At 40.7% G+C, this 1,006,379-nt stretch overlaps 4 protein-coding genes, 4 long non-coding RNA genes and 11 pseudogenes across 26 annotated transcripts, besides 52 other annotated features; 9 read left to right on the top strand and 10 right to left on the bottom strand.

The window, feature by feature from the left end:
• Positions 4,103-4,721: an enhancer, noted in NCBI's record as "OCT4-NANOG-H3K27ac hESC enhancer chr5:76074968-76075586 (GRCh37/hg19 assembly coordinates)". NCBI's record gives its function as "activates a minimal SCP1, AML or CMV promoter by ChIP-STARR-seq in naive H9 embryonic stem cells {active_cell/tissue: H9 hESC(naive)}" and the evidence as "EXISTENCE:reporter gene assay evidence [ECO:0000049][PMID:30033119]".
• Positions 10,505-11,004: an enhancer, noted in NCBI's record as "H3K27ac hESC enhancer chr5:76068685-76069184 (GRCh37/hg19 assembly coordinates)". NCBI's record gives its function as "activates a minimal SCP1, AML or CMV promoter by ChIP-STARR-seq in naive H9 embryonic stem cells {active_cell/tissue: H9 hESC(naive)}" and the evidence as "EXISTENCE:reporter gene assay evidence [ECO:0000049][PMID:30033119]".
• Positions 42,232-42,311: an enhancer, noted in NCBI's record as "active region_22697". NCBI's record gives its function as "activates an Ori minimal core promoter by ATAC-STARR-seq in GM12878 lymphoblastoid cells {active_cell/tissue: GM12878}" and the evidence as "EXISTENCE:reporter gene assay evidence [ECO:0000049][PMID:35858748]".
• Positions 44,445-44,514: an enhancer, noted in NCBI's record as "active region_22696". NCBI's record gives its function as "activates an Ori minimal core promoter by ATAC-STARR-seq in GM12878 lymphoblastoid cells {active_cell/tissue: GM12878}" and the evidence as "EXISTENCE:reporter gene assay evidence [ECO:0000049][PMID:35858748]".
• Positions 44,615-44,944: an enhancer, noted in NCBI's record as "active region_22695". NCBI's record gives its function as "activates an Ori minimal core promoter by ATAC-STARR-seq in GM12878 lymphoblastoid cells {active_cell/tissue: GM12878}" and the evidence as "EXISTENCE:reporter gene assay evidence [ECO:0000049][PMID:35858748]".
• Positions 48,094-67,738, bottom strand: F2R (coagulation factor II thrombin receptor). 2 transcript variants are annotated; one of them, NM_001311313.2, is made up of 3 exons: positions 67,469-67,738; positions 55,031-55,152; positions 48,094-51,550 (listed from the first exon to the last, which is right to left on the bottom strand). In NM_001311313.2, exon 3 carries the CDS (start codon positions 51,273-51,275, stop codon positions 50,361-50,363), a length of 915 nt encoding a protein of 304 aa, NP_001298242.1. In that variant the 5' UTR covers positions 51,276-51,550; positions 55,031-55,152; positions 67,469-67,738; the 3' UTR covers positions 48,094-50,360. The 2 variants fall into 2 exon arrangements, with proteins under 2 accessions (NP_001298242.1, NP_001983.2); NM_001992.5 differs by lacking the exon at positions 55,031-55,152.
• Positions 50,508-50,557: a silencer, noted in NCBI's record as "silent region_16107". NCBI's record gives its function as "represses an Ori minimal core promoter by ATAC-STARR-seq in GM12878 lymphoblastoid cells {active_cell/tissue: GM12878}" and the evidence as "EXISTENCE:reporter gene assay evidence [ECO:0000049][PMID:35858748]".
• Positions 64,888-65,388: an enhancer, noted in NCBI's record as "H3K4me1 hESC enhancer chr5:76014301-76014801 (GRCh37/hg19 assembly coordinates)". NCBI's record gives its function as "activates a minimal SCP1, AML or CMV promoter by ChIP-STARR-seq in naive H9 embryonic stem cells {active_cell/tissue: H9 hESC(naive)}" and the evidence as "EXISTENCE:reporter gene assay evidence [ECO:0000049][PMID:30033119]".
• Positions 65,389-65,889: an enhancer, noted in NCBI's record as "H3K4me1 hESC enhancer chr5:76013800-76014300 (GRCh37/hg19 assembly coordinates)". NCBI's record gives its function as "activates a minimal SCP1, AML or CMV promoter by ChIP-STARR-seq in naive H9 embryonic stem cells {active_cell/tissue: H9 hESC(naive)}" and the evidence as "EXISTENCE:reporter gene assay evidence [ECO:0000049][PMID:30033119]".
• Positions 67,683-67,932: a silencer, noted in NCBI's record as "silent region_16106". NCBI's record gives its function as "represses an Ori minimal core promoter by ATAC-STARR-seq in GM12878 lymphoblastoid cells {active_cell/tissue: GM12878}" and the evidence as "EXISTENCE:reporter gene assay evidence [ECO:0000049][PMID:35858748]".
• Positions 70,976-71,461, bottom strand: NCRUPAR (non-protein coding RNA, upstream of F2R/PAR1). Its single transcript, NR_028375.2, has one exon. It is a non-coding gene; the product is annotated as a non-protein coding RNA, upstream of F2R/PAR1 (long non-coding RNA).
• Positions 75,732-380,579, bottom strand: IQGAP2 (IQ motif containing GTPase activating protein 2). Of its 12 annotated transcripts, none has more exons than NM_006633.5 (36): positions 380,273-380,579; positions 322,195-322,294; positions 221,312-221,468; positions 213,207-213,284; positions 208,095-208,171; positions 194,891-194,958; positions 194,136-194,249; positions 193,278-193,456; positions 190,939-191,026; positions 186,262-186,425; positions 182,892-183,052; positions 177,561-177,685; positions 172,681-172,844; positions 156,364-156,454; positions 151,838-152,005; positions 146,688-146,830; positions 142,761-142,931; positions 131,031-131,114; positions 129,593-129,664; positions 128,861-128,930; positions 125,197-125,405; positions 118,689-118,838; positions 115,020-115,183; positions 111,881-112,105; positions 110,275-110,415; positions 109,828-109,912; positions 109,155-109,387; positions 106,514-106,646; positions 100,647-100,749; positions 99,947-100,088; positions 90,422-90,509; positions 88,198-88,410; positions 85,717-85,877; positions 82,651-82,788; positions 81,274-81,382; positions 75,732-76,664 (listed from the first exon to the last, which is right to left on the bottom strand). In NM_006633.5, exons 1-36 carry the CDS (start codon positions 380,316-380,318, stop codon positions 76,551-76,553), a joined length of 4,728 nt encoding a protein of 1,575 aa, NP_006624.3. In that variant the 5' UTR covers positions 380,319-380,579; the 3' UTR covers positions 75,732-76,550. The 12 variants fall into 12 exon arrangements, with proteins under 12 accessions (NP_006624.3, XP_047272597.1, XP_005248467.1 ...); XM_047416641.1 differs by lacking the exon at positions 380,273-380,579 and adding an exon at positions 379,368-379,540; XM_005248410.4 differs by lacking the exon at positions 380,273-380,579 and adding an exon at positions 379,333-379,434.
• Positions 160,386-160,680: a silencer, noted in NCBI's record as "tiled region #1022; K562 Repressive non-DNase unmatched - State 8:EnhW". NCBI's record gives its function as "represses a minimal TATA promoter and a strong SV40 promoter by Sharpr-MPRA in K562 cells {active_cell/tissue: K562}" and the evidence as "EXISTENCE:reporter gene assay evidence [ECO:0000049][PMID:27701403]".
• Positions 160,461-168,382, top strand: F2RL2 (coagulation factor II thrombin receptor like 2). 2 transcript variants are annotated; one of them, NM_001256566.2, is made up of 2 exons: positions 160,461-160,567; positions 165,222-168,382. In NM_001256566.2, the coding sequence occupies exon 2, from the start codon at positions 165,224-165,226 to the stop codon at positions 166,280-166,282; it is 1,059 nt and encodes a 352-aa protein (NP_001243495.1). In that variant the 5' UTR covers positions 160,461-160,567; positions 165,222-165,223; the 3' UTR covers positions 166,283-168,382. The 2 variants fall into 2 exon arrangements, with proteins under 2 accessions (NP_001243495.1, NP_004092.1); NM_004101.4 differs by having other exon boundaries at positions 160,461-160,697.
• On the top strand, positions 174,895-177,256 carry LOC101929109 (uncharacterized). Its single transcript, NR_134278.1, has 2 exons — positions 174,895-175,004; positions 175,780-177,256. It is a non-coding gene; the product is annotated as an uncharacterized LOC101929109 (long non-coding RNA).
• Positions 174,983-175,032: an enhancer, noted in NCBI's record as "active region_22694". NCBI's record gives its function as "activates an Ori minimal core promoter by ATAC-STARR-seq in GM12878 lymphoblastoid cells {active_cell/tissue: GM12878}" and the evidence as "EXISTENCE:reporter gene assay evidence [ECO:0000049][PMID:35858748]".
• Positions 193,457-193,686: an enhancer, noted in NCBI's record as "active region_22693". NCBI's record gives its function as "activates an Ori minimal core promoter by ATAC-STARR-seq in GM12878 lymphoblastoid cells {active_cell/tissue: GM12878}" and the evidence as "EXISTENCE:reporter gene assay evidence [ECO:0000049][PMID:35858748]".
• Positions 201,548-201,637: an enhancer, noted in NCBI's record as "active region_22692". NCBI's record gives its function as "activates an Ori minimal core promoter by ATAC-STARR-seq in GM12878 lymphoblastoid cells {active_cell/tissue: GM12878}" and the evidence as "EXISTENCE:reporter gene assay evidence [ECO:0000049][PMID:35858748]".
• Positions 226,591-227,085: a silencer, noted in NCBI's record as "fragment chr5:75852604-75853098 (GRCh37/hg19 assembly coordinates)". NCBI's record gives its function as "represses an EF-1alpha promoter that drives an FKBP-Casp9 reporter gene in an ReSE screen in phorbol 12-myristate 13-acetate-treated (for megakaryocytic differentiation) K562 erythroleukemia cells {active_cell/tissue: K562(+PMA)}" and the evidence as "EXISTENCE:reporter gene assay evidence [ECO:0000049][PMID:32094911]".
• Positions 226,943-227,062: an enhancer, noted in NCBI's record as "active region_22691". NCBI's record gives its function as "activates an Ori minimal core promoter by ATAC-STARR-seq in GM12878 lymphoblastoid cells {active_cell/tissue: GM12878}" and the evidence as "EXISTENCE:reporter gene assay evidence [ECO:0000049][PMID:35858748]".
• Positions 236,005-236,334: an enhancer, noted in NCBI's record as "active region_22690". NCBI's record gives its function as "activates an Ori minimal core promoter by ATAC-STARR-seq in GM12878 lymphoblastoid cells {active_cell/tissue: GM12878}" and the evidence as "EXISTENCE:reporter gene assay evidence [ECO:0000049][PMID:35858748]".
• Positions 239,269-239,318: a silencer, noted in NCBI's record as "silent region_16105". NCBI's record gives its function as "represses an Ori minimal core promoter by ATAC-STARR-seq in GM12878 lymphoblastoid cells {active_cell/tissue: GM12878}" and the evidence as "EXISTENCE:reporter gene assay evidence [ECO:0000049][PMID:35858748]".
• SRXN1P1 (SRXN1 pseudogene 1) lies at positions 272,221-273,463 on the bottom strand (annotated as a pseudogene).
• Positions 283,771-284,692: an enhancer, noted in NCBI's record as "OCT4-NANOG-H3K27ac-H3K4me1 hESC enhancer chr5:75794997-75795918 (GRCh37/hg19 assembly coordinates)". NCBI's record gives its function as "activates a minimal SCP1, AML or CMV promoter by ChIP-STARR-seq in naive H9 embryonic stem cells {active_cell/tissue: H9 hESC(naive)}" and the evidence as "EXISTENCE:reporter gene assay evidence [ECO:0000049][PMID:30033119]".
• Positions 284,693-285,615: an enhancer, noted in NCBI's record as "NANOG-H3K27ac-H3K4me1 hESC enhancer chr5:75794074-75794996 (GRCh37/hg19 assembly coordinates)". NCBI's record gives its function as "activates a minimal SCP1, AML or CMV promoter by ChIP-STARR-seq in naive H9 embryonic stem cells {active_cell/tissue: H9 hESC(naive)}" and the evidence as "EXISTENCE:reporter gene assay evidence [ECO:0000049][PMID:30033119]".
• Positions 310,666-311,865: an enhancer, noted in NCBI's record as "CDK7 strongly-dependent group 2 enhancer chr5:75767824-75769023 (GRCh37/hg19 assembly coordinates)". NCBI's record gives its function as "activates an origin of replication core promoter dependent on BRD2, BRD4, P300/CBP, MED14 and CDK7 cofactors, with strong dependence on CDK7, by STARR-seq in HCT116 cells {active_cell/tissue: HCT116}" and the evidence as "EXISTENCE:reporter gene assay evidence [ECO:0000049][PMID:35650434]".
• Positions 380,114-380,614: an enhancer, noted in NCBI's record as "H3K27ac hESC enhancer chr5:75699075-75699575 (GRCh37/hg19 assembly coordinates)". NCBI's record gives its function as "activates a minimal SCP1, AML or CMV promoter by ChIP-STARR-seq in primed H9 embryonic stem cells {active_cell/tissue: H9 hESC(primed)}" and the evidence as "EXISTENCE:reporter gene assay evidence [ECO:0000049][PMID:30033119]".
• Positions 380,114-380,897: a biological region, named in NCBI's record as "H3K27ac hESC enhancer GRCh37_chr5:75699075-75699575".
• Positions 380,268-380,377: a silencer, noted in NCBI's record as "silent region_16104". NCBI's record gives its function as "represses an Ori minimal core promoter by ATAC-STARR-seq in GM12878 lymphoblastoid cells {active_cell/tissue: GM12878}" and the evidence as "EXISTENCE:reporter gene assay evidence [ECO:0000049][PMID:35858748]".
• Positions 380,548-380,897: a silencer, noted in NCBI's record as "silent region_16103". NCBI's record gives its function as "represses an Ori minimal core promoter by ATAC-STARR-seq in GM12878 lymphoblastoid cells {active_cell/tissue: GM12878}" and the evidence as "EXISTENCE:reporter gene assay evidence [ECO:0000049][PMID:35858748]".
• Positions 388,114-388,614: an enhancer, noted in NCBI's record as "H3K4me1 hESC enhancer chr5:75691075-75691575 (GRCh37/hg19 assembly coordinates)". NCBI's record gives its function as "activates a minimal SCP1, AML or CMV promoter by ChIP-STARR-seq in primed H9 embryonic stem cells {active_cell/tissue: H9 hESC(primed)}" and the evidence as "EXISTENCE:reporter gene assay evidence [ECO:0000049][PMID:30033119]".
• Positions 388,615-389,115: an enhancer, noted in NCBI's record as "H3K4me1 hESC enhancer chr5:75690574-75691074 (GRCh37/hg19 assembly coordinates)". NCBI's record gives its function as "activates a minimal SCP1, AML or CMV promoter by ChIP-STARR-seq in primed H9 embryonic stem cells {active_cell/tissue: H9 hESC(primed)}" and the evidence as "EXISTENCE:reporter gene assay evidence [ECO:0000049][PMID:30033119]".
• On the bottom strand, positions 406,423-407,226 carry SNRPCP2 (small nuclear ribonucleoprotein polypeptide C pseudogene 2; annotated as a pseudogene).
• Positions 410,794-411,457: a transcriptional cis regulatory region, noted in NCBI's record as "candidate enhancer chr5.1827 targeted for multiplex CRISPR interference". NCBI's record gives its function as "positively regulates IQGAP2 gene expression with high confidence in K562 cells {active_cell/tissue: K562}" and the evidence as "EXISTENCE:mutant phenotype evidence [ECO:0000015][PMID:30612741]".
• Positions 410,794-412,000: a biological region, named in NCBI's record as "Sharpr-MPRA regulatory region 10118". NCBI's record gives its function as "regulatory_interactions: IQGAP2".
• Positions 410,966-411,260: an enhancer, noted in NCBI's record as "tiled region #10118; K562 Activating DNase unmatched - State 1:Tss, and HepG2 Activating DNase matched - State 5:Enh". NCBI's record gives its function as "activates a minimal TATA promoter and a strong SV40 promoter by Sharpr-MPRA in K562 cells, with weaker activation in HepG2 cells {active_cell/tissue: HepG2 | K562}" and the evidence as "EXISTENCE:reporter gene assay evidence [ECO:0000049][PMID:27701403]".
• Positions 411,207-412,000: an enhancer, noted in NCBI's record as "NANOG-H3K27ac-H3K4me1 hESC enhancer chr5:75667689-75668482 (GRCh37/hg19 assembly coordinates)". NCBI's record gives its function as "activates a minimal SCP1, AML or CMV promoter by ChIP-STARR-seq in primed H9 embryonic stem cells {active_cell/tissue: H9 hESC(primed)}" and the evidence as "EXISTENCE:reporter gene assay evidence [ECO:0000049][PMID:30033119]".
• Positions 425,973-426,952: an enhancer, noted in NCBI's record as "OCT4-NANOG-H3K27ac hESC enhancer chr5:75652737-75653716 (GRCh37/hg19 assembly coordinates)". NCBI's record gives its function as "activates a minimal SCP1, AML or CMV promoter by ChIP-STARR-seq in naive and primed H9 embryonic stem cells {active_cell/tissue: H9 hESC(naive and primed)}" and the evidence as "EXISTENCE:reporter gene assay evidence [ECO:0000049][PMID:30033119]".
• On the bottom strand, positions 429,925-936,400 carry SV2C (synaptic vesicle glycoprotein 2C). Of its 6 annotated transcripts, none has more exons than NM_001297716.2 (13): positions 700,352-700,481; positions 651,534-652,214; positions 588,765-588,945; positions 573,977-574,128; positions 498,569-498,702; positions 497,994-498,083; positions 492,533-492,643; positions 492,008-492,096; positions 487,922-488,086; positions 484,937-485,070; positions 482,932-483,135; positions 482,319-482,478; positions 429,925-430,734 (listed from the first exon to the last, which is right to left on the bottom strand). In NM_001297716.2, the coding sequence occupies exons 2-13, from the start codon at positions 652,111-652,113 to the stop codon at positions 430,704-430,706; spliced, it is 2,031 nt and encodes a 676-aa protein (NP_001284645.1). In that variant the 5' UTR covers positions 652,114-652,214; positions 700,352-700,481; the 3' UTR covers positions 429,925-430,703. The 6 variants fall into 6 exon arrangements, with proteins under 6 accessions (NP_001284645.1, XP_011541584.2, NP_055794.3 ...); XM_011543282.4 differs by lacking the exons at positions 429,925-430,734; positions 700,352-700,481 and adding exons at positions 449,908-458,500; positions 935,376-936,400; NM_014979.4 differs by lacking the exon at positions 429,925-430,734 and adding an exon at positions 449,908-458,500.
• Positions 432,560-432,629: an enhancer, noted in NCBI's record as "active region_22689". NCBI's record gives its function as "activates an Ori minimal core promoter by ATAC-STARR-seq in GM12878 lymphoblastoid cells {active_cell/tissue: GM12878}" and the evidence as "EXISTENCE:reporter gene assay evidence [ECO:0000049][PMID:35858748]".
• Positions 443,541-444,310: an enhancer, noted in NCBI's record as "H3K27ac hESC enhancer chr5:75635379-75636148 (GRCh37/hg19 assembly coordinates)". NCBI's record gives its function as "activates a minimal SCP1, AML or CMV promoter by ChIP-STARR-seq in naive H9 embryonic stem cells {active_cell/tissue: H9 hESC(naive)}" and the evidence as "EXISTENCE:reporter gene assay evidence [ECO:0000049][PMID:30033119]".
• Positions 445,591-445,816: a silencer, noted in NCBI's record as "fragment chr5:75633873-75634098 (GRCh37/hg19 assembly coordinates)". NCBI's record gives its function as "represses an EF-1alpha promoter that drives an FKBP-Casp9 reporter gene in an ReSE screen in HepG2 liver carcinoma cells {active_cell/tissue: HepG2}" and the evidence as "EXISTENCE:reporter gene assay evidence [ECO:0000049][PMID:32094911]".
• Positions 446,788-447,418: an enhancer, noted in NCBI's record as "H3K27ac-H3K4me1 hESC enhancer chr5:75632271-75632901 (GRCh37/hg19 assembly coordinates)". NCBI's record gives its function as "activates a minimal SCP1, AML or CMV promoter by ChIP-STARR-seq in naive and primed H9 embryonic stem cells {active_cell/tissue: H9 hESC(naive and primed)}" and the evidence as "EXISTENCE:reporter gene assay evidence [ECO:0000049][PMID:30033119]".
• Positions 448,051-448,681: an enhancer, noted in NCBI's record as "NANOG-H3K27ac hESC enhancer chr5:75631008-75631638 (GRCh37/hg19 assembly coordinates)". NCBI's record gives its function as "activates a minimal SCP1, AML or CMV promoter by ChIP-STARR-seq in naive H9 embryonic stem cells {active_cell/tissue: H9 hESC(naive)}" and the evidence as "EXISTENCE:reporter gene assay evidence [ECO:0000049][PMID:30033119]".
• Positions 457,933-458,432: an enhancer, noted in NCBI's record as "H3K4me1 hESC enhancer chr5:75621257-75621756 (GRCh37/hg19 assembly coordinates)". NCBI's record gives its function as "activates a minimal SCP1, AML or CMV promoter by ChIP-STARR-seq in naive H9 embryonic stem cells {active_cell/tissue: H9 hESC(naive)}" and the evidence as "EXISTENCE:reporter gene assay evidence [ECO:0000049][PMID:30033119]".
• Positions 463,881-464,025: an enhancer, noted in NCBI's record as "145 bp enhancer 83 fragment used in the MPRA reporter construct; PK_construct_4497". NCBI's record gives its function as "activates an SV40 promoter by MPRA in K562 cells {active_cell/tissue: K562}" and the evidence as "EXISTENCE:reporter gene assay evidence [ECO:0000049][PMID:23512712]".
• Positions 463,945-463,962: a transcriptional cis regulatory region, noted in NCBI's record as "GATA motif; enhancer activity is reduced when this motif is scrambled". NCBI's record gives its function as "necessary for full MPRA enhancer 83 activity {active_cell/tissue: K562}" and the evidence as "EXISTENCE:site-directed mutagenesis evidence [ECO:0005528][PMID:23512712]".
• SV2C-AS2 (SV2C antisense RNA 2) lies at positions 472,235-488,884 on the top strand. The gene is made up of 4 exons (XR_001742750.2): positions 472,235-472,680; positions 485,679-485,761; positions 488,020-488,104; positions 488,760-488,884. It is a non-coding gene; the product is annotated as an SV2C antisense RNA 2 (long non-coding RNA).
• Positions 486,788-487,670: an enhancer, noted in NCBI's record as "NANOG hESC enhancer chr5:75592019-75592901 (GRCh37/hg19 assembly coordinates)". NCBI's record gives its function as "activates a minimal SCP1, AML or CMV promoter by ChIP-STARR-seq in primed H9 embryonic stem cells {active_cell/tissue: H9 hESC(primed)}" and the evidence as "EXISTENCE:reporter gene assay evidence [ECO:0000049][PMID:30033119]".
• Positions 487,650-488,849: an enhancer, noted in NCBI's record as "BRD4-independent group 4 enhancer chr5:75590840-75592039 (GRCh37/hg19 assembly coordinates)". NCBI's record gives its function as "activates an origin of replication core promoter dependent on BRD2, P300/CBP, MED14 and CDK7 cofactors, and independent of BRD4, by STARR-seq in HCT116 cells {active_cell/tissue: HCT116}" and the evidence as "EXISTENCE:reporter gene assay evidence [ECO:0000049][PMID:35650434]".
• PDCD5P2 (programmed cell death 5 pseudogene 2) lies at positions 502,463-502,948 on the bottom strand (annotated as a pseudogene).
• Positions 512,463-512,962: an enhancer, noted in NCBI's record as "H3K27ac hESC enhancer chr5:75566727-75567226 (GRCh37/hg19 assembly coordinates)". NCBI's record gives its function as "activates a minimal SCP1, AML or CMV promoter by ChIP-STARR-seq in primed H9 embryonic stem cells {active_cell/tissue: H9 hESC(primed)}" and the evidence as "EXISTENCE:reporter gene assay evidence [ECO:0000049][PMID:30033119]".
• Positions 512,963-513,464: an enhancer, noted in NCBI's record as "H3K27ac hESC enhancer chr5:75566225-75566726 (GRCh37/hg19 assembly coordinates)". NCBI's record gives its function as "activates a minimal SCP1, AML or CMV promoter by ChIP-STARR-seq in primed H9 embryonic stem cells {active_cell/tissue: H9 hESC(primed)}" and the evidence as "EXISTENCE:reporter gene assay evidence [ECO:0000049][PMID:30033119]".
• On the top strand, positions 541,459-542,663 carry HMGN2P4 (high mobility group nucleosomal binding domain 2 pseudogene 4; annotated as a pseudogene).
• Positions 607,674-607,753: an enhancer, noted in NCBI's record as "active region_22688". NCBI's record gives its function as "activates an Ori minimal core promoter by ATAC-STARR-seq in GM12878 lymphoblastoid cells {active_cell/tissue: GM12878}" and the evidence as "EXISTENCE:reporter gene assay evidence [ECO:0000049][PMID:35858748]".
• On the top strand, positions 609,510-610,773 carry RAP1BL (RAP1B like (pseudogene); annotated as a pseudogene).
• Positions 679,503-679,703: a silencer, noted in NCBI's record as "peak5296 fragment used in MPRA reporter construct". NCBI's record gives its function as "represses an SCP1 promoter by STARR-seq MPRAs in K562 erythroleukemia cells {active_cell/tissue: K562}" and the evidence as "EXISTENCE:reporter gene assay evidence [ECO:0000049][PMID:32103011]".
• RNA5SP186 (RNA, 5S ribosomal pseudogene 186) lies at positions 692,063-692,156 on the top strand (annotated as a pseudogene).
• Positions 700,447-702,458, top strand: SV2C-AS1 (SV2C antisense RNA 1). The gene is made up of 2 exons (NR_183290.1): positions 700,447-700,945; positions 701,468-702,458. It is a non-coding gene; the product is annotated as an SV2C antisense RNA 1 (long non-coding RNA).
• Positions 701,117-701,670: an enhancer, noted in NCBI's record as "H3K4me1 hESC enhancer chr5:75378019-75378572 (GRCh37/hg19 assembly coordinates)". NCBI's record gives its function as "activates a minimal SCP1, AML or CMV promoter by ChIP-STARR-seq in primed H9 embryonic stem cells {active_cell/tissue: H9 hESC(primed)}" and the evidence as "EXISTENCE:reporter gene assay evidence [ECO:0000049][PMID:30033119]".
• Positions 703,899-705,065, bottom strand: LOC100132039 (spermine synthase pseudogene; annotated as a pseudogene).
• SAP18P1 (SAP18 pseudogene 1) lies at positions 707,944-708,333 on the bottom strand (annotated as a pseudogene).
• Positions 745,338-746,062: an enhancer, noted in NCBI's record as "H3K27ac-H3K4me1 hESC enhancer chr5:75333627-75334351 (GRCh37/hg19 assembly coordinates)". NCBI's record gives its function as "activates a minimal SCP1, AML or CMV promoter by ChIP-STARR-seq in naive H9 embryonic stem cells {active_cell/tissue: H9 hESC(naive)}" and the evidence as "EXISTENCE:reporter gene assay evidence [ECO:0000049][PMID:30033119]".
• Positions 746,063-746,787: an enhancer, noted in NCBI's record as "H3K27ac-H3K4me1 hESC enhancer chr5:75332902-75333626 (GRCh37/hg19 assembly coordinates)". NCBI's record gives its function as "activates a minimal SCP1, AML or CMV promoter by ChIP-STARR-seq in naive H9 embryonic stem cells {active_cell/tissue: H9 hESC(naive)}" and the evidence as "EXISTENCE:reporter gene assay evidence [ECO:0000049][PMID:30033119]".
• Positions 861,982-863,198, top strand: LOC100996384 (aconitate hydratase, mitochondrial-like; annotated as a pseudogene).
• Positions 866,764-867,022: a silencer, noted in NCBI's record as "fragment chr5:75212667-75212925 (GRCh37/hg19 assembly coordinates)". NCBI's record gives its function as "represses an EF-1alpha promoter that drives an FKBP-Casp9 reporter gene in an ReSE screen in phorbol 12-myristate 13-acetate-treated (for megakaryocytic differentiation) K562 erythroleukemia cells {active_cell/tissue: K562(+PMA)}" and the evidence as "EXISTENCE:reporter gene assay evidence [ECO:0000049][PMID:32094911]".
• BIN2P2 (bridging integrator 2 pseudogene 2) lies at positions 871,696-873,282 on the bottom strand (annotated as a pseudogene).
• Positions 936,250-936,299: an enhancer, noted in NCBI's record as "active region_22687". NCBI's record gives its function as "activates an Ori minimal core promoter by ATAC-STARR-seq in GM12878 lymphoblastoid cells {active_cell/tissue: GM12878}" and the evidence as "EXISTENCE:reporter gene assay evidence [ECO:0000049][PMID:35858748]".
• Positions 936,350-936,429: an enhancer, noted in NCBI's record as "active region_22686". NCBI's record gives its function as "activates an Ori minimal core promoter by ATAC-STARR-seq in GM12878 lymphoblastoid cells {active_cell/tissue: GM12878}" and the evidence as "EXISTENCE:reporter gene assay evidence [ECO:0000049][PMID:35858748]".
• Positions 936,450-936,499: an enhancer, noted in NCBI's record as "active region_22685". NCBI's record gives its function as "activates an Ori minimal core promoter by ATAC-STARR-seq in GM12878 lymphoblastoid cells {active_cell/tissue: GM12878}" and the evidence as "EXISTENCE:reporter gene assay evidence [ECO:0000049][PMID:35858748]".
• LOC391798 (karyopherin subunit alpha 7 pseudogene) lies at positions 951,071-952,741 on the top strand (annotated as a pseudogene).

The raw sequence follows: 1,006,379 nt of genomic DNA, 5'->3' as shown, positions 1-1,006,379 counted from the left end.
TCCTTATCTTAACCCAAACCCTCCTTTCTATTGATTCCAGGTCTCTAGGTAATAACTCTTTCAACCAATTGCCAATCAGAAAATCTTTGAACCTACCTGTCACCTAGAAGCACAGTTCCCGACTTGAGTTGTGCTGCCTTTCTAGATTGAACCAATGTATGCCTCACATGTATTGATTGATGTCTTATGTTTCCCTAAAACATACAAAACTAAGCTGTAACTGAACCACCTCGGACACATTTCTCAGGACCTCTTGAGAGTGTCTCTTGGGCCATGGTCACTCATATTCGGCTCAGAGTAAACCTCTTTAAATATTTTACAGAGTTTGACTCTTTTCGTCAACAGTAACAACTGTTCTAACTTCTAGAATAATAGATTAGTTTTTAGCTGGCACAGCAGCTCACACCTGTAATCCCAGCATTTGGGGAGGTTGAGGTAGAAGGACTCCCTGAGCCCAGGAGTTTGAGACCAGCCTGGGCAACACAGTGAGATCTCATCTCCACAAAAAATTAAATAAATTAGTAGGGTGTGGTTGTGTGTGACTGTAGTCCCAGCTACTTGGGAGGCTGAGGCAGGAGGATCACTTGAGCCCAGGAATGCAAGGCTGCAGTGAGCTAAGATCACACCATTGCACTCCAGCCTGGGTGATAGAGTGGGACCCTGTCTCACTCAAGAACTTTAAAACTGGATTAGTTTTGTCTATTTTTATTTTTTATCTTTATTTTTGAGAGATGGGGTCTCGCTCTGTCACCCAGGCTGGAGTGCAGCAGCGTGACCTCAGCTCACTGCACCCTCCACCTCCCAGGTTCAAGCCATTCTCCTGCCTCAGCCTTCTGAGTAGCTGGATTACAGGCATCTGCCACCATGCCTGGCTAACATGGTGAGACAGGGTTTCACCACGTTGGCCAGGCTAATCTCGAACTCCCACCCTCACGTGATCCACCTGCCTCAGCCTCCCAAAGCGTTGGGATTACAGGCATGAGCCACCACGCCCGGCCCAATTTTGTCTATTGTTAAAGTTTTGACCTTTACATTACACAAGTAGAATCGTAAACTACGTACTCTTTTTTTGTCTGGCTTCTTTTGGTCCTCACATTGTGAGATTCATTCCGGTTGTGGTTTATAGTTGTAGCTTATTCATTCTCATTGCTGTATAACCTTTCATTATGTGGAAATACCATCATTTTTTTTTACCAGGACCCTGAACCCAGGCCACCATTGTGAAAAGAGAAAGCACAGCTACATGGTTACAAGGTCAGTCTCCCAAGGAAATGACTAACCAGTTTGCTGGGCTGTCTTGAACAGCAGGCATATAGGGGTCCTAGGTCCACATTCTATCCTAAGGTACTCCTCATCTTGACAGAACAATACAGAAAGATACACAAAGCACACCAGATTCACTACAGTTTAAGATTAGCCTCAGTAATCCTTTTTTCCATTAATCAAAACTTTACAGAGGAGATAAACAGTGATTTTTGTTTTTGTTTTTTATTGTTGTTTGTTTTTTGAGCTGGAGTCTCGCTCTGCTGCCCAGGCTGGAGTGCAATGGCATGATCTTGGTTCACTGCAACCTCTGCCTCCCGGGTTCAAGCGATTCTCCTGCCTCATCCTCCCGAGTAGCTGGGACTACAGGCACTTGCCACCATGCCCGGCTAATTTTTTGTATTTTTAGTAGAGACAGGGTTTCACCGTGTTGCCCAGGCTGGTGTCGAACTCCTGAACTCAGGCGATCTGCCCGCCTCGGCCTCCCAAAGTGCTGGATTACAGGTGTGAGCCACTACGCCTGGGATAAACAGTGATTTTTAGCATTCATTTAACCCGTTTGCGGGGGGAGAGAGAGAGAGAGAGAGAGAGAGAAAGAGCGCATTGCCTGAGGCAGGGTGGGAAAAGTGAAGAGCTCAGGGAGACCAGAGTAAGACCCGCCCATTACTCAAAAGTTCAGATGGCTGCTTGCCTGTCAAGAAGGAATCTTTTCCAGCAGTCCTGTCAGCTCTCAAGTTTCCCCTTTTAGGAAAGAAAAAGCTCCCCATGTCCCACAATCCTGTACATGCCAATCCTGACACCCACAGTCATCAGCAAAGAGTGCAAAGCAGATTATTCCATAGAGAGTAGCAGTTAACATCCTGTAGTGCCAAACCCATATTTAGCCGAAAGGGACTTTACTGAGAGGGGCCTCTAACCCTCCTAAGTTGGGCCTTGAACCCAATGTTGGTCAAGTGTCCTTGCCTCTTATTGAGAGGAGCCTTTAACCCTCTTTGTCTTAGGAGAGACTCTAACTCCTCTAAGTTGGGCCTCTCACCCAATCCCATTTTTCACCCAGGTACCCCACCAATTTATCCAAAGTCAACCAATCTCTTTCCTTTGAGTGAGGGGATTTCTTCAGTATCATCCCTTCAGGGTTTGCCAGAAAGATGTCACCGGACCCTACCACTTACCCAAAGTTAGCCTTTGGGTCAGGGGTTTACCGCACTATAGTCCCTTCTGTGGTTGCCAAAAAGATGTTACAAGAAGGGGGGGTCCTGATCCATACCCCAAGAGCGGGTTCTTGGATTTTGCACAAGAAAGAATTCAGAGCAGGTCCCTAGAGAAAAGTGAAAGCAAGTTTATTAGCAAAGTAGAGTAACCAAAGAATGGCTACTCCACAGACAGAGCGGCCCCAAGGGCTGCTGGTTGCCCATTTTTATGGTTATTTCTTGATGATATGCTAAACAAGGGGTGGATTATTCATGCCTCCCCTTTTTTAGACCCTATAGGGTAACTTCCTGACGTTGCCATGGCATTTGTAAACTGTCATGGTGCTAATGGGAGTGTAGCAGTAAGGACGATCATCACCATCTTGGTTTTGGTGGGTTTTGGCCGGCTTCCTTACTGCAACCTGTTTTATCAGCAAAGTCTTTATGACCTGTATCTTGTGCTGGTCTCCTATCTCATCCTGTGACTTAGAATGCCTAACTGGGAATGCAGCCCAGTAGGACTCAGCCTTATTTTACCCAGCCCCTACTGAAGATGGAGTTGCTCTAGTTCAAAGGCCTCTAACAATCATAGATCACTGGAACTTCAAACTCCTGGCCTCAGGTGATCCTTCCGTGGTGGCCTCCCAAAGCACTGGGATTACGAGTGTAGGCCGTCATGACCAGCCCTATCCATATCTTTTTTTTTTTTTTTTTTTGAAACAGAGTTTCACTCTGTTGCCCAGGCTGGAGTGTAGTGGCACAATCTCAGCTCAATGCAGCCTCAACCTCCTGGGTTCAAGCAATTCCCCCACCTCATTCTCCAGAGTAGCTGGGACTATAGTCACTATAGTCACCTGCTACCATGCCCAGCTAATTTTTTTTTTTTTTTTTTTAGATGGAGTCTCGCTCTGTCACCAGGCTAGAGTACAATGGTGCCATCTCAGCTCACTGCAACATCCGACGCCCTGGTTCAAGGGATTCTCCTGCTTCAACCTGCCAAGTAGCTGGGATTACAGGCACACACCACCATGCCCAGCTAATTTTTGTATTTTTAGTAGAGACGGGGTTTCACCATGTTGGCCAGGATGGTCTCGATCTCCTGACCTTGTGATCTGCCTTCCTTGGCCTCCCAAAGTGCTGGGATTACAGGCGTGACCCACTGCACCCAGCCATGCCCAGCTAATTTATTATTTTTTGTAGATACGGGATCTCCCTGTGTTGCCCAGGCTGGTCTTTAACTCCTGGGCTCAAGTAGTCCTCCTGCCTCGGCCTCCCAAAGTGCTGGGATTACAATGAGCAACCACACCTGGTCCCATATTTTTGTTTGTTGTTTTTGAGAGAGGATCTTACTTCATCACCCTGGTTGGAGTGTCGTGATGTGATCATGGCTCAGTGTAGCCTCAACCTCCCTGGCTCAAGTGATTCTCCTGCCTCAGCCTCCTGAGTAGCTGGGACTACAGGTGCACACTACCATGCCCAGCTAACTTATGCATTTTTTGTAGAGTCAGAGTTTTGCTGTGTTGCCCAAGCTGGTCTCCAACTCCTGAGCTCAAGCGATCCACCTGCCTCAGCCTCCAAAAGTGTTAGGATTACAGGCATAAGCCACTGAGCCCAGCCCCCATCCTATTTTTAATGGACATTTGAGTGTCCAATGTTTGGCTCTTGCAAACAGTGTGAAGCATAGTTTTTATACTGAGTCCTGGTTTTAAGAGGGAGTGTTAAGTATTCAAGTTAAAAAAAAAAACAACAAAGACTGCTTGTGGCAAATAATAGAAACAAATGAACATTCCACAGATACCTTTGTTCACCCTAAAAATGGCTCCCAGGGTTGGAAGCCCATATGGGAAAGAGGAAAAAAGAAAGAGAGCCCAGAGCCGAGAGTGATTTACAGTTCAGTCTGCCGCCCCTGTTTGCTTCTCCAAGGCAACCCATTGCCCCTCCTTCTAATTTGGCCTAAATCAGTAGCTTTTCAAAACACCTGCTGGTTATCCAAACTGGCCCGTTTAAGGGCTCTGTGATGGATTCATTGTTATGCGGTCAACCAACCAAGATGGGGGAACCCGGGAGGCAGAGCTTGCAGTGAGCCGAAATCGCGCCACTGCACTCCAGCCTGGGCGACAGAGCGAGACTCTGTCTCAAAATAAATAAATAAATAAATAAATAAATAAATAAATAAATAAATAAATAAACGAACCACATCTTCAACTTCAGGGGTTTTGTTTTGCTTGTTTTGTTTTTCTTTAGTAGGCTACATTGTAACATGACCTTACCTCTCCATTGCATTTGCAATATGATGCTGATTGCCTTATTTTCTGACTTCCTCCATTTAGAGTAGTTTTTCTCTGGCTAAAATGTTACTACCCTCTTCTATGACTTCCTCATTTTTGTTTTTGTTTTGCTTTCTATTTTGTCTATGGGTGTACAATCAATGATATTTATATGGCCTGGATAACAGAGGTGGGAACTCATGTGCTGATATCCCTTAGAAACTAGGAGTTTTCAATAGTTAAACAATTCAAGAGTAATTACTTACTTTTTTTTTTTTAGATGAATTTTGCTCTTGCTGCGCAGACTGGAGTTCAATGGTGCGATATTGGTTCACTGCAACCTCCACCTCCTGGGTTCAAGTGATTCTCCTGCCTCAGCCTCCCAAGTAGCTGGGATTACAGGAATGCGCCACCAGGCCTGACTAATTTTGTATTTTAGTAGAGACAGGGTTTCATTATGTTGGTCAGGCCGGTCTCGGACTCCTGACCTCAAGTGATCCTCCCGCCTCAGCCTCCCAAAGTACTGGGATTACAGGCGTGAGCCACCACGCCCAGCCTGAGTAATTACTTTTTAATGATATGTAGTTATGAATGTGCATATATGCTCACAATATATTAAGTGCAAATTACAGAACTGCATTGTATGCTCTATTTCTGATATATATATATATATATATATATATATATTTTTTTTTTTTTTTTGAAATTAATTTATTATTTTTTTCAGACAGAGTCTTGCTCTGTCGCCCAGGCTGGAGTGGAATGGTGCAATCTCAGCTCACTGCAACCTCCACCTCCCGGACTCAAGCAATCCTCCCACCTCAGCCTCCTGAGTGGCTGGGATTACAGATGCCTGCCACCATGACTGACTAATTTTTGTATTTTTAGTAGAGATGGAGTTTCACCACGTTGGCCAGGCTGGTCTCAAACTCCTGACCTCAAGTGATCCATCTGCCTTGGCCTCCCAAAGTGCTGGGATTACAGGCGTGAGCCACTGGGCCCAGCCGAAAGTAAGTTTTAACTGAACTTGGAAGTATCTGATCTTTATCTGAAAGGACTGTTAACCATGGCACCAAGGACAACCTTACTGATTCTTTTTGCAATTCGAGTTCTAATAAATTTAAAACATAATTTCTCTGTACACTGTGTAATATTCATTTTTGTTCTCTTCAGTTTGCCTGACACAATTTGGGCCCAATACACTTTTGGTAAATGAGTAATATGAATAAATGGAATGGAGATCTCACAGTGTGAGAATCTCAGCCAACTACAGTAATGGGAAGGGGGCTGGTTTACAAGGTTGATAAAGAGATGCATTTTTATTTGTCAGCATCCAGAGGTCCATATGGACAGGGTTTGCCTTCTACCTGCTGCTAGGAATACTAGCCTAGTCTCTGTGATTTTAAAAATAACCCAAGAGGCGGCCGGGTGTCGTGACTCACGCCTGTAATCTCAGCACTTTGGGAGGCCAAGGTGGATGGATCACAAGGTCAGGAGATCGAGATGATCCTGGCTAAGACAGTGAAACCCTGTCTCTACTAAAAATACAAAAAATTAGCTGGGTCTGCTGGCGTGCACCTGTAATCCCAGCTATTTGGGAGGTTGAGGCAGGAGAATCGCTTGAACCTGGGAGGCAGAGGTTGCAGTAAGCTAAGATTGTCCCACTGCACTCCAGCCTGGGCAACAGAGCGAGACTCTGTCTCAAAAATAAATAAGTAAATAAAAATAAAAAACGCAAGAGGCTATGTTTTAGGTACATAAAGATATTAGAATTTTCATATTTTTTCAGACCTGTGCTCTATCCTACACAGCATTCAAATCCAGCAGGATTTATATGCCTGATTCTAAAAGTCGATCTCAAAGCTTACGAATCAACCCCCATCCTAGTTAACCCATTATGGCTTTATCATCCCTGAACTTATCTAACATCCTACTCCTTTTTTTTTTTTTTTTTTTTTTGAAACAGTGTTTCACTGTCATACCCCAGGCTGGAGTGCAATGGCACAATATCGGCTCACTGCAACCTCCACATCCCGGGTTCAAGCAATTCTCCTGCCTCAGCCTCCCGAGTAGCTGGGATTACAGGCACGCGCCTCCACGCCCGGCTAATTTTTGTATTTTTAGTAGAGATGGGGTTTCACCATGATGGCAGGGCTGGTCTTGAACTCCTGACCTCAAGTGATCCGCCCACCTCGGCCTCCCAACGTGCTAGGATTATAGGCATGAGCCACTGCGCCTGGCCCTAATATCCTACTCTTATATTTATGTTTGTTCTAGAAACAATTTTGGGTGAAATTTTATGTTTACTAAAGATAGACAAAAATCACCCATAACCCGGCTACCCCATCTCAGGGGGTGTATAGCCATCACTGACCTTTGAATTTGTCGTGAAAGCCTGGAAAGATGTCAATGGTACCTAAAAGACATACGATGGAAGATTTTTTTTTTAACTTAGAAAGGCTCAACTTAAAGCTTATATTGGAAAAAGTAAATTATTCTTAATTCAGAGCACAAACCAGTCAAATCTGCCAATCATCAACAGATGGCATCTTTCACACATTGTACATGCCACAGTCTAAAACAAAATTTGCAAATTGACTATAAGAGTAAAAATTTGAGCCCACACACTGCTTTTTATTTTTTCACTCATTGTATATAAGATGAGTTTTAAGTATATTCTGGTTACTAGTTTAGGTCCAGTGGATACAGCAATGAACACAACCACTATCAAAGCTTTTATGTAAACTGATGTTTTGGGCAACACAGACAATAAAAAAGATAAGTGAAATTTTAGTGCATTAAATTGTATTAAGAGCGAAGAAGAGAAAACAACGCAGGTAAGTGGTAGATTAAATTTTAGCCTGTGGCCAGGAAGTGTCACTAAGATATCTTTGTGGCCGGACAAGGTGGCTCACACCTGTAATCCCAACATGTGGGGAGGTTGAGGCGGGAGGATCTCCTGTCCAGGATTTTGAAACCAGCCTGAGCAACATGGGCAGATTCCACCTGTACAAAAAATAAAAACATTAGCCAGGCATGGTGGCCGGTGCCTGCAGTCCCAGCTACTTCGGAGGCTGAGGTGGGAAGATCTGCTTGAGCCTAGGAGTTCAAGGCTGCAGTGAGCTGTGATCCTGCCACTGCCCTCCAGCCTGGGTGACAGAGTAAGACTCTGTCTCACAAAAAAAGAAGGAAAAAAAAAAAAGAAGTCTCTTGAAGAGAGGTAGGAAGGCAGTGAGGGAGCCAGCAATGCAGACTCTAATGAGAAGGGCATCTTGGGCCCAGGGAAGTGGGTGTGAAGAGGCCAGAGTATGCAGATGATTGAAAAGGTCAGTGTGGCTGGTGCTGGGAGAAGGAGGGATTGGAGGAGGAGATGAGGACAGAGAAGAGGGGTGGTGAAGATTAAACGTGGCCTTGTAGGTCATCGTAGGGCTTTGGCTTTCGCTCTGAATGAGAGTTAAAGCCATTTGACAGTTGGTTGCAGATATTATGACATTTTATCCCTAAAAACTTCAGCATGCATCTCTTAAAATAAGGACACTCTATGTAGATATTCATTAGTAGAAGTTTGCTTTTTAAAAATTATTATCATTGGCCGAGAGCTGTGGCTCATGCCTGTAATCCCAGCACTTTCGGAGGCCGAGGCGATTGGATCACTTGAGGTAAGGAGTTTGAGACCAGCCTGGCCAACATGGCGAAACCCTGTCTCTACTAAAAATACAAAAATTAGCCAGGTGTGGTGGTGTGGGCCTGTAATCCCAGCTACTTGGGAGGCTGAGACAAAATTGCTTGAACCCAGGAGGTGGAGGTTGCAGTGAGCTGAGATCGTGCCACTGCACTCCAGCCTGGGCAACAGGGCAAGACTCCATCTCAAAAAAACAAAACAAAACAAAATTATCATTATTTATTTAGAGATAGAGTCTCACTCTGATCCAGGCTGATATACAGTGGTACAATCATCACTCACTGCAGCCTCGGCCTCTAGGCTCTAGTAATCCTCCCACCTCAGCCTCCTACGTAGCTGGGACCAGACACCTGCCACCACACCTGGTTAATTTTTTTTTTAACTTTTTGTAGAGACGGTGCCTCACTGTGTTGTCTGTCTCGAACTTCTGCACTTAAGTGACCCTCCTGCCTCAGCTCCCATACAGGTGTCGGTCCCAGGCTTGAAAATTACTTAATATTCCCAAATCATCTAATATCCATCTTACGTTCAAATTTCCCAAATTGTTATGTAAATAATTTTGGAAATCATATCTATTGATTAAAGAACGTAAATAAATACACGTGCCTGACACTGCCTTCATGCAGTCTTTCCAAGTGCAGATTTCTTTTTTAACTTCACCCTGGAACGTAGCTCAGGAAGGTGATGCAGTTTGCCTAGTGGACAGTAGGGGGCGCCACAAGCCCGTTATGCTATTTGCCAGCATTGGTGACTTCCGTAGTGGAGGAGTGGGTGCCCAGGGTTCTGGGTAATTTTCACAGTGTCACACAAGACCTGTGATTTCAGGGTGCGCTCAGAACCCCACAATGTCACCATTTCTGTAAAGGAGGTCATAAAGACTTCAAAGCAGAATTGAATTTTATTCTGTTAAAAGCCAGCTCAAGCCATGCAGTACTTTTTGGGGTGATTTTCAAAACTGTGCTGTGAAATCAAATTAACAAAAAGCTATAATTCACTGAACTAACCACTTAAAGGAAATGACCGTAATCATTTCTCAAAAGCAAACTGAGAAATGCTTGGGAAATTTGTTTTCTTTAAAATTTTACTTTTTACTTTTTTTTTTTTTTTTTTTTTTTTTTTTTTTGAGACGGAGTCTCGCTCTGTCGCCCAGGCTGGAGTGCAGTGGCGCGATCTCAGCTAACTGCAAGCTCCGCCTCCCGGGTTCACGCCATTCTCCTGCCTCAGCCTCCCAAGTAGCTGGGACTACAGGCGCCCACCACCACGCCCGGCTAATTTTTTGTATTTTTAGTAGAGACGGGGTTTCACCGTGTTAGCCAGGATGGTCTCAGTCTCCTGACCTCGTGATCCACCCGCCTCGGCCTCCCAAAGTGCTGGGATTACAGGCGTGAACACCGCGCCCAGCTTAGGCATTACCTTTCTTTCTTTTTCTTTTTTTTTTTGAGATGGAGTTTAGCTCTTGTTGCCCAGGCTGGTATGCAATGGCGTGATCTCGGCTCACCGCAACTTCCGCCTCCCGGGTTCAAGCAACTCTCCTGCCTCAGCATCCCGAGTAGCTGGGATTACAGGCATGCGCCACCACGCCCTGCTGATTTTGTATTTTTAGTAGAGACGGGGTTTCTCCATTTTGGTAGGGCTGGTCTCAAACTCCCAACCTCAGGTGATCCGCCCGCCTCAGCTTCCCAAAGTGCTGCGATTACAGGTGTGAGCCACTGCGCCAGGCGGCATTACCTTTCTTAATGAAAGAAACATGCTTTTGCCACCACATTCTTCCAGATTGGTTTTTTGTTTTTGTTTTTTCAGTTCCTTACTTGCTTTATATATTGCCTGGAATCCAGTATATTTCTTCTTGCAAGTAAGTATTCCTGCAGCCCACAGACATTCGTTTGTGTTTTTCTTTCTTTCTTTTTTTTTTTTTTTTTTTTTTGAGACGGAGTTTTTCTCTTGTTGCCCAGGCTGGAGAGGCTGGAGTGCAGTGGCGCAATTTCGGCTCACTGCAACCTCTGCCTCCCGGGTTCAAGCGATTCTCCTGCCTCAGCCTCCTGAGTAGCTGGAATTACAGGCGCCCGCCACCATGCCCAGCTAATTTTTTGTATTTTTAGTAGAGATGGGGTTTCACCATGTTGGCTAGGCTGGTCTTGAACTCCTGATCTCAGGTGATCCATCCGCCTCGGCCTCCCAAAGTGCTGGGATTACACACATGAGCCACCACACCCGGCCCTCGTTTGTGTTTTTCATTCCTTTTTTTTTTTTTTTTTTTTTTTTTTTTTGAGATTGAGTCTCATTCTGTCGCCCAGGCTGGAGTGCAGTGGCACGATCTTGGGTCACTGCAACCTCTGCCTCCCAGGTTCAAGCACTCCTCCTGCCTCAGCCTCCCCAGTAGCTGGGACTACAAACACACACCACCATGCCCAGCTAATTTTTGTATTTTTGGAAGAGACAGGGTTTCACTATGTTGGCCAGGCTGGTCTCGAACTGCACCTCATGATCTGCCCGCCTCGGCCTCCCAAAGTGCTGGGTTTACAGGCGTGAGCCACGCAACTGGCCTGTTTGTTTTTTTGAGATGGGGTCTCTGTTGTCCAGGCTGGACTTGGCTCACTGCAGCCCCAACTTCCCGAGTTCATGTGATCCTCCCACTTCAGCCTCCCTAGCAGCTGGCACTACAGGTGTGCGCCACCAACCTGGCTAATTTTTTTGTATTTTTGGTAGAGATGGGGTTTCACCATGTTGCCCAGTCTTGTCTCGAACTCCTGGGCTCAAGCGATCTGCCTGCCTTAGTCTCCCAAAGTGCTGGGATTATAGGCGTGAGCCACCAAGCCCGGCCTGACATCTGACATTTGTTATAATTTGTATAGCTCTCAACCTGGCTTGTTTCTTCATTGCCTCATATTTTTCTTTCTCAATTTCCTCCCCCACTCCACTCCCCGCTCCTTTTTTTTTTATTGAAGTGCATCCTCAAGGAACTTCATTAAGAAAGAGTATGTAGTAAGTAAACGTGCTGAATCCTGGCAGTTTGAAAATGTCATTATCTGCCTTTACTTTTGATACCTGGTTTAGATGATAAGGAATTCTAGGTCCTAAAAAATTATCCACAGCATTTTGAAAATCTCGGTGTTTAGCATCCTATTTTCAGTCCCTTTCTCTGTTTTCCTCTCCTCTCATGCAGACTCCAGTCCACACCCTGTCTGGGCGGAGAAGTCTCACTCCTCCAGAGTCTGCTCCCACACATAACCCCCTACTCCACTCCCTCTGTCTACAATTCATGTTCTCTTTTCATCTCCCAGAAATGTGTTGAAATCTCTCAACTGCTGATGCCCAAATCATGCCTCATCATCTTTGTGACTATGGATTTATACTCTTTTAAATTCTTTATCGCTTCATTAGTATCTTAAGAAGAATGACAAACCTACATGCTAAGTTTACCTTCTTGAATTGGAATCTGTTTTATATAAATATAGGTTGTTGGGGTTTTTTTTTGCCTTTTTATTTGTTTTCATAAATACAAGTACTGTGTTTAACTCTGTTTTGCTAAATACACACAAACTATTGCTACCATGTTTACATAGCAGTTTTGCAAAGTTAACTAGGTTCTTTGAATATTTGGAGTTACAGTACTGACATATTAACTGGTGGTTAAAGGTGAAAAAGAGGAATATAAAGGGGCTATACTTACTGTAAGTTAGAGGCTACAGCCCAAATTATTTTTGAGAGCAAGCATTTATTAATCCACAGCTTCCTGGAGCTGTACTCTGTATAGAAAAATTAGTATTCCTATTCCTAACAAGTTTCCAAGAGCAGGACAGATACAAGCATTTATACCAGCAAGTAGAGAGCAACCCCAGTCAGAAATAAATAATGTCAATTAGCAAAGTCATTATGATTCACAGCCCCTTTTTCTTTTTTTTTTAATATCATTTCAACTTTTACTTTAGATTTAGGGAGTACGTGTGCAGGTTTGTTCCAAGGGTATAGTGCATGATGCTGAGGTCTGGAGTACAATTGATCCCCTCATGCAGTTAGTGAGCGTAGTACCCAATAGTGTTTGTTGTTGTTGTTGTTGTTGTTGTTGTTTTTGAGACAGAGTCTCACTCTGTCACCCACGCTGGAGTTCAGTGGCACAATCTCGGCTCACTGCAACCTCCGCCTCCTGGGCTTAAGCGATTCTCTTGCCTCAGCCTCCCAAGCAGCTGGGCCTAAGGCACGCGCCACGGTGCCCGGCTAATTTTTGTATTTTCAGTAGACAAGGGGTTTCCCCATGTTGGCCAGGCTGGTCTCAAACTCCTGACCTCAGATGATCCGCCTGCCTAGGCCTCCCAAAGTGTTGGGATCACAGGCGTGAGCCACTGCGCCCAGCCTCAGTAGTTCGTTTTTTCACCCTTCTCTCTCCCTACCTCCTCCCACCCAGTAGTTCCCAGCGTCTATTGTTCCTATCTTTATGTCCTTGTGTACCCAATGTTTAGCTCACACTTATAAGTGAGAGCATGTGTTACTTGGTTTTCTGTTCCTGTATTAATTCGCTTAGGATAATAACCTTCAGCTTCCTCCATGTTGCTGCAAAGGACATGATCTCATTCTTTCTTATGGCTGCATAGTATATGTGTATATAAAAAAGAATAAGATCATATATGTACCACATATACACAATACTATATGTGTATTTGTACCACATTTTCATTATCCAGTGCACGGTTGATGGGCACCTAGGTTGAGTCCATGTTTTTGCTACTGTGAATCATGGTGTGATGAACATACGAGTGCATGTGTCTTTACGGAAGAATGATTTATTTTCTTCTGGATGTATACCCAGTAATGGGATTGCTGGGTTGAATGGTAGTTCTAAGTTCTTTGAGAAATCTCCAAACTTTTTTCCATAGTGACAACTAATTTACATCCCCACTAATAGTGTATAAGCATTCTCTTTTCTCCATAGCCTTGCAAGCATCTGTTATTTTAGGATTTTTTTTTTTTTTTTTTTTTTAAGACAGAGTCTTGCTTTTGTGGCCTAGGCTGGAGGTGCAATGGTGTGATCTCAGCTCACCACAACCTCCACCTCCCAGGTTCAAGCAATTCTCCTGCCTCAGCCTCCAGTGTAGCTGGGATCACAGGCATGTGCCACCACACCCGGCTAATTTTGTATTTTTAGTAAAGACGGGTTTTCCATGTTGGTCAGGCTGGTCTTGAACTCCTGACCTCAGGTGATCCACCCGCCTCTGCCTCCCAAAGTGTTGGGATTACAGGTGTGAGCCACTGTGCACGGCCATTTTATGACTTTTTAATAATAGCCATTCTGACTGGGGTGAGATAGTATCTCATTGCACTTTTTATTTGCATTTCTCTGATTATTCGTAATATTGAGCATTATTTTTTCATGTTTGTTGGCTGCTTGTATATCTTCTTTTGAGAAATGTCTATTCATGTCCTTTGCCCACTTTTTTTTTTTTTTTCTGTGACGGAGTCTCGCTTTGTCGCCCAGGCTGGAGTGCAGTGGCGCGATCTTGGCTCACTGCAACCTATGCCTCCTGGTTTATGCCATTCTACTGCCTCAGCCTCCTGAGTAGCTGGGATTACAGGTGCCCACCACCACCACACCCAGCTAATTTTTTGTATTTTTAGTACAGACGGGGTTTCAGCGTGTTAGCCAGGATGGTCTCGATCTCCTGACCTCATGATCTGCCCGCCTCGGCCTCCCAAAGTGCTAGGATTACAGGCGTGAGCCACCGTGCCCAGCCTTCTTTTTTTTTTTTGAGATGGAGTCTCACTCACTCTGTTGCCCAGGCTGGAGTGCAGTGTGTGATCTTGGCTGACTACAACCTCCACCTCCCATACCTCCACCTCCCGTGTTCAAGCGATTCTCCCGCCTCAGCCTCCCCAGTAGCTCAGATTACAGGTATGCACCACCATGCCCTGCTAACTTTTGTATTTTTAGTAGAGACAGTGTCTTGCCATGTTGGCCAGGCTGGTCTCAAACTCCTGGCCTCAAGTGATCCGCCTGCCTAGGCCTCCCAAAGTGCTGGGATCACAGGCATGTGCCACAGTGCCCAGTCCTTTGCCCACTTTTTTTTTTGAGACAGACTTTCGCTCTTGTTACCCAGGCTGGAGTGCAATGGAGTGATCTTGGCTCACCACAACCTCTGCCTCATGAGTTCAAGTGATTCTCCTGCCTCAGCCTCCCGAGTAGCTGGGACTACAGGCATGTGCCACCATGCCCTTGCCCACTTTTAAATGGGGTTGGCTTATTGAATTGTTTAAGTTCCTTATAGATTGTATTTTTGTTTTTTTGAAACAGGGTCCTGCTCTGTCACCCAGGCTGGGGAGCAGTGGCACGATCATAGCTTACTGCAGCCTCAAACTGAGCTCAAGCGATCTTGCTGCCTCAGCCTCCCAACTAGCTGGGACTACAGGCATGTGCCACCACGCTTGGCTCCTTATAGATTTTGGATATTAGACCTTTGTCAGATGCACGGTTTGCAAATATTTTCTCACATTCTGTAAGTTGCCTGTTTACTCTGTTGATAGTTTCTTTTGCTGTGTAGAAGCACTTTAGTTTAATTAGGCTTCGCTTGTTAATTTTTGTTGCCATTGCTTGAGGACTTAGTCAAAAATTCTTCCCCAAGGCCAATGTCCAGAATGGTGTTTCCTAGGTTTTCTTCTGGGATTCCTATAGTTTAAGGTCTTACATTTAGATTTTTCATCTATCATTAATTTTTGTGTGTAATGAAAGGTAAGGGTCTAATTTCATTCTGCATGTTGCTAGCCAGCTATCCTAGCACTGTTTATTGAATAGGGAGTCTTTCCTCATTACTTGTTTTTATTGACTCTGTTGAAGATCAGATGGCTGTAGATGTGTGGCTTTATTTCTGGGATATCTATTCTGTTCCACTGGTCTGCATATACTGTTTCTGTACCAGTACCGTGCTGTTTTGGTTACTGTATCCTTATAGTATATGATGTCAGGTAATGCAATGCCTCCAGCTTTGTTCTCTTTGCTTAGGATATTGCTTTAGCTATTCAGGCTCTTTTTTGATTCCATATGAATTTTACAATAGTTTTTTTCTAATTCTGTGAAAAATGATGTTGGTAGTTTGATAGGAATAACGTTGAAACTGTAGATTGCTTTGGGCAGTATGGACATTTAAATGCTATTAATTCTTCCAATCCATGAGCATGGAATGTTTTTCCATTTGTTTGTGTCATCTCTGATTTCTTTCAGCAGTGTTTTGTAGTTCTCCTGATAGAGAGCTCTCACCTTGATTAGATGTATTCCTGGGTATTTTGTGTGTGTGTGGCTATTGTAAATAGGACTGCATTCTTGATTTGGCTCTCAGCTCGAACATTATTGGTGTATAGAAATGCTACTGATTTTTGTGCATTGATTTTGTATCCTGAAACTTTACTGATGTTGCTTATCAGTTCTAGGAGCCTTTTGGCAGTCTTTAGGGTTCTCTAGGTATGTAATCATATCATCAGTGAAGAGAGATAGTTTGACTTCTTTTCCCATTTGGATGCTTTTTATTTATTTTTTTGTTTGATTGCCCTGCATAGGCCTCTTTCATTGTCAAGTCTAATAATATGCTTATGTGAACAAAAGTCTGTCTTAATAAGATAGTTATGACCATACAAGAAGGACAGTATTACTCAGGAGGCTGAGGCAGGAGAACTGCTTGAATCTGGGAGGCAGAGGTTGCAGTGAGCTGAGATCGTGCTACTGCACTCTGGCCTGGGTGACAAAGCAAGACTCTGTCTCCAAAAAAGAAGAAGAAAAAAAAGGACAATGTTACTTGGGAGGCTGAGGCAGGAGAATCACTTGAACCTAGGAGGCAGAGGTTGCAGTGAGCCAAGATCATGCCACTGCACTCCAGCCTGGGTGACTCTGTCTCCAAAAAAAAAAAAAAAAAAGGCAATGTTTAGTCTTCCAGAGTTATGTATAAATTTTATGTATCTTACCTCCCTTCAAAGATTGATGATTAGTTGGTGTTTTCATATTATTTAGGCACAGAATATTACTTGAGATCAACGATAGTTGGTCTTTACATCACAGCTATAAGTAATATAAGAACTATAAATATTATAAGATCCATAGCTCTATAGGCTAATAGGTCATTTTTGATGTATTTACTTTTTGGTCAGTTATTATCTAACTTTTGTAGGGTGTCTACTTTATGCTTTGCAGTTTTTGGTTTTTGTATTTTTTGTAGAGACGGGGTTTCGCCATGTTGGCCAGGCTGGTCTCGAACTCCTGGCCTCAAGTGATCTGCCCACCTCAGCCTCCCAAAGTGTTGGGATTACAGGTGTGAGCTACAGTGCCCAGCTTATGCTTTGCATTTTGATAGAATTACTAGATGATATTAAACCAAATAAGACCCTGCCCTCAGGAGTTTACTTTGATCTCTTCAAATTTTTTCCTGATATATTTTGTTTTTAAATGTTCATTGTGACTCACAGAGTTGATTTCATGACTCATTAATGAATCATACATATAATGTGAAAAACATTGATAAAGAGACATTTGTGCCTTCTGCTGTGTTGGTGACTTCAGTATGTCTGCTTGATCATGAAAGAAACTAGCTGGTCTGTTAGACAGAGGGATTGTACAGAAACTTCTCGGAGTGGTAGGAATATATCTTAGATTTTCATTTCAGATACTTTTGATGGCAAGAGTTTTTAAGAGTGCCAGTTATGGACTGAACTAGTGAAGATCCAGTGAGGCTTTTTCCGTGGCTAGCTCAACTATCAAGTTGGAGTTGTCTGTCTGTCTGTCTGTCTGTCTGTCTCTCTCTCTCTCTCTCTCTCTATATATATATATATATTTTTTTTTTTTTTTTCTTTTTTAGACAGAGTTTCACTTTTGTTGCCCAGCCTGGAGTGCAATGGCACCATCATCTCAGCTCACTGCAACCTCCGCCTCCTGGGTTCAAGCGATTCTCCTGCCTCAGCCTCCCGAGTAGTAGCTGGGATTACAGGCATGCGCCAACACTCCCGGCTAATTTTGTATTTTTAGTAGAGATGGGGTTTCTCTATGTTGGTCAGGCTGGTCTCGAACTCCCGACCTCAGGTGATCCACCTTCCTCTGCCTCCGAAAGTGCTGGGATTACAGGTGTGAGCCACAGCGCCTGGCCTGACAATATATTTTTATGGAACTTTCTTGGAATGCATCTTTTACCTCCAGCCCAATTGCCACAACCTGGCAGGTCCAGCGCTGCAAACCTCACATCTCACCCGTGGAGAGGCAGTTCAACTCACCCCCCATTCCCTCTGCAACACCACTTCTGGCCTCTGATCTCTCCAATTAGAGCAGTGGTCTATGGATGAACTAGCAGAGGTTTGCTACTTTTCTGTAAGAATATCTGAATATCGTGTTTCATGTTGATAATATATATGTTGTATGTTTGAAACAGAGTTTCACTCTTGTTGCCCAGGCTGGAGTGCCATGGCGCGATCTCAGCTCACCACAACCTCTGCCTCCCGGTTCAAGCAATTCTCCTGCCTCAGCCTCCAGAGTAGCTGAGATTACAGGCACATGCCACCATACCCGGATACTTTTTTGTATTTTTAGTAGAGACAAGGTTTCACCACGTAGGCCAGGCTAGTCTTGAGCTCCTGACCTCAGGTGATCCACCCGGCTCGGCCTCCCAAAGTGTTGAGATTACAGGCGTGAGCCACTGCACCTGGCCTGTGTCCTGTCTTTTCAACTGGTAGTTGGATGGGGATGCAATTTGTGCTTGAAGAAGATAGAGACCCAGGACTCTGTACCCCCTTCCTGAGAACCTGACAGAGGTCTCCAAAAGGTTAGACTCACACCCTGCACAACCTCAAGTCCATGCCATATCAGGGGCCAAAGTCAAGCCACTGCTTCTCCAGAGCAAGCCAGCTCATTCAAATGCTAACTAAATATTCCCTAAAAGAAACTGACCCCAAGAATGAGATTCTTTCCTAAGTTAGGTCATCTGAAGAGTGGTTTATTGAAAACCATGTGAACTCTGACTTGAACGAATGACCTTCTGAATAATATGCACTTTGTGGGATGGAAACTCATGGCTTTAAAAATGAATCTTGGCAGAGTTTTCTGTGTTAACAGTATTTTTGCTTGGCCTGAGTCTGTAAGACGTGCAGCTTGAAACATTCCTTATCCTGTTACAAATCAGGTAGAGAGTGACTGAGAACTCAAGAGATCAGTTCCAAACGAATCTAAACAATAGCCAGACATAGTACTCCTTGTGGATGTCACAAAGTGGATCTGATCTTACATTCTTTTGATGCTTTGTTATTTCTTTGTTTTACAAAGAAATAGACACCATGAGAGTTTACCAAGTACAAAGTATGTGAAGTGTTACATAAAACTAAACTTATAGAACAGACCAATAATAAGTAAGGAGATTAAATCAGTAATAAAAATCTCCCATGAAAGAAAAGACCAGGACCTGATGGCTCTACTGCTGAATTCTACCAAACATTTAAAGAATAACTAAAATCAATATTTCTGAAACTCTTCCAAAAAATTAAAAAGGAGGGAATATTTCCAAACTTACTTTACGAGCATTACCCTGATACCAAAGCCAGCCAAATATAATAAAAGAAAAGAAAATTATAGGTCAATATCCCTCATGAACATAGACACAAAAATCCTCAACAGAATACTGCAAATCAGATTCAACAGCACATTATAAGAATCATTTGGCCAGGTGCAGTGGCACATGCCTGTAGTGCTAGCTAATTAGTAGTGCTGGCTAATTTGGAGGCTGAGGTGGGAGAATAGCTTGAACTCAGGAGTTCAAGCGCAGACTGGGCAACATGACGAGACCCTCATCTCTAAAAAAAAAAATAGTTCACTATGATCAAGTGAAATGTATCCCTGGAATGCAAGGATGGTTAAACATATGTAAATTAATGAATGTAATATGTTACACTGCATTAACAGAATGACAGAATGAAGGATAAAAACCATATAATCTTCTCGATAGATGCAGAAACAGTGTTTGACAAAATCCAACATCCTTTCATAATAAAAGAATTCTCAACAAATAGGTATAGAAGGAATGTACTTCAATACAATAAAGTCCATATATGACAAGTTCACAGTTAACATCTTATTCACTGGTGAAAAGTTGAAAGCCTTTCCTCTAAGATCAGAAACCAGAGAAGGATGCCCATTCTTGTCACTTCTATTCAATATAGTACTGGAGGTCCTAGCAAGAGCAATTAAATAAGAGAAAGAAATAAGAGGCATCCAAATCAGAAGGAAGAAGTAAAATTGCCTGTTTGCAAACAACATGGTCTTATATATAGAAAACCCTAAAACATCATGTTATACCCCATAAATATAAAAAATGTTTGCCAATTAGAAAATATATAGTAATAATTTTAAAAAAACCCAAATCACAAAAACTAAATCTACAGACCCAGGTCTTATCTGTTAGGAATTTATAGTTCTAACCCAACAGAAGTTGCTATTCTCCTTCCTTCCCTCTCTCATCCTTTTTTCTTTCCTTCCTTCCTTCAAGATAATTTTACTAAGTCTGAGTGGAAGCATGGAGGAAGATGAAATAAGTCATATTCTTTATTGGGTGGTTTTTTTGATTGTTTTTTGACAAGGTCTCTCTCTGTTGCCCAGGATGGAATGCAGTAGTATGATAATGGTTCACTACAACCTCCACCTCCTGGGCTCAAGCAATCCTCCCACTTCAGCCTCCCATGTAGCTGAGACTACACACGCATACCACCACACCCAGCTAATTTTTGTATTTTTTGTAGAGATGAGGTTTTCCCATGTTGCCCAGGCTAGTCTCGAACTCCTGACCTCAGGCGATCCACCTGCGTTGGCCTCCCAAACTGTTGGGATTACAGGCATGAGCCACTGTGCCTGGCCAAAAGTGTCATTTAAAAATACCATTTTAAAAAGGCTTCGGAAAAGCAATTCTGGTAGAAATCCTGTTGTCAGCATGAAGGTGGGTTAGCTTCTCTGAAAACAGGCCCAGTTTTATTTACAAGACAAACATGGAACAGAGCAAATGTCAGAACAAAGCCAGGAGACATGTTGCCACTGGCCCTATCTCTCACTAATTGGATATTTGTGGCCTTGAGTTGTTAAAATCCACCCCTACCACTTCCTGTCAAGGAGGACTGTACCCTAGATGGTGGCTGAGGTCACTCATCTTTCTACATCCTGCAAGTACATGCAAGGCAGGATTCTGAGAGATAATGACTGCCAACCCTCTGGTGGAGACATTAATACCACTACTGTCCTCAGTTGCTGCTGGAGAAGGCAGTCCATGAGCTGCAGAGGGGAGAAGGCAGAGAACTGAGGGCAGTGGTAATGCTTGCCCCCAGGTACCCATGAAGCTGAACCCAAATTTTTCACTCTGACCCTCACGCCTCACTTCTCTTTTTGTTTGGAATTAATGAAAATACCTGCTTATGTCTTCATTCAGCATAGCTCCTGTCTCTTTCTTCAGGTTTGTGGGGCACCAAGATATGGAAATCCTTGGCCTCGCTGTGCTTATTTGAAGCCAAGAGGCTTGAAGACAATCATGACTGTAGCTGGATTCAATCTTCTAAAAGATGAAACTGGAAAAAAGCTGCAAAAGCACAGCCTTTACAGCCACAAAATGCAACATCTGGAGAAAAAGAGGATACCTCTTTCTCTTAAAATAAGTGGGGGTCCTTCCCAGAAGTTTTTAGGACACCTCTTCGGTGTCTCATTGGCCTGAATTAGGGCACATCCCCATTCCTGGATAACCAATGGGCCGGGGCTGGATTACTTTTAGGTTTATCAGGCCCATTCCTGCATTTGGGGATGAGGTCAGCCTTCCTTGAAATACACAGGCTGTGTGGGGAGGAGATAACTTCAAAACACTTGCTAAAAATTAGAGAACTGTTAGGAAGAGAAAAGAGAAGAATGGGTGTTGGCCTAGTAACCAAAAATGTCCACCATAACTTTCTTAGATATCCTTTCAGGATTTTTTTCTTTCTTTCTTTTTGAGATGGAGTCTCACTCTGTCACCTAGGCTGGAGTGCAGTGTAGTGATCTCGGCTCACTGCAACCTCTGCCTCCCAGGTTCAAGTGATTCTCCCACCTCAGCCTCCTGAAGTAGCTGGGATTACAGGCGCACACCACCATGCCCAGCTAATTTTTTTGTATTTTTAGTAGAGATGACATTTCACCATGTTGGCCAGGCTGGTCTGTAACTCCTGACCTCAAGAGATCCACGCACCTCCGCCTCCCAAAGTGCTGGGATTACAGGTGTGAGCCACTGCACCCAAGCTGTTTTTGTTTTTGTTTTTTTTTTGTTTTTGAAAGAGTCTCACTCTGTCACCCAGGCTAGGTTGCAGCAGCACAATCACAGCTCACTGCAGCCTCATCCTCTGGGGCTCAAGAGATCCTTGCATCTCAGCCTCTTGAGTAGCTTGGACTACAGGTGTGCATCACCACACCCAGCTAATTAAAAATATTTTTAGATTAGAAATACTAATCAGGCTCTCACTATGTTGGCCAGACTGGTCTCTAACTCCTGGGCTTAAGTGATCCTTCCACCTGAGCCTCCCAAAGTGCTGGGATTACAGACATGAGCCACCATGCCTGGCCCTTTTCAGGAAATTTTATCTGGTGTTCCTTGTTCTATCATGCACTGTATTAGTCTGTTTGCACGCTGCTGATAAAGACATACCTGAGACTGGGCAATTTACAAAGGAAAGAGGTTAGACTTACAGTTTCACGTGGCTGGGGAAGCCTCACAGTCATGGTGGAGGGCAAGGAGGAGCAAGTCACATTGTATGTGGATGGCGGCAGGCAAAAAATGAGAGAGCTTATGCAGGGAGACTCCTGGTTTTTCGTTTGTTAATTTGTTTTGTTTGAGACAGAGTCTCACTCTGTCGCCCAGGCTGGAGTGCAGTGGCATGATCTCAGCTCACTGCAACCTCCGCCTCCCAGGTTCAAGTGATTCTCCTGACTCAGCCTCCTGAGTACCTGGGATTACAGGTGCCTGCCACCATGCCTGGCTAATTTTTTGTATGTTTAGTAGAGATGGGGTTTCAACATGTTGGCCAGGCTGCTCTCAAACTCCTGACTTCAGGTGATCCACCCGCCTCGACCTCCCAAAGTGCTGGGATTCCAGGCATGAGTCACCGTGCCTGGCGAGACTCCTGTTTTTAAAACCATCACATCTCGTAAGACTTATTCACTATCACGAGAACAGCACGGCAAAGACCTGCCCCATAATTCAATTACCTCCCACTGGGTCCCTCCCACAACACGTGGAAATTCAAGATGAGATTCCGGTGGGGACACAGCCAAACCATATCATTCACTAACAGTAATGATAGCAATATTTATTGTATTTTACCATCTGCCAGGTGCTGTGCTAAGATTTCACAGATATCTTCTCATTTTAGTCCTTAAAACAGTGTGGCAAGTGCAGGTACTATGTCCTTCTCATTTTACAAATTAGAAAACCAAGGGTCAAGGAAGTTCAGTGGCTCACCTGAAGACAGAACTAGTCAAGATGGAGATGAAATTCAAAGTGTGGACCCTGTGGGTGCAACGAATGTTTAACCATGACTCTTACTGCCTCTCATGTGTACCACACACCTACCACGCCAGACAGCTTGTTGGCTTCTTCTCTGCTACTGACCTTTACATCAACGCCCCTTTGGTAACCCACTCCTGTGGCCACAGTGGACCCTTGTCATAGCACAGCTCCACTTCTGGCACGTGGCATTCTTCCTTTTGCCTTTTTTTTTTTTTCCAGACAGAATCTTGCTCTGTTGCCCAGGCTGGAGTGTGGTGGCATGATCTCGGCTCACTGCAACTTTCACCTCCCGGGTTCAAGCAATTCTGCCTCAGCCTCCCAAGTAGCTGGGATTACAGGCATGTGCCACCACGCCCGACTAGTTTTTTTGTATTTTTAGTAGAGATGGGGTTTCACCACGTTGGCCAGGCTGGTTTTGAACTCCTGACCTCAAGTGATCGGCCTGCCTTGGCCTCCCAAAGTGCTAGGATTACAGGTGTGAGCCACTGTGCCCAGCCCTCTTTTGCCTTCTTTGTCCACAGCCCTCAAATCTTTTCTTTTTCCTCTCCCGCTTCCCAGCGAAGCCTCTCTTCAACCCTTGCCTCCTGCCTCCCAGCTTCCTGGCCTGCCAATCCCTCCTGCTTCATTGCCTAACTTGTTTGGCCAACCATCTAACCCCTTGGCCAACCATTTCACGTCCACTGTCACCCACCCCCACTATTTCCTCACGCCTGGACCACCTGGTGCCCTGGCCTTGCTAGCCCCCACCTGGGAGTCAAGCTGACCTGAAATTCCTGTACTGGAGTTTCTTTTTTTTTTTCTTTTTTTTTTTTTTTTTGAGACGGAGTCTCGCTGTCGCCCAGGCTGGAGTGCAGTGGCGCGATCTCGGCTCACTGCAGGTTCCGCCCCGCGGGGTTCACGCCATTCTCCTGCCTCAGCCTCCCGAGTAGCTGGGACTACAGGCACCCGCCACCTGGCCTGGCTAATTTTTTGTTATTTTTAGTAGAGACAGGGTTTCACCATGTTAGCCAGGATGGTCTCGATCTCCTGACCTCGTGATCCGCCCGCCTCGGCCTCCCAAAGTGCTGGGATTACTGGAGTTTCTATCTTAATGCATCGGGAGAAAAGTCCTAAGTACCATTTCCAACTCCAGCTTGGTGCCTGGGGCTCTGTGTTAGGGCTCCACAGCCCCTCCCCTGCTGCTGTCACTCCCAGCAGAGAAATGACTACTGTCTTGTGCTCTAGTGAGAAATAATGCCCTCAGGGGTGAATTCACCATGAGCAACCTCCCCACAGCCCTACAAGGCAGGAGCCGGGCAAAGAGCAGGCTGAGGAAAGGGTGTTGCCCCCTTAGGAATGTGGCCACCTGGTTCTGGGGTGTAGGGAGGGTAAAATTTCCAGAAGAAACAAAATAAAAGATAAAATAATAACAAAATAAAATAATAAAAAATATAAATAAATAAATAAATAAAAGCCAGGCCAGGCCAGATGCGGTGGCTCATACCTGTAATCCCAGCACTTTGGAAGGCTGAGGAGGGTGGATCACTTGAGGTCAGGAGTTCGAGACCAACCTAGCCAACATGGTGAAACCTCGTCTCTACTAAAAATACAAAAATTAGCCGGGCGTGGTGGCGGGTGCCTGTAGTCCCAGCTAGTCAGGAGGCTGAGGCAGGAGAATTGCTTGAATCTGGGAGGCAAAGGTTGCAGTGAGCTGAGATCGTGCCATTGGACTCCAGCCTGGGTGACAGAGTGAGACTTTGTCTGATAAATAAATACATAAATAAATAAACAAAAGCCAGGAGAGCACCTCCTGCACGAGGTCACTCATCCTTGTATCTGGGCTGATGGTGAGAGGTAAGGCTGGGAACCAAAAGGAGCATTAGGAGAGGTCACAGAACCTGAAAAGCCGATAATGAGGAGGACGGAACCAGAGAGAGGGCTGGGGTCTGAGACACTTTCCAGGGCTCAGGCTTGTGTGGGCAGCTTCATTTGAGGGCAGGAGCAAGGCAGATAATCCATCCTCAGGCTGAAGCGGCATTTATTCTGGGTTTTTGTCTTTTAGCAACAGTCCTCTTCTTGATTTTCTCACTTCTTCAATACTCCCTCTTTTTCTGGTCTTCATTCTTTTTTTGCCCACAAACCTGTTCAGAGCTTTTGCATCCTAAGCTACACAGCAATCTGAACTCATCTCTGTCTTTTCCCAGCACCTCCTCGTCATCCCTCCAGTTCAGGCACCTGGAGCTGCCGACATTCTTAGCTTCCTCTCAGCCAGACCTCTCCATTTCTACCTCCCATGCTGCTGCTCTCAAAGGTGCTGACAATGTCACACCTGGTGTCCCCTGGTGCAATCCAATGCCCTTGCTTGGGAGTCATCCTATCTGAGCCCTCTAGAGTATGTGATAGCCTCTCTTGGAAACTTGTCTCCCTTGGTCCTTACCACACCCTTTCTTCTGGTTTTCCTCCTTCCTCAAGGACTATGGGTCCCTTTTAGGACTCTCTTTTCTCTTCTACTGACCCTTAAATACAAATGTCCCCCTAAATTCTGGCCCTGATATTCTGCTCTTTTTGCTCTGCATTCTTTCCCCATGCAATCTCATCACCTCCATGGTTTTAACTCAGCCGTGTGCTGATGACCTATTACTTTCAGCCCCAGGGTTGGGACCAGGATGTAAAATTTAAGGAAGTGCTAAAAAGATTGAGTAATAGCAATAATTAATATGTTAATATAATATTGGAAAAAATGAAAAGTAATGCAAGAAAAATCTGTGATGAACAAAATATCAGAATTTTCAGCCGGGCATGGTGGCTCACGCCTGTAATCCCAGCACTTTGGGGGGCCGAGGCAAGCAGATCATGAGGTCAGGAGTTCAAGACCAGCCTGGCCAACAAGGTAAAACCCCGTCTCTACTAAAAATACAAAAAAATTTAGCTGGATTAGCTGGGCATGGTGGCGGGCGCCTGTCGTCCCAGCTACTTGGGAGGCTGAGGAAGGAGAATCGCTTGAACCTGGGAGGCAGAGGTTGCAGTGAGCCGAGATTGCGCCACTGCACTCCAGCCCGGGCGACAGTGCAAGACTCCGTTTCCAAAAAAAAAAAATCAGAATTTTCAGTAACGACAGGACCAATAACAGTGCTGCACAGAGCCATATTGGAGCCTGTCCAGAAGGAAAAATCAAGATTTTTTTTTTTCTTTTTTGAGACGGAGTCATGCTCTGTTGCCCAGGCTAGAGTGCAGTGGCATGATCTTGGCTCACTGCAACCTCCGCCTCCCAGGTTCAAGCAATTCTCCTCCCTCAGCCTCCCAAGTAGCTGGGATTACAGGTCCCCACCACCACGCCCAGCTAATTTTTGTATTTTTAGTAGAGATGGGGTTTCACCATGTTGGTCAGGCTGGTCTTGAACTCCTGACCTCAAGTGATCCTCCCACCTCAGCCTCCCAAAGTGCTGGGATTACAGGCGTGAGCCACCACACCCAGCTAATTTTTGTATTTTTAGTAGAGACGGGGTTTCACCATATTGGCCAGGCTGGTCTTGAACTCCTGAACTTGTGATCCACCTGCCTCAGCCTCCCAAAGTGCTGGGATTATAAGCGTGAGCTACCACGCCCAGCCTAATAATATTATTAATTATATATTAATTATAATTAATTATATATTAACATTGATAATATATTTATATATTTATAAATATATTTATGTTTATATATTTATTAACATATTAATATTACTGATATGTTTATAATATTAATATAATTAATTAATATTAATTAAATAATAATGTTTATATATTAGGTATAAATATATATTATATATACATATATATTTCAGACAGATTCTTGCTCTGTCACCCAGGCTGGAGTGCTGGAGTGCAGTGGCATGATCACGGCTCACAGCAGCCTGGACCTCCCCGGCTCAAGTGATTCCCCCTACCTCAGCCTCCCAAGTAGCTGGGACTACAGGTGCACACCACCAGGCCCAGCTAATTATTTTTTATTTTTAGTAGAAATTAGGTTTCCCTGTGTTGCCCAGACTGGCCTCAAACTCCTGAACTCAAGAGATTCCCCTGCCTTGGCCTCCCAAAGAGCTGGGATTACAGGCCTGAGTCACCACACCTGGCCTGAAAAGTATCTTTAACCTCTACATAGAAGTTTGTAATACGCTGTCCGATTTGATAATTTGCTACCCTGGTAATGTTATAATTGATGTCTCCATTTTCCTAAATGGTCTGTATAACTGAGGCGGGAGAATGGGGTCTGGAGACAGGGAAACTAGGGCTGTTTCAAGTCGACTTCCTAGAACTAAACTGAAAGGAAAACCCTAACTTTCCACCCCTAAGTAACAAAATGACCTACTCCCTTTGTAAACCCTCACCTTTTTAGTGTCGAGTTGCCGAGTTGCCGCAGATGGGAAATTGGCTGTACTCAACAAATCAGACTGATTGCAGGTCCAGCCTTGGTTTGCAACTTTGTAACTTCACTCCAGCCTCTGAATGGTTGCTGTCCACAATCAGACTGATTTTGGGCGAAGTCTTCGTTTGCATAGAAGTATAACTTTGTAACTTCACCCTAGCCTCTGACTAGCTGCTTTTTGCAACCAATCAGATGTTTGCACAGGAGTGTGACCTTTGTAACCATTTCAGCCTCTGTTTGGCTGCCTTCTGCAACCAATCAGACTGATTGTGGGCTACCACTTTATTTACATGAGGTGAGCATCAGGTGGCCAATGGGAAACTTCTAGGGGTATTGGACCCAAGAAGATTCTGTGTCCGGGCCCTTGAGCTGCTGCTCCGCGCACTCCCACACTGTGGAGTGTGCTTTCATTTTCAATAAATTCCTGCTTTTGTTCTTTCGTTGCTTCACTCTTTGCTTTGCTAGGCATTTTGTCCAATTCTTTGTTCAAGATGCCAAGATCCTGGACAACTTGCAGTCACAACTGTCAACCGTCTACTGATGACACAAGGAATGAGGCCACAGAGGCCTACCTGGGGCACAGAGGACTGAGGTGGACGGAGGCTGGAAGGGTGCCCACCCACTGCAGCAGCTGCAGCCCAGCCTCTCTTGAGGGAACTGAATTCAGTAACAGGAGCCACCAGGCTCTGAGTGCTGTCTAGCAACACCCAAGGACCAGGATCCAAACAGCCAAGAGCAGAAAAACTCCACCTGGAAAGGTTCACTAAGTCCTTCTAGTAATGGGACCTTGAGGTTTTTAGGCCATTTTGCAGAAACTTAGGTGACATCTGAATGCTGTAGACCTGGCCGTTGTGAGATTGTTCAACTCTGCAGTCTGAGAGAATTCAAAAGAAAATACCTGGTTATCCCTAAATAAACTCTGAGCTGAACTGTTGGAAGACAGGCTGGAAGGGAAGCAAGGAGCAGGGTAGAAAGCTAGCCCAGAAAAGCATTTTGGGGTGTGTGTGTGTGTGTGTATATAGTGACACCTCATTTTTCAGTAACATTGGAAAAAAAGTCTTGTTTCAAATGCAGGAATATTCACATAACTGAAGCTTACCCTTCTGCGCTGGTGTAGATTAAGATTGTCCAACCCACAGCCCAGGGCAGCTTTGAATGGGGCCCAACACAAATTTGTAAACTTTCTTAAAACATTATGAGATTTTTTTTTTTGCAATTTTGTTTTAAGCTCATCAGCTATTGTTAGTGTCAGTGCATTTTATGTGCGGCCCAAGACTGTCCTTCTTCTTCCAGTGTGGCCCAGGGAAGCCAAAGGATTGGATACCCTTCATGTAGATTCTTCCAGAGGCGGATCTTGAGACAGGCTCTACCTCTGGAAGAACACAACTAGTTTACCTGGGACGTGCAGGAAGCACCTCTAGGGAAGTGGGGAAATGATAAAGATGGGATAGCAGCCACTAAAGGCTATGCTACCAACCCCGTTAGCACAGTGGGTGACTGGAGCCTCACCTAGTTGGCCACTCTGGGAGACTGTGTAAGATCTCACTCAAGGGGCATGGGAGCTAATGGATTTGCACACCAATGCCTGAGGGTTATTAGTGCTGCTCCCAGGGGAGCAGGGTGTGTTCATTCCCTGGCACTCTTGGGCTGCTGATGAGTGCAACTGTGTCCGGGAAATAAGCCTTCTGGTTTCAGAAAAACCTTCAGGTATGGATTTGGGCAGTTGGAAACCAGCCAGAGGATAATAAATCAGTGAGGTTCAAGGAATGTGAGCAGAGCACTGACAGTGTCTGTTGCATTTATTAATCCCCAGACTCACTTTAGACTCCTGAAATTTTCCAACACAGTACATGGAGCATAATTTAGTCCTTTCTTCACGGCTAAGCAGCACCATAATGAGCATCAGTCATTTTAACTTCCTTTGTTGCTCCTGCTAGCAAGGTGATAGAATGGTTTGTTTTAAACCACAGGCCCTTGAAACTTCTGAGTTTGTTTTATATTTCCAGTGAATACTATTGAAAGAATGAATAAATAATTTTCCATGTCAATACATGCATTTTGTTTTTCTTGAAATGAAAATTTAAATCATAGAGGTAAACATTTGAGTACATTCTCTCATAAAAGGTTTACCCAATACATTAAAGCAAACATTCCCTTTGACCCTGCCCATGAATCTCACTTTCCTAGTGGATAACAAAGCATAACAGTGATTTGGGTATATTCTTCCCAACCATGTTAAAGGTATCTGTACATATATATGTATACCTTTAGAAATATGTAGCTTTGTTTTTGTGTTGTATATAGATACATGTATATATCTATATTAAACCACTGTTTATAACCAAAACATTTTCATCAACCCAACATAAACTCTATATGCATTAAATTGTCTCATTCTTTTTCATTCTCATCTTATAGATGTGCCATAATTTACTGATGGACATTGAGGTTTCCAGTTTTTTCCTAGTGCAGACATTGCTCAAGGAAATATTTTGCGTTCTTGCCATTTTGTGCATATGAAGATGTTTCTCTGTATATTCCCTGGAATTGAGGACAATTTAAACTCTTTCTTTGAAATTGTTATGCCACTTATTTCCTTATTTTTTCTGGATGTTTTTCTGGAATAGATGTTGACAGTGGAATTGGTGGGTGGTAGAGAATGCAAGTCAAAATTTTTGATAGAATAAAATTTCTTTCTGAAAAGGCTATATCCATTTATTCTCTTCAACTGAGAATGACAGCTTCCATTTCTCCATATCTTCACCCATATTGGATGTTATAAATCTTTTATTTTTGCCAATCAGGGTGAAAAAGAACTCATTTTAGCTGTTGAGATTGAACATATTTTCATATGATTATTAGTCATTTGTATTCAGTGAAATTCCTGTTCATACCTGATCTTATAAAAATATTCATTTTCCATATTATTAGGTTTGGTCTTTCTTATTATTATTTATAGGCACTGTTATGTTATTATGGCTATTAATATTTTGTCTGTTATATATGCCAGAAATAGTTTCTTCCATTCTATAGTTTGTCTTTTGAAAGTTGTTTATGGTTCTTTTTTGCCAGCTGGATGTTTTGAAAGCTTATTTAGTGAAATTTATCCATTTTATGGCTTCTTTGCTTAAGGAAGTCTATGCTATCCCAAAGTTATAACCACATTCACTTATGTTTCCTTTTAATTTGTCTGGAGTCTTGTTTTTCATGTTTTCCTCTTTTAATTAACCTGGAATTTATGTGGCAGCATAAAGTAAGGATCTAATTTTTTCTCCTCCCAAAATGCATAGCCAATTCTTTAATGCTTTTATTTATTTATTTATTGAGACAGAGTTTTGCTTTTGTTGCCCAGGCTTGAGTGCAGTGGCACGATCTTGGCTCACTGCAACCTCTGCCTCCTGGGTTCAAGTGGTTCTTCTGCCTTAGCCTCCCGAGTAACTGGGATTACAGGCGCCTGCCACCGCGCCCGCCTAATTTTTTGTATTTTTACTAGAGATGGAGTTTCACCATGATGGCCAAGCTGGTCTCGAACTCCTGACCTCAAGTGATCCACCCGCCTGGGCCTCCCAAAGGGCTGAGATTACAAGAGTGAGCCACCCCACCCAGCCAATGCTATTTATTTGTATCCTTTCACAATTAATATGGAATGCCTTCTTTATCAAAAAGTACACTCATGAAAGTGGATCTACTTTTCAACCTCATTCTATTTGATCGATGTATTTGTATTTTCTTGTACATTTCTGAGTGCTCGTCTCTGCTTTTCATTGTTCTTCTGTCTCTCTCTCTTTTATATGTGGATGTGGGTAGTGCCTCTGCCTCCAGCAGCATGGTTCCTTCTTAACAACTAACTCGAGTCTGCTGGGAGCTAGAAAGCAGTGGATAATCGGGCTTGTACGTATTGTGGCCAAGAAGAAAAAAGATGGCAACACAGCCTACAAATGTCCTATAAGCATTCTGGAAACACAAGGTTTATCTTCCTCCTCAGAAGCCTTTTTTTTTTTTCTGAGACAGGGTCTCACTTTGTCGCATAGGCTGGAGTGCAGTTCAGCCTTGGCTCACTGCAACCTCTACCGCCCAGGCTCAAGCAATCCTTCTGCCTCAGCCTCCTGAGTTGCTGGGATGATAGGTGTGCACCACCACAACCAGCTAATTTTTTTGTATTTTTAGTAGCGATCGGTTTTTGCCATGTTGGCCAGACTGATCTCGAGCTCCTGGCCTCATGTGATCCGCCTGCCTCAGCCTTTCAAAGTGCTCGGATTATAGGCATGGCACAGCTGGCCTTCTCATAAGCCATTCTTGCCTCTTCCTTGAAACTTGGCTGAGCATACATTGTTTGAAGAAGTAACTTTGGGATAAGCACAGGGTCTCACTTCTGATGTGCTCAAAGGGATTCCTTATACTCAAGTGCATTTGCCTTCTTGACTGAGGCCCAGGCAGGGCACCCGCCACCTGTAGTCACTGCAGAGATATTTAAGGGAGCCAAAGAGGGCCAAATAAAGAGAGACTGACTTGGTTAAAGGCAAAGTGGAAAGAACACACCTATGTGACAAAGACACATTTTAGAGAATCACAAGAGCCAACCGTAAAGCCATGTGGTTTGACTGTGGACTTCTGGAAAGTCACAGGAGCAGACTCCACAGGCATCCTGAAAGAGGTATCCAGAAAGAGGGTTTCATCCCTGAAAGAGGCTCGGGCATCTGCTGGGCCGTGAACCTTTTATTCTTCTCAGGGTGACAGCAGCAGCTGCCAGCAGAGCAGGCAGGGTCTTCACGATGTTTTCCAAAACTGTCAGGTCACAAGAACCACGTGGAGCACTTGCTCAACATAGAGATTCCAGATGCCAGCTGCAGACTCCTGAATCAGCATCTCCAGAGAGATGCCTGGGCACCTCTGTGCTTCACACACACCCCAGGTGACCCTTTCGGCCTGGCACACCAGGGAAATGATGGAATGAGGGCAAAGGCAACCTTCAAAGCAGATTGAACTCAGCTGGGTAGTGATGCTGCTCATGCGGGTAACTCCTACATCCAGAACGAAGTGAAGGGAGGTCATTCCTAGCATGGGGCATGCCAGGGCCTGCAGCATCTTTGAGAGCCCAAGGAAGCGCTAATGAAACCAGACTTGTTTAAAGCGAACCTCATAGCCCAGGGTGGACTTATGTATAACACTTCTTCTTAGATTTGCTGTAGAACAATGATTCCCAGTTGAGTAGGAATTAGAATGAGGGAGGAGAAAGGAATGGTATAGCTGAAAAATGCTGCATTTTCCAACTAACTAGTGTAGTTGGAAAAACATTCTCATTAGAAATTGCTTTGATTTGTTTTAAATCAAAAGTAATTTACTTTGAAATGTATGAGATGTTAAAGCAGTGTGAGATTTTAATGTTTCTCAAAAAGGAATATGAGTGTAAGATGTTTGAGAGGACCTGTGGTTGACTGGGATAAACCAAGAACTACAGGTCAGATTTGCTTGAGGTATCTGTAGAATGGTAGGGACCTCCTAAAGCTCACCCTCTCCTGGCCCCTGCCTCCTGGTTGGCCCTCTCCAGCCCATCCCTCCTCTGCCATCTTTCTAAAACTCACATCACAAGTCAATAACCACCTTGACATTGTTGAAAGGTTTACTGCTACCTATGAGATAAAATCCAAACAAACTTAAGTGTGGCCCTCAAGATCCCTCTGTCTGGCCCTACCCTAAATTTCCAGCTGTACCTCCTGACCTTGCTTGCCACATGTACTTTGTTCCCGCAACAGCAGGCTGCTGAAGTTACCCAAACACGGCCCCACCTTGGAACCTTTGCATGTGCTGCGCTTTTCTCCACTGATCTATCTGCAGATCCAGCTCCTCATCCAGATGCCTTTTCATTAAGCCTCTCCCATGTCCCATGTGCCTGGCAGAATAAATTGTTTCCATTTCCCAAAACAAGACATTTGTTGATTGACATAGAAGTCAGAGTGGGGTCTTGGGCAGGGGCAGTGGAGTCTGAAAGTCATCTGTCCATTTGTCCTGTCTTGCCCCAAGACAAGCACAGTTGATTAGGGGAGTCCTTCCTTCCTTTCTTCCCTCCATCTTTCTTTCCTTCCTTCCTTTCTTTCCTTCTTTTTCTTTTTTCTGTTTCTTTTTCTACCTTTCTGTCTCTCTTTCTATCATGGTAAATAGACAAAACATAAATTTTAACATTTTAAAGGTAAAAGTCATGGGCATTAAGAACATTCACAGGGTTGTATAATCATTTCCACCATCCATCTCCAGAACTTTTTCATCTTTCTCAACTAAAACTCCGTATCCATTAAACAATAACTACCCCTTCTCGTCTCCCCCAGCCCCTTATATTTTTTCATCTCTATAAATTTGACTACTCTGGTTTTTCATATAAGTGAAATTTGCAATATTTATTCTTTTGTGTCTGGCTTACTTCACTTAGCATGCATATTCAAGGTTCATCCATGTTGTGGCAGGTCTCAAAATTGTATTCTTTTTCGTGGCCAAATTATGTTTCACTGTGTGTGTATATCACATTTTGTTTATCCATTCACGCACTGTTAGACATTTGGGGTGTTTCCACCCTTTGGCTATTGTGAATAATGCTCTTATGAACATGGATATACAAATATCGGTTTGAGTTTCCACTTTCAATTATTTTGAGTATATACTTAGGGGTGGAATTGCTGGATCATATAGTGATTCTACATTTAATTTTTTGAGGAACTGTCATATTGTTTCCTATAGTGGCTGCACTGTTGTACATGCCCACCAGAAATGTGCAAAGGTTCCAATTTGTCCACATCCTTGTCAACATGTGATTTTATTGTAGTTTTTTTTTTGTTTGTTTGTTTTTTGAGACGGAGTCTTGCTCTGTCGCCCAGGCTGGAGTGCAGTGGCATGATCTCGGCTCACTGCAAGCTCTGCCTCCTGGGTTCATGCCATTCTCCTGCCTCATTCTCCCAAGTAGCTGGGACTACAGGCGCCCACCACCACGCCCAGCTACTTTTTTGTGTTTTTAGTAGAGACGGGGTTTCACCGTGTTAGCCAGGATGGTCTTGATCTTCTGACCTAGTGATCCGCCTGCCTTGGCTTCCCAAAGTGCTGGGATTACAGGCGTGAGCCACCGCGCCCGGCACTATTGTAGTTGTTTTTAAATAATAGCTATCTTAATGGGTGTGAAGTGATATCTCACTATGATGTTGATTTGCAATTCCCTAATGATTGGTGATGTTGAGTCTTTTTTGTTAAAAACTTCCATTTTATTGGGGTAAAATTTATGTACAAAAACTGCACCCATTTTAAATTCAAAGAATTTTGAAAAATATATATATAGCTACGTAACTACCATCACAATAAAAATATATAACATTTTGGCTGGGCACAGTGGTCCATGCCTGTAATCCCAGCACTTTGGGAGGCTGAGGCAGGCAGATCACTTGAAGTCAGGGGTTCAAGACCAGCCTGGCCAACATGACGAAACCCCGTCTCTACTGAAAATACAAAAATTAGCCGGGCGTGGTGGCCCACACCTGTTATCCCAGCTACTTGGGAGGCTGAAGCAGGAGAATTGCTTGAACCCAGGAAGTGGAGGTTGCAGTGAGCCAAAATGATGCCACTGCACTCCAGCCTGGGTGACAGAGCGAGACTGTGCCTCAAAAAACAAAAACAAAAACAAAAACAAAAAAAACGATGTCCAGTTGCTTCACATCCATGTCAGGATAGCCTTCCATTTGAAAATCTCTCTGACTTCTGGCTGAGCTCAGAGGGCCACCAGTTCCTATGAACTATGCCTGTGGGTATCAGTGACAAACATAAAGAAAAAGGGCAAAGGGGAGGAGGTGAATTTCTACAGGATTATGTTGCATAGATAATGCTGTACAATATTTTTCTGTATCTCAGATTATGGAGAGTGCTGATGTCAGTGGTCAGCAATTTACAAAGGCAATACCTGTTCCATTGAGGCTAGTGTCTTAGTCTATAGTTTGTGCCACTATAACAGAACACCTGAGATTGGGTAATTTATAAAGAAAACGTTTATTTAGCTCACAGTTCTGCCAGCTGGGAAGTTGAAGAAGCCTAGTACTGACATCTGTTCTGCTGCTGGCGAAGGCTTCTGTGCTGCGTCATAACATGGTGGAGAAGGTCAAAGGGGAAGCAGACACACGAGAAGAGAGGAAAATCCGAGGGCATCGTGGCTTTATTTTTTACTTTCATTTTTTTTTGAGATGGAGTCTTGCTGTGTCACCCAGGCTGGAGTGCTCTGGCACAATCTTGGCTCACTACAGTCTCCGCCTCCCGGGTTTGACGGATTCCCCGTCTCAGACTTCCGAGTAGCTGGGATTAAAGGCGCGCATCACCATGCCCGGCTAATGTTTGTTTTTTGTTTTTTGTATTTTTAGTAGAGACGGGGTTTCGCCATGTTGGCCAGCCTGGTCTCGAACTCCTGATCTCATGTGATTCTCCCGCCTTGGCCTCGAAAAGTGCCACCACCGCACCCGGCCAGCGTCATGGTTTTATAAGGATGGAAGAAAAAACCTTAGACAAATTACACCGAACAGAGTTACACTGAGCAAAGAGCGATTTGGGATTTGCGAATCGGGCAGCCCCTAAAGCACATAGGTTCAAAGAGGCTCCAGCGCAGAACCGCCTGGTGGAAGATTTATGCACAGCAAAAGGAAACCGACATAGAGAAAACAGAAGTGAGGTACAGTAACAGCTGGATTGGCCACAGCTCGGTGTTTGGCTTATTTGAACACGGTTTGAACAGCTAACTGCCTTCAATTGGCCAAAACTTAGTGACTGGCACAAGAATAGGTTATAGTCTGTTTACACATTCAGTAAGGTTACAGTTTGTTATGTAGGGAGAAACCTTTAGGGCCAACTTAAAATATGTAAGGAGGCCGCTTTGGGCTAAACTTAATTCAACAATAACAACCCACTCTTGAAGGAACATTCCCAGGAGAACTAATCTAGTCTGGAGGGCAAGAACTCACTACCAGGAGAATGGCACCAGACATCCATGAGGGATCCACCCGATGACACACACACCTCCCAATACACCCGCCTCTCAACATGGCCACACTGGGGATCATGTTTTGATGGGGACGAGCTCAAACTGTATCAGCTAGGATACGCTCGTCTCATACTCAAACCTCTAAAACAGATTCCAACCTAACTGTATGCATAGACTCATTGAGCTATGGCCTGATCACTGAGTGTCGCGAAGTCTTACTTCTCACTGTCTATCAGAAAGAAATGCTGCATTTTCCAGTTACTGCCTATCAGCCAATAGGACTAAATGCGAGTGGGTCAAGAAATGTTAACTGTCTAAGTAATTCCACATGCATATTAAAGTATTTGAAAATTCTAGTTAAAAGGTTACTTTTTAAAGATCAGGATGAGGCTACTGATAGCATCAGAGTCAGTGTCATCTTAAGAAACAAAGTTTATTTCTTAAAATAAGCAAATAGCAATTGAAATTAAGTTAAATGGAAAGCAGAAACCAGAATCACCCCTGACATTTGTTTCATAAACCTTTCAAGGGTCACTTTGTAAGCATGACTATTCTGATTTTAAAAAGGCAAAGATTTAAATCAGTATAGAATACGAAAAATAATCTCAAAAAACATGTTGACATAAAAGAATGAAAACTGTACTTGATCACACTGTTTTTCTGAAAGTGGCTTGTTAGTACATCAGCACCCCTGCTGGAGGAGGTAAAATTTTCAATTAAAATGGCACTTTTCTTTGGTACAACTTGAAACATTCTATTTCCTGTTTCCCAGAGTCATTATCCATCTTTTTCTTTTTTTTTAACTTTTATTTTTATATAAAAGTAGAGACAAGGTCTCACGGGTTGCCCAGGTTGGCCTCAAACTCCTGAGCTCAAGCAATTCTCTGGACTCAGCCTTCCAAAGTGCTGGAATTATAGACATGAGCCACCATACCCCACCTGTTTTTCTCATTTCACATATGACAGTGGAAAGGTATATGCTGACTGGCTGGGTGTAGGTCCCAGGTCTTTGAGATGTTTTCACAATTCTTCCGTTGACCTTAGAAATATACACATAAATGACTGGGTGCAGTGGCTCACGCCTGTAATCTCAGCACTTTGGGAGGCCAAGGTGGGCGGATCGCTTGAGATCAGGAGTTCGAGACCAGCCTGGCCAACATAGCGAAACCCCATCTCTACTGAAAATACAAAAATTAGCTGGGCAGGGTGGCGGGAGCCTGTAGTCCCAGCTACTTGGGAGACTGAGGCACAAGAATCCCTTGAACCCGGAAGGCAGAGGTTGCAGTGAGCTGAGATCGTGTCACCACACTCCGGCCTGGGCAACAGAGTGAGACTCCACGCCCCAAAAATATAAATATACATATACAACTGAAAAATCTTCAGAAAACAAGGACAGTTTTATAAAAGTACAATACTTGAACACTAAGCCAAGTATTATTATTGTAATGAATTTTCAGTCATTTATGTACAGTAGATTTTGGTGATAGCCTCATTCTTCATCACTCCCTATAGCCATGGCCTTGCATGTGACATTGAAATTCCTTTCACTAAAGAAGCAATGTCTATTTTTCCATCGCCTTAAAACTGGGATGGCCTGTGTCTTGCTTTGGTCAGTAGACTGTGACTGTGGTGAGAACATGCCAATCCCAGTCTTACACTTCCCGATGTCCAGCATGCTTTCTCTTATCTCTAACACCTCGGCCATTGCCATGGGAATGTGCCAGGATTAGTGTACTTGAAGATGAGAGACATATGGAACCCAGTAAGTCACCCCAGTCATCCCAGTCCAGGCCTTCCTAAATCAGCCAATAGATCCCCAGACACATCAGCAGGACTACCTAGCTGGCTATCCCAGAATATTAGCAATAAATGCTTGTTGTTATATGCCTGTGGGGTTTTGTGTAGTTTGTTATGCAGCAAATATCTGACTGAGATCTTTACATCAAAAGGAGTTTTTAAAACTGAAAGATACCATTAAAAAATAAAATGGCTTATTGTGGGCGCGGTGGCTCTCGCCTGTAATCCCAGCACTTTGGGAGGTGGAGGCGGGGGGATCACTTGTGGTCAGGAGTTCGAGACCAGCCTGGCCAATAAGGTGAAACTCTGTCTCTATTAAAAATACAAAAATTAGCCAGGCATAGTGGCGCATGCCTGTAATCCCAGCTACTTGGGAGGCTGAGGGAGGAGAATTGCTTGAGCCTGGGAGGGGCAGCTTGCAGTGAGCCAAGATTGTGCCACTGCACTACAGCCTGGGCAGCAGAGCAAGACTCCGTCTCAAAAAAAAAAAAAAAGCTTATTGTATACTCTCTTTTAGCTTTCCTACCAAAAGTAATAATGAGTTTCCAGATTGTTTTTTAAATAGATTCAACACCATACTCAAGAAGCTGTTAACTGTGGTTGTCTTCCAGGAGATGACAGAAAGGAAAGGGTGATTTTTCACTGTATATCCTTTTGTTCTTTTGAAATTTGAACCATATGAGTGTTACCTATTAAAAAAAATACAATAAAAATCCTACATGAATACAGGGCATTGACTTGTATTTCTAGAGGAGAGGAGAGACAAGGCAGAGTAAGTGATAGAGACAATTGTTTGTAAGGTTAAATCTTTCAGTGGATATAGTCAGATATTTAGGGTCAATATCTAGGGGGTTATAGCTAAAGAATACTAATATTCCGATAACTTTACTGAGAGACATGATAATATACAGGTCAACTCTGAAAAACTTTAGCATTTTAACAAATAAACTGTGGTTTACTAGGTTAGAGATTTCATGTAAAAACTAGATCCATGGTTCTCAAAGTTTGGTTTGCATAAGAATCACCCCCAGCTCTTGTTAAAAATGCAGATGATCCAGGTCCTATCCCAAACATTCTGGTTTTAGGTCCGGGATGGAGACCAAAAACCTGCATTATAACAAGCAGCTCAAAAGACTTTTGTGGACTCCATTTCCAGAAGCACTGAATGTAGTCACTGCTGGGTGGTTCAATCGACTACTGAAGCTGCCTTCATTATACAGAAGCAACAAGCCTATGGATACCAGCTTCAGTCTCACCATGTAAGAGACCATTTAATAATTGTAAGAAAATGAATAAGTGAAATTAAGGATCCAACAACATGGGTCAAAGAATGCAGAAATTAAATAAAGCTCAAGTATGTTTTAAAAAGAGCTTATGGGATAATTAATCAGATTTTTAAAATACTGAATAATAGAATGTGGGTTACACACATTCATTAATTTCAAGAATAAGAGGACTAACATAACTATGCAATAAAATCAGTCAAAGTTTTTGTTTTGTTTTGCAAAAATAATATTTGCTGCTTGATGAGGAAATATGAATTCCAGAAGAAAACAAATGAATAGCCCTTTTGGCACAAGTATAAAGACTATCAGAGTAAAAAGTCGTGCTCTGGTTATGATGACAGAATGCTGTACTGAATGTTCTGGTAGCTGCTGGGGACAAATAGAAACATTTCTGGCTTCAGAGTATAGCTAATGACTTTTTTTTTTTTTTTTCTTTTTTTTTTTTTTGAGACAGAGTCTCGCTCTGTTGCCCAGGCTGGGCTCACTGCAACCTCCACCTCCAGGGTTCAAGCGATTTTCATGCCTCAGCCTCCTAAGTAGCTGGGATTACAGGTGTCAGATACTGCACCTGGCCATGGCTAAAGATATTTTTATGTTTTTGAGAATTTCAGAGTTCCACAAGATATTTTGGGAGAATCTTGAAGATGTCAACTATATGTAGAATCATATGATTTCCTAACACCATTATTTCCTGCTTGAATAATATATTGAGGCACAAAATACTAATTGTGGCTAGGAGATGGTCAGAAAGATTTGTTTGTTTTTTCAGATTATTTTACTTTTGTTTTAATGTGGGTTGCTTTTTTGCTAGAGAGGCAGTACATACTCAGGAAAGAGAGAAGTAGAAAATACTTTAAAGGAAAAAAAATGACCCAATTACCAAAACGCAAGTTTAAACATCTTGGTATATTTCTCATTAGTCTTTGCCTTGACTTAGATCTATTTTTCCCCATCTTGTTGGTTTTGTACTGCTTGTATATCATTGCATCTTATTTTTTAAAAAATTAAACATTATAAGCACTGCTCTGTGTCGTTACATACACTTAAAACGTCTCATTGTTAAAGGGTATAATAGTCTCTGGAGAAGTCCTTTAAAATTACACATCTAGAGGAATTTTGTCTTCTGCTAACATGCAAATAAGGCTGCTATTAACAACCAGAAGCCTATTACTTTTTTTGATGTTATTTGTAATTATTTCTTGATAGATTCCCAGAAGTCATACAACTGGGTCAAAGGTTATGAACATGTAAGGATGATGACATTTTGTCAAATTGCTTTCCTAAAGTGTGTCCACCGACATTATCTTACCCTTTCTGGTATTTATATTATTTTCCTTATTTCCTCCATTCCTTCTGTAATACTTATTAGGGAGCTGTTTTAGCCATCATAGAAAAAGATCATTGTTAATTGGACACGAGCCGGTGTTATCTTGTTTTAAATTGCAGCTATTGGATTATCGCTGAGATGTAACATTTTTTCCCACGTTGGCTAACAAATTGTAGTTTTTCTTTCATCATTTAGTTTTTTCAATCAACTTGTAAGAGGGCTTCTATAATGACGAATTTACTCCAAGTTTACTGAATGTGCTGTAAATGTGTTCCCAGAGTTGATTAACAAAATCTTTGGTTTTCCCCAGGCACAGTGGAATCATGGATCCTCTGATGATGATCCCTGGGCTGACTCATTTGCCTTTGGGTTTGCAAAACTTCTCATTCCAGCTCCATCAAGACTGAAGCTCCTGAATGCTAAGTAGCACCCTAGTGCTTCCCTGAGGTCACCATTTTTCAGCCAGACCCAGAGACAGGAAAAATATCCACAGTTGCTTTCTGGTAACCAGGCGCTGCCGCTATCTGCCGGGCACTATCTTTAAAAAATGGGAGTTGCCACTTTAAACCCCCAGTGTCTTCTGAAATGGTTTTATGTATAAGATTAGAGCCATTTAAGCTATCTTTTTCCCTAGAAAAGAACCAAAGAAGGGAGAAAGAGGAGAGGAAGCATACAGCAAGATAGATATCACCTACAACAAATTTTGATTAAGAACATATGCTGCCACTACATTAAAAATTGCCCCAATTTTCTCAGAATAAAAAAAAATTGTCTCAGAAAATGATTTTAAGAATATGAGAATTGATTTTCTGGATCCCTGGACCTGCAACCTAGCCAAATTCTGCCTCGGGGCTATCTCTGAGAGCACTGCTATTCAAAGCATAGTCCAAAAGGAGCAACTTTAACTTTACCTGGGAAGTTGTTACACAGGCAGACCCAGCCTCGGACCAGTTGCAGCAGACTCTGGTAATTTGTATGCAGGTTAAAGTTTGAGAAGCAGACAGATCACAGCTCACTGTAACTTTGAACTCCTAGGCTCAAAGGATCCTCCTGTCTCAGCCTCCTGAGTAGCTGGGACTACAGGCGTGTGCCACCACACCCAGCTAATTCTTACATTTGTTTTAGCAGGGTCTTGCTATGTTGCTCAGGCTGGTCTCAAACTCTCAAACTCCTGGCATCAAGCAATCCTCCTGTCTTCACCTCCCAAAGTGCTGGGATTACAGATGTGAGCCACTGCACCTGGCCAAGAAACACTATTTTCTTTTCTTTTTTAAAAAACTTTTACTTTAGGTTCAGGGGTACATGTGCAGGTTTGTTATATAAGTAAATTGTGTGTCTTGGGGGTTTGGTGTACAGATTATTTCATCACCCTGGTAGTAAGCATAGTACTCGATAGGTGGTTTTTCAGTCCTCTCCCTCTCATCCTCCACCCTCAAGTAGGCCCTGGTATCTGTTGTTCTCCTCTTTGTGTCCATGTGTACTCAATGTTTAGTTTCACTTATAAGTGAGAACATGTGGTATTTGGTTTTCTGTTTCTGCATTAGTTGGCTTAGGATAATGGCCTCCAGCTCTATCCATGTTGCTGCAAAGAACGTGATCTTGTTCTTTTTTACGGCTGCATCGTATTCCATGGGGTATATGTACCACATTTTCTTTATCCAGTCTATCATTGGTGGGCATTTAGGTTGATTCCATAGCTTTGCTATTGTGAATAGTGCTGCAGTGAACACCTGTGCGCAGATGTCTTTATGGTAGAATGATTTCTATTCCTTTGGGTATATACCCAATAATGGGACTGCTGGGTTGAATGATAATTCTGTTTTAAATTATTTGAGAAATCACCACACTGCTTTCCACAATGGCTGAACTAATACTTTACATTCCCACCAGCAGTATATAAGCTAAGAAGCACTTTTCAAAAACAGTGGTATTGTTGATCTAAAAGGAAGAAGCTGAGTCAAAATTAATATAAGTAGAGAGTTTATTTGGGCCAAGCTTGAGGACTGCAACCCAGTGTATATTGAAGTGTATATTCAAGTTGTCCTGAATATACAATCTGATTAGCAGCAGTTGCATGTGAATGTTTATAAAGGAAAAGAGGCAGTTCCTAAGTTGTTTATCAAAATTTACATTAAAATAACATAAGCTGTTGATTGGATACACATTGTTCTTTGTATCACAGATTCCAGGAACATGAAGATAACAGGGAATGTAGCTAGTCAGGAACAAAATGCCTTTTTTTTTTTTGAGATGGAGTCTCTCTCCGTTGCCCAGGCTGGAGTGGCGCCATCTTGACTCACTGCAACCTCTACCTTCTGGCCTCCTGGGTTCAAACAATTCTCCTGCCTCAGCCCCCCGAGTAGCTGGGATTTCATGAGCATGCTGCCATGCCTGGCTAATTTTTGTATTTTTAGGAGTGTAGGGGTTCCACCATGTTGACCAGTCTGGTCTCAAACTCCTGACCTCAAGGGATCCTCTCGCCTCGGCCTCCCAAAGTGTTGGGATGACAGGCATGAGCTACCACACCACCAGGAACAAAATGACTTTAAATAATTGCCCACAGGCATGGGGGGTGGTGGGTAGGGGGAGGGTATGTGCCGGGGGTGTGACTGAAGTCCTCTACTCCCGTCTCTCTGGGCCTAATAAATTTTGCACACCTCACATAGCTCAGACTGCTGAGGGATTTTTCTTTTCTTAGTATCAACCCTGGTTTACACATCAGAATCTTCTGAGGAGCTTGAAAACAATATCAATGTCCAGGCCTCGCCCCCAGAGATTGGCACTGGAATTGTTTAGAAGCTCTCCAGTGATTCTATGCGCAACCAGAGTTGAGAACTGATTTAGTTTCTTTTCTTTTCTTTCTTTCTTTTCTTTTTTTTTTTTTTTTGAGACAGAGTCTCGTTCTGTTGCCCAGGCTGGAGTGCAGTGGTGCCATCTCGGCTCAGTGCAGCGTCTGCCTCCCGGGTTCCAGCAATTCTCCTGCCTCAGCCACCCGGGTAGCTGGATTACAGGCACGTGCCACCATGTCTGACTAATTTTTGTATTTTTAGTAGAGACAGGGTTTCACCATGTTGGCCAGCCTGGTCTCGAACTGCTGACCTCAGGTGATCCGCCCGCCTTGGCTTCCCAAAAAGCTAGGATTACAGGCATGAGCCACCAGGCCTGGCCAACTGATTTAGTTTCTAAAACTTGTTACAAGGCAGAGCTGATAAAATTCTAAATCTGAGGTCTTCAAATTTTGTGCTTCCTAACTAAACATTAAGTATTAGGATTAAATCCCAAAGCCAGTTAGCTTCTGGAGGATGGGAATATATTATTTGTCTTGTTTTTTTTAAAATATGTGTCAGCTAGTTTCAAGAGCAACTAGATATCCCAGGATAGGAAACAAAACAACAAAAATAGATATCAAATGATTATGGTTTTGCTCACGAATGCATCTCAGTATTGGACAGCCCACCCTTCGTGGTGTTTTCACTTCCTTGGATGGGTCGCATAGCAGCACACCAAAATGACCTGCAGATGTAGTCATTAAGATAGGCAAAACAGCCAGACTGGCCCTGCCACCATGCAGGCTACTATAGATGCAGCTTTCTTTTCTTTTTTTTTTTTTTGAGATGGAGTTTCGCTCTTGTCATCCAGGCTGGATGGCACAATCTCGGCTCACTGCAACCTCTGCCTCCTGGGTTCAAGCAATTCTCCTGCCTCAGCCTCCTGAGTAGCTGGGATTACAGGTGTGTGCCACCACATCTGGCTAATTTTTGTATTTTTAGTAGAGACAGGGTTTCACATGTTGGCCAGGCTGGTCTCAAACTCCCGACCTCAGGTGATCCACCCGCCTCGGCCTCACTAAAGTGCTGGGATTACAGCGGTGAGCCACCGTGCCCTGGCCAGATGCAGCTTTCAAAGCTCATCTCCTTACTGCTTATGAGTCATTTCCTGAAGTGATAAACACACAGCCTGCTGGGTTGAAACTGTACATGCTGTGTTATCTGAATTCTGAGATGCTACTGAATTTGACCTCTGGTTTTCCGTGTGTTTCCATAAGACTAGCATGCAATCAACAGTCCCCATGACAACAAACTTGGCGCTTGAGTTTCACTTTACAGGAATGCCACCATGGGTAGAATCTGCTGCTGTTCTGAATTGTCTCTTGGTCTTCTGGTCTGAAACTTTGCTCAGCAAGCACCTCTCTCTTTCCTTTACACAGCAGGTGGCTGAAAATCAGACCTCACACAGAGCTTCCTGTTCTGTGGACCACACCATACCTGATGACGTGAATCAGTATCTTTTCTTTTCTTTTTGTGACAGGGTCTCACTCTGTCACCCAGGCTGAAGTGTAGTGGCACCATCTTGGCTCATTGCAACCTCCGCCTCCCAGGCTCAAGCCATCCTCCCACCTTAGCCTCCCAAGTAGCTGGAACTACAGGCATGAGCCATCACGCTCGGCTAATTTTTGTATTTTTCGTAGAGACGGGGTTTTGCCATTTTGCCTAGGCTGGTCTCGAACTCCTGGGCTCAAACCATTCATCCGCCTTAGCCTTCCAAAGTGCTGGGATAATAGGCGTGAGCCACTGAGCCTGGATGTTGAATCAGTTTCTTGCTCCAAGACTTGGAACCCCTCAGCTCTGAAACAGCCAGAAACCCAGAGTGGTGCCTGCAGCTCTAAGCCAACTCTTTACCCCTGTTTGCTTTTATGCTTTTATAATAATTACCAGTTTATCTGTTTTCTTCAAGTCAATAAAGTTGGGACATCTTGGATAAGGGCAGTGGTTTTCAAACTTCTTTTGCTCAGAACACCTTAATACACTTAAAATTATTGAGGACCAGCAAAGAGCCTTTGTTTATGTGGGTTGCATCCATTGGTGTGCTGGAGTCAACTTGTACCTGCTCACAAGAATTCAATATTCAGGAAATTTGTCAAGCCAACTGTTAAACAGTTGGGAGCTTGAAACTGGAAAAGAAGGGAGTATTCACACCATCAAAATTGGCAAATGCTAGTTTGCCAGATCAGGCTTTTTTTCTTTTTGTGGAGATCCTGCTTAGCAGCACATCACTGACTTTTTTTCTTTTTCATTTTTTGAGACAGCCTTGCTCTGCTCTGTCGTCCAGGCTGGAGTGCAGTGATGCCATCTTGACTCACTGTAACCCTCGCCTCCCAGGCTCAAGTGATTCTCGTGCCTCAGCCTCCCAAGTAGCTGGGATTACAGATGTGCACCACCACACCCAGCTAAGTTTTTTATTTTTAGTAGAGATGGGGTTTACCTATGTTGCCCAGGCTGGTCTCGAACTCCTGGCCTCGTGATCCGCCTGGCTTGGCCTCCCAAAGTGTTGGTATTACAGGTGTGAGCTACTGCACCCTGCTGCCAATGATTTTATCTACTGATATTTTCCATATTAGACATTAAAATGGAGAACTTTTGAAAATATCTATTTCAGCTAAAAATGACAATAAGCCCATTACATGTTAAAATAAATACTATATTTTTCAAAATTTTTTCCCAAAACAATAATTTAAGGAGGAGAGTTGCATTGTTTTACATTTTTGCAATCTCTTTAATGACTGGTGTAATAGGAGACAGTCAGATTTTCGTCTCTGCTTCTGCATTCAATCTGTTGCACTTTCACATGTTGTGTAGCTTCTGGAAAACTCATCTGTCCACTTATGAGAGAAACAGACCAAAAAAGGCAAATAATATCTTGGTATTTGAAGAGAGTTTGACCTTGCAGATCTCCTGAGAGTCTCAGGAACTCTGAGAATAATTGCATTAGAGAATTTCTCCTCTCTTCTCACATTGCAGCTCACTTAACCACACCTCCTTCACAAAACACAATTAGGTTTATCCTGTGGTCAATTACTCTTCACACACATTTGGTCTAGTAGTTTCAAAAGGCATAGCCACATAACAGGCTAATTATGCCAGGAAATTACCATTGGTGAACTGTTTTTCCCCTTAATTTTCACGACAGCACCTGGCTGAAGATAAGCTGCTAATGGATGGTCCAGGCCCCAGAAACTTAAATAGCTTGGTCATCAATGCTGCTTAACCTTTTCCACTTGCTTCTGTAGCTCAACTTCCTCAAAGACATGCCAACGGCAAACAGTTTTTAAAATTTCTTAAATTCAGAAGTATAACCTAAAATTTTCCAAGTGTATATTCAATAGCCAAGCATTCCATTTCCTTAAAAATGCTATTTTTAGCTTGGTGGAAAAAACATTTTTTTTTTTTGGATACATGGTCTCACTCTGTTGCCCAGGCTGGACTGCAGTGGTGCAATCATGGCTCGCTGCAGCCTCAACCTCTTGGGCTCAGACGATCCTCCCACCTCAGCCTCCTGAGTAGCTGGGACCACAGGCATGCCATCGTGCCAGGTTAATTATTTATTTATTTTTTAATTGAGATGGCGTCTCACTATGTTGCTCAGGCTGGTCTCAACCTCCTGGTCTGAAATGATCCTCTGGCCTCAGTCTCCCAAAGTGTTGGCATTATAGGCGTGAGCCACCATGCCTGGACAAAAAAAATTTTTGTGTTAGCAAAATTTAAGGTTTTTTGAACTCAATCTATTCCTTGAAACACACGTGAAAAGTCCAGGCCTTAGAAACTTAAAAAGCTTGTGTGTTAACTTATAAAAATTCTGTATGTTAACAAAATCCTTGTTTAGTTGAAATAATTTTTTCATTGACTATGACTCTAGAAATAATTTATCAAAAATTTTTTTATTTTCAACCTTGAGAAGTACTAGTCATTTTGCTTTAAATTTCCCCTCCTCCCTTCTGCCTGAGGGAGTGCTAGACAGCAAAGGACTGTCATTCAGCCAGAGAAGACAGCACAGCCATTTTACGGATTTCCTTTCTGCTCTGACATTTAATTTCTCTCTCACTAGGGAAGAACTGCAGACACTACCCATGATGTCTATAACTCAGAAATTTGAATATATTCTCAATAAGCTTAAATTTTCTTAAGAAGGGATTGAGAGAGAGAGAGAGAGCTAATCACTCAATGTCTTTGGCAGAAATGGTGCTGTTTGTTTTATTTTTTCCTTGCATTTGTTCTTCCAGATCCCTTCTCCACGGCAAAGGAAGCTGATCTTTATGGACTACTTCACTCTGGGTATTGGGTTAAGATTAGGATCAAGGGGAGGCCTCCCAAGAGATCAGAGGGTGAGGGAGAGGCGTCAGTGTGTTCCCTCCTGTACCTGGGCCTTGGCAGTAATGGCTTCCCCTGATTGCTAGTCTCTGGGGGGTGCTTCACCAGTCCCCGTTGGTTCCCTTAACCCTGTCTACACCTTTGTAAATCACCTCTTCATTAAATGCTCTTCAGTTAAACCCTTAAAGTGTGCCAGGACCAGAAAGATATAATACTAATTTGTTCCAAAGAGATACCAAGCAAATGTTCACATTTATTAATACAGGTTATGTTTTTAAGAATGAACATAAAAACAGTGACATACTATTTTGTAAGTACATTAATGATATCATATTTTAATATATACAGACTAATAAACAATGACAGTAAATCTTCACTGATTTAGATAAAATGAATAGTCACTAAATTAATAAAACCAGTGCTAGCTTCTACTTACAATACAGTTATATTACTTTTATGTAAGTTATTCTATGGTATTTGGAAATAGTTTGCTCTTTTATTTTTTTATTTTTTATTTATTTTTATTTTTTGAGATGGAGTCTTGCTCTGTTGCCCAGGCTGGAGCACAGTGGCGCGATCTCGGCTCACTACAAGGTCCGCCTCCTGGGTTCACGCCAGTCTCCTGCCTCAGCCTCCCGAGTAGCTGGGACTACAGGTGCCTGCCACCACGCCCGGCTAATTTTTTTTGCATTTTTAGTAGAGACGGGTTTCACCGTGTTAGCCAGGATGGTCTCGATCTCCTGACCTCGTGATCCACCCGCCTCAGCCTCCCAAAGTGCTGGGATTACAGGCGTGAGCCACCGCGCCTGGCCTGCTCTTTTAAATAAACATTTGCCTTGCAACTTTCTATTTTGTTTAAAATGCTACCATTTTTTCGTAAGATAAGAGATATGTTTCAACCTAATTTCCAAATTACTTTGTGAATTCCATGAAGATTTTCTATACTTGATACTTAGGAGGTTAAAAAATGCTTTTAAAGTCTCATTAAGTCTTAAGTAAATGGAAATTATAGAATAATTTTCCTAGATTTCAATGTCAATTCTATTTTCTTCTGTTATTTCTAAGCAGACTGACATGATTGATTCTTAAAAGAAAACCTGATTTGAGCAATCTATTGAGCAAAACATTTGTAAATAAATAGTGCCCAATTAAATCAGACTTATTTTAAAAAATATATGTCCTGTACTGCATTGTTTTCATTAAGTTATAACCACAAGAAATAGTAACCCAAATGTTCAAACTTCTTTAGCTGACAGGCCTTGTTTGTGTGAAACATATTTATTACACATACATCACACTCTATGCATGATCTACTTTGCTCTTGAGGGCAGGTCTCTGTCTTATTCCACTCTGTACACTCAGCACCTATTGGAGTGGCCACAGCGCATAATGGGTGCTTCCATATCAGAACTGACATTTCAGAACAACTACTAGATGTGTTTACACCCAGTGGATGGGCATCCAGAAGTCCATGCCTTCTTTCGTTGTTTTTAAGATGGGTAGAGAAGTCTTTCATGGTCATTACCTCCTAGGATATCACATTCTGCTTTGCCAGTTTCTCATAAACATGATCAGTTCACAGCCAATCCCAGGAGGATGGAGCAAATGTAGTGGCCCCAGTCTCACTGCTGTGAGGCTCAGCAGGAAGGTTTCTGGCCAATCTGTGTCTGACATGGCCCTGGCATGTGTCTGCTGCCTGGAGTCCTCCATCGGGGGCGGACACATGCAGCTCTCAGGAATAGCCTACTCTGAAAGCCAGCCTACATTCACTAGAGGACTTATGCTCAGTTTTGGCTTATGTGTACAGTGTGTAAAATGTAAAAAATACTACCCATATCAAAACAGAGGCTTTTCATCTGTTTCCATAATTTTAGGAATTCAAACTTGGATATGTTTAAAATTGAAAACACTAGAACTTCTACGCACAGATAGTACTAAGTCTTACCTCTTAATAACTTAAACCTTGCCGTCAAACAATTTCAAAATACACTTATTTGCAAAAGTGGTACAAGCCCAAACTATGGAGTCTCTCACTGTTGATGAACACCATGAAATGTTCAGGGCTAAACTCTACCAACCTAGACTTTGCATATTAAATCAGGGAATCAGAGATTATTTTCATAATTGCTGGGGTGCGGGGAAAGAGTGTTTTAAAGTGCCTATTCTATACTGCACTGCAAATAATATATGTGTGTGCATACATCTACATATACACACATGTAAGTATGTATATGTCACCTAGCTATATCCAGAAGTGACATTCATTTATTACTGTAGCATTGGCAATATTCCCTTGGAATAACACCGTCATCTCGTCCTGTTATCTTTCTGGTAATTGACAAAAATACATGCTTGACAGCTCCCATAAAAAGCAGGTATGCAAGTCGTACATCTGTTGTTTTAGGAGGTGAATCAATAAAGTTTGGGTGGGGACTAATAGAATCCTCAGGTTATTCACTTTTATAAACTTTTCTTTTTAACCTCCCAGCAGTCCCTTTTCCTAAGTTAACAGCTTTTTGTATATGCTGTTATTCAGGTTACTAGAGCAGGTATCCATTTTACTTGCCATCAACTGCCCACTGCTGTTATAACTGCTGGGATCGGAACTTTCTTTGCAGCATAAGATACTGTAGACGTACCTCTGGCACTCAGAGGAAGCGTAATAGTAAATTAGGGGGTCGATGCAGCAGCTTATGCTGCTGACACAGACACAGAGGAGGTAGGCAAAGTAGGCAGCCTCTGTGGTGGAAGTGTGAGAAAGGAATGAGTAATGCGCAATCAGGAGGACGTTTGTGGGTCCGAAGCAAATGATGAAGATGCAGAAAACAGCAGCTGACAGGAACAAAGCCCGGGACTTCTTGCTGCGGTTGGCAACTGCGGAAGAGCTAAGACATCGAATGATAGACACATAACAGACCGTGGAAATGATCAGCGGCACAAAAAAGAAGACAGCAGAGAAGGCTGAGAAGTAGTAGGCATAGTAGCCTTCGAGCAGGGTTTCATTGAGCACATCATGACAGGTAGTGATGTTGAGCCCGGGCACCTGGATGGTTTGCTCCTTGAGGAGCAGAGGCACTACCCCTGCGATGGCCAAAGCCCAGATGGCCAGACAAGTGAAGGAAGCCCTTCCCAGAGTACGCCAGGAGAGGGACTGCATGGGATACACCACAGCCAGAAACCGGTCAATGCTTATGACTGTCATGAGCAAGATAGAGGCGTACATGTTACAGTAAAATGCTGCAGTGACGAAGCGACACAATTCAGACCCAAACTGCCAATCACTGCCGGAAAAGTAATAGCTGATCTTAAAGGGGAGCACAGACACAAACAGCACATCTGCCGTGGCCAGGTGCAGCATGTACACCACCGCCGGCTTCTTGACCTTCATTTTCAGGATGAACACAACGATGGCCATGATGTTTAGTGGGAGGCTGACTACAAACACTCCGGTGTACACAGATGGGACAAAGAGTGTCAGCCAGGAGCTGGTCAAATATCCGGAGGCATCTTCTGAGATGAATGCAGGAAGTTGTTTTTGAAGAGGACTGCTTTTATTGATGGAGACTAATCTGTATTCAGTTAACCCACTTTCATTTTTCTCCTCATCCTCCCAAAATGGTTCATATTTATCATTGGGGTTCCTGAGAAGAAATGACCGGGGATCTAAGGTGGCATTTGTTGCTTTTGATTCTGAAAAATAAAATTAAAAAAATTTTAAATGTAAAAAGTGAACGCATCAACAAGGCAAAAGCGACAAGCAGAGAGCATATTTTACTTTTGTTTATGTTTTCTTACTAGGAGAGTGGGTGGTAAAGAGCAGATAATGCACAAATAGACTTTATTAGAGAATAAGCCAACTCAAAATACTGTGAAACATTTGTCTTGATATAAGCAATACTTCCTAAACTCTGCCCCTCAAAGGGACAAAGGTGAATGATAGGTTTTCAGAGATCTACCCTGAAGACATTAGGAAAGGCTGAGTACTTGACATAAAGGGATCAATCATTGATTTCCACGCTAGCCACTGTCTATATAAACAAATCACTCCCAGCTTCCATGACTTCTCTTTCCTCCGCATACCTTCATGTGCACACTTTCTCCATTTAGTCTGCAGTCATCCCATGAAACCTGTCCCTTTTCAATGGAAAAATCCACATAGAAAGTTGAGGGGATTTAGGCTGGGCACAGTGGGTCACGTCTGTAATCCCAGCACTTTGGGAGTCCGAGGTGGGTGGATCACAAGGTCAGGAGTTCAAGACTAGCCTGGCCAAGATGGTGAAACCCCATCTCTACTAAAAACACAAAAATTAGCCAGGTGCGGTGGCATGCACCTGTAATCCCAGCTACTTGGGAGCCTGAGGCAGAAGAATCGCTTGAACCTGGGCAGCAGAGGTTGCAGTGAGCCAAGATCACACCACTGCACTCCAACCTGGGCGACAGAGTGAGACTCCGTCTCAAAAAATAAAAATAAATAGAAATTAAAAAAAAAAAAAAAGTAGAGGGGATTTCTTTTTCTTTCTTTTTTTTTCTGAGACACAGTCTCACTCTGTTGCCCAGGCTGGAGCACAGTGGCGCGATCTCGGCTCACCGCAACCTCCGCCTCCGGGGTTCAAGGAATTCTCCTGCCTCAGCCTCGTGAGTAGCTGGGATTACAGGCACGTGCCACCAGAGGGGATTTCTTAAAGGTTTTGGAGTTAGAGGCAAATTAATAATGGGATTCAGGACTCCCAATTCTACGGCCAATGTCCATGACAGTAGTTTTCCTCTACAGTCTTTAGTTTGCTTACACAGGAGAATGTAGAAATCTCTCACTATATCTGGGTCCAAACCACAATCCCTGGGGTTATCTCCTAACATAGTCACAAGGTACCCATCATCTCAGTCATTCTTCTACTTCTTTCCTGAGCAGGTCAGCAGAGCAGCCGATGTTCTTGGCCACTCATGCCAGACCAACCAAGGTTTTTGGAGTATCAACCAAAAATAGGTGAACACATGGAGGTTCCTGGAAGGTAGTGCCCAAGAGAGGGCATGGAAACTCTGTGCTCCTTCCCACAATCGCTGCCCTATGCATCTCTACCATGTGGCTGTTCATCTGTATCCTCTGTAATTTTCTTTATAACGAATGGATAAAAGTAAGTAAAGTGGTTCCCTGAGTTCTGTGAATCATGCTAGCAAATTAATCGAATCTGAGCAGGGGGCCTTAGGAACTCCCAATGTATAGTGTGGTCAGAAGTCTGGAGGCCCAGACTTATGACTGCCATTTGAAGTGGAAGGCAGCGTTGTGAAACTGAGCCCTTAATCTGTGGAATCTGACTCTATCTCCAGGTAGATAGATAGTGTCAGAATTGAGTTATATTAGAGGTAGATAGTGTCCAGAATTGAATTATATTCAAGGATACCCAGCTGGTGTCCACTGGAGAATCTGCAGGAGAATTGGTTGCTTGGTATGTGGAGAAACAAGCTCCAGACATACGGTGTCAGAAGGATTGAGTGAAGTGCTGGGTAAGAGAAAACAGTTTGGGGAAAATAGTTTGGTTTTTCCTATATAACAGCAGTGCCTATATAACATAAAAGGTGACTAAAACCCAGATAGAAAATCCGTAGTCTTTTTGGCCTACAGAACCAGAGGACAGAGTTCAGGGCAATCACAGTCACTGGAAAGTTAGGAGAGAATCCTGGAAAGGAAAAAGTCAGAGAGGGGGAGCCCTAAATTTCAGTATAACTTCTGTCCTAGGGTTTGGCTGACCCTTGAACTATGCATTTGTAGGAAAGATGAGAAGCACCTCTGCTAAAGATAAAAGAACTGAAGTGATATTTAAGCTTCTGCTCAAGAGAGAAAGAGTCTGCTGCTTGAGTAAAACCAAATTAATTGGCTGCTAAAGCAAAAACACCAACACTCTTTGAAGGAATATAACAAAATCCAGAGTCTTTTTTCCTGTAATTTATACAAGAAAATGGTTTATTGGACTTACAGTTCCACATGGCTGGGGAGGCCTCATAATCATAGCAGAAGGTAAGGAGGAGCAAGTCACATCTTACTTGGATGGCAGCGGGCAAAGAGAGAGCTTGTGCAGGGAAACTCCTGTTTTTAAAACCATCTGATCTTGAGAGACCCATTTTACTATCATGACAACAACACAGGAAAGACCCGTCTCCATGATTCAATCATCTCCTACTGGGTCCCTCCTACAACACATGGGAATTATGGGAGCTACAAGTTGAGATTTGGGTGGGGACATAGAGCCAAATCGTTATCACCAGATCCAACCAATATACACAAAAGTGATAAACTCTGGACGTCTTGTCCCCCTTCTCTCACACTATATACAACAACCAACTTAAATGGATTAATGGTTTACACATAAGACCTGAAACTGTAAAACTACTAGCAGAAAACATAGAGGAAAAGCTTCATGACATTGTCTGGGCAGTAATTTTTTATAATGACCATAAAAGCACAGGCAATAAAAGGAGAAGTAGACAACTGGGACTGTATCAAAGTAAAAAGCTTCTGCACAGCAAAGGAAACAATCAACAGTGAAGAGAAAATTTATGAAATGAAAGCAAATATTTGCAAACCATACGTCTGATAAAGGGTTAATATCCAAAATATATAAGGAACTCCTATAACTCAACAGCAAGATAACAAATCACCTGATTTAAAAATGGACAAAGGATCTGAATAGACATTTTTCAAAAGAAGACATACAAATGGCCAACAAGTATATGAAAAAATGCTCAACATCACTAATCAGGGAAATGAACATTAAAACCACAATGAGTTATCACTTCATACCTGTTAGAATGGATATTATCAAAAAGATGACAGATAACAAGTGTTGGTGAGGATACGGGGAAAGGAAGCCCATCTATACTGATGGTGGGAATTTAAATTGGCATAGCCATTACGAAAAACAGTATGAAGGTTCCTCTAAAACTAAAAATAGAACTATTATATAATACAGCAATTCCACTGCTGGGCATACATCCAAAGGAAATAAAATTAGGATGCTGGCTGGGCACGGTGGCTCACGCCTGTAATCCCAGCACTTTGGGAGGCCAAGGTGGGTGGATCACCTGAGGTCAGGAGTTTGAGACCAGCCTGGCCAACATGGCAAAACCCTGTCTCTACTAAAATTACAAAAATTAGCCAGGCTTGGTAGCGCATACCTATAATCCCAGCTCCTCGGGAGGCTGAGGCAGGAGAATTGCTTGAACGCAGGAGGCGGAGGTTGCAGTGAGCTGAGATTGCGCCATTGCACTCCAGCCTGGCCGACAGAGCGAGACCCCATCTCAAAAAAAAAAAAAAAAAAAAAAAGACCAGGATGTCAATAGCTGCAATCTCATGTTCATTGCAGAATTATTTATAATAGCCCAGTTATGGAATCAAACTAGGTATCCACTGATGAATGAATGAATGAATAAAAAATATGATGTATATACACAGTGGAATACTATTCAGCCTTAAAAAAGAAGGAAATTCTGTCATTTGCAACAACATGGATGAGCCGAGAGGGCATAATGTTAAGTGAAATATGGCAGGCACCGAAAGACAAATATAGCATGATTTCACTTATATGTGGAATCGAAAACAGTTGAACTCATGGAAGCAGAGAAGAGAATGGTGGTTAGTAGAGGCTGGGGTTGGATGGGTGGGTAGGGTAGACTGGGGAGACATTGGTCAAAGGGTACAAAATTTCTGTTAAAAGGAATTAGTTAGAAAAATCTCTTGTATAATACGGTGACTATAGTTAATAACAATGTGTTGTATACTTGACAATTGCTAAGAGAGTAGACTTTAAGTGGTCTCACCACAAAAAATGATAAGTATTTGAGGTAATACATGTTATAAGTTTGATTTAGCCATCTCACAAGTTATGCATATTTCAAAACATTATGTTATACACTATAAATATATATAATTTTTTGTCAAATAAAAGAAAAAGGGGGCTGCCAGGTGTGGTGGCTCACACCTGTAATCTCAACACTTTGGGAAGCCCAGGTGGGAGGACAAGTTGAGCCTGGGAGATCGAGGCTACAGTGAGGTATCATCACACCATTGTACTCCAGCCTGGGCAACAGAGTGAGACTCTGTCTCTAAAAAAAAAAAAAAAAAAGTGACCCAGTCTTAAGTAAAAAGACAGTGAGCGGAAACCAACCTCAAGTTGACCCAGATGTTGGAATTAGCAGATAAGGATTTTGAAGAATGTATTACAACCATGTGCAAAAAAAAAAAAAAAGAAAAATATTTTATAGAAATGAACTGAAAATAGGAAATATCAGCAAAGAACTACCAAGTGGAAATTCTAGAAATAGAAAATAAAATACAATATGTTGGCATCTATTTCCAAAATGAAGAGCAAAGCTAGAGTAGTACCAACTCAGAGACAGCAGAGCAGAGCCTGGTAGTGTAGGGTTGAGGTCAAGCTACCTAAGCAAAGTTGGGAGAGGGTCTCCAGACAATGAAGGGGTGGCCTGGCAGGAGATCTGTCACAGGGAAGGAATGAATGTCTCCAGTGATGAATGTGAATACACACTTGTGTCTACATTGATCCTTAAGGGTAAGAACTGTTCCTGTTAATCTCTGAACCTCCAGTACCCTGTGCCCTGCATGTGGTAGGCACATATTTGTATTCTAATATTGACTCTGTTCAGGGATCACTTAACTTCTCTGAATTAAGCTCAGAATCATTAAAATGGAATTCTAATTCCTGTCTGGCCTACAAATCTGGCAACTGGAGCATCCCGTGTGAAACAGGACATACATTCACTTTGGAAACCATAACGATTAAGCAGTTTAAGAAATTACTATTATCCTTCCTCTCCCACTTCCATGTAGTGTGCTTTTATACCCAATTGTTTGCTCACTTAATTAAGTTAAAAGGAAATCTAGGTTCATCTTCCCTCCTACTTAGCAATGTTTATAGTTTTTTAGTACAATGAGGGAATGAACAAGTTGTATATTATATAGCTCTAGGGTTCAGAGCTATAAATCAAATTTTGAATTCACAATCTTTTCTGGAAGTATCACTCTCTTACCTTTGCAATGCATGTAACTTACTCTGTGTTCACCTTGCCCCAGTCACACAGAAGCCTGACCTTGGTACCAACAGACCCTGTGGATGTGAGGCTGTTCTCAAGATCACAATGAGTGTGTGGGTGCTGAAAGAAAAGAATGAATGGCTTCTGGCACTTAAACATTTTTTTTTATTTTTAATTTTTTTTGTTTGTGGTTCTGGCACTTTAATATCACAAAAACATGCATATGCAAAAATGCTGATCTAGAGGAACCAATTTTTTTTTGAGATGGAGTCTTGCTCTGTCACCCAAGCTGGAGAGCAGTGGTGCGATTTTGGCTCACTGCAACCTCTGCCTCCCCAGTTCAAGCAATCCTCCTGCCTCAGCCTCCCAAGTAGCTGGGATTACAAGCACGCACCGCCATGCCCAGCTAATTTTTTTTTTTTTTTGAGACAGAGTCTCGCTCTTTCGCCCAGGCCGGACTGCAGTGGCGCTATCTCTATCTCGGCTCACTGCTAACTCCACCTCCCGGGTTCACGCCATTCTCTTGCCTCAGCCTCCCTAGTAGCTGGGACTACAGGTGCCTGCCACCGCGCCCGGCTAATTTTTTGTATTTTTAGAAGAAATGGGGTTTCACCGTGTTAGCCAGGATGGTCTCTATCTTCTGACCTCGTGATCCACCCACCTCGGCCTCCCAAAGTGCTAGGATTACAGGTGTGAGCCACCGCGCCCGGCTGCCCAGCTAATTTTTGTATTTTTAGTAGAGATGGGGTTTCACCATGCTTGCCAGCTAGTCTCATGCTCCTGGCCTCAAGTGATCCACCCACCTCAGCCTCCCAAAGTGCTGGGATTACAGGCATAAGCCACTGCACCTGGCCAAGGAACCTTAAAATAATGCAATTCTCCTCTGCAGTTTTGGAAGCCTGGCCAGATTATGGGCTTTTGTGATGCACAGAGGGGAAAAAGTGGACATGAACATGCATACTTACATACATGAATCAAGATGACACCTGAGAGACTGACACAATGTGAAAACTAATAAATACAACTAAGCTCTTCAGATACTATCACTTAGTCTGAAAATAAAACTGTCACTAGACTTTACTCTGTATTTAGTACTTAGGCAGTAAGTACTTGTTTTAAAAAACATCTTCTCTGGGTAGGCCTCAGGCAGACGGTACTTCCGACAGGAACATTATACTTGTGGAAACATGAAATTTTTATAGGCTAGAGCTCAGGAAGAATGTATAATCCCTTGGTTAAATATCGCTGCCTAAGGTGTTACCTTTTCTTGATACTATGGGTTTGATATTCTGGTTTTTGTGAAATTAAAGAATGTCGGAAAAAAAAAGAAAAGAAAAAATGTAGTATATACCAGCATCAAAGAAAGGACAAAACCAATGCAAGGTGACTAGACAATTCCAACTAGCTCAAGACCCTTAGGCTGAAATTTGAGTTTAAGTATCTCGCTTTTCCTCCAGTCCTAGCACAACTCAGGTCAAGGAGAAAGTGCTTGTGAAGGTGCCCAAATCTCTTATCATTCATCTCTGTTTTTTTTTTTGGTTAAGCTATGGTTTCACAAAAAAGGCAGCAGAGGTCCTGAATTCAGTTCTCATACGATTTGCTAAGTTTCACTTAATTTAGGCTCTTCTAAATTGCTCTAGAGTAGTTTTGTTATCGAATACAGCAAATTATTAAATAGTTTAAATACGGACTCTTTAACTGTGGCGATTTTTAAAAATTAGTGAGTTAGGCAACACGTTTTCTGACTGTGATGAGATCTGTCCTGGAAGCAGAGGGGTGACTAGAGGATCTCTGAATGTCGCATTTGATCCTGGGATTTATACCACACCAGCATTCCATGACACACATGGTTTTGACTCACAGTTCTGCCCTTCGGGGCTCATGCTTTTTCAGAGTTAACAAAGCAGAAGTCCCAGGACTTTGCTCACATTCCCACACAGAGCACAAGAGTTGAAACAACACTACAGGCTAAAGAGAAATGAAGAGGAGGACAGGAAAATAACAGAATCACACTAACTCTGTCAAGTGGAAAACACCAGCATTACTGGAATGTTTTACTCCCTCAGATTCAAACAAACACCATTTTCCAATGAAAAGAACTGGGGCTTCTTAAAGAAATGACTAGTTCCAGATCTGGGGTAGGAAATACACAAGATGAACATTGAACATCTTCAAAGAATATCAGGGTTAGGTCAAAAAGACGCTGGAGTCAATCTCAAAGGGCTCCCACTGACCAAAGATGTGACATGTTGATCACCAATTTGACCATCAAAAGAATAATGATGGAAATGAATTGAAACATTTCATACATGTTAAGATCCATGAGTTGAAGACGCAGTCAGCCAGATCCAGTATGTAGAAAAGACAGATGGCTTAGTTTCTTTGACAAATAAGAACTAAGACAGATGGCTTAGTTTCTTTGACAAATAAATAGCAATAAAAAAGGGGTGGGGGGGCAGTTACAGATTAAAATGTAATGGTGGACCTTGTTTGAACCTGATTCAAACAAACCAACTGTTAAAAGGTATTTATGAGACAATAAGGTAAATATGAACACTGACTGATTATCAGATGATATTAAGGAATTGTTAGGCCGGGCACGGTGGCTCACGCCTGTAATGCCAGCACTTCGGGAAGCCGAGGCAGGAGGACTGATTGAACCCAGGAGTTCCAGACCAGCCTGGGCAATGCAGCAAAATCCTATGTCTATTAAAATAAATACAAAAATTAGCTGGTCGTGGTGGTGTGTGCCTGTAGTCCCAGCTACTTTGGAGTCTGAGGCAGGAGGATTGCTTGAGCCCAGGAGGTTGAGACTGTGGATGAGCCATGATTGTGCTACTGAACTCCAGCCTTAGCAACAGAGTAAGAATGTGTCTCAAAACAAACAAACAAACAAAAAAACAGAAGGAAATGTTCATTTTTTAGGTATTATAATTGTATTGTGGTTATGTGGAAAAAAGAGTTCTAATCTCTAAGGATGCTTACTGATGTTTTTATGAATGACATAATATGATATCTGGGATTTGCTTTAAAATTATACAGTTGGGAGAGGAGGAAACTTGAGGGTTTAGATAAAACAAGATTGGTGACATGTAAATAATGTTGAAGCTGGATGATGGGTATGGGGAGTAACTATACTGTTCATTTTTGGGTATGTTTGAAAAATCCCATAATAAAAGTTAAAAAAACAAACAAATACTGTATGCATGTTTATTTGCCACTAGAAGTTAAGGGCAAGGGTTTTTGCTTTTTTCTTTTGTCCTAGTTCTGAAGGGGAAAATGTTCTTGCATGCTTGTGTGAAGATTGTCTTATATTTAGATAATTTATTTGGTATCAACTCTTCAAAAGCTTTTCTGGAATATGGAAGCATTGGTGTATGAAAAAACCTTACCATCTTTTTGAGCACCTACTATGTGCCAGATACTTCACTTGCCTTAGTTCATATAATTCTAACATTTCTATGACATGAGCATTATAACTACCATTTTATAAATGACAACATGGAGGCACAGAGAGGCTAAGTAACTAATCCAAAGTCACACAGCTATGAAGTAGAGGAGCCAGGGTTTGAACCTAGGTCTGCCCAGCTCCAAAGGTCATACCTTTTGACCACTCCACGCTATTCTCTCCTTAAAAACTTGTGATTCATGACCTACTTCTAAAAGAGTACCATCTTTTTCTCTTTGCATGTCACCAAACAAATGAATCTGCCCATCCTTTTAGCTACAGTAGGCAGTATGTGGACATGTGAATGGCTAGCTTAACGTGATGATGCCCAAAGCTTGGGAATTCTGGAGTCCTACTGACTTTGGCTGCACACCAACCACACATGCCAACAACTTGGTCCTTACACACAGGAGAGAGATAGCAGGGAGATATTCAAGGACAAAACAGAAAAATACATCTTTAAAACACTGTTCTAGATGGAGCAGATGCAAGAGCAGTAAGTGAACAAAAATCTCTGCTACAGAAAAAGCAGAATTAAAGACAAAATTCTTTTTTTTTTTTTTGATACAGAGTCTCACTCTGTCTCCCAGGCTGGAGTGCAGTGGCACGATCTTGGCTTGCTGCAACCTCTGCCTCCTGGGTTCAAGAGATTCTCCTGCCTCAGCCTCCTGAGTAGCTGGGATGACAGTTGTGCACCACCATGCCCGGCTAATTTTTGTATTTTTAGTAGAGACAGGGTTTCACCATGTTGGCCAAGCTGGTCTCCAACTCCTGACCTTAAGTGATCTGCGCCTCAGCCTCCCAAAGTGCTGGGATTACAGGCATGAGCCACCGTGCCCAACCTAAAGGTAGAATTCTTGACTGACTGGGGTTCAGAAGAAGCTGCCAATATCAGAGGCCTCCTCTCCTCCCATTCCATGTCCTGGAGCAGGTACTCCTCTGGAAGCATAGGAAAGCAAGCCTAAGAGGAAGCTGGGAGAAGGGAAGTTGCAGGAAAGTAAACGCAGGTGTACCCAACGCCACAGCAGGCATGAAGACTACATAAGGAAAGTGTGTGGGCTCTTGCTTGGAGCAGCCTGGAGGCCAGAGCCTGACGTGGGGTGAGGATGCTAGCAGGCCTTGCCCGGGAACTACTCAGGTTCCCCGGCTTTCCCCATTTCTCCAGGTCTGTTCTCCAAGAAAAGTTACAGGTCCTGAGCTCTCTGTCTTGGGAATGCTGATCTCTACTCTCCAACAAGACATCTAGCTAAAATGAAAACTAATTCACAGTCAAGGATGTCAATGATCACCAATTCCTCCCCAGGGCTGGGGATGGGGACAGCTTTGTATTGTACAAAATACTGTGAGTTGTACTATAAAAACTGTCCCCATGCCCAACCCTGCCCAAGTCCTTCTGCAGTCTGTATATCTGAACTCAAATAAATTAGGTTCTAGACATGATAAGAACAATAATAAACAACAGTTCCAGGAAAACAGAACTCTTCCTGAAAAGCTAATAAGGCCTTTGATTTGGCTACCATAGGAATATTCATGTAGCTGCTGCAATATGTTTTAAATTATGTTATAGATTTAGCAATGGCTATGAAATCAATTCACAAGATTGCAATAAGCATTAAAAATAGAATATAGTGTGGAAAATATCAAAATGCATACAATGCAGTAAAGGTGAGCACTGTTTGTGGAAAATATCAAAATGCATACAATGCAGTAAAGGTGAGCACTGTTTGGTAAAACTTTTGTTTCATGTTTACATATATACTATGATTGTCCACACATATTTATTGAAAACACACATCCCTACCATATCAGAATGTGAAGTGTTGTTTCTACAGTTCTTACTGTTGGTTACGAAAGAGGAAAATACTGTACTGGTAAACACTATTCTACAATACCATAATACCTGATTTTTAATTCATCATAGACTTGAAATATAAATAGATTACATAATGTCTTTTCCTAAAGTTATATAAATGTGTTTTCAAGGGCAAATTGCAGATTACTCCTGTTGTTTCAAAAGGCCACTTACTTTTGAAAGCAAATAATGTATATAGGACCGTCAGGGCCCTTTAAGTGGCTTCCTCCAAGTACCACGACAAGGTCAGTGTGGGAGACGGTATCTGGGGAAGTGAAAGCTCATGCCCAGAAAAAAATTCTCAGTATATAGACAGAGCTATTTATGACGACAGTTTTAGGCACAAGCAAGAGAAAGAAAAAGGCAGAATGAAAGAAATCGCAAAAAAGGAAACAAACAGAAAATTATGAATGGTAAAACTATGGAGTCCTCAACACTAGTATCATAGTCAAAAATAAACCAAGGCCCTGAGTCCTAATAACTCTTCTAACAAGGATGTTTTTGTGAGTATCCGCAATGGAAGGGGAGCCTAGGTGCTCACGAAAACTAGTTAAAGACTGGGCATGGTGGCTCACGCCTAGAATTCCAGCACTTTGGGAGGCCAAGGTAGGTGGATCGCTTGATCCCAGGAGTTTGAGAACAGCCTGGGCAGTGTGATAAAATCTCGTCTCTACTAAAAATACAAAAATTAGCCAGGCGTGGTGGCAGGTGCCTGTAGCCCAGCTACTCTGGAGGCTGAGTTAGGAGGATAGCTTGAGCCTGGGAGGCAGAGGTTGCAGTGAGCCAAATTTGTGCCTCTGCACTCCAGCCTGAGTAAGACACCTAGACCCTGTCTCAAAAAAACAGCAACAACAACTTTAACCCACCTAAAGTTAAGTTCCCCAGACACTAAGACCACATATTATATGATTCTATTGATATGAAATATCAAAAATAGGTAAATCCATAGAGAAAAAAGGCAAACTGGTGGTTCCTGGGGGTAGGGGAAGGGAGAATGGGATCTGACTGCTTACTGGTTTCCTTTCGGGGAAATGACAGGATTTTGGAAGTAGGTAGGGGTTTACAGTGTACATTGTACACTGTAAATGTACTAAATACCAATGAATTGTATACTTTAAAATGGTTAATTTTATGTTATGTGAATTCTACCTCAATTTTATTATTTTATTTTTTAAATTTAAATGATTAATTTAAATTTAAAATTTTCATTTATTAAATATTTTGAAGACAGCGTCTCTCCCACTCTGTTGCCCAGGCTGGAGTGTAGTCACGTGACCATGGCTCACTGCCACCTTGAACTCCTGGGTCAGGCCATCCTCCCAGTCTCCCAAGTGCTGGGACTACAGGTGCACACCACAGTGCCTGGCTACTTTTTAATTATTTTTTTTAATAGAGATGGGGTCTTACTATGTTGCCTAGGCTGGTCTCAAGCGATCATCTGGCCTAGGGTTCCCAAAGTGCTGGGATTACAGGTGTGAGCCACTGCACCCAGACCCTGAGAACCTGCTATGCTGGTATGTTCTATAAAAATAAAGGCAAAGCCACTAAAAATTATTAGATATAGATAGATAGATAGATAGTAGGGCAGAAAATTACTTGCTGACTCATAAGAAATCTGACTTTCAGGCTTTATAGAGCTTTCTGGTCTGCTTACGGTAGAACCACTGCTCAGTTTTCTGTCTTTCTGTTTAGGTTTACTAGCAATATCTCTTGTAACATCTGATTAATTAGTGTATTCATGAGCAGGGATCTTTTCAGAGCCTGCCTTATCATCTGTTAGCGAAAGTAAATGAGAGAATACCACAGTCCGTGCATAAATGCTCACTAAATACCTCCCTGTGCTGGGCCTGAGCTACCAAGGCGATAGGGCACAGACTTTGCTTCTATATTTTGATGAATTATCAAAAATAGGTAAATCCATACTGTACTAGGGAGCACAGTGGGGTTACTTCTCTACTGTAAGAGGTGCTGGGAGTCTAGATGGCTTCCTTTCTATAGGGGGTGTTAGAGAAAGCCTGCACTTCGGAGAGACAGGCCTGTGGTCAACTCCCAATTCCACCTCTTTTTTTTTTTGAGAGAGAGTCTCACTCTGTTGCTCAGACTGGAGTGCAGTGGCACAATCTCAGTTCCCTGCAACCTCTGCCTTCCAGGTTCAGGCAATTCTGGTGCCTCAGCCTCCCAAGTAGCTGTGACTACAGGTGTGCACCACCATACCCAGCTAATTTTGTATTTTTAGTAGAGACAGGGTTTCACCATGTTGGTCAGGCTGGTCTCAAACTCCTGGCCTCAAGTGATCCCCCTGCTTTGGCCTCCCAAAGTGCTGGGATTACAGGCATGAGCCACCGCACCCAGTCCCAATTCCACCTCTTTCTCAACTTGTGACTTAACCATTCTGGGTCTCTGTTTTATAACCAGTAAAATGAGGATGACATCTACTCAAAGGGCTGTTGTGAGAAATAAATAAGATAGTATTGTAACGTCCCTAAGAAGGATGTCAGCTGTAGTCAGTACTCCACAGAGGGTAGCTGTTTTTAATTAAACATGAACGTGGCGGGTATGGGATATGGGGAGGGCATTCTGGCCAGAGGGAGTGGCATGCGGACAGAAGCCAGAGAAAGCATAGCTCCTTGAAGGGAGGATCTAGAGGATGGGGCTGGGTGAACTGGAGGGTGAGTAATAGGAGATGGCTGGAGAGGGGCTGGGGACCCTCCTGCAAGGGGAGGAGCACTTCATTCCATGCCAGAGAATTGGGCTTGACTCTGTGAGTAGGAGGGTAGCAAGTGGAATTGCCCACCAAGTTCTCTCTGTCATAGTCACCACCAGCTATTCTTGAACACTTTAACCCTCTAGAGCCCCATAAAATTTATAAACATCACCTTTTACTCTTGGATGTTGGCCCTTTTAATGATCACATATCATCTCACTTAAATTGTCTAGACGAATGTAAACTGGTTGATGAATTTACACATTTCTCAACAACTATCTGCTGAGTGAACATTTGTTTTAGTCACCATGGGGATAAATAAAACTTTATAATCTTAGTTGGGAGAATGAGACACACACACAAAGTGACAAGGCAGGAAATGCCAAAATGAGTGGGAACAAAAAGTCGGGAAGTGCTGGAGGAAGGCTCAGCTTGGTGGTCAGGGCCAGCCCTGGGAGGGCTTCACCGCCCCTCTTGGCACACAGAGCTGGTAATCCTGGACAATAAACTCTATCACAGCGGTGGCGGTTCAAGGATGGGAGGCACTGTTGGATGCCTCAGAGTCCCAGCACCACTACCTTATGACAGACAATGCTTAGAATTGTCAATGCATGGTGGTAATAGAAAGTAAACCTATCTTGGGTTGATTTTATTAGTGATTTTAAATTTTCTAAAGACAAAGCCCCACTTATTCCTAATTGCTTGCACCCAGGGTGGGTGGACTGCCCCTTCCCTGCCCCACCCGCCACCACTTGCTTAGCCGCTGTCTCTGGGTCTTAGTTGCAGAATCAGCAAAAGGGGATAAATACCCACCTTAACAAGGTGTTTTGACAAGGTGAAATGAGACAATCCAAGTGAAAATTCCTTCTGGCCCAGGGCTTGACATGGAATATGGCACTTAGCAAGCGCTCCTTTTCCTCTATCATACTCCTTTCTTCTTTCCCTCCCAAAGTGGTTCCAGAATCCAGTGTTGATAAACTAGCCAAGTTCATCCACCTGCCTTTCTGTCTACACCAGCACTGTCCATATTAACATGCACCACTCCTGCCATGAGGATGTAAGAAGCTTGGCAGAAACCAGTACGCTTTGACTTCACTCCCTAATGAGGCTACACACCTTGCTGGGAGGCCACTGTGAGAAAGGGTGCAGCATTTCTATAAGCTCTGTTCTCCACCCCATGATCCAAATCTCAAACAAAACACTGGATTCTCAAGAGCGTGTCCTCAAACTACATTGTGCAAATTACATAATGGTATGTGAAATCATATCTCATCGCAAACAATTTTTCAGGAGTTCTCGGTGTTCTCTCAAACACTTTCGGCAACAATGCTCACTTATCTGCAGGCAGGCTAGTTACTGCTAAACACTGGGCCCCAGTCTGGAGCTCTTAGTTTTCCCAAAAGCATCTCAAAACTCACCCTGAACAAAGACAGAGAGGCGAGAACATGCTATGTCTTTGTCACCTCTTAATCTTGATGTGTCTACACTTTTTTTTGAGTGTGGGAGCAATATAGAGTGCACATTCTTTTAGCGATAACAAGAAAACCCGCTAGAACTTCTTTCAGCGTAAAAAAAATGGCTCAAAGCTTATAAAATACTATTGTTATTAGGAAATTCAAAAACACTTTTCTCACTTTCTAATTAGCGCCTTTACAGGCTAAAAACAACTCATCTGTGCTGCTCTTGGGGAAAGGGATACAGAAAATATTTGACCAAATAAATTAATCAAATTTATTTATTTGGTCAAGTGGCCAGATACTTAAAAATAGACTACTAGTGGGGAAAATATTCTAGGGGAGCAACCTTCTTGCAGTGGATCAGAAATCTCGTTAAGAAATACTGGGATCCCACAGTGTTCGAGGGAGCCCGGTCCTGGGGAGGGATCTCTCTCTTCAACTCACTTAGAAGGAATGGGTTCTAGGTAACAACAAAATCCTCTCCATGTCCCCTCCCCCGCCACCACGCGGAGCCTCTGCTATTGTCACCATATATCTCGCACCCTGCGCACCTCCTGGACACAAGGCCGGGCCGGGGGCTGCTGGTACTGATTCTCTGCTAAACATGCCAAGGGACTGCCTGGGCTTTTCTCTACATCACTTTTCTCGCCTGTAAAATGTGCAAGAAAAAAACTTCCAACAAAGCAAAACTTCAGCGGCAGCGGTTCGCCACTTTATATTTTAAAGATCGAAACGTTTATTGGTGGAGCAACGTGAGAGCTTTTCTTTTTGGGGGTGGTCCTGGGAGAAACACAATGACAAGTGCAACGCAGGACTGCAGGCTCCCCCAGGGGGCTTCCGCTCCATCCTCCTCCATATCCAACACCCCGTGGCAGGCGGGCTGCACCCTCCAAGATCGAGTCCAAAGGGGCATCGGCTGGGCCCGCGAAGGGGGTGGCACGCCCCACCTAAACGTGACTGGAAAAAACTCCAGATCTCAGCCCAAATGCCAGTTTGGCTTTCGGAGGAAACTGAGGCAGGGGTGAGGAGAAGGCGCAACAGTGACCCCCGCAGTCTCCCCTCGGCGTCCCTCCGCCCGCGCACCCCATTCCCGTGCATCTCTCACCTGGCCTGCGGGCCCGGGTGCGGGCAGACAACAGCGGGCCGCACAGACTGAAGCAGGCGGCCACCAGCAGCAGCCGCCGCGGCCCCATTGTCCCGGGCTCTGCGCGGCGCTGCTCCGGGAGGCTGCCCCGCCTCGGGCTGCTCCGCTTCACCCTCTCTCCTGACTTCTGCGGGTCGGGGAGCCGGTCTTCGCGGCAGGCAGAGCGCAGGGTGCCCACGGGTAAGATCAGGGTCCAAGCGACCCTCGGCGAGCGCTGTGTCTGGGGCGGTTAGCGGGGCGGGGCGGGACTGGGGCGCGCGGTCGCGCGGGCGCGAGCGAGGAAGGGCGCCCTCCGGCGTGCAGTGAGAGTCTCTGCGCTGGAGCCGCTCGGCGCCCCCTCCCCGCGGTCCCTCAGCCGCCGCTCGCAAGCCCCTCTGGCTCTGTGCGCCCCGCCCCGCCCCGCCCTGCCCTACTGGGGGGCCCTGGCCGCCGGCCACTGCCGGGCCTAGAAGTCCAAATGAGAAGTTTTTTCCTCTGGGCACCGTTGATTCGCGAAGCTGTCAGTGACTCACACTGGCGGGGTCCTTGGAATGGGGCCGCACGGCTCGCAGGCTGCTTCCCGCGGCCGTCTCGACCCTCCTGGGATGTGGAGACGTCGACAGTGGACGCCCCGGCCAGGATGCGTCCACGCCCTGCAGCCCCGCAGCCCTGGCGTGGCCTCCCGTCCTCCCTCCCTCCGTGTGGGACACCGGCAAAGTTCAGTTTTCGCTAAAAGTCTAAAAGGGACTTCTGCTTTTGTAACGTGGGGATCACGGATTTAAAAGTTTATGATGTAGTGACAGGGTTGCCCCTAAATGAGAAAGGGCCCTTGAGTCTGGACAGAATTCTTGAACTTTTATACGTCTCTCTTTATTTCGCGAAGTTAGGCGTTTCATACGCCGGGCACTCGTTTCCCCCACACGCAGACTGCGAGTGGAATAGGAAGAGCGGCTTCTCCCGCTTCCCCCCCGCGCGGCCTCGCGGAGCTCTTCCCTTTCCCGCGCCGCCCGCCGGGGTCACCTGCGCATCTGGGAGGAGGGCGCGCGTCTGCCGGTGAGGCCGGCGTTCTAGGGCCGCGGGCGCCCAGGAGAGAAATGGCCTGGTAACTTTCCAAGTGTCCTTCACACGTTCTTGAACGATATTACAGTTTGTTTTGTTTTTGAGGCAGGGTCTTGCCCTGTCGCCCAGGCTGGAGTGCAGTGGCGCCAACACGGCTCACTGCAGCCTCGATCTCCCTGGCTCAGGCCACCCTTTCGCCCCAGCCTCCGGATTACCTGGGACCACAGAAAGGCGCGCGCCACCATGTCCGGCTAATTTCACTGCTGGCCTCAAGCGATCCTCCTGCCTCAGCCTCCTAAAGTGCGGGGATTACAGGCGTGAATCACCGCGCCAGGCCTGATATTAAAGGAGTTTGGCTAAATTCAAGGCACAGGGCGGGGACACTCGCTTGGCAGTCTGCTAAGGGCCCCCAGGGGCGTCGCGGCTGGGGGTGGGCAGGAGGAGCCTGCAGCTTAAGTTGCTTTGCCACTGGCTCTGGTGCGTGCGCCTTTCAGACTCCAACAGGAAATGGGTCCCCAAATAGCTGTTTCTAGGAAAGCTCAGCCGCAGCCCCTTCTCCTCTTAACCCAGCGCACTGATGTGCGGGCATATTCGGAGTTCTGTGGTTGATAAGCTGCAGCTGAGAGCCGGTGGTCAGTTTTCTAAGCCTTTTTTAAAAGTGAATTTCGCACGAAGAGTATCATTCCCCCACTAGAGCCCGGACACTTACATCCGTGGAGAAAGTACGATCAGAGGCGATTTCGTTCTTCCCTGTATTCTCCCATCATCCTCAAAGGACAGTACCTTGTTGTACACAGAAGTTGATCACTAAATTGCGGAAGTACCCAGTTAAATAAAGCTTTTTAAAATCTATCCCCGTTCAGTTATCCTCTGGAAACATACCCAAGAGTAAATGTGAACAGTTAAAATTACATAGTTCTTCATTCACTATTAAACTATTTTTCATTATTCCTAAGACGTCATTGATTTTACAATTTATCATTTTAACCCATTACCACAAGCCAGAAAAAAATGTGACATACCAATGATTGTAAGAAACACTCCAATTTCAGGGTTATGAAGAAAAGGCATTTTAGAATCAATGAAACACAGTGGAAAATATAAACACATATGACAAAATTTCTGATAGTTGAAGGATATGAAATGAAAAATAAATTACCTTCTGCCTCCCCTCCCCTAGTTGCCATCTGACCACTAAGTTTCCCCTCCTTCCTTCCTTCCTTCCTTCCTTCCTTCCTTCCTTCCTTCCTCCCTCCCTCTCTTCCTTCCTTCCTTCCTCTCTTCCTTCCTTCCTCTCTCTCTCTCTCTGTCTTTCTTATTTTCTTTCTTTCTTTTTTTTCCTGAGGCGGAGTTTCACTCTTGTTGCCCAGGCTGGAGTGCAATGGCGCGGACTCGGCTCACAGCAACCTCCGTCTCCTGGGTTCAAGCGATTCTCCTGCCTCAGCCTCCCGAGTACTTGGGATTACAGGCGCCTACCACCGCGCCTGGCTAATTTTTTGTATTTTTAGTAGAGACTGGGTTTCACCATATTGGCCAGGTTGGCCTCAAACTCCTGAACTCAGGTGATCCACCCGCCTTAGCCTCCCAAAGTGCTGGGATTACAGGCATGAGCCACCGCATCCAGCTACCTGACCACTAAGTTTCTGTTCACCATTCAAAAAATCATATCCACATACAAATTGCATATATGTATATCCTTAAAATAAGAATGGAATAATACCACCACATTTTAAAATTTTATCTGTGTCATTGGTGGAAAATGTTATTTTTAACCATTTTACAAAACGATAAAGCTTAAAAGGATGCTTTGGGGTCTTAGTTGTTAGAACAAAATGTACCTCTAGTGACAAAAAGACGTACAATGAAGGCTGGGTGCAGTGGCTCACACCTGTAATCCCAGCACTTTGAGAAACTGAGGCGGTCAAATCACTTGAGGTCAGGAGTTAGAGACCAGCCTGGCCAGCATAGAGAAACTCCGTCTCTACTAAAAATACAAAAATTAGCCGGGCTTGGTGGTGTGCACCTGTAATCCCAGTTACTTGGGAGGCTGACGCAGGAGAATCACTTGAACCTGGGAGGCAGAGTTTGCTGTGAGCCAAAATTGCACCACTGCACTCCAGTCTGGGCAACAGAGCAAGACTCTGTCTCAAAAAAACAAAAACAAAAGCAAAAAAAAAAAAAAAAACAAAAATAATGAAATGCTTAAATGCTTTGTGCATATTGACTAAAGGATTCCTTCTAGGAATATTTCTGCCAGTTGTATTTTTTGAGGCTTGTTTGGTACATGTTTATCTAATTCTTTTTAAATAGTATACTATTCCCTTGTATACATATAATAAATTTTAGTCTTCTAAAACTATTTTATCTGTAGTGTTGTCCCCATTTATATTCCTAACATAGCTAATTTTTTGCTTTTTTCCCTTTATCTGACCAGAGGTCAGAAATGACTATTTTCTAATGCCCGTCTTTTTGCTCCGTTACTTTTATTTTTATTTATAAACACAGATTTTTAATTCATTCTTTTCCTCTACTTTCTTTGAGTTTACTCTTTAGCATAATTTTTTTTTTTTTTTTTTTTGAGACGGAGTCTCGCTGTATCGCCCAGGCTGGAGTGCAGTGGCGCGATCTCGGCTCACTGCAACCTCCGCCTCCTGGGTTTACGCCATTCTACTGCCTCAGCCTCCTGAGTAGCTGGGACTACAGGCGCCTGCCACCACGCCCGGCTAATTTTTCTGTATTTTTAGTAGAGACGGGGTTTCACCGTGTTAGCCAGGTTGGTCTCGATCTCCTGACCTCATGATCCGCCCGCCATGGCCTCCCGAAGTGCTGGGATTACAGGCGTGAGCCACCGCGCCCGGCCTCTTTAGTATAATTTTTTGAACTGATTATTTTTTACCTCTTCTCCTTCAAAAGACCACATCAGCTACATTTTGCAAGTTTTGATATGTGCATATATAAAATTCAGGTCTAAATATTTTGTCAATTTCATTCAATCTTCAACCATAAATTCTTGGATATTTTGACTGGCTTTTTGTGACTGATTTCTAATTTTATGGTCTGTTAGTGATGTTGTTTTTTGTTTTGTCCTTAGACTTCACAAAGTTCCTATGTTTATGTGCTCTTAAGAGCTTTTTTTTTTTTTTTTTTGAGACGGAGTTTTGCACTTGTTGCCCAGGCTGGAGTGCAACGGCCGGATCTTGGCTCACCACAACCTCCGCCTCCTGGGTTGGAGCGATTCTCCTGCCTCAGCCTCCCAAGTAGCTGGGATTCAGGCATGTGCCACCATGCCCGGCTAATTTTTGTATTTTTTTTAGTAGAGACTGGGTTTCTCCATGTTGGTCAGGCTGATCTCGAACTCCCGACTGCCGAGACCAGCTCGGTGGTGGAGACCCTAACCTAGCGGTGCTAGAGGAATTAAAGACACACACACAGAAATATAGATTGTGGAGTGGGAAATCAGGGATCTCACAGCCTTCAGAGCTGAGAGCCTCGAACAGAGATTTACCCACATATTTATTGACAGCAAGCCAGTCATAACATTTACTAAAAGTATTACTTATGGGAAATAAAGGGATGGGCCAAAACAAAGGGATGGCTCTTGCTAGTTATCTGCAGCAGGAACATGTCCAGGCACAGATCACTCATGCTACTGTTTGTGGTTTAAGAATGCCTTAAGCGGTTTTCTGCCCTGGGTGGGCCAGGTGTTCCTTGCGCTCATTCCAGTAAACCCACAGCCTTCCAGCGTGAGCGTCATGGCCATCACGAACATGTCACAGTGCTGCAGAGATTTTGTTTATGGCCAGTTTTTGGGCCAGTTTATGGCCAGATTTGGCGCCCTGTTCCTAAAACCCGACCTCAGGTGATCTGCCCGCCTTGGCCTCCCAAAGTGCTGGGATTACAGGCGTGAGCCACCGTACCCGGCCTCTTAAGAGCTTTTTGAAGAAGATAACCCACTACTTCATTTGTTCCACGCCACTCCTACCAAAACCCCTTTGTCAGTTTTAAAGCAAACATCTGTAGGTTTCTGAGAGTAGAAAATCTACTTAACCAGAGATGATAAACATGTTGAAAATCTGCCTAACCAGAGTTGCTAAAAATATTTCTTGGAAATGAAATCTTGACTTTGCAGCATCATTCATATTGGAACCACTTGATATTAGTTTCCGGTTTTCATTTTCTCTGTTTTAACTTGCCTGGTACCAAATAGTATGAGTCATTAGCCATCCTCCCATAATGTTTATGGTATTTAGTAGTGTTTTCAAACAAATGTGGCATCAACGTGGTAAACATTTTAATAACTAGATGATACGAAAGCAGTTTCATGTAAGCCATCAGATGATCTACCTGCTTCAGGTATTCTGGTTACCACTCTTCTATTTGAAGTGTTCCAAAGACAATAGTATATTCTAAGAACTTGCATAGTAATTTCCTTTTGGAAGCTAAATGATGGGGATACCAGAGCTCATATGAAAGTATTCAAAGTAGGTTGAGGCACTACCAGATTCTGTGTATATATTGCCACATTTTTTTTAAAGCAAACAGAAGGTTTGTAATCAGGTTACAAGCCAACCAACAGATGACCTGTTTCTGTCTTTCGCTGTTATAAACCCGTACTGTCAGCTTAGATTTGGAAGTTTATCTCTCATAATGGATCAACAACTATATTTCTACCATCGATAGAATGGTAGGCTATCCCTATGACTTAGGGTGCTAAACAAAGGTCAAATTCAGTATCTATTAAAAGACGACAAAAACCAAAAACTTTCATTCCAGTTAAGTAAGGTGAACACATTATCTCCTAGTTCTCCCTCTTCATTGATTTCCCTTTCAATATATTTTAGCTAAAAGATTTTATACTCTAAGGAAAACAGTGAGGCAACATAGTAAATCTGTATAAGATATTTTATTTGGAGATTGAGTTGAGAGGCTATTCATTTTTAGGCTGAGATAATAAGTAAAAGCCCCATTCATCCAAGTGCCAACCTGAAGTAATAGTGGACTCCTGAGGGGCAGTGGGGGTGGTAGGGTCTGTCTGCTTTTCATTCCATTGCTAGAACCCCTGTCTGCACCTGCCATTTATTTACAAAGCATTGCCAGGCTCCGGATTTAGAGTGACTGAAACACAGATTCTGTCCTCTGGAGCTTAGGGGGCCTCTGTTGTAACCTGTTACCAAGTTTGGTTTTAGTAACATTGGCAATAGATTTTTCAAAAAGCTAACCAGCAATAAGAACATCCAGTGCTCACTATAATTTTTCAAAATAAAGACAACTTTCACCATTCAGAGTTTTGTGGTTTGCCTCTTGGAATGTTTGAGGAATACCACAAATCCCTACTTAATGACAAAGTCATAAAAATCACATCATGAATAGCATTTCTAATTTGTGCCCAACCACACACAAACACTAACGTATAATTATAGTTGAGATCATTCATATCAGACAACGGTCACACCAAGCTGGTCTTTCTTCACCACTAACTTTCAGAATAAAGCATACACATATTTTCCTTCTCCTGAAGACCACTAAAGCATATCCTTTGAGAGCACCTATAGTGTTGCATAAGTACTTTTTGCTTTTAAGATCAAAATAATCAAAATAATCAAAATACAGGAGTCAGTTTTGCAAAAATAAGTTATAGTTCCAATTGCTCAGTGTTTAAAAGCAAAAAAGCAAGCAAACAAAAAACCCAAACAACAAAAAACCTTTTCCATTGAGTAAGAAAAATCTATGGGCTCTGGGAGGAAGTTGGAGTCCTTAGTGGCTCAGGCTCAGGGTTATCAAGAATTGTCCTCTGGCTTGAGGGACAGTTTAGTCCTCTTAAAGAGTAGCACAGGACTTGGCTCCAACAAATCTCTGTAAACTGAAGTCTGCTACACCCAGGCCCCGATGGCCCTTGGTTTTGTTCCTTCATCATGAGCCTTCTTCTCAGGTCACCCATTCATACCGCTTAAAGATCTCACACAAATAGCAATTGGTGATGTCTTCAACAATAACCTCATCTTGTGGGCCAACAGAGAAATCATTCACAGCGTTCCTTGAAGGTATTGACATGATGCAAATATCTTTATTCGTACAAATAACATTCAAGCATATCATTCAGTGTTGCAATAAGTTAAGATAAGCTCCTTTCAGAGATGCTGGGAAAGGCTGGCTTTTGCCTCCAAAACATTGCTCCCTAATTTTGGCTCCTTCTATACATTTCCACTAAAAGCCTTGCCCGGAGCAAGAAGGAAGCTTACCCTGCCCACCCCTCATTGCCCCTGGCTCCTGTTCCCCTTTCCAATGCTAGCAGTAGGGCAAGAGGGAGGTTTATTTTCAACGTGAAACTTAACTGTATATTTAATTCCTTCTACCAAAGCCTGCATTAAGGCTAATGCATTACAAAACATACATACCCGCAAACTGTTGAGATAGTGAGCATTGTTTTAAGCTATTCATCTCTTTGTCAAAAAAATATACATAGCCTGAAACCATCACTAAAGTAGCAGATTTTACTTTTTTTAATTTGAATTTTCCAAATTCTGTTGGTCTTACCCTTCAAGTTTATTTGTGCCACATGTACATAAACTAACCTACTTTCTCAATATTTTGCAATTTGTGAAAAAATAAAGCCTGTTGCAGGCATGAACAAAGTGGCAGGGAGGTTCCAGCCTGAGAGTCTGGAATCCTTTTGTGGTGAAGACTCCTAAACTGTCAGCAGGAATCACACTCCTTTTCTTCCTTTTAATAACAGACCCAATTCCCTCTCTACCTCTCTGTATTCACTGGCTACATGGCTGCCTAGTTAGGGACTATCTTTAGCTAGCTGTGTCCACATGACTCAGTTTTGGCCAATACAATGTAAGTGGAAGTTAAAGTGATGCGTATAACTGAAAAGGCTTGCCCTGGACTTCTTCGTCATCCTCTTCCTCATCTGGCTGGGGGGAATCAGTACAAGGACAGAGCCAACTGACCCACCTGGAAACTCTTTACCTTGTGGATCTGCTCACCGTTGAGCTGAATTTGAGAAAAACAAACTTCTACCCCTTGTTTTAGACACCAGGGTTTTGTATCTTTTCCTTACAGCAGCTTGCTCTCTACTTTAACCAGTACAGCAAGAAATGTATTCTCTCCTAACAAACCCGACCAAGAATCTTCCCCTACCCACTAAATGACTTTGATTTATTAAGACAACTTAAAAGCCAAATTAATGGAATTAAGTAACATTTATTTTACATAAAACAATTTCCAGAGAATACATTTAAAAACCATCTAGATACTGATTTTTTAGCATTACAAAAAATTGAGAGGCACAATTGAAGTATTCAAATAAATTGTGAGGGGTGGAGGTGGGGACTATGCTCACTATCTATGTTGTTCCTTAGTCACTTAAAGGCTCTGCGTGCAAGAGTCTTTACATGAGGCAGTAGTGCACTTTCATTTAGTAGGAATAAATCACATAAAATATATACTTTTATACAGAAAGTGTTATTGTGTTGTCATTTTCAATTACTTATAAAAACTTCATTTGAATTGCACAAAAGTTCTCTTTAAAATTGATAACTCCCAGAAGACAGGGCTTAGAACTGTCTAAATAATTCATTACAAATAATTAGGTTTCCATTTATCCATAGATTAAAAAAACTATGAAGAATTACGTTATTCAAGTGGGACATTTAAAATTTTTTTCATAGGAAAATAGGTTTACATGTTTGTCCCTAGTCAGCTAAATTTCCCACCCCCCAACTTTAAAACAGATCACAGGATGTCCAAAGTTTTAAATCAGAGTACCTATATCACAGTACAGTGTGGATATGTTTCCATTAATTCATTTTATGTCTCATTCTATTATAGTATCAAATTAGCAAAAAGGCACCTGGGTACATTCTTCAGAACAGTTTTGGTCGTTTTAAAAAAATCACACATTTATAAGCAGTGATTTCAATCATGTTTAAAAACAAAAATATTAAACAAATTCATTTCCTAATCCAGATGATACAGAATCCAAGAAATTTCTGTAGGCACTTCACTTTCCATAGAACTTCTTGTTCAGCAGGTATATGAGAAGGTTTACATTCACTTTAACCTTATCAAACATTTTCATTACAGCTACTCCTTCATATTGCATCTGAAGTAAATCCTGAAATTGTAAAAAGCATCATTAAATCTCAACTTTGACATTTTGTGCATTTAAAAAACATATTAGAAGAATTTGTTGACAAAAGTCAGATTCAATTGACCTAATCACCTGGGTGGGGTCTAACTATGTTGCCCAGGTTGGTCTCAAACTCCTGGCTTAAGCTATCTTCCCACCTCAGCCTCCCGAGTAGCCAGGACTACAGGCGCATGCCATGGCACCAGGCCATAGATGGGGGTTCTAAAACTTAAGTGTACATCAGAATCATCTGGTTAAAAACATAGGCTAGTTAAAATAAAGGCTGCCTGGGCTCCTCCCACAGGAATTTCTTGTTATGTAGCTCTCTGGTGGGGCCCATCAATTTGCATTTTAATAAATTCCCAAGTGATTGTGACTTAGATGAAAGAAAATAGCTTTTTGGAATTGATAAGGGCTGTATGAAAGTAAATGATGATCATTAAGTTAATGTCAGATATATAATTTCAATTTTTAATCGAAAATGTTAAAACACAAAGTTCTGGCTAGATGCATATTCTTTAGAAAGCAGTGTTTTCTGGCTGGGTGTGGTGGCTCATTCCTGTAATACCAGCAGTTTGAGAGGCTGAGGCAGGTGGATCACTTGAGGTCAGGAGAGTGAGACCAGCCTGGCCAACATGGCGAAACCCCATCTCTACTAAAAATACAAAAATTAGCTGGGCGTGGTGGTGCACACTTGTAATCCCAGCTACTCAGGAGGCTGAGGCAGGAAAATCACTTGAACAGAGTAGGCAGAGATTGCAGCGAGCCGAGATTGCACTGCTGTACTCCAGCCTCAGCGACAGAGAAAGACTCTGTCTCAAAAAACCCGAAAAACAAAAACAAAAACAAAAACAAAAACAAAAACACAGAAAGCAGTGTTTTTTTAAAGTGAAGTGAGCAAGACATTCACTGGGGAAGCAAAAAGAATATTAGAACTCCTATTTCTATTTATTTTTTCTCATTTTTTGGACTTTTTTGGTATATAATACAGCACGTTTTAGAGTACAATAGCAGAAGCATGTATACTTTACAAATAACTATGTATGGAGAGAAGTGCTCATACTATTTCCTGATGAAGTGACCAAAGTTTGGAGACCATTGTACAAAGCGGTGGTCCGCACTTCTTGAACTAGGCTACTTCTGTTTCTGTACTGAGAACAAGCCCTCATTCTTAAGTCGAACTGTCATTCTGTTTTTCACTGCCAGCATATAAACAAAGGAAATCAACTCTCTTTTTAAAATAAGTAACTGGATCACACCAGCCATATGCATGAAACTAAGCTGTAACATTTCATAGTAACATAGGTACAGGAAGCCTTTCCCAATGGAAGATATAATTCCTGAGCTGTCCTGGCCCAATATCTAAGTCTCATTTTCTTGTTTCTAGCAAGGTCAATTGTAGAAGTTGGAGTCATCTTTGAGAGAACTCTGACTCTTGGCAGCTTCCTCCTCCACTTCCTCAATTACCTCTCACTGCACTTAAGAAAACCCCTACATTATTCAGATATGCTTCTAGAACTAAAATTCTATAGGGAATTGAAGTCCTTTCATCAATAATACTTTTAGCTATTTAGAGTGTAGAGGAGATTCACTTTTCCTCTGGGAAATGCAACATCTGTTAAACAAAGTCTAGTGGAAAAGAATTAAACCAATAGAGTTAGATTGAAAAGGAATGGCATATGTAGGGGAAGTAGCTGGGTCCCCAAAGTAGGGAGCAGAGAAAACATGGCTGGACTCATGACTTGAAAAGCAGACTTTAGTTTTAGCTCTGCCATTTGCTATCTTAAGACCTTGCAACATGACATAACTTCTCTGAAGTTCTGTTTCCCTGTGTGTAAATTGGGGATAACACTGCCAATTTCACAAGGGTGCTACTGGGAATGAGATATGAGATTAAGGTATATGCAAACCCTTTGTAAGCTACTCTTGTCTTGCAGGATCAACTGGAATCCTATGAGACAGGCAGTGGACTAGAGTGATGAAGAACTTGGATCCCAGCTGCATTATCTTCCATAATTATCCCAGCTAATTATCTTCCATAATTAGCTGTCTGAACCTCAGTTCTTCATCTAGGAGAGGAAGAAGGCCCACCCTGCAGTCCCCGATAAATACCTGACATTATTTTTACAAGAAGAATATATATCACATAAGTCATATCCTCCTGTTACCTATATGGCCTATAATTATAGGATATAATTCTATCCTATGGTTTTCTTTAGGAACTGAAGGGAAAATGGGCTGAAGATAACCAAGAGACATAGAGCTGTAATGTTAGAAGGGGCTTTCTTTAGTCCTTTCAAACTTTGGTCCTGTTCCTGGTCCTTTACTCACAGTAAGGACCTGGCCATCACATTTCTCTTTGACAATTTACACATTCATGCAATTGACTGAAAGCTGCATATATAAATAGAAGTCTGCCTTTACATCTGACAGCTATCAAATGCAGGGCTGGCTCCGTGGGTATGCAATCTGTGCAGCCGCACAGGGTCCCATGCCCAGGGTTTTATTCTCTTCTGTCATCATCCTAAAATCCTTAATAATTTTAAAAACAGGGCACTGCATTTTTATTTTGCTCTGAGCCCTGCTAAGGATGTAGCCAGTTCTGATTATGCACTACTGATTTAAAAAACCCAGGACATACTGGTCACCTGCATATAGCTAAGGATTAACATTTCACAATCCATTATGTGTATAAATGAATGGTATGAACAGCTAATCTTACTGTATACAGAATCCTTAACAAAGGAACAAGTGAAGCTTGGTTTTTATACCAGTACTCAAAGGAAGTCTCATGGAATTATTGCTTTCTCTCTAAACACAATATAAGGTGTCTCCTGGTCACTTGTGACTCATTGGTCCAGTTGATATTGACTGGCCCTGGATAATTTCCTTCTTGGCAATCACATATGTCTTTTGCTATTTCTACAGAGGAATCACTAACCAAAGGGTATCACCACAAGCACCTTCTTTTCTCTTCCTGTATTTATCTGTTACACAAAATAACTGAAGACCCTAATTAGCTAAATTATTAAATGGATACATTTAGTGACATTTAAAGTAAGTTAGAAAACAATACTGTTTACTTAATTATACTTTCAATAATTACATAATAGCTTTCATCTTATCTCCGAATTCTAATTTACTCCATTATCTCAATGTCCTTATCAAACCCATTCAGCTCCCGTTTTTCTTTTAAACTTACAAGGGCTGCCAGAAAAGAAGGGCTCTGGCACACACTCCCATGATGGGGAAGTAATTCCAGTGCATGGAGCCCTGGGCTGCACAGACAGTGAGGCCAGAATTCACATCACTCTCAGGATCTTAGTGAGATGATTCATGTAAACATATGCAAAATACCTGGAAACCATTTTGTAAGTAGTTTGGGGCCCAGGTAAGATGTTATTTCCATTTAAAAAGTGTTACATCAAAAAAGAAAAATAAATTACTTCTTTAAATTGGTTTTGTGCTAAGGATTAAGAAGTTGGGGGCAGATGAACATTTGTTTGCAGTGCTCTCTTTTTTTTTTTTTTTGCACAGAAACTGGATTTCTCGGTTTTCATTTACGTGTATTTGGCTTAAATGTGGCTCTTATGATAAAATAACGATAATTTATATTGCAAACACCATTTTTCTATGTATAGATATCTGTTTTGCATAATGCCTTTCATTCCTGTGATCCCAAGCATTTGACAAATAGAGTTAATAAATTGACGTAAAAACTATTCTAGGGGCCAGGTGTGGTGGCTAATGCCTGTAATCCCAGCACTTTTGGAGGCTAAGCCAGGCAGATCACTTGAGCCCAGTAGTCTAAGACAAGCCTGGGCAACGTGGTGAAACCCTGTCTCTACAAAAAATACAGAAATTAGCCAGATGTGGTGGTGTGTGCCTGTAGTACCAGTTACTCGAGAGGCTGAAGCAGGAGGATCGCTTGAGCCCAGGAGGTTGAGGCTGCAGTGAACCATGATTGTGCCACTGTATTCCAGCCTGGGCGACAGAGCAAGACCCTTTCTCAATGCCCCCCCCCACCCCCTCCCCCCACAAAAAAGAAAAACCATTCTAGGAAAGAGGGAAAAATGAGATCATGAAAGTTCCAGTCCTGGGCATACATGCCACTGTATTCCAGCCTGGGCGACAGAGCAAGACCCCTTCTCAATGCCCCACCCCCACCCCCTCCCCCCACAAAAAAGAAAAACCATTCTAGGAGAGAGGGAAAAATGAGATCATGAAAGTTCCAGTCCTGGGCATACATAGTCTTAGAAAGAAATGCAAGTTTCCAATAAAAGGAAAATTTATAGCATTTATTTAATAGCTCTGAATACTTTTAAATTATATTCTTTTGTCTAAGCTTTAAAATGGAAACATGGCTTAGAGAAACTGACTGCTATGGTTTGCCAGCTAGAAGCATATCAATTTCCAATCATTTGAAAAGTCACAGCTCTTAAAAATCATCAACACTTAACAAATATTGGCAAATAAGGCTGGCACTGGTTTTCTGTTAAACTTTATTGTTGTCCTGAAGAGAGAGAGCCAGGGTAGCAATGTATGATCCACATATAAAATTTATCATCAATGTGCAGAAATTCCAGCAGCTTACCTGAATATTGAGTTGCACCTTTTCCATCTCAACACCAAGGAATTTTGATCTTACATCGAAAATGCCTACATCTTCAGTAGCTATGATATCAAATGTAACATTCTTAAACCTGTGAAGAAAGGAACATTCATACATGAGAAATTACAAATACAGATGTGCTTAAAGCTGAAACAAACTAATGGAATCTCAAATAATCATTTTTAAATAATGGCTTGTTGAGAAAATCCTAAGGAAGTCACCAAAAACCTCACGTCATCTTTCCCCCAATTCTGCTCTCCAAACACTAGGTTTGATGGCTATTGTTGAGATCTGTAGCTCATAGAGTTCTGACATAGGTGCTTTATTACAAAAGAAATAGAAGATACGGTCCTTGCTCTTCAAGAGCATAAAACATAATTGGAAATATGTGAGTCACAGAACATGAACATTATTGACCTATAGCCAATTGAGTATTTCAGATGATAACTTTTATAGAAACTTCAGGCCAGGCGCAGTCGCTCACGCCTGTAATCCCAGCACTTTCAGAGGCCGAGGCGGGCGGATCACCTGGCCAACATGGTGAAACCCCATCTTTACTAAAAATACAAAAATTAGCTGGGCGGTGGCATGTGCCTGTAATCCCAGCTACTCGCGAGGCTGAGGCAGGAGAATCGCTTGAACCTGGGAGGTGGAGGTTGCAGTGAGCCAAGATCCCACCACTGCACTCCAGCCTGGGCCGCAGAGTGAGACTCCATCTCTGGAAGAAGCATTTTCTTCTGAGTTGGTGTTGTCAGGAGGTTTCATGGGATAAACAGAAGTCAGGCTTTGAAGGAAGGCAGGAGTTAAAGAAAAGGCAAATGCCAGTGAGTCTGGCTTCCCTTGAGATTTTAGGACAAGAAAGTGATGGAACACTGGGCTCATGACCCCTTTAAAAGGAGGCAGCACATGGTGCCTGATGTGGGGCTGTGAAGGAGGGTTTGTTTTTTCCACTACACCGAATACACACACTCACAGCATGCTTTGGAAATGGCTCTGATCCAGGGGTTGGCACAGCCTATTTTAAATGAGAAAGGTGCTATTTTGCAATGGTAGATAATTCATCCATCAAGACCAAAAGACAGCCTTTTACTCTCATTGCTATGACTCAGTTCTGGAGGTTCACCAATCCAAACATATTGCACAAGCCACGGGAAAGACAACCACTGATCAACACTACATATGACTGACAGCACCAGATGCTGAGGCCAAGGGAAGAGTAGCCATAACAATTTGTGTATTCTTCCCTTGTCACCCATCAGTAATTGAGGTTAAGCCTTGCTAGACCAAATGGAGCTCTCTCCAAGGCCACAAGAAATCAAATGGCATGCGTGTTCTATGCAGATTCCAGGTCACACTTACTGGTTTGTTTGAAGATCATCTATATCTAGCAGGACACCTTTCTCATGCAGCTTTGCTGCAGTGTACTTCACTGGCTTCGCTCTCTTCGCCCCTTTGGGTTCTCCTTTTCCATCTAGTTTAATTGATCTCCGAGTATTTCTGACAAAATAAGAACAGAACATTTGTTGTTATGATGGCAAATGCAGAGGCTTCTGGTAGTGCGATTACCATACTCAGAGTGACATCGCTGTTCATACCTGGCCCTCAGAGCGCTGAATATACACTTTTTTATTTTGTGATAGTAGGTAATTTTGTCCATAGAGTGCAACTTCACTACTAAACTGTTTGTGGGGAAAGGGATTTCCCAAGTGACTGAAGTTTGCATTACAGACTAACATTTTTAATAAAACTTACACTCTATTTTCTCAGGTATATTGAACCAAGTGGCTATCTTTAGTCATTTCAGAAGTAGCTTTGGTGCAATAACATGAACTGTGTATTCCTAGATAACGATATTACTAGGACTGTTTTAATCTATTTAACAAACACTATGTGGCTAGCATTGTTCTAAGTGCCTTATAAATATTACCTCACATTTCCAAAATTAACATTTCCATAGTACTTTTAAACTAATAAATTCCTTTGCTATATACTATATCATGTAGCTCTCATAACCATACTTGTGAGTCTGGTACTCTTTGCTTTTTTGGGGGGAGGTTTTTTGTTTTGTTTTGAGATGGAATCTTGCTCTATTGCCCAGGCTGGAGTGCAGTGGCGTGATCTTGGCTCACTGCAACCTCTGCCTCCCGGGTTCAAGTGATTCTCCTGCCTCAACCTCCAGCTGGGATTACAGGCACATGCCACCACATCCGGCGAATTTTTGTATTTTTAGAGGAGAAGGAGTTTCGCCACGTCAGCCAAGCTGGTGAGGCTGGTACTCTTAATTCCACCTTAAGGATGAGAAAACTGAGGCTCAAAGTTCACTGAACTGGGCTCAAGATCACACGACATAAGAGAGAATCAGAACCCAAATCCAATTCGCCCGACTGTGGATCTTGTGTGAAATGCCTTAAAGTAAATCCCTAACAATCTCATTTCTACTGAAAGTAAGCTTGACCAACTTCTTCCTTGCATGTATATGTATATATTCTTCCTTCCTTCCTATATTTAGTGTATAGTGTATATGTTTATGTAATTATAAGTGCATATGCACACTATATGTAGTGTGTGTATATACATATTTAGTGTATTTTTGTATATATATATATATAGAGAGAGAGAGCACGAGAGTGAGAGAGAGAGAGAGAGAGAGAGAGAGAGAGAGAGAGAGAAACAGAAAGAAGCCTGAAGCAAATGAACTATATATGGAGAGAGAGAGAGCACGAGAGTGAGAGAGAGAGAGAGAGAGAGAGAGAGAGAGAGAGAGAGAGAGAAACAGAAAGAAGCCTGAAGCAAATGAACTATATATGGAGAGAGAGAGAGCACGAGAGTGAGAGTGAGAGAGAGAGAGAGAGAAACAGAGAGAAGCCTGAAGCAAATGAACTATATATGGAGAGAGAGAGAGCACGAGAGTGAGAGAGAGAGAGAGAGAGAGAGAGAGAGAGAGAGAGAGAGAGAGAGAGAGAGAGAAACAGAGAGAAGCCTGAAGCAAATGAACTAAAATTCAGGACTAGTGGGAGCCAAATCAATAAGGTTTAAATGTGGCTGCATCCCTTTATCAAATCTTCTGTGATTTCAGCAATCCAACTTCTGGGTGTTTACTCCAAGATGTGAAATCAGTTTGTCAAAGAGATGTCTGCACTCCCATCTTCATTGCAGCACTACTCACACGTTAGCTAAGTTATGAAATCAACCTAAGAATCTACTAACAGATGAACAGGTAAAGAAAATGTGGTATATATACACACAGAAGAATACTATTCGGCCCTAAAACAAAGAAATTCTGACATTTGGGGCAATGTGGACAGAATTAGAGGACACTATGCTAAGTGAAATAGGCCAGGCACAGAAAGGCAAATACCACATGTTCTCGCTTATATGTGGAATCTAAAAAAGTTGAACTCATAGAAGCAGAATAGAATGGTGGTTTCAGAGGCTGGAGGGTGGGGGAAACGGGGAGATGATGGTCAAAGGATATGAAATCTTAGGAGGAATCAGTTTTTTTTTGAAATCTATTGCACAGTGTGGTGAATATAGCTAATAATAATGTATTGCACATTTAAAAACTGCTAGGAGTAAATTTCAAGTGTTCTTATCACAAAAACTAAGTATTTGAGGTGATGCATATATGAATTAATTATTTCACATTGTAATAATAAATGATAACATCACCTTGTACCCCAGGAATACATAAAATTATAGTCAATTTGCAATAAAATTTAAAAGATCTATGATTAATGCAACAGATTTTTCCATACAGCACCATTTCCTCCTGCCAATTTGATGACAAGGATTATATAAAAATATTGTACTACATATTTAAATGGGTAATTAAAATTTAACTAGCATTGATCATAGTCTAGTGATAAGAATAATTACTAAGCAAAGGATATTCATTAAAAATGGCTATACTGTATATAAAAACCTATAATACTTATGCTAATGGATAATAGACAGCTGCCAAATTTTGCCAGTTGTGTCAATAATTTTTTAAAACCATGAAGCAATTTAAAAACATTCAGCTGCTCTGTGCAATTAGCAAACACCTGGCATTATCTAATATTATCAATTATATAAAATACATTCCAAAAACAAGAGACTTTAAAAATAATAGTATTTAAAAAAATCTTTGGCTAAAAAAGACAAAAGGAATAATGAAAGTGCTTCCCTAACTTACTAATGCTATTTGCTCAATATACAACAGGTAAGCCACTTTAATTCTAGTGCTGGTGGGGAATTGAAAAGCTTTCACTTACTCCTGACTTCTTAGTTCACAGTGGCAAATAATAAAACTGAGACTCTAGTTTTCGGTTAGAAGACAGAGCAAAAAGTTTTCTTCCATACCCAACCCAACTGCCTAGAAACACAGAATTGACATCTCATAGAAATCATGACATTACAAATGAACATGACATGATTTTAACTTACTTTCTTTTTAAGTTGTCTAAACAAGTCTTTATGTAGGTGTCATAATAATTGATTTGCTCTTCATAAAATGCTGCCTTCTTGTTAAGTGCATTCAGGGTCTGCTGAAGTTTTGCCAATTCAGCTTTTCGAAGCTTACGATAGATTCTTTGATTTCGAATATCCTAAAACAACAAGTAAGGGGTATCATATTTAAGCAGAAGTTTGCTTTATGATATTGCCAGTTTGGGACAAGAAGAATATCAAGCAGTAGTAAGTCGCTATTTGTAACTTGACTTGTAGCTTATCTCAGGCACCTTATTTTACTCTCAACACCACAGGGTTCCCATCCCTTTTTACTTCAGAACTGGAAAGTGTACATATTTCACTTTAAGAGACTTGTTAACATTAATTTTGCTCTGGATGGAAAGGCAAAGAAGTTATTTTAGAATAACCACACATTTAGTTTAAGGAAAAATTGCGTTTTAAAAGGGGCACAAAGTAGCAGAAATGCAATTTCTTCAGACTTTTTTTTTTAGACATAGTCTTGCTCTGTCACCCAGGCTGGAGTGCAGTGGCCTGATCTCTGCAACCTTTACCTCCAGGTTCAAGCGATTCTCCTGCCTCAGCCTCCTGAGTAGCTGGGGCTGCAGGCCCGTGCCAATATGCCTGGCTAATTTTTGTATTTTTAGTAGTTACAGGGTTTCACCATGTTGGTCAGGCTGGTCTTGAACTCCTGACCTCAAGTGATCTGCCCGCCTCGGCCTCCCGAAGTGCTGGGATTATAGGCATGAGACATTGTGCCCAGCCTCTTCAGACTATTTTGAATATTCCTCTTTGAATAGTACTTTAAACTAAAAAAGTTTACATTTAATTGTTAAATTCATTTTTAAAATAAGAAAAGAACAAACTTTTTCATCTGACAAATATTTCCCAAGGTTTGAAAAAACAACACTGGGCTGTCAAGACTGAGTGAAAAGATTCAACATTGATAACTATTACTTGGATTTAAATAGAATTCCTAGAACATTAAGTTGCATAAGCTGCTTATAGCTTACAAGAGCTATGCTAAATTTAAACTTGCAGATATAAGTTTTTTTCATAATTCTAATTGGTAAGTTATGAAAATGTTTGACTTAAGAAAACGGTGCCTGTTTAATATTATTTTTCTTTTGTAAACAAGTTAAAAACCATTCCCCTAGGAATTCAAAGAAATACCTACATACACATACACTCCCCCACAACTTCCCCATGCCCTTAGGTAAAATTTCTTCATTAAATAGAATATTCTTCATTAAATAGAATTCTTCATTAAATAGAAATTCTTCATATAATAGAATATTCATTAAATAGAATATCATGTCTTCATGATAGCCTTTTTCTTTTTTAAAGCAAAAGCATATATTTATCTACCCCATATTCCCAAATAGAAATATTTCTACCCCCAAACTAAAGAAAGAAATGTTATTTCCCTTGAGTCACTTGGGCTAGAAGGAATAAGCCTACTGCCAGAATTGAACATAATTTTCTATCAAAGAACAAAGCTGAGCGCATTTCCCTTCCAGAAGGTGAGAAATTTTTTTTTTTTCTGGTCATTTAACTGCCTTTAACCTCTAGATCCATATTAATTTGCATGTTTGAATAAAAAGAATGAAATATCCTTCTAACCCAAATATATACTTCCTTATCCTTGACAAACAGATCTCAGCCACTTCCTGTGATGTTTCATTGCACTAAGTTGAGATCCTTTGCTCAGGAAGTTTCTCAAGTGTAAAAATATTGGATAAGAAAACAGAAACTAATCTTCAAGTCTGAACTGCATTTAGGCTAAATTGCTTAAAAACAAATGATCAGGGACACAGAGTTCCATCTCAGTGGCAGGTTCTAAGAGCAACTGAGCTATATGACAACTAACATCTCAGGAGAAAACTCTTCCAATAGTGTTATTTTTAAAACTTTAAAGGTATAGACCAAACTTGTCAAGTACATTTTTTAGTATTTATTTCTGGTCTGTTTCAACTCTCCTAATGACATGAAAGTGTTGTGATTGTTTTCTCTTAAAAGTCATCAACTGCTTGGGAGGCCCCGGTGGATCACCGGGTCAGGATTTCGAGACCAGCCTGGCCAGCATGGTGAAACCCCGTCTCTACTAAAAATACAAAAATTAGCTGGGCGTGGTGGTGCGTGCCTGTAGTCCCAGCTACTCAGGAGGCTGAGGCAGGAGAATCGCTTGAACCTGGGAGGCGGAAGTTGCAGAGAGTCGAGATTGTGCCACTGCACTCCAGCCTGGGCAACAGAGCGAGGCTCCAACTCAAAAAAAAAAAAAAAAAAAAAAAGTCATCAACTGCTTTGAAACCTTGAAAAATCTGTAGCATTGAAGAGGGCAGTAACCACAGCATATGCAACCATGAATCCCTAATGCCACCTCACAGAGTGCCCAGCACTTGACTGGTGATTAGCAAATGTCTGCTAAGTGAAGGAAGAAAGAATACTGTTTCCAAAAACCTTGGCAATCTCATTGAGAATGTCTTGGTATTTATTTTCGGATGACACGTGTCCAGTCTGTTCCAACGTCCGAAGATTCCTCTGGATTTTCCTCTTCTTCTGCTCAAGAGGCAGCTGTGCATCTTCAATCATAGATTGGCTATGCTTCATTTCTTCTGGAGTCCTGGAATCTATCATTGCACGGCTCACCATGTCCGTGGCATGGTCTACCTCCTGAAAAGAGAATATCAAGATGCTGAGTTTTCTCTGATCCCCTAATTTCACAGTTCATAAGCTACACAATGCAAGTTAATGTCAAAATGAAAGTAGTCCTCCAGCCAAAGTTCAGAGACTAGAACCAGAACATGTTCTTCCTGAGTTTTGAAGTAGGTCTTTGAAAGGAATTACTTCATCTTTTCGATAGCAAGCCTTATTTGGGAAAAATTCTCAATAGCTACTTTATTGCCAAGGTGACAAATCACTATAGTAATGGACATATTTTAATGGATAACTGCTACTTTGTTCCCCACATGGAAGGATTTCAATTCCTGGATAGGCTAGCTGAGGAAACTAAAACTAGATTACCTATTGAAATGTGGCTATGAGAACCCTGAATGTTCAGAACCCAGCTAAACTCTCACACATCAGCCATGTTTATGGAGAGTCCTAAACTAAACCAACAGTAAGGCAGTCAGAGAGCTTTATTCTTATAAGGGAATCACAAACCAGCAACTCTGAAAAACTTGCAAAGTTTCTTTGAGCCAAAGGGAATAAGAATATTCTAGCACATTATAAATTCCCAAACGATGAGTAAATGAATGAATGAATGAATACTCTTTGGATAGTCTGTTCAAGGAAACAGTAACAAAAAGAGACTATTGGTCTTCCCATTTCATTGTACTAGACAATTGACTGACCCAATAGATGAAGTCTAAGGAAACGACTATTAGTTAGGGACAGTAATCTTAGACACAGGACAGGTAGGTCAATATTATTGGAACATTATTACCAGGTTAGCAGTAAATAACAAAAGCAGCAGCCAACATTGTTGAGCACTTAATGTGCACCAGATACAGATGTACCCACTTAACATGTTTAATTGACTTAATCCTGCCTGTGAGCTGGGTACTATTATTATACCCATTTTACAGTTGAGGAAACTGCGGCACAGCAATGCTTCTAAGTGCACAGAGTTACACACCTAGGAGGTGCAGAGGTATAGTTGATCTCAGAAGTCTGTGTTCTTAGTCACTTATTCATGATACATTTAGGGGAAAATGAAAAATAGTAAGGAGTAAAAGTCTTTTATACTAACCTAGTATAATATTTTACCCACATTGTTTAAAACATACCCACATATTAACAAACGTGTGATTTGAAGTTTTGCTTTACATTTTTTATTAAAAATTTTTAAAAATTAGAGATGGGGGTCTCACTGTGTTGTCCAGGCTGGTGTTGAACTCCTGGGCTCAAGTGATCTACACACCTCAGCCTTCCAAAGTATTGGGATTACAGACATGAGCCACCATGCCCAGCCTTTTATATTTTTTAAATTAAAAACTATTACAAGGATTCCTTGGCAATCAATTAAATTAAGAATGATCCAGGAAAATTATGTGTAGCTGTGCTAAGAAATAGTTAATTAAATAATTAACTTTTGTTTAGGGAGCGGCAATTATTGGTACTAAAATAACAACCTTGAATTTATTTTAGAACGAACAATGACGTATTTTCAAAGATGTTAATAAAAAGCTAAATGCAAGATTGTTGTGAAACCTCACTTACGCTAACATAATGATGCTTTGACTCAGTGGACTCAACATTTGCTTCTGAAGCATTTGGAAAACATCTTTAACATGTGAGTCGCTTATTTGTTTCAAGTTAGTAAATACATAAAATGTGAAAGGTATTTTTCAATATCCTGTCAGCTAGAACTCTCTCAACTGACTTATTTGCCCATTATGATGAACATTTCCGGGCTTTGAAAAACCCAGAACTATCATCCTAGGTTAAGACAAAAGTATATTCGGCATGAATTTGGTGCTGTATTTTCTATTTCATTCCCATTGATACTTCATACAGGTTTATATATGGCTGAACTAAGTCCACTGCAGTAATAGATAAAATTCCTTACTTCCGGACCATGTCAGATACAGTTTCTCTGAGATAATAAACATATGGCATAAAGATTTATGAAGAAAATCAACACCTGTCTATTATTATTTTACACTTAAAGTCAAATTACCTGTTGCGCAGTTGCTGGTGTCTCTAAGATTTCTGTCAATGTGTTCCCTGGCTGGTTCCGGATCACATCAATTATCAGCTTCTTGGTCCTTAACAAACCAGAGAAAGAGACAGACTTTCAGACTGTAGTCCTTATGCACAAAAATCTGTTTCTCCTAAGAGAGTGCACAAACACATACAATACTGAAGCTTCAAAGATAATACCTTAAAATAAAACATTCTTGCGGATATTCACCAGGTCTGCTATAAGGCTCCTGAAAGTTTATGAATGCTTGATAATCAAAGTCTGGGCTTTCTGTGCTTGATGTTGTAGCATTATACTGTCAGTAACATGGGCACAAGTGTATCACAAGATTTCCTCTCTAAATACTTTTCCTTCTTTTTTAGACGGAGACTACTTTTTGATGGGCAGGGGGAGCAAGTGCTGCTGATATGGCCTGCTACTGCAGAGTGCAGGAATGATATCTAATATTCTCCTTTCCTGACTTTAATAGCACCTAGACTTCTGAGCTGGCTTAATACCTCATAAGCCTTTAGGAGCCAGACCAACTGTTACCTTTCCTACTATCAGAAAGCTATTAAAGAGTCTGAAGACCAGTGGGAGCGAACGTTCAGTGTGGGCTGTGGAGGCTTGGTCTGTCAGCTGACACAGCAGCGAGGAGGATGGTGTTCAAGGGCCTGAGCAACTAACAAATAGGGTTAACAAAGAAACCTATTTGTTAGGTCTTCTTCCAGTCTTCAGGTGGAAGAGAATAGAAGAGCTTCTCAGTAAACAGTAAAGAGCTGGAAAATTCTTCTGGAAGTACGAAAACCGTAGTTCTCTCATAGGTGTTCTTTATGGCAATTGGCCACCACTTCCTAGGGAGGCATCATGTTATGTAATTACGTACAAAGGTTTTAACATAAAAGCTAAAGGGTCAAATTTGCTCACTTTTACATAAGGTGGAAACAGTATTATTGGAAAAGGCTTTCCTTCTAAAAAGAAAAAAAAGGGCCAGGCGCGGTGGCTCACTCCTGTAATCCCAGCATGTTGGGAGGCCGAGGTGGGCGGATCACCTGCGGTCAGAAGTTCCAGACCACCCTGGCCAACATGGCGAAACCCCATCCCTACTAAGGATACAAAAATTAGCTGGGCATGGTGGCATGTGCCTGTAATTCCAGCTGCTCAGGAGGCCTAAGTGTGAGAATTGCTTAAACCCGGGAGGCAGAGGTTGCAGTAAGCTGAAATCGTGCCACTGCACTCCAGCCTGGGTGACAGAGTGAGATACCATCTCAGATAGATATCTAGATAGATAGATAGAAAGAAAGAAAAGAAAGAAGAAAAGGAAACACAGACAAAAGTTTGTTTAAATTATACATACACTGGTCTAATTGACATCTGAAGTTTCACTTTTACTGTAGTCCCGTTATTGCATTTAACTTTAGTTATTTCAGAGTCATTACATGATATCACTGAATGACTAATTTTTCTTCCTAAACTCTAGCAGGAAATGTTCATGTAGCATGAAATTTAGAAATGAGAACAAAATTTTCACATTTTGAAGGATATGGGCAACTACTCCCAAATGACAGAGAAAACCCTTCAAGTTAATTACAAATATATTACTTTTGAAAATAGGATAAAATCCAATAAGCCATCTGTAAACATCATTTTTCTCATTTCCTATTTATCAGAAGTCTGTGTGAAAAGAACAATCACAATGTGTCTTCCTTGCCTCCCTTCCCCCTAGCCTTTGGAGAACCATTTCCTCTGGCCCCATGACCCTTTGCTGCTGGGGATTTACAGGCTGTCTGGGAATGCACAGCTAAATACTCCACAGAGACTCAAAGGTGGGCCCACAGCTAATTACAGCCACGTGGGGGATGGCATGTTTCCTAAAGCGGCTGTGGCTGAGAAAGCAATGTATCCTTTCCTTCCTACACACCACCTTCCTCCAGCCATCATCATCAATGTATTAAACAGGAACACTGAGTTAAAAATAAAAGCTTTGGATGATTTAAAAAATGTCAATATAGTAACTTTCTTGTTTGAAATAGTATTCTCAGAACTAATTGTGATATACAGTTTCTAGGGAACTTCTAGTTCTTTAGAGAAGCTGTGCAATGACCAAATGACTGGAGTCAATAAAACGTGCCCCACCAAAGACAAAGAATGTTTATTTGCTCAAGAGTTGCTGGAGGACAAACTGCTCACACAGCCTGTTTCCCTTGGACTTCTACTGTACACCAGGCCTGTGGAATTCATTGCCAAAGTTCTACCTCAGACATAAGTAACCATCCAGTCCCATGACAGGGAACCCACCTCCCTCCCACTACAGTGTGTCTAGTGCTTAAGGACGACGGGGACGGACAGATTTAAAGCCAAATCTGTCTTGGCTTGGACTCTTGTTGCATATTAGCCATGTGGATTTGTGCAAGTTATATAATCCTTGTAGGTTTTGTTTTTTCGTTTATAAAACAGGAATCTCTCAGGACTGATGCAAGGATTGGATGAAAAGATCTAAAGCCTTCTGTGAGGTCTGGCACATGGTAAGCACTCACATGGTCGTTAAAGCTGTGCTGCCCATGATGGCCGCCACTGGCCACAGGTGGCACTTGAGCACTTGAGACATGGCTAGTACAAACTGAGATGTGCTGTGTGAAACACACACTGGATTTTGAAGATGTTGTATGAAACAAAGAATGTAAAATATTTCATCAATTTTTTACATTTATTACATATTTAAATATTTTTGGATATATTGGGTTAAATAAAATATATTATTAGAATTAATTTCATCTATTTCTTTTTAAAATAAGGCTTCTAGAAAAGTTAAAATTACATGTGGCTCATATTAAATTTCTTTTGGAGAGTACAATATTGGCACATTCCATTCTCAAACAGGAGCTCACTCTGAGAGGCCTGCCTTCCAGGGCCACCCAGTCATGAAACCTGGTTAGTCTTAGGACTGTGGCCCGGAGAGAGACCTTTGAAAAACAATCCAATCCCTGATTGTACAAATGTGGCAACTAAGACCTAAGAGACTAGAGCTGCAGGAAACAAGTCCAATTCCCTTTCCAAATCAGCAGCTCCTGAAAAACCTATAGAGAAATGCCAAGACTGTGTTCCTCTATCCCCTCTTCCACCATCTTTCCTTTTTCCAAGTGAAACCACTCAGTCCCTTAAAGCTCCTCACAATGGCATCTGCAGAGAGCTCACAGTCCTGCTCACATTCCAGTTACCAATGACCTTAATATGCATCCCCCTTCCCACCCCAGTCCAAATATAACATTCTGGATATGGTCTGACCAGCATAAATCAACTGCTTAGAGTACTGGCGCCAGGGCTCTTCAAATATGTAAGATAGGTTGATCCAAACCACGGGTCTTGCTCTCCCTGAATGAGGAGGTATCTAATTTTGAAAAAGAATTAAGAAAAAAAGAGAAAGAAATACACCAGGGAGTTTATTCATCATAGCTGTGCTCAAACCCCACTGTAGATAAATGAGCCCATACGGCGCTTGTAAGCTGGTGTGGCCCCTTGGGTTTGGCCACTCCATTCATATGGTATCTATTATTACCAGTAGCATTCCTGAAGCTCCCCCTCTGTCATCTGCTTATACTGTGCCCAAGGTTGAAAAGCAATCAGTGTTTGTGGAAACTAAGGAATATTTTCAGTATTTAACATCCTAACAAGATAATTTACATTATTAGCTCCAGACCTCAAATATCACCTTAGCCATTTAGTGCTCCTGCTAGTTTGGACCAAAAAACAAGGAAATCTTTCAGCTGGGATCATGGAACCTAAACTTAATCATGTGACAGGAAATTCTTAAGAGATGACAATTTAAGCACTCAAGCAGCTAAGTATGATTAAAAACCACAAATATTGCCTTCTACTTAAACACACATACTTTTGTGGGAAACTAAGCTTAATTAAGGCCATAAGGATCACATATTTTAAGTTGAATCATAAGTTATAATGAAAGGTTGACAACTGCATAGTTTTATATAATTTATGTGGTATTAATTATAATTTCATGTGATCATCATAGCCCTTCCTTTCCCCTCTCCTCTATATTATGGAGGAGAAAACTGATGGCGAGGCAACTTGCTGAGTTCCATGGTTAATAAGTGATAGATTGAGGCTATAACCCTATGTCATCCCTAAGACCCCTCGACTAGGTTTTTAGGATTCCTCGACCAGGTTTTTTTTTTTTTTTTTTTTTTTTTTAAATATCCCTGTGCTTGGTAGTATTAGAAAAATAGCAATAGCCCAAACTGAGGTTCTCTATTCTATAAACATACACAAGGGAAAAAGAAATAAATGTTTCTTCCTACTCCGATATGTGCCCTTTGTCCCTCCTCTTTGGCCTGGAAAGATGCTCCAGCCTCCGTTACTCAGTAACTGCTCAGCTAATAATTCTCATTATTTATTCTAAGATTCCTAAGAATGCAAAGAACAATGACCTTGCCCTCGACAAGTTGTAAAACTTTATGATCAAGAGTGTGGGCCCTGGAGGATTTCAAATCATGTGGGTTTGAATCTCTGCTCCACTTAGTAACTGTGTTACCCAGGAAAAGGTTTATACCTGTTCTGTGCCTAGTTTCCTCATCTGTAAAATACTGATAATAACCTCCACTCTCTTGGGGTTGCTGAGAATATTACATACATATTTTATACATGTTTATTTTAATATATATATATGCACATGTTATTCTCTTTCTCTCTTTACAGATTGTGGGTCCCTTTTTCAAAATGCTTGGGCCCAAAAGTGTTTCAGATTTTTTATCTTTTCAGATTTTGGAACATTTGCATTATATACTTACTGCTTCAGCATCCTAAATCCGAAAATTCAAAACGCTCCAAAGAGCATTTCCTTTGACCACTGTCAGCTCTCAAAAGGTTTGGAATTCTGGAACACTTTGCATTTGCACAGTATATAAAAACTGTCCCTGGCCATGGTAAGCACTACATAGGTGTTTGCTATTATCATCATCTTCATCTTCATCTGATGAGTAAGAATTATGAGACTAGCATGGAATTAAATTTACAAACATAATGATTAACAATGCCTCAAATTCTGCTACTGTGGGGGCCTCCATGAAGATGAGTTACTCATGACTGGAAAACTAGTGACATTGTAATTAAACATAAGGGCATTTCTGAAAGTTAAGAACACAATCTGTTTCACAAAAAAGCAGAATAGTTTTTTGATAGAGAAAAGCTAGGTATTTTCACATCCCAATTGCTCTGCATTTCATGTCTGTCCACTTCATAACTTATAAAAGTCATTGTCCGATTTTAGTTAAATTTGGTTCTCTAATGAATCTCAAGAACTATATCTTATGCTTGAGTTACAAATTCGGTTTATTAGCTTGGAAAAAAGTCATCCTGATGAGAGTGTTCAAATCAAAAAAGTCATCCTCATGAGAGTTCAAATCAATATTTTAAAGGAGTGGTCCCCAACCCTTTTGGCACCAGGGACAGGTTTTGTGGAAGACAATTTTTCCATGGACAGGGTGGGGGATGGTTTCGGGAAGATGATTCAAGTGCGTTACATTTATTGTGCACTTTGTTTCTATTATTATTGCATTGTAATATATAATGAAATAATTATACAACTCACCATAATACAGAATGAGTGGATGCCCTGAGCTTGTTTTCCTACAACTAGACAGTCCCATCTGTGGGTGATGGGAGACAGTGATCATCAGGCATTAGATTCTCATAAGGAGTGTGCAACCTAGATCCCTTGCATGTGGAGCTCACAATAGGGTTCATACTCCTATGAGAATCTACTGCTGCCACTGATCTGACAGGAGGTGGAGCTCAGGTGTTAATGCCAGCAATGGGGAGCAGCTGTAAATACAGGATGAAGCTTCACTTGCTCCCCTCCTGCTGTGTCGCCTGGTTCCTAACAGGCCATGGACTGATACTGGTACTTTTAGACTTTAGTTTCCTTGCCTGCAAGAAAAAGACTCAGTTTTCAGGTTCCCTGTCAATGCTGCACTTTGTAATTATCTGTTAGTATCAAGATTTTTTCAAATATGTACTTTAAAGGAAGTATATTTAGAAGCAGGGCTTGGCTAAAATCATAGAACTAATTCTATTGAACCTTTTGGGCAATATCCAAATTTCACTTTCAGGGATGGCTAACCAGTCAGTGTTGATTTCAAATTGTTACCTACATTGATCACTGGGCTGCTTAGTAAAGTGGTCGGCCAACAGTAAGATCTCACAGTATGCCAAGAGGAAGGCCTTTGAGCATAAAAGACTTAGGGCCTCTATTAAAACACTGGCCTCAAGCCTTTTTTACATAAATGGAAAAGTTGATCCTAAAATTCACATATAACTGCAAGAGACCTATTCAACTGCAAGACTAAAACAATCTTGAAAAAGAAGAAAGAAGTTGGAGGACTTCCGTATTTCAAAACTCATTACAAAGCTACAGTGATCAATATGGTGTGGCACTAGTACAAGGATAGACATATAAGTGAATGGAGTAGAATTGAAAATCCAGAAATAAAGCCATACATGTATTGTCAATTAGTTTTTGACAAGGGTGCCTAGACCATTCTATGAAGAAAGAATAGTCTGTTTAACTAATAGTGCTAGAACAACTGGACATCCACATGCAAAAGAATGAAGGTGGGGCCAGGAGTGGTGGCTCACGCCTGTAATCCCAGCACTTTGGGAGGCTGAGGTGGGCGGATCATGAGGTCAGGAGATGGAGACCATCCTGGCTGACATGATGAAACTCCGTCTCTACTAAAAACACAAAAAATTAGCTGGGCATGGTGGCAGACACCTGTAGTCCCAGCTACTTGGGAGGCTGAGGCAGGAGAATGGCATGAACCCAGGAGGCAGAGCTTGCAGTGACCCGAGATCATGCCACTGCACTCCAGCCTGGGCGACAGAGCGAGACGCTGTCTCAAACAAAAAACAACAACAATAACAACAAGAAAGAATGAAGGTGGACACCTGTCTCACACCACACACAAAAATGAACTCAAAAAGGGTTAATAGACCTAACTGTAAAAGCTAAAACTATAGAACCTTTAGAACAAAACATTGGGGTAAATCTCACAAGTAACAACAACAACAACAACAACAACAACAAAAAAAACAGATAAACTGGACTTCATCAAAATAAAAAAAAAAAAACATTTGTGCGGAAAAGGACATTATCAAGAGAGTAAAAAGCCCACACAAGGGGCAAAAATATTTGCAAATCATATATCTGATAATGGTCCAGTGTCCAGAATATATAAACAACTCTTACAACTGAGGAACAAAACCACAAACAACCTAATTTTAAAATGGACAAAGGAGTTAAATAGACATTTCTCCAAAAAGAATACATAAATACACAAGTGGATGACAAACATATGGAAGGATCCTCAACATTACTGGTCATTGGAAAAGTACAAACCAAAACCACAGTGAGATACGACTTCATATCTTCAGGCAAAAGTTCAAAGACATAGAGTGCAGACTAGTAGTTGCTAGGGGCTGGGCAGCAGCGGGGAATGGGGAATGACTACTTAATGGGTACAGGGTTCACATCTGATAAAAATGTTCTGGAACTAGACAACAGTGATGGTTGCACACTGCGAATGTACTAAATGCATGTACACTTTAAAATGGCTGAAATGGTAAGTTTTATGTGTATTTTACCACAATAAAAAATAAACCCACTGCTGGCTCTACATAGTGTGGTGATTAAAGAAGTGGATAGTGTTTGTTTCCAACACACTGGGGGGGACGGGGGAGAGCCACACAAGGGCAGAGGCTGGGTAATGGGTAAGGCAAACAGGACAATGTCCCAGGTTTCCCAGGCTAAGACACATTGCTTCCAGACAGGCCTGACTTTTATGGTTTTATCTTTAAATGTGATTTCCTAGAATTTGCAGAATCATGCAGACTCATGTTCAGGAATAAGTATAAATATATATGATATTCAGATTATCTGATACTTTGAACTACTCAAATGGTGATTCTCAGATATCATGCAGACATTGGAGTTGACTGGATTTAGAAAATGATGTTCAAATAGCAGACAAAACTAATTAAGAAAAAATTTCTTCCCATTACTTCTAAAGGACAAAGCTTATGAGATCATGGGATACTTGGCCTAATTTCATTTACATGGCAAAACCACACAATCTGTATTTCCAGTTATCTTTATAATTGGCACTTGTTCAGAGGAACCCAGGGTGTAGACTTTCTCCCCCTTTCTCTCCTGCCCTGCCCTGAATTGTCTCCCTGAAATTTTCATCTGCCTTGGTAATCTGTAGTCAAAAAGAACCGCCCTCAACTCTTGTGAGGCCAAGGGTGAGTCCTAGTCCTGCAACTTGGTTGCGGTCCTACTGTCGAACTGTGCTCTCCACCCCTGTAAGACAGGGGCTGTTTCCAGCTTACCCACTGTTGTATCCCAGCCTCAAGCCCAGCGCATGAACACAGAGTAGGTAGTCAAGCATTTGCTGCATGACCGAATGGAGCCTCAGATGATCTGAGGACAAAATCAACAAGCCTAAGAGAGGAACATATCAACACAGCACAGTGAAGAAGCTCTTCCTGTTGTTTTCACAGATGATTGAATGTTTAAAAAAAAAAATCAAGTGGAGATGAATGCTGTCTTCATTCACACTTCAAGCACACTTCAGCACATCAGTGGCAGGAGAGAAAGCTCTTGCCACAAATTAAAACCTCAGAACTCAGGACAGGTAGCTTGGAAGTAATATGTTTCGTATTGTTTCAACACATACTTGTTCCCTTTGTCCTCATTTTTCCACTTCCAGTCTCCATCTCACCCCAATACATAACTGTTCTAATGTACTGATATGCATTCTTGGGTTTGTATAAGTTCTTGAAAACTGCACTGCTTGGTCAGCGGGTGCTTTTGATTTATGGTGTTGTATCATGAATCTCATTCTCTTTCTTACTCTGTGTGTAAAGGATGGATGTGGAATATCCTTGATTCTTTGATGGAGAAAAGATAGTATTATTTAAAGTGTGAATGCTTCACTTGAAATCTTTAGCGGCAGGAAGCAGGGTACAAATAAAAGTCAAAGCTGGTAAATATATCCAGGATCAGTTTAACAGGAAGGAAGGCCAATAAATCAGATGCTATCATAATGTCTTATTGTAGGTACGTGTTTTTATATTATGATTTTATACCGGAAATAAACGTTGGTTAACTGAATTTCCTCACTAATCTTCTGGCCACTCTGTAATAGATATTTCTCTTCAGTTACCTAAGGACTTGCATAAGCTGAGTTAATCATTTCTCAAAGGAAAAAAATCAAATTACTACATGGAAAACTAAAAACCAAGGAAGGTGTTGTAAACTATTATAATATTTAATGCCTTCCTAAATTCTAAAGAGTCTATTATCCTTTGGTTAGATGTTTGATGGATATACATAATAGATTTCAATGTTCACATACTTTTAAATAAATTAGTTGGGATTTAGCCTCATTTGAATTTGCATCATTTAAGATGTGTATTTGGAGACATGTGCCCTTTAACCCCCAAACTTACTTTATCATGAGGCTTCGGCTATCTATAGCTTCACCGTCCTCTATGTCATATTTGCTTGTCAAGACAAGAGAAATCTCGGTCTTTGAAAGCTGACTTAGTGTATTTGCCTTGTTAGGGTCATTGGGGTCAACTGCTCCTTCCCCTGTAGGGAAAAAACCTAGTGTTATTTTTCCAATTCACTCTTTGTGATGATGGCACCAACAATGTAAGATAAAGGTTCTGTGGGAAAGATAGGCTTGGTAATTAAATGGGAGATCATGGTCTTTACAAAACCCACATTCTACTATAGCTAAAGTGGCTTTTAAAATATCTGATTGAAAAATGAAAATGACATGGGACATAGGTATTTCAAATACAAATTACTAAAAAGGATAACTGTTAATAAAAGTATTTTTCATTTTGTAATAAATTTGGTTCTTTATTGATGGCTTCTTTCTGTATAATACAGGTTGACAATTCCTTTTTGACATATCTGGAGCTTACCTTCAAGAATACTGAATTATTTTATAATCCCGGACTCCATTAATTACAGAACTCTTACTGTAGGAAGGGGCAAGTGTAGTTGTTATTCTTTAAATATGCTTAAGCATTAAATTCCAAAATAATTGTTTTATCTAGGATAGGAAAACCAACGAACCAACCAACCAACCCACCCAATTAAACAAAAACCAAGGGATAAGTAGAAGGAACAAGCTCTTACCAAGAAAAGATTCCACGGTTGGCACCTCTCCCAGCGACCCCAGCAATTCACTCAGTAAGTCATTTTTCTCAGGGGCAATTGCATCCTGGTGTTCCAACAGGAGCTTTATGTAGAAAGCAACACACACACAAAGAAAAAAGTAAATTCTCAACTGTACCATATTTATATGAAATTTTTCATAATTTCCTCCTCATACCATTTAAATCTTAAATATGAGTATGACATTTATAAAAATTAGAGACATAGATACAGTTTTTATTGTATCTCAGAGGGAAGCACCTACTCTACATCAAGAAATTGTTGCAAGAAACGTGTTCATAAACCCTTTTTCAGCAAGGTCTGCCAAAGGGAAGCCTTCTACCACCTGATCTCTGTGCTTCACTCTTCCTCCATAGAAAAAGTCAAAGTTGGGGGAAAGAGTCCAGAATGAGGCAGATCTTTCAGTTAACATTGGTAGCAAACTGGAAGGGCATTTACATCTCTATGCAGTAATCAAATACTACAGTTATCTTCTTCTTAATCACTACTATGAGCTGTTTCAATCTGTCTTGCATTGAAGATCTCTCATGGGTAAGGATGTAAGAGACCTAGATGTCCTGAGTGGTTTCCCCTTTCCTTATCCTAAGAAGGCCCAAAGATGAGTAACATCTGCTGGGGTGTCTTGCCAGGTCTTACAGGAAACAGTATTAACTCCTGAGGGGTAGCAGCACTCGGGGGAAACCATGAAAGACAACACTTTTTTTTTTTTTTTAATTTAAACAAATTTTAATGGAGTTGGTTTAATTGTTACAACCTTACACATGAACAGCGACACATCTGTTTTTGCTTGCATTTCTAATTAGATTGAAACAACATTTCCAAAGTACGGAACTAGTAATCTTGGAGACAGGAGATAAAATTTGTTGTTCTCAGCAACTATTTTATAAAACTCTGCATCATAATGATAAAGCTAGTTCCTTTTCCATTTTCAATCTTTTTTCCAACAGCTTTACCAAAATAGAATTCAGATACATCAAATCCACTCACTTAAAATGTACGATGCAATGGCTTCTAGTGTATTCACAGAGCTGTGCAGCCATTACCACTCTCTGACTGTAGAACAGTTTCACTGCCCTAAAAGATACCGGGTACCCATTGGCAGTCACTCTCCATTATCTCTTCTTTCTATCCCCTAGAAACCACAAATATACCTGTATGTATTTGACTACTCTAGGTACCTTAGATAAGTGGTATTTGTCTTTTTGTGACTGGCTCATTTCAATTAGCATAATGTCTTCAAGGTTCCTCCATGTTGTAGCATGTATCAGAATTTCCTTCTTTTTAGAGCTGAATAATATTGTATTGTATGAATATAACACATTTTATCCATTCATCTAGTGATAGACGCTTGGCTGTTGTGAACAATGCTGCTATGAACATGAGTGAACAAATAACTCTTTGACTCTGCTTTCAATTTTTTATGGGTATACTTCCAGAAGTGGAACTGTTAGATTATGAGGTAATTCTATGTTTAATTTTTTTTAATTGATCGTGCCGCCATACTCCAGCCTCTCTGTTTAAATTTTTGAGGAAAGACCATCCTGTTTCCATAGCAGCTGCACCATTTTACATTCCCACCAACGGGGTGCAAGGGTTGCATTTTCTTCACATCCTTCTCAACACTTATTTTCTGTTTTTTTTTTTTTAAATTTTGATATTAATCATCCTACTGGGTGTGAGTGGTATCTCCTTGCAGTTTCAGTTTTGATTTCTCTAATTATTAGTGATGCTGACCATCTGTATACTTCTCTGGAAAAACATCTGTTAAAGTCCTTTGTTTATATTATAATTGGGTTGTTTTGTTGTCGATTCGTAGGAATTCTTTATATATTCTAGATATTAACCCTTTACCAGACATGTGATTTGCAAATATTTTCTCCCATTCCATACATTATCTTTTCACTCAGTTGATTATGTCCTTTGATGTGTAATTGTCCAATATTTAAATTGGATTATGTTTCTATCATTGAGTTGTAGGATTTCTTTATATATTCTGGATACAAGTCCCCAATCAAACATATTATTTACAATTATTTTCTTTCATTCTGTTGGTTTTCTCAAGTTTTTTTTTTTTTTTTTTTTTTTTTTTGAGACAAAGTCTCGCTCTGCTGCCCAGGCTGGAGTGGTTCACTGCAAGCTCCACCTCCCAGGCTCAAGTGACTCTCGTGCCTCAGCCTTCCGAGTAGCTGGGATTACAGGCATGTGTCACCGCACCTGGTTAATTTTTGTATTTTTAAATAAAGATAGGGTTTCTCCATGTTGGCCAGGCTGGTCTTGAACTCCTGGCCTCAAGTGATCCACCTGCTTCAGCCTCCCAACATGCTGGGATTACAGGTGTGAGCCACTGCACCTGGATGAAATTTTTTTTTTTTTTTTTTTTTTTTAAATGAGACAAGGTCTGACTCTGTCACCCAGGTTAGGGTACAATGGCATGATCATGGCTCACTGCAGCCTCGAACTCCTGGCTTTAAGGGATCCTCCTGTCTCATTCTCTCGAGTAGCTAGGACTACAGGCATGCACCACTACACCCAGCTAATTTTTTTTTCCTATTTTGTCGACGAACTCCTGGCCTCAAGCATCCTCCCACTTTGGCCTCCCAAAGTACTAGGATTACAAGCGTCAGCCACCACGTCTAGCCTCAATTTCTTGATATTACTCTTTATAGCTCAAAAGTTTTCAATTTTGATGAAGTCTAGTTTATTTCCTTCCTTTGCTGCTTATGTGTTTGGTGTCATATCTAAGAAACTACTGCCTAATCCAAGGTCACAAAGATTTACTCCTATATCTTATTTTGAAGAGATCTATAGTTTTAGCTCTTACATCTATGTCTACCACCCATTTTGAGTTCACTTTTTGTATAGAGTGGAAGGAAGGGGCACAACTACATTCTTTGGCATGGGAATTTCCAGTTGTCCCAGTACCATTTGGAGACACTATTTTCCCATTGAACTTAGTCCCCTGTCAGAATGAATTAACCATAAATGTGATGGCTTATTTCTAGACTCTCGATTCTATCCCATTAGTCTTTATGTCTAACCTTATGCCAGCATAGCACTGTCTTGATTACTGCCTTTTCCGTTCTCTTCTAATCTTTAAGATCAGTGAAGGAGAGAGTATCTGTTTGATGCTAAATTTTTCTTAACATTTCCCTGACACATGGAGAGTTGTTAACAAAGAGAGAACACACCTCAGATACATAACTTCAAGGTAAGGAAGTGACTGTATCCAACTATTTTGTTTTCATTACACTTATTTTCTTCTAAAGTTTCTGTGTATGGCAAAGCAGGCTAGTTTTTCACTATAGTAGAGGTACTTTGTTTTAAAGCAAAGAAATTACGTGTTGTTTTTAAAAAGGTGAGTTGATTCAAAGAAAGGCATTAAATAAATAATAGAGGTGATACAAAGACCGGGCAAAATCTGGAAAGGCGGTACATATGATGTTTTGGAGGGAAAATTAAGAGACAAGAACAAAATATGCAAGATGGATAAATTTATGTTCTTCTTCTCTGATGAGCCAGGGCAACTGATTTGGCTGTTTTCTTTGGAAATGATTATTTAGGTGGCCACCTTCTACCCTTTATTCGGAAAAATTTCCTGATAATGTCTTCTTAAAGAGCTTATTTGGAAGTTCTTGCATCTTCCTTAGAGAAAGGGGTAAGCACATGGCCACAGGCTTGGCAAATCCTGCTACTGCTGTGCTTGTGTCTGCACACGGACGCCTCCACACAGAAGGCAGACAGTAAACAGGACAGTCTTCCTATGAAATTACACAATTTCCCCACATTACATCTGCTTCTAACCTAACACAGGAAGGAATTCCAAATCAGTCACAAGCTCTCTTTCCCAGGATTGAATTCTGTTTTCAATTTTTGTTAACAAAAGAACAGACTATTTCTCCTTAAAGACTTCTAAGACTTCTAAATTAATACAGTAACATTTTCTCTCTGCTACCCTTGGGAAAGAATCTCTCACTCTAAACAAGTACTCCCCACCATTTTTTTCGCATGTGGATATTGCATTCAGCAAATGTGCACCCAAGATGTACATATTCTTTGAAGACAGATAATGTACCACAAAAACAGACAAATGGGTCATTGCTCAAATATAAATGAGTCTGTCCAGTAGATAATTATTTCTGTAAGTAATGCATTGCTAGATTGCTGGACAGTTTTCCTTGTAATCTAGGGTGTTCATATATAGAGAAAAGAAGGATAGCCTATTCATTTAATCAGTATGTATTGAGAGCTTGATGTAAATGTCAGGGAAGTTCCCTGTTTCAACCCTGAAAGAAGAAAATCAATACTAGATTCAATCTTTCCTTCAAACCTACATTCAAGCTTTAGTTTCTTAGAAGAGCTTAATAATAGACTGAAATTTTAAGCAGCTAACCTGCCACTTGTCAGTATGTCTGGTTTGATGGGGGCTAGAGCACAACCTTTGAGAATGTGTATTTGTTATGCTTTCCCTTTGGTTCTCTGTATAATCCAAAGTTGGGTGCATCCTTAACTGAAGCATCTAGAACTTGAATGTGCATCTGAATCCTCTGGGATCTTGTTACAATGCAGGTTCTAATTTGGGAGGTCCAGGGTGCATTGCTAACATATCCCCAGGACCTTGCTTCAACTCACAAGGTCTGAAACTATTCTTGAAATGGTTACCTTTTAAAAACCAAGATTTTTTCATGAAATAAGTTCCAATTGATCTTAAAAAGAAAACAATGCAAACCCCTCAATGCTTAGCTTTTTTTTTTTTAATTTTAATGTTTGAAAAGTCATCTAAAGCCTCCCAATTCCTTCCCCATGCCACTGAGCACAGTGCCCTGCACCCAACAGATACTTAATACATGCTAATGGCTGACGGCAGTGATGTCTGCATGCAAACCAGATGTAGATGTCATAACACAGCACATGATGTGAAAAACTGCCTGCTTCCGAGAAATGGGGGTTTCCAGAACAATGGAAGTGATTCTTTGCAGAAGGCTACTATTGGGTGGTAGTTTCTTGTTTTCGTTGCGTAGCCTGTTTATTACCACTTTATGTTAAAACATTAGAATAAAAAGAATATTCTCATTTCCCCCAGAAAATTACTGGAAAAGCTGAGAGGGTTCCTGGAAGAGGGGAGAGACAGGGTGTAGGTCTACATAGCATAGCTTTGGCGGATGAGAACACCATAGCCTGTCCTGGCTCAGGGCTTAAACTGCATATTTACAATCTGGCTTTATTTTTATTATTTATTTATTTATTTTTTGAGGTAGGGTCTCGCTCTGTTGCCCCGGCTGGAGTGCAGTGGCACGATCATAGATCACTGCAGCCTCAGACTCCTGAGCTCAAGTGATCTCCCACCTCAGCCTCTTAAGTAGCTGTGACTACAGGCATGTACCACCAAACCCGGCTAGTTTTTAAAAAATTTTTAGTAGAGATAGGGGTCTCACTATGTTGCCCGGGCTAGTCTCAAACTTGTGGGCTTGAGTGATCCTCCTGCCTCAGTCTCCCAAAGTGTTGGGATTACAGGCATATGCCACCATTCCAGTCACAATCTGGCTTTGTAAATGGATTATGCCAAAAGTACACTTTCTTTTTTGGGGAGAAGTTTTATTAATGTCTAGGAGTCAGGGAATAATTATGTAAAAATAGAATTTTGTTGTTTGGGAGAAGGAGTTTTATTAATGTATAAGAGTCATGGAATAAATAATTGCGAGATTTTTAGGGTTAAGAATATGAGTATTAGCACATGTGTACAATAAGTCCTGTAGAGATTAAGCATTTTCAAGATAACAGATGCCTAAATCATGGGTCCATTGCTAAGATGGCTCCCCATCCCCACTTACTGAGTGTGTGCTGATGATTTCTTCAATTGAAATATAAATGACTGGTTTGCTGACTGTCACCAGGTCTGTGTATTTGTCCATATTAAACTTCTCTTCTGGCTCAGGGACATTACATGCTTCTTTGAAATATTTCCTAATAAAGGGGGGAAAAGTCTTAAGACAGACTCAAACATGTGCATTAAACAGTTTCATCAAAATAGCTAGGAAATTTTGAATGATGACATGTACTTTGTTCCCATCTCAAACCTTGAGAGGACGTGTTACAGCTTCTTCCAGGCTGGCTCCTGGCTGTCGGAGCTGCATCCATGTTTCTGGATATTGGACCCAGCTCCTCAAACAGGATTGGAGAGAGTGGCAAGGGCCTCAGGCCCTGTTTGTGACTTAGTGATATAGTGACCTATGCGTAGGTCATCTTAAAAATGTTATTTTAAAAATGGTCCCTGAAACTTAAAAAGTCAAAAATGATAATTCTTGATCTAAGAATCAAGTCTGTGTGAGGAATACAATAGAAAAAAAAGCAATTAGTCAAATTTGCTGCTTTAAACAGCACAGGCTCCTGGGCCTACATCACCCTAATCACCCTTCAGAGCTTCTGTTACCAGTTTGACAAAAATGAGATTAAGTCTACTCTTCTTCGTTGCTGCAAATATTTGCTGGCCGATGGAAAGATTGTTAAGGCTAGACACCCAAATACATAACATGTCCCAGGACTCAGACCCTAAAAAGTCTATTTTAAGCTAAAGCAAGTTTTGACAGAGATCAAGAGAAGTGAGGCATGCTGTGATCACAGTTGAATAGTTCTATGTATTTTTTGCCTAAACAATTCTTGTGCAGGTCGAATATACATTTTATTCTATAAAGTTGTAAATGTTTCATATGCCTGAAATCATTGTCGGCATCTCTCCTACAGGCACCTGGGTCTTATGTACCAGAAATGACCTCTGCTTTCCCAGCCAGAGGCTGGGGGAGGTTAAACAGCAGAGCCCTGTTGTGGGGAGCATGTTCCCATGTAACAGTCGGCTTTCCTATGCTGCTTTGGTTATAATTTTTTGTAGATTTCTGAGAAACACAAAGGATAAATATGAGTGGAAGAAAGGACAAGTTTAGAAGAGGCTCACTTCTTTGGTCTTGTTTCTTTTTAAATAAAGAATAGGTGGGAACATAAATGACTGATAGGAATAACAGCAGTTAAAAGTTCATGAGAAATGTGGGAAATGGATATTACTTTGTGTGTGTGTGTGTGTGTGTGTGTGTGTGTGTGTGTGTGTGTGTGACAGAGTCTTACCCTGTCACCTGGGCTGGAGTACAGTGGCACAAACACGGCTCACTGCAGCCTTGACCTCCAAGGCTCAAGTGATCCTCCCATCTCAGCCTCCTGAGTAGCTGGGACTACAGGTGCTTACCACTATGCCCAGATAATTTTTTAAATTTTTTGTAGAGATGAGGTCTCCCTATGTTGCCCAGCCTGGATATTACTTTGTTAGTCAGTGAGGAGAATGAAAAATTAGCTTGAAAAATCAACACTTTCTGTAGTAGGAGGATTTGGGGCAATTTTCTCACAAAAGACCACAAATTCTAAATAGAAATGAATAATCATGAACTACCTTTGTTTTCTAGTAAGTCACTCACTCCAAGGGAGACCGAGGAATGAGAAATGAGTTTCCAAGTGAGGATTAAAAGAGGCCAAACTGATGTTACACTTCTATGGCCTGTTGATTAAATGGCAGACATGAGAACAAACATGACAAGAGGAAAGTGTTTCCTCAGAGCTCCAGGAGGAGTGAATCTGACTACCAGACTCATGCCTTTCTTGTTAATGATTAGTGATATAATTTGGAAACACAAAATCAATAGAATTAAATCTTCTTACATGTGTCATTAAGAAAGGCTTGAGAATAGAACAGAACATATTCACATACACAATCATCAACAAATATAAAATCTGGGTTTTCCTAACCTTTCAAAATCAAGTATTCCATTTCCTACTACAGTCGTTCCTTGGTATGTTTGGGGGATTGGTTCCAGGACCCCCATACACACCAAAATTTGTGCATACTCAAGTTTGAAATTGGCCTTGTGGAACCCATGTATGTGAAAAGTCATCTGTTTGTATATGTGGGTTCTGCATCCCATGAATACTGTATTTTCTCTCTGTCTTTGGTTGAAAAAATCCATATATAAATAGACCCGAGCAGTTCAAACCTGTGTTAATCAAGGGTCAAATGTATCTGACGTAGATAAGCAAGTTCTTCCTCACCGGAAAACTTTTTAAAAATGATTCCTCTCTTCTTAAGTTGAAAGAAGCAGAAATCTGCTATTTTGATTTTTAAATTCTAGGTACTGGAAGCCTGTAGCATACAAGGAAGAACAAGTATGCCATTTTGTCAGCAGCAGAAATAATACACACAGAAAAGACTCAGTGTAATAGGAGTGCTGTGGTGGGGGTGCGATAGGATCGCCAGACAGAGGCAATCTTGCCTGCACTTCCCTCTCTCCTCTTTCCCCAGTGGCTGGTAGAAGAAATGCTTGTAACCACCTGGGGTTCCTGTCCTCCATGCCCACTCTAGCTCTGGGCACAGAGCACATATTATTCTTGCCTACCATTCTTGCACGTTTCTCCAAAACTAAGGGCCCCTCTCACCTGAATTCCTGATACGTCTCTGATAAATAATTGTTCATAGATGAGAGATGCTCATTTTCTCCTTCAAACAGCTTGTTGGAGGCTGCGTGCTGAAGAACCTTGGCCACTGATCCTAAGTTTCTCCTTTGGTCAGAATTTATCTGACCTCCAGCTGTCATGTCGATGATATCAAAGCCATCTGGAGCTACAATGGCTGGATTCATGTACCGATAGTACAGGAGGTTTCCAACAATCTGGAGTGACGCAGAAGTGCATGACCATTTTTAAGAGAGAAAACTCAAGAGTTTTAGTTTTCTTTTTTTTTTTAAAGATATATATTCTCCTACATTTCCCAAGAGAAAGCAGATCATTTTCTGATGTAAATCCTAACAAGGAGTTTAATAAAGGCAATGAATATAATCACACATTATTAATAGCATAATTTGCAAAGTTATTTTTGATGAAAAAATGCTCATTGCCCCCAAAATGCTCTAATGCAAAGAATTTCAATAATGTCTAGGATCTCCAAATTAACCTCAGCTTAATCAATTATCTTGAGAGTCATTAGAAACAGAAGACCTGCAGCTTATTATAAATAATCATACATGGGGAATAATCTTACAAAGTTATATGTTGGTAATTTTGATTCATACCCCCAGGAGAAGCTATGGTGAGATTACCCTTGAAAATCTACCTTTAATAGCTCATCTTCTGTTGCATCGGGGAATTTCTCATGGATCGAATTCTTCAGTACTTTGGCTATATACCTCAATCCATAACTACATATAAAACAGATGACAAAAGAAAATAATGGAAAAAAGGCGGAGTGAGGAAAAAACACACAGCAATTGTTCCAGTCAACTTCAGCTGAGTAGTTTTTCTAAAAATTAAACATAAGATGAGATGGTAATGGAATCACAGGACTTCCACTGATGATAATAACTGAGCTGTGTTTGCTACTGAAGTATTGCCCCTTCTTTAGAGAACAGTCAGGAATTTAAAAGGTAAATGTAGGCAATCTTTTAAAATAGTAAACACAATATAAGGGAAAACTGCTGTCTTCACTACAGGGGCTTATTTTACATCGTATTCCAAGAACGTTCCAGGAAAGAATGTTAAACTTGCTGCAAGTACAACTTACGGCAGTAGATCAAGGGAAGAAATGATAGAATTCAGGACTTTGTCGGTGACCCTTCTCAGGTTCTCAATGGAAGCCTCCAGTTTATTTTTCACTTCTGGGTATGTTAGAGCTTGTTCTGTGGTCACATCATAAGGCAACTTGCTGAAAACACAAAGGCTTTAAATTAACTGGAGGCTTAGGTACAAGCATTAATTTTGCTGCCAAGTTGGTTCTATAGTCAAGCTTTGTATAGTGAATTGGACTTTGCCACTGACTCCAGTAACAAAATGTTTACTAAATGAGGGGAGGCTCCACCTTCACAGAGGGTACCTTCTGCAACTTGGAACAGGAAGGACTTGAGGCCTTCCCTCTGGTCTCTTCTGGCAAGATAAGAGGCAGACCCAGGTAATTTAGACTCAGCTAAATTTCTTTTAATTATAAAAAGCAAATGTTCATTACAGAAAAATAAAATCACATATAATCTAAAACAATACCAGAGAGGACAACCAATTTTCTTTTCTTTTTTTTAAATTAATTATTTTTTATTTTATTATTATTATACTTTAAGTTTTAGGGTACATGTGCACAATGTGCAGGTTAGTTACATATGTATACATGTGCCATGCTGGTGTACTGCACCCATTAACTCGTCATTTAGCATTAGGTATATCTCCTAAAGCTATCCCTCCCCCCTCCCCCAATCCCACAACAGTCCCCAGAGTGTGATGTTCCCCTTCCTGTGTCCATGTGTTCAATTCCCACCTATGAGTGAGAATATGCGGTGTTTGGGACAACCAATTTTCATACCTTAGTGCATAACTGTCCAATCTCCTCTGTGCATGTATGTCTGTGGGCCTCGCATATTGATGGGTGTAATGCAATTTGTGTAATCGACATTCTATACAGATCCTGTGTGGCGTATGTAATGAGCATTCTTTTCCCAGAAAAATGGGTTATTGCACCTAACTCCAACTGGAATATATACCCTGAACATTTTTTTCTGTGCCAACAAATGTATATCTATACCACGATTCCAAATACTTATTCCATTATGTGCTATACAAACATTTATTTAACAAATCCCTCAAAGCTAAATATTTTGACTTTTCCTGACTTTTTATTATTACAAACAGTACTGTAACAACCACCCACATAATTACATAATTCTCTGTGTACACTTTATTTCACAGACATCCTTTTACAGGAAACAAGAAGCTAGGGTTGCTTAAATCTACAACCACCCACCCAGAATAAGCCAATCCAACCTGGATTGTTAAACCTTACACCTTAAAGTTACTTGCCTGGTAACTGTAAAGAAAAGTACGTATTATCAGGTGAAGAGAGAGTCTACACCATCTCTAGGTCTAGGTTTAGAAATACACAAAGAAAATAAACAAGGGAGAGAATTATGGAAGTTGTGGCATTGGGGATCACCTGGCTCTGAAATGTGAAAATACCATTTAGTATCAAGATGTAATTTGCATGGATATGTTAAAGGGAGGTAACATTTTGGATTGATAACTGACTTTGTACAGTTCGCCTAACAAAGTTTAAGAGTATCAATAAATACACATGTAAAAATATCATAAAACATAACAGAAGACCAACACCTTCCTGATTCTATTACCTGGCCTCTCCAGTCTGTGTTTCTAGTTGGTTCACCCAAGCCTTGTACACCTCTACAGGGTTTGTGTTGATAATCAGCGACTTGTCGTCGATGATCTCTTTTACCACTGGAGCCAGGAGTTGGCGCAGGGTGTTCTGTCCCCGGGCACCTCTATTGAAGCTGACGACCATCTTGATGACTGTAGGGTTACCAGTAACTATGTCCTGTACCTGGTCCACTTTTGATCTAAAAAAGCCCAAGACAAAACAAAATGGTTTGCTTCCATGGATACAGATTTTTTTTTTTTTTTTTTTTCCCCGAGACAGTCTTGCTCTGTCACCCAGGCTGGAGTGCAGTGGTGTGATCTTGGTTCACTGCAACCTCCACCTCCCAGGTTCAAGCGATTCTCCTGCCTCAGCTTCCTGAGTAGCTGGGACTACAGGTGTGCACCACCACATGCCCGGGGCTACTTTTTGTATTTTTAGTAGAGACGGGGTTTCACCATGTTGGCCAGGCTGGTCTCGAACTCCTGATCTCAGGTGATCCACCTGCCTTGGCCTCCCAAAGTGCTGGAAATACAGTCCTGAGCCATGGTTCTGGGCCTGGATACAGTTTTAAACAATGTATTCTCCCTCTGGAAGGCAAGGACTTCATGGAATTATACTTTTCTCTATGAAAATCTAAGTTGGTGTGCTTTAAAAACAAGCAATCATTTATAAGGTGTATATTTCTTTTTTTCTTTTTGAGACAGAGTCTCACTCTACTGCCCAGGTTGGAGAGTAGTAGCGCCATCTTGGCTCACTGCAACCTCCTCCTCCAGGGTTCAAGCGATTCTCCTATCTCAGCCTCCTGAGTAGCTCGGATTACAGGCACATGCCACCATGCCCAGCTAATTTTTGTATTTTCAGAGAGATAGAGTTTCACCATGTTGGCCAGGCTGGTCCCAACTTCTGACCTCAAATGATCTACCCGCCTTGGCCTCCCAAAGTGCTGGGATTACAGGCGTGAGCCACTGTTCCCAGTTTATAACGTGTATGTTTCTTAGATGAGCAATTTGAGGATCTGAAAATAAAGTCACAGCCTCAATTTCAATCTAGAAGGCAGGTATGAGCTGAAAATGGACCAGGACTAGCAATACTGGGTGACACGGTACAAGTACCATGCCCCTGTAGTTATCAAATTTCAAAAACAACTTTCTTGATTGAATGAACTGTTTTCACTTTTTCAAATCCCACTCAAAGCTGCAATACAGCTTCTAGCCACGTCAGATGGCTGAGAGAGCTTTTCTTGATTTATGGTTGCTGATTCTTAGGGCCTCTCTCCTCTCTTCCTCCCCTTTCTCTTTTGACCACTTTCTCTCCCTCTTCCACATCCTTCCCCTTTAGAGCTTGACAATGCCTGGTTCTTATCTTACCCAGTCATTCCTTTTTATTTTCTTTGCTGTGCTCCTCTTCCCACCTTTAAATGCTAGTTTTGTTTATTTTATTTTTTGAGACGGAGTCTGGCTCTGTCGCCCAGGCTGGAGTGCAGTGGCGCGATCTCAGCTCACTGCAAGCTCTGCCTCCTGGGTTCACACCATTCTCCCGTCTCAGCCTCCTGAGTAGCTGGGACTACAGGCGCCCGCCACCATGTCTGGCTAATTTTGTTTTTGTATTTTTAGTAGAAATGGGGTTTCACCATGTTAGCCAGTATGTCTTGATCTCCTGACCTCGTGATCCGCCTGTCTTGGCCTCCCAAAGTGCTGGGACTACAGGCGTGAGCCACCGTGCCCGGCCTTTTTGTTTATTTTTTGACTAATTGTAGGTGCTTGTAAGGCGAATGAGGGTGAATCAATGCCCAAACAAAAGAATAACTGGTCTACCAGAGCCCAACCAAAACCCATGTTCTCCCCTCAGACCTCACGTGCATGCACAGCTTCACCCGCCATCTCTCTGGGACCTATCCCCCTGAAGTCAGGAGTTCGAGACCAGCCTGGCCAACATGGTGAAACCTCTTCTCTACTAAAAATACAAAAATTAGCCAGGCGTGGTGGCGGGTACCTGTAGTCCCAGCTACTCAGGAGGCTGAGGCAGAAGAATTGCTTGAACTCAGGAGGCAGAGGTTTCAGTGAGCTGAGATCATGCCATTGCACTCCGGCCTAGGAAGAAGAAGAAAAAAGATTTCACAGATCCCCAAAAAGCAAATAGAGCCTTAACAGCTGGGCCTTTACTCAGAGTCTCCCACTACCTGGCCCTACCCTATCATTCAGGATTCATCTCCTGGTAGTTAGTAATTAAGTCACTTTCTGGCTAGACTAATCTACTTTCCTCCTGGGACCTATGCCCATGCTGTTTCCACCACCATTGTGCCTTATTTCCCTCTTCTATCTCTTCTTATAAAAATTGTAGCTGTTCCTCAAGGTTTTAGGTCAAGCACCTCCTCTTCTATAAAATCTTTACTAGTCAACCTAGTTGGAATCTTTCCTCCTGTCCTCTAACCTGATACATTGTACATGTCCTTCATTTAGACGCGTCCTTCATTTAGTACTTACCACATTCCACTGCATAGCATTCCTATTTCTCACGAATCACATGTCTCGTGGGCTTACAGACACCTGGTGGGCAGAGGTGCCTGGCTCCCGTGCTCCCAAAACCAATAGGAACTGGTATAACTTAAGGTTTCCACAAGTTAGGGAGGCCACCTGAGCTAAGGACATTTCTCATGCTTGTTTCTCAGCCCACTCATTATAGCTACCTATACAATTTTTACATTAACTGAGTCAGAAAATAAATTAGCAAAAGTAGTTTAAGTTCTAGAAAGAAGGGAAGACTATTTAGGCAGAGATTGCACTCTGCATTCCCACCTGTTAATGGCTTTACTACTCAGAATTTTAATTAAGTTAAATGTTTTCACTGACTTTCAATATGCTATTGATTTTCAGTTGTTACAGGCATACAAAATCAAAAGTTAATTTAACACTAGAGAAAGTATCACTGGTGGGAGAAAATGGTACTTGAATATAGCTCTAATAATATAGAAGTATTCTCAAGAAACTTGATATATTTTAATATGTGGGAATAACTTATAAGAATTTAAAAATAATTTTAGTAAATCAAAGACAGCCACCACTAACAAAAGGATTGATTCACTGGTATTTTTACATACATATTTGTATACATACTTTATTTCTTCCTCCAGAGCAGTTTTAAAAAGCTTGAGAAGTAGATATTCTTCTCGCTGATTAGAGGCATAATTATATAGTGTGAAAATAACAGTATCCATAAATTTAGTGGACTTGTTCTGTGGCATCTGGAAAATCAGCTTAGCCAAGTATAAAGGGTTGGTCTAGAAGGAAAGAAGGAAAAAGAAAACAAAAAAATCCCACAAAACAATAAGTTAATATATTATTAAAGCACAAAGCAGTATCTGATTCCCTGCTCTTCAATGACTTAATGTCACTAAAAGCATATAGATGAGTATATAAAATAATTTTTATATGCCAGGTACTCATCTCTATGCTATTAGTATATAGTGTAACTTTCTACTACAGTTTCCTATAGACTGATATTATATAACTTTCTACTTTAGCTTCCTATCATATATTAATATTTTAAAATATTAATATCAAATATTAATTACTTAATATTATTCATATCATACTATAGGAAGCTATAGTAGAAAATTATGATAGGATTTAAATGATACACACTATATGATACACTTAACATATTATATCTACTTTTCACTGTTGACCTTTTTGAACCACATATTAATATTTATTGTAGAGACGCAGAAAACAGGGCGGGTAGCCAGTAGAATCTGGTGTCCAAAGACACTGGCAAAGCTTGGGCATGGTGGCTCACACTTATAATTCCAGCGCTTTGGGAGACAGAGGCAGAAGGATAGCTTGAGCCCAGGAGTTCGAGACAAGCCTGGGCAACATGGACAGACCCTGTCTCTAGAAAAAAGTAAAAATAAATTAGCCGGGTGTGGTGGTGTGCGCATGCAGTCCCTGCTACTCAAGAGGCTGAGGTTGGGAGGATCACTTGAGCCCAGTATTTCAAGGCTGCCGTGAGCTGTGATCATACCACTGTATTCCAGCCTAGACAACACAGACTCTGTATCAAAAAAAAAAAAAAAAAAAAAAAGAAAGTGGACTAAGGGCCCGGCTACATAGACTGGCCTAGAAGGATTGATAGATGAGTAGAAATGCATACTATCTTGTCAGACTGGAAAGAAAAAGAAAAGAATACATTTACAATGTGGAAACAGCAAAATGGCCACAATGTTCTACACAGAGTGAGAAGGGGGAGTGAGGTAGGGAGGCTGAAGAGAGGGGTGAAGGTCAGGACAGTTGATAAGGGAAGTGCCAGAAGACCATGAGCAAAAAACAACAAAGAACTTAAAATGGACGTGGAACCCTGTGGGCTCTGATGAGGATGGACCCATTGGATACAGAACCAGCCTTCATGGTGATGTGGCTTTTCTCCAGCAGCTACACCTACCAGGTAGAAGTTCAAAGAGAACAATAATGTTCAGGTTATAGAGGAAGTATGTACAAAGAGAAATTTAATACTCCTAATCTTCATCTTCTTTCTGACAAGAGAAGAAAATTTTTCCATACTTGAAAACTGGTATTCATCTAATATACTCAAGCAGTTTGGGCAGCTTTTAAGAAGCCTTAAATTCTGGTTTACTTTATCACTTAGGTTTACTTTTAAGTTCATAATGATTGGTTGAAATTTTATAAATAAGCAGCTCAGTACTTTTTCTTGATAGCTCTGTAGTGACTGTTTTTCAATGTGAAGTATATAGGAATTAGGAGAAAGGAAACTTACTCTATAACTAAAGAAAGATGCCTACTCACCATTCCTCCTAAGGTTACCTAAAAATTTTAAATTTAGGTTCATACTGAAGAGACAAACCCCCCAAAAACCTATACTAGCTGACTGCGGCTTTGGTTAAGAATTTTTGCTAGGTCAGGTGTGGTGTCTCATGCCTGCAATCCTAGTGCTTTAGGAGGAGGCTGAGATGGGTGGATCACTTGAGCTCAGGTGTTTGAGATCAGCCTGGGCAACATGGAAAAACCCTGTCTCTACAAAAACCATGAAAAAATTAGCCAGGCATTGTGGCAGGTGTCTGTAGTCCCAGCTACTCAGGAGGCCAAGGTGGGAGGATTGCTTGAGCCCAGGAGATGAAGGCTGCAGTGAGCTGTGGTTGCGCCACTGCACTCCTGCCTGGGTGGGAGAGTGACATCTTGTCTCTACAAAAAAAGAAGTCTTGCTAAAGTGTAACCAACGGGTCGAAGGAATCCAGGCCATTTGCTTTTCTATAATTTCTTTAGTGATATTGGGCTAACGCCTCAAAAGAAGAGAAGGAGAAGAAAAATATATGATTTCAAGAGAGAGTTCACTTGATACAACTGAATGGTTGCACCCTTTGGTTGTACATTTTGGATTGTTTGCGGATCAAGTTTGGTGGAATTATTCTAAACATGCTCCTGCACTTTTTCTTCTTCCCATAAATGTGCCTCCACCTATATAATAAACAATGACTAGATTTTAACTTATGACAAATTCTGTCAAATTGAGAAAACTAAATTCTAAAGAATCTTCAATATGCTTGAAATTTCATGGGTGTAAAAAATGATAAGTGCCTAAGATTAAATTTCAAACTGGTGGTTGACTACTAAATTAGGCAGACCAAAGTCCTTTCCTGTTTAAAGTGAGCCCCCTTTCTTTCTAGGTTTGCTGGCGTGAAACAGTGGGTTCCACAGACAATTCTAAGTACTGTTAACCTTTTCCTTCTGTGCCGCCATGTGGTGGCCACTTGTGTGAAGATGTTCGTATGTTTGAAGATGTTCTCCAATCTCTTATTCCAAGTAGAGAATTTTCAAACCTACCAAAATTAACATCGTGTTTCTCCATGAGGTTAGCCACGCCTCTTATTTATGGTTTGTGTAATGTGCTCTCTATACATCTACTGCCAGTGACATCCTCAAACAAAGATCTAAGCATCTCCAGGCTTTGAAGGAATCCCAGCAGTGGCCCCACTCTGAGAGACATCTGACTCTTACAAGGGAGAACTATGGATCCACCTCTTTGGGGAAACTTTTCCTGCTGAAGAGGATGCTTGTTAATTTCTATTGCTATCATGCAGTTTCCTCTGTGACTAGCTGTATGTGCTAGTAGGGCTGACGGGCTGAATCAATGGTCAAACAAAACAATAAGTGATCCATCAAAGTCCAACCATAACCAGTCAAACTTATCAGTTCTCACCAACACTCAGGAAGCAATGGAAAATTACTATTCATTTAGATCATAGTAATGCCATGAAAATAATACAAGAAAAAAGAAATATTATTTTGAAATCCCAAACCCTCTGGCTCTTCCCCCATAGAAGGGGAGACTGGTTCTGGTAAATATCTGTTTTTCACATACAGTTATTTTAATTTTTTCATGGATGACAGCACCTGTTTTTGTTTTGTTATTATCAGATTTATATTGTTTCTGAAGGTAACCGTAGTATAATACTGTAAAGAGCATGGTCTCTGAAGTCAAACTGCCTGCGTTTCAAAACCCCTGCTTTATCATTTACTGGCTGTGTCTCAGTTTTCTCATCTGTAATGCAGGAATAACAACAGTACTCATTCTCTCACGGCTCCCAGGGTTATGGTAAGAATTAAATGAGATAATGTATGTAAAGCACCAACAACAGCACTTGGTACTTAGTAGATGCTCAAAACATGTATGCTATTATAGCTGAAGCATGACAAAATACTCCCTGTAAGCCACAAACATGTAACATAGTATTACTCCCAAACTCAGAGTGAACGATAAATTGTTCTCACCTGTAAAAGGTAAAACAGCTGCTGATATGTTTCTAGTGTTTTTCTCCTCTCCTTACTCAAACTTTTTATTCCTTGGTTGTCGGTGTTATTCAGTATTTCCATTTCTCCTCCTTTTTTCTTGTTCAGCTTTTTACTATGTGAAATTACATCCTGTAAAAAATTTGATGAGATTACTCCTTTTTAATTCTCATACTCTTTATCTCCTCCCTTCACATATAGGATTGAAACACACGTAATTGGAAATACAGGCATACCTCATTGTATTGTGCATTGCTTTACTGTGCTTCACAGATACCGCATTTTTTTTCTTTGCAAATTGAAGGTTTGTGCAATCCTACATTGAACATGCCTATTGTCACCATTTTTTTCCAATAGCATGTGCTTACTTTGTGTCTCTGTGTCACATTTTGATAATTCTTGCAATATGTAGAACTTTTTCATTATTATACTATCTATTACGGGGCGCTGTTATCAGTGATCTTTTTTTTTTTTTGAAATGGAGTCTCGCTTTGTCACCCAGGCTGGAGTGCAGTGGTGCAACCTCAGCACACTGCAACCTCTGCCTGCCAGGTTCAAGCGATTCCACTGCCTCAGCCTCCTGAGTAGCTGGAACTACAGGCACGCGCCTCCACACCTGGCTAATTTTTGTATTTTTAGTAGAGACGGGGTTTCACCATGTTGGCCAGGCTGGTCTCGATCTCCTGCCCTCTTGATCCACCCGCTTTGGCCTTCCAAAGTGCTGGGATTACAGGCGTAAGCCACCGTGCCCAGCCTATCAGTGATCTTCGATGTTACTATTGTAATTGTTTTGGGGTGCCACAAACCACGCCCATAGAACTTAACCAATAAATGTGTCTGTTCTGACTGCTTCACCAACTTTCCTTTTTCTCTTCTCTTCTTGGGCCCCCTATTTCCTGAGACACAATGATATTGAAATTAGGTTAATTAATAACCATATGATAGCCTCAAAGTATTCAAGTGAAAGTTACACATCTTTCACTTTAAATCAAAAGCTAGAAATTATTAAGCTTAGTGAAGAAGGCATATCAAAAGCTAGGACAGGCGTAATGCTAGGCCTCTTGCACCAAACAGCCAAGTCATGAATGCAAAGAAAAATTTCTTGAGAGAAATTAAAAATGCTACTTCAGTGAACACATGAATGATTAAAAAGACAAAATGGCCTTATTGCTGATATGGAGAAAGTTTGAGTGGAATGGATAGAAGATTAAACCAGCACAATATTCCTTTAAGCCTAAGCCTAATCCAAAGCAAGGCCCTAACTTTCTTCAATTCTATGAGGCCTTAAGAGAAGCCAGGAAACTTCGGAAGAAAAGTTGGAAGCGGGCCAAGTGTGGTGGCTCATGCCTGTGATCTCAGCACTTTGGGAGGCCAACATGGGAGGATGGCTTGAGGCCAGGAGTTTGAGATCAACCTGGGCAACAGAGCAAGACCCCATCTCTACAAATTTTAAAAATAAGCCAGGTGTGGTGGCTCATGCCTGTGGTACTGGCAACTCAGAAGTCTGGGACCCGCAGTAAGAAATACATTTTCCATCTTTTATTAGTGAACACACATACACCCTCTCTCTCACTAATGGTACATGCTGATATTTTCTATTTGCTTTTATTCTATTCCACTTTTAAAGGTTGCTCATTGTGACACACTAAATTGATTTCATGACCCTAATGGCATGCGACTCATATTTGAAAGTCGCTGTTCTAGAACACCTCCCCTGCCACTTAACATTAGTTCACTGTCCCAGAGTAAGTGGCAAGAAAGTTGCTTTTCCTAAAACTTTTTTCAGATTTTTGACTGAGCTCTTAGCTGGACCTCCACGTGAGGACTCTATTTGCACATCAGGAATGCTGGCCCAGTGTCCTTAGAGGGGCACTATGGGCAGTGTGGACAACAGTGTTTTGCTCTGCATGCACTACCAGCGTCTATCACCCTGGCCACTTCCCACCACCGGCTATCAGCAGGGGCCCCTAGTCATTTTCACAAGCGGACATGGGCCCGCCCCCATTTCCAGTTGCCCCTGGGGATGAGAACCACCGTCAGGTCTTGCCTAAATGGCAAGCTCTAAATCTGTTTACTTCCTGGCACCCCATTCTCCCATAGCTGGGGTCAGCCCATTGAGCAGCTGGGGTCCAGAGCTCTAGGAAGCTCTGGAGTAAGACAGTTCCATGTGGCTACATCTGTTGCCTTCCAGGTCCATGATTTTATTCTTTCTCATTCTCAATTCAGAGAGAGGCAGCCTTGACTTACCCACTTACTTCTGTCACCCCAATTGCTTTTATAGAGAAGGAGGGAGGGGAGTTGATTTACATTCCGATAACATTTTTAAAAAAGCAACATTTCCCCCTTGTTTTACCAATATATAAAATGTCTTCAGTACAAAGAAAGGAAGTGCAGTTACCACCAGATAGAGGTCAAGGGGGAATCTAGGCAGGCGGCTGTCTGATAATCCTTATCTATAAGAAGTCCTAAGACATCACTAGAATAAATGTGGCTTACAGTGCCAGTTAATCCACATTTTTCCTCTTCAGATAGCTGGCGACATGTATGTAAATCGTTCAACTCCCTCAAATACACAGAATAAATCTATCACCTTGATTTTAAATATACGACAGGAAAGTCTTGTTACCTATAATTCCCCCCTTTTCCCTCCCAAGTGTTTTCAGTGGAGGTCACTCTAGAAACTGGGGGCTTTTTGTTTTGTTGCAGACTTCATCTTCTGGTTAATGGTTTTTGCCATATACAGATGAGAGGGTAGGGGTGGTGAGCAAGATCTGGGGCAGATCTAAATTCCTCTGCATTAGAAACAGAGAGAGTTGGTGAAGGCAGGATAATGAGAGGAATGGAGGGAGGGAAGCAACGGAGGCAATGCTGAACCCAGAAAGGGGAAGAGAGAGGACGGGCCGGTGGCTGTGCTGATGGAACAGCACCTGTCTGCTGGAGCTCCAAGGACAGAGCCCGGCACAGCAATGGGGATAGCCCCTCTTCCTTCTCCCTGTGAGGTTCTGACTTGCTCCAGAATGTGCTTGTGTGAATGGAGGTTTGCTTTGGGAAGCTTGAAGATGGACACAAGAGCCAACCCAGACAAGGATAACAAACAGGGGCAGATACTTTTTATTCATCAAAACTCACTTTTCCTGATTCTTAATAAATATTGAACATTGGAGGAATACCATGGTTTGAAAGAGCAACCGTATTTGGCTTGTTCATGATAGTCCCCCATCTCAGTATTGCCCTTTTGCCACCACCTTTCCCCTTGCTCTGATAAAGGGATATCTGCATGCAGGTAGTATGCTATGATATAAACGTTTTTGTAGAAAGTGTGGGCTAGTATGAAGGGCTTGGGCTTGGGCTTTGGAGTCATAAAAGATATGGGTATCTGCAGAGTATAATTAGCTTGGTAAACCTACACAGGTTAACCTAAGCTTCAGTTTCCTCATCTGTAGAGTGAGTGTAATAACAGCAATTTTACTGAGTTGCTGTGAAGATTAAAAATATATGTAAATCACCTAGAACATTTTCCAGGGAAGAAAACACACTCAGAGAGAGGTTAAGAAACATGCTCAAGGCCACATGTTAATATAAGCAGTGAAGTAGTATAATTAAGTATTAATAGTTAAAAATCTCAGTCCTGAGTTTCAGGTAGTACTGGCCTGCAAATCTGGGCTCCTAGATGATACATCATACTCATGAATGGGAATTTTAGCACTAGTTTTAGATTAGCTTCAGTCTCTTAATTTAGGCTTTCCTTCCAGCTAGGCTGACCTATACTTTTTTATTTTTTATTTTTTGGCTCCTGTGCCTCCAGGAAACCTCTTATTTCAGTTGCTCTGTCTTCTTTCTCCAAACCATTCTTTTTGCCTAAAACCAATGTTAGCCACTTCACTGACCTACAGATTTTGAGGATTTTAGGAGGAATGCTGATTTAAAAGAACTATAAAAAATGTTAAGGTTACTAGCAAGAGCTAGCATTGTTCTATAAGAACAAAGCCATTTCCCTTTACAATCTCTCTTTTCCTCACTAAACACACACTCATTGTTAAAAATAAAAAGGTGTGGGGAGGAGGGGGAGAAGATAAACTTAACTATCACCCAAAGAAAAATCACTTAACTTCTTTCTTCTTCTGGATTATTATTTTTTGATAATAAAAGAAATCATACTACCTTAGGCACTATTTTCTCCTCTACTATATCGCAAACCTTTCCTCCTGCTTTAAAATAGTCTAAAAACCATCATTTTTAGTGGCTATACAACATCCATATTAAACTAATTCTATCGCCCTCTGCATATTGCTTTGGGCTTCAGGTCGTTTCCCACTTTTTCACTACTATAAATAAAGCTTCAATTGCTCTGTTCTTGTATCACTACTAATATTCTGTCAATGACAAGGCTAACAGCTACATATTTAATAATCATTAATTTAACCGCTAAAAAATGCTGGATACATATCTGGTGTTTGCAAATATGTTGAAAAACTTCACAATGTTATCTATTAGTGATAAGTGGCTTTAAAAAACCCCCACAAAACCTCAAGCATTCATAAAAATCTGATAACTTGCCATGATTGTGTTTCCAAAAGATACATATTATTTAAACTATGTACTGATTTGCAACTAAGCCTTTATTTTAAAAGGCAAGACATTTCCTGTTTATGATTTTATGGGGATAGCGTGAAACAGCAGTTTAAGGCTATAAAAAGCATTCTCTGAAAATCCTTCTGGAATATATTACACTTTAAAAGTTCTCATGGATGTCAAACAATACAAATAACATTGTTTTTTAAAAAGTACTGTTGTTTTTCTGGATAAAATAATAAAAGTAGAGTTAAATGTAGAACATTTAAACTGTAGTTTTATTCCTGAATATTTAGAAGAGATGATTATTTCTGTTTATAAAATGCTGTTTTTCTTATTTTCTCCTCCACAATTGCCCTGGTGTCTTTATGAGGTCTGGAGGACCAGCCTGGGGCATTCACATGCCCATGTAACTGGCAGCCTCCTGTGGCTGCTCATCTCCCCGTTGTCCAGAACGTTCGCTTGGTTGCTGGCCGCTGGCGCTCTATGAGCCACTGTAGCCTTCTCAGAGCTTCCAGAAGATCAGTTTCCCTCTTTGACCTATCAGTTTTCTGAAAACTGATGTGGCACATAGGAAGGGAACAGGGACAGGGAGAGTGGTCTTAGGCATCTGTTCTTGGGTAAAAATGACACTTTTTATACTTTTTTTTTTTTGAGCCCTGATGTTGGCAGGTTTCACACAGATGTGAAACCACACCGTAATTTATTTAGAAGTTATCAATGGGGGCATAACGGGGGCAGTGTGTCTTTGTAGGGAGTCACATTTTGGAAATACGTAGGGGTGTTTTTTAATATCTTAACAATTGAAGGGCACTCTTGGTTTCTAGTGAGCAGGGATTGGGGATGAGAGGTGCTCTGTGATCTGGCAATTTGTGGGATGGTCTTGTGTAAATAATTGCCCTCACCTTGCATGACAGAACTTTTGAATGTCTTACTGGTCATTTACGTGGGTCAAGATTCTGTTTGTAATTATCTGAGCCTAGAATCTAATTGTTTTATGTAGATGCATAATACATTTTCCCCACACAAAAGCTAGGATTTTCTAGAATTGCAACTGCTATGTAAATTGGGTGGAGACTACACTTGGCTAATGTTGAACTTTACAAATAGTTGTTCTCCATTTTGGAAAATGAGTTCCTGCCTCATTTGCCACTGAAGCCCTCATAATCTGTAGCTGTTCTGTGAAGAGGTCTACACCTCTGGTAACTGTATCATGTCTTCCAGTGTCATCAGGCATATACATTTTCTCAATAAAATGTGTGCTTTTATTATTAATTACTCTTTAAATATCTCTTTTGTATTCATATAAAGGCCCTAGTCTTATTCTGAAGGTATATACATCAGTACATTTTATCATATAGATTTCATTTCAGAATGATAAAGAAGCCTTACAAAATGTTATAAATGGGCGGGCTTAAAATTTTACAGACGAAGAACCACTAATTTATAATAAAAACGATAAAAACTTATCTTAGATTCCAAATGAACTTAGCTAGACCAAAGTGTCATGAACATATATAACCACAAACAACATAATGTTTCAGTCAACAGTGGACCTCATATAAGACATAAGTCCTATAAGATTATAGTACTATATTTTTACTGTATTTTTTCTATGTTGAGCTATGTTTAGATACACAAATACTTACAATTGTGTTACAATTGCCTGCAGTATTCAGTACAGTCACAAGCTGTACAGGTGTGTAGCCTAGGAGCAGTAGGCTTTTTTACCATATAGCCTAGATGTGTAGTAGACTCCACCATCTATGTTTAGGTAAGTGCTCTATGATGTTTGCATCAGGATGAAATCACCTAATGCTACATTTCTGAGAATGTATCCCTGTCATTAAGTGACTCTTGACTGTATGTAGGCGTCTTCCCTCTTCTGGGAGCTGACAGTCCCAAAAACCCCACTGACCTCTAGTGTGATCCTGTTCTTCACCAGCAGTCCAATCTTGATGTCCATCAGGTTCAGGTCTTTTTCCAGCTGTTGATTGGCCCTGATCTTGGTCACTACTTCTTCCCTTAATCGTGCAACCTCTAGTTCCTCCTGGAAATCCAAATCACTTTGGTCCAGCAGGTATACAAATTTGCGAATTACTGTTAATGGTGGGTTTTCAGAGCCAACTGCAGTGACAGGAACAGGTATACTTTAATTAGGAAAGCTTGGAATGATTATCAACAGGAAAGAAACAAGGTCTTAAATAATTACTAGAAAAATATACCAATGAAAGTACTTGGTCTAGGGTGAGAATCATTCTACCCACCCCCACACAATTTAAAATCTGGACAAGGAAACTGATCAATAAATAAACGCACAAAACAGATATCTGGCCCCACTCTTTTCTAGTTATCAACTCCCCTTTTATCCCTTTTATCAGCTCTCTCTCACACTGTTCCCTGGACTCATGCGCTAAGAAGATAGTCCTATCTGTGCCTCATTCCTCAGGAACCTGGGAAAGAAAGTTAACATAAGTTACCTCGACCCTGAGACCTTGTGCTTGAGCTAGATAAGTGACTTACATTCTTGCTGCAGGAAGCAGAAAGTGGTTTCTCCCAGCCCAAAGGATCTTTGGGAAGGAGCCGGAAGTAGGTGAAAGCTGAATTAGAAAAGGGCCAGGAAGGGAGGACTGTAAAAGCCAAACAGGAACCAACAGAATGATAAGTAAAACGAATGTTCTACTTAGCTGAAATAAAAAGATTTTAGAAATTGAAACTTGGCCCTTGTCCTTTGAGCACCGGCCAAGGGAGGGTGCTCAGAATCTAGGGGTCAGCCCCTGTTATTGAGAGGGACATTCTCACATAAATTCTAAAAGGGTTTTCCCCTTAGTACCTGGAACTTTAGGCTTTAATTTCCTGGCACTCTGACTCTTGGAAAAATATTTTTAACATGCTTAGGGAGATCAGATCTGGGTAAACTGTAAGAATAAATTGTCTGGTCCATTGAGGACGAATGATTAGACCCAGTAATAGAAAGATGACTTGGAAGAGCTAGTCCAGCCATGGCCATCTCATTAGTTGCCCTCCTTTACACCTAGGCCCTTGACAGTCTTCCTTTTACTTCCACCTTAGTTCTGTGGTGTTTTGACACTAAAGGAGTAAGAAAACTAACACCAAAACAACTGCATAAACCACAAACAACTGCATAAATGGCCTTTATTGGAGAATTTTCCTTGGATCATGGGACCCTTTATTTCCTGACCACTGAAGCACATCAATTTATTTTCCTTCTATTTCCAGCAAAGATGCTGCCACTGACATGACCACTTCAGGGAAGGCCTTAGCAATGCACCACCGCTCATCCATGCAGCCAAGTTAGGGGAACATGAGCCCTCCCACTGTGGCCAGAGTTGATGGCTGCCTCTCCCACCCACTAAGGGTTGTGTCTCTTCATATGTATTAACAGTCCCATCGGAAAAAACTAAATTAGTATTTTAGCTTTACTAATTGTTATGGCTCGAATTTAATATTTCCTCTATCAATACTAGGCTTTTTGCCATCTTCATCTGAGAATGACTTTGTGGTACAGGTATTTTAATTTCAGGAAATCAGACCACTTTATAGTCTGCTCCTACAACTGACCACATCTTAGTTTCAGCATCTTTCAAGCTGGAATGCGTTCAGTGACATTCCAGAATAAAAGGGGGAGAACAGATGATAACAAACTTAGAAAAGTTATTTTTTTTTTTAAATTAGAAAATCCCAAAGCCTTAGTTTTCTAAAGATGCTGAACTAAGAAAGAAATGAAAATTTATGTTTTGGTTACCATAAAAGCACCCAATTTGCTGAAGCCCAGAGAAGCTTAGATCTAACTCACTCACCGAGATGGTTTCTCTATTTACCTTTTATGCCCCAATATAAAGTTGCCTAGATTTTAAAATTGGAATTTGTCTTTGTAATAAAAAAGTAAACAAACAAAAAACATCACTATAACTGCTTAAAAAAAAACACTTTACCTGAATAAAATGAAAACTAGCCTGTGTTCATTTGGAAAATTTATTTTGAAGTCATCTTTCATATATAAAAGCAACAGCAAACATATTTTAGTGTTAGGGCTCAGAAAAAAAAATCCTCTTTAGCCTTCTTTAAAAAAAAAACCAAAAACGGCTGGGCGCAGTGGCTCATGCCTGTAATCCCAGCATTTTGGGAGGCCGAGGCGGGCGGACCACAAGGTCAGGAGATTAAGACCATCCTGGCTAACACGGTGAAACCCCATCTCTACTAAAAATACAAAAAATTAGCTGGGTGCGGTGGTGGGCGCCTGTAGTCCCAGCTACTTGGAAGGCTGAGGCAGGAGATAGCGCCACTGCAGTCCTGCCTGGGCGAAAGAGCGAGACTCCGTCTCAAGAAAAAAAAAAAACAAAAAACAAAAAACAAACAAAAAAAACCAACAAAAAACCCCAAAAACAACAACATATCTACCAGCTGAGAGGTGAGCTGGAATCTAGTGGAATGAGACATTATTCAGTAGATTCTGCAGGCTGGAGGCAGAGTGAGGACTTCAAGCGTCCCTAGATTTTCCTTAACAAGTACCAGGGAAGATCTTTCTTGAGCCATATACTTCATCCCTTAATTCAGACAAACTTTAGACAATAAAAGGTGCTGGCTAAACTTACTAGGCACTGTAAGTACTAGTAAATTTATCATCAAGCTCTCCTTGACTGTGCATGTTCCCGTGATAATTAGAATGTTAAAAATTTAGTATATAAAGAATCAACTTATGATCTGTAAAAAACCAAAATAACAAACATAGGCAAAGTTGGGACTGTAAGGAGATAGCACAAAATGTGATTGTTATTTTTGGGTGAATTTTATTTTGCTATTTTCAAACTTTCTACAAATTTTTATTAAAAAATTTAATCTGTAATCCCAGCACTTTGGGAGGCCAAGGCAGGTGAATCATGAGGTCAGGGGTTCAAGACCAGCCTGGCACACATGGTGAAACCCCGGCTGTACTGAAAATACAAAATATTAGCTGGGTGTGGTGGCTGGTGCCTGTAACCCCAGCTACTCGGAAGGCTGAGGCAGGAGAATTGCTTGAACTGGGGAGGTGGAGGTTGCAGTGAGCCAAGATTGCGCCACTGCATTCCAGCCTGGGCGACAGTGTGAGACTCTGTCTCAAAACAAAAACAAACAAAAATTAAAAATTATTCTGTGAAAAGTTCAAAATGAAATTGTAGGAAGATATTTGCAGTTGTCATTTTTGGGAGATGAGACTATGTCTAACAAATTAAACAATTTAAATATAAGGTTATTTTCTGGCTAACTCTTTTGCATTAGATTTTTGACTCTCGCTTAGATTGAAAAAAAAAAATCAGCATTTATGCCAACTCCACTCTCTTTGAAGAAGAAATTATACCATGTGGCTGATCCCTTCCATTTAATAGGAAGGCCCATTTCCTTTCACCATGTGCTCCTCTGTGTACTGGTTTAGAACCTGGGGCCTGAGATGATCAAAATCTACTGGAAACAATGGGTATCCTCTGTTCTTAGAGCAGCCTCTGAAGTGACCAATATGGACCAATATGTCCTTGCCTGGTTTATAAAAAATCCTTGCTTTGTTTCAGAAAGCTCTCACTTACCCAATGTTTTGTAGTCATCTCTAGCTTTGTTCGCTCTCAACAGTGACTGTATTTTCACAATTTCATTATTCTGCAAAAGATTAAGACAAGTCTTGATCTCCCAGAGTCCCACCTACTCCATCATTTTTGAATTTAGAACATTTAAGAACTGTCAGTATTTAAGAACTGACACTACTTAGAACTGACAGTATTTCAATGTGGTGTATTCAACATTTATTTTTCCATTTTCTTTGAAGAAGAGGTCAGATAAGTCAGCTAAAAGTACAAACAAGACTGTAGGGGAACTGCCTAGACAAAGAGATCTAAAAAGGGAAAATAATTTTAGCACACAACTTAGATGATCCAATCTATGTTCCCATATCTCTTCTTTAAATATTCAGGAAGAAATCCCTCCCAGGGGCTTCTATTTAAAGTAAGCAGTTAACAGTTGAAAAAACTACATATGTAATGCTGTAAAATATTTCTCTAGAGTCTTCTCTTTGGTGTTACTAGCCCACAGTTTTCCCCTCACCCATTTTCTATCGAGTCCTGACTGGTGAAGTCTAACTCTCAACATGATTTCTGAATGAAAACAGTAAGCCTCCAAATATTATCATATGAAGTTCTAAGATCCATTATTTCTTAAGTGTTCATGTTCACCATTCAATAAAAATCATTCAATGCTAACTTTCAATAAAGCATTCATTTAGGTCATTATCAACCTGGATAAAATCCCACAGGCATTTTTCTTACATGATCTCTGAAATACTGTAGTCTTGAAAGATAGCTCTTTCTTGCAGTTGCCATTCGGAACCAGGACTGAATCTGAAAGGTTTTAAAAAATAGAAAAGTACAACAAAAAATAAAGAGAAAAGTCAAAGTAATCACCAAACAACCCGTAATACGGTTTTGTGTAGTTTTTCTAAAAACAATGATACTTGATAAAGAAAAAAAGCAGCCCACTGAATAATCAATCTCTAAAGCCTACTCTTCATCTTTCACTGAGGTTTCTTAAGGGGTTCAAAACGCTTTACATGTTACTCTAAATTTCACCACCTTAATAAGAGAGAAGTGGGGAAAATAATTTAACTTTGTACTATTTTACCTTAAACTCAGTAAATAAAAGCCAGAAGGGTGAAGCGTTTTGCTGAGAGTTGCAATGAGTCAGGAAATCAAGTAAACTAAGTCTAGGGTTTCTTCTAACATCCCTTTAAATGCATCCAATATCCTTTAAGTTTTTACAGGAAAACATCGAAGAGGTCTCATGAGGGACCAATTGCTACCAATGGTTTTTGACAGAATAGGCATATGTTCCATAGGATGCTATTTCATCAAGGAGCTACTGCACAATGGATCTGGGTCACATTATTCTCTGTCTTCACAGTTTAAAACGTTTTTTAAATTTGTTTTTATTTATTATTATTTTTTAAAATACAAATGAGGTCCCCCTATGTTACCCAGGCTGGTCTTGAACTCCTGGGCTCAAGCTATCCTCCCACCTTGGCCTCCCAAAGTGCTGAGATTACAGGTTTGAGCCACTAAGCCTGGCCTGAAAGATCTTTAAACTAATCTGATTCTACTTTCCAGTTCCATTGCTTCCACTCTCATCTGGATTTCCAAGCTGGAGACTTGTAGATCTCCAAGTTGTAGATTTCCAAGTTGATTTTTGTCCAGTCCTCTGGCTTTCAGATCCATGAGAGTGGACATCACAGTACCCTTTCTTTCTCACCCAGAGCTATTCACCTGGGTTCGACTAATTCAGCTCCCAAATATAGGCCCTAAATTAGCTCTACTTCCTCTTATCATGGGTTTTGTTCTGTTATGTCTGAGCATTCTAAATATGCTTAAGCAAATGTGGAAAGAGAAACATGAAAAAAAGCTGGGTTCTACCTAAAGTCTAAATAATCAACTTGAACTTTCTAGACAAAGAACATTTATTGGTTATAGAACACTTTCACTTGTGATTCTCATAACCACTCATAAAGGACTTGAGGTTTTATACCGGTTTAACCAACCTGCTTGAAAAATGATTAGGTAAATGAGCAGCAGAACTGGGATTCAAATCCAGTACTGCCTTCTGACTTCAAGGCTCACATGTACCCTCCCTTTCTATAGCTGTCTTTCAGATTAAACATGAAATGAGGGGAAACGTTTAAGCCAAGCACTTGGTATGGTAGGAAAGGGTATTTACCTTCACAATAGAATCAGTATTATCAATGAACGTTTGCCGCCTGTGCATATACTCCTTCCGTTGTTTATATCCTTTCCAAAAAGCCTAAGGAAAAGAGTGGGTTATAGAATTATTTACCAGCAAGTTTCCCAATTTATCTAGGAAGTGCAAGAGCAGAGCACATCTCAGGCCGCATGGAGCTGGGACACTGTCAGGCACCCTCCCTTCAGATCTCATCTGGACACCCTCTCTGGGGGTAGCCAGTTAAACACAGCAGAGCACATCAGCTCACAGCTGAGACTAGTTCTAAGCTTAGGACAGCAGAGTAAGGGTGATAAATTACATGGAGAAGCACAGTTCCTGCTGGAAAGCTTAACTTTACCAAGGCCCTGGGTGGCAAAAAGGAGTAAAATGGAATTTCTCCAAAACCCATAAACAGTATTAACTAGGTGCTAGTGGTATTTGATAACAACAAAAAATGCTTGAAAATAATGCCTAATATTAAGTATCTTTACCACAACACGTGGCCCACTGTGGCCCCGACTGGAAAGGAGGATGCTCTACCAACTTGTGGCCCTGAATCCCTTGGATCCCTGAAAACACTGGTGCTGCAACTGACCATCATTTCATATATCCCCACATAAAGTTAAACAATGCTTCATCAACATAGCTTTACCTGATTATCACCATTAAGAATAATTTTTACAGGAAACTCTTTACAAAAACTGGACACAAACTAGTATCTTTAGAAGAAGTAAATTCATAACTGTTACAGTTTATTCCAATTCATTTATGAGCATCTTTTTATTGAAACATCTTTGTAACTCACCCCAATTCTGATACTGTTTTTCAAATTAGAAAGGAAGTAAAAGTTCCTTGTTAAAAAGGGCAAATATAAAAAATCAAATTTTTTTATAAACTTCTTTTCATGTCTGTATATATTTACCTCATTCTTTTTAAAAAGGGTAAATGAAATTTTGTTATTTCAAAAAAATAATATTTTTGTAATGAGTCAAAACAATTTAGTCAGGATGGAATCAAAATGACGAACTGGGCACTTGCTCCAGACTTCCCCTCAGTCCAAGTCCCTAGAAGGCATAAATATGTTTAAAAAAAAAAACCTTTTAATTTGGAAAGAATCATCGACTCACAGGAAGGACAAAAGATTATACAATGAGTTCCGTGTACCCCTTTACACAGCTTCCCCCAATGGTAACATCATACAAATATACTTTTATTTTCTTATTATTTTTTGAGACAGGGTCTCATTTTGTCCCAGGCTACAGTGCAGTGGCTCAATCATGGCTCACTGCAGCCTCCACCTCCTGGGCTCAACTGATCCTCCTGCCTCAGACTCCTGAATAGCTGGGACTACAGGTGTGCACCACCATGCCTGACTGATTTTTCTATTTTTCAGAGAGACTAAGTTTCACTATGTTGCCCAGGCTGGTCTTGAATTCCTGGACTCAAGCAATCCACCCTACCTTGGCCTCCCAAAGTGTTGGGATTACAGGTGTTAGCCATGCCTGGCCCAAACATACTTTTAAAGCAATCCATAATAGTGCTAGAAAATAAGAAGGCATAGAGATAAAAATTATGAGGGTTCCTAGAAAACAGAAAGCAACTAGAACTGAACTGAAAGAGGAAGAGGCAGAGCAAATTTCCATAAAAAATGTCAAAACTTTTTTTTATGGCTTTAAGCTTGAGGTAGTCAGAGTAATTTTGGGAAAATTCTTGCCTTATCCATATGTCAATCGGTGGACAAAGAAAGCATAGATGGTGAAGTGTGAGCTCGAGGAAACTACAAAAGGGTATAGTTTTGGGGAGGGAATTTAGCAGTATCAAATTTAAAATTATTTAGCCTTTCACCTAGTATTTCTAATTTTCAATATATCTAGCCCAGGAAAATTAAAGCACCTGTGTAGAAAAGCCCCATATATAAGTATTTTTGTCACAGCATTGTTTGTAATACCAAAATTGTGCATCCAGTAAAATGTTCACTAATAGGGGGAACAGCTAGAGACACTGCAATTGCAGTCCCACTGAGGGATGTTACACATCAGTTAAGAGTAAAGTAAGGGAGCGGGGAGGGATAGCATTAGGAGAAATACCTAATGTAAATGACGAGTTAGTGGGCGCAGCAAACCAACATGGCACATGTATACATATGTAACAAACCTGCACGTTGTGCACATGTACCCTAGAACTTAAAGTATATATATAAAAAAAGAGTAAAGTAAGGTCATATATACTGACTATGGCAATGCTCTGTATTTTGGAGAACAGGAAGACCTCTAAGATATATTGCTAATATGAAAAGGAAATTTTAGCTTACCACACATATTATGATACCACATGTTAACAAAAAACCCACAGAATAATTCTATATATTTCTATGCAAACAATCTGTACCTCAATATCTAGAATATCTATTAAAATACACAGTGAACAAAGAGAAAGGGTATACATACCTGTGTACCTATCTCTACTTCCACCTAGCTACTTTATAAAGGCAACTACTATTTAACATTTTATTATGTATCTTCTGAAATACGCACATGTGTAAACACACATACCCCATCATTGTACACACAAATACAAATACAAACTTATATAAAGATGTGAACTGGACATGATGGCTCATGCCTTAATATGGTTTGGATTTGCATCCCCACCCAAATCTCATGTTGAACTGAAATCCCCAATGCTTTAGACCTTCACAGCAGCCCCTGCCATCACAGGCTGGGAAGCCTAGGAGGGCAGAATGGTTTTGTGGGCCCAGGGCCTTGATGCACTGCACAGCCTTGGGACAGTAATCCCTGCATCCCAGCCGCTCCAGATCTAACCATGGCTAAAAGGGGCTCAGGTACAGCTAAGGCTGCTGCTTCAGAGGGTGCAAGCTGTAAGCCTTAGTGCCTTCCATGTCATGTTAAGCCTGTGGGTGCATAGAATGCAAAAGTCGAGGTTTGGGAGCCTCTGCCTAGATTTCAAAGAATGTTTGGAAAAGCCTGGGTGTCCAGGCAGAAGCCTGCTGCAGGAGCAGAACTGTCATGAAGAATCTCTGCTAGGGCAGTATGGAGGAGAAGTGTGGGGTTGGAGCTCCTACACAGAGTCCCCACTGGGGCATTGCCTAGTGGAGCTGTGAGCAGATGGCCACTGTCCTCCAGACCCCAGAATGGTAGATCCATCGACAGCTTGTACCACGTGCCTGGAAAAGCCACAGACACTGAACGCCATCCCTTGAGAGAAACCACAGAGAATGAAGCAGGCTTCATTCAGAGCCACAACAGCACTTCAACTGTCAACTTTAAAAACTCAAGAGTAGAAAAATGTATTTATTCATATTTTTATTCTTCTAGCTATCCTTTCTTCCCTTCTGATGTTCCGAAATTTCTTCTTTCTTCATTTCCTTTTGGTTTAGAGAGCTATCTGTAGTCATTCTTTGAGGGAAGTTTGCTGGTAACAAGTGCTCTTAGTTTCTCCTTCATTCCTAAAGGTTATTTTTGCTGGATATAAAATTCTATGTTGACAGTTATTTTCTCTCCAGGTTCTACAAGTGTCTGGGTGCCTTGTTACAGGAGGGTGGAAGTCTAGACTCCTCATTCAGCCTTTGATTCCCCCGAAAAATGTTGTACTTCCTTCTGGCCTCCTTAGGTTATGAAAAATCCTCTGTCATTAGAACTGTCTCCCTCTTACAGGTAAGTTGTTTCTATCTCACTGCTTTTCCAAATATTTTCTTTGTCTTTTGTTTTCAGAAGTTTGACTATGATATGTCTTTGTGTGAATTTCTTTCACTTTATCCTGTCTGAGGTTTCCTCAGCTTCTTGAATCTGTGTTTTTGGAACATTTCCACTTTTATTTCAAGTACTTTGTCAGTACTGCCTCTTTCTCCTCTCCTCTGGGAATCCGATGACACAAATGTCAAATCTTCTGTTATAATCCCACTGATCCCTGAGGCTCTGTTCTTTATTTCTTTCAGTCTGCTTTTTCTTTGTTGTTCAGATCTGGGAATTTCTGTTGTTATAGTCTCTAGTGCACTGATTCATTCCTCTGTCCTTCCATTCTGCTGCAAAGACTATTCATTGGGTTTCCACATCTGTTACTGTATTTTTCAGTTCTAAAAGTTACTGTGTGGTTTATAAACCTTTTAATTCTTTGCTGAGGCTTTAGTTTTTTTCCTGAGATGTTCTTTCTTTTGCTTCAAATGTTAGTAATTGCTAATTGCTTATTTTAACATTTTTATGATAGCTGCTTTAAAAATCCTTGTCAGATAATTCTAACATCCGTCATTTCTGTGTGGGCACCTAGGAATTGTTATTTTAAACTTAAGTTGTGATTTTCTTGGTTCTTGACATAAGTGATTGTTGTGATTGCAATATCCAAACAGTCAAGTGATTGAACCTTAGGTAATGTCGGTAGTTTGGGGTCCTGGATCTTATTTAATCCTACTGTTTTAGGTGGCTTTTCCTGACATTGTTTTGGCAAGGAAAAAGTGGGGGCACTGCCTCATTACTAGGAGGTGGGAGGAGAAGGCTAGGTTCTCCATTTGGTTTCTGTCTATATAAACAAACATAACTCTCTTAAAGGTGAAGAGAAAAAAAGGAGGCTAGTGAATCTTGGGACCCAAGGAACCTTACTACTAAGGTGGGGAAGGCCTCCTCGTTATTGCTGGGAGGGGGTCCAGCTACCTACTGGACCTCTCTTGATATCACTCTGGCTGGGAGAGTAGGGGTGCCTTCTTATTACTCCCCATGTGGCCTCCATTGACCAACTGAGGGGAAAGACCTCATTACAACTGGATGGTGTGAAGGTCCTGCCTCTCTGCCTTGGCTCCTCTCACACCACTCTAGCAGGGAGAGGGAGGGCTGCCACATTACTGCTCAGTGGGCACAAGATCCAGATTCTATAAGTCTGGGTGCCTTATTACAGTCCAGGAGGGTGGAAGTCCAGGCTCGCCATTCAGGCTTTGCTGCCTAGGTGGAGGCATTACAGTTTTTTTCGTTTGTGTGTGTGTGTGTGTGTGTGTGTGTGGTGTTTGGCTAGAGTAGAGCAGTTACTGTCTGAAATTATTTCTGTCTTGCTAGCCTGTTTCTTTCTTGGTCCTTTGGCTACAGAGAGCAGGCTTTCACTAGAGCCTGTATTAATCAGTTTTCACGCTGATGATACAGACATACCTGAGACTGGGAAGAAAAACAGGTTTAATGGACTCACAGTTCCATGTGGCTGGGGAGGCCTCACAATCATGGTGGAAGGCAAAAGGCACTTCTTACACGGTGGCAGCAAGAGAGAATGAGAAAGAAGCAAAAGTGGAAACCCCTTATAAACCATCTCATGAGACTTATTCACTACCACAAGAACAGTATGGGGGAAACCGCCCCCATGATTCAAATTATCTCCCACTGGGTCCCTCCCACAACATGCAAGAATTATGGAAGTTCAATTCAAGATGAGATTCGGGTGGGGACACAGAGCCAAACCATATCAGAGCCTGTACCCATTGGCATTTCTGGGTGGCCAGCCTCTCCAGCTCCAGGTCAGAAAAATATAAACAAAAAGAAAACTCAAAGAACTCACCACTATGTCATTCCTTGGGTCCCAAGGTTCACTACTTAGTCTGACTTTTTTCTCTTCACTTTTAAGAGTGTTATGTTTGTTTATATATAATATTGGAGGCTTTTAGTTGTATTTACGGAAGAATAGGGAAAAGAACATGCATTCCATTTCCCCAGAAGCAGAGGCAAGCCCAAATAATTTTTAAGTCCTTAAAGCTTACTATATTATTAAGGCTATGTGAATCTATTCCTTGACAAAATTAAAGATTTAAAAAAAAATCAGAAGTGTCAATGGTAGTTATGACTCAAGAGGATCAACTAAAAATTTATTAGAACTAAGAGTTCATCCTGGTGACTAGTTATAAAATGAATATAAAATTGATAAGTTTTCTACATGTCAAGAATAAACAACACAATAGAATAAAGATGTTATTCACAATAGCAGAAAAATATACATGAGTAAACTTAAATATAAAGGAATAAAATTATAATGGTACAGTTTGGAACAGATTAATAAATGGAAAAAGATTAATGCCTGAACTGTAAAGTTTATTATTATAAAGATGCCAATTGCCCTCAAAAAAAAACCTTAAACTTCAATGCAATCATTTAAAAACACAGGAATGAGTCTAGAATTCTATCAAATGCTTTTGCAGTAACTATTGAAAAGAGCACATGGGTTTTTCTCCCTTAAGCTCTTATGGTGATAAAGAATTATACAGGAAGATGAATTATTATCTGGAGTTTTGAAACTGGAGTGATCTTAACGGTGCTTCTCAAACTTTAATGTGAATATAAAATCATCCGAGGATCTTGTCAGAATGCAGGTTAGGATTCAGTAGGCCTCGGGGAAGGCTTGAGATTTTGTACTTTTACCAATCTTCCAGGCAAAGAGAGCATTGGGTATGTGTTCACACATTAAATGATAAAAATGTAAATAACCAAAATAAAAAATTTTAAATTAATTATCCGTTTAGAAAATGCTACCCCATGGGATTTGTCACAGTGTGACAATTCTGAGATGGGCAAAATTCTCTGATGTCACCAACAGTTGTTCATAAAAGTGGCCCAACAGCACAACAGAAACTAGGGGAAGTGGACCCTAATCGTGGGTCACTGGGATTCCATGGCAGTCCAACCAGTAAAACATGTGTTGTGATGGATCTTAACAGTTCCTATATTTTGGTGGTTAACACTGGTTTAAAGCAGAGAAGTGCAATTGTTTGAATGTATATTATAAATTCCACTCCTTCCTTAGTCCATACTGAAAGGCTAAACAAGATAATTGGAATTAGCTCAAGTTCCTATTCTGCTCTTCTGGAATTACCTAAACTCCAAAAACACTTAATTTCAATTATCTGAGATTCGCAAACATTCTGAATAAGTGACCTGTCATAGTAACAGATTATTTAATATTGAATCATTCCTGCATTGGCAAAATTACCCCATTCGTCCATTCTGTTTTTTTTTTTTTAATATACTAAGGATTAACTATTTACCTTGAGAGCTCATTATTATGTTTCATCTCATAACTATTTATGTAAAATTTTCTGGTATTCTTCTATATTTATGAGTTTTTTTACGTTTCCAAACAAAGGCAGCTTGGCTGGGAATATAATTTTTTTGCTCCTGGATATGAAGAGACACTTCTCAAAAGAAGACATTTATGCAGTCAACAAACATGAAAAAAAGCTCATCATCACTGGTCATCAGAGAAATACAAATCAAAATCACAATGAGATACCATCTCACGCCAGTTGGAATGGCAATCATTAAAACGTCAGGAAACAATAGATGCTGGAGAGGATGTGGAGAAATAGGAATGCTTTTTACACTACTGGTGGGAGTGTAACTTAGTTCAACCATTGTGGAAGACAGTGTGGCAATTCCTCAAGGATCTAGAACCAGAAATACCATTTGACTCAGCAATCCCATTACTGGGTATGTACCCAAAGGATATAAATCATTCTACTATAAAGACACATGCACAAGTATGTTTACTGCAGTGCTGTTCACAATAGCAAAGGATTGGAACCAACTCAAATGCCCATCAATGACAGACTGGATAAAGAAAATGTGGCACACATACACCATGGAATACTATGCAGCCATAAAAAAGGATGAGTTCACATCCTTTGCAGGGACATGGATGAAGCTGGAAACCATCATTCTCAGCAAACTAACACAGGAACAGAAAACCAAACACCGCATGTTCTCACTCATAAGTAGGAGTTGAACAATGAGAACATATGGACACAGGGAGGGGAACATCACACACTGGGGCTTGTCAGGGGGTGGGGAACTAGGGGAGGGATAGCATTAGGAGAAATACCTAATCTAGATGGTGGGTTGATGGGTGCAGCAAACCACCATGGCACGTGTATACCTATGTAACAAACCTGCACATTCTGCACATGTATCCCGAACTTAAAGCATAATAATAAAAGAATTTTTTTGTTCCATAGAAGCAGAATACTACATGCCTCATCTTTCATTTGCCAAAATTCTGTTTTTCTTTTTTTAGTCTGTAAGTTTTAGTTCCTTTGAGATGAGCTTTTCCTATTATGTCCTAACAACAGAACTCTTGTGCATAGCCATGACATTGTAATCTCTTCTCTAATTAGAGGCTGTTTATTATAAGCAAATATGGGTATACAGTTGATATAAAGAAACTTTGAAAATTACAGACAGATGGGATTTACAGGCCAGGTGTGGTGGCTTATGCCTATAATCCCAGCACTTTGGAAAGCCGAGGCAGGCAGATCACTCGAGGCCAAGAGTTCAAGACCAGCCTGGCCAACATGGTGAAATTCTGTCTCTATAAAAAATACCAAAATGAGCTGGGTGTGGTGGCGCATGCCAGTAATCCCAGCTACTTGGGAAGCTGAGGCATGAGAATCACTTGAACCCAGGAGGTGGAGGTTGCAGTGAGCTGGGATGGTGCCACTGCACTCCAGCCTGGGCGACAGAGCAAGACTCTGTCTCAAAAAAAAAAAAAAAAAAAAAAGGATTTACAAAAATGGCAGTCTCATTCTCCTGCCTGGTATGGGAACTTGTGGGAAAATTTATAATAGCCATCTTATTTGTTTTGTTTTCTAGTACCATAAATATATTTTCTGTGCAGAGTATCTGTATAAAAGAAGTCTGTCAAAACGCTTAGACCTCAGAGGTCATTGCTCTATTTTATAGACTTTAACTATTACTCTCTGGGAAATCTGGCTTGATACACTGGCTGCTATGCTTGATAACTGGACACTCAGTATAGAGATATTCAAATTACCAATGCCAACTTCTGATGCACAGAATACTTGTGTGATCTCGGTTAGCCAAGAAAGCCCTAAACATTTACCTCTTCTCCCTCTCCTCAAAGGTAAAAAAAATCCAGCCATCTATAAGAGCAGTCGGTTACATTAAAACAACTGAGGACCGACTCTCCCAGGCCATCCCCTTCCTCTTGGCCCACAGACTCTGCCACTGCTCCTGGCGAAGTGAAGTTCCTTCAGAGTAGCTTGTTTTTCTTCACCAGGATGCTTGTGGCACTCCCTGAGCTGAAGTTCAATAATTCATTAATTCTCAGGGCTAAGTTTTGGTGTTTGCCACTATTATGTCCTTTCCTAAAAAGTAGTATACTAGCTTTCTTCAGTTCATGAAAAAAACTTCCTCCTGTAGTTACCTACTCTAATCCTATTTCATTTTTTTCTGATGTTTTCCTGTGCCACACCAACAATATCAATATTGGATCCCCATTATCTGCCTTCTGAGTCATTATCTCTATCATCTTACCATTTCTAAAGTTTATCAAGCACTTGAGAAGCAAATACTAGGAAACATCTGTTATGTGAATTATTCCAGTCAGTCTTCACCACCCTGCAATAAAATGGGCATTATATTTTTCAGATGAGAAAGTGTGTTTTTAGTCATCTATTCTTTCTCTCATCTTTTGTGGATTTTTCTGAAGTTTTTTGTGTCTGCTCCAATTATGTTCAGTGTCTAATTTGCATTCTGCAGTTATAAATTCATTTACATTCTATAACATCATTATTTCTCTTCCTCTCCTTAGCTGTCAGCTGTCTTTTCATTTTATTATTCTATTGTCTTCTTATTTCATTAAGTCCATGTCTTATCAAATTCCTTGACAGTATAAAGCAGCTTCAGTATAAAATTTTCTCCTGTCTTCTGGAAGAGTAACTCTAGATATCTACTCCACTTATATTTTACAAGTTACATTCCTTTTTCTATTTCTGATATAAAATCTTTTTTGTTTATGAACAGATTTTTTTTTCTGGCTCACTCAGGCAATTTTATCGGGGACTTCTAACTGCTCAAAAATAATATGGCTATGTAGATTCTCCTTGACTTCCTCTATATTGACCTGGGCACCTCCCAGTTAACTCCATAAGCACTTGAGACAGAATGCTGGATGTTGATCATGCTGCACATTCTCTGTACCACTACTCATTTCCTTGGCAGACCACTGATGGCAGGGAGGGTGGTGTAGCCGGAGTATAGCTGGCCTCGGCCTAGGAGTTTTGCCTTTGTATTTCTCTCCAAATGTGTTAAGACTACTGTGTCTGGGGGGCAGTTCAGCCAGCTAGGAAGCTCACAGTGTTTTACGTAGGGGACCTTCTCAGATATCAGAACATTTTCCTACTTGAAGGTGAACCAGCCACTTTGGTGAGAAATGAGATTAGCATGACACCTTTTGGTTCACAGTCTCTTGGTTTTATGGGTCAGCAGGTTCCTATTAACTGTATTATTCACTTCTGGTCCACATCTGTAAAGTAGGCTTACCTTTAGGCCTCATGCCCTCTGTTTTGGAAAATTGTCAGAAGACTGAAAAAAAGGCGTGGTGAGGTGACTTCATGGTTTGATGGCTGCTTCGTCAATTCTTTTGCCTCTGCTGAGGTGGAGGAAAAAGGCTCCAAATGATCGTTCCTGTCCTTACCCCATTTCTCTCATCCTTCAGCCCTGGTTTCTAATATAGAGGGATTCTGTACTGGTGGGCTCTGTGGTATATCTTCCAACTGCAACACTGCTGTGTGACCTGAGACTGGAGAGTGTGGGGTCCCAATTTTATATTGGCTGACACGTGAAATTTGTGCAAAATTAGAGTCTCATCAGTGTAGATGACTATTTTTAGGCTTTTGTTCACTTCCTGTGTGTTTTGCCTACTATTTGTTTAAAGGAATACATTGTAAACTCATTGGCCCACCTAGAAAAATCCTTTGAGTGTCAGATTTATAGTAGAAATTTCTTTTATAAAATTAATTATTTCTGCTTTGCTAATAATATCTTAAGCTCCAAGCAAATTTAAATATGTAAGCACCTATCATGTGCAAGATACAAGAAGACAAATGTTTGTAAAATTCATTTTCTGCCTTGGACATTACAGTTAGGTGGGAAAAGCAGATGAGTTCACCAGTGACCACACAAAAAAGAAGGTCTTCAACAGAAAAATGTTCAATTTAGGAAACTTCAAAGTAAAAACCCATCAGCATCAGACTTTACCAGTTGTTAATAATACCCCTTTGAACTCACAATAAAAAGAACAAACTCACAGCCTTTCACAAACCAGTGTGGTGACTGGTAGGGGGCGCTATAGGAATACAGAAGAGAAACATCTAAACCTGGCAAATTCTCCTGCCAATCAGAAAGTTTAGACAAGTCATGCAAACTTAAGAACAATTTATAGCAAAAAAATTGGGAATGAAGGTTTCTCCTGAAGGCCTAAATGAAGAGTGACAGATTACAGAAGGTAGAAGACATTCTTAGAGAGGCTAAATCTGTTTATTTCATTAGTTCTCCTGTTCTTTCAGGCTAGAACAGCACAGAAACTAAGACGCCACTCAACATCTACTAACCACAAAAAAGCCAAATTGTAAAGTCCCCAAGTCAGGTATGATTTCAACTCTGATCCAAGGTATATCCCTTTGGGTCCAACTAGGTTGGCAGCAGGTGGATCTGTGCAAATCTGCGGTGCTCCTAAATGCTCTCTAGAAGACCATAGGTTAAGTCATTCATCATCAAAATGCTTCCTATTTTAAAGCCTTAGTGAAGTAGACTAGGGGCACTGATTATGTAAAAATATGCAGTCAGATTTGTTTATAGGAATGCTGGTAGTTGACTATTCTATTATCAAATAAAACATTTTCAGGTGATATGACAGTTTTGTGTAAACAGTGGCAGGTGATCCACATACCTGTATTTTGACCACATTCTCTTCTTGTTCATGCAAAAATGATTTTCTAGCTTCAAACTCTTCCCTAAGGATGGGTCCTGAGCTTGTGGCTTGAAAGCGAAGAAGCAACTCTTCTGAAGCAGACCATATATTCTCACGAATGTAACCTACTGTGACTTCCTCAATAATGTCCTGGCAAGAGATATTTCTTATGGTTACACTTCACACATCAGCTGAAAGGCACACATAGAATAGCTTCTGATATTTTATCTTTTAGAAAATAATATGGATGTCTCCTTTTGGCTTGGTTTAAAAACAAATTTAAGCAGAGCTGAGGGATGAAACTGGCTTAACTTCTTTCTAGCAATATGATTTTGGAATCTCTGAGCTTGGTGCTGAGGTGGCAAGAGAATGCAGCTCAATGATCTCAGGATTTGGAGGCAGAGATGTATGGATGATGCTGGCAAGGACCAGGCATGAGGCCTGAGCTCCACAGAATGTAAAGGGACAAGGATGCTTGCTGTAAAAACATGCATCACCTCCCGCTTCCCTCGGACTGCCAAGGAAAAGACTGCAATGGCCATAAGGTCCTCAGACTTCTTTCCCATTTCTTCCCCAGGCCAGAGTAGGCAGACCCCTGTAACGAGCTGTGGCCAAACTCAGAATGATGCTCTGGGGCAAAAGACAAAGGGGTGGGAGAGGCAAGATAAGTGCTATTAAGGATAGAGAGCAGAAATCTAGAAGAATGAGAAAAAAGGAAGAAGGGGGTTATAAGAAAGTTTCATGTGGGGTATGAACAGGGTTTACTTTTATGCCCGATGAGAGATGCAAAGAAAGACTGGACTGTCACTTCTACAGCTGATGACTCTTATCTAGTACAACTGGAATTAATGGTTGGTTAACTTAAAGAGCTAAAAGTGAAATCATACCAAAGATGCATACATATCTTTAAGAGAAGACATATATGTATGCATTCATTGAATAAAACAGGTAACTGGATTCCAGTTGTTTAGAATAAATACAATTTTTTATAACAGTGTTAGACCTTCCACTGGTTAATAATCTTAACAGACTGATGCTTGATATAACAAAAAGTTATACCTGGGGTATATCTTGGGATGCCACATGATCAATTTTTATTCTAAATTTTAAATCTTCGATGCTGCTGCTTTATAGTTTGATACATCTTTTCAACCATGGCATATAAATTTTTAGTATGTCTATAATTTCATTTTTTTCTTCAAAATTAGCACTAATAATCCATTGCTACAATGTCGTTTTCCTAAAAGTTGTACGACCTCTGAACAACTGAAATGAGTCAATAAACTGTGTTCTTCACTATCTTCTTGTCATTAAGTATTTTTGGTAGCATTGGTCAGACTCAGATCATGTTTTTTTCCTCTAAGTTTTAGTAAATACTGCATTGGTGATTCTGTCTGCAATACTGCCACACTGCGATATCTTTGATGCTGACTTTTAACGATTCTATAAGATATGTGTTCTTGTTTTTTCCCAAAATAGAACTTAATTATCATCAGTATTTCCTCTTTAAACATATTATGACGCGTGGATCCATTATCAGCAGGTTTCACATCCTTTGGGTCCAACTTTTGTTTTTGTTTTTAAATCCAAAGCAATGTTGGTGAATATTCCTTCAAGAGTATTCCTCCTAGGAAGCATTACTCACTTTTTAAAGTACCTATGTATTTCTTAAGCCACCAACTTATGTTATTAATTCCAGAGCAATGGGCACATGATATAACCACTCAGAGATACCGGTGACTGTGTCAAAAACAATGCAAAAAGTGGAAAACATACTAGACTAGAAGTTGGAAGCACTGGAAATAAATCTGTTTATTGACAAAATCTACACAAATTGCAGAATTAGTACAAACTGCTTCACCTACTCTGTGCCCCAATTTCCTCACTTAGAAAAATAGAAGATGAGAATATTTGCTCTATCTCTACTTAGAGGATAATTTAGGGATCAAAGTGATGTGAAAGTACATTGGAAAGTGAAACTCCATACAAATGAGGGGTACTTGGCTATGTTTATGGTTTCAGGAGACCTCATTCGCAGTTCTACACATTCTTTGGGTATTTGTAGAGACACCAGTTGGAAAGGTTACTTTTGGCCATAACTTGTTTCAGACATCTTGCTACAAGGGTTGATTCCAATTTCACATTCCTCTGACTTTACCCCCTCCTGTTTCTTCATGGCTGCCCACCAACTTCAGACAAAGCAAAGAACCACCTCACAAACAAGGCCATTCGGCAAGATCTACCTCACTACCTGTTTATAGCTAAGTCTTTTGTTTCAGGAAAGCCTCACCAAGCATTTAGTTCCCTATTCCCATGTTGCAAGAAAACATTCAGATCTAACAAAGCCATGATTATGCAAATAATCTATTGTCAAAGTGCTCCTCTCATTCCTCTATGTAGGGAGGGGCAACTAAAAAATGAATGAAATTCAGTGACCTAGAACTGAAACTGAAAATAGCTCTTTTGGCTGTACTTTTTCTCCTAGCTTTGCTCTTGTTATCTTTTTTTGTAAATACTTCAGCCCTGGGCTCCTATATATATAAAAATTGCTGAATATTTGGGAGGGAATTAGGACTACAATGGACAAGGCACATGGGGGAATCAGGAGGACCCCTGAGACTCCAGCCAGTCTTGTTTATAACGAGAAAAAGCATCTGAACCTGAGATTCTAACGCAGACTTTTCTGGGCTTTTTTCCCTCCCCGGGACAGAGTGTAGCTCTTGTCGCCCAGGCTGGAGTGCAATGGTGCGATCTTGGCTCACTGCAACCTCCATTTCCTGGGTTCAAGCAATTCTCCTGATGCAGCCTTCCAAGTAGCTGGGATTACAGGTGCCCGCCACCATGCCCAGCTAATTTTTGTATTTTTAGTAAAGATGGGGTTTCACCTAATGCAGACTTTTCTAAATGAGTTTCTTCTTTTATTTAAAATAACAAATGTTCCCCCAAAAAGAGAAACAAAAACTAACAAATGTCCTAATAGTCAATAATGACACTATGTTCACTAATGCACTATTTCTTTACTCCTAACAAGAAGCTCAAACAGGTACTATTTATATAGTTTGGTTAAAAAGAGATGAGAGGAGGGACAAATTGCTTTCAATAAGTAAAATCTGGTAGAAGAAAGCTTTCAAATATGGGTCACAGATTAGTTAAAAGGGACCTTTAGTAGTTAAATAGAAATTCCAGTTCAATGTATCTTGTTTAACTCTTGGTTAGTACAATACATGGACACATGGCTAATTTTTATGTCAGTTAATTGAAAGCAAAGTATAAGATACACTCAATTGTGATGTTTGCACTTACATTTGGACATGGGTACATCCAGATCTCTAGAAATGTTAAGCAATGAAAACATGCTAAGATGACCATCTCGGAAGAAGCAAACATTTAATGTTTACCCATCCTGCTCTTTGCCCAACTCTGTTCTTTGCTTCCGAAGCTGTCCTGGAGATGGCTGGGGCCATGTGTGGCAGAGATGCCCTCTCCAGCACTTTGTAGAAAAAAATGACATTTTGGTTTGAAAGGTACAATGTTAAGTTGCAGGCTGAGATGGGGGGAAAGAAATACCTTTTAAATATTGACAACCCAGGAATTATCATTAATTGAGCTTAATTAAGTCAAGGAAAATCTTAAGATTGATTTCTTAGGATAATCTACCATCCCAAATAAATAGTGAAATATTTCTTCCCCCTGCTCTATTTGGTTTTGTTAAGCCAATATGGAAAAAATTCTGTACATTAGTAACAATGCAGCCACATTCAACTGCAGTTCATGAAGACTTTATTACATATCCAGACTTCAGATAAATCAGTTAGTTCCTCTCATCACTTCCATGATTCAGAAATAGAAAACCAGTCAAATTTAACTTTATACAGTAGAGTTATCCATCAAACACCAACCTCCTACCTCGATTTCTTTTCCTGTGAGCCATGATTCTTTATACAAGCATGATTCAGGTGTGACCCAGGAACTCTCTTTTGAATCAGTGTTGTAATAGTAGTCATATTTTTTGTGCAGGTTGAGTTTGAGCCATGAACCGTCACTAGACACTAAAGAAAAAAGTTTGTTAAATTCTACACAGACACAGTGAACCCTTAAACATTAGTGTAGTTTCTTTAATATGTAAAATAATTGAATATGTTTTTCACCAAACCTTCAGACAGCCAAAGGCATCAGAAGTGACCCACTAACATGGAATGAATTCGATGTATTTAATGGCAGATGCCTGCTAACCCAAAGAAAAGGAAGAGACACAAATATCTAAGGCTAGCTCTGGAACTTAAATCTTTCATGAGGATGATAAAAACATGTTTGGCCAAAAGCAGCCAAAGAGAAGGAAAAGCAAACAATAATTATAAGTCCCAGGTAGATGCAAACAACACATGTAGACAAAGGAGACCAATCGGCAAGATCCTCTTTGCTTACAAAGTTTACCTGCAATTTCTCCAATAAGGAGATACCCACAAGGACTGTGGCCCTTATTTAAGGACGGCCAATGTTCGGCATTAAACCAAAGCAGAACCTTTGGAGACAACGTTACTCAAAGTACAAAATGGCATATGCACAACACAAAGGTCAACTAAAGTGGGGAAAAAGAAAATTCCTGGTTCCTCTGACTCATTTTGTGCTGTGCAACCACAAGAAATGAGAAAAAAATTTTTTTGAAACTTAATTTTGGGGAAGGGGTGTTAGAAAATCCTATGGTAGTCATGACTTAGATTGGTCAAGAATCTCTCCTCCTCATGAATCCATGGGCTAAACTTCATATTTAGAAATCTGTTTATTTTGTTGAATGGTTACAATTCTGGTCCCCAGACCTGAGAGCTAAAAACAACAGAAAAACATAAGAAGTTCTAACTTAGACTAAGCTAAGTCAACTGTATCAAGTGAGCATTAGACTCATTATCTTTCCAGGTAAATCAGAGTTCAAGTGAATTTTTTCACAGAATATTGAAATGCATGTAAATAACTAAGCAGGGGTAACTTTAAGGCTCTTTAATATGTGTTGATGCTTCATTTGGCTTTAAATGCCCCTCACCTGTTCTTTCTGTTTGTCAATGCCCAGGAAGAGAGATGTATCTCTTTTCAATGGGCAGCCAGACAGCTGGTTCATCTGTTTAGAAACATTGGTCTACTAGAAAATACATTGTACAGTCAAGTTAGGATGTTTACAAGTAATTATTATTCTTTCTTCCTTCCTTTCCCTCCCCCTACCCTCCTCTCCCCTCCCTTCCTTCCTTTCTTTCTTGCTTTTGAGACAGGGTCTCACTCTGTCACCCAGGCTGGAGAACAGTGGTGTGACCAAGGCTCACTGCAGCCTCAACCTCCCCAGGCTCAGATGAGCCTCCAGAGTAGCTGGGACCACAGGATCATGCAACACCTGGCTAATTTTTTGTATTTTTTTGTAGAGATGGGTTTTGCCATGTTGTCCAGGCTGTTTTCAAACTCCTGGGGTCAAGCAATCCGCTCACCTCAGCCGCCCAAAGTGCTGGGATTATAGGCATGAACCACCACAACCAGCCAATTATGATATTTTCAATTACCAATAGTTGTCAGATTCATAAATGTTTTCAGAAGAATAATCACCCTTCTTAAGGCAACTGTCTCAGTGGGAAGGAAAGAAAGCAAGCAAAGCTGGTGAAAATGTTTCTCCCGTCACTTGAACTGAGAAGTAAAAAATTTGTTAGTTGGTTAAAAGACAATCACCAATGGTCAATTCACTTGAACTTTGATTTACATGGAAAGGCAATGAGTCTAAAGCTCACTTGATAGCAGCTGACTTAGCTTAGTCTAAGTTAGAACTTCTTATATTTTTCTGTTGTTTTTAGCTCTCATCCAAATATGACACGTGGGAAAAGAAGCAGGCAAGTTTAGGAGAGAGAAGATAAACTAAGTTTTTTCCAGGATGAATATGAAATTAGGATAGCTCATTAATACAATTATGTAATTCTTTCCCAATGAAGGATGAGACAGGGGACATTACAGTAATTCCTGATGAAGAGATCTGAATGGCATTAGAAGGCTTTACTTGGGTTAGGATGTCAGTAGGTAATAGGAAAGTAGAATTCCTACATTTTTCACATCTAGTTTGAATGTAGTTAGATCAGAGGCTGAGGAGAGCTACTTTCCAGCATGGGCTCCAAATAGTTTTCCTAAGAAATACAGTTGGTTTGTTACTTAGAAAAAAGACTGATTACAGTTAGTTAAGAGGTGATGAACATTCCACAAGGAGGCATACTTTTTAGATGCCTTGCAGACAAAATTATACGCGAACATATAGAAGCGTTAAACTGAGTTACAAGGCTGAGTAATCCATCCACCAAATGGTAGATGTTTCAGTTTGGGAAAAGATAAGACATCCTAGAACCAGAGGTGAAAGAGATAAGAATAAATCATCCTGTGCGTGCCTGAAAACAATGCTCATAGCTCTATCTGGAGGTGAGAATCAGTCTTTAATTGCTTGGGATGCTCTTCTTTCTAGAACAGGGGTTGGCAAACGTTTTCCGTAGAGTCAGAGAGTAGGGGCTGGGTGCAGTGGCTCATGCCTGTAATCTCAGCACTTTGGGAGGCCGAGGCAGGTGAATCACTTGAGGTCAGGAGTTCGAGACCAACCTGGTCAACATGGTGAAACCCCGTCTCTACTAAAAAATACAAAAATGAGCCAGGCATGTTGGCAGGTAACTGTAATGCCAGCTACTCGGGAGGCTGAGGCAGAATTGCTTGAACCCAGGAGGCTGAGGTTGCAGTGAGCCAAGATTGCCCTGCTGCACTCCAGCCTGGGTGACAGAGTGAGACTTCATCTCGAAAAGAAAAAAAAAAAAGGCAAATATTTTCAGTTTTGCAGGCTATGGGTCTCTGAAACAACCACTCAGCACTACCACTGCAGCAGGAAAGCAGCCATAGACCATATATAAATTAATGTGTGGCTGGATTTCAGTGAAACTTTATTTATTAAGGCGGATGGCAGCACAAGAAATTTACTAAAAATGATTAGAATGAGTTCAGCAAGGTTGTAGGATACAAGATCAATATACAAAAATCAGTTGTACGAAAAGATATATCCATGAAAAAACCTGGACATGAATATTCATAGCAGTCTCATTTAGAATAGCCAAAAGTTGGGGGGAGGGGGTGGCGCAGAATACAGGTTCCATCAGTTGATGGCTGGGTAAACAAAATGTGGCATATTCATACAATGGAATATTAGCCACAAAAAAGGACGAACTGACTAATGCTACATGAATGAACTCTGAAAATATTATGCTAGGTAAAAGAAGCCAGGCACAAAAGGCTATGTATTGTATAATTCTGTTTACATGAAATGTCCAAAATAGGCCAAAGACAGAAAGTAGATTAGTAGTTGCCTGGAGCTGGGGAGTGGGTGATGGGGATTTACTGCTAATAAGTATTGGGTTTTGTTTTGGTGTGATGAAAATGTTCTGGAATTAACTAGAGGTGTTGGATGTACAACCTTGTGAATATACTAAAAACCTCTTAATTACATACCTTAAAAGGACAATTTTATGGCATATAAATTATTTCTCAATAAAAAGTCAATCGTATATCTATAAACTAGCAATAAACAATCCCAAAATATAATTAAAAAACAATATTTACAATAAAATAAAAATGATAAAATACTTAGGAATAAATTTAATGAAACAAATGCAAGCCTTATATGCAGAAAACTACAAAAAATTGTTGAAAGAGTTTTAAACTTGATTAAAAGGAAAGATACCCATGTACATGGATCAGAATATTGTTAAGATGGCAAGACTTCTCAAATTTACCTACAGATTCAATATGATCTCAGCTGACAAAAGTCTTGCTGCCATTTTTTTCTTCCCAGAAGAATGAATCTAAAGCACTTCCTAGGTTTCTGAATTGGATACACAGGGATTTGACTATAGTCACCCAAATATGACATGTGGGAAACGACATAGCAAGTTTAGGAGACAGAAGATGAACTAAGTTTTTTCCAGGATGAATTTGAAATTAGGATAGCTCATTTATACAATTATGCAATTCTTTCCCAATGAAGGATGAGACAGGGGACATTACAGTAATTCTTGATGAAGAGATCTGAATGGAACAGAGAGGGACTCAAGGGTGACCAGATGCCAAGTAAGAGAGTGGTCATTTCATTAACAGAAAATTAACTGAATTTTAAGGTGGAATCTCCAAGTTGGAAATATATGAAACTTGAAAACAAGTACATAGAGTACTACTAGACAAACATCAAGTTGGACTAAAAAAGTTTTTTTTTTTCCTTAAGCTCTACTTCTAAGGCCACACACTGTCACACTAGTTTCTTAAAGATGAATAGTATCCTGTAGATGACCTACAATGTGGTACAAATAAATACTAGCCTAGAAGTTGACAGCCACCTTGATCCTTGACACTAGGAAATAGTAGGTGCTTAATAAAAATCTACTAAAGGAATTCTGGAATAAAAATTAATTGTCCTTGGGTCTACCATTCTTTCCCTCTGTCTGAAATCTTACCAATGTGAACTTCCAAATCTGAAAAATGAGTATCAAACTGTGTAGTCTCAAAGATTCTTTCCAGAGCTAACAATGTAGGCTCTGCCATTGGATTGAGTAGGCATAACTAGTTGCCTAGCTTTGCCAACTGATCCCTTGCAGGCTGGCTCATTGTACTTTATTTCATATATTCAGAATTACTCTTTACCCCTACTTAATACTGTGCAATCACAAAGGATTAGGTGAGAGAAAATATTAGTGTAAACATCTGTTTATATCACTGGTCTACTCACACGAATAAATGAATCAATAAGCATGACCTGTATAAGGCACAGACTCCTCAAATATGACATTTTCTTAATGCCATCCATATATTGCCACTGAGCTCATCATAGCTTTCTAAAACTAAAAAGAAACATCTAAAACTTTTCCTAATTTCCTTAGCCATAGATGACAAAAAATTACAGAAATGTTAATTTGAAAGCATTACTTGTCTTAAAATTAAGAAAATATAATACCACAGAAATGATATTTAAAATACTTAGTTTGTGCTAAAGTAACAAACCAACTTACCTCTTTCAGATTTGAGCTCTTTTGCCTTCACAAGGGCATCATAGTATTTGTCAGCACACTCCGGGATTATGTCATTTGCATTAGAAGTGGAAGACTTCAATACAGACAAAATATCACTTGATTTTTTTCCTTCCAAACACTGATTAACATCAACCACCAGAGTAACCCCTGGGTAATTGAAAAAAAAGTTTCTTGTTAATGGTTATCTTCCACTTACTTCAAGGCATGCAAATATATAATTCAACGTTTTAGGAATGCATTAGTATCAAACATTTTTACCCTTTGAGAATATTTACCACATATGCCCAAGACAATCACAAATTCACAGACCAGTTTAGTCCATAAGAAGAATTAGATACCATGGGAGTATGGTTTATTAAAAACAATAGTCTTTCCTGGTTACTCATATGTGGTATGAAGGCACTAGGTTTTGCTTGCTGTAGTAATCTATGAAATGGGGTGAATACACACGAACATAGATATGTAGCTGTAACCTAGGGCATTAGCATGTATTTGAGAACTAGTTTTACAAAGACATTTGTTTACTTTAGGATAAGCAAAATCCTTTTTAAGTTACAGAAATCCTGGTATTCTCTTGTATAGTGCTAATATATTTAGCAAGATTGTCAAAAACAACCTAAACAAGTGTTCTAGAAAGGCAGAGCTGGTGGATATGTGCAACGGAGTCCTAAAACTTAATTCTGGAACCATTTTAGACCTAACAAGCATTTTATCCCATTGCAAATTTCTACCCCTCCTCATTAACAAAACACATTAAACTCTTGGTTGCCTAAGGAAAGTTAACTTAGTGAATTATTTCCCACCTTAATTCCAGGTAAGAATGTCCAATCGATAGGACTAGAGTTTTCACAACCAGTAAATGCACTGAGTTAGAAAAGTAGAACCAGAAAAATGAAAGAGGCCAAGTTAAAATACTTCCTACATGAAAAACATCTTGAGGAAAAGAGAAGGGAGACACGGATGCTTTCTCTTTTTTTCTTACACGTACATCAAACTCTACAAATATTAAATTACAATTCGTTGTCATCAAATTATGTTCACATGTGCATAGCACTATGAGGGTTAAAGGAGAAAGAAAAACAGAGATTGACTTTCAACAACCTGGAGTCAAAGTCATGCAAATCTGGAGGGGCACATATAGATGAAGGGGAGAACTTCTCAGGCAAACTCCAGTGGTTGTTGAACAAAAGGTATGGCAGCATGTTCTTATGCTAACAGAGGTTAATAGAACATGGGTAGACATAGCCCTTTCCTCTTCTCCAGGAAAGCTTTGTAGGATAGAGAAAATAAGAGTACTGGCAATTGAGAAGTTTGTGGTCCAAGAAAAGTAATAGGAACAAGAAAATGACAAAAATTATCACATGAACTACATGTGACAGTGTCATCTAACCCAATAAAATGCAATTTTCCTTAAAAGATATTACAAAAGGCACACATTTCTTGGATATATCATCATTGAGTATCGATGAGCTGGTTCACAGGTCAATTTCCAGATAACTGAAGCTAATTCCTTTATGGATCAACTCTCATCTTAATAGAACCATTTTCGATGGAACTCTAAAACATGCCTTAGAGAAAATCCTAACAGGACAGCTGCTATTGCTCCTTATTTTACCCAAAGTCTATGGTATAAAGTAGGTGCTTAATGTCTGCTGAGAGCTGCCAGAAGAGTCCTTGTCATTAAAATTGTGCTGTGCTATAATCTGGTGAGTGTTATTTTCAAGGACTGTGGAGGTGTTTGGGCTTACTGGCTCCTGCACGAAATAGCCTTAATAACTCCTATGCTTCTTAGTTTTTCCTTCTTCCTTCACTGTCAGCTGTCACTTTTTACTGACATTGGTGTGCCTGCCTATGGCAGCTTAAGCACTTTACTGCCTTGTGACTTGTGGCTTCTGATGTGCTCTAAGTCACAACCAACCAGGAAAAGAAACTACCAAGATAATAGAGTTTTGCCTAAGAAAAGAATCAACAGGCTCAAAGTGTCTATCTGAGGGGTGCTCAGTGAATAAAGTAGATTAACTTCAATGCGCTTGCTTTGAGATATCTATTTTGATTGCTTTTTTTCTTAATCTGTGAGTTGTAGCTAAGTTCCAGATAGTTGAAGATATCAGATAGATGACTTTCACTCCAGAAAGTCAGGTATGTTTCTGCCAAGGAACAAATTAAGAAACCTCCATAAATCTCCTAAGAGATCCAAAAAATGTTTGCTTTACATCTTAAGCCATATACCAGCAGGCTCTCTTAAGGCACACATTCACAGTGGAGGTGATAGAACCCCTAACGGGGCAAAAATTAGTTCCTGCAGGGAGGGAGTGAAAAAAATCTCTTTATGTATAAAGTACAGGTCTACATATGGCACATAAACAGGTATACAAAATATCTGTGGCATTAAAATTTCATGGTAAGGAGTGATTAGAGAAAAAACTGTCTAAAAAGATTCCTTAGGGTGCCATAATGAGAAAAAGGTAGAGAAAGACTGCTCTAAGGAATCAAAAGTAGAGGCAAATCTACTTTAAGCAAGCAAGATACTCCAGTGAATGTGAACACTAGGCCAAAATGAAAGGGACTTGAGTTACTCTGCCCTTTTAAATTTTGCTGGTGGTAACATATTTGGGCCAACACATTTTCTTTTATCATATTATCTGAGAGTGTGTGTGATGCTTATAGTGTGTGACCAGAATCTATTTCAAGTCTTCATGCAAATAATGAAGAATGTTTTTAATCAAATTCTTGTTGAAAGTCAGAAAATTCTCATAGGTAGCATTAACTTTGGAAAATCTTTTTTGCTGTTTAAGATATAGTAAAAGAAAGTATATCGGCTCTTTAAGGGACAGGACAGAGTGAAAAGATAGGATTTTAGATGTGCAATACAGAGTACAAAATTATACATTTGAGAAATCCTCTTACTTTTATAGTCAATAGAACCATGAGTCTCAATGTGAAAAACAGAATCAACTTGACATTTGCAGGCCGAATGTAAGAACAATGAATATAAGAACATTTTAAAAACCTTCTAAATTGGTTTGATTTCTAAGAGACAAATCATAACCATCTTAGGCTATTTGAATGTCTAAATTACAATCTACTTTCTCAAAACTGTCTCTTCAGACCATGGCTTCCTTCAGTTTTATATTTAAGTTGAAATTTCTTATATACACACCTCCACTTCATTATTTTTTTCTTAAGGCGTGCTAGAAAGGAAAGACTTCAAAGTTCCTTAGGGAATAAAAGTTCAGGTTAGAGAAATACACACATTTTTCTAAGCTAAGGAGATAAAGCCCAGATGTTTCTCACAGATGCTTCCGAGGTTGAAAAGCCCATCTGTGGAGTAAGACAAAGTCATCTTAAGAACCTTCTCTGACCTGATACAACAGAATAGATTCTAATTATGCCATCAGTTGGCAGGTTAGTGAAATATATTTTTAGGAATCTTAATTTATATATGGAGAATGTTAGTATAGCAATTTAGAAGCTATTTCAGACTATCATGTGAATTTTCATGTTATTCTTCCTTAAAAACAGAGGGTTAAACAATTTTATCATTTGAACCAATGTGGGGATTCTGCCAGTTGCTGATTATGCCTATTCCGATTATGCACTCCAGAAGTGGGGAAGTAACCACAGAAAGAGTTTAGGGACCCACTGTGAGATGGATCTGAGCTAATATTCTATTCATCACCTGACCTCCACAAACCCCTACATTGACTGGTGGACCACAGTTATGTTTTGGGCCTCTTGGAATTAGTGTCAGTTCAGAGCAAGTGTCCACTAATTCCCAAAAGTCTGATTATGTACTTTCTCCTAAGTACAGTCACCCTGGTAAAAGGCCATAGGTCCCTTTGGGGGAGGGGTGGAAGAAAGACTAACAGTATAAATTTTTGGTAGTGTAGCTGAGTTTTTCCTCAAGGGGCCTGGCCTTCCCTTCATTTGAGGGGTTCTGGGTTTGTAAACTGGCCCCATTCTGGGAACTGATTGAGGGTCCATGACTATTTTTATGATTCAAGGTAGACTTCTGTTTGCTTGACCCAAAACTCATCCAGTTGTACAGATTAAGTAAGAATTGAGTAGACTGCCAGTCTATTTCACTTCTAGTTGCACCATGATCAGCTAGCCAACTCCATAGGTCTCCTATTGGTTCTGTTTCTGTGGAAAACCCTGGTAACTATAAAGGCCATGGAAAGGAGAAAAAGGCATTTATTAAGTAGAAATGGTCTAGTTCTCTAAAAATCAAGAGAAAAAAAGAATTTTATTCAATTATACAATTTGAGAGCTTAAAAACTATTTTTTACCTTCTGGATTTTGTTCAGCAACATTGTTACATTTTGTTGGAGATAGAGTCAAATCACTGACAATAGGGCAACCAACTAATTTCGGTATAATTATGTGTCCAAGAACTAAAACTTGGTAAGAATCCAAATCTTTCAGAAATTAAAAATCACATGACTTCAGGCACATAACCAAATCCAAAAAGGCAAGTTTCAAGAGCAAAGGAGGTGAGGGCTTACATTGTTTTGCTCTGTCCTTGTCCACGTTGGCATCATCGACGGCTTGCTGTATCTCATCCAGCCAAAGCACTTTGGAAACACTCTCAGAGTCCTGGGGACAATGTCACAGAATAAAAAGAAAGAAGAGTGAATGATGAGGAAACAGAATTAATAACTGCTTTTGAGGAGCCATTTAATCATAATTCCCACAAATTCTTAATCAGCAACTATCCAGCTCTGCCATATACTGTACACACTCCTAATGAAGCAGACCCCAAACCCGACCACTTCCTCCTTCTTCCCCACCACTCTTTAGTCCAGCCCCCCATCATCTCCCAACTGGACAGCTGCATCAGCCCCCTAGCAGCTTCTGCTGCATCTAAGCTTGCCCTCACCACAGTGGCCCTCTACAGAGGGCCCAGAGGATCCCTTCAAAATAGATAGCTCAGTGCACCACTCCTCTACTTAAAGCTTCCCCAAAGGCTTCCCCCGGCAGTTAGAAGGAAACACAGGGTGCCTTCTCAGGGATGGCGGGGCTCCAACGGCATGGCCCTGCCTACTGCCTCTCTGGCTGCACCTCACACCCGTTTACTTCCCCCTTCCTGTTCTAGACCTTCACACGAGTCTCTTTCAGACCACAATACTCTACCCTCACTGTGTGGCTGTTGGCTTTTTCTTACCATTCAGGTCTCAACTCAAATGCTACCTACTCCAAAAAGTCTTCCCGGGCTACCCTAGTCAAACACTCTCTCCCTCAATCAATTATTGTGGTTCCCAAACTAAGTGTCAAGGTGTCCCAGGGTACCATGGGATATTTTTAATTTGAGAGAAACACAGGGATCGTCGATATTTATCAGACACAGAGACAAAAATTAAAAACAAACAACAACATGGTGATTGTCCTCAAGGACCTAACAATGTAGTGTAAGAGACAGATGTGTCAAGACATATAGCTGGGCATGGTGGCTTACACCTGTAATCCCAGCACTTTGAGAGGCTGAGGGTGGTGGACCACTTGAGGTCAGGAGTTCGAGACCAGCCTGGCCAACATGGTGAAACCTCATCTCTACTAAAAATACAAAAATTAGCCAGGAGTGGTGGTGCATGCCTGTAGTCCCAGCTACTTGGGAGGAAGGCGGGAGGATTGCTTGAACCTGGTGGGTGGAGGTTGCAGTAAGCCAAGGTCAGGCCACTGAACTCCAGCCTTGGGACAGAGTGAGACTCTGTCTCACAAAAAAAAAAAAAAAAAAAGAAAAGAAGAAAAAAAAGAAAAAGAATTATAATACAATGTGATCAGGGCAATATATACTGCAGACACATGATCCAGACATAGGTGAGAAAGGGTTAACCTATGGTAAAGGTGTCAAGTTGCAGGGGGAGCAAAGACTAAGTAGTTAAAGATAGCTTTAGAAAGGAAGCAACAGCAGCAATGAAAATGTATTGCATTATTCCTATTATAGGTAAATATTCCTATTTAACTTTGGGTTGATTCTGATGGTCCTGCTACAAAAGCAGCCCTGACAGATATTAAGTGGAACTTCCAGGTAGCAATTGTGTTTTATAAAATCTTTTCTGAGATGGCAAGTAAATAATTATCAGCAGAGATATTTTCAGGAAACATGTGACATTTAACAAATGGGAACATTTTACCTATGTGTAGGAATAAGTGTCGTGTTCTAAATCCTAAGTCAAGACTGTGATGAATGAAAGGTAATGGATCTGGCACCGACTCCGTCATTTAAAACTTAAGATGGATGGGGGCAGGAAGGAGAGGAAATAGTCACTGGTTCCTCTGGCAGGCTTCTAACACTATTTTCCTCAGAGGTTAACGTGAGATAATGCATGTGGAAAGGGCTCTGAAAATGAGATAAACTATCTGTTATTTCATCGTGCAACATCTGGGCTAAAGGAGACCTCTGGGGAAGTGTTGGTGCCTGCTTCCACAATCACCTCTAGCTATGCGGCAGACTACAAGGGAAGCATCAGCAAGATTTTCCATTTCTTTCAAGAATGGATGGGGGAGGCTCAAACAGGAAGCCGGGTGGAAAGGGGAAGACTAGAGGAGGAAAAAAAGAGACAGGGAAGCAGGAGCTAATTTTTCTCTGTTTACAAGATCTAAGAGAACCCAACACTCCCCAGCTATAACCTAAAAACTAAGCTCTATGAGTTCATTTATGTGTCTCAGTTCTTTTGAAGGGTATTTGCCTTCCTTCATAACTTATCACTGTAGAAGATACACCACACAGATTTCTACCCAGATGAGAAGGCAGTAACAATCTTACTTCAAAGCTTAAAGTATTAGTCTTATAGGCCAAACTGAAGAGAGAAATTACAAATCAGATGAATTTAAGTCAACGGTTTAAATTATGAAACATTGAACTAACGATTACTAGAGTTAAATGTAAAACCAAAAGTAAAAGCTGAATCTTATCAATGTAAAGTCTGCTTTTTCTTATTTATTTTATTTTTGAGATGGAGTGTTGCTCTGTCACCCAGGCTTGCTCACTGCAACCTCCGCCTCTCAGGGTCAAGCTATTCTCCTGCCTCAGCCTCCCAAGTAGCTGGGATAACAGGCGCCCGCCACCACGCTCAGCTAATTTTTGCATTTTTAGTAGAGATGGGGTTTCACCATGTTGGTCAGGCTGGTCTCAAACTCCTGACCTCAAGTGATCCCCCCACCTCAGCCTTACAAAGTGCTGGGATTACAGGCATGAGCCACTGTGCCCAGCCAAGTCTGCTTTTTCAGTTGTTCACCAGAAGACTGAAAATAATAGTATATTTATGGGACGGCCACACCTCCACTTCAGTTAAACAGCCAGGTTCAACATAAGAGTTACAAATGAATTAAATGACCAGAAACTAGGCCATGTGCAAATCAAGTCATAAATTCCTGAATTTAGATAACTCCCAGAAAAGTTCTAATGAAACAAAAAAAACCTTTGTCAATATTTTAGGTTTTATATTTCTGCAATATAATAACATTCTATCTCAGTTTGTATAACCATATATTATGTAGTTGAAGTATTAAACACTGACCTTTGTAAAAATCTTGGTCTAATGTAATTTAATCAAGATGTGAAAGGTTTCCGCAGATCAATTTCTTCCTAGCATATCCCTAGCCTTTAAGTCTCATGTGAAATTTGTATTTTCTGATTCTTGCTGCATTTTGTAAAGAGCAGGCTGTGGGATGGTCAGGCTTCAAGTTTAAGTTTTATTAACTACAGAAAAATGTGTTATAATGCATTTTTTTACTGTATATTAAGTCATACTCTACAGAATATAACAATTCATAAAAGCTTATATGTTGTACAACAATGTGAATGTATTTAACATTACTGAACTGTACACTTAATACTGGTTAAGATAGTAAATTTTATGTTACGTATATTTTACCACTATTAAAAATATCTTATTGTAGACTTATTCACCAACACTCATGGAATAAAGGGAGTCCTCATTTTCATGATGTGCTATGATTTTAGTTTAACTGAACAGCGTTGTTTGGGAGGTTCCTCCAGTTATCTGACCCTAAGGGTTATTGAATGGCTCAAAACACATCAAGATAAGGCAAAAAAAAAAAAAAAAGCCTGAACAAACGCCATCCTCACCCGGCGAAGAAAAACCACCACCACTCAAAAGCCAGGTTCTGGCCAGGCACTGACGACAAACTGAAATCAATATTACATTGATGGAAAATTTTCAAAGTGATTCACCGCTCAATTTGAATTTCTTAAAAGTTTGTTTTCCATGATTAATTTATAATTATGTAAAGTGTTTAAGGATTAAGATTTGAAATAGCTGGGAAGATAAAGGAAAGGATAATTTATTAAGTAGAAATTACACTCTGGAACTGCATTTTTAAAACGGATAAGAAATGAAATGTGGGACAGATTCAAAACTTACTGCTGTTCAACATCTGTTTTTGGCTTAGTTCTGTAAAGGCCTGTGTAATTTCTGCCATTCTTTAAAAGCAAATCTACTAGGGGAGAATTACAGCACCTATTCAGAATAGATTGTTGGGGGTGGGTAAGAGTTAAATGCCTTTCTCCAGGGATAACGTAACACGTTCAGAGGCTTGGCCTGAGTCATGCTTACTGAAGCATCGAGTGGATTACATCCTTTCCCTGCGGAGGACCAGGGCAAGTTTCCTGCCTGCACGGCACAGGAGAGCAAACTTCTACAGACAGACCAAGGCTTCCATTTGCTGCTGACACATGGAACTGAGGTGAAATTGTGCTCCATGATTTTACAGATTTCATAACGTTTAAGAGACGGGACTCAGGTCATCAAAATGAAAGCCCTCATCTTTGCAGCTGCTGGCCTCCTGCTTCTGTTGCCCACTTTTTGTCAGAGTGGTAAGCAATTTTCTCAGGGGGTAGGATGGGGATGTGGGTTTCTGTTACAAATTAAGAGTCAACTGAACCTAGGTTTCTTTGCATCTCACACAAACTGTAAACCCCAAAGGCAGTTTGATCTTTATTATTAAAAGGTAGAATCATGGAAATGAACATCTATAGTTCATTCACTCTATTCAAACCTGGTCATAGACTAAGTGTTCCCTCCTGATGTTTAAAAATGTGTGGCATATTCAAGATTTTAGATGTCTACGATTAAGTCAGGGAGCAATTTTGAAAGTCGTTTTTGTGTTTGTAAGAATTTCTCTTCTGGTTAAGCAAAGATGGCACTTTTTCTAGGGATTAAAATATATATCCTGTGTTTAAACCTCTTGGTGAGACATAAATGGGAGAAACAAGAATACTGCCAGAAAGAGAAAGTCATCTGCTTTCAATAGCTGGCAATGCTAATAAGTCAGTATTTCCGAAATGAATGACCTTTTTTGACTTTAAGTGGGGAGTTCTCCCTACCCTCATATATGATTTTTTAATTTTAAAAATAAGGTCTCCCAAATACTATTATTCAACTTTGAATGTACTTTCCACTTTACCCATCACAATGTTAGCCTGAAACCTCCTGCTTTTTCCAAAAATAACAAATTTGGGATAGGTCTGTACCTGTTACTCTTTGTTAGGTCACACACTCCAGTCAACATTGTTAGGAGTGGGAGAGGCAAAGACTGGACATAGCAAGGGAAACAAAAACAGAAATCAATGCTTTCTAAAGGAACATTGCTTAAATTCACATTTGGAATCCCTGAGCGGTTGCAGAGAGCTCTAAGAGAATCTGTGGTGATTAGCAGTAAGCACATGTGGGATTTATGAATATAATAAGTGCACGCTCTTTCTGGGAGTAGATGGGCCAATATGTTGAGAAGCAGAATTGCAAAAGAAGCAAGGTTTTCGGGGGTGGTTCCTTCAAGACGCTAATAGGGTTTGATGGAGGTGAAAACGGGGGCCTCTGAAGGAAACAAAGAGGCAGTGAATTTGCTTTCTTCCATGGGGTGGGGGAGAAATGTGAAGGAAGAATGAAGCAAGCTTGTCCAACCTGCCTTATTTCGTTGTGGTTTTGTTTTGTTTTAGGCTTTTAGCAGCCTGAAGCCATGGTTTTTAGTTTCTGTCTCTAGAGGTAAATGGAAAAGAGGGATGAGGAAGGGGCTTTACTGGCTCAACTAGAAACAGAAACTATGAATCCATGACTGTATTCTCTCCCTTGGACACCCCTGAGAGGCCGGAGTTCATTCTCTTTGGATTAGTTCTTCAAGGCCTTTTCCCGGATAGAAAAACATTTCCGAAATATTATGCCCAATGGAAGCCTCTATAAAGAATTAAAATACAATAAAAAAATTTAACAATGAGTACAATTCATAAGGAAAACCAGGCTCTGAGGAATAAAAGCCTTATTTAAGTGGACCCAGATCTGGCATTCTCACGGAAAATGGAATCAAATCAACTTTTCCACAAAACACAGGCACTGTTTGGCATGTCTGGAGGCATGATGTCTTGCTAAATCCCAGAAACTTTCTGAAAACGGACAAACACTTGGTTTTAACAGCTTTTTAAAATCAGGCTAATAACTTGTACGGCATGCTCTTCAGGCACCATTCTCTAACTTTGTGCCTATCTTTAAAGGCACTTCTCTTTGGGTGATGTCAGATGCAAGAACTTTTCCAAAATGCAAAAGTGAGCAGAAGGGTTTGTGTGTCACACAACACAGCTTCTAAGATCACCTCTAAATACAGGCATAGAAGAATGCTGCCTCCCAAATTTTTCTTTCCTTTTCTTTAATCTACCTTTTCTTAAATGATACCTGATCACCTCCATACCCCTCAGTTACTAGGACACACCTCCTCTATTTTACACCGTGAATTCAGCTTGTGCAATCTCAGGTTTACGTGGAGGGTTTCCATTTCACCCGGGAGCTAACTGCTAGAGATTAAAGCAGGAAGAGAAACTGGCTCTGAATGAAACATAGGTTACTAAACACTAACTTCAAGTATTCAATATGGAGGAATTTTGAGGCCATGGGACAAGACATAATGGCGCAGTACTGGCATTTTAAATCGATAAGAATGAGGTTTATATTTGGCATAGAAGTCTATCTTAAAGGTAACATTAGAAATCTGGGAGAATCTATTTTCTATACATGTGAAAGGGTTACAAAAAGTTATATAATAATAAATGTTCAGGTTTGAGCTTTAAGATTTTGTTTTTGAAATTGCAGGAATTAGGATTATTAACATCAACATGCCAAGTAACACCAAATATTGATAGCATATAGTTGATGTGTTTCTATCTTTTAAAGAATTCATTTCCAACTTCTTAGGTCCTCATACCGATTTCATCTTCCGATTTTTCCTCCTTTGTTTCCTCTTCCCTTAAAATCTGTCATTACCCCTAAAGTCCACCTTTGGATTCTTTCTTCTCATAACTCCCCCTAGGCCATCTCAACCACTCCCATTAAATTAAACGAGAGCCTCCATGCAGACTACAATAAATCATGCCTCTAATTTGGGCTCCTGGAATTTTGGACCCACATCCAGTCTTCTAACCAGTTGCTGGACATTTTACACACTAATATTCCACCAGCAACTCATCCTCAGTCAGACTAAAAACAGATTGTAGCTTCTCCCCGATCCTGTCTCCTTGTCTCCCTCCAACTCAGTTAATGGCATCCTCTCCCTCCAAGTCATCTAGAGTAGAAACCTGAGTCATTATTGCTTCCTGCCTCTCCCTCACTGCACCCCAAAGCCAATCAGAACCAAGTCCCTTTAAGCCGCCATCAGAGTCTCACGTGTTCGCCTCTGCCTTTCCATAACCACTGTTCTAGCTCAGTAACTCACTGAGCTATGAATGATGACAGTAGCCTCCAAATCAGGTCCCCTTGCCTGTAATTTCTTACCTTTCCAATCTGTTCTCTACACTATTACCTAAGTCATCTTAAAAACAAGTCAAAATAACGGCTATATTCGTTTCCTACTGCTGCTATATCAAATCATTACAAACTGAGTGGCTTAAAATAACAGATTATATTTCTGGAGATCAGAGGTCTTAAAATCAAGGCTGTTGGTGGGGTTGTGTTCATTCTCGAGGCTCTAGGAGAGAATCGGCTATCTTGCTTTTTTCAGCTTCTAGAATCTGCCTGCATTCCTTGGGTTATGACCCTTTCTTCCATCTTCAAAGCCAGCAGCATAGCATCTTCAAATCTCTGACTTTGACAACCCTCTTACCTTCCCCTTATATGGACTGTTATGATTATATTTGACCCACCCAGGCAATCCAGGAAAATCTCATTTTAAGATCCTTAACTGGCCGGGCGCGGTGGCTCACGCCTGTAATCCCAGCACTTTGGGTGGCCGAGGCGGGCAGATCACGAGGTCAGGAGATCGAGACCATCCTGGCTAACATGGTGAAACCCTGTCTCTACTAAAAAAATACAAAAAATTAGCCAGGCCTGGTGGCGGGCGCTTGTAGTCCCAGCTACTGGGGAGGCTGAGGCAGGAGAATGGCGTGAACCCGGGAGGCGGAGGTTGCAGTGAGCTGAGATCGTGCCACTGCACTCCAGCCTGGGCGACAGAGTGAGACTGTCTCAAAAAAAAAAAAAAAAAAAAAAGAAGATCCTTAACTAAGTTAGATCTGCAAAATCCCTTTTGCTAGGTAAAGGAATATACTTGTAGGTTCCAGGAATTAGCAGGTAGAATCTTTGCGGGGGGCTACTATTCTGCCTAACACAATGGTCATTCCTCTGTTCAAAATTGTGTGTGCAATCCCATCATCTGTGAATAGACATATGATTTCTTAGGACAGTTTAGAGGCCCTTCAGGAATTTAGCTGTCACCCACTCTTTCAATTTCCTTTCTCAGCTGCACTTTATTCGCATAAGACAATGCATTTTTATGCATCTTCTCCACGAGTAGCATTACTTACAGATAGAAATGGATTTTATTTAAAACTTTACACCACTGACACATCAATGTACAATAAAAATTTGCTAAATCAACTTATCTGGCATTCCCAGATCCCATGATAGCCCACACTATGCTTCTGTCCATTCATCACCAGCAGAATCTTACTCATTAAATTCCATCTTTTTAGGAACCTTGCTAGTCTTTGCTCAAGTTCATCTTTTCCTTGACATTTTGCTCAAACATCTGAATCTATTAAGTATTGTCTGAATGCCTGTATAGTTTGTAGTCAACATGCCTATAATGTTCTGATGGGCTGTTTTTGTTTCTTCTAATAGTATTATAAACACTTTACATACAAGGACTGATCATTTAGTTTTTGTTTCCGCACAAGATAGTGTTGTTCTGGGGCATATGATATGTATTAAATATATGCTTGTTGACTGCCTAATCTACAATAACTTTTTAAAATAAAAATGATCTTAAATTCTACAATCACAGAAATTATTTACAAATAATTAAACACACTTTCTTTTCTCTTGAACTATACATTTATGTTAATACTTTCTTTCAATTACAGGCATGGAAAATGATACAAACAACTTGGCAAAGCCAACCTTACCCATTAAGACCTTTCGTGGAGCTCCCCCAAATTCTTTTGAAGAGTTCCCCTTTTCTGCCTTGGAAGGCTGGACAGGAGCCACGATTACTGTAAAAATTAAGTGCCCTGAAGAAAGTGCTTCACATCTCCATGTGAAAAATGCTACCATGGGGTACCTGACCAGCTCCTTAAGTACTAAACTGATACCTGCCATCTACCTCCTGGTGTTTGTAGTTGGTGTCCCGGCCAATGCTGTGACCCTGTGGATGCTTTTCTTCAGGACCAGATCCATCTGTACCACTGTATTCTACACCAACCTGGCCATTGCAGATTTTCTTTTTTGTGTTACATTGCCCTTTAAGATAGCTTATCATCTCAATGGGAACAACTGGGTATTTGGAGAGGTCCTGTGCCGGGCCACCACAGTCATCTTCTATGGCAACATGTACTGCTCCATTCTGCTCCTTGCCTGCATCAGCATCAACCGCTACCTGGCCATCGTCCATCCTTTCACCTACCGGGGCCTGCCCAAGCACACCTATGCCTTGGTAACATGTGGACTGGTGTGGGCAACAGTTTTCTTATATATGCTGCCATTTTTCATACTGAAGCAGGAATATTATCTTGTTCAGCCAGACATCACCACCTGCCATGATGTTCACAACACTTGCGAGTCCTCATCTCCCTTCCAACTCTATTACTTCATCTCCTTGGCATTCTTTGGATTCTTAATTCCATTTGTGCTTATCATCTACTGCTATGCAGCCATCATCCGGACACTTAATGCATACGATCATAGATGGTTGTGGTATGTTAAGGCGAGTCTCCTCATCCTTGTGATTTTTACCATTTGCTTTGCTCCAAGCAATATTATTCTTATTATTCACCATGCTAACTACTACTACAACAACACTGATGGCTTATATTTTATATATCTCATAGCTTTGTGCCTGGGTAGTCTTAATAGTTGCTTAGATCCATTCCTTTATTTTCTCATGTCAAAAACCAGAAATCACTCCACTGCTTACCTTACAAAATAGTGAAATGATCTTAGAGAACAAGGACAGCCATCACAGAGAACGTCTGTTTTCAAGAACAACATAAGCATAGTGCAAGGAGCTCCATTTCCGAGCTCCTAAGAAATATGCTTCAAAGGTCAAACATTACAAAAGCATTAGTAGTTTGTTTGTTTGTTTTTGAGACTGAGTCTCACTTTATCACCCAGACTGGCGTGCAGTGGCACTATCTTGGCTCATTGCAACCTCTGCCTCCCAGGTCAGCCTCCCAAGTAGCTGGGATTACACCACCATGCCCAGCTACTAAAAATACTTGTATTTTTAGTAGAGACGGGGTTTCACCATGTTGACCAGGCTGGTCTTGAACTCCTGACCTCAAGTGATCTTCCGGCCTCAGCCTCCCAAAGTGCTGGATTACAGGCGTGAGCCACTGAGCCAGCCAGCATTAGTAATTTTTAAAAACACTTTATCAGTATTTTAAAAATGTTAATGCAGGAGAAAAGATATCACAACTCTATGGAAAATGACATTTCCATTTGCCTTATTGCTACTTCAAGCTCTTTAAATCACCATCTTCCCTATTTCTGTGAGTGGTATTGCCATCCTTGACATTTGACATCATTTTTTATTCTTTGGTCTCTTTTGACTCTCATGCTGGTGGCTGCCTCATCAACTGATTCTATCTTTGTAGGGTCCCTCACCAGGGTCTTTTATCTAGTTTCACCTTTGCCTTCTTTTTTCCTTTTTTTAATAGAGACAGTGTCTCGCTTCGTCACCTGGCTGAAGTGCAGTAGCCTGATCATAGCTCACTTCAGCCTCCAACTCCTGGGCTCAAGCAATCCTGCTGTCTCAGCCTCCCAAGTAACTAAGACTACAGGCATGCACCACCATACCCAACTAATTTTATTTTTTATTTTTTGCAGAGATGGAGTCTCACTGTTGCCCAGGCTGGTCTTGAACTCCTGGTCTCGAGTGATCTTCCTATCTCAGCCTCCCAAAGTGCTGGGACTACAGGCATGAGCCACTACGTCCAGGCCACCTCTACCTTCTAACCATTCTCTCCACTGCCAGCCTACCCTCCACCACTTCACAAGTCCTGCCAGATTAATCTTCCTTAGATATCAGTTAGGATACATCACTAAAACATTTCCACTAACTCCACTGTTTCTATAATAAATCATAAATCTTTAGCCTGGCATTCAAGGCTAACTTGCTAATCACACTTCCCATTAAACCTTGCTTATGATATAGGCACCAACCAAACCTCTTGCTCTGCTATATCTCCACTCTGCCTCAGACTGAAAAGCTAGTCCTAACGTCTTTGCCTTAATTCTGTTCATTTTTTCAAGTCCTTGAAGGACCATTCTTCCCTGATTCTCAGGCTAGAAGTGTCACTTTTCTTATCTGTACTTCCAAAGCACTTTCGTATATTTTTATTATGGCATTTATATATAGTTCATTTATATTTAAATTTTAATTCCATGAACAATCAAGTACCAAGTATAATGGAGAAGGTGCTCATCCTCTGCCTTCCTTGAGCTTCTGGGTGATGCCAGGCCCAAGTCTTTGTGGCACCCAGCTCCATGCTTTGAATACTATGTGGCTGAATGAATTTTTAAAATCTCAAAGCAGTTAAACAGCAGGAAAGCCCATTAACTTCGTACTGAAAAAGCAACATACTGTGATGATACGGGATGACATCATTTCAGGTTGGGCATACAAAAAAGTAAGGAAGCTAAACTAAGACTATACTCACCAGGCCATTTAGAAGTTTTAAATAATGCCTCCACTATTTTTTTTCTTAGACATAGCTTTTAATGGGGAAATGGAATTTTGTTATTAATACCCATTATATTCCTGTAAGTAAATGACTATTTTTCCCTTAACTCAGTGATTAGACAGGAAGGAAGACATTAGTGATTAGACAGGAGGGAAGATATTAGTGATTAGACAGCAGGGAAGATATTAGTGGTAAAGAGTGAATGATAGTAGTGAATATAAATGGGGCTGAGGAAACTTTAAGCATAAAAGATTCCTGAGATGACTTTACAAGTCTGTACGAATCTGCCTTGACTGTATATTTCATACTGCCCAACAAAACAATAAAAAACAATTTTAAATGCATATTTTTAAATGTACACAGTTTTCTATTTCATCAGACTTAAGTAAAAAGCTTCCACATGAAGACCCTTTATAATATGTGTGTGGTTATGCAAAGAGCAAAACTCAGGTAAACACTAAAGTGAGAATGAAAAACAAACCTAAAGTAAGTTTCAAGAAGATAGAAACTTAAATGGAAGGAGCTGACTTCTGAAAACTAAGTCATCAATTACAACACAGTTTTACCTAAGGAAAAAATACAGCAATATTCGTTAAAAGCACACAGTTTTTATGGTATATACAAGGAGCAAAACAGAACTTTTTGGTGGAGTATAACTCATATGTTCACAAGCAAAACCTTCAATTGTAAAATAGCACACACCACCCAGTGAACAGACATAGAAAAAGTGTTAAAGTCAACATGACCATTACTCAAGTCTCTTTCCAAGAGGCAAAAGGAATTTTGTAGCTACACAAGGTTATACTTGACATACTGCTAAAGAGGACCCAGAATCTTCACCAACTTCCATTACTGTCCTCCACCTTTGACAAAACTGGGCAGCCATTCTATGAAGATGTTACCCATTGTGACCTTTAATGGCTGTAGCCTTTGGCACAGTTTTACTTTATACTGATAATACCAGCAATATAATTTTCTAATATTATTTTCCAAGGCCAGACCTTGGGAAGACAAGGCACAGAAATACCATCATAAACACACAACTGGAAACTTCTAGGAATCAAAATAGTAGAGGATGCTGAATGTGGTGGCTTGTGCCTACAATCCCAGCTACTTGAGAGGCTGAGGTGGGAGGATCACTTGAGCCCAGGAGTTTGAGACCAGCCTGGGCAACACAGCAAGATCCTGTCTCCAAAAAAAAAAAAAAAAAAAAAAAAAAAGCAGAGGGGAAAAACAAAGACATTAAAGACATTGCCAAACAACAGAATTAGGATTTTTCCAAGAAAAAAGAACAGGCTGAGAAAAGAAAGTTTCAAAGTCAATGAACAGAGAAAGAAAACTGCTTAAAAACAGGAATTTAACCAAATATGATTCATCGCTTGGACCTGCAGTATTTTAAATCTGTTTAAATCTGTTAGTAATTGCCAGTATATTTCAAACCTCTAACTATAGTCTAACAGTGGTTTAACGCCTGAACTAGAACCCAGATCCCTAGGCTCCATATCAATGCTCTAATCACACCATGAAAGCTACTGTTTCCACACCTAGAAAGGATGCCTGACACAGAGCTGGCATGGTGTGGGCACTCAGGGGCTTCTTTCAAAGGACGCCTGTGGAGTTCCATCTCAATCTAGATTGGAATGCTCAGTCTAGAAGGGACCTATACTGCCTGCCTATGAAAGGCCTTGGGTTTGTGGAGTCAGGCTCACCTCAAAGACAAACCCCCATGTGGCTGTGGGCAGACAGGGACCCAGGTCTGTCTCTATTTGTCCTCAGAAGATCCTGACTTTGGTGTGTAAATTCAGCAGACTCTACGTCTAGTAAGAACCTTGAAGCCGGGTGCGGTGGCTCATGCCTGTAATCCCAGCACTTTGGGAGGCCGAGGCAGGTGGATAACCTGAGGTCAGGAGTTCAAGACCAGCCTGGAAAACATGGTGAAACCTCGTCTCTACAAAATACAAAAATTAGCCGGGCTTGATGGCAGGTGCCTGTAGTCCCTGCTACTCGGGAGGCTGAGGCAGGAGAATCGGTTGAACCTGGGAGGTGGAGGTTTCCGTGAGCTGATATGGCGCCACGGCACTCCAGCCTGGGTAACTGAGCGAGACTCCACCTCACAAAAAAAAGAACCTTAAGATACTGACATCACTCGCCCCTTACTTGGGAGGCAACCATAGGTGCCCACAATAATACTAGCTACATTATTTAAGCCCTTTTTTTGGTGCCAGGCTCCATGCTAAATGCTATAGCTACACAAACACGTGCACATATTCTTCATTAATAGTACCTATAGTTATATATTGATATATATTTACATATTGTATATTCTCATTGAACCCTCACCATAATCCTATAAGACAGGTACTATTATTCCAATTTTATACATGCAAAAATAAGCATATAGAGATTTGATGATTTGACCAAGATCACATAACTAATTTGTGGCAAAGCCAGGATTTGAATGATGTCTATCTTCAAAGCAAATAACTTTGTCTTCCAATGCTTGTAAGTTTACCATGTGCCATGGCCACAGCCACCTCAGTGGAAACATCAAGGTGAAGGCCCACTCTCCTGCCCCTGGGATGTATGGACTCCAGGCTTGTGTATGAGCCCTCACTCTCCCACTCACTGGCTGTACCTTGGCCAGGCATTCGCCCTGAGCCTCAGGCTCGTTCACATCAGATGAGACAGCACCCATTCCACAGGTGGTATGAGGCTTAAATGAGAAAGACTGATGTGAGTGGGGGCGCTTGGCAAAGTGAGGAGGGTCAGGCAATGCCACTGCCGTTCCTGTTGGAAGGCTGGCAGTGCAGAGGGCGCCACCATGGGGGATACATTTCTCCACCTTCAATGAGGCAGTGGAGTAGTGAGGATAGGATTTACATTGGTTTTTAAAAGTTTAGAAACAGTAATTATTTAATACACACACTCCTTAAAAAATTTAAAAATCCAAGCAGTACAAAAACGGAGTGAAGAATAAATCTCCCATCCATACTAGCCTTCTAGTTCACCTTCCAGAAGGTATCCTCCCTCCAGAAATATTTTAGACACATGTAAGAGTGTGTGCGCCCCTCCCCCAACACATACACAAGCCTATCTATATTCCATCTATGTGCACATCACAGCATGATTTTTTTTTTGCTTAACAACATTTAGGTTGTTTTTCATGTTTTGTGATTGCAAACAAAGCTGCAATAAACATCTTTTCCCATCTGCCTTAATACATAATTATAATGTTTCCGAATCAGACAGACCTGAGCTGCATGTAGTCTCAGGACTAATTATCTTTTAGATAGCTTGATTTTGTTTTATTTTATTTTATGTATTTATTTTCGAGACAGAGCCTTGCTCTGTCACCCAGGTGGGGGTGCAATGGTGCGATCTCAGCTCGCTGCAACCTCTACCTCTCGGTTCAAGAGATTCTTGTCCCTCAACCTCCCAAGTAGCTGGGATTATAGGTGTGAGCCACCACACCTGGCTAATTTTTTATTTTTTATTTTTATCTTTTAGCAGAGATGGGGTTTCACCATGTTTGCCAGGCTGGTCTCGAACTCCTGGCCTCAAGTGATCCACCTGCCTTGGCCTCCCGAAATGCTGGGATTACAGGTGTGAGCTACTGTGCCCGGTCACATTTTAGATAGCTTTCAACAAGTTACTTAATCTTGGTTTCATTATGTGTAAGATGGCAATAATGATGGCAAAATGGTTCAGAAGGCTGTTATGAATTGTTGTGATGATTAAATGAGATGATACACATGAGTATCTAATATCATGCCTGACAAATAGTAGGTTCTCAATAAATGTTTGCATTAACCAAGGATGTTTTTCCTGTTTCGAATGAGGCAGTTCCTAGGTTCTAAAGACCTAGACAGAGGAGATGACCGCCCTTTCAGTTGGGTTTGCACCTGAAGACATGGCAGCCATAAGTAGCTAGGTCCCAGGTGGCATCACTCCCACTCTTAGGTGACAGATCATATCAGCCTCACCACTCAGCCCATTGGCCTTATCACAGAGGCCAGTCTTTGTGGGGCTCCTTATAATAGCGGTACAAGCTCTGTACTCAGAAAAAGCCACTAGTCTTCGAGAGGACAGCTTCTGCTCTACCTCCACACCAACTTCTCTTAGGATTCTAGTCCCCGACAATCTCAAACATCCGTGAATCAATCTGTGTATCTCTCATTTTGACACTTTGCACACCCTTATCTTTACTATTACTTGACTGTTCCATGTGACAATGTCCACTGCCTCAATCAGTTTCTAAGCATTTTGAAGATAAGGTCAGAGAACATTCAAATGGTATTATGTGTCCCTCTGTATCCCCATCTTCTCTACCAGAAGCTATGGACTGAAGTGTGCACATAGTATCTACTAAGGAAATAGTCAATGAATTGAACTCTGAACAAGAACTCACCTACAACTGAGTTTTTAGTCAAAGAATTAAAGCAATAAATAGCTCTGGAGCTGGTTTCCCCCCAATGTTTGTTACCAGGAAAATAACAGCTCTATTATTTCCATTCTGATTCATGGGTAATTGTTGGGACAAGAAGCTCATGAGATTTAACGTAAATGGGTCAAATCCTCCTCCTTCTCTCCCTCTGCCACCCAGCCTGTAAAATTTAAAAGAAACAGATATACTAAAACTTACTCCGAGTTTCTGTGATTTAGCATGGTATAAAACATCCTGGTAGTGCTGGGCATGGGCTGGGTCCACATCACTAATATTCGCAGTAGGTAGGAGCAAAGTTTCTAAAGTCCTCAAAGGATTCCCTTCATCAATAGCTTCATTGATGTACCCTACAGCTACAACTCCTAGAAAATGAAGAAGTAGTTTTCCTTTTAAGTCACAGTACATTATAACTTCTTTAGTATCACCGATTGCAAAAGGCTAATTAACTAGTACAGCAAGGCTATAGGATGCAAGATGCAAGCACAAAACCAATTATGTGTCTATACGCTCATAATAAGCAATCTGAAAATAAAATTAAGAACACATTCAATTCATAAGACTGCAACTACAAATACATTATAATTATAAATAAATATTTAGACATAATTTAATGAAAGAAACATAAGACATGTACACTGAAAACTATACAACACCATGGGAAAAAACTTAAAGACAAATAAATGAAAAGAGCCAATGTTCATGAATTGGAAGATTTAGTATTGTTAAGATGGAAATACTTCTTAAATTGACCTACAGATTCAATGCAACTTCTATCAAGGTCCCAGCTGCTGGTTTTTATTTTTATTTTTTTTTTTTGAGAGATTCTTGCTCTGTCCCCCAGGCTGGAGTGCTGTGGCATGATCTTGGCTCACTGCCACCTCCGCCTCCTGTGTTCAAGTGATTCTTGTGCCTCAGCCTCCTGAGTAGCTCTCTACATTCTGACCAACACTTGTTATTGTCTTTTTCATTACAGCCATCCTAGTGGGTGTGAAGTGGTATCATACTGTGGTTTGGATTTGTATTTTTCTAGTGACTAATGATTTTGAGCATCTTTTCATGTGTTTATTTTCCCTTTGTACATCATCTTTAAAGAAATGAAGTGTCTATTCAAGTCCCAGCTACTTGGGAGGCTGAGGTAGGAGAATCACTTGAATCCAGGAGGCAGAGGTTGCAGTGAGCCAAGATTGCACCACTGCACTCTAGCCTGGGTGACAGAGTAAGACTCTGTTCCCCCCACCAAAAAAAAAAAAAAAAAAAAAAAAAAAAATATATATATATATATATATATATATATATATATATATAGAGAGAGAGAGAGAGAGAGAGAGAGAAAGAGAGAACAAGACTGACTATAGGGTTCACAAATGAAAAGCACAGAAGTCAAACTATGAAACCTGCTTTTACAATTCTAATGAAACGGATCTATCTGGAGGTTACTTCTCAATACCTTATTATTAAAAAATAAACTATCATCCATTCATAAAAAAATGCATTTAGATAGACATGCACACACAGACACACACACACACACACACACACATATATATATAAAACACACATATACACACACTGCCAAGGAGCTTTTGCTTCCTAGGTTAGTACTGATGGATAAGAACTGTTAAAGAAACTAGATATTAATGAACAATAAGCTTAGAATATAAGCATTTTTAAGGTCAAACTTCATATTTCTCATTTTTTCCATTAGATTTAATCTAAAATGATCACCCGTCACTTCACAACTGTGATATGCCATGAAATAGAATGAGTACTTCTCATTTTTAAAAAAAGTATCTCCAGCTTGACATTCAAGTAAAGATAAAATATTTAGCTAAATATTTCTTGAATAGATGAGCCCATAACCACCACTTCGTTAAGAATGAAAAGATTTACCTGTAAGAAGAATGAAACCATCTAAAACTCCTAGAAATCATTCCAGACTATAATACTTAAATATGTTTGAAGAAAAAGCAGAAGTATTTCTCTAATGTGCAGGTTATATTATCTGTAAACATTGACAGAACTCTGGAAAGTCTAAGTATTATCTATATACAAGGTACTGTCGTTTTACCCTATAGGATTTATAAACTGGAGTGCATGGAATATTTAGTGCCATTCTCTGGTCACCCCCCTTGGGTAAGCTGTTCTAAATACCTTTAAAACACCCCATCCAAAAATGGTCTTAACAGAACCAAGGCCGATCACCTGGAAGTGAGTGCATTTCAGCTGACTTGATTGAAATCACCTGCTAAAGTTGCTGTCTGCTGCGTTTCTAAGAATACAAGCTGCTGAGGTCATAGTGAATGACATCATAGGAGCTGAAAGATTACCCAGAAGCCCTCTGGGAACATATGCATCACTTCCTCTGTTTATAAATAAAAGGGAAATCCTATTTGAAGAAAGATTGCTGAGCTTCACTCAGCCCACGGTCCACTTCTTTACATCAACACATGTTACTATAACATTCTAGTCCACAAGAGAGTGGGCGTTCTTTTAGAGTTCATGTATTTGAGGCAGCAGATGAGGTAACCTACACAGAATTGTACCTACCAAATTTAAAGAGCAAAAACTCAAAGAAGAAAACTTCCTGATGTAGGCTATAAGGTTAAAATAATGCTCCTTTATGGTTCTACTGGGAAAAGTAAACTTTTCAGTAAGAAATCAACAGAGCCTGAGGAAATGCATTCAGCAGCTAGCTTCTCCATTAAATTCACCTTCTATATTTCTCATTTTCCATTAGCTGCTTACCTCACCCACATCACAACTCAGATATGGAATTAGATCTCAGAGCATGTGGCAAGAATAAGGTGGGGAGGCAAGAGTAATGCACCTTCAAAACGTCCATGAAAAATTCTCAGCTCCTCAGATGACTTAATTACTATACTGAGCAATTCCTGCCTGGTTACAATGGTGTATTTTAGAAATTTTAGATTTTGAAGAATTGCCTAAACATGATATCAAACTCAATACTTCAGGAACTCATTCTGACAAAAGAAAAAAATAAAACCAAGACACAGATAAATTAAATACTCTGTATTAAAGTTCCCAAATTCCAGAAAGGAAATATTAGTGTCTGAAATACCTTTTCTGGTTATGGTATATGTCCTTTATGACAAGATACTTAACAGAAGTGTTATAGTGGCTGTGTGAAATGTCCTAGGGAGAATAACTTAGTAGTGCTGTTACCTTGATAGATAAAAGCCACAGCAATCAAATGAGATTTTTGCTTAAAAATAATATCTACTTACAAAAGACTATTTTCTAAGTTATGCAAATGTTACTTGCTTTTTTTCCCCCCAGTAACCAACTAAAGCAAAGGCTGTACTTGATAGCCAAGAACAAAACTGGCATTTTCCCCCTGTTAATCAATGTCAACCCTACAATCTTTCAGCACTGAGAACTAACATACCTTCATTTGTGTAAGCAGCACATACAGAAATAACCAAAGCAGAACTGAAGCATGGGTATTGCCAAGAATTGGGGAAAAAGTTAGAAAGCAAAGATGGGACGTGAGTCTTTGTTTTGCCTACCAAAAGAAAGGAGTCCTACTTCTTGGGTGGCAGTTGCTGTAGCAACCAAACCACTGCTAAAGGAGATTCAGAGCATTAAGACGGAGGTTGTGGAGAAGGGCAGAAGCCTGGGGGACTGAGCTCTGTAGCGGGACACTAGGAGCAGTGGTGGTCCCCCAACCCCCACCTGATGATGTTGAACATCTGCTCAAATTAGAGCTTGCGTCTTGACTAACGTCTGGCAAGAACCATAAACTCCCAAGCCAAGTATCAGAAAAGAGCTAAGTGGGGTGTGAGCAAGCCGTCTCACCGCAGAGACTTTAAATGCTTCACTGAAAGGAAATGCAGAGGCAACAGGGAAGCTGTGCCGTCTCGAAAGAAATTTAGATTTGTGCACAACTTGAAAAGGACAAAATGAAAGTGTCCAGGGATCAGTGTAACAGTGGTACATCCATGGTACCGTATATAGGGTAGCACACCTGGATCCTGTTTTATAGTAGGGGCTTAAAGTGAGAATATGTTTAAAAAACAAGAACCAAAACTGGCCTTGACTTTTGGCCCAGCACTCACAGGAAACAGCAAAGAAAAAGAAGAAAACTTTGCAAATGCAATTAATTAACAAAGTCATATGTTTTATTTCAAGAGTGATCTTAGTATTCCTAAGTTAAATACAGCATTAGAAGACCAGACCTAAGACCTTACCCAAACACACTAAAATAAAACATAATAAACTGTGAGAGAAGTATCTGCCCACTCTATCCGCGAGCTTGGAGCAAATGAGTTAGAAAAGTCAAAGCTGGAAGGTGGAGGAGAGATCAATGATTTTAGCAACACTCACCCACTGTTGCTGACAAGTCAAAAGCTCATAAGCCACAGAAGATGGTGTTGCTTTGTTTTCATGGTGGAAAACACAGCTCGAAGCTTGAATTTGGTAATGCATACTACAGAAAAGCAGTGAATGTATGGACTGCAGAAGCTACATAGCTCCTCATTCTTCACTCTATTTTCATAAGCAAGATGCAAATGATAAAGCAGCAAGCTGACATTCAAGAAAGCATGTTTCAGGGCATATCTTCCTGAGGTTGGTATGCTTTCATGCTGGCAGCTCATAATTTCTAGAAACACAGCAAATCACCATGATTTGTGATCATTAAGCAACAGTTAGATCGTGTTCCAATTCCTCCATTTGTGGGGCAGAAAAATCGTGTCATATTTCAGAAAAAAAGATGCCCAAATAAAAGGTCAAAATAAAATTGGGTGCTTAAAAATATGAGTTATTTAGCTGTCTCTGTATTTAGCTGTCTCTGAAGTACAAATAACCAGAAAAATCAGGCCTTTTACTTGTGTATTTTATTATATTATGAATTCTTGTGTAGGCTTTGTAACGTTTATAACATATTGGTACAGTGGTATAGGCATAAAATCTACCTATAAATAAAGGTATGCATATTAGCGGAGTTTGCTCTCACAAAGTTCCTTGAGCAAAAACTTAAAGCCCTAATCTAGAAAACTAAGTTGTCCAGATACCTTCTTCTCCCACTATGCTAGAGAAGGAAAGTGTCTTATACTTACGGTCATTTTCTTCTTGAATTTGAGCATTAACCATATCAATACAATTCTGAATTTCATTCCAGCTTAAGTTATCTTGCCCTTGGGATAAAACTTCTAGTTTAACAGAGAGTAGTGTGTTTGCATAACTGTGGAAGAGAAAATAATCTTGATGTTAATTAGAGACATTCATTCTTCGTTCCTGTTGTTTCTCAACTATGACACATGGTCAAACATAGTTGTTATGAAGTTAGACAAAGAGTAGAAAGGCAAATAAAATTGTCTTGTGTAGCTCTGTCAACATATACCAGGCTTACTTGTACTAATGGTGTTTTCTTAAAGTATTTTTATGAACAAATTCTGTTAATGAAAGCTCTTCAAAATCGAAACTCATACCTAACTCAAGCAAAACTGGAAACTTTCAAGTCTGTGAAATTACTTTTCCCTAGTTACTAATTTTCCTCCCCTTTGTATGTCTTGGTTCTTCTCAGTCTTCAGATGATTGTTACAGGGCAAAATTCAGAGTTACTATGGGTCTCAATCTTTCTATCATCAAGTGTCCTTTTCATTATTTCTCTTGTTCCTTCCAAAATCTAAGTTTTAAAAGACCTTTTCTACTACAACCCTAATATAGAGCCACTTTGAGGCCTAATATGACACTGAGGAATCAGATAACATGCAAATGCAGTTCCAGAAACCTTGCTGAGTAGCACAATCTTTACCGTATGTTGTCCTGAAGAGGTGGCACATGAGTTAAACCAGGATATACTGAAATTCCTTTTCACCTGCCCATTTCTCCAAAGGCTCCTAGCCAATACTCAAAAATCTCTCTTAGGCCTGGCGTGGTGGCTCACACCTGTAATCCCAGCAATTTGGGAGGCTGAGTGAGAGGATCGTTTGAGCCCAGGAGTTAAAGACCAGCTTGGGCAACACAGGGAGACTCTGTCTCCATAAAAAAATAAAATTAAAATTAAAAATGGCCCTCTCACCCATTGTTTATGACCAATGACCCTTCTCACTGTGCATAGCCCTCTGGAAGATACAGTTTAGTCAACCACTCCAATTACTTTTTTTCTGCCTGGGGAAATTTCAGGGAAAAACTTACTCATACTGATATATTAAGAAACTTTTACTTCTCAATTATCAATTTTCCCACTTTCCAATTTTCACAGAACCAATGTTACAACCATAGGCTAACATGAACTATTCCAGCGAAAATTAATAAAACTAGATAGTTTAGTGTGCTTTTATGTCTTTGCACCAGGGCAATGAAGAACAATCTTCTGTGTACATAATGAGTCACTCTGCAGTTTGAATTCTGAATAGTCTCTAGGGATCTAGTAATGGCAGAGGTTAAAAGAAGAAACATTATATGAAGTCTAAAACTGTTTTCTTGGTTGTGACAAACTTTTTCAAAATTCTGCATGCTTCAAGGTGACATGCGGTGTCTTCCATAGAGAGTAGCTTGAGAGAAAAACATTCAAAAATAGGAAATGGTGGTAACAATTTATTTTCTGTAGCTGAATGAGGCCTCGCCAAGTGCAGATGTGAAATACACTAGTAATGTATAATAAATAATACTGACCACAATAACGATTTGGATTATCGGTAACTTGCACTGGTTAGTGTCCCTCACAGATGGAGACCATTCCAAAAGCGCAAAGTCCTTATGGGCATCCCATACACTTAACGTCTAAATGCTGACCCAACAGGAGTGAAATGAGAAAGTAAAAAATAAACACAGAAAGAAATACAACTACCCATCATTTCTTTAGAAATGAACAAAAACAAGCTATAAAGGAAAAGATTTTAAAAGTAACACCATTTGACCCAGTAATCCCATTATATGATTATAAATCATTCTACTATAAAGGCACATGTACCTGTATGTTTATGCGGCACTGTTCACAATAGCAAAGACTTGGAACCAACCCAAATGTCCATCAATGATAGACTGGATAAAGAAAATGTGGCACATATACACCATGGAATACTATGCAGCCATAAAAAAAAAGGATGAGTTCATGTCCTTTGCAGGGACATGGATGAAGCTGGAAACCATCATTCTCAGCAAACTAACAGGAACAGAAACCAAACAACACATGTTCCCACTCATAAGTAGGAGTTGAACAATGAGAACATGTGGTCACAGGGAGGGGAACAACAACATACACCGAGGCATGTCAGGGGGTGGGGAACTAGGGGAGGAATAGCATTAGGAGAAATACCTAATCTAGATGGTGGGTTGATGGGTGCAGCAAACCACCATGGCACTTGTATACCTATGTAACAAACCTGCATGTTCTGCACATGTATCCCAGAACTTAAAGTATAATAATAAAAAAAAATTTTTTTTAAAGTAACACAAGAGAACTCCACAGGCTTTTCCAATTGAGTATTTCTCTCCAGTACTGAAGTTACCAACTTTGGGAAATATTCCGTAGTTTCCCCAAACAGGTCAATGTCCTCTCCTCTCACTCCTCTCAGTTCTCTTCACCTCATCTATGGACAGACTAGTAAGGAGTCTACTAATCTAAGAGCCCTGGGAAGCTCTGAGAAGATCAGTAATCCAATTTAGTTCAGCAGATGTTTGTGAGCACTTACTACATGTAAAACATGGCAGGCACTACAGGAATATTAGGAGGAAAAAGGTGCAGCCTTTATGCTTTCAGACCAGTGGGTAAGACGACAAAAATTCCAAAAAGGTATAAAAGCAGAGCACAGGAAGGACCATTAAAGAGTCCATAAGAGTAGATATAATGGGGTTCAAAGCAAGAAGTGGAAGGAAACCCTTATTGGTGGAGCACCCTCCCTGGGACAGGCACTGAACCAAACACTAAATCCTCAAAACAGTTCTGCAAATGCAGAGTGGGGCTTTTGTTTCTTTTGTTTTTGTGCTTTATAGATGAAGGAAAAAGGCTTAGTTAGGGAGGGTCAATCTCAGATATTTTTGGTTCCAAGGCATATGCTCCTTTAACCACATCATGCTACCTCCCAGGAGAGATAACATCAGATGCTAGGGTGGGGAGAAGCACGGATATACCTCACAGAACATAATGTATGGTAGGCAGGGCTCAGAAGCTCCAATACTGTGTTTAGCTGAGCTGGGTAAAGGCACCAAGTTCCTGATGGTGAGAGGACCACGCATAGGAACACAGAGACCAGAAAGTACACTTGGACTTGGCTAAAGCACAAAATACGAGTAGGGATGGAGCTGGAGGTAAGGTCAGAGCAACATGCTTAGAATGAGAAGTCTGTTCTTAATTCGGATGTGAACAAGGAACAATCAAACAGAATTATGAATAGGGTTACATTTTAGAACAGTTAATCTGGGAACAGTGTATGCCCAAGGCTAATGTTAACCCATACAATACTTTTGTGAGAATTAGACAAAAGAATCTCTCTGGGCAAACACAGCCCCAAGAGTAGAAGCCACGGTGAACAGGGAGAGACTTTGCATGAATTTGTCAAGGTGGCCATGCACAGCACACTTGTGCTATGAAGAACCTGCACTCTATGGGGAGAGGCCCTGGACAGAGCCGTGTTTCTCAAACTTGATAATCTGCAAAACTGGGATTCCAAGATCCCAAGTTAAGATGCTGACTTTGGAAGTAAAATGCCAAGGCTGTAGAAGATCATTTGGGGCCAATACAAGTGTCAATACAAGAACCCAAGTGGGCCCTTAAATCCCATGTCAGTACTGGGTCTTCCAGATCCAGAATGTATTTAAATTAAAAAAAAAAAATCAAAACATTTTAAAAGTTCTTCACACAGAACACTCGAACTGTGAGGCTCCATCTGTAGGTCCCAGCTGGAAACTACAGGTATGAATATGGTTTTCAAATAGAATGGGACCACTTCTTTAAGGGTATTTGTAAATGAAGAAGCAGGCATTTTTGATAATCAGAATGGGTGAGTCAGGGGCTAATGTCATGTGGAGGACAGTTGCCAGGGATGCTAAATATGTGGAATAGTCTTGACAGTTATCTCACCAAGATGCCCCATTAGCCTGTAAGCTTCATAAGGGATTGACCGGGTCTGTCTTCTACTCTAGCACTGAGAAAGTATGGCAAAGCCTGGTTAGGTAGGAATGATTAATGAATGGGGAGAGAAAAGAAGTAGGATGACCAATTTAGGGGTTACTACAGAAGCAAAAGTGAGAAGTCTAAGTGAGGGTGGTTGCAGGGAAATGGAAACATCTTGCAGAGGTATAAGGCACATAGACTGGCTACTGACAGCAGGCTCTTTAGAGCACGAGGGTGCCCGGCTGAGGGCAGAGGGAAACTCAAATTGGGCTTCAGGTTTCTAAGCTTACAGGAGAGAATGGTGCCATTAACAAGTAACAGAAACAGTGGTGGTAGATATAAATTACCTTGGAAACACACTCTAAGGAGTCATATGAACCAGATGGCCAAATTTAAGTAGAACAAGAGAATTAGTTTCTCCAAAAAGACTAAAAACAAGGAAAACCCACCATCCTTCCATTACCTTTTGGCCATTCACTACATAGACAAGTGGTCAAATACCATTTGTTTAACCTAAGAAATCTCTGGTTTTTCCTTGGCAACTGTACATGACCCAAGAGAATTAGCCAACCTGCCTATTAGAGCCGTTCCAAAATCAGTAGCTGAAAAGAGCTTTTGTCAAGATCTGTGCAGACATCTCCCCCTGGTGGTTACAAGAATCCAAGATTCACTCATTTTAACTGGGGCTTTTATCTCAGCGACTCTCTCATCTGGCTCCCAATTCTGGCCATTTGATTTTCTCTCAAGATCCGCTATAGTGTTTTATAACAATGCTATCAGTTGTACTATCTGGTAGCACACTTCAGAAACATGAAATGAAAGATAAATGGATGTTGTTACCCACTGCCATGACCCACTGTGGTCTCAGGATTTCTTTGGCTTAATAATCAGAAGAGTGGAGTTTGGGGCCCAACTGCCCAATTTTAGGTCCATAACCCGGATTCTGTTTCTGCATCAGTGACATAAAAGAATTGGACTGGATGATTATTAAAGTTGCTTCCAACTCTTCTACATTCTGCGGTTTCCAAAAGACGCCCAAGGAAAGGTATGTTTCCAATAGTTCCTTTATTTTCAGCCTATCAAATAATCTTTGCCAACGACAAAGTCATTTATTAATTGCCACAGGATGATCACTTTCTGATTCTTCTTGTTCCCCAGAAGGAATACTGTAAACAAGGATACTAATTAGAAGGACTCTTAAAACAGACTAGTTTTCAAGAAACATGAGCATGGTATATGGATTTCTCCACCAACAGGCAAATTCCTCACTTTTAAGATCTGCCAAACATGCATTTCTGCATTGAAAGAAGGTTTGGAAAATGTTCCTTACCGTTCCACATATGCCTTGTCCAGATTGTTTAAGCCTATTGCGGGGCTTCTGAGTTGATTCTGCACAGACACAAGATCGTTGCTTTCCAAGGCCTGGTTTAGTAAAGCAACAGCAGACAACATTTCCACAGCAATCAAAAGCTCCTCGTGGGCCAAGTAGTTCTGTTGGAAAACATATGGCAACATAAGCTCCCCACACAACACACCTCATGTGCATGATGGAGGTTTACAATGCACATTTCAACAAACAACAAAAAGTCAAAGAACTTGATAGCTCAGCAGAAAGAGGAGTCGTGGCCACCTGCTTTCCACTGGCTTTAAGAACAGGTATATGGCTCCTGGGCTTTCATTAGATGATCATTTTTTGGGACTGGGTTGATTACAATGAAAAGTTACGATTCCACAAATATCTGCATTCCCATTGCTGATCCCTACTCCTAGCTATACTGGTTGCTTAAAGGCTCAGTCCAGCCATATAATTAAGCCAAGGACTAGATAACATTGTCACTGACTGAGAGTGCCAGGTAACATTTTAGCACAGCTAACGATTTCCAGTTTGAATTAAGGGTTAAGGGAAGGTTGGGAGAATTTCACTGAAAAGTTATAATCTGAAGCACAAAGCAAGGTCTTCAAACCAAGACTACTGATTTAATTCAAAAAAAGTTAAAGTGACATTTTCATAAATTTTAAAATAGAAATTTTAAAATACACTACCAGGTCAAGATATTTGAAGAAATCTGAGGTGATCTTTTGGTAAAGCAAGTAAAGCTCTCCAGGTTTTTTTGTTTGGTTTGGTTTGCTTTATTTTTATTATTATTATTTTTTGAGATGGAGTTTGGCTCTTGTTGCCCAGGCTGGGGTGCAATGGCACGATCTAGGCTCACTGCAGCCTCCGCCTCCCAGGTTCAAGCGATTCTTCTGCCTCAGCCTCCCAAAGTGCTGGGATTACAGGCATGAATCACCACACCTGGCCAGATCTCCAGGTTTATATGATTTAAAATCTGGATTTAGCTTATCCAAAAAAATACGTCTTAGATTTCAGAACACCCTTCCCCTTTAATATCTTCTTCCATTTAACCATTTTATATTATCTTGGCCCAACTTCAAAAGGAATATTTTTTTCATCATATTGAAGGGACATAAGGAGCAGGAGCATGAAAAAGAACCACTAAGGAAAAGCTGATACATATTTTACATTTAGGATATTACAGGTATTTAATATATAACATAATGTTCATCTTAAAATGCATTATTATATCTTTCTGGATCTCCACAGAAGTCTCGCAGCAAACTGATTTCAGAATAAAAAGGGATAGTTTAATCTTTCAAAGCAAATGGGAAGAAGGGGTTACCATCGAGAGCATGTAAGTAAATTTTATTTAAATATATTACATTAAATACAAGTTTAACATACAAAGTATCAAATTATAAGAGCAGAATGGAATCGTTTATAATTCACCTCCTCTATCTCTTTCAGTGACCTGTCCGTGGATACCTAAATTGGTTTACAGCAAAAAGGATAAGGAGAGAGGAAGAAGAAATGAGGTTGGACAGCCACAGGTTAACTATGGCCAGTTGAGGATGAATGAGTGTCCTCAAGCATAAGTAGCCTTGAGCTTCAGAGCCAGAGAAGTGGAAGAAAATATTAATGAGAGAACCTGAATGAAATTAAGAAAATAAGCTATTTTTCTTTTATTACAAATACTATATTTCTATTTAGGAAACATAGGGAGTCTTTTTAATTATTATTATTATTTTTGTAAAGATGAGGCCTATGTTGCCCAGGTTGGTCTTGAACTCCTGGCCTCAAGTGATCCTCCTGTCTCAGCCTCCCAAAGTGCTAAGATTACAGACAGGAACTACCACACTCAGCCAATACAGAAGTCTTAGTAAGCAAGAATAAGAAAACAAATGCTACCACTCAAGCTCTTTTGTGTATATCCTTTTATGTATTTTAAATTCATATATACATTTGCAGAGGTTTTGTCTTTATAACTGACTTCACTTTCTTTTTGCAAAAAACAAGATAATGCTATATATCTTAATCTTATTTTTCCCACTTAATATTAGTATGGATATCTTTTCCAGTCATTCTTTACATTATCATTTTTACTGGTTGCACATATTTCTCACATGTACAAGCACCATAAATGTTATTAATTTATAGGCAATCTGTTATTAATTAAACATTTGTTTCCTGGTTTTCAGTATTCTAAACAATGCTGTGAAACATCTCTGTGGCCAAAGCTATTTGGTTCATATCCTTCAGGCTTATTTTCTAGAACGTAACTGTCAGCATCATGGGCTTTTGATCTGTATTACTAAGACCACCCTGCAGAAAATCTGTATAATTCATACTCCCAGCAGCTGTGTAGGAGATGTTTGGGCCCCATATCTATCCCTACGCTGGGTTAAATCTTTCTAATCTTTACCAATCTAATTTTAAATCATAAGTGTACTGTGTTTTAATTTATATATTTTTTACTTCTGATTGAGTTTAAACTTTTTTTTTGTTTGTCATTTGTATAGTTCTTGTTTTATGAATTGCCTGCTCATGTTTTTGGCCTCTCTTTATTGTGTGTGGATAAGTGCTGATTGTGACTTTAAAGATCCAATGACTGTCCTGTGTTTTTCCTTAGAACTTTAATTTGTTAAATTATTTTTTATATTTAACATTTTATGTTGAAAATTTATTTTGATATATGTGTAGTGAGTTAATGTTTTCTTAACAAAGCTTAAACACTTGCAAGGATATCATTTATTAAATAGTTGTTTCCCCACCTTCTTGAAATACGAGCCTTGTTATATGCTGAATTCTTGGTTCTGCTTTCAGTAGTTTTCATTTTGTTTCATTGTTTGGCTTACAAGAGTGTTAGTAAACATGTTCTTAATTACTGTAACCTTGTATGAAATTATTGTTGAATGCTGTTGTCATATTAAGGTGCACAAGTTCACAAAAATCAAAGCCATGGTGCTAATGGTCTTATTTGCAGTTTCTAAAATTGCAGATTGAGCTTATTTTCTACATAAAAACATTATATATTGTAAAAAAAATACCACATCGGTATAGCTAAAATTTATCCAAGGTGTCTTCAAATATCACACAGAAAATAAGAACAACCTATTTTCACAGGTATATGTATAGACCACTGCTGGAATTTCCTAACTATGCTCTTAGATTCTTTATGTAGACTAAAAGCAAGAATTAACAAGGAAGAAGGCCTTGGAATTGGTACAGGTGGGCCAGTGAGACCAGGACTGGTACAAATTAGAGATCCCCGATCCCTATTCCCCTTTCCTAACTAGGCTTCCCTAGTGCGCCATGGCACGCAGGGTTACCGTCCCCACAGCTGGGGTCTCCTCTGACTTACCATGGTGTTCTGTTTCTGGAGGTTGAAAAGTTCGTTCTGATACATGGCAGCAGCAAAGGGATAAACAGCAGGCAGCTGGGCCTCTGGTTTCTTCAGTGCAAGCAGCGTATTCTCGGGGTCACCTTCCGGAATGACAGCATTGATATGGTCCACTGCAGCCTGCCCTGAGGATGGGGGTTCATGTTTTGTCAGAATGGTTGCTCTTTCCACTGCAGTCTCACCCAACCAGCCCTTCTTCCCAAGGATTTGAACCTAAGCAGTTACTTTTCATGAACTCTGAAAAGCTGCAGGCAGAGGGTAGGTAAGGCTTTGAAAATGTTATCTCAGTAATTCAAACTAATCCAATCTTTGGAATTAGTGCCTACAAGAACCTTAGCATTGATGGAGCTTAGGGTATGAGATCATTCCTGAGTAGCATGACTTCCTTCCAAAATCCTTCCTTATAGGACCAGCTCTGGTCTCATTTCTTCCCTGAAGCCTTCAGATTGCTCCAGTCCTTAAGGATTTCTCATCATGTGAACACCATAGTTATTTAAAGCTGGGCCATGTAGTTCCAGCAGGCATGTTCCCTGTGCTCCTTGTGCATTAGTACTGTCTCCCCAAGGAGACTTCAAGTGACAAGAAGACCAGAAGCAAGCCTTGCCCTACTGTTATATCTTCCTAACACATAAGCACTGCGGTAAGCCTACAGCAAGCACTCGGACATATTGCTGCAACATCTGAGACAACCATAAACTCTGTGATATGGTTTGGCTCTGTGTCCCCACCCAAATCTTATGTTGAATTATAATCCCCAATGTTGGAGGAGGGATCTGGTGGAAGATGATTGTAACATGGGGGCGGATTTCCCCCTGGATGATAGTGAGTTCTCACGAGATACGGTTAAGTGTGTAACGCTTCCCCCTTCTCTCTATTCCTCCTGCTTTGGGCATGTGAAGATGTGCCTGGCTTCCCCATCACCTTCTGCCATGATCGTAAGTTTCCTGAGGCCTCCTTCAGACATGCAGAACTCTGAGTCAATTAAGCCTCTTTTCTTCATAAATTACCCAGTCTCAAGCAGTTCTTTATAGCAGTGTGAGAATGGACTAATACACTCTGTGATCTCTCAACCAGTTGTAAGGTGCAGATTATAAAGAAATGAATTTTGGTTACCAAACTGAGATGCTTGGAACAGTAGATTCAGCATAGTTTTCAGAGAACAAAAATGAAATTGCTGAGTAAATGGGAGAATGAATGATGAACTCTGCCACCAGGAAAGAGCAAATCAGACAGAGATTGCAGAGTTTTGCCTTATAGAGAAGGCATCTGGGTAGCAGAAGTAACACATACCCATACATTTTTAGAGCCTTTCAAGGGTTAGCCTGTCTGCCTAATTCGTGACTAGATTGCAGCTAAGATTCTTCTAACCCTTTTTGACAAGATGACAATTTATCTTCTCTAAATACATTCACGAGGATCTTCCCTCAATATTTTTACTAAGAGATATAATTCAATAACAGGAAATACTTATGATTAATGGAATCCTTCAAGTCATCCCCCAGAAAACTCACACTTAACCTAAAGGACCCTGAGAACCTTAGCATTTCTATCTTTAAAATTAATGTGACAAACCAAAAAATTTCAGAAAGGAAGGCTAGTGGTTGTTTGTGGTATTTGCTGTTCTGCTAAAGTTACTCCAAGGCCTTTCAGCTGTATCTCGGATTACTCTAGGTAGGATCTTGCTTTACCTTTGATAAATTTATTATATGGGTTTGTACAGCTATATTTCAAACATCAGAAAATCATGTCTTTAAAACACTGTTTTCTCTCTCTCTCTCTCTCTCTCTCTCTCTCTTTCTTTTTTTGAGACAGTCTTGCTCTGTTGCCAAGGCTGGAGTGCAGTGGTGCAATCTTGGCTTACTGCAGTCTCGACCTCCTGGGCTCTGGAGATCCTCCGACCTCAGTCTCTACAGTATCTGGGGCTACAGTTGTGTGCCACCACACCCGGCTAATTTTTAAATTTTTTTTGTAAAGACTGAGTCTCTCTTTGTTGCCCAGGCTGGTCTTGAACTCCTGGCCTGAAGTCATCCTCCCACCTCAGCCTCCCAAAGTGCTAGATTACAGGCATGAGTCACTGCACCTAGCCTGAAAAACACTATTAAATAAACAATTTCTTCTAAAAAAATAAGGTAAGATCAACCACTCTTTTACACTCTGCATTTAACGAAATGTCCAGGCAGGGTGTGGTAGCTTTTGTCTGTAATCCTAGCATTTTGGGAGGCTGAGGAAGGAGGATCACTTGAGCCCAAGAGTTTAACACCAGACTGGGCAATAGAATAAGACCCTGTCCGGAAAAAAAAAAAAAAAAAAAAAAAAAAAAGCAAAGAAATGCAAAATGTCCAGCTCTGATCTTAACAGAAAATATCATGCAATGAATGGAATGCATTTGCTGAACCTGAAAGGTAAAGGGTTATAATGTGAACAAAGCTGAGGCCTCTAACAACAGATCTGTTGACATTACCACCAACATTGTCACTGATGCTATTACTATGGTTGCTATGAATGTGGATGCCTTAACATTTTAATATAATAACCTACATGGTTGAGGAAAATCTTGTCAAAGTAATGATTCTTACTTTTTTTTTTTAAATTTTTTTTGAGATGGAGTCTCACACTATCATCCAGGCTGGAGTGTAGTGGCGCAATCTCAGCTCACTGCATCCTCCACCTCCCACATTCAAGTGATTCTCCTGTCTCAGCCTCCCAAGTAGCTGGGATTACAGATGCCCGCCACCACGCCTGGCTGACTTTTTGTATTTTTAGTAGAGACAGGGTTTCACTATATTAGCTAGGGTGGTCTTGAACGCTTGACCTCGTGATCCACCCATTTCAGCCTCCCAAAGTGCTGGGATTACAGGTGTGAGCCACTGCACCCAGCTGATTCTTACGTATTTTAAAGTGTACAATTGTCTCATTGTCATGTCATCAAAATGAGGGTTTTTTTCCTAAGGTTACTTTCAGTTCTACTGGACTATAAATTTTAAGATGGGGAGAGATAAAAAGACTTCAGAATAATCATGTTCTACACATTTAAAGCCATCAAACCTTGCTTTCATATTTTCAGCCGGTTTTACCATTAGTGCAAAACATCCAATGCCTTTTACTTAAAAATGGAAAAAAAAAGTATAGCCAATTTGGCATTAAATTTGCGGTCAGGAAATTATGGCACTGAGTAAAGAACTAAAACATTTATATAAAGCATTTTATTTAACATGAAAAAGAAAACTGTTTTCATGGTTATAAATATTTCAAAAATAAAGGATGGTTAAAGGCTATGGAGCCATTTCCTCTCTAGGCTTATGGACCTCAGATGTCTCACTGGCAACATTAATTTCCTCCTGTAATTCATTTCTGTCAAGCATCACGAAGTTCTCAGCTTTCGCATAGAGCAAAAAGACAAACTTTAAATTGTACTTCATGTATCATCAGTAACATGTTCAAGATTTCACAAGAATAAAACAACAGGCACATGCACCCTAAAATGTTAAGGTGTTACCTTAAAAAAATAAAGGCAATTGAGAGTTTTCAGCCCAGTTATGTGTATGTGAGGCATATTCTCAAACACATTCAGTTGTTAACTCCTAGACATTTACATTAACCCTCTGGGGCTTTCCTTAATTACTGTTTGAGCCCCTTAGGATATTTCTCTCCAGCAATTTAGGAGCAGACTTCTTAGTAACACCGTGGGTGTACACTTCTTTGCAAGAGTTACAAGCAAAAAAGAATATTCAAAACTCAACGAGGATGTTAAAAGGAAGGCAAGGTTTAGGACTGTTGTAATTAGTGGATACTCCAAATTTTAATTTCGCAGGGAGTTCACATGCTTTATTAAGCAGGCTAAATGGCCTTTCATGTATTAGTTTTTTGGGTATATATGGATTATCTAGATTGACCAGGGAAAAATAAACATCAAATGAAATTTCTTACTGACTCTTCTGATGCTCAAGTAAAAATAGGTTTTGCCAGAGGGGAGAAAAGACTAATAAAAAAATTGATGTATCTCAACCTGCATACGCTTATTTTAATTACCTGAGTCTGCTGTTCTTTACAATCAGACACTTGAGCCAGGTACTAAGAGGAACTCATCTGCTTGACTCCACAGAGGCTCAGGGGTGTGGGACTCAAAGCTGCCATCATGAGATTTCATCTGGCCTGTCCATAGTCCCATTCACTGGCACCAAAGTTACACAAGTGTAAGAAAAATCTTACAAACAACAGACTAATGGCTGGGAAGTCACAGAGAGCAGTGGTGTCAATAGTACCTTTTACAATTCCAATAGAACATCATCGCATAATCATGGGCAAGCAACTACAATCTGTAAATTATAATCTTTTACTAAATGACCTTCAGTATTAGCCCCAAAAGTGACAGAATTAAAATGTGGAATGTAATGAAACAGGAAGGTAGAATCAAACTAGCTTCAGGATACTTTGTGTGGACTGAGATCACCAAAAAAAGCCCAGTGGGAAACTGCCAAATGCTGCACCATAATTAAGAGCAACACTGACACTGAGTAGATTTTTCATTGTATAAGGCAGTTTTCCAAGTATACAAATTGAGAGTTGTGTTGGGATTCTGGCAAGGAAAGTCTGTATCTTACGGAAATATCAATTTCCTTCATACGATCCATTACTTACTGTTGACTTTATTAATATTGCCTTGGATTTCTGCTTGTGTCAGCAGTTCTTCATAAGCATCTCTTTCTTCTTCTGAAATACAGCTATTCTGCAAAACAAAGTCTTCACTGATTTCTGAGGTTAAATAAAATATTTCCAAAACTCGAAATTCAAATGGAAAAATGTGAAGAGTGACAAAAACCATTCCCTAATTATTTAAATTCATTGCAAGCATTTGTGGAGTGCCTGCTCTGTGCAGGGGACTAGGGGAGAATGCTGGCAAAGACTACAAAGATGAATGACAGACCCGGTGACTCTTTGAAAAGGGCTAATTTTCAAATGTGGAAAACATTAGTTTGGACCACTTGGTATTGCCCTTTTTTTAGATCAAAAACAGTTGAATAGTGCCAATTTCATTTGATTTGATCTAATAAAATCAAGAACACAAGTAATAAATATACCTAGAAGAACAGAATAGGTTCTATAAGAGAAGTACTATAAGCATTTTTTAAGAAAGTATTCATACTTAGTTGGGAAGAAAATTTTGCAAAGAGATCATAATCAATGAGGGCTTCGAGCAACAGAATAATGTCAAGAATAGGAAACAGACAGCAGGATTTGGTTACACAGATGGAAAGCTTAGCACATTAGGCTACAGCTTGGAGTGTGTCCATGGTGAGCCAAAAAGATGAGGGGGTCAGCTGAAGGCTAAGCTAAGATTTGGTATTTAATTCAGTAGGTAATAGAGAATCGGGGCATGTCTCTGGTGGGTTAACACAAGATTTGTAGTTAAAGATCAGTTTTGTAACCTCTAGCTTTAAGAGGGATTGGCTTAGAGAGTAACAGGAGGCAGAGAGACCCACAAGGAAGGTGCTTGATAGAAGAGTCATGCAATGAGGTCAGAAGGGGCAGGACTGAGGCAAGACTGGTGAGACTAGAAGGTTGGCGACAGATTCAACTCCAACAAGAGTAGGCAGCAGAATCTAGCAATGCATGGGACACAGGGGGCATAAAAAGAGTTCTGAGACAAACCCGGCCATCATTCTGAACCAGGGAAGTCAGCAAGGGGAACTCTTCTGATATAATGGGGTACAAAGCCAGAGGGACACAGACAAAGTTATCTGGAGAAGGAGGAGAGAGGCCAATTTGGGATGGGCTGGCATAAAGCTGATGGCTGATTTCTTCAACAAGTGGATGAGCTCAATGGAAGAAGAACAGAGAAGGGATTCCATGTCAGACCTTGAAGAATCCCCATACTGAGAGGGAGAAGGAAGAGGAGAAAGAGGCACAGAGGAGAACTGTGGCAGCAAGGACGCACATAAGCTAGTGAAGCAGAGAATCTCAAGGTAGGAGGCCAACCCTGCCAGATGCTGGTGGAAGCCACCAGTTGAGAAAATGCCAAAACCTAAAGTGGTTACTTTCAGTCATGGAGCTGAAACTGACATGGCAAGAGCTTAATGAGAGACAAGCTGGTGAGGAAGTAGAAGCTCTCAGCGTAGACAAATTTTTCAATAATGGACTACACAGAAAGGTGGTTACAAATGGAGTTACGATTAGGAGCAGGCTGTCTTGTACAGGAGGGACATCCTCAAATATAAAGGATTGACTATTGGGAAAATATGAAGACTGTAGATTCAAAAACATCCTCTCTGAACTTCACCACACTGAATTATTAACCTCTACTACCAAATGTAAAAGTAACTTGGCTAATGTAAGGTCTGTTGATGTCTAACAAGGGATGATCATGAGTTGCTACTTCTACACTTCCTGGGGACATTAGTAAGTTTGCAACATGACTTTTAATTCTGTCAATATATAACATCCATCACAAAATTCCCTTTCTAAAAATTGAGAGAGGGTCTCAGTCTGTTGCCCAGGCTGGAGTGCAGTGGCAGGGTCACAGCTCACTGCAGCCTCAACCTCCCAGGCTCAAGTGATTCTCCTACCTCAGCCTCCCGAGTAGTTGGGACTACAGGCTTGCACCACCAAGCCCAGCTAATTTTTTATTTTTATTTTTATTTTCTTAGAGACAGGGTCTCACTATAGCGCGCAGGCTCGTTTTGAACTCCTGGACTCAAAGGACCCTCCCGCTGCAGCCTCCCAAAGTGCTGGGATTATAGGCATGAGCCACCATGCCTGGACTATAAAATTCCTTTTTATGCCTTATATAGGGATATAATCTAATTGCCTTACCTAGTGTATGGTCCTCTTGTATGCTACATTTCATTCAAATCAATTGTCTACGGCTATAGAGAAAATAGCCAATTGATTTAAAAGTATTGCTTTCAACATTAAGGCTTTTCAAACTAGTAACTCATAAGCACATTCATTACTGTTTTTATTACTCAGAATCTAAGCACCTTCAGTCTTGCATTTTCCTCTTTTTTCTTTTTGGCATCCCAGAGTTCTTTCTGATATTCTGGTGCAAGGTTGTCATCCACTAAAGTTAAAACCGCATTTGGGTTTCTTAGTGTTACAACGGTTTGCTCTGCTATTCCTTTTTCAACTGCTTCATTAATGGCTATAACTGCAGCATGTACTAAAAAGTAAAGAGAGAGAGAGAAAAAGGTTTTTATCAGCAAAAGACAACATGGACAGTTGCATTGACCCTGTGTAAACTCAAGCAGTTTTACTTTCTTTCTTGGCTTCCAGTAAATATGTCAAAAAGAGAACTGAGACATATTATGGAGCACCTGACAACCTCTCCACATGGCTGTCTTTGGTCCTGATCTCAGCATCTGTTAAGTAATTCTGACTCATTTATACATCACTGAATGGCTAAAATGAAGCAAGCCCTATGTCAACCACAGGAGTTAGAAGGTAAGTCAATCCTTGCCCTCTGGTCAGGGCGACATGGGTAATTTTAAAGTAACATGTTGGTTCCAAGAAATACTTGCAATTTAGCTTGCAATACTAAAAGACCTGTAACAATGAACTCTACCACTAAAATCTACAGACACAGAAAGTAGAGAACTATGGACAATGAAGGTATTTCTAGAACCTCAATTCATGTTGTACAAGTAGAAGTCTAAAGACCAAAATCAATTACTTGGTTATATTCTGACATCCTCAAATTAATCATCTATAAAACAAATAATAAAAACTTTTAGGGTGCTTAAAGTATCTTCTAAATATTCTATTTCGAGTAATCAAAATCAATAGGTAAAGTACAGGTAAGTCTCACATCCATGGCAAGTTTGGATTTTGAATGGACTTACATGCAGCTTCATCCACGGACAGTTCATTGGCCAGAATACCACCTATTTTGCTGAAAGATGGCATCTGTATTCCATATTTCTCAAGTTCTTTTCTCATATTACTGATTTCCTCCTCTAACAAAGAACAAAATAATCATAATCATTATCAGAGAAAGCTACAGACAGAGATGGATGCAGGAATGAGTACAATCATATCAAGAAATGTCTTCATCAGGAAGTGGGGTTGTTTGTAAACAAGAGCCTTAGGAAGAACCTAGCCCAAGTTTCTCATTTCACAAACATGGAGAAGGAGAACTCAGTCAAGAACAAACAAGATAGGTCTGTTTTCTCTTCTCATCAATATACAGGAATAAGGGAAATCAATAATATCAAAATGGGGAAAAAAGGTATTGGTAATTTTTTTTTTTTTTTTTTTTTGAGGCAGAGTCTCGCTCTGTCGTCCAGGCTGGAGTGCAGTGGCACAATCTCAGCTCACTGCAAGCTCCGCCTCCCAGGTTCACGCCATTCTCCTGCCTCAGCCTCCCAAGTAGCTGGGACTACAGGAGCCCCCCACCACGCCCGGCTAATTTTTTGTATTTTTTAGTAGAGACGGGGTTTCACTGTTAGTCAGGATGGTCTCGATCTCCTGACCTTGTGATCCGCCCGCCTCGGCCTCCCAAAGTGCTGGGATTACAGGCATGAGCCACCACGCCCGGCCAGGTATTGGTACTTTTTATAACTAGATTGTAAAAAATTACAAAGATAAAGAGTAGTACCTGTGAAGTCTACTTTGCCCAACAAATCCTGGATCTGGGGTGCTATTCCTAGTTTGAACAGATACAAACTGAAAGAAAAAAACACAAAATTATCAGAAATTTTATCATCATAAGTCTTAATGTTATAAATTACATAATTCTTAATAGTTTTTTCAGTTGAAAAGACCTAAGAGATATCTAGTCTATTCATTTTGTAAATGAGGAAACTGAGTCTCTGGGTAACAGAGTACTTGGTGAGGCCAGGATCAGAATTCCAATCTGTGTCCCAAAGACTGGTCTTCTACTGTAATCCACTTCTACAGCACTTCTACAGAGCCAGCTAACTCTGCATCATCCATTTGTATGGAGAACAAGAAACACAGCTAATACAAAACAGCAGGTAACAAATGCAATAAACATTTCTTTGAATATTCCTCACATAATTCTTATTTTATTGAAGGTACAGCATGAATTATATTTTGCTTTTTAATATTCCTCCAAGTACCACATACCCCTTGAGGAAATATTTGTTTTACATTTTCTAAACCAATAAATAGAGTGGCAAGACTATCAGTGGGTGAGGTAATGTTAAACTATGATGTGTGTATATTACCCAAGTGGAAGATGGAGAATAAATTGGATGTATTTAAAAACAAATCCATAAGGTAGTAATGATGGCATCCATTAACCTACCCATAACCTGAGAAAAGAACTTGAGAGCTGGCATCTAAATTCTATAAAAAATATATGTGCTTTCCCCACTTTTATCACTGAGTCATAGTTTCAAGTAATAGTATATATGAGAAAGTGAACTGAATGATTTTTATGGCTTGAAATACTTCAAAATTATCACTTCAGATGTTGATGTGAGATGAAGCTCCATAGTTTATAGAACATAGAATTTCATTAAATGCATTAAGAAAGTTCAAGATCAAGCTTTTTTAATGGTATTAAAACAAACTCTTAAAATGTATGATTAGTCATTTAATGTAAGTAGCTTGCATTAAAACTGACAATAATTTTCTGATTTTTTTTTTTTTTTTTTGGTTGAGACAGAGTCTTGCTCTGTCGCCCAGGCTGGAGTGCAATGGCGTGATCTCGACCCACTGCAACCTCCACCTTCTGGGTTCAAGCGATTCTCCTGCCTCAGCTTCCCAACTAGCTGGGATTACAGGTGCATGCCACAGAGCCCGTCTACTTTTTGTATTTTTTTTTAGTAGAGACGGGGTTTCACCATGTTGGCTAGGCTGGTCTCGAACTCCTGACCACCCACCTCTGCCACCCAAAGTGCTGGAATTATAGGCATGAGCCATCGTGTCTGGCCAATTTTCTGGTAATTTTTATGAAGAGCAATTATTTAGAAAAGTAATACATGATCAAAGTAAAAAATTAGTGGCTTATGGTTTAAAAAATTACACAGAAAATCACCACTCAGTTACACACTAAATATTTTGGTATATATGTTCTTTTAAAGTTGTTTCTGGACATACCTATTTTATAAACGTATATATTATTCTAGAATATGAATGTACTATAATTTTCTTAAGCAAGTGCTGAGCATTTAGATTGTTATTAATTAATAACTATGGCAAATAATGCTTAATAAACCTACTTACATATAGACACAGACACATCTTTGTGCATATTTCGTATTTGTTACAATAAAGCCATGAAAACAAAATTGCCAGCTTGAAAGGGTACACACACAATAAAAGTTTTCAATGTTTACTGTCCAAATGTGATCTTAAAAAGAGATTATGCTCATTTATTCTTTATGAGTAAAGGGTTAAAAAACACCCTTTTTCCTTTTATATGAGAATTTGACCTTTGGTTAACTTTCTAGCTCTGTTCTCTTAGGAACCTATACTGTCAACAGTGTTATAAGCATCATTGCTTAGGAAAAAATAACCCAATTGATAAATTGTATCTTGAGAGAAAAAACCATAAATACCTAATAGGTACCATATCTTTGGGCCTTCCTGGGTTCAATGACTTTTATAACTGGTATGTTCTTTGCAGAGAACTGGGAAGCTATGCAGTACAGCTGTTACTATAGATATTGGCTCCTGGGGGCACGAGGCTTACAAGCCAGGAAGGCTCAAACCCACTTCTTAGCAGCAAAGTTGTATCTTGGGGTACCAAGAATGGTGGCTTCCAGATGGTTGTATGGACAACTAAGTGGAGTGTCACGCAGGCTCCCACTGAAGAGCAACACCTGCCAGCATGCTGGCTATCCCAGCTACCTCTCTTCTGAGCAACAGGTGCCAGATGTGGCTTATGACAGGTGGGTCAATCTGAATATTTAGCTAAACCTAAGAACCCCGATGGGCATGGCCCACTAGACCACGAATACATCTGAATGCCATTTTCTTTGTCCCCTTATCACCACAGGATATTATCAATAAAGTCTTTCAAGGGACTAGCAACTGATAGCAACAAGATGTTATTTAAATTTGTATTTCCTTATGGTGGTTGGGAGGGTAAATATTTTTTCATACATGCATTGGCCATTCATATGTCTTCCACGAAATGCCTATTAATGAATGTTCGAATTTTAAAGAATTTTTAGGGGAAGAATTTGCCTCTTATTTTCCTGCTTTTCCTTTAAAACCATAGCAAAGGACAAAGAACATTTTTTTTTTTTTTACCATATGTGTAACATTAGTTTTAATACTAAATTTCAATGTGATATTTATATCTTATCCACAGAGGAAAAAGTTTTATATTAGACTTTGAACATTCTTCAAAGTGAAATAGCCATTATGTATTCATAATCCCAAACTAGCAAGAGAGGATACATTCCTTAGTTAAAGTTCTAGGTCTTTAGACATTATCATGGATATAAAACTGTTTACTTTACACAGCCTCTGAAGACTTTACTACCAAAGGTTCATGCCAACAAGTCATTATAATTAAAGCTAGATCATTAAGATACCATGCTGACATTTTCAAAACCATAATATTTTATGAACCAATTCTCAACTCATTATTACATAGGGAAAAAATTCCAGTTAAAAGGGTGCTCATATTACTTGGAACAATGAAATGTCAACCTCTTCACTTGCTCCTTTCTAGTAATGGGAACGACAAAATTAAACAGAATTTAACAGGCAAGATAAACTGCAAAAGAATTTGGGGGGTGAATGGAGATCAAGCCATCATTTAAGAAATGAGAATACATAGCTGGGGGCGGTGGCTCACGACTGTAATCCTAGCACTTTGGGAGGCCGAGGCAGGCAAATCACCTGAGGTTGAGAGCTCAAGACCAGCCTGACCAACATGGAGAAACCCTGTCTCTACTAAAAATACAAAATTAGCTGGGCATGGTGGCACATGCCTGTAACCCCAACTACTCGGGAGGCTGAGGCAGGAGAATCGCTTGAACCCAGGAGGTGGAGGTTTGTGGTGAGCTGAATTTGCACCATTGCATTCCAGCCTGGGCAGCAAGAGTGAAAGTCCACCTCAAAAAAAAAAAGAAAAAAAGAAAAAAAGAAATGAGAATAGATGAACAAATAATCAAAAATGTATAATTGTATCACTTCAATTTCTTTCATACTACCTGATTTGCACTTTCCTCCTCTTTTTACAAATTCAAAAATATACCTAATTTACAAAGAAAACTATAAAAAAAGTGAAATTTAGAAAATGTTATACAGTAAAATGTAAGCAGACATCCATAAAATGTCTTCAAGCAACAAATTTTATACTTATTTCAAGTACTTAATGTGCTGCATCTTTAATATATATTACCTATACTAATATCCTGCTGAAGTTTTAATATACTTTTACATTTTTCTATCAAAGCCTAAACTAATTGGTATCTATTATCCTTAGATGCTTCCACCTCTAACTTTCCCACCTGTGGAATATTGAGATAATTTAGAATTTTAGATTCATGCTTTTTTAATTATATCCACCAATAATTTAGATATCTACAAATTTTATTAACTGTTTTTCTGATTTTATCTATACCAAATTTTCCTTCTTAGAGTTTTATCTTTGGTTCTTCTGTGTATAAATGTAAGTGCTCAATAAATATTTGTTGAACATAAATTGAATGAATCATCAATTGCACATATTTTAATATTTTCATTTGTTCCTTGGGTCTTGGTTCTGTTTGGTGAATCTAATGCTTCCTTCAGTGGCAGTTTCCTTCAAATGTCTGACATCTTCTGATCTGGGACTCATCTTAGTGTTTGAGACTTGCTGTTTGTTGGTCATTCACTGCAGATCCGCATGTCAGGAGCCAGCATTAAGAAGCTGTAGAGAGCAATGGAACGGACGCCAGAAGGGAACCAGTGTCTTTCCTTCTCAGACTGGGGACTCTCTGTTCCTTCTTGAGGTCATTAGCTGTCTTGGGTACCGGCATGCTATCCCGCTATCAGCATCTACACTTGCTGCTTTAGGGAAGGGCCATATAGTTCTGCTGGTCCTAGGCTGACGATTGCTCACTTTGAGGCTCTTCTTTTCCTTGCTGTCCCCTTTGCTTGGAGCAAACCTCACGACAGCTCCTACCTCTGCTGCAACCCCCAGCGTTTTGTGGGCTGTGATCTTCTCCCAGTTTGTTTCTCAGTCAATCGAATTCTGTCTGTTTACTTCATGTTAGGGGTTGTTCAAATTTCTGGTTAGTAGATGGCATTTTTATCGCAAATGTATTTTTTAAAAGTTATTACTGTAGTTAATTTCATGTTAGTTTTGGAAAGGGGATAAGACAGCTGTGCTCAATGATCTTGATGCAACTGTTTTCACATTATGCTCTGTTTATCCATTCATTCATTTAATTACTATTTATGGAACAGCTCCTATATAAAAATATTTTTCTCGGCTGGGCACAGTGGCTCACGTCTGTAATCCCAGCACTTTGGGAGGCCAAGGCAGGCGATCATTTGAGGTCAGGAGTTCGAGACCAGCCTGGTCAACATGGTGAAACCCCATCTCTACTAAAAATACAAAAATTATCTGGGCACGGTGGCACACGCCTGTAATCCCAGCTACTAGGGAGGCTGAGGCAGGAGAATTGCTTGAACCAGGGAGACAGACGTTGCAGTGAGCCACGATTGTGCCACTGCACTCCATCCTGGGCAACAGAGCAAGACTCTGTGTCTCAAAAAAAAAAAAAATTTTCTCTACCATGCTATCCCTAAATTAAGGTACTTAGGCTACCACAAAATATAGGTTTGATGATAACATGAAGTAAAATGTTTATACTAAACTGTTAATTTTCCCCTTTGATGATAAAGAAGTTAGATAGCTATTTCCAATTACATTTTTAATTTCTCCATTGTACAATGTAATATTAATATAAATCTTACAATAAACAAACATCCTGGCTTAAGTAAAAGTTACCACAAGGTGGTGCTGAGAAGTTAGCTTTCTGAACATGGAAGAATCTTTGCTTTTAAATTTAAGTCTGATATTTTCTTAAGCTAATATTGATCAGGTAAAGATCTCATTTGCATATATCAAAAAATCTCATTTACTAAAAAATTAAAAAAAATATTGTATAGTTTCTGTTTGGCCTCAATTTTCAACTTTTTTTCTTTTTTTTTAAATCATTGATGTTGAGGTTTAAACTGTTAGCTTTGGAAAGATCACTTTTCATGGTATGGGCGTTTTACACCTAATCTCTGTGTGGGAGGTGCTTCCCAGCTGATTACTCAAACGGGCAAATGTTTATCAGGAAACTGTGTTTACCCAGTATTCCCATGCTGAAAAGAAACAGCAATAGCAAACTTCCTTCCCAAGCATTTAAATTCAAATGAGGCTGCTTATTACCTGAAGTATATAGGAAATCAAGTCTTAATCTAAAAAACAAAAAAGCCCATCGAATAGAAAAAGTGCCAATCTCATGTAGCTCTTCAACAGTTAATTTATTAAGCACCGTTTGGTACCTAACAGCCAAGTCAAAGGGCTGAGAGCATTCCAAAGGAAGTCATGGAATTAATGTCACCTTTGCTTCTCATGTCTAAGAGAGCACTTTTTGTGAGGTAGCAAGCCTCCTACCACACCAAAAGCTACAGCACACCTGTGCAGCTGAGTGAGGCCAGCAACGGAGGGGTTGCCCAGAGGTAGCTACCGACTCATTGACCCATGTGCTCCTACTTGTACAAATAATATCACTTAAAGTCCAGGAAGCAATAAAGAAAGTTTTAAAAAATACCATTTAGTGTATATCATGAAAGTAGTATATAGTAGTAGTAGTAGTAGTAGTTGTTATCTACTGAACCAAATTTTTCCATCTTAGTCACATACATTACTGCCAATATCACATGGCATTAGTTTTTTCTACCACTTTCAAGATAAAACTAGTGGTATTAGTTTTTTCTATACTTTCAGGATATACACTAAAAGGTACTATCGTAATGAAATGCAAACTTAAAAGGCAGGAGCTAAATTTATTTCAGCTTTCTTGGATCACATTATGTGTAGCTCATTTTGTACTATAACATGTGGAATGAATGTTTGTATATCAAAGCCTCATGGTAGAGCAGAAAGACCACAGGACTAGAATCCAGAAGCGCTGAATCCTGGTCCCAAAACTGGTAAAACCTCAGTGTGTGACTAAGAGCAAGTCACGTAACCCAAGCTTTCAGTTCCCTTATCTGTGAAATGAATGACTTAGACTACAATAACTTCCCAAGGCCCTTCCCCTTCTCAAGTTCCATGATTCTTCATTTAAAACATGTTAAATATAATAGCTGAGAGGCCTGTGCTGAAGTTCAAGTCTGATACCAGTGTTCTTTTAATTTTCTTAGAAGTAGGGAAATAATTGACTTCTTTTGAAGCCATTGGCTGGCTGAATTCATAATAGCACAGGTTCAGTTCTCACATATCCTGGTTTTTACTAACTGTGTGACCTTCGGCAGCCTCTCTGTGCCTCAACTGCCTTGGTGATAAAATGGGAGTAATAATAGTGACCACTGCACAGATATGTTATGAAGATAAAATGAGATTATACCAGTACAGTATTTTGTGCAGTGCCAGGCACATAGTTAAAAGCTCCATTTGTGTTAACCTTTGTTCTTACTATTCTTTGTTAAATAAATGTGTCCTTTGTATACAAACACTTATTGATAACCTATCAAAGTGGTTTTCTTACTTTTTCCAATGCCAAGAATCTCTATTTCACCACAGACTCCATGTTTGAAATAGTTTTATTTACTGAACCAAATTTTTCCATCTTAGTCACATATATCACTGCCAATATCATATCAAAATCCAGGGTTCTATACCTAATTTTCAGCCCCAAACCAAAGGAATCCTGAGGTAGCCTTATCATAGAGAAATTAGTTCAATTAAACCTCCTGAAGAGTTAAATATACAAACTCCAGAGACTTTAACTTGGAATCAATAGCACGTAAGCTGTATGAAGTAACAAGATGTGGTTCATAGTCTCTTAAGAGCTCAGAATTTAGGAAGACAGAAAGGCATAACCACCATACTAATTTAGGACAGAAAGAGGAGGAAAGGGAAAGGAATGGTTCAGAGCACAGAGAGAATTCTGAGCAAGGAAGGACTTGAAAGAAATAAGCAGGTGCAACTGCCTCCCTCACCTTACTTCCAAATACTGCCATCTCCAGATATCCCTTCTGAGAACCTAGGATTAGAGCCTGTCCTTTGAGCTAAGAAACTGTCTTTGGAAATCTTATTTATAAATGCAAATATGTTCACTGTTAGAGATATAATCAATCTGATATAAGGGTTCAATCAGTTTCTTAGGGAAGGAAAAGGTTCTAAGGGAACAGAGTGTTAAGACAAGGAAAGTTATGCATTAATGCCTGAGGAGCAGGTTCAAAGGCCACCTGGTAAGCAAGACAGCCACCTGGCTGTGTGGGAGCTGGCTAGACAAACTCTACTCCACAAAGCTCCCAGAGTACCTGGACGGCTGGTGAACCAGAAGTGGGTCTGCCAGAGCCATGGCATCACCATTGCACCTGAAAACATGGCTGCTGCGACACAGCTACAGTATCAGCAGCGGGAAGAGTAATCCTATCACAGAGGAGAGGCAGACATAGCTTCCGTTTGTGGCTGCCCATGTAGAAGAATCTCAATGGTCAAATGAACTAGACAGCAAGAAAAGCAGAATCCAGTAAGCTAATAAGGTTAAACTTGAAAAATTAATATAAACACATGACTTTTAAGAGGAATCCCTAGAGAGTGGTGGTTCCACATCTCAAAGCAGAAATAATCAGGATAGGACTGGAACATCCTGTTGTGACCACGAGCAAGGATATTTCAAAGAATGTCAGGGACGGTGCTAGAAGGACAAGGAAGTGGGCCAGAAAGAGCTCAGACTGACCAAGCTGAAACAATCTGGTTCATCAAAAAGAAAGAGATATTAATCTTGGTTAAGTCTGAGAAAGGCCACAGGTTCAAAACAATAATCAAGAGAATAATATACAGTGTCCAAAAAGGAAGTTGTAATAAAAAAAAGAGATAAATAGCGAATGTGTATTTATATTGACTTTAACAAGTTGGGGAGCATTATTAAAACACAAGTACTTTGTTTCTTCTATATCTGTTTTTTGTTTGTTTGTTTTGTTTTGTTTTGTTTTGTTCTTTGAGACGGAGTCTCGCTCTGTTGCCCAGGCTGGAGTGCAGTGGCGCGATCTTGGCTTATTGTGATCTCCGCCTCCTGGGTCTATTCTCCTGCCTCAGCCTCCCGAGTAGCTGGGACTACAGGCGTGTGCCACCATGCTTTTTTTTTTTTCTTTTAATTGAGATGGAGTCTCCCTCTGTTGCCCAGGCTAGAGTGCAGTGGCACAGTCTCAGCTCACTGCAACCTCCGCCTCCCAGGTTCAAGCGATTCTCCTGCCTCAGCCTCCCGAGTAGCTGTGATTATAGGCACCTGCCACCACACCTGGCTAATTTTTGTATTTTTGGTAGAGATGAGGTTTCACCATCATGGCCAGGCTGATCTTAAACTCCTGACCTCACATGATCTGCCTGCCTCAGCCTCCCAAAGTGCTGGGATTACAGGCATGAGCCACAACACCTGGCCTATATTTGTTTATATATAGATATTTTTATACTATTTATACTACATGAAAGAATAAAGACCAAGAACTTTGAGTAAACTAAATAGTCCCAGAAAACAAAGGAAGTGCCCCAAGATAAGGAAGAACCAAGGAGCATAGGTGGTGACAGAAACACCGGGTAGAAAGAGGGTCCAGCACTGGTGGTCACATCCACTAACTAAGTGGAGGCAGGACTAGAAACATGATCTGAGATGATAAATCAGCCCAAAAGCCTAAGGATCACTGGGTACAGTCAATCCCTTGTCTCCCAGGGGATGAAAACCTCTAGAAAGCCCAACTAATTAAAAAAAAAATATTTAAAAGGCATACATAAGCTTTTAATAATGTTAATGGATCAGGCCAATACATCATTATGACAGGACAATGGATTATACAATGCTGGTCAAGTGAGACTTAAGAAAGTAAATTATTTCAGGGTAATGGGGAAGGGGGGCAGGGGTGGGGACCAGATTGTAAATAAAGACCTACCTGAAAGCCGGGTACTTAAATGCGGTCTGATTTTTTTTTTTTTTTTTTAAACAAAGAAAGTTTAGCCTGATGCCTGTGGCCAGGGTCTGACTCGCCATGGGAGAAGAACCCAAAGTTGCGCCATGTTCTGACTCACAAGTGATCCATCCGAAACCCAGATCTGTAATCATGGCAGGTTTGAAAGGGTATTCTTTTGTTTCTGGTGCCACGAAGATTATGTCAATTCTGGGTAGGTATCAAAATAATATAATAGCCAAGGACAACTCAAAACTAGTTATAAATAATAAACAAAATGAGTGAAACTTGTAGTATGGGTCTTACAGAATAGGTTCCAGTGTAGTAAGTTTGTAATAACGTACCTGGGCATTTCACCTGCTCTTTAAGGTATCTGAAGTACTCAAAACATCATTTCTACTAAATTATTCCAACTCTTTCAAGGAACTCACTTTTATGACTGTTTAAACAAGTAACAGTTGTTTAATATCATTTATTATACATCTTTAATAAGGTGGGCACTAAACAACATGTCAAAAAAGTGTTCTTACCCTTACGTAAAAGGCCTCCAGATATTTTTTAAAAATTAGTATAGTAACTAGTTAGTAAGGCTCTCACTCTTAAACTGGTTCCTTTTCAAGGCAGAGGCTTTATAACATTCCAAAAGAAGCCACAAAAGTAAAACATGCCATACGCAGTATACACTTTAAGTTCAAAGATATCAAAATAGTTACAGTGGTTTTTACTTGGTGTTGAGATAGTGGGTATTTTAGCTTTTTCTTTAACATTCTTCCTGGATTTTCCAATTTTTTCCACAATGAGCATACATTACTTTTGAAAAAATGAGAAAAAGACAAACATTTCTTTAGAAAAAGAATGATGTGGCCGGGCGTGGTGGCTGATGCCTGTAATCCCAGCACACTGGGAAGCTGAGGCAGGCAGATCACGAGGTCAAGAGATCAAGACCATCCTGGCCAACATGGTGAAACCCCGTCTCTACTAAAAATACAAAAAATTAGCTGGGCATAGTAGTGCGTGCCTGTAGTCCCAGCTACTCAGGAGGCTGAGGCAGGAGAATCACCTGAACCCGGAAGGTGGAGGTTGCAGTGAGCTGAGATTGCACCACTGCACTCTAGCCTGGTGACAGAGTGAGACTCCATCTCAAAAAAAAAAAAGATGCCATCCACCGCTAAGGTGAGTCTGTCTACATTAGGTGAAGCTTGAGAATTTCCTCCCTTTGCTGCTGTGGTAATGTTCATGGAGTCTGGCTTGAGAACACCAAGCTAAACTGACACAGGGATTGGTGAGTGGTAGGACACGAGACTGGGATCAGAAATAAAATGATAAGGTGAGGGGCAGGCAGCAAAGGGGAACACAGATACAAACAGGAAGCAAGCATAAGCACCCAGAAGTTAGGTTGTTAAGCCCAAATCAAGATGACAGGGAATAGGAGACAAGTTTGGTCAGGGCTAAGAGCTAACTTTTTAGATCAAGTCAGGCCCACAGGCTGGGGCAGGAAGAAGGCAGCGCCTGGCAAGCTTAACTTCCTAGGGAAACTTCCTTGCTGGCTTCTGAGTTATAATCAGAATCTCTGACCTGCCTAATTACTCTACCAGGTAATAACAACTCTCAAATACAGCAGCAGTGCTGTATTTGCAGCCAGGATATAAAAGCTGAAGACATGTTAGTTCATTTCCATCATCATTTCTAACTATGCAGCAAGAGTATTTATCAAACCCACTGTATTTATTAGAGGATTGTTCCTCAGCTTTCAAATGTGTCTTGCACAACAAAGCAGAATATCAGCCTCCTTTGAGTGACTGACTGCATTTTAAATCATAGCAGGAACAAGTTTTGGTGGAAAAAGCTGCAAGATACACTTGGGACTTCTCGGCTCCATAGTGAGAGGCAGCTATACAATAATTTAGAACAAAGAAAAGCGAGGAGAATGCTATTTACTAAATAAATATTGCTTTTGAAGATAAAATATCCTACTTAAGATCAGATCTGGTGAATGACATGACCCAACAGGAATCCCCTCCAGGATGAGTAAAAGTAATGGAGATGTCTATGATGAATAACTGAAAAACACAGTCCTGGAAAATATCACATCAATATTTGTATACAATTGGTAATAATAAACAAAAAGTTGTTTTTTCTTTGTTTACCAAGCTATTCAAGCCATTGTTAAAACCATGGCAAATACACATGTAAGTCTAAGTGCAGCTCTAGATAGCTCCTTTAGGAGAACCATGATATCACCAGAAAGGAACTTAGCATACCATTTGTTTATAAGCTCCTTAACATGAATGTCCCAGTTGTCTATTTCAGAAAATCAATTGAAACTTATACGAGACAGCCCACGAGCATGCGACAGAACTAGAGATTAGCACTGTGATGCACACATGTAGCAATGGCATTAACTAGTCGTGGCTGGCTTAGCAGCTCATAGACCCAGTACTAACTATAGTGTTATCATTCTAAGATCAGAAAAATATTTAATAAAGAATATCAGGCAACACAAGTTGAAAATATTCCTCAACATAAGCACTTTTGCACAAGGAGCTTTTAGAAAACCTGTGGCATAATGATACTCTCGCCACATCTGAGAAGGCAGCATGAAGTAGGTTTGTTTTTACTGTTGCTGTTTTTCTTTTTTTAACCAGTTGTTCTAAGTTACTAGAATAAAAAAAAATCATAGCAAAGGCACCTACACTTGGTCTATATTTCTAGCAACTGTCATCTTCCAAAGCAATCCCATAAGTACTGACTGGGGGAAAAAGTCAAATTATATGACATAATCAAATTTCTTCTCTAGAAAGCCAACACCACCATGAATTATTGTAGAAGCATTTTCCTTTGGAGAGGAAAAGAGCCAGGAAGAAGTCAACATAAACCTCTAGGCAGAGTACTCTGCCAGGAAAATGACTTCTAGTGATGAAAACACAAGGCAGATGTTCTAAAAGTAATTTAAAATTTAATCAGACATGAAGTCTTCCAAAACCATTACCTGTGTACATTCAAGACAACAGCCACAAACTGGATTTTTAGAATAATCTTTGTTACCATCTAAAAATCACATTTCTTCCAGGCCAATAAGATAAAATGTAATCTGTGAACTAGCAGAATTTCAGCATTTTCAAAAATTAAGTTATTGAACAATTGCTTTAAAATAATGAATGTGTCTTGATTTGACTAATTTACACCAAACTACTATGTTTCTTCTTTATCCTTAGGGTACAAATTCTATTGAACAGAAGATCAAAAGAAACCATTCTTACCTCTATTTTCTTAATTTGTAAGAATTGAACTAAATTATAATTTTAACTCATTAAACCAAAATTATGACTATTAAAGTTGCTCATTTGATATATCTGCATTATATTTGTAAACTAGGTCATAACTCAAGAATATAGTAGTACATTACAATTGGATTTCTAGAAGTTTCAACCTAAATTTTCTCTTTATTGTACTTAATGGTTTTCAATCATTTTCTGGTTTTCTATTTTGAGTTAGATTTAAAAATCAGAAAAACATTTTTCAAGTTCAAGAATTGCTTATATGTGACCATTATTTTAATTTTGTACCAGCAAATCCAAAACAATGGAATTTAATAAAAAGTTCTTCAAACTATTAAAGTAACTTAAAACCTCTTTTAAAATTGAAATTTTAGTTTTATTTAAATCTACTTCTTAGAGCACCTTTTAGCTGCATTTTCCCCCTACCTCAGTGCGTGAATGCAATATATCATTCTTGGTATGTTTTTCCGATCATAGACATCTGTTGTTTCTGGATAAAATATCTGGAAAACAAAAGAAACAATATTTATTATATGTTTTGCTTCTCACAAGTATTTTAACTTCCCAAAATGACCCTATTTTGATTGTCCTTGCTATCCTATAATTATTTAAATATAGAGGAACCTCTCTGCCATTGCTTCATCTTGCTGTAGAGATAGACCAATCACCATATCTGGACCCCTGCCTGACAGCATGCCTCTTAGTGGTCCACAGGAGGATGGTGGGGTCCCCAGCCAGCTACTCCAAGAAGGCTGTGTCCACAGTGCTAGTGGCAGTGTTTCATTTCATAGGGCATATGAGCACATGTGGGCTCTGCCTCCTGTAGCCTTCACACTCCTGTGACTTCCCAGAGGTCCCATGGGCCTGAGAAGGGTGTCCTTGTTATTAGCCACTTTATTGCATTGTTAAAAACTTGGCATATGTGCTCTGTACACATGTATACATGCATATACAACACACACACACACACATTTAAAAAATCTGTTTAAAGTAAGACATTTTCACCAAATAAAATCTGGAAAGTATATAAGGTATGAAGGAAAAACATCTATGACCCCACCTCCCAGATTGTCACTATTAGCAATTTTGTCCCTATTTTTCTTCTGGTCTTTTTTTCTGTATGTCTCTGATTTTTTTAGGTTTATATATATGTGTGCATGTGAAAACAAAATTGTACTTAGTGTAACCTGTTTAAAACACTTTACAGAACACAATTATTTCCCATCCCCTTCATTATACTATAAGATTATTTTTAATAGATGTATATGATTCGTTTATATTTTTGAACCCTAGCTTAGCCAGTTAATCCATGGTTGAACATTTGTTTTGCTTCTAATTTTTCCCTATTATAAGCCACTGCAATGAATATTTCTGTATTTTCTGAGCATCTGATTATTTTGGATAATCATCTAAATATGAAATTACTAGACTGAAAGGTCTGAACATCAAAGTTTTGAATACACCTTCACACTCTTTTCCTTTTTCTAACATGTTTTATTTTAGGTTTGGGGTACATGTGAAGGTTTGTTACATAGGTAAATGTGTGTCACGGGAGGTTATCCTACATACTATTTCTTACTCTTTTTCTTAAACTTGAAACTAATAGCCTGATAAGAAACAGATTTCAGGCCAGGTGCAGTGGCTCACGCCCATAATCCCAACACTTTGGGAGGCTGAGGCAGGCGATCACCTGAGGTCAGGAGTTCAAAACCAGCCTGGCCAACATTAGCCAGGCGTGGTGGTGCATGCCTGTAATCCCAGCTACTTGGGAGGCTGAGGCAGGAGAATTGCTTGAACCCAGGAAGTGGAGGTTGCAGTAAGCCAAGCACGTGCCACTGCATTCCAGCCTGGGTGACAAGAACAGAACTTCATCTCAAAACAAAACAAACGAACAAACAAATCAACAAAAGAAACAGATTTCAGAGTGAGGCACCAAACTTCTCTGTTCCTAAGCACACACAAAAAATAATTAAGCTTGAGGCTTTTAAAATTAAGATAATCATTTAGACATTATTTACTTTAAGTAAATATTTTATAAAAACTGACATCAAAAACTAAAATAATGCATCATATGGTAGTACGTGATACTCAAGTGCAATTTCCTATTGGTCACTGAGAAAAGCTGAGAAAAGAAAGAAGCAAAGTTTCTTGAGCTACAAAATATATAATTACTAAGTACTTAAAGAAATGGCAGTAGCCTAAGAAATTTAAAAAGCCTTTCCAACTTTCCTTTAATGCATTTGCTACTAAAGTATCAATGAGAAGAGGATCCCTAAATTCAGAAGAGTATTAGCTGGGCATGGTGGTGCTTTGGAAGGCAGAGGCAGGTAGATCACGTGAGGTCAGGAGTTCAAGACCAGCCTGACCAACATGGTGAAACCTCGCCTCTACTAAAAATTAAAAAAAAAAAAAAAAAAATAGCTGGGCATGGTGGAGCACACCTATAGTCCCAGCTACTTGGGTGGCTGAGGCAGGAGAATCACTTGAACCCAGGAGGCGAAGATTGCAGTGAGCCGAGATGGCACCACTGCAGTCCAGCCTGGGCGACAGAGCGAGACTCCGTCTCAAAAAACAACAAAAAAGAGTATTACCGGTTTAAAGTTTTTTATGTAAGCAGAGAATAACTACAATTGCCTCTTCCCTTTTCTTTAAACAAGAATCTTTTATATTTATATTTCTCCTGGAAAGCCATTATAAATGACTTCCTTCAGCAAGGAGATGAGATCAATTTATCATTCACCAGAATGTTTTATGCAGCATTGTATTTCTGGCACCTAGCATGATACTGAGCACAGAGTAAGCACTTAATATTGATAAATGAAGGAATACAAGTTAAATATGATACATCAAAGTCAACTCAGTACAGTCTCTTGCCCCTGCAATGCAATATATCAATGACTTCATAATAAAAACCAATGTTAAAATAAAATCTGCTCTATAACACCACTTGTTTGGCCCTAAATACATACAATTTGAAAAGGTTTACATCAAATCTATCAAATCCAATGAAATTATCTGAATTTGATGTTGCCTTATACAAAACAATTCTGTTTAAATTCGTTTTTTATTAATCGGTTTATCATCCAGCCTCTAGTTAGTAGTTGCTAAATCACAATCCAGAAATATGAATTATGTATTACAGCCAGTTCCTAGAAGGAAACAGCATTTAACGTTCTGGGCATTTTAGGAGAAGAGAAAATAGTTTGATTAAAAATGGCAGAACAAAATTTAAACACTGATCATTTCAAGATAAAATGAGACTGACCTAAAACAGATATGAGCACAATTATATTAAAAATGGGCATTAATAAATTACATTTAAAGAATCTTCTGTTTCTGTGGCAGTGGGTGTTTTTCACTGCACACCTGGCACAACAGAGGTCTTCATAAGCCAGTAGCTTATCCTCTTGACCTCCAGCGAGACCACTCCTAAATAATTTTTTAAAAATAGCTGTACAGGCCAGGCATGGTGGCTCATGCCTGTAATCCCAGCACTTTGGGAGGCTGAGACGGGCAGATTTCCTGAAGTCAGGAGTTCGAGACCAGCCTGGCCAACATGTGGAAACCCTGTCTCTACTAAAAATACAAAAAATAGCCAGGTGTGGTGGTGCCCACCTGTAACCCCAGCTACTCGGGAGGTTACACTTGATAACTCGGGGGGTTATCCTACATACTATTTCTTACTCTTTTTCTTAAACTTGAAACTAACAGCCTGATAAGAAACAGATTTCAGGCCAGGTGCAGTGGCTCACGCCTGTAATCCCAGAACTTTGGGAGGCTGAGGTGGGCAGATCACCTGAGGTCAGGAGTTCAAAACCAGCCTGGCCAACATTAGCCAGGCGTGGTGGTGCATGCCTGTAAGTGATAACCCCGAGAATCACTTGAACCTGGGAGGCGGAGGTTGCAGTGAGCCGAGATTGTGCCAATGCACCCGAGCTTGGGTGACAGAGCAAGACTCTGTCTCAAAAAAAAAAAAAAAAAATAGCTGTACATACTAAGCAACACATAGGAGCAAGCTATTGACCCAGATGGGTCTCAAGGACCATATACAGAGTGGAAACGATGTGACTCAAAGGATACCCGCTATATGATTACACTTATATATTGTGCTCAAAATGCCAAAACTATAGAGATCGAGAACATATTAGTGGTTGCCAGGGAACAGGGCTGGGGGAGGGATGCAATCAGAAGGACCACTCTTCTGTGTGTCTGTGTCTTGATTGTGGTGGTGGTTACACAGATCTATTCATGGGATAAAACTGCACAGAATCACACATACATGCACACACATGCCCACTTACACAAATAAATGCATATGAAATGGTGAAAATGGAAAAAGGTCTGTAGTCTAGTTTACACTAATACACCAATGTCAATTTAACATGTACTGCAGTTAGATGTCACCACTAGGGGAAAGCTGAATGAAGGATAAACATAGAAGTACTATTTTTACAACTTCCTGTGATTCTATAATTATTTCAAAATAACAAGTTTAAAAAAATAGTTCTACAATTTTTATCAAATGTAATTATTTCCTCATTTCCTCCACTTGCCTAATTCTCTCACAGACTTTAGGATGCCTGCTCTTCAAATTTAACAAGCACTGAATGTTTGCTGAGTTAAATTATATTTAGGAGATCTATTTTAGGAGTAAGAGCTATAACCCACTAGCCTTTACAAGTGATATTATGATTTATAATGATAATTTATACGCCGGGCATGGTAGCTCATCCCTGTAATCCCAGCACTTTTGGGATGCCGTGGTGGACAGATTGCTTGGGCTCAGGAGACTGAGACCAGCCTGGCCGACGAGGCAAAACCCTGTCTCTACAAAAACAAAAACAAAAACAAAAATTAGCTGGGCATGGGGCAGCTACTTGCCTGTGTTCCCAGCTACTTGGGAGGCAGAGATAGGAGAATCACTTGAACATGGGAGGCGGAGGTGGTAGATTAAGCCACTGTACTCCAGACTGGGCGACAGAGCCAGACTCTGTCTTGAAATAATAATAACAATAATTTACAAAAAATAAATTTATAATAATTTACAGTAATAAAGTGTATACTAATACAATGAGATTTCTTTTTTTTTTTTTTTTTAATAGAGACAGGGTCTTGCCATGTTGCCCAGGCTGGTCTCAAACTCCTGGCCTCAAGTGATTCTCTCACCTTAGCCTCCCAAAGTGCTGGGATTATAGGCATGAGCCACCAAAAGTGGCTGAGACTTAGAATCTTTATGTACAAATAGCAACACAAGAAAGGGAGTTGGCTATTTTAGATAGCTCACCTATCTACCAGCTATAGCTTGTTCTGCCTTTATTTTGTGCACAATTTTACCTGGCTGCTCTCAATCTGGGCACATCCCTCATTCTGAGTTCTTGCCATATGTTACTTTGGATAGGTCTTTCCATGTTTTTTAGTCCTCACATTTCTCATTTCTACATTAACATAACCCAGTCTCCAAAGTCATTGCTCATAAAGAGATGTTTGTGTACTACCCCTTTGCCTTTCTAGTTCAGATTCCAGTGCGTGAAGGCTTACCTTGGGTAGACCAATAGACTCCATCGCTCTTAACCACTGGACGGTATTATCTGTGTGTCGAAAATGAAGGCCAGACTTCTAAAGTGACGATAGGAGGGAAAAAGGGAGAGAAGGAACCACACAAAAAGTGAGTCATTTGCAATAACTTTTTTCATGTACAGGATGCTTTTCAATTGTATTTCTCCTGGAACAGAGTTATTAATGTTCACATAAAGCAAACAGAGGCGTGCTAAAGGATGTATCTTGGCAACATCCCAACCATCTGTGATGAACCATGAATTTCCATAATTCACACGTTTGAGGTAAATTCTGAACTAGAATCTCCAAGACTGTTTAATGTCTAGCTCATGCTTAAGGATGTTTTATGAGACACATGTACACAGGCGTGGGTGTGTACGCACATACACACACATGCATGGTGTCCAGATTTTGGCAACCATGGCTGAGAGGCCTAGCAACTTCAGAAAAAGACAGGATTTTTAGAAGACTACATTTTTTTTTGTTCTAATCATGAATAGAATATTTCTGCAGAAAACCTGGAAAATAGGAAAATATAGCAAAATACAAAGATGAAAACAAAAACCATCCCACAATTCAGAACTAACTTTAGTATTGATTCTTCTAATTTAACCCTGATCTTGGCCTTGTATATAAGAAACAAACCTTCAGCAGAAATATTTAACAAGATCTTTTTCTACCCCTACAATAAAAATAGCTTTTGTGTATCTTCCATTTCTTCTTTATAGCCCTCATCAGATAGTCATTCCTTCTGCACAGCCTGTAAGTATAGCATTCTTGCCTGTATCTCATAAAAATTTATCAGGAATGAACCATTAAGAACTTTAAAATGATCTTGTGCTTTTCACTAATTAAATGCATAGCACCATGTTATCTATTTATTGTAATTTTTAATAAATGTACAAAACAATAACTATAGCAAGTTTTACCATATAACTAACATTCAGTAGTAGATAATCACATTCAGAAAGTTTGGCTCTCCCCACCTTCTGTTACCTTCTACAATCTAATAATTTGTTGTATAAAAAGTATTTTCATTGCTGTTAGAAATATAAAGTATAAGCAAATTAACATTTGACAAATGTTTATGCCTTCTCAATGGTGGCCACTATTCGTGATTGAACCATGTGTTCCAATCACTTCATGTAAATTAACCCTAATTTTCAAAACACCCTGAAAGGTAATTATCATTCCTATTTTTTTTTTTGCAGTGTTCATAACAGCTTTATTTTAATAGACTCAAACTGGGAATAATGGAAATGTCCTTTAGTGGGTGAATAAGATTAAATAAACTCTGGTGCATTCACACAATGGAATAAATTTCTATTTTTTAAAGATATGGAAAGATAGACCAAAAAGATGATGTGATTTGCCTAAAGTCAAGTAGTTGTCAACTGACTGACCTAGGATTCAAGACTACATCTCTCCGGATCTGAAAACCTTCCCTATGCTAACACTCTATCAGAGAAGAATGAAGGACCTAGATTGTTTGATTATTCTTTGGAAGGCAAAAATTAACTACTAATGAACTAGATAGAGGAAGGGAGAGTTGAAGGAAGGGAAGAAGGAAAAGGAATAAACAGAGCCCAGAGAGTTGACAGGTCAGGCTATACTGTTTGAGTGTTTATAACTCAGCAAAAATTTGCTTATGCAAATAATTTTCAGACAAGGCCACTCTGTGACCATGGAAGAACAAGATAGAAACAATCCACAATCAAGTCTGAACCAAGACAGGTATGAGAACCCTCTGTGCCACAAAATAAATAATGTCCCCCTCTTCCAACTAATATGAGGTACTCTGCTTTCTTTACTGATGACAATCTAAGTCCCTATTCAATCTTCCCACCTCTTAGATAAAAATTACCAAGACACCAAATTGATCCCACTTTCTGATGACACCCAAAAGAAAATGGGTTCTTGCTTCCCTAAATCCCTACTAGAACCACCCAGCACAAGCCCAAATCTACTCATTTCTCTTCACTGTGGCAATATGGGTATGCACTTTTCTTGCCCAACAAGTTAAATAAACCTAATCTTGTTTGACCACAGAGGGCTTCTGGTGTCCAAAACTGGTGGGCTCCAACAATCCCAAATTATGTAACAAAGACACCCATGTGTTTAGTGGTCTTGTTAGCAAAGTAATCTCAGGAAAGATAGAAATCTCTCTGAACCTTGGTTCCTGAGCCACAAAATGCTTCTTTGAGTTGCAGAGATTAATCTGAGAATATATGGAAGGTATTTAGTTGCAAAGTGCACCTAAGAATGCAGTAAATATTAGCTATTATAATTATTACAATACAAGATTAGGCTTGGAACTTTCGTTTACCTTTAAGGTCAGAAAAAATTTCAGTGCTTCATGTTAAGAGGCACTGAAGAAAAGGGTGGTTATCTTGGTCATATTTCTGCAACAAATGAAATGACAGATTTCAAATCCTTCATCCTTTTAAACTACCTGAGAATGCTGACTTCAGAATCCTGTGATTCATGTTAGCACACTTTCGTTAGTGAATTGCAGCAATAACATTGTCAACATACTGAGTTTGCTTCACTTAGAATGAAAATGGTCTTCTAATTAGGCTTGAAATAATCCCAGTCCACTATAATCATCTTTAACAAGTCTTTTCTTCCCGCTCCAGTCCTGTATATTACTATTAGATGAGGTGACATGTCTACAGTCAGATTTAGCCAAGGGTTGCTGTTATCCATACACCTAATTTCTTTCAGGTATTAGACCAGGAAGTATATGCTGTTTTTCCACTGCTGAGCTATTACACCAGCAAACATGGTTCATCTAGTTTAAACTGCATAGATGAGGAATTACATTGTCATCATTGGATGCTAACATTCTACATATTGGAATTAGAGCATTTTAAAACCAGGAGGTAGTTTAGAAACAAATAACATTATCCAAATTTGCTTATTTTACAGATGAGGAAACTGATGGCACAAATAAGTAAGATGCTTGAGTTGACCTAACTTGTTAGGCTCAAGGTTAAGACTCCCTTGCAGAATCCCATAATATTTGGACTTCAAGTCCAAATATTATACTCATTTTACTGCTCAAGTACCTTAGAACAAGCACTGCCTCCAATATTCACTAGATGCTCATGTCTGTCAGGCACCATGCCAAGTGCCCTGCATGGATCATTTTGTGCCTCACAATATCTCCACAAAGGCAGATACTGTTGTTATTACATTGAGGATCTGTTATCTGAAATGTTTGGCATTAGAAGCGTTTCGAGTTTCTGATTTTTACAAATTCTGGAATATTTGCATCAGACATACTGACTAAGCATCCCTAATCCCAAAATCCGAAATCCGAAATGCTCCAAGGAACATTTCCTTTGAGTGTCATGTCGGTCTTCAAAAAGTTTTGAATTTTGGAACACCTTGGATTTTTGGATTAGGGATATTCAATCTGTATTCCCACTTCACAGGTGAGGAAACTGAGGCTCAGAGAGCCAAAGTTAATGGCGAAGCTAGACGCTGAAGTATTTTGATTCTACAGTTCACACTGCTAACCACTGTGTGCATGCCTTCCCTATCTAAGGCACACCTACCTATTTGACAAGAATTTATTATAAACCTACAATTATCAAGGTGCTGTTCAGAGTACTATTCATCTTTGAACCTTGTCAGACTGAAACCTCTCCAAGGAAGGCCCTTCTGTCCATTCCTCTTTCTCCTGCCTGCCCCAGTCTGCTTGGGACCACTCTCTAATCTCTCAAGTCCCCACCATGGAAACCTTCCTGGCCCTTCACCACCAAACACCCCATTTAGAATGGACGGGACTGCTCCCTCCTCCTTGGTCATCTCCCACTGTCCACCCAGCTGTCTTCTCATGGCCCTCCATCCATTTCTATTTCCTTTTCAGGATCCACCCTTGGTTTTCCCTCTTGAAGCAGTTCACTTCTTGTCTGTGCAGGTCACTGCCACCTGGACTGAGTTATCCCCTCACTGGACTCTGTCTCCCCTCTTATCCTCCTTCTGGTTTGTTCTCTGTATAGCAGCAACTGATGTTTCTGAAGCGCAAACTGCACCATATGGCATCACAAGGCTTCTGATTGCTGTCCCCTCAACATAGCATGAAATCTCAGGTGCTCCATGGGGCCTGCATGGCTGTGCAATCTCATCTCTGCTCTTCCTGGCCTCATCTTCCACCACTGTCCCTTTCAACCACTCTGCTACGGACAAGCTCTTTTCCTCCTTGTGGCAAGTCTCTCACAAATGAGCTCCCTCTCTTTGGACAGTTCTTCCCAGTGCCCACCCTTGACTGCACACAGGTGACTTTCTTCTCACTCTTCCATCCTCAGAGTAAACTCCTCCTCTGAGAAGCCCATCTCCTGGCCGTTGCTATCTACCCATAACACTGGCTTTCGTGTCTTCCTTCAGACACTTATCACAATTCACAGCTATAAATTCACTTAGTCTGCCTCCCCGCCACCATGAAACCAGGCCCTTGTCTGCTTGGCTCACTATTCTGCCATTAGTGCCTAGAATAGTGCCTGACATGCAATGGGTCTTCATAAGTGTTGCATGGATGAATGAATTCTACCCTATATGTATTTCTATCGTGGCATACCTTTATCTTCCTTCCCTACAACTGTATTGCAATTTGTTATATTAATGTTTATTCACCTGTTAGAGCAGTGGTTCTCAACTCAAAGTGCAGAAGAAAAGAATCACCTGCAGGTGATTTATTAAGAGTACCGCTTCCTGGGTCAAGAGATGCTGCCTGACTCAGTAGTCTGGGGTGGGACCCAGGAATCCAATTTTTACACACACCCATTAGGTGGTTCTGCAGGAGGCTTGAGCACCGTTCTTAGAGGAAGAGTATCACACTCAGCATACTGAGTATGTACCAAATAAAGCACAGAAGGTAAGAAAAGGAATGGAATCCTTTGGCTTATGTGAAACTATTGTCATTCATTCCTTCATCCAACAGCTATTCCCCAAGTTCCTACTGTGGATAAGACCCTGCCCCATTTGCTGGGGATGGGGCATAGAGGCACATACGGTGCCTGCCCACTTTACAATACACTATGGCATGTGCAAGAGAGACTGTGTCAGGAGCTGCAGTGCACATGGCGTGGGCATGTAACTCAGACCTGGTGTGGAGGGCGGAGGTGGCCATGGAAAAAATACTTATAACTGGAAAGTTGAACTCTAATACTCAGGACATCTTTCCAACCCTAAATTAATGAGGAACTAGGGTTGTACATAAGCTGACAAAGAGAAGGGGGTAGCACAAAAGCTCCTGTCTGCCTAACTGATGGCCATCAAAGCTGCCAGTGCCAAGGCTGACATATTTTATGGCTGCAGTCTAGGCAGACCCTGCAGCGAGAGCCCGAGTTCACTGAATTCATGGTTTCCAGATGGCACGAGGGGCTGGGGCTGGGTTATTGAGCGTTCCCTCGTGCTTCAACATCTTTGCCTTAGTCCCATGATTTAGCTCTCCTTGCAAAGGGCTATGTGACATGCTTCAGTCCTGAAGAACACAAGATCAGGAAGTTGCATTATCTATTTGCTAATATTTATCTCCTTTCATTTTCGTATGAGAGATGAAAAGGCGCTAAAATAAGATTTTATGATTACATGGCAAATCACTCAAAGTTTCCATCAAGAACACTAGGCACTTTCAGGGATTTAATAAAGAAAAAAACAAACCTCTTTTCTGTAGTCAATCCACAGAGGGGTCCTTTCCATTTGTCTTATGTTTTTTTCTTTTAGCTCAGCAAGGATGGGCTCCCACGCCACAGCTGGCCACGATCTCCCTCCTGCTGCACCTCCCTCCTTCCTGCTCCTCTCCCAGCATCACCTCTGTGCCACCCGGCCTTCCAGGGATCTGATGGGGCAGGGGTGGCCTCCCTCTTGTGATGTTTCACTTGGGGATGTATGTCATCACCTGCCTACGCCCCGCAAGTATTTTATTCCATAACCAGAAATTGCGAATATTATTTCCCCTGTCCCCATCCTAAAGAGAAGTTGCTATTCATTTAAATAATAGGATATCTGATGCCAGGAGGAGAAGGTACCTGTTTAAGTTGCCATGAGGCAACTGCCATGAGGGCCCTGAGCTGGTCAGGAAGGACACTCCTATATTCAAGGTATACAACATTCCAGGAAGAGAAAAGAACTAGCACACATACTGCTCTGAGGCTCACTTCCATGAAGGGCCCGTCTTCCCAGCCTGATTCTCACAGTTCATGAAAGCCAAAAGAAAATCTGTAATTCCCTTTCAGTGGAGCTGGAGCCTACCCCAACTACGCTTTAACTCTATCATCAAATCTACATACGTGTTGGTACTGACAGACCTAGATCTTGATTATAACCAAAATAAAAGCAATGAAAAAAAGACAAGCTGTAGTCTAAAATGTGGACTAATATTTATTTTGTGGAGAGAGGATACAGATGGTCTTTTTCTGGGCTTCTCTGAATTTCTAAAAACATTTCTCAAAAAATTTTTCTAAACTTCAATTTTAGCCGGCTAAATGATTGTTTTATTAAAGTCTTGTGGAAGATTATAATGAGCTGGAACTCTGGAGTGAAACTTCATGAACACAAATTTACTTTAATAAATGTAAACATTTTTATTTATAACATTATTCAAGGCAAAAACTTTTGCTCAGTGACCTTTTTGACCAGACTAGAAAAACAGACTCAAAATAAATTTGACAAGTAATCTTGTCTACTGTTAACCTTGAAGATTATTCAAACATTCTATCTGTATTTAATATACATATTTAAAGAATATATTTTGCCTAAAGAAGTGAAGGGTACTATGAATCATGCAATAAATGGGAAATCATTCCTTTTCCAACTATATGCAACATATTCCCTACAGCTGTAAGAGAAATAACTGTTCAGAATACTGGAAAATCTGCAGATAAAAAATATTGATATAAAGAACTGAATGCATTAAAAAAATAAAGATCAAGTTTCAAAGAAGCTTTAGAAACCTTGACCTGCAGCAGACAAGAGGTCACATATTGCAGAATAGAACACCAGACATTTAAAAAATCTGTTTTGAAGATACATTGCTAATGGAGGAGCCTTTTAGGTTGGCGTTTGCTTTTTCCTTTTCCTTCTGAATATATAATTTCAAATGTAAAAAAGTAGACAGAATAGTATAATGAACTCCTATGTACCCATCATTCAACTCAACAGTTATGAACTCATGGCCAGCTTTTTATCATCTGTCTACCTTCCCCTCAATTATTTTGAAACAAATCCTAGATCTATCACTTCATCTGTAAATACTTTGATATGTATCTCTAAAAAATCGGGATTTTTATTACTATAAAATTGATGTTTATTTTAATTTTGTTTTCTTCTCCCTCCTCCTTCTAAATTTAAATAACAGTGCGGTTTTTATTGTTGATCTTTCTTCTTCTTGCTATTATTATCTTAGAGACAGGGTCTCACTCTGTCACCCAGGCTGGAGGGCAGTGGTGTGATCATAGCTCACTGCAGCCTTGAACTCCTGGGCTCAAGCAATCCTCCTACCTTGGCCTCCAAAAGTGTTGGGATTATGGGCAAGAGCTACCACACTCAGCTGTTGTGATGTTTCTAAAAGGGCTACAATAGCTTTTTATTTTCTAATGCTTCCCAAATTAGCCCTGAAACAATTCTTAAAACTAGTTGTACACAAAGTGGTTAGTCGTATCTTGCTTTAAACATGAAATGGAAAAGAATTCTTGGCTGATCATTCGACCTTCCTACTTGTTTTATCACATTGGCCCTAACTCTTTAGGGCCACAAGTTCAAGTGAAAAAAGGAGTGGTAGCATGCCCCCACTTTTACCTTTACTGGCACTAATAAAGTCAAGAGTGACTTCCCTGAAGGAATAATTGGGGGAGGCATTGGGAAGCCCCATAAGTCAGAGGTCTCTTAGTGTCAGACCAGAAATAGAAACACTTTGCTTTTTAAAACTGCTGCTGCCTCAGGAATGCTATTAACAGGCTCCAAAGACATCCCCCAGCCCCCCAAATCCTTACAGAAACACTAAGAGTAAAAGAAGGGAGAGGATATGAAATACCAAACTTTCACTTTTAGCTGGAAGCCAAAACCAATTAGATCTTGGTTACCTTATAACGTGTTTGTTCCACATCATAGATCTTTTTCTCTGATACCATTTTCGGGGCAAAGAACTTGGCTAACTTTGCAAGGTAAACTCCATTCCGGAGCCCTTCTTCCAATTCAGTGGTTGGTGGCAATTCTTCAACTAAGCAAACTTCCATCCACCTAAAGAGATTAAAAAAAAAATATTAAAGTGATTCCAGTTGGGTAACTTTCTGCAAATGAAGGCATGCAGCATTTCGCTGTGTGTGTTGGAGACAAAGGAAGAAGGATCTGAAACATCTTTCGGTGTCACTGGTGGGAAGGGAAGACTTTCTGGGTGGAATGGGGATTTTGAACATGAGACGAACAGGGGGAATGAAAGCCCAGAAGCGCTGAGCTCACTCCCATGCCAGAGCTCGTCAACTTCACCTTTATCTGAGCCTCTGCCAAGTCTCTTTTGTGCCAAAGAAGGAAAAGGCCAAACCATTTTGTATAGGTGGAATTAGTCCTGCTGACATTAAAGAAAAAATAATTCCAAGTTTAGGAGCCCTTGGCAGAGGCAATTCTTATACGGTCTGTGCCTTAGGGAGTGCATAGTCCCAAGTACTATAAAATCTGCAGTTACCTCAGTCCAGGAATGACTACCAGGAAAGGTAGGAAGGCATGGAAAAGGGGCATTGGAATTAAGGAAGCAGACAAGGCTTCTTTAAATAACACAGACTCCTTTTTCCAATACCAGGAACTTATGACAACACACTTATCTTTTTTGGGAAGACACCGTACTTAATGGGTTCTGAAAAAAATATTTTAGACAAAGATCAGATTAAACCTTAAGATGTTGTGCCAGTATTGTAGAAAAGAGAACACCAAGGTCATTACTGGCTCAAGGACTTACAGTGGGAGAGGAGACAGGCCAGTTCACATGTCACAATGGTGTGCTGAGGATCTGCCAGAGTCATGAGGATACTCCTTTCTCAAGTAACTATTACCTACTGCAAGATTCAAGAACCCGGTGTGCAGTTCTCAGCAGGGAGCCCCCAGCCTCCCTGCCACCCAGCTACTGATCTACAAATCCAACTATTAGCGTGAGCACCATATCTATATAGACAGTCTCCCTAGAGGATCATTAACACAGTAGCCACTGATCCTGCCAACACTTAAACAGTAGAGCACCGTGCCCCAATATTAACAACTGATCCCAACCCAAGTTGCCAACACTGTAATATGTCTGAACTGCTTGTAGCTCTGAACAACAACTTGTAGAAGTTCAACAAGCCCCTAATAAGTGGTTATTACTGACCATTTATTAGGCACTATAAAATTGGAATCCAGTAGACCCCCCTTATCCAAGGTTTCACTTTCTGCAGTTTTAGTTACTTGAGGTCAACTAGTCTGAAAATATTAAATGGAAAGTTCCAGGAATACAAAATTCATGAGTTTTTAATTGCATATCGTTCTGAGTAGTGTGATGAAATCTCATGCTATCCCACTCCCATCCCTTCCTCATCACAAGAAGGGTAAGTGCAGTACAATAAGATATTTTGAGACAGAGGCAGAGTCCACATTCACAGAACTTTTATCATAGTATATTGTTATAATTGTTCTGTTTTATTATTAGTTACTGTTGTTAATCTCTTTCTATTCCTAGTTTATAAATTAAACCTGAGCATAGGTATGTATCTATATGCAAAAACAGTCTATTCAAGGTTTGGTGCTATCTTCAGTCTCAGGCATCGACTGAGGGTCTTTGAACATATTTCCAACGGATGGGAGGGGAATAGTATATATGATAAAAATATAAACATAAGCCTTGCCTTCAAAGAGCATTAAATATAATTAAGAAGGCAACACAATTCTAAGGAAAAGCCAGAGAACCATATGAGAGGCTATGATGTGCAATGCTACATGGTAGGATATAATCAGAAAAAGTTTGGGAGTAAAGGGGAATAATTGGGTTATCACTGCAGCAATCAAGGAAAACATTAAAAAGGTGGTAGAACCTGGACTTGGCCTTGAAGAATGGAGTACAGTAAGTCCTCACCTACTTGGGAACTATGAATTTAAGCAAAATAATGTATAACAAAATCAATTTTACCATAGGCTAATTTCTATAAACAAGTTACACTGGGCGCTATGGCTCATGCCTGTAATTCCAGCACTTTGGGAGGGTGAGGTGGGAGGATTGCTTGAGACCAGGAGTTTGAACCAGGCTGGGCAGCACAGTGAGGCCCTGGCTCTCTTAAAAAAAAAAAAAAAAAAAGAGCCAGGCATGGTGGTTTGCACCTGTGGTCCCAGTTACTCAGGGGGTTGAGGTAGGGGGATTGCTTGAGCCCTGGAGTTTGAGGCTGCAGTAAGCTGTAGTCAGGCCACAGCATTACAGCCTGGGCAACAGTGCAAGACTCTGTCTCTAAAAAATAATTAAGTTCCTATTGCATATTTCTGGTCACAAAAACATCAACAAACTTCTAAATAAAGACCAAAACACTTCTATGTTAAACACTGAAATAAATGTGAGCTATACATACAATTAAGAAAGATTAACATAAACTTTTAGTATAATGAAGGGACTGGAAAAACAAAAAAAGTAAGAAAATTCTTCACCCTCTTATTCCAGGTCAGGGTCTTGGGTGGCCGGAACCTATCCCAGCAGCTCAGAGGTAGGGGGGTGGGCACCAACCCTGGACAAGATGCGTTCCCATTGGAGGATACACTCAAACCCCCACCACACTCAGTGGGGACTATGTAGCCACATCAGTTAACCTAACATGCACATCTTTGGGACGTGGAAGAAAACGAGTCCCCAGAGAAAACCCACGCAGACCTGGGGAGACCACACGAACTCCACAGTGGCCCCTTCTTTTTCTTCATCAACATTATGAGGAAATGACATCGAATGAAACGACATTATTGGAGGACCTGCTGTAGTTGGAAAGGCAGGGAGAGAACCGGAAGCTGGGGAGAACAGAAACTAAAGGCATAAAAGAAACATGGCTGACTCACGAAGAAAACCCAGGGAAGACAGTGGGCCTCTGGGGCTCACAGGGAGAAAAGAGCAATGAAGCTGGGCCTTCCCGTGAAGCTAGGCTCTGGAAGGTCTAGCATGTGAGGACGGTGTTGACATTTGTAGCCACAAGAAGCAGGGAGCTCCTGGCAGCCTCACCGAAGAGGAGTAATGTGCTGACAGTGGTAATTAGAGAAAATTAATATGGTATAATGGACGCCTCAGAGACCGACTCCTCTGTCAGGCCTTTCCCATTGTGAGATGTTGAGGGACGGGATCAGCCAGGAAGAAACGGGAAGGAAGACAACCGAAAGACAGTTCCAGGAAACAGTAAGAGGACTTGGTGACAGCTCAGAAAAGGGAGTTGAAAAACAGAGGGCCAGGTGCGGTGGCTCACGCCTGTAATCCCATCACTTTGGGAGGCTGAGGCGGGCGGATCACGAGGTCAGGAGATAGAGATCATCCTGGCTAACACGGTGAAACCCCGTCTCTAATAAAAATACAAAAAAATTAGCCGGTCGTGGTGGCGGGCGCCTGTAGTCCCAGCTACTCGGGAGGCTGAGGCAGGAGAATGGTGTGAACCCAGGAGGTGGAGCTTGCAGTGAGCCGAGATCGCGCCACTGCACTCCAGCCTGGGCGACAGAGCGAGACTCCGTCTCAAAAAGAAAAAAAAAAAGAAAAACAGACAAGAGATTACCAGCCAGGGAGAGGCACTGGGTTGAAGGGAGGGTTCTGCACCAGGAGTCAGCCACATAGTGGTGGTGTGACTGCAAGCAAGTACCCTCACCTCTCTGAGCTTCAGTTTCTCTCCTCTGCTAAAGGAGGGGTGTTGGTGATAAGAATTTGGTGATAAAGTCCTTGCCAGCTCTAACATTCTAACGGCTGTGAAACTGGAAGAACAAGGAACAGGTAAGATGTGATGATGATGAACTTCCTTTTCACATATCATGCATATCATTCACATCTCATGTGGGCCTTGTGTCAAATAAACTGAAGTAAGAATACCATGGACTTGCTAAATTTTGTAAAGAAGAAATCAATAGTAATGCCGCCTTAAAAAAAATATGGCCAAGTTAAGAGCCACTGCTCTAGACCAAGTTTCTAAGCTAAATAAACTAATTAGGGTATTAGGTGATTTCACATTAAAACACAATCTGTTTTCAAATAATTACATTTTCAAATAATTATCTTGGAAAAATGCAAGAAATCATTTTTTACACAAAAATATATGAATGCTTTATAACAACCTGGAAATTGGGGTATATGTGTGAGGGGTAGGGGCTGGGGGTAAACTGACAATTGGTAGCAAGAGTAGGGGGAGATAAGTTGACAATTGGGAGCAAGGGGCAGGAGGCAAAAATAAAAGCTCCCCGAAGTATGATATTTTAGAGTTGGGCTTGTTTTTAAAAAGAGGTAATCACATTTTTGTCTATATTAGGATATATGTGCAGTAGGTTTAAAACACTGATACCAGGCCGGGCATGGTGGCTCATGCCTGTAATCCCAACGCTTTGGGAGGCGCAGGCAGGCGGATCACTTGAGGTCAGGAGTTGAAGACCACCCTGGCCAACATGGTGAAACCCCATCTCTACTAAAGACAAAAATTAGCCAGGCATCGTAATGGGCACCTGCAGTCCCAGCTACTCAGGAGGCTGAGGCAGGAGAATCGCTTGAATCTGAGAGGCGGAGGTTGCAGTGAGCCAAGATCGCACCACTCCACTCCAGCCTGGGCGACAGAGTGAGACTCTGTCTCAAAAAAAATTAAAAATAAATAAATAAATAAAACACTGATAGCAAAAACTTAGGTTAGCTACAACCTATTTAAAATATAGCCATGGCTAATTCTTATGACATTATGAACTGCTCAAAGGCAAAGGCCATTTCTTCTTTCTCTTTATAATCCCTTTGTGCCTGGCAACCTGTTTACACAAAGCAAGTACTTAACATATGGTTATGAAAGATTCTGACTGCTAAAAAGAAAGTTTTCCAAGCATCACAGTTACATCATAAAATATTTTAAGATATTGCCAAAGATTTACAAAATGTTACTTTTTTTAACATTAGGCATCAATGGAGATACCTCTTTTTCTCTGCCTTGAAAGTCAAAAGATGATGCTATTATTATCAATGACAACTAGTGTTTATTGAGCATGATCTTTTGCCAAAATCTGGACTTGATACTTTATGGGGATTATCATGGAATCTTCTCATGATGACCCCATAAGGAAGAGATGCTATCAGAATCACCATTTGCTGATGATTTTCCGGTGTTTTTCTCAGATTCTGTTGATTTTCTGACATGATATCTGAGGTTTTCCAAAGCTCAGAAAAGGCTAAGGCTACCCAGCTCAATAAGCTGACAGGGGCCAGCCTCTGCTCCTCTAATTCCAACTTTTAATTTCTCACAACTCACCAAACTGAATCCTCTAGCCTAGTGTAAAACAAAAGTGATAACAAAACACTGCAGGGCTGCTTCCAGAGTAGCGGTAGAGTTCCACGGCTTGGAGACATAGATGTTGTCACTGTTTCAGTATGAGGTCAGAAGATAGTATATTCACTGTCAGGGTTGAGTAGATTCCTGGGGCTTCATTTGTTCTCTCAGAACTTCCTCTTTGTCACCTACCTTGCAACAGGCAGGGTAAATGGTCCAGGTTTCCCCTTGTAGTGCTGTAGCAGGGCAGAGGCAAGATATAGGAAACTTAGAGCCTATTCAAATGCAGTCACCTCCTCAGGAAGGCCCACAGGCCTAGAGCTCTCAAAGGTCCTTCCAATAAGATACAACTTGGAAACTCCTATCAATCATCAGCCAGTCTAGGAGCAACAAACAAGACTATTCTTCTAGGACAGGTGACAGACTCTGCTGACAGAATAACCAGTCAGACTGGGTACTTAACATTGCTCTAAAGGTATTAAAATCCCTCACAATGAAGCAGGAGCCATGATATGAAACTTCTAAACTTGTGCCCAGTCATCATGCGGGCTGACTAGCCTTTGGATTGATTTTTTAAGTATAAGGAGAAAACTTCAAGCCCAGATAGGGATATAGGAGTTAAGAAGAAATCACGCAGGCAGATAGCAAGGGTATGGGAGTCCTTGGTAAGGTTCTTCTTTTTAATGAAAAGCAGCCCCAAATCATTTTCTATCAAAGAGCAGCCAGCAAGCTGGGAGCTTGCACAGGTGAATGCCAGCGGGAACTAAGGAGTAGACATGTTCAAGATGGCGGCTCCATCTTCCCTTCTCTGCCAGCCACCTGTACTGTAAAGGAGCAGACAAGATGGCCCTAACTGGACAGCCCATTTGCATAAGAAGATTAGGGTGGGGAAACCAGCCTTCCCCGCACTATGTAAATGTCATACCTGATTGAACCAATCTATGAGCTCTAGGTAAATCAGACACTGCCTCTTGAAACCCTACTATAACACTCGAGGCATTCACCACCAGCAGGTCCTTTCTGCTGGGAGACCCCCTCCTTTACAGAGGAAGCTGTTTCTCTCTCTTCTCTTCTACCTATTAACCTTCTGCTCCTAAACTCCTTGTGTATGTGTCCTAAATTTTCCTGGCAGGCGACAACAAACCCCAGGGTATATACCCCAGACAATGTAGCTCCTTCAATACCAGAGTCTGCATTCGTAGCCCCACAGCATCTGTAAGGTGCCAAGTGACTGGGTTGTAACCACAGAAGGTGTGGGGAAATGAGTGTGAGAGGTGCACCACCCCTAAGTGTGGCTCAGGAAAACCTCCCATGGATAAACCTCCTCTCTCTCCTCCCCATCTGCTGGCTGGAGAAGGTAGAAGAACTTCCATCAGACAGGGTCCCTGAATAATTGTGTGGTAAAGAACCCCATGTTTTCAAGGTCATTCTTGTTGGTTAAAAAAAAGAAAAGCAGCAGCAGCTGTTGTGTCTCCTCACCCCCAGCCTACACTACTGAACCTTACAGGAGCAGGAATTAAACTGCTATTGCCAGCCTCGGTTTCAGGGGCTTGCTGATCTGTTACATGAACAAGTGAGTGGTACCTGGCCACACCAATACAAATTTTAAGTGTGACTTGTATGGTATGTTGGGGTCAAACTTCCTGTAACAATCACAATGGAGAGACAGTTGGCCTGATGTTCAGGAAGTCTGGCTCTGTGATCACCAGCTATATGCACTGGAACAGGTCGCTTAATACTCTGAGTATTCAGTGTTAGTCCATAAATCTGAAATTATAACGGAATTCAATATGACTGTGTAATTATGTAATATGACTGTGTGTGGTTTAACATCTTTATTGAGATATAATCCACACATCATACACTCAACACTTAACACGTATAATGCAATGGTTTGTAGTATATTCACAGGGTTGAAAGACCATCATCATTATCAATTTTAGAACATCTTCCTTACACCGAAAAAGAAACCTTATATCCATAAACAGTCATTCTCCATTTACCCCCAAGCCCCTAACACACTAATCTACTGTCTTTAGATTTGCCTATTCTGAACATTTCATGTAAATATAAATAGACTCATACAATATGTGGCCTTTTGTGACCTTTCACTTAGCATGTTTTCAAGGTTCATCTATGTTGTAAGATGTATCTGGACTTCATATCTTTTTCTTGAATAATGTTTCATTGTATGGATATATCACATTTATTTATTTATTCATCAGTTTTTGGACATGTTATTTTCCCCCATAACTTTTTGACTATTGTGAATGATACTGCTGTAAACACTTGTGAACTAGTTTTTGCACTGATGTATGTTCTCATTTCCCTTGGGTATATACCCAAGAGTAGAATTGCTGGGTCATATGGTAACTCTATGTTTCATCTTTTTAGGACTTCCAGACTGTTTTCCAAAACAGCTGTACCACTTCCCATTCTCACCAGCAGTGTATGAGGATTTCAATTTCTTCACATCCTTACCAATATTCTTCTGTCTTTTTGATTACAGCCATCCTAGTGGATGCAAAGTGGCATCTCATTATGGTTTTGATTTTCATTTCCCTGATGGCTAATGATATTCAGCTTCTTTTTATATGCATATAGCCCATTTATATACTTTTGGAGAAATGTCTTTCAAATCTATTGCTCATGTTTTAGTTGAATTATTTGTCTTTTTACTTTTGAGTTATAAGAGTTCCTTACATATTCAGTATACAAGATTCTTATTTGGTATATGATTTGAAAGTGTTTCCTCCATTCTGTGAGCCGTCTTTTCACTTTCTTAATGGTGTTATCTGAAGCAAAAATGTTTTTATCTTGATGAAGTCTCATTTATCTATTTCTTCTTTTGTTGTTTATATTTTTGGTATTTTATATGTTATATATTTATACCTATGTTTTCTTCTCTTTTATCTCATAGTTTAGGTCTTTGATCCATTTTGAACTACTTTCTGTATATGATGTGAGGTGAGAGTCTAACTTCATTCTTTTGCATGTGGCTACCCAGTTGTCCCAGCACCACCAGTTGAAAAGACTACCTTTGTTGAACTGTCTTGGCACCTTTATTGAAAATTAACTGACTGTACAAGTGAGTGTTCATTTCTGAACTCTAAATTCTAGTCCAATCTATATGTCTATGACTTATGTACAGATAGTACATAAAGTGTGCATACATAAAATCAAGTTAGAGATACTTCATGTGTCATCAAGAGCCTGTGTTCAAATTTGGCCTAAAAATCCACAGAAACGAAAACCAGAATATTCCCCCTTCCCCACCAACACTGTCCTTGCATTCACTGCTTCTTCCCCATTCTTTCTATTGACTAGTTTATTGGCCCACAACCCCAATATGTGAATGTCTTGTTTCAAAGCAAAAGTTTAAGCTATTTCTTATGAGCATCTTATGGGTTGCTAGAGAACCTCATCTTCCTTTTTAGGGTGGGACTACTTGTGGCAGAAGGGGAGAGAAAGGAGAAATCTTTCAAATTTTAGGGCAAGAAGAAAAATTCTGTCTTGTGGGAGAAAAAAGAAAAAGAAAAAGAAACCACCCCACAAAAATCCTGAAGCAAACAATCCTTTCTATTGTACTACTTTGTGCCTTGCAGAACATACGAAAGTTGTTTTGTGGAGGCATTTGCTATCTGAGTTGTTACTCAGGAAATCACCAACTATAAATCTTGGTCTGTATCATACAGTGCTGTATGGAATAAGTATCCTGACGGTAGAACTGCTGGCCAAGAACAGAAAAATGTGTTTTATTTGCATAAGCCCTGTTTTAATGCAGTGCCCTGTTCTATGAACTTTCAAGTATCACAAGTCAATTTTTCCCTTAATATTTTAAAAATCAGCACATAAGACATATTCTAAAAGAATATAAGAATATCTGGACTTTGTTTTTATGTATAGCATAGTTGGTCATTTTCCACCTTCTGTGTCAACAGGCAGTAAAAGCATCAGAAGGACTAAGTTAAGTTCTCATGGCAAAACTTTTCATTAGCTGGAGGCCAATGCAAAACTGCCACCATGATTCCATTAGCCTTATTAGCCCAGGGGAACGTGGCTGTAGGAACCCACCCTGCAAAACTAAAGTGGGCATCTACGGGCCCCTATCTTTCTCTCATACAAAACTTATTTGGTTCACTCTAAGAAAGTGACATGAAAGGCTAATTATTTTCTTTAGTAAAATTTTTGCTTTGCTTTAAGAATGCTAATTATTTTCCTTAAAACACAGGCACACAATACCATGAAAAGAATCAACATATGACTTCAAGATCTAGTAGGAGTGGAACAGACTGCAGAGGACTTATGTCTCACTCTTCTCTTTCAGGGGGAGATGATATAGTATAATCTGTTGAGTTTGGCAAGCTTCCCCAAACTGTGTTCCACAGAACGTTGTCTCAGATGCTAAGAGAGACTGTTGCTAGAAATATGGACATGAAAGGTGATTCTAGTGAGATTTTAGACAGAAATGAGGAACATGTTATTAGACACTGAAAAAAGGCAATCCTTGTTATAAAATGGCCAAGAACATTGCTGAATTGCATTTTTGTGTTTTGTGGAAGGTAGAGCTTGTAAGTGACAACCTTGGATATTCTGCTGAGATTTCTAAGCCAAGTGTTGAAAGCCTGTTGTGCTTTCCTTGCCACTTTCCTTTCTCCTTACTGCTTCTATTAAAGTGCAAGAGAAGTGAGAGAAATTAAAGAAAAAATTGTTAGGCTAAACAAACCAGAACTTAAAGATCTGGAAAATTCTCAGCTTATCCATATTGCAAAAAAATGAGAATGTGTTCTGGAGAGGGCACCAACAGTGTGACTGGACAATCACTCCCTAAAGAGTGACAGTGGGACTCACAGATCTAATTGGCCATCTCAACAGAAGCCAGGAATAGAGACGGGGTTCTACCAGTAGCAGAAACACTGCTGACTTGGACTAAAGGGGACAGAGACAGGACACAACAGCAGCAGGCTTCTGAGATGCTACAGGATGGGACAATAGATCTATCTGGCTCTGGGTGTGAGCATGTATTATCCTTCAAGAAAAAGGAAGAATGGTCCCTAAAGCTACTACTCTCACCCCACAACGAAAGTGTTCAGGCCCAGGGGCGAGGAAGGCTCTCTTCCATTTCAAAGGGTGAGGCTCTCTCTGTCTCAGTGTGAGAGGGTGAGGCTGTCATTGTCCAAGGCCTCAAAAGCAAGGCTGCCACCTGGGGCCTTGAAGAAATTCTGCCAGTCCTCTCCCTCCCCCTCCCCTCCCCCTCCCCTCCCCCTCCCCCTCTCCGTCTCCCTCTCCCGTCTCCCTCTTTGCAAGGTCTCCCTCTGATGCCCAGCGGAGGCTGGACTGTACTGCCGCCATCTCGGCTCACTGCAACCTCCCTGCCTGATTCTCCTGCCTCAGCCTGCAGAGTGCCTGGGATTGCAGGCACGCGCAGCCACGCCTGACTGGTTTTTGCATTTTTTGGTGGAGACGGGGTTTCGCCGTGTTGGCTGGGCTGGTCTCCAGCTCTGGACCGCGAGTGATCTGCCTGCCTCGGCCTCCCGAGGTGCCGGGATTGCAGACGGAGTCTCGCTCACTCAGTGCTCAATGTTGCCCAGGCTGGAGTGCAGTGACGTGATCTCGGCTCGCTACAACCTCCACCTCCCAGCCGCCTGCCTTGGCCTCCCAAAGTGCCGAGATTGCAGCCTCTGCCCGGCCGCCACCCTGTCTGGGAAGTGAGGAGTGTCTCTGCCTGGCCGCCCATCATCTGGGATGTGAGGAGCCCCTCTGCCCGGCCGCCCAGTCTGGGAAGTGAGGAGTGCCTCTTCCCAGCTGCCATCCCATCTAGGAAGTGAGGAGCATCTCTGCCCGGCCGCCCATCATCTGAGATGTGGGGAGCGCCTCTGCCCCGCCGCCCCGTCTGGGATGTGAGGGATGTGAGGATTGCCTCTGCCCGGCCCCGACCCCGTCTGGGAGGTGAGGAGCGTCTCTGCCCGACCGCCACCCCGTCTGGGAGGTGAGGAGCGTCTCTGCCCGGCCGCCCCATCTGAGAAGTGAGGAGCCCCTCCGCCCCGCAGCCGCCCCGTCTGGGAAGTGAGGAGCCCCTCCGCCCGGCAGCCACCCCGTCCGGGAAGTGAGGAGCCTCTCTGCCCGGCCAGCCACCCCCGTCCGGGAGGGAGGTGGGGGGCAGCCCCCGCCCGGCCAGTCGCCCCATCCGGGAGGGAGGTGAGGGGCGCCTCTGCCTGGCCGCCCCGTGTGGGAAGTGAGGAGCCCCTCTGCCCGGCCGCCACCCCGTCTAGGAGGTGTACCCAACAGCTCATTGAGAACGGGCCATGATGACGATGGCGGTTTTGTCAAATAGAAAAGGGGGAAATGTGGGGAAAAGAAAGAGAGATCAGATTGTTACTGTGTCTGTGTAGAAAGAAGTAGACATGGGAGACTCCATTTTGTTCTGTACTAAGAAAAATTCTTCTGCCTTGTGATCCTGTTGATCGGTGACCCTACCCCCAACCCCGTGCTCTCTGAAACATGTGCTGTGTCCACTCAGAGTTAAACGGATTAAGGGCGGTGCAAGATGTGCTTTGTTAAACAGATGCTTGAAGGCAGCATGCTCCTTAAGAGTCATCACCACTCCCTAATCTCAAGTACCCAGGGACACAAACACTGCGGAAGGCAGCAGGGTCCTCTGCCTAGGAAAACCAGAGACCCTTGTTCACATGTTTATCTGCTGACCTTCCCTCCACTATTGTCCTATGACCCTGCCAAATCCCCCACTCCGAGAAACACCCAAGAATGATCAATAAATACTGAAAAAAAAAAAAAAAAAATTCTGCCAGCCCAATGGGCCTGGAGGACAGATCATCATGTAAAAAGAATTATTTTCAGGCCTTAAAATTGAACATAATTTGCCCAGCTAGGTTTTGGACTTGCTTTGGACCCATGACCCTTTTTTCTTCCTTCCAAGTTTTCCCTTTTGGAATGGAAATGTCTATCCTAAGCCTGTCCCCATCATTGTATTTTGGAAGCAAATAACTTGTCTGGTTTCACGGGTTCACAGCTGGAGAAGAATTTTTGCCTCAAGATGAATCATATACTTGAGTCTCTCTCACTTTGATGTAGATGATATTTAGATGAGATTTGGGACTTAGAATTGATGCTAGAATGGGTTAAGGCTTAGGTTGTTGAATGCAGGTGAATGTATTTTGCTGTGAGGAGGACATGAATTTTGGGGGTGCAGAGGGCAGAGTGTTATGGTCAGAACTGTGTTCCCCTCCCCAAATTTATATGTTGAAGTCCTAACCCCTAATACCTCAAAATGAGACTGTATTTGAAGACAGGGCCTTTAAAGAGATGGTTAAGTTAAAATGAGGTGATTAGGTGTGGCTACTGTCCTTATAAGAAAAGGTGATCAGGGCACAGAGAGCTCCCAGGGCTGAACGCTCATAGAGGGAAGACAGAAGGACATAGTGAAAGGGCCATCTGCAAAGCCGAGGACAGAGGCCTCAGAAGAAACCAAACACATTGACACCTTGCTCTTGGATTTCCAGCCTCCAAAACTGTGAGAAAGTAAATTTCTGTTGTTTAAGCCTCCCAATCTGTGGTATTTTGTTTATGGCAGCCTGAACAAACTAATACACTAGCTAAAACATCAACTCCCATCATCCTCTAAAATTCCTCACCCAATTTTCTCTTCACTGCATTTATTACTACCTGGCAGACTAGATATAATACTTATTAGTTTGACTGGCTCACTCAGTTAGACTGTGAATTCTACAATAGCAAGGACCTTATCTGTCTTGAGAGGCATCTAACACAATGGTTGAAAGCACACACACACACACACACACACACACTCCAGAGCTCGACGCCTGAGACTGAACCAAAGCTCTGCCACTTACCAGTTACGTGCCCCTTGGGTAACTGAATTAATCTGAGTCTGTTTCCTAATCTACAAAATGGGATAATAATAGAACTGCTTCCAAGGGCTAATAGGAGAAAAGCACTAGAACAGTGCCTGGCATATAGTAGGTACCTTTCATGGTAGCTATTGTAGTTTTTACTGCTCACCACCATATCCCAGACCATGCCCCGCCAATATGATTCACTGTTCACACCTGACCTTCAGCAGTATTTGTTTAGTTCAGCACTGTTTAGCCATACAGACTTCCTTGCGCAGGAAGTATGCCAGCATTTTGACTATCAAACATGCCTTCTTCTCCCATCCCAGTCTGTTGCACCCCCTGAACAAATCCACTCCTCCTGCTAAACACATCCTATTGCCTTACACTAGATACACTCTTAAATGGCATTTAGTAGGGGCTATGTAAATATTTACATATGTTCAGGAGAGCCAGGTTTCTGCTATAATGAGACTCCCACTCTACTGATAATGCCAATGGCAAACAATTGCAGCTCACATTTACTTAGCACATGGACTAGCACTTAGCAGGTACTTGGCACTTATATGAATGTATTCTCACACTAATCTGATGAGATTGATATCACTCCCCTTTAATAGAGAAGGAAGAAGAGGCTCAGAGAGTTAAGTAATTTGCTCAAGATTACACAGCTAGTAAGCGGCTGAGCTGTGATTTAAATTCAGGTTGTCACCTCTGCAGGACACCTCTCTGCCACTCTGCTCTGACAAATCACTTAAGATTAATAGGGTGAACAGGGCTTAAGCTCACTTCCTAGGAATGCTCTCTTCTTAAGCAGAAGCCTTAGGTGAAACCTTTTCTAAAACTAAAATGAGCCAATTCAGATCTTGATAAACTATGCTTTCCCAAAGCCAGGTGTGCCTGTGCTTTAAGACAGATGAAGGTGAACATACTCTTCAGGACTGGCTGAAGAGGCTGTGGTCACTTTCGGAAGTGTCTGTGGGGGTACAGCTGTGTTCACTGGACCTTGGATCTCCAAAAATCTGGCTTCTAACTTGGTTCTGCAACTGTATTCATCTTCATTACTTTGGGGTACAACAATCTCTCTGGGCCACAATTTCCTCTATCAGAAAACTGGGTACAATACTTGCTACCTCACAGAGAAGTCATGAGAATGAAAACAGATGCTAAATGTGAAATCACCCAGGAAAAAAGCACCCAGCATGCAACAGGTCCTCAAGAAACAATTGTTAACAAAATGAAATTAAAAGGAGGTAGGCAAGTGGCCACCAGTTTAAAGCGTAATGCTACCAAGGATTTATCACACTGTTCTCCACAGAGCAGCGTGGCTACACTGATCTGAACATATGAGATCCAATGTCTTCCAGGTGGAGACTACTGTGGGATGTGACACCCTGCAGGAAAATAAGCTGACCAAAGGGCCTTGGAGAACTGAGCTCAAAAATGGGACTCTGCCAACCTGCCTTCCCTAGAACTTGCTACAGGGGAGACTGAGCTGTCATGTCTGTTTGCAGTGCAAAGCACCTTCAGTTTTACAAGATAACCATGAGCTGGGGTGCAGAGGTAAAGTAAAGAAGAAAGAACCGAAAGTACTCAGCAGAAGTTTCCTGGCACATCAACAGTCATCTGAGGCTTACGCATACATTTTGGTCTAAATAACAACTTAAGACTTGATGAAGCAGATTCTCCTTCCTGGGTTTGTCTACACTGTGCACATGCTCTAACCACAAAATAATCACTGTTCTTGCACTTTTAACACGTCTTTGCCCCAACGTAGGCAGGAAAATGAAAGCAACAAGCTTAATAAGATCATTGTAAACTTACTTAAATTGCCACAACTCCTTCCTACACTTGACTTCCCTCTTCTAAGCCCCAAGCAAGTATTCAATATGGAATTGTTAAATAATGGACATTCCAGAACACCAAGAGAATGCCATAAAGCCAGCCCATATTTCAACATAGAAGAAACAAAACTGGCAAAAGCTGTATCCAGTATGAATTTCCTTCCTTCTCTTCCTCCCCTTAAACTACAGTTATCTTATGTCCAAAGTTAACCCTTTCTTGGAGGTGGTGAATGAGGGAGAGTTACACAGACTGATTCCTCTACAGCCTAAAGGATCAAAAGAGAATAGCTCGCAGCAGGTAGTGTGAAGTAATAGCACAGTGAAAAATTCAACTGTGAGGAATGTCATCTTAATACCATATTTGCAGTGCTTTCTTCCTCTAGCTATGTCCTTTGTCCAGCCCTTATTGATTTCCCCCACCTCCACTACCAGCTGTACCAAGGAAGTGACAAACAGGGACTCACTAGATGCCGTCAATCATTGTCACCAAGAAGAGAAAAAAAGAATCCAACATATGTTCTTGCAAATGCCTCCCACTCTCCACTCCCACCTCTTCCTCTTCACTGACACACAGTCTTTATAAGCAGTAGGCCACTTTTTAATATCCCTCGAGTGAAAACGTTTGAGGCACAGATAGGAGGAGCATCCCAAGCACCATTCTTTCCTGACATGTGTGTCCGTAGTTACAGTTCACAGTGCAAGCGGCAAGACCAAGGCAGTGTTGCCCACCAATGAGTTACTGCCAATCCTGACTACAGAGAGCAGAAGGGCTGCTGATGATTAAACCAATGCTGCTCTTGTGCCAGGCGTGACAGAGGAACAGAAAGATGTACAATACAGGTAGCAGATGGTACTCTCTGCAACTCATTCTGACGACATAACAGGAGTTTCCTATTTGTCTGCTGACCACCATGACGCCTGGTATATCAATTCCTATGGCAACAGCTCTAAGTATAGTGCACTACAAATAAAAAGTGGTGTATTGTTTTGTTTTTTTGAAATGGAGTCCCACTCTGTCCCTCAGGCTGGAGTGCTGTGGCATGATCTCAGCTCACTGCAACCTCTGCCTCCCAGGTTCGAGGATTCTCCTGCCTCAGCCTCCGGAATAGCTGAGATTACAGGCACACGCCACCACACCTGACCAATTTTTGTATTTTTAGTAGAGATGGGGTTTCACCACGTTGGCTAGGCTGGTTTTGAACTCCCGACCTCAAGTGATCTGCCCACCTCGGCCTCCCAAAGTGCTGGGATTACAGGTGTGAGCCAACACACCCGGCCAAAAAGGGGTGTATTAAATGGATATAGACACCTGTGTTCATTTCTGGAAATAAAGCAAGAGGTAAAATGTGGCCACTTCCATCACATGCTATAGGAGAATTTTTCTCTGGCTCAATAATTCCCTATTGGGCATCTGTTCTGGCTTAAGAAAAAGAAAATCAACAAAGACCAATGATACGCATGTAACCACAATGATATTAAAAATAAAAAACTCAGATGTCTGATGACAGGAGAGAGTGTGAAGTAATAACTGATTATATAAATGGAATACTATACAGCCATTAATATTTATGACAAATTAGCAAAATGGAGGAAAGTTGAAATAGTAAAGTGAGTAAAACAGTAACACAAAAGTACATGCACTTTTTGTCATGTGTGTCAACATGTGAAAAAACCTGGGTAAAAAGTCACAAAGATTGCTTCAAGTATTTTCCAAATCTCAGTTTGGCCCTACAAAGACAGATAGCAATGAAGTGGATTCACACCTAGTAAAATGGATGGAACTTTCAAAGCCTAGTAAAAAAAACTAAGGAACAGAATGAGATAGCCATACCATTTGCATAAATTAAAAATACTTACACACAAAACAAGATCCATTGCAAGAATACACACAAATCTAAATGATACATTGTATACATATCAGAATGTTGCCTATGGGAGGGAGGGAACCAGGGATAAAAGGAAATAACTTTTAGGGGTCCAGCACAAACCAGAGTCCACCATGTGCCCAGAGATACTGTGTACCATGACCTAAAGGGTGTGTCGGCTTAACCTTTGCCCCCGAGGTCCTTTGGCAAGGCTAGGCATGGTTTTAAAATTGTAGTGGAAACTGGTGCAATTTCAGACCACCACACATTTCCTCTCCACGGCATGTCCCTTGCTCCCAAACAGTAGCTGCCTTTTATGATGCCACTTCTGTTCGGTCCATTTCTAATTTTCCTTGTGTTTAACAAGATTGAAAGGCTGCAGGAAATCATCATTAATAAGAAATATTTAATCATATCGCTATTGTATACACATCCATGTTACACAACAGTGTAACAATTGTATAGTTTTATATACATAGTTATGTGTATATATGTATGTATATGTAGAGATAACTATATAGAAGAAAACTATAGATATGTATATATGTACTGTATACAACTACATATGTATATATTTACATATAGTACATATATACATATATACTGTATATAACTACATATATACTGTAGACATATATATGTACTGTATATAACTACATACATACTGTATAGAACTACATATAGTTCTATCGCTATAGAGTTACCTATAAAGTATGGATAACTATTCAGAAATTATTCCCACTAGGCTACAAAAGAAACTGGCAATAATGTTTACCTTTGGGAAGGGGAACTGGGTGGGAGAAAGATATAATTTTCACTGTCCCCTCCTTTGGGCCTTTTACATTTTGCACCACGTGTATATATGACCAAAAAAAATTAAAGCACTTAATTAAGCAACCACTCACTCTGTACACATAACATTACACAGTAGGCTTAAGAAGTAAAGTGTTCCAATTATACCAGAAGCAGTAAAAATCTGACCAAGTTCTCTCTAAGCTGCATCCTGGTGTGCCTTAGCTAGATCCATCTCCACCCAGCACAACCACAGGCAGCTCACAAGGTGGCAGCATTTGCTGCTGTGCTTGGCTATATGTCCTTGATTTTATATGTAGGTTAATAATCAATTAGAGCCCTGCCACCCAGAATATCCTCCTAGGCCCCAAGTCGGCTGGGAACTGCTCTCTCTGTCAAGTGGCCCTGTCCTTGAGTCTCAGTGCTTCTTGGCTCTGAGGATTGTAGACTCTCTTGTGAACCATCGTGGGCTGTAGGAACCCCTGGGGGATTCAGGGTCTTTACTCCTTGACAAAGAAGGCATGTTAAAAATTGTTTCAAATGAAGGTTCTTATCTTAGAAGTCAGTTTATTTACTGTCTGCCAGCTTTTTGGTCAGAGCAGCAGACATTTGGGGTGCCATGGCCATGGGAACAGGAAGATGATGAGAGGAACAGGCTGCCAGGAAAGCGTGGCTTTGGACTGGCTAGAAAGTGATGCCTACCAGGACCCATTCCTACAGCATGTTCAGGAATGGGGCATCTTAACTGCTATCCACAGTAAATTCTCACTCAGAAAGACTTGCAGGCGCTTAGGAGTTTCCAGACAGATAGTTAAGTACCATTTCACCTGCCTAACAATTTCATTATTGTTCTGTATTGACATAGACATCAGAAATAGAGAAAACTTCTTTCTGCGGCACACCCTAATGGGGGGAAATGTAAGTCAACCTGACAAAACAAAAACAAAAACAAAAAACAAAAAACCTCGTCCCATCTACCTTGAGAAATAAAAGACAAGTGGAGCTTTTAGGAGGGAGGGGCAAGATGAAGCCAGGAAACAAACTGTTACAAAATAAGAAAATACAAGTCCAAACTCACAACTGACTACTATGCCCAGTCAGGAAAAAGAAGACAGATAAGAAGAGATTGATGGATGCAAAAAGAAACTGGCTGAGAAGCAGAAGACAAACACATGCACCACAGGTTTCCCTGACAGGAAGCACAAATCATTGGTACTGACTTGGTGACAACGAGGTTCCCAGCTCCATCTCCTGGGCAAATGATCAACAGCTCCTCAGAGAAACATGCTGGAGGGCCGTGATGCCTGAGAGTGAAGGCAAGGAGGCCGGTCCACCTAGGCTCTGAGGCCCGCTTGCACATTTACGTCCCTCCAACCATCATCAAGCACTGGCTCTTGATCACTGAAATGCTTCACCTTTAATGAAGTCATTAGCGACCACACAGAGAGACGGGCTGAAAACCACAAGGGGTGTCATGCGAAGGTTTGAGGGAACAGGAGCTGGTTATAAGAGAACTCTATTCCACTCTGGCGTTCTTGAGTTTCAGGAAATATGGCTTGAGCAGCAGTACAGCCAGCTCTGTGCAATAACAAATCATGCTGCGAGGGTGTTCTGGGCCGGCTTGGGTTTCACAATGCCTCCATTTCATGGCTGTGACGCAGCTTCACCCTACACCTTCCAGTACTGATTATCTGTAAGACACAGGATCTGAAGCGGCCAATTATCATCTTCACAATCTAAACAGCTACAGCCATTGCTAACTGTATTTCCTGACCACAGACATGAAACATTTGTATTTCTTGTGCCTTAATTCTAGCATATACAAAGACTATTAAATGAATGGGCACACACACAGATATAAAGTCCTTACATATGTGAAAAGATTTCTCTATAACGTAAACAGTGGATACAACTAGCAAGCAGAGGCCTACAATTAGGTGGCAATGACAGAAGAGCCACTCTATGTTAGAATGTGGCAGAGCTAAAAGGGTGTATCTACCTGATGGGCAGATGCAAAACATGATATCCAATTGTTCCAGGTATGAGGAGACAAATTTAATGCAACTTTTAACCAGTAGAAACCAATCTGTTGATAAGACCTGTCCCTCAAGGGGCTCAAGGGATGCAAGGATAAATGAAGAGATTTCAGATTTTATCAGGAAAGAAAGTGTCAGTGGAGGTATTAAGTAGCTAGGTAGAACAGAAGTATTAGTCATATCTAATCACCTCGATTATTTATATAAGTTGGAATAAATCCAAACTAACTTTAGCCTCAGAAAATCCACTCTAACAGGGCGGGCTTGGAAACAGATACCTGCAGGGGTGAGGCCGGTACCGGTAAGGAACGAAGCTGGCTGGGTGGGGGCTGTAAGCAACTTGGCTCTAGCTCACAGCTACTTGTGGAAATGTGGACCACAAGGGCCTGACCTTTGGGATTTCTTGAAAAGTGGAAGATTCAGATTTTTTATGAGTTCTTCTGTTTTTTTAAATGCTCACAACTAACTGAAAAATAGTGGCCGGGCACAGTGGCCCATGCCTGTAATCCCAACACTTTGGGAGGCCAAGGCAGGAGGACTGCTTGTGCCCAGCAGTGTGACACCATCTCTATCAATTTTTTTTTTTAATTAGTATGGCATGGTGTTGCATGCCCATAGTCCCACCTACTCAGAGGGCTGAGGTGGGAGCATTGCTGCAGCCCAAGAGGGTGAGGTTTCAGTGAGCTGTGATTGCACCACTTCATGCTAGTCTGGGTGACAGAACAAGTCGCTGTCTCAAACACATACACACATACACGCACACAAAAAATAAACATTCTGCACGTTGAATCAAATACATCTAAAACTCTTATTACAGTATTTCAAAGGAGATGAAACTATGCTCTGCATGTTCTCATATAAGTGAAGGTTGGCTATGAGTTTATAGCGGGGGAAAGCTGCTCTTTCCAGCATTCTTGAAAAGTAGAGCTTTCTTAATGACAAGCAGGTATATAAAAGTAGAACTGGGACACCAGGGAAATGCACATCAAAACTGTAATGCAATATTACTTTATTAAGATGGCTACTGGTTTTAAAGAAACAGAAAATAACAAATGATGGTGAGGATGATGAGAAGTTGAAACACTTATGAACTGTTAGTGGGAATGTAAGATGGGGCAGCCACTGTGGAAAACAGTTTGGTGGCTCCTCAAAAAGTGAAACGTAGAATTACTTTGTGATCCAGTATAGGTATTATAATATCCCCAAAGAATTAGAAGCAAAGACTCAAATATATACCTGCACCCCATGTTAACTGCAGCATCAGTCATGATCACCAAAACATGGAAACAACTCACGTGCCCAGCAACAGATGAATAGATAAACAAAATGTGGTATATATCCATACAATACAAAGTTATTTGGCCACGAAAAGGAATAAAATTCTGATAAATGCCACACGATGAAACTTGAAGACATGACACTAAGTTAAAAAGTCAGATGGGCACCAAAGGACACATATTCTATGATTCCACTTATATGAGGTATCTAAAGTAGGCAGATCACAGAGGCAGAAAGTAGAATAGAGGTTACCAGGGGGCTAGGAGGAGGGGGAATAGGGAATTATTTTTAATGGGAACAGAGTTTCAGCTTTGCAAGATAAAAATTTCTGGAAATGGAGAATGATGATGTTGCACAATGTTGTAAATGTACTTAATGCCACTAGATTGTCCATTTAAAAATGGTTAGAATGGTAAATTTTACATTATATATATTTCATCACGATAAAAAAAAGAAAAGCTGTGATATGTGTAGATTAGGTAGGTGTCTGTCAAAAGGAGTGCTTTTCTTACATGATGGCTTTTTCTGCAATCAATACAGGAATAAGCACTATCACTCATTCGACATTAGAGTCTGGCTATGCCCTTGATGAAGTGTTGAGGCCTTCTTACTCCATGGGAACCTTGCTGCTCTAAAGGAATCTTCCCCGGGGCCATCATGTATGGTTGTGTAGGTGGCACACTGTGCACCAGAACCTAGCCCAGACCAGCCTGTGTGCTACAGGCCAGGTCCTGTGCCTGGAGGAGGGAACATCTTTTCCTTCTTGAAAAGGCACTATAGGCCAAGGGTAGCCCTGATGTTCCGCACCCTCAAATTGGTCTTTTCTTCTAACTCCCTTACTTCTGTTCATGGTACCCTCTCCTTTCATGGATCCCAGATTAATGCTGCAAAGTCATTCCCTGTTCTCATTCCAGTCCGTTGTTGGCTTCCAGCAACTCTGTGCCTCTCTCTCATTTCATCCCCTCCTTCCCACTACCACTGCCACTTACTGTGGTCAGGCCCTTTGACCTCTGGTCTGAACACTGACCTATAATCTAGTGCTCCATACCTCCAACTCCTCTTCCCCTGGATGATCTAGTTTCCATACTCTGCCACCAGATTAACTTTTCCCAAAAAGAGCTAGCCATTTCACTCATACCCTCCCAGTGGTTTCCTTTTTCTTTCTTGTATCTACTTAATAAATGAACAATGAAATAGATTACCTGAACCTAATCATCAACTCTGCTATTTAAAGTAAGACTTTCCATTTATTTTGACCGTCCATTTCTTAGGTGAATATGAAGAGGAAGCAGCAAGTCAAACAATCCATCCAAGAGAACACACCTTTATATTTCTAAGTCACTGGCATAGAGTCAGGAGGGGGAAACTGAAGAAAACTTGGGGCGCTTTGAACCTCCAATTCCTGCAGCTAATTAAAATGATGTCCATGGAGACCCCTACCATACCTTTCCAAGGTGAAATACATTTTAAGCCTACTGATCAAATCCGACACAAATGCCAGTAAGTATTAGTGTGGTCCTGCCCTCACTCTGCTACTGCAGGAAAGGATGCACAGGAAGAACATCCTGGGCACTACAGAAAGAGAATATTACTAATATCCTTAAAAAGGATATTGTTAAATGGGCTGTTTCCCTTATTTTTAGAATACAGCCAAGGCCAAAGCTGAGCACAACAGGGCTAAGTACCCTACTCAGAAAGCCATAAACAAGTAGGGTCAGACACTGCCCCCTATGGCTTCCCCAGGAGGTCAGAGGACCAGTCTTACTACCTGACCACAGCCCCTCTTCCCATGCAAGGACAAGGAGAAAGGTTGATGTTGGCTTTATGGGGAGGGCAAGGTTCTAGTGCAGGTTACTGTCTGCTTCCCCAACCAGGTAGGGGTTGGGGGACTTCCAAGAGAATCACTAGGAGAGACTAGGATACCTGCAAGAAGGAGAGATGAGCATCTTGCTCCTAGTCTGACTGCTGGCTGAGCTGAAGACTTCACAGTTTCCCGCTCCCTTCCAGGCTGGCACTGCAGCAGAACGGAGCATGTCAGGGAGTAGGGGGAACTTGGCATCCAGTCCCTGGAGTGGGGGCACACCCATGAGCATGAGACTGGTACCCATTTTTGAGTCAGAGATTCGGGAGTGGCAGGCCCACTGAGGGAGCCACATGCAAGCAGAGCCTCAAGGGAATGTTCCAGGAAAGAAGACTGGAATATTCCCGCTCCAGTTCAGTTCCCTACAACCCCTGGACAGAGAGACAGGACTGCAGTAACTCACACAGTTCCTTTTGAAGGAGTGTTGAGGTCAGAGGGGCAGGAGCCCTTGGGCTGCCAGGCAGCTGATGGGCCAAGCACCAGGACACTCACTAGAAGGAGGAGTTGAAGCCTGATGGGGCATGAACACCCAGCAATACCAAAGGGGGACACTGCTGTCCTTTGCACAGGCTGCTCACAAACGAGGCTGAGGTAAAGCCAAACACAGCCCCAAGAGAGTCACACATCACCTGAGCAGACACCCCACCATCAGAACAAACCACACAAAAGCAGCAGGCTACGAGAGGCACTTTCTCACCACCAACTCCGCTTGGCGAGTTAAATAATTACTAGTCCCTTGCTCCCCATTTCCATCCTCTCCTCTCCACCCCAGCATCCCAGAGGGCCTAGAGCTCAGAAGAGAGAGTAGGAGAGGCACAGAAGATGAACTGGATGTAACATTAGGAGATTTGGAAAGATGAAAGAATGATAGAAGATGCCCAATCCACCATTCAGAGACTGGAAGGGGGGATTTAACAGGGCACAGTGGTAAGCAGTGCCTAGAGAAAGTTAAACCCATTTCATGTTTTTAGCCCCAATGAATTGAGTGAGACTCCTTAAGAAACCAGTGATGCTGACACAGAGCTAAACACACATCAATTATAAACTCTCTCTAGATCAGCTGGGTGCAGTTGAAAAACAGTCCCAACAGAATTGTAATCCGGCTTGAGGCAGGCAGAGGTCAGCTCTGGGTCCCTCATGGCCACTCTCCATGGAGCAGACTCAGACTACCTCCATTGCCCTGGAAGAGTACGTGGCAGCAGCCTGGACTCAATGGCTCTGCACTTAAACCTTACCCCCCCTTGATATGGATTGGCTGTGTCCCCACCCAAATCTCATCTTGAATTGTCACTTCCACAATTCCCACATGTCGTGGGAGCGACCCAGTGGAAGGTAATTGGATCATGGAGGCGGGTCTTTCTTGTGCTGTTCTCGTGACAGCAAATAAGTCTCACGAGATCTGATGGATTGATAAAGAGGAGTTCCCCTGAACAAGTTCTCTCTTGCCCGCTGCCATGTAAGAAATACTTTTGCTCTTCCTTCATCCTCTGCCGTGATTGTGAGGCCTTCCTAGCCGCATGTGGAACTGTGAGTCTGTTAAACCTCTTGCTTTATAAATTACCCAGTCTCAGGTATATCTTTATTAGCATCATGAGAATGGGCAAATACACCCCTCCTCTACACTCAAATACAACATCTACTTTGTAGCAGGCAATATGCATTACTTTATCTAACAGCTCTGCAAAGCAGTGGTGGCACCCCCATATTACAGAGGTTACTTAATCTGGGTGCTGCCCCGAGGGTCCAAATTGTGACACCAGGATTCCAACAAAGTCTGACTCTAAACAAAATACATGCTGGTTCTAGCCCATCACACAGACCTGCATGTTGATAGAAGATCAAAGATGGGTAAAATGAGCCCAGAAAAGAGCTGCAAACACCCATAGTGATTTTAGAATTGGCAGCTGCTCACAAGTAGTCTAAAAATGCAAATACTTTTATTTACATTTTTAAATCATTAAAATCCAGCATTGTGATAGGATATTATAATAGAAAAACTAAGTCAATATTTCCACCCTCTTCCCGAATAATTCAGGAACAATACCAGTACTCGACAACTACAGTCTGACCTTTAGCAGAAAGACAAAAGCACTATTGAAAAAAAAAAAAAAATAGTTGTGAACAGAATGCACCAGAACTCAAACTTGCCAAGCTGTCTGCACTTTGGAATTTTGCAGTGTTTAATGTCAAGAGTCCAAAGTTGGCCTTGTGGGTCCCTCTGAAATAATACCTTAATATCACTATTACTACCCAGCTCTATAGGTGGCATTTGAGATAATCAAAAGTGGCTGGAAACCACTGCACATTATACTATTCCGGACAGGCCTTTATTAACCTAACCTTTTAAAAGCATAAACCAGGAGACTTATCTTAACCAAAATTATCTCAAAGTCAACTTCCATTGGCCGAATCACTATGCAAATATCAGGGCTCTGAGTCATTGAAAACTGCTGAAAGGAATTTTGTTTAGTAAGCATAAGATCTTTTTTCTAGAAACGTAAACTGTGTTTTAAAAGGTGTTCACAAACTTTGCCCTCAAGATAGCTTTGGTACAGAACTTGCCAAGTAAACTTATTACAAATGAAAATGACAGCAAACAATTTCAGAATATCCCAAACTACCAAATTCCCACAGCCACTATTCTTCCCTCAGTGATACTAGAAGGGAAAATTCTATATATTTATGTCTTCAATTTTCAGAGTTAAGGAACTTCACAATTTACACCTCTTATGCAAAGCTCTGTCCGGTTTCTGAATCATTTTCCACAGGTAAAAAATAAGTGGAGAAGGAGATAAAAAGCCAAAAGCCATGTCTTACCAAATTTTTTTTTTTTTTTTTGGAGACGGAGTTTCACTCTTGTTGCCCAAGCTGGAGTGCAATGGCACAATCTTGGCTCACTACAACCTTCACCTTCTGGGTTCAGGTGATTCTCCCTGCCTCAGCCTCCAGAGTAGCTGGGATTACAGGCGTGCACCACCACACCTGGCTAATTTTGTATTTTTAGTAGAGATGGGGTTTTGCCATGTTGGTCAGGCTGGTCTTGAACTCCTGACCTCAGGTGATCCACCCACCTTGGCCTCCCAAAGTGCTGGGATTACAGGCGTGAGCCACCGTGCCCGGCTGTATTACCAGTTCTTTAAAAAAGAAAAAGAAAGCAGCACACAATTTAACAGGAAGTCTTTTGCCCAAACCATTTTCCCTCCAAACTGTTTAAGAATATGCTCCTGGAAGCCAGGCGTGGTAGCTCACGCCTGTGATCCCCGCACTTTGGGAGGCTGAGGTGGGTGGATCACCTGAGGTCTGTAGTTTGAGATCAGCCTGGCCAACATGATGAAACCCTGTCTCTACTAAAAATACAAAAAAATTAGCCAGACGTGGTGGCTGGCACCTGTAATCCCAGCTACTTGGGAGGCTGAGGCAGGACAATCGCTTGAACCCAGGAGGTGGAGGTTGCAGTGAGCCGAGATTGTGCCACTTCACTCCAGCCTAGGTGACATGAGCAAAACTCTGCCATCTCAAAAAAAAAAAAAAAAAGAATATGCTCCTGGAAAGCCAGGTAAATGGGTACGTGCTAGGAGAAATAAATAGTTCTAAGGAACAAATTTAATGTTAATGTTATTTCCTTCTCCTAGTTTATGTTTTCATCAACCACAGCCAATAAGAACAAAAAACAATTCTCTTAATTCCCATCACCATCCCTACTCACCTCCTCTAGTCATAAATACCTGCTGCCAGTTTTGTTTCCGACATTCTCTGTAATTTACATTGTATTAAGGTTAACAAAGCCTTTGAGTTAAAGAACAGGTTACTCTGGGCGCACTGCCGGTAGGGTAGCCCTGCTCTGCAAGAAGCAGTCTAAACAAACAAACAAACAAAATAACAGTAGTAGCTACACAAGCTTAGCTTATCTTTACCTCTCTGCCTAGACCACAGGAGTCATCATCAGCCTTTTTATGGAACAGGCAAGGAGAAGCTTCTCAGGGACTGACTCAAGCCATTTTGTCACACAGACCCAGGGCGTGCCGCATAGCAATCACACAGGGTCCCATGTTCGTTGAATGCTCTGCTGTTGCCATCTTGAAATTATTTTATTTTTGCACAAGAGGTCCCACGGTTTCATTTGGCAGTGAGGGCCCTGCAAATTAGGTAGCTGGTCCTGCACAGAGCTGATTTAAAAAAAATTTTTTTGTGACATGGGCATTTTTGAAAATGTTTCATTTTATACCATACCTTACAGGGCTTTTACTCTAAACAACAGATGTTCATTTTTTTTTTATACTTTCAAATCCAATAAAGGCAAAGTATCCCTCACCTGTATCACTGCAACAGGTTTCTAGATTATTTTTTTCTGGATTCACTCTTGCTTACTGTCAATCTATCTTTACACAGCCAACGTTCTCATCTAGTACAAGCCTGATCTTGTCACCCTGCTTAAAATCCTCCCACAGCATCTACTGCCCTCAGCATCATGCCCAGTGCTTTCACCTGGACCTAGGCCCTGAGGTCCAGCCCTGACCTGGGGCTTGGCCTCACTCTACTCCCTACCTGCTGTGTCCCTACCTCACCAGCCTTCTTTCTGCTTCTAGAACATGCCACGCTCCAACTTCATAGCCTTGGCACCTGCCCAAGGGACAAATACTTTAATGTATGTCCAAGGATTTTGATAAAATAAAGGTGGAACAACCAAATTCAACTGATAGTCATTATTGGTTTTAATTTCTTAAAAGAAACACAAGAGGGTTTAAAAGACTCACACTTCTTAGTAAATGTTTTTCACTCACACTATGATTTGGGCTACTTCCCCAGTGGAAAGGATAATAAGCCTTGATCTGACTGTGAAACGTAGGACAATAATGGGGAGATGTAGAGAAGGTCAGTTTTAAAGTTTTTCAAATCAGGTTAATCAGGCCTTAAAGGCATCTTCATGACCTTCACTGATCCCTGACACACAACATTCCCAAACAGCTTGGAAGGGTTGGGGAAAACAAGTATTAATGAGGATAAATAAATCATAGGCTCACTTTAAAAAAAGAATATCTCATGTTCTTTGAAGAGACTTAACTATTAAATCTGATAAAAGATTCATAGAGAACGTAATTATGTAGAACCTTTTCTTGTTCAGAAAAATGAGTAAGTTGCCTACAACTGTTTTCTCATCCAGATAATCACAGATTTTAGTTCTGCCTGTATGTAAATGTTCTGATAGTAAAACCGGTCAAAGGATGTTGGGTGTTCACTCCTACAGGGGGCTTTCTCAGAAGGGTATGTATCTTCTAGACTGAGAAGTCATCTAACCTTGATCAGTAGGATGTTTAGCAATTATCTGTCATTCTCCCCACTCCAGCCACTTTAGCCCTTTGACTACCCTTATTCTAGTGGCCACACACCATGCTACTGGCTTTCCACAAACAGTGTTGAAATAACTAGCTCTCCATGTGGGAAAAAATTAAGTTAGAGTTCTACTATTCATGAAAATATCCCTGATGGATTAACCCTCAAAACACTGTAAAATGTCAACTATTACAGCATGAGAAGAATATATAGGAGAAGGTGTTTATAACCCTGGAGAAGGATGGCCTTTTTAAGCCAGACACAACACAAAGTCATTATTCATCGTGCCTTTGATGTAGTCCAATTTCCCAAAGTTAAAAGACAAGGCCAAGCTGGGAGAAAATATTTGCTATGTAACAAAGGGTTCGTATTCAGAATATATAAAGAATTACAAATCAATAAATAGAGACAATTTTTAAAATAATAGGGCAAGCCAGGCGCGGTGGCTCACGCCTATAATCCCAGCACTTTGGGAGGCCGAAGCAGGCGGATCATGAGGTCAGGAGATTGAGACCATCCTGGCTAACACGGTGAAACCCCGTCTCTACTAAAAAATACAAAAAATTAGCCAGGTGTGGTGGGTGCCTGTAGTCCCAGCTACTCGGGAGGCTGAGGCAGGAGAATGGCATGAACCCAGGGGGCAGAGCTTGCAGTGAGCCAAGATCGTGCCACTGCACTCAAGCCTGGGCGACAGAGCGAGACTCCATCTCAAGAAAAAAATAAAAAAATATATATATATAAATAATAGGGCAAAGGACTTTAACAGGAAATTCATGGAAAGAAAAATTAAAATGCTCAATAAATATATAAAGAACTGCCTAGTAAAGAAAAGTAAAATGGTGAGATATATGTGTCTTTTTCCTTCAAAAGCCTGGTAAAAACATTTAAAGATCAATTTTGTAAAGTGTTGGCAAGCGTGTGGCATGTACCTGAGACCCCGTCGGTGAGTAATTTAACATTCTACTGCACCATCCCTCTATCATCCAACAATTCCACAAGTAAGTTTCTAGTATACACATGATGAGGATGCTACACTGCAAGTTTTGGCTCTAACACAAGATGCTAGCAATATCAGATACCAAAGTGAGTTAAAAAAAAAACACCCATCTGCCCTTCAAAAAGGAGATAACTAAGAACTAGGCTTAAGCTCCTCTCCCACAGGGAGGGTCAAGAGCAAGATGTGAGGGAGGATTTCTTTGGAAAGAGCTGCACTGAGATCCCCATTCAGCACCCTCTTCCCATTGGGGAAAGAGTAGGAATATCAGCTTCTTACTTCACAAGCCGGATTTCAGTGAGGCCAGTTGGGGGCTTGATTTGAGTGCTCCACCATTAAAGAGACACAGAGAGGTGCTGGCACCCCTTCTCTGGGGACCTGGAACATGAGAGGCAGTGTGGCTAGCTGCCCTGGTGGCATGGGAGTGAAGGGAAATTGCTGCTGCAGTGGGTCTGGGCCATCCTCTCAGAGGCTGTGGGTGTTGGGGCAAAGAGTGCCTGATGTTTCCAAGGGCACGGAGTGGTCCTCCGACAAGAACGAGCCAGTCCAGGGCTTGTTTCAGGTCCAGTCCTCTAGGGCTGTCTGAAAGGGCAACATGATCACAGTGGCAGGACTGGTGGTGGACCCCTAGACTCCCAGAAACTGACACAGATGACAGAGTCTTTGAAGAACCCTCATGAGCACCCCATGAGATAGTCAGCTTTAAACCTTGACCACGCCTACAGGATAGGAGGCTGTCTTACCACCATATCATATGCAAAGGGTTTTCTATCACCTTCTACCCCCCCACCCACCCAATCCTCAGGAAAGCATGGCAAAAGAAAAATGCTGACCTGTGTTCTCCAACATGGATCAAGTAGGAAAAAAAAGCAATTTTCATTATAATCTGTAGGATATAACATCCATATGGGTTTTTTTTCTTTTTCATCTTATAATGATAAGGTCTTGTTATGTTACCCAGACTGGACTCAAACTCCTAGCCTCAAGCAATGCTCGCAATTCAGCCTCTTGAGTATCTGGGACTATAGACATGCGCCAGCATGCCTGGTCTCATATGGTTTCTATTAGGAAACATACTTCATGAACATTTATTTACATAAACACACAGAAAATGATTACAAAACATTGATAGCAATGGTTGCCCGCAATGAACTGAATGCTTATGTCCCCCTCAAACTCCTATGCTAAAATCTTAACCCAGAATATGACAGTATTAGGAGATATGGCCTGTGGGAGGCCATTAGGCCATGAGGGTGGAGCCCTCATGAATGGCACTAGAGAGATCCCTGGCTCTGTCCACCAGGTGAGATTACGTGAGCAGACAGCCATCTATGAGGAAGTAGACCCTCACCAGATACCGAATCTACCAATGTCTTGATCTTGGACTTCCCAGTCTCCTGAATTGTGAGAAATAAATTTCTGTGGTTTCTAAGCCACCCAGTTTATGACATTTTGTTATAGCAGCCTGGATAGACTAAGACATTATCTCTGGGAAGGGAAGAAGTATTGAGTGGAGGAGACAGGGTCAAATGAGAAATTCAATTTATCCATATTATTTTAAAAGACAAAAATATAATCATGTATTCTTTGAATAATTAAATGCACTTCTTTTTAAAAAGACAGTGTTCCGAGGAACAGAGCCTTCTATAGTCTGAATATGTCCTCCAAATTTGCATGTTGGAAACTTAATCCCCAATGCAGCAGTGTTGGGAGGTGCAGCCTAATGGGAGGTATTGACGTCATAACGGTACAACCCTCATGAGTAGATTAATGCTGCTATCAAAAGAGCTTGAGCTAGCCTGGACAACATAGCAAAACCCTGTCCCTCAAAATAAATAAATAAATAAATAAAAATTATCTGGGCATGGTGGCACACACTTGTAGTCCTAGCTACTCACGTGGATTGCTTGAGCCTAGGGGTTTGAAGTTACAGTGAGCTATGATCATGTCATTGCACTCCAACATGGGCAACAGAGCAGAGACCCTGTCTCTAAAAACATTAAAATTAAAAAATTAAAAAGGCAAGCTTGCAGGAGTAGGTTCTCTCTCTTCTGCCCCTCTGCCACCCGAGGACATGGTGTTCTCCTCCAGAGGATGCAGCATTTAAGGCACCATCTTGGAAGCAGAGAGACTGGGCCCTAACCTCCTGGTACTTTGATTTGAAACTCCCAGCCTCCAGAACTGAAAGAAATAAATTTCTGTTCCTTACAAATTACCTAGTCTTGGGTGTTTTGTTATAGCAGCACAAAATGGACTAATACAGAGCCCATCTGTCAGTCCTAATTACTAAGCAAGAATCTGCAAAAGTTCTAATCATTAGCACACAAAACACCCCTTTGGGCTGTTCTGTAAAAATCTGACTGCCATTTTTCAGCTTTCTTTACAAAATGTTCCCATTCAAGTGCATTCTGAATGGATTCTTAAAGTTTACAGGATTCACAGCTGAAGTGACATTGTTTTCTTAATTTTAAGAAATGCTTTATGTGGTTTCCTCTATCAGCAAGGACAGGAAGAAACAGGACTTTACCAGAAGAAAACTAAGATGTACATCTGGAAATAAACTGACACATGGAGAATAAAGAATCACTTAGTAGTGAACAAAAAGGAAATTAGAAGAACTTCAAATTGTTAAAGAGCCCTCCTGTGTGTGCATGTGCACGTACATATTTATGTACATAACACAATTTCTTTTGAAACAGGAGAAACCTAGTACTAAACTGCAGCCTTTGAAATCCAGCAACAAAACTGTACTTTGATTACACACCAAATATTTTAGAAAGCTGATATAATCAGTTTGGAGAAATTAGGAAAAAATTCCTGGTTTTGAAATGACTTTTGAAAATGAATGGTACAAGAAGTCTCAGTTGCCAAGAAAACGCTGGGTAAACTTTCTTTTCACACTATTGCAAACATATAGCAGCCTGTATTTTGTACTGTTTCTTCCCGAAACTCATCCTATTCTATGTTATGTACCAGGGATTGGCACATACAGCCTGTGGGTCAAGGATATTTTTTAGATTTTTTAATGGCTGGAAAGTTTTTAAAAAAGAATAGCATAACACATTAGTTTACATGAAAATCAAACTTCATTTTCTATAAAGTTTTATTCAAACTCTGCTGCACACATTTGTTTATGGCCTATGGCTGCTTTCAAACTATAAGGACAGAGTCCACACAGCCCACAAAACCATCCAGCCCCTTACAAAAAAAATGTGCCAGCTGCTGTTACAGACTAATCAAACCTTCTTTACTCCTATTTGCATTACACAACCATCATGATTGATAGTTGCAAAAAGCAACCACTGAGCTTCTTACATGTGTTTGAGTGATTACCAGTTGCTCAGAGATGATAAACTGTTCTACATCAGTCCATCAGTGTTTATCCAAACAGACTTCCTGGGCTCAAGTCACTTCAAAACACCCCTTGACACTGTCCACAGGAAAAAGAAGCCCCTGATAAATACATAATTCTAAGATTGCAAAAATACTAATCTGTGTTAAAGGACAATGAGTCAAAGGACAGGAATTAATCTCTTCCAATTTCCCCCAATTTCAAGTCTTATGAATTTCACATTAAATATTACTTTAAAAATAACCATTATTATTATTATTATTATTATTATTATTATTATTATTATTATTATTCCGAGAGGGAGTCTTGGTCTGTCACCCAGGCTGAAGTGCAGTGGCGCGATCTCGGCTCACTGCAGCCTTCGCCTCCCGGGTTCAAGCAATTCTCCCGCCTCAGCCTCTTGACTAGCTGGGATTACAGGCGTGCGCCACTACACCAGGCTAATTTTTGTATTTTTAGTAGAGATGGGGTTTCACCATGTTGGCCAGGCTGATCTCGAACTCCTGACCTCATGATCTGCCCACCTTTGCCTCCCAAAGTGCTGGGATTACAGGCATGAGCCACTGCGCCCAGCCCTCAAAAATAACCATTTTTATTCCTAGACATATGCTTCTGGATATCCTGAAGCTCCATGTAAAAACCACTCAGTTAATTTAGTTTGAAGGTAACTTATTCATAACATCCCTTTTTCATATGTACATCATTGGTGAAAGCAGCTCAAGAAAGACAAAACAAAGAAACTAACCAGATATCAGTCATACTTCTCTTTCAACATTCTGATCTCCCCTCAGCATCACTCAACACTGCCACCTGCTCCCTCAAAACTAATCTCCCTTGCACTCTGCATTTCCCATTCTCTCCAGCTCATGAATGCTATCTGCCTAATTCACAAGACTCATCAAGTCTTCTTCTCCAGTTACAACTTGGGTAAAACTGTTTCAAAGTCTTCTCATGGTGCTTTTGCCCTTGTCTAAATTATCTTCTCTTTGCTTCTCAAGCAAACAAAATCTGGTGTTTAGAACATCTCTGAACAGGCTTTACTCCTGTCTATAGAATAGCCCTTCAATTCCTTTAAAAAGCAAAGAGTCATCTATGAGGAAGGGGTGAAAGTAAAAAGCAAGAACTTTGCAAGGTGTCCCTAGAGTCTAAATGGCATGCACTAGGCTTCAGAGCTGGTGCAAATGAATCATATTGGCCACGAATGACCCTAGAGTCGCCTGCTGGAAGCCTTGCTACAAGAAAAAGGATGCAATGAATGGCTGACACAGATATTTCTGTTACCTAGAGGTTAGACTTTTCATTGTTATTGAATTGGCATTCACTCCCTTGAGCTTGGTTTTTATGAACTGAATTCCATAAGCCTGGATCAACTTTGAAAAAAGGAGAAGATTGGGTTCCTGGTTTTGTAAAAGAGGCACACTTGATGCTGGTTGACCCCATCAAGGGTCCATCTCCTCCTATTTGAAATATCTAACTCATGACACCTTTTACCTGCTTCCTCTAAATATTTATTGAACACTTACTGTGTGCTGGTGCTTTGCTAAGAATTATAATATATAAAATAGAGCAGAATACTTTCTATTAAGGAACTCTGACTTGCTGGAAAAACAAGTAATATGTGAAATAACAGAAGACCAATAGTAAACCAAATATACCAAATTGTGCAGGCGAGACAGTGAGAGAGGGATACAAGAATGCTAGGAAGGCAGTGTGGGCCAAGAATGGATAGAATTTGGCCAAGAGAAAAATTCCACAGTGAAAGGACAGAAAAGAACAAAGGGTGTCTGACAACAAATAAACCATCTTAATGGCGCCCAAGATCCATGTCAGTGAATCAAAGAACAAGGTCGCTAAGATAAAAGGACCTCACCTGAGGTCTAGATGGCCAGAGAAGTTGAGACTTGATAGGGAAGCAAAGGGAGATCCTTAAATAAGAGGATGATGTCATGACATCAGCATGTGCATCTGTAAGTGTAATCTTTCTTCTGATTGGACTGATTAGATCAGAGAAAGAAAACCACAAAAACAGGAGGTTAGTTAGCAAGTTAATACAGGATACAATGTGAGCTTAGGGTCTTGGAAGTTTAGATTAATGGAAGAAAGGGGTAAATAACTGCAAACAGCCAAGACATGAGATCTGGTAAATGCAGATAAGACATTTCTTCCCTTTGCTTGCCAAGAATGCTTACCATTCATATGCCACATAGTTGTCAAATTGATTAGTCACTATAAATGATCACAATGATGGCCAAGGCACAGGAACCTTGTAAAGTCCTGATACCTTCAGAGATTAATACGACAATTATAGACGTCATCCTTAGTGTTTTAATAAATTATTATATGTTGAAAATTAGTGATCCATCACAGTATATTTGGCAATTCTCTATAAATTGCAACTTCTTTTTCAAGCCACACTAGGTTAGAATTTACTATATTTTCACTTTATATCCCACTCCTGCTTCTGCATTCAGAAGAGCAGGAGAGGTCTATGGGGGGCACTGAGTGATCTCAGAAGTGCAGGGCTAATGAAGGATCCCTGGCAGAGTTGGAGAAGTCATTCAGGTCCTTAAGCAGCTCCTGATTCAAACAGCTCTTGGGGGACAGGGAGCACCTCTGAGACTAGCAAGTGCACACTTTCTTGAAGCTGTTTAGACCCTGTCTCCATCTGTTCCCCTTAACAGCTTCCTTCTGCAGAGGCGAAGCTCTCCCATCTTTTCTGGCTTGCATTACTTCCAGTTTGTTTTCATAAAGATCACTATCTTGGCCAGACACTGGGAAATAAGTGAGACGACAAATCTGGTTTTGATGAAAAGGAGACATTAAATGGGGTGTTAGCCATGACCCAAGGGACAAGGAAACCCTGAAGCTCCATTGCCTCACTGATTTCACACCCTCACTGAGATGATGGATCAAACACTCAGTATCCTGCCTTTAAAAGCTGTCAGGGAGAAAGGAAGAGCTGCCCAGCATCATGCACAGACACACTCAGTGGCCAGCCAGAAAAAGAACACATCCTTATGGCCTATAGGTACATGTGCTTAATAAAATATCCAGACAAAATCAAGGTATCCACACTTTTGAGTTTCCCCTTAAGTAATAAAACTAGACTATTATCACATGTTAAACCTTAATCTAATAGAGTAGCCAGACCTTTTGGGGCTCTGCAGGTGTAGTAGTTACAATCCAAGAAGGCAGTGGTCCCGCCCCTTCTAGAAACAATCAAGACATGTCCATACTTTGCAGCCAATCAATCATCTGGGGACCTACGTCTCCGGTGGAAGAAAAAAGCTCATGCCCAAATGGGGTGGATGGCAACACCAGTTCTAGTTATTGTTAAAACATTTATAATGAACAAAAAGCTGTTTCTTTGCAACTAAAGGCTTTGGATCAACAAGGCCAGGAGGAAATTTCCTAATAGACTCCTTTCCACATATTTTATAATGCTTTCTCTTTTCTCCATATTATATCCCACTTCTGACACTCCTTAAGGGTCGACAACTCTTAAGAAAATCTAAAGGTAAAGGAGTTTTCTGCTTTCAGTGTAATCTTTGAGTTCCCTGCCTAGCATAAAGTCTGCCCCTACCTCTCAGCAAGTGTAGCAAGTGTCATTTTATTCTATCACTGCCAAAAGAAATCTGGCCAGAAGACCTAACGTGCTTCAAGTCATCATTTGTACACAAAGAGTGAGGCTAGGCATGATCTTCCTATGCCTTTCCACAACTGTACAAAGTAGGTCTCATCAACGCTTTTATAAATGAGGAAATAGACTTTTTGAGGTTAACTTGCCTAAGGTGGTACAGCCAGTAAAAGGCTATGTTAATATTCTAGCCAAGTTCTTCTAACCCAGGGGATCTTAATCTGAGATCCACAAGCTCTTGTTTTGGGGACTGGGACAGGAAAATAATTACATTTTACTTTGCATTAGCCTCTACAATTTAGCATTTTCCTTCAATTATGAATGTATGGACCACCCACCAGATATTGGCAGTATCTATGACCTTGTCTCCAACAGAAATACCTGTATTTTTATATCACTTCACAGTTGTTGCCAATTGTGAAATATCATTTATGCCCATCACCATTTCAAAACTATAGAAGTCATTAGGTCCCACAACTAGAACTTGTTATTTTGTGTGTTAGTAAAAAAGCACATACTACTGTGCCATAAGTGTTTTCTTAAATATTTTGGTAACTTTTCAATACAACTGGCTTTCTTTGTAGTCCAGCTTATTTTATGCATTTAAAAATATTCTGAGAGGGGTTCCACAGAACTTTCAGCCTGCTAAAGGAGCTCTTGCCATACAGAAAATATGAGAACTACTGGCTTTATTTAATCCCAAAGCCTACCTCTCTTTCCATTTTGCCACCCAGCCTGCCTCACACTGTATTTTCCTCCCTGGTTCTCTTCTTTTCCAGATTATCTTAAAATGGGTCCCTACACAGAATTAAAAAAAAAAAATTCACTGGAAATTCAACCACTAAATCAACTAATGCACTGTCTCCTATTAAGCAGTTCTTATAAATTTGCATGGCTCCAGATTTTAAGTCCTAAATTAGCTTTAAGTATGATGGGCAAAACCACAACTTATCATTTTGCTGATATGAAGAATGATGCTGATATTCTATTTATCTGAAACCCTAGCATTGCCGGCTGGCATGTAACAATTTCCATCAGCAAACAATGGCACAACTGGTTAAAACAAAAAATAGTATCATGAAACAACACTAAGCTAATCCAGAGAGGGATGCCAAGCTTCAGCCAAGATTCTCTGAGTATCAGGTAACATCCTTCTCTTATATTTGAAAATGCCAAGACACAGCTCTCCCCCAAATCCAGACTCACAGCAGTCTCACGGCAGTCCCATGGGAGGTTACTTAAACACCACACCAGACTCGCATGCATAATGCATAGGCATGGGTTTCCTCAATGAAAATAAGACAGAGGAAAAAGATAGCTTCCTTGTTGAATACATTGGCACAAGGCATGCATTTGTAATACATTCTAGTGCAATTGCAGGATGTCATTGTCTTGATGTTACTATAAACACATAGAAGAGTCGTAGGAAGGAAAAATATATTTCAGATTTTAAATAACGAATCTTACACTGCAAAATATTCCCTAAATCTTTCAAAGGCTATTGATGTGAACTTTCTTTTCAGAGGAATCTTCCACTCAATATACTCAAGAATGTGAATGCCCTAGTTATAAGGTTAAAGAATTTCTTTAACATAAAAATATTTCTTAGTTGATTCAACTAGGCCATGATATCATTTCTTCCTTTGGCTTGTTCAACTCTTATGTTTTTTGATTCTTAACAAAGACATTCTTTGTGGTTTCATGTCAAAAGCAGTGAGAAATCATGGCCTCCCCATTTATGCCTAGACATGTGGCTTGAACAGCCAACACTGCCTTCTCTTCTGTTTTCCCACAATCAGAATTTTTGCTTATATATCACTGGATCGGATCGGTACTAACTGATTCTCAAATGCTGGGTGCTGTTGGAGAACAGTGGCAACAGGAACCCTACTACAGTCCCTAAATTGTTATTTAAAAAACTCTTAAATGGCTTTACCAGGCTATTCTAATTATCCCAGCCTCAGGGAGTCTTGAAAAGTCAAATGTATGGATAATCAAGTCACAATACACAGGATATCAAGCACAGGTCAGAAGTGAGGCTTCTGGCTAAGGTATAGCATACTTCATTCAACACCAAAGGCTCTTTGATTCCTTGCATTATTAAGACCAAAGCTGATTCTGCTACACAGGTCAATTTGGGAATAGGTTGGGTTGTCCTTTGCCTTAACTGGGGGGCCTTCTCCTAACAGAGAGTGACCCAACAAGGCTTGCACACATCTCACAGCACATGCCCCAGATTTATAGACTCCTAAAGAGATCAGCTGTGTACAGGTTTCTGCTTGAGTTTAAGATTTCTTACCTGTATTGGTAAAAGGTCACAGGGTAATGGACACCTGGGATCTAGCTAATCTTGTCTGCCTCAAAATGTACGTAAATAAAGCTCACAGTGTGTCCGAGGTGGAGAGTACGGATAATCACCCGAATCAGGATGTAATAACTCTCTAAAATCCTGAATCTTTCCCCCATCTTTGTTTTCTCCTAATCATCTCAATTTAAACAAATTAAAAGAAATGCGATTATTAATCAGGAGTTCTTCACTACTTAGTAGATGAAAATTTTTCTCTTCAAAGCACTTTAAAAATGTATGCTCCAGAATAGATTGCTGATGATGCCCCCATTCTATTCAGGGCTAGAGGATGAAAACTGAGCTCTTACTGCATAGCTGATTGGACAGAAAGAGATTAGAAATTCCTCCACACACTATACTTGTAACAAGCTACATTTCCATGTCTTATTCAGCTGTGCCTTGCCTATTTGACATCTGCAGACAAAAACGCATGCATTTTAGAAAGACATGCAAATTCCCTGTTTCAACCCAGGTAGCAAAAATTTGATATGGCGAGATTGCTAATGAACACAGCATACAGTTCAATAATCTTTCCCAGTGAAAATTAAGGCTGGTCGTGGTGGTTCAATGGCTGTAATCCCAGCAATTTAGGAAGCCAAGAGGGAGGATCGCTTGAGCCTAGGAGTTCAAGAACAGCCCCAGCAGCATAGAGAGACTCTCCCCCTTACAAAATTTTTTTTTTTTAAATTAGCAGAGTGTGGTGGTGCCTGCCTTTGGTCCCAGTTACTTGGGAGGCTGAACTGGGAGAATCACTTGAGCATGGGAGGTTGAGGCTGCAGTAAGCCATGATCACACCACTGCATTCCAGCCTGGGCAGCAGAGTGAGACCTTGCCTCACAGAAAAAAAAAAAAAAAAAAAAAAGGCAAAAGAAAATTAAGACTGAAAGAAAATTTGTGAGTTTGCTGATTGCATTTCCTCTCCTTCTGAGGTTAAGATCTTTTACAAAAAGGCATGTAATTTGTAATGGGGATGGATGGTGGTAAGAAAGAAAACGGGGTCATTTACTTAGGCAGAAATAAATAGAAACATAAAAACATAAAATCTCAAGGCCAAAAAGAAACTTAAAAAGATCGATTCCAAAAACTCCTCAATTTCCTGACTAAAGTGATATTCAAAGTAAGTGGCTTCCAAGGCCCTTGTATTGAGTGTCCAAGGCACACAGAACAGATTTCCTTGGTTAATGATTGATCTTTCTACTCTACCATACTATCTCTGCTCTATCAAGGTACATAGGAGTAAAGCTTTTAGTCAATGGTAAGCATTTTAGAATGAATCATACACTGTCACGTTGTAAATTCATTTTGAGTGCTGCTGAATTCTCCTTTCTGCATTCAAGTTAAGTCTGCTGTCAATATACAGAATTTAGCATGCCTAAATGAAAGAAATAAATATAAACATCGTACATTTCCTTGAGGTAAGAAATAGGACTTGAGACCCAACCTTAAGCTGTTAAATGGCCAGGCGCGGTGGCTCATGCCCATAATCCCAGCACTTTGGGAGGCCGAGGTGGGTGGATCACTTGAGGTCTGGAGTTCAAGACCAGCCTGGCCAACATGGCGAAACTCCATCTCTACTAAAAATACAAAAATTAGCAGGGCATGATGGCAGGCACCTATAATCCCAGCTACTCAGGAGGCTGAGGTAGGAGAATTGGTTGAACTTGGGAGGCAGAGGTTGCAGTGAGCCGAGATTGCGCCACTGTACTCCAGACTGGGCGACAGAGAAACACTCCGCCTTTAGAAAAAAAAAAAAAAATTCTAGGGATATGCTCCCTCCTGGTTACATAAAAGAAGAAGGCAGAAAGCAATGTGGCCCAGCTTTGTTTTCTCTCTCACATCAGCTATGGACAGGGCTCCTTAGTGGAGAAGTTTCTGTTTCCATCCAATAACTTGAGAACAAATCCATACCATCTCATTACTTGTAAGAATGATTTAATTGTAAACATATATGATTTTATAGAGATTCTGTTGGTTGCATTTTTTTTTTTAATTATCAATTCTTTTGAATGACACAAACACAGAAATTAGAGGAATTGATCTCCAAGCAGGCCCCAAACTAGCAGCCTCAGTAATGCCTGGAACTTATTCAAAATGTAAATTCTCAGACCTATCCCAGATCTATAGAACCAGAAATTCTGGGAGTGGTACACAATCATCTGTGTTCTAACAAGCCCTCCAGGTGGTTCTGAAGTAGCTAACATCTGAGAGCAACTGAACCAGAACATTCCAAAATGCTACAGTGACGTGTGTTGATGGACTGAAAGTCACGGGACACAGACAGGCACACGATGGTCTCTGGTTCCTAAGAGCTTTCTCTACAGGGGCTCTGAAACTTGTACAAAGCATCAAGCTTATCCAAGTTAGATCACTTTCTGGCAAATATCTATGGCAGACGCTGCCTAAAAGTGAGTCATTTTCCAAAAGTATGGAGGAGTTTTATAAAGACAGAATTTATGACTCAGTTTTCTATTGTTTAAGTGGACAGCTAGTTCTATCCATTACAAATTAGATTTTGCCTGCTTTTCCCCAAAGACAGAAACTGTAACTGAAAATAAAGATGAGAGAAATAGGAAATAGTGACGTAAGTATGCTCTCTGGTCTGTTGTCACTTATGAAAAGCTGGCTAGACCCGTGGAATTGGTACACATAGTCACTGCCCTATTAAAGGGGACCTTCTGTCATTGAGGGCCTGGGTCCAACACTAAATAAGATGGAGATCTGGACAAATAATTATGTTTTCTAGTGTACCTACTGCAGTAAAAGAAACTTAAATCAGATTCTGAAAACATTTCTGTTAGGAAGAAAGGTAAAAAAACAAACAAAAAACCCCCAAACATCAGAATCAATGGATTCTTCAACTTTAAAGAGAGATAAAAACTATAAAACACTGATGAAAGAAGTCAGAGACAATCTAGATAAAAGGAGAGACCTAGGCCGGGCGTGGTGGCACATGCCTGTAATCCCAGTACTTTGGGAGGCTGAGGCGGGTGGAACATGAGGTAAGGAATTTGAGACCAGCCTGGCCAGCATGGTGAAACCTCGCCTCTACTAAAAATACAAAAAATTAGCCGGGCATGGTGGCGTGTGCCTGTAATCCCATCCACTCGGGAGGCTGACGAAGGAAAATCGCTTGAACCTGGGAGGCGGAGTCGGCAGTGAGCCGAGATCGTGCCACTCACTGCACTCCAGCCTGCGTGACAGAGTGAGACTCCGTTTCAAAAAAAAAAAAAAAAAAAAAGAGGAGAGACCTATGATGTTCATGGACTTGAAGATCTAACACAGTTGTCACTTCTCAAAGTGATCTATAGATTTAATGCAATTCCAATCAAAATCCTAGCAGAATTTTTTCAAGGGATAGACAAGCCAATAATAAACTTTATACATGAAAATGGCAAAGGAATTTAAATAGCTAAAATAATTTTGAAAAAACAAAAGTTAGAGTACTCATACTACCCAGTTTTAAGACTTACTATAATGCGCCGGGCGCGGTGGCTCACGCTTGTAATCCCAGCACTTTGGAAGGCTGAGGCGGGCAGATCTCCTGAGGTCGGGAGTTCGAGACCAGCCTGACCAACATGGAGAAACCCCGTCTCTACTAAATATGGTCAACTGGTTTTTGACAAAGGTATAAAGGCAATTCAATGGAGAAGGAGTAGTCTTTTCAACAAGTGGTGCTGAGATAATTAAAAATCCACAGGCAAAAAACCCCCCTTAACTTATACCTTACATCTTATATAAAAATTAACCCGAAATTGTTACAGACCTACATGTAAAACATAAAACTCTTGGGAAAAAAAAACACCCAGGGAATCTCTGTGGCTTTGGATTAGGCAAAGAGTTTTTAGATATGACACCAAAAGCACAAACCATTAATGAAAAAAAAAAAGATAAATTGGACTTTATTGAAATTAAAGACTTTTGCTCTTTGAAAGATTCTGATAAGAGTAAAAAGACAAGCTACACACTAAAAGAAAATACTTGCTTTTTATATATCCAACAAAGAACTTGAATCCAAATATACGAAGAACTCACAGAACTCAACAATAAGAAAGCCGAATTTTAAAGAATGGGCAAAAGAGTTGAGCAGATAGTTTACCAAATGAGCAAATAAAACTTCTATATGAAATGTCAAAGGAGTTTAAATAGCTAAAATAATCAGCCATTAGAAAAATGCAAAACAATAAACTACACTGAGATACTACCACATATCTGTTAGAATGGCTAAAACAAAAAGCTTAATATCAAGTGTGAGGAAGTTGCAGAAAAAAATAGAACTCACATATATTGCTGGCACGAATGCAAAATGGCACGGCCATCCTGGAAAATGGTTTGTTCATTTATTATAAAGTTAACCATACATCTTCCATATGACCCAGTACTGCTAGATACTTATCCCATAGAAATAAAAAACTATATTCACACAAAACTCTGTATACGAATGTCTATGACAGCTCTATTCATAATCAGCAATAACTGAAAACATCCCACATGTCCTCCAAACAAACTGTGGTATCTCTCTCCAAGGCAATACTATCCAGCAATAAAAAGGAACATATCATTACACACAACATGGATAAATCTCAAATGCACTACGTTGAATAAAGGCTGCCAGTCTTAAAAGATTACATGCTTTATGAATCCATTCATGTGATATTCTGGAAAAAGTAAAACCATAGATCAGTAGTTGCCAAGGGTTTGGAGTAGAGGAAGGTTGTGCTTAATTACTGAGAAGTAGCACAAGGGCTACTTTTAGGAATAATGTAGCAGTTTAGTATCCTTAGTGTGGTGGTGGTGATTACAGGAATATATAAGTTAAAACTTGTGCAATTTTACACCAAAAAATGAATTCATGTATGTAAACTTAAAAAAATAATAAAAAGAGATGGAAAAAGATTTGAAACATATCTGTGTTGGGTTTGTTAGGATGGTAGACTCATTGTCTCATCTTCTCTGGTATGGGAGCAGATCTTATTTTTAAGATAATAAATTTATAATAGGAATTTCTTGACTCACAAAGTTTTAAGCATGCACAAGCCAAAAACTTGAAACTCAATCACATTAATTTACTAACGTTAACACTGGACCCAAAAGCCATTTTTTATTAACTATATTTAAATGTAACATTTTAAAGTTCTCCCAAAGAACTTTAATTTTTCTCCTGAAAACTAGGAATCAGATGAAAATGCTGTGAGTCTTTTTTGTGGTCCTGTCAACTCCATCAATAGTGTTTGGTAAATAGCTGATAAATTCAAAGAAACTTTGGGCAAATAACCTCCGTTCAATTACTGCCAAGCAGCACCCAGAAGAACCGCCATTACTTACATACATCAAAGTTGAAATCCTAAACTCTATTTATATCCCTTCTTCCACTTATGTCCCTGATATGGTTTGGCTGTGTCCCCACCCAAATCTTATCTTGAATTCCCACGTGTTGTGGGAGGGGCTGGTTGGAGGTAATTGAATCATGGGGGCAAGTCTTTCCTGTGCTGTTCTCATGATAATGAATAAGTCTCACGAGATCTGATGGTTTTAAAAAGAGGAGTTCTCCTGCACAAGCTCTCTATTTTTGCCTGCTGCCATCCATGTAAAATGTGACTTGCTCCTCCTTGCCGTCTGCAATGATCTTGAGGCTTCCCCAGCCACATGGAACTGTAAGTCCAATTAAATATCTTTCTTGGGCCGGGTGTGGTGGCTCACACCTGTAATTCCAGCACTTTGGGAGGCCGAGGTGAGCAGATCACCTAAGGTCAGGAGTTTGAGACCAGCCCGGCCAACATGGTGAAACCCCGTCTCTACTAAAAAAATACAGAAAAATTACCTGGGCATGGTGGTGCGTGCCTGGTGGTCCCAACTACTTGGGAGGCTGAGACAGAAGAATCTCTTGAACCCAGGAGGCGGAGGTTGCAGTGAGCTGAGATCATGCCACTGCACTCCAGCCTGGGTGATAGAGCAAGACTCTTGTCTCAAAAAATAAATAAAATAAAATAAACGTCTTTATTTCGTAAATTGCCCAGTCTCAGGTATGTCTTTATCGGCAGCGTGAAAATGGACTAATACAGTCCCCTTATAAAAGCAGCAGCCCTACCATCTTAGTGAGTTCCTACTCTAAAATAGGTGCTTTAGATAGGTTTTCATTTAACCCTTACAACAGCTCATTTTCCAGGTAAGGATGTAATTCAACAATCGCATACTCGTATGCGATGGATCTAACTTCTAGTTGTTGCTACCCAACTCTCTTCCCAATTCCCAACTCCTCTGGTGAACTTACAAGAAATGAAAAACTTCTGCTTTACAGTGTCTTTCTTATATACTTACTTTTTTTTTTTTTTTTTTTGAAACAGGGTCTCACTTTGTCACCCAGGCTAGTGTGCAGTGGCACATTCACAGCTCACTGCAGCCTCAACCTCAAGCGATCCTCCCAACTCAGACTCATGAGTAACTAAGACTACAGGAATGCGTGCTACTTAACATTTTAAGCAGTTCTAGAAATAGAACATTAGAATGTAAAACCAGGTAAACACGTTACTGTTATTTGCATGAATCTGTATGATTATGAATTGAAGAGTTGAATGCAGTTAGAAGGAACAAAAATTGGGGCAATGGTGAGTGGGTTTAAAAGGAATATATGAGTTGGTACTTATCTCCCTGAGATCACATCCCATGGATGATGCATATTTACATGTGTGTGCACGTATGTATCTGATGATATATAAAGTAAAAAAATATTTTGAACTATGGCATATGAGATCCTGAATGTACTTCCTTTTATACTTTAAGTGTTAACCTGACTCAGGGGAAAAAATGTATTTAGTTTTCCTTGGCAGATTGAGTAGACAATCAGAATTACTACTGACTACCAGTAGTTGGTCTCTGGCTCCTGGTTTTCTTTTGATAGCTCTCTTACCGACTGTTAATTTCTACCTTCAGCTGCTTTGGAACTCCACATTGACAGGAAAGGGGGCCACTATCTTGCCTTCTAGATATATTACTTTAAAACAAGTACTTACAAATGGAGTGTCTTTATCAATTTTTAAAATACAATGTTTTCTGGCATGAAAAATAAAATTTTTTAAGTTAAGATAGCAGCTAGTCTTTGGAAAGCAAGCAGACATGCAAAAGGGAACATATACCTTTCTTCTCTGTGAAGCACATAACTTGCAAAGAAAATCCATGTGTAAATTTTCAAAGATCCAATTCACACATGTTCAACCGTCAGTTAACATCTGTGGCTATTTTCTGCTCTATTTTCTGCTCTAGTTAAAGCACTAGAATTCTTTAGACAAGTTTCCATCATGTATTCCGGCAACCCCCTCCCCCAACACACGCACATACTCAAACACATCTTTTCTCTAAAGTTCCTTATATTTGGAGTTTCTCTGAACAATTAATGTTTCTATTATCCTGGAGAATTAAGAAATAACTTTTAATTCAACTATAATCCAGTATGAACTTGAAAAAAATATGCCATCAGCTACTGTTGGAAGGCAAACATCACAAGTTGACTTAAGTTTTGTTATAGCTTGATGATTTTTATAAGTGAAACAAATACAAAAGCTTAAAAAGTATGTCCACCTGAAATCTTAATAGGATGCTTATCTTTCCTCAAAACAGTAAAACATACTGAAACAACCTAATATTTTAAGAATGGTTCGGGCAACCACATTACATTATAGATTTATATTAAGTTTATAGTCAACTAAAATCTTAAGCCTATTTTCTGCATATTATTATTAAACTATACTTCCTTTTAAAAAGATCATCCCTGGCTGGGTGTAGTAGCTCATGCCTGTAATCTCAGAACTCTGGGAGGCTGAGGCGGGAGGATTGCTTAAGCCCTGGAGTTCTAGACAGCCTGGACAACATGGCAAAACCCCGTCTCTGTAAAAAACACAAACATTATCCAGGCATGGTGGCACACGCATAGTCCCAGCTACTCAAGAGGCTGAAGTGGAACAATTGCTTGAGCCTGGGAGGTCAAGGCTGCAGTGAGCCATGATCTCGCCATTGCACTCCAGCCTGGGTAACAGAGTAAGACTCTATCTCAAAAAAAAAAAAAAAAAAAAAAAGATCACCCCCTTGTTCCTCAATGAGGACATTTATATATCTAAATCCACTTCTGACTTTCCTGCTGATATTTTTCTTGACCTTCATTTTTAAAGAATAAAAAGAAAACAAAACAAAAAAACTACTTTATTTTTCTAAAAGCACAGTATATGCAGTATTTGGAGTTTTGCCGTTTCACATCTGGACATCTCTCAAGCTGAAATTCAACTTGGTGAAATGTGCTTTACTTAAACAATTTTTAAAGCAAATAAGAAACAAATTTGTTCCTATAGATGCACTTCTTTATCTCCTTCTCACCTCTGTCCTTAAGTCATATTCTTTCAAGTCAACTACTTTTCTTCAAGCTGAACTCTTAAATGCTAGAGGCAATAACTGAGTTGCTAAATATTTCTACTTCATCTCCCCTTTTACTTAAGATAAAGAAAAAGACTTAATGGATATATGCAACTCATTTTCACTTACTTGAAAATCTTTTACTGGAATTAAGCCACAAAAGGTTAAAAAAGAAAACTCCAGGAGAAAAATCGCTTGATAAAATAGTCACCAGATTCCTCAATCTTCAAAGAATGTAAAACAGTGATCAAAACAACAGCATCATTTAAATATTTTCAATCTTCTAAAAGGAAAAATAGGTAAAGGCAACCCTTTGTCATGTAACAAGCATGGTAAGCATGTGAAGAAGCATGATAAGTACGTGCCCTTCTTTTGCATGTGGTTAGATGTTTGACTGGTTTAAAATGTACTGGTTAAAACATATTAATACCAATCTAAACTCTTCATTCAATACATAGTAGAGCAGTCAAAGTAGGGCTACAAATCCCAAATATAATATGCCAGTGATCAAATACCAATAAATGAGAGCATTCTAATGTCAGAAACATATCAGCTATTGCACTGTACGTCACAATAACAGTCATATAGGCAATGAGTTTCTCTTCCATTTCACCTAATAGCAGAGCTCTGGATAGACTGAGAACACAGACACACTGAATTCAGCTGAATGCATTTTTCAAGGACCCACTGTATTAAAAGCACTCCAGGTGATTCAAAAACCAAGGTGGAGGGAAAACAGTCTTAGTCTTAACCATCAGGTAACCTACAGTCCAACTGAGGGGGAGGGGGAGGCAAGTACAACGTGATGTTTAATGCAAGAGTGTCTGAACAAATGTCAACAAGCTACAAACAACATACTATGATAGAGGTCACTTCTGATTTCAATGACTGCTTCTAACGAGATTTCAGAGAGGACAGACCACGTGATGCAGGTGATGGAGAAACCGAGGAGGGAGAGTAGCATGAACAAAGGTTTTTCCCCAGGGGAATGATAGACTCAGGACTCCATTTCAGGAAGATTAATCTGATGGCAGGAGGTAGGACAGGCTGGGAGTGGGTAGACCAAACGTAAGCAGCTAGCATGCTGGCAGCTGGAATGGGAGAGAGAAAACAGATAAGGAAAAGCTCATCCACAGAGCTAGCAAAATATCAAGTGTGCCATCAAGGACAGTGGAATTTTTACCATGATTGATGTCTTGTGGCCTGGGGTCAGTAATTTTAAAAATGAAGGGAATCCTGCCTGTAATCCTAGCACTCTGGAAGGCCAAGGTGAGTAGATCACTTGAGGTCAGGAGTTCAAGACCAGCCAGGCCAACATGGTGAAACCCCGTCTGTATTAAAAATACAAAAATTAGCCGGTTGTGTTGATGGGTGCCTGTAATCCCATCTACTCGGGAAGCTGAGGCAGGAGAATCACTTGAACCCAGGAAGCAGAGGTTGCAGTAAGCTGAGATCATCATGCCACTGCACTCCACCCTGGGTGACAGAGCAAGACTCCGTCTCAAAAAAAAAAAAAAAAAAAAAAAAAAAGGCAACAAATAGACTTTTGAGCAGTTTTAGGTTTACAGGAAAATTAAAAGAAAAGTACAGGATTTCCGTATAGCCCCTCACCTATGCCCATTAATGTCTTACATTAGTGTGGAGCATTTGTTACAATGGATGAGCCAATATCCATATGTTATTAATAACTATAATCCATAGTTCATGTGATGGCTCACTGTTGGTGTTGCACATTCTGTATTTTGATGAATGTATAATCCACTATGACAGTATCATCCAGAATAGTTTCACATTCCTAAAAATCCTCCATGCTCCACCTATTCATCCCTCCCTCCCCTTAGCCCTTGGCAACCACTGATCCTTTTACTCTCTGTAGTTTTGCCTTTTCCACGGTGTCATGTACTTGGAATCATACCATATGTAGCCTTTTCAGCCTTAGCTTCTTTTGGATGGCCCAATAGCTTCCACTAACTCTTTCACTGTGGCAAATCAATATTTCTGTGGCTTATATGGAACATGGGAAGTTACTGAACTTCAATGTCATAAGTGTGTTTTATAAGGAATTCTAGGAATTTTATACATATACGCAAACTAGTTTAAGTGTTTGAATTATGCCAGATTTTACCACTGTTCAAGATCATCATCCCTATCAAGAGTGGTGTTTTGGTGGCAGACAGACCTGGTTCAGACCCAGAGCTTTCCCTTCCTGCTCTGGTCTTGATCTTTGAAATCTCAAGGGTTCTTAAAAATGTATTTTGGGGAAAATGCCATGTTCCTCAAAGGAGTGCTGTAAGGACTGACTGTGATAATATGCCTAAAATATTTAGCACAGTACTTGGCACAGAAAGAGTACACAATAAATGGTAACTATTAATGTTTCATGATCTCTGTAAGCCTTCTACCAATGAAAAAGCATTTAAAACTAGCCAAGGCCACGAAAGTGCAAAAGTAACATTTCTTTTCTTTTTTCTTTTTTTTTTTCTTTTTGAGACAGACTCTGACTCTGTCACCCAGGCTGGAGTGCAGTGGCACAATCTCAGCTCACTGCAACCTCCACCTACTAGGTTCAAGCGATTCTCCTGCCTCAGCCTCCTGAGTAGCTGGGATTACAGGCGTGCGCCATCATGCCCAGCAAATTTTTGTATTTTTGGTAGAGATGGGGTTTTGCCATGTTGGCCAGGCTGGTCTCGAACTACTGACCTCGTGATCTGCCTGCCTCGGCCTCCCAAAGTGCTGGGATTACAGGCGTGAGCCACCGCGCCCAGCCCCAAAAGTAACATTTCTAAAAACTCATACATAGTATATAGTTGATAGAGGCAAAACATTGCAGTCATTGGAAATACTTTTTTCTGAAAATTGTAATTTGATAGACTGTCTAAAAATCTGTAAACTTCCACATCCTCAGTTGCCACTAGGTAACATCTGAGAAGCACTCCAGTCTCACTATAGTACTAATTAGCTTTTCCCCTGTCTAATTCAATAGATAGTATCACACTTCAGAGTTTGGTTTCTTTACAGACTGACACCAATAAGCCCAAGTTATCTCTTAAAGATCACCAATAGAGAAAGCAATTAAAAGGTTTTGATTTCATGGAATCAAAAGTTTAGCTACTAAAGCAGAAAGGTTAGCACGTGTAAACTTGGTGCAGAGAAGGATCATGAACTCGTGAAGCTCCCAATCCTCCTAAGGTTTTAAATTTTCCTTCTCAAGATACAAAAGCCTTATACAAAGTCTGAGTTCCACACTTTCAATGTGTCTTACGATCTGTTTTTGGATGCCCAAGTAACTTCTTGGGATAGGATTCTGGACCCTCTTCTTTAATAGTAAATTCTGTATTTTGGCTAATAATCAAGCTCCACTAGAGTTTCTGTCTTCAAATAGTTTGTCTTTCAAACTCTGACACACCCCTATCTCTCAGTTTCCCTGTTACTGCAATATGAGAATAAGAATTAGAATCCATCTCCAAAGTACCCTGGAGACAATCTGCAATGTAATATAATCTTGACCTAAGGATACTGATGAAAGGACTATATGCCAATTGTCTGTATAAAACTCATTTAAGGCCTGGCGCGGTGGCTCACGCCTGTAATCCCAGCACTTTGGGAGGCCGAGGCGGGCGGATCACGAGGTCAGGAGATCGAGACCATCCTGGCTAAAACGGTGAAACCCCGTCTCTACTAAAAATACAAAAAATTAGCCGGGCGTAGTGGCGGGCGCCTGTAGTCCCAGCTACTCGGGAGGCTGAGGCAGGAGAATGGTGTGAACCCGGGAGGCAGAGCTTGCAGTGAGCCGAGATCGCGCCACTGCACTCCAGCCTGGGCGACAGAGCGAGACTCCGTCTCAAAAAAAAAAAACAAAACAAAACAAAACAAAAAAAAACTCATTTAAGAAAGACACTTCCTTTTTTTGTTTAAATGGGATTCCAGTTTTATTTCAGGAGGCAGTGTGCCAGTCTCAGTAGATGGAACATGACTGGTCTACTCAACCAATACAACTCTGTTCCCTACTGTCTTAACTTTCTTCACAGCTACAGGTGCAGTGGTAGCTAGCTCAGGCCAAGGGCACCTAAGTGAAAATCTGCAGGAGGAGAGAGCAGGAAACAGGTTTCTGACAGAAGTTTTACTTTTTGATAGAAGTTGACAGGTCCAGCGAGCTTGGCCCTTCTTCTTCCCCCACTCCTTTTGTCCTTGATCACAGACATGATTCTTGGAGACATGGCAGCCATCTTGTGACCATGAAGTAACAAGCAAATGAGGGCAAGGCAAAAGGATCTCGGAGATGTGACCCCTACCATCACACAGCTGTTGAACCAATACCATTAGCCACCCATCTCTGGAATTCATGCTATGTGGAAAAACAAACTTGTTTGTTTAAACCATCGCAACCAAGGTTTTCCTTTCCTTATGGCAGAATGTAGTCCATATAATAGGGTTATATAAAGACAAAAATGCAGTAGGATCCTTGTTCCTGGGAATGTGGAGCCAGCAGCATGTGGCTCTGCAAGCCCATCTCTGTTCTCCTTTCATTCTCTCAATAATGCTTCATGGGTAAGGCCATGATCCAACTGTCATAGATGTTGGAACTGAGGCTCCCACACTGTTCAGCATGAGTCCAAGGCCTTGCAGCTGGTGAGAGGGGTGCCCAGAGTGAGACCCTCCCCACAGGTGCAAAGAGAATGCATCCCTGCTATCCCTTCTGGAAGGCCCAGCCTGCTGGAGGCCAGGTGTGTCTTCTGGGCTCTTGGAGGTGGGGGCAGGTGCCAAGGAGGTGGTTACTGCAAGTCTGGTGTGGGTGCCCCCAGGTACACCCTTAGGTCCGAGAGGGTGAAATGGACAAGCTTGGCAGTCTGGCTGCAGCTGCTGCTAGGCTGTTTAGCGGTGGCAGTCCCCAAAGGAGTAGAAGTAGTCACCTCCCTGGGCCCCTCTGATCTAGAGGACATCGATGGCACACTGTCTGGGTCCTTCCAGATCGTGTCCATGAGACTCTATACCTTGGCGGGGTCCAGCACAGATGGCAGCAGCCAGATGAGCACCACGGGAGATGCAGCCTGAGTGGATCCTGCCACCTGTGTGCTGCTGCCTGGCCCGGGACCCTCAGGCGCCACCCCTGCCTGTATGGGCCCTGCACCGTCATCACTGCATCCCCCAAGAAAGACACATCTTTATTGCAGTTGCTAATACTATATTGGAAAACCTTCTTAATGATCCAATAACATTCAACAAGGTTAAAAATAAAAATTAAGACCAGGCACAGTAGCTCATGCCTATAATTCCAGCATTTTGGGAGGCTGAGGCGGGTGGATCATCTGAGGTCAGGAGTTCGAGACCAGCCTGGCCAACATGGCAAAACTCCATCTCTACCAAAAATACAAAAATTAGCCGGGCATGGTGGCGGGTGCCTGTAATCCCAGCTACTCAGGAGGCCGAGGCAGGAGAATAACTTGAATCCAGGAGGCGGAGTTCACAGTGAGCTGAGATTGAGCTGCTGTACTCCAGCCTGGGTGACAGAGTGAGACTATCTCAAAAAACTAAAAAACAAACAAAAAAAAAAAAAAAAGAAAGAAAATTAATCATTTAAATCTATTCAGTGTGAAAAGGAGCTCTCTAAATATTGTTTCCCATAATTTTAAGATATGGAAAACTATTAGCAGCTCTTAGGAAATGTTGGGTGGGAAGAAAGTTTTATTATTCATTCTGCCCACAGGTACACCCTTAGGTCCAGGAGGGTGACTATCTACTAAGGGTAAAAGTACTACGGATACTTTTCTCATGTTCTGTCCTATGACCCATCTCTGCCCTCAGGATACTCCCAAGTCTAGACATAAAGACAGTTTAAAAAGGACAAGGAATCTGGGCACAGTGGCTCACACCTGTAATCCCAGCACTTTGGGAGGCCAAGGCAGGAGGATCACGAGGTCAAGAGATTGAGGCCATCCTGGCTAACATGGTGAAACCCCATCTCTACTAAAAATACAAAAAAAAATTAGCCGGGCATGGTGGCAGGCACCTGTAGTCTACTCGGGAGGCTGAGGCAGAAGAATGGCGTGAAACCGGGAGGCGGAGCTTGCAGTGAGCCGAGACTGCACCACTACACTCCAGCCTGGGCAACAGAGTGAGACTCTGTCTCAAAAAAAAAAAAAGGACAAGGAATTGCAAACAAAAAACAAATTGGCAAGTACTATAAAAGAGAGAGTTTATAAGGTACAATTGAGTCTTGCTTTTCTCACTCAACAATACGATCATAAACATTGTTCAGTGTTACTATTCAGTCTTTCTACACATCATTTGTGAAGTCTGCCTAACACTCCCATTGGCTGGCTAGATTAAGATTTCCCATTCTTCACTATACTAAGTGGTGTCATGATAAACATGTGGCATTTACTGCACTTGAGATGGTTTTCTTAAGCAGAGTTTAAAGACAGACATTAAAGTATGAAATATATATATACACACACACGCAAGCATGCACACACATACATACATACACACACACACACACACACACACACACATATATATACAGCCAAACTGTTTACCAAAAAGGCTCCCCCAGAGCACACTGTCATCAGCATGGTACATGGTACACCTATTTCCCCGAGAGGATCAGGATACTTAAAACAGAGGGTACATGTAGGGGCTGTATGCATGCTTGCATTTGTGCTTTTACTAAATTAACAGGTAGAAAAAAGGGACCGCATGGTTTTGTCATTTTGTGGAACTGAGCATGCTGGAAGCTTTTAGTTTTACTTTTTTGTGAATTGGCTACTCCTGTTCTTTGTCCATTTCGTATTTTTTCCTATGAATTTGTATGCCTCTCACGTGATCTTTAAAAAAAAAAAAACAAAACAAAACAAAAAAAAAACCAGAGACAGGGTCTCACTATGTTGCCCAGGCTGGTTTCAAACACCTGGGCTCAAGCAATTCTCTTGCCTCCGCCTCCCAAAGTGCTGGGATTATGGGGGTGAGCCACCAAACCGGGTCTGATCTTTATTAAATTCTAATACTTGATCTTTGGTTTTCAGAGGGGTTCTGGAAGCCACCCTCTGTACCAGCCCATCATAAAGGCCATTCTAAGACGTATATAGTGATATCTCATTGCTGTTTTAATTTGTAATTCCCTAATGGCATATGATATTGAGCATCTTTTCATATACTTATTTGCCATCTGTATATCTGTATATCTTCTTTGGTGAGGTATCCATTCATATCTTTTTTATTTTTTTAGATGGGAGTCTGGCTCTGTCACCCAGGCTGGAGTGCAGTGGCGAGATCTCGGCTCTCCTGGGTTCCAGCAATTCTCATGCCTCAGCCTCCCGAGTAGCTGGGATTATAGTCATGTGCCACCATGCCCAGCTAATTTTTGTATTTTTTTTAGTTGAGATGGGGTTTTGCCATGTTGCCCAGGCTGCTCTTGAACTCCTGACCTCAAGTGATCCACCTGCCTCAGCCTCCCAAAGTGCTGGGATTACAGGTGTGAGCCACTGCACCCAGCCCCTGTTCATATCTTTGGCCCATTTTTTTTTTTTTTTTTTTTTTTGAGAAGGAGTCTCACGCTCTATCACCCAGGCTGGGGTGCAGTGGCGCGATCTTGGCTCACTGCAACCTCCCAGGTTCGAGCAATTCTTCTGCTTCAGCTTCCTGAGTAGCTAGGACTACAGGCGCGTGTCACCACGCCCAGCTAATTTTTGTATCTTTAGTAGAGATGGGTTTCACCATGTTGGTCAGGTTGATCTTGAACTCCTGACCTTATGATCCGCCTGCCTCAGCCTCCCAAAGTGCTGGAATTACAGGCGTGAGCCACCGTGCCTGGCCCATTGGCCCAATTTTTAATCAGATTGTTTTCTTATTGTTTAGTTTTAAGAATTATTTGTATATTTTGAAAAACAGTCTTTTATCAGATATATCTTTTTTGCAAATATTTTCTCTCAGTCTGTGGCCTGTCTTTTCATTCTCTTGACATGGCCTTTCACAGAACGGAAATTTTTAATTTTAATTTAAGTCCAGTTTATCGATTCTTTCTTTCACAGATCATGTCTTTGGTATTGTACATAACGTCAATGCCAAACCTACAGTCATGTATAATAGATTTTCTATTATAAATCTAACAAAACATGTACAATAAATATCTAGGAGTTTTAGAGTTTTGTGTTTTACATTCAGGTCTTGTTCATTTTATGTTAATTTTTGTGAAGGTTGTAAGGTCTGTGTCTGGGTTCATTTTTGTGCATGTGGATTCCAGTTGTTTCAGCACCATTCGTTGAAAAAAATTATCTTTTCTGCCTTGTATCACACCTTTGCTCCTTTGTCAAAGATCAGTTGACTATATTTAAGTAGGTCTATTTCTGAGATCCCTATTCTGTTCCATTGATCTATTTGTCTGTTCTTTCACCAATACCACACTGTCTTGATTGCTGTAGATTTATAATAAGTCTTAAAGTTAGATAGCAACAGTTCTCCAACTTTGTTCTTCTCCTTCAATATTGTATTGGCTATTCGGGGTCTTTGCCTCTATCTATAAACTTTAGAGTCAGTTTGTCAATATCCAGAGTTATTTGCTGGGATTTTGATTGGCACTGCTTTGGACCTATAGATCAAGTTGGGAAGAACTGGTATCTTGACAACATGGAGGGTTCCTATCTGTGAACATGAAATATCTCTTCATGCATTTATAGTTCCTCTTTTATTTCTTTCAGAGTTTTGCAGTTTTCCTCACATAGATCTTGTACATGTTTTGTTAGACTTATACCTGAGTATTTCATTTTTGGGGGTGTTGATGTAAGTGTGTTGTGTTTTCATTTCAAATTCTACTTGTTCATTGCTAATATATAGGAATGTGATTTACTTATGTATTCATCTTTACATTGCAATCTTGCTATAATCACTTGTTAGTTCCAGAATATTATGTACATTTTTGTATAAAGCAAAAAAGAAATTCTTGAGACAATAAGTTAGAAAAGTAGATGCTCTAATATTTCCTTTTCACTTTTGATTCTGGAGATCACTGTTACTGTCTATTTTGGAGTCCAGTTGTCTTAACTGTTATGTCAAATCCAAATAAGATGCATAGATTTGTGCCTATTGGTCAATATTTTTCCCATTAACTTCCAAACTTTGAGATAAGTTCATGCCACTGCTTTCAGGGAAAAAGATAGTAGTACTTAGGAATTGCCCATTAAGTGCTTACATTTTCACACATTGGAAGCAAGAAGCTTACTGGCAAGAACTAGTACTTAGATAGGGTATGAGAATGAGGGTGAGGAAGGTGATAGAGAGAGGGGAAATAGCCCAGTCCTTCGTCCTGCCCTCAAGTAGCTCTCTCGGGTTACTTTCTGTACAATGTTTGACCTACGAATGGATCAAGTCCTCAGAGCTGTCCAGGGGTTTGAAAATCTGTAGTGCTTTTGTGGATCACAGAAAACTATGGATACTTCCTGACTTCACACTAGTTCATCTGCCCATTCTTGTGTGGTTGATGGTAGTGTAAACAGATTTCAAGGCACAGGGTGTGTCTCTTCTTAAACCTCCAAACCTAGCACAGTATCTGCTACACAGAAAGTGTCTAATTAATGTTGAACTTAAATCATAAGTTCAAGACCTCATTACGTAATGAATGATAGTTCCTGTAAAAGTGTGGGGGTTGCTGAGCAGAGGGGCAATGGTAAGGAGATGCTTACCAGGAACAGGAATAAAGGTGGGCAACCAGCGTAGTGCCTAGAACATAATGGGTGCTAAGTAAAAGTTTCTTGAATGAATAAATATGGTCTAAAGAGACAAGAACCAAAAGAGTAGAGAGGAAGAGCTGAAGCAGACTGAATAAGAGCTCCAAGCCAGGAGATCAGGAATACACCTGCAAAACTCTGACAGGCCTCCTCAGGAAGCAGTGGAAAGTGGACTTGGAATGTTACTTAGAGGTTGGCAGCAAAATCTCTGATCTAGCTCTACAGCTCCCCAAGCTTGTTACTTAAGAGGATTTTTTTTTTCTTAAAGAAATGACCCTAAGGAAATTAGCATCGGTAAAATGCAAGTCTCCTCAATGTCTCCCTAATTTCTCTACTAGAAGAAGTCCTGCTCCATTCTCCCTGTAGCATCACAGATTTTTATCAGTAAAATCAAATAGCAGCAACTGTCTCTCCCTCAAGGAAGCCAGTGGTAGCAGCAGAAAGAGCCTGGGCTTGGGTGTTGGCTCAGCTCTGGGTTGACTCCCCAGTTGAGATTTGCAGTTTCGACGGTTTCCTGGATTAAATGAGATGTGTACAAATTGCTTGGCACAGTGCCTGACATTCATTCACTCATTCATTCATCCGCTCATTCCTTCACTAGACAAATATCTGTCAAATGCTCACCTGGTGAGGGGTCTGCCCTAGGCACTGAGCATATACTGTAAGCAAAGACAAAGCCCTTATTGCTGTGGGACTTAAGACTCTAGTGAGGGTGCCATACAGGCCACAAGAGCTTACCCCCCTAGACACTGACCTCATTTGAGCATCAAGGGAAGCCTCCCCAGAGGACATGACCTTTGAACATGAAATCAGGAGGATGGTGGGCAGTGGGGAGGTGGGGTGGATTTCAGCAAGTGGGGGCTGGTGTAAGGCCTCTAAGGGGAGGAGGGTCCACCTAAGCAGGGCAGAGAGGGACAGCTGGAAATCAGGCTAGTGAGTGAGGCCAGGGCTAGATCATGCTGGGCCTAAGGACAGAGATTTAAGAATCTAAACTGATAAAATGTACTGAATACAGAGGGAAAGCAAGAGATTACGGTATTAACTCCCAGCTTGCAAAGTTAAGTGGATGAGAGCGTCCTTCACATGATAAGGACGTGAAAGAGACCAAATATGTTATTTTGTTGTCGGGGGAAGGCTTATAGGTAGGAGGGAGGGTTACAAAATAATGAGTTTGGATTTAAACATTTAAAGTTTGAAATAGTACACAGTGGCGGAGAATGTTGAGTTTGCAATCACACACACAGATCTGGGGCTCACGGAAGTGGCCTGGGCTGGAGCTACACATTTGGGAGTTGGCAGGAAATCTCACCTGCATCCATCTATACCATATAGAGAAGGTACAGACTGAAGCCCAGGACTTTCGCACTTAGGTGTTGGTTATACAGAGTAACACAAATGGAGGGAGAGTGGCAGTAAAATAGTAGTAATAAGAATTAGGAAGGCAGAAAAACCTTACAAGTAGATAACCCCAGGCAATGGAGGCTCAGCTACCAGTTCCCCTGCCTGACTTTGAAGCCACTTAGCTGAGCTGTATCCAAAGACTCTGCCTGCTCCCTCACCACCAGGACAAGAGGTGTCGAACAGTAGAAGGTGGCAGGAGGCTGAAGAGATGCAAGGTGCAGAGTACTGGGTGAAAGGAACACGCTCACTGATCCCTGGACATTACCCTATTACTGTTTGGAGGAAGCAAGCTCCTCTTTGTTAGCACGCTATGCTCTAAAAGTCAAGGCCGCTGCCAAAGTCAGTGCCAGCTTTGATCATTCAGGGATTCAGCAGCTTTAGCAGGGCATTTGAAAAGTGCCTATCAATCTGGTCAAGTCTTGTGAGACACAAGATTCTAGGTAGATACTGCTAAACAGCACCAACCAACAGAAGAATATCTGTACTCCACAAATGAATATCTGTCTGGCCTAAAAGAAAAGTAAGCTGAGGTCAGGTGCGGTGGCTCACACCTGTAATCCCAGCACTTTGGGAGGCTGAGGTGGGTGGATCACCTGAGGTCAGGAGTTCAAGACTAGCCTGGCCAACATGGTGAAACCCTGTCTCTACTAAAAATACAAAAATTAGCTGGGCATGGTAGTGCATGCCTGTGATCCCAGCTAACTCGGGAGGCTGAGGCAGGAGAATCACCTGAACCCAAGAGGCGGAGATTGCAGTGAGCCGAGATCATGCCACTACACTCCAGCCTGGGTGAGAAGAGTGAAACTCTGTATCAAAAAATAAATAAAATTTTTAAAAAAAAAGTAACCTGAGAGTTCTTTTCTAAGACTCCACAAACACAGGAAGGTATGACAACAAAACTCAATCTATACCACAATAAAAATAAATGAATTAGAAAATTAAAAAGCAGCCAGGAGCGGTGGCTGATGCCTGTAATCCCAGCACTTTAGGACACTGAGGCAGGTGGATCGCCTGAAGTCAGGAGTTTGTGACCAGCCTGGCCAACATGGTGAAACCCCATCTCTACTAAAAATATGAAAAATTAGCCAGGTGTGATGGCAGGCACCTGTAATCCCAGCTACTCAGGAGGCTGAGGCAGGAGAATTGCTTGAACCCGGGAGGGGGAGGTTGCAGTTAGCTGAGATCGCACCATTGCACTCCAGCCTGGGCAACAAGACCAAACTCCGTCTCAAAAAAAAAAAAAAAAAGAAAAGAAAAGAAAAAGAAAAGGAAATTTAAAAGCAAAATTTAAAAATAAAGATAATTAAAAAGTCAATCTGAGCTTTACATCATATTTATTGCTTCCAGGAGTAACCTATCATAAGAAAATATTTGGAGGTCGGGCATGGTGTCTCATGCCTGTAATCACAGCACTTTGGGAGGCTGAAGCAAGGAGGATCACTTGAGCCTGGCAGTTCAAGACTAGCCTGGGCAACATAAAGAGAACCCTCTCTCTCTACCAAGAATTAAAAAAAAAAAAATAGCCAGCTGTGGTGGTGCATGCCTATAGTCCCAGCTACTTGGGAGGCTGAGGTGGGAGGATCACTTGAGCCCAGGAATTCCAGGCTGCAGCAAGCTATGACTGCACCACTGGACTCCAGCTTGGGCAACAGAGTAAGACCCTGTATTAAAAATAAAGAAAATGTTTTTAAATTCTCTTCTTTTGAAACAAATTGTTTTACACTTTAGACATGAAGTAGGGCCTCATAAAACTATTTTATGTTGCACTATTCCCACAATCACAGTTTTAAAAAAATCTATTTTAATTCAGGCATGATTAACTGAACTAAAACCAATGACAGCACTATTTAGGTTGGACACCTACAGTGTAAGAATTCAAACATACACAAAGTGACTGACTGCCTTCCTCCACTCCTTTTATTGTCCCTCAGCAAGTGGTGGTGGCTGTTGGCATTTAATGGCCATTTGAAAAAATCCCAGTAGTGTTTTACTATTCACTGGTCACAGGCAGGGAATTTTCCTATCCCCAAAAAACACTGTGGCAAAGCTGAAGGTGATGCTTATATTAATGAATACTTTGGTGAGGTTAACCACTACCATCTCACTAAACTTAATAACAGCCATACTTCCACCTAAACAAACACAGCCTTTTATTCATCTTCCAAATCTCTACACATCTTTGAGTTCGCAGAATGTGCCCAAGGATGCCACAGTGACTATACCTGCAGAATATAATGAGCAACTGTATCTGTGCCAAATGGAGTCCCCTCTCTTTCCAAAGATAAGCAGGCGACTTTCTAGTCAGCTTTTCAGCTTGGCATTGTAGCTGCCACAGCAACCATAGCAACCATTTTATTCTTCTAGACTTTACAGGGCCACGTCTTCATGGGCAAAGCAAAGGAGGAGAGTGGCTTCCTCCCAGGTTGTAGCACAATCAATCACAGATGCACAACTGTACAACTGTAGAAAATGCAGCAGGGGCCAGGAGCGGTGGCTCACACCTGTAATACCAGCACTTTGGGAGGCCGAGGTGGGTGGATCACCTGAGGTCAGGAGTTCGAGACCACCCGGACCAACATGGTGAAACCCCCGCCTCTACGAAAAACACAAAATTAGCCAGGTGTGGTGGTGCATGCCTGTAATCCCAGCTACTTGGGAGGCTGAGGCAGGAGAATCACTTGAACCCAGGAGGCGGAGGTTGCAGTGAGCCGAGATCGTGCCATTACACTCCAGCCTGGGTGACAAGAGTGAAACTGTCTCAAGGAAAAAAAAAAAAAAGAAAAGGAAAAAGAAAATGCAGCAGGAGGGCTGCTTAGAACATAAAAGCTCAGACTTCACTTCATAGTGGTATGGGGTGGGAGGAAGGTGGGGGAATTAAGGGAGGATAAGGGGGAACACCAGACAACCCAACACTATAGACTCTTCAAATAAAAGCAGAGCATGCAATACTGTTCCGATTCTCAAAAAGTTATTTTCCTTTATAGTTTATTATTTTTAATATTCTTTTAAAATTAAAAATAGAGCCGGGGGTTCTTACTATGTTGCCCAGGCTGTTCTTGAACTTCTGAGCTCAAGTGATGCCCCCCCACCTCAGCTTCCCAAAGGGCTAGGATTACAAGCATGAGTCACTGAACCTGGTCAAGAAATTATTTTTGTTTTTCCACATTCCTTGTGGAAGCTTGCCTTCATCTGGAATTTTCTGGCACCAGTACCACTTAAAAACTAGAACTTAGTCATGTGTTATTCTTGTTTAGAATTAGGCAGAAATACTATATTTCTGTTTATGTAGTTTCGGACTGTGTTTTTGTTCCTACTTTATCATTAAGCAAGTTCCCATAACGTCATCATCACATTTAATGGTCAATTCCTTAAATGTACACGGTGCCTCCAACATACAGCCCCATAAAGTCAGCCTGTCCATGGTAGAAATGGCAAGGGTTTTGGAAACACAGACTTGGACTCTAATCTCAGTCCTTTGGCATACTCTGTCATCAAGGCAATTTACCTAAACATTCTGAAATGTAGGTTTCACATCTGTAAAATGGGGAGCTGCTGCAGCTCACAGCATGTTGTAAAATTAAATGAGTATATAAGGCACGGTACCGGAAAGGCTATTCTATGATCTGTAATTACCTTGAGCTCTAAAGATAAGAAAGCAACCTAAAATGATGACATTATTGAAAAATACTTATGATACAGTAGGAACAAAAACACAATATAAAACTACATAAACAGAACTAACTTGATTCTAGAAAAAAATAATAATAAATGGAAGAGCCAGGCACAAAAGGGGCTCATAGAGACTAGCAATGTGCTAGCTCTTAAATTGGAAAGTGGTACCCGTATATTTAGTATTCCTTAATTCATACATATATGTTCCATGCACTTTCGTAGACATGATCTATTTCACACACAAATCTAAGTTAAAAAGAAAGAGCAAAGACACCAAAATGTCTTACTACTTCTATAGAGTAAGGCTGTAAATGGAATTTATTTTTTATGCATTTCTATATTTTATAAGCTTTTTACAATGGATAAGAAAAAAATTTTAAGTTATAGCAATGCTATGCTTAGCCACACAGTCTAGCTATGGGAAGAACATCTCCGTTTCTTAGGTCCCTACCTCTACCAATGAACAAATGCAGCCACTCTAAATCAGTATCTGCATTCATTTTTAATTACTTGGGAGATTGGGAAATGTCTATTCTTTCAGGAAGTGGTAGCATGCAACAGAAGAAAGTAAATAAAGTTCTTCGAGGCTTTTTTTCCCCCTTTCAATAGATTTTATTTATTTATTCATTCATTCATTTTGTTGAGACAGGGTCTCTCTCTGTCACCTAGGTTGGAGTACAATGGTGTAATCACAGCTCCCTGCAACCTCAACCTCCCACGCTCAAGCAATCTTCCTGACTCAGCCTCCCAGGTAGCTGGGACTACAAGTGCATGCCACCACACCCAGTTAATTTTTGTCTTTTTTTTTTAGGGATGAGGTTTCACTATGCTTCCCAGGCTGGTCTTGAACTCCTGGGCTCAAGCAATCCTCTTGCCTTGGCCTCCCAAAGTGTTGGGATCACAGGCATGAGCCACCAGGCCCCAGCAGGATTTTTTTTTAAGGAAATTAACAATTGAGTTCTTACTGTGAGCCTATTCTCTTGGTAACAATTCTGTGAGGCAGCTCTTCTTATTCTCATTTTACAGGTAGCTTAAAAAGGTTAAGCAGCTTGCTCCAGAGTTGAGTTAGTAGGCCGACTAACCATTTTGCACAGCTTGACACTACTATCTTACCTTGAAACTGGAGCCTTTCATCAAATGCTGCTGGGTATGTGTGTGATGCCATGCTTTAAAAAACTGCACAGACAACATGCTAAGGTATTAAAATCTAAGGAACAATTGGCCCAAAGAGCTCAGAGAATTTTATTTTCTGCAACACCTCTCAGGCCCCAAGTAGGGAGGTGATGGTATCTCTCCCCTTTAAGGGAGTTGTTTTATTTCTGAATGGGGAAAGGAGATTTGGACAAGAAGCAACAATACTTTTAATATTGCTTAAGAATAAATCTGCTAAGAGGCCAAGAGGTAAAGCTGCTGTCTGATTCAAAGACAGAGGGGCAGAAAGAGTGAGCCCAGGTGCTTACATTTCAGAAGAAACCCTCTCCAGCACAAAAAAGACAACCAAGTTTATGGCAGCAGATCTGTGTCAGCGTTAGTACCTGAGATAGATTTTGAGAGTAGGTTAGGGGAGACGGCTTCTTGTGTTAAGACAATCATAATTGTGCTATCTCCACTGGTGGCAAATTAGAACCCAAATTCCCTGCCAGGTGGTCAGAATTCAAATCCTTGATGTCACAGTAATGGAAGCCCATCACACATCCCTGCTCTGTTCTTCACTAAACGAATTGCTAATATGTCTGAACAGCAAATCCAAGAGTTTGCCCAAAAGCCACTCTCCTGTTTCTACTATTTTCTTTTCATCCTCTTGCGGGCAAAGCCCCTCATCCCACCCCGTAACAACTCTCCTGTTGGGGGCACTATCTAGAACCCCAGACATCAAGCCAGCTCCCAGGTAACCAAGCCTCAGAGATGTATCAACATTGTCTCTTCCACTGATTCTGAATTATGGGCCTAGAATGCCAGATACTCAGATCCAATGGGCCTTAAGGAGATACACCAGGTAAGCTCAACTAACACCCAGTTGTGCAAATAGCAGTATGCCAAAACCAACATAAACCACATCAGTAGCTGCCATTTACTGAGTGCTTGCAAGGTTTAGGGACGGTTGTAAATTTTCATTTAACCCTAAAAACCCTAAGAGAAGGGAGTCTCCCTATTTCACAAAGGAGAAAACTGAGGCTTTGAAGTTCAGTAACAGCCCAAGGTCACAATGCTGGCATATGAAAGAGCCAAGATGCAAACCGACTCCCTGCTTTTCACCACAGCTCCTGCCTGAGGTTTGGAATGAGGAGGGCTTGGCTCTGTTTCTGTCTCTGCTACAGAAGTGTGACATGACCTCAGGCAAGTCAAGTTATTGAGCCTCAGTTTCCTCATCTGTCAAATGGATATAACACCATCTGCCACATTCCCACAATTTGGATGCATTCAATGAAGAAGAACTACAAAAACATTGAAAAGTCCAGCATTATGCAAATATGTGGCATTCAGAAGAGTGGAAATATGTAGATACTTGTTTATTCAACCCTGCATTCTGAAAAACAATTGGTCCAAGAGAATGCTGAAGCATCTCTCCGTTCTAAATTTGAATATGTATGTCATGCACAATCACAATGTCCATGGTGGGGACTGCACAGGCTTTTTGCTCTTACTATTGTGAGACAGTTAGAATGTTTGTTTTTTCCTTATCCGGGAGTTCCAAACTGTAAGAAGCCCATAACTTAACAATGCCTTGCTAAGTTTTTTCAGTGAGCCAGAAACTTAGGATATGCTGAGTACATGGAATCATAAAATATTTCAAAGTCTAATCACCAAAACACCAACCTCTCCCCACTTCAAGGGCCATAGGTGGTGGCCAGTACACCTGTGTACAGCAGAAAAAAAGGTTCCAAATATTCTTCAGGGCCTCTTAACCCTTGGTTAAGGGTGTGGTCAATCATCCTTCCTTGTCATCTTACAAATGTACCTCCAAACCATTAAATTGTTTTGCATTGTGGTATCGTAATCTCCAACAGCACTCTCACTTTGTCGTTTGCAATACCCATATAATTCTCAGCATTGTTCCTCAACATTCTCCCATACAGAGGAGAGCTGACTGAGCATAACTCCAAGCTAGTGTAAGGAGGGGGAGCCCAGTAGAGAATACGAAGTGCCAAACTTCTCATTTAAGAATGCCAGTGTAAGAACAATCCAAAAATGGCTTTTTTCAATTTAGAAAACAAATGAAAGTTTAAAGCTTGACAATGAATCTGAGTGAAACAAAGCAATGGTTATCTTCACTGAAATGAGTACTTATTATAAACATTGCACAAATAATAAAAGAAAGTTTTACATTTTAGAAAAGATTTTTTTAAAATCACCTTTGCAGGGATATTTCAATTATTCCTTACAAAGCAAGAAGTTTTGAGGTCCTGAAAAGCTCCCTTGGTTGGAAGATATCAGACAGCCACGTTTTCAAAGAAGAGGGCTGTGTCCTCAATAAACTCCAAACCGCAGAAGGCAGCATTAGTGGCTGTTAACAGTTAATATCAGGCAGCACAAAGTGCCTTTATCTTGCTTTCCAATCAGTATTATTAAAATATAAGCCAATATTTTTATCAACCAAATGTTTTGCTAATAGAAAGATTTGGGCCGGGCGCAGTGGCTCATGCCTGTAATCCCAGCACTTTGAGAGGCTGAGGTGGGTGGATCATGAGGTCAGGAGTTCAAGACCAGCCTGACCAACACGGTAAAACCCTGTCTCTACTAAAAATACAAAAATTAGCTGGGTGTGGTGGCATGTGCCTGTAATCCCAGCTACTCAGGAGGCAGAGACAGGAGAATCGCTTGAACACAGGAGGCAGAGGTTGCAGTGAGCTGAGATCGTGCCACTGCACTGCAGCCTGGGCAACAGAGCAAGACTCTATCTCAAAAAATAAATGAAAGAAAAGAAAAAGAAAGAAAGAAAGAGAAAGAAAGAAAGAGAAAGAAAGAAAGAAAGAAAGAAAGAAAGAAAGAAAGAAAGAAAGAAAGAAAGAAAGAAAGAAAGAAAAGAAAGAAAGAAAGAAAGAAAGAGACAGAAAGAAAGAAAAATATTTGGTACGTTTTCCTCTACTGTTTGAAACACATGTGAATATGAATACCATTTGTAGCAAACAGACTCCCTCCGCATGATCCCCCAACAATGTTCACACCTTCGTGTAGGCCCCTCTCCCTGAGTACAGACAGAACCTGTGATTTGCCTCTACCCAACAGTAGATGGCAAGGGGGACAGACTGTACTCTTGTGATTACCTTGCATCATATGAGACTCTGTCTTACTGGCAGACTTGTGCTTTGTCTTTCTCACTCTCCTTTCTTGCTGGCTTTCAAGTGCAAGCTCCTATGAATCCTTCAACCCCAGGAAATACAGTGTTGCTGACCGCCACATGAGCAAGGAACCAGATGCCTTTCTAGCTGAGCCTACAGATGAGAACCCAGTCCCAGTCAACACTTTAAGGCAGCCTTGAGAGACCCTAAGTAGAGGACCCATAAAGCTATGCCCACATTTCTGAGCTAAAGAAACCATTAGATGATAAATATGTAAGCTGCTAAGTTTAGGTAACAGAAAGCAAATATATCATTACCGTAGTCATTCCCTGTAAAGTGAGTAATCACTTCCTAATTCAAGGTTTCCAAGTTTGGTTCTCTTGAAGGAAGTGCCATGCCTCCGCTGAGGGCTGCTCTTCATAAGAAGAGCCATTTGTTCACTGAGCTTCACTCTGTGCTAAGAGCTTTGTATACACTTACCTCAACAACCTCAACACTACCTGATACGGTTTGGATGTCTGTCCTCTCCAAATCTCATGTTGAAATGTGATTCCCGGTGTTGGAGGTGGGGCCTGGTGGGAGGTGATTGGATGATGGAGGCAGATCCCTCAAGAATGGCTTTGTGCCATCCCCTTGGTGATAAGTGAGTTCTCACCCAGGTAGTTCATGCAAGATCTGGTTGTTTGAGCTGGGACCTCCCCCTTCTCTCTCCCTCTCCTGCCATGTGGTACACAGGCTACCTCTTCACCTTCCGCCATGATTGTAAGTTCCCTGAGGCCCTCTCCAGAAGCAGATGCAAGCACCGTGCTTCCTGCATTGCCTGCAGAACCATGAGGCCATTAGACCTCTTTTCTTTATACATTACTCAGCCTCAGGTATTTCTTTATAGTGACTCAAGAATGAATTAACACACTACCCCACAATGGTCCTGTGAGGAGAGGGATGATGGTTATACTCATTTCAAACACCCTTCTCCTTCCCAGACTCTACTCCTGCCAGCTGGTCCCTGGCAGCCCAGCAAGGCCTTCCCTCTGCCCTCCAGGAACTGAGTCACCTGAGCAATTCTGTCCCTCTAACCAAAAAGTGCCTAATAGACCAAATTGATCATGATAAGTCCATGTCCTACCTAACAGGCTCATGCCCTTGGACACAGCTCACTGTTAAACTATCAAACACCACGTAAAAGCATGAACATGCAGAGCAGACCGTTTGTGCTCTAGGCTGGTGCCTCTGAGTGTGGGTTCAACCAGTGCTTCTCAACCATTTTCATTACTGTACTCACCCTGAGGATATTTTTATAACATAGATATATTGTATATCTATTTATTGTATATCTTTTATATATAGGTATGTATATCTGTGCTTTATACATTTAAATAGGGTTTTTAAAATTTATGTATTTATGTATTTATTTATTTATTTTTGCCTTCTAAGAACCAATGTTTACCTCCTGCAGGGAGATACTGCCTCCACTGACAAATGGGTTATGTAATGAAAAGAAAACACCCTCACAGTCTAAATGGAAACTTTCCAGCTGGGAATTTAAAAAGGTCCCAATTCACTTTTGAAAGTTACTTATAAGATGGCAGGCTAGCTAATTAAAAGTTATCCAAAGGTTTGCACATGTCGACGTTCTCTGTTCTGATTTCCTGAATCTTCTTCAACAGCTTTCTTTAATGGGGAGGAGGTAGGGACAAGGAGGGTTGAGTGTATATGTGTATGTCAATGATGCATGTGTGCACAGGAAAAAAACAGGCTAGGTGACAAGACCAAAACAAAACAAAACAAAACAAAACAAAAAACAACAACAACAAAAAACTAAAAACCTTCTGCGGTGTGGTCCTTTTAGGAATTATTCTTTTCCATCTTGTATTCTATCATGTGCTTTTATTTAGCATTTTGTGCTGTGTGTGTTTAGTTCTCGAATTAAGAGGCAACAGAATGCTGAGGGCATGTACAATTGTGGGGGTATCTGAAATTCCCCCAAGATAATAATGATGGAGAACTTGTCACTGTTGTTAGGAATAAGTGGAATGCACCCAGACCATGCAAGCCAGAGAACCAGTGGACCTTATCCTCTGGTTACAACATTTTTATCCTCCACTTTAGCCTTGCAGATTACAAATCGTTTCTAATATGTGACTGAACCCTTTTGCCACATTTCTTTTATTTGAAAAGTCGCTTTCAAATTTTCTTTTCTAATTATTGTGCCCATTTTATAGAACTCTGCTCTAAGAATTTCAAAGAGAAAATACGTCATTTGAAGAAAACAAATAACAGGTAAAATATACACCTGGCCCTTCGTATCTGTGGGTTCTGCATCTGTGGATTCAACCAACTGCAGATCAAAACTAACAAGACAACAATAAAAAAAATACAAATTTAAAGAACAACACAGTAGAACAACTATTTACATAACATTTACATTACATTAGGTATTATAAATAATCTAGAGATGATCTAGCATATATGGGAAGATGTGCATAGGTTATATGCAAATACTACATCACATTATAGCATGGACTGGAGCATCTGTGGGGGCTCCTGGAGCCAATTCCCCGAGGATACCAAGGGGCAACTATATTTGGAATTTAGGCTGTGACAGGATCAACCTTTCTTTCTCATAAACAAAATCCACTTGGTAGTGGGGAAAAGTTAACTAGGCCGTACTAGTAAGAGCAAATAAATTACAAATCATTCGACAAATATTGACTGAGCTTCTTCTTTGTACCAGGCACTGTTCTAGACATTTGAGACACATCGTTAAACAAAACAGAAGCTGATTCCTGCCTTAAAGAGCCTACCAAATAAAAAGAAAAAAAATCACTAAATTAATTAATTCCAAAAAAAGAGCCACCTATGGGGTGGGGGGAGCAGTGTGGAGGATCTGACAAGAAACAACAGCAAATGACACATCATGGCAGAAGGTAATCAGTCATGACAACAAAAGGTAGGACAGGGTCAGAGGGGTCAGAAGGGCCAGGGTTAGGGCTGGGGGACAGGTTACAATTGTAAATAGGGTGGTCAGTGACACTTCAGCAGACTTCAAAGAGGTGAGAAATCAGACATGGAGACACACAGGGAAGGAGGGGCCTTGGGGAGCTTTATAGGGGTGAGAGGAACAGCAAGGAGGCCAGTGTGCTCAGAGTGGCTGGGCTGAGCAGGAGATGAGGCCAGAGGGGTGGTGAGGGGCGGGCGGGGCCCTGTGGATCTTCATGAGGACTTTGGCTTTTACTCTGGGTGCGACGAGAGCCACCGTGAGTGTGGGGAAGAGAAGTGACGCGATCTGACTTAAGATTTAAATGGATCACCCTGGCTGCCATGTTGAGAACAGAGCAAGTGGGGACAAGGGAAGCAGCAGGAGACCAGTTAAAAGGGACTGAAGTTGACAGCATCAGGGAGATGTCCGGTTAAGTGACTAGAGCAGCACAGGCAGCATTGTTTGTTTCACTGTGAACAAAGCCCAGATCTGCAATCCACGATCTGCACATCCTGTGACTATGCTGGTACGCATATCAGTCAACCAGCATCCTTATCACCTCCTATGGATTTTCCTTCAGGTTGGAATCTTCTCACTAGAAACGTGACAACTAAGGTGATTTTGTTTTCATGCCCCTTTCTCCTCAAGGGACACTACTCATCACAGACTCTCCATGGCCTGGCACATGGGACTCACTTTGTAGGATGAGTGAAGAGCGGACTGTGTCTTGGGTCAGGATGCTCCCTGCCTAGACTACTGCAAAAGTCTCCTTCTCTGCCCAGTATTCCTCTGCTTTCATCACTAGACTGTTTGCTCCCATTTCTTCAAAGTTACAAAACCTTCACACACTCTTCTGTACGTCAGGATAACACCCAAATATCTTTAGCCTAGCAATCAAGGCTCTCCGTAACTGGCTTCTGGGATTCCTTTCTTCCTTCCCTCCCACTGCTAATTCCAGAACAGGAAATCTCTGCTCCAACCTTTTGCCCAAATACCTTGCTCCTTCTCAATGCTAATCTTTTCCTTGTGCTCCTCCTCGTTCCTTCACCCCAGCTTATGGAAATCCTATTCATCTTAAGGCAATATCCCAGTGCTACCTTTCCCTTTAGCCTCTGACCGCTACCAGCAAGATGCTTGCTCCCACTCTGCCTTCCAGGGACAGGAGGCCTGAGCCGTCCGGCACCTCACACTCCAGAGAACATGGCCTGAAAGCAGTCCACAGGTGCATGCTGTGCTCTGTTTCACTTCACAACTCCTCTGCCTAGCAGCACAGCAACCTTCCTCAGGTACATGCCTGATTTCCCCACCCTAGGTAAGAACTACTGGGGCCAAATGCATCTCAAACTTCTCCGAATCCCTTTTCACAACCTCAGCAGATTCATACAGTTGATCAACATTTACTGATAACCTGCTTATGATGTTATTACTAAGGTCATGAACAGGGCTGTGTCTCACTGCAGCCTTTCTATGACATGGGAGATGGCAGGTGAGCAAACCAAAAAAAAAGGTGGACTGGGTGTTCCAGGAGAATCGAGAGGAGACAAATCAGTAACTCTGGGCATGTGGAGCCATGGGAGGTGCAGAACAAATGCCAGGGAGAACTTCTGGAGATGAAGGTACAACTCAAAGGTCCTAAGAGTCTTGTGAGTTATGCAGGGCATTTAAGGTGAGGGGAGCAGCATGTTCCGAGACATATAAATTAGGCAGAGAACCACAGGGTACTTGCTTTGCCTGGAGGGTGGTAGGTATGTGAGAGAAGAGAAAAAGAGGACTGAACAACCAACAGGAGCCAGGTATTTGCTGACGGCTATCAGAGGCTAAAAGCACATGTCAGGAAAAGAGAAAAGTTATGGGAAGATGAGAAACATCAAGAAATCCTGCATATCGGCCAGGTGCGGTGGCTCACGCCTGTAATCCCAGCACTTTGGGAGGCCGAGGTGGGAGGATCACTTGAGCCCAAGAGTTTGAGACCAGCCTGGAAAATATAGTGAAATCTTATCTCTACAAAAAATAAAAAATAATAATAAAAAAGAAATCCTGCATACCTCTCAAACAGATAAAAAGCCCTATAAAACTGTAACACTGTTACCAATTCTATTTAGCACAACTCACAGAAACATCTATTAAATCAGTATATTTTCACATTATTTAATTAAAGGAAGTATGAGGGAAAAAGGCATCTTCCTAATCTTTCCACTGTATTCCATCTACTAAGACTTTTTCAAGGTTTAGCAAACAAAACACACCCAGAGAGCCAGTGCTAACCATTCAGAGAAGCATCAACAAGAACATGAATAGTTTCATCATGTTTATACAAACACATCATAAAACACAGCAAGGACAACATGCAAGACAGAAACAATCTTCCAGGAAGTAGAGGAAGTGAGAGCATTTTAAAGCACATGTCAATTATGACACATTTATTACTATGTAAAGATGCAATAATGCCATGAAAGTTTCCAGCTGATAAACCCAAGGACTCAAAAAAAAAAAAAAAAAAAAGATGAAAATCTCCAATGCTACATATTCTAAATGTCATATTCATTTTACTGGGCTTTCCTTTTAGGGGTGCCAAGGAATATGCTTTTAAACTTGAATATTTAAAGAAAAATGCTCAAGGTTGTTCAGCCCTTTGGTCCTACAGCCTTAATCTGTTCAGCTTAAATACATTCTGCCACACAGATTCCATAGTATTTTTTTTTAACATAATGGTATTTTCGTGTTTGAAAGTCACAATAAAAATAAAGTGGTATCCAGCTGAAAAATTTTAAAAGGCCCTATAACCTATACAGTTCCTTGCTGGGTGTTATAACAATGACAACAAAATAGCTTTTTTCTCATAGCCACTATTATGTTTTGAGCTACATTTTGGCCAGGCCGCCCCACTTGAGTGGGACCTTAGGGTTTTATATAGTTATTGTTGAATCTTTCATTCTCTCCACATCCACTGCACTGCTCCTAAGTCCTAATGGTCTCTAAAAGCATTCCAAACAAAGGACATTAATTTTATTTTTAGATTTAAGTCACTATTTGATAAATGCCTTAAGGTAGTTCATAAATGGATAAGGAAACAAATAAAAATGGGCATTCCAGGGTGATGGCGGTTTATTAACTCAGAAATTAAATCCAGATATGAAGTTATCCTTCTCCCCTCAAAGTACCAGCAATCCCACACTGGTAAAATTCCTGAGAATACTGCATATTGTTAGATATGCAAGCTCCTAGAGTAGACCAGAGTTGCCTAAATGAATCATCCTCAATCTTGTTGCATACTAAAAAAAGAGATACCAGGAGAAAGATTTTCTCTTCAATGCTTGTAACATAAAACCTGTCTTCCTCCTGAGAAGTCCGCAAGAATGAAAACGGGTATAAGGCAATTTACATTTCAATGAAAAGCACTGCTTAGAGTGAATTGTTATTTCCAACCGGCACTCTCAATTTGAGGCACACATTTGAAATACCATGGTGAGCTGCCAACAGAACTCTCTTCACATACTGTGTCAAGGGCTAAGAAATTTCCTTGCAGCCAGATTAACAAAGTAAAGTGAATGTGAGTGGTGAAGTCCGCAGTGTGCATATGTGTGGTGTGGACGTGGAGTGTATGTGTCTGACAGGGGAGGTGAAAAGGGAAATGAGAAACAGGAGTCAGAAACAATCCTCATAAAAACAACAGCTTAATTCAGATTTTATCAAGATAAACTATTATTTTTAAAAGTGTATGTGGGCTGGACATGGTGACTCACGCCTGTAATCCCAGCACTTTGGGAGGCCAAGGCGGATGGATCACGTGAGGTCAGGTGTTGTAGACCAGCCTGGCCAACAATGGTGAAACCCCATCTCTACTAAAAAAATCCAAAAGAGTTAGCCTGGCATGGAGGTGTGCACCTGTAGCCCCAGCTACTTGGGAGGCCGAGGCACAAGAATTGCTTGAACCTGGGAGGCGGAGGTTGCAATGAGCCGAGATTGTGCCACTGCACTCCAGCCTGGGGGACAGAGCGAGACTCCATCTAAAAAACAAACAAACAAACAACAAAAACAAAAAAGACTGCATGTAGAAGAGGTCAGGGATGGGGGTGGGGTGGCGAGATGAAAGGACATCTTTACTGGAAAAAGATATTTTCCTAAAAAAAGTTACTTCTTGGCCTGAGAAGTGACAGAAAACAAAGGTGTCAGCTCTAGTAGACAAAACTATAGAGTTGTAATCAGGAGATACAGCCTCCAGAGACACTCACTGGAAGGACTGTGTGCAGACTCTGGACTGCAGGGACCAACCTGCTCCCACCAGGCAGGCTCTCCAGATCGGCTCATCCATAGGTCAAACTGTTCACCTGCGTGTTCCATGGAACCCTACCACTGCGAGGCACGGAGGGAGAGAAGACAAGGCTGTGTCAAGCGCAAGCTGGGAAGGAGTTTAGAACACAGTGGAAGAACAAGGAGCTGGGAGCCTGGCTTTACATCTGGGGTCAGCCTTTTCCAGTCGTGTGACCCTGAATGATTACTGAACCTCCTACCTGAAGGGAGGAACAACACCTACATCACAGGACTGCTGTGGGGGCTGGACTTAACAGTGGATAGGACAACTCAGCCGGGTGCTTGGCCTTTCAAGGTATGATATTTATTAGCTCCCATCTGTCCTTCCCAAGCCCGCACACCAAGAGAATCTGAAAGCAGAAACTTTTGCCTCTGTTTTAGAAGCTAACAGATGGCTAATCTTCCTAATATAAGCTGGTGGATTAGTCCGGCCATTACAGGGAAAGGGCAAACCTACAACCTCTCTCCTTGAGGCAACACGTACCTTGTATCTTCGTACCTCCCTTACTGAAGCAAAACCTGATCAAACTGTTCAAAGAAATGACTCGCATAAACAAGATGAACCCTCAAAAGATGAATTATTGAATCTCAGTTTCTCTGACCTTTCCCCAAATGGATATGTTTTTAGATCAGAAGAATTTTATTCTAGAAAGTTGACCTTGTAGTTTATTGTTATTCAGAAGCACAGAATCTTTCGCAGGGAACTTGATATTTTATCCTACACTGCTCCCCTAGGTCAATCTTAAAAGATAGGCATTCATTATAAACTGAAAACCAAGAAAAAAACAACCAATAATTTTTTTAAAAAAAGAATATTTAATCTATAAGAGAAGGATCTGACCTTAGCTTGATCAATAGAACTTGATTAACAGATACCACAGACAAATGTCACACTTTGATGCCAAAGAGTAAGCTAATTTCTCACTAACAAGAATTTCTCCTTCCCTTCACCTCACATTTATAATAATTTAAATGAGGATTAGGAATTGACAGCTATCAGTTACCAAGTCCCAAGGAAACTGTGCTCACTGCTAAAACAGTTTTTGTATCCATTATTACATCCAGTGCTCACAGCAGTCCTATGACTTGGTATCATTCCCCAAGAAAACCACAGATGAGAGGCTCAGTGATCATTCAAGGTCACATGAACGGCAAGGGGTGATCCCCAGATGTGAGGATAGGCTCCCATGTCCTACAACTCCAGTCAGCCCTAAACTCCTTTCTGACTAGGGCCTGATAAAGCTTATTCCTTGTCCCCAGTCATGGCTTCCCAATATGGTTCTACCATTTTGAATTTTGAAAAGGACTGGACATATTCCATGTGTCTGAGTATTCAAACATGTTTTCTGACCCACTGCTTCAGGACAGCTTTGGGCTCTGTGTTCTGGAGGTGAGCTGTGCCAGGACAGAGTGGAGAACAGACAGATGCAGTGTCTGGCCAATGCACCCCTACCCCATGTAGGAAAAGACCCTGCCCCCCATTCTCTAACCTCGCTGCATAAAAAAAAGCACATACATGTGCCTGAGCACCACTGCATGCAGATCTGCCTGGAGGGGTGGTGAAGTGGAGGAGGGAAGCTGCCTTATGATGAAGTGTTAGAATGGCTAGACTCCAATATCCACTTTGCAACATCTACAAACTTGAATTTGCATACCAATGTACAAATAAAAGCCAACTTCAATTAATAAATAATACTATAAAGATAAACTTTTTTCTTACAGTGATCCTAAGTGTAAGATCCGCATCCACATCCCCCCATTCAAACTGACAATATGGAGTACCAATAGACGCGGTGGCTCACGCCTGTAATCCCAGCACTTTGGGAAGCCAAGGTGGGCAGATCACAAGGTCAGGAGTTTGAGACCAGCCTGGCCAACATGGTGAAACCCTGTCTCGACTAAAAATCCAAAAATTAGCTGGGCGTGGTGGTGGGCACCTGTAATCCCAGCTACTCAGGAGGTTGAGGCAGGAAAACTGCTTGAACCTGGGAGGCGGAGGTTGCAGCGAGCTGAGATTGTGCCACTGCACTCCAGCCTGGGTGACAGAGCAAGCCTCCATCTCAAAAAAAAAAAAAAGAAAGAAAGAAATACCAATAAACATTTACACAGCAATCAAAGTGTGTAAAAATGTCACTATTATATATTACATTAAAAAAACACTATTGTGCTTAAAACAGTGTTTGGCATGGATCAAATGCTCAGTTATGATAAATGCAGGTGACTAAAATATTAAACATCATATATTCTAGATAGTCCTCAGGTTAAATGATTAGTAAACTCCTAGGTAAGAAAATGTGCCTAGGACAGATATAAAAAGGAAAATAAATGAGAAACAGTTCACTTATTACTTATAACTGAGCTTGTAATGGTGGCTACAGTGTCAAACAAAACAAAACAAAACAAAACTCTGAAGAAGTTTAAATTCAATGATCTTTTTTATGATATTTAGATATACAATCAGCTTCTTTTACATGGGTGTTGTCACTTTTAAGGGTGTGATAACATTCATTTTATTAAAGAAATCCTTTTTTAAAAAAAAAATCACTGAATTGGCAAAATAACTTGAATTTGTTTAGGAAAAACTTCCCCCTAGTCATCTGACAGGCCTTCAGCGCTATTTAAGCAAAGTCAAATAGAAGCATCTAACAGGTTGATAACCGTGCTTAAGGTCTGAAATTGATGAAATTTATGTGTTGAGGATGAAAATGAGTTTATTTCAACATAAAGCAGTATATTAATATAAGCCAGAAACATCACTAACATTATAATCTAATACATGGTAAAATCATTTGATGAGGGGACATAAAACTGGGCAGAATTTTAAATCCATGTTTTGGAGACCCAAACAAAATCTAAGCTTTATTTATGTACAGGGCAAACATGCTGCAACCAAATGAGATTTATTTATTTAAAAGATGGCTAAAAATTCCCATGATAAGCTTTTCAAACTATAACCTTTTGCACTTTCAGTCCTTGGCAACTTTCTTCATGAAGGTTCAGCTGAACACCTTTATACCAAAGCAAATTCTTCTTCTACATTTTAAATGAAATCTACTGTTCAAGCATATTGCTCTTTGCATTAGGAACATTCTGAATTTCACCAAAGTTACCATAGCAACTATCATTAATTGGCCCTTGGCTGGATTTTTAAGGGGAGAAAAAGGTGAATCTAAACATCAAGGATCAAGTTTTTACAAAAATTAAAACCAGAAAAATTGTATGTGCTGAGGAAGTCATTGAAAATCTTCCTACTAAAGCTGTGGAAAAAAATAAAATTAAGACTCAAAGTTAAAATGTACTTGAAATATGTCAAATATATAAAATACAATTGGAAAAGGTCACCCTTCCTCCCATCCAGAAGCTACAGAGAACAGGACAGACCCAGCAGTGCATACCTGCTCTCTCCCTAGAGCCACACCTGGGGGGCTGTACAGAATGAGTGCCTGGCCAAGGATGACACACTCAGGATCTGTCCAAGTCCAAACAGCAGCTCTGACACCCAACTCTGGCCACTTCTCCAATGACTACATGGACATTCAACTCCCCATGTGTGGCCTGTACTACACAAAGATATGATTTCTACAAAACCTCCAAACACTAGGACCCACTTAGGACTTTAAGAACTAACCCATGCAAATGCAAATACTGGGTGGTTTTCAATGTAACCAAGGAAAACTCCAAGGAAACCAAAGAAAAGTATAACCAAGGGGGGAAAAAAGGTTTGTTTACTCGCTATTGCAATTAAAATACAGCAAAAGAAAAATTCTGTCCTCACTACACCACAGCAAATCAGAACCTAAAACTAAAGCAAAGACATTTTGAAGCTATTTATAGATAATATTTTGCCATATGTGAATATGTTGTTTAGTAAATCTTTATGTGTCAAAAGAGCTCCAAATATTCCACAAAAATATACTTACCGAAGAAGCATGGTCATCCAGAGAATTGGGTTCTGGCCTGGGCTCTGGATATAGGCTCAGCTCTCTTCCCTCTGTGCCCATTCGCACCCTACCTCGAGGTGTTATAGGGAAAGCAGGTATGAAAATGATTTTGAAAAAAGAAGGCTGGACACCATAGCTCACACCTCCCAGCACTTTGGGAGGCCAAGTCAGAGGATTGCTTAGGAGCTGGAGACCAGACTGGGCAACACAGGAAGACTCTGTTGCTTCAAAAAATTAAAAGCATAGCCAGGCATGGTGGCATACACCTGTAGTCCCAGCTACTCACAAGGCTGAGGCCGGAGGATCCCTTCAGCCCAGGTCAGGTCTGCAATGAGTCGTGATCATGCCACTGCACTCCAGCCTGGGTGACAGAGTGAGACCCCGTCTCAACAACAACAATAACAACAATAACAAAAAGAGAGAGAGAGAGAGAAATGAGGCCACCTGTAATCCCAGTGCTTTTGGAGGCTGAAGTGGGAGGACTGCTTGAGTCCAGGAGGTCAAAGCTGCAGTGATTAATGATTGAGCCACTGCACTCCAGCCTTGGTGACAGAGCAAAACCCCGTTTCTTTTTTTAATTTTTTTATTATACTTTCAGTTCTAGGGTACATGTGCACAACGTGCAGGTTTGTTACATAAAGACCCCGTTTCTAAAGAAAAAAAAATTTTTTTTAAAGGAAAAGTGCTTCATAGCCCGATATATTTAGTGATTGCTTTATAGGATGATGCAGAAAAGAACCCTCTGCCCAACATTCTGACACTTAAAAACATGATGGGGGAACACCCCATAAAGGAGGAATGAACACAGTACTCTCAAGTGGGAAGCAGAACAGACAAGTGGAGACCAGCTAGCACTAAGACAGCCCTCCCCACCTGAGGGGCCACCTGTCACAACCTGCGCCCCCACATCTGCAATGGCAGCTGGACTAGGTTATTCCTTGTAACCCTGAGAAGGTGTTGACACCTGACTAAAGCCACTTTCCTCATAAGCCTTCACAACACATGAAATTACATGCTCTATTTTGAGTTCTTTGAAGTTTCGTTTGCTCTTTCTATGGGGCTTAGCTTAAATTTAGGTTTTAAAGCAAGATTCTTCCAAAGAAATGTCTGGGGCCCAAGCTGGAAGTCATTTTAACCACCACACCGAGAACCTGCTGGACAGGAAAAAAAAAAATGAACAATGAGAGTCTCCGCCCTCAAAAAATGTGTATCCCTAACATCCTGAAGTCAGGAAGGCTTCTCTATTTGATTCACATTGCGTCCCCTAGTTCTTTAGGGGAATTCTAGAAGGCTTCTCAGGAAGAAGGAAAAGCTATTATTCCCTTGACCCTTGCCTATCCTGTGGCTCTTCCCAGGGGCCTCTGAGAGGCTAAGGAGCTGTCTGTTTAGAGTCCTCTCCCCATCCCCCCAATTCTGCTTGGCTGGCATGGGGTGGGGATGGAAAGAAGAGGCTGCAGGACTAGCATAAGAGAACAAAATTATAAATCTGGCACTTAGCAAGAGCAGACACACACATATCCCAACCCATGGGGGAGCTGAGGTGAGCCTAAATTAGCTTTATTTCAGGAGAGGTGCCGTCCTACTGCAGTGCTCCGGGTGGCCAGGAGAAAACCTGCAGCCTTTTATGTGCTTGACTCGAAAACACCCAGTCTACGTGCTGCCCACATCACCTGTAAGAGCCAGTGACTTAACATCCAGCCCTATCCAAGATGGTAGGTTAGAGAATCAACATTTTGACCACCTTATTTTTCTTTCTGAAGGAGATGCCAGTTGTTCCAATACGAATTATATTTAAAAGCTGAATTTGCTGGGCCAATATTGCTCCAAGTATTTCCTTGATGGATGCTTTCTTTACCTTGTAAATGTATAATTAACCACATGCATATACTTCTAGGTTTAAAAAGAGGTCTCCTACTCTCCCGGTGCTACAACAGAGGGGCCTGTATCTGGTATTGAGAATATTGTTTACAGAAGGAAGATTCCACTTCTAGGTTGTTCCAATGTACTTATTCTTCCCTGCATAAACCTACTCCACCTCTATTTATGCTATTCAGGAAGTAAACGTGCAAACACTATCAATAAAAAGCAGCTGAAGGCGCACATTCTTTGACTCTAATTAAGTTGGGCTGCCTGATTCACAGCTGTTCCTACTACTGAAAATGTTTTTCATAATAAACAATGGAGCTTAAGAGGTATTTTATTCCATGTTTCCACACTTTACAATTCATAGCAATGTAGCGCTTAATTTTTAGGCTGCTTTTCACATCATAATGCTGGGATATAGGTGTGAAAGGTGTTCCTGGACCCATTTCATAAATTCAGAAGTTGAGCCACAGAGACAGTGCTTTGCTCAAGGCCACTCAGGCACTAACAGAACCAGGACTAGGAAAAATAAATCGACTATGGTTCATACATTGTTTGAGAAGAACAAAAGCAGCATGTTACCTCCACACATTTCAGTCAAGGCTACATTGAGCCTGATAATTTTATTTGGATAATGCTGCTCTGATAACCAAGGGGCTATATTTTCTATTGTTTCTGCAGCTGTACACAATGAATAACTGAGCCTTGATTTTCCTGTGGATAAAATTTGGACAGTGTTTGCCTGGGTAGAAAGAGAACATCCTTCCTGGCCTTTATAACAGTAGAGACTTTGTTTTTAGTCCTGGGTATTAACATGTCGATATTGGGCCACCCTCTTCCTTCTGTATGTACTATCCTCTTCTCCCTCCAGCACCACCCTTATGAAATTAGGTAGTGTGGGCATGTCTTAATTTAATTCCAATGACTCTAAAATAGGTGGCCAATCTTGTCACAGTCCATCAAGTCCTTTATTAAGAGAAAAAGACAAATGCAACATGGATTTGCTGCCATCAGAGACACCTACTGACCAAGAAGTAATTTTTCATCACCACTTTATAAGCATATATTTTGGTTATTTAACTTCAGGAACAAAGCAAGAGGCTATCAGAAGCAGAGGCTGAGGTGGCTGGAATCACCATTTCTTCTCTACAAGCTCTTCCTGCAAAGATGCCACGCTATCATCCACTCACCCTGGGAAAAGGTAAGGCAGGTGCACAGGACAGAAGAAAAAGAATGCATCCCATGCGCTACTTGTATTTGCGTAAGTACTTGGTGAGTTTCTCCTTTCTGTTGTAAATTTTTCCTGTTTCTCCTTTCTGTGGTAAATGTGAATATGGGAAGAAAACTAAGGGAGAAAAAAGTTAAGTGCACCTCATTGGTAAATTCTCTGTTTCTATTCTCTTAAAGCTTTAATTTGCCTCCTAATACATGAAACACAACCCTGTAACCTTTCTTGCTTCTTCCTGGAATAATCAGAAGATCCCTAAGAGGCTCCTGTTAGACTAAGGATCAAGAATGCAGGGCCTATTCTCTCCAACATGGCAGCTTCTAGCCCCATGTAAGTATTAAACACTTGAAGTGCAGCTAGTCTGAGCTGCAGTGTCCTGTAAGCGTAAAATACACATCAGTTAGTAAAGACTTAGTATAAAATAAAGGACAGTAGCATATCTCATTAATATTTTTGTACATTGGATCGGGTGTGGTGGCTCATGCCTGTAATCCCTGCACTTTGGGAGGCTGAGGCAGGCAGATCATCTGAGGTCAGGAGTTCAAGACAAGCCTGGCCAAAATGGTGAAACCCTGTCTCTACTAAAAATACAAAAAATTAGCTGGGTGTGGTGGCACACTCCTGTAATCCCAGCTACTCAGGAGACTAAAGCCGGAGAATTGCTTGAACCCAGGAGGCAGAGGTTTCAGAGAGCCAAGATTGTGCCACTGCACTCCAGCCTGAGCAACAGAGCGAGACTCCATCTCGAAAAAAAAAAAAACTTTTTTTGTACATTGATTATGTATTAAAATGACGTTTGGGATATACTAGGTTAAATAAAATACATTAAAATTATTTCACCTGTTTTTCTACTTTTTTACTGTGGCTAGTAGAAAAGGTAAAATTATACATGTGGCTCCTGTTATATTTCTATATAGAGGACAGCCCCGGTAGAGACAATATTGTCAGTTCCCATATAAGGCTGCTGCTATGGCCTGAATGTGTGCCCCCAAATTCATATGTTGAAACTTCATCACCATTGTGATAGCATTAAGAGGTGGATCCTTTAGGAGATGATTAAGTCATGAGGGCAGAGCTCTCATGAATGGGATTAGTGACCTTATAAAAGGGCTGGAGGGAACTAGGTAGGGCCTTATTGACCTTCCTTCCATCACTTCCACCAACGGAGGATGCAGCTACAAGATGCCATCTTGGAAACAGATAACCAGCTGGTATGGGACACCAAACCCACCAGTACTTTGATCTTGGACATTCAGTCTCCAGAACTGCGAGAAACAAATTTCTGTTCTTTATAAGTTACTCAGTCTCAGGTACTCTGTTATAGGGGCACAAGAGACTAAGACAGCTGTGTGCCCAGGGATGCACAAAAAATTCTCTCACATCCTCAGTCAAGGTACACCATTATTTCATTTACATGACAACTCACTTCTTTCCCCCTGCAAAATCCCCTAGGAACTGTAGCAGACATGGTAAGAATTGACACATTGGGGCTGTATTTGGGGAGACAAGATAACATACAGAACAATAATATGGAAGTTGCCTATGTATATGAGACACAAAAACACTGAGCTTCCTCCATCTGCTATTCTGTTATACATGACACAGAAGTGATATGGACAGTAAGTGCTAGGGGCGTTCAGAAGAAAAATTACCACTATTTGGGTGACCAAGAAATCTGCAGAGAAAAGATAAGCTCTGGGTTCATCTATGAAGACCAGGTAGACTTTAAAAGGAGTAAAATGATAATTGAGGGAGAAAGGAATAAGAAAACTATTCCAGAGAGAGGGGATTAGCAAAAGTATGGCTGCGAGAAAGAAGGGCCATGTTTGAGAGAAGAGGACCTCCTCTCCACCCAGTCCCTTGAGCTCAGCTCCATCCAGAACAGAGGGTATGTGAAATATGTGCCTTATCCCTCAGAGGACACATATTTGCTTCTCCCTGAGCAGGCTGACATTAATCTGAGGCACACAGACACCCCACTGAGTGAAGTTCTGAGGCAGAGAAGTCAAAGTCTCTGGTGACACTCCCTGCCCAGCCCCCACCTACACAAACAGCTCTGTGGGTGCGTAAAGTGGCACAAATGTCCCTTCAATTCTCTTCCTCCCACACTTAAACCATATCGCTCCTCCCTTCTCCTTGACTGAGCCTGACAACTTCTCCTTTGTTCTTTGTCATCATCCAGCCTGGGAGACACATCAGGAGTAAGAAAATAATACTCCATCTACTTCTTCCTTCTATCAGTCTCTCAAAACCAACACACACACACAGTTCTACACCACACACATGAGTTTATTTATAATTTGACTTAGCCACAAGACTTCTGAATATCATTTAAGTCTGCTGAACCTTTGTTAATTCATCCTTGAACCTGTCTTGTTGGTGTGTTTCAGATTGCAGGCAGTTCTGATGCATAAAAAGCCTACTTAAATCTATTTGTGCAGAACACATCGTCAGGGGTTGAGGGGCTCCATTTGCACAGAGGTCCTTTAAAATCCCTATTTCATAATGTCATCAGCACAGAGCAGCTGCTAGACAAACTATCCCACTGAAATGGAAGGGTGAGGAGCACCCGGTCCTATGTATTCAAAATTGTGAGAGGGATGGCACGTGCTCCCCTAAATGTCTGTGAGTAACAGAGGATATGTGGAATTCAGCCATTTCCACCACACAACACCTTGCTGCCAAGCACAGCCAGCTGGTCTGTGTTCCCCAAAGCGATCCATGCAATTGAGAATGAAAATCATTCAAAGGCTATCCAACAGAATCAGCGTCCCTCACAAAGCCTCTCTAGACAAAAGCACAGGGACAAGAAGCCTAAGCCAGAACTTCTGAGATCACAACACTCACTCAGGCAAAGCAACCTAGCACCCATTCTGCACAGGCCCCGTGCAAGGCAGTGGGGTACAGCGAGTGAGAATGTCTTCCTCAGGGAGCTCCCTGACTGCTAAGAGAGGACAACACATGGAGAAAGCTACCATAAAGCATACTATGCACAGTGGAAGCAGGACAGGGACCTGAGGCATAACTGAGGAGAGAACGATCAACCATGGCGGGAAGGCGGAGGCGGTGTAAAAGGGGTGAGTATGGGCTCCTGGGCCAGGCTCAGGAGGTGCCCTTCCATGATCCTGCAGGGAAAACGGAGCCTATGAAAGTTGTGAGCAGGGAAAGGCCTAACTAAACACCTCCTGGTTTCTCCCAGATGGTACAATAAACCCCAAGTATGAACTAGGTACAGAAAATTAAAATTAATGTTCTTCCTCCCAGAGATGCCTAGGAAGCAGCACCTAGTGCGGTCATGTATCACTTAATGAGGGAAATGTGTTCTGAGAAGTATGTCATTAGGTGATTCCGTCATTGCGCAAACATCACAGAGTGCACTTAAACAAACCTAGATGGTACAGCCTTCTACACACCTAGGATATATGGCCTATTGCTCCTGGGCTACACACCCATACAGCATGTGACTATACTCAGTACTGTAGGCAGTTGTAGCATGGTGGTATTTGTGTATCTAAACATAAAAAGGGGGCCCGGCCTGTAGCTGGGATTACATGTGCGCACAACCACGCCTGGCTCACGCCTGTAATCCCAACACTTTGGGAGGCCAAGGTGGGCGGATCACTTGAGGACAGGACTTGTGTCACTGTCCTTTAGGATAGTGAATGTGAAGCCCTAGGACATTACCGTACACTACTGTAGACTTTATAAACATCGTACACTTAGGGTATGCTAAATTATTTTTTTTCTTGAGGCGGAGTCTCACTGTCTCCTAGGCTGAAGTGCAGTGGCACGATCTCGGCTCACTGCAACCTCCACCTCCTGGGTTCAAGTGATTCTCCTTCCTCAGCCTCCCAAGTAGCTGGGATTATAGGTATGCACCACCACGCCTGGCTAATTTTTGTATTTTTAGTAGAGATAGGGGTTTTGCCATGTTGGCCAGGCTGGTCTCAAACTCTTGGCCTCAGGTGATCCACCCGCCTTGGCCTCCCAAAGTGCTGGGATTACAGGCGTGAGCCACCACACCATTGCACTCCAGCCTGGGTGACAAGAGCGAAACTCCATCTCAAAAAAAGAAAAAGAAAGGTTCTTTCTTCAATAATAAATTAACCCTAGCTTACTGTAACTTTTTTACTTTATAAACTTTTGAATTTTAACTTTTTGACTCATTAGCTTAACACAAATACATTTTACTGCTGTACAAAAATATTTTTCCCTTTATGTCCTTATTCTATAAGCTTTTTTCTATTTTTAACTTTTTAATTTTTTTTTTTACTTTTTAAACTTTTTTGCTATAAACTAAGACACAAACACACATATTAGCAAGATCCCACATGAGTCAGGATCATCAATATCACTGTCTTCCACCTCCACATCTTGTCCCACTGAAAGGTCTGCATGGAGCTGTTATCTCCTATGATAACAATGCCTTCTCCTCCAGTGCCTCCAAAAGGGCCTGCCTGGGGCCATTTTACAATTTGCTTTTTATTTTAAGTAGAGAAAGTTCACTCTAAAAATAACATAAAAACATAGTAAATACATAAAGCAGTAACATAAGTATTACCATTATGAAGTATTATGTACTGTACACATTTGTATGCGCTATACTTTCATATGACTGGCAGCACAGTAGGTTTATACCAGCATCACCACAAACACGTGAGTAATGCTTTGATTGGGAATTTTTCAGCCCCATTATAATCTTATGGGATATTGTTATGCAGAACATAACTATTACCAAAACATGCTCAAGATAGTGTAAAGCACTTTATTCAAATGCGGCTGTAATGTTTTATTTTGTTTTGATTTGAGACAGGGTATCACTCTTTCACACAGGATGGAGTGCAGTGGTGTGATCACTGTGCACTGCAGCCTCTACCTCCCAGGCTCAGGTGATCCTCCTACCTCAGCCTCCCAAGTAGCTGAAACTACAGGCGTGCACCACCATGCCTGGTTAATTTTTTTTTTTGTATTTTGTGCAGAGACAGGGTTTCACCATGTTGCCCAGGCTGGTCTCAAACTCCTGGGCTGAGGCAATCTACCCATCTTGGCCTCCCAAAGTCCTGGGATTATAGCCACCATGCCTGACCTGTAATGTTTTAACGGATCATAAAATCAACACAGTGGTTCATGACCAGCATTTTCTTAGAAAATGAATTAGAACAGAACAGAATAGTAAACATAAGAGGCTGTTGCATATAGTAGAAGTTAAGTGTTGCTCGGTGAATCTTTAGTTAGACACACACGCCCACTTATTACACATATCACACAGCTACCTGGGTCATGATATAAAATTATTTTACTCTGGGTCATAAGGTTTTAGTCACTTGCTGAAAGTGTATGTCACAGCTAATGAATTAGTAATAAATCAGTAGCACAATTAGTAAATCAGTAACACAAGATCTCTAATGGGCCCCTACCACAGTTACATAAATCTATGCCTGTTTCTGCAGTGGATTTGGTTTCCTAGTAAACTCTAGTAAAAGTCCTGACCCCCCCAGAACTCATATAAAGTCATCTGTCTCCATCCTGCTAACCAGCCCTCCTTAAACATACCCCAAGCCTACTCACTCCTTCCAATGAGCCTCTGAACTCCTGACCCGTTGTAATTCTCCTATATTATCACTTTTTGTTTACACTTTCTCTACCTACTTGTCTAATGAAAAGCTGGCTTTTGCTTCAAAATCCCACCCCTCATAAACCCACTCCAGGGGTGGTTGTTTGCCAAATTTCCTTGACTCCCAGGACAAAGAGAGGATAGTCATCACTTTCCCAAATAAACGTTTCTCCCAGGCCACATCCTGTCCATCACCTCACTTCTCAGGGCTTCACTCTTCCCTCTCACCCCTAACCTTGCCACTCATTTCTTGACCTCCAGGACTTTTCCTTTCTTGCCACAATTGCTGCCTTCCTCCCAGGCCTGCCTCTGCTGGGTGGCTTCAAGAAGGTGGATGACCTTGGTAACACTCCTCCACTACACTCCAACCACACACAGGCACCACACCTTGCACGTTATCACTACCTGGAAATACTCCACCTGTAAGATCAAGGCTTCCAAATCTTGGACTATAGCCTTTCTATTTACTCACTTCTCCACTTCCTTATTCTTATAGATCCTGCCCTTTATTCTCATTGTAGGTGGTTCCTTGATTTCACCCCACTCCATCTTTCCCATCCTGGCTTCATAGGCTCCTCGGCCAGATGGGACCTCAAGAACCCAATTTCAGCAATACTCTCATGAACACCCTGGAGTCCCTGTTTCCCATGCAGAGGCCAAAGGAAATCCTCCCCTTTGCCATCTGAAGGTTCTCTGAAAAAATCAACTCACAAAAGGCCGATCAATTGGAGAAAAGGCATATAAGTTTTATTAACATGTACGCAAGTAGACTCACATGTTTACCCACCCCTCAAGTGACTCAGAAGCTTAACTACCATCCCAGCAAAACAGGTTATGGGAGGGGGGCAGAAAAGGAATTTGGTTGAGATTACCAAGGAAAAGGGATGGGGAACAGAGATTAACCTGTATGTCATCCTGTGAAAGGTTCTGTTCAGGTGTGGCCACATTCCCGGTCTTACAGGGAGGGGAAGGAAAAACAATTCTTTCCCCTGGTGGGTCTCGATCTTTGGTAGATAAAGCCTTTGAAAGAGAATGTGGGATGCAGGAATGTCAGAGACACCTTGAAGCTTCTTCAGTTTGGAATGTCAAAATGCTGTATTTTGGGGCATCAGTGTCTGAGCCCCAACACCTATGACTTGGTCAGAGCCAGCAGGTCAATCCCTAGGCATAGTTACCCCATTCTTTTATCTTGTTGGAGAAATTCACATGAAAATGCTTATTGGCTCTGCAAAGAACATTTATAACACTAATTGGATCTTCAAAACTACTCAGGCTTTCTATCCAACCCTGGCTGATGCACTACTGCTTTTTCATGCCTCCACCCTCCTCACCTCAGCAGATGGTGACTCTTAGTATCCTTCCTCTCTCCCCTCTCATCCCAGAGGAAGGGGTATCCTCTGTTCCTTTTTTCTAAGCTGGGGTGGGAAGGCTGAGAGCTGAGACAGCCTCAGCCATAGATGCTATCTCAAATGTCAGTGTGCATAATAGTGTACTCCAGTGCTCTGTTAAAAGGCAGACCTCAGCCGGACGCGGTGGCTTATGCCTGTAATCCCAGCACTTTGGGAGGCTGAGGTGGGTGGATCACATGAGGTCGGGAGTTCAAGACCAGCCTGACCAATATGGTGAAACCCCGTCTCTACTAAAAATACAAAATCAGCCAGGTGTGGTGATGCATGCCTGTGATTCCAGCTACTTGGGAGGCTGAGGCAGGAGAATCGCTTGAACCTGGGAGGCGGAGGTTGTCCTTAGAGATGGCCTTATAGGGTCAGGAGTGATCCTCAGAAGCCTGCACTCACACAAGCATCCAAGTGACCTTGATGCAGGTGTAAATGAATTTGGGGATCACTGCCCTAAGTCACTCTCCCAGATGACATAGCTGCCTCAACTCTTGCCTTGAGAAATACCAGGGGCAGGAAAAGCTGTGTATTACAAATCACACGATGGGAAAAAACAAACAAACAAAAAAGCAACCCAGGGACATTAAGCCAAGTAGGACGGAGTACAGAGTGCAGAAATGACTAGAAATGTTAATTCCTGAATTCCTGTTCTTGCACCAAAATGGGTTCAAGTTTCTCAGCAAAAATGAAAGATCAAGGACAAGAACATATGAATGGCTAATTCCCCCAAACCATTTGCAGCATTTAACCAAAAGCAAACTTGAACTGAATCTACCAAATAAGTTTAATATTCATGTTTATATTTTTTCTTTATTGAGCTTTCTACTTTTACTACTCAACATGATTTATAGAGACTCATTTGAGCTTTCTACTTTTACTACTCAACATGGTGTATAGAGACTCATGGAACTAAAGAGCACTGTCAAACAGTCAGAAGACCTTTATCCTAATCCCAAATCTACCACTAACTCCACCATGGATAAGTGAGATAAATTTCTGAGCCTCAGTATCCCCATATATGAAATGGGGATTTGACTCTGTTAAAGAAAAACAAAGGTGTTCAGACTGAGAAGGCAATGGAAGATCGCTCTACATTCTATATCACCCTAAAAATGGAAGACACAAAGAAATCATTCTGTGACAACCTTGTACAAATGTTCTCCCCCACCAGCTTCCCTAAAGTCACTCTATGCCTTGAATAATGATACCGTTTTATGACTTTTAAGCATCACAGCATGAGGCAGCTTCCGGTGGGGAGGTTCACACAGGAAGGAAGAGATCTCAGTGCTGTTTGCTACTCATACCTTTTGATGTTTCAACAAAAAGCCAAGCATTCTTTGAAACCAGTCATAATAGTGGCAAAACCAAAAAGATAATTGATGAATTGAAGGTGGTATGGAGGCCTAACCAAGAATAAAGATGCACCAAAATTTTCTTGGGTGAAGAGAACAGAATAAAGTCTACATCATAGAGAAGTACAAATTCTTAATAATACTTTAAGGCACAGTAGCTGATGCCTGTAATTCCAGCACTTTGGGAGGCCAAGGTGGGAGGACTGCCTGAGGCCAGGAGTTCAAGACCAGCCTAAGCAACATAGTGAGATCTCATCTCTATTTTATTTTAATTGAAAAAAGAGAGAGCAAGAAAGAGCTAGCCTAAAATGAGCAAAAGAGAGAAGGAGAAAGAGGGAGGAAGAACACAAAGTAAATACAAGATAAATTATTCCCAGAACAAACTACTTATAATAGTACCAGTTAAAACAAAATAGAAACAGTTCACAGGAAAAAAAAAGAGAAAGGAAAATAAAACAATATATAGCCATATATAGCCAATGGATAGCTATATTGTGCTAATTCCACCAAAGCTTAAGTGAGAATTTATTGATCAAGAGCTAGAACTAGAACTAGCCCATATAGAACCTAAAAACCAAGACCATGTTTTGGACTTACAAGGAAGACATGATCAAAACACATTAAGAAATAAAGAAATGGGACAGTATGTTATAGTTTTTAAGCACAGTCTTTGAAGTCAGAAAGACCTAGGTTGTAATACTGTTGCTGTCGCCTGTTGGCTGCGACACTGAATAAATTACTTAAGTTTTTCCAAGACTTGGTTTTTCCATCTATCAAATGGGGATAATGCTCCTTCCCACAGAGTGGTTGTGAGAATCGAGACCATGTGGGTTGAATGCTTAAAGCACCGTGCCTGGTGAGTAGACACTTGTGTGATAATCCTTGTGAGTAAAGTACATTTGCAACCATGGAAAATTCCAAACCTCTCCCAGGTTTCCAACTTTGAAGATCCTGAGAAACAAATATAAACTTTGGGATCAAATATCAGTTGCTCAACTTGTCTTTGGCTGGAGATGATTAATACCGATTATTTGTATTTTAAAATACCAGCACTCTGAAAAGTTATACTTTCATCTGTCAGAACATACCCGATTGGCACCTGTCCAACATACATCCAAAGCTAGTACAATATGTGAAACTAAAAACAAAGAACTTTTTCCACCTACTATATGCCCAAGCCTAGGCTTGGCAGACAGAGAACACGAAATGTGTCCTGCTGAGTCAGATAAGCAATGCTTTGATCTGCCCCAGGGCATCTGACCTCCCAGTGTCCTCCTCTGCTGCCCAAATCCAGACCCCCGCCAAGTCCTGTAGCTTTTTCCTTTATATCCTTAATAAGTGTTCCTTCCATTCTAGCTCCACAGCATAATCCCTGGTCACCGCCAGCTGGCCCTCAGCACCAACACCTCTCTGAGGCCCCAACTACAAGCACTACTTGTTGGCAGGTAGGGCTGGCTGGGATCACGTCTATTCCTGTGCCACGGAGATCACCCTGTTAAGACCACCTCTCCAACTCTGCCAAGCTACCCTGGACAAGTCTGGGCTCCTCACAAGTTACTCTCTCCCTGCCATTGGGATGTGCCAGGCCCTGATCTCAGCCTCGCTGGCACAGGGCTCCTGAGGCAAGCTGGTTGGAAAGCAGCCCCAAGCAGGCCTTCCCCTCAACCAGGTGCCAGACTTGCGAGGGGGTCCCTGCTCTCAGCTCACTGCACCCTCTGCCCCACCAGCTGCCGCATGGAACAACCAAGCAGTTCATCTTGCTCCCCGTGGAAAGCAGAGGTGAGGTCAGAGCCAGGGAGAGAACAAGGGAGGGAAGGGAGAAATGGAGAGTTACAGTGGAAACATGAAAACTATTTATGTTTTGAAAATGCAATTAGGAATTCTTAAAAATTTCATTACTATTTTGTGTGTAGAGCAACAAAGAAAAATATTTCCCTGGAAATTCCAAGTTCTTATTAGCATTGCTTATCCATGGGTATGTCCTAGGAATAAGGATAGTGAGGTCCAAGCATGCAGAGGAAATCCACTGGATTCTCTAAAGTATTCCCCAGTCAGAAGATTCTCTTTTTTTTTTTAAACTAATCATGAATATTGACTGTTAAGCAACTCATGGCTTTCACTTGCTTAAACATTTGAAGCACTTCTCCTTTCAAATCTGATTCTCTAACTCACCACTAGATAAGGCCAGAGCTTGAGACTTGATTTAATCAACAAGGTGTTCTTTTGGTATCTGAGTTGTAAACACTGACACAAAAGGAATCACACCCGTGTTTTGTTTTCTTTCCAGGGCACATATATAACTGTCCCAGACTCACCAATATAGCCAATGGCTTGGCTTACCTAAAGAGACCTTTGAAGATAATATTTCTAAACAAGCCTATCACCAAGGGAAGGGTGTTTTTTTTTTTTTTTTTTTTTTGCTTAGTTTATTTTCAGAGGTAGGACAGAAAAAGGAAGCACAGCAAAAGTTTTCTGTGCATTTTCTCTTTCCTTAAAAAAGGAATATAATATCACAGGAACTTTCCTTGGGAGACACAATAGCAGTCCCATTCATAACTATTTACTCAAGCTGCAATTTGCAAACTCCGTCTCCATTCCTTGCCAAGATTCCCTCTCCTGTTTTCTGACCTTCACAATAGCTCCGGTTGGATTAAGTTCCTCAACCTAGAGTTTATCCAAAAAGAATTCTCCATCGTACATTTTTGCATAGTTGTCCTAAAAACTAAAAGACTGAATTTCTTAAAACAGATTCATTTTCATTATTTGAATAAATTTTAGGCAGATTAATATAAAATCTACTCAGCAGTACTAATTCTTTTGGAAAAGTTACTCCTTTAATTTAAATAGTAGGATTTCTGGCATCAGAGAGGACATTTCAAAGCCCATATTAGTAGTAGACTTGTCTGTACAGTTTCATTTCAGCAAAAGCCCCACAGCAAAGAAGCTATAAAGTTAGCTTTGAGGGCCTACTTGAAAAGGAAACCTAAAAAGTCCATTTAGTATTATTTTAAATGACAAAGAAATGAAAAGGCTTAGTTTAAAACAGCTCCCAATTAAAAAAAATCAAGGGAGTTGCCAGGCATGGTAGCAAGCAACTGTAGCCTCAGCTACTTGGGAGGCTGAAGCTGGAGGATTGTTTGAGCCCAGGAGTTTGAATCCAGCCTGGGCAACACAGCAAGACCCTTAAAATTAAAAACAAAAACACAAACCAACAAAAAACAATCAAGGCAGCAGTAAGCTTAGAACCGTAAGCATTCAGATCAGGAAGGATTCAATTTCTGATTGAGTTTCTAATAGTAACAAAAATAATTTTATCCTCAAATTCCCTTTCTGGGGTCCATTTCAAAAGCCTATGAAGACACCCTGTGAAAGGCAGCTTCTAAGGTGGTGCCCCAGTCATCCCCATCCCTCTGAATTCAACCCCTTGTGGAAAACTCCTCCCCTTGAGCATGGCCTTGACTTAGTAACTCGATTCTAATGAATAGGATACAGCATAAATGATGGGTGTCATTGCTAAGAATAGGTTACAAAAAGACTAGCTTCCATCTTCTTCTCTCAGTTGCCTACTCTGATGGAAACCAGTTGCCATGTGTAAGTTTCCATGTGTAAGAGGCCCAAGTGGTGAGCAACTGAGGGAAGACTCTGGCCAACAGCAGCAAGGAACTGAGATCTCCAGTCCAAAAACCTGTCAGAAACTGAATCCTGCCAGTGTCACTGGGTGGCTTGGAAGTGGGTGTGCCCCACGTGAACTGTGAGATGACTGCAGCTTTGTGAGAGACCCAAAACCAGAGGACCCAGTTAAGCAATGACAGATTTCTGACCCTCAAAAATTCCGAGATAAATGTTTATTGTTTTAAGCTACTAAGTTTTAGAATAACTTGTTATATAGTCATAGGCAACTAATACATATACAAGACATCCTTTGCCTCTTAACAGAAGTGATTCACTCTCCACTTCATCTGAATCCTTCAGCCTGTAGGGTGAAGTAATTTGGGTGAAGAGCCAAATTACTTCTTTTTGGCCCTAAAAAAAAAAGCCTGTTTAATATTTTGTTCATTGCCATCAATATTAGTTTTTTGAGGCCAGGAGCGGTGGCTCATGCCTGTAATCCCAGCACTTTTGGAGGCCAATGCAGGCGGATCACTTGAGGCCAAGAGTTTGAGACCAGCCTGGCCAACATGGTGAGATCCTGTCTCTACAACAATATAAAAATTAGCCAGACATGGTGGCATACTTCTGTAATCCTAGCTACTTGGGAGGCTGAGGCAGGAGAAATAATCGTTTGAACCCAGGAGGTGGAGGTTACGGTGAGCCGAGATCGCACCACTGCACTGCATTCCAGCTTGGGCAACAGAGTGACACTACGTCTCAAAAAAAAAAAAAATTCATTTTTTGAGTCTTAACATCTATACGTAAAGACTTCATAATTTTATAAAGTTTGAGCAATAATTTCAGCCTTAAGTCCTCCTAATACACAGGCTTCCTCTTTCTCTCTTCATTCATTCATTGAGCAATACTCTATACGCCTTTCTGGATATTTTCTAGTTCACTGTGGTATCACGGCTTATTAAGTTGTCTGGAATTCCCAGCTTCATAACTTACTGGGTCACAAACCTGTCGGGAAGGACTTGCATCATCTAACTGCAATATAGAATTTTCCAGTGAAACAAAGATTACCGCTAGGCTGGCAGTCTAGCTGTCTACCGTGAGTCTGATTCATATCCTCCTTGTTACCTCCAACATCCAAAATGTACAGAAAACAGAGCATAATCAAACCTCCTTAGTAGCGAATGATACTGATCCAACACTGGGCATTACGTTATTCATTCAAACATGCAATAGATGTGATGTCAAAAGGCCTTCTAATCGGTGAGTTTGACCTGGATGTGGAAGCCAGAGAAGGATACCCTGAAAAAGTGAGCTGCAATCTGAAGAGGAAGTAAGTCTGACTAGATAAAGAGGAATATGAAAAGCGAATAGCACATGGCAAGGTCCTGTGCAGGAGGGAACAGGGAATAAAACAGATCAATGTGGTTGAAGCACAGAGCAGTGCGGCACAATGTAAAACTAAAGAGGTTGAACTGGACTATGCAGAGCCTATGAGGCCAAGTAAAGGAGTTTGCTCAGAGTTTTGAAAAGATTTATCTGACTATAAGACAGATAAAGGATTGAAGGAGGCTAGAGACTCATGAAGAAACCAGTTAAGGACCACTACAGTAGTCTCACAAGAGATGCTGGAATCCTTTGGCGGGCTAGCAGTGGTGGGATAGAGAGGTGAACATATGAGAGCTGTTTAGGAGGATGATGGCTGGATATGGAGATGATACACATATACAGAGAGATTAACAGAGCAAACATAAATGAAGGAAAATAACTTTAAACTCTTGAGTAAAAAGTTCAACCAAATGGCGAGTTTTTCTGAGCACAGCATTATTTGTTGCCTGAACTCCATCTCCCAAAACAACCCTCCTAGGCTTGTTTACACATAAAGGATGCTCAATAAATATCTGTAAAACAAACACAGTATTTAGATATCTCGTGTATCTTAGGGGTACCTTCTATATGCAATGTATCTGCTAATACCAATTGATCTTATTTAACAGCTTCCTAAGGACCTCTCCAAGCCAGTGTAAGGAAATTATCTTTAATAAATAGCTTTATTGAGATACAACTTATATACCATACAATTCTCCCTTTTAAAGTAAACAACTCAGTGGTTCTTAGTATACTCAAAGTTGTGCAACCATCACCACAATCAATTTTAGAATATTTTTATCAGCCCAAAAAGAAATCCCATACCCAGTAGCAGTTACCCAGCATTTCTCTTCTTCCCCTAGGCCCTGGCAATCACTAATCTACTTTGTCTCTGTGGATTTGTCTATTCTGGACATTTCATATAATATGTGGCCTTTTGTGTCTAGCTTCTTTCACTCAACATGTTTTTAAGGTTCATCCATGTTGTAGTATGTATCAGTACTTCATTCTTTTTTATAGCTGAGAAATATTTCATTGTATGGATACATCACCGTTTATCAGTGGGTAGACATTTGGATTGTTTCTGCTTTTTGTCATTATGAATAATGATTCTGTGAACATTCGAGTACAAGTTTTTGTATGGGCATAGATTTTCAATTTTCATTCGTATATACCTGGGAGGATAATTGCTGGGTCATATGGTAACTCTGTTTAATTTTTTAAAGAGCTGCCAGACTATTTTCTAAAGTAGCTGCACCATTTTACAATCTGTTCAGCAATGTATGAGTTTTGATTTCTCTACATCCTCACTAACATTTGTTATTGTCCATCTTTGATTATAGCTACGCTGGTGGGTATGAAGTAACATCTCATTGTGGTTTTGATTTGTATTTCCCTGATGACTAATGATGTTGACTACCTTGTCATATGCTTATTGATCACTTGTGTATCTTCTTTGGAGACATGTCTATTCAGAACTTTTGCCCATTTTAAAATTAGGCTATTAACTCTTTATGTAGAATTTAAAAGTGCTTTACTTTTATTTTTATTTTTTTGAGACAGAGTCTTGCTCTGTCACCCAGGTTAGAGTAGAGTGCAGTGTGATCTCAGCTCACTGCAACCTCCACCTCCCAGGCTCAAGCAATTCTCCCACTTTAGCCTCCAGAGTAGCTGGGACTACAGGCATGTGCCACCACATCCAGCTAATTTTTCTATTTTTTTGTAGCGATGGGGTTTCACCATGTTGCCCAGGCTGGTCTCGATCTCCTGGGCTCAAGCGATCTGCTGGCCTTAGCCTCCCAAAGTGCTGGGATTACAGGTGTGAGCCACCTCACCCGACTTAAGAACCCTTTGTATATTCTGAATACATGTAACCTTTATCAGACACATGATTTGTCTTTTCACTTTCTTGATGGTATCTCTTGAATCAGAAAAGGTTTCAGTTTTTATAATGTCTAATTTATCTGTTTTTCTTTTATTGGTTGTGCTTTGGTGTCATAGCTCAGAAACCAATGCCTAACACCCAAGGCTACAAAGATTTACTCCTGTTTTCTTCTGGAGAGATTTACAGTTGTGGCTCTCACATTTAGGTTAATAATCCATTTTAAGAAAATGTTTGTATACGGTGTGAGGCAGAGGTCCAAATTCATTTTTATGTATGTAGACACTGAGTAGTCAGCATCCTCTGTTGAAAAGGGCATCTTCTCTCACTCCCAGTGAATTGACTTTATTCTGCTGATGAAAATCAGTTTACCAGAAGTGTTAGGGTTTATTTCTAGACTCTCAAATCTACTCTATTGATCTATATGCATATCCTTATGCCAGTACCATACTGTCTCAATTACTGTGGGCTTTGTAAGTACGTTTTGAAATTGAAAAATGAGTCCTCCAACTTTGCGTTTCTTTTTCAAGACACTTTTGACTATTCTGCATTCCTTGCATCTCCATATAAACTTTATTTTTGTTCTTGTTTTTGAGACAAGGTCTTGCTCTGTCATCCAGCCTGGAGTGCAGTGGTGTGATCGTAACTCACTGCATCCTCAGCCTCCTGAGTGATCTTCACGCCTCAGCCTCCAGAGTAGCTAGGTCTACTGGTGCATGCCACCACATCTAGCTAATTCAAAATTTTTTTTTTTTGCAGAGACAGGGTTTCGCTACATTACCTAGGCTGGTCTCAAACTCCTGGCCTCAAGCAATACTCCCATCTCAGCCTCCCAAAGTGCTGGAAGATAAGCACAAGCCACCAGACCTGGCCACCATATAAATTTTAGAATCAGCTTTCTAATTTCTCCATTTAAAAAAAAAGAAGGCAGCTGGGAATATTTCTAGAAACTGTATTGAATCTATAAATCAATTTGGGACCATTGTTTTCTTAATGCTATTTTCCAATCCATGAACATGAGATGTCTTTCTGTCTATTTAAGAGTTTTAAAATTTTCAATGTGTTGTAGTTTTCAGTGTTCAATTCTTGTACTTCTTTTGTTAATTTTATTCCTAAGAATTTTATTGTTTTTAATGCTATCATATAGTGAATTGCTTTCTTAATTTCATTTTCAGATTGCTTATTGCTCGTGTCAAGAAATGCCATTTTTACACACTCCCCTAGTATCCTACAACCATGATGGACTCATTGTGGTGGGGTTTTCTTAGTGTTTTCTTCTGTTCTGTTTTTTAGTAGATTCCTATGGATTTTCTATAAACCAGAAAACATCCCTTAGAAATAGTTTCACGTCTTCCTTTCTAACCTGGATGCCTTTTGCTTATTTTTCTTGCCTAACTGCCTGGCTAAAATCTCCAGTACAATGTTAAACAGAAGTGGTAAGAAAAAACATCCTTATTCCTGTATTTCACCACTGAGTATGGTGTTACTTGTAGGTTTTTCATAGATGTCCTTTATCAGGTTGAAATTCTCTTCTATTCCTAGTTTGTTGAACGTTTTAAGTCAAGAAAGGGGGCTGGATTTTACCAAATGCTTCTCCTGCATATATTGAGATGATCATATGGCTTCTGTCCTTTCTTCCATTAATATGGTCTATGATATTGACTTTCAGGTCTTAAACCAAGCTTGCTTCCTAGGATAAATCTCACTTGATGGTATTAAATATATTTTATATGTTGCTGGATTTGATTTGCTAGTATTTTGCTAAGGATTTTTGCATTTGTATTCATAAGAGATATTGGTCTTTAGTTTTCTTGAGATGGCTATCTGGTTTTGGTATTAGGGTAATGTAGGCCTCAGAAGAATGAATTGGAAAATGTTTTCTCTTTTCGTATTTTTTGGAAGAGTTTGCAAGGACTGCTCTTAATTCTTCTTTAAACATTTGGCAGAATTCTACTGTGAAGTTATCTGGGTTTGTGGGAAGTTTTCTGATTTCTAAGTCAGGCTCTTCACTTATTATAAGTCTCATTCTGTTTATATTAGTTTTTTTCAGATGTTTAAGTCTCTTATTGAGTCAGTTTTAGTAGCTTGTCATTCTAGGAATTTGTCAATTTCCTCTAAGTTTTCATTGGCATGTAATTGTTCATAGTATTCCTTTATAATCCTTTGTATTTCTGTAATGTTGGTAGTGATGTCCCCTCTGAATAAAGAACTTTTCAATGGCCTGATTTATTATAGAATTTTGAAATTAATAAAACCAAAATAAAAGATATACTGGAATATTATAATTCTCAATTTGTAAAAATCTTAAGTTACAGGATATACAAACTAGATACCTTCCAATTCTCACCTCCAGAAAGAAAAACAGGTGCAAAGACAGAACCAATACATTTTTAATTAAAATGCAATAAAGTCATTTCAACTGAAATCAGAAACAAGAAACACTTCCTAGATGAATATATACAGTACAAGCATACAATTTAGTAGAAACTCAATATTCTAAGTCAACTCCATTCATGTGAACACACATATGTGCATTATAATAAACCCAATATCACAAATTCCAAAGGTACTAATACTTTAAAAGAATCATGCAATAAATCCTCTCATCTTTTCAAGAAAGACAAATTCACCCTTTCCTGTATTTCTTGCATTCAAGACCATGAGTTTTCTGTGCACTATGCTTTCTTAAATCAGCACAACTATATGTCTAGTAGTAGCCACAAATTTTTATATAATCCATGACCAAAAATCAGCTTCTTTCAAAGTATTTGTGTCTTGGCCGAGTACAGTGAGTGGCTCACGCCTGTCATCCCAGCACTTTGGGAGCCGAGGTGGGCGGATCACTTGAGGTCAGGAGTTCGAGACCAGCCTGGCTAACATGGTGAAACTCCATCTCTACTAAAAATACAAAAATTAGCCAGGTGTAGTGGTGAGCGCCTGTAATCTCAGCTGCTTGGGAGGCTGAGGCAGGAGAATCACTTGAACCCAGGAGGCAGAGGTTGCAGTGAGCTGAGATCCCGCCACTGCAGTCTAGCCTGGGCGACAGAGTGAGACTCCATCTCAGAAAAAAAAAAAGAAAAAGAAAAAAGAAAAAAAGTATTTGTGTCTTAATAAAAGATTCATAAATATATACTACATCTAATATACTCATCAAATAAATTTATGAAAAGCCATCTTAGAGGAAAAATTGTACATTTTGATAATTATTTTCATGAAACTATTCCAAGGAAAGTTTTCCTCAAAGAATCTGAAATAATCATTATGCTGACTTTCTGAAACAAAATTCAACTACAGAATTTCAAAAATACTAGAGAAGATGACAAGCTTTCAAGCTACATTTATACCATTTCAATATACTGAGGAGAAAACTTTGCTTATGTTATCACCATAAACCTGACTGGCACTATAGCTTACAGAATACTTTCACCTTCTTTAAATGATTTTTTAAAAATCCTTGAATCCATGAATAAGTAGGGCAATAAGTAACATCATCTTGATTGTCTCATTTACAGAGGGGACAAATTGAACTTCCCACAGGTAAAATGGTCTGTGGAAGGTCAAGCTGCTTGTGTAAGTGGTGGAGCTGGGACCAGGAAGTTAGGCAAACCAACTCCCAATCACATATCATTTTCCTCTACATGACACCCCTTCCCACTTGTTAAAAACAGGAGGCAAAAACAAAATGTAAAGTGAGTATCAATAGAAAAGTAAGTTTTTCTACTATCTCCTTGAACTTATTCACTGAAAGTATATTTTTTCTTTTCTTTTTCTTTCTTTCTTTTCCTTTTTTTTTTTTTTTTTTTTAAAGACAGCGTCTCACTCTGCCACCCAGGCTGGAGTGCAGCAGCCCGATCTCAGCTCACTGCAGCCTCCACCTCCCAGGCTCAAGTGATCCTCCCACCTTAGCCTCAGGAGTGGTTGGGACCACTTCTTTCTAATGCCTATGAATCAATCTCCTTATCTAACTTTTTTGCGACAACTTGACTAAAAGCATGTTTTTAATGATCTTAGACTGATAGTGAATCGCTAGCATCCTGCAACCTAACTGTAGACTTCACAGACATGTTAAACAATCTTTAAAACTTGGTTTTTAGAGCCTAAAGAAAGTTACGTGACACTACTAAAATATTAAACAACTCTGAGAAACCCCTTGAAAGCAATTTTGATGTCAAATTAGGGCATGTGTCACCAAAATACTGATTAAAAACCTCATCATTCTAGTTCTGTAGATAGCCATTCATCAGTGATCAGAGATAATTAACACCAGTGACCATTTAACCAAGTATTTATTTCTATATAGCTAAGAGGGCTGGAACATATCTTTGTCCAGGGAACAATACTGTCGCTCCACCCTGGCATAAAGCATTCAATCAAACTCTAACTCATGGTATATGAACTCTGTAGTATTCACCCCACAAAGGATAAAGTTCTCTCAATTCCTCTCATGAGGAAAGTATTTGCACTTAGGACTCTTTATCTTCACTTTCTCCTTGGAGAACGCAACATTTATTTAATCTAAAAAGCCTAAAAGAGTCAATGTGATTTTAGAGACAATATACCCTAAGTGGCCACACACCCACGGTTTAAAGAGGAGATTGCTGTCATAAACCTACTTAGGGACTGATGGACTTCAGTCTGATATGCCACTGTCCTGCTGGGCATTTATCATCATTGGGCTGCGAGTGGGGAAAAGACCCAAGGAAGCTCTGCGGAAAAAGGAAGTTGATTTAAGTCATTGTTGCTCCTCTACATCCAAGCCAGTGAGATGAAGAATTTGAAACAATCTGCAGTTGGCCCCGTGATTTCCTGGGAGGCTCCGAGGCAGGGAAATGAATAGTTGCCTTCCTCCTAGTGCCTCAACTTTGGCTGTGGCATCAACTTTTTCTCAACTCTGCCCAACCATTTGCAAGAAATAGATGCTTCTTCTCCCATTATCCTGCTGCCAACAAGACTGCAAATGAGTTATTAGAACTATGTAGCATATGCACAGGAGTGTGATGTGCACCCAGCTGTGACTCAGGAGTGGAGCAGAGTGTGGAGGGGTCATCCCCTAGCCCACTGGCCTCCTGGCATGGGAGGTTTGGCCAAATCTAAATCACTGAGTGCAGGCAAGAATCTCTCCCTGGCCATCTCCAACTACGACAACTCTTTAGAATTGCTGGCCCATTTCAGAACCCTCTGGTCATCAAATCCCACGCCCTTATCACAAAGCTTATCTCCAAGAGATGGTGCACAAATAGACTAAGTCTGGATCTTACCTTTTGGCTTCCTCTAAGTGGCACAGATATTCATAAGCAATGTTCTGCCGCCTCCTCTCATCCATCTCCTCTGCAGAGAGCCTTTCATCGTCCACAATAGCTAGAAATAGAGGATAACAACATGTGATTTACAAAGGCAGTCTTCATTAAACACCTGAGACAATCAATCAGAAAAAAATCATATGCAGCTGAACATTTAACATTCAGAGACAGGAGTATTGAAACACCAGGCAGAGAGAGAAATTTGCCTTTGGATTTTACAATATCATTTCTTTTCCTTTATTTTTATTTTTTTTTTTTTTGAGACAGGAACTGGCACTGTCACCCAGGCTGGAGTGCAGTGGTGCCATCATGACTTACTGCAACCTCAGCCTCCTGGGCTCAAGCAATCTTCTCACCTCAGCCTCCCAAGTAGCTGGGACTACAGGCACACGCCACCACACTTGGCTAGTTTTTTTATTTTTACAGTATTATTTCTAACAAGTGAATCAAGGCCAGGTGCGGCGGCTCACGCCTGTAATCCCAGCACTTTGGAAGGCTGAGGTGGGCGGATCACAAGGTCAGGAGATCCAGACCATCCTGGCTAACACGGTGAAACCCCATCTCTACTAAAAATACAAAAAATTAGCCAGGTGTGGTGGGGGGCACCTGTAGTCCCAGCTACTTGGGAGGCTGAGGCAAGAGAATCAGGAGAATCACTTGAACCTGGGAGGTGGAGGTTGCAGTGAGCCAAGATTGTGCCACTGTACTCCACCCTGGGCGATAGAGTTAGACTCAGTCTCAGGGAAAAAAAAAAAAAAAAAAAAAAAGCAGTGTGCAAACGGGCAGGAGCTTCCATGGATGTCCTCATCCTTGTCCCATCCCCCTTCCTACCACTCCCAATTTTCCATTGTGGCTCCATTCCTTGAACATGGAGACCTCACCCCACAGCATTGATACCAACGGGTGTCAACAAAGATTGACATGTGTCAAAAACATTTTCTTTTTCTTTAATAAACTCAGTCCAATCTAAACTTTAAAACTGAGCTCTCACATTTCAGAAAAGTACAGAAGCTCTCAATCTTCCTCTGCACCTCCATTGCGAGAGTCCAGGTCTTAATGTCTCTCCCATAAAACTCTCAGAACAGGTCTAGTCACTCAGCCACTACCCCTTTTCCACTCATTCTCCCCATGGCCAACAGAAGCGTCTTCCTTATTACTTCCCCTCTCAAAACTTTTGATGGCTCCCCTATTTCCTACAGAACAAGTTCTAGAGCACTTTGCATCTCCCCACATCCAGGAAGCCCACACTTTAGCCAGAGCTCCCAGGCAGCACCGTGTTCCAGGACCACACCACTCCCTCCAACGCTGAGTGCTTCTGCTCCACCCTTCTCTCTGCCTGGAAAGCCATTCTCCCACCTTCTGCAGGTGGTGCCTTTCACATCATCTCAGGCAAAATTCCATGGATCTCTGAATCTAAATCCATTGGCTCTCCTTGGCACTTTAGTTCACATTTTTATTACATCACTCATCAGAAAAGCCCCCCACTGTAAATCAGTCTGTCTGTCTCTCCAAACTAGGGGATCCTTAGAGGAAGCTTTTGATCATCTTCATGTCTCCTGCCAATTTGTCAGGGCTCCTTGCACATAGATAGCACTCTGCGCGTACAGAAAAACTACCTTCCAGTGAATCCTCACTAAGTGAGCTCATCATTACTCCATAATGAATAGACTTTAAAAATTATAATTTTTAGGCCAGGCACGGTGGCTCACGCCTGTAATCCCAGCACTTTGGGAGGTCGAGGCAGGCAGATTACTGAGTCAGGAGTTCCAGACTAGCCTGGGCAACATGGTGAAATCCCATCTCTACTAAAAATACAAAAATTAGCCAGGCGCGGTGGTAATCCCAGCTGTAATCCCAGCTACTCAGGAGGCTCAGGCAGGAGAATCGCTTCAACCCAGGAGGCGGAGGTTGCAGTGAGCTGAGATGGCACCACTGCACTCCAGCCTAGGTGACAGTATGAGACTCTGTCTCAAAAAAAAAGTTATATTTCTTTCCCTGTGTTTTCTTAAATGATACCTGCCACACTCACATACCATCACCTAATCCTCCATCTCTACTGTTCTGAACAGTTAATCCCCAAGATACCTCATGATTTCCAGTTTCTCTTTTTAATTTCAGCTTAAAGACTTTCCCATTTCTGACAGGATATTTTCATTTTATAGTAAGTACTTCAGAAACAGTAAGGTTTGGATCCAAAATAAAACTCCTAGTGGGAGCCCATGTGCTTGTCACACCATCCCCAACTTGGAAGAGTGGGCACTGGAGTCACATTAAAAAGGCGGTGCTCTCCCCATCTTTCCTATGCTGCTGCACCCTTCCGGCCTCAACTAACCCCCCAGCAGAAGACAGAAGCCCCAGCAGAACCCCGTCCCTCGGCCTCTGCCCACAACTGCCTCCACAAACCATGCAATATTGTACCAGCCCAGGACAGCTGCTGAGGGGCTCCCAAACTCTGTTATCATCCTGTCCAAATAAGAGATTTTACTTAATGTGTGAATTAAAATACACACCCACAAAGCTTTAAATTGCAATTGCAACATATTGACCCCATCTAGTGGGATCCTACCTATCTTCCAGGCTTGACCCAGTGGGCACTTTTCTTCCCAAAGTCTTCCTGATTGTCTCAGCTCAAAATGCCCTCCTATCCTGCTTTGGTTAACAGTAAACTCCTAGAAGACGTATTTGTGTCCTCATGGTGCCCAGCACACCTCCCTGCACAGGCTGCATGCTCTGTAAAAATATATGATGAAAAAATAAAATATCTTATCGGGAAAGGCTCCCAAAGGGCTCCAAAATATCTCTGTGAGGTAATTTTATTTATTTACACTCAATAAGAGTATGATCATTAATGGAGCAAAGATAGCACCATTCTGTGGACTTTACTCAACTAATGTTCAATTCGTAGGTTCTATGTGCCACATGTGAGTCAAAGCACCAGACACAGGGTAATAAGTATAAAAAATGTGTACCCTCATGGGACTTCCTTGTACATACCCATTCCTTGCCTTCTGACCTTCTGCCTGGCCCACTGACTTTCTAACTACACACACTTTGGCCTCACCTTCCTTGAATGGGAGAGAACACCTTTCATAATCTACTGTCAAATTGTAAGTCTAGGAAGGTTAGGGAATTTGAGAAAATCTTAACAGCAAAAGCAAGTCCTTCTGGGCCACAGAGACTGCCTGCAAATATTTCTGCATTACTCAATATTTACTAAGTAGTGGCTTTTGATAAGAACCACTGGCATGGATAATAACACTGTCATTTAAAGATCCATCATGGAGCTAATAAAATAATTCACTTAAGATGTGGCTTTACTGCCTATAAAGGACGTTTCCATATGTTACTGTGTGGTTCTGTGGTTCTCATGATCACCCTCAGAGATAGGCATTATCTCTTTCCTATAAATGAGGAAACCAAAGTCAAGCAAGGGAAAGGGACTGCCCACAGCTATTTGCTGGGTCAATGGTAAAGCCAGGGCCGGAACTAAGGTCTGTCAACATTGCAGCCCTTATTCTTTGCCCAGTACCTCCTGCTGTTAAATCTAAGTGGGCCCAGGAAGGGACTTGTCACTGCCAAGCCCAAGAAGCAGGTCATTTAAGTGGCTTCAAAATTCTTTTCATTTTAAAGTAACTTGATTAACTGCAACCTCCACAGTTCATCTTTACTTGCTGCCGTGAACCACAAAAAACATGAGGACATTGTGAAGAACACAGCTTTCTGATGTATTAGCAACTCACAAAATACCACTTGCAGCATCAGATGACAGTTCAAAGCAATTGCATTCTATGAAAATTACACAATAAGGCTTATTCACAGATTCAAGGAGCAGAATGAAAGCAAGTTGTTAGAGAGTATTTTGAAATAGAAGTATAAATTAGAAATGAAAGGGTCCTTTAGGAGTCCATTTCCCAAAGAACACGTACAAAATCCAATGTAAAAATAGCCCAAAATCTACCTAATTCAATAAGGAGTTGACATGGTCGCTGTTTAATTTCCCCTATTCTCTACCTGCTACCTTCACACAGAGACACCAAGGCCACCATACACTTTGTATTAAAATTCACTCATTTGTTCAACAAACATTTGAGTGGCTGCTTGGTGCCAGTTTATTATGGAGATGGAACACAAAGTGATGAATATGACTCAAAAGGTCTCTCAAAGTTTTTATTAAACAATTGAAAGTTTGGCATAATTACGAAATGCTTAGATTTGAGGGATATATTGAAGGGAGGGTTGGCAAGAGGCCCCAAAACCAGGGCTTGGAATCTGTTCTGTAATAGGGTATTATTTAGGGTGTTTCTCTTCAAGGAAAAGCAGAAAACCAGGAATTACCAATTCATAGAAATATGTCCGGCTGGGGTAGCTCCCACCACTTTGGGAGGCCAAGGTGAATGAATCCCTTGAGTTCAGGAGTTTGAGACTAGCATGGGCAACATGGTGAAGCCCCATCTCTACAAAAAAATACAAAAAATTGGCTGAGTGTGGTGGTGCAAGCCTATAGTCTCAGCTACTCGGAAGGCTGAGGCAGGATTACTTGAGCCCATGAAGTGGAGGCTGCAGCAAACTATGATCGCGCCACTGTATTCCAGCCTGGGTGACAAAGCAAGACCCTGTCTCAAAAAAGAAAGAAAGAAAGAAAAAAATATGTCCACAATTTAGCATTTATTTTGTATTTTTAAAAATTTAACCTTTATTTATTTTCAGTAGAGAAAAGGTCTCACTATGTTACCCACGCTGGCCTTGAACTTACCCCTGAGCTCAAACAGTCCTCCAGTTTACGCCTCCCAAAGTGCTGGGATTACAGGAGTGAGCCATGGTGCCCAGCCTTAGCATTATAAATACACATTGTTATTCTATGTGTTTCAAAATTTCTACAAGGAATCCTAAGTATACTTGAATAGATAATTCATTTCAATTGTTCATTGAACCATCTTCTAAGAGTTGGGAACTGCTTTTATCTGGAAGAAAATACCTAAAAGGATATCTGCCCCCTCTCACAACTTAAAGAATAGTTATCAGAGATGGCATTTATACATCAAAGAACACACTAGAAGGAAGAGAACTGATTCCAAGACACTAAAACTGGGGTGGGAATGGGAGAATGGAATATAAAGATGAGAGAACCTAAAGTCCAAGATTTCAGGTAAGCTGATACCCTCTGTAAATTTGACCCGTGGTACATTCCTGCTTCATACCAGCTTCCAAAAGTATTTCACAACTGCTTAATCTTAAGCTTTAAAGGACTACATAATCAAACTTCCTTAAACTGAATTTTCTTTTGAAAAATAGGCAAACCCTAGGCCGAAGTTGTTAGTAAACCAATACGTATTCACAGGCACTCTAAAGAATCTGAAACGATGAAAGAGACTGCCACCCCCATGTTAAAAACATGGCTTCATCAAGACACTAAAATTATGAGACACTGAGCACAGGCCCTCGAGTCTCATCCATTTCTATATCCCTACCAAGGGCAAAAGAAATAATAGGTGCTTAGTAAAGGCTGCTGAATGGTGTGCTCAACTTTGTGCTTCAAGGCAGAGATGCTGTGTCCTTCCAAGTTTAGTCCTACGAAGTTTGCTGCTCTCATAATAGTCACACAAGATACTAAGGGCAGGGGAACTTTATGGAAAGCCTGCCTTCCACATCATTCCTGGAACTGTTCCCCCATGACACATTTCTAAGAACCTTCCAAAGTTATAAATCAACACACAACTTCAGAGGATATTCGGGTTAGACAAGGCTGTAAGCGACTATGGCCACCTACCATAATAACACAAAGCCCCAAATCTTCAAGTTTGGCATTAGAAGAATTTCCCAGGTGGAGAAGTGAGGGTAACTAACAGTGACAAGACAAGTTTACCAACAAGAGTTAGAGTTCCTGATTGGCTGCCAATACCCTCTTTGTTGCAGTGAGGTCACTAGGGCCTGGAATAGTTAAGAAGCTTGTCATAATTATGCAGGAAAATGGAGAGATAGTTTAGGCTTTACGAAAATAATTTATCCTTTTCTGCAAATATGCTTTCAATGTACATGGCATCAGGATCTACACATGAAAGAGGGTTCCTTAATCCCACTTTCATACAAAAGTCCCCACACTATTTTCATACTTACAAACATCTACTTAACACTTGTTGGTTTTGTTTGTTCTCTTTTTTTTTTTTTTTTTTTTTTGAGACAGAGTCTCGCTCTTGTTGCCCAGGCTGGAGTGCAGTAGTACGATCTTGGCTCACTGCAACCTCTGCCTCCTGGGTTCAAGCGATTCTCATGACTCAGCCTCTCAAGTAGCTGGGACTACAGGCATGCGCCACCATGCCAGGCTAAATTTTTTTTGTATTTTTAGTAGAGACAGGGTTTCACCAAGTTGGCCAGGCAGGTCTCAAACTCCTGACCTCCTGAGGGATGCCCACCTCAGCCTCCCAAAGTGCTGGGATTACAGGTGTGAGCCACTGCATCAGACTGTTCATTTGTTTTTAAACCAAGCCTGGGTCTCCAAACCCAGGATGTCTTTCCAGAATAGAAGAATTATTTATAAATTTCACACAAGAGAAAAATTCATTTGGTCCGCTGTGTAAATCTGAATAAGAATATCTAATTTCTTGCAAATCAAAACCAAAATGAGATACCATCTCACACCAGTTAGAATGGCAATCATTAAAAAGTCAGGAAACAACAGGTGCTGAAGAGGATGTGGAGAAATAGGAACACTTTTACACTGTTGGTGGGACTGTAAACTAGTTCAACCATTGTGGAAGTTAGTGTGGTGATTCCTCAGGGATCTAGAACTAGAAATACTATTTGACCCAGCCATCCCATTACTGGGTATATACCCAAAGGATTATAAATCATGCTGCTATAAAGACACATGCACACGTATGTTTATTGCGGCACTATTCACAATAGCAAAGACTTGGAACCAACCCAAATGTCCAACAATGATAGACTGGATTAAGAAAATGTGGCACATATACACCATGGAATACTATGCAGCCATAAAAAATGATGAGTTCATGTCCTTTGTAGGGACATGGATGAAACTGGAAACCATCATTCTCAGCAAACTATTGCAAGGACAAAAAAACCAAACACCGCATGTTCTCACTCATAGGTGGGAAATGAACAATGAGAACACATGGACACAGGAAGTGGAACATCACACTTTGGGGACTGTTGTGGGGTGGGGGGAGGGGAGAGGGATAGCATTAGGAGATATACCTAATGCTAAAGGACGAGTTAATGGGTGCAGCACACCAACGTGGCACATGTATACATATGTAACAAACCTGCACATTGTGCACATGTACCCTAAAACTTAAAGTATAATAATAATTAAAAAATATATATATATCTAATTTCTTTTTTCATTATCTAGAAACCCAAAGCAGCCCATGGAGACATTAAGGCCCATATACAGAGGGCTGGCCTGCAGACTGGGTTTGTGGGTGGGGTGTATCTAGAACCCTGCTTAATTTGGAAGAATTATAGGCAATGATTCCTAGATTTGGGATTTCTTGGACAATTACAATTTCAAGACACAGTTTGGAAACCAAACCTCTTACTTATTACCAAGTAGGCACAGAGAAAATTCCATTTGCCCACTGCCTGCTCCTATACACTCTGTCCTCCCATCCCCATACAGATCTCAGTAAGAAAGAATGAAGTGTCAAGTTTCCAAGGCCAATTTAAAAAATTTAACTCCAACAACAGAAGGTAATTTAAAAATCTTTAGTTTGGATAAGCTTCTACTATATTTAGAAGAAGGGAAAGAAACTCAACTCCCTATGACTCGGTATGAACCTTTTATGCTTTAACTGTTGGTCAGGGCAAAATGTCTCAAGTTATTTAGAACCAATCCTAAAGTAATTCTCCCTATTCTCTATAGATAATGAATAGTTTAAAGACCCAGATATTTACATAAACTTTAATGCCCCATAGAAATAATAATATTTTACAACTGTTAAGCAGAATTAGCAGGTCTTATAACAACAGTCCTCTGGGCTGTTCCCAAGGAGTAGCAAGTCACTGCTAACACCCTGTCCCTATCCTCACAAAAACCACCCCAAATAGTAAAATAGCAGAGGATATTCCTACAAAGTTGGAGGCTTTAGAAGACAAGGGAACAGTGAGCCTTGGCTTAATTTTCCCTTGACTATTAGGAAAAATGAAAAAATAGATCACACATGATTCAATGGTACATGCAAGAAAATAAAACAATCTCTTGGTTACAAGTGGGTTTTTTTTCTGTATATTATACAGCACATAACTTATTCCTCTAATCAATGTAAGCTCTTTATGATGTGTTAATAAAAAAACACAGACAGAAAGGATTAATACTTAACATGCACTTACTACATCACATATTTTGCATATATTACTTCTTAGTCCCTGCATTCCTCTTTAAGATAGGAATTGAAGGCTGGGTGCGGTGGCTCATACCTTTAATCCCAGCACTTTGGAAGGCCGAGGCGGGTGGATCATGAGGTCAGGAGTTCAAGACCAGCCTGACCAACATGGTGAAACACCGTTTCTACTAAAAATATAAAAACTAGCTAGGCATGGTGGCGCAAGCCTGTAATCCCAGCTACTCAGGAGGCTGAGGCAGGAGAATTGCTTAACTGGGACCTGGGAGGCGGAGGTTGCAGTGAGCCAAGATTGCGCCACTGCACTCCAGCCTGGGCTACAGAGCGAGACTCCATCTCAAAAAAAAAAAAAAAAAAAAAAAGATAGGAATTGATTGGAAAATACATTTTTCGAATAGGAAACAAACTCAGAGAGGTTAGCTAATTTAGTCTTTGGTAATTCTAAGATCATAAAAACAGGTAAATGGCAGAATTGGGATTCAAAACAACTGGTTCCAAAGTTCATGATCTTTCTACTAAACTGAAGTGCCACTATCTCCCTGCATGTAAATGCTTGATGACATCAGCAGCCATTAGGCTTTTCTGAGGGTGTTGCTTTTCTGAGAGTGTCGCTATTATTATAGATATCTTGTTAATCAGCAGATAGATTTGTGTGAATTTGTTTTTCCCTGAAAACCACATAAAATTAATGTTACTATCTTGAAAGTATAAAAAGTAAAATTATAGGCTTTTTTCTCAGAGATCCAAAAATCTCAAATATAGTCCAGCAACAGAAAAAAATTAATATTCAATATTGACAAATTAGATCACATGAGGAATGCCAGGGTTGTAATAAGATCAAAAGAAAAAACAAGGGCTGTCCCCCTTCCTGGGGGGAGGGTAGAGGGATAGCATTAGGGGATATACCTAATGTAAATGATGAGTTAATGGTGCAGCACACCAACATGGCACATGTATACATATGTAACAAACCTGCACGTTGTGCACATGTACCCTAGAACTTAAAGTATAATAAAAACAAACAAAAAAAAAAAAAGAAAAGAAAAAAACAAGGGCTGGGCGTGGTGGCTCACGCCTATAATCCCAGCACTCGGGTAGATCACCTGAGGTCAGATTTGTTCTTTTTTTTTTTTTAATTCTTATACATTTTCCAAATATTCTATACCATTTACCTGTATTACTTTACTATATCTATATCAGAAATAACAAGAGATTAAATTTTTTTCTTTTTTTAAGACAGTCTCATTCTGTTGCCCAGGCTGGAATGCAGTGGTGTGATCTCAGCTCACTGCAACCTCCACCTCCTGAGTTCAAGCCATTCTCATGCCTCAGCCTCCCAAGTAGCTGGGATTACAGGCACACATCACCACGTTCATTTAATTATTTTGTATTTTTAGTAGAGACGGGGTTTCGTTGTGTTGGCCAGGCTGGTTTTGAACTCCTGGCCGCAAGTGATCTGCCTGCCTTGGCCTCCCAAAGTGCTCAGATTACAGGCGTGAGCCACTGTGTCCAGCCTAAATTTGTTTTAATGTTCAGTTGCAGAAAAAAAAATAATAATAATGAGGAATAAGCATTAATACCAGGTCCACTGCAAAGGATGACTTTCATGCATCTAACTGATCTATCTGAACTTCTAGAAAAGGATCATGGTCATTCAAAATGTACAATGAATATTTAGTCAGTTTTACCGTATTTTTAAAAATCACAGAAGTTCAAAGGCAGCAGAGAGGAAGTGATCAGAAGATGACTAATGCCATGATATCTTATTAGAAGGCCCAACGGCCTAAAGAGATAGCGTGGGTGTGACAGGCTAATGGGAGAAAACAGGTAGGGTAAGAGGTGAGTGAAAGAGAATGAATGGAAGGGAACCTAACCTGGACAGTGACGAGAAGGCTGCAGCAAGCCTGTGTGACATGAAATCCAAATTAGAAGAAGAAAGAAAAACATGGTGATGCTTTTCATAGGCAGGACTGGCAATAGAAGGAACAAGAGGAAGAGGAGCACGGTATGGGGGAAGAAAAAGGAAGTCAACAAGTAACAGCCAGCACACTTCGTGACTTCAGATGGTGGAGGTGGAAACAAGCCATGGCTTGGCACCAGAAAGTCACCCCAATATGCCAATTTACATAAAGACAAGCTTGTTCAATTAAGGGGACAAAACATAAAGGCATTTCACTGTTCCAGGGATATACTAAGGAGCTGACTTTAAGTCAAAACTTATATTTGGAAGAGAAGTTTAATATAACAGACACAATTAGAAGACTATGATGTTGAACAGATGGGTGCTATTAATGCAAGCATATGCTGTTAGTGAGTGTGAATTAACACATGATTCAGGGCAATTTAAAAAAGATTGCCAAAAACTCAGCTCTCAAGTGGATCATACTATGCAAATGGGGATATGTTGACAATACAGTCATGGATCAAGAATATATTTCAATGTGATTAGATTCAGGACTAAAGCCACCTAGGCTAGTTCTCATTAGCAAGAAGTTTCTCTGGTTTAAGTAGGATATGAAAATCAGCTCAGGTCCACACATTTAGGGTTTGTAAGGAGACCAGACTCATGAGAAGTCATAAAACACTGCATATGGTGCCAACAGCAAGCAGCAAGACTTGAACCAAACATGCTGAGCTCTTCAGTTTCATAGAAGTAGTACATATTTATAAAGTGCTACCACATAAATTCTCTCATATGACTAAAACAGCTCTCATCAGATAGATGGGACAAATATTATTACCTCCTATTATTACCTCCACTTAACTAAGATTCAAATGGGTTAAGTGCTTTACTCAAGGTCCTAGAGCTAATAGATTGCTCTATAGAGTTGGTGTGTATTTAAAACTATTCTTGGTTTTTGTTTAGTCTTCACTGACCTTTATGTTTTGGAGGTACCCTATTATATTAGTGCAAACATTTTTATTCTTTTAGGTCAACAGCACAGGAAGCAGTAGGAGGAAACGGAATGGCTGATGTGGGAAGGGAGTTGGGTTGGCAAGAGTGGGTGAGGTTCACATCGAGTTTGCAGGCTGAAGATAATGTATACAACCCGTGATTGTGTAAACTACTTGGAAAGTGTATAAAATACACAGAGAACAGCTCTCTCATGGGAAAGAATTTACCCCACTAGGGCAACAAAGCTGCAAACATTTTGGTTTTGGCTTGTTGTGTGCTTTTTGTTCTAACATGCAGTACCACTGCTCTCAGAAAGTAAATGGTCCCAAGTTTAGAAAAGGATGTTCTTATAAACATACAACAGACATGAAGGTTTTCAGGTATTATGATTCTTTAGCCCAGAGCTGAAAGAACTTTATACAAGAGCCAGAACAGCAACTACCTTAAATATAATTCATGCTGTACTGCTTCAGATTTAAATAACTGATCTCCTCCAGGCGTTTAATTCTTGGCTGGGAACTGGATCGTGGTACTGTATGTAAATTCCCTCATGCCACATGTCAGCTGCAGACCAGAGGAGATAGCCAAATCTTCTCTGTGTATTAGCCACTAAATACAATTTCAGAATTAAGTCATGAGAGCCCTGCCAGCATTTGTGCAGCAGAAGTGTCTACAATTATGAAGCTAGGCAGGGATGGAAAATTATTCCTACTAATGGTCCACTAGGTGCAAAGTGCTGGCAGAGAATTATGGAGATTCAGAATCCTAAAATGCATTCCAACTGCTTTATAATTAAAACCAATAAATACAACAACAGAATGTGTTTCTTCTGATACATGGCAAAGTCTCTAACTAATGTTTAAATAGTTGCAGGGCACTTCATGGGTAGAGAAAAGGGATAAGGTGGAAGAAGGACTTTGTACCTCAGTTTACAATCTAACAGGAGAAGACCCATTTAACAGCTGGAGAAAAGTTATAAAGCTCCTTTGGAAAAAGTACCAACTCATTAAAGTAGAAAGAATAGAAAAGCCGAGGGAGGGAAAAGAGGTTGTTCAATAATGGGATTAATCAGAGCCAGTTTTCTAGATGAAGAGAGTTTGAAGTCAGGTTTGAAGGACGGGAGAGAAAGGAAGTTAGGTGCAAAACACATCTGGAGAAGTGAAGACAAGAATAGAGAAATCGTACACACACATCAAGGCACATTTCTGTCCCAATCCTCAGCCTTCAAAGTCTCTGTTTTATGGACACAGCTAAGAGGGCCATTCCCCTCCACCCTTCCAAGTCTTTGAGCTTCTCCAGAATAGGTGAAGGGAGACCCCCAGGTCATTTTACAGCTGTTTCTAAGCTGGGTAGATGAGAGGAGTACGGTTGTGAGATGAAAGTGAGAAGATCAGGTGACAGCTCAAAATCAAGAAGCTGGGCAGATGTTCATTCTATTGATAAAAGTTCTTTCAAGGTGGCTGACTTGGAACACCTAATAATACACATACCTGCAAGAGAATCATGTACAGTTCACTGGGCATCAATTGTTAAGTCACTGATGATATTATAATAATTACTATTAATTTAATACTCAAACCAAGCTCATTTTGCCAGTTGACCAGTATTCATAGTCCATGTGGATCTGCTTTTTCTTGCAACATGTTTAGAGCTGCACCCATGGGAATGGGGATGGAGATTAAAGATAATGGCTCTCATCTGCCCTTCAAAATCCTTGCTTCCCCATTTCCTCTCCTAGTGCTCCACCCACTACTATCCTGATGCTTCCACTTATGGAGAGCCTTGAGCAGCACACCAGATGGGTTTCTTGCCCTTGGAGGTAAAGTCCTCTGGAGTAGTCTTCAGGTACTCCAGATCTTCAGCTACTCCAGATCCCAAGCCAGCCTTCCTTTCATCTTGATATCAGGTCTGGAGGAGTTAGAGTTATCTAAGGGGAGACAAAGGGCAGAGAGAAGAGATCCAGCAATAAAAGAAGGCTGTGAATTCCAGCATGTAGAGACCTTGCTACATGAATAAGTAAGGATAGAGGGCTAGGAGAGGCACTAATAGAAGCAGCAGGTGAGGCTTCATCTCCTTATCCACCCTTCCACAGACACAGACAAAGCCAGCACCAGCTCCTCTTCATTGCACAGCATTTAACCCACAACAATCCTATGACACTGGTATTATTCCCACTTTACAGAGTGGAAACAGAGGCTTGAGACAGCCCAACCATTTGTCCAAGATCACAGATGACACATGGCGAGCACAGCCATGCAGCAGTCTGACTCTTACCAGCCACGCTACCCTTAGGAGATGCAAACCAGCCTTTCTGAGTCTCTCTGGACCTCCACACATCCCCAGGCTTCCCAAATTGTGCAGCAATAAGCTTTTTCATAGAAAACCCTACATGCAGAAGAGAGGAAACACATGGAATGAACAAGGGGTGAAAAGGAATATTTGGGGGCACAGCTCAAAGTCCAATTAGCATAAAGTATCATGTCTGTCTCACCCTTTTAAAAAAATCATCCATTTTTCATTTTAATCCACAATTTATCTGTGTTTCAGTATTTAAAATAGAAGGGGTTCCCACCCCCAAACTTAGTAAAATTGGCATTTTTGAGAAGATGTGCTATGTGTACCCCACGGGCTGCATAGGTCTGCATACCAGCAGCTCCTGGTTTAACAGCCCAGAGGTCTCAGGCCACATAAGCAACTTCATGTTTAACCAACCAAGCACCCACCCCAGCTTAGCTCACACTTGGTCAAACATGTGCAGGCAGCTTAGGGAACCCAGCTGGGAGGCATCATTCCTGGGAAGAAGCATCTTATTCAAGACCCTAGACCCACCGATTCTGGCAGCTCTCGACGGACGTGGCTATGCCCCATGTTTTTTGTTTGTTTGTTTGTTTTTGCAGTTACAAGATTTAATAGAATGAAAACAGAGCTCCCATAAAATGGGAGGGGACCCAAAGGGGGTTGCCATTGCCGGCTTGAATGCCCAGGTTTATATCCCGATCACTGTCCCTCTCCCTGTGCTCTCAGGCGATAGATGATTGGCTATTTCTTTACCTCCTGTTTTTGCCTAATTGGAATTTTAGTGAGCTCTCTTTACTACCTGACTGGTCGAGTGTGAGCTAAGTTGCAAGCCTCGTGTTTAAAGGTGGATGTGGTCACCTTCCCAGCTAGGCCTAGGGATTCTTAGTTGGCCTAGGAAATCCAGCTAGTCCTGTCTCTCAGTCCCTGCTCTCAACAGGAAAACCCAAGTGCTGTTGGGGAGGTTGGCCGACAACGGCTCTTAACTGTTTCCTGCTGAATTGGGCTATGCCCCATGTTACTACCAATCTCTGTGATCCGCAGAGCCTTCTGGAAACTGGTCGCAAAATAGGCATGACCTTCTTAATGCACTGGTGCCCCTGGCACCCACTGAAACTTGTGCTCACAAAGTAAGGAAGCACGTCAAGAGGGAAAACACAGGCCAGAGGGAAAACACAGGCCAGAGAGGAACCAGAACTTTCTCATTCCATCTGTTTTTTCCCCACATCTTTTTTCACGGATGGGCTACTTTTATGCTGGATATGCTAAGTCTGTTCATAAAAGTTTTACAATACACTTGGAGGGTAGGATCATTCTAATTTGGTAGATGAAACTGAGCCAACCCATTTTTTACACACTGCAGTACATAAACCAAAAAGCCATTTGGTTCTAAACGAATTCTTGTTATAAACTTACTACCTATGACTTGCCTTTCTCCTTAAAAGTAGAGTGCAAAGGATGGGGGTGGGAGTATTAGATCAAGGAGAGGTTAGATGAAACACAGAAGGAGGGTTCTAGAAACACAGAAGGAGGGCTTTGCTGGTAAACATTGATTAACCAGCATCTGATTAACCAGAAGATTTCCCAAATCTTCCTTCGTCAAAATATTTTACTCATTCCTCTTTAAAAAGACTAAGGCAACAACTTAACAACACTGGATATATGACTGCTGGTTAATAAATTCCTCCAATAATTTTACATATTAAAAAATGCATTAAAAAAACAACGAGTGGTGGTGCAGGTGTGGAAAAAAATGAAACCTGCGTGTATTGCTGGTAGGGATATAAACTGGTGCCACTCCTGTGGAAAGCAGTACAGCAATTCTGCAAAAACTTAGACATAATATTACCATATGATCCAACAATCCCACTTCTGGGTATACACCCAAAATAAGCGAAAGCTGGGACTCCAGCAGATATTTGTACCTAAGTTCATAGCAGCACTATTCACAATAGCCAAAAGGAAGAAGCAACTCAAGAGTCCACGAACAGACAAGCAGATAAGCAAAATGTGGTATATACATACAAGGCAATATTATTCATTCTTAAAAAGGAAGGAAATACTGACACATGCTACAGTGTGGATAAACCTTGAGGACATTATTCTAAGTGAAATTAGCCAGTCGCAAAAAGAAACACTGTATGAGTCCACCTATATGAGGTACCAAGAGTAGTCAAATTCATAGAGACAGAAAGTAGAATAGAGGTTGCTGGGGGTTGTTGGGGAGGAGAGAACGGGGCGTTCATGTTGGCTGCACGACAATGTGAAGGTACTTAATGCCACAGAGACGTACACTTAAAAATGGTTGAAATGGGCCAGGCATGGCGGCTCACATCTGTAATCCCAGCACTTTGAGAGGCTGAGGCAGCAGATCACCTGAAGTCAGGAGTTCGAGACCAGCCTGGCCAACATGGTGAAACCCCATCTCTACTAAAAGTACAAAAAGTAGCCAGGCATGGTGGCTGGCACCTGTAATCCCAGCTATTCGGCAGGCTGAGGCAGAAGAATCAGTTGAACCCAGGAGGCGAAGTTTGCAGGGAGCCGAGACCACACCATTGCACTCCAGCCTGGGCAACAAGAGCGAAACTCCATCTCAAAAAAAAAAAAAAAAGGTTAAAACGGCCGATTTTTGCCACAGTTTAAAAATGTTTGTATAGCATGTTCTATATGCCAGGTGCTATTCTCAATTCTTTGCAAATATTAACTCATTTAATCTTCACAACAGCCCTATGAGGCAGGTTTTATTATTGTTGTCATCTTCACTATTATCCTGGTCCAGAGTCACTCAGCTGGCAAGTGGCCAGAGCAGACACACAAATGCTGGTATCCAACTCCATCACCTTTCCCTAACCACTCTGCCCTGCTGCTTCTCAGTGAGTGAGACAGCCCAACCTGTGGGATTGGCCAATCATTTCATGTAGAAATGGTAACAGATGCTATTGCTCACATGCCACTGGAAGAGTCCTAAAGACACGAGGCCACCCACCCCTCACCGTGATGTACTGAGTAATATTCAAAGGGCTCATCACATAGAGACAGATCTTGTATCAAATTTAGCCTCTTTAACCAATTTCACAGAACCAAAGAGTTTCAAATTAGAAATGGTATCTCTCTGGTCTAATTCTCTTTAAGACAGAACTACTGCTAAACTACCCCAGAGAAGATACAATTTTGCTTTCTTATCTTTTATATATTTACATTTTCTTTTATTTCCAAAAAGCACTTAAGCCGATAGTCTATGAAAAAACCCAATCCCAGGAGGCCATGGGATGAAGGTTCTAGATTTGGCAGGAACCATCTTGAGCAAGTCATTTATCTTTTCTGGATTTTACTTCTTCGACTGCCAAGATAATTTTAAATCTTAAACAGTATTAGTGGCTTAAGATTAGGTTAAAGTGTAGGGAAATACTTTCAAAAATTTCAAATGCTGCCTTCATAATTCCAAGCACTCAGAAAGTTGTTAAAAAATAACAATTTTGGCCAGGCACAGTGGCTCACGCCTGTAATCCCAGCAATTTGGGAGGCCAAGGTGGGCGGATCACCTAAGGTTGGGAGTTCGAGACCAGCCTGGCCAACGTGGTGAAACCCCGTCTCTACTAAAAATACAAAAATTAGCCAGGTGTGGTAGTGGGCACCTGTAATCCCAGCTACTTGGGAGGCTGAGGCAGGAGATTCACTTGAATCCAGGAGGCAGAGGTTGCGGTGAGCTGAGATTGTGCCATTGCACTCCAGCCTGGGTGACGAGAGTGAAACTCCATCTCAAAAAACAAAACAAAACAAACAAAAAAACACTTGTATTTACTGATGTAAGCATCTATTTTCTCTTTCTATTATTTTAATTTCCTTTATTTTAAATAGAGACAGGGTCTCACTATGTTGCCCAGGCTGGTCCTGAACTCCTGAGCTCAAGTGATCTTTCTGCCTTGGCCTCCCAATGTGATGGGATTACAGGTATAAGCCATCGCACCCAGCCTATTGATTTTCTAACTCCATAATTCTTTCTACTATTGTGAGGAAGAGCCTTCTCTCCCATTTATTTCTATTACACTTTACAATACACTTGGAGGGCAGGATCACTCTAATTTGGTAGACGAAACTGAGCCAACTTTACACACAAGTTTAGACTTGTGAATTCTATATTCAATCCCCTCCTGTAGCCAAATTATAAGCAAAAAATATACCAATGTGGCTATGAAATAGAAAAAAGTGTCAATAACTAAAACTTTATATAAGTATCTCATGAAACTAGAGTTTGCCCAATAAATGTGCTAAAACTTCACCAATAAAGACTATAGCTGAACACTTGCTCTTTGACAAAACCCTGGATATGTTTCAGACATGAAATGTCATGTCCCATAGCAGCTGCCATTGTTAATTTACTAGGCTGTGTGCTAGTGGCCTGACATGTAAGTACTGATCTTTCTAACAACCCTGGCTAGAGAGACGGCTTTATTTTCAGAGGAAGAAAACAGCTCAGAGAGCTGGAAACCTGCCCAAGGATTGGGTGCCAAGCAGGCCAGAATCAGGGGTCAGATTCTGAAACTCATACTCTCTTAATATACCATTCTGTCCTCTCACATTTTTTTTTAATTAAAAAAAAAAAAAAACTTTTGGTGTTTTCAGAGATGAGGTCTCACTATGTTGGCCAGGCTGAACTGGAATTCCTAAGTTCAAATGATCTTCCCGTCTCATCCTCCCAAGTAGCTGGGACTATGGATGCATGCCATCCTCTCACATACATAAAATGAGACATAGTTGAATTTTGGTTTGTAAATCTACCATAACTTTTGCTTCCATCCATTTCATACACCAGAGAACTGTTATGTTGAAATGAGGTTCTGTAATGAGCAGATGATTTAAAACTCTGGAGACTATTTGTATATATTTTCCGACTATAAATCCTGACATGTCACTCTCTGTAGGGCAATAAGCGTTCTCACTGTCCAGCCCCTTCCTAAAACAATTTTCAACTACAACATGGTGTATTTAAGCTTCCATTGCATGTCCCTTTAGATTTGAGCAGATTACGTGTGGTCTTTATTCCGGTATCATATTATTAACTGATTTTATTTTATTTATTCTTATCTTTTGAGACAGAGTTTCACTCTGTCACCCAGGCTGGAGTGCAGTGGCACGATCTTGCCTTATTGCAACCTCTGCCTCCCAGGTTCAAGTGATTCTTGTGCCTCAGCATCCCAAGTAGCTGGGATTACAGGCACCCACCACCATGCCTGGCTAATTTTTGTATTTTTTAGTAGAGACGGGGTTTCACCATGTTGGCCAGCTGGTCTCAAATTCCTGATCTCAAGTGATATGTCCACCTCAGCCTCCCAAAGTGCTGGGATTACAGGTGTGAACCACTGTGCCCAGCCTGTTAAGTGATTTTAAATGTAGGAGAAATAAGAAAGAACTGGGGTTACAGCTGAATAGGCACTCAGGTAAGCAAGTAGAGATGTTTACATGCACTCTAGGTGAAAATCCTTTATCCCTGGGCAAGGTAGCACGAGTGACCAGGTGCGTCCTCATATCTGCCTTGTGGCTCTAAAACTGTACTATGTTGTTGGTTTACTTCGTGTGATAAAGGATTCACATTCCTTTCCCTCCCCATTACACAGACAGCTTAGTTATTCACTTCTATAACTATTCAGTGGGTTAAGTCAATTCATAGGTCTGTATTATGTCAAAGCCTAAAAATGTTATAATCTAGTTTTACTGTGATGTCATTTTTATTCAAGGAAATGAGATCAGACTATTAGAAGTTAAGTAAAGCTTCTTGTAATAAATCATACCATAGGTTTTCATTTTAATTGGAAAGATAGGAAGAAAAGAATTAAATCCTCCAAAGAAAAATGGAGAAACAGAATGCATATATATTCTCTATGAAAGCACTGTAGCCCGATACCCTTTTATAGCTCCCTTAACCTTCTCCACCTGCCTCAGACAACTCTGTGTTAATGTCTCATCTGATGGGGGGATAAGATCACATAGATAAGAAATCAGCTACTTCATCTATGAGTGATTCAGGCTTTGGGTCCCTGTTTTCTTGCCAGTTCCTTTCTTTCCTCCCATGGCTATTCCCTCGCTAATGGGTAGGATCCCTCCAACCCCCATTTTATAGGTAGAACAGCTCTTCCTGCTTCCAGGCATTAATACGAGAAAAGCTGAGTACCATTTTCCTAGTCCTCAAAGGCCTGAACTTCATTCCACATGTGCCATTCTGCTGTAACTCCTACTCAACACTCAGGCTTTGAATGCCCTCTTTATGGATGGCACAGGGGGATTTCTCATTCTTGCTTTCTTAAGGAAGGCAAAATTTCTTTAGTTTTGATATCTTTTACATGCCTGATGCAAGAGTGATTCTTCATCTGCAACAGTTCAGTCTACAAAGTTAACCAAAAGGTAGAAAAGTAACAGGTATTAACAGCATAGGAGATCAAAGGTAGTGCTCGAATGGGAACAGAACCAGAAGTGAAAATCAGCCCAAACATACCGCTGAGATTCACGAACCCTGCCACTGGCTTTATAAGAAGTAGCATTATTACAGTTGTACCTTCTCTTACCAACATGCTCGCTTTCTTCCAGGCTCGTAATTCCTTCTTTTTCTTTTGGTTCTTTTTCTCATATCCCGTGACTTAGACACAACCTCTTCAAAAGTAGGTACTTTAGGTAGTTAATTCCTGATTCCTTCCGGGAAGTAAAAAAGAGTTTACTAAAATGTGACAGACAAGACTTATAGATGAATGTGATTACACAGTGGCAGGAAGAATAAACGGGCATCTCAGACTGTCAAGATAATGACAGCAATAAAAAGCATGCTAACCACTGCTGAACACTTACAGTTGTGCTAGACATTCTCTTAAACCCTTTACACAAATTAACTAATTAACTCCTCACAAAACCTGTGTGAATAAAGTACTATTATTTCCGCTCACGAAATGAGGAAACCAAGACACAGAGCACAAGGACACTGAGCAGTAATTTGTAGGGCCTAGATTGTCATCAATGCAGTCTGGCTTCAGGGCCCTACTCCTTTTTTTTTTTTTTTGAGACTGAGTCTTGCTCATGTTGCCCAGGCTGAAGTGCAATGGTACGAACTCGGCTCACTGCAACCTTCACCTCCTGGGTTCAAGCAATTCTCCTGCCTCAACCTCCCGAGTAGCAGGGATCACAGGCATCCGCCACCACGCCTGGCTAATTTTTGTATTTTTAGTAGGGACAGGTTTCGCCATGTTGGTCAGGCTGGTCTCAAACTCCTGACTTCATGATCCGTCCGCCTCAGCCTCCCATAGTGCTGGGATTACTGAGTCACTGCACCCGGCCAGGGCCCTACTCTTAACTACTTACTAGGCTATGCTGTCTCAAGCCATCTCTGGTTAGATGGCAATAATGGGCTGTATGCTCTCAATCACTGTCAACTTGGCCAGCCTAGAGTTCTTCTGCAGGTCAAAGAAATTAATACACACCCAGGATGCACTGAGGTGAGACACAGGTAACATGAGTAAGTTCTGGTATTTGTAAGTCAAGAGATCACACACAGAAATAAATATCCTATCTTTCAAAATAGTCCCTAGAAGCTCTATGCTCATTTCAACTTGGCAGCCATCACTGAGCACATCTTTAGGTGCCTCTTTTGGAATGTCCTTCAACTCAATTAATGTATTTTTAAAATTTTACTTTTAAAAATATATAATTATAAAAAATGAAAATGCTTTTAAAAAGAGAAAGGATCTCACTATGTTGGCCAGCTAAGTCTTGAACTCTTGGCCTCAAGCAATCCTCTCACCTCAGCCTCCCAAAGTGCTAGGATTACAGGCATGAACCAACACACCCAGCAGAAAATGTATTTCTTTTAAATGTCCCCTTAACTTCAGCAGAAATCTTACAAGCTAGAAGGGACTGGGGTCCTATCTTTAGCCTCAAGCAGAATAACTGTCAGCCAAGAATTTGGTATCCAGCTAAACTAAGCTTCATAAATGAAGGAGAAATAAAGTCTTTTCCAGACAAGCAAATGCTGAGTGAGTTTGTCACAACCAGACCAACCCCACAAGAAATGCTAAAAGGAGTTATAAATCTTGAAACAAAAATTCAATATGCAGCAGAATAAAAACTCTTGAAAGCATAAAACTCACATGGCCTATAAAACACTAATATAACAAAGAAAACCAAGTATCTAGGTAACAATCAGCACAATGATTGGAACAGTACCTCACATTTCAATATTAACATTGAACATAAATAGCCTAAATGCTCCACTTAAAAGATATAGATTGGCAAAATGGATTAAAACAAGGCAAGCCAAATATCTGCTTTCTTCAAAAGACTTATCTAACATACAGGGACTCAAATAAACTCAATGTAAAGGAGTGAAAAAGGTATTCCACGCAAATGGAAACCAAAAGAGAGCAAGAGTAGCTATTCTTATATCAGAAAAAACATACTTTAAAACAACAACAGTAAAAAAGAAAAAAAAAGACAAAGAAGGTCACTATATAATAACAAAAGGATCAATCCAACAAGAAGATATTACCACCTAAACATATGTGCACCTAACTCTGGAGCTCCCAGCTTCATAAAACTATTATTACTGGACCTAAGAAATAGATAGACAGCAACACAATAATAGTACGGGACTTCAGTACTCCACTGATAGCACTAGACAGATCATCAAAGCAGAAAGTCAACAAAGGAACACTGGACTTAAACCACACTCTAGAACAAATGAACCTAACAGATATTTACAAAACATTCTACCCAAGAACTGCAGAATATACATTCTTCTCAACACATGAAACATTCTCCAAGATAGACCATATGATAGTCCACAAGTCTCAGTAAAATTAAAGAAACAATTGTATTAAGTATCTTCTCAGACCACAGTGGAATACAACTAGAAATCAACTCCAAAAGTAACCTTCAAAACTATACAAATACATGGAAATTAATCTGCTCCAGAATGATTTTTAGGTTAACAATGAAATCAAGATGGAAACTTAAAAATTCTTTGAAATGAATGATAATAATGACACAAGTTATCAAAGCCTCTGGGATACAGCAAAAGCAGTGCTAAGATAAAATCGGAAAGATCACAAATTGACAACATAACACCTCAAGGAACTACAGAAACACGAACAAACACAAAGCTAAAACTAGAAAATAATAAATAAATAAAAGATTAGAGCAGAACTAAATGAAATTTAAACAAAAAATACAAAACGTCAGTGAAACAAAAAGTTATTTCATTGAAAAGATAAGCAAAATTGATAAATCATTTGCTAAACTAACCAAGAAAATGAGAGAGAAGATTCAAACAAACTCAATTAGAAATGAAAATGAAGGCCAGGCACGGTGGCTCTTGCCTGCAATCACAGCACTTTGGGAGGCCAAGGTGGGTAGATCACCTGAAGTCAGGAGTTTGAGACCATCCTGGCCAACATGGTGAAAGTCCATCTCTGCTAAAAATACAAAAATTAGCCGGGTATGGTGGTGCACGCCTATAATCCCAGCTGCTCGGGAGGCTGAAGCAGGAGAATTGCTTGAACCTGGGAGGTGGAGGTTGCAGTGAGCCAAGATCATGACATGGCACTCCAGCCTGGACAACACAGCGACACTCCATCTCAAAAAAAGAAAAAAATGAAAATGAAGCCCATAACAACCAACACCACAGAAATACAAAGGATCACTTGAGAATACTATGAACTCCTCTGTGCACACAAACTAAAAAATCTAGAGGAAATGGATGAATTCCTGGAAACATACAACCTTCCTAGCTTGAATCAGGAAGAGACAGAAATCCTGAAAAGACCAATAACAAGAACTGAGATTGAATCAATAATTTTAAACCTGCCAAAGAAAAAAGAGCCCAGGGCCAGATGGATTACAGCTGAACTCGACCAGACATTCAAAGAAGAATTGATTCCAATCCTACTGAAACTATTTCTAAAGATTTAGAAAGAGGAATCCTCCCTAACTCATTCTATGAAAGCTAGTATCACCCTGATACCAAAGCCAGAAAAGGACATAATAAAAAAACAAAAAAAAAAACAAACAAAAAAAAAAAAAAAAAAAAAACTACAGACCAATATACCTGATGAATATAGATGCAAAAATCTTCAACAAAATACTAGCAAACCAAATCCAACGGCACATCAAAAAGATAATACCATTTGACCCAGCAATCCCATTACTGGGTATATATCCAAAAGAATATAAATCATTCTGTTATAAAGATGTATGCATGTGTATGTTCATTACAGCACTATTTACAATAGCAAAGACATGGAATCAACCCAAATGCCCACCCATGATAGACTGGATAAAGAAAATGTGGTAAATATACACCATGGAATACTATGCAGCCATAAAAAGGAATGAGACTATGTCCTTTGCAGGGACATGGATGGAGCTGGAAGCCATTATCCTCAGCAAACTAACACAGGAACAAAAAACCAAACACCACACGTTCTCACTTGTAAGTGGGAGCTGAACAATGAAACCACATGGACACAGGAAGGGGAACAACACACGGTGGGGCCTGTGGGAGGGGAGCGGGGGAGCTATTTATCAGGATAAATAGCTAATGCCTTTGGGGCTTAATACCTAGGTGATGGGTTGATAGGTGTAGCAAACCACCATGGCACACTTTTACCTATGTAATAAACCTGCACATCCCACACATATATCCCAGAACTTAAAATAAAATAAAATAAAAATTTTTTAAAAAGATAGGCTGGGCATGGTGGCTCACGCCTATAATCCTAGCACTTTGGGAGGCTGAGGTGGGCAGATTGCCTGAGCTCAGGAGTTTGAGACCAACCTAGGCAATGTGGCAAAACCCCATCTCTACTAAAAATATAAAAAATTAGCTGGGCATGGTGGTGGGTGCCTGTAATCTCAGCTACTCAGGAGGCTGAGACATGGGAATCACTTGAACCCAAAAGGCAGAGGTTGCAGTGAGTCGAGATTGCGCCATTGCACTCCAGCCTGGGTGGCAGAACAAGGCTCTGTCTTAAGAAAAAAAAAAGATAATACACCACCATAATCAAGGGGCTTCAACCCAGGAATGCAGGGATGGTTTAACATACATAAGCCAATAAATGTATGCATAACATATAATGTATGTTTAACATATACATATAAATGTATGTATACATTTGTATGTATGTATGTATAACATAAACATATAAATGTATGTTTAACATACATAAGTCAATACATCACATAAACAGAATTAAATACAAAACCATACGATTGGCCAGGCACGGTGGCTCATGCCTGTAATCCCAACACTTTGGGAGGCCGAGGCAGGTGGATCACGAGGCCAAAAGATCGAGACCATCCTGGCCAACATGGTGAAACCCCATCTCTACTAAAAATACCAAATTAGCTGGGCATGGTGGCACACACCTGTAGTCCTAGCTACTCAGGAGGCTGAGGCAGAAGAATCACTTGAACCTGGGAGGCAGAGGTTGCAGTGAGCCGAGATTGCGCCACTGCACTCCAGCCTGGCAACAGAACAAGACTCTGTCTCAAAAAAAAAAAAAAAAAAAAAAAAAAAAAAAATATATATATATATATATATATATATATATATATATATATATGATCATCTCAATAGATGCAGAAAAAGCATCTGATAAAACCTAGCATTCTTTTATGATAAAAACCCTCAACAAATCAGGCATAGAAGGGATATATCTCAAAATAATAAAAGTCATATATGACAAACCCACAAGCCAACATTATATTGAATGGGGAAAAGTTGAAAGCATTCCCCCTGAGTACTGGAACAAGACAGGGATGCCCACTTTCACCACTTCTATTCAACATACTATTGGAAGTTCTAGACATAGCAATAAGGCAAGAGAAAGAAATAAAGGGCATCCAAATTGGAAAAGATAAAGTCAAATTATCATTGTTTGCTGATGATATGATCATTTATCTAGAAAACTTAAGACTCCTCCAAAAGACTTCTAGATTTGAAAAATGCGTTCAGTAAAGTCTCAGGTTATAAAATCAATGTACACAAATCAATAGCACTGCTATACACCAACAATGACCAAGCTAAGAATCAAATCAAGAGCTCAATCCCTTTTACAATAGCTGCCAAAAAAACCAAAACAAAAAACAAACAAACAAACAAACAAAAACCCAAACCCAAGAATATAGTTAACTAAGGAGGTGAAAGATCACTACAAGGAAAACTACAAAACACTGCTGAAAGAAATCACAGATGATACAAGCAAACGTAAACATATCCTGTGCTTATGCATTGGAAGAATCAACATTGTGAAAATGACCATACTGCCTAAAGCAATCTACAAATTCAATGCAATTCTTTTCAAAATACCAACATCATTTTCACATGACTAGAAAAAAAAATCCTAAAGTTCATATGGAACCAAAAAACAGCCTGAATAGTCAAAGCAATCCTAAGCAAAAAGAACAAATCTGGAGGTATCACATTAACTGACTTCAAATTATACTGCAAGGCTATAGTTACCAAAATAGCATGGTACTGGTATAAAAGTAGATACACAGACCAATGGAACATAAGTAAAGAACTCAAAGCCAAATTCAACCAAGTGATCTTTGACAAAACATACAAAAACATAAACTGGAAAAGGATACCCTATTTAATAATCGGAACTGGGGAAACTGGATAGCCACATGTAGAAGAATGAAACTGGATCCCTCTCATTGTATACAAAAATTAACTCAAGATGGCTCAAAGACTTAAATCTAAGACCTGAAACCATAAAAATTATAGGAGAAAACCCAGGAAAAACTCTTTTGAACATTGGCCTAGGCAAAGAATTTATGACTAATACCCTAAAAGCAAATGTGACAAAAACAAATAAATGGGACCTAACTAAACTAAAAAGCTTCTGCACAGCAAAAGAAATAACCAGCAGAGTAAACAGATAACCCACAGAATGGGAGAAAATATTTGCAAACTATGCATACAACAAAGGTCTAATAACCAGAATCTACAAGGAACTCAAATCAGCAAAAAAAAAGAAAAAAAAAAGAATCCCATCAAAAAATGAGCAAATGACATGCGTAGACATTTCTCAAAAGAAAATATAAAAATGGCCAACAAACACATGAAAAAATGCTCAACATCACTAATCAGGGAACTGCAAATTAAAACCACAATGAGATACCACCTTACTCCAGCCAAAATGGCTACTAATAAAAATCAAAAAACAATAGATGTTGTTACGGATGTGGTGAAAAGGGAATGCTTATACGCTGCTGGTGAGAATGTAAATTAGTACAACCTCTATGAAAAACACTATGAAGATTTCTTAAAGAACTAAAAGTAGATCTACCATTCAATCCAGTAATCCCACTACTGGGTATCTACCCAAAGGAAAAGAAGTCATTATATAAAAAAGACACCTGCATGTGTATGTTTAATGCAGGTGTCTTTTTCACAATTCACAATTGCAAAGATATGGGACCAATCTAAGTGCCCATTGACCAATAAGTGGATAAAGAAAATATGGACTATATATACTATGGAATACTAGTCAATCATAAAAAAAGAATGAAATAATGTCTTTTGCAGCAACTTGGATGGAGCTGGAGGTCATTGTTCTAAGTGAAGTAACTCAGGAATGGAAAATCAAACACCGTTACATTCTCACTTATAACTGGGAGCTAAGCTATGGGTATGCAAAGGCATACAGAGTGGCATAATGGACTTTGGAGACTCAGAAAGAGGAGGGTGGGAGGGGAAATAGGGATATAAAACTATGTATCGGGCACAATGTACACTACTCAGGTGACAAGCACACTAAAAATCTCAGAATTCACCACTATACAATTCATCCACATACCAAAAACCCTTGTACCCCCAAAGCTATTGAAATTTCTTTAAAAATTTTAAATATATCCTTAAACTTGGTCCTCAAAAGTGGATCAGGTGTTTGCAAACAACCAGTAGTCAACCTGAACCAAGCCTAGAGAATACGGTGGCAAATTGAAGGTTTGATTACTTTTAGATTATTTTTTCCTTCCTGGCTTATAATATGAATCTGATGGCAATTCTAAAAGAAAGTAACGAAAAACTCTGAACCACAGGAGTTGATTGGAAGGATGTTATTTATTGAAATATTTAAGAGCTAGTTTGTTTTATAGCCTCATAACTTCATAGCTGTATCTGACAGGTAAGAAACTTTTCCCTAGGGTTTCTTCTCAATGTAAAGATGACTATGAGAATTCCTTGGATGTGACAAATAGGAAAACACTGAAGTTAAGAATCAGCCGTGACATAAAATAATCTGAATTTGAATCCTAGTTCTGATATTCACCGATCTCTACGCCTCAACTTCCTGACATTTGTAAAATGGGATATTATCTAAGTAGTCAGGGTTCAGGCAGGAAAAAAATTGTACTCAAAACAAAGTCTAATTATAAAAAGTCTAATTACAAAGAGTTTAATGACAGAAATTTTACAAAGACATGAATAAGGTAAGGGAAACTAGCAAGAATTGTTGGGTACTTAGGAGGCTAGCAACAGCAAAGCTATCACCTCCCCTACGTCTGAAGGGGTGGGAGAGTTTATATGCATTTTTGTTTGTTTGTTTAAGTGTTTTTGAGGAGGAGGATTAGTTGCCAGAATTCAGCAAGAATTTAGCTGCAACAACAGCTGTAAGAGAGGGCCACCCTATGGGAGCTGTGGCTTTCAGCAGAGGAACATAGCACCACCAATGACCCAGAGCCTTAAGCCTTGGATCAAAGACTTAAATCTAAGACCTAAAACCATAAAAGTTCTAGAATAAAACCCAGGAAAAACTCTTCTGGACATTGGCCTAGGCAAAGAATTTATGACTAAGACCCTAAAAGCAAATGTGCCAAAAACAAATAAATGGAACCCAACTAAACTAAAAAGCATCTGCACAGCAAAAGAAATAACCATCAGAGTAAACGTGAGAGAAAAGTATCTGCAAGTATTTGGGGTACCTCCCAGGTACCCCACAATTCTTGCTAGTTTCCCTTACCTTGTTCACATCTTTGTGAAATTTCTGTCATTAAACTCTTTGCAATTAGACTGTTTTGAGTACCATTTCTTTCCTGCCTGGACCCTGACTACTTAAATAATATCCCATTTTACAAATGTGAGGAAGCTGAGGGAAGGAGGGAGCAGGGGAAATAAATACCTAAAAGCCACAGGGCAAGGGGCCCCATATGTGATCCATAATGGTCTGCCTCCCAGGGCACAGAGCATGGTGGATCAGAAAGGGCAAACAGAGAGTATGCAGCCAGGTGTATCTCTCAAAGTTGTGATGAGCCGATCTTCTCATAATCACTTATTTTATGTTTCTGTCTATCCTACTAAACCATAAATGTTATACAGGTAGGAAGTATCAGCTAACTCATTGCCCAGCCAGAGCACAGCTCAGTCCCTGGCACCGTTTAAGTTATTCTTACTACTTCTTGTCTGACACTAATTTAAATAACATAATTGTTTGAAAAATGAGGCATGATCAGGTTACCATACAACACAGGAAGTAAGTAGAGGACTGGCACCTTTAAAATGTAGCTCTAGATCTCCATCTTGGCTTCTATCCTGTTCTATTAGCTTGAGGGGTATGTGATGCTCCAAAAAACCCACCCCAGAAGATTAGCTCAGAAATAGACCAGCCTGGGCTGAGCATGGTGGCTCATGCCTATAATCCCAGAACTTTGCGAAGCTGAGGTGGGTGGATCACCTGAGGTCAGGAGTTCGAGACCAGCCTGGCCAACAGGGTAAAACCCCATCTCTATTCAAAGCACAAAAATTAGCCTGGCGTGGTGGTGCATGCCTGTAATCCCAGCTATTTGGGAGGCTGAGGCACAAAAATTTTTTAATCCTGGAGGGAGAGGATGCAGTGAGCTGAGATCCAGCCACTGAACTCCAGCCTGGGTGACAGAGCAAGACTCCATCTCAAAAAAAAAAAAAAAGAAGAAAGAAAGATCAGTCAATTCCATTAAAGTCATAAATCTTTTCTAATGACACCAAATTTCCTTAATTTGATTATTATCTATAATTAACTATATTATGAATATAGTTAATTCCATTTGGGAGATAATACAAGCATAAGTGGCTCAACCCAACATGAGTATGTCTACCCTTAATTTCTATTAAAACCATTATAAAAAGATCATTTGGAATCACCACACATTCCAGGAACTGCTGCCACTGAGGAGACTGCCTGAGCAGTAAGAGGAACAAAAAACAGTAAGACTGGCATTCCTTTTTTTTTTTTTTTTTTGATACAGAGTCTCTGTCGCCAGGCTGGAGTGCAGTGGTGCGATCTCGGCTCACTGCAATCTCCGCCTCCCAGGTTCAAGCAATTTTTCTGCTTCAGCTTCCTGAGTAGCTGGGACTACAGGCAAGCGCTACCACGCTTGGCTAATTTTTATATTTTTAGTAGAGCTGGGGTTTCACCATGTTGGCCAGGATGGTCTCAATCTCTTGACCTCATGATCCGCCCGGCTTGGCCTCCCAAAATGTTGGGATTACAGGCATGAGCCACCGTGCCCGGCCAAGACTGGCATTCTTAAATTTCTCTCGCAACTACAAAGCATGCCAAACAAAGCATGCCAAACAGACTAGTGCCCATCTGTGCCCATGCCACACCTACTGTACCAATTCATATAATAAAATACTAGGAAAGTAAAGTTCAGTAACAGTCCCAGGAAGAAAAATGTTTACCAAATTAACTAAATTAAACTTTACATTTTATAAAAATATGAAACATTTTATATTTTTATATTTATAAATTAAATTTAATGTATTTTAAAAGTTAAAATCTCACATAGCAATTCATATCATAAGAGCAATATAGGAAAACGTAATACATCTAAAAATTTAAACAGCATAGAACTATAGAGTGAGAAGTGGGTTCTCCTTCCTATTACCCACCCAAGTCCTACTCTCATCTACAGTAGAAATCCACTAACAATTTAATGCAATTTTTAAGACTATTTCCTGAATTTTTACATATATATGTACACGTTAAGATAAAATACTCATGAATCATTGCATACATGTTTTTCTGTAAACAATCTTTTCACTTAACAGATCTTGGACATATTCTTATATAATTACATATAGAGCTACCTCATTCTTTTTAAAGTCTGCATCATATTCCTAATATAAATATTTTATTTATAATTTATTTGAACTACTCCCCAATTGCTAGGCATTTAGGTTAACTTGAATTTTGCTACTGAACGCAATTATTTTCATTAATTCTTCACAATATACACTGTTCATGCTTTTTCCCCCATTTACAATTAACTCATTCTTGATATAGCTTTCCTGACTTCTACTCAAGCTAATCTTTCATTGAATTAGCACCATGGTGTAGCATGAAATGGCTTATGTGCTTTTTCTGTTTACGTGGCTGTGAATTTTTTTAGTCCTTCCAGTGAGAGGTGGGTCCCTTCTCCTTGAATCTGGGGAGACGTGCAATAGCTTCTACCAAGAAAGAGTGGCAGAAATGCTGTTATCTGACTTCCAAAGCTAAGTTATAAAAATCCATGCAGCTTCCACGTGGTCTCTTGGAACATTTGTTCTGTGGAGATGCTCACTCTTGGAACCCTCCCACTTGGGAAGCCAGCTGCCATGCTGCAAGAAGCCTGAGCTCCATGAAGGGTCAACTCGCAGATGCTCTGGTAAACAGCCCCAGCTGAGTCCAGCCTTCGAGTCATCCCACCCCAGGTACCAGGCATATAGGTGGAGAAGCTTCCAGATGATTCCAGCCCCCAGCAGTTTCAGTCTTCCCAGCTGGAGCTCGTTAATTGGTCCAGTAAATGGAGCAGAGACAGCCATTCCCACTGTGCCCTGTCTGGATTCCTGACCCAAAGAATCTGTGCAAATAAGATGGTGGTGGTTTTATTCCACTAAGTTTTGAGGTGATTTGTCACAGAGCGCTATGTAACTGAACCACATATATAGGTCTGCCTGGCTAATTCAGGCAGGTAACATTTTTCACACCTCAAATCCTATTACTTCCAGCTATAAAGACAAGTCCAAGGAATCTGAGGGCTGCACTAGGACCTCAAATCAGTCTTTAAATCACTGGAACTCCTGTCCCCACCCACAGGCTACAGATATCTACTCTCTCTACCTAGATGGATGCTGTGAGAAAACTAAAAAATGTCCTAAATCCTATACAAATGAAATAGTCGTGTGTGTGTGTGTGTGTGTGTGTGTGTGTGTGTCTGTGTCTCCTTTTCATTCAGCTGGAATACAAATGCAAATCCTTAGTGAACTTGGGATTGAAGGTTTGGGCAGGATCTCTGGACTTCAGTTCTCCCACAAAGACTTTCATAGATTGATGTTCTTCTAATTTCAAAGAATTATGAATAGCACAAGTTTACTTTAACACCCTTCATCAAGGTGATGGGAATGTTAACTAATTTTAACATATATATATACATATATGTATATATATAAATTTATATATGTATATATATAAATATACATATATATATATATAAATTTTTTTTTGAGACAGAGTCTCGCTCTGTCGCCCAGGCTGGAGTGCAATGGTGCGATCTTGGCTCACTGCAAGCTCCGCCTCCCGGGTTCACACCATTCTCCTGCCTCAGCCCCCCAAGTAGCTGGGACTACAGGCACCCACCACCACGCCTGGCTAATTTTTTGTATTTTTAGTAGAGATGGGGTTTCACCGTGTTAGCCAGGATAGTCTCGATCTCCGGACCTCGTGATCTGCCCACCTCAGCCTCCCAAAGTGCTGGGATTACAGGTGTGAGCCACCACGCCCAGCCTAACATGGATATATTTTTAAAAAGAGAAAAACAGGAATAAAAACTAAAAAGAAAAATGCCTTAAGTATACAAAATGATTATATTTGGGTAATAAGGTCAAAAAGTATCTATAAGAGAAAACATACATGACCTACTTCTCAATGGAAGGAATCACTTTTCATTTCAGATGTTTTTCTAGGAAAGCAATGTACTTCTAGAATTTTTTTTTTTTTTTGAGACAGAGTCTCGCTGTCACTCGGGCTCTAGTACAATGGCACAATCTTGGCTCACTGAAACCTCTGTCTCCCAGGTTCAAGCAATTCTCCTGCCTCAGCCTCCCGAGTAGCTGTGTCATCACGCCTGGCTAATTTATGTATTTTTAGCAGAGGTGGGGTTTCACCATGTTGGCCAGCCTGGTCTCGAACTCCTGACCTCAGGTGATCTGCCTGCCTTGGTCTCCCACAGTGCTGGGATTACAGACATGAGCCACCACACCTGGCTGAGAAACCTTTTTTTTTTTTAAGTAAGTTGGTTTAGTAAGCAATGGAAAGACGCTGCCCACTTACAGATTAAGATTCAGGGTAGTCACGGTGACTCAGTCCTGTAATCCCAGCACTTTGGGAGGCTGAGACGGGTGGATCACTTGAGGTCAGGAGTTTGAGACCAACCTGACCAACATGGTGAAACCCCGTCTCTACTAAAAAAAATGCAAAATTAGCTGGGTGTGGTGGCGCACACCTGTAATCCCAGCTACTTGGGAAGCTGAGGTAGCAGAATCACTTGAATTCGTGAGGTGGAGGTTGCAGAGATTGCGCCATTGCACTCCAGCCTGGGCAACAAGAGCAGAACTCCATCTCAAAAAAAAAAAAAAAAAGAAAAAAGGATTCAAAGCAAACTCCTGGCGCAGAACAGTGGGTTCCTGGGCTCCCCATCTTCCTTTGCATTACCAGATTTAAACATTTTACTCACTTCACGTGGTGCCCAATACCATACCCTACTCCTTCTCCCTTCCCAGGTACCCAGCAGACCCATAGCAACAAAGGCTTCAGGGTAACAAGGGCAGCACTGAGCTAGGAAAGAAGGTGTCTGGCTGCCCATCACCCCGCAGAGCTGGGCAAGCAGAAAGGCAGGCCAAAGCCCTTCTGAGGGGCTGGCGCTCCTCTGTGAGTCTCTGCTCAAACCACACCCAGGGAGCCACCAAATAGCTCAGAGTCTAACAGTCCAAGCTGCTGCCTCTCTGGGGCCAGTTTGCCCCTTCAGTGCCCATTCAGAGGGTGCAGCCATCTGTCTCAGGCTGTCCTGTTAAAATGCTCCCCTCAGTGCCAGGTAAGGAACTGCAGGCATTGGTCCTCCCACTGCTTGACAGCCTGCAAGGCTGCAGACGGGCTCAGGGACTCACCTCCAGCACAGAGAAGGGTCTGCGAGCAGCCCCGCACACAACAGATTGCTGAAAGCTTATGCTGCCCCCGCTCAGAGCCTTTCATCATCCTCCTGGACATATGTGCCAACTTTTCTTTTATGTCAAGAACTGGTCCGTAGCAGAGCCTCACTACTAAATGTGGCCTGGAGACCTGCAGTGCCGGCATCACCTGGGAGCTTGTTACACATGCAGTCTCGGGGCCCAGCCCAGACCTGCGGGAACAGAATCTGCAATTTCACCAAATCCTCACATGACACACGCGCATTCAAGTGTGGGAAGCACTGTTCTAGGGAACCCTCATTTAAAATGGAACGTTTCTGTCAGGATAAAACCTAGGATGCTAGTCACAGTAGAAATTTTGAAAAAATAGTTTTAAGTTGTGGGAACAAGCATAATCCTATTCCCGGCAGAAAGACCTCATTATTCATGCACTCTTGAAAGGGGAGGGGGGAGAGCTCAGCTCACTTTATTTCAAAGCCAAATCCAAGAGCATGAAAGTGAGGGTATTTCATTTTAAATCACCACCCACCGTCACAACACTAATTGGTCCAGTAAATGGTATTATAAAAGCTTAAGGTGGGAGCTTGGCCAGGCAACACACAGCTTCACAAAAAGAAATGTCCAGAAAACAATTTTGTTTCTTTATTTATAACAGTGATTCTTAACCGGGGACATGTGGCAATGTCTGGAAACATTTTGTGTTGTCACAGGTGAAGGGGACTGCAACTGGAATTGAGTGTGTCAGGGATGATACTAAACATCCTACAATGCACAAGTCAGCACCCCACAACCAAGAATTGTCCAGTCCTAAACATCAGCAGTGCTGAGGCTGAGAAACCCTGACCTACAGGATTAACTCTAATGTTATTTTCTCTTCTCTCTCAGTGCCCACCACCCATTATGTACTGATCACTCCACTATGCAACTCATTTTTCAGTAAAGTCCTGCACACACTCACACACACACACACACACACACACACACACCCTCCATGGTTTTTCCCCGCTTGGCTCAGAGAAGAGCCTGCCATTGAGTGTGTGACAGCCAAGGATGGAGGGGCAGGGGCCCTGTCCTTTCATCAAGAAGGGCCCCTACTTGTCCTTCCTCATTACCCATGCAGCACAGGCCTTAGGTTACCTATTATAAAATCATGGGCTGTGAGAGCTGGAAGGGGCCTTAGTGATCCTCTCGTCCAGCGCCCTTCGTGTATTAAAGGGGCTGCTTCCCAGCAGACTCGGCACATAGACCAGTTCCTTTACAACACAAAGCAAAAGGAGCCAGGACTCATAAGAAATGCAAAGAAAAGGAACAATGGCACAAGCCCCAGTGTTTGAAGAGCTCGAGCAACTGTTGAATGGTGATGTTCTATTTTTAGCTCAACTTTCCTGAAAAGGAACCCGGCTTCCCCTTTTCTGGAATGCTGTGGCATCCTCTCCAACTGTTTGGTTTCCCTTCTGCTCCAAAGGTTGCTGTAAAGGCTGTCTAGGAAAGTGAATGTCATTGCACAGACCCATCCTTATGGGCAGGGTGACCATAAGTCCTGGCTTGCCCAGGGCTGGCACAATTTATATGGTTGCCTTGGAAAAACTAACAGAATCCCCCTTTCCTAGGTGTCTAGGTTTGGATGATGATTTATACTGTAACCTTTCTTCTGGGGCACGCTGTTCCCAGGGAGAACAAAGCTCCAGGCCTGGCATGCTTTTGCAGAGCACATTAAGCCACAGACCTTAACGTGAAACTGATGTGCAATTATGTCTAATTTGGCCCTTGCTGGTGATGTGCCAGCTGACCGCAATTCTGCTCACTGAAAATGACTGGATGCCGATGAAGGGAAACCCAGAACTGCGCAAACACATTCTAATCCCGTTGACTTGAGAGCATCAAGACTGAGGATACTGGCACAGACCATGGGAAAACCTGCTCTGAAACTGATCCATGAAGTTAGTACCCAAGAATTTCCACTTCAGACTGAGTCTATCCTCCAGTTTCTAACCCCAGCATGCATGAACAACTCACATTTCTGTGTGGTATGCACGCACTGACCCATGAGGCACAGTGGTGTTATGGAGCTCAGAGGCTCAGGTAAAAGGTAACCGAAAAGCAAGGCCAGCAAAATGATTATTGGCAATTCATCCCATCAACAATGTCTACCTGGGACCTATTAGCCCACACTAGTCAAATCCGAGCAGATGAGAACTTCATCTCTCATAATCAGAAGGAATAATATGAGAACTAATGTGGGTTTTTTTTTCTTTTGCTTATAATACTTACAAGTCTCTCTGGGAAAAATGAAGACTACAGAACAGGAAACATCATTCTATCTAAAACAACTGTTAACAATTTGACACATTTCCTTTCAGTCCTTTCCCCGTACTATTTAGGTTCTAACTTCCCTACAGTGTATCTTGCCTTTTTGCTTCCTGAATAAGCATTTCTCCATGTCATTATAAACCAATCAGTTTATTTTAAGTTGTGTCCGTGGTTCTGCAATGGCAACATTAACAGCTGTTTGCTATTCAGACTTCAAAAGTTTATGTATAACAGAGGGTAGTAAATAAAGAGGATGGAGAAGAAAAAAGGAAACCAAGCAATAAAATTTTAATGAAGAATCTGTCTCCCAGAATAGTGGTCACCAGTGTTATGAGTGTTGAACCGATCCTCAGTCCTGCTGGAACCACTAGAGAGGGCAGCCCCCCAACTTAACTGAGCTAGCATAGTCTCCAGATGGATTAAGCGAATGCAGGGAAAGAAAGCAAGAAAGGCAGAGGCTTAGAGTCCTGCAGGAAGATAAAGAAAGCTGAGGAGGCAGAAGCAGGAAAGGTCTGACTGTGAATGCCTCCTCAGTGTCTCCAGAATACTTGCCTCCCATGGCAGTCCAGACCCTCCATGCACCGTGCTCTCCTTTCCCTAATCAATCCTGCGTGCATGCATGCATTAAGGCCAGGCCTGGGCACAGCCTGTCTCCTCTTCACAGAATGCTTCCTCCTTCTCTCACTGGGCACTCTCTCTGTGAGAGTGCTTTATATTTGTTGTTCCATTTTGTCCTAATAATGCCATCAGGCAGGTACTACAATTTCATTACTTCAGGTCACAGGAGAGGAAACCAGAGCTAAGCATTAGCAAATGACAGAGCCAGAGCCCAGCTCTGGGCCAGTGGGCCATGTCGCCTCCCAGAAAATCAGCTCCCTGAGGGCAGAGAGGAGTCCAACCACTCACTTGTCCAATGAACACTTTAATTATATCTCATGTTTTTCCTAAAAATATTTGAGGAGGTTTACAAAAATAGATCTGTTAGGGCCGGGCGTGGTGGCTCATGCCTGTAATACCAGCACTTTGGGAGGACTAGGCAGGTGGATTAGGAGTTCGAGACCAGCCTGACCAACATGGTGAAACCCCACCTCTACTAAAAATACAAAATGAGCCGGGCATGGTGGCACATGCCTGTAATCCCAGCTACTTAGGAGGCTGAGGCAGGAGAATCACTTGAACCAGGGAGGCGGAGGTTGTAGTGAGCCAAGATCGTGCCATTGCACTCCAGCCTGGGCAATGAGCAAAACTTCGTCTCAAAAAATAAAATAAAATAAAAATAAAAAAGATCTGTTAGGGAAAAAAAGGTTTATAAATAAAAGAAATCTTAAAATTGGGTAAAGGGAAAATAAAAGTAGACAAGGACAATGAAAGCAGGGGGGAATAAACACACTGAAAACAATATTGAAGCCCCTCACGAATTCTACAGTTCAGTCCCAAATTTGGGTCTCTGTTTTTGATTACCCAAGGCAAAAAATAGAAAGTGGATATTCCTAACTGAGTTATGGATATATTTCAGAAAGTCCTGTTGCTATAGAAATTATTTTAAGAACAATATATATCCCTGCCATCCTGCCTGATTAAAGAGCTTCTAAATGAGCCTATTTTCCATTTAACTGTTCGCTAAACCTACAGGTGCTACAATGTAAACGTGGTAGAAAACTGCTCTATAAAGGATTCCACGCTTCCCAGTTTCCCTATTCAGAATGTGCTGAATACACTTTAAGTCACTGAGAGACAGTGTAAATTATCATCATGAGTTACTTTCTTCTAAACAGTGATACTCTTACTGTGCCCTCTCTCACTAGCTCAGTGCCCACCATGGCTTCATGTGCCTTTTGATGCTTCTAAATCCTTTCTTGCATATCTGCTACTTCTGCACTCTTCCCACTCTTTCTTCTTTCATCTGTTTTTGTGATGACTTCTCAGCTTTGATGATGACCAAGCACTATTTCTCCTTTTTTGAGATGAAGTCTTGCTCTATCGCCCAGGCTAGAGTGCAGTGGCACGATCTCAGCTCACTGCAAACTCCGCCTCCTAGGTTCAAGCGATTCTCCTGCCTCAGCCTCCCAAGTAGCTGGGATTACAGGCTCCCGCCACTGTGCCTGACTAATTTTTGTATTTTTAGTAGAAACGGGGTTTCACCACCTTGGCCAGGCTGGTCTTGAACTCCTGATCTCGTGATCCACCCGCCTAGGCCTGCCAAAGTGCTGGGATTACAGGCATGAGCCACCAAGCCCGGTCGACCAAGCACCATTTTAATAGCGGGTACCAGCACCATTTTAATAGCAGGTACCAGCCAACCCCAGTAACTCACAGCTTCTTCCCTGGCAATGCACATCGCTGTTCATGATTAGACAGTCACTGTGCCAAAAAATTTAGAATGTCTAAAATTCTTCTTTTTCCCAAATTTAATGGCTATACTGAGTTGATTAGTGGTAATTTTTTATAGCAGGAACAAACAGGAAACTAATAAAATGGATAAATCCTTTACTCAGAAGACAGAGTACCAAGTACCCAAAAGCTGTCTTTCTAGCTTGTATTCAACAGGCATGACAGGCACAAAGCCTGGCGTAGCATTGCCTGGTTCATTCTGCCACTTACTAGCTGTACCTTGGGCAAGTTACTTAATGTTTCTGCACCTCAGTTTTCCCACCTATAAAATGGGGATAACATTACCAACCTCAGAGTTTAGTTACAAGGATTAAATTGGGCGATTCCTACAAAGTGCTTAAAACAGCACCTGGCATATAGAAGCATCATATGTGTTTGTTATTATCTGCACCATTTGAGATTAACCTGGCAGAAAGTGTAGAAGCCGGTCCCCACTTCTTAGAGCTGTGTGTACATGCCTCCTTCTCATAGACCTGTCCTCTTCTACCAGACATGAAGCACAATCCCCCCAGATTGCACAAGGGAGCCAGAGACAGACCAGAGACTCGGGGTTAAGATCAGGATTTTTCCACTGAAGTAGGATTGTCTGCGTTTCAAAATTTACTAGGCTCTCCTGCAGAGCCAACATTTTCTCTTGTTAAATAATCCTGGGAACTCCACACAGAGTACTTAGCACAAGCTCCAAACTAATCATTATGAGACAACCACTTGGTTGCATGGAGTTAAACTGTTGTTTTTATAATTCTTGGCTAATTTCCAATGAAGGAGTGGAAGAATGATCAGCCTTCAAAAACAGCCGCCAACTGAGTCCTGGATCTACCTCAGTCAAAGCACAGTGAAGTCAGACTCCTCGGAACACACTTGCTTAATCTGGACCCTGTGGCCTCAGCAATCTATAAAAATTATCAACACTCACCCTTAGGAAATACATAGCGTCTGCTTACTTTAAGGCCACAGTTATGCTAGAGCTCTCACATGCTCCTGCCACCTTTTGCTCCAGTTAAGCACCACCATTCTAGAGCCCCCAGGCCAGTCTCATCTCAAGACAGTCAAATAGATGCCACCTCCTGTAAAAGAGTAATAACTCATTTAAAAATATCAGTTTCTGGTGTATTGGAATTGTCTAAACACCTTTAAAATCAATGGGAAATATTATATTAATAGCTTGCACTGAATGAATGCTTTCTATGTGTCAGGCACCAAGCACATAGATTAGCTTATTTCATTCTGATTACCATTATTATCCCCATTTTATAGCTAAACAACATGAGCTAGGGAAGTTAAGACCTTGTTCAAGATCGCACAGTATTTGGATGAGCCAGGTTAACAAAACAATATTCTATTTTGAAAATCCCATATGCCCCAAGAGGCAGCCTGTTACTTTGTTTTACACTATTTATAGAGGTCAAAGGCAACTTGTTGTCTATGCACTATTTAAGTCACCAATCAAAAACTTTAAAAATTCTAAAAAGTCATGATTAATGTAAATGAAAAACTGTGACCCTTGTCCTGCATATCTGAGGTCACACCTGAAGTCACAAAGAAGTAAATTTTGCCACACCTATTTTTTTTATGAGACAGGGTCTCACTCTGTCACCCAGGCTGGAGTGCAGTGACACTATCATGGCTCACTGCAGCCTTAACTTCCGGGGCTCAAGTGATCCTCCCATCTCAGCTTCCCAAGTAGCTGGGACTACAGACACACACCACCACGACCAGCTAATTTTTGTATTTTTTTTGCAGAGGATAGGGTTTTGCCATGTTGCCCAGGCTGATCTCCAACTCCTGGCCTCAAGCGATCCTCCTGCCTCAGCTTCCCAAAGTGCGGGGATTACAGGCATGAGCCACTGCACCCAGCTGCCACAGCTAGACTTTATACCCATTGCTCTTTATCTCGTGTGAAGAAAAGATGAATTTACACATGACCTCCCAGGAGGTAATCCAAACAGGAGCCTAAAGGCTGGCATTCTAATTGGCTTCTTCCTTCAAGTCATGGATACTTCATTCTTTGAAGTGTTCTTCAATTCACTCCATTAAAAAGTGATAGGTATACAATTCCTCAAAAAATTAAACAGAATTACCATATGATCTGGCAATCCCACTTCTGGGTATATACCCAAAACTAAAGCAAAGGCTCAAACAGATATTTGTACACCCATGCTCGCTGTAGCAGCACTCACAATAGCCAAAAGGTGGAAATAACCCAAGTATCAATCAATGAATGAATGGATAAATAAAATGTGGCCTGTACCTACAATGGGATATTATTCAGCCTTAAAAAGGAAGTACGGATACATGCTATGACATGGTTGAACCCTGAAGACATGCTAAGTGAAACAAGCCAGACATAAAAGACCAAATACTGTATAATTCCCCTTACATGAGGTACTTGGAGCAGTCAAATTCATAGAAATGGAAAGTAGAATGGTGGTTATCCAGTGCTGGGAGGAGAGAGAATGGGAGTTATTATTTAATGTGTATGGAGTTTCAGTTTGGGAAGATAAAAAAGTTCCAGAGGCTGGGCACGGTGGCTCACGCCTGTAATCCCAGCCCTTTGGGAGGCCAAGGTGGGCGGATCACAAGGTCAAGAGTTCGAGACCAGCCTGGCCAACATAGTGAAACCCCATCTATACTAAAAATCCAAAAAATTAGCCGGGCGTGGTGGCAGGCACCTGTAATCCCAGCTACTTGGGAGGCTGAGGCAGGAGAATCACTTGAACCCGGGAGGCGGAGATTGCAGTGAGCCGAGATCATGCCAGTGCACTCCAGCCTGGGTGACAGTGTGAGACTCTGTCTCAAAAAAAAAAAAAAAAAAAGTTCCAAAGATAGATCGTGATGATGGTTATACAACAATGTGAATGTACTTAATACCACAAAACTGTCCACTGAAAAATGGTAAGAATGATAATTTTATGTGTATTTTAGCACAAAAAAAAACACATACAAATAAAGTAGGGTGGATTTAATTAATTCAATGAATTCAAACCTTGGCTGCACATTGGAATCTCCTAGGGAGGTTTTTAAAAATATCTATTCATCACCAGTAGTGGGAGGGTGGACACTGTAGCCCCTGATGTGATGCACCTGGAGGAAACAGGCCTGGACTCCTCAGAGGATTCAGGGTCATTGCATTGAGAGGGAGGTGAGACCACTCTTCCAGGCTGGGGAAGGCCTTGAGGAATAACAGCCAAAGGCAATGCGAGAAACTTACCTGGGTCCTAAAACATGGCTATAAAGCATAGCAGGGGAAATCATAGTGTGGAATTTATATTGAACAATGGAACTGAACACACAGTAATGGTAACACTGAGGATGAAGCTGGAGAGAAGAATGTCTTTCTCAGTATGTGAGATGTGTGCTGAAGGATTTAGGGGTGAGCCATCCCAATGTCTGTAGATGGAATGGTGTGGCAAGATGTCAACAGGTGGTAAAGCTAAGTGAAGGGAATAGATGTTCATTGTATCCTTCTTTGAGGTTTTGAGAGCTTGAAAGTGTTTAAAACACAAAAAAAAAAAAAGAAAAGAAAAGAAAAAGAAAAAGAATACCCTAGTGAGGACAGGCATGGTAGCTCACACCTGTAATCTCAGCACTTTAGGAGGCCGAGGTGGGGGGATCACTTGAGATCAGGAGTTCGAGACCAGCCTGGCCAACGTGGTGAAACCCTGTATCTACTAAAAATACAAAAAATTAGCCAGGTGTGGTGGCATGTGTCTGCAATTCCAGCTACTTGGGAGGCTGAGGCAGGAGAATTGCTTGAACTTGGGAGGCGGAGGTTGCAGTGAGCTGAGACCATGCCACTGTACTCCAGCCTGGGCAACAGAGTGAGACTACATAAAACAAAACAAAACAAAACAAAAAACCCTAGTGAGACCCTGTCTCAACCAAAAAATATTTTTTTAATTAGCCAGGTGTGGTGTGCATGCCTGTAGTCCTAGCTACTTGGGAGCATAGCTTGAGCCCAGGAGTTTGAGGCTGAAGTGAGCCAATATCATGCCAATGTACTCCAGCCTAGAAAACAGAGCCAGACCCCGTCAAATAAATAAATAAATAAAGTTTAAAATAAAAACACCTATGCCAGAATATTCTATCCCCAAATAAACAGAGGATAGTGACAATATCCAGGGAACACACATTTTCTTGGTAAAGCTTTCCTGGAGTTTTCAGTGGGTAGCCAGGTTGACAACTATGAATTAGATGATCTCTAATCCAAGATGGGATATTATGCTGGTGTGGATAATAGTCAAGGGCGTGGATAATAGTCAAGGACGTGTAATCAACCTAGGAGGCTGGCCCGCTGTTGACACCCAGCAGCCCTAGGAAACCTTTTCAAGCATTAAGTGACCCCAGCCACACTATCTTCCACACTCACCCCCCTACTTTTCCTGAGAATAAGCCATAAGCTTTATAAAGAGAGGATCTCTGTCATCAGATTAGGAGACAGAATTGCCTTCCCAAGCTTTATCCTCCAGTGTTAAAAATACAGATGTCCCCTCCCTCGCAGAGTAGTTTCCCTTGATGAAATATTTTCCTACAGCATGGGTCTCAAAGAAACTACTCTTAAAGTCTTTTCAATTTAGAGATTTTTTTTTTTTTTTTCGAGATGGAGTCTCACTCTGTGACCCAGGCTAGAGTACAGCTAATTTTTAAAGATTTTTTGTAGAAACAGAGTCTCCTGACATTGCCCAGGCTGGCCTCAAACTCCATGGCTCAAGCAATCCTCCCGTCTCTGCCTCCCAAAGTACTGGGATTATAAGCGTGAGCCACCGGGTCCAGCCTCAATTCAGAGATTCTTACTATTAACTTCTGTTTTCAAAATTCACACTTCGTAGTAAAAGAAATGCTAAGATGGACAAGGAAGAATCTGGCTAAAAATCATATATTAGGATTCAAAAAAGTTACGTCTCAAAGATAGTGCTACCAAAATGCAAAATGTTGCCTTTCAAGTTGAAGGAGAAAGGAAAATCTTTTTTTTTTTTTTTTTTTTGAGACGGAGTCTCTCTCTGTCACCCAGGCTGGGATGCAATGGCGCAATCTCAGCTCACTGCAACCTCCGCCTCCCACGTTCAAGTGATTCTCCTGCCTCAGCCTCCTGAGTAGCTGGGATTACAGGTGCCCGCCACCATGCCCAGCTAATTTTTTTATTTTTAGTAGAGACAGGGGTTCACCATGTTGGTCAGGCTGGTCTTGAACTCCTGACCTCATGATCTGCCTGCCTCGGCCTCCCAAAGTGCTGGGATTACAGGTGTGAGCCACCGCGCCCAGCCAGGAAAATCTCATTTCAAACACCGTTTCAAAAAAAAGCACATATCAGCCAGGCACAATGGTTCATGCCTGTAATCCCAGCACTTTAGGAGGCTGAGGGAGGCGGATCACTTGAGCTCAGGAGTTCAAGACCAGCCTGGGCAACATGGCGAAACCCCATCTCCTACTAAAAATACAAAAATTAGCTGGGCATAGTGGCATACACCTGTAATCCCAGCTATTTGGAAGACTAAAGTGGGAGAATGGCCCAAGCCCAGGAGGCGGAGGTTGCAGTGAGCCAAGATCGCACCACTGAACTCCAGCCTGTGACACAGCCAGACCCTGTCTCAAAAAATAAATAAATAGGCCAGGCGCGGTGGCTTACACCTGTAATCCCAGCACTTTGGGAGGCCAAGGTGGGTGGATCACTTGAGGTAAGGAGTTCGAGACCTGCCTGGCCAACATGGTGAAACCTTGTCTCCACTAAAAATATAAAACTCAGCATGGTAGCAGACGCCTGTAACCTCGGCTACTCAGGAGGCTGAGGCAGGAGAATCACTTGAACCCGGGAGGCGGAGATTGCAGTAAGCAGAGATCCCGCCACTGTACTCCAGCCTGGGTGACAGAGCAAGACTTCATCTCAAAAATAATTAATTTATTTATTTTAAAACATATGTCACAAAGCTAAGGTAGCATTGCCTTTGAGGTAATGATTAAATGATAAACCCGTTTCAACACTAATAAGACTTCACCAAAGAATTATTCAAATAAGTGGTAAATCCCTCCCCACTGTAGACACACACACACACTTGAACAATTTTCAGAGCAATCTCCCATACCTCACCCTCTTTTGAGACAGGGTAAACATAAACCCACTTTTCAAATGTAGAAAGAAGCTCAGACCAGCCTGGGCAACATGGCAAGACTGTTTCTACAAAAAAAAATTTTTTTTAATTAGCTGGGCATAGCGGTGCATGCCTATGGTCCCATCTACTCAGAAGGCTGAGGTAGGAGGATCACTTGAGCCCAGGAGCTGGAGGCTGCAGTGAGCTGTGATGATGTCACTGCACTCCAGCCTGGGTGATAGAGTAAGATCCCTGTCTCCAAAAATAAAGAAGAGCTCAGGCCGGGTGTGTTGGCTCACACCTGTAATCCCAGGACTTTGGGAAGCCGAGGTGGGCGGATCACGAGGTCAGGAGTTTGAGACCAGCCTGGCCAATATGATGAAACCCTGTCCCTACTAGTAATACAAAAATTAGCCACGCGTGGTGGCATGCGCCTGTAGTCCCAGCTACTTGGGAGGCTGAGGCAGAAGAATCGCTTGAACACGGGAGGCGGAGACTGCAGTGAGCCAAGATCGCGCCACTGCACACTCCAGCCTGGGTGACAGAGTGAGACTCCGTCTCAAAAAAAAAAAAGCTCAAAGAACTTATACCCAATATCACACAGTAAGTGGCACCTCAGTCTAAGTCCTCAGATGCTAGATGCAGGTCTTGCTATCACAGTGCTTCTCGTCTCTCATTGGTCTAAGGTCACGGTACTTCCATGGCTACCTCCATTTTACAGCATAATGCTGGGGCCAGTGGCAGCTTCCAAGATGCTAAACAAGACTAATCTATCTTGTTTTGCCTGTACACTGCTCACAAATGTTTCCCTTCCAATTTGAGTGACGAAAGCAGCAAATGCATTCTCCAGCTGAGAGACACTCCAAAGCTTCCTATTATTTTATACAGGCTGTGATCACATTTGACCCCTGAAGGCATTTGGTCATAAACCCTATGTAAATTCCACCTTATACATGGCATCTAGCACCTCCTGTTGAATGAAGGAATGGTCATGAGTAGTTCACCTCTTCACAGGCTCTTCAGAGTTCACTTTGTGAGTCAAGAGAACACTCCACTTTCGTGTCACAACCTTTATTTCCCCCATGGACACTAGTTGATTCATTACTACCTTTTACAGATCTGCTTCCTACACACTTTCTTTTCACATTTTTTTTTTTTTTTTGAGACAGTTACCCTCTGTTGCCCAGGCTGGAGTGCAGTGGCATGATCTCGGCTCACTGCAACCTCCACCTCCTGGGTTCAAGGGATTCTCTTGCCTAAGCCTCCGGAGTAGCTGGGATTACAGGCACATGCCACCATACCCAGCTAATATTTTTTGTATTTTTAATAGAGACAGGGTTTCACTACATTGGCCAGGTTGGTCTTGAACTCCTGGCCTCCAGTGATCTGCCTGCCTCAGCCTCCCAAAGTGGTGGGATTACAGGTGGGAACCACTGTGCCTGGCCCCTTTCACAAATTATTAACTACAACAGTTTAACAGCTATAGAGTCCTGGGCCTCTTAACATTTCTGTCCCTCATTCTCTATGCATGTACACACATACACACTTGGAAAATTAGATAGCCACTGAATCCTTCCAATAATAACTGATCTATCTTTCAGACTAATTTTCATAAGGCAAAGTTTGTAGCCAAAGAGAACTTTGTATCTTGAGCAGCAAAGGGTAACTTACAATTTTTCCAACTCAACTGTTACAGTCTAACTATAAAAACATGTATAGCTGAAAATTTGAGGAAGAAAAAATATTAATCACAAAATATCTCATTACCTACACAGAATCACTGCTGCCATGTTGACCTATGTACCAGACAGTGGGGATACAGCATTGACCAAAAGATACAGTCCTGATTCCTCATGGATTTTACTGCTGTTCTATTTTGTCCACATTATTCTCAAAACATATTTTTCCAAAACACACATTTGCTTTATTTTTTCAAAGGGTAATACGGCATATGGTGAAAACTATTTCAAATCGCATTCCCACTCCTGCCCCCAGTCCCTCTTCCCAAAGGCAACTTCTAAAAAGATATTATAACCTTCTAGATTATTTGCATAACCTTCTAGAAATATTCACATGTCCACAGGATGAGGATGTCCCTCCCTGTTTGGTTTGTCTTATTTGTCCTGCTTAGCAGAGAAAGGTACACGTTTTCAGAGATATCAAAGCTACAATACAGAAGCACATTATAAGCTCCACTTCTTTCTCAGAGTTCCCCTAATCTAATGTGAAAAGTTACAGGCAGAGTCCAGTGAAGAGGAATAAGCAAGCACAATCCTCCAACCTGTTAACCAATTCAAACTAATAGCAAAGATTAGACTGGAGAACTGAGGAAGGAAGCTTTTGAGACTATCACCAGAATCAGTGCCAAAGCAGGGAAGGGCCTCACGTGACCCTGGTTCTCATGGAGGAAAAAATTATCTTTATATATTCATTTTTTATTTTGTTTTTGTAGAAACAAGGTCTTGCTACGTTGCCCAGATGGTCTTGAACTCCTGGCCTTAAGCAATCCTCCTGCCTTAGCCTCCCAAAGTGCTGGGATTACAGGCTTGAGCCACCATATCCGGCCTTATATATTCTTTACAAATAAATGTATCTTTGTTTCTTTTTGGAAAATAAAACTCATTAGTAGAGAACAGAATGAGAGCAAAAGCATGTTTGTATTAGCTCTATAACTACCATTTCTTGGACAAACTTCCTAAGAGTTCAACATGCAGCGAGGCTCTGGTGGGCTGCCTTACTAGATCTTACCTGAGGAAGCACAGTTTAGGGGGCAGGTGAATGGGGAGTCATATTTCATGAGGCTGACTATGTGACTATCTTACCAGGCTCCTCATCCCACCCTGAGAAGCCTGCTTCGTGTAGGACTGGGGCAAAAAACAGAAAAGTGACAATCTCAAGGACCAAGACTGGCTGATTACAATGGTCCCCTTTTGGGGAGGTGAGGAATAATAGAGGGGTTACTAGCAAACATCTTCTATGAAAAGTACTAGAATTTTTTTAAAAAGTGGGCACGTGAGTTGCGGCCCAGGTTTTCGATTCCTAATGGCTTCAACATTCCAGTTAGTCCTCTCAGCTGAGCTTCACTGAGCTTATGAACACAAAATTTCATTAACTTTGTAGAGGCGGTGAGGCCTGAGGGACGTTAGGTGAACCCAGTGTACCAAGTGTACTTCCTCTTCCTCACCTCCCTTCTAAACTCCCACAGGACTGGGTTGACCACAAGGTTGGCTGACCCTGGTAGCTAAGTCAAACTCTACATTCTGAAGCAAGCATAAAGATTCAAACACATTTCAAGTAGCTCCTTCCCATCTAGATAGCATTATAAACCCTCAGGCTTTTAGACAAGCAACAGCAGCAGCAACGACCAACTTCAACTTGGAAGCCTAAATGAAATAAGAGAATGCTTGGTAACTTCAGAATGACACTTCCAAGATCCCCTGCAAGATGGCAAAATATACAACACAGAAGTCCAAATGTTCTCCCCACCTCGGCTATATCTGGAAACAATAGAACATACTAGTTTTTTAAGTATACAGACACAAGGATTAATTTGGTCCCCACCCAAATTGATAGACTGAAGTATTTCCATATAGATAACTTAAGAATTTTCCCATTCTGAAGAGAAAATAGGGCTAGAGTTGGGCGTGGTGGCCCACGCCTGTTATCCCAGCACTTTCAGAGGCCGAGACGGATGGATCACCTGAGGTCAGGAGTTCAAGAGCAGCCTGACTAATACGGTGAAACCCCATCTCTACTAAAAATACAAAAAATAGCCTGGTGTGGTGGCATGTGCTTGTAGTCTCAGCTACTCGGGAGGCTGAGACAGGAGAATTGCTTGAACCTGGGAGGTGGAGGTTGCAGTGAGCCAAGATCGCGCCACTGCACTCCAGCCTAGGCGACACAGTGAGACTCCATCGCAAAAAAAAAAAAAAAAAAAAAAAAAAAAAAGAGAAAAGAAAAGAAAAAAGAAAATAGGGCTAGGATTTTAAATCCACATTCTGTTAAAGTGAAAAAGAACAGGCAAGGAGGTAGACAAGGATACAGGTAAAGAAGGATACAGGTAAAGAAGGATACAGACCAAGGGGCAGCAGTAATGAGGGGGGTTCTGCCATCACCATCCCTGCCCTTTAGGTGTTGACTCCATGGGAGCACACTTTGAGCATGTACGTTTCCATCTATTAAATCATTTAATCCTTTGATGATGCATTTTCCACTTACATTTTACAGATGAGGAAACTGAGGCACAGAGAAATTAAAACAACTTGCCAGGTTCCACAGGGGATGGAAGCAAATCTAAACTCAACATTTAATGTTTGCATGGCATCTGAAAGCTGCCAAGATGATCTTTAATTAGACAGACAATAAATTCCTCATTTAGACAAACAATACAGTATAGACATGTTATGCAAACCTGTCATAACAGCAAATATTTACTGAGTATCTTCTAAGTGCCAGGATACCAAGCTGCTGGCTAGATACTGAATCTAGGCATAAGTATGTGAAATATATGTTGCTTCAATTATATGCAAATCAAGTCTACTTATTTGGAGACAACTATAGGATATGCATTAACATTACTTAAGATTGAATTCATATTGCCAGTAAAATATGAGAACTGAGACAAAATTATCAGGAACTATGTCAGGCATGGTGGTACACACCTGTAGTCCCAGCTACACAGGAGGCTAAGGCGGGAGGATCTCTTGGGCCCAAGAGTTCAAGTCCAGCTTGAGCAACATAGTGAGATCCTATCTCTTAATAAAAATTATCAAGAAATAAACCACCCTAATTTTTAAAAAAATTAAAATGTCTTCCTTCAGAGATTTAGTAGTAATAGAGAAAGAACAACCAATTAGAAATCTTCTTTTTGGGAGATCCCAAGCAATAAACAATAAAAATGTCCTCCTATCTTTTATCAAAAGTAAATTAAACAGATTGGTAGTTTCCCTGCAATTTGGGAATGACCTGGGTGCACTTATGTCTATCAAATAATATCTCTGCTAACATATTCAACAGTTCTAAAAATTGTGAATGAATAAACGAATAAATGAATAACACTGTAAGGTGTCCTGGAGAGAAAAAAAATGGAGAAGGAGGACATCTATCAATTCTTACTGTCCAGCCCCCCATGTGCCACCCCCAGGGATTAGAAGCTCAGAATTTCCAGGCTTAGAGTTCCCTTTCTTACACAAAAAGGTTCCCCGTTCACTCAGCCTTCCCAATGGCTCCTATAAGCCTCACTTCCAGCTGAAATCCCTGGGAAGCTAACCTTGCTTTATCTCTAGTCAGTGGAGATTTTAAACTTTTCCATTTGTTTTAGTCTGTTTTGTGCTGCTATAACAGAATACCTGAGACTGGGTCATTTATGATGAACAGAAATTTGTTTCCGCACAGTTCTGGAGGCTAGGATGTCCAAGGTTGAGGGGCCTGCAACTGGTGAGGGCCTTCTTACTGCACCGTAACATGGCAAAAGGCATCGCATGGGTGAAAGAGAGAGAAAAGGAGGCTGAACTCATCCTTTTACCAAACTCACTCTCACAATAACATTAACCCATTCAGGAGGGCAGAACTCTGGTGGCCTAATCACCACTCATTAGGCTCCACCTCCCAACACTACTGCATGGGGGACTACGTTCCAACACACGAACTTTGGGGAATACATTCAAACTACAGCACCTTCCAAATCACATTTGTTTCCCAGAAGAAAGAAAAGCAAACTTAAAGTCATAGCAGAATTAATTCTATAAAATAAACATGAACCTGTAAAGTAATCAAGGCCTGGTTAGCATGTGGTTTACAAATCAAACATCCAAGAGATACTGTAAATAAAGCGTTCCATAACATACCCATGTGTTTTCACTTACTTGACAAAAACCTGCAAGCACTGTGAAGAGTAACTATATATCAGAAATGCCTCTTTACCTTTCTGATGCTCTAGCGCATCAGAATCACCTGGAGGGCCTATTAAAACTCAGACTGCAGACCCCGTCACAGGCTTTCTGATTTGGCAGGTCTGAGTGGGGCCTGGGCATCTGCCTTTCCAACAAGCTCTCAGGAGATGCTCCGCTGCTGTTACTGCTGCTGCTGCTCCAGAGACTGCTCTTTGAAAACCACTGCATATACTAAATAAACAGCTGTCAGCTCCTCTTAGGCACCTTGGCAAGAAGAAGTCATACACAATACACGATTATAAAATTAAAGGAAGGTCCAATTAGAGCTTAGTAAAATCCCACAAAAAGTCTAAATGAAAGTTCCTCAGGCAATTGCCAATGAATTGGAAACACAGTCTAAGTCATTCTTCAATAAAACTGGGATGCTGGACATTGCAGGACCGTAAATCAGTGAAATCTGAAAGGTAAACATTGCCACAATTAATGGAGAGAATGAAGAAAAATGAGGTGAGAGAAACCCTACCCCCTAGAGAATTCAGTTGTCAATATCCTTGTCCTGCTCTAAGTACAACTCATTTTCTTACCTGTTCTCATTGAATTCACCTATCCTCGGCAAAACCCTCTGGCAAAGCTGTTCATCCAAAAGACAGCCAAACCCAGAAGCACAGTGAAGAGGCCGCTAAGCAGCCAGCAGACAGGGCACCAAATGCTCACATCGCTGTCTTGCCACACCTGCCTCCCCTGTCACTCACTTCACTGGGCCACTCACCCATGTCTCTAATGAAAAGTTTGGGGTGTTTCTTTTTTTAAACCATCTCAAAGAACAAGAAGGTACATCAGTAAGGGGTTGCATCAGGTGACTCTCCTCAGGACAGCTCCAATTGTCCTTTATTGCCTATATAAATAGAAGATTCCACAGTACAAATATACTAGCACGCCTTTCAGGTTTTCCTCTGACCTTCCTCAAGGTCATTTCAAATTCACAACTTTCATGAAGCCCTCCCATTGCCGCCATCCAAATCCATCCTTCTCATATCTTCTCTTCCACAGAACTTGGAAGGGCACTAAAAGTATAAGCATTTTTACTTGTCACCCAGATTCTCTGGTAAGCTGTCAGCAGCTAAGCGGTGTTTCATTCATCACGATACTTTGCTAGTATTAGGTGCTCAATTAATTGAAACCATTACAACTTGTTTAGCACTATGTGCCAGGAACCACATCAGCCACCTCTATAGATATATCATTTCCACACACCTCTCAAGGTACAGGAGAAAACCCCAAGGCTACTGAGGCAGGCAATGGAAGTCAGAATTCAAACCCACATCTATTCAACTCCAAAGCTTCTGCCATTTTATCAGCACCACACTGCATCTCAAGAGAGAAAAATAAAATAGAGCAGTAAGGTGACAAAGTATCAGCTCACAGGTCGGCTTCACTACTAAAGTTTCTATTTCATTTCTCAACAATCCCAGACTTTAAGGTATGGGCAGTGTATGTAATAAAGCATGTTTTACAAATTATCCTATTAGCAATCACTGGGGCACATCACTATATTATTATGGAAAAGCCTTTCACTTCAGCACCTCACAGTAAGAGATGGGATGTTTCTAAGTATACACAAAATCTTTTGATGAAGCTTGGATGTATTCTATGAAAAGCCCATGTAAGGCTGGGCATGGTGGCTCATGCCTGTAATACCAGCAATTTGGGAGGCTGAGGAAGGCAGATCATTTGAGCTCAGGAGTTCGAGACCAGCCTGGCCGACATGATGAAACCCCATCTCTACCAAAAATACAAAAATTAGCCAGGCATGGTGGTACATGACTATAATCCCAGCTACTCAGGAGGGTGAGGCATGAGAATTGCTTGAACCCGGGAAGCAGAGGTTGCAGTGAGCTGAGATCATGTCACTGCACTCTAGCCTGGGTGACAGAGCAAGACTCTGTCTCAAAAAAAAAAAAAAAAAAAAAAAGCCCATGTATTCTATGCTGTTTCTTGGGAGGAAAAAATTCAGCAGCAAAATCAACTTTATGCATCTATTTATAAATGAGCACACTATCCAATGGCCACAGGTTTTTTTGTGTTGTTGTTTTTTGTTTGTTTGTTTTAGAGATGGGGTCTCACTGGGCGTGGTGGCTCACACCTGTAATCCTAGCACTTTGGGAGGCTGAGCCGGGCGGATCACTTGAGGTAGGAAGTTCGAGACCAGCCTGACCACACGGGGAAACCCCACCTCTACTAAAACATACAAAAATTAGCTGGGTGTGGTGGTGCATTCCTGTAGTCCCAGCTACTTGGGAGGCTGAGATGGGAGAATCACTTTAACCCAGGAGGTGGAGGTTGCAGTGAGCCCAGATCTCACCACTGTACTTCAGCCTGGGTGACATAGTGGAACTCCATCTCAAAATAAATAAATAAATAAATAAATAAGAGAGATTGGGTTGGGTGGGGGGCAGGCAGATCTTACTATGTTGCCCAGGCTGGAGAGCTGTGGCTATTCATAGTTGTAATCATTGCACACTACAGCCTGGAAATCTTGATCCTCCTGCCTCAGCCTCCCAAGTAGCTGTAACTACAGGTGTATACCACCACATCCAGCATAAATAGCTAGAGGTTTCTACATCTTGAGAGAATCATGACAAACTACTTAAAGACACAGAAGGGGTGAACATTTATGATTCAGGGGCAGCAAAGTTGCAACAGTCAATGAGGAAAGGCTCCAGGATCTGACAGTGCTGCTTTCAAGTTCCTCTGCCACCAGCTAGCAGGGTGGCCTTGACATAGTACTAGGGGTTTCAGCTTCTTTGTGAAATGGAAAACCACTGGCCCTCTCAAAGGCCATAATGAGCCGATGATAACAGTAACACATGAAAAGCACCTAGCCCTTGGTATGTTCACAAACCTTTGTTCCATATCCCATATTAAACTGCCTGCCCTGTAGGACTTACCTGACCCTATCAAATCAGACGTTGAGTAGCCTTTGTTTCTCTTTTGGTTACCATGAAGACATGGTAAGCATTAGATCTGTTTGTATACTAGGTTTTGTTTTTTTTGAGACAGAGTCTCGCTCTTTCGCCCAGGCTGGAACGCAGTGGCGTGATCTCGGCTTATTGCAACCTCTGCCTCCCGGGTTCAAGCGATTCCCCTGCTTGGGATTCCCCTATTTGGGATTCTCCTGCCTCAGCCTCCCAAGTAGCTGGGATTACAGGCATGCACTACCACACCAGGCTAATTTTTGTATTTTTAGTAGAGACAAGGTTTCACTATGCTGGCTAGGCTAGTCTCAAACTCGTGACCTCATGTGATCCACCCGCCTTGGCTTCCCAAAGTCCTGGGATTACAGGTGTGAGCCACCATGCCCAGCCTTTTAAATAGAAGGGGCTGTTAAAAAGCTTGTGTAGTAAGAGGGTAGATGGCAATAGTAAGTCATTGGTTCCCTAGAGAAAAAGGAGTTAACACCCCAAATAACACTAAATTCTAAAACAAACTCGGTATTACAAGCTTAAACTCTCCCAAACAAGTCATTCTGGCTAACAGCATGTGTAATTAAAGTTAAAACCATACTAAAATAACACTTTAGCTGTTGACCTTAAAGATCCTTTTGAAAAGCTCAACCAAAACACCAGCATATGAGGGAGCAGCTTGACTTTTTGTCTACTGAAGACAGTATCTCAAGATAAGGCTGCGTATACCTTTCTATGGTTCAAACGAAAGCACTGATAGGATGTTACAGCTGAGCTATGCTAAATACCGACTTATTCAATCACCTTTTACACAACTGCGTTTAACTACTTCAGAACTTAAATTTCATCTCAGATTGGTCATCGTAGATGGATAAGAGTTTAGTTGCACTGACCACCCCAAAACTCCAGTTTCCAGGTAACTAACTTAGTAACTTCACTATTCAGATAAGAGCAGAGAGTAGTACCCAAAAGCTCACAGTATCAGGCCAGGTGTGGTGACTCACACCTGTAATCCCAGCACTTTGGGAAGCTGAGGAGGGAGGACTGCTTGAGCTCAGCCTGGGCAACATGGTGAAAACCCATCTCTACAAAAAAATACAAAAATTAGCTAGGTGTGGTGATGTGTGCCTGTAGTACCAGCTACTCAGGAGGGTGAGGTGGGAGGACAGCTTGAGGCTGGGAGGTTTGAGGCTGCAGTGAGCCATGATTGCACCACTGCACTCCAGCCTGGGTGAGAGAGCAAGATACTGCCTAAAAAAAAAATAATAATAATGCTCAACCAGAATCTTTCTCAACTTCCCCTTCCCCGCCCCCACAACATGCTGGACTTAGGTTGCACTTTTTAAAAGAAGCAAACAGTGAAACATTGATCCCCAATTTTTGTACAATGTATCTCATGAAAGGAAGGCTCTGAATCTTGTAGTGTAGAAAACCACAGTTCTTGCCTATGCAATCATTGGAGACCCACTGTAGTCACTTAAGTGTTGATTGGGTTATCAGTGGTAAGTGAAGTCATCTGCCTAGTCACAAACCCCTCTTTTGCTCTTGCTGGTGTTTTTAACTCTCAAGTAACTGGAACAAAACTTACGACAGATCATGGCAGCAATGTGTTTTCAGAATTAATTTGGCAGATACATCATAATCCATTACAACAACACAAGTTATTCGCAAATCACACCTAAGCGTAAGTGTCATCTTAATTTGGTTGAGTATAGAAAAATACTATACATACAATATATAGTACATACTATGTCTATGTCTGCATTAGTTTAAACAGCTACCTACTATCACTTCCTTCTTCCACCTCTTCCCTTCAGAATTGTGTTACTGAATTGTTTCAGCTTTGTTTGTAGTATTAACATTATACAAAAATAGCTTCACAGATTGCAGGAAGATGTGGCCAATAACAGTGGAAATTAAATAGAAAATAGTCTATTTAATTTCAATCCAGTGCTCCTGTGTGCAAATCAGGGCGACTTCAGCAATCTTGCATCTGTCAGAAACCTGAGAAGAGTCAGAGGCCTCATGGAGAACTCATTGAGAAATCCCTCAAGTACAATTTATTATGTGGCCTTTTACAGACATTCAGTCTGGTACAGAGGAGAAAGACCATAGCAGCCCTGAGCTGAGTTAGTTACTTTGTGTAAGAACTACTGAATTAAATGAGGAGTCAAGTGGGTAGGAGAGAGAGCAGAACAGAAGCTCAGACCCAAAATAAGCAATAGACAACTTAATTCAAACTACCAAAAAGTTGTGTTTAAAGCCCAGTCTCAAACATCTTATACTCAGAACGTTCAGCACTAGAACTGAAATTACAATGTATTGCTACTTTATTTTTAAATGCTAGGGGTAACACCTGTTTCTTATAATTTGAGGTTTTACTGAAACTGTATTTACCAAACCAATAAACAAGAAAAAGCACAGCCCTAGAACACAACAGAGCAAGGACAATCCTGTGTTATCCTTCCCTAGCCTTCCCATGAAGAGCTCACAGCACGATTTTCAGTCTCATGTTGATAGGAGGCTCAGAAAGCCAACAACAACCAGAAATTACACTAACACACCAAATAGCCCTCTTCTGCATGAATAGGTAATGTTAGGTAATGCCTATTAACGCCAAAATCTATTCTGCTAGATATCATGTTCTGAATACACTGAAAATACACCATTCATAAACCAAAATTATAAAAGTGTTCATTTTAATGAGATAACTGTCATATTAAAGCCTTAATATTTCAGGGTGACAAGAAAGTCTGGAAACATAGGCAAATATTTTCCATTTTGACAGTGTTAAGTGACCAACTTGAATGCCAGCACTTGATGAGTGGAGGGAAAGTAACCGGGAGTGATTCCAACAAGATGGCACACCACCCCCTTACACCACATTGGTGAAGAAAGCTGGATGAAGATTTCCAAAGAAAGCGGCCCTGTGGAGTGGGCTTCAGGCTTGCCAGATCTGGACTCCCTTGATAGCTTCTTCTGGAGTGCACTTAAAACACAGATTTATTCCGTGAAAATCAAGCAGCATCACAGATGCACATGCAGGGACTGACAGAAATGCTGCATTCATGTACCACATTCACGGAAATTTTGCACTATTTATTGCTCATGAGGGCCGACATCAATCATGTGATAGCAAGAAATCATTTGTTCATGTAGATTCACCTAGTTTGCAGAAGTTTGTGGTTATCTTATCATTTGACACAGTGAAGCCACCATATATTCTGAGAGCTGGTCACATTAAAGTACTTCCACCAACCTGAGGTTGGCACTGCAAACACTGAATGAGCACAGCATTCCTCCTTGAACCCAACGGGCTCTGCTGTATCTGTGGTTTACCAAAAGGCAAAAAGCTGGGTCCCACCTGAGGTTGGCACTGCAAACACTGAATGAGCACAGCGTTCCCTCTTGAACCCAAGAGGCTCTGCTGTCTGTGTGGTTTACCAAAAGGCAAAAAGCTGGGTCTCAGTCAACTGCTGAATGCATTAGAGTACAGAGGCTGTAGTCCTCAGGCCTCCCCCTCACTGCAAGGGTAACACAGGAAAGATAACCTCCCATCTTTGACACGCCAGCGGGGAGGAGGGGAAAGAACCTACACAAGTTGAGGAGCCCTTTTTCAGTTAAGCAAGTCAGTGGCCTTACGCACCATCCAAAACCACACACACACACAAACAAAACACCCTGCTGAAGGTATCACCACCTTAACCCAAACCTGGTACCTCTGCCACCAAGGCCAGCCTGGGCAAAGATTAACCTGTGGTCTTCGGCCTTGGGTTCACTGACAGGGCCACCTTGGAGAGACAGCAGGCCAACTTTCTGTTTGTTTTAAAGGAAATGCTTCCTGGCACATGTTTAGGACTCTGAACTCTGCACATGAAGCCACGTGGTTGGTGTTAATCTGGCTCCATCCACTCACGATCGGCCAAAGCAACCTATTTCCGAGGGCAGCCCCTGGCTGGGTAATCGACACCATCTCGTTCAAGTCACGCGGGCTCCCGCCGGATTCCCCGGAGCCTAGTGCCGCGTCCTCTCCACACAGCAATCCTCCCGCGCGAGGGGAGCGGGGGGGAAAGGGGTTGGGGGGTTTCAGAGGGGAGGGACTTACACCTGTGAGGCCAATGGCTCTAGCGGGTCAGGTGAAGTTCGAGGGCGCGGGACAGGAGGAGACTCCCGCCCTTCCAGTCAAGCCGGCTTTGCACTAGCAGAGTGCGCCGGCGCCCTACTTGCGGTGCCCACCTGTAGCCACAGCAAACAAACTTTCCTCCCCTTCTGGGTTGGAAGAATCCGGTGCCTTACGCCACCCCCTGGCCCAAGCCGGCGGCGACCCGGAGCTCCGCGGACTCCTCACCTGATACCCCTAAAATCCCAACCTGGTCTGTCCCAGAGCGCAATCCCCGCACTGCCCGCGCACCCCGTTTGGGTATGCGGAGTGGAGGGTCTGGGTTGCCAGCTGGATATTAGGAATTGGGGGGCGGGAGGAGCGGGGGGACGCGATTCACTGCCCTTTGCAACTCCAGCTCCCAACTTTGCCAGCCGCGCAGTTGCTGCCTTCCAATTTCCTCTGCGCCGCGCAACCGGCTCCCTCGGCTTCTCCAACGCCGTCCTCGGGGAGGGAGCTCCCCAAGGCCAGCAGGAACCCCGCGCGCCCGGCGCACTTACAGCCATAGCGGGGTCTCTGCAGCGACGGCAGCTCTTCGTGTGGCATCCTGCGCGTCTCCGGGGGCCCGCCCGGGGCGCGCCCCCCGCGGCTACCCTCGCTGGCCAGGCTCGCGGGCTCTGCGCCCCGCCGGCGCGCTCGGATCCCGCCTCTCGCCGATTTCCCCTAGCCGCCCGAAGATCTGCGACCCACTCCCTCGGTGCTCTCTCGCCAGAGCCAGCCACGGCCGCCGCGCGCTGACACTGAAGTAAAAGTGAACTCTCCTCCCTCGCTCCCTGGCCGGTCGCCGCCGCCTCCCGCAGCAGGTTTCCTTTCTCCTCCAGCCAGGCCCCGTTATTCACCGCGGTGGGAGCGCGCGCCGAGACGCAGCGACCCCTACCGCGTGTCGGGCGCAGCGCCCAGGCCGCGTGGACCCGCCCCTTCTCCCCCGGGGGAGAGGGAAGGGGCCGAGAGGGACGCTGGGCCGGGACCCCCTGCAGCTGGGGCCCCCGCACAGCTGGTGGCCTGGGGGTGGCGGCCACCCCGCCTTATTTCTCGCTTCTGGAGAGTTTCGAGGGTGGAAGTGAACCAACGCGGAGAAGTGCAAGAAAAACCGCAGAAGTCACAGGGAGCCCTTCGTGTCCGGGGTGTTGCTCAGTTACTGAGGGACAAACAGCGCGGTTCCTTTTCCTCTGGGGAGATTTCACGTTGACTTTTGTTCTTCTTCTTCGTCTTTTTGGTTTTGTTTTTTTTTGTTTTTTTTTTTTTTTTGCTTCGAAAGTTGCTTCTGTCACTTTTTGTCTACAAAATAACAGGGTTCCCCTTATGACAAGAAACTGAGTGTGTGTGTGCTGGAGGAACAAGATAACCCAAGGCAACCACTCAAAACACAACTGCGAGTCATCCCCCTCCCTCCGATCACCTTGTGCCCGCCCCCGCCCCAGTGTGCAGAGCCTTCTCTCAAGCCCAGCTGGGGTCGCAAGCCACAGAAACCTTTTCCGGCTAAGCTTTTAAGGAAATTAAACTGCATGTGGCTGTTTTGAAATCGGGGTTTTCATGCGGTCGCCAGGAGCTATTTTTCTCTTTGTGTCTCAGCGTGATAAAATCTGGAGGGAATGCGGGACGCTTCCGTACCTGTGCCCTCACCTATTTGACAATTGTGGAATGTGTGGGTGACCCGATAACAGGAAAAACAAACTGAGGGAGGGCGATAAGAAATTATTTAGAGCCGGGCGCGGCGGCTCACGCCTGTAATCCCAGCACTTTGTGAAGCCGAGGCACAAGGATCCCTTGAGCCCAAGAGTTCCAGACCAGCCTGGGCAACATAGCGAGACCCCGTCTCTCCAAAAAATGAAAAAATAATATTAGCCGTATTAGCCGGGCGTGGTGGTTGCGCCTGCAGTCCCAAGCTACTCAGGAAGCTGAGGTGGGAGGATTGCTTGAGCCCGAGAGGACAAGGCTGCTGTGGGTTGTGATTGCACCAGTGCACTCCAGCCTGGGTGAGAGTGCAAGACCCTCGGAGGCGGTGGGGGGATGGAAATTATTTCGCTGAGGAAATGGTGGCATAGTGACACTAATCATTTTTTATTATGCAAGGATACAGAGGATGAGCAGCTGTTTTCCATTTCATATAGGAGACGCAGTCCTTCTCAAACTTGTTGAAACTCACATTCTTGGGCCCCACCCTCAGAATTTCCGACTCAATGGGTCTGGGCTGGTGCTCATGAATTTGCATTTCTAATTTCTAGCATACTGCCAGGTGATGCTGACACTGCAGAGCGTGCTTAGGGTGGCTCTGTGAGTGGTAGATGCTCACAGGGACGTAAACTGTACACAGGGAACTCTCAATTCAGACGGGATAGCAAAATATTTTTTTTTTTTCCCTGATGGCATTAGATTCTCACCTGTTTGGAATGGGATGAATGGAGTTTTCCTTTCTTAAAAAGCAGATGCCTCTCAGTCTAAGAACAATTCAGAGGCGAAATGGCCACATTTGAGGCTCGGCACCCTGTCAATTGATATTCACCCAAAGGAGAAATGTGGAAGGGGATTTTCGTGCATGTCAGGAGATGCTGAATTAAATGATGTCTAAAGTTCATTCCATTTCTGTTGTTGCATTTGTCAAGTGTTAACAATTAAGTATTTACACATAACAATTTTCGTATGAGTGTATGACTTAGAGCCCAAATAAATGAGTAGTCTATATATTTAGAGGTGGGTGAAAAAATCACTCTGAACTAAAATGGTCCAGGAAGGTGACAGGGTTTGAAAGTGTGGCTTGAAGTGGAAGTGTGGTAAAAGCTGGATGGAGAGCATCCAAGGGAAAGAAACAATGAGGTGGAGCACAAGGTTGGGTTGGAGCTGGATTGGTTGGACTGGATTGGAGCTATGAAGTTGTCATCAGGTTGTGGAGGGCCCTGAGTGTCTGGCTAAGAGGACCGGAGATTATCGTAGAAACATTCAAGAGATCTTAAAGGTTTTGAGTATGGAAGCTGCAGAATGCAAGGGAGTTTAGGGAAGGAGAATATTGGAGCAGGTCATAGGATAGGTTGGGATGGGACAACTTGGAGATGTTGACGCCCCGTGGAAGGTGTTTGGACAGAGATTGAAGAGAGAGGTAAGAAGAGCCTCAATGAGGCTGATATCAGTAAGGGAGATGAAGGGGGTGTTTTAATATACTCAAGTTGGTGCCATCAACATGTATAGATATTATACACACTAACAAGTAGATTAAGTAAAGTAAATATCTGTTAATCGTAGAAAGTGAAGGTTAAAGCGTAAATAGGTGATTGGGAGGGCAGTAGTTCTAAGTTCATGTTCTAGCTGGTCAGCTCTTTGAAGAATCTGAGGTGGCTTCAAGGCCCTGTCGTGGGTCATGTTTTTATGAAGAACTTAAAACACTAAGACGAAATTGGAAAGGCAAATGCTCTTGTTATTTTGCAAGTGCTAGCATTAATCATGGGCATTTTGGTCTGCACTCATTGGGTAATAACAATACTGTCTCACAGGCCACTTCACCTCAGCATCTCAGAAAAGAAATTTGTCTGCAGAATGCTGGACTATTTTCTCTTAGGATTTGATACTGGAGAATATTCAAATAGGTACAAGGCAATGCGTCAGCTTACTTTGCCATCTGATTGTGCTTGCAATAATATTAGAAACAAAAATGAAGGCCATCTAGTGAAAAAAAGTTTTCAAGAAAGCAAGGTTTTTTGTTTAATGTAAAACAAAAAACAACACTAATAAACTACTAGACATGCTGAAACAATTTTTAAGCAATATTATTTTAAAAAATTTTGTTTTTAAGGCCCATCTGTTTTCTTTTGACAAGTTGAAATAAAGGTGTTTGGGAAAATGCAATTTTTAAAATAACAGATTATATCAAGAGCATCGAAAGGGAAAAAAAGTATGTCTCAGGAAAAATCTTAGCACACTTTAATATTATATTTGCCTTTGAGATGACTTGGTTATTTTCCAATAATATCACATTATTGATCAATTTTACATGCATACCCAAAATAGTGACTGTCGCCAGAAATGAGGAATGAGGAAATCATAGGAAAGAAATTATTCAAGCCTTTTTCAAAGTACTGGGAGCACTTGGGCTATTAAAATTTTCTAACTTGCTCCCATTTCCAGAAAAAGAGAGATACTGAAAAGAAATAGAAAGTACGCTTTACTGCAAAGGAGATTCCTATGTCTAAAAAGAAAACTGTTACAGTTCAACTTCAAATTTACAAAAAAATTAAAAAGAATCAGAAATGAATGAAACAATCAGTGTTTGCATTTTTAGTAGGGATGGGGTTTCACCATGTTGGCCAGGCTGGTCTCGAACTCCTGACCTCAAGTAATCCACCTGTGTCTGTCTCCCAAAGTACTGGGATTACAGGCATGAGCCACCATGCCAGGCAGAATTTGAGCTTCTTGACAACTGGAACTTGGTCTAATTCATCATTGCTATGTGTCCAGGATGTGTAGCAATGCCTGGCATGTAGTAGCTGCTCAATTATTTTGTTGCAATCATGAATTTACTATGATAAATTATATGCACCAGTCACTATACTAGAAATAGTTGTTACTTTCATTCTGGTAACAACTCTGGGAAGAAGATAGAGATATCCTTATTTAACGGTAAAGCAACAGACTCATAGAGACTGGTAGTATATGGCAGAGCTGGGTTTATCTGAGTCCACACAGTTTCCCCAACAGAAACTGATAAATTGAACTACAGTTTTCAACATTTTTGCCTTTTACCAAATACATGTTGTCTTTTCCTAGGTGAACACTAAAGGACGTACTACAAATGACCCCAAGTTACCATCATCTATTTGCCAAAATAGACCCTGGGGTCCATTTTGTATCCAGGCAATAGTTCTGATTATAGTTTTATTGCTAATCCCTTGTAGTTCTTTATTGATCTTTATGCATGAATGAGACAAAATCTGAATGGTGCTTACTAAAGGGCTCTCTGCCATATACCTGTAAAGTTGTTCTGAATCAATGTTTTAAAATCATTTATGCTTTCCCATTGACCATACTCCAAGTATACTTTATTTTAATCTTGGATTGATCTATCTTTGGCAGTAGCTTATTGTCCTAGCTTTAATCTTCCCTGCCTGACTCATTCCCTTCTAGAAGATTCTGTATTAATTGATTGATGACAAACTTCTAAGTGACCTACAAGAGCTTGGATATTTTGAATAAAGCTTCACGATTTATCAGGGAATGAAAATGAAAGCACCCGTTAGGTGCCAAAAATGTTTAACAAGTGTGGGGAATCGGGAACTCTCATGCAGTGTTAAGGGGGACGTAACTTTGAGCAACCATTTCGAGGAATAAGTTGGTCAACTCTAGTTAAAGTAAAGATGTACATTTCATGAAACCTGGCAACTTCACATCTATTAAGGTGCTCTAGTGAAGCCCCCACATACAGGAGGACATGTACAAGGATGTTCACTCCAGAGAAAAACGAAACAACTTAAATGGCCTGTTGTGGCAGGATGGATGGGCAGATGTCGTGGTATAGAAAAATAAGAGAAGGTCAGGCATGGTGGCTCATGCCTGCAATCCCAGCACTTTGGGAGGCTGAGGCGGGTGGATCACTTGAGGTCAGGAGTTCAAGATCCTCCCTGACTAATATGGTGAAACCCCATCTCTACTAAAAATATAAAACTTAGCCGAGCATAGTGGCAGGCACCTGTAATTCCAGCTACTTGGGAGGCTGAGGCAGGAGGATCACTTGAACCTGGGAAGTGGAGGTTGCAGTGAGCCGAGGTCACACCACTGCACTCCAGCCTCAGTGACAGAGTGAGACTCCATCTCAAAAAAATTAAATAAAATAAAGATAGAGAATGATAAATACAATGTTATACCATATATGTACAATTATAAACACATGAAATAATAGCACATAATATATGTTGGGTTAGGTGCATATAGTAAAAGTATAAAAAACATGTACAGGAAGAACATACCAATTTCAGAATAGAAATAATCTCTGAGAAATTAGGGAAGAAAATGGAAGCCAAAGATGTAGACAAGGAACATCAAATATATCTAACATTTAATTTCCTTTTTAAAAGCCTGAGGAAATATGACATTTGTTATATTCAGGGAGTATGTACATAAGTATTTGATGTTTTATCCTCTATGTCTTTCTTTTGTTTGTGATGCTTCTCAAAACTTTTTTTTTTTAAGGAACAAGTATTCTGTTAATATATTCAAAATAAAAGTAATGTCTTAGTTTGTTGGTTTACCACTTTTTAAAGTTCAGATTTGTTAAGTTTTCTCGATAGAGGCAAATCTATAGATTTTGAAATCTATTATTTCAAAACAAGGCCACAGTGAGATGTTGGTGGTGGCAATATGAATATGCAAACATGTATGTCTTTCTAGGAAGGTGCTCATGATTTATTGAAAGAGTTGTAGCTTCTACCCTAAAACTCAGCTGCTTCCTAGGGGGCTGCTAAGAACCACCTGCTGATGACCAGGATCTCGATTTTGGGATTGGTTAGGGACTCCTAATCCTCCTGTTCACACTTACCAAGGAATAGCTCTTCATGGATGAATGAATGAAGAGTTGACCGTATGTCTGGCCTATTGTTGAAGCAGAAATTGCCACGCTATCATAAAGTACTACTTATGCATTTTGGTGGATCCTCCTTCATTATAAAGTCTGGGCCAGGCATGGTGGCTCACACCTGTAATCCCAGACTTTGGGAGGCCAAGGTGGAAGATCACTTGAGGCCTGGAATTTGGGACCAGCCTGGACAACATAGCAAGACCCCATTCTGTAAAGGAAAAAAGGAAAAAAAATATAAAAATAGAATCAAGTTTTTCTGTTTGTTTTGTTTTGTTTTGCTACCCAGCTCCTAATGCTCAGTTACTGTTTGTTAAGAGTTAACTTCACATCTGGATCTGGTCAGCCCCTGGCCAAGTGCAAAAGCCAATAGTGAACCAAACAATATCACGGCAAGGGAGGCAGACATCACCAAAGACTGCATTTTGTCAGACCATAAATAAAACTGCCACCCCAAACTCCACAGACGAAACCAGAATTGTTCAATTCCATCTTGCTCTTCATCTACTAAAACACGTCTTTCCTCTGATTTCCATACCCTGTTAATATACACATTTTCAGTCACTTAGTTTCAAAACCTCAATCATTTTGCATTCCTTTGGAATCATTCCTTAGCATCCAGTCAGTCCCTCAGCCTTGGTGATTTTTTTGTTCCTATCACTCTCCTTTGCTGATGTCTCTTCTTTCTTCTTGGCGCCCATCATCACCCACCACTACTCTGATTCAAGCTCTCACACCATCTTACACCTGGACTGCTGCAAGGGTGATTTCTGTGCTGTTTCTTTCCTTCTTGCAATTTAGTTTGCTTGCTTCCTCCTCTGAATTCCTCTATCAAATACCATACAGTGTTATTGTGAGAAAAAAAAAGTAGCTCATAGCAGGCTGAATTCTGTGAGGTATGCAAGCCCAGAGAGACATGAGTATGGGACTTCATGCCCCCTTCCATGCCTGGGGGCAATTGTTTAAAGTCATTTTAAAGGCTGGGCGTGGTGGCTCACGCCTGTAATCCCAGCACTTTGGGTGGCCAAGGCCGGTGGATTGCCTGAGGTCAGGAGTTCAAGATCAGCCTGGCCAACATGGCAAAACCCTGTCTCTATTAAAAATACAAAAATTAGCTGGGTGTGGTGGCGGGTGCCTGTAATCCCAGCTACTCAGGAGGCTGAGGCAGGAGAATCGCTTGAACCAGGGAGCTGGAGGTTGTGGTGAGCCGAGATCGCGCCATTGCACTCCAGCCTGGGCAAGAAGAGTAAAACTCCGTCTCTAAATAAATAAATAAATAAATAGTCATTTTATTCCTGACAGCTGCTTCACCCATTATCTTCACGTTCCTGAAATTTGTGATACAAAGAGCAACGTATAGCCAATCAATAGCTTATGTTATTTTAATGTAATTCTTAGTAAACAACTTATGAACTAACTGCCTCTTCCTTTAAAAGCCTACTTATAACTGCTGCTAATTGGGGTGTATATTCAGGGCAACTTGAGTCTATGCTTCTGGGTTGAAATCCTCAAGCTTAGTCCAAATAAACTCTCTGCTTATATTAATTCTGCCTCAGCTTTTTCCTTTTTCTTTTTTGAGATAGGGTCTCACTCCGTTGCCCTGGCATGATCACGACTCACTGAAGGCTTGACTTCCAGGCTCAGGTGATTCTCCTGCCTCAGCCTCCTGCATAACTGGAACTACAGGTGTGTGCCATCACACATGGCTAATTTTTCTTTTTTCTTTTTTTTTTTTTTGTAGTTTTTTATGGAGATGGGGTTTCACCATGTTGCCCAGGCTGGTCTCAAACTCCTGGGCTCAAGTGATCCTCCTGCCTCAACCTCCCAAAGTGCTGGAATTACAGGCATGAGCCACGGTGCCTGGTCAGCTTCTTCCTTTTAGGTCAGCAATTAGTACTCTCCTTTTGTTAGCAGTGGCAAATTTGAATGGGATTGCAGCAACCTCAATTCTTGCCTCCTCAGAGGAAAGAATTCGACTGAGGGGCATAAGGCAGAGGGAGAGATCGAGGCAAGTTTTAGAGCAGGAGTGAAAGTTTATTAAAAAGTTTTAGAGTAGGAAAGGAAATATGTAAAGTACACTTGGAAGAAGGGCAAGCAGACAACTTGAGAGATTCAAGTGCATGATTTGACCTTTGACTTGGGATTTTATACATTGACATGCTTTCAGGGGGTCGCATCCCTTCTCCCATGATTCTTCCCTTGGGGTTGGCTGTCCACATGCACAGTGGCCTGTCAACATTTGGGAGGGGCTGCAGGCACGGTGTGTTTACTGCAATTGTGCACAGGCTCACTTGAGGCGTTTTTCCCTTACCAATTGAGTGTTCCTAAAAGAAGGTCGTATACCAATTAACTGCCATTTTGCCTCAGAGTGCACATGCTTGAGCCCACTCACCCAACTCCTGAGATCTTATTGGGATGCTGCTGATCACCAGCTTCAGGGTTTTTCTATCTCTTGGGAGACTCCCTTGGCTGCAACCGATTATTATTTTAGAGAGACAGTGTAACAACTGCCTGAGCATCACCTGATGATCACCTGACATTCTTGGTGTGGGTTGGGGGGCCCTCTCCTGCCTGCTCATGTCTGACTAACTACCTACTATAAGACTTTGAGTCTTTAGCAAATACTACCTTAGTTGCTATTTATGTTTCTATTGTTTCCTTGATTAAAAAAAAAAAGTCAGCATCTGGGGTTCCCAGATTTTGCTTTTATTTCCCACAATAGTAGACAAAACAAGTAACCTCAAAGGGTCCAAAACAGCAGTGCAGGAAGTTATAGCTGTTGAAAGCCTGCTGATTTTCTGTTGGCCTAAAAGAAAGAAGCAGAGGCAAAGATTAATATAGATAGTTTATTTGGGCCAGTAAATTTATTCGAGGACTGCAGCTTGGGACACGCTTCCGAGTTGCCTTGGGGAGTGCTCCAAAAAACAAAAGAGAAGCTCAAGGTTTTTTTTGTTTTGTTTTTGAGATGGAGTCTTGCTCTGTCCCCCAGACTGGAGCGCAGTAGTGCGATCTCGGCTCACTGCAAGCTGCGCCTTCTGGATTCACACCATTCTCCTGCCTCAACCTCTCTAGTAGCTGGGACTACAGATGCCTGCCACCATGCCCAGCTAATTTTTTGTATTTTTAGTAGAGACAGGGTTTCACCGTGTTAGCCAGGATGGTTTCAATCTACTGACCTTGTGATCTGCCCGCCTTGGCCTCCCAAAGTGCTGGGATTACAGGCGTGAGCCACCGCACCCGGCCAAGAAGCTCAAGTTTTTAAAGAAAAAGATGAATCAGGAAAGGGAGTGATTATAAAAGTTGTTCTTTCAGAATTCTCGTGGTTTACGGAACTAACATTGGTTAGTGATGGGCAATACATTGTAGAACTATACAATGTGTGGCATTTTTTATGGCTACTTCGTATCAGTCTGGAGCCCACAAAGCATATTTGGTTCAAGAGATAATTATGTAGCTCAAGGAAGAGAGAGACATGAATGCTGTTACTTTTTTTTTTTTTTTTTTTGACAGTTTCACTCTGTTGCCCAGGCTGGAGTACAGTGGTGCCAGCTTGGCTCACTACACCCTCCGCCTCCCTGGTTCAAGCGATTCTCCTGTCTCAGTCTCCCAGGTAGCTGGGATTATAGGCGCTCACCACCACACCCGGCTAATTTTTGTATGATTAGTAGAGATGGGATTTCTCTATGTTGGCCAGGCTGGTCTCGAGCTCCTGGCCTCAAGTGATCTGCCTGCCTTGGCCTCCCAAAGTGCTGGGATTACAGGCGTGAGCCACCGAGCCAGCCCTGTTATATTTTAAATGCCTCTCTGGGCCTGATAATTTAAAGGGGCTCACCTCCCTCAGATTAAAAAGTTTTCTTTCTCACTTCCATGAGTAGAATTCTAAACTAGTATTTTCTTCCTAGAGACTTTGAGAGTCTAAAAATTGAGAGGTTTCAGGGAGTTGGAATTTGAACTTTATCCAGCATTCAGTAGGTGCTCGACAAAGATTTGACACTAAATAGATCTGTTTGGGTCTTGACAAGTGGCGACATCAACAAAAAGTATCTGCCTACTGCATACAGAGATTATCATTTGATCTGTGTAGTTTCTAAGCCAGGTTCAGTAAAAACAATTGGTTTGAGAAAGCTTTTCATTTTCCTAAGATGTCTGTATTCGAAGCATGTTGGAGTGTTGGAGTTTTTATTTTATCAGGTCACATGTTAGATATTTTTGTGAGAATTTAATACGAACAAAGACCACATACACAGCACAAGGGTGGTGGTGTTGAGATGTAAGACAGGAACCTCCCGCTGATCAGCCACAAGGCCCTTTAGGGGAGGGGAGGCACCACAGTCACCAGAGAAACCCTGCTTCATGTTCTGTCATTTTAAACTCTTCATGTTTATTGTTAGATTTCACATAAGCCTCAGCCCTTCTTCTCACTCAAAGTTCTACATGTTGTGTAGCAGTGTTGCTTTAAGTTATCTTAAAACAAATTTAAACTGTTTTCACTTTGAGAGTGAATTCTACAATTTCTTGAAAGAACTGAAGACATTCTGGGAGGTAAAATTAAACAAAATAGAACAGATTTAGTCATTTATCTTTTGCAAACTGTAATGCTAACTTGAAGTGTCCTTTAAAATGTGGTATATTAAGCTCTTCTGAATGTCTGGAGTTTATATCTTCTCAGGAAACCAGTTAATTAGTATAAACTTGAGGCCTAGAACAATGCTTCATTGAAACTATGAGGTGTGCTTTAAAAACAGACAAAAAAAGCATTATGCTGGAAATGCTGTAGAAAGGATTCATATGCCAGGTGACAGTTCCCTTTCAATAAGCAATAAAATCTTTGATCGATATTTTGAAAATCTGGTCCCAATTCATATGCAATTCCTTTTCAGGATCACCAAAGATTTAGCTGGCATTTAGCATTCCCATGGGCCCAGAAAACCCACGCTCCCTTTGATTTTCTTTCTAATTTTTACACTAACTTATTTGTAAACAAATTACAAATAATGCTTTTAAATGTTAACATGGCTTTTATATTCTTTATTCTGTTTTCAGCATTATTAGAAATTTTTCTTATTCTGCTGCTTAAGTTAGTGCTTCTCTGTGGTAATATAATTTTCAATAGAATTCAACTAACACTGACTATCCACTCTGTTTCAAGGTCTTGGTCAGTTTTAGAGTAATTAGCCTCAAAAATTAGGTTTTGGATTTTTTTTTTTTTTTTGAGACGGAGTCTCGCTCTGTCATCCAGGCTAGAGTGCAGTGGCATGATCTTGGCTCACTGCAACCTCTGCCTCCTGGGTTCAAGCGATTCTCCTGCCTTAGCCTCCCGAGTAGCTGGGATTACAGGTGTGTGCCACCATCCCTGGGTAATTTTTTTTTTTTTTAGTAGAGACGGGGTTTCACCATCTTGACCAGGCTGATCTTGAACTCCTGACCTCGTGATCCACCTGCCTTGGCCTCCCAAAGTGGTGGGATTATAGGCGTGAGCCATCACACCCAGCCAGGTTTTGGATTTTTAAATGAGATATACTGGCATGCTTGGCTATGTACAGTGATTTATTCCCTAAATAAATACAAGTTTACAATTGAATTCAGCTATGTATAGTGACAGCCTGGCATTAACGCTACAAAGTTAGTGTTATGAAATCTAGAAGATTTCTGAGGAACAAAAGTGTTTTATGCTACCAAAAAATTGCATATAGGGTAGTGGTGGTGGAGTGAGAGATAATGTGTATGATTTTTCAAGAACTCTTCCAAAATGGTTCAGTGATTGCATAACCCTTTTCAATGCATGCTCCATTTATTTATTTTTCTATTTCTTTCTTTCTTTATTTTTGGAGACAGAGTCTCGCTCTGTCACCCAGGCTGGAGAGCAGTGGCCCGATCTTGGCTCACTGCAACCTCTGCCTCCCAGGTTAAAGCGAGACCAGCCTGGCCAACATAGCAAAATCCCTATGGCCACGTGCCACCATGCCCAGCTAAATTTTGTACTTTTAGTGGAGACAGGGTTTCACCATATTGGCCAGGCTGGTCTCGAACTCCTGACCTCAGGTGATCTGCCTACCTTGGCCTCCCAAAGTGCTGGGATTACAGGCGTGAGCCACCAAGCCCGGCCTTTTTTTTTTTTTGAGACTGAGTCTTGCTCTGTGGCCCAGGCTGGGGTGCAAAGGCATGATCTCGGCTCCCAAGTAGCTGAGACTACAGGTGCACACCACCATGCCTGGCTAATTTTTTGTATTTTCGGCAGAGATGGGGATAACGTGACCTCAGGTTATCCACCTACCTCGGCCTCCCAAAATTCTAGGGTTACAGGCGTGAGCCACCGCGCGCAGCCAATGCATGGTACCTTGAAACCCACTTCCTCCCTTGAGCAAAATAACCCACAATAGGAACAACGGTTTTCTTTGTTTTTGCTGTCTTCTTATTCCTTGTTACAGATCTTGAGACAAAGCAATTAAAGGTTTTGTTTTGTATATATTTTTGTAATTAGATTTTGGAATTCCACTTGTGTTTACTTCTCTTGCTTTAGTTGCTTAGTCCCTTTAAAAATCCCTAGGATCTAGTGGCCAAGGACCACAAAGGGAAGAGGTCACATTCCTCCTTTCTTCCTCCCTATAATCTCATACTGGGAGGAACTGATTCTTCTCCTGTGATGCCTCTAACAGGCTTCATTGATACCTCAGATGAAAGAGTCCTATTTTAGGAACATTTTTTGAAAGTAAGAAAGAAAGAGGAAAAGGAAAGACGCAAGCTTGAGCTGGTATATAAAATGACTACTTCCAGGTAATTTTCATTTCTTCCCCAAAGAGTTCTCAGGTCTCCATGACTTGGAATGCTTCATAAGTCATCTGTTGTTCTGATTTTACAGCTCTTCAGTTTTATTCATGGCTCTATACCCAGTGCCTTGCATATAGTAGGCACCCAGTGAATATTTTTCAAATCAATGAATAGTTAACTCTAATCTCAGTTCTCTCCAAAATTAACTTATTGGTTTGTCTTCTATCACTTGCCTCAAACTGAAATTTATTTCTTGCCTCTCTCAGGCTCTTTGATACCAGCAAGGCCTGTTGGAAAGGAGAAGTTCAATAATTTCCCATATTTGGCTAATGACCAAACAGCATCTGGTTGTAACAGAGAGCTAATTCTTGGTACCTGACCTATATATGTATTAATGATCACCTACATTGCAGTATCTCCACCCAGAAAATAACAGAGCAGCAGCATAGCAGAATGATATAAAATATTAGCATGGAATCTGGAAAGAGAATCAACTCTGATGTCTCTGAGAAGGAAAAACACTGTGTAACCTCTTGGAAAGTCTCTCACAGGCTTTCAGTGCAAGCATGTTCATTCCAGAGAGCCAGAAAGTTCAACTTCAAGAAAGAGTCTCATGAAACAAAATGCAACATGAATTTAACTTTCCTAGGTGCCACCCATTGTGGACAGGCTCCCATGGTGAGAATGATTCCAGCTAGAGAAAAACCCTGTGGCAACAGCAGGTCATACCGCAGTGGCTCCAGCGCCAGGAACTCTGACAGGGGGCAAAAGTTATGTCAACATGTTCTGGTAGCTCCACTGTCTAGGGACCCGGGAGAAAGAGAGTGGTTAGGAAAAACACAAGCTGCATAAATAAAGGGAGAAGAATGACAGGTTATGCCTAAGAATAGAAAAAGAAATATCTCAAGGGTCATAGTGTAGTTGAGCTGAGTCTATGGTCAACAAAACATCATCGCGGGGCACAGCTGAATGCTGGCTTCTACTCACTCGCTGAGAAGAAGCGAGCTTTGACAGAATTCACTGTGCCATGTCATTTCACTATTTAGCAGTTTCTGAATTTTTTTTTTTTTTTTTTTTTGAGATGGAATCTCTCTCTGTCACCGAGACTAGAGTGCAGTGGTGCGATCTTGGCTCACTGCAACCGCCGCCTCCCAGGTTCAAACGATTGTCCTACCTCAACCTCTGGAGTAGCTGGGACTACAGGCGTGCACCACCACACCCAGCTGATTTTTGTATTTTTAGTAGAGACAGGGTTTCACCACGTTGACCAGGCTGGTCTTGAATTCCTGACCTCAGGTGATATGCCTGCCTTGGCCTCCCAAAGTGCTGGGATCATAGGCATGAACCACGGCGCCCAGCCAGTTTCTGAATTATTAATGCAAAGCTCTGAGAGGGGAGTGGTCAAAATGATAACCTGTTGAGAGAAGAGAAGCAGCCACGAGGGGGTTGGAGAGGATCATTCAGCTTTTTCGCATGGAAGCGGGAGAGCTAAATGCTTACTTATGGAGAAGAGACGAGTTGGCAACAATGGTGAAATTGTGGTTTGAAATGAGCATGTGCGAAAAGCAGCTCCAATACAACAAATGAAACTTGAGTGAAGCATGGAAGGACTTGCTGTACCCTCTGCCCAGAGCCAATTCTGGAGTGGCTGGGGGTTCACTGTGCAGGCAGCCTTTTAGCCTTCCTACTGTTTGACTCTAATTCTCATGCGTCCTGTATTTAAGCAGTCGCTGGACTTTTTCTGTTGTTCAGTTTTTCTACATATTGAACAATTTATTGGATATCTCCTTTGTGTGGGATAATATGCTAAGTGTTGAGTAGGATTAGAGAGAAAGATTAACCACGGGATGTGCCCTATAGCAGCTTATGGTTCTATTTTACTCTTGCTCTAATTTATATGCAAATCTGTGAATCCAAAAGGCCAGCTGGGTCTACATAACCTAGGCAAAATAATAGGAGTGGGATGGAGAAAGTTATTCTATTCACCTAGGCAATATTGTGGTGAATATTCATAAAAACACTGTTTACATGTTTAGTTTCACAAAAAAAAGTGATTCAAAATGAAATAGCTGAATGAAGAAGGTAATAGAAGGGAATTTGAGAAGAAAAAAGGCTCATTTTTATAATATAAAATATTACCTATCTTAACAAAAAAAATTTATGTTCTTTTTACTGTTGAGCTCCGGTATAGCTATAATTCTCTAGTTAAGATATCAAGGTGGTATTCACAACAGAGAAATATGTCTTGTTCTAAAAGTTGTCTGTCCAGTCTTGCTGCTTTTAAATATTGTAGAGAATCACTCTGTGAGTGAGTTCAAATACTTCCTTTTATGCTGAATAAATAAACTTGCTTCCAAGTCAGGATGAGCAGATAGCTCCAAACACTAAACACTTACTGGCATTCAGTATGAGAGTCCTGGATGTGATCCCTCTAATCAGTGGGCTAGTACATCCTGAACCTTTAAGGTGAGGGAAAAAAAAGTGTATGAATTCATTATGTAGTTTTTTGTACAAATGACATTCATTTGTATATAATATTCTGCACCTTTTCATGTATATTATACACATACCTTGCTGTCGCTTAGTAAAATCACCAAACTTTTTACTCAATTAAGTGTCTTGGGGGCATCTACAGTTCACCTGGAGGGCATCAGGTCACCAGACGTGGAATGGAGATCAAAGAATTTTAATATCACCCAGTTCACACTTTTGCCAGAGGGCATTCCTGAGTTCTGCCAAGGGCAGTGCTCTAAGTAGAAAGCTGTTAGAGATCCTCAGCCCAGAGGCTTAGGTCTATCCTGCTAATTTTATGGGGAAGAAACTAAGGCATAAGATGCAAAGATGATGGCTGCCGGGTGGTGCAGTGACTCACGCCTGTTATCCCAGCACTTTGGGAGGCTGAGGCAGGAGGATCACCTGAGGTCAGGAGTTCGAGACCAGCCTGGCCAACATGGTGAAACCCCATCTCTACTAAAAATACAAAAATTAGCCAGGCATGGTGGCAGGTGCCTGTAATCCCAGCTACTCAGGAGGCTGAGACAGGGAGAATTGCTTCAACCCTGGGAAGTGGAGGTTGCAGTGAGCCAAGATCACGCTACTGCACTCCAGCCCGGGCAACAGAGTGAGATACCATCTCAAAAAAAAAAAAAAAAAAAGAAGAAGAAGAGCCTCATGCTGGTTAAATAGTTTTGTTATGCATTAGAGCTGGAAAGAGTGGTAGTTCAGCTGCTCCTGAAAGCAGATATGGCCTTGGGCAGAATCCTCCTTTACTATTCCCTAGAAGCCAAATGGGGCCCACAGGTACTTCATTTAGCTTGTACTGTTCAGGCCTACAGTGTTTCAAAATAAATTAGTTGCCAACATCTAAAAAAAAAAAAAAAAGAAAGAAATTGGTTTCCACCTTCTCTTAAAAAACAAAACAAAACAAAACAAAAATCTGGCAAGTGGGGCCCACAATTCCATGCAACAGGAATGGGCTGAGAGTGGTCAGTGACTGCCTCCTTAAATGGGACACAAACCCCAGTTCAGTCAAAGCCCCAGGACCTGCTGCCTAGGGTTGTGTGCCCTGCCTGTCTCTGCCTTGCTTTTCCCACCCAAAGCCTATGGAGCACTAGTGCTTTGGGGTTTCCTAACTCACCTCTGCTATTAGACTTAGCTCTGCAGAGTCTGGCTCTATCTCTCGAAGCCCTGATTTCTTCTAGGTGGCATCCAGCAAACTGGACAGTCTTATAGGTCTGTTAAGCCAGAGCTGGAATCTTATACCCTCAGTTGGCACTTGTTCATTTTCACAGGGGTTTTTTGGACCTACTGGAAAGCGTATGGTAGTGCAAATTTTAGACCGGAAGACAGGCCTGGTGGAGAGAGATTTTGGTACAGGTGAATCTGCCTATTGTGTCAGCCTGGGAGATGTGCTAGCCTTTTTGAGAGTGGGGTGAGCCAGATATTTGAGCCTGTAGTTAGGTGGTAGGGTGGTGGAGCAGTTACACCCCTCACCAGAGCTATTCCAGAAAAAGAGAAAGCTCTCCCACCCCCATATCCACCTCCAGTGGTTTCCCTCAAGGAAATTCCCTCAGGGCCTGGAGCTTCCACAGGCCTCTTTCTGGGGCCAGCCCAGCCATGACTGGGGCTGGAGCACACGAAGAAGTGCATCACAGCCACCTGATGCCAATGGGGCGCCAGGCCTTCCGGCAAAGTGCCAGGCATTGCTTAGGGAAAGATGTGGCTCCTCCCTCGCCTTGCAGGTACAGCTCCAAGGTCAAACAAGACTGGAGGGCAGCCAAGGCCAGGACGTTGGCATGAGATCCTGCAGCCCAGAAAGGGAGAAAACCTGTTTACTTATAATTCTGCCTGTGCCATTCCCCTTCCCCATAACTGGCCCTATATTCATTCTGCACTGTGATCATCAGCCTGACAGATGATTTTGTTCCTAGCTTTTCCTTTTCTCTCTCTCCAAACTTATAGAGCTGTCTGGTTTTAGAAAGTGCTTAACAAGACTTGTGTTTAAACAAGAACCCTGAGAACCTTAAGGAATGATAGGCAGAGGTCAGCAACCTTCCTCAGAGTCTCCTAGTTTTTCTTCACAGCCCAGAAGATACTGTCTGAATTTAGAAAAATCTGACTATGATCTGAGAGACTGCAAGAGAGGGAAAAGAGAGAGAGAGAACAGAATTTGGAAAAAAAAGTCCATAAAGCTTGTGTGTTATTGGCAAACATTTCTTATTTCCCTCAGTTTGCAGGAATCTGAGACTCAAGGAGCTGAATTTCAAGTCACACCAAATATTATCACCGTCTACACACATGGACTCACAGTCCAGATTTAGATCCTGGGGTAAAAGATGATAGGAAAATTAAGATCATACATTTAATGCTTAAAATCAAATGGTTGACTTGCTTAAGTGTAAATTTTTTTTTTTTTTTTTTTGAGACAGGGTGTCACTCTGTAACCCAGGCTGGAGTGCAGTGTTGCAATCTCAGCTCACTGCAACCTGCAACCTCCACCTCCTGGGCTCAAGTGATCCTCCCGCCTCAGCCCCTTAAGTTGCTGGGATTACAGACATGAGCCACCACACTAGGCTAATTTTTGTATTTCTTGCAGAGACTGGGTTTCCCAGGCTGGTCTAGAACTCCAGAGGTCAAGCGATCCACCCGCCTCGGCCTTCCAAAGTGCTAGGATTACAGGTGCGAGCCACTGTGCCTGGCCAAATGTAAACAATTTGATTCTACAGGGAAATTATTCAGTATCAAAAATTATTTTCATGAAGTCAAAGTGTATTTGTTGGGTGACTGATATGTGTACAACCTCGGCTCTAAAGGAGTTCATAGCCTAACTGGTTTAAGAAGGCATGGGTTTTGGAAAGGATTCATAACAGTACAAATCTCTGCCAAACAAGGTCAGAAAGTTATAGGAGTAAGGACATTTCTTGGCAAAAAGCAGTGCTGTGAGTTTTTACAACAAAGAGTTAGATCCATCAGGGAAGGTTTTGCTGAATTTGATGTTTAAAATGTTTTACCTCTGCATAATGGCAACCCAGTGTCTGGCCAGACAGACAGGACTATATCATATTTCCAGCATCTAGAACAGGCCTGACACATAGCAGAAGCACTCAATTTACAATTGTTGAATGAGTGAGTGAATGAATGAATTCTGGTAAAGAAAGCAGGTAGATTCCATCATTTTTAGGCATTCCTTCTAGGCACACTTCCCAGCAGAACCAATGATTATGAAAGTCAAAAGCTTCCCGTGCCCTTCACCAAGACATCATTCTAGGAGATGCTTCTCTGCCAGGGGAAGTCTGGAGTAGCAACTTTGCTACTTACAGCTATGTGACCCTGGGCAGGCTCCTGCACCCTTTGAGCCATTGTGCCATCATCGTCAAGTAATACCCACTTGACAGGGTTGTGGGAACATCAAAGGAGATAATGTAGGCAAAGCTTTTAGCAAAGTGCTAAGAGGGGCATAATAAGTGGAAACTGCTTTCTAATTCGACTTATTCTAATTGGCATAAAAGAAAAGTGCACATTTACCTGCCCTAAGAGGCTTTTTAATTTAAAAAAATTTTATTTGGTCCTTCTCTCTCCAACTTAAAAAAAAATTTTGTTCACTGGTAAAAGAAATTTTCTAGGAAAACACTAATGAAAAGCTGGGGGGGTGGTGGGGGGGGGAAGGAGAGCCACTACTGAGGCACTTAGGGGCCTCTTACTGAGGGTTCTTCCCTCTCCAGAACAGGCCAAGTGCTTCCTGACCACACCACTACATTGGAGCAGGCAGGGTTAAACCTGGTGGTGAATTTGAGCAGCATTTCCTTGGCAGCAGCGTGACAAGCCACGGTACCTTGCAAACTGCATTTCTCCCCACCTTCTGCTATGCTGGAAGCCGGCCACTCCAGCGTCTTGTTTTTGTGTATGAGCTTATCAGTAAAAAGAGATTTAAATGAACAGGCTCAAAATGGTACCTCTACAAAGTCCAGGTCAAATGTCATGTACACAACTCCTCCTCCACAAACTCTACCATCAAGCCAGTTTGCTCCCTGACAAAGTCAGAGCACCTAGAAATTCTGCAACAACACAAGATGAAATGGCTCACTGGAGGGGACCAAGAGGGGATGACTTCCAGGGAGCTCCCTGGCCTGAGTGGCAGGGCTGCCCTCCGGCATTGCAGATGGAGGCAGGAAGCTGAGGGGGCTCTGCTGGGTAGGCAGACACTCAGCCCCCAGGAAAACCAATCTGGGGTGGTCTGAGGAATGCAGTCAGAACCTTCTGTCCCTGTCTCCTGACAGCTCCTGAACCACATAAGTCAGATGATTTTATATATATATATATGCATGCACATATAAAATATACTACATATAATCATATATGTTCAAACATATATGTATACATTTAAAAATTAAATACATGAATAAAAGGAATGCATATGCTTACATTACTTTAGTGAGAGAGTGGAATAGAACATTTATTGGGTAAGAGGAACACTGTTAGTTAGACACTCAGTTGAGGCAGTGAGGATGGTGGTTAAAATTCAAATCTTGGTTCCACCCTTTGCTAGCTGTGAGTGATTTAAATCTCTCAAAGCATCTATTTCCTCACTGTACACAGCCGACAATAATAATACCCAGTTCATAAGGGTGTGGTAAGGATTAAATGAAATAACATGTGGTAAACCCTTAGCAAGCTTAACATTGTAAGCACTCAAGAAATAGCAGCAGTTATTAGTAATAACAACTCTTATCACTGTAAGGTAGGTATAGTCATTTTGGGTTCTCCAGAGAAACAAAACTAATAGAGGATGCGTGTGTGTGCATGTGTGTGTGTGTGTGTGTGTGTCTATGGAGAGAGAGAAAGAGAGAGAGAGATTTATTTTAAGGAATTGGCTCATGTGTGGAGCCTGGCAAGTTCAAAATCTGTGGAGTAGGACAGCAGGCTAGAGACCCAGGGAAGAACTGACGCTGGTATCCAGTCCGAAGGCCCATCTACTGGCAGAATGCCTTCTTGCTGGGGTAAGTGGAGAGAACAGTCTTTTGTTCTATTTAAGCCTTCAAATGATTGTATGAAGCCTGTCCATATTATGGACAACAATCTTCTTCACTTGAAGTTCACCAATTTAAATGTTAATCTCATCTAAAAACATCCTCACAGAAACATTCAGAATAATATTTGACCAAATATCTGGGTGCTGTGGCCCAACCAAATTGACGCATAAAATTAACCAGCACAGGAGACTTGATTAGCCCCGTTTCAAAGATGAGAAGCCTGAGGCTCCAAGAGATTAGACAGTTGCCCAGGGTTTACAGTCAAAAAGCTGGAATTCAAAGCCTGGCATAAACCAGCACCTGGCCAGTGCTTGGCCCACAGCTGACTTAGGGTTTCCTGAATGTAATCCTTTCTTTTTTCTTTTCTTTTCTTTTTTTTTTTTTGAGATGGAGTCTCTCTGTGTTCCCCAGGCTGGAGTGCAGTGGCACGATCCTGGCTCACTGTAACCTCCACTTCCCAGGTTCAAGTGATTCTCCTGCCTCAGCCTCTGGAGTAGCTGGGACTACAGGAGGGTGCCACCATGCCTGGCTAACTTTTTGTGTACTTTTAGTAGAGACAGGGTTTCACCATGTTGGCCAGGCTGGTCTCAAACCCCTGAGCTCAGGTGATTCGCCTGCCTTGGCCTTTCAAAGTGCCAGGATTACAGGCGTGAACCACTGCGCCTGGCGTGCTAAATGTATTTCTAGCTCTAGTCTCAGCTCTTACCCCTAAACTGCATCCTGGAGGAAGGGGGCACAGGAGATTATTATTATTTTTTTTTTATTGAGGACAAAGGAAGCAGGGGAAAGAAAGAAGTGGGAGAAAGTTTGGTATGTGATGACTTTGGGGGTCATCAGCTGAGTGGTGGGGTGAGGTGAAGCAGAGTCGGAGGACCTGAGCAGTGGCTCCTGGTGGGGCCCTGGAGAGACACAAGGGGGACAAAGAGACAAAGACAGATGTATGGCCTGATCTCAGGCACCATGTTCTGGGCTGCTTTAGACCAGGTGGTAGAGACAACTTCTGACTATGTGAGGCATTGTTGTGAGACCTGGAACAAAAAAAGCTGAGTAGGGAAGGTATCCCAGGCTAGTGCCACAGAAAACCACAAAAGCTGGAGTATGGAAGGGCTGGGGCAGACTGAAGCTGGAGGCAGGAGCAGCATGTGCAGGACTCTGGGTTTCCTTCTAAAGAGACAGGAAGGCCTGGTGTGGTGTCTCATGCCTGTAATCCCAGCACTTTGGGAGGCCGAGGCGGTGGATCACCTGAGGTCAGGAGTTAAAGACTAGCCTGGCCAACATGGTGAAACCCCATCTCTACTAAAAATACAAAAACTGGCCAGGTGTGATGGTGGGTGGTTGTAACCTCTGCTACTTGGGAGGCTGAGGCAGGAGAATTGCTTGAACTGGGAAGCAGGAGGTTGCAGTGAGCTGAAATTGCGCCACTGCACTCCAGCCTGGGTGACAGAGTGAGACTTCGTCTAGAAATAAATAAATAAAGAGATGGGAAGCCACTGGAGGGTTTAGGTAGGATTGACATTATCTGGCTGCCCCACTTGCTAGCGGATTGAGTGATCAGACCCTTTGGGTTTCTTTCTTTCTTTTTTTTTGAGACAAAGTTTCACTCTTGTTGCCCAGACTGGAGTGCAATGGCGCCATCTCAGCTCACTGCAACCTCCGCCTCCCAGTTTCAAGCAATTCTCTTGCCTCAGCCTCCCAAATAGCTGGGATTACAGGCATGCACCACCACGCCCGGCTAATTTTTTGTATTTTTAGTAGAGACGAGATTTCACCATGTTGGCCAGGCTGGTTTAGAACTCCTGACCTCAGGTGATCCACCTGCCTAGGCCTCCCAAAGTGCTGGGATTACAGGCATGAGCCACTGCACCCAGACTGACCCTTTGGATTTCATAGCTAGCCAAGGATCCAGGCTTACAGTGGCTGCCTGGAGTCTGAAAACAGGCTCTTCTCAAATAAATACTTGAAAAGTTATTAAACTTAAAGTCTAAATATTCAATAAGGAAGCCCAGCCTTGGGATTTCCTCTGTCTTCTGCTGCCCACACCTCTGTGGGTCTGGGCCCAATTACTGGGCAGTGTGTGAGAGGACAGCTGGCCTGGAGCAAATGACACAGGTTCAAGATAGAAATGTTTGACCTTCTGCTGAGGGAGAGCCTTAGAGCTAAGACTGGCACTGTCCTTTCAAACCCAAAAATAAACAAACAAAGAGAGAGCTGCATGCCTGCAGTGAAGGAACCTAAAAGTCGAATTGATTTAAATAGTAATTGATCATCTCATGATGTTTGAGAGAGGCTTCAGGGAGCAAAAATGAGATAAATACGTGTGAGGGAGACATAGAGACACCCAAAGAGATTAGAGTTCACTGTGGACAGATGGAGTCTTGCTTATCTGTAAGGAACCACAGGCTTTAGTTCTTCAAACCCAGCATTATAGGGGGAAAGAGATTCAACAGCAAAATAAGAACATGTCTGTAAATGACAAGATTCAAGTTAAAAGAGGCCACCAATGGGGTATGTTATACAGGGGAAAGCCCATGGATTCCTGAGTGAGGAGACTGAGCTTGAGCTGCCCCCGACACCTCCTTTTGGGGTGATCTTAGGTGAACTGTGAAACACACAAGAGCTCCATTTTCCTTGACTATAAATTTCCCTCTGACTCCCAGAGCCACAGCCAGGTAGAGTGTGTGAAAGCCGAGGCAGGCGCTGTGCTCCTGGCTTGAAATGCAAGCATCCTGAAGGGGCATGGAGAAGCAGCCTTCCCTCTCCTCTTCATGAAGACCACCCCCAGGAGGAGGCCGGGCGGGCTCCTGGGGTGGGAGGGGGCTGCTTTATGAGGATGCCTCAGTGTGAGTGGCTGAGGTCAGGGGTGAAAAAATCCCAGTTGATAAAATCCTCAATGGGCAGGACTCAAGTTCTGCAGATACGAGATTGAGAGGATTTTCCTTTGAAACATAGCAAAGGTCAGTTGAAGGCAGATTAAAAACAAACATTACTCTGACAAAAGGGGTGGTGAGCATATGGATTTCACTAAGATACATCCCACTTCCTTTTATGGGAATGACATGTAATAAAATTATATATGTTATGAGATTCTTCTTGGTGATGTATAACTGTTATGGTGGGAAATTCTAGAAAACCATCTGAGGACTCAGTGATCAAATAAAACCTGGGCTAGCAGATCCCAGTTCAGAGCCCCATAAAAAATATCTTGGAACCATGTATAGCATTGGACGACTGGCAGAGGGCTTTGCCCTGTGATATCTTATCAGATCTTTATAATAACTCCATGAACAGATTTTACTCTCCTTATTTTATAGAAGGATAAATAAAAGCTCAGAGAAGTGCCCAAAATTGCCTGTTAAATGTAGAGCCATTTCTAAAGTCTAATTTCATTACTACAAATTCTGAGCCCCGTTCATCAGACCAGCATTAGAAATACAGATTCTATGGTCCCAAATCCCAGTGATTCTGGTTATTGGTGGGGCCAGGATTTTATTTTTTGTTGTTGTTGTTGTTTTTTTTTTTTTTTTTTTAAAGTCCTAGGCAGCTTGGGGAATTCCTGCGTGAGATCACACAGGTTATTTATTATCTTTGATTTTAAAATGAGGAGTAAATTGGAAATAGGAATTTAATAGACAGCTAAAAAAAGGAGCTCTGTGGCTTTGAAAGGGGAGGAAACAGGAAGCTTGCTTCTGACTAAGAGGATGGCCCAGAGCACTCCAGGTAAACACAGCGTCTGTCCTCATACATCCCGAGTCCAGTGAGAATACTAGCTAACACTTCAAAGAGTTTCCTACATGCTTGGCACTATTCTAAGCACGTCCATACATAATTTCATCTTACCCTCACGAGAAACTGAGTTTTTCTGTCTCCATTTTACAGATGAGGAACTTGAAACACAGTTGCTTGTCCACAGCCAACTATTTGTTCAAGGTGGCCAGTGAGTACTGCGGGTCCCACTAAACGAAAGAAAATTCACCAACTGGCTGAGGGATGTTCAGACAAACAGAATGGGTCGGTGATGAGAAGATGCTGGGAAAGGCAGGACTCCCAGGGTTGAGAGCAAGAAAGACCCACGGTGCTTGCACACCTGGGGCTGCCTCCCTCCTTCCATCCCAAGAGCTGAGGAGGGGCCTCCCTCCTGTCTAGAGCTCATCCTTCCACCGTGCTCCAGCCACATGCCCTCTGTTTTTTTTTTGTTGTTGTTGTTGTTTGTTTGTTTTGTTTTGTTTTTTTGAGACAGAGTCTCGCTCTGTCACCCAGGCTGGAGTGCAGTGGAGCAATCTCAGCTCACTGCAACTTCTGCCTTCCGGTTTCTCCTGCCTCAGCCTCCCGAGTAGCTGGGATTACGGGCATCCGCCACCATGCCCGGCTAATTTTTGTATTTTTAGTAGAGATGGGGTTTCACCATGTTGGCTAGGCTGGTCTCAAACTCCTGACATGATCTGCCTGCCTCGGCCTCCCAAAGTGCTGGGATTACAGGCCTGAGCCACCGTGCCCGGCTGATCTTTGGCAGAGCCTTCACATCACAGATTCCTGGGCCCCTTTTTCTCTGTCCTCATCATCTCCCTTGACTGGTTCTTTCCTAGCAATCGATGAACAGTTCTCCTACTTTTTAACAGCCCTTCCCCTCAACCTCATATACCCTATATCTCCTCAAACTAATTTCATCTGTTCCCTGACTCCAAATCTCAGTTAATGACATCACCATCCATTGGGATGCCTGAGCCGGAAATGTAGGCATCATTCTCGATTCCTTCCTCCCAACACTTTCTCATCTGATTCATCTCTAGTCTTGTAGATGTTACCCTATAAACACCTCTCCCCTTTTCTCAACTGTCTCCACCTTCAGCCACCATCCTTCTATCCGGGGTCAGCCCAGTGCTGTCTGGACCACTCTCTCCTCTTGCAGGTTTGCCAGCCTCCCCTACCTCCCATTCATGGGTTCTCTGCACAGCACCCAGAGACAACTTCACAAAGACAAAGCCACCTCTGCCACTCTCCTGCTTCACACCCTGCAGTGCCTCTGCCTTGCTCCCAAAAGCTTTTAGCGACATAATTCTGCTCACCTCTCCAGCCTCATTTCCCCCTCCCCCCAGGAACCCTCTTCCCTGCCACCACGCAGCTGAGCCAGTCCTTCTTACCCTTCTGCCATCGATTTGGATGCCACCTGGCCTAGGACATCTCTTTCAACCTATCCTATACATGTAGACCCAGTGCTTCCCCTAGTAGCATTTATCTCACTATATATATATATATATATATATATATATTTTTTTTTTTTTTTTTTTTTTTTTTTGAGACGGAGTCTGGCTCTGTTGCCCAGGCTGGAGTGCAGTGGCGCAATCTCGGTTCACTGCAAGCTCCGCCTCCCGGGTTCACGCCATTCTCCTGCCTCAGCCTCCCGAGTAGCTGGGACTACAGGTGCCTGCCACTACACCTGGCTAATTTTTTTGTATTTTTAGTAGAGATGGGGTTTCGCCATGTTAGCCAGGATGGTCTCGATCTCCTGACCTCGTGATCCACCCTCCTCGGCCTCCCAAAGTGCTGGGATTACAGGCGTAAGCCACCGCGCCCGGCCTATCTCACCATATTATAGTTGTTGACTTGTCTAATTTTTTTTAATTAACCGAGCTGTTTATTATTTTAACCAACAAAAGCTCTACAAGTGCTAGATTTAGTCCTGCACAAGATGACTTTACTAATAAAGGGAGGATGCCCAAAGAGATTTACCATATAGCTAAGGAAAAAGAATCTCACACAGAGGACATACTGAAGAGATAATGAGCTAGAGAAACAGAACTGGAATGTTTCATTTCTTTTATAATATACAGAGAATACAGAGGGGAGGAAAAAGGGAATACACTTTTAACTAAAAGAGTTGACAATTTTATTTTCACATTTCCCAATACAAATGAAAACTGCATCTTTTTTGTCCCACTTCTCCCCTCCAAAACTATTCTCTTTGATAGGAGAGGGGAGCAAGACTTCCTTATGCTGTTTAGAAAACCCAGCATCACAGCAGCATGATCTCCTGGTGAAGCAGAACAGGTAATATAAAACCGACATAATGAGCCCTCTCCTTTATCCTTATCTGTCTGGTCAAGTCTTTCTGGGCCGAGTGGGCACCATCATGGGACAGGCAGGAGGTCTTATCACTGGGGACCCAGGCATCATTGGCCTGTGGCCTCCCATAAGCGGCCTCATTCCAGGAGCAGGTCCCCCTGGCATCATCCCAGGAGGAGGAGGGCCCATCATTGGCATCATGGCAGGACCCCTCATATGGGGTGCTGGCATCATACCAGGGTGAGGAGGACCTGGAAGACTAGGGGGAGGTGGTATCATTGCTCCTACAGGAGGAGGAGCAGAGAATGGAGCAGGAGGTATCTTTCCTTGTTGAAATGCAGCCGTTGTTTTGTCAATCAGGCTCTGAGCCTGCTCTTTCATCCATTTCTGATAGTAGTCTTTCACATTCTCTTTGTGTTTCCTACCACTGCAGTGTGTCTTTCTCACAGGAGGAGAGTCATGGGTGAGGTATGTATTGCAGTAGTCACAATAAAACTTGGGCATGTTGCTCTGCAGGCCATTGGCCACTCCATTCCGTGACACCCAGAAATGAATGACTTGTCTAATTTTACTAAAGCAAAGCTCTAGCTCCTTGAGGATGGGGACTGTTTAAAGTTTGTCTTAATTATCTGTATGTATTCTTTTCACTGTATCTGGCATTCGATAAAACCTTAGTAACTATAAGTTGAATGAATGAATGACCCAGCAAGACCATGAGGAGTGACCAGAAGCTCATCAGAAGGATTTGAGTTTCAGAATACAAAATGTTTTCCTCATTAAGGGGCCAGGCTGGCAGCAGAGGTGGACTGAAAGTGTGCAGAGGGAGCCCCCAAGAGCTGACTCATGCTTGCTGAACACCAGTGCTGTGCTAGCCTCTGTTGCTGTGAATTATTTTTTCTTACACCTCATAGGAATCCTTTAAGGTAGATTCTGTTTTTGCTTCCACTTTAAAGACAAGAAAACTGAGGCCCAGAGAAGTTAAATAATTTGCTGCAAGTCACATAGTGGCAATGCTAAGATTCAGATATTGTCTATGCACCTTTCTCTAGGCTACAATAAGTCTGTAGTATTCATTTGCAGGTTCTTTGATAAGACTCACCTGGAATCTTTAGGAAGCTGCCTATGACTTCATATGCAGAGAAAAACCCAGCAAACAGCTTGGAAGAAGAGCAAATTTCCCACGAGACTTGGGACTGTCATGCTAGAAGTTTGGGTATTTTTGCTTAGTATTTAGATAAATTCAGATTCGGTAATTGTGAAATTTGAGAGCTGGAAGGTATCTTAGAAATCTTTGAGTCCAGTTCCTTGAACACCTGAAGGGGCCAGTGACTTGCTGAAGGCCACTCAGCTACTGGTGGAGGCAGAATTAAAACACTGGGTCTCTCTCTCTCTCTGACCTTCCTGTAGAGCTATGCATGTTTCACCTTTTTGGTGCTTGATTTTGCTTATTGGAGTCTCTTGGTAAAACATCTCTCTTAAGACTTCAAACTGGGTGGGACGCTGTAGCTCACACCTGTAATCCTGGTGCTTTGGGAGGCGGAGGTGGGAGGACTGCTTGAGGCCAGGAGTGCAAGACCAGCCGAGGCAACATAGTGAGACCCCTGTCTCTACAAAAAATTTAAAAATTAACCAGCTGTGGTGGCATGCACCTGTGGTCCCAGCTACTCAGAGGCTGAGAGAGGAGGATTGCTTGAGCCCAGGAGGTCAAGGCTGCAGTGAGCTATAATTGTGCCACTGCACCCCAGCCTGGGTGACAGAGTGAGACCCTGTCTCTAAAAAACAAAACAAAGTAAAACCTTCAAACTGCACATTGCTTTGTCAGAGAAAGAATTTCAACTTTGCTGAATGGCCAGATGTGGTACAACAGTGGGCCTGGACCTGCTGGGACCAGGAAGTTTAGGGGAGCCAGAGAGCTCAGGGTGAGTTGGGGGGTTGAGATGATGAGGGAAGCCCAAGAAGAAACACGCTGGAAGTGGGGCCTTCCTTTCACAAACATCAGGAGAAAACATATGGGGATTTCAGAAAGTTTTCTTGAATGCATACCAGATACTAGGAACTGGAGAAATTGCCCTCAAATGCTTACAATCCAGAAAGGCAGTAGATGTGAGTACAGTCATGAGATGGGATGAAAATATAAAGGGAGCCTTGATCTCCTGGGCTCAAGCAATCCTCCTCTCTCAGCCTCTGAGTAGCTGGGACCTCAGACAAGATGAGGGCATGAAGGATTTTGCCTGGGAAAGTCAAGGAATTTTTCCTGAAGGAAATGGACTCCTGAGTTGGGTCTTGGAGGAAAAATAGAAGGAAGAGAAAGTAGGCCATTTTTTTTTTTTTTTTTTTTTTTTTTGAGACAGGGTCTTGCTCTGTTGCACAGGCTGGAGTGCAGTGGTGTGATCCTCCCACCTCAGCCTCCTCAGCAGCTGGGACCACAGGTGTGCACCATCATGTCTGGCTAATTTTTTGATTTTTATTAGAGATGAGGTCTCACTGTTGCCTAGACTGGTCTCAATCTCTTGGGCTTAACTGATCCTTGCACATCAGCATTCCAAAGTGCTGGGCTTAGAAGCATGAGCCACAGCCCATAGCCAGAAGTAGACGATTTTATACAGAGGGAGGAACAAGGGCAAAGTTGGAAGGGCTGGCAGGGCATGATGTAAATCATAGCAGTGGTTATCAAAGTGTGGTACCTGGAACAACAGCATCTGCATGACCTGGGAAAGTGTAAAAACTGGAATTGCTGGGGATGGGTTTTGCACTGTGTTTCATAAGTTCTCTCAGTGACTCTGATGAGCCTTAAAGGTTGAGTCCCAAGCTTGGCACAGTAGCTCATGCCTGTAATCCCAGCACTTTGGGAAGCTGAGGCGGGAGAATTGCTTGAGCTCAGGAGTTCAAGACCAGCCTGGGTAACATAGAGAAATCTCATCTCTACAAAAAATACAAAAAATTAGCTGGGCATGGTGGTGCACACCTGTAGTCCCAGCTACTTGGGAGGCTGAGAGGGTGAGAAGATTACTTGAATCCAGGAGGTTGAGGCTGCAGTGAGCCATTGTACTCCAGCCTGGGTGACAGAATGAGACCCTGTCTCAAAAAAAGAAAAGTGAGGTTGATTTCCACTGAATCTGATAATTCCTAATGGGAGCCTCCCTGCTCCCATGGTAGGACTTTGGGATGGCAGGGACAGGTGTGGACAGAGCATGGGGCCTATACTCTGTTTCCCTCCTTAAATGCCTCGTGGCTCCTGTGGCTCTCTGACTCAGTCAAGTGTTATACACTGAACTGTGTGCATTCGGACATAAGCTTCTTCTCTCATCTGTGAGGTCCTAGACAGTAGGGTTTCCCCATGATCCTCAGAGCTGACCACACCAGCACTAAGAGTTCCAGAAGCCTCATCATGTCTACCACGCACACAGCCCTATAAGGGGTCTCTTCTTGGCCTCTCCACCTCCTTTCTGTCCTTTATGACCTCAATGTCACTCTCTCAACCAACCTGTGGTTGAAAATCGACATACAAGGCCCTGCTCCCGGCACTGTCTATACCTCTACCTGGCTTTTTCTCCATCACATGAATCAACATTGAGCCTATGTTTTACTCTTCATTTTTTTCTTTCTTTTCTTTTCTTTTTTCTTTTTTTTTTTGAGACAGAGTCTCACTCTGTCACCCAGGCTGGAGTGCAGTGGCCAATCTCGGCTCACTGCAACCTCTGCCTCCTGAGTCCAAGCAATTCTCCTGCCTCGGCCTCTGGAGTAGCTAAGATTATGGGCACTCACCACCACATCTGGCTAACTTTTGTATTTTTAGTAGAGATGGGGTTTTGCCGTGTTGGCCAGGCTGGTCTTGAACTCCTGACCTCAGGTGATCCGTCTGCCTCGGCCTCCTGAAGTGCTGGGATTACAGGCATGAGCCACTGCACCTGGCCGATTTTATTTCTTGTCAGCCATCCCAGCCCCCAGGAGAATGTGAGGCAAAGACTTGTGTTGTTTCTATTTCACCATTGTATTCTCCACGCCAGGACAGAGTGTGACATACGTGAGGTGCCCTATTTGTCAGATGAATGAATGGTTTATATCATGTGACTCTGCATGTGTGGCTTCAGGTAAATTAATTGATTAAGCCAGGAATTAGCGCCCTTACTCCAAGGCAGCTTCCCACTGGTTGGCCCATGTCCTGTGAGGGTGTCTGGCGTGAGAGCTCTGTCATGGTGACAGGTGGAACCCATAAACCCTACTGGTAGGGAGTTTGTGAGACCTTGAGAGGGAAGACCATGAGTAGGATGGGATTGAAGAAAGGGGCCACAGAGAAAAAGCCACAGAAGCTGCGGCACAGAGGCGGATAGCAGAGACTTTAGTCAGCAGGGACAGAAGCAATGGAAGCAGAGATAGAAAAATGATGAGTCATCCTAATGACAGAGAACTCCAGCCTGATAATCCCAGAGAATGACTCAGAAACCGGTTGAGATGCAAGGGCTGCTGCAGGGCTACTAGAGCTGCTCTTACATCTCAAACGATGTCCTGCATGTCAACAAAGCCCGGCCTGGTGGCTGGTTTGCTCGCTCTTACTTCTCTGCATATCCTAAAAGCAGCTTGCCATTAACCAAGATAGACTGAGGGGCCTCTGGCCCCTTCAACAAAGTCCCTGACAGCATGAGCCCGAGGACCAGCGTGGCCCTTGCCTGGCAGGGGCTCCCAGGGACTGGGCTGTGCTGGCCCTCACCTCCCGTGGGGAAGGCACCTGCACAGGGGTGGAAGTTATCAGGTCAGGCTAGGGCAGATGGCCTTGCTCATTCCAGGAAGCAGTGCTCAGCTGAGCAGTTTCCCTTCAAAGCGTGGCAGTGGTCATGGGAAATCTATGCAATCCCACTTTCAACGTACCCTTTCTCTTTAATGCTGTGCAGAGAAAAGGTCAGAGTGAGGCCTTGTTGCTAAGCCAAGTCAGCAAAAAAAATCCCATGTTTGCCATTCCAGCGTGGCCCTGGAGAGGCTCCTTTGAGGCTGCTGGGGTGAGGTGGGGGAGTCAGAAGGTGGAGTGTGTGCAGAGAGAGGAACATTGCCCCTGTCCTCCCTGCTCTGGGACCTGTTTGTTACTTGGTCTACCACAGGGCCTGGCCCCCTTCCTACCTGCCTGCCAGTCATTTACTGTCCTGAGTCATTTCCCAAGAACATACTTGGAAAGCTTCCCACCTGTCCAGATACAATTTTTCAATATGCTAGTTGTGCTATTATATGTACGTTTTTTTTTTATATTTTATATTTATAAATGTATATTTTTTCTTCATTTGTTTGTTTCATTTTGTTTTTTGAAATAGAGTCTTGCTCTATTGTCCAGGCTGGAGGGCAGTGGCACAAATCAGGGCTCACTGCATTCTCAGCCTCTTGGGCTCAAGCTATCCTCCCACCTTAACCTCTCAAGTAGCTGGGACCACAGGCGCATGTCACCATGCCCAACTAATTTTTTTATTTTTATTATTTTACAGATGGGGTCTCACTATGTTGTTCAGGCTGGTCTCAAACTCCTGGGCTCAAGTAATCCTCCTGTGTTGGCCTCCCAATGTGCTGGGATGACAGGTGTCAGTCACCACACCCTGCCACACATATTGGTTTTCATACACAGTTCCTGGCTCATAACTCCCACAGCCCTTATTACAGTAAAAAGAATATCTCTCTCTCTGGTCTTTCCCTGCCTTCCTTTGACCTCCCCATGGCAGGACCCTAATCTGATTGTGGGTCATGAGACCCTTATTCCAGAGAGGGTCCTGCCCCGTACCCTAGAGGTAGAAATGCTGTACAGAGAGGCCAGGAAGAATCTGAACAGACAGAACAGGACTTGCTGGGTTTAGATCATACCTTTTTTTTTTTTTTTGAGACGGAGTTTCACTCTGCCACCAGGTTGAGTGCAGTGGCATGATCTCAGCTCACTGTAACCTCCGCCTCCTGGGTTCAAGCGATTCTTCTGCCTCAGCCTCCCAAGTAGCTGGGACTACAGGTGTGCACCACCACACACAGCTAATTTTTGTATTTTTAGTACAGACGGGGTTTCACCATGTTGGCCAGGATGGTCTCAATCTCTTGACCTCATGATCTGCCAGCCTCGGCCTCTCAAAGTGCTGGGATTACAGGCGTGAGCCACTGCGCCCGACCAGATCATACCCTTTTTGTCCAATCACATTTGAACCAGGTTATCCATACTTCAATCATGCCTATCCAATGAAGTCTCCATAAATGGCCCAGAAGACAGGGTTCAAGAACTTGGCCCAGAAGACAGGGTTCAAGAACTTCTGGATAAGGCTGGGCATAGTGGCTCACATCTGTAATCCTAGCACTTTGGGAGGCCAAGGAGGGCAGATCACCTGAGGTCAGGAGTTTGAGACCAGCCTGGCCAACATGGTGAAACCTCTTCTCTAATAAAAATACAAAAGTTAGCCAGGTATGGTAGCATACACCTGTAATCCCAGCTACTTGGGAGGCTGAGGCACGAGAATCTCTTGAACCCAGGAGGCGCAGGTTGCAGAGGGCCAAGATCATGCCACTGCACTCCAGCCTGGGTGACAGAGCCAGACTGTCTCAAAAGAAAAAAGAAAAAAAAAAAAGGCCAAGTGTAGTGGCTCACTCCTTTAATCCCAGCACTTTGGGAGGCTGAGGTGGGAGGATCACCTGAGGCTGGGAGTTCGAGACCAGCCTGACCAACATGGAAAAACCCTGTCTCTACTAAAAATACAAAATTAGCTGGGCATGTTGGCAAGTGCCTATAATCCCAGCTAGTCAGGAGGCTGAGGCAGGAGGAATTGCTTGAACTTGGGAGGCGGAGGTTGCAGTGAGCCGAGATCGTGCTATTGCACTTTAGCCTGGGAAATAAGAGCGAAACTCCGTCTCAGAACAAAACAAAACAAAGCAAAACAAAACAAAACAAAACAAAAACCTTCTGGGTAGCCAAACATGTGGAGGTTTCCGGGAGGGTGAACGGTTAAGAAGAACTCATGCAAGGGCCAGGAGAGTGGCCCATCCCAATACCATGAGGACAGAAGTGCCTGCACTCAGACCTTACCCTATGTTTCTCTTCATCTAGTTGTTTATTTGTATCTATTAAAATATCCTTAGGAATAATCTAGTAAATATAAGTAATTGTTTCCTTGAGTTCTGTGAGCTACTCTAGCAAATAAATCGCATCCAAAGACTGGTTTGTTGGAATCCCAACTTGAAGCTGGTCAGTCAGAGGTTCTGGATGCCTGGACTTGTCACTTGTGTCTGAAGAGGGAGTTGAATTTTTGGCACTGAGCCCTTGGTCTGTGGGATCTGATGCTATCTCCAGGTAGACAGTGTCAGAATTGAATTGGAGGGCACCCAGCTGGTGTCTGCTGCGGTATCGATTGCTTGCTTGTGGTGGGGAGAATCCCCCGCATTTCTTTCTTTCTTTCTTTCTTTTTTTTTTTTTTTTTTTTGAGATAGAGTTTCGCTCTTGTTGCCCAGGCTGGAGTGCAATGGTGCGATCTTGGCTCACTGCAACCTCCGCCTCTCGGGTTCAAGCGATTCTCCTGCCTCAGCCTCCTGAGTAGCTGGGATTATAGGTGCGCACCACCATGCCTGGCTAATTTTTTGTATTTTTAGTAGAGACGGGGTTTCACCATGGCCAGGCTGGTCTTGAATTCCTGACCTCAGGTGATCCACCCACCTAAGCCTCCCAGAGTGCTGGGATTACAGGCATGAGACACCGCGCCCAGCCACTCCCCCACATTTCATCACAGAAGTTTTCTGTGTTTATTGTTGTGTGGCGTGACAGCAGAGGAAAACATTTTGTTTTTCCTACCACTAGTGCAATTCCAAAACATCTTACTTTGGTTCTGCCCAACATTGAGATTGTTGGGGGTCATTCATTCTTCTCAAATAAAAAATATTATGCCCAGATAGCATGATAACAAAAGCTCACTCATTCCATAAATGTTTATTAAGTTTCATTAAGTGTCAGGAGCTAGACCAGATATTGAGGAAACAGCAATGACAAGAGAGAAATTCCTGCTTTTATTGAGCCTCAGTCAACAGGAAAGACGGATATTAAACAAACAATTATAAACAGGAGGAATATTTTGAAAGAGGAAGTACAAGGTGTAATAGCAAGGGGCTTATAACAGAGGAAGCTGGATGCAGTGTGGGAGTCTGAGAAAACTTCCTTGAGGAGCAGACATTTCAGCTAGGCCTAGAGGATGTAGAGGGGGTATTCCAGACAGAAAACACCACAGGTCTGTGGGTCTAAAAGAGAAATAGAGAGAGCAAGAGCAAGAGAGATGTTTGAAGAAAATAGAAGTCCTGGCTGGGCGTGGTGGCTCATGCCTATAATCCCAACACTTTGGGAGGCTGAGGTGGGCGGATCACAAGGTCAGGAGTTCGAGACCATCCTGACCAACATGGTGAAACCCCGTCTCTACTAAAAATGCAAAAATTAGCCAGGTGTGGTGGTGGATGCCTGTAATCACAGTCACTCAGGAGGCTGAGGCAGGAGAATCGCTTGAACCTGGGAGGTGGAGGTTGCAGTGAGCCGAGATCACGCCACTGCACTCCAGCCTGGGAATGGAGCAAGACTCTGTCTCAAAAAAAAAAAAAAAAAAAAAAAAAAAAAGAAAACAAAATAGAAGTCCTGAATGGCTGAACTGTAGAGAGTGAGGTGGAATCAGTGAGAGACATCAAATACAATTTGAGGGGAAATAGAAGAGTCTTTGCTCTTCACATCCTCCAAAATTTGGCATTTGATAGACAAATGACCTTCTCTCCTCCAACTCTACATGACAAATGTTTTTACCAGTTTAGAAACAGATAGACAAACCACCTACCGTGGTCTGAATGTCTTCCATGTTCATGGTGCATCCAGAGAAAAGTTGGCCATGCAGACTGTCACACTGGCTAAGCTCATTGGTACAGAGAAGACACCTGACCCAGAAAAAGCCAATCTGTAGGCTGGTCAGTGACTTGCGAAAACAGCTTGCTACAAAAGCTTTGTGAAACAGAGGCAGCTTAGACTACAAACCAATTAAGAATGTCTCTCTTGGAGCATTTGAATACAAAGCATCAAAGCCAGTTAGTCAACAGCAGCAGTAACAGGAGAAACAGAGGCTGAGTCACCAAGACAATGTAATGGTGAAACCCTTAAGTAGGAAATCCCCAAAACCTGTGACTGAAGGTCTTCAGGTCCCTAAAGCACAGTTCCATTGCCATGAGACCTGGCTGTCCCTGGATTCCCCTAAGACCTGGCTGTGGGGTTGAGGGTCTTATCTTCCTATTTCCACACATGTCCCTACGGAAATCCTCATTCACCTCTGGATCATGCTTCATAAAGTGGTGTTTGGGTCCTATCAGCGTTCTTCATTGCTGACCGGGGCAAGTCAGTGTTAGGGCCATCTGGAGATGGGGCCTTGATGTTTTCATGAATAATGGCTCTGTACCCTCTGATAACATTCAGTACCAAGTGGAGGGAGAAAGGAAATTAATCTTGCTGAGTACCCACTATGCGCAGGCAAGATATCAATTGTCCTTATAACTATCCTAAGAGATGCAATTGACCTCATTTGACAGCCAGTAGAAGACAGAATCAAGACCCAAACCCAGGTCTTTCTCCCATCTTCCAGATTATTTTTGCTACATTGTGTTGCCTCCTTCGTTCATTTAAATATATATTTATGGGCCAGGTGTGGTGGCTAAAGCCTGTAATCCCAGCACTTTGGGTCAAGGCAGGAGGATCACTTAAAGCCAGGAGTTTGAGACTAGCCTGGGCAACATAACAAGACCCCATCTCTACAAAAATACACACACACACACACACACACGCACACACACTGCTCTCAAGGGGTTCTACCTTATTTACATCTTCACTGAAAACTGCAGAATTGCTTGACAAATTGCTTTGTTTTAGGAACTTTGTATCCTAACTCTTACAGAAGGCAATTATGAACAATCAAGTAAGAAAGAAGACATTTTCATTTAGATTCAGTAGCCTCACAAAGAAACTGGAAGTCTGCTAACATATTTTGTTTTTGTATAAACATGTTTTAATTATCTACATTTGTTATATTATGAAGTTCTATTAGCTTTAATAATTCATAAATATAATTGAAATGGGTAATTCAGAAATACGGTTGAAATTTACCTCAAAACCATTCACTTTAAAATGAAAAGCAATGTATTTTAGTTAACTCTGTAGAATGTGGTGTGAACATTACCTAGTGGTGACCGGTTGGGTAACCCAGAAATAGGGTTGAAATATACCTCAAAACCATTCACTTTAAAATGAAAAGTGATGTATTTTAGTTAACTCTTCAGAATGTGCTGTGAACATTACCTAGTGGTGACTGGATGCGTCTAACCATGGTCTACCCTTCCCTCTTGGAATTAGCAAATGAAAATCCCTGGATTAGATCTGGGTGTGGTTAATATGTTCACAGTAAGCACAAGAGATGAAGTGGATGTGGGAATTTAAAGCTCAAGATATAGAAACAGTGGTTCTCCATCACCCCTAGAGCATGTTAAAACAAAAATCAAAAAACCAACATACAAACAAAACCCTCTACCATTGTCCAGCTTCAAAAATCATTTTAGTAGGGTGGTGGCTTTTGTTTTAAAGGGAATGAAAAATGTATATTTTAGTCACATATTAAAATTACTACTAGCTGGGCGTGGTGGTGCATGCCTGTAGTTCTAGCTACTCAGGACGCTGAGGCAGGAGGATCGCTTGAGCTCAGGGGTTTGAGGTTACAGTGAGCTATGATTGCACCACTGTTCTCCAGCCTGGGTAACAGAGTAAGACCCTGTCTTAAGAAAGAAAAGAAAAGAGAAAAGAAAATAAAAGAAAGAGAGGAAGGGAGGGAAAGAGGGAAGCAAGGAAGGAAGGAAGGAAGGAAGGGGGAGGGAGGGAGGGAGGGATACTAATATCCTTTCTCCCTCCACCTGGTACTGAATGTTATTAGAGCCATTATTCATTCAAAACATCAAGGCCACATTTCCAGACAGCCATGACACTGATTTCCCCCTCTCGGCAATGAGGAAGGCTATAGGTCCCAAACACCACTTTATGGAACTGGATCCAGAGGTGAATGAGGTTTTCTGTAGGGACACAGAAAATAAAATTGCTGTAAGAAATTTTAAAAAGCATTTATTTATATGAGCAAAAAGAAAGAGGAACATTATTTTCACATACCCATCCAGGGTGCAGACGTGAGAGTGTCTCAGTGGGAATAGTGAAAACTTGTTTTATGCAAAAATTTTTAATCAAACACAATTACTGCCAACTAACCAAAAGTGGCTTTCAGCCTCATTGACTAAAATGATTGTTTGATATTCAGCTATCATGTCCACATTCCAGGCAGCCTGACCTTTCTGGAAGTTATACATGACACTTCTATTTACATCCCCTTTGCTAGAACTTAGGCACATGGCTACTTCTGTCTGTGGCTATGTGGCTAGAAATAGGAAGTCTATTACTAAAAAAGAAGAAAACAGATACAGGGGCCACTAGCAATGGCAGTTAGTGTCCTCAGGGGTTGGATGATATAAATATTCAGGAGGAAATGCTTTTTAAAATTAAACTATAATAATGATAATGACTTTCCCAAAAAGGTCAAGTGACTCTCATTTATTACTCTAGGGCATAACATTGCCATTGGTCAGAGTGGAGAATAATTTCCCAAAGAGAAGCAATGCTTAGCAGGAGACAGAGAGGAATGGATTTTCAGAACAGAGTAGGGGCTCAGGTCTGACTGGCTGCTGTCGATGGTCAGACAGAAGAAACTTTGCCTTCTCTGCAGCAGTGGTTCCTAGCACCAGCAGCTCAGGTCACCTGTTTCTTTTATCTTGGAATCAGGACAAATCATGAGTTTTGATGACTTGAAACTTGAACTCTGGATATTTAAAGGAGCCTTCAGTGTTTTTAAACCAAATGATCACATTAGGTTAAGAAAATTACTGAATTTGCTGTACATCAACCTTGGGGGTAAGCTAGAGCTATGTATTTTATATGATAGATTTGATTCCATTAAAAATAAGACAATTGGTCAGAAATAAAATTACACCTTAAGTTGTTAGTGAAAAGGGGCTTTTAAATGAATCTTACTTTTCCCCAGATTAAACTATAATTTGAAAATGGATTCATTCATTTTATTTGCCCATTCACTAGGTCAAGCATTGATTGGGTATCTCTGAGTACTTGATGGGTGTACAGAGATGACCTAAAAAGGCTTGATTCTTGGCCAGGCGTGGTGGCTCACGCCTATAATCCCAGCACTTTGGGAGGCCCAGGGGGGTGAATCACCTGAGGTCAGGAGTTCAAAACCAGCCTGGCCAACATGGCGAAACCCCGTCTGTACTAAAAATACAAAAATTAGCCAGGCATGGCGGCGGGTGCCTGTAGTCCCAGCTACTCAGGAGGCTGAGGCACAAGAATCGCTTGAACCTGGGAGGCAGAGGTTGCAGTGAGCCGAGATCACACCACTGCACTCCAGCCTGGATGACAGAGCAAGACCCTGTCTCAAAAAAAAATAAACAACAGTTTGATTCTTTTATTTTCAATTATTACTTTTTTTTCTTTTTTAATAGAGATGAGGTCTCACTATGTTGCCCAGGCTGGTGTTGAACTCCTGGGCTCCAACAATCCTCCTGCCTCAACTTCCCAAAGTGCTGAAATTAGAGGCACACCAACCTGGCAGCTTGATTCTTTTGAAATCAATTTTTATTGATTTGCAGTTGTCCGTGGTTTCTAGTGACACTATAAGTTTCTTGGCTTTTTATTCAGCTGTGAAGGCAGTGTAATGGAAAGAACATTGAGTTAGTCTGGGGTGTTTTCCAAGACCAACCACCAATTCTCTGTGAACATTAAATGAATATCCTAAAATTCAATTCAATTCTGACAATAACTACTGTCAACTGAGAATGACAAGGCCTATACATGTGGAAAGGAGAGTTTTCTTTCTCATAAAGCGTTGCAGCCTGCAGAGTGACAGGCTGGGAAGTGTAGGTGCTGGCCAGAAGCCAGAAACAGATGCGTCAAGGGAGTGGCAAAGGGCACATGAATTTATACCGAGCGGGCTGGCCGAATATGCATATTCAATAAGCTGTAGCAGGAGTTGTGAATATTTATGAAAGGAGAAACATGAGCTTCATGCCCCTTCGTGTGTCCCGTGTACAAAAACGGTGGTGATAGCATGATCTGAGGGTAGAGTTTTCAGCCCTCTGACCCCAAAAGATGAAGCAGAGAGCACAGAAACCCCTACTGCACATTCTTTGTAGACTGGCCAGAACCGCTCCGTGGTCAGTGGCCTCTTATCATGGGGGGGCAGCCTCACATGGTTGGTTGATACGAGAGCCTTTTGAAAGGGCTGGTTTCTGTTAAGCCCTTAGGAAAGAAAGCCTTATCATGCTTAGCTAGGGAGAGGGCATAATAAGGTGTGTCCAACCTCCTATCCCACCATGACACAGAACTCAATTTTCAAGGTTACTATGGGGTCTCTTTAACCAAGAGAGGGTCTGTTTAGTCCGTTGGGCAGTTTAGGATTTTATTTTTATTTCTTGCTGCCCAAAGCTATTACTAGCATAGACACCACAGGTTAAGGACTCAGTCCCACAAGGCTCCTCCCACTTCACATCAGTTACAAGTCTCAGGTTCCGGCACTTCTGGCTGTCCTTGCTACAAATCAAGAGCTACTGTAACCGCCCCCCGCCACCCCCCACCCGATTCGATAATTTGAAATAATGGCTCACAGAACTCAGGGATACCTTATTTATGTTGATCAGTTTGTTATAAAGGCTGCAACTCAGGAAGTCAAATGGAAGAGATGCATAGGGCGAGGTATGGGGATCAGGGAAAGCCCTCTCCAGACACACCACCCTCCTAGCACCTCAATGTATTCACCAACCCAGAAGAGCATCAACTCTCATTGCTCAAGAGTTGTTTGTTTTTCTCCTTGAGACGGAGTCTTACTCTGTTGCCCAGGCTGGAGTGCAGTGGCACTATCTTGGCTCACTGCAACCGCCACCTCCCGGGTTCAAGCAATTCTCCTGCCTCAGCCTCCTGAGTAGCTGGGATTACAGGCGAGCGCCACCACGCCCCACTAATTTTTTGTATTTTTAGTAGAGATGGGTTTCATGAGCGTCCGTGTGAAGAGACCACCAAACAGGCTTTGTGTGAGCAACATGGCTGTTTATTTCACCTGGGTGCAGGCGGGCTGAGTCCAAAAAGAGTCAGCGAAGGGAGATAAGGGTGGGGCCGTTTTATAGGATTTGGGCAGGTAAAGGAAAATTATAGTCAAAGGGGGTTTGTTCTCTGGCAGGCAGGAGTGGGGGTCGCAAGGTGCTCAGTGGGGGTGTTTTTTGAGCCAGGATGAGCCAGGAAAAGGACTTTCACAAGGTAATGTCATCACGTAAGGCAAGGACCGGCCATTTACACTTTTGTGGTGGAATGTCATCAGTTAAGGCGGGACAGGGCATATTCACTTCTTTTGTGATTCTTCAGTTACTTCAGGCCATCTGGGCGTATACGTGCAAGTCACAGGGGACGTGATGGCTTGGCTTGGGCTCAGAGGCCTGACATTCCTGCCTTCTTATATTAATAAGAAAAATAAAACAAAATAGTGTTGAAGTGTTGGGGTGGCGAAAATTTTTGGGGGGTGATATGGAGAGAGAATGGGCGATGTTTCTCAGGGCTGCTTCAAGCGGGGTTAGGGGCAGTGTGGGAACCTAGAGTGGGAGAGATTAAGCTGAAGGGAGGTCTTATGGTAAGGGGTGATTTTGTGGGGATGTTAGAAGAAACATTTGTCATATAGAATGATTGGTGATGGCCTGGATATGGTTTTGGATGAATTGAGAAACTAAATGGAATAACAGAAGGAGAAAAACAGGTATAAAAGGTCTAAGAATTGGGACGACTCAGGATATCTGATTAGAGAGTGCCTAAGGAGATTCAGCATAGTCCTGCCAGCAAAGATTATTTATTTACTTCAAGAGTTAAGAGTGGCAGTTTGGGGATAGCACCAGGAGATATCAGCTGTGATGGCTTGGAAAAACAGTGTAAACCGGCAGTGTAAACAAGAGCAGGGCATGTATGAGTAGTTGAGAACGGTGAATAGGAGTATGACTAGACAGAAGATAGTAGGGATGACAAGTTTTCGGGGGCACAGTCTAAGTTGGTCTGGTGTCTGGAATGAGACTGGGGCCTAATAAAAACGAGCGTCTACACAGGAGCTCAAATGGGCTGTACCCTGTAGCATTCCGAGGACAGGCCTGAATTCTGAGAAGGGAAAGTGGTAACAGTATTGTCCGGTCCTTTTTGGTGGCTGAGCTTGGTGAGGTGTGTTTTTAAAAGACCTTTAGTCCATTCTACTTTTCTTGAAGATGGAGGACCGTAAGGGATATAAAGGTTTCACTGAATACTAAGAGCCTGAAAAACTGCTTAGCTGATTTGACTAATAAAGGCTCATCTGTTTTCAGACTGTATTGAGGTGGGAAGGCTAAACTGAGGAATTATGTCCGACAGAACAGAAGAAATGACTGTGGTGGCCTTCTCAGACCCTGTAGGAAAGGCCTCTACCTATCCAGTGAAAGTATCTACCTAGACTAAGAGGTATTTTAGTTATCTGACTCAGGGCATGTTGAGTAAAGCTAATTTGCCAGTCCTGGATGGGGCAAATCCTCGAGCTTGATGGGTAGGGAAGGGAGGGGACCTGAATAATCCCTGAGGAGTAGTAGAATAGCAGATGGAACACTGAGAAGTTATTTCCTTGAGGATAGATTTCCACGATGGAAAGGAAATGAGAGGTTCTAAGAGGCGGGCTAGTGGCTTGTACTATAGTATAACCTGCCTTTGCTGGTGTGTGGCGATTAGGCCTGGTGGACCATCAATAAATCAAGCGTGATCAGGGTGAGGAACAGGAAAGAAGGAAATATGGGGAAATGGGGTGAATATCAGGTGGATCAGAGAGATACAGTCATGGGGGTCAGGTGTGGTATCAGGAATAATGTGGGAGGCCAGATTGAAGTCCGGGCCAGGAACAATGGTAATTGTGAGTACAGCTGAAGGAGCCGGGGAGCAGAAAGTATATGCGTCAGGTATGAGGAAGAAAATAGATTTTGGAAGTTATGAGAACTGTAGAGAGTGAGTTGAGCATAGATTGTGATTTTGAGGGCCTCTGAAAGTATTAATGCAGTGGCAGCCGCTACACGCAGACATGAGGGCTAGGCTAAAACAGTAAGGTCAAGTTGTTTGGACAGAAAGGCTACAGGGTGTGGTCCTGGCTCTTGTGTAAGAATTCTGACCACACTAACCATGCCTAGGAAGGAAAGGAGTTGTTTTGTAGAAGGTGCTGGGGTTTGAGAGATCAGTGGGACACGATTGGCAGAGAGAGCACGTGTGTTTTTATGAGAATTATGCCGAGATAGGTAACAGATGAGGAAGAAATTTGGGCTTGATTGAAGTAATGGGGGCTGTCTGTGAAGCTTTGCGGCAGTACAGCCTAGGTAATTTGCTGAGCTTGATGGGTGTCAGGGTCAGTCCAAGTGAAAGCGAAGAGAGGCTGGGATTAAGGGTGCAAAGGAATAGTAAAGAAAGCATGTTTGAGATCCAGAACAGAATAATGGGTTGTAGAGGCAGGTATTGAGGATAGGAGAGTATATGGGTTTGGCACCACGGGGTGGATAGGCAAAACAATTTGGTTGATAAGGCGCAGATCCTGAACTAACTTGTAAGGCTTGTCTGGTTTTAGGACAGGTAAAATGGGGGAATTGTAAGGAGAGTTTATAGGCTTTAAAAGGCCATGCTGTAGCAGGCGAGTGATAACAGTCTTTAATCTTTTTAAAGCGTGCTGCGGGATGGGATATCGGTGTTGAGTGGGGTAAGGGTGATTAGGTTTTAATGAGATGGTAAGGGGTGCATGATCGGTTGCCAAGGAGGGAGTAGAGGTATCTTATACTTGTGGGTTAAGGTGGGGGGATACAAGAGGAGGACGCAAAGGAGGCTTTGGATTGGGAAGAAGGGCGGCAATGAGATATAGCTGTAGTCCAGGAATAGTCAGGGAAGCAGATAATTTAGTTAAAGTGTCTCAGCCTAATAAGGGAACTGGGCAGGTGGGGATAACTAAAAAGGAGTGCTTAAAAGAGTATTTTCTAAGTTGGCACCAGAGTTGGGGAGTTTTAAGAGGTTTAGAAGCCTGGCCGTCAATACCCACAACAGTTATGGAGGCAAGGGAAACAGGCCCTTGAAAAGAAGGTAATGTGGAGTGGGTAGCCTCCATATTGATTAAGAAGGGGACGGGCTTACCTTCCACTGTGAGACTTACCTGAAGCTCGGCGTCCGTGATGGTCTACGGGGCTTCCGAGGCGATCGGGCAGTGTCAGTCTTCAGCCGATAAGCCGAGAAGATCTGGGAAGGAGTCAGTCAGAGAACCTTGGGCCAGAGTTCCAGGGGCTCTGGGAGTGGCTGCCAGGTGAGTTGAACAGTCCGATTTTCAGTGGGGTCCCGCACAGATGGGTCACGGCTTAGGAGGAATCCCGGGCTGCGGGCATTCCTTGGCTTGGTGGCCAGATTTCCGGCACGTGTAGCAAGCTCCTGGGGGAGGAGGTTCTGGAGGAATGCCTGGCCGCTGCGATTCAGGCGTTTGGAAGTTCTTGTGTGCTGGAGATGTGGCTGGGGTTTGTCTCACAGTGGAGGTAAGGAATTGCAACTTTTTTTTTTATTATTGTACACCTTGAAGGTGAGGTTAATTAAGTCCTGTTGTGGGGTTTGAGGGCCAGATTCTAATTTTTGGAGTTTTATTTAATGTCGGGAGCAGATTGGGTAATAAAATGTATATTGAGAATAAGACGGCCTTTTGACCTTTTAGGGTCTAGGGCTGTAAAGCGTCTCAGGGTTGCTGCCAAACGAGTCATGAACTGGGCTGGGTTTTTATATTTGATGAAAAAGAGCCTAAACGCTATCTGATTTGTGATAAAGAAAAAGGAGCATTAACCTTGACTATGCCTTTAGCTCCAGCCACCTTTTTAAGAGTAAATTGCTGGGCAGGTGGGGGAGGGCTAGTCACGGAACGAAACTGTAAGCCGGACCAGGTGTGAGGAGGGGAGGCGATAAAAAGATTATAGGGTGAAGGAGCGGAGGCTGAGGAAGAATTGGGACCTAGCTTGGCCTGGCGAGGAGCGGCCTGGGGAGGAAGGGAGACATCAGATGAGTCTGTAGAAAAGGAAGATTAGAAAGACTCAGCGATGCTTGGGGTTGGTACTGAGGGGACAGGTGGGAGGGAAAGAAGGAAGATTTGGGACGAGTTGCACTGGGCACAGAGACTAGGAAGGGACTGATGTGTAAAAGAATGCCTGGACGTCAGGCACCTAAGACCGTTTGCCTGTTTTACAAGAATTACTTAGATTTTGCAGGATGGAAAAATTCAAAGTGCCATTTTCTGGCTATTTGGAACTACTGTCGAGTTTGTATTGGGGTCAAGTGGCATTGCAGAAGAAAATAAGGTATTTAGGTTTTAGGTCAGATGTGAGTTGAAGAGGTTTTAAGTTTTTGAGAACACAGGCCAAGGGAGTAGAAGGAGGAATGGAGGGTGGAAGGTTGCCCATAGTGAAGGAAGCAAGCCGAGAGAAAAGAGTAGAGAAACGGAGGGAAGGAGTTCGGGGGTTCTTACCTTCCAGAAAAGTGGGAAAAGGGGTTGGGGCGCAGAGATAAGAGGTCGGGGCACGGAAATAAGGGATTGGGGTGCAGAGATATAAGAGGTTGGGGTGCGGAAATAAAGGATTGGGGCGCAGAGATAGGTTGGGGCACGGAAATAAGGGATTGGGGCACAGGGATAAGAGGTCGAGGCGTGGAAATAAGGGATTGGGGCGCAGAGATACAAGAGGTTGGGGCGCGGAAATAAGGGATTGGGGGTTCTTGCCCCGTAGAAAAGCGGGACTTGCCGCTAAGGGTGAAGGAGAAGGGGTTGAGGGGTACTTGCCCCTCACTCAGAAAAGCAGAGAAGGGGTAAAGAAAAGGAGAGAAGGGGTTGGGGTACTTGCCCCTTTCCCAGAAAAGCGAGACTTGCCGCTAAGGGTGAAGGACCAAGGCAGGCATACCTGCGTGGTCTGACACCTTTGAAACGTGGGTGAATAATCAGGCGTCCCTGCAATGATTAAACACCAAGGGAAGGCTGTCTTCCCAGTCTGTGACCGGCGCCGGAGTTTTGGGTCCATGGATAAAACGTGTCTCCTTTGTCTCTCCCAGAAAATGAAAGGAATTGAAATTAAGAGAAGGGAGAGATTGAAGAGTGGAAAGGAGAAAGTGGTTGAGGGACAGTGAGAGAGGCTGGAGAAGAGAGTAAGAAGAGGCCGCTTACCTGATTTAAAATTGGTGAGATGTTCCTTGGGCTGGTGGGTCTGAGGACCTGAGGTCGTAGGTGGATCTTTCTCACGGAGCAAAGAACAGGAGGACAGGGGATTGATCTCCCAAGGGAGGTCCCCCGATCTGAGTCACGGCACCAAATTTCATGCGCGTCCATGAGAAGAGACCACCAAACAGGCTTTGTGTGAGCAACATGGCTGTTTATTTCACCTGGGTGCAGGTGGGCTGAGTCCGAAAAGAGAGTCAGCGAAAGGAGATAAGGGTGGGGCCGTTTTATAGGATTTGGGCAGGTAAAGGAAAATTATAGTCAAAGGGGGTTTGTTCTCTGGCGGGCAGGAGTGGGGGTCGCAAGGTGCTCAGTGGGGGTGTTTTTGAGCCAGGATGAGCCAGGAAAAGGACTTTCACAAGGTAATGTCATCACTTAAGGCAAGGACCGGCCATTTACACTTCTTTTGTGGTGGAATGTCATTAGTTAAGGTGGGGCAGGGCATATTCACTTCTTTTGTGATTCTTCAGTTACTTCAGGCCATCTGGGCGTATACGTGCAAGTCACAGGGGACGTGATGGCTTGGCTTGGGCTCAGAGGCCTGACAATGGGGTTTCACCATGTTGGTCAGGCTAGTCTGGAACTCCTGACCTCGTGATCCACCTGCCTCAGCTCCCAAAGTGCTGGGATTACAGGTGTGAGCCACCACGCCCGGTCAAGAGTTGTTTTTTTAAAAAAAAATAGAGTTTACTCTCCAGCACTGCCCTTCCCTTCCTGGAGGTCAATGAATGGGGCTAATAGTTTCAACCCTCTAATCACTTGGTCTTTTTGATGACCAGCCCCATCCTGAGGCTACCTGCGGGCCCTGCCCTAAGTCACTCATTAGTGACTTAAGCTCAGATGTGATCAAATTGCTCCTTACGAATAACAAGACACTCCTATCTCTTAGGAAATGCCAGGACTTTTTTTTTTTTTTTTTTTTTTGGGAGATGGAGTCTTGCTCCGTTGCCCAGGCTGGAGTGCAGTGGCGTGATCTCGGCTCACTGCAACCTCTGCCTCCCGGGTTCAAGCGATTCTTCTGCCTCAACTCCTCGAGTTGCTGGGATTACAGGCATGCACCACTATGCCCAGCTAAATTTTTTTTTTTTTTTTTTCAGAAAGAGTTTTGTTCTTTTTGCCTAGGCTGGAGTGCAATGGCGCCATCTTGGCTCACAGCAAACTCCACCTCCTGGGTTCAAGCAATTCTCCCTGCCTCAGCCTCCCTAGTAGCTGGGATTACAGGCGCCTGCCACCATGCCCGGCTAATTTTTTGTATTTTTAATAGACATGAGGGTTCACCGTGTTGGCCAGGCTGGTCTCGAACTCCTGACCTCAGGTGATCCTTACCCGCCTCGGCCTCCACAAGTGCTGGGATTACAGGTATGAACCACCGTGCCTGGCCAATTTTTGTATTTTTATTTTTATTTTTTGAGACAGAGTTTCACTCTTGTTGCACAGGCTGGAGTATAATGGCGTGATCTCGGCCCACTGCAACCTCTGCCTCCTGGGTTCAAGAGATTCTCCTGCCTCAGCCTCCTGAGTACATGGGGATTATAGGCGTGCGCCACCATGCCTGGCTAATTTTGTATTTTTAGTAGAGACGGGGTTTCTCCACGTTGGTCAGGATGGTCTCGAACTCCTGACCTCAGGTGATCCACCCGCCTTGGCTTCCCAAAGTGCTGAGATTGCAGGCGTGAGCCACCGTGCCCAGCCAAGGAAATGTCAGGCGTTTTTAGGAGCCTTGTGCCAGGAACCAGGGACAAAGACCAAACACACATATGGCAATTAGGAAAACCAGAGCTCAAGTCAGCCTCCGTGTAAACTTGGACAAGTCTCTTAATCTTTTTGGGTCCTAGTTTCCTTAACCTTATCATTTATAGTTGAGTTAGGCAAGGGGTCTAAAGTCAAATCTCTGCAGTGGCCAGGCATATGACGTAAATGAAATGATCCTGACTTCAGAAAAAAGGAGGCAGAGTCTATTCTGCTTTCCTCTTAACTCAGGCTTAAGAAAACAACAGTGAGTAGCTGGGTGCTGTGGCTCACGCCTGTAATCCCAGCACTTTGGGAGGCGGGGACGGGCAGATCACCTGAGGTCAGGAGTTCGAGACCAGCCTGGTCAACGTGGTGAAACCTCGTCTCTATTAAAAACACAAAAAATTAGTCAGGCGTGGTGGCGGGTACTGGTAGTCCAAGCTACTTGGGAAGCTGAGGCAGGAGAATTGCTTGAACTCAGGAGGCACAGGCTGCAGTGAGCCAAGATCATGCCACTGCACTCCAGCCTGGATGGCAGAGTGAAACTCCATCTCAAAAAAAACAAAAGAAAAAGAAAAAGGAAAACAACAGTGCAAACCTAATAATAAACGGTCACCAAGGCTCTGCTTCAAAACCATAGAAGCCACAAGGAGCAGTGGGGACTAGAGTAAAGGGAAGAGGACATCTTCCAGGTGGGGCTGCCATAGCTTATCTGTAGCTAGGACTGTGGGCCAAGTGCTCCTAGGCCTTCTGAGTTTTCAACGGAATTAAGAAATACGGATTGTTTTTCCGATGTGAAATCTTCTGAAGTTTAAATTTTGGGCAACTAATTCAAAACTTAAGAAACAATCTCTGTGCCTTTCACTCCTGCAGGAGCCAAACTAAAACAAGTGTGGTTTGTTAGGCCACCTGTTTGTGATTTCTAGGTGGCAATGTAGTTCCTAGAGCAATGCTTCTAAAACAGATTTCTGGACTCATTGGGAATGTTAGCAGGTTCAGCCTCTTGAAACCATACACTAAGATTTCTGAGTATGCATTTTTGAGAGGAGACCATTCATAAGTTCCATTAGTGTCTTTCTTTTCTTTTCTTTTCGTCTTTCTTTCTTTCTTTTCTTTCTTTCTTTCTTCTTTTTTTTTTTTTTTTTTTTTGACAGAGTCTCACTCTGGCTCAGACTGGAGAGCAGTGGTGTGATCTTGGCTCACTACAACTTCCACCTCCGGGGTTCAAGCAATTCTCCTGCTTCAGCCTCCCGAGTAACTGGGATTACAGGCACATGCCACCATGCCTAGCTAATTTTTGTATTTTTGGTAGAGACAGGGTTTCACCACGTTGGCCCAGCTGGTCTCAAACTCCTGACTTGAAGTGATCCACTTGCCTCGGCCTCCCAAAGTGCTGGTTTTACAGGTGTGAGCCACCGTGCCAGGCCCCATTAGTGTTTTAAAAGGACTATTTGGCTGGGCACGGTGGCTCACGCCTGTAATCCCAGCACTTTGGGAGCCCAAGGCGGTTGGATCACAAGGTCAGGAGTTCAAGACCAGCCTGGCCAAGATGGTGAAACCCCATTTCTACTAAAAATACAAAAATTAGCCAGGCACGGTGGCAGGAGCCTGTAATCCCAGCTACTTGGGAGGCTGAGGCAGGAGACTCGCTTGAACTAGGGCAGCAGAGCTTGCAGTGAGCCAAGATCGAGCCACTGCACTCCAGCCTAGGCAACAGAGTGAGACTCTGTCTCAAAAACAAAACAAACAAACAAACAAAAAAACAAAAACACTCATGACCAGCAAACTTTTTTTTTTTTTTAAATACCCAGCTAGTTTTTGTATTTTTAGTAGAGATGGGGTTTCACTATGTTGGCCAGGCTGGTCTCGAACTCCTGACCTCATGATCCACCCGCCTCGGCCTCCCAAAGTGCTGGGATTACAGGCATGAACAACCACACTGGCCAGCAAACTTTTTAGCCCCAATAACTGGCCTTGCACAGCTTTTCAGCGCTAACTCCAGAATGCCAAGCAATTAATGATGATGTAATCAGACACTTGGTTCATTCACTCACTCATTCATTCCACAATAGTTAGTGAGCATTTACTATGTATGAGGCATCTTCTTGGCACCGGGAATATAGAAGCAAATGAAAGAGACAAAGTCTTTATTCCCATGAAATGGACATCCTAGTGGAGGGACACAGATAATATCTATAAAAGCAAAGAAGTACATATTATGTCAGGTGATGATGAGGGCTATGCAAGTTAAAAGCCTCAGGGTGGGGCAGAGGGACATTTTAAGTAAAGGCGTCTTGGTTAAGATTTTACCTGAGTAGACACCTAAGTAAAGGGAAAAGCCACTTAATCACCTGTAGAGAGCATTTCAGAGGAGGGGCAAGCAAAAACAAAGGCCCCTGGGCAAGTGTGTAAAGTGGTCTGTTTGTGGAGTTGCAAGGTTAACTATACCTCCTAGTGGGAATACAAGGAGGTTTTCAGAATTTTTTTTATAAGACAAAGAATTCCTTCAAATTGTTTGTAATGCTTTTCTCTCTTTATGTGATAAAGCCAAGTTTAGAAGCAGATCTTAGAAAAGAGGTCCACACCCACTAATGGCTCCTGCTATAAACTGGCTCCGTTGTTTCTGAGAGCTGTATAGTAAATTTAAGGAGAGCTATAAAATTGTTCACACTTGTTGACTTGGTTACTTCACTTTGTGGGATATTTCTACAAGGCAAAAGAGAGAGAAAAAAGACAACAATAAAGAAATCTACTAAGTTCTTAGCAAGACCTTGTATAATATATTTGGAAAATTTCAAGTAATTTTAATCCTCAAAAATGGAAAGAAAGCCAGGTGCAGTGGCTCGAGACTGTAATCCCAGAACTTTGGGAGGCTGAGGCAGGAGGATTGCTTGAGGCCAGGAGTTCAAGATCAGCCGGGGCAACATGGCAAGACTCTGCGTCTACAAAAAAAAAATTAAAAAATTAGCTGGGCATGGTGGCTCCCACCTGTAGTCCTAGCTTCTGGGGTGGCAGAGGCAAGAGGATCACTTGAGCCCAGTTAAGATTATAGTGAGCTATGATCATGTCACTATTGCACTCTAGCCTGGGCAACAGAGCAAGACCTTGTCTCAGGAAAAAAAAAAAAAAAAGAGGTAAAAATAAAAAAAAGAATTTCAATATGCTTAGATTCTATAAGACTGTTTAAATGACACATGGGAGCAATATTAATATGTGGAAATGTATTATATGAAAAATGTAAAGTAGAAAAAAACTAAGATACAGACCTGTGTATTTATGCTGATTAAAATTGTGGAAAATGTACCGATGCATATTAAAAAGACCAAAAGAGAATTTGGAGGGATATGAAATATTTATTGTCTAGCCAGCTTTTGTCTTAGTCTGTTTTGTGCTGCTATAACAGAATACCACAGACTGGGATCATTTATAAAGAACATATTTCTTTCTTACAGTTCTGAAGGCTGAGAGGTCCAAGGGACCAGCATCTGGTGAGGGTCTTCCTTGCTTCATCATTTCATGGTGGAAAGAAGAAAAGCAAGAAAGTCCAAGAGAGAGAAAGAGGGGGCTGAACTAGCTTTTATGACAAACCTACTCTTGCAGTAATGAACCCACTCTTGAGATAACGTTAATCCATTCATTAGGACAGAGCTCTCATGACCTAATTACCTCTTAAAGGTCCCACCTCTCAACAGTGTTGAACTGGGGGCTTATGTTTCCAACACGTGAACTTTGGGGGCACAGTCAAACCATAACAGCTTCCTTTTTGGATGGAGTTGCTTACGTTCATAATTAATCTTTACTTTTTTTTTCTCTTGTTGGATTACATGGCAGATGTTTTTGTTTTGTTTTGTTTTGTTTTAAGACAGAGTCTCACTCTGTCGCCCAGGCTGGAGTGCAATGGCGCAAGCTCAGCTCACTGCAACCTCCGCCTCCTGGGTTCAAGTAATTCTCCTGCCTCAGCCGCTCAAGTAGCTGGGATTACAGGTGCCCACCACCATGCCCAGCTAATTTTTGTATTTTTAGTAGAGATAGGGTTTCACCAGGTTGGCCAGGCTGGTCTCGAACTCCTGACCTCAGGTGATCCACCCACCTTGGACTCCCAAAATGTTGAGATTACAGGCGTGAGCCACCGCGTCCAGCAGCCGATTTTTTTTTAAAGTGAGATTTTATCCTCTGTAAAGTACAATCCCTTGATGATGATGCTCTAAATGACAGAACTATTTGCATGCACTGAGCTTGCCATGCGAGGGTGAGAAATTTGTATACCGGGTCCACAGGAGACACGGTCTGGCTAGCACTATAGTTGGAGCTATTACAGCAAGGTGCTTTTGTTGTGGTTTTAGTATCAGCACTATAGAACAGATACACTGACTGGGACAGAAGACCAACAGCAGCTCGAGTGGAGGCAGCTAGCTCTGTAAACTGACATTTCCACTGTGGCAGGGTGTAGAAGTGCTGAAGCAATTCCCTGCTGAGACAGTTCCCATACCTTTCTAGATGCAGCCTGGCATCCAATTTCATGCTTGTCTCTTTGTGGGAAGAGGGACACCCCAGCTCATAGAGGTTTCCAAAGCAAAATACTATCTAGCCCAGACTGAACATTGAGACTATTTTTTTTTTTTTTGAGACTGGATCTCACTCTGTCATCCAGGCTGGCGTGCAGTGGTGCGATCATGGCTCACTGCAACCTCAACCACCTGGGCTCAAGCTATCCTCTCACTTCAGCCTCCTGAGTAGCTAGGTCTACAGGTGCACGTCACCGTGCCTGGCTAATTTTTTTATTGTTTTTGTAGAGACAAGGTCTCACTATGTTGCCCAGTCTGGTCTCAAACCCCTAAGCTCAAGTGACTCTTCTACCTCAGCTTAACAAACTGCTGGGATTACAGGTTCAGCTATCTCACCTGGCCTAAGATATATCGTTGTTATTCAGGTCAATGGCCGCCTCCAGAAAGCTGCCTTCCCCGGCCATTCAATCTGAAGTTGCACCGACCCAGTGATGCAGATGCATCATCCTGTTTTGTGCTCTGCATACCATCTTAGAGAATTTTTTTTTTTTTTTGAGATGGAGTCTCACTCTATCAGCAGGCAGGAGTGCAGTGGTGAGATCTTGGCTCAATGTAACCTCCGCCTCCCGGGTTCAAGCGATTCTCATGCCTCAGCCTCCTGAGTAGCTGGGATTACAAGCATGTGCCACCACACCTGGCTCATTTTTGTATTTTTAGTAGAGACAGGGTTTCACTATGTTGGCCAGGATGGTCTGGATCTCTTGACCACATGATCCACCTTCCTCGGCCTCCCAAAGTGCTGGGATTACAGGCGTGAGCCACCATGCCCAGCCCATCTTACAGAATTTTGTTGATCTATTTGTTTACTTATTGTCTGTCTTTCCCCATTCTGATGTAGGCTCCTTGAGGAAAGGAACAATGTATTATTCCCTTTGGTGCCTAGAAATATTTCTGGCTCATTTTAGTTCCTTAGTATATATATTTTTAGTGACTGAATAAAGATACTTGCACCAGTCAGCAACCTGCTGTCTCTAGGCCTCCGTGGTGTTATAGCTAAAGCCACACTGAACAAAGGATTTCACACTGGAAAATGAGACCACAGAACCTGGCTGCTGCACTCATTAGAGTCTCAACAGGCATGTCACATTTCCTGAGGCCCCAGGAAAATAGTTGCTCTGGAGAAGGCAGATGACTGCCTTGCTTCTCCTTGGAGAGTTCCCCATATTCCCATATCCCTTCTTCTTCCTTCTCTCTTCCTGGCCCTTTGCTTCTCTGGGGAATGAGGGATAGAAGATAGGTAAGTCATGGCAGACAGACAGGAAATCTCATATTTTTTTCTCTAGCAGCTAAAGGGCCCCTAGAGAGGAAAATCACATGTATGGAGGGCAGGATGGAGGAAATGGTAATGGTCACTTAAGACATGCAGATTTGTGATCGTTTAATTCTTGCATCATTTTAAACATACAGTGCACAAAATAGCTCAAGATGAAGGATGTAACACACCTCCTTGAGTCCATAAAACCAGAACCTAGCATCTGAACATCAGTGGGAAGCTAAGGCGCTTGCAATGCTATTATCAACATGAAGTTGGTTTCTGTTGTGTGGACACAGAAAAACTGTCTTACTTGTACTTGCTATAGCAAGTCTTCAACTGCATACCTGGGGTTATTACTCTGGAATGTCTGATACACTGCTTCACTGTGTGAGGATTTTAAAAGTGTAGCCATTGATGGCCCAGCATGGTGGCTCCTGCCTATAATCCCAAGCACTTTGGGAGGCCAAGGTGGGAGGTTCACTTGAGGCCAGGAGTTTGAGGCTGCAGTGAGCTATGATTATGCCACTGCAGTCCAGCCTGGGTGACAAAGTGAGACTTTGCTTCAAAAAAAAAAAAAAAAAATGAAGGCTAAAAATCCATCTCTTTCCATGTGTTCTTGTGGAGAGCCAAAACTTTCAAGGATTTTTTCTAGTCAGTCATTTTCTGACAATCTAAACTGAATTGTTTAAAATATACATGTCTTTGGTAATAATCACTGGATTATTTTATTTTTTGAGATGAAGTCTTGCTCCATCTGGAGTGCCCAGGCTGGAGTGCAGTGGCGCGATCTCACCTCACTGCAACCTCCCCATCCCGGGTTCAAGTGATTCTCCTGCCTCAGCCTCCTGAGTAGCTGGGTTACAGGTGCGCGTCACCATGCCTGGCTAATTTTTGTATTTTTAGTAGAGACAGGGATTTTGCTATGTTGGCCAGCCTGGTCTCGAACTCCTAACCTCACGTGATCCCCCTGCCTTGGCCTCCCAAAGTGCTGGGATTACAGGCGTGAGCCACCGTGCTTGGCCTAATTACTGAAATTTATTGAGGGCTTACTCTGTGCCTGACACTGTTCTAAATACTTTACATTAACTCAACAACCCCAAGAGGTAGGTACTATTCTTCTTTTTTATTGATGAAACAAATGAGGGACAGAGAAGTTAAGCAACTTATCCAAGGTTAACTAGTTAGACATGATAGAGTATGGAAATGGACCCAGGAAATTTGGCTCTAGCATCCATGTTCTTTTTCTCTTTTTCGAGACAGAGTCTCACTCTGTTGCCCAGGCTGGAGTGCAGTGGTATGGTCTCGGCTCGCTGCAAACTCTGCCTCCTGGGTTCAAGCTGTTCTCTGCCTCAGCCTCCCAAGTAGCTGGGATTATAGGCACCTGCCACCACGCCCAGATAATTTTTTGTATTTTTAGTAGAGATGGGGTTTCACCATCTTGGCCAGGCTGGTCTTGAACTCCTGATCTTGTGATCTACCTGCCTCGGCCTCCCAAAGTGCTGGGATTACAGGCATGAGCCACCATGCCCAGCCCATGTTCTTAACCATTACTGCTCTACAGGGCACCTAAAGATTTAGCTTTATTATATAGAGTCACATTACTCATGTACAACCTTCTCTGGTACAGTTAGCTGCTGAGTTAAGTGGGCAGTGAAACCAAATGCTGACAAGGATGTGGAGCAACAGGAACTCTCATTCACTGCTGGTGAGAATGCAAAATGGTACAGCTTTGGAAGTCAGTTTCGCGGTTTCTTACAAACTAAACATATCCTTACAAATAATCCAGCAATCATGTACCTTGATATTTACCCAAAGGAACTTTTATGTCCATACAAAAACTTGCATATGGATGTTTATAGCAGCTTTCCTTATAATTGCCAAACTTTGGAGGCAACCAAGATGTTTGTTAGTAGGTGAATAGATAAATGGATGCACCGTGGTACATCCAGACAGTGGAATGCTATTCAGTGCTAAAAAGAAATGAGGTATCAAGCCATGAATATACATGGAGTAATATGCATGGAGGAACCTTATATGCATATTACTAAGTGAAAAAAGCCAATCTGAAAAGGCTACATACTGTATGATTCTAACTATATGACATTTGGAAAAAGCAAAATATGAAGACAGTAAATGATCAGTGGTTGCCAGGGGTACGGGGTGCTGAAAGAGGAATGAATAGTTGGAGCACAGAGGATCTTTAAGTCAGTGAAACTATTCTGTATGATTCTATAATGGTGGATACATGTCATTATACTTTTGTCCAAACCCATAGACTGTGCAACACCAAGAGAGAACCCTAAGGTAAACTATGGACTTTGGGTGAAAATGATGTGTCAAAGTAGGGTCATCAGTTGTAACAATTACCACTCTGGTGAGGGGTGTTGATAATGGGAAAGGCTGTGTATCAGGGCAGGGGATATTTGGGAACTCTCTGTACCCTCTGCTCAATTTCACTATGAGCCTAAAACCGTTCTAAAATATAAAGTCTATTAAATAACATAGCTAGGACCGGGCACGGGTGGCTCACGCTTGCAATCCCAGCACTTTGGGAGGCCGAGGCAGGCAGATCACCTGGGGTCAGGAGTTCGAGACCAGACTAGCCAACATGGTGAAATCCTGTCCCTATTAAAAATACAAAAATTAGCCGGGCATTGTGGTGCATGCCTGTAGTCCCAGCTCGGGAGGCTGAGGCACCAGAATTGCTTGAACCTGGGAAGTGGAGGTTGCAGTGAGAGGAGACTGCACCCCTGCACTCCAGCTTGGGCGACAGAGAGAGACTCTGTCTCAAAACAACAACAAAAAAACAAAACATGTCCGGGCATAGGTAAGAAATAAGAAGGTACATGGTGGAATGTGCAGCCCAGATCTCCCTTTAAGATCGAGGCACTCATTCCCCAGCTTCCCAGAGTGTTGTTTGCTGGTGGCTCACAGCCTAGTCCCTCTCCAGACCATGCCTTTGGCAAAGGGAGCTGCTTCACCCAAAGTTATCCCCCATCCATAGATGGCCATCATTCAATGATGAGGTACAAATGGGGGTAAAAAGGCCCTGTCCTTTGCCTCAATATGGCAAAATTCTGAAATCCATCCCATATGCTGAGCGTGCCGTCAATTTGGCTGAGGCCTCCATCACAGCTCAGCTTTCTCCTGCCCCGTCCCACTTTCTTCACTTCTGTTTTTCCCCCCTCTTTTTTCCCTCTCACTTCTTTATGAGAGTTCTCACCAAGAGCTTTTTATCAATACACTTCCTGCAGTTTAATCTCTCTCTTAGAGTCTGTTTCTGGGGAAATCTGATTTAAGAAAGATGCACGGTGGAAGGGCCTTCTAGGTAGCGGAGACAGCACAAGCCAAGTTGTCTTGGCAGTGTCTAGCAGCAAGCTGTGTGCAGGTGAGATGGATTCACTTGGGCATGGTGGGAAGGGAGGCGCCAGTGGGAGGCAGGGGCCAGATCACTGAGGGCCTTGTATGCAGGTTGAGGAGTCGGTTTCATCCTCAGCTTTTTCATTCATTTATTCATTCAACAAACATGAGTTTTGTGTCTGCTATGTGTAAGGCACAGTCCAAGGCCCTGGGAATACAATGGCAAAAAAGTGCAAACAAAATATATACATGCATTAATCTCTTTCCTAAGAGATCAAAGTGAGTGTAAAATGAAATAACATAAAGTACTGACCGCAGCGACTGCCACGTAGCAGGTGCTAAGTACTTGCTAAGACCTCTCCCTTCTCCCTTCTCTCCCTGGGGGTAATTTGTAGGGCACCTAAAGTTGCAAAGGAAGCAGAGGCAGGAAATTAGAGCTTAGACTCAAGCCAGAGAACCTGGGACTATATCCACTGAAGTGCTGGAGTGTGTTGTACTGGCTCACAGAAGCTGATGCTAAATTTTCAGGAATTTTTGCAAGCCATCGTTAAACACAGCCATTGTCAAAAGCTAAGTTATATAAACTTAAAATTAAACAAATTACATTAAAAACAAAGGTAACAAATCCTCAGAATGTATCGCCTCCTGATTATTTTCCTACATATACCATTATGTGCGCACTTAAGATTATTTACACCTATTGTATCTGTATGGTGGAAATACTATAGAATGATAGGATTGCACTTCTCCCAACTCCACATTTGGAGACATCACACTGGTAGCTTGAAATTAACCATGGTGGAAGTAATTACACCAAGGAAATCTGCAAACGCTACAAATCTGGAGAGATCGTTGTTAAATACTTACCAGCACAGGTCTGGCTATATCCCTTTGCTTATTGCGAACAAAAATGACCTTTGGGCAACTAGAGCTCTGAGGAGTGGTTTCATGCATTAGGTATTTTGGGGCTTTCTACACAGAGAGGCAGTTGAGGGTGATGGAGGGGTGCAGATGCTGGAGCCTTCTGCCTGGGTGCCAAGCTAGGCTCTTCCCTTGACTAGCTATGTGATGTCAGGTGGGTGACTCACTCTCACTGTGCTTCAGGTTCTTCTGTAAACAGAAGTGCTCCCAGCTAGGGTTCCTGGGAGGATGAAATGAGAAATGTTTTGTAAAGCACTAGAACAGTGCCTGGCTCATATTAAATGCTCTGTAATTGTTAGCTATTACTATTGAGTTAGCCAACAGATGAAAGAGTACTTTGGAAATCACGCTGACAGCCTGGACAAGCCAAGATGGCTCAGCAGTCTCTTGGCCTCACTTCAAGAGTATGAGCAGAGAAGGGTGGTGTTCCTCGTCTAGGGAGCCTTCCCTAACCCTCCTGTTGGGGCCTACTTCTAGGAGCCCTGATAATGTCAGAACTTCTGCCATCATAATACATGTCATATTGTCCTTGCCTATTTACTTGTCTGTCTCCCCAGCTAGACTGTAAGCTGGTAGAGGAGAAGCTGGGTCTATCTTTTCCACCCTGCCTGTCTCCAGCACCCAGCACAGTGCCATGCACATGGCGACTGATCAATAATATTATTGAATAAGTGTCCTAAATGAATGCTTATTTGCCGTTTGGAGAGTCTTCCAGGTGGAAGCTCTGTGAGGGCAGGGACTAGATCTGTTTTTCTAAGCCATTGTTTGTTGGTGCCTAGTTGAGAACTGGCACGTGATAAACTTGCTTACCCTTCAATGAATTCATTCTAAATACCAGAATGCTGACACTCTCCCTTCTACTTTTTGAGCTTGCCTTTCCCAGTTGCCTAAAAAGGCAAAAGAGAGAATATCGAGGATGTAACATCTATGCTGGGTTAGTCCTGAATATGCAAGTATGGTAGCCTAGTAGTTAAGATTGTGCACGTTAGAATAAGATTGAACAACTTAGGGTTGAATTGTGCCTGTCACTGACTAGCTGTGCATTTTGGGACAAGTCATTTAAATTCCCTGAGTGTCAGTTTCCTCATCTATGCAATGAGGATAATAATATACCCACATGGCTATGAAATAACTGTAACAAAATAGTTCATTCTAAATTAAGAAAGAAATGAATCACAAATAGTTCATTTTTAATTTAAATTATTTAAAATACAAATATGTCATAAAATAATTTTTTAAAAATTATTTATTTATTTATTTTGAGATGGAGTTTCACTCTTGTTGCCCAGGCTGGAGTGCAATGGTACAATCTCAGCTCACCACAACCTCCGCCTCCCAGGTTCAAGCGATTCTCCTACCTCAGCCTCCCGAGGAGCTGGGATTACAGGCGTGCACCACCACGCCCAGCAATTTTTTGTACTTTTAGTAGAGATGGGATTTCTCCATGTTGGTCAGGCTGATCTCAAACTCCTGACCTCCGGTGATCCGCCCGCCTTGGCCTCCCAAAGTGTTGGGATTACAGGCGTGAGCCACCGCACCCGGCCTAAAATCATTTTTAAATAAATTAATACAAACAATGTCTGTAAAGCACCAAGTCTCGTAGATGGAGCTCAATTAATGGTAACCATTATATTATAAGGAAGTCTGGAAAAAGAGAGTGTCTCTTTCCCATAGGGATGTATTTCTTTTGTAACAAATCAAGGGCAAGCTGCCTTTTCTGAATTTTCTTTAGTGATCTTGGCACTTAAAATCATACTTATTTTGGAAGCTGAGGTAAAATACACTTCAGAAGGAATCATAAAAATGCTGGAAAACAGGGAGAAGTAGAATATATAATTCAGGTGGATGTGTGAATGCTAGAAAGAAGATGGGCAGGGGGCAGAGGTTGGATGATAATGGGTGAGTCTAGGGTAATCTGATGAAGGCAATGTTTGTTGTTGCGGTTGTTATTTGAGATGGTCTTGCTTTGTTGCCCAGGCTAGAGTGCAGTGACGTGATCACCGTTCACTGTAACCTCAATCTCCAGGGCTCAATCAATCCTTCCACCTCAGCCTCCTGAGTAGCTGGGACTACAGGAATGTGCCACTACGCCTAGTTAATTTTCATAGTTTTTGTAGAGATGGGGTTTCACCATGTTGCCTATGCTGGTCTTGAACTCCTGGGCTCAAGCGATCCACATGAAAGGCAGCATTTTTCCATGATGTCCTATATTTGGCACCAGCTGCTACAAACCTTGTTGTACATGTCTCTTGGTGCACATATGCAAACCTTTCTATTGAGTGTATACCAAGAGGAATTATGCAGCTTTAGCAGGTATTTCCAAACATGTTTCTAATGTGGTCAGACCAATTTGCCCCCCTCCTCAGCAGTGGGAGTTCCTTGGTGAGTGCTCCTTGTCAGCACATGGTATTATCAGTCTTTTAAATTTTAGCCATTTGGGGGAGTCTCTAGTGGCATTTTACCATGGTTTTATTTGCATTTCCTTCACGACTAATGAAATTGAGCACCTTTTCATATGTTAAATGGCCATAATCTTCTGGATATTTTTTCGGTGAAGTTTATGTTTAAGTCTTTGCTCTTTTTCTATTTGGTTGCATGTCTTTTTTGTATTGATTTGTAGGAATTCTTCATCTTGTCTGAATCAAATACCTTTCTTGGTGATTGCAATTGTCAATACCTTTTCTAACTCTGAGGCTTGCCTTTTTACTCCTTTAATGATGTCTTTTGATCTTCTGATGACTACTAAAGATACACAAAAATGAATTCCAGCTGAATGTAGATCTAAATGTGAAATGAAAAACAATAAAGCTGCTAGGTGAGGAGAATGTCTTCCTGACCCTGAAGTAGACAGAAATCAAAGCACTGACCTAAACGGAGAGGTTGATAACTTAGACTACATTACAATTAGGAACTTCTGTGCATCAAAATACATCATTAAGAGAATGTGGGCCAGGTGCGGTGCCTCACGCCTATAATCTCAGCATTTTGGGAGGCTGAGGCAGGAGGATTGCTTGGGGTCAGGAGTTCGAGACCAGCCTGGGAAACATAGCAAGATCCCCATCTCTATCAAAAAAAAAAAAAAAAGAGAGAGAGAGAGACAATGTGTTCTATGTATACCAACATACCATGTTGTACACATTAAATGTATGCAATAAAAGACTGAGTGTGTGTTTTAAGCACTTGGATTATATTATTCAATCCTTTCAAACAAGAATATCCCAAATAAGTATCCTCGTTTTACAGATGAGGAATTGAGGCCCAGAGAGGTTAATGAACTTGTCCTGGGCCACACAGCTTACAAGTGGAGAACTTAGGTGTGAGCTCAGGTCTGTGTGAGTCTAGAGACTGAGCTCCCAACTCCTGGCAGTGCTGCTCCACCTTTACCAGCTCCAGAGTGTGCCCTGTGGGGCCTGGCACAGTGTTGGGCTCCAGACATTCACTGTTGGCTTCCTGTGGTACCTTCCTGTGTGTATAGAGATCACTTCACATGGCCTTGCATTCATCCTCGTAAATTATTCATTTTCTCCACCACCGTTTTGTAAACTTGGCCTGCTGTGAACAGTTGCTCTTTGGTCTTCTTTTTAGTCCTGAGGAAGCAGGACTCCTTCTCCTGGTGTGATTTGCTGAGGCTGCACCTGGAAAAGACTCAGAGCCTTGGACAAACATTCTGTGCCTGTAGCTTCTCTGATCTGACAAGATGAATGGCAAAGCCTTGGGTAGCAGGGGAAAGGCAGCCTTGACGAGTTGTGTCAGGTCTGCCAGGCTCTGTACTGTGTACTCACGGCCTGCAGGAGTTGGTAAGGTCCCCGTATATGCATGACCACTTCCCCTTCCTTCTCTCCTTCCTCCTCTTTCTGGCTGCCAGAGGCCCTCCCATGGAGCTGGACATCTGTGCACTGAGAAGGGCCCTGTGCAGGCTGCTTTTGTGGGAAGCAGAATCACAGCAGGGTTTGGGGTATGTGGGTAAGTCACTTGGAGTTGCTGCCGGGGTCACCACAGGCCTAGGTACCTGCTATGCATGCCTATGATAATAGAAGCTAGGAATTATTCGGTCCTGCAAAAAGTCTTGTGAGAGTTAGGCAATGCCAAGGTTCCACCCCCTCCCCACCACCCCATTTCGGCACCCCAAGGGGATCTGGCTCCCATGATCACCACATGCCAATATCCTCATAGTGAAAGGAAGTGTAGATCTGCCTCCAGGAGCAGATGTGAGCCAGTAGTGCTAATCACAGCGGCTATGATTTAGTGAGAATTTGTGTGTCAGGCACATTGCTGAACCTTTTATATACATTTTCTCAATCCTTATAAACCCCAGTGAAATACAAACTATCATCATTTCTAATTCACAGTTGCAGAAATGAATGCTTGGAAAAACTAATTTTTGCTTTCTCAATGCATCACATCACTGCTAAGTGGCCAAGTCAGGACTCAAACCCATATTGTCTGACTGTAAAGCTCAGAGAAATGTTTACTATGAAGCTACTGAGACTTAAGCCCCGGCACCTCCATTTGCATAAGTCCCTTCCCAAGTGCTAAGTGGATCCTAGCAATGTGTTCACATGGTCATATGTGTTTTTGTTGTTGTTTTTTTGTTTCATGTTTCTTGTAGAGATGGATGCTGTTCAGGCTGGTCTTGAACTCCTGGGCTCAAGCAATCCACCTGCCTTGGCCCCCTAGAGTTTTGGGATTACAGGTGTGAGCCACCATGTGTGGCTGGTCATATAATTTTTAAAAATCTGTGGCTGGGCACGGTGGCTCACATCTGTAATCCCAGCACTTTGGGAGGCCGAGGTGGGTGGATCACCTGAGGTCAGGAGTTTGAGACAAGCCTGGCCAACATGGTGAAAACCCGTCTGTACTAAAAATATAAAAATTAGCTAGGCATGGTGGTGGGCACTTGAAATCCCAGCTACTCGGGAGGCTGAGGCAGGAGAATCGCTTGAACCTGGGAGGCAGAAGATGCAGTGAGCCGAGATTGCACTAGTGCACTCCAGCCTGGGCGACAAGAGTGAAACTCCATCTCGGAAAAAAAAAAAAAAAAAAAAATTTTGTAAAACTAGGCCAGGTGCACAGTGACTCATGACTGTAATCCCAGTACTTTGGAAGGCTGAGGCAGGAGGATAGCTGGAGCCTAGGAGTTCGAGACCAGCCTGGACAACATACCAAGACCTCGTCTCTATGAAAAATAATAAAAAATTTTAAAAATTTGCAAAACTAGAAAATTTGCAATCTTAGTAGTTTGTTTCCTTACTCAGTTAAAACTACTGTTTCTTTCCATTCTGCCTTGCTTTTCTCCAATTTCCTCCAGTGTTGGGTGGAGCTGGGCATTTTGCGGATAGGCTAAGAGGAATCTGAGTTGGGATATCTTCAGTTTGAGTTGGTGGGATATATTAGTGTGCCTTGCAGTCCCTTCTGAGATTAAGTTATTGCTAGCTGTCCCACTGCAGGATGACTTCCTGGAATATCCTGCTGCCCACTGTGCCCACATGCCTGTGTCCTGACTTGATGTACAGAACTGTTAACAGAAAGGGATCCCAATCAGACCCCAAGAGAGGGTTCTTGGACCTCACACAAGAATTAGGGGTGAGTCCATGCAGTAAAGTGAAGACAAGTTTATTAGGAAATTAAAGGAATAAAAGAATGACTACTCCATAGGAAGAGCAGCAGCTTGGGCTGCTGGACTAAGGATACGTATAGTTATTTCTTACTTATATGCTAAACAAGGGGTGGATTATTCATTAGTTTTCTGGGAAAGGGGTGGACAATTCCTGTAACTGAGGGTTCCTCCCCCTTTTAGACCATATAGGGTAAATTCTTGATATTGCCATTGCATTTGTAAACTGTCATGGCGCTGGAGGGAGTGTCTTTCTGCATGCTAATGAATTATGATTAGTGTATAATGAGCACTGAGGATGATCAGAGGTCACTTTCCTCACCATCTCGGTTTTGGTGGGTTTTGGCCAGCTACTTTAACTGCAACCTGTTTTATCAGCAAGGTCTTTATGACCTGTATCTTCTGTCAGCCTCCTATCTCATCCTGTGACTTAGAATGCCTTAACCTCCTGGGAATGCAGCCCAATAGGTCTCAGCCTCATTTACCCAGCCCCTATTCAAGATGGAGTTGCTCTGGTTTAAACGCCTCTGACAAAGCCAGACGCTGGACTACAAAACTGAATGTGGCCTGTGTCTTCAGCACAGAGAGTATGTGGGAAGTGGAGGAGAAATGAGAAATCTTTTTTTTCTTTTTTTTTTTTTTTGAGACAGAGTCTCACTCTGTCGCCCAGGCTGGAGTGCAGTGGCACAATCTTGGCTCACTGCAAGCTCCGCCTCCCAGGTTCACGCCATTCTCCTGCCTCATCCTCCTGAGTAGCTGGGACTACAGGTGCCCACCACCACACCCAGTTAATTTTTTGTATTTTTAGTAGAGACAGAGTTTCACCTTGTTAGCCAGGATGGTCTCGATCTCCTGACCTCGTGATCCGCCCGCCTTGGCCTCCCAAAGTGCTGGGATTATAGGCGTGAGCCACCATGCCCATTGAAATGAGAAATCTTAAAAAAAACCAAACAACTATTACTAATCACAACCAGTTTTTATCTTTCTATTCTCTATATAGGCAATGATATCACAAAACTGTTGCCATATGAAAATGAAGAGGCAATCAAAGAATATGCACTGAAAAAATATAGAAAAATAATTTATAGAAATGTGTCAGGCAGTTAATAAAAAGGATTGTTATTTTTCTGGATTTTGTTAAAATTTGTGAATTTATCAGTTTTTTTAAAATGCGTAAATTGTGAGGACCTCTTTTCTCATTCTAGTTACTTTTACGTTAATTTTGTGTTTGTAATTTTGTATTATTTTTCTTAAAGAGGACCCGTCTTCCCAAACCTTGAGGTGACCCTGCTCAAACTCATGCTCTTAGCAATGGTGACACAGTGTCTGCCTCGGAAGCTTCCAGTCCTCAGTTTGGAAAGAGAAATGCCCAAGCCTGAGGGTACTTTAGAAAGTACTGTAAGCCGGGAGCGGTGGCTCACACCTGTCATCTCAGCACTTGGGAGGCCGAGGCGGTTGGATCACCTGAGGTCAGGAGTTCAAGACCAGCCTGACCAACATGGTGAAACCCCATCTCAACAAAAATATAAAAATTAGCCAAGCATAATGGCAGGTGCCTGTAATCCCAGCTACTCGGGAGGCTGAGGTGGGAGAATCGCTTGAACCCAGGAGGTGGAGGTTGCAGTGAGCCAAGATCGTGTCTTTGCACTCCAGCCTGGGTGACAGAGTGAGAATCTGTCTCAAAAAAAAAAAAAAAAGAAAAAGAAAAAGAAAAAGAAAATACTATGGTTGTCTTCTACTGAAGGTGGGAGGCTGAAGAGGGGGCAATAGCACAGCAAAGCCCCTCAGAGAGGGTTAGCAGCAGCAGACTGCAGTGGGGGTGGGATATGTCCAATGTTTGCAAAGAGCAAAAGGGGTGGGGCAACTTATACATCACTTAGCCCTTTGTAATGTATGGTGGCTTTCCTTATAGCCCCACCCAAACCTGAATTTGCTGATGCAGTTTCCTTGGAAATCTCAGTCCAAAGGGCATTTTTGGTGCCACCTTGAAGGTGAGGAAGCAGATGTTAGGGAGTGGAGCTGCTTCAGGTGCTGTCTGTTCAGCCTCCCTGAGAGCTCTGGAGTAGAGGAGGCAGAAATATGGCTGAAGGCAGGTGACTGCTGGTGCACTTGGAGTCAAGGTTGGAGCTTATCCTGTCCTATCTACTTCATTCTGGCCCCAGGGAGTTCCAGTGGCTGCAGGGCAGGAGCCTGGCTTTCCTTCAAGAATGTGTCTCCTTTTGTGGTTTTCATTTCTCCACCTGGTGTCTGGACTGCAAATTACAGGAGAGGATGATGCATTTGCTCTCCCCACCGAACAAAGGGATTGCAGTAGCAGTAGGTGGCATGGTCTTATCCAACTCCAGGCATGCTGCTGCCCCTGGCTCCCCTTGGAGCCACCAGGGCTCAAGCTGGTCACTGTCTTGGAGGAAGCTTCCCCTGGGGACAGGCTCACAGAGAAGGCTGCTTTGTTCAGAGGCTGTGGTGTAGGGAGAGGAAGGATGTGCCTACTGACTCCAAGTTTTTTTTTAAATTACTGTGCAGAGAGAGCACATTCTCATCTGGAATTCTAATAAATGGAGAGACAGAGGGAGGCAAATAACCACAGTTCTCAGAGTAGCCTAGCCAGGCTGCCCTGAGGTCTCCCCCAGAATTATCTGTTTCTGGCTTATGAGTGCAGGACCCTTGTTCCTCAGCCTGTCTTTATCATCCCCTCTGAATGAACAGCATGCACAGGTGTGAATGCATGCACACAGCCCATGCTACCTGCCCATCAGACCATAGGCACATTCCATTCCCTTCTATAACAATATATACACAGCAAACTTCTATACACAGTATACAGTATACATACATAATCAAATAGGTAGTATTTGGGACAATGCTGAATTGGGCTGAATTGTCTTCTTCCCAAATTCGTATGTTGAAGTCCCAACCCCGCAGTGCCTCAGAATGTGATTGAGTTTGGAGATAGGGTCTTTAAGGAGGTATTCGAGTTGAAAAGAAGTCATTAGTATAGGTACTGGATGGGGTTGGACTACCTCCTAATCCAGCATGACTGGTTTCCTTATAAGAAAGGGAAATTAGGACACAGATATGTAAAGAGGGAAGACTATCTGAAGACACAGAGAGAAGATGGCCATGCACAAGCCAAGGAGAGAGTCCTGAGAAAAACCCAACCCTCCCTGACACTTGGATCTCAGACTTCTGGTCTCCAGATCTGTAAGAAAAGAAATTTGGTTGCTTAAGCCACCCAGTCTGTGGTATTTTGTTACAGCAGCCCTAGCAAACAATACAGATAATGATAGCAACTTCATTGCATCAGATATCAACAAGCAGGAAAAGGTATACCTCAAGACTTATGTTGCCTTGTTTTAACACACTGATTATTAGGAATTTCACATTTGGGGCTTTGGAGCCACTGGTCCATGCCAGGCCTGTTGTTTCCTTCAGAACTCGCAATGACTTTTGCTAAAGTTATCTGCACCCCAGCATCCTCTGGTGAATTCCTGTACTTGCCATCATCCCTGATACACTAGGGGTTTTGAAGCCTGTGGACTTTTCTTTTCTCCCTCATTCAACAGCCTGATCATGAAGCAGGAAAGAAAGGAAAATGTGTGCCACGCCTGACTGGTTTTTGTGTTTTTTTGGTGGAGACGGGGTTTCGCTGTGTTGGCCGGGCTGGTCTCCAGCTCCTAACTGCGAGTGGTCCGCCGGCCTCGGCCTCCAGTGGTGCCGGGATTGCGGACGGAGTCTGGTTCACTTGGTGCTCGGTGGTGCCCAGGCTGGAGTGCAGTGGCGTGGTCTCGGCTCACTGCGGCCTCCACCTCCCAGCCGCCTGCCTTGGCCTCCCGGGGTGCCGAGATTGCAGCCTCTGCCTGGCCGCCACCCCATCTGGGAAGTGGGGAGCGTCTCTGCCTGGCCGCCCATCGTCTGGGACGTGGGGAGCCCCTCTGCCTGGCTGCCCAGTCTGGAGGGTGAGGAGCGTCTCTGCCAGGCCGCCATCCCATCTAGGAAGTGAGGAGCGCCTCTTCCCAGCCGCCATCCCCTCTGGGAGGTGAGGAGCGTCTCTGCCCGGCCGCCCCGTCTGAGAGGTGGGGAGACCCTCCGCCTGGCAGCCGCCCCATATGAGAAGTGAGGAGCCCCTCCGCCCGGCAGCCACCCCGTCTGGGAAGTGAGGAGCGTCTCTGCCCGGCAGCCACCCCATCCGGGAGGGAGGTGGGGGTCAGCCCCCGCCAGGCCAGCCGCCCCGTCCGGGAGGGAGGTGGGGGGGGTCAGACCCCCGCCCGGCCAGCCGCCCCGTCCGGGAGGGAGGTGGGGGGGTCAGCCCCCCGCCCGGCTAGCCGCCCCCTCCGGGAGGTGAGGGGCGCCTCTGCCCGGCCGCCCCTACTGGGAAGTGAGGAGCCCCTCTGCCCAGCCACCACCCTGTCTGGGAGGTGTACCCAACAGCTCATTGAGAACGGGCCATGATGACAATGGCAGTTTTGTGGAATAGAAAGGGGGGAAAGGCCGAGAAAGGATTGAGAAATCGGATGGTTGCCATGTCTGTGTAGAAAGAGGTAGACACGGGAGACTTTTCATTTTGTTCTGTACTAAGAAAAATTCTTCTGCCTTGTGATCCTGTTGATCTGTGACCCTACCCCCAACCCTGTGCTCTCTGAAACATGTGCTGTGTCCACTCAGGGTTAAATGGATTAAGGGTGGTGCAAGATGTGCTTTGTTAAACAGATGCTTGAAGGCAGCATGCTCGTTAAGAGTCATCACCACTCCCTAATCTCAAGCACCCAGGGACACAAACACTGCGGAGGGCCGCAGGGTCCTCTGCCTAGGAAAACCAGAGACCTTTGTTCACTTGTTTATCTGCTGACCTTCCCTCCACTATTGTCCTATGACCCTGCCAAATCCCCCTCTGTGAGAAACACCCAAGAATGATCAATAAAAAAAAAAAAAAAAAAAAAAAAAAGGAAAATGTGTGACTGTAGCTTTTCTTAAATAAGGAATAGGGCCTACATCTGGAGGAGTGGAAAGCTGGACAAAGGGTTAAGATCTATATAGAGCGATGGGCTGGGTATCAGAAAAGGGGGAAAGAAATTGCTACAGCAAAGAAGGAGGATCTAGCTGGGGGAGAGAACCTGGAAGAAGTGAGAGCTGGTTCCAAGAGAAGGAACAGCCTGCAGAGGGGTGTGAATGCACAACTAGTAGGATAGCACTAGCCAGTAGCACTTTTGGTGATGATGGGATATTCTATGTTTTCAGTGTTCAATATGGTAGCCTCTGGTCACATGTGGCAATCAAGCATCTGAAATGTGGCTAAGTGTAACTAAGGAACTGAATTCTTGGTTTTAGTTAAGTTTAAATATAAATAGCTACATGTGGCTATCATATTAGACAGCATGGTTCTAGAGCTCAGACACAGCCCACTGTTGCTTGCTTACCCAGCAGTTACCTGCCTTTTTCCTTGCTTACAAACCCCCCATTTTGTTCAGGCAGTCAGGAGCCATGTGCTTCAGGAGAGACTGGGCCCCTTACAGCTATAGGGGGAGAGGTGACTCTTGATTAGTCTAAGCCAGTTATGGTAATTATGTTCCTCTTGCTCGTGATTGGTTTAGGAGTTGGCAGATGATGCAAATCCAGCCAATGAGACATAATGGGGAGTCTGCTGGAGGATTCCGAGAATGTTCTCCTTGATCTTAAAAAGGGGTCAAAAAGAGGGACTAGTTCTCCTTCTGGCGCTTAGATGTGTGAAGATGTGATGCTTAGAGTTGCAGCCACCATCTCATGCCCATAGGGGGACAAAAGCCAGTATGATGAGGATGGCTGATCTAAAAGATGGAAAAAGAATCTGGGTCTCCAATGATGTTATCAAGCCACATCAGAACCAACCTTGGGATGGCCCCATCCTCTTTGTTAGTAAAGACAGTTTATTAGGAAATTAAAGGAATAAAAGAATAAAAGAAGACTTGTGTCTTCTGTTAAATGCAGTCACGGGAACTCTTTTGGGGATAGCAAATATGTGGCATTTAAGTCTGTTTCTGCCTCCAATGTGAATTCCCTAAAGTATAGCACTTTTTCTCATTGTTCTTAAACCACTGTTCCAAGCAGCTACTACCAATCAAGTGGATTTAATATGCTAAATAAAAATCTGTTTGCTATTCCTACTCTAGGGCAAAAGAACACAAGCATCTGCTTTGCCACAAACTCCCCCACGAACATATTCTTCCCACTGGTCCTGGCTAACAGTTGGAAAATACTCACGTAAGATCAACAACACATCAATACCCATGACACCAGCCCACAGAAACAATTCAAATAAACCTGAATTGGAGAAACAGGTTTTCTCTATACCTAAGGACATTAAAAAAGTGCTCATTTTTTGAAGGGTCAATTCATGCTTAGAAGGGAAGCCAGTCACACAGCAATCTGTATTTGAATATAATGGAGCAAAAAAAAAATGCTCTTTTATTAATCTGATATACACTAAATATCTTTGCAGCTGTTACATGAATGTTAGTTATCTGGCATATAAATGTATACACAATTCCAAGTTTGATAGATTTATGCTGTACACGAGCCATCCCACATGGAGCATGCCCTTTCACAAGGATACGCATGGCTGTCTCGGGATATTTGTCAAAACACATTTGGTCAAACATTTTGGCAATTGGAAATCAGACACAGAGGAGCATACAGGAAAGATGAGTTCACAACAGGACCAGCTGTACTTAAGATGAAAACTCCAAAACCTGAAACAGAATTTACACATGCAGCACACGTATATACAGTACAATAGGGGTAACTGGAACATTCATAGCAGGAGATCTTACACAGCATTAAAAACAGGAAGAATAAAAAAGGAAAACAAAGCCAAACAATCCAAACACCAAAACCGACAGGACCATTGCCAAGATCTCATTAAAATAGACAGTGGATAGTACGTTTAGCATATGTTCAAAATGGAAGTTCACCTGAAAGAGAAAACTCTTCTATCATGTTATTTAGTGTATCTAGATAGTAACAAAAGACATATGATCTGTTCAATATGTTCCTGGATCAGGATGAGGATACATAACTGCATGGATGCTAAGAAAGTGTATATTAAAAAAGACATTTCTTTTTTCTTCTGACTGACATAGGACATAGATTCAGTAAAGCAAATATATAACAATAGCAGCGGAGATGAAGTTAGGCCAATTTGTCAAGTTCTATCTAGGTAGGCCTGGTGAATATCAAGGCAAGAAAGGAGTTTCCTTCTTGGATGACTACGTGGGCGCAAGAGGGGAGACACTTTGCAACTTCAAACTAGTTTCATTTTGTTTGCATAGCATGAAATAGCCAATTTTACTGTACATTCTTTCTGAAGGAATGACACCCATAGATAACAGTGGATTCTCTGTACTGGGTCCTATTCTGAGTCAATACAAATGCAGAAAGAAACCCTTTGTGAATCACATGAGGTTGAGCTTGCTAAGTCTTTCCCCTTCCTTGGACTTAGGGGCAATGCTGACCCATAAATCCATGATACTCAATGTGATGTGGCCTGTGTCTATGCAGTGGGAGGCCAAGCATTCTTTAGGGCTTTAGATGGTGGTATGCTGGCAAATGTTTAACAACTGTCTTAGGGGTTAGGAGGAGTCTGATTTGCATGGCTTTGTTGCTTTCCATGGCTTTGTTGCTTTCCATGGTATAAATACCACCACTATAGCTGATCTCAAACTACAAAAATACTGTCACTTGGGAAGGTGTGTGTAGTAGTATACCTGTATACAGTATTTCTACCATACAGACATAATAGGCATACATTACCTCATGGGCACAGATAATGGTAAAATGTAGTAAAATAAGTAGAAAGTGATGAGCTTTGACTATATGTTGCCTTTGCTTTTAGCTATAATTTATCTAATCTTATTTAATTTTTTAGTAATAGCTATGTTTCTCAACTGACTCTCAAAAGTTCTGAAAGTTTAACAATCAGTTCGGATGAACCGGTTCAAAGCTATTCCAGCTCATCACTAGCTTTAGATGACTCCAGCCCCTGTGAGCAGGCTGCCTAGTCACTCCCCAGGCACCACAAAGCTGTTTTGGACTTTGCACCCCTGCTGCTGGGGTAGATTACCCGCTTGAGTTGAAACCCGTCTGAGTCTGAACAAAGGGTTGAAAACTGCTTTCTGCTCCTAGTCCTGGGCACTCTTGGATCTAAGGGGAGCATGAATGCAATAAAGTAGGCAGAGAGTGGACAATCTCAGCAATTTCAGCATTCAGACCTGACTGGAAGGCACCTAGCCTTCAGCACCAAGTGGGGAATCTTCTGCAGACATGGAGAGTACCATCTACCTCCACTAGCCAATGAATCTCAAGAACCCAGGTAGGAACATCCTGGTCTTTCAGGAGTCAAACGCTGAGCTCTCAGACTTCTGCTCTGGAGATGGGCTGCTCTGATTCCATACCAGCTGTGCCCATCCTATCAGGGCACAGGCACTGAAAAGCAATTGGAAATCCAGCCCTGCACAGGGAGCTGTGCCAAAGCCAGCAGCCTTGCGTTCACACTCCCCCTGCACCCATTCCTGTTCTTCACCTTCTCCTCCTCTGTGCCTCCACAACAGGCATGGATGGGCCTTTCATCCCAAGTGCCCCAGGAAAGCTTGGCCTTGCTTTTGTACACTGCTAGAATTAAGAGGTTGTCGACCAGAGGAGGAAAAGAAAAAAAACAAAAGGGAAATAAAGGAAATGAGTGGGCACTGCCCTGAGGAGGTAAGAAGAGAACTGGTGGGCAAAAATGGCAATGGGGCTCTCAGAGGAGGGTAGAGGGTCACTGACAACTACCCTCTTTCTGCTCTGCCCCCCTGCAGGCCCTAGAACCCCAAACATCCTTTGCAACTTCAAGACACTTGCAACAACACGCACCAGTTTTAAACTGAAACCCAAAATACCCCTGCTACTGGCTGTCAGAACCTGTTTTCTGGATGGCTTATCTGCTGAGGGTAGCGAGGAGGGAAGCTGCTTTAGGATGTCTGCAAAGATAATTGACTCACCCACAAATCTTCAAAATCAGAAAGGAAACACCCTGGGAGGCACAGACCAGGGGAGTGGCAGCAGCTGCAGGCTTTGCTGACTTAGCTCTGAAGAGAAAACCCCAACACTATTCGCTGGGGAACAGACCCCCTAGCTCCTGTCTCTGGTTTCACACCATGAAAAGAACACCTCAGAAGAAAGCGGGACTTTAGGCCAGGTGTAGTGGCTCATGCCTGTAATCCCAGCACTTTGGGAGGCCAAGGTGGGTAGATCACTTGAAGTTAGGAGTTGGAGACCAGCCTGGCCAAAATGGTGAAACCTCGTCTCTACTAAAAATACAAAAAATTAGCCGGACATAGTGGCATGCACCTGTAATCCCAGCTACCTGGGAGGCTGAGGCAGGAGAATTGCTTGAACCTGGGAGGCGGAAGTTGCATTGAGCCGAGATTGCACCACTGCACTCCGGCCTAAGTAATAGAGCGAGACTCCGTCCCCCGCCCCCCCGCCCAAAAAAAAAAAAAAAATGCTCTAGAGAGATGGGGCTATCTCTGCTCCTGATTCTTTTCCTTGAATAATATCTTAGTGCAATATCCTGCTGAGATTATTTAAGGGAACAACTTATGTGTGGTTTCATTTTTCTCATTTTCCAAGTACTAGTTAATAGTCTCTCCAACAAAAACCAGGTAATCAAGGAGCTTTCTCCTCTCATCAAAGGTTATCTCAATGACTGAATAGTTCCTGCACTGCCTGCTGAAGGCTATTATTTGTTTTAAATGTGGAAAAATAACACTTTGTATTTATGGGGGGGGGCGCGGAGGGTTCACATGTAATGGGGGTCAGTGTGAGAGTGTCTTCTCTCATTCTGTTTTCCTTGCCCTCATTTAAGTCCTCCATAGGCTTAATTATTGCACACAGCAGTGTCTCAATACGTATCACATGGGAGGTGCTCAATAAGTATTTACTGGATAATCATATGAAATGACAAGAGATCAGTGAAGGCTCGGCTCAGCTCTTCCCCTGCCCAACCATGCTAGCCTTAAGTAAGAGCTGAAACAGACCCATAAACTGTATTCTTGTAACTCAAAATCCTGGGATTACTAAACTGCATTTAGATATTGTTTAAGAAAGACTGAAGGGAGCCCTGGCAATGGCTCTGTGACTGGTTGGTGAGAGACGGGCGACAAGAGGAATGGTCAACATTTAGAGCAAAAGAACATCACACGGAGAACTGTTACGCCATACCTGAAACAATGAAGGGACACACAATACATCCAGAATATACTAACAGGTTTTTTTTTTTTTTTGTCTACATTACAGATAACAAGAGAAGCTTTACTTAAAATACATACTTTGCTGAGCATAAACAAAAACTGTGAGAAACATATAGTCCACTTCAGAGTTTCAGAAGTTGTTGCAATACTGGTGTTTTTAGGCTTAGTAACCAGACTAAGTTTGGCACGATGTGAGGATTAAAGAAAACCTAACATACAGCCGATATGCCCCTTAACACCAATATCCCAGTTGTCTTTCTGTGATACCAGGTGAAGGCCAAATTCAGACATTCCTGGCTCCAGAGCCTTTAGTGCATGAACAGATCAGGTATATTACTGAAGAAATAGGTAAAGGCCATTTTGACATCAAACAGAAAAAAAATTGGAGAATATCATATTCTATCTATTTTGATTGGCAGAGGGAATCAGAAAGTATTCCCCTGGACTGCTTTGGAAATGACCCCAGCATTTAGAAAGTCTCTGCTGTGTCCTAATCTCTTTGCTGGAACCTTATCAGTGGTATCTTGGACTCTCCCTTCTGTCACTACATTTCTTTTCCCACCTCCCCTTTGATCTCTTAAGGTATCTTGAAAGACAACTAAGCAGTTTTTGGTGAAAACCTGAACTCTGATTTGGTGAGATTTGTCTATTTGCCAATATAGGTAAAATCACTGAAAAACTGTTTCTGAAGCCTATGTATAATACTTAAGGCCATGTTTCAAGAAAATAATGGAATAAACAGTCAGGAGAGCTGTAGGGTAATATTGCAATTATAGTCTTCTAACCTAAGCGCGTTTATCTGGCAAGGCGGGGCCCTTTTCTGGCTGGGTGATGGTAACTGTCAAACCTGCAGTGAACAGAGATACTAGTCAGGATGCTGAGATGCTGGCAGGGCAGACAGCATGGGGACTGTGCTTTCTGGCCTATTCCATGCGGGCTTCCCAAACAACTTCCTACACTCTTTTTATGCGTGCCTATTTCCTAATTTTTCAGTTTATAAACTAAACCTATTTAGTGCTTGTAAAAATGAGTTGAGGCCGCCAGTGGCTCACGCCTGTAATCCCAGCATTTTGGGAGGCTGAGGTGGGCCGATCACTTGAGGTCAGGAGTTCGAGACCAGCCTGACCAACACGGTGAAACCCCACCTCTACTAAAAGATACAAAAATTAGCTGGGCGTGGTGGCGCATGCGTGTGGTCCCAGCTACTTGGGAGGCTGAGGTGGGAGAATCACTTGAACCTGGGAGGCGGAGGTTGCAGTGAGCAGAGTTCCCACCACTGCACTCCAGCCTGGGCAACAGAGTGAAACTCCACCTAAAAAAAAAAAAAATGAGTTTAGCATAAGAAGGCAGATAAGATGAAGCTATTTTCATTACTGTCTTCTACAATGCTGGAGAGTGGAGAGCAGACTAGTCCCAATCCTTTATTTTGTGCACGGGGAAAGTGAGAACTAGAGATGTTCAACGACTTACAGTCTCCACAGCAAGATCTGGGTCCCTGTACCGCTTAGTGGTGAAGGTCAGGCTAGGACCCATCTATCGCGTCTCCAAGGTCTGTACTCTGGTGTGAGATGATTCAGGCAGCAGGACTGAATGTGAGTTGGGTGCCTTAAAACCCAATACCTGGGATAGAATGTGGTACATACAGAATTCACAGTTTGAAGCAGTTGTTTGTTTTTCCCTACTGAGAAGATTCTGTGATAATAATGGGACTTGGGAGCATTCTGGATTGATTCCAAAGAGCAACAGGGAAATTTTAGTTAGAAAAGGTGGTAAAAATATAGGAGCAAGTGGACTATTTCCTAGGTTTTCATTTTTGTACAAATTTTCATTTTCCTTCTACTGTAGGCGAAATGAGATGCCAGTTGCGTGTTTAGGTGCCAGTGGCCTGCTACACTGATACAACTGAGAGTTTCTGTTTAATATCCTGGCTGTTTCTTAATCTCCAGCTAAATCTGGAGCAAGCTATACAGGCCACACCACATGCTTTGGAAATGATTTGAGCTCTCTTAGAAAATCAAGGTGATGAACAGTCTCAAGGAGGCAGGGAAGAGTGCACAAAAGGTGGGAGAGGTGGTGACCAAGAAGGTTTGTGACCACAGACTGTCCAGGAGATGAGAAAAGATCCCTCTTAGGCCACCAAGGATGCTTGGATTAGGTAACAAGTAGGCCAAGAACGGTCCTTCTGCAGGGGACACGGATGGCAGGTCTCATGAAGTAAGGTTTTGCTGGTTTATCCTATGCTGACCCAACCCAGTGTTCAAATAAAATTCTGAATAACTGTGCTCTGCAGCTTGGGAGATGTTTTATGCATTTAGACCCCAGAGCAGACATTAGAGATATTTTGAAAAGTAAAGGTAGTCTAGTTAGCAAAGTGAACTATCACAGAGGACTAGAGACAGCGATGCCCATGTACATTTCTATTTTTCTTTTGATGGGTTGATGGAGATGCACTCCTGGCTTTTGCAGTTATTTCTGCACATGCTGCATTCAACTAAAAGACCTGCTCAGGTCCCCAAATGTCTTTTTAAAGAAGACAAATCAGGGAGAGATAGGTGGGAAAATGGGTACATGTGGAAGAAGAAAAACATACAGGGTACTTTCTTGGGTTGTTTGACTGCTGTCTTTGTTCTCCAATAAAATGATAGGAGGCAGAAGTGAGAGAAAGTTGTTTCTTTCCCTGTGCGGTTGGTATCTTTCAAATGCATCTTGTCTAGCCTTCAGTGATTTTTCTTCTTCCTGCCACCTTTGCAGTTTTTGGTTCGGGTTTTCCTGATGTTCTAGCCCTGATCACAGACCCCCAGGGAACCACCCTCTTCCCACTGCCCCCAACACCAGTCTTCCCCCCTCTGCAGACCTGAATTACTTCAAGGGGAAGTCGATTAATGGCTTATGTTAATGAAAGAAGCTTTTCACTTAGTCTGAGCTCTGCGAGGGATCATTAGGAAGGGGAGGGGGAGGCAGGGGGGCCTCAGGGGAGTTAGGACATCTCTGAAAATAATGATCAGTGGAAACAAAAGCTTTCCCTTCCTGGAGGCCCCAAGCTATGGCTTGCCTGAAAATGCCTATAATAAGTAACAAGAATAAACCTCTATCGAGGCAGTTAAAAAAGGAATATTGTTTAAATATGGGATTTATTCCTGGCTTCTGGTCATTGGCTGCAAGTCTACAAGGAAGGTTCAGATTTCAAAGAAGAGGTGTAAAAAGGACGAGCCTGGGGGAAGGGGAGCCTGAGAGGCGAGAAGGTCATGTAGCTGACAGCGGGCCCGTGGGAATGTCCTGGCTGACCTCTTTCTTCCAAGCCCAGGCAGATTCCAGAGGTAAAATGAGCAGTCAAACAACCACAGGGAGATGGTCTGTCTGTGAGAGGGGCCCTCAGGAGTGCAGGCGGGCTGTGATTTTACAGGGAGCCAGGAGCGCATTGAGCAGTGGGCCAGCCCTGGGGAAGCTAGAGGGACAAACCCTCTTTGCTGATGCCAGCTGGGAAGCTGAATGTCAACTGCGGGCCAGGTGGGGTGGGGGTCCTGGCGGGCCAGTCCCACAGCAAAGAGGTACTGGAAAGAGGTACCATTTTGTATTTCCAAATGGCTCTGGGTGTGAATTTCTTCCTAATTTGCAATTTACAATTTAGCTATCCACTGGCAATCTCTAGACTAGAGACAGTGTGGGTAAGTGGCAGAATCAGGTAGGCAGACAGTTTTTAAGAAGCAGCTTTCTTTCCCTGAATCTGCTGTCTGGCAAGACCAAGGGCAGCTGAAGGAGTGGGAGTGGTAAATGGAGGCAGAAGCTCTCTCTCGGATCTCTGATTTTCAAACATTCTGAACCACATGCCACAGTCACAGATACTGTTACAGTTCTTTTTCCTCACACTTTTCAGAGGTTTAATTGGGCTTTCTGACAGAAATCTTGCTTATGCAGCACACTCAGATTTTTGCTGCTAATTGCAGAGCTTTTATTTTTCTTGTCAGCGGTCACCTTAATTGTCTTGCCCCAAAGAGCCCCACCCAGCCCTGTTTGGTGCCACATGGTTTTCTTTGAAAGGCTCTGCTATAACAGTGAGAATTACTGGGTGTCCTTTTCTAAGTAAACAGGAAATATCACTCTGTTAGAAAAAAAAAAAAAAAGAATCCCTCTTCTCAGCACAAATGCAATAATGTGCCGACTTATATTTCCTGTTAATGTTAAATTAGGAGCAGGATCTATTTCTTACACCAGCCCAGTCTTCTTAGCTTCTAAACTTTCAATGAGCAGAACCCCAGGGAAGCCTGGCTGCCTAGGGCATTTTAGAAATGCTTCCACTGATTTGCGGGAGGCAGTAGCATCACAGTTTGGAAAGATAACAATGCATTCAAACAAAACAAAACAAACAAACAACCTGTGCAAAATCACAAAGGGGCAAGATGATATGCTTCTAAATTTTAAGTCACAGCACGTGTTTATGTTCTGATACTTGATCACCTTTCTATATAGGAAAACTCTGAAGCCTTGAGTCAGGAAGGAGAATTGACCCAGGGCAGGAGGAAGAAACGCAGGAAGGATGGCTTTTTTTCCCATTACATCAGAACCTGGGTTCGTGTGTCAGGCAGGCACAGCCCAACGAGTCCTCCACACACGAGCACAGTAGAAGCCAGCAGGATGGGGATTGATTTGGTGATGCTGACCAGAGAGCCAAATATTAAGTTTCCCAGGACGGCTGCTGCCTTGCATAGCGCATTTAAGAAGCCAAAGCCTGTTGCCCTGCAAAGGAAAGAGACATGAACAAGGTTGAGAAAATGCCTCCCCATGATTCCAACTTTAGACCAAAAGATCCTAGATTTTCAATGATCTTCCCTCAGATTGTGTTGTATATCAGTGGAGCAAATCAATGCTTGTTAGCAAATCTGGGAGTAGAGAATCCTAGCTGTTGGTATTGTTCCTCCAGCCCTCTGTTGACTTTCTTACCATAGCTTCCATTGACTCTTACTCTGCCTGTAAGTCCCAATGTATTGTGAACAGAAAGAGAGAAAAAATTGTAGGGAGTACGAAACATCTCTAGTGGTTTAACGTTGTTGGAAGGAAGGGTCTTTTTCATTTTTATAGAGATTAGGTCTTGCTCGGTTGCCCAGGCTGGAGTGCAGTGGCATAGTAATAGTTCACTGCAGCCTCAAACTCCTGGGCTCAAGCAATCTTCCCACCTCAGCCTCCTGAGTAGCTAGGACTACAGGTGCACACCACCATACACAGCTAATTTTTATTTTTATTTTTGTAGAGATAGGGTCTTGCTATGTTGCCCAGGTGAGTACACTGGTACAATGATAACTCACTGCAGCCTCCACTTCGCAGGTTCAAGTGATCCTCCTACCTCAGCCTCCTGAGTTGCTACTTGGGACTACAAGTGTGTACTGCCATGCTCAGCTATTTTTTTTTTTTAAATATTTGTAGAGATGGGGGTGTCCTCCTGCGTTGCCCTGGCTGGTCTCAAACTCCTGGGCTTAAGCAATCCTCTTGTCTTGGCCTCCCAAAGTGCTGGGATTACAGGCATGAGCCACTATACCCTGCAGGAAGGGTCTCTTAAAACAAACTTTAATCCTCCTCTATCCAAACTCTTCTCTCAGGAACAAAACAGGCATAAAGCGCAGTTCATTAGAGAGAGGCAGGTCACCTCTGCTCAGTGTGGGAAAAGCTGGGTTACCTCCTCTTATCCCAGGCAAAGGGTGGAGAGGGTGATATAGAAAAATTGAGCAGTTTCTCATCTCTTTACAAGAGTGACTTGTTATTTTGTTTTGTAAATTCCCATAATTTCAGAAACATCTATGTTTAAATGGAAATTTAAATTTCATTCCAAAGTTAAAATGTATGGCAGGCTGAGCAGGGTGTCTTACACCTGTAATCCCAGCACTTTGGGAGGCTGAGGTTGGAGGATTTCTTGAACCTAGGAGTTTGAGACCAGCCTGGGCAACATAGCAAGACCCTGTCTCTATCAGATAAGTAAAGAGAAAAAAAACTGTTGTTAAGTGCAACAATATATTTACTTAGATTTGTTACTCCCTATTTTCTTTAATTAATTATGTTCATGCTAAGTGTTTTATTTTTTATTTATTTTGTATTTTACTTTCAGTTCCGAGATACATGTGCAGAACGTGCAGGTTTGTTACATAGGTATACATGTGCCATGGTGGTTTGCTGCACCTATTGACCCATCCTCTAAGTTCCCTCCCCTCACTCCCCATCCCCTAAACAGGCCCTGGTGTGTGTTGTTCCCCTCCCTATGTCCATGTGTTGTCATTGTTCAACTCTCATTTATGAGTGAGAACAATCGGTGTTTGGTTTTCTGTTCCTGTGTTAGTTTGCTGAGGATAATGGCTTCTAGCTTCATCCATGTCCCTGCAAAGGACATTATCTCATTCCTTTTTTATGGCTGCATAGTATTCCATGGTGTACATGTACCACATTTGCTTTATCCAGTCTATCATTGATAGGCATTTGGGTTGGTTCCAAGTCTTTGCTATTGTAAATAGTGCAGCAATAAACATTCATGTGTATGTGTCTTTATAGTAGAATGATTTATATTCCTTTGGGTACATACCCAGTAATGGGATTGCTGGGTCAAATGGTATTTCTGGTTCTAGATCCTTGAGGAATCGCTGTACTGTCTTCCACAGTGGTTGAACTAATTTACATTCACACCAACAGTGTAAAAGTGTTCCTATTTCTCCACAGCCTCGCTAGCATCTATTGTTTCTTGACTTTTTAATAATAGCCATTCTGACTGGCATGAGATAGTATCTCATTGCAGTTTTGATTTTCATTTCTCTATGATCAGTGATGTTGAGCTTTTCTTCATATGTTTGTTGGCCATGTAAATGTCTTCTTTTGAGAAGTATCTGTTCATATCCTTTGCCCCCTTGTTGATGAAGTTGTTTATTTTTTTCTGGTAAATTTGTTTACATTCCTTGTAAATTCTAGATATTAGACCTTTGTCAGATGGGTAGATTGCAAAAATGTTCTCCCATTCTGTAGTTTGCCTGTTTACTCTGATGACAGTTTCTTTTGCTGTGCTGAAGATCTTTAGTTTAATTACATCCCATTTGTGAATTTTGGCTTTTGTTGAAATTGCTTTTGGTGTTTTCATCATGAAGTATTTGCCCATGCCTATGTCCTGAGTGGTATTGCCTAGGTTTTCTTCTAGGGTTTTTATGGTTTTGGGCTTTACATTTAAGTCTTTAATCCATCTTGAGTTAATTTTGCATAAAGTGTAAGGAAGGGGTCCAGTTTCAGTTTTCTGAATATGGCTAGCCAGTTTTCACAGCACCTTTTTTTGAATAGGAGATCTTTTCCCCATCTCTTGTTTCTGTGAGGTTTGTTGAAGATCAGATGGTTGTAGATGTGTAGTGTTATTTCGGAGGTCTCTGTTCTGTGCCATTGGTCTATATGTCTGTTTTGGTACCAGTACCATGCTGTTTTGGTTACTGTAGCCTTGTAGTATAGTTTGAAGTCAGGTAACATGATGCCTCTAGCTTTGTTCTTTTTGCTTAGGATTGTCTTGGCTATATGGGGTCTTCCTTGGTTCCATATGAAATTTAAAGTAGCTTTTTCTAATTCTGTGAAGAATGTCAATGGTAGTTGGATGGGAATAGCATTGAATCTATAAATTACTTTGGGCAGTATGGCCACTTTCACTATATTGATTCTTCCTATCCATGAATATGGAATGTTTTTCCATTTGTTTACATCCTCTCTTATTTCCTTGGGCAGTGGTTTGTAGTTCTCCTTGAAGAGTTCCTTCACAGCCCTTGTAAATTGTATTTCCAGGTATTTTACTGTCTTTGTAGCAATTGTGAATGGGAGTTCACTCATGAGTTGGCTCTCACTTGTCTATTGTTGATGTAAAGGAATGCTTGTGATTTTTGCACGTTGATTTTGTATCCTGAGACTTTGCTGAAGTTGCTTATCAGCTTTCTATTTTCTTTTATTAATTAACATGCTAGGTCTTAAATAAGAAGAGCCCACGGAATTTTCTCAGAAAATTAGGGAGGGTGAGGTTATATCCCTCATCTTTCAGATACTATGGAGGTGAAATACTCTGCTATCTTGCCAATTATTTTTGGTAGCAGGCAGAAACCGAATACTGAGCTGGGGAGCACACCAGTGAGCCAATGTAACATTTGGGAAATCAAGTCCAAGAAAATATGACAGAAGAGAATCAATTGTGGGCCTAGGAAGATCTTGTTCCCTCTCTTTAAGATACGCAGGTATATAAGTAAGACACATCCCACTTCTTAAGACATTTTTTAAAAAAGAAAAAAATTATTATCTTTAGTACACATGAACAAGTGATCTTCTAGGCAGAAAACTTAATTTTTTTTTTTTTTTTTCAGAGATGATAGGGTCTCGCTCATGTCACCCAGGCTGGAGTGCAGTGGTGGAATCTTGGCTCACTGCAGCCTCGATCTACTGGGCTCAAGTGATCCTCCCACCTCAGCCTCCTGAACAGTTGGGACTACAGGCGTGCACCACCATGCCCAGCTAATTATTGTATTTTTTTGTAGAGATGGGGTTTCATCATATTGCCCAGGATGGTCTCAAACTCCTGGACTCAAGTGATCCTCCTGCCTTGGCCTCCCAAAGTGCTGGGATTACAGGTGTGAGCCACCATTCCCAGCTGAAACTTAATTTTGTTCATGAGCCTGCATACACCACTGACACCATGAGAGAGTATGAATTTCCTTCTGACTTTATGCCAGTTTACTCTTTTTTGGCTGTCACTGAGTTAAAGGCACATCGAATACAGGGCAATTTTTGGATACCTTGTTTTTTTTTTCCCCCTAAGAGGGAAATGCATCTTATAAGGGGCAAAATGCAGCATTTAGCACACATCTTTCTTTGTTTGATTTGTAAATTTGTAAGTGTGGGTTTTTCTTTGACAAGTCATAACTACTCATCGCTACTTGTACTGTACCTAATGATAGTTGTTTCCATAACGTGTGGACTCTTCATAACCGAGATATTTATTGTGGTTATTATCCAACCATCCTCCTTTCTGCACCATGGGAAAGGAATAAACACTCCTCCCTGAGCTGCACAAATCCAGTCTGTGAGTTAGTGCACAGCCAGTGATTTTGTGGGTTACATCACACCTAATAAAGGGCAGTAAGCACGGATTTTCTTTTTGGCTAAGACACCTAGAAAGTAGAGTATGCAGGCTCCTGAAGTGAGGCAAAGTTGCCAACTGTTTGGAATGTGGGAAGAGTATGACAGAATCTCTGACTGAAAGAAACTTCTTGAGAAGAGGGTAAGCTAATTTCATATTCTTCCTCTTCTTTTTTTAAAGCAAGAGACTAGTAATGGCAGCAACCACTAAAAACATAAGGAGATTTAATATACTGATAACTACTTTCAAATGAAATTGCTTGAGCCTATATGTTGTGTACCAAAGAAGACTTAATTATACTAGAATGACCCCGTCCCCACCTCCCCCACCTCCATGGATATGCCATGAGGCTAAACTGTCTTTTTGCTGTTTTTTAGAAATATGAATAGATGTTTTTGAGCAGCTTTAGGTTTACAACAAAAAAAGTGAACAAAAAGTAGAGTTCTCTTATACCCTCAGTTTCCACTAGTAACTTCTTGCTTTGGTATGGTACATTTGTTACAACTGATGAGCCAATATTGACACGTTGTTATTAGCCAAAGTTCAATTACATTACATTGGTGTTGTACATTCTGTGGGTTTTGACACATGTATAATGACATGTATCCATCATTACAGTATCATGTAGAATAGCTTTACTGCCCTAAAAGTCCCATGCTCCATCTATTCATTCCTCTCTCCCCACAACCCTGAACAATCACCAATCTTTTTACTGTTTCCATAGTTCTGCCTTTTCCAGGATGTCACAGAGTTGAAACCTCACAGTATGTAGCTTTTTAAAGACTGACTTCTTTCACTTAAAAAAAAAAAAAAAAAAGGAAGACGAGACGAGGCTATTGCTATGTTGCCCAGGCTAGTGTTGAACTCCTGGGCTCAAGCAATCCTCCCACCTCAGCCTCCCAAAGTGCTGGGATTACAGGTATGAGCCACCGTGCCTGGCTTTTCACTTTGTTAAACTAACATTTTAGTTTCTAGATTCTAGTGTCATAAATGACCAGATATATGTTGTAGTAGTAAGATAAGCTGGATTCTTCCGGGGAAAATGGCCTGAGTGTATGTTGCTGATAAGAAAAAGGAAACCACTTTTCTGTCATGAAGAAGTCTCTCAATGCTGAAACTGCAGAGTAACCCAGATAGGATTTGCATCTAGGTTAAAATAACCGTATTTTCCCAAACGACGAACCTCTGGTATAACTCAGAATAGCGTATAAAATGTGGGCTGCTATCTCCTTGTATCACTGAAACTGTACTCGAGGAATGGATGACTTCCTGAGATTCCTGGGCAGACTAAAGGCAGATGCGTTAGGAGCATCTGGTATCTGAGGGTTTTGAAAAAGACGATCAAATCCTTCTTAAGAATCTCCATTTTCATTTACCAAGCAAAGGCAGTTCTTTAGATGAAAATCTGGTGTGGATGCAAAGCACACAGCCTCCGTAAATTAGTGTCGGCATTCAAGAAAACGTGACTACCCTTTCCTTGGAAAAGTAAATTCTTCTTTCAAATATTTGCAGCTGAAGCGTGTAATTTTTCTTTTCTTTTTTTCTTTTTTTTTGAGATGGAGTCTCGCTCTGTGGCCCAGGCTGGAGTGCAGTGGCGCGATCATGGCTCACTGCAGCCTCGACTTCCTGGGCTCAGATGATTTTCCCACCTCAGCCTTTTGGTAGCTGGGACTAAAAGCTTGCACTGCCGCACACGGGCAATTTTTTGTGTTTTTTTTTTTTGTAGAGATGCAGGTTTCACCATGTTGCCCAGGGTGTTCTTGAACTGCTGGGCCCAATTAATCTGCCTGCTTCGGCCTCCCAAAGGGCTGGGATTACAGGCGTGAGCCACCACGCCCAGCTGGGCATGATTTTTCAATGCATCAGAGACACAGCTGTATTAGAAAAACCATTCACAAAGTGATTCTCCCTTGGGGTTATCTGTTTATAAAATAAATAGGCTTTTAGTTCATTTACTCTCTGTTCTTACTTAAAGGAAACTGTATTGCTTCTGCAGACACCCAAAGTACGAGTCACCTTTGCTCATAAAGTCCTTTGAGGGTGGGGAGCTCAGAGCTTGCAGAACCCTGACTTGCCGACTTCTCAGCTGTAGAATGAGTTAATGCATTATTTTTCAGATCAAATATGTTTTCATGCCTTCTCTTAAACAACAAGCACTGAAGGGAAAGAATGAAATGATCTAGTGTCATTCTATTGCTCCATGCTTTGCTTCTCATCTCTTCAGCCAGAAGCCTTTGCTCTCAATTTGTACTCAATCTACTTATTTAAAATTTTTAAATGTAAATTATTTCCCCCAAAAGTACCCTGTGACTGCAGCTGCCTTGTTGCTCATTCCATTAAGGTGGCTCTCCTCCCTGCATCATAAACTTCCTTGGTCTGAGACACATGTGCTGGTATATGGAGCTGGTTTGCAGCAGCACTTAGACTCACCTGGTGGGGATGTGGCCACCTCTGCAGCTGGATGGTGGCTCCCTCTCTGGGGCCTTCACGATTTATTGGGTTCTAGTTTATTTATATTGTTTCATGCTGTTTTTTTTTTCTTTCTTTCTTTTTGAGATGGAGTCTCACTCTATTGCCCAGGCTGGAGTGCAGTGGCACGATCTCGGCTCACTGCAACCTCCGCCTCCCAGGTTCAAATGATTCTCTTGCCTCAGCCTCCCAAGTAGCTGGGATTACAGGTGCGCACCATCATGCCCAGCTAATTTTTGTGTTTTTAGTAGAGACGGGGTTTCACCATGTTGGCCAGGTTGGTCTCGAACTCCTGACCTCATGATCTGCCCGCCTCGGCCTCCCAAAGTGCTGGGATTACCGGCATGAGCCACTGCATCTGACCCATTTTATGTTTTAGTTGGTGGTGGGGAAAAGAAAACTACTGGCTCCATTCTGGATAAAATGAGGATAATTTTGTCCTCACATCCAGCCTCTTTGTGGATTTTTCTGTCTTTAGTGCAGGGCCAGATATGGGTTTTTTTTGAGGCTCCTAGGAAGAAGAAAAGGACACTGAAAAATGGTGGCACTTAGGGCAGTGCCTGGCATGTGGTAGGCACCATGTGACTATTAGCCATTGTTTAAACACTGGCTGAATATCTACCCCACCAACTGATAAGATTATTAGAAAAGAACAATTAAGTGCTACATTTTTGAGGCAGGGCCTTGCTCTGTTGCCCAGGCTGGAGTGCAGTGGTGTAATCATAGCTCACTGCAGCCTCGACCTTCCAGGCCCAAGTGATCCTCCTCCTCAGCCTCTCGAGTAGCTAGGACCACAAATGTGTGCCAGCAAGCTCAGCTAATTTTTTAAATTTTGTAGAGATGGGGTACCCACTATGTTTCCCAGGCTGGTTTTGAACCCCTGGGCTCAAGTGATTCTCCCACCTCGGCCTCCCAAAGTGTTGGGGTTACAGGCATGAGCCACAGCACCTGGCCTAAGTGCCACATTTTAAAAAGGCCTGAAATGGTGTAGATCCAGACTTAGCTCATAGAATTTACCTGTTAAAGGGTAAAAGTGTGTGTGTGTATGTGTGTGTGTGTTGGGGGGGGTGGTTCTTTTTGTCTAGAATAAATTTTTGGAAATAAGCTTTTTCTGGACAACTCAGTTAAATAATTGGTAGAAGTTACAAGAGGGATACTCAAGACTCAGCATGGGGCATTTTGAAAAGTATAGGCAGTCCTTAAATCAGGAGGACATTGTGATCTAAAGATTCATCTGGAAGTTGGTTATTTGAAATACACAATGAATTTCATTTATCTTAGAGAAAAAATATTAAAAATGATGGCTAGGTCATCAGGTTAGCCTAAAAGAACTTTTGTAACACTGAATCCATCTAAGCTATCACATTACAATGCTAAAAGTACAAGAAACCCTTAAATATTTGTCTAATACGCAGATTTGTCCTTAATACACTCCTAATTTACATATTCTATGCGTTTTTTTCATATTCATATAATCATTCATTAAATATCTGCTAAGTGTCAAACACTGCACTAAGCTCCAGAGACCCCAAAATTAATAAGATGAAACCTCCATTTGCACTAAGATGGGTGAGACGAGATCATGGTAACATACATGCTGAGTGCAATGTTGAAGATACCCACAAAGTATTATGCAGCCAGGAGCATAGAAAGTGATATCGAGCTGAGGGTAGTGGCAGTTGAAGGAAAGCTTCTCAGGGGGGCTGGACAAGACTAGGAGTGTGCTGAAAGGAATAGTAGGAGCTTGCCAGGAGAAGGATGGCATGTGGATAGGGGTGTTCTCTGCCTCTCCCCGTACTCTCACATCTCCCTAACTTCCCTCATGGTACCCACTCAGGTTTGCCTTAGACACACCCCTAAAGGCTTCTTGAGGGCTAAACGGCTTACCTCCCTCCAGCCCCTAAATAAATTTCCTACTCCCAAGCAGGTGTTTTCAACCTAGGATTAGGATAGCAATCTGATTGAACCAAAGTGCACGTATAACCATGCCCTGAACTAATGATGCTTAAGCTTGGGTGCATCAGAATCACCTGGAGGAGCTTTCAAACCTTAGTGATGTGTTCAATACTGATGCCTAGGGCCACATGCACAGAGATTCTGAATTTATTGCTTTATTGGGGCCCAAGCATTAGTATTTTTTAGAAGCTCCACGTGACATGAAGGTGTATCCAGGGTTGAGAATCCTGCTGTCTTCCCAGGGATGTCTGCATTCTTTGAATTGATGTGGGTTTCATATACAAAGGAAATTATAAAAGCAAAACATCCACTCCACCTTTCTGACAAATGGTTTTCATTTCTGAATTCCCTTTAGTGTACTTCCAGTCATATAAATCACAGGAAATCAGAGGATTTAGACAATTTTGCTTTCTGCTTTTTTTTCATTCATATTACTGTTTTCTCATGTTGATGTTTTGTTTAAAATGAAATGATTTATTTAGCATGGAACCATTATTCTTGTAACCATGCCATTGGCTAATGGGAGCTTTCCAAATTTGGGGTAACAAGTGATTCTGCAATTAACACCTTCACATATATGACCTGCTTCGTTTGTGTGTGTTCATTAGGGAATATCAAGCAGCATAAAACATCCAAGGGAAAGTGTTTATGATGTGATGCAGGGGATACTGAGGCCAGCAAAGTATGCTTTGCACACTGGAGAGGAGAGAGAGAGGGATCCAACCCAAAGGCTTCCCATCCCTTTTTTCTTCTCCCTTCCTGCTTAGGCTCTTGTTAAACTCCCTTGTTTATTCTGCTTCTCACAGCACAGAGCTTAATTCATTTCACCAGAGGCAGCTTCTCACCTAACCTGAATTGTTTCCTTCTCTTCCAACTGTTACTCAGTTGCCTCAACTTGATTCCCTCCACGCTACCCTTCCCACTCCCCTCCAAGGGCTGGTTTATACCAATCTTGCACATCTCCTTGTCCAGAATTAGCCTTGTTTAGGTCCAGGTCACCTCTGGGGGAGTGGAGCTGGGTAGCCTTTGTAGTCACTCAGCACCACCTCTTCTCAGGACCGGTACAGATACCTATGTTACTTATTAAATGAAAGACTGAGCTAACAGATTTCCTGAGATCTTCCAAATATGTTGGAAGTCGATTTTTGTAATAGACATTTTAATGGAAATTAGTTGGGTCATATTTGTTTTTTTGATACCAGACTATCATATTTTTTTTTTCAGAGAGAAAAAATGAATTTCATATTAAGTCAGAAAAGACTGAATGCAATTGTTTTCTAATCTTCAAAGAAAGATAAAAATCTGTCTTACCCTAGTATCTATTATGTGTGTGTGTGTGTGTGTGTGTGTGTGTGTGCGCCTGGCCATGTTCCTTAATGAGGGCAAGATGGCACCCTGCACCCCTTCGAGCAGGGCCTTCCTTACACTCAAGTGGAGAAGGACTCACCTACAAGTTGTGAGCTGACAGGAATCCCTGGATCCCAAGTAGCCCTTTATCTCCCTCCCATCTCCACCACCATAAGGGGCTTTTGACTGCTTATTCCTGTTGAAATCAAATATTCTGGGAAGGTAATAACGGGAGCCTTTATGTCTTGTTTATCTGATTAACCTAGCTAGGGAGTGAGGGCCTGGGCCAGGGTAAATAATGATGGAATGACTGAGCACCCCTTGGAGTTCATCTGTGGCCAAGGTCATGAACATGGCTGTGCATCCCAACAGCCAAGTGAGCTGTTTAAAAATAGATTCCCACACCTACTGGGAGGGGAGGTAGATATGTCTGTGCTGGGAGCAGCACCACTGAGTCAGACATCTGGGTTTAAGGCTAAGTGATCCAGGACAAGTTACTTCCCCTCTCTGTGCCGCATTTTCCTCACCTGAACATGGGGTAAGAATACCTACTCTTACAGGATTGGGATGAGAATTAAATAAGTTGAGATCATTTAAAATTTCCAGCATCATGCCCGACCCACCCTCCACCACACAGATGAGGAAACCAAGGCTCAGAAGGGTGAAAGGCCTTTTCCAAATTATCCAGCTATTTTTCTGGCAGTGACTGCACCTGAATTCAGTGACCCCTAGATCAGTGCTTTCCTCCACTTTGTTGATGAAGTAGAGGGAGAGGGGGAGGTGGATCTCTAATAGGCAATGCTTTATGAGGAACGGGGAGCTGACAGCTGAAGGATCAGGAGGTCTCAGGCTGTGATGGAAGAAGTGGAAAGGGACCCAAAGGACAGCAGAGAGGACTGAAGACCAGTGCTCCCTCCCTTACACTGGCCCAAATGCTCACTCTGGAAAGCTGGGAGGCTGGACCCCATACGGGGAGGAAAACTATCATCCATAGCCAAATTAATTCTCAAATGCATATTTCATTCATTCATTCATTCATTCACCTAGAGTTATGGCAGTAAATAAGGAAGACAATGTCTTGCCCTCAAGGAGCTAACATTCTAGTGAGTTAAACAAGTACACATGCAACCTAACATCCTCTCATCATAAGGTCTGGGTGATAATTTCCTTTAAGTACTTCAGTATAAACAATATGATTGATAGATAAATTGTCTCTAATGCATACCCATATAATTTAAAGCACATTAATCAAGAATCAACAGGCCAGAGATGGTTACTTAGTGCTTTAAAGATCATTTTAGAAATCTGCATGAGAAGGTTTGTTAATGACCACGGAGATGATTTTTTCACTGATGATGTGAGTGCTGTTCTGTATAAGCAATGATTGGAAAGAATGTTCTGCCCTTAGCCTAATGAACATACAAGCGTCCTCCAAGCCCTGCAGCCTCAAGTTGGTGAAATGGTACTCCTGGTCTAGACTCCAGATTCTAGAGCCCCCTTATCCTGCACCCCACAATTAAAGGGGCATTCCCTTGTTTAGCTGGCCCACAAGTCTGGTGGCCCTGCTGTCAGCATATCAAGCACATGGCCCTTTCATGCAAGGGCTTGCTCAGTACCCAAGGACAGCGAGATGGACTTCCTTGGAGCTCAAAAACAAACTTTGTGACTGTTTTTGTGCTAGTACACTTGGCAGGATTTGCTTCCATTGTAATATATTGCCTGATGGCAAGGTTGTGGGAGCAGGAAGCATATATTCCCCACCCCCTTCACCCTCTACTTCTAACTACCAGAGACAAAATGAATCTGACTTTTGCTGGATAGCCAAAGCATAAACATATATAATATAATGATAAGGCGTATAAGGAAAAATCAAGCAGAGCAGAGGGCCAGGGATGGAGTGGATTACATAGGTTGGTTAGTCGCGATAGCTGAAAGATTCCTCTGTACCAAAATCTTCACAAATAAGTGAGATATTTATCTTTATATTAGACGTAGAATGTATTCAAGAAAGAATGAATGAAATTGCCATTACAGAATACCAGATGACGACAGTGAAGAGAATTCTAGAGCTAGAAAGGCCCTGAGATGCTATTTATTTCATACTCCTCATTTAAATCTCAAACAATCCAGGCCCAGCTAGGCTGAGTGGTGTCCCTGAGGTCGCACAGCTGGTCAGTAAGAGATCCAAGATGACAGACCTTCGGAACTGAAGAATGGGGAGGAAACAAGAGAACTCTGTCAAAACAAGGACAGTCCTAAGGGAAGGGCTTGGGTTGCTTAATTCTGGGAAAATGTTTTGATTTTAGCTCATCAAGGAAGAGACCAATCCCACTGCACTGGGTGATGGCAGCAGCTGCCCAGGACTCTCAGGGATCGGCAGGTGTGAACAATCAGATCCTCAAATCCTTTCTGACCTCATGTCTGAAACTGTGCATGCATAAGGGGGCATAAGGGGGAAAGAAAAGGGAAGAAGGTAGGCAGAGAAAGGCAGGAACATGCGGCCAAACGACACCATGAGACAGGCTTGCCTGGCCCTGGGAGTCTGTGCAGAGTTGCAGGACGGCCCTGAGAGCGTGGGCTGCATCTCACAAGGTGTGCGCTCCTGGCCCCGAGCGCCACGGAGGAGGGGTAAAGATGGCCCCTAATGGCTGGGCACGCTGGCTCATGTCTGTAATCCCAGCACGTTGGGAGGCCGAGGCAGGCAGATCACTTGAGGTCAGGAGTTCGAGACCAGCCTGGCCAACACGGTGAAACCCCGTCTCTATTAAAAATACAAAAATTAGCTGGGAGTGGTGGAAGGCACCTATAATCCCAGTTACTCAGGAGGCCGAGGCAGGAGAATTGCTTGAATCTGGGAAGCAGAGATTGCAGTGAGTGGAGATTGCGTCACTGCACTCCAGCCTGGGTGACAGAGTGAGACCCTGTCCCCCCCCCCAAAAAAAAAAAGTGGCCCCTGAGCCATAAGCACACAGGAAATGTGAGCAGGGGACTTGGCCACAGCCACATAGTGGCAGCAGAAAGTTAACACCTGGACGCAGAGAAACATAAAGGCCAAAACCTAGAACTGGAATGAGCTGGAACAGGCCTACACCGCGGGAGCTACATTTATGACTTTTGAGAGATTTACAACTTTCACAAAGCAGGGAGAGAAAAGTAGGGACCCTGATGGATGGAAAAAATCCATTTCAACCTGTCATTACATATACTTTCATTTTGAAGACTTCAAGAGATGAGGGAAAATTGACTTATTTTTCCCAGTTAGGGTATTGAGGGAAGCTGACCAGCACAGACTAAACCCAAAAAATGAAATGCATCTTCTGTTGGTGTTCTCAGTTCTACCGCAAAGAGGGTTGAAAGTAATTTTGCTGGTGGCAGGGACTGGGGACGGAGAAATGAGGGAAAAGGAAGCTCCCCCACACCAGTATGTTAGATGGTTGGGGCTCCTTTCAGATTTACGGCAAGCTGGAAAATCCATTCTATGTCTGGCTCATGTCACATTCATATTTCATGTCTATTAGAAGAATCTCATGCCACATCAATTGTTTGTGATCTACATTACATATAATAGGCTCTCTGCTTATCTTTGACACAGGTGAGGGGCTGATGTAGAAACTGTTAAAAGACTATACAATGACTTGTATATTCAATAATGGCTCAAACTTCAAAGGTCTATCATTTTGCCCTGCTCTTCATTTCTTTCCTCATAATGCTTCTCAAAGCAATCTTGTCTTTCCAGCCTCACAATCAAGGACAAATTCCTGAATGCAACATTTGCTTTTCCGTCTTCCCGCTTCACCTCACTCATCCCTGCAGAAGTACAAGTATTCCTGGCTTCTTCAAGTCTACGCCTAAGAATTAAGAGCCTTGGGGAGAAGGGCACTGCATCGACCACTGCATCTCAATCATTGTGGCAGACGTACCACAGCACTGGGAAGCTGGCCTTGGCAAGAATCTCAGGCTATTACTACAGAGTTGGGAAGAAGGTTTAGGATCAAGATAGAGGTGACTGACCAAGGTGAGTGCATGAGCAGAGAGGTGCCTTCAACTTCCACTGCAGACAGTTCTGATATCTTGCCTCTACCTGAGGTGAGTTCTAGCCCTGGGCAAGTCAGTCCAATGAATGTCATTGAGAACCAGCTGCAAACTACTACTGCCCTACTGACCTAAGCACAGAGGTTATAGGGAAGTCTAACTTGCAAAGCCTTCTCTCAATGTCATACACCATTTTTGAAGATCAAGACATCTTAATACTTTGACCACTTGCTTCCAGGCTAGTTTTTTTGTATTCCACTCTGCCAGCCTGAGTTTCTAGCTCACTGAACTCTTGTCTCCTGGCCTGGTATCCTAACTCTGGTGTCTGTTATTTCTTAGTCCAGATCTGTGTTACCTCTGGATTTTCTTACGTTGATGGATTTACCCCCAGACTCCAACTCTTGCCTCTCAGACATGTTATTTCTATGGAGGCCTTTGTTTTCTGTTTCCTTTGACTTGAACTATTCCAGGTCTCTCTCTTAGACATATTTTCAGAATCTAACCACTTTCTCACCACCTCCATTGGCACCATTACCTCTTGCCACATTTCTTGCTGTGGACTTCATAAGTCAGTTCATGTCACTCATCTGCCCCCAAACCCCACATTGGATTTCATTTTACTCAGCAAGAAGACCAAAGCCCTTTTATTGTCCACTCTGACCCCATGGCTTCTTACCCTCTACCTTGGTCATTCTGCTCCAGCCAGACAAGCTTTGCCTCTCTTCCAACTGGTCTCTCACACTCCCACCTCAGGACCTTTGCACCTGCTGTTGCCTCTGCTGTGAATACACTCTCTCCAGATGTCTGCCTGGGTCTTTGCTCAAATGTCAGCTTTACAGTCACATCCCCCTAGACCATTCTATTTACAGTTGTAACTCTCCTTACCCCAGCATTCTCTATGCTCCACGTAGCTTTATTTTTCTCTACAGCACTTAGCACCATCCAATATACTACATCTACTTTACTTATCTGTTTGTTGGACTGTCTTCCTCAAACTATTATAGAATATAAGCTCTATCAAGGCAAAGCTTTCTGTCTGTTTTGTTCACTGCTGTCTCCCAATGACTAAAATAGTTCCTGGCACAGGATATGCATTCCATAATCATTTTTTTTTTTTGAATGAAATAGTGAATGACCTCTCTATCCCCAGCTCAGGTATCTTTCTGGCATCCAAACAAAAATATTCAAATGCCAATCGGACAGCCCCAGGTTGATGTAAAAACTCAACATGTCCAAAATGGAACTTATTACCTTCTTGACCACAGCCCAGACCCACTGTCCCTCCTGTGTCCCAGCCTCAAAATGCCATTGTGCTCCTGCAGGTGGTTTTTAAAATTAAAAAACATAAACAAAACCTGCCATCTCCATTCACTCAACTGTACACGCAGAAACTGGAATCATCTTTCTTTGACAACCTCTTTTCTTCCCCCTAACATCTAATCAAGCACCAAGCTTTGTTGAATGTATCCCTAAATATCTGTGAACATGTTGAGTGTTGACTTTTCCCCTTTCCAACCTACATTTTTCTTTCTTTCTTTCTGTTTTTTTTTTTTTTTTTTTTTTTTTTGAGATGGAGTTTCGCTCTGTCGCCCAGGCTGGAGCACAGTGGTGCGATCTCGGCTCACTGCAAGCTCCGCCTCCCGGGTTCACGCCATTCTCCTGCCTCAGCCTCCCGAGTGGCTGGGACTACAGGCGCCAGCCACGATGCCTGGCTAATTTTTTGTATTTTTAGTAGAGACGGGGTTTCACCTTGTTAGCCAGGATGGTCTCGATCTCCTGACCTCGTAATCCGCCTGCCTTGGCCTCCCAAAGTGCTGGGATTACAGACGTGAGCCACCGTGCCCGGCCTCCAACCTACAACTTAAGTGTCTTAACCAGCCTCCCTGCCTTCTTTCTGGCCATTAGAGGGAGCTCTCTAAAGGCCAAGAATGATCTTGTCATTCTCTGTAAGACAGCTCAAAGTCTCCCCGTCCCCACACAATAAGGCAATGTGAAAGAGTCTTCATGACTTGTTCTTTGAGTAACTCTTTTACTTCCAGAGCTTGTTAGCTGGTATTTGCTCTAACTGAAATGTTCTTTCCATCTTTTTGACTGGTTATCACCTACTAGATCTCAATTAAATGGAACTTCTTTCAAGAAAACCTCTCTGATGCTCTGAGCATCATGCACTTCCCATGTAATAACCCTGACCACTATATTACAACTGAAGTTTGCTTGTGCTTATGAGAATAAAGACCACAACTGATTTACTCACGGTTGTATCATAGGTGCTCAAAAAAATAGTTGTTGAGTAAATAAACAAACAGTATTAAAATTCACACCGAGATGGAATAGATATACTTTTCTTATTCTTCTTGATAAGTACAACAAAATATCCTGCACATTATATATAAAACAAACAGAACAAGACTGAAAGAGGAAAAAGGCAGAACTGCTAGGGAGCTTGGGGATGGGGAGTTCCCTGCGTTTGCCTTCTGCTCCATAGATCTCAGACTTGGAATCGAACAAGTTGCCAACCCAGAAATGCCAATAGGCACAGAAAAAGAAAAGCCACAACCAAAGCCTGCTCTCTCTAGCCCAAGGACCAGGAAAACGGCAGTCTAGCAAGATAGAAAACTTTTAGATAATAACCTCTCTCCTCAGACCAAACACCAGGAAAAAATTGTAGCTCAACTGCCAGCTACATCAGCAAAGGTCTGGTGGTAGCCTAGACTTCCACCCTTGTGAAACTAAGAAGACCTGTCAACACTACCATTGGGATGCCATCAGAGAAGGGTAAGTAAGGAGCTGGGACTTTCATCCCTGCTGGGTGGTAATGAGCTCCTCCTTCCCTCCCTCCCATGGTATCCATGATCAGGAAGGGAGTGTGGACTCCCAGCAGTAATGAGAATGCCCACTCTTGGGTGTCACTGGAGCTTAAGTGGAGTACCTGGACTTCTACGTCCACCTGGTAATAATAAGGCAATGCCTCCCTTTCGCTTGCCAGAGAGGAGTCACAGAAAGCCAATTCAAGCAAAAGGCTTAAATAAGATCCAAATTCTCATAACATAATATGTAAATGACTGCTTCCAATCAGAAACTGTTTGTCATACAAATAAACAGGAAGATTTCAAACAGAATGAAAAAAGACAATCAATAGATGGCAACACTGATATGACAGAGATGTTAGAATTATCTGATGAATATTTTAAAGCAGCCATAATAAGGCTTCAATGAGCAACTATGAACACACTTGAAACACATGAAATTTAGAAAGCATCACGGCAAAAATGGAAAAAATAGAAAGCCCTAGCAAAGAAGTAGAAGAAATAAAGAAGAACTAAATGAAAATTTTAGAACTGAAAAATATGATAACCAAAATAAAAAGCTTAGTGGTTGGGCTCAACAGCAGAATGGAGGAGACAGAGGAAAGAACCAGTGAACTGGAAGACAGAACAATGGAAACTATCTAAAGTGAAGAACAGAGAAAACAAACTAAATCAGGGACCTGCGGAACTATAACAAAAGATCTAATATTTATGTTGCTGGAGTTCAGGCAGAAGAGAAAAAGGGCAGCACTGAAAAAGTATTCAAATAGTTAAATTTTACGGGAGGCCATTGTTTTGGGCTAGTCTCCTGCACCTAGGCCACAGCAGACCAGTCCTAAGCAGAATGGAGTCACTCAGGCTAAGTGCCACCTAATCAAATTGAACTTTGAAAAGAGCCAGTTTTCCAAAAAACAGGTGATTCCGGCCAACCCAAATGAGCATAATAAGGAAGTCCCCTCTGTTTTAGCCCTTTACAGAAAGGGACTTTGAAAGGGCTATCTGCTTTTTGTTCTCTGTATCTGCTCTCTTTAGAGCTTTTCTGCCTATGAAGCCAACTTTCTCTGCTCAGCTCATTAGAGCACTCACCCCATTTTATAGAGTGAGGTGTTGCCTGCTTCTAGAATAGCAGATAAAAGTCAACTAGCTCTTTACACTAAATTTGTTGTAATTTTGTTTTTTGACAAAATAAATAATGGCTGAAAACCTCATAAATTTGGCAAAAGCTGTAAACCTACAGATTCAAGAAGCTGAGCAAACCCCAAACATAGTAAACCCAAAGAAATCCATGGCAGGCAAAGAAAAAACCTGAAAAGCAACCAGAGGAATCAATAGTTTATTCCTATTGGGAAAAAATACTTAAGACTGTAGATCATCCCCCTCTACAAATGTGGTATCTGTTTTCAGAATTCCCACAACAGACTCAGCAGTAACCCCTCACTTGCCCCAGAGAACACTGGATCTTATCTATCTTTTAAATATTGTCTTCTCTGAATAATAGGAGAAAGCTAAATGTCATAATTGCTTTAATTTGTAATTAATTTTTACTATTAGTGAAGCTGAGCATTTTTATATGCTAAGTGTTTGTTGACATTTCTTTATGAATTTCCAATTTATATATTCAGGTTATTAATTCATTTCTGTTTCAACCCCCTCCTGCCCTCAATTTATCATTTATATGTGCCTATGGTATTTTTTGCTGTGTGGAATTCACATTTTGTTTTACCCAGAGAATTCTTTTAACCTTCTCCCTGATGGTTTCTGGTTTTGAGGTCATGCTTATAACTAGCAGCTAAGGTTTTAGGGAATGTAGATTTGTTTTTGATTTGCTGTCCAGGGGTACAGTTTCCCACCTTTTGCATAGCTAAATCCTCTGGATAATAAATTGCACTTTAGTAATAATCTCCAGCCTTAAATATAAGGTATAAGTAAAGAATAAGTATTTGGTCTTCATCCCCAGTTCCCGGCATTGAGCTCCTAAAACCCTTGGATAAGAGTATCTTTTGGAGCCTGGCACAATGGGTCATACCTATAATACCAGCTACTTCAGAGGCTGGGGCAGAAGAATTGCTTGAGGCCAGGAGTTTGAGACCAGCCTGGGCAACACAGTGAGACCCCATCTCTTAAAATAAAAAAAAATAAAATAAATTAGCCTGGCATGGTGATACACATCTGTAGTTCCAGCTACTTTGTAAGCTGATGGGGGAGGATCACTTGAGCGCAGGAGTTTGAGGCTGTAGTGAGCTATGATTGAATCACTGCATTCCAGCTCTGGTTACAGATTGTAGCTCTGGGCAACAGAGGGAGACCCCATCCTTCCCCCTGCTCCACCAAAAGAGTGTCTTTTGTAGGCTAATGAGATGACTCTTGGCTGAGGGGATCCTAGATAGCTTCTGGATTGGGCTGGTCTCCAGAAAAACCAACCATATGTCCAGAGGGTTGGAATGTTCAGTCCCCTCCCACCTCTTTTTGTGTCCCTTAAATCATCATGTCCCAGTCAGTGTGTAAGTGCTCTCTAATCTGGGGAAAAAGCTAGAATGTCACCATGCATCTGTTTAAGACTGCAATTGTTATGCTCATTTTTGATACTGAGGTTTTGAAGAAAGGAGGATGTTGATGGCATTTACAGAATGGAAAAATGGTTGTTTCATTTTTTTTGGCACAGAAAAGTGCTATTCAGTAAGTACATCTAGATTTAATTCCAAAATTTCCTGCCTCTTTATCAAACGATCTAGGTAGGATAACTTATAAAAGACACAAAATTAATAAAATGGGCATAAGAGGGGGCAAATCAAGATAAGGAAGAGTGAAACAAGTATCTGGACTATGCAGATTTAGCAGAGACACAGGCTCTCTGCTTCCTGATTGCACAACAGAGAAGGAAATGTGAAGAATTACACAATTTTTATCATATGAAGTGAGGACACATAACAGCTTCTCAAAGCATGGGTGGAGGAATACAAAATGATTCCTAGAACCCACCCCTGAGATGTTCAGTCTTCATGGTAGACTCTGAGTAGAAGAAGATGTGTCCTATAATGAACAACGTCCTCATTAGTGTTTTCACAGTAAATGCAAATGTAATCCTAATAGAGATTGGATGTGTGCCCCACCCAAATCTCATGTTAGAATGTAATCCCCAGTGTCAGAGATGGGGCCTGGTGGGAGATGATTGAATTATGGGGGCAGATTTCTCATGAATGGTTTAGCACTGTGCCCTTGGTACTGTCCTCGCAATGGTGAGTGAGTTCCTGTGAGCTATGGTTGTTTGAAAGTGTGTGGCACCTCCCCTTGAGCTCTCTTGCTCCTGCTCTTTACATGTGATGTGCCTGCTCCCCCTTTACCTTCTGCCATGATTGGAAGCTTCCTGAGGCCTCCCCAGAAGCAGATGCCACTATGCTTCCTATGCTTCCTGTATAGTCTGCAGAACCATGAGCCAATTAAACCTCTTTTCTTATAAATTACCCAGTCTCAGGTATTTCTTTATAGGAATGCAAGAACAAACCAATACAAATCCCAGTATTAAGAGAGGGGGGCCTTTAGGAGATGATTAGGTCATGAGGGCTTCTCCCTGGTGAATGGGATTAAGGCCCTCATAAAAGAGGCTTCACACAGTGTTTGGCCCTTCCTGCCCTTCTGCCTTCCACCATGTGAGGACACAGTGTTCGTCTCCTCTGAAGGACTCAGCAACATCTGGAAGCAGACAGTAGCTCTCACCCAAGACACCAAACCTGCCTTGATCTTGAACTTGCCAGCCTCCAGAACTGTGAGAAAATGAATTTCTCTTCTTTATAAATTACTTAGTCTCAGGTACTTTGTTAGAGCAACACAAGAGAATGAAGTAAAGCCTCTAGCCAGAATTTTTGTGTTCTATTCCTGTATTCTTGTATTCTATCCTGCCTCCATGGGGAGATGAAGCTATAGAGTGTCTCAACTGGTTGGGATTTTCCTCTAATAGCTGAGTTAGAGATCAGTGGAGACCTCCTAATGCAACCCAGAGAAACATGGAAATGGTGGAAGAGGTTTTAGCCTGAAATATTTTCAGATACTCACTAATTAGCTCATACTAGCGAATTTACCATGGCCATGGTCACGCTGCTCTGGAGCACAAGTCATCTTCTAGATCACCAAAGGAAATGACTTCCTGTGATTATCTGATGACATCTACTTAAGTGCTGGAGAGCGTCTGCCAGCAACAGCGTGACCGCGGTGAGAATGCACCTGGCAGACCTTTGTGTTATCGTGCTGGTGTGCACAGAGGTGTTTTCCCACATGCTGCTCCCAGACAATGACTGGACCTGACAGGACTATTACTGCAGGCTGCTTCCTGAGTCACACAGGACTCCTCTGAGGCTGATGTTGTCATGATCCCTGGGTCTCCAACAGCCTTGCCAAACCTTCCTTAGATTACTGGATAGTCTGGGAGATTCCACCCAAATACTCCTTCCTCCCTCCTTCGCTCAGGCTTAGAGTTGCATTGCAGCTCTCCCATACTTCACTCCCTCTCCATCTTCTCTCACAGTCATTTCCTCTAATAACATTTTTGCATGTTTAATCCCATCCTGACATCTGCTTCATGGAGGACCTGAATTAATACAAATAAGCAACATTTGTTTTTATTTCAATTGATATTTAACCTTTCTGACAACAGAAACACCGTAGGTCTGTACTTCTCACAGGAAGGACCTGACCAATTTCAATTTATGAGGGTCTTTTTTTTTTAAGCCAGATTTTTGTCCTAGGTGAATACTCATCCTTCTATTCCTTATGGCAGAGGGATAAGCAGCTGATTCTCCTAAAACAGTATCACACTCTTATAGTATACAAGAAAAAGGAAGGAGGCTATGACCTAGCCTTGCTTTAACATTGAGGAGGTTATTTTATTTTATTATTTATTTTTTGAGACAGGTTCTCTCTGCTGCTCAGGCTGGAGTGCAGTGGCACAATGGGCTCAAGCAATTGAGGGGTTCATTTTAAACGTATAGTGTAATCCACATCTAAGCTCTGTTTGCAGAATGAGAGGTTGATGAAAGAAAGCTCAATGAAGCTGCAGAGTCTTAATCTTGCTTTTGGCCGCACCAACTCTGGCAGGACCTCGTTCACAAAGACAGAGAATTAACATTTGTTGAATGAATGAAGGAGATGCCGTACAAAGATTGTATGGTTCCTTTCAGAGCCTAAATATTTAATAGGTGGGTCACTGAGGGTCTGAACTAGAATATTTGATAAGCAGACATCCAGGGTTGAGTGTTAGATGTTCTGCAGGGAGATGGATGGAGGGGTACCTACAGGGTTCTGCAAGCTCAGTAATAGATGTTGTTGAAGAAGAAATATAAGTTAGAGACAGGACAGGACACACACAGAATACACCTCTTTGGGGTCAATAAAAAAAGGGAATGAGCCCAGAGGAAGCACTCAAGATCAGTTGCAAATTGATATCCCAAATGTTTTGGCATAGTTCTAGGAAAAAACTCTCCTACATTTCAAAGTCCAGATAATACTGACTCCACCCTCTGGCACAGAGGACTTCTATGGCAACATAGCACAGGAGTGGTACATGAAGGCAAAGTCCATTTGTCTTAGCTCATATCAAATGGTAAAGCAGAGCTTCTTTTATTTTAATTTAGCTATTCAAGCTGCTGAAGCTATACCCAAAAGCCCTAGCCCTTTCTCTGATATGAGTCTCTGTGTTTCCATATTGGGAGCAATTTTTTTTTTTTTTTTTTTTTTTTGAGATGGAGTCTCACTCTTGTTGTCCAGACTGGAGTGCAGTGGCATGATCTTGGCTAACTGCAACCTCCGCCTCCCAGGTTCAAGCCATTCTCGTGCCTTAGCCTCCTGAGTAGCTGGGATTACAGGCACCCGCCGCCATGCCTGGCTAGGTTTTTTTTTGTATTTTTAGTAGAGACGGGGTTTCACCATGTTGGCCAGGCTGGTCTCAAACTCCTGACCTCAGGTGATCTGCCCGCCTCGGCCTCCCAAATTGCTGGGATTACAGGCATGTCCCACTAGGCCCAGCACAATTGTTTTTTATAACTAGAAATGTGTTTGGCTTTCCTCCAACAAACCAGGAAGGTCAAGAGATATGTTCTAGATACCTCTTTGTGGTTGCTTAATGCAGAGCTCATGCAGACACATCTGCAAACCTAAGGAAACGACCCTCTAAGGACTGGTTAGCCACTTAAAATGTGGGCTAAGATAGGCTATTAAACTCTAATCCTCACTGCTTCATTACAGCTTCCTCATATTGTTAGCCTACAAACTAAGTTAAGGACACACTTAAATTCCTTCACTGGCTTCATTGCCCTATTAATTCCTTCTAGCACATATGTTCCCCTATATTTTCTTTTTAAAAGATATGAGTGGAACCTACAACTTTGTGAAGCCAGATATTTTTGGATTTTTACTTTCCTGGGGAAGTGACAGTTTGGCTTTTTTTTTTTTTTTTTTTTTTGAGATGGTGTCTCACTCTGTTGCCCAGGCTGGAGTGCAGTGGTGTGATCTTGGCTCACCACAACCTCTGCCTCCTGGGTTCAAGTGATTCTCCTGCCTCAGCCTCCTGAGTAACTGGGATTACAGGCACCTGGCACCACACCCGGCTAATTTTTGTATTTTAAGTAGAGACGAGGTTTCACCATATTGGCCAGGCTGGTCTCGAACTCCTGACCACAGGTGATCCACCCACCTTGGCCTTCCAAAGTACTGGGATTACAGGCATAAGCTACCGTGCCCAGCCAGTTTGGGTTGTTTTAAAATAATTTTTCAGTGGTCTCACAGGGCTTAGAGTGCCTCTTACTAGAGGCCCATTTCAACATACCTCCGGTCTGTGGGGTACAGTTCCACAGTGACCACGTCAAGAGAGTTCCAGGCTGAGATGGTCAATCCATTGTACAGACACAGCATGCCTATCATCATGGATTCACTGGTGCCGAACCAAAGGAAGAAACAGCTGATCCCCGAAAGCACCATAGAGCCACCTGCCAACAATGCAGACAAAAGGCTGGAATGTTTCCTGTCATCTTAGTAAAGCAAGAACCCTTGGGTCCTTGGGATTGCTCAAGAAAACTGAATTCTAAGTGGAAGCTGCAGGATGGGCTCCATAAAGCTCAAGAACTGGTGCATTCACCTGAATGAAAGGCTCTAACTGCCTCTGAACACAGAAAGTATGAAATGCATATCATCTTTTACTCAGCTACTTGAGTGGGAAAATATACATTTTACACATAGTTTTTCAGTCTGTTAACTCATGGAAACCACTCAAATGAAATGTAATTAGACATAATTTTCACTATAATTTAGTCCCAACGTAAGGTCTAAAGGATTTCTCCTTATTGGATGCAAATCCCTAATAGATGGGAGTACAGGGGGAAACAGGGTCCCTCTGGATTGCAGGGGCAGCTCTTTTATTTGACATGAAACTGAGTACATACCTAGCATTGTTAAGCGCCCAATTCTGTCCATCAGCAGAGCAGACACAATGTTCCCTGGCAATACTGCCAATGTCCCCAGAAAGTTGACAAAATAAATCCAGTAGGCACTATAGTCATCATCAAAGGTAATCTGACATCCCGTCTTGTTGTGAAAAAACGAGCAGTTTTTAAATTCACTGTCAATGAATTTATATGGCTCAAAATCTGTAGAAACAACAACAAAGACAATTCATCAAGCTCTTACCAGGCATGCACCAGTATAAGAAAGCCTATGGAGGATTCGGAGAGGAAACCAGTATTGTAAATTCCTTGAGGGCTTTCAGGCCTATGCTAGCTTGACTTTTTGGGTCTTCTGGCCAAAGCATAGGATCTAGTCTGGGTCTTCACATCATAAAGTAGGTGAATGATGAGATACCTTTGCTGAATAAAGGAATACATTAAATTAAGGGGTCCAGTTATCTTCTGATTTCCTATGGTCGGCCATTGCTAATTATATTACTTGCTTACTCCTTTACAATATTACTATGTCCTAATTATCATGTTACATAAAGACTATCATTATAGTACTAATAGTGTCCATACTACAATTATAAAAACAATTTGTTTCAAAATGTGCATGGGCTGGGTGTGGTGCCTCATGCCTGTAATCCCAGTGCTTTGGGAGGATGAGGCAGGAGGATTGCTTGAGCCAGGAGTTCAAGACTAGCTTGGACAACATAGTGAGACACCATCTCTACAAAAATAATAATAATAATAATAATAATAATAATAATAATTTTTTATTTGAGGCCGCAGTGAGCTGTGATTGCGCCACTGTACTCCAGCCTGGATGACAGAGCAAGACCCTGTCTCTAAGGAAAAAAAAGTGCAAGAGTCAGCCTTATCATTGCCATTTTATGAGACTAGAGGGCACAGAGAAGGAACAAGTCTTTCCTGAGGCTGAATTTATAATTTAAAGTCTATGTGCATGAATCTACTGAGGAACAAGAGTCAGCCTCATCTGAAGGTCACCAGCATTCATTGCTAATCTTTTCTTGAATTTGAAACCATCCAAGAAGAGTTGCAGATGGTGGTGGTTTCTGCTAAAAGGCTGTGAGAATTGAAACTATCTTCCTTGCTGATCAAGATCTGACAAAATGTTCGTCTTCTGAGGTTTAATGGGTTAGAAGACAGGTAGATAGCATTGCTCAAAAAACAAAAAACAGAAAGACACCTGACCTCATTCTTCTTTGGAGCTAGGCAGAGCCCTTGTCTGAGCACTAAGAAGGCAGGTCTGGCAACAGGGCAAATGCTGATGCTCCTGCCAATGCCACGCTGTTATGCTGGATTCATTTTATAGGACACACAGACCAATGTTTGGGAGTGGGAAAGTGGAAGGCACAGGCTTTGAAATCAAATAAATCTGGGTTCAAACATCTGTTATTACTAGTTCTATAATTGTGGACAAATTACTTAACTTTCCTAAGCCTCAGCTACTGTGAAAACTAAATGAGATAATGAATGTCTAATGACCTAGAGTAGAAAACAGTATATAGGTGTTCAATCAATGCTTGTTTGCCTTCCTTTTTTTTCCCCCTGGGGAGTTTAAAATACCCCATTATATGGATTTGGCCAAAATATATATGTATCTGAGCATAGCCACATGTTGTCTATCTCTGTTGGCTATAGAGTTGAGGCATTTAAACAAACACCAGATTTTGAACCCAGGATTATCAAAACAAATAAACTACAGGTTAGGTCTTTGCTTTAAAAATTTATTCATCAAAGGATTTTTTTGTTGTTGTTGTTGCCAACTTTTGAACTTTGGCAAGCTCCATTTGCACTAAATCTGACAAAGACAAACAATACAAGCCAACCTTTGATCCAACCTGATTTAGAGAACTTGTTCCATTTATTCTTTAATATCCACTTCCCGCATAAGCCTCTGCCCACATTATCACATGGTTATCACAGTGGGCCCTTTGGAGAGGCCTCAGGTAGAGGCAGTACTAAGTAGCACACCTACCTGTGTTGTCAAAAACAGTGTCAATAAATGTGCAGTTCTTGAAGTAGGTGTTCACTGAAGTTACATCCTCAAAGGTGCAGGACTTAAAAACAGAGTCTTTGAAAGTTACAGATTTGAACTTGACCCCTATGAATCTGCCCAACACACAGAAAAATTCATATCAATCAATGACTGTGTCCATCAAAGTTCAAAGCTAAGTCAAATAGTTTTAGAGATGGAATGCCCCACTATGGACTGTCTTAATTATAAAGAACACAGAGTTCTTGATTTTCTTAGCTCTCTGCTTTTTCCCCTTTTTCTCATCCAGGCTGACCTTTGGCTATCTTATTGCTTACCAATATTATTTTTCACCAGGAAAAGAGATGACACTCCTAACTTCCCTTAGCTTTTTGTAATGTTGGTAAAAAGTTTTGTGGGGTATGCAACTGAAGATAGTTTGGGGATTACCTGGGGCTATTCTTTAGGTTTTAATCCTATCGTCTCTTCATGTATATCTTTATTTGAATATTCTCTATTTGGGGTTAATGGCTCTAACTTAAGGATGTCCTCCTACCCGATCTTTTAATAACTTTATTTTTCCCTAGCTGAAAATCCAAGTCTTCTTCATTCTAGTGTAGGGACCTGTAATTATCCTGAAGAGAGAGCATGAGAATTCTGTTTCATTTATGTGAGGAATAACTGACTTGGGGTTGAAGAAACTCATAGGTGACGCTCATTTCCAGGATAATTTTTCTTCTCACAGCCAACAGATAGTCCTTGAACCAAAAGGAATTATGAGAACTCTGCTTATTTTTGGAAACATGAAGAATGATGAAACCTGTTCAGGTATATTTTTGGGTATTATAAGGGGGAATTCTACGTGGTAAAAATGGTAACAGTCATAATGATAATAACATCTTAGAAGAGTCCATGATCCAGGCCTTATCAGCATTGATAAGGACTCCCAGCAGACACAGATAAATATTCATTAACGTGTCCTGGTACTTTATTAAGAGACTATGAATGTACACTTAGCCAGTCACTGAGAGGAAAATGCTTGTTCTCCTCGGGAAGGAGTTGTTATGTCAATACCACTCTTATTAGGGGCAGAAAGGGACTGATCCTTCTAGGTAAGTAGGTTGATTTAAAAGCAGTTTACTAACTATTGAGTACTTTCAAATTTATTCTCTCCCTAATACCCAATTACGTGTGTTGGTTCAAAATGCACATGGCCTCACAGACCAATCAGCTTAAAAAAGAAATCATTCCCATGGTACATTACCTGGAAATAATAATAATGATCTCGTTTCAATCCCCACTCCAGGGACCCAGAGTAAAAACATCTAAATGCACCAAAAGAGACTAAATAATGGCACATCTTTAAAAAGTTATCAATTTTTTCTGTCATGGAACTGAATTTGGAAAAGGGAATGAATCAGTTTTATTTTTTGAATGGATAATTCAGAGAGTACACATGGTGCACAATTCGAAAGGTTGAAAATGGAAAAAGTCAGTCTTTTCCCATCCATCCCCAGGCCACAAGTTCCTCTGCCCAGAATAACCATTGTTGTCAGTTTCTTGTGTGCTCCTCCAGGAGCATTCTGTGTCTAAAGTACACCTGCTTTATCTCCTTCTAGTCTACCTTGGAGGTTATTCCGTATCAGTATATAAAGAGTTGCCATTTTATGATGCTGAATAAAAAAGCTATTTTTTAAAAAATTTCGTTAATGGTATTTCAAATTTTCCTGAAGGACAAAAAAATTGTTTCTATCATCTTTTAAAATAAATGTGTAACATATGTTTTACAAAAACTGTAATACTATTAAAATTAGTAATCATTATATTGCTAATGTAAAAAAGTTCTAAGCAGTGACTGAGTATCCAGTTTAGAACTTTAACATATATTACTAAAAATATGACTGTCAGAGACACAAACATATATTAGAAATTTCTAATGGAGTAACAATACTTTTGAAAGTCAGTTTTCACCCTGGCATCACAGAGGACTTGACACTAAGCTTTCTGTGAAATGCTAAGTGCAGATTCAAGTCAGTATTTTATGTGGGAGAGTGAAGGTGATCCCACTTGGCTTGGATGATGATTAGTTCCTTCATTGAATTGCTAATTTGAACAATTACCTCCTAGTTAGTAACCCTCTTTTCCATTACATAGATCATAAGCATCCCACTGAATTCTTTTTCATCTTTCTGAACTGGTTTTTGCCCTGGGGAACTTTGATTATTTTAGAGTTTTATTTTATCACTTTTGAAATTGGGACAACTTCCTAAGAATGATGTAAACTATCATGAACTTACACTGGCAATTATTTGTTCAGGCAACAAAAATACTTGGATATAAACAAGTACTTGGTCTACTCTTTTCCATCTCTAAAAGAATGACCCAGGACCACCTCCCTGAGTCAGTTCTCTCTTGTCATCAAGAAGTATTTCAGATCCCATAAAGGAGACCCTTCCGTCTTTCAAAGCCCTTTACTTTGGGGAATGATTCCTGTTCTCTAATTGAAACTCTTCCTGATGCAATTTAACCTCAATTCTGGATTCAGCGTATTGGGAAGGATGAATTCTGAAAAGTGGCTCTGTTTCTCAGGAATAGAAGACTCATATAATCACATTTCAGATTTCTTCTGTGAATTAAATAATCCTATAGCCTGTCTTATTTTCCCATACTCTTCACTCTTCTCTTCCTTCCATTATTTTTGTTGCTCTCCAACATTGCTCTAAATTTTCCTTCCACACCAGTCAAGTCCACTACCTAATAAATATGAAGCAACTTAGCTGCAAAAATAGTTTTAAGTGAAGTAATGGATACATTTGTACCTTTTATTTAAAGCCTATTAAGAAGTATTGAAATTCATCATGAAAATGACTAAATGTACAAACTAAAACAAACAAACAAAAAACTATGCCTGTTTCAGTGCAGGGAAAGCTAAGAAGAAATAAGTTTTTGTGAATAGGTAGCAAATTAAATTATTTCAAGTTTCTAGACCTGCCATTGTCGTATTCCATTCCAGTATGAATCTGATTTTCCATTGTAAAGTTAATAGTGAAATTTGCATATTTATCTCTCTCCACATTTCTGGTTAGCAATGCATATTCATCGGACTGCAGAGGTTTAATGACATCAGGGAACCAAACGGATAATCCATAGTACCTGCAAAGACAAAGAAATGTGAGTTTGTAAAGGCACTAGCATGCCAGAGGCAATGAGCAACTCCCTGATGTTTTCAGACTGGTAATAGTTCCCGGAGAATGGCTGGCTCCCTATAACATTATGAGTAATTCATCATACAGCAATCCATGTGTCCCTCTCCCCCAGCATTAATCTGCAAAAATCAAGCTTGAGAGATGGCCTATGGTTAGCTGGAGAACCCCAGGTATGTAATTCCTAAACCCTTCCTTTGGGAAGAGACATGCAGAAAGCATCCGATCCTATGCCCATACATGGTGCCTGGTCTGAATGTGTCCTTCCAAAACTTATGTGTTGGAACTTAAACCCCAGTATAATAATATTAGAGGTGGGGGCTTTAGGAGGTGATTAAGTTATGAGGGCAGAGACCTCATGAATGAGATTAATGTCCTTATAAAAAGAGGTGCGAGGGTGCTGCCTCTCTCACTTTTTCCCTTCCATCCCTTCTACCACTGAGGACACAGTATTTGTCCCCTCTGGAGGACTCAGCGACAAGCTGCCATCTTGGAAGCAGAGACTGTGCCATTACTGCACACTGAATCTGCCAGCAGCTTGAGCTTGGACTTCCAGTCTTCAGGACTGTGAAAAATAAAATTCCTATTATTTACAAATTACCTGTTGTGGTATTTTGTTATAGCAGCAGAAATGGAGTAAGACATCTGACATCCTGGCCCCAATATCTTTCTCATCATTCCAGTCTGCTCTGAGAAACTCTCTCTCCTAGTCTGGTGGTACAAACTCCTGGGATCCAAGCACGGTGAGAGCCCCTAAAGAATGACCTCTTTTGCTAATGGGGAATCTTTCTTGGTTCCTACACTGCTGTGATACTGCTATCCTGGGGGTAGAATGCCAGTTCCCAAGGTAGTTAGAGGCTGGGAAGAGGACATTCGTGTTATTCTCAGAGATTCCAAGTTATTTCCCCTTTCTGCCTCTTGACCTCTAATGTGTTATTCTAACAGCTGTGTCATGCTGCTGTACTGTTCAGTACAGAAGCCACTAACCACGTGTGCCTACCAGGCAGTTGAGATGTGGCTGGTTCAAACTGAGATATACTATAAATATAAAATACCACAGGATTTTGAAGACTTACGGAAAAAAAGAAGGTAAAAATTGTTGCTAATAATTTTTATACTGATCATATGTTGAAATGACAGTGGCTCACGCCTATAATCCCAACACTTTGGGAGGCCGAGGCAGGCAGATCACAAGGTCAGGAGATCGAGACCAGCCTGGTCAACATGGTGAAACCCTACCTCTACTAAAAATACAAAAATTAGCCGGGCATGGTGGTGCACGCCTGTAGTCCCAGCTACTCAGGAAACTGAGGCAGAAGAATAGCTTGAACCAGGGAGTCGGAGGTTGCAGCGAGCCGATATCGTGCCAATGCACTCCAGCCTGGCAAAAGAGCGAGACTCCATCAAAAAAAAAAAAAAAAAAGAGAGAGAGAATGAATGAAACAAAATGTAGTATTAAAATTAATTTTATCTATTTCCTTTTACTTTGTGTGTGTGTGTATGGCTACCAGAAAATCTGAAATGACATCTGTGGTTCACACGATACCTCTATTAGACTGTGCTGCTCTAAAGTAGTACCTCCTAAGATAAGATAAGGTCCCCGGACCAGCAGGATCATCATCCCCCACAAACCCAGGTTCCAGTGAGACCTGATGAATTAAAAACTTTGGCAGGGGAGTCCTCCAGGGATTCTTCTGATGCACGTTCAAGTTTGAGAACCACTGCTCTAGTTTATTCCCAGTGACACTTAGCTACACAGGGAAAGAAGAGAGTATGGGCATAGCCTTTGCAGGAGGACAGGCTGGGTTTGAATCCTGGTCTTGTCGCTTACTAGCTGCCTAAACTTGGGCCAGTTATCTAAGCCTCAGTTGCCCATCTCTACTATTGGAATGATGGGAATATCCACCTTCCTGGGTGGTTGCTCAGTTTAAATGGGATGTCAAGTACCTAGCACATAGAAAGTGCTCAGAAGACAGTATGAGTCGTTTTTATCATCATTGTCATTAGGATTCCAAAAACATCTGTGCCTCAGGATTCCCACCCCTTTTCTTCATAGTAATGTCTGTGGGGGTGTGAGGGTAGTTATTGAGGAAGAAATGACTTAGGGGTACAACATTTATGGCATTGTTCTCTAGTCACATACATGGGGCACAAACCTTGAAATGGCAACAATGAGGAGGGCACATTACCTTGGAATGTCCATCCATCATCAATGATGTGGAGGGCTTTTGGCTAATTTGTCATTTATTTAGCAAACATTTACCGAACACGCACTAAATACTAGGCACTATTGAGGTTCCAGGGATATAGCAGTAAAACAAATCATAAAGCTTAAAATATGATCAATAATGAATTAGTAAACAAAATAAACAAGCCAGATAATGATGATTACTCTTTACACCTTGACAGCAGGACTTCCTTCTTGCTTATCTTTGTCTTCTTTGTCTTTAACCCCTTGCTTAGGTACAGAGTAAGCACTTAATATAGGTTAATATTTAGCCTTCCCTTCCTTCAGAGATTAATGGATTTTCTAGAGCTTGGGTGGGAATTACTTTACATATTCTAAGTCAACCCTCTTAATTTAGAAATGAGGAACTGAGAAATGTCTCCAAGTCACAAGCTAACCAAGTCACCCAGCAGAATGGGCTGCTAGGTCTCCTGACTCCCAGCTTCCTTCTTTCTCCGTATTCCACCTCCTCAGGCACTAAGAAAGAGTGGTCACCTTAGATCACTTGCCTGGTTTGATTTAGGGATGTTAAGAGATGAAACTTGCAACATAAATGTTAGGTTCTATAAGGTACTGAGTTCCTGCTGACCTGAAAGTGTAGAGTATTATCTAATTTTTCTTTTCTAAACAGCAAATTAGGCAACAATAGAGTTGTACACACACATTCTAAAGTGACTATGTCAGCGATTAACAAATAAAATCTTGTTATTTTCTCCCTATTTCCTCTTTTCCTGGAACACATATATGGCAGTTTAATTCATTTGGCAACAACTATTTATTGAGCTGCTATTACATGCCAGGAATATACATCAGTGAACAAGACATAAACAAAATTATTATTATTTTTTTAGAAATGGGGTCTTGATATGTTGCCCAGGCTGGAGGGCAGTGGCTAGTAACAGGTGTGATTATAACACTCTTAAGCTTCCAACTCCTGGGCTCAAGCAATCCTTCACCTCAGCTTCCAGAATAGCTTGGAATATAGGTGGATGGCACCACACTCAGCTTTGAACAAGGCAGTTAAAAACCCCTGTCCTCATGGAGCTTCCAGAGAGGGAAGCCAGAGCTTTACTCTTTATACAGAATAAAGGAGTGTTTTGCATATTAGAAGGTAGAAAGTGCTGTGGGGTAAAGTAGAGCTGAGAAGGGGATAGGGAGTGTGGAGGGGCTGCAATTTTTTAAAAAGAGAGGATGACATCACTGAGAAGGTGACATCTGAGGAAAGAGTTGAAGAGGGTAAAGAAATGAACTGGGCAGATGTCTGGAGGGGAAAGCAACTCAGGCAGAGGAACACCGCAAAGGCCCGAGATGGGAACTGTTCTAGAATGTTCAAAGAAGAGCAGAGAGGCTGGTATGGCTGGGGCTGGGCAAAGGAGGACAGGACAGAGAAGTCATGGGGCAAATCATCCAGGGCCTTACTGGATTTTGCAGATACAATTGGTTTTGCTACCTTAGCTTTATGACAAAACAAATAAAATAACTGGTTTATAAAAACCATAACTCTCAGCAAACCTAAGCTGAAAAAAATTTCTTCCTTAGCAGGTTAACAGCATCAAGCAGTATCAGAAAAGAAAGCAGCATGGCTAGGAGTTACAATGTGGACATTGAACGATTTTGCTTGCCAAGAATTTAAATATCACTTACCCAAAGGACAGGGTGAACCAAACAATTGTAAGCTTTATTGTATTATCCCTGACTGGGTAGTTGAAACATCTCATAAAAGTCAACCAAATCTGTGAAATATTAGAGAGTTAGTTTTCTCATGCAGTTACTTAGTCAACCCCACTCCCCGACCCCTTCCACCAAATTATAAAAAATGCTGAGTTGTCATTGGGTTGGATTCATTTCACCTTAAAATGTAAAAGTTAAAGGTAATTGGAATTTTCATTCTTCAGCTTCCTGGATGTCAATGGACAAGGTAACTCAAGATTTGAAGGCACCCTGCCACTGCCAAGACTCCTGGCCTAACACTTTCCCTTCCCACAGATGGAATGTATTGGCTAAATGCTGGTCGAGTGGGATCCAATTACCTGGCTCTAGTCCAGGAGTCAGGTGTCCTGGGCAGCAGGAAAGAACCTCGCTCATAGGGCAGGCCCAGTAAACCCCTCTTCTGACTAACCTCAAATGCAATAAATTAACATGCAGGTCATCATGGGACTTGTTACTTACTCCGTACAGCTCGGTGCGGATCCGAACAAAACACCTCCTATACCATGTTCCTGTGTCACTCTCAATTTCAATCAGCTCATCTATTTGTTTAGGAGTTTTTATTTTGTTTACCTGTAGAGAGAAACAGACCAAAGCGCTAAGTTACCTTCTCTGAAGTTGCTGAGTGTAGGGTTATAATTTGTTTTTACAGGAGCAAAAACTGACTCCGGCAAGAAGTAGGCGGTATTTGGTAATCAGTTCATACATATATGAGACCACTGCCATAAGTATATGGATCCAAACAGCACCTGGAAGAACTGAAGAAGGAATGAGTGAGAGGGAAAACCACAAAGAAATGGGGGAAGGGCAAGTAGTAATAGAATAATGTGAAACCAAAATGCCCTCCCTGAACCATTACTACAGAGACACACATTAGCAGACAAAACATCCAGATAAGTTAGATTCTGGATTAAGAATTATTTAGCTTGGGCTAAAGTGAGTCTACACATTTTTTTCTTTGAAACCTACTTATTTGATGAATTTGACCCCTAACTATAGTTCTGAAAGCATTCCCATCACTATTCTCAGAGCACCACTTCCGGTCCTTTTCTTCCTTCTCCCACAGCCTAACCCACAGTGGCTAGTCAGCAAATACCCACAGGTAGCCATGATTCAAGATTAAGTGAAGGATTTTTGACTGCAAGCATCAACATGAATTTCTCAGCCATATAAGGGAAATAAATGATAGAGGTTCAGCATGAAAAGCAGCATCTATGACTCAGTTAGCCTCTTTTTGCTAAGGAAGAGAACCACAAGATAGGAGAAGCACAGAGAATGAATCCTGAAAATAGAAAAAAATGAAGAATGGGTCCTTTGTGGGCCTGACCCGCCTTCTCCTGCTAATCAAGATTTACCTGTTTTTGATAAATCTGAGAGGACATGGAAATGTGTACACATTACCCCTGCCAGAGGTTTGAACAGGTTTTTCCGGACATCCTGCCAACATTTAAAGGGGTAACTCTATTGGCAGAGTACAGGTACCTAGGCCAGTTTTGGATAGAGGTGGCTTGGGGACCCTCAGCACCTTTCAAATTATACCAAGTAGGCAGTAGGTTCTTTCTGGCCAGGTAAACAAAGATGTCTGTACTTAGCAAAAATAATCTCTGAGTTAAATATGGAATTCCAAATCAAATGCAATCGGCTCAAAATAATCCATGTAGGAATTATGTTTTTTAAAACTCTAGATTTAAAAAGTTTTTTTTTCTTTTCTTTTTACATCATGGGATAGTCTTAATCCAACATACTACTTTTGGGAGGCTTCCGCTTTTTCACTCATCGATATTTGTTTGTTCATTTATTCATTGGCACCCATGCGGGATGCAAACATAGGCAGCCATGTGGCTCCAAACAATTACCATACAAAACGAAAAAAAGTACTCTAATGGGGATCTATAAAAGATGGGAAGGAAATACTGTTCAGAACAACCTACTTAACCTGGAAGTGAGAGAGAGGCTTCAGGAACTGCAGGCTTATAGAGAAATACGCTATCTGCCATGGATGTAACCTGCTTGGAGGATATTCCAAGTGGGAGAAATACCATGTGCAAACAAATGTCCAGAGTTAGGAGGGAAAATAGTGCACCGGGAAACTGCAAAGAGTTCGCGATTCCTGAAGGATAGTAGAAGGCCAGAGGGCAGTGAATAAGGAGGACTGCACCAAATCAGCAGCAGTGGAGTGATATTTAGGAGGTGGAATAATAGAACATAATGGTTTCTTAGATGTACCAAAGATAAAAGAAAGAATATAGTTTTTGGGTTTAGGTGGTGCTTGTGGTACCTACTGATGAAATTTAGGGCAATGATGAGGCTTGGAGACTGCTTAGGTGATAAATTCAGATTTAAAGATGCCATCTTTCCCCACCCCTCACTGCCCAAAGATGCCATTTTTGAAGGGCCTATGTGATCTAGAAGGATGCCCACAAAGTCCTTCAACCTGCATGTGTGGAGCTCAGGAGATTTGTGCATTAGGATACATGCAGGAAATAGCTGAGATCAGCTAAGGAGAGTGAATAGGGTTAAAGTGGAAGTTAGCTGAAAATGAAGTCTTCGAAAACAATATTTAAGGTAAGGGCACACTAAGAAGAGCTTCAGAGGACACCTTAAGAGGGCCAGGCATGGTGACTCACATCTGCAATTCCAGCCCTTTGCGAGGCTGAGGCAGAAGGATCACTTGAGCCTAGGAGTTTGAGACCAGCCTGGACAACATAAGGAGACCTGTTGTTAATTATCTACAAATAATTCAAAAATCAGCCAGATATGGTGGCACATGCCTGTATTCCCAGTTAGTAGGAAGGCTGAGGCAGGAGGATCACCTGAGCCAGGGAGGTTGAAGCTGCAGTGAGCTGTGATCACACCACTGCACTCCAGCCTGGGCAACAGAACGAGACCCTGTCTCAAAAAATAAGGAAAAAAAAAAAAGAAAAGGAGACCTTAGGAAAATGCATGCAACTTTGCTGTACCGTGGATTTAAAAAATAAAAAGATAAATTTGTTATGGCAGAATCATGTAACAACTTTTTGAAAGTCACATATAAATGACTTTGAAATTATCAATCACTTTTGGAGTATATCCATCTTATTCTCCTCTAACCTTCATGTAACAACATTAACACATCGCCATTAGTGGACTTGGTAACTCAACCCTTTTGGAAGAAAAGGCAGGTAAGTAGGGCAATGAGGCCCTATAGAGACACCTTCTCAGAAGGTCTGGTAAATAAAGGGTTTTTCTTCATCTGGCTGAGAAGAGTTAAGTGATGTTGTATATCCAGATAATGTCTCAAGATTCTTCCAGCCTTATGATCCTTTAAATTAAAATTTTTCCCCTCTATTGTATATCTACTCAAAAGAAGAGAGTCCTCAAAAGCTTCCAGGCCTTAATTGAGGATATCCATTACTTATCTTCATTTCTCCATTATACTGCAGAGAAAATTTTGCTAATTAAGAATCTGTGATAATTTGGATAGAGGCCAAATTGCAGTTTATCTTTACAGTATGAAAAATTCATTTCCTAAATAAAATGAAATTAATAAATGAGATAGCAGGGGACTATTTAATCAGAAGTGATTTCATGTGTTTTAAGAACTGTAATTGATGTTTGTTAGGTATAAGCCACTGAAGATCTTATTTAGGTTCCCACTTATGTCTTACCATATGTCCCTCCAACCTACTGTAGACAAAACATTTTTAGTCTATTTTTTTTTTTTTTTTTTTGAGATGGAGTCGTGCTCTGTTGCCAGGCTAGAGTGCAGAGGCACGATCTTGGCTCACTGCAATCTCCGCCTCCTGGGCTCAAGCCATTCTCCTGCCTCAGCTTCCCGAGTAGCTGGGATTACAGGCAGGTGCCATCACACCCAGCTGATTTTTGTGTTTTTAGCAGAGATGGGGTTTCACCTTGTTGGCCAGGATGGTCTCGATCTCCTGACCTTGTAATCCGCCCACCTCAGCCTCCCAAAGTGCTGGGATTATGGGTGTGAGTCACCACGCCTGGCCATTTTTAGTCTAATTATATGACTGCGTATATTGAAAGATTTTAAACAATTGTTCCTTCCGAAACATTTCCTGCAACCAATTTAAATTAATTTATACTGGCTTTCCCCATGGAGAATCAGCTTTGTAACTAGAGATGGAGGAATGTTCCATGCAGAGGGAACAGCAGCACTGTGGTAGTGCTGTATAGTAAGTCAAATGTTGAGTGTGAGGAGCTGAGGGATGAATGTAGCTGCAGAGAGAGGGGAACTATAAAGCAGGCAGGAAGGAGACTGGCAGGACCTTAGTGTCCGGAGGGAGGGTTTCTGTCTTTATCCTGAGAGCAATGGGAAGCTGCTAGAATGTGAAACTGGGGTATGTGTTATGTATGTGTGTGCCCATGTGCCTGCATGTATAATAAAATGAAATATATATTTTTGGAACTATATCTATGATTCTTTTATACCTTATGTTCATGTCAAGCTATATCAAGTTGAAGCCACATTCTTGGATTACCTTTCTCTGGTTTCCTATATAGCTACTTTCCTTTACCAAATTCTGATTAATTATTAACCTAAGAAATGGCCATGTGTGAAATGTCTGCCTTTATGTAAAAGTGTTACTGAAAATAATGTCCATTATATTGTTCAATATCCCTTATAATAAGGCCTATGAATAAACTTTTCACAAATTAGAACAAGATAAAATTGGCCTTTCCTGAAAAGTGAATACACTACCTGAAAAGCATTTCCTGAAAAGCGAACACATTGCTTTATATCAATAATGATATAATTCATTAAATTTATCCTTTGCTTTGGTTGTCAGGTGATATGGTTTGGCCGTGTCCCCACCCAGATCTCATCTCGAATTGTAGTTCCCATAATCCCCACGTGTTGTGGGAGGGACCCAGTGGGAGGTAATTGAATCATGGGGACAGTTACCCCTATGCTGCTGTTCTCATGACAGTCAGTGAGTTCTGACGGTATCTGATGGTTTTACAAGGGGATTTTCTCCCTTTTGCTCAGCATTTCTCCTTGTTGCCGCCATGTGAAGAAGGACGTGTTTGCTTCCCCTTCTGCCATGATCAGAAGTTTCCTGAGTCCTCTCCAGCCATGCTGAACTGTGAGTCAATTAAACCTTTTTCCTTTATAAATTGCCCAGTCTTGGGTATGTCTTTATTAGCAGCATGAAAATGGACTAATACATCAGGAAACCCAGAGATTAGTTTTATGTTGTTACATTGCTTTGATCCTTAGTATAATTGTTTTCTCACTTATTAGATACTGGTTTTTTTTTGTTTTCAATAAATAATTTTACCATTTACTATGTATTCCAAGGTCTGTTAAAGGCCTCATGGTGGTCCTAACAGAGGCATACCTCTCTAAGATGTCTCTCTGACATCTTAGAGAAAATGTTATGGGGCTGCTATGAGTATACACCTTTGTGGGGGCTGAGTGTCACTTGAAAAGGTATGACCTGGCCGAGTGGAGGAAATGGCCCTGCACAGCCTGGCTCTCTTCTGGTAGCAGGTCAAGGAGAATCAGCTGGCAGTCCCTACACCAAGAATCTCTTGTCCTCGGGTACTGAACCTGGGAGTCAGAGAGTAAGTAAGTCTGTGATGAAAATGCAGTCTTTCCACCTTAACCCCATCTCTTGGGTTGGTGTTATCATTTAACCAACCACAGAGCCCTCGAGTCCTAGATAGGCATAAGCAAGGTTGGCAACCTATGGGCCAAAAACAGCCCTCTGCCTGTCTCTGTAAATAAAGTTTTATTGACACACAGTCATCCCATTTATTTTAACATTGCCTATGGCTGCTTTTGCACTACAATGGCAGAGCTGAGTAGCTGTGTCAAAGACCGTATGACTTGCAAAGTCTAAAATATTTACAATTTTTCCCTTGACAGAAAACATGTCCCAATCCCTGGTGTTGAGGATTCTCTGGGGAGAAGACTCACCGTGAAGACCTTCTCAGGCTGACCCCGGGCTCTCATGTTGGTGTCATGAATTAACTTCAGAATCATCCAAGCTTCATCATGTTTTCCAACCTAAGAAATGAGAGTGGACAGTGAAGCGCTAGGAGTGACACACTTACCCTCCCTGATTTTCCAATAGCCGTCTTGCATTGTCAGATCAAATGAGGTGTAATTGTGCAAATGTATCTCAGTACATCCCATTGGAACATACAGACTATTTGGATATCACTGAATACATGAGCAGTTCAAATAATATGGTTATAACTAGAAATAGTATCTCCAGATGGTAAAATTTCGCTATAAAACAATAAATCATGTTTTCTTCATTGAGCCAAGTTATTTGTTTAAGGAGAAACATGAGTGCTTTCTAGCCATGAGGCAGCTTTTTTACATGTTGGTTGTTGAAAGCAGGTCTCCATGAAACCAAACCCTCCATCATTCTATAATAGGAAGGGAAAATGTACCTCTCAAATAGGCAAATGTGCTTTCCTAGAATTAACAAGGAACTTTTTCCAATAGAGGTGGGCTACCTGAGTATCTGCAATAATAAGTGTTACCTCCAACAAGAATCGTGGGCTTTCAGGCATGAATGTGAGGGCCACCACGGAGGAGACACAGGGGAGTGCACAGACGATGACAAACACACGCCAACTGTGAAACTGGTAGGCCGATCCCATGCTGAAGCTCCACCCTGGAAAAGGAGGACACGGAGAGTGAGGGAGAGCTCCTCCCAGACAGCCTCCTGGGAACATCACCCGGGATGCCCGAACCATGGACTTATTAGTCAAGTCTTACTATCCACAGAGCAGTGAGCTGATCTGGGCATCATCCATGGTGGCCAGCTCAGCTTTAAGACCCATAATGGCAGAGCTGAGAAGAAAGGTGCTTGGAACCAAAGGGGTCAAGGCCTAAGTATGGGGGTGCAGGTATGCATGTACCAAACCCCAAAGGCCAACATAAATTTGGGATGCTTTTTCCAATAGACCACTGTGCTAGTTATCTTTTGTTTGCTCTTCCAGATCACTCTCCACTCTTTCCCACTCTGCTGTGTGCTAGGGAATGGCCCTCTGTGGACTGCATCAACCGGCTCCCTTGCCCACTGGCTTGTAGCTAAGTTTGAATAAAGGAAGGAAGGCAAGAGAACAGAGTGAAGGAGGGTTGGGATATTATTTCCCTTGCTTCCCTTCTCCCTTCCCCCTGACTGGCTGGAGGTCTGGCAGTGTGTGCTCTCATTTCCTGGGCCTTCTTTCACAGCAGCCACAGCTCTTGTCAGGGTCTGGCCACCCCTCCCTCCTGTTGCTCTTTGAGGCACAGGTGGATCCAGGGTGCTTTATTATTCCTTATTGCTTTCTCTGAATGGTTCCCACATCTTCATAAAGAGTCCCTTCGCTAAACACCTTTCCACGGCCCCTTTTGAGGGTGTCACTAGCTTCCTGCTGGCACCCTGACCAGTACAATTATTAGGAATTGGCGGTTGCTGCATGTCTCCTCATCCACCTCATGAAATAGATCCAGAGAATTTTACATTTCTAAATAGAACACTTCAACTTCTAAATATTATAAAAATATAAATTTTTATATAATAGAAAAATAAGCATAATGGGATATAAACAGAAATCCTTTCAAGAACTAAAAGAAAGCTAATATTTGAATAAACATAAAATGGTTGAAAGCAAACCATTTTATATCCATTCAAATGAATATAAAATTCATTCCAATGGCTGGTTCTAAATGAGAAATAATGAGGCATATCAAATCTAATTGAAAACAGAGAGGAGATTTATAAAGGCATAGATGAATTATGTGAGGTGAAATTTTAATTTATAGCAATGCTTGGTATTTATATGCCTTTTTGTGAACAAAAATCAGATAATATACATCCTATCTCCAGGAGAGCTGTATAATTACTCATTGTCTACCTGGGAGCCAAGTGAGATTCTGAAGGTGATGTAACTTCCTCAAGGCCACAGAGCTGAAGTTACACCTTAGTCTTTCCTGCCAGGACTTGAGACAGAATCTTACAGCCACACACAGCCTCATGTGTGTGCATGCTTACTCATTCTTAAATGCTGAATTTGTTGACAAATGATGTAAACATCAATGACATGCTATATTAATCTTAGATTAGTAGACTCTGGGAATTTAATATATGAAGATAGTGTATATTACCATATTAATTATATCATAAACTGTAGGGTGTATGATTGCTATGATGTTTTATGTAGCAGAAGTTCAAAACTCTCACATATCCAAAATGCAGAAAAAAACCCTATGATGGATCAGAGAAAACAACTTGTTGACTTCACATTTGATCTCAGAGCTTCATATAAAGAACTTCTTTTTAAAAGCTCTAAATCCTATTACTTTAAGGCACTGAAAGAAAAATAAAAGCTTTAGGTGGCTGAGTTAAGCAAATGCAATGTTTTAAATTTCAGGCCACAGCACATTTCATAAAGTATAGGGGGAAACAACGAAGGCAAGAGAAGGGAAGGTCTCTGGTACCATTGTTCTTTTGCTTTTGTTTTGGTTTTTGTTTTGAGATGGAGTCTCGCTCTGTCGCCAGGCTGGAGTGCAGTGGTACAATCTCAGCTCACTGCAACCTCCACCTCCTGGGTTCAAGCAATTCTCCTGCCTCAGCAGGAGTCCCGAGTAGCTAGGACTACAGGTGCACACCATCATGCCCAGCTAATTTTTGTATTTTTAGTAGAGACTGGGTTTCACCATGTTGGCCAGGATGGTCTCGATCTCCTGATCTCGTGATCTGCCCACCTCAGCCTTCCAAAGTGCTAGGATTACAGGCCTGAGCCACCGCGCCCAGACTTGTTTTTGTTTTGTTTTGTTGAGATGGAGTCTCACTCTGTCGCTCAGGCTAGAGGGCAGTGGCATGATCTCGGCTCACTGTAATCTTTGCCTCTTGGGTTCACATGATTCTCATGCCTTAGCCTCCTGAGTAGCTGGGTTTACAGGTGCCTGCCACCATGCCTGGCTAGTTTTTTTGAATTTTTAGTAGAGACGGGGTTTCATCATGTTGGCCAGACTGGTCTCGAACTCCTGACCTCAAGTGATCCGCCTGCCTCGGCCTCCCAAAGTGCTGGGATTACAAGTGTGAGCCACTGTGCCTAGCCTCTGGTACCACTGTTCTAATCAATTGTGGAGGAAAAGTTAAATATTAAATTTGAACTCAGATGAACATGGACACAAACAATGGTCACCAAGTCCCAGAACAGGTTATGTGAGCCACTTGAGGCATTCATCCAGCACTGTTTCAGAGAAATCTCTATTTCAATCGACTCTTACACATTAGTTATTGAAAAACAATAGACAATCACAAAAACAGGTTGACTTTTTTGTGTTCCTTGAGCCTAGTCGAGAAGGGCCCTCATGACTGGGCCTCATGCCAAACAATTTGTTACAAAAAGAGCTGGGGTCCCAGACTGCGCCAAAGCTTCATGAGACCTCTCCTTGTCTGTACATGGATGAGTGGCTGACTTTGGAGTCCAGGCTGTTACTTCCCAGTCTGGGGGTGAATCCTCCATAGTCTGGTGAATGTAAATCTCTTTTCCCTTCTCTCCTTCCCATTGCAATTTGCTTATTATGTCAATCTGCTTATTATATCAATTTGCTTATTATATCATTTGCTTATTATATCAATTTGCTTATTATATCTGCATTGCCATTTACGTGGGATAAAGCTTGTTTACCCTTAAAGGTATTGTGTGTGTGCCTTTTCTTCTCCCCTCACATGTTTCTCACACAGAACCTCAATTAGTTCAGAAGGTAAGTTTTCAAAGGCAAATAGGATGAAGTGATTTAACCAAAGAGAAAGTCACTACAATGGATACAGCAGGAAGCTTCTTATGGTAGAATATTCCCTCACCCCTAAAGATGTCCTCATCCTAATCTGTGAATATGTTACCTTACATGCCAAGGGGCTTTGTAAGTGTTATTAAGTTAAGGATCTTGAGACAAAGAGATTATTTTATATTATATGGTTGGGCTCAATGTAAATACAAATGTCCCTAGAAGGAAAAGAGGGAGGCAGGGACAATGAGAAAGGGAGATGGGTTGAGGGAAGCAGAGATTAGTTTGGAGAGAGACTTGAAGATGCTGTGCTACTGGCTTTGAAGATAGAGGAGTGGGTCACAAACTAGGGAATGCAGGTGGCTGGTAGAAGCTGGAAAGACAAGAACACATAATCTCTCCTAGAGCCTCCAGAAGGAGACTCTAGAAGCCCTGCGAATCCGTTTAAACTTTTGATCTCTAGAACTGTCAGATAACAAATTTGTGTTGTTTAAAGCCAACATGCTTATAGCGATTTGTTACAGCAGCAACAGAAACCAATACACTTCTTCTTACAGTTAAAGCTCTACTGCTAACTTGGCTGATAGAAGTTAAGTTGGAGAACCGTAGCATTCTCTATAAAACTTCAGGCTCCCTGCCTTTTTTTTTTTTTTTACTTTGCATAACAAGTTTATTTTTAAAAAAGGCATATAGACAATAAACAAAGTAAATTTTAAATCAGATCTTAACTTCCGTCCTAGAATCGTTCCATTAAGTTCTAGTCTATGAAAACTTTTAGTTCAATAATCGTCATCTTCATCAGAGTCTATTACTTTTCTTCTGTTGAATTTCACTGTTGTTGTCTTTTCTGTTTGTCGGCTTACTTTTTTTAAGGATTTCTATTAAACCTAGTTGTGATACCTTCTCACTTAGTTGTCCATATCTTGTCATCTGTATAAGGTAATTCTCTACTGCTTTAGTTTTTTTAGTCTTTACACGTGCTAAGTTACTTAACCTGGCCAGGGGCCGACTGATTTAGAACTTGGGCTAAGATACTGTTTCTCATTTCTGCCTCCCTGTGCTTTGCTTCCTGTTGGGCCGCATCACCAGGATCCTGTCATCCTGGCAGGCTCAGACCCTGTCGCGCTCTCAGCACCAGGAACACAGCAGACCCTCACTTGTCGGCTGAACTTGGGTCAGAACAACTGAATTCCAGAAAAACTGAATTCGGCCTGGCTGCAACTGCTGGCTCCAAAAGCTGAGATTGTGCTTAGACCTAGGCTTGGCAGGATGAGCCTGCTCTGGGCCAGGGGACCCCACACCCCCACACCCGGGCAGGTCCCGCACCTGGAGGCCCCTGACGCCTGCCTCCCAGGCACCCCCCGGGGAAAGCAGCCAGGCCACCTCGGAGCCGGCCACGAGGCCGCCGGGGCAGGCTCCCTCCTTTTGCTTGGACTTCTCCAGAAGCCTCTCCAAGGACGCCGGGCTCCATCTTGACAGCTGGTCTCGGGAATTTTGTTGAATTTTATTCTTCACTCTTACTGCTCTGGAACATCATATCAGCTGATGGAGAGACTGATTGCAGCATGATTCCAGTCGGGCGGTTTTCAGCCTCCCAAGGAATTGGACCACAATCAAAACCCAGAAGAGAGCTAACTGATGCAGAGTCCAGCTCTGCTCAGCTTAGAATCGTTTCTTCAGGTGTAGATTCTTCCATTGAACAGCTGAAGTTTAGCCTACTTGTTGCTGTTGAGGTCCTTCTCTCCTTCATTGCTTAGTGTGTGTGTGCATATGTGTGTGTGACACACACATATGAACACACACATGCTGGTGGTGTCTCTCTCTCTCTAAAGGGTGTGTTGTCCACTCATTTCTCTCTCCATTTGTTTGTAATATGCTTTTTTTCCCCAGTATCCAAAACCATTTTATACCTTTTTCCATTTCTCTTCAAATCTCCAGCAACCAACTCCACTCCTGGCACTTGACCTTACTTCCTATTTCTTAGAGGAAATAAACACAGAGAGAACTACATACTCCTCATCTTCTCATCCTTGAATCTATTCATCCACCTGCCCCTGTTCCATCTCCCTGTCTTCTCTTTGATTACAACTGATGAGCCGTCCATGTGCCTAGCTAAGGCCACCCTGCTCACATGGGCGGTGGAGCTCATCCTTCTCTTTCCCTCAAGGACGGAACTCCTGTAAGTATCTGTTCCTCCTCTCCAACCCTCATCGTCATGTTCTCTCGCTTTACTTGATGGGTCATTCTATCAGCATATCTCTATCTGACACCTGAGAAAGAGCCCTTCCTCCACTCCCACAGGCTTCTCCAGCTGCACTGCTATTCCTCAGTTCCCCTTTACAGTAAAACCTCAAAAGGATGGTCTATAGCCAGTCTCCACTTTCTCCCCCAGTATTCTCACCCCAAACAGGCTGTTCCCAAATTCCACAGAAACTGCGCTAACCAAGGCCACCAGTCTTTGTCATATTTAATGGTTGCACTCTAATCAAACTCTCTAAATCATTCTGTATAGCTGTCCATTCCACTGTTTTTTGTAAAACTTATTTCCCTTGGCTTCTGCATCACTACATGCTAGTTTCGTTCCCACCTCACTGGCTTTCCTTCAGTTTCCTTAGCTGGCTCCTCTGACTGGCCCCCAAAGGTTGGCACAGTCCAAATCTTGGTCATTAGTCATCTCCTCTCTCCACAGGCCCTTTCTAGGGGCACTAATCTATCTCCAAGACTGTAAGTGCCACCTGCATGCCACTGTCTCTGAAATACATTCTTTTTCTGTTCCCAGAGCTCCAGAAATATACCTCGACCTGCCTACTTACATCTTCACAGAGATGCCTAATGGGTGTCTCAAAGTTACCATGTCTAAAATGGAATTTTGGTTTCCTGCCACACTATCAAGGAAAACTCTTGTTTCTCTCTTACCCTTCCCTATTTCAGCACTGTCAGACCCCAGATACACGTGTCAAAAACTGAGACCTCATCCTCATCTTCTTTTTCCCTCACAATCCCCAATGTTCAATCCATCAGTAAGTTCCAGCTCTAAAATCTACCTCAAAGCCACTCACTTCTCCCTATCTCCATGGCACTGCACAGGTTCTGGCCGACGTGGACCTTCCCCTGACCTTTAGCAACAGCCTCCTGTTTGGTCTCCCTGTCACTCTTGGTCCTCCATAGTCCACTCTTCCTATAGCAGCCAGAGTTATCCTTTTAAAATGTCAATAAGGTCACTTCACTCTGTCACTTGAAAGCCTCCCACAGCTCTGAGTACATTTGGAATGAAACCCAAATGTCTCATCGTGGCACCTAAGGCCTATGTAGACTGCTTCCTATTCATGTATCTGAGCTCATCTTCTGCTGGTCCTCTAACTGGCTTGAGCCAGTCCCATGGACCTGCTTCCAGTTCTCTGAACATAGAGCTTAATCCCATCCTGGGGGCTAAGCCTTTTTCCTGGAAGCCCAGCCACGCATGAGAAAGGATAGAAAGGATGTTTGTTGTATTTTAGCCAGGCTTTCTGAGTTTTGAAGTGAGGGTTTTCAATGTTGTCCCCTAGGAGTCTTGGAATGTGATGTTTTCCTGGTCTGGACAGCTCTACTTGAGTATTTGCATGCATGGCTGCAGGCTTCGTACCTTCCAGGATTCGCTTAAGGGTGTCTCCTCAGAGAGGCTCACACACAAAATCCCACTCACGTAGGCCTGTTTTATTGTCTTGACAGCTCTTATCACTATCTGAAGTTGTCATATTCATGTGTTGTTTACATATTACCTGTCCCTCTCCCACCAAGAGAGCAGGAACCCTGCTTTTCCCACTCATCAAGACCTCCTAAGCAAGTGCTAGTCCATAGGAAGTGTTCTTTTAATGTTTGTTGAACACACACACACACACACAATGTGTACATGAGCATGGGCAAAATCACTGCAGGTTACAGGACCACAGACCCAGATTTTCTTTTGATTATTTTCTTTCTGAATCTACACTAAACAGCAAAATAACCTTGATTCACTTTTTCAAATTAAGTTTGTATTATCTTCATAGAGTAAAACTTTATTTGTTTTTAGTTATACAGTTCTATGAGCTTGACAAATGCAGAGTCATGTAACCACCATCATTATCAGGGCACAGAACAGTTTCATTACCTCAAAACATTCCCTCCTGCTGCCCCTTGAGAGTCACCTCTTCCTCCAGCCCTAACCCCTGGCAATCACTGATCTCTTGTCTGTCCCTATAGTTTTGTCTTTTCTAGAATATCATATAAATGGAATCATATTGTACATAGCTTTTGGAATCTGTTTTTTTTTTTTTTGAGACAGGTCTCCTAGGTCACCCAGGCTGGCGTGCAGTGGCGTGATCTCAGCACTGCAGCCTTGGCTTCCCAAGTGATTCTCCTGCCTCAGCCTCCCAAATGGCTGGGACCACGGGCAAGCGCCACCATGCCCGGCTAACTTTTTGTAGAGACGGAGTTTCACCATATTATCCAGACTGGTCTTGAACTCCTGGGCTCAAGCCATCCTTCTGCCTCGGCCTCTCAAAATGCTGAGGTTACAGGTGTGAGCCATTGTGCCCAGCCTTGGTCTGGTTCTTACACTTTGCGTTACAGTCGAGATTTATGCAAACTGTTGCACATACCTGTGGTTTGTTCTTTTTCATTGTGTTGTAGTATTCCGTTGTGTAAATATATCACATTTAGTTTATCCACTCACCAGTTGAAGGACACTTAGATTGTTTCCAGTTTTGGGTGATTATGAATAAAATTGCTATATACATTTCATACAGGTTTCTGTGTGCCCCCAAAATTTCCTTGGGTAAATATGTAGGAGTGGAATGGTCGAGTCACATAATAAGCTCATGTTTAGCTTTACAGCAGACTGCCAAACCATTTTGCACACTGGTTGTGCCATTTTGAATTCCCACCAGTAGTGTATGCAAGCTCTAGCTGCTTCGCATCTTTCCCTTCACTTGTTAGGTTTCTTTTCTTAAATTTTAGCCTTTCTTATAGGTATCTAGTGGTATCTCATCACAATTTTAATTTGTGTTTCCCTAATGCCTAGTGATATCTTCATTTACTTTTTGTTCATTCATTCCTACTTTAGTGCCTATATGTGCCTGTCATAATGCTGTGATATGGAGACTGATTCCCTGATCTCAAGGAAGTTATAATCCATTGAAAAAGGCAGATATGTTAACAGACAAGGCCAGATGTGTTGGCTCACACCTGTAATCCCAACCCTTTGGGAGGCCAAGGCAGCAGGACTGCTTGAGGACAGGATTTTGAGACCAGACTGGGTAACATAGCAAGGCTTCATCTCTAAAAAAAAAAGAAAAGAAAGAAAGGAAGAAAAAAGCTAGTTGTGGTGGTGCATACCTGTGGTCATAGCTACTAGGTGACAGAGTGAGATGCTGTCTCAAAAAAAAAAAAAAAAGAAAAAGAAAAGGCCAGGTACTGTAGCTCATGCCTGTAATTCCAGCACTTTGGGAGGCTGAAGTGGGTGGATCACCTGAGGTCAGGAGTTCGAGACCAGCCTGCACAAAGTGGCAAAACCTCGTCTCTACAAGAAATACAAAAGTTAGCCAGGCACATGCCTGTAGTCCCAGCTGCTTGGGAGGCTGAGGTGGGAGGATCACTTGAGCCCTGAGAGGGAGTCCTGGAAAGGGTGTTGGGTACTCCTCCTGCCTTGTGGCATGTCCCATAGCAGGGGGCAGGGTCAAAGGCTGATGGGTGATAACCTGTGGCTTGAATGAGAGATAGACACCATGAGGGCCTCAAGAAATGACCCTGCAAATGCTTTGTAAAACTATGATACCATTCTCTGGGTTAAACATAGATATAAGAACGAAGGTGTAAAACACTGACAACCATCACTACTCAGCCATCAATTCTCAGGACCTGCTTTTGAGCTCCATTTTAAGTGGCTTAAATTTGAATTTGAGAGCTACACAAAGCCTACACTACAAAATCAGAAAGTGGAGAGACAGCAACGTGGAATAAAGGACAGGAATGGGAAAACAAGCCACAATCAACTGGGAAAGTGGGTTGTTGCTTTTGGATACTTACCTGCAGTTAGTAAAATGGATTCTTTTAAATGAACCTTTTATATTGGCACCACACCTTTTTGTCTTCAAAATATGTCTTGTATGAGTGATGATTCTAATTATCCTTTGGACTTTGTTAAGATACTCAAATGTTAAGACATTCAAATGTCATACCGAGGAATTTATCTACAGATAATATAAGTTCCATGCAAGGAAGGATCTCAATTTTACAGAAAGCAGTTCTAGCACAGCACTAATCAGTGTGGAGCTAATAAAAGTATTATATGTCATGAATAATAATCAAAGCTTTTTACCAGCCTTAAGCTGATGTGCTCTGTGACCGCAGAAAACAGCTGCCTCCCCAGTTGCCTGACTGTCTGAAACCTTTCAAGGTGCCAAGGCAGAGGTATGTGACACACATACAAGGATGCTGGCTTTCATGTTCTTGTCTGGGCTCTGTCCCTGATCCCCTGGGGACTTGACACCTACTTTGCTGATCTATATTTGTTTTGTTTTTGTTTGTGTTCGTTTTTTTTTTTTTTGAGACAGACTTTCGCTCTGTTGCCCAGGCTGGAGTGCAGTGGCACGATCTTGGCTCACTGCAAGCTCTGCCTCCCGGGTTCACGCCATTCTCCTACCTCAGCCTCCCGAGTAGTTGGGACTACAGGCGCCCGCCACCATGCCCAGCTAATTTTTTGTATTTTTAGTAGAGATGGGGTTTCACCGTGTTAGCCAGGATGGTCTTGATCTCTTGACCTCGTGATCTGCCCGCCTCGGCCTCCCAAAGTGCGGGGATTACAGGCGTGAGCCACTGCACCTGGCCTACTGATCTGTATTTGACTGTCGGTTATGTGATATTATTAATGAAATAGTTTTTGGTAGGAATGCAGATTTTAGGTACAAGACACAAACCCAAGGTTCTAAACGAAAACATTAAGTATCATATGTGAGATCAATTTTTAAGCTAAGAAGTAAATCACCTGTATTGATTTGTCTATGGTCTTCTTTACTCACAAGGCACCTGGCCAACTAAAATTTTCTTTAAAAAGGGGCCCAAAATCCATTTTTTCAAGGGCCCAACAAGCTTAGGAAGAGGACAATGATCAGATAAATTTCTGATTTTGTTCCTACAGATATAAAATTTTATCCCCTCAACATGTCACAGGTTTAAAATATAAATACTATGTAATCTGCATGAAACATTAATCCTTGGCTGGAAACTCAGGTTGTCATGCATCTGTGACTCCACCAGATTTAACCAGATGCAGCTGGATGGTTCCTGTTGCTAATACCAGCAGAGATTTTTCATCTCCTTCTCAATTTGTAAAAAGAAAAAAAAAAAAAGAAGGAGAAAAAGGAAAAAAAAGGCCAAGTAGTAGGTGGAGGGGGGCACATGGAGGGGAGATAGTTAAATAAACTATGGTATAGCCTTACAATGGAATATCATATAACTATTGGGAAAGAATGAGGTCGATTTTTCTAAACAGATATATGGAAAATGTCCAAGTGACATTGCTCAGTGAAAAAAGCACTTTTAAATAATAGTGATTTCATTTATATATATACATAAAACATATCAGTTTTTATATATATACATAAAACATATCTAGAAAATGACTAGGAGGAAAACCCACTAAACTATTTAAAGTGGTTACTCAGGGTAGGGAGGAGAAGCTCATGAGGACTTTTACTTTTTGAAAAAATTATAGTCCTCCATTCTGAAGATTTTCACTTGACATTTCTTTAATGTTTGAATTTTCTAGTGTCTTGTATAACTTTTTACCCAAAAAGGAAAAGAGAAAGCTTTTCAAAGAGTTGCAAGCCTTTACATTTTTTGAGACACAGGCCCTGATGGGAGAAGAGAGAGGAGAAAGAATCAAATTATAATTGTGCCACTATTCAATACTTACATATTTTTCTGAACTAAACGAATGTTAATTCTGATTGTGACAAATCTAAACACTGACAATACAGGTCTCACTTATGGATACCAAGGCGAAAGTGCCAGATTCTATCCTGGTATCTCTGGGTGAAAAAGAGAACAATATTCACAGACCTTTAATCTTTTGACCTATAACCGCAGTCATATTCTAATCTTGGACCCTTGGGGCTGTGGCCGTTCCCCTTGAGCTGAAATCCTGTGAACGCTATTGCCAACAGAGATGCACAAAGCAATCACAATAAAAATAATTGGCAGCGATCTGCCTGCAGCACATAATCATGCATTCAGGAAGTGAGAGCCAATTATACATCCCAGGGAGAGAGTCCAGGGGTTAAATTCCAACAAACTCCAATAGTCATCTGTCTTTAAGAGCAGGCCCGAGCAACAAGCCAACCTTTCCTGCGAGTTTTTCTATTTCTGTTTCCAAGCTCTGGTCTTGCCCTTTGGAATGCGCAGAGGAGCAGCCAGCGGTGGAAGGAAGTCACATTATGCCTCTGCTTCCTGAATTTGACTTATGACCCTAACCGTGCTTTCGAAGAAGCACATTTTCTGGTGGCTTTTGAAACTCACAAATTCATGGGCTTATTTTTTTAGGGTCATTTTTTTTTCTGGAATATCTTCTGTGAGTGCCCCAAATATGCAAAGAGTGAATGAGGGGAACTTTTCAGAAAGGGTTCCTGGGGCCAACATGTAAGACTGACTCAAGCATGGTGCTTCCCAAACTCCAGTGAGAGAAATGATGAGTCTGAGAGTTGAAAAAAGCTGACAGCATGAAATGTGCATGTGTATGTGTGTGTGTCTATATTTTAAGCAAAGGTCCTTTGGGATTTTCTTTTGTATATAGATAATAATATAGTATTAATGTTATGATAGTATAGGTCAATCAGCCTGAAGTTAAAAATATATATATGTGTGTATATATATATATATATATATATATCTTTTTTGTAAAAGATTTTTATGCAAATTTATACTAAAAGAGCCTGTAGGATAGTCAAATGTTGACCAAATGCAACTGAAGCTTATATCATAAATGCATGTTAAGTCAGCTCATTAGTCTATAAATAGACATTGTATATATTCATGTTATTATCTTAAAGCACAAATAGGCACACATTAAGTTTCCTTCTCTATTTTACTCACATAAATGTTTATTTAAAGTGAAATGTATACTTTTGTATTTATATATAAACTATTATATTAGCTGATGTCTGTGGATGAATAATAACAAATCAATTATGCTGATTTTATGAACACATACAGTCTTAGGAGACTGAAAAACAAACAAAAGTAAATATTGGCAATTCTTACATTGGGTAGAAAGTTGGAATACTAGCCTCTAAAGCTCATTCCAGAACTAAAGTTCTCTCTGATTCTAAGATCTTGTGTCTCTACCAGATAAGGCCACAAGAAGGTCCTTTCAAGTATAGATCTAAGGCAAGAAACGAAATACTTTCAAAACAAAAAACAAAACAAAACAAAACACCTTCTAAACTGCAGTTAGTCCTGAGACAAGTGTCCAAAAGTTGATAGAGGACTTGCAGCAAAATAGTGGTGCTTATTTCACATATTAGCAACTTAGTCAATCTGCTTTTCAAAGTAGCTGTCCGTAAAAACCCAAAAAGCCCAACAATAGTATTCCAAACAACTGCATGGTTCTCATTCTCTTCCAGATCAAATTTTCTTTTTGCTGTTTGCACATGGCCCCAGGAAGATCTTGCTCATGATCAACAAAAGCTCTCTGTTTATTCCTAGAAGATTTTTGTGATAACAATACAAAAATTCTAGTGGAATCCATTGTTAGGTGAAAGATTTTTCTCCCGGGGGCAAGGGGGAGAGATTACAGAGCGGGCTATAATATTTCCAGCATTAAGACAGCAGAGGTCAGCCCAGGTGCTCTTTGTTGCTGATGCCCAAAGGGCACACTTGTATACCTCTGCTAACTTGTTGACCTCTGTAACCTGTTTCTTTTTCCTAGCCCCATTTCTTGCCTTATAGTCTCTGATCCAGAACAAATCATTTAACACTTGACAATTGAAACAGCTGCTTAGCTCATGACTCAGGCCCAAAATGACCCTTAGAGTTTTGTCATTTTTGTCAAAGAAATTCCATTCTAATGGGTGGGGAAATGCATGCAACTACAATGACTGGGAGCTCTAATTTCTGGTCCTTGTGCCTCAAGCAAGGGGACATCATACTCTCCCTCCAAGTACAGTGGATGAAAATGTGACTCTGGAATTTTTAGAAACATATTTATTATGTTTCCTAATTTTCAAAAAGCTGATTTCTTGGCTTAATTTCACTGTGATAAGAGCACATACGCCGGGCGCGATGGCTCACGCCTGTAATCCCAGCACTTTGGGAGGCTGAGGCGGGCAGATCAGGAGGTCAGGAGTTCGAGACTAGCCTGACCAACATGGCGAAACCCTGTCTCTACTAAAAATACAAAAAAAAAAAAAAAAAAAAAAAAGAACACATGCTTAGTAGTTTTTTTGAAATACACTGGAGCTTGCTTTATAGCACAGTATATAGTCCATTTTTATAAATGCTCCACGTATGCTCCAAAAGATTGTGTACCCTACAGGTATTGGGTGCAGTGTCTACATACATCTATTAGGTCAAGTTTGTTGATTGTGTTGTTCAAATCATCTATACACTCACTGATTTTTTCCTCCTATTTGTCATGTTAAACTCTTTTCGGTTGTTTTTTGTGGGTAGTCCCAATAACATAGCCCATCACGTTACTGAAAATGGAACAATATACCTGTTATAAAATCAAGACACATCTATATTCCTTTGCCAATATACTTCCTGGCACCCTAATATTTGGCAGAGCGTATGTTAAGGAATTGGTGAGCCCCAAACTGTGGGATTGAGGAGGAAGAAACATAGAAAATCATGGTTACTTGAATTACCACTGAAGACACAAAATGGAATCGTTTAATTTTTATTTCTTTTTTTTCCCTTTTGACATTTCTTCTTGCCTGATAATTTCACTTTTAAAAATCATAGCGATTAGGTCAGACGTGATGTCTCACACTGGTAATACCAGCACTGTGGGAGGCCAAGGCAGGCAGATCACCTGAGGTCAGCAGTTCGAGATCAGCGTGGCCAACATGGTGAAACCCCGTCTCTACTAAAAATACAAAAATTAGCTGGATGCAGTGGTTGGTGCCTGTAATCCCAGCTACTAGGGAGGCTGAGGCAGGAGAAGTGTTTTAACCCGGGAGGCAGAGACTGCAGTGAGCTGAGATCGCACCACTGCACCCTACCCTGGGTGACAGAGTGAGACCCTGTCTCAAAAAAAAAAATAATAAAAATAAATAAATAAATAAATCATAGGGATTAAAAAATGAAACACCTTTCTGTTGAGTAGCAAAGCCATAAAAGGCTTCGCATCTGCTCGTTTGAGCCCCAACACAATATACATCCTGCCCCAACGCAATACACATCCCAGCTAGATATGTCCCCAAGCTATTCTGTAGTGTCATAGCTGCCATTTTGTATTACCTTGTTTCAAAACAGTTTCCCATAGACTTGCAACTTTTTATAAGTTGGAGATGATCAGCAAAGGCTCACCAGCAAGAATAAGCAAATGCAAATCTCCAGCCCACTCTCAGGCTTTGCTGGGAGCCATCAGAATCCTTTACTCTTGTTTTTCCTCCCCTGGGCTGTGATTACACTTCTAATGATTCATCTCACTACAGTCAGACAGGAACGGGGCTTTCCCCCAAAGCAATGAATGCATTTTTTTGTGAACAAACCTAGTACTTCCCCCACACACAACTTAGACTTCCTTCTGGAAAAATAAAACATCCAAGAGTTAATATACTGATATGTAACTCAAAGGAGGCTCTTCCTACAATACAGCTTTAAAGCATGTTTCCTTCAGGTTATATGAATCATAGAGATTAAAAGAAGCCCAAATTAATTAAATTGTTGGCAGAGATGCAATCCACTTTTGCCCATCCAGATTTATGACCCTGCAGGAGACATTCAAATGCTATTTTTCTTCATTCCCCATCCCCTTTCTCCTTTGTCTCAAAATGTCAGGCAACTACCCAGAGTTAAATTTCACCTCTGCTCTCTGGAAAGGCTATTTGGGTCATTCATCTTGGCTCAGAAATAAGTTCCTAGCTGCAACTGAATGTGGAAATGATTGGTCCTGCTGCATCCCAGTGAACGGTTTTCTAGGGCTATGCTGCTGGAAAAATCAAATGCAGAGTGACTGAGTCTGGGACTAATGCAGCAGTTTTTCATTCACTATCACTTCTCTGAATGCTACTTACCAGAAATGATCTAATGACTCAGGGAGACCACAGTGACAAAGTGCTCGAGCATAGGCAGATTGATGCTCCCTCTGGCAGAGGTGGATGTAAAACCAGCTTTGACCAGAATGCTAGTTCCCAGAACTTGCAGATTCAAATGTGGGCTTTCTATCTCCTCACACCCACTCTCATGACAGTTTTGGCAAAGGATAGGCAGGCTCGAGTACCAATTGCAGACTACAGCAGGGACACGGGTAAAGTGGATTCAAAGGTACGCAGCAGATACCTTGAATATTTATAATGCACCCACCATGTGCCAGGCACCTCACACGCATCCTGTTTCGTACATCAACGATCTTGTTGGCTGCCCAGGTAGGGCAATCAAATAAAATACAGGCCAGCAGTTACATCTGATAAAAATTCGTTTTTAGTGTAAGTATGTCCAATGCAATATTTGGGACATACTTCTACTAAAAAGTTTGTCCATTATTTGGAATTCAAACGTAACTAAGGGTCCTGTATTTTTATTTTATACATCTGAGAACTATACCCCAGGAGACATTTGGTAAAGCCTGGAGACATTTTTAATTGTTATGACCTTGGGAAGAAGGGTTACTACTGGCATTTTGTAGGTAGAGGCCATGGATGCTACTAAACATCTTATAATACACAGGACAGGCTCACCACCTTCAAACAAGAAGTATCCAGCCTAAAATGTCAACAGTGCCTAGGAGGAGAAATCTTGCTGTGAACTAGTCACAGTGTCCATCCATGTCATAGGTGAGGTACTCACAGGTAATAGACCAAAAGCTTGAGGATACTTCGAAACTTCGTTTTCTAACAGAGGTGTGAAAACCGACTTTTAGGAGACCCCTTTTTATTCCTGCATGAATGTGTTTTGTTTTTGTGTTAGTTTTTGCTATGCAATTATAAGCTCTTTTGAATATACTTTTTTGTTATAAAGTTAAACTATAGGGGTTTCCCATACTCTTTTTATGCACCTGGAAGCAACTTTATGTACCCTGAAGTTGACAAGTAAAGGTGACACACAATGAAAGAGTAAAAAGAGTAAAGAAGTGATGTTCCCCTTGGGGTTTTAGTAAGAGTGTAGCATTCTCCATCAAATACTTTCTGAAAACACCCACAGCTTATAAATGGTTATTACCACAGAAAAGTAATAACCATATATTTCCTAAAGCGTTTGCGTTCTTGTCTCATAAAAATGGGAGAAGTTGGTTCTCAAAATTCCCGTGAGTCCTCAGGAATAGGGAAACAGCATCCTTAATAAAAGCACCTGGCACTAACCACATGTCCCTACAAGTTTACACCAATAAAGCTGCAGCCATGCAGCGGGACGGGCCCACACTGGGTTCCACAAGACCTGCAGTGAGAATGCTGGGAATCAGTGTTCTCTTCAGGTCTCTCGAAGCTCCTGCCTCCTGGACTCCACGCTCAGTTCTCATGCATCATCGAGCCCCGTGAATCCAGTATCACCAGTATTCATTGTCTCTCAGCCCTCATCCACCATCACAACTCACCTCTCAATAAGAAAACTTGCTTCACTGCAGCTGCACTTTCCCTTCCCCCTCCCACCTTTTCCAGAATCTGCCCACAATCAGGTTATCTCCTTTCTGTCTACCTTCCAAATACAACTGCCTATAGTACAAGATCCTTTGCAACCTTGCCCCAGCCTGCTTCTCCACACTCATTTCCAACCAGGGGCTCCCCAGTCCAGCTCAGTGATCCCCTCCACTGCACTTTTGTGTGCTAAGAATCACGAGGAGGATATCGTTGAAAATGTATTCCCCTCCTCTGTTACTAGAAATGTCCCACTTAGGAGGGCTGGGCTGGGACCCAGGGATCTGCTTGTGTGGGATCCAAACAAGCACCCCAAGTGGTTCTTATGCAGGTCTGCACAATGAGAAACACAGCTTCAGTCCTACTGCATTAATTTCTGTTGCCTGTACCCACTGTCAATGTGATGTCCCTTGTGTCTCAGCCCAGGCTCTTTCCTTTGCTTAGAATATCCCCTCCTCACCCCTGTTGTCTGCCTGGAAAATTCCTACTGATTGCAGAAGCCACATCAAATGTCACTTTTAGAGCTTCCCCGACTTGTATCTTGCAACAGCCATGCTTGGCATCAATGCCTTTCTCTTTGGTATATTTACAGTGATGTAGACAACCACTCTCCCAGCATGTATCACCTGTTCTACATATTTGTTTATAATATATACTCTGCTAAATCCTGCTAAATTCCAGAGACTGAAAAATTTAACCTGTTTGAATCACCTTAAGTAGAATGGAATATACAAAAGAATACTTTACATTTTGATATACCCTCCACAGTTAAAAAGGCATGAAAGGTACAGGCCATCAAGTAATGAAAAAAATCATCATATTGTACTTGGACTTCATATAGATGTATTTTTTTAATATTAAATTTTCTTTTCTTTTCAGGCAGCCTCCTGAACCAGAATAGGTTCAGAGACTCCCTCATATATATGCATTAACCATAAATTTCCAAATATTTTCCGGTACCCACACATCTGTAAAGTTTTGCCCTTGTAGCTAGTATGTCTCTGGCTACACCAGGTATATTTTAAAAATAGAATTAGAATAACCACATCAGTCACTCATTCCCACATGTTACTATGAGCTGTCTAGTCTCTTCCTCTATTATTTCTGGAGATGACCAGGAAACATGTCGTGTGTTCAGGAATGTCGCCCTCCCAATCACCGTGTGGTGGACATTTGTTTCTCTTTTTGGAGAATCTTTTGCCACATATTTATGCCTTTGATGTCCAGCAAGGACCAACAGATGCCTGCTAGCTGGTGCCACCTCCCAGTTTGGAAGTGTCTCTGGAAAAGGTAGACAGTGCAGGCTCTGAACTGGAGCACCTGACTGTTAATCCTCATTCTGCTCATTACTAGCTCTGTGTCTTGGGCAAGTTACTTAACTGCTTATTTTGTTTTCATTGTGATAAAATATACATAACATGAAACTTCCCATTTTAACCTTTTTTTTTTTTACTGTATAATTCTGTGGCATTAAGTACATTTACATTGTTGTGTAACCAGCACCACCATCCAGCTCCAGAACTATTTCCATCATCCCAAACTGAAACTCTACCCATGAAACGATAACTCATCATTCCTGCCCTACCCTCATGCTCTGGTAACCTCTATTCTACTCTCTGCCTCTATGAATTTGCCTATTCTAGGGAGCTCATGTAAGTGGCATTATACAGTATTCATCTGTTTGTGACTGGCTTATTTCACTTACCATAATGTCTTCAAGATTCACATATGTTGCCTGGGTGCAGTGGCTCATGCCTGTAAACCCAGCACTTTGGGAGGCTGAGGTGGGTGGATCACTTGAGGTCAGGAGTTTGAGACCAGCCTGGCCAACATGGTGAAACCCTGTCTCTACTGAAAATACAAAAATTAGCTGGGCGTGGTGGCACGTGCTTGTAGTCCCAGCTACTCAGGAGGCTGAGGCAGGAGAGTCCCTTGATCCTGGGAGGCGGAGGTTGCAGTGAGCTGAGATTGTGCCACTGCACTCCAGCCTGGGTGACAGAGTGAGACTCCATCTCAATAAAATAAAATAAAATAAAAAAGGATAAACTACAATCTGTGGGCAAAGAAACTTCACTATCTCCAATGGCCATATTTGGGCCACTGGCCATATTTGTCTCTTTGGCTTTCTTTTCTCAGCATCTTTCTCTCCCTAGTTGCTCCTCTCACCTTCTGCAGGTAGAGTCCTTCCGGGCACACCCCACCTGCCTTTCAGATATGCTCAGATAACACACTCAGTTCAGGTTCCCCTGCCATAGCCTGTTTTGTAGATTTTAAAAGTGATGATTAAAAAAATCAGTCTTGAGGGCATCTGGCAAGATGGCCAAATAGGAACAGTTCTGGTCTGCAGCTCCCAGCGTGATCAACACAAAAGGTGGGTGATTTCTGCATTTCCAACTGGGGTACACTGTTCATCTCACTGGGACTGGCTGGGCAGTGGGTGCAGCCCACAGAGGGCAAGCAGAAGCAGGGTGGGGTGTCACCTCACCTGGGGAGTGGGGAGTGCAAGGAGCGGTGGAGGGGGGCCTCCCTTTCCCATCCAAGGGAAGCCATGAGGGATGGTGCTATCCAGCCCAGATACTACGCTTTTCTCATGGTTTTTGCAATCCACAGACCAGGGGATTCCTTCGTATGCCTACACCACCACGGCCCTGGGTTTCAAGCACAAAATTGGGCAACTGTTCAGGCAGACACCAAGCTAGCTGTAGGAGTATTCTTTGTTTTTGCTTTTGTTTTTGTTTTTTTCATACCCCAGTGGCACCTGGAACCCCAGTGAGACAGAACCATTCACTACCCTTGAAAGGCTTCAGCCAGGGAGCCAAGTGGTCTTGCTCAGCAGGTCCCACTCCCACGGAGCCCAGGAAGCTAAGAACCACTGGCTTGAAATTCTCACTGCCAGCACAGCTGTCTGAAGTCCACCTGGGACACTCGAGCTTGGTGGGGGGCAGGGGCGTCCGCCATTACTAAGGCTTGAGTAGGCGGTTTTTCCCACTGTCGGCACTAAGGAGGCCTGGAAGTTCAGACTGGGTGGAGCTCAACACAGCATGGCAAAGTGGCTGTGGCCAGACTGCCTCTCTAGATTCCTCTTCTCTGGGCAGGGCATCTCTGAAAGAAAGGCAGCAGCCCCAGTTAGGGGCTTATAGATAAAACTCCCATCTCCCTAGGACAGAGCACCTGGGGGAAAGGGCAGCTTTGGGCACAGGTTCAGCAGACATAAATGTTCCTGCCTTCCTGCTCTGAAGAGAGCAGCAGATCCTGACAAGGAAGGTTCTCCTAGCACAGCGCTCAAGCTCTACCAAGGGACAGACTGCCTCCTCAAGTAGGTCCCTGACTCCCATGTCTCCTGACTGGGAGAGACCTCCGAACAGGGGTTGACAGACACCTCATACAGGAGAACTCCAGCTGGCATCAGGCTGGTGCCCGTTGGGGAAGAACCTTCCAGAGGAAGGAGCAGGCAGGAATCTTTACTGTTCTGTAGCCTCTGCTGGTAATACCCAGGCAAATAGGCTCTGGAGCCGACCGCCATCAAACTGCAGCAGACCTGCAGAAGAGGGGCCTGACTGTTAGGAGAAAAACTAACAAACAGACAGCAGTAACATCAATGTCAACAAAAAGGACTCCCACACAGAAACCCCATTCAAAGGTCATCAGCCTCAAAGATTAAAGGTAGATAAATCCATGAAGACAAGGAAAAACCAGCACAAAAATGCTGAAAATTCCAAAACCAGAATGCCTCTTATCCTTCAAATGATCGCAACTTCTCTCCAGCAAGGGCACAAAACTGGATAGACAATGAGTTTGATGAATTGACAGAAGTAGGCTTCAGAAGGTGGGTAATAACAAACTCCTCTGAGCTAAAGGAGCACATTCTAACCCAATGCGAGGAAGCTAAGAACTTTGAAAAAAGGTTACAGGAACTGCTAACTAGAATAACTAGTTTAGAGAAGAATATAAATGGCCTGTTGGAGCTGAAAAACACAGCAGGAGAACTTTCTGAAGCATACACAAGTATCAATAGCTGAATCAATCAAGCAGAAGAAAGGGTATCAGAGACTGAAGATCAACTTACTGAAATAGGTGTGAAGACAAGATTAGAGAAAAAAGAATGAAAAGGAATGAACAAATCCTCCAAGAAATAGGGGACTATGTGAAAAGACCAAACTTACAATTGATTGGAGTCCCTGACATTGACGGGGAGAAGGGAACCAAGTTGAAAAACACACTTCAGGATATTATCAGGGAAAACTTCCCCAACCTGGCAAGACAGGTCAACATTTAAATTCAGGAAATACAGAGAACACCGCTAAGATACTCCCTGAGAAGAGCAACCAGCAACCCCAGGACACAAAATTGTCAGACTCTCCAAGGTTCAAACGAAGGAAAAAATGTTAAGGGCAGCCAGAGAAAAAGGTCAGGTTACCTACAAAGGGAACCCTACTCACCGGAAGAGAGTGGGAGCCAATATTCAACATTCTTAAAAGAATTTTTAACCCAGAATTTCATATCCAGCCAAACTAACTTTCATAAGTGAAGGAGAAATAAAATCCTTTACAGACAAGCAAATGCTGAGGGATTTTGTCATCACCAAGCCTGCCTTACAAGAACTCCTGAAGGAAGCACTAAATATGGAAAGGAAAAACCGGTACCAGCCACTGCAACAACATACCAAATTGTAAAGACCATCAACACCATGAAAAATCTGCATCAACTAATGGGCAACATAACAAGCTAGCATCATAATGACAGGATCAAATTCACACATAACAATATTAACCTAAAATGAAATGGGCTAAATGCCCCAGTTAAAAGACACAGACTGCCAAATTGGATAAAGAGTCAAGACCTATCAGTGTGCTCTATTCAGGAGACCCATCTCACATGCAAAGACACACATAGGCTCAAAATAAAGGGCTGAGGAGTATTTACCAAGCAGATGATGGAAAGCAAAACAAAACAAAACAAAAACAAAAACAAAAACAAAAAAGCAGGGGTTGCAATTCTAGTCCCTGATAAAACAGACTTTAAACCAACAAAGATCAAAAAAGACAAAGAAGGGCATCATATAATGGTAAAGGGATCAATGCAACAAGAAGAGCTAACTATCCTAAATATATTTGCACCAAATATAGGAGCACCCAGATTCATAAAACAAGTTCTTAAAGACTTACATAGAGACTTAGACTCCCACACAATAATAGTGGAAGACTTTAACACCCTACCGCCAATATTAGACAGATCAATGAGACAGAAAATTAACAAGGATATTCAGGACTTGAACTCAGCTCTGGACCAAGTGGACCTAATAGACATCTACAGAACTCTCCACCCCAAATCAACAGAATATGTATTCTTCTCAGCACCACATCATACTTATTCTAAAATAAACCACATAATTGGAAGTAAAACACTCCTCAGCAAATGCAAAAGAACGGAAATCACAACAGTCAGTCTCTCAGACCACAGTGCAATCAAATTAGAACTCAGGATTAAGAAACTCACTCAAAACCACACAACTACATGGAAACTGAACAACCTGCTCCTGAATGACTACTGGGTAAATAATGAAATTAAGGCAGAAATAATAAAGTTCTTTGAAACCAATGAGAATAAACAGACAATGTACCAGAATCTCTGGAACACAGCTAAAGCAGTGTTTAGAGGGAAATTTATAGCACTAAATGCCCACATCAGAAAGCGGGAAAGATCCCTTAAAATCGACACCTAACATCACAATTAAAAGAACTAGAGAAGCAAGAGCAAACAGCTAGCAGAAGATAAGAAATAACTAAGATCAGAGGAAAACTGAAGGAGATACAGACACGAAAAACACTTCAAAAAAATCAATGAATCCAGGAGCTGGTTTTCTGAAAAGATTAATAAAATATATACGCTGCTAGCCAGGCTAATAAAGAAGAAAAGAGGGAAAAATCAAATAGACACAATAAAAAACAAAAAAAGGGATATCACCACTGATCCCACAGAAATACAAACTACCATCAGAGAATACTATAAAACCTCTATGCAAATAAACTAGAAAATCTAGAAGAAATGGATAAATTCCTTGACACATACACCCTCCCAAGTCTAAACCAGGAAGAAATTGAATCCCTGAATAGACAAGTTCTGAAACTGAGGCAGTAATTAATAGTCTACCAACCAAAAAAAGCCCAGGACCAGACGGATTCACAGCTGAATTCTATCAGAGGTACAAAGAGGAGCTGGTACCATTCCTTCTGAAACTATTCCAAACAATAAAAAAAAGAGGGACTCCTCCCTAACTCATTTTATGAGGCCAGCATCAACCTGATTCCAAAACCTGGCAGAGACACAACTGAAAAAGGAAATTCCAGGCCAATATCCCTGATGAACATCGATTCAAAAACCCTCAATAAAATACTGTCAAACCAAATCCAGCAGCACATGAAAAGGCTTATCCATCACGATCAAGTCGGCTTCATCCCTGAGAAGCAAGGCTGGTTCAACATATGCAAATCAATAAATGTAATCCATCACATAAACCGAACCAATGACAAAAACCACATGATTATCTCAATAGTTGCAGAAAAGGCCTTTGATAAAATTCGACACTCCTTCATGCTAAAAACTCTCAATAAACTAGGTATTGGTGGAACATACCTCAAAATAATAAATCTATTTGTGACAAACCCATAGCCAGTGTCATACTGAATGGGCAAAAAACTAGAAGCGTTCCCTTTGAAAACTGGCACAAGACAAGGATGCCCTTTCTCACCGCTCCTATTCAACATAGAATTGGAAGTTCTGGCCAGAACAATCGGGCAAGAGAAATAAATAAAGCATGTTTGAATAGGAATAGAGAAAGTCAAATTGTCTCTGTTTGCAGATGACATGTTTGTATATTTAGAAAACCCTATCGTCTCAGCCCAAAAACTCCTTAAGCTGATAAATGACTTCAGCAAAGCCTCAGAATACAAAATCATTGTGCAAAGATCACAAGCATTCCTATACACCAACAACAGACAAGCAGAGAGCCAAATCATGAGTGACCTCCCATTCACAATTGCTACAAAGAAAATAAAATACCTAGGAATACAACTTACAAGGGACATGAAGGATCTCTTCAAGGAGAAATACAAACCATTGCTCAAGGAAATAAGAGAGGACACAAACAAATGGAAAACAATCCATGCTCATGGATAGGAAGAATCAATATCGTGGAAATAGCTATACTGCCCAAAGTAATTTATAGATTCAATGCTATTCCCATTAAGCTACCATCGACTTTCTTCACATAACTAGAAAAAAACTACTTGAAATTTCATATGGAACCAAAAAGAGCCCATACAACCAAGACAATCCTAAGCAAAAAGAACAAAGCTGAAGGCATCATGCTACCTGACTTCAAACTATACTACAAGGCCACAGTAACCAAGATAGCATGGTACTGGTACCAAAACAGATATATAAACCAATGGAACAGGACAGAGGCCTCAGAAATAACACCACACATCTACAACCATCTGATCTTTGACAAACCTGACAAAAACAAGCAATGGGGAAAGGATTCCCTATTTAATAAATGGTACTGGGAAAACTGGCTAGCCATATAAAGAAAACAGAAACTGGACACCTTCCTTACATCTTATACAAAAATTAACTCAAGATAGATTAAAGACTTAAACATAAAACCTAACACCATAAAAACCCTAGAAGAAAACCTAGGCAATACCATTCAGTACATAGGCATGGGCATAGACTTCATGACTAAAGCACCAAAAGCAATTGCAACAAAAGCCAAAATTGACAAACTGGATCTAATTAAACTAAAGAGCTTCTGCTTAATAAAATAAACTATCATCAGCGTGAACAGGCAACCTACAGAACGGGAGAAAATTTTTGCAATCTATCCATCTGACAAAGGTTTACTATGCAGAATCTATAAGGAACTTAAACAAATTTCAAGAAAAAAATAAACGACCTCATCAAAAAGTAGGCGAAGGATATGAACAGACACTTCTCAAAAGAAGACATTTATGCAGCCAACAAACATAGGAAAAAAAGCTCATCATCACTGCTCATTAGAGAAATGCAAATCAAAATCACAATGATATACCATCTCATGCCAGTTAGAATGGCGATCATTAAAAAGTTAGGAAACAACATGCTGGAGAGGATGTGGAGAAATAGCAATGCTTTTACACTGTTAGTGGGAGTTTAATTAGTTCGACCATTGTGGAAGCAGTGTGGCAACTTCCCAAGAATCTAGAACCAGAAATACCATTTGACCCAGCAATCCCATTACTGGGTATATATCCAAAGGATTATACATCATTCAACTATAAAGACACATGCACACATATGTTTATTGCAGGACTATTTACAACAGCAAAGACTTGGAACCAACCCAATGCCCATCAATGATAGACTGGATAAAAAAATGTGGCACATATACACCATGGAATACTATGCAGCCATAAAACAGAATGAGTTCATGTCCTTTGCAGGGACATGGATGAAGCTGAAAACCATCATCTTCAGCAAACTAACACAGGAACAGAAAACCAAATACGGCATGTTCTCACTCATAAGTGGGAGGTGAACAATGAGAACACATGAACATAGGGAGGGGGAACATCACAACTGAGGTTTGTTGGGGGTGGGGAGTGAGGGGAGGGAGAGCATTAGGACAAATACCTAATGCATGCAGGGCTTAAAACCTAGATGACAGGTTGATGGGTGCAGCAAATCACCATGGCACACATATACCTATGTAACAAACCTGCATGTTCAACACATGTATCCCAGAAATTAAAGTTAAAAAAAAATCAGTATTATTACTGAATAATCATTGATCAACACCATTAGTCTTCAGAGAAATGCAAATTAAAACCCCAGTGAGATGCCTTCCCAGGCCTGCCTAAGGTTGGTGAGGACACGGGGCAAGTGTCATTCTCATACGTCACTGGTGGGAGTGTAAAATGGTCCAACTTAGGAGAACTGACAGGTTTTTATAAAGTTAAACATACATCAACTCTATGACCCAGCAATCCCCATCCTGGGAATTTATCCAAGAGAAATGAAAACATAAGCAGAAGTGAGGCTGCTCAAAAGACAGGTATGAGAATTTTCAGAGAGCAGCCTTAAAAAAATTAATTCTTTCCCCAACCCTGTAAAAACCCCACAAAAAATTGGAAACAACCCAAATGTCCCCCAATAGGAGAAGACAGGAATTAGTTGTGGTATGTTTATATAGTGGGATGCCATATAACAATAAAAAGGAACAAACTACAGAGCCACACATGCAACAACCAGGATGAATTTTAAAAACATGCCGAGTGAAAGAAGCCAGAAGGCTCCATATTTTATTTAAATGAAGTTCAAGAATGGGCAGAACTAATCTTCAGTGACAAAAATTAAACAGTGGTTTCCTCTGGGGAGGAGAGACAGTGACTGAAATACGGGTGATGGGAATGTTCTATATCCTGATTTGGGTGGTGGTTACATGGGTGCATAAGATTGTCAAAATCCATTGAACTGTACACTTAAGATTCTTGCATTTTTTGAATGTAAATAATAACCTCAATCATAAAGAGTGGTGCGATAACAACAAAAAAACAGCAGCAAGATTACATTTCCACAAAATACCAAAGCTCCAGGCATAGACACTTTATAAACTAATCTGATTTGGTATCATTCAAAATGGTATTGCTGTGGATTTCGCACTATTTCAACTGGTTGTAAGGATTCATTTCCATCTGAACATTCTTCTTGCTGTTTACAGTAGAGGTGACCGAAGGTCAAGCTCCTTCTAGCCATCTCTGGCCATCATCAAGCTCTCACCAACTAAGATAGCTCCTGAAGAGGACATTTGCAGCCCTGGAAGACTAACAAAGCTGGTTAATTTCTCCTTGCCCAGGGGAGATTTCCTGAGGCAGTTGCCCCCTGCCCATGTCCTTCTGTCTAGAATTGTCTGTAGTAGACCATCTGGGTGGATCAAATACATCCAAAGGGCCGGGCAGCAGTTACTGTTTCTAAGCATTCAAGCTGCTGTGCAGGAAGCTCTGACCTTTGTGGTCGAAAGAGTACTTCACCTCCAACAAACTCCTTACACACACATACACACACACACACACCCCATATACCATACACCACACCCCCACACACTTCACACACACCACATACCACACCCCCCATACTACATAAACACATATATCATATACCATACACCACACAATCCACACCCCACACACTACACACACACCCCATACTACATACACCCATTTATCACACACCACACGTTTATACCCCACACACTACACATACACCACACACATACACATACACACACCACACACACCCATATATCACACCACACATGTTCAAACCCCACACACTGCACACACACACCACATACACCTACCACACACACCATCCATACTACATATACCCATATATTACACACCATAGACACACCATCTATACTACATACACCCATATACCACACACTACATGCGTCCACACCCAACACACTACACACTCATACACACACATACACCTACCTACACACCTATACATACCACACACCACACCACACACACGCCACACTTCCATGCACACTACACCTACATACCCACACCCACACACACTACCATCTGCTGACACTATAGACACCCCATACCACACATATCCATGTCCCCCCACACATACACAAACCACAGACTCATACACCACACGCTCATACACCACACCACACACCACCCTCACACACAGGACACTCCCACACACCCATACACACCGCTATCCCCCACACTACACACACCCATATACTGCACATTACCCACACACAAACCATACCACACTACCCCACACATACTACACGCACCCCCCACACCCCAACACATACAACCATGTAGTACACACACCATACAGATACCACACACACACTACACACCATACAGATACCACACACACACTACACACACACACACACACACACACACATACACTACAGCCCCCCACCACGAGCTATAGAGACTATTTAGCCCCAGTGACAACAATAAGTATAAAGATTAATATATAAGATATATGTTAATTAATAAGATTAATAAGTAGGAACATCAAGGAATTTCTTTGCTGAATTCAGTGGCTCTGGAAGTTTACGGCACATCAGAACACCTGTGCAGGTTTCTAAAATCTGCAAATGCCTAGAGTCTGACAACTGGCCTAAACAAAATGGAAATGTGCTTTGATACAGAGGTAGATTAAGCAAAATGAAAGGAAGAAAAAGACTTCAGATGTCTGGAGGCAATTTTCATTCAGCTAGAGGCAGGTAGAAGTTCAAATGCAATTTTAGAAACTTACAACCCCGATCAAGAGGAACTCGTTCATTAAGTCTGTTTAACAAGTTTTTTGGCCTTGTGAGAGCAAAATGAAGATGTAAACTAGACAGTGTTTGTAAGTTTTATGAAGGTCTGTATAAGGAAAATATAATGACATTTTAAAGCGGGGGGCAGATTAAAAGATGATTTGGTAGCAGGCAGGATTCTTGCTGGGAGATGAATTTCCCTGGAAACTGCTCTCTTTCAGAGCTCAATTTGCACAAAGGCAAATCAAAGTGAGTTTTTAAAAGTACCACATAAGCCCTCTGATAGACTGAATTTACAGAAGTAACAAAGGCAGGAAAAAGCTTCTGCAGAAAATTAAGAGTGATGGACACAAGTCACAAAGCTAAAACGTTTAAGGGTTGCTTCATTCTAGGGTGTTCTCAGAAACAGCGGCTTGTGATTAACCCTAGCCAACACTTGAGGGCACCCTGGGTTCACAAGAGACACACAGACGCTGCGCTATTAAAAGCCTCTTCCCTGATGACTTTCACTTGCATGCGTGAGTGGATGTTCCAAGCAATTCAGACTCTGGGGTTGCCCTGAAAGTGTCAAACCTGGGGGCCACAGAAGTGACAGTGATTTTTCTTTCCTCCAGGGCTCGCATTCACTCAATGAGTCTGCATTCTAAGTCAATTGCTGCATTCTTAAATTCAGCCTGGAAAGGTACTCCCCCAGGGGACAGATACAGACTGGAAGGCCAGCCCCACCCTCTAGCTCTGAGGGCCAGAGACTCAGGCAGAGCAGGCAAAGCACAAAGTGGCCTTGGTGAAAGTCTTAAGAACCCAAGGGTCAAGCATGTGCCCTTGAGAGCAAGGGCTGCAGAGAAGAAATGTTTAATGGGGCATTTTTTGCCTTGCATTTCATAAAAACAACCTAGCACATATTTTGCATTCTGTCCCCTTTATTGATTTTTAAAAAGGCATCAGGCAAACTGGCCTGACACTGTATTTCCTTTCTATGGAGATTGTAAGAATCTGAGCCCTCTTCCCCCAGAAGGGCTGAGATGGGAGCCAAGTTGAAGGAAGAGGCAGGAAGAACTGGGCATTTGGTGGGAGGTGGCTGCGGAGATGAGAGTCTCAGGTGAGGCAGTCCCTCCTCCAGTGGCCCAGTGGCTCAGCAGAACCTGAGGGGTGAGGGGGGCGCATAAGGTGGCCAGGCGTGACCACTCTGATAACGATTTCACCAGGTGAGGGGCTTGGCTTTCACAGGCACGGTGCTGACATGTAAGGGTTACTTGATGGCAACCCACGGACTGGGATTTGGTAGGGAAAATCTAATAGAGCAAAGGGATGCCTGGCTAGACAGACAGAGATCCAAGCTAGGACAGTGGGGCCAAAGGACCACTCTAGGGCCACAGTTAAGAAGGAAATGTGATACATTCCTGAAGGACTAGTGAGAAAAGGACTCTAGAACCAGGGACAAAGGAAAGGGACAACCATGGACATTCTGGGGTGGAGGAAGACAGGGTCCCTGCATGGGAGGCTTGGGTGACATGGGAAGATGGTCTCCAGACCGGCTGATCCTGTCTCCAAACCACGTGCTATCATTATAACCAGAATGCGTTTGTGAATTCCAGTCTGGGAAAACAGACAGATTCAAAAGAGTGAGCTAGAAACATATACTTTATGATTTTGATAATGCTTTATGGTTTTAAAAATCCCTGGCAGGAAAATAAATTTATCTGCAAAACAATCTTTGGCTACCTTGATGTATTAGAAATTACTGGAGAGATCCACAGAGCTTTTTAATGATATTAAGAGTGATCATTAATATTATATGAATAACTGTTCTTCTTTCCATAGGACAGAATAATAGGGAAAAGCTCAAAATCTTAGGTTAACAGAGTATTTCCTGACAGTGAGTATTAAAAAATGTAGACAAAGTAAAATCCATTTGGGGGTGGGGTGGAGAGAGGATTTATAAAAAATAAATATAAATCAACACTTAGAGTCTCATTTGTACCAGGAAAAGGGGTGGACCCCAGCCAATATGCCTGTCTCAGATGCTTTTGATCATTTTCTTCTACCCTCAGATAGCAATGTGATTGTTTCTTGGTTACAATAATAATACATGTCTATGTGGCAAGCAATACAGAAAATAAAAGAAGTAAATAACTCCAAGTTTCATCACTCAGAGATAAACATAATTAACATTTTGGATTTAGTACAATTATTAGTATTTAATTAAGCCATGAGAAGATTTAGTGACAGTCTTGGGGAAAGTAGAAGCTTCATTCATTAAGATTTTTGAAATCTGAATTATGGTTCAGAACACATCAGAGGCAGTCTGTGTATTTATTTCACATTGAATGTTTGGGCATATCTATGTCAGATGTTACCTTCCATGCCTGGAAATTTCCATGGAAAATAGGCAGTTCATAAGGGCTAAAAGAGTGAGATCAAGTGAGTGACACCATTGTAAAGCTAAACATGGAGGTTTGAGTAATGTTTGCCTTCTGTCTCACTCCAGCTGGGGCTCTCAGAACCACTTCCACCGACACTCTCAAGGAATAGATGGAAAAGTAGGGATGCAAATAATGCTGTTATTATGCCACATTGGCTGGCTGGATGTGTAGATGCATTACATTTATTTTTAAATTTTTAATATCTCTCTCTCTCTCTCTATATATATATATATATACACACACACATATATATACACACACATATATATACACACATATATATATACACACACACATATATATACACACACACACATATATATATATATATAATAACACATATATTTAATAATAGAGACAGGGAGGTGGTTTCTCCCTATGTTGCCCAGGCTGGTCTCAAACTCCTGGCCTCAAGCAATGCTCCTGCCTTGGCCTCTGAAAGTGCTTGGATTACAGGTGTGAGCTCCTGCACCCAGACAATGCATTACATTTCTACCTTCTGCCAAGTCTAATGAGGGAAGCAGTTCAAGTTTTTGAAACTCAGTGAGAATAGTCTGCAGCAGAATCTTTAAAAACTTATGATAGGGAGAAAATTGAACTAGTTTTTCTTCTCATAATACATGGAGATAATCGTTTCTAAGTTAAATTATGCCTGTAGGTAAAGCTAAAAGATTTTGACTCGGTGATATTAAATAACTAAGAAACATTGATTTCACAAAGATAAAATCTTCGTAGTAAGGAAAGGTGAGATTTTTTTTTTTTTTTTTTCCTTAGGGAGGAGAGGTGGTGGGGAAGGGAATAGAACTGTCCCAGAAACGGCTGGATGTGTTGAGTAATTAGAGGTGAGTAATATGGAACCACACTTTATGCTCATCTAATCCCAGAGAATTCTGAGAAACCATTTCCCTCCCATCCTAAATGGTAAAATTTCTGGCATATTGCAAATAACAGCATCTTTAAATAAAACCATGTCATTAATCTTTAAAATGTAGCCAATGGAATCTAAGTACCATAGCAATTTTGAACCTGTCACTGGCCACTTGAAAACCCCACAGACTAGTTTTGATCCAAAGGAGATTTTCGCTTGAGCCCGGGAGACCGAGGTTGCAGTGAACCAAGATCATGCCACTGCACTCCAGCCTGGGCGACAGAGTGAGATCTCGTCTCAAAAAAACCAAAAAGCAAAAAACATAAAAAAACAAAAATCAACCCACAAAAGGAGATTTTATGTTTCTTCTTTCTCTTTGACCTTGAATTTCCATTCCACTATCTGCACAGAATTCTAACCTAATGCAGTACATTTTTAGGCATGAATCATGCTTTTTCTGATTTTATTGATCAACCTGTTATAATTCTCTGCAACAAACACATGTATCTAAATTTAAAAGGTAAGAGTCCTGTGACCACAAGCTCTTTAAGTGATAAAACTCTATCGATTGAGCCATTATTGCAGTTATTATTACACAATTGATCAATATAACAATATGTATTACACAATTTTTGATAATTTTTAAACTAAAAAATAAAGTTGTATTGGATATTTATCTTTTAATAACATGAAGTGGAGGGTTTTTTCCCCAATTGGCTCATGTATCCATGGATGAATATTACTTGTTGATAGAATGAGACAGAGTTTGTCATTAATTCTTACTCATATAATAGATACAAATGGAAGGAGTTTTACTTTTATGGCTACATCACTCAATTCTGTGAACTCTGAGTTCACTTAGTTATCCATCATCAAAATTGTTAACGATCTACTAGCTTATTTGATTCTTTTTCAATGTTGTTAAAAGAAAAATATTCGAAACCACCTGACCACAAAAGGATTTATTACTTGCCTATTTAGAGTGAGTCATGTTCTCACCAGCTATACCAATATTTTGAATCACCTCTTTGTTCAGAGCCCAGAGGTTACTAACTTGATGCTAGTGAAAATTATATCTTTCTTTCATAGATTAGAAGAAGGTTGTGTTCTCAGGGAGATCAGTTTAAGGAAAGAGTGCTTATGGATGTGGAGTTTCTTAAAATTGACTTTCTTAAATGTATCACTGCGGCTGGGAGCGGTGGTTCACGCCTGTAATCCCAGCACTTTGGGAGGCCAAGGCGGGTAGGATCACCTGAGGTCAGGAGTTTGAGACCAGCCTGGCCAACATGGCAAAACCCCATCTCTACTAAAAATACAAAAAATTAGCTGGGCATGGTGGTGGGAGCCTGTAGTCCCAGCTACTTGGGAGGCTGAGGCAGAAGAATCACTTGAACTCAGGAGGCAGAGGTTGCAGTGAGCCAAGATCGCACCATTGTACTCCAGTCTGGGAGACAAAGTGAGATTCTGTCTCAAAAACAACAACAAAAAAAGCATCACTGCATATACTCCTTGGACAGTGAGTTTGCATACTCTAGTTTGAAGATCAAAAAGCTCTGGAATTAGTCTGGTTAATGCTCCTAATTCCGAACCTCAGTTTTGTCATCTGCAGAATAGAAATAATAACAATAATCTTTGGGCTTGTCTGCAGGCTTGAATGAGGTAATGGAGTAAAAGTGTTTTGTAAACTCAAATTCTATGTCAGTGTTATGTACTGTTGTTTTCATGCTAACAATCCTAGTTTAATGATTAAATTAATGATTAAGTGGTCATGTACATAAGTGATGTCAGTCCCTGGAATAAAGAGACCTTGTTAGCAAGCTCAAAACCCTGGTCTCCTGAACTTCAAACAATAAAATAAAGAATAGGTGCATGGATAGCTCTGACACTGGATACCACTGGTTCTTAAAGTGTGGCGCTTATATCAGCAGAGTGAGTATCACCTGGGGTTGTGTTAGAGATGCAAATTCCCTGGTTCCATCCAGACCACTGGAATCAGAAATGGTGGGGTGAGACCTGGCAACCTCTGTGTGTGTGTGTTTAATATTTTGTTTGTTTTTTGAGACAGGGTCTCACACTGTTGTCCAGGCTGGAGGGCAATGACACAATCATAGTTCACCGAAGCCTCTAACTCCTGGGCTCAAGCATCTTTCCACCTCAGCCTCCTGAGTAGCTAGGATGACAGGTATGAGCTGCCACCCCCAGCTAATTATTATTATTATTATTTTTTCTGTAGAGACAGGGTCTTGTCATATTGCCCAGACTGGTCTTGAACTCCTGGACTCAAGCGATCCTCCTGCCTCAATCTCCCAAAGCGCTGGGATTACAGGCATGAGCCACCATGCCTGGACACAACCTGTGCTTTGATGAGCCCTGCAGGTGACTCTATTGCATGCCAAAGTCTGAAAACATGGCTGCCGTGATGCTTTGTTTTATGTGTGGGGAACCCTACAATGTTTCTCAGAATAGTGAGTGACTTGAATAATAATGCATGACATAAGAGGAAGCATTTAAAGGGAATCAGTTCTGAATCAACATGCTACTACATTTCCCTAGATGTGGGAAATGCTCCTGATGCACATGCTGTGGTAACTGCAGTGGGTCGGGGAAACAATAGGACCCCAGGAATGGAGGTGTGGGGTCTACCTGGTAGTTTTCAGATCGTAAGTAACTTAAGAGCTCTCATAATACACAGCTGATGGCTGCCCTTCTTGTAGGCAAGGGCAAGAAGCCCTTTTAATCTTCTCTTTTATAAAAAGAGAATCACAAGAAAAAAAAACGTCCATTGAGATTTCAAGAGAAATTAATCTGTGCCCATCTGGCTACAAATAATTGGGTTTTGCTCTTGATGATATCGTTTTCTGCTTAGTACTGAGCCAGCATAGCCAGTGTAGCCTGTTCCTCCTTCACTCCAGGCTTCTAATGCTGACCCAGGAGCGGAGACCCTTCTCAGACAACCTCAATCAAGTGCAGATAGGCTGCTGTCAGTGGGGCAGGGGTGAACCCCAATCCATTATGACTCAAAGAGGAAGAGTGTCTCTAGCAGTTTTTCCAAGTGGACACATAGCACCTTTCCTCTAGTAAAACCTATTGGATGCATCTAGAACACGGGTGGAAAGCAGTGGCTCAGATGCTGTTTCCACAGAACGCTTATTCAGTGCAAATGAGGTAGCAACAACAACGTGAAATGACAGCAACAACAATAAACCACAGTGTGCCAAAGGAGAGAGGCAAGATTTCAGTCAGGACATTGCTGAGAGCCCTAATGTCCTATTTTAAAAATATAAAGTATTTTTTTGGTTTAAAACACATGTAGGAAACAAAAATCAAGTTAAATAATAGCAATGTTAGGTATTTTATTTAATTTACCAGTTAGGTTTGAACTTTTCTTCATCATATTTTAAAAAAAGCAGGACGCGCAATAAAAGAACAGCCAGAATGACATGGAGAAGAGAGTGAGGCAAAGATGGAGCACCTGCCAACATTTCTTTACCAAGGCAGTAACCCTCGAAACTTGGGTACACAATGAAGAATTAAGGTCTTCAATTATTTGAATTTCACACCTGATTTCTATGTTGTGGAGGAGTGACTTTGAGAGAGAACTGAAAGATCATTCCACAAAGCAAACGTTCAGAATAAAACGTTCCCATTGAGGGGTAATGTTAAGCCAATACCATGGAAAAATCTCATTACCAGGATTGTGGCACAAAATTGAGCTGCTGTATGGTTGACTGAGTCAGAGACTCTGAAGATTTATATACCCCATGGCTCTGCAGAGTCTTCGATTGGGTCTCGCTCAGTGCTGCCACTGACGCCGCACAAAAACACAGCCATGCGCATCAGCAACACACACCTACCTGCCATCATTTTCATCATAGCAGAGGGAGGCAATGATATCCTCACACTATCTTTTCATGTTAAAGAGAAACCTGTACAAATGGACATCTTAATGACAAGATGAATATATTTTCAGTATATTTTTGTTAAATATATTAATTATAGAATTAGTCATCTTACTAACCAAATAAAAGCAGCTGCTGGTATTAACACAATTATTCAAAAGCCTCAAATCTTATTAAAATGCTACCCAAATTGGCTTTAAATTACAGTGCTACAATATTTTCCAAAGCCAATGTTGAATATTTAATGGATAATGGGACTGCATCATGCATCTTTCCAATTTACTTCACATGGTCTTTTTTTAAACTTTGTGACTATGGGGAGATGTAAAATTGATAAACATTTTACATCTAGCATCAGGCATTTCTTGTTTGAATGCATTAAAATAAACAATGGGCTCTAGAGTAAACAAAATCTACTACAGAACCACCCACTTAACATTTTCATAAACTCAGAAGTGCTGCTAATTGCTTGCAATCAGCTTTAAATCACAAGATATGATAGAAGCAGCTCTTGGAGAACTTCTGTGTGTATACTTCCAACTGTGTCCCTCAAAGAGAGACTATCCAAGTCTTTTCTCCTTGTCTCTTTATAGGGGATCTAGAATTTTACTTTTCTTCCAGGTTTATTAAGGATATAAATATTTTTAAAAAACTGATTGCTATTTTCTCTGAATGGTCCAGTTGCAACCACAGCATCACCACACTCCTCCTAATAATACCCACCCTTTTCTCTCAACACAGGAACTTCTGGCTAATTCTTTTCATTCAGTCATTCAAAAATTGTTCACTGAGGCCAGGCGTGGTGGCTCACATGTGTAATTCCAGCACTTTGGGAGACCAAGGCAGGTGGATCACTTGAGGTCAGGAGTTCCAGACCAGCTTGGCCAACATGGTGAAATCCTGTCTCTACTAAAAATACAAAAATTAGCTGGGCGTGGTGGTGCATGCTTGTAATCCCAGCTACTTTGGAGGCTGAGGTGGGAGGATGACTTGGACTCAGGAGGTGGAGGTTGCAGTGAGCCAAGATCGCACCACTGCACTCCAGCCTGGGTGACAGAGCAAGGCCGTCTCAAAAAAAAAAAAAAATCACTGAGCACCTACTATGTGCAGGGCACTGGGCTAGAAAGATGGCTGCTGTTATGGGCTGAACTTAGTCCCCTCCAAATTTATATATTGAAGCCCTAACCCCCAGTACCTCAGATCTATATTGGATACAGGGCTTTTAAAGAGGCAATTAAGCTAAAATGGGTTCATTAAGGTGGGCCTGAATTCAATACGACTGGTGTCCTTATAAGAAGAGCAGATTAGGACACAGAAAACAGAGAAATGACCATGTGAGAACACAGCAAGAAGGCAACCATCTAAAAGCCAGGGAAAGAGGCCTCAGAAGAAACCAAACCTGCCAACCCCTTGATCTCAGATTTCTAGCTTCCATATTTGTGAGAAAATGAATTTCTGCAGTTGAAGCCACCCAGTCTGTGGCACTTTGTTATGGCAGCCCTAGCAAACTAACATAGCTGCCTATGAACATGTGTGCTATGCATTTGAGGGGTTCTAGATGATGCTCGTGGCAGGCCAAAGTACACAATAGTGTGTTCTTCCATTAAGAATATTTCCAGTTTTGCAGCATTTTAATGGCAAATAGGACATGCATATAACTTGATCATTAGCAGCTCTGAACCAAAAACTCTCCAGGTTTTGGGCAATTAATTTCTTTCCTTCATTACGGCCTTGCTTATTCTCTTTCAGTCACCTAATAATCACTGTCATCAAATACCTTGCCAGGTGAGGAAGGGATGGCTGAGAGCTGACTTTTGCATGCCTTATTATTTATTTATGAAATATTAGCATGCATGTAATCTTATATTGTCAAATTTAATCTCAGAAGCTAATGATATGGCATTGTAGAGGCTTTGGTTGGGGCAACTGTTTTCTGTTTTAATACAAAAAGAAAGACTACTTTTGGTCCACAATTGTTAAAAACTTTGACTTAAATTCAAAATTCAAGTGCACAGATTTTCTTCCCAATAGATTGTTAGAATTACCCTAGTTCCCCGATGTTGTATTACCCTCCCCTTGGCATTTGATATTCGCTCCTGTGTGCCAATGCACAGCAACTGGAAGAAAGAACAGGCATTACCAGCAGTAATAATTCATAATCTGAAATGAACACACAGATAATAAATAATCACGTTGCAGGAGAAAATAAGCTGTACTCAGTAAACAATGTTTTTTCTATTTCTCATTCACACTTCACAGTATCCACTTCAATCCCTAGATATGGAAAGGGAAAGTTGGTTTTAAGTGAGTGACAGCTACAGATGAATAAAGCATGAACAGGAAGCATACAAATAATCACAGCATATGGCCACGGGAAAGCATTATTCAATTAAAAGTACCTGTAAGTGTTTAGCATCCCATCTGTTGCACACGGCAGGTCATAAGACACAATCATTGTTCTGGCTCAGTTATTTCCTCTCCTCTGTAGCATTTGCTAAGGTCAATACAGCACTGTGATCCTTAGTTAGTCCTTCTTCAAGGTGTGTCCGCCTCACTGGCCCCTGTCTTACCAATTAGGGAACTAGGACACTCTGGGGCTAAAAGATTTTGAGTTTCTAATCTTTAATCTCTGGTTCTTCAATTTCCATTCTGTAAAGGTCATCAATACATCTCTCAGCACATATATCATTCCTAATCATTTCTTTGATAGTTTCAGAGGAAAAGCAAAGATGCCACCTGAATCTCTTCGTACCTCCACCCATACCATCCATCCATGGCTTCCATTTCTGTGAGTATTCCACTAACTTAGGCCCCAGATTCTTTTCACTTTAGAGTTGACACAAGAAGGGGCGTTAGTGTGGAAAAAGCAAGCATGTATGCATGTTAATGGGTGCATGTGTATATGTAGGGTAGGGGAGGGTGACAGAGGTGGGGACACTGAGTCTTAGTGTCTATGGGGAGGGAAGCAGCACCACTATGTCTTGCTTTGCTGGGCATAATTTTTCCCTCTTCCCTTTTTAACCTGATTTTCTAAGAAGAATTTCTCTTCTGCTGTGTGTGTGAGTGTGAGTGTGAGTGTGAGTGTGTGTGTTGCTATTTAGGATTTGTGCTGTGTGGACCCAGAAGGTGCCTACTTACACAGTTACAAACAAGTCAGAGATTTTCCTCCTGAAAGGACTTAACTGACCAATTGTTTTAATGGTCCACAGCTACTGAAAAAATGTCTAGCTGCCTGTCAGAGTTAGGTCTTCAGCAATAAATAAGACAGTCCACTGGACAGGAGGAACATAAGTCTAGGTTAACTCTGAAGGCACAAATAAACAATTATTCAAGACAATCACTTATATGTTACCGATAATCACTTATTTTTCTATTTAGATAAATACTGAGAACTTTTAACTTGCATCCTGGTTTCTTAGTGCCAGTAATTTTGACAAAGGTAACCGCAGACCCACAGGCCTTATGATAAAAATGAATGAATACTCAGGAATATGGAAAGATGACAACTCACACTGGCCCTTAAAAATTTGAATAAAAGGTATTGTCTTTTTTTTCCCACATGGTGATTCCCCTAACTCCCAGGAGTCCTCAGGATGAAATCACAGGGCTAGGAACTTGACATTTCCTGATGGTGATGGGTACATTGTAAGCAAACTTAAAAGATAAATATATGTCCTTCAGAATCCCCCAACCATAATCTCTATATGCTGGAAAAAAAACCTTCTATATCCTGTTTATACCCTTTAACACACACACACACACACACACACACATACACACACACACACACACACACACTCCCCTGCCTCAATAGATGGAACTAGAGTTCCTGTTTTAGTTTATACTGCAGTGTTTTAGTGGGCCATTTACTGAATTGTCTTCTTTGATTAATCACATCTCTCTTCCTGGCTCCAATAATTCCATCCTTTAAGTATCTTTAGATCAGATGCCCATAAATCACACGAAATGCCCCAAGCCAGCTGCAATTCGCTCCCAATTTCAATTAGCATATAGAGTTAACAGCTGTCATTGGTGGAGACTGCAGTAACTAGAAGAACCTCAGCTGACCAGACATTAAAACTGGACCACGGCCTTAGAATCCAGTCTACTCACAATATTTAAAATATCAAAAACTCTTAAACCAAGGACATCAATACATTTTTGAACTTATAAAAAAAGTATTGAGCTTAGGTTGATCTGATTGTCTCTTGTAGGCTCCCATAAAAGTGGCTTCCTGCTTATTAAGTCTGATCGTGTTTTCTTAGCTCACATCTCCTTGGACTCTTCAGAATCATTTGCCACTGGTGACTTTTGCATGAACTGAGCTTCTATCTTCATCCCTGGTCCTTGCCCCATCCTGGAACCCCTTCCACAGCCTGTTTCTCCATTCTAGCAGGGCTAGTCCTTCCTCTTCCTCTTCCTCCAAGTCTTGGCCATTTCATTCATTCATTCATTCATTCCTACAAAATTTATTGGGAATCTGGCATTGAGGAATTAACAGTGACAGCTCCTGGCCACATGAAGTTTATAAACTCGGGGGAAATGCAAATATAAATATATAGAGAGCAATTGAAACATAGAAGGGCAAACTGAAGATGGTAGACATACAGGGTACTCTGGGATCTTACACTTGAGGGGAACTAACCCAATTTGGGGGTACCATGGAAGATTTCCTAGAAAAGCTGACATATAAATTGAGTCCTAAAGAAAGAGACAGTTCCTGTCAGGAAGAGGTTGTGTACAAAGGCAGTATTCAGACTTTGACTCTCTTCTTTATATGATCTCTTCATGAATGTATTCACTTCCCCACATTTATACACCTCATCTATTCTGTTAGACCTGGACTGCCTAGTACAATATGGCAGCCACTAGCCACTGGTATTGAGCCCTTGAAACATGGCTAGTGTGACTGAGAAACAGAATTAGGACTTTTATTAATTTTGATGAATTTAACTTGATTCAGTGATTCAAAAACCATTAAGTATGTTTGGATCAACTTGAATATGAACTGACATTTTGTAAACTTTATGGACTCTAAATATAGAACAAGGGTTTCCAATAAAAACTTGCATCTGAATTGAAATGCATTGTAAATGTAAACTACATACCAGATTTAAAGGATAATACCAAAGAAAGAATGTAAACTATCTCATTTTTATATTGATTACATGTTGAAATGACATTTTGGATATTTGTTGGGTTAAAATAAGGTAATTATAAGAACTAATGGTACATATTTCTTTTTACTGTTTGATGTGGTTACTAGAAATTTTAAATTACATTTGTGGCTCATGTTATATTTCTACTGGACAGCACTGGGCAAGACCAAAACTCTTTGAAGGCAGGAACTTGGTCTTACTCATCTTTTGCCTTGGCACCATGTTTTGTGTACAACAGGGGCTCTATAAATCATTTGTCAATTAAGCAAGATATCCTACATGTGGCCAGCCCCAATCCACACCAGAAATACTTCATTTGACATCTCATTCTGCTTTTTGAGAGCTTACCGTGTTTGGTTCTTTTCTAGGCCTGGGGACAGAGTAGTAAGTGAGACAAAGTCCTGCCCACATGGAGTTTCATTCTAACTGAAGATGCCATATTGAATGTGTGTTATAAATCAGTGTAAGGAGCTAGGGGCTTGGACTGAGAATGGGTGTGCTATTTTAGGTATTTTAGGTAGGGTGGGAAGGGATGGCCTCTCCAAGCCACAGAGAACTGAATGCAGAGAGAGGGCGGTCCCTGTGGATGTTTGAGAGAACATTTCAAACAGAGGGGACTACATGTGCAAATGCCCTGAGAGGGAAATGTTTTTGGCGTATTCAGAGCAGAGCAAGGCCAGTGTGGCTGCATGTGAGTTGGAGTGGGAGGATGTGAGGTAAGCCAGGACCTGATTGGGCACACCCAAGGAGGGCCCGGCCAGGACTTGAGGTTTACTTTCAAGTGTGATGAGGAGACACAGGGGGTCAAGAATAGGAAATGACAGAAGAGATCTAGATTTTTGAAGGACCACACTGGTTGTCTTGTTGAGAATAGACTGCGGGGCACGGCACAGAAGCAGAATCAAAGAGAGCAGGCAGGAGGCTTTGGCACCAGTCAGCAGTGACTTATTGAGCATCCAAGGGTGTATGCAGCAGGAAAATAAAATGAGATGTGTTCAGAATCCCACTGTGTATTTTACTACAAATTGAAAAAGATCCAGGAAAAGCCATCTTTTAAAAAAATCTCTCTTCCCAGTCAAAAGCATTATGGCAAGCCCAGAAGATGCTCATGTGGACTGCCTCTGTGCTCCCAGCTGCTGTCCTGCACTCAGCTGAAAAACCCTCAGAGGAAGTCTTTGAGTTATACCAGGAAATAAAATCCCCTCAATACGCATTTGTTGACTGTAGAACTAATCTGAGAGCGTTCTTGTGGAATCCTTTACTTGAGGTTTGTAAGTCCCTAGCAGATTAACTCTGTTTTTAGAAAACATACATTTTTTTTGATTCCATGCATTTCTGTAGTGCAAGTATATTATAGCTCTGTGTGTGCACAGCAACCATTTACTGAGCACTTGCTATGGTGCCTTGCCCCTCACCAACCTCTTTACATGGCTCATCTCATTTTATCCTAGTAATGACCTAACAAGTAGATGCCACTATCTTCGTTTTCTTTCTTTCTTTTCTTTTTGTCTTTTTTTTTTTTTTTTTTTTTTTTTTTTAGATGGGGTCTCGATCTGTTGCACAGGCTGGAGTGCAGTGGTGTGATCTTAGCTCACTGCGGCCTCAAACTCCCAGGCTCAAGGGATCCTCCCGCCTCAGCCTTCTGAGTAGCTGGGACTACTACTAATTTTTTAAATTTTTTGTAGATATGGGGTCTTGTTATGCTGTCCAGGCTAGTCTTGAACTCCTGACCTCAAGCAGTCCTCCCACCTCAGGCTCCTAAAGTGCTGAGATTACAGGCGTGAGCTACCACACCTGGCATCATCTTCGTTTTCTTGATGAAGAAACAAAATGCTCCAAGATTATGCAGATGGTCAGTGCAGAGAATGGCTTCAAGTCAGACACACCTGGATTTTAACTCTAGCCCTGTACCCACTATCTGTGTGACCTCGCAGCATTTTGTTTCTGTACCAATAAAACAAAACATGTCTCACTTGAAGCCATGAGGCCAGCGTTTTTTAAAGTGTGGTTCCTAAACCACCTACATAAGAATCACCAGGGTTCCTTATTAAAAGTGCAAACTGGGCTGGGCGCATTGGTTCATGCCTGTAATCACAGCACTTTGGGAGGCCGAGGTGGGCAGATCATGAGGTCAAGAGATTGAGACCGGAGCAGTGTGAAGAAGAGGCGAGAACGACCCCCGGTCCGACCAAAGCCCGCGCGCCGCTGCGTCCCGCGTCCAGCACCTATGTCCCGCTGCCGTCGCTGCCGCCACCATGCCCAAGAGAAAGGCTGAAGGGGATGCTAAGGGAGATAAAGCCAAGGTGAAGGACGAACCACAGAGAAGATCCGCGAGGTTGTCTGCTAAACCTGCTCCTCCAAAGCCAGAGCCCACGCCTAAAAGGCCCCTGCAAAGAAGGGAGAGAAGGTACCCAAAGGGAAAAAGGGAAAAGCTGATGCTGGCAAGGAGGGAAATAACCCTGCAGGAAATGGAGATGCCAAAACAGACCAGGCGCAGAAAGCTGAAGGTGCTGGAGATGCCAAGTGAAGTGTGTGCATTTTTGATAACTGTGTACTTCTGGTGACTGTACAGTTTGAAATACTATTTTTTATCAAGTTTTATAAAAATGCAGAATTTTGTTTTATTTTATTTTATTTTTTTTAAAGCTATGTTGTTAGCACATAGAACACTTCATTGTTGTTTTTGGGGGAAGGGGCATATGTCGCTAATAGAATGTCTCCAAAGCTGGATTGATGTGGAGAAAACACCTTTCCCTTCTAGTTTTGAGAGACTTCCTCTTGGCTTCCAGGAGGAGGGATTCCCTGACTTTGACACACATGGCCACCTTGGCACAAAAGCCTTGTGGTATAGAAAAACAAATTTGTTTTTATGTCCTCGTCTCCCTTTCCCTCTTTCAGCATAGACTTAACTCCCTTAAGCCCAGACATCTGTTGGGACCTGACCCCTAGTCATTGGTTACCAGTGTGTTAGGCAATCTGGACTTTCCAGTGATGCCACTGAGATGGCACCTGTCAAAAGAGCAGTGGTTCTGTTTCTAGATTATGGATCTTCAGATAAATTCTGCCATTTTCATTTAACTTCCTGAAAGTCAGGGTCGGCTTGTGAAAAGTTGTTAAACAACATGCTAAATGTGAAATGTCAACCCTCACTCTAAACTTTCCCTGTTCAGAGCATCAGATGAAGACTTCATTGGGTTTTATAGTGGCTTTCTGATTTTTGGTAGTCCATTGAAGAAGGGAGTTTGAAAGTTGTTGTATACTGTTAACGATTGTCTGCCCATGTCCTGCCTGAAATACCATGATTGTTTATGGAAAGTATCTTTAATAAAGCTGGATACAGTTTGGCTTGGGAAAAAAAAAAAAAAAAAGAGATTGAGACCATCCTGGACAACATGGTGAAACCCCGTCTCTACTAAAAATACAAAAATTAGCTGGGTGTGGTGGCGTGCGCTTGTAGTCCCAGCTACTCGGGAGGCTGAGGCAGGAGAATCGCTTGAACCTGGGAGGTGGAGGTTGCAGTGAGCTGAGATCACGCCACTGCCACTGCAACCTGGGTGACAGAGTGAGACTCCATCTCAAAAAAAAGTGGAAATGGGGTGGGATCTGGGAGTTTGTATTTTTAATAATAGTGGATCTAATCAATGATAAATATTTATCTGGCATCTGCCTGTAGTGTCATAACTAGGATTAATATACTTCAAAAAATTGGTCATTTTATATTTACATTACTTTTCTGAGGCATTTGGAGCCTCGTGAAATTCTGTGTTTTGAGGTGGTGTCTTAGTTTGGTTTCCCCAAATGGAGCCTGAGACAGGGACTTGTGTGCAGGTGGTTTACTTGAGAGGTGAACCCAGAGCACAGGTGGAAGGATCAGAGAGACTGAGAGAGGAAAGGAGGAAAAGCATATAAAGAGTGTATAACAGAACTGCTTACTGCTAGGAACAAGAGGGACTCAATCCCACTTGGGGACCCTCTAAGGAACCATGTAGAATGTGTCACAGATGGTTCCTCCAGAGGACAATTATCCACTGCCTTCTGTTGTCTTTTAGTTGAGGGTTGATTCCTAGTTAGTTACTTCCCCTGCACTTCGAGGCTGAGTCTGTGTGGGGATGAGAGGTCTTTGGAGAGAGCCCTGAGGCAGAAAATCGGAGACCCTAAGGGGATGCTTGGGGTAAAATGTTGGTAATGTACACACTACTGTTTACACAGCTACACTGATATCAGGGGACAGGTGATGTGTCAAAATACATCTGCTTTAAGCAGAAGTTATCACACAACTGCTGTGTAATTATTACTTGCCACATTTGGGGTAGGGGTGTGGGAATGCAGTCTCCCTTGGCTGGCACTGAACCAACACTATGTTCTCCCTCACACGTGCCACAATTTTATGCTGTAGGGGTGCCACCAAAACAAATAGTAGGCATTAGATTCTTCTCTTTTGCTTTCACATTCTTCATCTTTCAAGATTTCAAAGAAAAAGGGCACAATATTTGATGAATGGTGCAGAATAAAAAGCATAAGAAAGGAAAAGGAACAAAAACACCAACATCTTAGCTTAAGACAGGGAGGAAAATATTTTTTCTGACTTCTTTCCAACACAAAATCATGTTGCAAAGAAGGGAAGCAGATAGCCCTCCTGGGAGTTGGGCATTTGTGACAGCTAGCCTCCAAGATGCCCCTAGCGATCCACATCACCTGGGATTCATACATTAATGAATTGTGGCTAGCATGGGTGGCAACAGAATGCTGTAGAAGTGACAGTGTGTGACTTCCCAGGCTAGGTCAGGAAAGGCATTGCAGATTTTGCCTTAGTTACTCTTTGATCACTAGCTTGGGGTTAGGGGGTGCTAACCTTTAATAGTGAGGACACTCAAGCAGGGTGGAGAGGCCCATTTGGGGAGAGGCTCATGTGGAGATGAACCAACTTGCCAGGACCAACTTGGTAGCCAAGTGAGTAAGCCCCCTTGTAAGTGGATCCTTCAGCCTTAGATAAGTCTTCACATAATACTAGGCCCCCAGCCTTTAATACTGCCAGCAAAGACCCCAGGTATCATGCGGCAGAGACAAGCCATCTCCTCTGCACACTGTCTAAATTCCTGACCCAGAGAAACCATGAAATAATAAATGGTTATTGTTTTAAGCCACGGAGTTTTGGAGTGATTTGTTATGCAGCAATAGAGCACAAGTACAGCATTTATTTGCTCTGCTATCTCCTTTGATTCCACATGGAGAACTTATTCTTGACTGCTCAATGGACATGGCAGACTAAATATCATTCTGTCATTTCAAACATCACTATGTAAGGGTAAAGGAATAAAGAACAAGAACAAAGAAAACTGGAGAGGAGATAATGAGGGATGAGATCTCGACAAGATTTTGGAAGACAGCAAGCAGACAGAGGAAGAATAACTGGCTTAGTGGAGCCAAGGAAACTGTGGTGTCAGGACATACAGAAGTGGGGGGGAAGACTATTTATTCCCTAGGATCCCAAAAGGGTCAGATGTTGAAGGCACCAGATACTTAGGAGGATAGGAGTGAGACACAGGCTGAAAATAATGAAATTCATCGAAAACCTGTGAATGCAGTGGGCAGAACTTCAGACTTCTCCCCAGCCAAGCAATCAGAGGACTACCCTTCACTCATGTTGCAATAGTCTGGACTTGGGTAAATCAATCAGAAAGAAAATGAGTTAAGTGTGAGACTAAAAGTAGAGGATTTAAGTCAAAGTTTTCACCAGTGTGAATAGTGTGGCATTCCCCTCCACATCCTTCTCAGAACCCCAGGAGTCAGGCTTACTCCTCCAATATGGAAAATGAATTGTTCGTTTTCACAGAAAATAGTCTTCTAAAAAAGAGACAAATTCAAACAATTAGAGTACCTTTGGATTAAAAGGCTGCCTGCTGCTAGAACGCCTGACTGTGACACACCCTCACCCTCAACCCTAGTTGACAAGCTCCCCTTATTCAGTTTTCAGTCAGATTTTCCGTGCTTCGCTCTTAAATATTAATAGATAACTGAAGACTTTCAGGTACTAAGAGAGTGTCCAACATGAAAGAGAGACCAAAACAACAGAAAAAAAGAAACTCAGAAGGACAGACACTACAGGGAACAAAACGCGGATCACTCCCATCCCAAAACCTCATAGTCAATCCCTTAGAGATGTAGGAGAACATGATACAGCCATGAAACAATGAAAGGTTGGATTAAAAAGGGCAAAGAACATACACACATACACACACACACACATACACACACACCCCTCCTTAGAAATAAAAATATAGTAATAACAGAAATAAAAACTCAATAGAATGGTTGGAAGATATAAAGAAGCTCCTAGAAAGGAGAATAAAAAGACAAAGGGATGGATAATAGGAATGAGGAGATCAAAATATTAGAAAATGGATCCAGGTAGTTCAACACCCATTAGACGGACATTCCAGAAAGTGAGAACAACAACAAAAAAAATGGTGGTGAGGTATATATATGTGTGTGTGTGTGTGTGTGTGTGTGTGTGTGTGTGTGTATGTGTGATTGTGTGTATATGTATGTATGTATGTATGTGTGTGTGTGTGTGTGTGTGTTAGTCCTCTGGACTAGGGCCATAAGCCTTCAAATTAAAATGGCTCAATAAATCTCAGCAAAGTGCAGAGAAGTAACAGACACATTTGAATATTATGATCATGATACCACAGATAAAGAGTAGATAAGAACTCACAGAAAATACAGGTCATATATAAAGCCAAGGGAATCATAAAGGCATCAGATTTATCAACAATGCTGGATGCTAGATGACAGTGGGCAATATCTTCAAACATTCTGAGGTAGAATGATTTCCAACCTAGAATTCTATGTCCAGCCATACTATCAATATAGTATGTGGTATGATAAAGACACTGTCAGTTATGCAAGGACCAAAACACAATAACAACAGCAACCTACTTCTGTTTAACTTTTCTATAGAAATTGCCAAAGATTATACTTCACCAAAAAGAAGGTATAAGTCAGAAAGTCCAGGGGTTCCAGAAATAGATCAACTCAGGGGAGCAGTGGAGAGAAGTTCCAGGATGACAGATATGCAGCAGACCTAAGAAACGGAAGGACCAAGAACTCTCGGAGAAATGTCTTCAGTAAAAAAATGGTGGTAAGATAGTTCACCCAATACATTTCATTATGTTGAAAACCTACATTATGAGACTATAGATATGGGAAGAATTTGTGAAACACACATAGAAAACCAGGCAAATAAAAACACAATATAATTGTTAACTCCAGGAAAGACAAAAGTTGTATGAGAAAGTAATCATACTCAATATACTACTTGGTTCAGTAGAAGTCAGAATAATGTAAATTCTGATTACTGATTGGTATAGATTGGTGTGTTTTTCCATTCTCACACTGCTATGAAGAAATACCCACGACTGGGGAATTTATAAAGGAAAGAGGTTTAATTGACTGACTCACAGTTCCACATTGCTGGGAAAGCCTCAGGAAGCTTACAATCATGATTGAAGGCAAAGGAGAAGCAGGCACCTTCTTCACAGGGCATCAGGACGGAGTGAGTGCAAGCAGGGCAAATGCCCGATGCTTATAAAACCATCAGATCTCATGAGAACTCACTCACTGTCATGAGAACAGCATGGGGGAAACTACCCCCAGGATGCAATTACCTCCACCTGTTCCCGCCTTTGACATGTGGGGATTATGGGGATTACAATTTGAGGCAAGATATGGGTGGGGACACAGAGTCAAACCATATCAATTGGTTTCATGTTGAAATTTGACCCCCAGTGTCGGAGGTGGGGCCTAATGGGAAATATTTGGGTCATGGAGGTAGATCTATCATGAATAGATTAATGCTCTCCCTGCAGTGGTAGAAAATGAGTGAGTTCTCACTTTATTTGTTCCGATAAGAGCTGGTTGTTAAAAAGAACCTGGCATCTCCCTCCTCTCTATTTCTCTCTCTCTCTCTTTATTTTATTTTATTTTTTTGATACAGGGTCTCATTCTGTTGCCCAGGCTGGAGTGCAGTGATGCGATCTTGGATCATTGCAACCTCTGCCCCCTGGGTTCAAGTGATGCTCCCACCTAAGCTTCCCGAGTAGCTGGGATTATAGGCACCTGCCACCATGCCTGGATAATTCTGTATTTTTAGTAGAGACGGGGTTTCACCATGCTGACCAGGCTGGCCTTCAACTCCTGAAGTGATCCACCTGCCTTCCTCCCAGAGTGCTGGGATTACAGGTGTGAGCCACCATGCCCAGGCCTAGTGTATTTGATTTTTAGGACTATGGACATGTTACTTTGATTTTCAATATTGACTATAAAAGGTAAAATGTATTCTGAAGCTATGAACTAACTTTTACGTGCTATCCATTGTGCCACAGAGCCAGTTTTGTTTGATAACTAAAGAGTTGTCTTAGAAGTCTTTGGGTATGCTGCTGACATGGTGTGTGGAGCATGTGCCAACAAAAAAGTTACCTCATTTTATCTTAGAGAAGAAATGGCTCAGCTAAGGCAAAAGATCAGTTTCTTTGTAAGAAAACATGGGAACCTCCACTGAGCTCTGCAAATACAATTTCTATATTAAGATCACTCTGTCTTCTACAATACATAAATTATTCAATTTCATATAGAACCGGTGGGGGGAAGACAACTCATATCACCAACTGTTCTCTATTTTAATCAATTTAGATGCAAAAAGAGTCATGCTCAGCTGTAGGAGACGCAATTAATGAAATGTACTAAGTAAGTGTGAGCTAAATGGAAAGGAAAAAAAATATGGATTCTTAAAATAATGATGTTTTTCTCTAGATCTGAAAATGAGTCCACAGATGTTTTATTATGCTTGAAAAAAAATCTTAATCCCTTTTTTTATTGCACTAAGCAAAGGCCATGTGAAATCGATAGCCTGGGATTTTCCATATAAGCATTCACAATACACCTCAGTGACAGCATTCTGTGTTCTGAGTTTCGGCCACACTACAAACATTTAATCACACTGCAGTACTCTTCCTATGTAAATGTTTACATTGATATGATTTTTATTATTTTTATTTGTAATTTCAATCTCTCTATAAATATACTTAAAATCATACTGCAAATGTCCCAGCTTCAGACATGTTTTCTTTCACCACTGATAAAGAAAGCTTTGCTGGCTTTCCCTTTACCAACCAATGTATATCATGCCTTAGAAAAATCCATAACATAACCAGAAAGAAAATCTAACGGGGCCTCATTTACCTTGCTGCCAAGACATTTCATGGCATTTCTGCATTTTACTAATGATATTCACTTATTCCTTGACTTTAGGCCTTTCAAAAATATCGTTAAATGTCTCATCACTACTTTACTTCCTTTTTTTTTTTTTTTTGCCCTTTTCTCCATGGATAATTCTCCCTTTGTCTTTTTTCTGATCCTTTTGTGAAAAAAAAAATCACTTAAAGCAAATCACAATTGGGTACAATCTTAAAAGGCCAAGTTAATTACGATAGGAAAAGTGGAATGTTAGCTGGCTTTAAAAGCAAAATGAAACACAAATGCATCGCCTTTAACTGTGTTAGTTCTTCCATCTAAACTGATCGAATGTCCCTGTCTTAGCAAACGCAGTAAATAATTCTGATGAAGTCTGGCCAGCATTTGTAGTTGCTCTAGCTTTTATCTCTTGATTACAGTCACTGTAGGATGAGCAGTGTGAAATCCCTCACTCGTGTCACCTTTCATTATAAATCAAGTAAGCACAGGCCACACTTTTGATTGGCTATGATATACTTCATAAAGGAAGCTTCAGTTTTTCACTGAAGTCTGCACCAGAGGGAGGCAGGGGAAAATGAGCAAATCAATAACCTTTTCCCTAAAATGAAACCATGATTTATAATGCTCTTGCAAAGGGCCAGAATGCTTGTTTTTAAGGACGGTGGCAGTGATTCTGTGGGCAACCAGGAGAAACAGAAGGCTGAAATCAGGTTGTTATGATGAAGTGGAATAATATATCAGAATAAAACTTCATCCCTTTGGATTCCTCCAATTCTGGAATCACAGTACCAAAGACATAAAGCATTTGATTCTTACTGAGTAAAAACTCCGGAAAACTTTCCTCTAAGAAAACTTGCCAGATCTTTTGTATAAGATCATTGAAAGAACACCTGGAATATGTTACACTGAGTTTGATAAAATGGACATGTTATTTATAAATCGTGCTTTAGAATTTGAGTGATAATTTTTTTCAGAAACATGCACAGACTGATATAATAGTGACCCTATTGCTCAGTGTGAACTGATACACTTAATTTGTTGCAGCAAAAAGAGAAAATATTAAATTGCTGTGTGAGGCAGTTCTAGGAACATGTCATAGGTGTTTCTGAATTACTAGTTCCTTCACATTTAAATATTTATTGAATAACACACCATATCATATACTATAAACTGATATGCTCAAATACATTATGGCTTATAAAAATCCATGACATATTAAGCAAATAACATTTGTTTAAAATAATTATATACATAGAAGTCTCCCTAAAAGAGCTTGTCCCTCCATGTTGTGAATTAATGCAATTTCATTGTTATGACATAAAAAATATTTCAATAAAAAACTTCCCAAGACTAGAAGAAATAAAATCAGCCATGAGCTCAGAGACACAACCAAAAAAGAGAATTTTAGACCAATATCCTTGATGAACATTGATGCAAAAATCCTCAATAAAATACTGGCAAAACGAATGCAACAGCACATCAAAAAGCTTATCCACCATGATCAAGTGGGCTTCATCCCTGGGATGCAAGGCTGGTTCAATATACGCAAATCAATAAATGTAATCCAGCATATAAACAGAGCCAAAGACAAAAACCACATGATTATCTCAACAGATGCAGAAGAGGCCTTTGACAAAATTCAACAACCCTTCATGCTAAAAACTCTCAATAAATTAGGTATTGATGGGACATATTTCAAAATAATAAGAGCTATCTATGACAAACCCACAGCAAATATCATACTGAATGGGCAAAAACTGGAAGCATTCCCTTTGAAAACTGGCACAAGACAGGGATGCCCTCTCTCACCACTCCTATTCAACATAGTGTTGGAAGTTCTGGCCAGGGCAATTAGGCAGGAGAAGGAAATAAAGGGTATTCAATTAGGAAAAGAGGAAGTCAAATTGTCCCTGTTTGCAGACGACGTGATTGTATATCTAGAAAACCCCATTGTCTCAGCCCAAAATCTCCTTAAGCTGATAAGCAACTTCAGCAAAGTCTCAGGATACAAAATCAATGTACAAAAATCACAAGCATTCTTATACACCAACAACAGACAAACAGAGAGCCAAATCATGAGTGAACTCCCATTCACAATTGCTTCAAAGAGAATAAAATACCTAGGAATCCAACTTACAAGGGATGTGAAGGACCTCTTCAAGGAGAACTACAAACCACTGCTCAACAAAATAAAAGAGGATACAAACAAATGGAAGAACATTCCATGCTCATGGGTAGGAAGAATCAATATCGTGAAAAAGGCCATACTGCCCAAGGTAATTTACAGATTCAATGCCATCCCCATCAAGCTACCAATGACTTTCTTCACAGAATTGGAAAAAACTACTTGAAAGTTCATATGGAACCAAAAAAGAGCCCGCATCGCCAAGTCAATCCTAATCCAAAAGAACAAAGCTGGAGGCATCACAATACCTGACTTCAAACTATGCTACAAGGCTACAGTAACCAAAACAGCATGGTACTGGTACCAAAACAGAGATATAGATCAATGGAACAGAACAGAGCCCTCAGAAATAATGCCGCATATCTACAACTATCTGATCTTTGACAAACCTGAGAAAAACAAGCAATGGGGAAAGGATTCCCTATTTAATAAATGGTGCTGGGAAAACTGGCTAGCCATATGTAGAAAGCTGAAACTGGATCCCTTCCTTACACCTTATACAAAAACCAATTCAAGATGGATTAAACACTTACACATTAGACCTAAAACCATAAAAACCCTAGAAGAAAACCTAGGCATTACCATTCAGGACATAGGCATGGGCAAGGACTTCATGTCTAAAACACCAAAAGCAATGGCAACAAAAGCCAAAATTGACAAATGGGATCTAATTAAACTAAAGAGCTTCTGCACAGCAAAAGAAACTACCATCAGAGTGAACAGGCAACCTACAAAATGAGAGAAAATTTTCGCAACCTACTCATCTGACAAAGGGCTAATATCCAGAATCTACAATGAACTCCAACAAATTTACAAGAAAAAAACAAACAACCCCATCAAAAAGTGGGCAAAGGACATGAACAGACACTTCTCAAAAGAAGACATTTATGCAGCCAAAAAACACATGAAAAAATGCTCACCATCACTGGCCATCAGAGAAATGCAAATCAAAACCACAATGAGATACCAACTCACACCAGTTAGAATGGCAATCATTAAAAAGTGAGGAAACAACAGGTGCTGGAGAGGATGTGGAGAAATAGGAACACTTTTACACTGTTGGTGGGACTGTAAACTAGTTCAACCATTGTGGAAGTCGGTGTGACGATTCCTCAGGGATCTAGAACTGGAAATACCATTTGACTCAGCCATCCCATTACTTGGTATATACCCAAAGGATTATAAATCATGCTGCTATAAAGACACATGCACACGTATGTTTATTGCGGCATTATTCACAATAGCAAAGACTTGGAACCAACCCAAATGTCCAACAGTGATAGACTGGATTAAGAAAATGTGGCACATATACACCATGGAATACTATGCAGCCATAAAAAATGATGAGTTCATGTCCTTTGTAGGGACATGGATGAAATTGGAAATCATCGTTCTCAGTAAACTATCACAAGAACAAAACACCAAACACCGCATATTCTCACTCATAGGTGGGAATTGAACAATGAGATCACATGGACACAGGAAGGGGAATATCACACTCTGGGGACTGTGGTGGAGTGGGGGGAGCGGGGAGGGATAGCATTGGGAGATATACCTAATGCTAGATGACGAGTTAGTGGGTGCGGCGCACCAGCATGGCACATGTATACGTATGTAACTAACCTGCACAATGTGCACATGTACCCTAAAACTTAAAGTATAATAAAAAAAAATAAATAAATAAAATCAGCCATGAGCTGCAGCAAGCCTCAGTACATTAACTCCTGGATCTTTTCATAAATTGACAAATAATAACTGTATATATTAATATATTTATGGGGTACAGTGTGATATTGTAACATATGTTTACATTGTGAAATGATTAAATCAAACTAACTAATAAATCCATCATTTCACATACTTATTAAAAGGTAAAAAATTTCAGTAGGACATGAAGAATAAACTTTAGTGATCTATTGCACAGAATGGTAACTGTAACACTTAGGTCTTTGAAGGCCAAAGAAAAACAACTGAACTGACGAGGGGGTGTTTTGTAACCTTGGAAAATGACTGTGGCTATACTGTATTCACAGGCACCAATTAACCCTGCAGGTTCCTGCACTGGGCAGAGAAATTTCATTCAGAGAGTTCCTAATCCATTCTTTGGCTTTTGCAAATTACTTACACAGGAACTCAGGATGTTATGTTAGAATTAAATAAACATTTTCTAGTTAATGTGTGTCAGGACTGAGGCTTCGAGAACCCAAGGGTGCAAAGGTGTAAGTAAGAAAATATAGCCTCTGATTCATAGTCCAGGACTATGTTATTCCTTTTCTTTTCTTACTTTCTTGCCTTTCTTTCTTTTCTTTTCTTTTTTTTTCTTCTGAGACAGAGTCTTGCTCTGTCACCCAGGCTGCAGTGCAGTGGTGCAATCTTGGCTCACTGCAACCTCTGCTTCCTGGGTTCAAGCCATTCTCCTGTCTCAGCCTCCCAAGTAGCTGGGATTACAGGTGCCCGCCATCACGCCCAGATAATTTTTGTAATTTTAGTAGAGATGGTTTCACCATGTTGGCCAGGCTGGTCTCGAACTCCTGGACTCAAGTGATCCACCCGCCTTGGCCTCCCAAAGTGCTTGGATCACCACGCCCAGCCATGCTATGTTATTTGTTCTTCATAAATCTTATGCTTAGACAATATTGCCTACATGAATAATTAAAATGAACTCCAATGAAACTCTTGACATTTTATTTTCTTTTCAACCTTAGGTGCAGAGAACTGAATTCATTACCCTCCCCATGACCATATCATGGTACCACATCATTGATGCTGTTGATACAGCATTGTGCAAATAATTGCATTGTTAATTATCCCTTTTATGAACATTCTTCACTCTCATTCTCTTCCATGACTGCCATCATAGCCAATGTGTTTTAATTGTGGATTTGAATGTGAGTAAATCCTTGCAAGATAAATTTGTGTCTTTTCATTTACATAATGACAACACGATATAGTCCTCACATTTGTCTTCCTTTACACTCAGCTGCTTTTATGATGTATCAAATTACCATGATTGTTTCTAATTGATGCAAAGTACTGCCCTGCCTTGTGCATACCCATTCCCGTAGTGATGGACAGACAGATTCTCTAACTCTCTCCTTTCACAAACAACATGTTGTGAACATCCTTACTCATGACTTACATGTGAATTTCTCCGGGCATATACCAGAGATGGGGGTATGCTTGATTGGTGTGTATATATTTACATATTTTGACAAGCATCATTGATTGTTCTCCAGAATGACTGCACCAGCATACAATATCTCATGTACTTCAGAATTTTAGTTCAAGCTTCCTCTCCCCAACCTCTTCACCCTCCCCATCACTCTTCTTTCTCAGTTATTGAGGTCCAGCCTCAGCATGACTTTGAGAAAGAGGGAGGGCTTTCGCCCTTGTTATGCAAGCCCCCCAGGGGATAAGGGCATTGTCCACATATATGTCCTCTCTCTCCTCTGCTGGGTGCCATCTTGCCCTGTCTAAACAGGAAATGGTAGGGGCTAACTACACTTTAGCTTTGGAATTTGGAGACTCAGACTTCATCAGAAAGTGACAAAGAACTTATGTACAGGTGAGCATGAAGGTGGGAAAGTCTTAAAGGAGTGAGGGTCAGCTGACATGGCTCCTAGTAACTAACCCCACTGAAGGACTTGCTCCAAGTCCAAATGGAAAGAAGAGGGCCAACAGCTTGGGCTGCCTGCCTGGAAGGAATAGTTCATCGCATCCATTTTACTACCCTCCTACCCATTTCTAATTGTCCAGCCTGAAGGAAGGAAGCAATGTGAAACCTGAGAGCAAATCCTATCTGTCCAGAGATCCTCAAGCTCTGAAGCAACCAACAGCACTGCAAAGTTGGATGGGGGTAGGAAGAACTCTGAATGGCCACATGGCCGTCCCGCACCAGGGTGAGGATCCTCAGCCTGGCAGACATAGGCAGCAGAGTGGGGAGGATGGAGGATGGGTGTTGGTGGGGTTTCCACTTTCACCCAAAGTTTATGCAAATATTTCTAGAAATTTCCCTGCTTTCTCAGCTGGGCCATTTGGAGGACACGTTTTGTGGGCAGGGGAGGAGGGGAAAAGGCATTGCCCTTGAACTTGAGGAATGTTTGACAGAAAGCTGGGCATGGGCCACAGTGAGTACCTGTGGCTTCTTGGGTGTCAGCCCAATGGAATGGAAAACCACATAGTAAAGCCACTAAGGTTGTGGTATCTGGAGGCATGGCATGGCCCTGAATCCTAGCTCCTCCACCTTACTAGCTGGGTGACCTAGGGCAAGCCATTTAACTTCCCGGCCTCAGTTTCCTCACCTGTAAAACATAGATAATATTAATGCGTACTTCATAGAAGAGTTGTAAAAATTAAAGAATATACCTTCACTTCTTGGAATGAAGTATGATACATAATAAATGCTCAATAAACATTAGTACAGGATGCTACTGACACCAAAGTTTTTATTCAAGGGGTGAGTGAGGGGTGTTTCTCCCCTACTCTCACCTCTCAGTTCCTCTTGTTTTCCCTGGGGGAGTGACCTCAGTCTCAAACATAAAACCGTGGCAGTCTGGAGGGCAGACTTACGGTTTCCTTGCCTTAATTTTCTAGCTGCTCCGTTACGGGTTTTTCCATCCTCCCCACCCTCCTGCTGAGCCTTCCTGAAGTGCATCATCAGGCAGCTTGCCCCGCTACCTGTGACAGTCAGATTTCTGATTTTCTGAAGCCTCTCCACTGTGTGATTCCTCTGTGAGTTACAGACCAACTCTGGGGTCACCACAGCCTGTCTTCTGCCCTGTCGCACTTCAACCATACAGCTCAGCCCTGTTCAAACCATTATCATGCTGACAGGCTTTTCTTTGAGAAACGCCCAGGTGAATCTGATTTGGCTGGAGTCGACGCTTAATAGCAGGGAAATTCTCCCTGATGGTGCAGTACTTAATGAATGCCTGACATGTTCAATAAATGCAAAAGTCTGGATCCCTTGAGCAGCCTGCAAAGGCCACTGATACAATGCCTTAGAAAAAAATGTGAGTCACAGGCTAGAAAAAAAGAGAGAGAAAGAGAGAGAGAGAGAGAGATAGAGAGAAAGAACCCCAGAAGCCTGAGAACCATTTCAATTACAATAATCTTGCAGTAGCTTAGCAATGATAAAACCTCGGGTGGTGGGAGAACTATTTGCGATTCTGCTGGCCCGCGTGTAAGCTCCTGCAGAGGTCTCAGCTAAGTGAGCCGCGATGGGACAAGATGAATGCCTCCCCTTCAAGCCCATCAGCTAGGGCCACCACCAGCGTGGTAACCCATTCTGGAAATGGCAGTTCACAAAGGAAAAAACAGCCCCACAGCACAAGCTTATTTAATAAAACTGATCAGAACTAGATGGAACTGTCTCAACCAGATGTGTGGAGGGGACTGACACCCCTGAGTAGCCTGTTTATTACAGGGCTCTGTGACTCAAGTCAGCAAAACACTCACCGTGGGCTTATCTGGCTCATGCATTGTGTTCAGTGCCACGGAGGTTATAAAGATAACTAAGACTTCAGCTCTGGCCTCAAAGAGTCCAGAAATTGCCTAGAGTTCTGAAGAAACATATTTATTATTTTATTGCAATTATAAAGACAATTCTGTAAGATAGAGATGTGTATCAGGCACAAGGAGAGGGTGGTAGGATGCCCTAGGAAGGCACTGGGTTACTGGTGCCTCCAGAACCCCCTTTGAGCCAGACAGGGGGGAAATGCCCCTTCTACAGCTTTTCTTTCTCTATGTTTGTGGAACCCCACCCTCGGTCCACTACAAGACAGAAACCATACCCTGGCTTGGAGTATCCTCGAGCACAGACCACATATGGCAGAGGGAAGGTGCTCCTGCAAGGAGCTGGCCCAGCTGCTTGTTCACTATGGGGTCTTCTGCCTGGCCAGCCCCTGTGCAGTACAGGCCGTCATGCAGTTTGGCTTTTATCTTATCTGCATCATGAGATAATGTTTCTGAAAATCTTCACAAATCACCAAGGGTACTTCTCATGTAAGGTGTCATCGCCTGCCAATCAGATGTTTGGTGTCTTTCCATCCCTCCCGGAAGGCCCCTGAGGTCCTTCCTTTCCTTGAGCAGGCCCTTTCTGTCATCACTTCCAATCTCTGTCTGAAACCAAGCTCTTTCTCTCTCTGGTCCCTGGAACTCTTTTCCTGTGGGGCCCGCTTAACTTCCTTTGGTTTAAGGACACAACTGCTTGCCAGACACAGCCAGTGATCATGGGCATCCCACCTGCCTTTCTCCTAATTCTGAGAATCTTCCCCTATTCAGGCTCCCAGAGAGACACATCTTTCTCCATCAGCACAGGCCCATCACCCGTGTCTTCCTCTCCTGGCCAGTGCAGCTCTCCTTAACATTGGGACACATCTGACATCTGACCTGCACGTGTGTTCTGTTAGGCCTATACCTTGCTTTGAAACTTCCTGAATTAGCTGCCAACATTTAAACATTGGAGGATTATGGGAAAGTGACTTTAGAAATAGTTTAGTAGTTTCTCATCAAGCTAAACATGTACTTACCAAATGGACATCTTTGGGAGACCATTATTCTACTTACCACATGTGTAAATTGTATCTCTATAAGAATACATAAGAATTAGACCATTAAAAATGGGAGAGATTTCATATAAATATCCAGAATTTTGCCTTTTTTTTGGAAATCAGATCTGGCCAAACTGGGCTTTAATATCTGTATGGCTGGAATCTGCTGCAGCTCAGTAGCTGCTAATCCTCTATAGAGGGTGTGGGCTTTCTCATTTGCTTCTGTTCCCTTTTCTGCCAGCTTCATTTATTCATGCCACCTGCTTGGTTCCTAGGATATTTAAGTTGCCCATCTCAGTCTTAAATTGTCAAGCCAAGACCCCTGGGACTCTTCCCAACTCATTTTCCTTCTGCCCCACTGCTCCCCAGCCATCCACCTAACTGCTCAGGCTAATGTATACCCTCCACCTAACTAGGAAGACCAGTGTAGGTTAAAGAACAGAGTGGAATTCAAAGTGGCCCCAGCAAGGCTGAACTCCCAGATCCATTAGAGTATTTGAGGAAGCGGTTCGTTGAACTCATAAGCTGAAACAGGCAAGATGAGAAGCAAGGATTTTCATCTTCAGGACTCTTTGCTCTTACCCCAGACCAGAGATTTCTTCGCAGTCCAACCTTAGCCTAGAAGCACCTCTGGCTTCCAGCATGGGGCCAGGCACAGACGGATGCCCAATGAGCATTTGCCAAACCCAAAATGTAGTGTTATACTCTCATCAAGTAATTTAAATGAAGGCTCAATCCCAGTTTGTTTAGCTGTAATGGAGGCAAAGCCATTGAATCCACTTCTTTGTTGGATACTTTAGACAGAGAAAATATATTTGCTCCATGGCCCTCAACCAGTTGCCTAACCCATGCTGGTTATCTCATTAAGATGTGCTACTAATCATTGGAAAGACTGGGCACGGAATACATAAATGGCTTAAATGGCTCATCTCTTCGGCTACCACTAGATTACACAAGAGCAATTTTTTTTGTTTGATTAAGATCTACAGTAACCACTTCACTCTGTTCTAACCCATACTGTTTCCTTTCATCACAGTCTGCCTCCTTTGATTTCACCAGATCTCAAGGCTGACCACTGCCATCTCCTGCCACCCAGTTCTCAGGCTCATTGTTTTCCAACCTCTTTGCAAGTATCCTGTCCAAGCCCCAAGTAACTCCCTTTTGTCTTATACATTCCATGGTGTGACAGACAGCACAGCTGAAGAGCTCCTTGAGGGCTGAGCATGGGAATGAGGAAGAAGTGGATCATGCAATTTAATTTATCCTCAAGTGGAAGCATGCCTCAGTGTTACATAAAAGATCAGAAACCTCCCAAAGAAGAAGCCCCTTCCATCATTGAGAAGGATCCCTAGGAATTACTTCACTGCATAATTAGATTCCCTGTCAAGCTTTCAACATCACACTCTGTCGTATTTAGCAATCTATTTTTCTAATGCTCTACTCTAGGCAGTTGATTGTAAATCTCAGGAAATTAGTCACATAGGAAACATCAGTGTGGCCCAGTGGTGCTGAATGGCCACACTGGCTAAGATGCCATACCCAGTGTCCCCTTGGATTCTCTTGAGACCTTCTCAAAGCAACTCAGGGCAAATATAAACTTGATTTTGACAGAGACAGCTGAATAAAATAGAAACACAAAATCAGCCCATAAGAGAATAGGGAACTGGTAGGTAATTTAACATCAATGCCTCTGATGGTAGGTTATGTAAAAAAATAAAGTTTGGCTTAGTCCTTGCAAATGAAAGAATACTGTGCTTGTGAAGAACAGATGGGTAGCTCTACAATTTTTTACCTTAACAACCTGGGCAAATTAAGGGAGTACTCCTTCTGGGGACCCCACTCTAGATATGGAAGAAAAAGGATTTTGAGGTTATTCAACTTGTACCCTAAGATATGAGGGAAGCATTCTCTCCCTTTCCACAAAATTGTAAGTATCTCTTGTCCTGTAAGTCACTTAATATTATTCATGGAAATCTGGGGAACAATTACAACACTCAAACAAGGAATATTTTAGAAAATGATGGCGATTTTTATGTCCCTACAGGTGAAAGTTAATTTAGAAACACAGCGGTGAGTTACTAAGACTTGCTAATGGTGTTAATTGTAAGCCTTTGATAAAGGATCTAATTAGGTTAATGATAAATTCAGCCCAGCAAGGGTATTTTCAGAACAGTTATTTTCAAAGAAATACACACATACACACACATACATATTTTGTCTAGTGCAGAATATAAAAATGTGCAGGAAAATGAGATGGGGCGTTCTTATGGAATCATAATGATAGCACAAGACCTTATTTTAGAGAGAAAAGATATCCGTGTTTCAAGTTAGGTTTGCAGTAGGTAGCTAACAATAAAACAGCAGGAAAAAAACCCCCAAAAAATCCCAGTGCCTTCAAAGGGTGGAGCCCTTCTAGTAGCTAGAGGGCCCTTTGTTTGCTAAGATCATAATGGGTGGTTTTATGGACTGAATTATGTCTCTCAGATTCATTGTGGAAGCTCTAACCCCCAATATGCCTGAAAGTGATAGGGTCTTTGGGAGGTAATTAAGGTTAAATGAGCTCATAAGGGTGGGACCCTAGTCTGACAGGACTGTGGCCTTATAAAAACAGAAGAGAGAGATGCCCATCCCCCCACCACTTCCCCATCCCCACCACGTACAGACACAGCAAGAAGGTGGCCAGAAGCCAACTCAGCCGACATGTTAATCTTGAACTTCAAGCATCCAGAACTGTGAGAAATAAATTTCTGCTGTTTAAGCCACCCAGTCTGTGGTATCTTGTTATGGCAGCCTGAGCAGATTAAGACAGGTATGCAAGTTTGGAGCCAGAAGCTGGAAGAGCTTGATTTCTCTGAGTAATAAGGGGTTGGGGGTGACAGTGGAGTTGATTCCTGGAGGAAGAGAGGAGCTAGAGAAGTTGCATGCTGTGTTGGGAGGAGAAGAGAGAAGTTATGTTGTCTTTGAGGGAAACACAAGTATCAAATCAGGATTTATCAAATGTGGGTTATAAAGCATGTGATGTAAAAAACCTCTTCAGTCTCTTATGAAATCTTTATATACATATACATATATATATATATATATATATATATATATATATATATATATATATATATATGTATGTATGTATATAAAGAGACAGGGTCTTGCTCTGTCACCCAGGCTGGAGTGCAGTGGCCTGACCATGACTCATTGTAACCTCAAACTCCTAGGCTCAAGCAATCCTCCAGCTTCAGCTTCCCAAATAGCTAGGAGCACAGGTGTGTGCCACCATGCCCAGCTAATTTTTAAAATTTTTATAGAATATATGTTGCCCAGGCTGGTCTCCAACTCCTGGCCTCAAGCAATCCTCCCACCTCAGCCTAAGATAATTTTTAAAACAACAAAAAATTCTGCATGCAACTGGTTTTTCTCATGGCAAATGATGAAGGCTTAGGTCTCTGAATGCTTGGCAAGGGGCTGTGAGAGCATCGCCTGGACAGACAAGGGGTAGCTGGCATCTGGGCCACACATGCACACTGTAGAGGCAGTTGAAATACCCCAGACACCATTCCAACTCTGTGTTGCTCTCTGGAGAAGTTTCTTAGCTTCTTCATGTACAGAGAACATTTTGAAGAAACAAGGATCAAATGATTGCTTCTAATGTCTAATCTTCCATTATCTGTGTCAATCTGGGGAATGACCAAATTTCTATGCAACAGGATCTCTATTCAAAAAAGGGTAGTAATAGTTACTGTTGTTTTTCCCCCCAAAATTGTTAGAATAAATAGATAATATATGTAAGACTGCCCTCTTGAAAGGTATTACTCATTTGTTTTCTACTTTTTATTTTGAATTAATTATAGATTCACAGAAGATTGCAAAGATAGTACAGAGAGATCCCATGTACACTTCATCCAGTTTCCCTCAATGGTTAATCTTACATAACTATAGACAACATCGAAAGCATGGAACTGACATTAGTGCAATGTGTGTATATAGTTCTGTTTTATTTTATCACATGTGTAGATTCACATAACCATATTGAAAACCAAGACACTCAACTATGACGTCAACGCAAAGTTCTCCCAGATGCAACTCCTTTATAGTCATACACCCCCCACCCCCCAATCATCCCAAACCTCTGCCAATAATTAACATGTTCTCCCACCTCTATATTTGTCATTTCTAGAATGTTACATAAATGCCTTTTGAGATTGGCCTTTTCACTCTGCAAAATGCTGTTGAGGTCCATACATGCTGTTATAGCAATCACTTCTTTCCTATTGCTGAGTAGCATTTTATAGTATTGCAGGACATTTTGGTTATTTTCAGCTTTTGGGTGTTACAAATAAAGTTGTATGGATAACCATGCATACGCTTTTGTGTGGATACAAGTTTTTATTTCTCTGGGATAAACACCCAGGAGTGATATGTTAGGTGTATGTTTGGTTTTTAAAGAAACTGTCAAACCACTTTCCAGAGTGTCCATAACTATCTTTCATTTCCACAAGCAATGCATGAGAGATGCTGTTTCTCTGTATCCTTTCCAGCATTTGATATTGCCATTAATTTTTTATACTAATTTTTTAATACTATAAAATGTATTCACGATTTATTCACAATTTGTTTTCAGGACAAACCCCAACATCAACAGCTCATGGAGTAGGCATCTATATCTACAATAAGTAAAACCAATGTTACTACTTTTATTTACCATAGGTATGGGTGCCTTTGTCTCTTCTGTATGTCAAGGTCTCCAGGATTTGAGGGGGATCTAGTCTGCTGGTAAGGCTCAGATTCACATTTGGTTTGGGGAAGACCCAGGATCTAGCCAACTGTGATCTGAGTACCAGGGAAGTCTAATCCACTCTGAAATGCTAAAGAGGAGTCACACTGGCTTGAGGGTCTCGAGACCCCTGTATCTACATTCTCTGAAACCAAATAGAAAGGCCACAGCAGCCCAAACTATGCCTACCTTCAAATGGGCCCAGATTCTCCTCCTAACACACATTAGTGTGTACTCAGCACTTATCTGAATGAGGGCACTGGGGTGACTTGTCCACAACGTCATGCTTGGGTAATTATGATTTACTAACAGCAGGCGGCACCCCTAAGGATTGCATCTTGCAAAGACAGCGACTCCCCATGACTTTGGAAGAAAATCTAACAATATTAAAAGCCCCTTGGGGCACTAAAACTGAAGTTGTGTAATTTGGGCCAATTTTTGTTAAACTGTAAGTGTTTTCTTTGGGTCTGAGTGCTGAAATTTTGAGTTTGCTGAAAGGCCATGTAAGCCATCTAAGGAAGGATTCCTTTGTCTTCTGCTGTTTTCTGAGCCTGTTTCTCCAGCCTTCCTGACCATTCCCTGAGCTATCCAATAGCCTTTCAAGAAATTCCTGTTGAGTTAGCCAGAGTTGCTTTCTGTTTCTGGCATCCAAAAATGGATGGAAGGGCCACACTTAAACATTAGATTATCAAATGCAGGAACATTCCTAAAAGATTTTCCAGAGTAAGAATGAAATGGTGCAGCAGAGATGGCCAGTTGCCTCCCTGTGTCCACTCTACACTGATTTGTATTCTCCCTGCTGCCGGGAATAAACAGCTACTCTACATTTCCAAGACTTTCTTTGTCTTGAAATTCTGGCCAATGAGATTCAAGTGGATTTGTGTGGGACTTCCAGGAAGATTCTTTCTGGGAGTACAGACATATCCTTATGAATCCTTCCCACTTTGTGCTGCCTAGAATTCCAACCCTACAGTTGGAACATGCTACGAATGGAGGAGCAGTAAGAAAAAAGGAATTGGGGCCTTTGATGATGACCGCTGAGCTACTACACCAGCCCCGGACTGCCTCTATCCAGACTGCTTTCATGTGATATAAAACAAACTTATATCTTGCTTATACCTTTGTTAATTTGGCTTTTCCTTTCTATCTAGTCAATTCTTTTTTTTTTTTTTTTTTTAAGACAGTGTCCCTTCCCGGGAAGTTCAAGCAATTCTGGTGCCTTGGCCTCACAAGTAGCTGGAATTATAGGCACCTGACACCATGCCCAGCTAATTTTTGTATTTTTAGTAGAGATGGGGTTTTGCCATGTTGCCCAGGCTGGCCTCGAACTCCTGAGCTCAAGTGATCCACCCACCTTGGCCTCCCAAAGTGCTGGGATTACAGGCATGAGCCACTGCACCCGGCTGTCAATTCTAATTTTTAACTAAAGTGAAGAAATGGATTCTGGAGAGAATCTGGGGTCCAGTGGTTTCCTAGGATTGAGAAGAATGCACCAGTTGATTTCCAGCTTCTACACTTGTATCTACTTCAAAATTGTGGTAGCTACTAGCCCTGTCACTAGATGTTGTTACTTAGTATGCTAATATATTTTGATAATACTATTTTGAAACAATTGATTTCATTTATAATCCTATTTATTTCGCTTTATGTATATAAAAACATTATTTTGGGAAGAGGTCTGTGGGCTTCACCCACTTACCAGAGGGACATATGGTCACAAACCCCGGGTTGACAGGGTCACCTGCAGTGCTATCAGCATAGGAACATGCAGTTCTTCACATGAGCACCAGAGCAGGAAATCGCCATATTTTAAAGCCCATTTCCCCATTTTAAGATCAGGTGCCTAAGATAACCTACCTGGTACAATGCCTGGGACACAGAAAGCTCTCAGTAAATGCCTGACATCACTTCCTTTTCTGGTGAGCTTGAATGGAAGAGTTCAGACTTCAATTCCACAATAATTGGCTTAATTCACAGTAGGGGAGGCAGCTCCTCTGAGTTCACTATACATACCTCAAAGGTCAGCGTGAGAATGTTGAAAAGTGTTTCCCAGATCTGGCCAGAACTCTCAATCTCTCAAGAAAGTAAATAGACGTCTTTTGGGTCTGTGGGGACGATCTGCATCCTAGCTGATAGATGCCTTCCCTACAGGCTCCATATTACCCCTACTAAACAAAGAGGATGGGGAGAGAGACAAGAGGCTGGGCTGGGAGACCTGGCTTGTGGCCATGTTTCAGCACGTGAGACTTTCCAAACACTTGCTTCTGGGTGCCATGAACAATGAAACAGATGCATTCAAAGAAATGGCCATGCACTTAAACACATGATAATTTTTTTAAAATTTCACATCTACTTTTTAAGCCCTTAAAGACTATATCATCAATGTTTATTTGACTGATGCATCTTATTATTGCATGGGGAAAAGTGAACCATCACTGAAGGAAATCGGAAGCCAAGGGTTCTTTCGTTGAGATAAAATATAAGATTGATCGTAAAATTAACAAATTAAATTAACAAATTAAGAAATAATACTGGTATAAGTCAATGTACCAAATCACTTCCCTCTGTCACGTCTTACTCTGCCTCTTGAGCATAAAATCATCAGGGCTGTAACACTCAGTGAAATATGGCAAGGATGAGAGGACAGGGCTCTGGGCCACCTGTCACCTGCCTGTCCTGGCTGGGCTGCTGAGAGGAACCCCAGTTATCATGTGAGGCCTGCCCTGACACCCTAGAGTAGTGGGCACAGGACACTTTGGCATGCCTTACAAGTTCTGTTCCTGTACTTCTAATCTTTCTTATCCATCTCCACAACTTCAAATGACAGGTGAACCATTGAGAAAACATGGTTAGGAAAAGGTAAATACAATCTTTTAAATATTCCTCTTTTTAATTCTTCCTCCCTGACCCAAACTTCAGTCCCAAATATGAAAATACGAGACTACACTTAATGAACATTTGTGCCAGGCACTGTGTCAGGCACTTTTTGTATGCCATCCTTTAATACAGCAATTGTATTATTTTATTTTATTTTACTTTGAGTTCTGGGATATGTGTGTGGAATGTACAGGTTTGTTATATAGTTATACATATGCCATGGTGATTTGCTGCACCTATCAACCCATCATCTAGGTTTAAAGCCCCACATGCATTAGGTCCTAATGCTCTCCCTCCCCTTGCCTCCCTCAACCAACAGGCCTTGGTGTATGATGTTCCCCTCCCTGTGTCCATGTGTTCTCATTGTTCAACTCCCACTTATGAGTGAGAACATGTGGTATTTGGTTTTCTGTTCCTGTGTTAGTATGCTGAGAATGATGGTTTCTAGCTTCATCCATGCCCCTGCAAAGGACATGAGCTCATTATTTTTTATGGCTGCATAGTATTCCATGTTGTATATATGCCACATTTTCTTTATCTAGTCTACCATTGATGGGCATTTGGGTGTGTTCCAAGTCTTTGCTATTATAAATAGTGCTGCAATAAACATACATGTGCATGTGTCTTTATGGTAGAATGATTTATAATCCTTTGGGTATATACCCAGTAATGTGATCGTACAGCAATTGTATTAGGTCATACTATTATTATCCCTGTTTTATAGATGAGGAAACAGAGGACCAGAGAGCCTAGGTTACTGTCCTAAAGATGACAAAGCTAGAGAGGGCAGAGGTGGCTTGGAAGTAGGGCCTTCCCTCTAAGCCCATGCTGTTAACAATTGCACTGACTGCCTGTCTCCAGGATCTCTGACATCTTGGTGCTGCGATAGAGCTTGGCTCTGGTGCTGCCCATATAACCCGCAGAATCAGCTGGTAGTTGATGCTCACAGGTTAGAGTTGTCAGACTCTCGTTATTTCTATCTGGGAACGATAGCACCATGGCCTTGAAAATGGGTCTTTATATAGTACATGCCCCTTGAATATTAAATTACCCAACAGAAAAATGGAGGATTCTGATTTATTGGGTAAAAAGTCATCAAGATTTTACAGTATTGTTTTAATACCTTGGTTCTCTTTTATCTTAGCTTCTATCCTTTTTTTTTTCTTTTCTCTGACTTCTCTAATCTCAAACTTTAGGCAGGGTTTATGCTTTTTAGTTCCTTCTCCCTCTTTTTTCATGTAGCTCACATTTGGGCTGCTCTGGCAATCTGGGTATCCCATGTAGGATGACCTGATAGCAACAAGAGCTACCATTTTTGAGCATCAAATACACACTGGGTATTCTAACGAGATTATTTTGCTTAATCCTTACTACAATGCTGACTAGGAGAGTGGGCTGGATCAGACTGAAAAGCTTTGACAGAGCTCACAGAAGTAGCAGGTCTGAGACTCAAAATACCTCTCACTTTATACCTCTTTCCCTTGGCCACAGTGCATTCCTTCTTGTGAACAAGGAAGCTGACTTTCTTCTTCCTTCTTGTTGAATATCTGTCTGGTTGAGGAATCAGGAATCCTTCCCTGCTTCCTTCTTCAATTAGATAGCTATTGCCTCTCCTGCCAGCCAAAGGAAGTAGGGATGTTTTGGTAATTTGGACAACCTTGGGAATATATGTATTTTTAAGCCTGGACATCGCATCATGGCTGGAGACGTAGGGTGGGGTAAGTCTGACGTTTATGGGAGCCCCAAGTTTGACCCTATAACATCTGCAGTGCAGGGCTAGCCAGATAGAGGCCATGGGGCTATTCTGGGGGCTAGATGAGGCCCAGTGTGCTGTGGGCTTTCAGAGCTGTGGCCTTTCGGGCTAAAACAAGAACTTTCCCATTTAGCTAATTGAACACCTTTGCTACACACTGTAATGCACACAGCAGGGGAGAACACCTCATCTGATGCGCACATGAATTTAAAAGGGAAAATGATGACAGAGGGTTTAATGGAGCGGACAGTGCCGCAGTCTAGCAGCAATTCCAAAGCCTGGGCCTAATGAAAGCTCTCAGCCAACATAGAAAGTGCCTGTGATTCAGCTCTCTGTTCCCATTTCCCCTGAGGTACTGGGGCTTCCATTAAATGCTGATGTGTCCTGATTATTACAGAGTGTGGAGAGAGAAAGGAAGGGCAGGAAGGCTGAAAGAGAACCTTTACACCTGACCTATCTGTTCTTGAAGATACTGCTTATTTATTTCTGAACCAGTAGCCAATTCCCACTATGGGTCAGAAGGCCTAGGCTTGAGAACGGGTGTTAGGTCAAGAAGAGCCAAATTTTCTCGAACTCCTGGCTTTAGGCAATTCTCCTGCCTCAGCCTCCCAAAGCACTGGGTTTACAGGTGTGAGGCACTGCACCCGGCCAAGCCAACTCTAAATACCTATTTTCAGCTCTTACAGGCACTGATTTTTGAGGCAAGGGCATTTCCTTCTCAGTTTGTTGCTCTTCCTCCTCCCTTGTTCTAGTGGACTGCTCTTTGCCATGGGGGAGACACAGATGGCCCAGAAGTTCCTGAATGGAGTGGTGGCAGGGAAGGTGCTGGTGTGACCACAGCCAAGCACTCTGCCTCCTAAGGTCTTGTCAGCATTGGGTGAGGTCCATTCATGTTGGGAACCTTCAGATGTTAGCAACCATCTGTCTCCGGGGAAAATTTCAACTCTGATAGCAGTGATATGAAGAGAAAGCACCATCATTATTCCACACTGGTACAAAAGCTAGGTCTCAGCAGGCTGAGTGGACTCCACTGTCCACCAAAAACTCCTGGCCACAGCCCATGTCTTAACTCACTAGCCCTTAGAGCAATCCAATCCCTTATTCCAGTGTCTAACTTCACAAGAATCCTTCCAGATTTCCTTCCAGAATCCTTAGTGACCCACTCAAGGTCTACTTTGCATCAGAGGCTTGTCAGGGGCCAGAATTCCAGTCTCACAGCATCAGGCTCAGGCTTTGTGAACTGACTGCTCTGCCCTAATTACTAAACGGCGACACCCAGAAACAGCGAACACCTTTGTCCACGAGCCTCTGTGTTATTTATCATTTGAAATACACTTGCAATGTGGATGCCAATTATCCATTCCTTCTCTCCAGAGCAAAGCCCATTACTAATATGAGAAGGCTGAGGTCCTGGCTCTGAGTCACTTTATTACACTCCTGTGTTCATTCTCTGCAGGGTGCAAACTCAATGCACAGGGAGTGGTGGGCACTCAAAGGCCTCCTCAGTGAAAGAGGACAGAGCAGCAGGGGCGGACCCGCTCTTGTTTCTGTGGACTGTGGCATCATTTATACAACGCAGATTTCAGAGGAGAGATATAAGCCTTTAGTTTTTTCAGAGGCTTCAGGGAAAGTGGATAGACTTTTAGCCCCTTGTCTATTTTAGGTAAAGTTAAAAGATGCATCACTGAAAAGAAGAGATATCTAGATGTCAAAGTTACTTTTTAAGTGTGATTCTAAACCAGATGGACAGGAAAGTGTTTTTGCGTGGATGAAACCAACAATACGGAAACTCAAACACTGAACAGATCAGGCTCACTGTTCTCCTTATTCTCATTCACATCCCCCCACTCCCACCCAATACATACCATCAAGTTCTAGGGTCCCAGCAGAAAAACAAACTTCTGAGGTCACCCATTGGGCCTTTCATGGACAGGAAGCTGAAGAATCTCAAACCTGGCTGCACATTAGAACCACCCAGAAGCTTTAAAAACTATTGATGTACCTTAACATAATCAAGGCCATCAATGACAAGCTCCCAGCTAACATACTCGATGGTGAAAATCTAAAAGCTTTCCCTCTAAGACTAGGAAGACTCTTGTCATTTCTATTCAGGATAGTACTGAAAGTCCTAGCCAGAGCAATTAGGCAAAAAAAGAAAGAAAGGGAATCAAAATCAGAAAGAAAGAAGTAAAACAAGAGTATGTTTCTGCAGGTGACATGATCTTACATATAGAAAATTCTAAAGATGTCACCAAAAAATGTTAGAATACATGAGTTCAGCAACGTGACAGCATACAAAATCAAGAGACAAAAATTAGTTGTGTTTCTACACAGTAATAATGAAGTATTGGAAAAGAAATTATTGAAACAATCCTACTTACAATAGCATCAAAAAGAATAAACTAGGAATAAATTTAACACAGAAGGTAAAAGATTTGTATGTTGAAAACTATAAAACTCTGATGAAAGAAATGGAAGATGGCAAATAAATGGCAAGATATATTGTATTCATGGATTGAAAGAATTATATTGTCAAAATGTCAATGCTACTCAAACAGATCTACAGAGTCAATGTAATCCCTATCAAAGTTCCAATGTTATTTCTCACAGAAATAGAAGAAACAATCCTAAAATCTGTATGGAACAACAAAAGACCCTGAGTAGCTAAAGTAACCTTGAGCAAGAAGAAGAAAGCTGGAGACTTCCTGATTTCAAATTATATTACAAAGCTATAGTAATTGAAATAGCATAGTACTGGCATAAACACAGATATGTAGACCAACGGAACAGAATAGAGAGCCCAGAAATAAACCCATGCTTATACAGTCAACTGATCTTTGATAAAGGCACCAAGAGTACCCCATAAGGAAAGGATAGTCTCTTCAATAAATGGTGTTGGGAAAGCTGGATATTCATATGCAAAAGAATGAAATTGGAACCTCCTTTTGCACCACAGATAAAAATCAACTTAAAATGGATTAAAGACTTAAATGTAAGTTCAGAACTATAAAACTGTAAAAACAGTAAAGCTTTAAAACTGTATGTGTATACTTATGTACATACATACACACACACATATATGCACATATTGGAATTTTGTTCAGCCTTTAAAAAGAAAGAAATCCTTCCCTTTGTAACAACATGAATGAACCTGGAAGGCATTATGTTAAGTGAAATAGGCCAGACATGAAAAGACAAATATTGCACAAACTCACCGATATGTGAAATCTGAAAAGTTGAACTCATAGAAAGAGAGAGTAGTTAAGAGTGGTTACCAGGAATTGAGGGATGGGGGGAGATGTTGGTCAAAGGGCACAAACTTTTGGTTATAAGATGATAAGTTCTGGAGATCTAATATTCAGCATGGTAACTATAGTTAATAATATTGTACTGTACTGTATACTTGAAACTTGCTGAGAGTAAGTGTTCTCATCATACACACATGAAAGATGTTAATTAGCTCGATTGTGGTAATCATTTCACAATGTACACATATATCAAACCTTCAAGTTGTACATATTAAATGTATATAATTTTTACTTGTCAGTCATACCTCAATAAAGCTGAAAAAAATAAGAATAAAAACTCTCAATGCTGTGTCTCTTGTCCAGAGAATCTGATTTGATTGATGTGGGGTAAATCCAAGCATGAGTGTTTTCAGGGTATGGGGGAGGTGGTAAACTTACTAAAAAGTGTTTGTGAAAAAGTGTAACATTCATATAGTAACATGCACAAATATTAAGCACTCAGTTTAACAAATTTTACAATTCAAAAATTCATTAAAAACCTCCACCCAGCTCAAGATATAGAATGTCATTAGCACTCCAGAAGCCTCAGCACAGGATTTTAAAAATTAAACTTTAAAACAAAAATTAAAACTCTTCAAATTGCAAGAGTACAACAATGACCTCAGCAAAGTTATTTTTAAAGCTTTTCATTTTTAATTTTAATTTGCAGACAGAATTGAATGAAATATATGTTTTTTTTGCCACACTTCTGGCCATGGAAAGCCTTTAGTAAAGCATGGGCATAAGGTTTTCATATTGACATTACTCATTTCGTAACCTGGTCATTATTTCTCAAGGTGTTGTCAACATAAAAGTTGATGTCAGCCTCCGACATTTAATTTTGTTGTGTCGTCATTGTTTTTTGTAACTTTTCATGCATTGTTTATGATTCCCAACTTTCCCTCATTCTAGTTATATATGAATTAATTAGCCCTTGTAGCTATAAACAAGAAGTATCTTAAGTGTACTTTGGAAAAAGGAAAGTGGTGATCATGCTTATTCTTTGTGGGTTGGCCACTGACTGACCGGTGACAAGGCAGGAGAGAAAATCTGGAACCATCCAGAGTTCAAGGGCAGGGATGTGTGAAAGGCAGAGTCAGAGGAACTGAATTCCTAGTGAGAAAAAAAACTAAAAATAAAAACAGTCATGCCCGGGCTTGGTGGACACACGGACACACGTAGGCTGCAGAAGCCAGTGTGAGTTACGTGTTTAAGAAGGCCAGCAGGTGAAATTCTGAGCGATATGATGGGAAGGGAGGACCAGGAAAGAGACAGCCATTAACCAGGGAGACAAGGGGCTCCAGAGAGCAAGCTCAGCGAGAGCCAAGGAGCAAGGCTCTCATCAGAGGCTGAAAAGAGAACAAGGCTGGCCTGAAGGCCGGCTAAGAAGGTATTAAAAAAAAAAAAAGAAAAAGAGAGAGAGAGAGAAAAAAAAGCACTTCAGCTGCTGTATAAATTTGCCAGGTTGAGCCCTCTGTGAGTAGTTGGCAGAGATGATAAGTGGGGCAGCACTTCTGGCTACCTACCTGGAGCAGCCCTTATTTGAATATGCACAAAGAGTATGAATGGATAGACTAGCAGTGGCTCTGGAGCAATGATGGGTAAAGCTGGACTCTGCATTTCCTATTCACCTTCTTAAACATAGTTCCTATAAAGCAATTCCTGAGTGGCTTTTCCACTTGAACCAGTGAGTTGAGTGGGGCATGAGTTAGATGCTGCTCTACCGAGGAAGGTTCTGAGGGTGGCTGAGGTCCTGAGATCTCAAATTAAAAAAAAAAAATCTTGAATTCCTTGGATGGTGGCAGAAGACAAGTCTCATGGTGGATATGGGGACCTGCCTGTATGAGGGCATCTCTGGCCCATAAGTGACCTAAGAGTTTAAAAATGAAAAACCCACCACTTGAGCTTGGCACCCTGAACTCAATGTAAATGTTCAGCAAAGAAGTTCTCTTCAGGCCAAGTAACCAATTCCTTATATCTTGCTTTTGTTGTTGTTAAATACGACTTCAGTTTTCATGTAACTTTTCAGGTTCATCAAAAGAAAGCGTGTGACATGATTTTGTAACTCAGCATGTTAAAACTCAGTTAAAAAAACAAGTTAAAGACATCTAAATACTAAAGTCTATGTCTGATTTTAGCAATGAGTCAATTTCACCAAGGTTGTTCCCTAACAGAACTGTGTTTTATAATGAAATATTACCATGTTCTAAAACAAAAGCAGAGAAATAAAAAATGAGCAAAGAATGAGTTTTTGAAATCTAATTTTTTAGATTAGAGCAGAGAGTGAGTTTCTGAAGTCATGTGGTTTTAATTTATACGGTATTCCTATTTTGCAAACTTTAGCCTGTTTGGGCACATGTGCACGTGTGTGTGCATGTACACACACACACACACACACACACACACACACACACGCAACCAGAACACTTCTCTCCCCTTTCCTGATATATTGAATTTGATTTCTGGATTCAATTGACCTTTCCATGCATTTCACTGCTTATAGATGAAGCAACTTGGAGCTTTTGGCTTCTGAGGGGTATTGCTCAGAAACATGCAACATGTACAGGTTTCTGAGGCAGCAGAAACAGTAAGAGCTTAGGAGAAACTGAGGAGGGGATCTGGGAGTGTGGACAGGTGGAGTCACCTCTAAAGTTCTGCAGTTCAACAGGCCATACAACAGGAGTTTTCCTGCTCCCATTCCAGTTCTGAGTTGCCAGAAGAGGTGGGGCTGATGTGGAGCTGAGCTTTGGACTGAGCCCACAAGAGTTGAGTAAAGGTGCTTCTGTGTGTTTGATATGTATGGCAGTCCCAAGAACAACTATAAGTCATGTTGTCTTATATGCTGCTGCTGATCTGTGTATCCTCCCACCTCTACTTAGGGTAGGAGAGGCAGAGGGGAGAGGAATCCCCAGCATTGATAGCACAGAGGAAACAAATGAAAGAGATTACTTTAAACACAGTAAAATGCAATAGTACACTATGATGCTGTGATTATAATAAGAAACATATGTGTTCGTCGTCATTCATGGTTCCTGACACTTCTATTTCCTGGGAATTTCCTGGGTAATAGGAGCATCTTTTATTCTAACGAGACAACTGTTGGTGGGCTCCTGAGTGGGACTGGTCACCAGAAAGACCAAGCCATGATCATAAGCTTGGAGCTTTCAGCTCCACCCCCATCCTCCAGGAAGGGGAGAGGGGCTGGGGATTGAGTTAATAATCAATCATACCTAATCAATCATGCCTATAGAAACCTCTATAAAAATCCCTGAACTATGGAGTTTGGAGAGCTTTTGGGTTGTTGAACATGTGGAGGCACTGGGATGGTGGTGAGGCGGAGAACTCATGAAAGCCCCTCACCTCTTCCCACATACCTTGCCCTGTGTTTCTCTTCACCTGGCTGTTCATCTACATCCTTTGCCATATCCTTTGCCATAAACTGGTGAATGAGAGTTGTTTCCCTGAGTTCTGTGAGCCATTCTAGCAAATGATCAAACCTGAGGGTGGGGGGTATAGGAACCTCCCATTTATAGCTGGTCAGTCAGAAGTTCCAGAGGCCTGGACTTACAATTGGCCTCTGAAATGGGGGGCAGTCTTGTGGGACTGAGCCCTTAATCTGTGCCATTTGACTCCAACCCCAAGTAACATAGTGTCAGAATTGAGTTAAATTGTAGCACACCCAGCTGTTGGAGAATTGGTCAGTGGGAGAAAACACCCCACACATTTTGGTGACCAGAAATCTTGTGAAAGCACAGCAGAGGAAAATATTTTCCCCCCATTACATTCATATAACCAGAAGGGCATTTGATACAGTCTTACTTTATACAGATCTCTACACAGAGGGGAAAAACTCCTGGACACTATGAAAGGGAGAAACATGATGATGAGTAGTTTTTCTCAAAGTGGCCCTTAGAAGAGAGGAAGAAGATGGGAATGGAGCCTGAAGCAAAATGAAGTGACTGCCCAGCTGGGGCAAGGCCAGCCTCTTACCGTAGTGCGGGATGATGGCCCAGGCCATGGCAGAGGCGTAGATGCCACCGATCATCCAGAACATGCAGAGCCAGCTCAAGTGTTCGCCCCGCTTTTCCCGGGCCAGGACTTCAGCAAAGTACGAGAACACAGTGGGTATGGCTCCTCCAATCCTGCCAAGAGGTACAGAGAATACATGAAATCAGGGTGTGGACAGCTCATGTGAGACGCAAAGGGCAGAGCCAAAGCAAACTCTAACAACACATGCTTTCTCCCTATCCCAGCATATCAACAAACATATATTTTCTATTATTTTACAATGTAAAAATTATAGTCTCTGTATTTAATATAGGTTTATTATGCCTCCAAAAAGTTGAACCTGCAATTAAGCTATGTTACCAAGAGGTGGCAGTGGTGTTTGTCTCAGGTGGTTGATAGAGCTTAACATGAGATTCCGTTGGCTTTTCAGCTCATGGTTGTGTTTTGTGTGATATTTATCAAAACTTACATTGATTTCCTATAATCTAGTGAATATTTTAATTAACTTGTTTTTAAAAACTGATGCTGTGCCATGTCCCATTCCTGATGTGGGGACTTTGGAAACAGCTTCAAACACCTCTAGGGTACTGTCTGCAATCTGTATTTACTCACTGCTACCCCACAGCAGCACTAAATTAGGTTAATGTGTTGACAAACATTAGTTGAAATGACTCACGGGGTCATTTCCAAGATTAGCTCTAGTCCCAATCCAGTAGATATTACTGCTAAATAAGTAAACATGAAAGGGACACTTGTAGAATAAAATAAGGAGCTGGTGGTTTAGATATCAATAGAATGGAATATAATGCTTCCTTTCAGTAGGAGCTAGTTATACAAGCTGCTGACTGAGCTCTGGGGAGATGACAGAAACAGTGACCTCTACCCAGGGTAAGGGTGCTCAAATGAGGGTTTATGGAATCAAAATAGTGCTCATTTTTAGGAGATGGGCCATAGATTTCATCAGAATTTCAAATAGGTCTTGGCCCTAAAACTTTAGGAACCACTGCCTCAAAAAGCAAGGTAGTAAAGAAAAATATTACTATCACTCCAAGCAATATGTGAATTTTAAAGTATTTGTTTAAAAAGACACACAACATAAGTACATTGTCGAGATGACACAAAATCTAATAGAGTTAGGAAGTGTGCACTGATTCATTTTTGTTCAGATTTCTGTAAGGTAAATTGCTATTGACATTTCATGCAAATTTGATGTCAAGGACTAAAGCATGTTTATTTATTTAGCAATAACTGATTTTCTTAGAGCCTTTGATATGATAAAGAAGTATTGGCAGTGTTCTTAACAAATGCAATTTAGGGAAAGGTCATTTTGGCAGCAAACTAGTGTACCAAATAAACCACGGGATTTACAATGTCATCCTGCATCAACTGGTAGGTGAAAATATGGCACCATTTCATGTATTTGCCTCTGTTTAAAGTGATGCCATAGTTACGCATCAGTGGACATGGGAAGACCACTTAGGCTGGTGCTTTTCAATCTATGGGTTGCAAAATTTAGTTTAGTAGCTATAAACGGTAAAGAGCATTTTAAAAAATGAGATAGTGATAAAAATATTTAAGTGCAACCTAAGTAATAAGGATAAGCATAAGTATCATTTCATGAAATTTGTGTTATAAATGTATTTGTAATGTATAATATACATATATAAAATATATAATGGGTCACAGTGTGTTTCTTAGTGGGAGTTCCTGTTCAAAGAGTTTAAAATTCACAAACTTTAGGCATCTATATCAGTTTCTCTGGGCTATGACAGCAGTGGTTCTACCTAAAATTCTTAGAGGTGTGACTCAACCTGTCTTCAGATTTAGCACCATCACACACAGAGGCAGCCAACCAAGTCCAAGTCCATAACCAAACCCTCAAACAAGAAACAAATGCATGTGGTGGGGGCTCAGAGCTGGCTCTATACTGCACCGTATTAGACTCATACAATTCTCTTGCCTGGGCTTCTTGAGGAGCTCATACAATGGATAGCTAGTTGAATTTTATTTTATTTTATTTTTATTTTTTGATGGAATGCAGATAGTAAAATTGAAAGACATCATTTAATTAATCTTCTGTGCCATGAGACTCCACCAGGCTGTCTACAAAGACCACTGGGAGGCTGAAGATCACTTGAATCCAGGAGTTTGAGGCTGTAGTGAGCCTTAAAGGGCCACTGCACTCCAGCCTGGGTGACAGAGTGAGGCCCTTTCAAGGGGTAAGCTGCATGCTTGCTTGCTATCTGTGATCATTAAAAGCCCTGAAAACAAATATCACATATTAACCATGACAAAAAACAAATGTGTGATGCTTATTGGTATAGTAAGCTAGTTGAATTTTAAAACTCAACAATATTTTGAACAGATTATAAGTGGTTTCATTATAACACACAATCCTAGTATGAAATAAAATATCTGTGTCACAAATAATTTAATACTACTCCTTTTCTTCATTTGATGTGAAGAATCCGTTTCTCTGCACCATAAAATCCCAGCTTAACTTCTCAATGCATAAAAATAGTCCTAGTTTTTACTGACTTTTCACTTCCTCATTAATGTTTCATCAGGACTCTGGACATCCTCTTAATAGCTATAACTTAAGCTTCATGAAGGCACTATTGTATGTCAGGATATGCCAGACCCTCTGGACCAAGATAAAGGTACTTCGGTGTGGCTATAATTTCTTTCTTTCTTTTTTTTTTTTGCAGTGTGGCTATAATTTCAAGTGGAAGACTGTAGATTTGCCTGTTAGTTTTCAACAAATCATTGTTACATAAGAAAACACCAACTTGTAGGGGCTTCTAGGCAATCTGGCTGGTTTTTATTCAATGCCTCTTTTGCACGTGGTTATTTTTTCTGGATGTCTCTCAATACTTGTTTGTAAAGCAGGCTGCAAGGAAGTGCTAAGGAATACTAAGGGATAAGTGAGTCTGAAGAATTAGAGAAGGCTTCTATTTAAATCCTTTGCAAAGTTATTTAGACTCAGCGATATATAAAACAATCCAAGCATTCACATTTCTTATTGTGGGCTGATGATATATTTTGGGGAAAAAATTACTCCTTGTCCTACTGTGATGTCCTTTAAACAGAGAAGAAACTATTACTATTACTAGTGTTTCACACCCCATAAACCCCTTGAAGGTAGGGACTTTATCATATTCATTCTTGAGTCCCCATTAACTGGCCCAGTGGACATGTGCTAAGTGTTTACGCAAAAGAACTGAATTTCCCAGACTCTTCAATGTTGTAGTTGGCATACCAAGTCTCCTGGAGTAATCTGTTCTCATGATTTAAAGATCTCCAGTGAATAGAAAGATACACCTCACTTTCTGAACCAATATGACCATAATAGAAGTTGAGGGTGCTAGACTGAAAGTTTTGACAGCAATGGAGCCCCCAAAGGGTTCCTGAGTTGCTCTATGCCTTAGTTGCTGTGGTCACCCCTTGACCAAATGACCTGACGGTCCTTGTTGTGGAGAGAGCTCCCTTGGAACTGCTCAGGGGACACTGGGCAATCCCACTGGGCATTCCAGGAGCTTCTATAACACCTGTGAGCATTTCAGAAAAAGGTTGCAGATGCTATAATGATCATCAGAAAAATGTTTAGGGAAGAGATAAAGCAAGGGCTTTCAGGTCTTACAACATAATTTGGTTCCTCTGGTAAGTTTTGAAGATAAGAAAAATCTGCCACTCCCCAACCCCCAAATCTTATAAATTAAAAAGAAGTTTCCCATTATGATTCTACCTCAATATTGCATGTGAGGGGTTAAAAATTTCCTTATTTGTTGTTTTTTGTTTGTTTATTACACTAAGATACAATTTCTGAAAATATATGAAGAAATTAAAAAAATGTAAATGAAAGTCCTTAAATTCCCATGTATCAGTAGGTCTTAAATAGAGCTGATTTTGCTCCTCTTTGCTCCCTGAAGATATCTGGCAATGTCTGGAGACCTTTAGGTTGTCATACCTTGGGGGCTGCTGCTGACATCTAGAGGGTAGAGGCCAGAGACGCTGCTAAACACCCTACAACTCACAGAACAGCTCCTTACAAAAAAGAACTATCCAGTCCAAAATATTAATAGCGCTAGGGTTGGGAAAGTTTTGCAGTGGGGGGCTAATGTGGAAAATATAATTGGTTTTATATAAAAGTCCATAATATAAGACACAAATATCTTTTACATTAACTGATGGGCAACACATCCTTAAATCCAGTTTACGTGGAGACCTTAGTGTTCGTTATAGAATGATCAGTTAGCTACTGTTGAAATCTGTTCAAGTTCATTTTTTTCAAGTTATATTTAATGGAACATTTACATAAATGAAGCAATGAGATCAGAGTGGCTTATAAAGAATTTTTCTCAGTATTGGATATTAAGTCTATTTTATTAGCTGTCAAAAATGTCAAATCTTAATTATCCTTGGTAATAAGAGGCACAGAAGGAATAATAATAGAAATTCACACTCTACGTAGGTGTGAGATTAGCCAGATTCAAAATAACTTAATTTATACAAATGAAATAGAATGTTAATATTTGGAATTTCAGAGTTGGAGTTATTCCTTAAGAAATATTAGTGCTAGGTTTTTGCAACTTTAATTATACAAATATAAAGAAACTAAAACATTCTGTATTAAACACATTTCTAGAATGAATCAGAATCTCCCCAATGCACAGGCAAGCAGACACAGACACACACACACATACACACACACACACACACACGCACAACACCTCAATAGGTCTGCACATGACTCAATACTAGGCATCTGGTAAATATCATGAAATATATTCATTTATTTTCCCCAATAATCTAAGGCAAATTCACAAGTGGCATATTGTGCAAGGCAAAGAATGTGTTAGCATTACAGACCAAATTTCTCCTCTGCTGGGAAATGTGAGGCACACAAGTTAAACCAGTTTAGCACAACAGGATGACAGAGTATGCCAAGTCTTCCTGTATGCACAAACCTCATTGGGAAACTGGGAAGCCTGACTGTGAATTTCACAGCCACGCCTCGTCTTACTCCAGTTCAGCTGGCAACCCAGTGGGGATTATGTTTGTTGCTGTGCTTCATCACACTGATGTACGCTGTTTCAGGCAAAGGTGGGGAGGGGTTTAGGTTTCTTCAATGAAAGAGGGAGGTTATAGATAAAAAGAGTAATTGTACTTAAAATGGCTTGAAGCATGGCATTTTAGAGAGAAATTATGGAATGTTTGATGATTCTTTGTCTTGAGAAGGGATTCTACTGAGTAATTCTATTCTGCTTTAATTTTCTAGCTAGTATGTAACAAAGAATAATTCATTCTAACTTATTTCACCATATAATTGTCAAGCAGCCCTTTACCTCAATCTTCCATTTCCCATTTCCACTGGAAGATGGGACATTCTGCAAGAACATAATTAAGGAGAAAGTTGAATAATCATTGTAAAGTCACATGTTCAATACAAATAATAAACAGAGGGCAGAGTCTACCAAGAGCTGACTCTGGCAGCTTTTATAAGACAAGTATTATAGGATTATAAAAAGATTAGTGAATGGTCTGGCCTATGTCAGGAATCACAATTACAAATAACTTGCATGAAAAATATTCTTTTAATTCTTACTCGGAATCAACAAAAAGGAGAGAAGACACTGAACTGTCAGGCAAATTGCAAAGCAATTCAGAGCCAATTTATTATGTTATAAATTGGACCCAGAAATAAGGGATTAGAGCAGCAGTCCAAAGATGAACCTTTCAGTCTCTTCCACTTTATGAAAGTAAATAGAGTATCACAGACCTTGGGGAGATTGCTCAGAGGCTTAGATGAAAGAGCACACACCTAACACTCTTTCTGAATAGGCTAGGTTGGCACAGAAAATAAGGTTGCTATATAGATCAGAAGGCACATGTTTGCTATCAGTGATAAAGATAGAAATGGGAGAAAAACACATACTGGTAACCTAACTCATCATCAAATCAAGAACAAGAATTTCCTTTGCCCAGTGGCAATGCCAAAGGATGGATGATTTGGGTAGCTTTAGTCTTCAATTTCCAAAGCCACAATTTGAAAAATAATATTCTTCGATATATGAAGTTGTCATTTTCTAAATATTATGTAAACTATGAATAGAATAATGAGTAGAAAATTTGGTTATTTAAAAAATATTGATCTTTAAGTATATAATTTGTGGGGAAAACTGCATTGCCAAGAAAACAGCTGCAATTCAACTCCCTTAGCCCTGGTTTGCTATCAGATTGGTGGCCTAACCCCCTAAAACTGTGGAGGTCTATGCATCCACAGTAGCAGACTTAGTACCACTGAGGGAAGTGGGGTAGTCATGGATCAAGACTTTAATACTGTCTTGAAAAAAAATTAGCTATTGATAGAGTTGGAAGAATGCCTTCCCATAGCATCTAAAGGTGCCATGAATAAAGATGGTGATGATCATTATGATGTTCTATAATTAATGATAGAACATGCAGATGTATCTAGCCTCTTGCTGTATACATTTCCTCATCCATTCCTGCACTCATCCTCCCACCCACCCTTCATTTACCCATTATCCACCCATTATCCCTCTATCCACCCCCTCACCCAATCAAACTCTGGGCCAGGCACATCACCAGTTGTTGGAGGTGCAGGCATGAAGCACACAAATTCCTGCTGTGGGCTCCAGAGAGTGAATTCTAAAGAGTGCATATGGCTAATTTTTCACAATTATACACTGTGGGTCTGGAAGATCTTTTGTTCTGTTCCTTCTCCTTTGTGATCAATAGTACCTTTGCTAAAGGGTATACTGGGAAACAAAATGTGTCCAAAAGGTCAGCCTTTTTGTTGGAAAGTAAAAAGCATTGCCTAAGACAGTGCTTTCCAATAGAAAATGTGAGCCACGTATGTAATTTTAAATTTTTCCAGAAGAGACATTAAAACAAAACAATCACGTAAAGTTAATTTTAATATATAGTCATTTAACCCAATATATGTAAAATATTATTTTAACGTGTAATCAATGTAAAATTATTGAGATATTTTGCATTCTTTTATATGTTCTAGGTCTTTGAAATCCACTGCTATGTATTTTATACCTACAACACATCTCAACTTGGACTAGTCACATTTCAAGTGCTTGGTAGCTACATGAAGCTAGTGGTTACCATGTTGGACAACGCAGCTCTAAGAAAACACTGACACACTGTTTACAATTTGGGTTTTATATTATTTTTGGATTAAAGATAATCTTGACTGTTGCCTCATTTTACATATTGGGGAAGGTCTTTCCCTTCTGATGCTCTGGGGCCAGAGATATTTTTGGACTGATCTGTTCAAACACGTATGAGCACATATCATGTATACGTTGTGCCATATGAAATCAGAGACATTTCTGGTTGAGTCTGAAGCACAGCACAGCCTGATGGTTATGAGCATGGGCCCTGGAGCCAGACTGCCTGGGTATGAAACCTGATTACATTACTTATTGTGTGACCTCAGATAGGAACTTAACCTCTCTGTACTTCAACTTCCTCATTTATGACATACAGTTAAGATATATGAATAATGAATAGCATCTTTCTCATCGGGTCACTGATGAGAGTCAATATTTACTAATATAAAGTGCTGAACACAGCATCTCTCACGCGGCAAGCACTATAGAGGTGTTTGATAAAATACATTTTAAAAGTCTTAAACAATTTTAAATGACTGCATTTTTCCAATATGATTATTTTAAGAAAAAGACTACTTTGAAGGGAAAAACCTCATAGCTCAGAATCAGACCAAAATTCAGAAGACTGGGTGTCTGTTGAATATTTGGAAGCAATAATCAATCCGTGCCTCAATTTTCTTTTTCTTTCTTTTTTTTTTTTTTTTTTTTTGAGATGGAGTCTCGCTCTGTCGCCCAGGCTGGAGTGCAGTGGCGCGAGCTCAGCTCACTGCAAGCTCCGCCTCCCAGGTTCGCCATTCTCCTGCCTCAGCCTCCCGAGTGGCTGGGACTACAGGCGCCTGCCACCACGCCTGGCTAATTTTTTGTATTTTTAGTAGAGACGGGGTTTCACCATGTTAGCCAGGATGGTCTCGATCTCCTGACCTCGTGATCCGCCCACCTCAGCCTCCCAAAGTGCTGGGATTACAGGCATGAGCCACCGTACCCGGCCTCTGTGCCTCAATTTTCTAATAAAAAAGGCACACAATTTTTACATGACAAATTATTTAAAACAATTGTGGAAATAAATGGGATGCTACATATAAAGCATTCTGAATAATTCCAGTTAATGGTGATGATTTCTACAAAGCCAAGGTATTCTTACTATAACTCAATACAGCTAATGAATGAATATTGCAAATAGCTATGAAGTACACATTTGGTAGGCTCTATTCACAGAGGAAGAAATTACTATTCTTTCATTTACGATATACAGACACGTTGAAATTTCATTTTAATTTCTGTTGCTATTATATTTTTCTCCTGACCTTCCTGCTTAGCAGTGCCAGGCCCTCAGTGAGAAGCTCCCGACTCTGATATTGCCTAGCATCCAAAGTACTATCATTCCCATAATTAACAGTGACTGGCTACAAATAATTTAATTCTGGGTCAAATGAAAATGAATCAATGGTGCCAACTCCATTTCCCATCTTTCTAATTTTCTATAACAAAAGAGGGGAGGAAAGTGTCTGTTTCTTGGTGTGAGATTCGTTTAGGAAAGTGATAGACAGATGAGTAATTGGTGATGTCCTAGTCCTCCTTCCCACACAACGCTGTTGTCCCCAGGCAGGAAAATCATTCATTGTACCGAATAAACATTTAAAGTCATATACAATATGTCAGCTGGACATATTTGTGTTTCTAAGAAGATATGCTCATGACTTGGTTTGATGAATTAAGAGGAAAGCACATTTGGAGACAATAAAAATATAAACCCAAGTAGATCTCAGTTTAAAACAAGAGCTTGGCCAGGTGCAGCAGCTCATGCCTGCAATCCCAGCACTTTGGAAAGCCAAGGCTAGGAGGATTACTTGAATCCAGGAGTTTGAAACCAGCCTTGGCAACATAGGGAGACCTTGTTTGTACAAAACATTTTTAAAAGTTAGCTGGGTGTGGTGGCATGCATCTGTGGTCCCAGCTACTCAGGATGCTGAGGTAGGAGGATCACTTGAGCCCAGGAGGTCAAGGCTGCAGTGAGCCATGATCGCACCACTGCATTCCAGCCTGGGTGACAGAGTGAGATCCCATCTCAAAAAACAAAATAAAACAAAAAATAAAATAAAAAAGAACTCCTTCCAGTCCCCTTTATTTGCAGAGACAGTGCTGCTAATGATGCTTCAGCAATGAAATAAGACACAGCAACTGGAAATCTGTAGCATTTTTGATAAAATCAACACACAGACAGGTAAACCTTGGATTCAGAATGTACATTTTACTTATTTACAGAGTTGCAAGTTTAAAATGACTTTAATTGCAATTTAAGTCCTAGCTGAGTTATTCCTGGTTCCACCACTGCACCTCAATCTGCAAAATGAAAAGTTTGGACTCTCTGAACTAGAACTTCTCTTTGTTCTAAAATTCCTAGTAAATGGAGCTGATGGACAGGCCCTGTACCAATTAAATGTGGGGATTCTGTACCAATGTGGGAATTCTGCCAGCTGCTGAGTAGGTCTGTTCCAATTATGCAGTCCAGAACTGTGGAATCAGGCACGGGATGGATTCAGTGCCTGACTCACTGGGCCCACTGTGAAACAGACCTGAGCTAAAACACCATTGATTACCTGCCTTCCATAAGCCCCTGCTCTGACTGGTTGACCACAGTGACATTTTGTGTCTCCTGGAATTAGTGTCAGTTTAGAGCCAGTGTCCACAAGCCCTGAGAAGACTGATTATTTCCTTTCTCCCATGCACACTCATCCTGGTAAAAGGCCTTCAGTCCCTTTGGGGAAGCTGGGAGAAAGACTAACAGTATAAATATTTAGCTGGGTACAAAGATCCTTCTTCAAGGAGGCCCAGCCTCCCCTTCATTCAGTTGGTTCTGGGTCTGTAAAGCAGCTCCAGTCTGGGAATGATGGAGGGGACATGACTCAAGTTAGATTTTCATTCACTAGTCATATAAGTTTTCTACTTATACAGATCAAGTAAGAATTGAGTAGGCTTCCTATCTATTTCACTTCATGATTAACTAGCCAATGACACAGATGGCTGCAAGTCAGACTATGCTGGTTGCTGCTTGAACTCCACTGTCTTTTACAATACCCATGCCCACTCTGCCATGGGCGATTAAGCAATGTTGAACAAGACGACAGTCCCAGCCCTTTGGAATTTACATGCTGGTGGAGGAGAGAAAGAAGAACATAAGAAGTAAATATTTTCAGGCATCAGTTGTAAGTGCTGCCAAGGAGACAAAACAGGAAACTCTCTGAGACCCACTGGGTGTGTGGTCTCAGGAAACGCCTCTGGGAAGCTGTGAGTGGGAGGGCCCTGGGAGAAGAAGCTTCAAAGCAGAAAGGATGGCAAGTACTGTACTCCTAGGAAATGCGTGGAGTGCGGGGGCCTATGTGCACCAGAGGCCCACAAAAGAAACATTCCCAACATTTTGGAATGTTATTTCACGTAGTTTTTCTCAATTTAAAAACTGGACCAGATATGGTTGGAGGGAGTTGTTTAAGTAGATAAAACATGGTCTTTTATTTAAGGTCTCTAGGATGAGAATCTTAATTCTCTGGCTTAAGTTTTAATAAAGAAAGTTTAAATAAAAAAAAGAATATATAAAACTTCAGCTGCTTCTGTACTGAGTTAATAAGTAATAGGAATGAAGGGTTTAAATACGATATGCCTTTGAAAACAAGAGGATCATTGAAATAGAAATTTTCTTATTCCAATGTTATTATTGTTTTCTCCCTCCTCTTTGAGATTCCCAAGCCCCTTGTGCCCTCTTTTCAGGCTCTAATTCCTGGAAGGTGGGAACTGGAAGAGCTGCCTGTCTGTACAGACTGTAAGCAACTTGAGGTGAGGGCTCAGCTATATCCATGAAAGTCCTTGCATGGTTCCAGTGAGTAGAGTAGGTGTTACAATGTTTTTTGAGTTGAATTGGAATGGAATTGGAGAAAAAGAGACTTTGATGAGACTCCTCAGAGATTCAGAAACAGAGTTCCCAGATAAACTCTAGACTGTTGAGAAAAACCCTGGGCCATGAAGGTAGCATTTCACAAAGCAAGCAAAAGTAAAATAGCCCATAAACTTTGGTGAAGAAGAAAAATATTGCAATGGTCAATTTTACATGTTAACTTGACTGGATTAAGGGATACCTAGACAGCTGGTGTCTTAGTCCATTTTTGTTGCTATAAAGGAATACCTGAGGTGGGGCAGTTTATAAAGAAAAGGGGTTTATTTGGCCATGGTTCTGTTGGCTGGAAGACTGGGCATCTGGTGATGGCCTCAGGATGCTTCCACTCAGGAGAGAGGGCAAAGGGGAGCTGGCATGTGCAGAGAACACACAGTGAGAGAGGAAGCAAAAGAGAGGGCTGGGGGGTGCCAGGCCTATTTTTAAACAACCAGCTCTCATGAGAACTAATAGAGCAATAACTCACTCACATTAATCTATTCATGATAGATCCACCTCCAAGACCTAAAAACCTCCCATCAGGCCCCACCTCCAACACCGGGGATCAAATTTCAACGTAAGATTTGGAAAGGTCAAAAATCCAAACTATAGCAGCTAGTAAAGCATTATTTCTGGGTGCGTCTGTGAGGGTGTTTCTGGAGGAGATGGGCATGCAAATTGGTAAACTGAGTGGAGAAGTTCTGCCCTCAGGGGTGGGTGGGCACCATCCAATCGGTTGTGAACCTGGAGAGAACAAAAAGGCAGAGGAAATTCTAATTTGCAGTCTCTCGGAGCTGGGACATCCTTCCTCTCCTGTCCTTGGACAACAGATCCCCAGGTTCTCTGGCCTTTGGACTTTGGGACTTGCACTAGCAGCACCCTGAGTTATTAGGCCTTTAGCCTTGGAATGAGAGTTATATTATCAGCTTCCCTGGTTCTGAGGCCTTCAAACTTATACTGAGCCATGCTACTGGCATCCCAGCATTTCCAGCTTGCAGAAGGCCTGCCATGGGACTCCTCAGCCTCCATAATTGTGTGAGCCGTTGCCTTAATTAGTCCTGTCTCATATCTATCTATCTATCTATCTATCTATCTGCCTGTCTATCTATTCTATCCATTCTTTCCTATTGGTTCTCTCTCTCTGGAGAATGCTGACCAATATAGATTTCTTCCCTCATTTTCCTTAATAACTTCATTTCTCAGGTCCTGTCAGCCGCTGGATCCCACAAAACTCTGCAGAGATTTTGCCACCTGGACTAAGGTAACTAAGCTCACATGACTCCCCCCTCAGCCCTGTCCCCAGCCTAGGTACTCACCATTTATTATAGAGATTAACTTGATTTATGCTTGATTTTACTTGCCATGTTTTCTCCCAAATATTTTGTCCCTGATTAGGCCTTTCTGTTTCTTGCATGGGCCAGACTTGAAATTTAAAAAGCCAGAAAGGAGTCTCTTTCTGCCTCCTCCCCTGCTGTCACTCCAAGGCAATCAACATAGAACAGCTTAGCAAAATGTATGTGAGGAGGAACAAAGGAGATAAGAAATGCCAAACTATGAGTGAGTGTTTCTAAACATTATCCTACATTATCTTCTCTACCTTGTACTTTCAATACATCATCTCATTTGATCTTCACACTCCAAGGTAACAATGCAAAGTCCTAATGTCTTCTTTTACAAAAGAAAAAGCAGGCAGGAGAGCCTGCATGACTTTCCTAAGACTCCATGATAATGGGCAGGAGTAGGGCACACCTGGATTTCTTGATTCCCAGCCCCCGGGAGTCCTGACCTGTTGGCTGAAGAATGATTTGTCTGCAGTAGGAATGAGGATAATATCAAGAATACATCTAAGTTGTCTCTGCTTTTATGTTGCCCTTGAATTCGCTTCTGGACAGGCCATTGGTTTGGAATATTTTGCAGCCACCACAGTGGACCTTTTTCTCTACAGTCTGTTGGGACGACCATGTCTCAATCCAGATTGGCAATTAAAATTGCCACAATAATTTGACCACAGTCATGTACTTTTGGGTCTTTGGATATTGCTTCAATTTCCCAAAAAAGATTGCAAACTGAAAGGACTGGAAAATTCAGCGCTTATGCTGTTAGCCTTCTGTTGACAGGCTAGTGGTTTTATTATAGATAATAAAAGGGAGAAGGAAGCTTGGCCTTTCCTGGTGGCAAGAATATCTTATCCTATGGACCTACTCACTGAGAAGGTCCTTTAACTAATAGCCCCAAGTAACATCTGTTCTTCATTCATTCATTCAATCATTCAACATTTAGGTCTGCTGAAACCCTTTGAGTCCATAATCCAAAATCCATCTTCAAGTCAGCAGCGTATGTAGCCAGTCTCACAGAAACTGAGCACCAAGGGGCTCCCCTGTGGAGAAAAAGCCTCCTCTCCCCTTTCTCCGTTGCTACAAAGCAAATGATTGATTCTGAACATTTTTTTTTCCCCAAGAACAAAATATTTTACACTTTCCCAAACTCTCCAGCCATCTTGGTTTACTGAAATGCACTGTCTTCACTCTAAGGAAAGCTCCTAAAATTTGTGCAACTTAGTCAAGTATTTGCTAAGTGCTCATTGTGTGCAGAATGTAGCATAGGAGCTGTGGGAAATGCTACTATACATAATTAAGAAAGACATGCTATAGTCCTCTGACCTCTTTTCACAAAACTGTGTTCTGCTTTGTAGGTTGTGGTGATGTATCACTAACAACCACAACTGATAGCTTTTAAAGTTTATAACCCAGCCCCGTTTCCCTCATTTTCTTCATTTATGTTTAAAAATTGTATATTATTCCTACAGATTCATTTTGTGTTAGACATCTTGAAAAAAAAGTCTCTAAGTTCTTAATCATGAATCAAAAATTTTATATATAGATATATTTAACTTTTAAGTTCAGGGGAACATGTGCAGATTTGTTATAGAGGTAAACTTGTGTCGTGGGGGTTTGTTGTACAGATTATTTTGTCACCCAGGCATTAAGCCTAGTACCCATTCGTTATAAAAATTTTATATTTTTACTATGTTTTTTTCTTATTGAAGCAAAGTTTCTCATATATTCCTTATTCAGCTATTAGGTTTTTCTATGCTTATGGATTCATTTAGTATAGTTATAAGTGCTTTAAGCTCTTTAAAGAAAATGAACATCGGCTACACTCTACCACTGCATTTGGGTAATAGCACAACTTCTGTTAATTCAACAGAAGTCAGGAACTTACTAAAAATTACGTCTCAAGGAGGCTTTCTACCAAGTTAAATATGCCAAGTTAACATAGACCAATAAAAGTGCATTTATTTGAGACACTCTAATCCTGAATTTAAGAGCATGCTTGAATGGCTCAAACCTTTAATTAGTTCATAACAGGTAGGACGAGAGCTATTTCCTACTTATGTTAAATTTTCAGAAGCAGCATATATGTGTGAATGTGTTCTACCATAGAAACAGCATTCCATTTAAAACAATACTCTTCTTCTAGAAGTAATAATCAGCTATGAAAACATAGGTGTGTGTTCCCTTCTGTCCTGTATTTAAAGGTTGATAATTATATTTCTAAGAACCAGCATTGTGGTTTCCAGGGCTGACATGAGGATATGGAAGGAGATGTGTGAAGGGATAATTTCCTCCCAATAAGGTTCTCTAGAGTGGAGAATTATGAAGAATAAACACATTACTATAAAATATGAAGGAGAAAACCTTACCCGAATCCAGAAAGTAAGCGACAGAAGAGAAAGAAGCCATAACCTTGGACAAATGAAGAAAGGAAGGCAAAGAATCCGTTGACAGACATGCAAATCAGAAGAGACTGTTTCCTTCCCACTTTGTCTGCCAGTCCTCCCCAGAAGAACGCCCCCACCATCATCCCGAGGTACACTATGCTGCCTGCAACACACAGAAAACAAAGAAACACATCAGAGGTTGGGAGTCAATGACACATGTAACAGCAAGTGAACAAGGAACAAAATACATTCCAGCATTTTGCATGAGGAAAATTTCCTTTAAAAATATAACCTTCAGGACACAGTAATCAGTTTTCAAGTTGAAGAGTAAGCAATATGGAAAAAACACTTGGCAAGGTCTCACGACCCTCACATCAATAATGCAGGGATGCTGTTTTGCAGATAGCTGAGTACACTCAGCTACAGTGAATGGTGAATGTTGTGAGCAATTGTAAAATAAAAGCTGTCTTTATTTAGGCTGGGTTACTACAGAGAATAGGGTGGTCAACCTTTGCCTGGGTGTGGAGGGTATATTTTTCTCTGTACTATGGTGCTGACTATGGACAGATCATCCTTCTCAATGGAGATTCCTCCTGTCATGAGACCCAGTGTGTGTCCTGGAGACAATTTAGAGAATGTATAAGTGCAGCACGAGGGATTCCAAAAGCAGAAGGATTGACCCAGGGAAATGCCTATGTAGCAGATCTCTTATTTACAGCATAAGAGGCTCAAGTTTGCCGCTCATGCCTCTCAGAAGATAATCACTAGCTAAGCATCTTTATAAGAATATCTGTGTCTTTTAAAATGCCTACAAATCAGAAAGTGAGCTTTTATAGATCAGGAGCGGCCTGTGGATGCTGTGATCTAAAGACTTGGGAGTCTTTCATATAGCTCCAGCCCAGGGAACAAAGCCTCGCCTATCCCCTTCTCCTTATGTCTTTCAGAACTGCCCCCACCCAGCCCCTGAGCCCTGGGGTAAGCCACCTTGATGGCAACAGTAAACCAAGATCTCTTGTGGTCCACCTGAATTATCTGACTACAGAAAGCATGAGTAACACAAAGACAAGCTGTCTGCATTCAATCAATAACCACTTATTATCTTTTAAAGATAATAGTAAACAACAGCCCCTGGTACTACTTTCACTGAGTGAGCATCTGTTTGTGCCAGGCACTCTTTGAGGAACATTCCATATGTTGGTTCACTTAATCCTCACCACAGTCCTGCAAAGTGAGTATTATTAACCCATTTTACAGATGAGAAAACTGAGGCTCAGACAGATTATTCAACTTGATCTAACAGACAGTAAGTGGCTAGCCAGGGTTGTGAAATGATGTTTCTCTGACTAAAGCCTGGGGGTCTTTCTCAGGGCTGATATTCCATTTCACCAGGCTCAACTGCCCTGGCCTCTCCACTGGGAAGTCCTGGACTTTCCCTTGATCCAGTAACTAAAGGGTTAAAACCTGATGCTATAGGGTAAACCTTAGAGCTATAAACATGCTATTTTGATTCCCTGGCTATCCTTGTTATTAATTATTTTGAATATTTCCACTGTTCTTTCTGCTAAGCTCAACTTGGGAGCCCCTGTTATGTGCAAACCAGAAACCAGGTGATGTGAAGCAAAGTCTTTAGCTGGGTGTTAATTTCTGCTTGAGCTCAACCCTGTTGTGTTTAAAGAAAATGCATCTGAGATCTTGGGGCAAGGCAGGTTAACCAAGATTCCTACTGCCCCCTAGACTATCACCATCCACTGCTTTCTGCATTCCTCCTACCACCTTTCCCTGAAGGCATTTGGACTTTCAGACCCCTGAGAATATGGGATTTACAGTCTGGGGAAAGTGGCTTATCAAAAACGAAGGCAGAATGGCCTCCTGGGATCATAGGATCAGAACAGAACAAAGTGTAAACTCATGTACCTGTGCTCCAAGTCATCCAAATTTTTTTCCTACTCTGTCAGGATGGCTTAAGGAGCTCGTAATTCAGAGAAGGACAAAAACAGATACAAAACTAAATGAGCTCAAGCCCAACCATGTGGTGTGCACCCGAACAGCAGTGTAAATAGGAGCAGAGGGGCAGAAGGTGGCTACTAATTCTCACGTGGCCTCTGGGAAGATTTTACTAACAAGAGAACATCAGAGGGGAATCCGAAGGATAAGAAAGATTTCAAAATGGTATTAAATTCCTCCATGACTGACACAGTTAGTATAAAAAATGTCATATCAAACTGTATCTTTACTTGCACTCTGTTTAAAAATATTTTTAAGATCTAAAGGTAGTAATCTTTTGTGACTACACTTAGTTTGTATTGAAAACTAAACTGTTCCATTGGGCATTCTGTGGAAAGAATTAATCCTACCCAACAGCTTATTGGAGACAAACACAGCACAATTAGAAGGTTCATTTGTGGATTGTGTGATCTAATTAAAGCCAAACCTTTAAATGTTGGCAAAGGCATCAGGTGAATAATTGTAACCACTCTGGGATTGTCAGACACAAACTGTATTTCCTTCCCTGTTTGCATTCACTTTTCCTTTCTATATTCACAGTGTTATAACGGGGAGTCCTTGAAAACTCAGAGCAGACATCAAGCTCTAGACAATCTCCAGCCTTCTCTCTCTCTGTGCCTTGAGATGCTGCAGACGGGCAGACTTAAAAGGTATCTTCATCCAAAGCCTCTCATTTTACAAGTAAGAAAACAGTTGTCAGAAGTCAGAACTTGAAATCAGGTCTTTTAGATCCTCACTTCTCAAAGTATGACCCATGAACCAGTGAAACCAGTCCCTCCCTCCCTTGCCCTGGGGAGCTTACTGGAAATGTAGACTCTTAGACGCCACTCCAAACCCACTGACTCAAAGTCTGCATTTGAATAAGACCCCCAAGTAATCTGTGTATACCTTAGAATCTGAGGGTGCTTTCCAATAACACAGACAACATTTCTAATACATTTTTAACTTAAAGTTTGTATTTTTTTAAATACATGTTTGAGGGGAGGAGATGAAGGCTACAGAGTATTTTAACTCCAAAGATGTGAAACAGGCAAGACCTGCTAGATGAGCTGGAGCTCTCAAAAGGGCAAGCAGGAGCTGTGGAATTAGAAGCTGCTCACCTCCCCTGGGACCTGCCTTCCACAGAACTAGAAGCTGACTTTCCATTCAATTCCAGGAAAGCGATGTTAAAAGAGGCCAGGCTGTGACTCTTGTGTCCTTTCATGAATTTAATGAAGACTTTAATTCAGCTGGGATTTCAGGAGGTTGAACCTGACCTGAGAAATAAACTCAACTTACTCTTCCTACCATAGTTCTGGTGAAGGCCATTCCTGGCCAGTCCAGGCTCTTAGTCTTTCAGAAGATGACACAAAGGCCTCAAGTATGACTTCCTCATTAAGGTATTTTCTGACATGGAGGCTGGTTCCATTTTATTTAATCATACCCTCATTTCCCCTGATAAATATCACATTTACATTTCTGTCTCTTTGCTAAGCTGCTTTAGATTCTTTCTGACAATCCCTAAGGGGACATGTCTTTTCCCCCAACACCATTTTAAACCATATTTAAACAAAACAGAACAACTTTAGGAAATGATATATAGTGTTTTTCTCATACCAACTTTTAGTCCATCAGTTTTTAAAAATTATCTTAAGCACTTCAGTAATGCATGGCTAATGCATTACTCTAGAATTCCTTGCACCATTTATTTATAAACTGATTTTCAATGAAAAACATTCTGTATTAGTATTCCGAATTCACTGATGATAAGGTTTGGGTCTGTGTCCCTGCCCAAATCTCATGTCAAATTGTAATTCCCAATGTTGGAGGTGGGACCTGGGAGGTGATTAGACCATGGGGGTAGATTTCCCTTTTGCTTTTCAAGATCTGGTTGTTTAAAAGTGTGTAGCACCTCCCTCTTCTCTCTCTTCCTTCTGTTCCAGACATGTAAGACATGCCTGCTTCCCCTTTGCCTTCCACCATGATTGTAAGTTTCCTGAGGCCTCCCCAGCCACGCTTCCTGTACAGCCTGCAGAACTGTGAGCTAATTAAACCTCTCTTCTTTATAAATTAGTCCGTCTCACGTATTTCTTTACAGCAGTGTGAGAATTGACTTACACAATTGATAATGTCCATGAGGTGACAATCACAATCACTTTTTATATGCAGATCTTCTTAGGTTAAAACAAAATTTTTGAGTCAAAGAAAAATAAAAGTAGATTTTTGTTGAATGATAAGGACATTTCTGGAAATGGTTGAAAAGAATAATATGGACTGACATTAAATAAAGCTTTGTTACTCAAATAATGCTTCATTTTTTTAGATGTTATTACTTCTTTCATAAGAAGTAGGTGCATTTGTTTTCCCAAAGGTAGAGTTTCTTCCACAAATCTGAGGTGTGTCTACAATAGAGGCCCAGTGACACACAATCTCTCCTTGACCAAACCCTAGTCTTTGGACCACTCTTCTCAACTAGACTATGAAGTATGGACTTCTGTGTTCATTTCTGCATTGCCCAATTTTAGCAAGAATCCTGCCAAGTCAGCGAATCCCCGACTCTAGATGGCTGGTTGTCTTCAATATCTGATCAGATCCCCTGGGCAATATCTGATCACCCTGCTCTGTCTTCAGCAAGAATCCAGTTAGGTCAACTTACCCAAAGTCTTCTTTACCCCTAATGTTTCCTCTTGGTAATTTTCTGATGAGACTGGGTGCATTCAGGGTGATATGGCGGTAGATCCCTCTTGGTAATTTTCTATCCACTAACTCTCCCACCCTGGACCTTGGCTCTAAATTCACACTTTTCCTTTTTGTACTAGGAGTTGAGCCTGATCTCTCTTTTATACTGCAAAACCCATTGCAGTGGTCCCTAGACCTGTTATGATGGTCCTGACTATGCTTTAACAAGCATTACAAATAATTTTCCCTTTAACATCAGTTGGCCAGTTTTCATTTCACCAACCCAATAAAGTAACCACCCCTCCCACAAACACACCAAAAACCATCACTGCAAGTGTTTTCCTTTCACTCACCCATCTTCCTTCTGCTTCCACCAGCAGCACTTTATGTTTCTGAAGAGTTACCTATGTTTGTACCCAACTTTTTTATGCCAGTTCTGTTTGTTATTAATTATGCATTTAATTTAACACCAATCACATAAATAATGAAATCTGAGTGTGAAAGGAAAGGGAGCTATTTCTATGAAAGTGAATGTAAGAAAGACTTGGGGAAGATGACTTGCAAAAGAAAATCATTGCAATGTGAGCAATACAAAAAAAAAGACTGAGAAAAATCATTAAGATGAAGGATCCTGTGCTCAGATTGAGGCACATGTGTTTTTACGGTCTCACTCCACTTTAAAGAAACTTAAGACTAAAAATCAAAGCTGCAGAATGACTGTAGTGATGCAAAGAAAACAATGGGGAACTCCAGTTTGAAGAGCCCAACTCAAAGGAAAAATCTCTCACTCTGCATCCAAAGATGATCAAACGAATGTATGCTTATAGGTTAAAACACCATATTTACATACATATTTATATTTTTGCATGTTTTCCTGCATTTACCAACTTTTCTACTAACCAACTAATTACCAGACCTGATTTAGTCAGGTAAGGGGGTTTCTACCATGCCTCTGAAGACCCCTAAAAGTATGCTTTGTGCTTAAAGAAATCAGCTACTGGAATAGTCACTGCAAATTGGTTTGTTTTATTACCAAAGGCAACACTGAAAATGATATCCTCTTAAGGTCAATTCTAGGAAGCCAAGGGAAGACCACACTCAGCCAACAATTTTGGGGTTCCAGGAGCAGGGACAACAGGGCAGCAGCTGTGAAAGCTTACACATCAGTGTAAGCTCCGTCTCTCCTATTTCCTCAAAGAGTCATTTTTTTTTTCATTTTATGCTAGAAAAATCCTTGGACAAAGGTGCCAAGGTACCCTGGACTAGCTCTAGTCTCCCTCTAACTATACTTAAGATCTCAGGCCAGTCTTCTAGCTTCCGCCTGTGTCAAATGCTTGGTTTGGGCTAGATGTTGGGTCAGTCAGTCCTGCAAAGTTGGCCCAGCCTTTCCTTTCTGTGTGCATGGGGGTGGGAGTGGGGTGCCTCTCTCCCTTTTTGGCCTCTTATGGACCCTCCCCACCTAATCACTGAGGTGTAAGCTTTCACAGCTGCTGCCCTGTTGTCCCTGCTCCTGGAACCCCAAAATGGTTGGCTGAGTGTGGTCTTCCCTTGGCCAGACTCCATCAGAGTCCATAGAAGGCTGACTCCAGGGACCACTGTCCCTCTCCAGCTGTCCCTGCCCCCCACCCAAGATGCTAAGTAGGCTGTAACATCTCCTTGTTATCCACAATTTGCTATTTTTTGTCATTACTGGTTACAAATTCTGTGTCTGATTAGAAATGATAGCATGAAATCTCAAGCTCAGTACTTGTTCTATTAAATTCTTTCATTAATAGTGCTGAGAAGTGAATCCATTATTAAAGTAATGGGGGTTAAGATGGGGGAAAAATAACTTTATTATTTTTTAAATCAAATGCAGTATGCTTAGTCTTCATTCTACTACCATTTACCACTCTGAACTTTGGGTCAGGTAGCAAATAGTTAAGAGCCTGGGCTCTTAAAACAGATGGCTTAGATCTGAACCCTTCCCCAACCAGTTCCTAGCTGTGTGACCTAGAGTTACTTAAGTTCCTTGTGCTGCCTCAGTTTTCTCCTCTGTATAGTGGGGCTAATAACAGTACCTACTTCACAGGGTTTTGAGAGATTAAATGAGATAAAGTGCTTAGTACTGTGTAAAACACACAGTTGTCCAATAAGCAACAATTATTATTATTATTTTTGAGAGGGGGTCTCACTCTGTCACCCAGGTTAGAGTGCAGGGGCATGATCTCAGCTCACTGCAACCTCTGTCTCCCAGGTTCAAGTGATCCTTCTACCTCAGCCTCCCAAATAGTTGGGACTACAGGTGCGTGCCACCATGTCCAGCTAATTTTTTGTATTTTTCGTAGAGATGGGGTTTCACCATATTGCCCAGGCCTGGTCTCTAACTCCTGAGCTCAAGCAATCCACCTGCCCTTAGCTCCCAAAGTGCTGGGATTACAGGCATGAGTCACTGCACCCGACCAACAATTATTAATATTACTATTGGCATCACGTAAAGAGAAAAGCGGAGAAATAAAATAGTGATGGAAAAGAAAAAGCAGGAATTAAAGAAGATGGATCTGGAATGGTAGAAAAAGTGGAATGACAACTTTTCACCTTCCTTAACTCAAGTTCTGAAAAGAAGATACCTGAAACAGCACTGAAAGAGTAATTTTCTAAATCCCTAAGACATATTTTTTTTTTTTTTTGCAATTTGAAACTATTTAAATACATAATTAATAGGCTTCTAAAACTGATCCCTCACTTTTTCAATTACTATTTTTAGTAGCCACAAGTAGGGGCCATTATGTGTTCAAAAGCATCTGTGGACTTTCACAAAATCAAATAAAAGCAAAGAAAGTAATAACATCAAAGGCATATGTACAAAGGGGGGAAAACCTTTCTAATTTGCATGAGAGAATATTTACCACAAAAGCCAGCTCTTCTTAGCTAGAAAGAACTGTAAATATCAGATGCAGTCTATAGCATATCTTTGACTTTTACCTTAGGGAAGTCTGACATTTAAGTTTGCTGGTCCAAGCAGAGACCAAACATGGGCAGATAATGCCATGTCAAGCAATAGTGCTACTTGTTACCTAAGTTCACCTGGGCACTAAAAAGCACATGCGGGCCTAAGACAGTTTTCCTGAATCCAATGAGCAAACTGTAGAAGAAGAGGCCTAATAATGAAGCCCAATCTATTCTCTAATGTCGTTCCTCAAATGGCTGTTGTACAGCATGCCCATCAGACAGGGGAGGAGACATTACAGTGTTTTGTGCATGTATGGCTCTGCAGGCCCCCTTGTTATTTGAAGCAATTTTTTAAAAGTCTTAGGAATCAAGAACATTAAAGCGAATCACCTTGTGGTGTACCATGGACATCGCATATCAGTTTAACACCAATGGGATCCCCATCCCTTGCGAGGTTCTCCTACTCCAAGTTCTGTGCTGAGGGAGAAAAGTGGTGATATGCTCTGGCTCTGTGTCCCCACCCAAATCTTACCTCGAATTGTAATAATCCCCATGTGTCAAGGGCAGTACCAGGTGGAAATAATTGAATCATAGGGGTGGTTCCCTCATTCTGTTCTCATGATAGTGAGTGAGTTCTCATGAGATCTGATGATTTTATAAGGGGCTTCCCGCTTTGGTCAGTGCTCATTCTCCTGCTGTCCTGTGAAGAGGTGCCTTCCACCATGATTGTAAGTTTCCTGAGGCCTCCCCATCCCTGTGGAACTGCGAGTCAATTAAATGTCTTTGTTTGTTTGTTTGAGATAAGGTCTCACTTTGTTGCCCAGCCTGGAGTGCAGTGGTGTAACCTTGGCTCACTGCAACCACCGCCTCCTGGATTCAAGCAATTCTCTTGCCTCAGCCTCCTGCATAGCTGGGATCACAGGTGTGTGCCACCATGCCCAGCTACTTTTTGTATTTTTAGTAGAGATGGGGTTTCACCATGTTGGCCAGGCTGGGATCGAACTCCTGATCTCAGGTGATCTGCCTGCCTTGGCCTCCTCAAGTACTGTGATTACAGGCATGAGCCACCATGCCTGGCCAACCTCTTTTCCTTATAAATTACTCAGTCTTGGGTATTTTTTCATAGCAGTGTGAGAATGGACTAATACACTAAATTGGTACTGGGTAGTGAAGCACTGCTCTAAAGATACCCGAAAATGTGGAAACGACTTTGGAACTGGGTACCAGCCAGTTGCTGGAACAGTTTGGAGGGCTCAGAAGAAGACAGGAAGATGTGGGAAGGTTTGGGACTTCTTAGAGACTTGTTGAATGGCTTTGACCAAAATGCTGGTAGTGATATGGACAACGAAGTCCAGGCTGAGGTGGTCTCAAATGAAAATGAAGAACTTCTTGGGAACTAGGGTAAAGGTCACTCTTGCTATGCAAAGAGAATGGTGGCATTTTGCCCCTTCCCTAGAGATATGTGGAATTTTGAACTTGAGAAAGATGATTTAGGGTATCTGGTGGAAGAAGTTTCTAAGCCACAAAGTGTTCAAGAGGAAGCAGAGCATAAAAGTTTGAAAAACTTGCAGCCTGATGATGTGATAGAAAAGAAAAACCCATTTTCTGGGGAGAAATTCAAGCCTGGTGCAGAAATTTGCATAAGTAACAGGAGCTGAATTCAATGGAGATTTCTCCATTGAATCACCAGGACAATGGGGAAAATGTCTCCAGGACATGTGAGAGACCTTCATGGCAGCCTCTCCCATCACAGGCCTGGAGGCCTAGGAGGGAAAAATTGTTTCACCGGCTGCTATGCAGCCTTGGAACATGGTGCCCTGAATCCCAGCTGCTTCAGCTCCAGCTATGGCTAAAAGAGTCCAGATTATAGCTCAGGCTATTGCTTCAGAGAGTGCAAGCCCCAAGCCTTGGTGGCTTACACATGGTGTTGGGCCTGGGGATGCACAGAAGTCAAGAATTAAGGTTGGGGAATCTCTGCCTAGATTTCCAAGGATGTATGGAAACTCCTGGATGTCCAGGCAGATGTTTGCTGCAAGGGCAGAGCCCTCATGGAGAATCTCTGCTAAGGTAGTAAGGAAGGAAAATGTGGGATACAAGCCCCCACACAGAGTCCCCACTGTGGCACTGCCTAACGGAGCTGTGAGAAGAGGGCCACCATCCTCCAGAACCCAGAATGGTAGATCTGCCAACAGCTTGCACCATGTGCCTGGAAAAGCTGCAGACACTCAATGCCAGCCCATGAAAGCAGCAACTGTACCCTGCAAAGCCACAGGGGCAGAGCTGCCCAAGGCTGTGGGAGCCCACCTCTTGTATCAGTGTGACCTGGATGTGAGATATGGAGTCAAAGAAAATCATTTTGGAATGTTAAGGTTTAACTACTGACCTACTGGATTTTGGACTCACATGGGGCCTGTAGCCCCTTCATTTTGGCCAATTTCTCCCATTGGGAATCTGTGTATTTACCCAATTCCTGTAACCCCATTGTATCTAGGAAGTAACTAACTTGCTTTTGATTTTACAGGCTCATAGGAAGAAGGGATTTGCCTTGTCTCAGATGAGACTTTGGACTTGGACCTTTGGGTTAATGCTGAAATGAATTAAGACTTTGGGGGACTGTTGGAAGGGCATGATTGTGTTTTGAAATGTGAGGACATGAGATCTGGGAGGGGCTTGGGGTAGAATGATATGCTTTGGCTCTGTGTCCCCACAGATCTCACCTTGAATTGAAATAATCCCCACGTGTCAAGGGTGGGACCAGGCAGAGATAATTGAATCATGGGAGTGGCTTCCTTCATGCTGTTCTCATGATACTCAGTGAGTTCTCATGAGATCTGAGAGTTTTACAAGGGGCTTCCCCCCTTCGCTCAGCACTCATTCTCTCTCCTGCCGCCCTATGAAGAGGTGCCTTTTGCCATGATTGTAAGTTTCTTGAGACCTCCCCAGCCATGCAGAACTGTGAGTCAATTAAACCTCTTTTCTTTATAAATTATTCAGTCTCAGTTATTTCTTTATAGCAGTATGAGAACGGACTAATACAAGTGGTAATAGACTGAACCTAATCTTCAATAATCCCAATCACTGACTGAACAAATGAAGCAGGTGATCATTAATTCCACAGCTCTTGCTTGAGCTCCTGCTATAAACCAGGCATCTTGCAAAGTATGAGGGTAGGGAGGGAGGAGAGGTCCACAAACTTGAATAGGACACAGTTTTCACTCTCCAGGAGATCACAGCCTAGTGCAGCAAGGTTTCAGACTCTGGCTGCTCACTGGAATCATCTGAAGAGCTTTAAGAAAAACAAAACACTGATGCCAGGCCACACCCAGAGGTTCTTTATCTATAATTTGCTATTTCTTCTCTATCCAAGAGGCAATGTGAAGCTTAACACCAAGGTTTTGGCATAGGGTTCAGATGACAGTATTTCTTAAAAGCTTTCCAAGAAATTCTAATATGAAGCCGGGGCTTTGAACCTTTGGTTTCCTGGGAGATTAAAAACATGCAAAAAGTAATTACCACAGAATGAAACACGTGCTATAATTAAGGTGAGTACATTATGCTTAAGGGGAAAAAAGGAAAGACTACTTAATTAGTTCTAGGGAATTCTGAAAAGCTTCACATACAGGGTGATGGTTGTACTGGGTTTTGAATAATGAATGAGAAGCCTCCAAGTAAAAGGCACTCTCGGAGGAAAGTTCCAAGGGAGGGAAGAATATCATCTTCAAAGGTTTGGAAGTGTGTCAGAGCATAGCACACCAAGAGGACTCTAGGTAGTTCAGGGTAGACGGAATGTGGAATTCATGGGTTGGGGGAGAGTGGCAAGAGAGAAGGCTGGAGGAAAAGTTGGAGTCAACACAAGGAGTTGAGCTTTATCCTTGGGGCAGCTGAAAAACAGACTAGATATTATCTGTTCCTTCAAATATCATTTTAGCAACTGCAAGGATAAACTGCAAGGAGGAAAGATGGAGAGAAGGGGAGGGTAGAGGTGGTGATATACTTTGGATATTTGTCATGCCCAAATCTCATGTTAATTCCAATTTAACATGAGATTTGGATGGGTTTGAGAGCACAAACCCCAGTGCTGGAGGTGGGGCCTGGTGGGAGGTGTTTGGATCATAGGGGTGGATCCTTTATGTCTTGGTGCTGTCTTCAAGATGGTAGGTTCTCAGCTGGGCATGGTGGCTTACACCTGTAATCTCAGCACTTTGGGAGACCAAGGCGGGCAGACCACCTGAGGTCAGGAGTTTGAGACCAGCCTGGCCAACATGGTGAAACCCTGTCTCTACGAAAAATACAAAAAATTAGCCAGGTGTGGTGGCAGGCACCCGTAATCCCAGCTACTCAGGAGGCTTGCTTGAACCTGGGAGGTGGAGGGTGCAGTGAGCCAAGATCATGCCACTGCACTCCAGCCTGGGCAACAAGAGTGAGACTCTGTCTCAAAAAAAAAAAAAAAAAAAAAAATGGTAGGTTCTCATGAGATGTGGTCATTTAAAAGTATGTGGCACCTCCCCCTACTCTCTCTCTCTCTCTCTGTCTCTCTCTCTCTCTCTCACATACACACACACACACACACTCTCTCTCTCAATCCTAGTTTCACCATGTGGCGTGCCTGCTCCCACTTCACCTTCTACCATGATTGGAAGCTTCCTGAGGCCTCCCCAGAAACAGATGCCGCTCTGCTTCCTCTATAGCCTGCAGCATCACGACCCTTTCTTTATAAATTACCCAGTCTCAGGTATTTCTTTATAGCAATGCAGGAATAGCCAAACACAGGGAGGGAGAAAGGCCACCAGGACTAGGGCAGGTCACTGAATCTCCTGAAGTGCCTGGAGCACAAAATTTAAGGAGCCTCACTCTCACGTGCTGGCTCTGAATGTGCACAACTCTGAGAGTGTGTGCTTCCTTTCATCTTACGCCCGAGGCACCTCGCTTTCCTCATTCTAGTACTGACCCTGGAAAAAAGACCAGCTGAAGGACTATCCCTGAGCAAATAACTGTAGTAGGCCAAGGAAGAAATGATGGCCACCTGGTCTAAGGCAAGAAAAAGAGAGCAGGCTTGGAGAAGAGAGAAAAGGCTGTAAGTATTTTCAGTTATCAGAGACCATAGTTGTTGTAAACTGACAGGTGAGGCAAAGAAGAGTTGAAGTTCACATTAAGGATTCCAGCTTGGGATAGGTCATAACAAAATTGATAAAAGAAATACAAGAGGCGGGTAGGTCTGGGGGGTCATGTCTTAAACAAGCGAGGAAGATGTTCACAACAGAAACCCTCATTCTACTCTATGTGAACAGGGCAGGATAGGGCAGAGCAGGCAACACATGCAAATCAATAAAGCAGTGGTCAATACAGCTGACCATCAGGAAATGATTCAGGAGCTTCAAAAAATAAAAATAAAAACCAAGGAGAATATGAACAATGAGAGGATAGGTGGAATGGCATTTTTGCTTTCTTTCAGGACTACACAACAGTCCTGGAGAAGGTCTAACGTAGGAGGCATGAGAAGGTTGGAAAGGTCAGGAGGATAGGTGTCTGGTGGGAATGACTGGGTTTAGTGTGTGGAGAAATATAATTGGGCTGGATGAGTATGAGAAGACTCCTAAATATCAAAGCAAAAGCATTTAAATTACTTATACAGACAATGAGGAGTCACTTATGGGTTCCTGCGTGGGGAAGGAAAGCAATCAAAGCCTGATATTGTTTGGCTGTTTGTCCCCACCCAAATCTCAAGTTGAATTGTAATCCCCACATGTTGAAGGTGGGGCCTGGTGGGAAGTGGTTGATCATGGGGGTGGTTTCTAATGGTTTAGCCCTATCCCCCTAGTGCTGTCTCCTCACAGAGTTCTCACGAGATCTGATGGTTTAAAAGTGCAGCACATCCCCCCTTCCCTCTCTCTCCTGCTCCACCATGGTAAGACATGCTTGCTTGCCCTTCACCTTCTGCCAAGATTGTAAATTTCCCAAGGCCTCCTAGCCATGCTTCCTGTTAAGCTTGTGAAACTATGAGTCAGTTAAAACTCTTTTCTTCATAAATTACCCAGTCTCGGGTAGGTCTTTATAGCAGTGTGAAAACAGACTAATAGAAAGCCCTAGTGTGAAAAGGCAAAGGCACTGTAGAACAGGACTGGCAGACTTTCTGTAAAAGGCCAGATAGTAAATACCTCAGACTCTGTGGGCCATACGGACTCTACTGCAATGACTCAGCTCTGCTGCTGCGGCATGGAACCAGCCATAGACAACATGTAAACAGATGGGTGTGGTTGTGTTCCTACCAACCTTTATCTACAGAATCAGGCAGAGGGTTGGATCGGAGCTGTTGGTTGTCATTTATGGACTCCTGCTTTAGAGGAAGCGTTTGCCTGAGGGTAGGTGTGTATTAATTGAACAGGTAGGGGGATGGCTGAGAGGCAATGGAAAGTGTAACACCAAGGCTGGGGTAAGGAAATGAAGAAACATACTTGGGAGGTGGCAGCATAGCAGGGCAGTTGAGAGCCTTGCGAAATGTGATTTCCCTGCAAGAGTAAGTGAAAGGATATGACCCAGGCTCAAAGGATATGGCCAAGAAGAAGTGAAAGAGTCAACCCTTGAGGATGGTGACATTTAGACGGCAAGAAGGAAAAGAAGTCAGAGGTAAGAAAGTGTGGACAAGGAAATAAGAAGAAGGGTCTGGATAGAGCAGAGAAGACCTCAGAAGAAAAACTGAAGAGGAAAGGCTGCTCAACAGTGTCCACAGCATGAGAGCTCAGAAAAGACCTTTGGGCCCGTCCTGGAAGAGGTCACTGGCAAGGTTGAAGGGGCAGTCTCGGGCCAGGAGGAATGACGAAGGCAGAGAACAGGAGATGAAAGCAGAGGGGGCAGTGAGAGGAGGAGGCCAGGGATGTAGCTAAGTACAACTGCAATTCAGAGGAGCAAGAGGGTACCATGTCACTGGACTGAAAAGAACTGGAACAAATGCGTCAGCACAGGGCATCAGTGAAGACAGAAGAAAAGCATCAAGTATATTAATATGGACATGATTGCCTTGAAACCACAGCCGCAGATGTAATAGACTATAGCAAAGGGCTTATGCTATTGGAAGAGTGGGCTATTTTGGAAGAAAAGTGCTACTATGTGTCTTGTCAGAAAATGCGTGAAAAACAGACTTATGAGAAATATATTAATCTTCTTAAGTTTAAGCATAACTACCTTAAAAAATATTTTTCCAGAAAAGTCTCCTTTATATTAATATCAGCACAGTGAATAAACAAAGCATAAAAATCTAAAAGGAACTGGTATTTTAGAGGAACAGAACAAGAAAACAATTTTTGATCTATGTTCATATTAAATCTTTTGATATTGTACAGCAACAGAAAGGCCTGGAGGGGCAGGGACTCTCACTGCTTAAGTCCGTGCATTTCTAGATGATGGGAACATGATTGTGTATGGCAGGAAAACAGGACTGAAAATGAACTCAAAGATCACACAGTGCTTGATCAACATTCATAGGAAAATAATTGCACAAAGCCTCCAAGATCCCTCTCTTAAAAAATTATCTGTAAGTTTTTTTTCTGTTGTTGTTTTTAAAGTTCAGATGGCAGATATCAAAACAACCAGACTAGATCATAATAGATTCCAGTAAATGTCTAAAGAGAAAATCCAGCAGGCCATTACTGATACTCCTATGTGACCTTTTGTTTCCTGAAACAGGCAGACACCTAAGTTGTCAGCCCAGAGCAGTGAGTGAATAAATAGCGGGATCTACCTTGCACTAATGGATGTTGCCCCTAATCCATTGCTGATGGCAAAGTCGAGGTGAATTCAGGGCAGCACTTCTTGACACTTGAGATTTATTTTGTCATTAGTGATGAAGCATCACACGAGGGCTCCTCGATCCCAAACTGTCAGAAGCACTCTTCGGCATTTTAGGAAAGGTCACCCAGATATTCAGGTGCTGACCTACAGTACTGAAGCTGTTACTTAGTAGCTGATTCTTTTTATTATGACTATTAATGATTTATGTCTAGAATGAGCAGTCAGCCATCCGCTTCTCAGAGAAAAACATGGTCACTTTGAGAGTAAGAAAAAAGTAGGAATTTTAATCAATTATTATATTGTGACTCAAAAACAAGCAAAAAACAATGCTGAATCCATTTTGTTTTCTGCTCTGAAACCTAAGATAAGGCACGTTAAAAACCATTGTATCCTAGAATCCCTAAATGGCCCCTAAGCACACTGCATTCGTTCATTCATTCTTATCCACGAATCCTCATTCAATTAATCATATATGCAACATGCTCCTTTTGCCTTTCATCCAAATCATGTACCTTGAACTTCAACTGCACATTCATAGTGAAGACACCCAGACTACTATAGTTTGCGTGGGTAACTCCTATACATTCTCACCCACATTCTAACTTGCGTTATTTATCAGCATTTCATAAGCATCAGTCCTATCTCTATAATTAATTTTCAATTTGACTCCTGGCAGGAACTATGTATTATGTCATCCTTTTCTGAAACTCCATGAGGCTACACTATTGTAGGCACATTTTGAAAATCAGTAAAACCTCGTTGATTTAATTTAGAAGGTTGAACTCAAACTGCAGTCCTCCTCACATAAAGCTATGCAATTGACAGAACTAACTCAAAAATGAAATTATGACCATAAAATCTTGAGTGTCCCAAGAAAGTATAAGTGGCATACTTGAGACCTTTTGTCTAGAAGAATAATTCCCAAATCCAATCTGCCAAAAAGGCAGGCTCCATGAGACAGTTTCCACCAGCCTGCAGTTAAACAAGAAAAACAAGGAAAATGATATGTCTTTTTCATAAAGATAAATTTATTCAATTTAAAAAAGGTCCTTTAAGAACATGCCCTTCCTATTATTTTAATGTGAACATGCCTTTTGTTTTATAAAATGATAGTGAGTATAAAGAGTAGTGTGCATGTTATTGCAATCATTATTTTTAAATGTTCTTCCTTAGTAAAATAAAGGTGGGCTTCCCTCTGTCAATCTTGCTCATTCTTTTTTTTCAAAATTGGAATTAAAAATCCAAAAGACTGGGAGCCACTGCTATAAAACTCAATGGTGGGAACAATATTTTGGAAATACTACACCTGAAAAAGAAAAGAAATTTACTCTAACATGTAATAGAATGGAGATGTCTCCTGTGTGCATGTTTGGTGACTGTACAACACAGCTGCAAATTCTGCAATGCTCTTCCCATGAAAAGGTGAAGTCTATGTTGCCTCTCCTTGATTCTGGGTAACTGCTTGAATGAATAGTGTATGACAGAAGTGATGCTATGTGACTTTCAAGATTAGGTAATAAAAGGCCATGCAGTTTCCACCTTGTCTACCATAGCACTTGCTTTTGGAGCCCTGAGGCCCCATCTGTACATCTGACTACCCTGAGACTGATATGCTGAAGAGGTCACAGATAGGTGCTCTCACCTACTGTCCCCACTGGGCCCAAAATGCATGAGAAACAGACTTATGAAAAATGTATTTATCTTCTTAAGTTTAAGCATAATTATAAACAATGAAAGTATGGTTTTCTTTTCAGAGAAATCTCCTCTATATCAGCACAGTGAACAAACAAAGCATAAATATCTAAGAGGAACTGGTATTTTAGAGGAACAGAACAAGAAAACAATCTTTCAGCCATTCCTGCCCAGATGTCAGTCATCTTAGACCCTCCAGCAAAATACCACTGAGTGACCTCTGTTTAAACCACCAAGAACAGAAGAATCACCTAGCCAAGCCTTGTCCAAGTTCCAAAGTCACACAGGAGTGTGAGATACAATAAAATGGCTATTGTTTAAAGCCACTAAGATTTTGGATAGTTTGGGACATAATAACACATATCTGGAATAGCATACAGTAGTTCCCCCTTATCTGCGGTTTTGCCTTCAGTGGTTTCAGTTATTCGCAGCCAACCATGGTCTGAAAATATTAAGTTATTTTGAGAGACAGAAATACCATATTTAGGTAACTTTTATTATAGTATATTGTTATAATTATTCTAGTTTATTATTTTATTATCAGTTATTGTTATTAATATCCTACTATGCTGAATTTGTAAGTTGAACTTTACCATGGGTATGTATATATTGAAAAAACAGTATATATAGGGGACGGTACTATCTGCGATTCTAGGTATCACTAGCGGGTCCTGGAACATATAAGGGAAGATCTCTGTACTTCCCAAAACACTGCTGAAAATATTTCATTCACTGGGATACCCAGACTATAAGAAATACAGCATTAAGAATCATATATACAGATTAATATATTTGTATATATTATTTGTATATATTAATATATAATATATTGATTAATATAATTGATTATTAAATATATACACTTCTGTACTTTCTGTTTTTTGTTGTTTTTTTTTTGAGACAGAGTCTCGCTCTGTCGCCCAGGCTGGAGTGCAGTGGCGTGATCTCGGCTCACTGCAAGCTCTGCCTCCCGGGTTCACGCCATTCTCCTGCCTCAGCCTCCCGAGTAGCTGGGACTACAGACGCCCGCCACCGTGCTCGGCTAATTTTTTGTATTTTTAGTAGAGACGGGGTTTCATCATGTTAGCCAGGATGGTCTCGATCTCCTGACCTTGTGATCCATCCACCTCGTTCTCCCAAAGTGCTGGGATTACAGGCGTGAGCCACCTTGCCGGCCTCTACTTTCAGTTTTAAAGAAAATCAAAATGGCTTAATTGCTAATATTTCTTTCAATGCTGCAAATCATTTCAAAAGAACATCAAAAGCAACCTCATTCTACTTTTCCCCCATAATTCCAGCCATAAACTAAACAGTGATTGGGGGTTAGAAAGTTTTCCCTCTTGGTCCTGTCAAGTCTTCTCCAGGCAATCCCAGGAAAGATGTTTTTGGCTTTTGTTTTGTTTTAATGAATAGATTTTAAAAGTAGGGGAAAGATAGGAATTAAGTAAATGGGGACCAGGATTGAAGCAGAGGGTGTTTATGGGTGGTGGTGGTGGGTGATTTGGTTTTAAGATTGGAGAATTGATCATGATGCAAGGAGAAGAAATATGTGGAGTGAACTTTCTCACCAATAAAAATACATTAATTAGCTCTTAGAGGAAAGAGCACAAGGACATAAATTCTGTGTGTCCTGGAGCATGTCACCTACAATATGGCTGATTAATAAAGCTCTGAGACAGGATGAAACAAAACCGCAGCTCTTCTTAGAAAACTGGGTAGCAGATTCACTACCATGGTTTTCTATTTGCACAACCATTCTCCCCCGAACTGAGAACCTCCAGGCCACTTCCTATTTTCCCCATCGGTAATCACTTAAGTCTTGAACATTTAAATCTCAAAACCCAACTTAGACTAAACGTAGTAAACTTTGGCTCCCTGTGTGTGTGTTGGGGTGGGGGGTGAGGGAGAACACCATGCACACAAGGTTGTCACAAATAACAAATTGCTCCTGGGGGCCTGGCTGGAGCCTCACAGCTGTGTGTGCAGATAAGCAGAGCAGTGTGGAAGGTAGGGATCCCAGGGCTTTGTGTTACCTTCACTTTCTCATAGACTTTCGGATGATGCTGTCACCATCTGCAACCTGACCCATCCCCATGCGGAGATTCTGACAGAGTGCAGTGGGGGCTGTCAGACAGATCTGACAGGGCTGGACTCATGCCTTTATTACTGATTGCAATCCACCTCTCGGGGACACACACGCTGGCTTTCCCAAACAGACTCTGACTTGTTAAACCCTTGGGTTGTATGGTTAGCTTTTATTTAGAAAGTTCTAATTTCAGCTGTTGGAAATAAATTGTATGTGATTTTCTAGATCTTACATCTTAATTACTTAGCAATTTAACATACAATTGTAGATGATAATTTTTCTAAGGTCCACTGCCCTCAGGATTCGTGTTAAAAGTATCTCATCAGCACATCGAGCTGCAAACAGGAAGTTGTCTGGGATATGGGGGAAATTTTAGCACCATGTTACTCTTCTGTGTTAGATCTAATTTTCTCTCTGCACTTTAACAATGATGACTGTCACTAATACCTAAACATTCACTGTTAGATTCTGTGTCCATTTTTCTTTTTAGTTAAAGCCATATATATATATCCCCCTACTTTAAAGGACAAATTCCCTTTTTAATTGAATTATACCTAACCCCTGGGCCATTTGAGTAAAATCTCGTCATGGTCAGCTTTCCTTTTGTTTTACAGTAAAGAGCAATTCATATTGTGTTTCAGGTCCTACCTGTCGTTGGCAAACTCTAGCCTCCAGGGGGAGCCAAAGACTCCCCCACACTTTATCTAGCAAAGAAGAGCTCTGATTCTGTGAAGGCCAACATGGAAACTGGACTTAAACACCAGGCCAGCGTAGGGGTTGGGGAACTGACCTCTTCATTTGGGTCATCTCTTTTCCGTGTAGTGTTTTTTCTGGTATCTCTCACCATGCCCCCTCTCCTTCCCTTCCCCTTCTGCCTCTCTCAAGAACTGTGAGGGGTCTGAGATTTCACCTTACCTGAAATTTAGTCAGTTAGACCGCCAGGCTCACGGGTGCCAGCAGAACACATGAGATTCTTGGCTCTGAGACTTTAACATTCACAGCAACAGCAGTAAACAGGGTATCAGCACTTGTGCTGGCCAAGAGGGCATGAAGCAGGAGCCAAAGCCTGCCTCCAGCATCAGCGTTGGGCTAGATGAACAGGAGGACCCTTGCTTATCAGGATAGGAGACCATGTCCACATTTGGAGACATATTCTTAGCTAGTAACAAAGAATGTGCAGGTTTGTAGCAGGGGTCCACGAACTATGCTTTCGTGCAGCGTACAAGCTAAGCATTCTTTTTTACATTTTTTAAAATGGCTACAGTAAAGAAGAAAATGTGATAGAGACCACAGGTGGCCTAAAAAATTTGACGTATTCACTATCTGGGCCTTCACAGACAAGCTTGGTGATTCCTGGTCTATAGCATCGTCTGTGCTTAGGGCCCGAGGTGGGAGTGGCAGTGCCATGGCAAAGAAGATTCAGGATCTCTCTCTTTCTTGTTCCATCAGAGACACACATTGCAGGCCTGATGGGAACAAGTACATTATGAGATTATTTTGCTCTTTCATTATTAACTCCCACCCCAACATAAACACCAGAGGCAGATGGATTTCATAAAATAGGATTGAGAAAACCTCGCCCAGATTCAGGCGTGTAAACCAGCCGGAGCGGCGCGGCAGCGGCAGGACCGCCGTGGCGCCTAGAGTAGCGACCCGCGGGGAGCACGGGGCGACGCTGGCTGCAGAGACCCGGTGACAGCGTGAGAGGTTCGCAGAGTACTAGGTTTTGACAAGCTTGCATCATGCGTGAGTATAAGCTAGTCGTTCTTGGCTCACGAGGCGTTGGAAAGTCTGCTTTGACTGTACAATTTGTTCAAGGAATTTTTGTAGAAAAATACGATCCTACGATAGAAGATTCTTATAGAGAGCAAGTTGAAGTAGATGCACAACAGTGTATGCTTGAAATCTTGGATACTGCAGGAACGGAGCAATTTACAGCAATGAGGGATTTATACATGAAAAATGGACAAGGGTTTGCATTAGTTTATTCCATCACAGCACAGTCCACATTTAACGATTTACAAGACCTGAGAGAACAGATTCTTCGAGTTAAAGACACTGATGATGTTCCAATGATTCTTGTTGGTAATAAGTGTGACTTGGAAGATGAAAGAGTTGTAGGGAAGGAACAAGGTCAAAATCTAGCAAGACAATGGAACAACTGTGCATTCTTAGAATCTTCTGCAAAATCAAAAATAAATGTTAATGAGATCTTTTATGACCTAGTGCGGCAAATTAACAGAAAAACTCCAGTGCCTGGGAAGGCTCGCAAAAAGTCATCATGTCAGCTGCTTTAATATACTAAATGCATTGTAGCTCTGAGCCAGGTCTGAAGAACTGTTGCCCAATTCAACAGTGCCAGCATTCCAACTTTGTTAAACCTACCAACATCTTAAATGGACTTTCCTGTGGTGGTACCCTTTAAGAGGCGGATGAAAGCTACTATATCAGTTTGCACATTCTAATCACTTTCCAGTATCACAAGAGAGATTTTTACTTATATAATAGTCCTAGAGTATGCAGCTGGTAAAACCAGAGGCTACATCCAGTATTACTGCTAAGAGACATTCTTCATCCACCAATGTTGTACATGTATGAAAATGGTGTACTGTATACTTTAACATGCCCCATACTTTGTATTGGAGAGTACAATAATGTAAATCCTAAAAGCACCACTATTTTAGCATAATAAAAGAAAGTCCAAAGAGCTCCTATATAGACTACTCCAGATAACTTCGCTTCTTTGATACTTGTAGCTTATTGTAATTTTTTTTAAGAAATTCAAGGTCATTATTATTGTACAAAATAAGCGCTTTGATTAACACAGCTATATAGTTTTTTTAATTTTTTTTTTTTTGTATTTTTTTTTAATTTATTTTTTTATTGATAATTCTTGGGTGTTTCTCACAGAGGGGGATTTGGCAGGGTCATGGGACAATAGTGGAGGGAAGGTCAGCAGATAAACAAGTGAACAAAGGTCTCTGGTTTTCCTAGGCAGAGGACCCTGAGGCCTTCCGCAGTGTTTGTGTCCCTGGGTACTTGAGATTAGGGATTGGTGATGACTCTTAACGAGCATGCTGCCTTCAAGCATCTGTTTAACAAAGCACATCTTGCACCGCCCTTAATCCATTTAACCCTGAGTGGACACAGCACATGTTTCAGAGAGCACAGGGTTGGGGGTAAGGTCACAGATCAACAGGATCCCAAGGCAGAGGAATTTTTCTTAGTGCAGAACAAAATGAAAAGTCTCCCATGTCTACTTCTTTCTACACAGACACGGCAACCATCCGATTTCTCAATCTTTTCCCCACCTTTCCCGCCTTTCTATTCCACAAAGCCGCCATTGTCATCCTGGCCCGTTCTCAATGAGCTGTTGGGCACACCTCCCAGACGGGGTGGTGGCCGGGCAGAGGGGCTCCTCACTTCCCAGTAGGGGCGGCCGGGCAGAGGCGCCCCTCACCTCCCGGACAGGGCGGCTGGCTGGGCGGGGGGGCTGACCCCCCCCACCTCCCTCCCGGACGGGGCGGCTGGCCGGGCAGAGGGGCTCCTCACTTCCCAGTAGGGGCGGCCGGGCAGAGGCGCCCCTCACCTCCCGGACAGGGCGGCTGGCTGGGCGGGGGGGCTGACCCCCCCCCCCACCTCCCTCCCGGACGGGGCGGCTGGCCGGGCGGGGGGCCGACCCCCCCACCTCCCTCCCGGACGGGGCGGCTGGCCGGGCAGAGGGGCTCCTCACTTCCCAGTAGGGGCGGCCGGGCAGAGGCGCCCCTCACCTCTCAGACGGGGCGGCTGGCCGGGCGGAGGGCTGACCCCCCCACCTCCCTCCCGGACAGGGCGGCTGGCCGGGCAGAGGGGCTCCTCACTTCCCAGTAGGGGCGGCTGGGCAGAGGCGCCCCTCACCTCCCAGACGGGGCGGCTGGCCGGGCGGAGGGCTGACCCCCCCCACCTCCCTCCCGGACGGGGCGGCTGGCCAGGCGGGGGGCTGACCCCCCTACCTCCCTCCCGGACGGGGCGGCTGGCCGGGTGGGGGGGCTGACCCCCCCATCTCCCTCCCGGACGGGGTGGCTGGCCGGGCTGAGGGGCTCCTCACTTCCCAGTAGGGGCGGCCGGGCAGAGGCGCCCCTCACCTCCCGGACGGGGCGGCTGGCCGGGCGGGGGGCTGACCCCCCCACCTCCCTCCCGGACGGCACGGCTGGCCAGGCGGGGGGCTGACCCCCCCACCTCCCTCCCGGACGGCACGGCTGGCCGGGCGGGGGGGCTGACCCCCCACCTCCCTCCCGGATGGGGCGGCTGGCCGGGCGGGGGGCTGACCCCCCCCCCACCTCTCTCCTGGACGGGGTGGCTGCCCGGCGGAGACGCTCCTCACTTCCCAGATGGGGTGGCTGCCGGGCGGAGAGGCTCCTCACTTCTCAGACGGGGTGGTTGCCAGGCAGAGGGTCTCCTCACTTCTCAGACGGGGCAGCCGGGCAGAGACGCTCCTCACCTCCCAGACGGGGTCTCGGCCGGGCAGAGGCGCTCCTCACATCCCAGATGGGGCGGCGGGGCAGAGGCGCTCCCCACATCTCAGACGATGGGCGGCCGGGCAGAGACGCTCCTCACTTCCTAGATGTGATGGCGGCTGGGAAGAGGCGCTCCTCACTTCCTAGATGGGATGGCGGCCGGGCGGAGACGCTCCTCACTTTCCAGACTGGGCAGCCAGGCAGAGGGGCTCCTCACATCCCAGACGATGGGCGGCCAGGCAGAGACACTCCTCACTTCCCAGACGGGGTGGCAGCCGGGCAGAGGCTGCAATCTCGGCACTTTGGGAGGCCAAGGCAGGCGGCTGCTCCTTGCCCTCGGGCCCCGCGGGGCCCGTCCGCTCCTCCAGCCGCTGCCTCCCGGGCGGCGCTCGCCGGCGCGGCGGCAAAGACTGAGACAGCTCCGCTGCCCGCTGAACTCCATCCTCCCGGCGGTCGGGCGGCGGCGGCTGCGGTCGGTCGCGGCAGCGGCTCCGCTTCATAGCTGCAGCTGGGGCCCGCGGGCGTCAGCGCCGCGACTGTCCCGGCTCCGCACTGCCCCGGGCCGCAGCGCAGCCGCGCCAACCACCACCCGCGGCCACCATGGCCGGACGGGCTCCCTAAGCCACCGACCCCAGCCCGCGGCGCCTTCGAGCCTTCTCAGTTTTTTTAATTTTTAAAAAACCTGTGGAGACAGTGATCTTGTCTTTAAAATATGATAGTCCTTTCAGTATAATGTCTTAGATTAAAGACGTTGCCTTTAATATCTGTTGGGAAGGAAATGTCCAGACTTTTCAAATCTCTTATTATATGTTTCCTTTTTTTGTTTACATAGGGAACAATGTTTATAGTCGTGTGTACAGTGGGGGTCTACAACAAGAAGTGTATATTTTCAAACAATTTTTTAATGATTTAACAATTTTTGTAAATCATTTTCAGGCTTCTGCAGCTGTAGATTCTCACTGTGAATCCCTTGCTTGCTCATGCATAAGTGTATTTGCAATACCAAATATACAGGTTTAGTATTTTTGCCTGTTAGTGATTGTTTCACATGTGTAACGTTTTGGTTGAGATGTTAAATGGTGGACGAGTACTGTGGATGTGAATGTGGGAAGTAATTTTAATCATATGTAATTGGTCACAAGGCCTAATTTGCAGTAACTATTGCTGTTTTATTTAACAATGCCTTGTTGCTTTGTATGCATTAATGTTTGGATGTAAAGATTGTGTGTCTATCCAACAGGGAGCCACAGTATTTAAATTGACCAACCTAATGTTACAACTACTTTGAGGTGGCCAAATGTAAACTAAAAGCCTTAATTAAAGTGGTGCAATTTTGTATAACTTAAAAAATAAAAATAAAAATAAAAAAATAAAATAGGATTGAGATGATGACTGGTTGTCACATCAACATTTTTGTAGAGAAAATTGTTATTTATTTATTTATTTATTATTTTTTACCAATATCTTTCTTGTATAGTTTGACTTCTAATAGCTGCCACCCAGCCCTCTAGAAGACATCTCTGACCTTCTTTGGGGAAACCACTTTTTTACTACCAGACACAATCTTTCTCCACAAATTGACACCACTATTCCACTAACATGGTTTCCACAGCTGGCCAAATGATCTGGCTACCTAGCAAGCTAATTCCTCGAGGGCTGCCTTTCTCAAGCCCCTCAAATTCCACGTGCTATTGTTGCTAGGACTGGTTTCCAAGCAGCATCAACAGTGTCTGTGAGCTTCCTTAATCGGTTTAATGTGATGGAACCAGTTAAGGGCATTATGAATGCCAGTCTTCAGTTGATGCAGGATTTACCCAAGCTTTTGTTAATTGGGGAAGGTTTGATGCAGTTGATGGATTCCCGTAGTGCTACTGAGAAACATAACAGTTTTATGCTATCTTCTTTGATCCAGTAGTTCTGTCGGCTTTAGAAACAAAATCCTAACTGACAAGTCTGAGATAAAATATACCTACTTATGCCTTTGTAATACCCTTAATTCCCAGTTTTTCACCACCCTGCCCCCTACAACTAAGAGGGTTCCTGTGAATATTACATCATGTCTAGATGCTAAGCACAGTGCCCTAGTCATACAGATCTGAGCCCATCTCGTCACATCAGTAAATTGGAATGACAGCCATCATATTGCCACAGTGATTCTGGAAATTGGAGTGCTTCTAAACAGAGTCCCCAGCCAGACCTCACCAACTGCTGACCATCCTGGGCTCCTGCATTAAATCATTTCCAACACACATTCAGAACTTTCCTCCAAAGTGTTTGATGGGATAATTGTTCATTCTTCTACTTTGTCCAGTAAAATATATTTTATCCTCTTGTTTCATTTTATTTTTCTTTCATGCCCAGAGTAGTAGAACTGCCTGACTCAGGAACCCAGAGAAGTCAGCAGTACTTTAAATAACAGTTCATTAATTAATAGGGAAAAATAGGGGAGGCCCACTAGAGTACTGACTTCAGACTTCAGCTACATTAGCACAAAATGAGATCCCCAGGATAAATGTCACGCTGGAGGAATTAGTAAGCAATAGTGTCTACAGGTCAGCCTTTGAGAGCAACTCAAGAGCGGGGCAGGGATTTCCTCTTCGGGGTTAAAAGTGTCGCTGGCACTGCCCTGGAACATGATGTCAGAACTACTGAAACCCCCACAGTCTACATATTCTCCCAAAAGGAAGGTGGTTTTATATTTTACGAGAAAATCTTGTGAGAACACAGTAGAACATAATTTAAGAGAGAAGTAAGGGCTGACAAGGAAGGGAAGATATATTCACTCCAGGCTATCGTGAAAGCAAAATGAACGGAGAGAGAGCAACGCGGCATAAGAAATGCAGCGCGGCCCGGAGCCGACCATCTTGGGGCATTTGGTCAAAGATCACCATACCTCCTTCACGACATCATCTCCAAAAGGAGATTCAGAATTTTATGAGCACATTTTCTGCTACTGTTTTTGGCCAACCTGATTAAAGGTGGTAAAGGAGTTCCACATATTATTATCTGACTGGATCCAAGGTAAGGAGGGGTCCAGGGTGAGTCATCCTGGTGGGCAGGGGTGGGGGCAGCTACTGCAGTTGGGCAAGCATGGAGTTGAGTCAGCTAAAGTAGCGAGCATTAGACAGGGACACAGGGTTCAGTCCCAGAGGTCGGGGAAGGCCAGTGAAGGCTGCACTGGCAGAAGGAACCATCCAGTGAAAAACAGTTCAGCCCTCCCCATGCAGGACTGGGGAGGAGATACAATTGGGCAGGAGTAGGTACCTCTGGGCCATGGACCTTGACTCTATCTAGAAGAGGTCAGTAGCTTGTGTTTAGGGTCAAGAAGCCTGAGGGTGATTGGAGACTTGTGCATTTATACAGGAAACTCAAGGACCATTCTACCAAGATGTCCTAACCAGGATTTACAAACGACTGGATTTCATTGCAAGGAAGAAGAAAGCAATTAGAAGCTATATCCATGAATGTGGATTCCATGAATTTTGTCTCTAGATTAGAAGCTGTTTCTCTGCCCCACATACTGAGCTCCTGACTTTCCTGTATCATTTTAGGACTAAAAAAGGGTAAAAAGTGCCTCTTCTAGGTTGGGATTAAAAACAAAAAGCTTCAGTATAACTCAGCTGATAAAGATTTGGATTCGGGTTCCTGGGTCTGAAGACTCTTCACCACCAGCCACTCAGTGGAGCCAGACTGCATGGCTTCCTATCCAGCCTCTGACACTTATTGGCCATATGACCTTGGACAAATGAACTAACCTCTCTGACCATCATTTTCATCAATTGTAAAATCAAGATAATAACAGTCCTTTCTTCATAGAGTTCTCATGAAAATAAAATGAATTAACTCTTATAAAGTGCTTAGAACTGTATCTGGCACACAGTAAAACCTATATAAGTATTTGCCACTATTATTATCCTGGCTTTCCCCATTTGTAAAGACAAGCTAATGCTGTCCACTGCTAGCTCACAAAAATAACATGAATGCAGAAACTCAACTCTGAAAGAGTCATGGCAGGTTGGGGCTTTCCCCCTCATACTAATCAATCATGTTCAAGGCTATCAAGACACAAAGACAAGGAAAATACAGAGCTAAAAGGGACGTGTGAAACTGAGTCACACTACTCATTTTACAGATGAGAAAACTAAAGCTTAAAATTACTATGTCCCAAAGTTAATTTGTCAATAGAACAAGGAATAGAAATTAGTAAAGTGAATTTCCCAGTGTCTGAAGGTGTAGATTCACATATTAAAATCAGGTGCCTGCTAGGTCAGTGTTACTGTTGTTTATTGTCAGCCTGGCCTATTCTCCTTTCCGGTAGCATGACAGAATATGAAAACGTCTTGAGCTCTGCAGAAGAGGATCACTATGTAATTGTGTCAGGGCTGGCTAAGAGTGGGGCTCAACCATGATGCAAACCACAATATAGTAAAATTGGAATGGCTTGACTTCCTTTAAGTGCTGTAATTCTTCTCTACCCATGTCAAGTGTAGAGGAGACCTCTTGGGTCATAAAACCCCATACCCAAGCATCCTTTCTGAAGAGAAGGACTCTTTACCCTGGCAAACTTGATCCTGAACACAGGATTCTATCAAATGGAAAAACATCTCTGCTGTTGAAAGCTTGGTCTGTGACATTGAATGAGGTTTGTGGATGCCTAAAGAAGGGTTCTGGTGTTAGGCTGAGTAATCCAAATCATTTCTGTACAGCTTTGTGGAAGGGCCAAACATAGCTGCATTCAGAAACTGGAAGGGGAGGGGAAAATACTTCAATAAAAAATTTTCTGAGGCAGCACTTAATAGATGCTGCTATCTACTGGTTTGACCCTAGCTCCTAGATATTTGTGGGACTGCTCACCATAATACCAAATGATGACATCTACAAAGGTAGCTTTATTTTAATTCCTAGCTCCTAGATATTTGTGGGACTGCTCACCATAATATCAAATGATGACTTCTACAAAGGTAGCTTTTATTTGAATTTGTTTCAAGTTCCATTCCTTCTATCTCTTTACAATCAGATCTTGGCTAAGCAAAGATGTTTAGCTACCAAATAGGGGTTTGATGGTCCTAATTATAAACTTGGAATTAAGAAACCCAGTTTCTTCTTCTCTCTCCTTCTTCCCCACCATGAAAAAGCTTTGGAATTTGAGCCAGATCACAGGTTCCACACTGCAGGGTTGTGGAAGCTACTGTGTCATTATGTGTTAGGTCAATGCATAGGAATTTGCTTTACTTTGAAAAAATGCATAAAACTTTTGACCACGGGGTATCTTTATTTCTATTCTGGGCATAATATTAACATAAGATACTACAGAGCAGAAACAATATCAGGAAATTCCAGGAGAACAGTGTCCCCTAAGGCCTGGGTAAGCCAGGGACAGGCGGAGGGAACACTCAGCTATTATTCTCCAACTTCCCCTGCTCAACTTTCCTTCTGGGAACCCCTCATTCTTGACTGGAGTTGATTCTGGGCATGCCTCTGCTGCAGTTCTCACTCTCCTGGTCTGGGTTGGAGCATGGCCTCACCTCTCTCACTCTCAATCTCAATTCAGTTCCTGCTTTCCACTCTGCTCTGTACTGCTGCCTCTCTCCCAGCCCCAACCTTGCCTTGTTTGATTCCAGTTCCTGAATCTACTCAGCTACTGATTTGATCTTTCTGACTTTGGTCTTAACCTAACAACAAATACACCAACAAATCCAAGCTCAATGTATATTGCTCATACTAGTCAACAATAAATAGGAACAAAAGATTAATACACATAACAACCGATGGGTGTCAAGGGCACTATGCTAAGTAAAAAAGAAAAAAAAAGCCAATCTCAAAAGGTTTCAGACAACATGATTCCATGTCTATAACATTCTCAAAATGAAAAAATTATAGAGATAGAGAACAGATTAATTGTTGCCAGGGGTTAGGGTTGAGGACAGGGTATGGCTGTGAAGGAGTAACATGAAGGAGTTTCTTTGTGGTGATGGAACAATCTGGACCCTGGTTGTACTGGTGAGGTTATATAAATCTACATATGTGATAAAACTTCCTAGAACTATACCATTCCTCCACACACACAAACAGAAACAACAGTGGATGTAAAAAAAAATGGTGAAATCCAAATAAAGTCTGTATTTGAGTTAATAGTATTGTACCAATGTCAATTTCCTGGTTTTGACAATGTACTAAGGTTATGTAAGATATTATCATTGGGGGAAGCTGGGTGAAGGGTAAACAGGAATGTTGTACTATTGCTACAACTTCTATTGAGTCTTAAACTGTTAAAAAAATCACACACACATAAACACACAGACACACACACACAGTCAAGACTTGCATACCTGTGGGTTCCACCTCTGTGGACTCAACCAACTGCAGATCAAAAATATTTTTTTAAAAAAGGATGATTGCATTTGTACTGAATATGTACAGACTTTTTTTTCTTGTCATGATTCCCCAAACAGTATAGTATAACAACTATTTACATAGCATATACATTTTATTAGATATTATAGGTAATCTAGAGATGATTTAAAGTATACAGGAGGATGTGGGTGGGTTATTTGCAAATGCTGCACTATTTTATATAAGGGACTTGAGCATCTGTGGATTTTGATATCTGTAGAGGTCCTGGAACCAGTGTCCCAATCCCACACAGATACTGAGGGATGACTATCTATATATATGTTTACACACACACACACACACACACACACACACTGAGTTCCATCCCCAACAGTAGCAAATCCCAAGAAAGGACAAAAAGTGACAAGCAGAGTCTAATGCATGGCATTCTTAATGAAAGCATTATATGGAATTCAGTGTTAAGTTGAAAAAGCCTTGGTATTAAGAAAACCAAAAGACCAAAAACCAGCTTAGTCACATGATTTAACTTCAGCTGGCAGAACTCAAACTGTGGGCATATAAAATGGAGACAACATAAGTTAAATGTGCCACATCACTCAAATCTAGCTGACTTTTCCTTTGGCAATTGTTTTCCACCACATAGATCTACTACATAGGACATCCTATTGTGGAGCTCGTAAATTTCTTTCTGACACAAATAATGGTCCCTAACGTATGTGGCTGTTGCATGGAAAATGATCTTGAGACTTTCTGGAAAAGGAACTAGGTAATTCTTTAACAATTTATAAGCTTCTGAAAGGTATCAAAGGAGCCAGGGGTATCAAAATAACCTTTAATACTTCTAAATAAGATTATTTAAAAGAAATATGGCATCTTAAAGAATTGTTTTCATATGACTTGAGTGCTTTAGGAAGTTTAAGAAAGGAGGTAGTTGAAGTTCTTTGCTTAAACTTGACAGCTGACTTAAGGCATAAATAATCCCCATCTTTGTTGAAAGAAGAGCATAGATGGGTGAATACCTATTTTCCCAAATTTCAGAAGACAGTAGGGTGAAAGTATTTACAGCATACCTATTGGACTCTGAGGATTGTAGAAGGCATATAGCCAGCCAGGAAGCTCCAACATCAGTGTCTGCCCTACTGTCCCTAACCGAAGAGCTCAGGAGACATTTATCTTTGCATTTGCAGAGGTTCCTTCCATTTGCCCTGAGCCTGAGTTTATGGAAACTCAAAAAGAATACATAAAAGCTTCTCCTTCTGAGGACATGGGGGAAAGTATCAGGTTCAAGGGTGCAAAGAAGATGTTGGTCTTGGAGTAGAACATTTATAATGATGGGGCATCATAGGTCTTATTTGGTTTTCATTACGAAAATTCTTAAAATGTTTAATCTGTGTGAGAAAAAGAAAAAGACCTCAAAGAGGAGAAGGGGGTCTGTCAGTGAGGCTGGAACTGCAGGGCTAATGGAGCACCAAGGTGGTGCTGGGGCAGAGTCAGGCCAATGCCACCAATAAAAGACATGGCACCAGTACAGGTGGTTATAAACTAGCTGGTGTGACAGCACCCTTCAGATCTCAAACCTGAAGCTCTGGTTCATGGGAAAAATCCTTAACAAGCAGAGCTGATTTATACTATGCAAGCTTAATGCGTAAATATTGATTAGAAGAGAGATTAGCTGGCTTTTGTCCCCCATGTACACATTCATTTGTTCATTCAATTATTATTCCACAAACATTTCTTGAGTAATAACTGTGTGCCAGGCTTTATAATGTCAGGAACTGTGCCAGGCACTGGTAACGCAAGGATGAATCAACACAGTGCAACCACAGAACAGGTCTAATTCGGTTTTCATTATTAAAATTCTTAAAATGTTCAATCTGTGTGAGAAAAAGAAAATGACCTCAAAGAGGAGAAGGGGACCTGTCAGTGAGGCTGGAACTGTGGGGCTAATGGAGCACCAAGGCGGGACTGGGCAGGGTCAGGCCCAGGTTTTCTGGTGGCAGTGAATTTTTATACCTGTTTGGAGGTGTCCAAGGCAGACAGGCCTCTAAACTGGATTCCTCTGAATTCTGGTTCAGTGAAGTATTAATATGTGCTCCATGATATAAAGGGCTTCATCAGAGTCTCTTCATTTTGGAAATGTTGTATTGGTTGTCTCAAGTTAGCATGTTAATAACTGAGAAGTCCTGCACTAAAGACATCAGGCAAACTTTATTACCTTACAAAATCCAGTTTGGAAAACCCTGCTCTCAGGACTACCGACTGGTAAAAGAGGTGGAGGAGCATATCTGTAGTAAAAAGACAGGATCAAGCAAGTCAGTTTTCATGTCCCATGAAACATTCCAGGGCCCAATTCGTGTAAGCCAGTTAATCTCCAGAAATGTCACTGCTACCCAATTATCTGAAAGGATTTTGTGTGACATGTATGTAGTACTTGTACTAACTTCCTTCTGCCTAAAATACAGAGATAATCCATCTTTCACAGGAGTTCAGCATCACAGAGGTTGGAGGTGATAAGACTGTCAGGAAGCATCTGGTACAATCCTCCTACTCAACAAATGAGTCTGGACTAAGCTAATCGGTAACCCAACTCTTGAGAAACCTGGGCTCCCGATTCTCAGCCCAAAGCCCAGATGAATAAGTACCTGTCTTCTATATGCTCATGCTCCATACAGCATTCAGTGTACTGTGGGTGCCGTGACAATTACAAAGTCCCTAAAATAAGTTACAATATTTGTAACATCGCAACATAAAGATCAGAACAATAACAAAACATTCTGCCATTTCTTTGGAAGCATTCATTGAACATTTCAGGGAAAAAAGAGTGTACTAGGGCTAAAGAGTTAACATTGCTTCAACCTCAAGAATATCATTATCTGACAAGATCCCCTCCCATCACCATGTCATTGAGATTTTTAAAAATATACCTTTGGTGTTGCTATAATCTTATTAACCTACTGGCTCACAGAGCTTATTACTCTGAAAATAGCTTTTTTTTTTCTTCTAAGCCAAACTTATCCAAGAGCATCAGTCTAAAGACTATAAATAGCCCAAGTATAATGATCAGTGACATGAAAATGTAGGCTACAGTTAATAGAACTGAGGAACAGGTTTAATTTCAAACTGGAGAACTAGGTGATAAGGTCCCACCACTTTATTGTTTCTGTCCTGGATTTTATATAATCACTAAAATGGCACTGTTCACAAGGAATGTATACAGATATACTTGGCCTAACTTTACAACACAAGCAGTCAATTTTCCAAGCAACCTTACATGTCTACTCTCTTTTTAAAAAACAGCTTTATTGAGATATAATTCATGTACTAATTCATCCATTTAAAGGGTAAAATTCAGGAGTTTTTAGTATATTTACAGATATATGCAACTGCTAAAACAATCCATTTTGGAAAACTGTCATCAGCTCAAAATAAGTCCTGTACCTAGGCTGAGTGTGGTGGCTTGTACCTGTAATCCTACCATTTTGGGAGGCTGAGGCAGATGGGTCGCTAGAGCCCAGGAATTCAAGACCAGCCTGGGAAACATGATGAAACCCCATCTCTACAAAAATAAAAAAGAAAATTAGCCGGACATGGTGTCATGTGCCTGTTGTCTCAGCTACACTGCACTCCAGCCTGCGTGACAGAGAGAGAAGAAAACAGAAACCCTGTACCTTGTAGCTGCCACCCCACCACCATCCCATCCTCTCATCCACCGCATCCCTAAGCAACAGATAATCTACTTTCTGTCTCAATAGCTTTACTTTCTGTCTCAATAGCTTTACCACATTTCATATAAATGAAATGGGGTCTTTTGTGACTGGTTTCCTTCCCTTAGCATAACATTTTCAAGGCTCATCCAAGTTGTAGCATGCTTCTGTACTTCATTCCTTTTTATGGCCAAGTAATATCCCACTGTGTACATATTCAAAATTTGTCTATTCATTAATTTATGGTCATTTGGGTTGCTTTCACCTTTTAGCTACTATGAACAGTGTTATTAGAAATGTTTTTGTTTTTCCATGACTTTTGTTTTCATTATTCTTGGGTATGTACCTAAAAAATGGAATTGCTGGGTCATATAATAACTCTGTGATTACCTGTCAGAAACTGCTAGTTTTTTCCAAAGTGGTCACACCATTTTACATTCCCACCAGCAGTGTGTGAGGGTTTCAATTTCTCCAAATCCTTGCCAACACTTCTTATTATCTGACTTTCTGATTCAAGCCATCCTAGGGGCCTTGAAGGGGTATCTTCTCTGGTTTCAATTTGCATTTCTTGATAATTAATGATGCCAAGCATCTTCTCATGTGCTTATTGGTCATTTGAAAATATTTCTTGGAGAAATGTCTATTCAAGTCCTTTGCCATTTTAAGTGGGTTGTCTTATTAAATTGTAAGAGCTCTTTACATATTCTGGATACAATTCTCTTATCAGATATATAATTTGAAAATATTTTCTCCCATTCTGTGGGCTGTTTTGTCACTTTCTAGACGGTGTGCTTTGAAGCACACAAGGTTTCAGTTTTATTAAAGCCCAATTTATTTATACTTTACTCACTTGCATTTGGGTGTCATATTTAAGAATCCTTTGCGAATAATATTTTTCCTACATTAGATGGTCTTGGCATTCCTGTTGAAAATCAATTAACTATAGAGGTTTATTTCTGGATTCTCAATTCCGTTTCATAGAGCTGTATGTCTAACTTTGTGCCAGTACCACACAGTCTTTATTACTGTTGCTTGGTAGTAAGTTTTGGAATTGAGAAGTGTTAAGTGCCTCCTAGTTTGTCCTTCTTTTTTGAGATTGTTTTGGCTATTTTGGGTCCCTTTAAATTCCGTATGTTTTGAAATCCCATATTAGTTTTGAAATTCTATAATAACCTATAAATTTCTCTAAAGAATCTAGCTGGGATTTTGATAGTGATTGCATTAAATCTGTAGATTCATTTGCAAAGGATTTCCACCCTAACCTTGTCTTCCAATCTAGGATCATGAATGTCCTTCCATTTATTTCAGTCTTAAAATTTCTTTCAACAATTTTTTTTAAGTTTTTGAAGTATTTATTTATTAAAATTATTCCTAAGTATTTTATTTTTTAATACTATTATAAATGGAATTATTTCCTTAATATCATTTTCAGATTGTTCAACGCTAGTATATAGATACATAATTAATTTTAGTAATTAATTTTGTATCTTGTAGCTTTGCTGTTATGTTTGGATTGTATCCCCCATCAAAAAGATATGTTGGAGTATTAACTCCCACTACCTCAGAATGTGACCTTAGAAGTAGGGTCATTACAGATGTAATTAGTTAAGGTGAGGTCATACTAGAGTAGGGTAGGCCCTTAATCTAATATGATTGGTGCAATTACAAGAAGAGAAGAGAGACACGAAGGATGAAGACAGTCATATGATGATGGAGGCAGACCCTGGAGTGATGCATCTACAAACCAAGAAATACCAGGAAAAGCCAACAAATACCAGACACTAGAAAAGGAAAGGAAGGATTCTACTCAGTGTCTCAAAGGGACTCCCAACACCTTGAGTTTGGACTTCTAGCCCCTGTAACTGTAAGAAAATAAATTTCTGTTGTTTTAAGTTACCCAGTTTTTGGTACTTTGTTATGGCAGCCCCAGGAATCTAATGTACTTGCTGGACTTGTTTATTAGTTTTAATGGTTTTTTAGTGGAGTCCCTGGGATTTTCCATATACACGATTATGTTACTTGCAAATAGAGATACTTTTGTTTCTTCTTGCCAATCGGGATGTCTTTTATTTATTTTTCTCACTTAATTGCCCCAGCTAGACACTCCAGTACAATGTTGACTAGAAATAGCAAGAGTGGGCATCTTTGTCTTGTTCCTGATCTTAGAGAAAAAGTATCCACTCTTTTCCAATCAAGTATGATGTTACCTGTGAGTTTCTTGTAGATGTCTTATCAGACTGAGGATGTTTCCTATTACTAGTTTTTTGAATGTTTTTACCATGAAAAGGTGTTGAATTTATCAAATGATTTTTCTGTGTATTGAGATGATCATGGTTTTGTTTTTTATTCTATTGATACGGTACATTACATTAATTGATCTTGGGATGTTAAACCAACAGGGCATTCCTGAGATAAATCCCACCCTGGTGTATAATCCTTTTCATACGTTTCTGGATTCAGCTTGCTAGTATTTTGTTAGAAATTTTTTCCATGCATAATAAAAAATATTGGTTTGTAGTTTTCCTTCCTTGTGATGTTTTTGTCCATTTTTGGTATTAGGGTAATACTGGCCTCAAATAATGAGTTAGAAAGTGTTCCTTCATCTTCTATTCTTTGAAGAATTTGTAAAGAATTGGTATTAATTATTCATAGTGTTCTGAGAATGTCTACTAGGTATTGTTGGCTTTTAGTGTTGTTCATGCCTTCTATTTTCTTATTGTTTTCTGCCTAGTTGTTATATCCCTCTTGAAAATTGGGTATTGAAGTCTTCAACTACCATTGTTGAGTTATCTGTTTCTTCCTTCATTTTTGTCAGTTTTTACTTCACATATTTTGGCACTCTGTTGTTTACTGGATATATGTCTATAATTGTTATATCATCCTAATAAATTGTCTTTTTTATCACTATAAAATGTCCCTCTTTACCTTTGGTAACTTTTTTTTTTTAACGTCTATTTTGTCTGATATTAACATAGCCTCTCCAGCTTTCTTGTGGGTGCTGTTTACATGGTATATCTTTTCCTTTCCTTTTACTTTCAGTCTATTTGTATCTTTGAATATAAAGTGTGGCTCTGTAGACAGTATATAGTTCAATCTTGCTTTTTGTTTTTAACTAAAGATTGTTTAACTCTCTGCCTTTTGATTGGACTGTTTAATTAAAAGTATTTAATGTCTTTATTGATACAGTAAATTTATGTCTACCATTCTACTTTTCGTTTCCTATATGTCCCATGTTGTCTTCTCCTCTATTCCACCTTTATTGCTTTCTTGTGCATTAAGAGAATATTTTCTACTATAGCATTTAAATTTCTTTAAGGATTTTTTTTTTACTACTTTAAAAAATCATTTTCTTAGTGGTTGCTCTAGGCCTTCTCAGATACATCTTATCAGAATCAGCTTCAGATTTACACCAATTTTATTCCAGTGAGATATAGAAATGTTACTCTTATATAGCTCTATTCCCTTTTCTCCCCTTTTGTGATGTAACTATACTATTACATTTAAAATGTTATAAGCCCAATAGTACATTCTTATTAATTATTACATTATATAACATTATGTCTTTTAAGGAAGTTAAGTGAAGAAAGGAGAACAAATATATATATACATATTTATATCTTTTGTTATGTTAACTTTATTTATCATTTGTGGATCCCTTCGTTTGTTTATGTGAATTTGTTACCACTAGAGTCATTTTCTTAGCCCAATATAATATTGCCTCCACCTACCTCCTTTGTTAGCAAATATGCTACATTTCTATAAGTGAAGTCTCAATGATAATATATATATGTATGTGTGTATATATGTGTATAGTTTAATGCAATTGCTTTTTAAATCAGTTTTTAAAAAGGGAGGTGATATATCCATTAATACTGTCTTTTACACATATATATGCTCATTGTTTTTTTCTTGAAGATTCAGATTATTGTGTGAAGTTACTTGCTTTCAGACTAAATAACTTTAGCATTTCTTGTAAGGCAGATCTGTTAGAAACAAATTATTTCTGTTTTTGTTCATCTGGGGATATCATTATTTTGCTTTTATTATGAAAGATAGCTTTGCTGAATATAAGATTTTTAGTTAACATTTATTTCTTTATGTAATTTGAATCTGGACATCACTATTTTCTGGCCTCTACTATTTCTGAGGAGAAGTCAGGTTAGTCTTTGGGTTCCCTTATAAGTAGTAAGTCATTTTTCTCTTGCTGCTTTCAAGATTCTCTCCTTGTCTTTGGATTCTCAGCATTTTTACTATAATGTCTCTGACCTCTTTGTGTTTGCTAATCTTCCTTGGAGTTTTTTGAGCTTTCTAGATATGTACATTAATATTTTTCCAATACATTTGGAAAGCCTGGAAATAATGAAAAGCTATTATTTCTTCTAATATTTTTTCTGCTCCTTTCTCTTTTTCCTCTCCTTCCAGTATTCCCATTACATATAGGTTGGTGCACTCAATGGTGTCTTGTAATTCTCTAAGGCTCTGTTCATTTTTTTCTCTCTTCAGCTTGTATAACCTCTGTCAATCTTTCTTCTAGTTCATTAATTCTTTCTTTTGTCAGTTCAAATCTACTCTTGAACCTCTTTGGTTAATTTTTCATTTCAGTTATTATACTTTACAATTCCAAAATGTTCATTTGGTTCTTTTTTAAAATTTATATCTCATTTATATTCTCTGTGTGATATGACATTGTCATAATACCTACTTTTATGTATTTAATCATGGGTTTCCTTTAGCTCTTTGAATGTATTTATTATGCATATTTTGAAGTCTTTTTCTTTTAAATTCAACACCTGTTTGCTCTCACAGCCAGTATCTATTGCCTAATGCCCCCTAACCCCTAACCCTAGTGTATAGGTCATATCTTTCCGTTTTTTGGCATATCTCATAGTTTTTCTGTTGGAAACTGGACATTCTACATAACATATTGTAGCAATCAGGATGATAGATCCTCCCTCTCTCCAGGGATTGCTATTGTGATTTGTTTATTTCTTTAGTGATTAGTTGGATTATTTTACTGAAGTCTGTTTCCTTCCCCCCATAGAATGAAGCCTCTGATGTTACCACTCAGGGGATGTAGCCTTGGGTATGTCCACAGCTACCCTAATAGGGCTTTGGCAAGATTCTGTTTCACTATCTCTTTCCCTGACCATTCCTAGCTGTTGAATTAACTGAAGGTTGATTGCTATGGGTATATGTTGTTTCCTAGATTGATTCAATCAAATTTGGCTCCTTTGAAAAGACAGTTTCCAAGGCCAGTGCTTAAGATTCACTCTGACTCCAGGAATGCTCCTCTCAGCTGTCTCTTTCCCTAGTTCCCAGCAAACTAGCTGGCCTACAACTTAATCTATATCTCCAATGAATCTACCAATCTCTTCCCCATTGCCTTTCACTACAACCTCTACTTTTTTTTTTTTTTTTTTTTTTTTTTTGAGAGAAACCTTGGGCATAAATTTCTCCACACTTTGTTGCAAACAAAGTCAGCTCCTTTGGTAAGATACTGAGAGGTCTCTGTTTTACAACCTACTTCTCCCCCAGGCAAATCTCTGAGTTAGGGCTCTAGAACTGCAGATGGAGACAATGGTATGCTTCTCTCTAAGTGACACCCCTACTCTTATAGCTGAGTTCTCAGTGGTGGTGGGGCAGTAACCATAGGTCTTCTCAGCTTGCTTCTTCCTGTGAGAAACCACAGCTTTCAAGCAAGGGCAAGGATAATGTAGGTCCCAGGATTCTCAGCACGCCACATTCAAGGTAGATTCCTCTGTCCTATGGGTGGAGGCTGGATGAAAGAAAGAACCCCACACCTCTGGGCTGCACTTGCCTGGAACTTAGTCTCAAAAACAGGTTGCTGAGGGCAAGATGAGAAAGGCTGACATACTGTCCTTTCCAAGACAACAGGTCTCCAATTAGGAGCTGGGGTAGAAGGAGCTCTGCATTCTTGGTTGCACCAGTCTAGAGTGAAGTTTCCATCTCTCTGAGTTTGGAGTGGGGGAAGAAAAGTGGAGGTCTTGCTTCAAATACTACAGCTCTCACCTTTGTAACTGAGTTTTAGTAGATTTTCCTGAATAAGTATTTCTTAATTTGCTGAATGCCCATATGCCTGGTGAAAGGAAAATAAAATCTCGGCATCCCAAATTCACTATGCCAGGGAAAAGTTAAGCTGGAAACTGAGTCATGTAAGCAACTGCCTTTCTTTTTGTTTCTAAACAAATAACTTAGAAGACAGAAGGCTAGATAGAAGGCCAGATGGCTCCACAAATAGCCACTCTATGTTTACTTTATCTTAGGTAGAGTCCTAATTTACTGAGTGTGAGAAGAATGCATAATGACTATTTCTCTATGCTTTCTTTTCAAAGGTAAAATGTGAATTCAGTGAATGCTGATCAAAGACTCAAAGGAATGCAACCCCTCTCTTCTTTTATCTACCCTCCTCTTTTATTTTTCTCTTTCCTCTTTGTGCTACTACCTGCTCTTTTTCCCTTTAAATATAGAAGTCCCAAAACCCTCTTTGGAAAATAGCATGTATCACAGATTGTTCCTGTGGTTTTGTGTTCCTTTTCTCTGGACGCATCCTTAACCTTGGCAAATAAACCTCAAAATTGATTAAGACCTGTCTTAGATACTTTTTGGTTTACAGGCCATTTCCAGATACTTTAAGTGGTTAGTTTTATGTTCTTTAGTAATTTTCAGTTTTTCTGTGGATCAGGTCCACAGAACTCATGCTATCATGGCGGAAGTGAAACATTCACATCTACTCTTAAGGGTTCCAGGTGTCCGTAGAGTCTGCAGAGTACAAATTCTGCTATGCATGCAGCTCTGTGTGGTCTGGAGTGTGATGCAGCGTAGCACTCAGGATGAGCTCTGAGACAGATGCTGAATACCACCTAGTGATTCCATCCTCATTGAATAAATGCACAAATTTCCTCTAGGGAAATCCTGTTTCAAACAATGAATGCTTAAGAGCTCTTAAATCTGTGGCTCTCAGTGACCCCAGTGGTCATCATCTTCCCTTACATTCAAATCAGGCCATCACTGGTTTTATACATTAACAGAAAGAGAAGGCAAGGGAATATGAAGGAAGCAAAAGACAGAAAAGGCAGATACTAAAGCTGAGTGATCCTGGAGGACACCATTAGCACTGACAGCTGTGGAAGAAAAAGGAGGGAACAGGGCATTTTTGGAAGGTGAGTCACTTGGCTTTCTGGTAGCAGGTTGACAATGAGTGGGAGATGTATTGATTAGTACTGTTCTAGTACTAGATGCTTTTTGTACATTGTCACCAATCCTGACAGCACCTCACTAAGGTAACAGACTCTGTGGTCCATGCTTTCTTTACCTTGTAGTCCATGACTACTAACAGGTCACTGATGAGTCTCCTTACCCTGGTTCTTGTCTGCATGCTAACACCCCTTGATTAGGAACTGAGGATGAGAAGCTCTGGAAAAGTGATGATCACAGTATTTTTCAATCTGCAAGATAAAGAATATTACCTGTTTCCTTGTTCCAGAGTGGTAAATTCCTAACTGACAGATCTAGGATTCAAGTCCAGCTCTGCCTCCAAGCCTCTGTCCATTCTTTCTTTCTTTCCTGCACAACCTAATGGGAATATCTAACAAAACATTTGAAGCCACAAGCCTGCAAATCATCAGAAAAGTCTAAGGTTGCCTCTACTAAATCTTTCCAGTCTTGCCCTTGCCCTCTGAGAGCACTAACCATTCCTTCTTTTGAATCTCCTTGGTATAGCATCTGTAAAAATTAGGTGCCCTACTTTGTTATATGTCTGTGTCCCTCTCTGGCCTGTAAACTCTCAGGAGCAGGGATCATGGCTTTGCAACTCCATCACCCAGTCTGAAACCTGTAGCAGAGGTAGATATGAAATAAGTGTTTGCTGGATGACTAAGAAAGGCAATTTGAGTCACAAAACACAGACAACCAAGCACCAAGGGCCAACTCTTGGGAAGTCCCTCTTCAGGAAGCAGAGAGAAGACTACAGGAGGAACATTAGGAGAGCCGAGAGACATCAGAAGGATGCTGAGCTGCCAAGGCCGAAGGAAGGTACAATATCAGGAAGGGTAGGGTGGTCAACATTTTACTGAGCTCAGCCTCCCAACTTAGTTCCCTCCAAACTCAAGTCAGTCCACTAAGATGAGAGGAAGCTCAGGGAGAGAGGCTACTCCTAGGAACTCCTTTCAGCCTCTGAGCTGGGGAAAGAGCTCGGGGTCCCTACAAAATAGGAGCAGCTCAAGATGCCCCAGAGGGTTTGGAGGAAGCAACGTTCCCAGGCTGGAGAGAATTTGGCAGTACCCTGGCCTTTCCTGGGTTCTCCCTTGGGCTTCAGGCTTCAGAGTGATCCATCCAGGGTGTGCCACTCCCATATAGCAGCTATATAATTTATTTCTCTTTAAGGAGGAAATAATGGCATCTCTGGGGGAATAATTCACTGCCTTTTGGCAGAAAAAATATGATCCATGATCCCACACACCATGTGATGTGCAGTACCAGCCTACAGGGATAAATATCACATTAATATCAGCCACATAACTGCCTACATCCCTACCTTATAACGGTAGTGTGCCCAGTGTTGGGAGGGGCTGGGGGGCAGAAGAATTCTTTACTGATCCAGCAGAAACCCACAGGGCAAAGTTGTAGTGTGCAGTGTTAGAGGATCCTCTGACTTTAGTCAGCTCAAATCAAAGGAAGGAGTGATCAGCTGGTAGCTGTCTTCCCACCACACCTCTGCCCTGGGCAATTCTGTACCACATTATAATTGCTATTTGACTATCCACATGTTAACATTTCAGCAAAGTTCATTTTATTTTTAATCCAGAGGTACTTGTAACTGACACAGTTTTCAATTTGGAAAAATAAATAAAATGAGATAGCAGCAGCTGACCCAGTCCTCTCCTATTTTGCCAACGTATCTCCTATATATACATACCCTGGATGTGATTACTGGCACTTAATGACCCAAATGGCTACAAAGATGGAAATTTTCCCTTGCAGAAGATGACTAATATTTTTTCAGCTGCTCTAGTCTATAGTATACTTTTGTTATTAGAAGCGTTATCTAAAAAATATATCAAAGTACCTTGTAACCAATGTTTAAACACTGACTTGTTTCCTTCCCTTTAAAAATCTACATTAAAACCAAATCGAGCAGTTCATCTGACATCTGTCCCTGCCACCCTCCAGAACAGCTTTCTCATGGCCACTGCCTGTGTCCTTTTCTCAGCCCCGTCCCCTCAGAAGCACTCATCTATTGTGCCCACTTGCTCCTTCCTGAAATCCTTTTTGTTCTTGGCCTCCAGGCAACTGAGACTTTCCCTACATTCAAACCATTTATTTTAGGACTTCTCTCACCCCCTAAGGCATCACTAAAGCTCCGTCTGTAGCTTTCTCTTTCCTGAGGGCTCTGTTACACTATTCCAAGATTGCCCAAGTTCCATCTCTAGGGCTAGCTTCCCCGTGAGGCCCCAGGAGCCATTTCCAACCGCCTTCCTGGACAGCTTCCTCTTAGCAGCTTGGCTGGCATCTCAACCTCAACAAAGATTCACTGGGTGGCACCACTTGCCACCCAGGCTCTGCTAAGGGCACTGTGTGAAGAAGACACACTCAATTCTTGCTGTTACAGTTCAGGATAACCAAACACATCTTCCTTCCTACAAGTGGGCTCTCCCACCTCCCCGCCAACCTCAGAACTCTCGTATTAAGGCATAACGCCTGGTCTGGAGGTCCCAGTACCATATGACATGGCCCTCCTCCCTGCACCCATAGCTCATGGTTGTTAAGGTTCAGGAATTTGCCCATAAACACCTTCTCCCCTCCATCACTCACAACAAGGCCCTCATCACCTGAAGGCTAGACTATTTCAGATGTGTCTCAGCTGATTCCCATCTCAAGTTTGTGCCTGTCCAATCCATTCCACACACAGCAGTCTCCCAAATGACATTTCACCATGTCACTCTTCTGCTGCTCACACGTCAACCACTCCCCATTGGCACCAAAATGAATTCATTTCAAGCTCTCCAACAACAGGTAGGTCCCACCCACGTTTCCAATTGCTTCCCTGTAAGCATGCTACACTTCGACAAACTGGAACTGTAATCTATTCACAATACTCCATCCAAGATTTCCATGCCTTTGTGCCTTTGCTCAGTTTGTTCTGTCTTTCAGAAACACCATTTACCCAGCTCCATCTCTGCAAGTCCAAATTCTATCCACAACTTGAAGCCTGGCTCAAATACCACAGTCTCCTGAAAGCCTTTTTTAAAAATCCACTCCTCCTTCAAACAGAATGAATCTCTCAGTCCTTTGCTTCCTGTGTCATTCTGATGACAAGTGACTTTTGCAGATAGTTTGTATCTGGTTGATCTTTGTATTTGCCATACAACAGATTACAGTGGCTTGCACCGACTAGGTAAGAATCTGGTGAATGGGCTGAGTGCCATGTTTCAAGCCTGTAATGCCAACACTTTGTGAGGCCAAGGTGGGAGGATCACTTGAGGCTCGGAGTTCAAGACCAACATGGACAACAAAGAGAGGCCCCCATCTCCACAAAAAAATAAAAAAATTAGCCAAGCGTGTTAGTGCACATCTGTGGTCCCAGCTACTCAGGAGGCTGAGGTGGGAGGATCACTTGAGCCCAGGAGGTTGAAACTGCAGTGAGCCATGATTGTGCCACTGCACTCCAGCCTGGGCAACAGAGTGACACCTGGTCTCAAAAAAAAAAAAAAAAAAAAAAAAAAAAAGAATTTGATGAATAAACAGACGAATAGTTGGGCCACTGCTGGTGTGCTTTCTGTGTGAGAACTGCTAAATTTTGAAAGGTGATATTCCACAAAGACATCTCCAATCTAACCTCTGCTCATCTCATAACTACAAATTAGAAAAATAAACAGAGGCTGGGTGCCGTGGCTCGCGCCTGTAATCCCAGCATTTTGGGAGGCCAAGGTGGGCGGATCATGAGGTCGAGAGATTGAGACCATCCTGGCCAACATGGTGAAACCCCATCTCTACTAAAAATACAAAAATTAGCTGGGCGTGGTGGCACACACCTGTAGTCTCAGCTACTTGGGAGGCTGAGGCAGGAGGATCACTTGAACCCGAGAGGCAGAAGTTGCAGGTTGTCACCAGCCTGCAGACAGAGCAAGAGTCTGTCTCAAAAAAAAAAAAAAAAGATATTAAATCAACAGATAAAGGGACTGAGAAGCTGACCACCTGTCACCTACATAATCTGCCTTCATTTGAGTGTGCATGTTTATGGCTAAAGTGATCGTGCAGCAGGACTTTCTTTTGTCCTTGTGAGCAGTTTGATTAACTCTTTCGATTTTCCATCAGTTCTTTGACACAGTTGTACCTTAAATATTTCTGATCTAACTAGATTCTGCTGAGTAAACTAAGCTACTCTCAATAAAACCATTTAATTTCATGCAGCTAGGAGGGAAGAAAATGGAAGGAGTCACATTATAACTCTATCACCATGACTCTGGCACTGAGAAACTATTTCCATAAAGCCAAGTCACACTGTGCCCTGCACATCTGGAGTCCATTCTGGGATTTGAAGCTGTAAATGTGATTAGGGACAGATGTCCCCCCACTGTGTATAAGAAAGAAAGACCAGCATAAATAAGCCAATATCCACTTAGTGGAGGAAAAAAATGTGCATCCCTCAGCTGCGGGTAAGACATTTACTTTTTGGAAAAAAAAAAGTTTCCTAAAAAATGGCACACAAAACTTCACCCTTCATACATAGATGTTACTGTATATTGGTGAATAAGCCAAATACTTCCACTTATATCCCCACCTCTGATTATTTAAAAACATAGTATCATTTATAATCTTCATTATCACAACTGCTGGGGGTGCTGCTGCTTCTTGGCTGGGAGGCTCAGGACAGCACCACTCCAAGTGGGATTCACAACCAGCAGCCTCAGCGTCTCGTGGGAGGTTGTTGGCATGCAGAACCTGAGGCCCCACTCCAGGTCTGCAGTATCGAAACCTGCACTTCAGCTCTAACCTCAGGTGACCTGCATCTGCATGATGTCTGGGGGGCACTGGTCTAGGTCATGGTGTTTCTGTAACTCCCTTTGAATAGGAATCACTTGGAATGCTCATAAGACATACACACAATTTCCCAGGCTCCACACCTAGCACTGATTCAGAAGGTCTGGGATTGGATGTGATTCTGATTAAATGAGATAATGAAATTAATATGACTGATATGACCATGCCTGGCATACAGAAGGCAAGAATCAAACTCTAGTCTCTCCTCCCTCCTGTGGTCATCAACACTAGTGGTAGGGTTGCCCGGTGACATTTGAATTTCAGATCAACAACAAATAATTTTTTAATATAAGCATCTGGCAACCCTAACTACCCCGACCTTGGAATATCTTGGGGAGGAGAGTGAGTGGCAGATTAAGACTGGAAAAACAGGCTCAAATTGTGCAGTTTTGAAGGCCATTCAAAGACGTTTAAAACAATCTATGTACTAACTAGCCAAGACTAGATGTGACCTGAACCCTCCACCCACTTTCTCCCAGGAATAGTCAGAACAACAATGGCAAGTAGGCTGTGGGGACAAAAGCCTCTATCACAAGACCCATTAGAAAGGGAGGCCAGAGGCCAGACATCGTGGCTCAGGCCTGTAATCTCAGCACTTGAGAAGCCAAGGTAGGAGGATCATTTGAGCCCAGGAGTTCAAGACCAGCCTGGGCAAGATAGTGAGACTCTGACTCTACAAAAATTTTTTTAAAAAATTAGCCAGATGTGATGGTGTGCACCTATAGTCCCAGATACTCAGGAGTCAGAGGTGGGAGAATTACTTGAGCCCAGGAGGTTGAGGCTACAGTGAGCAGCGACTGCATCACTGTACTCCAGCTTGGGCAACACAGTGAAACACTGTCTCTAAAGAGAGAGAGAGAAAAAGGAAGCCCAGAGGATGAAAAGAATAGTCACGGCCAGTGACCATATAACAAAGAATAAGGGAGTTAAAAATTTTAAATCTTAAATCCATTTTGTATTAATTCTAAACTCTTAAACTATTTATACCCTGGCCAGACACATAAAAATAATTTAAGCCTACTACTTGACTTTTCTAACTGGTGCACAGTTGAGCACTGGCCCTGTTTGCAGAGAGCTATTTGCGGTTTGAAAAAAAAGATATATAGTGACATATCAAAAGCCAAATTTCCAGTGTCCTTAGCCCACTCTTCCAGAACCTTGAACTTGGTTTCTGGACACCCCACATATCTGGCCCAAAGCCCGGTTGTAAAACCAAGCAATGACTCCATAACTATTTGCTCTTATTTAATATATAATTCTTAATGAGTCTCTTTATTTAGCATCCTAAACCATAGCACAGAAACATCAAAGAATGAATTAGGGGCAGTTAAAATGACAGCAATAACAGCATGACAGAAAGGTGTATAGGAAAAAAATGTATTACATAAAAAATAAAAATAGATACCGTGAATCATCAGGAAGCGTTTAAATTATGTATGATACATTTTAAAAAGGGTATATACAACATGTTTGATTTCCATTTAAAAAATAAGCTTAAGCAAAAAGAGCTTTGACTCTTGTAGAGGTAAGCTTTATTTACCTAAAATAAATATCTTGTCAAAAAAGTTACATAAATGAAGTCACATTTTTTAATCTAATGATGATTTTATCTGACTGCAAGTGAACTACAAATGACCTACAGAATGTTTTAGGTTGCATACTTGTTCCCCTCTGATTTCCAAGTAGCCTAATTCGGCCATAGCCAAGTCCCACCCTCTACTCTCAAATTCCCCAGGAAGCTCAACAGGAATTCAGCAATCCAGACAGAGGAGAGGCCGTTGTGGCAAACTCCATGCTGAAGTGCTCTGGACCCCTCAAGAAGAAAGCTACAGGAACAGCTGGCACAGACACAGAATTGGGACCACATATGCATCCTGATTCCTGTGAAACTTCAAGACACAGAGTAGAAAAGGCTGTCCTGTTAGGACATATCTGCCTCTACATATACACACAGGATGTACTGCCAGTCCCAGGATCTCCTCAAACACAGGAAGAGTGAGCCCTCCCTATCTCTGAGTGTGACTAGGAGCACCCACTCACCTCCAAAAGGACTTCTTTCTGACTTTTTCTTTTTGTATTGTGTTAAAATTTATGTAGCAGAAAATTTTCCATTTTAATTATTTTGAGTGTACAATTCAATGGTATTGATTACATTCACAATGCTGTCAGCCATCACCATTGCCTATGTCCAAAACTTCGTCATCACCACAAACCTATAGCTAGCTGTACACATTGTACCTTCCCATTCCCCTCTCCCTTGGATGGAGCTCTGGATAATTCTAAAAGAGTCCCTCATAATTCTAATCCATTCCCCATCTCCATGAGTTTGCCTATTCTAGATAATTCATAGGCAATATTTGTCCCTTTGTGTGTGGCATAATATCATGTTTTTCAGGTTCATGCATGTTGTAGCACAGTCAGCACTTAATTTTTTTCTTTTTAAAACTTTTTTTTTGTTTATTTTCCATTTGGTATCCTTGTTTTGTTTGGCTTTTTTTTTTTTTTTTTTTTTTTAAAAAAAAACTCATTCCTTTATCATCTTTCTTTCCAGTTCTGATGTCATTAGCCCCCATGTCAGAGACATTTGAACCAGAGCAACTCGGTCTTGAATAGGAGCTGGGTAAAATGAGGCTGAGACCTACTGGGCTGCATTCCCAGAAGGTTAAGGCATTCTAAGTAACAGGATAAGATAGGAGGTTTGTACAAAATACAGGTCATAAAGACCTTGCTGATAAAACAGGTTGCAGTAAAGAAGCTGGCCAAAAGCCACCAAAACCAAGATGGTGACGAGAGTGACCTCAGGTCATCCTCACTGCTACACTCCCACCAGCACCCTGACAGTTTACAAAGGCCATGGCAATGTCAGGAAGTTTCCCTATATGGTCTAGAAAGGGGAGGCATGAGTAATCCATCCCTTGTTTAGCATATCACCAAGAAATAACCATAAAAATGGGCAACCAGCAGCCCTCGGGGCTGGTCCATGGAGTAGCTATTCTTTTATTCCTTTTCTTTCTTAATAAACTTGCTTTTACCGTGGAGTCACCCTGAATTCTTTCTTGCGTGACATCCAAGAACGTTCTCTAGGGGTCTGGATCAGGACCTTTCCTGTAACACCTACATGGCTGCTCTTGTCCAAGCTTTCCCTGGTCGACTTAAGAGGCAGGAGATGCTGATGCCCCCTCCAGGTGAGTAGCTTCATGACACTTCAGCTCAGTCCTTGTCAGGAAGCACTTTGCTGCAGAGACAGCACTTGCTTTTCATGTGGAGTGGAACACATTGTGTTTTCATTTCCACATGAACCCCTAAGAGAAGAATTTTTGTGTGTGTGGTAGAAATATATTTGCTACACCAACTGAAATGAGCTTACAGAAGGCAAGGACATATAATTATTATTATATGAGTGTTGGAAGGAGAGTTCAAACAAGGCCACAGGAGTAAATTGGATTCTTAAATGTGAAGGTGAAACTGTGTTCCCCCAATCTCTCCCAAATGTGTCCCACCTATCTTGACAATGGCACCACCATCTCCCAGGAGGAGAGGAGGGGCCACTTGGGTAGATTTGGTTTAATTTAGTCATTAGGAAAGGGTAAAAGGACCCCTCCCATCCCCACTGAAAGATCTTGCTTGGGAGCTTAAAACTGGGACTCTCCCTGTCGATTCTGTCTCCTCTTTGGTGCCATGCCATGTTCATATTAACTGGGTTAAGGGCAGGCCTTTGCATCATGTGGCGTCAGCTTCTTTGCAGAAAAGGGGACACACAGACTTCATTCTCACTTTGGTTCAGCAAATCCCTCTCAAGGACTAAGATATTTTTGGTAATGACTTAAAGCATCTCTTTCTCTTCTCTTTGGACATCATAATTATCTAAATTTAAATATTAAAATCCACCAGGACTGTAATTTATTTTGTTTATTGATCTTTGGCCATTCAAGCACTACAGAAATATTCCACAAATGCTTCTCTGAAGAACAACAACAAAATCTTAGTCTCTTAGAAGAAAGGTATGTTCCAGTACCTACTTTGAAGTAAGTACCTTATTGACATCCCATACTAAGTAGAGCAGCATCTGACTTTAACATCTTACCTCCCTAACCTCACAAAGTACACACCAAACATTAAGCAGCCCCTTTAACTTCCACTCTAGGAGCTTGCTCTTCTGCTATGTACCTAAACAGAATTGCTCTCCCAAGAACTCCTGGAGAGGGCAGCTATGGTGATGCAAATTGCATGGGCCCCTCCCAGTATGGAGGTAATCTTCCCCACAAAATCCCTGGTGGCTGTAGCTTAGTTCTGCTCTGTGTGAGCTCTTCTCTTGGGCCTGGGCCTCAGCTAGAGAAGATGGTCCATTCTCTCCAATTCTATTATTCTGGGTCATTAACATGCAGTGTACTTATAAACTCAAAATTCCCTCATTTCTCAGAATTTCCCAAATATTTTAAGTTAATTAGACACATGATTTGCTAAAAAAACAAAAAACAAAAAAAAACCTCCTATCAATCTGACTGTACTTAAAATCCAGAACTGTAACTGCTTACATGAATATTTACTGAATTATATTTGCACTTTAGTTACATTTTCCCTTTAAAAGGTTCTCATCTTCTGAATATTCTGCATCTGCCCTCAGTTCTTGGAAGGGTAAGGTCATGGTTTCTTATATCCCTTCTCCTTTTGTATCTCCTCAGGTTCCCCACTGTCTAAAGTTGATCATCAAGTAACAGAGCCTCCTGGCACAGAAGACACTTCTACATGAATTGGGAAAAGGCAGATTCATCTGGGTGGATTAATTACGTAAAGGAGCTCCTTCAAGGAAGAGGAATTAGCAAAGATCATCCTTTCCTCCAGATAAATAAAAGCAGCCCTAAACCAAGATGAATGGTGAGTGAAAGGGCTGGATTCCAACCCCACCCCTTCCACAAACCCAGGTCCTTTTGTGCAGGTCACAACCTGCACAATTTTACATGGCAGCCCCACAAGGTAAGTTGGATCTGGAAAGTGCTTTCGTTAGGGTTTTCAGCAGTTTCTCAGCTGTCAGCTTCACTGTTTCCAGGCTCGGTCTTTACAGTGAAAAAATAAATTTTATTGCAGAAATAAGCAATATTCCAATATTGATAAATAGCTCTTCATTCCTAAATGCATAGGAACACTGCATTTTTTTAATTGTATCAAACACACAGAACATAAAATTTATCATCTTACTATGATGTGATGTTGAGTACATTCACATTGTTGCGTAACCACCACGACCAACTGAGATTGTGCACTTTTTGGATGAAGAAAATCCCAGTCTGAAAATTAGGCCATCAAGTTTTTATTCCTACCTCACTGGTAATGGCATGTGCCTCTATGTGAATCATTTCCTCTTTATTTGACTTCAGTTTTTCTCTTCTTCAAATTTAGGGTTTTTGATTCTGTGAGCACTAAATCACCTTTCCTCTCTAAGCTCTACAACTCCAAGAACGGCTCAGTTGATGACCAGCTTGATTTTCTAATACATATTCGTTAGTTTGAAAAAATTCAAGACCATTGTCAAGATCAGTAGAAGATCCTCGATGTTAAAACCACAATCCTAGAAGATGTAGAACCACTACTAGGAAGGCAGAAAGCCAGCACAAGAGACAACTCTTCTGTTTCCCCCACACTGAACTCCAGTCTCCACTGCTGTTGTGGTAATACCACTACCAGAGCCTGAGTCCTGGATCCTATTGCTTCCTGGGGGTCAGGTAGAAATATGTATTTGAGAGGCCTTGTCTGGAGTGTGGTAAGGCACATGTTTTAAGGAATGCCTGGGAAGCACTGCTCACATTTTGTGGACAGAGGCCACAGCTAGTAAACATCCTGCAATGTGTGAGACAGTGTCACACAGCACAGACCTGTCCCTGTTACTAGGGCTCCGGTTGAGAAATGCTAACATAGAGTTGGACGTGGGAGAATGAACTTGTTTCTGGGGTAAGGGATTAGGGGCTACTTCAGTGTTTGGAGGGTAAGTACCTAAGATGGGACACCTTTATCGTCTCTCTGTGTCTCATCATCTGACCACTAATGTTTTCCCCTGGGCACACTAATGCCTTTTCATCATCATCATTGCAACCAATTTCCTTAAGAAAAAATTGAAGAGGCCAGCCAGGCGTGGTGGCTCACACCTGTAATCCCAGCACTTTGGGAGGCCAAGGCAGGTGGATCATGAGGTCAGGATATCGAGACCATCCTGGCCAACATGGTGAAACCCCATTCTACTAAAAATACAAAAATTAGCCGGGTGTGGTGGCAGGTGCCTGTAACCCCAGCTACTTGGGAGGCTGAGGCAGGAGAATTGCTTGAACCAGGGAGTCAGAGGTTGCAGTAGTGAGCCGAGATTGCACCACTGCACTCTAGCCTGGCAACAGAGCAAGACTCCGTCTCAAAAAAAAAGGAAAAGAAAAAGTTGAAGAGATACCATATTTGGAGAATATGCAAAGGACTTCCTAGTCAGCCTTGACTGTTCCCTGGGCCTGTGTTGTCTGGCATTTCCAAAATTATTGAATATTTGCCATATTATTTTCTTCTTTCAGTATTACTTATGTTAATGTTTTTAAAAAAGAAATTAAAATATCATATACTCTTTAGTAACTTTCACTCCTGCTTTGGGGAAAACATGCCAACTAAATGTCCCAAACAAAAGAGTAATTTTAATAATGACATTAATTGGAGCATTATTTTCATATAATAAGCAAAGGACTGGATACATTCAAATGCTCAGTAACAGATGGCTAAGCAAGGGACTGGAACAGTGAATTATGAATGACCATATACTCACTGATGCCCACAACACACTGTATTGATTCTCCAAAATCTTTATGTGAAATAATGTGAAGTTAGCAAAGATGAACTAATCTGTATTTACATAATTGCAGTTATGACTATAAGCACATTAAACAGAATCAAGACAGAGAGATGTGAAAATAATTTAAAGATCATTAAATTCTATTTTTAAGCAAATTCCTTACAGTAAAAAAATTTTTAATTGGAAAAACTCATTGTTTCCTCATCATTTTCAATTTGATTAGAGACCTCAATTTTGAAATTAAAGGTAAGAACTACACTCATTTACTTCTTTTACTTTTTCTCTCACAATCTTACAGGCCAAAAAGAAATTTCTAAATTTAGGGTAAAAATGTTGGTTTGCAAATATGTGTGTTAGAAATACTTAATCAGTAATTTATCAGACTAATTCGTTAAGATGAATCTGATGAACAGTTTCTTACACTGAAGTGTTCAGCAGTAATCTCAGGCCATTTAAAGGCCCTTGCTCTTGTTTATGTGAGAATACTTGGATGTTAGATTTCACATGAAAGGGTGCAACTGCATACTGATAATCTGAAATCAAACCTATGAGTCTGTATTATTATATTTGGCTTGATCCAATTGTTAGATAATTAACAATTCAACTGCCTTATTTATTTTTAATTTTTTAATATTTTAAATTTTACTTTTTTTTTTTTTTTTTTTTTTGAGATGGACTTTTGCTCTGTCACCCAGGCTGGAGTGCAGTGGCGTGATCTTGGCTCACTGCAGCCTCCACCTCCCAGGTTCAAGCCATTCTCCTGCCTCAGCCTCCTGAGTAGCTGGGACTACAGGCACATACCACCACGCCTGGCTAATTTTTGTATTTTTAGTAGAGATGGGGTTTCACCATGTTGGCCAGGCTGGTCTTGAGCTCCTGACCTCAAGTGATCCACCTGCCTTGGCCTCCCAAAGGGCTGGGATTACAGGTGTGAGCCACCGCGCCTGGCTTCAATTGCCTTATTTAAAGTGAAGTCCACATGAACAAATTCTCCAACCTGAAATACATCGGCAAGTTCTCCAGTGACTTTAGGTAGAGTCTCAGACTGGATCAATGTATGTAAGGCCAGTGCTCTCAGCGTTAGTGAGGATTCCTATCAGAATCCTCATCCTAGAGTGTTCTAGGATATAGGGATACAATGATTCAGAGTGTAGAAATAGAGAAATCTGCCTTCAGGTTCAGAGCTGTATTATGGAAAACCCTCAGTGACCTTCAGGGTGGCAGAAGGATATTTTCCTATCAAATTCTCACCGTCTTAGAATGCTACTTATTGGCAAGTTTCAGGAATGAGGCAGAGAGTTTCTGTTCATTTCCTGTCCTGTGAAAGTGAACCCGACTCTTTGGATGGAAGAGTCTTTTCAGGCTGCTCAGTCCACCTCCACTCGGATGTCAGAAGCCTCTCTCCTCCCAGGAGAATTTGAAAGGCAAGAGGAAATAAGATCCAGGACCATAATGGCGATAAATTATTGAATCTTCTTTTCCAATTTTGCAATAATGAATCCAAATAAGATTTTGCTAGTGTTGGTAGACAGGATGTGCTCTATGAGCCAATAACTTTTTAACTCCAATTAGGATCACTGTGATGCCTGAGAGGCTAAACAGAGACAGAGGGTGCATACACAACAAAGAATAAAGTTCCATGAGAGGTACCCACATAGATGCTGAGGACAAAGAGATCAAGCAGGGTATAGAGCTGCTGATCCTAAAGTCTGCAGTGTACACTTGTAGGGAAAAAAAGTTATGGGTCTTAAAATTTAGGCCACACTCAGATGCCAAATCATCACAAATTTGGAATAAAGCTAAAAGAGGAAAAACTCTGTGTCCCTCTATGTCATCAGCTTGGATATGCTGGTCTACCTGGCAGCACTGAGCAGGGGTTAGACACACTCTAAAAAGATTGGTTCAATGCACCGTGAGCCAGTCACTATACTCCACCTGCAGTCTAGTGGAAAATAAGAGTCTATGAAACTAGCAAAGGGGAATCTTAGAAACTTGAAGCTGTTGTTTTCAGACCCAGCTATCTCTCAATAAAGCAGCTAGAAATCCCAACAGAATATTTATCCTTTTGTTAATCCCTAAAGGAATAAGGGTTTCAGGTCATATCTATCCAGCTCTTCTCTCAAAGAAACTACCCTTCCTAGAAGGTCAAACAAAGCAAAGGGGCATGGGAGGAATGAATTCTGTATATTTCAAGGAATTCCAGCATCCAAGTAAAAACTACAGAAAGAGAAGCTGAAAACATGCTCAAGATCTACCAGAGATATTTTCTGTTTTATTACTATTATATTTCTAGAGTCCAAATAGTGCTTGTCACATAGTAGATGCTCAATAAATTTTGGTTGAGTGAACACTCTAGCTATCAATGGAAGATATAGGAATGCCAAGTAGTCTGACTTGGTACAGTTGAAAGGAAAGTTTTAAGTAAAACAAAAACAACTACTCCATTTCTATCCAAAAATATATCCCAGATTTGTAAATATCTATATTTATTCTAGAATTATTTAGAAATATTTTAAAAACTTTCAAGAGCTTCTACGGAGCTTGCAGTGAGCCGAGATTGCGCCACTGCAGTCCGCAGTCCGGCCTGGGCGACAGAGTGAGACTCTGTCTCAAAAAAAAAAAAAAAAAAAAAAAATACTTTCAAGAGCTTCTAAAAATGGAAAAAAGTCAAGTAAAATTCCAGTTATATGTAAAAGTATTGTCTTTTTAATGCTTTGATATTATTGGTCTAGCTCTGTTTTCGTCCAGTATACCAATTGACTCTAGCTAATATTGCAGATGTTTTAAAGAAAACCTAGTATCTATGAAGTTGGAATATTTCTCCAGGAAACTAGGTGAACACCCAAGTAGGTCTCCCAGGATGCAAGACTGGTTTGGACCTCAGTCTTATATGTTCAGAAACCCGATATGTCAGCACACTAAAGACAGATCTATCTCTTAGAAGCAGTCTCCCAATGGTCAACCTCACCACGACTGATAGAAAAAAACAGAATGCCAGTTGGCCAATTAAAATGAAAAACAGGACTCCCAAGAAAACTGGCAATCTTTGGCCAGCATATTTCTGATGGGCAAGCTCTAGAGAAAGCTGAATTTGAAATCCTTAAGTTGCTTTGGAACATGTAATGAGAATGAGAGGTCTTAGCTACAGCATTCGTGTCTTCACAAATCCCAGGCCAAGGATGTCTAATGCATCTTTCCCTACAATAGAGATACATGTGGCCCCTAGATAGATAGGCTAAATCTTTAGGTCAGGGCACCTCAACCCTGAGCACTATTTGGAGGGGCACTGCCAACATCTGCATCTATGACTTTCTCTTTGGTATTCCTCCTCTACTGAGTTTCAATTCAAAATAATACATTCTTTTTTTTTTTTGAGATGGAGTCTCGCTCCATCGCCCAGGCTGGAGTGCAGTGGCACAATCTCAGCTCACTGCAACCTCTGCCTCCCGGGTTCATGCCATTCTCCTGCCTCAGCCTCCTGAGTAGCTGGGACTACAGGCACCCGCTACCACACCCGACTAATTTTTTTGGATTTTTAGTAGAGATGGGGTTTCACTGTGTTAGTCAGGATGGTCTAAATCTCCTGACTTCGTGATCTGCCTGCCTCAGCCTCCCAAAGTGCTGGGATTACAGGCGTGAGCCGCTGTGCCCGGCCCAAAATAGTACATTCTTATTTTAGATATGTTCATATCTTGAGTTAGTTCTCAAAGTGTTAAAGATCTCAGAGACTGTCATTCATTCATTCAACAAATATTTGTTGAGATCCTATTATGTACCACACACTGATCTGGGCAGGAGGATACAGTAGGGAACAACAGACAAAATCCCTGGTTCCCATGAGGCTTACATTCCCTTTCTTTATTTTTTCTGTCACTCTGCCTCTTTAAGATGACTTTGCACTATGGGCTAATTTGATAGGTTAATTCTCTGAGGCAATCAAATTTCTCATTTGTGACCATATATTTGCCATTATGTACTGTTTATAATTACAAAAAACAGGTGATATCTTCTATTAAGGTTTTTGAAAAGTTCAACAGGTGATTACTCTGTTGGACTTCACAAGCAAAAAGTGAATTTCCAGATCATCTTTCTCTTGCTTGACATACCAGAGTGGTGTATTTTCACCAAGAATGGAGAGCCTTGTGTTCTTCTCAGGGTTATCCCCATTGAAAGTGCTTTAAATGAAAACGTGAGGGAACTGGAAAGGAACATAGGACTAAGAGTTGGTATATGTGTTCCAGAGTCTGCCTCAGCTAATACCCAGCTACAGATCAGGCAAGCCAACCGAGCTCTCTAGGTCTCCTATCTTCATCTTTAAAATGACAGGGTTTGCCTAAATCACAAAGGAAACAACAGCTGGGAAATATTATGATTCCCGCTGGTAATAGGAGCCAAACCTTATCCATCTCAATCTCTCTTTCAGGGCCTTGGGCCATGACCCACACATCCTGGCTACTTCATAACACCACTTCATCAAACACTGAACCTGTAACACTAGTGTGACAGCTGAAGTCACTGATATTCCAGATAAGATATTAAAATTTTTTTGTTGTTTAGCTATGGAATCCTTTCTCACCTAAATGGATGAATCTGAGTCTGCTCTGATGAAGAAGAGGAAAGGGATGCCAGAAGGGGTCCTGTCAACCCTCCTCCCCACTCCCACTCCAGCTTCAAAGAGGGCTCTGTAGAACAAGCACATCTAATTGGCATGTCTAGAGAAGCACATAGACCAAATTTTAAACATGGCTACTGGTTCTGAAGGGAAACAGGAGATTTAAGAGGATTGTAATATGATTTTTTTAATTAAAAAATACAAAAGTGTCATGCAGAGGAATTTACTTCTGGCTGTTAGTTATTTTGGGGCCGAAAGACTCTCTAACCCCTTGCTAAGCTGTCTGATACCTTCATTAGTCATTGTCCGCCTCCTGTTTAGCTGTGTTCTCTGGTTAAACCTCCCTTTTCAGAATCTCACATCTGCCATTCTGGTCCTGACCTCTTCTACCTACCAGACTAACACCCTCCAAAATGAACTTCATCAGCCTCCCCATCTGCTCTGCCTTCCCTGTACCTGCCCAATGCCTTGGCTATCATCCTCAACTACCTGCTTATCTTTCTCATTCACCAAATTTTTCCATTTCTCTTCCAGAAATGCTTCCGATTCTGACACCTCTGTCACCCTATTAACTGATACAGTTAGGGATTTCTTCATGTTTTGCCTGGGCTATTGCATTAGCCTCCTAACTGATATTCACCCTTCTATTAATTATTATAGCAGCTATCATTTATTAGTGTTTGCTATATATTCAATGCTTTGCTAAGAGTTATACATATATTATCTCATTCAATCCTCCCAATCTAATTGGGTATTCTTATTGCCAACGTACAGCTATGAAAACCGAGGCACAGAGAAATTTAAATTACTTGCAAATGGTCACACAAGTAAGTGGCTTAAAGTCTATTTGACATTTTAAGTCTCTCTCCCATCTCATTCTCTCTCCACACTGCTGCCAGAGGCAGCTTTCTAAAACACAGGTCTAATGATTTCATGATAAAGTCCAAACCCCTATCTTGGCATTAAGGTCTTCACAATATATCCACAATGTGACCTGTCAGCTCCAACACTACTACGCCTACCACAGATAAGTTCACATAATTGCCTACCAAGTCCAGGCTATTGGGCAATTATAACATCTTCCCGAAGTGCCATCCTTCCTTTTATCTGCCCGGTAAACTCTTGTCCAGCTCTCAAAACCCTGTTTATATTTTTTATTTTAAGTTCTGGGATACATGTGCAGAATGTGAAGGTTTGTTACATAGGTATACACGTGCCATGGTTCAAAACTCTGTTTAAATGTCAATTCCTAGATGAGTTTTCATCAGTTTCCAAAGGTAAGCCTGGTAGTTCCCTCTTCTGCAATCCTATAGCATTTTATTCAGTATCTTTGTCACAGAAAAAAAAAAACATAAAGCACTAAAATTTATCACAAGTGTATTTGTCACATTGTAACAACAAAAAAAAAGTTCCTGAATGACACAGATCACAATATACTAATCAGAATATCCTCTCAATGTACTTTGCCAGGTACCTGGCTCAGAGTTGGTACTCAATTAATGCTTATCAAATGAAATGTTCTTGCTGTCTCCATTTTTCTCAACAACATTCATGTTTCTTCCCAAAGCAATCTGGCCCTGTCTCAATTATGCTGCTAAAACTCCTGTCCTGAAAACTACCAATGCATACGGGAATTAGGGGTAGCAGTTGATATTTGCCTTGAAAAGGATAAAAGAAGCACAGGATGTTTCACTATTAATTAGCTCAGGTTTAGTTATAAAAGTACATTTGGGGTTAGAATATGTTGCTTTGCATCTATTTTGTATTAGTCAACACCTGGCTGTGATAATATTTTAGTTCCTAAATATCACTCATCTTTGTAACCCTCAGCAATAAAGCAGTTGAACCAATAATGATCATTTTCTCTGCTTCACTGGATGGGTCTTAGGAGGAAATAAGCCAGTGAGTGGGAGGCCAGCCCCTCTGATGCAAGGGAAGAGGTGCCAGCACGCTGCTTGTTCTGCCCTAATGGACTAGAGTCGGGGTAGGGCTGAGCTGAAAATGGCTGCACATCTTTCCTGCCTAGGGGTAATCTTAGAACCATACCTGCCCCCCTCAACAACCACTGAACAGAAGCTAAGTCAGAGGGCTCACTTCCACAGAATCCACTCTGAGTCACAGCAAATGGGAAGGGAGAATGCCTGATGTCCTGGAAAAGCCTGCCTTGTGACCAGGGGCTGGAAATCAGCAGGACACATTTTCACTTCATTCAATAAGAAGTCTTAAAAACTTACTAGTCTGGCTCATTGTGTTTATTGTGCTCACTGTGTTCATCTTAAGAGATGTCTGCAGCAGCCAATAACTCTTAATTGCCAGCCTCTACTGCAAGACTGCGGCGCCTGAAAGCTATACATCCCTTCCTTCTTCCAGCAAGTTCCAGACCTCCCCTTTCTCCTGGCTGCTCCTTTCTCTGGCTTCTCCTCTACCTCCTTAATGATTCCTCCTCCACCACCAGCCCCATAAATAGTATTCAGCGGGAAACCATTCTCTCCCTCATTAAGGTCATTGGCAGTGTTGTCTTAAACAAGATGACTTCCAAATCTCTGGGCATTTCAGCTCAAATGGGGAATAGCCCATTGGCACTCCTCTTTGATTGTCCCCAAGGACCTCAAAATGAGAGGGTCTCAAACTAAACATTTTCATCTTTCTCCATCCTGCTAAAATCTATATTCTGCCTTACCTAATTTAATGAACTGCCATTCTTTCATTAATTGGTCCCCTCCTCCCCACTCGAAGCTAATCAATGAGCAAATCCTTGCTGACTCTACCTCTGGAGTAGCTCTGAAATCCATTCCTTCTCTCCACTGCTTTAGTCAGGGCCTTACCCTGTAACATGTTCTCCCTGCTCGAAGTCTCTTTATTTACACTTGTCTTATGGCTACTGACACTTGGTATCTAGACTGGTAATCTACTCATTTGTGATTTCTCCATTACTAGACTATAACTTCCTTGGATAGAGAAACCTTGCCTCTCTTTTTTGTCCTATTATCCTTGTGACAATACTGTGCTTTACACACAGTAAGTGCTTAATAAATAGACTTTGGCAATAGAGAACAGATTATCTTAAAGTGACTGCCCTTGTTCTTCCAAAGAGCAGATCATTAGATAATTAAATATTTACTCTAACTTCTTCTGGCCCAATTAACAATGTTATATATACACACAGACTATATACACAGATACAGGCATACACTGTATGCCCTTAGATACCTTTAAGTCAATCTTTTAGCAAACACAAAGAGAGGCTCAATCTCCCAAATAATTAAAACATAAATTGGGCCATATTTTTGTTCCTGGTCTTCCTTGAGGAAAATGACACAATGCTTAGTAGCAAATGAGAAATTATTTTGCAAATCTATATCCTCAAAATGCCACCAAACATGGGTCATGCATCCTGCTTTCTTGCATTTTGATCCTATTGCTATGACTTAGTGTGGTAATTATATTACAAAGCTATTATTCGATGAAATGAAAATGGCAAAACAATTTAAATGCTTGTCTAAAAAGACTCTGTTAGAATGCAATTATGAGTGAAATTACAATGGCAAAATAATTGAAATGCAAGTCTGGAAGGCACAGTTATGAAAGCATTAAAATGCTCCTGTTGGGGACTCACAACACTGAGTGAAACTATACACTCCTGGGGACATATTTTTAATTCACTAAAGCAGGCAACATTTATGGGCAGATGAGAATATCTGTGCTCCAATTGTTCTGCAGCATTATCTACACTTCTAAATGCCACCTGGGGGTGGGTAACATCACCAGGGTTTCTGGGTTTGGAGGATAGTTTGATAAGAGAACCGTATGTCATACTGTGCTTTCATACAGCACCAGGAAGATAAAGGCATAGGGCAAGTTTGGCTTAGATTTTTCTGTAGTCTTTCCAGTATAAATGGTGGGACCATAACATTAAAATATTTTTTATTCTAAATTTAAGCTGGCAATTATTAAATATTTGTGTGAGTATATTTCTCAGGGTCTATCTTCTTTACACATTCTGCTGACATATTCCTTTAGCAAAATCTGAATACATATTTTGATGTCTAGGCTTACAGTTGGATATACTTGCTCACCAAAAGAAAAAAAACAAAAATGATATACAGTGCTAGATACAAAACCAGTCTGCTGAGATGATCAATTTGACAAATGACCAAGGACCCTCCTCTGAAGCGTGGTGATGTCTGCATTTGATAGTGGAACACACAAATGAGTGTACCAGCAAAATATGCACAATATGCTCCTGACTCCCACCCCTTCAACCTACACAATCTACTTTCATGGATCCATTTATTTTAGCTAAGCATAAAGAAACAAATACTAGGAGTGGGTCATATAAAAGAAACAAGTGTTAAAGGAATAAAAAGATGTATATCATTTTCTCATTCATGAGTATCTCTCTTGTGTTGTCACAGAACAAATTAGGATATAGCATTTAATTTTAATCACCCAGGAAATTTCTCAGCCTCAATGATAATAACATTACTTAATAAAGTTACTAGTTTTCAAGAATTGTATACTTTTGTTTTTGAAGCTTTAGTTTTAAAGAAGTCCCTTGGAAACATAGATACTAAGTATTCTTTCTTTCATAGACTCTGAAACACATAAAGATTTAACATGCACATAAACGTGTTCTCTGAGGCAGGATTTGCAAAAGCAGTTTGGAAATCCTCCTGATTTTATATACCAGGTGTTTGCTGTGGATCCTTAAACTGCTGAGGGGAGAGTTCACTGCATGCTTGCTTCTTACCTACTTATTTTCCCTTGCACAAACTCGGAGAGTGTTAACTATAGCTTTGTAAAAATATAAACCTGAGTCCATGGTAACTTCAAAACAAAAATCAAATCTGCTGTATAGATATTTTATAGAGAGGTTATATTATTTTTAACACACATTTAAATATTTATATATTTAAAATAATATAAAGAAATGAAGTTTTTCTAGTTTGGGCACAAAGTTACACAGCTTGAAAAAGATTAAAAATCACCTATAGAAAATTATACGAATAAGGCTAGTTGAAAATCTAAGCAAACATACACATAGATAATAGAAAAAATTAAAGTTATCAGGGTCCTAAAATATTTAAACTACTGTATTACACATAAAAATTGACATTTGAAATCACAATTGTCAGAGTTTTACAGAACTAATCTCTGTATTTAGAAAAGTGTTAAATATAACAGCATTATTAACTTCCAAGAGAGTAGCTTTGGAATTTAATAAAGGAGAAACCAATGCAACTATGATAAAAATATAAGTTAAAACATACTCTAACTTACTTTGAAATGCATAAAAATAAATTGGGTTGATGGAGAGATGATAAAGAAAATATAGTAAATGTTAACTACAGAATCTAGGTGGTGGGTATACACAGGTGTTCACTGTACAATTATTTTGATTCTTTTGTATGCTTAAAGTTTTTTGTAATAAAAAATTTGTTAGAAAAAATGCAGTACTCTAGATGAAAAGTATTTATTCTCTATGTTGATAACTGTGCTTAACAAATAAGCCAGTTTCAGAGTTGGCCTCACTGACACCACACACTCACCTAGCCATCCAGATCCTGAATTTGGGATGCAGAGGTCTGTCTCAGCACTGGGTAACACGAAGCCAACGACAAACACCTCTACACCGTCTGCCATAAGAGCCATGCCCAGGACGAAGAAAAGGGCCCACTGAAAACGACCATGACCGCATTCTTGGATTATCAGCTCATACTGCTGGGCTAACTCTTCCTCGTCAGCTCTCCTTTCTGATTCCAGCTCCCGCCGGTCCTTGTACTCATCGCCCTTGGGCTGCCCCACTGACACGATGCTGTCCTTCGCTTGGTTCATACTGGGGATGCCCTGATACTCCCCCTCATAGATCTCATCATCTTCATCATGCCCCTCAGTGGCTTCACTTGAGCCTTCGTCATCGTTGGCCTCACCATTATAGGTTTCTCCAGCCGGGTAGTAGTCATCATCATCTTCTTCATCTTGGAACCGACTGTAGGACCTCTGGGTGTATTCATCCTGGGCTCGGTCCACAGCTTGATTCACCTTCTTTACTGTTTGTTTCTTCACCTCTCTGGCAATGTCCTTGGCACCCTTCATCAGTGAAGTCCTATCCTTGTAAGAGTCTTCCATCTTATCTCAACTGATGGCCAATGAGAAGATGGGAAATTTTCACAGCCTCCTTTCAGTGGTTCAGCTCTGACAGCATCATCCACTTTGGGTTCAAAACAGAACTGCGAAAGAAGAAATAGAGGAGATACTTATTATTCCTTTCTATATATATATTTTTTACCGTCTATTTCTTGACCTCTTTTCAGTGTCCCACAAACTACAACACAGAATTAGTTTTTCCTTTTTTTTTTTTTTTTGATCTCACTGTATATACATGTACACCCTAGGCTGCTTCTCTGCTTAAGTGTGAGCATCACTTGGAGTATTTAGGGTTTTCGCTGCTATTATTATTGTTTTATTTTAAGGAATTCTATCCCCAGGGTAACAGTACACAGGAATTCCCCTGAGAATAAAACAGAGCATCTTGCATCTTTAAAAGCACGCCCAACACATTTTGAAATGCTACAAGCATATACCTTGATTGAGAAAAATAGTATTGCTCACAGACACGTACAAATATTGCAAAGACAAACCAGAGTATTAGAAGAATCCTACTGGGCCTATTTCCTCACACTGAAAAGCAAGCAGCCCCATATACAATTGCTATCAATCAAACTATAGCTATATTTGTAAAATTGAATTTCTCCCCTACTTAACATTGTGTTTCCTTCCAACAAATGGTAACAGAGACTCACATGGCACCCCAAACTGGCAAGGAGTATATTCCCATAGCATAGTGTCATATCCACAGGATTGTCAGAGTTCATCAAATGATTTTATGGCTGCATTTGATATTGAATTAGAACATATGGCTTGTTTGGTGGGAGTCTGCCCTTTCAGAAACTACCCCCAGGCCTTCAGGGACAGGTAAGCTCCATGCCATGTCCCTTCACAACCCCACTTCTATTTTCTTCATCTCTGGATACCCAGTACGCACACACACTCTCTCTCTCTCCCTCTCTCCCTCTCACATCCTCCCACCTGCCACTCTGGTTAGCTGCTGTTTTGGTAGTAAAGTCTGGACCTTCCAGGACCTGTTATTTGGTTTTCTTTTTCACTGATAGTCCCCTCATGCCTTGGTTCCTTAAATTCAGGCTGACCTCAAGGTAACTTATATTCCATTTGTCCACTCAGCTGCCTCTTCTGGTGGCTCATGTGAGTCACTGACAGGTTCATCCTTGTACACAGATGATAACAGAGGTTAAAAAAGTCTTTCTCCCCCATCATTAACTCCCCAAGCCTTAAGCTATGGCAGCATTCCAAACATTGATTTATATAATCGTCATTTCTACTTTTTCATTTTGTAGCTAGTTTAAAATATTTAAAGTAGCTATTACTAACATACATTTAATTACTCCTCCAAATGCCACAAACAAACCCAGCAATAAAGACAAACAGATGTTTGTTTATAAATGGACCATGCTTCATTCCCACTGAATACCTACAAATGCCCAGTAGGCAAAACAGGAGTATGGTTCTCACAGGCTGCGTTTTGGAAAATGATAAAATGAAATTAAAATAAACATATGATTGCAAGGTTTTTAACCAAATGTTTTAGTAAATGATTTTTCTGTTTGTTCTCCCCCAGCTCTTTTTTTTTTTTTTTTTTTTTTTTTTTTTTTTTTTAAGAACTGAGAGGAAGAGAAAGGGAGGAAGAGAGACATGGGAAAATCCATGAGAACAGTAAGAAAAAATGGAAAGGTGGTGAGAAGGGAGGCTGAGGATGGGGTGCTCAGAAACTCAAGAAGTCAGGGAAAAGGGGCAGAGAGGACAATGATGAAGTTGAGAGACATTTCCTACTTTAAAAATTAACAGAAAATCTGAATATTTCACACAATAAATAAAATAAACTGCCATCCTATCCATTGAACGGATGACCACATCAGACACTGCATATCAGCTGCTTCCTGTACATAATCAGCTCCAGAAATACCATTAAGTGAGCTCCAAATTCTGGTTAGTTGAAAGCAGAGTCTGAATGACCCTACAGCACTACCCCAGTGCCTTTCATAATGGAAAGCTTCTGCCATAGCTGTTTCCAAGAAATTGTATATCAACTGACTGCATTTGGCTTTTTTGCTTTTGTCCTCAGCCACAGGTATCCTTACCACATGCTTTACAGGGTTTTCATCCCTAAAGAGGTCCTTGTATAGGAGCCACCTCTGTAAGAGGCAAGAGGTATGATATCTTAAATGTCATAGTTATGGCTGGAAAAGTGGACAGTTCTAATCCCCTAAGTAGTCTAAGCACTTGAGCAATGAGAAATAAAATAAAACAAGAATTTTACAATTAAACATTCCAATTTTGAAAAAATTCTTGCAGAAATCTTAGTTTTAATTCCAGGACAAAACAAAGGATGTGCACATATAAGTTCTCTTTTTGTCTTTCAAGATTTCTCATCCCCCAAATCGAAGCTCAGGTAAGTTCCTTGAGGGAAGAGACTTGTTCTTTAGTTTGTAGTCTTACTAAAGCAAAGAAGATTTTTCTGTGCCCTTTCATAAACAAGAAATATGAATACTTATTCAAAAATGCTATATAAAATTAGATGTTTGTAGATATTGCCATTGGGGTTAGCTGGTGAAGGGTACAGGGGTCTCTCTGAATCATTCCTTACAACTGCATGTGAATCTACAGTGATTTCAAAATACGGAGTTAAACCAAAACCCCAAGTTTGTACTATCCTTATAAAGCCATCTTGGAATATGTGCAGGATGATTGGCTGGGGGCAGACTGTTCAGGGGCAGAGTTATAATTCTATGGCTATTATCTCCCTCTGGTAAATGGAAAAATGTGAAGAGCTTGGCTCATTCCAGATATTGCCAGGAAAATGGCAGATTTGTATCTACATGGGAAGGTTATGCTTGAATTAAAGCAGCACTTCTCAAGGGTGGGGCTTACACACCGGGTGTGGCCTATAAGAAGGTCCGCAAGCAGCTGTTTATAGCATCATCAATATTTTCTTTTGTTTCTCGAATCGATTATGGAGTTATGCCACATAATATATGTCAGACTTTGTTTCAATGAAAAACAAAACAAACCACCTTGATTTGGTGCTTACTATATGTCAGGCATTGTGCTAAAAACTTCCTGTACATTGTTTTATTCTTTTATTTAATCTTTACTTCAATCCTACAAAATAGACATTATAGTCTTCCATTTTACAGATGAAAAATTAAGGCTTAGAGAGATTAGCCCAAAGTCACAAAGCTTGTTAGAGGAGATGCCGGACTCAAGCTCAAATGTGTCTGACCCCAAAGCCTTACCCCTTATCTTCATCTGCCTCACCCAGTGGTCTCACTGAGGTCTTATTAAATGCAGTGGCCTTCTTCCTAGTCATTCCAGTATTCCAGTAACTTTTTTTCCTACACTAAAATTGTTTTATAACCGCTTCTCTAAATTGTCTTCTACATTCTGAAGTAAAGAGAATTGTTGTGAGACCTTTAATCAGTGACGAGCTTTATATGGGTAATAATTTTAAAATGTGGTCTTGTTTGTTCCAATAAACTACCCTAGGATGGTGGCTGTACTTCAAAAGATAATGTAACCCTGTTAAATAAGACATCAGTGGGCCAGGACGGCAGGAAAGTAGGCAAAGCAATGAAACTCTAACAATCTCTAAGTACATGATGCTCCTCGTTTACTCAAGTCAGTTTCCTTCTCCACGAAATAAGGGTAATAATAACCACCTTCCAGTGTTGTGAGAATTAAATGAGTTGTTTACCCCGGTTTTAGGACAGAATCTGACATATATTCAGTGGTTTCAATTCAGTTTCCCCAGGAACAGACCTAGCCATAAGGAGTCAGCTGCAAATCATTTATTAAAGAGTAAGGGAGTCAGGGAGCAGGGCGGGAGGGAGCGATGGAAGCAGGGCGGCAATTTTAGGTATTCTACCGTGGAGCAAGCTTCAGGAGGAACTCTGGAGTATAAATTATGCCTCGGAATTTTTCCCCACTCGGGCAAAGGTGCTAGGCTTTCATAACCCCATGCCAACTGTTGGCTGAGGGGTCCTGGGGGCAATGGTGGAATGTAGGAGCTTCCTGTTCTCCGCACCAAAAGGCAAGGCAGTTCCACTAGCCTGAAGGCAATCCTCTGAAGGTGCTGGCCGAGGAAGGCAAAGGCACACTGAAGCCAAGTGGGGAGAGCACAGAGATGATGAAAGGGGTCCAGGGACCCAGGGCATTAGCAGTATCTCCTGTAAAACCACTTGATAAATATTTGTTTAGATGCCCTACTCATCATGCTAAGCTGCAGGATACATAGCCGATTGAAACTGCATTTATAGAAGCGGCTGTTAAACCAAACAACGTTCACAGCGAAGTGAATCTGATATAGTCAATGACATGCACAATCATTGTGTGTGATATTTTGCACAAATATGTAAAATATAAAGAATAATTATACACACGGGCATTATTCTGGCAAAACACAGTTTTTCTTCTTTTTGCTCCTTTGATGGTTCATGACAAACACACATATCCAATACCACTACATACTATTTTAAAACTTTCCTACACAAGCTCCCACCCTACACAACCCCCAACACACAGATGTTTCTCTTGGTGTTTCCCCACACCGCCCAAACATGCAGTCTTCCCTTTGCTTTACTCCTCATCACCACCATCAATCAAAAGATCTTGGATAGCTCCGCCTCCCCCAAATGTTCTAGAATCTTCTGGATGCTGGGAGAGTCCATTCTTCTAACAATTGTATTTATGCAGCTTTAAAACCATTGTGCCCTGATAGAGTAATGATAGCAATAATAATGGCTAATCCGTTATTATGTCAGCCATGTGCCACGCACTTCAGATGCATTATCACACAATAATGCTCACAAACATTGTATGGGGTAGGTACTTTTAAAAATGCCCACTTCACAGATAAGAAAACTGAAACCTGGCCAGTAACAATGCGACCCTATGCAATGCTACTCCAGAGCCCAACCACATACCCACTACATCTGCCACGTTTTTGTGGAAATGGGAGCCTGTGATGGAAACAGGGATCTGAAACAGCATGGGTGTGTAGAAGGCAGCCCCCATGCCAGCAGACTCGGGCTCTTCTAAAGTACTTGCAGATATGTAGTGTGCTGGGATTGGGCAGAGGGGCTCATAACATCCCTCTTCCTCTCTTAAGCTTGGATCTAGAAGAGACATTCAACACAGAAGACAAATGGTGAACTACCTGCCAGCTGACTGGACAACTGTGTCCAACTTTATCCCTGATGCCACACCTCCCTCCCAAGTCAGGCATGCTGGGCTACAAAGGACTCCTTCTGGAGTGGGGTGGGGTTGAGAGGGGAGCTTTCCAAGAAGCTTTCCGCACTGAGCACATCTTTGAGATGAAGAAATGGAAACTGACCCATCATCCCAGCCTGTCCAAATCCCTGACATTAAGTGTTTATTATTTAGAGACACCTCTTGCCCTCCAACCCTGTAAACTACCTGTATGCCTACATTCTCATTCTTTAAGGTGCAGTGCAAAAATCACGGTTCAAAAATCACTTCTTTCATGAAACGATTTCCTTTCTTTATTGCTTAGCCTAATCACATCTTGCAAGTTAAGTGTAGCTGGTTTCCTCCTGGCATTCAATCACATTTTCCATTATGCTCACCAATACATGTGATGGCCTTCCCTATTACAGTGTAACTTTCCTGAAAACAGGAAACTAGTAAAAAGGAACACCATAAAGTAATGTTATTGGGTTTTTTGTTTGTTTTTTGAGACAGGGCCTCACTCTCCCACCCAGGCAGCAGTGGCATGATCATGACTCACTGCAGCCTCAGCTTCCCAAGCTCAAGCGACCCTCCCACCTCAGCCTCCCAAGTAGCTGGGACTACAGGTGTGCACCACCATGCCAGGCTAACATTTTATTTTTTGTAGAGATGAAGTCTTTTTATGTTTCCAAGGCTGGTCTAGAACTTCTGTGCTCAAGCAGTCCTCCTACCTCAGCCTCCCAAAGTGCTGGGATTACAGGTGTGAGCCACTGCACCTGGCCTTAATGTTATTAAATGAGGACTCAAGCACCATAAGGGGTCAACTCTTAGTTCCTCCACTTTCTTTATCAGGCAGTTGTCTGGATCAGTAGTCCCCCAAGGTGCAATCTGCACCTTGTGGTCCTATAAAGTACTCTGACTTTATATGACTTTATATGCTCTCACACTTACTTCATGTGGAGTATGAGTAGGAGGGTTACAGTACAAAGCCTGTTATAAGGAACCTTGCTTAAATTTGTTACCCAATCATTTCCAAACTTTCCTAATAACAGAATTCCCCACCCTCAGCATGACACCAGTGAGCAGTTCTCATTATACATTTTATGGAAATACTGTATTAAGATGAACACTAAAATCCTTTAAATTCTAATGTCTCTATTATAAAATACCATAACACTAATTAGAATTAATTGAAAGAAGCAGGATAAAAGGCAGAAAATCTACATTAAAATAATATTTCTAAAATAAAATACAGTATTTCTTTCAAGTGTATCAAAAACTGAAACTAAGTTTTCCAAATGTAATTGCTTATGATTTTTAAACAGACTTGCTATAAAAATAGAAAGTATTTAGCATATCTGTGTATTTTTAAAGCAATAAGTCATTCAAAGAGCCTGGAAATTTTAATTTTAAGTATATTAACGTTCATTTTTATGCAATTTTGACACAGTTAATTTGCTCTATGAAGAATAGATCTCATAAACCAGGGTAAAGACCTCAGCAGTTGTCCAAATCTCTACAAACCCCAGATTAGTGAAATCTAAAGGCCTCACACAAATGGCAAACCTGTTTGCATATATAAACTTTTGTGAAGGTCCCAGAAATATCCTCAAGTGAGTCAAAGTGGGCACTATCCTTCTTTGAAGAAATACTTGAATTCAATTTAGTACAGAATCTTTCTTTCCGATTACAAAACCAAAGCATGCTTATTTTAAAAAGAACTGGACCAATGCATACCAATTTGGATGGCTACTAGCAAAAATCAACAAAAAACAAACAAAATAACAAAATAACAAGTATTGGCAAGGATATGGAGCCATGTGCACTGTTGGTGGGAATATGAAATGGTACAGCCTCTGTGAAAAATAGTGTGGCAGTTCCTAAAAACATAAAAATAGAATTACCATATAATCTAGGAATTCCACCTCTAGGTATAGACACAAAAGAATGGAGAGCAGATTTTGGAGAAGATATTTATACATCTATGATTCTAACAGTGTTATTAACAGTAGCTCAATCAAGGAAGCAACCCATTGGCCCATTGACCAATGAATGTCTAGGCAAAATGTGGTATACACAGACAATGGAATGTTATTCAGCCTTAAAAAGAAGGAAATTCTGAAACATGCTATAATATGGGTGAATCTTGAGGATACTATGCTAAATGAAATAAGCCAGCCACAAAAAGACAAATACTATATGATTCTATTTATATGAGATACTTAGACCAGTCAAAATAATAGAGACAGGATATAGAATGGTGGTTGCCAGGATCTGGGAGAAGTGGGGAATGGGGAGTTTTCATCTGATGGATACGGAGTTTCAGTTTTACAAGATGAACAGAGTGATGGAGATGAATGGTAGTGTTGGTTGCACAACATTATGAACATATTCAATAGCACTGACTGTACATTTAAAAATGGTTAAGTGGTAAATTTTATGTGATGTGTATTTTATCACAATAAAATTGGGGGAAAGTAATACTTTAAAAATCCAGGAAGTCATAAACAAGAAAATAAAAAACATTTGTATTTCTGCCACCCAGAGATGCCCACTCTTGACAATCAGCAATTTTATTTCCAATATTTAGACTATGCAGATGCATGAGCATATAATTAATTTAGACCATATCATACATTTGGAGTTGAAGTCTATTGTCTCTAACTATTTGGGAGTGAATTTTCTCATTTGTTGGGTTAGTGACTATCTCAAATAGGACAGAACTTTATCACAAGTTTAGTAATTCTTGGCTGTGAGCATATCTTCCATAGTAGTGGTTCTCAAAGTGTGGTCTGAGGATTCCCAGAAAACTCCCAAGACTATTCAAGAAATCTGTGATGTCAAAACAATTTTCCTAACAATAGAAATGTTATTTGACATGAAGCGTTGTTGAACTTTGGCCTTTTCTGCATCCATTGAGATAATCATGTGGTTTTTGTCTGTGGTTCTGTTTATATGCTGGATTACATTTATTGATTTGCATATATTGAAACAGGCTTGTATCCCAGGGATGAAGCCCACTTGATCATGGTGGATAAGCTTTTTGATGTGCTGCTGGATTCGGTTTGCCAGTATTTTATTGAGGATTTTTGCATCAATGTTCATCAAGGATATTGGTCTAAAATTCTCTTTTTTGGTTGTGTCTCTGCTAGGCTTTGGTATCAGGATGATGCTGGCCTTATCAAATGAGTTAGGGAGGATTCCCTCTTTTTCTATTGATTGGAATAGTTTCAGAAGAAATGGTGCCAGTTCCTCCTTTTACCTCTGGTAGAATTCGGCTGTGAATCCATCTGGTCCTGGACTCTTTTTGGTTGGTAAGCTATTGATTATTGCCACAATTTCAGAGCCTGTTATTGGTCTATTCAGAGATTCAACTTCTTCCTGGTTTAGTCTTGGGAGAGTGTATGTGTCGACGAATTTATCCATTTCTTCTAGATTTTCTAGATTATTTGCGTAGAGGTGTTTGTAGTATTCTCTGATGGTAGTTTGTATTTCTGTGGGATCGGTGGTGATATCCCATATCCCCTTTATCATTTTTTATTGCATCTATTTGATTCTTCTCTCTTTTTTTCTTTATTGGTCTTGCTAGCGTTCTATCAATTTTGCTGATCCTTTCAAAAAACCAGCTCCTGGATTCATTAATTTTTTGAAGGGTTTTTTTTGTATTTCCTTCAGTTCTGCTCTGATTTTAGTTATTTCTTGCCTTCTGCTAGCTTTTGAATGTGTTTGGTCTTGCTTTTCTAGTTCTTTTAATCGTGATGTTAGGGTGTCAATTTTGGATCTTTCCTCCTTTCCCTTGTGGGCATTTAGTGCTATAAATTTCCCTCTACACACTGCTTTGAATGTGTCCCAGAGATTCTGGTATGTTGTGTCTTTGTTCTCGTTGGTTTCAAAGAACATCTTTATTTCTGCCTTCATTTCGTTATGTACCCAGTAGTCAGTCAGGAGCAGGTTGTTCAGTTTCCATGTAGTTGAGCAGTTTTGAGTGAGTTTCTTATAAATTAGGTATTGATGGGATGTATCTCAAAATAATAAGAGCTATTTATGACAAACCCACAGCCAATATCATACTGAATGGGCAAAACCTGGAAGCATTCCCTTTGAAAACTGGCACAAGACAGGGATGCCCTCTCTCACCACTCCTATTCAACATAGTGTTGGAAGTTCTGGCCAGGGCAATTAGGCAGGAGAAGGAAATAAAGGGTATTCAATTAGGAAAAGAGGAAGTCAAATTGTCCCTGTTTGCAGACGACATGATTGTATATCTAGAAAACCCCATTGTCTCAGCCCAAAATCTCCTTAAGCTGATAAGCAACTTCAGCAAAGTCTCAGGATACAAAATCAATGTACAAAAATTACAAGCATTCTTATACACCAATAACAGACAAACAGAGAGCCAAATTATGAGTGATCTCCCATTCACAGTTGCTTCAAAGAGAATAAATTACCTAGGAATCCAACTTACAAGGGATGTGAAGGACCTCTTCAAGGGGAACTACAAACCACTGCTCAATGAAATAAAAGAAGATACAAACAAATGGAAGAACATTCCATGCTCATGGGTAGGAAGAATCAATATCGTGAAAATGGCCATACTGCCCAAGGTAATTTATAGATTCAATGCCATCCCCATCAAGCTACCAATGTCTTTCTTCACAGAATTGGAAAAAAACTACTTTAAAGTTCATATGGAACCAAAAAAGAGCCTGCATCGCCAAGTCAATCCTAAGCCAAAAGAACAAAGCTGGAGGCATCACGCTACCTGACTTCAAACTATACTACAAGGCTACAGAAACCAAAACAGCATGGTACTGGTACCAAAACAGAGATATAGATCAATGGAACAGAGCAGAGCCCTCAGAAATAACGCCGCATATCTACAACTATCTGATCTTTGACAAACCTGAGAAAAACAAGCAATGGGGAAAGGATTCCCTATTTAATAAATGGTGCTGGGAAAACTGGCTAGCCATATGTAGAAAGCTGAAACTGGATCCCTTCCTTACACCTTATACAAAAATTAATTCAAGATGGATTAAAGACTTAAACGTTAGACCTGAAACCATAAAAACCCTAGAAGAAAACCTAGGCATTACCATTCAGGACATAGGCATGGGCAAGGACTTCATGTCTAAAACACCAAAAGCAATGGCAACAAAAGCCAAAATTGACAAATGGGATCTAATTAAACTAAAGAGCTTCTGCACAGGAAAAGAAACTACCATCAGAATGAACAGGCAACCTATGGGATGGGAGAAAATTTTTGCAACCTACTCATCTGACAAAGGGCTAATATCCAGAATCTACAATGAACTCCAACAAAGTTACAAGAAAAAAACAAACAACCCCATCAAAAAGTGGGCAAAGGATATGAACAGACACTTCTCAAAAGAAGACATTTATGCAGCCAAAAAAGACATGAAAAAATGCTCATCATCACTGGCCATCAGAGAAATGCAAATCAAAACCACAATGAGATACCATCTCACACCAGTTAGAATGGCAATCATTAAAAAGTCAGGAAACAACAGGTGCTGGAGAGGATGTGGAGAAATAGGAACACTTTTACACTGTTGGTGGGACTGTAAACTAGTTCAACCATTGTGGAAGTTAGTGTGGCGATTCCTCAGGGATCTAGAACTGGAAATACCATTTGACCCAGCCATCCCATTACTGGGTATATACCCAAAGGACTATAAATCATGCCGCTATAAAGACACATGCACACATATGTTTATTGTGGCACTATTCACAATAGCAAAGACTTGGAACCAACCCAAATGTCCAATGATGATAGACTGGATTAAGAAAATGTGGCACATATACACCATGGAATACTATGCAGCCATAAAAAATGATGAGTTCATGTCCTTTGTAGGGACATGGATGAAATTGGAAATCATCATTCTCAGTAAACTATCACAAGGACAAAAAACCAAACACCGCATGTTCTCACTCATAGATGGGAATTGAACAATGAGAACACATGGACACAGGAAGGGGAACATCACACACTGGGGACTGTTGTGGGGTGGGGGGAGGGGGGAGGGATAGCACTGGGATATACACCTAATGCTAAATGACGAGTTAATGGGTGCAGCATACCAGCATGGCACATGTATACATATGTAACTAACCTGCACATTGTGCACATGTACCCTAAAACTTAAAGTATAATAATAATAATAAAAAAAGAGAAAAAGAAAAAAAGAACAATTTTCAAAACAAAAAACAAAACAAAAAAAATCTTTGATGCGTAGCTGAAAAAAAAAAGAAATGTTATTTGACTTTTTCACTCTTATTTTTCATAAGTATATAGTCACGTTTGTGAGATGCTACATGATATACAATTATATCATTGCTCTGATGATTTATGAAATGTGTGCTGGTAGATTCTTTTTAAAATTTTTTGACACATTATAATTGTACACATTTATGGAGTACAATGTTGTCTTTTGATACATGTATACATTGTATAAGGATCAAAGCAGAATTGTTAGCATTCCATCACCTCATGCACTTAATATTTCTTTGTCATGAAAACATTCAAAAACCTCTCCTTTAGCTTTTTGAAATATACAATACCTTACTGTGCTTGTAGATTCTTGTGTTTAAGGAAGGTTCTCAGTTTTAGTTTCTACTACGGTAAATATCAATAGATATTACCCATAAAATAAAATCTCTTTCATCGTTAATAATTTTTAAGAGTGAAAAATGGGTTGTGAGACCAGACCAAAAAATTCAGAACAGCTCTTCAATAGGAATGTTTGCCTGCTTGGACCCTACATTGTGGAGCTTCCCCATAAGGCTGTTTTTTTGTTTTGTTTTGTTTTTTGTTTTTTGTTTTTTTTTCCCTATAGGGTTTTGAGTTTGCCTCTGCCAGAGCCCCATGGGGTCACAAACTTCTCAATTAGTTTTTCTGTCGGTGGCTCAATTCTGGATTTCCACATTGTACAGAAATACTGGCAGGCTCAGGGTTTCCATTTCAGGTGGGTGATATTTCCTACCTCTCTTTATGCAGGGCAGTTGTGGACTGTCCCTTCTTCCAGGTAGGAATGGGCAGTATGGCTCCCAGCTTGCCTTCTGACTATGTTTATGTCCTGGTCATAACTTGGAATGTGCAGTGTCAGCTCCCACACACTGCTATATCTTCCTTTTCCACTTCTGGCATCTGAGATGTTTTTCTTCTTTCTTTTGAAGTCAGTCATTTGTTATCCAACAGTACTTTGAAATATCCTCCACACATGTGCAATAGGGTGCAGGGTGGAAAGAGGGGGTTTAGCATGTGCTTCAGCCACCATCTTGACCCAGAGGTTGACATGTTTATAACCTGCTTTAATCACACACTTTATATTGAAAATGTCCTCATGCTTTAAAATATTCTTCTACCATTTTTTTCCTATGGTACACCATAATTCATTTAACCTGTCTTCTGTCATTGGGCATGTAGGCTGTTTATATCACCTTAGTGTTATTAATATGTGGTGATGCATACCCATATGGGAAGTCTTACTCAGATTTCCTGAGGTCAAAAGGAGCACATAGTTTTGATGTCTTTCCTTTTCTTTTCTTTTTAAGACAGGGTCTCGCTTTGTTGCCCAGGCTGGAGTACAGTGGCACGATCTTGGCTCACCACAACCTCTACCTCCTGGGTTCAAGCGATTCTTGTGCCTCAGCCTCCTGAGTAGCTGGGAATACAAGCATGTGCCACCATGCCTGGCTAACTTTTGGTATTTTTAGTAGAGATAGGGTTTCGCCATATTGGCCAGGCTGGTCTCGAACTCCTGTCCTCAAGTGATCCACCTACCTCAGCCTCCCAAAGTGCTGGGATTACAGGCGTGAGCCACTGTACCCAGCCAGTTTTGATTTTTTTAATATATAATATCATACTGCCCCTCAGAAAGGTTGTGACAATTTATAATTCCAGAAGCATGTAGAAAAGCCCCTATTTCCTTAGATTCTCACCTATACTGGAAAATATCAGTTGAGATTAGTTTAAAAAAAAGGTGTTTTATCATTTTTAGATACATTTGATTATTGGTGAAGTTGAACATGTCTTTTCTTGTGAAATCTTTTATCCTTTTCCCATTTTTGTATTGAGGTTTGTAGTAGATTGAACAGTGACCTCCAGAAGGATACCCTAACCTCCAGAACCTGTGAATGTGACCTTATATGGAAAAAGATATAAATATATTAAGGATTGTGAGATGAAATAATCGTAGATTATTCAGGTGGGCCCTATATCCAATGACAAGCATCCTTATAACAGACAGAAGAGAGAAGACACAGAGACAAAAGGAGAAGACCATGTGAAGATGGAGGCAGAAATTAGAGTTACACAGCCACAGGCTGAGGAGCACCTGGAGTCCCCAGAAGCTAGAAGAGCAAGGAGGGAGTCTCCTTAGAGAGAGTGCAGCTCTGCTCACATCTTAGTTTGGGACTCTGGCCTCCAGAACTGACAGAGAATAAATTTCTATATTTTAAGTCATCCAGTTTGTGGTAAATTGTTAGGCAGCCACAGAAAATTAATACAAGATCCTTTTCTTGTTGAATTTTAAGAGCTCTTCATATAGGAAGGATATAAACTCTTTGGTCATATATGTTGTAAATTGTTTCTCAGATGGCCTTATGCACAGTGTTTTTCACTGTGAAAAGCTATTAAACAATTTTTATATAGTCTATTTTAAGGTTTCTTTGTTCATGTTTTCTGCTTTGTTGTAAGTTTATTAAGGCCCTCCCGAACTTCCAAAACATTCATCTATATTCGTTCTAATTAACTTTAGTTTTATTGTTTAATGTTTAGTTCTGGAACTTTTTTGTTATATGAGGAAGGGATTTTTTTTTAAATAAATAACCGAATATCTCAGAAATAGTTATTAAAATGCCCATTTTATAAGAGAAAAAATTCCTACATGTATTAGTATCTGTTCAGTTTTTTTATTCTTCTGTTGCCTTTATACCATTTAGCTTTAATTTTTGTCACTTTGTTACATGTTTTAATCTCAGTGCATGTATCCTCCATGCTTCATCTTCTGCAAGTATTTATTGATTATCCTCATCTCCTTTTTCCTCCAAATAAACTTTAGAATTGCTTAGTTACTTTTCAAAGAAAAATTTCATTAGGATTTTGCTAAGTTTATAAATTAATTGCAGAAGTGAGTCATCTTATTTAGAAAGACATCTATTATTCAAGCTTTCGTTTATGTAACTCAGTGAAGTTTAGATGTTTTCTTCTTACAGTGCCAGTTATTTAATGAACAAAATACATACCTATATATAGAAAATATACATTTAAACATTTTAAAATTCATTTTATATTTGCATATAGTTTTCTCAAAACCATGATATATAATTGGCCACAAACTAGTTTCTGCCAGATCCATTGGTTGGGTCAGGAAATGTGCTGTCTCCTGCAGTAAAACATCAGGATTCATGGAGAGCAACTCACTGAATTCCATTTGTGGAACAGAGTGGATACACTACAAATAAGGGACAGACTTGCTTAAGGATAATTCAGAAAGACAAGGCTCTGAACCATGCTGACAGTCCTAGCTCACTTTTCCTCTCCATATCCTTCTGTAGATCTGGACCCATCTCGGGTAAAGTATGTACAGGAGCAACTTTGCAAGAAGAACTGGCAAGCGCACCCAGAGTGTCTTCATTCGAGCCCAGGAGGAGTGCAATACTCCTGGATTCCTGTCCCTAAGTAGTTACCAAGATCTCATAGCTCTTTGGGGGAAAGAAGATGCTCAAGGAGCATCAAAACAACCTGCATTATGAAGCATAATCAGCTACAACACTGTCGTATGCAATTCCTGCTCTTAAGTAACAGTGAGACATTCTCTTCCATCCAATGGCCAAAGGCATTCTGGCAGATGGTTTTCCCTGCATTAAACAGGCACCACCAGACTTGAAAGGGACCATCTGTGAATGTGGTAATGACCACTCAAAGTCAATGTGGTCAGTTCTGCCTCTTTCACTGGAACTTATGTGAGGGAAACTCAAAGAGAAACAAAGCCAGGACCTGAATTCCTTCCCAGAAGGCGAGGCTTAGGGAAGGCGGTGGGGACTGGGAAGAGCAGAAGGCAGAGGGGGGACTTCCCTCAACAATTCTGCTTCCCTCTCCTGGGTTTAAAAGATCCAATCACTCATTCAGGAAGTATTTATTCTGCACTTGTGATGTGGCAGGAACTCTTCTGGGAGCTAAAAGTCAGAGACTGAACAAAACACACAAAGTCCCTGATTGTAGGAAGCTTGCTTTCTTGAGGCAAGACAGATAGCAAAACAAAGAAATGCAACTCCATGTAGTGGTGAGTGCCACAGATAAAAATAAGGCAGGGTAAGGGGTTAGAGCAGCTCTGTCCCATAGAACATTCACAATGGTGGAAATTCTGTATCTGACTGTCCAATAAAAATACAGTAATTTAAATTCAAATGACCACACATGGCTAGAACCTACTCTGTTGGATGGTGCAGGGTTATAGGGTGCAGGAGGTGCTGCTCTTCTAGGAAGAGTGGCCAAGGTAGGAGACTGAGCAGAGGAAATTTAAAGAGAAGCCCAATTAAGGCTAGGGCATAGGCCATGCTGCTCCCCAGAGGCTCAGAGCTTTCCTGACATGGAAGACAGCAAGAGTAAAGGGGCTCAGGCAGAGAATGGCAATGAGGCCAAGTGGCTGAGCAGAGCCAGGGAGAGGGGGTCAAGGAAAGTGGCTGGGACATATCACCCAGGACTTTTGAGAGCCACAGTAAGGGCCTTGGGTTTTCTAAGAAAGATGGGTTTAGAGTAGGGGGAGGTGACAAGATCTAGAAGAATGTACCCTAGTGGAGCAAAAAACAAGAAGTTCTTTTAAAATCCTATTTACCTAGATATTGGCAATGCCTCCTTTTCTTTTACTAGATCTCATTATCCCTGCTCTTTCACATTTGTTATCCTTTTTATTCTGACTACGATCACCTTATAATGAGCATGGCATCTTTGAAAATAGGTAGCATTTATTAAATCTCATTAAAGACAGGTTTGAGGAAGGAGGACAGTCAGAGCGGAAGTTCAGCAGTGCAGACAGAGCAGTCAAAGAGAAAAATCCAGCTCTTCATTGTACCTGGTAGGTGCTTGATACGTATCTATGATCAACTACCCTTCTTCACCTCCACGTTCACTCAGTCTCTCACCAGAGCCATTACAAAATAAGACTAGTTTCCCTTTCCCCTGTACGCCTATCACTAAAAGTAGAAGAAAAAGACAATCTATAAATTAGATATTCCTATCTTGCATATTTAAAACTTGGCTATAGAGCCAAATACTGGTGTCAAGCAATTACTTAGACTCAAAGATGGAAAACTAAAAGCAGTCACGCCATCCATATACTACCTCAGTGGGACCAACGCGCGATTGTTCCTAAATTTATACAGAAACTCTACAACATCCCTTGAGTAAACAGGTATCCCAGACATATTAAAATGACCTAATTTAATAGACATAAACGGTGAGTTTGTTTATGAGTCAGACACATACTTGGGCTCCCATACTGCCTTTAGCACTTACTAGCTTTGTGACATTAAAATGGGAAATAACAGTGCTGTTGTTAAGATGAAATAACATCAAAAAGGCAAATCATGGTACGTGGTACCCATTCAGTAAATGCTAGTTTACTTGAATTTAAAAAGAATAAAAGAATGTAATTTATAAATATAATTCATCAGCCAGCAGTGATAATACTGGCAATTTCCTATTTTGAAAGGAAAGATGATTGTGAAACCTAAGTTGGTCATGCCTTTCCCTAGCCGGCGAGCACAGGCTGGGAGCCATGAAGCCACAGCACACTATTTCAGAAAAGGCTCACCCCCAGTGTTTACAGCTGTTGCTGAGCTACACACCCTGGGGTTTAGCCCACAAAAGAAAGCTCAAAGAAGAATGTCTACTTGTCTGCCTGTCTTTTCTGAGGGAATCAGGGCAATGTGATTAACATACTTGCAGAGTTTTAATGCAATTTAAAAGCATAGCCAGATTGATCAAGTCGGCCTCATTCCTATTACACTGATAACAGCAAAACACATTTTCCTGGACCTCAGGAAACTCTCATAGATGTCAACAAGAGGAGGAAACAGAGCCCCCAGAGCTTGCACTGTTCTCCCTTTACTGGCTAGAAATGTTGTAGTTTCTCTTTCTACTTTGTGTTTTACTTAGTAAATATTTCATTTTGCAAGGTTCTTAGGGTGGTGGCTATAAAAAGCAGCCGCCTTTGTTTATTCAGCCCTTCCTGAACACCATGATAAAATCCACTCCCATGGCATTATTCCCATGGTGATGGGGGATGGGGAGGGATGCTGTACTCGTTGTTTCCCTTGCTTGTGGCCTCTAGAAGGGAGGCATCAGGGACTTACTGAACATCTCCACCGGTGCTCTGTAGCTAAATGGGAGCACAGCTTTGAGACCAAGGTGTTTCAGTGGTGCACAAGTCCCCACAGAGCCGTCTGCAAAGCATGAGAACTGGAGCATTCATTTACTTAGCATGCAGTGTTCTGCCCAGGGTTCTGTTGGTACATAAGAGATGTGTGCTGAGAAAACGCCATTCGAGGCAGGTCTCTGCTGCCACAAGCCTGGTGTGTATGTGTATATATGTGTGTGTGTGTGTGTGTATGATTGTGGGGAGGAAAGTACAAATCTATGCGTTAGAAAGAGTAGCGTAAGAGATCTAGGTAGCCACTGAGAATGGGCATTCTTTCCTGTCTTTTCCAATAAAACCTTCTCTTTATTGTCATTGGGAGAGAGTTGCTAAACTAATTCACAAACAACATGTAAATAAATGGCTAAGGAGTTCCTTTCCCCGAGGTATTTCTCTCTTAATTCCTTAGTCCAAGAAAATGGGTAAATTGTGGAATTTCAAGCTCAGTAGTTGGGTTTATAAGTTAGATATTGGGGGACAAGGACTTCTTGGCTTAAATCCTCCCAAGTGGACTACTGAATATTCCACCAATGTTTGAGAACTGATCTGGCCTCCAAAGCAACAGTCACAAGGGAAGTCAGAATTCATCCATCCACCCTATCAGACTACAAGTGCCTAAGGGAAGGGACCATGTTTTAGCTCATCTCATATTCTTCATAGCCAAGACAATCCTGGACATTCATTCATTTACTCATTCTTCACACAGCTATTTTGCACCTGCTCCACAGAAGGGTGTAAACCATCCTTAGATGCTATGCATACAAGAACTAAAGGTACAGCCCTTGCCAGCAACGTATCTTCCGTTTACTGGGGCCACCCAGCAGACAAACAGACAATTATATTATGATGTGATAAGAGCAATGTGCTGGCACATGGTATTATGATATTATGGAGTGAGGTCGAAGCTGAGCTGGCCAGGCAAAAGGTGGACAAGTAGAGGTATTCACTGATTAAGGGCTTGCTTATTAAAAGACATAGTAAGAATTCCATGCGTATAGGTATAGGCTGAAATTTTTTAAAAACACAAACACGTACTGAGAGGCTTTTGCAAACTTATACTTGTGCTAGATGCAAAACGAACAAAAATAAAAACAAAAACAGATTCCAATGCCTTCTTCAACTGTCATACCTCTGGGCCAGTACTGTAACTCCACCTTGGCCTTACTTGCTAAACTTAAAATTCTAAGTTTCTTTCTTTAGCTTTTTTGTGTCTTATCTCCCTGACATTGTTATCCACTATAAATTAGTGCCATGGAGGAAGGTATAAAGGCACTTTTGTGACTGACAGAAATACATGATTGACATCTGATTACATACAACAGTATTTTCCAAAATTCATTATGGGAAACAATTTTAAAGTGTTCCTAAAAAAGAAGGTTTATGGCCAAATATGTTGAGGAAACACTTGTCACTTTCTCACCACTTCCACTACTCTTTACCTGGTCTAAGCCACCATCACGTGTCACCTGAACACTACCAGGGCCTCCCTCTTGGCATTCCTCATTCTACCTTTGTCCCTCAGAGTCCCTTCTCCACAGAGCAGCCAGAAAAAACTCACCAAAGGTGTGGCAGGAAACCTCACTCCCCTACTGAAAACCTTCAGGGTCCTCCCCCCCATCCCCTTGGCGCACAAGGCCTCGCCTGCCTCCTCTCTGGTCTCGCCAGCCAGACTGGCCTCTGAGAGGCCAAACACTTCCTGCTTCCAGCCCTTTGCACTTGCTGTTCTCCTGTGTTGCAATTATCTCCCCCCAGAGAATAGAGGCTGGCCTCCCTCCTGCACTTCCTTTTGGTGTTCTTTCAAATGTCACCTCTACATAGAGCCCTTGACCACACCACCTAAGAGTGCCAGTGCCTCACATCACCATGCCCTGATCCTTTATGCCATTTTTCTTATCATCTCTCACCATCTGACAACATACAACATATTTTGTGTTTGTTCATTGCCTGACTCTCCTTGCCAATCATAAACTTCATGAGAAAAGGAACTCTTCCTATTTTGTTATTAGCTAAATTCTAATACCTAGCAGAATGCCTGATACATTCTAAAATATTCATTAAACAAATGACTGAATAAAACACTAAGTTAAGCAAAGTTAAAACTTTTTTGCAGGCCTTCTCAGAGCCTTTGATATGCAAATGTGGATTGTGACCTTTTAAGAAAGGAAATGGGTGGCATCACCCAAATTTATCTGACCTGAAAGCACTTTATTGATAAAGCACCTTACAGAACAAGCATTCCCGGGACAAGTGTCCAGAAACCAGGGATGACAAATATCAGGGTGAAAACATTTTTCTGGTGTTGCCAACAGGAGAAGTTTCAAGAAAGACCAAGGCCTTCTCTTGCCAACAAACATGACTCACACGATGCAGGAACAGGAGAAATGCCACGGCCTCTCAGTATAATACTGAGAAAGTAAATTAACTTTGATATTTCCTGGTCTAATCCTGGGGGGGCAAATTAGCTTGATGCTGTCACTGAGTAGTGAGCTGTTTCTGCCACGGCCAGTACGGTCTGGAGAAAGACGCCTGCCTTTGTCTTCCAGTCTCCATCGGCAGCAATGGAATCTAATTATAACAGACCCATAGGTCACTCTCTAAATGGAAATGCACTGCTGAAAATATTCAGGGTGGAGGGAGAAGGACAAAATACATTTCCTCGCTGGAAAAGTGCCTCACTTTACCTTCTTTCAATTTCTCTCACATAATTCACATGAATTATTTAAAAATATTCATCATTAATAACCACCTTTGCTTTAGTCATAAGAAAATCATACATGATTCCTTAAGACAGGCAGGTCTAGATATAAAAGAAAGAAAGAGTTAGTGAAGAAACTTATAATTCAAAGGGCATTAAAAAAATAACTCCCAGAGCAGACAGATCTGATAGATTCTGCTTCCATTTAGAGGATCTTTTAGAATCCGTCCCCACTTCTCCTCCCCCAAAAAAGGTTCCTCACCTGGTGCATAACACAGAGATTCTAATATAGGCAATATTCAACTCCCAGCCCTTGGATTTTCAGGGATATGCATTCATGGGACATCATCTGCATTGCACATTTATACTTATAAAGTAATTTAACATGTTTTGTCTCACTTGATCCTCATAAGTACCTAGGGTAGATCTTGTAGAAAAAATAATTGAGATGGAGAGATGCATTGCGACTGGCCCAGAGTCACACAGAGCCGGTTCTAGCAAATGTGAACCCATATCTAAGATTTCTGGCTCTGAATCTTGTTCTCTCTCAGCTGCTGAGCCCTGGGGAACTCCCAACACTCATGTTCTTTGCACCACTGTGGCAAGCAGGCAACACTGCATCAGCTTTCCAATATGTTTCATCCCATCCTGGTTTCAGAATTCAGTTTCTAATTTCTCGATAAAATGTCCGTAAGGAGACAAATTGCGAACAACAGAGCTATGCCGTGAGGCTGGTGCCCATGGGCTGCTAGGCTGGCTCCTGTGCCCAGAACTCACTTCTGCACACCAACCTTGCAGCCTCTGTGATCAAATGTGTGCTTCAGCACAATTACTTCAATTCAGTGACTCATGAGACTTCTCTCGATTGTCCGACCACAAATGTTAACTCCAGAAACCCCGAGGGTCTGCTGAATTAGAAAAATAGCTCTTTCAGGAACGTGCCTTTGCTGGAGAGAGTGCCCTGCCTACTAACTTCATATGAAAATGCAGCAATTCCACCCAAGTAGATTCTTACCAAAGACATTCATGCCCCTACTTCCTGCAGTCACAGAGGAGGTACCAAGTGATACTGTCCACCATCCAAGCCATCCACTTCCCAACGAGCACAACAAATCACACTCCATGCCCTTGACTTCAGGTAAAAGTTTTTTTTTCTGCTGCCTCTGTTTCTTTCTCTGCTGCCTCTGCCCCCACCAGCCCTTCTCATTGTTTTGACATAACCCCATAGCTTCTCCCCTATTCAGCAGGGTTCCTTTCCTAAAGATTTCAAAAAATATAGAAGTCAGTCCTTTGGGGTATGCATGTTAGAAAACACGATTTGATTCAGAGGGACACCACTTACAGTTGTTAGGTGACTAAAAATACTGTGGATGGCCATACCTCTGAAGAACTGGACTGGTCATAATGAAATGTAACCACTAATTGTTATTCTATTTCTATGGAAAATCAGAGTTGACTTAAGTCATTGTGGATTTAAATGACTTTCCTAGACATAAACCACTGTATTAGTTCCCCAGTACTCCTTTTCCAAGTAAAAATATACCACAAACTGGATGGCCTAAAACAATAGAAATAGATTGTCTCACCTATCCTGGAGGCTAAAAGTCTGAAATGAAGGTGTCAGCAGAGCCACGTTCCCTCTGGCACCTGTAGAGAACCCTTTCTTGCCTCTTCCCAGCTTCCCACGGTGGCCAGCAAGCCTTGGCATTCCTCGGCTTGTAGGGGCATCTTTCCAGTCTCTGCCTCAGTTTCTCCCTATGTGTCTGTGCCAAATTTCTCTCTTTTCATAAGGACACCAGTCATATTAGTGCCCACCCCAATGACCTTAACTTGATTGCATCTGCAAAAACCTTACTTCCAAACAAGGGCACATTCACACGTATGGGAGATTAGGACTTTAACATTTCTTTTCGGGGACACATTTTAACCCGTAACACCCATCCTACTAAAGAACTGACTGTATATGAAATGAACCCACATTTGATTATACTTAAGAAGAATTATAACATATTTCATTGGTGTTTTCCCTATAATCCTTCCCCCTCAAATTTTTAAGTGAGGTTTGCAGATACTTCAAATCTCAGCTAGATACTGTTCATTGGACATAGTAAATGGCACTATTCTTGTAATCTCAAGAGATTGAGCCCTTTGCAACTCTTCTGATATTAGACTAGAAAGAAGAAAGATAGAATATTTATGAGCACACATGAACAATCCTATCACTTTCCTTTGCTCTTTTCATTCCTTCTCATTCACTGAAACTTTCAACATATTTTAAAGATATATGTAGTAATACAGTAAGCAGTTAAGGCTTGGAAATTAGTCCTCTAACACAAATTCTTCTTCTGAATCTCCTCCTCCAAGTGTTTAAAAGCAAAAAGGATGGTTCTATAATTATAAATTCACAAAGATCATCAAAAGAAAAAGAAAGTCACTCACATCTCTCGTTGGCCAGATATTGGCTGGGGACCTTGGGCTATTCACATCATCTCTAACACTAACAGGACAATGTTGAGATACAAGAAAACACCACCAGCAGATAGCTCAAAAGTTAGTCAACTTCTTTGTCTACATGACGCCAAACAACCAAATTATATTTTTTTCACCACAGTTAATGAAACTAACATGTTATCGCCATTTGCTTTAGGGTGGGACTCACATTTGATCCATTTGATCCCCAGGTCAAGCAGCAAAAGATAATTTAAGGCTTTAGCTTGAAACCAAAACATGATCTTTTATATCCTAAAAGGTTAAATGAAGTTAAGGTTATCCAATGAAAAAAAATTTTTGGCCTCGATGGAATACGGGTATTTATTTTTTGCATAAGAGAAAGGTATTCTCCCCTCTAATATGGTGAAGAATACAATTTTAAGAACACCTGTGCTTAAATATTTTATGTTAAAATATAGAAATTTAAAGACTTCCTTAGAGCAGCTTCTGCAAAAGTTGTGCATGTCTCTAATACTCGGACTCTCTGTTCCCATATTTCTACATTTGCCTTTCTGTATGACTCTTCCAAATTCTTTTATCTCATTCCGTTTCTTGTGTCCTCTTTTATCCCTAGAGAACGCACATCACTCCAATTTTATCTCTTTTAACTGGCCACATTATATAAGTTAACTTTACTATTCTCACATTATTGTTTAACTACCTATCTTTGCTATTACATTTTGAAAAGCAAGAACTTTAAAAAATGCTTTCTAAATACTCCAAAAAAATCCTTAAGTTGCTTTCATATTACATAATCTTTTGTTGATTCCCCACTCTCTGTCAATCACAGGTCAGTGGTCCTAAAATAAGGTGCCCTATGCTCCATGTAGACCAACATCCAAAAAAGTATCCTGAAAAACAAATATATGCAACATTTGCCTACTGTGCTGTATGGACAAAATGTGATTGACCTTTTCCCAAAATGTGATTTTTGCATACTTAGGTGCAATGCAAAGTTTAAGAAGATCTGTAGATATTTTACCGACTTCAAGAATTAAACATTATTTTAAAATGACAAATCTTAACAAAACCTCATGAAAATAAATTCTGTTAATAAACTTGCTTTTGTTTTTTTTTGAAATAGGGTCTTCATCTGTTGCCCAGGCTGGATTGCAGTAGTGTGATCTTGGCTCACTGCAACCTCGACTCATGGGTTTGAGTGATTCTCCTGCCTCAACCTCCTGAGTAGCTGGGACTAGAGGCACACACCACCATGTCTGGCTAATTTTTCATATTTTTGGTAGAGACGGTTTCACCATGTTGTTCTCGAACTCCTGACCTCAAGTGATCCGCCTGCCTTGGCCTCCCAAACTGCTAGGATTACAGGCGTGAGCCACCATGTCCAGCCAAGACGATTGCCTTTTTTGTGGGTCTTCAAAGATACTTTATGTAACTGCTGTAATCAATTCTTAACTGTCACAGTATCAAATGAAAATGTAATTAATAATAATCTGAAAACTGCAAGGTATTATTTCTTATTATACATAAATGCATATATGCAAAATCTAACTCACGAGCTAGTCAGTATTTCATGGCAGCATTTCCTAAACCGTGTGAGGTATATTGTAGGTCAGAGAAGTATTAACAGGTATTATTGTACACTAAACATTTAGAATTCACAAAAGCAACAAGCTCTCATCACTCTCAAATTGTTGGAATTAAACAAAAAATTTATAATCCTCATATTTGGAAACACTCTGTTGCTCCTAAATTAGAATATTTTGACTTGTTGTTAATCACCTCATTTTTGGATTGCTTACTGATTTTCTTGAGAAGTCTAATATTGGAATTGTATATTTTGCCATTGGATTATTTGGTTATTCCTGGCAGTCTTTAATTCCTTTGTATACTCATTTTTGTGGTCTACTTTACCTCAACTGCATAACACATTTCTTGAGTTTCTATTTATGATTTGTGAATACGTTCATTCTTTTAACACTCACGAGATATAAACTGCTGTGTGTCAGGCACTATTCTGGGCACTTGGGATGCAACAATGACAAGCAAGACCCTGCCTTGTGGAGTTTACTTGCTAGCATGGGGAGAAAGACAATGAACAATAAGCACACTAAAATTAGCCACATGTTTATTCGAAGATGATATATGCTATGAAAAAAAAGAGTAAGGCAAGGGGGATTGTGAGTAGGGAGGGGATAGGTTGTGTGATAATTAGAGAATTCAGGGTAGGCCTCATAGAGATGAGATTCAGGCAATGACTTAAAGAAGGAAAGAGACATCCAAGAGGATCTATGTAGTAGGAATGTTCCAGGCAGAGAAAACAAAACAAAATCCCTGAGTCAGGGGCATGCTTGATGTATTAAAGAAACAGGAAGGAGGCCAGTGTGGTTGGAACAGAGTAATGAAAGAGAAGAGCAGAAGATGAGCCCAGAAATGTAAGAAGGGGTCATAGGATATAAAGCCCTGTGTACATCTGTAAGGACTTCGGCTTTTACTGTGAGTATGCAGAGGAGTCACTGCAGGGATTTGCACAGAGAAGGGACATGATCTGACTTCTTTTAAGAGATTGCTCTGGTTGCTATGCTCAGGATGAACTCCAGGAGGACAAAAGTAGAAGCAGAGAGGTATGTGGGAGGCTACCTCAGTAATTCAGGTAGTTCAGATGGGAGGGGGCACGGGATAGTAGACAGCAGTGGGAGTGGCAAGAAGTGGTTACATTCTGGTTATAATTTGAAGGCAGAGGCACAAGCACTTCCTGATGCGGTACACAAGAGGAAGAGAGGAAGGGAAAGGATGTATTTTCTATCAACTCAGATGGGGTAGGGTAGAGAAGCAGCAGGTTTTGGTGGGGGCAGGTGCAGAGAAGGCATCAAGAGTTCAGCTTTTAGGCATATTAAATTTAAGCTATTGATTAGACATCCAATGGAGATGCTGAGTATGTAGCTGAAGTTCAGGGGATAGAGGTCTGGGCCAAACATATGCATTTGGGAGTGAACAGCATATAGATGGAGTTTGAAGCCACAAGAATGGATGAGATCACCAAGACTGTTAGTGTAAGATGAGAAGGGAGGAGAGGTGAAGAGAAGATTGCTCCCCGGATCACAGGAAAGCTAAGAGATTGGGGAGAAGAGCGTAAACCAGCAAAGAAGATTGAGGAGGTACCTAGGTGGCAGGAGGAAGACCAAGAGACTGCAATTTCACTTGAAATTAATGGTGAAAGACTATCAGGGAGGGTGTGTATATGTCAGCATCCAGCTGGGAGACTGAACGCAGATAATTTAATGTAAATAATTATTAAGTATGAAGTTGTTAGCAAGGTCACAAAAAGGGCAAAAAGAGAACTGTAAAATATCACAAAGGTAGCAACTGCAAGGAAGAAAAACTATAACCTCTAGGGCTGGGGGAGCAAAGGTATGAGTTTTAATTATTAAATAAACTTAGAGAAAGGGCCCTACAGAGCTGAAACTCAGACTTCTGAGAAGCAGGTGCTACTCAACTGGTTTGAGGGACCGAGAGAGAACCCCTGGGTTCCTTTGTTTAAAAAAGGGTGCTAGCTATCTGGGGCTTGTGTCTGTGAGAGGGCTATGATGAGGCAGTATCCATTTCCTAAGGCTGCCCCACAAATTACCACAATCCTCATGACTTAAAGCAACAGAAATGTGTCCTCTGATAGTGTGGAAGCTAGAAGCCTGAAATCAAGGCGTTGGTGGTGGCAGGGCAATGCTCCCTCTGGAGGCTTTGAGGAGGAATCTATTCCCTGCCTCTCCTAACTTCTGGTGGTTGCCAGCAATCCCTGGCATTTCTTGACTTGAAGATGTATCATTCCAATCTCTGCCTCTGTCTTCACATAACCTTCTTCTAAGGACACCTTGGATTTACGGCCCACCTTCATCCAGTATGACCTCATCTTAACTACTTTCATCTGCAAAGATTCTATTTCCAAATGATATCACATTCTAAGGTTCTGGGAGAACATGACTTTTTGGAGGAAATTATTCAACCCATAGAGACAGCTTCTGCAACTGTGGGAAAAAACTGCAAACGAGAATCATCTGCTGAAATAGGAAGAAACTGCCTCTTCTGGGGTGAAGAAGTTTTTCTAAGGCATGACACCCACAACAACCGCATGTAGACAAAAGCCCATGAAAAGAGAATGAGAAAGAGCAGGTCCCTTCTTCCTCCTCCAGCTTGCCAGTCTCTCTCATCTCCCTCTAGTGTCTCCTATTGGCAGAGCCTACCATGGAGCCATCTCAGGAATATAGTCTGCAGAGTCCCATCTCTAGTATCGCAAACAGAATGTAGAAAGGTAGGTTAGGAGCTAGAGAGTATGTTAATAATTAGCACAAGAAGGAAGTGATTAACTATGTCAGAGGTTGCTGATAAAGCTCTATTCACTAGTATCTATTGAAGAAACGTTTTTGCAGCCAGGCACAGTGGCACACACCTGTAGTCCCAGCTCCTTGGGAGACCAAGGCAGAAGGATTACTTGAGCCCAGGAATTTGAGGCTGCTGTGTGCCATTATCAGGCCTCTGAATAGCCACTGCATTCCAGCCTGGCCAACATAGCAAGACCTTGTCTCTTAAAAAAGTTGCTGATAAATATAGAAATATGAGAACTGTGAATTGTCCCCTGAATTTAGCTTCAGTTGTTCCCTGATCAAATAAGTTGAGGAAATTCTGTTGTAGTGCGTTTTGTTGGACTGGCCAGGCATTTCAGCACTTTGGCCAGCTCCCTTCCCGTGGGCCTTGGCCAATACTGACATTAGAACAGTTAACAACTGTCACATACAGGCAGGCATCTACAAAATGCTCATAGTGCTACCTACAGCTATCATATATCCTGTCACTCCTCTCTGCTGACTTTTATTCTGATGTTAGCAAATGAGTTAAAGTCACCTAAGAAATGAACATATTTCTAGGGCCTTCCATAGACTACATAGAATAAAGTTAGTCATGATGTATATACTTTTTATACATTTCTGGATTCAATTTGCTAGTATTTTCCTGAGAGTATTTGTGTCTATGTTCATGAGGGATATTGGTCTGTAGCTTTGTTTTCTTGAAATATCTTTGTATGGTTTTAGTATTAAAGTAACACTGTCCTCATAAAATGAGTTGGAAAGTGTATCCTCTTTTGCTATATTCTAAAAGAGCTTGTGTAAAATAGATATTATTTCATCTTTAAATGTTTAGCAGAATTCATCAGAAAACACCTTAAAATTGTACCAATCTCCTAGAACTGTGAGGTTTAAATAAGATAATGCATACAAACAGTCTAGGTGCCCTAACAGCACCCAGGCATTCAATAAATATTTGCTATTATTAGTCTATTAATCAAACTTAATATAAGTAACTAGCATATTGCTATAAGAGCATACAACTGTCTGGTGAAGCTATGGCTGTCTTTATGTGCCATAGGCTGACATGCAAACCCATCTAGGTTGGCCAGAAGTGGTAATGGTGAAAACTCCAGAGATTAACATAATCTGAAGGAGAATTTTGGGTTTCTTTGCACAATCATTATATTCCCTTCTAAGACACATAGTGAGGGGACATTAATATTTAAGATAATTTCAGTATTATACTACTTGAAATATTTTGTTTTATAAATTATTGTTTAAATTTCTATGTGCTCAGGAAAAACAACGCTATTTACTACAGTCTTTAAATTAGGAATAAGCTCAGATGCAGGTGAATAATACATCAAAGTTTCTCTCTCTCTCTCCCTGCTTTGCATTTCAGTGACTACAAAAAGGTATGAGGACTAAATACATACTGGTAAATAATGAATCAAAGGTGCTACAACTTTAGAGACCCATTAAACAAAATACTAAATATTTCAGCAGTTTTAATTATGCATTATTGCAATCTCCATTTTTTTTTACACATTCCTGTATGGTCTTATGGACTGATACTCTAACAGAATGGGGAGAGGAAGCAGTGACACATATCAGGTGCTGTAAGAAAAAGCACTTTGTCAACGTCCAATAGAATATTAATGAACAAAACTAATAAAAAAACAAAATCTAGCTCTTCTAAATGTTAAGGCTGCCTCTGGATATAAACAAGTGTCAAGCCTTGGCAGTTCTAGGTTGGTGATAATCACAGAAGCACATCAATGAAAGAGACTACTAAAGTCAGGGGCATGTTTTTCTGAGTGATTAATAACGTATATTTATTCAACATCTCTCAACAAGGCTACAAGTAAACCATCTAAGCCAAACGAGTCTTTATAAGGCTCTCACATGGCTCTGCAGAACACACAGATTCCCTTGGTATATGGGCAGAACTTGGGTTTTTAAGCCTGACAGGTATAAAAGCTCTATTTAAAACTCTGTGACCTTGAGCAAGTAATATGTGTTCTCTGGGATTATGCCCTTTCCTTTCTAAAATGCTGATTCATTCCCTCTATAGTGATTGTGCCAAGCCCTGTGTCACCTCCTGGGTTCACCAGAGTGAACCTTCAAAATACAGACAAGAGAATGAGCATTCACAACATAGAGTAATTGCTACTGGATAACACAACCCACTGGGAGGGTGCACATTGGAAGGGTGCCTAAGGTGGACCTTAGAAGACCAGGAATGACTTCCCTAAGGAAATCATCTTTAGTTGAGTCCTGAAGGATGAGTGAGAGTTAGCTATGTGATCTGGTGGGTGGGTGGGAGGTGGAGAGTCTCCAGGCAGGCATAAAGGATCAGAGGAGGCAGAGGAGAGCATGATGCCATCAAGGACTTGAGGGAGTGCACTGTGGTTCTGGTAAAGAATTGCTAATTTATATTAAGGGAAGAAACAGCCACTGGTGATTTTAAACACAAGAACAGACATGGTGTTTTGGTGATTTTAAACACAAGAACAGACATGGTGCTTTTGTGTTTTACAAAGGTCATTCAGGTAGGATAATGGTATGAAGATGGACAAAACTGAAGTCCAAAGATCCTGTTAGGAAGTTGTTATATTATTCCAAGTGAGAGATGACAGTGACCTGGACTGAGGGTGTGATAAAAACTAAATATCAAGTGCCCAGCAGCACAGCAGCATGTGTTGGGAACCTTGCAAATGTTAGTTGCCTTCTTTCCTCTTCCCCTTCTACTCTGTCTCAATGTCCTCATAATCATGCAGTAAAGCCTCTCTCCAATGAATAAATTTACCAAAAAAAGTTCTTCATAGCAGAGACATTCATGTGCCAATAGGAGAAACATATATTCTATTTTACCTCTATTTTTGGCCACCTTTGGATGAAATTTCTAATAAATGTTGATGTAAAAAACTATGAGTATGTCTGAGTTTCTTATAATGAATTTTATAATAATTATTAGCAGTCACTGTCCCTGACATCAACTGCTGCACTGTCTTCATAGCTTTTAAGTACTGTTTGAAAGTTCTTCTGATAGTTTCATTTTTATTTGCTAATTGTCCATCTCAACCCCTCTAGACTGTAAACTCCATGAGAACAGGCACTTTGTCTTCTAGGTTCTACCTCCCACAGCTGGGGCAGTGCCTAGCACTCAAGAGACATGATAAATACATATGGGCTAGCCACTTCACAGAATGAATGAAGAACAGAATTTCATCTCTACAAAGTAATGGAAATTGGCCACTCCTAACTGGTATTTCTACCTCAAGGCTGTTCCTGACCTAAGCCACTGTACACCTGATTTCAAATTAATCTTTCTAAATGTGTGGTTCCGATAAAGGTAACTTCTGCTGAAATTGAGCCCAAACTGCTGCACCTGACCTTCACAGAGTCCCACCCACCCTTCAGCTCAATCTCCCACCACTGCCTGTGTTTCTGTCCTCTCTCCCAGACCAAGAGGATCACTCGCCACTCCCCAAATCACCCAGGGTGCTCCACCTCTGCACCCCCATTCACAAGATTCCCTCTCCTCATACATCCTGCATCTCCCTCTTTTGGCCTGATAAAACTTACTGCACTTTAGGGAGAATGTCAAAAGCCATTTTCTAAATCAGTGGTTATTAAACGAGGGCAATTCTGCACTCCCCCCAACCCCCAGCCTTGGGGACGTGTGGAAATATTTGGAAACATTTTTGGTTGTGACAATGCAGGGGAAAATGCTACTGTCATCTACTAGGTAGATGCCAAGGCTGTCATAAGCCATCTTACGATGCACAGGACAGCCTCTGTCAACAAAGAATTATCTGGTCCAAAATGTCAGTAGTGCTGAGGTTGAGAAACCCTACCTCGAGCAAACACCAGACTGTTGCCTTCAAACCACCATGGAGTTCTGGACTTCTTTTACTGAATCCTCACTCTGTTGCACAGGGCTGATAGACAACTTGTCTGAGCTCTCCCTCACAGGTATGCATGCTTATTGAGATCCCACCCACCTCAGTTCTCCTAATTAGCATAGCATATCCCTTGCACAAGGGAGATGGTCAATTTGTTGATTGATTGAAATTTCTATTTCATTTTTTAAAATATTTCAGTTATCTCCTAATGTCTATTTTCTTCAATCCTGTTAAGAAGAGAAAGTAGGCATTATCTTTTGGCATATGCCCTTTAAATACTTAAAGACTGTTATTAAATCACTAGTGTGACTTTTTATCTCTAGAGAAATTCCAGCACCTTTTATGATCCCATAGGAAAGAGTGCTCTTTAAGGGCAATAACTGATGCTAAGTTGAATTAAATGTATAATTTAATTCAAACGTAGAAAAAAGTTGAATTTGATGCTAGTTTTCTTACATACTGTGAAGTTGCATTTATTTCATCTAGCATAGCTGTAGCTTATGAGCTAATAAGCAAATAAGTCGCCAAACTGGACCTCCAGTTGACCCAAAGGCAGCTTTACACAAACCAGAACTAAAAAAAGGTCATGATTTCTCTAAAGCTCCTCCTTTTCCTATTATCCTAATATTTAACAAAGCTAAAAAGAATTTGCTAATTTTATGGCTAATTGATACAATAAATGCTTACTGAGCATCTTACAAATAAAATATTTTGGCCAATTTGCTGACATGGCTGTACATTCAGAGACTTTGGGCATGTTCTAAAAATTCAAATAAGAGCCAGAATTTACATCTAACCACAACTCTCAGTGTTACCACTTCTGAGACATGAGAAATCTGAGCCTAAAAAATACACTCTCAGAGACACATATTAGTTCTTAGAATTAAACTTGAAATGGTGGATGAGAAATTCAGCTCGGATGAAGAGAAGGAAAACCTGGTATGATCAGAAAATACAATATGAATCCTTCTTACTGTTAATAGAAGGTTAAGCTGAACTACCTTGAACATAAACCCAAATGTCCTACAGGCTAAGAATGAAACCAATAGTTAGCCTGAGAAGATGTTATGTTGAGAAGCTAGAGATCCTGATTCCCAGTGCTGTCAGTCAAAGACACAGTGAAAACTGCTATGAAAGAGAATTCTGTGTTGTCATATGTCAGCCAGACTAAAAATCAGTGGTTGGTTATCCTGAGAGAGAAGGAAACCCTTATAAGCAGAAAAGTACAGTGTGATCAGAGAACCCTGAGAAGGCATTTAACGATGTCATCATTTCCTGAGTGAAGATGTTACAACTCATCACTAGCAGCAACAGGACATGAAGACAAGACACACACACACACACACACACACACACACGAGCAAAAGAAAGCACTAATATGGCAAACAGGAAGTACAGTAAAAATATTTCAAAAACATCACTAGGAGTCTCAGGAGCTCAGGTATACATTTTATAGCACTTCAATCTTAGGCAAAGATCATACAATTTTTAAATTTTGTAGTACCCAATTTCAAAATCGTCTAGTAAGAAAAAAAATTCTAAGCCAGCAGATCACATACAGAATGAACTGTTATTTTCCATCATATCTGGGACTTTTATTAAGTGAAATATGATGTTACACCAACTGTCTGACATGATAATCAACATAGCAACTCATAGGGTAATAAGGTAATAATATATAATATGGTAATAAGGAAGTACATAATGCCCCAAAGCTGGGAGCAAATAACTTAGTTCTTCATTGCAAAGCATCCCTTTAATCTTGGCTCAGATTCTCCCCATCAGTGGGCAATTTAGGCAGCGCTCCAATGCCTCCACAACTTCTAGGGCCAGCAGGTTTTGCTGATGTCAGCCCGTAAGAAGAATTGCATCATTCTCCTGATATTAAATAAAGGTACAGGTATAAGATGACCTGGATTCATGGTCTCACATTTAATTATATTAATCACTGGCTTTTCTCCTCAGGCTTTCTGGGAAGTGGATGTTAACCTTTACAGGTTTATTGTTTGATTATTTGTTGTTTTTGTTTTGTTTTGTTTGTTCATTTTGCATTTACTGCTGTTGAATATAATCAAACTTTGTGCACACACATCTGTATGCCAAAAGGCAGGCATGATTATTACGTATCAGGTTCAGAGTGATGAATGTTTGGGAAAACAATTAGCTGTAATGTATTTATCAATAAATGAGGATAGCTTTGCCCCGACAACAATGTCTTCTGCATGCCGCAGATAGAGTGTGATGCCTTTATCAATACTCCAGCTTTAGACAAAAAGGCCCACTGAGCAGCATCTGTTATTTAGTCCTGGGTCACTCTTTCAATGTCTTCTGATTTATTTCTTCTGAATTGCCCTTAAATCAGTTTCATTTAATAGGAAAATATAATATCCTTGAGCTTATGGACAAAGATTGGTCACCAGGCCTTCAGCCCCTCTTTTGTAAGAGTCTCTTCAGGAAGCAAGTCAGGAGGCTCCCACTCTTATACACAGAAGACTCTGGCAGGGGACTCCCACAGGAAACACTGACTGACAGTGACCTCTAAGAATAACAGAATTTAAAAAATAGTATTAGAAAGAAACCACCAGATTCCTACTGGGCATCTCCCACAGTTGTTGAAGCAGCCATCTTTGAACACCTGTTTCTTTTCTCCCTAAGCTTCCCCTGTTCCTACTCATTACTAATCAAAATTAGAGCTGCACAGTAAAAAACTCAGGACCTTCACAGGACAAGCCTTCGGACTGCCTGGGTTTCAGGAGAGCCTCAGAGGCAGAATTATGGTAAACGCTTGCACATTTTCTCCAGATCACCCATCTCTGTAGGTAGGCCCAGCTCACACACTACCCTCTCTCAACTACTGCCAGAGAGAGAATAATGTGACTGCCTTCACAGAAAGAACATGTTCCCTTCAGACACAATATTAAGATAGAAGAGCTCTCTGTATTATATCCTTCTCCTTTCCCACCTCCAAATATGTCAGCTTACTACAATGTAGTGCTAAAATATAGAGGATTTAGAGATGTTCAAAAGCACCTAGTAATAACACATATTTAGCAATGCCTTATTAAATAATATTCATAGATATTATAATCTACCTCTACACATAAATTTAAAATATCAGCATAATGCCTTAAGGTCAAATAGAAGAAATAATAACAAATTATGTTTTAAAATATGTATATGTTCCAGTGTAACAACTCTCAAATACAAAATGAAGACATTGGATGCTAATATCTAAGTGTAGAATAATCACAAATGCAACAAATGCCAATGTAGACAAATACAGGTGTGCTTATTGGCAACTTAATGTCACAAATAGGTTTGTCACCAGTGGCAATGTGATATGCAGAAATGATGAACAACTCTCAGTAAGACTTTAAACACAACAAAATATAGTCTTCCCTTGATTTACAAGTAGTTTTACTCCTAAAAAATTTACAACATATCAAAATTGTGCAAAAGATACTGTGTTTATATATAAAACAGAATACAATTCTAGGCTTAAATTATTAGAAACAGATTTTTTTACCTAAATAGATATCTGCTGGGACACTGGAAAACTGTGCGACATGCAAGGCAAGGCTTTGCTTATGTGGAACTGTATTGTGCACTGTAGGTCTTTGGTCAATGGAATGTGGGCTGAGTGGCAGTGTACCAGCTCTGAGTCTAGGGTTAAGAGGTAGGTATTAGCTTCAGAGAAACAGAACTAGAAGGATGCATATGGATATAAATATAGAGAGAAATAATAAAGAGACTTGTTATAAGGAATCGGCTCATGCAATTATGGAGGCTAAGAAGTGCAGACCCAGGAGGGTCAATGGTATAATTTAAATCAAAGCCTGAATCCAAAGGTAGAAGATCAATGTCCCAGCTCAAAGACAGTCAGGCAGAGAGAAAGAATTCTTTTTTAATCAGCCTTTTATTCTATTCAAGCCTTCAACAGATTGGGTGAGGCCTAGGAATCTGCTTTGCTCAGTCTGCCAATTCAAAAGGTAATTGCCTCTAGAAATACCCTCACAGACAAACCCAGAAATAATGTTTAACCAAATATCTGGGCACCCCATGGCCCAATTTAGTAGATGCATAAAACTAATCATCACAAGGCATCACATGTTTCTGCTCACCTTTCACATACTTCTGCCACCTCCACGCAGAAAACATGAACTGGGTAATTTATTAACCCAGGAGGATAAAAGACCTGAATTCAAAATGCAACTTGAAAAAACCCCAGCCATGCTCAGTCTAGACCACCTAGCCCTCAGCCAATTTACAGATTTGTGGATGAAAATAAATGATTGTTGCTTTATGTCACTAACTTTTAAAGTGGTTGATGTAAGCAGCATGATGTGGCAATCAATGTCTCATATATCAAATGAGACAGTTTTCCTTTTTTCTCAGCATAAAGAATACAAGTATTGTTAAAAGAAGAATAGGGAAAGCCAATAAGAAATTTATGATGTTGGACATGGAATTGATAGATATTAGGAAAAAGAAGCAATGGATAAAATATAGGGAAAAGATAGAAGTTAACCAGTGCAATATAAACATAAATGCTCAATCCAAGCCATATGAGGTGCTGGGTATTAGAAAAACCCTTCAACAAATCATACCAATGTGTATTTCATGAACTCACTCCCCTACAATCACGTGGAAAGATAGAATATGTAAAGCTTCTGTATCCTGACAGATTCATGTAAAAGCAGGCAGAGATGTAATAAGGATTAAGACCGATAGTTTTCACAAAATAAAGCCTTTGTTATCAAAATTCAAATCAGAATTCATTTATCCTTTTAGATTTTAAACATATACAGCATTAAGTAATGAGTAGACCCAAAGAAAAACCCATGAGTAATTCATTTTTTTATCAACAGTTTTGCTTTCAAAGGGATTGGTATTTTCCACAAACCTGGCTTCTATCACTTAGTTATTTTTCAAATTAACTAAATATACCATTCTATCTAGTTACTAACATTCTGATATTTTTAGAGCTTTTATTCAATGACAAAAAAATAAATTATGAGTTTAAAAAACTTGTATATAACCACAGGCAACTAATCTTCCACGTTCTAATGAAATAGAAATGATTCTTAAATAATTCATATATATTTTTAAAGGTCTTTGGATAATGCCACATGACTTTGGAAGACTCTATATAAAAACTTGACTGACCTGAGAAGTCAAAGCAATGAAATAAATACAATTAGATACAAGAATCACAGAGTCTACAAGATAAAAACAAACTAATGATGATAAATAACTATGCAATAAGTTTGACAATCCAGATAAAATTGACAAATTTCTTTTTAAAGGCAGCACACTAAAGCTGACATAAGAAGAAACTGAAACTCTGGATAGCCTTTATTGAAGAAACTGATTTGTTAATTAATAAGAGGCATATCAATGAAATTCTACTACTTCAGTTAATAATAATGTATCAGTAATGGCTCATCAATTGTGACAAATCTACTACATGGATGCAAGAACTGGGACCTCATGAGGGTGGAGTAACTGGGAACTCTGTACTTTATTTTCAATTTTTCTATAAACCACTCAAAAATATAAAGTCTGTTAATTTAAAAGCCTCTGAAACTATATATTTCATTTTAAACAAAAATTAAAATGGAGTATAGACCCAATTATAAAATGTAAAACTATAAAATCTCTAGAAAAAAAACATTGAAAGAAATCTATATAACCTTGGGCTTTTTGGTGAGATTTTTAGATACCACACAAACAGCATGATCCATGAAAGGAAAAAAAAGAGAAAAATTGGACTTTATTAAAATTTAAAACTCTTTTTCATCAAAAGACACTGTCAATAGTATAAAAAGACAAGCCACACTAGGAGGAAATATTTGCAAACACATATCTGATTAAATACATATCTGGTATCCAAAATACACAAAGAACTCTTAAAATTCAACAATAAGAAAGCAAGCAACCCAATTGAAAAATGGCAAAATATATAAACAGACACTGCATCAGAGAAGATATACAGAAGGTGTGGTATGCAGAAAAATGGTTCCCCAAAGATATATTCACTTCTTGATCCCCAGAACCTGTGAATACTACATTACATAGCAAAACATGCACAAGGATGTTCATAGATACTTTATTGATAATAGCTCCAATGTGGAAACAACTCAAACATCTACCAACAGATAAACAGAGAAACAAATTGTGGTATATTCATATAATGTAATACTATGCATTCAGCAATGACAAAGAATTGACTATTGATACACAAAAAAACATGAATCTTTTCAAAAATACGGTGTTAAAAAAAAGAAAACAGACACAAGAGTACATACTGTATGATTCCTTTTATTTGAATTTCAAGTATAAGCAAAACCAATCTTTGGTGATAAAAATTAGGACAGTGTCTCTGGGAAAGGAGGCAATGAATGAAAAGGGATACAGGGAACTTTCTAAGGTAATGGAGATATGCTTTTGGCTACACAGATGTATACACCTGTCAAACTGATCCAGCTATATATTTATAATCTATGTTTTCTGTGGAAAAAAATTATACCATCATGAATTTAATTGATAAAACAAAATCATTTCTCAGGAGACTCACAGTTTCTTATAGTGCTGAAACTCCAAAGACATTTTATTTATTTATTTATTTACTTGTTTGTTTCTTTATTTACAGAGTCTCACCATTTTGCCCAGGCTGGTCTTGAACTCCTAAGCTCAAGCAATCCTGTTTAAACCTCCCAAGTAGCAGGGACTACAGGTGTGTGCTACTGCATCCAGCTCCAAAAACATTTCTTGAATAGACAGTAATGAATAGGGCAACGGGTAATATAATGGGCAACATCCTTAAAATAAATATGGGAAGTTCCTTAAAACTGTTCCTTGGAATAGTGATGTCAAAGGGAAAGACATTAGAAGCAAGTCTACAAGGGGGAAAATAATTTGATAAGAGCCCAGTGTTCTCCAATGAGTTTCTTGGCCTTGTGATAAGAATTCAGAATATTTAGTACAGAGAGAGGGATGAATGCAATGTGCTTTATCCAGATCACTGCGGCTCAGAAGCCAGCTGATAGAGGAGAAATTTGAACAGTCTGGAAGTCAGTTTGTTGCATTCCGATTCACTGGAATGAGTTCATATTTGGAGGATAAGAAGAATAAGGCCCAGGTCTAAAGGACCGTGCAAGAACAGTTTTGTGAAATTCTGGACAAGGCATGGAGGTCAAATGATAGAATTGCTCATGAGGGGCTTAGAATTTGGTCACAAGCGAAGCTGCTTTGCAGGGCCAATGGCTAAGTGTGCAATTAATTAGGGGCTCTTTTCTCTGCCTCTACCTTGTGGACTGGAAGTTCTGGGCACCCAAACAACATTCTGGACACAGTCACACCACTCGCATGTCCACTGGCAGAAGCAAGACTCTGCCAAGCAGCTTCTCAGACCTTGCGCAGGGAACAATGGAATTCAGAGCAGGAGAGGGAGAACTTGATAAGCACCTCCAAAGGACTGAAGTCAGGATAGTGGGAGATAGTTATGACTGGAAGGAGCATGCAAGGGACCTCTGGGGCATTAGAAATATTCTTTCTGATTTTCGATGGGTGCTCTATAAAGAGACATGTTCAGTTTGTGAAAAGGCAGCTATACCCTTATTAAATATGCACTTTTCTTTCTATATAATATACCTTAATAAAAAAGGTTTAAAAATAATTTAAAATGCTTCCAGCCCCTATGTGTCCAGTGCCAGGAGTTACAAATATCTCAGTGGCTTGGCCTCTTCCTCAAGGTATAAAAGTCTAGTAGGAAAATACACATAGAGCAGCCACCATGACATAATATGAGACGCACTCCACAGCTGGAGCTGCAAGGGGCCTAGGAGAGACTGAGAAAGAGCTGTGGAGTGTCATGAAAAGGGACCTTCGAGCTGAGGATTGAAGGATGATTAGGAGACTTTTCCACAGATAAATATGTGTATGGCGGGAGTTGGGGAAGAAGAGATGGTAGGAGGGAGAACATTCCCAGCCCACAGCAAGAGAAGATAAAAAAATGCCAATCTCCCATCCCGTCAAATACACAGTCGAGTAGAGTGAAAAATGTGCCTAAAAGCAAAATATTCCAAGTATTAATACAGGCTTTTGACAGCTATTGGACAAATAAGATTTATTGAGGATGGGGGTGGAGGAATGGGGGTCGATCCTCAGCTCTAGTGACCTAAGTCAGCAATGAGCAGCCCCTGCTCAAAGGTCACTGTATTGAGTGTTTATAGCCATGTTCCTTTTTCATTCAAAATGAAAATAGTTGTATTGAGTACCAAAGCAATTTACGTTCTCACAACTTAGATGACCTCACCTACATTATTGCCTGGAAAAAGATCCATGAGAAAAACTGGCACCACTTTTTTAGCCACTAGAACACTAATACTTACACATGCTTGAAAAACAGCATTGCAGGTGTATATTGAAATTAATATTTACCACCTCTACTGGTGCCTTAATTACAAAAGTCATGTGTGCTTATTGTTGAAAACTCAAACAATTCAGAAATATATAAAGTAAAATATGTAAGGTCCTTTCCATACGCTAAAAGATAAGAGAGTTTGATCTTTATTCTTCCAAACTCTGTAATGTACCTTAAATTCTTTTTAGTAGAATCATACTATATCGGTTCTACTAAATATGTATATTTATATTCTGGTCATAAATTGCTATATTTTTAACTAACAACATCTTCAAAATATTTCCATTTTACCATGTAGGTTCACCTCATTCATTTCAGTGGCTGTGTAGTATTTCATTATTTGGAGTAACCATAATTAATGTGATCAGGTTCTGATAGACATATAGGTTGTTTCAATTTTTCACCACTGCAAATAATGATGCAATAAACATATAAAATTCTGATGAGTATTCTGATACCTCTGAGCATGATTAGAAGGGGAGGGACTAAGAAGTCTCTTGGGATTTTATCTCAACTTGGAAGCTGAGCAGGGTCAGGCCTGATTAGTACTTGAGTGGAAGACCACCTGGGAACATGAGCTGTAGGCTTAAAAAAAAAAAAAAGTCTCATAGAAAGCTTATTCTGAGTGAAAGGCAATTTGAGGCCCATTATTTATGGTCCTAGGACAAAGGACCTGCATTAGAGAGGGGAACTGATTGTAAATACAGTACACTGTATCACTTGGCATGTTCGTACACCAGGCCTCATACATTCACAGATTCTCTAAACTCTCCAGGGACATCAACAGCACAGGGCAGCATCAGCAGATTCCACAACACTGGAACCAAGGCATTCTGGGCAGTGAGAGGCAGGCTGGGCAACACTGTGGTGATGTTGCTGCAGGGACCAGAGCAGGAGACAAGAACTACAGAAGCAATCTTCAAGGACTCAAAGAATAGTGAGGAATCTTTGAAGCAGGCGGGGAATGCCACAATTGGGGTCAGACGAGAACCACAGAAGTGATTATGGTTGCTATTGTGAGTCTGTAATTTCTGCCTTCACATGGATGTGGCCAACAGGAAACACAGGTTGCAGATTTAATTGGATGCTTCAAAAAGTAATAGACTTTACACTTAAATTGTTTTGTGTTCAATGCAGCTAGTGATGTGTTTAATATGCATTGACTGGAGTATTCTGTCTTGTGTTGAAAAGAATGGTGTGAGGGCAAACACGACAATGGCTCCATGGATTTATTAGAATATCACTTCTTAGATATGAAGCACAAAAATGAAATCAAGAAAATTGGCGTGCTTAGAACTACTAAAAAGTGATATTAAAATACGTGCATTTTAAAAGAGGCTAGTCGGAGCTTGAAATGACAAAGTGGGTCACCTTCTCTACCCACTGCCAAAATACATGGCTGTTCCTTGCTGCAGAAACTTCCGTGCTGCGTGACTCAGCTGGGTAATTTAAAGCAAAGAATAAAACATCTCAGATATTTCTCCTAGATAAATTTTAGCCCCCCAAAGTTCACTACTTATCTTGCATACATTTGCAGATGTTAAAACCTAAATATTGGAAGAGATAGCATCTTAGAAATCAAGCTGCTGGTGTTCCTGGTGTTTCTACAAAGGCAGAACTAGAACTTTAAGTTCCATTTGTTCAGCAATTACAGGAGCAGTGATGGCAGTGAGGATTCACTGCAGTCACCGAAGAATAGGAGACCTAAGGATATAGTCTTTAAAAGCTCCAGATGCTCATCTAAAGGTCTGAACACACTAGATGATTGTAATTAGGTGAAGACAGGCATGATGTAGCAGAAAGAACACTGAACTAGGTGTTTGATTACTTGGTTTAGTTAATTATAAGCCATGCATCTCAGGAAAATCACAAGTTCTCTGAGTAAGGAGAGGGCCAGGGTTACCACGAAGACTAAATACAATGCTCTGCATGCATTTGCTGGATACAAATATGCATAGCTTAACAAGACCACCTACACAATTGGCAGGGCCCAATGCAAAAGGGAAACATGGGACCCCACACTCACAGAATTTCAAGAGGTGATAGCAGAACACTAAACCAAATGTAGCATTCTTCTAAACGTGAAGCTTAGTGTGACTGTTAAGGCTAAAGACCCATGAAGCTGGCCCTAGGTGTTATCAGCCCACAGATAGGTGCTCCTTGAGAACAGGACTTTTGTAACTGCATAGCTGAATCCTCTGGACTACCTTGCATTAGGTAAATACTTGGGAAACATCGATTGCTTCTGAAATTGCAGTATAATGAAAACAAAGTGGAATTTTATACATCAAAAAGGTATCCTCTCATTTTACAAGATACATATGGAGACAAAAGAAAAGATACCTTTTAAAGTACAGTGCCTATGAAGTAACATGCTAGGAGCTTTGCGTATATTCTCCTTATGCTGTCTCTACATGCAATCCCAAAGAGTAGATTACAAAATCATCTTTTCACAGCTGAAAAAATTTAGGCTTAGAGAGGTTAAGAAACTTGTTCATGGTTAAAAAAGCTCAACATATCTGATCATTAGAGAAATGCAAATCGGAACCACAATGAGATACCTTCTCACACCAGTCAGAATGGTGATTATTAAAAAATCAAGAAATAATAGATGCTGGCAAGATTGCAGAGAAATAGGAATGCTTTTCCACTGTTGGTGGGAATGTAAATTAGTTCAATCATTGTGGAAGACAGTGTGGCGATTCTTCAAAGATCTAGAACCAGAAATACCATTGGACCTAGCAATCCCATTACTGGGTATATAACCAAAGGAATATAAATCATTCTATTACAAAAACACATGCACATGTATGTTCATTGCAGTGCTATTCACAATAGCAAAGACATGGAATCAACCTAAATGCCCATCAATGATAAGGTGGATATAGAAAATGTGGTACATATACACCATGGAATACTATGCAGCCATAAAAAGGAATGAGATCATGTCCTTTGCAGGGACATGGATGGAGCTAAAAGCCATTATCCTCAGCAAACTAATGCAGGAACAGAACGCCAAATACTGCATGTTCTCACTTATAAGTCGGAGCTGAACAATGAGAACATATGGACACAGGGAGGGGAACAATACACACTGGGGCCTGTTGGGGAGGGACTGAGGGAAGGGAGAGCATTAGGAAAAATAGCTAATGCATTCTGGGCTTAATACCTAGATGATGGGTTGATAGGTGCAGCAAACCACCATGGCACATGTTTACCTATGTTACAAACCTGCACATGTATCCCAGAACATGAAATTAAAATTAAAATTAAAAAAGAAACTTGTTCATGTTTATACTGTTTTTCTCCAACAGGTCATTAATTCATTTGACAATATTTATTGAGCTCCTACTATGTTCCAGATACTATTTCAAACACGAAGGACAAATCAGCAAGATTAATACAAGACCAATTTATCCCTAATCCTGTCCTCAGTCTTCTAGGATTTGTAGATTAGTGAAGGGGGACTGGCATTAATGAAAAATTCCCATTTTTTTTTAAAAAAAAGGAAATTGTAAAATTAGTGAGCTTCATAAACAGAATTGCTAGATTTGGCAAATAAAAATATAGGACACTCAAATACTTTTAAGTTTTCAATAAACAACAAATAATGTAAGTATGTCTGCTATGGTCTGAAAGCTGGTGTCCCTCTCAAATTCATATGTTGGAACTTACTCCCCAGTGTGATAGTATTAAGAGGTGAGGCCTTTTGGAAAATAAGTAAGTCATGAGGGTTCCACCCTCATGAATGGGATTAGTGCCCTTATCAAAGACGCTGAAGGGAGGTGCCTTGCTCCTTCCGTGTGAGGACATCTATGAGGAATAGGCCTTGACCAGACACCAAATCTTCTGGGAACTTGATCTTGGAATTTCCAGCCTCCAGAATTGTGAGCAATAAATTTCCATTGTTTCTAAATTACCCAGTCTAAAATATTTTTGTTATAGCAGCTGGAAGGGACTAGGACAATGTCCCATGCAATATTTGAGACATATTTATACTTAAAAATTTTTATTGTTTATCTAAATTCAAATTTAACTGAGCATCTTATATTTTCTCTAATAACTTTATGAGGAAAAGCACACTGTATTAAAAGTAACCTCATAACAGAGGCTTAGAGGCTGGACTGAAATCTGAAGAGCATAAGGAGTTAATATATTAGAGGTAAGCGGGGGCAGGTTGCAGAAGGAGACTGATGATTGAAGGTTGCTGGGGATGGAAGTGGTTTGGGGCTCATGTAAAATGAGGCTGCAGAAGTGAGCAGAGGCCAGACCACCTAGGGCTCTGAAGGCCATGCAAAGGTTTTCAGCCTTTATTGCACTCAACTAACCTGTCATTACAATGTTCCTTCTGCCAATGCCCTTCCCTTCTTTGCTACCAAATATATAACTGTCTCCATGGAGTCATTCCCAACCACCCATGTCACTCACTCCTATGGCTTTTACCAAAGAAGTTAGTCCTCTTTACATTTGTCTCACAAAACAGAATGGTATTTCACTGAGGGCTTCCAGCAGATACTTGGTAAATATTAAGGAGGAAAACATAGCTTAGAAAGTCCATGCATGCTGGGTTCTTGCTATCCTATCTAGTACTAGTTCAAATGCATCTGCATATGTGGTTCCCCTAATGATAACATCCGACTCACTTGGCAGAGCTTGATAAACAGCACATTCTGGACCCAAACATGGAACCATTAATTTAGAATGTCTAGAATGGGGCTCAGAAATTCCCACTTAAACAAGCTCCCCAGAAAAATATGATATACACAACTATTTGAGAATCGCTGGTCTATTTGGCTACTCTAGGATTCTAGGGTTTCCAAACAGTGGAAAATGATAAGAGAAAGCTCTCTTGGTTTCACTTGTCATAAATCTCACTGTACTCTTGACTTGTAAGAGGGTCCAAGGTTGTCAGAAGACTGAAGCCCATCCCTATAGTGTCCAGTCTTAATCATTTGTATTATATACTATCTATGGGAAAAGATGTAGCAAGCATAACGCACATTAGGTGATCAACAGAAAATATTTTAAATGTCACACTAAATTGATCTGAGTATCTTCTTTATGTTAAGCAGGAATTATTTTTCAAATTTGATCCCTAAAATTGTTTTAATTCATACATCTAATGGCATAATACAAAATCTAATGGACCACTTATCTACAAAAACAGAGCCTATAGCTTCATGTAAAATTTTAACATGAGTTAATTTATTTTAAAAACACATTTTCTATACTACTTATAAGCAAACTTCAAACTTAAAATATAACTCATCATATATTTCTCTATTTCCTGGAAAGAAAGAATACTAGAACTAGAAAGGACCAAATCATCCAATCCATCCTGTCCATTTATTTCATTTTGTTCAATACCTCTCAATAGGTAAGCCATCCTCAAGTGCAAATACTACTGCTGTCCCTAATTAGGAGGGGTTGTTTGTAATAAAATAAAATTGTGTTTTAGTATCCCATTAAGACATATTTCTAGCAAGAATTAAAATCGTAACTTCATTCCCATTGTTATTTTTAGCTGTCTCAAATAAAGAAAAAACCTCCAAATTCAAACCACTGCAACATTTTACACTGGTTGCTCAACTGTGCAGAGATTGAAAAAGCAAAGCAGAGATTGAAAACAATGTGGCAATGTTGCATCAAAACTATATATGCCAGGGGCTGCCTTTCCTGGGTTTACAAACAGACTTCATTGAAATGATGAGTTTGTGTTTAAATGGAGAATACTATGTATGCTGTGAACCACAGTCAAACAGGAACCTCACCAACATGGAACCAAGAAATACGCTGGTGTATTGAAGGTTTTCCCTTGATATAGCTGCACAGAAAAAGAGGCATTTTGCTTTCACTACTCACAGAAATCTACCGTCATCTGGAGTAATATGAATAACAACAGTGGGCTGGTTAAGGAGCCATTTTGACAAATCACATGCTTTTATTCATACAATATGTCATCAAGTTTGCTTAAGAATAAGAGATAACACTCCTAATTATAGGAAATGGGTTTTCTGGTACTTGTCGTCACGTGATATATTGCACATTATGATGCCTTTGCCGTAATCTCCTGGAGACTGGGAACTGGATCCTATTATTTGAAGCATTTCCACACTTAAGGAATATGATAGGGTTAATAATGAATAGGAGTTTTACTACAAGCTGTTAGGCCAGTCTGCTGCTCAGATCAGAGAAGCTACTTTCACTGTCATTGGGTCATGAAAAATAAAGCTGATTTCTCCACTACATGAACAAAACACTCAGATGTGATCCAGAGCTTCTTTTTTTCCTTCTCCAGACAGTCAGTAGCTAATGGCATTGGATTACATATTAGACTGTTAGGAAAAGTCTGCTGTCTGCATTTGCTCACATTGAGGGCCAAATTTCATTAAAAAAACAATGCTGGGAAAAGTCTCTAGAATTTTTTAAAAGAAAATTCTGTGTGTGTGTGTGTGTGTGTGTGTGTGTGTGTAGGGGCTTTGTTTGCTAATATTTTCCATTCATGGAAAATTTGTATTTCCAAAGCCAAAGCTCTCTGAGATTATCTCTTTTGTCTTCAAAACAACCCTGTAAGGTACATAAGAGCTAGTATAAGCTATTTTTCACAATTCTCAGAGGTGGAAGATGAACCCAAGAGGGTGAGTAACCTGCCCAAGGTGACATAACACAATATTTGGGGAAATGGTGACTAGCATCTGTGTCTCTGGGTTCCTTGATAATTGCTTTTCTTCCTCCCTCCCTTCCTTTCTTTCTTTTTTCCCAACCCCGTCCCCTTTCATTCATTTTGCCTACATACTGCAGATTTGGGCTCCTTCAGTAAAGCCAGTAGAAAAACTTTGTCACTGGGTTTCCAGAAAGTGGTCTTTAAAAAAAAGAATAAAATGGATCGTGGATTTGATTTATTATTTTCCACCAGAGAATGCGTTATCAGTAGTGTTTTTTAACGCGTATTTTTATGCCATGAAAGAGGAATGCGGCATATTGTTTTGTAAGACATTCTTAAACCTCACTTAGAGGCCAGGCCTCCTGCCAAAAATCCTGCAGAATGGTGGCGCAACGGGTTGGCACTACAGAACCTCACGAACCTCAACACCTAGGCGTTCACATGAAAACTTCCCACGAGCACGAGGCCTTTCGGAACTTGCCATGGAAAATGAGTGAACGCCTGAGAGATTAATGCCACATTCTTCAGAATTAAGGATAAGAATTAAACGGAAGCTACCGCGCTAGCAGTCAGCTAAGTATGAAGGGATTAGGTTCAGCGGGAGAGGAGACCATCACGGCATCCCGGTCTCATCTCCTTAAGGCTCTCATGAGCCTTAAAAGACGCCTCATCTCCTCGGTCCCCCGGGGAGCGCCCGGTAGCTGCGGCTCCTTCCCGGCACTGCGGCGCACTGCGGAGCCGCCTGCCCGCCAGCCCAGGCCGTGCGGGGCTTTCCTCGCCGCCCCGCGCCGCCGCAGTCCTCCCGCCCCCCTCTGCCCCGCCGGGTCGCCGCTCTCCGCGCCAGGCGCGCCGCGGGGCATCCATCAACCCAGAGCTTTTGACGCACACACGCGCGCTCCCAGACGGAGACTCCGTCGCCTGCCCCCGCCCGCCACCCCCGCCCGCCCCTCGCGGGTCTGCATTTGCATCACTCGCACACGTAGAAGGTGACGCGAGCGCCCCCAGCTCAGGCCGTCCAGGCGGCACCTCTAGCCCCCGTGGCTCAGCCCCTCCCCCCGCCCCCGCGCGCCGCCTAAGGTCCCCGCACGCCCACAGATCTGCTCCCGATTGTTCATCTGCCGTGGGGTGCTGGCTGCCCCAAGCCAAGTTCATCCCCGTATTCCGCAGTCCCCGTGGGCCCAGCCCGGGGCGCTCCCCGCGACGCTCTGGAGAAAAGTCTTCCCAGTTCTAGAACCCAGGCGGAAGGGGAAAAGCCCACTAAGAGAAAGGGTCAGAGGGTCGGCTGATGGCTTTTGCTGCCCTCATCGCCATCTAAGATTACCTCGGTAGCTTATTTACTGCGATTGGTCCCTCTCCCCTCTGAGCTTCACAGCCTCGGGTCTGCTTCGCCTGGCCTGGCGCACAGCAGGCGCCCAAAAGGTTTTTGCTGAATGAAGGCGTTGTAACGTAGGAAGTGCAGGCGCTGACAAAGAGCCTCAGCCCCGCGGGCTCCCCTGCTCTCCAGCCCTCTCTTGCTCTCTCTTAGACGCCAGACAGGCGCTTCGGGAATGTATGTGGGAGAGTTTGAAAATTCATGGTGTTTCTTTCAGGCTCTCTCAGCACTTACTGCGGCTACCTCTGCTCTCCCGCCACCTGCACGTCTGCAGAGGGATCCCCGCCGAAAAGTTGAGCCTAAGGCAGCTATGAAGGTATAGGTCCAGGTACCCAGCCCGGGGCTCTAGGCTGCTAGATTTGAATCTGCCTATCCCTGCCGGTCAAACCACACAAGCAAAAAAGAGCGTGGCGGTCGCTGCAGATGCGGCCCCTGCATCCCCGCTGCTGCCCACCCACCTCCTCTGGGAATCCCAGATAAAGTGCGACCCAGTCCCCAGACCTACCCTAGCGAACCCTGGGGTCACTGCATCTATTTTACCCCTACTTTCCTGGTCCCTCTCCAACAAAGGCGCCTACAAAGCAGCGGGCACCTGCAGCCGCTTCCCCGGGGGCAGGCGGGGCAAAGTTGCGCTTCCGAAAGGCTGCAAAAACTTCCCCAGGCTGCAGCGCCCGGCCACCAGTCGGGAAGAGAAATCCAGCAGCGGGGGAAAGTCTCCCCGCGGATGCCCGCTTCACCTCCCCCACTCACCGCTCCAGCCGTCGGACACCCTTGCCCTGAGTGGTGTCAGCACTGCAGCCGCCTCAGTGCGGGCGCCGCTCCGGCTCGCTTCCCCGGGCTGCCTCCGTCTGCCACTCTCGCCTGCAGCGCGCGGAGTGGTGACTCCTCTGAGCGTGTCAGCGGCGAGAGGAGGGGCGGGAAAGTGGCTCCCGGCTTGCACGCTGCGGTCCTCCTCCTCTCCTCCGCCTGCCTCCTCCCCCTGGTGCTGCAGTGCCGGGCGGCGGCGTGGCGAGAGTACCAGCGGTGCGCAGGGAGTCACGGCGCGCGGGGGAGGCGGGACCCGCGCGCCACTCGCGGTGCTCCGGCAAGTCGCGGTGCTGAGGCGCTGCTGCGGTGTGGGACTGGGGCAGGGGGCGGGGAAGGAGAGCCACCTCCAAGTGGTAGGTACTTCTGGAGAAGTCAGGGCTCTGAGTTTGTAGCAGGTGAAGGAGAGGGGCGGCAGTCCTTAATTAGTCACCAACTGTGACTGTGCGTTGCGCACTTGGCGGCGCCCCGGGTCAGGTCCAGCGTGAGACGCGAGGGAGTTCTGACTGCTGGACTCTGTTAGCACCGGACAAAAAGAGGGTTTGTATTCTATTTCCGGGCCTGGGACTGACTTGTTCACTTCGACTTGGCTTCCAGGGAGCAACCAGGCAGAGCTAGGTTGCCTACTTCCCCCAGCCCCCACCCCGACGCTGGAAGACAAGTCCAGAGGAAACTTGGGCACAGCAAGAGCAAACAGAAGAAAACTTCGCTGGGTTAAGTCTACTGTCTCCCCAATGCTACATAGGGCCAGACAGCTGGGCTCACAGGCAGATATTGAAAGTGGCCCCTTAGAGGGGAAACAACCAAATATGAGGGGGGGGGGGTGGAGAGAGAGATAGAGAGAGAGAGAGGAGGAGGAGGAAGAAAGAAAGAAAGAAAGAAAAAGAGAAAGAAAGAAAGGAGGAGGAGGGAGAAAGAGAGAGGAGAGAAGAGAGAGAGAGAGGGAGAGAGAGAGAGAATTTTGCTTGTGTTGTTAGAAACAAACATTTCTCCCCTTGGCGTGCAGGAGAGAGAATTTTGCTTGTGTTGTCAGAAACAAACATTTCTCCCCTTGGCGTGCAGGAGACCCCAACTCGAGCTTCACTGTTCCAAAGCGGTGGGCCAGGCGGCTGGAGAGAAACTCGCTCCCGTGAGGCCACACCCAGGCCTGGCGCACCCACCCCGCGGCAGCAGTGGAGGGCGTCGCCCTCCCGGGCCTTCCGACGCAGACCCTGCCATCCGGATGCTGCGGGAAGTAGGGCATCCTCACGTCCCTGACTCCTCCGGCTCCGCGCGCTCACGGAACCCAAGTGGAGTGGGAAGCGGTCACACAGGCGTGTGCCGTCCCCGAAATCGTTGCTCCTGTGGTGGTGACCCAAAGCGAGACAAAGCGCCGCGCCAATACGGGCTGCAGTGATTGGAACTCAAACACACACATCTCTCCGCGAATGTGTTCCATCCGTGTAAATATGCCTGGGTGATTGAATGGATGGCTGAATGAACGCTGTGTGGATAGAAATATAAATGTTACATGTATAATACAGGCGCCGGGGAAGGAGAGCTGTCAGGCACCCCCAGGCTGGAGCCTCCTGCCCAGAGGAGCCGGTGGAGACAGGCGGTTCGCCCAGGGCGGTGTTGTTAGCTTGGGCTTTCCAGTTCGATTTGTGCCACTATGCAGGATACTGTGAAGAGAAGAAAATGGAGACAACTCTTGGCCTCTCATTTTCCCTCCTCTCTGGTTCAGACACTCTGGCACTAAAAGTTATGATTCTCATGTGCTGTTGAACCTACACTTCCTTGCTGGTCTGTCTTGTTCCGGTGAGAGGCTTTGCAGTCTGTGACCATGGTGCTATGAGATGGTCAGGCAATATGAAAATTAGTGAACGTGCTCATTTTCATTTCGTGGATTCTTCTTAGTAAAATAATTATTTAAATAGTTAAATAATTTAAATAGTTAAATAATTTAAATAATTATTTAGGCTAAAATTAATGTGCTGCTACTATGACAAGGAAGTGCCTATGAATCCAGCATTGGAAATACAATTGTGAAATTAAAAAATAAATCCTATCTGGATTCCCCGCATGTTATTTATAAAAATTTGAGCTTCCAACTGCAAAATGTGCTGGCAATTCACTGAGTTCTCAAACGGTTACCTTTTTGAGAACCTCCCCTAAACTGTTGCAGAATAATGGATTGTTTCTCCAAGTGATGGAAGTTCAGAAAACCATGAAACAAACTTTAAACGTGATCAACGTTCTTTATGCTATGCTGTATCTTCCTTAAATTATTCTCCTATCTTGTCCGTGGAAGATATTTTTTTAAAGTGGGTTGATTTTTCTACTTCTGGATTTTCGTGTCTTGATGCATTTGAAGGTAACAGCTCCTTTAGGAAAATCCCTGATTGTGATTTTGCCTGAAACATCCCATTTAAGACCAGGTTGCACTGGAAAAGGCTATTTTAACGTTGTGTCTTTGGAGGACATGAAACATTGTGTCATGATGATGTTGTGCCCTGGTTCCTGGACTTGCCCTCTAAAGCAGTTCTGGTTCTAGGGTCCTGCCTGGCACACACCTTGGCCCCAGGCCCCTTGGATCCAGCACTCAGACTAGTTTTATTCATGCCTTCATTATAATGAAATGTTTTCTCTCTTCTGAAAACACTTGTCTTGTAGAAGCGGATGGAGTGAAAAGGGGTATACCCTCCATCCCCACAGAATCCCAGTACTCTAAAGTCATTGCTCTCCTACACCTCAGGACTTTTGTTCCTCAATGCAGGGTGTCGTCTTGTGATGCTAAAAAACAAGCTGTGAAAGACACCTAATGAGCATGAGAGGTCTGTTTTCGCATCAGCAAAGTGGTTTTCATAAAAATAATTCACACTAAGTACAGATGCTATAGTGGTTATATTTTATAATATACACAAGAAGCACAGTGCCTAGTACACAATGGGTATAGAATAAATGTCAGTTGCTCTTCCTCTTTTAGTAGTCAGGGCAAGGTTTTCCAAAGCCTGCGCTTTGGAGAACTGGTTTTGTAAGATGCTCTGGAAAGTCAGAGTTACACCTGGCTTCCACAGCAGATGTCTGAAGACAGCCCCATACTCTTGGACCAAGTCCACACAGCTCTCCACTTCTCCTCACTATCATCAGGAGTCTATAGCAAAGTGCAGACACCTACTCTTCTTACCCCAACACTCAGCTTCCACAACACTCAAAACTATTTTTTGTCTCTTTTGTAATTTTAATCGAAGTATTACTATTCATTTTTTTTAAACTCTGTCTTATAAGCACCACATTTTAATATCTAAGTCAATATTGGGTGAAAGAAACACCACCAAGAACTTCCCTCCAGAACAAAACAATGATGTTCATTCCTCCAAACATCCAAATTGAAAGTCTATCACAACCAAAACAAAAAAACAAAGCCCACGGAGAAATAAAAAGTAACAAAAATCACATTCTAGGGTGTTAGTGCATTTGGCAGTCTTTGCTGTGCTGTTGAACCATCCTTCAGCTGGCTTTCAAAAAAAAAAACACCCTAAGCTCATCAAAATATACATTTGCCATTTGCTTTTTAAAATTAAAAATAATAATTAAAAAGAAAACTTCAAGGAATTCACAATCAATTGCCTGACTTGTTTCAATGTCATGTACAGCATATGGAAGTGAAAAAGGCCATTTGCAGCACCTGTGATTAAGGGATATTCATCTTCAGGGTTTAGCTTTCTTCCAGACAGCGTAAAATACCCACAATTCGAAGTTTGAAGGGACATAGACGATCTCCTTTGAGAATTCCACAAGGCAATACAGGCACCCAAGCTGTTCTTCATAGAGTGGCAGGGCTTCTGTCAGATTGACACAGTTTGCCTGTGTAAAATATTTCCCATCCTGTTTCAATACATTCATTCATGGGTCAAAAATCAGTCTGAGAAACTCCCACATGGAATCTTGTTCCAGAGATGTGGAGATTGGAACAGCTGTCAAATCGTTAGTCACACAATCCAATTCTCTCCCTTCTTTGGTGTGCCTCTTCAGTATTGGAATGCAGTCTTCTATCAGAGCCTGATAGCAGCCTCCTTTAAGATTGTCTACAACATCACCACATGTTTTTTGCATATATTTCTTACATCCATCAATCACCATTTGGTCAATCTCTACCATAGTGACCATCTTTGATTTTAGTTTGACTATTTCTCATAATATGCCCCCATCTCAGCCTCTGAGAAGCAGTACCTCTTTGCCAGTGAAATCTGCTTTGCTGCTGCCCGTGATGGCCCAGGTATATGCCAAATCACTCTGCCGAATCAACATCCCTACTAAGGATGAGAATATTTCCAAATTGCTTCTAGTGTAGAATTGTAATGTTCCAATAAGGTGAATCTTCATTGTACACCACTTCATCTATGTCATATTCAACCAGGCGCCCATCGGTGGTGGACCAATGTCTGTTGATGGCCCCTCTTCAAACTACAGGTGGTAATCGCTTCACCAGCCCAGTACTGTCTTGACTCAATTCTTTCATTCTTTTTTCTACATTGTTTGAAAGGCTGTCGATCTCTTCTTTGCCCTGCAAGTCATCATTGTAACTCTGAAGGTCCAGCAACACCAATCCATGTAGGTAAATTCTCAAATTGGCAAAGATGCTGTTTTTGTGTTTCTGTCTGTAGGTTGCTAACTAGCCATTAACCTGCCAGGTGTGCAGACTCTGCCATCCCCTGCTCCTGGAAAATGGACTGGAGGCCTTTTAGAATGGTCTTGCCATCAGCTTTGGCACCGAGCATGAAGTTGATCTTGCTGTGCCATGCTGCTGTGACAGTGAGGCGAGGCCCTCCCTGTGCCATGCCTCCGGTAGGTGGCTGTGGGAGCCAGGGGGTAGGGGCATGCCCGTGTCAGGCTGTGGCCCGCGGGAGTCAAAACAGTATGTTTTGAGTCTACCAATGTTCGTCTTGTTAAGCCCTTAATGCCTGCTTGTATCAGTGAACACAAGAAGCCCCAAAATCTCAAGTGCTTTTCTCATCTCTTACATTCTAATACTCATAAGGCTCAGCACATCCAGTATTCTGTCCCTTTCTCACTATCCAGCTCCTGAAACCCTCTGACTATGCCTCCTGGACTTCAAAGTCCACTGTTAGCAAAATGCCCAATATCCTCAACCTCATCTCCAAGTATTCTCTTCACCTTTCTATTCTCATGGAAGTATGGCTTGCCCTCCTAAGAGGCTGCTCTCCCACAACCCTCTCAAGTGATGGCTGACTTTTCCCTCCAATGCTTGCATCACTTGTGTCTGGAGATAGGAAGGTGATGTCCTTGTTCTGCATTGCTACTTCCAGAACATTCTTCATCCCTCCTCCCTGAAACCTACTGCTATAAATCTCCTTTCATCAGGTTATTTCACCCACTACTCTTAGATGTGGCTAGCATGCTCAGACCTCCAGGTCACTCTACAACTTTCCTGATTGACTCCTAAGTTGATGTCACTTCCTGAACACTAATCCTGCCTTAATCCTTGGCAATTTAGTATACACACAGGTATTCATTCCAACCAGTACAATCCTTGGACCTGGGCAAACAAGGGGTTGGTCTCCATGCTCCATATATTAAACAACTCTAAAGTTTAAGAGGCCACCTCTCTGGTGGCCAGGTTCTATTGGTGGGGTCCTTTAAGCCTACACCCAGATCCACATGGACCCTATCCCTGTTTCTCCCCTTCAGTGTGCTCTTCAGCTTTCCTCTGACTCCAAAACTCATTGTAGTCTTGACCAAATGCCCCAAGGAGCTGCAGAGCTCCCACTTATGAAGTCAGCCATGGACATGTGGACAGGTCCTGGTTCTAGGAAGGCAGTTTGGCAAGTGGATTGCTCTTGTGGCTGGTGCCCCCATTTCCTTTCCAAAATTGTGGAAGATCAGCAACCAGAACCAGAAGGGTGCTGCCACACTGAGTTTGGGTAACTCACATTGTTTCCATAGACACCCCTGTCTCCTACCTTCCTACTCGCCCTCTTATTTTATGTTTTTAAAAATTAGTTTGTTTGAATCAAGATCCAAATAAGGTCTACCATACATTGCAATTGGTTGATATGTCTCTTAAATCTCTATTTATCTATTGGTTCATCCTTCCTTTCTTTTCCCTTCAGAATTTACTATGGATGAAGAAACCATATGTCCTGTAGAGCTCTCCACAGTCTGGATTTTACTGATTTCGTTCCCGTTATGCTATTTAACATGCTCTGCTGCTCCCTGTATTTCCTGCAATCCAGAAAATAGATCGAGAGGCTTATCAGAGGCAGGTTTTGTTTTTTTTTAAATGAAACTACTACATATGTGTCGTTTAATTAGGAGGCATATACTAATTGTCACTTTTGTGATGTTAGCAGTTGTTGATGATTATTGCTACTTATCCACTATTTCATTTGGGTTTTGCTAAATGGTAAAATTCTAATGAATACTTCTTAAACAGCCATCCTCCTATCCTTTTACGAGATGTTTGATAGTAATATGATGGGGTAGGTTTTCGTTGCCTTTTTAACGTGAGGGGGATACAAGACAAAACCTAGGACCTGCCCAAGTTATTGAATCTAATAGTGAGGCACAGCCCACCCTCCATTACAAGCAACCTGAAGGTTTACACTTTCAGTGTAAGGGAAACCAGAGATCAATGCTCCCTACCTCTACCAATATAGGGGACTGCTGAAAATGTTGCCTTGATGCTTAGTAAAGCAAGAGAATGTGGCTATGCAGTAGAGGTAGAATATGCTTACCTGAGAAATTTCAACTGAATACAAGTCATAGAGCTCTCTAGCACCAAATTCTCAACAAACTATGAATTCAGTTTAATATTGGGTTGGTAATTTCCCAGATCCCTGATAGAAAGAAATGCAAATCCTATGTGGAGGAGCCCTCCCTCATCCTGGACTTCAAAAAAAAATCACATAAATAAATGAAAGTTAGAAAATAATGAAGCACATAAAATAACAACACACAAGGAAGCATGATAACATGAAGTAGCACCAGCAGATATAACAAAAGAAACTTCAATCTTTTCCTGAAGAAAGACTTCTTTAGTTAAACTTCAATAGTTAGAACTATTGGTCATAATTTTCACTGTACTTGAAGAAAAATATGTGCAGGCAATAGGAAACTATAAGGAATAACCAATCATATTTAAAAAGGCACCAGATCAATCTTCTATCCAACTCTGCTGGTTGCCCTACCAACATCCAGTCCAGCTTCCATACACATATGATACTTTATGCTTACCTCAGAGAATCCTGATTTTATTTAGGGATTTACCTTTTCAAAAACTACACACATATATTTAACAATACAGTTTTATACAGAATGCTAAGAGCACTTTTCATATTTTACAGCAGGGCTTGAAACAATATGGACCTTCTATTAATGCTCATTCCATAGCACAACCAAATATAACTCCTACATAGATGCATTACAGTGTGTTTAGAGTTTAAAGGCTCAATGGAAATAAGATGAAAAAGACTATATAAGGAATTTTACATAACTAATTGGAAAATAAATGCAAAAAATAGTAAATAAAATTTAATATGGTCTCATGTGCCCTGAGAGAAGTGGTGCCTGGTTTGGAGGAGTAATTGCTATGTGCAAATAATCTATTTGGAACTGCTGCCACTTTAGGGTTATTCATCATTCACCCCTTTTCTACCAGACATGACACTTCCAGTTTCCTTTACTTGATAGCAATGTCTTTTAAGATCCATAAAACAACTGCAAAATTGAAGTTTGTGCCCTTCTTTCTAGCTTCTGGGTAGACTTCTTTTACTAATCTAGTCAGTTAATTCAAGGTTGCATCCATCTAAGTGTGGATCTGCCACTCACTGGACCACAGGACAGCTTGGACATGTCTTCTCTTGGTTGGTGGGCATCTCCAGATCTTTGTTAATTTCTTCCAGTGCAACGCATGACTCCACTGCCATCTTCTTCTGACAAGCTCTCGAGATTCTTGCCCAGAGCTCCGACCCCCTCAGCAAACTGAGATCTACCACTTTTCACATGACCTTTAGGGAGTGGGCTTTAGGGAATGGGCTCATTACATTCTAATTGGTCCAAATCAGTCATGATAATTCCTCTCTCCCTTTCAGTTATTGGTTTGGGCATGGATTTGTAACACAATTCTGCTCAATGACATTTGCAGGGAAGATTTCTAGACAGCTTTTGGGAAAGCTTTCCTTACTCCCGAAAATATAAATGCAGCAAAGAAGTCCCATTTGTGTCTTTAGACATTATTTGCTTGAATGTGACATATAGAACTTTGCAAATATCCTGGAATCATGGAGGGGAGGGAGCCTGATGACATAACACATGAAGGATGTAAGAGTCAAGTGAATTTCAGAGAAGTGGTGCCAGAACCCTGGTGTGCCATGTCTGGAACAGCCCTACCTCTGTTGTGTAGTAATACATTTCCTCTTTTTTATTTTTTAGAGCCACTTTAAGTTAGAGACTTTTGCTCACAGCTGAAAGCATCCTTATACTCTCTCCAGCCCTAAAAGAGCACCTGGCACACAGTAGATACTCCACAAATGTCTACTGATTTGAGTTGAGCTGTGTTTCAAGTTTATTTCTGTTGGGAAAACAAGATGGATGTCTCCATCTGTTGTATTCCAAGGTTCTAGCACAGTTACTACATCATAGAATGTGTTTGACAAATAATTGCCTAAAGTCAGAATGGCTTCAGTATCTTAACAAGCAAAAGGGAAGAAGCTGCCCCAGGCAGGGTCAGAGAAAGAAACTCGGAAGAGGTCTCTAGCCTCCTCTGGTGGCTCAAAGGGGAAGGCAGTGTGTCACTTAGAAGTGTGTGGTAGGGTAGAGATGAGAAAGGAAGATGAAAATGCCCACAAGAGATACTTTTTTCTGAAAGAGGCAGATTTTGATGTCTGGAAAACATTCTTGTTAAGAAGGAGAGAGATGAACTAAAGGAAACTCTAGGCCATTCAGGGCCGTACCCTGAGTTTGCTTTATAGGCCAATAACTGAATCTCTCTATGTTGTTTGTTCCTATATTATCTGCACATCTAGGATAAGGTAGTTTTTGTCACTCAGAAAATGTCTCGCCTCAGTAAATGTGGCATCTGGTAAGATGCAAGGAAGGGGGATGTTCCTCATGTCTCAGTCCCAGGAAGAAGAGCTACCATTACCTGAATGGTGGCTGAGAAGAGTGGAACCGCATCACACAGCATTGTGGGGTCCCAGGGATTGGTTTGGAGACTCCAAAAAGAAGTACAGCTTCCCAGAAGAAGCACAATTTACCTGCTTTAAATCACTCCATGATTACACAGTGATTTAAAGTGCAAACTCCTTTGCCTGTTCGTGTGTCTCAAATCAATGCCCACCAGAGAGCCAGAGCCTTCACTGCAGAGGAAGTTCTGAATGACACAGGCCAGGATGGTTTGACCCATCTCTGCCCTTGGCCACCCCAGTGCTTGCACAGTAGGTCTGTGAACCCTCAACCAATGAGGGATGAGAAGACATGGATATTCTGGGCTAATTGGCATACCCCACAGACTCATCAAGTTTCTCTACTTCTTTTTTTAAAATTAATTTATTTTTTATTTCAATAGGTTTTTAGGGGGCAGGTGGTGTTTTGTTACATGAATAAGTTCTTTAGTGGTGATTTCTGAGATGTTGGTGCACCCATCACGCGAGCAGTGTGCATTGTACCCAATGTGTAGTCTTTTATCTCTCACCGCCCTTCCACCCTTTTGCCTGAGTCCTTAAAGTCCATTGTATCATTCTTATGCCTTTGCATACTCATAGCTTACCTTCCACTTATGAGTAACAACATATGATGTTTGGTTTTCCATTCCTGAGTTACTTCACTTAGAATAATAGTCTCCATTTACATCTAGGTTGCTGTGAATGACATTATTTCATTCCTTTTTATGGTTGAGTAGTATTCCATGGTGTATATATATATATATATATATATATATATATATATATATATACACACACATACATACCACATTTTCTTTATTCACTCATTGATTGATGGGCATTTGGGCTGGATCCATATTTTGCAATTGCGAATTGTGATGCTCTAAACATGCATACAGCCAATTAATCTTCGACAAAGCAAACAAATACATAAAATTGGGAAAGGACATGCTTTTCAAAAAATGATGCTGGGATAATTGGCAAGCCATATATAGAAGAATAAAACTGGATCTTCATCTCTCACCTTATATAAAAATCAACTCAAGATGGATCAAAGACTTAAATCTAAGACCTGAAACCATACAAATTCTAGAAGATAACATTGGAAAAACCATTCTAGACATTGGCTTAAGCAAAGATTTCATGACCAAGAAACCGAGCACAAATGCAACAAAAACAAAGATAAATAGATGGGACTTAAACTATAAAGCTTCTGCAAAGCAAAAGAAATAATCAGCAGAATTGATAGCCCACGGAGTGGGAGACAATCTTCACAATCTATACATTTGACAAAGGACTAATATCCAGAATCTACAAAGAACTCAAACAAATCAGTAAGAAAAAAATTCCAACAGAAAGTGGGCTAAGGACATGAATAGACAATTTTCCAAAGAAGACATACAAATAACCAACAAGCATATGGATAAATGCTCAACATCACTAATTATCAGGGAAATGCAAATCAAAACCACAATGAAATACCACCTTACTTCTGCAAGAATGGCCATAATCAGAATCAAAATAATAGACGTTGGTCTGGATGTGGTGAAAAGGGAACACTTTTATACCATTGGTGGGAATGTAAACTAGTACAATCACTATGGAAAAAATGTGGAGATTTCTTAAAGAACTAATAGTAGAACTACTATTTGATCCAGCAATCCCACTCCTGGGTATCTACCCAGAGAAAAAGAAGTTTCTCTACTCCTGTGTAAAGTTAATCAAGCTATACCCACCACCTGAGATACCAAATACCACCTTCTCTACTGTAATTCTGCAGCCATTAGGGAAAAGCATCCTGCCCAGCTTCACACTTGTTAGCTCTTAGGGTCAACTGCATATATGGCTCTCATTACTTACCAGTTTCATTATAAATAATTCCATTTCATTTCCTGTAGTACAACAGCTTTTTGAGGGCAAGGACATCACATTTTCTACAATATTAAATCCCACAAACTCTCCAACACAATGCTTTTCATATGAAAGGTGCTAAACACATTTTGAATAATTGTTCACACATTTAATTAATTTTTCACATTTTTTCTTGAACTTTGTTTTCCAAAATAAGGATTATCAAGAGTTTTTCTATATAAGGAACTCATGGCTTTAAATTCTGCAGTGCCTTCTTTGGAGGGGTAATGGCATAACAATATCTGGAGAAACCTGCATATCTATAGTTTTTTTAAAATTTAGTTAAAAAAACAAACAAACATGTGCCCCTTTTCTGACAAGGGTAATCTCTTTGAATTTTTTCTCTCTCCTTTTCGTTCAGTGATTTCTCCTGCTGCTCTAAGCTCTGGAGCAAGTGTTGTGGATCCTCTGTATCCAGATGATTTATAGCTCAACTCTGAATATTCCCGTAGGTCTTCCCCATTCTCACTGCTAGAATTTCTTTTTAACATTCTACTATAGGTCTATTAATGCATTGAGTTCTATTAAATTATTTTCCTGCTCAAGGGAAAATTATCATCTTCATGTTCAGAATTTGTCTTGTATAATCTTCCTGCTCCAAATTAGTGTTCTAACACTCAGCTTTTCTATTTTAATAATAGACATGCTGATTTCCCTACATGATCTAGCTATTAAAAATGCATGTAGTAAGCTCTCAGGAAGTTAGGTTCACTTCTATTTTTAGCATGATCTAAAGGTATTGGTGCTGACCAACTTTTGGGTCACAAATGGCTTTTTGAGAAGCAGCAACACAATGAGTGTTAATGATGGAAACATTCGGTATTAATAGTCTGTCTAATTGGTTTTCCCTTTCTCTACACTTAGACTACAGCTCTTCCCTGATAATAAAGATATTTTTAAAACTATCTCTTCACTCAACTCCCAGTCCCAAGTTTGGTTTCTGGGTACTCTATTAGCCATTTCCTGCATGACAGTGCATCCTATACCAACATTAAATCTCCCATAATGCAATTTGTGCCCACTTTTATATGCATCGGCAGCTCAGAACTGCAGGTTCTTTTATAACTCCTGCTCGGTGCGTCTTCTCCACATACTTTCCAGAGATTCTCTGCAAATCACACTTTTATGACTGACATAAAGTCAAATCAAGCTTATCCTAGGTTATTGTCAATTCCAAGGGAAGGAGAAGGAAGCCCCATTTTGGCATTAGGTCTAAGCTATAGTTTACTAAAAGCTCTGTGTTTGAGGACTGTGGAGCACTTGCCTGCTCTCTCAAAAAACCTAGGAAAGAAGCGTCTACCCTTTTTCCACCTCCTTCTCATTCATCCCACGGGAGGTGGAGTCACATCACTAATGGGTACCCTAAAAGTATGGTGGGTTCCATCTTGTCCCTCTGCCTCACTGCCTCAGATATCACCTTAAGGCTGTGCAACTCCTGCATCCAGAAGAGGTAACTCATCTCCGAAGACTTCCTGAAAATGGAGGCATAGGGAGTCCTTGGAAGAAGAGAAGCTGGTATAGGATTTCCATCAAAGAGATCTCAAAACACATTTCTCCAAACTGTCCCAGAGGGAATGCAGAAGTAGCATAGTGGATAGAAGATATTCCAGATCATCACTTCTCAGAATGCTCAGTGAAGAGATTTCCTTGATAGGTAAGACCAGAAGAGCATAGAGCGCAGTGTTCATGAACTACCAAAAGATGGCTAGAACTTGACATGCAGGCTTGACATTTTGGTACCATATCATTTTTATGGCCACCTTCTACATACCACCCTTCCCAAAGAAGACAAAGTCCAGACAGTGTTCAAAGATAAGTGGGAATGAGCAGTGCTCTTAGAGGTGATTGTGCTGAGACCTCAGAGTCCCAGAGAAGGCAGAGCTATGTATTCTTACTTACAAAGCATGTCCAGATTTACCTCAGGGGAGAAGAAGAGACTGAAGTGCCACTGAAAATTGCTATCTTCTTCCTTACAGAGTGCCTTAACCTTGGGGACAGTAGAAACCTGCCTGATAGAACAAGGCCTGGGCAGGAGACAACCACAGTTGTCTCTGTGGTGCGAGATTTCCTGTTACCTGGAAACACATGCACATAAACAGGACACTTGATGAGGCTCTTTAGAGTAAAAGGAGCAAATGGAAAGAACTCTGCTTGGATCATGGGCAGGTGGGCAGTGGAAATCTGATGAGGGTTCAGGTTGGTGAAATCCCCCAGGAACTGTCTCCTCTCCAGGATGAGAGAAGCCTAGCATCCTGGGTGTGGGCTGGGGCCCTGGAGACCTGGGCTGTTCTCAGGTGTGGGGCAGGACTGGACTCCAAGCTGCAGACTGTGGAAGATGACCTGAGAGACAGTTTCCAGGAATAAGTGATAAGCCAGCACACAGTACAACTCAGGTGTCAACCCAAAGGGGCTGCACAGACCTGGAATCTAATTTTGTGTCCTGTTATCAGTGTAGGATCTGCAAACATCAGAAAATGAACCTGAGACTAACTTAGGCCACGAAAGGGTGTGTGTGTGTGTGTGTTTGTGTGTGTGTATGTGTGTGTGTGAGAGAGAGAGAGAGAGAAACGGGGGTTGGAGACAGTGAGAAAGAGAGAGAGGAGAGAGGTTGGAAGAAAACCAAAGAGAGGAGAAGCAAAGACAATCCCCAAAAGAAATGAAGAACCAGGTTTGGGAAAGACAGGAGCCAGGAGATGGCTGAACTCTCAGAAGCATCTTTTCAGGCTCTGCCTTTAGAATGATTCGGCTGCCTCTGCATTTCATCCTTGTGTGACTAGCCTGGGATTCCCGGGAGAGTCTGAAAGGCCCAACCTGGGGCACATGACAAGTGGAGGGATAAGCTGCCTGACTGATATACTCACCAGGACCACAGGGAATGTGAGGCCTGAGCGGAGGGGCCCTGTACAGGACAAAACAAGGACCTACACTACAGGGCAGCAGAATGACGATCAGGGATGTCAGAGGCTTGACTGAAAGGTAGAGAGTGCAACATGGAGAGATACCCAAAGGCAAGGGTCACTCTCCAGCACTTCCACAGCCTCATTGAGATGAGAGGATGGAGCCATGAATGGAGCTGCTCAGACAGATGGAGCAGCCATAAAGTCAGACAGATGGCCTGGAAGGGGAGGCAGCCCCTGTCCTCCTTGATTGATTCTCAAAGCATATGGTGTTGATATAGAGAATCTGCACCCCAGATTCTTGGCAGAGAGCAATTACAACTTCAAACCTTCTTCTGCTCATTTCTTATGAAAAGATCAATTGTAACTAAAACATATTTAGGAAGGAGCTGAAGACCATGCAATGCATCCATTTGATACTTTGAATGTTACACCCCTATTATGTGAGACCAACTGGGTGAGCTGCATACCTGAGCTGTTTTTCTTTTCTTTTCTTTGCACTTCATTTTTTGTATACTTTGCAGATGGTATTAATTACACTGATGCATTTGTGTTATGCCATGAACCTGTATACAACATATTATAAGAAACATTTTACTACTGTGGGGATGGTGGCAAGGGCTTTGCTCTCTAGGTCGGGCTGTGTATCCTTTAAGGTGACCTAAGGAACTTTTCTTTCAACTCTCGGTATCAGTAAAAATTATGATACATATATGCAAATAGTTTATTTTGTCTTAGTTACATTTTGTCCTCTTATATAGCTTTTGGTAAAACCTCTTTCATTCTTCTTGGAATGTTTTAAGTTATAAATAAATAAGAATATAGACAATTATTTCTTCAACTTTTTTTAGATCAGATAATTGCTACTATGTTAACTATTTTGAAGAGTACAAAGACATTGAAAACTTTCCAGTCAATTATGAAACTGGAAAACCATGACACACAAAAACCTACAGTGATAATACAAACACACACATGCACACACACACTATGGAACAATCTCAAGTGTGGACGAAGATGCAAAAATCCTGAACAAAATCCCAGCAAATTGGATATGGCATTATATATATTTTTTAAAAAAGAGTAAACACAACCTCATAGGTTTCATCAGGATGAAGGCATATTCTAGTGTTAGGAAATACATTAATAATAATCATATGATCACATAAGAAAATTCCATGATTGTATCTCAATATATGTTAAAATGTTAATTCTTAAAATTTCACACCCACTCCTGACTCTTTAGAAATCTAGGTATAAGGAAATACATTCTCAGGAAGATAATATTTATGTCAAACTGACAACCATGTTATCCTTACTAAGCAAACACTGGGGGCATTCCCATTAAAGTGAGAATGAAATAAAGAGGCCTATTATCATCAGCATTATTTAGCTTGGTTTTACAAGCTCTGGCTAATGGAATACAAATATGGACCAAAGATTTGAGACGTAAGAATAAGAAAAAAGTAGAAGAAACTATCATGATTGATAGTTTTAGAACTGTAAATGGATAAACATCAAGAGAAAGTTAATTTAGTAAAATGGCTGAATATAGACACATGGGCAAAAAATTCATAACTACTCTACATATTGGCAATAATCCATTATAAGGTATAATTGGAAAAGATACTATTTATAAAAGGAAGAGAAAACATAAAATACCTAGAATAAACTTAGCAAGAAAATTGTGACAACCACATGAATAAAATCACAACATTTTACTAAAAGATATATAAGAAATGTTGAATACATAGAGACACATATACTCTTGAATGGAAAATCTGAATATTTTGAAGATATCTATTCTTCCAAAGTCAATGTATAGATTTAACAACATACAACATCTTAAAGGAATTTTAGGGGAATGAGAAAAAAATCAGTCTAGATCCTAACCACATGAACTTTACCAAAATTAATTTCAAATAAAGAGTTATTATAAAATTATTAAGGCAGTTAAATACTAGATAAAATTGAAGTTTATATTTGTCAAACCTCTCAGTCAGTGCAGAATTTCTAAGCTTAAAAGCAATGGAAGAAATTACAAATAACAATAATAATAATTCATTGACTGCTTCCAAAGATACTGTGGAAAATTATACTAAATAACAAAGAGACTTTTTTAAGTCAAAAAATCACAGTCAGAAAAAATAACTGGAAAATATTCGTGACAAATATGAAAAAGTTTGATAGGCTTGATAGTCTTACCACACAAAACACAAATTATAAAGGAAAAAAAAAGACCTCAGTAAGTAAATGGACAAAGAAAATAAATTGCAAACCACCAAGGAGGAACTATAAATGAGTAATGAAGAAATACTCAATTTTACTAATACTCAGTAAAATACAACTCAAAGTGACAATATCTTTTTGACAAAAACATTTTAAGGGAAAATTATGTATTAGTTAATTTAGATCACATCTTTTTTCTTTAAGAACTTAAAGTAGTTAACAAATCAATTGTAAAAATTGTTTTTAAGGTGAGAAAACTAGATTGAAGCCAAAATAAAGTGAAACAGTAAGCCTTCCATGACACTGCAAAGTGAGCTTTTAAACTCCCTACTGGCCAATGGCAAAATAAACACACATAGCTGTAAGACTCCAAATGACTATGGATACCAGTTGTTCACTTTTCCTTGGCAATGAAGTCTGAGAGCAATTTCTCTACCATGCTTTTTTTTTTTTTTTTTTTTTAACAGGGTCCTTTGGTGACACAGAGGACCATGTCTTCAACAAGATCTGTACAAAGACAGTTGTGCATGGTTCTTTCTCAGAGCATCCCTTCATGTGAACCTCAGTTCAGTTACTTTTTAAAACAGGGAGGAACATATGAAGATGAAACAACACAGAATTCTGGTTCTTTTTTTTTCTTCTTCTTCTTTTTTATTATGCTTTAAGTTCTAGGGTACATGTGCACAACGTGCAGGTTTGTTACATATGTATACATGTGCCATGTTGGTGTGCTGCACCCATTAACTCATCATTTACATTAGGTATGTCTCCTAATGCTTTCCCTCCCCCCTCCCCCCTCCCCCCACCCCAAGACAGGCCCCGGTGTGTGATGTTCCCTTTCCTGTGTCCAAGTGTTCTCATTGTTCAATTCCCACCTATGAGTGAGAACATGCAGTGTTTGGTTTTTTGTTCTTGTGAGAGTTTGCTGAGAATGATGGTTTCTAGCTTCATCCATGTCCCTACAAAGGACATAAGCTCATCCTTTTTTATGGCTGCATAGTATTCCATGGTGTATATGTGCCACATTTTCTTAATCCAGTCTATCATTTTTGGACATTTGGGTTGGTTCCAAGTCTTTGCTATTGTGAATAGTGCCGCAATAAACATACGTGTGCATGTGTCTTTATAGCAGCATGATTTATAATCCTTTGGGTATATACCCAGTAATGGGATGGCTGGGTCAAATGGTATTTCTAGTTCTAGATCCTTCTAAAATGTCAGGAAAGGTCCTTTCTGATAGACCCTGAAAGTGGTTTAAACTGGTGCTGCTATTTGAGGGGTTAAGGAAAAAAATTGCAACACATGCCAAGAGCTCTAACACCATTCCTACTGTTTGGTGCAATAATCCCCCTTCCGGAGTCTATCCTAAAGTAGAACCCTAAAAGGAAACATTGCCCGCAAAGCTGTTCAATGCAGTGTTATTTCTAACAGCACAAACTGGAAATATCTTAAATATCTAAAAATAGAAGACTGGCTTAGCATATTATGGTGTACCTGTTTGATAAAATATCAAGTAGCCATTCCAATGATACCAATGGACAGTTTCTAATAACATAAAGCATTAAATTATATTAAGCGAAAAACCTAGAGTGTAAAAATTGATGTGTAGTGTGATCTCAACTACATATACTACAGCTAATAGAAACACAGGAAGGAAGTATTCAAAATGTTAAAGATTATTTCTTATTTCTCTATGCCGTTCATAAAAAATTACGTATTTCTTAACTAGAAAGAATAAATTTTGAAGTTCATTGTAGGCAGACGGCTTACTAAACAGATGTAATCACTGTGCTTAGTGTGAACTTTGATCCCCATGAAGAGGAAGCTAAGATAAATGTGTTTTTCCCATGTCTTTGATTTTTATAATTTCTGGTTTGCCACCTTCTGACAGATATTTAGACTTCTGGCCTCGAGGTATTGATGCACGATGTTTAAAAAGAAATATTTTACTTTAAAAATGTATATTCCATTTTCTATTTTCAGTCACAGGTTGCTGTTGCATAAGGTATTATAAGAAAATTTTATCAGGCAAGGGATACAATTATATTTTAAAAACCACAAAAGTTTCTATTTGCTGAAGCTACATGCACTGAAGGTTCAGATCAGTATTTTGTTCTTACTTGAAATCTTGTTTTTATATTATACGTAATAATTTTGGGGAACCAAAACATTCAGAGAATTTTTTCCAGCGAAGCTAAAAATGTGATATTAAATAAGCCTATCAACAACATCAAAACCAACCACTCACATAACAAAGGCAGTAATAAATTACAAGGTTTGTTTTCCCTTTTAAGATTCTTTTAGATCTAATACTTACGAGAAAAAGGAAGACAGGAAAATAGCTTTCTCTGTTGTTCTTTTGATTATTCATAAATACATTGTTCTTAGAATTTAGATGTGTTTGATCTTAAAATCACTTTAACAATAGAAAAAATATTAGCAGTTAATATAGCATTTTGATGTTCTCAGAACACGATATTTGAAAGAGGAAAGGTTAGGGAAAGGTTGACCTTAACCTTCTGACCATCTCAATCCAGTTCCTGCCAAAATATAAACTGGATTTCTGCTACAAGGGATCCGGAGAAGAAGGAAAACGATGGGGCCCTTCCTTGGTATTTGAATTGTAGACTCCCAGTGGCCAGGAACCATCTCTTCCTGATTTGCTCTGAGTAGGACCTAACACAATACCCCACAAAGAGAAGGCTTTAACAAATGCTTTTGGGGATGATGACGGAGCAAGTGATGTGCAATATGCAAAACTAAAACAGAGGCTCTTAAGGGCTTCACTCCAAGTAGAAACAGCTATTCACATAACAAGTTTAATGCACACATTTTTTATTCTTTTTTCTTGTGTTGCTTTTGCTTGTTTGTTTGCCACATTCATGCTTCAAGGAAGACTCCCGCCTGGTGGGAGGAGCCCTTGTGGAAGGCTCACATCTCCTCTCACGTCCAGGGCCTGAGCTCTGTGGTTTCTTTGAAGAAAGAGAATGGAATCTGGATCTGGAGATCTGGAATCTTTCTCCTCCAGTCCTTTCTCAGATTTCTGTTCCACACTCTCCTCACCTGTCCTGAAGTCTAGTATTAGCTTTAATCTCCCTCTGCATTGTGCAGCAGCGAGGGCTTATTATGAAATACCCAAAATATCTGTGTGGAGTAAGAGGATAGTCTTATATTTAGGCTGCAGCCCTCCTCATGCTATGCTGTTCTTTTCCTCCCTTGTTCCCCACCACATTGTTATCATTATGTATTTTATTCTTTTTTTAAAAAATCGTTTTTGTAAGTTGTGATTGACAAAACTCATAGGCATCCAGGGTACATCTGCCTTTCTAAATAATTCAAAGGATATCATGTAAAATTGTTTAAATGTTGTTTATATCTCCTCAAATGTGTTTTAAAAACACTCAGTAAAAAACAAATAAGTCCTTTAGGAATAAAATGCAAGTTTCTTGGAGAGGCAAGGTTATAAAACTGTGGTGTTGAATTATAAAATCTTATTACATGTTTCAAAAACTCCATCTGTATTTCTCTCAGGGTTCTTATAAACAAAAGAGTATGAGACAATTCAATTGGAAAAGGAATCTATTAAATGATGTCAAGCTGCTCAAAGGATATTGGGTCCTTCGGGAAGTCCTCTGGGAGGACCATAGGCTCAGGAGTAAAAGCCTGCATAGTGGGAGTGAATGTCCAAATCACATTATGGGCTGCTCAAGTGAAGATCTCCTGGCCATCAGCACTGGGCACTACTACCATGATTCTACCACCGATGGAAGGCCAGACCCTTCAGCATTGCTGCCTTCAAAGAGCCAGACACCTTCACTGACACTTTTACCAGTAAATAGCTGCAGCACAGTGTATGTTTTGCCACATTCTTTTTTTCTCAAGTGAAGCCTTCACAAGGTGTCCTAGGATTGGCTGAACCTAGGACACATACCTACGTATTTGCCGCAAGGAAAATGAGGAAAGAATTCCTAGCTTCCCCTCTAGAAGGTGGGACACAAAATGTAGGAAATCTCACAAACACATAGGACAACAGAACAAGACAAACTTGCTCTCGATAGGAGTGAACAATTCATCAGCCCCAGGAGGGAGAGGAGTCCAATGAAGGGGACAATTGCCTTCTGACTGGGTAAAGATTATCACATATTATGAATACATAAACTAATTTTATCTTCCAGTGTAAAGCAGGTCATTTTAATAGACCAGGTACAGTGTTTATAGAGTTAAACCAAAGTATGAAGAAAGCCCTCACCATCTCAGGAGGAAGGGCAACATGGCGGATAAATAAGATGAGATAACACTCCACGTTTCTCCATAACATGCAAATTTGAATGCCTGCTTCGTGGTCAGAAAAATCAATGCAATTCAAAAGAGGTATTGCTTTATTCTCTGTACTGCTGTAAGAGCTCATGTGGGTTTAATTAAAAGCAACCCCAATGAGTTGGCTGGCTGCCATGGTAAGAAATGTAATATTACTTTTGATACTTTCATCTTCAAATTGACCCAGGCCTGTGACATGGTTACAATAAAGAGCCTTTCTTATTTCACTGATGTTTTTGCCAAGTCACCAGGGTAGACAGCCATAAAGCAATAACAGAAATTAAACATAGGAAAATTACACAGTTTTTTTTTTTTTTCAGACACAACCAAACCCTGATATCGAAGTTCATGTAAACATCTGTCTTAGTCCATTTGTGCTGCCACAAATCAAAGTACCACAAACTGGGTAATTTATAAAGAACAGAAATTTATTTCTTACAGTTCTGGAGTCTGGAAAATCCAACATCAAGGTGCCAGCAGGTTCATTGTCTGTTGAGGATTTGGTCTCTGCTTCCAAGATGGTGCCTTGTAGGCTGCATCCTCTGGAGGGAGGAACATTGTCTGTCTCATGGCAGAAGATGGAAGGGCAAAAGAAAAGCTACTTCCATCAAGCCCTTTTATAAGAGCACCTAATCCCATTCACAAGGGCTCTACCTTCATGATGTAATCACCTTCTAAAGGCCCCACCCCTTAATATTGTTACATTGGCAATCAAATTTCAATGTGAACTTTGGAGGGGACACAAACATTCAAACCATAATACCATCTATCAGACTCCTTCTCATCCCCTCCTTTCCATACTCTAAAAATTACACCAAATAAAAAAAAACTACCCAGTTTCTATTAGATTGAAATGGCAGCAGGTTTAATAAACGTTTTAGGGGTCACTAAGCTACTATACCCAGGGATAAAGAAACATCAGGAAAAATGGAATCATTTCAGCTAAACACTCCTTCCTGATTTTGTATAATAACAGGTTAAAAAAAAGCCAAAATTTGCATCATTCTCTGTAAAGAAAATATTGTATCTTTGCTTTGCACTTGACATTAATATCATCGTGATTACTTGATCCATTTTTGCAATTATCTTCATGTACATTTACTTCAAAATGTCCATTTTAGAAAGAAAGTTTCAAATGAATGAACACAGTAGCATAAAGTTTATGGGGCACGTTCCTATACCTCTCTAAATACTCTATAATTCTGCATGTGACAGGGCTTCAATTCATATAAGCAGATAAGGATAATAATGTTTGATTCTCTATCGCCAAAATTAAAGCACAAACACGAGGTCTGATTTTATTCCACATAGATACAACACACTTAGATATAATTCTTACCCAGAATAAAATCTGGGGGCAGAGGAGGACAGAATTTTATCTTTATCTGACATAGCTATCTCTGAATCAAACAGGGTTCCTTGCTGGAATAAAGGTGACAAATCCAGACTTTGAGAAATTATTAGAAATTAATATGGGGAAATGATTTTAGTTATTTGATTTTGGTAACAAAGGTAACGCAGTGATTCACTGTTTGTCATGAGTCAAAATATTTGTGATCCTTTACAGACCTTTGGAAATGATTTAATACAAGCATACTTTGTTTCTTAAATTGCACTTGGCATTATTGCATATTTTTCAGATATTGCTTTTTTTTTTTTTTTTTTTTTTTTTACAAATTGAAGGTTTGTGGCAACCTTGCATCAAGTAAATCTATGGGGACCATTTTTCCAACAGCATGTGCTCATTTTGTCTCTGAGACACATTTTGGCAATTCTCATAATATTTCAAACTTTTTCATTATTATTACATTTGTTATAGTGATCTGTGATCAGTGATCTTCGATGTTACTATTGTAATTGTTTTGGGGCACCACAAACTATGCCCATATAAGATGTCAAACTTAATCAATAAATGTTGTGTTTGCTCCACCAACCAGCCATCTCCAAGTCTTTCTCCCTCTCCTCGAGCCTCCCTGTTTCCAGGGACATGAAAATATTGAAATTAGGTCAATTAATAACCCTACAGTGGCCTCTAAATGTTCAAGTGAAAGAAAGAGTTGCACACCTTTCACTTGAACTCAAAAGCTAGATATTAATAAGCTTCGTGAGGAAGGCATGTTGAAAGCTGAGATATAGGCTAAAAGCTAGGCCTCTTGCACCACACAGTTAGCCAAGCTGTGAATGCAAAGGAAAAGTTATTGAAGGAAATTAAAAGTGCTACTCCAGGGAACACCAAATGATAAGAAAGCAAAGCAGCCTTATTGCTGATACAGAGCAAGATTCAGTGGTCTAGAGAAAAAAATCAAACCAGCCACAACATTGCCTTAAGACAAAGCCCAGTCTGGAACAAAGCCCTAACTCTCTTCAATTCTATGAAGGCTGAGAGAGGTGAGGAAGCTGCAGGAGAAAAGTTTGAAGCTAGCAGAGGTTGTTGGTTCAAGAGGCTTAAGAAGCTGGTTCCATAATTCAAAAGTGAAAGATGACGCTGCACTTACACAAAAGTGCAAGTAAAAGTATTGATGTAGAAGCTGCAGCAAGTTATCCAGAAGATCTAGCTAAGATCATGATCATCGGTGAAGGTAGCTACACTAAACAACGTATTTTCAGTGTAGACGAAAACAGCCTTCTCTTGGAAGAAGATGCCATCTAGGACTCGCCCAGTTAGAAAGGTGAAGTCAATGATTGGCTCAAAGGACAAGTTGATTCTCTGATTAGAGGCTAATGTAGCTAGTGAATTTAAGCTGAAGCCAATGTTCATTAACTACTCAAAAATCATAGTGCCCTTAAGAATTATGCTAAATCTACTCTTCCTAGGCTCTATAAATGAAATAAGAACGCCTGAGCGACAGCACATCTGTTTACAGCGTGGTTTACTGAATGTTTCAAGTGCACTGTTGAGGCCTACTGCTCATTAAAAAATTTTTCTTTCAAAATGTTACTGCTCATTGACAATGCACCTAGTTACCCAAAAGCTCTGATGGAGATATACAAGGAGATTAATATTGTTTTCTTGCCTGCACACAACATCCATTCTGCAGCCCACAGATCAGAGTCACTTCAGTTTTCAAGTCTTAGTATTTAAGAAATGTATTTTGTAAGGCTATAGCTGCCATAGATAGTTATTCCTCTGAGAGTTCTGGGCAAAGTAAATTGAAAATCTTGTGGAAAGAATTTTTCACTTTAGATGCCATTAAAGAATATTTGTGATTCATAGGAGGAAGTCAAAATATCAACATGAACAGGAGTTTGGAAGAAATTGATGCCAACTCTCATGGATGATTTTGAGAGGTTCGAGACTTCAATGGAGGAAGTAATTGCAGATGTGGTGGAAATAGTAAGAGAATTACAATTAGAAGTGGAGCCTGAAGATGTGACTGAATTGCTACAATGTCATGATAAAACTTGAATGGGTGAGGAATTGCTTCTTATGGATGAGCAAAAGAAAAAAAAAAAGGATTTCTTCAGATGGAATCTACTCCTAGTGAAGATGCTGTGAACATTGCTGAAATGACAACAAAGGATTTACGATAGGACATAAACTTAGTTGATAAACCAGGGTTTGAGAGAATTTGCCTCAGTTTTGAAAGAAGTTCTACTGTGGGTAAAATGCTATCAAACATCCTCGCATGCTACAGAGAAATCCTTTGTGAAAGGAAGAGTCCATTGATGCAGCAAACTTTATTTTTATTTTATTTTAAGAAATTGTCACAGCTACCCCAGCTTTCAGCAATCACCACCCTGAGTGGTCAGCAGCCATCAACATTGAGACAAAACCCTCCACCAGCAAAAAGATTATAACTCCCTAAAGGCTCAGATGATTGTTAGCATCTTTTAGCAATAAAATATCTTTTAATTAAACTACTTTTTATAGACATAATGCTATTGCATCCTTAATAGACTAGAATATAGTATAAACATAACTTTTATATGCACTGGGAGACCAAAAAATGTACGTGATTCTTATTACATTATTTGCTTTCTTTTAGTGGTCTGGAATCAAACATTCAGTACCTCTAAAGATAAGCATACATTCATTCTAAAGCATTCAAAATTTGAATAAATGCGAAAGATCATAGTAAAGTATTGTAAAAGGCTATTATAATAGAGTTTTATAAAATCTACATGTACTTAACTTAGTATTCAGCAGGAATCATGAACTATTCTTATTTATATTGTAAACTGTGATTAGATTTGCTTTACTATACTAATTTTGAATTCTAACTTCTAGTCACATTCTTATTATAAGGCAAATTATCTCACAATTTATTCTGTTCCAGATTTAATTTTATAATAATGAAAAGATAGAATATTCAGCACTTGGAATATTCTCCTTCAGGTCTTAAGAGATTCTTAATCTATGTCTCTATTCTAATAAGCAGTTATGAATATGTCTTTGCCAACATTTATTTCTCTTCACTCTAAGTTCCATAGAAATGAGAATTTAATCAGATGTGATAGTTGGAGCAAATAAACCTGACTTTGTTCTGGGCAGGCTTCAGGGATGTAAGTCAGGATTGGATAAGAGACAGTTAGCTTGAAGTTGTCCTGGCAGTAGAACACCGAAGTGTTGCAACAAGTTTTTTCCAGGGTTGATGGGGGAATTTGGTGCACTCCAGGGTAGATCAAAGATCTGAAATGAATTTCTTTTGGAACAGAGCATAATTCTCACATCAGACCCAGACTCTGCCTGAGTTATTCATGGTCGTTTCAATTAAGGAAGCTCAGGTGTAGATACAGTTTTAGGACTCTCCTTGGGTGCCCCTCCTCTCACCATAGCCAATTTTCTGTCTGCACCTTGCACCTCTGGCATTTATCCAGACATAAGACACAGCTCAAAGTAGATTTATCAAATACATAAATGCAAATGAAAGAAGAAATGAAATATGCCATAATAGTATCTCTGTGTTAAACAAGTTTTAACCACACCTTTAAAAAGTTCCCTCTAAAATAAAGAAATGGACGTTACATAGTCCCTATAAAGTACATCATTGTCAAATAAAGGATACAGGAAAAAGAAATTACTGAATAATTCAAATTATTCATAAACACGCTGTTTCAAGGAAAAATATTTGCTGTTTGCCATAATTTTTCAGGTTGGCCATAAACCTTGATCAAAATTATTAGTCCAATTGGTGAAGCCTTAACTTCATTTAACCCAGAATAATTATGATAATAATAATTGTAGTCAGTCACATTTCTCTGTGTTTTTGCATACTATGTAATCTATAATACTCACAAAACCCATGGATAATAGGCATTGATATACAGTAGAGGTGAGAAAACTGAAACATTTAAATAGCTTGTTTAAGGTCACATGTCTAGTTAACAGCAGAACCAAAATTCAAACCTAGGATATTGAGCTTATAAACAAAGACCTGCAGCTTCAGTTATATTATAAAGCTAATTTTATTTAAAACTTCACCATCATTCTCAGCAAACTATCGCAAGCACAGAAAACCAAACACCACATGTTCTCACTCATAGGTGGGAATTGAACAACGAGAACACATGGACACAGGAAGGGGAACATCACACACCGGGGCCTGTTGTGGGGTGGGGGTAGGGGGGTGGGATAGCATTAGGAGATATACCTAATGTAAATGATGAGTTAATGGGTGCAGCACACCAACATAGCACATGTATACATATGTAACAAACCTGCACGTTGTGCACATGTACCCTGAAACTTAAAGTATAAAAAAAAACAAAAAACTTACTTCATTATTTGAAACCAATGAGAACAAAGAGACACTGTATTAGAATCTCTGGGACACATCTAAAGCAGTGTTAAAAGGGAAATTTGTAGCACCAAATGACCACATCAGAAAGCGGAAAAGATCTCAAATCAATACCCTAATATCACAATTAAAAGAACTAGAAAAGCAAGAGCAAATAAATCCAACAGCTTGCAGAAGACAAGAAATAACTGAGATCAGAGCAGAACTGAAGGAGATAGAGACACAGAAAACCCTTCAAAAATCAATGAATCCAGGAACTGTTTTTTTAATTAACAAAATAAATAGACTGCCAGCTAGACTAATAAAGAGAGAAGAATCAAATAGACACAATAAAACATGATAAAGGGGATATCACCACTGATCCCACAGAAAAACAAACTTCCATCAGAGAATATTATAAACACCTCTATTCAAATAAACTAGATAATCTAGAAGAAATGGATAAATTCCTGGACACATACACCCTCCCAAGACCAAACCAGAAAGAAATCAAATCCCTGAATAGACCAATAACAAGTTCTGAAATTGAGGTAGTAATTAATAGCCTACCAACCAAAAAAAAAAAAAAAAAAAAAAAAGAAAGCCCAGGACCAGACAGATTCACAGCCACATTCTATCAGAGGTACAAAGAGAACATGGTGCCATTCTTTCTGAAACTAAACAATTGAAGAGGAGGGACTCCTACCTAACTCATTTATGAGGCCAGCATCATCCTGATACCAAAACCTGGCAGAGATGCAACCAAAAAAGAAAACTTCATGCCAATATCCCTGATGAACATCCATGCAAATATCCTCAATAAAATACTGACAAATGGAATCCAGCAGCACATCAAAAAGCTTATCTACCACAATCAAGTCGACTTCATTCCTGAGATGCAAGGTTGGTTCAACATGCACACTTCAATAAACGTACTCCATCACATAAACAGAACCAATGACAAGAACCACATGATTATCTCAACAGATGCAGAAAAGGCCTTTGATAAAATTCAACAGCCCTTCATGTTAAAAACTCTCAATAAACTGTGTTGATGGAACATATCTCAAAATAATAAGAGTTATTTTTGACAAACCCATAGCTAATAGCATACTGAATGAGCAAAAGCTGGAAGCATTCCCTTTGAAAACCAGCACAAGACAAGGATGCCCTTTCTCACCACTCCTATTCAACACAGTATTGGAAGTTCTGGCCAGGGCAATCAAACAAAAGAAATACAGGATATTCAAATAAGAAGAGAGGAAGTCAAATTGTCTCTGTTTGCAGATGACATGATTCTATATTTAAAAAACCCCATTGTCTCAGCCCCAAAACTCCTTAAGCTGATAAGCAACTTCAGCAAAGTCTCAGGATACAAAATGAATATGCAAAAATCACAAGCATTCCTATTCACCAACAACAGGCAAGCAGAGAGCCAAATCATGAATGAACTCCCATTAACAACTGCTACAAAGAGAATAAAATACCTAGGAATACAGCTTACAAGGGACATGAAGGACCTCTTCAAGGAGAACTACAAACCACTGCTCAAGGAAATAAGAGAGGACACAAACAGATGGAAAAACATTCCATGCTCATGGATAGGAAGAATCAATATTGTGAAAATTGTCATACTGCCCAAAGTAATTTACAGATTCAATGCTATTTGCATCAAACTACCATTGACATCTTCAAAGAATTAGAAAAATCTACTTTAAATTTTATATGGAACCAAAAAAGAGCTTGTATAGCCAATACAATCCTAAGCAAAAAGAACAAAGCTAGAGGCATCATGCTACCTGACACTAAACTATACTACAAGTCTACAGTAACCAAAACAGCATGGTACTGGTACGTAACAGATCTATAGACCAATGGAACAAAACAGAGACCTCAGAAATCATACCACACATCTACAACCATCTGATCTTTGACAAACTTGATGAAAACAAGCAATGGGGAAAGGATTCCCTATTTAATAAATGGTGCTGGGAAAACTGGATAGCCACAAGAAGAAAATTGAAACTGGACCCCTTCCTTACACCTTACACAAAAATTAACTCAAGATGGATAAAAGGCTTAAATGTAAAACCCAAAACAATAAAAACCCTAGAAGAAAACCTAGGCAATACCATTCAGGACATAGGCATGGGCAAAGACTTCATGATGAAAACACCAAAAGCAATTGCAATAAAAGCCAATACTGACAAATGGGATCTAATTAAACTAAAGAACTTTTGCACAGCAAAAGAAACTATTATCAGAGTTAACAGGCAACCTACAGAATGGGTGAAAAGTTTTGCAATCAACTCATCTGACAAAGGTGTAATATCCAGCATCTACAAGGAACTCAAACAAATTTACAAGAAAAAAACAAACAAACAACCCCATCAAAAAGTGGACAAAGGATATGAACAGACACTTGTCAAAAGAAGACATTTATGCAGCCAACAAACATATAAAAAAAAGCTCAACATCATTGATCATTAGAGAAATGCAAATCAGAACCACAATGAGATAAAACCTCATGCCAGTCAGAATGTCAATTATTAAAAAGTCAAGAAACAACAGATGCTGGCAAGGGTTTGGAGAAATAGGAATGCTTTTACACTGTTGGTGGGAATGTAAATTAGTTCAATCATTGTGGAAGTCAGTGTGGCGATTCCTCAAGGATCTAGAACCAGAAATACTGTTTGACTCAGCAATCCCATTACTGGGTATATACCCAAAGGAATATAAATTATTCTACTATAAAGACCCATGCACACATATGTTTATTGCAGCACTATTTACAATAGCAAAGACTTGGAAACAACTCAAATGCCCATCAATGATAGAATGGATAAAGAAAATGTGGCACATATGCACCAATGAATACTATGCAGCCATAAAAAAGAATGAGATCATGTCCTTTGCAGGGACATGGATGAAGCTTGAAACTATCACCCTCAGCAAACTAACACAGGAACAGAAAACCAAACACCACATGTTCTCACTCATAAGTGGGTGTGGAACAATGGGAACACATGGATACAGGCAGGGGAACATCACACACCGGGGCCTGTCAGGGGGGTGGGTAAAGGGAGGGAGAGCATTTGGACAAATACCTAATACATGCAGGGCTTAAAACCTAGATGACCGGGTTGACGGCTGCAGCAAACCACCATGGCACTTGCATACCTATGTAACAAACTTGCACCTTCTGAACATGCATCCTGGAACCTAAAGTAAAACAACAACAACAACAACAACAAACTTACTTTAACCATTAAAAAAATTATAAATTATTATTAATAATTTTCATTCCTATAGTATCCTAATATATAATATTACATTTGATCTTCACCACAGCCTATGAGATTTGTAGGGCAGATACATGGACCTTCTTATGGACAAGAGAAACTGAGATTAGTAGTTTTGACTTTGCTAGTCACAAAGCTGTGTGAACCCAGAATCCAGTAATCTCTTCAAGATACACACTGCCTCCTCAAAGCTTATCTCAACATTAACAGAGAACTGCTATTAAGGAAGCACAATTGAGTTGCCTAAAATCCAAACCAATCCAAACAAAAAACACCATGGATGTTTGACAAAATGATAGCTCCAAACCGGAACTACTGATAGAATCTTTTTTTTCTTTTATTGTAAAGGAGAAAGCCATCATAGTATCATTTCCTAAAAAGTAATTATGGACAATGAAAATATCACACTTGGTCTTTGACTAGTATAGCTTAAACAGACCATAAATTGTCACACGTTAATCAATTCGCTTTCTCCCAGTCCACGACTAGAAGCTGAATGATATGGAACTCCAGAACCATAGGATCAAAGTATCTGATATTTGGTCTGATGGCTCACACGTTCTGGACTAAAAATATATTTCCCTTATTTCAATTCCAGAGACTAGCATTGTATCACAGAACTTGTGTCAATTGGGAGTTTTATTGAGCAAAGTGACATAGACGTGTAACCTGAAGTGCTGAGCTGAAAAGACAAATGACACTTGGAACAAAAAAGGTCAGCTTTCTTCAGGCATGGATGCTTGTTACAGATTTTAGAATCCGCAATAGCTCTCTGAAGTTCTTGAGTATTCTACTCTTTTTTTTTTTTTGGCCCATATTGAAAAATTAGGAATTAAGATGTCTTGTACAACCTCTGGGCTAAGCCAGAATACGGAGTGTGGTATGGAATGTGCGGGAAGTCCTGACTCAGAAAAGCTCTCCTCCATTGGTTTAATCACCATGTCTGAAATTTTGTTATAATGTTTTTTAAAAATCTTGGACTAATATTTGAATGTTAACATAATACTAATATATAATATTATAATAGTAGATTATTATATATAACTTATAAACCCTCCAAGAGAGGCTAATAAACATTATTATAGTAGTCAGAATTTATTTCTTATACTTTATTTTGAAGTAACAGCTAGTTTTCAGAGTTGCTTTGTTGAAAGAAAGTAGATTTCAAAAGGGAGATATTGTAGGGACTGAGTGTTAATAAGAACCTATGCTGGTGATGACAGACCTTGGTCAGGACCCACTTAGAGAGTCTGAGAAGCCAGCAGCATGATGTGTTGGGCACAGGCCATGTGTGACACACATCCTTTCCTCCAGCACCCTGGCCATCAGACGGGCTCAAAAGGATGAAACACGACAGACATGCATTCTTCCTAGGTCCAGGTCCCAAGTCCCTGGTAGTCACAGCACCTTAGGGCTTCAGAATCTTAGGAGGCTTTGATGCCACATGGAGCCCATCATTCCATAGAAGTCAGCCAGGAGCCATTAATAAGTTTTAATTCTTCAGTCCCTTCTTTATTTGTCTCTCTGTTATAGCCTGCCCATCATGAAGGCAATTCACCTAACAAATGAGACAGCAGAATTTTACCTTATGCCTGCAATCTCTGAATTTAAATATGCTTAAAGCTTTCTCTTTCTGAAGCACACTGATCTCAAAACTCAAAAGATGTTTAATCAATAATATAACTGAAACTCTAATGTTTTAGAAAAATGAAATTTAAAAATTTCTCAGAATTGATTGGAAGAAGGAACATTTTCCTTTAAAAGCAAGCACTAAAAGCCTTGGGGTTTCTTTTCAGTTTTTAATATAGCTCCCAATGGTGTCAAGACTTGGGTTTGCAGACCCAGATGCTATACTAGAGGGAAACTTTGGGAGATGACCTGGATTTAACATGCAGGCTCCACATGCTGATCATGGGCTACAATGAAGATAAAATAAATTGATCTATTACTTTGCAGACAATAAAATTGATCTATTACTCTGCAGAGAATAAAGAAGTGACAGTTCGATATTTTCCTTTCCTCACAAGTTTACTTTTTCAATTATTACCCTCATTTTTTTCTAATATGAAAAGTAAATATCCTTATTAGAGATCATTCAAAGAATGCATACAATCATGGATCAATTGAAAGAAGGAAAACTTTATTCCTAGTCCCACCACCCAGAAACCACTGTTTATTTGCTATTTTGATATATTTTGTTTGTTTTTTGGGTGTGATGGTTAGATTTTTATGAATTTATGAAAGTTAGTTTTTAACAAAGTTTTTGCATTATTGCAGCCATGCTGTATTTTTATGACCTGCTCCTCTCACTTAACATTATTGTAGAGCTCTTCTGTTATATTGCAAATTATGTAAACATTATTTTTCATAGTTGTATTTAATAGAATACATAATAATTCTTCTAATTTTGAGTGGTTTTTACTGTTTCACTGTCTACATAACACTGATGGATATTTTTGTTGATTAAGTTTTGCTAAATTTTTGAACACTTACAATAGATTTACAGAAGTGGAATTATTGCATAAAGTAATGAACATCTATATGACACATACTTTAAAAATTAAATCCAAGAATATACTAATTTAGTCTCTCATCTACACAGTTACTGTGTCCATCTTCAACACCTCTGAGTATTATTATTTCAACACATTAATCCAAGAATCTTCATCAAAAGAAATGTTTTCTGTTGTTTTTGTTAGCATTTCTTTATTACTATTGTTGTTGAACTTTTTTTTATATTAGCTAAGCAGTTAATGACATTTTCTGTGAATATTTTACTCACAGACTATTAAGGTCTACATTTTTGTTAATGTTTTCTATGAATATTTTATAAAGATACTTTTTACTCATTACATTTGCTGCACATTTTCCTTGTTTAATTTTTGTTTGTGTTGACTGTATTTTTAATTTTGAAAACTACAAACATTTTAAATTTTCATATGTATTCATACTTTACTTTTTAATCTGGCTTGCTTATCATTATTTTTTATTCCAGTCAAAAACAAGGAGATTTGGACGTATTCCTCCCTGTAGCTTTCCCTTAGAAAGTAACTTATCTATATTTGATAAACAGGAAGAAAATCACATCCTTCCAAACTAAAGATTCATCTTGGCTTTACTCTGTTTCTTGGTACAATTCTGAATTGTTACAGATCACCTCCTTTTGACACTTCTGTTCCAGAACACACAGATAAAATGTAATGAACACAAGTAGAGGCTTATGAACAGGTTTAATACTAGAGCTTTAAGTGCTCCGGAGGGTTTTGACGAGGCTTTGGGTAGAGAGTACTAAGGTGGTAGATCCTTTATAGGAGAAAAAGAGAGAGAGTGAAAGAGAGAGAGAGAGAGAGATCAAGAATTAGATGAATTACTAAGGAACAAATGAGTGAAGGAACATTGCATTATCCATGCATATTCCAACATTCTCCAGCCCTTGTGGGGGAACCTTGTTGTTACCTGGGGCTCATTTTATCTAGTTCAGGATCTCCAAGGCTCTGACAATGAAGATCCTCTAGAGATAACACCAAGGATTTTCCTGCACATTCTCTTTCATGCATACCAGTGATGTCATCCTGCTGGGTTTGTGTACTTCTCTTTAACCTCCCTGACATGTTTAGTCATGAAAGAAAAGGTGATCACCCTACATTGAAACCAAGTACAATTTATAGCATCTCTTTAACACTAAGCATTTTCATGAATATTAATTAAATATTTGGGCAGTATGTAACGAATGTCTACAATATGAGTGACAGCATTTATAACAAAGGCTAATGCTGATCAAATGCTTACTATGTGTTGGGCATTATTTCAACCACCTTAGGTGATTATTCCTCTCAGTGCCTTTATGGGGTAGGCACCATATTGGCCACATTTTGCAAATGAGGAATTCAAAGCATGGAGAAGTTAAATAAATTGCTCAAAATTACACAATTAATAAGTAGTGGAACTAGGTAAGATTCAACCCAGGCAGTCTGGCTCCTGAATTTCTGCTCTTCATAGTCATGATGTACTGTTTTACTGAGAATTTTGTTTTGTTTTAGTAGAAACAATAATATCACTAAAGCCACGTGATGTAACTATAGAAGTTTTATTACAAAATAAACAAGAAAATTAAGCAAAATCAACATATAGTGAAAGCTGCTACTCATTGAAACACTGGTTTTCTTTGCTGCTTTGGGGAAAGTGTTTAATGTAAAACAAAACAAAAAATAAAAACACCAAAACCCAATAACCTACAAACAACTTATTTCCTCTGCTCTTACTGACTTTCAACTCAAAATGACATTACTTGTGTAATTACAACTTATTAAATAGAATTCTAGCACCTTAGAATTGGGGGCACCTACTTCTAGCAGCCCATACCCATTGCAGAAATTTCTTCTTCAATTATCCTGCCAACCATCATTCACCCTTTGCTAGAACATCTCCATTGACAATAAGCTCATTGATTAGTAAGATGGCTTCCTATGTAGGTATTTTTCTTACCTAACAATGAAATCTGTAAAGTTCATTTATAAATTCATCAAATATTTGCTGAACCCACTGCATAGTAGCCTTGGATACAGACCTTGATTTTTTTTTTCTTTTTTTTTTTTTTCGCTCTGTCACCCAGGCTGGAGTGCAGTGGCGCGATCTCAGCTCACTGTAAGCTCCGCCTCCCGGGTTCACGCCATTCTCCTGCCTCAGCCTCTTATGTAGCCGGGATTATAGGCACCCACTACCACGCCTAGCTAATTTTTTGTAGTTTTAGTAGAACGGGTGTTTCATCATGTTAGCCAGGATGGTCTCCATCTCTTGACCTCGTGATCCACCCACCTCGGCCTCCCAAAGAGTTGGGATTATAGGCATGAGCCACCGCGCCCAGCCCCTCCCCTCCCCTCCCTCCCTCTTTTCTTTTTCTTTCTTTCTTTCTTTCTTTCTTTCTTTCTTTCTTTCTTTCTTTCTTTCTTTCTTTCTCTTTTTCTTTCTCTCTCTTTCTTTCTTTCCTTTTCTCTTTTTTTCTTTCTTTCCCTTCCCTCCCTCCCTCTCTCCTTCCTTCCTTCCTCTCTCTCTCTCTCTCACCCCCTTCCTTTCTTTCACCTAAACAGCCCCAAAATTTTTTTTTTTTTCACAATCTGGAGGCTGAAAAAGGTTCATCAGGTTGATTTCTCTTGAGATTTCTCCTCTCAGCTTGTACATGTGCACCTTCTCACTGTGTTCTTACACGGTCTTTCCTCTATGTGTGCAAATGTCTGACTCTCTGGCTCTAGCTCTCTCTCATGCTCTCAAAATGTCCTTTACTTGCAAGTACACCAGTCAGGCTGGATTATGACCCAGTCTAATATCTCATTTTTACTTCATCACCTTTTTAAAGGCTTGTGATAATTGATTTTTTGTGTCACCTTCACTGAGCTAAGAGATGCCCAGATAGCTGGTAAGACATTATTTCTGGGTGTGTCTGTGAGGGTGTTTCTGGAACAGATTAGTGTGTGAATCAGTAGACTGAGTAGGGAATATCACCCTCACCAATGTGGTTGGGCATCACCTAATCTGTTGAGGGCCTGAATACAACAGAAAGGCAGAGGAAGGGCAAATTCATTCTCTTCGTTTGAGTTGGGACATCCATCTTCTCTTGCCCTCGGACATCGGTGCTCTTGGTTCTCAGGACTTTGAGCTTGGACCGAATTACATCACCAGCTTTCCTGATTCTCCAGTTTGCAGATAGCAGATTATGGGACTTCTTAGCCTCCATAATCACATGAACCAATTCCCATAATGTATCTTACTCTCTAATAGTTCTCAAAAAAATTCAATCAACAGAAAAAATTGTATGTATTTATTGTGTATAACATGATATTTTGAAGTATATATACATTGTGGAATGACAAAATCTTACTAATTAATATGTGCATTACCTCAATTATCACTTTTGTGGTGAGAACACTTCATATCCACTCTCTTAGAATTTTTTTAAGAATACAATATATTGTTAAAATACAAAAAAATTAGCCGGGAGTGGTGGCGGGTGCCTGTAGTCCCAGCTACCAGGGAGGCTAGGCTGAGGCAGGAGAATGGAGTGAACCCGGGAGGCGGAGCTTGCAGTGAGCTGCGATCGCGCCACTGCACTCCAGCCTGGGCGACAAAGCAAGACTCCGTCTCAAAAAAAAAAAAAAAAAGAAAAGAAAAAAAGAATACGGTATATTGTTAACTATAGTCCCTATGTTATACAATAGATCTCTTGAACTTATTTTTTCTATCTAGACCTTGTTTTCAAGGAGTTTACTGTCTAGCATAATTTTTTAAATTTAGAATTCCTCTAATAATGATAGAATATCCATTAATAGCATAATATTTTTTTCTTTTCAATCACATAATTTTCACCAATTTAAAGCAATCAGCTAAATGGTTTAACCACAAACTGGGAACAACCCAAATGCCATCAGAAGCAGAATGAATAGATACCTTGTGATCTATTCACTCCATGGAGACATTCTACAACCTGAGAATACACAAACTGCAGCCATTGGCAACTGCATATCCAAACATAATGTTGGATAAAATAAGCCACACACAAAATAATACATACTATGTGATTCCACTTATATTTATATAAAGTTCTAATTAGGTGAAACTAATCACTTGTATTAGAAGTCGAATCATGGGTTACTCTTGAGGGTGGGAAACAGTGACTGGAAGAGGAAGAAGAGGGCTTCTGGGGGGCTGGGAAGGTTCTGCTTCTTAATTTAGGTGCTGGTTATCTAAGTGTGTTCACTTTGTGAACATTCATCAAGCTGTACGCTTATGATTTTTGTACTTCTCTGGATGTACATTACATTTCAATCAAAAGCATACAAAAAGAAAGCCATTATTAGACACATTAGAAAAAAGGCCATCCACTTAAGAAGAACATGAGTCAGATAATGGAAAAAATTCAATTCACATTCTTCAGGAAATGCATGTAAGCACTCAGTTAAGAAGATGGTTTGGAAGATAGCCAAAGCATTACAATTAATAAAGACAGGCCTGAAAAAATAGTCCCAATTTCCGTAATGGGTGAAGCCACGGACAGAGCTCTGTGACAGAAAATGAATGAGCAAGGGCAGTCATACTGCGACCTCCCCTAAGACCTGAGGAGTTACTGCAGTTGAGAGGCCATCTGAGAGCATCCCCTCAGGAGGGGCTTGAGCCTCAGCCACCTCCTTTTTGGGAGAGGTCTTTCTGGCTCAGAGCCTCAGGATTTTTTTTTTCTTTTAAAAATACTGACTTGGCTGCTCTCTTCCTTATTATGATAGCGCTTATTTATGTCTTGGCATTTTATTTGAATGTTGTAGTGCTGTGGAATGCAGTTGGCTTTTAGTAAATAAATTCCCATTCAGTAGGAAAACTTTTTGAGGTTTCATGTTTGAGATAGTAAGACCTTTACACAATCGTGTGGATACGAGCTAAAAAGTCAATGTTTTGAAGTAGACATATACAAATGTATTCTGAGTTCTCTCTTGGATCATCCTCCCTCTCCTCTTTCAAGACTCAATTGGATGTCACCTCTTCCATGAAGCGTTCTGGGAAGCCCCTTCAGAATTCACTGCTTTCTTATTTGCTTCCATTGAACTTTCCTTGTGTCTTTATTTTAGCATATTTTAGCACTGTACCATATCACATGGTACAGTGATGGGGTGGCCTTTGGATTATAAAGATCAAAGTGTCTTAGTTTCTCTAAACCTGAATTTTCTTATTTTTCCAATTACAGGATAGGATTATTTTGATAATCAAGAGTGCCTGTGAATAGCCTGACTTATAGAAGACACTTCCTTCCCCCTCACCCTGGTCTAATTTTTTGTGTCACCTTCCAGTGGGAGATAACTCTCATACATTAAGCTTGTGATTTAGTGCCTATCTCTTCCCACTATAGTAAGCTCTACAGACTCATAGTCTGTTTTGTTCACTGATGAGTTCCAAATACCTAGCACCTGCAACATTATAGATGCTCTAAAAGTATTTGGAGAGTGAATTAATTCCTTTTTACCCCTCCCCATGTCCCACTCAGACAGCCTACTAAACCTATTAACCATCACTAGATTTAAGCTTTTTGCAGGCAGGAACTCTCCCCAGCACAGCTTCTTTTAGCCCCCACAGAATAAGGAGGCCTTGCAAGTGAGAGTCAATTGAGAAGTAAACAGCAAATTACCACGCTATTTATACTCATACCTAGAAGCAAAATAAAATAGATTTAAATAATAAAGTTCAAGGCAACCAAACACTGGCATTAGCAGCATGAAAGAAAACAAACATCTTAGCCCAAAAGCAGCATTCTGGATCATAATAGATTAATTTATGTGTTTGGCTTAAGATTGCAGCTAATTCGCTCAATGCATATTGGCATACAAAAATAAAATGAGGCTCATGGATAGGAAGAATTAATATCATGAAAATGATCACACTGCCCAAGGTAATTTATAGTTTCAATGCTATTCCCATCAAATGACCATTGACATTCTTCACAGAATTAGAAAAAACTACTTTAAAATTCATATGAAACCCAAAAAGAGCTCATATAGCCAAGACAATCCTAAGCAAAAAGAACAAAGCTAGAGGCATCATGCTGCCCAACTTCTAACTATACTGCAAGGCTACAGTAACCAAAACAGCACGGTACTGGTAGAAAAACAGACACATAGACAAATGGAACAGAATAGGGATCTCAGAAATAAGACTACACATCTAAAACCATCTGATCTTCGACAAACCTGACGAAAACAAGCAATGGGGAAAGGATTCCCTATTTAATAAACGGTGCTGGGAAAACTGGTTAGCCATACGCTGAAAATTGAAACTGGACCCCTTCCTTACACCTTATACAAAAATTAACTCAAGGTGGATTAAAGACTTAAATGTAAAACACAAAACTATAACCCTAGAAAAAAATCTAGGCAATACCATTCAGGATATAGGCAGGGGCAAAGATTCCATGATGAAAACATAAAAAGCAATTGCCACAAAAGCAAAAATTGACAAATGGGATCTAATTAAACTAAAGAGCTTCTGCACAGTAAAAGAAACTATCATCAGAGTGAACAGACAATCTACAGAATGGAAGAAAAGTTTTGCAATCTATCCATCTGACAGAGGTCTAATAGCCAGAATCTACAAGGAACTTAAACAAATTTACAAGAAAAAAACAAACAACCCACCCCATTAAAAAGGGGGCAAAGGACATGAACAGGAACTTCTCAAAAGAAGGCATTTATGTGGCCAAAAAAAATATGAATAAAAGCTCAACATCACTGATTATTAGAGAAATGCAAATCAAAACCACGAGGAGATACCATCTCACATCAGTTAGAATGGCAATCATTAAAAAGTCAAGAAACAACAGATGCTGGTGAAACTATGGAGAAATAGGAATGCTTTTACACTATTGGTGGGAATATAAATTAGTTCAACCATTGTGGAAGACAGTGTGGCGATTCCTCAAAGACCTAGAACCAGAAATACCATTTGACCCAGCAATCCCATTACTGGGTATATACCCAAAGGAATATAAATCATTCTACCATAAAGATACATACACGTGTATGTTCATTGCAGCACTATTCACAATAGCAAAGACATGGAATCAACCCAAATGCACATCAATAATAGACTGACTAAAGAAAACGTGGTACATATACACCATGAAATACTATGCAGCCATAAAAAGTAATGATATAATGTCCTTTGCAGGGATATGGATAGAGCTGGAAGCCATTATCCTCAGCAAACTAATGCAGGAACAGAAAAACAAACATCGCATGTTCTCACTTGTAAGTGGGAGCTGAACAATGAGAACACATGGACACAGGGAGGGGAACAACACACTGGGGCCTGTTGGAGGGAGAGCAGGGGGAGGGAGAGCATTAGGATAAATAGCTAATGCATGTGGGGCTTAATATGTAGGTGATGGGTTGATAGGTGCAGCAAACAAACATGGCACACATTTGCCTATATAACAAACCTTCACATGCTGCACATGTATCCCAGAATATAAAATTAAATTAAATTAAATTAGAAAAAGAAAAATGAAATAAGGAGGAATAAAAGTCAGGAGGGAGCACTGCCTGATGTTACATTGCTAAGTGAAACTTTCTTCTACTTTTTTGCTTTGTTTTATTTTACACTATGGAAAAAGGAATGATGTACAAATACACACAAAGCAATGAAACAAAATCCTTGGACAAAGCACTGGAAACATTAAAAATAAATAATTAAAGTTATACACTCTGTGGCACTTGGCTTCACTAAAATAAAGTTTGAAGTATAATAAAGCTAATGCTATTTCACCTCAAAACAAAATATGCATTAACTTGTGTATGAGGTGGAATGGGGTTGGGAGATTATTACTAAGCAATAAGAGAAGTATATTTTGGGGTCTCCTAAATTTTACCAAAAGAGGTAGAAAGTGCAGTGGTTAATTATCTGGGCTTTGAAATCCTGCAGCCTAAACTTGAATCTGGGTTACTAGCTATGAGTGACTTTTGACAACTTATTTAACTTCCATGACAGCTAGACTTCTCCAGAGCAAGTGAGGAGTGAGAAAGACAGAGCAGTATTTTACACCTTAACCTTGGAAGTGATATACCCACAAGTACTTCAGCCATATGTTATTGGTCACACAGACCAATCCTGGTACTAGATGGGAGGAGACTAGACAAGAATATGAATACCAGGAGATGGGGATCACTGAAACCATGTTGGAGGCTGGCTGCCACAGATGGCTAACACAGCTGGGGGTTGGCAGGCATCCTTCTCTCTCCAAATGGGCTTTCTGCATGGCTAGTGTAAACTTCGTTATTGCGTGGAAGTCTCAGGGTGGTTGGGTTTCTAACAAAACAATTGGCCTAACAGAGTAAGCATTCTAAGGTATATCATGGAAGCTGACAGTCCTAAAGCCTGGGCTCAGAAATCTTGGAAGACACATCTAACCACTATTCTATTGGCCAAACCAATCAAAGTCCATCTAGGTTCAAGGGAGAAGAAATAGACCTCATTTCTTGGCAAGGTCACATTGCTATAGAGTATGGGATCAGAGAGGTCAGCTGCAGCGATTGTCAGAAACATACTCTATCACCTGTGGAAAGGAAAATGCAAAGAGAAGACAGCCATTGGCTCTTTGGAAGATGTGAGTACTGAGGTAGGGCTTGAGATAGACTGAAACCTGGAATTGGAGAAAGGAGGTCCAATGGCAAGACAGTTCAGGGGCTGAACACACTGCATTTGGAATAACAGGAGCAGAGCCATGGAGGACAGAAAGTGTGAGTCACTTGCAGGGATGTATGAAAATTACTTGGCAGAAACAAGAAAGTCATCTCAGGGACAGACAAGAGATGAGGACAGAGGCAACTGCCAAAGGGCCCTGAATGCTAAACTGAAGACCTAGACTTAGAAGGAGGATCTATAGATTTGGGAGGAAATGACCTCCTTAAAAATAGTTTTGAAGGAAGGGCCTCAACATTTATGAAACATTTCTGATGTGTCAGGTACTGAACTAAGTATTTTACATACATCAGTTTATCTAATTCCTATAGCAAATCTACAGAGTGAGTATTGTTCATTTTTTAGATGGTGAAATGGAAGCTTAGGAAGTTTGAGTAACTTGCTGCAGTTCACAAAGCTAGTAAGTGGAAGACCCAGGTTTCAAACTCAAGTTTAGTTGAAAGCCTGTAACCTTAACTCACTCATTTTTTTGTCATTGTAAAATCCCAAGATAAAGAAATATTTAAGGTGTTATTAAGAAGAAGGGCCTGAATGAGGCAGACCCAAGGGACTGACTTGTAGTGAAGACTGCTACAACATCCAGAGTAACCAGACCCTGTGAGCAGCACCCTGGACAGAGCCAAGGGCTGTCCTGAATGGCGGGTGGCAGGCTACACAGGTGGGATGGAGGAGCCTGGGCAAACATCGGGCCTGAAACATGGAGCCAGAGGAGCTGCTGTGGGTGAGAAGGCAAAGCAGGGGGAGCGTTCTGGATTTTGGGGGGAGTTCTGCCAGGGGAGGACGCTAGATTCTCTTCCGTCAGTGAATAAACTCGAAGTCCTGTGGTGCAGCTTTAGGAAGGACTTGTATAGAGTAATGAAAGATGACAACAAGGTCCTTATCAGAGAGCCAGATTGGCTGAATCAACCCTGATGCACAATGGAGCTGAGGAGGGGAATGTTGATGGGCAGATCTTGCACTTAGATTGTGCTTACAACCAGTATTTAGTTCCTCACCACCACCTTCAGACCAAGGCTAGAGGGCTTTCCTATGACCCGCCTCTGGCTGCACAAAGTTCATAAGATGAGGGGTCTACCAGCCAAAGAGATATGTGTGTCCATGTGGAGCCCATTCGCTGTCTCTAAATACCTGGGATCCCAGAATTCCTTGCCCAGATGTCCTGAGCTTGCTTTTAGGCTCTCTGCAGTCCTGCTACCTGGGTCCTTCTTCTCTAGGGTGAACTCTGCTCTGCTCTGTGCATCCCCAGGGATGTGCAGGCCTAAGGGGTAGCTTTCTAGCTGTCTGGAGAGAGGGTAGCAAAATTTCTTGGATATGTAGGCTAGGATGTTCACACACATGTGCATGAGGCCCTTTGCAACAGGGCTAAAGCCAAAGGTGAGAAGAGAAGGAGCTGACTGTGTGAGTCACAGAATTTGAGGTTTTACATTTGAACCTGGCCTTCTAGTCCAGGTACATTTATGCAAGTAGAAGGATAGGAGGTATTTTATCTATCGTTGGTTAGCTTGATTTATAATTTTAAAATAGTTGCACAAACAGAATGTGGGCTTCTATTTGTATTCTTGCTCAAGCCCCACAAGAATGGGCCAGTGAATCAGCCCTGGTACAAGCTTGAAGAGGCTTCCCTAGACCTGCCCTCTCCCTTCTGCCCCTCCCAGGCAGCTCAACTCACTGATTACTCTGCCAGACAACACCCCACACTGCAGTTCCTCAGACTTGACAGTGGTAATTTTTAACCACATACCTTGAGACCAGTAAAAAGTTGCCTGTTTTGGTAGGCTATGATACTGCAACTTCCGCTACTTCTTAAAACAAATGCTTTTTAACTGTGCTGTATTCCTAGTTTCTTGATTTGAAAACATGTCAAGAAGAGTAGCATTCAAAATGCCTGTGACTACTCAAGGTAGCCAGCACTGTGAGGTTACAGAGTTGTAAATGAGGGCTCAGTTCTCATCACTATCAACTGACTAGAGGCTTCTGAGGGAGACTTGCACTTCCACACTTAGTTGTGCAACTGTTCACATTCAGCCCATTTGCTTCGAAAGAAGCAACTGGGGTCTAAAATATTACCTCCTGGCTACATCATTTTCCTCTCCATTTTTGCTTCCTCTGTGACAACTCCCTTATACCAACCTACACATATAATTCAAAAAAGTCTTCACAGAATTTAATATTGTACTTCTATTCAAGTGAATATTCTAATTTGGCACATGAAGGGCATTTTTGCATCTTCTATATGATGGTATCAAAGGCATTGTCTGTTGCATTATTCGATATCCTTTGAAGAAAAACCATGCAATAAAGTTCTCTTGTAATTACTTACCAGGAAACTGTTTCACTGGAAGAACTGGAGTGGTTCCTTTAAACAGATAGCAGATGACTTTTTAACCCATTATCTTTCCTTTTTGCATTGGCTGCTAAGAATCTCAGAGTTCAATTTAATGCTCATTCTAATTATCTTTTGCCAATTTTCTGACTTAATTATCTTCTGTGTTCCTTAGTTGATATGCTACTAGTCTCACTTATTAATCTTTATTTTTAACTATTCTATCATATATGTGTTTTACTGTTAAAAGTTAATGTGAAAGAGTTAATTCTTTCTTAGAAGCAAGGAGATATATATAACTTATTATAAATTAATACACATATACGTACATGTATTATATCTTGTTATGCTGTCCTTTGTATAAAAGATGCCATTACTATTACTAACCTCTTATGTAGCTTGAATTTTGGTGGTAATGAGTTAGACAATGATACCCATTTTCTCTTTTTCAGTTCCCTTTAAGCTATAGTAATCTACAGAAGATTGGGCATCTATCCATATGGAAAGGGCATTGACTGTTCTTCTAATCACTGATGCAATCCTCCATAAGTAGTTACCACTCTTTAGAAGACTCAATTTCTTTTTTCTTTTCTTTCTTTTTTTTTTTTTTTTTGAGATGGAGTTCCACTCTTGTTGCCCAGGCTGGAGTGCAATGGCATGATCTTAGTTCACTGCAACCTCTGCCTTTTGGGTTCAAGCGATTCTCCTGCCCCTGCCTCTCGAGTAGCTGGGATTATAGGTGCCTACCACCATGCCCGGTTAATTTTTGTAATTTTAGTAGAGACAGGGTTTCACCATGTTGTCCAGGCTGGTCTTGAACTCCTGACCTCAGGTGATCTGCCCACCTCAGCCTCGCAAACTGCTGGGATTACAGGCGTAAGCCACCACACCTGGCCTCAATTTCTTTTCTGTACAAGGTGGGTGTTGGGCTAGTTAAGATCCCCTCTAGCTTTAATGTTTTCTATTCTATGCACTGAAATTTAACCAACTAAAGGCAGCAAACTACATGGACATGAGATGATCCCTAGTTTTCCTACTTGGTCACCTGGCACGCTCTAGTAGGATTAGCCTCCCCATGAAGGAGATATGAGCTGTATCTCCAAGACTGGACAGCAAAATGTCAAGAACTGAACCAAGTCACGGGCAACAGTTGGTCCTCATTGTTGAAGGCTGATCAGGAAATAAAGGACAGAGCAGAAGTCAAGCCCATGCTGACCAAGCTTGATCATTAGACTTGAGGTCTCATCAGTTCCACTTCTTTCTCCAAGGTGTGTCCATTTCTTCTGCTGACACATCTTGAATGTCTAGTCCTGTATAAAGCAATTGCTAAAGAAAAAATAGCCAGCATCTTTTTAGAAACATCCAAATTGGAACCTTTGAGAAATGAAGCTTTGTATGTCATATTGTGCTGTTCTACTGTTTCTTCTGGAAAGGAGGAGACCTGATTGAAGTTTCCCATGGCTTATCTGAGCATTTACAAAGTAAAGGTGCATATTGACTTGATTATGTGATTCCTCTGAGCTGTTACAGAGTTATTCATTAATGCAAAGAAGCAATGATTGATGTTTTCTCAGTTGTCTTGCAGAAAGCTTTAATTTTCTTGAAGATATTTCATGAGCAATTCAATAATTATGCAAAATATAATTTTTTGACCATTGGCTCAGGGTATATTGAGAACATTTGTCCTTTATAGACTAAGATAAGTTCAATTATGCTTTAAGATTAATATTTTTAGTGAATAATGAGTGGCCAGTAATGTGATAAAGTTTCCACATTTGTATCACTCATTATGTGCCTGAAGCTTTATCTGCCTTATTAACATTTATATGACAACTCTGCAATGTAAGTATTACAATATTACTTCCACCCCACAACCTTCACTTTCTAGGTTTTGGAACCAAGGCAAATAGAAGTTAAGTGATACACACAAGGCTATATGATAGGAAAGTGCCAGAGAAACCTGGGATTCTGGCCAAGATCTGCTTGGCTCCAAAACCCATACTATTCCCACTTTTAGAGCACTTTCCCCTAACCCTCAATCCCCTACTTCTAGCTTAAGGAGGGGCTTTCATTTATCCATTCACTCACTGATTTCCTCATTTAAACATTTGGTTTACATATTCAGTGTACTGAGTCTTACATATGTGCTGGAAGAAGAATAAATAAGAAGATATGGGATTTCTGCATTTCCATCTGAGGTACCGGGTTCATCTCACTAGGGAGTGCCAGACAGTGGGCGCAGGTCAGTGGGTGCACGCACCGTGCGTGAGCCGAAGCACGGCAAGGCATTGCCTCACTCCGGAAGTGCAAGGGGTCAGGGAGTTCCCTTTCCTAGTCAAAGAAAGTGGTGACAGACGGCACCTGGAAAATCGGGTCACTCCCACCCTAATACTGCGCTTTTCCGACGGGCTTAAAAAATGGTGCACCAGGAAATTATATCCGGCACCTGGCTTGGAGGGTCCTATGCCCACGGAGTCTCACTGATTGCTAGCACAGCAGTCAGATCAAACTGCAAGGCGGCAACGAGGCTGGGGGAGGGGCGCCCGACATTGCCCAGGCTTGCTTAGGTAAACAAAGCAGCCAGGAAGCTCCAAGGGTGGAGCCCACCACAGCTCAAGGAGGCCTGCCTGCCTCTGTAGGCTCCACCTCTGGGGGCAGGGCACAGACAAACAAAAAGACAGCAGTAACCTCTGCAGACTTAAATGTCCCTGTCTGACAGCTTTGAAGAGAGCAGTGGTTCTCCCAGCACGCAGCTGGAGATCTGAGAACGGGCAGACTGCCTCCTCAAGTGGGTCCCCGACCCCTGACCCCCGAGCAGCCTAACTGGGAGGCACCCCCCAGCAGGGACAGATTGACACCTCACACGGCCGGGTACTCCAACAAACCTGCAGCTGAGGGTCCTGTCTGTTAGAAGGAAAACTAACAAACAGAAAGGACATCCACACCAAAAATCCATCTGTACATCACCATCATCAAAGACCAAAAGTAGATAAAACCACAAAGATGGGGAAAAAAACAGAGCAGAGAAACTGGAAACTCTAAAAAGCAGAGCGCCTCTCCTCCTCCAAAGGAACGAAGTTCCTCACCAGCAACGGAACAAAGCTGTACATAGAATGACTTTGACGAGCTGAGAGAAGAAGGCTTCAGACGATCAAATTACTCCGAGCTATGGGAGGACATTCAAACCAAAGGCAAAGAAGTTGAAAACTTTGAAAAAAATTTAGAAGAAGGTATAACTAGAATAACCAATACAGAGAAGTGCTTAAAGGAGCTGATGGAGCTGAAAACCAAGGCTCGAGAACTACATGAAGAATGCAGAAGCCTCAGGAGCTGATGCGATCAACTGGAAGAAAGGGTATCAGTGATGGAAGATGAAATGAATGAAATGAAGCAAGAAGGGAAGTTTAGAGGAAAAAGAATAAAAAGAAACGAGCAAAGCCTCCAAGAAATATGGGACTGTGTGAAAAGACCAAATCTACGTCTGATTGGTGTACCTGAAAGTGACAGGGAGAATGGAACCAAGTTGGAAAACACTCTGCAGGATATTATGCAGGAGAACTTCCCCAATCTAGCAAGGCAGGCCAACATTCAGATTCAGGAAATATAGAGAATGCCACAAAGATACTCCTCGAGAAGAGCAACTCCAAGACACCTAATTGTCAGATTCACCAAAGTTGAAATGAAGGAAAAAATGTTAAAGGCAGCCAGAGACAAAGGTTGGGTTACCCTCAAAGGGAAGCCCATCAGACTAACAGCAGATCTCTCGGCAGAAATTCTACATGCCAGAAGAGAGTGGGGGCCAATATTCAACATTCTTAAAGAAAAGAATTTTCAACCCAGAATTTCATATCCAGCCAAACTAAGCTTCATAAGTGAAGGAGAAATAAAATACTTTACAGACAAGCAAATGCTGAGAGATTTTGTCACCACCAGGCCTGCCCTAAAGGAGCTCCTGAAGGAAGCACTAAACATGGAAGGGAAAAACCAGTACCAGCTGCTGCAAAATCATGCCAAAATGTAAAGACCACTGAGACTAGGAAGAAACTGCATCAACTAACGAGCAAAATAACCAGCTAACATCATAATGACAGGATCAAATTCACACATAATAATATTAACTTTAAATGTAAATGGACTAAATGCTCCAATTAAAAGACACAGACTGGCAAATTGGATAAAGAGTCAAGACCCATCAGTGTGCTGTATTCAGGAAACCCATCTCACGGGCAGAGACACACATAGGCTCAAAATAAAAGGATGGAGGAAGATCTACCAAGCAAATGGAAAACAAAAAAAGGCAGGGGTTGCAATCCTAGTCTCTGATAAAACAGACTTTAAACCAACAAAGATCAAAAGACAAAGAAGGCCATTACATAATGGTAAAGGGATCAATTCAACAAGAAGAGCTAACTATCCTAAATATATATGCACCCAATACAGGAGCACCCAGATTCATAAAGCAAGTCCTGAGTGACCTACAAAGAGACTTAGACTCCCACACACTAATAATGGGAGACTTTAACACCCCACTGTCAACATTAGACAGATCAACGAGACAGAAAGTCAACAAGGATACCCAGGAATTGAACTCAGCTCTGCACCAAGCAGACCTAATAGACATCTACAGAACTCTCCACCCCAAATCAACAGAAGATACATTCTTTTCAGCACCACACCACACCTATTCCAAAATTGACCACATACTTGGAAGTAAACCTCTCCTCAGGAAATGTAAAAGAACAGAAATTAAAACTATCTCTCAGATCACAGTGCAATCAAACTAGAACTCAGGATTAAGAATCTCACTCAAAACCACTCAACTGCATGGAAACTGAACAACCTGCTCCTGAATGACTACTGGGTACATAACGAAATGAAGGCAGAAATAAAGATGTTCTTTGAAACCAACGAGAACAAAGACACAACATACCAGAATCTCTTGGACACATTCAAAACAGTGTGTAGAGGGAAATTTACAGCACTAAATGCCCACAAGAGAAAGGAGGAAAGATCCAAAATTGCCCTCTAACATCACAATTAAAAGAACTAGAGAAGCAAGAGCAAACACATTCAAAAGCTAGCAGAAGGCAAGATATAACTAAGATCAGAGCAGAACTGAAGGAAATAGAGACAAAAAAAAAAACCCTTCAAAAAATTAACGAATCCAGGAGCTGGTTTTTTGAAAGGATCAACAAAATTGATAGACCGCTAGCAAGACTTATAAAGAAAAAAAAAGAGAAGAATCAAATAGACGCAATAAAAAATGACAAAGGGATATCACCACTGATCCCACAGAAATACAAACTACCATCAGAGAATACTACAAACACCTCTACGCAAATAAACTAGAAAATCTAGAAGAAATGGATAAATTCCTCAACACATACACTCTCCCAAGACTAAACCAGGAGAACTTGAATCTCTGAATAGACCAATAACAGGAGCTGAAAGTGTGGCAATAATCAATAGCTTACCAACCAGAAACAGTCCAGGACCAGATGGATTCACAGCCGAATTCTACCAGAGGTACATGGAGGAACTGGTACCATTCCTTCTGAAACTATTCCAATCAATAGAAAAAGAGGGAATCCTCCTTAACTCATTTGATGAGGCCAGCATCATCCTGATACCAAAGGCAGGCAGAGACACAACCAAAAAAGAGAATTTTAGACCAATATCTTTGATGAACATTGATGCAAAAATCCTCAATAAAATACTGGCAAACCAAATCCAGCAGCACATCGAAAAGCTTATCCACCATGATCAAGTGGGCTTCATCCCTGGGATGCAAGGCTGGTTCAATATACGCAAATCAATAAATGTAATCCAGCATATAAACAGAGCCAAAGACAAAAACCACATGATTATCTCAACAGATGCAGAAAAGGCCTTTGACAAAATTCAACAACCCTTCATGCTAAAAATTCTCAATAAATTAGGTATTGATGGGATGTATCTCAAAATAATAAGAGCTATCTATGACAAACCCACAGCCAATATCATACTGAATGGACAAAAGCTGGAAGCATTCCCTTTGAAAACTGGCACAAGACAGGGATGCCCTCTCTCACAACTCCTATTCAACATAGTGTTGGAAGTTCTGGCCAGGGCAATCAGGCAGGAGAAGGAAATAAAGGGTATTCAATTAGGAAAAGAGGAAGTCAAATTGTCCCTGTTTGCAGATGACATGATTGTATATCTAGAAAACCCCATTGTCTCAGCCCAAAATCTCCTTAAGCTGATAAGCAACTTCAGCAAAGTCTCAGGATACAAAATCAATGTACAAAAATCACAAGCATTCTTATACTCCAAAAACAGACAAACAGAGAGCCAAATCATGAGTGAACTCCCATTCACAATTGCTTCAAAGAAAATAAGATACCTAGGAATCCAACTTACAAGGGATGGGAAGGACCTCTTCAAGGAGAACTACAAACCACTGCTCAAGGAAATAAAAGAGGATACAAACAAATGGAAGAACATTCCATGCTCATGGGTAGGAAGAATCAATATCGTGAAAATGGCCATACTGCCCAAGGTAATTTACAGATTCAATGCCATCCCCATCAAGCTACCAATGACTTTCTTCACAGAATTGGAAAAAACTACTTGAAAGTTCATATGGAACCAAAAAAGAGCCCTCATTGCCAAGTCAATCCTGAGCCAAAAGAACAAAGCTGGAGGCATCATGCTACCTGACTTCAAACTATACTACAAGGCTACAGTAACTAAAACAGCATGGTACTGGTACCAAAACAGAGATATAGATCAATGGAACAGAACAGAGCCCTCAGAAATAACGCTGAATATCTACAACTATCTGATCTTTGACAAACCTGAGAAAAATAAGCAATGGGGAAAGGATTCCCTCTTTAATAAATGGTGCTGGGAAAACTGGCTAGCCATATGTAGAAAGCTGAAACTGGATCCCTTCCTTACACCTTATACAAAAATTAATTCAAGATGGATTAAAGACTTAAATGTTAGACCTAATACCATAGAAACCCTAGAAGAAAACCTAGGCAATACCATTCAGGACATAGGCATGGGCAAGGACTTCATGTCTAAAACACCAAAAGCAATGGCAACAAAAGCCAAAATTGACAAATGGGATCTAATTAAACTAAAGAGCTTCTGCACAGCAAAAGAAACTACCATCAGAGTGAACAGGCAACCTACAAAATGGGAGAACATTTTTGCAACCTACTCATCTGACAAAGGGCTAATATCCAGAATCTACAATGAACTCAAACAAATTTACAAGAAAAAAACAAACAACCCCATCAAAAAGTGGACAAAGGACATGAACAGACACTTCTCAAAAGAAGACATTTATGCAGCCAAAAAACACATGAAAAAATGCTCACCATCACTGGCCATCAGAGAAATGCAAATCAAAACCACAATGGGATACCATCTCAAACCAGTTAGAATGGCAATCATTAAAAAGTCAGGAAACAACAGGTGCTGGAGAGGATATGAAGAAATAGGAACACTTTTATACTGTTGGTGGGACTGTAAACTAATTCAACCATTGTGGAAGTCAGTGTGGCGATTTTCCGGGGTCTAGAGCTAGAAATACCATTTGACCCAGCCATCCCATTACTGGGTATATACCCAAAGGATTATAAATCATGCTGCTCTAAAGACACATGCACACATATGTTTATTGCGGCATTATTCACAATAGCAAAGACTTGGAACCAACCCAGATGTCCAACAATGATAGAATGGATTAAGAAAATGTGGCATATATACACCATGGAATACTATGCAGCCATAAAAAATGATGAGTTCATGTCCTTTGTAGGGACATGGATGAAACTGGAAATCATCATTCTCAGTAAACTATCGCAAGAACAAAAAACCCAACACCGCATATTCTCACTCATAGGTGGGAATTGAACAATGAGAACACATGGACACAGGAAGGGGAACATCACACTCTGGGAACTGTTGTGGGGTCGGGGGAGAGGGGCGGGATAGCATTGGGAGATATACCTAATGCTAGATGCCGAGTTAGTGGGTGCAGCGCACCAGCATGGCACAGGTATACATGTAACTAACTGCACATTGTGCACATGTACCCTAAAACTTAAAGTATAATAATAATAAAAAAAGATTATTTATCACAGGAAAAAAAAAAGAAGATATGGTCACTGTCCCTAGAGAAATCATATTATTTTCTTGCATGTATCAGTTAATCAATAACAATAAAGTAACTCTGTTCTTTGAATATTCATTAGTTATCACTTAATAATCTGTGCTTATACTCCATCTCATTCAAAAGGAAAGATTTTAAAAGGCTCCTTTCAAAAATAGAAACAAATATATGTAGAGTCTTCCCATTTTAGTAGGTTTGCTTTGGGTCTTATGAACTAATGACTAAACTACCTTTCCATCTTACTCAGGCTGGGCTATGAGAATGGAATCCATATATTACCTCAGGGAACTCAAGGCAGCCAGTAAGCTTTTGGAAAGCTGAAAACCAAATATTTCGGAAAGTCCCTGGACAAGTTGCTAAACTCTTAAATCAATTCTGTGCCAGTTGTAAATAATATAGCGATAGCAGAAATATTCTTAATAACATAATTTCTAATGTCAACTAATTAATTCAAGCTGATGGTATTAGAGTATCACTCTGTCCTTTAATAAATGGGCCTCCTGTTACATTGTGACCTAGGTAATAATAAAGATATTGAATATATTAAGGTCTCAGGCAGTCTTTTATGGGCAAGATAATCCTTAATGTAATTGCTATTTGATCAATAGAGGGTTTGAGAGGGTTAAGCACCTCCATCAGGAAGTGCAATTTCTTAGTTACTGAACCTACAAGCCACTTGATGATGCTGCCCAACTGCAGAGTCAGGTAACTGGGCCTGGGAGCAGCCCCTGGCAGGCACCGAGTGGATCAAGGTAACAGCAGCAAGAAGGGGTGTGTAGGTCTTGCCTACTGCTCCAGCGACAGCCAGCATTGCCGTGTGACAGCCCAGTCAGAGGGATTGGTGATATGGGCAGTGGATGCCATTATTGGCAGGGTCTGGGATACAGACCCTCTGAGTGCATATCATGTGGAAAGCACTGGCATCAGGTGTGTAGCTGGCTGTGATGAGCAGGCAACATGCCCACTGACACTGGCTGTAATGAGAGTCAGAAGCCAGGGACCAAATGATGATCAGTTTGGTAGGGAAGTTGTGGGAGAGTCTGATGCAATCCCTTCACCAAACTGTGACTTGGAGGCATTATTTCATCTGTGACAGTTAGATCAAACAAAAGATCATACCTGCAATATTTAAAATTCATCACATCTTTTCAAAAATATCATGATATGCTGATGAATATTTTGCACCATTTATATTGCTTGGTAATCCATTGTATGCTCTATTGTTTAGTTGATTTCGAGAACAGAAAAAAATTGTTGAAATATTTGATTTATGTATTAATTTATATTATCATACTTATTATTAACTATTGTTAGGTATTTTGAATATCACCCCTGGAGAGGCCCCAGATTGTAGCCAGCAAAATATTCAGTGGCTACTCTCCACTCCAGAGGGAGGCACAAACCTTTCTTTTTTCTTTTTTTTCTTTTTCTTTCTTTTTTTTTTGAGACAGAGTCCCACTCTGTTGCCCAGGCTGGAGTGCAGTGGCACGATCTCAGCTCACTGCAGCCTCCGGGGAGGCACATTTCTAAGCTAGACTGCCCTGAGAGAGACAGAATACGGCTGCCAACCACATGGATGGTGCTTCTTACAATTGTGCAAAGTGATAGCTCCAAACCATATACATATCATGAACACATCTTTTCTTAATACAGATGACGTCACTATTAGAGCAAATCAGCATTACTTACTTCTATAGGTCCCTTTCATTGCTAGGGTAATAGTTCCCAGATGGCATCTAACTCTGTGAATCCTTGATCTGTTACTTTTAGAATATTCTGTGACCAGTGAGTCTGTGAAGTGCTCAATACGCCCTTTCTTCTCCAAAAGATTTCTGGATGTGTGGGCAAATAATTCTTATTCCCTACACAAATGAGATGGAAACTTTTCCAAAAAGAACTTTACAGGAATAAATAAAAAAAAAAAAAAAAAAAAAAAAAACAAGCCTCTGACCAAAGCATTCTGTCTTGTAGGAAAATTATTAAACCAAACCAAAATGTGTAAATATTTACACATTTTGTCAAGGAGTCCCTTGACAGTGGCATATATTAAGAAATAAAGCCTTTGTTAGTTACTCAGAATTTACTGGAATTTAAAAAAATAAATAGGTAATCATTAAAATCCTTCTATTTAAAGTGGTTTCCCTGACCCTTCAATGCTATGAAGTACCCACCATAGAAACCGGGGTCTGCAGTCACCTGGATCGAAATCTGCCTCTGAAATCGAAAGGCTCCATTCAATAAGTTCTGAAAAGAGGAACTGAAGCAGAGACAGAACCTACTTCAAGAACTTGCTCTGATTACAGAATCTGGTCAATGGCTGTACCCAGAGCTCTTACTAAAAGATGCCAGACTGAGGTCCAAGCTGACATTCTGCTGATTTTTATTCCAAAGTAAACATCGCCACGGTAAATGGTATTGTAATGGACAGTTGCAGGTTAAGCTGAATGTTTTTAAAGCAAATTCTTGGATCTGTAGAAGAGCCAAATATTTGTTTACTTGTCCCTGAAATTACACATGCTGGCTGAATAGGGTGGATAAAAATGGCTAGAGACTTTCTAATAAGTGTAAAAATAATAAGTGTAAATTTTTGCCTCAAATACTTCTTAGTACTGTAGTCTGATTTAGTACTGTAGTCTGAATTTTTGCCTCAAATACTTCTTAGTACTGTAGGGCTTTCTCAGATTTTGGTTGAGGAATCACTGTGGTGTTTGTTAAAATGCAGATGACTGTATCCCACCTCATGTCTATTCAATGACTCTCTGGGAGTGGGATTGAGAATCTGTGTTTTAACGAAAACTCTACTGATCATTAAGAACAGAGAGGTTAGGGGGTTGGGGAGATGGTCAAAGAACACAACATTTTCAGTTAGGTAGAAGGAATATATTCAAGAGATCTATTGTATGACATGGTGACTATAGTTAACAACAATGTATTGTATTTTTGAAAATTGTAAGAGGATAGATGTTTGGTGTTCTCACCAGAAAAATAACTGTGTGAGGTAGTGCATATGTTAGTTAGTTATATTTAGTCAATCTACAATGTATACATACTTTAAAATATCAAATTGTGCATAATAACTACATACAATTTTTTCTGGCAATTTAAAAATCATGAAGTTTGAGAACACTTGTTCTATAAGACAGGATGGGTGGTATTCATTCATTTATGTTGCTCATTCATTTGTTCACTCCACAGCCACTTACTTATTGCATTCTCCTGAGTGCTGGGGTTATAGACATGAATAAAATACGGTTTCTGTTCTCTGGCAGCTCAAGGTCTAGATTTAATCTGCAACTATACTTCTCAGCTAGAGGCATTATTGCCCCTCAGGAGACATTTGGCAATTTCTGGGAAACATTTTTGGTTGTCACAACTGAGAGCAAAGATGGCATCTAGTGGGTAGAGGCCATGATGCTGCTATACATCCCCAGTGTACAGGACAATTCCCTCCCTGGCCCAACAAAAATTATCCATCCTAAAGTGTCTGCAGTGCTAAAGCTGAGAACCCTGATTGGCACTGTACTGATTCATTCAGCCAGATCAATCATCAGAATCACATAGAAGCTTTGCCAATACTGCATCTTCCAGATTATTGTCTGGGAAATGTGCATCTAAGTTCAAAAGCGGGGCTGGAATCCAGGCCATGATGATTTGCTGCCACTGTGTAAACAAGAGAAGACATTTTCATTTGTGCTATAAGAAACTTCCAGGGACACGACATAATTACTCTTCTCACATGATTTTTAAAAACCTACAGCCAAACTGGTTTTACTCTATCTATATATTTGTTCAATTAACTAAAATTCCAGAAAATGTTTAATGAATAATTTACCATCCTTACAAAATATTGTGGACTTCCACTTCCAGCCAAGATGGCAAAACAGGGATTGGGTTACCCTCCCATTTGAAACAACAAAGACAATAACAGCAAAAAATCCAGACAAAATACATAAAAAAAATTTTCAAGATGCTGAATGAAGGACAGTGATCCAGAGAGACAAAAACAAATATGGGGGGCCCTATGGTTGTTTCCAAGCTGAAGCTGGAAGACAGTTTCCAAGCCATGATGCGGGGAGGGACAATGGATTTTCTGAATTGAGGAAACATTGCTGAGAGTTCAGGGAGTCCAAGGCGCCCACATTTTGCAGGATAGAGTATCAAAGAGGAGAATGCTGCACAGAGAGATAACTACAGAGATCTGTGTAGGGATCCCCTCAAGTATTCAGTGAGTACTGATAACACATGCACTTGAAGAAACTACCTGAGAGGAGAATCACCTAAGAGAATTAGAGGTAATAGTACTCATGCAGGACATGTAACAGTGTCTGTTCCCACCATCCAGAATGGAAAACCTCATGATTCACGGAGCACAGAGTAGAGTATGCAGAGGGTGTTGACTCAGTAATGAAGAATATTTAACTCTGGACTGAGCATTGGTCCAGTACCACTTAACACATCTTAAAAGCAAGATCCAGAAAGGATCAAACTGTTTCTAAGTAACTTAACTGCATCCCAGGACAAAACTCAAGAATATTTACTGATATAAATATGATAATTAGTAGAAAAGACTGATTATAATTGTATTCTGTATATTCAAAAAGTTAAACAGCACTACAGATTATATCAATGCTAAAACAACTTCGAAAAAGAAAAGTTGGAAGACTAGCATGACCTGTTTTCAAGACATTTTGTCAATTAGAATGTAAATAAATAAATGTTTCAAGAAATTCCTTTTGAATAACAGAAAGAACAACTGCTTTCTAATTCATTCAATGAATAAGTGAGAATGGACAAGATATAAAATAAGAAATGACAAAAAAAAAGGATAATAAAAACTGAAAAAAGGTTGGGCTTGGTGGCTCACACCTGTAATCTCAGCACTTTGGAAGGCTGAGGCGGGTGGATCACCTGAGGTCAGGAGTTTGAGACCAGCCTGGACAACATGGTGAAACCCTATCTCTACTAGAAATACAAAAATTAGCTGGGAGTGGTGGTGGGCGCCTGTAATCCCAGCTACTCAGAATGCTGAGGCAGGAGAATCACTCGAACCTGGGAGGTGGAGGTTGCAGTGAGCTAAGATCATGCCATTGCACTCCAGCCTAGGCAACAAGAGCGAAACTCCGTCTCAAAAAAAAAAAAAAAAAAAGACAACTGAAAATAATACTTTTTTTCAAAAAATAAAGTTTACCCAAATTGACTTAATCCAAGCTAAAAAGCTGGCAGAGTAATTCCCTTAGAAAAAAAATAGGAAAAGTCTAAAAAGTGGGGGTTGGACGACAACGTCTGGATGCCAGCCCTCCAACTGAGGTGCTTGTCCATTTGCACCTCATCCACCTCCATCCTCAGGAACTCCCACTTCCCCAGCGCCATCCTTAATCTTTCCCGTTGTAGCACCGTCTGCTCTTTCTGTGAACAATCTCCAGGTCTCTCCTAGGATCATCTTTATTTGTTCTCTTTATTTTAAGCTTTCACAATAAATACTTTAGTTAGGCTCACTATCTCTTTTTATTCACCCCACTCCGACTCTTGGAATTCCTGTAATCTGGCTTCCTACGTCTAGCTCTCTAGTGATTGATTTCTCAAAGTTATCAGCATTCCTTGTATTCTTGATCTTCATTTTGGTAATTATGGGTTTCTCCAGTGGGAATTATTTCTATGTATTTGCAGTGGGAGGATAAGGATGGCAGACCTTGCTTTGTGTTGTTTCTCTTTGTGTACTTGCCTGAGTACATCAATTAGACTGTGAGCCTCCAGAGGGTAAGGATCAACCATTAGACATTTTAAAGCATAATCTCCCCCTAATAGATCTTCCATAATTATTTGTATGGTCAATAGTATTATGTTGGGCTCAGGATTTTGGCTGAAAGTTGAATAAAAGTACATAGAAAAAGTCTTCATTTGCACACTTCACTGTGCCTAGCTCAGTCTTGCCTATAGCTGCCTTTTAATATTAATAGCATTGAAGTGTGTGTGTGTGTGTGTGTGTGTGTGTGTGTGTGTGTGTTTGTAAATTTGCCAGGCTGGTTTCTACTTGAAGAAATCTCTTTGAGGTTTTAGATCAGTAGTTCTCAATCCTTTTCCATGCTCAATTCACCTGAGATGCATTATCCATTTCCAACTATAATTGGCTTACCTGATTGTCATTTGTGTGGAGGTGATGGATAGGATGCCTTATAAAGGGATTATCAGAATCCTGGGTGAAATGTGTCATTTTAAAATATCTTCTCCACCCACCTCCCACCATCCTGGTTGAAAATCACTGCCTTAGTCATCCAGACAAACTTCTGAAAAACATGTCTCATCTAAGCTAAAATTTCCCAGTGTTTGTTGTTCACTTTGCATCAATATGTGTTTGCAATGGCCAGGCATGAACAAACATTAATGCTTTGACTGCCTTCCCCAAAGCCATACAGAAACCTAATAGAGTGATACAGCAGAAATGGGCCATCTGACTTCCATTTTTCTCAATGTGCTATTAAACACAGAAACTCATGGTCACCATACTACATTTCTTTTGGTATCCAGCTGCAGGCATGTATTAAACAGTGCTGCAAATCATGCATACAGAAATCAAGGGGCTCAATATCTCAATACATAGAATAAAAATTTGGATGTTTTTGTTGTTTTCAAAAACATATACTTTTAGCACATGTGATGATATTTCAGGAAATGTTTTCCTACTACATCCACTCTCTTAAAGGGTAGTGATTTCCACTGTAATATGATGTTTAAGGTGTTAGGTAGAGCTTTTTAAAAGCCTTATTTCCTTCTGCTACGAATAAACAGCCCAGCAGTTTGTGAAAAGGCATTATGCCATCTGAACATATTAGTCTCCTGGCTGTCTTATTCAGACTAGCTTTGCACCTCCTCACCAATGTTTGCTGGCAGAATTCCCAGCCAGGAATGCCCCTCAGCCATCTGCTCTGTCTCTGGTACCCTGCCTATGCTCCAGTGGGACAGCAGTCTCTTCCCCAAGCACTGCTTAGGTGTTTGGGTTATTATAAAAGGGCAGCATAAAAAAAAAAAAAAAAACGTGCTCAAGGCATGTGAGCTGTTTTTGTGTTATGATATTTTATTACACTTTGCTGTCCTGTGTTTTCAAATTGATTCCATTTGCTGTGAACACACACAGATGGAGTGTGGTGGAATAAGAGCAGAGTGGGAAGAGCAGCTTCCCGAAGGCAGCACTGGGTAAGGAAAGGGGGCCTAGGTGAGGATCCGTGTCTATCTCTGCTCTGCATTTAACTGAACATGCAACTTGGAGCAGGCCACTTCTCCCTTTTAGATTCCATACAGTTGACCCTTGAACAACACAGGTTTGAACTATGTGGGCCCACTTACAAGCAGATTTTTTTCAACCAAACACAGGTAGAAAATACGCTATTCCCAGATTAAAAACCTGCATATAGGGAGGGTCAACTTTTCTCATAAGTGAGTTCCACAGGGCCGACTGGAGGTCTTGAATATGCCTGAATTTGGTCTATGTGGGTGTCCTGGAACCAATCTCCTACACACACTGGGGCACAATATATTTTAAATGAGGGGTTTCCTCACATGATTGACCCTATAAAATGGGAAAAGGATTATTGCATCTAAAATAAAATCCAAAACATAAATGATTGACTGGAGAAAAAAACTGGTTTGTAATGCTTATGGAAAAGGGTGACTATCCATAGCAAAAAACTCCTACAAATTGGTGAAAATAAAAAACACAAATAACCCATAAAAAGAGGCAAAGGATATGAATTGGTTTCATGGAACATGAAAAGCAAATGACCAATAAATAAGTGACAACATGTTCACAAACGGTCAGGAAAATTAAACATCAAAGCAACATTGGGACACCATTTTTATGCATATAACCAGCCCAGCAAATATATATATTTTGAAAAGTTAGCTACTGCTAAGTGCTGGTTAGAGTGCAGGGATACTTTCTGACATCGTGGTGGGTATATGTAAATTGCTACAAGCTGTTAGGAAGGTAAGCTAACAATGCTTATAGAAATCCCCAGAAATCTCATTTTGGTAATCTATCCTATAGAAACAGAAGCAACATGATTTAAAGATACATATATGGGGATATTATGGCAGAGAGTGAAGGAAAAAACAGAAAATAACCTGAATCTCCATTACTAAAGAAATGGTTGAATAAGTTACTCTCTATCAGTGATTCTCAGCTAGGAGTGATTTTTGTTTCCCCTACCCCAGGGGATATTTGGAAATATTTGAAGACATTTTTTATTGTTGCAATGGGGCAGAGTGCTACTGGTATCTAGTGTGTAGAGGTCAAGGATATCATTAAACATAAGGCATGGGAGACCCACCCCAAAGAATTGTCTGGCCCAAAATATCAATAATGCTGAGGTTGAGAAACCCATGCATATGTGGGCATATGTATTTTGAAGGCCAGTCTCTGAGAAAATATTAAGTTAAAGAAAAAGTTACAGAGTAATTTATAATATTCCATGTTCTTAAAATATAGAAAACTCTGAACAAACATACATACATATATATATATATACACACACACATACATATATATGTATATATACACACACACATTATATGTGCTAGGGATGGAGGAAAAGTATGAAAGTATTCATACCAAACTGATAACATTGCTTACTTTGGGAAGGGCTAGGGGAAGTGGCATGGAAAGAGGCCCTTGCCCAACACACACACACATCATACACAAGCTCTTGTACTCCTGTTCTGGGATGGCTACATAAAAGTCCTATAAGACGCATTTGAAAAATTCATATATCCTGGCCATATTTCAGAGCTCTTGGATCAAATACCATTGACCTAAACATTTTAAAAGCTTTTGAGTCCCCCCACAAAATGATCCTTTGGAAACGAAGGAGCAGCTTCCTATTTAAGTCTTTGCAAAGTATCTCATCCCACGGGGTCTCTCTTGACTACTTTATTTTGACAGCACTGTACTATTTGGGGGAAAATACAGTAGCTTGAAAGCTGGGAACAATGCTTGTAGAGGTCACCTGACAGACTCAGCTGAACAAAAATTAATATCAAAAAAGTAGGAAAGAAATTTAACTCAGATTTAGTAGCTATTCCAAGAATAGAACCTCACATCTACAAATATTGGGTGTCACTGTGAATCAGCCTTTAAAAAATGACTATAAAAGTACAGTTAGTTGTTTCACTGTGAAGTGTGGATATACATCTACAGGGGCAGAAACCACCGCTGCCACAACGAAGTATTCTAAGGTTGTATAAATTGGGACAGGTGGCTTGGGCCATAAATTTTCCAGTGCCAACATATCCTATACAGACATTATTAAAATTGCTATGTGAATCTCAAACAACTTAGATGTAAAGATAATATGCATTGGAAAACTGCATTAATAAATCAAAATACAACAAAGATGCTGATGTAGCAGAAGCACATAAAGTGATTTCATGAAATTGAAGGGAAAAAAAGTATTTCTAAATTAATGCATTATTTTATATGTGATTCTAAACATGTCTATCGACCAAATTAACAAACTATCAACAAAACCAAAAAGCTTACAAGGGAATTTTCGGGTGCAGACAGCTTTGAGAATGACTGGACAGAGTGGTTCCCAAAAATTATCCCTGTTACCGCATCCGGTACAGAAGGTCAGCCATTGTGGGTGTTTATGACCCTGCTATGGCTGATTACTTCATGCCTTTGCCTTCTGAAGGAAGATGAAGTTTCCCAGGGGAGGATTATATTTTAGCTGGTATAAAGGAGAGAGAGAGGAATTAATATGGGATAGGCTTAGCAGGTGAAAGAGTGAAAAACACTCCTCAATGCTAATGCAATTTGTTATAATGCATGAGGCAGTCTGGGGAAAAGAAAATACGGAGCAGCATGGGTCAGAGGCTAAGCCTGATGATCCTGAAGTGTGCACTGTTCTGTTCTCCTGGCATCTGTCACTCATGGGCAGTCAGGTACTTGGGAAGATACTTTGACATTTTAAGGCCAAGAGGGCATCTGTTGATGCACCAGGCATGCTGAGAAAAGCAAATCATCCTTCAGTGTGCTAAATGACACCAGTGAGTTAATGCCGCTGTGAGGCATTAGGCACCAGAGAGAAAGAGTGAGAGGCAGAAGAGTGCTGTAAGCTTCAATTTCTCAGCCTAGCCTTGTCATGACTGCAAAATGGTTGGGACAAATCGTTTTAACCTTGGCTCCTTGTTCTGTTAATTATAGGATTATTAATGCCATACCTTGAGAATGAGGACTAGAAATGATCCAAGAATAGTTTAAGAAGACACAACACAACATTAATAATTTCAATGATTTTGACTGTAAGAACAGGATGAAGTAACTTTTACTCACCTATAAGATCCTAAGGCCAGTTAAAAGCTTCCATAGTGACTCAATATCCCAAGCACTTTTAAGTATTAAATTATGAAACAAAAAACCTCCATAAAATTTAATGGGATGAAATGAAAGGTAGAGAAATTTCAAATGAATCACCAGCAAAAATGTTCTTTCAATTATAAAATGACTTTTCCAGGAGTAAAACTGATGTTGAAGGAATAAAACTGATGTTACTGGATAAACACCTAAAGGATTTTTAGACCTCTCCTGTATCACTTGTAATTTCACATTTTCAAATTAAGTTCAGTTCCCCAATATTAATTTGGCCCTTACTATGAGTGAGGCATATTGCTGGGTACTGAGAATAGTGAGGTAAATGTGAAACAAGACAAAGCTGGGACATCAGAGTTGTCAGGAAGGCAGCTGAAGGGATTGATAAACATTGATCTGTACCATCGTAATTGAATAGGAAACCTGATGCTATCAATAAGAGAATAAACATTCATTTGTTTTGTCCAAATAGTTTTTCTTTCAGTGCTTGGGAATGTTGCTTTAAATTTATATAATGCACACATTCAAGTTTTAAAATAAAACAATTCAAGTCATTGAGTATTGATGGTAAATATATGAATTCAAAAAACTGAACAAGTTAACATAACTTGCATTATTGTTTATTAGGGTAAATAAAGTTTCCAGAAAAAGCAATCTGATTAATCAGCATATTAGTCTTATAAAGAGCACTGCTGCCTTATCTCCTTTTTGGCAGATGCCCAATCAATGGCCTCAGACTTCAATTAGGTGGAAAACCAAAACAATCACTGGATAGACCAATGATTTCTTCATGTATCTGCCTGTGTATTAACTAAATGCTGTACTAGTAAGTCCTCAAATTGTAGTGACCTGATGCAGTAAAATTTTATTTCTTGCTCACTTATTAGTCCAATGTTAGTGTTCCTGTTTGGTGACTTCAGTAAAATCATTCAGAGATCATCTCTTTTCATCTTGTGACTTGGCCTTCCCTAGTGTGTCAGAATCTTCTGCCTTCAGTAAGCAATGTGGAAAGAGAGAGGGTGGAAAAAGCACACCTGCTTTCTTAACCCATCTTGTCCCAGAAGAGACACCCAGCACTTCCACTTACATTCCACTGGAAAAAAAGCAGTCACCTGGCCGTGCCCACTTGCAAGGCAGGCTGAGAAACACAGCCTAGCCTGTTCCTAGAAGAAGGAAGAATGGGCTTGTTTCGTAGTCACACTCCAACCATCAGGTCCTTGCAAAGGGAAGACATTCACTACCTCTGAGAGGGAGACAATAAAAAGTTCTGCTCAGTTACTGATTCCAGTGCTAAGTCCAGGATTTCCAGGTGATGAGCTACCCTCGCCGTTAGATCTGTATGTGGCTTCGAATGATCATGCGACCTATGAACTAAAAAGTCAGGTTTTCTGCTACTTTATGCCCCCCATTCTCTACAATAGTAGAGCACGGACAGAATGACTGTAATAGAACTCTCATCCAGAAAAGTGAAGAATGGAAAACATACAATGGCCATTGGTCCATAGCAATGATGAAATTCCGTAGACATTTGTAGAGTATCTTGTGCCCAGTGTAGATGGATTTGACACAGACTCTACACTCTGCAAGGAACTCCTTTGTCCGTTATTCTTCACAGCCCCTGCTCTTCCCTTCAGGAAGTTCTTCCATATCTAGCTTCTTCCATTCTCACATCCAAAATAGGCCTAGAAAGCCATATAGCCCACTTTGAGCTAATGCAAGCTTGGGGACTCGAAGGCTGTTTTAAAGCTGTAACAGTGAAAGGTTTTAAAACCTGAGTTTTTTTGACAATATAATTCCCACACAGCCTCAGTAGGCTCCTGATCGTTTTACGTCATTAAGTTTTGGGCTGCTACATAACCTTAGTAACTGGACAACTACCAGAGACTTAATCTAATGACATGCCAAGTGTGAGTATCACTCAACACTTAGAGCAATTCCACTATTTACTCGTATCCGTCAAAGAATTCGCAAAAGCATCCAATTCATTATCCATGACAATGTTTATTAAAATCCCTTTCATTCGTATTATACTGTTTTAAACTTCCCTCCTTACCCTTCCCTCTCTACCAATATTTTGTTAGTTTTCCCCAATTGTATGGCCTTCTTGTCTTCCCCTCTCCCTCTTTAATGTTTTTTCTCTCATTCATGCGTACAAGACACAAATCTCTCATCCGAGAGTCTTGGGTTTTTTCACCAATTAGCCCAATTTATAGAATAAGGACCAGATATGTGGCAGTGGTGAAGCTATGAAGCAAGAAATATCCAATTTTGACACTGTAGGTAGAGAGAAGGAAAAGAGGTGAGCAATACTCTTGTAGAAATACTTTTTACCCTCATCACGTTTGAAGGTTTATTACCTCTTCTTCACTGAACGTACTAAAATATACTCAGTACAACGCTCAAGCTGCTGCCCCATCGGTCTTTCTTTTACTCCTCTTCTCAAAAGGAGGGTGAGCACATACATTTAGTGTCTCCATTTCTCAAATTCCATTTACTTCTCAACCCACTGAATTCTGGTTTCTGCCCTCAAAAATCTATTAAAATTCCTCTGAGGTCACCAAATGGTCAGCAAATTGTTGCATCCAGTGCTCTCTCTAGAAAATACAGTACCTTTGTACTACCACCTAGAAACTACTCTCTTGGCTTCCAGAACTCCATACATGCTTCTCTTTCTCCCTCCTGTACTACAGCTGAAACAGTGAACTGGCTGTTGATTAGATTTTCCAATGATAGGGGTTTTTATTTTCTCTCTCTCTCTTTTTATCATAGTCTCCTTTCCTCAAGGAAGTTGGGACAATTCCCCAGGAGGGAGGTGAAAAGGTGATCTCCTAATACCACACTCAAAAGGATCCCTATTGCAGATTGGAAATCCATAAGAGCCTCTAGAATTTCTTATCATTTTCCCATTTCAGGTTACGTTTTATATCGACCCAGCACTGTATAAAGAATAACTGTAGTTTTACTTCTCCAATTTACTTGTGAAGCTTAATCCAATCTTCAGGGAATCAATGGTCAGCTTTTAAAACCTCTTAGGGTTCATGTACGCATAGGATTCTTTTCCTTGAACAAATACGTGGAGTTCTTGTCTAAACAAATATTTTTCCTTAACATTCTTCCCCAACCTCTTCCTTCTGGCCTTTTCCATACTTAATTACATCATTAAAATAGCGGCATTTAGGGAGATATCCTATTACCATTGATACATTATTGAAAAATCAACTATTGGCCTGAAAAATGGTAGACTCATTCTCTATAATTTATATGTTGTAAAATTTGGGTTTAAAAATTCAAATATCTTAGCAATATCTTGCACATATCTCTGTTTTAAGCAATGTCATTATAAAACACCTTTTCAAAAATATGCTGATGTTTCTATTATTTTTCCCTTGAAAAACCCCTTTACGTTTATTCATGTATAATTTAAAAGTCTGTGGAGAAAAGACTTTTTGAAATTAGAAGGAAAACAAAGGCCCGTGATTATGATTATATGATAAATTTTCTTAACTTTTTAGGAAAGAGATAAGTCAATTACTATCTCAAGTTGAAATATGACATATGAAATAAATAGAGAACTGAAGACATTTTTAATAAAATTTGAGGGTTAAGTTGCAGGGAACAGTGTCCACCATTACTAATTTAATCAAGATGAAAATTATTACGATCTATTAAATGGCTTCAGAATCATGGGGATGGCTGAAGAAAGAGACTCTTGGATCAGTTTCCACACTATAGAATCAGGCCACCCAGGGATCTGCTGCCTTTTCTACAATCAGGAAGCCACCAGCTCCAGAACAACACTGCCACTGCCACAACCAGGACTCTAAAATCATGAGGCTGTGGCACCGTGACCACATGCATGAGCAAAATGGATGCCTCATGCCTCACCTCTCAAAACCCATGAAACCTGTGACAGGACAGTGGGATCATGATCCCCCCAAACTGTGTTTGTAGCAAAAATAGTGGAAGCAGCATTAGTGTAGTTTTTCTTCCTACCGCCACTTCCCAAATCTTGCATGAATGCATCTGATTGGCACCTCAATCAGACACAGAAACAGCAGCAAGTCAATTTGAGGGAGGTGGATTTTAGCTTTCCCCTATCCTCTTATCCACCCCAACAGGAAAAGATGGAAACACACGCCTAAAAACAAGTGGCTGTAAAATGATTTTTGTGTTGGTTAAATAATGAAGTTTCAGAAGAAATGCTAACCTACACTATGGAGATTAATGAGGAAATGCTAAAATGCCAGTTTTTAAAACCAGTGATAGCCTGGCTCAGTGGCTCACACCTGTAATCCCAGCACTTTGGGAGGCTGAAGCAGGTGGACCACTTGAAGTCAGGAGTTTGAGACCAGCCTGGTGAAACCCCATCTCTACTAAAAATACAAAAAATTAGCCTGGTATGGTGGTGCACACATGTAGTCCCAGCTGCTTGAGAGGCTGAGGTATGAGAATCGCTTGAACCCAGGAGGAGGAGGTTGCAGTGAGCCAAGATTGCGCCACTGCACTCCAGCCTGGGCGACAGAGCAAGACTCCTTCTCAAACAACAACAACAACAACACTTCAGTGATAGACCACAAAATTAAACCATTATTATTAATAAAATATTAGACACTGTGGAATGGCAGTTTCTCATTAGGTCTCAGAGTACATATTCTGTAGAAAAGTAAAACAATGCTGAAGGTAAAGCTAAGAGCTGATGAAGTCTTGAGTGGAGCCATGGAAAAAGAGACAATGAATATTGCCCAGGGCAAATGTCATGTTTATCTTTTCATGATGAAATTATACAAGGTATATTTATAATCAAGTAAAATATAACTCTTCACTTTTTGATAATGAGTAAGAAATTACTGTGGAAGTGTTGGTAAATTATGACAACAAACACAGATGCTTTGACGCACAGCGCAGGTGGCATTTTAATGATATTAATGACATGCACCACCTTTGCCTGCTGAGCAAGGAAAGGAGATTCCCTCTTTGAGTGAAGTGAAGCAAAAAGAAAGCCATGCCTCCAAGTTTTCTATAATGGCAATTATGAAAGGACAATGTTTCATGCAGTTCTTTTACACAAAGAGAACTGGATTCACAGTACCATTTATTGAGTACTCTCTGCAGTCCACATTGAATCAGATGCTTTATGTTACTTTCTGCAGTCCACATTGAATAGGATGCTTTATGTTGTTTTACTCATTACATCATCACACAAACCCTGGAGAGCTGGTATTCTTTACCATTTATACCATTTTACAGATGAAAAATGTCAGCCTCAGGAAGGATAAATAATTTACACAAGGCCATGGAGATAGTAAGATACTGAGAGGTTTCAAGTTCAATATCTGAATCTATAGTGGAAACATGTTTTTGCTCTCTCACATTCTCCCCCTTGTGGTGAGAGACCCTTTGGGGAGCAATTCCCTCCTCATCCTCATTCCATGTGGTTTGGTTGGGTTGACTGCCCCTCTCCAGGTTGGTCTGGGACCCAGGTAGAGTCCATCAGGTTGTTATGTCGCAGTGGGCACAGTGGTCAGGAATGTCATGTGATACAACCACAGCCTATAGAAAGAATTGCACAGCTTTTTTTTTTTTTTTTTAGAAAATTAAAAAAGGAGACCTTCCTCTTTTTTCTGCTGCACTGGAATTTTGAGGGTGTAATTCCTATGATGGCTGGCAACCTTGTGCTTCCAAAAGCAAAGAGAGCATGCTAAGAATGGGGCCACCCACACAGTGGAAAGCAGAGATGAAAGATGGAGAGAGACTAGTCTTAATTATATCTTTTATAATTAAAAATCCAGACATCCCTGAACTCAGAGAATTCATGGACTTTTTCAGGTATATAAAGAAACTAATTCCTTTACTTTCTAAAAGCCCATTTAATACAGACTCCAAAACCCATGTTCTTTCCATTGGATCATGCTGTCTTATATATCAAAGATAAAACAACCTTCAAAAGGAAATAAAAATAAGATTTACTATAATAATTTTATACATAGTTTGTTTATGATATATTCTCTAGCTTCTCTGTAAAAGTAATTATTAAAATCATTTTAAAAGTTTGAGTAAAAAATATTTAAATGATTTTGCCGCAGGGTAAATTAGTTGAGCATGTTGTTAAATTTTATTGGGAAATTTCTCCAGACAATTATACATTAAAAATAGCTTACCTCTCTTATAGTTTGATTGTGCTTTTGTCCTTCATCATAAGCTAATGATAAATGACATGAATTAAGGGGATTTTTAAAACAGAGAAAACAATTAGTTCATAAATATATAATATATTTAAGATTATTTCTAAGAATCAGATTTATTGGCCATTGTAATGTTTACCCACAGAATTTGACTCAAAAGCATAGGTTATACTAAAGATAGGCAAGATGCAGTGGCATTGTGGGTAGGGAAGAGAGGATCCAGGATACTAGCACCTTCTTACTCATTAAATTATTAACAAAGTGCATCTATCAGACAGGCTAGGCTAGGCTAAGGTAGGCAGTTAAGTCCCAAATTTCAGTGGGCTTTATTTTTGTTTGGCTTTATTTTTTGTTCATGCTACATGTCCAGTGGGAGTTAGTGGGGACTGTGCTCCACATAAGTCATTTCATGATGCAATTTAGTGAAGGTTACTCAGAGATGGAGACTTCACTAACTTATGCCATCTAGGAAACAGCTCTCTAATCTGCTGTGGCAGAGTAAAACAGAGAATGAAGAACTCACGCCTTTGTTAAGCACCCATGCTAGAAGTGACATATATATCATTTCTCTACACAGCCTTAGCCAAAAGTATTCACATGACCCCAACCTTAACTACAAGGGAAACTGGAAAATTATATGAATCATATGGAATATTGGATGGGCAATGACTATGTCTTCTACGGTGTCCAAGAGCAAAGAATGGAATGTATTTAACTGTGGTCCCTTAACTAGGCTGTAACTATATAAGTTTATAGGTATATCTTTGGTTTCTCTGTTACTTTATGTAGGCTTTTTAAAAAAGGAAATTTCTACATCAATCAGATGGGCTGTCGTAAACGTAGACATTGAAATAATCAATGACTTTGGAGTGTGTATAATTATATCTGGTAACTTGCACCTTAAGTTAAGCTGATCAAGTAGGCAGAACATCCTAAGCTGTGAAGGGCAAGGTGTGTGAGTGTATGTTAGGGGGTGTGTGTGTGTCCATGCATGTGTGTGCGCACATGTGTGTGTGTGGCAGTATTCAATGGGTGCCCATCCTTACTCAGTCTTAGGAGAACCTGTGTGTGCCTGTTTAGTCTGCCTCATCTTAATGGATATGTGGGAAAGATGGAACATTCAAAGTTGAAGAGTGATTCAAGAATGCTTTGATATAATTTCACAGAGATCTGAAATTTCTGAAAACAGAATTTTTTTTTCTTTCAGTAGTCTGAACTCTTAAAAGTCTAAATTATGCCAGTAGTTCTTAATGGGAGTGGTACTGCCCCTTAGGAGTGTTTTGAAATTTTGCAGTGGGGCTTTCTGCTGAGCTTTTAGTTTTTCTTTCTTTCTCTCTCTTTCTTTCTTTCCTTTCTTCTTTCAAAGAGAAAGATTTCTTTCTTTCTTTCTTTCCTTCTTTCTTTCCTTTCTTCTTTCTCTTTCTTCCTTTCCTTTCTTTCTTTTCTTTTCCTTTCTTTCTTTCTCTTTCCTTCTTTCTTTCTTTCTTTCTTCCTTCCTTCCTTCTTTCCTTCCTTCCTTTCCTCATTCCTTTCTCTCTCTCTTTCTCTTTCATCCTCTCTTTCTTTCCTTCTTCTTGGCTGTTAAAATAATTTGCAGGCCCCCAGTGGCATTTAGCTGGTAGAAGTGCTGCATTTTTTGACATTCAGAAGTCCCACTTAGCATTCACAATCTAAGCCTCTATAACTAAAATATGCTTTATGTATAAACAACAAAAATGGACTTTTATATTTATTAAATTTTCCAGGAATACAACTATTGTATAAATGGAGGGAAAGTTGCACTTTGTTTCTCGCAGAGCCTTACCAAATATTGTTTTCTATTTCAGAAAGTCATGTTGCCTCTGGCAACACTGCTCATAATATTTACATTCATAATGACTCTCCACATACATGCAAGTGCCTGATGACATTATTATATCTTCTAATGTGGTCATGCTTGATTATTTACATACTTGAATATACATTATTTTTATAAATTACTTTCTTTTTATCTCTCCTTTTCACTATGTTTAGGGTACTTTTCATTGGAAGTTCTGGGCAGGGCAATCAGGCAACAGAAAGAAATAAAGCGTATCCAAATAGGAAGAGAGGAAGTCAAATTGTCTCTGTTTGCAGATGACATGATTGTATATTTAGAAAAGTCCATCTTCTCAGCCCAAAATCTCCTTAAGCTGATAAGCAACTTCAGCAAAGTCTCAGGATACAAAATCAATGTGCATAAATCACAAGCATTCTTATACACCAATAATAGACAAACAGGGAGCCAAATTATGAGTGAACTCCCATTCACAATTGCTTCAAAGAGAATAAAATACCTAGGAATACAACCTACAAGGGATGTGAAGGACCTCTTCAAGGAAAACTACAAACCACCGCTCAAAGAAATAAGAGAGGACACAAACAAATGGAAAAACATTCCATGCTTATGGATAGGAAGAATCAATATCATGAAAATGGCCATACTGCCTAAAGTAATTTATAGATTCAATGCTATCCCCATCAAGCTACCACTGACTTTCTTCACAGAACTAGAAAAATCTACGTTACATTTCATATGGAACCAAAAAAAGAGCCCGTATAGCCAAGGCAATCCTAAGTAAAAAGAACAAAGCTGGAGGCATCATGCTCTCTGACTTCAAACTATACTACAAGGCTACAGTAACCAAAACAGCATGGTACTGGTACCAAAACAGATATATAGACCAAAAGAACAGAACAGAGGCCTCAGAAATAACACCACACATCTACAACCATCTGATCTTCAACAAACCTCACAAAAACAAGCAATGGGGAAATGATTCCCTATTTAATAAATGGTGTTGGGAAAACTGGCTAGCCATATACAGAAAACTGAAACTGGACCCCTTCCTTACACCTTATACAAAAATTAACTCAAGATGGATTAAAGACTTAGATGTAAGAACTAAAACAGTAAAAACCCCGAAGAAAATCTAGGCAATACCATTCAGGACATAGGCATGGGCAAAGACTTCATGACTAAAACACCAAAAGTGATGGCAACAAAAGCCAAAATTGACAAATGGGATCTAATTAAACTAAAGAGCTTCTGCACAGCAAAAGAAACTATCATCAGAGTGAACATACAACCTACAGAATGGGAGAAAATTTTTGCAATCCATCCATCTGACAAAGGGTTAATATCCAGAATCTATAAGGAACTTAAACAAATTTACAAGAAAAAAACAACCCCATCGAAAAGTGGGCGAAGGATATGAACAGCCACTTCTCAAAAGAAGACATTTGTGTGGCCAACAAACATATGATAAAAAGATCATCATCACTGGTCATTAGCGAAATGCAAATCAAAACCACCATGAGATACCATCTCACACCAGTTAGAATGGCAATCATTAAAAAGTCAGGAAACAACAGATGCTGGAGAGGATGTGGAGAAGTAGGAACGCTTTTACACTGTTGGTGGGAGTGTAAATTAGTTCAACCATTGTGGAAGACAGTGGGGTGATTCCTCAAGGATCTTAAACAAGAAATACCATTTGACCCAGCAATCCCGTTACTGGATATATAGCCAAAAGATTAGAACTCATTCTACTATAAAGACACATGCACATGTATATTTATTGGGCACTGTTCACAATAGCAAAGACTTGGAACCAACCCAAATGCCCATCAATGATAGACTGGATAAAGAAAATGTGGCACATATACACCATGGAATACAATGCAGCCATAAAAAAAATGAGTTCACGTCCTTTGCAGCGACATCGATGAAGCTGAAAACCATCATTCTCAACAAACTAACACAAGAACAGAAAACCAAACACCACATATTCTCACTCATAAGTGGGAGCTGAACAATGAGAATACATGGACACAGGGAGGAGAATATAACACACTGGGGCCTGTTGTGAGGTGGGGTGCTAGGACAGGGATAGCATTAGGAGAAATACCTAGCGTAGATGACGGGTTATAGGTGTAGCAAACCACCATGGCACGTGTATATCTATGTAACAAACCTGCATGTTCTGCACATGTATCCCAGAACTTAAAGTATTAAAAAAACATAAATAAAAAACAAAAACAGGAAAAGTATAGGTTAGTCGGTAATATCTATTAATTTGACTTCAGAATAATAAAGGAACATAAAATATTTGCTATGAAAAGAGGTTGGATCTGATAAGGTTAAGAAGCAATGTGTTAGGCATCATGTTTAAAAGCACAGAGTTCAGAGATAAATAGTTCTGAGCTCAAGACCAGCTCTAGTATATAATCTCAGGCAAATCATTTAACTTCTCCAAATCTTATTTCTCTCATCTCCAGAATGGGAGAACTAGCTATTATACTAGTTATTTTGAGGGTTAAATGAGACAGATGTTTAGCCTGATGTCTGGCCCTTAGCAAGCAGTAGATAAATCGTGGCTATTATTTCAAAGTTTCTATTAATGATGAAACTTAAAACTCAACTCAACATAAAACATATAGAAGCCAGAGTCTCTGTGGGAAGTAAAACTTGGTGTATCTACATAGAACCTCCGAATTTCTTTGTCAGTATCTTTCTGTCTTCTTTTTTCCTTTTTAAAAATGATCACTTTATCAACTAACAATGCGCTGTCCACTCTCACCAGTTGCCACATTGGTGGGTGTGGAAGAGGGGCCCTACCTGCCTTCACAAGTGTGCTCTTTGAAAACACGCAGCTTTGCTTCATAGGCTAGCAATGGGTTTCTCTACTTTGCTTTAGGATAATCAAAACAAGGTTCAATGAGCCCACCAGTAAAATGTGTTTCATGAGATTAGCAGTCTACACCAAATTGTGCAATTAGAACCCTCTTCTTCTTTCTAAGTTTAGTTTCATAATATGACTGCTAATTGCACAAAAAGAGACATTTCCAACTCTTACTTTGGACCCATACAGACTTAATACATACTGCCTGGACCCTTTTTTCCTTCAGAACACCTAAAAAATTGTGTCATGCCAGAGAAAATACACTTAAGCTAAAGTTTCTAAGTCGGTACCCAATTTTAATGTTAGAGTTAGAAGTAATTTTAATGTCATTGGAATAACTTAAACTGATCTCTTATCTTGATTTAATATCCTTTTTTCCCCAAAAGTTGATCGGCACATTACAGGGTTAACAAATGGAAATAAGGAGGAAAAAGATGATTTCTTCAGAGAATTTTGGAGCTCATTTTTCCTTCTATCTGAAAGCTATTTTCCTATAAACTCCCACAAGACTGAAGTCTAAAATTGTGTAGGATCCATACCCTTGAACACGCACATTAACCAATTTTAAGCAAATTGCTGCATTTTGCAAGCAATACCATACATAATTCAACCGTCTTTTCCCTGGATAATTAGCGGTGAGTGATCCCCCACCCTGACGAGCAGGCATGAAGGCTTGATTGAGCCCACAGCTGGGCTCCCGTAATTATGAATTTCTCTGCATCCTGGGAAGAGCCTAGGGAGAGAGGGCCTGATGCCTGTTCACTCTACATTCTGGACTGCAACTGTGTCTTTCTGAAAAGATGACATACTAATTCAACAAATAGGTATTGAACTCCTCCTGTGTAACAGGTGCTATTGTAGGTGCTGGGGATACAACAGTGAAAAACAAAACAAAACAAATCCCTGCCTAGGTAGAGTTTGCAGGTTAGTGGGAGAAAACAGACAAAAAAAAAAAAAAAAAAAAAACAAAATAGATAAGTAAAGTTTACATGACATGAGAAGCCAATATGTCTTTTTCAATTTATTTATTCTTTTATTTTATTTTTCACTTTTATTTGAGATTCAGGGGGTACATGTTCAGGTTTGTTACCTGGGTATATAGTGTGATGCTGAGGTTTGGGGTACAAATGATCCCATCATCAAGGTGCTGAGCATAGTATCCAATAGTTTTTCAACCCTTGCCCACCTCCGTCTCTCTGAGCTCTAGGGGTCCCCCGTGTCTATTGTTGCCACATTATGTCCATGTGTACCCAATGTTTAGTTCCCACTTATAAGGGAGAACACGTGGCATTTTGTTTTCTTTTCTTGAATTAATTTGCTTAGGAAATGGCCTCCAGCTCCATCCATGTTGCTCCAAAGGACATTTCATTCTTCTCATGGCTGTGTAGTTTTCCATGGTGTATACGTACCACACTTTCTTTATCCAATCCACCACTGACAGGCACCTGGGTTGATTCCATGTCTTTGCTATTGCAAATAGTGCTGCGATGAACATGCAAGTGTGTGTGTCTTTTTGATAGAACTATTTGTTTTCTTCTGGATATATACCCAGTAATGGGATTTCTGGGTCAAATGGTAATTCTGTTTTAAGTTCTTTGAGAAATCTCCCAACTGCTTTCCATGATGGCTGAACCAATTTACATTCTCATCAACAGTGTATAAGATTCCCTTTTCTCCACAGCCTCACCAACATCTGTTGTTTTTAGACTTTTTAGTAATAGCCATTCTGACTGGTATGAGATGCTATCTCATTGTTTTAATTTGCATTTCTCTGATGATTAGTGATGTGGAACATTTTTTTGTATGTGTTTATTGGCCAAGAAGCTAATAAGTCTTAATAGAAATAGCAAGGAAGGATATTGAGCATTCCAGAGGGTGGGTTGCAGTTTTCTTAGAATGGACATGGTGGGCCTCACTGAGCAGGCAACATTTGAGTAAAGACTAGAAGCAGCTGAGGAAGTGCACCATGGAGATCTCTGGGGGACAGCGTTCTAAGCAGAGGGAAGAATCCACGGAAGGGCCTGTTTGAAGAACAGGCTTGGAGTCTACTGTGGACAAAGAGGGTGAGCCAGAAGGTTGTATTGGTGAGGCCAGGTAGGTCACGGGAGCTAATAGGCCTGTGGACCATCCTCAGGACATTGACTTTTACTCTGAGTGAGATGAGAAGTCATTGCAGGGTTTAGATTGGATAAGTGAAATGATCAGAAATAAGTTTTAAATGGACCATTCTGGATTGGGAATGTCTTGCCTCGGGACAAGGGTGGAAACATGGTCTCATGGTAGGCTCCTGCCATAACTCAAGTGGGAGATGCTGGGGACTTGGACCAGTGTGAAAACTGGGAGGAGATGAGCAATAGTTGGATTCTGGACATATTTTTATGGCAAAGCCAGCAAGATTTCCTGTAGTATGGAGATGGAATGTGATAGAAAAAGAAGAGTCCAGGATGACTCCACAATTTTAAGACTAGAGTTTTGAATCATCTGGACTCGTTGCGAGGAAAAAATGGTCTTGAATTCACAGTTAACTGTGTACCCTTCCTGGAATGTGTTTGTCTCTGTGGATATAGGTGAAAAATATTCCTTCATCTCCAGCGGCTTTTAACTCCTTTTGAAGAGTCTCTGAGCTAACAAGTCAACATCAGCATAAAGTAATGCAGCCTGTTTGAATTTCACAGGCTCCCCTGCTGAGACAGACAAGTGTTCACCTTCAGTTCATCCTTAGCTGTCTTTATGACTTCCCCCTGAAGAGGACATTTGTGTTCAGACATTGTTTCTGTAAAATATGTAAATGAAACCATCTAGTCATTCTGTGAGAATGTAAGCAAGAGGAGACATTTTCTCTTGGTCATTGCTGTGGGAAAAATTCACACAGCTTTTGACTCTGCTGAAACTTAGAAAGAATCTAGTAGCTTGCCTACACCCTCACGGAATGAGGCAAATGGAAAGGACAGCACCTGTTGCCACCGGCATTAGGTTTCTTTATGGACCTTGACCCAGGCAAGGATCCTTGGTCACACATTACCATGAACAGCAGTCAAATCCTAACAGAATCTCCCTGTCAGCAACAGGTGAGGAAAGCAAAAGATTACTACTCTTAATAGTTATGCTCTGAAGTATTGCAGCTGATTTCCATAAGTCACATGAGATGGAAGACTTCTCATTCATTTGGAGACAAACATAGAGAGGGTCTCCTAAAAGTTTCATTAATACAGGCTCGATGAGAGCAGAGACTGTTGATCACTGTCATGTCCCCAGCACCTTTCAGAGTGTCTTCAACATAGTAGTTGCTCTATAAATATTTTCTAAATAAATTAATACAAGGGAAGATATTCCTAGTTTCCTCTCAAATGTACTAACTTACCCTGACGAAGTACTGTACAGTTAATAAGCTAAAAGGAACTCTACTACAAGTTTCAGTGATGTAAACACAAAAGAGAAGAGTGCCAATGTTTATTGAATACCCATGATATGCCAGAGCCCCAACTAAGAAACTTTTACCTATTATTTCATTCACTCTTCCTCACAGTTACACTGTAAGTTATATGTTATCACTCTCTTTTTACAAATGAAGAAACTGAGACTCAGATAATTTCAGTCATTTGTTCAAGCGAAGTCTGTTTGCGTTCAAATGCCATGATTATTTCACTATACGCTTATGTTTTCATTGTTTGTGTATGCCTCCCTTCCCCTAGTCTACAGGGAGCTTGCAGGCTAGGGGAAGGGAGGCATACACAAATAATGAAAACTTTAGAGGCCAAGAAGAACCATGAGATGTTTTAGCAATACATTCTAGAAAATCACTGCATAGACTCTAGAGCCAAACAGCTTAAATTCAAATCATTTCTCTGACACTCGCTGGCTGTGTAATTCTCCTCGGGGAAACTATCCAACATCGCAGTGCCTTTATTTTCTCATGTGTGAAATGGGAATAATTTTAGTACTTACACTGTGAAGTTGTTGTGAGGATTAAGTGAGTATATATAAATACACATAGCATGTGACATGTACATGTTGTTGATGATGACGAAGTCCAGGAAGTGCTTCAAGGGAGAGAAGGCATTGTAAGAGTGAGTGAAATTTGGATAGATAGGAATTCAGGCAAAGCTCTCAAACATAGGGACTAATGTGACTGAAGGCATGGAAGCTGTAGAATATCAGAGGAACAACAATGATAGAGTTTGGCTGGAATGTAGACCAGCGATTATTGATGGGGTGGCATGCCTAAGTTTTCTGGGAGTGCTGTGTCAAAGAACAGCCCCAGGACCAAATGCTGATTTAGGCCTTCCTCCAGGAAATTGGAGGTAAGGGGACCAACACTCCCAATCCCAGGGAGAAAGCAGGCAGGAGATGAGGCAAGAAGGCAGACTGGGGTCAGATCATAATGTCAAATGCCAGGTTCAGGGATTAGCCTTTATATTCTGCACACATTTTCTGCTAATAAAGAGTTCTGATGGTGGAATGCTGTAATCAGAGATATTCCTGCATGGGAAACAAGGTAAAACAATTCCAAAATGACTTATGAACTGCCCCCATATTGTACACTGCAGAATAAGCTACATTGCCTAAACAAAAACCATTTTTCCTCTTACATAGCATCTCTTTCTGAAAGCAGGGAAAAGAAGAGGATGGGCAAAAAGAGACCACGGAAATTCACATATATGAAGGGAAGGCATGTGGTAATGACCAGAGCTGAGGACATGGTCACAGCACACATGTCCATGAAGCTGGCACTGGGTCAGAGTTTCTAGAAGAAGCAGACAGTCACTTCTTATTATAAAAAGGCAAAATGTTCAGCTTTCTGTAACCAAGAAGTGTTACTGTCCTCTAGAGAAGTCAAACACTCAATCATTATGAGCCACTGAGAGGTTATAGATATTTAGGCAGTAGCCCCTTCCCTGAGGAAACTGCTTCCGTGGTTGAGGAAACAGACGCTGTCTCTGTTTAGAATAAGTAAAGGAAGTTTTTTCACAATAGTATTACCAACATGCACACATGAGTATTGCACAAAACCTCAAATGCAGGGAGACAGCAGATAAGATAATCAAGATCAATGGGATTAATCTTGGAAGGCATTCAGAAAGAGGTAAAATCTTGGCTTACTTAAAAGGGAAAATTCAAGTATGAAAATGCCTTCAGGTTCAGCTGGATCCAGGGGCTGAAATGATGTCACTGGAACTCTGATTTTCCCTCCATTCTGCATTCCATTCATCCTTGCATGGTTTCATTTGTCAGCTAATGCTTTTTGTACATTATGAGCAAGAAGTCTATCAGCTTAGCAACCTCAGCAGAGTGTTTTTCTGTCCCAATAACAGCATATTGATCTAGGAAGGGACTCAAATTTATTCCGCTACAGCCACATATCCATTCCTGAACCAGTCATTTTTACTGTGGGATGAGATGCATGATCAGCCATGTCTCAGTAATGAGCCTTCCTAGTCATACATGAAATTATTAGAGGGAGGTTCTCCAAAAGAAAACATTGTTCAGGGAAAACCAACTAAAAAACCATGAAGGGTATATAGAGCAGAAACAGACAATTATTCCTCAACTCTTAGAGGGTAAGAAATGAGAAGAGCGCATATTTGCATAAATTATTTTGGAAAGATAAATACAAGTGTTACCAACAACAGTTTAAGGCTTTGGTCTTTCAAACATTTATATTTTTAGTCACCAAACTTTTTTTCCCTCCTAGTAGATATCTTTTTATGTGAACCATAAATATAAAACAAATAAAAGCAAAACAACTGTGAATGAGGCAAAGAGAAGGTGTGAGGCTGGAAACTGCACCCACTTGGTCTCCTCCTGTGATATTGTATTAGCTACAAGTCACCTCAGAGAAACCCTGGGGCTATTTAAAGTCCTGCTGGCTGAAAATATAAACAGCTTCAAGAAAGGTTTAGAAAACACTGGACAAACCTATAAATCTATGATGGACTATAAGGAAAGTGGAAGAACTTGGTTGATATATCATGAGATTTAGGTCGTGCTCACTCCTCAGGCCCTCTGACAAGGTATGCCCCAAGTCACTGTGAAAGCAAAACACTGGCTTCATGCTCCTGTGGCTTCTCTTATTCCAGGTAGAGGCTTTGGAATTACACAGGACTAGATTCAAGTTCCACCTCCAGACTTACTGGTTATATGACCTTGGGCAATTTGCTTGCTTTTCTAAACTTGTTTCCTAATGTATAAAATGCATTTCTGTTTATTCGCGGGGTCATCATGCAGGTAACAAGAGATCACATAAATAATGCATGCATCTGAGGGCGTGTCACACAATGAGCACTCAGGAGGCCAATGTCTTCATTTTCTTGGCCAACAGCATTATCAAGAAACCTAGGGATGCTGCTTAATTGCCAGATAAGGATCCTTTTTTGATTAGTACAAGCCCCAAGATTGTGGGCCTCAATGTTACTAAGAGCAACACAAATATAAACATTAATACTGATTCTGATGCTGAAAGTAATGTATATCATGTGACAAGGACCAGTCTATATGCTTTATACACCTCATCCCTCTAATCCTGACAATAATCCTAGAAGGTAGGTCCCATTATTAGTCTCATTTTACAAACAAAGAAAAAAACTCTTAGAGAGCTTAGTTGACGTCCAACACATCCATAGCCAGTGTGTGTTGATAGCCCAGCCAGAAAGTGGCCAAGATAAGAAATGTACTGTTTGATGTAAGGAAGAATTTTCTGGTAGTGTATGTTGTTAAGAAACGGATCTGGCTACCAGCCCAGAGATCCTTAACCATAAGCGCCATTATCCTTGGAGGTTTTGCTGACCACCTGGCTGGTGGAATTATTGGATATCATAATTTCTTGATTTGGCTCTAGGAAAAGTTAAGATGGAAGAAGGAATAGGGATTGAGTCCCTGAGTCTGAGCTTTATCAACCTTTTTTTTTTCCTTGTCCCTCCTGTGCTCCATTCATCAGAGCCTGCAGCTCTCCATAAAAGCCACTGGAACCACCTTTCAGCTCCATCTCCACCCTTTGCTCCAAATCCTCCCTTCTCCTCTGGTTTCTCTCTGGAGCCTGTGCATTTAGTTCTCTCTCTCAGCTTTGTGTCTTCTGATTGGCAACTTCATTAGACAGTCGGCCTGACTTTTGCTTTGATTTCTCCCTCTGAGCTCCACACCCTATGGCCCTGGGCAATATGATGTCCTGACCCAGAGGCCAAAACCTCCTAACCCAAATGGCCCCTGCTTTTTATACAGGTAAGTTAAATGGTACTAAGTTTGCTCACCACTTGGTTCCATTTTCTGAGGTTTGAAGGGCTCATTACTTAATCATCATATTTTGTTGTTTTTGACTCCTTCTCACCCTCCCTAAAGCCCTAAAGTGTTTTGGGTGATGCTGCTTAAAGAAAAGACATTATTGTTACTGAGCCTTACAAGCACACAAAACAAAACAAAACTGAAGAAAAGGATTTCACGGTTCCCAAAACATCAAGTGGCAACAGAGGATACAGGCTAGCAATTATAATTGCCTATCTATAAATTCCTATTTTGGAAAATGCAATTATTATAATAATAGCCCATGAAGGATCTTACTCATATCACCCAGCCCATATCATCTCAGTGTCTGCTCTTGAGATGTGCTGTCATATGTAAACAATATATTAAATTTTGGCTGAAACGTAGCCCACACTCCCACCTCATCTTTATAGTCTGTGTTAGTCCGTTCTCATGGTGCTATAAGGACATACCAGAGACTGGGTAAGTTATAAAGGAAAGAGGTTTAAGGTTTCATTGACTCACAATTCTGCATGGCTGGGGAGGCCTCAGAAAACCTACAATAATGGCAGAAGGGGAAGCAAAGACGTCCTTATTCACATGATGGCAGTAAGGAGAAGTGCCGAGCAAAAGGGGAAAAAGCCCTTTATAAAACCATCAGATCTTGTGCGAACTCACTCACTATCACGAGAACAGCATGGGGGAAACAACCCCCATGATTCAATTACCTCCCACCGGGCCCCTCCCATGACACGTGGGGATTATGGAACTACAACTCAAGATGAGATTTGGGTGGGGACACAGCCCAACCATAACACATTCCCTCTGGTTACTTTATTTACATATTTTAAAAAAAACACACGCACAGAAGTAATGGGTAGCTGGGTAGCTGATGCAAAAGAAACAGATCTTTTTATTTTTATCATTTTTATCTACACTTCTTAGTGTTTCATAATTACCTTCACCCAACTTGGATAACAACACATTTCCTGCAATTTTCCCTCAGCTTTTCTGCTGTGTAACTATCAATGCTTGGCCAGAGAGTCAGACTGGAATGCACAAAGAGGCTTCACCCTTTTCTGTTCTTTCTGCCCCTAGATATGTTTCCAGTGATTTTTAAAATGTATATAAACAACTTAATTGAGATCTAATTCACATAGCATACAATTTACCCATTCGAAGAGTACAGTGTAATGGTTTTTAGTACATTCACAGAGTTGTGCAGCCATCAACACAATCAATTTTAGAGCTCTTTTATCACCCTCCAAAGGAACCCCATATCCACTAGCAGTCACTGCCTCTTCTTCCTCCCTGCAGTGACCCACCACCTGTCACAAGTGAGCAGCAGAGATTGTGGAAATACTGTTGCACCTTTGATTCACTCTTCATTCCAATTTCAATCTGGAAGGTTCATGACTGGTATTATATGAAAAAGACACATGCACACACATGTTTATAGCAACACAATTCACAATTGCAAAAATATAGAACCAACCTAAATGCCCGTCAACCAACGAATGCATAAAGAAAATATTATATATATATATATATATACACACACAAAATGGAATACTACTCATCTATAAAATGGAATGAAATAATGGCCTTTGTCACAACTTGGATGGAGCTGGAGGCCATTCTTCTAAGTGAAGTTACTCAGGAATGGAAAATCAACCATTGTACGTTCTCACTTATAAGTGGGGGCTAAGCTATGAGGATACAAAGGCATAAGAATGATATAGTGGACTTTGGGAACTCAGGGGGAATGGTGGGAGGGGGATGAGGAATAAAAGACTACATGTTGGGTACAGTGTACCCTGCTCAGGTGACGGGTGTACCAAAATCTCAGAAATCGCCACTGAAGACCTCATCCATGCAACTGAACACCACCTGTTTCCCCAAAACTACTGAAATTTTTAAAAACAAGGTTCATGACTGGGCTGGGGGAATGGTGCACTCTCCCAAGAAGCTCAAGAGGAACTCCAGTGCAAATGACTAAGGGTGATATTTCAATATTTCTACCAACATCTGCCAATAATTTTCCACACAGACCTAACTCCCTGTAAATAGCGTATTTACAACTTTCCTTTTTCCCAGGAGCCATTTCTGAACTGGACAAAAGATTTTTTTTTTTCTGAGATGGAGTCTTGCTCTGTCACCCAGGCTGGAGTGCAGTGGCGCTGCAAGCTCCACCTCCCGGGTTCACGCCATTCTCCTGCCTCAGCCTTCTGAGTAGCTGGGACCACAGGTGCCCACCACCACGCCAGGCTAATTTTTTGTATTTTCAGTAGAGATGGGGTAGACCAGCGTGTTAGCCAGGATGGTCTCAATCTCCTGACCTCATGATCCACCCACCCCGGCCTCCCAAAGTGCTGGGATTACAGGCATGAGCCACCGCGCCTGGCGGAAAAGAGATTTTTAAAAATTCCTTGTCAAAATTCTGTATGCAAAATTATTTTCTTCTAGCCCTCTGAGCCACCCTCTGCTCCCTGCAGCCCCCAGACCCTCTTCCTCTCTCTAAGCACTCTTGAAATTCTGGGCCTTCTTATGGCCCCAGCAAGCCAGGGTCCCCAACTTTGGTGCATCACCAGGCTCAGACATAATTCCACACTTCTAGTGGGTTCTTTCTGCCTGTCCATGCTTCATCGCCCATCAGAGCTCAACTGTTCATCTCTTAATGCATCTCTTACTCCAGGTGTTAGTTTTTTTTTTTTTTTTAATTGTACCGAGTGGTACTAAATTACAACATCATCTTCCTAGTTCACATAAACTCTTAGCCTGGTGTGAAGAAAGCACTCTGAAAGCTGTTGCTCTATTTAAGCATGAAAATCAGTGTTCTGAATAATTGTGTGGAGGAACAACAGTGGGTAGATGAAGGGGAGAGAAGGGAGGTGTGATTCTTTTAGGAATTAAATGCAGCTGAGTCAGAGCTCTGTGCCAGAAGCCGAACTATAAATCCAGTGACACAGCAGTGTGAGAAACAGCTCCCCCATCAAGCAAGGAGTGTTAGCTCTCTGGATGTGATGTGGTATCATTCTCTGCATGTCTTAATGTTTAAATCCTAACGTAACCAGCTGAAAATAATTTTCAGTGCTAATTGGTGTTCATAGTAAATGCTGCTTATAGGTAATTTTGGTGCGGTTAAGTGTGGAGTCAGATGCTAGAGCAGGGCTTCTCGAATTTGAGTGTGCACAGAATCATGGGGAGCTTGTTAAAATTCAGATTCCTGGGTCCCACCTCCAGAGTTTCAGCAGATGTGAGGCAGGCCCAGCATTATGAGGCAGGCCCAGCATTATGCAGGTTCACAGTGAGTCCAGGCCACACTTGGAGAAAAATCACGTGGGGAATATCCCAGGTAGGAATAACAGGTGTGTGGTGCAAACTGGGAACTTGCAGATGGCACAGGCTTCCCTCTGTGTTTCTTTCTCTCTGCTTGCCATGGAGAGGGTAAAAATATATGTAGGGGTGGGTACCTGGGAAATGTTACTAGAAACTTTGCTGGTTGAAGTTAAATGTCTCAAAGGCTTCATGAAAGATGCCTAAATTAAACATTATTTCTGGGTGTGTCTGTGAGAGTGTTTCTGAAAGAGACAAGCATTTGAATTGGTGGACTCAGTAAAATAGATGGCCTTCCACTATATGGGTCGACATCAACCAGTTTGTTTAGGGCCTTGCTATGGTTTGAATATTTGTGTCCCCTCGCAAATTTATGTTGGAGCTTAATCCTCAATGCAACAGTATTAAGAGGTGGGGCCTTGAGAAGGTGATTAGCCCATGAGGGATCCATCCTTATGAATGTTAACATCTTATAAAAGATATTGCCTCTCTGTCTCTTCCTCCACGTGAGACTCACACTTCATCCCCTCCAGAGGATTCAACAATAAGGCACCATCTTACAAGCAGAGAGTAGCCCTCACCAGACACCAAATCTGCCAGTGCCTTGATCTTGGACTTCCCAGCCTCCAGAACTGTGAGGAGTAAACTTTTACTGTTAATAAATAACTCAGCCTGTGGTATTTTTTTTATAGCAGCCCAAAGGATTAAGACAGGCCTGGGTAGAAAAAAAAAAAAAGGCAGAGAAGAGAGGAATTCACCCCACCCACCGATTTTATTATTTTGCTTCACTGCTTGAGCTGGGACATCTTATCTTCTCCTGCTCTCAAACTGGAAGTTATACCATAGGCTTCCCTACTTTTCAGGCTTTGGACACGGGCAGAATTACACCATGGGCTTTCCTGGGGCTCCAACCTGCCCATGGCAGACCCTGAGACTTCTCAGTGTCCATAACTGTGGGAGCTAATTTCTCACAATCATTCTCTCTCTCTCTCTCTCTCTCTCTCTCTCTCTCTTTCTCCCTCCCTCCCTCCCCCACTCCTTCTCTCTCTCTCTTCCTATATATATGTGTGTGTATCTATACTGTATATCTATACTGTATATATATGTACATACACACATACATACATATATACAAATTGATATGGTTTGGCTGTGTCCCCACCCAAATCTCATCTTGAATTCCCACGTGTTGCAGGAGGGACCTGGTGGGAGGTAATTGAATCATGGGGGCAAGTCTTTCCCATGCTGTTCTCGTGATAGTGAATAAGTCTTATGAGATCTGACGCTTTTAAAAAGAGGAGTTCCCTTGCACACGTTCTCTAATTTTTTGCCTGCCACTAACCATGTAAGATGTGACTTGCTCCTCCTTGCCTTCTGCCATGATTGTGAGGCTTCCCCAGCCAAGTGGAATTGTAAGTCCAATTAAAACTCTTTCTTTTGTAAATTGATCAGTCTTGGGTATGTCTTTATCAGCAGCATGAAAATGGACTAATACACAAATATAGAGATGTATTATATATACATATGTGTGTATATATACAATAGAGAGAGAGAGAGTGAGAGATAGAAGGAAAGACAAAGAGAATGAGAGTGAGATTTATTATGAGGAATTGGCTCATGTGATTATGGAGACTGAAAAGTCCCATGATCTTCCATCTGCAAGCTGGAGACCTAGGAAAGCCAACCAGTGGTATAATACACACACACACACCCACACACATACACATTCACACATACACACACATGCACACTCACATACACACTCACACATACACACACACACTATCATGTTCTGAAGAGTAAGGGCTAGTTGTGCTACAGAGCATTCCATGTTCTAGATTCTCTTGACATTTTCCTTGCAATTCAAATCAATTCAATCATGATTCATCCATTTATGGCTAGGATGCCACCCAGTTGAGGATGGGTACCTTCCACTGCATGACTTCAGGGAGCACATAATGAAAGGTAACCCATTACTAGTGATGGCATGAGTATACTATTGTTCTCAGTATTTCTCTACTACCCATGGGACTTTTTTTTTATTATTATCATACTTTAAGTTTTAGGGTACATGTGCACAATGTGCAGGTTTGTTACATATGTATACATGTGCCATGTTGGTATGCTACACCCATTAACTCGTCATTTAACATCAGGTATATCTCCTAATGCTATCCCTCCCCCTTCCTCCCACCCCGTATCAGGCCCCGGTGTGTGATGTTCCCCTTCCTGTGTCCATGTGTTCTCATTGTTCAATTCTCACCTATGAGTGAGAACATGCGGTGTTTGGTTTTTTGTCCTTGTGATAGTTTGCTGAGAATGATGGTTTGCAGCTTGATCCATGTCCCTACAAAGGACATGAACTCATCCTTTTTTATGGCTGCATAGTATTCCATGGTGTATATGTACCACATTTTCTTAATCCAGTCTATCATTGTTGGACATTTGGGTTGGTTCCAAGTCTTTGCTATTGTGAATAGTGCCACAATAAACATACGTGTGTATGTGCCTTTATAGAAGCATGATTTATAATCCTTTGGGTATATACCCCGTAATGGGATGGCTGGGTCAAATGGTATTTCTAGTTCTAGATCCCTGAGGAATTGCCACACTAACTTCCACAATGGTTGAACTAGTTTACAGTCCCACCAACAGTGTAAAAGTCTTCCTATTTCTCCACATCCTCTCCAGCACTTGTTGTTTCCTGACTTTTTAATAATCACCATTCTAACTGGTGTAAGATGGTATCTCATTGTGGTTTTTATTTGCATTTCTCTGATGGCCAGTGATGATGAGCATTTTTTCATGTGTGTTTTGGTTGCATAAATGTCTTCTTTTGAGAAGTGTCTGTTCATACCCTTCACCCACTTTTTGATGGGGTTGTTTGTTTTTTTCTTGTAAATTTGTCTGAGTTCATTGTAGATTCTGGATATTAGCCCTTTGTCAGATGAGTAGATTGCAAAAATTTTCTCCCATTCTGTAGGTTGCCTGTTCACTCTGATGGTAGGTTTTTTTGCTGCGCAGAAGCTCTTTAGTTTAGTTAGATCCCATTTGTCAATTTTGGCTTTTGTTGTCCATTGCTTTTGGTGTTGTAGACATGAAGTCCTTGCCCATGCCTACATCAGAACCAATGACAAAAACCACATGATTATCTCAAACATGCAGAAAAGGCCTTTGACGAAATTCAACAAGGCTTCATGCTAAAAACTCTCAATAAATTAGGTATTGATGGGACGTATCTCAAAATAATAAGAGCTATCTATGACAAACCCACAGCCAATATCATACTGCATGGGCAAAAACTGGAAGCATTCCCTTTGAAAACTGGCACAAGACAGGGATGCCCTCTCTCACCACTCCTATTCAACATAGTGTTGGAAGTTCTGGCCAGGACAGTCAGGCAGGAGAAGGAAATAAAGGGTATTCAATTAGGAAAAGAGGAAGTCAAATTGTCCGTGTTTGCAGATGACATGATTGTATATCTAGAAAACCCCACTGTCTCAGCCCAAAATCTCCTTAAGCTGATAAGCAACTTCAGCAAAGTCTCAGGATACAAAATCAATGCGCAAAAATCACAAGCGTTCCTATACACCAATAACAGACAAACAGAGAGCCAAATCATGAGCGAACTCCCATTCACAATTGCTTCAAAGAGAATAAAATACTTAGGAATCCAACTTACAAAGGATGTGAAGGCCCTCTTCAAGGAGAACTACAAACCACTGCTCAAGGAAATAAAAGAGGATACAAACAAATGGAAGAACATTCCATGCTCATGGGTAGGAAGAATCAATATCGTGAAAATGGCCATACTGCCCAAGGTAATTGATGGATTCAATGCCATCCCCATCAAGCTACCAATGACTTTCTTCACAGAATTGGAAAAAACTACTTTAAAGTTCATATGGAACCAAAAAAGATCCCGCATTGCCAAGTCAATCCTAAGCCAAAAGAACAAAGCTGGAGGCATCATGCTACCTGACTTCAAACTATACTACAAGGCTACAGTAACCAAAACAGCATGGTACTGGTACCAAACAGAGATATAGACTAATGGAACGGAACAGAGCCCTCAGAAATAATGCTGCATATCTACAACTATCTGATCTTTGACAAACCTGAGAAAAACAAGCAATGGGGAAAGGATTCCCTCTTTAATAAATGGTGCTGGGAAAACTGGCTAGCCATATGTAGAAAGCTGAAACTGGATCCCTTCCTTACACCTTATACAAAAATTAATTCAAGATGGATTAAAGACTTACATGTTAGACCTAAAACCATAAAAACCCTAGAAGAAAACCTAGGGACTTTCTTTGATAATGTGGGGGAGATTTTACTCTTATTTTCCAACTGCCAGTGCCTGCCTGCAGGATCTGCCTGACTCCTCACTCTCATATAGCACATGAGTTGGCTCTGTTGTTTTCACTTTTCTACCACATGTACATTGGAGAGAAGAGTATTTTTTTCTGTCATCTAGTTATGTTGTGGGCTCAAGTTATAGATGATTTTATATATTCTCCTTGTTGATATGCATGGTTCTTGGAAGATGTATGAAAAATCAGGATTTAGGAATCCTGCTGTTATTCTATGGGGATTTGGAAGTCCTGAATGAGCTTCTAATGTCAAGTTTTCTTAAAGCTTATAACAGTTGGAGCCAGATATGAGCTCTGAATATAATCAATTGACTTTGACTCTAAGAAAATACTTAGATCGAGTCAAAGCATTTTAACCTACATCTGAGATGAAAATAAAGGTTACACAGAGAGTGATGGATAGTTCTTAAAATGAGTATGGTTGTTATCTTATTTGTTTTTCTTCCTTCATATTTTGTTTCGAATTATTTGATAGCATTTCTAACTGACTATTGTATTAATGATGTTTTATTTTTAATATACTGCATTTCCATAGGGAAATCTTAGTTGCCTGCAGTCATGTGCTAATCTGTTCTGCCAATCAATCTAGGAAGCAATATAATATACTCTTTAAAACCTCTGAAATCTCAGCCCATGCCTCAGTTTAGTTGAAGGTAGCCATAGTGCAGGGCTAGGAAAAAAGAAACTTCTCATACATGCAAGCCAGAGCAATAATGTAATGAGAAGTCACCTGCAAATGGTTAATTTCATGTATTAACTTGACTGGGCTAAGGGATGCTCAGAGAGCGGGTCAATATTGTTTCTAAGTATGTCTGTAAGGGTGTTTCTGGAAAGGATTAGCATTTAAGTTGATAGACTATGTAAAGAAGATCTGCCCTCACAAATGCAGGCAGGCATCATCCAATCCTTTGAGGGCCTAAATAGAAAAAAAAAGGCAGAGAAGAGGTAAATTTGCTCTCTTTCGTTGAATGGGGACATCCATTTTCTCCTGCCCTCAGACATGGGAGCTCCTGATTCTCAGGCCTTCAGACCCTGGGACTTACTCCACTAGTCTCCTAGTTATCAGGTCAGCTACACCATTGATTCCCCTTGGCTCTCAGGCCGTTGGCCTTGGACTGGAATTTACACCAATGGCCCCCTCGTTCTCAGGCCTTTGAACTCATACTGAATTATAACACTAGCTGTCCTCGTTCTCTAGCTTGCTAATGGCATAGGGTGGGACTTGTTGGCCTACATAATCTGGTGAGCCAGTTTCTATAATAAATCTCCTCTTACATAGCTGTACGTTTCCTACTGGTTCTGTTTCTCTGGAGAATCCTGAATAATACCTCACCTTAAATCCTTTCTGGAGAAAGATAGGAGTTTTAATCCATTCTTTAAAATGAATTTATTGATACTAAATATTCCTTCAGTTAAAAAGATTTCTTATGCAGAAATTTAGAGAGTCACAAAGCCATTTAGAGAGAGATCTTCTCCTTCAATGCCCTCACTTTATGGCAAAGAATCTGAGGTCCAGTTACTTGTTCAAGGTTATATTACTAGTCAAAGGCAGATTCAGAAAGACTCTTAAGAAGTCAGGATAAAGGCAGGAAATACAGGAACTTAGCAAAGACATACATTCAGTAAGACAGCTCTGTGAGTTCCTCAAATTAGAGCTCAGAGCCAGAGGTGGAACGCCTATAAATAAGGCTTTCTCTGCCTTTTGTGTACCTCCAGGGACATGGGAAAGTTGCACATTTCATCTAAAATTACATCTCCCATCTCACCGTCTGTCCGGCTTTCTCCTCAAGACTCCCTCTTCCTAAATTGATCACATATAGACATGATTTACGTTTTTAAATTTGCTCATGTGTACCATTGCAAACTCTTTTATTGGGATAAAAATAGAAGCAGTCCTATTTGAGGCATTAAAATTAAATGACCCCATTAAGCCCAGCCAGTCCTTGTCAGCCTTATAAATCACTTTCAAAACATTGTAGACTATCATTGGGATTTTAAGGAAAAATTTTCACTCAGAGCCATTAACAAAAGCAGTATTTCTTTTGTTCTCTTGTTTCTCCCTTGGCTTGAAAAATTCTTTGTGCTTTCCATCCCCTTCTAAATCAGCACATCAATTTCTGGCTATTGGCCCAGGAAAGATGTGCCTGAACCCATTAGCCTGAGAGAATTTCATTGCATCACTGCACCAGAAGATTAAGTGGCCAGGATGACATCACGTGAAAAGCTGGAATAAGAACTATCCCCCTCCCTGACACCACAACTAATGCAAGGCAAGACAGTAGGTATTTTGGACCTAGACAATCTCCTCCCTGAAGGAAAGAGAACAAGGATGCAAACTCAGGTAACCCAGGGCCAGAAATTCCTTCTGTTCCTACAAGCAAAGTTTCAGGGAAATATATTACATTAAAATAAACCAATTTTGGGGACGTGCCTTCTTAAGTGCAGTGTTCTTGTGTAACTCTAGAACAATATGTTCATCCTTTGAGCCAGTGTCCGTTTCGTGGGAGTTATTTTTCTTACCAAGGTGAAAGCATTAGCTTGGTCTTTCTCTTTTTCTGCCAGCTGCTCTGAGCTGGAGGATTTTCACTCAGCTTGTCATTCTTGCCTCTCTTTGCCTCCCCGCTCCCTTGAGTACAGGCCATGCTCGCTTTGCATAGTAGCGTGAGATCATAAAAATGACTGCACAAGCTGAAACCATGCAAGACGATCTTATTAATCAATGGAAAAATGTTACAATGTTTTGTGACTGTTACAAATTTTTGTTGAAACATTAAAAACTCTCTTACTTTTGGTTATAAATGTTTAGAAACATGAAAAATAGTAAAATTATTATTTAGTATACTGTAATTTAAAATATTAGACATATTGAGATTTAAATTACTTTATTTCTCTAAAATACTCTATTTCTCAAAAGCACTTTGAACAGTAATTGCCTTCTTCTTGTTGTATAGTTTATGATACAAAGCAGGCATCCTTTCACTGCCTATGATTTCATCATACTCTTTAAGTTTGGATTAGCTCCCAAGGTTTTATCCTCTGTACTTTCAATGTCATGAAATATCTCTGAGAGTTCCTTTAATGTAAGGTTTTGTTTTTGGTTTTTGCCAGTATCACTTCCTCTGGGACATATGTCAGTAAGTTTGATTTGTTCCTCTGCCTGTAGATCTCTCAAAAGCAGTGGTGCTGACATTCTCACTGCCCCTATTCTATAATTTCATTGATGTTCAATACAAATTTCACTTTCAGCATTATCACTTCTTGTTTATTTTCTGCACTTTCATCTTTATTGACCAATTTTTGTCAATGACCCATTTTTGTGAAATGTCACACGGATTTACCACTGGGAGACAAGGAGGCAAAATAGCTACACACCTTGCTGTCTGTGCATGAACTGTGAATGACAGATGTGCAATGACCAATCATTGACAGATACTGAAAGAGGAAACATGACCGGTCACAAATCAATTTAATAATCTGTATTTTATGTAGTGATTTGTAGACTGAAGACACAGCAGTAAAATTTATACTTTATGCAATTACTCATAGCTAATACAAAGTAGTAACTAAATTTGAATCATGTTGGGGACTGATATTAACTAAACTATGACAGTTGAAATTCATGTATACCAAACCGTGCAAAGTGAGGACTGCATATATAGATGTAGATACAGATATACATATATAGTATGTGTAAACCATATTTTATATGGTTTTATGGTCCTGATATAAAAAGGCTTATCCTGCTTCCACTTAGGCAAAATGGAAAAATCATATCAACAGAGCCTTCTTGCTCTTGTTCAATTAAGAAATTTATTTTTATCCCTATCGAATTAAAAGCTTGCCCAAATAAATTGGATATATAGACCATGACGTGGATAGGAAAGCTCCGTATTATAAACATGTCAATTTTTCAGAAATACATCTAATAATATACCATAAACCCAATTGAAATCCCAGTGGAATGGAGGCGGCCCAGGGAAAGAGGGACTTGATTAAGTGATTCTAAAATTTGCCTGGAAAAATAAATGCATGAGAAAGGACAAGAAAAAAATTGCAAAACAAAAATAATGGAGCAGGTACTGATACCAGATTTTTTAAAATTAAAGTTATAATAATTAAAATGATAAGAAACTAACACCAGAATAAGCAGACAAATTTAGTATATGATAGAGCTGGCATTTCCAATCAGTAGGTGTTGCTTATGGTGTTGGCATAGCTGGCTAAATTACTGGATCATACTAAAGTAAGAATTGTTCTTAGAAACCTCACAAAAATACATTCCAGATTAATTGATGGTTTTGCATATATATATCTATCTGATGGTTTTGCAAATATATATCTATATATATATCTGATGGTTTTGCAAATATATATCTATATATATATCTGATGGTTTTGCATATATGTATCCATATATATATATATGTGTGTATATATATATATATATATCTTGCTAAGAAACTGCTGGAATCATACAAGGTATATAATTGCATAACCTTGGGTTACATAGGTACTCTCCAAATAAAGACCATTAAAGACAGAAACCATAAAGAAAAAATTACAGATTGCTTATAAATATATTTAAATTTTCTATATTAAAAAACTCTACCATAAACAAAAACAAAAGCAAAACTAGAAATATTTGCTGTGTATATGACTGATAGAGGATTGATATAATTTTTAAAACTCAAAATTAAATAAAAAGGGATAATAACTCAATAGGAAATTGGCAAAAACATGATGATAATAAACAAAAAGTAAAATACTACAATGTGCCTATTGTCAGTAAATACAGAAAGGTGTTATATTTTCCTGGTAACCAATAGAATTTGAATCAAGGATAGAACATTTTAAACAACATACTGTTAAATATTTTTTTAAAAAAACAATAATTCCTGGTATTGGTGATGTTGTGGTAAGACTGCAAATTGTCACATTTCTCTAGGATGTTATGTACAAATCCTTAAAAACATGTATATACTTTGGCCCAGCATTTATGAGGAGGCTGGCTCCTGGTTACAACTGTGTGTGTGATTTTTCAGGCCTGACGATAGGCAATTACAAAAGCTTTACCTGGCAGTCTTCATGGGAGAAATCTGCCCTTCTCATATCAGACTTGGTGCACAGCCAATGCATTGTAGTCTCTGAAGGGAGTTGCAGTCAAAGTCTCAAGCTCTTCTAGCCTTGAGGTATACCCTTCACTTTTTTTTTATTATACTTTAAGTTCTAGGATATATGTGCACAATGTGCTGGTTTGTTACATATGTATACATGTGCCATGTTGGTGTGCTGCACCCATTAACTCGTCATTTACATTAGGTATATCTCCAGCCCTAGCACCTTCATTCCCAGGACTTGTTGTCTAAGACTTTGGGTAGAGGTCCCACTTTGACTCAGGACTTTTCTACTCCTAGTCCTTCCCCTTCACACTCTCTGAAACCCCAGGTATAAACTGCAGAAACCTGTAAGAGAGAAAAAGTAATTTTTTCCTTAATGCTTGTGGATTCTTAGTTGGAACAGAACTCTGTAATGAAAGAAAGATTAACAAGAGAAAAACAAAGAGTTTATTAACTCACGCAGTGCACATGATGCAGGAGAAATGTCAATGAAAAGTAATTTAAAATGGTGGCTTATTCTTGAGGACTGGCTAGACAGATGCAGAAGATTGAAACTGGACCCCTTCCTTACACCATATTTAAAAACGAACTCAAGATAAACTAAAGACTTAAATATCAACCCAAAGCTATAAAAACCCTAGAAGGAAATCTAAGCAATACCATTCAGAACATAGGCATGGGCAAAGATTTCATGATGAAGATGCCAAAGGCAACTGCAACAAAAGCAAAAATTGACAAATGAGATCTAAATTAAATAAAAGAGCTTTTGCACAGCAAAAGAAACTATCATCATAGTAAACTGGACAACCTATGTCATTCTGTAGAATGAAAGAAAATTTTTGCAATCTATTCACCTGACAAAGGCCTGATATTCAGCATCTACAAGGAATTTAAACAAACTTACCAAAAAAAAAAACCCCATTAAAAAGGGGGCCAAGGACATAAACAGGCACTTCCCAAAAGAAGACATACATGTGGCCAATAATCATATGAAAAAAAAAAAGCTCAACATCAAAGATCATTAGAGAAATGCAAATCAAAACCACATTGAGATACCACCTCACACCTGTCATAATGGCTATTACTAAAAAGTCAAAAAACAACAGATGCTGGTGAGTTTGTGGAGAAATAGGAATGCTTTTACACTCTAGGTGGGAGTGTAAATTAGTTCCACCATTGTGGAAGACAGTGTGGCAATTTCTCAAAGACCTAGAGGCAGAAATACCATTCTACACAGCAATCCCATTACTAGATATATACCCAAGGGAATAGAAATCATTCTACTATAAAGACACATGTACATGTATGTTCATTGCAGCACTATTCACAATAGCAAAGACATAGAATCAACCTGAATGCCCAACAATGATAGACTGGATAAAGAAAATGTGGCACATATACAACATGAAATACTATGCAGCCACAAAAAGGAACAAGACCACATCCTTTGCAGGGACATAAATGGAGCTGGAGGCCATTATTCTCAGCAAACTAACACAGGAACAGAAAACCAAGCACCACATGCTCTCACTTATAAGTGGGAGCTGAAGGATGAGAACACATGGACACATGGGGCCTGTCACAGAGTCGAGGGGAGGAGGGACAGCATCAAGAAGAATAGCTAATGGATGTCGGACTTAATACCTAGGTGATGAGATAATCTTTGCAGCAAACCACCATATCACACGTTTACTTATGTAACAGACCTGCGCATTCTCCTGCACGTGTACCCATGAACTTAAAATAAAAAAGGAAAAGAAAAAAAGGTGGTTTATTGGAAAGTGGGAAAACTCCACCTATTGACAAATTAATCCTTTTTTGTTTAAATTTCGAAAAAAAGAACTCCACTTATGTAGTATATTTAAGAAAGAACAATAAATTTGTAGAGAAATGACAAGACAAAGGAAAGTGGTTGTAGTTTTCTAAGGGCAGGAAACTATGGGAAGGTAAATATATGGGAGGAAACTAATGCAGTGAGGTCTGTTTGCAGATTCATCTGGTACCGTCTGGTCTCTGGGCTGGTAACATTCTAGAGTTACTCCAGTAAAGGAGAATTTCTATCCTGTCTGTAGAGTGAAAAGGGGGAGGATAGATAGGGCTTTTCCTCCATTTGCTGCTTCTTAATTGCCTTCAGCTCAAAATAACCAAAGAGGCATATTTTGGTGTGACATATTCTGGTTTCCTTCAGGCCTTTTGTTCTGGGTTTCCTCAAAAGAGAGACCATCCTTATGTCTGCACTGATCCACCTAACACTTGACCAGTGTGCTCTTCCATGGGGAAAAATAGAATGGGAGAGTCAGTGGCTTTCTCCAGTTCCAGCCTTTTACTTATACTGTCAAAGAAAGTGATGACAGGCATGACTGTTACTTTCATTTGGGCTTATTTTGCTTTCATTGACTTCAACACTTGACAGTTCAGATTTCCCTCCAGGTCAGCTGAGGTCCTAATTATTTGTATTTCTGGGAAATGATTAGAAGAAAATACTATGATAAATAGTTCTTATTTATTTAGTATTTAAAAGTGACATATAAATATGTTCAACACAGCTTTGTTTACCATAGCGGGAAACTTTATAAAGCCTCATTGATCATCAGAGACTGGTAAAGTAAAGCAATGTGCATTTACATACTGAAATACCTGACAGCCACTACAAGTGGCAATGTTTATTATATTTATTGACATGAAAACATGCCTCTGAAATAATGTTAAATAGGAAAAAATGACAATATGACATATACAGTAATGTCCTATCTTAAATGTATATGTGTGTGTGTGCACACATACATGCACATGAACTCACAGTGAAAGTCTGGGAGGATGAAAATAACCACATTTAATGTGTGCCTACTCTGTGTAAAGAACTGTTCTGAATGTTTTATGTATGTTGACTAATATAATTTTCAAAAGGTAGGTGTTTTATACTCATTTTACAAATCAGTAACTAATGCAGGTAACATTTAAATAACTTGCCTTAGGTCATAGCTAATAAGTGATGGAGTTAAGATTCTCACACAAACACCCTAACACTAACACTAGAACCAGCCCACTCTGACTATTCTACACAAACATTAACTAAGACAATTAGTGGTGGTCACTAGTAGTAGATGGCAGTAGTGATTGCTTTATTTTTATGCTTTGCAATATTGTTTAAGTTTTTCAAGAATACACTTGTTTTATCATTTAAAACAACAAACCTACTTTTATTTTATGAGAGAAATGAACACAGCAGAGATTTAGAACTAAATCTTTGTTTTCACTTTTGATCTGAAATGCCTTCAGCTCTGAATAACAATATCTACTCAACATTACAGTGAACAAACAGGGGTTTTGTTTTCTTCACATAAGAAGAAATCTGGAAGTAGGTAGTCCAGAGTTGGTTTTCCTGCTCAAAGATGCCATCAGGCATCCAGGTACTTTCCAACTCTCTGCTCTATCATCTTTAGCGTTTTGGTATTTGGCCTCATAGTTGCAAGATAGATGTTGTACCTGAATCCTGTCTGAGTTACAGGTCAAAGGAAGGGGGAAATTGATGGAATAATCAAGAAAGTACCTTCAGTCACACCCTCATCAGACTTCTGTATACATTTCACAAGCCAATACTATGTGACACAGCTACCCCCAGCTGGAAGTGCATCAAAAACTGTTAAGTGTCAGATTTTACCTTACTTGCAAACTAACAAATTTGCCTGCTACTGGTTCATGGACGCTGGCAGGAGGCATAAGACTCTTGGTTCAGAAACAATGGACTTTATAACTTAGAACACAGCGAGCAGTGTGAGCTTCATTTTGCATTGATTTTCCCTGTCCTTCTTCCCCAAAGTCCCATGGACACAATGTAGAGGCAGGTCTAGGTTGATATGGAGAGCATGGTGGGTTTGTGTCCCAAATGAGAAATGCTAAATTTAGTAAGCCCCTATCTTTTAAAAGCATTGCCAGCAAACATGCCTAACCCATACCCCAGAGGAAAACATTATCTTTATTATCCTGGACAGTGGGATACTCTGGACAGCAAATGCATCTGGCCTCTGCCTCAAAGGGAGACAGTATCTCTATCTGCGAAGGCTCTTGACTATACAAACATCCTTGAAAAGACAATCCAGAACAAACAGACACAAGACATAAAGAAATGCAAGAGACTCACGGAGACATGTATCCCAGCAAAGACCATCTCCAGCTAGTGAGAATGAGGTTATGAATGGAACCAGTGGTATTTGTTACCTGCCCTTCGAAGACTGTCCTAAAACTAAGCCTAGAATAAGTAACTACCAAAAACTTTCTCTATTGAATATGTTAGTTTTCTATTGCTGCTGTAACAAATTACTACAAACTTAGTGGCTTAAAAACAACACAAATTTACTCCCTTATCGTTCTGGAAGGCAAAAGTCCAAAATTTCACTGGGCTAATGTCAAGATATTGGCAGGGCTGATTCCTTCTGGAGGCTCTGAGGGGCAATGTTTTCTTGCCTTTTCTAGCCTCTAATAGCCACCTGTACTAGTTGGCTTGTAGACCCTTTCTCTTCTCAGAGCACATCACTTCACTCTCTGCTTCTGTCATCCGTCTCCATCTCTTCTGGCTCTGAGTCCTCCTGCATCCATCTTTCAGGGATTGCACTAAGTAATTCCACTGGACCAATTTGGGTAATCCAGGCTTATCTCCCCATCTCAAGATCCTTAGCTTAATCATATATGCAAAGTTCCTTTAGCATACAAGGTAACATTCACAGGTTCTGGGATTAGAAGCTGGATGTCTTTGCAAACTAATATTTTACATACTGAAGTCGGTTGTGGTAGGCCGAATAATGGCCTACCACAACCGACTTTAGTATGTAAAATATTAGTTATTTCTTCAAATGGTGTATATTGTAACACTACATTTATTCACAATCAATTCAAAAACAGTGAGAATACAGATACAAACACGTGATTATCCTTTTCATTTACTTAATAAGCCCATTATCCTGAGATTATTCAGATTAATATTTTAAATAAGATTGAAAAGGTGTTTCCAAAACTAACAATAAGCTGTTTATAAGCAGACTTATTAAATATTGTGAATGCACCTATTTCACATATTGCCCTTTAGCATTCTCTATCTACTAATGTGGGCTCTCTAAGAGCTCCTACTAAGCAAATCTTAGTAACATTGACTACTTTGTTACTAAGTAGTAACATCACTTTTTTTACTTTTTTTAACATTACTTTTTTTTAACATTACTTTTGTTACTACTTAGTAACAAAAGACTACTGAATCTCAGCCCTGGAATGGACTCTAGTCTAACTTCCATCTAGAGCAAGGACATCTTTCCCCATTTCTGGCAAATCATTAAGCAGCTTATGTTTGTATATTTCTGGTAATAGTGAGGATCCAATTTTTAGGAGCAGGTGCTTATTAGAGCACTGGATGAAATTATATCCTGGAGAGAGCACAGGCTTTGGGTGTGATGGTTGATTCTATGGGTCAACCTGACTGTAGTTCCCAGTTGATCAATTGCTATGGGTTGGATACGGTTTCTCTGTGCTAAAACTCATGTTGAAATTTGATCCCCAATGCAGCAGTGTTGGGAGGTGGGGCCTAGTAGGTGGTGTTTGGATCATAGGAGCAGATCCCTCATGAATAGATTAATGCCCTCCCTCTCGGGTGAGTGAATTTTCATTCTCCAAGGAATGGGTTAGATCCTGCTGAGAGTGGATTGCTAAAATGAGTCTAGCTTCCAGGATTTCTTTCTCTCTTTCTCTCTCCCATGTGATCTTTTTGCACATAGCTGCTCCTCTTCTGCTTGCCTTCATGAGTTGAAGCAGCCGGAGACCCTCACCAGATGCAACTGTGTACTCTTGAACATTCCAGCCACCAGAATCATGAGCCAAATAAACCCCTTTCCTTTATAAATCACCCAGCCTCAAGTATTCTGTTATAGCAACACAAAAATGGACTAAGACAGCAATCAAGCACTAATCGAGGTGCTGCTGTGAAGGTAAAGATGTGATAAAAGCCTATAGTCAGTGTAAGCAAAGGAGATTATTTTAGGTAATCTGGGTGGGCCTGATTCAATCAATTGAAAACCTGCAGAGAAGAATTAAGACTTCCCTGGGGAAGAAATTTTGCTTGTGTATTGCAGCTTCAGTTCGAGTCTGAAAGTTCCAGCCTGCCCTTCCTGATGGTTTGCCCTATGGAATTCAGACTTGCCTATGCAGTCCTCACAATCACATAAGCCAATTTCTTGTCTATTCCTTAGGTAGATAGATGATGATGCTAGATAGACAGATGACAGATAGATGATAGATAGATAGATAGATAGATAGGTAGATAGATAGATAGATAGATAGATAGATATAGATAGATAGATAGATAGATAGATAGATAGGCAGATAGATCTCTTACTTCTCATGGAACCCTGACTGATACAGTGGGTAAATTACTACCTCTCTGATTTTTAACTTCTTTATCTATAAAATGGGCATAGTAATAACCTCACAGGCTTGCTGCAAGATTTATATTAGGTCATTTGATAACTGAGGCAAAGCACCTAGCCTAGCATATAGTAGGCCCTTTTATTACTATCATTTGCTATTTGCTATTATTATAAAAAGAAAGTTTCATATTCTCTTTCTGTCAACTTATTAGATTATTTTCCTTCACTGGAATGTAAATCTGCTTTTTGGTAACTTATGTCTATAGATCCTAATTCTACCTCCACAACCAAGAACAGTATATCTACTGCATTGTTCATGCAGTTTCCATTAGAGTATTTTAATCCATCCATTTTGCATTTATTTAGTTCTATATGGGTGGGCAGTTTAGGAGGGGTTCGATCAGACACTCTTCTGATCTTGGCAGGGTTCCCTCACATGGCTATAGACTGACTTAAGACAGCTTCAGCTGGAGTAGCTGGGCTGGCCGAGATGGCTGAGACAACTCGGCATTTTAGCTGTCTCCTCCATCTGTCTCTTATTTCCCTCCATTACAAACATGCAGCAATATACTCACAGTTTGAGTAAAGGATTAGAATGCAAACCATTGCAAGAAGGAGAGCAGAAAGGACAAGTGCTTTTCAGTCCTTTCCTTGGGTCACATTTGCTAGCATTCTATCGACCAAAGCAAGTCATAAGGCAAATCTCAGAGGCAGGGAAGGCACTATGCAGTTACTGGGCACAGGGCGCAGATACAAGGAAGCTATCAAATGAGACTATGAATGCAACTATCACAGTCTGTCCTACAACCGCCATTGTTCACATGCCTTCTACATGCAAAATACACTCATCACCTATAAAGTTCGCCAAAACATCTTTTTTTTTTTTTTTTAAAGCTGGCCCATAATTTTGCAACCTGCATCAGATTTTGATGTGGCTCCTCTTTATTAGGAGACCTGTGAATGACAAGACAAGATATTTGCACTACAATTATCATCTTCTGCACTCATGACCATCGGTGATTGCAGCATTTCTTAAAAGAATGCCACTATCAGCTCCAGAGTTTTCCTCCCAAGCCGCAGACCTTCTTTCTGCAGCTTTTGATGTCATTTTTCTAAACTTATATTTTTTCCCTCAATTGAATCATTTGGTGCTGAAAGTTAAGTAGTTCTGTTCAAAGTTTCTGACAGCTGCTCTTCGGCCACATAATGATGGTCCCGAGTGACACGCAGATTAGTCACACCAGATCCTCTTTTTTTTAACTGTTATTTTAAGTTCAGGGGTATGAGTACAGGTTTGTTACATAGGTAAACTTGTGTTATGAGGGTCTGTTGTACAGATTTATATTACAGATTATTATGTTGTGTTTGTTACATAGGTAAACTTGCTTGTTACAGGTTTGTTACATAGGTAAACTTGTATCATGAGGGTTTGTTGTACAGATTATTTCATCACCCAAATATTAAGCCTAGTACCCATTGGTTATTTTTCCTAATCTTCTTCCTCCAACTATTCACCCTCCCCCCTCCAAAAGGCTCCAGTGTGTGTTGTTCGCCTCTAAGTGTCCATGTGTTCTCATCATTCAGCTCCCACTTATAAGTGAGAACATGCGGTGTTTGGTTTTCTGTTCCTGCATTAGTTTGCTAAGGATAGTGGTCTCTAGCACCATCCATGTCCCTGCAAAGGACATGATCTTGTTGTTTTTTATGACTGCATAGTATTCCAGGGTATATATGTGTCACATTTTCTTTATTCAGTCTATCATTGATGGGCATTTAGGTTGATTCCATGTCTTTGCTATTGTGAATAGTGCTACAATAAACATACATGTGCATGTGTCTTTATAACAGAATGATTTATATTCCTTTGGGTATATACCCAGTAATGGGATTGCTGGGTGGAATGGTATTTCTGTCTTTAGATCTTTGAGGAATCACTATATTGTCTTCCACAATGGCTAAACTAATTTACACTCCCACCAACAGCATAAAAGCATTCCTTTTTCTCCACAATCTCACCAGCATCTGTTGTGTTTTGACTTTTAAATAATAGCCATTCTGGTGGGTGTGAGATGGTATCTCATTGTGGTTTTGATTTGCATTTCTCTAATGATCAGTGATGTTGAACTTTTTTTATATGATTGTTGGCCATGTGTATGTCTTCTTTTGAGAAGTGTCTGTTCACGTCCTTTGCCCACTTTTTAATGGAGTTGGGTTTTTTTCTTGCAAAACTGTTAAATTCTTTTTTTTTTTCTTTTTATTTTTTTAATTAAGTTTTAGGGTACATGTGCACATTGTGCAGGTTAGTTACATATGCATACATGTGCCATGCTGGTGCGCTGCACCCACTAACTCGTCATCTAGCATTAGGTATATCTCCCGATGCTATCCCTCCCCCCTCCCCCCACCCCACAACAGTCCCCAGAGTGTGATATTCCCCTTCCTGTGTCCATGTGATCTCATTGTTCAATTCCCATCTATGAGTGAGAATATGCGGATGCTGAATATTAGACCCTTGTCAGATGTATAGTTTGCAAAAATTTTCTCTCATTCTGTAGGTTGTCTGTTTCCTCTCTTGATAGTTTCTTTTGCTGTCCAGAAGCTCTTTAGTTTAATTAGATCCCATTAATCAATTTTTGCTTTGGTTGCAATTGCTTTTGGAATCTTCGTCATGAAATCTTTGCCTGTGCCTATGTCCTGAATAGTATTGCCTAGGTTGTCTTCCAGGGTTTTTGTAGTTTTGGGTTTTACATTTAAGTCTTTAATCCATCTTGAGTTGATTTTTGTAAATGGTGTAAGGGAAAGGTCCAGTTTCAATCCTCTGCACATGGCTAGTGCAGTTATCCCAGCACCATTTGTCAAATAGGGAGTCCTTTCCCCATTGCTTGTTTTTGTCAGGTTTGTGGCATATCAGATAGTTGTTGGCGTGTGGTCTTATTTCCGGGTTCTTTATTCTGTTCCATTGGTCTATGTACCTGTTTTTGTACCAGAACCATGTTGTTTGTTTACTGTAGCTGTATAGTATAGTTTGAAGTTGGGTAGTGTGATGCCTCCAACTTTGTTCTTTTTGCTTAGGATTGCCTTGGCTACTCAGGCTCTTTTTTGGTTCCATATGAATTTTAAAATAGTTTTCTCTAGCTCTGAGAAGAATGGCAATGGTAGTTTAATGGGAAGAACACTGACACTATAAATTGCTTTGGGCAGTATAGACATTTTAATAATATTGATTCTTCCTATCCATGAGCATGGAATGTTTTTCCATTTGTTTGTGTAGTCTCTGATTTGTTTGAGCAGTGGTTTGTATAGTTTACTTTGTAGAGATCTTTCACCTCACTAGTTACCTGTATTCCTAGGTATTTTATTCATTTTATGGCAATTGTCAGTGAGAGTTTGTTCCTGATTTGGCTCTTGGCTTGACTGTTCTTGATGTATAGGAATGCTAGTGATATTTTTGCACATTGATTCTGTATCCTGAGACTTTGCTGAAGTTGTTTATCAGCTTAAGAAGCTTTTGGGCTGAGAGTATGGGGCTTTCTAGCTATAGGATCATGTCATCTGCAAACAGGTATAGCTTGACTTCCTCTCTTCCTATTTGGATGCTCTTTATATCTTTCTCTTGCCTGATTGCCCTGGCCAGGACCTCCAGTACTGTGTTGAATAGGAGTGGTAAGAAAGAGCATCCTTTCCTTGTGCCGGTTTTCAAGAGGAAAGGCTTTCAGCTTTTTCTCATTCAGTATGATGTTGGTTATGGGTTTGTCATATATGGCTCTTATTATTTTGAGGTATGTTCCTTCAATACCTAGTTTATTGCAAGTTTTTAACATGAATGGACATCGAATTGTATTAAAAGCCTTTTCTACATCTATCGAGATAATCATATTTTTTTTCCTTTAGTTCTGTTTATGTTGAATCACATGTATTGATTTGTGTATGTTGAACCCAACTTGTATCCCGGGGATGAAGCCTACTTGACAGTGGTGGATAAACTTTTTGATGTGCTGTTCGATTTGGTTTGCCAGTATTTTGTGGAGGATTTTTGCCTTGATGTTCATCAAGGATATTGGCCTGAAGTTTTCTTTTTTTGTTGTATCTCTGCCAGGTTTTGGTATCAGGACAATGCTGGCCTCATAGAATCAGTTAGGGAGGAGTCCCTCCTTTTCAATTTTTTGGAATAGTTGCAATAAGAATAGTACAGTCTTCATTGTCTGTCTGCTAGAATTCAACTGTGAATCTGTATGATCCTGAGCTTTTTTTGGATGGTAGGCTATTAATTACTGCCTCAATTATAGAGCTCTTTACAGGTCTGTTCAGGGATTCAATTATTCCTGGTTCAGTTTTGGCAGGATGTATGTGTCCGAGAATTTATCCATTTCTTCTAGATTTTCTCGTTTATGTGCATAGATATGTTCACAACATTCTCTGATTGTGTGTATTTCTGTGGAGTCAGTGGTAATATCTCCCTTATCATATTGATCGTGTTTATTTGCGTCTTCTGTCTTTTCTTATTAGTCTAGATAGCAGTCTATGTATTATTAATTTTTTCAAACAAACAGCTCCTGGAATCACTGATCTTTTGAATTTTTTGTGTGTCTCTATCTCCTTCAGTTCAGCTCTGATTTTGGTTATTTCTTGTCTTCTGCTAGCTTTGGGATTTATCTGCCCTTGGTTCTCTAATTTTTTTAGTTGTGATGTTAGGTTGTTAACTTGAGATCTTTCTAACTTTTTGATGTGGACATTTAGTGCTATAAATTTCCCTCTTATCACTTCCTTAGCTGTGTCCCAGAGATTCTGGTATGTTGTATCTTCGTTCTCATTAGTTTCAAAGAACTTCTTGATTTCTGCCTTAATTTCATTATTTACCCAAAAGTCATTCAGGATCAGGTTATTCAGTTCCCATGTAATTGTAAGGCTTTAAGTGAATTTCCTAGTCTTTATTTCTAATTCATTGTGCTGTGATCCCAGAGGCCGTTTGCTATGACTTCAGTTCTTTTGCATTTTCTGAGGAGTGTTTTATTTCCAATTATGTGATCAATTTTAGACTAAGTGCCATGTGATTATGAGAAGAATGTATATTGTGTTGTTTTGGGGTGGAGAATTCTGTAGGCATCAGGTCCATTTGATCCAGTGCTGAGTTCAGGTCATGAATATTTCTGTTAATTTTCTGTCTCAGTGATCTGTATAATATTGACAGTGCGGTGTTAAAGTCTCCCACTATTACTATATGGAAGTCTAACCCTCTTTAAGGTCTCTAAGAACTTGCTTTATGAATCTGGGTGCACCTGTGTTGGGTGCATATATATTTAGAACAGTTAGATCATCTTGTTGAATTGAACACTTGACCATTATGTAATGCCCTTCTTTTTTTATCTTTGTTGATTTAAAGTCAGTTTTGTCAGAAACTAGGATTGCAATCCCTCCTGCATTTTTCTGCTTTTCATTTGCTTGGTAGATTTTCCACTATCTCTTTATTTAGAGGCTACGTGTGTCATTGCATTTTTATTTTTTTTCTTGAGACAGGGTCGTGCTTTGTTGCCCAGGCTGGAGTGCAGTGGCATGACCTCAGCCCACTGCAACCCCTGCCTCCCAGGCTCAAGCAATCCTCCTGCCTCAGCCTCAAGCCATCTATCCTCCTAAGCCTCAAAGTGGTGGAATTACAGGTATGAGCCACTGCACCCAGCCCTGACATGAGTCTCTTGAAGACAGCATACGAATGGGTCAGACCCTCTTTACTTGAAATATCTTTCACCTCTTTCAAGGTATTTGGCAATTTCTCTCCATTCAGTTGCAGTGTGTTGTGTGTGGTACCAACATGAGTAATAGCCACTGTACATATAACTGAACTAAATTATTAATAATCTAAACAATAATATATTTAAATTTTTGTGGAAACATATATATTTGTGTGGATAAGAGCAACTACTTCATTACCCCTTCCTAGATGACAAAGATTATAAGATGGGCATCAATTGTAAGACACAGCCCAATTTCAAATGCAATAAAGTGTGAAAAACAGTGTGTCTTAGAATTGATGGAATATAATAAATTTTAGAGTGATTAGACTACAGAAGATATTTGAGGACACGTGACTATTTGACATTGTCTATGTGGTTAGAGTATGTAGAAGAGAGGTCTCAGAGCCAATCCCTGAGACATTTCAATATTTGGAGAATAAGAAGGAGAGGAATATCCAGCGAAGAAGAGCTACAAAGTACAGCTAGTGTGGTATAAGGAGGGCCAAGAGAAATGGTGTTGCATAGCCTAAGAAATCACTCAAAAATTGGGAGCAGCCAGGTGAGTCAGAAGCTGTTGATAGATGGAATAAGAACAGGACTGAGAATTGACTCTGCTATGCAGCAATATGGGGGTCATTGGTGACCTTGGCAAGAGCAATTTTGGTGAAGTGGTAGGGGGCAAATGCTTAACAGGCATGGTTCCAGACATAATCAGAGGTCAAAATATACAAAAGGTGGTTAAAGACAACTTTTTAAAGGAGTTTTGCTGGAAAGGGGTGCTAAGCAACTGAGCAGTAGCTGGAGAGTGATGACAGCCCAGGAATGGCTTTTTGAAATGGAAGCTACCATACAGTGTTTGCATGTTAATGGGAATGGTCCAGCAGAGCAGGAAAATGTGATAATTCGAGAGGAGAGGATAAGTGCAAGAGTGATGTCCTTAACTAGGTGAGGGAGGATATGAGCCAGTGCACAAAGGAAGGGATAGGCTATGGCTAAGACCAAGGGCAGTACATCCATTAGGCAGGCACGAAGGCTGTGCATGTGTTGGCAGATGCACTGCCGGAAGTATATGGAAGCTTGCCTTTGATGGGTTCTTTGTTCTGAGTGAGGCTCCCTTTCAGCCCGCTATGGGTGAGGAGAAGGCTCTTCTTTGAAAGGAACAGAACACATGGACTAGAGCCTCCAGTGGTTTCTTGGTAGTGCTAAAAAACAAAATTTCAACAAATTTAATTTAAAGGTCTAATTGGCTTTTAATAGTGATTAATGAATCAGGCAACATCTCATCCATAAAATAGGAGTTCCAGTGAACTGAGCAGAGGAAGTGGACTTTCTGTAAAGGCAAGAGAAGGCTGAAGAAAACAAACACGAGGAACAAAAAGCAGATTGGTGGTTACAAAGTTACTTCCCTTATAGGGTTAAAACAAAGAGGACGTCCTTATTGTGCCAGCTCAGGTAAACTGGGCCTTTCTGATTGATTGCTGTAAATCTCCTGTTTTTTTGAGAACTGGCCCATTTTAAAGTTCAGCCTGACTACAGGTATCTAACACAAGGGACTCCATTCTGGTTTGGTCTGGTCTGTTGAACACAGGGTAGGAGCTCAGTCCCAAACAAAATGGCCCCTCATAATTTTTATTTAATAGTAGATTTTCTTGGGTTTGGTAAATAATTTATATTTTTCATTTATGCAAAAATATATTTAGACTATAAATAATTTTTCTCCATTCCAATACCCTTTTCTGTCATTTCTGTTTCATTTGTATTGCACTGTCTGGAACAGCTATAAGATTAAATGTTATGACTTGTAATGAGCATCCTTGATTTGTTTCTGAAATTAATGGAAATATTTCTAGTGTTTCCCCATTGAGGGGGATGTACCGCTATGTTGGAATAGAGCTAGCTTTTCGAATTACAAAAGTATCCTATTTCTAAAGTTTTAAGTTGGAAACATAGGATTTTTATCAAATACCTTCTAGGTAACAATTGAGCATATCATTTTTTCATATTTAAGTTATTGATAAGCTATATTAATAGATATTTTTATTCCATAAAGAACTTACTGAACTTAACTCAAATATTGAGAAATATCCATTAAGTTGCTGCTTTATAAATGGATCTAGAAATGGATTTTGACATTAAGATTAAAAGCATGGTATTCTTCAATTGGTCATGTTGCTTTTCATTGTACAAGCTCTCTGGGAAGACTATATAAGGAAGGAAGGTAACCACCGAGACTGGACTCTGTCTGAAAGCCTGTTATTGTTATGCAGGCTGCATCCTCTCTGCACATCTCATTCCAACCTGATTACAGAAAAAATTATGAATTAACAGTCGATGAAGAGTTTGACTTCCAGTTTTTTCCCCTTACCAGCTCTAAGGCCTGAAACAACTATAGGTCTTTCTCTGTACTCCATAAATGATCTCCACATTTCTTATTTTATGACTATTCCTGCTCCAGAGAGAGAGAGAAAGAGAGAGAGTGAGAGAGAGAATGAATATGAAATCTGAAAACATCTCTTTAAAAAATGATATTAGAGAAAATGAGCAGACTGGCATGGAAATGAGCAGACTGACATTGATACAGTGCTTTTGAACAAGTCATTATTAAACAAACATATTAATTCCATTTTCCTTTCTTGCATACAATTTTCGATTAACTATACCTGCCATTCAAACTATAATTAACTATACCGGCCATTCAAAGGCAGTCTTCAAATGAGCCATTGCTGTTATTCCTGCACGGTTTCAGTAAGTACATGTGCATCCTAGCTCTTCTGCCATATGGATTTAAGTTAATGACTTGAGATTATAGCTAATGATACAAAACTCTTTTATGAACAGGAAAGCATAATCTCTGCTTCTTCTCTCTTTGCCTATCAGAGAGGACAGTTTTATGTAGAGCTGTAAGGGATAGAGAGACCGATGCTGCCTGAGCTTCGGTGCTCTTCTAAGTTTATGTCACTGTGTGAAGACAGCTGTGCTCCAAGTCTTTCCCCAGAGCCTCAACACTCTAATCCCATCTCTATTTTACAATGCCTGTAATATATGCATCCCAAGGCTCTGCATATAAAGCATCATTAAAACAGGCTTTTACGCCTAGAAACCAGAATGTCCTTCCTGTTGCGAGTTCACAGAACCAGAAGAAGAGGTTCCAGGATTTTAATCCCTCTCTGAAGTGTATATCTTGTCACATGGAGCTTGAGAAAGCTTAAAAGATTCACACCCAGTGCACATTATCGTATTCAACATGAGACACAGGAAAGTGTCAAGAATAGGTCTTAGACATCCTCTAAGTTTTAAGTAAATTCCTACATGAATTGGAAATAAAATATGTCTATAGACATGGAGCAAGGATTTTGACAGATGTGGTCATTTATATCCAAGTTCAGGTGATTAATTTACAAGTCCATCCTTTCATTTTAGGCAGATATCAAACTGACTTGAAGAGTGACAGTTGCTTCATCATTTAATAAATATTAAAACCATAAAAATACATACAAATAGGGCTTCACTAGGTGCACTCCTGTGATCTGACCTGAATTTATGCTTTAATAAGCCTCACATATCTGTATTTGAAAATCACCTATCCTGCAATACCACAGAAGTGCTATGGTTTTTGGTTTGGCTCTTCAGTGGTACTATGTCAAGGTCAGATGTCGCATGCTTTCTAGTGGAATGACCCTTAGGACAACTGCAAAGTAATGGATTCAACTGTCATTGATAATTCTATCAGTTTATGGGAATCAGCATGCTATAATAGTTAAGAGCAGAGGCTGTAGGAGCAGACTATTATGACTTGAATTCTTGCCTCTGTTGCTTGCCTGCCCTGTGACTTTGACAAGTTTTTTCAAAGCCTCAATTTTTAAATCTGTAAAATGGCAATAATCATAGCATATACCTCAGAGGGTTGTGAATAGTAAACCTAAACCTCTGGCACAAAGTAAACTCTCAGCAAATGAGAGCCATATTGATTTACATTTTTAACCCTATACGCTATAGGTATATTTTGCTTAGTGGAAAGCCAAAATGCAAAACTTAGATGTTATAAAATCTAACAGGTAATCTGTTATTATCCACGTATGTGAATTTAGCTTAAAAAGGTGAAAGCACAGCTCTTGTTATAGGAGGCGTGAGACCACTCTCACCATCCCAATATGCCATCACTGTTCATATTACTACAAATCAATCAGGTAAAAGGATTCCAAACAGAGTGGAGAGAGTTCTCTCTGAGGACTCATGGGTAGTGACTGTTATTCAGAGACAAATGAGAAGAACGGTCATTCCATTTGATGACAACCTGAGATAATGGTATCAGCAAAGGATATATCTTTGAAGGGAAAATGAAAATAACTTGGAAGAATCTGACTTATTTTACTGACATTTCCCTTAACTTTCTAAGAGTGTGTTCTCATATATTTTAGAAAATTAAAAGTTATTACAATGCTGTATTTAAGGTCATAATTCTGAAAGCAAATCATTTGCTAAGGTAGATTCGATGGTTCCATTTAAAATATTAGCAAATAAAGTTTTTGGCTGAACCTGGGTTTCTGCCATGAAACTCAAGAATGTGAGAAATCCAAACATCTATGTAGAAATTAAAAACCTCATCATTAACTCAGGATCATTATTGTTTCATTGAAGGCAGAACTTCTTAAAATAAATAATAATAATAGTAATGATAAAATAATGACAAGAATACAAAAAGTGAATTTATAAGTTGATCTCCCTGGATATTAGTATTACATTTGCAGTCATAACTCATTTTTTTGACCATGGTTCTCAATCCCTTTAATAATACCATATTCCCATCTTTAACAAAAAAATTCTCTCTAAAAAATAGTGCAAATAAGAGATAATCAATGTTCCTAGATGTTTTGAGGCAGAAATGTTCTCAATTTCATATGACATGAGGTTAGTTTACCTATAGTTACCAAATAGTTTGAGAGATCCTGCTGTATACTAGACACCATACATCATTCATTCAAATTAAATATATTAATTCTCTCAACAAGTACTTACTGAGTGCAGATAAAGAGAAAGAACAGCTTCCTGTTTTGTAGTACTTACTCTTCTATATAGTCTGTCATAATCCTGATCTATGGCTAAATATAAACCTAATCATCAGAACAGTGTAATTATTATGTCACTCATTCAAAATGTTACACATGTATCAATCTCCCCTCGTCTATCTTTCAATTGATAAGCTGACCCTCCTGGAAAACACATTTCTTTACTTTTTTTTCTTTTTCTTTTTTTTCTTTTTTTCTTTTGAGGCAGTCTTGCTCTGTCACCCAGGCTGGAGTGCAGTGGCATGATCATAACTCACTGTAACCTTGAACTCCTTGGCTCAAACCATCCTCCTACCTTAGCCTCCTGAGCAGCTAGGACTACAGGAACATGCTACCATACTTGGCTAATTTTTTTTTATTTTATTATTATTATACTTTAAGTTTTAGGGTACGTGTGCACAACATGCAGGTTTGTTACATATGTATACATGTGCCATGTTGGTGTACTGCACCCATTAACTCATCATTTAGCATCAGGTATGTCTCCTAATGCTATCCCTCCCCCCTTCCCCACCCCACAACCGTCCCCGGTGTGTGATGTTCCCCTTCCTGTGTCCATGTGTTCTCATTGTTCAATTCTCACCTATGAGGGAGAACATGTAGTGTTTGGTTTTTTGTCCTTGCAATAGTTTGCTGAGAACGATGGTTTCCAGCTTCATCCATGTCCCTACAAAGGACATGAACTCATCATTTTTATAGCTGCATAGTATTCCATGGTATATAGGTGCCATATTTTCTTAATCCAGTCTATCATTGTTGGACATTTGGGTTGGTTCCAAGTCTTTGCTATTGTGAATAGGGCCTCAATAAACATACATGTGCATGTGTCTTTATAGCAGCATGATTTATAATCCTTTGGGTGTTTACCCAGTAATGGGATGGCTGGGTCAAATGGTATTTCTAGTTCTAGATCCCTGAGGAATTGCCACACGGACTTCCACAATGGTTGAACTAGTTTACAGTCCCACCAAGAGTGTAAAAGTGTTCCTGTTTCTCCACATTCTCTCCAGCACCTGTTGTTTCCTGACTGTTTAATGATCGCCATTCTAACTTGTGTGAGATGGTATCTCATTGTGGTTTTGATTTGCATTTCTCTGATGGCCAGTGATGGTGAGCATTTTTTCATGTGTTTTTTGGCTGCATAAATGTCTTCTTTGAGAAGTGTCTGTTCATATCCTTCGCCCAGTTTTTGATGGGGTTGTTTGTTTTTTTCTTGTAAATTTGTTTGAGTTCTTTGTAGATTCTGGATATTAGCCCTTTGTCAGATGAGTAGGTTGCAAAAATGTTCTCCCATTTTGTAGGTTGCCTGTTCACTCTGATGGTAGTTTCTTTTGCTGTGCAGAAGCTCTTTAGTTTAATTAGATCCCATTTGTCAATTTTGGCTTTTGTTGTCCATCGCTTTTGGTGTTTTAGACATGAAGTCCTTGCCCATGCCTATGTCCTGAATGGTATTGCCTAGGTTTTCTTCTAGGGTTTTCATGGTTTTAGGTCTAACATATAAATCTTTAATCCATCTTGAATTAATTTATGTATAAGGTGTAAGGAAGGGATCCAGTTTCAGCTTTCTACATATGGCTAGCCAGTTTTCCCAGCACCATTTATTAAAGAGGGAATCCTTTCCCCATTGCTTGCTTTTCTCAGGTTTGTCAAAGATCAGATAGTTGTAGATATGCGGCATTATTTCTGAGGGCTCTGTTCTGTTCCATTAGTCTGTATCTCTGTTTTGGTACCAGTACCATGCTGTTTTGGTTACTGTAGCCTTGTAGTATAGTTTGAAGTCAGGTAGTGTGATGCCTCCAGCTTTGTTCTTTTGGCTTAGGATTGACTTGGCAATGTGGGCTCTTTTTTGGTTCCATATGAACTTTCAAGTAGTTTTTTCCAATTCTGTGAAGAAAGTCGTTGGTAGCTTGATGGGGATGGCATTGAACCTATAATTTACCTTGGGCAGTATGGCCATTTTCACGATATTGATTCTTCCTACCCATGAGCTTGGAATGTTCTTGCATTTGTTTGTATCCTCTTTTATTTCCTTGAGCAGTGGTTTGTAGTTCTCCTTGAAGAGGTCATTCATGTCCCTTGTAAGTTAGATTCCTAGGTATGTTATTCTCTTTGAAGCAATTGTGAATGGGAGCTCACTCATGATTTGGCTATCTGTTTGTCTGTTATTGGTGTATAAGAATGCTTGTGATTTTTGCACATTGATTTTGTATCCTGAGACTTTGCTGAAGTTGCTTATCAGCTTAAGGAGATTTTGGGCTGAGACGATGGGGTTTTCTAGATATGCAATCATGTCATCTGCAAACAGGGACAATTTGACTTCCTCTTTTCCTAATTGAATACCCTTTATTTCCTTCTCCTGCCTGATTGCCCTGGCCAGAACTTCCAACACTATGTTGAATAGGAGTGGTGAGAGAGGGCATCACTGTCTTGTGCCAGTTTTCAAAGGGAATGCTTCCAGTTTTTGTCCATTCAGTATGATATTGGCTGTGGGTTTGTCATGGATAGCTCTTATTATTTTGAGATACATCCCATCAATACCTAATTTATTGAGAGTTTTTAGCATGAAGCGTTGTTGAATTTTGTCAAAGGCCTTTTCTGCATCTGTTGAGATAATCATGTGGTTTTTGTCTTTGGTTCTGTTTATATTCTGGATTACATTCATTGATTTGCATATGTTGAACAAGCCTTGCATCCCAGGGATGAAGCCCACTTGATTATGGTGGATAAGCTTTTTGATGTGCTGCTGGATTCGGTTTGCCAGTATTTTATTGAGGATTTTTGCATCAATGTTCATCAAGGATATTGGTCTAAAATTCTCTTTTTTGGTTGTGTCTCTGCCAGGCTTTGGTATCGGGATGATGCTGGCCTCATAAAATGAGTTAGGGAGGATTCCCTCTTTTTCTATTGATTGGAATAGTTTCAGAAGGAATGGTACCAGTTCCTCCATGTACCTCTGGTAGAATTCGGCTGTGAATCCATCTGGTCCTGGACTTTTTTTGGTTGGTAAGCTATTAATTATTGCCTCAATTTCATAGCCTATTATTGGTCTAATCAGAGATTCAGCTTCTTCCTCGTTTAGTCTTGGGAGAGTGTATGTGTCGAGGAATTTATCCATTTCTTCTAGATTTTCTAGTTTATTTGCATAGAGGTGTTTATAGTATTCTCTGATGGTAGTTTGTATTTCTGTGGGATCGGTGGTGATATCCCCTTTGTCATTTTTTATTGCGTCTATTTGATTCTTCTCTCTTTTCTTCTTTATTAGTCTTGCTAGCAGTCTATCAATAGTGTTGATCTTTTCAAAAAACCAGCTCCTGGATTCATTGATTTTTTGAAGGGTTTTTTATGTCTCTATTGCCTTCAGTTCTGCTCTGATCTTAGTTATTTCTTGCCTTCTGCTAGCTTTTGAATGTGTTTGCTCTTGCTTCTCTAGTTCTTTTAATTGTGATTTTAGAGTGTCAATTTTAGATCTTTCCTGCTTTCTCTTGTGGGCATTTAGTGCTATACATTTCCCTCTACACACTGCTTTGAATGTGTCCAAGAGATTCTGGTATGTTGTATCTTTGTTCTCGTTGGTTTCAAAGAACATCTTTATTTCTGCCTTCATTTTGTTATGTACCCAGTAGTCATTCAGGAGCAGATTGTTCAGTTTCCATGTAGATGAGCGGTTTTGAGTGAGTTTCTTAATCCTGAGTTCTAGTTTGATTGCACTGTGGTCTGAGAGACAGTTTGTTATAATTTCTGTTCTTTTACGTTTGCTGAGGAGTGCTTTACTTCCAACTATGTGGTCAATTTTGGAATAGGTGTGGTGTGATGCTGAGAAGAATGTATATTCTGTTGATTTGGGGTGGAGAGTTCTATAGATGTCTATTAGGTCTGCTTGGTGCAGAGCTGAGTTCAATTCCTGGATATCCTTGTTACTTTTCTGTCTCGTTGATCTGTCTAATGTTGACAGTGGGGTGTTAAAATCTCCCATTATTATTGAGTGGGAGTCTAAGTCTCTTTGTAGGTCACTCAGGACTTGCTTTATGAATCTGGGTGCTCCTGTATTGGGTGCATATATATTTAGGATAGTTAGTTCTTCTTGTTGAATTGATCCCTTTACCATTATGTAATGGCCTTCTTTGTCTCTTTGATCTTCGTTGGTTTAAAGTCTGTTTTATCAGAGACTAGGATTGCAATGCCTGCCTTTTTTTGTTTTCCATTTTCTTGGTAGATCTTCCTCCATCCCTTTATTTTGAGCCTATGTGTGTCTCTGCATGTGAAATGGGTTTCCTGAATACAGCACACTTATGGGTCTTGACTCTATCCAATTTGCCAGTCTGTGTCTTTTAATTGGAGAACTTAGCCCATTTACATTTAAGGTTAGTATTGTTATGTGTGAATTTGATCCTGTCATTATGATGTTAGCCAGTTATTTTGCTCATTAGTTGATGCATTTTCTTCCTAGGCTTGATGGTCTTTACAATTTGGCATGTTTTTGCAGTGGCTGGTACCAGTTGTTCCTTTCCTTGTTTAGTGCTTCCTTCAGGAGCTTTTTTAGGGCAGGCCTGGTGGTGACAAAATCTCTCAGCATTTGTTTGTCTGTAAAGTATTTTATTTCTCCTTCACTGACGAGGTTTAGTTTGGCTGGGTATGAAATTCTGGGTTGAAAATTCTTTTGTTTAAGAATGTTGAATATTGGCCCCCACTCTCTTCTGGCTTGTAGAGTTTCTGCCGAGAGATCAGCTGTTAGTCTGATGGGCCTCCCTTTGTGGGTAACCCGACCTTTCTCTCTGGCTGCCGTTAACATTTTTTCCTTCATTTCAACTTTGGTGAATCTGACAATTATGTGTCTTGAAGTTGCTCTTCTCGAGGAGTATCTTTGTGGTGTTCTCTATATTTCCTGAATCTGAATGTTGGCCTACTTTGATAGGTTGGGGAAGTTCTCCTGGATAATATCCTGCAGAGTGTTTTCCAACTTGGTTCCATTCTCCTATCACTTTCAGGTACACCAATCAGACGTAGATTTGGTCTTTTCACATAGTCCCATATTTCTTGGAGGCTTTGTTCATTTCTTTTTAGTCTTTTTTCTCTAAACTTCTCTTCACACTTCATTTCATTCATTTCATCTTCCATTGCTGATACCCTTTCTTCCAGTTGATTGCATTGGTTACTGAGGCTTGTGCATTCGTCATGTAGTTCTCTTGCTGTGGTTTTCAGCTCCATCAGGTCCTTTGAGGACTTCTCTGCATTGGTTTTTCTAGTCGTCCATTCATCTAATTTTTTTTCAAAGTTTTTAACTTCTTTGCCATTGGTTTGAACTTCCTCCTTTAGCTCAGAGTAGTTTGATCTTTGGAAGCCTTCTTCTCTCAACTCATCAAAGTCATTCTCCGTCCAGCTTTGTTCAGTTGCTGGTGAGGAGCTGCATTCCTTTGGAGGAGGAGAAGCGCTCTGATTTTTAGAGTTTCCGGTTTTTCTGCTCTGTTTTTTTCCCATCTTTGTGGTTTTACCTTTGTGGCTTTGGTCTTTGATGATGGTGACGTACAGATGGGTTTTTGGTGTGGATGTCCTTCCTGTTTGTTAGTTTTCATTCTAACAGTCAGGACCCTCAGCTGCAGGTCTGTTGGAGTTTGCTGGAGGTCCATTCCAGACCCTGTTTGCCTGGGTATCAGCAGCGGTGTCTGCAGAACAGCGGATATTGGTGAACCCACAAATGCTGCTGCCTTATCATTCCTCTGGAAGTTTTGTCTCAGAGGAGTACCTGGCCGTGTGAGGTCTCAGTCTGCCCCTACTGGGGGGTGCCTCCCAGTTAGGCTACTTGGGGGTCAGGGACCCACTTGAGGAGGCAGTCTGCCCATTCTCAGATCTCAAGCTGCGTGCTGGGAGAACCACTACTCTCTTCAAAGCTGTCAGACAGGGACATTTAAGTCTGCAGAAATTATTGCTGTCTTTTGTTTGTCTGTGCCCTGCCCCCAGAGGTGGAGCCTACAGAGGCAGGCAGGCCTCCTTGATCTGTGGTGGGGTCCACCCAGTTCGAGCTTCCTGGCCACTTTGTTTATCTACTGAAGCCTCGGCAATGGCGGGTGCCCCTCCCCCAGCCTCGCTGCCACCTTGCAGCTTGATCTCAGACTGCTGTGCTAGCAGTGGGCGAGGCTCTGTGGGCATAGGACCTTCTGAGCCATGTGCGGGATATAAACTCCTGGTGTGCCATTTGTTAAGCCTGTTGGAAAAGTGCAGTATTAGGGTGAGAGTGACCCGATTTTCCAGGTGCCGTCCATCACCCCCTTCTTTGAGTAGGAAAGGGAATTCCTTGACCCCTTGCGCTTCCCGGGTGAGGTGATGCCTTGCCCTGCTTCGGCTCATGCACAGTGCACTGCACTCACTGTTCTGCACCCACTGTCCAGCACTCCCCAGTGAGATGAACCCGGTACCTCAGTTGGAAATGCAGAAATCACCCGTCTTCTGTGTCAGCTGTGGACTGGAGCTGTTCCTATTCAGCCATCTTGGCTCCACCCATACTTGGCTAATTTTTAAAGTTTTTTTGGTAGAGATAGGGTCTCACCATGTTGCTCAGGCTGGTCTCAAACTCCTGGCCCCAAGCAATCCTCTTACTTCAGCCTCTCAAAGCATTGGGATTACAGGCATGAGCAATTGTGCCTGGCCCGAAAGGAGAATTTTTTTAAAAAATCAAAGTAATGATAGTGTATATACCTTATTAATGCAATGCTCAACAATCATGTTAATTGTGAATATATATATTAGTAAGTTTTAGTAAGTTGCCGCAAGTCATGTGATTAGTAAGTACCAGAGCCCAGGGCCTAAATCTGTCTTGAGACTGTGCTTTTTCTACCATACAATGCAGTAGTGATACAGATCAAATGAGCCCCCAAACTGGGGCTTAGTCCAGGAGGGTTCTTGGCTTCACTCAGGAGGAATTCAAGAGTGAACCAATGGTGAGAGAAAGCAGGTTTATTGAAGTGTCAGAGTACAGAAGAGTGATTGCTCCTTGCAGAACAGGGCTAACCCATAGGCTGTGCACCCAGAGTAGTGGCATGTGGCTGTTGGCTAGCAGGATTTATACCCACTTTTAATTACATGCAAATTAAGGTACAGATTATTCAGAAAACTCTAGAATAAAGAGGTGGTAACTTCTGGGTGTTGCTGTAGCATTTGTAAACTGTCATGGCACTGGTGGGAGTGTCTTATTCTGATGAGCAGCGAGGGCAACTAAAGGTTGCCTTTGGTGCCATTTGCTGGTTCTGGCCAGTTTCTTCATTTTATCCTGTTGGGACCAGGAAATAAGTCCTGCAGTCTCCTATTTCAGTAGGGTAGCATAAAAATTTATTTGGGGTCTGGTAGTTTTCATATTTTGACTACCAAAAGTATGATTTCCTGCACAAAGCTTTGGTTTACTTGCTTCTTTCTCACTTTCAGTGAATATATTATATTTAATAAGATATTCCAAAGAAAAGCTAAGCATAAATCTCAATCATAACTAACTTAGAAAGAACTTAAAATTGGATCATATAAAACTCCCAGGAGTTACTTCAGTTACTTATAGACTAGAAAAGTTTCCTTTTTCACTATACTTTCCTCCACAATTTGTTTTGAAGGCAGCTAATCAATAATGTTGAAAATACATGACTGTGGGAAGCCAGACTGAATGCAATTGTAATAGTGTCTTTGCTTCCACAGTTGTACATTACTTTGTGCAGAAGCTCAAGACAGTGACAGTTTTAGCCCCTTCTCTTACTGCTCCAAAGCTGACAAACTGAAAAGAATTTATAGTGAATGTTAATCTTTTTGTCTTTCCTTATATGTGAGCATTTTTGGTAGCCAAGTAAAATTATGCTATGTACTTGATTTTTCTTTTTTTTTTCTGGAGAACTGGAGATAATCTTCCAGCACTTGAGACATTATGGTATACATCTTCCTGTATCCCTAGCAACAATGCCATAGTAGGTAGAATAAAAAAAACTCAATCTAGAATAAACTTGTCAAAACTATAGAAAGAGGAGAGAAATAAATTCACTCCACTTTCTTACTCCATAGTGCTCTTTGTCTGTCTAAGCTACTGTAACAGACTACCATAAATGGGGTGGCTTATAAACCATAGAAGTTTATTTCTCACAGTTCTGGAGGCTGAGAAATACAAGATCAAAACACTGGCAGATTTGGTGTCTGGTGAGCACCTGTTCTCTGGTTAAGAGAGAGTGTCTTTTCACTGTGTGTCACATGGCAGAATAGGCAAATAAGTTCCCTTAAGCTTCTTTTATTAGAGCACTAATCTTATTCACAATGACTCGCCCTAATGACCTAATCACCTCCAAGAGGCCCCACCTTCCAAAACCATCACCTTGACAGTTAAGATTTCAACATTTAAATTCATGGGAGACACAAACATTTAACCCACAGCAGTTCTGAACCAAGAACTATTGTTAATGAGTTCACTTTGTGAGATCCTAGTGGCTTGAAGGCCAGAGTGATTGGTTTGATCTCAGGTTGGTTGTAAGCCCCAATCTCTTATGGTCACAAATGGTGCCCCTTCCCCTTAACTGCAGTTCTGACAATGAATGTGCTCCTGGTCATAAGCAGGAGCAAGTCAAAGTGTCTGCAAGTTCATGATCTTTACATAAAGACAACCCCATGTACATGCCCTAATACTATCATCTTAAATATAAAAAAGGAGAGTTTTTATTTATGTATCATATTGGGCTCTACCAGTAAATATACTATTGTAGTTGCGGTTTGTATTGGGATGCTAAACATTTTTAAATTCTCTTCCAGTTATCTTTTTCTCTCAACTAGTTTAAAAAATTGCTGTAATTGTTGCAAAAGTAACAGAACCTTCATAATGACAACAGCATATATGTGTTTCTTAATATCCTTCCGTACCCCAAGACTCCATTAATATGGTAGTAAAAGAATAAAGAAGGAATAAACTCATAGTAATACAGAGAATGAGAAGACAGACTTGATTAGATTAGAGATTTTGACAAATTTTTGAAAGACAGAAAGTGGAGGAAGAGTGTTGATTGGTAGAATCTGGTAAAGAAACCCTTAGCCCAGAATATTTTGTGGAAGCTTTGATGGAGGGGGATGCCCAGAGATCCTCCAGTCTTGGATCCAACAGATAAAAAGACTAAGAGTCTAAGAGACTGAGAAGGAGGCTAAAACCAGGGAGGGAGTGGAGCTTACCGAGAGTCTGACAACAAAAGAACTATGCCAGTGGCTTTCCTCCCCTATCCCTGCACACAGAGGTGGCAAGGAGTTGGCTGAGCCCCCACTATATCAGGCAAGATAACTGATATCTTTATTTCAAATAAAGTAAAAGAAATACTTGAGAAGGACTACTCTGCTAAAATGAATATCGTGACCCAGAGTAAAGCCTCTTGTTGTGACAAACTCCTGGTGAGCGGGTAGTTCCTCTTTCTCAATTCAAGGCAAGCCTGTTGGTAGAACAGCCTCACCAGTGTGAACAGAGCTCCCAGTCAGTCCTCTCACTTCCTAATTATTAAATATAAACTACAAACAAGGACTGTAACACACATGACAGAAACCAACAACACCAAGAAGAAAGAAAACATGAACAGACAGGTCCTTGGGGGAAACAGAAATACTCCAAGAGACAGAAGGACCTTAAACAATCCAAGCCCCTTGTAATGTCCTCAAAGAGATTTGGAATTCTGTTATATCCCTAAAGGAAAAGCTATGTGCTATGAAAAAGAAAAAGAATAAGAGAAAAACCCTTCCTGAAAACTAAAAATATGTTGGCCAGAATAAAACAAAATTCAATAGAAGAACCGGAACATGAAGCCATACCAATTTTATGAAGTAGAACAAAAAGAAAAAAAGAGAAGAAAAATATGAGAGAAACACTAAGAGACATAGAGTAACTTTCTAAGACAGTCTGACATTTGGCTTATAGGCATTCCAGGAAGAGAGAACAGAGAAAATGGAGGTGAGGAAAGTACCAAAGAAAATACATAATCATTTCCCCAATCTGAAGAGACACTCGAATCTTTCATATTTGAAAGGACCAATCAAGTACTGAGTAAGATGAATTAGAAAAGACTCACACCTAAGCACACCATGGTAAAATGTTGGAACCTAAAGTATAAGTAAAAAATATATAAAAGCTTCCAAAAGGAAAAATAAAAAGGAACCCAGAGTACTTAAAAAGAAGAAGAATCAGACCCAAATGAGACATGTCTTGAATAATATCGGATTTTAGAAGACAAAGACAAAACCTCTGTCCAAAATATTGTAAAAAGATCATTTGAACCCGGATTTACATACAAGGACAAACCAGAATCATAAGGGAGGCCAGAATACATGTTTAGATATGCAGAGTCTTATAATATTAACCTCCCATACACTCTTTCTAAGGAATTCGTTGTGAGTGTACTCAAGCAAAATGGAGGTAAAACCAAATAAAAGAAGCATACAGGACAAAGAAATGGTGGGGCTAGCCTAGCAGTGCAGTACAATGAAACACAGAGGTTTTCAATTTTTCAAAGGTGATCAGTGGAACGAGTAGGATGTTTTGGATGATATGAAAGACGTTCACTCTCTAGACTCTGTCAGTCTGACCTTCCTTCCCATTCCGTGCCTCACCTTTTTGGGAGGAGTGTCCATGCCTTTCCTCAAGTCTCCACTGCATTTTACACATTTTTTTTTTATTGTAAGTCACATCACAGTGTGTTGCCATTAGTTGTTTTCCATTTCCCTGAGCAGGTGATGATATTAACTTGTACATGTATTTGTTCCACAACCATTTGTTGTGTACTTTTGAGCAAACAGTTTTTATATTGCTTCTTTAGCATCTTTTCTCATTTTTCTGGCTATAGTAATTCAATTATTCTGTGGGAACCATTCCCCTCCCATTCTCAGTCTATGTGGTTTAGATGGGACTACCACTAAGCCTTGGCTTTAAGTGGTGGTTTGGCCACATGGCTCAAAACTCATTCATGAAAACAATACATCCCATGTCCAGGGTGAATGATGCTAGTGGGGAGGATGTGCCCCATGCTAGTGATATCAGAGCCAAGGAACATTAGCTCTGAAACTTTTTGCTCTTGGAGTTACTAACCTAGTAGATGTAAACCTGGATGATGTAAACCAGTGGGTTATCACTGACACCTCATGAAAATGAAGTCAGTACAGAAGAAAGCAAACATACAGAGACAGTGTCCTGACAATGTTACTTGAAGTTCTGAATCTGGTTGTGCTTGAATATGTACCCTCAGATTTTTCCAGTTCTCTAAGTCAATACATTGCCTTATTTTACTTGTCAGTTTGAACTGCAACCAAATGAGTACTAATATTCTAATACTCTTTTTTCATGTACGAGGAACTCTGATAGGCTCTAAGTATACAAAGATGCAACCACCCTTGCATCTGAACAACACATGTCCTTACCCTGGGTCCTGTGCTGTAGAGATAGCTGCATATCACAAACACTATAAAGGAAATTCAAGTTTACTGAAGAACACATGGGTGTCTGTTACTCAAGCTCTGATGCTTAGCATTGGCTCAGAATAATTTATAACCCTAAATACCCACTCTCATGACCAAGTCCTTCAGGTCCTGGAGAAATGCATTTTCTGTTTCTTGCCCTTACGTCCTTGAAAGAAGAGGTGACTGTGTCCAGTGCCAAGTAGGATTGTGGGCTGTGTCACTGCTAATGACAGAGAGGAACAGGTGTTCAGAGCACAGGGAGGATCTGAATGTCACTCAGCACAGATTAAGCTGTGGATTCCTTTCTTTCAGATAGCATGAACACTATATATTTTTGCATCCCAGTAGTGCTGAGTGTCCCTTTCTTACATTTCTATGTGTTTGACAATGTTGTTCCAGAGACACTCATCAATTAGCACAATATTTGCAACAGTTTAATATGGTAGTTGAGAAGCATTTTTTAATATTAAATAATTTATATTTATTTCACATTTGCATATATGTTGATCTAAATGTAATATGTGTGAAAATTAATATTAATTCTTTACATTGCAGAGAGAAGAATCTTGAACACTAAAATTGAAATGGTTTTTAAAAATATTAAATGGTATGTAATTAAAATTTTAAAACAGAAATTGAATTTCAGGTTTTAAAAATAATTGTATTTAAAATTCTGATATTTATGAATCATATTTTATAATTTTGAATAATGTAATAACATTTTTGAAAACAAAATAATTATGATTTTATTTTTATTTTTCTGAAATACATTACATTGTTGTAAAAACATTCTAATTATACTTTGCATTTACCTTTGTTTTATTCCTTTAGATCATTCCTTTTAATATAATACAAATTACTTAAAAATATTGATTACAACAACATAATTAGTGATTTTGCTAAAATAAAGGCAAGAAAAATAAATTTAATGGAATAAATAGACAATAATTTATGAATTATGTGTCTGTATTACTCATCCAAACAGCAGCAGCCCATTGACAGAAAACCTAGACATATGCAAAAAAATAATTAAATCCAGTCATCTTTGATATCTGCTGTCTTCCAGTCATACAGAAACCATAGCTTACCATGTATTTATCATTTTGTTTTTATGAAAATATATTGGCAAGGTAGAAGGAAAGAGCATATTTTATTGAAAGATCTGATCACTTAATGTATAATTTTAAAATATTTAGATACGTGGCATATGGGCTTCCATTTGGATTCTTGCTTTGGCTCACAAATACTAGGGGTGGGCCTTCCAAGAGACATAACACAGAGTTCCTAGGAATCAGATAAATTCACTTGAACAGCCCACTAAATTTGGCTATGAAAGAAGTATGTGCAAAGTGGTATTAGAGCACAAGGAAGTATTATATCCTATTCACCTTTGTATATCTAATACAAACAGTCTGTAGATATTTGGGGAATTAATAAATAAATGAATGCAGGCAGATATGAGATACTTATAAATACAATCAATAACAAAGCAACAAACATAATCATGTGTCCTTTAATGACAGGGACACTTTCTGAGACATGCTTTGTTAGGTGATTTTTGTCACTGTGTGAACATCATAGAATATACTTACACAAACCTAGACGCTATAGCTTGGTTTTTAATTTTTATAGCTTAGATTTTTATTCCTTTAGATCTATACAAAGTAAAAGACCTAGGCTATATGGGATAGCCTATTGCTTTTTGGCCACAAATCTGTACATTAGGTTACTGTATATTGAATACTGTAGGCAATTTGCAGCACAATGGCAACTATTTGTGTATCTAAACATAGAAAAAGTAATGCATTGTGCTACAATCTTATAACAGCTATGACATCACTAGGTGATAGGAATTTTTCAGCTCCATTATAATCTTATGAGACCACCACTGTATAAGTGATCCATCATTGATAGAAACATCATTATGTGGTGCATGACTGTATTAGAAACAGATTGTAAAAAGCCATAAAAGAGCAGAGCAACAGACAGTGTCAGGCACTTGTGTTAACACAGTTATTACATTAATAGAGTTGCAAAAAAAATCAGTTAATAGGGTTATAACAAAGAAAACCATAGTTATTACAGAAAATACTCTGAGTTTCTAGGATTTTTTCATTAAAAGTTCCATTGACCTTCAAGGTCATATTAAAATAGCATCAGGAAAAATTAGAATTATGAAAAGGAATGCTAGCTAAAATATTCTGTAATCCTATGATGCCACTCTTAAGAAAGTTTTATATCTTAAGGCTGAATATCATTTTTCACTATAGTCTTTTCAGCAAATTTACTCTGCAATAAAAATGTGAAGTAGAAACATTACTACAAATTTTGTCTAAGGAAGCAGTAATGGTGCTCTAGGTCTTTAAAAGAATATTGATTTTTAGTATACTTTCTCATTTCTTTGTGAATAGGACTGGTCTTATCTTTCCTTTTACCTCTACAGGAAAGAGAAACATTTGCAAAATCAGGTATTTCTACCTTTGGACTGACAGAAGATAAATGTGGAATGAATATGTGAGCAATGGACCCCTCAAAATAACAATGAAGTGATGTTGCCTGAATTGTACTTTATGTCATCTCTGTGGATTTAATAATTGATATTTCCCCCAATTATCATAGAAGCTAGATTAGATTCCTTGAGCAGAAGTATAACTTGCTGATGTGTTTGCATATATGTGTGCACACATGTGCATGTGTTTTGGGGATAAACCTCAACCCTGGCTACATTTTAAATTCACTTGAGAAGCCTTCAATAAATATCAATGCCATGTCCACTACTCCAAAGATTAAAGAGAGACAAGAACTGCAGCATTCAGTATAGAGGAATTATCAGTTCTAACTACTTAACACCCACATGAGATGTTAAACAGGATGAGCTTTGAGGCCATTCTGATCTTAACTGAAATGTTCTTAGAAGAAACACTGAATAAACGACAGAATCTCCAAAGAAGATGTTTTATGCAGGCAGCATGCAAAGAGAGCAGATCTTCTCCTAGGACAGTCTGCCCCGCTAAACTCCAGAAAATTAGAAAAGAGGTCCTTAAATGCTTGTTCTCAGGGTACAAGTTGTTCAACTCTGGACTGTCACAGGTCAGAAACCCTATCGTTTTTATCCTTGCATCATCAGCAGCTACCACGGTGCAAAGAACACTTGCTTAATAAAAAATGAAAAATATATGCATAAATGAACAAAATCTGATGTCAAATGATGTTAATAAGGGACTTTTTCTGTCACAGTTTTAGCATGAGGTCTTAAAATATTTGAGGGGGCATGGGTATAAATCACTCACATTTGCTGAAGTGAACTACTAGACCACCTACGCAGATGTACAAAGAAAGTGTTCTAGAACTCTTATCCCAATGAATACTTCATGACCATCAAAGGGTTGAGGTTGAAAAGGTCAAGGAGAGGGTTTCCTTGGAGATAAATGCTGGTATGCTATGAATCCGCCTCCACATCCCACCCCCATTCCCACTACAAGAGAGGGAGAGGGCTTCCCTCATTTCAAGCATAATGATAGAGTCTCAAAAAGAAACGGAGAAAATGACGTGTGTCCTGAGCCAAGGAGACCATTAGAAATCTATATTTGAGAAACTTCCAAAGCCAGAAGTAGTGACTAGAAGCTGTTCAGCCTTCAGGATGCAGCCAAAGGGCCAAGTTGGAAATGCTCTACATTCCCAAAGTCAGGGCGAAGGATGCAAGAATGTTTTCTGTGGTACAATTGGTGCTGCCTTAAGATAATCTGTTATTGTTAGAAGCAATGTCGCTACAACAGAAGGAATCAGGAAAAATACCAGTGGACCCAGAAGTTGAGGAGGGGAGAGTGGCTAGTTTGTAGACAGATAGGTTCCCCCACATTTAGGGAACTTCATATGAGAAATTACTAGTGATGAGGGTTTCATCCAGAAACACCCTCACAGACAGAACCGAAAATAATGTTTAACCAAATATCTGGGCACCCCATGGCCCAGTCAAGTTGAACAGAAAATTAATCATCACAATAAGCATCTCTGGTCACATAGTCAGTTGATGTCCCATGGTCATGCACTTAGTTTCTGTTAGAGTTCAGTAGTATGCCAGGAGCTTATTTTGGAATGATAACTAATTCTCTGATGCAGATGGCATGACTTTGCTCAAAAACTCTATTGAGGCTTTCCAGAGATTCTGCACTGTGTCACATCAAGGTTACCTGTAGCACCACGGGCTATGCTCAAAAGGCATTTTGAACCTATTTTAGAGTATCCTTCTGTTGGGGGCACCCACTGAAAACTGGTAGCCTTCCAAGTTATCTGACAAATAGGATGGAACAGTATTCCCAAGGGAGGTATGTCCTGTATCCAAAGTCCAAAGATGCCTAGCAAGAACTATGAAAGATACAATGACTTGTCTATCTAGGAAGTGCAAGGTACAGTGATTTGCCTTTTACTTAAGAGGAGATGGCTGGGCATGCCCCATTTTGTCAGAGGCTTAGAAACTTCATCAATATGGCAGACTTTTAAAATATTTGTAGGATGTATTTCCTATGGTGTGTCACACATGTGTCTTACCAAGGAAAGCAGTGTACTTGCCATATGCAACTTCTTAGATTTAATTAACATGATGTCAATGATATCAGCCTGATGTTATGTGGAATGTCAAGCTGATCAAAGAAAGTTTGGATTTACTTTGTGACAGAGCAGAAAAGTTAGTATAGCCCTGGGGCAAGAGTCTGAATACATAGTGCTACTGCTATCCATTCAAGGGGATCCTTCCTCCCATTGTAGATTGGAGATAAGACAGTCACCAGATTAATAGCTGCATGTCAAAAGGTTGTGCCAATCTCTTCTAGTAAAGATACTGGCTTCCAGCACAGCAATTGCCATTGAAGCAATTGGTAAGGTTTATAGCAGCTCATAGTTATTGGCTATAATCTATCTTTTTATTGCAAGGACTACACTGATGAATTAAACAAAGATACACTGGGAACCAACATTTCTGTATCCCTTATGTCTTAGTAGATGTTACTAATCTCTACCATTCTACTCAGAATGTGGTCTTACTCCTGATTTACTATCTTATCTAGGGTTGAGGAAAATTTTAGGAGCTTCTAGGCTTTTCCCATCATCATTGCTCTTCCTCAGTAAGTGAATAAATCAATATAAAGCTTCTGCCAGCTGCTAAGTATATCTTTCTTGATTATGTACTCAGGGAATGAGGAAATGACGGAGTGTGTTCATGAATCAGTTGCAACTATGTGACATGGACTTGGGCCTGGACTTAATCTATCACCTTGCCTTTGTAGACTGTAATAGGGAGGAGGAGAGTAGATGGCTGAGAAGTTACAAGGGAAGGTATGTGCAAATCTGTAGGAGGATATGTATTAACTTGAGAGACAGCTACCTTATGTGAAACTCTGCATGTTTTATAGTCATTGAGTAGCTGCTATCTCTACCAGTGGGAACTGGGCTAGTTCTGAAAGCCCAGAGGTTTCCCAGAGGAGAATTTGGGGCTTCAGTGTTCTCAAGGACATCCACATGAATATCAACATTTCTGTTGTTAGAAAATCAAGGATTCTACTCCCTGACTTTGGTGTAGTATACTTGCGGGGATGGTGAATTGAGCCTTATTTACAATGCTACTGCTCTCATAATCAGATTCTGGTCTTAATTTTCAACCCGAGCTACCCTCCATCTACAAGAGATGATAGGCTCTTTTTATTATTATTATTTTTATACTTTAAGTTTTAGAGTACATGTGCACAATGTGCAGGTTAGTTACATATGTATACATGTGCCATGCTGGTGTGCTGCACCCACTAACTCGTCATCTCTCATTAGGTATATCTCCCAATGCCATCCCTCCCCCCTCCCCCCACCCCACAACAGTCCCCAGAGTGTGATGTTTCCCCTCCTGTGTCCATGTGTTCTCATTGTTCAATTCCCACCTATGAGTGAGAATATGCAGTGTTTGGTTTTTTGTTCTTGCGATAGTTTACTGAGAATGATGATTTCCAATTTCATCCATGTGCCTACAAAGGACATGAACTCATCATTTTTTATGGCTGCATAGTATTCCATGGTGTATATGTGCCACATTTTCTTAATCCAGTCTATCATTGTTGGACATTTGGGTTGGTTCCAAGTCTTTGCTATTGTGAATAATGCCGCAATAAACATACGTGTGCATGTGTCTTTATAGCAGCATGATTTATAGTCCTTTGGGTATATACCCAGTAATGGGATGGCTGGGTCAAATGGTATTTCTAGTTCTAGATCCCTGAGGAATCGCCACACTGACTTCCACAATGGTTGAACTAGTTTACAGTCCCACCAACAGTGTAAAAGTGTTCCTATTTCTTCATATCCTCTCCAACACCTGTTGTTTCCTGACTTTTTAATGATTGCCATTCTAACTGGTATGAGATGGTATCTCATTGTGGTTTTGATTTGCATTTCTCTGATGGCCAGTGATGGTGAGCATTTTTTCACGTGTTTTTTGGCTGCATAAATGTCTTCTTTTGAGAAGTGTCTGTTCATGTCTTTCACCCACTTTTTGATGGGGTTGTTTGTTTTTTTCTTGTAAATTTGTTTGAGTTCATTGTAGATTCTGGATATTAGCCCTTTGTCAGATGAGTAGGTTGTGAAAATTTTCTCCCATTTTGTAGGTTGCCTGTTCACTCTGATGGTAGTTTCTTTTGCTGTGCAGAAGCTCTTTAGTTTAATTAGATCCCATTTGTCAATTTTGGCTTTTGTTGCCATTGCTTTTGGTGTTTTAGACATGAAGTCCTTGCCCATGCCTATGTCCTGAATGGTAATGCCTAAGTTTTCTTCTAGGGTTTTTATGGCTTTAGGTCTAACGTTTAAGTCTTTAATCCATCTTGAATTGATTTTTGTGTAAGGTGTAAGGAAGGGATCCAGTTTCAGCTTTCTACATATGGCTAGCCAGTTTTCCCAGCACCATTTATTAAATAGGAAATCCTTTCCCCATTGCTTGTTTTTCTCAGGTTTGTCAAAGATCAGATAGTTGTAGATATGCGGTGTTATTTCTGAGGGCTCTGTTCTGTTCCATTGATCTATATCTCTGTATTGGCACCAGTACCATGTTGTTTTGGTTACTGTAGCCTTGTAGTATAGTTTGAAGTCAGGTAGTGTGATGCCTCCAGCTTTGTTCTTTTGGCTTAGGATTGACTTGGCGATGTGGGCTCTTTTTTGGTTCCATATGAACTTTAAAGTAGTTTTTTCCAATTCTGTGAAGAAAGTCATTGGTAGCTTGATGGGGATGGCATTGAATCTGTAAATTACCTTGGGCAATATGGCCATTTTCACGATATTGATTCTTCCTACCCATGAGCATGGAATGTTCTTCCATTTGTTTGTATCCTCTTTTATTTCCTTGAGCAGTGGTTTGTAGTTCTCCTTGAAGAGGTCCTTCACATCCCTTGTAAGTTGGATTCCTAGGTATTTTATTCTCTTTGAAGCAATTGTGAATGGGAGTTCACTCATGATTTGGCTCTCTGTTTGTCGGTTATTTGTGTATAAGAATGCTTGTGATTTTTGTACATTGATTTTATATCCTGAGACTTTGCTGAAGTTGCTTATCAGCTTAAGGAGATTTTGGGCTGAGACAATGGGGTTTTCTAGATATACAATCATGTCATCTGCAAACAGGGACAATTTGACTTCCTCTTTTCCTAATTGAATACCCTTTATTTCCTTCTCCTGCCTGATCGTCCTGGCCAGAACTTCCATCACTATGTTGAATAGGAGTGGTGAGAGAGGGCATCCCTGTCTTGTGCCAGTTTTCAAAGGGAATGCTTCCAGTTTTTGCCCATTCAGTGTGGTATTGGCTAAAAACTCTCAATAAATTAGGTATTGATGGGACGTATTTCAAAATAATAAGAACTATCTATGACAAGAGATGATAGGCTCTTTAAATCCTGCCTTGAAGTTCTTTCAGCTTTCATACCTTTCCCTGAAACAACTTAGCCTGCCATTTTCTTCCTTCAACACATTAAAGTACTTAAGAAATAAGAGTGCAACTCCATAGTCCTTTTAATTAACATTGCCACATACAGGTATCTCTCAAATTCTAGAGAGAATGCATAAGGCAGTGCGTCCCCTTTGACTGTATCCCATCCTAACCCACCATCAATGAGAATCTTAGTTATTATTATGTTCCAGTGTGCCAGGACAAATCACCATCTCAATTACACCTGGCAGTAGGCTCCTTATTGTCACTAAGTAATGCAATTACAGAATCCTATCCTGAGAATCTACTCCTTTGAATTACTTTGGCATCAACTGTCTTGGTTTGAATGTCCCCAGAAGCACACTCCAGAATAAAGATTCAAAAGCAAACAGTTCATTTGGAGGTGCAGGAAACACTGGTATAGGAGTGGGGAGTAGGAAGTGATACAAAAAAGAGAAAGCAGCCAAGAAAAGGTACATTTTGTAGACAACTTCCATCATGGAAAATTGAAGCTTAATTTCATGAAAAAGAGGAGAGGAAAAGGGGCAGAGAAATCTGAGAAATGGTATAAAACGCAACTCAGATTTATCCCACTTAAGGAACAAGGGAGCTGAGGCACTCATATATCATTTGTCATCAGTCATTGCTTCTGGATGTCCACTCTGCCACTTCTAGCCTGTAGCATATATGGGAAAGGCCTTCTGGGTTTCCGGATAAAGTACTCATGTATGGAGGCACAGCTACTGCAAAGTTTGAAGTTGATTTAAGCACATTAGGTTAAAAAGTTGAAGGACTTTATTATAAATTTGTGGGATCCTGAAACATCTACTACGTATGGTGAGGCTGAAAATGAATCCATGAAAGAAACAGGTTTTATGAAAAATGAAATAGGTATTTTTGATATATGAAGTTTGAGGTACCTCTGGGATTCCTGTAGTTTGGATGTTCATTCCCCCAAACTTCATGTCAAAATGTGACCCTCAGTGTTGGGTAGGGGCTTAATGGGAGGTATTTGGTCATGGAAGCAGATGCCTCATGCCTAGATAAATCCTCTCCTTGGGAGGGAGAAGAGCTAGTCATTATTCTATTAGTTCCCACAAGAGCTGATTGTTAAAAAGAGCCTGGCCCCTCCCAACTCTTGCTTTCTCTCTCACCATATGCTGTCTGTACATGCCAGCTCCTTTTCACCTTCTGCCATGAGTAGAAGCAGCCTGAGGCCCTCGCCAGATGCTAAGTCTTCCAGTCAGCAGAATCATGAGCCAAATAAACCTTTTTTTCTTTATAAATTACCCACATCAGATATTCTTTTATAGCAACACAAATGGTCTAAGATAGTGATATACAAGGGGATACATCTAGAAGCACTTGAGTATTTGTGTTTGGATCTTAGGAGGGAGAAGTAAGCTTTGGAGATATGTGGAAATTTGTGAGGCATTATAATAATAGATGCTTGAAACCACATGTATTAGCCGGTTTTTCCATTGCTATAAAGAAATACCTGAGGCTGGGTAATTATAAAGAAAACATTTAATTGGCTCACGGCTCTGCAGGCTGTACAGGAAACAAGGCACTGCCATCTGCTTGACTTCTGGTGAGTCCTCAGGAGCATTTACCCATGGTGGAAGATGAAGCCAGTATATCACATGGCAAGAGGAGGAGGAAGAGAGAGAAGGAGGAGGTCTCAGACTCTTAAACAACCAGATTGTGTGTGAACTAACTGAGTGAGAACCCACTCATCACCAAGGGGATGGCACTAAGCCATTCATGAGGGCTCTGACCCATATGATCCAATACCTCCCACCAGGCCCCACCTCCAACATTGGGGGTTACATTTCAACCTGAGATTTGGAGGGGACACAGATCCAAACCACACGACCACAATAATGAAAAGGATTAATCAATTCAGAATGGCAGAAGATGGAATGTTGAGAAATGTCTCTATTTAAAGGAAGATGAAAGAGAAGCCAGTGAAAGGAAGGGAGTTAGAAGAAAGGAAGTTGGAAGGAAGGAAGGAAGAAAGGAAGGAAGGAAGGAAGGAAGGAAGGAAGGAAGGAAGGAAAATGCAGGAGAAGAATACATTGGAAATCAGAATAAGTTAAGTTATTTCAATTCAGCAATGTCATGATTTTTTTGATCAGGGTTGTTTCATTTTTCTGTTTCAGTTCACTAAAAATAAGTTAGAATATTAATCTTTATTTCATTTTTACTGCTGTACTTAACTGAACTCCTTGGATTATAATAAAGACTCATAAGTTCTTTGGGCTACCTGCTTATCATTCTTTATTTTTACTACTTGCCAATCACTTGAAAAGATTTCCCTGCTTGAGAAGGGAACAGAAGAGACAACAATCAGTCCTTTATATATCCTTACTCCCTTTGCTGTATCACAAGTTTCTTAGTGAAAAGAACTGTTATGTGAGATACCATAATGCTGAATAAGGTTTTCTTTGAGTCCACAAATAGTGTTGTTGGAAGAAGCGTGGTGAGCAGAAAAGGCAAATTCATAACCATATCCAGAATGAGTGTCTATTTCAGTAAAAAGTCACTGCACAGTCCTCGGTGAAAATGATCCAACATAACCAGTTACACTTCGATTGAAAGAACAGGCAAGACAGAACTTACAGGGTTTTCTGTTTCCCGAATTTCTTCTGCATGAGGCATCTCTACATGTTCAAGTAAATCCCTAGATTGATACAGTTACATTTAATTGGAATCTCTTTTATTACCTTCTGGCTTGGCCAGAGAACCCCTTGAAGCATGGATTGGAGTTCCTTGGCATGGGAGACAGTGGAGAAAGGCTCTCCAACCTTGAGAAAGTTTGAAACCTTGGATCTGAGAGAGCCTTACTGAGGTGAAATAATTTCTTCATTTAGCTTAAGAAGCCCTGGCAGTTCCTGTTTCCCAGCAGGCAAAAGCAGAATGACCAATTCTGAACAGCATCTCTACTGAGAGCATTTTAATCAGCCAGAATGAATACAGAGCAGCTGGCTCACCACCAAAAATTCGCAGACATGTTTGCACTCAATTGGAAAACAGTAAACATCAGGCATAAGGCCAGATCCATTTGGTATATTAATTTCTTCCTCTAAAATAGATCTTAGAAGCAAATTCTTTTTTTTGCTCTCATCCCTCTGTAAGACCACATAAATTTTTATCCCTTTCATCTTAATATCTAGATTAGCAGGACAGAACTAGCTCAAACCCAGCTTATAATTATCAAGATAGTTCTAATATTCTATGGCATTTTTGTATTCAAAACTATAGACCACTTATAGAATAAAGAGAGAAAGGATGGGTGGTAGGAGTCAGCATAGCGGAATCTAGTTTCACCTCTTTACTAATTTCCCTCATTTTAAAGATAATTGGAATCATTCATTTGACTTTGATCATGTGACTAGAATGTAAAGAGATGATAACAGCAAAGCTTATGTATCTAAATATAGGTAGACACTATGGAAGAAATAATTGTTCCAGGGATATTACTATTGTTTAAACATTTTCTAAAAAATCCTTCTTTGGAATAACTCTCAAGCCACTAGGAAACTCAGTCTTCATAGACTTAAGCCACATTTAACAGTAAAATATTTCTCGATTTATTCATCCACTTATATCTAGCTTGACTCTGAAAGACTTCTGGCAATTTTAGCAACTAAAATCCACCCAAAAGGACATTTTTTCATATATAAGGATTCTCAAAGCAATATGTCTATAAAAAGTAGTCCAGATATTATTTCCAAGCATATTTTGACCAATTGTAGTATCATTACAATAAGTATTTAGCCATCTCAAGGAAAAACTTCAAAAAGGCAGTACTCTTTTGGATATAGAAGTTTTCATATGTTTGTTAAAAATTAGTCATATTACTTTGTAATATTCATCGTTTTATAAATTTCACAAGATGGACAATAACTTCCTAATTCATCCCCTCCATGTGGGGTCTTTTTGTAAGCCATAGAATATTGTGTATTGGTAATGATTAAATTCATTTGTAATGGCCTATTTCTCAGCTGTGTTCTCTTCATATCACCTTCTGGTTTCGTTTCATTCAATTATGTTTATTACTAAAGTGTGCTCCTTGAAACACTAGGTCCATAAGATCAAGCATAAGTTCTGTAATGAAATACACTTAAGAAATGTAGCTACTATATTCCCTCTTGGATTTTTGCAATGCGTATAAACACACCAACAGTGCCCCAGGGCTCAGTTCTAGCTGAACCTACTTCCCTGGGAGCTACATCAAGACTCAGGCTTTTTTCCCACACTCCTCTCCTCTCCTGGTTCTCCCCATCTCAGTTAATCTCAGGCAACATTATCCTTCCAGTTGCTCTAGCTAAAGTCCTTGGAGTCATCCTTAACTCCCCGTTTTTCTTACAACAATATCCAATCCCTCAAGAAATCCTGTGGGCTATAATTTAAAAATAAAATTGTGTCACCTCTTTAACACCTCCACCACAATCACTTTGGTTCAGTTATCACCATCTGTATTAGCTGGTTTTCACACTGCAGATAAAGACATATCCGAGACTGGGTAATTTATAAAGAAAAAGAGGTTTAATGGACTCACTGTGCCACATGGCTTGGAGAGGCCTCACAATCATGGTGGAAGGTGGAAGGGATATCTTACATGGTGGCAGACAAGAAAAAATGAGAGCCAAGAAAGAGGCAAAACCCCTTATAAAATCATCAGATCTGGTGAGACATATTCACCACCATGGGAACAGTATGGGGGAACTTCCCCTATGATCCAGCTATCTCCCACCACGTCCCTCCCACAACATGTGGAAAATACAGGAGCTACAATTGAAGGTGAGATTTGGGTGGGGACACAGCAAAACCATAGCACCATCTCTCTTTTAAATTACTACACCAGTCTCCAACTGGCTTCTCTACTTTTGCCCCTACTCTCCTTTAGTCTACTGTTAATATAACAGCTTGAATAGGTCACTTCTCTGCCCAAGCCCCACCAATGGGTCCCTAAGTCAGTGTACTAGTCCATTCTTGCATTGCTATAAAGAAGTATCTGACAGTGAGTAATTTATAAAGAAAAGAGGTTTAATTGGCTCACAGTTCTATAAGCTGTACAGGAAGCATGGCACTGGCATCTGCTTGGCTTATGGGGAGGCCTCATGGAGCTTTTACTCATGGCAGAAAGTGAAGCAGGAGTAGGTACATCACATGACTAAAGCAGGAGCAAGAGGGAGAGGAGGTGCCACACACGCTACAGGATCGATTCTCAGGAGAACTCACTCACTATGGTGAGGATAGCACCAACCCATGAGGGATCCACCCCCATGACCAAAACACCTCCCACCAGGCTCCATCTCCAACACTGGGGATTACAATGCAACATGAGATTTGGGAAGGGACAAATATCCAAGCTCTATCAGTCATCACAAAAGCCAAAGTTCTAATCAAAGCCTTCAAAGTCGTATGTAATCTGTTTTTCAGCTCTCAGACCCTGCCTCCTTTCTGTATACCATTGTTCTTATCTCCTTTCCTATCTCCCCACAGCCCACCCCAAGATTAATCCACTCTAATTATACCAGCTTTCTTGCTATTCCTGGAACATACCACGCATACTCAGGGCTTTTATATTTACTCTTTCCTTAAACATCCCTTCTCCAGATATTTGCATGGCTCACTTCCCCATTTCCTTGAGGTTTCTACACAAACGTCGCCTTATCAAATAAGCCCTCCCTGACCACCACCCTATGCAATCACTCCTTCCACTTCCCCATCCAGGACTTTCACTCTATTTCTTTATCCTGCTTTGTTTCTCCTCATGGCACTATCACCACCCAACACATCATATATTTACCTACTCTTTTCTTGTCTCTTTCCTGCTATAATGTAAACTCCATGAAAGCAGAGTGTATCATTGCCTTCACCTGACTTTCCAGTGTCTTAATGGTGGCTAGCATAGGGAGTACTCAATAATTATTTGTTGGATAAACAAATGTATGTGCATTTCTGAGAAACCATGCAGTAAAGAAAGCTGTTTAATTATCATTCCCAAACATGTGTATCTACAAAACCACATTTCAAAACATAATACTGAGTAACATCTCACTGAATACATTTTGGAATTCCATGGATGTAAGGTGCAGTCCTAACTTACATGTGCTTTCAGCCTAGTTGGGGAGAAACATAAACAAATAATTCAATGTAACTTGATAAGTGATAAAAATAGGTGTATATGAGGGATGCTATAACAGGACAGGATAAGGCCATTTTATCTAAACAGGGGCCTCTGGGAAGGCAGCTTCCAGGAAGAAATTCCTGATTGTGCTACTACAAAATATGCTTTTGTAACTTTGGCCATTATATAGATCTGCCAGTCATTTTAAGTTAATAGCGTTCACTGATGTTTTATGGAGTAGAATAAGACTTCCTACTCTTGATTTTAAAAAAAAATGGAAAACAGAAAAATCATAATTTAGGAGCCCCTTTGATAAAAGCAAGATCAAGGAGAAGACCAATGTTATTTAGTCCAATAATGCCGAGGGTGATTATTTTGTAAGAAGAAGTTCAAAGAAATGTTAATAAGGGGTTATACATTAATAAGGGGTTATATTTGAGACATGATGTTTTTGTCACTAGGAAAAAAATTACATTTGCTCTAATGAGGTACACTCTGCCCTTGGGTAACTCAGGAAGAAATGAGCTGTGGCTGCCACTGGTGAAATTAGGATACCCCTCAACTTCCTTTCACTCTGCGTAGTGGAGCACATGTCCTTGTCTCTCCCTCCCACACTCATATCCAGCAAAGCCTGAGTAGAAGAAATCTCTCAGCATCCAGAGTCTGAGGGACAAGAATTTTCAAGACAAAAGAAGAGTCTTAGGTCTATGATGTCTTCCCAGTATAGAAAGGGATGGAATTTTCCAAGGGGGGCAGATAGAGAAAATAGATAGTAGGGAGAGTGTGCTGAATGAAGGCTGCAGGAAGAGAAAGAAAAAATAAAATAAAAAGGAATATGGAGGGAGTGATCATTGAACAACCTCCAAAGACATAATTTGGAGGCTTCTCTTTTTCTTAACATTACTTCCACAGGGAATTGGGGATTCCACTCCACAAGTTAATTGAATCAAGACACAACTCCTGATCTTCATCCTCTATACTGATTACAATATTCTAGTAGACATTTATCTTTATTCCCACTGGCACCTCCAAACTCTTCTCATTTTAGAAAACTTCCCAATTGTATGAAACTTTGTGAAAGTGCAATTAAAGAAGCCAAGAGCAACCCAAGACCACCTCTCCCTACTTTCAGACGTGAAGGCATGGTCACTGACCAGACTCAGCCAATCAGACTCTCTCACTTGGATCTTTCAGTTTTAGCAACAAATGCAAAAATAAAACAGTAATAAACATTGTTTTAAACTGTATTTTTATCTGGCATACAGTAAATTTCATTCATTTTATAGTACAGTTTCTGTAATTCTCATGAATGGATAGAGTCATGTACCTATGAGCACAAATATGATAGAACAGTACTTTTGACTCCCAAAATTCTTTTGTGTTGTACCTTTGTAGTCAAACCCTACCCCCTGGCAGCCACTGATGTGTTCTCTGTCCTTACAGTTTTGTTTTTCCAGAATGTTATACGAATGAAATCATAAAATAGGTAGCCTTCGAGTCTACCTTGTTTTGCTTAGGTTAATACATTTGAGATTCACCTATTTTGTTAGATGTTTTGACAGTGTTATCACTGTGCCATATTTCATTGTTATTCATACGGTAATGCAAAGGACCCGGAATAGTTAAAACAATTTCAAAAAAGGAGAACAAAATTGGAAGACTTGCATGATCTGACTTCAAGATTTACTAGAAAGCTACAATAATAAAAACAATGTGGAATTGGTGAACAGATAGTCATGTAAACCCATGGAACTGACTAGAGAGTTCAGAAATTAAGTCACAGAAATATGATCAAATGATTTTTGACAAAAATGCAAGCAAAGGTAATTCAATGGAAAATGATGATCTTTTCCAAAAATGATGCTAAAACATTTGGATATTCATATGCAAAAACATAAAATTCTTACATATACATCACACTGTATTCTGCTAATATCTGTAGGTTCTGTAGTGGTATTTCCTCTTTCATTCCTGATGTTTGCAGTATGTGTCTTCTATTTTTTTCTTGGTCAATCCAGGTAGAGACTCATCAATTCTTTCATCTCTACACAGAACCAGGTTTTAGTTTCATTGATTTTATTGTTTGTAATTTTGATTTCTTTTCTTAATTTGCATTTTCCTCCTTGCTTTGAATTTCATTTTTTTCTAACTTATGTATGTGGAAGCTTTGGTTATTAATTTGAGATCTTTCTTTTTTCTAACATAAGCATTTAATACTATAAATTTCATTATCAGCACTGCCTTTCCTGCCTCCCATAAATTTTGATATGTTTTGTTTTCTTTTTTGCTTTATTCAAAATACACTCTAATTTCCCCCATTACATTCTTTTGACCCATTAATTATTCAGAAGTCTGTTATTTAATTTCCAAATATCTAGTGATTTTTCTAGGTATCTTTCCGTTATTGGTTTTTAAATATAATTTCATTAAGCCTAGAGAACATACTCGTATGATTTTAATTCTTTAATTTGTCAAGGTTTGTTCTATGGTCTAAGCTATAATCTATCTTGGTGAATGTTCCATGTGCACTTAAAAATAATGTATATTTTGGGCAGGCATGGTGGTTCATGTCTGTAATCCCAGCACTTTGGGAGGCTGAGGTGGGCAGATTGCTTGAGCCTAGGAGTTTGAGACCAGCCTGAGCAACATGGTGAAACCCTGTCTCTACCAAAAAAAATAATAATAATAATTAGCTTGGTGTGGTGGCATGCACCTGTAGTCCCAACTACTTGGGAGGCTGAGGTGGGAGGATCACTTGAGCCTGGGAGGCAGAGATTGCAGTGAGCCATGATTGTGTCATTGCACTCTGGATGACAGAGTGAGACTCTGTGTCAAAAAAAAAGAGAGAGAGAAAAATAATAATGTATATTTTATGGTAATTCCATGAAACTTTCTATAAATATTAATTATTTCAAATTGATTGTCTTGTTCAGGTCTTCAGATACTATATTTTTCAGTTCTAAAATTTCCATTTGTTTCTTTTATGTAACTTCTACCTCTCTACTGGGAACTTGTATCTTCTTACCCATTTTAAGAGTGTTCACCATGACTTTATGTAGCATGGTTATTTTAGCTGCTTTAAGTCTGTTTCTGATCATTCCAACATCTGGGGCATCTCAGTGTTGCCCTCTGTTAATTCTGTTGATTATTATTTCCTGGATTTTTGTGTGGGTTTTTTTTCACACATTGGTCAGATGTTTTGATTCTCCTCACAGTCTTTGAGCAACAGGGACCCCTTTTTCCAGTTTTTTTAGCCAAGACAGTCCATCTTTTTTGGGGGTTTTAGGTGCCTGCACCAAATGGTGGAAGTGTAGTGTCACAGCTGGGGCTGGCCCTGGGTCAGGGCTGGGAGAGAAAAAACATAAAAACTGTAAAAGAAATGGGTACTTTTCTCCTGCCACACTCTCCGGAAAGCAAGAGTCCCTTTTCCTGTGCTCTGCTAGAAAGAGATGATTTCTGCCAGAGTTCTTCTGTCAGCACTTGCTGACAGTTAGCATATATTAGCCTGTCCTTAGTTCAAACCCAGGTGTCAAAGGAGAAAAAAATCCATGAAACCCTTCTCCACTATAGGTTGTTAATCAAGTTTTTACTTTAATTTCCAATTCTTGTATTATTGTTTGCTTGTCACAGTCCTCAGGTAGTTGCTTTTTGTATTCTATCCAGAGCTTTAGTTATAACTAGGGGGAGAGATAGGCTGTAGTCTGTATACTCCATCTTGGTGAGCACAGGAATTTTTGTAATAAAAATTTTTTACCCAATGAATAGAATTAATTTAATTAGCTTGCTAACATGCATATATATCAATCAAGAAATTAGTAATGACTTGATTATTAAATATTAATTTTTCAGGATTAGGCCAAAAAGACAACATGAGGTAAGTTATGCTACATTCATAAAGCCACAAAAGTGGGTGTGGGCAAACCACTGAAGTAAGTAGGTAAGCAGTTTCCAAGTTCTTAGTCAACATCATAGAATTGGTTCTCTTGAGCAGGCATGGTGACACACTCCTGCAGTCCTAGCTACTCAGGAGGCTGAGGTGGGAGGATTTCTTGAGCCCAGGATTTTGAGGTTATAGTGAGCTATGGTAGTGCCACTGCACTACAGCCTGGGAAACAGAGCAAGACCCTGTCTCTTAAAAAAATAGAATTAGTTATCTTTGTTTTCTTGCTTATTTTGTTTTGCAATAATTCATGCTTTATACCTTTTAGTGTATAAAAACATGGATACACTTCTGCTCAAATAAATTAATTCTCCCAACTCCACAGACTATTCTGGCAGTAATAAGTTCTGTTGCCAAAGGAAATATGGAAGGGTGAGGATACACATCAGGAGAGGGACGGAGAAAGCATCTAATACATATCAGTAGAGTCCTGGCACCTCCAAGTGAGTCTTTGGCAGAAAAGGAGGCCCTGAGCATGGTGTTAGAGAGGGAAAAGACTGTCTAGACCTCACTTGTTTCCACATTTTAGGACAATAAAACTAAAGTCAAGAGAGGTGAAGTGTTTTGTTCAAGGTCAACCATCTATCTCCTTATTGCTCACGTTTCAAAATTTAGCATAGCAGTTACAGATGGGGCAGTTCATTTTGAGAAACATGGCTTTGTGATTTGGGAGCTCATAGATTAAAAGTCTTGTTGAGCAAACAGGATAGAGAAATCAAAGATGAAAAATACTAGAGCTAGAAGAAAAAGATAAAGAGTAAGCTGAAGAAGAGAACATTGTGTTCTGAGAAAAAGAAGGGGCAAAAGGCACAGAAAAGCAGAAAAGACATGTCTTCATGGCAGCATTATTTTAAGTTCCATGGCCAATGTTATTGGGAAAAAAATGTTTGCCATTCAGGAGAAAAACTACATAAGACTAATAACCATCAGTACTTGTACCCATTTAAAAGCCAGTTGCCAGTTTAAACAGTATCTAATTTATTTCTCTTCCAAGCAATAGCGTGAGCTTGAGACCTCTTCACCCACACTCCCATGAATTATTAGTTAGACCCTGTTCCTGAAGGACCCCACTCTTTGTTATCTTTCACTTTAGAATGTGATCTTGCTTTCTCAGAGAGTGCTTAATGCTACACTAATGGCCACTTTCAGACCCAGCTCTGTGCAGACACAGCTGAGTTCTCTGTCCCAAGTCAGGCATTTGCTTATTTATTTGTTTGTTTTTGTTTTAATGAGATAGGGTCTGACTATGTTGCTCAGGCTGGTCTCCAGCTTCTAGGCTCGGTAATCCTCCAGACTCAGCCTCCCTAGTAGTTGGGATTACAGACATGCACTATCGCATGTGGCTCCAAATGAGGTTTCTTAATTCGATTAACACAGTGTCAACCTTAACAAATGAATCTTCCTTTAATCCAAAACCCTAAAACTAGTGAAGGAATAACAGTAAATTGATAAACTAATTCATGTTAAGAAGTTACTGACGGAAGCACTTTTCCCAAGATAGTTGAGTTTGAACAGGGAACTCAAGATGATATAATGATTTGATCCCTAGGAATAAATTATGAATGGTAGGAATGTCTGCATATTGTATATCATTTAGGACACAGATTCGAGTCTAGCTGTAGAAAAGGCCAAAGGAACAATAGCTTACATAAGTTCATTTATTTTTCTCTCATATAACTGACAGGGAGGCAGCCTAGGCTGATTGATAGAACTGCTCCACAGTGCTGGACACCCCAGTCTTTTCTGTTTCCTGGTTCCACCACGCTCATCCCAGTTTCTGTCTCATGGTCTAACATGGCTCCAGCTCTAGCCATCACGTCTTCCCACCAGTCAAAAGTCTGGGCCTCTGGAACATCTGATCAACCAACTAAAGGTTGTGGTTTCCATGACCCTCTCTTTGAGTTCAATTAATTTTCTAGAGGAGCTTATAGAACTCAGGGAAACCCTTACTTATGTTTACCAGTTTATTACAAAGGATATTTTAAAGAATACAAACAAACAACTGGATGAAGAGATACATAGGGCGAGATCTAGAAGGATCCCAGACATAGGAGCTTCGGTCCCCATGGAGCTGGCACCCTCCCAGCACATGGATAAGTTCTTGTTCACCCTCCTGCAAACCTCCATGTGTTCATCTGTCCAGAACTCTCTTAACCTTGTCCTCTTGGGCCTTTTATAGAGAATTCATTGGATAGACATGATTGACAACCATGTAGAAATGTGATTGGACAAAAAGGATATGAGCTAATACTATAGGCTAAGTTGGGGAACTCACCAAAGCCTATCTGTTCAGATTCTTCCTGGCCTCTCTGTGCAGCATTCCTTTCTCCAGGGTATGGGTAGGACCCCATCTGAAATGAAGGTCTTATGACCTACAATCAGACAAGGTAGGTCAGAGAATTTATTTATGTCCAGCTCCAAGGTAGAAAGGCCCAAAAAGATTCCTACCTTGGAGAAAGAAAGGAGGTAAAGGAAGGCAGGAGAAGGTCAGAGAGATTCTGCTTCCTGAGGCCTGCCTCTGAGGCCTAAAGTGCCCCAACATTATAACAAAAGACAATAACAAGGGTTATAGGAATTATGAGCCAGGAGCTGTGGATGAAAACCAATGTATGTATCATAATATCATAGGTATTTTAGCTGGACAGCCATATACCTACCTTAAATTTCTATTACTAGAATTAAAAATGAGAACATCTATAAGGAATAAAACTGTCAGAGTCTGCCACAGTAATTTTGATAAGGGGGATTTTTTTGTACATCCTTCAAATACCTGGTGGCTATCTTATAACAAGCATATGTTGAATAGAAAGGCACTGGGCTTTATATTATAATGTAGATATTGGCTATAGAAGATGTTTAAAGTAACATTTTAAAGCCAATATCTGTTTTAGAAGTTGTAGATAAATCGAGCTTTTGATTAAGAATTCTATCTTAAACCATGAATGGCAGTATTTTCAGTTTATTAAAGACGCAACCAATTTTTGTTTATTTAGATTTAAGTGAGCGAGAAGTAATGATGAAAGAGGAGATGAGCTTCTTTTTTCTTTATTTTTTCTAATAAAACTGAAGCTGGTATTGCACCAACTGAAAGGTTCTCTGGGTTCAAAGCAACCTGAGACATCACTTACAGAATGATCATTCATGAAGAAATTTGCATAATGTATGAAATTCCAAGAAAAAGCCATTGAGCTCTTTAGCTTATAAACTTTAACAGCTAATAAAATCTGCTGAAAAATAAATTATTTCCCTTAATTCACCAAACCAATAAATTAAGTTTTACATGTGGGTAGATAACCTTATAAAGAGCTTTAGGATCCTAGGCAAGTGGTGAAGCAAGCGCAAAATTACACTTTAAATACACACTTTAGATAATATATTCTTATGACCTAAGGGTTATCTACTTCATTTATAAAGTAACCAAAGATTAAGAATCTCTTGCACTTTAAGTCCCTCCAACCATTAACCTTCCAATCTTGTTTTCTCATCATGAAACAGTGTTGTAACTACTGTTAGGATCATTTGCCCTTTCCCCTAATTCTCTTTCATCGATTTGGTACAAGTCAACTCTAATAGCCAGGAGGACAGTCACACTCTGGAGTAAGAAACACACCCATTAAGAAGTAAATCAAGTGTGACAGAGACTCCTGTCTACAGGATATTAGAGTCTTTGTGAATTGTGCCTGGCCTGCAAATTTTCTTGTAAACCAAGAGAACCATTAACCAGTGGGAAACAATTTTATTCCCATCAAAACAAAGGCATCAAATATTAAGAACAAAACCTGACTGCACAGGCGAGTGAAAAATGCCAATTATCACTTCAATTCTTTTTTCTTTTTTTTTTGAGACAGAGTCTGGCTCTGTCATCGAGGCTGAAGTGCAGTGGCACAATCGGCTGAAGTGCAGTGGCATAATCTCAGCTTACTGCAACCTCTGCCTCCCATGCCCAAGTGATCCTCCCACATCAGCCTCCCAAGTAGCCCGGACTACAGGTGAACACCATCGTGCCTGGCTAATTTTTGTATTTTTTGTAGAGATGAGGTTTTGCCATGTTGCCTAGGCTCAATTTTGTTTGTTAAATAAACATAAAATGCCCATTGTATACTAAGCATAGTGCTTGTACTGGAATTACACGGATTAAAAAGCAAGGTTTCTCTCTTCAGGAAGCTGACAGTCTTGTGGTGGAGACACTCCTGCACATATAATTTCAACATGGAATGATAGTCGCAGGAATGAGGTTCAGTTCTCAGGACGATGGAAGGAGATCTTGGGTAGAACTGAAGGCGGGGCAAGGGAAGGGTTGCTGGAAAGGATGCAACTGAGCCAGACTTGAACTAACCAACAAAGGAAGCCAGGTGAAGATGGGGAGGAGAGAGGTTCTAGGTAGAAGGAACAGGTGAGTGAAGGCACAGGGACTGTAATAAACATTGTATGTGCTGTGTGGGATGCCAGAGCAGGGCAGAGGGCAGGGTTGGAAAGGGTAGATTTGGGAGTCAACTGCATTTCAAGTCATGTGATGCTTCTGGGTTCTAATTTCACCTGACCTGACTAAAATTATCGCACAATTAGACGGAGAGAAGGGGGTTGGGAAGTGTGACTGTGCAGTGAGGTTAAGGAAATGCACAACCTTGAATTTCCCCAGTTGGAGGTTCAATAGACAATGTCTGCTTTGGACCGAATTGTGTCCCCCTACCCCGCAAAAAAATTCATATTTTGAAGCCCTAACACTATGATGGTATTTGGAAGTGGGGCCTCTGGGAGGTAATTAGGTTTAGATTAGGTCCTAAGGATGGGGCCCTGGTCTGATGACTTTAGTGTCCTTATAAGAACTGAAATCAGAGAGATTCCTCTGTCTCTCCCTCTCCCCTGTCTGCCATGGGAGGACATAGAAAGAAAGTGGCCCTCTACACTCCAGGAAGCCGACCCTCACCAGGAACTGAATCTGCTAGCAACTTGATCTGGACTTCTCAGCCTCCAGAACTATGAGAAATAAACACCTGTTGCTTAAACTACCCAGCCTATGGTATGTTGTTACAGCAGCCCAAGCAGACAAATATATATCAAAAGCTGAAAAACCAGGAGGCTGGGGCTGGAGTATATGGTACATTGAGTGCTGGCCCTGGCAATAATGGTGAAGGGTCTGGAAGTATGATTTTGCACTTCATGCTCTGGAGGCCCTCCCATCTTTCCTGTTTAAATGATAGCCTAGTGACAAATGATATTAACTTGTACAAGACATTCCCCTGCCTCTCCCCAGGGTTATGAACCATTTTGCCATTGTTGTAATTCCACCCTTTACCACCCCCAAATCAAGAAAGGAAGTGAGTACTGTTACTCTAGGGAGCTCACAAAATCCACTGTGATTTATATTAAAAGAGTGAAGGTATTATAAACTTTGGTCCTCAAGTTAGAAACATGTTACTTTTTTGGTAAAAGATATATTGAAATATACATATAGAAAAGGACACTAATCGTAAGCATACAGGTTGTCAAATTATCAAAACTAAAAATATACGTGTTACCAGATCAAGAAACAGAATATTAGCAGTGCCCCAGACCCCGCTACACTCCCTTCCTGTCACCACCTCTGCCAATGACAATTACTGCCCTGAGCTCTGGTACCACTGATTCATTTTGCCTGTTTTTCGAACTTTATATAAATGAAATCATATGGTATGTATCTTTGATGTTTAGCTTTTTTAGCTCAACATTTTAAGATATTCATTCATATTATTCCGTGTAGTCGTGTTTGTAAAACCCCATTGCCAGAAGGTGTTCCATTTTATGATTAAACCACAATTTATTTACCCATTCTACCACTGATGGGCATTTGCATTGTTTCCACTTTATCAGTATTATGAATGGCACCACTATGAGCATTCTTGTGCATGTCTTTTGGTGAACACATGTATGCACTTCTATTGAGCATATACAGGCAGTTCTCATCTTGCATAGTACCAAAATGCACAAATTTCATTTACCACAGTGTAGTTAGATAACACCAGTCCTCGAGCAACACAGTTTAAATTTCAATTACCACTGTATATAAACTATGAGAAATTGCAGAAAGTACTAACTTTGCCACTAGCCATCCAGTCCACAAATCATTATGTAAATAACAGACGGGCATCATGGTCAGAGACCAATCATGTCTCTTCTTTCAAAGTCTTGGGTATTACACATCTGTTATTCAGTTCACACACAGACAGCAAAACCTATACTTGTGTTGCCTCCTTGTCTCCCAGTGATAAATCCATGAGATTTATCAATTTTTTTATCAATTATCAATTTTATAAAAATTGATAATTAAAAGAAGAAATTGGCCAACAAAGATGAAAACGCAAAAAAAAAGAGATAATGCTAGAGGTGAAATTTAAATTGAACATAAATGAAGTTATAGAAGAATTACAGTTGGTTATGGGAATGTTGATGCTACCACTGACTGGAAGACCCTAGCTGTTGCAGTTAGAGAAATAGTAATGGCACAGTTTTGTTTTGTTTTGTTTTGTTTTTTTGTTTCTTTAGACAGAGTCTCCCTGTGTTGCACAGGCTGGAGTGTGGTGACGTTATCACAGCTCGCTACAGTCTCAACATTCTGGGCTCAAGAAATCCTCCCACTTCTGCCTTCTGAGTAGCTGGGACCACAGGTGTATGCCACAATGCTGGGCTAAGTTATTTATTTATTTATTTATAATAGAGATGGAGTTTTTCTATGTTGCCCAGGCTGGTCTCAAACTCCTGGGCTCAAATGATCCTCCCATCTCAGCCTCCCAAAGTGCTGGGATTCCAAGCATGAGCCACTGTGCCCAGCCAGGGCTCGTTTTTTGACATAAATGATGAAAGTGATTGTGATGAAAAAGATGAAGATGTAAAAGAGGAAGTAATGCTGAGAAAAAATCTTCACAATAAACTCTAAGATATTTCACAAGATTGAAAGCAAAATGGATAAAATGTTGGAAGCTGATCCAAACTTCACAAAGAGTATGACAATTCACTAAGGCATAGAAAAGATGCTTGCTCCATATGGTATGTAATAATATGAGAAGAAGGTAATTATTGTTTAAGCTGTTTGACAATATTTTTACAAAGAAATTAAACACTTTAATTCTCAATGTTTTTAATGTCTTAAATTGCTAAATACAGATTAGTGTTACTATCTTTTAGATTTCTTTATGCCAGTGTGACAGAAAGAGAGGGTTTAACGTTTTGACAAAGTTTTCTAAAGATCACGAGACAACTGCAATTTTCCCATTGATTATTAAGATGGTTTTACACAGTTTCAGCTTGTGTGGCCATTTTTATGTCTCCCACTACTGTGCAAAGCAAGGACTGCTTGTGTTGATAGCATAGTTCTAGATTAAGGTAACGAACATTTGACACACTGCTCAACTGGCAATCAGTTCCTCTCATAAACCTCTGTCCATTGGGTTTGCCGTAAAGACTATGTTCCAATGAGAATCAATAGACCAGTAAGTCAACTTTAGTCCTTATAAGGTATAAAGCAAAATGAAGAGTGAATAATGATTAGACACTGGTTCAAGAATATCTCAATACCAGCTATCCCTTTTCTTTGTTCATAACATATAATGGCTGTCTTTAGCCATATAAACTCAAGCTTCGTCAAAGTAACGCATCTGTTAGCTGTGGCCCACCCCATATGTCACTGTCCACAAACTTCTGCCTAAACAGGCCTTTAGATATAAAATTGGCTGCACTTTAGTAGCCGGAGCTGAACCAGAAACAGTGACTATTTATGGATGAACCTTTACATACTATTAATAGTTGGAAATTAATTTCACAATTCAAAAAGTAAAATATTAAATGGAGTAAACTGACACAATCAAAGTCTTTCTCCAAAGTATTTTCCAGAATTTCCTCAGCCCAAGATGGTAGTGAACCTGTAGAGACATAGACCCAAGGATGATTAAAAACAAGCAAACAAAAAGCAGAGGAGGACAGTCCCCAGAGGAGAATTGTGCAGATGTGTCAGGAGAAATAGATGTCAAAGAACCTGGGCGCTGGAGAGAGAGAGGGAAGACATAGCCTTTGAACTTCCCTACTCCCTTGAGGCCAGATTGCATGAGTTTCCTAAGATTCTCCTACATCCTTTCAATAAACTCCCTTAATTCTACTCATGCTTTTTAAATCAGTTTCTGTTTCATGTAACAAAATATACCCTAATGTCACATCCCAATAATATCTCAATAATTTAGCATAACTTGATGCTACATGAAGCATACATAGAGCTTAAAGTAGACATCTATAATTTAATCTATCAAAAATTTTATAGTTTTGTAGTTATAACTTTTTATTTCTGTTTTAAAATTACAACAGTAACTTATGTGTGGATAGTCAGTGTACAAAATCTAAATGATACAGAAATGAATAGAAAACCTGTAGCTATGAATCCTTTTACTTCCTCACCACAGATTAGTCAATCCTATCCCCTCTCCAGAGGTAAACACTAATAACAATCTCTCTGATCTGTTGCATGCCTCTACATATATGAATGTTACGTACTTCTTAACACAAACAGTATAATACTATATTTATTCGTTCGCAACTTGCTTTTTCAATCATTCGTGTGTCTTAGAGTTCTTGTCAGTACATTTATGTCTTCCTGATGCTTTTCAACAGCTCTATAGTATCTATAGTGTTGATAATTATGCTCTTAATTATACCCATAACTTTTACCCTTTCCCTATTGATGGTTATTTTCAATTTTATACTATTTAAAATTACACTGCAATGATTTGTAAAAAAATCACTGTGCGTGTGACTATTTCTGGAAGGTAGACTCCTAGAAATGGAATTACTGGGTCAACTTTCAGAGCTAATTCCAAGTTACCTTCAAAAGCAGGTACTTATTAACCCTCCTACCTCAATATATAAGAAACCACATTTCTCCTACACACTAACCAACCCCAAATACTAGATATTACCAATCTTTTTATTTAAAAATTAGTAAAATCTTTACCAGCCTAATGGGAGAAAAATGTTTTGTTGTTTTAATTCTTATAATTCATAGAGCAAGCACGTAGTGAATTTTTTATTTTATTTAATTCAATTTTGAATATCTATTTTAGAGCACATAACTTCATATTGGAAAATCAAATATGAAATTTCAATCATGTCTGAGAAAAATCAGTATATAAACTGTAACCATATAGGAAATATATTTTAAAAATAGCAACATTTCTTGTAAGTTAGCAGGTAGTTAAATACATTGGTAGCATTTCTATATATTAATATTTTGTGAGCATATGCTCTTTTCCATGATATAACAAAGGTTAGTGCACAAAATAGAGAAAAAAGGATGATGTAAAATGCAAAAAAAAAAAAAAAGTTAACTTTGCTCAATCTGCTCTTGCCCATGATATCAGCATCAATATGTGCTCACTACTCTTCCTTGACTCTCTATAACCCTGTAGAGGAGAGATTATAAGTGCAAATGGCCCACAGTGATCATGTACCCCCACACACCACCATAGGACAGTAGAACTCAAAAGCGAAATTAATAAGAAGGCAGTGACACAATGGAACTGATTTCTTTAAGGCCTAATCACTCTAACATCCTTTTTCAAAATTTCTTACTGTAAAACAAGGAAAGAAAGAAACCAAAGCTGAATTTAAAACAAACTCTGAGGCCAGGCACGACGGCTAAAGCCTGTAATCCCAGCACTTTGGGAGGCCGAGGCAGGTGGATCACGAGGTCAGAAGTTCGAGACCATTCTGGCCAACGTAGTGAAACCCCGTCTCTACTAAACATAGAAAAAATTAACCAGCTGTGGTGGTGTGCGCCTATAATCCCAGCTACTCAGGAAGCTGAGGCAGGAGAATCATTTGAATCAGGGAGGCAGAGGTTGCAGGGAGCCGAGATCGCGCCATTGCACTCCAGCCCAGCGACAGTGAAAAAAAAAAAAAAAAAGAAAGAAAGAAAAAAAGAAACAACAACTCTGTTTACTACAAAATAAAGCAATGTCATTTGGTCTCAGTGGAGCAAGTTATCCAGTCACAGTCTAATGCAGTGAAGAATTAAGGTGCTCATTGCTCCTGCAATCAGATCATCTGGGTTTGAATCCCAATGTCACCTCTTACCTTGGATAAATCACTTTCAGCTGTCCAAACTCCATAAAATGGAGATGGTAGTAGTAAATTCTCCATATAATAGTTGAGATTAAATGAGAATTGAATGTGATAATCCTTATAAAGTTCTCAGCCTCTGTCTGCTACTACCTAAATGTTAAGTAATAGTGTCTAAATTTCATTGGGTTGAATCTTGATCCTGTTTTACAGGCTGCCTGTGCCCTACAGTGAGAGGGTATCCCCAAAGGGCTATGAAAGTGTAGGGGAACGAGGAGCCTTTCCTGAAGCTAGATACAGTGGTGAAAGCAAAGTTAGTTTTGGTCAGGCAGGCAAGATGAGAATATAAAGCTTGGACAGATGATAGACAGAAAACTGGAGCAGGCTGCTATAGAAGAAAGGGGTAATTAAGACAGGAAAGTGAGGAGGAAGGCATGGCAGCAGTTGGCCTGGAGCCAAGATGGTTCCTGCTGCATGCAGAAGGTACTTACTTGCCTGTGTCAAAACTTCCAGCTGGGCAACTGGCTACGGTGCTACTGGTTATCCACTGATGGTCCTGCCCTAGGGTAGTTCTTCCCAGTCTTTAAAGGAGTCTGGCTCCTTGAATAGCGACTTCAAAGAGAAACAGCCAGGAGACTAAAGAAACTCAGGCCTTTCTTAGGAAGGGGAGAAATTCAGTCCTTTCATTCATTCAGTCAGTATTTATTGAATATCAACTAGGGGACAAGAACGGGGCCAAATGATGAGGATATAATTGATACAAACTGGCAAACAGAACATGAGAAACTCGTCTTTGAGAAGTTTGCTGTCCAGTAGAGGAAGACAAACTTAAACATGTGAGTAAGCAAGTGAATATATAATCACAAATTGCAAGCAGTACTATGAAGAAAAAAATAGGATGCTATATAAGAGAACAGGAGAAAGATTCTTATTTATACTCTTAGGTTGGTGATGATGCGGGGGTAGGGTTAGGAAAGGCTTCTCTGAGGAGGTGACAGTCAAGTTAAGCACTAATGGATAAGGAAGAATTAGATAGAGTTGTAAGAAAAACTCCCATAGAGAGGAAACATCAGTTGCATAGACCCTGAGGTAGGAATGAGCCTAATAGGATCCAGGAACTGCAAATAAACTGCAGACCCATGTGCCAGGGGCAGCAGTGACACAGGATGGAGCCAGAAGTATAGGCAAGGACCAGATGATACAGCGTATTATGATGCCATTGTCATCATTTATTAAATAGTTCCCTTTGTATCAGCCCCTGTGGAAGAGGGGAAGGAAGTGAGAAATGGGGGGAACAGGACCTAAGCCTGTCATAAACAGGCCTTAAAGAAACTGGCCATAAACAGGATTTCTGTAGCAATGTGACATGCTCATGACGGCTATCATGCACACTTCTAGAAGTTGTTGGTTTACTGGAGCAGGGCAAGGAAAACCTGGCCCGCCCAGAGTGGAAAACTGCTCAAACCACAGACAATAGCAGGAGCAGCCTGTGCCTTAACAACATGCTTTTGCTGCAGATAATCAGCCAGAGGCTGTTTCTCTGCTCTTCACGAAGAATGCTTTGTTTACTGTAAGGAATGCTTTTAGTTAATCTATAATCTATAGAAATAATGCTTATCACTGGCTTGCTGTCAATAAATATGTGGGTCAAACTGTTTGTGGCTCTCAGCTCTGAAGGCTGTTAGCCCCCGATCCCACTTTGCACTCTGTTTCTGTATCTTTGTCTTAATTCCTCTAGCACTGCTGGGTTCGGGTCTCCACAACCGAGCTGGTCTTGGCAGAGAAAGATGGGGCAGAGCAAGACATGAACTGAGTGGCAGACCCAGATGATAGCCACAGCCGATCCCATGTGAAGCTCTGCAGCTAGAATGGCTATCCAGAGTTGCCCAGAGTTGGCCAAGCCTTTATACTCCCAAGATGAGTGGACCCTGGATGTAGGGCTCCCCGGGAAGAAGGAAGTGGCTCCCTGTGTCTGAGGCCAGCCTGCAGGGGCTGACTGTTGAAGACATCTACCAACAGCATTCCCAGAAGCCAGACTGCTCACTGTGTTCACCATAGCCATGGTCTGAGATGGTTGGGATTTATTCAAATGCCGTGGGAAGCCTTCAAATGATGGGAATGAAGTGAGCAACACAATATGGCTGCTGTATGGAGCCTGGATCAGAGGCTACAGCTTGGAAACAGAGAAACCAGTCAAGAGGCTGCTGTTCAGGTGAGGGATGCCGGATGCTGTGGCTAGGAAGGAAGGAGTGGAGGTGGAGCGACGTGGAGAAATTCAAGATATACAGAAGAAGCACAAAGAAAGGAATTAGTGAGGGCTTATTTCCAGCAATATGAAATCATAACACGTTATGAGAGAAAAATGTGAAAATCAAAGGCTATGCAAAAGAACCCAATCAATATTCTTAAAATCAAATTTTATTTATCCAAGTGGCTTTTGTAGGATATTGCAAAGAGAATCTGATTACTTTGGGATATAGCTTTGAACTTGCTCTCTTTCAACCAGTTAGGTTTAATGTGGCCTTAGCTTTCCATTTGACATAAGCATAAAGGGCCAGCAGTGGATTGGCCCCCAAACAAGTGACCAAAACAACATTTATGGAAAAGCCAGCATTTCTTTTGGAACAAAACTGCCAGACAAAGATTTGCCTACAGTTTACAAAAGTGAGAACAAAGTTACACGCAGTTACAAAGCATTTTGATTGATCACCACCTTGAAACATAGTATTCTGGAGCAGCATATGATCCAAGTATCCCATTTTATAGACAGGAAGACTGAGACTCATGGCAGATGATTGACTTATGACCACATAGAAGATTTGTGACCAAGTGTAAACTAGAATTCAGCTTTCTTCTCCGGAGCATTTCCCTCTATGGCTCACATCCCTTCAAATGGTTAGATGTGGAGGAAAAGCTGCAGAATTGAAGCTCCTAGACAGTTATTCCTAAAACTAGGATTCTATCTCATAAGACAGGACAAGGAAGGTTTGCTCATTATTGTTTTTTGTTTTTTTAAAGACCGAGTCTTGGTCTGTCACCCAGACTGGAGTGCAGTGGCACAATCTCGGCTCACTGCAACCTCACCTCCCAGGTTTAAGCAATTCTTGTGCCTCAGTTTCCCTAGTAGCTGGGATTACAGGCATGTGCCACCGTGCCTGGCTAATTTTTGTGTTTTTAGTAGAGACAGGGTTTCGCCATGTTGGCCAGGCTGGTCTTGAACTCCTGGGCTCAAGCAATCCACCCACTTCAGCCTCCCAAAGTGCTAGAATTACAGGCACGAGCCTCCAACCCAGCCTGCTCATTATTACTCTTCACCAAAGAAACTGATGATCAAATCAACATAAATGGCCCATAAAAGATCTAACGTATTATTCTCTAATCTGTCTTATCTTTTGAATATAGATTTTATTCACATTTTCAAATTTTTGAAAGCTCCCTAAAGCTTTAAATGTGCCATTAGGACAGTGCTCACGTCCATGGATTTCCAACTTCCATATCATCAATTTTCAGTGTCTTTATTCTTTTTCATAAAGGTCAGTGAACAAAAATTGCATTCTGAGATGCAATCTCTTGGATGATAGACCTTCTAGAGAATCTGCCTAATGTTCCAGTCATCACAGACACACAGCAAAGACAATTCCTGACCCAGGAAAGAAATAACATGTCACTGAGACCTTTTGTATGAATCTTTTTGTTAATAGAACCAGTGAGCTTCAACTGAATTCAATCTTAAATTTCCAGAGCACCACTGCTGGATGCTCACAGAAAAAAACTGGCGCTCCTCTAGGATATCTTAAAATTTACAATTGGTAACTTCTGTCTTTTTCCAGAATAATATGAGGAAGCATGAAACTTTTCCCTGCTTGCATTTCTTCCTGGTCCCCTTCCCAAACGTCTGCACGCTGCACCTGACAATAATATGTCAAGAAGGGAGTAAGGAAAGAGGTAGAAAAGATGAGGCGGAAAGCAGGGGGAGAAGCGGGGGAAGGGAGGGAAGAAAATTTAAGGGTTAGGGAGGGGAGGGGAAAAATAGTAGGGACTGGAGGAAAAAGGAACAGATCAGGGAAGAAAGCAGAAAGGAGAGAAGGCTTATGAATTAGCTCTCATTAAGCTTTTCCTTTCATTCTTTTCTCCTGGTAGCTAAGAGGAATTTGAAGACATTTCCATAAACATTTATTTTTGTAGGTACAACAGATAGGACTTTGACAGCAAAAGTTCTGATAATTATCCAAATGTATATTAACAGTCTGTATTCAGGACTTTCAGAGCTTTAAGATACAACCAATATTTTACAAAACGTAGTTTTCTTCTCTTAAAATGAATTAGATAATAACCATGCTTAATGAGCAAATAAAGACTGGAAACAGAGTATAAAACTACATAAAATAATTTCTATAAAGTGATTAAGATGGTAGCTGGCATGTAGAAGCTCAGCAAACAATAAATTATTGTTATTTGTGTAATGTTGCAACCCAACAAAACTTACAATAAAATTAGTTGTGTACATATACATAAGTGTATATGCATGTGGTAATTAGCCATAAGTTCTCATAAATTCTTGTAATTAATATTACCTTTACAGAACCAGATCTAGTTTTTCTGTTTTAGAGCTCTGCATCTTTATAATGTACCACTGTTTATGTTTTCCCTAAATGCAGTTTAATCCTCTTTGCACATTCATGATAATCACATTCCTAGAGGCCATAGAGGCCAGATAAGTTCCCCCAAGCAGATGCCGCAGCTTCCCCACCATGCCTTAGGCAAACACTCCCTGGGCTCATCTGGAAGGGGGCTGGGCTGGGCACCTGAGGGTAGAAGAGCTCAAGGGTCCTGACTGTGGAGTATGAACTGTGCAGCATCCCCCAGAGAAAGGACAGGTGTGAGGGGACAGGCTGGGCACAGGGAGACTCAGAGCGAGGTGGTTGATGTGTTTGAGAGGACAGAGTGACAGTCAACCCTGGACACAGGGGTGTGGAGCAGAGCTGACTAGTAGGTTGGGTGAGTGGGATCTAGTTGGGCCAGGATTGGATTCAGGCAGGGCTGGGGACACCAGGGAACTTTTTAATGATTTGGGGGAGGCCTCTAAGCAGAGAGAATTTGAAACCTAGCCATAATGAGTGCAAAATGGCAGAGATAAGGTCAAAAGAACACAGGGGTTCCTCTCTATGCAGGCAGAGGAAAGAAGCAAAATTATTCTCCCCTTCCTGTCATGCTTCATGCACTTGTTCTTTTATTAATATTCCAATTGTACTATCCAGGCATTTCCTCCAGTTCTCCCATCTCTCTAGGCTTCAGGATGCAGACTATAGATAGAAGTTGGTAAGGTGAGATGGGGTCTGGGGAGTGGAAGATGGAGAGAGGAGACTGGGAACAGAATTTCTTCCAAGCTTCCTTAAACCAAATTAACCACAGAGGGATGACACAGAGACAGTAAGAGTACTTAAACTCTGTGACTCCATCACGAAGTTTTGAGGGTTCAGTGCCTACTCCCCAGCCTCTATCTTCAAAAATGGGGATTGTAATCATTTTGGGGATTATATATCCTTCTAAGGTTGAGGAGGAAAAAGCTACATAATCATTTCCCAAGCAAATGCATCTGCATCCAAAATTCTGATTACAATTGCAGGGAGTTCATAGACCCCCTGGATAAGTCCAGGGACCACAAGTTTAGAATAATTAATACCTACATGTGTTTACCATGAATCACATCCTAATACTAAGTAAATACATGCAGCAGCATAAGGGACTGAACATCATCTCCCGGGCGTTTTCAGGGCCCAAACTCCCAACATTTCTGCAGTTTCCAGGGGATCAAATGAGAGAGCTAAACAATGAAAACAAAACCTGCTTCATGGTCATTTCTCTCAGAGTTTGAAATGAAATAAAATTAATGACAAGGACAAAGCATTTTTTAATGGATACAAAGTTTCTGTTTGGAGTGATGAAAAGTTTTGGAAGTAGATGGTGGTGATGGTTGAATATCACTGCAACCTTCATTAATGCCACTGAATTATACACTTAAACTGTTTAAAATGGCAAATCTTATGTTATATACTGTACCACAATTAAAACAAGGCTAAAAAATTATATTTTAGAAAAGGAGGAAAGTGTGAGCATACCAATAAAAAAGAATCCAATACTATGTCTGGCATGTAATAGACACTCGATGAAAGTTACACTCTTCTCTCCCTCAACCCCGGATATGGGAATTCCTGTAGGGCTACCACACTTCCTGGTCTTTGGTGGCTCCTGTAGAGGGTTCCTTCCCTTGCTCTCTCACCCTTTCTTTTGAAATTTTTTTTAGCTTTATTGAGGTATAACTGATGTACCAAAAATTGCACACATTTCATGTGTACCTCTTGCTGAGTTTGGAAATGTGACTACACCCATGAAACCATCATCACAACCAAGGCACTAAACATATCCATAACCTTCAAAAATGTCTTTATGTTCTTTTGTGGGGTTTGGGGGGTTTGTTGTTATTGTTTGTTTGGTAAGAACACAACATGAGATTATCCTCTTCCATTTAGAAGTATGCAATACCATATTGTTAAACCTATGTACTATGTTGTACAGCAGATATCTAGTACTTTCTCATCTTGTGTAATAGAAACTTCATACCCATTGAAAAATAATTTCCCATTTCCCCCTCCCCCCATCCCGTAGCAATCACCATTCTAATCTCTGCTTGTATGGGTTTGACCATTTTAGATACTTCATATAACTGGATTCATATAGTATTTGTCCTTCTGAGACTGGCTTATTTCACTTAGCATAATGTCCTCTAGGTTCACATATGTTATCAAAAATGGCAGGATTTCCTTGTATTTTTTAAGGCTGAATAATATTCCATTGTATGTTTATATCACACTTTCTGTATCCATTCATCTGTCGATGGACATTTGGGTTGTTTCCATATTTCGGCTATTATGAATAATGCTGCAATGAACATAGGGTAGGGAACACATTTAAACCATAGCCCCTTCCAGCTCTCAATCTATAGGATCCATAGCTCCTCTCCAACAGGAAAATCATGCACTGATATCCACCTGCATTACACATAATCTCATACATTAATGGAAAAAATTATGCCTCGAGTCCTCTAGAATCTTAGATTTTCATATTCAAAATTCAGGCTTTTGCAGTCAAATCTTCTTCCGCCAAATAGTAAAGAGGCTCAAGAGCCCATTCTGAACCTCAAACTTGAGAAGTGGTTTCTATTTGTTTTCTCTGCTGTAATATTCCTTCCAGAGGAAATTGATACCTCTAGTCTAGTTTGAATGGTGAGAGTATACAAGAGATTAAAAGGAACGGGAATTTTTTCAAATGGTTAATATATTAAAATGTTGTACCCTATTCCTCAACTGTGAGTGTTTACCAAAGGATTTTGTCTTTGTGTGGCTGTGCATACATGCAGTTTGGCAGGAATACAGATCATATGCACAGTCTGGCCCCCATCAGCCTGTTCTTTTTTCTATTTGTCAGCAATATCTGGTTATATGTTCATCAGAAATATTTTGTTTCCATCATTATTATAGTGGCTTGGATTCAGAGCCACTAGATCCATAGAATATGCAGATAAAAAGTAGAATCAGCCTATTCAACACATTTCAGTAGTAGCCAAGAAAATTCAGGCACCGAGCAGGAAAAACAAAAATGGAAAAGATTTATGTGCTTAAGAATTAATAATTGGGTATCACTCTTTGAACCAAAAAAGAATGCAAGAAATACTTTATCAGTAGCAAAGCTCATTAGTTCTTTTAATACCAATTGTAATGTCCCAAATCCCTCCTGTCTTTCCAAAAATGTTTTATTATATTTGATAATTTTTTCATTGAAATGAACTGAAATAACTCTGAAAGAAACTTCTATACAGCTTGGAGCAGATGAGAGTTTGGGTAAGCTCAAAGATGAGAGTTTGGGTAAGCAGATGAGAGTTTGGGTAAGCCTTGGAGCAGATGAGAGTTTGGGTAAGCTCAGTGAGAATTTATATCTGTGTCAAGCTACCCCGGCTTCTAATTCTTTTCCTAATTTATATATAACTTTGATTGAATATTGCCATTTTCTATCAACCGCAGTTAAGTGAGATCTTAACAGAAGCCATTTCAACCTGAAACTTTAAAAAAGTTCAGATGTTAGTGTTTCAATGTTCAATAATTTTTATAGACTCCTACTGTCTCTGGTTTAAATATGAGTCAAAGAAAGAGAAAGTCCAACGAAACCCAAGTGATTCATGGAAACCTAAGATTAACTTGTTGTCCAGCTCATTTCCAGGGTCACATTGCAGGTAGATGATAAACCATCTTACTTTAAAAATCTGCATAGAGGTAGATTCTATAATTTTTTTAAATTGCTTACTCTAAGAATCTATGTTCTTTGTGCTTTTTTTTGTTTTTTAAAAAAATCTTTTAAGATTATAAAAATATTTATTTTTTAAATGAACATAATATAGAAAATATTAAAGAGGAACTCTCCCTCTCCATCCCCATGATACTGCGATTAGCCTGGTGCTAATCACCAAATACAAGCAGAGTTTGAGCACTTGAGTCCTCAGGTGACTCAGATGTCCCTGGGACATATCTGTTCAATCCCAAGGGCCACCCTCCAGCACTCTATGTGTATGGAGATTGGAAGGGAACTGTCCTGAAGGAGTGCCCATGAGAAGTTTGACCTAATTCTGCCAGCTACCTATATGGTGTATGGTACTGGCCCGTTCCATTACTATCTGAGTCCTATGAGGGTATTGGGAAATGTGATTAAATATCGTAAAAGTAATTTCACTACACTGTTTACACACTGGGGCCAAGGCAACTACCTTAAGACCCTCTCTCACATTATGACAAAACTAAGAGAGGGATTCTTTCCTGGGGTCAGAGGTGCTCAAGTGCCTCTGTGCTGAGCCTGATGGCACAGAAGTCCGGCCTTACTGCCCACTGGGAACAGACGTGCTGGTGAGCACATTTTAGAACTTCCCAGCTCCAGGACTGGGGGATTTATTTGGAGCATGTTTTGTAAAGAGCTGTGGTTCCATATAACATAGGAAAGAGGTAGGACCAGAGAAATAAGTGTTTTTACTAATAGTGTAAACCCCTTAGTATCTATAGGCAGGTGAGGGCTATGAAAACTCATATTAAATAACCATAACTTTTTATGATTCAATAATTTTATTTCCTAGGGTGTTTTGTATACTGTATTTTTCATTATTTAATGAACAATTTATTTCATTTAATATTCTTCAAAACATCCTTTTGTTTTGTACTAGCTTCTAGATATCCCATCTTGATTTGGAAGGTCTCCCCCATTCCTAGATTGTACACATAGTCTGTTCGATTTTTCCTATTTTATTTTTATGATCAAACTTCTTTACTCATTTTGAATATATATATATATGTATAAATTTTCAAAGAAAGGCCTAATTTTAATTTCCTCCAGACAGTCAATTGGGGTAGCATCATTTATTAAATAACCCAACCTTTGCCCAGTGAGTTAAAATACCACTTTGTCATATATTAAGGGCTGCATAGTATGTTATAGATACCATAATTTATTTAAGAAAGGCAGCATATGTGATAGTTAAGATGTAAGATGTAGATTCTAGAGTCAATGGCATGGGCTTGACATTTATTAGCTATGTGATCTGGAGTAGGTTTCTTATTTTAGCTCAGCAATTTTTTATTTATTTTTATTGTATAAGACAAAAGGTTTGACTAAGAAATACATTTTGAAATGAATATTTTTTTATTTCAATAGTTTTTGGGGTACAGATGGTTTTTGGTTACATGGATATGTACTTTAGTGGTGATTCCTGAGATTTTAGTGCACCTGTAACATGAGCAGTGTACACTGCACCTGATATGTAATATTTTATCCCTCATCCCCCTCCCAAACTTCCCCCAAGTCCCCAAAGTCCAGTATATCACTCTTATGCCTTTGTATCCTCATAGTTTAGCTCCCACTTCTAAGGGAGAACATATGATATTTGGTTTTCCATTCCTGAGTTATTTCACTTAGAATAATGGCCTCTAGCCCCATCCAAGTTGCTGCAAAAGACATTCTTTTATTCCTTTTTATTGCTGAGTAGTATTCTATGGTGTATATATACCACATTTTCTTTAGCCACTCATTGGTCAAAGGCCACTTAGGTTGGTTCCATATCTTTGCAATTGTGAAATGTGTTGCTATAAACATGCATGCGCATGTGTACTTTTCTTATAATGACTCTTTTCCTTTAGGTAGACACCCAGTAGTGAGATTGCTGGTTCGAATGGTAGATCTACTTTTAGTTCTTTAAGGACTCTCCATACTGTTTTCCATAGTGGTTGTACTGATTTACATTCCTAGCAACAGTGTAAAAAGTGTGCCCTTTTTACCACATCCATGACAGTATCTATTGTTTTTTGACTTTTTATGGCCATTCTTGCAGGAGTAAGGTGGTATTTCATTGTGGTTTTAATTTTCATTTCCCTGATGATTAGCGTTATTGAGCATTTTTTCAGGTTTGTTGGCTATTTGTATATCTTCTTTTGAGAATTGTCTATTTATGTCATTTGCCCGCTTTTAGATGGGATTTTTTTTATGCTGATTTGTTTGAGTTTCTCATAGAGTGTGGATACTAGTCCTTTGTCAGATGCATAGTTTGCAGATATTTTCTCCACTGTGTTGGTTGTCTGTTTACTCTGCTGATTATTTCTTTTGCTGTGCAGAGCTTCTTAGTTTAATTAGGTCCTGTTTTGTTGTTGTTGTTTTTGTTGCATTTGCTTTTGGGGTCTTAGTCATTAATTCTTTGCCTAAGCCAATGTCCAGAGAGCTTTTCTGATGTTATCTTCTAGAATTTTTATGGTTTCAGGTCTTAGATTTAACTAAGTCTTTGATCCTTCTCGAGTTGATTTTTGCATGAGGTGAAAGATTGGGATCCAGTTTCATTCTTCTACATGTGGCTTGCCAGTTTTCCCAGCACCATTTATTAAATAGGGTGTCCTTTCTCCACTTTATGTTATTGTATGCTTTGTCGAAGATCAGTTGGCTGCAAGTATTTGTCTTTATTTCTAGGTCATCTATTTGGTTCTATTGGTCTACATGCCTATTTTTATGCCAGTATCAAAGCTCAGCTATTTGTTTGCTTTGTGACCACGGGCAAGTTACTTATCCCTCTGTGCCTCAGTAGCCTCATCTGTAAAATGGGGATAAAATATTTTGTTATTTCCATTAGTTGATATGTTCTGTTGTGGTAACAATTCAATTCCCTATGCTCAGTGCTTAACACATCAAAGGTTTATTTCTTGCTCTAGTCACTGTCCAATGTGGGCCAGGTGGCTCTCTTTGGTGGCTCTTCTCCATGTGATGATTTTGGGATCTGGGTTGCTTCAAACATGTGGTTCCTAAATTGCCATGGAAGAGAAGACAGAGCTGAAGTGTCACTCTGAGTGATCTTTGGACTTAGGTCTATAAATGGCATATGTTACTTTTGCCTGTATTTATTGACTAAAGTCACATAATTTCCAACTGAACTGCTAGGGAACCTGGGAAAGACAGTCTTCTTTTATTCCCAGGGTGAGGAAATGTTTTGATTAACACAAAGTGCAGTCTCTGCCATAACTATTTGCCTTCCAGAAAGGTTATACTGATTTACATTCTCACCTTTAGTAAATGAGACTACTTACTTCTATTCACTATTGCCTATAGCAGTTGCTATATTTCTTACTTTACTTTTTATGAGTTGTATAAACTGAGAAAAATGACAAATTCAATTTTTTTATTTAATTTTATTAATTTTAAAATTAAAATTAGCCACTTACACTTATTTGTCTTGTTTTATAAATTTCCTATCCATTGAGCATAATAACAGCTGAGTTAATTAAGCAGCTTGATAGACTGGGGGGAAAGGACTAGATTTTGAATGAGAATATTTAGCTTTGAGTACCAGATCTATCACTTATGGCCTGCATTATTTGGTCCTCCTTAAATTCAGTTATTTAAATGTGAAAGAGGGAAAATAATATATATTTCACAGGACAATATAGAAGTTAGTAAAATATATGTAAACTATACATATTTTTAATATATATCATTTATCTATGTTCTTATAAAACTTCATACATTCCTTTATTGAGTCATATATTCAGTTTTCGATGATCTCTTCTATCTGTTTCTTCCACTAGACCATGAGCTTTTTGAATGGGTGCATTTGTGTTTGTATTCCTGGAGCCTACTACAATTTCTAACATACAGTAAACTTTAGATGATTGTTTCTTGAATGAATGAATGAATGAATAAACAAATTGATGATATTGGATCCATTTTAGACTTTACAGGCTTAAAAAAAAAAACCCTGCTATATATTTGTTTATTAAATCTTCACAACAATCCTTGGCACGAGCTTGGTAGATACCATGAGCTTCTGAAACAAAATGCTAGAGAGCCTCAAATATTTTATACCCTCTGTTCTTTGCTGGGTATATCCATTGCTGTTTACCAACAGATAAAAGGGGGCCCCCGCATTGGCCAGTGGGACAGGAAAAACATCAAGAAGGGGGAGAAGAACACAATTGTCACCTCCTACAACAGGAACTTCACGGGCCGCAATGACACAAACCCCAAGACCATGCCTTCAATCATCTCCCCAGAGATTGTCACAGCCCTGGCCATTGCAAGAACCCTAAGTTCAACCCAGAGACCGACTGCCTTATGGGCAAGGATGGCAAGAAGTTCAAGCTGGAGGCTCCAGACGCAATATGAGCTTCCCCAAGCGCAGTTTGACCCAGGGCAGGACACCTACCAGCACCCCCCAAAGGACAGCAGCAGGCAGCATGTGGATGTGAGCTCCACCAGCCAGCACCTGCAGCTCGTGGAGCCTTTTGACAAGTGGGATGGCAAGGACCTGGAGGACCTGCAGATCCTCATCAAAGTCAAAGGGAAGTGTCCCACTGACCACATCTCGGCTGCTGGCCCCTGGCTCAAGTTCCACGGGCACTTGGAGTACATCTCCAACAACTTGCTCATTGGTGCCATGAACATTGAAAACAGCAAGGCCAACTCCGTGCACAATGCCCTCACCCAGGAGTTTGGCCCCATCCCTGACACTGCCCGCTACTACAAGAAACATGGCATCAGGTGGGTGGTGATTAGGGATGAGAACTACCGCGAGGACTCGCACGGGGAGCACACAGCACTGGAGCATCACCTCCTCAGGGGCCGGGCCATCATCACCAAGAGCTTTGCCAGGATCCACGAGACCAGGGCCTGCAGGGCCTGCTGACCCTGACCTTCGCTGACCCAGCCCATTACAATAAGATTCACCCTGTGGACAAGCTGACCATTCAGGGCCTGAAGAACGTCTCGCCTGGCAAGTCCCTGAAGTGCATCATCAAGCACCCCAACGGGACCCAAGAGACCATCCTCCTGAACCGCACCTTCAAGGAGACGCAGATTGAGTGGTTCCACACCGGCAGTGCCCTCAACAGAATGAAGGAGCTGCAGGAGTGAGGGCAGTTCCTCCCACCCACCCCCCACCACCCACTCCCTATGCAGTGCTGGCATCATGTTCAAGTTCAGGTCCACATGCACTATCAGAGGATCCAATCCAGCCAGCCATGGCTTCTTATTCCAAGATGGTGTGACCAGACATGCTTCCTGTTCCCCGCTTAGCCCACTGGGTGGCTGTGGTTGGGGGGGTTTCTTAAAATAGCTTTTTAGCCTCTGCCTTCCTATTTTTAGTTTGGTTCAGATCTTAGGCAGCTCCATGCAACTGCATTTATTTTTGATGACAAGACTCCCATCTAAAGTTTTTCTCCTGCCTGATTATTTGATTGGTGACTGAAGGATTCTAGAGAAACTTTTGTTCTTGAAAGGAAAACAAGAATCCAAAATCAGTGACCAAAAAAGGAGGGCCCAACCTTTAAACCATGAAGTCAGTACCACATCCTTGTTCTCAGCTCCTAGATAATGCTCTCCACCTGTATAACTTCACCAGCGTTTACTCTCAGAATGCCTTCTGTGCCCTTAGCCCCCTTCTAAGAGTTCCTGTCCATAGATTCTTACTTAAGAAAGTGACGTAGTCAATTCCTTTAACTTCTATGGCCATGTGTTTTACTGCATATCTCTACCACCCACCTATGTTTTGGTCTAGCAGAGAGACCATACCCAAAGGCAATGAATCTCTGAGCTGACCATTAGTCCAGAAAGAGGCCATATACTTCAGCTTTGTCCAACAGGTATGACAGCAGTTAACCAAAACTTATCAAACTCTTACACTTTGGGAATTGGGGGTTTGAAATACAGAATTTGGCAGAGAGTAAATTATACCAAAGCAGAAAGACAATGAGAATGCTGTACACAATTGTCAAAGTCAAATGCTTGCTGTCCAAAATATCACTACAACAGCCTGTGGATAAGACAAAGCTGAGTGTATTGTTTACCTACTAAGAAAGAACATCAACAAAGCCTTATTAACAGTCAGGATACTGATTGACATTTCAAAGTCTGGTTTAAGGTAGGTTCTTTTGATGATGGAGAGGAGTTTAATTAGGATGAGAGCAGGGTTATGATAAAATAATTTAGGATTGTTGCAGACAGCTAGGTGAGAATTTTAAGAGAACAAGGTTTAGGATGCATTCTATAGAAGAGTTCATGGATCTTTGGGGAAGTTACGGGAACCAGCAATAATATTATTTGAAATTTTTATCTTCCTGGGAAAGAATTGCATTTAATAGTAAAGTTATATTGATGAAGACAGCCAGCTGCATAGACAATTTTGATTCTCATCACAAAGCAAAAGAAGCAAATAAGTAAACAGAAGCATAAGGTAGAAAAACACTGTCCAGAGAAGAAAAACAGAGGATCTGAAACACACCGATAGGGGAGGGCCCGGTGACCAACCTGAACAGCAGAAAGGATGTTTTTTTCTCTCTGATCTAGCCTTTCTTGCTCTAGACAATCTGGATCATCATGCTATCCAGTCAGTAACTTGTACACTGTTCTCATGTTGAGCAAAAAGAGTAAACCAATCCAAACAGAGTATTCCATACTAAGCTTTGGGATCACAAGTTTAAATTCTCACTTACAGTTCCATTCAACAACTTTGGAGATGGAGGGAATCCCATTTGGATATGAGAGAAAAAATTACCAAGTCAAGAAATCATGAATTCTGCCGGAATGTTTAAAACTTCAGGGCATCAGGCAGGGAGTAAAAGCTCATTATGCAACAAATATCAGATCTCACAGCTCGCTTCACATACGTACTACCCTGTGAACTGAAACATGTTCATATTGGAAGTGCATTTGTTTCCAGTTACAAAAATGTGCTGGTTATGATGGATTTGGGAAATATGCTTGTTCTTCTGCATATCCACTCTGTGGTGTAACTCTTCTTCCCTCTTGTTATCTGACTTCTGCTTCCACTTGGGATATCTATCACTCTTGTTATCTACCACAAGCTCCCAAAATTCCATCATTCAAGAGTTAGTCCTTTTTGTTTTGATTAATAGCAACAGTCTGAGTGGTGGATGATGTGCAAAGAAGAGCCACTCATGAGGGACAGACTATAGCTTCTCACACACACAAGCGGCATGGGCCATAGAGTAGAAAAACCATTAGGTCTGTTTTGTGCCAGAAATCTTTGTGATGAGTAAGTTCTTCCTCATATTTCTAAACTTGGAGCTTTTTCCCCCTTAGAGCCTACATCTTTCACGAAGATATAACATTTGCTGAATTAAAAAGTCACACCAAATTGTCATTGAAATAAAAATACGTATGCAACTATCATTCTGTTCAATAGCCTATAAATTACATAATGTATAGGAAAAAGAATATAAAGCCCCTGTTTATTTCTTTTGGACACACCAAAAAGAAATTTGTCTGCAATCGTTGTATTTACCAAAGTGTTGTAGTGTTGCCTGGAACAATCAATAGAAGGTTACTTTTCCTTGAGTATCACAAGGTAGTGCAATCCCAGCTCTGCGAATAACTGGTTCTGTGACCTTAGACAAGCTACTTAACATATTATTTGTTCACTTGCCAAATAAATATTTCTTAGGATTTAACTATTTGCCAGGCTCTGTGCTGAAAACTGGATAAAATGGCAGGTAAAATACAATCCTCACCCTCCATGGCTTTATAGTATAATAATATCTTCAGCTGAAAAATAAGGCAATAACTTCTACTTCAGAAGTTATGAAATTTTATTTTTAATTTTTGTGGGTACATAGTAGGTATAAATATTTATGGGGTATATGAGTCTTTTATATAGGCATGCAATGTGAAATAACATCATGGAGAATGAGGTATCTGTCTCCCCAAGCATTTATCCTTTGAGTAACAAACAATCCAATTACACTCTTTAAGTTATTTTAAAATATGCAACTAAGTTATTATTGACTATAGTCACCCTATTGTCCTATCAAATAGTAGGTGTTATCCATTCTTTCTATTTTTTTGGGGTACCTATTAACAATTCCCACCTCCCCCAGTCCTCCCACTACCCTTCCTAGCCTCTGGTAACTATCCTTCAACTCTCTATGTCAATGAGTTCAATTGTTTTGATTTTTATATCTCCAAAATAAATGAGAACACCTAATATTTGCCTTTCTGTGCCTGGCTTATTTCACTTAACATAATGACCTCCAGTTCCATCTGTGTTGTAAGGTTATGAGATTTACATAGATTATTATATGTGAAAAGTGCCTGATTCTGTGAAAGCTCTGTGGTCAATATTTATTTACTGTTATTTCTCTTCTTTTTCTTCCTTAGCACAGTGTCAAGCATAATTCACTCTGATATAGTGCTAAACCTAACTTGTACATGTCAGAAGTTATATACAGGCAGAGAAGGTAAAAATGCTACACATGCCTGTCAGGTAGTCATGCTGCTTCCAGAGGCCAAATTCACTGTTTGGGTTTTTTAAAGGTTTGGTGGCAGGCTGGTTAAAAAAGAGTCTGCTATTTTGAAAAAAATAACTATCTTAATTTGGATTCTCCTAGAAGCAGAACCTGAGACAAAGATTAAAGTACAAATAGTTTCACTGGGAGGTGATCCCAGGAAATCTCCGTAGAGGAGTGGGAAGGGAGATAGGGAAGGAAAGGCAGTGAATAAAGGCTGTGTTACCAAGCAAGTCCTGTTGTTGGCAACTAGGGTTCAGTTCTCTGGGGAGCATTTGGAGACGGTGGAGAATCCACAACTCAGAGTTGCTTCCACTGAGGGGTGAGGAGGTTGGGGTATTTGTCCAGGCACCTGCCAACCTTCGTTGGCTGAAAGCTACTCCCAGGGCATCACTCCTAGGTATTTTCATCCTGCCCAAGGCTGGCACTGGGGGAACAGCCCATTCCCTGGCCAGAAAATCTCCAGAAAGGTGTAAGTGCTGGAGGTAAAGAAGATGATGAGGACTGGGCATGGTAGCTCATGTCTGCAGTCCCAGCACTTTGGGAGGCCAAGATGGGTGGATGGCCTGAGATCAGGAGTTCAAGACCAGCCTGATCAGCATGGTGAAACCCCGTCTCTACTAAAAATATAAAAATTAGCCAGATGTGGTGGTGTGTGCCTGTAATCCCAGCTACTCGGAGGCTGAGGCAGGGACAATCACTTGAACCTGGGAGACGGAGGTTGCAGTGAGCCAAGATTGTGCCACTGTACTCCAGACTGAGCAACAGAGTGAGACTGAGTCTCAGAACAAAACAAAGAGGAGGAGGAGGAAGAAGAGAAGGAGGAGGAGGAGAGGAGAAGGGGAGGAAGAAGAGGAGGTGGAGGAGGAGGAGGAGGAAGGGGAAGGGGAAGGGGAGGAGGAGGAAGGAGGAGGAGAGGAGAAGGGGAGGAAGAAGGGGGGAAGAAGAGGAGGAGGAAGAGGACGAGAAAGGGGAAGGGGAAGGGGAGGAGGAGGAGGAAGGTGAGGAAGAAGAGGAGAAAGAGGACAAGGAGGAGGAACCAGAAGGGGAAGGGGAGGAAGAGGAGGAGGAGGAAGAGGAGGAGAAGAAAAAGAAGCATCTTCTGCAATGTTCAAAACGTTTTGACTTGCCACTGAATGATTGTGTTGACTGGAGGTGTTTTCATTCTTATTAGAAGTCAAATAAGATCATATAATACCACAGACCTTGATGTAAGTAATTCTCTATTGCCTGAAAGATATTTCCATTCCTTAGCCTGACAGTCCAGTTCTTCCATGAGCTAGCTCTATACTACCTGTCTCTCTCCACTCCTTGATAAGACCCCTTTTGCAAGCACGCAAGAGCCCCAGATGCATATTCCTACCCCAAGAATTATATTCATTCTCTTTCTCCTGCTCAGAATGTCCCCTGCCTTGACCAGTTGCCCCTCTTCAAGGCCCACATCAAGCTCTAAGCCTTTCGTTAAGCATCTTGACCACATTCCTGGCCTTAACCTACCCATTCCTGGAGCTTCTTGTCTGCATCACTCATTGAGGACCTTGTACTCCTTGCCCTCCATGGTTTATCATCAAGTGAACAATCCTGTCTCTCCAAGTGGACCACAAATCCTATTCTCATGAGTAGGGAGACTGCATGTTCCTTCTCGAAATAGCCACATCCTTTTTATTTTCACGCTTTCAATAGTCAAGTGCTTAACAAATGTTGAGTTGTTACAGTGACCTGTGTTGCTCATATCTAACTATATATTAGGCAGTCATACCTCTTTAAGTGCAATGAAGTCTCCCTGAAGTATAATCCAGGTTTCTGAGAACCAGAAAGCTTAACTGATTCAACAATTACCTTGAACTTTAAAAGGAATTACTAAAAAGTGTTTTAAGGAATCCTACTTACTTCATTGTTTGGCAGCTTCTGCATATCAGGTCCCTTTGCATTTATTGGCATTTATTGCTGTAACATGAAGCAGCATGGTGTCATGATTAGGAGTATGATTTCAGGCACCAAATAGATGTGGGTTAAGAGCATGGGCACACTGATAGTTGTGACCTTGAGCAAGGGAAATAGCCTCTCTATGCCTCAGTATGTTCACTTGTGAAATGGTGATATGGTTTGACTGTGTCCCCACCCAAATCTTATTTTGAATTGTGACTCCCACAATTCCCATGTGTTGTAAGAGGAACTTGGTGGGAGGTAATTGAATCATGGGGGGATCTTTCCCATGCTGTTCTTGTGATAGTGAGTAAGTCTCAAGAAATCTGATGGTTTTAAAAAGGGGAGTTTCCCTGCACAAGCTCTTTTTCTCTTGTCTGCCACCACATGAGATGTGCCTTTCACCTTCTGCCATGATTGTGAGGCCTCCTCAGCTATGTGGAACTGTAAGTCCATTAAATCTCTTTCTTTTGTAAATTGCCCAGTTTCAGGTATGTCATTATCAGCAGCATGAGAACAGACTAATAAAAATGGGGATAGCATTATCACATCCATAAGTTTTCATGTAAAGCATTTAGCTCAGGCTGTAATAATAGAAACCACTCATTACATGTTGACTATCATTATAAGATAGATCAATTTTATATTATAATATGTACCCAAAATTAAATTTAGATTTGGATATACATTAGCAAAAATTTCAGTTAATTGTACTCTCTCCTATTAAGGAGTACAGCTGGAACTCTCTTAATACACCTTCACTGAACCAATTCACAAAATTAACAACCACTCTCCATTCCCTCTGTAACAAATGCTGACTAACACTTGTGGGAGGCTGAATTCTCCACATCAGGAGGCCATGCTTCTGGACACAACCTATTACTTCTGTTCCCACCTGTGGAGCTGTATTTTCACTAAAGATTCAGCTGGGTTTACTCCCAAACCTGGTTATGCTAGTTCCCTTCATCATAATAATATAATTTGATTGAATATTACTCAAACTGACAAAATATGGGTATGAAAAAGTAGTAATTATGTTAATAAAAATATAAGTTGAATATTTTGGAAGGAAAAATAAATTTGGTAAATGTTTAAATGAATGAGGTGTGGGGAAGGCAGCTATAAAAGAACTCTAGAAGAGTTCTACACTCACATTTTGTTTTTGTTTTTGCAGGAGGCTTTAAATCCTCATTGTACTTTAAAGATGAAACTGGGAATCATAGAGAAGACAATATGGGGTTAGCTTACACATGAAAATGATGCAGAGCCATGATTAGCCAATTCATGCTCAATGAAAAGACCTTAGACCCACATTGGCAAATGGGTGAATAAATGTACATGTATAGGTTTCAAGTTAAAATATAATGTTTAAGGTGTGTTTTTTTTTTAACTATTCTCATTTATGGCCTATTTGATTTCTGACTAGCTATGATCTTTATCACAATAAAAATATTTCTTCCCTGGTTTGCATTTCCATACAAAGGCTGAAATATAGCTTAGCCTCACTTGTAGGCTAAAAGCCCTGTACAAGTAATCTAGCTTTTTGAGAAGAATCCAGAATCTTTTGCAAATATTCACCTTAGGGGCTGCATTTTGACAGCTCCATTTCTGAAACAGGGCCAAGAGATGGTTCACCAGTCCTGGTCTCCCCAGTTACTTTTCAACACAACCAACCTGCACTCTGGGAGCCAAGAAGTCTCCAGAATGTTCAGTAGGAGCATCCCTATCCCAAGATGTGGTCTGGAATTAGTCTTGTCATCTTACACACAATATACATGTGGTGAACTTGGACCTCTACGTACTTTATGAAATACAGCCTCCTCCACTCCAAAACTGTCTAGGTCTACCTAATCCCTAACCCTTTCAAGGCTTTCTAATCATTTCCCCGCTTTCCAGCACCTGGACTTAAACCCTCTAGGAGCTCACCTGCCTGGGACCCTGAGGCTCAACTTGCTCTTATTTATAGCATGCTTTGTGAGCTAGAACTTTCCCCTAGATACAATGGCATATTCAGAAGCATGATACAGTTATCTTCCTGATTTCAAGTGTGGTCCATATCTGGAGACTCCTAATTTATATCCTACTCGCTGGATCAGATCCTGGGGACCTCCATACTGGCCAAACCCACTTTAACCCTGCTGGTTAGGATACTATCACTTGGAAAGCCCTGCTGGTTAGAACACTATCATTTGGAGAGCACTATCATTTGGACTAGATTCCTAGGCTGGGTCCAAGCCTCTGACTCCTTATCCCTCACTGGCCTATTCCTGTGGCATGGTTTACCTCATGGGAAACCTAGTATGGATTGACTATGCCATGAATGAGGGCCATTCTTGGATTCTTGCCTTCATGGCTTCCACCATATTCTAAATCAAATACACTCTCCTGCCATTTGGGAAAACAAAGAGTTTAGCCTATTCTAGGTTTATTCCAACTCACCTGGCTTGATCATCTTCTTGGGCAATGTAATTTTAGGATACAGACCAAAATCTGTTAAGCAAAAGTACCTTACTTTGGATTTATCCTGAAATAATTCTGCAGAAATTTTCTGTGGAAGACTTTAAAACAATCACCTGTTTTGGTTTGTTTCCTCTCCTCTACTTCATGAGCTGTTACCTAAGAATAAGAAGAAACATAATAGGGCTTTCCAGAGTTTTCATGTAAGGGCCCCCACCCTCATATCAAGTAATGTTTAGAGAAATGGTATGAGGTCAGAGCAAGAATGGGGTCATGTCTGATCCTATCCTACATACTAGTTATACTTGCTCCAATAGTTGCATATTTTTTGACATTTTTTACAGTCAAGAGTTGTGGGGGGTTTTCTATTTCAATAAGGAGAAAAAACTATTTTATTTTCGTTTTTTGAGACAGGGTCTTACTCTGTCACACAGGCTAGAGTACAACGCTCCACCCCACTGCAGCCTTGACCTCCCAGGCTCAAGTCATCCTCCCGTCTCAGCCTCCCAAGTAGCTGGAACTACAGGTGCCTGCCACCACACCCACCTAATTTTTGTATTTTTTTTGTCAGAATCAGACTTTATTTAGCAATCTGAAAATGCGTTCTTCTGGCTTTAAGTCTTGCAAAATGGGTCATAAGTCAAAGACAGATTTGTTCACTATCTCTGAGTATGTGTGCTTATGTTTCTGTATAGACAAGTGTCTGTCTATAGATGCTTTTGCTTTTTATAGTGATTATAGTTCCACTTTAGTTAATGTATAAAGTCTTATTCTAATAATGCTAAAACCTGAATTAAGTATTCCTTGAGTCTAATGTTCTCTTCTCCTCAGCCTGCCTCACTCCACCTCTCCCATAAGTCTTCTCCTCCGCCTCCATTAATGTCAGGTCTTTAGAGAGCACCAGCATTCCTACTGAGAACCCAGGGATGGTTGCTGGCTCTTATATCTCTCTGACCTATACCCTCTGGTTGAAGAGCTTCTTTGGGGAGGTGTGGGGTGAGAGGAGTCTTGGCAGTTTCTCTTCAGAGTTGTGCATTTTCACTTGTAGATACCTATTCTTGAGGTTCAGGTGCTGTGAGGTTGCTCTTGTCTGGTACTGTGGAGACTTAAAGCTGGTCTTGGCCCTCCGAGGAGTCAGCTAAGACAAGCTTATTATCCTCTTTCTTGTCTTCCATCTTCTTTGCCTCTCCAGGCTCTGAAGCAATCTGAGATGTCATTAAGGTGGGAAAAGTGCAAAGTTCTTCGGGGTTCTGATTGTGGATGTTTTCATTTTCTTTGACCTCAGGAGTTCTTACTGGCTTCTTTTGTAGTTCTGGATTAGGGGAGAACTCTAGGGAGGTACTAGGACTTGGAGTCTCAGTCCCCAAGGAGACCCTAGGGCCAGTGGTTGAACCCCCTCCAGAGGCTGGAGGACTGGAGGGTATGTTCCCTGAGGAGGGCCTGGGGTTTGGAGTGGCTCTGGGTGGAGGAGGCCTACTAGGGGGTGCTGACGTCCTCTGGATATAGGTTCTCTTCTTTGGTTGTTCAGATCCTTCATTTTCTGTGCGGGTTTGGAGGACTACTTCTGTGGCAGATGATGAAGGCTGCCCTGAAGGGCTCAGGGTTCTGCCTGGTGATGGAGCTGGGGAGCTAGGGAGAACTTCCTCCTGGGACTTGCCACTCCCAATGGTAGGAGAGGGCTGGGCCTGGGCAGGGCCATTGCAGGCTGGTAGAGGCTCTTCTTCCTCAGAGGAGCTTGCTTCAGATCCTTCCTTCTCTATTTCCTCATCTTCTAAGTGCTCCTTGATCTCAGAATTATCTTCCCCCGGGCTGCATCAGGTTCCAGATCTTCAGTTGTTGCGACAGATTCACTCTCACTCTTCAAGGAAAGTGTAGAGGGACTAGTAGGTGAGGTAAGAGGACTGGAGGCCATAGATGTTCGAACTGGGGGATAAATGACTAAAGAGAGCCTGCTGCTGCTTGATAGTCCCTTCACCACAAAGACTTTGTTGGAATGTTGCTTCTGCAGTTTGCTCATCATCTCATAGAGATTGCAGTTCAGCTTGCTCATTTCCCTGTAGAAGACATCCCTCAAATTGGAAATGTTTTGGAAGATGGTCACATAGCAGCCAACATGACTGTTATAAAGAATAGGCAGCTCCTCTAGTAGTTTTTGGTTCAGATCTTCAAACATAGTCTGGGCTTTGTTGAACTCTTCCTCTGCCTTGGCAGTCTTGGCCTCGTCTTTCTTCTTGGCATTCTGCACTGCATCCAGGTGATGTTGGGCACCATCATAATCCACAAGTTTTCAACCCCACTTGGCAATTCTCTCCTCAATCTCACTGAACTGGGTGAAGTAGTAAACCAAAGGTGAACAATTTGAACAAAGCCCCAACAACTTCTACCATCAACAGGCAGAAGACCACAAGCTATACAAGGACCTCAAGAACTTCCTTAGTGCAGCTGAAGTGATGCATGAAAGTTCAAAAAGAGTATCAGAAACCCTGCAGGAAATCTACAGCAGTGAGTGGGATAGTCATGAGGAGCTGAAGGCCATCGTAGGGAATAATGATCTCCTTTGGGAAGACTACGAGGAGCAACTGGCTGACCAGGGTGTGAGGACCATGGAAAACTAATTTTTTATTTTTTGTAGAGATGAGGTTTCGCCATGTTGCCCAGGCTGGCCTTGAACTCATGCAATCCACCTGCTTCAGCCACCCAAAGTGCTGGGATTACAGGCTTGAACCACTGCACCTGGTGACAAAACTATTTTAAACTGGAGAGAAGTGGATGGAATCAATCAAAGGTTTGTTGAGCCTACTGTGTGCACTGATTCACTCATCCCACAAGTATTTATGGAGTGTCTGCTCTGTGAAGTCCCCATGCTGGGTGGGCCCTGCCTGAAGATGCACAAACTAACAACAGGGAATAATCCTGTTGACATGGAGTTTACTGGGCAGGACAAACTTATATCAAACACCGGCTATTATTGTGTCTGTGGATGGATCATCCTGACATCTTGGTATTTCAGTTGCTGAGTGGTGATTGTATAATTTTTGTGATTTTTATGTCTTTTGTGAGGAGGATGGGCAAATAGGTACAATTTTACCATGTATTATTTTGGAAGTTGGGAGGATAAATGAAAGAGATGAAAGATAGGTTAATTGGTTTGCATATTTAACAGTAGCTTACAGGAAAAAGGAGTTAAAATGAAAGGTCAAAATGAGAATTAAAGAGAAATGTATATTGATGCTATGCATGCTCTCCTGGTTTTCCAACAGCAGTTTAATGGAAAATCAGAAACAATTTTACCACTTTACAATAGTTAAACAAAGAAAACATTACCAAGAACAAAACCCTCCCTCTGCTACCTTGAGCCCACTTGTCTCCCCTCTTGCTGGTGTCTCTTTCTCCCACAGACAACACTTTCCAGTCCTGGCACTCCTACAGTATGTCAACAGAAATAAAAGTGTGTGCCCAGCAGCTACAATTAGCTAGTCACAGAGATTGTGAAAACCCATTCAACTCCCTGGTTTAGACTAAGTGGCATTTTAAATATATCTGTGGTACTAGAGGAAAAGCAGGCAGGAACAAAGACGCCAGTACTGTCTCCAAATAAGAACAAGGCTTCAGTGTCCCTCCACTGGGATAGCAAAAGGATTCAGGACCCTGACACACATGCACAGGTGTTTTCTTTTGCAGACCAATTTGGCCACATTTTGCTGTGCTTTGCATGGCACCGTGGAAATCAGTGTGGTCCCTTAGGAAAGAGGAATGGAAGATCTGTCAGGAAACCTGGATTCTGGAGCCAATGCTGTGACTTCCTTGAGGCTTCTAAGTCTCAACTTTTCTGCCAAGTGAGGACAGTAATGTTCAACTTCTTACCTCTCAGCACAGAAATGAAAATTAAATGGGTTAATATGTCAAAGTGATTTTTCAAATCGTAAGGAATGATACCTATAGGAATCATTAACACTGAATGACATTGTTGAATATCAAAAGTTTTTCAATGCAAAATAAGGCAACTACATAAGAGTTTATTATACACGATTATGCTGCAAATCTCTGCACTGCTGCAGAGGTTATCTAGCACTTGAAGAGGTACTGTTTGAGGCTGGTGGAGCCAAAACCACTGACAATGATAAATCTACAGTGTCAGAGGAAAGGACAACACAGGAACTAATGATATTGCAAAAGGTGCTGAGTAGTCAGCATAACCAAATCCAGATGTCCATGGAAGAAGGGCAGGGGGCATTTCTGACAATTGAAATTTACAAACCAGCCCTGAGCCACCATCAAGTGAAAGACGTCTCTCCCCTTCCTACCATATGGCCAGAGTGACTTACAGGTAGTTCAACCATGGGACAGGTTTGGCCTCATTGCTTTCCTTGCTCACCTGGCACATAAAACTAATAAAAATTATTGCTGGAAACAATCCAAATGTCCCTGACTGATGAATGGATGAGCAAAATTTGGCACATCTCTATAATGGAATATTATTCAGCCATAAAAAGGAATGACGTACTGATACATACTACAGTGTGGATGGATCTTGAAAATACGTGCTAAGTGAAAGAAGTCAGATACTATGTGACTGGTAAGATACATAATGTGTGACACAAAAGGCAACATATTATGTGACTCCATCTGTATGATATGTCCAGAACAGGCAAATCCTAGAGACAGAAAGCAGATTGGTGTCACCTAATGCTGGGGAGTTGGGGGAAAACAAGAGCAACTGCCAATAGCAGGTGTTAAAAATTATCTAAAAATTGATTGTGACAATTGTTGCACATATCTGTGAATATACTAAAAACGATTGAATTGTGTACTTTAAATGGGAAACTTGCAATTTTTTTTTTAAGTCACGTTCCCTCTCTGACCTGTTCCTAACTAACACTGGCATTCTCTGGCCAAGGCCAACAGCATCACACAGTTAAATCCACTCTCTCCCATTAGTGCTCCTATGAAGAGATGGCTGTGTGTGCAGGGGCAGGGCTCTGAAACCTTATCGCAGACCCATGCTGCAGTTCTCAGGCGAGGCTTCCTCAGGGCACTTTTAATAGTCTGTCTTCCTTCAAGCCTCTATTAAATTAGAACAATTTAGGTATTTTGGTTTCTCTGTTTTCTTTCATGGTCTTCTCAGAATCAGATTAGAGAGACAAAAATAAACAAACTCTCTGCTTTTCAAAACCAATGACTATTTAAAATGGATCTGTCTCGGTTAGGGACAGACAGCCTTGGTCCCAACCAGTAGCCACTAGCTGACATTTCTGCACAAACCCACAGTTATCACCTTTGCTCTTACTTATGCCTTATGATGTTTCCCATTTACCCAAAATAGGTCATTCTTATTACTCTCTCTCATGGGCTCTTCTCTTTCTTAGCAGTTTTGTGTGGGTGTTTGCTTATATCCCCATATCCCATCCTCCCCCCATCCCACCGCGCTGCTCCATAGCCTGCAAGGGTTACCACAGTGTAGCAGCTCTGACAGTGAAGTTCACATTACTGGCCCCAGAACCTGGCACAGACAAGACCTCCAATAAACATTTACTGAAGACATAATAAAGCCCTCAGAGTGCTGCTTTGGAGGTGAGCCATGATCAAGATTGCCTCATTTCCTTTAAGTAATAAGTAATATTTAGTCAAAAGAGTCTGAGCTCCTCCACCTGTCCTTAAACCAATTTGTAGTGAGCACACATTTTCTCCCAAGTGTTCTTCCCTTTGGAGACCACCCATCATCTATGGAGTCTTGAGGGGTTGGTCATTTGGCCCCACACCTGGTCAATGATATGGCCAGTGGTTGTTATTCTGGCCACTTTGATTGGCTAAAGGTTGGGCACATGACCAAAACTTGGGAGATTGGAGTCCTCTTGAAACATCTCCACCAGCACTTTCAGGAGAGATGTTCTAAGACAGAGTTTCTCAATATCAGCGCTCTTGACATTTTGTTCTGGATAATTGTCTGTTATGGGAGCTGTCTTGTACATTCTAGGATGTTCAGTAGTATTCCCAATAGATGCCAGTAACAAGCCCCAGTTGTGACAACCAAAAATATTTCTAGACATTGACAAATTTCCATGGGGGTGGGGTGCAAAATTAACCCTAGTTAGGAACCACTGCTGTAAGATGTGCCAGTGAGGACAAAATAAACTGGACTTGCCTGCATCTGTGCTCCTTGTGGCTCCCTGGAAGGAAGCTTCCATGGAGAAGCCATCTGCAACAAGAGAAGTTGAAGTCAGCAGAAAAAGAGAAAGAAAGCTGAGATGTGGAGAAAGAGACCTAATAATATCTGTTAAATTTCACTTGAATTTGATTTTGGGGGGTTACTTGCAACTAAAGTAGACTCTTGACATATATAATCCATCCATCACCTTAATCCATAACAATCCAGTTTTTCTTCTAGAAACCCATTTGCCTATTCTAACCGAATAAGATGAGCTGGTCAAAAATGTCCATGATTAGGAAAAAAAAAAAAAAAGCAGACATGAAAACCTCCTGCCCATCCTTGGATACATCTTGATCAACTTTTGCATTCTTCATACCTGTTTTAGCACAGTGTGGGACACAAAGTAGCTATCATCCAAAGGAGGTAAGAAAATTTCCTGGCACTGCTGTAACAAATTATCACCAATCGAGTGGCTTAAAGGAGCAGGAATGTATTCTCTCACAGTTCTGGAGGCCAGAAGTCTGAAATCAAGGTGTCAGCAGGATTGTTTTTCTCTGGAGACTCTGAGAGAAGCCTTTTTTGGTTGTCACAACTGAGGCTTGTTACTGTCATCTACTGGGAATGCCTCTGCTCCATGCCTTTCCTAGCTTCTGGTAGTTACCAGCAGTCCTTGGTGTTCTTTAGCTTGTAGCTGTGCTGTTCCATCTCCACTCTCATCATCACACGACCATCTTTCCTGTGCACCTCTGTGTATGAGAGTCCTCTCCTCTTATGAGAACATCAGACACTGGACTTAGGACCCACCCTATCTAGTATGACTTCATCTTAACTAATTAAATACACAAAGACCCTATTTCCGAATAAGGTCACATTCTGAGGTTCCAAGTGAATGTGAGTTTGGGAGGATGCTATTAAACCCTGTGCAGATGGCAGAACAATACCTTATATTTGCAGAAAACTTTACAGTTTCTAAAGCATTTTTAAGAAAAGAAATAGGGCAGACAGTTATGCAAGTCCCATTTTTTCAGGGAGGCCCTGATGATAAGTGAAGAACACTGAGCTCCATAGAGTGAGCTAGAGAACCACCTGACACCACCAGCTGGGAGACTGGAAATGAGCTGGACATCCCAACTGCAGACCACTATCCCTCTCTTCTGTACTCTGCCTCAGTTTTATCTGCAGCCTCAGCTCAGGGATCTAAAAGCTTACTACCTTGTTTTAAGAGCCATCTGAATTTCCATTTGGAATTCTATCCAAAGCAATACACCACCAAAGCCAGCCAAAGAAGCTGCTATTTATTTTTCCAGTTTATTTTGCAACATGGGCATACATCTTTTAATGCATATATTAATCAAACTGCTTTCTAGATGCTTTGACCCAGAAGCTAAGTTCAAAGACTCCAGCAAGGCACTGGCAATGGCAGCCAGAATCTTGGCATTTGACGGTTATTACATATCAAGGGTCTTTGTTCTCATGTGATCACTAGCAGTAGCTCCTGGATGGAAGCAAATGAAAAAATAGAGGTAACTTTGCCTTGCTTCATGGACATATCCTGGAGTAACAAAACTCAGCATCACTAGAGAATCTTGGAACATTCAAGAGTTCTTTAAAATAAAATAACTCATGACTTCATGATCATAATATAATATGGCAGGACTAAAATCTAAACTGAAGCTAAAAGTAGAGTTCTGGGAACACATTTTGAAGCACGGTCATTTTTACCTCCAGTTATCAGTGATAATCATTTGAAGTGTTGGATTATCTCCAATCATTCTTGCTTTCCAGTAAGAAATAGGACTTGAATTTCATTTGTCAGAAGGGACTCTGTTTTCTCTCTACTTACTGTCAGTATCTAGCCAACTGAAGAATTTGACAGAGTGTTAATTCTCGCTAAGATATACTGTCCTTAGGTAGCAGTTATTCATCAAAGCAAGACTACAAATAGCACTTTAAGTGAGGATTTACTAAAGTCAGTTTTCGCATTGTAGACATTAGTGCTGCCTATGTCTACGTTTATCTAGAGTTAGGATGACAGATGGGAACCATGTTTTCCCTAGGATCCAGTCCCAGAAGTTATGGTGTAAGCTTGGGAGGAAGACATGAAGGCAAGCTCATTGAGTTGTGCAGACAGATGAATCATTTGTTGGGATTCAGGGCTCCATTTTACATTTACTCCCCACATGGACAGATAAATTTGTTCTTGACGCTCTGGACAGGGGCAGCCCATCCTCACAGCTCTGATCAATTTGCACCAAGAGGGTGAGAAGTCACAAGACACTCAGAGTTGCTGGGCTATTTCACTGACCACCGACAGCCTCTCTCTCTCTCTCTCTCTCTCTCTCTCTGGGTTTGTTTTGTTTTGTTTTGTTTTGTTTTTTTGAGGACTGTGGCTTCTGAGACCCCTGATTCCAAGTAATCCAGATCAGAAATATCTTAAGAGCCCCCATTCAGTGAGCTGGTTCTTTTTGCCTTCCAAAGACCTGTTGTCAGCAAACAAAATACCCTCGCCAAAATAAATGATATTTTTATATGCAGGACTTTAATCACCTGAATCAGGAAAAAAAAGTTTATCTCTCCCTAACCTAAAAACCCACCAAACTATATCAAAACTACCAAACATCCATTACTGAGCTGTGAAGAGCACATATTTGGTCTTGAGCTATAATGTGTAATTCAAGCTTTAAACACACGTGTGCTTACGTAAAACTCTATAACCACCCCCCAGAAGATTTTATGCCATGAGTACACCTTTCACAACACTGTTAATTCATTACTTTTATTTTTTTCTTTGAATAAAAGAGGAATGCAAGTAGAAAACTGAGTTGTAAACAAAATTTTAAATCTCAAAACAGAATTCCGAAGATAAAGTTGATAATTCTGCCATGAGAATAATATGTAATTGTCAATAATTTGGGTGATGAGGAAATGTAGAAACTTCCACACAAGAAGAGAGTATGAGTCAACAATTTACAAAGTTGAAGTCTAAAAGAAATGCTGTGTCAAAATTTGTAACACCCTGAAGTAAATGGAGAAGGTCGACATGAGCTCATTTACCATAATCTGAGCTGTGAGAACAAGGGTCTCATCATCTTCATCGTTGGTGGTTCTCAAACAAATGGAAGATTTTAACAAGACTGTGCAGGCTGAAATTCTAAACAGATTTAATACAGTTAGGCTTCAGGTTAATATGCAGGATGCTGAGAGTACTGCAGTGGAATGAAAGAAAAGTTCGGGATGGCTGGGAGAAAGTGTAGGTCACACTTGTTTTGAGAATTTGGTGTGAAAAGACTGTCATTAGCAAAGACAAAAACCTGTGAAGAATAAACCATAGGTTCAACAGAAAATGATATAAATTTCTTTTTTTTTTAAAAAAAAAAACACCTTTTTGTGGTACCTCTCACTCCTACACACAACACTCAAGGGTCCTATCACCTTTCATAATCTTGGACAAATCAGGTCATCCAGATGGATTTCAGTTATGCATGTGTACACAGTGAAAGGTTGAATAATCTCTAAGGATACTTTGAGCCCTGACATTCTATGCTCTTATTCTTTAGAATCATTTTGGAATACTGGAACAATGACAGACCCTGGAATAAGAGAGACAAGTATTTAAATCCTAGTTCTCTTCCTTAATAGCTGTTCACTTTTGAATAACTACTAAGTTGTTCAAAACTATGTAAGTTTATTGAGCTCAAATTTCTTAACTGAAAAATAAAAACAAGAATCCATCTCACAGGATTTTATGAAGATTAGCTCTAACATATATAATATACCTAGCCCAGTGCCTGGCACCCAGTGCACAGTCAACATTAGCCTTTTAGATCATCCTGCTCACCAGTTCCCCTTCCCAGCTTTCTTCACATCTTACTGAATAGACTTGCTTCCCAATACAACATCACACATCCCATATAAATACCTCTTTTCATCATGCTAACTTTGTAATCATTTTGTTAGCCCTATTTTAGTTGATCAACTTTATGCAAATCCCAAAACAAATGCCCAGCAAATTATGAGCCAGTTTCATAATGTTAGAGTCCAAAGGGAAGGGAAGACATAAAAGTCTGCACTAAAAACCATGGCTCTTCCATGGCTATGGCAAACTACAATGGAAACAGATTTCACAGTTTGGAAATTATCAGAGGCAAAATAGACCATTTGAGCTCTGGGAAAAGCATTTCAACCCCGAAGGATAAGAACAAAAGGAAAACAGTAACTACAACAAATGGCCAAATCCAAAGGTTCCTTTTTACCTGGGTTGAAGCACAGAAACCTAGAGGTGAAAGGGATGACAGCTAATCCAGACTCCTTGTTCTATAGATGGAGAAATTGCTTGCCCACTCATTTCTTAGGCCCATACAGCACCTTCTGTGAAGGCACAGTAGCCTGAATTTCTTGCACACAGGGACATAAGATTTCCTATGTGTTAGTGTGAGTGTCTACCACCTTATTAAGAAAGAAGACCCAGATTACTGTTCAAAAGCAAGTGGTTAAGAACTATCCAGGTGTGAGAGCCAAGATGGCCGAATAGGAACAGCTCCGGTCCACAGCTCCCAGCGTGAGCGACAAAGAAGACGGGTGATTTCTGCATTTCCATCTGAGGTACCGGGTTCATCTCACTAGGGAGTGCCAGACACTGGGCACAGGTCAGTGGGTGCAGCACACCATGCACGAGCTGAAGCAGGGTGAGGCATTGCCTCACTCAGGAAGTGCAAGGGGTCAGGGAGTTCCCTTTCCTAGTCAAAGAAAGGGGTGACAGACGGCACCTGGAAAATCGGGTCACTCCCACCCGAATACTGCGCTTTTCTGACGGGCTTAAAAAATGGCGCACCAGAAGATTATATCCCGCACCTGGCTTGGAAGGTCCTATGCCCACGGAGTCTCACTGATTGCTAGCACAGCAGTCTGAGATCAAACTGCAAGGTGGCAGCAAGGCTGGGGGAGGGGCACCTGCCATTGCCCAGGCTTGCTTAGGTAAACAAAGGAGCCGGGAAGCTCCAACTGGGTGGAACCCACCACAGCTGAAGGAGGCCTGCCTGCCTCTGTAGGCTCCACCTCTGGGGGCAGGGCACAGACAAAGAAAAAGACAGCAGTAACCTCTGCAGACGTAAATGTCCCTGTCTGACAGCTTTGAAGAGAGCAGTGATTCTCCCAGCATGCAGCTGGAGATCTGAGAAGGGGCAGATTGCCCCCTCAAGTGGGTCCCTGACCCCTGACCCCTGAGCAGCCTAATGGGGAGGCACCCCCCAGTAGGGGCAGACTGACACCTCACACGGCCGGGTACTCCTCTGAGACAAAACTTCCAGAGGAACGACCAGACAGCAGCATCCTCAGTTCATGAAAATCCATTGTTCTGCAGCCACCACTGCTGATACCCAGGCAAACACAGTCTGGAGTGGACCTCCAGCAAACTCCAACAGACCTGCAGCTCAGGGTCCTGTCTGTTAGAAGGAAAACTAACAAATAGAAAGGACATCCACACCAAAAACCCATCTGTACATCACCATCATCAAAGACCAAAAGTAGATAAAACCACAAAGATGGGGAAAAAACAGAGCAGAAAAACTGGAAACTCTAAAAAGCAGAGCGACTCTCCTCTTCCAAAGGAATGCAGGTCCTCACCAGCAATGGAACAAAGCTGGACGGAGAATGACTTTGACAAGCTGAGAGAAGAAGGCTTCAGATGATCAAACTACTCCGAGCTACAGGAGGAAACTCAAACCAAAGGCAAAGAAGTTAAAAACTTTGAAAAAAGTTTAGACAAATGTATAACTAGAATAACCAATACAGAAAAGTGCTTAAATGAGCTGATGGAGCTGAAAACCAAGGCTCAAGAACTACGTGAAGAATGCAGAAGCCTCGGGAGCTGATGTGATCAACTGGAAGAAAGGGTATCAGTGATGGAAGATGAAATGAATGAAATGAAGTGAGAAGGGAAGTTTAGAGAAAAAAGAATAAAAAGAAATGAACAAAGCCTCCAAGAAATATGGGACTATGTGAAAAGACCAAATCTACATCTGATTGGTGTACAATCAGATTGGTGTACTACATGTGAAAGTGACGGGGAGAGTGGAACCAAGTTGGAAAACACTCTGCAGGATATTATCCAGGAGAACTTCCCCAATCTAGCAAGGCAGGCCAACATTCAGATTCAGGAAATACAGAGAATGCCACAAAGATACTCCTCGAGAAGAGCAACTCCAAGACACATAATTGTCAGATTCGCCAAAGTTGAAATGAAGGAAAAAATGTTAAGGGCAGCCAGAGAGAAAGGTCGGGTTACCCACAAAGGGAAGCCCATCAGACTAACAGCGGATCTCTCAGCAGAAACTCTACAAGCCAGAAGACAGTGGGGGCCAATATTCAACATTCTTAAAGAAAAGAATTTTCAAACCAAAATTTCATATCCAGCCAAACTAAGCTTCATAAGTGAAGGAGAAATAAAATCCTTTACAAACAAGCAAATGCTGAGAGATTTTGTCACCACCAGGCCTGCCCTAAAAGAGCTCCTGAAGGAAGCGCTAAACATGGAAAGGAACAACTGGTACCAGCCACTGCAAAATCATGGAAACTGTAAAGACCATCGAGGCTAGGAAGGAACTGCATCAACTAACAAGCAAAATAACTGGCTAACATCATAATGACAGGATCAAATTCACACATAACAATATTAACTTTAAATGTAAATGGAATAAATGCTCCAATTAAAAGACAGACTGGCAAATTGGATAAAGAGTCAAGACCCATCAGTGTGCTGTATTCAGGAAACCCGCCTCACATGCAGAGACACACATAGGCTCAAAATAAAAGGATGGAGGAAGATCTACCAAGCAAATGGAAAACAAAAAAAGGCAGGGGTTGCAATCCTAGTCTCGGATAAAACAGACTTTAAACCAACAAAGATCAAAAGAGACAAAGAAGGCCATTACATACTGATAAAGGGATCAATTCAACAAGAAGAGCTAACTATCCTAAATATATATGCACCCAATACAGGAGCACCCAGATTCATAAAGCAAGTCCTGAGTGACCTACAAAGAGACTTAGACTCCCATTCAATAATAATGGGAGACTTTAACACCCCACTGTCAACATTAGACAGATCAACGAGACAGAAAGTTAACAAGGGTACCCAGGAATTGAACTCAGCTCTGCACCAAGCGGACCTAATAGACATCTACAGAACTCTCCACCCCAAATCAACAGAATATACATTTTTTTCAGCACCACACCACACCTATTCCAAAATTGACCACATACTTGGAAGTAAAGCTCTCCTCAGCAAATGTAAAACAGAAATTATAACAAACTATCTCTCAGACCACAGTGCAATCAAACTAGAACTCAGGATTAAGAAACTCACTCAAAACCACTCAACTACATGGAAAATGAACAATCTGCTCCTGAATGACTACTGGGTACATAACGAAATGAAGGCAGAAATAAAGATGTTCTTTGAAACCAACAAGAACAAAGACACAACATACCAGAATCTCCGGGACACATTCAAAGCAGTGTGTAGAGGGAAATTTATAGCACTAAATGCCCACAAGAGAAAGCAGGAAAGATCCAAAATTGACACCCTAACATTGCAATTAAAAGAACTAGAAAAGCAAGAGCAAACACATTCAAAAGCTAGCAGAAGGCAAGAAATAACTAAAATCAGAGCAGAACTGAAGGAAATAGAGACACAAAAAACCCTTCAACAAATTAATGAATCCAGGAGCTGGTTTTTTGAAAGGATCAACAAAATTGTTAGACCGCTAGCAAGACTAATAAAGAAAAAAAGAAAGAAGAATCAAAAAGATGCAATAAAAAATGACAAAGGGGATATCTCCACCAATCCCACAGAAATACAAACTACCATCAGAGAATACTACAAACACCTCTACGCAAATCAACTAGAAAATCTAGAAGAAATGGATAAATTTCTCAACACATACACCCTCCCAAGACTAAACCAGGAGGAAGTTGAATCTCTGAATAGACCAATAACAGGATCTGAAATTGTGGCAATAATCAATAGCTTACCAACCAAAAAGAGTCCAGGACCAGATGGATTCACAGCCAAATTCTACCAGAGGTACAAGGAGGAACTGGTACCATTCCTTCTGAAACTATTCCAATCAATAAAAAAAGAGGGAATCCTCCCTAACTCATTTTATGAGGCCAGCATCATCCTGATACCAAAGGCGGGCAGAGACACAACCAAAAAAGAGAATTTTAGACCAATATCCTTGATGAACATTGATGCAAAAATCCTCAACAAAATACTGGCAAACTGAATCCAGCAGCACATCGAAAAGCTTATCCACCATGATCAAGTGGGCTTCATCTCTGGGATGCAAGGCTGGTTCAATATAAGCAAATCAATAAATGTAATCCAGCATATAAAGAGAACCAAAGACAAAAACCACATGATTATCTCAATAGATGCAGAAAAGGCCTTGGACAAAATTCAACAATCTTCATGCTAAAAGCTCTCAATAAAATAGATATTGATGGGACGTATCTCAAAATAATAAGGGCTATTTATGACAAACCCACAGCCAATATCTTACTGAATGGGCAAAAACTGGAAGCATTCCCTTTGGAAACTGGCACAAGACAGGGATGCCCTCTCTCACTACTCCTATTCAACATAGTGTTGGAAGTTCTGGCCAGGGCAATTAGGCAGGAGAAGGAAATAAAGGGTATTCAATTAGGAAAAGAGGAAGTCAAATTGTCCCTGTTTGCAGACGATATGATTGTATATCAAGAAAACCCCATTGTCTCAGCCCAAAATCTACTTAAACTGATAAGCAACTTCAGCAAAGTCTCAGGATACAAAATCAATGTACAAAAATCACAAGCATTCTTATACACCAATAACAGACAAACAGAGAGCCAAATCATGAGTGAACTCCCATTTACAATTGCTTCAAAGAGAATAAAATACCTAGGAATCCAACTTACAAGGGACGTGAAGGACCTCTTCAAGGAGAACTACAAACCACTGCTCAAGGAAATAAAAGAGGATACAAACAAATGGAAGAACATTCCATGCTCATGGGTAGGAAGAATCAATATCGTGAAAATGGCCATACTGCCCAAGGTAATTTATAGATTCAATGTCATCTCCATCAAGCTACCAATGACTTTCTTCACAGAATTGGAAAAAACTACTTTAAAGTTCATATGGAACCAAAAAAGAGCCTGCATCGCCAAGTCAATCCTAAGCCAAAAGAACAAAGCTGGAGGCATCACGCTACCTGACTTCAAACTATACTACAAGGCTACAGTAACCAAAACAGCATGGTACTGGTACTAAAACAGAGATATAGATCAATGGAACAGAGCACAGCCCTCAGAAATAACGCCGCATATCTACAACTATCTGATCTTTGACAAACCTGACAAAAACAAGCAATGAGGAAAGGATTCCCTATTTAATAAATGGTGCTGGGAAAACAGGCTAGCCATATGTAGAAAGCTGAAACTGGATCCCTTCCTTACACCTTATACAAAATTAATTCAAGATGGATTAAAGACTTACATGTTAGACCTAAAACCATAAAAACCCTAGAAGAAAACCTAGGCATTACCATTCAGGACATAGGCATGGGCAAGGACTTCATGTCTAAAACACCAAAAGCAATGGCAACAAAAGACAAAATTGACAAATGGGATCTAATTAAACTAAAGAGCTTCTGCACAGCAAAAGAAACTACCATCAGAGTGAACAGGCAACCTACAAAATGGGAGAAAATTTTTGCAACCTACTCATCTGACAAAAGGCTAATATCCAGAATCTACAATGAACTCAAACAAATTTACAAGAAAAAAACAAACAACCCCATCAAAAAGTGGGCAAAGGACATGAACAGACACTTCTCAAAAGAAGACATTTATGCAGCCAAAAAACACATGAAAAAATGCTCATCATCACTGGCCGTCAGAGAAATGCAAATCAAAACCACAATGAGATACCATCTCACACCAGTTAGAATGGCAATCATTAAAAACTCAGGAAACAACAGGTGCTGGAGAGGATGTGGAGAAACAGGAACACTTTTACACTGTTGGTGGGACTGTAAACTAGTTCAACCATTGTGGAAGTCAGTGTGACGATTCCTCAGGGAGGGATCTAGAACTAGAAATACCATTTGATCCAGCCATCCCATTACTGGGTATATACCCAAAGGACTATAAATCATGCTGTTGTAAAGACACATGCACACGTATGTTTATTGCAGCACTATTCACAATAGCAAAGACTTGGAACCAACCCAAATGTCCAACAATGATAGACTGGATTAAGAAAATGTGGCACATATACACCATGGAATACTATGCAGCCATAAAAAATGATGAGTTCACGTCCTTTGTAGGGACATGGATGAAATTGGAAATCAGCATTCTCAGTAAACTATCGCAAGAACAAAAAACCAAACACCGCATGTTCTCACTCATAGGTGGGAATTGAACAATGAGAACATATGGACACAGGAAGGGGAACATCACACTCTGGGGACTGTTGTGGGGTAGGGGGCGGGGGGAGGGATAGCATTAGGAGATATACCTAATGCTGAATGACAAGTTAATGGGTGCAGCACACCAGCATGGCACATGTATACATATGTAACAAACCTGCACATTGTGCACATGTACCCTAAAACTTAAAGTATAATAATAATAAAATAAAATAAAAAAAGAACTATCCAATTACTGACAATTTAGATAATATATGCATACATAAATTATGTATGTGCATTTTGTATGTGTGTATATAGTGCAAATGTATTTAATATATAAATAACAGTTCTATCTTTATAAGATAGGTTCAAATAGAAACCCTAAAGGTACTACAATAAAAATTAATGTTTTTGTGGAAAATTTCAATTCTGAAGCATTCTCCAGATATTTTTAAATGCAACATTAATCCACATGCTCCGGGAGTCAAGACAGAGCCCCCAAGCTCAAATAATCCAGAAAAGGTCACCTTCTCTACTCTCACATCACCCTTGACAGGAGTGAAAAAGAAGCAACAGAATGCTGCATGCATGTGGCATGAGGCCCACACCTCCAAAAAACACAGCCCAGGCCCATGAATTGCTTGGAAACCATGAAGTCTGAGCCCATCATGCCCTTCATCACTTTTCCCATCTGTTACAAAGTCTACTAGGTTATCCATCATCCCGACTCTAATCTCTGAATTATTTTGGGCACTGAGGCAATTCCCCACCATCATGCTTCCTCCCCAAAATTTCTATTTGGTTTTTAATTAAACTACTTTATGTCACTTTACTGATATTCTCTATTTGGTGACAGCTCATTCTCATATTTTTCTTTGATTCTTTAGACATAATTTCCTTCAGTTATTTGAACATATTTAAAATAGCTGATGTAGAGTCTTTGTATAGTAAGTCTAATGTCTGAGCTTCCTCAGGGACAATTTCTATTGATTGCTTTTTCTCTTGTGTGTGAGCCATACTTTCTTATTTATTTCAATGTTATATAATTTTTTGTTGGAAATTGGACATTTTAAATAACATAGCATGGGAACTCTGGAAATCAGATATTTTTCTCTTTCCAGGATTTGTTGTTGTTGCTGCTGTTGTTGCTGTTTGTTTATTCAGTGACTTTTCTGAAGTAATTCTATAAATACTGCATTCGTTGTCATGTGTGGCTGCTGAAGTATCTGCTTGGTAAGCGTAGTGATCAGCTACTAAGTAGACAGATATTTTCTTTAATGTATGAAATCAATAAGTCTTTACCAAGAAACTCCGTATGCATCTTCAGAGAGGCCTTCAACACTCCGTCAGTCAGTTTACAACTCTGCTTTAGCACTTACCTCCTGCCTGTGCACAGCCTTAAGGTCAGTTAGAGGTGAGAGCACAAGTCCTTCTCAAGTCTCTCCTGGGCATGTGCACAGCCTTACACATGAGCATGGCCTTCTAGATTCCCAGGAATGTGCAGGACCTTTTTAAAATGGCTTTTGGTCATTTCATTTCCCAGATTTTCCTTTTAAGCTTTTTGATTGGGCTACTGTTTGGTCAAACTGTTATCTATCACCTCAGGTTGCTAGGATATTTAACAATTGCCATTGATTGTTTTTGACAAATCCTCCCGGAGAAAGCAGGCAAGCTCTGACTCAGGTTAAATAAAAACAAACATTGTGAGTGGGGCCTTCCATGAAACCACCAGACAGGTCAAATAATGACAATTCTCTGTCAATGGAGCTTTGAAAGGAGCTCCAAACACACTTTGCTCCCTCCAGAGACTGTCCAGCTGCTGGTTTTCACTGGCATCATGAGCTGTTATTTTTCAATACTACCACAGAGCTAGAGAGAACAGGATCAGAATAGGGCAAATTAAAATGCCACAAAGTCCATGATTTTATAAATATTTATCTAGTTTTCTTGTAAAAACCACTCTCTGGATTGCTGCAAACTTTTAATTAATTTACAGAGTTCTGGGGAAGCTGATCCTGACAAGTATGCCAGTGTTCTAATTGTTTTTATAAAGAAGAGGATTTTTGAAAGTCCTTACTCTGACATTCTCACTGATATCCCTCTGGGCTAGAGTACTGCCACAGCCATCTAATTGGTCCTAGTGCCTCCAGTCTGTCTTCTCTCCAATCTGTCTGTATAATGCTGCCAACGTAATGAATAATTCTAATGATGTCCTCCCTCGCTTAAAAACCTACAATGGTTTCCCATTCCCTTCACTAAAATTGAGATATTTTACTGTGGAACAAAAATTCTCCATGATCTGGTTCCCACCTACCTTGCTGGCTTCATCTCCCACAATTCACCTTATTTTCCAGTCAACTGGACTGGCTGTCATTCGCAGATCAAAATCCCTGGCTCCTTGGTGACGTGTCTGATCTTTTCAGCAAGAAGTTCTCTCTTTCCCCACCTTCTTCACTTCCAGAGACTTTCCACTGCTTTCATATGGCAGGGTAAAGTACATTTGGTGGCTCAAAACTCAATGGTTTTTTTCTATAATTTCAACTTCTATTTTAGATTCAGGAGGTACATGTACACATTTGTTACATGGGTATATTATATGATGCAGAGGTTTGGGATACAATTAAACCCATCACCCAGATGGTAAGCATAGTACCCAATAGGTAGTTTTTCAACTCTTGGCCTCCTTCCTACCTCCCCACTCTAGCAGTCTCCAGTGTCTATTGTTGCCATCTTTATGTCCATGAGTACCCAATGTTTATCTCTCACTTACGACAACATGCAGTAGTTAGTCTTCTGTTCCTGCATTGATTTGCTTAGGGTAACAGCTTCCAGCTGCTTCCACGTTGCTGCAAAGGACATGATTCTGTTCTTTTTTATGGCTGCAAAACCTCAGTGTTAGACCCAAAGACCCTTTAGTTAGACCCAAAGAATCTAGAATACTTTACAGACCTCATGATGGTACATTTGCATATATCCAGAATCTCCAATGATCTTAAAAAAATCAACAAGCAAAAAACAAATAATGCCATTGAAAAGTGGACAAAGGGCATGAATAGACACTTCTCAAAAGAGGACATACAGGTGGCCAAAAAAATATCAAAAAATGTTCAACATCACTAATCATCAGAGAAATGCAAATCAAAACCACAATGAGATACCATCTTACACCAATCAGAATGGCTATCACTAAAAAATTAAAAAATAACAGATGTTGGTGAGGCTGCAGAGGAAAGCGGATGCTTATACATGTTTGGTGGGAATGTAAATAAGTTCAGTCACTGTGGAAAGCAGTTTGGAGATTTATCAAAGAACTAAAAATAGAGCTACCAATCATCCCAGCAATCCCATTACTGGGTATATACCCAAAGAAAAATAGATCATTCTACCAAAAAGACACATGCACTCATATGTTCATCACAGCACTATTAACAGTAGCCAAGACATGGAATCAACCTAGGTGTCCATGAATGGTGGATTGGATAAAGAACACTTGATACATGGAATACAACGCACCCATAAAAAGAATAAAATCATGTCTTTTGCAGAAATATGGATGCAGCTGGAGGCCTTTATCCTAAGTGACTTAACACAGAAACAGAAAACCAAACACTACTTATACTCACTTATAGGTGGGAGCTAAACAATGGGTACACATGGACATAAAGCTGGGAATAAGAGACACTGGGGACTACAGAGGGAAGATGAGGAAGGGAGCCAAGTGTTGAAATCCTACCTACTGGGTACTATGCTCACTACCTGGCTGACAGATTTAATCGTACCCCAAACCTCAGCATCATGCAATATACCCATGTAACAAACCTGTACATGTGCTCCCAAATCTAAACTAAAAGTGGAAGTTGAAAAAAAAAGAAGGGGTAAGTTTGATATTTCATAGCAGATAGGATGACTATACTTTAAAAAAATGTGTTGTACTCAGGTGGCAAACACCCTAGATACACTGACTTGATCACTGCACATCGTATACATGTAAAAAATTTCTCATGTGCCTCATAAATTTGCACAAATTAAAAAAAAATTTATTAAAAAAATAGGGTAGTGACTAATGTGACATGAAACACAGCAAGACCCAAACCAGGGAACATGAAGATACACAATACCAGGGAAGAAATGGATTCCTTTAGCCTCTGAGGTAAGAGCTGGAGTTTCAGTGCAATGCCAAAATCAATTCTGAGGAATTTGAATGAGAGATTACCAAATGCTATGAAAAGCAGTTAAAAAGGTTCTAACTTTGAGATAAAGATCAAAGTTTAGGAACCTGGGAATCAGGGAGTAATAGGAAACAGGTGATCAGATTTTGCTGGGGAGGTCAGGGTTTATCTGGCCCTAAGCTGTTTTTAATGGACCAGGGACCATTGCAGGCCCCTCTAGCATCCGATAGATCTCTGCAACATGAATGGGTGGTGCTGGCTCACAGACTAGATGAGACCTTAATACAGACAAAAAGGAAGAAAGAAATTTACTCTACAATTCAATTATGCTAGTCAGTGGCACATTCCTTTCCCAAGTCACAAACACATTTACATGGTCTGAGATTGCAAGGCTGATATCTCAAAAATAAATTTCTCAAATGAAAGAAAATGGATTTTAAATTGCAGAGGTAACATTTCTATTTCATGCCATCTGTTATAACTCAAGTTTTTCCAGCTAATGGATTATTCATCAGAAACGATGAAAACATTTTTGAGATCAAAAGTATGTTATTGGAAAGAAAGATATTCAAAAATGTTAAGATAATTTAAAAGTATTTACTCAATATAGTTTTTCTCTTAAAACTTACAGATATTGATTATGCATCAGTGTACTTGGATAAACCAAAATGATGATATATTAAGCCCTTTCCTCAAATAAACCTAGAAATGTGAGTGAACATGTTATCTATTTTACAAATCTCTTTGCACTACTACTAAAGTGTGGGCAGTTACATGAAGAGAGTTCTACCCTGTAGATTCCCTTCAAACTCACATGATAGACAAAAGTAGCTGACCAAAGATTAGGAGACCCAGTTCCTGGTTATCTCTCTGTTTCCCCTCTGCAGACACAGTTAATCCCAGTGGTCTAATCTGATCAAAGCAAAAGTCTCAAAGTCCCTGGTTTCCATCCCAACCAATACTGACTGCTGATTTGTATCAGAAAACAATTAGGATTTCCTAAATTGGGGCTTGCACAAGTACCTCAGAATCAGAAGGAATCAAGACATTCAGTCAACTACATGGTGTGGTTAAGAACAAGACACAAACAAAAAATAGGACGAGATATCTACCATCAGCCTCCCTACATAATCAACACAGCAACGTTGCTCAGAGGAGAAAATGAGATTGCAGTAATATCTTGACTCTAATATCAACATACAGCCAACCAGAAACAAATGGTAGGGGAAGGCTTTCCCTAACATGATAGTTAGAAGGCAGCCATTGAGTGGTCTATCCTCATTCACCTCTGCTGACACTGATGTAGAAGCTCTCTCACCCACCTCCACTGCAGGCCTAGCCCTACCCACATAGTGAGCAAGTACCAAAGTCAACAAATGACTAACTGTAGCATTCTAGCTTAGGGCAATTCCTATGCTCACTTCATTAGACATCACAGGAGCCTCGCAATGGGAGACTAAACAAAGAGGTATAGGACTCTGGAAACCCCCAATTCACAGAAATGCATAAATGTCCTCCTCTAAGCAGGAGATAGACCTGGTGGCATCTATCTGGGTGTTGCCATCATGACTTCAACTTCTGATGTTCTTTTTCCTTTCTTTTATCAGTGATGGAATGATGGAAATTTATAGAAATAAGGAGTATAGGCATTTGGGATTGTATGCAGGTAAGCACCACCTTTGAAGGCTTCTAGGCTGTTGCCACACTCCAAAGCAATGGCTAGGCTTTGTCCCCACTCTGCCTTTCCTAGGAGAAAGTGATTGACACACTATCCTGTAGACTATAACTGTATTCTATGTATAATAAAGATTTACTACAATGGGAGGAGGTTTGCTAACACTTGCTGCTTTGCTGAACAAGTGTACCTGCTTTGCAAAACATTGACCTAGGCAAATGAAAGAACAGTGGCACGCTCCTGGAGTGCTGACTTCATTTTCCTTCACAATTTAAAGTCTACATTGTGGGTAATTTTAGCATTCATTATGAAAATGTGGCTACCTTTAAATATAATGCATTGAAAATAGCACAGGAAGCCAGATGTTTAAGTTGACATACTAAATCTGTAATTCTTTAATTGTATTATCTTAACTGTTTAATTGTATTATCTTGGTCACGTCTCTAAAATTCCTTGGCCTTTCTTTCTTCAAAATTAGGGTGACTGAAATGGATTAGTGATGCTTAAGACTGACTATACATTCGAATCACCTGTAAAAGTTACAAAAATCCCAGACACCACTGCTCAATCCAAACCGCTTACAGTACACATCTCTAGAGTGGGCACCTTGGACAAGCTTCAAGCTTCCTTTCCTTTTCTGTTTTACAATCTTTGAACTCAATGATAATTTTGAAAGCATTTATCCATTCAGTGGATGTGTATGAAGTGCCTATTATGTGCCAGGGTTTTATGAGGTGAATTGAGCCCTCACCCCTAATTCATACATTGAAGTCCTGACCCCAGTGCCTCAGAATGCGACTGTATTGTATTTGGAGATAATCTTTAAAAATTAATTAAGTTAAAATGTGGTCACTAAATCATTCTACTATAAAGACACATGCACAGATATGTTTATTGCAGGACTATTTACAATAGCAAAGACTTGGAACCAACCCAAATGCCCATCAATGGTAGACTGGATAAAGAAAATGTGTCACATATACACCATGGAATACTATGCAGCCATAAAAAAGAATGAGTTCATGTCCTTTGCAGAGACATAGATGAAGCTGGAAGCCATCATTCTTAGCAAACTAACACAGGAACAGAAAACCAAACACCACATGTTCTCATTCATAAGTGGGAGTTGAACAATGAGAACACATGGACACAGGGAGGAGAACATCACACACTGGGGCCTGTCAGGGGGTGGGGGGCTGGGGGAGGGAGAGCATTAGGAGAAATACCTAATGCACGTGGGGCTTAAAACCTGACGAGTTGATAGATGCAGCAAACCACCATGCCACATGTATACCTATGTAACAAACCTGCATGTTCTGCACATGTATCCCAGAACTTAAAGTAAAATAAAAAATAAAATAAAATGTGGTCACTAGGGTGGAACTAACTTAATATAACTTGGGTCCTTATAAGAAGAGAAGATTACACAAAGGAAGGCCACGTGAAGACATAGAGAGAAGACAGCCAAGGAGAGAGGCCTCAGAAGAAAACAACCCTGCTGACATCCTGATCTCAGACTTCTGGCCTCTAGAATTGTGAGGAAAGAAATTTCTGTTGTTTAAGCCACCCAGTCTGTGACGCTTTGTTAAGGTAGCCCTAACAAACTAATATAAAGGATAATATGCAAGATTCTAGGTATAGCATAGGGCAAAACACGGAAACAGGCCACCCCCCTGGCATTTACAGTTTAGCAAGGGTCAGATAAGAAAAAATTACAAATTATGCTAAGCCACGGGAACCTGTTACAAGGTGCTGTAACAGAATGCCAAGACAGGTAGTAGTTGGCTTACATTAGATGAAGTTGGTAGAGAAGGACTCTCTGAAGAAGTGATATTTATTAAAAGCTGTTAAGTTGAGACCTAAAGGCTGAGAATGAGACAGCCATGTGGCAGCGAAAGGAAAAGCCTTCCACTCAGAGAATCAGGAGAGGCAAAGGCCCAAGGTAAAAAGAAAATGTGTGTATTTGGGGAAGTGAAATGCCTCTGTGGCCAAAATGGAGTGAGTGATGAAGGGAGTGACGTGAAATGAGGTTGGGTAATTGGGAAAGGGGCCAGTCCGTTGAAATCCATGGTAAAGAGTTTGGATTTTATTTCAAAAAAAAAATTTTTTTTTTTTTAAAAAGCAAGGAGACTTTAAGCTCGGCTTCAGATAAACCATGTCTAATGGTACCATCTTTTTATTTAAATCACAAGGTTGTGGCCAAAGCATCGCCCCCACCTGGTTGCAGCGGACTACACCATCTTTCATTCTTTTGAGAGGTACAGAAGCCCCCTTTGTCAGGTTTAAAATTTACACAATGGACTGAGATGAACAGAATGTTACTTTTAAAATTTTCTAAACTTGAACACAAATTATGAGATCCTATTTTCGATAATGATAGAATACAAATTGACTCTCCTTTTTAAAAAAACAATTGAACACTTTTAAGCAGGAAATTGATGTTTATGTGTAATGGGAAGTAAAATAAGGTTCTTGCAGTCTCAGCTTTGGCTACAGCATCAAGATAATAGACACCATTTTTTGAAATTAAGCCCATGCTGATATTTCAAAGGGGTATTTTAAAAACCGCTTCAAGGACACCTAAGATCTGCTCCTACACTAAGTATATAAAATCAGGATTTGGAGATTTTTAAAAGATAGCTTATTCTTGTTTTTGCTGTTGCTTGGTTTTTGGGGGGTTTTGTTTGTTTGTTTTGTTTTTGCTTTTTCAGAATTTTTGGAGAAAGCTGTAGGAATGCTCTAAGTCCCACCATATATACATATATACATTGTCCAGAGCATCATATTTGTGCATTATATTAATGATATATCAATTTGACTGAATGAGCAAGAAGCAGCAAGTCTACTGGAAGCCTTATTAAGGTACCTGCATTCCAGACGATGGAAGATAAACCCTGAGGAAATTTAAGGCCTTAACTCATCCAGAAGGATTTTAAGGATCCAGTGGTCTGAGGCATGCGAGAACATCTTTAAAGTGGAGGATAAGACAAATACTACAAGATCTCACTTACATGTGGAATCTAAAAAAGTTGAGCTCATAGAGGCAGAGAGTAGAAACTTGGTTACGGGGGGCTGGGGTGGGGGTGCTGGAGAGCTATTAGTCAAAGGGTTCAAAATCTCAGTTAAACAGGAGGAATAAGTCCAGGCAATCTATTATATAATATCATAACCATAGCTAACAACAATGTATCGTATGCTTGAAAATAGCTAAAAGAGTAGATTTTAAGTGTTCTCAACACAAAAAAATGATAAATCTCTGAGGTAATGCATATGATAATTTAGCTTGATTTAGCCATTTCACAATGTATACATATAATCAAAACATCATACTTATACATCATAAATACATGTAATTGTATTAGTCAATTAAGAAATAAATGCTAAATATTTTAAAAATAAAAAAATAAAGTGAAGGACAAATTACATCTTGCATCTCCTACCACTAAGAAGGAACTGCAATGCCTAGCAGGCTTAGGTTGAACAACCATCCCAGTTTGCCTAGGTCAGGGGAATTTCTGGGACTCAGGATTTCCAGTGCTAAAGCTGGAACAATTCCAGGAAAACTTGCCTGGTTAGTCATCCTAGAAGACATCTTATTTTTTTAAAGCCACTTACAGTCAAGTATCTGTTTCTTGCAGCTGAAAACATTCTGACTTACACTATTTCAAAGTCTCAAAGAGAACCACCCCACCGCCCCTCGACCACCAAGTAATAACTCTGTAAATGTCTGTGGATTTAATTGAGCTCTGAGTTGAATTAGTTGTTACTGAGTTAAAAGAAGGGCATCTCTGTCAGTTATATCCTAAGTGTCTAGCACAATCCCCAGACCATAGATGGTGTTTGGCAAATATCTGCTTAAAGCCAGAATGGCTTCAGGATCTTAGCAAGCAAAAGGGAGACTTTAGGAGTCCACATGGAAGGCTGAAAATGAGAAAAACTAGTTCAGTGAAACTAAAGTTCTGGAAGAATCTTTCTGCTCAAATGGACAAGGAGGAAGCTGCCCCAGGCAGGGTCAGAGAAACAGACTCTGAAGAGGACTCTGGCCTCCTCTGGTGGCTCAGAGGGGAAGGCAGTGTGCCACTTAGGAGACTGTGCTAGGGAGGAGATGGGGAAGGGGAACGTAAAAGACAGCCACAAGAGATTTTCCTTAGCAAAAAGAGACAGAATATGATTTCTGGTAACTTTCCTAGTAAGAATTAAAGAGCTGAATCAAAGGAAATTAGAGGCTGTCTTATCTGTACTCATAGGAATGATGAGCTCCTAGGAGTGATGGCAAATGACAGCTCTCAGTAGAGTCTCATCTCCTTTGCTTGCCCTCAGCTAAAAGGGGCTGACTCACCCAAGGTCAAGCCCACATCCTGGAAGAAGCTTGTATTCAAAGATTTGTCCATGCAAACAGTATAGAGGCCCAAGGCCCTCAGTTCCACTAGGGGCAGCTCTGAAAGGCCATCCTGGCTTCAGAGCTCCCCACGGAACTGAGTGAGGCTTTTGTTTGACTGTACTGAAATCCAATAGCTTCTTGTCTTGCAGCAACTCTCTTTTCCTCATTGCCACAATGGTGTTGATCCAAGAGCATTTCCCATTGATTTGGGACATGCAAATCTCCTTCTTGGAGTCTGCTTATTAGTGTCAAAAACTGGGAAGAGTCTGAGATGTTTACCCTACTTGTAAGCTAACAAGTTCATAGATGCCAGCAGAAGACACAAGACTCCTGATTCAAGAAAAAAGAATGTTAGCTGACATGGTGGCACAACCCTGTAGTCCCAGCTACTTGGGAGTATGAGGTGGGAGGATTTCTTGAGCCTAGGAGTTCCAGGCTGTAGTGCACTACAATTTTTGCCTGTGAATACTTTTTTTAAAAAGAATGTTATTACTCATAGCATAGTAGTTAGCATGAACTTCTGCTTAAATTGATTTTTCTTGCTTCTCATATCCCACAGGTGATGCAGATTTCACAGTGGGTTTGCGTCACAGCTGAGAAACCCTCAGCTTAGGCAATCTCAATCTTTTAAAGACTGCTAGCAAATCTGCCTGTCCTTTGCCCCAGAGGGAGATATGACATTTATTATACTGGTCAGGAAACTGGACTTGGAGGCAGATACTGTCTCTATTTCCTACACCTCTTTGGATATAAACATTCTTAAATAGATAGTTCAGTACAGAGGCTAATAAAATATTATGTTATAGTTGAGTAAGCTGACAAATTGATAAATGTCCCATCAGCTCAAAATGTTAGACATCCCTGGACTCTAATTAGGGTTTGGGGATGGGAGGGTGACAATAGGGGGAGTATTTTCTTGGAAATCTCTAGAATTTCTTTTGCACAAAGAGCCACACTTTAAAACAATCAGCATTAAATTTTCTTGTATGTGTCACAGCTTAAGCTGGTTATGTAATAATTTTCACTTGTTGAGTCGTGAATGCATTACAGATGCTCAAAATAGCCTTTATTCTATTGTTGTTTCTTTTGTTTCCTTGAGTTTCAAGTGTTATTTAGCATCTTAAATGTTGCAAAGGTTTATTTTATCATTATTAATTATACTCTGAAGATTCAGTATTTTTGCACACTAGAATGAAGTACATTGTTGCTAAGTTCTGTACAATATGGTTTTTTCTTTTTCTATTTTAATTTTTCATTATTAATTTTTTATTTATAATTGACATATAATAGTTGTACATACTTATGGGGTACAGTGTGATGTTTCGGTGCATGTATACATTGTATAAGGATCAAATCAGGGTAATTATAATATCCATCACCTTAAACATTTATTAGTTATGTATGGTGATAACATTCAAAACCTCCTCTTCTTGTACAATATGTTTTTTAAGTTCATCATTTAGTTAAGTTTGCAGAACAGTCAAGAAGCATGTATCAACCCAGTTTTACATTGTAAAATAAAAATGACCAAGTCCATCAACACTATGAACAATACCCAATAGTTAGAAAAGGCAAGTCTTCCTTTAATGGACATATTGAGCCATTATCCTATGATGTAATGATGTTGCTTCTGTAGGATATTATTTAGCTATGTAAAAACAAAGTATGTTATTTGTTATTGGAGTTAAAACAGTCTCTAATTATGCACAGTTTGATATCAGTAATATAAAAGCAATCACGGTGCAATCAAGCAAAATGGCATTGTTGGCAGGTTCCACTTAATATTCCTAAATTACCACGTTGGCAAAAGTCAAGCATTTATGAGTGTTACTGCAAAGCCAATCAAATAGTCCATTTGCATGGTCCCCTTTGGTGTTTCTCAAAAGTTGATGCTCACACCCAGGGAGCATGGTTAGTTCACAGGGTTATTTTTCAGTTTACCTTCCTGAAGAAAATCTCCCAAGACTAGGGTATATCTTCCCGAAGTTCAATAGCATCCAAAATCACTTTTGCTGATCCCCAGTCTTTATTAATTTTTATTAATCAGAATTTGCAACTTCTTGCATAACCTTCAATTGTCAGACTAATAAATAATACCATTGTGAAAGTTCCATTAAATAGAGTACTCAGACAATTGTCTGCTCCAGTTAGTTCTATTTCCCAGTTAACAGGATAAACCAGAAATACACCTGAAAGAAATGTTTTTTTTTTGTTTTTTTTTTAAATATTATTATACTTTAAATTTTAGGGTACATGTGCACAATGTGCAGGTTAGTTACATATGTATACATGTGCCAGGCTGGTGGGCTGCACCCACTAACTCATCATCTAGCATTAGGTATATCTCCCAATGCTATCCCTCCCCCCTCCCCCCACCCCACAACAGTCCCCAGAGTGTGATGTTCCCCTTCCTGTGTCCATGTGTTCTCATTGTTCAATTCCCACCTATGAGTGAGAATATGCGGTGTTGGGTTTTTTGTTCTTGCGATAGTTTACTGAGAATGATGATTTCCAATTTCATCCATGTCCCTACAAAGGACATGAACTCATCATTTTTATGGCTGCATAGTATTCCATGGTGTATATGTGCCACATTTTCTTAATCCAGTCTATCGTTGGACATTTGAGTTGGTTCCAAGTCTTTGCTATTGTGAATAATGCCGCAATAAACATACGTGTGCATGTGTCTCTATAGCAGCATGATTTATAGTCCTTTGGGTATATACCCAGTAATGGGATAGCTGGGTCAAATGGTATTTCTAGTTCTAGATCCCTGAGGAATCGCCACACTGACTTCCACAATGGTTGAACTAGTTTACAGTCCCACCAACAGTGTAAAAGTGTTCCTATTTCTCCACATCCTCTCCAGCACCTGTTGTTTCCTGACTTTTTAATGATTGCCATTCTAACTGGTGTGAGATGGTATCTCATTGTGGTTTTGATTTGCATTTCTCTGATGGCCAGTGATGGTGAGCATTTTTTCATGTGTTTTTTGGCTGCATAAATGTCTTCTTTTGAGAAGTGTCTGTTCATGTCCTTTGCCCACTTTTTGATGGGGTTGTTTGTTTTTTTCTTGTAAATTTGTTTGAGTTCATTGTAGATTCTGGATATTAGCCCTTTGTCAGATGAGTAGGTTGCGAAAATTTTCTCCCATTTTGTAGGTTGCCTCTTTACTCTGATGGTAGTTTCTTTTGCTGTGCAGAAGCTCTTTAGTTTAATTAGATCCCATTTGTCAATTTTGGCTTTTGTTGCCATTGCTTTTGGAGTTTTTTTTTTTATGGTTTTAGGTCTAACATGTAAGTCTTTAATCCATCTTGAATTAATTTTTGTATAAGGTGTAAGGAAGGGATCCAGTTTCAGCTTTCTACATATGGCTAGCCTGTTTTCCCAGCACCATTTATTAAATAGGGAATCCTTTCCTCATTGCTTGTTTTTGTCAGGTTTGTCAAAGATCAGATAGTTGTAGATATGCGGTGTTATTTCTGAGGGCTCTGCTCTGTTCCATTGATCTATATCTCTGTTTTGGTACCAGTACCATGCTGTTTTGGTTACTGTAGCCTTGTAGTATAGTTTGAAGTCAGGTAGCATGATGCCTCCAGCTTTGTTCTTTTGGCTTAGGATTGACTTGGCGATGCAGGCTCTTTTTTGGTTCCATATGAACTTTAAAGTAGTTTTTTCCAATTCTGTGAAGGAAGTCATTGGAGCTTGATGGGGATGGCATTGAATCTGTAAATTACCTTGGGCAGTATGGCCATTTTCACAATATTGATTCTTCCTACCCATGAGCATGGAATATTCTTCCATTTGTTTGTATCCTCTTTTATTTCCTCGATGAACATTGATGCAAAAATCCTCAATAAAATACTGGCAAACCAAATCCAGCAGCACATCAAAAAGCTTATCCACCATGATCAAGTGGGCTTCATCCCTGGGATGCAAGGCTGGTTCAATATATGCAAATCAATAAATGTAGTCCAGCATATAAACAGAACCAATGACAAAAACCACATGATTATCTCAATAGATGCAGAAAAGGCCTTTGACAAAATTCAACAACACTTCATGCTAAAAACTCTCAATAAATCAGGTATTGATGGGACGTATTTCAAAATAATAAGAGCTATCTATGACAAACCCACAGCCAATATCATACTGAATGGGCAAAAACTGGAAGCATTCCCTTTGAAAACTGGCACAAGACAGGGATGCCCTCTCTCACCACTCCTATTCAACATAGTGTTGGAAGTTCTGGCCAGGGCAATTAGGCAGGAGAAGGAAATAAAGGCTATTCAATTAGGAAAAGAGGAAGTCAAATTGTCCGTGTTTGCAGATGACATGATTGTATATCTAGAAAACCCCATTGTCTCAGCCCAAAATCTCCTTAAGCTGATAAGCAACTTCAGCAAAGTCTCAGGATACAAAATCAACGTACGAAAATCACAAGCATTCTTATACACCAACAACAGACAAACAGAGAGCCAAATCATGAGTGAACTCCCATTCACAATTGCTTCAAAGAGAATAAAATACCTAGGAATCCAACTTACAAGGGATGTGAAGGACCTCTTCAAGGAGAACTACAAACCACTGCTCAAGAAATGTTTGTTAAAAAACCTTCATAAACATATAATGTACTTTAAAGATTTAATAAGTATCCTAGTAAAAAATAATAGCTAACACTATGGATTACTTGCCAGGGGCCAGTCACTGTCTTTATATATGTTAACGTATTTAAACTTCACAGCAAACCAAGGATGTAGCTACTATTTTTCTCTTCATTTTACTGACAAAATTATTAATTTCCTCAGATTAATTGAGGAATTAGGTGAAATGAATGGTGATATGGTTTGGGTATTTGCCCACTCCAAATCTCGTTGAAACATAATCCCCAGTTTTGGATATGGGGCCTGGTGGGTGGTGATTGGATCATGGGGGCAGATTCCTCATGAATGGCTTAGCGGCATCCCCTTGGTGTTGAGAGTACTTGCTCTGAGTTCATGTGGATCTGGTTGTTTAAAAGTGTGTGGCACCTCTCCACTCACTCTTTTGTTCCTTCTCTCACCATGTGAGATCTGTTCCCCCTTCACCTTCTGCCATGAATTTAAGCTTCCTGAGATCTTCACCAGAAGCAGATGCTGGAGCTGTGCTTTTACGTCTTGCAGAACCATGAGCCAACTAAACCTCTGTTCTTTATAAATTACCCAGCCTCAGGTATTTCTTTATAGCAATGCAAAAATGGCCTAATACAGAAAATTGGTACTGAGAAGTGGGGCATTGATATAAAGATACCTGAATATGTGGAAGCAACTTTTGAACTGAATAACAGGCACAGGTTGGAAGAGTTTGGAGGGCTCAGAAGAAGAAAAGAAGATGAGGGAAAGTTTGGAACTTCTTAGAGACTGGTTAAGTGGTTTTGACCAAAATGCTGATAGTGATATGGACAGTGAAGTCTAGGCTGATGATGTTTCAGATGGAAATGAGGAACTTATTGGGAACTGGAGCAAAGGTCATCCTTGTTATGCCATAGCAAAGAACTTGGCTGCATTGTGTTCATGTTTTAGGGATCTTGAAATTTAAACTTAAGAGTGATGGTTTAGGGAATCTGGTGAAGAAATTTCTAAGCAGCAAAGCATTCAAGATGTGACCTGGCTTCTTCTAACAACCTATGCTTAGATGTGGGAGCAAAGAAATGACTTAAAGTTGGAACTCATATTTAAAAAGGAAGCAGAGTGTGAAAGTTTGGAAAATGTTCAGCCTAGCCAGTGCTATAAAAGAAAAGCCCGTTTTCAGGGAAAGAATCCAAATGTATCTTGGTAGAGTTATTTGCATGTCTAAAAGGCAGTCAGGTGCTAATAGCCAAGAAAATGAAAAAAAAAAAGGCATTGAAGGCATTTTTTCAGATATCTCTGAGGCAGCCCCTCCCATAACAGGTCCAGAGGCCTAAGGGGAAAGAATGGTTTCATGGGCCAGGGCCAAAGCCCTGTGCCACCCCAGAACACTGCTCCCCATACCCTTGCTACTTCAGCTCCAGCCATGGCTCAAAGGGCCCTAGATACAGCTCAGGTTGCCACTTTGGAGAATGCAAGCCATAAGCCTTGGTAGATTCCATGTGGTGTCAAACCTGCAGGCACACTCAATGCAAGAGTGATGGAGACTTGGTGAGTTCCACCTAGATTTCAGAGGGTGTATCAAAAAGCCTGGGTGCCCAGGCAGAAGCCAGCCACAGAGGCAGAACCTTAACAGAGAAACTCTACTAGGGCAATGTGGAGGAGAAATGTGGAACTGAAGTCACTACACAGAGTCCCCACTGGGGCATTGCCTAGTGGAGCTATGGGAAGTGGGCTACTGCCCTCCAGAACCTAGAATGATAGATCCACTGGCAGCTTGCATCCTGAGCCTAGAAAAGCTGCAGGCACTCAGCTCCAACCCATGAGAGCAGACATGTGATTGGCATCCTTCAAAGCCACAAAGGCAAAGCTGCCCAAGGCCTTGGGAGCCCACCTCTTGCACCAGTGTGCCCTAAATATGGAACATGGAATCAATGGAGATTATTTTGGAGCTTTAAGACTTAAGGACTACCCTTCTGGGTTTCAGACTCTCATGGGGCCCACAGCTCTTTTCTTTTGGCCACTCTTTCTCTTTTGGAACAAGTATGTTTACCCAATGTCTGTATCCCATTGTATCTTGGAAATAACTTGTTTTGATTTTAAAGGTTCATAGGTGGAAGGAGATGAGTATCAGATGAGACAGAACTTTGGACTTGATGTTGGAATGAGTTGAGACTTTAGGGGACAGTTGGGAAGAGATTCTTGCATTTTGCAATGTGAGAACCTGAGATTTTGGGGTGGGCCTGGGGCAGAATGATATGGTTTGAATATTTGTCCACTCCAAATCTCATGTTGAAATGTAATTCCCGGTGTTGAAGGTGGGGCCTTGTGGGAGGTGTTTGAATCATTCATCCCTCATGAATGCCTTAGCGCCATACCCTTGGCGATGACAGAACTCGTTCTGAGTTCACATGAGATCTGGTTGTTTAAAAGTGACACATCCACCATCACTCTTTCTTGCTCCCATTCTCACCATGTGAGATGCTGCCTGCTCCTCCTTCACCTTCTGCCGTGATTGTAAGCTTACTGAGGTCCTCACCAGAAGCAGATGCTGGAGCCATGCTTGTACAGCTTTCAGAACCATGAGCCAAATAAACCTTTTTTTTAATATAAATTATCCAGCCTCAGATATGTTTTATAGCAATGCAAAAATTGCCTGTTACAAATGGTAAATTCAAGTGAGGATCGGAACTCAGCACTCTGGCACTGCTCATGTAATCACTATGGTATGTGGTATGGCCAGAGTAGGGTATGTATTTATGTGTAATAGCTCCTCAATGATTATCTTATATCAGGACCACCACTATAGACATGAATTTCCATTGAATAACAGTATACATAAAACAGCTATGACAGATTGGGTAAAGGGTATGAGCTGGGGTGGGGGAAAATTAGTTTAGGGCTTGAACTCAGTTTATTTTGGGGTTTTAATAAAAGTATGGAGAAGAAAGAATAAAAATTGCCAATTATTCCTACCATTAGTAACATTTTAACAGATGTTTTGTCAGTCTTTTACTACACAGTATAGATGCATTAAAAAATTAAAGGCAGTTTATAATAAAATAGGTGAGCAGATTCTGAAAAAGAAACAGACGTTTAAACCTAAGAGCTCTAGACTTCAACTTCCTCAACTGCAAAATGGATATAGGACTAGAACTTAAACTCACTGAAGAATAGGAAGATATTTCATATAAAATACTAAATATGATGCTTGGCACATAAGAAACACTCTACGAAACTTAGATATTGGTATTCATATCAACTATACATAGCATTTTCAACTTCCTTTCCTACCCATCTAGATTGTGAGCATTTTCTCACTTTATTAAATATTCTTTAAAAACAATTCTCAAACTTTTAATAGCTTTATTGAAGTATAATTGGCGTGCATACAATTCACCCTTTTTAAGTGTACCATTCAGTGGTTTTTGTTATATTTACAGATGTGTTCCAGCATCTCCACAGTCAATTTTAGAACATTTTCATCACTTCAAAGAGAAACTTGTTTTTTTTTTTTTTCTATCACTCCCTGCATTCGATAAGTTTTGGTATGTTGTGTCTTCATTTTCATGCATCTCAAATTATTTTCTTATTCTCATTTTGATTAAAAAGTCAAAAAATAACAGAAGCTGATGAGGTTTCCGAGAAAATGAAACACTTATACCCTTCAACACTGGGAATTACATTTCAACATGAGATTTGGAGTGGACAAATATTCAAACCATATCATTCTGCCCCAGACCGACCCCATGTCTTATTCTCCTTTTAAATGCATTCATCTTGGATGCACTGGATATTTAGAAGTGTGTTGTTTAATTTCCACCTATTTGTGAGTTTTTCAATTTGATTTTTTTTTTTTTTGCTATTGATTTCAAATTTCATTTCACTGTGATCAGATAATATACTTTGTATTGTTTCTTTTAAATTTACTAAGTTTTTAAAAAATGATCCAACATATGGCATATCCTGGAGAATGATGTGTGTGCATTAGAGAAGATTGCCATATTCTGTTGTTGCATGGAGTGTTGTAGGTCTATTTGGTTTATAATGTTCTTCAGGTCTTCTAGTTTTATGCTGATCTTCTATCTTGTTCTGTCTACTACTGAAAATGGATATTGAAGTTTCCAATTATTGTTGTTGAATTATTTATTTCTCTCTTTATTTGCTTCATATATTTTCGTGCTCTATTTCTAGGTGCATACATGTTTATAATTATCATATATTGCTGATGGATGACCTTTATTATTCTAAAATCTCCCTATTTATCTGGTAATATTTTTGGTTTTAAAAGTCTATTTTGTCTGATTATCAGTATAGCCACTCCAGCTTTCTTGTGGTTGCTTTTTGATAATATGTCTTTTTACATCCTTTTGCTTTCAATCTATTGTATCTTTCGATCTAAAATGTGTCTTCTGTAGATAGCATAGAGTTGGATCATGTTTTTAATCCAGTGTGACAATCTCTGCCTTTTGATTGGGTGATATAATCCATTCACATTTAATGTTGTTATTGATATAGATTTATGTCACTATTTTTCTTTTTGTTTATTATATGTTTCATGTCATTTTTTCCTCCTCCACTTCTCTTTCATATCTTTCTTTTTCCTTAGGTAACTATTTTCAAATGTAGCATTTTATGCCTAATAATATTAACCACTTTTAGGTGGTTGCTCTAGGATTTGCCATACACATCTTATCAGAATCCACTTCAAATTTACTGGCTTAATTTCAGTGATACATAGACACATTACTCCTACATAGCTCTATTCCATTTCTCCCTCTTTATGACGTTATTGTTATGCATATTACACCTATCAATTTACAAACCCAACTATACCCCGTTGTTATTATTACTTTATCATCTCTAGTAACTTCCTTTTTTAACTTTTATTTTAGATTTGAGGGTACACGTGAAGGTTTGTTACGTAGGTAAACACATGTCACAGGAATTTATTATACATATTATTTCATCATCCAGGTATTAAGCCCAGTACCCAATAGTCATCTTTTCTGCTCCTCTCTCTCTTCCCACCCTACCCCCTCAAGGAGAACCCAGTATCTGTTGTTTCCTTCTTTGTGTTCATAAGTTCTTATCATTTAGCTCCCACCTGCAAGAGAGAACATGCAGTAGTTGGTTTTCTGTTCCTGCATTAGTTTGCTAAGGATAATAGCCTCCAGTTCCATCCATGTTCCCAAAAAAGACATGATCTCATTATTTTTATGGCTGCATAGTATTCCATGATGTATATGTACCATGTTTTCTTTATGCAATCTGTCACTGAAGGTCATTTAGGTTGATTCCATGTCTTTGCTATTGTGAGTAGCATTGCAGTGAATATTCACATGCATGTGTCTTTATAGTAGAATGATTTCTATTCCTTCGGGTCTATACCCAGTAATTGCATTGCTGGGTTGGATGGTAGTTCTGTTTTTAGCTCTTTGAGGAGTTGCCATTCTGCTTTCCACATGGTTAATTTACACTCCCACCAACAGTGTGTAAGTGTTCCCTTTTCTCTGCAACCTCATCAGCATCTGTTATTTGTTGACTTTTTAACAATAGTTATTCTGACTGGTATGCAATGGTATCTCACTGTGGTTTTTATTTGCATTTATCTAATGATCAGTGATATTGAGCTTTTTTTTATATATGCTTGTTGGCCACATGTATATCTTCTTTTGAGAGGTGCCTGTTCATGTCCTTTGCCCACTTTTTAATGGGGTTGTCTGTTTTTCTTGTAAATTTGTTTAAGCTCATTATACATGCTAAATATTAGACCTTTGTCAGATGCATAGTTTGCAAAATTCTCTCATTCTGTAGGCTGTTTACCCCGTTGATAGTTTCTTTTGCTATGCAGAAGCTCTTAAGTTTAATTAGATCCCACTTGACAATTTTTGCTTTTCTTGCAATTACTTTTGGTATCTTTGTCATGAAATATTTGCCTGTGCCTATGTACTGAATAGTATTGCCTAGGTTGTCTTCCAAGGTTTTTATACTTTTGGGTTTTACATTTAAGTCTTTAATTCATCTTGAGTTGATTTTTGTGTATAGTGTAAGAAAGGGGTCCAGCTTCAATCTTCTGCACATGGCTAGCCTGTTATCCCAGCACCATTTATTGAGTTGGTAGTCTTTTCCCCATTGCTTGTTTTTGTCAGCTTTGTTGAGGATCAGATGGTCATAGATATGTGGCTTTATTTCTGGGCTCTCTATTCTGTTCTATTGGTCTATGTGCCTTTTTTTGTACCAGTACTGTGCTGTTTTGATTACTGTTAGCTTGTAGTATAGTTTGAAATCAGTTAATGTGATGGCTCCAGCTATGTTCTTTTTGCGTAGGATTGCCTTGGCTATTCAGGCTCTTTTTTGGTTCCATATGAATTTTAAAATAGTGTTGTTGTTGTTGCTGTTGTTGTTTTTGGTTTGTTATTTGAAGAATGTCGTTGGTAGTTCAATAGGAATAGCATTGAATCTGTAAATTGCTTGGGCAGTATAGCCATTTTAACAATATTGGCTCTTCCTATCCATGAGCATGGAATGTTTTTCCATCTGTTTGTGTCTTCTCTGATTTCTTTGAGCAGCATTTTATAATTCCCATTGCAGAGACCTTTCACCTTCCTGGTTAGCTGTATTCCTAGGTGTTTTATTCTTTTTGTAGCAATTGTGAATGGGATTGCCTTTCTGATTTGGCTCTTGGTTTGGCTGTTTTTGGTGTATGGGAACACTAGTGATTTTGGAAATTGATTTTGTATCCTGTAACTTTTCTGAAATTTTTTATCAGCTGGAGGAGCTTTTTTGGGCCGAGACTATGGGGTTTTCTAGATACAGAATCATGCCCTCTGCAAACAGAGATTGTTTGACTTCCTCTCTTCCTATTTGGATGTGCTTTATTTCTTTCCCTTGCCTGATTGCTCTGGCTGGGACTTCCAATCCTGTGTTGAATAGAAGTGGTGAGAGAGGGCATCCTAGCCTTGTGCCATTCTTCAAGGGGAATGCTTCCATCTTTTGCCCATTCAGTGTAATGTTGGCTCTGGGTTTGTCATGGATGCTGTTATTATTTTGAGGTATGTTCCTTTGATACCTAGTTTATTGAGAGTTTTTAACATGACACGGTGTTGAATATTATCAAAAGCCTTTTCTGTGTCTATTGAGATAATCATGTGTTTTTTTTGTCTTTAGTTCTTTTTATGTGATGAATCACATTTGTTGATTTGCATATGTTGAACCAACCTTGCATCCCAGGGATGAAGCCTACTTGATCATAGTGAATTAGCTTTTTGATGGGCTGCTGAATTCAGTTTGCAAGTATTTTGTTAAGGATTTTTGCATGATGTTTGTCAAGGATATTGACCTGAAGTTTTCTTTTTTTGTTGTATCTCTGCCAGGTTTTGGTATCAGGATGATGCTGACCTCATAGAATGAATTAGGAAGGAGTCCCTGCTCCTCAATTTTCTGGAATAGTTTCAATAGGAATGGTACCAACCCTTCTTTGTATGTCTGGTAGAATTCGGCTGTGAATCCATCAGGTCTCGGGCTTTTTTTGGTTGGTAGGCTATTTATTACTGATTCATTTTCAGAGCTTGATATTGGTCTCTTCAGGGAATCAGTTTCTTCCTGGCTTAGTCTCAAGAGGGTGTATGTGTCCAGGAATTTGTCCGTCTCTTTCTTCTAGTTTATGTGCATACAGGTGCTTGTAGTAGTTTCTGATTCTTTTTTTAATTTCTGTGGGGTCAATGGTAACATTTACTTCATCATTTCTAGTTGCACAAAAACAATTTTTGAAGTGTATCACAGACGTAATGTTTCCTGTAATTTTTTTAAATTTTAAGTATGCTACAATGAATGTTCTCATAAATAAATGATTTTGTAGTCTTCTGATATTTTTCCCCTTAGGATAAAATTCCAAAAGCAAAATGGCTTGTTCAAATAATGTAAATATTTTGATACTTTTAATGTAAATTTCCAAATAGATGTCCAGAAAGAATATGCTACTTACATTAGTATCTGAGATATGAGAACCTGTAAATCTATAGAATTAAATTATTACAATTATTTCTAAACTTTGCCAATTTAATTAGTGAAAAAATGATGACATATTTATTAGATGTGTTTTATTCTAATGAAATTAAATTTTTGTATGTATGTTGAAAATTTGTATCTCTTTTGTGAATTCCCTATTCATGTCCTTTGTCTACATTTTCATTGGGGCTTAAATGTCTTCATCATTGTTTCATAACAGTCCTTTTAATTTCACCAATTGATTCATGTATTCATGAATTCATTGTATTAAACAAATACCTATTATTAACACACACTTTACTACATAGATTACCAACGTATCTCTTTTTAATTTGCTTTTATATTTGTACATAATGATTTTGATGTACAGATATTTTTAATTTTATGTATATAATCTATCAATGCTCTCCTTTGGTTTCTGGCTTTGGTACTAGGCTTTAAAAGGCGTTACCTAGAGATGTTATGTATGTCTACATATTTATGTTTTTCTACTTTTTAAATGACTATTATTTTTCTTTTTCTTTTTTTAATTTTATTATTATTATACTTTAAGTTTTAGGCTACGTGTGCACAACATGCAGGTTTGTTACATATGTATACATGTGCCATGTTGGTGTGCTGCACCCATTAACTCGTCATTTAGCATTAGGTATATCTCCTAATGCTATCCCTCCTCCCTTCCCCCATATTTTTCGTATTTAAATATTCACGTTTATATTCAAACTATCTGGAATTTATTTCATGATAAATTATAAAGTAGGACCCTAATATGATCATTTTTCTTTCAAAACAGCCAGTTATTTACATTTCTCTAATAAGTACATTTTCTCTAATAAGCATGCTTTTCCAATACTTGTATAAAATATGATATTCTTCTATTCACTAGCATCTTTTTCTAGTTTGTCAATTCCCCTCTGTTAATCTCTCTATACCTTCTTGAGCCAATATCTTACTGTTTTAAATACTGTATCTTAAAATTGTATTCTTTCACCGCTATGTTGTTTCTGCTGTTTTTCCCAAAAAATACCATTCCAGGGAATTTCAGAATCATTTTGCCTGGTGTAAGAAGAACCAAATTGGAGTTTAAATTGGAATTAATTTCAAGAAGTTATAAATTAATTTGGGAAGAATTTTTATAATTTTTATTTCTTTCAGTACTAAACACTGGTAAATCTTTTTATTTATTCAGGGCCTTTTTTCATATTACCTAATAAATTTAGCAATTTTTCTCATATTGGCCCTATATATTTCTTGTTAAGATTTTTCCAAGTTATGTGGTGTTTTTGTCCCATCATTGATGATATTTTTCCATTGTAATTTCTGATTGCTTCTTGCAACCTACCATATATATATTCATATATATTATCATATATATTCATATATATGTATATATAAATATATATGATAGTTTTGTTATATATTGCTAATATATTATATAAAATAAATAATATATATTTTGTTATATATATTTGTTAAATATACGTGTGTGTACTAGCATGGCACATGTATACATATGTAACTAACCTGCACATTGTGCACATGTACCCTAAAAGTTAAAGTATAATAATAATAATAATAAAAATATATATACGTGTGTGTGTGTGTGTGTGTGTGTATATATATATATATATATTTATATATTTGAGACAGAGTCTCGCTCTGTTGCCAGGCTGGAGTGCAGTGGCACGATCTCAGCTCACTGCAACCTCTGACTCCCCGGTTCAAGCAATTCTCCTGCCTCAGCCTCCCTAATAGTTGGGATCACAGTCACACGCCACCACACCCACCTAATTTTTGTATTTTTAGTAGAGACGGCGTTTCACCATGTTGGCCAGGATGGTCTCGATCTCCTGACCTTGTGACCCACCGGCCTTGGCCTCCCAAAGTGCTGGGATTACAGGCATGAGCCACTGCACCTGGCCTATATTTATTTTTTTAACTGGCAAACTTACATAGTTTTTTAAATAGTTTTTCCTTACTTTTGGGGGCTTTCTACATAAACAGTCTTATCACTTGCAAATGAAAATAATTTTTATTTTTATTTTCCAGTATTTATACTTCTCAATTCTTTTTCCCATCTAAATATAGTAACAAATATTTCCCCAAATCATCAGTGGTTATACGTCTTGTTCTCATTGATTGCAGTCCTTTCATTGCCTAACTGTTGGGCATGATGTTCACTTTGGGTGTTTTGATTTTGAAAAAAGCCTCATTTCATTTCTACTTCAATTAAAAACATTTTTAAACCAGAAATAGGCATTGAATTATATGAAATGTCTTTTTTGCATCTATCTAGATGATCACATACCTTTTTTCCCTTTGGCATCTATTGGCATATTATATAAATAGATTTCCTAATATTAAACCATTCTTTCAATTCTGAAATAAACCTCATCTAATCTTGGCATATTGTCCTCGTATTATGCTACTGAAACAGTTTACTGAATATTTTACTCGGATTTCTAAATCTCTATTTATGTGAAGTTACTCTGTCATTTCTTTTGTTGCTTCCATCAGATTTTGGCATTAGGCTCACGCTAACCTTGTTTAAATAAATGGAAAATATTTCTTTAGCAGTTTAAATATGTCGTGCCACTCTCTCCTGGCCTGTAAGGTTTCCACTGAAAAGACTGCTGCCAGATGTATTGGAGCTTCATTGTATGTTATTTGTTTCCGTTCTCTTTATGCTTTTAAGATCCTTACTTTATCCTTGACCATTTTGGAGTTTGATTATTAAATGCCTTGAGACAGTTTTCTCTGAGCTAAAACTGCTTAGTGTTTATTAACCTTCTTGTACTTGGATATTGATATTTTTCTCTATGTTTGGGAAGTTCTCCATTATTATCCCTTTGAATAAACTTCTTACCCCTATTTCTTTTTCTACTGCCTCTTTAAGGCCAATAACTCTTAGGTTTGCCCTTTTGAGATTATTTTCTAGATCCTATAGGCATGCTTCATTTTTTTTAATTTTTTTTACTTTTGTCTCCTCTGTGTATTTTCAAATAGCCTGTCTTCAATCTCATAAATTCATTCTTCTGCTTGATCAATTCTTCTGTTAAAAGACTCTGATGCATTGTTTACTATGTGAAATGCATTTCACAGCTCCAGATTTCTGCTTGATTCTTTTTAATTATTTCAATCTTTTTGTTAAATTTATCTGGTAGAATTCTGAATTCCTTCTCTGTGTTATGTTGAATTTTTTCTTGAGTTTCCCAAAGCAGCTATTTTGAATTTCCCGTCTGAAAAGTCACATGTCTTTGTTTCTCTAGAATTGGTCCCTTGTGCCTTATTTAGTTCATTTGGTGATGTCATGTTTTCCTGGATGGTGCTGATACTTGTGGATGTTTGTCTGTGTCTGGGCATGGAAGAGTTACATATTTATTGGAGTCTTCACAGTCTGGGCTTGTTTGTACCTGTCCTTCTTGGAAAGGCTTTCCAGGTATTTGAAAGGACTTGAGTGTTGTAATATAGGCTGTATCTGCATTTAGAAGGCATCCCAAGCCCAGAAACGCTGTGGTTTTGCAGACTAGATGTACCACCTTGATGGTCTTGGACAATATCTGGCATAATTCTCTGGATTACCAGGCAGAGACTCTTGCTCTCTCCCCTTATGTTCTCCCAAACAAACGGAATCTCTCTCTCTGTTTTGAGCTGCCTGAACCTGGGCTGGTGTGACACAAGCGTCCCTGTGGCCACCAATGCTAGGACTGTGGCAGGTCAGATCTGAAGCCAGCCCAGCACTGGGTCTCACCCAAGGCCTACTGTAACAAATCTCCGGCTACCACCTATGTTTACTCAAGGCCCTGAGAAGCTACAATCACCAGGTGACAAAGCCAGCCAGGCCTTTGTCCTTCTCTTCAGGGTGGTGAGTCCTCCCAGGGCCAGGGCAGGTCCAGAGGTGCCATCCAGGAGCCAGGCACTAGAGTCAAAGATCTTAGGGGTCTACCTGGTGTTCTATTTTACTGCAGCTGTGCTGGCATTTAAACCACAAGATGCAGTCCTTCCCACTCTTCTCTCCCCTTTCCAAAGGCAGATGAGCCTCACCCTGTGGCCGTTACCACCACAGGCCCACCGGGAATACTGCCAGACTACCAATGATATTCCCTTAATGCCCAAGGGCTCTTCAGTTAGCTTATGGTGAATGCTGCCTCACCTTGGACTCACCCTACAGGGGAGTGGGCTCCCCTCTGGCCTAGGGTAGGCCCAGAAATGTCATCCAAGAGCCAATCAGGACCCCAAGAGCCCACTTGGTGCTGTATCCCCCTGTGGCCAGGTGGGTACCTAAAGTGCAAGACCCCAAGAACCTAGCTGGTAGAATCAGGGACCCCAAGAGCCCACTTGGTGCTGTATCCCACCTGTGGCCAAGCGGGTACCTAAAGTACAAGACAAAGTCCCCTTTATTTACTTTTTCATCTGCTTTTCTCAAACAGAAGGAGTTTCTCCCTATAGACACCACACACCACATTTGGGAATGTGCTGAGTCTCACCTGAAGCCAGTAAAGAAGGAAAAACTCATGCTTATGATGTTAATCTCTCAAGCAAAGCCTACGCCCTGCAATTCATGTCAGGGAACCAGGGAAAGCTTCTTGGTAGAGTGCTGGTCAGAGGACATATTTACAGAGACATGTTGGGTAGGAAGAATTGTGGGCAGGGGACTCTGGAGTGGCAGGATGGGGTTTGGCTCTGAGTCTGACTTCCCTTTAACTCCACTGACACCCAGCCCTGGGACTCTGCCCCCAACTCCAATTCCCTTCTCAATCCTCAGCATTATATGTCACCACCCTCAGCTTATGACCTAATAGCTTTGGATTGGTGGATACAGTAAAGTGAAGGTTTTATTTTGTTTTTGGGTTTTCTTAGTTAGTTTACTATTGGAAGCACTTGCTGTCTTCCAGGAGCAGGTACTTCCTAAAGCAAGCAGCCAAGTTTTTTTGTTTTTGTTTTTGTTTGTTTGGTCTGGTCCCAGTATTGTTTACGAGAGCGACCCTTTCCTTCTAGTCTCACTCTCCTCCAACCCATCCACACATAGTAGCCCGAGTGCTCATTTAAGAGAACAAATCTGTTTGCATTACTCTCCCAAAGTTTTGTTTGGTTTTGTTTGTTAAATACCCTTCATAAATGGTCAGTGGGAAAAAGCCATTCCAGAAAGAGTTTTGTATACATGGGTGTTATCATTTGGCCTCAATCTTTCTCCAATCTTTTCACTTTCCTTCCTATACCTTAAGTTTCAAATATACCAAAATACTTAGTCCTTCTTTGTTTCTCTTGAATTTCTACGCCTTTGCAAATGTTTATATTTCCTCTCTTAGTCCCTTAAGAGTGGTCCAGTTATTCTTCAAAATTCAGTTCAAATGTCACTTCTGAGCTTTCCTTGATGTCCTGGCCCTTCATAAATGTTCCTCACATATCCTGTGCTTATTTCTGTCATAACTCTCATCCCTTTTCATTGTACCTATCTGTTTCCTCATCTTTATCTCTCCCAACAGACTATGCACCCCCTTGAGAGTAGGGACTGTGTAGTTTATGCCTTCATCATCAGTACTTAGCATGTGCCTGGCACATAGTATGCACTCAGCTAAAATTTTCTGAATAAATGAATCGCAGATCTCACCCTCAGCACACAGCTTTTGCTGAGAGAGGTAAAAACAGGACCCTGGAAGGGAAAGATCTCCCAAGATGAGAAGTTGTTAAGAGTGAGAAGAGACAATGAAGGGAAAGACAGGAAATCTTCACCATCAACAGGAAGGAACATTCCAAAGATCTATGTTCTATGGAAATTCTTCTTATGTAAGAAACATCCAGGAATCAAATATAACAGATGTATGCTTTACAATCACAAAACTCCATATAAAAAATGTAACTTTATTTCTATTATGCATTTGTATCTCTGACCTAATGGCAGACCATTTAATCAAAACAATTCTATAGCTTTCCTCAGTCCAGTCCAGGAATTTTTAGCATTTTTCAAGATTCTTCCCCTTCTCCTTTCCTTCTCTCCTTCGCTCTCAGGGTGGTCTAAGTTCTCCCAGCATATTGTCCTGGCTTTGGAGAAGGAGCCGTGGTCCGCCTACTGTCCTCTGTCCCAGCCAGCCCTTTCCAAGGAAGCTTGATCCGTCTTGTGTTGGGTATTGGCTCTGACCCCTGTTGCATCTGCTACTGAAGAACACACATCCCACCATGCCCTCTGGTTGATAGGTCCGTGTGTTCTAAGTCTTCCTCTGCCAAACTATCCATGATTGGCCAAACATCAGGCAGCTTTCCTACTCTTACCCAATCCTTAGTCTCCTCTCAAGGAGACTTAAGAACCTTGGAGACTTCCTCAAGGCACAGAAGCCTGGGGGTGTGGAGAAGCTATCTTAGGTTCTCTCTCGGCCTATATCTACCTTGCTACCATGTTTTTCCCACTGTGGCTGCCCTGCATTGACACAGAGAAATCAGCAAGACTTTCTTCTCTCAGCATTCCAGCAAGAAAGATGAAAACACATTTTCTCAGCTGCCAGATACTTAAATCCACCGAGGAAGCCCTGTCATTTCCTCCACTACACCCTAAGAGGGGATAGGTAGAAAGCCCCTTTCTCAGGGACCCTCACTAATGACTCACTGTCTTATTTTCCTCTCCAAGTTCACTCTAAGCCCCTCCTCTGCCTAGAAACTAACCTAACTTTTCTATCTTGGAGCCTTACTGCTTATGGCATAAATTCTAGGCTCTGGATTTGTACCATAACCTCTTCAAGAAAAATCTTTTCTCTCTCAAAGTTATTCACCTGCCATCAGGTTACCTGGTTTGGATTCTGGAGATACGAATTTGAGGCTTCATTTCATACTGGATTCTTAGGTGTTTTGTCTTCACTAGGAAAATAAGCTTCAGCCTTGGCCAATGATAATGCTAGAAAGTTGGCAGGGTAGACCCAAATTTCAGTTCTATCACTTATAACTCTGTGATTCTGGAAATATTCACTATCTTCTTTGAGCTTCAGTTTCCTCGTTGATAAAATAGGGGATAGTTGTGCTCCAGCCATAGGTTTATTGTGAATATTTATTAAAAGTAATAGCTCTGCCACATCGGTGCAGTGCCCAGAACACTGTAAGTACCCAATGCATAGGAATCCCTTACAACTAACATCAGTATCAGATTGCATAACAGTTAATTTTTAAGAATAATAAAACTACATAATACTGACTACCTGTTTAGCATAAGAAAAGATCAAATTGAGTCTTTTAAAATGAAAAAAAAATGCATTGGAGATGAACTGATGCATGTGGACATGGCAGTTGAAGTAAACGTGTTACGAAAAATAGGTAAAAGACTGATCTTCTTTGTCTTTCTTTCCATTCTCACCTTCACTGAATCCCCCATAAGTGGCAGCCAGGGAAGTAAGTGGCTCAGAACTCCCTCCAGGAGAGAACTTACTGCAGGGGATGCATTTTTGATAGTTTCTAGATGCAGGAAACTCCTCCCAATGGCAGGAGTTACAACAGGTTTTGTCAGTGGGAGTCCAACCGGCAGGGCACATGTGCAGGCTCCATCTCTGTCTCCAAGGCCACTCCATTCATGTGCCCATTGTGCCAGTTCCAGAGTGGCTGGTGACAAAGGTTGGCTAACCCAAGTTATTTGTCTACTTGGTTAACCAGGGCCTCTTCCATAGAAGATGCTTTCTACGGGGCATTAACGTTCTACGTGGCATTAACGTCCTACGGAAATCTTCATACTTTGACTGACTCCCATTTGTTGGTCCACATGCTTCTCCCCAGACATCCTTGTCTCTGATCTTCCAATCCTTTTCTTCCTAGGCTCCTGAACAGTTGGCAAGGCTATTGGCCACTGCCTAGAAATCTGAATGTATTCTCACATCAGGTCACTTCTCCTTCCACGCAAAGTAGATAACCAGATGTACTGTTCACAGCTCTTCCATGGGGAAGATTCTTCTTCTACATCATCTTTCAAGGCCACTTCTGGATGTGGCTCTAATGCAACTGATGTCCTTTTCCACCCTATTCCCACATACCAAAGTAGCCCATCTATAAACCAAGCATGAGTTTTTTCCTTCTCCTGCTGGTCACATGGGACCCTTTATATGACCATTGACATGAGTGGCACTGATGCACCCAAGAAGGACCACATGGGGATCTGGACTGATCTGCTCATTAACTTTCTTATAGCCTCTGGCCCTACTCAGACATAATGCCAGATGGACTGTTCCATCTTTTGAATGCTGCCAGCCTTTCTGACTTTATTCCTCAGTTGCTCTCATAGACCCAGCTTATAACAGGCAATTCCAGGTATGTGGTCACTCAGTGTCCCATGCTCAATTGTTCCTTTTCTACAAGAGCCCAGTAACATGCCAGGAGCTGTTTCCCAGAAAGTGTGTTAAGTCTGTGCTGCAGATGGCACAGCCTTGCTCCAGAACCCCAGGGGCCAGTGCTGTGATTCTCCCTCTGGAGCTTTCTGTGAACTTTACAATGAATCTTTTCCCACCACCAACACCTCCAACACTTCAGTGGTAGGGTTGCTTGCATAGCAGTCTGGACATGCTGCAGAGCCCTTTCTGCTCTACTCCCACTCAAAGCTGGTAGCTTTCCATGTCACTCATCACATGTGCTGGAGAATTTTTTCTTGGTGTTAAATCTGTTGCCTCAGAACCCAAAAGGCTATCAGCCAATCTGTCTACTTCTTTGTAGTAGTGATGCAGAATGCAGCAAGGTTACTTTTACTTTGAAGGAATTATTCTGGCATACCTCTGAATACTTGCTCCCATGCTGGGAGGGACCCCCACAGTATCTCCATGCATGGAGAAGTACCAGCTCTCAGTAGGGTCATGGATGTAGCCCCTGCAGCTTTCAGGCTTCATGGTACACCACAGAGCCAGATTCTGCAGGGACATCTACCCAGATGTCCTTGTCCTTGTTTCAGGGACCCAGGTTGCCCAGTCAGGAAAAAGGAGTATAACAGATGTAACAAGTCTACCTCGGCAGAAAAATTCTGTCTCTGGGGATCTGTGATTCTATCAAGCTTTGTGTCTGCCCCTTGGCTATGTCAGCTTTTCACTGCAGGAGATAGGGGCCTGGTACCTATTAGGTACTATTAATTAAATGAATGGATGGATGGATGGATGGATGGATGGATGGATGGATGGATGGAGTGGCACTGGACAAGCAGTGGTTTGGAAAAGCATAGAACTTATTTTAAAATATTAGTTTTATATTATTTCTGAACAAGGCAGGAAATATAGATGAAAAGATAAGAGAAAATCAGGCTCAGTTTTTCTATAAAAAAAGAACTTTTTGCCCTTTACTGTGTCTCTTTATCCAATAAATCATAACCATGAATTATTTAATGAAACCTTTATGTTGTTTCTCATGTCTTTTATAAAACAAGAAACTATAACCATGATGTATAGAATATTACACTAAAATTATTTTGCATAAAATAAAATAATGGAGAGATTCAAAGTTACAGGGCTAGTTATAACCTGCTTCCTTTATGTAATAAGCAGAAAGTCGAATATGCCTCACATTTATATTTGTCATTTATTGAAAATTGAAAGCTTGATATACCTTAAAGATACCTTAGTAAACAAACTTATTCAGCAGAATAAATCAACAGAAAAATATAGGTTGGGGCTATGGAAAACAGCAGGAAAGAGTGACATTTAATCTTCTCAAAATGATATTTGGACACAAAATCTTGTTTGGTAAATGTTTCACTATCGGAACATCGGTCTTTAAAAATATCTCAGGCAATTAATGTCACAAAGCAAGTCAGAACCAAATAGTTGAGTAAAACAACAAAATCTGAAGCCAAGCCACTGCATACAAACCCTTCTGAACGAGAGCAGCTGAATGTAAAAAGGCCATGTGGAAAAGCCACAAGGCAGGAAAAACTGCCAAAGAAACCTAATTGTTCCACATGGATAATCAGATTATTTGCAAGTAACAAGATATTTACCTCTACATTTCCAATATTAAAAGCAAAGGTAATAAATTCTCAAAACTCACCACTTTCCAATTTTACGACAATTTACTATTATCTCTGTGGTCTTTAGATTGTATTTGTTGTCTTTGTATGGTAGAAATGCTATATGATATTTGGTACAATGGATCTTCTTTAGTTTTTCTATTTCAACAGTTTTTGGGGAACAGGTGGTTTTTTGTTACATGGATAAGTTCTTTGGTGGTAATTTCTGAGATTTTGCTGCACCCATCACCTCAGCAGGGTACAGCGTATCTTTTCCCAAGCCCAAGTTCAGGGACATCACCTTGGTAGCATGAAATCAGCCATACTGGGAGAAGTTGGCAAATGCTATACATCAAGGCTTTTTCTTTGTTCAAAGACCTTGTCATTAAACATTTACCAGTTTCCCCTGGCAACACTCTTTCTGGCTGTAAACATTTGAGAAAGGTGTTGGTCCTCCCTGACCAAGGACTGAAATAGTAAATATTTTGGAATCCACACCAGGTAACAGATGATGCCTGAGTTCACACCAATACTGTTAGATATGCTCCCCGTTCCGTGATTCCCGAAGCCAACCACTGCACTGTACCACCATCGCACAGCATGGAAATTGTTCTGATCAAAATGAACCAGTTTGGTGTCACACCCTACTCCGATTATCACGTCTTCTCTTTCTGTATCTACTGAGATTTGGATATCACTGTGCAACACAAGAAGAAGCAGAGGGATGGATAAAGATGTCTTTTGTCTTGGGAAGATTAGTCCTCCAAGAAAGGGCAGAGAAAGGATGAGTACAGGATGCCTCAGCCACAGTTCCATCTTCTCCAGCGGTAAGTAGCTAGGCCTGAAAATACCCAAAGGCAAGAATTTGCCACAGCAAGAGATTTTTTTCCTCGTGAAGTCCAGCTGGTTCAGACTGCATGAAAAATGCCCTGGTTTGTGGAAGGCTCATTTTATTTTACTATTTGCCAAATAATCTCCCTGCCTTAATAGGCTAAAGGACATTCAGCTCTTTCCTGATCTGTAAATTAGATGTATTTTTTCTGATTCCAAAATTCCCCACACTAAATCATTATGTTTTTTCTAAAGTTACCTGGGCTTCCATGTAGGTTCTAGGCAAATGGCATTAGGTCCACATAGTTTCTGTCTAAACCCAAGCTGCCTCCCCAATACAACTGATGACTAGTTCAGTTCTTCCCACCAGCAAGACAGGCCTGTAGCCTCATGTTAAATTAACAATGGTGGTTAAGGGAATGGCTGGGGCAGAGAAAGGAGAGCAGAATTATATAAAGTGCACTAAGTTCCTTGTCAGAGGAAGGAGTCTCAAATTAGTAATTTATTCTTGATGCTAATTTTAGATGTAAGTAGGTTTTTTCAGATATCACGAACTGGGAAATGATCATGTTGCTTCAAATAATGGGAACTTATTTATGATGTAACAGGCAAAATGTACACAAGTTCTATGAGAGATGGAAGTAAATAAAAATTATTCAATCCCACTCTCTTTTTAAAATTAACTTCAACTTTCATTTTAGGTTCAGAAGATACATGTACAGGTTTGTTACATAGGTATATTGCATGATGCTGAAGTCTGGGGTGTGATTGAACTCATCACCCAGGTAGTGAGCATAGTACCCAACAGGTAGTTGTTCTAAACTTGCCCTCCTCTCTCTCTTCCCCTTCTAGTAGTCCTCAGTGTCTATTGTTCCCAACTTTATGTCCCTGAGTACCCAATGTTTAGCTCCCACTTATAAGTGAGAACATGCAGTATTTGGTTTTCTGTTCCTGCATTAATTCACTTAGGATAATGGCATCCAGCTGCATCCATGTTGCTGCAAAGGACATAATTTCATTCTTTTCATGGCTGTGTCCATGGTGTGTATGTACCATGTTTTTTTTATCCAGTCCACCACTCATGGGCACCTAGGTTGATTCCATGTATTTGCTATTGTGGATAGTGCTGTGCTGAACATATGAGTGCATGTGTCTTTTTGGTAGAATTATTTATTTTCCTTTGGATATATACCCAGTAATGGGATTGCTGAGTTGAATGGTAGTTCTGTTTTAAGTTCTTTGAAAAATCTCCAAACTGCTTTTCACAGTGGCTGAACTAATTTACATTCCCATCAACAGTGTATCAGCATTTCCTTTTCTCCATAGCCTCACCAGCATCTGTTGTTTTTTGACTTTTTAATAATAGCTATACTGATTGGTGGGATATAGTATATTATAGTGTTTATATTTGAATGTCTCTGATGATGTTGATCATTTTTTCATGTTTGTTAGCCACTTTTATGTCTTCTTTTGAGAAGTCCCTGTTCATGTTCATGTTTCTTGCCCACTTTTTAATGGGGTTATTTGTTTTTGCTTGTTAATTTGTTTATGTTCCTTACAGATTCTGGACATTATATCTTTGTCAGATGCATAGTTTGTGAATATTTTCTCCCATTCTGTAGGTTGTCTGCTCTTTGCAAAGGCCAATGTCCAGAATAGTGTTTCCTAAGTTTTCTTCTAAGATTCTTATAGTTTGAAGTCTTACATTTAAATCTTTAATCCACCTTGAGTTAATTTTTGCGTATAGTGAAAGGTAGGGGGTCGGTTTCAGTCTTCTGCATATGGCTAGCCAGCTATCCCAGCACCATTTATTGAATAGGGAGTCCTTTCCCCATTGCTTATTTCTGTCAGCTTTGTCAAAGAAAAGATGGCTGTAGGTGTGTGGTTTTATTTCTGCATTCTCTCTTCTGTTCCAGTAGTCTATGTGTTTTTGTACTAGTACCACATTGTTTTGGTTACTGTAGCCTTATAATATAGTTTGAAGTTAGGTAATGTGATCCCTCCAGCTTTGTTCTTTTTGCTTAGGATTGCTTTGGTTATTTAGGCTCTTTTATGGTTCCATATGAGTTTCAGAATAGCTTTTTTCTACTTCTGTGAAAAATGTCATTGGTAGTTGAATCGGAATAGCATTGAATCTATAGATAGCTTTGGGCACTATGGCCACTTTAATGATATTGATTCTTCCAATCTGTGATCATAAAATGTTTTTCCATTTGTTTGTGTCATTTATGATATTTTTGCAGTATTCTGTAGTTCTCATTGCAGTAATCTTTCACCTCCTTTGTTAGATACATTCCTATTAGTTTTTAAAGTAATGGCAAAAACCGCAATTACTTTTGCACCAACCTAACAGGTATTATTTGTGTGTGGCTATTGTAAATGGGATTGTGTTCTTCATTTGATTCTCAGCTTGAATATTACTGGTGTATAGAACTGCAACTGACTTTTGTACGTTGATTTTGTATCCCAAAACTTTCCTGAACTCATTTGTCAGTTCCAGGAGCCTTTTGACAGAGTCCTTAGGATTTTCTAGGTATAGAATAATATCATCAACTGTTAAAGAAACCAGCCCCACACCACCTGGTGGGTACCCCGAGTCCAGCAGAGACAAAGGAGTTAGAAAGAGACAGAATAAGAGTTTAAAAGACGGGTCTAGGGGACCGGAGCTTCGGAGGCTTGCTCAGGGCCCAGAGCTCTTCGGCTCCACCTAATTTATTGGTTTACAAGCTCTTTGTTCTTAGGGCAAATGGGAGGCGTAGGAAGGGATGAGAAAAGGATTAATCAGTGAAGGAGAGCTAGTAAGTCATTCAATAAGATGTATAGCAGTGGCGGTTTCTGTGAATTTCCTGTGAGCAACGGCGTGTGTCTAAACTACTTAAGATCTTTAACTTTTCAGGACTGAAATGAGTGGGAGCAGTTTTCAGGAGGAGCCAAGATGTTTGATTATACTCCACTGCTTCAAGGGAGTGTTATTTCCCCGAGCAACCTGTGGAATGCCGCGGAGTGGTTATGCTCTAGGGGCATAAAGACATGAAGGCAATAAGGAGACTTTTCTCCTCAGAGGCCGCCCATGGCTCCCCATGGGTGTCTCACACAGGGGAGACCAACTCATCTGGCGCTCCAGAAACTCTCTTTCCCACATTAACAAAGAGAGATAGTTAAACTTCTTATTTTCCTATTTGGTTTCTATTTATTTCTTTCTCTTGCCTAATTGTTCTGGCTAGGACTTCCCAGAGCCCACTTTAAAAGAATTTATGAGTACCTTCAGATTATTCTGAAGAGAATGTTTTGGTTTTTCTCCCAGAGACTTTAAACTTTCGGAATGTAAATGCCCTCGTATGTGAAGAGGCAAGAGACAGAGGTTGAGAGATATCAAGATCCTCATTACTTAATCTGGATTCATTCAAATGATAGATAATGACTTCATCGATGCAATATAAGTGAATCTTATATCCTTAGTTTTATGGGCTCAGTCAATAAATTGCTATTTTCCCTTTAGTGAACATAGGAAAAAATCAGATCAAGAGCAAACCAAAACCAAAATTAGTAGAAAAAAATTATAAAAATCAGGGGAGAAATAAAATTGAAACACAATAATGATACAAAAGATCAATGAAAAGAAAAAATGGTTCTTTGGAAAGATAAACAAAATTGACAAACCTTTAGCCAGACTGAAAAAAAAAGAGAGAAAACCCAAATAAATAAAATCAGGGATGAAAAAGAAGACGTTACAAGTGATACCACAGAAATTCAATGGATCATTTAGAGACTACTATGAGCAACTGCATGCCAAAAATTGGGAATAGAAAAATAAATTCCTAGACACATACAACCTACCAAGAGTGAACCATGAAGAAATCCAAAACCTGAAAGACCAATAACAAGCAACAAGATTGAAGCCATAATAAAAGGTCTCCCCACAAAGAAAAGTTGGGACCCAATGGTTTCACTTCTGAATTCTACCAAACATTTAAAGAAGAACTAATACCAATTCTACTCAAACCATCTCAAAAATTAGAGGAGGAGAAAATACTTCCAAACTCATTCTATGAGCTGAGTATTACCTTGATACCAAAACCAAAGACACATAAGAAAAAAAGACAATTACAGCCCAATGTCCCTGAAGAACTTTGATGCAAAGATCCTCAACAGCAAACTAGCAAACCAAATTCAACAACACGTTAAAAAGGTCATTCATCATGACCAAGTGGGATTTATCCCTGGGATGCAAGGATGGTTCAACATACACAAATCAACCAAAGTGATCATTAATATCAACAGAATGAAGGACAAAAACCATATGATTATTTCAATCGATGCTGAACAGTCATTTGATAAAATTCAACATCTTTTCCTGATGAAAACCCTCAAAAAAATGGGTATAGAAGGAACATACCTCAACACAAAAAAGCCATATACAATAGACCCACACCTAGCATCACGCTGAATGGGAGAAACCGAAAGCTTTTCCAGTAAGACCTGGAATAAGACAAGGATGCCCACTTCCGCCACTGTTATTCACCGTACGACTGGGAATCCCAGCTAGAGCAATCAGACAAAGAGAAAGAAATAAAGGGTATCCACGTTAAAAAGGAAGAAGTCAAATTATCCTTGTTTGCAGATGATTCGATCTTATATTTGGAAAAACCTAAAGAATCCACCAAAGAACTATTAGAACTAATTAAATATCAGTAAAGTTGCAGGATACAAAATCAACATACAAAAATGAGTAGCATTTCTCTATGCCAACAGTGAACAATTAGGAAAAGAAATCAAGAAAACAATCACATTTGTAATAGCTGCAAATAAAATAAGATGCCCAGAAATTAACTAAGGCAAATAAGTGAAAGATTTCTACAATAAAAATTATAAAACCCAGATGCAAGAAATTGAAGAGGACACAAAAAATGGAAAGATATTTCATGCTAATGGATTAGAAGAATCAATATTGTTAAAATGTTCATACTACACAAAGCAATCTACAGACTCCGTGCAATCCCCACCAAAATACCAATGACATCCTTCACAGAAACAGGAAAAATAATTCTAAAATTTAGGAACCACAAAAGACCCAGAATAACCAAAGCCATCCTGAGCAAAAGGAACAAAACTGGAAGAATCATGTTACCTGACTTCAAATAATAATACAGAGCTATAGTAACCAAAACAACATGGTAATTGCATATAAACAGACACACAGACCAATGGAACAGAATGGAGAACCCAGAAATAAAACCAAACATTTACAGTGAACTCATTTTTGACAAAAATGCCAAGAACAAACAATGGGGAGAGGAATAACTCTTCAATAAATGGTGCAGGGAAAACTGGATATCCATATGCAGAAGAAAGACACTAGGCCCCTATCTCTCACCTTAAAAAAATCAAATCAAAATGGATTAAAGACGGCCGGGCGCGGTGGCTCACACCTGTAATCCCAGCACTTTGGGAGGCCGAGGCAGGCGGATCACAATGTCAGGAGATCGAGACCATCCTGGCTAACACGGTGAAACCCTGTCTCTACTAAAAATACAAAAAATTAGCCAGGCGTGGTGGCAGGCACCTGTAGTCCCAGCTACTTGGGAGGCTGAGGCAGGAGAATCGGCTTGAATCCGGGAGGCAGAGGTTGCAGTGACCCAAGATTGCACCACTGCACTTCAGCCTGGGTGACAGAGCGAGACTCCGTCCCAAAAAAAAAAAAAAAAAAAGGATTAAAGACACTTAAGTCAAAGACCTCAAACTATGAAAATGCTACAAGAAAACATTGGGAAAACCTCTCCAGGACATTGATCTGGGAAAATATTTTTTTACTAATGTTCCACTCGCACAGGCAACAAAAGCAAAAATTGATAAATGGGATCATATCCAGTTAAAAAGCTTCTGCACAGCAAAGGAAACAATCAACAAAACGAAGAGACAACCCACAGAATGGGAGGAAATGTTTGCAAATTGTCCATTTGACAAGGGATTAATACCTAGAATATGTAAGGTGCTCAAACAACTATCTAGGAAAAAAATGTAATAATCCGATTTTTAAAATAAACTAAAGATCTGAATAGACATTTTTCAAAAGAAGACATACAAATGGCAAACAGGCATATGAAAAGCTGCTCAACATCATGGATCATCAAAGAAATGCAAATCAAAACTACAATGAGATGTTATCTCACCCCAGTTAAAATGGCTTATATCCAAAAGACAGCATTATATAACAAATGCTGGTGAAAATGTGGAGAACAGGAAATCCTTGCACACTGTTGGTGGCAATGTAAATTACTACAACCACTATGAAGAAGAGTTTGGAGCTTCCTCAAAAAACTAAAAATTGAGTTACCATCCAGCAATCCTACTTCTGGGTATATACTGAAAAGAAAGGAAAACAGTACATGGAAGAGATCTCTGCACTCCTATGTCTGTTGCAGCACTGTTTACACTAGCTAAGATTTGGAAGCAACCCAAGTTCCATCAACAGATGAAAGGATAAGGAAAATGTGATACATATACACAATAGAGTACTACTATTCAGCCCCAAAAAGAATGAGTTCCTGTTATTTGCAACAACATGGATGGAACTGGAGATCATTATGTTAAGTAAAATAAACTAAGCACAGGAAGATAAACTTACACGTTCAGACTCATTTGTGGGAGCTAAAAATTAAAGCAATTGAACTCATGGAGATAGAGAGTACAATGATCTGGGGCTAGGAAGCGTAGTGGGGAGGGGGAGAAATGGAGATGGTTAATGGGAACAAAAACATACTTAGAATGAATAAGACCTACTCTTTAATAGCACAGCAGAGTGACAATAGTGAATAATAATTTAATTGTCCATTTGACAATAACTAGAAGAGTATAACTGGATCATTTGTAATTCAAAGGATAAATGCTTGAGAGGATGGATATCCCATTTTATATGATGTGATTATTATGCATTGCATGCCTGTATCAAAATATCTCATGTACCCCATAAATACATACACCTACTATGTACTCACAAAAATTAAAGTTAAAAATTTTAAAAGATCACTGATCATAGATCATCATATCAGATATAATAATAATAAAGTTTGAAATATTGCAAGAATTACCAAGATGTGACACAGAGGCACTAAGTGAGCACATGCTGTTGGAAAAAATGCTGTCAATGCACTTGTTTAATGCAGGGTTGCCACAAACCTTCAGTTAGTAAAAGAAAAAAAAAATTATCTGCAAAGCACAAATGAGGTATACCTGTATGTAGAAAATCCTTAAGAATCTATCACAAAAGTCAGTAGAGCTCATTTGTTAACTCAGCAAGATCACAGGATAATAGTCACTGTGTAACAATGAATTGTATTTCTCTCTTCAAGCAATTAAAAATTGGAAATTGAAATTAAAAGTCCAATGCCATTATAATAGGAAAAAAATCATTAAGTGTTTAGGGATTAATCTACCAAAATGTGTGTAAGATCAATAAATGCCCAAATCACATCTACCTATAGATTCAATGCAATTCAAAATTCCAGCAGGAATTTTTCTAGAAATTGAGGTGAGCCCTAAAATTATTTTAAAATGCAAAAGATATAGAATAGTCCATGTTTTAAAAGAAAAACAAAGTCAAAGGACTTAGGCACCTAATTTCAAAACTTACTATAAATCTACAAGAATAAAGACAGAGTAGAGCTGGTTTAAGCATAGACATATAGATCAGTGGAATGGAATAAAGAAATGGTTCTGGAACAACTTGCAATCCAGCTGGGGGCTGGGGAAGAAGAACCTCAATCCTTACTTCTCATCATAATAAAAAATTAATTGGTAATAAATGATAGTCCTAAACACAAAAGCTAAAACTGTAAAACATCTAGAAGAGAGCATAGGAAAAACATCCTTGCCACTTTGAGTAACCACAGCCTTCTTAGGATGCAATAGGCACAAACAACAAGAGAAGGAAATAACACATGGAAGTTCGTCAGAAGAAAAAACTTCTCTTCAAAAGATACCATTATGAAAATGTTAAAAAACAAAGCAAAAACTGAAACATGAGCACTACATATATAACTGACAGAGGACTTATGTGCAGAATATATAAAAACTCTCAGAACTCAAAAGTTAGAAGAGATATAAATCAAGGAAAGATGGGCAAAACATTTAAAGAGGCACATCACAAAATAAGATACTTGAATGACCAATATGAGAATATGTCATTAGGGAAATGCAAGTTTAAAGAAATACACAATGAAATAGTTTGATAGTTTTTATACAAAAACATACATTTACCATACAACTCAGACATTTCAGTCCTAGGTATTTTACCTTTAAAAAATGAAAACATTTGTCCACAAAATGACTTGTACATGAATGTTCTTTGCAGCTTCATCCACAAGATGAAACAACCCAAATATCCATCAACAGGTGAATTGATATAAATAAGTGGTATGTTCATATCATAGAATGCTACTCAGCAATAAAAAGAAATGAAGTACATATATGTGAAAAATGTCTATGAATCTCAAAACATTGTGCTGAATGAAAGAACTCAGAAAAAAAAGAGTAAATACACCATTCTTTGGTTTATATGAAATTTTTAAAAGGAGAATCAAACCTATTGTGAAAGAATGCAGATCTACAGTCGTAAGGTTGGGTGGGGACTGACTCCAAAGGAACAAGAGGAGGTTTTTTTTTTTTTTTTTGGTGATAGATGCATTCTATATTTTAATTGTGGTAGTACATATATATATCTGTCAAAGCTAATCAAACTGTACATTTAAAACATGCAATTTTAAGAATTTATTTTTATTTTATTTACATTTTACCTGAATAAAGTAGAGTTTAAAAAAAAATTTTTAAAGACTGACAAATGGTCTCAAAGACTCAGTCTTTACAAAATTTAGGAAAAGAACGTAATGTAAATTAATTTGCTGACACACTTCTATAATACTTTTGCCCTACATTTTCAGCTACTTGATCGATTGCCTCTTCACTTGACAATGAATTTGTAATATTTTAAAAAAAATAGAAAAATAACTTTAGTAGATGTAACAATTTTAAAATTCTTTTTTTTTTTTTTTTTTTTTTTTGAGACGGAGTCTTGCTCTGCTGCCCAGGCTGTCTTTTTTTTTTTTTTTTTTTGAGAAGGAGTCTCGCTGTGCTGCCCAGGCTGGAGTGCAGTGGCGCGATCTGTGCTCACTGCAAGCTCCGCCTCCCAGGTTCACACCATTCTCCTGCCTCAGCTTCCGGAGTAGCTGGGACTACAGGCGCCCGCCACCACGCCCGGCTAGTTTTTTGTATTTTTAGTAGAGACAGGGTTTCACCGTGTTAGCCAGGATGGTCTCGATCTCCTGATATTGTGATCCGCCCGCCTCCGCCTCCCAAAGTGCTGGGATTACAGGCGTGAGCCACCGCGCCCGGCCAATTTTTAAATTCTTGATGGTTTAGGTAGGAATGTTTACTTCATATTCAAATATTTTCTAGTATTCGGTATTATGCCCCTTATTGACTTTTTGCCTATACCTCTTTGGTTTATTTCTAGTTGTTGTTGTATGCATCCTTAACTTATCACAGTTTACATGGAACATCTCTTCACATATAGCATTAAGAACTTGCGACAGTATGTATATTTCTATCACTTCCTCTCTTTTTGATATATTTATTATGTATTTATGCTAATTTTGTCTTAGTCAAATGCCTTTCGAAAACTTAGGTAAGTTTTTAAATTGTTGTGTATTTATTACTTATTTTACTTTTATGGCATTCCTCACTCATTATTGTAGATCCAAGCTTTCTACTGATACCAGTGCTCTTCATCTGAAAACCTGCCTTAGGCAGTTTTTTTTCTTTTTTCTTTTTTTTTTTTTTTTTTGAGACGGAGTCTCGCTCTGTCGCCCAGGCTGGAGTGCAGTTGCGTGATCGCAGCTCACTGCAAGCTCCGCCTCCTGGGTTCACGCCATTCTCCTGCTTCAGCCTCCCAAGTAGCTGGGACTACAGGCACCTGCCACCACGCCCAGCTAATTTTTTATATTTTTTAGTAGAGAAGGCAGTTCTTATAGTGAAGATCTATAGACGAAATATTCTCTCAGCTTTCATTTTTCTGAAAATGTCTTCATTTTGCCTTTATGTTTGAAGAATATTTTTACTACATATGAAATTATAGATTGAAAAGTGTTATTTGTAGTGTTTTAAATATGTCATTCCATTATCTTTTTACCTTGCATTGTTTCCTATGTTAAGTCAATCATAATTCTCGTCTGCATGTGTTACACCTTTTTTCCCCCTCTGGTAGCCTTTAGGACTTTTTATTTATCTTTGTTCTTATCAGTTGATAATTTTTTGTGTATTTATTTAACTTGGGGTAAATTGACTTTTTAAATTATTATTATACTTTAAGTTCTGGGGTACATGTGCAGAACGTGCAGGTTTGTTACATAGGTATACACGTGCCATAGTGGTTTGCTGCACCCATCAACTCATCATCTATATTAGGTATTTCTCCTAATGCTATCCCTCCCCCAGCCCCCCACCACCTGACAGGCCCTGGTGTGTGATGTTCCCCTCCCTGTGTCCATGTGTTCTCATTGATCAACTCCCACTTATAAGTGAGAACATGCGGTGGTAAATTTACTTTTACCTGCCCACTCCTTCACCAGTGCTTCTGTTGCAATCAGTCAAGTCTCTTGAGTTTTGACACTTTCTCCTCCTCCTGCCTGTATTAAGATCCAATGTTTCGGCCAGGCGCGGTGGCTCACGTCTGTAATCCCAGCACTCTGGGAGGCCAAGGAGGATGGATCATGAAGTCAGGAGATCGAGACCATCCTGGCTAAGACGGTGAAACCCTGTCTCTACTAAAAATACAAAATAAAAATAAAAATAAATTAGCCTGGCGTGGCGCCATGCGCCTGTAGTCCCAGCTGCTGGGGAGGCTGAGGCAGCGGAGGCAGCAGAATGGCGTGAACCCGGGAGGGGGAGCTTGCAGTGAGCCGAGATCGCGCCACTGCACTCCAGCCTGGGTGACAGAGCAAGACTCCGTCTCAGAAAAAAAAAAAAGATCCAATGTTTCCACCCAGAAGTTGCCACAGCATACTGCTCACTTATGAAAGACTTTTCTTTCTTGTAATCACTTTGTAAAGGCTTACCTACATCGGACACTCTTCAAAAATCCCATGGGTACATATGAATTGTATGTTGTCTGGGTTTTTCATGGTGTTACCATGGGCGAAAAAGCCATCCACATCTTTTCACATCCTAGCCTGAAGTAGAACTGCCTACACCGGCTATTTCCTAAAGTGGTCTTATGAAAAGAATATGGTCTTTTGGATTCAGACATACATAAACTCAAAAATTGAACTCTGTATTTACTAGCAGAACATAGTTCAGCTATGCACATAGCAGAACTGTACTTACTAGCAGAACACTTCTGCTAGTGGCTAATATTGAAAATATCATCTAGCTGAGGAAAATCTTTTAAGAGATTCCACTAAAAAAGAATGAGCTACTGTTAGATGATAATTTCTGCTGACTTTTGCTGGGTCATCCCGTGTAGCTGAAGCTGGAGCCAATGACTCCATCAAAACTGAATACCAAATTGTGTGCCATCCTGGGATTTAACGATTAAATTCTGACAAGTGTTAGATGTGGAGTCCTATTTAGGGAAAAGGAGTTAGGCTGGTGGGAGTAGGGGAGAGCAAAAAGAGAAAGCAGATAAGCTATGAGTCTGCCTTTCTTCATGATACAGGACACGTAGCCCTCCTGTGCAAATAACTCAGAATCTTCCTATGCCCGACTTATCAACAGCCCCTCGGCTGATAGAAAAATCCAAGTTAGCTCACTGCAACACTGGCATTATTAGTACAAAGCCCTCTGCAGCACACAGCACAGCACCATTCTATAAAATCCCCAGCAAGCCTTTGTCTCCTTGCAGTCAGCTCCTTTCTTGCTGACCTGTTTGTTGCACCCTTACAATGTATTTTCATACTTTCTCTAATAAATCTGCCTTTCCTAACCTAAAATTGTCTCGGTAAATTCTTTTTATACATATATATGCTTTTTTTTTTATTATACTTTAAGTTCTAGGGTACATGTCCACAACGTGCAGTTTTGTTACATATGTACCCACACCACCAACCTAGATAGTCACTACCTACCTATGACATTAGGTAGTCATAGTAACAAATTGGTCATTTTGTTCTTAAAAATGAAAAGCAATAGTCCACTCACAAATCTAATTTCATGTTGTTGATTAGAAAAAAATAAGAAGCTAGAGTTTCAAAGCTTAAAATCCTAATAAAAACATAAGTATTTTGTGATTTTTTTGCAAATATATAACAAATTGATAGAAAATTAACTTGCCTCAGAAGTGAAAAACATGATCACACCAATCACGGGAACGGTGTGTGTATACATTTTAATTCAGGGCACCTGTGATTTAGTAAATCATTCTGCACAGAAAGAAGTACTTAATAGTCATTTGTTGGTCTAACATCTAATTTTTATCTGCTAAATCTGCTTATGAACAGCTTGATGAGAGTGTCATAATATGAGGGAAGATTATTTTATATGTAGGACATTCCTTATATACCTAAAACTATGAAATCAAATGAAGATTTTCAAGGAAAACAGAATTAAACAGCATCATTTACCATATCAAAGATATTAAATCTCTTCAAAAATTAGAAATACAAAATTCTTACTTCAGAAAACCATTAGCCATCATTCTAAGCAGTTATGATAAAAATAATAAAAACTATAAACATGAGATTTTAAAGGTTTCTTATTTTAAAAAAAAGAAAAGAAAAGGAAGAAAAGAGGAAAGGCATACTATGTCCTAAACCCAATATCGTTTGAGAGTTTGCTCTTATTCCAAGGTCAAGTCTGTTACTCATTTTATAAATGAGCCAGGTCTAAGGGTTAATTGCATTCTAAAAACCTACAGTGATCTTGAAATTTCAAATTCAAATCTTTTAACACTTTCTTCATCTTTACAAGCTCTCAAAGAATCATAAAGCATTAATACTGACCTTGTGATGTAGTTAAATTCTATTTACATTTTTAATAGAGAAAAATTCAGTTTGCATAAGATAGATGATAGAAAGATTGATCAAAAAGCTCAGGTAAGATTGAAAAATCTAGGCCAAGTATTTTATACACATTCAGAAATACACACTAACATACACACGGGTACTTCCCCACAAATGTATACCACACTGTTGGAAAACACAAATGGTGGTCTATACAGTGGTCTTTTTTTAAATATAAAGGTATTGCTTTATAGCACAGGATTTTTTGTGTATACAGACCATAGATTTCTGTTCCTTTTCTATTGTAAGTAGGTGTATATGTAATTGAGTTCTGTTTATCTCACTCTGATCAAAACCTACTTTCCTGAAGCTTAGCATTTGTAACCACCTGCTCTTCCATTCACTCCACTAAGTTTTATCCTTCCATTTGAGACTTATCTCACATGCAGAACCTGCTTTAATACTCCCAGCTGTCTTCCTAGAGTTCCACCCCAACTTACTCACTCAACAACTATTTATTGGGAACTTACTATGTGCCAGACACTATGAAAACAGAAGTGAATAAGATAAAGTTCTACCCACTCAGAGACTTCTTTCATGCATACGGGGAGATAGAAGGGGCTGGTGGGGGTGGGGATGAGGGAAGAGCACTGGAGGTCAAGGATATGATACACTGTCATTACATTCTAGGCACTACGTGCCGAATATTTAATGTATATTATCTCAAAACCTCAAAACAACCATATGGAGTTGAATATTATCATATTTCTGCAGATAAGGAAAGTCAGATTCAGCAGATTGAAGAATTTGCCCCAAATCACAAAACTGGTAATTGACAGAGTAGGGATTCAAACCACAGCTGCTTGTGTCCAGGTAGCCTATTCTTGATCCTATCACCAGACTGTCCCATATAGGATATATGTTCCAATACACTCAGACTTACCACCTCCTCTGTCCCTTCCCATACACACCCCCCAACCCCTCCTATCTTGAGACACAACCAGGCTGACCCACACAGGTATGAACTAAACAGTGCAAACATGTTCAATTGTTTTATTCATATAACCCAAAGTTGTTTCTGTGGATTTTCTAATGGCAGACAACTTAAAACAAGAACTTTTGAGATTTCTCAGTCCAGCAGTGATTCTCCTCGCAACCAATTCTGACTTGTTATCAAGTCACTTACCAGGTTAAATTTTAGTGAGCTGAATGTTCTGTCTTCCTTCATCCTTCTCCCCAGGGCAGTTTCTGAGTCCTAAGGAAGCCTTTGGGAGCACTGTGGCCTTGGTAGAATATATGTAACTACTCTAAGGCTCTAAGGCCCTGTCTCTGCTAGTGTCTACTGCTGATATAACTCCCCTGCCCTCTTGGTTCAAGTGGTATACAATGTGACCTTGAGCAGGGCTCAGAGCTCTTGACAACAGGCTCTTCTTTGCCTTCTGGTGCTGCCAGTCCTCTGGATTCAGTTCCACACTCCATCTGGACCATGGCTGGAAGTGCATGCAGCATTCTTTCAGTGAAGACCTTCTCACACCAATAGGTGACTTCCTGGGAGGCGTTCCAGCTCCTACTCTTAGACAACTTCTGTGTCCCCATACTGGATCCCTAGGAAAAACTGGATTCCAGATCCATGGGAAAAGTTGAGGAGAGGGTGTTGTCTCTGGTTTACTTTTTTTCATAAATACCATCTCCCATTTTGCTAAGCTGGCATGGAGCTGGGCTTTTCTCTCCATCTTGCTGTTGTTCTAGATCGTACCTGGGACTTTCCTCTTTAGGATCCTGAGACTTAAGGAAGATTTTATAGGGTGGAGACAGGTGCATAGGTGGAGTTCAGAGAGTGCAATCATTACACTACTTCTCATTTCCTTTTTTCCTTTCTCTAAAATCTCCTCTCCTCTAGCTTGGAGGTCATTTACTAATTCTGGGGGTTGGGAACAGAAATACAAACCTTTCATTTCCTCAAATCTATTTCTGGTCTCTTCTATCTTACATCCACCTCAAACTTAGAATCAAAGAGGAAGTCAACTTTGTTATCAGCTGTGAACTATTCCTACATCAACAGAACTTTCAGCCAAATGAGAAAATGTGGGCAGCTATACAAGTTGGACTTGAAATGGCAAAGCAATTAATGATTTGAAACACCAACAGTAGATATTCCACTGAAGTCTACCTTTTAACCCTTTCCCCCTGCAAGTCAGTGTACATGGGTGGACACAACCATAAAAAGTGAAGTTATGGGCAAGCTGTCCTCATGCGGTTCACATTTTCTTAAGAGCAATATAGATGCTTGATTAACAGAAAGAGGTGAAATCAGAGACAGAAGCCAAGAGAACATTCATATGATGCAAATTTTGATATACAGGTTTAAACAAACTCCAGACTGGTGGTGTTTGAAAGCATTTAGAATTATTCAGAGAGAAACTGGGGATTTTCATGATTTTTTGCAAGTTTCTATCTTCAACTCTAAAAAAGCAATAAGAACAGAGATACAGAAAAACAGTAGGGAATACGACAATGTACAGATAATCATTTGGAAGTCTCACTTTGTTCAAAGAGAAATAATGATCATAACAAAGGTGGCTTACCTTAACAGAATTTAAAAGGCAAATAATTTGAAATAAAAAGCACAGGGACATTTAATGTGTTGAGTTGCTTAAGAAGTGGTTCAATGCAAATTTGTTGAATCAGTGTTTCCCTGGCAGAGAGGCAATTACATTTAAGAAAGTTTTAAAAGGTGGTTACTAAGCAACTACACTCAGCCTACACACATTGTTCATAATCTCTGGTAAATTATAGAAAATGACAGCCTGCCATTAGAGAACAGAGACATACAAAATTAAAGCATTATTATTCTATGTTCCTCCTACAGGAGAAAGATCCATTATATCTTTGGTACGGTTATTAGGTTAAATAACTACAATAGGTATTAAATGTTAGTGTGTTATGGTATAAAAGAGGAAAAACCCAGATGTTTTTCAAAGAATGACCCTTGTAAGTAGGTACAACCTTCCCCTGACTTGACTTCACATTGTATCCTCTCTGTCATAGCAAGAGCAGCTCAAAACACTACTTTATTGGCAGAATTTTAAGTGAGTCTTTGGTAAAGGAAAAAAAAAAGAAGAAGAAGAGAAGGAAGGAATGAAGGAAGAAAGGAAGGAAGGAAGGAAGCAGCAAGCGAGCCCTGTAAGACAAATATACATATCAGTATTATTCACAGCCCAGAATTCTCTCTTCTAATAAAATAATGATATCTTTGGCATCAACACCTTTTTGATAGTGGTACTTTAATGACTGCCTACTATTTCTTTAGAAGAGAAAATCAGTATATAGCAGTAGATAAAATCAAAATGTCCCATTTAAGACATCGGGAAAATAGCTAGTTTCTTTCTGTTTTTCTTCCTTTCTTCCTTCTTTTTTTTTTTTCTCTTGAGTCAGGTCTCACTCTGTCACCCAGGCTGGAGTGCAGTGCTGCAATCACAGCTCACTACAGTCTCAACCTCCTGTGCTCAAGCAACCCTTCTGCCTGCGCCTCCCAAAGTGGTAGGATTATGAGCATAAGCCACCATGCTCGGCCCTAGTTTCTTGGGTAACAAATATTTCTATTAAAAGAGTATGCCACTATACATGCCTGTAGTCCCAGCTACTCAAGAGGTCAACGCTGGATAATTGCTTGAACCCGGGAGGCAGAGGTTGCAGTGAGCCAAGATCGCGCCACTGCACTCCACCTGGGCGACGGAGTGCGACTCTGTCACACACACACACACACACACACACACACACACAAAAGTATGCCACTAAATTTAGTAATCATGTGGCTAATGTCTACCAGATAAGGGTTCTCAAATTTCAGGGAAAAGCTATTGGCCAAATGTATTTTGAAATTTTATTCATTCTCTTATTTATGAAAATAATCCCTACAGTTGGATAAAACCATATATCTACTGTTATCCATTTCCATTTCAATGTGCATTATAAAACAATACATCTTTGGAAATAGTGAAGTAGTTTCTCTTCTTGCTCCCACTTCCTATACCTCTTCCCAGACTGTAATAAAGTGCAGAGGCAGTAATAAGCACACAGTGGCTCTTTCTTACTACTCAGCAGCAACTGCTTCACATAGTTATTTCTCTTTCTCTCTAATGTGGCTCTCACCATGTCAGTAAAAATTCTGAGGACTGAAGAAACCTGCTGCCTAGCCCCGCTCATTTCAGTATGTCCTACTGCCATGTAGGACATTGTTATTGACTGTGACCTAGAAAAATGGGTAAGAAAAGTAAGATCAGTGTCAAAAACAACAAATGAATGGGAACTGAATAGGAACTGTCAGAAAGAGTTGGGCATTCTAGAGGCTCCCTGCCTTGTCATGATCTCTCTCCAGGACTATATGAATTTTCTTTTATTGCATTTCTCCTTTTCTCTTCATTGTATTTCTACTCCGTAGATGTTTTGCTTTCTCATAGTTCCTGACTCTTTATAACCTGGACTTACCATGGCCTTGTCTATACTTCATGGTATTTTTTCATCTCTACCCACCACTTCTAACTAAAGTGTTCCTTTGTATTCCTTAGTTCAAATTTTTGAAAAGAGAAAATAATTAACCCAGTTCATCTTTTTGAGCCAGACCATGTTATAGATCACTGCCTAGCCTACGGGATGTGTGACAGTTTTTAAAAGGTACACAAAAATCTTTGACACTTCTCCCATCCAGAGACAGGGTTCATGTCTCCTCCCCTGGAATCTGGACTTTGTGAATACAATAGAAGTGGCAGTGTGCAGATTTCCAGGATTAGGCCTTAAGACACCAGCAGCTTGCTCTTGGAATCCGACCACCGGCTATGAAGAAGCCCAGGCCACACAAAGAGGCCAGGTAGGGGCTGTGGCTGACTGTTCCAGCGGAGGTCCCAGAAAACAGCCAGCATCAACCACCGGACATGTGTGAGTAAAGCTATCTGCAGAGGACAACAGTCCCCAGTCGATCACTCCCAGCCTTTGAGTCTTTCCAGCTGATGCATCAGATATCATGGAGCAGCGACAAGCCATGCTTATTGTGCCTGTCTGAATTCTTGATATACAGCATGTGTGGGCATAATAAAATGCATGCTTTATACCCTAAGTTCTGGGATAGTTTGTTATATAGCAGTAGACAATTGGAAAATATTTTGGTACCATAAGTCAATTACCTATAGCTGCGTCACAAAACTACACACTTCAGTGGTTTAAAACAATGATCTTTTTTTTTTTTTTTTTCCTGTTTCTGGGAGTCAAGGATTTGAGAAGCATTCAGCCAGGTAGTTCTGGTTCAGAGTCTGCCACATAGCTGTAGTCAAAGGCTGGAGCTGGAAGACTATAACTGCTGAAAGAGCTGGGGGCTGGCTAGGCACCTCTCTTTCCTCTGAGGTTTCAAGGGTTCTCGGCTCTCTGCAGGGTCTCTCCATGTACACTACTTTGGGCTTCATCCCAGGATGATGGCCTCAGATGACAGAAATTCTTACATGGTGGCCCAAGGTTCCAACGTGACTGTTCCAGTGAGCCAAGCAAAAGATGCATTGCCTTTTTTGACCTAGCCTTGTAAGTCACGTGGCATCACTTCCACCATACTCTTAGCAGTCAGCTGCTCACTAAACTCAGCTCAGATTCAAGGAGTTGGAGGAGATATATCCACCTTTCAAAGAGAGGAGTGTCAAAGAAATTTGTCAAAGTTTAGTTCTGGGCCAAAGCTCATACCTATTCTAATCAACTATGCCCAAGGCTGGTGGGATCATAGGTGCACCTGTGGCCTCTCTTCTGTTAGGGACTGGAAGCAGGGATAGCTCCCTTAGAAGGAACTACATTGGCCAGTTCAGAGCACTACATCCCTTGCCTGCCCAGAACCCAGGGTCCTTCTTCCTCTTCTTTATGTCCTACACACATCTGCATCCTGTTGACCCCATCTATTGAACATCTCTTAAACTCTCCACTGGCAGTTAATAGATGATTTTTATAGAAAATTTGGAGAACACAAAAAACTACAAGGAGAAAAAAATACCCTTCCTCCCACATACACAGTTCCAGAGCTGCCCACTCCCAACATGGCCTGTCTGACATTTACAACTATAAATATGCTCGTCATCTGCTAATAGAAAGACTTTCCAAAGTCATGACCAGTTATAGCGCCAGGAAAAATGTCAAGGACCACTTCAAAAGCTGCTTGCCTATCTCGGAGTCCAGAGTTTTCTGTGGTGTCTAGCCTATTTCTTTGTTCTCCTTTTTCCGTGCTCCCATTCAGAGCTACTTCTTACCATTTTATGGGCTCAAAATGACCACTGGTAAACATCAAAGCACCCTGAATACTACAAATGAAAAGTAAAGAATATTTATAATAACTATTTTTATTGGCATACAAAGGGAACATAAAATCTATCTTTTCATCCTGAAACTCAAGATTTACATATGTGTGATCAAGCAGTATTTACAAATTTGTAGTCTGCATTTTTCCCTTGTATTATAATTTTTGTTGTCATTATAATCTTTAAAATCATGAAAAGAAAATGTAAAGTGAAATATCTAATAGCTAAAGCAATATGTTCATTTTTCCTCATCACTTTACTATTAATAAAAAAATTATTTTTTAAGTTGAATTACCCAAATAAATTAACCCAATTATAACTTTACTAATCACTTCTTTTATTTCATTTTTCTCAATTAAAATAGAATTATTAATTAAAATAAATTTATGGGTAAGCTTGCTGGACTCAGTATAATTGTTTTTTCCTTGTTACCTTCTAAAATCCCACTAAAATAAAAGGAAAAGGAATTTAAAACTATAAATCCACAAAAAAGAGAAATAATGACAGCATATGAGAGATGTCAACAAAATCTAGAAACTGAAAAGCAATAAATGAGAAGTGGCCTCATAGACCAAAGAGAGATGAAGCTTGAGTCTATAATAGGATATCTAATAAGAAGTAAGCTAATTATACGCCAAACAGTTAAGAAGTTACAGAACCTTGAGAATTCTCAAGAATTGAATAAACTAGATATCACTGAGTCCAACAGTTTAAGCTGGTCTGAAAGCAAAAGGACTGTGACAATCTTTATAAGGAATAGATAGGACACCACTGAACTCCACCAGCCCATTCAGTCAGAGCATGAAGAACAACAGGTGCCTGAATACAGATGAATCTGGAGAGCATGATGCTAAATCAGGCACAGAATGACAAATACCACATGATTTCACTTATAGGAATCTAAAAAGTTGAGCTCATAGAAGCAGAGTAGAGCAGTAGTTACGAGGGGCTGGGAGTGTGGAGAGATAAGGGTTTAGAGAGATGTTGTTCAAAGAATATAAAATTTCAGTTAGGAAGAATGAGTTCAAGAGCTCTACTGTACAACATTGTGACTATAATAAATAACAATATATTGTATACTTGATTACTAATTTTAAGCAGATTTCAAGTGTTCTCATTGCACACAAAAATGCATATGAGAAATGCACATGTCAATTATCTAAATTTAGCCATTCCACAATGTACATGTATTTCAAAACACACTGTATACATAAATATATATCTTTATTTGTTAATTAAAAATTAATAATAATAATAATATTATATTGGTAGGCCTAGTCAGTATAAATATAAGAAAAATAAATTTAAGGCATTAGACTAGGAGCAAAAATCAGTGAGATAATAAAGCATTACCTTCATAAAAACAGAAGTCAATTAAAAAAGGGACATTTCGAGAAAAGAAGTTTTTAAAATTAAAGTACGGATATATACTTTTTAAATGAAATCCCACAATTAGAAGATAAAGTTAAGGAAATCTAGAAAGTAAAAGCAAAAAAGACAAAGAGATGGAAAATAGTGGTAGGAAAAAAAGAAAGTTAGAGGAAGTTCAGCATCCAGTTTAATTATTAAGAGTTCCAGGAAAAGAAAACAGAAGAAATGGGCAAGAGAATATCTTCAAAAAATAGCACGCACGTAAAAACATCCCAGACCTGAAGGACATGAGCGCCAGTTTGAAAAGGTCCACACAGTACACAGCAAAATGAATAAAAATGACTCTCACCAAGGCACATTATGGTAATACTTCAGCACGCAGGGGAGAAAGAAAAGACCTAAAATTTTCAGATAGAAGAAAATGGTTCGCATCAGTGTATCATTAGACATCTCAAAGTTACATTGTGTAGCATACTATAAGAACCATCATTCTCAGCAAAAAAACCAAACACCGCATGTTCTCACTCATAGGTGGGAATTGAACAATGAGAACACATGGACACAGGAAGGGGAACATCACAGACCAGGGCCTGTTATGGGGTCGGGGGAGGGGGAAGGGATAGCATTAGGAGATATACCTAATGTTAAATGACGAGTTACTAGGTGCAGCACACCAACATGGCACATGTATACACACGTAACAAACCACATTGTACACATGTACCCTAAAACTTAAAGTATAATAAAAAAAAATGGTGCTGGGAAAACTGGCTAGCCATATGTAGAAAGCTGAAACTGGATCCCTTCCTTACACCTTACACAAAAATTAATTCAAGATGGATTAAAGACTTACATGTTAGACCTAAAACCATAAAAACCCTAGAAGAAAACCTAGGCAATACCATTCAGGACATAGGCATGGGCAAGGACTTCATGTCTAAAACACCAAAAGCAATGGCAACAAAAGACAAAATTGACAAATGGGATCTAATTAAACTAAAGAGCTTCTGCACAGCAAAAGAAACTACCATCAGAGTGAACAAGCAACCTTCAGAATGGGAGAAAATTTTCGCAACCTACTCATCTGACAAAGGGCTAATATCCAGAATCTACAATGAACTCAAACAAATTTACAAGAAAAAAACAAACAACCCCATCAAAAAGTGGGCGAAGGACATGAACAGACACTTCTCAAAAGAAGACATTTATGCAGCCAAAAAACACATGCAAAAATGCTCATCATCACTGGCCGTCTGAGAAATGCAAATCAAAACCACAATGAGATACCATCTCACACAAGTTAGAATGGCGATCATTAAAAAGTCAGGAAACAACAGGTGCTGGAGAGGATGTGGAGAAATAGGAAGACTTTTACACTGTTGGTGGGACTGTAAACTAGTTCAACCATTGTGTAAGTCAGTGTGGCGATTCCTCAGGGATCTAGAACTAGAAATACCATTTGACCCAGCCATCCCATTACTGGGTATACACCCAAAGGACTATAAATCATGCTGCTATAAAGACACATGCACACGTATGTTTATTGTGGCATTATTCACAATAGCAAAGACTTGGAACCAACCCAAATGTCCAACAACGATAGACTGGATTAAGAAAATGTGGCACATATACACCATGGAATACTATGCAGCCATAAAAAACGAAGAGTTCATGTCCTTTGTAGGGACATGGATGAAACTGGAAACCATCATTCTCAGCAAACTATCACAAGGACAAAAAACCAAACACCAATTGTTCTCTCATAGGTGGGAACTGAACAATGAGAACACATGGACACAGGAAGGGGAACATCACACTCCAGGGACTGTTGTGGGTTGGGGAGGGGGAGGGATAGCATTAGGAGATATACCTATATACCTAATGCTAAATGACGAGTTAATGGGTGCAGCACACCAACATGGCACATGTATACATATGTAACAAACCTGCACATTGTGCACATGTACCCTAAAACTTAAAGTATAATAATAAAATAAAATTAAATTAAAAATTAAAAAAAGAGACATATTGTTGCTATAAGTTTAATGATGGCCAAAAGTCCCTCTCAAATATCTCACAGGGTCTACACTATGTGTTCACTTAGCAGTATGGTGAAACCTGGCCTAAGATTTCCAACCATGGCCTGGGAATTACTGGGTCTGTATGACAATGAGACCTAAAAATGCTGGTTGCCCTAGGGACAAGACCACTCAACATAGATGCAACCTTAAAACAATGCTTACCCTCACAAGAATGCTAATACTTCCTTTATGAAAGAAACACCTGGCAACTGACCTGGACTGAATAGTATGAAAAAGGAGAAAGAATCCCCCAAACTCTGAGAATGGTCCCCAGATGGAGACTCTCCCAGTCATCTGACTCCTGACTCTATCTGGCCCATGCCACCAGCCTGCTCCCGCTATCTGTCTTGTAAGAGCACTTCTGGAATAAACTGTCCAAACATCAGACAATGTCTAAGACTCGTCTTTGGAAGCTAGAAGAGACTGATGTCTTCAAAATATTGAGGGAAAAATATTTTCAACCTGAAATTCTGTGCCCAACCAAACTACCCATCATGAATAATAAATAAAGTTACTATAAATTATGCTCTATCAAAATCAAGAATAAGATAGGGGATAGAGGAAACAGGACATTCAAATAGGTGACAGGCAAAAAGAATTCCTGGATGGTGCTAAAGTGAAGACCCAGCATAATAGCTGAGGGCTCAGCCTTCAGAGCAATCAGTTCTGCCTAGAGAATAGAGAGCATCAGAGGCAAAGTCACCAGGGGAAAAAATTAATTGATAGATTACCTGATGTGTTTGATTGTTTTGATAAGTAATTCATTGATCTGTTGGAGTATTTAGGGATTAAAAATTGGTGACAGGTACATAGAAAATCAAGCAATTTTAAACTTCAGAGTAAAAAAAAATTGTCTTTAAAAAATTGGAATGTGTATTTAGTAAAATTCAGTACCCTTTAAGGATGAAAAAAAAAATCACTCAACAAAACAGGAATAGAAGAAAACTACCTCAACACAATAAAGGCCACATAGGAAAAGTCCACAGCTATCATAGTCAAGGTGAAAGACTGAAAGCTTTCCTGCAAGATCAGGAAATAGACAAGAATGCTCACTTTCAACACTTCTATTCAACATAGTACTAGAAGTCTTAGCCAGAACAATTAGTCAAGAAAAAGAAATAAAAGGCATCCAAAAAGAAGAATTAAAATTACCTCTATTCATAAACAACAGAATCTTGTATGTAGAAAATCTTAAGGATTCCACAAAAAAACCTGTTAGAAATAATAAACAAATTCAACAAAATTACAGGATTCAAAATCAAAACACGAAAAAAATTAGCTATATTTCTACACACTAATAATGAATAATCTGAAAAGGAAATTAAGAAAATAATTCCATTTATGATAGAATCAAAAAGAATAAAATATTCAGAATAAGCAAGCCAAAAGACTTGCACCCTGAAAATTACAAAATATCACTGAAAGATATTAAGGCAGACACAAATAAATGGAAAGATATCCTGTGTTTATGTACTGGAAGACTTAATATAGTAAGATGTCAATACTCTACAAAGCGATCTACAGATTCAATGCAATTCCTATCAAAATCCCAATGATTTTTTTTGCAGAAATAGAAAATCCCAGCAAAGGAATTGAATAGATATTTCTCCAAATAAGATATACAAATGGCCAATAAGCATATGAAAAGATGCTCAATGTCATTAATAATTTTGGAAGTGAAAATAAATCAAAGTCACAATGAGGTATTGCCTCCCACCCATTAGAATGGCTGCTATTGAAAAAAAAAAAAAAGAAAATAGATATTGGTGAGGATGTGGAGACATTTGAACTCTTGTGAACTTTTGGTGGTAAAATGATACAGCTGCTGTGAAAAACAGTATGATGGTTCCTCAAAAAATTAAAAACAGAAATACCATATAAATCAGAAATTCTACTTCTGGATATTTAGTGAAAAGATTTGCACCTAGGATCTCAGAGATATTTATACACCCATGTTCATAACAGCATTATTCACAATAACCAAAAAGTAAAAGCAACCCAAACATCCACTGATGGATGAATGGATAAACAAAATATGGTAGGTAATACAATGAAATATTATTAAGCCTTAGAGAGGAAGGAAATTCTGACACATGCTACAACATGGATGAATCTTGAGGACATTAATTAAGTAAAATAAGCCAGTCACAAAAAGGTAAAAATCATGACTCAACTTGTATGAGATATCTCTAGGGAAGTCAAACTCAAAAAAAAAAATAGAAAGTAGAATGGTGGTTCCCAGGGGCTCGGGGGAGGGGAAAACAGGAAGTCGTTTAATAGGTATGAAAAAATTCTGGAGATTGGTTGGACAACAAACTGAATATACTTAACCTACTGAAGCGTACACTTAAAAATGATTAAGATGGTAAGTTTTATATTATGTGCATTTTACCACATTAAAGCAACTTCTATTTTGAGACACGGTCTCACTCTGTCATCCAGGCTGAAGTACAAGTGGCATGATCACAGCTCACTGCGGCCTTATCCTCCCAGGCTCACGCGATTCTCCCACACCAACCTTTCAAGTAGCTGGGACCACAGGCATATGTCACCATGCCTGGCTAATTTTTTTTTATTATTATTTTTTGTAGAAACAGGATCTCACTATGTTGCCCAGGCTGGTCTCAAACTTTTGGGCACAAGCAGTCCTCCTGCCTTGGCCTCCCAAAATACTGGGATTACAGGCATAAGCCACTGCACCTAGCTAAGACAACATTTTAATATACTATATTACATGATTCAGCTATGGACAACATCTACATACACACTTATAATAATTTAGCACTCATTATTTTTAGACAAAAATTTGCAACATAAATATTTGCAAGATAGAGGAAGTTTAGAGTTAGGTAAGAGAGGAGTAGTGGAAGAGAACCAAATTTTCTAAGTCAGGAAGTCAATAATAGATAATGTCTAAAACTGGAAAATCAATGTGGGGAAACATAAACACATTATTCAGAAATAGAGGATAAACACCTGTGCTAGTCTTTGTGTGACTGGCCTCAGCTCTATGTTTTATCCTTTTCCTGCTCTCTTCTAATAAGAGTGTTATCTGTTGTCTGCATGCTATATTCTCCAAGTTGCCATGTCTATTGGAGATAGCTAGTTTGACTAACGGGAAAAACTGTCCGGAAACTGAATGTGAAGAGGAAAAGACAGGATATTTTCCTCCTTCATTCTATGCCTCAGGTGACATATTAAGTAATGTCTGTGTTTCTTCCATGGCTCCAGCTTCTGACAGACAAGCTTCTATGGTTCTAGATTCTGCAAGATTAACCTAGCTACTGGGCTTACCAGTATCTCTTCTTTTTTTCCCTCCAGCCTAATCTATCTAATGTTGCTAGTCTCTGAGTTGCTCACCAACCCCTGTTTGGCTTCTCAGCTTTTCCACGACTAATGCCTGCATAAAAGCTTATTGCAAGAGTTTTGTTTCTGCCTAGTATTTAGCTGGGAAGGTATCATTCCTGCCCCAAGTACAAGAAAAATGTATGAACTACAGAATCAGAATATTTCTTAATCTCATTAGAGAGCTGATATAAAGAGCAACCAAATAGACTGAAAGCCAAGGAAAGACAGGAGCCTCCAAGATGATACAAGCATTGGCTTAATTGTGGCAGAGTATTGGGGGAAGAGACACTGAGCATCATCAAAGTGGGTAAAATGAATTCACTTAAAAAGTTTAAGTTGCTAGGCCTCACTTGGGCTAGTGGGACATCATAGAGCCCCTGGGAGTTTCAGACATGAGGGAAGTTTATGTCCACTTGCAGTTCTTCTCCACATACCTTCAATGGGGGTGTGTGGAGAAGAACTACAAGTGGACATGAGAAATATTTGGGGCAGGGTGGGAGAAGAGGGCCTCCATCAGTAGAGTGAAAAAGGCACAAAACCCATCTGGCTCCTCTTCTGTGGAACAAAGGCCTTAAGTCACTGGGGGAAAGGTAGCAAACCCTGTCACCCACAGTACAAGTTGATAAGCAAAGGATGCACATTCAAGAATCAAAAATAACCTTTAAAAACACAAAAGCAAAAACCTAAGTATAACTAATAAGTAATAGTGGAGATAAACAGAAGTATTATAAAATGCTCAACTGACCCCCACCCCCAAACAAAAATAAAAGAAAAAAAGGAACAAAGAACAGATGGGGCAAATAAAAAACAGGTATCAAAGTAGTAGTTTTAAATTCAACCATAGCAATAATCACATTAAATATAAATGGTCTGAACTTTCTAATTAAAAGAAGTAAAAGGCAGAGATTACCAGAGTGGACTACAAGAAGTGGATTACAGATAAAAGGACAAAATAAGATATACTCTGCAAAAATTCATTGTAAAAAAAAAAACTGGAATGGATAACATCAGACAAAGTACAGTTCGGAACAAGGAATATTACCAGGAATAGGAGGTAAATTTCATAATGATAAAGGGGTAAACTTATCAAAAAGATATAACAGTTCTAAATGTGTATGCATCCTGTAACAGAGATTCAAAATATCCAAGGAAAAAGCTGATAGAACTGAAAGGAAAAATAAAACCACAAATACAACTGGGAGCTTCAACAGTGTTTTTTTCATTAATTAATAAAACAAGAACACAAAAAAATCAGTACAGACATAGGAGACTTGAAAAATACAACCAACTGGACCCAACTGATAAATGTATAGAATATACCATTCAAAAAAAGAATAAACATCCTTTTCAAGTGCATTCACAATAGTCACCAAAATAGACAATTTTCTGGGCCATAGGGAAATTTAATCAGATTGAAATTATATGGAGTATGTTCTGTTACAAGATAATTAAATTAGAAATCAATAACAGGAAGATATAAGGAAAATTCCCAAACATTTAGAAATTAAACAATATACCTCTTAATAATGCATGGGTCAAAGAAAACATAAGAAAATTAGAAAATATTTTAAATGGAATGGTAATAGTAACATCAAAATGTGTGGGATAAGACTAAAGCAGAGCTTAGAACATAATGTATAGCCTTAAGTACTTATATTAGAGAAGACCTAAACAAGCAAAAATTATAAAATTTCCAGGAGGAAACATGGAAGAAAATCTTTGCACTCTTGATATAGCAAAAATTCCTAGGTGGGAAAGAAGAAGCATGAACCATTTAAACAATGAACAAATTAGACTTCATCAAAATTTAAAAATTCTGCTTTAATTTTATTTAATTTTAAGTTCCAGGATACCTGTACAGGCTGTGCAGGTTTGCTACATAGGTAAACATGTGCCATGGTGGTTTGCTGCACCTATCAACTCATCACCTAAATATTAAGCCCTGCATTCACTAGCTATTTATCCTGATGCTCTCCCTCCCCTCGCTCCCCTACAGACCCCACTGTGTGTTGTTCCCCTCGCTGTGTCCATGTGTTCTCATTGCTCAGCTCCCACTTATAGGTGAAAACATGAGGTGTCTGGTTTTCTGTTCCTGTGCTAGTTTGCTGAGGATAATGGCTTCCAGCTCCAACCACATCCATGCAAAGGATATGATCTCATTCCTTTGTATGGCTGCATAGTATTCCATGGTGTATATGTCCCACATTTCCTTCATCCAGTCTATCCTTGATGGGCATTTGGGTTGATTCCATGTCTTTGCTATTGTGAATAGTGTTGCAATGAACATAAACATGCATGTATCTTTATAATAGAATTATGTATATTCCTTTGGGTAGATAACCAGTAATGGGATTACTGGGTTAAATGGTATTTCTAGTTCTAGGTCTCTGAGGAATAGTCACATTGTCTTCCACAATGGTTGAACTAATCTACATTCCCATCAACAGTGTAAAAGTGTTCCTGTTTCTCCACAGCCTTGCCAGCATCTGTTGTTTCTTGACTTTTTAATAATTGCCATTCTGAATATTGTGAGGTGGTATCTCACTGTGGCTTTGATTTGCATTTCTCTAATGATCAGTGATGTTGAGCTTTTTTTCATGTTTGTTGGCTGCATAAATGTCTTCTTTTGAGAAGTGTCTTTTCATATCCTTTTCCCAGTTTTTGATGGTGTTGTTTTTTCTCATAAATTTGTTTGAGTTCTTTGTAGATTCTGGATATTAGACCTTTGTCAAACGGATAGATTGCAAAAATTTTCTCCCATTCCGTAGGTTGTCTATTCACTCTGATGATAGTTTCTTTTGCTGTGCAGAAGCTCTTTAGTTTAATTAGATCCCATTTGTCAATTTTCACTTCTGTTGCAATTGCTTTTGATGTTTTTGTCATGAAATCTTTGCCCATGCCTATGTCCTGAATGATATTGCCTAGGTTTTCTCCTAGGGTTTTTATAGTTTTGGGTTTTACATTTAAGTCTTTAATCCATCTTGAGTTAATTTTTGTATAAGGTGTAAGGAAGGAGTCCACTTTCAATTTTCTGCATATGGATAACCAGTTTTCCTAGCACCATTTATTGAATAGGGAATCCTTTTCCCATTGCTTGTTTTTGTCAGGTTTGTCAAAGATCAGATGGATGCACATGTATGGTCTTATTTCTGAGATCTCTATTCTGTTCCATTGGTCTATTTGTCTGACCCCACAGAAATACAAACAACCATCAGAGAATACTATAAACACTTCTACACAAATAAACTAGAAAATCTGAAGAAGTGGAGAAATTCCTGGACACACGCACCCTCCCAAGACTAAACTAGGAAGAAGTCGAATCCCTGAATAAACCAATAACAAGTTCTGAAACTGTGGCAGTAGTTAATAGCCTACCAACCAAAACAAGCCCACGACCAGATGGATTCACAGCTGAATTCTGAGGTACAAAGAGAAGCTGCTAGCATTCCTTCTGAAACTATTCCATATAATTGAAAAGGATGGACTTCTCCCTAACTCATCTTATAAGGCCAGCATCATCCTGATACCAAAACCTGGCAGAGATACAACAAAAAAAGGAAACTTAAGGCCAATATTCCTGAGGAACACTGATGCAAAAATCTTCAATAAAATACTGGCAAACCAAATCCAGCAGCACATCAAAAAGCTTATGCACCACAATCAAGTCGACTTCATCCCTAGGATGCAAGGCTGGTTCAACATACACCAATCAATAAATGTAATTTATCACCTAAACAGAACCAATGATAAAAAGTGACCTTAGACGCTCCAGAAAAGAGGTTGAGAAAATTTAAGTACTGAGGCAAAGATGCATCTCGGAGGCGACAGCAGAGGATAGCAGTCAGCCTGGAGCTCCGAAAGGCCAAGAAAGATGAACGGATCTTAAAGAAAAAGAATATCACCAGCTTCTGCCCTGATACAGCTTCCGAAAAACCAGCCAAAGAGGTGGCAGTCAGCTTCACTCTGGTGAAATAATCAAAGGTGTGAATAGCTCAGATTCAGTCCCACGTTTCCAGGCCACCCAGACAGCCAGGAAAATGCTATCCCAGGAAAAGAACCCCCTTCTGAAATTGATCATTGAAGCGGGCCTCATTCCCAGGATGGTAGAGTTCCTGAAGTCATCACTTTACCCCTGCTTGCAGTTTGAGGCTGCCTGGGCCCTGACCAACATTGCTTCAGGGACTTCCGAGCAGATTTGAGCCGTGGTAGAAGGGGGACCCATCCAGCCCTTGATCAAGCTCCTGTCTTCCCCCAACGTGGCTGTGTGTGAACAGGCAATGTGGGCTCTTGGTAATATACCCAGTGACGGCCTGGAGTTCAGAGATAATGTCATCTCAAGCAATGCCATCCCACATCTGCGGGCCTTGATTTCACCCACCCTACCAATCACATTTATGCGGAACATCACGTGGACCTGGTCGAACCTATGCCGAAAAAAGACCCCGTACCCTTGCGAAACTGCAGTGAAGCAGATGCTGCGTGCCCTCTCACTCCTGCAGCGCCACCACAGCGAGGTTCTCTCAGAAGCCTGCTGGTCACTGTCCTACCTCACCTACGGCTGCAAAGAGCTCATCGGCCAAGTGGATGACACAGGGGTCCTGCTCAGGCTAGTAGCCCTCATGACCATCTCAGAACTCAATGTCTGGACCCCTTCTCTCCCGTACCATGGGGAACATTATCACAGGCACAAATGAACAGAAGCAGATGGCCATTGACGCGGGCATGCTGAACGTGCTGCCCCAGTTCCTGCAGCACAACAAGTCCTCCATCCAGGAGGCGGCCTGGGCCCTGAGCAACGTGGCGGCAGGGCCCTCTCACCACACCCAGCAGCTGCTTGCCTACAACGTCTTGCCTCCCGTGGTGGCTCTGCTAAAAAAAATGGAGAATTTAAAGTCCAGAAAGAGGCTGTCTGGACGGTGGCTAACTTTGCAATGTGGGTCACCGTGGATAAGTTGATCCTCCACTCTGGGGTCCTGGAGCCACTGGCAAATCTGCTCATTGCCCCAGATGTTAAAATTGTTCTCATCATCCTCGATGTAATCTCTTGCATCCTCCAGGCGGCAGAGAAACGGTCTGAGAAGGAAATCCTATGTTTTCTGATAGAACAACTCGGTGGGATCGATAGAATTGAGGCTTTACAACTGCATGAGAACTGTCAGATTGGCCAGTCTGCTTTGAACATCATTGAGAAGCACTTTGGTGAGGAAGAAGATGAGAGTCTAACTTTACTGAGCCAAGTCCTAGACCAAGATTGTGAATTTATAGATTGTGAATGCTTAGCAAAAAATAGCCAAGCTCCATAACTCCTAAACCAACAACCCAATGCTAAAGGATAACTTCTTTAAGCAGCAGTAGTCCTATATCTTAGTGTATCCCAAATGTGAAGCTTTCAAAACTTAACATTAATAAAACGTTCAATACTTTCAAAAAAATTATCTCAATAGATGCAGAAAAGACCTTTAATAAAATTCAATTCATGCTAAAAACTCTCAATAAACTAGGTATTGATGGAACATATTTCAAAATAATAAGAGCCATTTATGACGGACCCACAGCCAACATCATACTGAATGGGCAAAAGCTGGAAGCATTCCCTTTGAAAACTGGCACAAGACAAGGATGCCCTCTCTCACCACTCCTATTCAACATAGTATTGGAAGTTCTGGCCACGGCAATCAGGCAAGAGAAAGAAATAAACTGTATTCAAATAGGAAGAGAGGAGGTCAAATTGTTTCTGTTTGCAGATAACATGATTGTATATCTAGAAATCCCCATCATCTTAGCCCAAAAGCTCCTTAAGCTGATAAGCAACTTCAGCAAAGTCTCAGGATACAAAATCAATTGTGCCAAATTAACAAGCATTCCTATACACCAACAACAGACAAGCAGAGAGCCAAGTCATGAGTGAACTCCCATTCACAATTGTTACAAAGGGAATAAAATACCTAGGAATACAGCTCACAAGGGATGTGGAGGACCTCTTCAAGGAGAACTACAAACCACTGTTCAAGAAGATAAGAGAAGACACAAACAAATGGAAGAACATTCCTTGCTCGTGGATTAGAAGAGTGAAATGGTCATACTGCCCAAAGTAATTTATGGATTCAATGCTATTCCCATCAAACTACCGTTTACATTCTTCACAGAAATAGAAAAAACTAGTTTAAAATCCATATGGAACAAAAAAGAGCCCATATAGCCAAGACCATCCTAAGCAAAAAAACAAAAAACAAAAAACAAAGCTGGAGGCATCACACTACCCGACTTCAAAATTCTGCTTTTCTAAAGACGCCATTAAGAAAACAAAGTGGTAAACCATGGACTGGAAGAAAAAATTCACAATACGTACATCTGATAGAGCATTTGTTTCCAGAATATATAAAGAACTCTTAAACTCAATTACAAGAAGACAACTCAAGCCAAAATTCGGTAAAATGTTTGAAAAGATTCTTCACAATAGAAGATATACAAATGGCCAATAAGCACATGAAAATATGCTCAACATTACTAGTCATCAGATAAATGCAAATTAGAACTACACTGAGATTTGCTATACTCTCACAAAACAGTTAAGAGTAAAAATATTGACATTACCAAACATTGGAGAATATGTGGAACAACTAAAATTCTATTCATTGCTGGTGGAAATGCAAAATTGTACGATGACTTTGGAAAACAGTGTAACAATCTCTTCTAAGATTAAACCTACTCTTACCATAAGACCTAGAATTTCACTCCTAGGTATTTACTCAATTCTTTGTCCACACAAAGAATTGTACAAGAATGTTCATAGAAGCTCCATTCATAATAGCTGAAAACTGGAAACAATCTAAATGTCTATCAAATGAGAATGGATAAAAAAGTTGATCTAGTCCTGCACCAGTGCCATCAGGTCTTAATAACTACACTTTATATTACGTGTTAATACCTTGTCTGGCCAGTCTGCAATGCTTTCTACTTTTTCAGAATTTTTTTGTGAATTCCTGCATTCCAAAGTAACTTTTGAATAATTGTTTCAATCTCCTAAAACTCTTGTAAGTATTAATTTAAAGAGAATACATCTTATACAAGATTGAATTTACCTATACAGAGATAAGGCATCATCTCCGCTTATTAAGGTATACCGCAGAAAACAGAATTGCCTTTACTGGCTATCTGCTAATCTATACCACAACGTCACTCCCATATCCCACCCAGGGCACTTTAATTTTTCTAGTAACAGAGTTTTATTCCAGAATTTGGGGCTTTGGTGATTGCAAGATTTGCAGTATTCATACCAGCACTCATAGCATGTGCTCAATGCTAGTTCTTCACAGTCACGCTCAGAATTAGAAAGCAGGTGTTTGTTACCTTGATTGAATTCAGTTCACCTTAATTTGAGAATCATATATTGTACACCTACGACGTGTCAGCCAAGGTGCTAATTTCTATGAGGAATCAAAGATGAAAAAGTCACAGCTCCATTCTTATGAATTTTTTCATTCTATGGCAATGGCAACCATATAAAGCAAAAGTTTCATGGAAGACAAAATGTCCTGAGGGCACAGAGAGTCTGTGTGGGCACAGAGGAAAGAGTTCCTATTTAGGTAAGAAAAAGAACAACACGAGAAAGACAAAACTTTAACATTCTGTATCAAAATGTTGATTTAACTTCTGTATCTTCTTTCTAACAAACCCTGAGACCTAGAAATTTGCTGAACTTGGTGCTTTGTGACTGAGTCTAATTTGCTTCACTGCTCTTGAACCGCAAGGTTTAGAGCATCCTGAGCTTGTAATTTTGGTATTTCTCATATTACCTGCTTAGGTGGTAATTCTTATTTAGCTAATAATAGAACTTGACAAAGAAATTTTAAAGAAATTAATGCAGGAGTGAATGGTGGGGCAACTCTCCATTCAACATTTTATTGTTCATTATAAATTTGCTGCATAATTTCAGTTCCTAAAGAAGCTTAAATTGGCCGGACGCGGTGGGTCATGCCCGTAATCCTAGCACTTTGGGAAGCCAAGGCAGGCAGATCACCTGAGGTCAGGAGTTCAAGACCAGACCAGCCAACATGGCGAAACCCCATCTCTACTAAAAATATAAAAATTAGCCAGGCATTGTGGCGGGCACCTGTAATCCCAGGTACTTGGGAGGTTGAGGCAGGAGAATTGCTTGAACCCAGGAGGCAGAGTTTGCAGTGAGCCAAGATCGCACCACTAACTCCAGCCTGGGTGACAGAGCAAGACTCCATCTCAAAAAAAAAAAAAAAGCTTAAATATTTTTCTAATTATAAGAGACAAGTGGTGTGATTAGAAGCAGCTGCTCCAGACAGTTTTTGCCAACAGTCATTTCCAAATTACACACACACAAAGGTATTCAGCGTTGTTTCTTTCCACTTCAACTTTGATATGGGTAGGTTTGTAATTTTTTCACATACTATGTAAAGAAAAATCAGTTAATATCTCAAGATTTATTGTGTCTATTCTCTCAATCCTATGAATAGCTGTGCAGAATAACCAAGCTAAAGTCACTTTTTAAAATATGAAGATGGAGGGAGAGAGGGAAGAGAAAAGATGGGTGAAAGCAAATAAGGAAAGGATAGAAAAGATGAATGGGAAAAGGTGCAGACAAAACACGCAGATGGCAGACTACTGGAAAAGTACAGAATGAGGAGAAAAATACACCTCCAGGCTCTGTTTCTTCATTTTAAGGATGCATATTGGCCTAACAGTGAAGTGTATGCTAACAAGTTACAGCAAGAGAATTAACAGCATGAATTTTGGAGTTAGTTTGCTCCAGGATCATTCCTGACTTCCAGTCTCCTACTAACTATAAGGCCTTGGACAAATTATTTCCTCCACTTTAGAGTCCTCATTTGTAAAATGGGCTTAATAAGAATACCCTCCACCTAAGATTGACATCAGAGAGAAGAAAATAAGAACTGTAATGTGGTGCCATGTCACACCCATCATGTAAGCAAAAATGTTTAAAAATTTAATAACAACTGTTGCTGGGGAAGTCAAGAAATATAGTTCTCATACAATGTTAACAGCAATATAAAGTGGAAATTAATTTAAAAATCAAACAAGTTAGAAATGCACACAGTCTGATTCAGCTATTCTTCTCCTAGGTAAACATGTCCCTGAGAAAAACTTCTGCATGTGTAAACAGAGAGACACAGAATGTTTACTGCTCTAATATTTATAATTGTCAACAATAGAAAAATTCAAATGCCCTCCAACAGAAATATGGGTAAATCAGAGACTATTCATATAGTAGCAAAAAGGGATGATTTTGAGTTACATGTGTTAGTATAGATGACTCTCTAGTACATTAAGTTTTTTTTAATCAAGTTTCAGATTTCAGAATATCAAGACAGAATCACAATGAAACTAGAAGAAGGCTGGACTTCACCCCAAGAGGCTGAACTTGAAGCTAGATACAATAGCTAAAGTATTCTTGGTTGTGCATAAGATAAATTTATTTATATTAGAATGAGGCATTTAAAAACCTAAATGCATGAAAATTCATATGTGATGTAGGGGGAGGGTAAGTGAGCCTCAAAGTGGTGGAATGTGGATCTATTCTTTTTGCCTGCCAAGCATCCCTATCCTTTTATATTTGTTAATCAAACCTTTTGTTTCTGTCTATCATAATCCCCTTAAACCTCCATTCCTGATCAGTGGTTGGGCACAGAATTCAATCTCTATTTCCTGGGAATTTAAATCTTGGGTACAATCACAAAAATATGAAAAGTGATGCCAGTATCCCCAAAGAGCCGAAGACAGAACTGGTAGCAGATTAATTACATTGGATCCCCTCTGTCATGAAAGGGGCAGCAATTTAAAATCACTATAATTGATACTTATTCTGGATCTTCTGGATCTAGGTTTGCTGTCCCTGCCTGCTATGCTTCTGCCAGCAAAACTATCCCTGGTCTTATTGAATGGCTCATTCACCATTATGGTTGCCCGTAAAATATTGTTTCTGGTCATGGGCTCCATTTACAAGGAGGGAGAGGCAATGGAACTCAGTATCTCATATAATGTGTTAACGGTGGTTAACTTCACATTATTGAATATAAATTGCGGAATCCGAATGTGAGTTGTGCAGAGCTAGATGGAGCTGGATTTGAAAATGTGGTAACTGGTGAAACTTGGCCTGTCTACCTCTCTGGAAAGAGACAAGTGTACTTTCAGATGTACGGAGAAATAATTGCATGATGTAAGGAAGGCAGTTTTTCTTTTTTTTTCCTTTTTTCCGGAACTGAGCATGTGAAGTAAGGTGGGCTTTGATGTCAGGTAGCCAAATACTATGGACTATAGTAGGAATGCATTGGGATTTGGAGCTGTCTAATTTTCTGTATCTCCTTCCTGATGAGTCTTAGTGGTAGGCACATGACCCAGGGCATTTGACCCGGGAGAACATAATCAGATATAGAAACTAAAATTTTAGATGTATAGCTAGGAATACAAAGAAATAGGGCAGGGATAAAATGTTTCTAGTGTCATTCAAGATAACGTGTTCCAATATCCAGGGCCAGCAAAAGTTGGAAAGAAACACTAATCTAATTCTGTTGTAGATTCTGTTGTGAGGCCTCCAAATAATCTTGCCTAGAATTGATATACGTTACTTCCCAAAAGTAGGCACCTAAGGTTTACATCAGAGAGAGAAAATTAAGAACTATGATGCGGTGCCATATCACATCCATCAGAGAAGCAGAAATGTTAAAACCAGACTACATCTGGTTTAAAAAAAAAAAAAAAAAGCACTTGATTGAAGAATAGTAATTCAGCAACATAGAACCCATTTTCCCTGTAAGTTAAATCACACTTTTTATACTGGGCCCAGAATTTAAGCTGTAAGCCCTACAAGTCTCTCACATTCCTCCTGGAATAATTTTTGGCTGCAGCCTAGCTCCTCTGAATCCCACTCCCTCAGTTCTGCCTCTAAATAAGCAGCTATGCAATCTTTATATAGTTCTATATTTTTTATGTATGGAATCTGCTGCATGGAACATTCTTATGGAAAGTGTTCACAGCCACGTTTTATGGCTTCTTTAGCACCATAGCTTCTGGAAGAGTCAATAAGGAAAGAGTGCTGGTACAAGGACGGAACTAAAGGCCCACCATTTATCTTATTAGGAACAAAATACTGTTTCTCCACTCCTAGCCTGTCCCCTAGGTTCAAATTTGCCTGTAACTCAGGGTTAGGGTGTAAGGTGTCTACTCTGTTCGACACTACGTAATAAGAGGCAAAAATTTAACATTTAGACTCAGCTATTTTGGGTCTTCTTTTGTTTGGTTGGGTTTTTTTTAATAATTTCAACTTTTATTTTAGATGTAGGGAGTATATGTGCAGGTGTGTAACATGCATGTATTGCGTGATGCTGAGGTTTGGGGTACAAATGATCCCATCACCCAGCTAGTGAGCCTAGTACCCAACAGTTTGTTTTTCAACCCATTCCCTCCTCTTTCCGCCTACTCTAGCAGTCCCCAGTGTCTATTGCTCCCATCTTTGTCCATGAGTACCCAGTGTTTAGTTCCCGCTTATAAGTGAGAACAGGTGGTATTTGGTTTTCTGTTCCTGCATTAATTCACTTAGGATAATGGCCTCAAACTGGATTCATGTTACTGCAGAGGGCATGATTTTTTTTATGGCAATGGTATTCTATGGTGTGTACGTATCACATTTTCTCTACCCAGTACAGCACTGATGGGCACCCAGGTTGATTCCATGTCTTTTCTATTATGAGTAGTGCTGCGATGAACATACAAATGCATGTGTCATTTTGGTAGAATAATTTATTTTCCTTTGGGTATATACCCAGTAATAGGATTGCTTGATTGAATGGTAGTTCTGTTTTTTAAGTTCTCTGAGAAATCTCCAAACTACTTTCTATAGAGGCTGAACTAATTTACATTCCCATCAACTGTATATAAGCATTCTCTTCTCTGCAGTCTTGTTAATATCTGTTGTTTTTTTGACTTTAATAATAGCCCTTCTGACTGGTGTGAGATGGTTTCTCATTGTGGTTTTGAATTTGCATTTCTCTGATGATTAGTGATTTTTTCATGTATTTGTTGGCTGCCTGTATTAGACTCAGTCATTTTTATTCTATGCTTCCAAACAGCTGCATTGTTATAGCATCATCAAATGTCTCCCATGTCAGAATAGCCTAACCAAACCCAAAAGTCAAAATAGTTCTCTGTCTTTGTGGCTACAGTGGCTGCGTGAATGCTGTGGGCCACATTTCTGTGAGAAGTAGCTCCTTGGATTTGCTCTCTGCATTGAAGAGAATGCCTTGAACTGTCCTCCAGAGAGAGCTGTGTCCATGACGTTGGCCTTTCTCTTTCCCTCACTGGGCTGTCACCTGCAGGTAGAGATGGTCCTTGCTGTATAGTCACCCACAATAGGGATGTCACTGCAGCCACCTTGACAGCTAAGGGTGTGATGGAATGAGAATCCGGTGCCTCATGCTTCTGACTCCTTACTCCCACACAGGTGAAGAGACCTTGAAGATGGTCCTGAACTCAGGATGGGGGTGAGGATGTTGGGGGAGTGTCTCATTGGACACTTCCTCTTTCCTAATTATCCCCCTTCTGCCTCCTCCTCCCACAGCCCTCTTCCTTTAACTCTTTTCTCTTCTGGTATCCCTTTTCCACAAGCTTCTCCCCTGGGGTTTACCACCACTCCCCATAAGAAATAGTCTTATCTCAATCACCATCATTTCCCTCCAAGTCTTGCAGATTCCACAACCCCAGGTGTTTTTTAATGCCAGAGGGTTTCTATTGCATCCATTTACCACTGATCTGCAGAGGGCAAGGGTGAGCTCTGTTAGTTCTGAGCTGAGGGGGCTCCACTGAAAGACAGAAGGAAACTTCTACTCTGGGCTCAAGCTCCTTCTCTCTTAAAGGATCAAAACTATTGAACATATTTCATCACCATAGGATTAATTTTCACCCTCAATTCCACATGATAAATTGATAGCATAACTTTGATCTTATTTTACACTAACAAATATCATGGCATTGTTATAATGATAATATTTGATCCTTCTTGTCCTGGATTACATAACAAAGCATTCTGTATTAACTGACAATAAACTGTGACATGCTCAAATTCTAATCACTTGATTTCCTCCCTGAGTATGGGGGGTAGGGGCCGAGTGTAATTTGCCCCCCAAATATGTTACAGCAATCTGAGTGGCCATAATTTTTTTTTCTTGAGATGGAGTCTTGCTTTGTCACACAGGCTGGAGTGCAGTGGCACGATCTCGGCTCACTGCAACCTCCACGTCCTGCATTCAAGCGATTCCCCTGCCTCAGCCTCCCAAGTAGCTGGGATTACAGGCGGCACCCACCACCATGCCTGGCTAATTTTTGTATTTTTAGTAGAGATGGGTTTTCACCATGTTGGCCAGGCTGGTCTCGAACTCCTGATCTCAAGTGATCCACCTATCTCAGTGTCCCAAAGTGCTGGAATTACTGGCATGAGCCACCGTGCCTGGCCATGAATTTTTGTTGAAACACTATACATGTCAAATTTGGCAAAGTAGTAAAAGATGCTACTGGAAAATATCCATGTCCATGATCAACACACACCCTTTTTATCATGGGTTATCATTTAATAAATTGCTTAAATAGGTTGCCATCTCACCTCCAGTATTTTCACATTTTCCAGGAGGATTTGGTGTTCTCTGCCATATATATATATTTCTTATAAATATATCATATATATAAATGTATTATTAATATATATGCCATTTATGTATATATGGCATATATATATTTATATATATATATACTTTAAATTCTGGGATACATGTGCAGAACATGCAGGTTTGTTACATAGGTATACACGTGCCATGGTGGTTTGCTGCACCCATCAATCTGTCATCTACATTAGGTATTTTTCCTAATGCTATCCCTCTCCTAGCCCCCAACCCCCCAACAGGCCCTGATATGTGATGTTCCCCTCCCTGTGTCCATATGTTCTCATTGATCAACTCCCACTTATGAGTGAGAACATGTGGTGTTTCGTTTTCTGTTCCTATGTTAGTTTACCGAGAATGATGGTTTCCAGCTTCATCCACGTCCTTGCAAAGGACATGAACTCATCCTTTTTTATGGCTGCATAGTATTCCATGGTATATATGTGCCACATTTTCTTTATCCAGTCTATCATTGATGGGCATTTGGGTTGGTTTCAAATATTTCCTATTGGGAATTGTGCCCCAATAAACATACAGGTACATGTGTCTTTATAGTAGAATTATTTATAATCCTTTGTGTATATACCCAGTAATGGGATTGTTGGGTCAAATGGTATTTCTGGTTCTAGATCCTTGAGGAATTGCCCCACTGTCTTCCACAATGGTTGAACTAATGTACACTCCCACCAACAGTGTAAAAGTGTTCCTATTTCTCCACATCCTCTCCAGCATCCATTGTTTCTTAACTTTTTAATGATCGCCATTCTAACTGGTGTGAGATGGTATATCATTGTGGTTTTGATTTATATTTCTCTAATGACCAGTGATGATGAGCATTTTTTCATATGTTTCTTGGCCACATAAATGTCTTCTTTTGAGAAGTGCCTGTTCATATCCTTTGCCCACTTTTGGATGGTTTTTTTTTTCTTATAAATTTGTTTCAGTTCTTTGTAGATTCTAGATATTAGCCCTTTGTCAGATGAATACATTGAAAAAAAATTTTCCCATTCTGTAGGTTGCCTGTTAACTCTGACACTAGTTTATTTTTCCGAGCAGAAGCTTTTTAGTTTAATTAGATCCCATTTGTCAATTTTGGCTTTTGTTGCCATTGCTTTTGGTGTTTTAGTCATAAAATCTTTGCCCATGCCTATATCCTGAATGGTATTGCCTAGGTTTTCTTCTAGGGTTTTTATGGTTTTAAGTCTTATATTTAAGTAAGACTTTAAGTCTTTAATCCGTCTTCAGTTAATTTTTGTACAAGGTGTAAGGAAGGGGTCCAGTTTCAGTTTTCTGCATATGGCTAGCCAGTTTTCCCAACACCATTTAGTAAACAGGGAATCCTTTTCCCATTGCTTGTTTTTGTCAGTTTGTCAAAGATCAGATGGTTGTAGATGTGTGGTGTGATTTCTGAGGCCTCTGTTCTGTTTCATTGGTCTATATATGCTGTTTTGGTTACTGTAGCCTTATAGTACAGTTTGAAGTCATGTAGCGTGATGCCTCCAGCTTTGTTCTTTTTGTTTAGAATTGTCTTGGCTATATGGGCTCTGTTTTGGTTCCCTGTAAAATTTAAAGTAGTTTTTTTTTTCTAATTCTGTAAGAAAGTCTATGGTAGCTTGATGGGGATAGCATTAAATTTATAAATTACTTTGGGAAGTATGGCCATTTTCATGATATTGATTCTTTCCATCCATGAGCATGGAATGTTTTTCCATTTGTTTGTGTCCTCTCTTATTTCCTTGAGCAGTGGTTTGTAGTTCTCCTTGAAGAGGTTCTTCACATCCACTGTAAGTTGTATTCGTACGTATTTTATTCTCTTTGTAACAATGGTGAATGGGAGTTCACTCATGATTTGGCTCTCTGTTTGTCTATTATTGGTATATAGGAATGCTTGTGATTTTTGCACATTGATTTTGTATCCTGAGACTTTGCTGAAGTTGCTTAAGGAGATTCTGTGCTAAGACGATGGGGTTTTCTAAATACACAATCATGTCATCTGCAAACAGAGACAATTTGACTTCCTCTCTTCCTATTTATTTCTTTCTCTTGCCTGATTGCCCCGGCCAGAACTTCCAACACTATGTTGAATAGGAATGGTGAGAGAGGGCATCCTTGTCTTGTGCCGGTTTTCAAAGGGAATGCTTCCACCTTTGCTCATTCAGTATATTAGCTGTGGGTTTGTCATAAATAGCTCTTATTATTTTGAGATACATTCCATCCATCAATACCTAGTTTATTGAGAGCTTTTAGTATGAAGCGGTGTTGAATTTTATCGAAAGCCTTTTCTGCATCTGTTGAGATAATCATGTGGTTTTTGTGATTGGTTCTGTTTATGTGATGGATTACGTTTATTGATTTGTGTGTGTTGAACCAGCCTTGCATCCCAGGGATGAAGCCAACTTGATCGTGGTGGATAAGTTTTTTGTTGTGCTGCTGGATTCAGTTTGCCAGTGTTTTATTAAGGATTTTTCGCAACGATGTTCATCAGGGATATTGGCCTAAAATTTTCTTTTTTTGTTGTGTCTCTGCCAGGCTTTGGTATCAGGATAATGCTGGCCTCATAGAATGAATTAGGGAGAAGTCCCTTTTTTTCTTTTGTTTGGAATAGTTTCAGAAGGAATGGTACCAGCTCCTCTTTGTATCTCTGGTAGAATTTGGCTGTGAATCCCTCTGGTCCTGGGCTTTTTTTGGTTGGTAGGCTATTAATTACTGCCTCGATTTCAGAACTTGTTATTGGTCTATTCAGGGAATTGACTTTTTCCTGGTTTAGTCTTGGGAGAGTGTATGTGTCCAGGAATTTATCCATTTCTTCTAGATTTTCTAGTTTATCTGTATAGAAGTATTTATAGTATTTTCTGATGGTAGTTTGTATTTCTGTGGGATCAGTGGTGATATCCCCTTCATCATTTTTTATTGTATCTATTTGATTCTTCTCTCTTTCTTGTTAGTGTGGCTAGCAGTCTATTTTGTTAATCTTTACAAAAAGCCAGCTCCTGGATTCATTGATTTTTTGAAGGGTTTTTCATGTCTCTATCTCTTTCAGTTCTGCTCTGATCTTAGTTATTTCTTGTCTTCTGCTAGCTTTTGAATTTGTTTGCTCTTGCTTCTCTAGTTCTTCTTTTTTTTTTTTCTTCTTTTTTTATTTTTATTGATCATTCTTGGGTGTTTCTCACAGAGGGGGATTTGGCAGGGTCATAGGACAATAGTGGAGGGAAGGTCAGCAGATAAACAAGTGAACAAAGGTCTCTGGTTTTCCTAGGCAGAGGACCCTGAGGCCTTCCGCAGTGTTCGTGTCCCTGGGTACTTGAGATTAGGGAGTGGTGATGACTCTTAACGAGCATGCTGCCTTCAAGCATCTGTTTAACAAAGCACATCTTGCACTGCCCTTAATCCATTTAACCCTGAGTGGACACAGCACATGTTTCAGAGAGCACAGGGTTGGGGGGTAAGGTCACAGATCAACAGGATCCCAAGGCAGAAGAATTTTTCTTAGTACAGAACAAAATGAAAAGTCTCCCATGTCTACTTCTTTCCACACAGACACGGCAACCATCCGATTTCTCAATCTTTTCCCACCTTTCCCCGCTTTCTATTCCACAAAACCACCATTGTCATCATGGCCCTTCTCTAGTTCTTTTAATTGTGATGTTAGGGTGTTGATTTTAGATCTTTCCTGCTTTCTCTTGTGAGCATTGAGTGCTATAAATTTCCCTCTAAACACTACTTTAGCTTTGTCCCAGAAATTCTGGTATGTTGTGTCTTTGTTCTCATTGGTTTCAAATATGATATCCTTCTTAATGTTCTATTTTCCATTCACCAAGTAGATCTATTAATTTGTATCATGAATCCAATAATTCCAGAGTTATAATCTTTCTCCTCATAGAATGATTGGCAGCCCCGAATGATCAGGGAACTCTGGCGGCAGCTGCTGACAATACCATCATTACATTTTTCACAAGAAATTATGAACAATGGCATTGTCTGAGTCAAGAGATACTGTAGTCAAAACATATCAAAAAGAATAGGGTGGATTCAATGAATCATTTTGATGACATAGGCTGTTACTGTAAAGGTTTTCCATACTATTGGCAAGACTCCCCCATAGCCTGGCTGTCTTATGAGTGTGTAGTGTTTTGCATATACAAAATTACCAGTTTAATGGTGTTCTATTATTTCAAAATTTTTAAGGTTTCCAAAATGGACGTTTTGAGACAGCAATATACGTACTGAACCCTCACCACCTTTTATTCTAATAGAGAAATGTAAATCTGATGCTGCTGATGAAAAGGAAATCTGTTCAAGTCTCAGTCCTAAACAAACAGGTGCAATTGAGATCTTTCCAAGGCTTATGTTTGGGCATCACAGACTAGCAGGAGAAGCACATAAGTCTCTTTATAGTCTATTTTGACTGTTTCAAAATAGAATAAACCTGTAACTCATACACACACAAAGGCTGACACAAAACACTTTTTTTTTTTTTTTTTGAGACAGAGTGTTGTTCTGTCGCCCAGGCTGGAGTGCAGTGGCACTATCTCGGCTCACTGCAAGCTCCGCCTCCCGGGTACACACCATTCTCCTGCCTCAGCCTCCCGAGTAGCTGGGATTACAGGCGCCTGCCACCACACCTGGCTAATTTTTTGTATTTTTAGTAGAGATGGGGTTTCACCGTGTTAGCCAGGATGGTCTTGATCTCCTGACCTCGTGATCCGTCCGCCTTGGCCTCCCAAAGTGCTGGGATTACAGGCGTGAGCCACTGCACCTGGCCCACAAAACACTTTTACCTGTTCCCCCACATACCACTTAGGCTGGAGATTGTATTATTTACTAGTAGATCATGAGAGTAGACTAACACTGCTAGTTGTTTCCAGACTTTCCAATGTCAATTAATCTGAAAATGTGTTTTGTTGGATAACAGATCTTTTTAAAAGTAAACTTTATTTTTTAGAACAGTTTTAGTTTTACAGAAAAATTGGAAAGATAGTACAAGGAGTTCCCATACACCTGGGTGCCCAGTTTCCGCCACAGTGGCTCACGCCTGTACTCCCAGCACTTTGAGAGGCCAAGACAGGCAGATCACCTGAGGTCAGGAGTTCGAGGCAAGCCTGACCAACATGGTGAAACCCCATCTCTACTAAAAATACAAAAATTAGCCCAGCATGGTTGCGGGCACCTGTAATCCCAGCTATTCAGGAGTCTGAGGCATGAGAATCAATTGAACCCGGGAGGCGGAGGTTGCAGTGAGCCGAGATCACACCATTGCACTCCACCCTGGGTGACAAGAGCGAAATTCTGTCTCAAAAAAATAAAAAATGCTACATTAATGTGTATATTTGTTACAATCAATGAACATATATGGAGACAATATTATTAACTAAAACTCAGTGTTTATTCAGATTTCCTTAGTTTTACTTAATGTCCTCTTTCTGTTCCAGGATCCCATCCAAGATACCACATTATATTCAGTGGTCATGTCTCCTTAGACCCTCTTAGCTATGATAGTTTCTGAGACTTTCCTTGTTTTTGACATCCTTGACAGTTTTGAGGAGTACTGGTCAGGTAAATTGCAGGATTTCCCTTTATTTGTCTGATGTTTTTCTCATGAGTAGACTTTTGGGAAGAAAGGTCACAGAAGTGAAGTGCCATTCTCATCACATCATATCAAGGGTATACAATATCAACATGATTTATGACCGTTGATGTTGACCTTCATCACCTGCCTGAAGTAGTGTCTGTCAGGCTTCTCCATTGTAAAGTTACTCTTTATCCCCACCCCTTTTGGTACTGCATTCTTTGGAAGCAAGTTGCTATGCACAGCCCACACTTAAGGATTGGGGTGTTATGCTCCCTCCCTCTCTTTTAGGGCAAAGTACCTACATAAATTATTTGGAATTTTCTGCATATGAGATACGTAATTGTTAAATTCCAGTATACAAGTATAGCAGTAACAAAATTGTTAACCTGTATCTCTCTGAGACACCACTTTATCAACTAGAGTACAGTGTTTATATACAGTTCCTTTTGCCTTTAGTCCTATAGCTTCCTCTCACTTCCAAAATTAGGTCTGCACTTTCCCCCAACACTTCCCATTCCAGTAAAGTTATTTTAAACATTTGTGATACATTTAGATTCTCTTGTCACAGTCTGCATTCCACACTGGGTCTCCTTGACCTCCTAAATGGTTTTTTTCAATTTACATATATTAAAGTTTTCTCTTTTGCCATAAAGTTCTATTTGTTTTGACAAATGTGTAATATACACTATTGCAGTATCATACAGTATATTTGTACCATCCTAAAATCTCCTGTACTTGACCTATTTATCCTTCCTCACTCCCCTCAAATCCCTGGCAAACACTGATCTTTTTACTTTTGCCTTTCCAGAGTGTCATGTTGGAATCACAAAGCATGTAGCCTTTTCAGATTGACTTTTTTTTGTTTGTTTTAGACAGAGTTTTGCTCTTGTTGCCCAGGCTGAAGTGCAATGGCACCATCTCAGCTCACTGCAACCTCCACCTCCCAGGTTCAAGCGATTCTCCTACCTCAGCCTCCCAAGTAGCTGGGATTACAGGCATGCACCACCACGCCTGGCTAATTTTTGTATTTTTAGTAGAGACAGGGTTTCACCATGTTGGCCAGACTGGTCTCGAACCCCTGACCTCAGGTGATCTGCCCTCTTTGGCCTCCCAAAGTGCTGGGATTACAGGTGTGAGCCACCACGCCCAGCCTCAGATTGACTTCTTTCACTTAGCAACAAATATTTAAGTTTCTTCTATGTCTTTTTGTGCCTTGAGAGTTCATTTCTGTTTTTTCACTAGATAATATTCCATTGCATGAATGTACCAGTTTGTTTATGCATTCACCTGTTGAAGAATATCTTAGTTGTGCCACGTTTTTTAGAGATTATGAATAAAGCTGTTATAAACATTCATGTGAAGGTTTTTGTATAGACATAAGTTTTCAACTCATTTGGTTAAATATCTGAGAGCATTATTTCTGCATTATATGGTAAGACTATGTTCAGCTTTGTAAGAAACTGCCAAACTATCTTCCAAGGAGGCCATACCATTTTCACATCTGCAATAAATAAGAGTTCCAATGACATTTTTTTTAAACTTTGAGAATAGGCAAGTCTTCAATTACACAGAATCTCATTGCTGCAGAACAGCTCCATTGTGAGGATTAGGTGGAAATTCAGTTTCCATGGTTCATGCCTTCTTGGAGATGAACAACAATCTTCTATAATTGTGTGGAGACAGCACTTATCTTTGAGGGAACACAAAAGTATAATTTTTTTCTCCCCTGCACAGCTAATACATCATAGCAGCATGTACTGACAAGCTGCTAACTGTAAAAGGCTACTGGGAGAATTAAGCAAATAAATCTATACTTAATCCCATATATACCAATATTTTATCAGGGAGGATGAGGATGTACTATTAACATCACCACTTTAGTGGGATCATAGTGGACAGGAGGCAGGACTAGAATGCACCTCCCGCTCATATAGACAGAGCAGCATATAGAGGCTCACACTGTGAACTATTGCTCCAGAACGATTGCAGGAATACATTAGGATATCCAAGAGAACCCACAGACCCACTGAAGGAAGCAGATTGCTCCTGTAAGACTCAGGAGACACCTCAAATACTGTGAATACCCAAACTGTGGAAGTGGGAAAGGGAAATCATCCACCCCAGAACACACACCCCCACTGGGGAAACTGAAGGTTTAGATTACAGGAGAATATTCTGACCTTACCTGCCATCTGAGTCAATTTAGGGAACCAAATAAAATACAGGAGTAGAAGAAGCAGCAGGAACAGTCCTGTGGGCTCGCTGGGTCCCTAGCAAGCCATTTCTGCCCTGCCTCACAGGGGTCCTTGGTGGGGCAGGGTGGTGAGAGGCACTGGGAAAAGGCCACAGAGAGAAGAAATCTCCAGTTGAACTTTGTAACAACTCAAACCAATCAAGAAGTCTCCTGGCCAGAACTCGGGGGAGGGCATGAATCCAGTGTGCAGACTCCACAGGTTGGGGAAAAACAAAAGCCCTACTTGCTTTCACAGCTGGGACGCTGGTAGCCTGGGGCAAGTTCTCAGCCCTGCTCACCCACTGCCTGAAAACAGTTTCAGTGCTGTTGGTGCAGGGGCACAGTGGGAGTGAGGCCGGCCCTTTGGGTTGCATGGGAGCTGGGTGATGCCTGTGACTGCTGGTTTTCCCCTACTTCCCTGACAACCTGCATGACACAGTAGAGGCAGCCATAATCTTCCTAGGAACATAACTCCATTGACAAGGGAACCTCACCCCCATCCCCCAAAAGAGCTGCAACAAGACCCATCCAAGGAGAGTCTGAGCTCAAACATGCCTAGCCCTGCCCCTACCTAATGCTCCTTCCCTACCCACCCAGGTAACTGAAGACAAAGGGGATATACTCTTGGGAGTCATAGGGCCCCACCTACCACCTGTTCCTCCTCATACTGCCACAGCTGATGCTCTCTTGAAAGCACCACATCACGGCAGAAGGCCAACCAGCACAAAAAATAGAGCATTAACCCACCAAAGCTAAGAATCCTCATAGAGTCCATTTCACACTCCTGCCACCTCCATCGCAGCAGGTGCTGGTACCCACGGCCGAGAGACCCACAGAGGGTTCACATCCCGGGACTCTGTGCCCACAACGCCCAGTACCAGCCCAGAGCCTGGTAGACTTACTGGGTGGCTAGATCCAGAAGACAGATAACAATCACTACAGCTCGGCTCTTAAGAAGCCATATCCCTAGGAAAAGGAGGAGATTACTAGATCAAGGGAACACCCCATGGGATGAAAGAATCTAAAGAACAGCCTTGAATCCTGGACCTTCCCTCTGATGGCACCTACCCAAATGAGAAGGAACCAGAAAACCACCTCTGGTAATATGACAAAACAAGGTTCTTAACACCCCCACAACTACACTAGCTCACCAGCAATAGATCCAAACAAAGAAGAAATTCCTGATTTACCTGAAAAAGATTCAGAATGTTAGTTGTTAAGCTAATCCTGGAAGCAACAGAGGAAGGTGAAGCTCAATCTAAGGAAATCAAAAAAATGATACAAGTGAAGGGAGAAATAGTCAATGAAATAGATAGCATAAATAAAAACAATCAAAACTTCAGGAAACAATGGACGCACTTACAGAAATGCAAAATGCTCTGGAAAGTCTCAGCAATAGAATCAAACAAACAGAAGAAAAAACCTCAGAGCTCAAAGACAAGGTCTTCAAATTAACCCCATCCAACAAAGACAAAAAAGAATACGAAAACAAAGAAGAAAACTTCCAAGAAGTCTGGGATTGTGTTAGATGACTAAACCTAAGAATAATTGGCATTCCTGAGGAAGAATAAAAATCTAAAAGTTTGGAAAACATATTTGAGTGAATAATCAAGGAAAACTTTCCTTGCCTTGCCAGAGACCTAGACATCCAAATATAAGAAGCTCAAAGAACACCTGGGCAATTCATCGCACAAAAAGATCATCACCTAGGCACATTGACATCAGGTTATCTAAAGTTAAGACAAAGGAAAGAATCTTAAGAGCTGTGAGGCAAAAGCACAACATAACCTGTAAATGAAAACCTATCGGATTAACAGCAGATTTCTTAGCAAAAACCCTATAAGCTAAAAGGCATTAAGGCCCTATATTCAGCCTTCTCAAACAAAACAATTATCAGCCGAGAGTTTTGTATACAGCAAAACTAAGCTTCATAAATGAAGGAAAGATAGTCTTTTTAGACAAACAATTGCTGAGAGAATTTGCCACTACCAAGCCACCACTACAAGAACTGCTAAAAGGATCTCTAAACCTTGAAACAAATGCCGGAAACACATAAAAACAGAACCTCTTTAAAGCATAAATATCACAGGACCTATAAAACAAAAATACAGTTGAAAAAACAAAAAACCAAGGTATACAGGCAACAAATAGCACAATGAATGCAATGATACCTCACATCTCAGTACTAATGTTGAATGTAAATGGCTTAAATGCTCCACTTAAAAGATGCAGAATTGCAGAATGGATAAGAACTCACCAACCAACTATCTGCTGCCTTCAAAAGACCTAACACATAAGGACTCACATAAACTTAAGGTAAAGGGGTGGAAAAAGACATTCTATGCAAGTGGACACCAAAAGCAAGCAGGAGTAGCTATTCTTATATCAGATAAAACAAACTTTAAAGCAACACCAGTTAAAAAAGACAAAGAGGGATATTATATAATGATAAAAGGCCTTGTCCAACAGGAAAATAATCGTTATTATATAATGATAAAAGGCCGTGTCCACAGTCCTAAATATATATGCATCTAACACTGGAGCTCCCAAGTGTATAAAACAATTACTAATAGACCTAAGAAATGAAATAGACAGCAACACAATATTAGTGACAGAATTCAATACTCCACTGATAGCACTAGACAGGTCATCAGCACAAGACAGAGAATCAACAAAGAAACAATGGATTTATACTATACCCCAGGACAAATGAACTTAACAGATATTTACAGAACATTCTACCCAACAACCACAGAACATACATTCTCTTCAACAGTGCATGGAACTTTCTCCAAGATAGACCATATGATAGGCCACAAAACAAGCCTCAATAGATTTAAGAAAATTGAAATTATATCAAGCATTCTCTCAGACCACAGTGGAATAAAACTGGAAATCCAAAAGGAACCTTCAAAACCATGCAAATACATGGAAATTAAATAACCTGCTCCTGAATGATCATTGGGTCAAAAATGAAATCAAGATGAAAATTAAAAAATTCTTCAAACTGAACAACAATAGTGACACAACCTATCAAAACCTCTGGGATACAGCAAAGGTGATGCTCAAAGGAAAGTTCACAGCCCTAAATGCCTATATCAAAAAGTCTGAAAGAGCACAGACAATCTAAGGTTACACCTCAAGAAACTAGAGAAACAAGAACAAACCAACACCAAACCCAGCAGAAGAAAGGAAATAACCAAGATCAGAACAGAACTAGATGAAATTGAAACAAGAAAAAAATACAAAAGATAAATGAAATTAAAAGCTGGTTCTTTGAAAAGATAAAGTTGATAGACCATTAGCAAGATTAACCAACAAAAGAAGAGAGAAAATCCAAATAAACTCAGTTAGAAACAAAACAGGAGATATTACAACTGACACCACAGAAATACAAAAGATCATTCAAGGCTACTATGAACACCTTTATGCACATGAACTAGAAAACCTAGGGGAGATGGATAAATTCCTAGAAAGATACAACCCTTCTAGCTTAAATCAGGAAGAATTAGATACCCTGAACAGGCAAATAACAAGCAGTGAGACTGAAATGGTAATTCAAAAATTACCAACAAACAAAAAGTCCAGGACCAGATGGATTCACAGCAGAATTCTAACAGACATTCAAAGAAGAATTGGTACCGATCCTATTGACACTATTCCACAAGATAGATAAAGAGGGAATCCTCCCTATACTAGTCTATGAAGCCAATATCACCCTAATACCAAAACCAGGAAAGGACATAACCAAAAAAGAAAACTACAGATCAATATCCCTGATGAACATAGATGCTAAAATCCTTAACAAAATACTAGCTAACCAAATCCAAGAACATATCAAAAAGATAATCCATCATGATCAAGTGGGTTTCATACCAGGGATGCAGGGATGGTTTAACATCTGCAAGTCAATAAATGTGATACACCACATAAACAGAATTAAAAACATAAATCACATGATTATCTCAATAGATGAAGAAAAAGCATTTGACAAAATCCAGCATCCCTTTATGATTAAAACCCTCAGCAAAAAAGGGCATACAAGGGACATGCCTTAATGTAATCAAAGGCATCTATGACACACCCACAGCCAACATAATACTGAATGAGGAAAAGTTGAAAGCATTTCCTCTGAGAACTGGAACAAGACAAAGATGCCCACTCTCACCACTCCTCTTCGACACAGTACTGGAAGTCCTAGCCAGAACAATCATACAAGAGAAAGAAATTAAAGGCATCCAAATCAGCAAAGAGGAAATCAAACTGTCGCTATTTGCTGATGATATGATCGTTTACCTAGAAAACCCTAAAGACTCTTCCAGAAAGCTCCTAGATCTGATAAAAGAATTCAGCAAAGCTTCTGGACACAAAATAAATGTACACAAATCAGTAGCTCTTCTATACACCAAAAGCAACCAAGCTGAGAATCAAATCAAGAACACAACCCATCTTACAATAGCTGCAAAAAGAATAACATACTTAGGAATACACCTAACCAAGGAGGGGAAAGACCTCTACAAGGAAAACTACAAAATACTGCTGAAAGAAATCATAGATGACACAAACAAATGGAAACACATCCCATGCTCATGGATGGGTAGAATGAATACTGTGAAAATGACCATACCGCCAAAAGCAATCTACAAATTCAGTGCAATTCCCATCAAAATACCACCATCATTCTTCACAGAATTAGAAAAAACAATTCTAAAATTAATATGGAACCAAAAAAGAGCCCACATAGCCAAAGCAAGACTAAGCAAAAAGAATAAACCTGGAGGCATCACATTACCTAATTTCAAACTATACTGTAAGGCCATAGTCACCAAAACAGCATGAGACTGTATAAAAATAGGCACCATGACCAATGGAACAGAATGGAGAACCCAGAAATAAACCCAAATACTTACAGGCAACTGATCTTCAACAAAGCGAACAAAAACATAAAGTGGGGAAAGGACACCCTGTTCAACAAATAGTGCCGGGATAATTGGCTAGCCACATGTAGGAGAATTGAAACTGGATCCTCATCTCTCACCTTATACAAAAATCAACTCAAGATGGATCAAGGACTTAAATCTAAGACCTGAAACTATAAAAATTCTGGAAGATAACATTGGAAAAACCCTTCTAGACATTGGCTTAGGCTTAGGTGAGGATTTCATGACCAAGAACACAAAAGCAAATGCAATAAAAACAAAGATAAGTAGCTGGGACTTAATTAAACTAAAGAGCTTTTGAATGGCAAAAGGAACCGTCAGCAGAGTAAACACACAACCCACAGAGTGGGAGAAAATCTTTATAATCTATACACCTGACAAAGGACTAATATCCGGAATCTACAATGAACTCAAACAAATTAGCAAAAAACAAAAACAAATGAAAAAAACAAAATAAAAAACCTAAACAATCCCATCAAAAAGTGGCCTAACGACATGAAGAGACAGTTCTCAAAAGAAGATATACAAATGAAATGGCCAGCAAACATCTGCAAAAATGCTCAACATTCACACTAATGATCGGGGAAATGCAAATCAAAATCACAATGCCATACCACCTTACTCCTGCAAGAATGACCATAATCAAAAAATCAAAAGTAGATATTGGCATAGATGTGGTGAAAAGGGAAAAATTTTTACACCATTTTTGGGAATGTAAACTAGTACAACTGCCATGGAAAGCAGTGTGGAGATTCCCTAAAGAACTAAAAGTGGAACTACCATTTGATCCAGCAATCCCACTAGTGGGTATCTACCCAGAGGAAAAGAAGTCATTACGCAAAAAAGATACTTGCACACGCATGTTTCTAGCAGCACAATTCACAACTGCAAAATCGTGGAACCAACCAAAATGCCCATCAATCAACAAGTGGATAAAGAAACAGTAAGATATATATATATCACATACCTTATATATATATATCACATATATATACCATATATATATCACATATATATACCTTATATATATATCATATATATATCATATATATGATATATATATGATATATATGTCATATATATCTCATATATATGACATATATATCATATATATGTGATGGAATACTACTCAGCCATAAAAGGGAATGAATTAATGGCATTCACAGCGACCTGGATGAGACTGGAGACTATTATTCTAAGTGAAGTAACTCGGAATGGAAAACCAAACCAAACATCATATGTTCTCACTCACAATTGGGAGCTAAGCTATGAGGATGCAAAGGCGTAAGAATGACACAATGGGCTATGGGGACTCAGGAGGAAAGGGTGGAAAGGGGGTGAGGGATAAAAGACTACAAATAGGGTGCAGCATATACTGCCTGGGTGATGGGTGCAACAAAATCTCACACATCACCATTACAGAACTTACTCATGTAACCAAACACCACCTGTTCCCCCAATAACCTATGGAGATTTAAAAAAATTTAACTTAAAAAAATCACCACTTTAATATACAGAATTTTTTAAAAGAAAGTGATTGTCTCCAGGAGACTAAATACAAGACAAGTAGAGAAAGGTGTTACAATTATGGGCCCTTTACTTGAGCTCTGTATTCAAAATCTGCCTTTGCTACTTACTAGTCATTTGCCACTAGGCAAGTTTCTTAACTTCACTTCGACCTGGCTTCCCAATCGTAAAATAGGAATAACAATAACAATATTCATCTCACAGGGTAGTTGGAACCAACCAGTAAACAATGACTATCAATGCTCAGCTCCCTTGCTACAACCAGGACAACTCCTGAGCTCCCAGTGGGATTGGCAGATTTTTCTACTGCAATTGCATCTTATTCCAACTTCTTCTTCTGCCCAATCCTGCTTCCCTCATTCCCTTATAAATATTGTTCCCAAGAGCTCATCCTCATAAACCCCTGTATGCAAATCTCCATCTTGGGAAATCTGACCTAAGGCAGCTAGCATTCCCATCATAACCACTATTATTATTGTTGCTGTTTGTTCCAAGGTCCCAGATGCATACAAGATTCATGGCTGTGTGTGCACTGCAAAAATATACATCCCTCAGTTCTTCATTTGAAGGACCATCCTGCAGACAGACTCACGCTCCTTAAAGTGATGAGCCACTTGAATTGGTCAACCCAATCTAAAGTGTCGATCTTAGCACAGCTAGTGATGGTGGAAGATGATGGGCAAGGATGAGCCAAAAGGACAGAAAGGAGACTTTCAACTGATGAAAGTTCCCCAGTGCAGCCTAGGATAAATCAATAGAATAGAATCAAAAGTGAAATTTGGCTGGGCATGGTGGCTGATGCCTGTAATCCCAGCACTTTGGGAGGCTGAAGCAGGCAGATCACTTGAGGTCAGGAGTTCAAGACCAGCCTGGCCAACATGGTGAATCCCCATCTCTACTAAAAATACAAAAAAAATTAGCCAGGTGTGATGGCGTGCACCTGTAATCCCAGCTACTCAGGAGGTTGAGGCAGGAGGATCACTTGAATGTGGGAGGCAGAGGTTGCAGTGAGCTGAGATCGCACCACTGCACTTCAGCCTGGCCGACAGAGTGAGACTCCATCTCAGGAAAAAAAAAAAAAAAAAAAAAGTGAAATTTGAAGGATGTTTAGTTGCAGCAGGCAATGTATCAGAAATAAGCCCATTACCAGAAAAGCAGATGTGGCCAAAAGTTGGTTATACAAATAGAGATTTCATAATATTATCCAGAAGAGTGGGATTTCAGAGCTGTGTTGATTTGCACACAGCCAAGACCGACAAAAAAAAATTCAGAGTAGGATCCATGCCTTGGAATGGTAGCAATCTGGAGCAGGAAAAGAAATGAACCTAATGGCACTGGGGTCCTACCAGATCATACAGAGAGGAAATCATGTTGTTAAACATCAAAGGTCGGCAATTTCTTTTCCTTGCTGAGAAAAGCCAGTTGCTTCCATGTAACATTTTAAGAATATACATATATTCTCTATATGCAAATATACAGAACATGACATGCTTCCTTTAAAAACAGTCAGGGATATTTTTAGTAAATTTACCCATAGCCATCCTGTTCTGTGCATTTCTCCCAAAACTATGTGGGTTCACTCTTCCCATCAAGTTAAAACTTAGATCTTTAAGAACAATAATAAAAGAGGTCTCAACAGTAGCAGTCAACCTGTCAAGAAATTTTTCTCTTTAAAACTGAGATGTCAGCTTTTCCTTTATGCATACAGATTTAATTATCTGATGACTACAGTTTCCAGAATTACTCTAGTTTTCTCTGGAATAGTGGCTATTAGGGTGCAAATAGTAGGTACTGAGAAAAGTTGTCCAAAACATATGAATGCCATTTTGTGACTTCTAGGAATATACCAGGTGCAGTGAACCAATTCCAAATGTGGAAAGCATGCTCCCATTTAAAATTTTTGTCTCATAGGTACTTGCAAAATACACTAATGTCTAAACTACTTACGTACAAAGGAAATGCATTAAAATGTAGAGGCAGAAAAGAAATTCAATTAAGCCAGCTCTGCTAACCTTGAATTCACCAAAACGGAAAGCCTAGCTCATAAACTGTGTCTTCCCTTCAAGTGAATCAAACCTATTTTAGTGAAGTTCAAGTTCCTCTGTAGAGATCAAGAAGGCATGGCTACAGGCATCCAGAGACTCCAAAGAGTTCATTTTCTGGGCTCCTGGGGATCTAGTAGAGGTAACGAATGTCCCATGACCTTGAAGGCCAGTGGGGATAGCGACACAACTGGATGAGGAGACGCAGTGCTGATCTGGAGGCCATCATAGGCACAGGCAGGACACTGGATACCTTAGGTAGAAATCAAATCAGAATTTGATGTGACTCAAAGTTGAGAGGGAAGGTACTCAACAGAGTAGACAGAGCGGCACACAATAATATTTGATATCCAACATGGAAAAACTAACCAACAAAGAGAATGAATCTTAAATAACTTGTTTGCAACTTTAACAAAAAACAGCTAAAAATCTTTATTTCTATAACACCTCTTTCTCTGATGAGTGCAGAACAATTAACACTTACAGCTAATTAGTCCTCACAGTTTGAAGTTTCATATAATTAAGATTTTCCAGGGATGCTATTCATGAGTCATAGACAAGACACCGAAGGAGTCTTTTTTAAAAGGAAAAAAACATCTATAAATATAATCAGGTCATTTCAGTCCACTGCCTGGTGGAGGGAATGTGGTCTGCCTGGAATTGTCGTGAGTGCTCTCAGCACTGGCAGACTCTGGAGCTGGGAAGGAAAACCTCCTGATCTTCCCTCTTGTGGCAGTAGCCATTGGGAGCTCTGTAGGGAAAGGCATTCAGTGCACAAGGTCCATCTTAGTAGGGAAAAATACTGTGATCAATTATAACATCTTGCACTGACAGAGAATCGGAATAAATACTTGACAACAAACTTGCCCTAAGAGGTTCTACTAGAGAGGGCTGTCCAGGAATTGACAGTCTGCATGTTGCCAGCCTGCCAACTAGAGCAGATTGGACAGTTACACATCTCCCTAACCAGGCTGAGAAACGGGGCCAGAACAAGCATTAACGTATAGAAGCAAGGCATTGGGTGGAAAGTGTCCAGCCTATGCTGTGGCCTGGTAGGGTTTTTATTCCCCTTCAGCTGTCTCATTCCTTCCTACATAGTTAGAAGACTTTTAGTAAAATTGATAAGCCAGGAAAATTGATCCTTACTAGCAATAGAAAGGTTTGCTTGTGTTATGGGTGTTCCTGCTGCAATGGAGGGCCTAAGGAAGCTGCTGACTCCAAGAACCTGTATTGCCCATTCCAAACTTGATGGCTTAAGGAAACACACATGTGTTCTCTTATAGTTTACACTTCTGGAGGTCAGGAGTCCAAAATCAATTTCACTGGGCTGAAAAATCAAGGTGTTAGCAGGGCCACACTCCCTCCAGAGGCTTTAGGAAAGAATCCCTTTCCAGCTTCTAGATTGCATTCCTTGCTTCCCTTAGCTCAAGGCCCCTTTATCCATCTTCAAAGTCACAGAGTAGCATCCTGTTTCAGCCTTCACATTGTCTACTTCTGGTCCAATTTCTCTCTGCCTCCCTCTTCTAAGAATACTTGTCATTACATTTAGGGTCCACCTAGAGAATCCAGGATAAACCTCCCCATCTCAATATCCATAATCATAGCTGCAAAATCAATTTTTCCCTATACAGTTACATTTATAGTTTCCAGGAATTAAGATCTGGATATCTTTGGGGGCCATTATTTAGCATATCTCAGCCAAAAACAATGACTCCCCCAGCCTTTACCCCACTAGAGAAATGAAAGTGGGCATGTGGAGAAAGGGAGAACGTAGGAAAGAAAAGAAGGAAGGGTATCAGGACAGGGAGGGAATCAGCCTGCAATTGGGTCTGAAGGGCTGCAAAGAGCAAACATCAGACACCCTCCTCTGGGCTCCAGATTGTCCTCTTTCTGCAATGTTGTGCACTCACATGCCTTTCTAGACATAATGATGCTCACTGGTGAGGCTTGAATCCATTTTTCTTGTCTAAATTATATGTATTAATTTTTCCTAATTATAATACCAATATTTATTCATGGCAGAAATTTTGGCAACTACAGGAAATAAAAATCACCCGATACCACCACTGTTAATAATGTAGCATATTCCCAAGCAATCCGAGCCCATCTTTCTTGAATTAAGTCCTTGGAACATTTTGGGTTCAGCACTGCCAAGAAATCCTTACTCAGAAGGTCAGAGACAGTCTTCACATTGTGTTTTATTGATGAAAAGACCACGATGTAAAAAAGGTGAAGTGCTTCATCCAGCCTCATTCATTAGAACCAAGAGTGAACGGTGAGACTTGGACCTCTTCCTTCTCCTTGTTGTCTTCTGATCACTATCAAAGACCTCTTGGTATTCCATATCCAATTAAATACATCCAGAATTCCTAGTCAGTCTTGATGATTCATTTGTTATTCAACCTGTTTTTGGCACATCAATGTTTTAACATTTTTAAGTCATAAATCAATATCTACTTTTCCCAAGTCAGAAACTATATTGCTATTATAAATCACATTGAAATATAAAAGTGACCAATTACTTAGCCTGTCAAATATCTGGAGAAGAGTGAGAGAGGAATGGAGATAAGCTGAATGCTATTATTTTGTCGTTGTTATTGAGTATACTTTGAATGGTGAGAAAACTAGCAGATGTTATTCCTCACTGTTGGTCATTTTGAATCTCACTGACAAATAAGTAAAATCCGCTTTAGTTATTAGACAACAAATCAATACTCATAGTGCTGGTGCACTTCAGGATGGGTTTCCTTCTTTATTGAGCTGAAGAAGACTCACAAAGGAATGGGAGAATGCTTAATGAGCTTGAAAATGAAGCTGTTCATTTGATCTGAAGAAATCAACATGTTCTCCCCTCACTCCACATTAATTCATTTTCCTGTTATGGAGACAATGAGAGCTATCAAAACCATAGAGGCCAAAGTGCAAACACTCAGAGTGCAGTATATTCAAGATCTTCAGCACTGCTGCTGAACACTAAATAAATTCTTACTCACTAACTCCTCACTCTCTAGCCTATTCACCTCATACTCTGTTAACACAATTTTTCTTCAGACAGATTTCAGTACAGTCAGTCATTAAGCAACTCATGACTGTATTTCAAAATAAAGAGCTATGTTTTAAAAGTTATAGCCTAAGCTTTATTATACTTTGGGAAATTTGGGAGAAGGGCCTGTCCTATTCATGGAATGAAGTAGACAAGAAGTCAAGCATTCAGTACAATTGGCTAACCCAACTACCATTTTATAGAGGTATATATATATATATAATGTTGGCTGTGGGTTTTTCATAGATGGCTCTTATTATTTTGAGGTATGTTCCTTCAATACCTAGTTTATTGAGAGTTTTTAACATGAATGGATGTTGAATTTTGTATTAGCCAGGGTTCCCTAGAGGGACAGAACTAATAGGCTATATATATATATGTGAGAGTTTATTAAGTATTAACTTACATGATCACAAGGTCCCACAATAGGCTGTCTGTGAGCTTGAAGAGCAAGAAGAGCCAGTCCGACTCTCAAAACTGAAGAACTTGGAGTCCGATGCTTGACAGCAGGAAGCATCTAACATGGGAGAAAGATGTAGGCTGGGAGACTAGGCCAGTCTTGCTTTTCACGTTTTTCTGCCTGCTTTATATTCACTGGCAGCTGATTGGATTACACCCACCAGATTAAGGGTGAACCTGCCTTCCCCAGCCCATTGACTCAAATGCTAATCTCCTTTGGCAACACCCTCACAGGCACACCCAGTAACAATACTTTGCATCCTTCAATCCAATCAAGTTGACACTCAGTATTAACCATCACAAATTTTATCAAAAACCTTTCTTGCATTTATTGAGATAATCATTAGTTTCTGTCTTTAGTTCTGTTTATGTGATGAATCACATTTATTAATTTGTGTATGTTGAACCAACCTTGCATCCCAGGAATAAAGCTTATGATCATGGTGTATAAGCTTTCTGATGTGTTGCTGGATTCAGCTTACCAGTATTTTGCTGAGGATTTTTGCCTTGATGTTCATCAAGGATATTTGTCTGAAGTTTTCTTTTTTTGTTGTATCTCTGTCATGTTTTGGTATCACGATGATGCTGGCCTCAGAATGACTTAGGGAGGAGTCCCTCCTCAATTTTTTGGAATAGTTTCTGTAGGAATGGTATCAGCTCTTCTTTCTACACCTGGTAGAATTCAGCTGTGAATCTTTCTGGTCCTGGGCCTTTTTTTGGTTGATAGGTTCTAATTTCTACTAATACAATCACTGCAGCCTTTCTGCATCTTACTGAATGGGCAATTACATATTGGGGGCACTGTTTTTAGGCTTCCTAAATTTTGAAACATTACTTTGAATTGGTTGAAAATGTATTTTCATCTCTGTTTTGTTTTATTTCCTGCTGATTGAAAAACATCTCATTTCAGTGAGCAGGAATGTTACTGTTGTACAATTATTTATTCTCTTACCATTTTCTTATTTAATATCACATGATCTCTCTTCTGAAAGACAATATAATTTTTTTTTTTGCCAAAATCACAAGTGATTCTTCTAAAGGCTTTTTTTTTTTTTTTGGTATGCCTTAAATTGAGCTGTCATCTAGTTCACTGATTCAACAAAAGAGTGATAATACATTTTATATAAATAATTTAGGAGGATGTCTCCTGTCAAAACAAAAAGTGCATTTGAAAGTAAACCAATATTAATAGTAATAATTCACAAAAAATACAACAAATCCTAAATTTGAAATAGATTATGTTTAACATTTATCTTATGCCTTATATGTGAAAGCCATATTGCATATTGCCAATAATTAACTATATTTTAATATCAGGTTCTCAATTTACAATATCATGTAGCAATTGAAGGGATTGAGTGAGAGCATAAATCTTTTTACAGAAAATATGACAAAAAACAATCACCAAACAAGTAGATTAATAATTTTCCCCAAATGGCTAGCACATGAACAATACAAATTGGAGTCTGGATATTCCGGTATTTTATATTAACTCAGAATACTTGACAGCCTTTACTGGTGGTGGACACGTTTTTCTGTGAAAGGCCAATAATAAGTATTTTAGACTTTGTGGGACCATTTGGTCTCTTGCAACTACTCATCTCTACAGTTGTAATGCAAAAGCAGCCATAGGCAATAAGTAAACAAATGGGTGAGGATGTGAACTGATAAAACTGTTTACCAAAACAAGGGGGTAGGAGGACTGGAGTTTGCTGACCCTTGTCCTATATGATAGATAAGACATATATGAAGTGGAGCTCCACAATGTCACTGTAAGTCCAAAACTTGATTGTTGGGAAATATAGGAACATTTGTAAAAACATGTTATAAAAAGTAGGAAGAAACTATACATTGAACATGGTTAAAAACAAACATAGGGAGATAAAATCTGAAATAATGTCATAAAAGCTTTTTTTTTCCCCAATACATCATGATGTTCAAAATAAAAGTTTTAAAAGCTGAAATGAAAGATATGAGAAGAGAGTAAGATATAACAGAGGAGTCCCTCTTCCCTCAAGCCAAGAGGGAAAATGGTTCAGAGGGTTCAGGGTGTGGGCCAGGACTAGGGACTGTTACTCCTGCACAGACTGCAACCTGGTCTTAATGTCAGAATCCCCTTGAGAAACAACCTTGTTTCCTTAGGTATCTGCGGGAGGAAAGAGCTACTGAGTTGGACTTAGCTTGGTGTGTAGTGAGTGGTTTCTACTTGATCTCACTCTGCTCTTCCCACAGTGGCAATCCCAGGGGCCAGCAAGGGAACTATGTTACCCAAATGTACACCAAATTATGGTGGCTCAAGATCCACTGGCTTTATTTATCCTCCTTAAGAAATATCCAGATATGTCAGAGAGGACCTGATGTGCTGCCTCATATGTGGTAAGCCCCACTTCGTCACACTGTTACTCTCCAGTGTCCCTGTCACCTCTGCAGGATTGCCTCTCTGACCAATGGCATTCATGGTCTGCATGGCACAGCTGTACCTCCAATGGTGAGCCGCATAGCCTCAGGAGAAAAGATGTTTTTCTCCTTGTAGAGATGGCATTTGGCTTTAGCTAAACCATTGTGGTTTAAATGGATACAGATTTATTTTTGCTACAAAACAATTTCACACACACACACAGACACAAACACACACACACAGACTCCTTTTTTACCACAGTTCTTGGCCTGTGGTTTTAATCCTCATGGTTGACAAGTGGCTGCTTGGGGGGCAGTTCCAAGATGGCCAAATACGGACAGCTCCAGCCTACAGCTCCCAGTGTGACCAATGGAGAAGATGGGTGATTTCTGCATTTCCAACTGAGGTACAGGGTTCATCTCACTGGGGCTCGTTGAACAGTGGGGACAGGACAGTGGGTGCAGCCCACCAAGTGTGAGCCGAAGCAGGGCAAGGCATCACCTCACCCAGGAAGTGCAATGGGTCAGGGAATTCCCTTTCCTAGCCAAGGGAAGGGGTGACAGATGGCACCTGGAAAATCGGGTCACTCCCACCCTAATACTGCACTTTTCCAATGGTCTTAGCAAACGGCACACCAGGAGATTATATCCCACACATGGCTCAGAGGGTCTCATGCCCACAGGGCCTTGCTCATTGCTAGCACAGCAGTCTGAGATCAAACTGCAAGGCAGCAGTGAGGCTGGGGGAGGGGCGCCCGCCATCGTTGAGGCTTGAGTAGGTAAACAAAGCCTCTGGGAAGCTCGAACTGGGTGGAGCCCACTGCAGCTCATGGAGGCCTGCCTGCCTCTGTAGACTCCACCTCTGGGGGCAGGGCATAGCTGAACAAAAGGCAGCAGAAACCACTGCAGACTTAAATGTCCCTGTCTGACAGCTTTGAAGAGAGTAGTGGTTCTCCCAGCAGAGTTTGAGATCTGAGAATGGACAGACTGCCTCCTCAAGTTGGTCCCTGACCCCCGAGTAGCCTAACTGGGAGGCACCCCCCAGTAGGGGCAGACTGACACCTCACATGGCCGGGTACCCCTCTAAAATGAAGCTTCCAGAGGAACGATCAGGCAGCAACATATGCTGTTCAGAAATATTCACTATTCTGCAGCCTCCACTGCTGATACCCAGGCAAACAGGGTCTGGAGTGGACCTCCAGGAAACTCCAAAAGACCTGCAGCTGAGGGTCCTGACTGTTAGAAGAAAGCTAATGAATAGAAAGGACATCCACAATAAAACCCCATCTGTCGGTCACTGTCATCAAAGACCAAAGGTAGATAAAACCACAAAGATGGGGAAAAAACAGAGCAAAAAGCTGAAAATTCTAAAAATCAGAGCACCTCTCCCCCTCCAAAGGAATGCAGCTCCTCGCCAGCAATGGAACAAAGTTGGATGGAGAATGACTTTGACGAGTTGAGAGAAGAAGGCTTCAGATGATCCAACTTCTCCAAGCTAAAGGAGGAAGTTCAAACACAAAGCAAAGAACTTAAAAACCTTGAAAAAACATTAGATGAATGGCTAACTAGAATAACCAGTGTAGAGAAGTCCTTAAATGACCTGATAGAGCTGAAAATCATGGCACAAGAACTACATGATGAATGCACAAGCTTCAGTAGCTGATTTGATCAACTGGAAGAAAGGGTATCAGTGATGGAAGATCAAATGAATGAAATGAAGCAAGAACAGAAGTTTAGAGAAAAAAAAGAGTAAAAAGAAAAGAACAAAGCCTCCAAGAAATATGGGACTATGTGAAAAGACCAAATCTACGTCTGATTGGTGTACCTGAAAGTGATGGGAAGAATGGAACCAAATTGAAAACACTGTGCAGGGAGCCAAGATGGCCGAATAGAAGCAACTCCAGTCTACAGGTGCCAGTGTGAGTGAAGCAGAAGACAGGTGATTTATGCATTTCCAACTGAGGTACCAGGTTCAATTCAATGGGGAGTGCTGGAAAGTGTATGCAGGACAGTGGGTGCAGTGCACTGAGTGTGAGCCAAAGCTGGGCGAGGCTTCACCTCACCCAGGAAGTGCAAAGGGTCAGGGAATTCCCTTTCCTACTCAAAGAAAGGGGTGACAGATGGCACCTCGAAAATCGGGTCACTCCCACCATAATACTGCGCTTTTCCAATGGGCTTAACAAACGGCACACCAGGAGATTATATCCCGCACATGGCTGGGAGGTTCCTATGCCCACGGAGCCTCACTCATTGCTAGCACAGCAGTCTGAGATCAAACTGCAAGGGGGGAGGGAGGCTAGGGGAGGGGCGCTCGCCATTGCCGAGGCTTGAGCAGGTAAACAAAGCCGCCAGGAAGCTTGAACTAGGTGGAGCCCACTACAGCTCAAGGAGGCCTGCCTGCCTCTGTAGGCTCCACCTATGGGGGCAGGGCACAGACAAACAAAAGGCAGCAGTAACCTCTGCAGACTTAAATGTCCCTCTCTGACAGCTTTGAAGAGAGTAGTGGTTATCCCACCATGCAGCTTGAGATCTGAGAATGGGCAGACTGCCTCCTCAAGTGGGTCCCTGACCCCTGAGTAGCCTAACTGGGAGGCATCCCCCAGTAGGGGCGGACTGACACCTCACACGGCCGGGTACTCCTCTGAGACAAAACTTCCAGAGGAACGATCAGGCAGCAACATTTGCAGTTCACCAATATCCGCTGTTCTGCAGCCACCACTGCTGATACCCAGGCAAACAGGGTCTGGAGTGTACCTCCAGCAAACTCCAACAGACCTGCAGCTGAGGGTCCTGACTGTTAGAAGGAAAACTAACAAACAGGAAGGACATCCAAACCAAAAACCCATCTGTACGTCACCATCATCAAAGATCAAAGGTAGATAAAACCACAAAGATGGGGAAAAAACAGAGCAGAAAAACCGGAAACTCTAAAAATCAGAGTGCCTCTCCTCCTCTAAAGGAACGCAGCTCCTCACCAGCAACGGAACAAAGTTGGATGGAGAATGACTTTGACGAGTTGAGAGAAGAAGGCTTCAGAAGATCAAACTACTCCGAGCTAAAGGAAGAAGTTCGAACCAATGGCAAATAAGTTAAAAACCTTCAAAAAAAATTAGACAAATGGCTAACTAGAATAACCAATGCAGAGAAGTCCTTAAAGGAGCTGATGGAGCTGAAAACCATGGCACGAGAACTACACGACGAATGCACAAGCCTCAGTAGCTGATGCAATCAACTGGAAGAAACGGTATCAGCGATGGAAAACGAAATGAATGAAATGAAGTGAGAAGAGAAGTTTAGAGAAAAAAGAATAAAAAGAAATGAACAAAGCCTCCAAGAAATATGGGACTATGTGAAAAGACCAAATCCATGTCTGATTGGTGTACCTGAAAATGACGGGGAGAATGGAACCAAGTTGGAAAACACTCTGCAGGATATTATCCAGGAGGACTTCCCCAATCTAGCAAGGGAGGCCAACATTCAGATTCAGGAAATACAGAGAACGCCACAAAGATACTCCTCGAGAAGAGCAACTCCAAGACACATCATTGTCAGATTCACCAAAGTTGAAATGAAGGAAAAAATATTAAGGGCAGCCACAGAAAAAGGTCAGGTTACCCACAAAGAGAAGCCCGTCAGACTAACAGCTGATCTCTTGGCAGAAACTCTACAAGCCAGAAGACAGTGGGGGCCAATATTCAACATTCTTAAAGAAAAGAATTTTCAACCCAGAATTTCATATCCAGCCAAATTAAGCTTCATAAGTGAAGGAGAAATAAAATCTTTTACAGACAAGCAAATGCTGAGATATTTTGTCACCACCAGGCCTGCCCTAAAAGAGCTCCTGAAGGAAGTACTGAATATGAAAAGGAACAACCGGTACCAGCCACTGCAAAAACATGCCAAATTGTAAAGACCATCGAGACTAGGAAGAAACTGCATCAACTAACAAGCAAAATAACCAGCTAACATCATAATGACATGATCAAATTCACACATAACAATATTAACCTTAAATGTAAATGGGCTAAATGCTCCAATTAAAAGGCACAGACTGGCAAATTGGATAAAGAGTCAAGACCCATCAGTGTGCTGTATTCAGGAAACCCATCTCACGGGCAGAGACACACATAGGCTCAAAATAAAGGGATGGAGGAAGATCTACCAAGAAAATGGAAAACCAAAAAAGGCAGGGGTTGCAATCCTAGTCTTGGATAAAACAGACTTTAAACCAACAAAGATCAAAAGAGACAAAGAAGGCAATTACATCACGGTAAAGGGATCAATTCAACAAGAAGAGCTAACTATCCTAAATATATATGCACCCAATACAGGAGCACCCAGATTCATAAAGCAAGTCCTGAGTGACCTACAAAGAGACTTAGACTCCCACTCAATAATAATGGGAGACTTTAACACCCCACTGTCAACACTGGACAGATCAACGAGACAGAAAGTCAACAAGGATATCCAGGAATTGAACTCAGCTCTGCACCAAGCAGACCTAATAGACATCTATAGAACTCTCCACCCCAAATCAACAGAATATACATTCTTTTCAGCAACACATCACACCTATTCCAAAATTGACCACATAGTTGGAAGTAAAGCACTCCTCAGCAAATATAAAAGAAGAGAAATTATAACAAACTGTCTCTCAGACCACAGTACAATCAGACTAGAACTCAAGATTAAGAAACTCACTCAAAACCACTCAACTACACGGAAACTGAACAACCTGCTCCTGAATGACTACTGGGTACATAATGAAATGAAGGCAGAAATAAAGATGTTCTTTGAAACCAATGAGAACAAAGACACAACATACCAGAATCTCCGGGACACATTCAAAGCAGTGTGTAGAGGGAAATTTATAGCACTAAATGCTCACAAGAGAAAGCAGGAAAGATCTAAAATTGACACCCTAACATCACAATTAAAAGAACTAGAGAAGCAAGAGCAAACACATTCAAAAACTAGCTAGCAGAAGGCAAGAAATAACTAAGATCAGAGCAGAACTGAAGGAAATAGAGACACAAAAAAACCCTTCAAAAAAATCAATGATTCCAGGAGCTGGTTTTTTTGAAAAGATCAACAAAATTGATAGACCGCTAGCAAGACTAATAAAGAAGAAAAGAGAGAAGAATAAAAGAGATTCAATAAAAAATGACAAAGAGGCTATCACCACTGATCCCACAGAAATACAAACTACCATCAGAGAATACTATAAACATCTATACACAAATAAACTAGAAAATGTAGAAGAAATGGATAAATTCCTCAACACATACACCCTCCCAAGACTAAACCAGGAAGAACTTGAATTCCTGAATAGACAAATTATAGGCTCTGAAATTAAGGCAATAATTAATAGACTACCAACGAAAAAGTCCAGGACCAGACAGATTCACAGCCGAATTCTACCAGAGGTACAAGGACGAGCTGGTACCATTCCTTCTGAAACTACTCCAATCAATAGAAAATTAGGGAATCCTCCCTAACTCATTTTATGAGGCCAGCATCATCCTGATACCAAAGCCTGGCAGGGACACACAAAAATAAGAGAGAATTTTAGACCAATATCCCTAATGAACATCGATGCAAAAATCCTCAATAAAATACTGGCAAACCGAATCCAGCAGCACATCAAAAAGCTTATCCACCATGATCAAGTGGGCTTCATCCCTGGGATGCAAGGCTGGTTCAACATACACAAATCAACAAATGTAATCTAGCCTATAAACAGAACCAATGACAAAAACCACATGATTATCTTAATAGATGCAGAAAAGGCCTTTGACAAAATTCAACAACCCTTCATGCTAAAAGATCTCAATAAAATAGATATTGATGGGACATATCTCAAAATAATAAGAGCTATTTATGACAAACCCACAGCCAATATCATACTGAATGGGCAAAAACTGGAAGCATTCCCTTTGAAAACTGGCACAAGACAGGGATGCCCTCTCTCACCACTCCTATTCAACATAGTGTTGGAAGTTCTGACCAGGGCAATCAGGAAGGAGATAGAAATAAAGAGTATTCAATTAGGAAAACAGGAAGTCAAATTGTCCCTGTTTGCAGATGACATGATTGTATATCTAGAAAACCCCATTGTCTCAGCCCAAAATCTACTTAAGCTGATAGGAAACTTCAGCAAAGTCTCAGGATACAAAATCAATGTGCAAAAATCACAAGCATTCGTATACACCAATAACAGACAAACAGAGAGCCAAATCATGAGTGAACTCCCATTCACAATTGCTTCAAAGAGAATAAAATACCTAGGAATCCAACTTACAAGGGATGTGAAGGACCTCTTGACAGAGAACTACAAACCACTGCTCAACGAAGTAAAAGAGGATACAAACAAATGGAAGAACATTCCATGCTCATGGATAGGAAGAATTAATATCGTGAAAATGGCCATACTGCCCAAGGTAATTTGTAGATTCAATGCCATCCCCATCAAGCTACCAGTGACTTTCTTTGCAGAATTGGAAAAAATTACTTTAAAGCTCATATGGAACCAAAAAAGAGCCCACATTTCCAAGTCAATCCTAAGCCAAAAGAGGAAAGCTGGAGGCATCACACTACCTGACTTCAAACTATACTACAAGGCTACAGTAACCAAAACAGCATGGTACTGATACCAAAACAGAGATATAGACCAATGGAACAGAACAGAGCCCTCAGAAATAATACCACACATCTATAACCATCTGATCTTTGAGAAACCTGACAAAAACAAGCAATGGGGAAAGGATTCCCTATTTAATAAATGGTGCTGGGAAAACTGGCTAGCCATATGTAGAAAGCTGAAACTGGATCCCTTCCTTACACTTTATACAAAAATTAATTCAAGATGGATTAAAGACTTAAATGTTAGACCTAAAACCATAAAATCCCTAGAAGAAAACCTAGGCAATACCATTCAGGACATAGGCATGGGCAAGGACTTCATGTCTAAAACACCAAAAGCAATGGCAACAAAAGACAAAATTGACAAATGGGATCTCATTAAACTAAAGAGCTTCTGCACAGCAAAAGAAACTACCATCAGAGTGAACAGGCAACCTACAACATGGGAGAAAATTTTCGCAACCTACTCATCTGACAAAGGGCTAATATCCAGAATCTACAATGAACTCAAACAAATTTACAAGAAAAAAACAAACAACCCCATCAAAAAGTGGGCAAAGGACATGAACAGACACTTCTCAAAAGAAGACATTTATGCAGCCAAAAAACACGTGAGAAAATGCTCATCATCACTGGCCATCAAAGAAATGCAAATCAAAACCACAATGAGATACCATCTCACGCCAGTTAGAATGGCAATCATTAAAAAGTCAGGAAACAACAGGTGCTGGAGAGGATATGGAGAAATAGGAACACTTTTACACTGTTGGTGGGACTGTAAACTAGTTCAACCATTGTGGAAGTCAGTGTGGCGATTCCTCAGGGATCTAGAACTGGAAATACAATTTGACCCAGCATCCCATTACTGGGTATATACCCAAAGGACTATAAATCATGCTGCTATAAAGACACATGCACACGTATGTTTATTGCGGCATTATTCACAATAGCAAAGACTTGGAACCAAACCAAATGTCCAACAATGATAGACTGGATTAAGAAAATGTGGCACATATACACCATGGAATACTATGCAGCCATAAAAAATGAGTTAATGTCTTTTGTAGGGACATGGATGAAGCTGGAAACCATAATTCTCAGCAAACTATTGCAAGGACAAAAAACCAAACACCACAGGTTCTCACTCATAGGTGGGAATTGAACATTGACAACACCTGGACACAGGAAGGGGAACATCACACACTGGGGCCTGTTGTGGGGTGGGGGAAGAGGGGAGGGAAAGCATTAGCAGATATACCTAATGTAAATGACGAGTTAATGGGTGCAGCACACCAACATGGCACATGTATACATATGTAACAAACCTGCACGTTGTGCACATGTACCCAAGAACTTAAAGTAAAATAATACGTAAATAAATAAATAAAAATAAAAAAAAGAAAAGTGGCTGCTTATACTTCTAGGTCATGTTCACAGTCCAGGCAGGAAGAAGGCAGAAAGGAAAGAATTTGCACCATCAGACCTCTACTCACATATTTTTGGCCAGAATGCTGTCAAATGGCCATATTTGGTTTCCATAGAATCTGAGAAATGTGTGTGTGTGTGTGTGTGTGTGTGTGTGTGTGTGTGTGTGTGTGTATGGCTAACCCAACTACCATTTTCTAGAGGCAGATTCACGCTTAATCTGGTGGGTGTAATCCAATCAGCTGCCTGTGAATATAAAGCAGGCAGAAAAATGTGAAAAGCAAGACTGGCCTAGTCTCCCAGCCTACATCTTTCTCCCATGTTGGATGCTTCCTGCCGTCAAGCATCGGACTCCAAGTTCCTCAGTTTTGAGAGTCGGACTGGCTCTTCTTGCTCCTCAAGCTCACAGACAGCCTATTGTGGGACCTTATGATCATGTAAGTTAATACTTAATAAACTCTCATATACATATATATTTGTGTGTGTGTGTATATATATATACATTATATATACATATATATACATTATATATATACATATATATATACACACATATATATACATATATATATGATATATATATATATTCTATTAGTTCTGTCCCTCTAGGGAACCCTGGCTAATACAAAATCCAACATCCATTCATGTTAAAAACTCCCAATAAACTAGGTATTGAAGGAACATACCTCAAAAATAATAAGAGCCATTTATGACAAACCCACAGCCAACATCATACTGAATGGGAAAAAGCTGGAAGCATTCCCCTTGAAAACTGGCACAAATCAAGGATGCTCTCTCTCACCACTTCTATTCAACATACTATTGGAAGTCCTGGCTGGAGTAATCAGGCAAGAGAAAGAAATAAACGTATCCAAATAAGAAGAGAGGAAGTCAAACTATCCCTATTTGTAGACAACATGATCCTATATCTAGAAAACCCCATAGTCTCAGCCCAAAATCTTTATGAGCTGATAAACAACTTCAGCAAAGTCTCAGGATACAAACAACAGTTTAGGTTCAGCAAAATCCCAGGACACCAAAAACAGTCAGGCCCAGAGCCAAATCAGGAATGAACTCCCATTCACAACTGCCATAAAAAGAATAAAACATCTAGGAATACAGCTAACTAGGGAGGTAAAAGATCTCTACAAGAAGAACTACAAACACTGCTCAAAGAAATCAGACATTACACAAACAAATGGAAAAACATTCCATGCTCATGGGTAGGAAGAATCAATATCCTTAAAATGGCTCTACTGCCCACAGCAATTTATAGATTCAATGCCATGCCTGTTAAACTACCATTCACATTCTTCACAGAACTAGGAAAAATTATTTTAAAATTCATATGGAACCAAAAAGGAGCCCAGATGGCCAAGGCAATCCTGAGCAAAAAGAACAAAGCTTGAGGCATCATGTTACCTGACTTCAAACTATACTACAGGGCCACAGTAATAAAAACAGCATGGTACTGGTACAAAAACTGACACATGAACCAATGGAACAGAATAGAGGATCCATAAATAAAACTACACACCTACAACTATCTGATCTTCAAAAAACCTGACAAAAACAAGCAATGGGGAAAAGATTTCCTGTTCAATAAATAGTGCTGGGATAACAGGCTATCCATATGCAGAAGATTGAAACTGGACCCCTTCCTTACACCATATACAAAAATTAACTCAAGATGGATTAAAGACTTATATGTACAACCCAAAACTATAACAACCCTGGAAGACAACCTAGGCAATACCATTCAGGACATAGGCACAGGCAAAAAGCTTTCATGAGGAAGAAGCCAAAAGCAATTGCAACAAAAGCAAAAAATGACAAATGGGCTCTAATTAAACTAAAGACCTTCTGCACAGCAAAAGAAACTATCAACAGAGGAAACAGACGACATACAGAATGGGAGAACATTTTTGCAAACTACGCATTTAACAAAAATCTAATATCCAGCATCTATAAGGAACTTAAACAAATTTACAAAGAACCCCTTTAAAAAGTGGGCAATGAACATGAATAGACACTTTCCAGAAGAAGACATTCATGCAGCCACGAATCATATGAAAAAAAGCTCAACATAACTGATCATTAGAGAAATGCAAATCAAAACCACAATGAAATACCATCTTACACCAGTCAAAATGGCTTTTATTAAAAAGTCAAAAACTAACAGAGGCTGGCAAGGTTGTGGAGAAGAAGGAATGCTTATACACTGTTGGTTGGAGTGTAAATTAGTCCAGCCACTGTGGAAGACACTGTAGTGATTCCTCAAAGACCTGAAGACAGAAATACCATTAGACTCAGCAATCCTATTACTGGGTATATACCCAAGGGAATAGAAATCATTCTATTACAAAGACACATGCACACATATATTCATTGCAGCTCTATTCACAATGGCAAAGACATGGAATTAAACTGAATTCCCACCAATCATAGACTGAATAAGGAAAATGTGGTACATATACACCCTGGAGTACTATGCATCCATAAAAAAGAATGAGAGCATGTCCTTTGAAGGGCTGGTGATAATGCTGATGGGAGGAGAAGTACATTATCTTGTAGAGCACTCCAGACACAGGAAACCGGAATTTTTGAAATATTAATGCCAAACTACAGACTTAAAGTGCAGGTATTTAATGTTGTAGACACTTGTATTTATTTATATTTTATTTTCTGAAAATATAGAAAATTCCCTTTTTTAACTTTAAACTTTTGTGACTACATAGTAGATGTATATATTTATGGGGTATATGAAACATATTGATACAGGCATACACTGCATAACAATCACATCAGGGTAAATGAGGTATTCATCACTTCAAGCATTTCTCCTTTCTTTGTGTTACAAACAATCCAATTATACTTTTAGTTATTTTTAAATGTACAATAAATTTTTGTTGACTGTAGTCACCCTGTTGTGCTATCAAATTCTAGATCTGATTCATTCTATCTGACTATATTTTTGCACTCATTAAACATCACCACTTTCCCCACCCCACTGCCATTCCCAGCCTCTAATAACCATTGTGCTACCATCTCTGTATTAGTTCATTTTCACACAAAGCAGCAAGGTCCTAGGCCCAGCCCACAAAACCATTTTTTTCCTCCTAGGCCTCTGGGCCTGTGACAGGAGGCGCTGCCATGAAGACCTTTGACATGGCTTGCAGACATTTTCCCCATTGTCTTGGTGATTAATGTTTGGCTTCTCATTGCTTATGCAAATTTCTGCAGCCAGCTTGAATTTCTGCCCAGAAGATGGGTTTTTCTTTTCTATTGCATTGCCAGGTCGCAAATTTTCCAAACTTGCATGCTCTGCTTCCCTTTTAAACATAAGTTCCAATTTCTAACCATCTCTTTGTGAGAGTATATAACTTTTAAGAGCACCCAGGTCACCTCTTGAGTGCTTTGCTGCTTAGAAATTTCTCTGCCAGATACCCTAAATCATCTCTCTCAAGTTCAAAGCTCCACAGATCCTTAGAGCAGGAGCACAATGCCACCAGCCTCTTTGCTAAAGCACAGCAAGAGTGACCTTCATTCCAGTTCCCAAGAGGTTCCTCATTTTCATTTGAGACCTCCTCAGCCTGGAATTCACTGTCCACATCACTATCAGCATTTTGGTCACAACCACTTTAAAAGTCTCTAGGAAGTTCCAAACTTTCCCTCATTTTCCTGTCTTCTTCTGAGCCCTCCAAACTGTTTCAACCTCTGCCTATTACCCAGTTCCAAAGTCACTTCCACATTTTTGAGTATCTTTATAGCAATGCCCACTTCTGGTACCATTTTACTGTATTAGTTTGTTTTCACACTGCTATAAAGAAATAACTAAGACTGGATAATTTATAAAGAAAAGAGGTTTAGTTGACTCACAGTTCTGAATGGCTGGGGAGGCCTCAGAAAACTCACAATCATGGAGGAAGAGGAAGCAGGCACATCTTACATGGTGGCAGGCAAAAGAGAGGAAGTGAGCAAGAGCAGGGAAACTGCCTTATAAAACTATCAGATCTCATGAGAACTCACTCACTATCCTGAGAACACCATGGGGAAAACTGCCCCCATGATCCAATCACTTCCCACCTGGTCCCTCCTCTGACACATGGGGATTATGGGGATTACAATTGGAGAAGAGATTTGGGTGGAGACACAGAGCCAAACCATGTCAATCTCCATGAGTTCAATTGTTTTAGTTTTTACCTCCCACAAATAAGTGAGAATATATGAAGTTTGTCTTTCTTTTCCTGTCTTATTTCACTTAACATAATAACCTCCAGTTCCATCCATCTTGCTGCAAATGACAGCATCTCATTCTTTTTTATGACTGAATACTACCCCATTGTGTATATATACCATATTTTCTTTATCCATTTGTCTGTTGATGAACACTTCAGCTGCTTCCAAATTTTCACTATTGTGAATAGTGCTACAATAAACATGGGAGTGCAGATATCCCTTCTGTATACTAATCTCCTTTCTTTTGGGTATATACCTAGTAGTGAGATTTCTAGATCCTACAGTAGCTCTATTCTTAGTTTTTGGGGAACCTCCAAACTGTTTTCCATAGTGCTTATACTAATTTACATAGCCACCAATAGTGTATGAGGGCTCCCTTTTCTCCACATCTTCACCAGCATTCGTGTTGCCTGTCTAATCAGCCATTTCAATTGGGGTGAGGTGATATCTCATTGTAATTTTGATTTGCACTTCTCTGATGATTAATGATGTTGAGTACCTTTTCATATGCCTGTTTGCCATTTTTATGACTTCTTTGGAGAAATATCTGTTCAAACCCTTTGCCCATTTTTTAATCAAATTATTAGATATTTTCCTATAGAGTTATTTGAGCTCCTTACATATTCTGGTTATTAACCCCTTGTCAAATGGATAGTTTGCAAATATTTTCTCCCTTTCTGTGGGTTGTCACTTCACTTTGTTGATTGTTTCCTTTACTGTGCAGAAACTTTTTAACTTGATGTGATCCCATTTGTCCATTTTTGCTGTGATTGCCTGTGCATATGGAATATTACTCAAGAACTTCTTGCCCAGACCAATGTCCTTGGAGTTTCCCCAATGTTTTCTTACAGTAGTTTCATAGTTTGAGATCTTAGATTTAAGTCTGTGGTCCATTTTGATTTGATTTTTGTATAAAGTGAGAGAATTAAGTTTCGTTCTTCTGCATAGATATTCAGTTTTCCCCGCACCATTTATTGAAGAGACTGTCTTTTCCCCAATGTATGTTATTGGCAGCTTTGTCAAGAATAAGTTCACTGTAGGTATGTAGATTTATTTCTGGATTCTCTGTTCCATTAGTCTATGTGTCTGTTTTTGTGCTAGTACCATGCTGTTTTTGTTACTATAGCTCTGTAGTATAATTTGAAGTCAGGTAATGGGATTCCTCCAGATTTGTTCTTTTTGCTCAGGATAGCTTTTGTTATTCTGTGTCTTTTTTGACTCAAGATCAATTTTAATACTGGTTTTTCTATTTTTGTGAAGAATGTCATTGGTATTTTTATAGTGATTGTATTGAGTCTGTAGATTGCTTTGCATAGTATGAACATTTTAATAATATTGATTCTTCCAATCCATGAACATGGAATATCTTTCCATCTTTTGTGTCCTCTTCAATTTCTTGCATCAATGTTTTTAGTTTTAATTGTAGAGAAGCTTTACTTCTTTGCCTAAGCTAATTCTTAGGTATTTTATTGCATTTGTAATTATTGGAAATGGGATTAAGTTTTGGTTTCTTTTTCAGATTGTTTGCTGTTGGCATATGGAAATATTACTGATTTTTTTTTTTTTTTTTTTTTTTTTGAGACGGAGTCTCGCTCTGTCGCCCAGGCTGGAGTGCAGTGGCGGGATCTCGGCTCACTGCAAGCTCCGCCTCCCGGGTTCACGCCATTCTCCTGCCTCAGCCTCCCAAGGAGCTGGGACTACAGGCGCCCGCCACTACGCCCGGCTAATTTTTTGTATTTTTAGTAGAGACGGGGTTTCACCGTTTTAGCCGGGATGGTCTCGATCTCCTGACCTCGTGATCCGCCCGCCTCGGCCTCCCAAAGTGCTGGGATTACAGGCGTGAGCCACCGCGCCCGGCCTGATTTTTGTACACTGATTTTGTATGCTGCAACTTTACTAAACTTCTTCATGATTGCTCATAAACTTTTTATGGAGTCTTCAAGTTTTTCAAAATATAAAATTATACCATCTGCAAACAAGGATAATTTTACTTCTTCCTTTCTAATTTTAATGCTCTTTATTTATTCCTCTTCTCTGATTACTCTACCTAGGACTTCCAATGTTATGTTGAATAACAGTAGTGAATGTGGGCATCCTTGTCTTCTTCCAGAAGTTAGAGGAAAGCCTTTTAGTTTTTCCCCATTAAGCATTATACTAGCTGTGGGTCTGTCATACATGACTATTATTGTGTTGGGATATGTTCCTTCTATCCCTAGTTTTTTGAGGGTTTTCATCATGAAGGGATGTTGCATTTTATCAAATGCTTGGTCAGCATCAATTGAAATGATCATATGATTTTTGTCCTTCATTCTGTTGATATGATATAATACATTTGTTGATTTGTGTATGTTGAACCATGCTTGCATCCCTGGGATAAACCACGCTTGGTCACAATGATGATCTTTTTAATGTGTTGTTGAATTTGGTTTGCTAGTATTCTGTTGAGGATCTTTGCATCCATGTTCATCAGGGATATCAGCCTGTAATTGTCTTTTATGGGATGTCTTGTTCTGGTTTTGGTATCAGTGTAATACTCGCCTCATAGAATGAGTTTGAAAGTATTTTCTCCACATCTAATTTTTGAAATGGTTTGAGTAGGGTTTGTAATACTTCTTCTTTAAATGTTTGGTTAAAAATCAGCAGTGAAGCCATTAGGTCCTGGGCTTTTCTTTGCTGAGAGACTTTTTATTATGACTTTGATCTTACTTGTTATTGGACTGCTCAGGTTTTAAATTTCTTCTTGAATCAATATTGGTAAGTTGTATGTGTCTAGGAATTTGTTCATTTCTTCTTGATTTTCAAATTTATCGGCATAAAGTTGCTTATAGTAGACTCTAATGATTCTTTGAATTTCTGTGATATCAATTTGCAGTATCTCCTTTTTCATCTCTGGGTGTATTTATCTGGGTATTCTCTCTTTTTTTCTTTATCTGGCTAAGGCTTTATCAGTTTCAAACTTTCAAAAAATCAACTTTTTGTTTCATTGATCTTTTGTATATTTAATTTGTTTCAATTATGTTTATTTCTATGCTAATCTTCACTATTTCTTTTCCTCTACTTATTCTGGGTTAAGTCTGTGCCTACTTTTCTAATTGTTTAAGATGCATCATTAGGTTATTTATTTGAAGTTTTCCTACTTTTTTGGCGTACTTAATTATAGTTATAAACTTCCTCTTAGTACTGCTTTCACTGTGTCCAATGGTTTTTGTATGTTGTGTTTCCATTAACATTTGTTTCAATCACTTTTAAAATTTTCTTCTTGATTTCCTCATTGAACCACTGGTTATTCAGGAGCATATTGTTTAATTGCCATGTGTTTGTATAGTTTCCAAAATTCCTCGTTATTGATTTCTACTTTCATTCCATTGTGGTCAGAGAGGATACTTGATATAATGTCAATTTTTTTGAATTTTTAAAGACTTGTTTTGTGCCCTAACATGTCTATCCTTGAGAATGATCCATGTGCTGAAGAGAAGAATGCATATTCTGCAGCTGTTGGATGAAATGTTCTGTAAATATCTATTAGGCCTTTTTGCTCTACAGAGCAGATAAGTCTGATTTTCCATTGTTAATTTTCTGTCTGGATGATATGTCCAATGCTGAAAGTGGGATGCTAAAATCTCCAGCTACTATCGTGTTGGGGTTTATTTCTCTCTTTAGCTGTAAGAATATTTGCTTTAGGTATCTGGGTACTCCAATGTTGGGTACATTTACAACTGTTATATCATTTTGCTGAATTGATCCTTTTATCATTATATAATAATCTTTGCCTCTTTTTATAGTTTTTGTCTTGATATCTATTTTGTCTGACATAAGTGTAACTGTTTTATTTTTGCTTTCTACTTCCAAAACACCTGTCTTTTTTTGCTTTTCTCCTCCAAGGTATATCATTTTCCATCCATTTCTTTACAGTCTTTGTATATTTTTATAGGTGAAATGTGTTTCCCTTGGGCAACAGATTATTGAGCCTTGGTTTTTTAATTTCAATAGTTTGGGGGTACAGGTGGTTTCTGGTTACATGGATAAGTTCTTTAGTGGTGATTTCTGAGATTATGATGCACCCATCACCTTAGTAGTGTACACTCTACCCAATATGTACTCTTTTATCCCTCACACCCCTCCCGCCCTTTTCCCTGAATTCTCAAATACCATTGTATAATTCTTATGTAATTGCATCCTCATAGCTTAGCTCCCACTTACAAGTGAGAACATACAATATTTGTTTCTTCATTCCTAAATTACTTCACTTAGAACAATGGTCTCCAACTCCATCCAGGTGGCTGTGAATCCATTATTTTGCTCCTTTTTATGGCTGACTACTATTCCATGGTGTATATATATTGCATTTTCTTTTTTTTATTATACTTTAAGTTCTGGGGTACATGTGCAGAACGTGCAGGTTTGTGTCATAGGTATACACTTGCCGTGGTGGTTTGCTGCACCCATCAACCCATCATCTACATTAGGTATTTCTCCTAATGCTATCCCTCCCCTAGGCCCCCAACCTCCAGACAGGCCCCAGTGTGCGATGTTCCTCTCCTTGTGTCCGTGTGTTCTCATTGTTCAACTCCCACTTATGAGTGAGAAAATGCACTGTTTGGTTTTCTATTCTTGTGTTAGTTTGCTGAGAATGATGGTTTCCAGCTTCATCCATGTCCCTGCAAAGGACATGAATTCACCCTTTTTTATGGATGCATAGTATTCTATGGTGTATATGTGCCACATTTCCTTTACCCAGTCTATCATTGATGGGCATTTTAGTTGGTTCCAAGTCTTTGCTATTGTGAACAGTGCCACAATAAACATACATGTGCATGTGTCTTTATAGTAGAAAAATTTATAATCTTTTGGGTACATACCCAGTAATGGGATTGCTGAATCAAATGGTATTTCTAGTTCTAGATCCTTGAGAAATCGTCACACTGTCTTCCACAGTGGTTGAACTAATTTACACTCCCACCAACAGTGTAAAAGAGCTCCTATTTCTCCACTTCTTCTCCAGCATCTGTTGTTTCCTGACTTTTTAATGATCATCATTCTAATTGGCATGAGATGGTATCTCATTGTGGTTTTGCCTTGCATTTCTCTAATGATCAGTGATGATGAGCTTTTTTTCATGTTTGTTGGCTGCATAAATGTCTTGTTTAGAGAAGTGTCTGATCATATCCTTTGCCCAATTTTTGATGGGGTTGTTTGTTGTAAATTTGTTTAAGTTCTTCGTAGATTCTGGATATTAGCCCTTTGATAGATAGATAGATTATAAAAATTTTTTCCCATTCTTTAGGTTGCCTGTTCACTCTGATGATAGTTTCTTTTACTGTGCAGAAGCTCTTTAGTTTAATTAGATCCCATTTGTCTATTTTGGCTTTCATTGCCATTGCTTTTGGCGTTTTAGTCATGAAGTCTTTGCCCATGCCTATGTCCTGAATGGTATTGCCTAGGTTTTCATCTAAGGTTTTTGTGGTTTTAGGTCTTTATGGTTTTAGGTCTTACATTTAACTCTTTAATCCTTCTTGAGTTAATTGTTGTACAAGGTGTAAGGAAGGGATCCAGTTTCAGTTTTCTGCATATGGCTAGCCAGTTTTCCCAACACCATTTATTAAATAGAGAATCCTTTCCCCACTGCTTGTTTTTGTCAGGTTTGCCAAAGATCAGGTGGTTGTAGATGTGTGGCATGATTTCTGAGGCCTCTGTTCTGTTCCATTGGTCTATATATCTGTTTTGGTACCAGTACCAGGCTGTTTTGGTTACTGTAGCCTTGTATTATAGTTTGAAGTCAGGTAGCATGATGCCTCCAGCTTTGTTCTTTTTGCTTAGGATTGTCTCGGCTATGTGGGCTCTTTTTTGGTTCCATATGAAATTTAAAGTAGTTTTTGCCAATTCTATGAAGAAAGTCAATGGTAGCTTCATGGGGATAGCATTGAATCTATATATTACTTTAGGCAGTATGGCCATTTTCACGATATTGATTCTTCCTATCCATAAGCGTGGAATGTTTTTCCATTTGTGTCCTCTCTTATTTCTTTGAGCAGTGGTTTGTAGTTCTCCCTGAAGAGGTCCTTCACATCTTTTGTAAGTTATATTCCTAGGTGCTTTATTCTCTGCAGCAATTGTGAATGGGAGTTCACTCATGATTTGGCTATTATTGGTGTATAGTGATGCTTATGATTTTTGCACATTAATTTTGTATCCTGAGACTTTGCTGAAGTTGCTTATGAGCTTAAGGAGATTTGGGGCTGAGATGATGGGGTTTCCTAAATATACAATCATGTCATCTGCAAAGAGAGACAATTTTACTCCTGCTTTTCCTAATTGATTACCCTTTATTTCTTTCTCTTGCCTGATTGCCCTGGCCAGAACTTCCAATACAATGTTAAAAAGCAGTGGTGAGAGAGGGCACCCTTGTGTTGTGTCAGTTTTCAAAGGGAACACTAACAGTTTTTGCCCATTCAGTGAGATATTGGCTGTGGGTTTCTCATAAATAGCTCTTGCTATGTTGAGATATGTTCTATCAATACCTAGTTTATCGAGAGTTTTTAGCATGAAGCACTGCTGAACTTTGTCGAAGGCCTTTTCTGCACCTATTGAGATAAACATGTGGTTTTTGCCATTGGTTCTGTTTATGTGATGGATTACATTTATTGATTTCCATATGTTGAACCACCCTTGCATTCATGGGATGAAACTGACTTGCTCATGGTGGATAAACTTTTTGATGTGCTGCTGGATTCAGTTTGACAGTATTTTATTGAGGATTTTCACATAAATGTTCATCAAGGATATTGGCCTGAAATTTTCTTTTTTGTTGTGTCTCTGCCAGGTTTTGGTATTAGGATGACGCTGGCCTCATAAAATGAGTTAGGAAGGATGCCCTCTTTTTCTATTGATTGGAATAGTTTCAGAAAAAAATGGTACCAGCTCCTCTTTGCATCTCTGGTAGAATTCGGCTGTAAATCCAGCTGGTCCTGGGCGTTTCTTGGTTGGTAGGCTATTAATTACTGCCTCAATTTCAGAACTTGTTATTGGTCTATTTAGGGATTCAATTTCTTCCTAGTTTAGTCTTGGAAGGGTGTATGTGTCCAGAAACTTATCCATTTCTTCTAGATTTTCTAGTTTATTTGTGTAGTATAATAAGATATGAAGAGAAACAACAGAAAGTCAAAAAGTGAGAAGAATTAAGTTAAAGTATGGAGTTTTTATTAGTCTTTTTGCTTATGTGTTATTTCATTTATGCAATCAGTGTTAATTTGTCATTGTTATCAGTTTAAAATAATGGGTTATAAGATATTATTTGCAAGCCTCATGGTAACCTCAAATAAAAAGAAATACCACAGATACGCAAAAAATTTAAACATACCAGTAGAGAACATCACTTTCACAAAAAAGAAAACAGGAAGGAAAGAAGGAAAAAAAGACTGCAAAACTAAGCTGTTTACCTCACCTTCTGAGAAATCAGGAGAGAGAGAGAGATAATAGTCAAATCACCAATAGGCCAGTTTTTCAAAGTGGCATGAGAAGGAAATCCCCTTTGCTTTAACCCTTACAAGGCAAAAAAGTAACCCGAAGTAACCTGATGTTAACCAAACTACTTTTTGTATTATGCCGTTTCTTTGTTCCTGTTCAAGATACCTTATAAAAAGTAGCCATGCCTAATAGAGCACTCTTTCCAAATTTTCTGATGAGATGCTGCCCAACTCACAAATTGCAAACTTATAAAAGCCAATTATCAGTTAGATAAAAGAAATAAGTTTGGCCGGGCACGGTGGCTCACGCCTGTAATCCCAGCACTTTGGGAGGCTGAGGTGGGTGGATCACAAGGTCTGGAAATCAAGACCAGCCTGGCCACGATGGTGAAGCCCCATCTCTACTAAAAATGCAAAAATTAGCCAGGCACGGTGGCAGGAGCCTGTAATCCCAGCTACTCGGGAGGCTGAGGCAGGAGAATTGCTTGAACCAGGGCAGCAGAGGTTGCAGTGAGCCGAGATCAAACCGCTGCACTCCAGCCTGGGTGACAAAGTAAGACTCCATCTCAAAAAAAAAAAAAAAAAAAAAAAAAAAAAGAAAAGAAAAAAAAGAAAGAAGTTCAAGAGATACATCATACAACATGGTGACTATAGTTAGTAACAATGCATTGTGTTTATACATGTTGCTAAGAGAATAAATTTTAAGTGCTCTCACCACGCCAAAAAAAAAAAAATAAGTACATGCGGTAATGCATGTGTTAATTAGCTCAATTTAGCCATTCCCCAATTGCAAAACAATGTTACTTAGATGATAGATATACATAATTTTTATTAGTAAGCAAGTATATCAAGAAAATTCGATCTTTAAACTAAATTTGTTGAAATTTCATGCTTTGAGAACCCCAAGAGCACTTGCTAATAAACACACTGCATTTTTTCTCAGAGTACACTTCCCAGGAGAGCCAACCTGGGCCGCTCATCTTATACCTACTCATTCAGCAAATGTGCAAAATTGACAAAAGTAAGTTATTTTAACTGTATTGGGTTAATATCGCTGTCTCTTTCTATCTCAACATCTGCTCCTTCACACTTCTCATCATGTTGTGTGGTGCTAGAGAAGCTATGGACATTTGGAGATTCCGTTAAGTATAAGATGAGTAAGGGATATATTTTATCTGGGTTGGTGGGATACCTTTATCACAGGCACTTCCCATATAGGCAAGTTATGGATAGCTATTCTATTGTGGGAATGGTGTCACGACACAGTGGTGCAAGGGCAGATGTCACTGGAGATGTGAATGTGTTCTATGGTGTTCGGCACTGGAATTTTGTGGGTTGTGTTGGGGAAGGTTGATAGGTAAGGAGCCAGAAGCGTCTGTGGAAAATCTTTTCAGCATCAGACATAGAAAATAACAAGTAAAAGATATGATTCTCATCAATGCCTAGTCAAAATGGAATTTCTCTTCTGTCAGATAACATAAAACTCATAATATGCCAGGACAATGAAGACAACTGATGATAAATTGGCAAATGAGTGTCATCAATTCAAAGAATATTTAAGATTAGTTACTACACAAGAAAATTTGAAATGCCCTAAAATCTTATAGTTCATATATAAAAGAAAATTGCCAGATGTCCCAAAATTTAGCAACAATCCTAAATAGTACATGACATTATCAACAATGAGTAATGAAATGGAACAAATCTTTACTAAGCTATTATAAAATATATTTTAATCAACCATAATAGAAGAAATATTAAATAATCTTTCTATTCTCTCTAGAGAAAATAATATTACAAACTTATTTTCATATAAAAATATGATAAAAAATTATGCAGCCAAAAAAACATAGGCGAGAAAAGTGCTATAGAGGTATTTCAAACAGTTAATTAATTAAATTATGTTACTTTTCTAGATTTTTGTCACCCTTGTGTATTTGTCAGTTTTTGGTATCTTCTCTTATTCTAAATAAATTATGACATTTGTATCTGATTATGCATTATCTTCTGAAAGATGGACTAAACATTTTACTAATCTTCAGGCACTACAAAATCTAGATCCACCCATGAGAGCCACACTTTGAAAAAAGATGTATAAACTATTATTACTGTATTAGAGGTCCATAATAGCTAGAGGGTCTTTCAAGACAGAAATCCTTACAGTGAGAAAATCATATGTCCCCAGGGGATGTCCATGGAGGAAAATAACACAGCATTCTCCTGAATATTAGTGCATGCTGCTGCAGACTGTACCAGTAGCACAATACTCACTAGACAAATTATTAACATTTCTAATTTAACATCATTTATACATTTGTTTTATTCTTTCAACCATATTTTATAGTCAAAGCATTGTGCAGTAAAGTTCTTACCAGTGCTATTTAATGATTAAGTGTGGATATACAGCCTTGAGAAACTTCCCTTATTGTTCCCATTTTCTTTGCCACTTTCCTATTTCTTTCAAATTTACAATCTTCAATTCATGTTCAGTAAGTAGAATATAGACATATGCCACGAATGTCACTGGGTAAAATGTGAACAAAGCAGAAAAAGCTTAGTGTTTCCCAATGATTGTTCAGATGAAAAGACAATAGATATAATTCTTATTGGGATCATATGTTTCAGCTCACACATTTGCATATAAACTGGTTCCTATCAAAAAGGATGGCATTGAATTGAAGAGTGTGAATGTACCTTAATATTACTCTGAATAAGAAAATCAGATGTTTCTGATCTCATCATTACAAACAGAAAACGGCTAAGAACAGGAATGTGGCAGAAACTGCTGGGTGTCTGTCAATATTCGTTCTTCTTCCTTACCAACAGAATTCTAATTTTGAATGTGCCCAGCTGATAAGCTACATTTCCCAGCCTTGCTTGAAGCTAGCAGTGTCTGTGTAACTAAGTTCTGACCAACGAGATGAAAGCACAAGTCACCGGGTGGAGCTCCCAGGAACGCTCTATAAAGATGGAAGACTCAGCTAGCAAGCCTTTGCCCTCTCCTTATTTCCACCTGGAATTCAGAGGTGATGCCACAGGAGAGACAAACATTTTACAATTCGAAGGCAATGAAAAACGACGTTTACAAGTTGCACAACCTGCAGCTAGGAAGGCATGGTGGTGCATTACTTACCTTCCCTGGGCTGCCTACCTCTAGGCTTCTTGTTAGGTTTAATGTAAATCCTTGTTTGTTTAAGCCAACTGTAGTCCAGTTATGTCATACACAATTGTAAACAAATTTCTACCTGATACAAGGAGTAACTGAGATCTCTATTTTTATTTTCCTTACTTTGTTTCTGAATACCTATTATTCCTAAAAAGCTAAGATATTGGCCGGGCGTGGTGGCTCACGCCTGTAATCCCAGCACTTCGGGAGGCTGAGGCAGGT

Source organism: Homo sapiens, chromosome 5 (assembly GCF_000001405.40).
Source record: "Homo sapiens chromosome 5, GRCh38.p14 Primary Assembly".
Classification (NCBI taxonomy): Eukaryota; Metazoa; Chordata; class Mammalia; order Primates; family Hominidae; genus Homo; species Homo sapiens.
This window is presented reverse-complemented; position numbering and strand designations above follow the sequence as displayed.

Coding starts and splice junctions, on each gene's coding strand:
- F2RL2 (NM_004101.4), top strand. CDS start 160,634: ATGAAAGCCCTCATCTTTGCAGCTGCTGGCCTCCTGCTTCTGTTGCCC. Junction 160,698..165,221: donor GCCCACTTTTTGTCAGAGTG/GTAAGCAATTTT, acceptor TTTCAATTACAG/GCATGGAAAATGATACAAAC.
- SV2C (XM_011543282.4), bottom strand. CDS start 652,113: ATGGAAGACTCTTACAAGGATAGGACTTCACTGATGAAGGGTGCCAAG. Junction 492,097..492,532: donor TCCGCACCGAGCTGTACGGA/GTAAGTAACAAG, acceptor AATATTTCACAG/ATTTGGTTGACTTTTATGAG. Junction 483,136..484,936: donor CACTGTTTTTGACAACACAG/GTAGGTGTGCTA, acceptor TTGTTTCTACAG/ATTTTGAGCCATATAAATTC.
- IQGAP2 (XM_047416641.1), bottom strand. CDS start 379,488: ATGTGCAGAGTTCAGAGTCCTAAACATGTGCCAGGAAGCATTTCCTTT. Junction 172,845..177,560: donor AATTCAAGAAGAAAATGACC/GTAAGTATAAGA, acceptor TTCATTTTCTAG/GAGTTGTAGCTGTAGGGTAC. Junction 90,510..99,946: donor AGCCGAAGCCTCATGATAAA/GTAAGTTTGGGG, acceptor TGGTTTGTTAAG/GACCAAGAAGCTGATAATTG.
- F2R (NM_001992.5), bottom strand. CDS start 67,556: ATGGGGCCGCGGCGGCTGCTGCTGGTGGCCGCCTGCTTCAGTCTGTGC. Junction 51,551..67,468: donor CACCCGGGCCCGCAGGCCAG/GTGAGAGATGCA, acceptor TTTATTTTTCAG/AATCAAAAGCAACAAATGCC.